Here is a 1153433-nt window from a genome sequence, read left to right as displayed (position 1 = left end):
TGAGAGCATTTTGTTCATCTTGTTAAATGCATACATGCTATATACATATAACAAATGCATTTATATGTGTGTGCATACAGAACACATACGTGTACAGCATACCTATGCATATATAAGAAACATTCCAAGCAAAAAATAGAAAGAAAACCCTACGTTGTTAACATGTATATGCCAACATGTACCCAAAACCACACACAGGAAATATAGATCACTGTATTTGTACACGCTTAAGTCACTGGTGACCTTGTAAAAGCAATTCTAATATAGTGGTGGGGCAGTTCTGCTTTCCAACTGGGTTTAGCCCATAGATATTGTCCCTAAGAAATACTTGACTAACAGTCATCCAGAAATTGTAGAGCATGGTTTTTCTTCATTCTTTTTGAAAATGAAGACTTCCTTATGTGACCCACTGAGCATGAGGTGGATTCAATATATATTTGGGGATGAAGTATGATTTTTCTTCTTGGAAAAGCATGTTGAAACTTCCTTTTCAGTAGCTCATATTTAACGTACTGATGAAGGGGATGAGAAGGGGGATGCTATTCATGGCTTAGGCACAAGCTCATGGAGTTTAAATTGTGGACAAGGCCTTTGAAGCAGATCGCAATTCTCCTGAAGCAGCTCCTCTTGAAGAGGGGACCCATTTTCAAGACAGCTCACTAGGGCTGAGGGAACAGTTGTGATAACTTAAGATTTGAATCCAGACAGAGAAGAATCAGAATTGCAAGATAATCACTCACTGGTTTGTCACCTTAGGCAAAGGACTTCATCCCAGGAACCTGTTTCCTTGTCTGCAAGCAGGATGATGGAGCCCATCTCGCTGCCTAGTTGGTAAAGTACGTTAGATACAACTCATCGATGAAACCAGCTTGCACCTGCAGATCTCAGTTCTCTCTCTTTGTAACAGAGTATGTCCAAAGTTCCCTGGGGCGTGAAGTTATGACCTAGGCTTTCTCGGTAATAGTACCAACCCAGTAGTGGGAGTTGCCCACAAAGTTACATGCAGTTCCTGTTCTGTCGTTTTTTTGTAATGACAACATGTTTATTAGGCTGCTTTCCAACAACCTTATGGGAAGCAGAATTTTCTACATCAGGCAAAAACCATTTGTTTAACCACTCTTTTTCTGTACCCAATAGAGGCAGAGCTGACCACATGTCACGGTTTCCACTATGCAAATAGGCCCTGGTCAGCAACCCATAACACATACCAGGTTGAAGAGCAATATTCTAAGATGCCTGGAAGAAGATATCCTTAAAATAGACAAGGTACATTCTATATATTTCAAATTTCACCTTTTTAATTTCATGCATCTTAGAGCATAAAAAGAGAATCATTTGTCAGAAAACTAAACATAAAGGATGTTAAAGATGGTTCCTTAGAGCAAAATCAGCCACCCACACCCAGCACGGCGGAAATAAACATGTATGTATAGCCAACTTCTAAGGAAAAACCAGTAGGTGGCGCTGCCTGTCTATATGTTTCCTCTGAGTAGTCAAGTATACCCAGAGAAGAAAGTTGCATTTCAAATGGTCAAGTGTTTTAACGATGTGGATGCAAAGGTCTGCTAAAAAGAGTAGCCCCTTATTTTGTCAGTCAGAAGTAAGCCTCTTTCAAAAGGGCTCAGCTCATTTGACCCTGGAAACCGGAAGATTAGCTCCACCAAACAGAATGAAAATCAGAGGGAGATTTGCAAAGAGCAGAGCAGAGCCTTCAATTCCCCCCATAGAGAAACAAGGTTAGTGGTCTGGAGACAGCAAGCAAGAAACAGCACAACCAAAGATATTAGCTCTGGTGAGCCCTGGGGTTAATGTGGATGATAAGAACCACAAAATCCTACTACGTACTAATTTGGTTTGTTAACTTATTACATCCTTGAGAGAATTTTTTTTTCCCCGCTAGACTGGATGAAGAATTCCCTTGAGCAATAGAGGTTTTTGTACTAGGAGATTAAATAGCACAGAAAATTACAGCCCTGCATTTGTGCTGTCTGAGTTAAGGTGGTGTCAGCATTCCTATTTTAAGCCATGATTTTTAAGGATGTGAGCTTGCCTGGCACACATAAAGCCAGCCGCACTATGCCAGGTGCGAGGCCTGCTGGCTGTGGCTGGGTGTATGCTGACCACCAGGACTGCTGCAGGGGAGCCAGGCACATGGAGTTGGGTCGCTCTCATTCTTAAATAAACGCAGACAACCATCAGCAGAGGTTCTAAAGATCTGTTGCTGAAATGTGTAGTGAGTTTTTTTAATGTGGCAAAATATTGTAGTGCATGGAATCAGTGCTTGTGGAAAAATAAAAGCCCACCCTTATTAACTTTTGATGATGACTTGGGTCAATGCTCTGTGAACTGAGATTAATTTCCATGAAACTGTAATAGCCCTAAAGGGTGTTTGGGTCATAAATATGAATTTTCAAAATTGGTTAGCACATGGAGCTGGCCATTACTCTGAAAGGCCAGCTGGCTGGGTTATAGGATAACATGGCCAAAACATCTGACAATAAAAGGGCTTTTCCAAAAGTTCACAGAGAAATGGAATTCAAAGAGAAATTTCTTTTTAGGCAAGAAGGTGAAATCCATGCCTATTAGAGGGGGACTTCAAAAAGCTCTTGGGAAATGCATCTTAAGAAAAACTATACATAGATTAAGTGTTTTTTTTTTGCATCTAAATAAATTTACCTCTTAATCCCATACTTACATTATGTGCATGAACAGGTAGCCCTCTCCTATTCTCTGTGCTGCGGTCATCATTAAGCAGGGAAGATTGTATATATTATATTGTATATAATAGCTTGGTTCCTTAGACAAAAGCTCTCACAATAATTGTAGTGCGATAGGAAGGTCTGTTTCCATTTTAGAGGTGAGATCAACTGAGTCCTGAGGAGCGTCTTGAGGATACTCAGTTGCCAAGCGCCTGGGATTTGAATTCAGGACCACCCAGTAGGATACCCATAATGTTTCCACTGACTCTTTTTTTTTTTTTAAGATTTATTTTATTTTTATTGGAAAGGCAGATATACAGAGAGGAGAGAGAGAGAGAGGAAGATCTTCTGTCTGATGATTCACTCCCCAGGCAGCCGCAACGGCTGGAGCTGAGCCAATCCAAAGCCAGGAGCCTCCTCCGGGCCTCCCACGTGGGTGCAGGGTCCCAAAGCCTTGGGCCATCCTTCACTGCTTTCCCAGGCCACAGGCAGGGAGCTGGATGGGAAGCGGGGCTGCCGGGATAGAACTGGCGACCATATGGGATCCGGGCGTGCAAGGCGAGGACCTTAACCACTGCGCCACCGTGCCGGGCCCTCCACTGACTCTTGATTCTGTTTCTTACAAGACATTTTAATTTGGGCATGGCTACTTAATCTCAGTGTTCTCATCTACAGAATGTGGGTACTATTTAGCCTTGTGGGTAGTTGTGAAAATGACTCTGTGTGGTGTTAACACACAGAAAGCACTCTGCCAACTCCACCATTTGGCACAAAATGAAAAACAAGGTCATGGAGAGCATGAGTTTGGATTGCAGTTACGTCTTTCAGCATTTGTGAACTGTGTCATACAAGTGCTAGTTTCTCAATTTTCTCAGATTCATGAGGTGCAAGAGCAGAGTGCATACATTGATTTCCCAGCCAATAAGTAGACAAAGACCAAGAGGAAAACAGGCTTGGAAAATTGCTTGTCAATAGTTAGAGAAATAAGGTGATTGCAGTAATTGAGTGGAACCAGAAGAAGTCACGTGAGTGATTATCAGCCACTCTCAGGGGATGGGTGCTGGTCTGCTAGTGGGAGGGATTGAGGACATACGAACTTCATGACTTATCAACAGGTCCATTCTTAAGTGGAACACAGAGCATGCCAACAGGTTCCATGAGAAACTCAGAAGGCACCGGGGCTCCCCATCTCTCAAGGTCCGACAGCTTCTCTTGGGTGTGACAATGCCGGAAGTCCTGTCGGCTTTTGTGCTGCAGATGGCACAGAGATGCATGGGGGACAGAGAGTTCCTAACCAGGGGTCAGATTGGCAGCCAGGAAGGAGGTAGAAATTGGTGAAACAGGGCAGGGACAAGAGCAGAAAAGGAAGAGGGGCAGGACAGGAAGAGTGTAGAAAAGAAGGGAGTGGAGGGTGGGTGTGAGGTGCGGTGGTGCCGTTGCCTTTTGGAATGACTGCCTCCCGTATTACAGTGTCTGGTATACATCTGGTTCTTCCTTTTCTTATCCAGTTCCCTGGCTGTGCGCATGTTGGAAGGCAGCAACTGATGGTTTGAGCATTTGGGTTCCTGTCATTCATGTGGAGTATGTATTTTGAGGCCCTGGGCTTTGACCTGGCCCAGCCATGGCTGTTACAGACATTTAGGAGGTGAGCCAACAGATGTAACCTCTCTCTTTGCCACTCTCCTTGTCCTTCTGTCTCTTTCAAATAAATCAAAATGTTTTGAAAATATGGTTTTTTTTTTTTTGCAAAGGAGAAGGAAATGTGCAAAAAAAAAAATAAAAGCAGAGATGAAAGGTCCAAAGAAGACACTGCCTAGGTCGTAGGTGTTAGATTAGGCACAAATCAGAGTTTTCTGCACCAGGGGTTCCAGCTCCCAGATTTTTTGCCAACCCCAGCACCCACACCAACAGCACCCATGCACCCCAGGAGCTATAGGGAGAGCCCTGAGAAAGGAAGTTGAGTGTCTGATAACATTCTAAATGCTTATACACTCATCCAGTACACGAATCCTGCTGTAACAGACGGTACGTGCTCCATAGGAGACATGAGGAAACGGGCTCTCAGCCTCCTTCACACAGCTAGCCAGAAGCAGAGCCAGTAATAGTTAAATCTACCCCTACATTCTCATAATTTTCAAGTCAGGCCAGTGCTGAGTTTTCATTGTGGAGCAAATGTTGATAGCAGCACCTTTCTCTGAAGCTGGGTGGGAGAGTCAGAACAGACACGACCATAACTATAAAGCCGCTGGAATGGGGACTCATACATAATACATGCTAAGAAAATGTTCTTTTGCCTTCCCTCCCCCTAAGCACTTACAGCGTGTAGTGTCATGCCTCCCAGTCAATTACTAAGCTGGGCTTAATTCAAACCTTTGCACTTTGGGAGAACACATTTCTTTATAGCAGCAAAACTTTGATTTTATGAAATAGCCTCAATGAGACTCTGAGAGACTGCTGAGAATCAAGTTGTGGGTTTCATTACAAAGAAAAACAATAGGAGCTGCTGGACAAGGCGGGGTCATCAGTTACAGGGGACTGTTGGGAGCTGTATTTACCGGGAAGCAATCTAGAAGCACAGCGATACGGAAACAGTGTGAATTGCACTGTTCCTTAATGGCTCTGGCCCTCCGGATACAGGCAGATGTGTGGGATATGGGCTTCTTTAAACTACATCATTCTACCTCCTGAGGGAATCGCAATTCATCTCCACGTGCTCATTTACATACCACGCATGTTGTCGCTGTACAAAGTGTGTTCGGAGGGGACGGTGGTAAAATTTGAAATGAGGAATGAACTCCTGTTGAATGCAAAGGAACCACTGATGCTAAGCAGAGAACTGTGCAAATTAACACCATCTGGGTTAATAAGGCCGACGTTGACAGAGTTGAAAATTGCTTCCGCAATTAAAGAGCCCAAGGAAATCTATACATTTCGGTCTCAATGAGGATATACTAAACAGTGATGAAGATTCTTTGTTTTTCTAATAATACAAAAGGAGGGCTTTATTTCACACATTAAAAGAAAGGGTATGTTGCAAATTGGCTTGAACTGAGTGAATACTTTACATTTGTAGAATGGCCTAATGACCCCATTTCCAACCCTGGCAGATTCAGCCAAGCCTTGGCATGTTGTTTGGTCCAGAGCGAAGGCAGCCTGCTTTCCCAGAGCTCTGTGCTTTGCATTCAGTAACTATTTGTTGAGGACCATTTACATCTGCCTTCTGCAGAAGAGAAAACCAGAAACAGAAAAGTAAAGATGGTCCAGGTCACACAGCATCAGGGTTCGTATCAGGGAAGATGCACACCAACTCTCCCTCTCTGTGTTGGGCTTGGTGCCTCCTTCGGTTCCCCTGAATGATGCTGTGTCTGTCCAGTTGGCCACATATTAGCGTGCAGCACTGGCACCTAGCAACTGCCACAGGCAGTTCACAGACCAGACCCCGGTAGTAGCTGCTCTCTCCTCACTTCTAACAACCTACCTTGAGAGTTCATTTCAATCAATCTACTCATCTTTTGGAAATGAACTAACCATCAGCCACTTGATAGAATGTCTTATCTACTGTGCTCCTCTGTCAGTGGAGACTGCTTCATCTCTTTGGACTCACTGTGTCCAGGTGATGCCCACCTGCCAGCAGCATCCATGGTATCCTCACTGTTGTGATGTGTCCTTCCTCTGAGCGGGGGTTGAGATTCCTGGGAACTGTTTGAAACCAGCTCTCCTCCTTTTTGTGAAGGGAAAGGGAAGAAAGGCAGCTCCCTTGCTCAGATCCCACCTTTATCTTCCTTCGTCTTAATCTTACACCTTGTGGCCTCCAGGTCAGGAGAATTATGCTGGGGCCTATTCATTGGTTTCAAGGGTACCACAAATCCTCAGAAATTGCATGGGAATTTGTATTATGAACTTCCACATATTTTTGCACATATTTCGGAAAATAGAGCCTATGGTTTTAAATCAGATCCTCAAAGAGATCATATATCATACTGCAAAGTTAGGTTGCATAGCTCAGTGAATTTCCCTTGGGTGAGCCAATAGTTTCTGCTATGCCTTGGATCTTTTCTTTTCCTAATATTTTGTCTCTATTGTACACTTCATACTACATTTGAGTTTTAGATTTCTGTAGCACACACCAGAATAATAAGAATGCCTGCCTGCTGCTGATGATAAATTTTGTACTGTGGAAAACTTTTTGTGGTAACTGTGTTATTTTCCTTGAAGTTACATATTGGTTACCTATAGGTCAACTCATAAGCAATGCTTAAAATTATTATTCTTATTTAGGTACATATTAAAATTACTAAAGTTGACTTTCATTACACGTTTGGAAGCCTTGCAGCAGTTGCATTCATACCCCTGAGTGAAACACAGGCAGAACTGAATTTGCCCCCAATGGCCCAGTCTCCCTTGTTCCCTCCCTGAGGCCAAGTTCCTCCTTGTGTTACCTTTGTGTCTACACTATTGTTTTTCCCCTAGAGTGCAGAACTCTTTTGGTACAATCATCTCATTCCTTTGCATGCCTCTTCCTGTAGGCATTTAAGTTTAGGATTCCTGTTTTAAAGCCCCCCAAATGAGAGTATGAGAAGAACAATTGGAACAAGTGGCCACAGCTCCCTGGGTTGGGCCAGAAGCCCCCTTTCCAGATTCACCCCAGCTTCCCTTGCCTCAGGTGCTGGCTGCCAGCATTCACAGAGGCCCCTTGCTGAGAGAGCAGCTGCCCTTTGACACCCACTCTGGTCTCTGTGCACTGTCCCCAAAGCCCACAGCCAATGACTGATTAAACCGCGATGCAGAGGTGAGAGGGGCTTGGTTGTGCAGTTCTGTTCTGAGATCCCCTGTGGGGTCAAACTGAAACAAAGGCTCTGGCAGGGAAGACAGCTGTGCTCAGCAGCATTCTCTCCTTCGTGGTGCTGCTTCACTGCTCTGCATCACTGGAGTGCTTCCGTCCTGTCAATCACTTGCTGGACAGTCCTGCCTCAGGCTCCCATGGAGGTTGGAGCTGCTCAGCTGCTGTCTGCTGGAAGGACACTCTCGGAACCTCTGCAGCCTTGTGGCTCACCAAGGCTTGCTTCAGGACAGAACAACTGGGAACCAGAATATTCCACCATCCTGGAACTCCTTCTTCACCAGCAGAATTCCTATTCCATAAGGAGGCAAGCTCTCTCTGGTCCTTGCCTGGCTCTGGCTCTGGGGCCCCACCCTCCCTCACGGTGACTATTAGGATCGCTCCAGTAACCCCTCAAAACAAACAAACAAATATACATACAAACAAAAAATCTAGAATGGACAGACAACAACATGGAAAGCTTAGAATCAGTCAGGAAACGCCCAGCGTGGACCCAAACAGGCCTCACTAGGTGGGTCACAAAGATTAGTATCGCCTCACTGGGGTATTGGGGATTTCTCTGCACACCCATCCTAAATTAAAAAAAAATGTATTGTACCTAAACTGATAACTGTATGGAATCAGGTTGAATACAAACCAAAATTGAAATGTCTATGAAGAAGTCACAGGATGTAGTTAAGAAACTGCATCTTCCCATCAACATACTATTAATCAATGTCATGTCAATTGATGCCATGAGATTGTAAATGGCTGTTGAGGGCATGTCGGGGCCTTTAATCGTTTGGGATGAAGCTTAGCTGGACTTACCTTCAGACCAGAGATGGTCTCACCAAGAAATCGCTGAACCCACTAAGATAATAAGACACTGGGCTTTATGCTTGGTAAATATTTCCAATGAAAGAACCACAACTGAATTTGAACTGTGGTAATGCAACAAGGTGGAGAAATCCACAATGGGGAGAGGGTTCGGGGAGGGGTGGGGGGAATCCCAGTGCCCATAACACTGTGTCACATAATGCAATGCAATTAATAAAATAAAAAAAACAAGAATTCCTATTCCAGATTTGGCAAAACTTTTTAATACTATCAGACGAGCATCCCCTCACTTGGAGTACTAAGCAGAGAATGATTCTCAGGTGCAGTTGGCTGGTGATTAGCACTGAACTTACAGAGAAAACACTGATGCCATGGAGAAATCAATACCACCACGGAAAGATTGCATGTTACTCACAGTTCTCAGAAACAAGGGGCACGCTCGCTTCCAGGACATGGGAGGACCACTGTGGGTTGATCCAAAAGCAGAGCTGTCAGGGCAAGGAGCTGCTCAGGGCATGGCTTTTCCTGGAGCTTCCTGGGGAAAGACAAGGCTTGTGAGTAATGCACACAGGCTTTGGAGCCACGGGGTGTGGTCTTTATAGTCCTCATCCTTAGATTCCCCATATGTAGGGCAGGAGAAATACAGATTGGAGTGAGAGTTAGCCAAGAAAGTGATTGAGGATATAATTGAGGGATGTGTTACTTTGCATATGAAAGGTGTGTTCTTAGGCAAATTGCTATCACCTTTAGGAATTACCTAGTCTTGTGAGGAGCAGCCTCTTCTGCAGTTTCTCAGGGTCAGAACATCAAAATACAGAAAGCAATGGGGTGGGTGCTTGGTGTGATGGTGGAGACATGTGCATCCTACATTGGGAAGGCAGCAGCTGAGTGCTGGCTAAACCCCCGTTCTAGCCTTCTGTTAATGTGCCCTGCACCCTGGAAGGCCGCAGGAGGTAGCTCAAGTCTTGGGATCTCTGCCACTCATCAAGAATCCTGACCTGAACTCTGGGCTGCTGGGTTCAGGGCGGCCCAGCTGGGGCTGTTGTGTGTATTTGGGGAGTGATTAGCAGATAGGAGATCTCTGTCTCTGGCTGTCTGCCTCTCTCTTCTTCCTATTCTTTCCCCCTGGTTCTTCTGCCAAATACATACAAGGAAATAAAAAACGTAGAAAAGAAGGAAATACAGTTAATACAGACGACTCCATGGTGGATAAATGCCATATTGACAAATACAAATTCTAAAGAAGCACAGTTAAAAGAAGGTGACTTGGAGACTCATGGGGAAGGAATGCTGTAAATAACAGAGATCTTCTGGTGCTCAGAATGGGAAAGGGTCGAGCTCCCACAGCCTTCTTCTCCCACGTTTCCCCAAAGCTCAGCGTGGTTGCTTTTTGAATGCATGAGTCAAGACTAGATGCCCTTTCTCTCAGCTGTCTTGTCATGTTTCTCAAATCATGTTTTAGCACTTAGTGAGAAATAACTGACACATATATTTAAAATGTTCAGTCTGATGACTTGTGACATATGAGTACACCTGAAAAGCCATCATGATAATCATGATAATGAATATATCTGCCACCAGGGCTTCTTCAAGTAATTCCTCTTGCCAGCCCCACCCCCCCACCCCCCATTCTCCCATCCACATTTGGCATCCCCAAACAACCACTCATCTGCCTTTTGCACTATAGGTGTGTTTGAATTTTTGAGAGTTTTCAAGAAATAAAACAATTCATGGTATATTCCTTTGTAGCTGGCTTCTTTAAAGTATTTACTTGAAAGAGTTACAGAGAGGGAGAGACAAAGAGCAATCTTCCATCCACTGGTTTGCTGCCCTGATGGCTGTGAAGACCAATGTTGGGTCAGACTGAAGCCGGGAGCTTCTCCCAGGCTCCCTGAACAATTCTGCTGCTTTCCAGGCCAGTATCAGGGATCTGGGTCCAAGCGGAGCAGCCAGAACAGAAACTGGAACCCAGAATGGGTTACTGGATACAGGATTGGTCTGTGTCACAAGCAGTGGCTTTACCCACTATGTCGCAACATTGGCCCCCAGGATAATAATTTTGAGGTTCATTGATGCTGTTGTGTATGGCAACAGTTTATTTTTATTGCCAAGTAGTATTTGACCATTCAGATGTACCACAATTAATCGATCATTCACTCATTAGTATTTGTATTTTTCTAGTTTTGGATTTTGGTACACAAGCTGGTATGAACATTTGTATACAAGCCAGGAGATTGAAAACATAAACCAAGGATGATAAGGAAATAATTAAAAAGCTCATGTCTGTGCCCTCAAAACTTATAAATGTAAAATAAACACCCAATACAAACTGGAAAAAAGAAAATTTCTAAGAAAGGAATGGCTAACAAGCACACGAGAAGGTACTCAGTCTTTTTTGTCAACAGAGGAAACTAAAAATTAAAATGCATGATTACTACACACTTCAGTCAAATCAAACTGGGATATTTATAAAAGTAAAACATACACTAGCCATATGCGTCAGCTATTCTGTTTCTATGGATTTATTCAAATGGAATGAGGACCCCTGAATTTTTAGCTTTCTGAATCATAAGTACCTTGAGTTTAAAAATACTTTTAACCATCTAATTATTTTTTATTCAATGCGTAATTAGTGAAAAAATATTAATTTTGTACTAGCATTAATGCAAAGTAGGTAGAATGCCATTTTGGGGATTATTTCTGTACCCAGAACCCTCATGCAACTGAAATAAAAACTGGAGGCATTCCTTGTAATTGACTAATTTTGAATTGAGCTTGAGTCCATCACAGTCAGCCAAAAAGCTGACTTGTTACATAGGTAAGGCCTGCTGTATCACCCATTCCCACATAAGGTAAATGCCTAGCTGTAGCCAGTCATTCTTGGAAGTCTACTGCTCTAATGTTGGTAAGAAACTCTCTAAATGCCTTCTGGTTTTGCATGCTGCCTGACTCATAGAGCACTCATTGATTAAATAACTGCGATAATTCGTTTGTCTGAACATCTGTCTGTCCTAAAATGGAAGCAGGGAGTAAAATGGTGGTTACTGAGATGATCGAGTGGGGATCAGGGACACACTGGTCAAAGGTACAAAGTTTCAAGTATGTAGGATGAATCAGTTCTAGAGAACTAGAGAACTAGTGCACAGAATGAGGACCGTAACTCATGATTCTGTTTCGTGTACTTGGAATTTGCTAGGAAGAGGTGGGGGCAAAAGCAGTTGACTGTAGCAGTTAGTTTACTGTGCACATAAAACTACATTGTGTCCTCTAAATCTACACCATTTTAAGGGTAAGTAAAATAAAACAGAGACCCAGGGAGGGCATCCTGAGAAGACAAAGGCAGAGATTGGTCTAACGGCAGAGATTGGACTGACGGCAGCTACAAGGTGGCAAGGAAGTTTGAGGATCCTCAACTGGAAAGGGGCAGGAAGGGACATGGCCCTGCTGAGGCCCTGCTTCAGATTTCAGGCCTGCAAAGCTGGAGGATGTGCCCCTGCTGTATTTGCCACCCTATCTGTGGTATTTGTTCAAGCAACATCAGAAAGCTAACACGGTGACCTTGGTGCCATGCACATCACTGCTGTGTACCTCAGCAGGAGGATCACACAAGGATGGGACTTAGGAAGAAACTCCACCAAAGAATGCACTGGAAGACCCATGAAAACTGGGGGGAACCCAAGCCTGCCAAACCTGGCTGCCTGCTGGGCCAAATGAGAAAAGTTGAATTTATTCTATGCTCATCTCTTCCAGGTTAATTGACTCATTCAATTCTGCTATACCACGAGGTGCTAATCAGAGGGACAGCTGAGTGACCTCAGGACACTAAGAATGTGTCTGTGCTCCCCTAGGCTTTAGAGATTGAGGGAGATTGTAGTATATGTAGTATTTGACCTTCTGGAAACTTCATCCTACTCATAATACTGTTTTGTTGATTGTCTGATCAGTTTATTGCCATGATCTATAAAAAGAATTTAAGTTAGAAAAAAAAATCTGTGTTTCCTTCCTTCACTCTGTGTGTCTCTCCTTCTCTGTCTCTTCACTGATTTCTCTCTCTCTCTTTTCTTCCTTCAGATAGCACCAAGTGCCATATCTGGACATTGTTGCTCAGGTAATGTAACCCAAGTAACCCTATGGATAAAATGTGGACAATGCAAGGGAGATAGTCTTGAATTTGAGTATCACTGGAGAGGAACTGTAATTTGTAAATACAGAGGTAGGTACATAGAACTGGGAGCTGTAAGACTTTTCCATGATTTTCTTTACCTTTCTAGAAAGATGTTTTTTAGGGTCTGATTTAGAAGGGTTACTCCCTGCTGTCTTATGTGCACTTTGCAAATCATAGTGAATACCTGTTCATTCACTGCCTCCTTAGTGACTTCTCTGTGTATCCAACATAATTGTGTGTGTATTTAGACTGAGTTAAGGGTAGAGTCCAGTTCAGATTTATTTTTGTATCCTATTAAAGCTTCTCATTTACTAATTTGCATATACATCTGCTTTGCCAGGTATGGTAATTGGATCTAACATATATAAATTCACACACTAGACATAATGTTTTATTCTTGAGAAACATAGGATGTATGAGAAATAGATTATTCTATTTTCCTTACTCCGTGTATCAAAGTAGTGGTACTATTTCCAGAACTGGATGCACAAAGTTTTAAAGAAAATATAAAAGTTATTTTCCCATGAGCACATACATTGCACAACACAGAATATGCAAGAACCATGGAAAATGCACCATTGGGAGGACAGTAAATATTATACACTACATTTTAAGAGGTCAATTTGTTGGTCTACAAGAATTTTAATTTGCCTCCTCTTTTTCGAATTTCTCCTATGTACTAAGTGGTGATTATATAAGAAATAAGATTTTGCATCTACTCTTTTACCACTTAGCATAGATTTTCATAAGATAATCATTTCTTTGTGTTATTTCAAAGTCTTTTGTATGTCATCTAAAATGACTGTATGAATATGACTATGGAATTATAGCACAGTTCTCTTAATATTCATAATTTAGCTTTGCTTTCAAGGGATACAAGCTGAGTATAAATATTTTATGACCAATATCTTTATAATTAGGCTTTTTCTATATCTAAAAATATTTCCTTACTTATTGGCATTACTTAAGTGCTTTTTAGGAAAGATTCCAGAAGAAATGAACCATTTATTATATTCAAGAAATACATGGCATGTCTTCAAGGAAATTTAATTATTATCAAAAATTCACTTGATTCTGTGTCAATTACGTGACTGTGTGATTGTGTGGAGACAGGTTAGATTGGATGATTATTTATTCAGTCCCCGATGTTAGCGAAATATCGTCTTCCTACTCTATGAATTTTATTTTCACTATTTGCTTATTAAACAAAGCAGAAGTGTAACTATGGCAGAAAACTAATGATTCTTTGCTACAGTTGATGCTCTACAGAAGTGCTATGTGCTGATTAAGGATCAAAAGAAACTTACAATTCTGTGCTCTAATTTTTACATCAAAGCTTTCATTTGGCACTCAAACATTCCTAATGATATGAAAGTATGACAAGAAATATCCTGATTAATTTTCTTTCTGTGGTTTGAGTTTTTTGGTTTTTTGTTTTGTTTTGTTTTGCTGCTTGCAACATTGCTGCTAGAATCTCCTGAAAAGTAGTATTGAAGCAATTTAATGTCCATCTCTCAGTTAAGCAAAACCATCAAATTTCTAATCCAATATTTGCCTTCATCTAAGTGACAAATCTTTTCAAATCCCTGGTGTGAGAGAGATTAAATTGCAACTACCAATAGCACTTGGGATTTGAACTATGAATAGAAAGACAAATATAATAGAAGGGGAATATCAAGCACTCATGTTTTTCTTAACATTTGTGAAGGAATTAATATTTTCTTCATGTTTCCTGGGGATAGTGATGCATTATCATCAGCAATAGTACTAGGTATCAACTGATGGCCTCTCAACTCTAACGCTGAGGCCTGGCATTGGCATCCTGCGGCTGGACTCTACTTTGCATTTGAGACATGCTTTTGTTAACAGAGGGGGCTTTGAGATAGGTTTTGTCAATAGAAGGGGCTTTTGTCAATAGAAAGGGCTGGGGAAACACTGCAGGCACAAATAAGAAACTTCTTGTATGCTTTCGCCTTCCTCTTTAGCTGTGAGTGGGAGACCCAGTGGCTCTCAAAATACAGTGTCCAGCTCCTTAATAGAAGCTGCCTGTGGAAAAGTACATTTTTTGTATTGGTGACTCAGTGGGCACCTTCTTATAAATGAGCATTACTACACAGCATCCCCAAAATTGACCTCATGCAAACCAGTTTTGGTCCACAGAACACAGGGAAGTTCGTTTCTATTCAGCACACTACAGTGTACACTTTCCAAAGAGGTCAAAAACTCCCGTCTCCTAAATTTAGGTCTTATTTTGAATATGGTCTTTCATTCCAGGAGCGTAATTGTTCTCAACATTTGCTTTGAGTTCTTTGCAACCAATTAAGTAGTTAATTACTTTCTACTAGTTAAGGATATAAAATTTCCCTGTTAAAATTCTTGGTGTGATTTCATTTTCCTAACTGATTCAAAAACAATTACTAAGTTGTTAATAGATCGCAGACACAGGGCCACGTACTGGAGGCAGAGCAGTCAAGCAAACAAGGTTCCTGCCCTCAATGTTCCTACACTTGCCACACAAGGAACAAGGAAGGCATTAATTATGGTATGTAAGCCGTTTAGGATGAGAGTCATGGGATTGTACCAAATGTACCAAAATATACCAAAATGGTCCACTGGTGCCACTTAAGAAAGGGAGACTTCAGTGACAACCAAAGAGCATTAGGAACTAGCTGGAGGGAAAGGTGGGGAAATGATCAGATGTTTTAGTTCTCATGATTTTGAGTGTGGTCCTTAATTCAGGGTGCACATTTCAGACACTTAGATGCGTTTCAGCAAAACCTGGATGCTGTGATCTGAATGTTGTTGTCACCAAGAAATTGACATGTGGGAACCTAAAGCCCAACATGATAGTGTGAAGACATGGGGAATAGCATAAGTACATCAGTCACAAGAGCTCTATTCATGAAAAGGATTCATGCTATTATAAAAGAGACTCCAGGGAGCCTGTTGTCCTTTCCACTGAGTTACAACATAGTGAGAAGGAGCCACCTACAGAGCAGAGGACAAGCCCTCAGCCCCTGATTCTATAGCACCTTGATCATGCACTTTGCATCTGCCAGTCTGGTGAGCAACACATTTCTGCTGTACATACATGATGCATTCTGAGGCATTTTATTATAGTAACCTGAATGGGCTAAGAAATCAAACTTGGCCTCAGGACAACTATATCAGTTCCTCTAAGCATCAGTAGCTTCTACAATTTTCCACATGACACCAAGGTACAATCAGGTTTGAGAATCACAGGTGTTCTCATAACATTCAGAGTGTCTCCTACATGAAAGTATGGCAGGATAAGGGTTAAATGACTATTTTTATGTTTTATGTCCACTTGTTAGTTGTAGAAGTTATGCAACCTACAGATTTCTTACACCAGTCAATAATGCTATCTCATTATGTCAAAATAATTTAGAATTCCAAAGGCAGAGAATTGGCCATTTTTGTTATTTAGAAAATGGTTACAGGAGGCAACTATTTTTTATGTACATTTCCTCAGATATTCACTCAAAGCAAGGGTAACGTCATGGGGGACTCAGGCAATGTTTAATTTCAACTAAACAAATGCAACATAGACTTTTCTAATGAATTTTAGTTTGAAAAAATGGCTTCAGATAGTTACCCAAATATTTGCCGAGTAAATGAATGAATGAATGACCTCTTTGTAATGAGATTTGAATTATATCAAAATAAAGGGAGCATATCTGCCACTGCTTAACTTGACTGAAATTAATTAAACATTAATTTCTCATCTGAGATTAACCTCATGATAAACCAGCTCCTAGAGTTGTTTAACTAAATTATGAAAATCTATATTTAGCATAGGGTAGTCAGACCAGTCCCTCTGACTTCATTTTGCTTTCTGGCACTAAAAAGCAAGTCTGCTTCCAAAGACGGAAGCACTCTCTTTGGCCGTGTGGCTGTTCCTACTGCTGTCTAACCTGCTGAGCTGACCTCCAAACCACGCCGTGTACCTTTCTTTAGCGGCTGAATCAGATGCACCACCTCTGGAGGCCATGCAGGTGAAAGAAAAAAAAATTGTATTGCATTGTAGAAACATTACAGGGAACGGTGTTGGAAATCATAACGCAGCCACAGTAGAACAGCTAATCTCACTCAAATGGGATGTGGTTTTTGTACACCTATTATATGGTGTGACAGCTGATGCACAAATGGATTGCTGTCAAGAGAGAATAAATCATCAGAGGTATTTTTGTCAACTTATAATGTGACTGGAACATGAAAATTAATGTCATTAAAATTTCCTTTCAATATTGAATTCCCTTCCATTGCACTTATTGTCTATTGCACTTCTCCTGGCCCTTTCTATTTCACAGGGTGTTGCTTTTTCCTCTAGCAGCTGGTTGCATGCTTGCAAATCTCTCCTGTGAGAGTGAAATCTACTGGGACTTACGGGTCCAAGCTCATTATAGAATACTGTTCTTTACTCACATGCCTGGTGGGGAACTAGGCTCAGAGCTGAGATGTGCATTAAGTGCTTTTTGAATTACTTTGGAAAGAAGAGTGGGTTGATAGGTCATTCCATAAAGAAAACATGTGACTAAATGCATGGTATCACAAAGTACTGCACCATCCTATCAAAGAAAAGAGCACATCACTCCCTTGGGTCTCACTCTACCTTGTTGCGTACACATTTAGCTTCCTCATACATATTCCACTGCTGAATTATTTTACCATAGGAAGCTATATTTGATGCTGTCTGGATTTTTAAAAAGGTAGCAATGAAATATCAGCTAAAGTATAATGTATGCCATTGGACTGGTAGCTGATATAAGCCCTAAAACAATTTTAACTGGCACAAAATAATAACTGGTGAACTGAATCTTAACGACTTAGAGATTGAAAAAAAAAAATCCCCAACTGCTCAGTTTAGGTTCAGAAATTCACTCACAGATTTGACCGAGGGTAGTAGTTATTTACATATCTTTGTCTATCCTAAAGTTTACCCCACTGCCAGGAATATAATGTTACTCCCTCATTCATCATCCCATCACTTACATCTGATATCCACAGTCAAACAGCAGGGTGCAGAGATAAGAGAGCTGGGAGGTATAGGTTCTAGGTTCGCTGAAGAATGACATAATGGTGTTCGCTGAAGAATGACGTAATGGTGTGGCCTTGGAAACTTCACTGGGTGTCGTTGCAGGAAATGCAGCCAATCTGACGTTGTAGCCTACATGAAACAACCTGTGTTGCAAAAACCTCTTGTGGATTTAGCTTCACTGAGGCTCTTCTTTTAAGGAAGAGAGAGCTCATTATTTTCATATAGTTCTTTCTTTTACTAGAGAGCTCAAAGGATTGAAAGATTAATTGCATCAAACTGAAAGCTCACAATATGTAACAGCCATCCACTGGTGCTAGTCTTTTTGACATCAGAGTTCAGCAAACAGGAAACATACTCTGTAAATGTTAAATGTTGTTATCATTATAAGGTCATTATAAACCTATATTCCATCATCCTTCCAGAAAAAAAATTATCCTTGAAGTTAGAAAGAGCCACTGTCTGTAGTTAGACAACTTCTCTGCATGAATTCTGTCTCTAGTAATTAATCTGTGTTGATTCTGAGCCTCATTTGCAAATTTTTCCAATATTAGAACTTCTGCCTCATAAGACTATCCTCTGTAAAATACTGCCATTGTCTTATTGTGCCACAGAATGATTGTGTTGACATTTTCCTGTGACAAGCTTCACATTCCTTACCCTTCCCTCTCCCAGTGGAAGGTCTGGGAGCCTCGTTCTAAAATGGCAGCAGATACGCCCCTGGGACAAACCCGTGTCCCAGATACACCCTCCGTCAGCATACCATGGTGATGTTTATTTCTGCGACTCTTTCTGATTTGATTGTGAGCTCATGGAGAGAGAACTTTACAGTGCTGCTGCTTTGCCTCAAACTCAATTAGTTTACCTGTATCGAAGGATTAATGTGAAGATGAGATTTTAGAGCGTGTGGAAAAAAGAATTCGAGGATGATGTTACATTATGCAAAATTAAAGTTGGACTATTTTTGCTATGCTCTCATCAAGGAAGAGAAAGAACTATTTTGGTAAACAAAGAAACAATAACAAGGCTGTGAAAAATAAAAAGAAAATTTTTTTGCAACTGAACTGCAATGGCTTCATAAACTTTTGTGGTTTAGAGCCCAGCTTCTGGTCAACATCTCACAACAAATAAGATTTTCCCAGCTCTTTTCAGCCTTACAAATATTTCTAAGGGATTAGGCTTCCTGCTATAGAACTGGGAAACTCTGGAGTGTTTGTGTTTTACTTCGTTTATAGACAGCCTATGCATTTCATATAAGTTGCTGTAAAAATTATCTTTTTTTTTTTCTGGTCAAAGCAAGAACCTTTCTGTTGATGGAAATTCAATGCACAAAATCTTTCAGTGTACCATAACACCATATCTATGCTTATCTTAGCTTCAAGAAGTTTTGACCCTTAACACATTTAGAACAGGTGTCATAACATTTCCTTGTAGAAGAGGAAATAGGTTTTTAAAAAAAATTATTTATTTTCTTTAGAAAGTCAGATATACAGAGAGGTGGAGAGACAGAGAGGAAGATCTTCTGTCTGATGATTCACCAAGTGGCCTGAATGACTGGAGCTGCGCCAATCCAAAGCCAGGAGCCCAGAGCCTCTTCTGGGACTCTCACGTGAGTGCAGGATTGGAAGGCTTTGGTTTGTCCTCAACTGTTTTTCCAGGTCACAAGCAGGGAGCTGGATGGGAGCAGGATATGAAGTGGCGCCTACATAGGATCCTGGCACATGCAAGACAAGGACTTTAGCCACCAAGCTACCACATCGGGCACAAAAGGGGAAATAACTTTTAAGCTTCATAAGCTATCAAGTCTCTGTTCAGCTGCCCACCTCTTGTGATGGTAGCACCAAGCACAGCTGACAGTATGCAAATGATTGGGTATTGCTGTGTTACAATCACAATGTTTTCAAAAGCAGGAACTGGTCGGATTTGGCCTCCAGTCCATAGTTTGCCAGCCCCTCATCTAGTACGTTGCTGCTTTCAGTGTAGCTACAAACTACTGGGCATCATGTGAGAGTTTGTGAGAATGTTGAAATTCAGAATCCACTCCAGACCTAATCTGTGGAAGCTACATTTTAACCAGATGGCCATGATTCACTGGCCATGTAACTTCAAGAACCAAGAACCAAGGCTGCTTGTGTATCACAAAGAGACCTCTGGGAGCCTACTGTTTGGCTGCTTAGTGTTCACTAGGGTGGGATGCCTTCTCAGAATGTAACTTATGGGCCTTTTTCTGTCATGCCTGCCTTTGCCAGTTTTTCTTCCCCGGGTATTATTCTCACCCACCAACCGCATGCTCTGCTTCGGTTGTCAGCTTGCTTGCCACCTCCTCAGCCTAGCAGCTGCTCATTCCCCAGGTTCTGTGTCCTCAGGGGAGGGTGCTGGAAGCTTGTCAGATGGAACAAGTTCAGCCTGCCTGAAGCATTGCTGAGCATGACTGAGCCTTGTGTATTTACACGACCGCTCTGCCTGCCCTGGCTCTTCCCTGTACCCACCTCTCCTTTCCAATGTCAGTAGAAAGCGGAAGGCAATGCAAGGTGCAGAGGTGCTTTCCCCCTTCCCCAATGGGGTGCTCAAGAGCCTGCCATCATGATGAACACTTTTCAGTAATATAATAGTGGCAGCGATGAAAAAAAAAATTCTTCAACGTGCTGGGGGCAAAGCAATTGAGCTGTTTCTAGCATTTTCTTAAATGGAACCCAGAGGCCTTAATTATGATGTATGTTTCTTCAGGTAAGACTTTAAAGCAATTTGGAATAGGCAATTATGTAATTTTCCTGCTGTTCTTTAACCCCCTTTCTCTTTTCTCCTGCTGTATTAATATAGACACCTATCAGAACGAAGTGGCCCCCATACAACTTTGGGTTCATTCAAATAGGATGGGCTTGATTATTCAGCCTTGAAATCTGATTAAGTCTCCCCAGAATAGCCGACTGAGCTGCGTGTGCTTTTCCATGTTGGAAGATGACTATCCTGACTCCTTTTCAGCAGCTGCCTGGCCTGTACTTTAACACATTCCATGACAGACAACTTACCTAACTGGAACTTAATGCTCCAAATATCCTGGGTCCTCAGTTGCTATCTATTGGAGGAAAGCTTGTCTTTTCTTTCAGGACAATGTTAGACATTTGGTAAGAAATACTTCACCAAAACCTATTTTGTGATTTCTTCCTATTACTCTCCCTACTATCATATGCAGCCCTATCTTGGATTTTATAAGAAAGAGACAGTAAGGTAGTCATAATTTACTCTGCATGGTGCCATACAGTGAATGCCTCATTTAATCTTTACCAAAAAGTAGCTATTATTATCCTGATTCTAAAGATAGGAAACAGGCTTTAACAGGGTAGCTTTTCTGAAGTCAAGCAATTTGAAAGTGGAGATACAGAGACTTGAATTCAGGAGTACAACTGGAAGAAAAAGTCTCTGATCCATTAACAACACTATCGTACTGGCAAATAGAAATTTAGGGTATAGGATTGTGTAATGACTAGCATTTCCAGAAACTTACAAGTATCAGTTGCAAAGTGAGTCATGGACTCTTGAGACCCATGCACAGGAAGCTATTATGCATGGGTCATCAGGAAAGGCATTGAAAGCTGAGGCTGACATCCTATTAGTCTCACTCAAGTGCAGCAATGCAAAAATTGCTCAATTTGTCAGGAGCCCGATTACAATCAGAAGGATAGCTCCAGTAAACACACACGTAGGGGTAGATTCTCTGCAGAGTGAGCTGTCCTGGTTCCAGTGATCAACTTTCACGTTCTCCTTCATGTTGCCATCCCCAGGCTTCTCCCCAAAGCTTCTTGAGCAGTCCCATGGCTGCTGCTGGCTGTGTGCCTTGGTGTAAACACTGCATTAGTGGTGTGAAAAATTGGGGCTCCTGAGCCATCCCTTGAGTGACCACGCTGACAGAACAGACAGCTTCTGTCACCACAGGGGCAGGGCTCCTTGCACAACACACACTTCTTGAAAATTAGAATAGGCTAGTTCACCCAGAAAGCTCAGAAATTGACATTCTGTTCAAATTTTTGTGAGCTGAATCCTCAGTGCTTGCCTGGAGCCATGCTGTTTTAGGCATGTATTGAGGCCAATAGAACTGGGCGAAAGAGGAGCTTGAACAGCATCTCACCTACTCTTCAAAATCAATCCTGAAAGCCAGGTGAAACACAACACACTGTTTTCTCCTTCTTCTGATAGATAATGACAACAAAGTGTTACGGCTGGGCATTTAAAAAATTGCTTTTCTCGGTGGTAGGGTTAGAGATGAGATCATGTTATGAAGCTCATTCATCATACAGATGCAAGGTGGAATCTATGGTTACCCACCATGTGTTATAATGGCTATTGCCGGATTGGCTTTTGTCAGAAAAACATTGCGTAATTAAATAGAAAAATGGGGGACTCCCCAAGATGGCCAATCGTAGAGAGCTGGTATAGGGTGGAGTGTAGAGAGAGAGAGGGACTGATCCTGGTGGAAGAACAAACCAGGAGACATAGAAGTGCAGGGAGAGGAACAGGAAGGTCCTTGGACATCGCTGAAGTAAGAAGATCCACACAGCTTAGAGGGACAGCCAGAAAAAGAAAGGAAGGAAAGGCAGCACCCTGCACGAAACTTGGTGAGTCACGATCCCAGGCAGGGGGAAGGCTGGTGGGAGTCTCAGCCGATCCAGAGAAGAAAGACACCTAGAATAACCTTTTACAAGTACCCATATCAGCGGGGGTCACAGACCACTGGAGGGCTGGAGACCCCAGAGGTGGCTGCGTGAATGAACATAGAAGCTACCAAACCGGGCAGAGGCAGAGGACAAGCAGGGGGAGTCCCAGCAGCCCACTTCCCAATAGGGGAGCACATTTATGAGAGTGTAGTGGGGAGTGGAACCACATGCACTGGGGTTGCAGACAGAGCTCACAGACCCTGCTTGGGGTGACTGGCAGCTGGAGGCTCAGGCAGAATTCCCTGCTGCTCAGCACAGGTCCCAAGGGTGGTAATGTGACAGACCAGAGAGGCCACCAACCTGGGCAGAGGTGGCGGCCAAGCTGGGGCTCCAGCAGCCCACTTCCCAACAGGGAAGTGCTCACCTTTGAGAGAATAGAAGAAAGTTGAACCATACTCACTAAATCTACCCAGAACAAAGACAAGCCCCAAGGCTACAAAGTTTCTCACCTACTCTCTGTCCCAGTGGGCACACTCAAGACAACACCTAACCAACAAGCTTCAGGAAACCAGGTTGCAGACATGTAAATCCAGGGGCAAACAAAATGACCCAACACCCCACTGTTGTCTACTGTCCCCAATAGAGCATGGAGAATTACGCTTCTGCTTATACTCCATGCAGCAGTAACTGGATGACACCCACTCTAGGCTAAGGAATGAGGTCAGAGTCTGTGGACAAGCAAGTCAGAGGCTAAAATCCCTAAATGACAAAAAACCACAACAAAATGGGGAGAAGTACCAGAAAAAGTAATGATTCAGACGAAAGATCCAGCACTTCCCCCAAAACGGCCAAAACTAATCTCAATCTCCAAGATGCGAGATGAAGACATTGAAGAGTTACCAGATAAGGAATTTAAGAAAATAATGATAAAATTAATCAGAAACAGTGAGAAGCACTGGGAAGAGTTTAAGGAACTAAAAAATCATGTCATTGCAGAAATGAAACAAATAAAAAATAGAATTCTTGACTTAGGGCACAAAGTTGAGACCTAACCAATAGAATGAATACAGCAGAGGATAGATTATCAGAAATGGAAGACAATCAGAATGAATGCAAGCAGCTCATCAAACAGCTGGAGACAAATCTGAACAAAGCCAACACACAGGTCCATATAGGAAATGAAAGACAACCTCAAAAAGTCAAATATTAGAATAATAGGCCTTCCTAAAGGAGTGGAAAAAAAGAGGTTTGCAGTGGGTGCTCAAAGAAATAATACAGGAGAAGTGCCAAAATACTGGAAACATAAATGTAGCATAAATCCAGGAAGGACAGAGAACCCCCAACAGATTCGACCCAAAGAAATCCTCACCCAGACATGAGGTCCTCAAGCTCCCCTCCAGTGAATACAAGGAAACTATTCTGAGACAAGTACGAAGAAAAGACAAGATTACTTTCAGAGGAAAACCAATTAGAATCATGGCCACCTCTCAGAAGAATCATTCCAAGTAAGGAGAGAATGGGTTAAAACCTTTCATATCATGAAACAAAACAACTTCCAACTAAGAACAATGTACCCAGTGAAGATTTCATTTGTATTTAAGAATGAAATTAAATTCTTCCACAGTAAAGAGAAACTAGAAAAACACGCCAGCATGAAACCAGCTCTAGAAAATCTCCCTAGGAAGGTGCTAAACCCAGAAAGAAAAAGTGAAAACCAAAATCAAAGATGGCAAATGGAAAGACCTCCCCACTAAAGTCCACACAAGGAAAGACAATCAGAGATACTAATAGACGCAAATACACATTCGCATGCTTACACACGCTCATGGCAGCTCAAAATCGCAACTTCTCCATATTATCTCTACACACAAATGGCCTAAATTCATCAGTCAAAAGACACAGATTAACAGACTGGATCAACAAGCAGAACCCAATCATCCATTGCCTACAAGAGACACATCTAACCAAAAAAGATGCTAAGAAACTCAAAGTGAAGGGATGGAAAAAGATATTTCACACCAATAGATGAGAAAAAATGGCTGGAGTAGCTGTTCTAATCTCAGATGACCTAGACTTCAACGTGACAAACATCAAGAGACAGAGATGGGCACTTTATGTTGCTGAAGGGAACCTTCCAGCAGGAAGTGATTACCATTATAAACATCTACGCACCAAACACTATTGAATTGATCTGGACAATAAGATGCTGGACTCTATGCATGGTACATGCTTGCAATGAAAGAAACAAGACTGGAATTGAACTGTAATACTGCAACAAGGTGGAGTAATTCGCCATGGGGGAAGGGTACGGGGAGGGGTTGGGGGAACCTCAGAGCCTATGAAACAATGTCATAAAATGAAATGCAATTTAAAAAAGTGAGCCAGCAGATATAAGATCACTCTCTCTGTCTCTCTCCATCTGTAACTTGGCCTTTCAAATAAATAAAATAAATTTCTTAAAAGAAAAAAAATTAATGAATAGAAAAACACTGCTTAAACAGGGAGAGAAAAAAACTGTAGGCCAGAAAGATCAGGAAGTATATTTAAACTGATTGCAAAAGGAAGTTGACCCCAACGAGAAATTAGGTGTCCCACACACATTGTTGCCATGGTCTGGAATCTTGTTCCATTGGTCCTTGACCTCTCCTCCTGCTTCAGGAGGTTAACAAATTCCTGCCTTCATGATCCAGTGTAGTTGCTACACCTCAGAGAGCAGTATTTTCTGGTTGGATCTGGTCATGTGATCATATTTGGCCAATGAGATGTGAGCAGAATGGTACATGCCTCATTAGTATGGAAAATGCACATGCTAGGGCTAGACTCAGGGCGCTCCCTCCTTGTTCCATTGGCATAGGATAACATCCCATTGGAGTCACTAGTTGTTCCATTGAGCTACATCCTTGAATGAACATTATTAGCAGAGACCAGTGCTAAATGGTAACAAGCATCTAGGATTAGCAAGAAATAAATTTTTTGTGCTAAAATGTTGGCTAGTTATCACAGTACAACTTAGGCTCTCCTGATGACACACTATTTTGGGAAGGCCTCTTCATTCTCCTAAATAGGTAAAACCTCTCACCTTTATTGTGCATTGTTCTCTGTACATACTCTCAATTTTAAAAAGATGACTTATTATGTTTAACTGGTTGGATTAAAGCAAGGAGCTAAGCCATATCTTACTATCATATTCCTAGAGCCTAACACAGTGATTGACACATAGAAAACAATGCTTGATGAATTGCTGCATAAAATTAAACATGTTATAAGGGACACAACTCTTCATATAGATACTACACTGCTCAAAGCCCAAGGAGCACCTCTCCATGGTCCCTGGCTGCTGTTCCTTCTCTCAAACAAAGCTAATTCTGATGTGACAAATGGGAGTTCCCAAAGGAGTGAGTCTTGTATGACCTGTTTGTAGTAACGAACGTTTCAGGTGCATGTACCTGGACTTGGTTCCATCTCCTTCACCTGTACTGAAGGAAGTACTGTTCCCAACTGTCCCACTCAGGCCTCCGGTTAGAGTTTGAGCCTCTGATATGGAAAACAGTCTACAGACTCTGGAACACCACATGTGTCTTGAAAGCATGTCTCAGACTAAGTGACTTCCCTCCTTACACAAACATAACAATTAAGTAAAGCAGGTAAGAATGTGACTTGGGAAGATAATGAGCTTTACTTTCCTGCCTGTATAATTTTTGCCTGCATGCATTTGGTATTCTAGCTTGGACCAACTCCAGCTCACCCCAGGGAAAACATAACTGGTATACTCCATAGTGTTTTAATGAAGCTTCTGCTTGTGTTAAGAAAACATCAAAGTTTCTCCAACTTCAAAAGAAGCTAAATTTTGGCAGCCACAATTCAGGGCCTATACAGAACTCTGTTCACCTCTCTGGCAAACGAGCTGCTGACAGAAGAGCAGGGACCATTGCCATTATGTGTGACATGAAACCCTGAACCCTGTGTCTTAACACACCTGTTTTACATAAGATTACTTCATTTAGTGTAGGACATGGGTAGCCCAGTACAGAGGAGAGCAGAAAGGCCTCCACACTGGCTGAAGGTTGGGAGAGATCTGTTTCTAGAGAAGACTAGACAAGCTGGGATGCGATGCAGCAAGTACCAGGTAAGTCCCTGCCCCTCACTTCCACCTGTCCCTCACCATTTTTCAGCCAGTCCTCAAGTCAACTTGACAGTTTGTTTTGCCTCGGGTATAAACTTCTTTCCAGCTCCCCCTCTGGACCCTGCTGAGCACTCAGGCACACAGGCACTGGCTGCATGACTGAAGCAGTCAATGGTCTGTGTTCAGTGCCCCCTCTCCTTGTTTTGATTGCTTCCAGGACATTCATCTTGTGTCTGGTTTTTGTTTCCCTGCCCAGCTGTGACTGCCTGGGTTCTGTCGTTGTAAGAACACACGTCTTTATTTTCCACTGGCAAGGGCAGTCTCCTTTGCAAAAGCAGGGGCAAACAAGTATAAATAACGTGATTTATATACCAAAGCACACAAGAACACATGTGTGTGTGGGTAAATCTCCAGAAAAACCTCCATTAAGTCATTCTAGAGATACACACACAGTCAGACAAAACAGAAGTTAGGTTGTTCATTTCAAGGCTGTTTGATTTTAACTTAGGACAATTCCAGATTCTCTTGAAGAACATACAGGGAAGCTGGGTGAACAGGACAGTGAATCCATTATGGTGTGCTAGAGTGGATAGGCCCAACCAATGAACTAGGATACTGAGGAAGGACATCAGTTCAGACTGCGTACACTTATGTGTTTCTGTTCCTATGGCAAGAGACAGAAGAATTCATCCTGAACTTGATTGCTCAAAAAGGAGTCAGGGCAGGAAGTACATTTAAGAAGAAGTTAGCAGAAATAGTTTAACACAGTACATGGACCTGGTCAATATTCTTCACATCTAAAAGCATTTAGAAATGGACTGAAGGCTCACAATGAGAATCAGTTTGTTGTCTTGGATCTAATCTTGTTGAGTGACTGAGTCACTGATTCAATCCAAAGAGCATGGATTGAGGCCACTCTGAATGCTAATGGAGAACAGAGTACTGGAATGTCTTATTTCTGGTTTTATTTTCAATCAATAGAACAATGTAGGTAGAGGCTGGTACCATAATTCAATACATTAATCTTCTACCTGCAGTGCTGGCATCCCACATGGGTACAGGTTCATGTCTTGGCTGCTCTATTTTCAATCCAGCTTCATGCTGATGACCTAGGAAAGCAGTGGAGGGTGTTCCAAAGCCTTGGGCCCTGAGCCACATGACAGATCCGGAAGATGTTCATGGCTTCTGGCTTTGGGTAAGCTCAGCTCCAACTGTTATGACCATTTGAGGTGTGAACCAGCAGATAACAGATCTTTCTCTGTCTCTCCTTCTCTCCATAATTCTTTCTTCCAAATAAAAATGAATAAATCCTTTATTTTTTAAAGAAAAGAACATTGCAGAAAATGCAGTGACAGGTGACATGATTTCTGTCCTTAGAAACCCATCCTCAACTTTTTCTTCATGGATCAGAGATACAGAAGATTATTTGGAAGGTTCAGCATTAAGACTTGCCTATGTATGACAAACAGTTCTAAGGAACTTGACAGCACCTTTTCAGTCATAGGTTTTTATCTTTTCATGTTTTTTTTTAAATAAATCCTCATTCGGTGTGGTCTAGGATGAGGTATGAAACCCTGAAGTCTCCACTTCTGATTTTCCCTTCCCTTGGTTGATAGATAGCTTAGGTTGGGTATGTGCAAAACACTCATCAATCAGATTGACTGCCTTCGCTGAAGCTGACTACTGGGAACTTCTCATAAACATACCATGGGCCATGCATGTACACAAGGCCATTGCTCCATAGTCTCATGTCTCACCCTTTATCACCTGACTGAAAACTGAACAGTAGTACAGTCCCCCAGGAAACCCCAACCAGTCTGTCCTCTGTGCTCCCTCTAGATATCATTGTATAGTAATAATTTATCGCCATGTCATCTTTGCCTGGCCACAAAATCCTTGAGGATACAGTCTGCTGTTAGCACAGGTGGCCAAGACTATCTGTATTAGAGAGGCCTTAGAGCCATGAGGCTAGGAGCTGAAAGTTTCCCTGGGAGAAGTAAAGCAGCGAAGGGCTGACTCCTACTTTCTCTTTATGGATTGCCCCAGACTTAAAGGACATTCCTGATTTGATTAGTCTGCTGTGCTGCCAATTGCTGAGCCAGGCTCAGGAGTTCTCCTTACCCCACTCTGCAGAAAAAGCCAAATAAGTACCAGAGTCGCTCCCAGGAAAATCATTCATGAAGAATGGCTCATGTGGGGTTTCCCAGGACAGTATTGAGGCACCAGTCTCACAGAACACAAAGTGAATTGTGAGTCTTGCAGCTGATTCTGTGAAAATCTATTCCTTTCTTTTCAGGGGCCACTCCTGCACAAAGGGACAGTCAGTTCTCCAGAACTAGAGAGGGCTTCCTAATTTATAACTGCAGCCTTGGCAGTGCTCGTACTTGCCTCCAGGGTCGTCAAGCAGTGCCCATGTGGTGGTGACAGTTAGCAGCAATTATATAATCCCAGCAACACTATACCATCATGTACAATTATAGTCTCGGAAGCAACAGGAACCCGTCACAAGATAAGTATTCAACAGATGGTGGCTGAAGGATCCCATGGAATGATTGAACTCCTCCAATACACCTTTTGTGAAGTTATGCACAAAGCATATTGAAAGGGAGATTAAAAGGCTGTGTTTGAGAGGATATGTGGAGATATTCAGGGCTCATTACGGGGATTGATTGGGTGTTTTTGGTCTCACACATCCCATTTTGAGCATGTTAGAGTAAACTTTGGGGGAAGCTTCAGATTCCAGCTTTTCTGCTTAGTAAATATATGACCCTGGGTATGTCTTGAGCTATATTGTTCTTACAAGTGTTATCTATCGAAGGTACTCAGTAATTACTATTATGCTTAGTGCTATTTACTCTTTAAACTGCACCTTTGTCCTCTTTTGTCCTTTGAGCACAATATTTAGTGACCCTTTTCCTGCCATACTTGCCTCCCTTTGCATGGTCATGGCATGCCATTGAATTTTTCCTTCTTGTATTAACATTCTGAATTTTTCTTGTCTAGCATGATAGCAATTAGTCAGATGTAGCTGATTAGATTTCATTGACTAAAAAGTTCATTTTCTCAGCCAAAACAGATACACTTTAAATACTCAGTAGCTGCGTGTGTTTAGTCACTGCCCTGTTGGATGACAACTATAATACATCTTCTTCAATGGAGAAAATTCTGTAAGTCTGAAATGCTCTAGGTATTATTATTAACATCTGCTCTAGTCCAGATTCAGTTCCCACAAAACAGCTTCTGAAGCAGAGATGGGTATTTGGGGAATAAATTTGGAAGCAGTCTTGGGAACAAATCTGTAGGAAAGTGAAGAAAACTAAGACTAGGTAAAGAGAGGTACCGTGACGCAAGGGAGATGGGCAATAGTAACATGCTCACAAAGCTAACTGCACTATGTCCTGTGGGGCCCTTGGACCTGGGCAAGACGCCAACAGCATCTGAAATTAGGGTGAGGAGCCAGTGCCTCCAGAGTCATGGGCTGCTGCTACTGCCCTGCCTTTCCCACCAAGAGGGGCTGTCATTCAAGAGAAGCAATTTACCTTTTTTAACTGGAAAGCCAGATTTACAGAGAGAAGGAAAGACAGAAAGATTTGTCCACTGGTTCACTCCCCAAGTGGCTGCAATGACCAGAACTGAGCCAATTTGAAGGCAAGGGCCAGGAGCTGCTTCTCGCTCTCCTACACGGGTGCAGGGACCCAAGTTCTTGTGCTGTCCTCTACTGCTTTCCCAGAGCACAAGCAGAGCTGGATGGGAAGCAGGGCCACTGGGATACCAATCAGTGCCCATATGGTATTTCAGTGCATGCAAGGTTAGGACTTTCGTTACTAGGCTATGATATTGGGCTCCACAACTTACTTTCAAGGAGGTAGAATCCTGGAGCAGGGATTTAGATGTAGCATCAGCTACTAGCACCAGCAGCTCTGGGGTGCTAATGCCTCAGTTTTTCAGGGATGATCAGAGTGGCACATCATCCCTTTTATGACCTGCCCCACCTCATTGAAACTCTAACGTACTGCCACACTGATATTGGATATGGATTTCCATGCTTTGAGCTTTTGCCTCTTTAACTCCTCTGCTGATGTCCCTATCAGATGTAAAATAATTGTGAATGATAAGTGAACGGTTTTTTCAAAGATTCAACATTCTTTTTATATTTTGATGATTAGTCTAACTAAAGCTCAAAGCCAGTGACATTGGAGTCACATACATACTCTCTCTGGGAGTCTTATCTTCTCACCTTTAAAATGAGAACAAATGGTGGATGGAATAGGACTATTCTGCTGCTAGGCTAGCTTTTATACTGACAATTCCAAGGCTGAGTGATCATCACCGACACTTGTCTTCAAACCACCTTGAAATCAAATACGTAAAAGGTGAATTTATATGAAACATACTAGGGCATCTTTTGGTATCCAAGGACAGCCCAGCTGGGTTACAGCCTACACTCCTGTTAGAGCTTCCACTGTTTCAGGCAAGTTTTCCTTCCCAGCATGTTCTCATGCACAAAGACTTCCATTAGTGTCGATCTTTGGGTTATTTTCCTCCTGCTCACTCACACATCCTTTAAAGAGGGTGACTTATCTGATTAGTGAATTGGGAAGAGAAACTAGACATATTTGTGTCAAACCTTTTGGGTTCTATCTGCGTAGACAGCATACTTTTGCCATGCTCCTTCATTTCATATGTTTCCAGGTGTTTGAAGGTGCTTGCAAGGAAAGGCTAGAGTGGTCTAGCACTAACTGAAAGGGTAGTTCTGCTTCTTCTGGGCTTAAGAACTAGTAATTCAATTTTGCCACATACTTAAATCAGGAAGATTCATCTTATGTTACAAAGTACATATTTTTACTTCAATATGTATCTCTTTTCTTTCAATACTTTGGAACTTGGGCAGGGATGAGAGGTCTTTGTGTTGGGAGGGATCCTCAAACTTCAACACATCTCTCCTCTTTCCAGTTTTTCTATGGTCTGTCCCTTTCTGCCCTTTCATGCACCTGACAGAAGATGACTATGCATCCACATCCTTCAGGTTTAACTACTGCTCTTATTGTCATGGAGGGTCTCATGTTTCTGGTGCTATAGATACTTACTCATTAAATTGTGCCTTCTCCCATGCCTCTGGCTCTAGCCCTGGGAGTCACTTGCTTAAATCACCTTTTTGATGTTTGTCTATCACAAGTTACGTGCTATTGAAAATTTTGTTGGGAAATTATGTGACAAGGAAAAGAAAAGGGGTGGAGGAGCAGATACTTAGTGGAATGTATGTAGAAGCCTGCAGGTGGTGCACTGTTTGCTGGAAGATTTTCTTTTATTTTGAATCAGATATCATCAAGCTGTAGACACTTGGTAGTTTTCAGTAGTATTTCAAACCATTACATAATTTCTTTCTAGGATATCAGTGATTCCTAATTACAATTATGATTATACCAGAGAATGTTCTACATGTTTACTTCAGAATTGTACATGCTCTGTAAACTCAGACCTGGCTCAGAGCAGGTTAATCATTAAGGTCATGTGACCTATGGCCCATAGAAGGCAGGATATCAATCATGAGCCACCCTACTGAGAAATTAATCTTCCATCAACCGTTGTATATGTGTCCTCTGGAAGGCATCATTGATATGTCATGGTTTCTTTAGTTGTAGAACCGAGGGGCATGTTACATGTCAAGAGGAAATCAATGTGAAATTGATGGGCCGAGAGGAATTTGGTCTTAAAGGTTTTGCAATGGTGTAACAATCAAATAACACTTATATTTGGAGTAGCAAATTCTCCACATAAAATTCTATGTATTTTTCAACTTTTTCTTTCAAGTGCTCTTAACTTCATTATTATATTTTTCTTTTTTATATATGCTTATTTTACAATGCTGGAATATAGAAAATAAAAGTGATGAAAAATTATTCACAATCCCACCACTGTAGCATGTTAGGCTATTTTGCATCAGTTTGATTAGACTTTAAAAAATAAAACAGTTGATTTTGTGTTTGTGATTCTGTTCCTGTTTTTTTTTTTTCCCCTATCTGCTAGGATAACAGGCATTAATCATGTTGTTACAGCAGCCCCTTAACACAATTACAAATGATTGCTTAACCATTCTCTTCTTATTGAGAATTTTGTTTGGCTTTATATTTTATATCCATAAAAGGTTCTATAACTTAGAGAACTATAGTCTTGGTAGTAAAATGTCTGTATTACACATTAAAATTTTATCAATACATCTATATATTTTTCTTTTGAACTAATTCCCCAGAAGTGGAATTACTAGGTCAATTTTTCTTCTTAATTTTCACTTCTTTTTGATTCAAGCCCAAAAAGATTTGCTAGAAGCTTGAGAACAATGTACTGCCGAGGTCTAAGATCCTTCTGAACAAACAGAAGTGTGCTCCCTTCCTTTGGGGGGAAATGATTCAGTCCCTTTTGGGGGCAAGGTGCTTTCCTGCCTTCCGCTGCTCAGCACACACAGACAGATGCACATGATTCAATCATGGAGAATGAAACTTTCTGCTTATCCTTCCCAGCTGAGAAAGAAATCTCCCAGCAATTTTGAGTAATACAGTTGAAAGTAAAGTAGTTCTAAATGATTTTAAGGTGCTTCTTTTTTTGTTATGCAGACATAATACACATATTTGCCACTGAAATCACTGACCTCAAATGCCTGCAGTTTTATAAACACATGATGGTCTCTTGAGGGATGGAGGAAAGGGCATTGGATCTGAAGTGGCTTAGCCGTGGCACATATCATGTGAGGTGCTTCATTTGAAATGCATTGCTCAGTCACCAGAGTGACCCTCTGAGCTAGCTATCATTGCTTGCACTAGCTGGGCCCAGGTTTACCAAGGTCAAACAGAGACTCCTGGCTGGAAATGGTAGTCACGAAGCTCAGGAATCCTGTACCTGAGCATTCGCTTGTATCATCATCCCAGACGGTTCTAGTCACTCATGCTTCATTGGACAAATGATTAACCTCTCTGGGTCTTTGTCTCTTTTCAATAACAGATAATTGTATCTGCCCCCAAGGGCTTCTTTGAAGATCACATGAGAAACTTCACAGTGAACATGTAATTTAAAGTGAAATAGAAGCATTAGAAACTACAATAGAATAATGAAAAACATAACTAATACAATGTTTACCTACGTGGCCTATAATGACTTCAGAAAGAAGTCAATTATCAGTTCCTACTTTACAAATAATTTTACATTATTAAATCTTACATTTTTTATTAAAACTATTTTTTCTTCTAATAAACTTCAGGGAAATGAAATCCAAAACATTTTGTAATTAAAAATTACATATTGTATTTAAGCAAGCCAAAAAGTTGAGTATCATTAGAACAAGTTTTTAACCCTGTTCCCTATTTTTGACGAAGGTAATTCTTCCTTGTAAGGGGCCTGGCCTGTACACTGTAGCATTCCTGGCACTTACACACTAAATATTAATAATCTCCCCCAGTGCCCACGCCCAGTTTGTGACAATGAAAAACATCTCAAGATATCCCTAAATGTCCATGGTGGTTGGGGGAATGCAAAACTGCTCCTGCGTGAGAATGACTGGTTAAACAAAATGTGTGTATCCCACAGGACACACATTTTATTTATTTGGATCTAGGCATGAATGTTTTTATCTCTTAATATGTCAAAAATATAACGTGAGAGAGTTAGCTCTGCAAAGGAAAATATCTTTGGCATTTGTTGCCTTAATCTATTTAAATTTTATAGCCTGGTAACTAGATGAAGATTATAGCTTTCCTGACTGCCCAAACAAATTACACTGGATGCCAATATCAACATTTGAATATAAAGATCATAAAAAAACAAGAAATAAAAAATTCTTCACTGTTAAAATGAGAAGCCTATTCTGGGAATACCAGTTTCTATAACATTTTCCATTTTTAATAAAATTGTGATTTCAAGAATGGATTTGTGCCAGCTTCAGTTCTTGTTACCATCATTGTCATAACAGGGAAGGAATCAAATTGCCATGCTTGGGATAGTCTGTTACTTGCAAAAGTGGAAATTGCTGCTCTAACTTTCTGTTATTCCAGAGCCAGCAGGTGGCAGAGCCACTGAGAGGAAATGATGAAGCACTCTGGAGAGATCAAAGGCCACAGGGATCCCAGTGGCTGTGCCATTCGGTGGCAGGGGTTCCATTCAGCATCTGAACAGAGAGAAGCCTGGTACAGAGTTACGTGATTTGCATCAAAATAAAGAGGTAAATAGGAAGAGACCTAAGATTTCCCTGTGACAGAGCTAAGGACCATGTAGTACCTGTCTGGTTATATAATCTTCACAGCCAGCACATCAGGCCAGGATTAACACATGCAGCTTTTTACTTAATGGAATGAAATAAATTCCCAAGACTTTCCTGAGAGTTGCACAATTCAGATCCTGGCTTGAAAATCTCTTAGCACCCCTGGTCAATACGTTGATATATGAACTAAGAATCTAATAAGAGATGGTATCATGTTTTGAGGGCAGCTGCTGGAGAGACAAGAGCAGCTGTGTAAAAGCAACGTCAGGCAGAAGGAAAGGTCACTGAGGAGTGTCTGTGGATGATTGATCTCCCTGAAGCAACCTTCCACTACCCCTGAGCAACACAAGCTTTCTTTGTCTAGCATCATAGCCGATTTATTGCCTACAAGTGAGCAGGGGCAACTGCATGTCTTTACACTTGCTATTTTCTTCTCTAGCCACAGTCTTCTTTGCTAACTAAATCACACCCTCCCATCTTTTCCTAAATTTTTCTTTTTTTAAAAAGGTTTATTTATTTTTATTTCAAAGTCAGATATACACAGAAGAGAAGAGACAGAGAGGAAGATCTTCCGTTTGATGATTCACTCCCTAAGTGACCACAACAATCAGTGCTGCGCCTATCCAAACCCAAGCGCCAGGAACTTCCTCCATGTCTGCAGGATCTTAAGGCCTTGGGCAGTCCTTGAGTGCTTTCCCAGGCCACAAGCAGGGAGCTGGATGGGAAGCAGGGCTGCCAGGATTAGAACTGGCGCCCATATGGGATCCCGGCGTGTTCAAGATAAGGACACTAGGTCATCTTGCCAGGCCCCTACTAAATCTTTATTAAACTTGTTTTCCATCCCATTTTCACTAAAGACACTGGCTGAGACAGCCCTGTGACCCAAGGGATCCTTTCTTTCTCAGTTAATTGGATCTTATGTTTTTGACTGGTCAAAAGGAAGCACTGTGAGTAAAGCCGATTGTGTCTGTATGATCTGAACAAAGAGCCTTTCCAGTGGCAAGGGAGATGGATTTGGAATGTGAAGCTGACTGTGATGCTAGCCTAAACAAAGAATGAGTAAGAAAGCCGTGTGACATTGAAAGAATAGAGTGCATGCAATCTTTTGGGAAGCAACTGAAATTTCTGACTTTCCAGGACTATTTCTATATCAAAGGAAGCTTACTTATTCATATTTCCTGGCTTTATTTTCTGGGAGATTTGTGGTTGTCTACTTCCCTCCCCATCTGCATTTTTAAATTCCAGGATTTCAGTTACCAGGGGTCACCCACTATCTGAATATATTAAATACAAATTCCCAAAATAAACAATTCACAAGTTTTAAAATTCACAGACTATTTTGAATATTGTGATGCTCTCTCAGGCCATCCTGCTCTGTCCTGCCTGCGATGTGACTCATGCTTTTGTTCAGTGTCTCGACAGAGGATTCACTACCTACCTTTTAGTCACATAACAGCTGTCTGAGTTATCAGATCGTCTGTTGTGATATCACAGCGTTTGTGTTCAAGAAGCTCTCCTTTTACTCTGGCCTCAAAGTGCAAGATGGTGGCAATTCAGACATGCCAAAGAAAAGCTGTAAGTGCATCCTTTAAGTGAAAAACTGAAAGTCCACTAAAATGTTGAAAGATAGACCACATTTGTGTAACTTTTATTACAGTGCATTACCTTTGTTGGCTAATCTATGATTGTGACAAATTTATAGATTAAACTTTATCATAAATATTCATTGGGTGTCATGCAATGGATGTCCTGTGGATAAGGGTAAATATTGTCTAACATAATACCAAGTTTCTCTTTTGATTATGGCTTATTAGAATAGGTTTCACATTATTTCAGTCCTTCAGCCATGGACCATATCCCATCTTCAATGCTTCTGCTCACTTAGCCTGTGCTCTTCGTTTTCACTCTCATCTGGCTGCATTTACAGTTTGCACCTGTCTCTCTCTTTGGGTCATAAGCTCTTGGAGGCTAGAGATGATGGCTCATATTTGGAAAGCAGTATAACATAGTGACCTCAAGCACAAACCTGACTCAGATTGCTTGGTTTCAAATCCCAAAATGACTCCCTGTATCAGCCAGGATAGGCGAAAAGTATGCTCTGTTAGCACAACTCTCAAGTTGGCAGAAGCTTAAAACAGCAAAGATGCAGTTTCTTTTCTTGTTAGATGTTCCACCCAGGTTGGTAGGGCTAGGGGCTATGATCATCAAAGTTACTTGGAAACCTAGGCTGATGGAGGCCACATCCCACAATACTTTGGTGATCACCAGATCAGAGTAAAGAGAATGAGAACTCAAACTCTGCCTATTTGAACTTCCACATGGGAGTCATTTATTAATTTACATACAAACGTCCTTGGCTAATACAGGTCACAAGGCATGTTTAATTTCAAATAGAAGTGCAATTTTATTGTGTGTTTTGTAGTAGACCTGAGATATTTGTGAATAGCCCTTAAGACTCCACAACCTCTTGTCGATGGTGCAGCTTGAAATGTATCACTTCACCTGTTCATGACTGTTTTTTCATTCTTTAAAATTGTGATAGTAATAGCACTGATGTTGTGAGAATTAAATGTGATGATATATGCAAGGTTACAAGGTGGATTAAGATACTGCATCAATTCATTGTTTTTGGCATATACAGGCTCGCTATAAATACTTAAAATAAAAGACAGTTGTTTATGTCATTTTTTTTATATACCTCTGCATCTCAAAATTTTTAAACAGTGGCAAATATTCAATGCAGAACTTAAGCTAATACACAGGACACTTGCATTCTATAATGGGGAGACTGGGTTTAAGTTATGGCCCTGCTTACCAGTCCAAATTCTTGCTAATGAGCACCCTCGGAGGCAGTAGCATGACTCAAATATTTGTGTCCCTACCAACTATAAGGAAGGTCTGGATTGAGTTTCAGACTCCTGGCTTTAACCTGGCCCAGACCTGGCAAACTGTGGCATCTTGGGATGAATTAGCACTGGGGGATTTCTGCATGTCTGCCTGCCTTAGTGTCTGTCTTTTTCTGTCTCTCTGACTTTTTTCAAATTAATTTAATTAAAAAGCAGCCAAAATACACATGTAATGAAATATCACATGGTAATTCATAAGCATTCACCCTTTAAATATGTCTGTTAACATAAAAAAAGACAAAATGTTAAGGACAAAATTTCAAAACCCCTGAAGATAACACAGTTGGCATACTTCAGAGACAATAACTTAGAATTATCCACCAATCTGATCTCTTATATATGGAGAGACATTAATTTCAACTAGCAATTTCTTGTGCTAATCTCTTGCCTCAAAAGATTGGCTTTCTACTAAAAAAAAAAAAAACAATGGCACTAGAAACATTAGGCCATCACTTCCTCACTGTAGCACCTCTCCTTCTTTCTGTGCAAAATGTCATTACAAACAACTGCTGATAATATAAAATACATGAGTAAGTAGCCATTAACTATCCATTGCATCCATAGCACCTTGACAAAACAAGTAAAATCACAAGTGCCACATTGTACTAGTGGTACTCAAAAAGTTCCTGAAGAACACTTCATGTGCAGTGTTATGAAATAACTATGCATGAATTTAAACTTTCTTGCATCAAAATTACTTATCTTTTACTTTCATTTTCTATGAATCTTTTCAAACACTCTTGTATATCTGCAGAGGGTTCGATTAGGCATTTTCATTCTTGTTTCATGAGTAGACTACTTTGAATAACTTATCACATTCTTAACACTATTGAAAAGGAGTTTTCTTTTAGCTAGAACTGCAGCACTCAGCATAGCTTCAGGGGAAAAGCACAGGGTTACCAGCTGCCGAAGACCTGGCATTACTTTCAGAGTTTATAAGAGAAAGCTTTCTACTCAAACTGTGCATGGCTAAAAGAAATGAAGAAAATAATTTTGGAAAAAATGCCTAGAATAAATAATGGCCTCTATTCTATTAGAGAAGAACTGTGGTTTGGCATCAACAGGGGAACAGATAAGATGCAGAGTAATCAGAAAACACAGCCTACAGCCTCACCCTGTGATGGGGCAGAAATCTGTTCTTTTGAATAACTGCTCATATATTTGTTTAGCATACCCATCAAGAGTCCTCAGCGATTTTTTTCCTCTCCAGAATGGATGGTAAACTGCATTTCGATCCATTGGGGAGAATATATTTACATAGTGTCTCCAGCTTTGTCTCTGCAAATGCAGAACCTGCCTACATTCTGTGTAAAGACCTGCCAATCCCAAGAGAAGCACAGTGTAGGATTCACCTGGAGGTCTGTACCTTCCAGGCTCTGCCCTGACTCAAAGTTCCACCACTTTCAGTCGGTGGCTCTGCCAGTGTTGCTGTGTAATTCTTAGGGATGTTGGCACTCCTTTTCCTTTATTTAGTTATTTATTTTTCAGTCAATTTTGTAGTCTCCCTCTCTCACCATTTCTCTTGAGCTCGACTTGTTTTGCTTGGATATCGTATTTCGCTTGAAGTCCATTTAACACAGCAGGATGAATATGCGTGAGTTTGTTTTATTTCTTCTGGAAGGGAAATGAAGTTCCGCTAAACCAGAGGAAAGGAGGAGTGTCTCAGAGTAGCATTTGTTGGTGTTGCCTCATAAGTGCTATAAAGTTGACTGAATCTGCTCTGGGAGTTAGGGATTTCACCAACTGGAAAACCACCCATAAGCTGAGGTGTGAGTGTATGCCAGGCTTGGCATTGACCTGTTTATATGCAATGAGTATTTTAAGGTATAGAAAGAAGGGAAGGGAAGGAAGGGAACGACTCAACTTCAGAAACTCTGATACTAGATGTAGGCATTCTCAACAGTGCCTTAACTGCTAGGTCAAATGCCCACAAAATACATTTGACATTTTGATTGGCTTAATGGAGGCCAGTGCTACAGTACACTAGGCTAAAGCCTCTGCCTTTAGCACTGGCATCCCATATCAGTGCCAGTTCAAGTCCTAGATGCTCCACTTCTGATCCAGCTCCCTGTGTGTGTGTGTGGCCTGGGAAAGTGACAGAGGTTGGTCCAGGTCCTTTGGCCTCTGTACCTATGTTAGCCAGCTGAAGGAGGATCTCAGCCGCTGGCTTTGAATCAGCTCATCTTTAATCATTGTGGCCATTTGGGGAGTGAACCAACTGATGGTAGATGCTTCCCTTTCTCTCTTTTTCTTTCTCTCTGTCTCCTTCTCTCTGTATCTCTGTCTTTCAAATACAACTAAATAAATTTTTAAAAAAGAGAATTAGCTTAAGAAAACTTAATGCTTAGCAATATTATTCTTTTTTTTTAACATACGTTCCAATGTTTCTTTTGAGAAGTTAAGTGCTTGAGTTCAAAGCCATTATACTGATACTTTAGCTTCTTTGGATCTCAGAGTCTTCCTATGTCAAATAAACAGATTCTCAAAATTAGTTTTCAATCTCAGTACAGTTGATATTTGGGGCTGGACAATAATTTGATGTTAACAGCATTTTGGCCTGTACCCACCAGTAAATCCCTTTACTTACTGAGACAAAGAAAAATGTTGCCAATCTTAGCTAAATATCTTGTGAACTGCCTACAATTCACTGGGTGCATCTTTCATTTCCCTTTCTAGTTCTGTCCTTCTTGCATTTTTTTAAAAAAATTTATCCATCTTGTATGTTTAGGATAAGTGCCAACTTTCAAAATTGCACTCCTGAAGATGGTTAAGTGTTTAATAAAAGCCACCTGTATTGTTGTTAGTCTTACATCCCCTGCAAGCATACGGGAGAAGAAAACCAGGAGTATGGCTATTCCGAAACTCCTAAAGGCAGACATCCTCTTTGGCTTATGGCTCATTATAATATAGCAGACTAGAAGTTCTGTGGTATGGAGGAAACTAGAAAATTAGCCAACTAATTTGTGCAAATCACCTTGCTTTTTCAGATTTATGTAATGCATGTCCCAAATAACAAACACTGCTATTTGTCATTTTCACTAAGAAAAATACTCAGCGGCTTTCTGTCTGTAAATTCTGAAGAGAGGCTGGTAGATTTTGCTCATTTAAATATAGCATAAATGCATTTTTAAGAACTCTTTGCTCCTGAAGAGAGTGGAATCGACAGACCTAGACCTTGAACACTAATTTGATATACTGATGCTCTCTGGAGCTTGGCAAGGCTGTTTTTCAACCCACCCAGGAGCATTTTGTATTTCCTGCTGCAGTCCTATTTTGGACTCTTACTTTACATCCTACCTGCAGCCAAGGCCAGTGATTATCTTCCCCAAGAGAAAAAACACCAAGGCTGTTTTTCTACTCAATGTTTTAAGATCCTTCCTCCCTTCCTATCCTATATCTATATCCGAACAATGCCCTAATTTGTCTAAAATAGGTATTCAACTTTGCCTTCTCACCTTCTGTGCTCTACCCATGGGGTCAAATGACTGTTGGGTGAGCAAGCTTTGTTGGTTGTAGCTAGAAATCTCCATCCTGAGGTGGATGACTTTTTTTCAGTTTTATGTCTTGAGCAGGATTTTGGTCTTCAGAAAATAGCATTCCTTGTCTTCCACGTGCCTTGCAGCATCATTCCATCTAGCCTCTGGTTCAGTTTCCATACTATCCTTTTCATTCAGCCTCTTTTTTCTTTCCCATATTCTATGAATTTCAATCCTCGCGATAGGTAGAAAGACAATAAAAGGAATGCTTCCAAATACACTTTGCTCAGAAAGAACCCAAAGATAAAGATACTTCTACTCGACGTTTACTCTGTAGGTGCTTATTAGAACTTGTCATTGGGTATTGGAAGCAGTTTCAAAATGTGTTAATTTAAACATTAGCATAGACTTTAAGCACATTAAATTAACTGTGAATCTCTACGTTGAAATATGTTTGCAAAGCCTTCTTGGTTTAAGTGGGGTATCTTAGATGAAGTATATTTTGTGCAGTACATTTTGGAAATATAGTGTCAGGATACCCCACTTGTCATGTGATAAATGCTCCTTGAAATTCTATATTTATAAAGCAATGTGACAGTGGGAGTGTAACACATTCATGTTCATTTTCATGCATGTATACACACGCAGATTTAGTATGCACTTGTTTACTCCTCAAATGGTCAGCTGAAGCCAAGAGCCAACTCCTTCTGTGTCTCCCATGTGGGCAACAGGGGCCCAAGTACTTGGGCCATCGTCTGGGTTTTCCAAAGTCATTAGCTGGAAGCTGGATCTGAAGCAGGGGAGCCAGAACTTAAATGGACACTCTAATATGGAAGCAGGTGTTCTAAGCAACAGCTGAACTTGTTTTGTGACAGTCCCCACCCCCTGTTGATATTCTGTGATAAAATCACAATTCAGTTCTGTTGCCTTCCCATTACTCAAAAGAACATCAACTTACAAGAAGCAGAATACAATGTCTGGAGAGCACACGTTTTTTCTCAAAAATAATTAAAACCACAATGCTGTAATGTTATGGATTTAATAAAAGCGATGTTCAAAGTTGTTTACTTGAGATGTCTTTGGTTCAACTCTTAAAGATGTCACAGCTGGTCTGCTTCAGGAATGACATGTGGATGGAATTACCTGCTAAGCCTTTTTGTTTAAAATCTCTCACTCATACAGGGACAGAAAATTCAACTAGTGGTTGTTTGTGCTCTTCCCTTGCCCTCAGTTGTCTTCTTATAAAACCCCAATTGTACAGCCTTCCTGTATGCAGAGTTATTCATCACTCCACAGATACTTCTCTGGACACTTCTGTACCAGTGTGTGAGAAGAAGCACTCACTCCCTTTCTTCCCCAAGGCAGGGAGGAAAAAAAAATTGCACTTTCCACCCCGGAAAGCTCTTTCACCAATTCTTTATGGAATTTCTAATTACTTACAGAGGCTTTCATGTTGGTAGCAAGAATTGATAATCATGGGAACAGTCTATTATTATTAACATAGATAGAACTAGCACTCTTTCTAAAGCAATTTCCCACCCAGTGAACTTTAGAAGGCAGCCGGAGGACTCATTTAACATCATGTAATACAAATTAGTGGCTAAATGCAAATAGTCATCATGACATTTTTTGTATTGGTATTACATAACTTCTAAAATAATTTCTACTATTTGAAAATCTTTTGCTTTAAAGTGACAGAGAAAGCTTCATTCATATGCTATCCTTTTGTGCTCTCCTTCTAGGAGTGGCCAATTCTAGGTGAAAGGATCTTAATAGTTGTTCAGTTTGCAATGTGACTGAAGGCCATAGTAATCACACAATTGAGTGCATGACACTTTTCAATAACATATATGCAAAAATTTAAAGAACAATTGTTCAGTGTATGATATGGTTAATTTTTAGAACTGTAATTGTCTAATTAGATAACTCTTGAATTGGATACGTTCTTTAAACCTTACCTACTATGCCCTTGCCAATACTGATTTGCCTGAGCTGGTTTCCTACGCAATTCTCCTTCTCCTCTCTCTCTCTTCTCACATTTTGTTGCTTGCTTAGTCAGGATACTCCAATAGGATGATTTCCTGCTGGGTTCTCCTGCTGTGAAGCACTGCCTTAGCCCTTGCTCCCCCAGTACTCCAGCTATCTCTATAGGCAACATCAAACTGCTGAGTTTTTAAAAACACATTTAGTTTGTATTTATCAGGGGCCAGGTATGCTGGTTAACTTCTAAAACGTGTTTATGATCCAAGCACATGATTTACTACTAATTCTTTCACTTAAGGGAAAAAATAAAGGATATGGGAGCTTGAGGTATTAAACAAAGGACATTCCCCAAAGGGGTTGCAAAAATTAAAGAGACCCAACTGCTCAAGAGCACCTGAAGCCCACATTGCTTTTTCTCCTTAGTTGGGGACCAGTATTTCCTTGTCTTGGCTCAGGCTAGGCTGTCTATAGAGAAAGCAGCAGAAATCCCTGTCAGGCAGGGACAACACCAGAAGCTCTTTTTTTTACGAAGGCACCAGCTTTCTTGTGTTCCAGTATCCTGGAGGTGTGTTGTCATTTTCAAGACATTCACAGCAAGCGATGGCAAGAAAGAGACCCTTTGTTAGCTTCATTCAAGGAAGAAAATTGAGATGCAGCTGGGAGAAGCAGGAAGAAGCCAGTCAGCAAGACAGCAAGGAGAATTTTTATTAGATGGGGGATTGTGGGCATGTTTACTTTCAGGCATATTGCTGCTTATATGCAGGACAGGATATAAACTAATTATTTTAAGCCACGTGCTCACCCTGATTTTGTCTCAAAATGTGACCGGTGAACAATGACACCAGGAAAGGTATCCCAATTGAATAGGAAAACCTCCAGATCAATGCTCGATACAGCATTAGCCCTCAACTTATTTCCCCCGACTTCCTCCAGTCCTGTTTTGTAGCATTCCTTATTTGACACACAGGGGCATAATAATGCACATAGTAACAGGAAAGCTTTTGTATTATCCTGACAGTAACATCATCTACAACAGGTAAACAAATTCATCCTTGATCATAACATGTCTGTGAGACCCAAAAGAAGCCCTTGGAGTTCTGCAAATACTCAATAAAATCCACCACATTCTAAACAACAGCTGCAAAACTATTACATTTCTTCCAAATTTGTTAGTTCATGTCCTCCTGGATCAGCTATGGGGACAGAGAAGTTTAAGAGATTTATTATGGAAAATGCTTTTAAATGGTAATAGAGAATGGAGGAACACACAGGTGAGAAGACCTGCAGACCTAGAAACACGCTTGATATTTGTAAACAGAGGGGAAATAACAAGGATTTTGAAATAAGAGCTTCAAACTATCGGTCAGCCCTAATCTTGGTCAGACCAACAGAGAGTTCCAGAACCAAGAGGATTTTGGCTCCAGGACTAGAAAGAACGTGATCCCCTATGTTTAGCTTGGTTGGGAGTACCCCTGGAAGAACTGAGCCTTGGAGTGAACACACAATGGATTGCTGAGGTGATGCCACTAGGAGCTGTCTGCCAATCATCAGGCTCACTTCTGGACCGATCTCTAGAACAGAGCATTTCCAGGCTTCCGCTCCATCTACCCTCTACCACTTTGCCAAGTATAACACATTATTCTGGAGAAAGACACAACCACCAACAAATGGTGATTTTTTTTTCCTAAAAATCTATCAAGCTTAACTTGCTAACAGTTGATTCACTCACTATCAAAAGTTCAAGACTCCTCTGTTTCTGTACAAAACCCAATGCCCATGTGGCATTTTAAATTGGATGACACTCCTTGAACAAGTTCTTCCAGCTGCTCTCTTGAACTCTTAGATGACTATGAGAAACTTGTCTATGCCTTCAACTCCATCAGAATCTCTCATCGCTACTTGTTCCAGCTGCGTGGGAACAACATCTGTGAGTGCTGCTTTTCTTACCATTTTCCTTCACAAACCCCTTAGTTGGCCAGTAAATCCTGTTACTTCTCTGCTCAAATTATATCCCACATCTGACTTTTTCCAGTGGTCATCATCATTAGTATCCTGTTAGTGACTATCATTACTGCATGCTCCTAGTCTCCTCATTGTTCTTCCTTTCTCATTTCATCCTCACTACTGTTTATTCTTCACATCGCAGAGAATAATTCGATAGAAATTTTATTTCATACACCAACAAAGGTCACAGTAATCATACTAACTGAATACTGCAATTAGTAAAACACATTATATTTAGAAAATGTTTGCATCGCCATTTCTATAATTTCTTTTTTCTTACATACATGCACTCATGTCCATACTGTTTTTGACATTGGGAGAACTTTCCATTGCTATACACATCCACAGTTCACCTGACCTTAATCATTTTCTTTTCCAAGTCTAATATGATTTTCCTAAGCTGAGTTTCTGGATTATAGTGTATTAGTGATTATGATTTCAAGTGTCAATTCATTGAATAAATACTTTTTATACATACAATTCGTTGCACTTGGCTTTTTACTTCTTATATTTCCATAGTTCACTATGGTGCCTAACACATAGGCCATACTATTATTCCAAGATTAATCAAATAATAATTTGGCTGGGGAAAGGTTTTTGAGCTGGAGGTTTAGATGCTAGTCCACACCCCACCATACCTGAGTACCTGAGTTTCATACCTCACTCTTGATCCTGACTCCATTGTCTTGCTGACATTCACCCAGGCAGGAGTGGTGATGGCCCAAGGGATTGGTTCCCCAAGATTCATATGGGAGACCTGATTCAAGTTTGTCGTTCTTGAATTTGCTTGGCCCAGTCCCAGCTGTAGGAGTATTAATGACTCAGTAGATGAGAGCTCTCTTCACTACCTCTCAAGTAAACAAAAAAAAATAATAAAGCCACCTGCTAATTTGGCATGCAAAATTTCTTGCTTCTAATGTGGGAAGGATATATTCAGTCTTTATGCTATTGAATAGTTTCTGAATAACAAGAACACTAAAGGCAGCAATGCCAGCCATTCTCATTAGTAGAATTGGTTTGAAGAATTGAGAAGAAAAAGCTGACTGGGGCTGGCATTATGACCTGGCACCCTGTATCGGAGCACTAGGTTGACTCCTAACTACTCACTACCCCATCCGTCCCCCTGCTAAGATGTCTGGGAAAGTAATAAAAGATGGCCCAAGTGCTGGGGCACCTGCCACTTAGATGGAAGATCAGAATGGAGTTCCAGGTTCCTGGATTCCACCTGGATTAGCCCCAGCTATCATGGCCATTTGGGGAGCAAATCAGCACATGAAAGATCCTTGCTCTGTATCAAGCTGCCTGTCACAGAAATAGCTAAAACAAAAAGAAGAAAGAAGAAGAAAACAAAATGTGCCCACTATGCCTAAGAAAAGTGAGTGAGCGAGAAAACCCCAAAGTTACCATATACAATTTGGTTATAAATAAGTAACTATAATGTTTCCAACCTCTGAAAATAAAGGCTGTGAATCTGTTTGCTGAATTTTAACAGTTATTTTTTTTCCTTTTTTTTTGAGTAAAAGATACTACCATATCCAGATGTAGAGATACAATGAAATATGTATCCCTGCTTCCAAATGAAAAATGGACTCCTAATGAAATTGTTGGGCCTGTGTAGACAATGGGATGCTGGACTGTCTGTCTATACCAGCAGTGTTGGGTCTACTTAAATAACAGACTGATGGAATCATGACTGCTTATGAAGGACTATACTATGGTAGCAACATGGAGAAAATTAGTCAAGGGTCAGGGGGTGGGAATTGTGTGTCTGAGGGGAATCCCAGACTCTACAGAATTGTACCATAAAATTCAAAAATGCAAACTAAAAATAAAAAACAGATATCTTCTTAAATTCTCTGGCTCCACCTATAACTTTTATGTTGAGTAGAAATACTTCAGGAAACAAAACAAAAAGCTTGAAGCAACCATTCATTTTAAAATGATTACTATAGACTCATTTTCCATTCATTTTTTAAAAAACAATGTCTGCTATGTGCAGTAAATAGTATTTTAATCTTTTTTGCCAAAGTGTGAGTGGTATGCACACTAAGGGGTAATTCTTTAGGAATAGACTTTTAAATTCAATTCAGCATTTTTATCAAGAATGGAGAAGCTTAAAATTAAGCCAGCAGGCATCCAAAGCCTGCGAGAACACTACTGGATGCGTTCTTAATAAGAGCCAATAAACTGTTTTTAGGGAGTGCTTTTCTTACAGAAGGCTCAATGGCAAAACTCAGAAGAAGCAAATTAAATTCTCTATATTAACTGCTTGGCACAATGCTTCTCAAGGAGTTATTTAGCCCAACATGATAGTTGACAAAATGTTGCTTTCAAAACTCTAAATCACCCTAAGAGAAAGTACCAACTATCGACATATTTTCCTCAACAAGAAATAATCCATACTAATTTCAGTTTTTACTAATATACTACAGAAAGGAAAATACTACAGCAAGAATGCTGAGTAAAGTAACAAAGGCTTAAGAACCTTAGCTTTGTTTCCATCACTCTAAAAAAGTCTTTTGTCATATTTACTATGTTTAGAATCTGAAAATAGATTCTAAAAATATTCTGAATGATTAACAATGAATAGTTGATCCAGAACAATCAATAGTTCTGAATATTGGTATTATTTTTTTTAAGAGATGAAGCATTATTTTTTTTAAAAAAAACCCTGCTAGCCACATTATTTTTAAGCTTGTACCGGCTACCTTATAATTAAATTATAAGTATTTAATTATATTATAAAAATTGTAATTTACAACTTACAAACTTCATTAGGTAATTTGTGTAGAATATTTTTTCTTGAACTTTTTTATGCCACAGACAGCAAAGCACAGGTCGTAGTCGCAGGAATTGAAATTACTGGGAAGTAATGAGCACTATCTTCCAACTTCGGTGTAATTCAGAGTATTCTGGTGTCTTTCAAAGATACCTCAATGCTGTGTTACTCTATAAATTGCTTACCAGCAGATGAAAATCACCGTGGCACTTCTTTTCCTGAGCTGTGCCATGGCAACATTTCCGAGTTCTAAAACATAAACATGAAAATCAAATGAAAGCATGCTATTATAAAAAATGGACAAGGAGGAGGGTAGTGGGGCATAAGGAGAGTTAGGGTGGAAATTAGCAGTAAGTTCCCAAATCTGTACTGTAATACAAGTGGAATTTGTCCACTTTACATAAGCAAATAAATTTTTAAAAACCAAGCCAAAAAAAAAAATCATACAGACCATTAGGTAAGGAGTCAGATATTCTAGAATTTTATTGATTGATCGACCGATCGATCGATTGATTCACTCATTCATTTTCTTTTATGATACAATTCCCCAGGCTCTGGGATTTCTCCTCTGCCCTCCTCCCACTGATTTCCTCTATATCATCACAACAGTATGGTTCTTCAAAAATAGTCAGAAGTCCATCGTTCTTCTGTATAAGTGTATCCAGACATTGTAGGTATGGACAACGGCAGATAGTATAGTATCCTGTTGTCAAGATATATTTAATAGTTTCATTGGGACTCTATCTTTTTGAAAAGTATTAAGAGTTTTTTGAACTGACCTTCACATTATTAAGTTTTTTGAAGACCTATGTAATACTTAATACAACATATTCTTCATTTGTTTATTTATCAGAAGTAATTTTTTTGGTTATTCCAGAATTCTTGGCACTTTTCAAAAAGTCTTGCACACAATGGTTCTTTCTGGTATTGTTGAAAATAGGAATTATTGAAAATCACTGGTGACTTATTGGGACTCATTTTCCTTGATAAAGGGTTCATCAAACTTCTTTCTAGTGGATACATTGGGGAAATTATTTTGATATATACCTGATCCTAATATAGGAATTATCTGGGAAAAATTTAAGACTGTGTCAACTGGGGACTAGCAGAAAGAGAAAGCTGAACCCAACAGCATAAAGGTCTTCAAATATGTAAAAGACATAATCTAGAAGAAACTTACCTTTGTATTGTTAGAGGGGTCCTAATGGGAGCCAATAAGTAAACTCACCCCCTCCCTGCCCTGCCCAACCCCCTACACCCAATTTTTGATCTATACTCTAACGATATCCTAAACTGCTTTGAGATATGTGAATTTCAACAGCCATCCAATCTGTTGATCATACACTGGCTTGTGTGATTTCACCATCCAGTGTGTGACTTTAGTGGATGACTGGAAGTTCTCTTTTGCCCTGACAATCTTTGGTTTAATTCCTAAAAAACCATGCTGTCTGCAGCAAGCAGAGTGTAAGCACCAGACACATGTAAGTCTTCCCCTAGCCTTGTAGAAAAGCATGTTTCACTCATCTTCCTGAAGATGTGGGTAAATGAAAAACATGGAAGAAATATTATTTGAAAAAGAATTTGATTTCACGCAATAATTTGAGAAAACACTTGTCATGAATTTATCCAATTCAGCATGGATTTTTAGCTAGTACTGCTCCAACAAACAAAAGAAAAATTCAGCTTGTGGTGGGTGATCTCAGGAACTGGAATGCTCTTGAATGGTGCAAAATTAGTAAAAGTCAGTTTCTGCTGGTATTTCTGGTTCTATAAGTGGAAATTAAGAGCTCTTACTTTATTTCCTTGGTGGGAATTTTCCTGACATGTCTCTAAACTTATGCATATTAAATGAGCAATGAAGAAAATAAACTTCCATGTGATCACACAGATCCTCACGATCTTTTCAGAAAATCAGTTTAATTATGCTGTGAAGAACATAAAGTTTGTAGTTAATTTTTAACTGTCAGTAAGCCAATTTTTAATATTTAAATTATTGTTGGTTTGCAAATGATTATAAGCAAAAATATCATTTTTTTGTGAGCCAAAGCTAAAAAGAAGGTAACATTATTATTTATAAAGTCCCATTCAAGCTCAGTTTCTACATTAAATTGCTACAGGAGAATTCAAATAGACTGCACTTGTGCTTACTGCACAGCATAAACCATGTACACATCCTATCATGCTCTTCAAAATAAGTAGCTGCTAATGTAATAAGTACCTGAAGCAATACCTAATTATTTTTATGAATTCACAATAGTATATCCTATTTCATTATTTTATTGCTTCAATAATCAATTATTCTTTTATTCTTAAAAATGACAAAAGGACATTGATGCAATTTCAGTGAAAACCATTCTCGTTCTAACTAAATCACAGTTATAATAAAATCAATGAATAAAGAATCTCAAAATTAGAGGGAGCTGAAAGCAAGCCAAGAAAAATGTAATATAAATGACTCTTCTGGAATTTTTCCAAAATGCATAAAATTAAGGAATGTCACACTTTTCAAGAAGAGAGGAAATGGACTACATGAATTTGTGCAGTTTTTAAGTAACTCTTAACAACTGCAGGCAGCGTCAATAAATATACCACACACTTATTAACTATTTATAATAAAAAGGACATCTAAATAACGACTTATGTCATAGATATCTTTTTTACATCTTATTTTTCAATAAATTACAACTCATTAACTATTTTTTAAAATGAAAAAAAAATACAGGTTTTTTTTTTGTCTTTGTAACAACTTAAAGCTATAGTAGAAAACATTCACAAAAATTTGTTTTTGGTAGGAGTAATTTGTCATAGATCATTGCTATCACTGATGATAATGAAAAAAGTTCATTAAAAACTCTGTTAAAAATATTAGAGAGTTATTAAAGTAACCATGTCTCCAGGGGTTGAGACCATTGGCAACAGGAAACTGCCGAGTGGGGAGCTGACTCAGATTTGTTGGAGGGTGGCTGGGAGGGTGCTCGCTGATTGTGAGTAGAGGGCAAGAGGTTTTTCTTAGGCAGAAAGGACAGATGTGGGGAAGCCTTTGGGTCTGGAGAGACACAACTGGAGGCTCTGAAAGCCAAGGTCACAGAGAAAAGGGAGGTGTGTACAACAGAGGCTCATTTCCACTCAAGGTATTTATTCCTTGAACTCTAAAACTACAGAGCTTAAGGGCTACAACGCCTACCAGAAAGCCTTTGAAGAGCAAAGCAAGGTGCTTTAGTTACCTCAAGGTACTGGCGCAGAAAGATGAATGGTTGGGATCTACCCGGTGAAAGGGCTTTGGTAAAGGCACCAATCTCAAGTTTACAACACCAGAGATCCACATCACAGGAGCAGGGAGCTGGGGGGAACTAAATGCAACCTTTACAGAATTCCGGCCCAGTTCTGTAGTCTCTAGCAGAGAAAACCGCAAACCTTGCAGAAGGAAAATAACACACAGGAACCCTCTTTTTATGGAAAATAACCTGGCACTCAATACAATACTATTAGACAATACTTTGGTTATCATTAAAATACCCAAAGACAGGATCAAAGTCTGCAATTGAATATTCACACATACAGAAACATACAGAGTTTGGATATCATATATTAGAATTAGGAAAAGATATTAGAGTTATGAAAGAAAAAACTTTGAAATAAGTACAAATGACATGACACTCAAATAAGGAGAAATGTGGACCACATAGATGAAGAGATAGAGGAAGAACTGGAAAGACATCAAAAAGCATTAAAGGGAAATGTTAGATTGAAAAGCACAATAACTGAAATTGAAATCATCAATAGATTAAACAAAAAGCTTGATATGACGAGAACACAGCGTTAGTGAGCACATCAATAGAAACCAAACTTAAGCTCAGGGTGAAAGAGGTAAAAACATAAAGCAGAAGGGCTGTGCACGTCTGCTGAACAAATCGTGCACATAAGAAATAAAAATTTTATTCATTTTTTCCCAGAATTTTTATTTTATTTTATTCAAGGCATTGTCAACAAAACCAATTTTTAAAAAGAGAGAACCTGAGTATAGTAAGAAAAATAAAATTTTAAAGAAGACAAAATGGGAGAAGAAGCAAATATGACTACCAAGGAAATATAGTATCCAATTTCTTTCAAAAAATTTTAAACTGAAGTTGCAAGTTACATTTTTCTTTTTTATTTAATAAATATTTAAAAAGGCCAAATACATATCTTAATGAGGCTAAATTTGACATTTTATTCTGTTGTTATAATACATTATTTGTGGTGCTGGAATTTTTGCCACCCTAACAGTTAATAAAACAGAAATAAAATCCTAAAGGATTTTTAGCTTTCTTTCATATTGTTGACTTCAAATTTTTGCTTAAATTTTATTATTTAAAATATGAAGTAGAGATGTGCATCTCTCTCTCTATATATTTATGTTTTATTGAGTAAAAACAGAATCAAAGTATAAGTTACAATGTATCATAGATTTTGGTGTTAAGAAACATATCATCAAAGTTTTTTTAGAAAAAGTTCTATTTTAAAGGCAGGAGACAGTGAAACAGAGATCTCATATCCTCTGGTTCACTCCCCAAATGCTTGGGAAAGCGAAGTCTGGGCTAAGCCAAGAGCCGGTGCTCAGTCTGCTTGTCAGGAATTCAAGTACCTGTATGTTTACCTCTCCCTTCCAGGGTGCATTTCTTTTTTTTTTTTTTTTTTTAAGATTTATTATTATTATTTTTTTATTGGAAAGGCGGATATACAGAGAGGAGAGACAGAGAGGAAGATCTTCCGTCCGATGATTCACTCCCCCAAGTGAGCGCAACGGGCCGATGCTATGCCGATCCGAAGCCAGGAGCCTCTTCCGGGTCTCCCACGCGGGTGCAGGTTCACAAAGCTTTGGGCCGTCCTCGACTGCTTTCCCAGGCCACAGGCAGGGAGCTGGAAGGGAAGCGGGGCTGCCAGGATAGAACCGGCGCCCATATGGGATCCCGGGCGTGCAAAGCAAGGACCTTAACCACTCTGCCATCGCGCCAGGCCCGCAGGGTACATTTCAACGGTAAGCTGGATTGAAAGCAGCTTAGTCAAAGTTGAATTAGGCATGCTGATATGGAATACAGGTCTCTGAAGGGGCCCTTTAAGAACTGACTCTTAACCCTTAGAGTAGTAGTTTAAGATAACATTTCTTATAAAAAATGCTGCTTTTTCCAGGGAAATGAACGACACCTTTATATTACTGGACATTTTTACTTCTCCATAATTTGTAGGCAATTTTTTGGTGGCATAGTATATTCACGTTTTTACCCACTCAAGTACTGTTACAGATTTCCTTCTATGTAACAGATATTATGCTACATAATAAAAAATAAAGATAAAAATATTTACTTTCTGTTCCCATGGAATGCGGTGTGAAGTGGGAATACAGACATTCATTGACATGGAATTTTAAAGAACAAGTGTTTTATAGGAGGAAACCCCCAGTAGGCTTCAATAATGAATAGCAGGATGGAGTTGAAGGACGGGTAATGATGGGAAAAATTTCAGAGGAGAAGTAAAAAAAAATCTATGGGAAAATATGTGTATATTGGAAGAGATGATTACACCCAATAAAGACTATTTCAGTTACTGGTTCATGTCTGAGATGAATACACATTTTTCCCACTATGAGTATTTTTCACAGGTAATTTTGAAACACTTATTGATCAAGCATCCTAAAACATGATGTTTTAAAACATTTCTGTTAAAGCTGATGTAAAAAAGGTTGTTTTGAAAATAAAATTTCTGAATATTTCATTTATTTTGAACAGGGGTGAGTATTAGGCTCAGTGGGTAGGATGACCCTTTGGACACCCACATCATTTATTTGAAAGCCAGGGTTCGAGTCCTGGCCGCTTCACTTCCCATCCAACTTGCTGCTTTCTTTGAGGCAGTGATGTCACCTCAAGTGTTCGATTCCCTGATATCCACATGGGCTCCTGGCTTCAGCCTTGCCCAGCCTCTCCTGATGTGGGCATTTGGAAAGTGAACCAACCATAGAATATCTTTACATCTGTCTTTGTCTCTACCTCTCAATAAATTGAAAACAAATAAATTTTAAAATTACAAAAAGAATATCATTAGACAATGAAAGTGAGGAAAGCATAACACTTAATGAACTAGGGAAATGTTCCATTTCTGGAATTGTAAGGCATGGTTGGGATGGTTGTGGCACTTGATCAACACCATGCGCTGTATTACCACCTTGGCTCCTGCAGGTGGTGCCAGGAGTCAAGGTGGTGCTCAATGCAACTGGAGCACACAAGATAAAGACTTAGCATAATGGCATCACAACATAATCCTCATCATTAGACAGTCTCAGGTGTCTCCTTGTTTGTTCCTGGGAGGAAAAGCATGAACAGTGAATGCTGGCTCTGAAGTACCTTCATTCACTTGGATGCTGAAGAGATGCTCTTATAGCTAATCTGAAGATTGTTCAAGGATCTTCGCTGGGGCTTCTAAACATGCTTAACAGGCCAGATTAGAAAGGGCAGTGCAGAGAGTAAGACAGACCAGAAGTAACAGGAAACTATTAAGGAATGTGAGAATAGGTATGGGTAGACTCTAAGAGGCAAGTGTAATCATTTATCCTCAAAAGCCAATAGAATATTAAGTAAGCAATACAAAGTGTACTGGCACTTCCTATAAATTATATACTTGAAATCTCTATAATAAGGCAGTACAATTGGCCCTGATTTCTTTTTTAAAAGCTAACTAGTGGGGTTAAACATAATTGCTTATAGCCCTATTTAAGTGGTAAATTATTATATTAATTGAATTCAAACATTGAAACTAGGTTTCTATTCCTGTTACAAATACCCGTTGGCCATAATATATTACTCTATTCATACATTGTTAAATTTGATTTGCAAATTTCTTTGTGAGCACTTTTCATCTCTTTTCATGAGGGACAATGTTCTAATCCTGTGATAACATTATCAGCAAGTTTTCTTGGACTCACAACCTGAGTGAGGAATGTTCTCTATTTCCATACTTTTTGGAATGGTTAGTATGATTATTTTCCTCAGTTTGTTTAAACACTTGTTATATCCTATCACACCTTACCTTTTGACTTGGAGTTTGTGCTCTAAAATTTTAAAGTGAGAATTCAATTACTTTGATACATGCAGAATCACTCATATATATTTCCTTGAATGACATTTATAGTTTGTGTCTTTCAAGAAATAAGCACATTTCATCTAAGATGTTAAATTTATGCACAGAAAGTCATTTATAGTATTTCCTTATTATCCTTTTTAATATTAATAGTAGTATTTAATAACATTTTATTCATAATGTACTTTTTATTGTAATTTCTTGAACAGTCTCACTAGAAGTTTAGCAATGTTATTTTTCAAAAATCAGATTTTGGATTTTATAGTTTTTTTTCTTTCCAATTTAATAGATTTCTGTGCTACCTACCATTTCTTTTCATCTACTTTTAAAATTTTTCTAAGTTTTGCAGATGGCATTATAGAATAATAGGGAAAGCTGCCACATGCAATCCAAGCAACCCCTTTGGGTCTGGGTTCAATTCTTGGCAGCTCTACTTCCCATCCCACTATAAATGAGGAACAGCACGACTGCCCCCCTGCTTGGACACTGGTACCCATGTGGATGAGCTGGAGGAAGGCCCTTGCTTCTGATGCTGTCCTCTTTTCTTACAGAAATAGTACTATAAGTTTACCTGGAAGTCCTGCTCTTACCGCAGCTGAAAACCAGGGTTTGCATTCTCATCTTCATTTTTGGTTTGATTTGCTTTCTCCATTCAATTAAAAATATTTTCTATTTTCTTTTGTGACTGAACTAATGATTGTTGGGAAGTATGCTGTTTGATTTTCAAATAGGTAAGAAAATTTTAAGCATCTTAAGTGCTGCTTAGTATAGTCAGAAATTATTTAAAATTTTTAATATGTTAAATATACTAAGGTCCATTTTCAAGACTAGAATATAGCCTATTTTGATGAATGCTTTGTGTGGGCTTGAAAATGTATTTTCTGCTGTTGTTGGGAGTGTTGTATAAATGTCAGTTACACCAAGTTAGTTGTTAATGTTGTTCAGGGCTTCTATGTTCTTACTGATTTTCTGTCAAACTGATTTATCCATTGCTGAGAAAGAAGTCCTAAAATCTTCAACTATAATAATTAGGCATCTCTTCTGCTTTTCTTCTGTTCTGTTTTTACATATTTTGAAACTCTAGTGATATGGGTATGTAGACATTGAGGATAGTTTCAGCTACTTGCACAACTGACTCTTGTGTCAGTTGTAATGTGCGCAGAATATCTGTGGTTATTAGACTGCCTTTTTTTTTTCCCCCAAAGCACAAGGCTTCTTATACCTTCAGTGTGTGGTGTTGTTTCTTTTCTTTTCTTTCCCTTCCTATTTTCTTTCCTTTTCTTTTTTCTCCTTTTAAAATTTTATTTCTTATTGGAAAGCCAGATATAGAGAGAGGAGAGACAGAGAGGAAGATCTTCCATTCAATGGCTCATTCCCCAAGTGGCCACAATGGCCACAGCTGAGCTGATCTGAAGCCAAGAGCCTGGAGCTTCTTCTAGGTCTCCACACGTGTACAGGGTCCCAAGGATTTGGGCCATCCTCCGCTGCTTTTTCAGGCCACAAGCAGGGAACTGGATGGGAAGCTGGGCTGCTGGGATTAGAACCGGTGCCCATATGGAATCCCGGACGTGCGAGGTGAGGACTTCAGCCGCTAGGTTACTGTGCCGGGCTGGATGGTGCTTTCTATCTCAGTTTTTTACTATGCTATTTTTGGTTTCTAACCTGCATATAAAAAGTCAGATATTCCACGATCTCAGCTGTGTTTGGAATCTTTTTTCCGTTCTTAAATTGTGTGCTCTCCTGCTTTAGGTCTGCCTCCCACATCTAGCTGAGGAGCGAGCCCGTGGCTTGAGTCCCTTCATCTTCAGGATGATACTACCCCTTACTTCAGTTCTGTCACCTTTGGGAGCTTTCCATTTCCTCCCTACCCCAGCCCCACACACAGGTTTTCCAAGCTGCCAAAGCCCTTTAGCCATTTCTTGAGTGATAAATAGCTTTTATCAAGTTTTGTATAATAGGTTTCTTTTTTGAAGATTTGTTATTTGAATTACTGCTCCACCACGAGTAAGTTTCCTTCCTAATCCCACCTTCCTCTGCAGTCTATCACCTTCTGTGTACTTTTATGTGCTCAGAGTGGCTTACTATATCTTCTTGAGCTAGTTTTTCTTGTAACCAGGAGGATAACAAGACCATAATGGGATAATGGGATTTTCCTTTTAATGCTGGAAGAGAATATTTTTTTTCTTTTGAAATTGTCAGAGATGGGCTGAAAATACTTTCACTGCTACTTACAGTCCAAGGAAAGTGAGAAGACTGCCTGATGTGGTTGGAGAACAAGGAGAAAAGTAATGATGACACAGGCTATGCAAAACCCTAAGGACAAGAATTCTTTAAAAAAACCAACAACCTCTGTAAGGAGCTTTGACTTTATAACTGCCTTTTGTTTTTTCTTTTTTCTTCTTCCAAAGTCATTTGCTTATTTGTGCCTTTGAAACTATTTGAAGAAACTGTAGGTGCTGTATTTTCACAAAGGATATACATTTGTTCTTGCCCAAAGTCTATCGCCCAAATTGGAAATTGTGCATTCAAACTGGATGTTACCCCTGCAGGACTACTCTTTCATTCTTAGGGTGGGAATTGATTTTTCTTCTTTTATTTGTCATGTGAGAGTACTAAGTGTATTACGATCTCAGAATTTTCACACATTATTTTAAAACCTGTTCACAATGTGAGAAGGTCTTGCATAGGCTTGTCTATACTGATGTGCAAAAACCTCCAGCTGCTTTTGAAATTGTCAAGGCAAGCTCTGTTCCTTATTATCTATACTGACTAATGTCTGTGGAAAGTGAAAGCTTTGCAAAGCTGCTTTCCAGGTTTGATTATTCTTCTATATTTAAAGTGACTTCATCCTTAGTTCCAAGTTTATGAATGGATTTTAATGGCTCTTTTCTAACTACAATTTTAAGGTAACTTACATAAAAGTATATCTGGATCTGCAGAATTAGGGGGAACAGAGTTTAAATTTGTGCTTCATAGAAGTTAAGGTTTTTTTGAATAAGCACGTCCAAATGTTTGTAATGAAACACTTATTGCACATATTCTGCATGAATCAAAATTGCAAAAAAAATATAAACATTACTTTTGCAATTGAAACACAAAGTGCTCTATACTTATGCAGATATAAATATATGGATTATTCACATTCAAATATGTTTCATTCAGTTCCTTGTCCACTCTACTCACCAGGTTCTTTAATTCTCAACTTTCAAAAGGTAGGCTAGTCAGTCCTGTATTTTATTATTTTTTACTAACAAGAACTCATGGAAACGATCAAAAAAGGAAAATTCAAAAATAATGTTTATGGGGCAGGCATGTGTCAAATCGGTTTAAGCTACACTCGGGGTGCCTACACCCATGTTAAGTGCCTGAATTCTAGCATGTGCTCTGTTCCTAATTCCCACGTCCCGTTAGTGTGCATCCCCGATGCAGCAGATGATAACTCAAGCAGTTTTAGCTTTTTTTTTTTAAACAGTGTTATCATTTATTGGTCTTAACAAGAGCAGATGGGGGAACAGTTCACAAGAGCTCAGAAGCAGGCCAGCAAAGAGCTGAGCAGGGGTCAATAGACAATGTTGCAGGGAGGACCAAGCAGAAAGCAGAATGAAAATAAAACTCACAAGCAATCAGAAGACACAGTTAGCCTAACGAACCCATTAGCTCTGGAAAGTCAGTATGGAAATCTTCGAAGCTGATCACTCTCTTGCCTTCCTGAAAGGGTTCCTGGAGGGACCCCGGTGGGATCTGCGACCACCAGAGAGGGAAGAACGTTCCCCTTGGACTGCATGGAGCTGGGGCTTTGGACGCTCTGTCTCAGTATATGAAGTAATTATAGCTTTGTTGTCAACATAGGAGACCAAAAGTGCATCCCAGACTACTGGCTTCAGATTGGATCAACCCTGGCTGATTGGGGATTCTGTGAAATCTCTCTAACTGCCTCTGCTTCTCTGTCAAAAAGAAAAAAGAAAGAATAAGGAAATCCTATATCTAAAATGGAAATAGAAATGGATCTCTTCTTTCTACCATTTGGAGCCTGTGAATACCTGATGAGATTGGGATTTCACAAGCAAATAAACCTGAGATGCTGTGGTGCAAGGCCATATTTGCTGGCTACAGAGCAAGACCTTCACAAGAACCAAAGAAAGCTCTTAAGTCCACTTAGAATTCAAGGCATTTAGGCCTGAGGTTGAACTGAAGTTGGGGAAGAGATGTTTATGTGTACCCAACAAAGAAGACTGCTGGTGGCAAATCTAATGAAAGCAGGATGCTCTGGGTAAAGATGACCAGTGTTCATGAAAACAGCTGCACAGTTCATGCCGAATTCTGAAGTAATCTTTCTACAAGGGCTACTGGATCCAGAGTTCACCTGATGCTGTATCATTCGAGTTTTTAAATGACAGAAAAATAAGTAAATAAGGTGGTACTGCTTTTTTTGTAAAAAAGTAAAGTTTGATGTCATTTCCATAGTATTATTATGAAGTGAGCTTGTGTAAACATGGTGCATAGTGGAATTTATAGGAAGAATGGCCAGAGAATTCACAGGTCTCTTAAGTTCCAACAGTGGTATTGCCTGACACAGCAAGACACATCTTGACGAATCCTACCACCTCTGCACATTTTTTTTTAAAAGGATTTGTTTATTTTTATTACAAAGTCAGATATACAGAGAAGAAAATCTTCCATCTGATGGGTCACTCCCCAAGTGACCACAATGGCCGGAACTATGCTGATCTGAAGCTAGGAGCCAGGAACTTCCTTTAGACCTCCCACGCGGGTGCAGGGGCTCAAGGCTTTGGGCCATCCTCGATTGCTTTCCCAGGCCATAGGCAGGGAGCTGGATGGGAAGTGGGGCTGCCAGGATTAGAACTGATACCCATCCTTCTGCACATTTTTAAGGAGCTAGGAACACCGTGGGCTTACCATGGAAAAGAGTGTTTTTAGATAGACTGCTGGTAGTCTGGGCTTGAGTATCACAGCTTAGAGGGGTTAGTGGGACTTTTTGGGGAAGCAGGAGATCTTCTGCAGTGTTGTTTTCTGGGAAAAGGCAATCCAGCCCTTCATATCTAATCGTCTTTTCAATAAACCCTCTACAATTTTGAATAATCTAAGACAGACGGGAAACTAGCTCGTGGTAGACACAATTCCCGTGAATTCTAAATTCATTTCCTCCTAAAAGTAACATTACTAGGTACCTTTGTGAAAACAAAGACATTGATAAATATTTACCAAACTTGAGGCTTTATTCAAATTCTACCAGTTCTTTCACTAATATCTTTCTGTTGTAAAATTTGGTTGTAGATGTCATAATGCAATTACTCCAAATCCATTTTTGAGATTGAAGAAGGAATACCATGGCTTTCTGTTACTGAATTTTTTTTTTCTGATCATAATTCTTCCAAATTTTGTCTTAATTTTATAGGGAAATGCACTGATTAACAGTTCAATCAGAAATGTGCTATATTGACAACCCTCTTCAAACATTGGCCCACTCCAGCAGGTCTTGATCAGAACTATTTAAGGCCAGGCATTTTAGGCCCTCCACGTACTGAGCACAGTGCTTTACATACAAATTGATGTTATTCCCTGAAGCTTACTCATTACAACCTAGCCCAATATTGCTGCATTTAAATGCTACTTCATTTTTATTATTCAGATTGGGTCCTGATAACTCTTGAGTTATGCAACAATGTAAAGGCATGTTAAAAATGGGTAATGGTCCATTTTCTTTTTTTAAAGCAAAAATGCAATAAGTAAAACAATCACAATTCTTTATTCTTTCATAGTCCAGATTCTGGTGGACACTTCTGCTCACCACTATCTCTTCCACCTATGTTTCAGCTGTAAGACAGACTAACCTTTTCTATGAGTTTATCATTCAAGCTTTACTTGTCCCCTCTACCTAAATTGATGAGTTGTGCTTACAGATTTTTCAGTGAGTCAAGATACCAATGTGAAGAGAATGGCAGATGAAATAGAATGACCAAAAAGTGGTCCTGGGATTACCCCAATAATTAGTAATGTATATTTAGGAATAGTGTTGTTGATGCTGCCCAATCAAAACAAACTAGTCATTCAAAACATTTTAAAAGTAGTTCTGTGATAAGAGATATGGCAATGAAGTCATTAAAATGTATTTCTAATGTTTTAGATGACTTATTCACAACAGCTGCAAAAAATTTGGAATAAATTCAACCAAGGATGTGAGGAATCTCTACAATGAAGATTACAAAATACTAAAGAAATAAAAAGAGATGCTGAAAAAATAGAAAAAAAGATTCCATTTTCATGGATTAGAATGAATAATAAAATGTTCATGCCACCAAAAGCAATATACAGATTCAATGTGATCTCAATCAAAATACCTACGACACTCTTCTCAGATCTAGCAAAACCTATGTTAAAATGTATATGGAAACACAGAAGACCCCAAACAGCTATAGCAATCTTAAAAGCAACAAAACAAAGTGAGAAGCACACAATACCAAACTTCAATGCCAACTGCAGGGCAATTGTACTGGCACTAAGACAGGTATGAAGATCAGTGGGGAGGGCCCTTGAGATGGTGTATGGACCAATCCTTCTCTTTATTACTTTTTTACAGTAAATAATAGTCATGAATATAACTGTATCTGAGTTTCATGCATAATGTTAATGAGACTGTAAATATGGGGGAAGTATTGAGGACTTCTGAAAAAACCCTTTTGGACAGAATTTCCATTTTAATTTTTAAGGGAGTGGTACAAAGTCTTTTGCTGTGAACAGCTAATGCGTTCAGTGCTCAAAGTGGCATAGGCTTAAATTTCGCCCAAGCTACAAAAATTTTCCTAAAGAAGTTAGAGAAAAAAAAAATAATTTTTAAGATTGATATTGAGGTACTTGACACATAGTAGCAGTTTATGTAATAACGCCAGTGTTTCTTTCTCCTATCTTTCCTATCTCATTTTTAAAAATTGTTGCACACCAGGCTACATTCATGTTGCCTATTTTGCTGCTGCTATTTTCGTTTCTAGGAAGTATACGCTGTATTAAAAGTTAGATCATTAACCACGTCTATTGGCATCTGTTTTTTGAGGTGGTTTCAGCTTTGTCTTCAGCTTTTTTCCAAGCATATGTTCCTACCAACTGAATCCCTCTTGCTCTCTCTAAAAGCAGCAACATGAAACACCGAGAGCGATCATTTTATGTTCCAAAGCCATCAGGGTCAAGCATGAGAGCTCGTAATTGAAATCTAAAACGTGTGGTTTTTCTTCTGTACAAGAAAAAGAAGAGAGGAGGCCATGACCTGAACGCTGGCACTTGTGTTGATGGAGAATGGAAGGTATTGAGGCAATTACCCGAGCTTAGATTTCAGATTTGAGATGTGTGGAAAGGTATAGAGCTACTTACCAGGGAAAGGAGTCATTCAAGAAATTTCCTTTTCCTACCCCTGGGCCAACTAACTGAAGTTTTTGTTGCTTATTTTTATCATGAAATGTGTAAAATAACCATGGTCTGTAAGGTCACTGAGCAACCAGCTCTCAAAACGTGAAGTGATAAGGTTAAGGGCCTATGAAGGGATTTCCAGCCTTCAGGCAAAGGCATTCTGACCCCCAGGCATACAAGCCAGTGCTGGTCCTTCCCTGCCTCTACCTGTGCACTTGTGCAAACCTGCTTCCTTTCTTGATTTTGAATCATGTCTTCAGTAGTATGCTACTGAATGTTGACTTCTCCCTGTTTTAGTTCCCTAAAAATCTCACATTTTCTGTGTCTATTTGAATCTGGTAACCAGGTTACCAGTCTCTAGTGAATACATGCAATGCATCACTTGCTATGTAGAGGATGTCTGTCTGTGTGCGTACTTGCCTTACTTGCACTGGTTCCGTGTCTGAGATATGTTACACCCTTTACAGATGTATCAGTCCTCACAAGAAATATTTATGAGGTGAGAAAATGCCTCTGTTAAGGATCTTAAAGCTCTCTTCATTAGTGGTCCACCGCCTCTGAAGGGGTTGCATGGATCAGAAGGGTCGTTGTCAGCCATCGTCTGGGTTTGTAAAGCAGTTGCATGTGAGAAATGGGAGGTCTTCATCTCTGTCTCTCTGCTATTCCTGAATGAATTGTAAGTACCTAGCAATAAGCAGGCAGTCACTCAATCTAGCTCTCCATTCTCAATGTGGCTTCTTTGATGAATGACACAATTAAAAAAAGGTCAGAAATACTCAAATGCACTGCTGCAGATTCCCAGCCCAACAAAATCCCAGAGGCTGTCTCCCAAGTTGGAGGCTGTTTGTTTGATGCTTTTTGTTATTATCTATTTTTCTTGCTGCTGCTTCTTCTGGCTTCCTCTGTAACTGTTGATTACATATTGACCTTTTTGGTGCTAGACACCTCTAAGCCCTGTAGCTAACTTCAGATGTTATTATCCCTCCTGTGACTGCAAAGTTGTCAAATGTTCTACTTCAAATAGCATTGGCCTGGAGTATATCTGGTTATGTACCATTGCTCACACATGTAGCCTGTAGCACATCCATTCTCACTCAATGGATGCCTTTGTTTTCACATGTTAAGACCCACTACCTCAGAGGAAAAAGAGAGGGGTAGATTCAGATGCAATAGAATGAAGAATAATGACTGCATAACTTTATGTGGCCCTGAGCATACTTACAGTGAAATTAGAATTGCCCATCATGGTAACTGCAGATTTGTTTTTAAAACAAGCCATAATTGTTTTGTGATTCCAATATATCATTCTGTTCTCATTTGTGATATAGTTGAGATTAGAAAGAGCTAGGCAGAACAACACAGAATAAAATTTGTTGAGCATCTACTATGACTTTATAATTTTTTTTAGACTGAACTTGAAGAAACAAGAATGGTAAGACTTGATGTTCCATTCTGGGACTCATGCTTAAAATGAAATACTCTTAGGTGGTGATATTTGAGATGAGGGTGACCCTATTTTTAATTTGGCAAATATTATACAAAATGTTTAAGTCAATGGGATATTTTCCTCCAAAAATATTAGAAATGATTATTTTAAAAGCCACTGGATGTCTGGTGGTCATCCTCTGGAGGAAGACAGACCTAAGGCTTCACTCCTATCCCACCCCTCTTGTGGAGCCCAGAAATCATACCCAAGGACCAGACAGCTTCATGAAACTTGTAAGACTAGATGATCTGGTGGAAGAAGAGGTAGGGCTCAACTCAGACAGACTAGGGCTTTGCACTCCAGTGCCACTGATGCTACCCACTGATCTAAGGACTTGATTTAATTTCCCTGAATATAATTTTTCACAAACTCAAAAACAAAATCAGGAGAAAGCAGTATAAAGGACATTTTAAAAGGTTTGGCTGGGGTGTGGCGGGATTGGCGGGGGTATGGAATGGGGTGGAAGGGGAGGTTGAACCATGGCAGATTGAGCCAGTAGAGTAGCAGAGGATGGCCCAAGATCCTGAGCCTCCTCACCCATGTGTGAGACCTGAAAGAAGCTCCTTGCTCCTCGCTTCAGATTAGTCTGGGTCTGGCCATTGTGGCTATTTGGGGAGTATCCAGCAAATAGAACACCTCTCTGTCTCTCCTTGTCTCTCTGGAACTCTGCTTTTCATATAAAAAATATTAAAAAAGAGAAAAAGGTCTTGGGAAGGTGAAATTAAAATATAACACAAGCTTTCTCCAGAATCTTCACATTTTTAGATAGAGTTGTAAAAGCAGGTATGATAGGTTTAAATGTGGCACACAGTGGGTATTTAAAAGTTACTAGTTTTTTGGTCTCCCTCTAGTCAAATTTGCTTCCTTGTGTTATAATAAAAAGAGCTTAAAGAAGATCTGTTTGGGTATGGCACCATAGCCTAGTGGCTAAAATCCTCACCTTGCATGCTCAGGTATCCCATATGGGTATCAGTTCGTATCCCAATTGCTCCACTTCTCATCCAGCTCCCTGCTTGTGGCCTCGGAAGGCAGTTGAGAATGGCCCACATGGGAGACCCAGAAGAAATTCCTAGCTACTGGCCTTGGAGCAACTCAGCTTTGGCCATTGTGACCCCAGGGGAATGAACCAGCAGACAGAAGATCTTTCTCTCTGTCTTTCCTTCTCTCCTTAAATCTGACTTTCCAATAAAAATAAGTACATCTTTCAAAAAAAAAGACCTATTTTTGTGAAAGGCAGTTACAGAGAGTGAGATAAAGTGTGTGTAAGAGAGAATCTCCTTCATGTGCTGGCTTATTACCCAAATGGCCACAATATCTGGGGTTGGGCCAGACTGAACTCAATTCAGGTCCTGCATATGGTTTCAGAGGCCAAGTGCTTGGGTCATATCCTGCTGTTTTCCCAGAAGCATCAGCAGGGGTTTGAATTGAAGATAGAACAGATGTGACTTGAACCAGTGTTTTTATAGGATGCTGGTGTTGAAGGCAGCATCTTAACCTGTTGCATCATAATGTAATTCCTCCGAGTATTTTTTTTTAAATGTAAGAATGATGTTTGGGGACAAGACTGTGGATGCTATCTTTGGTCATCTCTGTGTGAAGATGGAATTAGATAGTAGAGAGTGGCCCTGTGAGGGATGAAGAAAGGAAAGCTTGATAATAGTGATAGCAGGAGACAGAGAAATAAGAACCAATCAAAGTCCAGACGGATGGTCATCCCCTATAGTTGGGAACAGAGGACAGTAAAATATGTGGGCTTAAAAAGGAATAGCTCAGATTGATGTCCAATGAGGGGGACCCTAATTAACTTATAAGGACATAAATTTGAATTGGATATTTAGAGTTAAAATTTACATCACAGGATGTTGAACGTGGAAGGAAATCTATCTGTCTTCCAGTTCGTCTGTTTTTGGTTTATAAATGTGAGAGAACAGGTACAAAGAACTTACAAGTCTAGTAGTGTTACGCATGAAGTTAGCAATAGGATTACAATCCGTTCTTTTTCTTCTGCATTTATTGCTTATTCCTTAGACTTTCCTTTATTTCTAGGTCAGTTGGCATATTGTTCAGTTGCCCTTAGCAACCAGTTATAATGTTCATGGCCCAGAAGACAAATTCTCAAATATGAATTCTATTTTAATCATTCCTAAAATTATATGCACCAAACATTTTATGAAAACTACTTTAGTTACAATAAACTCAACTACTTCAGACAAATTAGTGGTGTATTGAACCTAGTAGCTCCCTATATATGTGAATCAAAGACATATAGATGAAAGAGAGGGGCTTTGATAAAGAGTAGACTCATATTTCAATTTCCTTATAAAGTGTGTATGTGTGGGTGGGGACACAGCAGTCTGTTTAGCAATAGAAACATTAAAAAATCTTCCCATGTTTAGATGCAATTACCACCCAAGCATAGTTTCTGGCTATGTCAGAAAAAAAATTATGGAGACTTGTTAGTTGACAAAAGATATAAAAATCATGCACATTGTAGACTGAGGAAACAAATAATGAGAGGGTCTCTGAAGAGAACAGAGATTGGTAGTACAATGAGTTCCCCATATTCATGGTTTTGCATCCATGATCCAACCAACCACACATGGAAAATATCTGAAATATGTCTATGCCTTTTTTGGGTAATTATTCTGAGTATAATTATTCACACAGTGTTTACATTGTACAAACTATAGAAATGATTTAATGCACATGGGAATGCGTGTATAATTTTTGTGCAAGTACTACATCATTTAACATAATGAACTTAAAAATGTTCACATTTCGGTTGCATAGGTTATTCTAGAATTAATTATCCATGAAACCCAAGAGCAGAGTATGAATGGGTGTGATCTCCAGCTTCCAGAAGTCCTGGAGCTCAACAGAGGATACTTGTAACAGTAAGATCTGTGAATGATTAATACACAAATCTAATATTGCTTAAATTTTTTCATTAAAATTCACATTTTATAAGGATCAAGAAACATACACACACACACACACCTTAGTTGCGTCAGTCTATACTCCATTTCAAAATGCCAGAAAACAACTAAAAAGTGACTTGGGAAGAGTGTATAATTAGCACAACAGAAGTCATTTAGATCATCTTAATAGCCAGTGGCATCAGACCATGATAGTCTAATGAATTCATCTCCCTGATAGAGCAGTAGGTCTTCATTCCCACTTGATATCTCTATTGATGTTAGGGGGGCGTTTTTTCTGGATGATGTTGAAAATACACTACTAACAACACTACTGTGAACTGCTAACAAGCAGAACGTACCATTTGTGGTTGATATATTCTCTTAAAATTCATTAGTCTATAAATAATGAATATGCAAGTGAGTACTTCACAAAGTTCATGGGAAATAAGATTAAAGGATGTTTATTTAAATGTAAGATTTTAAAATTATGCATATTTTTTCATGAATATGTATATCCACAAACTTTTTGAAGATCTTCATATTGTCAGGCACTATGCCAGTCTTGGGCCTAAAAGGGGCAAGTGAGACCTATTCTTCACACTTCAGTCACAGAAATGAAAAGCATACAACTGCACATACTGCAGCCACAGATGCTTTGGTACAGGGAAGACAGGGGGCTGTGGAAGGCAATAGAAAGTGACCTGAACCTGAACTTGTATGAAGTCTTCTTGAAAAAAAAAAAGTGTCTTACCTGGGACATGATAGTTGAGTGGGAATGGGCAAATTAAGGGGGAGACAATGTCTCAGGCGGAGGAGCAAACAAAACACAATGCAGCATACTTCCTTAACAATTATGTAAAGATTACTATCAAAAAGATGATAGGGGCAGGTGTTGTAGCTCTTGGAATGCCTGTGTGCCACGTTGGAATGTGTAGTTTAAGTCTCAGCTACTCCACTTCTGATTTTGTTTCCTGCTAATGTGCCTAGGAAGGCAGAGGATGATGCTTTAACTACTTGGGTTCAGGTCTCCTTTGTATATGGGACCTCATTGGAATTCTTGGCTCAGCTTTGGCATTTGAGGAGTGAAGATCTCTCTAACTCTTCTGTGTATAAATAACTTACTCTTCAAAAAAGATAATATACATTATCAGAACATGTGGGTATATTCTGCTGATGGGAATGCAAGTTGTTAAAGGTTTCTAAGAAAATTATCAGGTAATATTGTGTTAAAAATTTAAGGATGTGTATACACAGGACAGTGTCATTTCAGGTATGTGTTCTAAAGAAATAGTTGTAGTTAAGCAAAAAGGCGCAAAAAGATTCCAGGGCTTGGTTTGTAAATACAGAAAATTCAGTTAAGGATAGAGGATAGATTAAATAGACATATTTGACGAAACCCATACTGTACAGCTACAGGTAATGGGTCAAGCTCTTGTATCGCTGCCACTCTTTGGGAGACCCAGATTGAATTCCCAGTTCCTGCCCTTAGCCTGGCAGAGTCCCGGTCATTGCTCTATTTGGGGGAGTGAGTCAGTGAGTGGAAGCTATCTATCTCTCAAAGAAAAAAAATTTAAAAAGACATGTAGTTTATTGCATCCCTGTTAGCATTTAGTAATGTTTGTTTTCATTTGTTTAATCTTTCTAAGAGGTGTGTATTAATATATAATGAAGTGAATGCTTTGGTCAAATGAATCTCTATGTTGTATTTTTAAGTGGAAAAAGTATAGTATAAAACAATATAAATGCTATAATACCACTTCAATTTGGAAGATAAATCTTAATTCTCTCACATGTTCATCTTTTCTAGAAAAATGACTGAAATAATACAAATGACAGTTTTAACTACCTGTCAGTATAGTAATATTAAGGAAGATTTAAAAACTTTTCGCTTCTGCATTTTCCACTTTCTATTCTAATTAGGCAAAAGAAATTTTGCAGCTTAAAAAGGGATTGTCTTTTCAAACTTCTCATTCACTCTTCTCATGAGATTTGTTTCTGTTAGGTAAAAAGGAAACTTTCAAATCAAAGAAGATATAACAATTATTTATGTCAGACATAGTGAATCATGCCTTTCCAATGTGCCTTTTCAAAGAAATGATTCTTAATTTAAGCATGCTTAATCAAAAAGCACATGTAAGAATTGCTATAGAGAGAAGGGAATCGGGTTCTTTGGTTATTCTTGATGATATAATGACTGGTAGTCATTTAAGTTTTATTCACCATTTTCTGTGAACAAATGCAATATGGCTGAATGCTAACAAGAGTAAAATGGATACTACTGAATGACCATTGAGAATTATGAGTGCTGGCAAAATGAACAGGATTTTTGTTTGTTGTTTTTTGTTAGCTATTACTTCAGAGTGACAGGTTTTCCCAGTTCTGACAGTGTATCAACATAGATACAGACAGCTCAAATAGCAAGTCCACTATGAATGTCAATTGCTTTCTGAGAAACTGAATGCCTGGCATAAAACACAGTGATTAGAGGCATGCTTTCATCTGGAAAGGGCTCTGATAGGGTCATGAGCAACCAAAGGAGTACGCGGAAGGGACATAGGTACCTGACAGGTTAATAACCCACTTCACAAAGTCACAATGCACCTGAAATAACTCTATTCTGTTTTTACGGTGATTACTCCTTAAACCTTAACCTTGATTTTTAACCCTACTCTAAATCCACTCTGCAAACACTCATTCACATGGTGTGAATTAAAGTAAATTAACATAATTTTGGTATCTCCAAGAATTGTACATTAATAGGTGCCTCATCATATCCATCAAAGAAAATTTGTGCAGGGAAAAGATCTGCAATTCTAAAAGGCTCTGATGCTGCTCAGAAACTGGCACATATTTTCTCAGATGAAAACATGTTTATTATATAAAGATTGCAGATGCTTGGAACAGCTTGTCAACCCTTTGCTTTCAGGTGATGCCCACACAGCACTGAGAACAGCCGAGATCTGGCAATTTTCTTTTTAAACATGATCAATATTGACAACCAAACAACATCATTGGAGCCCTAGAGATTTCTGGGCCTCAATTACCCTATTTGTTTGTCTACATTGGTCAAAGTCACCAGGTAAAATGATCAAATCTTCACTTCTCTAATGCTTGCCTGAAGCAGTGAGGTTCAGAGACTTGCCCAATAGCAGAGAATGAAAAAAAGGTGATTTAAAAAAATAGATAGAGGTTAACACTGCCACTCTCACTGTGTGTGGTATGTGGAGATTACGATAACAGAATGAGTATGGATCCTTCCCTGCAGGAAACATAGGAATCATGATTTTGAAAAAAGTCTGTGTATTCACAATGTAAGATCTAAGGCAGCTGTGTCACAAGAATCACACAGACTACGCTGCAGGAGGCACTGGATGAAGACATTACAGAGCAGAAGCAGAAGAACATCTTGGAGGGTGTTACCTAGAACATAGACTGCAAGGGAGGGAAAAGACAAGGATAAGAATGTAGATAAATCCATAGCTATCAGCAACACAAAGAAAGTCACAGGCAGAACACTCATCCCGACATGCCCTGAGAAGTGACACCTGAACGGGAAGCAACCAGGAGCCGAGAGAATTCTCCCTCCGCTTTTCACACTTCCTTTCAACAAACTTGTACTTCTCACAGGCATGGATACAGTTACTCCAACTGTTCAGCTGAATAACAGCAAAGAGACTATTCCTGGCACATATGATGTATGTTTTATGAATTATTGCCAAAAGATTGACATCACAAATAAACAACTTCCAGGAGATGAAAATCTAGAAGTTCCTGGATAAGGAGTGGTGACTTGCACTCTTGTTGGATGTTACCTCCAGGGTGACTCCTTGAGCAAGAGGAATGGTAGAGCATGGACAGATAACGAATGCCATTAGAGGAATCATTGAGAAGAACAATGTATGATCTGAACTATGTCAAGGACAAATTTGACAATATCGAATATGATAAAATGAAGTAGATTTGCTTTAGTCTTTTTAAATTCACTGATGCAATTGTGTTGCATGCATTTTGTCAAATCACCTCAACTTCTGGAAATAAGATGTAAGATACAATCATAGCTGGTTAAAAATATTACTGCTTGAATTTGCATTATCTGCCAATTTGTTTTGCGATCATAGCACCAAGTGTTCAAGTTTCCAGACAAGGCTGAGTGTGCCTATTGAATCCATTGCCCCAGCTAGGCATTGCTAATGGGCCCTCTCCCTCTGAGCATGAGTTGCACCTTCAATGTTTCTCTATTATCCAGGCAGCTGACACATACTAATCCATTGAAAGTATTACTCACTGTCCAAATATATGTCATCTCTAGAGCACAATTCCAAATTTTTATGTCTCCAAGTCTGGGTTTTAGCATTGCTAAATTACTAGGCATAAAGATGCTTCTTTAGTCCAACCTCCTTATTTTACAAATGAAAAAATTGAAGACCAGTGGGAGTACAAGAATGGTCAAATCTTACACAAACTAGTAAGCAGCTCCAAGTCACATTGGTCTTTCAGTAATTAAATGTCTGCCCTTTTAAATCTCTTCTTTGTATGGTTATTAGAGTTTATTATTATCATGATTTTGAAATTATTTCTCTACAAATTCCACTTTCATTTTCTAGATTTAAAATTTTAAAATCTTTTACATTGTACTTGAATTCATGTTTTCTTGTTAATGAAATCTGAGTTTCAGTGGATTATTATGGACATATTGGATTTTAGTAATTAGGTGAAAGGTCATAATTATTTTCTTGATCTTGTGAAATAGAGACTTTGATCTAATTATGAACAGATCAATGTATTTTGATAAGATGTAAAAAAAAAGAGATATTAACTTACAGAGATCATTATCTGGTCTGCTTTGCAAATCAGAGTAGTGTGTATGGTATTCTCTAACTCATTTTACTTAACAGAGAAAGATGCCCCGATTGCTCAACTGCTAGGGGAATGCAGAAATCAGAATCCGACAGTTTCAAAGTTCTTTAAGAGATAACCTCACTTCATCTTTGTAGTAAAAAGAGTTGAACTTTTTAATTAACCAGAATTGAAAATTATGAAACATATTTTGAATGAACTCAAAAGACAGACTGGATAAGGATTTTATATCTTCCTTTGGTACAGACATTTGTTTTAGTTTTAAAACTCTCTTTTTGGCAGTACTTACTACTCATTGCTTTTTATTCCAGTTATTTATTCACCTGTTATAGTAGGCCACTGAACACAGGAATCTAAACATACCATCTTTTAGGGTACCTTGCACACAGGTAGGTATTTCTTAATGCATGATTCAGGTCTTCAACTGAATTCCATTTTGCCATAAAGCATAATAGGAGCTTATGTTCCTTTGCTTTGTCACTTTGGAGGGACCCACAGCCTCAGAACCCCAACACAGAGGCTAATACAAAGTGACCAATCAGGAAATGATTACTGAATGAATTAAAGAGGATTTCACATCTCTTGAAATTATTTTGTTATATTCATTCATTCTTGCATTATTTTAAATTTTTTTTCACCTGGTTTTCATGTATTTAAGAATTTTCTACTATAATGCTACTCGTGTCTTTTCAAATTTCAAAATATTACCTAAACTAGAAGGCATAATAGGTATAATAAGCAAAGGGCCTCAAGCATGTCATTGTTTCTCATGCTGGGGCCTTCCCTTACATTGCCAATTAAGAAGCTATCTGTGTGTGCAAAGCACAGAGCATGGGGCAAATATTTAAGGCTTTCCAACAGAAGAAAAATATAACCAAACACCTATAATTTTGTAGTTTTCCAATGTGGCCAATCCTTTCTGAGTGCTCTCCTCCCATGCCAGGCTTTGCTCCACTTCTCTTTTTCTGCTTAGGCAGTATGGCGTCATGTTAGTTATTCAGTCACATCCTTTGGGTTGGGATCCTGACTGCCACTCTCCAGCTGTGCTATTCTCTCTGTTTCCTCATCTTTAAAATGGGCGTCATTACACCTCAAAGAGTGCTTGGGAGTACATGACACAATGCATGCAGAGTACTTGGTATTCAATACAGGCATCTATACTAATGAATCATTGGCATAAAATTGTGCTCACCCTATTTCCTCATTTTCTTACCATATCCTGGAGGTTTAGTTCAACTTGCTTTTGTGGTTTCTCTGATGACAACAGATGACACTGATAATCCCCTTTTCAAGGGTTCCTTTTGTGTTCCTCACAGTAGTACCTTCTTATGGCACTGTACTATTCCCCAATGGCCCATGGTTCACAACTTAGCACATGGATCCAAAGATACTCAGTGACACACCATCATATTCATAAAATAATTCTTCCTAGAATTTGTTTCCTCCTCAAAAGAGGTTTAAGTGACACGTAGGCAAGGGATGGGTAGAGCAAAACACAGAAGCTTAAACAGCTCTTCCTGACTTACTGATAGCATGGACACAAACCCCAAAGTATTAATTTACTTCTCTTTCCAACCACTTTCTCCAATATCTTTTAGTTAACTTCTCTTTTGGGTTGACTTCCTGATTTAAACGAGCCCACTTTCTTTGAAAAGTTTACCATAGTCAATTTCTGGGCATAAAACCCCAGGATAAACACTGGTTTGTGAAGGTTTTTCTGTACCAGGTCACTCTATTCCCTCATTCAAAATCCTTTGCACTTTGCACCGCTATCTGGAACTGGCATTTCTGCGTTAGCCACATCAAATCAGACTGGAAAATAGCCAAGTCTGGGATTTTTTAGTCCATTAAATTGAATGCTTTTAGGAAAATAGTCTTGAGGACTTGCCAGTTGGTTGTCAGGTAAGACAGAGAGCTATCTATTCTGTTAGTAGGAAGTTTTCTTCCTACTTCAGAGTTGCTTGGCCTTGTTTGAGTTGGCCCACTAAATTATGAAGGGAATGATACATGAAAATTTTAATTATTGATTACCTTTTAGGATGGAGGTTGTAGAGAGTAGGGAAACATGAAGAGAAGGAGAATATAGGCAGTTTCAAATACAATGCTTGCATTTTCTTTAATATATTAGTGGTTGCTTAGATATTGGCTCTATTCATTTTTAAAAATTCTGTATAAAGTAAAAATTTGCATACACTTAATATAAGTAGGTCTGGGTTTCAATATATATTTTTAAACTTTTTAAAAACCAAAACAGACTTATACTTTAACATCATTGTCTGTGAACTTTCTGAAGGATCTTTGCGTATATATTTTAAAGTAGGATAATTGGGAATTGCAAACTAACTTAATGTCATTCTTCCCTTGTTATATATTTTTCTGCACTCATAATATAGCATCTCAAAAATTTAAAAATTTCTATCCGTGCTTACAGCAGTCCTGGAGATAGTTCTAGCACTACTCAAAGGGCAACGGAAAAATAGCTGGTGCATTCTGAGCTCACCATCCCTTTCAGCCAAATTTTATTCTGTTTTCTGTATTACCATCACTGAGTAAGAAATGGTGAAATAGGGAGGGGATGATAGAATATCTATCATCTAAATTAAGGACTGATGGCCATGACTCTGCTAGGAAGAATGAGGTTAAATGATTGCAACTTCCTGGGAGATGAGGTTTAGTTTGTACAAATGATCATACATTGCAGTTTGCTTGAGGTGATCCTACTTTATTTATGGCTTTTGTCCCAAGATAATTTACTAATTGTTCTACAATGCATTTTATGCTCTAAGTGTACTAGTTTGGACCATAAATTGTAGCATCACCTAGGCTACAGTGGTTTTTTTTTTTTTTTTTAAACAAACATCTAGACAAAAGACTGCAACCTAATGCAGGAGCAAGAAGTGAAGTGAATCAAGAAGACAAGTTTTACACTTTGCTTAATTTGCCTTTTTTTTTTTCAAACTTGAGATTTCCATTAGATTGCTCTGGGTTGCAGCCTGAGGAGCTAAACTTCACCAATGCCATCAATGATTCTAGCTGTTTTGAGTAATCACTAAAAGCCCAATGTTTCCAAATTGTGAACCCTGGCCCCAGAGGTGAGTGGGGGTGGATTCACAATAATTTTAGTTACACTAAATGCTGCTATTTGCTTTATCAAACACATATAGCTTAGATGGTTTTCTTTGATTTACATGGGTAACCAAGTCTAAACATATATTCTCATAGATTAACTGCACGATGGAGACTAGCATGCTGGGAAAGTAAAGATATGTTGTATTATATATCTCTACTCCAGAAAAAAAAGAAGGACTCCCAAGGGAATAAATATACCTTCACAGTTTGATACTTGATTTTCTACCACTGCCCAGATGTACATTGGCATGATGAATTTAAACAACAGATTGTTAAACTATTAACTGTTACCAAAGGACCATCCTACTGTAATAATACACTCCATGTTTCAGTGGGAGACCAGTGCAGCAGGGTTGGAGAGTGATGGTGGAGAAAGCTCAGATTTATAAAGTTCACCAGTTTCTATAAACACCTTACCACGGCTACCAACCATATGCCATTCAACACAGAATTAGAAAGAGACCTATATGAGCATTTTGCCAAGTTGGGGTAAGCTGGCTCTACAGATGCCTGGGCTGCCTGCAAATCTCATTCTCATGCCTCCTACTTCAGGATAAAGCTGTCCCATGAACAGGCTTTATGACAGCATCCTGTTTGAGGAATCCAGCGCTATCATCTTGTACATCCACTTCTAAGCCATACTTGTGAAGCCATCCATGATCCTACTACCTTGGATTCTACAGTGAGCTTTAATAATCAAGATCTTTAATGATGTTCAGCAAAAGAAAACAGGGGCTTAGTGGTCAAAAGTAACTAAGAAACGTGGGAAGCTACTTTATCCAGATGCTTTCCCACCACCCTCAGGGACTCACAGTCTATATGCATAAATGAATAACTCTGGGCAGTGTTATAGAGAGAAATGCTCTTATTTGGTCTCATCTAACATTTTCAAAATGTGCTCAGGTGGCATGGAATCACTTGTTCCTGCTCCATATTCAACCCCTATGAAACTATTGAATGTGCTTAAGGAAATACCAAGCTCATAGATTATTGCAGCATTCACCTAATCACATTTCAAAATCCATCTCTCATATTGGATTATTGTTTAGCTTCCTCTGCTTTACACACCTCCTATACTATTCAGGTTATAGATTGCAATTCACACATCCTGAGATCAATGATTGACCTGGCATCTTCAGGCTTCCGTGGTTAGCTTTGTCTACCTTCCAAAAGCTCACTTCCCCATTTAAATGTGTAAGGCAGCAAATATGTCATGCAATATAAATAAACATCTTCTAAAAATAAAGCATTGTTGGGGCCAGAACTGTGGCATAGTACCTTAAACTGCCACTTGTGGAACTACTGGCAATGTATTACCTGCAGGCACTGGTACCTGTCCTAGCTGCTCTATTTTCAATACAACTCCCTGCCGCTGGCCTGGGAAAACAGAAGGTGGCCCAAATGTTTGGCCCCCTGCACCCGTGTGGGAGATTCAGGGAAAGCTCCTGGCTCCTGGTTTCAGACTGGTGCAGCCCTGGCTATTGTATTCATTTTTGGAATGAAAATTAGCTGATGAAGATCTCTCTGTGTTTCACGCTCTGTCTGTGATTATGTCTCTTAAAGAAACAAACTATTTTTTACAAAAGTATTGCTTTATAAAATCAAGAGAGTGCTTTTACATGGGAGAGTTGCCAGCCAGTAGACCTGCTCTTTTTGCTCATCTCATTGATTTGGAGGGACAGGGTAGAGGGGACAGATAAGATGCAAGGATGCCCAGAAGGGAGCAGGGTGACAGAGGAAACCAGGCAAAGTTTAAGATTCAAGAAGGGCAAGCAACAGGAAGTGCAATCCCCTTCTCCTTTCTCCTGTTCCTGAATTGCCCCTTCAAGGAAAAGTGGGAATCTCATTGAAACTGAAGGTTTATAATGTGGTTGTTTATATCACTATGATAATGATATGGCTTTAAATCTGAGTGGTGGTAGCTACTGTGACCCAGCTGACTTCTATGAACCTGTTGTTCCTGTTACTGTCTTGCAATAGTAACCCTTCTCACTTTTTTTCCTGAACAGTGCCCATATGCTTGATTCACGCTAACTGTACAGTCTGATCCTCAGCCTGGCTCCCATGGCGATAGTGGTGAATTTCCTCAGTGCACAGGGTTATGCCCTTGGAGAATCAAAGCTGACCAAAAGGAACAATAAGCTTACCAGGAGTTTTCCCTTGAGTGCCCACTAGAATTATATCCTTGCTTAGAATTTCTATCTGATGAGAACGCTTATCTTTGGGAAATATTCGTTCTGCAAATCTATCCACTCAACATCTGCAGGGAATAGAAATTCTTAACCTCCCATACTGCTCTAAAGCTATTGACCTGCGTCAAGATCCAGTGAGAGAAACATGGAAATCTTTAATGTTGTTCCTACCACTGCCTCAGTTTCCTAAATCTTCCAGAAAGAAATGCCTCCTGACATGAATGCTTACGTCATAGCTTGCCACTTTGCCTCCTACACTTTGAAGAGTCACAAGCTTGCACTCTGCCTGCTATACTTTGATGACTCACAAGCTTTTTGTCTATTTCCACTCACTACTCACCTTTTAATTCCCAAAGCTCCTCCAGTGAAATTTATTCCTTTTTGGGTAATTTGCTCTTGCAATGGGGTGTGGTCTGAGCAGTTGCATAGGAATTTTCGCTTTGTGTCAAACTTGTTGCTACCATGTTAAAACCCTCCAAAAACATTCCCTTCCTTACTGACTTAGCTGTTTCTAGGAACTCCTGGCAGACCTAAGTAGAGACCATGGTTGAGGTATTTAAATATTTGTTACAAACGGGCGCATTTAGTAGCCCTCAGGCACTAGCTGTGTTGAGTACACAGCTATTTTGTGTAGGTATGAGTCATTCTCATGTTCCTCCCAGCTGCCTTCTCATCTCTGGATAGATACTATGTCTTATCACAATCTTGTGACTCTCTCAAGAAGCCTATTCTTGGCAATTACTCAAGGTTCCATTATATCATTCTGTGCTCACTCCTCCTGTTGCTCTGCTTCTTCTTAATCTTTAATGATGTGCTTTGTAACTCATTACTCTTTTAAGGCTCCATGTGGTTTTGACCTTTTTAGATTCTTCTCTGTCTTGCAAACTAATTTCTCTCTAAAGCATTTTGCTTAGCATGCTCTCTTCCACATTTCTCCTGATTTTGATGTTTGCAAATTCTGAGCCATAAAAGAATCCTGCATGCTAGGTTGAGTGCATTAACCTATAGAGCAGTGCATTTGAGGATTCTTTTTGTACCCCAATTTCTTAACAGCCCAAGGAGAGTGTTCAAGATAATCAGGATTTCATAACTGCAGGTCATGCCACAGCAGGTGGCACTCACGGCTTAGCTTTTAGAGAAAAGCTTGGAGTTATTGGAACTTTCTTTGTAAACTGCTGCTTTCCACACCCTCATACCATCAGTGGTCCTGCTGCTAAGGAACTTCAGCAGATTTTTCCTAAGCCACCAGATATTAATCTATAAATTCAGCTCCATGGATAAACGTAGGGCTTCGGGGTCCTGGCTAACACTATAGTGGTATTTGTCCTCCATGTGCTGAGGGTAAGTGAGCTGAGAAACACATACTTCCTGTTGACAACTTCGAACAGTCCATTTCTGGTGCTCACCTGTCTTATGATTGACATGGGTGTTGAGACAAGCACAATGGAGGAGAGCGGTGTCTTCCCCCAAATGGAACAGAGATCAGTGTGCGCTTTGGCAGCACAGATACTAAAATACAGAGAAGATTAGCATGGCTCCTGCACAAGGATGACACGCAAATTCATGAACAGAAATCAGCTTTTCTGTGGTGACCCTTTCTGTTCTTCTGTCCAACTGTTCTGCCAAACATCTTTAGCCATTCTTTCAGAAAGGAGTCATGCCTGCTCCATTTACCTTTTGCTAACTTGAGGATTGTAATAGGCTGCTTCAAGACTGGATTACCCTCACTGAGGTTCCCCACGTGGAACATGATGTAAACCTGGAGTTGGTTTTGGATAGATGGAGGCAATAAGGAGGACATGTTTGATTTTGAAGTACTAGCACCTTGTTCATCTGGATGCATTTAAGCTGCTGACAGAGAGGACTGGCTATAAGAGGGTACCTCTTTTAGAATGAGAAAATATTCCTCTTCTTGACTGATCCTTTAAATTACAGAGAAATGTAAGACATGGAAGAGTGGGCAGTATTGTGGCATAGCTGGTTTAACTGCAGGTTGCAATGTTGTCATCCCATTTGGATGTCAATTTATGTCCTGGCTGCTCCATTTTTGTCCTGGCTCCCTGCTAATGACCTGTGGAAACCAAGAGAACACAGCCCAAGTGTTTTGACCCTTGTTCATGAGGCTCACGGCTCATAGATTTGGCCTAGCCCAGTGCAGGCCATGGTGCTCATCTGGGGAGCGAACCAGTTCATAAAAGATCTTCCTGTCTCTCATTTGCTTCTTGTAAAACTGATTTTCAGGGCCCAGCATGGTGGCACAGTGGTTAAGGTCCTCGCCTTGCACGCCCGGGATCCCATATGGGCGCCGGTTCTATCCCAGCAGCCCCACTTCCCTTCCAGCTCCCCGCCTGTGGCCTGGGGAAAGCAGTCCAGGACGGCCCAAAGCTTTGGGACCCTGCACCCGCGTGGGAGACCCAGAAGAGGCTCCTGGCTTCAGACCAGCATAGCATCGGCTATTGTGCTCACTTGGGGAGTGAATCATCGGACAGAAGATCTTCCCCTCTGTCTTTCCTCTCTGTATATCTGACTTTCCAATAAAAAAAATAATAAGATCTTTTAAAAAAACTGATTTTCAAATAAATAATTTGAGAAACTAAGAGGCCAATAAATAACAGGAATGAGAGAAGCTGAACTAGAAGTGGATTGTAACAGACAGTTGTTTTCAATTGAAGTTTTTATTTATTGAGCTAACTGTACATCCTTAGGCAATTATAAAAAAATACTTAGAGATCCCTTGTGTTTTGTCACGTTTCCACTAGTGGAAATATTTCACAAAATTATGTAGTAATATCTCACACAAGATGTTTTGATACAATCCACTAATCTTATTTAGACTTCCTCATTTTCACTTTTATTCCATTTTGTCCTAATTTCTGTAGAATTTATCTTCCATAGGTAGTTGATCACCTGTGTGTAGGTTCACATATCCATAGCAAATTCAAGACACTGAATGATTTCACCTGTTTAAGGAACTCTTTCAGGTTCCGGTCGGATAATAACACTAGTTTCCTTTCCCCTACTCTCACAGCTCAAAACTTGTGGGGACACCTAACATGTTTCCCGAAAATGTCAAGTAAAGGAATCCTACAGTTGTATAACCTTTTGAAATTGGCTTTTTTGCTCAGCTTAATTTTTGGGAGAGTCATCCAAGGTTTTGTGGATATTAACAGTTCATTACTTGCTATTGCTGACAAGTATTCCACACTGCATGAGATTCAATATTTATATAGCCATTCATCCCTTGAAACACATTTGGGATGGTGTACATGTTTTTGCTATGGAAAGTAAGGTTACATAAACACTCATACTCAGTTATTTCTTTGTTATGAATGTAAGCTTTAACTTCTACAGGGTAAATGCTTAGGAGTATGTTGCTAGGTTATTCCACATGGTTAGTCTTTAAGAATCTGCCAGGGAGAACCAAAATGGTAGAATAGGGTTGGAACACATTTAAACATATGGAGAAACATTGGCCAGGGTGAAGCAGAGAGGATAGATTCCAGGAAATAGGAGAGGACAGATCGACAGCAGAGGGGCACCTGGTGACTGCTGGACATGAGAAAGCAGTGGAGACAGTGGTGTGGTGTTGCAGTGACCAGATACCCCAGCAGCAGTCCGTGAGCATCAGCTTGAATTCCACCAGCAGCTGGTGCTCCAACAGCAGCAAGGAGGGAGAGGGAGTTTATCTGGACCTCAGGACATGAAACCGAAGAATTGCCCATTCTGCTAATTTGTTTGATTTCACAAGGAGCAGAGACAGAGCAGCAAATCCCAAACTGGAGGTGTGGGAACAGGGTGGATTTCACAGTCTATAGCCCAACTAGAACTGAATCAGGTGTCATTTTGTGTAGGAAGACAAAATCTTTTGGACGGGACTGTGCATGCACTAAACTGGGAGTGCATTAATTTTTGGCTCAGGGCATTGCAGTGATGTGGCTTCCTGCAAATTCCACCCAAACCTAGCATTCAGCAGATCCAGAATTCCATGAGTGGCACATCAGGTGCCATTTTGTACAGGGTGGAAAAGCTTTGCAACAGCAGGGACAACAGTGAGCTGAGCATGCACTGAGCTGGGAGCAAACACTTCCAGTTCAGTACATGGCACTGGTCCCACATCAAAAATAAAATGAACTTTGGCATTTTATGACTCAAAATAGGTCCGTGTGGCCCGCAGACCAAATGGTCAGTAGCTTCTGGCAAGATCAGCACCAACAACCACCTAGTTATTTAGGACACCTGGTATCTCCATAATCCTGGGAGCTGCCTGAACCAGAGTGGGAGAAAGGTTGAATAGACAATGGTGTAGCCTCAGCACAGGATCACAGGAAATGGAGATTGGTGGTGAGCCAGGAGCTGGGGCTGCAGAGACCATGGTGGAAATCTAACACAAGAGCCCAGATCTGAAAGTCACTGGAGGGAGTGTCACAGTGACTGCAAACGAAGAACTGTGTATAACCGCAGTAAGTAAAACTGAACTGTAGACCTGTGAGTGACACAGCTTAGAATCCTGGCCCAAGGAGAAGAATTGGCTAACCAGAAGTAAAATGACCAAGATCAGAAGAAGAGACAGAGGCACAATGAATATTACTGAAGACTCCCCTGCAAAGGAGCAAAAGCCCTTGCCAATCAGCCTTTGCCAGTTAACTGAAGAATACAATGAGAAAATGGGGGATAAAGAACTTGAAAAACTTGTTATAAAGCTTCTTATCAATAACCACAAGCACATAAAGGAAATCAAGGAATTTAAGGAATTTGTCATACAGGAAATGGCAACATTGAAACAAAATCAAGCCAAATTACTGAAAATGAAGAATGCAATAGAGCAAATTAAAAACTTACTGGAAAGTCTCAATAATAGGATGAATGTGGAAGAAGGAATCTCAGAATTGGAAGATATTTCTTGTCATAATGGAGAAATAATCAAAAAGCTGGAAGCAGATCTGGGTCAATGCTAATTTTTTTTTTTGAGAATTAAAAGACACTATTAAAAGGCCACATATAAGAGTTATGGGAGTTTCAGAAGGCACAGAAAGAGAAGATGGGTTTAAAAATGTATTCAATGAAATAATAAAGGAAAATTTCCCTAATGTGGAGAAAGAATTGGGAAACAACATTCAGGAGGGGCACAGAACTCCCAGCAGGGTTGACCAAAGGCGATCTTCACCACAACACAAGATAATTAATCTCTTTTCAATTGAACATAAGGAAAAGATCCTTAATTGTTCACGTGAAAAAAACATTGACATATCGAGCAATGTCAGTCAGACTCACAAGAAACTTTTGAGGCCAGAAAAGAATGGAGCAACATATTCCAGAGTGTATAAGCAAAAAATTATTGGCCCAGAATAATGTACCCAGCAAAGCTTTCTCTTTGAAAAGGAAATAAAATTCTTCCACATTAAAGAAAAGCTGAAAGAACATGTCTCTTCTGGGCCTGGCATGGCAGCCTAGGGGCTAAAGCCCTTGCCTTGCATGTGTAAGGATCCCATATGGGTTCTGGTTCTAGTCTCAGCAGCCCTTCTTCCCATGCAGCTCCCTGCTTGTGGACTGGGAAAGCAGTCGAGGATGACCCAAAGCTTTCCAATCCTGCGCTAGCATGGGAGACCCAGAAGAGGCTCCTGGCTCCTGGCTGCAGATTGGTTTAGCTCTGGCCATTGTGGCTGCTTGTGGGAGTGAATCAACGGATGGAAGATTTTCCTCTCCATCTCTCATCCTCTCTGTATATCTGACTTTTCAATTAAAAAACATTATGCCTCTTCCAAGCCTACCCTACAAATGATATTTAGAGATGTTCTCTTGACAGAGAAAAAAAAATAACACCCACTAAAACCAAAGACAAATGCGAAGAACATCATGGTAAAATACCAACAGAAGACAAAATCAAAGAGCAACCCAATGTTAAATGACAGGACCAAATCAAAATCTATTCATATTAGCCCTGAATGCAAATGGCTTAGGCCCATTTATCAAATGTTATAGATTAGGAGACTGGATTAAAAAAATAAAACTCATGTATCTGTTGCCAACAGAAGACATATCTCACCAACAAAGATCGGTGGAAACTATATCTCATGCATCCTGGAGTTTTGTTTTTAGTTTCATTTCTTCAAAACAGTTTTTTTCCCCTCATTAAATTCTTCAGTGACTCATAGATCATACAGTAGTATCATTTTCTTCAAGAAGGTTCTTGATAATTTTTTTCATTTCTTCAGCAACACATTAGTCACTCAGTAGCATGTTATTTAACTTCATGGCATTGTAAATTTCTATTTTTCTTCCTGTTTATTTTGTTTTGTGGCTTTTTATTTTAAAGGAATGTATAGTAACTGTGTAATGGAGACTATCGTATCCAGATGTGAGAATACAATGCAGTATGCATCTCTACTTCAAGATCAAAGATGGACTCCCAATGAAACTGTTGGATATATCTTGACAATAGGATGCTGGATTCTGCCATTGTCTATGCCCACAACGATGGACCTATGACTGTTTATGAAGCGCTGTACTATCGTAACATTATATGTGAACTCATTGAGGGGGTGGAGGGGATTTGGGAAGGGGGTAAGTGAAATCCCAGTGTGTATGGTAATCTGTCATAAAATGGCAATATTAACAATAATAAATGAAAAAGAGCCTTCCAAACTTCTTTCCAGAAAAATTGTACCATTTTACATTCCCCCTGTATCCTTGATAACATTTGGTGTTGTCACTATTTTTTTTTTTACCTTTAGCTATTCTTGTAGCTAGCATAATAAGTACCTTATTGCCATTTTAACTTCTTTAAACAGTAGCTAATAATGTTGAATAAAATTTTATGGATCTATTTTTTACCTGCATATTCTCTTCAGTGATGTGTTTCTTTGTACAATTTTGAGTGACCTGATGTACGGGCCAGGAGCAGCAGAGTAACAACCCCTTATTATAACACATTATCCTTTCATCAGAAGACTGAGTAGAGTGCCATGAATCCATGCATTTACTTCCATAAGGCCAAGGAAAAGCAGCAAGGCCTTCAAATTCACTGGATTATCAACAGCATAAGCAAGAAGCTGTCCAATTGCAGGGCTTGTGACCCTGTAACCAGCCAGCTCACACTAGTGTCTGTGTGGCCCCCCCAGAGGACTGCACAGCTGAACTACTGGTTCAGTCAGCTGACCAGTATAATGAGATTTCCTCCCAGCATCATTTTAGGTTCTTGAATGTCAGAAAACTTAGTTTAAATAATTTTAACCCCCATAATGTTTTCCATTCAAAGACTTTCATTCTTAACCAGCTGTCACACTTACATATGCAAGAGTGTGTTTTTTCAAGCCTAATGCTAAAATATTTCAATAACTGTCAAATAAAACCCATAGCATTACTGATCAAAAATCAAGAAATGGCACTTTTGGAAAATGTCTTAATTTAGTTGCTTTTTGGACAACCATAATCTAAGCAGCAGGAGAGGAGGCAGAGCTTCCCTGGTCAGAGGCTGGGGCTGGCGGAGGTCTGGTCAGCCTTGGAACCTGAAGGAAAGCCTTTGACCTCTGTGTATGTGCCTTCCTTGCCTCAAAATGGCCAGAAGTTTTGCCTTGCCCACTCCAATGTACCATTGTGAAGACCAGGTAAGATAATTTATGTGAAAATGCTTTGAAAACTTCACAGTTTTTCAAACTGATTTGATCCTTCTCAAAATATGCCTCCTGTCTTCTAGAAGTCCAACCACTGCCGAACTTTCCCCTCAATCTACCCAAGAATTGTTAATTTTAAAAAAAGCTGACGCTCTATAGATAAAACACTGAACAGCTTATGACACTTAGGTGTTCAGTAGATCAAAGTTGTCATAACTGTTTCTTTATATTTGCCTTCTTGTGACTGTTACCACTACATGATGAAGCTTGGCTGTGGGGTGGGCAGTAGCAGAGAGGGTGGATGGTCTCTGAGCCATCTGTGTCCCCTTCCAATCGCACCAAGTGATTACCGGGAAGTAGATTGTCATACAGAGCAGCCATGTGTGACCACATGAATGAGTTTGAGCCATAGAAACGTGTGCTCCTTTAAGATCTAGCTCAGAGAACTCCCAGAAATTTCTACAGTCTTTCCATTTCTGGCTGCATGTAATCTTGAGGATTCCCAAATGGAGAATATGCTGGGAGGTTTGCTTTGGAAGATAGCAGAACCTTGTGTCAGCTCCCACATCCACTGTCCACAAATGACCACAGTGAGGATCAATATGCCACGGTACTTCGCTGCTAGAAATACTGTCGCTTGAGCAAGAAATAAACCTCCGCTGTACCAGTTACCCCATCTTAAACAGTTATTCACGCTTTCCCCCTTCACATGAACATACCGGATATACATACACACAGAGAGCAGTGAACTTCAAAAAGTTAGCAGAATTAAAGTTTAAGATTTTGGCGCAAAAAGTTTTGAAATCCACACATAAGATTTTTTAAAATTTAATACATATTTTCTGTGACTTTTTTTTTTCTCATGAACTCTCCTACAGGTAGATTTTAAGATTTTTCTAAATAAACTTATCAGCACAGGTGTTTGACCTAGTGATGAATGTGCTGGTTAAGTTTCTTGTATCTCACATCAGAGTGCCTGGGTTGAAGTCTGAACTCTGCCAGGGCAGATCCTTGGAGGTAGCATGTCCATGCTCAAATAGTTGGTTCTTTGCTATCCTGTGGGAGACGTGGACTAAACTCCTGGCTCCTGGCTTCAATGTGGTCCAGTTCTGGCAACTGGAGGCATTTCAGCATCATGAGGGGTCTGTTCTGAAGGAGGGGAAAGTGACAAGAAGGACAGATATGCACTGGATATAAAGGTCTGCTCTGTGACACATGATGGTGTCACTTAGTCCTCAAGCCTAGACTTTGGGTTGTAATTTTCTCAGCAAATATTGTTGGGAATCTCAAGAAGCCAAGCTAAGTCACGGGTCCAAAAAAGAGGCACTGCTAGGGATTTGACCCACGAAGTGGTTGCACTCATAAAGGAAAACAAGCTTTTCCTCTTATGGAGAGTGAAAGTGATAAGATGTGGCAGAGCAATAAGTAGAAGCCAGCAGCCAAGGTGCAGGGGTGCAGACAGAAGCACACCATGAAGAAAAGGCTCCATCAGACCTGTCTGTGTAGTCCATCCCAGGACTCACCATGGTTGCCCTGTTTACTTCCTTAATCTAAGAATATCAAAATAAGGAAGCATTGAAAGTAGCAGAAAATGGCCAAGTTCCTTGGGTTCCCTGACTCAGATGTGGAGACCTGAAAGAGGCTCCTGGGTCATGGCATCACATCAGCCCAATGCTAGCCCTTGCAGCCAGCAGTTGGAGAACCAATTGCTCTCTCTCTCTCAGTCTCCCTCTCCCTCTCTCATCACTCTTTCTCTCCCCTGTCCTTCTCTCTCTTTCTCTCTCTCCTGTCTCTCTGTCTCCTCTGTTTTCTCTCTTTATTGATCTCTCTCTCCCCTTTGTACAAACTCTGACTTTCAAATAAATAAATAAACCCTTTTAAAAAGCCATCTAGGTGGAAAGCAGCAGAGGATAGCCCAGGTCCTTGGGACCCTGAAACCATCTCACATGAAACCATATGAGATGATACCTGGAGGGGTCCTTTGACTCCTGGTTCCTGGCTGTGGATCAGCTCATTTCTGGCCATTGTGGACATTTGGGGAGTAGACCAGTGGATGGCAGACTTTTTTCTCTGTTTTTACCATCTCTCTAAAGCCTAATTTTCAAACAAAAATGAAATAAATATGTTACAAATAAATAGAGAAGCATTTTTAGAAGATAAGTGACAATTATAGAGACTCTGGACAGTGACATGTTGTATTTTTTCTATAATTTTCTCCTTATGACATGTAAAAATCATATTCTGCAAAGCAACGGTGTTTGAGAATTTCTAGTTCAAATAAATCAATCTGTGATATTTTTAAAATGTAATCTTTCTATTTTTCAAGTTGGTTTTTATTAAGTAAAATGAATGTGATCTATAGATATTAACCACACCAATTCTTGTTATATGCTTGATAGAAGGCACTTTCTCTTGAAAAGGAGCCTTACCTAATCAAATTTTCTTAATATGTCTTCTATTTGACATAGTCACACACACTGTAAATTCCATTTTTATTTCTCCTTTTCCTGCTGAGTTTGGTAAACATTGTGCTGCAGTTTGCCTCATAGATGCTTTAAGTATCCTTGTAGAAAAAACATCAAACAGCCTTGGAAATGCTAACCTACACATGGACATTTGATTGGTTATTATCACTGAAGCCTTTTTCTTTTTTTAAGATTTTGTAAAATTTTTATTAGAAAGTCAGATATACAGAGAGGAGGAGAGACAGAGAGAAAGATCTTCTGTCCAATGATTCACTCCCCAAGTGACCGCAATGGCCGGTGCTATGCCAGTCTGAAGCCAGGAGCCAGGAACCTCTTCCAGGCCTCCCACTTGTGTGCAGGGTGCCAAGGCTTTGGGCCGTTCTTGACTGCTTTCCCAGGCCACAAGCAAGGAGCTGGATGGGAAGTGGAGTTGCCAGGATTAGAACCGGCACCCATATGGGATCCTAGCATGTTCAAGGCGAGGACTTTAGCCACTAGGCCACGGTGGCTGGGTCCCACTGAAGCCTTTGGCTCTGTGCTTTCAATTCAGTGCAGCTCCACACAGATCAGTCATAAACCTAATGAAGACTGACCAAAGACTCAGTTTCCCCAGTTTCCTCAATTAAAAGCAGAGATTGACAGAATCTCCATTTTTGTATGGAATAAACAAAAATAGCACAGAAATTGCCTAGATACTTAATAGAAAGATCAATGAAAGTTGATTCTTCTATTCACATATATTCTTTGTTAAAACAAGGATTTTTTTTGTTGCAAGTACAGTTACACAAGCAGCCATAAAATTGGCAAAAGAATTCTACTAGGAAACTCTTACTTTGATAGGGCGACCAACAAATTGTGTGTGTGTGTGTGTGTGTGTGTGTGTGTGACAGAAAGAGAGAGAGAGAGAGAATATGAATGAATACGAACGGAAGACTTGGGATGGACTAACATTCTTAAATTACTACAAGCAGATCAGAACTCTCTACCAAATGACTTTCACCTTTTCAAAAGATTCCATTTCTGACTTTCTAAGAATCCTTGTGTAGAGCCAAGATTCATTACGGTATCATATTTTGGTTCTCTGAAGAAGTTGACATTTATTTAGTACCAGTCTCCTGGCACTGAATTTGTCTCAAAGGGTTCTTATTGTGGCTTACTTAGGCACACTATGGCCACCTGATCCCTTCTGTAGCAGGAGGTAGTCCCATCACTAGGAGAGGTGAACATTGCCTCAAGGCAGATTGCTATATATTCTCCTTCCTTTTATTGTCTTTTATTCCCACTCCAGAGCGTTAGCTCCACAAAAGTAGGACTATATAAGGAACACAAAACAAAAAGCCTAACAATTCAGTTTAAGAATATGTGAAGGGCAAAATGGGCAGCATTTCTCCCTGGCGGATGGGAGACCCAGAGAGGCTCCAGGGCCCTTCCCACTAAACTCCACTTATCCTGGATGTTTTTGGCACCTTTTAGAACTGGTTCTTCTCAGTGGAAAAAATGGAGCAGTGGATGGGAAGCCATGATGAACATGAAGTATATGATAGCTTATTGGAGCTTGCAGAGGACATCAAGTACCATAATAGAGGAAGGGGAATAGAACAAATTGAACAAGTATCCTAGCCAAACGATGACAGTACAAATCTGGATGATGGAGACCGTAAGGTCGACTGTGTCAGCTAATGGACATTGGAAGGGTTTATTCATCCTTGGATCAGAGAGACCGACAGCACTTCATTCCTATGAATACTACCTGGACAGAACCTTCAGTGTTTGCCACATCAAGACCCTGGGTTAATATTGGGTGGTTTTTCCACATCCCTGGGTGCTAAGGCAGTTGGGAGGCTGGGTATGGCTTCTCCCTGTATATCCTCCCTTTCCCCAGAAACAGGAAGAAAAATTAGAAAATTTGGAAACAAATAATCACACCCACTTTTCCCTGACCCTTGATCCTTCCCATCCTGAATAGTGGGAGGATCTGAATGGAGATTTCAGAAAAGAAGAAATACAAATGGGCAAAACTATATGAAGAAATGCTCAATATTACTACCCATCAGAAACATACAGATTAAAATGCTCAATATTACTACCCATCAGAAACATACAGATTAAACAATGAGGTCTCATCTCACTTCAGCTAGAATGGCTATTATCAAAATGATGGAAGACTACTAAAATTGGTATAAGTGTAAAAAGGGAACCTTTATGTACGGTTGGTGTGAATGCAAACTAGTTTAGCCATTTTGGAGAAGGGAATGGAAGATCTTCAGAAAAATATATCTGTCGGAGGACACAGCTATCTCACTTAGGAGTGTGCACTTGAAAGTGATGAGATCAGTTATCAAGGAGACATCTACATGTATGTGTTAAACATTCTTTAAAAGTATAAATAAAAGAGATATCTATACTGCCCTGTGATCTCAGCACTCAGGCACCCATTGATTTATGGATAAGGGAAACATAATATTTATCATTAGTCATCAAAAATTTAGTCTTTAAAAATAATGAAATTCTGAAAACTGCTGCAAAATGGACAGGATTGGAGAATGTTAGGTTTAAATGAAGAAAAATCAGGCACAAAATTTAAATACTATATGGTTCTCTCTTATGTGAAGTTAAAATAACAGTTGATTTGGACTTAGAAAAATGATTATTAGAAGCAGGGACAGGTAAGGGACAGGAGAGGATGGGCTGTTTGGAGAACAGGTACCAAGACAAAGAGAAAAATGACAGGTTCTAGTGTTGAAACAGCACGGTGACTGTAGTTCATAATAGCATATACACAATGTGAAAACTGGGAAAAAAGGTGTCAGTAGTCTCCAAAGACAAAATCGTAGAAATGCTAATTGATTTAATTGGATTATGCTGTATACATGTTTTGAAATACTGTACTTTAGCCCCCTGAAAGGTAGGATGGCAGTTATCAAAAATATTAATAAAAGTTAAACTTAATAGAGTTCATTATAAGCTGATTAACTATAAATGATAGTGGGCTATCTACCAAAGGAATACTGCACCTAGACTAACACAGAGGAGATTGGGAAAGCTATCCTGGAATGTCACACCTGACATTATGGGATGTGTGTGCATGTGAGTCTACTTAAGTCTTTGAGAGATAGAAATAGCCTTCTCGATCTTACATGGCAGTTCAATGAAACAAGGCACATAATGCCCTGGGTGTGTATCCAGAACACCTGAGCTAGACAGCGAACACCTGCTGTTTTTATTAACCACAAACACTTGGAAATCACAAAGACCTTTATCAAATTGGATTCACTTACTTTTCTGTCTTCACTAAAAAGTCTGCGTACTCACAACTTCCACGGCCTTTTGGAGGTTTATATTCTCTGTGAATTCTGCCATGTAATTCTCTGTGATTTTCAGCGTAAGCTCCAATTTGCATGCCAGCCAGACATAGATAAATGCATGTATAGAAAAAGCTTGAATAGTCTTCAAGATATTTTAATTATTCATTGGGGTAATTCTGTTTCACAGATTTCCTCAAAGAACTGAGCATCATCATCATTTGTCTAAATCAAGTAAATTCAGAATGTTTGGTAGGCTATTTGCTGGTGTCAATAAAAGCTACTGCTGCAGAAATATAGAAAGAAAAACGTATCCCATATTAAATGTCTTCCCTGCCTCACATTTCTCCCTGGTCACGTCCAGCTTTTACACTTTCCCAACCTGCATTTCTAGAGCATGGATCTGAGCATGTCTGCCCTCCAATCCAGATCCTGCAGGGATTCTGACTGTCAGGTGGCTTCCTCTGACATGCCCGGCACACATTCCTAACCTCAACTCTTACAAACCCCTCTTACAGAGCATATGTTCAAGAGAAACAGATGCACATTTACTTCCATGTCTCATGCTATTCCAGTAGGTTGAAACTACCTTGCGTTAAGGCTCAGATGAAATGCTTATGCCTGACTGCTGTACCCTATTTCTGCTAAAGTACCTGGGAAAGCAGCAGGTGAGACCCTTGCTGGTATTTGGGGCCTTCACCTGTATGGGGGACCAGGATGGAACCAAGCTCCTGGCTTCTGCATGGCCTAGACCCTGACTGCTGCTGCCATCTGAGGACGAATCATAGGATGGAATCTCTCCACCTTTGCCATTGTCTCTTCCTAACTCCGTCTCTCATTCTGCCTTCAAAATAAACACATATGACACAAACAAACAAATGAATGATTATGTCTTCCCTGGAGCCCTCCCCAATTCCCATGCTCCAGCCCAGGGTGGTAGTTCCTGTTTTAATCTTGCTGTATTTCCCCCCTCTCTTTCCCTCATTTCCTTCCCTCTATCTATATTTCCATTTGTTCTGTTCTTCCCTTCCTGCTTCCTTCCTGCCCTTATCCCTTTTATTTTTCTTCACTGATCCATGCTTCTATCCTACTTGGTCACTACATAAATTCAGAATAGCCAAATAATGTTGATTTCTCAAAGTTTGAAGCAACGTTGCTTCCAGTTAGAATGATTCTCCATGCATTCTCATATTGGAGTTCAGGAATTGGCACATGGCTTTAGTTAATAGCATTAGCATCTGTTATTGAGAATGATTTGTAATTCCATTTGGAAGGGAATTTTGTTTTCTAAATAAGACCTGAAGGTACTTATTGCTCCCTATCAAGAAGAATTTCTAAAGCCTTCAGAAAGCATTGTACCATAAATGAAAAATGAAGCTTCATGATAAATAGGTGGACCTTGAAAATGTGAACACTGAGATGCTTATCTGATCCCATACCATGCTTCAGTAGAATAATCTGATTATCTCCCAAGGTTTGACACTCTGTTTCCTGTTGAGCACCAATGTCTCTAAGGAATAACCACACAGTGAGCACAAATGTCTCTAAGGAATAACCATACAGTTTTCATCTTGATGCTGCCCCTCTAAAACAAAAAATAAAAAAGCCAAATAGTACAGATAATAGAAAATAATTTAAATATTAACATATGTTTGTGACACTGGGGTATATGCATGCAAATCAAATATAGACTTGAGTATATCATGGGCAGTTTAATGTTTTGGTATTTCTTTTTTTTTTAAAGATTTATTTTTATTATTATTTTTTTTATTGGAAAGGCAGATATACAGAGAGGAGAGACAGAGAGGAAGATCTTCCATCCGATGATGCACTCCCCAAGTGAGCGCAACGGGCCGGTACTATGCCGATCCGAAGCCAGGAGCCTCTTCCGGGTCTCCCACGCGGGTGCAGGTTCCCAAAGCTTTGGGCCGTCCTCGACTGCTTTCCCAGGCCACAGGCAGGGAGCTGGAAGGGAAGTGGGGCTGTCGGGATTAGAACCGGCACCCATATGGAATCCCGGGCGTGCAAGGCGAGGACCTTTAACCACTTGCGCCACCGCGCCGGGCCCAATGTTTTGGTATTTCTTTAAAGCATTATTGTTTAGTTATGCTGCATTTATCTAGTGAGATAGTAGAAGATCTAGTTTTCTATTATTTTGAGCTCTATTCTTAATGTTTTTTATTTTAAAATTACCATATGCATTAGGCAGTATTTTAAAAAGCTATAATTCTATTTCCTTCATTGGTTTACAGTCACTTTTAATGTAATGTGTTTTTTCTTTAATTCATTAAAGATAGTAGTAATTTGCATGTATATGGCCCTAGATTTGTTCAAAATGCTACTTAAGAGAATTGTTTTCTTTCAAGAACCATGTTGGTTAAATAATTTGGAGTTTACTGTGGCTCCAGCTCTCTATTTTTCCGTTGCCATTTGTTAAGTTTAAAAAAACTTGAATGCGATTAAAAGCTTTAAATTTAGATAAAGAATAACATTTTTCACTGTAACATGCACTATGCCATACTTCTTTTCTTTTTTTGCTTCAGACTTTTCTTTGATGTTATTTAATTTTCAATTCAACTCCTCTCAAAGGTTGGTGGGGTCAACTTCATGAGTATGGAATGAGGAAATTCTTATACTTTTAGTTTTGAAACAATTAATATTGACATAGTTCTTCATAGTTATATTTTTTTTCCACTAATTATTTAATTGAAGAAGGTTTTGCCCCAGACCTGGCTGAAATTTTCACATTTTTCTTCTTTCCATGCAAGTAGACTTTCAGGCTTCTAGAGTTACAGAAAGAAAGTTAAATCCCATGGCATGCTCAGAGAGTGCATGATCTTTGTGTTTTAGAAAAAAGAAAATCAGGCTCAAAGAGGGGAAGCCAGACCTTCCAAACTTACTGAAAGAAGACTCCTGTTTCTCTAGGCAGGCCATCACCATGTGTTTCTTTCAGATTTGTCTTGTTTTCTTACTTCAGTCATAGTCAAGGGAGTGTTTGAAGCATCAGAAATCTTTCAAATGTCGCTCTTCTTTGTCTTAATTCTCATGGAGACACTACCTTCATAAAGTCTGAAGTCTGAGAGCAAGACATGGGAGGAAATAAAACTAAACAGAGTTATCCAAGGAATGACCTAAATACAACTGGGTGACTATTATGAAGGAAATATACAGAAGATTTTGAGTGTGTGTACTAACGGTGGAGAAATAATGGGACTAGTGTTCATTGCCACAGCTAAACCACAACTTGGGATGCCTGAATCCCGTATCAGAATGCCTGGCTTCAAGGCCTTGCTCAGCTTCCAGTTTAACTTCTTGCTAATGCACACTCTGGGAGGCAGGATGTAATGACTCAAGTAATTTAAGTTCTGGGCTCCTGGCTTTGGCCTACCCCAGTCCAGCACTGTCTATTGCTGGTATGCACAGTGCAAACCACTGTATAAAATATTCTCTGCCTCTGTTTTCCTCCCTCTTTGTTTCTCCTGTCAGTCTGCATTTCAAGTAAAATGAAAATAAATGTTAAAAGGGGGCCTAGAGAACATTAGACTTGTCAAGTAGACTGGGAAAGCCTCCAAGGGATAGACAAACGTAGGTTGAGATCTGAAGGGTGATTAGGAGTTAATGCAATGGCAGGAGACAATTCCATTAACAAAACGATTGTGAAAAACATCCCCTGGTACCTGGAACACAGACATTGAGCCTTGGACTCTTGTGGCAGGGGCTGTACCCAGACAAAGAAAAGAAGGCAGGACCTTCCTGGGACAAAGAGAATGCAAGGTGGCATGATCAGTAGTTTAATGCAATCCTGTCTCAGCTTTGTAGTATTAAATCACCGAACTGGAATACATGTTAGCATAAGAGGGAGACAAAAGGGCTAAAATTATAAAAGGCAGCCAGCAAAGGGTATAGAAGACAATTCTTCCCTGCCTTAAGGGCTCAGTCTTCAGTTGTAAACCTGCTTTGCTAGTGACAGCTGAAATAAACACTATTTCCTGCTAAAAGCCTCAGTGTACTGCCTCTCTATTTATACATCCTGCTACATTTCTAGTGGCTCATCCGGGATATTGAGAAGGTATTCTTACCCTACTTTTCTTTGGGGTATGATTCCTGGGATGCTGGGACAAGCAACCGTGCCTGGCCCCCAGTGAACAGCTTGATTTCTAGGGGAATAGCCTTCCTGTTGTGCCTGAGCAAGGACTCCAGGAGCACAAAGGAACCCCGTGAGGCACAGGAACCAGCCAAGAAAGCACTGCCCATTGGGTTCACTGGGTAAGACACTGCCTAAGATGCAGAAGGGGAACCTGGTAACCTCCCAGAATGGCCCAAGGAATATCATAGGAGATGAAACATAGTTCCAACTCCCTGGCAGCAGGTTGGAGTTGTCACATCTGAGTGCAGGTGAATGGTGACTGAAGAAGAGGAGCTGAGGCGAGTAACACTTAACTGAAGCTCAAAGCAATCATGGAGTCCCCACTTGTGGGCAAGTGGAGATCCTCTGCAAGGTCTCTAATCCTAGTCTTAGGGATTTATAGCAACGTGTCAGTGCCGAGCCACCTGACGTAGCTCCATGAGCAGAGCCGCTGGAAAAGGAGGAAGTGGTTTCTTCCCCTTCCTCTTGCTCTTCTTTTGTAACTGTCATCTTTTAAAGGGTGGAAAATGGTGACCAATAAAGTAAACCTATCCCCTTAGAATTCATAATTAAAATCTCAAAAAGGGATATTGAAGATATTATGCTGTTTTACTGACTGCCTGAAAACTCAAGACCTTCTACAAAACAAAGTGGCCTATAAAACAAATTCAGGTAAATTGGTCTCTCCTGGGGTCATTGAATAAAGAACTAGTTAACAGTGTTTCATGGCATCATGTGGTATTCTGGTCCACCCTAACTAATTTCCCTACATTACCTGCTGGCAGGACACAGTCCTCTTTTAGGCACCCTGGCTAAAATTTTGTCTGGAGGACCATAAAAACATTATGGCCCGAATGACAGCCCCATGAAAACGCTGACCATCTTTTCTGAGGAGCCAGAGGAGGCTCACCTGCCTTGTGTACCACTACATCCTTCACTACCACCTGCACTTCCACAAGAGGCTGCCCATAGCCCTGAAGCCACTCCTTTCACAAAGTCACCTAAGAGACTTCTGAACATGTCCAACCTGATCAATCCTAACTGGGAAACACCAAGAGGACCCTACAAACAATACCACCTTTCCAATAGATGCCAGAGAGTCCTGTGATACCACAAGAGAAAACCAGGGATCCATCTACCATGATCATGATAATCAGGTGCAAGAGGGCAACATATCTTAATTTATCAGCCCTTCCATATGGGCACTGATTCTAATCCTGGCTGCTCAACTTCCCTTCCAGCTCCCTGCTTGTGGACTGGGAAAGCAGTCAAGGATGGCCGAACACCTTGGGACCTTGCACCTGCTTGGGAGACCGAGAAGAGGCTCTGGGCTCCTGGCTTCAGATTGGCACAGCTCTGGACATTGCAGTCACTTGGGGAGTGAATCAATGGATGGAAGCTCTCCCTCTCTGTCTCTCTCCTCCTCTCTGTATATTTGACTTTTTTTAAAAGAATTAAGTTTAGCCCTATCAAGCAAACAGATTTCTTTTTCTTTGAAGTTCTGTATTGGTGTCCTCTACCAATTGTCAATGAAATACTGAGAGATCTAAAAGAGATTTGCAACATTACCCTGAGGCAAAAGATACAACTCTCAGCACAATCATATTTTCCATCCAAATTAGCTGAGGGAATGACAAATGATTACCTATGAGTTTAACACAGACATCCATCCCTTTAGGCCAGGAGAAGCAGTGTGGGTAAGAGTGGAAATGTTTGCCCCTAAAACCCTTCTGGAGAGGTCCATTCATTGCTGCTTTGTCCAGTCCTGTTACAATGAAGGTTTCTGAGGGGATACCCTGGATTCATCACAGCTGGGAGTAGATTCCTGAACCAGCTGCACTGTGCTCCTTGACCAGACAGAATAAGTTAGCTGAACTGCTAGAAATGGATTAAAACCATAGCCTTGCTTGAGACACTCTGGAAGCTGACTGATCCTCACATAGCAGAAGCTTGAGGAATGATGAGATGACTGAACTAGCTCTATTTTCCATATCAGTTCCCTCACTGTAATGCATTGACAAGCCTTCTTCCTCTCTGTGGCCACGATTTTGGCTCTATTCCTTGCCATGGTATCGGTAGAAACCACTGTGGCTGACTGGAACCATAGTAAAATATTTTTGTTCATGAGCTTTTCCCTCCAGTGACAGAATATTTCACTACTATTGGCTGCCTCTAATTTGGCTTTTGCTTGTAGACACAACTTCCTCATCCTAAGATTCATGTATTCACATTATTCCGATTGGGCCAGAGTATCAACACAATCCTGTTTATTATATCTATTTCTCTTGTTAGGGAACTGCAGGCATAGTTACAACACCTATGCCATTTGTCAACTAGGGGCCAGGACACTTGTTTCTACCTGTGGTACTCTTTGAGCAAAGTATAGTTGGAGGCCTAAAAGGACTATAATGAGGAAACACTCATCAATCATACCAAGGTCACCAACCCAAAACAACCAGTATTATTTTTTGCTGAATGAATGGCCATAGGCACCAACTACTATTAGCCCACTAGCAGTTAGCCATGTGGAAATGTAGAATGGGAGCAAAGCTATATGCTCAAGAACAGGTGTATGTGTGATAAACCTGATCCTGGGACCTGGTGTTTTGCTGGCAGTGTTTTTCTGTTCTTTCTGGAGCTGTGTTTCATGGGTCACTTGACAGGGCAAGGACAAAATAGACCTTTTCTGAAAAGGTGTTGTCATCACAAATTTCAATTGAGAACACGTAATCTTGGTTAACCCAGAGGACTCTAGATGGAAAATTAGCCATTAGATTGATTTAGGACTCCAAAATCCGATTACATTTCAAAGGGCTTCTGTCTAACACTAGGCCTCATCTCATGAGGTCTTACATTTCTGTTATGAAGAAATGAATCCCTGGCAGAAACCATGGCTCAATATCTAAATGTCTCCTGTTGTTCTCTATGTGGAGGAAGCAAATGGGGGATCAATGGCCCAGGGAAGGCTAAACAACTAGACCCTCATGAATCCTATAATGAAACCATGTCTCATTGCTCAGCTGCTGCTGTTTGGTTTCTCAGAACTTCACTGTTGGAAAACACTGTCTTGCTTGATGGAGAAGACAATTTTACATTTCAGTTTGAAACCTGATATGACTGGGCCAGAATACAAGCACTCAGAAAACCTAATGTTGGGCTTCCCCCAAGTCATACAAAACCAAAGTCATATCCCTTATCCAACTTCACTAACCTATGGTAGGCCTGGGACAATTCCACAACTAAAATGAAGTGGCAAATCTCAGGAGATATTCTGGACATCTGAAAAAACCGCATAATCTAAACTGTCCTGATGCTAGTCTGGATCTTGTATAGTGAAGACTAGTTGACAGTCCTTCTTCATGCTCACACTAACTAACATATAAAAGATTAATGAATTGAGGAGCTTAGTTTTGGAAAGAATAAACAAAACTGATATAACATTGGTCCAAGTAATATATACACACACATGCACACACACATATTAATGTGGGGAGAAGACAAATCAACAAATGTAGAGGTGAAAAAAAGAGGGTGTGACAATGGGCTCCAAAGAAACAAACAAAAATAATCATCAAGGATTACTACGAACATCTGTATGTCAACACATTAGAAAAACCACGAAGAAATGTATAGATTTTTGGATACATGCAATCAACCAAAACTGAGTCATGAAGACATAATAAACCAAAATAGACCAATAAAACAGGGACTGGATTAGTAGTAAAGGCCCTCCCAAAAAGAAAACCCAGGACCTGATTCACTGTCATGATTTTCTCAAACTTTTAAGGAAGAACTTATTCCAATTCTTTTCAAACTAATCAAAACAATCGAAAGGGAAGAATCCTCCCAAACTCCTCCTATAAAGTCAGCATCATCTTCAATACAAAACCAGAAAAAGATATGAAGTAAAATGTATAGGCCAATAGCTCTGATAAACATAGATGCAAATATCCTCAACAAATTACTAGCTAATCAAATCCAGTAACACATCAGAAAGATCAGTCATGTGGGATTTATCCTTGGTACTTGGGGGGCAATTTAACATATGCAAATAAACAAATGTTCTACATTAACAAATAGAAGGATAAAAACTATATGATCATCTCAACGGATGCCGAGGAAACCATTCACTAAAATATGGTATTCTTTCATGATAAAAACTAAGAAAGTTGAGGATACAAGGAACATTACTTAACACAATCAGGACTTATATGATAAGCCCACAGTCAACATTGTATTGACTGGGGAAAAGTTGAGAGCATATTTCCACTATGACCTGGAGCACTTTTATTGGAGAAAATAAACTCTATGGACCCTTATTTTGCTTTACAGGGCCTGGTGTGGAAAAAATATGGATCTAGCCAGATCCAGGGACCCAAAGAACATTCAAGGATTCTCTTATCTATATTGAAAGTTTGCAGATACTTAAAATGCTAGTAGTAATGTCATAGAATTTTGACAACATGACATTTATGGTTTAAGTGCCCCTCAGGAACCATCTCCTCACACTATTCAGTAATGATGTAAGATGAGTGAACAAACAATTTAAGTGTTACTTTAAAATCTCTCAGCAGGAGCAACATGCTGGAAACAGTCACCACCATTCTCTGAAGTGGCTTTTCATTGTTGTCCATTTATCACTTTATAGTTATAAGTCTCTGAACAAACCACTTCACATCTTCTAATGATTCTTAAAAAGATATATTAAAAAAACTATATAAGCTGGTATGCACTATTATACTGACTATAAAATATGGAGTGCTATTGCTATTGTTGAGCTAAGCTTTTACTGCAATCATTGAACCTTCTCATACCTGGGATTGTATCTCAGTGAAACATAGGGACAGTAGCAGACTTCCGTAATTCTGTGACATTTAACATGCATAGACTATTCTACAGTTTGAAACATGTTTTAACACACTGGGTTTTCACAGCAGCCCTTCTCCATTTTTTTGTTGGTAAAACTGAGACCTGGAAATGTTAAACAAGTTGCCAACGTTCAAACAGCTGGTTAGTGACAGAGCCAGGACTTGAAGCCAAATGTTTCATCTCCAAACAGAGAACTCTTGCCACTTACCCTTGATTTTTACTTTGCTTTCAAAGCTGCACACAAAAAAGCAAGAGCAAACATTTTGGAGTTCTGAGATTAGTCGAACACAGGATGATCTTTCATCTGTGTGTCACTGAGGAGCCTACTGAACTGCAGTCAGTTGCTAGGAAGCACAAGAACTTCAAGGAGCGCTGAGAGGATGTTGCTGAATGTTTGCTGCTGAGCTGTGACCAGGCTGCAGCAAGGCCCTGGGGAGAATTGTCCCGGCTGGGGTTAGGTAGACTGCTGGTTTCTGCCACACCTTCTGAACAGGGGAAACTTCCAGACATGAGGAGGCAAGTGTCTTCCCCATGCCTTTGGGGGAATTCTAACCCTGTTTTCATAAGATAACCTCCAATCATTTATGGGGAAGGCACTGACAAGGCTGGTAAATATTTCCCTAGGGTCCCTCATTTCAAGCACATTAATTATTGCTACATTTGATTTTGAATCAGGGCATCTTTTTGTGGATTTGCTGAATCAATGAATTTTACTAACGATAAACCCACATGAAGTAACCCTTTTTCATGAAAAGATGAGGTAGGCGTTTTTTTTTTGATCCTGGAAGCTTGGAATGTTCTCAGAAGGTGCTCTGGCTGGGATGGGGAGGGCAGGTGTCAGGGCAGCCCATGACCAGGACCACAGCAGCAGGGCTTTTCTGCTTCGGACACAGTGAGAGATGCAGGCAGAGTCTGACTACAGCAAAACCACAGAGTTACAGAAGGCTTGATAGCTGTTGGAAAATGCAAAAGCAGCCTGTCTCTTTGAAGCTTGCTCTAAGTTGTTTCTTCCCTTCAGTCATTTGAAACATCTTTGGCTAACAGCATGTATGGCTGCATTAATTTCGCTTTTGAGGAACAAACTTAGCAGATTGGCACACACAGCTTTAGTTTCATAGTCCCAATTGGGTCAACCTCCCATGTTTTCTTACATTGAAGACTCCATAGATCTAAGCTGAATCTTAGTACTTTTATGTGCCAATTAGAAAACACCATTGGCTGCTCCCACCAGTTTCTTAGGGCTTTAATATGTATTTTGTCTTTATGGTGATACTGATGATGTCTCTTGCCTTTATTTTAGTGCTTAGCATATGTGAGGCACATGTTTTTCATGTGTGCCACAGAAAAAGAGTATAAAATTGTAATCTACATCTGTAAAAAGCACGGTCACTGCTCTGGCAGAAAATAGGGGTTTCAAGCATTACTGTGACAATAAATATTTCACCAATAATATCAAACATATATGTAGTACCTCATCTCAACAAAATGACTTTAAAAAAATAAATGATAGTGAGGGGGCAGGATGAGGTAATGGGCTAGGCAACATTGGCATTCCATATGGGCACTGGTCAGCTCCTCCACTTCTGAGCAAACTCCCTGCTAAGGACCTAGGAAAGGCAGTAAATGATGCCCCAAATCCTTGCATCCACATGGGAGAGCTGGATGAAGTTCTTGGCTCCTGGCCTATTCCCGGCCCAACAATGGCCCTTGGGGTCTTCTGAGGAGTGAACCAGTAGAGGGAAGGCTCTGCTTGCCTACTTCTTCCCTCCCTCTTCTTCTAGAACTCTGCCTTTTAAATGGAATGAAGCTTAAAAATACATGAATCACATTGCTTTCTTGCTGAAGACTGACATGTCACATCATATGCAATGCTTCCACTGCAAGCCAGCAATTTAGCAGTTATTAAAGTATGACAGATTATAATATGCAACACAATGTTTGAAATATTAAAATTTGAAAAATATGTGTGATTTAGAACTGAAGAATTATCATGGTACACATATCAGCAGCCAAGAGAAGAGAAACTTATCCAACTACAGGAATTTCCCATCCAATGACAAGACAGAATGAAAGCAGTAATTAAGTGACAAAGAAGGTCTGAACTTCCCCCTCATCTTGACTGCTTCAGGCAGGCTTCTTCCTGACTACAACATTCTTAATATGTGTGTGGGGGGGTGAGGGGGATTATTAAATTTTTTACTCCAGGCTCTTGTCAGGCACCAAGACAAGAATTCTAAGTACTGGCATATATAAAATGTTTTATTTAAAAGGCAAGGGAATCGATGCACACACATACACAACACATAAGCATGAATTGCCACACATGGAAAAATACTTGTCCTGAGTGAGCCAGATGTTTTGCTGAAAGGAAAAGTGGTGGGATGGCCGAGAGGGTACCCAATCATCTCTCTTGGGCCATGGTCTGTGACCATTGGCCTCCTATCTATGAGTTCAAGGAGATACCTCACCAAGCATGAGGCCGCCTGAGAATTATACGGCATCTCCACAAATTCCACACCCACATTCCTCTGGCATCTCTGTTTAGGTCCCCAATGAAATAGATGCATCTCAGGAAAGAGAACATGTTGATTGACACGTAAGAAGACAGAATTAGACATTGGGATTGTGACTTCTAGCAGAGCAATCCTAAAATAACTTGCTCCCTATTCATCCCACATCATTCTGATATCTCTCTTCTTAGAGAAAACTTGCAATTTTAAATTGCTTGTCTGCACTTTCGAGATACATACCTTCTGTAGTAGATGTGCCTTTCTCAAGGATCTGACATACATCCTTCTCTGACACGAACTCTCCCTTTGTCCATAAGAAGATGAGCATCTGCTGTGGTGTAACTAGCTTGCTAGTTAAGGTCCGAGTGAGCTGAAGGTCCTTGCATGCCCCCAATAAAATGCTGACTCTACCTGTCAATCAAAGTGTCCTTATCTAGGATGCATCAGTTTCATCAGGGGCCTAGGAAAAGGCAGGAAGTAGGGGAGGGGAAACCAAGAAAACATGGATATGAAGGTTTATATGGAACAATAACATTCCCAGGTGGTTTCACACACGTGGAGGCCCAACTCCCTAGCTCAAGAAGCCTACAGTTGGGGATAGCTCTTTTTCACTTGAGCCAGAGATTACAGAGATGCTGGCCAGGTGTTTTTCTCTCTCTTTCCACCTCCACTTCTGCATTGAATAACTCTCTGGCTCAATCATGATAGGTGATAGGAGATTTTCCATGTGGGGCAACCCACACTGACATATGAGTGCATGTAGTCTATTAAATAAGTCTCATATCTGTTATATATACACTTATGTATGTGTCTTCACAAGGACCTGGGATAAATATGTCCATGCCTACCACACATCCAGTAACAAACACAGAGGCTCAAGCATGTTACCCAGCCTCCACTCCAAACATCCTCTGCACTCCCTTTAACACACTTAAGCATTTAAAAGTCCTTCTCCCCTGGACCAGCATTAAGGCACTGTGGATTAAACCCCTGCTTGTTATGCTGACAATTCATACGGAAGTACCAGTTCCAGAACAGGCGACTGTAGTACTGCTTTTGATTCAGCTTCCTGACAATGTGCCTGAGAAAGCAGAAATTAGTCCTTGGACCCCTGTAATCCATGTGGAAGACCAGAATTTAGTTATTGGCTCCTGACTTCACCAAAACCCAGATGTGCTTGTCATGCCAATTTACTGAGTGAATCAATTGATTGAAAATCTCTCCTTTTTACTCTCTGTCTTTCCTTTTTTATCTGCCCCTCTTAATGAATAAATATTTTAAAACAATCTGTTACAGCTTTTGATTTGGCGTAAATTCAATCTCTCCTATATCAACTGACTAGAATAAAGTATTTCTTCTTTGTTTACATGGCCAAAGAGAAGTTTTCTTGTATACTAATATCCGAGCTGAGAAACAATGCTAGCATTGGAATCACCCTTTCCAAATACAAACCAGCACTGCCACTTTGAATTGTGATTGTTTTTCACGCATGCGCTCTGGTGACCTACAGAGCTTAAATAGTTGATAAACTTTCTAAGATTAAAATCCCAGCAATGTATTTCCCCCTATAGTCTTTCCATGTTGCCAGTAGTTAGTGGGTCTTGAGAATTAACATTCACGCTTGGAACTAGTTGTTTTTATTATTCAAAGCCACAGGAATTTTAAGGTAAAAGGAAAATCTTTCTAATCCAAAGTCTAATTTCTCAGCCTGATATTTGGTAGCCCAGGGGGATTAATGATTTTTTTCCCCTTCACATCAGAAAGCTAGTTAATGGTTGACCAAAAGCTATTAACTGGAGTTTGTCATCTGATCCTCAGGCCATGTAAGACCAGCTAAATCATCAGCTCTGGCCCTGCCAAGGCAACTGCAAGCAGAACTTGAAATTCAATAAATCTATAGCAGACTAATATTAAGGTGATAATTTGGTGTGACCCAGGAATGATGTTACAGATATCCAAGTGGCCCTTGGCAGAAATAATTTCCCCAGCCCGGTTAGATGGATGACACTCAACACTGAGGGACATTAAAGATACTGGGGAGATTGTAAGAAGTGCTGACAGATTTCCCACCAAATGAAAATCAACTTGGAATTGGATTGTGGGACTAGGTTAGTGTTAGTTTGGTGATTCTAAAACACAGCCAGGACTGTGAACATTCTTCTTCTCAACCCCTCCCCTAAACGAAACTCCCTAGGTATAACATACGGAAATCTAGCAAGAAACTGTGAGTCCACATACCACAAAGAGTAGGCCAAGGTTGAAATTTGGAATGTTTTCAGCATTTGCTAATGGATTTTCATTTTTAAAGCACCCACTCTTTTTTTTTAAAGATTTATTTATTTTTATTACAAAGGCAGATATACAGAAAGGAAGAGAGAAAGAGAGGAAGATTTTCTGTCTGATGGTTCACTGCCCAAGTGGCCGCAATGGCTGGAGCTGAGCCAACCTGAAGCCAGGAGCCTCTTCCAGGTCTCCCACATGGGTGCAGAGTCCCAAGCTTTTGGGCCTTCCTCGACTGCTTTCCCAGGCCACAGGCAGGGAGCTGGATGGGAAGTGGAGCTGCCGGGATTAGAACCAGTGCCCATATGGGATCCCAGTACTTTCAAGGCGAGGATTTTAGCCACTAGGCCACAGTGGCAGGCCCAAAGCACCCACTGTTAATATTTTCATTCTTTCCATAACTTTCCTGCCATAGAAATGTTTATAATTGCACATGGTACGAATAATTTGCTGATTATAGTAGGTCACAGAATCTGGGAAGCAACACTTATAACAGACAGAGCAGAACTTGCTGTTCCCCTGGAGCTGGCCTCTCTGCAGACTGGGCTGCAGGGCTTGGGGGACAGAGTGACAGTGAACATTTCTGCAGTGCTGTCAATCTACTAGACCTCTGACCCAGACCTGGATGGGTGAAAGGGCCTGGCTGAGCAGCGAGGTATTCTTCCTAAGATCACAAACCCTTGGGGAAAAGAGAATAGTACAAGCACAAATGGCTATTTTGTTATGCAAATAAGTGAGCTTAATACAGTAATAACTGCAGTTTAAAAAGCCAGGTCCATGTTTCTTACAGAGTAATACCTTTAAAAAGAAACCTAAAAAGCCTTTTATAAGCATTATTAAATGCCTTAATAACTGCAAGATTTTGAGAAAGAACCAAACTTCTAGGTGAGCAGATTAAAAAAAAAAGTTAGACATAAATTGAACCAACCCAGGAGACTGAAGTGTCTCTTCCCTCTGCCTCCCACACTACGAAGGTGCAAGCTCGCCTTGCTGATGTTTGCAGTATTTGCACAAGCCCTATTATCTGCTTGAACAAAAACAATGCTATTAGGGTGATTCAGGGAATGAATCAGGAACCATATATTTTTAAAATTTCCCTTTTATGAACAACTGAAATTGTCAGGGAAAACACAATTAAGCAATTTCAAAGGTGTAATTTTATGGAGATTTAAACAGTACATCTCTAAACAGTGTTTTAAAAAAAGAAATTGGTAATTAAATTTTCCTCTTATTTATAGTTCTAATCTTTGGAAGACAGTGGTGAAGAAAAATGCCAAGAATATGATTTTTACAAAGCAGCGTGTGAAAAATCACAGCCTAAAATGTTGCAAAGAGAAAGGATGAGTGTGACCAGAGACTCCGGAGGTAGACCACCGTAGAGGTGTCCCTGTGACATGGTCCTTGAGATGATTCTCCAGGGGACATAGTAGACTCCTTCCGTTAGCCAGCAGTTGATGGGAAAATATCTTACCTGAAAACAAGACAGACTCTGCCAGAGCTGCTATAGAAGGAATAGGAAATTACCAGATGCCTTTAACCCTTCCATTTTCACACCCTATTTTTGTAATCTTCCAATACAAGGTTTCATTTTATACTTATTTCTGACAGCATGAGGACCTGCTTCAATTACCTCGAGTCCCAGGAATGCCTAGTTTTCGAGCAAGTCAGTTCCATCGCAGTCTCACTTGTGTGAAAATTCACTAGCACATCAATAAAATATCCAATTTTTAAAAAAAATTTATTTTAAGCTCTAGTTACTTCATTTCCCAAGTCTGGTATCAGGCTGGAATTTGAACTTGGCCACAGTGGGCGTGCTTACGTCGAGATCTACAAAGGCTCCTAATCAAGTAGTCTTTGGAGAGTGCTGCCTGTTAAGCCTTGACTGGTGCATCATGAGCTCTGGAGTTGAGCAGAACAAGTCTACTGAAGACTTCCTCTCCTTCTTTCTAAGAAGTCAAGGCCAAGTCAGGTAGTAAAGCCCTGGGAAAACTCGCTGGCTGAAGCCTCTCAAATTCTGCACCATGACTACATCTGCCTCTCTGGGTTCAGGTGCCCATGTGTGACACACTGTTTGCTACATTAAGCTGCTTCAGGTATTGAAATAATGCTTGCCGATTGCTCTGCACAGGGCCTGACACGGTGGGTCATTGGACACTTTAGCTATTCTCCAGCTGTTCTTGTCCTTAGCACAGTGGTTTATTGTACCAGGACACCTTGGGCTTACTTGTCTCTCCCAGCCAAAGAGGTTAAGGAAAATGCACCCCAAGGAGAGTGTTTCTGATTTTTTGTTTGTTTGTTTATTTTTGCCAAATTGTTTTATCAAAATCAAATTTGTCCAGTTTGGCCAGGGCAACACATACACTTCCTTCTACTTCAAATTGCATGAAGATTTTTGCTAGCCCACTTGGATTGTTTGGAGAGGGACCTCAAAATCTTTTTTCTTTTTGTTTTAGAAAGATAACTCCAATCTTTTTGAAAATATTTGCTTGAACATGAGCATAACCTCTGGTCTGGGAGAGGCTTCAAAGGGTGTAATCATTTCTTACTGGAATCCTTCTCTGGTCTTTCTGTCTCCTGAGGATTAGAACATTTTTGGTTCTTTGTCACTAAACACCAACCAACCCATCAGCCCCTAAAATCCTTCAGACTCATGCACACCAACAAAGAAGTCCAGTTATGGTTGAGTTTTGCTAAACGGCCTCATGTTTCCCTCCATCTCATGCACACGTCCTGTGGAACACACACCTTTTCAGTGTGGGTGTGAACTGTGACCAGCAGGGGAAAGCACATCCATGATTAGACCGTGGTATTTGGCACATTAAACTTTTTAAAAGGGAGACTGAGCTTCCTAAGTTTGGCTCAGTCAGGCGAATCCCTGACAATGACCGAGTTCTTCCCGAAGCTATCAGTGGGAAACTATCTTTTGCTGGCTTTAAAGTCTAAAGAGAACCATTTTTAAGGACTTCTGATCAGCCTCTATAATCTCACAGCCAGCCAGACAACACAATCATAAGCATTCAGATTCAAGAAAATGAGTTCTGCCAGCAACCTGAAGCACTTGGAGTAGATTCTGGACCAGAGCCTCCAAAGAAAATTCAACCTGCTTGGCATCCGTGTGAGATCCAGAAAAGGACTTAGCTGGAAGAGAACTAGCTTCTGCAGCATAGAGCTGTGTGAAAATAAATGGCTACTGTTTTCAAATGCCAACTTTGTGGTAAGTTGTTATGCAGCAATGGGAAACTCATAAACCAGCCATCTTGTGACTTCATAAAATTATTTTCTTCTGCTTAAACAGGTACAATCTGGACACCACATTGACAGGATCTCTCAATAGCCATGGGTACAGCCTACTGGATTTATCCCAGTTGTCCCAATAAAATGGGCTGTCTAGCCCATGGCTTAATGTCAATTTCATGCATAAGAAGATGTGCTAATCTGATCCAAAGGATATTTCAGTATGCAGAGGATGAACTAAGAAAGATATAGAATTTTGAGGAGGAATGCATACAGTAGTGTGAGGAAGCACGAACCTTTTCTGAAGCATAGCATACTAGAAATAATTAAATAGGAAAGTGTCTGGCTAAAAGTTAGACGCATCACAGTTTTCTACAGCACATTTGACATTTGCATATGATAAGTCTGCTCCAAATTTTTTGGGAGCGAGGGCCTGTGCTACGTTCATCTATAAACTCCAAGTATAAAAGCTTAATACTTGTCTTCTACATTTCCTTGAAATGGGAGCATTTGCAAATGATGGGATTTGCAGCTTGCTAAGCTTAATTGAAGGTACTGTTCAAAGCTGAAAAACAACACAGAGAAGTAGCTATTCAGAAAGCTATGAAGGGTTGTGGCAGATGTAGGGAATAAACGTTTTTTTCTCAGGATCAGAAAGCAATTTTGATAAAGCTGGAGGTGTTGGTGAACTCTTTCAGGGTGGGAGATGAAAGAACGAAGAAAATCAAAATGAGACACCTTAGATTTTGCCAGAGAACAAACAAGACAGGAGGTGATAACACTGTTAGTTCAGAGCCATTCTCCAAGCATCTTTTCTGCAGGTCAGAAAGGGCACAGCTACTCCATTGCTGGAGACTGGGCTAAACACAACCAGAGCGAGGAGGATTTGTCCACTGTAAAACAGTGAAGCTAATAGTAAGCAGAAAATCCACTCGCCCCGAAAGATAAATAGAAAAAAAAGCTGAAGTGCTGTAGGCAAGTCAAGGGTTCCCCTGCAGGGAATTCTTTGGGTTTCCCAAATGGTGCTTCCTTGGGCTGCCAGTTTCTCAGAACACAGTCTGAGGAACAGGTATCAGAAGGATATAAAATACTAAAGGATAAAAATCACCAAAGCCTAAATTTTGTTATTATTTGCAATTTGTGCACTATGTGAATACATGTGAGATTGACCGCAGCATTGCCGCTCCTTCTTGGGGAAGCCGAGGCTCAAATGGTCAGTGATGGGTCAAGGTTGCAGGGCTGGCAACTGGCTGTGTTGGGACTAGGAATACTGCAGGAATTTGGTGAAATTCCTGTGCTGTTTCAGAATATCCAATAGGCTCTTCAAAGGAGAAACAGAGAGTAGAAAAAAATTTGTTCTAATATCAACACATAACCTCTCCCTCAAGGGCTTCTAGGAGACATAAATAGAAAGTATGTACTCAGAATAATTACTTAATTTTGCTAAATAAGAAAAAAATCCAGTAACCTGTTCAACTCTGATAATCCTTGACTATCTCTAACAATTTATTTTTAATTTTTTTTTTAAAAAAAGATTTACTTAATTTTATCTGGAAGGCAGATTTTACAGAGAGGACAGAGGGAGAGAGAAAATCTTTCCCTTTTGCTGGTTCACTCCCCAAATAGCTACAACAGTCAGAGCTGAACTGATTTGAAGCTGGGAGCGTGGAGCTTCTTCCGGGTCACCCATGTGGGTGCAGCGATCAAGGCCTCGAGCATCTTCTGTTATTTTCCCAGGCCAAAGCAGGGAGCAGCCAGGACATGAACAGTGCCAATATGGGATGCTGGCACTGCAGGCAGAAGATTATCCCGATACACCACAGCACTAGCTCCTAATAATTTATTGAGTACCTAAATTGAATAAAGTGCCAGAACTGATAGAGTACAGAAGAAACAGAAAGACTGTGACTCTGTATGCTTGCATATTCATTTACAAACCAGACATTAACTAAAAATACTAGGAATATAAGGAATTACTTCTAAATTGTTGGATACGATTTTCACTGAAGTTTGGCTCATAAATATCTTTTGTGAGGTGAATCCTACTTCGGTAGTGCTGCTACAAGCAAATCTGAAGATGTTATCTACTTGACACATTTCTTTATAAAAGCAGCTATTTTCTCATTCATTGTTGAAGAGTCCCATTTACCATGACGGAGTAGACAAAGTTTGTATTGGTTTTCAATAGTTGCTAGGTAACAGACCACTGACCGCCACTTTTATCACAAAAAGGATCAGTCAATTGAGAATATTTGTTTTCTGTTTTTATCACCTTTTGGAAATAAAAAGTGTATATTTCATCTCTGAGGTCTTTTATTTTTTAAACAGCTTTGCCAGTTTATTAGCATCTATGTATCTATGAGTAGAGTATAAAACATGCTATGGATACTCTCCAACTCATTAAGAACTTCTGTACCTTTTCCATCATTAGAAGTCACATAGTCTACAAATCCATCAAACCAATATGCTGCAAGCAGGTGAATAAGGAGGTCCATCACCACCCCCACCTTGGACAGAACTCCCTGCTGCAGTGTCACACAGATTTTTCTAACATCAGAACCAGAACTCTTTCACAGAAGTGCTCACCTTTTCTCTCTTGGCTTTGCTGTATCCATTCGTTCCATCTTACACCATGACACCACAGTCACTACTGTGCATCTGTCACAACCTTCCCTGCTCCTGGAGACTACAACTCACCAGAGAGTGCACAGCTTAAATAATACAGGCTGATGACAAAAAAGTTCTTACATGCCTGGGTAATAAGTTAAAAATAAGCCATACTCCACCACCTTAACATTAGTGTGTCTCACATAAACGAAAGTTTTGTGCTTGTGTTATGATTGTGTGTCTATCTGCATGTCTGTGTGTTGGGAAGATGCAGTCTTTTATCTCAAGCATAGTAGTAACAATACAGTATTTTTCAGTTCTATGGCTCTTGTTAGCACAAAGAGGAGCCATTTAATACTTGCTTGGTATTTATTTTTTTAATGTATACTTTTTCTAGCTATTTTACCCAATACTTTTATTACTTTTTTACTTTTTAAAAGCTGTAAGTTAATGATTTTCTCATTACAGAGCATAATATATAATGTTTAAAAATGATTTTTTGATAAATATCAGGACAGAATGATTTAACACACATTTACAAGTGATATCCTTTCTTCCCCATTCACATGGACAATTTTTATCTCTTAAGTCTAAAGCAAAACTATCTTAATTTTTCAATAAATGTCACATCAATAATCTGGGTAAATACATATGGAATATTTTGATATTTCCACACCTTTTACACATTTTACATTTACTGATAAACATTTTACATGTGCTTCTCTCATTATCTCATGCATTTATTTATTCAATCATAAAAGGCATAAGTTAATAACTTACTGCCACAATAATGTACTACACTAAGCACTGTGGACAGGGCAGTGAAAAATTGCCTTTATTCTCAGGGAAATTCAGGTGGAATTTATAGTAAAATATCATTAGATTGCCACAAGGGATGAATGATAAGTACATAGACATTAGTTGCTCTTGTTGCTAAAAATCGGGAACAATATGAGATGATGAATGTGTTCATTTGTTTCACTACTGAAACCTTTTCACTATCTATGTGTACACCACAGCATCACATTGTATATTTTAAGTATACATAATAAAATTTATTAAAAGTGGGATTGCAACTCTAAGGCATAGATAAGGTCATTGAAAATGTCCTTATAAAACTGAAAAGTTACCTGAGGTTTGAGGATGAAAAAAAATCATGCAGGTAAAAAGAGAAAAGAGTGGTTTATGATAAGGATTGTGACAATGCTTTGAGTATCTGTGTGGCTATTCACAGATGTTTATAGAAGGTGTTTGTTTAATCAAAGGAGGAACTTCAACGAGGTGAAAGCTCATGTAATGCCAGAATGACATCAATTAGATAAGATCACCGAATGAGGAAAACAACAGGAAAATGTCATTATCAACACAGGATGGTGCTTGATGGAGGGGTTCTTGACTGTCCAGCAGTGGTAACGTGTTGATGTGCATTGTACATGCTGTTTTCCTTAGAAACCTGTTCATTCACTTTGCCTGGCAGCTGCCCCTTTGTGCCACTTCTTGAGACTAGCCTGGTTTCCAAATATCTCTGCTTTCAAACTTAGAACTTTTGGGAGGTGGTCTGTTTGAGAGTCTCTGTATGACACCCTAGGGGCTTCCTTGGAAATTATTAATATTTAAGAAATGTGAATCTGAACAATAATGTCAAAACTCAGAAAAACATGAAAACAAAATGCAACCACAAGCTTTTCATGAAGCATGAAGGGATGCAAAAGACACACACTTAGACAGACATTTGACATTGCAGTGTGACACAGTATTTAAACACCCTCCCACTCCACAGGGCCTGGGCTCCATTCCGGCTTAACTTCTCACTCTAGGTTACTGCTAATGAACCTCCTTGGAGGTAGCAGACAATCACTTGATTATTTAGGTGCCTCTCACACACCTACAAGATCTAGATTGAATCTCTGGCGTTTGGTGTCTAATTTAGCTCCAGCTCTTGGGCATTAGGAAAATAAACCAGCAGAGGTTGCCTGCTCCTTTTCTCATTGCCTTTTAAATAGTGAAAGAGGAGACATATATGTAAAATTTTTACTCAAGCTTAAAGGGAAAAGACCCAAATCAACAAAATCAGAGATGAAAAAGGTGATATTCCAATGAAAACCACAGAAATAAAAATGTTAGGAATTATTACAAATACTCATATTACAAATACTCATATAACAACCACCAATTTGAAAATCCAGCAGAAATGAACAGATTTAGGGGTATATGTAATTACCAAGATTGAGACACACAGGACATAATGAAATTAAAATAGACCAATAATCAGGATGGCATTTAATCAGTAATAAAGACTCTCAGACAACAACAACAAAAGCCAGGGCTAGAGGCTTTGCATTGAATTCTACAAAAGTATTAGAGAAGAACTGAAAGTCTTCTTAATCTACTAAAAAATAATTTAAGGGAAGAAATCCTCTCCAAATCCATATGAGGCCATCATCCACTTCATTTCCAAATCAAAATAGATACAACAAAGAAAGAAAACTAACCAGAGCTGCAAAAACCCTCCCCCAAATACTAATGAACTGAATCCAACAACATGTCAGAAAGATCATTCACTCGGAATAAGTGTGATTTATCCCAGGAACACAAAGATGAATCAACATATACAAACCAGTCAATATGATACATTACATGAACATATTGCAGAATAAAAATCGTTAATTACCTCCAGAGATTCAGAGAAAGCATTTGATAAAATACAATGCCCTTTTATGATAAAACTTCGAATAAACTGGACATGGATGGAACATATTTCAACACAATTAAGGCAATATATGACAACTATGGTCAGCATCATACTGAATGAGGAAAAGCTAAACACACTTCCATTCAGAACCAGAACCAAACATGGATGCTCACCTTCACCATTACTTTTCAGTATCGATCTCCTGGATCAAATATTAACATGTCAACATGAGCAGGTATCTGCAGGGTTGGCACTGTGGCGCAGCTGGCAAATATGCTACTTCTTTGTTTCTTCCTTTGTCTTTAATGAAATCACTCTAAGTTATTAACTGACAGTTATTTATGGAAGCTTTCATGTCCATTCAAGTCCAGGGATGAAATTCAGGAGAAATGTAGACTCAAACCTGAATCTCTTAGCAGGTCCTTTGAATTTCTCTACTCAGTAGAAAAGTTCTCACATATAGAACTGAATCTAGTTCCTGGCTACCCAGTTCTGCCCTGAATGTGACTTACAATTAAGTCACTCATTTGTTTTGCTAATGCCGTTAATGTGGGAAACATTTTTTGCTATTGTTGGTTTTGTCAACTATGGTCTATGGCAATGATCAGAAAATCTAGTATGTCTGAAAAATATATATGTAATCTTCATACATATGAAGAAACTAATATATAACATTATATAGGCTCTTAAATTTACATGAGCTTCTGTTTAGATTAGCTAACAAAATGTAGGATATATTTCTCCAAACCTAGGATAAGAAAAAGTTAGAATTTCTACAGAACAAAGATTTTCACTTTTGAGGCTTTGAATGCCCTGGCTCTTTAAAAACTCTTTTCACAGTTTTGTTGAAGCTCTAACTCCAGGCAGAAGAGCATCTCAGCGTTAATTAATGGAAGCTGTTAGGTTGTAGTGAGTGATAGCTGGTTTATGAAAAATTGAGGCTTACTTAGAGAATTATCTTCTCTTTGATCTTGTTTCAGAGTGAAAAATAACCAGTCTTGTTCATGTAAGTTGTGGGGCCAATTATTCCCACATTTTTACTCTTTTTTTCTACTGACTACTTGTACTCAAAGTCTTCAAACTCTCAAACTGCACCATTTGCAAAAAATTGCAACGGGTGGCAGCAGTTTAACTATAGGATTTCTATCTGGATTCAGCCGTGCCCAATAAATATCTAATAGCTACATTCCCTTTCTGTCAATACAGGAGTATTAGTGATCACAATAATTATTTGGTACCTCACACAGGCTCAAAGAAATTTAGAGGCAAGCATAGAATGGACATGAGATTGGTGCTGGAAACTTCATGCCAATTATTTGTCATGGAACTACACAAAAATCATGGTACAATCTTCTTAATTTTACCCCTTTGTCCTTCACTATAACGAAACCCATCAAAGTCAGAATAACATTTGTATCCCGTCACAGTGTACTCTCATGTGTGTGTGTGTGTGTGTGTGTGTGTGTGTGTGTGTGTGTGTGTGTATGTGCATTCAGAGGGTACTCCTGTGCTTACCACATCAAAACATCATGTCAAACTTTGATATGATCTTCCTGCTTTCTATATATTCCCCTCTTGCCACAATTTATTCAAAGACTGGCAAGAATTTACCAGATACTTTTGCGACATCAGACAGCAGCCAGTGTTTCAGGATTTCCACCCTATTAAAACGATCACAAACTACCATGTGTGATCCACAACGCATGGCTCCTCATCCCCAGAGATTAACTGAAGCAACTAAATCTTTAGAGGCCCAACTGACTAGTAGGAATTGTCCCAGCTAAGAGATTTTATCTTGACAATTCACCGGCCAATCACAATAAAGTGCACAAAATGACTGAAACACCTTGTGCCTGGTAAATACCTCAGGAAAAAAATGAAACCATTATTTGCTTAGAGGAAAGGCCACTTGATTATCTAAAGTGACTGCCATCTTTCATAGCAATTGTGCTCTTAGTTAGGTTTAGCAGAAGAGAAAATTACATACAAATTGAGTTTCCAAGTGGCTCTAATGAATTTTTGATTGCCCTTTTATTTTTTTACTTCCTCCTCTGGATGATTTTCAGTTGCTTATATCATAAAGTGCAAATCTGGTAGATGGTAAAGAATCAAAGTGGAAGCAAAGTCCCCAAGATCAATCAATTCAGGTCATCCAGGATTTGAAGGGGGTCCTGAAAGAGGCCTGAAAAACCAGGGGGAAATGGCACAAATCTGACTTTAAACAGTCAAGGTCAAATCACCCACCAGCAGCCATGACTCCTAGACAAAACGTCATAGGCCTGGAATAGTAAGATTTCTTAGAAAACCCTGAAGTGATGGAAATTGCCTTTTCCCTATAACTCCAGCTGCAGCTTAAGAGCAAACTGTTGTTGGTGGATTTTAGTCCATTAGTTTTGCCAAAGGACTCCATCTACTGACCTGTAATACTTGCCATTAAAGCTTTTCTTTGCCTTTGCTCAGTGGAACAATTCACATATGCATGCAGCCTTTTATATCTGAGTTAATTATAGCTACATTTAAGATCCAGGATGGGCACACAGGTTTCACAAAAGGCCAGGGAGTAAATATTTTGAGTTTTACAGATTAAATTACTTCTCTTAAAAACTTGTTGGCAAAAGTGGTCATAGGACATGAAAAGAAGCTTCAATGTTTCCTAATAGAAGTTGATTTGGTTTCATAGAATATTTTTAAACAACTACCTGGAAGGCAGAGCAACAGAGGGCGGGGAGGGGAGGGTGAGGGGAACAGAGAGATAGAGAGAATCTGCTATGCATTGGTTGATTCTCCATATACTTGCCACAGTCAAGCTGAAGCCTGGAGTCTGGAACTCCATCTGAGTCTCCCAAGTGGGTGCCAGGGACCCGAGAACTTGAGTGATCACCTGCACTTCCCAGAGTGTGCAACGGCAGGAAGCTGGATCAGACGTAGTCTGCTGAGACTCTAACGAGGCACTCCAATACTATAGTGTTCCAAGCAGCAGCTTCACTGCAGTGCTGAAATTCCTACTTTTTAAATATTTGTTAATTTTATTGGAAAGACAGATATACAGAGAGGAGGTGAGACAGAGAGGAAGATCCTCCACCTGATAATTTATTCCCCAAGTGCCTGCAACGGCTGGAGCTGAGCCAGCCCAAAGCCAGGAGCCAGGAGCTCTTCTGGGTCTCCCACACAAATGCAGGGTCCCAAAGCCTTGAGCCTTGCTTGACTGTTTTCCCAGGCCACATGCAGAGAGCTGAATGGGAAGCGGGGCTGCCGGGACTAGAACCAGTTTCCTTATGGGATCCAAGCTTATGCAAGGCGAGACTTTAACCACTACGCTATTGCATCAGGCCCAGTGCTGAGATTCCTGATCCTGATGCATTTCCAACTAGCTAAAAGTGTAAAAAAAAAAAAACAACAAAAAATCTTAACTCATGAATTTTAAGAAAACAAGCAAAAGATGAATTTAGCCCATGGACCATAGTTTGCCAAGCCATGCTGAATCTTTCTTTCTGAGTTGCTATTTGAGAGGGTGACACTTGTAGAAAAATACAGGGAAACAAGAGGAAGTTAAGAGGAAAATCTACAATATGTTGATTGTACAGAGAGTGACTGCCTGCTGGGGAACATTAACCCTGAGGACATTCTAGGCAAAAACCAAGAAATGGCCAGGAAATGGGGTGGATGATAGGTTAGATATTTTTTCACATTTCTCCTTTATTCTTTTTATGCTTGATGGCATCAAGCTATAGTGTGAAATCACTACTACCTACTTATTTCGTATATTGACTGCTGGGGCAAGAATTAAAAATGTTATTTTGAAGTCATCCAGTTCTTTTGGTATACACACATTATAACATATTTATATTTGCCTGACTGGCATTCACCTCCCCTTTATAATGACAAATCCAATTTTTATATCCCAAAGAAGCAAGACAGCATAAGCTTTCCTGAAAAACTGGAAAATAATACAATGCCAGTGTCTTGTGATTGATATGTTCAGAACAACAGGAAGAAAGAAATGGATGATGATAAGTAACGTCCATGAATCAGTTGTTATTTCTTTGTAGAATGCCTGGTCAAGTGTCAAACATTGACCAGATATTACTCTAAGGACATTGGAGCTAAATGCACTCGCTATACCCTCAGCAGGTAAACACACAGTGCTGTCTTTAATCTGAATCTGTGCTTCAAGGACTCTAAAATCTGTTCTGCAGTTAGAGAAAATAAGATCGTAACATTAAATCATTTTTCATCATGTTCTAAAATTAGTAAGTGATGTTGCTTGGTTCACAGTAGACTCTCAATTAATATTTACTGTATTTTGTTTGAATGAGCTAACCAGATTACTAGATTTAAAGCTAATTTGAAGCTCCATTCCTTGCACCTGGAACACAATGCAGTTTATTCAGGTGACAGTTTTAATGCTAAAGTAACTCACTGATGTGTTGCTAAGATCATACCTAATGAATCCAAGAAAAGAAATTCATTAGCAACTAAGGGAAAGTGAACTTTTGACCCAGAATGGATGCTGTTAAGGGCTCTGCAGTGCCATGCACAGTTATGATAGCTAAATACCTTGTGACACTTAACACAGGGTTTTGCCAAGGTGTATGTGTTGGGTGGTGTGGAGGGAACAGCACTATTTGTTGTTCATATAGTTAGATTTTTCACCTTAAGTGAAAAAGTAAATTGAGCACAGAATGCAAGAAGAACTGAAATGGCTGCTCAAATGCAGGTCTTTACAGAACTGCCATGAGTTGTATGACTTCCACCTCACCAGACTGTACTGAACTCTTGAATGTTAGAGCCGCAGACACAACAGATGACTGGACAGCTCTGCGACCACTCCAAGTGCCTGGAAATGTGAGCCATTCATGATAAGGCTTCAGGACGACACACCAGCAAATGCCACTTGCAGTGCCTTTAAATAATTCCACTGCTCTGACCAGGAAACTTGCGTCATTCAGGAGTCATGGCTGTTGTTTTTCCCCGTTTTCTCTCTGCAGCTTGGCAGCGGACAAGCCTTTGTGGTCAGAGAGTTGCTAATGCATGAGCTCAAAGGCACACATTTCATGTTTCCCATACCCTATTATTTCATGCCTCTCCAGACACTATCCCTCCAAGGATCCTTTTCAGTGTTCCTAATAATTAACCTACCCTTGAGATGGTGACCATGGGACAGATTTCAGTGTGGCTGGCCTCTCATTTTCCAAAATAAGATCTCCTATTGCTTTGCCCAACAGTTCTAGAAAATAAGATCTTTCTTGGGTTATACAATACTATGACCCAGCTTAAGAGGAACCAAAGCTTAGGTGAAGGCTATTTTGTAGTTGGGGGATGATGGGAAGGAGGGAAGAATTTCATGATATTTTAAAAATAAATTTAATAATGATTAAGCATGGGCATTATTCCCTATAGATTTTAGGTAAAAATTGCTTTTGGGGGTGGTATGGTGGTATAGCAAGATGATTTTTCACCCTGTGACACTGGCATCTTATATGCTGGTCCATGTCCCCGCTCCACTTCCTATACAGCTGTCTGCGTATGGTCTGAGAAGAGTAGCAAAGGATGGACTGAGTCCTGTACCCATGTGGGGGACCTGGAAGAAGCTCCTGGGTTCAGATCAACCTGCTCTGGTGATCGTGGCCATTTTGGGACTGAACCAGTAGATGGAAGACCTTCTCTCTATGTATAAATTCTTCCTTTCAAATAAAAATAGAAAAAATTTAACTCTACTTTCTGATAGACAATTTAATTCCCAAACTCCACTTTTCTAAGCCTTCAAAGTTGACACTGAAGAGTAAATTGTGTTTATTGTGAGGATATTCTTTTGCACTGTTCCTAAATGTTTACATTTTATGTTTTAATGTATTTTAACTCTCAGTTACAATCTATTTGCTTTCAGCTTTGATATTTATTAAGTTGATCTTGTGACTGTATGCTTTTACTTTTGTACAAGCTGATTCACAATTGTTTTAGAAGTGACGATGTGTAAACTATTCCTTGAAAACAATAATTCTGGGGCAAATGTGATTATCAGGCCGATTCTCCAGTTTGTGGATGCTGGTTCATGTCCTTGGCTGCTCCAACTCTGGTCCGGCTCCCTGCTAATGGTCTGGGAAAACAAGAGATAATGGCTCAGTTTCTTGGGCTCCTGAACCCATGTGGGGGACATGGAAGAAGCTACTGGCTCCTAGCTTTGGATTACCTCAGCTCTCACCATTGAGGCTATTTGGTGAGTGAACCAGCAGATGGAAATTTGTCTTTCCTTCTCTGTACATAACCCTATCTTTTCAACCAAACTGACAAATCTCACAAAGGAAAAAAAGTAAAAGGGTGATTCCTTCAATGTAATAGATTACCAATAGATGAAAAAAAAATCTATAAAAGCCTTGTCTGAGTTCTGAACTGGTGTTATTTCTAATTTGAATAGAAGACTTCTGTTAAATAGCAAATGAAAATTCTACAATTGTGCTTAGGTAGTACTGAATTTTGCTCTAGGCATTGCCATTGCAGGGGTGAATATACTGGGAAGCTGGGCTCAGGATGGTCTGTTCACTAGAGAAAAACTTTTATAATTAATTTAAAAAATAAATTTGGGGGCCCAGCGGCGTGGCCTAGCGCTTAAGTCCTCACCTTGCATGCCCGGGATCCCATATGGGAACTGGTTCTAATCCCAGCAGCCCCGCTTCCCATCCAGCTCCCTGGCTGTGGGCTGGGAAAGCAGTTGAGGATGGCTCAGAGCTTTGGGACCCTGCACCCGCGTGGGAGACCCGGAAGAGGCTCCTGGCTTGGAGGAAGGGAGGCCAGCATGCTAGTCTCTCCCTGGAACTCGGCTGGAGGAACATGAGAGTTTGCCTGGGACTGAGACCTCTCTAGGATACACCTGTACAGGCACAGGTACGGATAACACACTGTGGCTTTTTTATTGTTAATGTCCGGCTCAGGGACCCCAGTGGGAGCTGGTTTCTTGGGGGAAATTGGTTATACTATCATATCACAGGTCTTAGAATGTCAAGAAAATGATGTCTGTCTGCTTAACATTAGGTATCCTACTATTCCCTTGGCTGCACGCCCCTTCATTCTATCAGCCTCTACTTTAGTTCAGTTTTGATGTTACAGATTGGGTCAGCATTCTTTTGAATTTGCCCAGGAAAGGTACTGTTTATTTCTTGGTTCAGTTTGGTTAGAAATTTTTACATGCACCCCAGTTATGAATGAAAACAAGGGTCTTAGGTATCTCCAAGGAAAGAGAAGCTGCTCCTGGAAACGTAGGATGAGGAAGTGGGAAACCCAAGCGGTGAAGCAGAACCGGGAAGGAGTCCACCTGCAGGGTGGCTGGTTGCAGCTACCTGAGAGACGTGCACTAGCCAACCAGAGTGAACAGAAGACCTGGCTGACGAAGCAACCAGCTAACTGCACATTATGCCTTGACCAAGCACAGCCAAAGGGAGGGCCTGACCGACTAGGTGATGCTTCCTGAGCCCACATCTTTCTTCAACAGCATTTTGTGTTTCTTTTGGGTGGTTGAGTTCCTTGCCACAGTGGTAAGGCATAAAATAACAACAATCACAAAAATTCTACACCTCAGCAGGTTGTAGAGTTTCAGAAAAGCTTACAATGCTTTTCCACTGTTCTCAGACCTGCTTTGACCTTGTGGACCTGAATATTTGGCAAGTTTTCTCGAAGTTTTCTTCTTGTATTTTGTGTTTAATCATCAACTCCATCCAATTACTCCCATCTGGATCTCCTACTTTCTGTAGCCAATAGTACTGGCAATTTACATGATAAGATAGTTGGTGCTAAATCCTTGACATAGACAGTAATAGTCCCATTCAGTGTTCACTTGCATTTTAGGAACCAGCAGATTAGAGCAAGCCTAATTCCAATGACTCTTTTTAGAAAGAATTTATTTATTTTGAAACTCAGATCTAAAGAGAAAAAGACAGAGAAGAATACATAGAGGGAAATCTTCCATCTGTTAGTTTGCTCCCCAGATGACCACATTGACTTCTTCCAGGTTTTTTTCTACATGGTTTGGCCTAAACAGTCAGACCATCTTTTACCGCTTTTCCCAGGCCATTAACAGGGAGCTGGATTAGTAGTGGAGCAGCTGGGACTCAAACCAGTGTCCAAGTTGGATGCCAGCATAGCAGAAGGTGCTTTATTAACTATGCTACAACCCCAGATCCCATAATGAGTCTTGCTATGGCTCTTCACCGTCACCCACTTTAGCTAGAAAACGTAATGAATTACTTCAAGTGGAATAATTTAGGAAATGTCAATGACCTTAAGGAAATTTGATGAAATCAAATCATATGCTTAGAAAGATTCAGGAAATGCAGGTTTCTAAAGTTGAATATCATATTCAGTTTTCTTCTTTTAGGAATTTAGCACATTTACTGACACTTATTAGTTCTGTAGCTATGCTGGAGCTTGTGGTCACAGAGTTAATTTGAAGTAGTCCTTGACCTTACCCAGCTCTTGGTGAAGGAAGCAAGGCAGAAAAATAAGTCAAAGTTTATATTATAAATGTCTCAATTAAGGTATACATTCAATGCTATAGAAACAGAGGATGAACGTCAAGCCCTAGATTTGAAAACTTGGGGAATGTTTCTGGGAAAAATACACTTTGAGAAGGTCCCCATTCTATTCATTAAAAACTACAATGAAGGTCTTACTACCTTTCATTGTGATGTAGTTTGTATTTTATATATTCTGTCGATGGACACAGATGAAAAAAAATCAAGGCTCTGGAATGCCAAAACAGGGGTTCTATAATGCCTACTGGTCTGGTATGCTGTTACAAAATGAAACCTATGAGTATTTCTCTGTTAAGGTAAAGTTACACAAGGAATGACAAGTGTGCCTGGTGCACAGCTAAATTCATTCAGACACTTGATTAAAGCAAAGGTTTTGTAGCACTTGCTACGGGCTTATATTTCTAGGGCTCAAGAGAGGCAACAGGTGCCAAGAGATGGAAATTAATGGACCAGCACAGCACAAGTAGAGTATCTATAACAATTAGAGCTCGATTTCAAACAGTTCTTGGAATATGCTTCTTCAATTTACCACATTGTAATATCTTGATTAAAATTAAATTGAGTTACAAGTTAGTTATAATGTAGACCTAGTCCCTCAGAGGAGTTGGCTATATTCCAGGAGGAAGGGGAAGAAGAACAAATTCAGAGAGATTTACCTAGGGAAAGTTGTCTTTAGCCAATTATTGGGTTTTTCATTGCTGAGAGTTCCAAATATTTCAGTCTAAGAGCTTTTTCCCTCATGGAATCACCAGAACCTGCTGGTAAAGGTAGTTGAGTATTTAGTATTTTAGCTGAGAAGATTGCTTATTATCTGTGCCTAATTGGGAAAGTGTCTAGGCTGAAATGACTTAATATAATAATCATAAATGGAAGAGTTTATTTCGGTTTCCACTTTTAGCATGGTATCATTGGGGAGGGATAAGCCAAGCATCCGTGAGCAGTAATAACAATCCAGTGAATGCACCGTATATTAGCAGTCGTGTTATAGAGGTCTTTTATATGGGAAGATAAAAGGAAAACAGGGAACCGATACTAATGGAAAGAAATCATAATTCCCAGGATCTGTGCTAAAATCAGCGTAGTTCAAAGCTGAATAAATCACACTCTTGATCTCAAAAGTTATTATATGGCCTGGGAGATAGGGAGCCAGAATTGGAAACAAAATATATTTAAAGTCTCAACTGTTTCCCAAAAAGGAGCCAGTAAGAATGACAAGGAACACAGAGTATGCCACTACTATGTTTTTCTGAAGTTATAAGGCAGTTTCCCTAAGGATTTGGAATGTAGAGTTAAGGAGATGAAAGGATGGTCAACGCTGAAAAGCATGTGGGTTCCAGGCTCAGTGGGCTCAGCCGGCCTGATGAGCTGCTCAGGATGGGACAACGGTGGCTCCATGAGAAATGAGGCCAGAGGACGAGCAACTCTTGTGTGCTCAGCTAAGGGGTGTGTCCTTCATCCTGCATGCAACATGTATGGCTATCTCCTTCTTTACACACAGCCAGTTTTTCTTTCCCCACAGACCATGCTTCTTAGTGTACAAGCAATAAGTACATTTTGTCACTCCCTGTGCCCCTAAATCTGCCATTTCTCTCCCAGAGTGGTGAAGATTTTGTGGTTTTTGTCAAGTTCAATTACAAATGATCAAAAACTCATTAGAAAATCCACTTTTGTTATGAGTCAAATGTGTCATTTTCTTGAATGAAAACACACATTTTCACTTCATTGAAACTAAAATCTCCCCTGTGCATGTCGTGTGAGCTGGCCCCTGGGCCTGGAATATGATGAGTGCCTCCTTAAATTTGGTGCTTTAGGTTGTTGACTGCCTCTCCATGGTCCAAGTTCTACTAGATAATTTCATTTTTTTCTGCATCTCCTATTCACTGTGCTGAATGAGTTAAGCTTGGGAAGGGAGAGCAAAAGACAGAGAAAGAGACAGCAGCAAAAAATGTGCCTGTTCCTCTAGCAGGAACTTGGTGTTCCTCAAGCAGGCTTGCCTTGAGTGTTAATGCCATTACAGCAGATTATCAAAAGTTCTTTCACATTGTGCTTTAGTGGCTTTTTGGAGGTCCTTGGACCTTGGAAATCAACAATTCCTTGACGGTGTTATACAAATCCTTGGTCTCATCCTTCCGTTCCTCTTTTACAACCACGGTTTTGCGTTGAAGCTAGTGATGCTTTAGCTCCTGGGCTCCCCATTTGCTCAGGCTCCTAGCAAGGCTTCCTCGGGTAACCCGCAGCAAAGGATTTACATAGTTACACATTTCTAGAGGTAAGCTATTTTAACAAAATCAGTTGGGACTGAAGTCTTAAAAGAAATCTGTTCTGGATTTTCCCTCTGCAGTACTTCCCCTTATGTCTGATTTGGAGCATGAGTAGGAGTTTTTAGAGAAGAGGCTAGAAGAAAGGTGTTTAGGGATTTATTAATCATATATTTATTAATCATATATTTATTAAGCATATATTTGTGTGGTTCACAAGTTAGAAGGATTTGCTAGCTCTTCAGGTGTGAAGAGGCATCCAGAAAGATTCATCATCACCTGTGATAGAAAACTTTAGGACAGCAGATTGAGTCAATGAAGTATTCCAGGGCCTTTGGCCTCAGAGGCTCATAAGGGAGAGGAAACACAATTTGAACCAAATGAGGTCACAGTGGGTCTGCAGAAAACACTTCCCAGTATTAGATCAGATAGGAAAAAAATGGCCAGAGTTCTTCAAATTTGATAAGGATCCTAAAAATTTATAAAGCATCATCAGAACAAAATTTCAAGCAAAATCTTTCTAAACTATCAAAAAATTTAAAGTGAAGTCAACCAAACTGAAAGACTAAATTATGTTTTAATTGTTATGTTAAACTTTGATTAGGTTTTCATTGTCATATGAAGTCAGATATCAAAATCATGCAGCCAAAAATGTTTAGAGTACCAGGCAGATAGTAAAAATGAAATTGTTTTATGGACTTGTTGGAAATTGTGTTTTTAACTCTTAGAAACTTACAATTTCCTATTTATTTTTCTTTCTAAAAAATTAGGAACTTTGTGATGTGAAAGGATCACAGGACAGAGATGTAGCTATGTAGAAGAAGGCCTCCAAAATTCATCTCAAAAACTTAGATTCACCCTTTCTTATGAATTCATCTTTGCAGGTGGGCATGGTCTTAAGCAGTTAACTTTCAAAATTACTCAGGCTTGGTGATTTTCCATGATATCACTAGGGCTAAAGGAAATATTTGCATTCCTGCTTAGACCAACTCAGGAAACATGACATGCTTCAAAGTCTGCATGCTCAGCCAGGGGCAGAGAGAGGGCACTGTGCCTTCTGGCAAGGCCTCTCCTAGTGAGCTCTTTTCATTTACCTTGAGGCAGAGGGTTGGGAGATGTCTTAGTCTCACAAAGAACTAAATAACTTCAAATGTATTTTCCCTAATTAATGCTCTTCAAAGATCCTGGAGGCTTCTGCTTTATTTTCTATCAGATATGCACAATGGATAAAAAATTTATAACATGTTTCACTTTCTGTCTCTAAAAATTGCATATGTTTTTATTTGTTTGAGAGACAGAGTGGGGAAAAAGAGAGAGAAGGAGGCAAGGGGATGGAGGGAGTGGGGAGGTAGGGATGGAGAGAGATTTTCACATTATTGATTCATTCTTCAGATAACTTCATAATTTCGAGAGTAGGAGCTGAGTGAGACTAAAGCCCCGGAGGGCATCTGAGCCTCCTACGTGAATGGCAGAAGCCAAGTAGTTGGGCCATCCTATGCTGCCTCTCAGGGTGCGCATTTGCAGGAAGGCTGGTAGGGAGCAGAACTAGAGCTGGATTCCAGGCATTCTATATTGGATGTAGAATCCCCTACTGTGGCTTAATGCCCGCCTCATTTCACTTTCTATTGACAAGTCCTACTGGGTGTCTAACACTTGTTGCAGCTGAACTACCTATCATAAGATGTAAACTTGAGCTCAATTAATTTTGTCAAAATGGGCAGTCTTCCTTTTAAATTTACAATTTTGCCAAAAGCAATTAGGCCTGAGGTCAAACAAAAGAGAGGAATACAAAGGCAGATGAGGTGTCTCCTGCAAAGCCATTAAGGAATGTCAGAAAGTGAGCCATCCCTGGGATCTCTGGGATGCTAAGGCAGCTGCAGCAGAGGAGGTTAAAAAGAGATGCAATCAGAAGAAACTATTTGGAAGAAATAAAGAAATTTGTTCCTAATAGTTTCCTTTCTCTTGTCGAATTCATTGCTGGCTCATGGATCACACACTGGTGTCATTTTACCCAAGAGGTTTTGTGTTTTCTTTTTCATGTTTTGCCATACGTTAGTAATTGAGTGTTGCATTTTTCAACTCCATGGTGCTGTACATTTTTTTGTTTTAATTTCATACCTGTTGTTGACTTTGTTTTGTAGCTTCTCATTTAAGGGAATGTATAGGGATGGTGTAATAGAGACTATCATATCCAGATGTGAAGATGCAATGCAATATGCATCTCTTCTTCCAAATCAAAGATGGACTCCCAATGAAACTGTTGGACATATCTAGAAAATAGGATACTGGAGTATCTATTATTGTCTCTACCGGCAATGTCATGGTACTCTTAAGTAACAGACTGAAGGACTTACGATTGTTTATGAAGGACTATATTATTGTAATACGGGGATAATCAGTCAGGGGTAGGAATTTGGGGAGGAAGTAGGGAATCTCAAATTCCCTATGGAATTGTACCATAAAATTCAAAATAAAAAAAAAAGAAAAGAGATGCAAAGAGATGATTTTAGAAAGAGGTCAAATTGTGAGCTTCTATAGGTCACAATGGGCAATGGTTAAATCTAAAGTAGCTTTTTAACCTTCATGATTTTGACACTCATCTTCTGCAATTTCTTTATTTTTTTCTTGTGGCCTAAAGGCTAATTCAGCACCTCAATACAAAGTTCAGGACTCTGATTCTGTCTCTTGAGATAGTTCTTTGCCCTCAAAGTACTTTCCCTTTTGTCACACACATTGATTGCTTCTAACTCCAAACATTTATCTGTATGAAAGAATTGGATGGTAGTGATATGAACGTGCTTTTCATAATGTTAGAAAAATATTAAAACCTGGAAACTGGAATAGTAACTGTTACTGGAAAAGCTCGGTGGGTTCTTTCTCTGCTTAATACAGAAATAAAAAGCCATGCATTAGTTGCAGACAGAAAAGTCTTTCTTATTTGAGAAGTGATCAGGTGAACATGGAAAGAAGAGGGAAAAGGAAGGCACCTCCCAGGAGAGCTGGTGGGCAGGGAGCCTCTTGAAAGGAGAAAGGGAGAGTAAGGTTTGAGGAAGTTTGGGGATTTTTAAACATTCCCTGACTCCACCTGTTCGGATAGGAAACTATAGGTAAAAAGTTCCCCATTGGTGGTCTCTTCATCAGTTAGGAAATGCCTGGGCAATTCTTGTGCCACCCACTTGAAGGTGTGGCCAAGATTACAGCAGGCTTGGGCAGTCTCAGTAATGACTGACTTTGTCTCTTGAATTATGCTAACAATACATTCCTGTGTTGCAATTTTTATGTTCTTTTGGGACTAAATTTCAAAATAATAATGCCCAATGTAGATGTTGCAAGGCCAAAAAAAAAAAAAAAAGATCAGAAAAAAGCAAGGGATCTTGTGCTTAGCACACTCCACTTTTCAAAATATTTCACTGCACTTCAACTCATTGGATTCCCTCAGCAGTCATGGGAAATCTGTATCCAATTGTTTCCTTGGAGAAAGATACAGATAGACCAGGTAAATTGACTAGCTAGTGGCGAAGCCAGGGTTAAGATTCCAATGTCTTGGTTTACCTTTCAATGTGTTTTTGTTTATTTGTTTTTGTTTTGCTGACTAGACAGGAAACAGAAGGTTATTTGAGCAATCAGAGAGACAGGAGAAAATGGACAGAACAAAATACAGATCCAAGTTTCTGTCTGGCCAGCTTCCCATTACAAGATGACACAGGGTTAGGTTGAGGTGACAGGTGTCAGTTTTACCCCAAAACAATCTGGAGAAGAAGCAACGTGCTCATTAATTCCTAGGAGATTTTCTCTACATCGGCCAATGAAGGCATCTTCCTAACAGACCAGGAATGTTTGGGGATATTTCAGTAGGAATCTGTGGGAATACTGCAAGTGTTGTGTCCTTGTTGAGTGTGTGAGTCACAAATGTTATCTTGAAGTGGATTCTGCACCTTGATTGATAAATATCCCCTATCACATTGATTTTTTTCTCAACAATTAGGAGAGATGTATCCCCTATGGTGTGCTATAGAAGACAATAAGAGACAATTTGAGATTTTTAAATTCATTTATTTTTTTTCCTACCTGTATGTTGTACCAAATGACTCACAGCAAGCAAGATACAAACCAGCATAGTTTAGATAGTTTTTGAGACCAGCACTTTAAGGTACGGTACAATAAAAATGAAGGCTTTATCTTGAGGATTTGATATTTGAATCCCTCTCCTGGGATATACTTCTTAGTGTGTTTATCTAGGTAACAGTCTCAGAGACCATGAAGCATCAACATTTCAATATGTGTTTACTTCTCACACTTTTCTATTCTATAATTGCTAGAATGCATATGGTCTAAGCAAATTTAACAAATTGTTTTTGCTGCCTTCCTTCTAAATTCCTGAAATCAAAAATTTTATGGAGTGGCATTTCTGCCATTGTGTAAAGAAGGAATAATTTCTTTTTTGTGCTGAATGAGAATAACAGCTATTATAATGCATTTTCAGTATTTATGGTGCATTTTTCTTGGAAAATGAGTATATCACTGATTTTGCATCATTTTAATAATAATGTTGTTGGCATAAAATGTAGTATCTTGCCTGAAATATAGCAACAGATGTCTACAAATTTTGAATTGCTAGTTTATGCAACCAAAGCAAAAATGCACATATGGATATTGAAGAAAAGGGCCAAAAATGGATGCTAAGCCATTTATACAAATGAAGTTACTAGCATGGATGGAGTTTCAAGGATGACACTTCCGTCTCTTGACTGTTAAACTGCGAGATAAAACAGTCTTTCCTGACGTTTGATTCCATTTAGCAAACATATTTGAACAGCATTGTCTTAGCTGTTTTCTCTTCCTAAAATTGAATACTACAGGCTGAGTAATGTATAAATAAAAATGGTTTATTTAGCCAATAAAGAGCATGGCGTGTTATCATGTCAGCATTTGCTCAGAACTTTTCTGCTGGGTCATGATAAGGCAGAAAGGAACATATAATGAGATGCAACAAGCAAACCAGAGAGAGTATACATTTTGAGAAACGAACCCCAGCAATAGTTAAGAATCCATTCACAACAAGTTAGAGCACTGGCTCAGCAGTCGGAGTGCTCTATCTGCAACATCCAGTCAAGTCTCCAAGATCCCACCTCTTAATACCTCACCATCAAAATTCAGTTTCTGTACAAGCTTTGGTAGGAAAGTTCTAACCACAGCAAATATCCTGAGAATGTATTTTTAGTGCAACACCCACCAGTCCATGTGTTTCAGTGTGGAATTTATACAGTTAGCAGCATATTCAGTGGAGACAGTTCTGCATCAATAAGGGCCCCACACTAGGACAACTGGAACATGTGGACTTGATTATAATGGCAGGGAATAGTCAGTGCAGGGGAGTCAAGAAAGACGTGACATTGTGTATTGAAAGAGTTGGTTGAGAGATACAAAAGACACTGAAAGATACTACTTCCAGAATGAAATAACTGATTGGTGGCAAACAGAAAGGTTAAAAATAAAATGTTTTATGTGTATGTATCCAAGAATATACACACAAAGAGGTCAAAGAAGGGAGGATTTAGGGAACACGTCAAGTTTTGGAGGTATTCATGTAAAGTTTTAAAACAAGATTGTAACATGTTATTTTTCTGGAGCTTGGTAAAGAAACGAGATTTTGACACACATATTTTGGAGTCATGGGCAGATATTTATAATACAGTGAAAGAAATCATTGAGCTGCAGTACGGGGCTCGAGTATCCAGTCTTTGCCACTTTCTACTTCCTAGGTTTGGGGTTCTGCGTTGGTTGCCTTGTCTGAGTTTGTAGTTTCCTCCTTGGTAAAATCAATATCAATACATTTTGAGGAGTATATAAAAGAAAAGGCTATAAGCTTTTTGTAAGAATCCTGACAAATACAAGGAATAATTTTACATGGGAGAACTACTGGTTGATTTGTGAGAGGAGAACTAATGATGTTCCTGAGGGAATGAGCACAAGGAGGAAGGAACAGACTTGCAGGAATGCTCACTTGTAAAGAGCCTGGAAGAATTCTCTGCACAAGAGACATGAGGAAGAGTCATTGATGGGGACCCCTCACACTCTTATTTTTCCTTCTGCTCAAGAGAATTTTAAGAGTAAAGTATGACATAAATAATCCCTGATGGCATCCAGGAAGCTAGGAGGGTGCTATGGAAAGGAGTCTATCACACTGGGCAATTTGCTATAACCAGTCACCATTAGAAGGGCAGCCTCACGGAGACATGATGGCAGAAATCAGGAGCATAGGTGAGTGGAAGGCGGATGTACTCTCAATGCAAACCTCTAGACCAAGATGTTCTCTTTGGATTGCAAACATCTCATGTTTTGATACTCTCAGTAGTCATTAAGCGATTACAGGAGAAATAGTGGCAGGAACAACAAAACAAAGCCTTTGTAACCTCCTCTTACATGTTCCACTACATACTTTGATAAATGAACATATAGTATCTTTTACTTTGCATTTACTGTTATATCTGCAATTGATTGAATGTTCCATTTTATTTTCCAAGTGTGCACCATACCACTTAATTTATGGGAGACCAAAAGCCAAGTGTTGAGTGCACTATAAACTGTCATTTGTTTAATACTTCAACAAGATCCTTCTTCTGGTTTTCCTTATGGAAATAATTATTCTGAAGGGCAGTTGTGATTAATTCCTTGAGTCCTGATACATTCATTCTTAAGTTAATGTTCCTTAGTAAAATGTGAATACTTGCAGTCTTTGTGCACAAGTGACCAAGATGTCTAGTTCTGTAGGATAGCCTGTTCTATCTTCCTGATGTTTATAGCTCCTCTTGTGGAATGATTTTCTTCTATTAAGCCTTCGCTCTTAATGAACCTGAATGCAGAAAGTAATTTCCCTTTTTACAATTTGTACTCTAATAGAGGAAAGTTAACCCTGGTTTTCAAAAATGTTGTAAATAAAGGTAAAAAGTTGGGCCCTACTGGCTAAAGTCTCCGTTTTGCATGTGTTGGGATTCCATGTGGACACTGATTCCTGTCTTGGCTGCTCCACTTCCATTCCAGCTCCCTGCTTGTGGCCTGGGAAAGCAGTCAAGGGTGGCTTAAAGCCTTGGGACTCTGCATCCATGTGGGAGACCTGGAAGAAGCTCTTGATTCCTGGCTCTGTATGGGTTCAGATCCAGCTGTTGGGAGCCACTTGGGGGGTATACCAGAGGATGGAAGACCTTTTGCTTCTCTCTCTCCTTGTCTCTGTACATTTGCTTTCCAATAAAAAAATCTTTTAAAAAATTTAAAAAGTCTCCTGCTTAAGTTAGAGATTTCAGTAGCAGTTGTTTAAGCAATCTGTGTTGTGTTCTGTTCATGTCATTTTACAAAGTATTTGGGTTTTTCTGCTTTGAGAAGCATAAGTGGTCAAAATTTGGGGCGTGAAATATGAATTTCTGTTGAATATTTGTATTTTCATTTATTATGGATAAATTTCAAACAGAAAATTATTCTGGTAATAGTAAAGTATCTTGTGTTAGGAATATTCTTAGGATCTTATTTGCATATCGTGTTTACTGAGATTCTGTATATTTTGGTAATAATTTACTATGGTGAAGATACTACCAGAACAATTTTGAAAAAGTCCATTTTTCAGCATAAGCCATATGCAAATGAATTGGCTAATCTGAAAAAAAACTGTCTAATCACATGCTTTAGCACTTATTTCATCAGTTCTTAAGAGATAAAAACGCTAAAGACAGCATATGGATCTACATAAGGGGTGTTGTGTAAGGAATTTTGGATAAGTAAAAGTGACCTAAGGATTTGAATCCAGGATGCATCAAGATCCAACCACATCTGTGACCTTAGGTCAGCAACTCTAGCTCTTGGAGCCTTGCTCAGTCCCCTCAACTGTAAAATAAAGGGTTGGCTAGATTATCTCCAAGGGCCTTTCCAAGTCTGTGATTCTCTGTTTTAGTTTTCCTTTCTTTCTAACTGCAAAAGATGAAGGATTGAAAGACTATCTGAACACTAAGTAAAAGAATACAAGATTCTGTGCATGTCTGTATCTCTGAAAAAGTTCACAGTGTGAGATGCAAGCCCTGTCACCTTGCCATGTTTGTGTTTGAGCTGGCTCCCTGGTGCTTTTGCCAGCCCTGGGCTTTTCTTCACAGAGACTGCCTCAAGGCTGGAGCTCTCTCAGCTCTCTACTGGTTCAATATACCCCGCATTAATAATCACGTTTTCTTTTCTTTTATATATATATAGCAGTTGTGCTCATTAAATGCATGAAGTCACCTGAAGGCAATGTGAACCCCAATATTTCCTTGTATATGCAGTGTTCCCCCTAAGGTATCCTGTTCTAGTTACTTTAGTCATGCACACACCGCTCTATTGTTCTCTAGTATTGTTTTCTATGGTTAAAGAAGGCTGATAGAGTAAGGTTTCTCCAGAGGAACAGAACATATAGAATTTCTATGAATAAGAGGGGATGTATTTTGGAAGTTGACATGGATGATTCTATAGATCTGGAAGTCTCATGATATACTGTCCACGTGGTATATAACCAAGAAAGCTGGCAGTGTAATTTATTTCAAAGCTGAAGGCATTCTAGGAAGTAAGTTCTAGAGTCCGAAGGCACAAGAACCAGAAGCAAGAAAATACAGATACCTTAGATGAAAACAGAGGACTTCCTTCATCTTCCTTCTCCTTGTTCTAACTGGCCCCTGGATAGACTGGATGATAACACTGGTGAGCATGGATTTTCCTTACTCAGTTTACTGATTAAAATGCTGATCTCTTTTTTGAAACATCCTCACAAACTTCCCTGGCAACAATGCGTTGCCAGATAGCTGGACATTCCTTTAATACAGTTGGGTTGATATAAATCAAACCATTGCAGGATGATAATTCCTACACAAAATGGCTTTATTTTTGGAATCTAATCATATTGTTTGCTTGTCTGCAGGTTCACAGGTGCCCGTACACTGAGTCCACCAAAATCCCTTCATTGCTCCTCCTTTATTCATTACCTTTAGGAGATTAATAAACCCATCTCTTTTTGTGCTCCAGTTACTCCCCTTTTCTTGTAGGAGGTGATACATACATATATGTTTTTCCTGGTTATCTGGAGACCTTGTCTCACTATGTTGATCTTATCTGGCACCCTGGGCACAACTGATATCCAAGCCCATGACCTAAGTTTTGAACTGTTGATACAAACAGAATAATGTCTCTTGCATATATTTGAATGACCATTACAAGTTTTTGGTTATAAGAAACTTATCAGGAGATAGTTTCCTGGAGTTTCAGAAGGTTATAAGAAGTCAAGGGATTGTGTTTTTTCGTTCCCCAAAAGAGATTAAATTTTTTATTTTCTCTTTTTGCTTTGGGCATTTATTCAGTTTTAGTTTTACAAGAAACTGAGGTGACAGACTCAGTGTCTCTAGAAGGCAACTTTGCCTGCTAAAACAGTTTATGCTGTTATAACACACATTGTATTTATTTTATTATAATATTATCCTGTCTTTATTAAGTTTTAACTATGTTAAGCTATTTATTTAAAGAACCAGTTGCCTTTCTTGGAACAGAATGTTGAAGGGGAATTAATGCTACCTTCTTATAGTCCTCATGGAAACCATGGTAATTAGTTGTCAAGATTTTCTCACCATTTATTACCAAAGTTCATGACTCACTGACTGTTGGCATGCGTGTACGTCTGTAATGTACGTGTGTTAGAAAATGGTAGGAGGATTTCAAGGAGGTGAGTATTCTACTTGCTGTTTGCAAATAATTTTTTGGAGAATACACAACAGTTCCATGATATTCTGAAAAGGATCAATATCCCTGAAAGATTTAGACCGATGGAAATAGAGAGTGTAAAAATGAGAATGAAGTTCTGGTCTATTAGATGCACAGTAGTTGGCCTTTTTATAATGTTCTCCTCCATCAGAAACCTTGGAACATTCATGGCTAATTTTCCTTAGAAAGATGATAATTAATGCTTATTATGCCTCAATACTCTGTTGTGTCATAATGGAGATTGACATCTAAATCCATCTATTCTTGGCAGCAAAAGGTCCTTAACTGAGATTCTGGGCTCATCTCTCGTGTTTTCTGCTCTCTGCTCTTCAGATTTGTCTTGAGGAAATGACAAAAAGCTAAGAAGGCAACCCTGTTTAGGCTAGTGTTAGGTTCCTTAGATGTTACATAGGAAGTAAGAAGTTCACTGGAGCTTTTATCTTCAGTGGAAGCTCACAGGACTTTTCTATGTCTAAATTACATTCTGAAAATAACAAGAAGGTTGGAAATTCTTCCCTCCTTGTATAAGCCATTTTGATTGAAACAAACACTAATACTTTTTATCAGACTAAATCTATCTTTTCTTGTTTCGAGTTATGCCTCTCTGCTGCACGAGAAAACTATAAGTGTGTAGACACCAGTACATAAGGAAAAGCAAATACTTGAAATGAATCGTTAGACAAGAAGATCTTTCATGCCACATAAAATCTTGCGGGATCGCTTAGTATTCAGGAAAGGAAAAAAGTCATGTGCAAGAAACAGTATAGATACATGACAGGACAATCAGAATCATTCATCTTCATATAAATAATCTTGGTTTCCAGGAAGCCAATTCTCTCTTTTTTTTTCCTTTCCAGCCTCTTGTTTATTACATACATTTTGCTGTTGAATTGTCTCTTTGGGAATACATGGAATCTCTTAAAACAGATCAATCCATATGAAATTTATGGGCTGGTTAATTTTAACCATGTGTAAGTCATTTAAGGTATTTTTGTTATTGCACTTTTTATTATGAAGACAAATACACATAAAGAAGCATGTTACTGCTTCCCATTAGAAAAGTATGTGTAAGTAGTAATAAGAGTTTATATTGCAAAAAAATCATTTATTTATAATCCGCACAATAGGTACAGTGTCTATTAACACTATTATACTTAAAAAGACTTTTTTTGAAAGTTAGGGAAAGAGGAGGAATGCTCCATCTGCTTGTTTATTCCTCAGATGGCGTCAGAAGCCCGAAGCTTCATCTGGATCTTCTGGATGTCAGTGTGGGTGTCAGGGGCCTAAACATGTGGGCCATCTTCTGCTGCTTTGTTCAGGTCATTAAAAAGAAACTGAATTAGCAGGTGGAACAGCCAGGGCTCAAGCAGGTGCTCATACAAGAGGATGACAGTGTCACAGTGGCTTTATTTGCTACACCACAATACCAGCACCACTCTTATACTGTTCGTTCTTCTGGTGTAAGTGTTAAAAAGAGTTATATGCATAGCTATGTGCCCTTTTAATAAACATTGTAATTTACGCATGCAATATTTTTAATATTTATTTCCATGAAGACGTGTGGATTTGTTTCTACCAAATGAGCCAGGAAGACAGAAATCCAATTTATCTAGTTTGATATGAACAAATTTGGACATAAAAAATCTTCTTTAGCAGATTTAACCACTACAGAATGTTTAGTGATCTAAAGCCCCGTGGAATACTCCCTGCGCTCCACAAAACCACGGGTCTGGTCAGGGTAACAAACACGGGTCTGTTCAGTGTAACAAACAAACAAACAGTGTTCTAACCTGGCCAGTCTCCATGTGAACTTTGCGACTTCTTACAAGTCACCTATGTTGTATATACTCTCATGATAGATCCTGAATGTAGGAAGCTTAATCGGAGGGATAGTTTGATGTGTTGCCCTTTTGATTACTTCTAAATATGAGCCAGATTATAACTGAAAAGCTCATTATTTTTAATATAAAAACCAACTACTCAGTATAAAACTACTGAAAGGAAATGTTTAATAAGTATTTATGTGAGTTTAGACAGTGAACTTCGAACAATGGAGCAGTTCTATAATATTTATATGATATTCACATTTGTAGCACCTCCAAGTAGAACTCAGATTAAAATGTTTTTCTAGATCTATTTTTTTTCCTTTTTAGTAAAATGAAGATGAGGTGCTTTCCCCCCACTAAAAAAGCTTAGATTTGTAAACAAGAGGTAAACTAACTAAGATATATTTTGACACCATTAAAGTATATTCTTTTACTCAAAATGAAATAAGCTATATGATTTCCAGGGCCATGACAGACAGAACCAGCTAAGGTGATTTGTGGGAAGAATTTTGTACAAGATCAATTCCAGGATTTGGATTGATAGTCAAATCCTGGATTTAAGTGGTCCTGACACTAACTTATTTTACTGGGTACAACAACACAATGGGTTCCAAAGAATTAAAGAGATACTGCACAAGGTGATCTAGAAATGGATTTCTAGTATAGAAAGATAACTAAAAATCCTTACTTTACTGAGCCTTAGATAGAATGGGATCGAATAGCAAGGTTACCATGCAGATGCTGAGATGGTAAATGCCAGGTTGTGCTCCCAATGGCTCGTTAATGGAAGAGCATTATGGAATTACATCTGTGATGAGTAGCTTTAATGCAAATAGTTTCTATATTAAAAGGAACAAGTGGACTTTGACAGGTACCCATTGCTCTAGAGATTTCTTCTCTTTATGCCTCTTGACCTCCTTGGTCACCAAGACAAAATATAAAAGCTAACCATGGTCTTAAGAAAATTCTGTTTAAAGCTGTCAAGAGACCTTGGAAATGTGGCTTAAATTGCTGCCTGTTTCTCTTCTCAGAATGAGAATGGCAACTAAGTTTGCTTTAAAGCTTAGTCCATATGCTACATAGGAGGCCCTTCACATCTGACATCCTCTTTGATTTAGACTCAAGACCAGATAACATATATGATTAATTTAGGTCAGGTATGAAAGTTCCTGATGAAATATGGTGATACAAATCTTCTAGTACCAGATCCCAAAATTCATGGACAGCCTATCTCCCTAAGAGATAGAGGTTTATGAAAGACTTGGAAGGAATGCTACTCCTTGGATCAATCATAGCATAGATGGAAGGTCCTATTAGGTGGTACTGAATATTCCTATTGCAGTAATATTACAGGGTATCCTAAACTGCATATATTTGATAAGGATTTTCCAACTTCTAATTCTCAAGTCTTTGCAGTACACAATAGAAGATAAGTCAGTCTATAGTGGTAAACCAATTAAAGATGTCAAATACTTTTAAGAAGTGAAAAACTAAGTAAATAAGTAGTATTTTTGTTTTAGTCATATCAAGGCTGCTACAGTCTAAGGCTGACATACTTTAGCTACTTCTTATTTGTATTTTCTCAGGAAGCTGGTACTGTCTAGAAAATTCCTCAATGGATTCTTTTATCATAATAAAAGATTATAATATGACACATGAAGCTTATTTTAAAAATCTGACCATTGCTTTTGGCAATCCAGCCTATACTTTAGGTCAACTTTTATGAAAGGTACTTGAGTTTGTGGATTCTCTGAGTAAGGTATTTATGGACAACTGAGAAGTCTTAGAATACTGATGCAGCAAGGAAGAACATGTGCAGTGATTAATGGAACATGTCACCTCTACTCCAACATTAGTATGCTCACTCAAAAAGACATTAAAATATTTATATTCAGGCTAGGTGGTTTTAAAATATTTACAGGTACAATCTATGAGCATCATCTATTTGGGAGCTAATAAGATACATTCTTTCATTCTTAAAGGGCACTTTAAGATTTTTTCTTTTTTTTCGATTACGCTCATACTGATGATAAACTTGCCTGTTCCAGCATTAGACAACTTCTCAAAGTAATGATATCACAGCCACTGGCAGTGACTGATGCAAATTCTCCAGTTAATAAGACAAATCCATTAGATAAGGCAGGAAGAGGTTCCAAACCCAAGACAGGCAGGGTCCAACACCTCCAATAAGCAGGGAATAGATACAGAAGAGGAACCATCAACCTCCAGCTCCTGCTTAAGAATAAAGGTTGGCAATCTCTGAGTGGGAAATGATACGGAATAAAGTAGGGCCATGAGTAGGAAGCTACTCTCCACTCCCACAAGACCTTTGTAGTGTTATTTGTCAGTTAAACAGCTGCCTTCCCTGGGACCTGGGATAGAAAGCAAGTGTTATGCAGCCACTCCCTATCTGACCTTGGAAGGGGAGCTGGCACCTGGGAGGGGCTATCTCCCCATCTTTTTTCCATGGAGACCAGGGTAGAGAGTATACTCGGCTGCCTTCTCCCTCCTTCCCTCCTCTGCCCCATCTCCCTTCCTGACCCACCCTATTCCTGAACTGTAACCACATGGGCATATACTTTCTCACGTTTTATAGAAACATTAACAATTTGTTCACCATTAAAAAATGAATCATTTCTGCCATGTATTATTTGGAAACTTTAAGAAATCCAGGATTATAAACCCCTGCTTCTGTGTTTGCATAATATAATACACTGGTCAGTATCTGACACAGAGAGAAGCTGGAAGACACATCAGCACTGCCTAGTATCCATTCAGTATGCTTTTTCTAAGTTGTTGTTGGGTATGAATTTTTTAATCCCTTTGTTAATGAGGAAACTGAGACTCAAAAAAAATCCATCAGCCTGCTGCACTGAATTAGTATGAGACAGAGAATTCGAACCATGTTTCTATTTAAAAGGATTATCTGGGAAAATAGAATTGATAAAGATTGCTTTTATTATGTGTTATGGTCATTGAAATTAGTTGGCTGCAGAGTGAATGAGAAATTTGGTGAAGTATATATAGCTTTGGCACCTGGAACAAAATTAGTAGTTCCTTTTAATTTTTATATTGAGATGTTCCATTCAACTACACACATTAACAAATAGACTGCTTGGAGATTTGGATTTGAGATCTGTGTTCTCTATTTTCACCTATTTATTTGGAATACAGTTTTTGCATATATTAGATATATAAATTTGTGGCTATTTGCTTCTGTGCCAAGCATGGGTGGTTTACTAGTTTACAGTAAGTGCCAAGAGTAAGTTTTCATGATTCTGTTTTCTCAAATTCTCATGCACATAACTAACCATATAGTTTCTGAAGCATCTACCCAATGTGTGCCCCCAATTTACGTAAAGTGACTTTTTGAATTGTAATATTTCCTTGTATAATATATTCTTCTCAATGCAGTTTGAAGCATGGTTCAGTTTACACTGCTATCCTTTCACTTCGCTGCAGTTTGATGTTTTGCAATGGAGAGTACCTGCTACTCCTTTTTTCTTATTCTTTGGAGTGGAACTGTGTCTCTACCCAGGGCGGACTTGTGTCCTCTGCCCTGCCTCTACTGTGCTGTTGCACAAAATGGTCTGTCTCCTTGCTCATCCAGAACGAGACAGAAGCACTGGTCAGAAATGTTAATTGTATAATTCTGTTGGCCACCAGAAATGAAAGATGCAAAATGGTATTTAAACTGCATTTTCCCCATTTCTCTTCTAAAAGTTTTTATATGTCAGCTCATGAACACTCACGCACACAGCCTTGTGCTTACATTGCCAATGGGGAACTGATGTTTGAGGAGGTTTGATTCCAAAGCACTTTTTACCTCTGCTGTTCTCTATTGCCTTCAAACATGTTGTGGCTAAGTAAGTTTGTTCAAATGAGAAGACTAAGACTGTGAGTATTAATAAATATCTTAAATGACAGATAAAATTTGCCATATTAGTATCTATGAAGAGCAATAACACTACAACAGAAACATTAAATAACGAATGCATACGGAATTCACTGAGTTACTAGGCATGGTCCTCAAAATTAAAAGTGAATAAGACTCAAAGGTTTCGTTGGGTCAGGTGTAAATTCTGGAGCCTTTCCCGACATCCTGAATCAGAAACGATTGTGGGGACACCGATAATAATACTTAAAGGACATAGGAGCGGGGAGTGTGGGAGGAGACAAAAGACAAAGAAGGTTGAATGCCCAAATTAGCATATCAGAGTATTTACCAAATGTTGAATGAAGCAATAGTGCCATTACTGGCCTCTGGTTCAGTTTAGGCCATGCTTTATACTTCTAGTTTTCTATCACCTACGGGATGAACAGGATCCAGAGGAGCTGTCATATTGTCAGCATTGTGACCACAACCCCTATGACCCCATGACTTGGGTCTCTGCTGTCCTCTCATGGTCACTTGCAGTACTGCTCACACCTTGGAGGGCTGTAAGCTATTGCTCAAGTTTAGAAGTACAAGCTATTATGTATGAGGTTAAGATGATACAACTGAAAATGATCTTTCACTTTGGAGAGAGAAAAAGAGGGTAAAAATAAACTTTGGTTGGGTGTGATATCAATATACTATAAAATGACACATCATTCAAATTTGTGTCATCCCATACCAGTACACAACAAGTAATGCCAAGGTGAGATGAGCCGTACCAGATGTGGTTGCAGCACGCAAACAGCACATGTGACAATCAGGGAGGAGGCAAAGCCGACAGGGGAACGTGGGCATCCCTGCTGGATAACTACTTCCATTGGAAAGTGTGAATACACAGGGGGGCAGTTCAGACTAGGCAGGGCTATAGCACCTGTGGGCCTCACGGTGAGCTGACTGTTCTGACTGGTGCGAGTTAAAATTAGAGTGGGTTGAGGGGTGTTTGGGCTTAGCCACAGCATTAGCTGGCAGAGGCTGGTACTGGGAGCTAATTCTGTCAAGTCAAAGGCCAAAACCACCTGGAGACTGCAGACTCTGGGAGTGGGTGTGGCCTAGTAGGGAAATAGTGGGCACCTCCCTCAGGGTTACCACCCTCACTGGACAGCACGAAACCCAGGCTAGGAGCGGGGGGAGGGGGCTAGACAGAAAGGCACCTACCAGTAGGTGTATGGGCTGGATAATAGGTTGGTTGGGTTGAACTAGGCTTCAATGCCCATTGACGTGTGCGAGAGATAAATGGGATGTGGGACAGACTGGACAAGCCTGCGGTGCATATTGGCAAGCATGGGAACCAGGGTAGGGGGCAGAACTGGCAGGGGTTTTGGGGAGTCGCCCCAACTAGGCTGCAGCTCCAACTGGTTTGCATGAAGACGGAGTATGAAGTGGGTAGAATTGAGCTGGACTACAACACCCGTTGGTTCATAAGGAAGACAGGGCTGGAAGCCGAACGGACCCAGCAATCGCAACGACCAGCATATGCATAAGCTGGTTGGTGTGACGAACAGTGTTGGAATCCGTACTAAGCAAACTCACTCAAGAATCAGATCTGGGATCAACTCAGATGAAGTTTCTTTGGATATCTCTCCAACTGAACTGCTGATCTTGGAACCCCAACCATCAAGAGACTGTCAGCCAGTGGATGCTGAATAGGTTTCATTGCGGTTGGGATGGTGAGATTGGCAGCAATCCAGAACTGATGAACTATCAAAACTGTTTGAGCAGGACCCTTGGAGAGCACCTCATGTTGGGGATCGGGGATGGGTGGGAGGTAGGGTGGGGCTTTTCCCTTTGTTACTCCCCTAACCCCAGATACAGGGCAAAATGATTATATTAGTGTGGAAACAATGATATTACCCACTTTCACCCTGTAGCCCTTGACCCTTTGTACCCTAATAAACTAAGATTATTAAAAAAAAAATCTGTGTCATCCAATGTCCTTCTCCCCTCACTGTTGTCTACAAAATAGAGATCACATAATTTGCATTATTGGAGAAGTGAGAGGACTGTTTTGGTGGAGTTCAACTGTGCTAATCAATACTAAATTATCTGAAAGCACAAAACATTCAGGAATGGAATAATGCATTCAAAGCAACGGTATACGGAAATAGGAGGGGGAGTCCAAGGTAAAGGTAGGATATGTTAGTCAGTAATGTTGATGGGACCTCAAGAAAAAAAAAATTGATGATTACTAATGTAAGTTGTTTAAATAAGGAGCAATGGCTACAGACACCAAATTAGATCACCTACTCCTTTTATAGGAATGCTTCCATATTTCTTTTATAGAAATTCTCAGTGATGCCAGGGGAACGTTGATCCGGGCATTCCATATGCACCAGTGAATTTGAAATAAAGTCGTCAAAGCAACAGATCACAGCTGTTTTCATATCGTCCATTCATTGTCAGATTATGGGCTAACTATTGAGATAAGTGGAGTGTCCACAGGGCACCTGATTACTGTGACCTGTCTAGGATGCCTGACTGTCAAACACCAAGGTCAATGATTACATAATTAGAAAATCAATAGTTTTGACATTTCTTGGCAAGCAATGTCAGCATGACTTCCCTTAGGTTAGATAAATATGAAAAATTGTGATTTTTTTTCTCATTCGTATGTTTTACTTGTTAACTATTTGCTTCTATCATTAATACAAAATTAACAAGTATATGTTTTAAACAACAAAATTCACACAGGTATATAAAAGAGGAAAAAAAATCACTGGATCCTCAACCTCATTTTTTTTTTCTTCAGGAATTGCCACTAAAAATATCTTAATTTTTCTAGAAAAAAAATTATATACATCTCATACACTTATAACCATTGGGTCATGTTATGTGTGCTGGTTAATCTGTTGGCATTGCATAAAATTCCTGAGAGATCTACATATATCCAGATATATGAAAATTTCCTTTGATTCTTTTTAAATTTAGGAATTATTCTAAATTTATAGTGTTCAAACCCAGGTGCTCATATTAAATACATGAGGAATGATACTTTGCATTGACAGCCATTATATGTATACTTTGCTTTACAAATACACTCCATCCATTGTCTATTAGATGCGCATTTAGGATTTTTTACAACGTTTATTATTCCATATAATTTTGCCATGAATATTCTTGAACATAGATTTTCACATATTCAAATGTTTCTCTACAGTGAAAGTTATTATTAGAAACAACTCAATGTGAAAGAGTTTACATGCACACAGCACTCACACATATATACACGTGGTCCACTCATGTCCTTTATAGCTGGGCCAGTTCCATATCAAACCCTCGGAGAGTTGGGTGGCAGCTCTTAACCTTTCCTATCCCGTATGCAGTTCATAATAGGCTAATTATGTTCATAAAGGTCCTTGTCAGCATTCGTATCAGAACTGAATAGAATCTATGGCTTAATTGGAGGTAACTCATATGTAATAATGATGAGATTCTGGGTAAGGTCATGATGTATCTTTCCATTTCTAAAAAAATACAACTTTGCAAATTTCAAATGGGACTTAACTGAACAATCATGCTGAAAGTGGGCCTTCTTGTCTGGTTTTGTATCTTAGTAGAAATGCTTCTAGTTTCACTGTTTTCAGTATAATGCTGGCTGTGAATTTTTGTAGCTTGCTTTGATTGTATTGACATACATTTTTTCTATTCCCAGTTTAAGATAATTTCTATCATGAAAGGATATTCTATTTCTTGATTGTCTCCTCTGAATCTATGGTTGTTATTCTTTTGCTTGTCTAGAAGATGTGTCATTGATTGATTTACATACACTGAGCCAAGCCTAATTACTAACGTATATCCTACTTGATCTTTTTTTTTTTAAGATTTATTTTATTATTTTTATTACAAAGTCGGATATACAGAGAGAGGGAGAAGGAGAGAGAGGAAGGTCTTCTGTCTGCTGATTCACTCCCCAAGTGAGCGCAATGGCCAGTGCTGAGCCAATCCTGAGCCAGGAGCCAGGAACTTCCTCCAGGTCTCCCACAAGGGTGCAGGGTCCCATGGTTTTGGGCCGTCCTCAACTACTTTGCCAGGCCACAAGCAGGGAGCTGGATGGGAAGTGGAGCTGCCAGGATTAGAACCGGCACCCATAAGGGATCCCAGCACATTCAAGGTAAGGACGTTACCCACTAGGCCACCGTGCTGGGCCCAATCTTATTTTTCTTTTTAAGATTTATTTATTTTTACTGGAAAGGCAGATCTACAGAGAGAAGGACAGACAGAGAGAGGGATTGTCCATCTGCTGGTTCATTCCCCAAGTGGCCCCAATGGCCAGAGCTGAGCCGATCCAAGGCCAGGAGCCAGGATCTTCTTTTGGGTCTCCCACTTGGGTGCAGAATCTCAAGGCCTTGAACTGTCCTCAACTGCTCTCTCAGGCTACAAGCAGGGAGCAATATGGAAAGTGAAGCATCTAGAATATAAACCAGGGCCCATATGGGATCCTGGCACTTGCAAGGAGGACAGTAGCCATTAGGCTACAGCACTGGCCCCCTGATGTATATTTTTTATGTTCTTTCTGATGTGTTGTTGGATTTGATTAGCTAATATTTTGCTGATAATTTTTATATCTATGTTCATCAGGGATATTGTACTATTGCTCTCTTTCTCGGTTGTATGTTTATTTTTATGTTATCAGAATGAAGGTTATGTTGGACTCATAGAGGGAATTTGGGTGGATTCCTTCCTTTTCAATATTTTGAATGATTTAAAAAGAATCTATATGAGCTCTTTTTTTATGACTCAGTTTCGGTTTTCCTCTCAAGTTTCAATTTATTGGAACAAAGCAGTTTATAATAGCCCTTGATTATTCTGATTGTTTCAGTTGATATCTATTATGTATTATCCAATTGCATCTCTGATTTCATTAATTTGAATCTTTTACCTTTACTCTCTTCAGATTAGTTAGGAAAATGGTGCACAAAATTTGTTTATTTTTTCCCCAAGAAATCAGCTCTCATTGTACTGATTAAATACCCCAGAAATTTTCTCATGTATCTAATACCAATTAATCTCTGATAAATGAGGTAAAATCACTCCCCTTGGAGAAAGGGCAGTCTCTTCAATAAATGGTGTTAAGAAAACTGGATCTCTGCATGTGGAAATATGAAACATACACCCAATATAGAAATCAACTCACAGGGGGTTAAGCCATCGAATTACTAGAGGACAACACCATGAAAACATGGTAAGACACGAATGGGTGGGCTTCTTGGATAAGACACAGCATTGGCAATAAAAGCAAAATAGATAACTGGGATTACATTGAGCTATGAAACTTGTGTACAGAAAAGGCAGCACTCAACAAAGGGCCAACCAATAGAATAGGAGAAACATTTGCAAATTAAATATCTAATAAAGGATTACTATCCAGAAGCTATAATGAGCTAAGAAACACAACAACAACAAAACAAGTAATTGGGCAACTCCTCTGTCAGGTCACAGTCCTTGCAGGTGAGCACAAGAACCACGATAGGGAGCATCCCAGACCAAGCCAGGAAACGGTACCCAGCAGCATACATTTGACACAGATCGAGGGCGAATCAGGCAGGGCCAGTCCACATTACCTGTTGGCAAAGCTGAGTACCAGAATGGAGTGTGGGTCAGGCCAGGTTTGGTTGCAACACATGCCAGTACACTTGAAGGCTGGGACTGTGTGCTCGCTAGGCTGGGCTAGGCTGTAATCTCCACTATATGAGCTGGAATTGGGGGTGGGTTAAAGTGAGGCAGGCCATGCCAGACCAGGCTGTGGCACCCAACCAGCACACGTGAGACCCAGAGAGGAGGAGGCAAAGCTGGTAGTGGGGACGCATGAGGCTCCTCTACTGGATCACCACGCCCACTGGTGAGTATGAGAGTTGGAATGGGAGCATATCAGGCTAGGCAAGGCCACAACACTTATTGGCCTCATGTGAGCTGGACCAGAGAAAAGCCAGGAAGGGCTGACTGTTCCTACTGGTGCAAGCACAAGAGAGGGTCGGTGTGAGTTGGTTAGGCTAGGTAGCAGAATCAGCTGGAATGAGCTGGCACAAGGAAAAATCCTGTCAAGGTAAACTGGAGAACCACTTGCAGAGTGCATGATCCAGGAGTGGGAGTGGGCCCAGTAGAGAAACAGTGGGCACCTCCATCTTGGGTTGCCACTCCATTTGGTAAGTATGAGAACCAGGACTGGGACAGGCATGACTAGACAGAGTGGCACCTGCCGGCACGTGTGTGGGCTGTATAGCAGGGCTGCTTGGGTTGAACTAGGCTTCAATGCCCATTGATAGGTATGAGAGCTGAATGGGATGTGGGACAGACTGGACATACTGATGTACATACTGGCAAGCATGGGAACCAGGACAGGGGGCGGGCCCAGTGGGGGATTTTGCAGGTTGCTCTGACTAGGCTGATGCTCCCAACGGTTTGCATGGAGAACGAGTGTGTGATGTGCAGGATTGGGTTGGACTCAAATACCCCTTGGTTTGTATAGAAGACAAGTCTGGAGGCAGAACTGACCCAGCAATTGCAACCACCAGCATATGCAGAGGCTGACTGGGGCAGTGGTCTGTGCAGAACCCTGTGATGGCAAGCACACACAAAAATCTGGTATGGGATCTCCTCAGACAAAGTTTCTTTGGAGATCCTCCAAATCCAACTGCTGCACTCAGAACCCCAGCCATGAAGAAAATTGCAGATTTCCAGGTCTGATGGTGGAGTGCATGTGTCAAAGCTTAGCCTCCTCAGTGGCACAGACAGACCAGGGGGAAGCATATCCAGGTGCACATGGAGGATATGGCAGTACATTGGAACCCACATAGGACACCTGGTACCAGAGCACAGGACGGAACACATTGATCAACTACCTCAGCCAAGTGCTGGCAGTGAAAAATCTGGGAATGTGGAGAAGCCAAGGTTGACTATGTCAGCCAGTGGATTCTGAACAGATTTCATCGTCTTTGGAATGGCAGGCTGACATCAATTCAGAACAGTAGAACTATCAAAACCACTTGAGCAGTGCCCTCGGAGCATGCCCTACATCGGGGACCTTGGGATGGTTTTGAGGGTGGGTGTGGCTTCTCCCTTTGTCTCCCCCTTCTCCCAGAAACTGGAAGGAAAAAAGAAAATGTGGAAACAATGGTCTTGTCCACTTTCCTGTAGCCCTTGACCTTTTGCGCCCTAATCAACTATGTAAAGATCATCCAAAAAAAAGACGGGTGGCTAAAGGAAAAGCCATTTTTTAAAAGGATAAAACACAAATGGCTGATAAACACACACACAAAAAAAAAAACACAAAAAAAAAACCTCCAAAGAGGTTTCAGCTCACTTCAGTTAGAATGGTTATTGATCAAAAACAAAGCAAAACCAAAGTAACAAATGCTGGTGAGCATGTAGGAAAAACGGTATGCTAATACCTAGTGGTGCAAATATAAACTAGTAAAAGCACTAGGGAAGAAAGTAAGGCCATTCCTCGGAAATCTGCAATTGGATCTACTATATGACCCATCCATTTGATTCTGAAGAATTTACCCAAGTGAATTGAAATCAGCATATGAAAGGGTCATCAGGATCATCTTGTTTATAACATTTCAAATCACAATAGCTGGGATCTGAAAGCAATTCACAGCAGCTAAGGTATGAAAGCAGCTGAAGACTGGATAAAGAAATTGTAGTCAGGGTTCCAAGATGGCTGAATTGGGGTAACCATGCTAATGTCAGATGCTCCAGGATTTGTAAAGAATGAAGGAGGGGCTGGCAGAAACTTTCAGTGAAGAAGAAAAAGAAAAAGAAAGCTCCGTGGGACAAAAGGTCAGAAATTAGAAATGCTGTTAGCAGTCAGTAGTCAGAATGAACTGCAGCCAATCACCACATCAATTATTGTGGAATTCAGCAGATTTAGAGAAAGAGGGGAGCTTCAAGGAGGGAGGGGGCATTCCCTGGTGTAGAACATCATGGACCACACTGACTCTGGGTCCACATAGATGCCTCTCTGGTTACATGATTGTATACATTTGTCACATTTTATCAAACTGTTCCCTTAACACCAGTGTATTTTATTGCATAAAAGCATATAGCAATAAAGATGTTTTTAAAACACAGGAAAAAATTGTCATATATACACATGACAGAATGGTACTCAGACAAGAAAAAAAAAATCGAAACCCTGTCTTTTACAACAGATGGATATACTTGGAGACTCTGATGCTTAGTGAAATAAGCCAGTTTCTAAAAGACAAATAATATTTGTTTTCTCTGATTGCCTGCTGATACACAGGGTAAAAACAAAATAATACATATTAGCAAAATTGACATTGCAAGATTTGATATTGTTTATAGTACTTGTCTATACTCTTGTGCAACAGTGGTTTTTCTACTTTCTATTTAATTCTTTATTTGTTGGATACTAAAGTAAGTTGAAAGTGCGCAATTGTAAAAGTTAAAGCAAAAATAAGTAAAGAAGGTGGAGGGAGAATGGGAGTGGGGGAGGGGAGGAGAGTAGGATGAAAAGTGCCATTAAGTTTTTAAAACTGCATATATCAAGTGCATGGATTCTAGTCCCTTTATACAAATAAACATTAAAAAAAATACTGAAACAGAGAAACTCAGAGTAGAAATAAAGGAACAGTAGGCAAGAAATCCACAACAAACAAAAACTTTGGCCAGTTATACTGGGATGACATTTTTAGTTTCTTACTGGAATGTTATATAAAAGAAATTAAATGATATGTGTGTGAATGAGCCACTGAAGCTCTACTCTATCTTGCTATAATGTATTTTGTTAAAATATACTTAATATTTCCTCTCCCAATTTTACTCTGGACATTTAATATATGGTATGAATCTAGAGGGAAAAAAAGTAAAAGCTAGAAACTATGGAACTGAGATTCATACCCGATAAAAGATATTTGAAACATTGGAAATATTTAAGTACAATAAGTGGTGACTAGGACCCAGGATCCAGACACGATAATTCCGAGGAAAGAGGAGTTTGTTTTTTGTGATTCCTTTGGGACACCTGCATGGTAAGAACTAAACAACTTGGACATCCTGAACCCACACACAAAACCATGTTCTCTGTAGCTTACCTAAAACCATTCAACATACACATTAAGAGGTAAGCAAATAAATATACCCAATATATAGATCCAAGTATTGAATTCATTGGAAAAAAACTGAACAAATGGTTATCTGCCTACTCAGATATTCTCAGATATTCTTATAATCGCTTTCCTTGCCCCTCTGACAAAAAAAGTCTTATAAATATTTACATTAATACCATTTTTTAATTTCTACTCTTCTCTGTTAATCACCTCTTGTTCCAATTGAGGTGCTCAGGAGGTGAGCCTAATAGAAGCTTCTTAGAAGAGTTGGTTAAATAAGCTGGAATGGCACCTATCAGCAACCTATACTTGCTACCCGGCATGCCATGCGATTATTCTCTAGGCTCTGCCACCTGCCAAACTTATCAGAAGGTTAAACCACGTGACCTGTAGGATTTTGGCTTACTCACCTACACTGCTGTCAGCTGAGATTTAACCACTTTTATTCATATGTAACCTGTGTTGGGTAGTTATAGTGATGAAAAGGTGACTAACAGAAAATTGTTACCAAGGGGCAGTGTCCTTCCATTAACTATGCGTGACAGGGCCTTTGCATGTGCAAAAGATGGGGGAATGTTTTGGGGGAACAGGTTAGAGAAAGTCTAGAAAGCAGTAAGCAGAGTATTGGAAGTAATTTTGAGGAGGACTAAGCATATCAGAGTGCTGGCAGAAACATGGATGGTGAAGGCCAAGCTGATGTAATGAGTATTCTTTAGGAACTGGACCGCTTGCTACACTGTGCCTCAGGATCTAGCTGTGTTGCATCTCTCTTTGTGACAGGCTGACTGCAGATGTGATGGGTGGTAGAGATTTCAAGGCATCAATGTTCCTCTCCCATCACATACCCAGACTTGGAAGGACAGAATTGCTTTGTGAAACCATTGGGTAAGTTTTCATCAAGTTTACCATAAGAGTTTCGGAATTAGTTTCCCTGGGTTCAGCTAGTGAGGCACTTGGAGGTTGCAGCTGTGATTCAAGGGAGTCATGTGAGGCTCATGTTAACAGTAGTGTCACTCTCCACTTTATTTTCTAGAAATTCTAGACAGGAGGGGTGACCACCAATAGTATTCATAGCAGAGAATCCACTGAGGCTGCCCTTGTGCCAACAACAAGGCACAAATGTCATAGCCCTTTTACTGGAAGAAAAGGTATAATTTGGGTCCCATAAAATTGCTCTTGGCGTGAGTAACAAACTAACTATGGCTGCAGAGGGGCAGGCCAAGGGCTGATGGGCTCAGGAAGATCCTTCTAGCAGCTGTGCGTCCCTGTGGCATCATCAGGTTGTTACTGCTAGCTGAAGGCTCTGCTAGGAGCAAATCTTTGAGCTAGGCATGGAAAGTCACACTGGATCTTAATCCATCTAGGATGCAAATCTCCCTGGGAGATGGGTGTGCTGAGCATCACTATTATTTGTACATCTTTTACTGATTTTTGTTTTGTATTTAAACAAACCAACTGCCTTAGACTTTATATCTGGTATGTTTTGAGGCATTGAGTTAGTGTGGGCTTATTAGTCTCTGTTGAGAGATGCTTCTTGGGTGAAAACCTGAGCCAACTGAAGTATGAAAGCTCTAACAACAACCTTCTAGCCATCCATTCAGAATGTCTCCATTGCACACATGCAGGCTTTACCACTGCTTGTATTCCAAGGCAACTGAAGTGAAAGGACAGAGCTTCAGCTCCCTTTAGAACATGTGCATCTTACACATGAATTGGGACCAAATATTTTATCTTGGTAGCAGCTTAAAACTGTTCCTCACTTCATTTCTTATAATGAGCAAGATAATAAACCTTCCCATATTCACACCTTCAATTCACTCTAAAAATAGAAATTCCTTCCTAGGAAACCTTTTCTAATCAGGACACTCAGCTCTCATTCTAGGTAAGGTGCCTCTTTTGTATGTTCCTACAGCACCCTATAAATTCCAAATCACTGAATTTTAATAGCATTTCCTAATCATTTGCATGTTATATTTTTTCACTTAGCCATAAATTCCTTCAAGGGCACTTGTCTGGTTTCTAGTGATAGACCCCAGGCTTAGTGTCTCAGACTGTTTACTCATTTAGATATTTTGAATGCTTGCTCTTCCACATCGTCTATATAGCCTTGCATAGGAATGTCTGTGCCATTTAAAGGACAGATATAATGTTGAAGAAATTATATGATGCAGAAACTAGTCAGAAAGTCTATGCTCATTTTCCCCTTTGTTTCTATGTGTTTGGTGCCTGCTAGAAGGAATTAGAAGAAACTTCTGTACTATTTAGCCAAATACTGAATTGCTTGCACATATTTGAGGTTCAGGTAGTTGAAGGTGCTAATGACCCCTGCACAAATTTCTCTCTCTCTCTCAGGAGGCTATTTGTCTTTCTCCAGCAGTGGCTGTTTCTCCAACTCATTTTTCAATGTCTACAATGGTCATAATAGCAGTATGTCAGTTCCGAAAACTTTTAGCAAGCATGCAGAATAAAAGGTTGAGGAAATTCATTTAGCCAGCCTTGGAAATTTAACTCATAGCACTTACAATCCAGTTTGACCCTGCACAATCTTATACCAACACTGTTTTGACAGAAGAAAAAAATATTTTTCTCTTTAATTTGGTGTGTTCCCCTGTGGGTTTTTTTTTGTAACAGTTCTTTCAAAGGACTGCAAATATTTCTCAATTGTTTTGGCCCTTGATAGCCTACAAGTTAATAAAGAAAAATATTTCCATATATATATGAAATTGTTGAGCTCACAATATATTTTAAATTATGTTTTGATAACCCATTATTAAGCCTTGTTAATGTTTACGATGAAATAATGAATTGTTAATTAAAGAAAATAATTATGCAGATATTGGTCTCTGCTTCTATTTCAGTTATTTTAGAGTCATCCACTTACATAGTGACTACAATAAATAAAACAAAAATTGGGAACATTAATATCAATACCATTAATAACAACAGGTATAGGGGCTGGTGTGGTGGCACAGCTATTTAATCCTCTGCTCTGTGGTGCCCACATGCCACATGGATGCTAGTTTTTGTCCTGACTGCTCTACTGCCCATCCAACTGCCTGGGAAAGCAATGGAAGTCCTTGGGATCCTGTACCCACATGGGTGACCCAGAAGAAGCTCCTAGCTCTTGGCTTTGGATCATTTCAGCTCTGACCGTCATGGCCATTTTCAGCACACCAGCGTATGGAAGACCTTCCCTCTGATCTGTCCTTTTATCTCTGTAAAATTTACCTTTCAAATGAAAATAAGTAAATCTCTTTTTTTAAATAAAATTAATTACCTATATTCTATGTGTAGCACAGTTTACAAGTTACTGTTAGATATTCTTATTGATTGTTGTAATTTAAAACTGTAGGCTTGGGCCCAGTGCTGTGGCCTAGCGGTTAAAGTTCTTGCCTCGAACATGCCAGGATCCCATATGGAAGCTGGTTTTAATCCCAGCAGCCCTGCTTTCCATCCAGTTCCCTGTTTGTGGCCTGGGAAAGCAGTTGAGGATGGCCCAAAGCCTTGGGACCCTGCACCCATGGGGAGATCCAGAGGAGGAGCTGGGCTCCTGGCTTCAGATTGGTGCAGCACCACCTGTTGTGGTCACTTGGGGAGTGAATCATTGGATGGGAGATATTTCTAACTCTCCTCCTCTGTATATCTGAATTTGCAATAGAAATAGAAATAAATCTTTAAAAAAAACTGTGTAGGTTTGTTCTCCCTGTGGAAGTATAAAGTCTGACACTGAGGCTACTGAAGGACTTCCTGAGCTGTTACATTCTAGGGTTTCATCAACACGGCTTCTGTTAACTGGAGTTCTTTCGCTCCCTAGGGACGTCAATGGCTTTCTGTGTCTCCAAGCTCTGCCTATCTCCTACTTAAGAGTACCTCAGTACTGTTGATTAAACAGTTTCCCTTCCTAAGTGTTGAAAATCCTAACCCCAACAACCAACCCAAAATAGGATCTTATTTAAAATTAGGGTCTTCGGAGACATGATGATTTAGTTAAAATGAGATGGAGAGGGTGGGCCCAAACCCAATGTTCCTTTCAACGCAGAACTGTGGAGCTAGAGTGCACAAGTGCAGAGATGATGTGGGATGCTGGGAGAAAGCATCACAGGCCACGGGAAGCTAGGGGCTACCAAGAGCTAGGGAAGAGGTTTGGGATGGCTCCTTCACAGCTTTTCTCTTGGAAATTAGTTTTCTATTAACCTGAGGCCACATTTCTAGTGTCCTGACATCTAACCTAACATTTGTCAATCTTCTCTTCAAAGAGAGTGCATGCTACCACTAGATAAAATTCTACTTCAGAATGTAATATAAAGGTACTTTACAAAGGTCATGGAGAAGGCATTTGATTCAGTATGAAGGTACCGCTTGGAATTGCTACATCCAATCTTAATGGCTGGGTTCGAGTTCTGGCTTCTCTCCCTGCCATCCATTTGGGAGACCTGACTTGACTTCCTGACTCCTGATTTTAGTCTGGCCCAACCCTGGCTGTTGCAGGCAACTGGAGAGTGAAGCAGCAGATCGGAGCTCATTCTCTGCCTATTTGCTTCTAACCGCCTCGATACAAAAAAAAAAAAAAAAGGCTTGAAATTCTATGAAATACGGAATTAAAAAATACATATATTTTGATGCAAACTATCAAATCCAGGTATGGGCACTGCGGCACACAAGCTAAGCCACCCCTTGGAATGCCCATTTCCCATATCAGAGTACTTGGGTTTGAACCCCACCTCTACTTCTGTTACAGTTTCCTAAAAATGTACATCTCCCAAGATGCTCCAGTGCTTGTGTCATGTCATCCACATGGAAAACCTGGATAAAATTCCTGGCTCTCCTCAGTGGCTCAGTCGGAGCAGTGGACAGCATATCCAGGTGCACATGGAGGATACAGCAGTACATTGGAGCCCACACAGGACACCTGGTACCAGAGCACAGGACGGAACGCATTGATCAACTACTCCCAGCCAAGTGTTGGCAGTGAAAAATCTGGGCAAGTGGAGAAGCCAGGGTGGACTATGTCAGCCAGTGGATTCTGAACAGATTTCATCGTCTTTGGAATGGCAGACTGACATCAATTCAGAACAGTAGAACTATCAAAACCACTTGAGCAGTGCCCTTGGACCATGCCCTATATCCGGGACCGTGGGATGGTTTTGAGGGTGGGTGTGGCTTCTCCCTTTGTCTCTCCCCTTCTCCCAGAAACAGGAAGGAAAAAAGAAAATGTGGAAACAATGGTCTTGTCCACTTTCCTGTAGCCCTTGACCTTTTGCGCCCTAATCAACTATGTAAAGATCATCCAAATAAAAATAAATGTATATACATAATCTATACTTATATATATAAATATACACTTACATGTAAATATATACACTTATATATATAAATATATATTTTGATGGTCTTCACATATATTTTAAGTATATACATATATAAGTATATATATAAAGAGAATATATAATATATACTTATATATAAGTATACGTAAAGAGAATAAGTATATATAAGTATATATAAGGAGAATATATACTTACATATAAATATATATAAGGAGAATATAAATAAATGTTTATATTTAAATGAATCTATTTATTATAAATAAATAGAAATAGAATTCCTGGCTCCTCATTTTGAGTGCCTAGTTCTAGCTATTGCAAGCAACTGGGAAAGTGAACTCAAAGATCTCTCTTACTCTGTTTCTCTCTATCTCCCCCTTGCCCTCTCCTCTCTTATACTTCTCTTTTGAAATAAATAAACTTTAAATTCATGAAGTTGGCACTGTGACACAGTATGTTAAGCTGCCTCTCGCCATACTGAAATCCCACTTCCAGTTGCAGATGTTCTGCTTCTGATTCGATCTCCTACTAATAGAGCGTGGAAGGCAACAGAAGCAGGCCTAAGTGATAGGGGCCCTGCCACCCATGTGGGAGACCAGGATGGAACCTCTAGCTCCTGGCTTCAGCCTTGCTCTTGTGTGAGTATTGTGGGCATTTGGAGAGTGAGCCAGAGGATAGGAAATCTCTCATTGTCTCTCCCTCCTCATCACTTTGTCTTTCAAGGAGACAATTTTTCAGAAAATAAATTAAATTGAATATGATTCTCAAAAGAAGTTGGTAGAGCCAGATACTTTGCCCAGCAGCTAAGATGACGACTGGGACACCCACAACCCTTCTCAGAGTATTTGTGTTCGTCTTGGCTAACGAGAACACACCTAGGGAAGCAGCCGGTGCTGGCTCAAGAGCGTGGACCTCTGCTACCAGGTAGAAGATCCAGATAGAATTGCTGCCTCCTGATTTCAGCCTAGCCTCGTCCCAAGCTTTTGTAAATATTTAGAAAGCAAACCAGTGTGGAGTTATCTGTATTTTTGCCTTCAAAACACATAAAAAATAACAAGAAAAATAGTATTTAGAGGCCAGCAGTGTGGCATAACATGTTAAACCATCAACTGTAATGCTGGCATCCTATATGGGCATCCTTTTGCTTCCTGACTGCTTCACTTCTGAAGCAGCTCCCTGTTAATGCTCTTTGAAAGCAATTAAATATGGCTTAAAGGCTTTAGGCCCTGTACACATGTGGGAGACTCAGATGAACCTTCTGGCTCTTGGCTTTCATGTAGCCAAGCCCTGATGGGTACAACCATTTGGGGAGTAAATCAACAGATGGAAGATCTCTCCTTTTCTCTGCTTCTCCCTCCATCTCTCTTTCTTTCTCTGTAACGCTGTCTTTTAAATAAGATAAGTAATCTAAAAGCAAAAAAAAAATATATTTAATTGTTCCATTTAAAAGCTGTTATGATCTCAAAACTGATTATTTGAATATGTGAATTTAGTGGTATAGCATTACCTTTTTATAGCCCTATATATTAAAGCGTTAATTTTAATTAACCCTGTACAAATTTGGAAAGGCAACCACATAGGAATTGGGAAAAAATGTAATTTCTTAAATTAGATCATCATCTCACACCTGGGTCAAGTACAGGTAGTTCTGAGTTACAGAAGGCATGGTATGGAAAGCACCACATATCTGATTTTGGACAGAACGAAAGCATAACTGAGTAAATATAGATCCAGAAAAATTTAATAACAAAGCAAGAAGGCTTTCAATTTCTTCCTTTGGCCACAATTGTGCTGTTCTTTGTATGTGCAGTGTGGACGCTAGAACAATCTACATCAGCTGGGGCATGGGAAAGGAGTTATTTATATCCTTTTTGATATGCCTTTATGAAGAAACACAGACTAATTTCCTTAACTATCTGATTTTTCTGGTTTTTTTTTAGGGGCACAATTCAAGCTTCATAGATCCCGAGGTTCATGTTATTCTCTAATTGTTTCTGCTATGGCCGCATCTCCCCTAACAATTAGGAAAGCCACCAAGCAGACTTCTGATGCTTATGACTAATTAGAGATGCTTAAATTATATTTAATCACTTACAGTACCCACGTTGTTGTTGCCTTACTGATTAAAGCAATTAATTGCTTTGTTTGTGGACCCAAAGTATAAGGTAAAAGAATAATAACAAATCCAGTCTGAGGTGACATTGAAATCTTTTCTTACTGATACATTAAAATTGAACATAAAACAGAGAAGCATGATATCTTGATATATGTCACATGTTGTGGTGTTTAAGGTTAGTATAACTATCTCATCGTTTATTACTTTGCTTTGGTAAAGCCAGTCAAAATCTTCCCTCCCTCCCCCCTTCTCTCCTCCTCCTCTTTCTTCTTCTCTCTCTCTCTCTTTCTCTCACACACACAATCAGAACAGTATTATCATCTATGGTCATTTTACTGCACAGTGGAATATCAAGACTTTTTCTTTCTAGCCATCACAGAATTTACATAATGAACATTCTGCCTTTTCTCCCTCCTTTGTAGTATTCCCAGTGTCTGACTTCCCTCATTACACTCTCAACTAAGAACTCACATTATGTTTAGATTTCACATACGAGTAAGATCATGTGGAACTTAGCTTTTGGGTTGCCTTATTTCACTTAGCAGTAACTACATTTTGTTGCCAATGACAAGAGTGCATGTTTTTCCTAGGTGAATAATGTTTTACTGTGTGTGTCTGTATCATATTTGCTTTACCAAATCACCAATTGATGGGTATGTAGATTGTTTTTGCTCTTTGGCAAATAGTTCCTCAATAAACACAGGAATACAGATGTCTCTCTGACACTGTTTTCAATTCCTTTGGAAAATATCCTAGTGGATATTACTACTGCATATTCCAGAAATTCATCTATTATCTAAATAAAACGATTGATTTATTTACTTGAAATGCAGAGGAAAAAAGATAGAAAACAGAGCTATAAAAGAATAAGAAAATAGAGAAAAAAAATTTAGAGATTGATCTTCCATGCTGGTTCACTCACCAAATTGCTGCAGCAGTCAGGGCGAATCCAGGCTGTCGATTTACACAGATATTTCTGCCAAGAAAATATATAAATTGCAATAATCAAATGAAAATATTTCTAGTATCATCAACTCTACTAGTAAAATGGAAATGAATACCACAATAAATCACCAGGCATCTATTATGATAGCTATACAAAAAATAGAATTGGCAAAGATGTACCAAAACTGGAACCATTAGCATTACTGTGGGAATATAAAATGATATCGTCTGTGAAAAATAGTAATGATGGCTCATGAACAAGTTTAACAATACATTACCATATGAACTATCATGCTCTATGAAAAAAGCCAATCCAAAAAGCATAAATATCATGTTCTTTCTGATATATGGCATCCAACATGCAAAATAAAACCTGATGTATAGGTAAGCCCGTATGTAGGTGCATTTATGGAGAGGATCTGTGTAATGGAGGGAAGTGTACCATGAAGTGGAGTTACATTTCACCATGCGTCTCTACTTCTGAACAAAAGACGGACTCCTATGGAAACTGTTAAATATACCTGGACACTGGAATGCTGGATTTTATGCCACTTTCTATACCTACAATGTCCAGTTACTCTTACATCGCAGAATAATGGACTTGAGACTGTTGCTGAGGAACTGAACTGTTGTTACACTATAGGGAAAGACACTGGAGGGGACAGGAAGATGTAGGAGACTGGAAAGGGAAATTCCTGAGCCGAAGAAACTGTATCATAAAACATAAAGAATTAGAAACAAAATGCAAGCAAATAGTCCCCCAATATATTATATGAAATAGCAATTACAGTTCTGAGTATATATTCAATTGAATACAGTGTCTTGAAGAAATACTTGAAGAAATCAAGATTCATAGCAGTGCTGTTCTCATTAGCTGAAACATAGAAGCAATCCAAGGGTCCTTAGGAGATGAATGAGAAAGCAAACTCTGCTCCTGGTATACCTACAATGGAATGCTCTTCTCTTAAGAAGGAAATAGATTCTAACATATGCTACAACAGGGATATAACTCTTGAGAACGCTATGCTAAGTGAAATAAGCTTGTCACAAAAAGATAAATACTGCAAAATCCCTTTTATGTTGCAATAACCTGTACAGTCAAATTCAGGGACAGAAAGTAGAATTGTTGCAGCCAGGAGTTAAGAAAAGGGGATATGGGGGCATGGTTGTAGAACAGACATAGAGATCCAGTTTGCCAAGGTATAAAAAGTTTAAACAGTGGAAGTGATTGTTATATGCACTATAAGTGTACGGAATATTAGTGAAGTAGACACTTAAAGCATGGTGAAGATAACAAATTTTATGCTAAGTTATTTTACCACAAAAAAGTTTTATTAAAAACAATCACTGACTTAAAAACAAATCATGATGGTATTTGCCTTAGGGAGAAGGGGAAAAGCCATTATGATAGAAATACCAGCTAGACAGAATTTTTACATTTCTTATACTTAAAAATAAGAGAAATTAAGATTCAGTTGAATTGCAAGTTCTTAAAAAGCCAGATAGAGAAGCTTAAAATCTTCATCTTGCCCATCTCTTTGGTCACAGTCGGGTGACGTTTATGCTTTAGCATGACAGGTAATTCTTCTAAACAGACAAACACAGGTGCCTTAACATTATCTTTATGTCAAAATCATGAATTTGTGGCAGTGTTAGTCTTTTTATCTTGTTTAAGCACAAAATAGCTTGCCAGTAATTATTTTGCTCTTGCTGTTTTTTTTTTTCTAGAAATCTCACTATAATCTCTCAAAGCCATCATTAGCGGGGGCTGTTTAAGGGGAAATGTGTTTCTTTCTACTTTCGGATGCTTAACCAGGAGAAAAACAGTTGAAATCCATGGTATACCACTTGAGAGCTTAAGAAATTTTAACATGTTAAAATCATAAAAGGCATGTTTTTTAGTGGCCGCTAAAATTCTGAGAGTAACAAATTTAAAAAGTAAGACAAGAGGCTGTCCTTTCTCCAGGAGTTGACTTTAGCTCATTTGTCAAATTGATTTCTGGGGTTTCTATTCCTTCCATTTGTCTATATAGCTTTTGTTACAAGTACCAGGCTGTTTTGATTACACCTGTCCTGCAGGAGCCAGGAATGCTGTCCTGCTGTCCCAAGTGCTTGCAAGGACCCCTCAGGACTTGAGTCATTCTCTGCTGCTCTCCAGGCCACAGCAGGAAGCTGGAAAGCAAACTGGTACCCATATGGGATGGCTACCCCGCAGGTAGAGGCTTAGGCCAGCACACCTGACATCAACCTCAGTTTATGCTATTTAAGATGGCTACAGCTATTCAGGGTCTCTTCCATATAAATTTTAGTATGAACATTTTGATATTAAGTCTTCTGCTCCATGAGCATGGAAGAGTCTATTATTTTGTGTCTTTTACTGTTTCTTTCTGTAATATTTTGTAATTTTCTTCGTAGAAATCTTTCACATTTGTGGTTAAAATATCTAAAGTATTTCAATTTTTTGTGGCTATTGTGAATGGCACTGGTCTTAAAAGTTTATTTTCAGGCACAGTATTTGTGGATACACTGGCTTTTGTGTGTTGACTTTATATTCTTCAGCTATACCAAACTCTCCTGTGAGTTCCAGTGGCCTCTTAGTGGGTAGAGTGTTTTGGTCCCTCAATATTTAGGTTCATGTCATCTGCAAACGGGGTAATTTGACCTTTTCTTTCCCTCTTTGTATCCCTGTGATTTATTTTTCATGCCTAATTGCCAAAACTTCCCGAACTGCACTGAACAATAATGTTGAGAGTAGACATCCTGGTTTTTATATCTTCTTGGAAATGCTTCCAGCTTCTCCCTGTTCAATACGATGCTGGCTGTGGATTTGTTATACGTTGTCTTGGTTGGGTTGAGGGTTGTTCCATTTGCACTCAATTTGCTTCCAGTTTTTTAATCATGAAAGGATGTTTTATCAAATGTTTTCTCTGCATCTATTTGCATAAAGCTTTTATTTTTTAGTTTAATGTGGCATATTACATTTTCTGATTTGTGTATGTTGAATTATTCATGCATACCAGGGATAAATCCCACTTGGTCTGGATGTATGATGTTTCTAATATGTTGCTGGATTTATTTAGGCATTATTTTTCTATGAGGGCGACTATATGCTTAGTTCTTTCATACCCTGTGAGGCATCTGAGAGATCAGCTTTAGGTTTAATTGGAGATTCTCTGAGGATAATCTGGCATTTATCTCTTCTTTGTTGAAAGCATGATGATAACATGTTATGCTGCAGATCATTTCTGATCATGTCTATTAAGAGTTCTGCGTGGTGTCTATACATGGATGTCTCCATTTCTTGTAATTAAGAAGACATACTGCAAAGTTACAGTAAACTTTGAAGCATACTACAAAACTATAGCAATTAAAGAACAGCATGGTTCTGATATAAAAACCAATATATAGATGAATGGAACAGAGTTGGGTCCAAAATTTAATCCAGATACATACAACAAAACTGAATTTGAAGTGCTAAGATCATACAATGAAGCAAGGAAATCTCTTCTCCAAATAGTGCAGACAAAGGTGTTTGTGTACATATGATATATGTGATATTTTGTAACATTATATAAATAAAAATTTAAAACCTCATAATTTAAATAACATAAAACTCATCACAACTGAGATTAAATACTAGATTCATTGTTGTTTCTCTTAGGCTAAAACATTAAAATAAATGAAAGAAAACCTAACATTGAGTTACATTGACCTTAAGATGACCAGAGGGCATGAGGAAAGAGCAGAGTAATTGCTCCTCTCTCCAACTGAAACTTTTGCCTAATAAAGAGAATGGGTCAAGGGCAGAAAGGAAAATGCAGGGCAACAGTTTTATAAGCCAGAGGATGGGGAGAAGAGGAAAGGCATTTGTGCCAAACAGATCTGTGCTGGTTCAGACTAGGGAAAGAGGAAATAAGATTGCTTTCCATTTTAAAATGAAAAATAAAAGACAAAAAGGGATGCAACAGAGTCAATGATTAAATAGAGACATTTGTGTGGGTAATGACTAAATAGAGACATCTGTCAGATATGAGCTAAAGTTCTAGCTTTACCACTTTTCTATTATTTTGACCTCGGAAAGACACTTAACTTCATTACAGACCAATTCTTTGTTTGCAAACTGTAAGCAATAGTAAATCCCTTTTTACATTGCTAGGAGGATGTAATAAGATCATACTAATATCATCTTATAATAATATAATAATAATAATGTAATAATAAAGACTTGGGTCATGTTAAGTACTAAATAGTAACCAATTATAGCTATTGTGTATGCTTTATTCTTTTGTCTTCAAAAATAGCTGAATATTTTTATTTCAACGATGCATAATCATTAGGAGGGGAAGCCGATTTCATCTAGCAGTTACCATTTCCTAATAAATCAGTGTTACTCAACTAGAACATTAATATAGTTAATCAATACAACAGCCAAAACCAAAATGCAATATGGATCGGATAAACATTATTCAGTTTATTTAGTTAGGTTGAATTTAAATTAAATTATATGTATTTAGAATTTATTTAAAATGTATTTCAAAATTAAGACTTATTTCTGTACTTTGATGAGTCAGACCATTTTCCACAATTCATTGGAAAGAGCAACATTTTAGAGTTTAATAAAATTTTCCTTACCTAAGATTTTAAAGAAAATTCTGTGAAGCTATCTACTCAGGACAGGGACAGTGCAGCTCATGAATAATCAAATTCTGTTGAATTTGCAAAATGATCTTCTTACTCTCACTCAAGATCTTAAGTAGTCCGTGAGTGATTATCTAAAAGTTCCATGAGGACTCTTAAACTCTAATGAGAAAGAAGAATTTTCCTGAGAACTCAACATCTCCCTTACTGCACGCTTCATAAAGTCCTTTGCACTATCAGTAGGACTATGTAAAAAATACTAACCTGAACCGAACTAGATTTTTACTGTGATTACACTTGACCTTGAAAGAATTGCGAATGGAGGGTTTTTTACTCTGGTCCTGGCTTTGACCCAAGAAAGCCAGAAAGTCAATCTGGTCTTAGTTACTTCACTGTAAAATGTGACAGACCTCTATTAGTGCTAACATTTATCTGAAATATGTCAAGTCACCTGAAAATCTCTCACTTGTAAAACATGCTTTACCAGGCCACAGCAGCAATTCATTCTCGTTGTGTCTTCGCAATTTGCACCAGGTGGTTGTCTCTGAGAGCAGCATATAAGTTTATTCTATCACTTATCCCTCTGTCAATTACTAGGGTACATAGTTATATTTGAAAATTTTTTTTTCCTTAGAGTTTTGCAAAATTGGACAATTAAAAGCATTCTCACTGCATGGACCAGAGGCATCTGCCAGTATTTCTAAAATTGGAACAATTCTAATAATTACACAAAGAATCCAATGTTGCTGTAATTTAAGTATCTATGAGAAAAGTGCCTAATAAGGAAGATACACATTCCCAGAGAGCAATAAGGCAAGATGTTAAAAAAAAAAAACACATAAATTCAGATGATCAGACCTGTTCCATCAACATCCGTGTGGGAGGTACATGCAGTATCAGGCCAAATTAGGGCCCAGAGTCTGAGGCAGATACTAACTGAAAGAGTTAATTTTTTATCACTTTAACTCCACAAAGGAATGAATGTGTGTCTGGGTAAATGGCGTCCTGTCACACAGGAGAGATGTGATACTCTACCATCAGGTAGAAAGTGTTAATATTTTCTCATTTCCTTCTATGAAAAGATAGTGGTAGTCCAGGAATTTACATGTATTTCTGCTTTGTTGCCCTAAAGGATCCGTCCTCAACTCCAAGCTTTGAAAAAGACAGCAAAATGATGTGGAAGGGATGGAACCCACAGGATGAACTGTGAGTGTTGCGGATCTAACGCTCTGTAAAATCCAGCATGGCCACAGGGCGCCCTGTTGTTGACTTCCCTCCAGAGTTGAGGAGACCCTTGCCGATACAAACTGCAGTCAGCCACCATTTATTCCCTTGCAGCCTCATTCCGTGGTAGCCACGGGCAGTTCTCTTGGACTGTTGACAGCTTTCTACCTTCGCAACATAAGCGATGCAAACTGTTTGGCTTCTTTGTGGTTAGCTGGGATGATGAGGCACCTATGGGTAAAGGCCTCTTTGGCAAAAGTGACATTTATCACCAACATTAAGTTATGTTTGGTATATTTAAAAAATTTTTCTCCTTTTGAGAGGGCGGTTGTGTCAGCAACACTCAAAATGATGACCTCTCCAGAGTGAGGTTTTGGATAATTTCAAAATTCCCCTGGAGACCTCATGATGAGCACATAATAAAAATGAGGGCTACCTGGTTCTTAAGTCACCAAGATATGGGAGATTGTTACAATAGTACAATGTAGGCTGTCCTGACCAGTACCATGCAGTGCTATGAACTTACAGTACTAAGTTCTATTTCATTGTTTTTTTTTTTAAGATTTTTTTTTTTTTTAGTGTAAAGTCAGATTTACAGAGAGGAGGAGAAACAGAAAGGAAGATCTTTTGTCCATTGAGTCACTCCCCAAGTGGGCGCAATGGTTAGGGCTAAATTGATCTGAAGCCAGGAACCAGGAGCCTCTTCCAGTTCTCCCATGTGGGTTCAGGATCCCAAGGCTTTGGGCCGTCCTTGACTACTTTCCTAGGCCACAAGCAGGGAGCTGGATGGGAAGTGGGGCTGCCGGGAACAAACTGGAGACCATATGGAATCCTGGCGCGTTCAAGGTGAGGACTTCAGCCGCTAGGCTAAAGCACTGGGCCCTAAATTCTATTTCATAACACATAGTACCATATGGATGGAATAATGATGTGTTTCCAGGCATTTCTGCCATTTTTTCAAGTTTTTAAAGTGCAAAACCTTTCAGTTCAAACCAAATAGCAATGTACTAAATTTTATTTCTCATGAATTTTTATTCTTATTTTCAATTGCACAAGTGTATAAAAATGTTGAAATGCTGGCAATATGGAAGATCACATACTGCCCTCTCAAATAATGTCCTCTATAAAGCCCTAAAGCTTTGATTACCTAGATATCATATCTTAGTGATCTGCAAGTAAGAAATGAAAAATGTGTGGAGTTTGGAAGATTCTCCAATTCCTTTGAATACCTTTCATATCCTGTTGCGTCTCACACTAATAAATGAATGTTGGCTATAGCTCAAGGTTGTGTTATCTCATAAGAAAAGTGTGGACTTTAGAACATGTTTAATGTAGTGTAAACAATGCTGAAGGTAATTTAAATCACCAATTTTTTAGTTTCTGTAATGATCTTTTACCAAGTTTTTTGTGTGTGTATTTACATTAAAGGCAAAATTACAGAGAAAGAAAAAATAAATAAAAGAGAAATGGAGAGAGATCTTCCATCCACTGGTTCAGTCCCTAACTGCTACAACAGCTCGAGGTGGCCCACTCAGAAGCCAGGTTTTTCTTTTGGGTCTCCCACATGGCTACTGGGTCACATGCAACTGACCTTTGTTGCTTTCCAGAGCACATTAGCAGGAAGCTTGATTGGAAGCAGAGCATTCGAATCTTGAACCAGTGCCACAGACAGTGGCTTTATCTGCTGTGCCTCAGTGGTAACTCCTACTAAGTTATTTTTTAAGATGTCCTCCAAATATTACGAAACTCACAAGCATCAGTAGCGTATGAAATGGTGATATCATTAATATACTGAAGTGACTGCGTCTGTTGGAAATATAGCTCATTCTCACTGTTGCATGAAACTACTAAGACCATATCTGACAAAAATGTCTTGATTCATAGTTAAATGCTTCCATCAAAGAGAACTTTGGTAGAGGAAAAAGTGGATTGCAGGGAATATTTTAAGACGTTAGGCATAGTCACAGCAAATGAGAGAAAAGGCATTCAGGCTATTAAGGGGATAAAAAAAGGTGCACGCTTGCTACATATTCATATAATTTTATAGATCGATATGATTTCCTGGAATGAATCAGCCTAAGGGCCCTCATCAAACACCAGGTTCTCTGATGCTTTTATCTTGGCCTTCTCAGTTTCCAGCACTGTCAAAATAAATTTCTGTTGTGTAGGAGCTGCTCTGTAGGCAGTATTTGGTCATAGCAGGTTCAAAAGACAAAGAGAACAATGCTGAGGCTTCCTACCCAACGGCCTTGCAAATGAAATACTTGAGCATTTGTTTAGTTGTCATTTGATCCCGAACTTTCATTAAACATTTTTTTTCTTTTTCTCTTGTAAATGTTGTAAAAATATCAGATTATTTCCAATTATTTCCTTTTTGGAGTGCTAATATACGTGGTAGTGCTTTAATTTTAAATTCTACATATTACTTTTTAGTCTATAGGAAAGCAATTGATTTTCACATATATATCCTACAAACCATTTTTCTCTTGGATTTTCTACATAGATAATTAGTAGGAAAGTTTCAAGGATTTTTTTCTTCACTGTTGAACATGTTAATTTTTTGGGGGGGGCGGGGTAAATATTTCCTTACCAAATTAGGAACATTTTCTGAGTTTGTTGTGAGTTTTTTTTCTAATTATGAGTACTATATTTAGCAAAATGTATGTATTGATAAATGATTTTCTTGATAAATGATTTTCACGTGCCACCATGTACATGTGGTGAGCTGTCCCCGGGCCTGGCTGGGCTCTGGGGGCTTCTCCCTTCAGGGTGAGTACAATGAAGGGGGAGGTCTCCGTGACTGGGCAGGTCTGGGACCCACCCACCATCCTCATTGGGCGGTGAATGGGATTGGGGAGGGGTGCGACCTTGGGCCTGGGAGTTTAAACTTCTAGCAGCCTACTGGCTGCTGGTGGGTCTCAGGACAGGGTGTCTCATGCCTGGATCCCAGACGACAGCCACCACGTGTACCTGGTGAGCTGTCTCCAGGTGGTCAATGAGCCATTTAGTGCCAGGTTCCGCTTGCTGGCCACCCAGCCCGGGAGCTCTAGGGTTTTGGTTCTTTGAATCACTGCTTAGGCAGATCCAGGTAGAGCCCACTGTGCTTCTAGGAAGTGAAGCAATGACACTGTGGGGCTCACCCACCCACCCAGGCGGAGGAAGGAGCATCTTCAAAGTGCAGCAAGAGAAGACAGGTGGCTGAGGGGTTGATTTCACACCGTCGCCTGCTAGGACCCCAATCAAAATGCTGGATTCAGAACCCTAACCAAGAAAAAAGAGAAGACAGAACAGGTCAATCAACCAGCTCAGCTATATGTTGGTAGCGAAATACAGGGCCAACAGAGACTCTATGATGGACTGTGTCAATCAGTGGATTCTTCAAAGACCTCATAGTGCTTGGAGTGGCAAGATTGGCAGCAATTTATAACTGGTGAACTATCAAAACCACTTGAGCAAGAACCTCGGAGCATACTCTACATGCGGGACCTGGGGAGGGTGGGAAAATGGGTGGGCCTTCTCCCTTAATACCCTTCTTTAAACATGAAAATAATATTCTTACCCACTTTCCTATAGCCCTTGAACCTTTTTACCCCAATTAACCATGTAAAGATTGTCAAAAATATAATAAAAAATCAAATTAAAAAAATGATTTTCTTTAGCCTGTTGAGTGATGATTGCATTTTTTTTTGAATTCTGAATTAGCCTTGTATATCTTGGTTAAATCCCATTTGCTCAGGATGCAGAATTATATTTATATATTATTGGATTAGATTTGTTAATCTAGTGCTGAGGATTCTCACATTTACATTCATGAGAGATACTGGTCTGTAGTTTTTCTTTCATCTTGTGATGGGATAGAGTTCTTCTCCCTGTTAGATAAAAATCGCACCAAAAGAGCAGGACTGCTGAGACCACGACGTTCTTACAATGAAGCTGTGAGCCCGAGTCAGGCACTGGGCCAAGTGGATAGAAAGCTGCAACCTGGAGAAATAACGTGATTTGTTTCAGGTTACAACTCGGGGTCAGAATCCAAATCTCAGCCTTGATGCAGAAATCTTTCCTTTGCATTACCTTTTTCTTCAGAAGGGTTCTCAAACACCTTCAGATTGAACAAATGGCAATGCTTCCATCTCACTGCAAGCTTATTTTGTATTTAATTAATACATCAACCTCAGGTGTCACACACAGAATGAAGTTCCCAATCACTCATGCTTCTGACACAAAGGCAATAGAATTGACAGATTCAGAAGGAATAAAAATATGTCCTTTATTTCTAGGTGTTTGTCTTGTCAGAAATAAATAAGGTTGAGCCATGAGAGAATGCCGTGTAAATAATTCTTCGGTGGAATATTCAGTACTCTCCTTTTGCCAAGTCTATGACAGCTGTTATAAATGGAGAAAGTGTGCTTTCTCCTACCTAAGTGATCTTTAAAAATTGGAGTTTTAATATTTGTTCTAATACCAACTCTAAAAACTCTTAGAAATTCCAAAGCAGAGGCATTCTACATTACTTATTTTGATAAGAATTTTACTACTAAGTTTGGTGGTATAATTCTGAATTCTAGAAAACACAAGGAACCATTGCCTAGGTAAAAGCCACTTTAAAGCCCAAGTCACACAGCCATTGGTTTACCAGCATGACCCTATTCATATGCAAAAATTGATTCAGTAGTTTCAGTCTCCCATCAGGGCAACTCAAGAAGAAAAGCTATCAGTTTGTGGCACTCTGAAAAAGTTGGTCTCAGCTTACAGCATTCTTATTATTCCTTTCTTATCCATCAGAACAGTTTTGGAAGGTTCTCTGGGTTTTTTTAAAAAAGATTTATTTATTCTTATTGGAAAGGAAGATTTACAAAAAGAGGAGAGACCAAGAAACATGGTAGACAGCTGCCACTCCTGGAGCTGGACCTGTCCAACCTTTAGCCTGGAGCTTCTCCCGGTCTCCCACATGGATCAGCCTGGAAAACATCCCTGCTTTTCCAGGCATGTCAGCAGGCACCCAGATCAGAAGTGGAGCAGACAGGACTGAAGCTGGTGCCCTTATAGGGTGCTGGTATTGCACAGTAGATGGAGCTTTATCCTACTACACCATGGTACTGGCCATGGCACTCTGAAATTTAAAGTGAATTTGTCTTTTATAGCACCTGTAAGCGGAGTATGTTCAGTCGATAGAAAAGGGTAGCAGAGTTACGGCTTTTCCTGCTCATTTTCTGCATTTATGGCACCATACTTTTAAAGTGGCATCAATATGGCACCAGAGGGAATGACATCAGTTGCTAGGATTATGGTGATGTATCCCAAGCCAAAAAATTCCAACAGGGACGGGCTCTGTGGTATAGCAGGTAAGGCCACATCCATGACATGATGCTGGTTAGTGTCCTAGCTTATCCACTTCTGATTCAGCTCTCTGCTGATGGCTTGGGGAAGCAGTGGAAGATGTCCCAGGAAATGGGGCCTTGCCACCCATTCAGAAGGCCAAGAAAAAGCCTCTGGGTTTTGCTTAACTCTGCCCTGGCTCTCATGGCTATTTCTGGGTAATGAACCAGTAGATTGAGGATCTCTCTTGTCTTCCTTTCCCTCTGTCTCTGCATCTCTAACTTTCAAACAAATTAATAAACCAAATCTACAAAAGCAAAGAAAAAAATTAAACAACATATAACATGAAAACATAAGCAAAATTGTGACTTTAATTATGGACCTGTATCTCCTTATTAATGGAAAGTGAGAAATCACTCATTGCAAGAGTTTTCCTTACATTTTCATGAATAGAATTTCTAACATTTACCTCAAATGTCTTTTAAATACTTTAGAAGATTAAGTTTGATTTACTAGTCACTATTCATTAGAAGAGTGTGTTTATAATAGTTTCAGACTGCTTTATAGTAGTTTCTTTTTCAACTAACATGTAAGTCCTGCTCTTTAAATTGGGTTTAAAACTTGGAATCTGGGGCCCGGTGGCATGGCCTAGTGGCTAAAGTCCTCGCCTTGAATGCGCCGGGATTCCATATGGGCGCCGGTTCTAATCCCGGCAGCTCCTCTTCCCATCCAGCTCCTCTTCCCATCCAGCTCCCTGCTTGTGGCCTGGGAAAGCACTCAAGAATGGCCCAAAGCCTTGGGACCCTGCACCCGTGTGGGAGACTTGGAAGAGGTTCCTGGTTCCTGGCTTCAGATCGGCGCAGCACTGGTCGTTATGCTCACTTGGGGAGTGAATCATTGGATGGAAGATCTTCCTCTCTGTCTCTCCTCTCTGTATATCTGACTTTCCAATAAATAAATAAATCTTAAAAAAAAAAACCTTGGAATCTGGTCATTGACTAACAACAGCTCACTGGGCTGGGAGGAGCTAACCTAATTTAGATGATTCAGAACTGCAGTCATTGCTTGAGAGAGGCAGATTTGGACATATTAAAGATGTGTGGATGTGGTAGTTCAGTATTTATGGATACAGATCCCTGGGCAGAGAACCACAGAAGAACAATGTGCACTTTACACATACAGCTAGGACTTAGTCCTCAAAATGTTTGCTGATATTTTTCTTTTTTCAGTAAAGATTTATGTATTTGCGAAGCAGAGAAACATGAGGTGGGGGAGGAAAGGGTAGGGACAGGAAAATATATTCCTTCTACTGGTTCATTTTCCAAATGGGTATAACAGCCACGTCTGGGCCAGGTTGAATACAGCAGCCAAGAATTACACCTGGGTCTCCAACATGAGTGGCAGAGTCCCAGTGCTAAGCCCATCATCCACTGTTTTCCAAGGTGCTTTAGCAGGGAACTGGACTGGAAACAGAATAGCCAAAAGTGTAATTGTCACACAGATGTGGTGTGCTTAATGCCAATGTTACAAGGCACAGCTTAACCAGCTGCACCAAAGCCCTGGCCTCATGTGCCTGGTTTTTGCATTCCTATAATCCCCAAGGAATATTTGGAACAAGAGCATGGCACCTTTAAGATTGAGAGTATAAAGGCAGCCATACATTCATGAGGACAAGGCCCATCAATTTTATGACCTGGGAGTCATAGAAGCAGGTGCTCCTGGATTGGGAGTCATTGTTTTTTCCAAGTTTGTTCTGGAAGTGTAGGATTATGAGGGTTATTTAAAGTTATTTTGCTCAATAACTTTTACCATAAGAATTACTGAATTATATGCATTTGTATATATTTGATAATATGTAATGACAGAATTCTGATGGTATAAGGAGAAGTGACCCAGCCAAGTCTTAAACTACAGCTTTAAAGATACTATTGGTTGAATGGTACCCAGGTAGCCTTATAATTACTAAGAGTATCTTTGATTTTTGCAGAAATTTATATTGATCCTCTAAAATAATAATGCACTCTAAAGGGATGATGAAATGCATAATTAGAAAGATGAAAAGCTGATATATAGAGACTTGGGGGTCTTACACGTTATTGATTTTCTTGATGTCTGAAAACCAAAACAGATGTTTTGCTCATTTCAGAGATGACACACAGCAAATAATATATTAAAAAAGGGATCACTTTTTATGGGTTGGCTGTGTTGCAGAAAGAATACCATTAGAAAACACACAATAGCAGACCTCAAATAGTACAAAAGAAAAGAAGTATCTCCTAGGTCTCTGAGAGAGGAATAGTACAGATCAATTTTGCAAGATGTGACAAGTACGTTTACACATTGTGACACAACATTTTCCCAGAAAAAAAATGTTGATTCAAGAGATACTTTGGAGAGCACAGGAGGCAAAGTATGTAGCTTACAATGAAATCAGATGAACATTCAAGCTCTAAAGGTTTAATGAGATCTTCAGAATGTATTTCTTTGCTTTGGGCAAAGTGTTGCTGAAAATTATCTTCAGCTGTTTGCTGATATATGCAGGTCTTTGTTAATTCTGGGTAGCTGGCATTGTGTCAAACTGGGAAACTGAATTGCTCTAGTAATTTAACATTTTGGCCAACAGTTAGACACCTGCTTTCCCTCAACTTTAAGCTCACTTCTTCCTGCCTTTGTGTCTCTTCTCGGTCCCTGTATGTATCTGTCTCTTCTGTTTCTCTCTTACAGGTTTTCTACTGAGCTGTCTATAGCGAACAGGACTTTGGATGCATAAGGTTTGTTTGAAGGTTTACAAGTAGAACGCTTTTGCAAAAAATGTAGACTGTGTGTTTGTAAATGTTTCAGAATGAAATTACAGATGAAAGAGAGCAAGTAGATCAAGCAGAGCTTTTCATCAATGGAATTAGTGTAGAGGAATAAGACTTCCCCCGGCACTGGAAATTTAAACAAAAGGTAAAACATACCTGTTGACATCAGGGATTTTGGACTTATAAAGACAGCCCACATGGGTTTAAAGTCCTGGAGCCGTCTCATGTCAGTCTTATGACTTGGACAAGTTGTTCACCTCAGGAAATTCCATTTTCTTATTTGTAAAACAACTGCAATGTGTGTCTAGGCATTTGATAAAATAAAGATTCTTACGAAGTGACTCAGGGTAGCAACTTAAGCTGCATCAGTCAGGACGACCTAATGTTCATTCATCTTTGACTTTCTGTTGTTTTATGAAAGAATGAAATTTAGTACCAAAAAGATGATTTTAATCTCAAGAATTTCCAGTAAGAATTCATGATAGTCTCATGTCATTGCTTAGCTAATCAGAAATTTTTTTAGGTTAAGAGTTAGTCACCCAGTTCTCAGAGTTACAATAACTATATAAAATAGCAAAAATTAAATGTTTTATTTGGCTATTACTTCAGAGTTAGAGGTTCTTTTTCAATGTTTTTGTTAATGTTTTGTCCTGAAAATGTTTACATATATAAGTGTTCTGAAAGAATGATACATAGGATACCTGTATAACCTTTACCCCAAATCTATCGCCAATGTTTTACTAAGCTTAATTCATCACATAGGTATCTATCCATTCCTCAGTCATTATGAATGCATTTCAAAGTAAGCTACAGATGTTAGCATACATCATGCTTACATACATCAGTATGCATATCACTAACTATGGTTCTATATTTATTTCCATCTTTTTCTTTAAAACTTTTTATATGCTATGAAACAGACAGACACTAAATATACTATTTGGATTTTGGGCAAATGCATGCATTTGTGTTGTCTTAAATCATAGTCAGAAAAACTAATTATTGCCACCATCACTGAAAGTTCCCTATTTCCCTCTCAAGTTGTGGGATTACTTCACGTTCTCTTCAGCAAATTCAGTTGTTTGTTTTTTTAAAATTTAGTCATCCTGGTGGGTGCAGAGTATCATGTCATTGTGCTTTAACCCATTTATGTGAACGGTGACTTTTGTGTTGAACACAGAATTGCCAATTGGTGATATTATAGTTTAAAGTAACTTTAGGAGATCAGCCAGGGTTTTGAAACTTTTAGCTATTTACAGGAATTCCTGTATCTGATACTGGTATGGCTTGATTGGTACACACACACACACACACACACGTATATATAAAATACATTTGTTTTAGTCTGTCACTTATCTGGTAATAATAACTTTGAAGAAAATTTTCTAATATGTTATAATATACATAATACAAACAATAATAAAACTTTTTGCTTTATTGCTACTGTTTTCTCTTGAACAAATGTTTTTATACTCAAATTGGAAATATGTATAAATATATATACATTACATTCAAATGCTATTTCTCTTATATTTAGGTCTATATTATAATAAACTAATTTGTATGGTGTGCAAGAAGAGCTCAACATTCGTTTATTTTCTGAGTATTGAGTTGACCTAGCACTATTTATTTCAGATTTTGATTTCCTTTCACATTGCTTTGGTGCCTTTGCGATTCTATAAATGTGTGTCTATTTCTAGATTCTCTATTTTTCTTTGGCTGGACTATTTTGTTGGTCCTTATGCCAAACTACATTGTCCTATAACTTCACAGTAATTCTTAGCATCAAGTACTATTTGTCTTCCAACTTTAGGCTTTCGTGAAAGACTCACTTAGAATAGCTAAAGTATTTTTACTTTATATAAATTTTACATCAAAAATCCTAGTGGAATTATAGATCATTTTATAAAGACATGTATGCAATACCAAATTTTCAAAACCATAAATATAGTCCATCTGTCCACTTATCAAAGCCTTCTTTAGGCAGAGATTATTATAGACTTTAGGAAAGTGTTACTGAAATTTTTTTTAAAGATTTGTTTATTCTTATTGGAAAGTCAGATATACAAAGAGGAAGATATAGAGGAAGATTTTCTGTTCGATGATTCACTCCCCAAGTGGTTGCCACGATTGGAGCTGTACTGATCCAAAGTCAGGAGCCTCTTCTGGGTCTCCCATGCGGGTAAGGGGTCCCAAGGCTTTGGGCCATCCTCGACTGCTTTCCCAGGCCACAAGCAGAGAGCTGGATGGGAAGTAGGGCTGCTGGGATTAGAACTGAGCCCCTATGGGATTTCAGTGCATGCAAGGCTAGGATTTTTGCCACTAGGTTACAGTGCCGGGCCCAGTCTTACCGATCTTTTGTCAATTAATTTCATACCATATTCTATTTGTCAATTTACTCCATAGTTCCACTGAATTTTCCAATTGATATCACATGTAAATACAAATCAAAGAGATTTTGAATGCAGATCTTAAATCCTGCATCCTTGTTAAATGTAGACACTGGTTGTCATAGTTGTTTTGGAGCTTTCTAAGGGTTTTCCACATAAGACTCATGTCATTTGTCAAAAGGGATGGTTTTATTTATTTTTGTTAAATGGTCCTTTGTGTGTGTGTGTGCTTTTCCCCCTTTGCCTTACTGAACTATGAGGATCTCCAGTAAAGTATTGAACAAATACATTGAGTGGACATCCTTACTTTGTTATAAGTTTCAACGAAAAAAAAATCTTATATAATCTTATAATCTTCACTAGCAACTCTCATATTAACTACAGACTTTTGTCATGGATGCCTTGCTGGATTCTAGAAGTTCTGTAACACTTCTAATTGCTTAGATGTCCTCCTATAAAAGTCTACTAAAATTTTCAGATGTTCTTCCTATTTTTTGAAGTGATTACACAAATTTGTCCTTTTACAGTAAGTTACAATGGTTAATTTATGATTATTAACCATAGCAATAATTAATTCAGTAACTCCTCCTTGGTAATGACTTAACACAAATTGTATATATTATTTGATTTTATTTGACAATATCTTGTTTAACATTATATAACCTAAGTGTGTGCATATGTGTGTGTGTATATATATTTATTTATTTTGTATATATATATTTTTAAATTTGCAAATTCATTTAGAACAGGGCATTTTGGTTGAACAGGTTAAGCTTCAGTCTGGGATATCAGAATCTGTTACCTTATCAGAGTATGATTCATGTCTGTACTAGTATGCTTCTTGTTCAGGCCCTGCCAATGTCTGGAAAGCAGCAAATGATGGCTCAACTACTATGTTCCTGTCATTTAGGAGATGTGAATGGAATTCCAGCTGCCTTCAGCCTGGTCCAACCCCAGCAGCTGCAGCATTTGGGGAGTAAACTATCAGATGCAAGAGTCTCATTCTCTCTTTCTCTCTGACCTTCAAAGTAAACAAATCTTTAAAGAAGCTTTTAAAAAATAAACACTTCAGGGCCCAGCGTGGTAGCCTCGTGGCTAAAATCCTCAGCTTGTAAGCACTGAGATCCTATAAGGGCACCTTTTCTAATCCTGGTGGCCCTGCTTCCCATCCAGCTCCTTGCTTGTGGCCTGGGAAAGCAGTCAAGGACAGCCCAAAGCCTTGGGACCCTGTATCTGTGTGGGAGATGTGGAAGAAGCTCTGGGCTCCTGGCTTCATATCGGCATAACTCCAGCTGCTGGGGACTGAACCATTAGATGGAAGATCTTCCTCTCTGTCTCTCCTTCTCCCTGTATATTTAACTTCCCAATACAAATAAAATAAATCTTTAAAAAAGGAAACAGTTCAACAGAAATAAAAACAACATGCCATGAGTTTTAGGATATTTGTAGAAGTGTATGCCAACAATGATTCACAGTATGGGGCATACGTACAGTCTGAAGAAATGTTTGGCTGTATGTGAGAGACATTCACGTATAGAGGGAAGTCTTTTTCTGATTTTGAAGTCCATTAATGCTGTAACTATGGCATAGTAATCCTTTATGCGGAACTGCTTTATTCACTCTCAAGCATCATACAAATAACAAAATGCTTAGTATGTATTAGGAATCTCATAACGTTGAGCAAACCTCAAAACTTTGAGGATGTTGGGAGCAGTTTCCCAGAACTGAGCACCCTGCCATGGGAGAGCTGCAGGCCAGGTGTTTTGCTTCCATGAGTGCTCACAGTCAATTCTGCTCGTGAGAAGGGAACCTCTGATGGCAGATGCCATGACCATTTGGCTCTCTCCATTCCTTGTCTGTTCTCCACACTTCCCCACCATGTCGTCAAATGTGTTGTCAAACAGGATGTGTATAAATGTGGACAGCAAGAGTTTGAGCAATTGTGCCCTACCCAGTTCCATCAGGCAGTGAACATTTGTTGGACCAGGAAGGGGCAGATCAGGCCAAGAAAGGAGAAGATAATTGGCAAACACCTTTAAGCAGACAACTCTTATAAGCTGGAGTGTATCGGGGTGGCCTTGTTTGATTTCATAAATCACAACAGACAGGTGAACTGTGATTTTTCTTCTGATTTAGTAGCTATCATTTTCTTCCAAAAGAATCTTAAAGCAAACAGATAAAAACTGAACTTCTCTGTAAAAGCAGGTGGCTGCTTTGGAAGTCTGTTCTTCCCTTTAATGGTTTATAGAGAATAGCAGCACATGAGTCAGAGTAAGATGACAACTGACTAATTTGCAATTGTCTCCCCACAGAAGTACCAGTATTAAAGCCCATTCATGCACCAAGTTATCTTCAATAGTGCGAATGCAGCCAAGTGAGGGATCACAGTGCCTGGTTTAGGTATGCTAAGACAAGGAAGGAAGGAAGGAAGGAAAGAAGCAAGCAGTTGTCACTCCACCTGCTCTAAGTAGCATACTAATGAGAGCTACACTTTCTATTTGGGAGAGGGAATTGAGTCTAGATCACAGACTTGAAATCAGTGCCTGGTCTGCTTTAGTTAAACTGAGAATTAGACAGGCACAGCCTCTGCCTCCAGGCCAATGCCTGCTCTCTGTGTCTTTGGGCCCCCCTAATTAGGTGGTCAAGGGAATTCTTCCCCTTCCCTAATCCCACCTATGCACCCTTTCCATTCTACTTTTGGCAGACAAGCAAGCAAATACATCAGATAGTCTAGAGAAGTATGGAAAAATGAATTTAGGATTTTGCTTTTGCTTGGTGCTCTGTTTGCTGTAGGAATATCCAACATCTAGCCAGCCCAAAGGCTTCTATTCCAAGGCCGATGCTCAGTGATACAGCACTAAAGACATGTCCCATCACCATGTGGAGTCCCATGAACACACTTCAGCTTGCAGCACAACAATGTGCAGGCCTGGGATACAGGACCCATTGGTGGTGAGGTTCAGGTGCAATCTAAGCATTGTACTGCCTCCACCATGAGTTCAACCACAGGAGAACAGGAAAGGGAAGTGAGCTCAGGGACTTGCCTTGAACCTCAGTGCCAGCCTCACTGTGTTGAGACCCAGTAAGGTATGAGGATCAGAGGTCTCTACTCATAGATCAGTACTTCCATACAAACCTTTAGACCTGCTGTAGTATCAGAAGCAGACATTAGCCATGGTAAGATGGGTAAATTTTTCAGCCAGCATCATACTCAGCCTCTTACAGGTTGTTCTGTATCCATGAGCCCTCTAGTTTGAGACTAAGTGAAACAGAGCTTAGTGTCTCCCTGGGCTACCACAGGGTGACCTCACTACCCTACCCCAATCATGAGTTGAGAAGAAGCAAGATTCCAGCCACTGGGGAGCAGGGCATAAAACTGAGCATTGCATTTCTTCTTAGATATAATAAATCCATCCATGGTTACACACTAACGGTTCCTGTGCTCAGAGCAGTAACTGTGGTTGGATCATTTGCCCTGGGCCCAAGCGGAGACCTGGGGTGCCAGTCAGTCACACTGTTTCTTTCTGGATGCACCTTGTGGTTGGTTGCAACAGCTTCAGGCTGCAAGTCAGTCTTGTAAGAGGAATTGCACCAAAAGTGGGACTCGGCCCTTCCTCTGATGGCTTTGTATGAGTGTAATTTAGCTTTGTCCTCACTGCAAGGCCTTGCTGCGCTGGGTGAGGGGCAGCCTAGAGGAGGCTTGGAAGGGAGGTTGATAAGGCTGCACTGGGAGAAGGTGGCTCCCTCCTTGGCTAGCAGTGACATATGGGTTCACCAAGGTTGAAGAGAGCCTGTGATGCTCTAGCACCGTGTAAGGCACATTACTTTGTCCCCCTGCCCCCTTGCTTCATGCTTATAACCCCTCATGTGCACTGGGCACCATGTCAATAGTCCACTGTCTGCACTGGACCAGTGAATATCACCCAGGAGTACTCCCAGTAAAGCTTGTTTTAAGCTGAACTTTATTCTGTGTGGATTTCTGGTTCTGAAAATTGACTCAAGCCTTACACTCACTACATCCAAATGCAGTATACAACGGAGAGAGTAATTGTGTGTTTAGGAGAAGAAAAGTTATTTGGTTGCTAAGATACAGCATAAACCTATGCCTGGCACTACAGGAACTTATGAGTGCCTGCAAAAATTTAGGTCAGCACTACAACTATAGTCCTGCCCATGCCAATGCAAATGTCGAAATAACCCCTCAGTGGACTGGGCTGACACTCCCACAACCCAGCCAACAACACCATGGCTATAAATGTACTTGCCTGGAATATCAAGGCCCTTGTTAAGCCTAAGGAAGTTAAGCACATTTTCCCAGAGTTGCCAGCTACAAGCCTTGCCTACATAACCCATCTTTTCTCAGAAAGCACTCTTATATGGGCATTGGCAAGGGGTTGGGCTGCTTCATCTATAGAACAAGGTCAAGCCTCTTGTTAAGGTCCAGGCTCAGATCAAGCTCAAAGCCCAAGTTCAAACCCAGACCTCACCTGCACCTGACTTCTATGTCTAGTCCAGTCAGGCTTTTGTCCACCAAGGTGCACAGGCTCCTGTGAAAGCCCTGTATTACCATCCTGTGTGTGTCCACAGGCCGATGACTTCTTTTTCTTTTATATGAACCACACTGTATTATGCAACAGTCATGGGCATTAGGGAGGATATGTGTTTGAACAAACATGAAAACCTCAGCGAACACATACACCGCATGTATTGTGAAGTCCTCCAGAGAGCTAGCACAAGAGGAATCATCTTTGTAACCAATTGTAACTCTCTTGTTAACATCAACTGAATACCCACTTGGATACTAATGTTTTGGAAAGTTGTAGCATAAGAATTTGATGGTCTTAGTTGGGAAACATAAATTAACAACTCTCAAACACTTCAGATCATTTAATTATTTGTGTCTGAGAAGGAACTAGAAGCTACTTTCCAATACTCCTCATCTCCTCTGATCAGGGTCCTATTTCTTCTTTAGCAATGTCTATGCCCTGACAGAGCAAGCAGAGAAAGGCAGACTGTAATTCTTCATTGCTTCATGTTTATAACCTTCTCCTGTGCCCAAGTGGTCTCCCATTCACCTCTGCCTCGCCAGAATTCTTGCATTCTTCAAGGTCCGAATGCTAGCCTACCTTCCTTTTGAAGCTATAATGAACTGTTTACATTTGTTTTATTTGTTCTATGAACTATGAACTTCTTAACATAGGATCTAACCTAATATTTCTGATGGTGTTTGCTTAAAATTACAGGCTTCAAACACCATGGAGGTAGGATTTTTTCTTGTATTTCTCATTCTCCTCACCCAGTGCTAATACGTCACAATGCTTCATGGCTCTAAAAGCAACCTGATTACTGGATAGCTTTAATTTTGAGACTGAAGAGATTAGAAGTAAATACATTTGATTCTGAAAAATAAAAATACGATTTTAATTCCACTAGTCTTCACCCAAAAATGTTTAATTTTCCTATGCGTTAGCTATTATGCTTTAGTCTCCGACCTCTCTGTAATCATACCTCATATATGATGAGTACTGCTTTTCTTCTTTTTTTTTACAAAACTTATTATTATTTTAAAGATTGATTTTTTTAATTGGAAAGGCAGATTTACAAAGAGAAGGAGAGACAGAAAAATCTCTCATCTGGTTCACTCCCCAAATGTCTGCAACAGCCATGGCTCAGCAAGACTGAAGCCAGGGTTGGAACTCCATTTGGGTCTCCCACGTCGGTGGCAGGGACCCAAGTACATGAGCCATCATCTGTTGACTCAAGATGTGCATTAACAGGGCACTACATTGAAAGTTTAGTATTTAGGATTGAACTAAGCACATTGATACAGGAGCAGGCATTGTACCTAACACCTATTCCCAAAATGACCAGTTTGATTGACTGGATGCTTTTCTAGCTTGCTGATGTGCCATAAGCACTCTTCTGCTTCCTTATTATTGGATATCAATTTCCATTTCTCAGCAAGTATTACAAGTAGTGTTTTCAAATGTGTAACATTTTGATTTGTTATATTCTATGCATGGTATTCCAGGGTCTTGTCTGGTTTATAGCAGGTACTTAATCAACAAATGACATTGAATTCTGTACTCATTTTCAGTAACACTATGAGTTACTATGAAAGTCACCCACTTTCCTCTGGCTAATGACAAGGACCATAAAGAATGCTTAGGAAACAGTTCTTTCCTTACCTCCAGCTTTCAACTTCTTTGAGAAATGTGAAGACTTTTGAGACAAAGTCTCATGCATTTTTTGTAACCTTTTCTTTTCAACACATACCTTTCTCTTTGTAATTTCAGAATACCAGATGCAACAACAACAAGTACACCCATGTTTAGCTTTGCCTTCCAAGAGTAAAGATTTTCTTGTAGAAAATTCCATTACTTAAATAGCCTGGTCTCTAGATACTTGGACAACCAAGAAATACCCATATGTATTCACATATCTCACATTTTTAGTCAAAGTTAAGATCACACTGTCTTAATTAAACAGCACAGGTTTTGCTGAATTTGTTATTGATATTCCAGGTTACCCTCTTTTATGAAAATAGTCACAGACTATAAAACACACAAAGATTGAAACAGAATATCCGATATCTATGAAGGTGTTTGTGATCTATGATACAGAAAATATAATGACATGAAGTTCTTGTCCTGGATTATGCAAGGGAAGAGTAAACATAAACTTTCCATACTCCAAGCAATGAAAATGTTGTAACTTGGAAAGATCTTGAGAATCAGGCCTGAACACCACCTTTCCTGATACCAGTTTCGCAGCTGCCATAAATAGAGTTGTTTCTAAACACATCTAAAACAAGCATTGGAGAAGAGAAAAAAGGAAAACAAGCAAGGGCACACAGTAGGTACACTAGCTTGCTCACAAAGCAGGTCAGGAAGACAGACCGTACTTCATGCCCAGTTATCACCCTTCCACACACTGTCTGGTATGGTAACCTAAGCACTCATTTCTCAGCTGACAAATTTTGTGGTGATTCCAGCTGACAAATTTTGTGGTGATTCCACCTATGTGCAACTTCAGACTCTGCCTTCAAAATGAGCATAGCAGGTGGTTTAGGGTATCCTCTGGGTTCAACTCTACATGAGAGCAAAATTTGCTGTTACAGTAGGGTTCAGTCACATGATGCCACATGCCCCAACTTTTTTATGTGAGGCATCAGCTCTCTAAGTATTTTTGGCACACTATACTTTTATTTAGTGTAAATATCATTTGCACTATAATAGAAACTCCTTTCCATGGGTACTAAGTCTGTGCTTAAGCTGAGTAAAGGAACAAGAGGAAATATTTTGAGTGTAGCTCATGAAATATGATATCATGTGCTACCATCCACATCTCTATGCAGAATTGTGTGGCATGAAATTCTGGTTGTGAATGAAAAGACACTATATTCTTCAGTGATTATTTCAGATGCTGGGGTAAATAGTAAAACCAGAGATCACTCATGGCTTCACATAGTGTTGGGATACACAGCCTGATTGTTACAGAAACTTTCATAAAGCATTGCAATTGAGCAGAAATCAGCCGTAAGGTTTCTCTTATTGGGTGAAGGTGGGAGGGACAGGTGAAAGGATTGGCTATCTGAGACTAGCTGGGGTGCAACAGCTCTAGTATGTGAAAGAATGTTGGCAGACTGATGGCAGTGAAGACTATGCAGATTGTAGAAATGAGACTGCAAGAATTTAATTGAAAACATAAAAAGATACACAGTTACCCAAGGAAGGAATGTAGAGTGAGGACCCAAGGAGGGCTAGCTCAAGCCTCAAGGAGTTGAAACATTCACTAGAGGCAAGTCTGTAAAGGAGATGGATTAGGAAATAATAAACAATTGAGTATATACCAAGGGAAGATACTGGTGACCACAGTGTAAGACACTCATGTGTCAGGCAAGAGGAATACTGAAAAACGTTCTTGAGATTACGGCCAGCAGTATGGCATAGTGAGGAAATCCACTGCCTGCAATGACTAAGTGTATCCTACATGGGTACCAGTTCATGGTCCCACTGCTCCACTGAAGCTCCAGCTCACTGCTAAGAGCCAGGAGAAGCAGTGGCAGATGGCCAAATGTCTGTGACCCTGATACTCATTTAGCAGATCCTCATGAAGCTCCTGTTTTCAGCCTGGCCCAGCAGTGGCAACTGTGGCTATTTGGGGAGTGAGCCAGTGGAGAGATCTCTCTCTTTTTATCTTTGTAATTATTCTAAAACAAACAAACAAACAAATAAAATCTTTATGCAAATATCCTTGGGATTGATGCCACAGAGGCATTGGAAATCCTTCACAAAAGTCACCTTCGTGGATGGATGTGGGTGGAAAAACAGAAAACGAGGAAACAAAGAGTGACACATTTTTTGAGAAATTCTTTGACAAGGAGAGAGATTACTGGGGAGAATTATGGGATAGTGGATAGTGGTTTTGTTGGTCTTTGTAAAAGCTTTATTATTTTTATTTGGAAGAGTTGAGAGGGGTTGGTGGCTCTTGCAACCACTGGTTCACTCTCCAAATGGCCTGTGCAGGCTGGAGCCAGGAGCTTCATTTGGATAGTCTGTGTAAGTGACAGGGGCCCAAGCACTTGGACCATCTTCCCCTGCTTTGCTCAGGTCCTGTGCTGAGGGCTGGATTGGAAATGGAACGGCTGGGTCATTAACCAATGCCTGTGTGTGATGCTGACTGGAGTTTCAGGGCAGGTGATACAACATCAGTCCCTGGATAGTGCTTTAATGGAAGACTTTTATGAGAAGTGAGAGGGAATAACACAAACTAATTGAAATAATTAAAAGAACTCAAAAATATAGGGCTGGAGTGAAAAGTTGGCCCCAGGATATTGAAGAGTTACCATTCAATGGGTCCTTTTACTATGTAAAGCAAAAGTTATTTTCTAAAAATGGAAGCTGAAGTGGAAACGATTGGAGAATTGAAAGACAATTTTAAAATTTGTATTATAGAAAGCAGCAAAGTGAAATGGTCATTAAAAATAAACAAAAACAGTTCACCTGTTGGACAGTGATGGTGATGTTTATGAATTCATGAATCTAACTGGTAGGCTGAGCTGTGTTTTGTTTTTCAATTTTATTTTTGTGAAAGATCAGAAGCTAAGTTCAAACAGGTTTATGCAGGCCACTGATTCTCACACTGTGTCTACTAGTGGGCCTTTTGTTAAAAGGAGAAAGAAAAGCTCTAATTAATTCAGCCAACTCTTTTCCTATGTTGGAAATTCAAATAATTTGAAACAGCACATTGTCTTTGAGAGATGCTATTGCCCCATTGTGTTAAGCCAAATCCCCAAAACTGGCATTCCTGGTTTGTTCTTGGCCTTTTGCTGATGTCACAGCCCACTGTCGCCTTCCTTACTCTCCTTGATCAGTTTTCAGAAATGTACAGCTATTCTTCTTTCAAAGACTTTGCGATGGATGTTCACGTAGCCTGGAACATCATTTTCCCCTTTCACTTTTCATAACTGTCACCAGATAAAAATCATGCAAGCCACAAATCTTCCTTGAGTGGTCCAAGCTTTGCAACAAGCATCTACATTTATCTGCTCTCATTTATACACTCAATACACCTTAACTGTTCACCTGTTGTCTCCCAAACTGGACTGGGAGCAGCTTGAGGCAGGGAACTGTGTCTAACTGAGCATGGTCAGTCCAGCAGCTGCTGTAAGGCTGACATTCGTGAATGTGGCTGGGGAACCAGTGACAAATGCCCTTTTCTCCCTTCCTTTTGCTTGGATAAGGAGGAGAGAAAGAAATGATACACTGCAGGTGCTACATCAGTGGATGTGGCCCCGCATGAAGTGACTGAATTAGAAAACTTTCTGAGCTGGAGCCTTATGCTTTCCTGTGCAACTTCAGTCACTGTTATTCCACACGAAATTACTTATATTCACATGTGCATCCATGTGGGTACATATATGTCTATATACACACATGCACACGTATTTTGTATGCCCCATTTCTCCTTGTTTACTTGCACCTGCTCTGGATTCCTTATGGACTTACAGATGCTTTCCCCCTCTTCATGTTTGTCTCGATCTCTATCCATGCTCTAACATTATCCATGTTCACTCTTCTGGGCCTTTTGGCCTTTCATTTTGTCTTTTATTTCTGCTTCTTCTTTCCAGGCTGCTCGAAGCACCTCCCAACAGATTTGCACTAGGAACACAGAAGCTGACTTCGGCAGTGCAGATGTTATACAAAGGCATTGTTCAGTGGTTTTTTTTCCCCCTAAAGGGGCTTGATGCATACAGTGTTTCACTGCTGATTCTTTTTAATAGTACTGCACAGGCAAAATGTTAATCAGTTATAACAGCAGAACTAATTAAAAGGCATGCATTATACATCTTGTGGACACATTCTTCATTAGCATAAATTGTCAACATTACACAGTCATGTCTCAGGGAATTAAAAGGAGAAACTTAACAAAAGGCATACATACAGAGAGTTGGACACTGGTTTTCAAGATTTTTGGTGAATGTGTATTCTTATGAATTCAATAGTCCATTTCATTTGTACTTCTGATTTTTTTAAAAAAACACCATTTCATATAGTCTTTAAAAATCTAATCAGCCTTAAGTTGCTAAAACAAATCCTACTTCCCCACCCCATTTAACATTTATAAGATATTTTTTGAGGAGGTTTTTGCAAATGCAAACTCTTTCTAGTTCCTCCATGTTGTTTTCCAGAAATTTATATGTAAATAGCTCTATGATCAAAGCTCACATATAAGCAATGCTTTTGTTTTCAATTCAGTTTTGATTTTAGAACCTAGACTGGTCAGTGATAAGACAGACCCAATGCTCCAGACACAAAGGAATTCCTCGTTCCTGAGATTCTCATTCAGTTATAGCCCTTCCTTCTCAGGCTGACACACAGATTTAGATTTTTTATGACACTGTGTGCCTAACCACCCTGGTCATGTGCTGTGTGGGCTGACAGCTTCCTTGTACATTGCCAATTCTCAGACCTTGCAACACAGACACTGCCACCTGGAGACTAATTGGAGAGACACTAAAATTGATGTAAGGACATGATCAGGCATCCTGTCATCCTCAAGTCAGGTATTGTAATGATTGGATATGGCTGTTATCCATGAATTTTCATATCACTTCTTTAATGCTTGCTGCCTTTCAAAACAGGGTTCCAGGGCTTGAAACAGCTAGTTGCCCATGCTATAATAAAAGCTTTTCAACACATTTCCATAGTTTTTCTCTTGGTTTTTCATTTGTCTTCCACATAAAAGTGCAAGTGAACTTTGGAAAATGCAAGGCAGAAACTGAATTTACAAGCAACTCAGTTGCTTCTCCTCACTTTGAAGAAGACTCAGAGTCTTCTGAGTAGTTAATTGGACCCCTCTAAATTTTGCCCTTTCTCCAATTTCATTTCTTGCCACGGTTTGACTTTCACAATGAGCTCCAGCATCACTGCTCTTTGAAAATGTCAAGGTCACTTCCTTGCAGGACCTTTGCACAGGCTCTTTCATCTTTTTGATGAAAGATATCTTACCCATGGTAAGATACCTCAAAGCATGGTTTTCTTGGGCCTGGTGCAATTGTGTAGTGGATAAAGTCCTCGCCTTGCACGCACCGGGATCCATATTATATGGTCACCGGTTCTAATCACGGCAGCCCTGCTTCCTATCCAGCTCTCTGCTTGTGGCCTGGGACAGCAGTTGAGGATGGCCCAAAGCCTTGGGACCCTGCACCTGTGTGGGAGACCTGGAAGAGCTCCTGGCTCCTGGCTTCGGACTGGCTCAGCTCCAGCCGTTGTGGACACTTGGGGATTGACCCACGGGGATGGAAGATCTTCCTCTCTGTCTCTTCTCCTCTCTGTATATCTGCCTTTCCAATAAAAATAAATAAACCTTTTTTAAAAAGCATGGTTTTCTCATTCAATTCATCCAGATACCTTTTTAGGTGTTTTTTCAGGGGGTGCTTCCCAGGTTTCCTTGCTAGAATAGCAGTCAGTATTGATGACTACTTGTCATTATCTTTAAGTTTCACTTACTAAGGTGAAAATTACCTGGTAAGAAAAACATTTTCAATGCAAGAGCTTCAGAGGAAATGACAAAAGGACACTAAGGAGCACTGTAGGGACAGGGACTGGGGCACAGCAGAGGAAGCCACCACTTGGAACGCCCTATTTTCATGCTGGCCTGCAGGTTGTAGTCCTGGCTTCTCCGCCTCCACTCCAGCTTCCCACTAATGCATCATTGCAGGCAGCTGGCAATAACTCAAGCAGCTGGGTCCCTTTAACCTGGATGGAAATCCTGGTTCCTGGCTTCAGCCTGCTCAAACCTTGGAGATCATGGACATTTAGAAAATGAACCAGAGAATAGCCGATCCCTCTGCCTTCCCCTTTTATACTGTCACTCATGACAGACAGAGGGTTTGGTTTTATCACGCAAGAATGCCATAGAACCAAGTCTGTGTGAGATTCCCGCCACGACGCAGAGGGACAACCTGTCTAAATACTCCTTTTTCTAAATCTAGGATAGTTCATGATACTTCAGGAAAATAGTTCCATTGTACTCTACTGGTCAAATTGTGAAATTGACTTCCCGAGGCTAATTTAGCAACATTCACTAAAAATTGAGGACAAATTACATTAATATTGAATGAGAACTTCTATTTCTAATAATTTAAATTAAGGACTTAGTTACAAACAGGAATAATGATCCAGTCCAACGAAATTGGCACACAGACATTTATAAAGAGACAAAATTAGAAACAACCTAATTTTCAACAGGTTAGATAATAGAACAGTGAACAAATGGAATTTTGTAGTCATTTTAGAGAAGAGAATCACAATACAATGCCAAATGAAAAAGAAGCCTCTAAAATAATATGTGCTGCTAAAACACACAGGTATACAGAAATAACGGTGGAACCTTCTGCTGATTTTATCACCCAAATGGTAGCCATGTTAGTCTCTTCATAAAAGTTATTAGAAATTTTAATGAGTTTTTATCTGTTTTTGCTAGTGGTACTATAACAAATGTAAACTACTTGTGTAATTAGAATGTAACCCCACTAACAGTAGAATATTAGTAAATGTTTATAAAGGTAAGTTTGTACTCAGTGAGTTTCACTTGTCCTGGTGAGCCCTGTGCTGTGAGACCACAGACTCTCACCAGGCATACACAAATTGAACCCCCACTGTGAGCAGAAATAGATTATTATTATTACTTCATCTCTCTCCTTTTAAGAAATTTCTAAAACAGAAAATCAGCATTAGCTTAACCCCAAAGCTTTGGTTTTGGACAAGCTTCTCACCCTAAAAAGTTAGCTTGGTAAGGAAAGCTGTTCATTGGCTTAAAAAAAAAATTGAGTGCTTAACTTGCCACTTTAAAATTTTTTTTTGTCTGAGGTCTTTTCACTCTGTCTCTGGGCTGTCTGCCTGGTGGAGCATCCCAGGACAGAGCTGGGTTACTAACTCGTTTTACACTTTGAAGAGCTGACAGAGGCTTGAATAAAAGGCGACCTACTGAACAACATCCAGACGGAGCAGTAACTAAAGAACGGGCAGTGACCTGTTGCCTCGTTTTCCAGGAGTCCTGTTGTATTAGTCAGATTTTCATGAGTTTAACAAATGCCTGCAAGAAATTGCTTATGACGAAAGGTTTATTTGAACTCACAGTTTGAAGGTCCATAGCCGAAGATGAGCTCCGTTAACGTGGCCTCTGGTGAGGACGGTGCAGGGTATTCGGAGGGAAGATTACACAGTGCGGCGAGAAACGGAGAGAAAACAGCTGAGCTCAACTAACTTTCTAATGAAAACCACGTTCTTAAGGCCCGTAATTGGACCTAGCTTCTCAAAGACCACATTTGTAACAAATCTCCACTGTCCTAGCACCACCAACTCACAGCCTTGAGATCTGAACTGGGCAGCCAAATCATTGTTTAAGCTGCAGCACTTGTTTAACTCTGCATTCCCAGTGCCTATTAGCTTACACAGACCAACCACTCAATAGCTTGATTGAATGTTCGACACGGAGGCCAGTTCACTTGTTTCTAATCTCAGGAAAAGAACCCAGGAGTGGACCTCATTTTCTAGATTTCTCCTTATATCATCCGTGGGCTACGTAAAAATACAGGGAAGTAGGAAGGGTACCAGGCAGGCGATAACTCACAAATGAAAGCCTGCTGTGGCACAATGCCAGTGATGAAAAAGAGCATAAATAACCCATGCTGCACTGTAAAGCTTGTAAAACTCACAAGGACAGTGCACCTTGTCTCTGTTCACCGTGCAGCAGGTAATTGAAAAGTTAAATAATATATTAAGCTTTCTGTGTTGGAATTCTTCTGTGCCATTCTGCTTATCTGTCCCAGAGTGAGATGAATTTCAGTGGTCTGCTCAGAATGCTTTATTTAATGTCAGCCAGGCAGCCCTTGTTAATGGTTTCTAACCTCCTGGTTGTTGTGGGGAGTTTGCATCCCCGTGGGGCAGGTGGGCCAATTCTTGGGCTAGAGTTGCCATGCCGGTCCTCTGTGTGATTAGCTTCTGGTGAGTGAGTGCCAGCTGTTTCTCTGTGCTCTCTCAATTAGTGGAGATTTCTAGTCTGAAATCCCATATCTGCTCCTTCGCTTCATTCACCCCAAGGTCTACTCACCTTCTCGGAAAGGCTGAAGTTCTGTATACTGCACAGAGATGATTGCCCGTAAGGTGCTCTGTTCCATTTGTGAGTGCTGCAATCCGGTTGTATCTTTTGTAACCGATTGTATCTCTTTCCAAGAAAGAGCCATTCTCACAAAGTCAAAAATTTTAGAAGAAACACATACCACTCTGTTGTATTTAGATTAGATAACCGATATTCCATGGTAACTAAGAAGGGGCTTCATTAATAAGAGCATGGACGATTTTGGAAGCTGATGCAAACTGATAATATTTCCCTATGGTGGATAACAATCACAAGGTGAAAATTTCAGGGGAAGAAAAAAATCTCTCTTTACTCTTTCAGATGGTCAAAAGCTTTTAGAACAGGTAACTAAAAGATTATACTTTTTTTAGTTTATGATTAGTAATAAAGTGTATTTTCAGAGCAGCTCTTGTGAGTTCCACATGAGCAGTAGAATTCCCCTGGATTGATGTGATTACAAACACCATAGGAGTGAATAAGGGATACACGACTGCTGTCAGGGAAAACACACAAAATGTCTCAGCTACCAGCAAAGGGAGCTGTGGAAGCTGAGCGGAACATGAGGCCCAGCAATCAGCGGCAGTATGTGCCATGTCAGGCTTTATTCTAGGAGCATATTTCAGAATCAGCGGTGCCATGGTAGAGGGAATCAGGAAGTTTTGGCAATTATACAACTTCAGATGAAAATGCTGTGAAAGAAGAAGGCTCGGGCAACATCTCGGGTTATTGAGAAGATTAATTAGCCAGCTTCCAGAAAGTGCCAGATGCATGAGTGCCCAATAAGTGGTAGTTATTATTGCTTCTAATTTCAGCTCAAAATTTCAGAAATGATATATATTAAACTGAAAGGAAAAGAGGATCTTTAAAGAAAATGAACTTTTAGTAATATAACTACCGTCAATATCACTGACTTTTTTTTTCAGAACTCTTTTCTGACATAATGGATAAGAAATCAGGCAGGTTATTTTTTTACTTTTGGAGCAAGTTATTTTGTGGATGCTGCACAAGAGGTCCTAGGATATTTAACTAGGGAAGAAGCAGAAGAGAGAGAAGGGGAAAAATAGTGAAATGGTGAACACGAGGAATTGTAAGCAGGGGCAGGAGGGAATCCTGTGGGTGCTAGCAAATACTTCCAAGTTCTGCTTCAAAACCAAGTCTATTATGAAAAGAGCAAAAGTATTTTACTGTAATACTAACTGTGATTGTCTTTGAAGGACAGGAGTATAAAACCAATTTTTCTTCTCCATATTTTCCACTTTGAACAATCATATATCACTTTCATAATTAGAAAAAATAAAATTTCAAGCTGTTAATGATTTCAGTATCAACTGTGTTTTTACAGATCTTTGAAAGAATATGTTTGAACTAACTACTCAGATGCACACAGATTGAATGTGAGATCCAAGTTCCAGCACTGTATAGACCATGTCAAGCAGTGCAGGATGGCACCCTGAACTTCTCTCACGTCCATTCATACAAAGGCGGTCTAGCTTAGCAAACAGAAATCTAATGTTTGAGAAAGAAAAGTTGTTTTCCATCAGTACTTTAATTGTTTCTCTTTGCTCTTCCCCAATTTCTGGCACATTTTAACCAGTGGACACTATATGTTCTAATGCAATATTTTGGTTCTTTGGGAACCTCTGTGAGCTTCAGTGAATTGGATACACACTAGGTCATCACACTGAGTCTGATACTGGCTGGGTGCTACATGCAAAATCAGTGAAAATTACATCAGGAACTTACCTGTGTCTTAAATAATTTTACTTTAGATAGTTATTCTCTTAAAAAAGGACATTTTGGGCCTCTACATTCAAATCATGAGGACTCTTAGCATAAGCCTATACTCGTGTGAAACCTAGCAAATGCACATTGAAGCTGGTAAAACTGACCGTGATTGTGAGTGAATTTTTGTCTTATATTTCCCCTTGTATAATGTATACATTAGTCTGTAAGGATGGAGGTATAATCAAAAGACACTTTAATATATTCTACGAGTATCACTTGAGGGATGGGTAATCCAGAAACAAGTTGACCTAGGATGCTGAATAAAGAAAAAGAAATGTAAATGTTTATTTTTGAGAAATATATCTCTGGGGGTGTACGGTGGAAAACCAGAAATATAGTTCTCTAAGGACTTAAGTGCTTAAAAATTTACAAGGCATATATAATTGTAAGAAATTTATGACAGTTTGCTAGAGCTTTGAACAGGCATGGAACAGCAAAGTAAAACAATGAGTGAAATATTGACTCTCAGTTGAAAATTCTCTCCTTTGCCATCTTTGCTATATTGACTTCCCTAACTTGCCTTCTTTATATTGTACACAACCTCTCATGTTCATGAAAAGTCAAGATTAAGCAGCGCTTCAATCAGTGTATGGGAACCAAGTACCAGGGACTGAATTGCGTACCCTTAGTGCTATATACACTGCAGCTTTCATCTTCAATGATTACATTTGGAAATAGGACTTGTAGGGGGGTTATCTAAGTTAATGGAGGTCGTAAAAGCACAAAAGGTCTCTTCCTGTCTGAATGCATGTTTATGATGGAAGTCAGACATGACTAAGACATCAAAATTTTCTTTTCTTTTTTTAAGTTTCTTTAAATCACTGTAGCTGCATCTTGAGGCCCAGAGAAAGTTGTAAAATCAAATTCAGTTATTGTCACCTGATTTCCTTATAGTTTCCTACCTAATGCAAATCAGCTCTCCTGGCTATTTATCACAACTTGCAGTGATATTTCCTCGGGATGCAGGGAGGAAGAGGTGAAAGCAATGCCTATGCCATGAAAGCCGTATTTCTTCATACTCACCCAACTTCCATAATTCGTGATAATTTGTGAATACAGGCTCTTGAGAATGATGTCTCACGCTTTCTTTCAATCCCATCTTGAACAACTTCACTTCATTTTTTCCCTCAACTTTATAAAACAAGGAATTGAGCTTTGTCAAGGAAGGTAGGAAAAAAACTAGATTTCTGTTGAATATATCATTAATGCAATGCTATGAATGAAACATTAAAAACTTGAGGGAAAGCAAAACTGTTATTGTTGAACATTCAAAAACAAAGACACATTTTTAGGAAAGTATTTTATTTTGTGTCTCAACAGATGAAATTCATAACTTTGTTTTCTGATAGGACAATTCAAACATACAAATCAATTACAACAATGTGCTTATCAGCTCCCTCCCCCACCCTTATAGTTTAAAGCAGCTGACAGTTTTGAAGGACACCAAGACAGTAGGGCTTAGCTGAACAGTGACAATTGAACATGGCCCTCTAAGAAAAGAATTACAATAGTTACTGAAAAGAATTCGTCCTTTGAGCAAAAGGAGATTGAATGAAAAGAATCATCAAGAAATGAGAGGACTACAAGTTCCTCTGCAGTGAAAGGAGAAGGGACGGTCAGACAATGACACAGAAAGCCTGAAAACAACAGAAAGCCCCAGGCAGTACATGTCTCTCTTTTGAAGATAATCATTCAAACTCTTGATTTATGTTGAAATAAATAACTGCCCCCCCCACCCCCAAGCACCTGGAATTGAATCATTTTTGCTCTTCTTTGTTAAATTTACTTTAAAATGATTTTCCAAGCCAGTATATCCCAAAATGAGACAAACTATGAAAAAGGCAGTGATACTGAAGACAAGTCAAACCAAATGACGGTACAGTGCCATTTTAGATCAAGCCAATAGGGAGTAAACATATTCAAGCAGGCAGGGCTCCTGGTGGGGAGGGGCTCTTACACATTAGCTTCCTCTGGTCTTTCTGAATCCTGTAGCACCTTTGTCATGGGCCCCTGTTCCACATGTCATTGCCTTGTCCTTTTCATGGTAAGCCTCACAGCACCCTTGTGAGGTAGGTAGAGTTATGACCATTTTGAGAAATGGGGATGCAGAGATGTTAAGTCATTTGCCCATAAGGAAACAGAAATCTAGTGACAAAGTCCTGAGGACTCGTTCTCATTCTTTGGACTCCTGCCTCTTAGAAATCAGCTATTCTGACTCCCTGAGAGTGGATCATTAAAGCAGGCAAGTCCTCAATGCCAAGCAGATCTTCAGTGCCAGACTCATTGTATCGAAGCACAACGCCTGGCCACTTGGACACCAAGGTCCATCTGTAAACCACATGGTTTGGATGACTTAATGAGAAGCAAGATGTGATTAGGAAGTCAAACAAGTCATTGTGTAGAAACATGAGAGTAACGCTTGAACTACAATTTGATCATCACTTACTGAGGTGCAATTAAGTTACTGTGATAATGGATCTTAGTAGATATTGTTGCTTATATAAATGAATAAGCAAATGAATGAAAGGCTTTTTTTTTGCCAAGATAAGTGTAAAGTTGAATTTTCTGCACCTTTTAAAATCAAAGTTGATTTTTAACTTTTAATCAAAGAAGAAAGTACTTAAGAAGATTCATTACTTTTCTGTGGTCACGTGTTACACATAATATTGGCAGCATTAGAGAGGATATAAATACATAGGCATTTAAAGCACTTTTTCAGTACTGAATTTATCTACTTAACAGTTTGGAATCCAAATCATGAAGATCAGCTATAGAGGCAGTGTAACACACAGAAGCACCACGCATTTTCCTTCACCATGAAATTTTTTTACATTTGTATATTTGATCATTGTCATTTATTCAAAAAGTTTGTGATGCTCTGTACTACCAAAACAATAAATAATTTTTCTTGGACTCACAGTCAGAAACATTTTTTCCAGTTATTTTTTATTTCAGTGAGTCCCTTTTCTTGTTTTACTCCAGAAGACTCGGGGCAGAACACGGAGGCTATGTGCTGGAACCAGCCAAGCATTAATACCAGCAACTTTCTTAGGTAGCACTAGGAAGAGCTCTTGAGATTACTGAAGAACAAGCAACTCGATTCTCCAGGTGCTGCTAAAATAGAAGGGCTTATATAAATCAAGATGGCTGAGCTGACTTGGTAATCTCCTTGCCTTACGCATTTGTTCTGCACTCACTGAATTAATCCCTTGTCAGGTATTTGAACCGAGTCACTCTAAGGCATAAGAGAACTCTGGATGTCACAGTGTAGATGTGTGTGTGTGTGTGTGTGTGTTTAAAGAATTACTTTGTTTTCATGAGAGCCTTGCATGTATATAATGGATGTAACCCATTAGTCTTTTGTACACCCAGCTAATAGCCCATGGCTAAAGGAATCGATTAGATATTCTAAATTGCCTCTCTGCAATGGTACTAGCATGCCTGATTTCTTGTGCTGAGGAATAATGATTAGTGAGGCTGCAGTTAGACAAAGCTCGTATAAATGTTGCCTCTGCCTTAGAGTGGGTTCTGGTAAATAGACTGATCTCCCAGTGTGACAAACACAATTCTACAGTTACTGACTACAGGTACAAATTTTACAATCATCTGTAAGATTTTCATCTTCCAATCAAGTATTTTACCTATCGTGTACTAGTTTTTGTTTTTTCAGGTGTATATTTTCTTTGGGTTTTCATCCTCAGTAAATGAATTGTATATTTAGGTTTTTTTGTTTGTTTTTAGTAGTGACCAAAGAGAATAGTTAAAATTCCTCAGATAAGCCAAGTGTTTTTCCATTTGTCTTTTCTTTATCTTTTCTCCAGATAATTCTTAGTAGTGTATGCATCTCGCTCTCATCCCCTCTCTCTGTTTTGTGCATTTCTGGTGTTAAAATGCATGTATTCTCTAGGAATATTTAATGGCATGCTCTGATTTATCTAATACAGGCTAGTATTGAATGAAGCAGAGCCTGAATGGTTATAACAAAGAATTTCTTTCCCAATCCATTTTTTTTGGTAGATTGACGCAGTTTTTGCTTGTAGTTATTTGTAAGAGTTGATAGAAGACACCAGAGTGACACGCCCTAGAGGTCAATGTTTTCAAACTCACCACCCATCAGTGGCAGAAATGTTGAGTGAATTTCCTCTCAAGAGTATCAATTTTTCTCTTCAACTTGGCTTTATTCCACATCAATTTTCACAACTGTGTTTTAGAACTGGGAATAAGGTAATAAAGAAAAGAATACAGGATTATACAATAAGCTTATCTGTTGTACAGGGAGTAGGTAGGAACCCACATTTTTCATTTCCACTCTTAAAAATGACAAAGAAATAACAGTCAGCTAGCTCGAGTATGCTCATGGTGGAAGAAGAAACAGAACAAAATCACAACAAGGATGTTCTTTTAAGTTAAACATGACAATAAATTATTTACCAAATTGGAGCCAGAATCCAGGCTACTGAGCTAAACGTGATGTTATAGTCATCAAAGAAATTGATGTCAAAAAACGTTTTCCCACTGTTTTAGAACAGGTCCTGAAGTATTGGGGCCATTCTAGCTGATTAATGAGTTTATGAGACAAACAAATTGTAATGTTAGTTGCCTGAGATGCATACTCATCACATTCAAAACTAGGTTTATGGAAAACTGTTGCTTGTTTTGATACAAGATGGAAGTTCACTGTCACTCTCAATGTGACTCTCCTGGAATTGCCAGGAAGCCTTCGAGAAGGGAATACCTCTTCAGTGAGAAGCTTTCTCTTTTGCAAGAAGAATGCAAAAGGGCCTTTTCTAAGTTAGTTTTTGGTTGCTGCTTGGAAATGAATCCCAGGCTTTCTTGCCATCTAATAACACAATTCCCAGGTTCCAGTGCTGTCAGCTCTTTGTTTCCAGCTCTATCTACCCCTCTTTACTGGAAGGCTTCTGATGAGCTGCAGAGGGTGAAAATGACATCACACAGGAGGGCAGCTTTTTAACATAATTCCTTAAAGCCCAGCCCTCCAGCACCTAATGTAGAACAGGCCTCTTCACTCTCAGAGAAGGATCGTCTCAGAACAATTTACACATTTTCAAATCATGACCTCTTTAACACTAGACAACCTTCTCTTGCCCTTGTGATTAATTTGCTTGAAGGTGAAAGGTATCCTTCCTTTTACGTTTTGTGTGTTTCTATTTTGTATGATGTCTTGAGTCATTGGCTGAGTGAAAACCTAGAAAGGAAAGCTAGATGATGTGGTAGGTATGGCTTGCTGAACCCTTTAGTTCTTGCTCAAACACATTTCATGCCTAAAATCATGCTCATGATATGATCAAGTAAAAAAAATTGAAATAATTTTATATGTGATCCAGCATTTATCCTTAAAATGTACAATATCTTTATAGTGGTTGATATTGCATAGGTTTCAATATCCAGCAGGAAAAATCATGATGTGCCTGGAAGTTTTTAGATGAAGAATCTCCTAACCTTGTCTTTGATTCTGAGTTGTCTCTACTCATCCCAGCAGTAGAGTCCCATTCCTCTGGATATGCTGCGTCCCTGGCAATTTTATATTATTATTTCATCAATGCAGAACTATGGCAATTTAAACAAGTTGCTCTTCCTTGTGAGGCTCCTGTATCCCGCCTCTCTCAACAAGTTAAAAAAATCCTTTATTACATTTCATTTCTTTATATGCCAATGGATTGAACTAAGAGGTCAGTTGCTTAAGCCCTTTTCGTTAGCAAAGAAAATGTATTTTCCAACTTATTTTACAATACTAAGTGCCATGTAAAATTGAATTAAAACAAGTGAATTCAATTATACATGTTAGAGAAAACAACATGCCTACAACAATGAACCATAGAGTCCATGAAACACAAAATTAACCAAGGTTTTTTGTCATTAGCACTTTTTTTTTGTCATTAGCATTTTTAGTAACAAATGATCAGGGTTTGTAAAAAGAAGTTTTCTTGGATTGTTGGTTAGTAACTTCAAATCATGGGATATTCCCAGAGTAAGACTTTAACCAAAAAACAGTAAAGGGAAAAAGAGACACACATTCTGTTTCTTTCCGGTTTGACCTCCTGCTCAAGCTTATCAACTTTGAAAACAGTTACATTTAAAACACTTAAAAAAAAATAAAACCACCCTCCCCCACATATTTATATATGTATATATAAACAATAGCTTTGTAATTAATTATGATTTGGGGCATTCCATATCTTACAGAAAAAGACAGCTGAAGACAACTCTAATGTGCCGTGTAAGATGCAGGTGTGCAGTGCGTGCCTGAGCTTATCACTGGGGAGGAAACGAGCCCGTTCTCAGGAAGTCTGACTCAATCTTAGCCTTGGAGTAATCACACAAGTGACTGTAGATGGTACTGCAAACACAGTGTTGGAAAAAATGTGAGAAATTTTTGCATGTCTGAGTTAATCTCCTGCTTATTATTATCTGCTGATTATGCGGTAAGCATAGATTATATTTAGGTTGAAGATGTTTAAGCAATTTAGAATGGGAGGTGTGCAACACAATGAAGAAAGTTAACATGGCAACCAAATCTGCACCCTTTACTCCATCCTTTTAGATCAGTCACAAAATCCTTGAACAATATTCATTGTTGACAGTTTCCTTTTTGAACTTCTAATGAAATTAATATAGTCAACTGATTTGGTGAGACATGAATTTGCATGTTTGTTTCTTTTCCCGAGTGGCTATTTTGCATATTAAAGGCAAACCTTCCTTAAGATAATAAATCTTTTCTTAATTTTGCCAACTTTTTTTCCCCCTCATTCTGTTAAGGCTATAAATGAAGCTTTCTATTTAAGGCTGGCATTATAACAACCACCTGCTTCTGGAAAAGAGAGAGAAAACTCAGAATCACTCAACCCGCAGATTGCTGTCAGCATGTGATGATATGAATGGTAAGTCTTAACTTTTAAACTGTGATGTGAGATAGGTGAGATAGGCAGCGCTTTTCTTTTCCTAAAGCAATTTCCAGCTTAACAATCACCCAAGAATTTCAGAGTACCAAAGAAAGAAGACTTATCCCTGGAGAAAGCATTTTTTGATGAGGGATGACAGCAGCTCAAGGGGCACGATGGTGAGCAGGCAGAGTAGGAGAAAAAAGCACCAGGAAAAGGCTTTCCTTTCTTTCTCTCTGCCTCAAGGGAGTTAATATGGTAGTCCCTGTTATCTATTTTTACTTTCCATGATTAAGTCAGCTATGGTCAATTGTAGTTTGAGAATATAAAATTGGAAATATTAAAAGAAAGAATGAGAAAGGACTCACTTTTTTTATTAGTTTATTGTTGCAGTTCTATTTGATGATCTTTGTTCATTTCTTACTGTGCCTAATGAGTGCATAAGTTAGGTTTTACCATGGGCACATAGGTATGGAAAAACCAGCATATCCAGAATTTGATACAGTTGGTGACTTCAGGCATCCACTGGGGTCTTGGAACATATGCCTGGGAGGCAAGGGATTACTAATATAATTGTTCCTTTCCTCCTCCAGGAGACGGGGAGGAGAAGGTTATTGAGTCACTGGCAGATTGATGGTGGGCCATGTGGGGCGCATATGGGCTTGTCTTGATTAAATTCCTAAATGTGGGAGGAGGGCTATTATTCCCAGGTTTGTTTCACAAAAATAAACCTGCTGCAAATACCTTCACCACATCTTTTGTTGCAGCATTTGACCATGAACATTGTCAAGTTCACACAATGCAGTTCCTGACATCTTTTGAAAAAAAAAAAAACCATGTTGCTACATTTACTGCTCCTAACACAGAAAACATGTCTTTAATTCCTGATTTAAAACATGCTATGCTTTACTTTGCTAAACCTTACCAACACAGATGTGTAGCCCCTGGTCACACTGTTTCTTAGGTGAACTTAGCTAAAGATCATAGCATCTAATTTGATCTTTAGACACAGGTTGAGAAGCTTTTCCTTCCCAGTACACACACTTTTGCCCGAGTCCTAATGAAAGGGCTCTCTTGGGAATGGCTTTTGAAGGAATAAAGCAGCATGTCACAGAGATTCATTAAGTGTTTGCCAAGTACCAGGGAAAAGCTACCAAAATATAAAATTCTAAAATCAATAAGAGTAATAATAGCTCATTCCTTAAGGCTTTCTGCACACAAGGGCAGAATGACTCCAAAACTCCTCAGTCACAGAATATCAAGGGTTTTAGCTGAAAAGGATTGCATGGAGCTCCCAAAGCCAGTAGTGGAAAGTCAATGGGAATAACCAGGTGCATGACATATTTCTGTAATGGGAAATGTTAATTCTAGCAATAAAGATGATGACTCCCTAAGTGCCAAATAGAAAGAATGGCTGTGATTCCAGAGGTTTTGTTACATGCCACATGCTCAGGTTCACATGCTACCAAATCTATTTGGAAGCAAATAGGTGACGAGCATATAAAGGTAAGGGATTAATAATGTTACCAATGAAATTAAAGATCAGAATACTTTCTGATTCCTCTTCAGCTGGAGGATAGTGACTATGAAATAATTAATGAAGCAAATAGGAATAAAAGGGATCCAAGTGTCTCCCTCCAACCTTTGTTTAAATTCATGATATGTCTTTTTGTCAGACTTTAGCTTTCTAAGCTGAAAATGATCTATTTTGTCTTATCTAGAAAGCCCCCAGACAAGTTCTGTGTTGTTAAGCAGTTTCTGAGCATAGGCCCTAAAGATAAAACAAATGCCTTGACATTGAGATGAAGAAAGATCCTGGAAGTACAAGTTAATTTACATGGTGTTCTACTCATTTTTTTCCTTCCAAGATCACATTCTCTCTTTATATTTGTTCCTACATGAGTAATGGAAAGTGGCAAAAGTCAGGCTTCAATGCAAGTAAGGCTTAAATCATTATTCTTTCAGAAAGTCTCAATAGACTGCAACTTCTGGACTTCTGTGAGAACTAAGGAGAACAGAATATTTTTACAGAACAATGAGAAAAGAATTCACACTATATACTGCAGAAAAAAATCCCACTCATCCTTATACTGAGTACTATGAGAATTAGAAAAGTAGAATTTCCATCTTAGGAATGCACTTGGACACACTGTTACGTGAGTTGTCTTCCAGAATGTGTAATTGCGACATATGGGGTTTTGTGCCAATTATCCCCTAAGACTCTAGTTATGGAACTTTTTCTGATATAGATAAAATGAATAGGGAGAAGAATCACTTTGAGGAATGACTTATATGTGTATTTGGGGTACTGGTCAATCTATTATGAAAGGCTGAGCAAAACAATTATATTTCTTCCCAGGACATAAACAATGAGGGAAGAAAATGACTCAAATATTTTCTACCTAAGGGAATCCGGTTTTGGCCCACATGCTGGTCTCAGCGATTATTCTCTGCCATGGTCTAAGTTGATCAAACACGAAGTAATCAAAAAACATTAGAAAAATTCATGCAAGTGTATCCTTCGTACAACTAGAACCTAGAATCCCCAAGTTACAGTCAATGGAATTCTAGAACATTGCAGATATAAAAGAATAGCTCAAGGCATACACCCATAGTGAGAATGGAGAAAATTAAAAGATCAATTATCTACAAACTCATGACTATTATCACTAGGCAGAAAGTAGCCAATTTTTCTGGGAAAGTCTTGTAAACCTTCTTTGTAATCCCATTGCTGATTCCTGTAGTATTCTCTATAGTTACTGGAGCCCCATTCCTCTATTAGTCTCATCTTATAGGATTTATTATTGGGTTCAGGAATAATTCATAAGAGTACTACTCCAGGCTAATAATGCCAATCTGGATTTTTGAGATTTCAGGTTTTGAAGATACTAACAACCAGTGTGCTTCATGTTCAAATAAGTCACAGAAGCCTAAAGTAAACAATAAAAATAGAAATGTTTTTGATTGGATTTTTTGGAGAATGTGTCAGATTTTCAACTTTGGAAAAGTGGTTCTGCCAGATTTCTCCAACATGTTAGGTAATGGGACTATATTAGGTAATGTTCTATATTATCAAATATTCTCTCTTTCCCTCTAAGTAGTTAAGTACATGCTTCATAAAATATAGAATGAAAATCAGGTTGTTCCTATTAACTTTCAAAGACTATCCTTTCACTTTAATTTTGTTTGAAAGATCCCATTTTCCATCAGCACATGAGTGGGAATGATGATATAACTTACAGCCAAACTTGATCTGCATTGTTAGATATAAATAAGACCAGGAAAGTGGAACAAATTTCCAAAAGTTCAATGATAATCATTAGGAAAATCAAATAAAAAGTGACTCAAATGAGCAATTTTTTCAGCTGTCTATTTCGTTTTTTCTCCCTTTATTAAGGGAGAAAAGGGCTTATCCATGTTGCTTCTCAATTGGCAAAATAATCTGAGGGCCTGTCATTCTTTACTGGGGTCAATTTAATTTTATTAAATGTCCTCAAAATTCCAAATACTAAAAAAATGCTAGCATTTCAGACCTCTAACCCAATGTCAAGAAACAAACCCCAGAGCCACTCTCCAGTTCACAAGCTATTCACAAAGGGACCTACGTTCAGAAGTTTCTCAGACTGTGCAAAGTGTAGAAAGCTCATGTATATAGATCACTACAATCCATATTCAATGCTTTCTAAGATCACATGAATAAATGCGTTGAAAGTCATTCATTCAATGTTTAGCCAAATGTAACTGCTTTCTTGACATGATAAGGATATAATGCCATTTTATAAAAACAGGAATATTTGATTTTGAGAAATTATAATTAACACAAAGTGAACTGGGTAAGTCTTCTTTAGTTACAGGGTGAAAAGTAGCACAACTTAACATATTTATGGCTCCTCACCATAATTTTTGCTCCATGGAAGAATGGAGGAATGAGCAGTAGTTCTAAATTCAGCAACCCCCTCCCCTGTTTTCCCTCATCTCTTCGAAAACAAGACAGGTTTCTTTTTATCCACACAAGGTTACTGTAAAAACAAAAACTTAAATCTACATAGTAAAGAATCAGGGAGAAACCCTGAACTTGCCTATTGAACTAATACTGTGCATACAGTATTTGAATAGAGAACATCAGAGAGGCAGGACTACATGTTTCGTTTGATTGGCAGACACCCAGCCTCTGGCAGCAGACACATTTAAACAGGTTCTTAGTTGAATTAATATCATGTCAAACATGGATCACCTTGGTTTTTGAGTGGGTGTCTGAGAAGAACTCTATATCCAGATGGCTTTTGGACACCTGAATTATTGATATTAGCTACTAGTGAATATTACCTAGTGGTTCTAATAGCCAGTAAACCTCCTCTTCCATTTTCCATGATTCCTTTAGCAGTGATTGATGAAAGCAAAATCTAGGGGTGGCTAAATGAACATTTTCATTAATAACACCTACCTTGCATTTTACAGGTACATCTGGTGGCACACCACCTCCTGGAGAAACCAAGGGCTTTGTTACAGTAAACTGGTCCAGGGTGATATTACAAGTATAAAAAATATTCCATTCTGTATCAAAACTAGGCACATGCCTTTATTTATAGTAACAGAAGTTAACAGAGTTGAGCAGTTTTGCCTTGGGTCCTGTTTTGTTGGCATCCTACACCAAACACATCTCTCAAACATATTTCCACCCATAGCTCCAGGGATCTAGTCTCAGGATTATCTGTAGGTAAAGGAAGGTGAAACCACATTTGGATTTCTAGTGGTGAGTAACTAAAAGCACAACCTCTCATTCATATTGCTTTAAAACATATACAGCATATGTGTTTCAAAAAAAGGAAAGAATATATTGATCTCTTTGTGATGTTCAACAAATAACATGATCTGATGCAAGGCTTTAACAAATGATAATTATAGATACAAATTTTTCTGTAGAGTATGTTTTAGACAAATGTGTCTTTGAATATGTAGCTCCTACACTGTAGGCTCTGTTTTATTATATATTTTTTCTTTTTGTTTTTGTCATGGTAGAAAATGCTGAATTGTCCGTGAGCATGAGCCAAAGATTCAGGTTCATTACTGAGATCCCCAGAATGCCAATATTTGCAATGCAAACAATTAGTAACCCACTGTGTAAAGGACTCCGCCACGTTCCTGCCTGCCCCTACATGGAAAGTCTCCACGAGAAGTCCTCCTGCTTCCAAGGACCCTGCTTTGACATAGAAGCAGCCGCACATGCTGCCTCTTTCACTTCATAAATCATCATTCCAGACTGTCTTACTGATTACCAACAATGACACAGAGACGGTAGTACTAGCGGTAGCCCCTCAAATCATTTTCATGTTGAACCTCCTGGGGCCGGTCACCTCCCCTTCCACAACAGCACCATTATTTTTTCGGGGCACATACTCAAGGTCAATGCTGTTTTTGTGTTTGCCTTTCCCTCGGCTCCACACAAAAAGGAGGAGAAAACAAAATAAAACCACTCCCAGGAATGTAAAGCAGCCCATAGCTGTAGACACCAGTATTGTTTTAAGGTCCAGGGAAAACGTATTGGCATTGGTGCCATTGGAAATGGTGTCATTGGAGTCGGTCATATACATAGGGGTCCTGTTTGCGTAAAGGAAGCGGTCTGAAGTGAATCCTTTCACAGTTAGAGAGGCTGTGAAGGTATCATTGCCAGCAGCATTGCTTGCGATGCAAACATACATCCCACTGTCTTGATCTTGGGCAAATCGAATTTCCAGGGTGCCATCACCCAATACAGTGGCTCTTCCATTGGACTTGGTGGTGATAAAACGCCTTCGCGGAGTCACCCAGGAAATCACAGGCTGTGGATCTCCATCCGCATTGCATTCTAACTGCACGGTTTGCCCTTCATCCACCAGTAGGTGCTGTAACTTCTTTTCACGGATTTTGGGTTTTTTGCAGGTAAAGTAAAAAGAAAGGGCAGTGCTATGGAAATCCTTGAATGCCCTTTCACGGATGGTGTCCGGACCTGCGCACATGGGTTGCTGGCCACCAAACTGCAGGGTGGGCTGTCGCTGAAGGATCCAGAGGAGACGGCAGTCACAGGCCAGTGGGTTATTATTGATGCTCAGGACCTCCAAAGCCCTCGGAGAAGAGAAGACACTCTCTTCCAAAGTTTCCAGCAGATTCTGAGACACGTTGAGCACACGAAGGAAGCGGAGCCCTTGGAAGGAATGAGGCTCAATGGAACGGAGCTGAGCCCCCACTATATGAAGCTCCTGAAGGCGAATTAGATCAGAGAACATGCCTACTTCGATAGTGCTGATGGGATTGTAGGAAAGGTTAAGGTGGGTCAGGTATACCAGGTGCTTAAAGGCAAGGAAGGGCACAGTAGACAAGTTGGTGTTGGTGATTGAAAGGGATGTGAGGTTGAGACCATAGAGGCTATTGGCAGGCATCATATCAAGTAAGGGCCAATAGTCAATCTCCAGATGTTTCAGGTGGAATAATCTTTTAAAGGCATACACGGGCATAGTGTTGATATTGAGATGCTTCAAATGCAGGCTGATGAGGCTGCGGAGGTGGGAGAGGGCTTCTGTTGGTACTGCTGTTAAGTTGCATTTCTCCAAGGTGAGCCGCTCCAAGCTAAGTAGCCCGCTGAAGGCCCTGTGTGATATGTAAACCAAATCATTGTCCCCCACTTCTAGAGACTTCAGGTTGTGAAGATCCTGGAACATGTAGTCCAGTAAAATGACAATTTTATTCTCACTAATGTCGAGCTTGGTGAGGTTGGACAGCCCCGTGAATACCCCTAGAGGAACCAACTTCAGGCGATTGCCTTTCAGACGAAGGGACCGCAGGTTGAAAAGGCTGTTAAATGCACCCGGTTCCACATTGGCGATAATGTTGTCACTCAGGTCTATCTCCTCCAGTAGAGGATACGAAATGAATTCCTCAGGGTTGACACTTTTGAGCCTGTTTTTACTGAGGTCCAGGATTTTGGTCTCAATGGGAATGCCCTCTGGGATGGCCATCATCCGTCTTCTATGGCAGCTGACAGATTTGTTCTGGGCAGAGCACTCACAGCGAGCAGGGCAGCCAATGGTGGATCCCATGAAGATGAACACCACAGCCAGACCCAGGAATGGCTGCCAGCATGACGCAGCCGTGTGAAGCATGACTCCACTTCTTAGTCTACACCTTGGTCAAGGGTCTGCACAGATTAGGCAAAGGAAAGGAGAAAGAAAAGCTGAGTTAGAATGATGATGGTTAAGGAGGTAGAGCTAAAGCAGAGATCCTAATGAAGAAGACACAGGAGTTAGGATCAGTCATCTCTGGGCTTACACGGGCGTGATTCTCTGTGTGACTGTGCACGAGTTGTTTCACCCACTTTTCAGCATGTCAGTGCTCTTGTCTGTACAATGTAAGGGGAATGGTCATATCTTGTGAGTATCATGAGAAATGCAGTGTTTGACAATGATAAAGCAACAAATTCATTGTGTGGCCTAAAATACTTTCCTTACATAAATGGGTCCTTTTGGGTTTAGGTGAGAGAAACAGAGGTCAACGGCTAAGAGGAAACCAGTTCACTTTGAATCAATGTTGGGAAAATTTTCTTCCATTCAATATGAAGCCAATAGAAGTTGCACTCAACATTAGACCTTGACGTTCAATGTAAAAAACTAAGCTAGGTTTCATTCTAGGGGTGCAATTTTTTTTTCTTCCTATATATGTTTTTTTTTTTCTATAGAATTTTGATTTTGAGGCAATCCTCCATCAGCATTCAGTGAATTTTGGCTCACAAGTGGATTTTCCTTGTATGAGAGGAACAAAAAATGCTCCAAAGTTCTCTGTATCATTTCTGTGTTCCTCCTAGGGATGAAGCAGGGCGATGATGGCACGAAGACAATATTTCTTTTATGATGTTGACTTAAATATTTGCAAATGAAAAGAATTTTAAGAAAAAATCATATCCCATTACAAAAAACAATTATTCTTTTATACTAAATGAGTTTGGAAGTGAGTTTATTTCCTATGTAGCTGCTTTAGCTGATACCTAAATCGAATAGCACCATGTTTAGTGCTGGGACGTGCTTCTCACTCGCTGGTCCCAGGAATGGATATCATCGTTTCTATGTTACACAAGGTTAAGTAATTTGAAACAATGCTCTGAGGTAGAAAGGTATTTCATAAACTTCAACACCTGAATTACAGAACAATTGATAAGGGAGCAACTTTAACGACAGGTTTTATACATATGTTTGCACCCAGACCTAATGCTATGTCCATAACTAAAGAAAGTTATGCATAAAAGAAAAAGAGAATAAACTCAATGGTGAAATCCTAGGTTAGTAGAAGTCACCCCACAAAATGTAAAAACCAGTCAAATGCTAAGAAAATACTTGCCAAATCAATTAGATAAAAATACAGAAGTTATAATTATGGACAAATTTGTAGCAAACCTGTCAAAATGCAAGGATTAAATTAATGGCTATCATAAAACCATTTGACAGAAACTGAAGATTGTTAGAGCAGATAGATATTAATTACGTCAGAATAGTATAAAATCAATATGATTAATATCTAATATAAAAATAAGCCATTTAGAAAATATCATTATGAAAATTATTCCAGTCACAACATTTCTGAAAATATCCATCTTCTTAGAAGAAAGGAAATACACAGAATATGACAACTATAAACTATACTGATGAATTGAAACTTACCCAAAGCAGGAAATTTTGGAAACTCATATGTGCTTTTTATAAAAGCAATTTGCATAAACTTTTTGATGATTTCTTATGCATGTGGCTTTCAAAATATTTTATAGCTAAATAACCTTAGTTTTTAATTGTATTTGCAAGAATTTGTGACGTGTTCTCATAATATGTATATATAAACATTAAATATTATGACCTTCTCAATAAAACCACTCATTGCAAAAATAATATTTCTGAGGTTGAAAAATTAAGGTAATGCTTATTCAGAAGGATATATGTATGAAATCATGAGCTCACAAAACAATCACTGAAAGCATTTTGCAATATAGTTAGACATAATAAGCAAAACTATCATAATAAAACAGTGTGATGTTAAAATATATATGGGCCACAAAGCAAGGACAGTCAGGAATTATATCCTAATATATTTGACAGATCAGTTTATGTTACGTAGCATGTTAATTTAAAGAGAACAATAAAATAGTTGCCAACCATGTAGTGAGACAGATTATACCTTTATCTTTACTCTTAATAAACTAAATTGTGAGTGAAACAGGATTAGTGCAAGAAGAACAAATGCACTAGAAGAAAATGCAACAGTTTTACAATACTACATTTAAGAAGCTTTCTCTGTAAATAAAGCTATAAATCAGACAAATTTTTAATTCTGTTGTATGCATTAAAACTATGTAACTATCAAATACACACACCATAAACAAGCTATAAAATTGAGTTTTTAAAAAAGATTTATTCATTTATTTGTAATTCAGATTTATGGAAAAGATGGAGAGACAGAATATACTTTAAGCTTATATATTAAGTAATAAATTAAATATAGTAACAGGCAATTCTTATCAACAAATAAGGAAAACAGTGAATGCCAACGCAAAATTAGTTCTTGACTGTAATATAAACTAAAATAGTCAATAAATATATGAAAGGATAATCAAACTAATTAGTAAGCATATAAATAAATTTTAAAATGGGGTATATTATTGTTTTCTGTAAAAATGACAAAGTTGAGTAAAATTCTGGCCAGAATTAACAAGGGGTAAAAGGACTCGTTGAAAACATCCACATTTGGCTATAAAACATTACGAAAGCTTGTAAGCATTAAAGGGTTCAAGTACAGCAAAGAGGTTCAGTGATACATCAGATTTGAATATATCACAATTCAATATGGTCACCATTTTGACTCTATTTTTCCACCTTTTCACTGCCTATATGGGATCTTGGTGCGTTCAAGGTGAGGACTTTAGCCGCTAGGCCACTGTGCCAGGCCCTCATTGGATTTTTGTGTTTTTGGATACTTTCTGCTGCTATTTGGCCAATATATTTTCTATTTTTTTTAAAGGTTTATTTTATTATTTTTATTGGAAAGGCGGATATACAGAGAGGAGAGACAGAGAGGAAGATCTTCTGTCCGATGATTCATTCCCCAAGTGAGTGCCACAGCCGATGCTATGCCGATCTGAAGCCAGGATCCAGGAACTTCTTCCTGGTTTCCCGCACGGATGCAGGGTCCCAAAGCTTTGGGCCGTCCTCGACTGCTTTCCCGGGCCACAGGCAGGGAGCTGGAAGGGAAGCGGGGCTGCTGGGATAGACCTGGCAACTATATGGGATCCTGGGCACGTTCAAGGCGAGGACCTTAACCACTTGCGCCACCGCGCAGGGCCCTATATTTTCTGGTTTTGTGAGAACTTTTCTTCTAACTCCAGTTTTCTTCTGATGCATTTATGTGGTTTAATGTCAGAGAAATGCTGCCTTCATAAACCCAGTAGTAACTATTTCTTACAGAACTTTTCCAGGATTATTATTTCTTTCTCAAACATTTGGAAGACATTAATTGTGAAACCAGCAGAGCCTAGAAATTCCTTTGTGGAATGATTTTGAAATAAAAATTAACCTCCTTAGCAAATACTGCAATGTATTTCTTTTGCATCAGTTGTGGTAATTTGTTTCTCTTAATTTTTATGTTTTATCTGAGCTATCATATTTATTTGTCTGAAGTTGCCAATATTTTCCTTGCTATTCTCTTAATATTTTGGAAGTCTAGAGGCCATCACTTTCGTTGCTGATATTGGCGAATTGCACTTTTGTTTTCTCATGAAAAAGTCATCTGGACCTTTTCAATTTTATTGAGCTTTTCTAGAAACTGAGTTTTGCAGGTGTTGATTGTCTGTATTGACTGCCTTTTTTTTTTTCTTATTAATTTTTGTGATTATCCATACTATTTTTGGCTCTTTCATTTATTTTGGGTTTAATTAGTTCTTTCTAAAAATTTTTAAGCTCCCTAAGGTAGAAGCTGGGATTTGATATTGGACATTTCTTCTTTTCGAATAAGTGTTTCAAACTATAAAAGCTCCTCCCTCTCCATTTACCACTTCAATTCATTCATTGTTTTGATTTTCTATTTAAACAAAATTAGCAGTCAAACATTTCATCATTTCATAATTTACTTCCTTTTCAATTCATTACTGGTTTAAGATTTAGTTGGTTCATTAGTAAATACTTAGACCTCTAGCTTTTTAATTTTATTATTTATTTATCTAATTCTCATTTAATTCTGTTGTGGTGAGAAAATAAATAATGCAGAGTTTCAGTCTTTCCTGTTTATTTCAGGAGTTTGGGGAAGAAAACAAGAAGATAAGAGCTCTCTCTAGGTTTATTCCTATTTTTGCTTCTCCTTCTCTTTTAGATAAGTTTTTGTTTGCTTGTGTTTAGATTTATTTATTTTTATTGGAAAGGCAGATATACAGAGAGATCTTCCATCCAATGATTCACTCCCCAAGTGTCTGCAATGGCTAGAGCTGAGCCAATCCGAAGCCAGGAACCAGGAACTTCTTCCGGGTCTCCCACGCGGGTGCAGGGTCCCAAAGCTTTGGGCCGTCCTCGACTGCTTTCCCAGGCCACAGGCAGGGAGCTGGATGGGAAGCAGGGCCACTGGGACTAGAACAGGCGACCATATGGGATTCAGGTGTGTGCAAGGTGAGGGCTTTAACCACTACACTATCGTGCCGGGCCCTCGATAAATTTTTAAATACTGACTAAACATATTTTTTAAAATGTATTTATGTTTTTATTTTACCATACAATTCCATAGGCTCTGAGATTTCCCTTATCCCTTCCCCAGGCCACTCCCCCATACTGATTTCCTGTATATCATTACAACAGCATAGTACTTCATCAAAGAGCATCATCATGCTATTTAAGTGTGTCCAAACATTGTAGGCATGAACAATAGCAGAGAGTCCAGCATCCTATTTTCAAGGTATATTTAGCAGTTTCATTGAGAGTGCATCTTTGATTTGGAAGCAGAGATACATACTGCATTGCATATTCACATCTGGATATAATAGTCTCTAGTAAACAGTTATTATACATCTCCTTAAATGAAAAGCCATAAAATAAAATCAACAACAGAAAGAAAAATAGAAAACTTACAATACCATGAAGTTTAATAAATAATATGCTACTGGATGACTATATTTTGGAGAGTGCTTCCTCCCTTTTTTTCTAATAGTTTGATGATTTCTTGGTGCAGATTTAAGTCCTTGATTCATTAAGAGCTAATTTTTGTATAAGGTGACAGGTGGGGATCTTGCTTCTTACCTCAGCAGGCTGCTATCCAATTGTCCCAACAACATTTGTTGAAGAGACCAGGCCTTTCCCAGGATTATTTTCACTTTTCTTGTCGAAGATTAGTTGGCTGTACATGTGTGGGGTCCACCTTGGGGTTTCTACTCTGCTCCACTGATCTTCTCTGTGCAGTGCCAGACTGTTTTGATGACCACTGCCCTGTAGCATGTCTTGAAGTCTGGAATTGTGATTTCTCCAGCTTGTTTTTATTCTTCAGGACAGCTTTGGCTATTCATGGTCTCTTGTGTTTCCAGATAAACGTTTGTAACTTCTTTTCTTTTCCTGAGGAGAATTTTGCTATTTTGGTTGGGATCATGTTGAATCTTTTTATTACTTTTGGTAATACAGCAACTTTGATGATGTTGATCTTCTATCTTTCAATGCCTTCTCCTATTTCTTCCTTTAATAATGTTTTGTAATTTTCGTTATAAAGTTCTTCAACATCTTTGGTTAGGTTAAGTCCAAGGGGTTTGAGATTTCTCTCTGCTATTTTATAGGGGACTGTACTTAAAATTTCATTATCAGTCATGGAGTTATTTGTGTATACTAGTGCCATAGGCTTATTTTAATTAATTTTTTTTTATCTTGCTACCCTGATAAACTCTCTTATGAGTTGTAAATACTCCTTACTTATCTAGTAATATTTGATTTTTTTCAGTTTTTCAGTGGTAATATTCTTAGGTCATTTAACTTTACTTCATCCTTTATTTTTCATAAAACAACACATGGAAATACATGAATAAGAGGGAAATACTGAAGATGACAATACACAACACTCTTTCTTTCATTTTGGAAATTGAAGTTTCTCAACAAATAATGTTTGTTTTGGCATTAATTATTCCCTATATTGCACTAATAATTTCCTCAAGGAAATATTCTTTACCTTTGCTCATTGGCCATTTTCTGCCATTTTGCTTGAGCTTCTGTGTCACTGAAACATATAAACTTTGATATGACACTTTCAGTGACTAATATAGCCATACCAACTTTCTCATACTTAAGGTTTTCATAGGGTATCTTTCTTATTTCCCATATATTTGTGTTTTTGTTTTTAAAGAGCCACATGTGGTTAGCTATTACATTTTATTCTAGTCCAATCATTTCTGATTTGTGTTATATTGATTAATCTATTTCAAGCTCACATCACTATTGATATGATTGCATATACGGATGACACTTTTGATGTGATGTCTATTTGTCATATAATTATTTTATTTATTCCTGTCTTTTCCCTTACCTTATTTTATTTTTATTGTTGTATTTCAATTTCTTTTGATTTTAATTTTTATTTCTTTATCTTATTTTCATTTACTTCTAGCAATTATGCTACACATTTCTAATTAATCATAATGTACTTATAGTTAATGCTGAATTGCATGAAATAGGAAACTTACAACTTATATTTGGCCTTTTCTCATTCTTGGTGGAGAGGAGTTTAGTAAGTTCTGTGCACAGTGAAGAATATGTAAAGAGACATGAAACAATGAAGGCCATTCTATTTTTGTGGTCTTAGAGCAGTACAGAGGAATGCTTTTGGAGTAGAGGTTAAGATGCCCACATGCCATTTGGGATTACCAGGATTGGAATACTGGCCTTGCTTCCAATTCCAGCTGCCTTCCAATGAGGCAGCAGTAATGGCTCAGGAAGTTTTATCCCTATCACACATATATAGTGTCTTCTTGCTTCCAAGCTTTAGCATGATCTGGCTCTGATTATTGCACGTATGTGCAAAGTTAACTAGCAAGTAAGTAGTCTTTCTATTCATCTGTCTTGTCAGTTCAAAATAGTTGGAACAAAAACTGAGGAGTCATTAAGAGAATGACTTCTAAGAGCCTTGTAAACTGCAATAAGTTGTTTGCACTTTATCCTTAGGATATGGCAAATCATTAATGATTTTATGCAAAAGGGGATAGGATCAGGTTCGCATTTGTTGAAAGATAAATCTGATTGTAGCATGAAAAATATATTTGCAGGAGGGAAAGACTTGATCTGGAAACCTAGGAGCCCACTATATTAATTCAAGTCAAGAGTATCATGAGTAGTCACTGCAGCCAGGGTCATGAGGTATAGACCTTGGTGATTAAGCAGATCCAGGAGGTATGCTGAGGCAGGCTGGACATGTCTCATTTAATGATCGCCTGTGGAAACTATGGGACAGGATGTGGAAGAAATGATTGGCAGTCTTTTGACAATTGTTTGGGACATAGTGTCCTTCATTTAGATTGGGGACATTCAAATAGTAACAGGTTGCAGAATTGCCAGTTTTCTCAAATGTTTCAATTCCTGGTCCAAAGGTTTTGGGTCCCTGAGCAGATTAATAAACTTGTAAGCTTTAAAATACATTTTTTTTTAAAAAAATATCTTTTAATGAGGTTCTGATTGGCCAGAATAAATGTATTTTCTGAGAGAAGTACATAGCCTTTTATGTTTGAGAGAAAAATGCTTTATTCTTTTCAACTTATTCTAAACTGATAGTAAACAGTGAATCATTTTTTTTTTAAGATTTATTTTTATTATTTTTTCATTGGAAAGGCGGATATACAGAGAGGAGAGACAGAGAGGAAGATCTTCCGTCCGATGATTCACTCCCCAAGTGAGCGCAACGGGTCGATACTATGCCGATCCGAAGCCAGGAGCCTCCTCCGGGTCTCCCACGCGGGTGCAAGGTCCCAAAGCTTTGGGCCGTCCTCGACTGCCTTTCCGGGCCACAGGCAGGGAGCTGGAAGGGAAGCGGGGCTGCCGGGACTAGAACCGGCGCCCATATGGGATCCCGGGCGTGCAAGGCGAGGACCCTTAACCACTTGCGCCACCGCGCCGGGCCCCTGTGAATCATTTGTTTTTAAGAAAGATTCCCCCAGAGAGAACTGTTGTCTTGGTACAGTTTGCCTCAATTACGTATCACTGGGTTGTTTACCTTATGTATTTTAAGAGCAGTTTAAGGAAATGATCTTCATCACTTAGATTCCTTCATTGGACTCTGGGTGTTTATCCCATGGAACACATGATCTAATTCATCATGGTGTAACTAAACCTGAAAGGAGCTCAACGAAGGTGCACAGCATTCTTCTCTTTTCTTAATAGTCATTTTAACTAATCCAAGAAAGAATGGGTGGGTACTTGGCGATTAGGGAGCAAGCAAAGCCCTTTCAAATCTGCCATATTCTACTGCTTTCCTTCAGTTAGGCAGCAGCAGATGATTTTGAAGTAGCTTGCAAACTGTGGAGACAGGTTGTACTTTATTATTCTCATCACAAATATTTCTCAGTTTTTTTCTGGAAGGGCAAACTGCTGACTCCATTTAGCTTTCGCTGTCAGTAGAAGTCTTATAATCAAAGCTTACACATGATGTCCAACTGTGACCAAGACTTGACAAGATGAACTTTGTTTCATTAAGAATAAAGCAGGAAGCAAAAATCTATAGGGAACTTACTAGGGCCTTTCCATTAACTCTGATCAAAGGAACTCTCCAGTATAGTGATTACTACCTTTTTAAACCTACTGTGTGAAATTGGATAATTTCAAACTTACATTTTTCATATCTGAGTACTCATTTTCCACTCATTTGTATAATGTAAGAAACACAAATAAAAATATCATGGAATAGACTTAAATAAACAACATAAGAAGAGCAGAACTACCAAAAGTTTTAGTTCAAATTGTTATGTGGACGCTTGCTGTGTAATGTGGATGATACTGTCAGTGATTCTTAGCATAGCTCTATTAATTTGTGATAATAAAATAAAATAAACAAAATACAGATGGCATCTGCAAGGAGCCCAGCACATAAACAGTAGCTATTATTACTATCCTTTGAAGTGGGATAATGGTTGATTTGTTGGGGCAATGTCCATCAAGTGTCCAAGCAAAGGAAGATATGAATTTCCTCTGAGGGCAAGAGAACTCTGCATGAAAAGATACACAAGCAAGTGGTGATAAGAAGTAGAGATGTCAGGAAAATGCACAGAGATAGAGAACTGCATCAAGCCTTTTTTAAAAATGCAAATAATAAAGGCAAGAGATGACAGTCGTTGCATAGTCTTTTAAAAGGATGTTCGGAAGGAAACAGTTGCTTTGATGGATGATAAAGTAATGATAAAGTGCTTGGCCTGGAAATTCAATGATTAATTTAGTTCTCTGGCAACTGATCAAGGGCACAGCACAATAAATGGATACTAGAGAGCTATCTATAATTCCCCCATCCGGCTACATCAATAAGGCTATTTCCCAAACGAGGAGGGGCAGCTCACAAGAGTTGTGATGTGTGGAAGAAAGCAAAGAATTTATGAATAAAGGTGTTCGAAATATATTTGGGATTATCATTTTTAGGTTTTTCAAGCTGTAAACCCAGAAATTGTAGCATCTTACATAATCATCTACCTCAGGGTTGTAAAGGTTGTATACAATATTTGAAAACTAAGTCAAATTGCTTTTAGTCAGAACAAGTGTCCAGTTCAGAGTCACCTGGAGTTAATTACGTCCCTTGAAAGAACAGAGAGAACTTACGATTAGAGGCCCAAGTCCAAGATTTTCAAAAAATACTAAATTTGAACATCTTTTTCTTTAGAATTCAAACTTCTGTAGAATCTCCAGTCACTCTCCAGTGTATTGTCTTTTGGTCTTTTTTGTTTTTACTCATTTTGGTAAGGAAGATCAGGAAACTTTCAATGGTTCAACTCACAGATCACCACTGGGGAAATGGAGAACATCTAAAATATTTTAAATAATAAAAATTTACATCAAAACATACTTGTGTAATGAAATTTCCCAGTGGTTAGGAAATTACCCACCATTGTAGAAACTGCTTAATTAACCATATGCAGTTGACCAATTCTGCAAATAACTAAAGTTTGTATTTTGATTTGAACTTACTACTAAAGACTGCTTGATGCTTATAACTGTCATTTAGGGAGGCTTATATAAGTGATGGAAGATGCTGCGTACAAATGAGCTGTTGAGATAATACAATGACTTTTTTAGATATTGATATAAAATGGGCATAACTAGTAAACTTAGCAAGCAGGAATCATTGATCTGGCCAGACAGTATCTCTATTATTTTTTCTTCTTGCCCCTTAGGGGATCATACAGTTCTGGCACTATTACAGTGGACCTACTGATTTCTGGGTCAGGAGGATTTTAACGCTAAATCCTTTTGTGTGGAAATTTCTCAGTGTTGACAATCAGGAGATATCTCATATGTCATGCCTTTCATTTAAATAACTGAATCTCTAATGTGGCTTGCTATGTAGTGATTTCACAGTCCCGAGGAATATAACATTTGCTGAGACCCCAGTATCCTCTCTAGCAGGCTTATTAAAAACGGCATAGCATAACATGGACTTTTTCATGCATGTTGCCATCAAGAGCTCAGGAAAAATTCACTTATAGAACTCTGGAAACACAACACAATCCCAAAGCAGTAGCAACTTCTTTTATTCTGCCACAAAAGAGGACAACAAGCTCAATATTTCCTTTCTAGATTTATCAGATAGGACTTAGAGGGACGTCAAGATGTGCCTCTAACCACAGGAAAAGCTTGTAAAGGATATCATGTAATCCTGCGAAATTATTTCTTTTCTGATTCCAGGAGAAGTTAAAGTGCCTTTCTTGTGTGATGGTCATTTGCCTAAGTTATAATATAAGTCAGGAACACAGCCAGTATTCCTATGCAGCATATTTTAACCCCAAGGAATATTCTTTCCATCCAAGATTTGTGATCTCTGACTCTGTTTATTGAATTCTTTCTCATACATTACACTGAAGACAGCCTATGTAAGACAGATTACAAATACAGCTATTTAACCAAACCAGAGTTTAAAACACACACACACACACACACACACTCTGAGAGATTTCCTTTTATAAACCGGACAAAATACACAATTGCATATCTTCCCTCCAGGCTATGCTTTGCTGTTGTTTTGTTTTTGTTGTTAATGTTGTGCCCCATGGTTTTGAAACAATTTTCCCCTGCCCTGTAAACATTCAAAATCCTGAGATTATCTTGTATCCAAGGGACTAGAGAACAATTAATAAATCTGTCCTGAGTCATTAATTAATAGTTTCTGTTTAACCTTTCTGAAATTGGAGAGTCCTTTGTGGTTGTGTTGATTTTGGTATCTTTGAAATGCAAACTCTTTCCTTTTCTACAGTTCTGAATCTCCTTTTGGCCTACATAGAAATATGTGGTCTTACAGAGTATGCCTACTCTACTTAAAGATGAAGTGGGTCATGACCAACATTGAAGTTTTTCTCTTTGAAGTTGATATGAAAGTATATGGTCATTGTCTTAAGATGTCTGATGACCTACATGCTCCAAATCTGTAAGGCAATGTGGAGTTGTATCCAAAGTTATAGATGTGCAACAACAAAATGTGAAATCTTTTTTTTTTTTTAAAGATTTATTTTTATTATTTTTTATTGGAAAGGCGGATATACAGAGAGGAGAGACAGAGAGGAAGATCTTCCATCCGATGATTCACTCCCCAAGTGAGCCGCAACGGGCCGATACTATGCCGGTCCGAAGCCAGGAGCCTCTTCCGGGTCTCCCACGCGGGTGCAGGTTCCCAAAGCTTTGGGCCGTCCTCGACTGCTTTCCCAGGCCACAGGCAGGGAGCTGGAAGGGAAGCGGGGCTGCCGGGATTAGAACCGGTGCCCATATGGGATCCCGGGCGTGCAAGGCGAGGACTTAACCACTTGCGCCACCGCGCCGGGCCCCAAAATGTGAAATCTTAACATGCTCATATTCGGTTTGCTTCCAAAAAATATCATAGTAGCGATTCTCTAGGCATGTTGAGATAATCAAATATGATAGTATACATGAAGGCAACTGGCACAGGGGTTTGGTACAGCTACTTATTTTTTTCCCTCAAGATTTTTTTTTTAATTGAAAAGCAGATTTACAGAGAGAAGGAGAGACACAGATTTTTTGTTCCAAGGCTTTGGGCCGTCTTCCTAATGCTTTCCCAGACAACAAGCAGGGAGCTGGATGGGAAGTGGAAGAGTTAAACACAAACTGGCACCCATATGGGATCTTGGCACTTGTACCCAAATCAAGGATTTAGCCACTGAGCCATAGTGCAGGGCCTGGTATAGCTGCATTTCACACAAGCATCTTATATTGGACTACCTGAGTTTGAGCTACCATTTTGTTTCTGACTCCAGTTTCCTGCTAATTTGGACACTGTGCAGGGAATGGCTCAAGGATTTGGGTAACTGCCACTCATGAGGGAAATTCATTCTGAGTCAAAGGGTTTGGCATTTTAACCGGTCAACTAACCAGTAACGTGTTAAGAAATCGAATCATAATTCCCTTCTGAAGGGAAAGGAAGATGTTTCCAGACAAAATCTCTCAGTTTAAGAAAGTTCTTTTGTAAACAGTCACCTGGAAGAGAGGCACTGTAGAAGCACTGGATTTATCCATCTAGGCGGATTAGCGGTCTGTTAAGTAATACATATTATAAATGAAAAGCCCTAGGTGATTACGACTGTAAAAATTCCACCAAATTATGTAAACACGTTTAGTTAGGAACAAGAGATGGCATATATGCATAAGTTTGAGTAGAGTAAAGGCAAGGTTGGCTGCCTCTCTGTTGTAACAGCTCTATCCTCGAGTTCACACAAGCCAGTCGGTAGGAAATGCGTAACCACAAAGGAAAATTACTCCTTCTGAAAAGCTTATTAATTTTTACTCAGGAAAATAAGATCAAATGGAGGAGAAATCTTTTGAATAGTTTCTTTTTCACATTCTTAAATTTTATCTATTTTTCAAGATAAACCAAAAACTTTGAAGTGTGGGTATTCATGAATGAAATCTCTCTGGAGGTTATTTGGTTTTAATTAGCAGGTGCAGAAGGCACCTAGAAATTTAACTTCTTTCCTTTTAAAGCTGTTCAGACAAGATAGCTGTGCTAAATCTCTTCTGCAACTTCCTGGAAATGAACAAATATAAATTTCTCCCAGGTTTTATAACAGATCAAGTCTGCAGTCTTGGTAGCTTAAACTGCAGAAATCTATAAGTTCTACTCTCTAAACTTAGTGAGGGATTCGGACTCTCCTGTATGAACCTACTGTCTTTTAGGGATTTTGAAGAAGACATCCACAGAGAGAACCATAAAAAAAACCCCAAGTAATTAAGAGGGCTTTATAAACCAGACCTAACAATAACACTTAGAGTTATTATTCATATTTTATAGCAAGAATTCAGTCTTAGTACAGAAGTTGAAAATGTTATTTCATTATATGACATGACAAACAGAAACAGAAGATAAATAAGGTAAATGGCCAACCACTGCACTCCAGAATAAAAATTAATATGAAATATAAATCTAATACATAAGTATATATTAATGCTTCTTTGAAAAATGTTTATACATTTTAGAAGCACTTGAGAACTATAAGGATTATCTCTGTCATTTAAAAGGTCACTGTGCTGGGGCCAGCATGTTATCCCCCTTTTGCTGCCTAATCCTGCACCTGCAGCAATGGGCATCCCTCATGGAAGCCCGTCTGTGTCCTAGTTGCTCTGCTTTCAATCAGCTTCTTGTTTACGGCCAGAGAAAGCAATGCAGGTTGGCCCAAGTCCTTGAGTCCCAGCACCTATGTGGGACATCTGGAGTAAGCTCCTGGCTTCTGGTTTCACAGCAACTCAACTCCAGCCACTGTGATCATTTGTGCAGTGAACCAATGGATGGCAGATCTCAATCTTCGTCTCTCTCTCAGAAAATATGCCTTTCAAATACAAATAGTTAAAAACAAAAAGATCACTGTGGCTGGAATGGCTGTTTGGTGTGGTGGTTAGACATCTCTTGGAATGACTACTTCCCATTTCAGAGTTTCTGTGTGTGACCCAGCTACTTCTGCAATTCAGGTTCCTGATGACACACACTCTGGTAGTCAGCAAGGGTGGTTCAAGTACTGGGATTCCTAGTACTAGCATTAGACGGAAGATCTCTTTCGCTTTGCCTTTCTAATAAAATGCAAATGAATATACTTAAACAATTATTAAATAGTGTTTTTTTAAATACACTGGAAAAACAAATCCTGCCACAGTAAGATTCAACTTGGTCTTTGTTCTTGGACCATCTTTGCCAAATTGAATATTACAGACAAGAATGACACTTAATATGCCTATTCCTAGTTTCTAGTAGTAAGAATTAGATTCCTAGCTGATAGGAAGTTTGTTATTTTTCTAAACATCTTTGGGATGAGAAAATGAAAGCAAATTGCAACTTTTTAAAAAACTGTAAAGCAGTGAAGACAGGCAAGCACAAGGATTCCTTTATATTTCAGAGGTAGTACAACGGACTCCATATCCAACCGCAGCAGATATTGGAAAGCTTTCTCTTATTTTTAACAACTGATGGTTGCCAACCCATCGTCTGAATTTTTTCTAACAAACTATTAAAGAAGAAGGCATATTTACCTGAACTTACAAACACTGTTAGTACCATCTAAATGCAAAATAAATCTGGAAATATAGATTTGAGTAAATACAATTATTGTTTCAAATAGCTTATTAGAATGGGGATGACTATGATAAATAAATGAATTCATGATATTACTTTGATTTTCCAATACCTTAATCAAATAGTAACCTTAGGCAGCAAAGACATATTTTTTATTTCCTTAACATATTGAAATACTGCAAAAATCATGTCCAGCTACAGGAAAATAACTATGATTCATGTCTTTAACTTATTGGCATTCAGGAATTAAATTGATGACAATAGGAAATATCTTCTACTATAGATAATTTTTATTTAAAGATCAAATAAAAGGCACATAAATTTATATCTGTGTCATGGATATAATTTAAGAAATTCCCTATGCACATCACAAAAAAACATACCACTGACTATTACAACCGACTGGGGAGTGAGCCAGAGGTTGGAAGATCTTTCTGCTTCTCTTTCTCTCTCTCCAGCTCTAATTTTCAAATAAATAGATGAATGAATTTAAAAAATGGAATACTTCCTGTGTTTAACATTAGAATGTGTTTCTTGGATCCTCATAGATTAATCTAATTTTAGGGGAAAATGTTTAAGATCAATAAAAGGACTAGAATTGAGTATATTTATTGTAGACTGAAGATTTTGGCAAATTGATTATTAGAGGACTTATACCACTACAAAATTTGCATTTTAACTCTGAGTAAATAAATATCAATTTTTGTGTTTATAAAGATCAAGGTTTATGAGTTCTATTAACACCTGAGGAAATACACTGCCCTTCTGAACCCTGCTCAGATGCCCAGTGTGAAAACTCTTTTTGCAGTAGTCAGTGTTCCTTTAGTATCAACAATGCTATAACTGAGGGCTTACTTCATGATCAGAGACTGGGAATCAGCAATTAGTTGTCATGAAGTCATAGACATATAGTACGTCAGAGAAAAAGAAACAGGGCTATGAAGATAAACAGTACAGAAAGAAAACAGTAGGTTTTACATAGTAACAGCCAGACCCAATTTCTGATTTTGCTCCTGTTTCCTTAAGATATTTCAATGATTTGTGGTAATCGCTAAGTGAGCAGAAATCTGTAAAAGAGTCAGTACAGAGGAACTCTTTAGCAAGTCCCTCATCTCTTCTTTCTTTGTTTAAAATAGCAAAGTCACATCTCAAGTTCTGTAACTGTTTTCTTCCCACATTAACCATGCAAAAAGTCACAATCTTTCTGTTCCCATTCAGTTTCCCTCCCTTTGTCTTCCGTTTTAAATCATTCTCTCTTCTTTTTATTCTACCTTGTTGCCTACCTCCTGCCCTCTCCTGCACTTTCCTTTCTTATTCAAAGGTGTCTAAGCTATTCTGAAATGTGCATAATGCACACAGACAATAATTTCACAAAATTAGACATTTAACCTTATAAAATTAAGTCATTATTATTAATTTAATTTGCCATAGGTTGCGTTTGTTTATAAGATCTTTGGGGAGGGATTTTAATGACTACCTCTCTTACCACAGTAGCACTAAAAGACTGTGTGAATTGCTGGCTTAATGTATTTCCTCTGGAGCATAAACTTCTTTGTAACATACAGGCACATAAATATCACATTCAGAGAGGAGTTCTTACCCACACTTGCTTGTGTTTTTTTCCTTAACTTTTATCTAGTGACCTTCAATAAAGGGTCTTGGAATGCTACCAAAATTACAAAAGGATTTCTAAAAAGGGAATGAGATGTATGTACATTGACTAAAGAGAGGAGAATCCCGAAATTAAGCTCTTTTCTTATGTTTGAGAGAGATGGTAAGGACATCTAAGGATTTACTGTATGATTTTGATTTTTCAGTACTTTCTAGCATCAGCAGCTGAATTCTGGTAATTGAAAGGTAATTGCATAAATGAATGAAAAATATATCTTAATAAGATAAAATTGTTTGAGTAGAATTGTAACACTTAAGAAACCTGTGATACAGGAAAGCCAGATTTCATGCCACTTTGTTTCACAAGAGAAGGGACCTCTTCTTAGCTCAGTCTTCCTTGCTTTATCTTCTGATAAGTCCTCCAACAGCTGTCTGTCATGGACAAGTCAGGGATCCACAGAGCAGGGTCTGGGACAGTGCTGTCTTCTGCAGTGATGGAAGCCTTGGAATTTAGTCTTGGTTCACTACCACTATTAATTTTAGAACTTTAACCTGTGGGGCCATTTTGAAAATAGAGGCTGCCTTTTTCATGCATGTGGGAATTTCTGGTTAACTATACAAGTAGCATGGAGACGTCTATCAAGGGATCAAAGGTGGCCATTCTATCTGTCAGTGTTAATGACACTTGCACATATATTGCATTCCTAATATGGCTCATTGCTTGGGTACAATAGATTGCAGGAATTTCGTCCTTTTCACTAATGTTCAAGTATACAAACAGACTTAAGTGTAAACAAAAATGAAGTGATTATATGGGGAGTCATTGTTTCTCTCTGCTTATTAACAGGGTCAACCATTCACAAACTTCCATATTCTAGCTATAATTATCCATAAAAGAACAACTTGTCCTACCAACAGCAGCTTTGTAATCCCCCAGCTTGGAATTACAATGTGAGCACTGGTTTTGCATTTTCTAAACCTGGGAGGGTGAGGATCACATGCTGTCATGGGGGGTGGTTAACTCCATGATGCAGCCTTCCATGATGCTGCAACTGGGTCCTCTCTGCCCAGGCCCCCTGACGTCCTAGACACCTTGCATTGTCTTACCTGGAACCACCAAAGTGCTTTAGCAAAGCAGGTCTGTAAGTGCTTTTTGAATGCAATGGCATTTGGGATGCTTTTGACGAACAAAAACAATATGTGAATACACAAGGAAGAGCCACCTTCCTATTGTCCCAGCAAAGGCCTGCAGGCACCACTGGGACAATATGAAATCCCTTGCAAGAACTGTGATTCAGACCTTGCCAAGGGAGTCACCATCACTGTGCTCATTACCATCTGGTGCTACATGCTTTCAGTCAGGGCTCTTCATAGTACAATCAGTCCCCAGGGTAGAGGCAGCATTCTTTCCCGTTTCTGGATGAAAGCTTTGTGCATCAGCAGTTGAGTTTGACACAGTGAGTAGGTAGATAAATGGCACTAAGAGCATTTAACTTGCTCAAAAGTTAAAACTACATCAGCACTACTATGCCAAAAGAATAAAGTTAAGTCTCTTGCTTATCAACTTAGAAACAGTTATTAGGGAAAAAATGTAAGAGTAATGTCAACCTTATTTGGGGAATGCCAAATCTAATCAATGCTACAAATTTCCAAAAATAATACTTGGGTTTTGGAAATATTGACTACAAGAGGCTTGGAAGCACTGTGTTAACTTATCAAACTTAGCCCAGAACCCCTGCACAGTGTTCCTTCTGTTGCCAGAAGAGTTACTAAAAACTTAGACTTCTGATTTGTATCTTAGAACTATTAGCATGAAGACCTCAGGGTGCTTTTCCTCATCATGTATTTAGCTCTAAGTACTTTGATGGCAGAAATGATTTAGATCCTTACTAGCAAAGTAACAAGAGATAAATTCAGTATCTAATCCTCACTTTTGGTTACTGGCAAGAATTCAGTCATTAATGTTAAGAAGTCAACCACGTGATTCGCACTGTATTTAATGTGCCAGCCTTCGTAATATACTATTGAAAATAACTTTCTTTGTGAAATTCCCTACTAAAGAAAGCACATATTTTTGAGATTCAAAATGTTCTGGTATAGTGGTCTCCTGTTTATTGTTTAACAGCTGGCTCTCCAAATAAGAAGAAAATAGTTGGTTCTCTAGTTTTTATTCATTTCTATCACCTCAATACCACCATCATGACCAGTTTCTGATAATGATGCATCAATACTACCATACAATTAGTGAAGAATTAATAATGTATGCTTGCAAAGCTGATATAAACTGGATTCACACACAGTCACTGGACTCTACTGTTTTAAATTAAACAGCTCCCTGTAAACAATGCCCCAATTGTTGGAATATCATATATATATACACACACATATAGTACATGGATTCAGATGTTTGTAAATACATTTCACATGAAAAATATAACGAATCAATTGTATTCTAAACAACTTCTTGGCACATTAGTTTCTCTCATCTTATGAAATTAATTGTTTCTGAAAAAAATATGAGTGGATTCAAAATTTCTTGAATTTATTACAGGAGAATGTAACAATGCAAACTATCGTTACATGTTAAAGTGAAGCTTTGTTCTGTTAAAAAATATATCATTACACCAGTGGGGTGACTATAGTCAACAATAGATAGCTCAAAAAAAAAACGTTTTGGACATTCCATTATAAAGAAATGATAAATGCTGGGGTGAAATACCAGACTCAATCTTCATACAGTGTGCACATGTGTCAGAGCATCACATTGTATCCTTAAGTTTGTTCAGTGATGGCCATTTTTGGGAAGATAATGAACTTGGACCTTAAGTATAGGATTTCAAACTTTCCCAGAGATTAGTGATTCTTAAATAGGGAACTTAGGCAACTATGTTTTCCCCAGGACTGCTGTGAATCTACTGTACACTCAAGTTTGAGCCTACCTGTCTGAGATTACCGCTGAGAACTGCAGTTTGAAAAGCATGAGCATTCTTTCTGGAGAAGCTAACTGGTTCCATGATCTCTGCTTGCACAGGAGTCATCTGTAGAGTTTATTTATGGAGAGACTGTTCATGATGTGCGAAATGTGCATAGGTATCTTTGCCTATGCAAAAATATTTTTTAGAAGAGCATGAGTACGGGGAATTGAGTATATGCCAGAGAAAATAATATTTATATTTTCTCTTTAAAATGTTATGCTACATATAACTTAACATTTAAAAATGCTGAAATTGATTTATATATAAGTTATTATTACATATTACAAATATATATCCTACATACTTATTAGAAGTATAAAGTCAGGATCATTGGGGTTTTTCTTAAAGCACCCTTAATCAGAATCCAAAATACAGCTTGTCAAACCAGAGTCCTTATGGGAGAGTTACAGAATCTCCAGTTACTTAGTTATGATAAAGATACAGGAGGAAAGGTATCTGTTCATAGGAAAGGTCATCAGGGATGGTGTTGTGCAACAAAGGGTATGACAGTGTTTAAGATGTAGGCATTCCATACTGCAGTGCTGGTTTGGGTCTGGGTTATTCTATCCAACCTAGCTCCCTTTCAGGCATGTGGTGAAGCACAAGAGGCTGGCACAAATAGTTTGGGCCTCTGCTACAGCTGTAGAAGACCTGGATGGAGTCTAGGATTCTGATTTTGGCCAGGGCTAGCCCTAGCACCCTAGTCATTTAAGGAGTGAACCAGTAGATGATTCTCTCTCTCTAGTGATTCTTTGTGTAACTCTGCCTTTCAAATGAATAAAATAAATCTTAAAAAAGAAGAAAAAGAAAAAAAAAGAATTGCTTATGGTTTGAAAGTCTGAATTTCTTTCTTCCCTGGACTGAGAGAAAAATGAAAAGATGTATATATGGGGAACACACACCGGAAGATACAGCGTGTATCACCTGAAAACCTTGACATATGTGATATCACAGGCACCGTGAGAAAAGGGACATGTATCCTAACCTGACAGTGCCACAAGTTGGTTAAATTGGGTCAAAAGATTCTTACCTTTCTGCCTTTCAGTTTCCTTGTTTCTCAAATGAGAACATTCATAATTGTCTACTCACTTCATTGGGTCAAACATGACAAGCTAAGAAACACTTCTAAAGCACAAAGTTAATGAAAACCAATTAAATCTGGTTTTGCTGGATCAATAACACATTTATGACATGTTAATAACATTTCAAATTTAGTTGGGACACAGGTCTCATATAAAAATAGGACATATGTTCCTAAATAATTGAAAAATTATGTAAGATTATGTCTAAAAATATATTCCCCCGAAAGGAAAATGCAGAGATTAATTGCCTGTCTTTAATCCTATTCAGGTTGTACAAGGCATACTGATTTTATAGTATCACTAATGCTATGGAAGAGTTGATTATTCCAAATAGTACTGGATATATTTGAGTTAAATTAATCTACTATGCCCTTCCTAGAAGAAAAGAGTTCATTTTATCTGAATTATGATGGATTAGCTTCCCACAGGTTGTAACATTGCCACATGTGAACCTGCCCAAACTTAAGAGGGAAATAAATGAAGTGATAGCTTATGCAATAAAACAAAACATGGTTAAGTTGCTTTTCCTTTCTTCCGTGCAGCCTGCCTCAGTGTCCTTTGGTTGTAGCAGGCATAACTGGGGCTGAGATTCAGTGTTGCCTGGAGAGGTACAGGGGCTTCCCACACAAAATGTCCTCAGCTTCCGTGCCTGAAGGTCCGTCTGGTGGGAAGAAGTGTACTAGTTCTCACAGGATATTAAATTCTTTTCCAGTTTTGAGATAGAATGCCTTTCTCTTGCTTGAAGCAGAATTGTTGGAGCACTAATAAATCAAACCATTATTTCCTTCTAGTTGGACATCCAGAGCTTAAGTTTCCATATTACGGCTGTTGAGATCAAATGGCCTGAATTAGGAAAGTCAGTTAATCATAAAATAATAGCTAGAATTTATATCTTAAGGTACTATGCTGTGTAGCATCTCATTTAATCCTCACACACCGAGATAAAGGAGGCCCTAGCACTACCCTTGTTTTTACTTAGATGGCAGTTAATTCTCAGAGCCCGTAAAACATATTTCTGATGGGACATCACACATTTGGCTCGATTAGCTGTACATTGGTCCACTGACCTATGCAGCTTCGTCTTTCTAATGGGTGAGTATTCAAAAAATAACTCACCTTAATTTTTCAAAGGACTAAGTTTAAGGAAGGTGATTCATTAAGTTGTAAGAAGGTGCAAATTTAAACGCTCTGCCCTTTATCCCACAGGTCCCAGTTGAGTGGAAGCTGGGCCAGCTGTCAACCTCACTGGAAAGCCATGATTTGTGTGACAGTAATGCCTTATGACCTTGCTCTTCACATGGTATTTTGCAGAACTTTTTGTGTAGATATATTTAATCTAAGTTTAGTGCCGAGCATGCAAATATTTGTGAGGAATCCCATGAGAAGATCCCATTAAGAAAGAAAGAAAGTCTTCTGTTTCAACTGACTTGTGTGTAAATAGCGGCTAGGGGGAGAAGAATTGGAAGCAAACACCTGAACATTTCTAAGATGCTGTCCTTCAATAAATGGGTAGTATTTGTGACACAGACTTCAGGCCCCAATGGCAAAATGGCCACATTGTCTCAAACGTTTCTTTTTCTGAAAGTGGAGATGCTCTGTACCACAGACTACAGAGGAGGCACTGGAGAGTCACCCCTGATGGTAAACCTCTGAGCAGTAAGCCTTGCATACAACCTGGTGGCTCGATGCCACCATCTGTGTCCTCCTGGATGACAGGTTCATGACTTAAGGAGATAGAGAACTCGAAGGGCACCCAGGAGTGTGTGTGTGTGTGTGTGTGTGTGTGTGTGTGTGTGTGTGTGGCTTTTCCCTATCTCTACAAAAGAAAATTATCATATATATATTTATTTTACTGTTGTTCTTCTCCAGTTTACCATGATTCCCCAGCTACTAGTAGAAATAAAAATAAACCACTCAAGTGCTTCCACTGCAATTGATAACATTCTAGGGAGAGAATATCCTCAGAAGACAAGTCTTGCTGGGAATGAAAAAGGACTGTGAGTATGATAAACAGCAGCATTCTCACTACACACTTTTTAAATATTTTATGACTATGTTAGTGAAATATTGAAGGTGATTATCTCAACTATTCCCTTTATCACACAGGACCCTGAACATGTCACGCTGCAGTACAATGGTCTGACAATCTCAAATTGGTGCAATGCTTTCCATATAGAACAACTCATGTCAGAGTGACTGCAATTGTTTTCATTTTTAATAGAAGGAAGCAGATCTCAAGTAAGTGCTAAAACTGGCATTGAGAGAAATGGCAAGCTGTTTGTGTCAGATTTAAGTTCTGCAAACAAGCCCCCATTAGTTTAGGTGAAAGCAGCCTTCTTGCTTCAGCTAGCTGTGCAGGACTGCTTTCAGCTCCTGCTTCTCAGATGGAATAGGGTAACAGAGCCTGACAATAGAACCTCAAAGTGCTGGCAATACCCTGTGGTTTGTTTGTCCTTTACCCTCTGCTCCTGGGATGGGATGCTACAAAAGTTCATTTGCAGGCTCAGTGCTAGCATTGATTCCAATCTGAATTTTAAAACCTTTTCAGGCTTCTTTAGATTCTAAATGTGTCATTTTTAGGTAAACTGCAATTCAACACAACAGATGTCTTGGAGGGGCACTAAGCACATGACCAGGAATGAATAAAACAGATCTAAACCTAGATTTATTCCTAAATTCAGTCTCATTACACACTGAGTGTCTATCCCAACTAACCTCATACATTAAATCCTAACCCCGTTTGATAATATTTGGAGTTGTTACCTTTGCAGGGACATTCCATCCTGATAGTAGAGCCCTCAGGAATGGGATTAACATTCATGAAAAAAGCTCCAGAATTCTTCCTTCTCCTCTCCAATATGGGAACACACATGGAAAAAACCATTCATGATTCAGGAAAGGGACCCTTATTCAACACTGGATCTGTTGGTGCCTTGATTTTATACTTCCAGGCTTCCATAACTGAGGAATAAAGCTTCTGCTTGATTCTGCAACTCTTCGAGTCTATGGTATTCTGTTACAACTGCCTGAACAAACCATCAGGCAGCTCTCTAAGACTCTCCTGTATACATTTTACCAAAACCAAAGCTCAAAACATAGAAGACACAGAAAAGTTACTCCTTTTTTTTTTTTTTTCTTGGACCACTGGGTCTGTACTGCTAGTTGAGAATACACTAATGCAAAGCAATGTGTCATGCACCTCACACTCTATATCAATCTTACCAGGAAAGTAAGACCATTTCTGTTTTGTGGGAGAGTCTGAATTTCAGAGGAGTTAGTCACTTGTCCCAAGTCACATGCTAATAAGTGGTTGAGCTCGAGTTTGAATATTGGTCAATCCTCCTTTGTACTTTGTGAATTTTATTGTTAAACCACAAACAGCAACTTTTGCCTCCCTTTGTAAACAAAACCGAGGCTGCTTCTAAGGCTAGATGTATAGGTCCCCAGGAGAAGCAAAGATCAAATTAACAGGAAGTCTGTGTAGTGGCACCATTCCTGCCAAGATCTGCCATGCTTAGTTTCATTTTACTGTCTCCTAGGCATTGATTTCTTATATTCTGCTTGGGCACTCTGTCAGTTTAACATGTGTGAGAATGAATGGTAGTACATACGGGTCTAGGATTGGTACACTGGTCACTACTTTATTTGATGTTCTCTGAGTAGTCATTTCGTCTATCAGTTTTACAAATATAAACCAAAGCAATTAAATTGTGTAGTTTTAGGGATTAGATAATTTTATATGAAAAATAGATTTAAAAAATCTTAAAACTCAGTTGTATAATTATCTTGGGAATGTAATGTTGGCCAATATTATCTATTAGTAATCTATTGGAATAAAAGAGAAAAATAAAATAGAGATACAATAATACTTTATTGTACCTACTCTACATAAATATTTATGTATTTTTTATTTATGTAGATATATTTGAGTTCTATTGAATATATAGATATACATTTAAATAAAACCTTATTGTATCTACTCTTTACAGAATTCATTACATAAACTATTTACAGAATCCTATATTTCCCTTTTAGATAACCTGTTTAATGTCACCAAAATTTTGAACAATAATCTATTCTGATTCTTTGAGATCAATTATAAGTATAAAGTGTCAAGTTTCCTATTATATGAAATGAAAATCTTTCATTGTTATATATAAAGGACAAAAGCACCCCAGAAAAAATCTTGCTCAGAATTAAACAAGGTAAATCCTTTAATGTAAAGGGCAAATGATGACAACCCTTGTCATTTCTGTTCCTTAAAGTAGTCTCATCTCTGACTCGTGAGGGAGGCTGGAGGATTCAGACCACATCCTGTGTTGGCATGTGAAGGGAACAGGGGGTAAGGTCTCTGGTCACTCTTTCCAACTGTAGCTCTCCATGATGCTTGGGCCTGTAGTTCTCTGGATAGCAAGAATTTTTCCTTGATGCTGAGAAGCAAAAGTGCAGAGAAATTGTTTTTGTTTCTTTGGAAGAAATATATGTAGTGATGAAGGAAGTCAGATTGAAAAAGGCAGACTTCCAGCTGTAAATGCTGCAACTTGTAGGCTGCTAAGTGCTTTTCTCCACTATCCAACCATTCAATTCTTTGGTGAACAAATTGACATCTTTCATTAGTAATCTATTTCCTAGGTGAAACTCGAAGTGTTCAAGGGGAGAACTTCATTTCCTGAGACACACAGCTAGGTAGACAGTAGAATCAAACTATCCAAGATTTGGGGCTCGCATTATTGCACATCCTGCTTGTTTCCCTAAGCCTAAAACATGAGACATTTTGGTATTGGCTTTAAAGGGAATATCTTCAATGTTGTGACCACCACTAACAAGATGATTAGCATGCCTTTCACCATCTTTATGAAACAACAGATGTTTGCCTTGGCTTTTTCCCAGCCCTCCTTGTGTCATCAAGCCTAATGTTTCCTTTTCATCAGTCTTGTAGTGTGTGTGTGTGTGTGTGTGTGTGTGTGTGTGTGTGTGTGTGTGTAGGGGGATGCTTTTTTGTTCTTTCATGCATCTGCTTGATTTCAGATGGGGAAGGCTGGCCTATTTGTGATGGGGAAAGCTAGCTCCTCAGTCACAGCATGGGTCATCTGTGAGGTTCAGGCAACTTGGAGGAAATGCTGTTAGAAGTGCTCTTTGAGTGGTGCTTTTCCTTGATGAAGACCCTGTGTTCATGCTCAGCTTTAATGTGACATAATGAATTATGAACTGGAGGTAATTGGAAGATCTGTGCCCTCTGTGCAGAAAACGGAAGTCTAATGTATGGAAGCAAACCACAGGTCAATTAAGAGTGTTGATCAATATTTATATTACTCTGTAATGAAAGGAAATAACCCTGATAGATTTTCCTTTGGGCTGATGAGTATGCATTTGCAGTCAACTCATAGGGTTTTTCATTGATCTTACTCAAATTAAATTTTTATTAACAAGTCAGAGGCCCATCTGTATTTTTCCAGAAGTTCCACTCTGTCTAAAAGCCTGTTAGTAGTTTAGGCTACTGTTTCTCTTTATCCTCCTGCTCTCTGAATTAATCTTTAAGTATCCATCATGTACCACTTTCCTATTTATTTCTCACCTAATCTACATAATACTGTTAAAATGATCTTATTATCCACATTTACAGATAGGGAAACTGAGGTAGAGTAACATAATGAACTCAACAGCTTGCCTTTTATCCCAAGTTAGTCAAAAGCAAAAGAGGGACATCAATAGGCAATTTTTTTTCTGATTCTGAAGTTTGTGTTATTTTGGGAACCACCACCCAAACACATACATTTTTGCAGAGGCAGAAAGAGGGTTATTTTTGAGCTTGTTTGAATCACGATGTTGAGCAAAGATAAGAGACAAGAGTCCAGGAACTCTCTTAACCCACCCTAGGATCCCAAGGCTCCCGCTGCTGCCTTGTTCAGAGAGCAGAGTAACATGCACCCCTGGACCAGGGTAAGGCTGAGAAGTCAAATGTGGCACCTCCAAGTTAAGCAATGAAATTTAGCCCCTGTGACCCTCAAACCTTCCGAGACTTTAGTCGCTTGGTTTTTGCAGCTAGAAAGCAGACACAACAGTATTCTGAAGTTTCCTACTTACTTCAGACTGTTTGGATAGAGTCTCCTCGCTTTGTTCAAAGGCTGACTTCAGACATCCAAGCAACATGCACCACATTAGATAGTTTGAGGTTTAATCGATAAAATTGACTGGGAAAGAACTCAAAAGTTACACTGTGTGATTCTATACTTGATGCACTACGCAGACACTGAGTTCTCATTTTGTGTTTGATCTACAGACTCTGTGAAAACAGTAACGTTTCCTTCCTGCATGAAATTTTAAATTACAGCTCACTTTTTGTTCCATGGTTGCAGGGTTACTGTGGCAATCAGCTCCTGAAGTGTACGGATTTTATCTGAGAAGCATTTTAATGAAGATTACATTGGAGGTTACAGGGTTTCTCTCTTTCTCTCTCACTCTCTCTTCCTCTTCTACATATTGGATCTCTGTTCCCCAAGGAATGGGCTGATACATTCTCTCAAGCTCCTCAAATACACATTGCACATAATTTATAATCAGGCAGTTGCTAGGAATCGGCTCCTAAAAGGAAATGAAACATATTACAGGTGTGAGAGCTTTCTAGAACTGTAAAATTTGTTCAGTGTGGAGAAGCAGTCACACACACACAAACATACAGTAGCAAACATGTATTGTCTTTCTGCATGCTAATTTGTAATAACTTTGGATTAACTAAATCCTTTTAACAACTGGTTGTGATTCTATTTTTATGCTGCTTTGTGAATGGGAAGCTGAAGCACATGAGCGTTAAGTAGATTGCATTTTTTTAGCTCATACAGCTAATAAGTAGCAAAATTGTAGTAGTTACAATAAATAGTCATGATAAACAAGATAGACTTAGTAATGCTGCTATCTTGCATCAAAATTTGATCTGTGAGATGGGATATAATTGCAGCCTCAATTTTGTGATCTTGGATATATCTTAAATAATACTTAGCCTCAGCCTTCTATAAGTCAACCTCATATGCTGGTTGAGAAAGGTTGAAAACAAATTTCATGTTAAAGTGTTTTGTGGAGCCAAGTGGTGATGCACAGGATCAACCTCTGCCCTGCAGTGCTAGCATCTCATAAAATAGAAGTTCATGTCCTGCTTGCTTCACTTCTGGTCCAGCCCCCTGCTTGGCCTGGGAAAATAGCAGATGATGCTCCAAAGCTTTTGAACCCTGAACCCATATGGGAGACTCAGAAGAAGCTCAGTGTGTTAGGCCACACAGAAGGAAGTTGCTCCTGCACCTAAAAGTCCTTGAATGCATACTGTGTGCCAGGTCCTGGTTATAGAGGTGCCAGAGATATAACAACAAAAAAAATCCTCGTCTTTCTAGAGTCCCCCTTATACAGCAGTTGTGTGACTTGACAACATTCCTTCTATCTCCTTAAGAAAAGCTTTGTATTCTGTTAGAGTGAGAGAGACCCAGTGAAGAATCAGGTAAGATCAGATTATAGAATTTCTATGGATCAGTTCTGCTCTATCCACTGCGGTCATTTGGGGAGTGAACCAGTGGATGGAAGACCTCTCTATCTCCTCTACTCTCTCAGTAAAATATAGAATTTCTATGGCTAATTAGGGGTGCTTCAACAATGAGATGGAATCCAATGCTTTCCCTGGCTAGATCTCACTATTTCTTTTGAAACTTATATCAGAGTTTGCAAATTTACTTGTCTGACAAAAAATGTGCCAACATATTCATTATTATATTTTTCTATATTCCCAGATTTTTCTTGGAGCGTTCCCACTGGAGACTACTGGCAAGGTCTACACTAGAGCCTTCTTGTTCTTGCTCCCAACATAGGTGCATTCATGAACCATTCCTAGACTGCACAATAGCAAAATGATGGAGAAGTAGCTGGGTAAAGGGCATGAAAAAGTAAAAATAAGGGCTGCAAAGTTTTCATTAACTGAGAATAACAGTTTTACTTTGTGGGACAGTGGGTTGAATGTAGATTTCCTGTTTGCTTCTTATTACTGAATGAAGCTAGCTCAAGCTATGTGGAAATCAGCTGCTGGTACTGTGGTCGACAGAGTCACAGGTTTCTGGGCCTCACAATAATAACTGCTGTCAGAGTATTAAAATTGGAGCCTGCAGGTGAACCTTGGCAATGCATCACAGATGAGAGAATGAACCAGGTATGTCAATGGATCAGCAGTGGGCTGTGGCAGGACACAGTGAAATCAGGAGAAATAATATCAGCAAATGGCATTGTTTTTGAACATTGTCCTGTTGACAACAAGAACCTACTTCAAAGTAGTCTTCAAAGCTCTGAGTTTGAGAACACCATCTGTCTAGCATCTCATTATTAGACAACCTGGTGGGGGAATCTAACAGTTCACAAGTCTAGAATGGGACCTTAGAGCAAATTTTTAGGCCAGTGCTTTTTTTTTTTTTTGCTAAGGAGATGGAATTATGTTACAGAACACTGAAAATTAGCATAATATTTAATTAAATCTGTGTTCTTTATCTGTGAAGGAGTGAAGGAGAGGTTACAGCAAGCTTTTGCTCCTTAAAAGTTTGCATTCTGGAAGCTGAATAGCAAAAGGAGATTGGTATTTGTCATTTGTTATTTTTCAGATCCCTAAAAAGCACTCTATGTGATGATATTGTTATTCCGATATTACAAATGAGGAACTAGCGTTTAAATAAGTTGTCTAAGATTACAAACTAATGATGATTACAAAAAATGTTTGAGAGGAAAAGAGGATGTGGTGTTTAATTATGAGATACATATCCTAAAAATGACATTTTGGGGAGAGTTTGGACTAAATAATGTACTGAGGAAAACAAAAAAAGCGTGTGTTATTAGAGAGAATCCCTTTAGTTTGGCAGTTTAGAAATAATATAAAGTCATGGAGATGAGCTGATCCATCTTTCTGAATGAAGAGAAAATTCATGTGTATCAGCAGCTTCCCATTCTTCAAGACGAGTGTCATAACACAGGAATGCATTGCATGAACACATCATGTAGTTACTTTTCTCCGACTTCTTTTGGTCCTGAACCTACTCTGAGGTGAACATGCGATCATTTTAGCCAGCCAAAATAGTACTTCAAACTTTATCAGCAACATAGCAAGGCATCAGATTTAAAGTTCACAGTATACTTTTAACATGAAGGGTTAGCATGTCCCAATGTCTACCATCCATTCTCATAAACAGAAGAAATATTGCACTGCACAATCTTCCTGTAAGAAGCCTTCAGCTTCAAGCCTTGCCTGAATAGTTAGCTGTGATTCTTTATGTAAATTAATGATATCGACTTCTATGTCTTTTTATTCTCTGGTCTATAATTTGAGAATGATAACATTCAACACTAAAGGCTATTATTGGTATTAGCTGGTAAAGCATGAGAAAAACTCAGCACAATAAACGGTATAAGTAGTACACAATACATGTTTATGGTTTTCAATGATTATTTATTCATATGATTCTTTGATTATAATTATTATTTTATCAGTTGAGAGAATGATAGCTTGCATACGAAAAATTTCCTACATTTTCTGAACAGATTCCAGACTATCTTGAATATTTTTATAAAGGCAGCAAAGAAAGAAGTTGGAGAAGGTAACAAGTGTGGTCAGACTGCAGTGAGGTGAAAATTGCAATGGTGAGAGACTGACAGTAAAATCACGCTGAACGTGGTTTTTTGTCACTCATACTAGCTGGAAATGAGGATTTTCAATTCCCTCTCCAACCTGCAAAAGATCTTCTCACTAGGGAACTTTCACAACTGTACTTACAACACAGGAGATTCAATTCTAGTTTCAGGAATTCCTTTCACAAATAAAACTGCATTTTGGGGAAAAGTGTATTTTCTAGTGGTAAAATGGTGAGATACAGAGAAAACTGGTTTGGGCAGAATTCTTATGAAGAAGCTTTGGGGTTTTATTGGCTTCTGCAGGGGGCAGAAGGAGAGGGGAAGAGTGGGGGAAGATGGGAGATGACACGTCCATTTCTCCTTATGACATATCCCTGGGACATCTCCCCTGAAACACATATTGTTGTCGGTCACTCAACAATATATTTTCTTTTTTTATTGCATTTCATTTTATGACATTGTTTCATAGGCTCTGAGGTTTCCCCAACCCCTCTCTGGACCCTCCTCCAACCCCCCATGGTGAATTACTCCACTTTGTTGCAGTATTACAGTTCAATTCCAGTCTTGTTTCTTTCATTGCAAGCATGTACCATGCATGAGTCCAGCATCTTATTGTCCAGTTCAATTCAACAGTTTCAACTCAACAGTTTCTTAGGGAGACCATATCTGGTCTAAAGGCAGAGCTGGCAGAATATCGTCATGACCAATTAAAAGCCATGACATAACATCAACAACAGTTTACAACATTATGAGGTTAACTGACATGGTATTGAGTGACCCATATGTTAGAAAATGCAGGTTCTTACCACATCCTGTGACTATATCACTAACATTTCAATTTTAGTTTATACACAACCGGCTTCTATCCACCTTAAAATGGCTATAGGATACTATTCAGCTATCTCATGTCTATTTTCATGTTTGTATTTAGCAGTTTATTGTAATGAAGCATAATTTTTACTGAACTTGGCAGATTTTAGGATAGTCTAAACTGACTTTTAGCTTTAACAAGGCAGATGTCACCAGTTGAGGCACAGAACAATTTTAGGAGGGGTGTGCAGAGAAATCTTCAATACCCTAGTTAGGAGTAATTTATTTTTGTGAACAGTATCTTTTCAAGGAAGGAACACAGCAATAGAGAAAGGGGGAGAAAGGAAAGTGTGTAGGAAAGAGGGAGGGAAGAAGGTGGAGAACGTAAGGGGAAAAAGGAGAAATGACTGCTGTGGCCACATAGACTGGGTATTTGGATCAGTAGAAGCAGGAGGAGGTAAAGTGCTCCCAGACAGTAAAGGAGGGGATTTAATACTCTCAAGAGTTGCAACATAATTCATCCAGAGTGTTTAGGAGTTTAGTATTCATTCATTCAATAACATTTATGATTGGCCTGCAACCGGCTACAAAACTGAGGGCTTCTGCCTGCCTTTGTGTTCAAAACCACGGGAAGGAACAGAGTCTAGTGGTTTCTTCACAAGGCATCCAAGAGCAGTTTCCAAATTACATTGACATACAGAGCCTAAAACAGAGGTAAAGGTTACTGTTGACACAATGATTTCTCAGACTATGATGAAAAGAGTTGAAAGATGGTGGAGTATGTATAAAGGAAAAAGGGTCTGGATTAAATTTCCTTTTTCCATGCATCTTCCCATATTGCACCAGCATTTGTAAAATGGTCATTCTCTTAATGAATACTCAACATTAAACCACTTGCTTCTTTTGCTCTTTTATTTATTTATTTATTAAAAGGTCAGATCTACAAAGAGAAGGAGAGACAGAGAAAGGTCTTCTGTTTTCTGGTTCCTCCCCAAGTGACCACAATGACTGGAGCTGAGCTGATTCAAAGCCAGGAGTCAGGAGCTTCTTTCAGGTCCCCCAAAGCTTTGGCCTGTCCCCGATTGCTCTGTTAAGTAATAATCAGGGAGCTGGATGGGAAGTAGAGCAGCCAGAACACAAACCAGAACTTACACAGGATTCTGGCACATGCAAGGTGAGGACTTTAGCTACTAACCTATCATGCCAGGCCTGCTTCTTTTACTCCTATTAATTTTTAGGCATATATATTGTTAAAGTATTAGACTGAATATTATGAAATTACCAATATTCATTCTACTATTCTGGTCTATAAAAATAGTAATTTGAGATGATTAAACTTAATAGAATGACCATTCCTTGAATGCAGGTATCACATCTAACATCCCTTTGCTTCTATTAGCTTCTGACTGATTAAACATTTTTGAGATTGATTATAGTGCATAAACAGCATCTTCATGTAAACAGGTAAAGGAAGGACATCTATGGCCTGTACATTTCAACACACTGGAGTACAGTACTTCTGTAAGACATGATATTAATAACCTGAAACTACCCTTTTCTTTCCCTCAATAGAGATGTTCAGCTACTGAGGCTCTGATCCAACAATGTGTGTGTGTGCACATGTGTGTGTGCATGTGTGCATGTGTGTGTATGAAGTCGTCCTTTTAAAAAGTTGAAAGAAGAGATATTTACAACAAGAAGCATTACAAATTCCAATCATTTACTTTGTCCCAAGCATTGTGCTAAATACTCTATGTACATGACAATATCGAGTTTTTACAACAATCCTGTGAGGAATAGAAATAGTATTTCCATTTCACAGTAGAGGAAATTACAGCATTCAGTGGTTGAGTAAGCTAACCACTATTACACGGCTAATGATGAAAGAGTCAGAATTAAAAACTCAGATTTCCCTAGCACAGAGTTTGCATGCTTCACCACCCCTGTACACCACACCATGTCAGTGAAAGAGGCACCAACTGCTTTGCTCCCTGTAGCAAGAAGTCATTTAGGATGTCATGGAAACAGACATCATGTGCTTATTCCATTCTGCCATCCAATTTCCTCGCTGTGCTTAAAAACAAAGAGCTGAACCTACTCTGCTGAAAAAGCCAGGTGGTTCAAGATTTCTGGTCTAAAGAGTCATTCTGCGTGGGGAAGGCAGCCTCTCTCAGCTTACCTCCTGCTAACCACAACTGAGCAGGTCACAGACATCAGAGGTGAACCTCACACTTCATGATGAGTCAACACAGAGTTAGTACTCTGAAAATGCCAACCTCAAAAACAGGACAAAGAAAAACAACAACGCAATTGTAATGATCGTTCTCTGCTGTGTACTAATATTCAGGTACTCACATCGCTGTATGAGGGATTTAGTTAAAAACAATCAGCAAAGACAACAGCAACCAAAAATAAAGGATTTTTCCACTGGAGGTGTGTGAGTGAGCGTGGTTACAGCTTTCACAGAAGAGCTGATGGAGACTACATTTTCTCTCTGGGATGATTCTCTTGTGGTTTGGGATTTTTTTTTCCCCAAGAGCAAACAAATGGATTGAATGACCTCCCTGGGTTACACCATAAGCCCTTAAGATATGTGTTCTGATGATAAATCAAAACAAAGCGAGTTCAGAGCTTCACAGGAGCTCTTCATGGACAACCATAATTAGCACAGTTCTCTCAAGACTAGCTAGATGCCAGGTGGAGAGGCATCTTTATTTTTAGGATACTGTAGCTTCCTGCCCATGAAAACGATGAAGAGAGACAGAGAAAGGCAGACAGTGTCAAGGGCAACTTCAAACATATAGGACTACAGCTAAAATAGTGAATGTTCACACATAGGGACTATGGAAATCCATGTTTGGCAGACAGTGTCTTACCTTTCTCTAGGACTTCTGTGTATAGAAAGAATGTTGGAGGAGTGTGAGGAATACATTTATTTTATTTATATTGAGAGAAATATTGATAAGCATTTACCATATTTTGTGAGGAGTGGGCAGTCATATGTTAAAAATATGATTTTGCTAAGCTATCTTCTAATTTTAAAATATACCTTCCCCATCTCCTTTCACCTGATTTTCTATTCCAACAGATTCCAGTTGTCACCAAAATCATACACTCATTTTCACTTCTATCTCCAGCTAAACCCACATCCTGACTCTGGGAAATTCTCACTCTGGGTATTCAGATTGATTTCTCTTACTTTTCTGCTTCTGTGAAGTTACTGGTAAAGTTGTTGATGATAACACAGTAGGTTGTAGCCCAATAACTCAGCATCAGTCTGATGTACTGTGACTGCAAACACTCCTCTAGTCATTTATTCTAACTTACAGCTGACAGCATTCCTGCTGCAGGCCCTCTTCACTGTTTATTTTTTCTAAAATGTACCTACTAACCCAAATATGGGCAATATATATATGTAAAATAATAGAAAACACTTAAATTCCATACAGAGAAAACAATGGTTATATATATTTTGATATATAGTCTCAATGTATACATTTTCATTTAACAATTATTTATAGTTTTTGTAACATGTCTTTTGGAATTTTCTAGAAAAGAGGCAAAAAACATGGCAGGGAGTAATCTAACATCTTGATAAGAGAAGCACATTATTTAGAGTAGTTATACAATGTGGTAAATGTTCTAATGCAGAGAACAGTGTGCTAAAGGAAACAGAAGAGGGACTAGTCACTGCAAAAGAATTTCATGGCATAAAGCAAAGTGCAAAGGAATACAATGAAATCGAACTATAACATAAAGCACACAAGCATAGGGACAAAGCAATTAGAAGGAGCAAAAGTGAACTTGACATGTAAGGCTGGTGAATTTCTAGTTAGTTTTATTTTGTTTTCTTATTAGTTGTGTAGTACATGGATATGGTGAACAAACATTAAGTAAATTGACATGCGTATGAATCATCACTTACTAAAATGCATCTTGCTTAAATAAAAGGAAGCACAAAAATGAACTGACAGATTTCCTATAAATAGCCACATGAAGTTGATATGCAGCCACATTTCATTGCCACTGAAAATGCTAAACTGTTAGAACAAACAACTATTTTTCCGTATAATAACTGGAATATGTTGTCATTAGATAGGAAGCCAACTGCAGAATCAATAATTCCCTGAGTAAAAACATCAATCATTTGACCATGATTAATGCAAAATATTTATTGATGTGCTAAATTTATAGATGATGTTTACATTTGTCTAATGTTCTAGTATTCGATAGGGTCAGTATTTGAAGTACAGCTGGATTTAGGCTCTTTCAATGCTGCAATTATATTTAGTGCTCTTTTCCCTCTATCTCTGCCATTTCACATGTATTCTAGGATAAGTGCCAGCTCTTTTCTTCTCTTCCCTGCCTGCAATTTGGACGCTGGATTGTAATTTTAGTATTCATCTCTCATGAACAATAATATCAACATTAATTCTTCTTTTTACATGTTCAAATCCTATTTATCTCTACAAGGCATATTCAGCCTCCCTCAATCTTTTCTAGCAACAACAATTCCTAGGAGGTTGTTTTTTCCCCACCTTTTTCAATGTCTGCCTAAGAATCATAGGTTAATAGTGGGTGTGTATTGATACTTAACATGCATGCACTAATCTTCAGTATATTACTTAATTTGGATAATGATGGGTAATTGTACACTTTATTTTGCCCTGGTACATACTGTATGGCTAAAGAAACATTAAAAATAAAAAAAAAATCAAAGGGATACAAACTGGGAAGAAAATAGTCAGCCTATCCCTGTTTGCAGTTAACATAATTTTCTATATTGGGAGCAAAAACTCTACCAAGAGACTTGGTAAGGTTGCAAGATATAAAATCAACACACACACACACGCTCGCACACACACACACACACACACACACACACACACACACACACACACACACACACAAACACAAACAATATATTTTGCATACAAAAACAATACCCTGGCTTAAAAAGAACTTATGAGTCACATTCTCACTAACTACAAAAATAAAACCAAACAAAAAACCTCACACAAGAATAGTGAAGTGAATATAGCTAAGGATGTACAGGATACCTACCATGAAGATTCTAAAGCAATAAAGGAAAAAAAAATTAAGTACCCAATAGATGTCTTACACGCTAATTTATATTTTCACACACACATACCTATTATTCTTAGATTTAGTATAAGTTCCAAAAAACCTCTTGTGTAGAACTGTTTCATTGAATTTTAATCTCCCAAAGAGACAGCTTACTATCCACATACATGTGTCTAGTTAGATTCCTTGAAGATCAAGCAGTTACCACTAACCAATGATATTTCTTGCTGGCTTTACATCAAATTTAATCAAAGCTGAAGAAAAGTTTGCAGCATTTGTGATGGAAGGAAATGTTTAGGCTACTCAGGGTTGGTTAATTATCTACCTTCACGCGCACCTGGCAGATGTGAAGGACTTACTATGTGTATACACTCCTTAATTGAAGGCGAGGCTTTACTCTACAGAATTCAGTGAAACTCCAATTGACATGCAGTGACATTCAATTAGAGGTAAAATTCCCAGGTCATTCAGTATATTGACATGTGATTCTTTGTTAAAGTGAGAGGATACAACTTCAGATAAGCTTAGCTCTTGGCTCTGCCTCTGAAAGCTGTGTGACCTTGGACAAATTCTTGCTTCTTGCTGAGCCCGATTCCTGCCTATAATATTAAGTGATTTTACTAGTGGGTCATTAAGTTTTTGTTCTGTAAATATAATTCTCAATTAATTAAGCAATAGACTGCCTTATATTGGGTACTTATACTGTGTCAGGCAATTTGGTTTTATGAGTTTGCACTATGTATCAGGCCAAAACTGAGCCATCTTGACTTTCAGCAAAATGGAGATATCTTTGAAATAATACATCCTGTAGTCTTGTTTGAGAACTGATAAGCCAATGGTTTGTTCCCTCTCAAGATCTATTAGCTCTGAAGGAATTGGATACCATTTTAATGCATTCATTTTCCAGCAACAAAGCAGTTCTTTCACTTCCAAATAACATTCATTGAAGCATCTGATACCTTTTCCCAAGTGTATGCTTCCCAGCTGCAAATTCCAATTCTGTTTCAGGAAGAAGACTCACAAAGAGTTTTTCTGAGTCAACAATGAGTCTATAATTCCATCACTATTTGAAAATAATTTATTTTCTATAATGATACACTTGATATCCCCCTCAGAAGTTTTCCTTCAGGATCACTTCCATTTACTTCTTTTTCTTCCATACCATGATCCATTTGCCCTTGAAATATAGGTCTATTATTCTTCCCAATAGAATTGGGGTAGGCTGTTCACTACTTTAATCAACAGGATAGAATAAACTGATGCCATTTGGAGCCTGGTGCGGTAAAACCTAGTGGCTAAAGTCCTCATCTTGCCAGCTCTGGGATCCCATATGGGTGTCAGTTCTAATCCTGGCAGTCCCACTTCCTATCCAGCTCCCTGTTTGTTGCCTGGGAAAGCAGTTGAGGGTGACCCAAAGCTTTGGGACTCTGCACCTGCATGGGAGATTCAGAAGAGGCTCTGGGATCCTGGCTTTGTATTGGCTCAGCTCCAGCTGTTTTAGCCGCTTGAAGAGTAAATCATGGGATGGAAGATCTTCCTCTCTTTCTCTCCTCCTCTCTGTATATCTGACTTTGCAATAAAAACAAACAAATCTTTTAAAAAAAGATGCCATTTGACTTTGGAAGCTAGGCCTTACTGCGACTTTCAGCTTCTCTCTGAATCTTTTGAAATGTTCATTTTGGGAGAGACCCACCTGTCAGGTAAGAAAGCCAACTGCTCTGAAAATGTCAATCTGTATAGCATCCCAAACTAACAATGGGAGGAACTTCATGAAGAGGTGCCTGCCTGTGGCTCAGCTGTTGTAGCCATTTCAGCCCATACACCAGTCAGGAAGTGTTCACAGCACTCAGCATTGGCCACAACTAATTTCAAGTGTGTGTGTGCTTACCATTCAGCCAAGGATTATAACTTCAGGAGCATGGGAGATAAGGACAAACTAGTTTAAACTTCTACATTTTGAGGAGGGTGCTTTTTGTGTCACAGTATATACTTTAAAAAATACACTAAGCTGAGCAGATCATAGTGGGCTGGAATTTATTTCATGCCTTAGTACTTACTAACGTGGAAGCAACAGGATAAAGTCCACAGAGTTCAGAACTGGAAAAATCTGCAGAGGTCAGGCTTGAAAGGACCCAGATGAAAACAACTACACACATTCTTCTCCCATCCCATTTCAAACCCTAGGCTAGTAAACTTAACTAAAAAGTTGAAAACAAACAACCTCTCTAAAGCAAAGATCAAGACAGAGAAGATAAAAGGGTTTAGGAAGGTCATAACAAAAACAACAAAAAAACAAAAACAATAACAAACAACAACAACAAAACACCAACCATATACTCCAAAATGGAGAAATGCCTAGGTCTGGATGAGAAAGCATGGTAGAAAACAAAGATAATGTTCTTTGTATGTAAAGACACCTACCAGCTGACTCCCAACTCCACCGCACATTCAATTCCACAAACATTTACAACTCAGTCCCAGCATTTAATGTGTATATATGTGGCATTCCCAGGCATTGTATAAATACTTGTGTAGGGAGTCTGACACTGAAACAATATATTAATGGCTAGTCACCAGGATTGCTGTTTTTGCGATGTTTCCTTGGCAAAGACTATCATCCAGCTGTCTGGTTTACCTTGCCAAGAAGTGTTGCTCTGAATTATTATACAAGGCTGTGGACATGATGATAGATATTTTAAAGTTCACTGTACATTACAACATGACAGATTAAGAGAGATGCTGGTTTCTAGGACTTGGAAACTTTTAAACAAGTTATTTAACATAGATACAATGGAAATGGGACATGAAAGTGAGAATAATAGGCTTGAAATAGCAGAATTCTCCACCTAGCCAATATTAAGTCTTTTATACATGATATCAAATAATTGTTGTTAGGGTACTTGAATAAGCTTTTGAGAGAATCAAATTGTTTTCTAAATCCTTTCTCACACAGGCAACAGTGATTTGATATTGATTTAAATGCTTAATGGGATAAGCCAGATGAAAAGATCCTGTGAGTGAAGGAACTTGAATATCATAAATCGACTGAAGAAGTACTATGAAGAGCAACTTCTTAAATAGAAGGGTTAGCAACAATGTTTACTGAATGGCATCATTCCAATATCCACTTATAGGCATTTTTAGTTAATTTGTAATACATTTCCTTGTGAAACAACATTCTAAAGGAGTCAGATTTACCTTGAGAAAACAGAGTCAGCATATCCTAGAGCCACACGGTGGGGTGAACAGGCCTCCTAGAAGGAGGAGAAATGCTGGTGGACCACTGAGGCTATATGGATTTGAAGGATAACGGTGGTAACCTGTGGCTGGGGCGGGTGCAGGGGAGAGAGGTGGAAACAGTAGCCAGAGCCGACCAGACAGTTCTGGAACTCTACTGAAGAGCCTGGTAATGATGGATAATAGTACTGTACTTTACTTCTCCATAAAATTCAACAAACTAAAAAATAGGATTTGGGCAGTTTTACCATAAAGAAATGTCAAATGTTTGAGGAGACAGATGCGCGCACCTTGATCAGATGTTACACGACATATGGGTGTATAAAAACAGCATATAGTACCCCTAAGATGCACACAAGTTCTACATGTCAGTTTTTTTAAATTAAAAAGAAAAGCCATTTATGTAACTAGTATTCTGCCCCACCCTGCTTGCCAACTAAAAAGGAAAGAAAGGGAGACTGCAAATTATTTTCCTTCTGGATCCTTCATTATAAATTTAAAAAATCAGAATAATTAAAAGTTTGATTAAATTCTACAAGAAAGAGATTCCTTCCTTAAACACAGGACTTTTCCATGGCTCTAAGTTTATTGGTTTTCTAGAACACAATCTCTACTGTTCTGATACCTTATTTAGGCAGATAACCCTCACAGAGCACCATCTGAGTATATGACGTTGCCAAATGCTATGAAGAAATAATTCTAACCTTTTTGAATTGCACAGGTTTGTAGGATTTTTAAAGTTGAATGCTGATGAGACTTTTAAAATTTTTCCAATAAAACACACAGGAAAAAAAAAAACAACTGTCACTACCAGGATTCTCTTAATTATTCTTTACTGTTATCTAGACATTTGACGCAGACTGTAGGTAGGGATATGAATATGCTGCAATACGAAGAACCTAAACTTAACATAAAACACATTCCTGCCTGCCTAGCCCCTTCTCTGGGCATCTCAGCTCAGTTCTTCATTGAACGGTGACTGAACCTTTCGAGATAATTCAAATGACTTTAGTAAAATATTTTAAATGAACAAATTATTCCATAGCAACTCGATCTTCATTTCTAGAAATTATCTGTTTGGTATCCATAATCATTACTTCCACGTTTGTATAGATTTTAAAGGAATCTTAATACACTGCAGAGAATTGCACATCTTTTTCTTTCTTTTTTAAACCATAGAATCTTTTCTTCAGAGGAAATATTATTCAGGAAGACCCATATCTAAAATAGATCAAAGTGAGCTGTTGTGATTAAAGCAGTCTGCTTGGTTCCTGGTACCCTTCTTGCCCACATCACTGACGCCCCAAGGCACCTGTGCTCACCCTCCAGGGATCCACAGAGCAGTCTTGAACAGCTACTGATCTAACAGAATCACAGGCTTGCAAAATTTCGAAGTCAGAAGATATCTGAGCAACTATCATGAACTACAGAATAGCAGAACAGGAAGGACCTTAAAGCTCAACTGGTTAACCCCTCTCAGTTCCCAGATAAGAAAACCAAGGTTCACAAAGGTTGCAACGTATCTCCCGTGTGTCACATTCACCCCTGCTTCACGGCAGACACAAGCCTAAAAATATCAAGATTCCTTTGCTTTCTATATTGTAAGTCTCTCGGTAGCATTGTATACAAGGAACATGGTAAGATCGCTTGAAAGAGAAATTATATAAGGCAAAGAAAAGTATCCAGTGGAGAAGAGAAATCAAAGATGAGAGGAAAAAGAAATGGTTGAGTGGGGTTTAACTATTACGAGTTCTTCCTAAGACCAAAACAGACACTGAATTTTAATCTACAAGAGGCTTAAAATATAGTTAGAAAGGGGACAAAAAGCAAGAATGAAATACAAAAGGATTATCTGGGGGAGGGAAAAACGGCAACTCCAATGATAAGAAGTGCCAAAGTCATACCTAGAGGTTATCCACAGAATCCAGGAAGAGTATCATCACAGGGTGTTATGAATTAAGTTTAGACTACAACTGACACTTAGAATCATTAAAGCTGCCCTACTGCACAACTGCCATGCTGCCATGCCCTTTAGGTGGAGCACGGGTTTGCTTCATAAACACAGAGTGGAGTTAGCCTAGATAGTCAGAATCTGAGATATTCTGCCAATTAACTAACACTTCATTCCAGGAGGGCCTTTTCTGTTCTGCAACTTTGTTTCAACTCATTTTGGTTCTGTGGGCCTTCATTCACAGTATGAAGAGGATGTGTTTTACACAGCACAGAGATTCAATTAGGCCATGGCTCCTCTATTGTATTCTGTAGGATTCACTCCTTCGTAACACCCAGCTCAATCCATACTAACCCATGTTTGTGTTTTTCATTTTTTTTGACGTGTGTATCTCCTTTAGAGTCAGAAAAACCGTGAGAGCATGTGCCATCCCTACATATGTGCTGTTACATTTTTTTCCTCCCAGGCCCACAGTGGATATGTAACAAAAGCACCTCAACAAATTAAAGCTACCTAACAGAAAGAAAAATATGAGCTGAATTGTGAATAAAAGTAAGAGAGCTAATCCAACAGGACAAGAAATAGACACCAAATAGGGGGCAGGTTTGAAATGGGGTAAATGTGAAGGGGGAGAGATTGGGGTGCATCCCTAAGGGACAACAGTGAATATAGTAGGCATCCTGCATTTTGATAGCAGGAATACATAAATCAGTTGCTTTTCCCCAAAGTAATCTTTAAAAAGCATCAGGAAGCACAGTAACAATGACTGTTACAAACATGGTGAACTCTGGCTAGACACATGCCTTTTAATTCAGGAAGAGGAAATTTCCATGATGCACATAATTCAGGCTTGTTACTCAGAGTCAGGTCATGGCTCCTCCTTGCCCCCCCCCCCCCCCGGAAAAAGGATGAAAAAAAAATTATCCCAGTAGCACCTGATTCTTAACTGGGTTAACATTTCACTTCCCCAAGCACAGTATCAGTAGTCAGTAGTTATTATAGGAACTCAGTGGTCCTCAGTGAAGTCAGATTTTCTATTAATCTACAGAGTTCTATGTAAAGTATAGATGAAATTTTATAACACAAGCAGATCTTTTAACCTAAGCAGCTTTTTGTTTAAAAAATGTTTGTTATTCTGCTGAGATGATCTGAGAACACATGAGACAGGTGGCTTCTTGTTCATCCTTGTCACTTCCTTTCCCTTGCCAATTGTTCCCGTTTTCCTCTCTGTTCCTTATGACTAATTCCGCAGACACTGCAGGGCATGCTGTGTGCAATATCCTAAATGGATATACTTACTCAGGTTGTGGAAAGTTAGGCTTTTATTCAGTAAGTTTTTATTTATTGATTTAAGATTTATTAATTTTTTTTTTTGAAAAGTAGTTTTAGGCCAAAACTGAGCTGATTCAAAGCAAGGAGCCTCGTCCAGTTTGCCACATGGGTGCAGGGTCCCAAGGCTTTGAGTCATCCTCCTCTGCCTTCCCAGGCTACAAGCAGGGAACTGAATATAAAGTGGAGTGGCTGGGACAGGAAGCAGCATCCATAGGGATTAGCTAGTTGAGCCATTGCATCTACCCCTTCAGTTTTTAAGGATGTATTCTCTCCCAAGTGTCCCGTTAGACTACAAATGCATTTGTGTTATGTCTGAGTGATTTCTGTGTGAGATTAATTTCAGCTAATGAAGGAAGTTATTGACTTTGGGTATATTTTAAGTATCCAGTGCTATCTTCAGTTATATTGTAGCTTTAATAGAATGCATCTCAGAAATCCTACCTCCTCAGGGCACGTAAGGTAAATAAAGGGAAGTAAACTTCATGAGAAGGCATCCAAAAAATACATACACAGTCTTATCATACCACCCTGCCCAGTATTCTCCCTTTGTCTGATTTCTATGAAAGCCATTAATGGATTCAGTGGACTGTACTTCCTGCCTCTTTTCCTGGTGCCATAAACCCCAGTGGCATCAGAATCATATGAAACGGTCTCTCTGTACAGATAAGCAGTTATCACTAGGGCAGAGGAGGAATGATAAAGTCAAGGCCTACCACAGAACAAAAGTATTAAGATTTATTTCTAGTGTTATCAGGCCTGCTTTGCTATTCAGGCAAAATTCCTTCTGGTAGAAAAAAGATGAAGAAAGCACAAGGAGAGATTATAATGCTAGCAAACTGTTTGCAATAAAAACAAAAGACTGAATGCAAAACTGAAATGCCATCACAAAGTCAATTTTAAATGGATGGCTGGTGGGAGCCACAAAAGAATGGGCCTTTCAAGAATGAAAAGGAAAAAGAGCTATACTTAAGATAAAAAAATATATATATATAAAGATGTTACCAGACATTAAGGTAATCAGAGAGGTTATAACATTAAGGAATAGTGGAAATTGCTTTCACAAATGATTTGGGGTTGAATTCATTTTACAGCTTGTGTTTAGCCACAGAGGAAAGATGGGTATTTTCTAAAACCATAAGATTCAAACACAAGCTCAATTCACAGGACGTAAAAGACCTTAGTATTTTAAAACATTGAAAATCCAAATTGTCAATGAAATGCCATTTTATTCATGAACTTGATGCTGATGGATATTCATTCCAAACACGCATTTTAAACCATGTGTTTACTCTGATCGTATCACAATGACCTCTCAAGGAAAGACAGAAATTCTAAAAAGGAACACTTGCTATTGTATCCTCTCAAATTTCAGGAAAGTAGCAAGTTCAAGAGTTATTCAGCAGACCAAGGAGCGCTCCACTGACTTATCATTCCTCAATCTCTGTGGTTCTCTGCCTAAGAAATGTTTTCCGCTTGTACAGCAAACCAAATGAATATTTATGATTGAAGTTTTAGGGAGTAGCTAATCTATATATACTGATCTGGTCTCATTTGTTTCATTGCTCATTCATTCAAGCAGCAACTATTTATTGAATATTGAATATGTGTCAAACATTGGATCAAGCATGGGGAATGCAGAAGTGAACAGATAACACATATAATAGATAACTCCTGTGACTTGCAGTAGGACAATTGTGCATTTAATTAGTCTGCTAGATTTTACTTAAGTGCTTTTTGCAAAGCCAGGTATTTCTTTTTAAAACAAAAGAATGAAGAGCTTTTTATAGATAGAAGGTATCACAGAGATAGGCCATTAAACTACAATTTGAAACAGAGAAATGCAACTAAAATAAAATCTAGAATCACCTTTCCAGTGCCTCAAAGGCTGTGGTACGGAGAGGTGCTACATCAAGGAAATGGGGATATACAAAATAATTATAGATACTTAGGATCCAGTACAGAAAAACCAAAACAATTACTATGAAGTCCAGAAGGAAAGAGGCAAAGCAAAAAAAGACAGCCAGACTTGGCAAAACGGAAAAAAGCTGCAATATCAAATACAGCATCAGGAACTACTGCAAACCCTAACAGTACACCAAAATAGAAATTGGTGTTTTAATTGCTTCATCTCTACTTGTTTTTATTTATATACAACGAAATGGATCTTCTGAAAATTCAAGTGAAATGCCTCTGGTGGATTGTGTCTTTTGTGCTGGATGCACTAATGCTTAGAATGCAATGCAGGGAAAATGGGAAGAAATTGTCTCTATCACTTTTACAGCTAACTCCAAAGAACTGTTACATTGTTTAAATTTTATATAACCCAAACAATGAATGATATGCGAGAGTAACAGAGTAATCCATGATTTTCATCCAAGTATTATCATATTTTACTTTCAAAGCAATTCTAGTATTGAATACACAATTCCACCAATTCCTAAACTCATATGGACAAAGTCATTGAAAATTCAAGATAATAGATAGTAGGCCATGCGTCCTAATTTGATTTTCTATCCTGTTTCTCTTTTTGTCAAGGAATCATTCACAAACAGAAACAATGATGAAATAGTTGAACAGGTGGGCTTTCTCTGCATCTGGAGTGCAGATGATTCTTGGTTGTTTAATGAATGGTTACATTTTCTTGAAATCAGGGACTTTTGCTACATATTCCAACAGAATCTCCCTTTTACAGCATTTGTTGGCAGAATCACATAAGAGAGTCCCCAAAATGCAGGTAGTCTTGGATAGTACTTCAGTGAAAAGTGACAAAGCAGAAAGAAACCCCAAAAAGTCTACTGATTTACATGCTAGAATATATTGTGTTTTTTTTTTTTAAATATAAAACCGGGCCCAGTGTGCTGGCTCAATGGCTAAATCCTCGCCTTGCACGTGCAAGGATCCCATTTGGATGCCAGTTTGTATCCTGTCTGCTCCACTTTCCACCCAGCTCCCTGCTTGCAGTCTCGGTAAGTAGTCAAGGACAGCCAAAGGCTTGGGACTTGCACCTATTTGGGTGACCCAGAAGAAGCTCCTGGACCCTGAACCCATGTGGGAGACCCAGAAGAAGCTCCTGGCTTCCGATGGACTCAGCTCCTGCTGTTGGGGATGCTTGGGAGCAAACCAGTGGATGGAAGATCTCTCTGTATCTTCTCTCTGTAAATCTGTCCTTCCAAGAAAAATTTTAAGAATCTTAAAAAAAAAAAGGAAAGAAAATATAAATCCTCCAACTTATCATTGAAATATATATAGAAACTACATAGAAAAGGAAATCAAAACCACAATGTAATATTGAAATATTCCTTGACAGCTATTAGTAGATGTAAATAATAATAATAATAATAACAACAATAATAATAAGCCAAGTTTTGGCAATGATGTAGAAATATGGAAATATACAGAAATCATAAATTGCTGATGAGGTTGGAACATGGTACAGCCTCATTGGAAAAATGTTTTGCAGTTAACATAAATCTTTCCATGTGACCCAGCAATTCTACTGCTGGGGATATACTCAAGAGAAATGTTGGCAACATCTGCCTGTGAATATTCATATCTTCAGTTTTCATAATAGCCAAAAGAGCAAACTGCTGAAATATTTTTGACTGATGAATTCATAAATATAATTTGATATTTATACATACTCAATATAAAAAAATAAAACATTGATACATAGTACAATTGGGGTTAACCTGATGACATTATACAGAGTGAAATTAGACACCATGATCAAGACCACAAGCTTTATAATTCCATTTATATAAAAATGTCCATAGGTACAGAAAGAAGATTAGTGGTTGTTATAGTGAGGCATGGGGAAAACAGAAAGATGATGCCAAAGGGTAGAGGATTTATTTCTGGGGTAATACAAATTTTTACAAATGAATGTGGTGATAATTGTGCATTTCTATGGACGAGTGAGAGACCTCATAGGTAAAATAGCATGGTCCCCTTTCTCTAGTCCAGTGATTCAGGATTCAATGAAACTATCAGCCAAACATCCTGCAAACATTTGGCTTGACATTTTTATGGAAGTTTTAAAAAATGATCATACACACCTGCCCCCAGTGTGTGGAGAAGATATACAGAAGATGGCAATAGGACAGCAGTTTTTCTACCTTTAGTTTCTCAATTTCTGCAATTCTTCCCATTTTGAAGCATGAAGTTTGTTTTATGGCAGGGTTGATGCTTGCTAATTGGAAGTAGAGACTTTCCAAAAAGAAGGAAGCACTGATTATTTTTTGCAATCAGAGTTTTGAAGTGGCAAGTAATGAGTTCAAGGACATTTAACATCTTTATCCTCTTAATACAGCAAAGCAGGTGATCACAAAGTTTTAATTACTCATCAGATTGGGAGGTGAAAAGATAGTTCTTGCTGAAGAATGGGACCTTCATGGTCCTTAACTTTCTTCTCAGTTTTCCCTGCATTTCCTGGAAAGAACTGAGACTAGATCCACTGCTGAGGTGAAAAGGTGCATGCTCTGATACTCTGCTCCGTTATTTCTGACCCGAGGCTTGTCCACATTTCACAACCCACAGTCAATCATCACTTATAGCACATGCAGCCTTCTCACAGCTATTCTGCAGGGCATGATTATGAACCCCGAATCACGGCAAGCTAATCGGCAGGCCTTATGAAATCATTCTCAGAACTATCTGAACACAGTTGGACTACTTGAGCATTAAGCTAATTGAATTATGCATTAGAATTAGCCTAGTGGTCTGGAAGGGGAAAAAATGACAAAAATTCTCATGACTAATGGTTTTTAATTATAATTGCATAGTTGTCTCTTGAAACAATTGCTATTCATTGTGTTGATAATTTCTGCCACAGATTCATTAGCCCCCTCCATCCACAGGCACAAACTTAGACCAGAAAACAGAATATAAGAACATTATTAAACTACACCCAAGAATTTTGAGTGAGATGAATTCATTGACACCCCTACTAATTCTGCTATTAGAAAATGTTAGGAATATGAGAAATGATAAGCAATTTCCAACTAACGTAGTAGATAATAATTTTATCCTGTTACAAAAACTAAAATATAACAAAGGAAATATTCCATTTATACTGATATTTTAAATTCTCTAATTATGAATATTGCTTCTTCAAACAATCATCTAATGATTTTCACATAAAGTTTCCATTTCTATAGGATAAATTTCTAGAAGGCGGATTGCTGGATCACAGACTAATTATATGTTGGTTGAGATTAGAGAGTTTGAGCTGAGAGAATCCACATCAGATATCTGTCTCTGTGATGGTCGTTGTAAGAATGTGGGTATGCATTCACTCTTATGGGGCTAATCACAATAATATTCACACAAATCAAATAATATTGTATGCAAGTTAAAAATTTTAAATAAGTGTCAATTTAGGAAATACTCCAGATGATCTGCTACATACTTATAAAATGCATGACCCTAGCAAAAAATTGCACAGAACATCAAGTTACCTCTAGCATTTCCATAAACTAAGCTTTGTAAAAAAAAAATGTAGTGAACAAAACAACATGTTCCAAGTGAGCAATAATTTCCAGTGGGTAAAGTCATGTATCAAATTACAGGTGTGGAAAGTCTAATTGACAATGCAATTGAATTTTCCATGCTTCTCTCAGTTCCCCATTCAGATCTTTTAACAAAATTGAAATATATCAGTAGGAAATAGTTCTTAGATGGCAGTTAGGGTAAGATGCTACACTTAATGGAATTCAATGACTTCATTCACCTATTTCCTTATCAAGGTTTAGCCACAACTGCTCTAACATTAAAAATTTATGTACACTTTAGAAATGTCTTCATTTTAATTCCTGGAACCCACAAATATTTTTCATCCACCTAATAGAGATTTATCACATTTTAATTTTAGACATGTGTAGGATATACATTGGGATGTAAATTGGATAGTAAATTAAGAAATGTATGTACTGTTTACTTAAAGTTTAATTTAAAATTGGAAAAATATGTTAAATTGAAATATTTTAATATACATATTATAGAAACATTACAGTAAGCACATGAACAAATCAGAAACCTCATATAACTTTCATATTTAACATTTATTCCTTCAAGAATTTTAAAATGCCAGTCTCTTACTGTTGTTATCACCATTTACTACAATATTTAATTGAAAATTTTTAAATTAGAATTTAATTGTCCAGTGCACAAATGGCAAATCATCAATCAAAAAGTTCAGAGGTGGACATTAATTCGAAAGTAAAGAAGGCACTGGAGATGCCCAGGGCTCCTCTCGGATGGCTGCGTTCCAGTCCTAGCTTGTTTGTTGATGTGCCCTCCAAAGACAGTGTGTGGTGCCACAAGCTGATGGGCACCTGCCATCGTGGGAGAAATCTAGATTTAGTTTCCAGCCCATCCCTAAGACATAACGGGGAAGCCAGTGGACAGGAGATAAACCTCAGCTATTTGTTGGTGCCTTTGCCAAGAAAGTAGAAAAAAACAAAATAAAGAATTTTAAAGTTTAAATGAGAGGAATGGATCACTGATTTTTTTTCCTTCAAATTCTCAGATGGACTCCTAAAAGATTATAGAAAGAAGTTTTACTACTAAAATTTATAATAAGAAGTGATATTTGTGTGTTGGCAGTTTTCAAAGGTCTCATTATTTTAGGAAACAGATCTTGGAAGAAAAAAAAATTAAAGATGACTTCTATGAAAAGTCAGCATGCCAAACACAGTAATTTTGCTATTTGTAAGAAGAATATGCCAGAATGTACATTTTGGAGTTAATATTAATTATAGACTGGAGTTATTTTTGTTCTTTTATAGTCTCAAAATAAAGCATGACTCAGTTGAACAGTCCAAAATCACCTCTGTACTAATCTGAGAGATGACGTGAAAACTCTGAAGAATCCACAATTATTCACTCACTCATTTGGTCATTTAACAAATAAACACTGGCTTACAACTCTGCATTATGAACTGTGGTGGATGTTTTGGATTCAATTGTGAATGAGAGCTGAGTGATTTTCCAGAAAATATAAAACAATCATATAAATCTGTCATTACAAACCAGGGTAATCATTATGAGGGAATAGCAAAAGTTACTTACTATGTATATGATAAATATTCATATGGATCTATGAATGTTGAGGGAATGTGTCCAAAGTTTAAAGAAAGCTTCCTTGGGAAAGTGGCATTTGATCTTAATTTTGTGACCAGCAACCTGAAAAACCTGATTTCAATTTCCCTTTTCCTCCATACTTTGGCTAGTATCTGCAAGTAATAATCTCAGAGTAATTGCTTTAGGTTCCAAAGAGGACCTCAAATTACATGAAAACCTGGCCATGAATACAATGGCAGGGGCTTGGTTGGCACTCTGAGCAGCAACCTGGCATCCCTCCCTGTGCTTCGGAGTCACTCCCCACTGCTCTCCAATATTCATGCCAGGCCATCTGAGGTATGACACGCAGCGCAGGCCCTCTTATCTTTGAGGCTACTTTGACGGCTCAAAAGATTTATTTCCTACGGTGATAAGAATAGGAAGGGGAACGTGATTTGTATCTGACAAATATACCATTTCCAATAAGACTCGGAAGCTCTCATTTTGAGAAATCTCAGTTTTCAGCTTCTGGGTGCTAGGGAGAACTCCTGTTTTTATTTTATAGTAATGGATTAGCACATTTATGCTAGAGGCTCACTATGGCTAATGAGCAGTTGGTCAATGTCCACAGACTCAAGAGAAAAACAGAAGTCTAACTTAACCTTTCATGTTATTCTTTGGGGAAGCACAAGACTCATCAAGGTAAAGAACTGAATGGCATAATGAAGAATATTGTGAGTGACGAATAATCTAATCAAACATATATAATCTATGAATTAATACCCAATAAAGAAGAGATTAGATTCTTCAACATTTAACAGGATTTCCTAGTGGTTCTGCTTGCTTGTCAATGCATTCTAAATTTTTCAAAAACTTAAAGAACGCAAAACCACAGATGATCCAAAAATAAATACAGATTCTATAGATTTTAAATAGCATAAATTTTTACATATTCATAGCACACACACACACACACATACATGTAACACTATGTGTGTGTGCGTAGGTACACAAAAGCTTTGGTTTCCAAGTTGTAGGTTTAAATTCACAGACTTCTTGGGCGATCTTTGGGAAATCCTACTGTCTGGCTTTTCAAAAGGAGATGAACTAGCATTGTTTCCCAATCTAGGTAACCTCCAGAATCATTAAGGGTGTCTGTTGCGCATAAGATTCCGAGGAGCACCTCCAGGACCAGGTGAGTCATAATCTCCAGAGAGCAGACTAGGAAATGCCGCCAAGTGTTTTTTGGCATTGGACCAAACTGGGAAACACTGGACTAGATCAGATGAAGTTTCCAGTTACTTCTAAGCCCATTGCACTGTGACTCAATGTTCTTCTGTGGCATACATTATTAAGCAGTTAATTTGTAAGTGGGGAAATGACTATTATGAAAATCAAGCATGAGCACTCAGCATGACCCTTCCTTTTATTTGGTTTTGGTATCAAGTTGATGTGGGGCTTGTAGAATTTTAAGAAGTGCTGCTGTTGCTTCTATTTTCTGAAAGAAGCATGGAATTTGCAGTATATATTTCTAAAATCTTTGGAATGATCAGTGATATGATCTTGGCCTGGTGTATTTTTTCCGTTGAAGACCACTGACTTGATTCAATGTCTATGACAAAGAGCCTGTCAATTTCCAATTTAGATAGTTTATGTCCCTCAAAGAACAGGTCTATTTTAACTATAGTATTGAATTTGTACAAACAGAATAGATTTTCTTTATGATCATTTTTTTTTTGAGATCTGTAGTGATGACCCCATTTTTATTTCAGTATAATTGGTGCCTTCTCTCTTTTATTTATTATTTTTTTTTGTAACTCCCACCTTGGTTAGACTGAGTAGAATTTATACATTTTTGATCATTCCAAAGAATCAGCTTTTGTGTCTCACCAGTGTTTCTTTTTTTTTTTTAATTGCATGGATTGTGATGTAATTTTTATTTCTCCCTGCTGCTTTAGGCATCAGTTACTTTTAATTCTCCAGTTTCCTATGATGCAATTTTATATTATTCATTTTAGGGACTGTTTTCTACAGAATGTAGTTAACATTAAAAATTGCCCTGGAAGCAAAGCTTTTCCTAGACACAAAAAGCTACTTAAAATGTATTTTCATTTACTTCAAAATACTTTTGATTATCCACCAGAGCTATGTTATGATCCATGAGATATTTAAAATTGTGCTTAATTCTTAAACTTTTGAAATGTTTTCCAGCTACTGTTCTCATTGAATCATACTTGAAAATAATTGTCACCTATGAATATGTGTGCGATTTCCCTTATTTTAATGTGGTTTTATGGTCTACAGGATGGTCTTTCTTGGAGAATTTCTCATGCAGGCTTGAAAAGAATGAAAACTCTACTGTTATTAAAAATTCTACTGTTATATCAAATTGACATTGTCTCCTGCTTGATCTGTCAATTACTGAAAGTGGGTTGTTAATGATCCCATATAAAGCAATAAATCTGTCTATTTCTCCTTGCAGTTCTATCAGCTTTTGCCTACTTTATTTTGCTGAAGTGTGAACAGGTGACATATACTTTGGACTGTTACACATTCTTGGAAAAATAACCTTTTTGTCATTATGTAATTATCATCTTTGATAATTTTTTAAATTCTGAAGTTGTCTTTGAATGAACAATTCTGCTTTCTTTAGAAGGGTGTGAGAATGGTATAACTTTCATCTACTGTAATATTTGTGACAAGAATTTTGATCCCTACGGTTGGCTTCTTATAGATGACATGCAACTGAGATTATTATTTTTCTTCCCAACTTCTGATAATCATAATTTTGTAATTACTGTTTTTTGCCATTAACATTTAAAGTGCTAATTAATATAGTCACATTGCTATCTACCATGCTTGTGACTATTTTTTTTAACTTATTGTATTCATTTCTGCTTATTTTTGTGCCTTCTAGAGGCTTCTATATAATTCTATTTGATCAGCTTTTTCAGGAATATCAATTATTCTCTGAAATTTTTATTGATAATTGAAATTTTCAGATGGATCTGAGATTGACTTCTATAATTTTCTAAGAACTTCACTTGAATACTGCGAGCAGTTACGAGCATGTGATAAAATAATAATAGAGCATTGTCAAGGGAGATGAAGTAACAGTGTCATCTGTTTTATGTGATCTAGACATTTGTATGAAAATAAAAATAAATGAAATTCAATTGAACATTTCTTTTTAAATTATTTGGGAGTTAGTGAGAGAGAGATATCTTCCACCTGCTGGTCCTCTCTCCAAATGGTCATAATGACCAGAGCTGAACTGGTCTGAAGCCAGGAGCCAGAAGCTTCTTCCAGGTCTCTGAAATGAGTGAAGACTTAGGTTATTCTTTACTGCATTCTGAGGCATATTAGTAGGGTGTGAGATCAGAAGTGGAGCAGCAGTGGACTCCAATCAGGGCCAATAGAGCATATCAGAATCACAGGCACAGGCTTTACCTACTATGTCACAGTGCTGGCCCAATTGTTTGTTTGATCAAGTTCCTCAATTTTTATTTGTCTAAAATTCCAAGTTTTTTGAAAGGATAACCTTCCTGGGTATTCTAGGCTTCTTGCTTTTTCTTTTCTTTTTAAAATTTCAGTACTTTAAATTTTCAGTCTACTTTGTTCTTGCTTCTGTAATTTTAGACTAGGAGTTTGGTGTAATTCTTGTCTTTGATCTTCTCTAAACTGTCTCCTAACATCCCAATCCCCAGGTCGTTTCATTTTTGTTTTCTCTGTCATGGGTTTTTGTGTTTTTTGTTTCATAGTTTACTCATGATATTCCCAGCAGGGATTTTACTAATTTGAAAAACTACCAGTTTTACATTGGTGAGAACATGAAGCCAGATGGCATGGTTGCTCTGCTGAACTACCACGAGGATGGTGTGATCCCGTACATGATTTTCTTTAAGGAAGGCTTAGAAATGGAAATACGTTAACAAAATCGGCAGTTTCTTTGGATCTATCACTGCTCATCCTAACTGGCTGCTGTTCGTCATCGCAACAGCAGGACTTGCAAGAAATTGGAGGCATTGCTTTCAAAGGAAAAACATTGCCGTGTAGGTTGTCTAAAAATAAAATGCATTTAAACTCCTGCTTAACTCTTCTGGAGATTACAGGATCTGGAGATTACAGGATCTATGGTTTGGTATCAGGTTAATTGGGAGAAATTTTGTCATTAGTCTAATATTTCTTCAGTTTTGCATGCTTTCTCCTTCTGCTTCCAATTCACTTCTGTTACACTTTTTAAAATTGTCCCAGCGTTCTTTGATATCCTTTTTTGGTTGGTCATCACCTCCATCTCATGGCACTTCAGAGACTGAGGTTTCTCTTGACTTATCTTCCAGGCTCTTTGTTTCTCTGGTTGTGCCTGATGTATTAATGAACTCATCAGAAGCAAATTTTTATTCCCAGAATTTTCTTTGATTCTTAGTTTCCATGTGTATAATTCCACTCCATCTCTGTTCTTGCAAGTTTTCTATGTTTCCATTAATGCATTAAAATATTCATGATAAGTATTTAAAACTTCTTGTGTCACAATTCAAAAATTGGAGTCAGACCTGAGACTGACTCTGATACTTGCTTTGTCTCCTGGATTCCCTGCATTTTACTAGGCCATATGCTTCTTGATTTGAAGCAGGATACGATATATTGGGTGATGGGAGCTGATCTACATAAATCTTTACCTATAGGTCTAATGTTTCTTTGATATTTACTGTGTTTTTAAATGCCTGAGGTTTTAAAATTTCTCTAGTATTCTCATTTTTGTCAACTATTTAATGGGTCTAAATCTTGCATGTTTTTCAGCAGCAAACCATTGTTGTTATACTGGGACTCTGTTATTGTGCTAAAGTATTGGGAGAGGAAATGTTCTGTGTCCTCCAGAACAAATGTCAGTGTTTGAGTGCACCTGAATTGTCTTTCCAAAAAGAATTGCTTTCTTGCCTTGAACAGTAGAGTTACACAGGAAGAAGGAAAGTAAGATATCTTCCATCTGTTTACTTTTTCACTTTCTTTCCTTTTTTACTTTTCTTTTTTTACACACTGCCAGAACTGATTCTGTCTGAAGCTAAGAGCCAGGGACTTCTTCTAAGTCTTCCACATGGGTGTATGAGCCCAAGAATTGGGGTCTACTCTGCTGCTTTTCCAGGTACATCAGTAGAGAACTGGATGAGAGGGGCAGCCAGGACCTGAATTGGTGCCCATATGGGATGCCAATGTCATGGGAAGCAGCTTAGCTATGTCACACATGGTAGTCCAGTCCTGAATTTCCAAAGTAATTCACTAAAATTCTTAGCTTCACCATACCAAAAGTAAAACTTCGGGGTGGAGAACATCGAGTCCACAGTCCTTACAAGGCCTGTAAAGTCATTTGATCTTGCCTGTCAAGGCAACTGCTGGAGAGACATGAAATTCAGTAACTCTGTAACAGGCTATATATTTGTGTGTGTGTGTGTGTGTGTGTGTGTGTGTGTGTGTGTGTGTGTGTGTGTGTGTGTGTGAAAATTAGAAGCATACAACATGTCTTTTTAAAATAATTTATTTTATTATTTTATGATACAGTTCCATGGGCTCTGGGACTTCCCTTTCTCCTTTCCCAAAACCTCCACCCCTCTTCTGATTGCCTCTACATCATCATAATAGTATAGTCCTTCACAATCAGTACTAAGTCCATCATTCTGTTATCTAAGTGTATCCTGACATGGTAGGTTATGGACAATGGCAGAGAGCAGCATTACCTTGTCAAGACACATGCACCAGTTTCTATGGGAGTCCATCTTTGATTTGAAAGTAGCATACTGCATTGTAATAGTTTAATTTTTAAACTGATGCATTTCGTATGGTATAAACATCCAAAGGGCCCTTGGAAGAAAAAAGGTTCCCTACTCCTGGGACTTTGAGTGAACCTGCATTATTTTAAACACTGTTTTTTTCCCCAAAGTTTCTGCCTACAGTTTTGAAGACTGTACTGCATAGAAGGGCAGCCAGTCTATAAGACTAGCAGGAGTAATTTAACTTGTACCCTAGACATCTTGTGAGATGACAACTGAACCTCCCATGTAAGAAAGATCAAAGGAAAATGAAACCTGAGATTTCCAATTGCAGCTCTTCTACAGGGTGTCAACAGCCAGTTTTGTCCCCAGAATTCCTCCACCACTTTAGTGAGACCTAGACAGAACAGCGTCATACTCAGAGAGCTCTTCCAAATCCCACATTAATTTCCATCTTCATTGTCTGTGAAAAACCTGTCTCATTTTATTACTCCTTTGTATTTATTGTGCATCCTACTGCCCTCTGCTTGCCCAGTTGTCTTATTTGACAACTTACACTGAAAAGCAGTAAGATTCCACAGTCCACAAGCATTGTCTGCAACTTACTCGATAACCTTGCTGTTGTGGGAGTCAAATGGACTTGCATTCTGGAGAGCTGCCTTGTGCAAGGCCACCAGTTTCTCCACTTTGGAGTCATATGCTACATCTAAGAAGGGCATTTCAGCAGCATCCATCCAGGTCTGATCATGAAATCCGGCCCTTCCTTCAGGGGCGAGGCTGGTGACTACAGAACCTGGTGAGGACTCTGCACCAGCAGCAGACAGCCCTCATTTGTTTTGCTGCCTAGTACCAGGGAGAGATCATTGTTTATTATGGCTCAAAGGCAGTAATCATTTCACATAATGTGAGGATTTTTTTTCACTCAATTACTTTCATGCTTTGGGCTGATGAGAATAATAATCGTGTGTTGATTACTGGTATCTTGACAGATGATGTTTAGAAATGCAGGTCAATCCTCATTGCTATCCTTTCCCCCTAAACATTGAAAGTTGTGATTTGGAATCTTTAGTAACCTCTTTCTTATCTCACAGTTTCTGATGCCAAGAAGACCACGAAAAATACTTATTTTAGGGGCCCAAATTCCTGCAGTCTGCCCTATGGGATAATTTATGCTGATTTGTTCTAAAGAGACAGGCATGCATAATTCATGTCCTGTGCATTTCAGCTTTTGGCCATTGAAAATACTATCTCTCTTTTGGCAGCGCTTGCAGGAACTCGCTACAATAAACATTTCATACCTCAGTGGACACTCTTTTCGTAGCTAATAGGAACCTGACTTAAATGTAGACTCCATCATGAGAGGAGTGTATTTAATGGTGAATTCAGCTGAGCATTTTTTTCCTTCTAAAGCATAAAATGAGCTTATTATCAGTATCAATAGTTGGTTTTCCTCAAAAGGAGTCAAGGTGTGAATGGGCATGAAAGGGAAATTAAATTGAAACTCTTGGTGGTTTCATGGTTGGAGGCCAGCTTAAAACTCAAACTCTAATAACTGCTTTTGAACTAGCCAGGAGAAATGTAAGGTCAGAAAGCACAGATTTGAAGGAAGGTATTGGGGCTGGGCTTCCCACCCATAAAGCAAAAGCCTGACAAACTGAAGACTTCTGAGGCTCTCAGGGCCACAATTGAGGATGGATGAATTTAAAACCACGGAGATTACAGATGTATTAAAAATAATCTACACAAATAACATCAAAGCAGTCTTTCAAAATGCAACATTCAACCAGCTGCTTTTGCCTTCAAACTCCTTCAATAGTTCTCCAATTTGTGTGTGACGAGGCCAACAAGCCTGCAGGATTGATGGGGTCCCAAAGAACGCTTCACCCTCATCAAGCCTCCTGGTGCTCTCCCTTATTATCCCAAGACTCTTCTTTGTACCTCTACAGCTTGAACACTTTTATCATGGAAACTACTGCTCATGCTTCAGGATTTGTCCTAAATATCACACATTCAGAAAATGGTTCCTTCTAGCTCTGACCAGTTCACATCCTGTTAAATGTGCTCATGTACTTTCAGCTTCTGGGTTTTTTTTTTTTTAAATCATTTACATGTTGTTTGATGTCTGTGTCCTCCCACTAGACTGTCAGCTCCTTAAGGGCATCCAGATAGCCTGTTTTCAGAGGTATTCACCCAGGACATGATAAGGCCTGTGTAAATACACACCGAATGAGTGAATAAGAACACTAGCTCTCCAACACTATTGGTATCAGCATCACTAGTTGATATGCAACTTGAACTTACACTTCATTGGGTGTGGCTCACAAATATAATTTCTAATTAGTTCCTGGATGGTCCTGGGGCCACATTTGGGGAATCACACAACAGTGGGAATGCATTTGATGACTGCGTCTTACCATGGAAACCCTAACTTAGGAAACTGTATTCTGGGTATACCTCTATAACTGGCTACCTAGAAGTCCTTAAGAAAGCCATTAAATATTATTTTCGGTCAAGAAACCTTCTTTGAGGAGCCTCTGCACCTTTCCATTTTCTCAACTGCACTACCTTCTTCAGGTTATTACAACTTTACTCATCCTCAGCCCGTTCCTGACTCTAAGTCTCTGATATTGGACTCCTTCATTTACTTTACTGAGAGTTTTACCTGCCTCAGACCATTATGATTATGCCAGACTTAATCTAAAATCTCTTTGCAGATCTCAGCGTTCAAGGCTTTTTGCACCTGGACTAGAATGTGTTGATCACTTGTCCCAAATTCAGCATGCAACTGTTCATATTATATAGTAGCTACTTTAGTTGTCCATCTTCCATAGGAGGCTTATGGTTGCATAAAGGCAACCCCCTATCAGTCTTGTTTACCTAATAGAAAGTTAGACTCTTAGTTGTTGCATTACAAGACATTATTGAGCAGACAAAAGTCATTTAATAATAGAGTTTTCCTCCTGAAATTGGTAATAAGGTTTCTAGAGAGGAGTTCACCTACATTACTCCATGCCAAAGTATTTTTTTTTTCAGAAACTGGCACACATCCTACATCAGGCATCTCCTACATGCTCTACACTAGGCATGTCCACAGATAGGACAAGTGAGATGCACAGAAGTTAACTTGACCAGACCTAAAGAGTGCTGATGTAAGGGCTCAGATCGAGGAATTCGGCTCCAGGAAACAACTTACTTACTATACCATTTAGAGAGAAATGTGACACAAATAATTGTTTAAGAATGCCCAGAATACTAATAACCCGGTGTTTGCTCTGGTTTATTGAGCTACACATAATCAACAAAATTACTTTATCTTCTATGTGTAAAGAGCTGAGACAGATAGTAGCGAGGGAAGAAGGTCTGTGAAACAGTTAGCTAGTCCTATGGGTGGAGTTAGACAACCTGTGTTACATCACGATTCCAATTATGTGATCTTGGGCAAGTTATTCAGTCTTTGATTTCTGGTACTCTCTCATCCGTTAAGTTAGAAAAAATTTGTACCAAGATTATATGTGAGCATGTATAAAAAGTACTTAAAACATTGGCAAGCATATTGTGCAGTTACAGTAGATAAGAGTCATCATTCTATCCCTGTCCTTGAGAAACTTTTCAAATATGGATGAGACATTAATCAGTAATGATTCTCTCAGATTAAGAAATCAGCTACTAGGACCAGTGCAGTGGTACATCAGGCTTAGCCCCTTCCCTTATTGCCAGCTTGAGTCCTGGCACCTCTATTTTTATTTCAGCTTCCTGCTTATGGCCTGGGAAAGCAATAGAAGATACTTCAAGTCCCTAGGAACCTGCATCCATATAGGAGAGACCGGAAGAAGTCCCTGGGAACCTGCATCCATACTGGAGAGACCCAGAAGTTCATTACTCTTGGATCTAAGTCAGTGCGGAACCAGCCATTGTGATTGAATGGAGAGTAAACCAGCAAATAAAAGATATCTCTCTCTCAAATCTGTCTTTCAAATACAAAAAATGCAATGATTTTAAAAAGTGATGAGAACATGAAAAAAGTAAAATAAGACAGAAGACAAAAAAAAAAAAAAGAATTCAGGACTATAAACAATTACCCAATACATCCAAGACTGAGCACGATTTATGTGCAGGTTAGAACTTAAGAACTATAGAGAAAATGTAAATATTATCCACATTAAAGCGAAGCCACAAAATTATCCAGAAGCAAAGACCTTTTGACCATTTACTTATGTAACTGCTATTTGGTGACCATCTGCCTGTTGACATTGTGCTAAGTACTTGGCATTCAGAGAAGAACATGATATTTATTTTCTTTCCTCCCCAAGCTGTTTACATCATCTATGTGATTTGTGAGTTTTTGTCACTGATTCCCTTGAGTGCTTGTATTGAGAATGATTCTTTTCCACTGATAAGCAGCAGTGAACAGAATCAGAATGTGTGGGTGAAGAAGCTCCTATCATAGCCTTTGAACAATCAGGATGGCATGATGCAGCCTCACGATATTTATGCTTCATCCATTCTCTTTTTCCTCTTTGTCTTCTTCAGACTATTGTGCCTTACATGAAAACAGAGCCATTCCATAAGAAGACAGAATATTATGGACACCTAGACTATAAATGTTGGAAGGAGGGTTTGGGTTTTTATATAATATATTTGCTCAGATAAAATACATATGTGTAACATTCACAGAAGATCCTACATATTATCGAAAGTAACATCTGCACATCATGTATACATATGTAAAGTTAATGCCTGTGTCAGTATACAGACACACACACACTCACAAACACATATTTGTAACCATCCAAAATTTACCTCTTTTGAGCCTATGGGACCAATTTAATCCTAGTGCAGCAGGCCCCAAAGCAACCATCAAACACTGCAAAGACAACTGCTTAATAGGTGCTTACTAGGGATGCTTACAGCAGCTTTCAGAAATAGGATGAGCTGGCTTAGATGAGAATGAGTATAAAAAAGTCTCTCTATGCAGAAAATCTCTAGCATTGCATCTTTTCCCCTGTGGAGAAATCTGTTTAATTCATATTTTGTTTGATGAGATGTAAAAATCCAAAAATAAGGTCCTTTTAAAAGGCAATAAGACACATTTTCACCCAAAACAGTGAATTTCAAACTTTGGTGTGCATAGCTATGACTGGAGACTAATTTGAAAACGCAGGATCAGACCGACTATCATTTCTTAAGGACAGGATCCAAGTACAGCCTTTGAGCTGTGGCCAACGTATTGAGAAACAATAAAGTGTAAATTAAAAGCAGGCAAGGTCCTCTTTAGAACTATGCTGAAGACACAATGACGAAGGACAACCCAGTCCTTGTTGGTCTGGTTGGCAGAAGAGATGGTTCAATTACTTCACAACCGAGAGGCTGGTGAGAGAGTGCAACACTCAGTGTCAGCTGGAAAAAAAGTTCTGATGGGAACCACATTACTAATACATAAGAGAGCAAGCCCATAAATAACGTGAGTGAGATGGTGTCAGGGCAGGCAACATTAACAGATGAATTCACTAAGCACATTTGGAGAATGAGAAATATAATCAAAATTGGTAAATGGCTATTAGAATTGTTTCTTGTATGCCTTTTCCGGGGTTATTTACTTATGGAAAGAAGAAATTTCTTCTATTTCAAAAAGTTTTAAACATTTTATCCCCAAATACACTCTATATATAGGTTTCACATCAATTTCAACATTGGCTAATGAGAATTGTTAGCTAGTTTAGAGATTAAGGATTAATTTTATAAAGTGTTGAGAACGGTAAATACAAGAATATACGGAAAGTTTTTTGTGCCACTCCCAGCATGGACAACTTGCTTGACAAATGATATTCCTTAGCATTAATTATTAAATTGCAACCATATGCCTTTGAGAACATTTCCTATTGCACAGATCCAAGTTGTAGGTCCCAGAGCAAGCTTAAGTGCACAATGGTCCTATGGTCCCTAGAGAAACAGTGAGGTTCCTATTGAGAGAGAGGACAAACCTCAAGTGATGAACATGAGAAAATGATTCCGGGATCCCATGAAATCAGAAAGGATGATGCAATGCCAAAAAAGATAAGGAGACAGAAGGAAAACTGGACCCCATGGAAAAGATACTCAGAGTGTAAGAGCCTGTTAACTTCAGGCTGTCTCTGGTTTTGGGGGAGATTTCAAGTTAATCCAAACATTATGGGGGAAACCAGTAGTGCTCGGTGAGCACTTGGACACATCTACTCATGTTCAATAGAAACTTGAATATCACAAAACACCTTTTGTGGGTGGGGAGATTTCTCAGATCCGATATTTAAAATATAAAGCACGTATTTTCTTTATCTGATTTCCTTTTATTATAAATTGTGTTGAATAATGGCTAACTAAACATTGGATATTTATATATTGAATAATATGTAACACATGCTAAACTAACAGACTCCCCAACATTGATGTAATTATCTCAGAGAAAGCTTTACAAATCCTGATATATATATATATATATATATATATAAAACCTGTTGCACTACCAATGTTAAACAGAAGGGTTCAGAGGCACCTCCCTGATTTCTGAGCTAATTAACTGGCAATCACAAATGCAAAACATGATCTAGAAATGGCAAATAATGAAAGCCCCAAGAAGCACTGCCTTGCTAATAACAAATACTGAATGGCTGCTCCAAGTCCTGCTAGCACAATGATGTGGCGGTTATGCACCATTTCTTCAGTTTGAGTGACTGAGTCAGTCATTTTCCCAGAAGCTAATGAACTTCATATAAGACAAAATCTAACATGCTCTATTCCTACCATATATTTCAAACAATATGGATGGATGGAACTAATGGCAACAAAAAGGAATAGGGACTGGTATTATAATGATGTAGGAAATATAAAACATGCAAAAGCAATAAACAGAGTCGAAATGACACTGTGAAGTTATATAAATACTTATATCTTAAACATAACCCACTCACATCCTTCCCTGAAAAATATGGGAGATAAAGCAGTGGGATACAGCCTTGCTTTGTTTGCACAGGAAATTACATCCTTATCACCACCCAAATCCATGACATGTACAACATGGTTTGTGGGAAAAACCTGAATTCAGATTGGTTAATTATGCACAATTTTCATGAATTCCTGATATATGTAGGTGGCCTGAAACTAGAAATATGACAGTGAAAAAGAGACAAAATACCTGCACATGTAGGGGGAGGGAAAATTAATTAAGCAAAATAATTAGTCTGTCACATAGTGGTAGATGGAAGGAAAAAAGTAAACCAGAGAGGGCCCAGTGCAATAGTGTAGTGGTTAAAGTCCTTGCTGGCATGTGGCAGGATCTCATATGGGCACCTGTTCTAATCCCAGCAGCCCCACTTCCCATCCAGCTCCCTGCTTGTGGCCTGGGAAAGCAGTTGAGGATGGCCCAAGGCTTGGGACCCTGCATCCATGTGGGAGATCCAGAAGAGCTCCTGGCTCCTGACTTTGGATTGGCTCAGCTCCAGCCATTGCGATCTCTTGGGGATTGACCCATCAGATGGAAGATCTTCCTCTCTGTCTCTCCTCCTTTCTGTATATCTGACTTTCCAATTAAAATAAATAAATCTTTAAAAAAAAAAAGTAAACCAAAGAAGTAAGTGCTGGAGAATCAGTGGGTTACAACTGTAAAAGGGTGGTTAACGGAGGCCTCAATGTGAAATGACATGGAAGCAAAAGAGCTGAAGGAAATAAGGCAGCAGCTACGGTGACATGTAGAAGTTGAGCTCCTACAGAAGTTAGCCTGAAGTCTGCGGAGGCATGCTTCACACAGTGAGAAACCTCAAGGAAAACCTCCTGAGCAGCATGGGGAGAATCTCACTAGACAGGTCATTGCTATGAACCAAATCATGCAAGGTGCTGTTGGTTATTTGACCTAGTGTTAGATGAGAAACATTACACGTTTCAGTATGTCTGCAATCTTAAAGTGCTGCTGGGGCAAAGAAACCAAGAATTTCTGAATGCTCTTGGCATTCCTTCACAGGAACAACGATATGTCCAAGGTGTGGAAATGAAGGTAAGAAGTGAAATTCATCATGGATATTAAGACAGACCTGACATGCCATGTGAGAAGAAAGAGTATTGGTAATATCAGAGTTCATGCGTGAAACAATCAGATAGATGAAGTCAGTGCATACGAAAGCCTTTCACTAAGGACCAACACATGCAAGAGGACCTGGTGTGATGGTTCAATTGGCAAATTCTCCTGCTGCAAGTGTCAGGATTCCATACTGGCAACAGTTCATGTCCAGGCCACTCTGTTCAGCTCCAGCCATTGCAGTCATTTGGGGAGCGAACTATTGGAGAGATCTTCCTCTCTGGCTCTCCTCTCAGTAAATCTGCCTTTCCCATAAAGATAAATAAATCTTAAAATAAAAATGTGTGCAAGAAAAAACAAGTTGGGTTCTCAAAGGATTTTGATTGTTGGAAAATTCTGTGCAGAATTTTCTTTCAAAGTTATTGACTAGAAGACACACTGCTGTTGTTGAAATCAAGCCCTTGATGTATTTTTCCTTAAAAGTTAGTGGATTTGGGGCTGGTATAGAGGAATAATGGGTTAGCTGTCCATCACACTGCAAGCATCCAAACTCAGAATGATTATCTGCATTCCAGCTGCTCCACTTCCCATCTAGCTTCCTCAGGGCATGCCTGAGAGGGCAGCAGTAGACAGCTGAAGCATTTGGGACATTGCCACTTATTTGGGATAGGGGTGGAACTGCTGCCTCCTGACTTCAGCTTGGCCTACACCTTGCCATGGCAGTCATTCTGAGAGTGAACCAGTGAATAGAAGATCTTCCTTTCTCTTTCTCTCTCTCCTCTGTTCATCTGCCATCCACAGGTAGAAATAAATGCATTTTTTTCAATGGATACTGACTATAATAATACATTTTCTTTTTCTGAAAGCAGTATCATAGACTAGAAAGTCTGAATGAACAGGTTTGTTTGGGCTCACAGTCCTGGAGATCCAAGTCTGAGGAGCCACACCTGCTGGTGATGCTTTTCTTGGGACAGTTACAGAGTGGTACCAAGCATGACACAGCAAAGGAGAGGGTGTGCATACAGGTCTGTATTCTGTGGCTTCTCTTCCTTGTACACATTTCCCAGGATTACGTGCTAATGACTTTATCCAATACTAGCTACCTCTCAAAGGCCCTCCAACCTTAAACATAATACATAAAGTTTTCATCTTCTTAATACCTCAGAACAGGGGTTAAACACCAACACATGAAGCGCCAAAGGAGAAGCTCAAACCATAGCAATGGATCTCCCTTGTGTTAAATTGCACTTCCAATCATGGGCAATCATAGTCACTTCCATATTGTTTACTATTGCTAATAATTACATGATAGACTGTATACAGAAAAATTAATCTGAAGTTGTGTTATTCAAAGGACATTAGATACCTTCTGATTCTTTCAACCTCCCCCTCCCCAACTCCAATGCTGCCTGTGGGATTTTAATCTTCTTCTTAAACATTTATTCATGAAAAACTTGTGAGCTCCAAAGAGGATAGAATAGAATTAAATGTTAATGGACAGATCACTCTATATATGTCTTTGGATTTCCAGTGTCTCATACAGCGCCTGGTGCAGAGGATGTTCTCAATGCACATTTCTGGGTAGAACACAAATATTCTATTTGGGTTTGGGGGTAAGAGGGAGAAATGTCTGACTGATGGAAAAAAAAAGAAATTTTTACAATAGTCATATAATAAAGCTACACCTTGTATATGTCCTCAGGGAGCAGGCTTCTATGAAAGAGTAAAGAATGTTCATTATTATCTCAATCATTTGCATGTGAATGGATGCTTGAAAGCAATTTATTCTGGTAAGTAGCTTAAATATTCCATTGCAAATTCTTTACCCTGTTAATTTGCTTAGTAAACACTACCTTCTTAGTGGACACAAAGCTATGCTTTAGCCTAGTCTCCTTTCCTGATTAGCATAAATTCTGCATTCTGTATTACCTGTACACCTTTGCCAAAGTTCTTAGCTACTCAGGGAGACAACACACATACACATGCTTACATACACAGAGATGGGAATAGATTCCTGAGAATTAAGGTTTGACCCATACATTTAATCAGACATTATACCATGCATCACATTCATACTTTTCCAACTATCATACCGATTTTAATAACAAAGTCTGGCTTACAGAGGATTTGTATTCTTATGCCCCATCCTCTTCATATGCAACTTAGTGCTTGGATATAAATGGGGCCTTGAAATGGAAGAAGCAGTAACTTTCTGGAGGTTGAGAGAGATTATATAGAGCATATGCTTTCTCAGATAAATTCACATTAGCACTCATGGGCTTGTGTTAGGTTTGCAAGATAAACACTAAACAAAATGGGAGCATCCACCATGTTGCGCTTTGTTTGTTATGTTTAACACAAACCAAGAAGTTTCTATGCTTCCACCCACTCAAGTAGAATAATGGACTAGCTGAGGGATTTTTGATACTTCATAATTTTATTTTATTTGACAGTTGTGCATACATATGGCACGTATTATATCCTGCTACATGTTCACACTGCATAATGACTAAATCAAATAAATCCTTGGCCTCACATTTCTTGATTGTCCATGGATTTGGATGGTGATTTAGGAGGACCCTGGGGTCTGAAATTCATTGGCTGTATGACCTTTGTTACTTGGCTAAATAGCTCAGTATTCTCCTCCGTCAAATGGGAGCATCTCCAGTGCAGCACTGTTGTTTGATTAAGATTAGTGGAGACAAACACGGTCTGTCTATACTAGCTGTGCTTATTGTTTCTCCAGGGTTGATTGAACACATCTGGGAGGACTCTGACAACTCCTTTTGAACAGCAAGCTGTCCACAACATGCACTCATCTATCAAAGGAAAACAAATCATTATAGAGAGATATTAGTGATTCTATTCTTAAACTGTTGGGCAAAACCGCACTTCACTCCAATCCCCCGAAACCTCCTTAAAATACCTTCAATCTGGTGTGTTATTGTAACAGCCAACTGTGTAGAAGGCAGGCAGTACCTATTAAAAGTTGTTTGGAGATTAAGGCTCAGAGAACAGCTGGGTACCTTTGTTACCAGCAGGCTGCTGACTCAAAATGATGACAAGAGAAAAAAAAAAGCCTCACTGGAATGAAGAGAGCAGAGAAAAACTGCAGAGCTGGGAGGGGAGGACGGGGGATGAAGACAGGACTGGTCTGTGGAAACAGATTGCTTTGCTATGCTGTCAGAAAGCAGTTTATATGCATTCACAATTCCACATAGAGCCTTATGCAGTTCTTTGTATACATAAAGAATATTTGTAATATACATAAAATATATATAATATACATATGCTATGTATATATGTGACATGATAAACATCTAGGTTCAGGTGGCTGCTGTTTTATCTTGGTACTTTGTTCGAGGCAGCAATCGTTGCTCAATTTCTACTAGGAGAGCATACACATTGCCCACTCTGTCATCACCCAGCCGTGCTGCAGTTGGCAGGGCAGTGGCCACGTTGGTCGTAGAAGGGTTCCTGCTGGGTACATGGAAGGAAATGCCGCCCTTGTCAATGATAAACAGGACTCACAGAGCCAACCTCTCATGCCCTCTGGGTGCAGGCTTTCCAGCCTTTGGTGGATGCACTTATTGCTTAGGAAGAAACTGGCACCTGAAATCCCTCCTTTCTCTCATTGTCTTTGGGGAGAATCGTTCAATGTTGAAATGAGGTCGATGAAGTAGGCAGGATGGAGTTTCTCAGCCACTTTCAAAGATGAAATCAGTGAGATCCACAGTCATGAGGCAGTCTACCCAAGGACACAGATATAGCTAATGAAAAACTGGATTCCTACACTGGGAGCTTCTCACCCACTAGTGAGCACACGTTGGTATAGAGATCCAGCCAGAAGCACTCTTCACATTTCTTTGACGTAACAAGGATAACGCTGCCTCCTGAAAGTATGACTTTGGTTTGTCTGAATCTTAACCAATCAGTGGAGCCACACCAGGGGAACTGTGCATGGCAAAGGAATATAATTTTAGAACTCAGTTTTCTACCAGGCCTCTGCCTTCCCTAGTGTAGGAAATACATTTGAGCCTGAAAGTTTTCTGAGAGGATTCTGATGAGCCTCATCTTTTCTCTGATAATTTTTCCCAATATAGTTTCTACAGCTCATTGAGATGAGAAATACCTCGAAGATGAGAAAACATAGTATAAGAGCCAGTGCTGCTGCAGCTAATAATACAAAGCTTATGCCATTCTGCATTTGCGCTCATGATCACTTTAGATATTCAAATTCTGTTAGTCGTATATGTGACTTATGTCTTTCATTCCCTTTGTACAGTTCCCCTGGGTAGAGAACAGTGTGTTGCACTAAATAGCTGTTCATGAATTCCTTTCACAAGTTATCATAGATTTGTTAGCACATCCTTTGGGGGCAAAGTTGGGGGTGCAGCAAGAATGAGTGCTGCATTCTGAAACGGGAGCACACGGGTGAAGCTGAGGACATTCTGTGGGGATGACCTTACATTAGTGGTTTTCTGATCCGCTTTGCCTTGACCTTCAGCCCTACTGAAATTAGGGCATTAACATCCTCATTGTTGGTAGGGGGAGGCACCGCAGCAGTAAGATATACTGCCATGATTTGGTCTAAAAATCTTTCCAGAAAGTAAATTCACCAACATGCCCGTTAGAGATTTTGAACTTGAAATGATTTTTTTCCTTGGTTTTTATACTTTGAGGATGGATAGATTACTATTTTCATGGTAAGAAAACGTACAATAATTGCTTGGAAGCTTTTAAAATATTTTTTTATTCTGCTTAGGATTAATATTGCTCTTAATGGATGCATATCTGCTACAAAATACAAGACATATATTAGGTATATGTACATATTTGCATTTAAGATTTATCTTTTATTGGAAAATCAGGTATAAAGAGAGGAGGAGAGACACATCAGTTGGAGATGTGTTGAGCCAAAGCCGAAGCCAGGAGCTTCTTCCGGGTCTTCCATGTTGGTACAGGGTCCCAAACCCTTGGGCCATCCTCTACTGCTTTCCCACGCCACAAGCAGAAAGCCGGATGGGAAGTGAGGCTGCTGGGATTAGAACCGGCACCCGTATGGAATCCTGGCACATTCAAGGCAAGGACTTTACCCACAAGTTACCATGCTGGGCCCCTCAAGACATATTTTTTAAAGATTGCAATCATCTGCTGAGTTCATTAGTGATACAGCAGGGGCTTTTGCTGAGTTCAGTGACTTAGCATTTGGTATGAATTTGACTGAAGTCATGTGCGTGTAGTCTCCTTGAAAGATATTTGTTCAGCACGTGATGACTTTCAACCTTCCCTGCTCCTTCGTCTATCACTTCTCTCTGGGTTCTTTCTCTAATGAAGGGCTGTGTATTTTCATGAATTTCTGTAAGCTTTGCTGCTCTGAGATGCAGTGATGGAGCTTGATTTGCCCTGGAGGTCTAGGACTCTCTCACAGTCTTATGAGGCTGCTCCTAAGTGAATGGGCTGTAGCTCCCCCTCTGCTCTACCCCAAGCCTGTGAGGTGTTTGTTTCCCAGGGCCAGGGCTTGCTCAGGCATTCAGCTGCCTGCACACCAGCTGCTGCTCTGTATCCCAGTGCACACCTCAGAACAACACAGGTCTTTTGCCAGTTGTTGAACAGGCCGAGAGGGGCAACTGGGAAGGGCAGAAGAAAGCTGATTATTCATTTTCTTTCTTTAGGAAATTCTGTTTTGGGATCTCATTCCTAGTTAGAATGTTTCCCCAGAAGCCCATTCTTTTTAGCTCTCTTGCCAGGGAACATTTTCTTGTCAATTTTCCAAAATGTATATATTCTAGCCAGTTAGTTGGAGATTTTATATTCTAGATCAGAAAATTTTCTTTGTGTCCCAGTAGCCCAGAATTTCAGCAACTCACAAAGAACTCAGGAATCCTTATGTGTGATACTTGAGCAGTAAGGCTTTGCAAGATAACCTAAAAAAAAAAACAAACATTGTCTATCTTGGCTGCAGAATAAACTAGGACAATTTTCCCTGTTCTGGCTGGAAGAGCAAGGATTTATTGTTCAGATTAACTTTTCAGGGATGACAGCTGGTGACCTGTCATTTTACTCTTAAAATTACCAAAAGTGAATAATTTAAACTAACAATTGCTTTCTTCTCTTCGTTAGAGTCTCTTCTGTTTCCTCTTACTGGTTGGGCTGCTGTCATTTCAGGTGTGTCTGTTAGAGATTTCTTGTGAGTTGTAGATTTTAGTGAAGCAGCCAGCAATGAGCACCATGTGGATATGGAATATCTATGACTATAGTCTTTCCTGACTCCCAAACCTTCACAGACTACAGAGCTAACATCAATGCAGCACCTTAACTAATGTGCCAGTTTTGATACCGAAATATTTTTAAAGTAAGACTGTGTAGCACCCCAACATTCTAGAAAATTCCACCCTTAGTGTCTTTTGGCACAATAGTCCAGAGTCCCTTGTACTTTCTTATCTCTTTTGTCAGTCAACTGCTACTTTTTGATACGTATTCTTTTTGTGTTTCAGGATTTATACTTCAATGGGACTTATACAGCCAAAAATGGATAAAGCTATACATTTTCTTGTAAGACATATTTTAAGTGAAATTTCATTGAATTCAGAATCTGTATTCTACTGTGAGTATCAATACCTTTCTTAAAACATTTCAGCAAATATGTTCAAGGGCAGTGTCTCATTTATGAAGGCCTTTCACAGTTTCAATATGAGTGCCTCAAAATTATAATAGTAGTTTCGTGTATGCTAGAGTATATAAGAGAGCCTAGTGTTATTAACTGTGAACTGAAATGCTAGACTTTTGGTCAAATTGAACATAATTTTGTAATTAGCCACAATGCTATTATCCATTACATATTCACAAAATTGATAAATGTTACACAGGTCTGTCTTCGGTTGAAGCATTTACTTTAATTATCTTGTTGATTTTCCCCTTGATAATTACACATATTTCAGGTGCAACATTATATTGTAAATTCTAATAATGACTTTCAGCATTAGAACAGAAGTGATATCCATCTTTTGACAAACACAGCTGACATCATGGTAGGGGGTTGGAGATGTACTGCTATATTACTAGTTGGAAGGTCTAGAAGAACACAAAAGTTTAAAATTAGTACATTTTGTATATCCTCTTTCTTTGAATTCCTTATTAAGTATGGAAGAAATGGGAAAAGCAGAAACTAAATGGCACATATAGAGAAAATGCAATTATAATATTATCTGATGAGGTAGTCATATGGTCATTCAATACCCATCCTTCAATTTTATAAATTAATTACTGTTGGAACAGTGCCAGAGATAGACAGTTTATTTATTCAGTGAAGAGCTTTGAAACAGGAGGCCTCCATACAGAATGCTTAGAAAGAGTTAAAAATTTAAATGAGACCCACAAGACTTCCTATTGATGACATATAAAATATAACATAAGCCAAAAAATCAGACATTAGGCAGGATGATTTTGTTTTGCGGTAACCTTTGTAAGCGAGAAGGGAATTTTTGCAAGGGAAAACAAGGATCATGTAGAAATGATGTGCTATTCTCAGCCGGACTTTCTTATCTGAGAATAATTAATTCATTGTTGCTTCTTATTGACATCACAGGATACATGAACTGTGCCAGCTTTGGGAAAGATTAATCTGAATAGGTTGGAGATGTGCCATGATTGGGAAAATTCTTTTCCTTTCATAGCCAGACTTTTTGTTACATTCTGCCTCTTGAAATCGTGGTTGCCTGGAAGACTAGATGTGGGAGCTATTAATCCAGGGCTGTAGAGTATTACTTCAGAGAGTATTACTCTATGGGGCAGAATTTTTAACTAACAAAGGAAATTACCTTTTAGCAAAAATAACCTTTTTATTACAAAAGTGTCAAAAAGATGCAAACATAACAATTAAAAGGGAAAAGGCTAAGAAAAAGACTAGCGCAATGACTGTGACAACATAGACAAAAGCAAGAACACTCTTAAATACACCGATTAAATGGAAGACTATGACTCTACAATTGCAGTACGGTTGAATATTATGGATGGAAAAGTGCAAATATACACAGGAATCAAAAATAAAGTCAAAGCCTTTTTAAATTAAATTAATTGAAGAAAATTCACAAAAATCGTGAGAAGTCAAATATTTACAGTCACAGAATATAATGACTAACTGAACTGAATTCCTCATAAGATAAAAGCAGAACCCAGCGTGTTGTTGGTCTTCCTTAGCACAAAATGTCCTTGCCTGCCCCTTATCAAATGGAATTCACTGATTTAAGGGAATGATCCTACAGACTTTACAAGGTTCTTATCAATGGACTCAAGGAGACATTTGGTTCTGCCATAGTTAAGAATGTGAATGGCCAGTGTTGTCCTGCAGTGAATTGGGTAGGGAAACCCCTGGTCCTAGCAGAATGTAACTGCTGATTCATGTAACTTACAGACAAACTGGAGACTGGAGCTGACAAGGCCATTATAAATTCCCTAAAGAGTATGGCATCACAGGCTAATCAATCTAAGGTCACATGCACCAATGGCCAACCAGAAAATTGGACACAAGCTGATTACGCATCTCTCACCCCCAATTTTATGGTCTTCACTCGCAATTCCTCAAGGAGCCCAGGAATTAAGCAATAGCTGCCTGGCTTCTTTCTCTGCACTTTGTAATAAATGCTAATTTCTTCAACCACTGCAATGTCACTGAGCCTTGGAAGAGCAGGTCCAGATTAGGGGTTCTACCACAATGCCAGTAAGCAATCTGGGATGTCGTTCAGCAACACTAACTCAGTACAAGAAATCATGAAGAAGACTGAAACTGGAAAATACACAGTTATTGATTTCTTCTAATGATGAAATGGTTTTTAAATGAGAAAAGGAGAGCACATGTTACATCAATTTTATCAAGGCACATGAACACATCTTATCATATCTGTGTGTAATTCATCCATGTCTCTCCTTTGCCTACTCTGCATGAGTTTCTGTTTCTGAAGATTCAAGATCAAGCACTCCTTTACAATGGTGTTACTGCAGGAAAATATAAGTGTATTATAAAGAAAGAAAACAGATCTAGTAACTGCCTGATTACAATTTGGTTCTGCTGAGGTTATGGCAGCAGAGGACTCTAGCCAAACAAACACTCATTATTCAGCAAACATCAGCCATCTTTGACAGATCTCTACTCTTAGGTGACCCTCAGAGTCTACCTGACTGCTGTTTACTGCTGAAACACAAGAGCTTGCCAGTTCTTGACTTAACACTCACAACTTTTTTTAAAATGAGGTGATTTTTAAAGACTTACTTTGTTTGGAAAAGCTAGTGGGGAAGAAAGGGGAAGGGAGAGAGAGAGATCTTCCATTTGCTGGTTGATTCCCCAAATGGCCACAATAGCTGGAATTGAGCCAGTTCAAAGCAAGGAGCCAGGAATTACCTCTGGTTTTCCCAAATGGGTAAAGGGAACATGCTTGGGCTACGTTCTGCTGCTTTCCAAAGCTACTAGCAGAAAAGTGGATTGTAAGTGGAGCAGATGGGACTTGAAATGGCACCCATATGAGATGTTTTCACCACAGACAGTGCCTGCATCCTTGTCTCAAATTTTTTAAAAAAGATTTATGCATTCAAAAGTCAGAATAGTTAGTGAAAGAAAGAAAGATAAGGGAATAGAGGGGGGTCTACCAAGTGGTCCACTACACAAATGACTGAAATAACCATGGCAAGTCTAGGCCAAAGCCAGGAGCCTGGAATTCCACTCTGGTATCTCATCTGGGCCGTAGCGTTCCAAGCACTTCAAGCATCCTATGCTGCCTCTGCACGTACATATCATGAAACGGGGCCAAAAACGGAGCAGCTAGGTTTGGTCAGCACTCTGATATGAGATGTCACAGACGATGCTAGAACTGTAAAAGGCAGCTTAATATGCTGCACAATCACACTGAGCCCTGACTCAAAATTTAGCCCCCAGGCAGGCTGTATTCCTTACTATTTTACTTGGCCTAGAATTGATTTGATAAGCTTGTGTGTCAGATGGGCTCCAATTTACCCTTCAGCAACTCAAGTTAATCTTTCATCTCTTTAGAACGCCTTCCCATAGCCCCTGGACAAGCTTCATTATTATGTTATTTTGTACCATTTTTTCCTTCGTTATTTTGTTCGTATCCTTGCATCTTCCCACCAGATTTTGTTTACTGCATGCTTATTTTCTTCATAACATGTCAATTCTTTCATTTGTCCTATTCAACTTTGTGGTATAATTGTTGGCATAATGCTAGAATTGTCAAGAAGGCATTAGTCAGCATTGAGTGAGTGAATGGATGAAGTAGAACTCAGGAACTCAAATAATAACCACCCAAATGTGACTTTCTTCAGCTCTATCAATTATTCATAAAATATCGTGAAGTCAATCATTTGAAACTCCTTTACTTTAGTTACTATGTCAGGTTCCAGCTAGCTTTGAATTCTTTACAAGAAACTGACACAATTATAGTGTCACCGCAATCCTGTGCGAGTGCTTATTAATATCTTCCTTTCATATGATGAAACTAAGGTGGAAAGGGGTTAAATAACTTTTGCCAGGGCCTACTGTGTTAGCCTAGTGGCTGAAGTCCTCACACGCATCAGGATCCCATATGGGCACTGGTTTGTGTCCCGGTGGCCCTGCTTCCCATCCACCCCCTGCCCTAGGCCTGGGAAAGCAGTCAAGGATGGCCCAAAGCCTTGGGACCCGCACCAGTGTGTGAGACCCAAAAGAGGCTCCCAGCTTCAGTTGGCTTAGTTCAGCTCCAGCCATTGAGGCCACTTAGGGAGTAAATTCGCGAACAGAAGATCTTCCTCTCTGTCTTTCCTTCTTTTTATATCTGACTTTCCAAAATAAAATAAATCTTTAAAAACAAACTTGCTAAAAAAAAGTAACTTTTGCCAAATAACATACGCTAGAATAGTAGCTGCTCTAGAATTTGAACCTTGGGGACTTTTAGAGCCTTGTTCTTAACCTACCAGGAAAACTACAATTCCATGTTAGCATTTATGAACAGGGTTTCTTAGCTAATCCTGAAAGATGAGCCTGTGAATTTACCATTCCAGGATGATGAGAGGCATTTTGGCCTAAGCAACCTAATGCTTCTGATGGATTTCATTTCAGACCATGCTTATACGGATATTTATCATGCTTCATTTAAGTAACTGTTCATTAAAGGCTGGGGAAATGAAAATCACTACAAGACCAGAAGCAGCCTCTAAAGAGAGAAAGAAGAGGTGGCAAATCAAGAGTTTGGGGTATTGGGAACATATATTAAAGAGAATTGTAGAGATGTGCTCATGTTCATATTTATAAGTTTAAAAGGTACAGCTTGGAAGATTTAACATATACACATAGTGTAGAAGTTTTGATGTAGAAGAAAAACTCCCTCAATAAGTAAGTTTTGGAAAACATATTTCTTTCATGCATTGTTCAAGCATCATGAAAGATGTTAACAAAACACAGCAATATTATAAAAATCCTCTCTGTTTTCTGTATTGATGTTCCTTAGACACCACAATTTCTAGCACCTCAGAATTTTTTCCCCTAGCTGTCTTCTGAATAAACCACCTCTGAATTTCCACTTCTAAGTGAACTATTCTTCTTGGCTACGTATTATGAAATTTTGGAGAAAGAGGTGGGCCTGGAGACACCAACTTGAAAAGGTGGGGCATGGGAAGAAGGGTTCTACAAGCTCAACATTCAGGAAGTGTGGTTTTCTAGAAACATCTCTCAAAGAAAATGTTGTTCTCTTAATTTGCAGAAATTAAGCTAACAAGGCAAAAAAATTCAACATCTTCATGCAATTTATTTTTAAGTTCTGCTTATAAAGTGCCAGGATAACCAGATTTTTACTTGGAGAAAATATAAGAAAACACATTATCACATATTTATACTAACTTATAACAGCACTATGTTTAGAATTAGTAAAATTTGCAAAAATAAAGCTTACTGGAAGAAATGCTACCTAGATTGTTTTTGAAGAATGATTGTTTAAAGGCATATTTGTGTGAGTATAAATGACTAGGAAAAAAGTGTTATCTCTTACGATGGCACTAAGTATGTCTAGGTGAATTTTCTGTTTTCCACAGGGAAGCAAAAGATAAGAATCTTTGCTGCTTTTGTAGTTAGCCCTTGTAGTGAAGGCTAATCAGCCATCTGACCCAATACAATTTTATCCTTAATTAATTACTGAATTAAATTATTTTCTTTCATAGGCACAAATGCCACTGCATCGTGGGGTTGCACTCACGAGAAGGTCCAGCTATGCTTTCTCCCCCTTGCAGAGTACCTTTCTCACACCCAGCATCTGATGTATTTTACTGGAATACATTGCCATGCTTACAAATGTGTTGAACATTCTCTCATTTTTGCACTTGACACATTGTAAAAATAAGCATCTTTAGGAGACATATGCCAAGTCCAAGCTCACACACTAATTGGCATGAGATAAGGGAAGCAGTTTTGTTGTGGTCTGGGAAGATTTTTCAAAACTCAGAATCAATTCATTGCATTTAGAATATAAATCACATATTGTATAATAATCACTCCTTAACTTTCCAACTACCTTTTGGCTTCTTTCCTACTATCTTTTCCTGTGGATGTTAACAACACAGCTTTATTAGAATTACACTGTGACTTTTTTCAGGCCCAGTGTGATAGCGTAGTGGCTAAAGTCCTTGCCTTGCACGCCCAGGATCCCATATGATTATATGGTTCTAATCTCTGTGGTCTGCTTCCCATTCAGCTCCCTGCTTGTGGCCTGAGAAAGCATTTGAGGTCGGCCCAAGGCCTTGGGACTCTGCACCCATATGAGAGACCTGGAGGAAGTTCCTGGCTTCGGATTGGCTCAGCTCCAGCCATTGGGGCTGCTTGGGGATGAACCATCAGATGAAAGATCTTCTCTGTCTTTCCTTCTCTCTGTATGCCTGACTTTCCAATTAAATTAAGTAAATCTTTAAAAATATATATGCTGTGATTTCTTCAACTCTGTGCCTATTTCACCAATGGATGTATTTACAGTGAAAGCAAATTACTATGAATTTGTTCTTAACACTGCATCTTAGGTTTTTGGAAGCTTTCCCTTCTGAAAATAAATCTGGATTTCACATTGCAAGTCTGTAGCCACGATTCAGTGTAACTTTTCCCCTACTCCTTAAGGGTTTTCAATGATTACTTATAGGTTTCCTGTTTTTGAGGGACAAGGGACCTTGCTATCATTCTTTGTTTAAAAATCATTCTAAATTTTTATATGCCTATCTTTGCTTCTCTATCACTCCGCCTTACAAATAAAGAAATATTTTCAAATTTTGTTGTTTGTTTTTTAATTTAAATAACAAACACCTTTCTTTCTCAATGGACTTATGGTAGTTTCTCCATTGTGGCCTGGCTTTTAATTAAGCTATTTACTATTTTAATTATTCCAACATTTACTGCATGCTGCCCTTTTCAAACACTGCTTGTGTGTAAGCACAATAAATGCTTACTATTCAGAAAGGTCTTGTCTAGACTGTCTCCAAACCATTAGCAACATTCCAGGGGAGTTTTTATCATTTCTGTTCTTCTGATAGGGAAGCTGCCATTCAAATAATTCAATTAACATTTCCTGAAGCTGACAGTCTAATTGGAAAGCCAGCCTTTTGAACCTAGGAGTTGGTGGATCCAAAATTCATGTTTTGTTTTTCTGCTATAAAAATTCTATTTTCTTCATGTTCCACTCAGTGCATATGAGGCATTAAGCTATATGTAGTAAGAAAGGAATTAGTTCCAGGCCATTCCCTGTCCTTGCAGGCATCAGCGTGTCAGCACAGTCACACTGAGAGGGTCTAAAACAAACAAGACTTCATCAAGCTGAATCTCACTGGTTCATCAGACACAATCTTTCAACAACCTAGATACTGCCATTTCCTTCATATTACTGAATTACATATTACTGAACTACATATTACATTCCTTCATATTACTGAACTACATATTACATTCCTTCATATTACTAAACAAAATGGAATACCAACAAGTTAGCCTAATTTCTGACTGAAAAAATGCATTTTCAGATGACATTCAAGACCAACTATGACTGAACACAGCTAGCTAGCATCTAGTCTCTTCTGAACTTTCTTACATGTGCTTTGTGAGCTGGGAGGAAGCCAGCCAAGACTCAGATCCAGAGTTCTACACTTGTTGAAAATTAGCACTTCTCCGTGAGTCCACAGGGAGTGGTAGAACACATTTGGAATGTTCAAATGTGGTGAACGCACCTTTTAAAGGTTCATTTATTTCACTTGAGAAATCAGAATTACAGAGAGTGAGCAAATGAAGAAGAAAGAGAGTGAGAAGAGAGAGAAATCTTCCATCCACAGGTTAGCTCCCTAAATGGCTGTAATGCCCAGAGCTCAGCCAATTAAAAGCTGGGAGCCAGCATCTTCTTCTGGGTCTCCCACATGGGTGCAGGGACCCAGGAAAGTGTGCCATCCTCCACTGCTTTCTCAGGCCATAAGCAGGGATCTGGAACAGGAAATAAAGCAGCCAGGACAGAAACCGTTTCCCATATGGGATGTCCAAGCTTGCAGGTAGAGGATTAGATTGTTACATCACTGTGTCAGCATCAATGGAACAATTCATTACCTGTGTTATCTATACACACATCCTCATCTCAACTGCCCTTCCTTTAGCAAAAAAACTGTAGTTATGCATGCTGTAGTGGATTCTGCATGTGTGTGTGTGACACACATGCACGAAGAGAGGGGGAGAGGAGGGGGAAAAGGGAGAGCCTCGCTAGCATACAAAGCCATTCAAATTTTAGACTCTCAATCCATCTGAACATTAAAATTTGCAAAAATCTGAGTGCTGAGTGGTCAAGATGTATAATCCATTGACTGCAGAAAGAAAACCACTGGAAAAAAAAAAAGGTAATTCAGATTAATTCTACTCAGACCACTTTATTTTGGTCATGGTTAATTTAGGCCTAGAGAATTAAATAATTTCTTTGGAGCCATACAAACAGCTTGTAACAAAAGATGGTTTAGCTTTTGCTTTTTCATGGCTATAAACTGGGAAGAATAAACTTAATCTGTAAATATGCTTCCAAGGATTTAATTATATGGAATTTATAAAGCATCCAATTTAGTACTGGTACAAATGATGTTCCAAAGAAGAGATGACACAAATGATTCACAATCTACATCCTTTATACTTGCTTTTCTTTCAGGGGTTTTCAGTTTAAAGCTCTAAACTATTTCCTTATTCTTAAATGAACCAGGGTAGAAAATTTATCCCTGAAACTCACTAATCTCTACCACTATCACCACCTACAACTTACCCCCTTTTGCTGTACTTTCAAAAAAATAATCAATCTACTTGACTTCTAAATGTCAACATGTGTAAAACTGACAAAGTCTATTTTAAGTTTTGCTAGAAACTATAAAAAAGCTACTGGTACATGGTGGTTGTGAATGTGTGCATTTTAGGCTGGCTGTTGTGAACATATTTTAAATAACATGTTCATTAATTTTTGAAGAGAATCACTGGAAAAGGAACTGGTATTTGAGGGCCACTATCTTTCATCTTGAATCCTGGCATTCTCTTATACAGGGCATGATAGAAAGCTATAAAATTAAAGGGAAAAATTTCCCCCACATGTTAAATTTTATCATGTGCCTTGTGAAAAAATTCACATCTTTAATCTATTTTTCAGTGTTTTGTCTCTGTTTCAGAATCCTACAAGAATCACAAGATGATAAGGGACTTCCTTCAAGCAGATTTTGCAATGAATGTCTAATATTCCTTACTCGGCCTTCCCCCTTCTGGTACATGTTCTCTTTGTCCCCTTTCTTCCTTCTTCCCCTTAATAAATGTTAACAATTCTGTGAATGACAATTCCAAATAATAACGAGAGAAAAAGAGTTATTAACAAAACATTGCACTTCTGATCTCGGTGGAACTGGGTTTAGCAGATATATGGTTCAGTGGCATAAAGAGAACAGAAAGGAGAGGAAATAGTGGAAACACTTCTATAGAAAACAAGAACATATTAGGGTTATAACACAACGTGACTATATATTTCATGGATCAAATAAATACGATGTCCAGATAGCACACACACACACACACAAATTGGGGCACCCTGCCTGGGCCAAGCCTGCAGTGTTAATGAGACACTCTGCAGGGCAGCACCGCTTTGCCAAGCAGAGGTGGAAATGTTAGTATGTGTATCCTGGGCATTTGAAACTGGCACTCATTTTCAAATTTTCTTTCTGTCTGCCAGGGAAAACACTTCTCAGAGGCATGATAAAACTGCAGCAAGAAGTGGGATAACAAGGCTCTAGCAAGGTCTATTTCAGAGAACCATGGCACTCTCAGCTCACAGACTATGCACTTTCAACACATACACACATCACTCAAGAGAACTGACCACTTCTTTTCACTTCACAGTGAGGAAGAATTTTCACCTGACAAGAATTTCTGTAGCACTGTGTATCGTGTACAAGGAATGAAGCAGTTGCTGTAGTGGCTGAGTGTGAGGGGACCGGGGATGAGAGACTGGAACTGAAATCATGCAAATGCATTGGCTTAATTATAATAGGAAATAAATACTACTTCCTTGCTCAGAACTCAGAAAAACTAGGAAATATCATTCTAGCTATTATCCAATTTAAAAAAAGCAACCTTATCTTTACAGATAACTTCAAACATATACAAAGAATGGGATAATGAAATACCAGCTTCAACAGTGATTATATCATAGTTAATTTTATTCCATCTACTCCATATCAGATTGAAATAATCCTGGCAGGACTTAACCCAATCTGCAATAAATCAATTCATATCTCCAAGGACTCTTTAAATGTCAATGATACTTAAACAATAAATTAATTTTAATTTTTTAAATTATTCTCCATTATTTGATTTTATAGGTATAGGAACTCTCCCTTCTACCTGCCCTTCATCCCTCCCCATTCTTCTCCCCTGATTGTTTCCCCCATTTAGTACCATAGTATAGTCCTTCAGTCACAAGTGCCTCATTCTGCTATTTAAGTGTATCATGGCATTGTATGTATAGACAATGTAGAAAGTCTAGTATTCTATTTACAAGGTGTATTTAACAGTTTGATTAATAGTTGTCATCGAGTGTCCTTCAGTTAGTATCAGACTTTCCTGATTGACTCTTTTTCACATTGTGTTTGAATCAAGGTCCATCAAAGGTCATTACATTGCTATTAGTTGTTCATGCACCTTTGAATTTTCCTCCACAAGGCTGAAACATCCTTTCACTGTTAAGTTTCAGGCCCTTGTATCAGCAGTTGTAAAACTGCCTTTAAAACAACCTGAGACAACATAAATGTCCAAATACAGAGGAATGTTACATTAATCATAGTGCATGCCTTTGGTCAAAAATTGCACATGACATAGTTGGATGAACATCCTTTCACAAAAACTATTGGAAAATTGTTCATGAGCTTTAATATATAATTTATAAAATAGGATTGATGATATCAATTCAAAGATTAAATAAGAACACAAACCTTTCACAGTCTATGAGGGGATCTTCAAAACGTTCCAAAGAATATTTTTTCCATCCCTTTTTTCTTCCCAATGATTCATTATTACTGGAATTTGATGGACTTAGAAAGTTAACAGATTTAGATGGGATTTGACCAAGCATACAAAAATTATCTCTTATAAAAACAAACAAAAAAAATCAGAATATACAATCTGCTTGAGAATAAGCATGACTTTGAAACACGGAGTTTGCATAGTAAAAGTTTGGAGCTTCTTGTACCTAACAATAAAAGTGAGCACAGAATATTCATGATCACAATCACCCTGGGCACTCTAGGTACCACTTCCAATTCCATGTGTCCTATCTCACACTTCACAGTTGGGATTGTCTCATGCACTGTGCAAACTCTGCTTTCATCACTTTGATATGCTAAAGAGCTTCGAATCAGCAGTGGGTGAATTGAACCCAGCTAGCATTCCAGATTTAAATTTTAAATCATTAAAGAAGCACAGAGCTCTTTGTAGTGAATTCAATAAAAATTATGAATTGTGAAAAAGACCATGCAAATATATTCCTACAACAACTTGATCTTTGACAAAGTAGGAGAGCATTGCAATTTTGAGAAATGCTTAATGAAAACAACAATAATCCTGGAGAATGGAAATTTAAAGTGCTAATATCAGCAATTAGAAGTAATGAGTGGTTTATTAGGCTATCATTTGAACAACATTATTTCCACTGCAACACTAAGCTTATTGTTCACTCATCATTCAAAGGAGGCAGGATCCACTGTGGGGCGTATGGGGGCTTCCAAGAACCTGAAGAACTCAGCTCCTGGACTTGTGGTTCAGCACATCAAGTCTCATGGATATGCCAGAACTGGCATCAGTGCCATCAATAAACAAAACACAATTCAGCTAGGGTGGCCTTTACTTAGAGGATGCTGAAATACCATATTTGGTAGCACGAATTTCTCATATGAACTTACAGCATGGATATTGATGAAATTGAGAAATCATGGCCTTTAAGGCTACACAGAACCAGTCATTTCTGGCATGCTGGATCTCACAATTAAAAGTTAAATCCCAAGGAACTCTAAGGACTTCTTCAGAAAACTGAATCTATTAAGTGGGGACATAAGAATACCTAATATTCATTCAAATACGTGAAATTTGGCATGATCGGGTTTCTTCAAAGGAAAAGGATCAATAGTTCAAATGTTAATATATGAAAGTTATTTGGACTTACAACATGTGGATAATGGCTACTAACAGGTACACATAAACATCTATACCAAATTCAACTCAGCAGACATCTGTTGAACGTGTGTCATGCGCTTAATTTTTGACCAGCTATGATAATAGCTAGTACAGGTTTGTTTCATGTCCTCCTGACATTTATAAAACAGAGAGGAATACAGAACAATAGATTGGCCAAAGTGTGTGATAAGCCCCAAGCAAGGGAAAACATGTGACACAAGAGGCGCCACACACAAAGGACCTTATTTAACTTGGAGTTTGGAAATATTTTTAATGGAGTAAATGTTATACAATATGTGACATTTGTACTGCATATCAGAGAATAGAATAACTGGGAAGAGAAGCAGAGAGAGTAGTTCAGTTAACAGGGATGATACATGCAAAGGACCAGAGGGAATATGGCAAACTGGGGAACTGCTGCTCCATTTAGTCTGACTAGATCTCAGGCTACCAGGCAGAGAGTGATAAGAGACAATACTGAAATGCTAAGAAGCAACAGATATTGTGAACATGTGGCTTCTAGAGACTTTCAATTGCAAACTATTTAATATATGGCACTTTTTATCCATGTTTAAAAATAATGATAAAGAAGTTTAATCTACTATATTTAAAGATTTTAAATTTAATTGATGATGCTAAAATCTGAGTCCTTTCCCAGAACATCATAGTTTACTGCAGACCAGGTATATTCACAATCAACCCACTGTGCCAAGTCTTGGGTTGGAATTCTTTTCTTTTTTTAATATATTTTTATTTTGAATTATGTGGTACAATTTCGTATAGGCTAGGAATCCCCCTAAACTCCCACCCGTGACAGATTTTCCCCCATTTTACTACAATGGTGTAATCCTTCATAAGGAATCCTAATTCTCTCAGTCTCTTATTTAAGTATACCCCAACATTGTTGGCACAGACAATGTCAGACAGTCCAGCACCCTATTGTCTATACATGTCCAAGAGTTTCATTGGTAGTACACCTTTCATGTGGAAGCAAGGAAGCATGTTCCATTATATCCCCACATCTGTAGATGCTAGAACCCAGTACTTCATCACTATACATTTCCATAATTGAGAAGCCATGAAACAAGGTCAACAACTGGTATGAGTGAGAACAGCCACAACAACAACAACTACAACAGTATCAACGACAAATTACAGCACCATGAGAAAATGCGCCAGTGAGTAACCAACACATGAGTGACAAAAAGGAAACACAAAAGTCTCTTGGGAAAAATGCCACAATGTAATCCATGAGCCAGTGATGAATTTGACAAAAGAAAAGAAAGTATTTGAAATAAGCAAAACTGAGATAAAAATATCAAAACACATGGGATAGGAATTTTTTTTTCTAATTATTTGTTTTTATTTGAAAGGCAGAGCTACAGAGAAAGAAGGAGGGAGGGATAAAGAGAGGAAGAAAATAAGAAAGGAATGGAGGGAGAGAGAGACCTTCCAAACACTGGTTCATTTGCTGTCTAGGTAGCTGGAGTTAGCTGGACTGAAACCCAGAGCTTCTTCCAGATCTCCCACATGGGTACTAGAATTGTGAAAAGGTAAAGATGTAAATGTTAAATGCTCGAAAAAATCCAAGCTGTTCTATATTATCAGAACTAATTACATTTTCTCGGCTACACCAGAAACTGCTGCTACTTGAAATGCAACCTTTTTTTAATCATTATTTTCAATAGCTACCCACAGAACAGATAATAAAACAATAAACATCTGATTAACAATAATCATGGGAGAAGCAGAAGGTCAGGTATTATTCAATCTGTGTTTAATATCAGTTGCTGAGAGTCTATGCATTTCTGTACTATCAGGATTTTGCACCAAATGTCAGGCAATCAATATATGTTGAATGAATGAGTTATTCTCCACTGTAAAGATAAGGAAAATGGAACTGAAAGTGTCCTATTAGGGCTTACATAAGACTAAGTGGATCACACCCCAAAGGATAATTGCAGTACACTATGCTGTGAGTGCTCATAACATCTGCCCAACCACACTCCATGGAGAGACATCCTCAAGGGGACCTTGCCCACTGAAGATGTGCAAAATGTTTGATCCACGTAATGGTTTGGTGAAACTGTTTCTTTCCAGCTTAGAGAAGCAACCCCTGGGCACAGATTTGTCAACAGATCAGAGCTGTGCCTAAGATCTAGACATGGAGGTGTGACTCTGTTATGAGAGATGGGCAGACACTTGTGGAAGTCAAGATTCCCAGGCTTAAAGGGTCACTGGGTTACTTGCCAGGCAGTAAAAGAAAAAGCGTCAAAAATAAAGAAGACAAATGTATAGACACCAGAGGAACTTCTCATGATTACTATTCCTGTGTCTCAATCAGTTTAATCAGGAATTGGGATTGCATCTTAGTGTTTCCTCATGACTTTGTATTTTGATTGGTTTTGCTAATTTTTAACGCTTTACTTAGAAGCTACAAGGTCGTAGAAAGATGAGCAATAGATTAAGTGAGACAGCATTTTCTAAAACCTGCCTTGATCTCACCACACCCTTGCTGAACTGACTTAAATACATACAATCTTTTTATTTTTCTTCAACTATCACAATACAAATTATATGGATCCTATGAAATTAATATATGCTATATTTACTCGATGAAGTTTGGAGTTCTACAACCTTTCAGGGAAAAAGAGGCTTTAAAATCACCCCTCCTTTACCGAACCTCAAAAACAAAGTAAGGGACAATAATTTAAGTCTGTTTTTCTTTGGTGAATGAGTGAATCCCCTAATCCATAAAAGGCATTAAATATATTTATAAATTAAAGTAAAACTTTGCATTTATGCTACCCATGGATGTCCAGACATATGTAGAAATTATCATATTCTAAATAATTACCAAGAAATGATTATATTTTTAGTGATTTCTGAGGATTTTATGTTTTCAATATTTGGGAGGATTTTTATACTAAATTTAAGATTTAGGTTTTATATTATTTTAGAGACATGTTATTATTTTATATCCAAACAGTACTTTGATGAATTTTTGTTTTTTTTTTTTTTGCATGTCTGATGCCAAAGGAAATCATGTGAATCAATGCTGTAGATGAAAATGTTCTCTCTTCTCCTGGAACATGCCAGTACCCTTCACATGGGTCATGCCAAAATTTAATTTCCTTCCTGATTAAAACAAGTCAGAACACAGAGACTACAAGAAGATATATGGTTTTCCAGAGGAAGCTGGATTTTAATAAAAAAAAAAAAATTCTGGAAACTAAGCATGCTTTACTCACAAAAAAATTCCAAGGCAAAATGTTAATTTCCCCCTTCATTTCCTAGTGATTTATTCTCATGTTTAAACTGGCACATATTCTTACATTCCTGCAGTCTTATTCTAAATGAATGAAGAGGAATTCTGAATGAGCAGGAAGTCCTAAACTCATTTTCCCTGTACTTTCTTACGAAGTTCTGCTCTTTTAAATGGCTCAGGAGTATCTTGCTGGCGTTGGCACACATGTCTGGAAAAGAGCTACTCAGAGGCTAATGTGGTCAGGGCCTTCTGGGCTTGCTTCTGTCAGACTCAACATTGTATCTCTTTTAGGTATAATGATTTTTGTATTAGGTCTATTTACATGAAGCCATATACTTATGAAAGGAAGACGATTAAGTTCAACTCCAGGAAATTGTAATGTGTTTTTTGGTAGGATGGTCTTGCAGCTTTGACACTGATCAGGGTTCTTTGCAAGAGTGAAGTTTAGGAGTTCAGTGTATTTTCTCAAAAATTTTCATCCCTATCACGGACTTACATAATAAAGCTTGCTTTAGAGTTTCTGCTAGGTTTTCATGGGAGAAAGAAATGAAGGACATTCTGTGTTAACCATCTGCAGTTATATAAACATGAATTATCTTCTTAGGAACTATGTACTCAAAATTCCATTTCTCAAAAAAAAGTTTACATAGCTTTCTTTAATTTTCTCGGAAGCCTATTGATATAATTTACAGGAAATATTCTTGCTTAATCTTTGAGGTCACTATTTGTCTAGGTTTCAGAGGAGTTATATTGCCAGTGTTATAACTCTGTGTTTCTATTCTATCTCAGTATTGTTTTCCATGGTTAATCACCTTTCTCACACTTTATAACTAAATGTTAAGAGTTCATATAGTTCACACAATGTTTAACAAAGTCCTTTACATGAAGATGCTCTGGTGATTTGCAAACAACCCAGGTCTAGTACAACACTCTATTTCTAGTCACAAAAACCACCCAGCAAGATATGACTTGAGATTTACAGCTTTAAGAAAGACCTTGGAGTTGCCAGCAGACTTTGCTCAGTGGTATGGAGTGGGAGAACCCATGACGTGCTTTGAGTTTATTGGAGTTAAATTTTTGTCACCTTAAACTCCAAGGAATGCTGTCCTGTATAAAACAGAAGCTGAGTTGCCGGCCTTTCTTTGACAATAGAGTGTCATGGCATCCTTGATATGCACAAAGTCATTTGATCCAGAATTTTTTAAAATGAGTGACAGAAACTTGCATGCAGCTAGTGTAGGTATGACTCAGAATATGGGCAGGAATATTATACTGGATTCTAAGGAAGCAGTTTCATTTAAGCGAACCTTTTAAACATTCTCAACAGATAATAATACCAAAATGAATAGAGCATACAAAAGAGAAAAAAAAATCTACATGTCAACGAAGTATTTTCAATTTAGTTTTGAAGTGCCAGTTGCTATACATAGGATAACTGATGATAAAATTAATTACCTGAAAATCCAAACTAGCATAAACCAAGATATCGCAATCTGTTTTGTGCAGGTAGTGAATGTCCTAACTTTTTTCAAGGCATTTGCATTGATTTGAGCTGAAAAATATCCCATGTTTAATTCATTTACCAAAGAGTAACTTGAGAAAAAATTGTTACCACACATCCAAGTTTGAAAATGTTTCTAAAAGATGTGCTACGGATAGAAAAAAAAAATAGTTGCAAAAGGGAGAGCAAGAAGAGACAAAGAGAACAAGAGGGAAAGTTCCTTCAGCTATCTATGATCATATTCCGGGCATTTCTACATACCACAGAATTGCTTCATAATGATTGCTATTGTGAATATGAGACTAAGTATCCCAGAAAAAATTCTGATGTCCTTGGCTTGCTGCTTCCCCAATTTTCCCACAAGCAGAGGGCTTGGATATTTGAATTCCGCAATTTATCGTTGTCCTCATTCATGCCTGACTACACAGTACTCTGTCTTGGTTATTAAATCCCAGTGGCCTTTTTATAAAATAATAATAATAAAAAAGATAACATGCAATCACTTTACACACAGACTACTGACCTAGAAATTCAGTGATGGGGCAAAAAGAAAGCAAAGAAAAACAGCTGATGATTGCAAGGCCAAACTCCATGAGCAGCAGCAGTGGCATAACTTCATCAGAGAAATATCTAAGAACCTTACCAATCATTGTGGTCTCTGGCTGTGTCTAGCACAGAGTGTTGCAGGTGGATTGTTGCTTGCCTAGCTTTAAGTGCCCTTGGGTTGAACACACCGACATTTCTATGAGGTGCTCGCATTTAACCAGGGGCAGGGATCATCTTCTGTAAACAGGGCTGCCTATATGCGTAGGTTGTTTCCAGAGTCCACTGGCACAAGTCCTCTCTGAATGGAAACAGGGCCAAGCCAGACGGGAATGCACGGATGGATCAGCCAGGCTTGTCTTGGTATAGTAACCAAATAAACTCCAACTGCAAAAGGCACCACTGCTGCTGAGAAACCCGACTGTTCATAGTAACGGGACTTTCTCCAATACGGGCTGTTGAGAAATTGAAGTCGTCCAGTCGGCTGGTAATATCCGGGGCACTACCTCATCCATTTAATTAACCCCCAGAGAACTAGCCAAGGAACTGCTCTGATTACAAAATAATGGGTCCATCAGGCACAATTAGTACCCAAGTGAAACATGGCAGTTTACATGAAAACGATTGAAGTAAACAATTCCAGGCCTTGAAAGGGGCTCTGGCTTCCTAATTAACCCTTAGAGGGCTAATCTGTTTGCCTGAACAAAACCTAACCTGGTGCCTTTGCCAACTGGCATGCTGGGGAAATGTTCTGTGCATTGCATCTTGCTAGCCATGGCAATGGCAAGTGGAAATGACTAATCTCTGAAGATTTACGCCATAAAACACATAGGGATCAGGGAACATAATCAATACTGACTTGGTAAGGGATTAATAGGCTATGGTGACTGAGTCCTAGAAGTTCTTGGAAAAATCCATATTTTGGGAAATACACTTTTTTTCACTTGCACTTTTAACTGCACCATAGACCTGCGCACAGACTAGGTGTGAATGTGGTTTGCTTTAGAGTGAGATCGGAAGAGATAAACCTCTTGGTATTTCTGTTTTCCAAATATAAGAAGAAAGCAGCCACTATCACAAAGTCAATTTCAATAATCACATTTTGTTCTATATTTGGATAAGACTTATATTTGCTTTGCTGTTGCTGTATTAATAGACCTAAAACTGACTGGTGCAAAGTAGGTTTTTCTCAAGATACATATTGGTTAAATGCATGAATAACCTAAATTACTGTGAATGAGGGTAGGGAGTGGGTGGCAAATATTTAAGAGCTATATAGCTAAGGGGGGGGAGTTTGATAAATTGTCATTCGATATTTCATTATCTTTTTATCACTTAAAGTATATTTTAGAGCTAATCCAAAGTATTTTCTATTATCCCTAAAATATATCTCCTATAAGTCTCAGATAGATTCATGATAATACTTACTAAACATTATCTATTAATCTATAAGTGAGATCCTAATTTATAGGAGAGCTCCAGGGAGTATGAATGGACATGTGTTGGAGGCATTTTGTGTGAAGGAATAAGTCAGTGTTCTCATGTTTTTATATTAAAACATTATTTAGTTGGAAGAGTTATACAGGGAGAAAGGGATGGAGAGAAACTCTTCCATCAGCTGGCTTACTCCCCGTATGGCTGCAGTTTCCAGGGCTAAACTAAGCTGAAGCCAAGGGTCCGGAGTTTCCTCCTGGGCTCCTTTGTCTTTTCCAGGCACGTTAGCAAAGAAATCAGATGGAAAGGAGCTTTATATACTATGTCACAATGCCATCCTGTCCTCATCTTGAAAGCGGGGCTAACAATACCAGCTTTTAACTTCAAATAAAGGGGACAGAAAATTGTTACTTGATAATGGTAATGACAGAGAAAATTATGGCAGCAACTCACTAAGCAAGAAGCAATAGTCATTTGATTGCATGAACACACATGTACATATGTGCACATAATTGTTTCAATATGTATCTTGACAACACACTAAAAATAAAATCTAGTTGAAGAAGCTCATTGGTGTGCCTGTTATACCAAAAAGCATTATAGCAAAAACCATGTCCTGTACAAGTATGCAATAATCTGGTTTGCTCAGGGAACTATTCAGTGTAGTAGAGATAGAATCTTCACTTCAGTTTTCCAAAACTTTAGGATAATGAGGTTTACAGTTAACATAGGTAGCGGCAGAGATTTCTCCATGACTTTAATCTTCATATCAACCGGCACAAATCACACTCAAAATATGCAAGATACACAATCAGCAGGATAGCATAAAATCAGGGAATTATCTGTGGTTGGTTTCACTTGAGCAAATAGCTGAATTTCTAGATTTTGCTTGTCCTCTTAGAATGATTCTATGTTTCTTCAGGGGTGTCATCAAGGCAATCATGGTTCAAGGTACTGATTTCATGTTTTCCGGAAAGGCTTCTCAGCTTGCACTTGTGGTCCTGAAATTGTATCATGACCTCAGCCTCCTTCGGGTTTCCCAAGTGGAAACCTTAGCTGGGAGAACAGGAATGTCCCAGGGTACTCAACTAGGCTCAACACTCCTAGTATTATTAGTCTTATTGAGCCACAATTAATGATAAGCCTTAGGAAGAAGAAAATTTTATACCATTCTAGGAAGAAATAACTTTTGGTTTTCTTCTAAGAATGAGCTAACAAGGTCTTTAAAACATAGAAGTGACGCTTAAGAAATCCATCTGGCCTCTGAATGTCAAATTCACTTTGAATCTGTGCCTACTGGACTAGGCTACTGGTATAATTTGAGCAATAATGTGTTATTCATATTTCTCTGAGGTCATCAATGTCTTGGCTGGCAATCCCTACATTTCTTATTCTTAGAATCACGGTGCTTAGTGAAGCAATTTCTTCTTAACTTCTACCAGGGTCCTAACTACAGTCTATATTCAAAAGCCTATTTTAAAATTCTACACCTCATCACAATCTTTCCTCCAGAGATTTAAGTATAATCTAGACCACTGTGCTTGTCATGTTATTTACTTAACAGTAATATCTAAAAATGTGAAATATAAACCAAAGTGCTTTACTTTACAAAACTTGTGTTTCAAAATATGCAGGAGCACATGCTTTTTTTCACATACTTACAAGCAGAAAACAATTTTTCAGTATCAATACCTTATAAAAATTCTCAAGAAACATCAACTTATAATACTATATGCATGCTGACAATATTAATTAATGATGAACCACTAACAATTACGTGCCCATCGTTAAAATGTAGCTTGAAAATAGTCAGTGACAAGAATATCATATATTTAGGGGTCAGTGTAGTGGATAAAATCTTTACATATAGCTCAAACATTGACCACTTCACTTCCGATCCTGTTCCCTGCCAATGGCCTAGGAAAACAAGTGAGGATGGTCCAGGTTTTGGAATCCTGCAACCACTGTGGAAGATCTGAATGAAGCTTTGAATTTTGGTTGCAGTCCAGTGCAGCCCTGGCTATGGTGGCCATATGGGGAGTGAGCCGCTGAAAGAAGGCATCACTGTCTACCTCTCCCCTTTCTTCTCTCTCTCCTAATTTGGACTTTCAAATTTACAAAAATAATATCATGTGAATCAAGATGATGGGTAAGGGCATGTTTTAATACAGAACTATTAGCCAAGGTGAAGCAGAGAAGACGCATTCCAGGAAATAGGAGAGAACAGGGTGATAGCAGAGGGGCACTTAAAGACTGACAGACATTGGAAAGCAGTGGAGACTACGGTGTGGTGTTGCAGTGACCAGATACCCCAGTGGCAGGCAGTGAGTGGTGATCTGAACTCCACTGTTGCCAGAGCTCCACCAGCAGCCAGGTAGACAGGGGAGTTCACCAAGAGCTCAGGACGTGAACCCAGGAAAAGAACTAAATGCCTGTCCTGTTGATCTGCTTGATTTGATTAGAAGCAGAGAGAGATAGAGAGAACAGTATACCCCAAACAGGCTGTGTAAAAACAGGGTGGATTTCATAGCCCAGGCCCCCCCCAGGGATGCATCAGGTGCCGCTTTGTGTGAGGAGGCAAAAGCTATGGTATGGGATTGAGCATGCATTAAGCTGAGGATGAACTCAAGTCTGGATCAGTGCATTGCATCAACATGGCATGCTACAGGTTCCACCCAAAATACATCCAGGTAGCCCTCAGAACTGATGGCCACCAGATCCAGAACTCCAGCAGTGACACATCAGGTGCCAATTTGTACAGTGTGGTAAAGGCTGTGAGGCTGCAGGGACAACAGTGAACTGTACAAGTGCTAAGAAGTAAGAAAACTCACTTCCAGCTTAGTGTACTGAACTGATCCCACATCAAAAATAATATACTGACTGGCATCCTACAGGTCAAAATAGATCCCAGTGACCCTCAGACTTAATGACCAGCAGGTACCAGTAAGATCAGCACTGCTAGCAGCCTAGTTATTTAGGATACCTGGTGTCTTCCTAATTCTGGGAATTGCTTGAATCACAAGTGGGAGACAGGCGTTACAGGCAAGGGTGCAGCCTCAGCACAGTATGACAGGAGGAGGAGACTGGTGAGCCAGGAGCTGGGGCTACGGAGACCAGGGTGGAAGCCTAGTGTAAGAACTCAGACCTGGAACTTGCTGGAGGGAGTGACACAAGTGACTGTAAACAAAGAACCAGTACCAAATGCAATCAGTAAAACTGAATTGTAGACCTGTGGGTAATGCAACCGAGAAACCTGTCCTAAGGAGAAGAATCTGCTAATCAGAATTGCAAAGATCAAGAGCAAAAGAAGAGACAGGCACAATGAATATTACTGATTCCTCACCAGCAAAGGAACAAAAATCTTGGCAACCTCAGGGTTAATTGAGGAATAAATCGAGGAAATGGGGGACAAAGAATTTTACAAACTTGTTATAAAAAGCTTCTTATCAACAACGAGAAACACATACAGGAGTTCAAAGAATTAAAGGCATATTGGGCCCGGCAGCGTGGCTTAGTGGCTAAAGTCCTCGCCTTGAGCGCACCAGGATCCCATATGGGCTCCTGTTCTAATCCCGGCAACTCTTCTTCCCATCCAGCTCCCTGCCTGTGGCCTGGGAAGGCAGTCAAGGACGGCCCAAAGCCTTGGTACCCTGCACCCGTGTGGGAGACCTGGAGGAAGTTCCTGGCTCCTGGCTTCGGATTAGTGTAGCACTGGCCATTGCTCTCACTTGGGTAGTGAATCATTGGATGGAAGGTCTTCCTCTCTGTCTCTCCTGCTCTATGTATATCTGACTTTCCAATAAAAAAAATCTTTAAAAAAGAGAAATAAAGGCATATAACACGTAGAAAATAGCAACACTAAAACAAAATCAAACAGAATTATTAGAACTGAAAGACACAGTGCAGCAAGTAAAAAATGCAATGTAATGTCTCAATAATTGAATTAAAGAGGCAGAAGAAAAAAATTTAGAATTGGAAGATATTGCTTGCCACAATGGTGAAACAATTAAAATACTGGAAAAGGAACTGAGTAAAACTAAGAAAATTATTCACAGTTTAAGGGACACTATTAAAAGGCTAAATATAACAGTTCCAGGAGGCACAGAAAGAGAATCTGGGTTTAAAAACATATTTCATAAAATAATAAAGGAGAACTTCCTTGATCTGGAGAAAGAATTGGGAAACAGAATACAGGAAGGGCACCGGACTCCCAATTGGGTTGACTAAAAGCGATCTTCACCTGGACACATGATAACCAGCTCTCTTCAGTTGAACATAAGGAAAAGCTCCTTGAATGTGCATGTAAAAAAAAATCAATTGACATAAGGAATAATGGCAATCAGACAAAGAGTTGACTTCTCATAACAAACTCTACAGGCAAGAAGAGAATTGTGTGACATGTTCCAGATTCTAAAAGCAGAACATTCTCAGCCCAGAATATTGTGCACAGCAAAGCTTTCCTTTGTCTTTGAAAATGAAATAAAATTCTTCCACAGTAAAGAAAAGCTCAAAGAATATGCTTCTTCCAAACCTGCCCTACAAATGATACTTAAAAATGTTCTCTTCACAGAGAAGAGGAATAGCACCCACCAAAACCAAAGGAAAATGTGAAGAACATTCCAGTAAAATAACAACAGAAGACTAAATCAAACAATAAGCAACTCATTGGTAAATGTCAGGATAAAAACACCAATTATTCATATTAATGCTGAGTGTAAATGGCTTAAACTCATCAATCAAATGTTGCAGATTAGTATACTGGATCAAAAAACAAAGCCCATCTATCTGTTGCCTACAAGAGACACATCTTAACAAAAGAATATATATCTCATGGATTCTGATGTTTTTGTTTTTATTTTCACTTCTTCAAAATAGTTATTTTTCTCATATTAAATTCTTCATTGACCCATAGGTCATCAGTAGTATTATTTTCTACAAGAAGGCTCTTGATTTTCTTTTTGTTTCTTCAGTGACACATTAGTTATTTCGTAGAATGTTATTTAACTTCATAGAGTTGTAAATTTATATTTTTATTCCTGTTATTAATTTTGTGTTATGGCTTTTCATTTAAGGGGATGTATAGTAACTGTTTAGTGGAGACTATCATATCCACATGTGAGGATACAATGCAATATGCATTTCTACTTCCAGACCAAACATGAACTCTAGGCTGTTGTATTCTCTGCTATTTTTCATTCCCACAGTGTTAACTTATGACTGTAAATGAAGAACTATACTATTGTAATAACATGGAGGAAATCATTGAAGGAGGGGGAGGGGACTTAGAAGGGGGATGGGGAAATCCCAAGGCCTATGGAACTGTATCATAAAATGATAATAAATGAAAATAAATTAATAATTGAATTTTTAAAGAAATGCCAAAAGTAATATCACATATTTTCCAAAACTTACACTAGAGGTAGTAGATAATTTATAAAATCCGTTATTACCTTTAATGGATTGAATGTGACGATAAAGGAAACTAGATCTCATTGAAAATAAAAACTGCTGCACTTGAAAATCAGAAAGCTTTAGTCTTTGTGCTCTAATGAAGAAAATTTTATGTCAGGATTTATTGAACTTGTTGGAATCTAGCTTACCAATCTACCATTGGTAAGCTGTGCCATCCTGGATAATTCCACCTGTGCAATCATATCTTCCCTGCAATTATGGTTTGCAGGATTACTGTAGAGATTACAAGAGGAATACTTTTAAATAAATTTCAGGATGCTAGAAATTTCTAGCTCATAAAGCAAGTCTTGGGCAAGGAAGTTAATACATATCCTGAGTGTTCGATGGTATGCCAACACTTCGATAGTATGCCAATGCTTCACATTTGAAGCATTTAATAATTTAAAATTATTTATCAACATATAAACTTATTTAATCATTATAGCAATGTGGAAAGTGGGCAAACAGGTTGGGCATTCGAGTCTCTGCATTATGGATAAGAAAATAGAAGCTCAAAGAGCGAATGTGTCTTGTCTTAGACACCCACTGAGACTTTAGTCTTCCCATGCACAGGTTAGTTCTTTCTAGTAAATTCTGATCTTAGGAGACAAGCTCTTCTCTGGAACTGTACTCAGGAAAGATGCACCATAGGGCTTTTAAGCATCAGTTAGTTCTCTGAAAAGACTGAAGTCTCTTCCACTCTAGAGCGCCTTTGTTTAGCTCTTGCTTGAACCCCTCTATTGCTTTAAATTTATGAAGTCATCATTTTTCTATTCATGCATACACACATGCTTTCAACTCTGGCCACAAATCTTCACCAAGAGCAACTTGCCGCCATTTTGGAGACTGGGAAGATTAAAAACAGGGATTACATGATAGAGAAGTTTCACTCTGAAGCTTCTATGATGTGGGCTTTGGCGCTCTACTTGATAGAAAAATTAACACCTTTATAATATTGTATGCTTAGTCTGAAATCAATGAGTGAATGAGTGATAAAAAAGTTCATGTACATCTAGGTCCTTCTCAGTCTAAAGCTTGAATGATTTTTGTGTTAAATTCTGTTCATTCATCTTATAAATACACATTGCATTATTAACCATTAGTGTAAATAAAATTAAGCTGAAAAAACAGTTTAGTGATAACATAAATAAATGAGCCCAGAATATTCAGTTATCAATGTACTAAATACTACTTTGTACTAAATAACTCTTTTGAAAATGCACATATGAAAGTCTGGTTAAAACACAAATTTTCTTGGACTAAGTAGTACCATTTCTGGGGCTGGTACTTGGCCTAGTTTAGATGGTTAAGACACCCATATCCTCTGTTGGAGTGCTTTGGTCCAAATCCTAGCTCTGCTCCTGATTCCAGCTTTCTGCTAACACAAAGCCTTGGAAGCATCCAATGAAGGGCTAAGTGGCTGGGTATCTGCCATGCACGTGGGAGACCTGGACTGAGTTCTCAGTTTCTGGCAGTGGCCTGGCACAACTGTGTTACCTGAACACTGTCCCTACAGATGGGAGCTCTCATCTCTCTGCCTCTCGAATGAACAAATAAAAAAATAATAAAAATGTATCTACCAACCCCATCTTTGTCCTTTTCCTGCATTTAAGCATTTTCCTTAAACATTGTCTTATCTAGATTCACCTATTTTTCTGTTTGTGTGTTTCCTGGGAGGAAGACTTGAACAACATTCATAGAACTGACATGTCACACTCAAGGTGGACAAAGCCTGGACATTCTAATCCTCTATTCTGCAATCTGAAACCTGTCTTCCCTAAGAGAAGAGCTGTAGGCATACATTTCAAGTTTCCTTTTCAGGGGGATTCCAAGAGCACATAGGCGCACACTACAGAGATAGGGGGATCCCAAGGACACATAGGAGCACACTACAGAGATGGGGGGATCCCAAGGACACATAGGAGCACACTACAGAGATAGGGGGATCCCAAGGACACATAGGAGCACACTACAGAGATAGGGGGATCCCAAGGACACATAGGAGCACACTACAGAGATGGGGGGGGGGTCCCAAGAGCACATAGGAGCACACTACAGAGATGGGGGGGGGTCCCAAGAGCACATAGGAGCACACTACAGAGATGGGGGGGGTCCCAAGAGCACATAGGAGCACACTACAGAGATGGGGGGGGTCCCAAGAGCACATAGGAGCACACTACAGAGATAGGGGGATCCCAAGGACACATAGGAGCACACTACAGAGATGGGGGGGGGGGTCCCAAGAGCACATAGGAGCACACTACAGAGATGGGGGGATCCCAAGGACACATAGGAGCACACTACAGAGAGAGGGGGATCCCAAGGACACATAGGAGCACACTACAGAGATAGGGGGGGTCCCAAGAGCACATAGGAGCACACTACAGAGATGTTGCACTTGTTACATAACATTCCCCTTTTCTGAGTTTCAGTAGAAATCAGTGCCTTCAAAATCCTGAATACATAGCTCAGTTGGTAAACTGACTGTGCAGAAATAAATCTTGGCATAAAACTTCACTTGGATCATATCTGTCAGGTCAAAGGCTCAGTGCAATTTCTTTGGAGTGAAGAATCACATATGCTTTCCCAGGAAGATTTCAAAATATTCCAGTCCCTCACTTGAGATTCTAAACAATAAGTACTTGGTAAATTAAGCAGAAACTCTCTCTCCAGAATTTCTATTATTATTATTAGTGTTAGCAAGTCAGTTATTTAAATAATTAGTGTTAGTATTAGCAAGTGAAGTATTATAAATAATTTTTAACATATTTCATCTTTATTTTCATGAGCATAAAACCTAGAATCTTGTTCAATGATTAATGTGGAAGGGGTAGAGTTCCATTTGTTAGTACATTTCTGACTGTGCCTCTTAAAAGCTAGATAGGGCAGGGGCCAGCTCACTGGCTCAACTGACTGATTCTCCACTAGCATTCCACAGCATTCCACATGGATGCTGCTAAACTTCTTATCCAACTCCCTACTTGTGGTCTGGGAATGCAGCAGAGGATGGCCCAAAGCCTTGGGATGTTGCACCTGTGTGGAATATCTGGAGGAAGCTTCTGGCTCCTGGCTTCGGATTAGCTCTGCTCTAGTATTGCTGCCATTTGGAAGTGAACCAGCAGATGGAAGATCACTTTGTCTTTCTTCCGTAAATCTGTCTTCCCAACTAAAATAAATAAATCTTAATTAAAAAAATTAAAAACTATAAAGGGCAAAGGTGATGAACCTCCCATAACTCATGGTGCTCTAAGTCAAACTGATAGAACAATATGGTGTTCAGGGCTTCCTCTCTGGCCCAATTCCCAGTTACATCCAGGCCTGTCTTCTGCTTGTAGCAATTATAGACTGGTTTGGTATCTATATCACTTTCTTGGTCTTTGGCTTGACTTCTGGATCCTGGTTTGTAATATCTTCACCAAACACCTCAGTTTGGTCTTAGCTGATCTTGGAACTAAGCAGGCATGAGCTGGATTGTATCTCAGGCTGACATCATTTGCTACACTCTTCTTGATCACCCTGAGATTTGTCCAGGGTTCAACAGCATTGTATAGAGAGAGTATCATCAAAGTTAATCTCTCCTCAACTGGAATCAAAGGCCACCCTTTGCTAGCTTGGTCCCTTTACAATAGTCACTTCTGCAAATCTATTTCTTCCTCTGTTAAATGAGGATGGGAAAATACTGATCTAATTGTGTTTTGCTATAGGGATTCCATTGTTTTCACACTATGAAAGACTTCCACACAATGTAAAGTGAACTCAGACAGCTCAAACAAAAACAAAACTCTCCAAAATTGTTTTCAATGGACACATGTTGTTGTGTTGTTGTGTACTTGCAACAAAATTCCTTTAGGTTATTTTTTTGCTGTCCTCTCCTGCCACTATCAACCCCACCTGCCACTTTCATCACCCTTTCCCATTTCTGTAACTACCATCTAACTACAGGAGTGTGGATATTAACCCTTCAAGTCTGGTCACTTCAGACACTGGGTCAGTAATAGGAGAAACCAGTTTCCAACATATTCTTGTTCATGCCTATAGATAATATGAGCCACACAATTTGGTTACAGCTCTCCTAAAATGTAAAATTAGTTTTATACTGAGATTTATTTCTGAGTTCTCAAAGCAATCTTGTTCTTTGAGCCAGTCAATAACATATTTCTCAAAAAGGGTACTCTACTATTATTGCCAGGATATTTTTCTGAAATAACAATATCTGTATTTGCAAGTTTTGATGCTGGGTTGTTTAGAAGTCTCTCAGACAGGACAAGCAGGAGTTACATTATTTCCTTAAGGTATTTGTTGACTGTACATCAAGGGAAGATAGTTGTCTAGCTATATCACCTGGGAATAATAAGTTTGCTAAAAATTGGGCAAGAGCAACTACATCGTAATTATTGCCTAACTCACAACAGTTGAAAAACGGGCCATCTCTTGCAAGGCTAGCCTTGATTTCACAGAATATAAAAAGTGAAAAATGTGCATTCTAGAATTGATGACTATTTCATCTTTGTGTTACTTTATTGTATAATATACCTGAAATGGTGCTATAAAACCAAGCCATTTGTCTTATAAAGACTTTCAGAATACAGTGAGATTTTTATCTTGTCTAGCATTCGCTAGCATAAGATGCCAGAATTCCTTATTCCACAAAATTTTTTAGACTATCAACCAGATGCCTCATTAGGCACTGGAAGCACTGCTATGAAGTACAGGACATCATGACTTACAACCCATGCTCCTGGAAAGTGAAAGTGTATTCACATTACATACCAGAGCAGGATAATGATACTCATTGTGGGGGAATCTTAGATGACTTTTAATCCAAGCATCTGAAATGCCTAGAGAAGAAACTACACCTAGAGAGATCAGTGTCAGACCCAACATCAGACACAAATGCTAAAAAATAGCAGCTGTTGGTAAATTTTTTAAAAGACCATTTTAGCAAATAATTCTAGTGAAAAATGTTAATGTGCTGACTTTAATAAACTGTAACTAAAAGAAGAGTTATAAAGCATGTTTTTTTAATGTTGATAGTCTTACTTTAGAATAAGTAATCAGAGGAAAGAAGCAATATATCTTTTTTTCCCCTTAACTATTTAAATAATGTAATTTAATTTTTACCTTAAGGAATACTTAGGAAGTTATATTTGTAATACAATACATATTTTAAAATGCTAAAAGGATCCTCAGATTAGAATCCCCCCTTATTGTTGAACTCTTACCTGTCTTTGAACCTTCTCCATAGTTATATACTAATATATAGTTTCAACAATGTTTATATTGCATTTTAAAAATTTTTATGTAAATAATAACAAAGATAAACTATCATAAAATTTTTTCTTCTTGATGTATTTGCCAGATTCACATTGGTATAAATTGCTTTTTGATTCATTTCATTGCTGTTTAATAATTACAAATTTCATATTTCTGTTGATGGATATTTGTGTTATTATAGCTTTTACAATTACAATCAACATGTATGTGCAAGACTTTTTCTAGGTTACACAGTTGGAAAAACAACTATTAGGTAATAAATATTCACATTGCTAACTCTACTGGATAATTTATGTACATACCAGAAATGTATGACAGCCTCCTTTCTGAAAAGCCTAACAAAGATTGACGAATATCTTATTTTTAAAAAGTCCTAATGTGATAGGTGTAAACAATATTTACTTGGAGTATTAATTTGCATTTTGTGGATTAAAACATGAATTTTTAAAAATTTATAAGGAATGTTAGGTATTTTATTTGTGAAATGCTTATTGCTTTGCTCTCCTCACCTTTCAGTTTATCTTTTCTTAATGATTTGAAGAAATTTTTTATATATCACAAATTATTTGATCTATGTTATTGCAATTATCTTCTATTATCTTTGAATGTCTTTCTTTTTACATGTTTCGATAAATGGTTTATATTTAATGTAGTCAAAGATGCCCCCTTTCCTTCTTGATTTCTAGCTTTCGTGTCACATATGTGTTAGTCTGCACAAGATATCTATCTTTTATCCACATAAATGACCAACTTTTCCAGCAGCATCAACGGAGTGCCCCACATTTTTACCAGTGTGTTGTATATTCTGTCTGCTCAATGATTCTAAGGCCTTTTATTTGTTCCAGGTTCAGGGAAGGGAGGGGAGAGTCATATCTTGCCATTGTTTTTCATCAGTTTTAGTAATTTAGTACTAAAATTAACTTCACATTTTCTTCTTCATGAATTCGCTTTTCTTAGACATTCCAGAATTATATTTGGATTTCAACTGAAAATGCATTTGGCTGACTCTATTTTTTTCTTCATTCCGTTTTTAATCTCCTTATTTGGTATTTATAGCTACTGGCTCCATTCTGTTAATTGTCATCATTAAAGTATGAATGTGCCTACTTAATAAAACCCAAAGTTAATTAGTATCTGTAGCCTCTCAAATAGTAAAAAGACTTTATAATACTTTAATTCTGACCTCTTGGATTGCACTATATGACTTTCTGATATTTTACCTTAGCCTTTGCTTTCATTTCAATCACATAAAGTGACATTTTTATGTTTATTGTAAAGAAACTGGTTTAAAACCTCCACTGTAGTTGTCATTTTGATTATTCACTTTTCTTTTCTGTGAAATATTGCCTCTAGCATTAGTTATCTTTTTCTAAAATACAATTTTTAGACATGATATTCTTGCTGATAAAACATTGTGCTGGTTCTAAAATTTTCTGGAATTATATTTATTTCACTATCACTCTTTCAAAGATAGTTTTGTTTAAAATTTAAGATTGATAGTGATCTTTGAAGTATGTGGAATATCTCTTCCAACGTCTTCTGGGTTCCATGCTGCTGAAAAGTCACCCGGCAGATTCACTGCTGATGCCCTTTGGGTAAGCCACCCTATCCCCTTTGGCTGTTTTTAAGGGATGCACAAGGGATACATCCTTGAAATTCTAAGGCTTTTCCTTTCATTGTTTTGGACTCAAAGAACACTGGACACTGTGGTGAGACTGTAAATGCAAGTGTGCAGTGACAGCAGCTCTGACATTTCCATAGGCCTTAACAAGGTTTAATTGCAGCTAACAGGTCTCTACCCCATATAAAAATATATGAAGTGACTATAATAAAAAATCACTTTGGCAAAATAGACATTCGGACAGAAAAACAGTCTGAAGTCACAAAACACTGACAGTCAACGGAGCATCCCAGAATCTTCCACTAAATGGTATATACTGACTGTATGCTATATTGCAGTCAGAATTAGGCCTACGACTGAAAAACCACAATGTTATATAGTAGCCAAGAACTGAGTAATGCAAAGGAAAGACATGATTTGTATGATTAACTCATTTTCACAAAACATCACAGATGAAAACTTACTATTACTGACTCAAGCGAATCATGCTGTTGCCAAATTTTGCATACTATCTTTCACTAAAGTTGCAGAGGAGATTGTTTTTTGGCATAGTGTTTAAGACATTGAGTGGAGTACCTGAATCTTATATCAGAGCGCTTGGATGGAGTCCTGGTTCTACTCATGATTTTAGCTTCCTGCTAATGGGCACCAGCCAGTGATGGATCAAGTACTTGAGTCACTGTTACCTACGTGGGAGTCACAGGCCAAGTTCTGTAGATGTAGGAACAAGACAGTAGATGGAAGATCTCTGTTCCGTTGTCTCTGTCTTTCTCTCTGCCTTTCCAAAAACAATAGTTTAGAACATTTTTTTTTTAAATGAAAGAGGCTGGAAAACCTACAGATCTTTACATAAAGTGTCTTCAAAGGACTCATGTTCCTCAGTTATTTTCATACTTAATACATTATAGTCACTACATATATATTTATTCATGATTCATTCATTTGAAAATTTGTATTAAGATGCATGTTATGGGATCCTTGTTCCTACATAAATGGATCAAGCTATTTTCTTAACTACTCATAGAAATTGCCTATATACGGCAACCACAGTGCAAATATCCTTTAATCACTGGTATACTTGATCTGCTGCAAATGTTCTGGTTATAGTGTGGCCATAAAGTTAAAACTTTTACAAAAAATAAATAGTAATCATTGCTTAGAATATGAATTGACACAGAAAGTAGAAAATCACCAAAACTCCTAGTATGTCCATTATGAGCCATCATCGCTGCTAATGAGAAGTTTGATAAGGATGCCAAGAAGGGACCCTGGCCAGGGAGATGGTAGTGAATTTAACAGTGACAAGTCACTTTCAGGAAGCAGACATCCCAATCCCAGGTAGATCTGTAGGCCCTTAGGGCAGCTGACAGGAACTGTCAATTAAACTGCTTCCCAGGAATATGGGAGGCATAATAGGTGCTAAGGGACTCACTGGGACAGTATATTGATTAGAAAACCCTAAGAGAACTAAAAAAATTTCTTCTAAATCTGATTTTAAAATGGACTATTACAAATGTGTGTATTTAGAAAAAGAATGGTGATTTTGAAAGTTACCATGTGTCCCTTGACATGGTCCGAGAATGATTTGTCTCTAGCAAAATTTATGTTGAAGTTGGGTTTCCAATATAATAGTGTTAAATAATGGTAAGGTGTTTTATTTATGTATTTATTCATTTGAAAGGCAGATTGATTGATTTATTCATTAAAAAGGAAGGGGGCTGGATGGAAGGGAGGGAGAGAGGGAAAGATTCACTCCCCAAATGGCTCCAATAGCCAGGACTTGTCCAAGCTGCTCTCTAGCACGGGTGGCAGAGACCCAAGATTTGACTTAGGATTTTAGGGTTTATATGAATAGAAAGCTGGATCGGAATAGAGTGGATGAGACTCAAATCCATACTTGGGTATGCGATGCAAACTACTCTAGTATAGGTTTAACATGTTGTACCACCATGCTGGCTCAGGGGTGTTTGTGGTCATGCATAACTGATGCATAACTGATGCATAACTGATGGTACCCCAAAGAGAGGTAAGATATCTAAAAGGAAGATATCTGGTGAAATGGTGAAGGTTTTAAGATCCAGATCTCACTGGGATCAATATGTTTAACTAAGACTCAAATAAAGATAAATTTACTAAATTTGTATGTGATAAGAAACTGTAAAGAATTCTATGATGTTTTGTAATGGAACGTCTCTGCTACCTAGAAAGACAAAATTTAATACAGATCATTGGAAAGACAAGGCCTTAGATATGAACGTGGCTTACTGAGTGATACCTAAAAGCTTAGTAGTTAAAATTAGTAGAGCATACTCAAGGTAAGACGTTGATGGCAAAAAGCAATGATTCCAGTCAGTGTCCCCACCCCCACAGACCTCAGCAACAAGTTCATCAACGCAAGTCCACCTCTCCAAAGGCATTGTGCACCATTCTTTGGTTTCAAGTTTTCCATCCTTCCTTACCAGTTACTTATAAATACTAATAAGGATATCCTAAAGTTTTAACATTAGTTTATGATCATAAGATTTTTTCTTCCAACATTTTTCATTTGCTCTAGGGCATATCAAGTAAATATAATAATTTTCCAGATTTCCTCATTTGCACTTATTTACTTGCTGAGGTCTGTAACTCTTTAGATAAAAGCCAAATATCAATTTCGGGACATCAACTAGCCCCACGTGCTTTTGTTAGTACCTTTAAATTCTCCAGAAGTGCCTGTTTCACAGTGACCTCATGCAGTTCTAAGATTTCAGATGCCACTGCATGATGATAACTTCAACATTCACATATTCATTTCAGATAATTTTCCAAAACTTCTGGAATCACTTATATGTTTGACATATTCATTTGATTCTCACATGAAACATAATATAGTTTGAAACAGACCAAGTATTTCGCTCCAACCTGTTTAACCTTAAACTCTCAACATGTGCCTCAGTAAATAGCATCTGAAGAGAAAAATTTAGGCATTGCTTTGGTATCTATATTCCCCTTATGCTTTGACCATCATTAAACTTGTCCACTCTATCTCCAAAATAACTGATTCTGTCCATCTCCCTCGATATATCATAGCCTGAGTTTCCAACACCTAAATTATTTCTAAAGCCTTCTGACTCCTTGATTTACTCATGTCTCCCCTGAGATAATCTCCAAGCAGCAGATAGCCAAGGTTACATTTTGAGACACAGTTTTCTTATATTTCTGCTTTAAAACCTCTATTGGCTTTTCATTACAATCAAAATAGTATCTAAGTTTCTTCCCAAGGCAAATGAACCCCTGACTGATTGGGCCTGATATATGTATTTTTTTTTTCTGAACTTTTCTACTACTCTTTGTTCATTAGATTCAGACCGCATTGGCTTTCTTTTTATTCTTTCACTATTGTGAACTCATTTTTACTTTAGAGACTGGAGTTTTCTGGTCCCCATTCAGGGATTTTCTGCCTTCAGAGTTTTAAATGGTTGTTTATTTCTTTTTCTTCATCTCTTTGTCCACTTGCAATTGCCCTTATAATGCCTCCTAACTCCCCCTTGCTATTATTATTATTATTATCAGGGTATATGTTTCACTGTTTCTTAAAACAAAAATTACTACATGGAAATCTTGTTTGTTTCCTTATTGATTAACCCACTTTCATAAGACCAATCTAATTGCTGGTACCACATCTGTGAAGCCTGGCACCTAGTAAACACACAATCAATATTTGTTGAATGATGGGTTCTATAATTAATGAAATGAGGTTTAAAGTGTAGGGATTTGCAATTCAACGAAGAATGTAGTGTTAATCAAGAAAAATGATTGAGAGCAGATGCTTTCAGCTTTGAATAGGAGGAGACCATGAAGAGGACAGCAAAGCTTTAAGTTTCTGCAATTGAAAAGGCACCAGTGGTTGAACAGTAGACAATGGGAAAGAGCATGTGTGACTGGGGAGGGCAGCCTGCAACAGATGTAGCACTTCCACAAACTGGAGTCCTAACTTCCCTACTATAGGAGTCTCCAAATGAGAACAACATAAAACAGGATTTCTCAATCTCAGCACTATTGCCACTCAGGGATGGATCATTCCTTGCTGTGGGGCTATATTAGGAGAATTTGTTTCCTTGGCTTCTACTGCCAAGATGTGGTAGCACAGTCCTACTGTCACAAAAATACCTCTACACAGAGAGGTAGACAGGCAAATTCACCTGTGGTTCAGAGTTATTGCTATACATGATATTTTCCCACTTACATTTTGTTTACATCCAGCTATTACCAAAAAAAAAAAAAACAATTAAAACATCCCTCATGATGTACTGCTACAAAATCCTTAAAAAAAGAAATGAAGAGAAAGAAGTGTTTCTGAATTTTGAGTTGACTCTGGCTGTCATGAAGATGTATATGGAAATGGCAAATTTAACCTTATCTTAATCACAAAATTTAAGCATTAAAATGATATTTTTGCAAATTTGAATTTATGATTTGGAAAGTTCTATGGAGTTTTGAATGGAAAACAAACTATAAAGAGAGTTATTTCAAATTTCAGTTCTACAGTTAACTAGCTGAGTGACACTGGATGGTGACTTAGCAGAGCTGACATCAACTTCCTCTTATGTACTATGGTAAATTCAATCCATATAATTTACAGGTATTGTAAATATTAAGTGAAATAATGTATGCAAATGTCGAATGGTAACACAGAGCCTACTCTCTCTGAACGATGGTAAATTTTGCCTAACATAAGTGAGACTTTTCATGTCATGAAGAAATCACCAGTGCAAATACATGCAATGATAGAGAACCAATATACAGTGAAAACCACCAAGGAACACCTTTATTATTCCCATGCAAATAGAATTTGACAGAAGACAAGTACCAGCAGGGTACTACCAACGGGGTACTTGATCAGACGTCTTTCCATAAGGAATCTGATCACTACAAGATACCACAATCCTACCTCTCATTCTAATGACTTAATTTTGCTGCAGAAGACCTTCCTGCCAGAATCAGGTAAGGGGTACATCAATGCCATCTTGATTTTTAAAGAACATCAAAAGCAGGTGAAATACAAAACCACCCTCCAAAATCCCAGTAATACAGCTGGATCCTGAAGACCAATCATTAATTTCAGAGAAGCTCATCTCAAATTGACTCTGAAGTCACAGCAGTGCAGGTAAAAGTCTGTGCCCAAATACAGTACGTGTGAGACTTTCAACATAATTTTAAAATGCCATACTTTCTGATTAGCAGTCAACACTCTAAAGCTATCTTAATATGAAAATGAATTGTATCATAGTAGAACATCCTATTCTTACGTAGTTGTGATTTGGGCTTCTAGCTACATATTATGGGCATAATACTTTGGTAAGGACATGTAATGGGAAATTTTGGAAATGGCGTAATAGAAAGCTTCAACTAGGTTAAGTCTCAGTTATCTCGTTCTCTAAGTTGAGCTTTATCATCTGATTTTTTACAAATTTAGTTTTGTTCACCACTTCACATTAAGGAGGAATATGACAGCTAAAACAGAGCGAGAGAGACAGACAGACAGAGAGAAAGCCTTCTGCTCATCCATTCTCTTTTTTCTCATTCCGTCTATGGATCTCCTTATCTCATTCTGGGTTTTTATAACAGCTTTTGTGTTACTTGCACGATTACTTGCCAGCCTATCACCCTTTGGTCAGCAAAATCAGAGCCAGAATTTGAGGTGCAAGTGTTCAGCATTATAGGTCTGTGTCTGTGGGTCCCAGTTTTCCCTGACATTATCCTGACTTGCTCTAGTCACTTGTTCCCACTGCAGGCATGCTCTGCTACTCGTCCAGTGCTGCTGCTTGCTTCTGTCTCAGTGTTATGTGTGGCACTGTAATGTGCCTTCCTTGCCTCCTTGCCCACTAAATTGAAAAATATCTCATCTTTCCATGGCTACTTTCAAGAGTAGGATTATGCTCTGAGACTCATACATTTGAACAGGAGCTCTAGAAATAAGATTCTCATAGAAAAACAGATTTGTGATAAGCACAAGGACATCCCTGCAGGTGGACAGCCTGAGCCGCTGATTCAGGAAGCACCCCGGAGTCCGTAATTTCTGCAACTGGCTTCAGCCACCTCTTGACCTCATAGATGGTATTTAATCATTCCAAGGCGTGAACAGGGTTTCACATGTTTATTCCCCACAAGATCATAATAGCTAGGGTTGGACTAGACTGAATCCAGGAACCAGAAACTCCAGCAGGGTATCCTACATGGATGGAGGGGATGCAGACATTTGGGCCATTCCTGCTACTTTTCTCAACCACCAGGAAGGAGCTGAATTAGAAGTAGAGCAGCTAGACAAGAACCAGCATTCGTATGGGATGTTGGCATCACAAAAGGTGGCTTTATCCATCACACCACAGTGCAGGTCCCAGGACCATACCTTTTAGAATCTACTCTCTTTACATCATTCAATTATATTTGGTCACTGGGAAATTAAACACAATACCATATGTGAAATTGTAAGCATAAAAATGCCATTTATTAAATAAGTAGATAATCAGTTTGAAGTATCATTTTTGTCTCTTAGCCACAGTTACTAATATCATGGGAATGGCATACTTACTAAATCTAAATCATTTATAACCATGTAAAGATCATCAGATAATCATCAGATAATATTCACTCATCAATAGTGGTCACTCTCTTATGCCTGTTATGAGTATTCCAAGGGAATTGCAAGACTTGGAACTGACCTGGCATAAGACAAGGGAGGAAGGTGAAGAACAGCTAAGATGACATATGTGTTGGACAATTAATATAATAATTATTCTTTGTGTGTCAGAGCAAGATGAGAATGCACTTTTTAATTAACTACTATTGATTATGCTGTCATTTTATTGTGTTGTACAGATCATCCCAGACTCTCCTGGACCTTTGAGTACAATCTGATGAAATATTAATGGAAAGAAAACTGGTGCATTCAGAAACCAAAACCAGGGAAGAAAGGGGCTTTACACATGACACCCACAATACATATACTGTCTTAAGGAATTTGTTAATTATCTTGGCTTGGAGATTTATTTTTGTTGGAAAAGCAGCTATACAGATATACAGAGAGAAGGAGAGACAGGGAAATAATCTTCCATCTACTGGTTCACTCCTCAAGTGTCTGTAATGGCCAGTACTAAGCTGATCCAAAGCCAGGAAGCCTCCTTTAGGTCTCCCAGGCAGGTGCAGGGTGCCAAGGTTCTAGGCTGTCCCTGATTGCTCTCCTAGGTCACAGGCAGGGAGCTGGAAGGGAAGTGGAGCAGCCAAGACATAAATGGTGCCCATATGGGATCCTGGCAGATGTAACGGCAGGATTTAGCCACTAGGCTACTGCACCGGGCTCCTGCTACACTATTTTTAAGAAAGAAACCCTTTGTTATTCTAAGAACCATCCTAACTAAACTATTTGCTTTGTTTGACTTACTAAAGGAACTGAAAATATCACACAGTCAGCATTCATTTCATGCATCCAGGAACTTAGACCTCATCTGATGACACAAGACTGGGAGAAAATATGTGTAATAAAACCAATGGAATCACTCTTATTGCAAGGAAGTAATTAAATTCTAGCAGTGGGAGTAAGGCATTCCAAGGTCTCTAACAGAAGCTGGCATACCAGACTGTGTTCCTGTTTTTTTTTTTTTTCTTTAAAGATTTATTTATCCATTGAAAAAGTCAGATATACAGAGAGGAGGAGAGACAGAGAGGAAGATCTTCCATCCGATGATTCACTCCCCAAGTGAGCGCAATGGGCCGATACTATTCCGATCCGAGGAACTTCTTCCGGGTCTCCCACGCGGGTGAATGGTCCCAAGGCTTTGGGCCGTCCTCGACAGCCTTCCCAGGCCTCAAGCAGGGAGCTGGATGAGAAGTGGAGCTGCCAGGATTAGAACCAGTGCCCATATGGGATCCCAGGCGTTCAAGGCGAGAACGTTAGCCACTAGGCCACCACGCCAGGTCCCAGACTGTGTTTCATTGTTACACTTATCATCAGATTCTGTGTAACATACAGTGAGTATTTAACATTTAACGATACATTTTTTAAAGATTTATTTATTTTTATTGCCAAATCTGATATACTGAGAGGAGGAGACATAGCAAGGTAGTCCGTCTATTGATTCACTTTCCAAGTGGCTGCAACAGCTGGAGCTGAGCCAATCTGAAGCCAGGAGCCTGGAGCCTCTTCTGAATCTTCCATGTGGTTGCAGGATCCTAAGGCCTTGGACCATCCTCTACTGCTTTTGCAGGCCACAAGCAGGGAGCTGGTTGGGAATTGGGGCTACCAGGATCAGAACTGATGCCCATTTGGAATTCTGGTGCGTGTGACCCACTAGGCTACCGCACCAGGCCCATAATAAGTAATTTAATTTTCAAAACATCATTATATTTTTGAAGTATTAATCCTATCTTACATATGAAGACTTGGAAACTTAGAGTAATCAATAAATGATTCATGGTAAGAAGGGGTCCAGGTAATCCTAAAGTTTGTTCTAATGAATATTTTATCATGTTTTACAATTGAAAATGAGGCCATATTCTACAATATACAATGCTCACTAATCATATATCACTAACTTATACAAATACAGACAAGTATAGCTTAAAGGTCTGTCGTACATCCTGGGCTGCCTCTGAGGGTCCCTATGGTACTCGAGCTGTTGCAGTCTGGCCTAAAACTGAGCAAGCCACCACAAATAGTTAGTTGTTCAAAATCGATTACATGCATCTTGGATATATCAAACACAAACAGACACACATACTTAAGAACAAAAAAATAACATTGGGCCACAAAGTAAGAAGAACATTGAAACAAGAACGCTAAAACAAGTCAAATTATCTTTGTCATATTAAAATTAGTACTGGTGGACCTGAAGTCTCATTAGAAAATATGGGGATATCTGTGGACCGTGGAAACCATTCCAGTTAACCGAAAAAATGAAGAAGGCACAGAAAGAAAAAGACTGCTGTATTACCTCATAAGAGTGATTGTGATGACAGAACCTATTTGAGATAAAGTCCCCATCATGGAGGTGGAAATGCGCAAAAATAACTTTTGGGCAACACACAAAGTAAGACGAAGAAAGGGATGGTGATGAGGCATTCTACCAGCCAGGAAGATATTTGAAAAATTGTTAAGATGAAGTAACTATGGATTGTGAAGAGGAAATCACTTTACTTACAGGAACAACATGTATGTATATTATATTCATATTATATTGTTTATCTTCTTTTATGTAAGGATACCAGTGGCTGCGTAAAACATTTCCATTGCTTCCATGTGCATGGGAAGATTCTAGCCAGCCATTTGCCTCTGCATAGAAGCTGAATAACAATAGTTCAGAGTTGGTACAGCCTTTATGGAAATCAGTTTGGAGAACACTCAAACAACTCAAAATCTGCATACCATATGACCCAGCAATAGCACTCCTAGGAATATATCCAAAACACCTGTTTCACAACAAACCAACATGCATCCCTATGTTCATAGCAGCACAATCAGTAATTGCAAAAACATGGAAGCAACCGAAATGCCCATCAGCAGAAGATTGGATAAGAAAGCTTTGGTTCATCTACTCCATGGAATACTACTCAGCTATTAAAAAAACCAAAATGCAGTTCTTTGTGGCTAAATGGGCCCAACTGGAAACTATAATGCTAAGGGAAATGAGCGAATCCCAAAAGGTTAGATACCACATGTTTGCCTTGATTTAACCTGTAATTTTTGTTTGGTTATTTGTTATTTTTTGAACCTGTCATTGATACTGTCTCAACCCAGATGTTTTGAAGAATTGGACTTGCATTATTTTTAACATATTGTTTACTCAATACTATGTCAATTAATTCCATAATGTTGTATATTGATGCTGATGTTTTCTTGGGGCTTTTAACTGACCGGAACTTTACTCTGTTAGCTCTACCTTCAGACCAGAGGTCTCCCCAAGAGGCCACTGAACTTATCTGGACAATAAGATGCTGGACTTTATGCTAGGTATATGCTTGCAATGAAGGAATCTCAACTGAACTTGAACTGTGGTTATGCAGCAAGCTGGAGGAATCCACTATGGGGGAAGGGGTGGGGGGAATCCCCAGTGCCTATAAAACTGTATCACATAATACAATGCTAATAACAATAAAAAAAGAATAAAATAGAACAGGACACATTGTCTGTCCTCCAGAAAAAAAAAAACAATAGTTCAGAAAATCTTCCCTTTTCAAACCCGTTCATGTCACACAATAAACATACCTCAAAATAAATTTTAAAACAAGACATCGGCATGTGTAGGTGCAGACGTTTCTGAACTGACTAAATGAAAACTCTGGAGAAATTAATGTTGCGTCATTTTCTCCAGGTGGAAAGATTATGGTGATGCACATTCCAAAATCAGGATACAATTCAGAAAACAGAAATAATCTCATCATTCTCCACCAAAAGCCAGGCATGCAGAAACATTCTTTACATGGTAGGCAATCAACACGACTAATTCCAACTGCAGTTTTCCCTTCTCAGTTACTCCCATTACCTGTCTTCATTTGAAGCAAAGAGGACATATCTGGATATTACTATGTGTAAACGCTGAACTATGAGATCTCATGGTCACCGCTCACGACTAATAAAGGGAAAGAGATGTTAAGCTTGCATCAGGCATTCTTTATTTCTAAGTTAAGTCTGAAATTCTTCATGCCACAACCTATGTTCATGGAAAATTTCTTAAAAACAAAACAAACCTGAATGTCCTAAATGATGCCATGGATGATGCCCTGAATGGGTGGGACAGCAAAAATGAATGCTTTAACTGGGCATATACATATAAAACCTTATAGAGTCACTGTATTCAGTTTTCAACTGATTTATCTCAAGGCTACAATTTTACTGAAGTTACTTTAGTATAGGCGACATTTAAATGGCAAAGGAGCTAGATTTTTTTAAAAAATCACACAAATGTTTTCTTTCCTATATCCACAGGACTTGCATTATGCTATTGGACTAACTCCCATGAGTATTTTCCCAATCTTTGTATTAGGATTGGTTTTCTGCCTTGCTTTGGCAAGAACAATGTGGTAAAATGATAACGTACCAGGTCAAACCTAGAACTGGCACAGTTTTGAGTGTCATTATTCATTTGCTCTTGAACTTTTGAGCAATTTCAGGCCAGCTTCTGAGGAGTAAGATAATATGAAAGAAAGAGCCAAGTCATGTACTTTGAGGCCTCTCAGGACAGTCAGTTCCTGGCCCATCTGCCAGCTGAGCATGAATGCATGAAAATATCTTGAGATGAGAAGAGACTCACTGAGCCCAGATCAGATTTTTTAAACTTTCCAGCAGAACTAAGGAATGGTGATAGCTAGCTGTTTTTAATGTTGGAGGGGCAGGAACATGGTTAGACATTCAGACACTGCTTGGGAGACTGGTAGTGAAAAGCAGTGGGATAAATCCTGGCAGCTTTGCTTTCTATCGAGCTGTTTGATAAGGTGCCTGGGAAAGCAACAGAAGATTGTCCATGTACTTGAGACCCTGCCACCCGCATGGAGATCCATGCTCCTGACTTTGTTCTGGACCAGCCCTGACCATTGCTACACTTTAGGAAGAGAATCAGTAGATCAAAGTTCTGTCCCTTTCCCTCTCTTCTCGCCATCCCCTACTTTCACTATGCCTTTCAAGTAAATGATAAAATATTTTATAAAGGGGCACTGTTCTGAGTACCTAATTCAAATACTGGCTTTGTTCCAAATTCCAGTTTCCTGTTAACGTACACTATGTCACTTGAGTATGTTGGAGGGATCAATGTGGGAGACCTGAGTAATTACTCGGATTCTAGCTTTAACCTGGAGCAGCTCTGGCTGTGGTTGTGCACGTATGGAGGGTGAATGCTTAGAACCTGAGTGTGGGAGACTTCCCTCTCTCTCTGCTTCTCTTTCTCTTGCCCTCTCTTCTTTATCCCTTCTTCCCTTCTTCCCTCTCAGGGAATTTTGAGGTCGCTATGTAACATTATTATAAGAGGTTAATAGTATGGGAGAAATAAACACAGTTTTAAAGCACTATACATTTTACCAATACTGGTTCTATCATCACCGTCCTTTAATACCCCTATTAAAGAATAAAAAGCTGCATAATAAGCATGAATTTAAGTAGAACAAATGTAAGAGAAAATCAATTTTGAGTTTTTCAAGTTTGAGAGATTGTTCTTCCTTATTCAATATTATTATTATCTTGGGGATTCTAATTATGCTAAGTATTCTTAGTTCAATGTTTGTATTGTTGAGGATCTTTTCTCAGAATGCCTGTAGAATAGGTCCCTATGTACAGTAGTGTTCAGCGCTCAAGCTCAGGAATATGACAACAGTTTTGGTTGACTATGTATCCTACTCCATTCTCCTTCCCCAAACCCAAACCTAGCTGTCTCTTTATTTGTGTGGAAACTAAGAATGTCACATCCTTCAATATAGTGAACATTTAATTACACAGGGTCATAACATAATACTGCTTATTGGGTCTTCACCACATATCAGACATTACACTAAGTGCTTTCTGTACTTCGTGACTATTAATTATTACCACAACCCTGTAAGTGAAGTGCTATCACCATCTCCATCTTATGTCAGGGATAAGTGATGCTGAGAGATTAAGTAACTTGTGCAGAGTTATAGATTCTGCAAATGATGAAGGTAAGATTTAAATGTGGACAGTTAGATCTCCAAGTATACCCTTCTTACCTGTGTGTCGCTGTGCAATGAATTGCCTTTGCACAGAATCTTACACTAGTTCTAAGGCTCTGCTGTCTAAGAGATAGGCGTGAATGAAGCAATTTATACAGTACATTTTCCTCTAGAATGAAAAGCCTCGTTCCCTTGTCACAGAGCTGCAGACACCTCAGTAGAAAAACATTCCTGGCCATTACCAGGGGCATTGGTGGCAATCTCTGACAAGAAGCAAGGTATCTTTGTTCTTATGATGGTAAGGATGGGTACTGGGGTGAGGCGGGTTCTGACACTACAGCCTACCAGCTTTTAGCATACCATCATCTCAGGATCACAGCGAAACTGAAATCATTCAATGAGTGTATTTAGGGCAGCAAATAAAACATAGCACTCCCTAGATACAGGTTTCCTTCAACTGTTTCCTGTGCCAAAACTATTAATATATTTAATTAAATACTAATATCAGATATGTAATGATGCTATTTCAACATGAAAGATATCCTTTTGTTCTTGAAAACTGATATTTGAAAAGTTCCCACCTCTGGTCTGAAAATGCAGTGTGTTCCTAGCGTAAACAATCCCTTGCCACGAGGGTGTCATTTTTATACTCTCAAGCGGGAGCATTAATGTAGGCAGGGAGAGCCACAATGGAACAGAGCTGCTAACCATATACTGGGGAGATCTTGAATTGTGCCTTTTCCAGAAGCTAAAATGATCATCAATCATTCATAGATTTGGTAATCTAGTTAGCACCACACCATTCACTTGCTGCACTTGTAAATTCTGAATTTTCGGATCTGTCTTGGATCTGACACCGAGCAGATGACACAGCACATGGTAAGTACTCAGAAAGTATCATCTAAACAAAGTGGCTTTTGCAAAGTTTCATGGACAAAATGGTATTTCTAATTTGTATGAAATACAGAAGAATTTTCACAAATTTGGTGTATTGGTGAAACAGATTTGGGGAAGAAAATGATTGTGAGATGGATGCATGTCTTTCCAAAGGAGGAAGGTCAGCTTCATGCAAAGAACCTCAGGGCCTCAGGGCAGGACACTGGAGAGGATGCTGCGTCAGTCTAGGCAACACATCTGCTGTTGCTCAGATTTTCACAAACGATACGAACTAACAGTTGTTTTTCCATACTTGCAGAAGGTACTTCACCCAGCACCAAATCTCCCCAAGTGAATTCTGTTTTGTCATAGATCCCCTAAATCTGGTTTAACAAAAAATGTCAGGCTGTACATTGCATGATGAATCAATAAGGGGAGACAGGAAAGGAGAGGAAGAGGGACACAGAGAGACAATTCTGTCTTGTGTATATTTTGGACTTTAAAAAGCTGTTCTTGTCATAGTATCACAATTATAGAACACATTCTACTTCCTATGGGAAAGGTCTTATGTGTGCTAAAAATAGATACTAAAAATAGACTTCTGTGTTTCCTTTTTCCATTTGCCCACTAATATACCTAATAGACAAAGCTGAACAAATGTTTTATTTCTATGTCTCTGATTACCAAGATTTTCACTGAAGATATACTAAAACGTAGAACACTTCTGTACCACACCTCTCTTAATAAACCACGTCCTCAAAGTAAGTGAGATGCTGTTAGAAGATAGCAATAGTAATTCTCTCAGTAAAGTTAAGGCTAGAAGTACAACATGCCCTTATTAGAAGCATAATATACCCTTGAAGAAATAGGAGGTAAGGCCCAGGTGGACACTGAGTAGAGTTTCCTCAGAAGAAGTAAGTGGAAATTAATCAGACACATTTACACCAATACCATATCAAAAAAGTTTAATAACCATCTAATTAGACTGAAAAGATAAACACCTACATGTTATAGGAACTCTCAAATTTTCCACTCTGATCTTTAAAGGAAATTCAATATTTTATGTTACAAAATTTAGAGTAACCTTTTCATTGTGATTAACAAAAACCATGGAAGAAAAATACATTTAATCAGCACAAGTCTATGTGACACCCAGGAGGCACCCTGAAAAGCTCTGCTAGTGCAGTTCAGCTGACATTAAAATCAGGGACAGTCTCCCCATCTTCTTTTTTTTTTTTAAAGATTTATTTTTATTATTTTTTATTGGAAAGGCGGATATACAGAGAGGAGAGACAGAGAGGAAGATCTTCCATCCGATGATTCACTCCCCAAGTGAGCCGCAACGGGCCGATACTATGCCGATCCGAAGCCAGGAGCCTCTTCCGGGTCTCCCACGCGGGCGCAGGGTCCCAAAGCTTCGGGCCGTCCTCAACTGCCTTCCCAGGCCACAGGCAGGGAGCTGGAAGGGAAGCGGGGCTGCCGGGATTAGAACCGGCGCCCATATGGGACCCCGGGCGTGCAAGGCGAGGACTTAACCACTTGCGCCACCGCGCCGGGCCCCTCCCCATCTTCTTACTACTCACTGAGCCACTTCAGCACTGAGGATGCTTTCCCAAAGCCAGCAGATGGTAAATGTCTGAAGTGCAGACATAAAAATGGAGGGGAGCAGGGGCAGACATGTGAGCCACTGCTTGGATTACTGGCATCCCATATGAAGTGTTAGTTCAAGTCCTTGATCTTTTGGATGGTTCAAGTATTTGGATCCCTGCTACCATTATTGAGGCACAGATGGAGTGGCATTCTGACCTCCTTTCTTTGGCCTGGCCATAACTGGGGAGCGAATCAGTGGATCGGAGTTCTCTGATTTTAGACTTCTGTGTTTCCTTTTCCCTTGCCCTTTCACTTTCTCTGGATTTATTCTAGAAATGTACTTTAAAAATCCATATCATTCCCTATTTTTCCATTACTTTTTATTCCTTAAACCAACTCTATGGCTTGGGCTTGTTATAAATTAATTTTGACACCCATTTTGCCTTTGCATCGCACTATGTCGTTCTTAGCACTTAGTTGTTCCTGAAGTAATGTAGCTATATCCTTAGAATATAGATTATTTTCATTTCCTCCTAATGCTATACATTCTGATTTTGGTATCTTATGTGTGGAATAGCCACTGACAAAGAAACAAAAAAACGGAAAGTCAAAAATTCCAAATTTCATATGACCACATTTTAGAGTATTGATCATTAAGAACTGTTCATGAGTTCACAAGAAGATGAGAGTATAGCATGAGATACAGCAATCAAAGCCTGCACCCATCCTGACGAGGGCCTGCATTCACAGAAGGGGAGGAGATATCCTGTTTACAGGTTGAGTGTGATCTTAGCACTGAAATGACAAAAATAGATGCAATGCACTTGGCTTTCAGACAACTGATTGCTACTTAACAGGGAGCAAGCAGAGGATAGGAGGTCAATCAGAATACAATGTCAGGAATTAAAAGCTCACTCTTGAGGTCAATATGGTATTGTAACTGGCTAGTCTTCTACCTACAGTGTTGGCATCCATATGGGCACTGGTTCATGTTCCAGCTGCTCTGCTTGCCGATGCAGCTCCCTGCTAATGGCCTAGGAAAGCCATGCGAGATGATCCAAGGCCTTGGCCCCTTCACTCACATGGGGGACCCAGTAAGAACTGATGGCTCCCAGCTTTGGAACTGACCCAACTCTGGCCTGAGCAGCCACGTGGTGAGTGAATTAGCAGATGGAAGATCTCTCTTTCTGTCCACTCCCTTTCTGTAACTCTGATTTTCAAGTAAAATTAAGTAATCTTTTTAAAAAGCTGACTCTTTTGTAATAAAAAGTCACATTTGGGTTTTAAAGAAAGGATGAATAGCATGTTCAGAATTAGACAGAATTAGACAAGTCTAGTTGGCCACTGCTGCTATCCAGGCTGGTTTGTGGCTATTAATTTCTCTTTACCCATAATACAACATCAGCACTGCTCCCTGTCTACGTGTGGGCTACTCTATCCCTCCATGGTTGTGCCGTGACTGTGCCATTGATGGGATGCACATTCTAGATGAAGCGCTTGAGCATAAAGTGATAGCTTCCACCCTTTGGTTAATAAGTCCAAAATTTGCCACAAGCTGTGTATTTCTACTAAAACAACAAGTTAATGTTTGTTTACAAAATTACAGTAAGGAAGCTCTTCAAATTAAACTATAAACATGATTTCAACTAGGTCACTTCAAGGCTATTGCTAAGGGAGAAACAGGTTTCTAATTGCTTCCTGCTGTACAGCCTAACACCTCTCAGTGTGCAGAGTAAATTAGAACAACTTTTCATTGATGAAGATTAAACTTTTTCATCACTCCTAAATTTCTGGGGATTTCCCCCCATTGCTCCTATGTGTTTTAAGCCTTTCAATTAAATCTCCTGGGTGGTAGTTGCAAGAATTCCCACTGACAAGGGAACATTTTTCTCTAGGAGAGTTAAGCTATTTCAACAGCAGTTTGTCTTGGTTACTCCTGTTTAGGCTGACTCTCTCAGCAATGGCACCTTATGGGCACACACTGCTAACAGCTAAGTGCAGGTTATATAACCTTGCCATTGTAACCGATCTAATGATAAATTCAGTTTTGGAAGAGAAAAAAATTGTGAAAAGTCAGGAAGTCAAGAAGCATCAGCCTTGATAATTCACTTGTTTTTTTTCTGGGATAATTCATTTTGACATTTAGGAGTGTGCACTAGGAATATAAACCTAGTGAACATGCCACTGCAGACTGGTGTGACAAATGTAAGATTCTGCCTTCCAATTTTCCATCAGCTTTGCCTCCAACTCACCTTGATCGCCCCCACTGAGTGTTTTGAATGCTGTAGTGGGCTGCCACGGAGACCGTGCTGGAATCACAACTGTTTTGGTCTGTTTCTGGGCTGGAGTAGTCAATTAAAATCAGCTTAGAAGCAGCCCTGGGAAAGGCTGCATTTTTTTTTCTATAAAATCTTTCTGGTGGAACTAAGGGAAAAGACAGCTTTCAATTTTAAACAGTATATATGCTTGAATGATACATCAAAACAGCCATGTGGGAAACTGGTAGCTTGGAAGGCTGTGGAAGAAATAACAATAATATTTTAAATTCATGTATTAATTCTCATTGAAAAACTCCAGCCAGAGAAGGGGATCCCTAGCTGCCAGGAATGAGGTAGAAGACGAATTCTTTTAAAAGATCTTTATTTTCTAAAACTCAAACTTGCCTTTAGCAAGAGAACATTTGCAAGATATTACAGATGGGAGAAGAGGGCAAACAGATTAGGAATTTTATTTTAAATATGCTGCATGCGTTTAATTAGTTTCAAAACAAGGATTAGTGTGAGAGGCTGCAGCTGGGATGGCAAAGGTGTCTTTTTTTTCAATTGCGCAGCTTAAAAATAAGCTCAATTCAGATTTGACAGACACTGAAAATATATCATCAGTGATAAATTAGGCATTCCAACTCATGAGGAGACACACAACTTTAAAGCCTTATTCCTCATAAGCATTAAAAAAAATCATGAGGCTGTTTCGACTGAAGCCTGAGTATTTTAAGAACGGAAACCTGGGTTAACATTTACCCAAGATTTAAGCTTTGGAACCTGAAGAGTTGTGGTGCCAGCACATTTTAGAATGATATACTGAAGATCTCTGCTCAGGGAGCCACGTTTTCAAGCTTGCTCTGGGGAATCTACAGAGCTTTCAGGATTCCCTTTGGCTTACTTCATTACATTTTCAACTCGGTTCAGTTTAAAACATGCTCAGGTACAGGCCATTAGCATTAGCACATCTGTTTTAGCCCTACATTCAGAAAGACTTATTGGTAAAAATTTAAAATGTAATGTGTTTGAAGGTATATGTATGTGATCCAGATAAGTATAATATAGTATTCTTTGGATTTTAATGGAGAATGAATAGAAAAATTATGTGACAAAATGAATATGTGTCTGCATTTTTAGTTACATAGACCAAGGCAGATTATAAAAATGGTCATGATTCTTTTCAGCTCCTCTTGTGCAGAGATGGCGTTCACTTTATTCATCCCTTGAATTGCTATTTGCATTGACCATGGCATGGGGCAGATATGAGCCTTTGCAAGTTTGCAGCCTGGATCCCAAGGCATTATGAATGTTTTTATTCACTCTTTTGAAACTGTGAAACACCATGTGAATTGGCACAGATTAGCATGCTGGATGATAAGGACACAAAATCTATTTGTTTTCATCGTCCCTAGAAGTAATGTCAGCAATTTCAAACAGTTCTTAAACTTAACGTCAGCTGACTTGAAACACATTACTGAGTCCAGCCAAGCTTAGCAGAAGAACCATTTAGTTGAGCCTAACCAAGACTGTTGACCAAAAAATTCATGAATGAAACCAGTAATTGTTTTTTTCAAACTAGTAATTACATTGCAGTTTGAAACACCATGAAAAAAATAACTGATGCATATACAAAGAACATACATACAGCAAATTATCACAATCACTAGAAATTGCCATTTTAACTCCTTTTGGTGCTTGTACAGTTGATTCACAATGAAAATAATCTTTCCATGGCAAAAATGAAGAAGTACATTTGACTATTCTGGAAGTGTATTAACTTGCATCACTCATTTTGGTTAACTTGAATTACTTTGTCTTTGATTCCAAGACCATATCAATGAACACCTTCAGTAGCTATTAACTATAACCCTTCTTTTTACTCTTTACTATTACAAAGTAGATTAAAAATTCTTATAATTGCCAAGCATAAAAAGCATCCTGTGCATGCTATTTGAAGCAAAAGGAAGGGAGTCTCTGACTCTGTTCCACACTCCTGTCTTTTTCCGTTGGACTACAATAAGGATGAGAGGAGTAATAAGGAAAACATGCCATCTAAACTGCTTATGTAAAAGTTTGCTTTACACCAACACTGCATGCCTAGAGCTTTGCTTTATTCCAGTCCAAGATTTCTCCTAAATATGTAGTAAAACTATACCCATTCTATAACAATGTCTTCCTCCAGCAGAGACCACTACGAAGGTAGCACTTATAATGATTTTGTTCGATGTTCTATCCTCAGCATCTGCCACCAAGCTTACTACATAAAAGGTTCAAAGCGGTTTCAAATCTTTAGTTTTGAAATCTGCATTATTTTCAATACATTATGCTGGTATCTATTTTTGCTGTATAATTAAAAAGTAACATGATCATAATAGGAACATCAGGGGACATGTGAACAGAAAGAAAGGTAAAATCTCATAGTGGTAGCTTTAAGGAATCACTACTATTAATCTTGTTATGAATATTATTTGCCCTTTTACATTCAAATGTATGTATTTTCTTTTTAAATATTTTATTAAAATACATCGTATATACCAATAAATGTACTTAGCTTTGTGGATTACTAAGGTTTTTCTTTGTCAAATTATAACACTTAAAACCATGAGCAAAATGAGAAACCAAGCACTGTTACTACCCTGAGTCCTCACTGGTCTCCCATATCTAGTCAATAAATTAAACAAGAAGTATGTTGCCATTTACATGGTATGATTTAGTGAAGAAATATTTATACTTATATATAATATGATCTAATAACCAGTTTTTATGTTTAGACATTTACTATGACAATAAGAAACACTTGTGTTTTGGGGGCAGGGCAGCTATTGCTTATTTTGCTTAACATAATTTTCTCCACTCCATTTTACAGCAATGTCTGGATTTCATTCTTTGTATTTGCTGTGTAATACTCCACCAGCAGTTGATGGATATTGAGGTTGGTTCCTATCTCAGCTACTGTGAACTGAACTGATATAAAAACGGGAGTGCAGGTAGTTTTTTCGCATGCTGCTTCTTTCATTTCCTTTGGATAAATTTTCAAGAATTACGTAACTGGGTTTTCATATGGCATATCTATTTTTAGCTCTCTCAGGAGTCTCCAGTGTTTCACAATTTTTTCTTGAATATTATCATTTCAAATTGCATAGCATGGAGTACATTCTGCTTTTGAAGCTATTATCTTTTCATCTCAGTTCTTACATCTGTAAATCAGAGATTCTTTTATCTCTTAAAAATCTATAATTTGGGGGCTCCAGCACAGTAGCCTAGTCCTCACCTTCAACATACCAAGATCCCATATGGATGACGGTTCTAATCCCGTTGGGCCCACTTCCCAGCCAGCTCTCTGCTTGTGGCCTGGGAAAGCAGTTGAGATGGCCCAAAGCCTTGAGACCCTGCACCCACGTGGGAGACCTGGAAGAAGAAACTCCTGGCACCTAGTTTTGGATTGGCTTAGTTCTGGCCATTGCAGTCTTTTGGGGAGTGAATCATCAGGTAGAAGATCTTCCTTTCTGTCTCTCCTCCTCTCTGTATATCTGACTTTCCAATACAAATAAGTTAATCTTTAAAAAGAGAAGTCTGTGCTCTGGATCTGCACTGTGCATTGTAGGTTAAGCCATTATCTTCAGTGTTGGCATCCCAAAGGGGGACCAGGTCTGGGATGCTCAATTTTCAACTCGTCTCCTTGCTAGTGTAACCAGGAAAGCAGTTTAAGATGTCACAAGTACTGGGTTCCTGTCTCCACGTGAAAGACCAGGAAGAAGCTCCCAACTGTCGTTGTCATTTGTGGAGTAAGTGGATGGAAGATCTCTTTTGCTGAGAATACATCTCTCACTCTCCAACTCTGCCTTTAAGTAAGTAAGTAAGTAAGTAAGTAAATAAATAAATAAACTTGATGACTCAATTGTCCATACCTCAGAGTCAACTCAGCTATTTCTTTTAACATTTCCTGCTGCTTTACTTCACAGAGACTGTTTCTTTATCTTCAATAGTTAAGTATTGGACAGTGTTTTTTAAGTCATTAGGAAAGCATAGTAAGTTAAACTCTTTTCCAAACAAGACTGAGGTCTAAGAGAATAGATTTGTGATACATTTCAGTAAGTTGATTATTTAACCTTATTCATGCCTCATTTCTAAGGATAGTATGTGCATTTTTTTTAGCTATAAAATACCCCATATGCTTGGACACTTGTGCAAATAGATGAATCACCAAAGTCCCTTCTAAGAAAAAAAGCAGGCATTTCGGAGATGCACTTCAGGTTTCAGGACACAGAATTACTGGGGCTAAAGTACAGTCTGTAAGAATTGTCCTAAAGAGAACATAGATACGGGAATAATAGCAGTGCAAGTTCATTGATGTTCAGACACTAATGGGAGCAAAAAGCCAGTGTACTGAGAGAACCCTGTTCAAATGGGTTGTAGATCTGGGCCTGAGAGCTTTTCCTGAAAGAGCTTTCCCTTTGCACTCAATTTGGAAAGCTCTCTCAAAGCTACAATACCCAGTGGCTCCAATACCAAATGCCATCTTTGAGAGAGAACACAGACTCTGAGGTCCCTTTAAGGTTGTAATTAGGTTGTTTCCCTCATGAAAAGACTGGAGGAAAGAGATGTGAGCTAACCCTCTCTTCTCAGATAAAATTACCTTTGAAGAGTCTTCTGGCAGTCAAGTGAACTACGACTATTAAACATCATGTCACACCTGATGCAATGATTTAATGCTCTGGTACACTTCCATGTAAGGCGAGTGCAGGGAGAGAAAGGCTTTTCTCCCTACACTGGCACTGATCTTTTATACTCTTTCCACATCATCTTTCGCTCACTTAGAAAGGTCTGACGGTAGCATCAAATCCAATAAGGAAACAGGGAAAATAGGTAAGAATTAGACTCCTACTTGAAAGTGTAGCATTCTGAGCTACAGGTCTCTCAGCCCCATCTACTTTTGACATTACACTAGCAGAAGGTGAAAAAGCAATCCTATGGAACGCTTTAGTCCCTTGTAACAGAAATCCCCAAAAGATGAAAACTAATAATCCTTGCATATTTATGAATCATCAAGCACCAGTCTGGGAACTCAGGTTTTGGTTTCCATTTCGTAGGCTCACTCTTTCATATACTGTGCCCAAGCTTTGTAGGGGAGGAATCTTGGTCTCAGAAAGGTGCAGCAATATGTTCAAGTTCACATATGGCTACCAGTCTCAAAACCACCCCAGAATAATTTGAGATTTAGGTGTGAGCTTCATCTTCTACTCTATGCTGTAAAAAATAAAAGAAGTAAGAGACTGACACCATGCATTTTTTCCCTATATAAGCTTACTTAGAATCACACAGAAAAAACACACGACTCCTAGGGTGCTTTAAACTATGTTTCATTAGTTTATCGTCACATTTTTGGAAGAAAATAATCAAGTGATGCTCTTCTAATTTTTCATTTAATTTCACAAATATTTGCTGCCCCTTTCCTTCAGGAGTTTAAAATCTACAAGGAAGGGCAGTTAGACAAAGGTAATTCCAGTGTAAAAGCTTCAATGTACAAAACAGGGTTCACTTCAATTAACTGTTCATGAGTTAGTTATAAATTTCCATTAAATTTAAGAAATGTTACTACAACAGAGATATAGAGATACTCTTCAATTCACACAGGGGAAAATCACATTATTTCTACAGATGTAATGGTATATCATTTAGACCACATCCAGGACAAGCACTTGCTATGCAGCAGCTAAGAAGTTCCTTGGAATGCCTACATCCCATAGCGGAGTGCCCAGGTTCCATTTTTAGGCTCACTGCGGATTCTAGCTTCCTCTAATATACACTGCAGGAGCAGCAAATGAAGGCTCAGTTCATCCCTGCCACTCACATAGGACAATCAGATCAAGTTCTTGGCTCCCGGTTTCAACCTGACTCAGTCTCAGCTGTTGTGGATTCTTGGAGAGTGATTCAATTAACAGAAGGTCTCTGTCTGCCTTTCAGATACATAAAAATTAAAAGTCTCAACCTCATCTTAGTTAAGAGATTAAGTGTTATTTACAAGAACAGGCCAAAGGTTATAGCAAGAAATGTGAACTGTAAGAAAAGAAACAAAATATATGAAAGTTTAGAAACCACAGAAGTGTTGATTGGATATGACCAGCTGATAGGAAAACAATGCATGCTTTACTTCTGTGAATAAAGAGTAAGTTTTAAATATATGGATTTAAACCTACTTGGATGTCATATAATACCATAATCCAGCAGTCTGGATTTTCACAAATCTTAAAAGACCTTTTTTTTTTTTTTGAAAATGAAGGTGAAACTATACTGTTGGTTTAATAGTCAAAACAATGTTTCCTCTGCAGGGAATAATATATATTATATGAAAAATTATTCAATTTTTTGGTGGCAAGTAAAATAAAGAGGGATATAAAGCAACTAATACTTGAACTTCACAAAAAATAGGGATAAGTATAAACTGGAATATCCCTATCCATGCATTTTAATATTACTATAAAAATTAACAATATATTAAATAAGTACCATTTAATTATGTCAATTGCTTTTGAAGATTTAAGAAAATGTAACATTCAGGAGTCAAACAAACGTGCCGAATGAATATAGTAGAGGGTTAAATACAAATTTAGAACACAGAGAAAATTATTCTCGTCATAAACATACAACAAAGAAGTCCAAGGTGCCTTCTTAGGTTAAGAGTCCAAAGCAAAAAATTGTGAAGGATAGGATAAGATACCTTATATGGAAGTTGATTTCTTATATAGAAGTTGATTTCTAATCATAAAAGGGACATGCAGTGAGTAAATTCCAGCAAAATCTGTCTCAAAAATGAATCAGAAGTGGATGGACGATTTCTGTACGTGGAACAGAGATCACCACATTGTGAGGCTCCTGGACTAACAGACTCCACATTGTGTAGAAGAAGAGAAGCGTTTGGAGACAAATGAGTCAGAAGACTTAAGCTGATTGAAAGGTAACCCGAGATTCGAGGTTTCAACATTAGCCCTGTGGATGTATATTCTGCTTGACTGTTTGATATATATTACAGGGGACCTGGCAACACAAAGCCCTATATTCACCAATGTGTGTCTATCATCTTAGAAAGATGAATAAATACAAAGTAAAAATCAGACAAACCAACAACATACAGATGCCCCCAAGGTTTTTAGTCAAATCTGGAACAATCTAACATCAGTTAGGTTACAATATAGGTTAGATCCCTTGTTAAAAATACTGTACTTTCTTTATTTCATCTACATATTGTAGAGAACACAGAGACTAGAAAGAAAACTAACATGTGAAGTATGTTAATTTTGAAAGCTTTGAGCTATTCTCAAATTTTGGCAGGGAATGGCTCCTTAAAAGATAATGTGGCAACTTAACGAGTAAATTTCCTCTAAAACAAACTAGAAAGAAATAGGATTGATGCTAATGGAACTGAGGAGGGAACTAAATAGACTCTAAAAGCCTACGCTGCTATCTGAAGCACAAGAAGATGTGGAAAACCAATCTAAGGTAATTCAGTTCATCACAAAAACACTGTCCAATTGGAGGTTCTGTGAGAAATACCTTTACACCTGTCACAATAGATGGGGCTGGTTATTCTCTCATTCTTTTATTCTGAAGCAATCTCTTTGTGGAACTTTATTTGTATAGCTAACAATCCCAATATGAGGATTCTTGTGTGGACTTGTGCAGTTGTTGTTGCCAGGGAAACTGGGTCTTAATTTCTAGTGGCTGAATGCCAAAGAAAACAGACTACAGAGTGACGGGACTTGGTAACACTGAATTTGTTGGAAATACTCAGTGTCAAAGGGTCTTTTTTGAGTCCATAATATAAGTAGAACTATAAGTTCCACCCCCTTTCTTCACCCCACAGGATGCTAATGCATTGTCAAATAGCAGTTTGACTTTTAGTCGATACAGTAATATGGTGGTTTATATTAAATGTTTTTATCTATAAAACAGAAAAATTAAAAACAAATATATAGCCTTAGTCGATTCTAATGCGAGTAACACATAATTATCCTTCCAACAGTTCAAATCAGTTTATGGGGAGAAATCTAGTGTTTACATTTAACAAGACTCTCTTTGCCCAGACCAGGGGACTCCACCTGCCTTGTTTTGCTTAATGGCTCACAGCAGTGAGGTTTTAAGGGAAATAGAAAAAAATCTAAAATACAAATCTGCCTTGATTTGAAAACAACAACAACAAATGGCACCATCATACTCAAAATGATCTGTTCAGTATACACGTATTTAGCATCTATCTTTTAGTTGGGAGAGGGTATGACTTAAATTGTCCTTAAAATTATATTTAAGATACACAAAGAGATAATTTTTGAAAGACTCACAAAATAAATTCTAGATGATAAGTTTGTGGTGAACAGAATGTATTAAAAACTAGGAAGAAACAGAAATAAAGAGATTGGACTAAGATGCTGGAATAAGAGTTTAAGTACCTGCTACCTGATAGTACAGGAGGCTTGATAAGTTTACCTGTCTCTCAACTGAGTGATTCTTAAATATTGACAAATAGATAAATGCCCTTGGTTTTACTTCTCCCACATGGCGGAGGAATAAACAAACATATTGTTTCAAGATTTGGTTTTCCTCTCGACCTTACAAAGAAATCTTACTTTGAAATTAAAACCATTGTCTTTGGTCATCCTTACTTCTTTCTGCATTCTGCTTTTCTGTTGGACTTGGTATCACTCCCATGGAGCCTTCAGGAAAACAAAAGAATGAGGTCCTTTTTGTATGTGGATCTCTGCAGCCAGTAGATAGGCAATCTAAATGAAATCAGCAGACTCCTGGCAAAGAGCCACAAAAGACAACAGGACAATGGAGTCTCAAGTATGTCCCTTACAAAAATGTTCCTCAGAGAAATACCCAACGATTTATGAAATACATCTTTGGGAAGACTGTTTTATTTGAAAGGGAAAAAAACACCTTTTTAAAAGATCAGTGAATAAGGAAAACTGAACACTTAAAAATCCAATTTCTTGTCATTACTTCAGTAGAATATGAATCAGTGAAAATAAGCATGAGAATTTAAGAACTGCTGAATTAGACATTCAACTTCTGAGCCATTATAGTTCACAAAAAATGAAGTATGTAATACTCCTTTAAATTCCCAAGAAATGAAAATGTACAGCATTGTGAAAGATGAGTAGCATCATCTTCATTTTATCTATTAGGGAATATGATACAAGATACATTGATTTACTGGGATTAGCCAGAACTAAGAGACAACTTCCTCCTATTTTCCGTGAAACTACAAACTATACTTCCCCTTACATAATTTCCTAACTTTAATATCCTTAACCATAGTGAGATAATTAACAACATCTCTCAGCTATAGGTCTATCCTTCCCAAAGCTGTGTTTTTAGGAAGACTGGACTTCTTTTCACAAGGAGGAATGGTGTCGGGCAAGAGGACCTTGACTATCTAGTCATCACAGCATGGAGTGTACTGCATGGCACACATCTGACATTCCAAAGTGAAGTTTTAATTGACCTTCTGATTTGTAAGCCTATTTACAAAAGAACAGCTACTTTTGCTTTTAAAAACATGATATGAAAGTGTTCTGCTTCTTGGTATGGGAAAAACATTAATAGTTTCATGCCATGTCCCAGGTGCTTTCTTAGTCTATTTTGGAAACAGGAATATAATTCCCACCATGCAAGAGATGGCATTCAGATCAGTATATTATTATAAATTCTCACAAGGCATGGCTTTATGACAGATGGCCTACATCTCAATGTATTTGTTGTGTATTATTTTTAAGAATGCCTTGGGGTGGGTGACATGGCATAGTAGGCTAAGCTCCCATCTGTAGTTTCAGTGTCCCACATGGGTGCTGTTTCGTATCCTGGCTGCTCCACTTTTGATCTAGCCCCTTCCTTATGTACTGGGAAAACCAGCAGAGGATGGCTGAAGTCATTGGGTCCCTGCATTCATGTCGGACACTTGGAAGATGCTACTGACTCCTGACTTTGGACAGGCTCAGCTCTGGCCACTGCAGACATTTGGGGAATGAACCAGCAAAGAAAGATTTATTTTATTTTTATTTGAAAGGTAGAGTTATATCGAGCCTTTCAGAGGACATCTAGCACCATGGCAGAAAATAGATGAAATAACAAAATAGATAACTCTCCTGGCCAAACTTTGACAGCAAGTATCTGGGCAAGCGGAGACTCTAAGGGGGAATGTGTAAGCTAATAGATCTTGGAAGGATTTCCTCAACCTTGCAGAAACAAATTGAACAGCATCTCAGAACTATGAAAAAAACTACTTAAACAATACCTTCAGGGCATGTTTCACATTGGAGCCCTAAGGGTGATACTTAGTTCCATTCCCCATCCCTGTGTACTGATGTGGTTAGGATGCTGGAAGCAATGCAGAGAATTAGCTTGTTAAGCCACCATATTGGCTCCAAAGTAAATAAATCTTGAAAAGCAAAGAATGAATTGTTCCTGGGCAGCTGCTAAACCTGGTCCAAACTTACTTTTCTGACACCACCTGGATCCCAGAAACCTGATTCTATTTTTAATGACAATGTTTAAACTTAATCTGTCAAAACTTTGCAATTTACTTTAGGAATAAGTTCTAAGATAAGACTTAAGAATAATTAATCTATTGTCATTTCATAAAAACTGAAGATTACAATTCAATCACTTTCAATATTATTAATATTGTTATTAATGTCAGTATCACACAAATGTAACTATAAAGATCATAGGTATATTACTTTCATAATGTGAATCTTACATTATATGCACTTCTTACCAAGAGCCAAAAAGAAAGATCTTCAGGGACAAATTATATTTCTTTTTTTCTTTTTTTTTTTAAGTTTCATACAGACAGTCCAGATGAAATTTATTTACCTCTGGGTTATCAGAGGTCACACTTATCTTCTCTTGCAAGTCAAAAGATTATCTATCTGGGAAATGAAATTACTACCAAGTCAAGTCAACTGGTAGCATTTGCTAGCAATATCCTGGAACACAGCCCAGCCATGTTTAGAGGAGTGGATCAGATACAGGAAAAGAAAATAATTACAAAAGCCTTCTAGGATGGTGGCCCTACACCTTTATTTAGTTTGAGCAGTTTACGTTAAATAAACATAGGCATTATCCCCAAAATTAGAAGGAAAGGCTGCTTAAAATATAAAGATATAAGTCATATAGCAGAGAACTGCACACTGTCCACATGGAATGTATGAAGATAGAGAGCCAAATTAAAAGTTGGGAGCAGTGGTATAAAAAATGCCACTTTAAGTCTTTCACTGATAGAAGAAATTGTGCTTTTCTCTCTGGTAGGATATTTAGAACTTCAGAGCTAGAGAATATAAAATCAAGCTGTGAGTACTTTCTACGCACATTCAGTAAAATTGTTGGAGAGCTAGAAAGAAAAATGTGTGCACGTGCATGCGTGTGCATAGGCTTTTTTCTATTTATGTTTCTCAGTTCTGAACAAATTTGTGCAATAAATGTCTTCAGATATTTCAAAAAACTCAGAAAGCATGAAAATCATTAAAGAAATATAAAAACATGTGGCTTCTTAATAATTAAAGATCACCGTTGGTCTGAGATATCTATTTACCTCAGCAGTGTATATCCACAAATGTACTTGTTTCATAAGGTGTTACATACTGAACTGCCCATATGTGACATGTAAACAGTTATTTTTGCACATTAATGTGTGAAATAATGAGGTGGGACCCTAGAGACAACGCGGTAGAAGTGTATGCGCAAATGCTGGAGCTGGATTGCTGCAGTTTCCTTGGAAACTCTCTGGTGACAAATTATACTAAACCTTATCAATGGATGCTGTTGATTGCTCACATTTCTTAAAGACTCATCGCTGGGGCAGAAGACATTTCAGTTCCAGCTCATTACAGGGTACTTGGATTTGTAAGACCAGAATTCTGGGGAAGTAGAGAAAAAAGTGCATGGGAAAAGAAACTGGATTCTCTCTCTCACTCTGTGTGTGTGTGTGTGTGTGTGTGTGTGTGTGTGTGTGTGGTGTGTGTGAAAATCAAACAAATACAGCCAAATTTTTGAAACATTCTGTTAGTGTTAGTGAAAGGCTATAATAATGTCTCAAGCTGATCATTGAGAACAGAACAATTACTTCCAAATCCAGTTCCACAGATTCATAACTTACATTTCCCAAATGTCTCTAATTGCCAACATATTTATGCAATCATTTGTGATAAACACACTCTAGTGAAAATTGAGTACTAATCAAATTGCACCTGTACTTCACAATGATATCAAATTTAAATCATTCAAATAAATCTTAACATGGCTGATTTAAATGAGGAACCTTATATATTAAGCAGCTCTATAATGTCCAGAACAAAAATTTTATGCAAGCCTGGACAATTTTGTTTCTCAACAATTTAATAATTTCTGTGCTTCACTTTTGCAGCCTAAGTATGTGACATGAACCATATGGTATGCCATATGGGATGCCAATGCCACAGGCAAAAGATTAACCTGTTATACCACCACGCCGGCCCCTACATGTATCTTTTCTGCTAGTACTCTAAAGCACAAAATCAGGCACCTTAGTGATGGAGATGCAGAAGTTCAGAGCAGTCCCTTAGGTTGTAAGTGGAACAAATTAAACTGGAATCTAGTTCTTTCTGATTCTGCCAAAGGTTCTGGTCATTCCTTTCATCAAAAGTTGGAACTATGGTTTCTGCCCTTGAATCTGAGAAGATTCTGACTAGTTTGGCAACATATTACGGCATAGAGGATTTTCTTGGACTATGAAGCTCAAGTCTTTGAGGCTACTGTACTTATTTTTGCTCCTAGAAGATGCCACTACATTCACAGCAATAAAACTGATGGAGGGAATGAAGGCTTGCAAGGTGAGACACTACCAGTGGCAATCAAGGGGATCTGGCCAGTACTACATAAAGTGGGGACAAGTCCTTCCCAAGAAACCCCATTCAGATTGGCAAAATAGACCTCATTCAGATTAGCAAATTATGGGTAACACATTGTTATCCTAAGAGAGAACTTAACTCTATATCAATAGATAAAAGAAAAGGATCCCTCCAATCTAGACTATTTCTTCATATTAATGTCTACCTCAATAAAATTATTCTTCATTTAAAATGCTAACAATATTTATAACATATTGATATGTCAAGCATGATATGTCAACACAGGTACAAAGGCACATGTGTTGACATGCATTTGGCTTCTCTGGTTGATCAAACTGCACTAATATTAATTCATCAAGAAAAAAATTTAGTTGAATCAACACTATGCTTATCATGTGGCCAGGGAAAAGAACAATTCTAAGAGTTTGTTTAAAATGTATTTTTTTAAGATTTATTTATTTTTATTGCAAAGTCAGATACCTATAGAGGAGGAGAGACAGAGAGGAAGATCTTCCATCCAATGATTCTCTCCCCGAGTGGCCATAATGGCCGGATCTGTGCCGATCCGAAGCCAGGAGCTCTTCCAGGTCTCCCACACAGATGCAGGGTCCCAAGGCTTCGGGTCATCCTCCATTGCTTTCCCAGGCCACAAGCAGGGAGCTGGATGGGAAGTGGAGCTGCCGCAATTAGTACTGGTATCCATATGGGATCCCTTTGCATTCAAGGCAAGAACTTTAGCCACTAGGCCATTGAGCCAGGCCCTGTTTTAAATATTTTTAACAAAAGTTCATCTACTACTTAAAATTGTGAGGTGGTTTTAATTTTCAATCTCTTCTTTATAGTTGGAGAAAGTGGGGAATATGAATTTAGCAGATATAAATTTCTAAATAAAGAATTCAAGCCACATGAGCAGGTCCCAGGGCAGAGTTCTTGATTCGTACATCATACTGGTTGAAATTTTCATTCACATTAAGATTTTGTCAACTGACACAAAGTAGGTTTGACAATTAACTGTAAATTTTAACACTTGATTTGCAAAAATTAGATTACATTCTGTACCAGTTTCCTTGAAGAGTAAATGTAGGCATGTGTGAAAGTTACAATTGGCATGCCATGAATATGGGGTCAAGGAATAGAATATTCCCCTTGTAATATCAGAAAACATATGTCTATGATAGTGATTCACAAATAGCAAGCAGTGAAGTGCCCCTTCCCTACAGTGGGCTCCTCTCATGTTCTTCTCCATATCAAGAAAAATTCCTTGGCAGGGAAAAGAACTAACATCCCTACACTTGCTGTCACCGCTGGTCAATTTTGTTTCAGTCAGTGCAGAATTTGATGCCAAAAGGATGTGGGTTTGAATGACTTACAAACTCAATGACTCTAGACTTACATTAAAATAAAAAACAGTAATGCCTACCTCACAGCATTCTTACAAGGGTTAAATGAGATCACATATCAATCAATGTGTGCACATGTGTGCTTGTGCTGTGACAATCTGTGTAAATATTTTATTGTGTATTCTTCATGTTCCTCTTGCCATTAACCAAAATTATAGGTAATAGAAGAAGGCTAATAATAAGAATGCTATAGAACAAGAGAGTAGCAATAGGTGTTAAAAAAAAAAAAAGCAGGTTTCTTCACAGTTTGAGACACAATTCAGCCTTGCAGACTTGTATGAAGCATCTTGGTTTAAAACATCATGTAAAGCTTCTATCACCGACAATCCCCACGTGGATAACTTATTAAGTAGTATATAGGGAAATTCTCTGGTTAGACATCAGGTTTGCTTAAGAGAATCACAAAACAATAGATTTAAAAAATACCCAGAAAGATCATTTATCTCAACTCCATTATTTAACAGATTAAGAAAGGTGCAGAGAAGGAAAGGGTCTCATACATAGATGTCCATCTTGTGGATGATGGAACAAACACCTGTATCATGGTTTGTTGACTTCTAACGCAGGGCTATTCATGCACACATCTAAAGCTGTTCTTGGGTAAGAGAAACATAGAAACAACCATATTTGGTACAGATGACAATCATCATAACCAGATTAAAAACTGATACAACAAATCCCAGTTATGAGTAGATTATATGCATCAGCATTGCCTATATACAGGAGAGAAATGTCAGTCCCATCTGATTTTCACTTTATCTGCTTCCTATTCATAATAATATATAGCTTTAGATTTTGAGGGAAAAAATTGCTAAGTCTCATTCAAGTTTTGATGAGGACCATTTAGTAACAATTTAGGCATCCCGGATGCAGTGATCTAAAGTTGACTACTGGACTAATGGGTTTGCTGTCCCTACTCTTCCTAATTGGGGCAGGGACTGTACTAATGATGGATTCTCTTACCATCTGCAAGAAAAATCAGACCACAGAACTCCCTTTGTTCTCTTGTGTGGTTCCTCCCATATTACATTTAGTTCTCCAGCTGAGTACTTCGATAGTGTCCAAGCTGAGGTCCTCTGTCTTTCTTCTAATACTGTATCTGTACATGTTACCCATGTGTAGACTCCAGAACTGCATGGTTGTGTCATTATAGGAACTGCCAATCCAATCAGAGACCTCCAACCAGTTCTCAGAACAGGTCAATTTTGGCCTGGGTGGATTAATCCACAATTGCTTTTTTGACTTTCAAGTTCACTTGACCTGTCTTCCTGAATTAGAAAGCTATGATTCTTGAATTGCCTTTGACAAAGCAAAAAGCAAAAAAAAAAAGGAAATCTAAAAAAAAGATGCTTAGTTTTTATTGGTGGTCCAATTATAAATTGAGATGCCTTCATTGACCAAATTCACAGATACTTGGTATACAGATATTAATGGTGGTTGAAAATATAATCTAGGTGTAAGCTCTTTTATATATTTCTGGTGTGTAAAACTGAATATATTCTTAATAGAATATAAAGAAAAGCACATAGGAAAGATGTTTTTCTTTTTATAGACTGAGAAATAACTAAAAACATTTGAGATTGGCCCAAGAACACATGGATTTTTTGTGGAATAATTACTTTTGTCCCACTGCGCTTCTATTTTACTTGGCTATTTATTTTTCCTAACATGCAAAAAGACATAGAATAATCTCTTCAGAATACTTCACCAGTTTCAGGGACTCTTGAATATATTCATTGATTTTGAGGTAAACTCTTAGGGATTTTTGTCAATTCTGACACTGACTCCCACGTGCGATGGAGGACTTCCCTAGATTTAGAGTTGTGCCTCAATTTTAACCACTGGCTTGAACTTGAGACCTTCTAAAATAGATCTTAAGACTCCACATCAAATTTTTGAAACTGACAGCTTATTTTCCGATTCAACTGTATTTGTTCTGCTGTGACTGTACTGCTTTTGGATTCAAGAAGGTCAGTCACCACTAAGCCTGATATTCAGCTGTCCCTCTGCTATGAGACCTTGGAAAACATCTAATATTCACATGGAGAAGAGTATGTTGAGAGGCAATGTCGCACTTGCTAAACTTCTATTTTCCCTTCTAATCTAAATTCAGCCAAACTTCTTACTATGTGACTACCAATAATCACATAATCCTTCACAGAATGATTCATAAAATAGGATATCATTCCTCCCCAAGAAGTGTTTCATGTTATGGAGAAAAGAGGCTAAATATACATGCAGATATAAGCACAGATATAATCAGTGACATAGAGGACCTCATAGAAAAAGATTAAATATAGTAATGGTCGCTGTTATGGTAAAGGAATTAGAAAAGTGGAGAGTTGTTTTTAAGCTAAGATTATGAGAATTTGGAGTGATAGAGCTGGGTATTGTTAACATTCACAGATACTTTGCACCATGCGTGCAGAGAAGGAAAAAGTTTAGATTCTGAGGGGTAGTTCAGATACAAAAAGAAGTTTCAGTATGTATATTTCCATGTAGGTATTTAAGACACCCAGAATAGTCTGAATTTTGCTTTAGTCTCCTCTTTCCATATATACTCTATGCTACAATTAAAATAAGTTACTTGACATTTATTTAATGTCTCCATGCTTTCCCATATTCGCATTTGCAGACATTCATCCCTTAACTTCTTTCATGTTTCTTCTCTCCTTGCCCAGATTTCTTATAATGAAGATCTTAAATATATAGATTGTTCTGTTGCTAACTCTGATGTATGTTGACGATATCTCTTGGTGTTATATTTGGGAAATGATTCCTTTTTTTTTTTAATTTGAAAGCTTTAAAGTGAAGGAAAAGAGACAGAGAATCTTCCATCTGCTGGTTTATTCCCCAAATGGTTGCAATGGAAGGAACTGTGCTGAGGGATGAGGGGCCAGCAGCTTCTCTTAGCTCTTGCACATGCATACAGGGACCCAAGCCCTTGAGTCATTCTCCACTGCCTTCCAGATTATAAGCAGGGAATGAATGGGAAGTGGAGCAGCCAGGACACAACTTTGCACCCATATGGGATGCCAATGTTACAAGCAGAAGTTTAGCTCACTACTCTTTGGCACCAGACCCAGGAAAAAATTCTAATGCCATTTTTAGTCAAATTTTTCATAAATGATTATTAATTTAAATAAGGTATAATTTTGAAAATTGACATGCAGATGCCATTTTTAAAATATTTCTTAAAGATACATTTTTTAAAGGCACAACAACTGTGAGATTGAGAGAGATAGAGGGATAGAGATATACAGAGAGATCATTCATGTTTTGGTTCACTTCCCAAAAGCCCACAGCCACCATTGCTTTGTCAAGCAGAAGACATTAGTGAGCAGCTTCTTCTGGGTATCCTATTCGGTGGGCCATCATTTGGTGCTCCCCCAGGCACATTAGCAGAAACTAAACCACAAGTGGAGGGGTCAGCACAGTAATGAGCACTCTCACAATAAGAGCAGGCATCAAGAGGTTTCTTAACCCATTGTGACACCATGCCCACCCATTTAAGACCTAGAGAGAGTACCCAGCTGGATGTTAAAGCTCATTGAGCATTCTTATTCAAATATGCTTCCTTGAAATGCTAAATGCAGTTTCTATTTATTTTATGTCCCTTTATTCCAATAAAAATATGCTTATACTTGGCTTATTACTGGCAATATGCACTTACATTTCTCAACAGAAAAGAATGCATCTCGCTCTCTTTTAATCTCTCCAGTATGTGTAGGATAATAACTATACGCTTAATTAACATTTGATGAAGTGGTTACAATGTAGAGAAAAAAGCTTTAAGGCTGACAAAACTATATTGCAGATAGATCATATAATGATGAAGTTTATCTGCTGATTATCGAATAGTACCTTATTTTATATTTTATTAATCATATGCTACAGGGCAGAGGCCTTGCACCCATTCACAGTTACAGATGCTAACAACAGTGGTGTGCTGACCCATCAGCGAGCAGATGAATCCTCCAGCTGGAAAGAACTAAAGTTGAGATTTGTCAATTCATCACTCCTCTGAGTAACTAGCATGGAAACTCATATTTTGGAAAAAAGAGAATGAACTAAGAATAATGTCTATACTTAAAATGAAAACTTGAATTAAAAAGAGGAAGTGGGGCCCGGCGTGGTGGCGCAAGTGGTTAAGGTCCTCACCTTGCACTCCCGGGATCCCATATGGGGCACCGGTTCTAATCCCAGCAGCCCCGCTTCCCTTCCAGCTCCCTGCCTGTGGCCCGGGAAAGCAGTTGAGGACGGCCCAAAGCTTTGGGACCCTGCACCGGTGTGGGAGACCAGGAAGAGGCTCCAGGCTTCGGATCGGCATAGTATCGGCCGTTGCGCTCACTTGGGGAGTGAATCATCGGACAGAAGATCTTCCTCTCTGTCTCTCCTCTCTGTATATCTGCCTTTCCAATAAAAAAATAATAAAAATAAATCTTTAAAAAAAAAAGAGGGTGTGGGCAAAAAATCTTGGTACATTGTAGAACAAACACGGACTTAGGGAATCAAGGCTTAAAATTCAGGGTCAGATTTCATTTCTACCACTCAGCTCCCATACATACGTAACCACTATGTCCTTGGGCAAACTGTGTATCTTATCTGAATTTTAAATTCTTCTTTATAGCAGAAATTTAATTATAGACAAAAATTTAAAGTAAAACATGAACCCAACCTTTAGTCATCTCAAAGACATGTAAAGTGTGCTAATGCATATGTACTCTTCCCTGAAGATTTCTTTATTCATAAATTGTAATGCATGTTTCCACCATTTTTAATCTCTATTCATTACATTGATGAGATTATTCAAGTGCGCTCTCTCTCTCTATATATATAATTGAATTATATCTATTAGAAATACTGGGAAATAAAAATTGGACAATATCTTAAAAAACTATTTTCACATGATTTAATATGTGTAGTTTTCTCAGCCTTACTATATTTTCCCATGAAAGTATATGTTACAGATGCATTTCAAGGAGATAAGAGAGATATCAAGTGTTATCAATTCAAAATTTCTGCCATTTCATGTACTTCAACTAGACATTTTTCATCTTTATGTCCAGTTCTGTTTATTTCCTGAGGTTACTTACTTCAACTGGTAAAAATTTTCAGGCAGAACTTGAAATAAATGATAAATAAAATGATAAATAAAAGTAAATTTTCACTCCTTTATCTCACAACCCATCATTTTACTAAATCATGCACATATTTAATAAATTTACAGATATTTTGCTTTTCATATTTCAAACTGATTAAAGATCTGAGGTTTTAGAATTCTACTACATAAGAGGAATGTACTTGTGTCATTAAGGTGCCAGACAATTTTATGCTCTCCTTTAGATGGTTTATTTTTCTAGAGGAAAACAAAGCTGCCCTTGCCCTGTTTGCTTTCAATGGGCACTTACACAAACAGCAACAACAGTCACTGTGTCCCAAACTGAAACACCACTAGAAAAACAACAGGCATTCTTGTCCATCAAAAGATAATTTCCACATTCATGAAGAAACTCAGTGAGCTGTGGGTAAGGCTTTCAGTCCATACATTTTTTTTTAAACATAAATGCCTTAAGAATAAGCACCTTAAATGTCACAAAAATACAGAAGGATGTGGAAATAGTCTTGTGCATCATCGTATGAAATCAAAAAGCAGCTGACATTTCTTACGAGGAGGATAACTTGAAGAAAATTGTTCAAGGAAGCTAAGATTGTCCATACACACGTAACCTATGAGGAGATTAAGAAGCGAGAAAAAACAGAAATGGATATAAAAGATCAAAATTGTTATTTGTTGTACGTATTTATTAGTGGAGTGTTAACTTACATATTTATGACTAATCACTTGCTTTTGTTTTGTGGGATTGAGTTCCATCAAATTCAAGTTTGTCATATGAGAAAACAATTGCGTATCTATTAAACAGGCTTAGGAAGTACCCATGGGCAGGTTGGGGCTTGGGTCAAAGCATGCACAATTGTTTGAAGGGAAATGAAGTTCTTTTTCTCAGTGTTACTCTCATTCAATCTTGTTTGCTTGCTGCTCCACTTGCTCTTGTTTTAAATATTGGTGCCCATTTGAAGTTTGGTTGAGGGATCTTCATTTTCATTAAATTAGCTTTGAGTATGATTTCATCAAATTCCATTGTTCATGTTATTCATTAACATTCAGATTTTCATATGCAGTTCAGACACTAGATCTGAATTTCACATTTTCGCTACATGTCTTACAATACTAGCCAACATCAAATATGGTATGCACAAACTCTTTAAATGACACCAATATCTACCATATTCCAGAAAATATAAAAAGATAGCATTCTTCCTAGACCATATTTTCTAACACACACTCCAAATTCATAAGCCCTTCTCACTGTCTTTGAAATGTATCTCAATTCCATTGACTTACCTGTTGTACTATCATCACTGCCACAATAATTACAGGCTGGACTATTGAAATCATCCCCAAATCTCCTTATTTGCATATTGATCCCTCAAATTTGGCTTTCATCTAGAATCCAGTACAATTGAATGTGACAGAGGAGGGCGAGGAAAAGAGAGTCAAAGGGAGAGGAGGGAGAGAAAGAGAGCTATGACTGTATATGTGGTTACAGTAATTTTTATTAACTTACTATTATTCTTAGAAACCATGAATCATAAGAGATCAAGCAATAATAGATAAAATGGCTAAAAATTCCAACTTTCATAAATGCTAAGAAACAAAGAATCTACAACTGCAAATGAATCGTTACTGATATCAAGTAGCTAAGATCTGGCAGAGATGGGAAGTACCTAAAGAGTCTGAAACAGTGGATTCTAGAAAGCACAAAATAGATTCATTTCCAGTACGAAGAATCTCAGGAAATATGAAAATTAGCTTTGATGCTGTACCTGTAGTAAAGAGGGCTGTGTTTCAAGAAGGATGCCATCAGAGCCATTGACAAGGCTCTCTGATATAACAGTATCAGAGATTGCAACAGTAGTGGCGGAATGAAGAAAAATCCGCCCATAATACATGTTATGGCTTTTTAAAATATGTAGAGCATTAGGACTGTTCCTCCTCATAAGAGTGCTGGTGATTTAGTACAGAATGTGACATGCAAGAAAGCCAGAAAGTTACAAGATAACCAAGATTTAAGGAACCAAAAGAAAGCAGATGAGCCAGATAAAATCGGTGGGCAAAAAAAACAAACAAACAAACAAACAAAAAAAACCTAAGCAAAACAAAGCAAAGCAGTCTAAAGTTTTGATGAATAGGAAACTGTTGAGCTGCAATGCCTGGAAGGTTACATTCCTCTCCCACCAGGAACTCGTTGCAAACACCTATTCCTGTAAAATCCTACTCATTCAACTACAAACAGTACTGGACACATGGGAAAACACTGGTGTAGTAAACAAGGCTCTGGTTGGAAAGCTTGCATCCCATATTGGATTACTCGTGTTTGATTTCCAGCTCTGGATTCCAATTCCAGTTTACTGTCAATGCAGATCCTGGGGAAAAGCAGGTAATGGTTCAAGTGACTAAATTCTCATCATCCACAAGTAAGATCTGATTTGAATTTCTGGCTCCCAGACTCGGTTTAGCCTGACATTGCTGGTATTTGTGAGGGCAAAACAAATTATGGGGGGAATCTGTCTGTCGCCTTTCTTTTTCTGTTTCTTGGTCCAAAAAGGCACTATATAAAGAAGCTGGAAACATCAAAAGACATAAACACTCTTAAAAGATAAAAAACCCTGATAGGGCATTTCAAATTTGTAACCAAACCATTTCAAATTAGGCTTGAGAATATTAAGTGACTACATTCTGAAGAGGGCACAAAAGAGCCCAAGGAAAAGAAATTTAGATGTGAAATAACGAAGCTGAGGCTAGTGTAACTCAAAAAAGAAGTAGGAAGAAAAATGATCAATTAAAGGGAACCCACTGGAGGGAAAACAAGTCAGGAAATGTGGGAATGGACTCGCAACCAAGATGAGAAACATTAACTTTCTATTCTTTGATTTATGAATCTGTAGTTCTATTATCCACTCAATAATAAAAGACAAAACACTAAAATATTTTTCCCTTGCCACTTGTATTCTCAAACTCTTCAATGGTTTCTGACCAATTTTAGGAACAAAGAGTAATCATGTGTAATGGTCTGCCTCCTACTTGCTTGCCAATTTCATCATACTGCACCAATCTCCTTTTATTTATACTGCTGCTCCCTCAAATTCAAACACAAGTTCTATAAACTTCCATAGCTAAGTCTCAATGTACTGTCATATAAAGGACTTTCCTCCACAACATACTTGATATCTAAGCTGTGTATCATTTTTTTTCAATTATCTTTTTATTTTCCTTGTAGCCCTAACTATAATCATGGTTACATCATTACTTGTAATTTGTGCTTACGTGTTGTTTTTCTTTCTTTATTGGAATATAAGCTAAGAACAGAGACTTACATAGTCTAACATCTAGCACAGTCAGTATATGCTGAACTCTGATGACTTGGGAAAGCCTAAATAAATTATTTGTAGAGTTTCCTCCAATTGTAATGATTTAGTGCTTCTAATACTTTGTAGAGTCTAAAGACTCCAACAGAAATATTCTACTGGATTGAAATAGACATAGTTCAAGAAATTCAATGGTAACATGAACCGTACCCTGATTTCTACACACTCAAAAACTTTTTTACCATGAAAAACTCAACATGTATTCATAGAAATCTTTCACAGTTTCAGAACAATTTGCTGTGATAATGAAGGAAATATAGAGATTTAATGATAGCTGACATGATCATTTGATATTTTTGCTATTTAACCAGAGGTAAAATAAATATAATAAAACATTTTCTTAAAATAAAATTGAGTGCTTCTCATTACCTTAAAAATAGTCTAGCATATCCTGGGTTTCATGATGTAAGACAAAGAGTTTAATGAGAATTTCGGGAAACAAAATCATTCATGTGAGTAATTAGTCAAGTTTCAAACATAAAACTAATTGAGAGAATAATTTTCCATTTGTTTTGTGTGATGCATACTTTCCAAACACAGAATAAAATTCATATAAGATTTAAAGCCCATGTTAGAATTCACTGCCAAACTCTTTGCACTGAAAGACTTATTTTCATAATCAAGTCATCCTTACAAATTCTTAGAAGGAAGATATTATGCCTCTTTTTAGATGAAGTAAAGCTACTTGATAACAATGTATAAATAACCTCTAGATTTTCTGGTCAGTTCAGGTAACAAAAAGTCAAAGTTCAATCTCAGCCTTATTTTACTGCATTCTTTGAACTGTACTAACTCCCCCCCAGGCCAAACAAAAACAATCTTGAAATCATCTAGAAAACTGCTCAGTGTCTACCTATACTCTAATAAATTCTTTCTTTGGCTTTTACTTCAGTACCATTGGTAACAATCTAGACATTTCTAGTTTTATTAAGAGATATAACTAGCAATCACAAAATGGGTTTTGTTCTACATGTTTGCTAAGAGGGAGATGAGGAAAGACATCTTTCCAAGGCAATCAGTTAAGTGACAAAGTTGGGAATTAAAAGTTTTAATTCTGTCTCGTCAAATGCAGAATTGATGAGTCTTTCTTTTTATGAGACCATTTTTCAAATTTGAACCCAAGCTAAGTGATGAAGTGAGACGATACGATTTTCTTTCATTGCCCTTTATCTTTGATTAAAGAATTATAACCGTTCTTTGAAAAGCAGACTTTTTCAGTGGCACATGTTAAAATAATAATGAACTTTATTCTACTTCTTTTTGTAGTAGTCTGCGTATGTTGGAGCTTTTATGATCATATAACATTTTGATGATACTAATATTAACAAGCATATAAATGTTGAAATGATTCACCCTAAAGAATTTATATAGACTAAAGCATTCATAGCGATGTAGTGAATTTCAGTGGATATCCCTTAACAAATCTGCACAAAACAGGAATTCCAAAAAGCAAGAGTTTCTCCTACATTTCAAAACAAATAAAAAAAAAATCAAAGGAAGAAAATGAATGATTCTAATTCCAGGATGTCAAGGATTGCTGTTTGTCTAAGAAAAAGCTGAGCTCTTTCATTCTGATGGTCAATCTCACTGAAAGTCAGTCCTCTTGTTCTCAGTGAACCTGAAGAAACTCCAGCTTTTAGAAGGAGTGGTCAGCTCAACCATAAAAAGACCTACTTTTCAGGTTAGCTAAGCATCAAAAAGTGTATCATTACCTGTCACTGTAAAATGAGGGCCACCATCACACCCCTCAGCCAAACAGGTTCTGGATCTTAGCAACAGCTCTACAGGAATCTCCGTTATCAGTATAAAAATTATCAGTGACATAACTTTGGCCTTGGCATTATGCATTTGGTAACAGAAACTTTCCTTTCCAAAACATGTCTAGAGCTGCTTAAATTTCAGTTTACATTCAACCTACATGGTTTGTGCACATGGAAGACATAGATGCATATTGTACAAAGTATTATTAACTCAAATTATTAGAATGGAGGGGCTGGTACCATGGCTCAACAGGCTAATTTTCTAACTATAGGTACCAGCATCCATAAAGGCACTGGTTCAAGCTCCAGCTGCTTCACTTTCCATGCAGTACTCTGTTTCTGACCTGGGAAAGCAGTGGAGGATGGCCCAAACCCTTGGGCCCTGCACTCATATGGGAGATCTTGAAGAGGCTCCTGGTTCTTGGCATTGAATCGGCTCAGCTCCAGGTATTGTGGTCATTTAGGAAGTGAACCAGCTGATGGAATATTTCTCTCTCCTTCTCTCTGTGAATCTGTCTTCCAAACACAATTGTTTTAAGATCTCAACTAAATTATGTGAATGGAATATCTTCAATTCATTCCTTTTTCTTCTTTATCCTATTATGAAACTACCCTGATATTGTAGCCATATTTTCTGATATCCACTGGGGCACAAACATAGAAAGTAAAATTGATAAGGAAATTGCAGGTTTTAATTAAAAGGCAGGAAATAAAGTGGGTATAAGTAGCAACAGGAATGTTTAGATTCTTTATTTTGCCCTTTGTGTTAAATTTATCTATTCCCATCATGAGATGTACTGTAAAATGCACAGAAATTCCTTTGCAAGAAAGGGGTAAAGAAATTGCCATAAAAATACAACGAGTTATGTATGTTGAAAAGGAAGAAAGGTATTCGAAAGATGAAGATAAATATAATGGATGCTACAAGTACAGGAATACAAAACCAGTGCTTTGGTTTGGAAGGCAAAGAGGATAAAATTAGTCATTCTGATTCAACCAGAAGGACTCTTGAGCTAATTTATTAATCCTCTTATATAATATTTAGTCCTGTGATTATTAATTGAAAATATTTATATTCTATCATTCAATTTATCTTACAGATACTCTTTTTAGGTTTCCTAAAATACTCTTTAAGCAGAAACATATTTTATATGAGAATAGTATGCATGCAGAGACAAATGATAGGTAACCTTGATCAGAACAAAACCTTACTGTATCATCTAAGATAATCTTAAAGAGTTGAATATTAAGAGACATCACGAGAATAAAGGAATTAAACCTGCTGGCTTACTGTGAAGAGTTACTTATGTTCTCTCTATATAATGAGGAGCCCAGAACAATCTGAACTGGCACAAACAGCTCCTGTCTACATATTTCCACAACATGAAAAGTCTAGTCTGGAACCCAGACTCAGAGGTCTTCACTAAATGAGCCAGATGATTAATGTGTATGGGAGAAACATCTTAGTTTCCAAAGTAATTGATCAAAACACTTTTTAATACTATGTAAACATTCCCAAAAGTCTTCCTGTTTCTGATAAGTGGGAAATATTTGTTATATTTTATTTTCCTCTGTCCCCCCCAAACACATCTCTTTGTTATAATTCCTGCTATTTCCCTCTACCTCAGTTCATTGAATTATCATTTAATCTGTGTTCTTGCTCACAACATTGTCTCTCATTGACAACCATTTATCACTGGCAAATTCCTAGTCGAACCTCAATACCTAACTTACATCTTCTATGAAGTTTTCCTTAAGCCTATAGAGTATCACTACTCGATAAATTTTCCTTAGCAATCTAAGAACATAATGTTCAGCTCTCCCTGCTAAGACGCAGGCTACACAGGACAGATTCATGTTAGTATGTATCTTTAATTACTGTTGGGAAGCTTGGAACATGGTAATAATTCAAACTATTTTCTTATGTAAAGAAAAAAGTATTCAAACAATTTACTATTTCATAATTTACTGAATATGGTATTAATATGAGGTTATTTCAAAATGTGAAAAATTGAATTAATAGATAAATTCAGGGTCTGGCATGGTAGCCTAATGCCTAAAGTTCTCTCCTTGCACGTGCTGGGCACTGGTTCTAATCCCAGCAGCCCTGCTTCCCATCTACCTCCCTGCTTGTGGCCTAGGAAAGCAGCTGAGGATGACCTAAAGCCTTGGGGTCCTGTGCCCATGTGGGAGATCCAGAAGAGACTCTTGGCTCCTGGCTTCAGATTGGCTCAGCTCTGGTCATTGCTACTACTTAGAGAGTGAATCAACAAATGGAAGATCTTCCTCTCTGTATCACCTCCTCTCTGTATATCCTGCTTTGCAATGGAAATAAGATAAATCTTTAAAAAACAAAAAAGATAAGTTTATTTTCACGTAAAAATTTTTAAATTCATGTATTTTTTCATAGTATACATTCTTCATGAATTTCTGAAATATTTTCATATAGTATATAAAAGCTACATAATGACTAATCATCCACAAAATTAAAGTTCATATTAGAAACATTTAAAATTATTTTGAGTCCAAATGATGTTCAAAACCTCAGTAAAATGCCTCAGTTATTCAGCATGTATACATAAAACAATTTCTTTTTTTTTTATTAATTGCATTGCATTATGTGACACAGTGTTATGGGCACTGGGATTCCCCCCACCCCTCCCCGAACCCTCTCCCCATGGTGGATTTCTCCACCTTGTTGCATTACCACAGTTCAAATTCAGTTCAGATTCTTTCATTGGAAGTATTTATCAAGCATAAAGTCCAGCATCTTATTATCCTAGCGAGTTCAATGATTTCTTGGTGAGAGCATCTCTAGTCTGAAGGTAAAGCCGGCAAAGTATCATCCCAATCAATTAAAAGCCCCGACATAACATCAACAACAATTTATAACATTATGGCATTAATTGACATAGTATTGATTAACCAACTTGCCAACTTACTAAAGCTAACTCATTTTTGCCATGATAACAGCCAAAGTTGGAGAAATTCATAGGTCTTTATTTAATAATATTTCTTTTTCAGTCTAAATTACTTTTTCCACATTTTAATAAAGCTTATATTTATTTGAGAAAGAGAATATCTATCTTGCATCCATAACAGTCCCAGCTAGGACAGGTTGAAGCCAGGAACCAGGGATTCCATCCAGGAATCTTACATGGCGACAGGGGCTCAACTGTTTCAGCCATCATCTGCTACCTCCAAGGGGTACATTAGCACGAGGGTAGACTGGAAGCAGAGGCAGAATTGAGTCACTCCATTAGGAGATGCTATGTCCCAAGGAGTGGCTTAACCAGCCATAAACAATGTCCAGAGTTAAAGATGTTTTATTTGATATACATATTTATGTCTTTTCTATTCACTCACATTTCTTCAAATGTGGCACTCATTTTAGCATTAACATATTTACAAAAGAACCCTTAACAAACTACTAATGCTTCCTGTCAATATTTTCAACTGAATGTAGGAGATATCTCTGCAAATATGTTTGCAACATTGTTTCCCATAAGATTAGAGAACATTGGTGGCATTTAGATGAAGCAGCCAGGGACATTCAGTGTCTTATAATATTTGAGAAATATAAGGAAAAAAAATTCCTACCCCAATTAGTTATACCTAAATGTCTAATACCTCTAGAGCTTCAACAATAACTTTGTGTTGATTTTTTTTAAAGATTTATATATTTTTTATTTTTTTAAAGATTTATTTTTATTATTTTTTTCATTGGAAAGGCGGATATACAGAGAGGAGAAAGAGAGAGGCAGAGAGGAAGATCTTCCGTCCGATGATTCACTCCCCAAGTGAGCGCAACGGGCTGATACTATGCCGCTCCGAAGCCAGGAGCCTCTTCCGGGTCTCCCACGCGGGTGCAGGGTCCCAAAACTTTGGGCTGTTCTCGACTGCTTTCCCAGGCCACAAGCAGGGAGCTGGAAGGGAAGCGGGGCTGCCGGGATTAGAACCGGTGACCATATGGGATCCCGGGCGTGCAAGGCGAGGACCTTTAACCACTTGCGCCACCGCGCCGGGCCCAAGATTTATATATTTTTTAAAAGGCAGAATCACACACACACGGCAAGGAAGAGAGAGAGAGACAGAGACAGAAAATGAGGATCTTGCATCTCCTGGTTCACTCTCCAAATGGGTGTCATGTCCAGGGCTCTGTCAAATTGGAACTGGAAGCTCAAAGCTTCTTCCAGATTTTCCACATGGGTTCAAAAGCCCCAGAACATGGGCCATCTTCCACTGCCTTTCAGATGCATGAGTGGTACCTGTTCAGAAGTATAGCTGGGTCTCCAACTGGTGTCCTTATAGGATACAAGTGAAGGAAGTGGGGAGTTAGCCTTTTATTACACAACATCGGTCCCTATTGTGCTGACATTTTATTACCAATTCCTCACAATGAAGGAATCATGACTAAATATGAACTGTAATTCTGCAACAATGTGGAGGAATCCAACACAGGGGGGAGGACATGGGGAGGGGTAGGGGGAATCCCAGAGCCTATGAAACTGCATCATAAAATGAAATTTTTTGAAAAAAGTATATTGCTGAACTTCCAAAAAAATTCCTGCAACATTATAGTGTATATTATTTCACCACATTTCTAGGTTGCATGAAACCAGGAATTTCATGGATGAATTACTAATAGAAAACAAATTTGCTGCCCAACTTCTTTCTGGTCTTATTAGAAAATCACTCTGATTTTCTATAATTAAGACAATCAATGAATTTAGATGAATTCCAAAGCTTGTTGTCTACATTAGCTCCTTTAGCTTTGCCCCTTAATATAATATTTAAGTAATCCAAATTTACTGCATGCATTAAATAATTCTAGAAAATCAAAGTAAAGGAACACTAGTAAGTCAAACGCAGACTTTAATCACTGGCAAATGAAGAGCCAGTCAAACTTGGAAAGAGGAAAAACACTATTTTGGATTTTTACATCTTGAAAATAATTTGCTTTATGTGAGAATCTGATACGATTGCATCTCTTCAGTTTCAAGTAGCAGAGAATAGACACAGTAAAATAAACTAGAAGGAACACACAAATGAGCAAACAGGCTTAAATGAGTTAAAGAAATTGATGAACTACTGAATTAAACTGCTTAACATTTTCAGTATGGATTGAATAATGACTAGGAAGAAAAAGGTTTTTTAGTTGACTTGTATGTATGAAAGTCAAACACTAATGAAAAATTGGCTATTTTCCATAAATAAGCATGCCCAGATAGAAGACATAATGATGAAAGTGAGAAAATTAAATACTTGTGCCAATACCAAGCTATTTTTATATTTACAAGAACTACCTATCATATTACTTAAATGGTTCACAAGAGAAGAAAACAAACAATTGAGATCTCAATAAATATTTCAACCCAAAGGGAAAAAAAAAAAAAACTCAGTGAAATAAGAGGCCGATTCCTAAATCTTTGGACTAAACTACATAAAAATTTTGCTTATGCTTCTTGTTAGAAGCAAATAACTGATTTAGTATCAGCTTCTTCTGTGCGAATGCCTTAAATCTATTTTTCAATAGTTAATAGACCAAAAAAGACATGGATAGATAGGCAAGCAGACAAATACAGAGAGAAGAATGCTTAAATTTAAAGATAAGTAGATACATATATAGACTTGTCTTGCACAGCAGAGTGCAAGACAAAAAAAAAATCTAGGCTATACATTACAATGTTGAGATGCTACAACCAAATATATACTTCCAGAAACAACAGAAATATACTAACTCAAAATTTTCAGGAGAAAAATCTGAGAACACAGGCTTTCAAAGTGCAGCTGAGATTCAGGATTCTGGTATTTACCTTTACAGTGTCTATATGCAAGGATTAGGAGTTACTCATACAATGCTTTTTTCTGAGTGAAATCTAGACTGTTACAAAATTGGGATGCTAAGTAACATATTTTATCTCCTGACATATATGGCTTTATACGATTTCTACAAGATGGATCTGAGCAAATTACTGCTTGAATAAGCTTTTGCTAAGTGCTGGAGGGTGGCAGCACAGTAAGGAGGGTAGTGATGCTAGAAACCCATAAGAATGAGAAATGACTTTCACCCACAGAGGGTTTACAATCTTGCGTGGCAAACATGGTCGATAAAGAAAAATAGAAGGTTACACAAAACGGTATATAATCTAGCACTTGGGCATTGAAGAAGTACAAAGGAGGGTAAAAGGGTGAGACCAGTGTGGGCTTGAATTGCATCACAGTTGAAAAATGACGTGAATGCCTTTATCTCTTTTCACTCAGGACTGGGGATTTTTTTTGCAAAAGAAATCTTTGAAAGGCACTATTTAATTATGTAGGTATTTATTGCTCTGAGAAAAATGAGCACAGTGAATGAAGCACGTGCGGAAGAATGAGCATACGGCTTTTTCAGGTCATGGAGGAGACATCCACGCAGCAAAGTGAGTTGTCGCCTCTTTCCACACACTTCATTGTCTTGGCACAGTGTTCTCCCAACCAGTATCATACAGAAAATGAGGTAATAGAAAAGTATGATCTGCACTTACATGGGTTCAAATGCAGAACAAGTGAATGACCCCATTGGCTACTAAAAGCTGGTAATATTCGGAGCGGGGGAAGGAAGGCAAGATTTGAGGAAGACAGCAGGTGCAGTGATAGCTGCAGGGAGTTTCTGATGCATTGGAAACTTTGCAGTCTACACTAGGAGGTACTGTGAATTTATTTGCATACTTTGGGTATTTTAAGAAACTCTCTAATGCTACGGAGTGTGATGTAGTGTATAAAAATGATATGTTTATATGGTATTTTCTAAGAGCATCAAATTGCTTTTTCAAGACCACCACATTATCATCTCTTTAAAAGATGAATGCTGATTTATAATTAGAACCAGGGCTGGGTGTCTGTAGTGTAATTCAGTTCTGAGATATGCTTATGACCTATTTTTGTGAACACAAGTAAAACATCTGCTGCATATTTGAGCAAACCATGCGCTCATTTTCCTATCCTCTCTGTCTCCATTCCCTCTCTTTATTCTTTCTCTGTCACTCTCACCTTACTGAATGTGAAATTTAAACTGACAAATCATTATGTTCAACATCATATCTACTCATTAAAAAGTCTATGCAATTTATTTATTTTTTCTTTTCAGTTGTCTTTCACAAACGGCTTCAGCAAAAGTATAGAAACTGGGTTCTTAAATCCCAGACTCACCAGGCCAGGATTTGTTGATCTGAGTTCCCCCAATACAATTCTTTCTCATTCCCAGGCTATCTGGCTCTGAGATTGGTTGATTTGTTCTGTGCTAAGGTGAAACTTGATTTCCAGATCTCCATATCTTTGTTAAGCAGTTAGGAAAGGGAACATGTGGGATGGCCTATCAAAACAATTTAATAAAGCTCTGATTTTGGGCCTGGGACAGTAGCCTAGTGGCTAAAGTCCTTGCCTTGAACAAGCTAGGGTCCCATATATGTATGATGGTTCTATTCCTCGCAGCCCTGCTTCCCATCCAGCTCCCTGCTTGTGGCCTGGGAAAGCAGTGGAAGATGGCCCAAGGCCTTGGGGTCCTACACCAGCATGGGAGACCCAGAAGAGGCTCTAGTCTCTGGCTTTGGATCAACTCAGCTCTGGCCATTGCGGCTGCTTGGGGAGTGAACCATCGGACAGAAGATTTTCCTCTCTGTCTCTCCTCCTCTCTGTATATCTGGTTTTCCAATAAAAATAACTTTCTGGGTTTTTAAAATCATTTTTGTGCAAAGTCTCAAGGACAACTCTTTCTATTCAGGTCTGTATAGTTCCACTCGTAATAGAAGCATGGGGACCCCCTGGATTATGAATTTTCAGCTTAGCCACTGCCCCATCTGCAGATTCCGGCAGAATGACCCAATAGTCCAGGGTGCTTTCCTTCCATTTTTCTTTCTTCCTTCCTTCGTTTTTCCTTCCTTTCTTCCTTCCTTCCTTTCTTTCTTAGTTCCTCATTCCATCCCTCCTTTTCTTTCTCTTTCTTTTTCTTTCAGAACTTCATTTTCTTTTTTTTTCATTTTCTTCTTTTAAAACATTGTTATTAATACAAATAGAACAAATTTCATGTATTTTGCTACTACAAATCTAAGATAATAACTATATTTCCCTCCCTCTTTCATATTATGCTTAATGTTGTTTTAAGCCTGTGATTATAGAATGATTGATTTAGGTCTTTGCTAAAATTAGTCAGTCTTAAAGTTCGCTCAGTTGTTCAAGGGACTGTTGCTATTTCCATGTTTCTTTTCCCAACTGTCCCTGAATCCAGGGTATGTTAGAATTGGGAAGAGTCATCAACCATTTGAACATGGTCATTACTGAATTCAAAGTGAGTTCAATGTTTTCTTTCCATTTTTTTTCTTAAGATTTCTTTCTTTCTTGTTTTTATTGGAAAGTCAGATATACAGAGAGGAGAGACAGAGAGGAAAATTTTCTATCCGATGGTTCACACCCCAAGTAGTCGAAACAACTGGAGCTGAGCCTATCTGAAGCAAGGAGACCAAAACCTCTTCCAGGTCTCACACAAGGGTGCAGGGTCCCAAAGATTTGGGCCATCCTCCACTGTTTTCCCAGGCCACAAGCAGGGAGCTGGATGGGAAGCGGGGCTACCGGGATTAGAACCACCATGCATATGGGATCCCAGCACTTCAAGGAGAGGACTTAGGCTGCTAGGCTACCGTACCAGGTTCTCAATGTTCTCTGAATAATGCCCACTATATGCCATGACATGCTAAGCACTGTTATAAATGCTACACAACGCCTACTCAATTTATTTGATTTTCATGATAACCTACCAATATCTAGACCTTTCAAATGAGGAAATTGAGGTATTAAGAAGTCAAATGAGTTTCATAAGGCCACACAGGTGATAACAATTTCAGGAAAGAGAAATTAGTTCTTCCCTGACAAAATGAAATGGATATTTTATATTCAGAAAAGCAATAAGAAAAAAACTAAATTAATAGATTTCTGAAGAGTTTCTGGTTTGTTTCATACGCCTGTATCTTATTTAGCCTTAAAAAATGTCACAACAGTGCCATAACTGAAGACTTTAGACATCAAGAGAACAGTAGAATGGATAAGTTGGGTGCTGAACATAGAAAAAATGCACTGATGACATATTTTTGCTGAGTCTGTTGTTCCCATTAGGATTACACATTCCTTTGGAAAGTTTTCCCTAATCTTGGCCCTTTTAGTATGTATAGAATCTCAACTACAACAAGGCAACAGTAAGCCATAGGATTTACCCTGCTAACCATCTACTGGGTCTCACCCACAACCATGAAGAAATGGATAACTGCGTATGAAAGGCTGCTTTAAATAACGAAAACCAAAGCAAAACTCAATCAATTATAAACACATAGTTTACACTTAAAAAGAACGCATAAATATAACTCTAGATAGTCTAATTTAGCCCAACATAGAAAGTACAATATTGTACAATATTTTCATGGTGGACTTTACCGAAGATGTTCAGTTCATGATCTGTTAGTTTATTTTGAGTTTTATTTAATCTATTTGAGATGGGGAGGGAATGGAGAAGTAGTGGAAGGAATGGAGTGAGAGGGAGAGAGAGGAGGAGAGGGAAAGTGAATAGTTGCATATGCTGATTCACTTTCCAAACGCCCAGAAGCTGGGAATTCGATTTAAGTCCTCATGTGGCAGAAGGACCTCAAATTCTTGATTCATTGTTGTGCATTAGCAGGAAGTGAGAGTAGGAACTTCAAGCCAGATCCACCAGTATGCTAACTTCTGTCAGTTTCTATAAGATTCAACTTTAAATTGTTACAATAAACACCTTGTTTTACATAATGAAAATATGAAAGCATAAAGAAAGCAATACTACTATATGCTCTATATAAGAGCCCTGCTATGGATATTACCTAACTCAATACGCTTTCTTGTGATTAATTAGGCAGTGGGATAGCGCAGCACTTACAACATCATGTTACATCACGGGAAAGTAAAAAGATGAGCACCAGCAAGGAACTTTCTTTAGGGACAGCAAATACAATTGAGGCTAGCCTTACCTTAACGTCATGAATTGAGGTCTACTTTCACATCTGTTTAATTCTCTGATTATTATTATTATTCTCAGCACAAAGATGAGCTGAATTAAATTATTCAGAAGGAATAAAAGGACTATAATTATTAGCAGAGAATCAAGACATGAACTTACTTTAATTACTCCATTCATTTACTATGACAATGGTTTTTATGCGTGTGCAACGGACTGAGGAGTGGGTATCTTCTCAGGTGATGGGAAAGACAGAGGGGATTAAGTGAGGCTGGCTGGGAAAATGCCGACTGCCGTGGAACATCACTGCACAGTGCGCTCTTTATTACCACGCTATTGTTTTTACCTGTAATTGTTTTTTCTTTTACTCATAAAGAAAAGTTAAGATTGGATCCTCCAATGAAGGCAGTGCTTGTCTACTCAAAAGAATGTTCACTCCCTTCACTGTAGGGCCACATTTCAATGAAAATGGATATAAATAAAAAAAAATGAACACATACTGATTGAATTGCAGTGGATTTCCAGGAAATAAATCTGAATGGTCCCATTTCAGTTCTGCTTGGTTGCCTGGACACACACCTATGAGCCTGTTAGTGTGCATAAAGGCACAGGACCCACTGACTACTGCTGTGGGGAATCTGAGCTGCAGCCACAGAGAGTTCTATTTTCTGGCATCAAAATCACTGACAGTAAAGAATTCCTGTGCTTTTATGATGAAAGGAAAGTTTTGTGCTCTTATGAATGATGGTGGGCAGTTTTTAAAAGAGGATTACGAACTTCTACTTTATAGCATCCATTTTTCAAACAATATTTGTTTCTGAGCTAACAGACTCACCCAAATAAAGCCAAAAAATTGGATTACAAGGAAAACCAGAAGGCAGGTTAAAAGGAAAGGCAGTTCTTCTCCAATACGAAAAGGAAAACTGAACTTATCTTTTTATTATTCTTAGGAAAAGTTGTAGAAGTAATTCACTTTATTTTTCAATCAGGAGATCCCAGCTGTTAGAATGTAAAAGTGAAAAATACCAGTGCATTGCAACTACTGGATTTTAATTCTTTTCTGTGGATTCCACTCAGAAATTCTTGTTATTGGTACTTTATTTGTAGTGTATTTATTCATAGGCAAACCTCTCTGAAAGAATTAAGGCTCATTAAAGAAAACATAAAGAAAATATGTAATAGCAATTGACATATAATGGTTGCAGCTTTGGGGAAATAATTTCATCTTCATGGCATATTCAATTTAATGTAGGAATCCAATTCTTCCATGCTTAGATTTCCAGGAAATTCAACAACCCTGGAACTAAGCTAGGAATACCGAAGTGATGGGAAACAGGTGTCTGTGAGAAGCCACATGCTTCATTAAAGCATCAGTCATGACTCTAATGCCTGTAAGAGGGTTCCGTATGTTCTCACTGACAGTCTCTTAGGTTTTTTTATTTGCATACAATCTTAACTTGTTTCTTCATATCTAAACTTGTTTTCTTCTGCATTCTCTACATAACAATGAGGATGATCATTTTAAAGAACAAAACTGACCATGATATTCTGAGACATGTGAACAATAAGATATGCCTGCCTCACATGTTTGTGGAAATGATTATTCTTCTGTTAAATATATTTTCAATTAAAACAAATCAAGATCATCTGTGTATGTGTTTATACATACACACACACATACACATATATGCAGGTGCACCTATACATATCTGTATATTTGTTTACAATTAGAAGACACAATTTGTCATGAATTTGGAGAAACGAATAGTATGAAACTAATGACATGGACTGAATATTTGTGTCTTCCCAAATTTCATTTGTTAAAATGTCTCTCCCAAAGACGACATAGTAGGATGTGAAAAGCTGCCTGATTAAGTTATGCAGGTGGAACCCTAATGAATGGGATTAGTGCTCTTATGAAACAGGCCCAACATACTTCATGTACCTCATTTATCATGTAAGGACCCACTGAGAAGGCACTATACATGAGCCTGAATTGGGCTCTCACAAGGAACTGTATCAGCTGTCTGAATTGAATGTAACAATCATTATGGTGCTAAAATTATTAATTTCAGCTTATACGTTTACTAATCAAATATTGGGCTAAATAAATACACTTAGATAATGTAGGCATTCTATTTACAGTTTTTTTGTATGTGAAAACCAGAGCTCAAATAGCTAATAGAGTATCTTTGAGGAACACAAAATCTAAATCAAGAACCTTGTGTTGTCTACCAATGTTGTTTACTTCTAGAAGATAGTTTTTTTTAAAAGATTTATTATTATTATTTTTTTATTGGAAAGGCAGATATACAGAGAGGAGAGACAGAGAGGAAGATCTTCTGTCCAATGATTCACTCCCCAAGTGAGCGCAACGGCCGATACTATGCCAATCCGAAGCCAGGAGCCTCTTCCGGGTCTCCCACGCGGATGCAGGGTCCCAAAGCCATGGGCCGTCCTCGACTGCTTTCCCGGGCCACAGGCAGGGAGCTGGAAGGGAAGCGGGGCTGCCGGGATAGAACCGGCGCCCATATGGGATCCCGGGCGTGCAAAGCGAGGACCTTAACCACTTGCGCCACCGCGCCGGGCCCTAGAAGATAGTTTTAATGACTGTATAATTGTTCCATTTCCCTGTGTTTGTCAAACCTCTATGCTCACTCAATTATCCCATCAGATTTTGGGTCCCCCAAAACATGAGCAAGATAATGGATATACAAGTTCTTTAAAGGTGGCTAGTCACCTGGTACAAAACAGATTGGTTAGCCCCAGCATGCTAACCCAGTGCCTAAATACTCATCCTGCATCCACTGGGATTCCAATAGGAGGCAATTCATGCCACAGCTGCTCCACTTCCCATCCAGCTCCCTGACTATGGCCTGGGAATACTGGAGAGGATGGCCAAAAGCCTTGGAACCCTGTACCCACGTGGGAGATCTGGAAGAAGCTCCCAGCTCCTGGCTTCAGATCAGCTTCGCTCTGGCTATTGTAGCCACTTGGGGAGTGAATCAACATACAATGTTTCTCTCTGTATCTCTTCTCTGCATATCTGCCCTTCCAATATAAAATAAAAAATAAAGCTTTAAAATTAAAAAAAAAAAACCACATTGGCCTTTTTAGTTTACTGAACTCCACAAAGATGTTTTGTCATTGCAACTGAGTCCTTTAGAGTCTGATTTTCCAGGGAGTCAATGAAAGAAACAGAGCTGCTGGGATTGTAAAGTTGAACATCAAAGATACAACATTCTGTTCATGCAAACACCAGCAACTGATGCAGTGGTATCTTTTTAAAAACTGTAGTAGCTTATGCATAGGGTTCCTCACATTCTTTTTTTTAATTTATCCAAAAATTCTATCAATTTTTTAATAATCTTACATAGTTGATAGGGTACGAAGGTTCAAGGACTACAGGAAACTGGGTAATACCATTGTTTCCATACTAATATCATCACTTTTTTCCCTCTGTATCTGGGGTCAGGGGAGAAACAAAGGGAGAAGCCCCACCCAGCCACCCACCCATCCCAGGTCCCCGATGTGGGGCATGCTCCAAGCAGTTTTGATAGTTCAACAGTTCTGAATTGCTGCTAATCCCGCTGTTGTAAGCACGATGAAATCTATTCAGAATCCACTGGCTGATATAGTCTCTTCATGGTTGGGGTTCTGAGATCAGCAGTACAGTAGGAGGGATCCCCAAAGAAACCTTGTCTAAGGTGATCCCAGACCTGATTCTGGTGTGTGCTTGCCAGCACAGGGTTGGGCACAGTCCATCACCCCAATCAGCTTATGCATGTGCTGGTGGTTGCATTTGCTGGGTCAGTTCTGTTTCCAGCCCTGACTTAAACACCAACCAATGGGTGTTGTAGTCTAGCCTGATCCTGTCAACCTCATACTCGGCCCTCATAAAAAGCAGTGGGAGCTGCAGGCTAGTTTGGGTAACTCCCATAACCCCCACCAGGCTTGCGCCCTACCCAGATTCCCATGCATGCCAGTATGTACCACAGACATGTTCAGTCTGTCCCACATCCCAATTACCTCTCATACATGTCAATTGGCATTGAAATCCAATTCAACCCAACCAGCCCTACTATCCAGCCCAAGCACATACTGGTGGGTACTTTTCTGTCTAGTCAGCCCTGGCCCTGGCCCTGTCCTGCTTTGCATGTTTTCCAATGGGAGTGGTAACTCAAGAGGGAGGTGCCCACTATCTCCCTACTAGGCCATTCCCATTCTCTGTTTATGTACTCTCCAGGTGGTTCTGGAGTTTAACTTGACAGATTTAGCCCCCAGCGCCAACATCACCCATCTAATTTTTGCATGTATCAGTTGGAACAGTCAGCCCAACCTGGCTTTTCCCTGATCTAGCTCTCATGAGGCCCACAGGTGTTGTAGTCTTGCCTGATCTGGTCTGCCCCCATCCCAACTTATGCTCTCCAGTGGGAGTGGTTGTCCAGCAAGGGAGCCCATATTCCCCTTTGCCAGCTTTGTGTTTCTCACATTCTAAAGATGCTAATGAAAAGGCTTCTAATGATGTACTGCATATTGCTGCCACGGTCATGAAAACAAAGTTCCTCAGAGATCTACTCACAAACAATCTACTGAAGTGCCAATAAAAAGCCCCTAGGTGAAAGAAAAGTACATATGGAAGGTCAGAGAAATGAGGAATCCTCTGGAATCCTGAAGACAGGAAAATCATTCCCCACTTCTCCCCTATAGGATCCTTCCTCAACAACTTCATACATCTTTGCTTCAGCTTGGTCTTTCTTCTCCATGACAATATTGTCAAGGCTCAATGGAGCAAGTATAATATTCAAGACTGTGTGTGGGAAAGAGTCTCAGATTATGATATCCCTGGGGGTAATTGCCACCATGGCAGGGAGAAAAGGAGGTTGCCCTTCTGATGGATATTACTACTCAAAACTTCTCAGCATGAGCGCCATGCAGTTCCCAAGGATACGCAAAGGATGGCTTCACAGGGCAGAATCTGTGTTTTTACAACACAGCCCAGGAACAATGCGTCACAAAGCATATTCAAGGAGAAGCTGGTTAGCTCAATTTTTTACTTCTCTGTAAATATTTATAATGGACTATCTTGAGAAACATGCTTTTATTTATTTTGGCTATTGTTTACTTTTCTCCACAGGAAAGAGAAAGAACAAGAATAGAACAATAAAACAAAGCAGAATGGAAGGCAACTGCACACAGACATATACACAAGGACAGATCTAATTGCTGAATTCCTAGATAATTCTTATTTTCATGCCTGACTTAACAGGAAACTAAATGAGTTTCTAAAACAATAATTGTAAACATTTCCCTCTTCTGTTATGAACTGCTAGTTGGTATATATTTCAGTTTGGTTTTATGGATTAATTTGGAATGATCTCAGTATTTTACCATAATCATTATGATTGAGATGAATTAAAACAAAAGAACTATAAATGCTATAACAATGTTATCTTAAACTTAGTAAAATCCCCTCAAAAACATAAACCATGTAGCTAGGGGTCAGTGTTCTTTTGGCACACAACACTAAGCCATCCCTGTTACTCCAACATCCCACACAGGTACAAGTTGCAGTGCCAGCTGCTCTGCCATCCATCTGGCTGGCTGTTGGTGTGCCTGGAAAGACTGTGGAGACCACTCAGCTGGAAAACCAGGATGAAGTTCTGGGATCTTGGCCTTGGCCTGGCCAAGCCTTGGTGGCTGAGGCCTCTAGAAACAAACTAGCAATGAACTGCAGTCATTTGGGGAGTGCATCAGTGAGGGTAGATCCTTGTCGTTCCTTCTCTCTGTCACGCTGATTTCAAACAAACAAATGTAAAAAAAAAACAGTATTTCCTTCTCACTAATAAGTTTTGATGAGCTTAAGTGCAGACTTTCTATTTCCTTATCATTAAAGAAATAAACTGCTTACAGATTTATCTTTTAGTGAAAAAATGTTTGTATTTGTGTGGCATGTGATTTATTGATATGTATTGATATTACAAAATGGTTAATTTCGAAGTTATCTTCTCTCTTGGCCAATTGCTTTATAAACTAGTGTTTTGTCATTAGATTTTGTGGATTCTTATACTTGATTATTATGAAAAAAGTACTAATGTGGAAATCCACATGAACTTTTAAGCTACCTTATAGCCATCCTGGGATTATTTGAAACTCTAATAAACAATATTCAAAAGGCATGTTTCTTGTTTTATTGGATTGCTAAAGAGAATAAAAATAATTTTAGCAGATTCAGGTAACTAAGAACATTTTGTATAACTGAATAAGAGTCCCTTTTCCTCCTGAAAAGGTATATTACCTAAAGCTAAAGGATAACTGAGCTTTCTTTTTTTTTTTTCAACTAAAACCCAATAAGTAGCAGGTGTTTATTTAACAGTGATATCTGACTTAGGACTCATAACACAGATCCACCAAATACAAAACTCTGTCTCCTGTGTTTCCTGAGATAGTATTTTAATTACCAGGCTGGCAGTAAAGACTATCCTATGGCAATGCATTATCTTATCAAATGTAATCTCCAACATCTATGAACGGAAAGCAGCGACTCTAGAACACAGAAGCTTATGTTGTCATTATTCAGTGTTTGAAGAGGCAAGGGAAAGCCGAGCTGAGCATGTCAGTACATCTCTGGAACTGACCAGTCTCCTGACATCAATAAAAGTAACATTCATCCTACATGGCACCTTGGGACTAACTTGTAGTGATTTTCTGTGAGGAGGCCTACTCACCCACAGGAATAATGGTTTTTACATCTACACATTAAAAAATAAAAGGAATGGGTCTAGTGTGGTGGCCTAGTGGCTAAAGTCCTCCTCTTGCACACGCAAGAATCCCATAAGGGCTCTGGTTGTAATCCCGGCATCCCACTTTCCATCCAGGTCCCTGCTTCTGGCCTGGGAAAGCAGTTGAGGATGACCCAGAAGAGGCTCTGGGCTCCTGGCTTTGGCTCAGCTCAGCTGTAGCCACTGTAGCCACTTGAGGAATGAATCATCAGACGAAAGAACTTCCTCTCTGCCTCTCCTCCTCTCTGTATATCTGACTTTGCACAAAAATAAAATAAAATAAATTGTAAAAAAAAAAATAAAAGGATGGAGAGAAACTGAAAAAAAATTTCTAGCTTAGAAATAATTTATTTCCTCCCTTTTGTCCAGTAATACAGATAAGGACACAATTTCACCTGAATTATTTGCTACTGTCTAACCTTCTCACGTGAGTTCCACTGCATAACTCACATAGCTGGCCCTTCCCATAAAGGAAAACAAAACTCAGAGTGCCTGACTTGCACTCCCTTCTGCCTTTCTTCTGTGCTTGGTCTTCATTTCTGTGATGTGATGCGATGTGATGTTCTCCGGAAGTGTCTTATTAATTCATCATCCTAAAGCCAGTGCCTTGTCAGTGAACATCTAATGACAGCTTCCAAGGAGGAATGCTTTTTCTAGTTTGTTCGTTATATCCTGTATGCCTCAAAGAGCACCTAGCAATGTCAGATAGCAGCTACTGAGCAGATGAATAAACTCGGTATCATATGACTTCACATCCCAACGTTAAGTACGTGAACTCATCAGATTTTTCAATTCTCCTGATTCCTCTATTGGCATATGCAGAGCTGTTTGGTATTACCCAGTATTTCAATTTTGATCTCCCTTGTAGTTTCAGCTAAAGACTTCCCAAATCAGGAATTTCTGGCTCACAGAATTTTATCCTTTGCAAGAATAAATAGGATTATTCTCTGGCCAAGTATTGAACAGCATGGAAAGCAAGACTCGGGAAATGATTTGTACAATTTTCTTCTATAAAGTAAAATTATTCCTAAAAGGATTTAAGTAATATAAATCCCCTTAGTTTTTAATGCACTGGAAGCAGCAGTATCTATGGTTTTCAAAGAAATACAATTTTGCTCTAGGTACACTAGGAAAAATAAAAATATGACCTGGGGGCAAAAAGGGAGGCTTCTTAAATATCTGATAGTGACATTTGGATGCATAATTCTAAGGATACAATTAAGAAAGCGTGGAAGCAAAATTTTAGTATTGTTTACCAGGTACTTTGCCAAGTAAAGTACAAAATATAAGTAATGATTTTTATTTCATTAGATGAGAGAAAGGAGTATGTATTATTTTTTAAAAAATAATTAAATATTAGCATCAGTGTAAGCTAAAATATACTACAGGCTTAACTTTTGTAGATGAGGAAAAGTAAACAGTATGAGTGAGTCTTGCAAGGCTTGGCACAAATTTATGAAAACTATCCAATTATATTATATATAGGACAAAAGGATTCATGTATAGTAGAGGACATTAGATCATCCCGTTTATGTACAGATCATCCCATTAAATGCTGAGCTCAGCCTCCTAGGGTCTAGTATCCTAAACAGATGTCATACTTCTCCCATCCAAGTACTAACCACATCACAGTACTCACAGCGTAAACTTTAAAAATATACTAACTGCTTCTCTTTCAAATTTTCAATTTGTATTTTCAGGCAGCAGATGTGCATGAGTAATTAGACCACTAAAGGCGAATATATAAGAGAGGTAAGGGCTCTACATGTGGTATACATGTAGTCTTCCTCTTCTTATTAAGCGTGTAAAGATATTTGAAAGAATCGCATGTTTTAAAAGTTTCCAAAGGAAGGGGACCAGTGCTGTGGTGTGCTGGGTTGTCTTGCCTCTTGCGACCTGCATCCTAGATGAGCACTGGTTGAGATCCAGCTGCTCCACTTCCAAAGGAGCTCCCAGCTAATGTTCCTAGCAAGGCAGGGAAGATTCTCCGAGTACTTGGGATCCCTCCCCTTTACCACATAGGAGCTCCATCCAAACAGCTTCCTGGCTTTGGCTTAGCACAGACCTAGCCGGATCTGTTGCACCATTTTAGCAGAGAGATAATTAATGGAAAATCTCTGTTTTTCACCCTTTTGATGTCAATCTGCCTTATAAATAAATAAGTCTTTAGAAAAACAAAGTTTCTAAAAGATGGAAAAACTTAGAATACACTGACAAATTATTTTAGAAACTCAAACTGGAACTATGGTGAATTGAGTAACATTCAATTTAAGAGAAATGTACAGTGGTATACATGTATAGTTTTGTTGGTTATTCCTAAACAAAGACAAAGTGAATACATAAAAGAATATGTATTTAAAGATCTGCCAACAAAATTCAAGAGTACAGATGATACTGCCATATTAGTTTCCATTTTGGAATATTCAGTCTGTCTAAATCAAAAATCATCCCCATATTCACAGAAACACCAACATTCATTGTGCAAGCTTCTGTGTAAGTGAAATAAACCTTGCCTGTTTACAATTCAGTGGACTTAGTTAAAACTAATAACAACTGTTCGACTGATTTGACTTCCTGATGTACCTGGGATCTCCACCGCAAAAACCTGGAATTAAGATGTTTTCAGGCCTGCCTTGTAACATTGATCTGGAGGCAAGTAGGTCAGGGTGCATTTGTTCAGGAAATGATTCTGTCTGTATTCTGCAGCATCAAAAATATCAAGCTAAGCAAGAAAGAAATTTCCTCTAAATGCTGGCCATTCTTTCCTTAAATGTGATTGAAAAATAGCTACATTGCCCATTAGACAGATGGTAAAGCAGCATCACCACTTTTGAGAATTTTTGAGAAAATTGTGATTGTTATCTATAGTGTTCAATTTCACCTTAAGTAGGGGTTACTACTTCAAATTTGCAGGTACTTTAGAGACTTATGGTTAATGTATTTTAATTACTAATTTGGATATTTATACAAAATAATGAGTCTGGAAATCTACTAGACATTAAGGAAAGCTATAGAGGGAAAACACTGACTATATTAGTATTTACAATATACATATATAATGTTACCATCTTCCATAAACTACTCCAAAATGAATTTATTTACTCATTTACTTTATTAAACTATTGGGCCTGGTGCAGTAGCCTAGCAGCTAAAGTCCTCATCTTGCACAAAACGAGATTCCATGTGGGTACTGGTTCATATCAGGATGACCTCGCTTAACATCCAGCTCCCTGCCTGTGGCCTGGGGAAGCAGTCGAGGAAGGCCCAAAGCCTTGGGACCCTGCACCTGCGTGAGTATTTGGAGGAGACTTGGGGCTTCTGGCTTTGAATAGGCTCAGCTCTGGCTCTTGGGGCCACTTGGGGAGTGAATCATCGGAGGGAAGACCTTCCTCTCTGTCTCTCCTCCTCTCTGTATATCTGACTTTGCAATAAAAATATATCCTTCAAAAAAAGATTATGATGTCTGTAAACTTATCTCCATTTTAGAGACTAAAATAACAGATACATGGACAGATTCTGTAGTTTTCCCAAGAACAAACATCTAAAAACCAATAAAACAGAATTGGATCCAGCAAGTCTGTCTCTGCAGCCTGCCTATGGCAAAGGATGAAGTCCAATGGATTCTATCAAAGCAGTGCGTATGTCTTCATAGACAATGAAGCAGAGATTGCCTGGACATCAGATTATCCTGACGTACACCGCAGCTATAGCTGGGCGTCACTCCTTTACTTCTGCCTTGAGCTTCCGCCTTGGCGAGGGCTGCTTTCTTTCCGTTGATCCACCTGCACTCTGGGGCAGTGAAGCACAAACCTCACCCCTGAGCACAATCTAGACTGGGCTGTTCTCTCAGCTAATTTCCAAGTCAGAAAAAAACAAACGAAAAAACACTATCAAACTGTTATTTTTTCACTAGTTAGGGCTTCTAGGTTCAACAAAGACACTTCCGTAGAACCAGATATCTAAAGCAAGGACAAGTGCACAGCCACAAAATTTACACTTCCTTCAAAGAACAATGTTTTTTTTACGGATCATTTGTCTAAACTAACAGTGAATCAATAGTGTTTCATTGGTCTCTTTCATGCTACACCTTTGTTAATGGTACACGTTGTTACTTTGCTTCATGTCACCTCCGAAGCTCCATGGCATGCTGAGAACCAGTGGTGTCTCAAGTTCAGAGTTACCAGCCTAATTCTGGGGAGGGCGAGGTAATTCACTACTGCCCTTCCATTAATCACTCCTACATTTAACACCGGAGATGCTTCCTTCTCCTCTGTTCAAACCACAGAGGAGCTTAACTGAAAAAAATTGCCCACAGAAGCCTGCAATCTCAAATTCATTATTACCATGTCATTTCCCATTCAATCTTAGCTTTAAAGGAAGAAAAATGTGAGAAAATGAATTCTAAAATAAAAACCATTGATCCTGTAAACCTTACAGTTTTACCCGTAATTGTTTTCCTTTTTTTCACCTTATTCCTTTGGAACCAATATTTTTCTTTCTGGAAATGCAGAGGGAGGCTTCCTTTAATTAACTTCAATTATTTTCACTTTCCAATTTGCCAGATCATACTTAATAAACAGGATATCAAAATGAGAATACAAAGCGAAGCGAATAAACTAACAAAAAAAGAAAAACTCAAAAAAACTCTTACTTACCAAACCCCAAATCACAAATATATCAATAATATGCCTCTCATCCTGCAGACACCATTTGTACCTTGCTATGACTCATAACAGAGTATCTTTCAAAAATGACTTACAATTTTCAGGCATGGACGTATTGACTTCATTCAATAAATATGTACCAATGCCCAACTGTGGGGATAATATTATGTTAGGCACAGAACATACAAAGATGAAAAAACATTACCTTTGTCTTCAAAAAACTTCTAATCACGAACAGTGGCAGGCATTATGGCATAGTGATTTACGTCGCTACACGCCAGACTGGAATCCCACACGGTTGGAGGGTTTGAGTCCTGGCTGTTTCACATCAGATCCAGCTGCTTGCCAATGTGTCTAGGAAAGCAAAGGAATAAGATTCAAACACTTGTGCCCCTCCACCCTAACTGGAGACCCGGATGGAGGTCTGAGTTTCCACCTGGTCCAGCCATGATCACCAGACACTGTGGATATTTACGGAGTGAAGCAGGGGATACCAGAACTCTGTCATTCTCTCTCTCTCTTTCTTTTTCTCTTTCTCACTCTCTCTCTCTTTGTAAATCTGTTTTGCAAAGAAGTAACTTTTTCAGAAAGCTGTATTTATGAACTATTAAATAATTATGTTATTGTACTGATTGAAAGAAAATGGGAATGAAGAAGGGTAGCTTGAGGGAGAAAAGGAGGCAAGTGTGATCTTAGAATTAAACCTACTGCATATCCAAATCTTCATATCAACAAACCTTTTTAACAAGATGAAGAAAAGGTAACAGGCACATACATGTCATAAACAGTAACAGGTTCTAGCACTGAAGACTTTGATCTCTGGAGCTAGACTGTCTTCTAGACTCTATTAAGTACCAGCTGTCTAAGGCCCAATTTTGTTCAGTGGCAAAAATGATGTTTAAATATAGTAATAAGCAGAGGTACATCGCCTTGGAGTGACCAAGAAATACAATCACTGTAAATAATTACCACTTTATGATACTAGAGCATCCTCATATTTACTCACAAAGCTTTAAAAGTCATGAGACATTCACATAATATGGTCAGCAAAAAGATGACTTCGTTTGGTTAGGTGTGGGAAGGAGAAGACATTCATGATTCTTATGAATGACAGAATAAAAATATGACTAACTTGTTCATATGAGACAGGAAGCAAATACACATTCAGATTTTGTAAAACCTTGAGGAATGAAAAACAATCTTTTTTAAGGATTGTAGAAGTCAGCACTATATATATATATACACATATATATATACACATGTATTATATATATGCTTTCTCTGAATTAATTTTATCTCTCAAATTCCAAAGTTGAATTCTGTATCATAAAAAAATGATTTTTCGAATTTTATTCCAGTCTGAATTGAAAACAATTGCTTCCTTTCCTGCATTGTGCTGACGGAAGAATAAAGGTGTGATTTGGAATGCACAGGCAGTCAGTGACTATACCGTGTGTACTCAGAACCCAGGCCAACCCCGCACAGGTGGTCAGTGACTATACGGTGGCACTCAGAACCCAGGCCAACCCCGCACAGGTGCTCAGTGTCTATACCGTGTGCACTCAGAACCCAGGCCAACCCCACACAGGTGCTCAGTGTCTATACCGTGTGCACTCAGAACCCAGGCCAACCCCACACAGGTGCTCAGTGTCTATACGGTGGCACTCAGAGCCCAGGCCAACCCCGCACAGGTGCTCAGTGTCTATACGGTGGCACTCAGAACCAAAGCCATAGCAGTGCAGGGGGACTGGTACACATAGAGTCCTAGTTGCCATTTTTCCAGGCTATAGAATCTCAACCTACGTGTATATTGTTATTATTTAAGAAAGGACTTAATGGAGTACATATGCAGATTCCTGGAAACATCTCTCATTGCAGCTTCTTCCCAGTTCTCCTTACTGAAAATTCCTGATACCGTAAACTCTGCCTCTGTCTGCTCTGCTGTTAAGGCCTGTACCGTGCCAAGGATTCCCATTTCTGCATGTTGATCTGTAGTGTCTGCAACTACACATTTGGTATGATAGAGGGTCGACATTAGCTTCTTTGTCTTTTGGCTGAGATCAAATGTGATAGAGGATCTACTTGGCTTATTTCCCCATCTTGAAAGGAGCAGTCTGATATTGACTACTTTCTAATTTTTTGGAAACAATTTTTTTATTATTATTATTATTTTCAGTGTTCTATTTCAATTTGGTAGAAGAATAAGCCTGACCCTAGCGTACTTCATTATGCTGAAAACAGAAGTTGCTCAAATTGACATGTTTCAGATGAAAAGGCTCCTAAATGATACTCAAAAAAGCATGCCTTGTAAACTCTGAAACTTGGATCAATAGTCCTCTTCTTTCAAAAAGAGCATCCCTAAAGAGGATTGTTAAGGCATAATTTATCAGCATGTTTTTATCTTCTTTTGGGAAACTTTGCTCATAAATTCCCATTGAGGTCCATGCATGCCTGAACTTGTGGCTAAGCCCTCTCATACTTCGAAGGGGAACCACGTGTGTACTAGTTTTGAGTGAGCAGTGTCCTGATGACACTTGTGCCCTAAATCAAACTGAGTCCAAGCCACAGTTACTCCTGCTAAATATTTTAGCCCATTAATCAATTAAGATTCATTATTTAATGAAACTGCTATTTATACTTACTTTAGCTTTCTTAAATGATGCTTTGCTGGAGGTCATGAGTTTGAGCTGGGCAGCTATACAGAGTTTAACAAATGAACACATAATTTAATTATACTGAGCTTTGGTTGGTTACAGAGGCCGGGTAACCAGTTAGCTGATCAGGCAAATTAAGCTAACAGGTTAAGCTATAATCAGCTAACTTGTTGGCAAATGAGGCTGTAGACAATTAAATTGCTTTTGACACCTCACTCTGTTTTCGTATGAATGCTATCCGATCATCACTCTGTTTTCATATGAATGCTATCCGATCATCACTCTGTTTTCATATGAATGCTATCCGATCATCTCGTAGGCTTGAGTTGTCAGGATCTGGTCTGTGTCTGAGGCTCACCTGGTTTGATTCCTTTCTGTTATGATGTGCTCCAATTCTACTAACTTTAATCAGTCTAGCAAATTTTAAGTACCTGTAAAGGTTGGAGTAGGAATTATGCTTTATCAAGAATCATGAAGTTCTGATATTAATATCAGGGCTAAAACCCTTCTGTATACATATATTGTTGTGGAAAACAGCAACATGAAAGTCTCTTTAGAAAAGTTCCAGAAACTAGGAAACATTCCTCCAGCCAGTCTTCAGAGCCAAATTCTCTAAATGTTTGTGCGTATTTTGTGAAGTAGCTTATAACATGTCACTGCTCCACATGTTATTAATTTGAATTTCTACTAACCTGCTTTCAAAGATATTTACTTGGTTTTGAATGGCTCAAAATTAGTCTCTGAAATATGCAAGTTCATATTAAATGCACATTATCTGTAAGGATGCACAAATGATTAGAGGAAACACTGAAACCATTGCCTAAAGATCTGCGCAATGTCAATTGCATTTAGGAAGTCATAACAACACGTATCTGCTTGTATAAATTCAAATATTCTAAGCTTTTATTAGGAAAAAAGCAGCAATTTGATTAATGTATACTTGAGACACTTGGTAACATTTTTAAGGGCTGTGAAGTACTTTATTCTTATCCTTATTTTTTCATTTGCATATATTTGATGGAGCAATTCTCTCTTCTACATGTTTGAGGCAGAAGCACACAAACCCAAAGACAGCACCTGAGTGAACTCGAGTTGTTCTCCAAACACTATTTGTTAAAAATCCAATAGCCTTCATAATGAGTAGAGTTATGGGACAAGGGAAGGGATAAAGATATGTCAACAGGAAAAGACTCATGCTTGCTGTATTTAAAAGTAGTAGTAAAGACATTCCAGTCAGCAAAACAACAAAGATTTTTAGTGTCAATGTTTCAAGCAAACCAGAGGAAATTTTAACGATAGCACATTCGTTAACTAACAATAAGTGTACAACAATTCTGTATCAGTTGTTCTTTCAACACAGACTATTCACTACTTTTTCCATTTGTCAAATATGTATCTATGGCTTATTATGTGTCTGAATTCTACTCTGTGTTTTGGTAATACAAAGAATAAAAAGTACACAGCCTCTATCCTTATGGAGTTTACATGTTATTAGGAGAATAAAGGAACAACTGAACAAATGACAGAAGACATGATCAAGGACATGGATCACATGGAGCATGGGAACCAGATCTGAGAAATGGAAGGGTAGCTGAAGGAGAGTATAGGGCAAATAATGTGCTTTTTATTCATTTATCTGTTGAAAAATCATTAACTCTGCAGCTGGAATCCTGTCTGTCTGCATTGTCCCCAAATATTGTTAAAGTGCCATATTTCAATGCCTTTATTTTTTCCAGTAGGCCTCTCTTGATCACCACCCCCCCGCACTAATCTCTACCCAGTCACCAACACTCTCTCTTAATGCATATTTTCATTTTAAACAGTATTATTTTGCTTGTTGTCTGTCTCAGATTCACAATAATAGATTTTCAAGGGTGAAAATCACTTTTTAGTTGTGTTCACAGCTAACTTCCTAGAATTTGGGACAGGAAAAAAACACATACCTGCTATTTAAAACATATTTCTGAATGAAAATGTGAATGAATGAGTAAGCACATTGACTAGAAAAGGGGTTTGGTATATTTTAGTGCATGGAATGGAGGCTGCTTAGTTAGGGTGAATATAATGCATAGACATGGCAAGACACGTTTCCAAGTAATTTTCTATACATGTGTTTTCTAAATTAATGCAAAAATCTTCATGCAGTTGTTATTATTGACTGTAGCAAAGAGAGACAGCCTCTACTGGCATGCCCAATGAATCTTGTAGCTATTCACTCAGGGTACTCAATGGCGGGAAAAAGACCGGAATGTGAAAAGCAAGGAGCCCTTAAACTTTGACAAGGTTGTTTTGATTTCTTGCGGTTTTGAGATTATAATGAGACTAACAGGCAGTAAAGTCCTCTGAAAAATATTCCTCTTCCAGAGTGAATGACGTGTTGACTCCCTAAGGTTGCTGCAACAAATGACCACAAATTCAGTACCTTGAAACAATACAGGGGTGAAAATATTTGACAGTAGAGAGCCTGCTGGGGACATCTGTGTCCATAGTGGAGCTCCTGGCCTCCGGTTGAAGCTCTGCTCTGATAGGGTTCTGGCCATTGAGCAAGCAGGGACAACAGGTAGCTGCCCGAATCCGTCATCTCCTGCCGCCCATGTGGCGACCTGGATTGAGTTCCTGCCTTCAGCCTGATCCAGTGCAACTATTGTGGGTATTGGGACAGTGAACCAGCAAATGGGAGATTTTTTTAAATATCTTTTGTGTTTCAAACGAAATAAATGAATTTTTTAAAAATATTGGCTTAGTGCCAAATAATCAAAAGTCTAAAATGGGCCTCAAGTCTGCCCTCCTTGAAGGTTCTACCTTCAAGAGGCTTTCAGTATTTTATGAATCATGGCTCTGCTTCATTGCAAAGTCTGTGTTCCTAACCACTTCGGTGACTTGATTCTCCTGCCTCTCTCATTTATTAGCATCCTGAGGAACACCAACCTAATCCAGAGGCATTTTTCAATCTCAATATCCTTACCATGATTATGTCTAAATGTTGCTTTTGCCACATAAAATAGCAAATGTTTACGTGGATGTCTCTGTGAGGCCATTATATGCCTTTCACTGATTGCTAAGGTCACCATTATCACCATCTCACAACCACCTTCTAGATCACTTGCTGGACACTCCGTACAAGGTGGAAATTTTCTTTGTGTGCTAAAAACCCATCATTTGGTTACTGAGGCACCAGCGATAGCAATGAGAAGACACATTCAGTTTTTATAAACACATGTGTATACTCTCTAATGTCAAATAAAAAACAGGTGATCCTAAAACTGGAGGGAGATGCGAGGAAAGAGAGTATACAGAAACTAAATATCCAGTCTGCAGAAATGAGCATGGAAGACACTTGCAGAGGCAAGCTGAAATTTAGCATTCCCTTCATTTAAAGTCTCTTCATTCAGGATAAGTCTAGCTTCAAAAGCTCTCAATGTAACTAGGATGGTTTTAATTATACTTTATCAGAGTGAGGGCTGTACCTGAAAAAGTCACTTCCATCATGTCCTCCACCAATACTCAAACCAATCAGATTGTGGAGAGAAGTTACTTCAGGCGACATAGAGATCTGGGAAGAGGGGCAAGAACACTGGCAAGATAAAAACATCTTAAGGAAACAGATAGGAAACTCCAAAATTCAGGACCATCAGTTTTAGTTTGTATACTAATATGTGCTGGGCATTTGTTGTTCAATAATCCCCACATCAAGACCTTGAACTGTAGCTAAAGAAATGGAGCTATGGCTGAAACTCAATAGTAATAGCAGCCACTATCACTTCAGTTGCTACTCTACCTGTCACAGCTGAGGAGTCACACGCCAGAGATGCACAGCACTTCCCATGCCTTATCTCACTAAACCCACCTAAAAATCAGAGAAGAGCACTGTTGACTTTATCTTACACATGTCAAAACTTCAAGTATTGTATAGTTCTGTGATTAAAAACACAAGTGACCCTGAGTAGTAAATCCACAATCAAAACCTATCAGCTTACACTGAAAAGGCAGTTTTGATGGGGCACTTCCAGTGAGGGATGGAGAAAGGCATGGCGCAGATGCTGTAGAGTCAGGCTTCGGCTAATTCTCCAGGCATGGTTCCTCAATGATTTTTACCCTGAAGCTCTTATTTCTAGCTCCAACTTGCACGCTTTATTCTTTTTATCTTTTAAAGAATTCAGACTTATCCCTCTTCTACAAATGAATGTGAAGGAAAAGAACACTGGTTGAAACATACTGCATTTTGCCTACGGTCTAATGCTTACCTGCATACACAGTTCCTATCGTCCAGCATGCAGACTGAAGTAACGGGATGCCAACCTCCTGCAGTCGAGCCTACATAATTACAAGCTTGTTGAAATGATTCTCTTGGACTGGGACTATTAGATTCAGCTCCCAGGTGCTCAATTGTTTTAAAACTGCAGTGTGAAGATTCAACTCAGCAGATTCAGTCTCTCCTTCAAAATACCTATCTTTGATTGTCATTTTAGAGAAAACTTGAAAATCCTAAAAATCTGGTTTGTTTAAAGTGTGTGTTTATAATTGAGAAGCTTTAGGAGCATTAGAGCTTATCAGTAGACCAGAGACAAGAAACAATTAGGTACCAATAATATCCTGCCTATAGCTCTGCTTCATTTTCTCACACTCTTCATCTCCAATTCAAGAAAGATCTGAGACCCACTCTCCTTAAAATATATTTATATCTGCTATTTCCTCCCTTATTTTTCAAGACTTGACACTGTGAGGCAGATAGCTGAACTCTAGGGGAGTGGAAAATTGGAAAGTGAGATATAAAAGCAGGAAAAATATCAATGAAAAATATCCTTTTTATTGAAGCTTAAAGGGATAGGACCGATTTTGGTGCTGTACATGGAGACTAGCAGACCATAAAACAAGCATGCCATCTGCCACCAGGTGAAGGACAATGGGTATCTCCTGTGGTTGTGAGGGCAGGACTGCTTTCATTGGAACTTCTGAGAGACAGACATAGCCATCAGTCCGGATTCAGAAATGCCACACATTACAAATGCTTTTTCTCATGGACTGCTTGATCACAGACGGTTTTTGGAATGCTTGTTTCATTATGCATGTAATTACTGAGGACATAGATTTTCGAGAATTTACTTAGTAGGGATCAGACATGTATTGTGCTTGTTATGTTTTAGTTTATTTAGCCACTGATCATTTTCTGAAAATCTTGAGGGCATACATTATTTAATGTCAAGAAACTATTAATACTAAAAGCAGATGGGCCAGCAACATGGCATAGTAGGTTCAGCCTCCATCTGTAGTGCTGGGATCCTATACGGGTGCTAGTCTGAGTTCCAGCTAGTCCATTTCCAATCCATGTTCTTGTTATTGTACCTGGGAAAGCAGTTGAAAATGACCCAGGTCCTCAGGCTCCTGTACCTATGTATTTCATTTTCTTGGAATTCTCTCATTCCTAGGAATACCACATGGATCCTGAACTAAAAAGCCGTGCCAACTGACTTAAGATTTGGCTCTGGCTCAGGCTGCTGGCTTCCCACTGGCCCAACTCTAGCTACTGTGCATATTTGTGCAGTGAACCAATGGGTAGATAACCTGTGTCTGTGTGTGTGTGTGTGTGTGTGTGTGTGTGTGTGTGTGTGTGTAATGCTGCCTTAAAAAACAGACCTTTAAAGGAAAAAAAGTACATAAGCACTGAAAAATCTGCTTACATATTTTACTAATTTTTCTTTTGAAGGATTATTTATTCATTAATTTATTTGAAAGGTAAACTTATTGACAGGGAAACACAAAGAGAGAAAGAACATAGCATTGTTCTGTTGTGATTCCCTACTCATTGTTCAGTCTTCAAGAGGGGAATGCTTCTTTCATGACACCTTTCCAACTTGTGCAGGAATAAAGGCATACATTTCTGAGTGGATTCTCATTTTCCTGGCTCATTGCCAAATGGCCACAAGGGGCTGATGTCAGGAGCCAGAAACTCCATCCTGTTTTACTGTACACTCCAAGTGCTTAGGCTATTTTTCTTTCAGTTATATTAACAGACTGTGAGTTGAGCAACTGGGATTCAAATCAGCACTCCAAAAGGAGATGGTGGCATTGGGAGCGGTAGCTTAGCCTACCATACCAAAATACTAACCTCTTTTTTACTCTTTCAAGGTACTAGGCTTAGGAAAAGTATATTCAAATTGAATTAATTCTTCCTTAAGTTGATGCCTTTTCACTTAAAGAACCAGATGAGAAATCTCTTTCAAGGGATCATTTTGGATGCACCTTCTTTTCTGTATAGGCGGCAACAGTGAAAACATGCATGCACCAAGCTCTTGATAAGCTACTCCAAAAGCTGCTCAGAGGAGGATTTTACTTAGTGTGGGTATCAACTTCTTGTTGCGAGCTATAACATTTCTAAAATGAGAATCTGCTCAGAAATATATGCCTTTATTCCTGCACAAGTTGGAAAGGTGTCATAAAAGCAGCATTCCCCTCTTTAAGACTGAACAATGAGTAGGGAATTAACACATAATGGATCACAACAGCAAAACAATACTATGTGTAATTGCTTGGTTGCAGCTTACAAAGTGTCACTTACTCACAAACATTTTTTGCATGCTCACCCTTTTTCCTCTCTTGTCACTGTACTCCTCCCAATTCTTTCTTTTTCTCTCTCTCTCCCTTTGTCCAAGAGATAGACTGGACACATAGTATTCACAAGCACACGGACTTCTTCCACCTAATTCTTGCCTAATCTTCACATTACTTTATATATGACTTCAAAAAAGGATAATTTATTCATCAATATACCTGATGAGATAAAGAGAGAGAGAGAGAAAGGGAGAGAGACAGAGACAAACAAGGAGAGAGGGAGAGATCTTCCATCCTTGGTTCATTCTGCAAATGGCTGCAAATGACAGGGCTGGACCACGACAAACCCGGGAGCCAGGACCTCAATTCTGGTCTCCCATAAGAATTGCATGGGTCCAAATACTTGGACCATTTTCTGTCAGCTTCCCAATCATGTTAGCAAAGAACCAGGTCAGAAGTAGAGCATCAGCCAGGAATGGACCTGGCACTGCTATGTGGGATGCTGGCATCATTAGTAACAGTTTAACCTGCTGTATCATAATGCCAGCCTTACAGTCATAATTCTTTACAGGTAGTCATCCTGATTTTTGTCCATTCAATATACTTAGTGTCTCTTTTTGTACTAATATTGCATCGTGACATACATCACTTTGTATGGCAAGTGCTTGAATACTTTGTATATCTCAGTGGAAAGTAAACTCTGTGAAGGTGGAAACTATATCTGCAATCCATCTGTGAAAGGGTGAAAAATTACAGAGTGAGTGCAGCCCTTAAGGGGGAGCCAGGTCCTGGGAACTGAGCCCCATGAAAGGGGGAGCAAGCCCATGATAGGGGCAACCAGGTCCTGGAAACTGAGCCTCGTGAAAAATGGAACCAATTTCCAAGATTTTGAACTGTAACTACAGCTATAGAATTGCTTATCTTCATTCTAAGCTGCTTATTGTATCTTCTGCACCCTTGCATGCTTGAAGCATAAAGGCCACCAGGATGTGGGTTGACTGCAATGACAGCTCAGGGCTGTCTCCCTCAGATCTGCTTTGCTGACTAACACAGACTCTTCCAGTTCTAAATTCTATGTTGGCTTCTGTGGTCTTTTTTACGGTAATGTCCCATAACACATCCAGCACAAAAATAGAGAGTGCGTGTTTACTAACTTAACACTTCAATGAAAGAATGTGGCATTTGAGAAGCAGAGAAATAAAAGAACTTCAAAGAATGACTTATGGCCTATAATGAAGCTTAATCAATGGATGAATATATGTAATGGAAAACTATTAAGTGAGGTTAGGGGAGGTAGGTTGGCCAATGACAGAAACAAAAGCATCACAATGACAAAGGGTGACAGTATATTTTCACACTACCATTAGGAGAGAGTCACATCACCAAAACTTCCCTCTGAACAATGAAATGGATGTGGCAGCTCTCTGAGCCTAATATCATTGGCCATTTCACTCATATAAATATATTCCTCTGCGTTTGGGCACATTTATTCAAAGCAAGCTTCTAAATAGAAATCTACTACAGATAAATCTAATAACAGTCTGCTCTACACAAGAGAGAGAATATACCAAAACTTCATAGGTATGAATCAACTTGATGTGCCTGCAAGATGGGGCCAGGTTATTTTCATTCTTATTGGGAAATTCTAGAATACCTTCAGCCTCCTCTTCAGATGTTTGGTCTGTGAATCATCTGAGATAATTGCAGCAACTTTACACTACAAGTGCCTGAGTCCCTATTTTGGTCTTGGTGTGAAGGTGAGAGTCCAGGAGCCAGCATGAGGGCCCCCTATATTGACCTGAGGTCCTCAGAAGATAAATATCTACAGACAAGGATGACTGGCTGCCTTCACTCTTCATCCCTCTAAACACCAAAATCTGCATTGCTCTCTTGCTGAAAATAATTCCAAAGTTTGGAGAAAATACTAAATCTTCAGTGTTGTGTTCAAAAATCTTCACATACAGCTTTCAAATGTACCTTTCAAATAAGGCTCCTGCTGGTCCCTCTAATGTACCTTCGGCTGTGCATTTACACAGGGCTCGTTTATCAGGCTTTTTCATTGATGGTCACACAAGCTTCCCCATCATGTGTATTTTTCCCTAGAATATTTTCTCCTGAAAAATTCTATCTCAGCTGCCAAGGCAAGTTTATCACTTTCATCTGAAATTTCTTTGACGAAGTCCTTCTGCCCTGTATTGTGCCCCTTATTTCCATACCACCAAGGGCCATGTGTCTACACTTCTAAAAAGTCATTATTTCCACATGGAGTTTTAATTGGTTAGAAAATGTAAGCATGTTTTATATTAGATAGTTATATCCTTCACAGCAAAATAACCTATACTTCACTATTGGGAGTTTTAAAACCAAGCAGATTATGCTCAATAAAAGTTTAAGGCTCTGAATTTGATAAATATCCAGCATTTATATAATACTTCATAAAGTACATTAACATATATTCTTTCATTTAATTCCACAACATGCCAATGAGGCAGATACTTTTATGACAAGTATGTCTACATTGCAGATGAGGAATTAAAGCTCCAGAATATTCAGGATCTGCTCAGCACACCAGACTCTCATAAAGACTTCTTGATTGAAGGTTTAATGTAGACAATTGCCCCCAGATCTGTGCATTTGCTGAAAACATAAACACATCCTGTCTTCATTACTGCACTTGGTTTTAGCAGCTTGTGCCTCATACTGCAATTCAATAATCTAAAACTCAAGATTTGCATTTTGAATGTTTCCTCAAAACTTCCTATAGAAACATGACTCAAGATATGGCTCTGACCTCATTTTGACTATGTTTCCCACACACTTAGCATCATAATACTTATCTAAGCTTTCAAGTTTTCTGGACTCTGATTTGCTTGAGATAGCTTTTACTAAGTCTTAAAAATTCTCATAATTAAAGGGCAAATGCAAATGTTATTTTAGAAATAAGGAGATGTATCCAAAGAAGAAATATTTCTTATTTCAATATTAAGGATGCTAACTAATAGAAATCTTCCAATGTGTTATGTGAAGTGAACAGGAACATAGATTAAACCTTACGCCCTTGGGATTGTAAATAGAGAATCTCCCACCAGGGACCCTTATACTGCATTTCAAAAAGCCCATCTAACCTGTCCCATACCCCATTCTGTATTTCCTTCCATCTTCCTTGCCCACAGGGGACAGGACCTACCAAGGCTGAAATGACTTCACTAATTCAGTTCTACACATTAATCTATTTTCTTGGAATTCTTTCATTCCTAGGAATACCTCATAGACCCAACCTATAAAAAGGTCCATCCACTGAAAGACAAGGCCTCTGCTGGGAGTCATTCCATCACCTTTGAACTTACTAATCTCTGATTAAATCAACTTGGCTGTGAGTTTACTCCCTGTTTTCTCTCTGGTGCCTCTTTATGTAGCACTGCCAATTTAGGTAAAATAAATAATGGACTCTACAAAGGATTTCTTTTAACTACATAAATTAATACAAAAACCCCCACAAAATTTAGGGTATACCTACTTTATTGAAACAGTGCTTACAGAAAGGGTTCTGAATGGGAAATTGCCAAAGGTCTAATTATTAGAGATATCAGAATTTATATTTTCAAATCCCCCAAGGTCAGACAGTACTTCCACTTTAGACATCTCTGAACTCATAGATGCTTGTCATGTCTCCAAACATCAACACCTTCAAGAACCTCTAGGTCTCATTATTTTACTCTGTTAAGAGATAGGAAAGGAAGTATCTACCTAATCATGTGTCTTACAAGTGGTAATGAACATAAAGCTTGGCATAGGGTCAATACAATTTTTAAAGACCAATTCATTTTATTGAAAACGCAGATTTACAGAGGGAGAGGCAGAAAGAAACCTCTTTCATCCACTGCTTCACTCCCAAATGGCCATAACAGCTAGAGCCCAGCTGATCTGAAGCCAGGAGACCAGAGCCTCTTCTGGGTCTCCAACGTTGGTGCAGGTTCCCAAGGCTTTGGGCCATCCTTCACTGCTTTCCCAGGCCACAAGCAGAAAGTTGGATGGAAAGTGGAGCAGCCAGGATATGAGCCAGTGCCCAAATGGGATCCCGGTGGATGCAAGGTGAGAATTGAACCATGAGGCTATTGTGTAAATGCCAAATACATTTTAGTTGTCACATCAGTAAAACAGGATTGCCATGATTATAATAAAGAGCAAGAAAAAGAAAAAGGATTCACAACTTTGAAACCAAGGCATTTTATTTATTTATTTATTTATTTATTTATTTATTTATTTATTTATTTTAGTTAATTTGTTTGACAGGAAGAATGACGGAGAGGGGTAGGGAGATAGGGAGAATGGAAAATGATCTTCCATCTGCTGATGGCTAAGCCAGGCTAACACCAAAGTCTGGAATGTCAGTGAGAACACCCAAGTCGATGGCAAGATCCCAATTCCCTGTGCCATCCTCTCCAGCCTTGCTAGATTCATTCCCAGGGCACTCGATCATAAGTAGTACAGCTGCAACTCCAACCAGTTTTCTGTGTGGAATGTGTATGACCCAAGTGATGACTTGGTATACTTCACCACGATACCCGTCCCTTCATTTGATTCTTAATAAAACCACCATGACATACACTTCAGAAGAACTCTCACCTTATAGTGAAGGAAACTCTAACCCAAATAGGGAGTGATTTGAGGGCTTCATTCATAACTATTATTCTATCCTGGTTGACACTGCCACTAAGTTATTACTCTTTAGCTAACAGCTTATACATTTTCATTCTTTTACTTTAACGGGAGTATGTCTGCTTTCGGACTCCCCGTGGCCTTGAAACCTTTGGAACATCATACAAGACACTATGCAAATAGAGCTCTCTCTTTCATTTACTGTCCTCATGACAGACCCTGAATTCCTAAATGCTCTGAAGTCTACTTGTAAATCACTGTCAAATATCAGGTGTTTATCAAATTTATCTCCACCTTTCACCTGCATATTAATATGCTGAAACTGATTGGCACAGTGCTGTGTGTCTGACACTTTCGAGCATAAACCATGGGGTGAGGTCAAGCGGCATACATCAGCAGCTCCCATTGTGGTGGGATATAACACAAATTCTAACTCAGAGAAGACAGTGTACGCATTATAATAAAATAGCTGGGCTCCATAGGTATCCATAGTAAGAGAAGTCTTGAAACTGTAATCTCTAATGCCAGTGAACCTGGAGGATGAAATGCCTCATAAGAATGAAATGCACATTCAAAGGTAATGGATGCTTCTGTACAAACTTTCTAAATATTAAACATGGATCAAGAGTCTCGGTTAATTTAGACACCAGAGGTGTTTTGGTTTTAGAGTGCTACAAGAATTACTATTCATTACAGAAATAAAATTTGGGAGAGAGCGAAGATGGCCGACGTAGGAGGAAGGCTGTGAGGGAGCGTCTAGTGAGAGAGGGACAGAACGCTACAGAAGCAGCAAAGAGGAACAGCAGGGAACCGCAGGGAGAGGTCCGTGAAGCTCCCTGGGACAGTGTGGAGCCAAAAAGATCCACACAACTCGGAAGAACAACGAGAACGGAGCAGGGCAAAGGCAGAGAAACCGACATCCCACTCCAGACCTGCTGAGTCACTTTTGAAAACGGCCTGACGGGAGACGCGGCCAGCTCGGAGGCGGGGAGATCAGGGGGATCGTCACCGGCGGGAGGCCTTCGGCAGCGGTGGAGGCAGACTGCAGCGGCCGGACGTTTGGTGAGCTGGGGGTTGACGTGGCAGCCTCCGCATTTCTTGCCCCCTGCTGAGGCTCCAGCCTCAGAACGCGGAGCAGACGGCCGAAACTGTTGGGTCTGTGTGGAACTACGCACAGTGGTGTTGTGTTGGTGGCTGAGGGGGCCCCGGGAAGGCGCATCGGATGTTCCTGCGCTGAGGGGACCAGTGCGGCTCGGTGCGCAGAGGTAGCTGGCGAGGGTCTGGAGTCCCCCACATCCTGCCTGGTGAGTGCTTGAAACCACCAGGACTCTGAACGCCGCACCGAGCGGGCTGGGCGCCCCGCCTGCAGCAGCAGCACCTCCGTAGCGCAGGTGTCAGGTGTCAGGAGAACTCCTGCACCAAACTGACACGGTGCGAACCTGCCGCCGTGAAGTCATTATAACAGGGCGCCTGGGCCACTCCTCCGCTAAGGGCCTGTGTGGGGGAGCCACACGGGAGCAGGGGCTCTGAACACCCACACACCACGAGTGGTGGATTCACTGCACAAGAGCCACGCCTGGAAAGTGCCTCACCCACAGTCCCGTGTGTGGGAGACGCACCAGGTGGGCTCTGAAAAACCCTGCAGTCCCTGACACGGAGAACGCAGGGAGAAAGCACATAAAACCTTCTACGCCCTGCGGATTCCCGTGAAGGGAGCACACCCAGAGAGCGCCTCCATCCCGCCACGCCCTGGGGTGTCACACCTGTAGAAGAGGTGCCCAGAGTGTGCCTGGAATCCACTGGGCCCCCAAGGTGGTGCTCTACAGCCCCGGGCCCTGAGAACGCACCAACGGTGCCTTGAAAATTACCACGCCCGGCAACACCACGCCTACAGGCTCCAATCTCTACAGGAAAGCACCTGACAGCCCCTCAACACACGGGTCCATTTGCCTCACCAGAATACACCAACGCAATGGGAAAAACCACCAGAAAGAGTTGTGCTCCAGATGAAAGAGCCAGCACCCCACCAAACAAGGGCCAAAAGCCATTATCAATATCGACGATACGAGATGAAGACATGGAAGTGTTACCAACAAAGGAATTGATGAAAATAATGCTAAAATCTCTCAGAGACGTGGACACAAAGCTGGAAGACCTCCAGAACCGCATAATCACCGAAATACAACAAATCAAAACCAAACTGGATGCCCAAGATAATAAGATTGAAAGCCTCATCAACAGAATAAATGCGGCAGAGGAAAGGATCTCTGAAACAGAAGACACACAAAATGAAAGTGCCCAGCGAATTAAACAGCTGGAGACAAACCTCAGCAAAACTAATAAAATGATGCAAGAGATGAAGGATTACCTTAGAAAATTGAATATTCGGATCATCGGCCTCCCGAGGGAGTAGAAAGAGAATCTGGGATGCAAGCAGTGCTCGATGAAATTATACAGGAAAACTTCCAAAACACTTGGAACACGAATCCACCCCGCATACAGGATGGACAGAGAACTCCCAACAGACATGATCCAAAGAGATCTTCACCCAGACACACGGTGCTCAAGTTCTACTCCAATGAAGACAAAGAAGGAATCCTGAGACAAGTACGAAGTAGAGAAAAGATCACATACAGGGGAAAACCCATCAGAATCACTGCTGACTTCTCCGAAGAGACCCTACAAGCAAGGAGAGAATGGACAAAGATCTTCCAAGTCCTGAAACAAAACAACTGTCAACCAAAAATAATCTACCCAGCAAAGATCTCATTTGTATATGAGAACGAAATCAGATACTTCAATAGCAAAGAAAAACTAGAAGAATATGTCTACACAAAACCAGCTCTGCAAAGTCTCCTTAGAAATGCGCTAGTCCCGGACAAAAAGGAGGCAAATCACAAACAAAGTTGGCAAATAAGAAGGTCTCCAAACTAAAGGCCGCACCAACAAGACAATTACATAGGCAACAACACACACACAACACAATCACATGGCAGGGCAAAATTGCAACCTCTCAATTTTAACTCTCAACACAAATGGTCTAAATTCACCAATCAAAAGACAGAGATTAATAGAATGGATCATCAAACAAGACCCAACCATCTGTTGCCTACAAGAAACGCATCTAACCAGAAAGGATGCAAAGAAACTGAAAGTGAAGGGATGGAAAAAGATATTTCACGCCAATAGACGAGAAAAAAAAGCTGGGGTAGCTATCCTAATTTCAGACGAGATAGATTTCATTCTAACTAACATCAAAAGAGACAGGGAAGGCCATTTTATACTGGTGAAAGGAATGATCCATCAAGAAGCAATCACCATCATTAATGTTTATGCACCGAATCTTAATGCACCTACTTACGTAAAGCAATTACTTACAGACTTAAGGGAAGACATAGACACCCGCACAATTCTTGTAGGCGATCTCAACACACCTCTAACAACAATGGACCGGTCTACGAAACAAAAACTCAACAAAGAAACAACAGAGCTCACACAAACAATAGAACAACTGGACTTAGTAGACATATATAGAACTTTTTATCCTAAGGCCACAGACTATACCTTCTTCTCAGCGGTGCATGGCACCTTCTCCAGAATCGACCACATGATAGGACATAAAGCGAATCTAAACAACTTCCAAAACATTAGTATCATACCATGTACCCTCTCAGACCACCATGGGATGAAACTGGAAATCAACAACTCAAAACTCCCCAGGAAGTATAGGCACTCTTGGAAATTGAACAATATGCTATTAAACGAACAATGGGTCAGAGAAGAAATTAAAGATGAGATCAAAAAATTTATGGAAACCAATGAAAACTCTGATACAACATTCCAAAACTTGTGGGACACCGCCAAAGCAGTGCTACGAGGTAGATTCATCGCAATCGGAGCCCATGTCAAGGCCCAAGAAAGACGCCAAATACAGGAACTAACCTCACACCTCCAGGATCTGGAAAAACAGCAGCAGAAGAGTCCCACACACAATAGGAAACAAGAAATCATCAAAACAAGGGAGGAGATAAACCAAATAGAAATCAAAAAAACTATACATAAAATCAACAAATCAAAAAGTTGGTTTTTTGAGAAAATAAACAAAATAGACACTCCACTGGCCCGATTGACCAAAAAAAAAAACAAGAGAAAGTGAGAATCAATAGCATTAAAGATGAAAAAGGCAACATAACAACAGACACTGCAATCATTAAGAAAATAATTAGAAATTACTACAAAGAACTGTACTCCCACAAATTTGAGGACCACCAAGAAATAGAAAAGTTCTTGGACTCCCACCACTTACCAAAACTCAGTCCGGAGGCAACTGCAGAATTAAATAAACCCATAACCGAGGTAGAGATTGAAACAGTCATCAAAGATCTCCCAACGAAAAAAAGCCCAGGCCCAGACGGCTTCACTACAGAATTCTACAAAACATTCCGAACAGAACTAACCCCAATCCTCTACAAGCTCTTCAAAACAATAGAGGAGGAAGCAACCCTCCCAAACTCATTCTATGAAGCTAACATCACCTTAATCCCAAAACCGGACAGAGAACCATCAGAGAAGGAAAACTACAGACCTATTTCTCTGATGAACATTGATGCTAAAATTCTCAACAAAATCCTAGCCAATAGAATTCAAAAAATCATCAGACAGATCATTCATCCGGATCAAGTAGGATTCATCCCTGGAATGCAGGGATGGTTCAACATTCGGAAATCCATAAATGTTATAAACCACATCCAAAAACTGCAAAACAAGAACCACATAATAGTTTCAATAGATGCAGAAAAAGCTTTCGACAAAATCCAACACCTCTTCATGCTAAAAACTCTAGCCAAAGTAGGCATAGATGGGAAAATCCACAACATAATCAAAGCAATTTATGAAAAACCCAATGCCAGTATCATACTGAATGGAGAAAAGCTAGAACCCTTCCCACTGCGATCTGGAACAAGACAAGGGTGCCCGCTATCACCACTGCTATTCAACATAGTCCTAGAGGTACTTGCAGAGGCCATAAGACAAGAAAAAGAAATCAAAGGCATACGTATAGGAAACGAAGAAGTCAAGCTTTCACTATATGCAGATGACATAATCCTGTACATAGAAAAACCAGGAGACTCAATACAGAAACTGCTAGAACTTATACGAGAGTTTGGCAGAGTGGCGGGGTACAAAATTAACGAACGAAAATCAACAGCCATAGTGTACGCAAATAACACCAAGATGGAAGAAGATCTAACCAACAGGATACCATTCAAAATAGCAGAGAGAAGTATGAAGTATTTGGGAATAAATTTAACCAAAAGCGTAGGAGACCTATTCGAAGAAAACTACAAACTATTTAAAAAGGAAATTGAACAAAACCTCAAAAGATGGAATAACATCCCGTGCTCCTGGATAGGCAAAATCAATATCATTAAAATGTCTATACTACCACAAGCAATATACATTTTCAACGCAATTCCAATCAAATTGCCCAAAACATTCTTCACGGAACTGGATACAATGATTCAAGAGTTCATCTGGAAACACAAAAAACCACGAATAGCTAGAACCATCCTGAAAAATAAGAAGTTAGCAGGGGGAATCACAATCCCGGACCTCTGGACATACTATAGAGCAGTGGTTATCAAAACAGCCTGGTACTGGCACAAAGACAGAAAGGAAGATCAATGGAATAGAATAGAAGCACCAAAAGGGAACCCACACAAATACAGCCAATTAATCTTTGACAAAAAGACCAATGACAACTCAAGCAAGTGGGAAGGCCTCTTTAGTAAATGTTGTTGGGACAACTGGCTGATAGCCTGTAGAAACAAAAAGATAGACCCACATCTATCACCATACACTAAGATCCAATCTACATGGATAAAAGACCTAAACCTACATCCAGAAACCTTCAAACTCTTGCAGGAAAATGTAGGAAATACCCTGCAAGACCTAGGAGTAGGTTCCGACTTTCTAAGAAGGACACCAAAAGCAATAGCAGTTGAGAACAGAATAAACAAATGGGACCTCATCAAACTAAGAAGCTTCTGTACAGCAAGGGAAACAATCAACAAAGTAAAAAAGCAACCCACAGAGTGGGAGAAGATCTTTGCACACGATATAGGCGATAGGGGGCTAATTTCCAGGATATACAAAGAACTTCAAAACAACCAAAAAACCAAAACAAACAAACCACTCAAGAAATGGGCACGGGAAATGGGCAAACATTTCACAAAGGAACAAGTCCAAATGGCAAACAAACATATGAAAAAATGTTCCAGCTCCCTAGCAATAAGGGAAATCCAAATTAAAACATCGATGAGGTACCACCTAACACCAGTAAGATTGGCCCACATAAACAAGAACACCAACGACGCTTGCTGGCGAGGATGCGGGGAAAAGGGAACCCTACTCCACTGCTGGTGGAGCTGCAAATTGGTACAGCCTTTATGGAAATCAGTCTGGAGAACACTCAAACAACTCAAAATCTGCATACCATATGACCCAGCAATAGCACTCCTAGGAATATATCCAAAACACCTGTTTTACGACAAACCAACATGCATCCCTATGTTCATTGCAGCACAATCAGTAATTGCAAAAACATGGAAGCAACCGAAATGCCCATCAGCAGAAGATTGGATAAGAAAGCTTTGGTTCATCTACTCCATGGAATACTACTCAGCTATTAAAAAAAAACAAAATGCAGTTCTTTGTGGCTAAATGGGCACAACTGGAAACTATAATGCTAAGGGAAATGAGTGAATCCCAAAAGATTAGATACCACATGTTTGCCTTGATTTAACCTGTAATTTTTTGTTTGGTTGTTGGTTATTTTTTGAACCTGTCATTGATACTGTCTCAACCCAGATGTTTCGAAGAATGGAACTTGCATTATTTTTAACATATTGTCTACCCATTACTATGTCAATTAATTCCATAATGTTGTATATTGATACTGAGGCCTTGTTGGGGCTTTTAACTGACCGGATCTTTACTCTGTTAGACCTATCTTCAGACCATAGAAGGTCTCCCCAAGAGGCCACTGAACTTATCTGGACAATAAGACGCTGAACTTTATGCTAGGCATGTGTTTGCAAGCAATGAATCTCAACTGAACTTGAACTATGGTTATGCAACAAGGTGGAGGAATCCACCATGGGGGGAGGGGTATGGGAGGGGTGGGGGGAATCCCCAGCGCCTATAAAACTGTACTACATAATACAGTGTAAGCAACAATAAAAAAAAAAAAAAACTACTCATTTAAAACAAAAACAAAAAAAAAAAAAGAAATAAAATTTGATAACTAGAGGAGAGACATGGACAAAGTGCTATTGATAAGAGGGAATTATCTTCTCAGCATTCAAGGAACATTTTGCTCTCCATCCTTACAAGGCAAAGTTGACACTGAAAGTTATGTTCCTTTTAGTCTGTGCATTTTCCTCTATAAATGTGCTCTTTTCATACCTGGATGCTCATGTTTTTATTCCAGTGATTACAATATAATTGATTCCACTCAAATGCAGATCATGGATATTATTATTGATAGCTGGAGGGTTTCCAATACAAGAAACTCTCCAATGGGAAAGATGAGTTAAGTGAATAGACTGGCACCACAAAATAATATCTATTAGCTTCTTTCTAAGTTGGAAATGATACATAGTCTATTTTCAATTTTTCTGCATTCATGCTCCACTGAGTTATATCAGGTTTCACCTTTAACATCAGCCAAATAGATTCAAAGAGAGATAAATTGATATTCAAAGGATAATATAGTTTTTGAAGATAAAGAAAGCCCACTAAAATGAATTGGAGCTTGAAGCAAGTTTTTTTTTTTAATGTATTGAATTGGGCAGCTAGAGCTACTTAGTTAAAGCTCCTCCCATGTTTCATTGCAAACTGATGCAAAAAAAGACTTATAGCTTGGTGTACAAAATATCTTAAAGTTATCCACTATGTTTGGAAACGTTTTAAATCACTTTCTTTAATAACATAACACAAATATACAACTATTTTCTCTTAAATAATCAGAGAAGCATGCAGAACTTTAAATTTGTAATGCCTTCCTCTTTTTTTTTTCTTTGTTACCTTTCCTTTACTAAAGGAAAAATGTGGTTTTTTAAGTGCGCCTATTAAACAGAATTTTAAGCAAAAGAAGATTAGGATTAAAGGTGTTAAATAACTTCTAAAAGAGAACTTCAATGTGAATGGTCTATTTTGTTCTTTGAAAGTGTCATTATAAACCCAACGTAGAGAACAGCAGCCTCAAGAGTCCATCGTGACATTAACCTTCATATCTGTATTTTCTTTCCCTATCATTGATCTGCCACTCACAATGTGACCTTCGGCAAGGATCAGTCTATTGGTGCTTCAGGGTGGATTAGGAAATGAAAACCAAGATAGTTTTCTGTAAGCCACAGAAGGCACTTCAAGATAGATGAAGGAAAGCAAAGCAGAGTCTGTTTTATCAGCCTCCTCTGGGCTCCCTCCATGGCATGTGCTGATTCCCTCTGGTGAGGTTTCTTTCAGTGGCTATGTGGCCAGGTGTCTCATCAGAGATAAGGAAGGTGTCAAAGGGGAACTCAGTAGCAATTAGCTGGAGCATCTGTCCCGTTACTTAGTGTAAAGTTTTCTATTGTATCCATTTTTAAAAGAAAATCCACTATCTACTCTATATGTGAATGTTGCATGTGTATAGTATAAAACTTAGAAATCTTACCTTCAATTTTCTATTAGATACTTTTTGCCATGATTGTTGCCAAGGTATGGTGGAAGTCCCTTTCTACAGCTGTATTATGGAAATGGAGTTTTGGGCATTAACATGTGTGGATATCTACTGTTTGATTAGATTACCTGTTAGATTGAATGAGGACTCAGTCCTTTGAATTTCCACTATAGAAGCCTAAGTAAATTATTAGCACTGGTGAAGAGAGAGAATGAAAACTGAGAGAGACAGCAAGCACAGGCAACCTGCTGCTCTTGGGACTTGTTTACAAAATCAACCTCATGTTGTTTTCACTGTTGACCTGTAAGAGACACTTAAATTACCAAGCAGAGTACACATGTTTTGACCAAATAAAAATATTAAAACTGAACCCCCATAATGTAAAAAAAGTACATAGCCTCTTGTCTGTCTCCTTTAGCTCAAAGTGTCTTCGCCCTTCATTAAAAGGAATTCACTAACTAAAAAAAGTCATCCAGTTGGACTTGCAAGGTTCTAGCCATAGGATTCAAGGAGTCTTTTGCTTCCCCAATAGATAAGAACTTCTCACTTACACAAAAATCAGCTATAAATGAATCAAGTATTTACATTTGTATTCAGAATTCATCAAAATATGAAAGTAAGACATAGGAAGCACTGTACAAGACACAGACATTGGTAAAGACTTCTTAGAAAGTCATGACAAGCACAGGCAGGCAAAGCAAAAAAAAAACCACAAGTGGGACTACAATGAACTAAACTACTTCTGTACAACAAGGAAAACCATCAACAAAGTGAAGAAGCCACCAACAGAATGAGAGAGAATCTTTGCAGTCTACGCAACTGATAGGAGGCTCATATGCAGGATTTATGAGGTTTCAGAAACTCAACAATAGCAAAACAAACAACCCTGTGAACTAATGGGTGAAGGAAATCAGCAGGTATTTTTCAACAGAATTAATTCAAATGGCTAACAGACATATGGAAAAATGCTCAGGCTCCCTGACTTTCAAAGAAATACAAATAAAAACCACACCGAGGTTCCAACTAACTCCAAAGAGATTGGACTACATTCAGAACTTTACTAACACCTGTTGGTGTGGATGTGTAGAGGAAGACACCCTCCTGCACTGCTGGTGGGAGAGTAAGCTGGTTACAAACACTATGGAAGTAAATATGAAGAGTGATAAGACAACGAAAATTGATCTCCTTTGCCACCCTTCTATCCCACTTCCAGAAATATATCCAAAGTGAAATCTGCATACAAGAAAGTGACCTGCAATCCTATATTTATAGCAATACAATCTACAATAGCAAAGACATGGAAACAACCCAGATGCCTGTAGAAAGAGGACTGGATAAAGAAATTTTGGTATATCTATGCTATGGAATACTACTCAGCCATTATAAATCCTACTACTTGCAACAAGATTGTCCTACCTAGAGACCATTTTGCTCATAGAAATAAGCTGATCACAAAAGGGATAAATACACGTTCTTTCTGATATATGACAACCTTCATGCAAAAACCAAGATCAATGGTTTCATATATATATATATATATATATATATGTAAATTCATATATTCACCTATAGGAACTGTATAATGGAGACCAGCATACTAGAAAGTAGAGATACATTGTAGTTTTCATTTCTCTGCCTGAATAAAAGGAGATTTCTCAATACAACTCTTAAATATATCTTGACAATAGGATTCTGGACTTTTTATCATTGTTTATAGCTATAATATCATAGTACTCTTAAATAGCAGAGTATTGATTTGTGACTGTTGATTGAAGGATTGTACTATTGTGAGAATATGCAGTAAAATAGTGAGGGGTGAGAATGGGGAGTGGAAAGGGAAATGCTTGTACTTACGGGACCGTATCATGAAATAACCAAGAACGTCTGGCATAAGCAGTTTTGCGCAATCTCATGGCAGGTTTTAGTGGTGAGTTTGTCTGGGTCTAAGATTTCTTTTCTAGGTAATTACCTAGAAAGCATTTTTCGTATAGGCACTAATAAGGCTTACAAAGTGATAAGGCTTATTTAGATGTTGGGGAAATCCCAGATACACGTGGGCCATAATAGAATGAGCCAGCAAGGGAAAGAATGAGATTGAGAGAAGTTCATACTTCCCTTAAAGAGACTGCCCCTTGCCAGGCTTCCAGTGAGCTCAGAAAGGGAGACTGAGGGCACGTCTGAAGGATTGGTGACAAATAGAATTAGAATATACACTTCATATTATCAGAAAAAAAAAGAAATCCATGCATAGTTCTTCCTAACGCACATTTTTCCCGACGTTTTCTCATATTAATGAGCAGAGGAAGAGTAGGAAAGAATTGAAAGAAAACAATTTACATTTTCATATTGTTTCATCCTGTTTATATTTCCCCTAGTTAGTTACCACTTTTGTTTATTCTTCACATTAGGAAATTAGACCCATCAGTAACTTGCAGGTACTAATATCATCTATAAATGATAAAATGAGACGCATTTGGTCTAACATTAAAGTCCATATTTTCCTGTTACCTAGGACATTGTTTTGCTTAAGAATGCATGATTCCTGAATTCAACTTTCCAAAGTGAAATCTTAAAATTTAACCTAACAGCCCACTTGACAGCGTGGATTATCAAAATGGAGAGGAAAGAGAAAGATGGAAAGAGAAATGGAAAAGAGGATCTAGGAGGATGAAGAAAGGACAAATGAGACAGACACATCAATTCCAGCAGTCAGATACAGACAAAGAAATGTGGAGGGATGCAGACAGGTTAGGGATATGATGCAGAAAGCATATGAATATTTCTTTATGGAGAGAAAATAAACCAAAAAAAATTTCTTGGATAAAACTTTCAGTTAGGAACAAGCATAGAAAGCCCCTGAAACAGGTGTACCCCTATCTATGATGCCAGGAAACATCTACGTCTCTGACCCAGTAGGCAAATATTCATGTACAAATTCATCATTTTCTGGAAAGCATATTAATGCTGTGGTGGCTGATGAAAGAAAGGGGAGGGGAACAAAAAAAGGATCATTCTTTTCAAACCTTTGGAGAGGGAAGAACAGAGTGAGATGGATGGGTAGATAAGCATGCAATTGCTTTAAGAACTGTCAAAAGGTCCATCGTGGGTGCTGGCTTTCTCCACGGAGCACTGTGTGGGAATGATTCCTCTGGTGCAATCAGTGCTCTCTCCTGCACTTCTTTTCAAAGGTAAATAAATGTGATAGTGATAACAAATTTAATCAGAACGCACCAGTGTGGAAACATCAAACGGTGAGCAATAATGTCTTGCCACATAAATTTTAATTTTTCATCATATGCACAATGTGAGATGTTTCAAGCATCCTTTTGAGACTTCCCAATCATAATAAATTTTGTCACAGAAATACCATAACATTGCCAATGTTAACAGGAAAAAAAGGTCCTTGCAACATTCAAAAAATGAAAAAAAAAATGATTTGGAAAAAAGTGTCTTATTTCATCCCTTCCATAAGAAGCCTTACATGGATGGCACTGAACCAAATATTTTTTAAATGTGTTTGTCTAAGAGTTTCTACCCAGAGTCCCTAATATTGGCATGCTTTAGGAGACTAGGAAATGAATTTTGAAATACTACTGCAGTAACATCATTCTCCGCAGCACCTCTAACCCTTGCTGCTGACTGTTCCTGACTGCTCCATTAGTATATTGTCTATGCCTAAAACAAAATTGCTGAGGTTGGATATTTTATATTTAAAAAAAGTTTGTTGAGCTCATGGGTTTAGGAGCTGAAAGTCCAAGAATGGGTGGTCCCAGCTAGTGAAGGCTCTCTTGGTAACAGCATGGTGGAGAGGCAAGAAAGGCCAGGAATGCAGGCTGATGTTCCTAGTATCAGCTCAGTCTTGTGAAAATTAACTTGCTCCTGCAAACTGGAATGAATCTTATTCCTGACTGATACCCCCAATTACGTAATTGCTTGGCCACACCTTTTAGTTGTTGCACTACTGTCACGTTTGGGGACCAAAGCTCTAACACAGGTGCCATTGAGCACTATGCCATATCCTAAGCACAATAGTCATATTTAGAGCTTTCATGACTGAAGACACTCCCAGGACTTTATAATTTATGAGAATTGGAAGGTTAATGAGGCAGGCTTTTGGTCTAGCAGTTATGATATCACTCGGGATGATAATAACCCTTTTCAGAGTGACGGGGTTCAAGTTCTGGCTCTGCTCCTAATCGCATGTATGTCCGGGTAAGTAACAGTTGATGTGCAAATAATTTCTAATCCCTGCTATCAGCATGGGAGAGCTGGATTAAATTCCTGGCTTCTGCATTTGGCCTGGCTAAGCTCTTGCAATAACAGGCATTTGGGAATGAACCAGTGGGTAGAAGGCTTCTGACTCTCTATCCCTCTGTATACCTTAAAAGACAATAAAATAACACTTGTGGGCCTCATGGGAGCTAGATCAGGGAAAAGCTAGGTTGGGCTGACTGTTCAACTGGTGCAAGCAAAAAATAGAATGGGTGAGGGTTGATTGGGCTTTGCTGCAGCATCAGCTGGCAGAGACTGGCACTGGGGGCAAAATCTGTCAAGTTAAACTCCAGAACCACCTGGAGAATACATAAACAGGGAGTGGGAATGGCCTAGTACAGAGATAGTGGGCACCTCCCTCTTGAGTTACCACTCCCACTGGAGAACACACAAAGCAGGACAGGGCCAGGGGTGGCTAGACAGAAAAGCACCCACCAGTATGTGTTTGGGCTGGATAGTAGGGCTGGTTGGGTTGAATTGGATTTCAATGCCCATTGACATCCATGAGAGGTAAATGGGATGTGAGACAGACTGAACAAGTCTGTGGTACATACTGGCATGCATGGGAATCTGGGTAGGGCGCAAGCCTGGTGGGGGTTATGGGGAGTCACCCAAACTAGGCTGCAGCTCAAATTGGTTTTCATGAGGGATGAGTATGAAGTTGGCAGGATCAGGTTAGACTACAACACCCATTGGTTGGTGTTCAAGTCAGGGCTGGAAACAGAACTGACCCAGCAAATGCAACCACTAGTATGTGCATAAGCTGATTGGGGCGATGGACTGTGCCCAACCCTGTACAGGCATGCATACACAGAATCAGGTCTGGGATCACCTTAGACAAGGTTTCTTTGGGGATCCCTCCTACTGAACTGCTGATCTCAGAACCCCAACCATGAAGAGACTATATCAGCCAGTGGATTCTGAATAGATTTCATCGTGCTTACAACAGCGGGATTAGCAGCAATTCAGAACTGTTGAACTATCAAAACTGCTTGGAGCATGCCCCACATCGGGGACCTGGGATGGGTGGGTGGCTGGGTGGGGCTTCTCCCTTTGTTTCTCCCTTGACCCCAGATACAGAGGGGAAAAAGTGATGATATTAGTATGGAAACAATGGTATTATCCACTTTCCTGCAATCCTTGGCCCTTTGTATTCTAATCAACTAAGATTGTTAAAAAAAAAAAGAAAGGAATTTGTGAGCAGACAGCGAGGTGATGCATAGTTGATAGTCAGCAATGGTAGTTCAGTTTAAAGAGAAAAGAAAAGATAGAGCTTAAAGTCCACATTTGTGAATTAAATTTGACTGGAAGAACACAATGTAGAAATGTAAGTGGAGAGAATGTGGTGGCATTTTTGATAGTTACTGTTCAATATTTCTTTTTTAAAGTTCTTTTTTTTTTTGCATACTAGTAAGTGAGATATGCTGCAACTTGTATCTCTTCCTGAATAAAAGGAGGATTCCCAGTGAAACAGTTAAATATACCTTGACAACATGATTTTAAATTTTCTAGCTTTGGGCCAGCGTAGTAGCCTAGTGGCTTTGTCTATATTGGCAATGCCATGATACATTTATTCATTTTTTTAAAGATTTATTTATTTTTGTTGGAAAGCCAGATATATAGAGAGGAGGAGAAACAGACAGGAAGATCTTCTGTCCAATGGTTCACTCCCCAAGCAGCCGCAAAGGCTGGAGCTGAGCCAATCCAAAGCCAGGATCCAGGAGCTTCTTCTAGGTCTCCCACACTGGTACAGGGTCCCAAGGCTTTGGGCCATCCTCCACTGCTATCCTAGGCCACAAGCAGGGAGCTGGATGGGAAACAGGGCTGTCAGGATTAAAACTGGCGCAAATATGGGATCCCGGGGCATACAAGGTGAGGACTTTAACCGCTAGGCCACTGTGCCGGGCCCCCATGATACATTTAAATAGCAGAATGTTAATCTTGCAGCTGTTATTAAAGAACTATACTGTAATAATACGGGAGGAAATGGTGGGAGGAGAAAATGGAGGAGGACAGAAGATCTTCCTCTCTTTATATCTACCTTCCTATGAATAAATAAATAAATAAATAAATAAATAATAAATAAATCTGAAAGCATGAAAATCCCTAAGAAGTAGTTAATTGCCTTTTAATTCCAAACTATAATTTGCTCCTTTATCTTTTTCTCTTGTAATCATCACTCCAGACACTTTCATAGCTTCTGGTCTCAACTATCCAAGCTTGTAATTAGTTGCTCTTTACAATAGATCCACTAATCCTTTGTGATATTTTTCTGCTATTTGCTTTGGAATCCGAATGTTTCTACTTGGTTAGTCCTTAAGTCAAATAATTTCTCATGCATCCAACTCAGAAATCCCAGGTGGACTAAATGGCAGACAGGCTTGTCCAAGCAGCCCCCCCTCCCCTCACAGGTAATGCTTACTTCTTAGGGCTGTTTCTCTGTAATTCACATTACTTTGCACTACTTCTTTCTTGAATAGTCTACGCAATTCTTTTTTTTTTTCTTACAAGAAAATAAACAGCTTGTTTTCTGAAAATTGAAATTGTTTTCTTTCTGTCAGATGCAGCAGTTTCTGACTTGTCAACATTAAAAGTAAATAGCTCTGGCTTCCTAATGGACACCTCTTTTTCTAGCACCTACTGAAGCACAGGTCCAGCAACGGCAAGGGTGACGAGGCCTAAAATCTAAAAGATCTGGCATTACTCTTTTCCTTAATTTTTCCTGGGAAATGTTCCACTTCAGGAAAGCAAAATATGTTATTATCATCTTTATAACCCAAATTTAGGGCAAGAAGATTTTCTCTCCTCTTTTAGATATAAGAGAAATCAAGAAAGATGGCAGAAGTTCCCCTTTAATGATTTCCAAAGCCAATGTTTGGAACATCAGGACATGAAAAATACAGAAATGGTCACTTAAGCCACAGTACCTGCTTTGGGTTGCCAGAATAAAGAAACGAAGCTGATACAACTGTGATGGACCAGAGAACCCATTTAGGTTGGAGTGGCAGCAAATAACTTACACATGATACAGTAACCAGATACGTTTCAAGATTAAAACATAAGGCTTTCTGTACTTAGAAAAACAATCCATCTTTAACTGCTGAGAAGGAAAGAACATTTTTCAAACAACTACTTGAGACTGGGGAGGGAGGAGACAAGGAAGAGGAATAAAACCAAAGACAGGTCTAAAAATTTGCATTCATAAAAAAAGAATATGGGAGAATAGTATAGACTTTGGGCTGAAAGCTTTATATTTTGGGGCCATTTTTTATATTAGATACAGGCTGTTTGAAAGTTCAGAACAAAATTTCTGAGGTTGCACTCACAGAAGTTCCAAAAGCATTCAGAAGTAAAATTAAATATAGCCACAGCACTGATCATTTCCCCCAGACTGATTGGGAAAGAAGCAAATAAGATTCCAGAGATGATTATAATAGTAGACTCATTTAACAACAGTCACAGTCCAACATTCTGCTGTCTAGTGTATCACAGCTTCACAGATAGACAGTGGTAGATAAAACAGTGTGTAAGTGGGGGAGGAGGGAAGGGAGGGTGGAGGGGAAGACTTTGGTGCCTATGAAACCATATCATGAAAAATAATTTTTAAAAATTGCATAAACCATAAAAAAGCTGATTCAATTTTCAGCATTTCAGCAGTACCTGGTACTTCCTGGAGAAACTATTGTGAACAAGTGAAGAAGGCAGCTACTCTGGTCATTCTGGCTGTGTGTGCAGGTGCATGTATGCAGGTGAGTGGTGAGAGCAGAGGATGTAAGAACGGCACACTTAGGGGAGGGGAAGCTGCAGTCAACAAGGAAAAGAAATTAACCGGGACAGCGTTTTATGTTTGTATGGAGCATGCAATGCTCCAGGGTGTTTTCTGAGTCAAGAGTCCACGGACCCATGCTGGGTTATTCAGATTGTCATGTTAGAAGTTTGTCAGACCTTTACCATGGGAATTCTAAAGCAGTATGGCCAAGGCAGAAATATGGTCAAAAGCTTCTTTCTTCTAATATGCCTTCCATCTCTCCCTTATTTTCTAGTCCGTTTTCTTCTTTTCTTCCTTCCTTTCCAAAAGTATTTCATGAGCTCCTATCAATATTTGTGCTTACCAGGGACATGGTAAGAACTCAGGAAAATTAAGTGAAATGACTGAATGTCACCAAAGTCTCAGTGATAAATCCAAGGTGAACAGATCCTCTTTGACCTCTCAGCAGAACCTAAAGTGTTCACTTCAGTCTCTTTCTGACTTTCACAGAATTAAAATTACTTGGTTCTCTTTGGACACACTGGCTATTTTCCAATCTACTTTGTTCAAGCTTCTTCTCACAGCTGGCCACTAAATGTTGCCTCGTGCATGCTTTTTTCTGGTTACTCATCAGTTCTGATCCTAGGGATTTCAATTCCAGTGATGTATGAAAAATCCATGATTTTTCATGTCCTTTTTGAGTTTGCCTTGAGGACCAGGTTTGTATATACAATTGCCTATTCCATATTTAAAGATACTTAAAATGAATTTCAGAATTTATATGATGAAATCTATATGCTTTTTGTCTCTCATTTACTTTTCTCTGTATCTGTAAATAATAATAATACAATTTTCTTATCACTTATGTATATAATAATTGCATATTTTAAATGTGTATGTATGTTCATGCATATATTATTGTATATCTATGCACACATATTTAATGCACATAAATATAGAACTAACATTCTCTTCTCAGAGTTTTTGTATTTGTGATGTACACAGGACAGGAAGCCAACAGGTGTTCCATGCATTAAACAATTTAGTGAATTAATTAATGGCCATGTAATTAGCATTGGCAGCTTTATTCAGGACACCTCCCAAATTAATGATGACTTGATATTTGCCATGTGACACCTGGTTTACACGATCATCAATCCTTGCTGACACCCCTGCTGCCCATGGACTTTCTTTTTTGTGTTTCTGATTATCATATACCACAATTCTCTGGTCTGGTTCTAATGGTGATATGACTCATTCATGTAGACAAATTAATATAAACACATCATGTTTGTACATACTTTTAAGTAGTATGATTGTCAGAATCTGTGGATACAACTTCAAAAGAACTTAATGCTTAGATGCCTTAGGAAAAGTTCTATTTTTATTTTTTGGATTAATTTGTTTATTGGAGTGTCCAATCTGGGATGTCTTTTGAAACTATGTGTATCCAGAGACATGCTATTTAAAATGTTTTAGGATTTTTTTTTTGGAAAAAAAATATTTCCTATTCTAAAATTTTATCTTTGAAGGTATCACTTCCTTCTCTGGGTATGCACACACAAATGCATCCATTGAGTCACCTACCAAAGACCAGTACAGAGAGATAACTGAAGAACCAATGAAGAATCTAATATGCCTTTACACTGTTGAACAGCCCACATTTGATGCTTACTGAAACAGTGCACATTTAATTTATTCCTAGAGGAATTAATATGAAAAGATAGATTACCCTGATATTTTCAAAAATTTATGCTGGGAGATCAAATGGTTTGTGAAATTTTTGTCATGCTACAGTTAATGTCATAATTATAAGTTCAACTCCAATGCTATTCCTCAGAGAGCTCTCAATTCATTCTTAGATCTACGTACTAGATTCACATTACCAAGGCTTCATTCAAGTTACAATGTATTTTATTGCAAAACATGATTAATTGGAAATTTTTGGTTAACATTTATTTATACCTTGCCATTCAGTTTCCTTAACTGAAAAATGAAATTAATACACTAAATGATGTCTTAATTATCAAATATATGTGTGTGTATATATATGTATATATATATATATATATATAGAGAGAGAGAGAGAGAGAGAGAGATAAAAGGTAATTTCACTGGAATTATAGATAGTCAAAATGCATTTTAAATAGACATGACTACATCATTAGTACTGGCCACTGCCAGCAGAAATGCTTTACCAAAAGCCTCTTCTGAGATCATTAAATTTCAATTAATTTAATCAGCAAGGCACTATATTGATGATATATAATCACTATGAGCCTTGTTAAACAACCACATTAAAACAGGTAAAAGTAGCTTCACACCCTTGTAACTTAAGTAAAATTAAGAAATGATTAAGAAAATATAAAGTTAGGAAAAGCAAGAATTTCAAAATGTCTAACAGAAATAAATTTTATAAATACTATAATTGAGTGGCAAAATAATGAAGAAAATGGAAATTTAGAAATATGGGAACTTGAAGACTCATAAGGGGCAAAGAAATGCTTTCTTAGGAAACAGTATTTGGCATACTATATTAAATTATTAATACAAATGTAACCATTTAATCAGTAATACAAACACTTAGCTTTGGTTACTTAATGCTATATAACAAGTCACCTAAAAACTTAGTGGGTTAAAATAGCTAAAACCATTTTATTATCTCTTTTCTGCTTTGGGGATTAAATATTCAGAAAGAATTTTTAGCATTTCAGGCTCAAAGTTCCTTGTGCTAGTCTAGTGAGGTAGTGGTTGAAGCTGAAATAATCATAGGCTAGAGCACCTAGGAGCTGCCCCAGTTTCTCTCTGCAGTCTTACAGTCCTTCTATATAGTGTCTGTAGGCTAGTTTGCTGTTTTTACAGCAAGGCAGACTTGGGGTAGTCAGCTTATGCAGAGACTGGCTTGTTGCAGAGTGAGCAGCCTAAAAGAGGAAGTGTGTGGCAGTTTTATGATCTGCCTAGAAAAGAGATAGCATCTCTTCTACCTTAATGTATTGAGCAATGCCATTACAAAGACCAGTACCATTTCAATAGGAGAAAAGATAGACTCTACATTTCCAAAAAGGCACTTCAGTTTCCCCACCTGTAGGCAGTGGATTAGGTTGAATTTTACCTAGGCAAACGTTGTACTGCTGGAAGAAAAGCAGCCAATAGCTGGTGGGCATTTTAGACCTGGTTAATGCCAAATTTAGGGTAAATATGCCAGTGTGTCAGCACAGGTGCCTACTATATTTTGTATTTTGATTTTAAGATATGTCAGGGAAGAGTGGTTCCGGCGCATATTGATGTATATGAGAACTGAATGGGATGTGGGACAGACCGGGCCAGTCTACCGCACATGCTGGCATATACAGAAACCAGGACTAGGGGTTATTGGGGATTGCTCCAACGAGGCTGCAGTGTGTTGTGAGCAAAGTTAGGCTGGGCCACAGCATCTATTTGTTTGCATATGAGACAGGGCTGCGGGCAGAACTTACTTGGTAACTGCTACCACTAGTGTGTGTGTGTAGGCTGATGTGGGTGACAGACTGAGACAGTCCCCACACTGGCTGGCACACACAGGATTGAGGTTGGGCGTCACTGCTCGTGAAATTTCTTCGGGGTCTCCTCTCCTCCAATTGGATCACTGGACTCAGAACCTCAATCACAGGAGGTGAAAATCCTGTGAAAATCACAGGAAATGTGGTCTGATCGTGGAGTGCATGTGCCATGGATGGCATGCCCAGATGCTCATGGGGGACATGACAACCAGTTCATTGATCCATGCAAAGAATATGTAGTACCAGGGAAGGTGGAAGTAATTTGACAGCTTTCCTGGACAAGTATCTGAGTGAACTGAGACTCTAATGTATGCTACGGCAGTCAATGTACCTTGAAAGGATTTCTTCAACCTTGGAGCAATGAAAGCAAAGCATCTCAGAACTATTAAAACCACTTAAGCACTATCCTCAAAACATGGTACATATTGGGGACATTGGGATGACATCAGGTGGCCTTCTCGCATTCCTGGGTACTGATGCAGTGGGTTGCTAGGAACGACCCTCTCCTCCTCACCCAGATACCAGAGGAACCAAGGAGATTAGAGGCGATTGTCTCATCCACTTTCGCACTTTCCTCTCCTCCCTAATAGGTGGTCCACATGGACATGCATTCCTCTCAACTATGAAACATCATCAAAATAAGATGAATTTAATATTTAAAAAATATAAAATTAAAAAATAGGAGAAATTAGGGCTGAGTAGGGAAACAGGACAAGGAAAATTTTAGAACCTTTAGAACTGTATCATAAAATTAATCAATTGATTAATTTAAAGAGAGGAAGATATTGACTAGTCAGAGAAGAAGCAGAGATACATAAAATTCTGAAAATCAGAAGTGATAAAAACCACTATGGAAACATAGAACCTTAAGAGAAACTTAAAATTGTTTTCACAGTTCTGTGCAAGCAAATTTGAGAGCTTGGATAAAATAGATGACTTCCTAGCAAAATAATATTATCAAAGTATATGAATTATAGACAGAAATTGTCTCATACTTTTAGTTAACATTTCCTCATAAATAAAAGCTATTTATTTAAAAATAATTAAACAGTGGTACAATCAAATGGTTTCATATGAACAACTACTATTTTCAGGAATAGAAAAACTCCAGTTCTATATGCATTACTTCACAGCACAGAAAAGAAACACTCATCCTTATATTTTGGCAAGGTTAGGGTGAATTTGTCCCCATCCACCAAACTACCCACGATTAAACTTGAGGGTTAATACAAAGTTCTTAAGTGAACTATTACAAACCTAATCCATCACTGCGATCAAAGTGTCCATTTACAACAACAATCTCAGTAAAATGTACCTTCATATATATACATACATGATGTATCTCAAGATTCTGAAATGCACATATATGAACAACCACATCGTTATAACTAAAAATGAAATACATAAAATAAGATTAAAATAGGGATCCCTTTTATTGTGGCAACTATTTAATATTGCTCTACTTTAGCACTAGCAAAAGCAACTGGAGAACTGAAAAAAATGAAGAGCTACAATATTTTAAAAGAAGTAGCACAGTCATGAAATCTAGACCTTGACTTATAAACCTGCCCATGGGTAAGTAATTCATGAAAGATGTTTGCTTAAAAAGAGACTACTGGAGAAAAAGAGTAACAATATCCACTAACAAGGTAAACTGCATAAAACTTTCTTTTTTAATTAAGAAAACAGTTATTTAAACAAACAAAAAAATCACTCTAGTTAGAAGACTTCAATGCTACTAGGGTATCAACTTGCTTAGATTACCATAAACACTGCATGCAATCTTAATAAAACTATCTATATATTACCATGTAACCTTAATATTCTAATTTTAATTTAAAAATATTAAAAGATTCAACATGAGTTCTAGATGGAATTCTAAGAACTCAATGATATTTTCCTTTTTATACCTTTTCCCTTCGCTCTAATACTCCCCCTTTTTTAAACATCTGATATAGCATATCATATACTATAGTAAATGAACCAGATGCAGAAAGTAAAACATAGATGAATTTATAAAAATCTGGAAAAATTGCATTGAAAATTAACATAGGAAAATATAACCGAGGAGTTCGGAAAAATCCAGAGGAATAATAAAGAAAAGCTGATCTACAGAACATTAAAATATTAAAGCCAGAATTAATAAACTAGTATAGTACAATTAAAATAACTGAATACTGAGAGACAAAATTTGCATGCAATAAAGTCAATATAGTAAAGAAAGCATTTCAATTCACTAGGGAAAGCACGGATTGTTTAAGAAAGTGTTACTAGTAGATAGTGATCTGGAAAACGAACTTATATTCTTTTGTGCAAATTTTATCTATACAAACTGCAGGTGAATCAAGGGCTTCAACATGAACAATGCCGTAAAAGCTGGAAGGCAACCTATTTGCAGTTTTTTAAAAGAATTTAATTTATAATCATTCAAGGAGGGCCCAGCAGCTGAAGGCCTTGCCTTGCACTCACTAAGATCCCATATGGACACCCATTCTAATCCCTGAGGCCCTGCTTCCCATCCAGCTCCCTGCCTGTGGCCTGGGAAAGCAGAAAAAGATGGCCCAAAGCCTTGGGACCCTGCACTTGTATGGGAGACCGGGAGGAGGCTCATGTCTTTGGCTCAACACAGCTTTGGGCATTGCAGTCACTTAGGGAGTTAATCATTAGATGAAACATCTTGGTCTCTGTCTCTCTCCTCCTCTCTGTATATCTGACTTTCTAATAAAAATAAAATAAATCTTTAAAAGGCGGAGAGACAGAGAGCGGAGGCAGAGAGGAAAATCTTCCATCCGATGATTCACTCTCCAAGTGAGCGCAACGGCCAATACTATTCCAATCCGAAGCCAGGAGCCTCTTCCAGGTCTCTCACGTGGGCTCAGGGTCCCAAAGCTTTGGGCCGTCCTCGACTGCTTTCCCAGGCCACAGGCAGGGAGCTGGATGGGAAGCGGGGCTGCCGGGATTAGAACCGGCGACCATATGGGATCCCAGGCGTGCAATGCGAGGACCTTAACCACTGCGCCATCGCACCAGGCCCTAAAAATATAGAATAAATCTTAAAAAAAAATTCAAGCAAATAGGCATGGCATGAAAATGATCAAGTCAAAAAGTAAATGACAAATCAGACAAGAAATACCTGCAATTCACAGTACAATTAATTGTCTTAAACAGCTATCAGAAATCAATAAAAACAGCTAATTTGCACAAAAGCTAACACATGAGACTATTAATCATCCAACTCATTATTTAAGAATTATTAAATACAAACATCATGAGATATCATTTAGATTAGCAAAATGAGAAAAATTAATTATGTGCCATGCAGATAAATATACAGTTAGGTATGAGGGGCACTTGCTTAAAAGTCTTCAGATGAAAATTTGGCATAACTACCCACATGCATATCTGCCATGACTTAAACATCTTCATGTAGGAATTTATCCTATAGATTATTTCTGAAGAACACAAAGAAATAATGGGGAAAATGTACATGTTCTTCACTAGGTAATTTCAAAATAAATCACATTTTTTTACCAATGTGCCAGCTTTACATATTTAAACCTTTAAAGAACTCTGAAAACATTTGACAAATTGATGCATGTAGTGTTTTTTCACTGTATTATTTGTAAATGTGCATGTACCCACATGTGCCATATGCTTGACTTTGCACAGGTTATCCCTGGATAGATACTGCATGAAACTGGGTTTGCTTCAAGGGAAGAATAAGAATGGACACAGAAGTTTGCCTTTTATTTCTGTGAATCATACTCCAGAATTTCAATCTTTTCCTGTGTACAGGAATATTTATACAAAAATATAGGGAACAGTTTCAGTTTCAGCTCATTTTGCTCTCTTCCTTTTCTTTTCTAATACGTTGAGTGTGTTTGAAAAATGAAAACATCTTGAGCAACTTTCCATTGCTGAAGTGTCTCCACCAGCACTGACAAGAAGCATTAACACACTTTTTTTTAAGAAAGCTATTAAAAAGACACTTCACACTCTAGCTAGAGAGTACTTTAAAGAATGACGGCTGTCTCTTAGGCTATCGTCAGGACCCAGGTGAGGAATGTCCAGGGCAACTTTGTCAGTGTGTCATGGAGACCTAGGGTCTTTGTCCCTTCTTTGATGTTCAGTGCTTTCCTGCCAAGTGTTTTGGTTTGCTTTCTCTTGAATACTGAATGTTGGGTATTATCTTCATGACCACTAATGTAAAAATGTTACCAACAGGCTTGCGCAGGAAGCTTTTGTAGGTAACTCAACCTGACATGTATAGCTCAAAAAAAGTTACCATTTGTAATCTCATTTTATTGTGAAGGCCAATTTTGGGAAAGCATTACCTTTGGGTATATCTAACTCATATTTTTCATTACACAGCACTGCAAATACATGCTCATTTGTCTGCCTCACCCTGGACTGTCACTTATCTTATCCCCAGGGCTTACTTGGCATATTGTCTGCCATGCAGCATGCAATTAATAAATGCTTGTGACGAATGAATGCATTTTCAAGGTACAGTATGCTCAGTAGTTTGGAGGATTATGGGTTACCTTATTTATCTTGAAATAATGGCCTGATTCTCACATTTTAGCCAAAATTCTTGTATCAATGTCCATTTCTGCACCGATGGGTTAATGTTTCTTAAACCATTAATTGCCAATTTTGAAATTGATGATGGATCCATAAGAGAGAGAAAGTATGATACACAAACTTACCGAATAGAATCTAACACTATGATCAACACATGAAAATCTCTGTTTCCCAAATAATATTTCAAAGTATTATTATAGGTTGCCAGAAGTACAGCTCAAGAAGGCAAAGATCACTGAGTCACCTTTTATGCACTAAAATTCAATTTTAAATAACAGTTAAACCTCATTTGGGGGAAAAAAAGGAAAAGAAAGTTGCCTTCATGTAGCTTGAAAGTTAATTTAAAACAGCAACAACAATGACAAAATACTTTCACTCACTCCACAGCAGGGCATTTTGAAAGAATAGGAGCTCTTGCTTGCAAGTAACTCAGAGCTATTATGGGATTTAAGCATTTAAGATAATGTAGTTCCTGCCAGTAAAGATTTTAAACTGCAAACTAGTGAGTGAGATAGGTCACCTTTCCTCTAGAGTTATTTTAAGCAAAGATCTTGGTGTTTAGGTTTGAGTTAGACTTAATGACTTTTCAAATTTTCTCAATCTATTCATTATAGAGAGAAAAAAAAGGGACCTGCAAATCTGGAAGAAGAAATAACCTCACAGTTTAAGATAAATTTCATAGGAATTTTCTGGGTTTGCATCCTCGTTATATAGAAAGAGAACTAGGGCAGGCAAGTTAGAGCAATGGTTTCCCAAAGCAGTTTGTAAAGGGGAAAAAACCCACAATCATTTATATATGCCTTTAAAAAATGCTTCAAAATTACTACTAAAAATTCAAATTTTATTCATTGACTCAAAGGTATGATTCATATTGTACAAAAACTTCTTCATAAAAATCTACATGTTAGTATAATTGTTTTGTGAGGCTGAATATTTAAAATACAATAGGAATATCTAATATATAAAGTGTAGAAGTGATCTATGAAAAATTGCCTTCAGGCATTTATCTATGAATTTTTAAGTTTGATGATAAAGTGTTAGAAAACAAGGCTTAAACTGACTCCTTCAAAATGACTTTAGCTAAAAAGAATGAATCAATGCTCAAAAAACTAAGATCATCCTGCAGAGAAATGATTATTCTAATGAAATAAGTCAGAGTGCATGAACCATCATCTGGTTATTAGGTTTCACTACTAGGCTGGAACAGTAAACCTACTGTGCTTTCTATATTGCCTCTTGGATTGGGAATTGTACTGTTGTGTTTGAGACTTGATGCACCTTTTCGTTCCTAAGGAGAAACCTGTAGCACTTGCGCTTTGTCTCCTTCTGATGTTCAGCTCCTGCTTCCTCTGCTCCAGTTGCTCTTCCCTTCTCCCTCTCCTCTACCTTACTCCCTATTCTTTCATTTTTTTTCCTTATAGAAACTCTCCTAGTAAACGCACCCAATTTGCCAGCAGTGAGCATTGTCCTCGCTGTCCTCTGCCTCAGCAGATGATTCTAGTTCATTCCTACTCAAGTGTTAGTGTTCATTAGAACAATCTAGAGCTCTCCTTGAACGTACATCTTGTCTTTTGCATCAGTTTTCCAGGGCTATGATCACAAAATACTATAAAGTGAGTGACGTAGACAAAAGAAATGTATGGTCTCACGATTTTAGAGGCAGGGTTAGCATTAAGGTGCTGGCAGAATTGGTTCCTCCAGAGGGCAGGTTTGCCAACAACAATTGGTCTTCTTTTGTTTGTAGATATCTGCTTTCATTTTCTCACATTTTTGGGGTCTGCATATGGTTCTCCTCTTTTATAAGCTCATCATTTATATTTGTAATAGAGACTTATTCCAATATGACTTTATCTTAGTTAAACTAATTACATTCAGAATGACTCTTTGTATGAAAGGTTGTATTTCTCAATTATCATAGTTAGAACTTTAATATATGCATTGTAGTCATGACAAAATTCAACCCATGATACCTTCACTGAAAGCTAGACTGTAATTTGAGGTGGTGAGCTGTATAGTATAATTTTGATCTAAAAGTACACCTATTAGTTTTTAGAGTGACAATTTTGTTTTTCCTGGAGGTGGTTTTGATGCATCCCCTGACATTTTCAACCAGAGACTTTTGCACTAACAGTCATAAGCCCACAGTGTTTGACAGAACACTGCTTCAAGGGGATTTTATGGTTGTAAAAACAAAGAAAAAAAGCTAACAAGCACGAAGATCCCTTGGTCATTGATGGGGGGAAACAATGGGCTAAAAGCATGCAAAACACACATGAAGAATTTCCTGCGACTATTCAGGGCACTTACTACACCAGTATGCATATCTGAATATCGAAAAGGGGTGGCAGAGTATATACAGCTTTTTCAAAATGTCTTCACACTGAAATTTTTTATTCATGGGATGTCATGCGGGGCTAGTATCGCATGAAATACCATTCAACATCAGCTTCCAGGATACTCCATGCCAGGTTATGGTGTCACTGCAGCAACTATTTTTTACTTAGCTGGATTTTTTCCAGTCATCCTTGGTATCCATATCTACATCTCTATATCAAGCTCTTTGTGTACAGTCAGCATCTGCAACGGCAGGCTATATAAGCTCAATCAACCATAGATTAAAAATATAAAAATCAGGTGTACTGAACAAATAGACTTTAAAAAATGAGTTATGCAATTTATTCGAAAAGTAGAATGACAAAGAGACTGAGAGATATCCCACTCTTTCTCCAACTGTGTAAATATATCCTCCTTCTGATTTTGTTTCATCTTTTCTACTATTACTCCAAGATGTTTATTCTATTTTGCCCTTTGCCTACTGTTAGCTACACTTTCCCTTATAGAGTGAGGATCAAAGCAACAGTTAAAAAGCATCTGTTTCATGTAACTAGGATTTGGGAGTAAAACTGAATGATCACAGTTCAGCTACAGAATCTTATTTGAAACAGAGAAAGAACACACAACTGAATGGGCAGCAAGTTGGTAATTCAAAAATTTTGAAGACCCTTTCAAATGAAGACTGCATGCTTGCTAAGTTCTATAAAGAGAACTTAGTCTTAAGCTAACTATGATTTGAGTGTATTTGTCTTAATAAAGAGAACATGTTCTTTTTTCAAGGTTTCAAGTATATCTACACATACAGAATGGGCCCATTTTTCTTGTCCTTTTAAAAACTTACTGAGAGTATTGCTGAATTACAAGGAATGGTCATAATATGTAAATATGCCTGTCAACTTCACAGTATGTGTTGAGTTCCATGTTCAAAATTTGTACTAGATCTTATTCTAGGGACTAAAGGCTACGGTAATGGGTATGATCTTGTGTGCACATTATAGGGATTAATACCACATTTAAGTAACTTAGTAATTGGCACTTGAAAATATTTATTTGCAAATAGCACGTGACCCAAATTGATTATATTTGGGGATTTAAGAATGTGCATTTCTCACCACAATGTTTTTTTGATACATATCTGTGTTTTGCTGTTTCTTTTCCTCGGAATTGCTATTCCCAGGTATTCACATCTGAATCTTTGCTCCAGATCAAGTATGGCACCTACAGAGATGCTTCACAATCCTATCCCAATCCACTGCTCTTGGTCATATCATTATCACCACATTCCTTCATAGCACTCATTATTACAAGGTAGCCTATTGCCTCTTTGGTTTCCTGTATGACCAAATAGAATGTTAATTATTCAAAGACAAACCTTCTCTACCTTTGACATCACATGCCCAGCAGCATTTGATAACTGAGATTTACATGAAAACTATTTAACTAAAGGTGGCATGGAGACAAAAATGGCACTAGTATCCAGCTTTAATCAGGTGGAGAATCATTATGTTAGTAACAGGAATATTCCAGTCGCTAGAAAACTGGCATCTAATATTTAGAAATGCTTCATTAATTCTCACTATTGCCTGGGTGAAATAACCCTTTTATCTGTTTCCCTGTGTTCTAAGCCCAATATTGGTAAACAAGTCTAAAGTATTAACCTCCCAGATACTGTGATTTCCATCAAACTTTCGATAATACACAGGGTTTGGGAAGCTATACTTTCATTTATAAATAAATCTACCAGAATTCAATTGAGCTATCCATTTCTTACAAAACTGAGTATCCCCCAAAAAATTATGGATAACACTTGACTATAACTGCAACTGCTGTTTGATTTAAAACCTTTGGAAAAAAAAAAAAGAGAAGATATCCTAAAACATTATATCTGTGGATCAGCAAATTTCCTTCTTTATATCGTTGTGACCATCCATTCAGGACTCACCATTGAAGATGACTTCTAAGGCAATTTGTGGTAGATGAGGAAACTGAGAAAAGTATGCAGGATGGCCTGGTCTTTGTGTAATTAGTCTGATCCCAGAAGCTCAGAGTTACCTGATTCTGGAAAGGATGGTTGCAGAAGGCTCTTTGCTCACACAGATCCTTGAGTGGCTGCAGTGAGCTGAAAAAGTGGGCTCCTGGGGAATTTGTTCACCTTGGCAGACAGGGGCTAGGGTCTTGACCAGGCCAGCCAGAACGCTAATATTGTCTCTGCTACTGACAGAAAAAGAAATCTACCATGACCAAAGGGGTTTCATTCTGAACTCTTGCTCTATGTCAAGTCTGTCCATAGCTCTCTGAACCCACCCAGCATACATCTCTGTGTCTCTGAGAAAGGTTCTCCCTGAAATTCAGGCAAAATGCAGTACATTTTCTAATTTTACCCTGTTAATACAGTGGATTGAATTAATTGCAACCTGCTAAGAAGATTAAGACTGTCTAATATGATTTAGAACATCTATAATACCAATTTCACAATTTTTAGTTATTTTATAAAAGTTATAAAAATTTATAAGGCTTTTAGAGAGGTTAATTAATTTCTTCAGGAATCTTTTGTCAGAAATTATTTCTTGTTTAAGAAGCCATCTGCTCTCTTATCAGGAGTAGTAGTCATGAAAACAATCTATAACTGCCCAAAAAATTCCTCATTATAAGGACAGTTCTCACTTCCAATATCTAATAATGAAATTGTTCCCTGCATTCTAAATAACCTTTCTTGTTCTCCAGCACTATGCTGATTCATCACAAGGTAGAAGAATTGACCACATCTGAAATTTACACAGAGCCTCAGCTCTGAAGAATGAACCACAGGAGCCCAAGAGAAAAGTCTAAAACCCAGTTTGGGGAACTGCTGAATCTGGAAGCACGTGTTTTTGGTGACTTGCCTAAAAATAATTAGCTGTGTTTAATCCCAAAAATAGGCTTTCAGTGTTTGCCAGTATTTCAGAACTCAAAGGGAAATGTAAGAAGATTTTTTTTAAGGGAATTCGGCTGTTTCTTGCATGCCCACAGGGCCCAGGTAATATTCAAAAATATAACTGTAAAATGCAACTAAAAGATAAGTTTATTTGGGGATTATTTTTTTTTTTAAAGATTTATTTTTATTATTTTTTGATTGGAAAGGCGGATATACAGAGAGGAGAGACAGAGAGGAAGATCTTCCATCCGATGATTCACTCCCCAAGTGAGCGCAACGGGCCGATACTTTGCCGATCCGAAGCCAGGAGCCTCTTCCGGGTCTCCCACGCGGGTGCAGGGTCCCAAAGCTTTGGGCCGTCCTCCACTGCTTTCCCAGGCCACAGGCAGGGAGCTGGAAGGGAAGCGGGGCTGCCGGGATTAGAACTGGCGCCCATATGGGATCCCGGGCGTGCTAGGCGAGGACCTTAACCACTTGCGCCACCGCGCCGGGCCCAATTTGGGGATTATTTTTTTAACCCATGCATACTTTTTTTTTCCGTAGCATACAATTACACAATTTTTGAATAGTTCTTATGTTTCCGTGTGTATTAGATTATTAGATTAGAAATTCATAATCTTTTTGTCTCACTTGGTTGTTACCAACTGAGCCAAACTTCTGAGCCCTCTTCAGAATATGACCCCTTAAATACAAGTGTTGGACTAGTGGTCACAGTTTTCGTTAAAATTAACATCAGAATGTTAATAGTTATAGTAAAAATTATCTGGATTTAATAAGCATAAATGTGTCCATTTAAATGCCAAAATGACTTAGAAAGGACGTTTTTAAAAAAAAAAGATTTATTTAATTATTTCTTATTGGGAAGTCAGATTTACAGAGAGGAGGAGAGACAGAGAGGAAGATCTTCCATCTACTGGTTCACTTCCCAAGTGGCCACAATGGTAGGAGCTGAGACAATCCAAAGCCAGGAGCCAGGAACTTCCTCCAGGTCTCCCACAGAGGTACAGGGTCCCAAGGCTTTGGGCCATCCTTGACTGCTTTCCCCAGGTCACAAGCAGGGAGCTGGATGAGAAGCGGGGCTGCCAGGATTAGAAGTGGCACCCAGACTCAAGCTGCTAGGCCACTGTGCAGGGTCTGGAAAGGTTTTTATGTTTAGAGTTTTTGCTTCCAATTTTATTGGTCACCTGAAGTCCTAAGATTATTCCCCTGCACCATCCAACTGCTTCACACATGGAATGCCATGTGTTGCTACTCTTTGAATTTAAGTTTTAATATGCTGTTGAATTACAGGGTATTTTATGATATAGCTTGTGGTGGGTCTTCTTTATCTCTTGTGATCTATTTTATCAAAGAATAATTCTCCGACTTGCTAAGGAAATTTTAACCGTAGAACTTGGGTAAGAATCTGATGGGAGCTAAGTAGGAGGAAGTAAAGAGATGAGGGTGGAGTCACATTTACTCTCATTGTTCGTTTCCCTTCCTGTGTCTGTTTTGCTGGCATACAGAGCCTTTCCTCGTGTAACATCTGAAGAAAATAAACATTCTATCGTTATTTTGGTTGGGTAAAGAAATCCTTAACCCCTAAAGGCTTGTTATGGGACAAACAAGCAGTGTTCAGTCTCATCATTTACATTTCTTCACAGACATGTAATGTCTCTAATTTCTGAGCATTTGGGAGCGCTATAGCTTTAGTCAGCTCATGTCATGCTCTTTGGGCCTTCCACAGGCATTAAGGCTCTCTGTCCCACTGTTCCCGTGAGTCCTTGTCGTTTGGCTGTCTGCTTTCCACGTCTCAGCATTGTACTGACACTGCTTCTCTACTCTCATAATGTCTCTTCTTCCCTTCGTCCTTTCTGCATTTGTTCCTGTGTGACAAAATTAATGAAGTTTCAAGAGGAAGTAGCGATAAATGTATTCCATATGACACATTTCTTCCTATTCTATTCATCCAGAGAGTAGAAATTTCTTGTAATAAGCTTATGTAATCTTGAAAGCAGTTAGGAAATTGCCCTGCCAGTCTCACATGCTATATTCTGATTTTTTAAAAGGCATCTATTCATAATCTTCTTTATCCACTTCCTAAATAGTTTTTAATAACATTGACTTTAGTTTAAAGACATTAGAGATTTTTTGGACTCCTCACATATGAATATCTGATATAGGCAATGCCTGCGTTAGGTTATAGAAACATGCTGTTAAACATGTGTGTATCTTTCTTTTTCATTCTGGCATATTTGTTAGTCTTACACAAACCACTTTTAAAACCAGTTCCCTATTAATTAGCTCCTACTCTTAGTTTCCCCTGGGAATTTTAGTTCACACTGTAAATGGTCTCAAGATGTATATTTTTATATATACTCACTATATTTTATGAAATAATATAATTATTTCTTGACCTATGACTTTATCTAATGAAAGTCCACAAATAAAACCACCTTCAGTAATACTTCAGTTTAAAGGAACTTTAAGTATATCATTAATAAAAATATTTTCTTTTGTTGAAAGAATACTTCAAAGTACATCAGAAAGAAGAAATCAAATGTATTATAGAAGATCCCAGTGGTATGGTGGAATGAGGTCATGATACAGCCCAGCTAAGTAGTTCCTGGAAATAGCTTAGTAAATGAGCCCTTCCATAGTATATTTCATGTTTTATTTCCACAGAAAAAAGAAACAGGTATACCCTCTCAGGTTTACAATGACAGAAGACAGGCTCTGAATACATTCACTTAAACAAAAAGTCTACCAACTACCTCCTTTGTTATAGGGTGACAAGCACAAGTAATTCAAAGAACTTTCATTTACATAGTCTAAAGTCATTGTAATGCAAATAACAAGAAATACTAAATGAATTTCCTTCATCGTTTAAGTCTAATATATATTCTCTTTTATTGCCATGAGTAATTCACCTAGTCTTGATTTTCTTGAACTCAAGCTTCAGCTATTTCAATGTTTTTGGACTCTTGCTAGTAGCTATAGCTCTAGAGACATATCTTAATCACTTACGACATTGATTTAGTAGGTTTTCAATAAACACATAATGCTTATGGCAAAAACACTGGACAAAAATTTTGAACAATTTCTGCATACCATAGTAGTCTCTGGACTGCAGCTTTGTAAAATAAAACCTAATAGAGCAATTAAAAATTACAATATTGTATCTGAATAACTCATTCATTCATTTTTATTTAAAAGGCACAGTTGAAGAGACTTAGAGGAAAAGTGTAAGAGAGGTCCTCTGTCTGCTGATCCAATCCACAAATGGCCATAACAGCCAGAGCTGGGCAGCACTGAAGTCAGTGTGGAATGCCATCTAACTTTCCTGAGTGGCAGGGGCCCAGGTGCTTAGTCATCATCTGCTTCTTTCTCTCAGGGGAAACAGCAGCGGGGCAGAGGAGATTCCAGTTGGAGTATATAAGGACTGACTGGTGCACATGACAGCTTAATTTGCTGCTCCACAATACTGGCTCTGCCCCACAAGTTGTACTATTGTCTATTCTTGACCTTCATAAGTTTAATGTGATAATAATGTAAATATATGGACACTTCAGCTCTAAGGAAAAACAATTTTTTAATCTTCTGTCATCAGAGATGTCATTCATATAAACAAACAAGCTGGGGAAAGCCTGGTAATAAATACTATTTGGGGAAAAATACTATTTTGTGTTACTATGATTAGTAGCAAGCTATTCAAATCTCAAAATGACTGTATTACTTTAACTGCAGAATTTGCATATTTTTACTTAATTTTACTGAATTATAAACTTCCACGCCTAGGTAGAGAACTACAAAGCTATTCAACTGGTAGAGTTGTACGAATGGGACCCACACGTGTGATCTTGACACTAATTATTTTCAGGAGTCTTTTACAGAATCTTGTGAGATATGTTTCTATTCATCTCTTTCTAAGACTTTTGCCAGTTAGGGAACCCAGATCTAATAGGAAACATCATGTAATTGAGGAAAGAGCATGATTCCCAAAATATCTATCATAAAAGCTATAATAAACCCCAGCTCTGTGAACCAGGATAGAAGGAGTCTGTAATTTACATTTAAACTCTGAATAATGAAGTTTCCTTCATAATTAGTTTGCTTGTTGATTAAGAAAATGTGTAATTTCTTAACCACTCTGAATTCCCTATTTTAAATCAATTTCTGTCTTCTTAATCCAACCACATCTGTAAGCACTCTAAAAGTTTTGGAAACATACAATCTTAAATAATATTTATATATTTGGTCTACAAATCATTGATTTTTTAAATAAACATCCATTACAGTAGTCCTTGCAATTAATTGCTACTGCAGCCAGTTATTTTCCAGTAGTAATCATAGCCTAAATTCCTTGGATTTATCATAAAGAATGTAACTTCCATCTGAGTCTTACAGGTTTTTTCCCTTTCTCTTGAGTAAACATACATTACTCTTTTTCTGAGAAAACATCTCTCAGTTTTGCCATGGAGGGAGTGAAATAACCACAATGAGCACAGGTGTTACGACCCAGTGGCTAAATCCTTTGGCCTGGGAAATCTGTAGAGGATGGTCCAAAGCCTTGGGATCCTGCACTCACGTGGGAGACCTGGCCATGGCAGACACATGAGGAGTGAAACAGTGGATAGACAATATTTCTCTCTGTCTCTTCTTCTCTTTGTAAATCTTCCTTTGTATTAAAAATAAATGGTTCTTTTAAAAATTAGCACAATGAATTACTGAAGCTGTATTTTCAAGGTCTAAGCATGTAAAATCTCAGGGCAGGCCATTCATATAAGGGGAGCTTAAAAATTTGTGAAAAAATAAAACTAAAACAAAAATTTATTGGGTAAAATTATTTTTTAAGATCTATTTATTTTTATTGGGAAGTCAGATATACAGAGAGGAGGAGAGACAGAGAGGAAGATCTTCCATCCGATGGTTCACTTCCCAAGTGGCCACAATAGCTGGAGCTGTGCCAATCCAAAGCCAGGAGCCAGGAGCTCTTCCAGGTCTCCCACACGGGTGCAGGGTCCCAAGGCTTTGGGCCGTCCTCGACTGCTTTCCCAGTCCACAAGCAGGGAGCTGGATGGAAGTGGGGCCGCTTGTATTAGAACTGGTGCAAATATGGGATCCCAGGATATGCAAGACAAGGATTTTAACCAATATGCTATCGTGCCAGGGCCAAGTGAAATTATTTTTGAAACACATGCATAGAACTTTTCAGAATATGAATTTTACACCAACTTTTTGAGGTCTTGCAGTCATTTGAATATTTTTTTTTCTTTTTATAAATGTACCTTTTTATCTTTTAGAAGCCAACAAAGGTGTATTCTTCAAATATACAATCAGGAAATGTTTTTCCAATTTTCTTTTCATTCTTATTAATTTTTAAAATAAGTTTTTCTTTTTTCAAACAGTGATTACATTGTTGATCAGGGTGGGAAGGATCGAGGTTTAGGGAAAACTGGGTGAATTCATTGCTTCCAAATTTGCTATTTCATCACGTTTTTCCTGGGGTAAGGGAAGACGCAAATTCCTCCATCTATGCTTTCCATCGTGTCTCCCTTGTTTTCCTGTGATCTGCTGCTTGAATATGATCTGTGTTACAGACTGCTAGTTTTGATTTGGTAGTTTGTTACTAATGGAAGCAACGTAACATAGTTACAACAGGTATATAGAATGGGACTAGTAACTCAAATTTCATATGACTTCGTGGTCTCAAACAGTGTAACAATGGTGGGGGACATGGTGGCAAAACAGGCTAATCTTCCTCAAAGGGCCATATTCCATATGGATGCCTGTTCTACTCTCGGCTGCCTTACTTTCAATCCATCTCCCTGCTTGTGGCCATGAACCCACATGGGAGACCTAGAAGAGACTCCTGGCTCCTGGCTTCAGATCACCTCAGCGTTAGCCCCTGTGGCCATTTGGGGAGTGATCCGGCAGATGGAAATCTTGTCTCTTTCATTTTCCTTCTCTCTAAAATCTGTTTTTCAAATAAGAATCAATATTTTAAAATAGCAATACATCTTAATATTTCCTATTGCAACATGGAGACATCATTTAAATTAATTAAAAGTCAGAGAGATGAGAGAGAAAGAGAGAAATACAGAGCATTCCTGCCTGTCAGTTCACTCCTTAAATATCCAGAAGATCCCCCAGCTGCGGACAAAGTTTGCAGCTGGGAAAGTAACCTACTGGGTCTCATAAATCCAAATGCTTGAGCTATCATTACAACTCTGCACTAGCTGTACTCAAAAGATCCCAAATCCAGGTGCTCTGACACAAACACTGATGTCTGAACTACCAGGCCAAATGCAATTTTAATACAGCTACACAAGTATTAGATGAGGATCAGGACAGTATCACCATGATCAGAAGCTTGATGCATATCATTAATCCTCTGTGCAGATTGATAAGTACATTGTTTTCACAATTTTATCATAACTAGCTTTATAACTTAGAAATTTGGACTTATAAAATCAATATTTTTTCTGAAGTAGCATAGAAAATTAAAGCAAAACCAGGATTTGAACTCAAGTCTGCTGTATTCTAATGCTGATACTCTGACCTAACATCTAATATGGGTTTCTGTATGTTCCTTGATTGATATAATAGATTTGGCTCTTTCTGTTCACATACCACTTATATTGGTTTTAGGGAAATGCATCCCCTTTAAGCCCTGGTCTCATTATAGTTGAGATATATACTAAACACATACAGACATGCACACTGACTATTAGACATGTCCAGCTATAATTCTATAACAAATTTGATCTGCGGAGGGTCACATTACCAATGATCATTTAAATTTAAGTTAATAAAATGAAATATAATCAAAAATTCAAACTTTAATCAGTTATATTTTAAGTACTGAAATGCCACATGTGGCTAATGGCTTGTGTATCCAATTGTACACATATGAATAACATGTTAATTACAGATGTTCTATTGAACAACACTGACCTAGATTAATTCCAGTTAGACTGAGAAGAAGCTTGTTTCTCAAAGAATTTGTCCATGACAAGTTTTCGAAAAAGTCAACACTTAGTTTTGAAAACTCTCATACCGTACAGACACATATCTATGCCCTTGCTCAGAATTATTTTAATTAATTATGCAGGAAAGTAAAATGTATTCTTTAGTATTTTTCCTTTAGAGATACCTGCATTTGAATCTGTATTCAAAAACTTTGTTCTGTGAAACATCATTCTTAAGCAAACTTTATTATGTTATTATTTTCCCACTTCCACAGTCATGGACACTCCAAAAATACATTCAGGTCTTTGAAGCTACAGGAACATAAATCTTTCTCATTATGTGAAAGTTTCCAGCGAATGTGTTGTAAAAGCTTCAGTAAAGATGGGAGTATAGTTACTTAGAGACCCTGTGTTTTTCTGGAGGAAATTTAGCAGGGCAGGAGAGATGGCATTCTGAAATACTGAGCCAATCTTCAGAAATAGTCCTTGCAGCCATGAAGATATAGAGAATGAAATGCCAGGGCAATCAAACAGTTTCAGGAAAATAAATAAGCACAAACAATGAAATGAATAAGACTGCCTTTCTTCATAGTTTTCTGAGCATCTACCTGGCAACAAGTAAGAGAGTGGCTGCGTAGAAAACTCACATTCTTTCCACCAGGGCCGTAATTTTCTCTCTCCAAAGCCTAGGAAAGCAGAGGCCACTATCTTTCATTCCTTTTCTGTTAGTCAAAATGATAAAACTATAACCCAACTCAATTTACAAGATGTATTAATTTCATTAAGTATTTTATACTACCTAATGATACATAATCTGCAAGATATATTTATATATATTACATAAGCATACAAATATATTTATATGCTTGTATATTAATATGGCATAAATATAGTATATTATTTATATTGTAAATATACACTTATAACATATAAATACATATCTTATACTTACATGTAAGATATATATAAGACAATGAATAAGATATATTACATTCATTAGGCATGGTAAAAAAACTTAATGAAATTAATATATCTTGCTATCATCAAAAGTTATAAATATTCCTTGTAGTTACCATTTATTATAAACCCTTAATTGTAGCACTGAATTCTCCTACCTCTAGGAAACAGCTTGTAAAAACTCATTTTGAATAGAGCAGAATGAAGTTTTTTAATGGAAAAATGCAGCCCACCGATTTAGCTTGCATTATTTGCAACAGGCATACACATTCTTAGTATATAACACTTTCTGAAAAAGACATCCATTTCCTAATAAAGCCACTCTAAATATTTAACAAATTAAATATTTGTATATAAAAATAAATAAAATTTTACTTTCAGGTATTATTTTAAATGTGCTTATGAGGCACAGAAATATTACATTGAAATCATATATAATAAGATATGAAGAAATTAAATGAAAGGGAAAATATTATTTTAACTTTAATAGAAATGTCAAGATGAAAAGCGGTTGACTTAATTTTAAAGATTTATATTTATTTTTATTGTAAAGTCAGATACACAGAGAGGAGGAGAGACAGAGAGGAAGATCTTCTGTCCGATGGTTCACTTCCCAAATAGCTGCGACAGCTGGAGTTAAACCAATCTGAAGCCAGGAGCAAGGAGCCTCTTCTGGGTATCCCACGTGGGTGCAGGGTCCCAAGGTTTTGGGCCATTCTTGACTGTTTCCCAGCCACAAGCAGGGAAAGTGGGGCTACTGGGATTAGAACTGACACTTGCCAGCTGAGGACTCTAGCTGCTAGGCTACCATCCTGGGTCCGATTGACTGAGTTTTAGATGTTAGATTACCAGCAGTACAAGCTAAAGCAGGATTCCTTTAAAGCATGTTGCCTTACACAGTAATAAACAGAGGCCTCCTACAGGTTGGATCCTGACATTCCCTTTGTCTAGACTTTATTCTCATGGCAGCTGACAATTTTTGAAGTCTTGAAATTAATAACTTTTAATCAATATATATTTATCCATTTCCAAAGCTGCTGAAAGAAGCTGTAGGAAGTCTTTACATTGGAAAACATTCTAAAGAGGTCTCCTGCCTCCCAAACGAAATGTTTCATCCCAGCTACTGGATTTAGAGTATGTATCAGGCAGCTTTATCAACTCTGAGTCACATGGGGACCCCAAAGTAGAATAGGAGGACAAGAGGAGGCTTGTATCCCAACCCCGGAGACTCCCGGATCCTCACCAAGGACTATCAGTATGGGCACCAAGGACTATATCCCAATCGCCAAGGAGATCACAGGGAATTAGAGTGCCCTCACAGGCCGAGAACTCTGAGGTCAGCCATTCACTATCAGATCTCCCACATGGGATGGAAGAAGCCTAGATCCTTCCTCACAGGATCTAATGTCATTGGAACAACAGCCTGGAGCCCTAAGCAGTCCTTAGAAACATAAGAACAGTAAACTTCCTTTGCGACTCAGGAGAGGAGCTTTCTCTGGTTCTTACTTAGTTCCAACTTTGGCTCTCCACCCTCTCTTGCAATGACCATCAGGGTCGCTCTGGAGCCCCCCAAATTAGATCAGATAGACAGAGAGAGGGCAATAAGGAAAACGTAGAACAGACAGGAAAAAATCAGCTTGGACTACCATATACCTTACTAGGTAGGACACAAAGATCAGTTATCCTTACTAAGGTATTGAAGATTTCTCTGCACACCCCTCCTAAAACTGTTCTGCTCCTCAATCATTAGCATATGGCTTGTTAGAGTTATAAGCCTGTTTCGACTATACTAAAATTCGTGAAGTTCAGTAAAAATCATGCTTGAATACTATATGCTGCTAAATATAAAAATGAAAATAGACGAGACAGCTGAATAGTACCCTATAAACATTTTAAGGCTTATCATATTGGTCACTCTATATCATGTTCATCAACTTCATGATGTTGCTAATTTCCATCTTTCTTCCTATGTTGAAGTTGTGTAGTGGCATCTCATTGGAGGGGATGATATTCTGCCAGCTCCACTTTCAGAGCAAGGATGGTCTTCCAATGAAATTGTTGAATTTATCTGGAGAATAAGATGCTGGACTCTCTGCATGGTCCATGCTCGTGATGAAGGAATCATGACTGGTTATGATCTGTATTACTGTAACAATATGGAGGAATTCAATATCGGGGGAGGGCTTGGGGATGGGTTGGGGGGAATCCCAGAGCCTATGAAACTGTGTCATAAAATGGAATTAAAAAAAAAAAAGCCCTGTGGGACTCACTGGTTCATTTCTTTTCTAAAAGTTCAAAAAGATGTAGTTCTAGAACAGGATCAAAATAGGAACAAAATTATGAGAGGTTCTAATGCACCTTTTCAGATGTAATCAGAAAAACAGCAGATCCTAATCCTCCAAATTTAATTGCAAACTCATTCTCTGAGAGTAGGACTAATGTTGCGCTCATGGGCCACTTCATTTTAGCAATCTGGTGCCATGGCAGAAAATACACTGATCTGAAAATGAAGAGAAGTCAGCTTGTTTCAATTGTTCTGCATGTGTAAGTTAATAATAAACACACAGCAAGGGTGCATTCCAATGTAAAACTTGACTTTAATGTAAGTACCAGTGGGAAAGGATGGTATGTTCTGTACATCCCTACTGTGTGGTTAATGATGTGAGGAATTATACAAGCAAAGAAATCCTCTTGCTTTTATAGGAAAAGCCCAGATTCTTTTCATGGTTCCTTGACAGCAAGAAAAACAGAGTTACCCTGAAGGGCTGCTCATTCATTACCAGGGCCCGAATGCCAGCAGAGAAGAGATCCCCAAAAGTGAGAGGACAATTTGAGGCAGGTAGATCTGGCATCTAAAATTTAAGTTCTTTAGAACCCTATTTTTCTTAAGAAAATAAATAAACACAGAGAGGTAATATCCCCTTATCATATTCATGCAAAACTTCAAAATTCATGCTTGAGGGATCAAAGCATGATATAAAGGAAAAGTGCTGGGAAAAGTTCATCTCATAATGGAGATTAAAAATCTACGGAAAGCTGAAGAAGCTGCAAAAAGTTTCAAGACTCAGGGTTATTAGGAGTTAAAAAGTAAAAACATTGTATGAAACAAATAAATAGAGATGTATGTTTGTTTGAAAACCTTGGTAAGAGCTTTCATAGAGAAAGGAAAATCACCCAAGTGCTGCTTCGATCATGTTTTTGAACACGGAAAAACAAGTGAATGCCTTAAAAAAATAAGTTAATTGTTACATTTAATTAAAGAACTAGTAGGTCAAGGGCTAGAAAATAACTACAATGCAGAAGAAACATTAGTGGAATGTTATGCATATATTTGTGTGTGCATGTGAATCAGCTGACCTTACAGAAGTGTGTAAACCATGGCAACAGCATGGTTATAACAGGAAAACACGCAGGCTCAGATGTCATCACAGACACATTCTGCATAGTCATGGTGTTGATTTCAATTATGATCTCTTTCTTGCTAATGCATTCTGTGTGCCTGTCAGTCGGTAGAAAAAATACAATTAAGTCAGATGGAAAATCCTATCTACAGCAAAAAGATGTGATATAGCCCAAAGAGGAAAGAAGCAAACTGTCAGCTCTGAGAACCATTCAGAGAAATGTGTTCAATGGTATGGAGTTTAAAATTGCCCATTAAAATGAATACATTATCCATCTTTTTTCTCTCTTGGCACTTCTGCCATTGACATTACCACTGTCTGCTGTGTTAAGATTGGGAGAACTAAGCTGGAAAATATAATAGCAAAAACTTAACTCAAGCAGCAGTATATGGGGAAGGCTGTTAAATTTCCATGTTAGCAGAATACATAAATGTCAACATTATTTAGAATGATTTATTGCATCCATAACAGTCAAAATAAATAAGTTTGGCCCCGTACTCCACAGCCTATGGATAGCTTTTCTAATTCAGGATTCTGCAAATGACATTTTCCATTAGAATGACATTTCAGGCCTTTAAAAACCACATTTAGATTTTTGCCGTGAATTACATTCTCAGCATACTGTCTCAACGATTCTAGAAGGGGATATAGTTATTAAAAAGTGCTATTGAATGTTTAAATAAAACAAGAGTTGAAAAAATATCTGAGACAAAGCTTACCTAGATCTCCATAATCACAGAAAGAACAATCACAAAGGTGATTACATTGCAAAATATCCTTCCTCAATTTGTTGTGTTAACAGCATAAACATCACTATTGATAAAATACCAACCAGAAACTTTCAATCACATTTTTGCTGATGGAATCTGCAGCTGGATTAGCTTGAACAGAGTTTAGACTGCTCAGCCCATAGTTATCGATGCCTTAGTGCCCCATCCTCTTTGAAATTCTCCAAACTCCACTGGAATGATTAAAATAATCATGGATGTCTTTATGAACCAGAATCCTTATAGCATGTGGAGCAGAACTAGAAAGAATGTTACTTGCTTTCAGGAACGTTGATACATCGAGGTCCCTTGCTCTGCTCTACTCAATGTTTCTTTAGCTTGTGTAAGAACAAAGTATTTAACTCCAGGCTCCTTGTTGCCATATACTACTTTATAATTTGTAATGACAGATGTGTTTGGCTTAGTCCCTATTTTAGAGGTTCTTTTCTAGGATCTCAAAATATGGAAAGAATCAAGTCAAGTAAAATTTCACATTATTGTTGTCAAATTGTCAATATATATTTTTCTCTTGTTGCAGGCAATATGAATATAGATTCCTTAAATTGTAATTTTCCTCCAGAATGCCTGTCATATAGAGCTTTTACCAAGATTATATTAAGGTTCTGGTTTGCAGATCAGTTTAACTTTATTCTTACGGCCGCCGGGAAATACACTTTAGATACGTGGGCTTTCCTGTCATGAATTCCTATAGTTATATCCTTCATAGTCACTTAAGCATTTTGTAGGCCAACATTCTATAACATGTTCTGCATAACACAAGATTTTCATAAACTAATTATATTGTACAGTGCTAAATCCTGTACATCCTTCCTGGGGATTCACAAAGAGGAGTAAAATGCTGACATTTCTTGAGAAAAGAACTGAACTTTGTTTAATACATTTCCTAAATATATGTAATCACAGATCCTTTTAAATGTACAACATGAATTTTCCCAACAGACTCACAATTTGAAACTGTTTATTGTCAGTCATCATATCTAAGTTAATTTGATGGAGAAAAGGAACTCCAGTAACAGAAGTGCATGGTTGACAATCGTACAATTTCCACATGCATGAACAGCATGCTGTAAGGGATATTTTAAAAAATATTTTTAAAAACCATTATTATTTGATATTTATTCAGAAGTATCTTTGTATTTAAAACATTTATTTATTTGGAAGACAGAACAGATGGAAAAGTAGGGAGAGAGGGAACATGAGTGATGTCTTCTCTCCACTGGTTCAAACTCCAAACGACCACCATAGATAGTTGTAGGCTGGCCTGAGATTCCAGCCAGAAATTGCAATCAACATCCTCCACATGAGTGCAGTGGCCAACCAAGCATTTGGGTCATTTCCCACCACATTTCCAGGCTCATCAGCAGAAGCTGCAGGAAGACCAGCTGGGGCTTCAACCAGCACTTCAATGTGGAATCATGGCATCGCAAGGGTAACAAAGAAGGCCTCCAGGAATACTTTTGATTAGAGACTCTGAATATAGCTGTTAAACTATTGAACATGTCACATCTTGTCAGATCATTAATATGAAGGCTGTCCTTAATGTTCATTCATTAATTTAATTGGTTGCTAAGATAATTTGTGTCTTGTATGTGTTGGTGTACACTGTTTCATTTTATCGTGTTCCTAAAACCCATTGCTCTGACACAGTGGATCCTTAGCCACATAAATGCCAGCAGCTGGTCTCCAAGGAAACTGTCACTGACCTCAGGCCAGACCTGTACCTCTACTAGCAATAAGCAAGTAAGTCAAAAATGCAGTATCTGTGCCCCACGTGTTGAGGGAGATATAAGCAAAATAAGCAAAACAAAATAATATTTCTAAGCCAAAATTCACTTGCTATTCTTAATTGGGAGTGAAAGGGAGGGTGGGGGAAGGGTGGAGAGCATCCCAACTTCTCTCGAGAAACTGTCACTCTGTGGTGTATACGCAAGTGAGAAATAGTCATTCTGTTTTGAAAGTTGCCAATAATAAAACGAGACATTAAGCATCCTCAATATTAATATGAATTTTTAAATAGCACCAATATGAGTTGCAGCTATTTTTGTTCAAAGGATGAAACTGAGCAATTCAATGTTTCAATGGATTACTAAGTATCACTCCTATAAGACACAAAAAATGAGAAACTGTTACAAGTAAATTCCTGTAGCTATGGATTCCTCATCATTAACGAATTACCTCTGTTTTGTTTCATATCCATTAATATACCCAATATCCACTATTTAAGATGCATGCTTTCTTCTTTTCTATGAAATATACTGATGTCTTATTTTGCTTTGTTTCAAAGTGAAAAATTTCTCAGCTAAAGTACTTCTACTTCTGACAATTCTGTCTAAATCCATTTTGGAAAAAAGATCACTCACAAAATTCATCAGAAAATTGTATCTCTATTACCTTCGTAAAATTGCTGCTTTAGTTTTGAGATGCTATGAATATCTCTAAAAATCGAGAATCTAGGGTCATGAACATACTTCTGTTAGAATAGAAATGAAATTCACAGAAAAAGGAAACCCCCCAAAATGAATATTTGATTTAATATTCAATAATAACATTTTTTGTGCTAGAAAGGTTTTCCAGTTAGTATTCTAAATTCAATTCTAGTGTGATAAAAAAAATGGCAAACGTGAGGAAGCACTGAATATTACTTTTTAAATATTGCCGTAACGTGGTGTAAGTGTAATTTAAGTAGTGCATGAAAATAAATGACATTTTCATGTATTATGTGGCATTGTTCCTATAAAATTCTGGTCTAAGTCATAAATCACAGCTTTGGAATCAAATGTCTAGGTGTGCTGATGCATTCCCAACAAATAAGTCATTTTAACTATAAGAAACCATTGGCATGCAGGATTTTATAATCAGAGGTTCTCAGCTGCTCACCTTAAATTAAAAATTGAGTTAGGTAACGGCAAAATGAAGAAATCAGCATTACCTTGAGTTTATTTTAACAAAGTTACCCTCTGAATCCAATAAAAATTATGCATTTATTCTTAGTCTTTCTAACAGGCAATTCCTATGATAATTGAGTCTATTTAATTTGGTTTAATAAATATTTAGATGACTAAATGTGAGAAATCATTGAACAGAATGAGATGAGTAATATCAATTTCTGCAGTCAAAAAGCTAAAAAATTAAAGAAATAGAAATTATTCAAATGTACAAACACCTTTACATACCAGTCATGGTGTGATAAGTCTTGCAAATTAAGGTATAAGGAGGGGAGATAACACAACAGCCTGAATTAAGTTCATGACCCTGGTTCGATGTGATGGCATAGTAAGCCAATCTGCCTGCAGTGCTGGCATCCCATATGGCTACCTATTCATGGCTCAAGTCCTTGGGCCCCTGCACTCATGTGGGAGACCCAGAAGAAGCTCTAGGCTTCCAGTTTCAGATCAGCTCAGCTCTGACTGATGTGGTAAACAAGTGGTTGGAAGACCCTCTCTGTTTTTTCCACTATCTCTCTGTAACATATCAAGTTAAAAATAAATTAAATCTTTTTAAAAAATGAAGCTTGAGTTCTACCATCATAAATGAACAGGTGTAGTATGACCAAGTTGGACATCGGTATGAGATTATTGACTATTTCTAGAGAAGAGGAATATTTCTATTACAGGAACATATAATGATTTATAAGATAAAATCCTCTGAAATGGATAATGGAAAGGAGACTGGAGTGAGTCTTCCTTGCAAATTGAGTAGTGTTCATGCAATGAGACCAGCAACAGAGGACAGAGAGAGTATATTAATCTGTTATGCTGCTGTATCAAAAATATCTGAAACTGAGTGACTTATAAATGCCTCAACCCACACACCTGGTCAAGTCTTGAGGGCAGGATATACAACAGGGTATCCAAGATGATGTCTTCCAAGTTGCTGTCTGGTTATTGCCCCTCTGCAGTAGAGGAATGCTGTGGCCTCATATGACAGAGGGAGAAGAAAGAGAGCTGAATGGTGCATGGGGCATCTTTTATAAGTGCCTTCATCCTATTCACATGAATTATCATCTTCTGAAAAATCACTTTCTGGTACCATCACATCAGATATTGTTTCAATATTGAATTTAGAGATAATCCATTCAACCTATGGGATCAAATCAGTGTTTTGTTACAGAAATTAATCAGTCTTCTATCAGGTTGATCAAGGTGAATGAATTATAAAGCTGATCATAAGCAAAAAAAAATATGTAATTTCAGATAGTGCAAAACCAAAAATAGAAGTGTGAAGTCTCTTAATAAAACTCATGACACAAAAATTAAAAATGAAAATGGTTCTAGAACACAGAAGTACATAGTGATTTGAGTTTCAAAAACTTAAAGTTTGGACAGTGCACAATCACCAAAACGTCATGTCCCCAGTGTGGCCATCTCTTTGTCATCATGCAGAGCAACCACTGATAATAATCCATGCTGTACCTACATCAAGTTGTGAATTCCTCCAAACTCCAAAAACATACTCTTAATAAATTTATTATTTTGATGGATTTATTCTCACACAACCAAGAATTTTGTCTACTGGAATATATTCTGAATAAACCTAACTGTAAATTCAAAGAAATTAACCCAGAAGAATTTTATCAACCAGCAGGGTGAAATTTAGAAGGGAACTTCTATGAGGATACCTGCTGTACACTCTACTTTCTGAATGGGAAGGCTCAGCTCCAATTCTGCCTACCTAAAGGATGACTGACTATTTCTCTCTACCTACTTCTGGCACACTGAAACATCTTCACGGTCTTTTAGTTATTGCTTCCAGTACACTCTGTGATACACAATACAACCTGTGTTATGATAAGGAAAATTTGAAAGTTTGTTTCTTCTACTAGGTGCAGAAAGGAAATGAAGCTGAAGCCATCATGGTGGAAATATGGGACACACAGACAACCAAATGTATGTGTCTGAGAGAGAGAGGGAGAGAGAGAAAGAAAAAAAGAGAAAGAAATGAGAATTACATATTACGATCCAATCTATTACATGTCTCTTAGAATCTTCTTCAAGTTTCTAATTGGCCTGTATATTTTTGACCATTCACTTTGAAACTGTGCTTCATCAAACTCAGTATTTTTATTAATCAAATTATGCTTAAGATTATTATCGAATATCTCCTTGTTTTCACACAGCTTTTAATGTGAAATGATAAATTTCAGGTTTTGCAATCTCTTGTTTGACTGAATAAAACTCTTCAGAAAACTGACCAACATGTGGAACGAAAAAAAAAAAAATCTCTGCTTTTCAAAGTCGGGAATCATCACAGTTGTTTTCTCAAGATGCGTTTGAAAAGAATAGCGAAATAGTAAAACAAAAACTTAGGAAAGAGAATGAGGCTACCCCAGGTGATTTGAACAGTGGGAAAAAGGCCCTTACAGAGATGAAACTGTAGCATAATTCAACACAGTGACTGCTTCTATAAATTCAAAAACTCCACTAAAGGAGGCTAAATGCAGAAGTAAAATCATGATTTACATATTTCCCTCTCCCTCATGAAAAGCCTGTTATACTGGGGGAGGTAAGTAAGCAGCGAGGCAATAGATGCTATGATGGAAGAAACCACAGGAGTTAAGAAAAATGAAAGCACATTAGAGGACAATGAGCTTATTACGGGGACATTAGAAAAGATTTTCAAGAGAGGCAGTATTTAATCCTGCTATGTGAACAAGCCACCTATACAAAGAGCGGTGGAGAAGGTTACCCCAAAAGCCTTCCAGAGTTGAAAATACTCATCATGTCCTAGGAAGAGTGTGGCTGGCTCGTCAATAGTTTTCATCAGTGAACGCAAGATAGATTCCAATTGATTAGATCTAAGTCTTTTATCACAATATTCTAGACTTTTTAAGGTTTAATTAGGTTTTAGGTTTTGGGGTTTTTGTAGGTAGGCTGATGATCTAATCTTGGTGTTACATGTGGAAAGTATTTAATGTATTGAGTGATTATGAAGATCAAATGAAGAAATCATATAGTTTAACTCAGTGCTTGGCACACTAAAAAGCACTTCATATAACAAAAGCCATATTATCATATTGTATACTTCTAACTTTTTAATGAGAAATTTGAAGCTCTGAAAAATACACGAATCCAACAGGAATGAACAGAACAAAAAACAAAATACAGATATCTCTGGAGGTTCTCAAGCTATGTGAGAACATTAGAATGGTTTGGATTTGCTTTTATTAATACTATGGGCAATGATACCCCGCTATTTGGGGGAGATGAACAGGTGCTCAAGAAAAGAAAAAGAAAGGTTCACATTTTTTTTTTTTGCTATTTTCTTCTTGGTTCTTTTTATTCCATGTGGCACAGCTATAATTTATGTCACATTTAAAAGCAATAACAGTGCATTGCATATTTAGTTACAGTTCTTTAATTAGAAATGCAGAATCCATATTGTTGTTCTACTCTTGTGTTTGGCTAGCATACATTTTCAAACAACAAAAGTTTTTTTTTTTCTATGTTAAATGTTAAATATTTAAACTGAACATCCACGTAACATTTGAAACTATCATTTCAACTAAGACTCACAGTCTATGTAATAGAGTTACAAACAGACTTTCCACCAGTGGGAGCAATATGCAGGCTCAGTTTATCAGCTTTCTAGTGTTTAAGGTGCGGGGAAAAGGAGGTTACAGGCAATATGGCAGCAAAGGAGTCATAATATCTACAAAACACTTGAAATACAATCTTTCACTTTTTAAAATCTTGCAAAAGCCTGTAACTCCCTGGTAGACAGGAGGCTATTTTTTAATTATTCAAAGTACCCATGACTTTCTTATTATGTCTCATGAATAAATAAAAAACATACCAGATCAAAGAGTGAAAATCTTAGATAGGGATCCAATATTGGGGGTTTATCCTTGATTCCACAGAGGAAGACACACCTTCTCTTTGATCGATTTTATGATGAAAATAGGACATACCATTATGATTAAAAAAAGACCAATAAAGATATGTAGAACTATCCCTGAAGTGGAATGTCCAGGAGGACTACAAGTTGTGGAAATCCAGATGTATGCTAAATGTGTTAAATATACAGAAGACATTTCAGTATATAAAAGCCACTTACTGACAAGGCATTTTCAAGTATATTTGAACCAAGAAGTGGAGTTGGAAAATTTGGTTTTTTTTTTTTTTTTTGGTATTTAAAACTAAATACTGAAGAATTCTTAAATGTCATAAAAACTCTTAAGGTTTTTTTTAAATAAAAGAAAGTGTAGAAATCTGGAATTTAGTAGTTGCACGAACTTCTAATATTTAAAGGTTAAAGAGAAAGGAAATCTAGTGTCTCCAACCATCTTCTACATGTGGAAAACAGTATGAGACATATTCAGTTCCAAGACACCTAACATTCTTTTCCACTAATGGCTTCAGAGGATATACTTCCATATAATTATATTAAAACTCTGGACTTCTATAATGTTTTTGAGAGGTTCCTTGAGAACTTTCCTGAGCCCTCATAAAATCCCGCAGAGGTAAGTGTGGTAAAGGGTCAATTATCTCCAAGTTACAGAAAAGATAGTCAGGATACTCAGTTTCAAAGATGAGTGAAGGCACTCAGCACGTTCCTAATGGAAGGACCAAAACTATTCTGACTGATGGACAAGCTACCAAGATAACAGCTCCCCAGCTTTACATATATACCTGGTCCTATCCTTTACACTTATTTGCTTTTACTAATATTATTAATGATCATATTTAATGCTTACATTTAAAGAAAAGTAAAAAGCAGCTGAATATACACATTAGACTCACCATCTCAAACTCAAAACCCCAGGCTAATACACAATTTTAATAAATTATCTTCTACATAAAAGCATTTCCATGATGTTCCCTATTTTAAAAACTGAAAGGCAACTTTGCATTTATTCCAGAGATTAAATAAGTCCGCCTCTAAGAATAAAAAAAGATCAAGATTTATAGTATATATTACAATGCTTTTATATGTGCATAAATTATGAAAAGATTAAATAAAACAATTTAACATATATATCCACATATTTTTATGGTAAGAACATTGAATATTCACTTTAGTGTGTTATATTTTAAAGTACACATTATTAATTTTAATGATATCCAATAATTTTTCTGAACTTAATTCACCATATTTAACTGAAATTTGGTCCTTTTAAACCAATAGTTTCCTATTCTCTCCTCCCTCTACTTCCATAATTTCAACTCTTTTCGACACAAATAAATTTGTACATCTTGAAAGAAGGTTGTGTCAGCTTTACTGCTGTGAATGTTAATAGCTAGTTACTCATTCCTATGAGAAATAGTCTAGGGTAACCCAATTTTAAAATAATGTCTAGTCTTCTAGGATTGCAATATCAATTAAAAAAATTTAGGGTTCATACTGTAGGAGACACAGAATGACATTTAAAAGTGTGTGTGTGTGTGTGTGTTTACGTAAAAGAGATCTCTATTGATAGGATTTTAAAATCATAATTTTGTGCCCAAACTCCCCAATGATATTTAACTAATTGAAAAATACAATGACTTATGGACCCTAAATAGATACTTCCTATTTGAAAAATTTTAATCATTATAAAAGGCACTGCAGTCTTAAGTCAAAGTGTCAGATTCTTAGGTGTATCTAGTCTACTGACATTGCCATTTGGGACCAGAGCAATGACACAGTCAAATATTTAATAAATATATCTCTCACCTGCATATATAAGAAAGACATAGTCAAAGTAAAAACATATCACAGGATACTTATTATTATAGAGTAGTGGAATGTGTTGATGAAGTTCCAGTTAATATTCATAAAAAGACTCATGTTCTGATTAAACAATTAGTCTCCTGACATAAGCTTCTCATTTAACCAAGCTAGTAATGAAAAATAGCAAAATCTAGAAACAAACAAAAATTATAATCACCCCTCAATCAGTTTTTGAAATTTTTACCTTGGAAAGAGTTACTTTCAATTCAAGTTTACTATGAAAGGAATACTCAGCTTTCTACAATAGAATAGAATATACATAAAATAAGTTCAGAACAGCACCATGCATTTTCCCACATACATGTGCACAGAGCGAAACGTGGCTAATCCTATATTTACTGACAAAACTTGTGAAATAATGAGGCCTTATGCATAAGAAGAATTCAAGTATTACTTTACTTCGGCAATTTTTTCAATATACAGCATTAATAAGGATATTCTTAGTTTTAATTCATGTGGCTATTTTAATGAGAAAAATCTTAAGAATCTGATGTATTTAAACCAAAAATGTTCATTTCTTCTGATAAAATCATATATTTTGCTCTGCAGGGTCAGTTTAGTATATTTGCTCTGCTCAGATCAGTGAAGTTTATATCAGTTTCTAGAAAAACAGTGACCAGAAATGTGTTTCATGCGCAAGTGAATACCAACAAGCGATGTTTAAACAAAGAAAGAAAATAAAAGTAAGAAAGCATTAAGGACAGTCTTTAATTTTATTTTCCTTTTATACTCATGCATTTACAAAAAGTTTTCTTACATTAATGGGCCATAAGATTTTTTTTTCTAGTCTGAAGTAGGCTGATTGAATAATCAAATTCCACAGCCTAATGGAAATAATAAACCTTCTAAAGCCCAATCTTGCAAAAAAACACAATATCCACTTGAGTTTTATTGGAGAAAATTTTATATCCATGCTTAATGAGATGGCAAGCATGCATGAATAATTAATGAATAATTATTTTTACTTACTGTTCTCATTAAAGCAAAAAAGAAGTTATAGTCTGAAGTAAAAATTTTTCTCCTATAATTACCATTAATTTGAATTATTTTATCATGTAGGAAACTGAAACTGAACCCCCATAAGGGAAAGCAGGACACAGGCTCCTGGCCGTCTCCCACTGCACAGTGTCCTTGTCTACCATCTATCAACAGGAATTCACTGAAACGAGGGAGGAACAACTGACCCTACAAAGTTTTAATTCTGCAGATAAGAATCCTGATGGCCACTATTGTCTGGAGGACTTCACCTGGGGCAACTGCTGGAAACAAATGTAGCCACCACAATCATTAGACCCTCAGACCAACTGAGCCCCCCTGACCATCATAAATTTGCACAGCATCCCTAACCACTAACGGAAGGTCCTCGACTCTACTGACCAACTATGAACTTGACACTAGTTAATCACACACCTTTCAGCCCTAATTTCAATTATTAAGAACCTTCATCCCTAACTTCCTGGGGAGCCAGGAGAATTGGAGTGGGTATATTATCCCAATTGTCCCTACTCAAGTGTAAAATTCTCCACATAGTTACCAAGTAAACTTAAGGCCAAAAAGGGGAAGGGAAATCAGGACAGTTGGTAAAATAATTCAATACAATAGGGAGATCCTTGGATTTTTCTTTTGACATCACACATTTCAGATCAGCATCTGAAGAAACTGGAGACCCAAGAACACCAACAGACATGGACAAATGGTGATCGCAGCAAAAATCTGCCCTATGGCACTGAAGCAGCCAAGGGACACCTTGACAAAAACTTTTTTGATAACAAGCGCTGCACTCCAGTTAAATCCCATGGAAAAATCTGTGGCTCCACACTGGCTCGGTTCTCAACAGGCTTTCGCAGGCACAAAAGCACTTTCGCAATTTGGGTTAAAAGGAAGACCAAATAGAGGTTTTCAACCTTGAGAGCCAGTCCTAGAATGTAAATGCAGGCCACATGAGGAACCTCACCTACTCCCCTTCCCTGGCAGTAATGAGGTACTGCTCCCATTTGCCATTCAAGGGCTCAAAGGACTTAAGCATCAGAAAATCTGCTGGGAAATTGAAAATCTTTCCCTGATAGGCAATAGGAACTCGCACAATGTGGGCAATGACAGCCAAGTGGAAATTTGGACTTCACTTCCAATTGTAGTAATAAGGCGTCCCTCTCCTTTCTCAATAGGTACATTTTCAAATTCAAATGGAAAAAATGGAATTTCCCCTAATGTATAAATGAGATAGGCTTTTCCTGCCCGTGCCCTAGAGCATCTACATTAGATAAAACCATAATTTGTGAACACTTTCTCTGCCCTTTGAGGTTTAGGCAAGCTTCTTTTGAAATCTAAATATGCATCTTGCCAGAACTCAAAAAATCCTTTCTCAAGGACCTGGGACTCATTTTTTTGAAATGTAATGATCAAAGAAAATAACAACCAAACCTTCCCATTTAGTGAAACGGTGGATGCCTAACTTACTGCCTGAGGCTGAGAATTATTTTTAGGTTCAACTCTTTCTTTGTTTGAAGGCATAATTAGTAAATGCAGATGGTCACACAATTTAGGATCTTGTGTCCTTGTGAAATTTTTGTTATAAAGTCTTATTTTACCCCTTTGGAAAGGCACTTCCTTTCCTTTCTTCCTGTCTCCTGGTTTTACCTCAAGAATAGCAACTGGGCAGTGAGATGGAACCCAGCTGGAATGTGACTTCTAACTTGCTGAGTTTATTATTATTATTACTCAGAATGTTCCACTAAAAGAATGCAAAGTGCTTCCTCCAAGGCTACCTTTCTTTGACCTTATCAAAGTGTCAACCCCATCTCTCAAATTTTATCCTGAGGAAGCGAGGTGATAGTGTCTGAGGTTTCTGATTACAGTGAAAACAGGAGGAGGTGGAGGGGCCTATCACAGCCTTCTGAAGGCTTTTTGGTTTGAGCAAGCTAAACTAGACAGGATTAAAATTCAGGCCTGTGAATGTTAACTGCTGTTCCAGTTTTAATTTTTCTCCCTGAAAATTCTGTGTAAAAGCACTTCATCATTTTTGGGGTTTTTCTCTCTTGAAAATGATATTGTGACGACATTACACAATAGTCAAGTAGTCAAATATGAGCGACCGTGAAATACATAGTAAATTTTCTATGTATATTTATAGGTTTATACATAACAGTATTAGAAAATATTAGCCTTGTGCATAGAAATGAAGAAATTATTTCATCTGATTCCTACTTTATAGCAGTGATGAAACTAGGGTAGAAGTTTTGAACTGTACAGATAGTTGTATAAGCACAATGTGAGGAATCCAGGTATCCTGACATTTAATTGCACTTGTATGGAGGTCACTGTAGATGGACAGTTTACAGGATAACTTAAATGGTCAACCACAATTTCCACATATTCAAAATATGGAAATAAAGGAAGCTAGAATTCTAGACATTACAGTAAAAGTTCTGTAAGTTGCCTAGTAGCTAAATGTGACCATCGAGTAAGTATTTTCAGAAAAATATAAAACCTAAACTTCTACGTGTTTTAACTTGCTAAACAAAAATAGAGTTATTATTTTCCTCAATAAACAAGCAGAAAAAAATTAATGCATGTTTTTAAGGCATTATGATTCATATATTGATTTTTCTGTGGTATTAGAACAAATGCACATTTCTTTTACAGGAATAGAGTTTCATTAAACCTTAAAAGGACGCTGTAGGATATTGACAGGTACTCATTGGGACAGTCCATCAACAAGCATTTATTGACCACTTAACTCCACAGGGAGGTGTGCTAAACACAATGAGATGTCATGGAAGAAATGGAAGGCATGACCTTTAACCTTATGGAAATTAACAACAAAGGCTGTCCATAACAACAATTTTTAGCATTTTGATAAACTGTCATTTTAGGTGAGTTAGGAAGCACTCACTCAGTCAAGAAGCACATGTGCTCCTGGGTAGTCCCAGCAGTGAGCTAAATGAGTCCTCTTTCTGTTACACTTCTGCAGGAATGTTCTAATTGCCTATTAAAAATTAAAAGTATGCTAAATGAAGAAAGTTCTAAATTCAAATGACAAGGTTGATTAAGATAAGGAGTTAAAACCTTAGGGTCTGGAAGCATTGACAAACAAGTCAAATCTCTACCATTTCAACCATATGAACTGGGACCTGACAACTCCTGATGGTCTCTGGTTTGAACTGATATTCTAAGTGGAATCATAATCTAAACTCATAATATAATTTTGGGAATTATATTATAATACATGTGCTTCCTAGTTCACACTATTTCCAAGTAACTTTCATTAGTTGTTAGCATATTAGCATTGCTGTCAATAATGCTATTACATTTTTTTAAAATTATTGGAATAGGGACTGGCATTTGGCTCAACTACTAATCTCCAGTGGCAGCATCCCAGATGGGTGCTTGTTCATGTTTTTGCTGCTCCAGTTCCCATCCAGTTCCCTGTTATGGGTTGGGAAAGCAGCAGAAGATATCCAAAAGCTTTGGATGATGCCTGGGATGAAGTTTCTCCGTGGGTTTTGGGTGGACTCAGCTCTGGTTACTGGGGCCATTTGGGAAAAGAACTAGCAAAGTAAGATATTTCTCTTTTTGCTTCTCTCTGTAAGTCTACTTTCCAATAAAAATAAATAAATCTTTTAAAAATGTATTGGAATACATGAAAGGGTATTTACATGTAGGTGCTAATTTCTACCATATTGTTGGAATATGACAATACAGTGGTATGAAAATAGCAAATATAATATGCACAAAGGTTATCCTTAGCCAAAATTTTCCAACCATTTGTTATGCTATATTCATTTTTTCCAAGAAAGAACCTATTTTAATCAATTTGATTTACCCACCTCAATAACAGATAGAAATACATATATTCACAGGTAGTGCAAAGAATAAATCATCATGATATGAATAGAGAAAAATCTTATGGGTCATAGCAATTTACAGCATTTAGAAGCACTTTGAATGTGATTAAGGGTTCACTTACATCATATCCCAATTTTCATTTATGTGTAAATGTGCTAGATTTTGCTTTTGGTTAGAAGATAAGGTTTCCTGAGAGTTGTCACTTCGAAAGGCCGTTTTCTGAACAACCAATATGGGTACCAAATCTAAACACACATGTTTATAAAGTGTAAAGAAGCTATAGTTCCTCAATGACTACTTTGCTGCTTTTTACTTAGGATACTTCTGATCAACTCTATTTCAAAACAGGAAAATGTATATCCCAAGAAACTGGGTTAACTCTCTTCTTGTTTTGGTCTTGAATTGTTTTTAACACTTAGCTATCCCATCTGTAATATCATGGTTGGGAGTGGCAGGGGAATGGTACTTCCAGAGCTCGTTGCAGATATGAAAATCTGAAAACGCTTCTATAAAATGGCATTCTATTTGTATTTAACACATCTTTATATATATATCACCTATGTAATAATTATCACCTTAAATCACCTATGGTAATAATTATAATACCTAGTCCAAGATGATGTGTAAGCAAAAGTAGCATTGTTTGGAGAATAATGTCAAGGGGAAAAAGGCTGTGCATCTTCAGTATGGATGCAATTATTTTTTCAAAAGCAACTAATTTTAATCTGTAATTGCTTGAAGCTACAGATATGAAATATCATAGGTATGAAGAATAAACTAGCTTTCCTTTTCCCTCTTCATAGAATGACATGTGATTAGAAATTTACAAGGGCTTCCCACATGGAATGATTTTCAACTCTGACCTCTTCACTAATGATTTGAACCTTACTCCAGGAGAACAAAATTGTACAACGGCAAACCAAGATTGAAGTTGACTTTCTTGAGTCGAAACGCTGCTCCACCTCTTATTAGCTGAATATCTCAGTGCACATTACTGACTCTATCTCTGATTTGAAGAAGGATGTTAATCAATTCCAGCAGCTGGATTCAACTTCTTGATGGGATTGATTATTGTAAAGATTTATTTATTTTACTTGAAATAGTCACAAAGGAGAGGAAGAGGGGGAAAAAAGGGACTAAGAGAAAGAGAATGAATGAATGAATATCTTCCATTGCTGGTTCACTTTCCAAATGGTTGGAATGGCCAGAGCTGGGCCAGGACTCCCATGTGAAGCCTTGGATCATCCTCCATTGCTTTCCAGTCCCTAAGCAGAAAACTGCATCGGGAGAGGAACAGCTGGGACATGAACCAGCACCATCCATTTTGGATGCCACTGCCACAGGCAGAGGACTAGCCTTAATGCCACTGTGCTGAACCCAATAATGGGATTACTTTCACTAACTCTCCTTCCAGCTAACCTCACTTCATTTTTCTATTTTTTGTTCAGGTTTTCATTCCCCTTCAAACAAAAAAATATGTTTTACCTTACCAATGCCAAAATATGGAAACTTTATCTTTAATTATGGCCCTTTCCTTCCTTCTCTATGTGTTTGACAGTTAAAAATAGACATAATGACAAGAACTGGGTTAATTTTTAATAGAAACTCTTATTTAACAAATCTCATTCTGGCTCCTCCTGAATGCTAGAGAAAATTCTACGTTCTTCAGACTTAGTAGTAAACAATATGGAAAAGTTTTCTACTAACCTCTTAGATTCACTTTGGAGTATAACAAAAACACAGCAAAAAAGCAAGATTGGTATACAGGAATGAGGAGGGCACATTTAATTGGATATTTTTGGAAAATTTCACCGAGAAAAACAAGTTTGATCAAAAGAGAAACTTATCTAAAGCAGTTAGCCTTGAGAGTAAGAGAAGAACATTTCAGGCAGAGGGAAGAAGCTCCAGAGAACAAATGTAATACACTTGAGGAACTGAAGCAATTAATTCAAATAACAAAAAGGTAAACCATCATAATACTTACTAAGTGCTAAGATTAAAATTAAACCTAAAGCAAGATTAGATTCTAATTGTAGAAAACTTGAAACAACAGAGATAAAAGTGATACAAATTTCACATGGAGCTTCTTTGAGAAATTTCAGTATGTTTCCTCTATGAATGTTGATATCTACATATACAATGGAAAGTGAAATGATACTGTTGCATACAATTTTTGTGTTTTTTCTACCTATTCATTCTCTTATAATGAGCATTCTCCCATGGCATTACAATTATTCATAGCTATGGCTGCTCATGGCTGTATTTTGTTCCACTATATAATAGTTATATCTGTTTCTGAATCAGTTCACTCATTGGACTTCAAAATTATTCAAAAAAATCCCTTCTGCTGTGAAATAAATGCTACAATAAACAACTATTTGTAAATATCTTTTATTAACTTTGACTAGTTCCTAGAACTGAATATCTAGAAACAGGATTTTCTTTTTCTTAGATTTCAAGATGGACTTCCTGAAAAGTCAAGACTTCTTGACTTGTGTGGCCCCATGCGCATTTAAAGTGAGACTGGAGACTATGCCAGTCCACTGCTGTCATGTGCTCACACACTGATGTCTCCAAGGCCATTAAACTGATTCTTCAACATAGAAGATCAGATTATTATGTGGGAGAGTGGTCATTAAGGAAAAGAAAAAGCAAATTTCTGTGTTTTAAAAGTTGTCTTTGGTGAATATGTCCTCCAAGAGAGTGACCAGAACTAGTGAAGCCTAAAAGGTATTGATTCAGATTTTGGGGGGGGGGGTGGTACTTTTGGTTCGTTAACATTTGAGTCACAGAAAATAATTCTGGAAGTAGGAAAATATTTCTGGCAATGATACCTCTCTTGACACTTGTTGCTATGGCTTTACTTTGAGCCTCCATATTCTCCGTGTGTGTTTCAGCAACGTTGTCTAATCTACATGCTTATTTATTATCTTTCTGTTTCAGCTTGGAGCTATTTCTACCCAGTGGGGAGCAACATCAAACAACAGTAAGATTTTCTTAGGTTTATCCAACAAATGTTGATTTCTTCTGTTGAGTTTAAGCATTGGGTCTGTTATCGTTGTTGTTCATATACATTATTTAGTGATCTTTCACTCTGTGTTCTAAAGCTCATGCAACATTAATTCTTCAATATACTTGCATTTGGGAATTATCTATTGATGTGTAATTGTTATTCCTAATAATCAAGAAATTGTTGATTAATGCATAAAACATGTTACACAGACAAGCAACCCAAGCAATGACACTAGACAGTGCAGAATGGCAAGTTTTATTGTATTGCCTTTGGTTAAGTTGGAAGATCAACATGAACAAGCAAGTTAACTACTTTGTTCATGAATATGCCTTATGATGCTACATTTAAGTTGTCTCTCAAATGGGAACAATGTGCCATAGCAATTTGTTCTTAGGTGCTAGAATAAGTACCTACTCAAGCTCGTTTTAAAGCACTTCACAAATACAAACCTACCATAACATGAAATAAGTCGTCTATATTCCCCAAATTAACAGGGCTTCCTTTGCCAAAACTGTTTCTAACTAAAGGTCATAAGAAGGGAGAAAAATCTCGCTCACTTCCCCTAAGTGAGGAGATATCCCTGTGATTCTTACTTACTTTATTCTTCCAAGAATAAGGACTGGGAACTAAATGTAGAGCTACTGTTACAAAATATATACAATATATTTAACAATACAATTGGGTGTGATTTTCCTTTTTTCAAAATAAACATTAAATGGCAGGGGTGCCTAGGACTGATGACTATATCAGCTTCCTGTTTAGTCTCCTAACAATGTGCCTGCGAGGACAACAGATGAGGTCAAGTAGTTGGGTTCCTGTACTCATATGGAAACCCCAGATGAGATTTACAGCTCTTGGCTTCAGCCTTGTCCAGTAACAGCTGTTATGGGCATTTAAATAAATAAATAAAAAAATTTGAGAAATACACTAAAATCCCATTCTAGGAACAGATGTTTGGCTTGGTGCCACAACCCCATCTCATTCTAGGGGCCCTGGGTTCAAGTCTTAACTCTGCTTCTAATTCCAGTTGACTGCTACCATGCACACCAGGAGGCAACAGGTAATGGCTCAAGTAGTTGAATCTCTGCTTCCCTTTGCAAGACCTGGATGAGATGCAGGTTCCTCTCTTCGGTTCCCTGGCCCAATTTTTGCCATTACAGATACCTAGGGGCTATGTTGGCAGATGCAAGCTTTGCTTGTCTATCACTCTGACATTCATATTAAGAAAAAACAATTACAGAAGACTTCACTGGTCTATAAAATTATTGAAGACACATACACACTCCAAGCTCATTAGAGTTACGCTCCTTTTGTTTAATATCCTGTCCACGTTAGGCTTCTTATGTATGTCTCATTAAAAATACCTTGTAGGAATTCTTCCCAGTCTGTTGAGATTAAATTCTTTCTCAATAGAGGATCTTTTAGAGAGGTTTTAGAAATAAATAATCCATAACTCAATGAAAACTGTGAACTACAACATGGAACAGCTTTTCTAGACATTGGGGTATTAGTTTTCCTCTCCTTATCTGTATGTTCACTGACTTGCCAACCATAGTACTGTTAATACAATGTGTATAAGTCATACCCAAGAGGAATTGTCTTTTTCTCTGAAGCTTAGAAGCCTAAGCATGCATGGTTCTGACTTTTTAAGTAAGGTGGTGAATATTTCATAAGTTAAGAAATCTAACTTATAATGCAAGGATAATCACAGGAGGATTGTTCCCATATTGCTTTGTCTTGTGGGTTGATGGGCATGAGTTTTGTTTTTAGTTTATAATTTAAACTTTTGTCCTCTACAGAATTAGTCAGTCCATACTGTGCAATTTAGAACACTCTCTGACATGAAAACGTTTTGTTGAAGTATTATTTTGTAAAGGTGTTCTTCTCTTGACCATCCCCATCCCAAGTCCTGACACCAGAATCCAGATGAGTCTGTCAGTTAGGACAGATGCAATTTTTTTGTAATTCTCACAGAGCTTCATAAACTAGATCATTAAGATAAAAAAGAATTACATGACATTAACTGAGTAAAAATATATGATTATGATAGGATAGATAACATCCAGGTAGTTGTTATTAAAAATAAGTTATATTATTATCATTTTCTGTGAATTATTTGGAAGAAGGTGATGGAGTTTCCTCATCCCCTGAAAAGGTTTGGAGAGTAGTTTCTTTTAATCCTACCATACAAGGATTGCTAATTTTACTTGCTAATACTCTGAGATCTAGATCGGTAAGCCATAAAAGGTACATAAGGGAAACAGAGGCTATTCGGGGAGAAGGTAGGGATAGAGGAAAAAGGAGATAAAAAGGAGGAAGAGAAGGTAGTAGTACAGAAGAGGGAAAGAGTGAAAAAGAGAGTGACTGGAAGAAGCAAGAGGATGAGTTTTCACTCAGATTTCAGATTTAAACGTGATCAGCACTGGCATATAGGATGGGAGAGGACACTGATCCTGGCAATACAAATGGAACTGTTTAAGAAAAGAAAGATCAGCAGAAATACTCAGCAAAGCATCCTGAAAGAAATTACCCGAAGGTCTGGAAACCAGAGGGTATTGCAGTCATTAAGTACCAATTACCATCTTCCAATAGACACAGGTGCTCCCTTCCCTGCTTTCAAACAAAAGCTTCACCAGTTGAAGTTCCCTGCTGCACCTGTGTTAACATCTCATCTATTGATCACCAAGCAAAAATGATGACTGCCTTTCCTGCAGGATGTTAGCAATAGTGTTCCCTGTGCTCAATTCCAATTTTCAAGAGCTCCGGACACAAGTAAAGGAACGGCTGAGCAACAGGATTCTATACCTCTCTCAGAGATGGGATGAGCCTGAACTGAAAACTTTACATGCCATAAACTCAGAGAATACATAACAATAATGTAAACAGATAATACAACTGTGAATTGTTGTTAAGGCTGTACATGCAATATGTACACAAAGGCTCATGTATGTGCACTATTCAGAGTGGAAAAAAAGGGTTGTTTTTCAATATTTTTTCTTCACTTGGAAACTTTTACACTGAACTGCCCAATAAATTTCAGACTCTATTTTTAAAAACTTTCCTGTACCATTTGCTAAAGCTTTTCTATGTCCCATATTATTCCAAATTCCATTCTCACCTGTGTGAGAATGGTGACTTTGATTTTCATTTGACTTTCATTTCTAATTTCTAATTTTTAATTTCTGAGATTTCTTAACTCTAGCCTCTCCAGCTTAGATCAAATTTAAGAGGTCTATTAGTCATAATGAATATGAACTTCAGTCTTCTGAGTCAGACTCTTTGAATTGTGTTAGGCTATCAATTTGCTTCCTCCTATCAGAATGAGAGGGTGCAGAAGGGTAAGCCAGTTTACAGTTACAGCACACTTATACTGCAGCCCGTCTATGCAGCCAGCTCTACAACTGTGAAGCTCTGGCACTCTTCTCTTGCCCACTCCCATGCCAAGTCCTGTTTATTTCTTAAGTTTCTCACCTCTAATGAATCTTCTGAAAATCACGAATTCCTTACCTTAGGGTAACTTCTCCCTTAGTCTCTAAGTCTCACTTTTCACTTTCTTGACAATGTTTTTGATAGGATTTTCTAAAATGACTGCAGTGGCATAAGCATTACTTCCCCCACAGAATTCTAATGGTTAGTGACTATTTTAAATGCGGCAGTGATACCATCAGAAATCTTGTTATGGATGCTTAAGGATTTAATGAAAGAAACCTTAGAACGAATGATTCTTTATCACTTGTACCCTTTTTAATGCCTCATTAATTGAACAATTTAAAAATTATATCAAGTCTTTGATAAGCATATCAATTTCATATAACCAGATTCTTATATACTGCAGTGATTTAAAATGGAAATTACACCTAATCACAAAGGCAATCGTCAGAGTTCTTTAACGAAGTACAAATGTAGATTTGCAGAATTCCAAAAATCTGAGTTCTTCAACTGATTTTAAAAGTTTTAGGTATAGATAATTTTCATTTGTTTTTTCCTACTCATGCTTAAGCCCTTGCAGAAATAGCAACATCATATGTTTCTAGGAAAGTTCATGGCATTTCCTTGTACTTACAGCAATAACTGAACCAGTAACAATTCATTCCTAGATTGGGAACCAATTGTGCTTTCCTTTGCTATATTAGAGAATTATTTACACAAGAGCTCATTATAATCAAACTAAAAACAAAACAAATATTGATACATAGTATTTCCCATGTTCCAATAAGATGCTTTAGATTTTGAGTATTTAAATCTTCTATTCCTTACTACTAGGTGACAAACACACCTAAAGTTACATGTACAATTCTACAATTTTAACAGAAATAATCTGCCTTGTTGCCCCATGATGATAATTATAGAGTGTAATAAAGAATATTAATATTTGCTAGAAAATGGAGAATCTCATATCTTATGCTGTCATAAGACACTGTGGCATAATGGGCAATCTTTGGACTTGGTGTTAAGAGGTCATAAATTAATTTTCTCATTTGGCAGCCATCTTCCTGGTAACTAAAGACAAAGCACTTAATTACTTCACTCTCATCTGCTGAAATATGAACACTCTCAGGTTTCCAAAGTAAAATTCAGTTATATAACAAGCAAAGCAATTCATGTTAATATACAAAGAAATAGCTGGAACACAGAATAGCCACTTATACATAACCTAGATGAACTCTTCCTTTTAGGATTAAGTAATCTTCCCATGCCTACATTTTTTTTTTCTAAAAAGAGGTGCAATAAAGAATAACTGAGAAAATGTATATGGCAAAAGTACTTGACATGTAATGGGATTTGGTGAATATTACTTCTATGGTTATCTTGCATTATTTAGAATCTCTTATGAGTGAATCATTTCTAAAATGTTACAGAAAATTTTCAAGATTTACCATAGACTTTGATTACAATAATGCTGTGAGAAGAATGAAAACTAAAATATTTGAGCCATCCAATCGTCCTTGGAATAAAATATAAGGCTAGAAATAGCTCATTTGAGTATATAAAGGTTGTACATTCATAAAAATCATGGGTAATTGATTTTTGGGAATAATATTTTATTGATATTAATCTTAAAATGTGTTACAAAAGTGAGGGGATTATGGACCCAGGTGGGCCACTAGTAGGGATGGAGTGGGGATGGTTGGGGTGGGGTGAAGTGAGTGAGATAAATGTAACTGCCTTCCCTCTTGTACCTGCTGGGGGCATGGTGGAGAGAAAGTACCACTCCTTGCTGTTAGACTAGAGAGTAATTGTGCCAGGGAACAGGAGTCAAGCGTGAAGCTACCTCTAGGGCTCTGATTCAGGGGAAGAATGTCCTGGTGGTATTACCTCAGTGGTACATAGGTGAGACTTACATAGAGGGGATGGTGCAACTTGGTCCCTGGCTCTTGAACACAGTGATGTGTACAGTCAACTAGCCTTGTTTGCTCAAAGCTCCAGCTCTTGCTCATGACCTAGGTATAGAATCCTGGAATGAGAAGATCCTGCAGGGTCTCTTACCTGGTACACCTCAGACCTGCCATTCATGTGTGCCATCAGGGGCAGCAACCTGTTCTGGGCTGCCCCCGATCCAGTTCTTGCACTCACTGGCAGATATTTACGATTGATTTGAACAGTATGACTTTTCTATAACAACAACCTATATATTTTATATGCTCTTAATAAGAGATTTGCCAAATAACAATAATTATTTGGAGTGGGACAAATGATTTGCATTTTGGTTACGCAGTTATCTAATTTAACATTACTCCAAGAATTATTGTGAAGGGCTTTTACACATGTGGATAATGTCTACAATCAGTTGACTTCAAGATTGCCCTGGATAATGTAAATACACATCACTCAGAAGCTGCAGGGTCTAAATAGCACAAAGTGAGATTTCCTGAAGAAGAAATTCTACTTCAAATCTGCATCACGTACTCATGCTGAGTCCCTATAAACAGTTTTCTCCACAGATTTAGGACTCAAGATTGCAGTATCCATTTCTGGCAAAGATTTCAACCTGCCAATCTAGCACTGCACATAGTCTGTTGCCAGTCAGTCTCTATAATTGCATAAACTAATTTCTGAAAGCAAATTTCTTCACATACTTTGAGAAATTAATGAAAAATTAATCAAAAGAAAACTATGCTTATGAGGGATCCTCAGAAAGGATCATAGAAATGCACCTTTAGATAAACCTACACAGGATTCTAACTATATACCAAAATAAACTTATCTTTGATTCTAGTTTCCACAATATTTTGCAGGTCTATCATAGATGATATGTATAATACATGTCATTGGTTTTGTCTCTTTGGAGAATTCTGATGACTACTCAATCTGTTTAAGATATCTTATCTGAGGATATATTCAATAAATGACTGTTTGGTGTTCTCTTTCCATACACTATGTGAAAATGGCTTCCATCCAGCCTCTCCTGTTAGTCACAGATCTGATAGAGTAAATGCATGAACCTCTTCTATACCTGATACCTGTACATCAAATAAGATGGGGTAACAACAAACCAAAGCATTAACACTCAAACCAAGACATCTCATCAAATGCAGGCATTTCAAGTGGTAGCTTAACCTGCTATGTCAGAGAGTCTGATCTGTTCATCTTTTTATATGAGCTTTGAGGTTTCATAGAATTACAACTACTCTTCTACAAATCTTACTTATGCCATTTCACACTGACTCCCTGCTCTACTTGTGACATGTGCTGTTCTTCGACAAGCGCCTTGCTGTTTTCCACCTCAATGCCTGTGTTGAAGGCATTCTACCATGTTACTGTAATCTCTTCCTGCAAAAGCACATTCATGCCTTGAGGGTAAGCTTTAGTTCATGATCTCCTTTTTTCTCATTTCATGATTACCTCAGATACACTTCTCCTTTCTGAATACCTAGAGTAGTTTCTGCAATGTCCCAGATCCCATCGACCCACAGTGGGATCCTGGAGATTATAGTTTCCTTTCAGGGAATGGAGTCTACCAAGCTGTCTAAAAGTAATGACTAGAGTCAGATCATGGAAGTTCAACTCTCACACCCTCCACTGCCTGTCTTGGGACTCAGTTATTTATTAATCACTGAACCTCTATACTTTGTCTTTACAGGGGACAAGTAAGAAGGTCTTCATTTCATGTACAGGGATTAAGTGAATTGCTATTATATAAAACATTTAGATCAACGCCTGTAACATATTATGCATAATGTTTGTTGATATTAGTGCTATTTTTGCAGCAACACAAACACACATGAGTAGACTTCTGATTACAAGTATGTTAAAATGAAAGGTTAAATAAGTATCAGATAAACCCAAGAAGCTTTTAAAGGTGAAAAATAGTTAATCATTTCTTTAACTAAAGAGAAATGCAGCACTAAATTGGACTCCAAAACCTTACTATCCTTGATGTTATCTGGGGTAAGAAAGCGAAAATACTAGTACACATACTTAACTTCATTTAAGAGAATGACCTAACATGTTTATGATTTATTGCTTTTATGGAGTTGAGTAGTCTCATAAAAAAAGGCTATGGGTGGGACATCAGTTCTTATAATGAAGATTTATTTCTTCTAGAATTTGTTTTCTGATTTGCAAAATGATGTATACAAAATGAATACAAAGGGTACAAAATTAAGACACAGTGTTATGTTTTCAATCAAATGCCTTTACCAAGTGACCTAAAACTGACATAGTCAGGATTGTATAACTACTGAGCACACATTTTTATATCTTTTAAAGCAGTGCTGTAAAACACCTTACACAATACAATTGCTTGGTAGACATTTGAGATATTCGGAAAGCAGTTAGCACAGATTACTTCATTCTTTGGTTATGCATAATTTATACCAAAGGTTACATTTTGAATCAAATATTTGGTCGAAGAGTCATGGGTAATTTTTCCTTGCTGCATTAAGGATCTTATCCGACACCGTTGGGAGTCACACCCTGAAGTTCTCACATTTGCCATAATGTGCATGCTCCTTCTCCCCTCTCTGTCTACACTCCAGTACAACCTCTTTTTCCTTCCTGATGTGGAAAACTCTTACACATCCTTCAAATTCCAGTTCAGAAGCCACTATTCCTATTTTGCAGATAATTCAGGGCAATTTTAAGCCTGACCAGTTCTTGCATTTCCATAGCTCATTGATTATACATTTCACTTCTGTTACAATTACTTATTTACATATCTGCTTCTTGGTTTAATTGTAAGCCTTAGAGGTCTGAGATGTGGTTCAATTCATTTTTATGTCCATTCTATCCAGTGTAAAGCAGATTTTTAGCAAACAAAATTTGAACAAAAAACTTAGATGCATTTTCATTATTTTCCTCCATGGAACACTAGGCTTTGTAAGCATATTAACTTCCTACAAATTCAGTACCTCATACCTTCATGCAAGCTAAATCTGCTTTAATATTCATTTAAATGCCATGTAATCATAGATGCCGACTTCATTTGGAATCGCTTTCTTCTTTCATTGTAAACCTTGCTCAGAATTATTGGGAGATTTTACTGACAAAAAGTAGCAACTATCAAATTTAAATTTATAAACAGCTGTCTGACAGAGAGGTAAGTTTCTGGAGCTTAAGAACTAAAATTTTAATCAAAAATTCTTCCCACTAAATGTTTATCTGCTGAGCAAAAAGTATTCCCACATCGTTTATTAAAATCCACTGTGCTACTTCATTTTCTTTCCCCCAGTTTCATCAAAGTGGCTATTTACTCACTCACCAATCCATGCATTCACATAGCTAACAGTTACTATTTAAACACTTATCTACCAGGCACGAGTCTCAGAAGATCCAGTAAGGCAGAAGATGACTTGTTCTTACAAAGCACTTGATTTGCAAATGACAGGCAGGCCTTTCCCGACAGCCACAATCAAAGATAATATAATGACTTCAGAGCTACTAGACAAATGAGCAAAGTCAATGGATGAAATTGAAGCAGGGAAAGGGGGACTGTCTCACAGTGTGTAGAGAAAGATTTCAAAACACTTCAAATGCCATACCTCTGAGGAACTGAAGACACCCTCTTGCCACCCCAGGTCATCCTTTCCACAGCAAAGGGACAGGAATAATGGCCTACCCCCTTCACAGGATCACTCAGTTATGCTCAGTGATGGTCTGGAAGCACTTTATTTGAAAACCCAAAAGCCCTTTACCCTTCACACAGCTTGTGGGTGATGAAAACATGGGAGTTGAGCCTATCAGTGCTTCTATCAAGCAGGAAAAAAAAAAAATTGCAGCCCATGAATCATGATCTTCCAAGCTTCCAGATCTGTGGGAGGAGAGGCGCTTGGCTGGCAGCATGGCCCTCCAGTACCTTTGATGATACTTGGGGAAAGAAGACAGCCAAGCTGCCAGGAGGGCCGCATACACCTCCCACCTCTCTGAAATGTGCATATCCCAGGCCATGCTTCACAGTACTATGAGCACCAAACCCCACATTTTTTAGAAGGAAACAAAAATTACAAATAAATTAAGCCCTTGCCACCCACCACCCTTATGTGCAGTTAGAGAAAATCAAATGAAATAAACAAGCAAACCAGCACTGGTACATGAGTTTCAGATCACAAGTATGTTTTGAAAACTTTGCCAGCAAGTTCTTCCTGAATTGAATTTGTTCTTACTGGGAAAATAATAATTAATACTCATACCACTAATATTAAAGTCTAATATTTATTGAAAGCTAACTATATAGCAGATATCATGCTTACAATAGACACATCCTATTTGTTACAGAGCTCACAAGGTGCTTTTATAATCCAAATTCTATGGATGAGTTTGGGATTCAGAAAATCAAAATAATTTTCCAGAGTGTCATAAATAGCTGGGTAGATCCCATGTTTATTAGTTCTTAAGCCTAATGTTCTTAAATGATGTAATTTCTGAAAATAAAAATATGAATTTCTGATCAATTATCAATTATCAGTTATCAAGCTGTGATATTCTTCTTAGCATTCAAGAACATGGTCCTGAACCCAGCAATGGTAGCTTAGTGGCTAAAGTCCTCGATTTGTATGCACCAGGATCCTATACAGGCACCAGTTTTAGTCCCAGCGGCCCCACTTCCCATCCAGCTCCCTGTTTGTGGTCTGGGAAAGCAGTGGAGGATAGCCCAAGGCCTTGGGACCCTCCTCCAGCATGTGAGACCCAGAAAAGGCTCTGGTTTCCCGGCTTTGGATCGGCACAGCTCTGGCCGTTATGGCCGCTTAGGGAATGAATCATCGGACAGAAGATCTTCTTCCCTTTCTCTTCTACTCTCTGTATATTTGCCTTTCCAATGTAAAAAAAATCTTAAAATAAAAGAACATGGTTCTTTATTGTGATATGGCTATTCCCTTATTTCTTTGTGTAGAAAACATGATTAAAAATATGTAGGCTTTCTAAGTTAATAAAGTACAGAAGAAAACAAAATACTTTTCCCTATGGCTCCTATTTTATTTAAGCATGATTCAAATCAGTGCCTCTATCTATCTATGTATCTGCATTTTTCTAAATGAAAATCTTTAAGATATTTAACATAACTAAGTAAGACTTTTTTATATTTGTGGAGGGATAGATATATTTGGCCAGCTCAGTAGATGCCCAATAAAGTAAAAACAGCTCTGTATCTAAATAAGAAGTAGGAAATCAGACATCTCATTGAACAAGCTTATCTCTTCTTGAGAAACATCATACAATCTATAAAATCCACGGAGCCAAAACCCTCAAAGATATTAAATAAGACACCTGGAATAAAGGTCATTTAAATAAGTTCTACCATTAAAAAAAAAAACAGATTCAGTAATTTCCTAAAAACTTGACTTCTAAGAAAATTACACTCTTGGGGTCTAATTAATTTACCAAGGAATAGTATTACTACAATATTCAAAAGAAGAAAGCAAAGTATAGGTAATAACCTAGTTATCTGAGGGAATTGGTAAAGAGAAATTACTTTTCAGAAGATCCCCAACCCTTCCTACTGACAGGCCAGCATCACCAGTATTAAAAGAGAGTTTGAAAAAGTAGAGGGGCCTTATCTCAAGTCACCTGATTCAGAATCTGAATTGTAAAAATAATGCCCAAATGATTTCTAAGCTCAATGCTATTTGAGAACCACCATTCCACAAACCCTGGTCAGAATTTGCTATACACACCTGCCTAAGTCAGACAGGGCTAATGCCTGCATCCATATTTCTCCTTCTCTCCTATGTCACTTACTCACCATCACACAGCAAGCAGAGGAATCCTGCCAATGGAGAGAACACAGCACAGCCCTCCTGTGCCAAAACACATCAGGGGAATTTATTTGCTTTTAGAGTATAATCCAATAGCAAGCCATGATGTATGTGGCCTCTCCAGCTGTACCTCTATCTCATATATCTTATTTTCCTTGTTCATCCACTCCCTCACGAGGTTGAGCTTATACCCACAGTTGCTAAATCTCCCACTGGTTTTGCCTTTACAACACTAAGGCTTTTTAACTTAAATGCTATCTCCTTAGAAAAGTCTGATGTCTCAGGTCCAGCTCAATGGCCTAGTGGTTAAGGTCCTCGCCTTACACGTGCTGGGATCCCGTGTAGGTGCCAGTTCATATCCTGGCTGCTTCACTTCCCATCTAGCTCCCTGCTTGTGGCCTGGGAAAAGCAATAGAGGATGGCACAAAATCCCTGGATCCCTGCACCTGCATGGGAGGTCTAGAAGAAGCTCCTGGCTTCAGATCAGCTCAGCTCTGGCCATTGCGGCCATTTGGGGAGTGAATCGGACTTTTCTGTCTCTTCTCTCTGTAAGTCTGACTTTCTAATTAAAAAATAAATAAATCTTACAAAAAGTCTAATGTCTCTCCTCATTTTCTTGAATTTACTTTTTTTTTATTAAATGTGGAAGTCACAAACGTTATCTCTGTAGTTTCTGTAAAAGAACTAAAATTTCCTATGATGAACTCCTTTGATGATTGACTGCCTGTTTTTCTCCAAATGTTCTGTCCCTGAGACCTCACTGACCAACATACTGCATATGTGTATAAATAGCTATATATAACTGCAACTATATATATATATATATATAATGCTATAGATATCTATGTGTGTATGTGTGTGTATATAAAAATATATACATTTATATAAACTATAACAGCTTTCAAACGTATTGTGTCCTGGCATCTATTCGAGTAGTATTGCACCAACGATCCTGAGCAGGAAGCCCAACCAAAGGAAGCCCAGCTGCTTCAAAGTCCAGCTTTCTAACATCTAATAATGGGAACCAGAACCTGGACCAGACCAGAGTCCTCCCTTCTGCCCAACCTGTAATAATCCCATCCTTCAACTTGGAGAGCTATCCAATCTTAAGGCACTCCCAATGAGCATTAGCTGAATACGATTTCAATCTCATTTAAGTCATTGCTTTTTGATATTACTTACTGTCTGCTTCTCTTCATTAGAATGTAAGCACCTTAAGTTTTTATCATTAGGATCAACCTTTTTTTTTAAAGATTTGTTTTTATTATTATTTTTTATTGGAAAGGCGGATATACAGAGAGGAGAGACAGAGAGGAAGATCTTCCGTCCGATGATTCACGCCCCAAGTGAGCACAATGGCCGATGCTATGCCAATCCGAAGCCAGAAGCCTCTACCGGGTCTCCCACGCGGGTGCAGGGTCCCAAGGCTTTGGGCTGTCCTTGACTGCTTTCCCGGGCCACAAGCAGGGAGCTGGAAGGGAAGCGGGGCTGCCGGGATAGAACCGGTGCCCATATGGGATCCCAGGCGTGCAAGGCCACCGTGCCGGGCCCCATTAGGATCAACTTTTTTTTTTAAAGATTTATTTTTATTATTTTTTAGTTCACCATGATCACCAGTATTTAAAATAATACTCACTAGATATTTATGAATTGATTAAAAATACAGGAACCAGCTTTTCCCAAACATTCAGTAAAATCGTTTCCTTCCTAACAAAGTGGTGATCCCTTACTCACTTTTCCCCTTGCTCCTTGGCTTTGCTCTTTGGAAAACACTTGAGGCTCCTAACTATTCTTTTCTCTTTGGTTTTATAATTTTAAAAACCACTTAATCCTTTTGATGGGAAAAAAGCAGCATAGTTCTTTTGTATAGCAAATAGAATAGGGTAAAATTTAATGACATTTGAAATATACACTCAAATACACATTCACAAACTCTGAATTTTTCATTCATAAAAATTAAATGATCCCTAAATTCTTGCAGTTAAGCTTCTATGTGGACACTATTCCCAAAGCCTCAGCAGATCATAGGGCTCACGACAGGCAAGTGGCAAATTATTGAAGGGCTGCACAAGGGAATTCCAAACTACGCATTAGGGGAAAGATAATGCCAGCTTGAATTCTGTCATGTATGTTTTCTTTTTTTGTTTTACTGTTTATGATTACATTTAATTAACTTCTCACAGGTTAGGATTATTATGACTGGGGAATCAAGGATTCAATCAGGGTCTAAGTAAGGGAGGAAATAAAAACAATAAAATTAGGCCTTGATTCCTTTGTAGCAGCTGTACCTAAATGATTGTTGGGACATGCCTGGAGAGCCTGGCCAGGGTCAGCCTATGGTGTGCCTGGTGCACTGTCTTAGGACCTGAGTTTCCTTTCTTCCGCCCCTTGACAGGTTTCTTTCCCTCTCTGCCCCAGTTCCACAAGAATTTTAGGTATGTATCCAATGAAGTCAGGTCTTCTCAAAAAAGACACCCTTCAAGCAGGCACCAACCCTGTTAAGCCCGGTTGCTATGCTGGCTTCCCTGTTCTGCTTGATGAGATGAAAAGGCTCCCTGTACTTCTATGAGCTGCTGCCTTTTTTGTTGCTGAGGAGTAGCACTGTTGGACGGCCCAGCCACTGACAATAAATCTCTGTGCAATTCCCAGTGGGTGGCATGATTTTGTGGCCCAAATCTCTAACCAATCTCAACATCCCAATTCTGGAAAGAAGCCTGCAGGAAGTCCTATAATCACCTGATATATCATCATTTATATTCCTAAAAGCCAGATTCCAAGGTGAGGACTAATTTCTTTCATGAACACACAAGACAGGGCCACTCCCCTACCTGAAGAACAATGCACAAAAGAGGAGATCTACTATCTTTCAGAAACAAAGTTTCATCTAATAACTAAGAGACTGAGCAGGGCCAAACCTGAGCTAGAAACCATAGTTAGGAGGCCATTACATCAGCCTAGGGGCAAAGACAACAGGGACAAAATGAGATATACTGGAGAGCAGTTACAATTTATCTTTACCACAGACTATGACTTACATTAATATATAAATATTTAAAAATTATTTATTATCTTTATTTGAGAAAAGGTGGAGATAGATAGGGTTGCCATCTGGTAGTTTACTTTTCAAATGCTTCAATGCAGGGGCTGGGCCAGGGCTGAGCTAGGGCTAGTGCCAGCAGCTAGGAATGCAATTCAGACCTCAGAGAGGTGTTAGGAACCCAATTATATGAACAATTTCCATTACCTCAAGGACTCCCAGTACCTGCCTTGTGGAAAGCTGCAGTCAAGAACTAGAAGTGGGGATCGAATCCCAGGCACTCAGGTACAGGATGCAGGAGGCTGGTGTTGCATAGCAGGCAAAAGTGCCATTTGAGATGTTGCCATTATAAATGGCCATCAGGTGAGGTCCTGACTGCTCACACTTCCAATCCAGATTCCTGCAATAGCTGGGGAAAAACAGTGGAAGTGTTTGGGCCCCCACCACTTATACGAGATCCCTGATGAAGCTCCTGGCCCCTGAATCGTCTAGCCTAGTCCTGGCTGCTGCAGCTATCTGGAGAGTAAGCCAACAGACAGAAGATTGCTCTTCTTTCATTGCTCTCTCTCTCTGTGACTCTTTCACCTAAATAAGGGATTAGATCTTTTGTTTTTTAAAAAAGGATAATGGGCTAGAAACATGTTAATTGCTAGACTAAATGTGTTTTGATCTTTTTAAACCTTTGTTTCTATATTATTTCAATAAACAAATTACATGGACTTAGATACAGTCATAGATCATGAAATAAAATTTCTAGGGAAAAATTTGCTTTCTCTCCTCTGTTTCAAAAATACATATTTTTTACAGTTTATAACCAGTCATGAGTCCTTCCTTGTGGGCATGGACCATGCAGAGAGTCCAGAATCTTATTCTCCAGATAAATTCAACAGTTTCATTGGGAGACCATCCTTGGTCTGAAAGTAGAGCTGGCAGAATATCATCCCCTCCAATGAAGAACCACTACACAACTTCAACAACAGGAAGAAACACAGATGATAGTACCCTAGAATCACTTTAAGGTTTATAGCAGCCGGATGTGTATAAACTAAAACTGAGAAGTCAATGAAGTATGTGGTTAAGGATGTGGTTAAGAACTTGCATTTTCTAACATATTGGTCACTCAATACCATGTCAATTAACTTCACAATGTTGTAAAAATATATATCTTTTTCAGATTTATTTATTTTTATTGGAAAGGCAGTTTAAATTTGCAGAGAGAAGGAGAGAAAGAGTTTCTATCTGCTGGTTCACTCCCCAAATGGCCACAATAGCTGAATTTGAGCTAATCGGAAACCAGGAGCTTCTTTCGAGTTTCCCACGCAGGTACAGAACCCAATGGCTTTGGGCTATCCTCTAGTGCTTTCCTAGGCCATGGCCAAGGAGCTGGATAGGAAGTGGAGCAGCCAGGATATGAACCAGTGCCTATCCAGGATCCTGAAGTTTACAAGTTGAGGATTTAGCCTTTGAGCCATTGAGTCATTGTGCTATTGCACAGGGGTCCTTACAATTATATCTATACATGTCTCTTTTGTATTACTTTAAGGCACATTCTTAAGAATTTTAAAAATAATTAAGCTCCACTTTGAGTCTTTTTTTTTCCTGCAAATTTGCAAATGCAAGACTAACATCTTGGTTAAATTTCCATTAGGATATATTTGATAGCACACTCTACTTCTATCCTAAATAACTTAGCAATTTCCCTAATTTCAAAATAGGAGAAACTCTTTTCATGCATAATGTCATCTGAACTTTGAAAATTGGCAAGTTTTGTTTTATCTCTTAAAATTAAATCTATTTACCAATTATTTCAATATACTAAGGTAAATTCATTCACATTTTCAGTAGAATGAAATTTCTTTGATAGCTATTCCTACTATGACTGATTGGAATAAGTATGATTACATCAGGCCTGTGTAAGGAACCAGCAGGCAGTGGTTTGCTCTTTCAGAGGCTCCACCCTGTATCAACTCCCATTAGGGTTTTCTTCTAGATAACTTCAGGATCTGGGATTCCAGTTACTAGTGGTGACTTTTCAGTAGATTCATCATGAAAGTAGCTTAAGCGCTTGTCAATTCTCAAGTGCATTAAAAGCAACTTTAACACAGTCCCTAAAACTGTGTGAGGTGTTCACAAGTATTTAGAGTAGATAGAAGATTCGTATTCATTAAGCACTAGAGTCAGCCTTTATTGATTTCCTGTCAGTGGGAATATCTTCATATATAGATGCTAAGTCAAGTCTCTTTCCAGTCCTAAATGCTGGCCTCATCTACACGGAGATTAGGAAAGTCGAATGTAATCACTTGCATTTATGACAGCCTACTTTAAACACAGCATCATCTGTCTGCAGAGTTCAAACGCCACTTTGATTGGCCTCATCCTATTTATAAAGTATATTTCCTTTCTCCTTTTTTTACTTTTAAGTGTTCTTATACTTGCCATGTAGGTTCCTGAATTCACAATAACAAATTACAACATCTACTATAAAGCAATGGCATAAAAGAAGTTAGAAATTCAAAACCAATGTCTTTAAGAAATATGTTGGGAAGAGTATATTAATAACGGAACTAACTTAGAGATGATAGATCTGCTATTTACTTTTAACATGTTTATGGATCATGAAAGCACCCTTATTTCACCTACGGTACTAACTCAGGATGAGAAAAATTCAAGTCTGATGTCACCTTACTGAGAATAACCAGCTGAGTAGAGCAAAGTAAGGAAAGAGAGGCACCTTGCTGTAAGAATCTGTGAATCCGTACAAACCTATTCTAGGTTCAGCTCTTAGTGTGTCACTTCGGTTAGGCATGCTACTTAAACTCTGAGCTTCAATTTCATTTGTCTAGAATTAACATACGGATATTTAACTCCTAGAGCAACTAACAATAAGAAAATAAAGTGTGTGAGGTAACTAATCCATTACAGTAGCTCAAGGTCATTATACATAAGGAGAGTTGGGTGTTTGAAATTCTCTTTGAGGTGTTAAAGCATAGTGTATGCTTCTCTACTTTCTGACCAGTTGCTCACCATCCTACCAAATATTTACAGAGCCTGGCTCAGTCACAATGCAATGGTCTTGATCTCCCATTCACATCATGAATACTTTTATTTTTCTTTTCTTGGCTTTATTTCTATGCACAGACTCTTGCCACTATCTGGCATAGAGCCCTTGAGGGGATGTTAAGCAGGGTGATAAACAAGTGTTCAGTTATTCGGAGATGTAGCAGAAAGAAAAAATGGGCATTTGAAGATGATGTAAAAGTATTTTGCAAAACACTTCGATTGATTCATTCAGCTGACAAAATATTTCGGGGATGGTATGGTGGCTCCGCTGGAGAATCATTTGCCTACAAGCATCAGCAGCTCAAATAACATTTATTGGGTTACAGCATCTATTTGGGTTGCTGATACCTGTCCTGACTTCTCCACTTCTTATGGATCGGAAAAAGAAGTAAAATGGCCAAAGCCTTGGGACCTTGTACCCATGTGGGAAATCCAGAAGCTTTTGGCTCCTGGTTTCCGGCTCCAGATTAGCACAGCTCTAGCTGTTACAGCCATTTGGGGAGTGAACCTGCAGATGAAAGATTCTTCCCTCTCTTTTTCTTGCCTGTAAATCTGCCTTCCCTATAAAAACAAATACATCTTTAGAAAAAAATGTATCAGGCATGAGACTACAGCGTGAATAAGACACATCAATGCCTGCAAGGATTTCAAGCAAAATGGTAAAATATCTTCAAAGGTATCACTCCCCAAGTGGCTGCAAATACTGGAGCCAGGAGTCAGGGGCTTCCTTTGAGTCTCCTATGCCAGTGCAGGGTTCCAAGCACTTCCAAGTTGAGGATTTAGTAATTGAGTTATTATGCTAGACATTTACATTTTTCTGAATTATGACAAAAATTAACTTAGAGGGGGATACACCTACATGCAAAGAGTTCCAAGAATGTTAATAAGTTGCAAACTTAAATGTCTACAAACACAGGGAACTAATTCGAGATCATTGGGTCACCTGCAGATCATCTTTGTAATTTCTTTTATGTATGGTAGTATTCAAACTTGTTCCAATTACACTGATGCTCCTCTGCTGTTACACAGCAGAAGGCATTCAGTGTGGAGATGAAAATATCTGCAGGGTGACCTGAACAATCGTTAATCTCTTTGGGGACATGTCTTTTGTATCTAGTAGTAAACACACATGGTACTCCTACACATCTAACTGTGTGGTGCTGTGGATCTTTACAAATGACTTGCTCTTCTGCATAAGGCAAGCTGAGTAAAGACAAAGTGTCATGCCAGTGCCCAGGTTTCTATAGTGCCTTTTTTTTTCTTGGAAGAACACAGAGTAGGAAATACAGAGAGAAAGATTTTGTGTCTGTTGGTTAACTCCCTAAGTGGTCACAACAGCCAGAGCTGAGGTGATCTGAAGCCAGGAGCCAGGAGCTTCTTCTGGGTCTTCTATGAGGGTGCAGGGTCCCAAAGCTTTGGGCTGTCCTCCATTGCTTTCCCAGGACATAATCATATAATTTAGTGAGCTGGATGGGAAATAGAACATCCGAGATATGAACTGGTGCCCATATGGTATCCTGGCATTTACAAGGTGAGGATATAGCCACTGAGTTAAGTGTTGGGCCATGGCTTTTTTTTTTTTTTTAAAAATCAGAATACTGCAAATTACACGTTCTAAAAACCTATGCAAGAGCCAGGTGCAATACCCTACTGGATAAATCCTCGCCTTGTATCCATTGGGATCTTATACGGATGTCAGTTCATGTCCTAGCTGCTCTAATTTCCATCCAGTTCCCTATTTGTGGCTGGGGAAAGCAGTAGAGGAGGTCCCAAAGCCTTGGGACCCTGAAAATACGTGTGAGACCCAGGAAAAGCTCCTGGATTTGGATCAGCTCAGCTATAACCATTGTGATCACTTGGGGAGTAAATCAGGGGACAGAAGATCTTTCTCTCTGTATTTCCTCTCTTTAGATCTGCCTTTCAAATAATGAAAAAATAAAGTTAAAAAAAATTAAAAGGCCCAATCAACCCATGACTGGTTCTTTTTGTGTGATAAAACTTGAATTGATTCAAATTAGAATAGTAAAATCTGGTGATCATTTTTGCTATATGACAATGCAGGCATATATATTGTTTTTTCATTTTTCCTTACCAACAGTAACAAATAATATTTATTATACGATTATTTGCAACAGCTTTTAAAAATGAATTTAATCCAAATACAAATATCTGATCTGAGCTGGAAAACCTGAAAAAAATACCTGTTTCAAATTTCCAATAAAAGATAGGAGAATTAGCAAGACAGCTACTGCTAAGGTTGAAAGAGTTGCTGTTATGGCACAGAAGATGAAAAGAGAAAAGATGGCTGTCAACTGATTAGCCATCAAGACAGTTCCCATTTCCTTATTTTTATGAGTGATAAGTGCACCAGATTTCGCATTTTCAAAAGAAGCTCAGTAAGAGCAATGCAGAACTACGGTCTGTATTATGAGAATTCTTTAAAAAGATTTTTATCAGGGCCAATATTGTAGTATAGCAAAATGAAAGCAGCTGCCTGCCAAACCAACACCCATTGTGGGTACCAATTCAAGATGCAGTTACTCCACTTCTCAACCAGTTCTCTGCGAATGAGCCTCGGGAAACAGCAGAAGATAGTGCAAGTACTTGGGCTCATGCATCCCTCTGGCTCCTGGCTCTGGCCTGGGATGTTCCCAGCATCATAGTCATCTGGGAAGTGAACCAGCGGATGGAAGATTCCTCTTCTACTTTCTAACTTTGCCTTTCAAATATATTTTTTAAATGTAAAAACTTTTTATCAAATCTTAATTTACAGCATAATTGCAAAAGAATACATTAAATTAACTATTCATCCAACACTTCCACCATAATATATGTCATAAATATACATTATTCTATCAGTGTGGATTCACTTATTAATAAATCCATATTAAGAGACTATTATGTACACAGTTTTTAAAATTCACTTAATTACCAATATCTATCATTTGTCAGGAATGATACCAGGAATAAGGAATGCCCCAGTTTGAGCCCAATGTGATATGGCTTGATGGATAAATACTTGGCACGCAGGCACCAAGACCCCATGTGGATGCCAGTATATGTCTCGGGTGCTCCACTTTGCATCCAGCTTCTGGCTTATGTCCTGGGAATGCAGCAGAGGATGGCCCAAAGCCTTGGTATCCTGCACCTGCATGGGAGACCTGGAAGAAGCTCCTGGCTTCAGATTGACTCAGCTCCAGCTAAAGCAGCCACGAGGGGGAGTGAACCAGTGACAGAAGAACTTTCTGAGTCTCCTACTCTCTGTGGGTCTGCCCTTCCAGCAGGGATAAAAATAAACCTTTTAATTTTATTTATTTTATTTTTAAAAGTAAAGAATGCTATCGTAGGGAGAAAAATTAAAATACAAACTTTTAGAAAAACAATATGCAGTCATGGGGTCACACTTACATCACATCCTTGATAAAATCTCACCCACACAGATTCACCTGGGTGGAATTTCATTAGATTTCATAATCAGAAAGACATCTGATAGCATTACCTTTTGATTGATTAGGAACCACAGCTTGAAACAGGCATGATTTTCTCCAAGATGCAAGTCTTTGAGCACCACGTGCATCATACAGACCAAGATGAAATTGTGCAGCACATCTCAGATATGCTACTCTAACTCCTGGGTCAGGGGTATGCAAAATTTAAGACAAATGAGATCAAACTGTAATTTTCTATCTCTTTGAGGCAGTTTTATTGGAAGGTTTCCAGATCATGTATTTCAAAAGGTTCTGCCTTGATTAAGAATTCTATCTGATAAAAGTTCAGGAGGAGAAAGCATTACCCTTTCCGCTAGTGAAGCATGTTTCATACTACTGCAAGCTCACATCAGGAGAAATAACAACACTATTTTTCAATAAAAGGTATTATACATTAGTGTCAACACTGTAAGATATTACCTGTGCTCCCCCGAATTACATCAGTCCAGATTTACTAATCAAATTTACAAGAACTATGGTCTTGAAGAAGCTCAGAAATGTGGAAGGAGACTTCCCATTAGGTATGAATTTGAGAAGCAGACAGTCACTGATTCAGAATGACTCATGATTTTACACTTTTATGACCATGTGAAAGTTTTATTCATTCAGTAGAAACTGTATTTCTAATTTTTATTTTTGATGCTTTCCTGGGCCAGTGATGTGCAGTATGCTATGCTCTCATAATGCTGGGCTATCCCAATGAGCCATAGCTCCAATTCAGACACAAAATCATGGGAGTAAACCAAAAATACGCCACAGTCTACTGTGTTGCTATGCTGTGATGATAGGCAACTTAGGTGTATTAAACGTATTTTTGCTTTATGAGATTTTCAACTTAGGATAGCTATATTGAGCCATAACCTTATTATAAATCAAGTAGCATCTGTAACAGAAGTTTGGATTCTCGGCTGGGAAATTTTTGGATACCTCGTCTAATGCTTTAGATATACTAGTAATGAACTTCAAAACTATGTGTAATGCTTTTAACTGAATTCTTGTACAAACATCAAACATATATATATACTCACATATATACATACATACATATAAATATACACTCCCTGACAAAATGTACTCACTTGTACCTTAGTTATCACATGCAAAGTTGCTGGTAATATTTGTCATCCTACACATTCACTGTCCTACTTGAACTTCAGAATAGGAAAACCGCACGACAGGGAAGAACGATACCATCTAAGACACCACGTAGACTTGCCTTTGCCTGACAGCTATGGCTAATACTGGGAAGAATGTGTTTTTACTTTTGTTTTGGACTGCAACATTAGAAGTCTAGATAGAAAAGGGACTATGTGTGATAGGGATTGTATTAATCCAATTATACACCAGGATAAAATTAATGACTCCTACAGCCTGGTAAAGTTCCAGCATCACAAGAAGGCGTTAAATCTCTTAATGATTTTTGATTAGAATTAGTTTTAAATGTACTTTAAATTGCTCATATAAATATTACCATCTTTATGAAATCACATTTTGGAGTCACATTTGAATATCATTTGCAGGATTTTCAGAGCTATAAAGATGGATCTTTTATTTTCATCCCTGATAATTTTTACATCATACTTAACAGCACACAACATTTTTTTACTAAACTTCCTGAACTGTTCTTTCTTCTTCCCATAATATAATAGCATTTTTAGTTAAGTAAAAACAAGAGGAGTGTAGCATTTAATTACCAATCATCAAAATTGACAAAAATTGTCTTAGTCTTGATATAACTGAGGAAGAAGAGCATATGTTCTTTTCTACCTGCCAACTCTGTGGCATAAAGTGTTCTGGGAAAACAAAGATAAATAAAAAATTTCCCTTTTCTAAAAGGACTCACTTTCTAGTGACAGAAAGAGATATGATGTGAATATGCTCAGGAGAAAGGCATTGTACAACAGAAATGAGTCAAAAGATAAGGCGCACACAAAGTTAGGAGTCTTGACAGACTAGAAGAAGTTTGGTCAAGAATTTGTAACATATAATCACGTGTATTCTGTACCACTAAGAGCATGAATGACATATTGAGATTTGCTTTGTGTTTATGTGTGCTGTGACCCTCTGTGAATGACATTATTTGTAAACAGCAGAACCACATTCAGCATAGTAGCATATTTTCACACCGTAAGAACTCAGTGCATATTTTCATAATTGCATCAAAATTTTTAGAAGAGTAGAATTCTTCTAATTGGCCTTTTAGGTTTTTTATGTTTTTGCATAGTCTTATTTTATTACAGATATATGGAAATATACACATTTATAGAGTACCATATGATAATTTGATACATGCTTACATTGTGTAATGTTCAAGTTGCAGTAAACTATTCTTTAAACATTTGTTGTTCCTTTGTGATAAAAAAAGATCAGTATCTTTTCTTTGAGCCTTTTAAAAAGAGAAATATATGGTATATTGTCATTATCCACGGTCATCACATTATGAAAAGCACAACGTAACTTCTTTCTTTTATGTGCACTACAATTACCTATGAATTAATCCTTCTGCATTATACTGAGTTTTGTTTTTAATATGATGGAGTTGGTAGACGAAACAACTGAAATCACGAAGATATGAAAAGAGATTGTAGGCAAGAGTTTTTATAAAAAAAGAGACTATTTCAGGAACTTAGGTGAGAATACTGAGGACCAAACGGCAGGTATGTATTGGAGCTGGAGAAGAGCATATGGATTGAAAAATACGCATATAAAGTAGGAAGCAGGTGGTGATGGTGAAGAATGGCAAGTCAGATAAGAGGCAGAGCACTGTAGCAGGTGGAGGAATTCTGAATGGTCTCAAGCTAATGTTGGTGAGAGGAGATGCTATTTCACTTTCAAACAGATCAAGTTTGAGCTATTTATGAAACATCACTACAAGTAGCAACGCTGAACCTATTCCCAGTTCCAAATGAATTATACTATAAGCAAATGCTATTATTATTCATTTCACACAACTGTCAAGTAGTAGCAGGGAAAGCAATGGATATGATAGGCTTATTTGAGGACTTATTTTTATGAAATCTGTCTGAATATACAATGTCCATGGTAAGAAATATAATCTAGTCAACCTTCACAAGTTGCTGTGGTCTCCCACAGTGTGAACACAAAGGAATCTTTTCCTGGGTGTACCAGGTAACTCAGGCAGAATCCAAAGGCCTGTAGGTTTAGGAAAGTCCATGTTTCATGTCATAAACAATCACCCCTATTGACAAACATAACTTAAAATCCATAGCTTCTCAAATAATTTTTGTAGTGTTTTCCTCAGTTTAGCAAATGGAAATTCCTGTCCAGGTGTTTCTTTTTTCCATAGTATTTTCATCACCTTCATTTAGATTAGCATCTCCAGGCTGCTCATTCTGCTTCAATGAAGTAGATGTGCACATGCATTTACTAAATGCATGATACATAATTTATAAAAGCTAAATTTTCCAGGTTTAGGTTTCCTCAAATGTTTTTCTGTGTTTGTTGTTGCATATTATTCACACAGTGAAAGAAATCCATTTATTCTCTCCCAAACAAATCATATATATTTTTTCTGGAATCTCAGCTCTATTTAATATGGTTTGGGCAAAACATTTCACCATACTTTTTCTAACCTTCTGGATTCTTAATCTTTATTTGAGGCTCAACTGTGGATCTAGATCCTTTATGAAGTTTCCAGTCCTCTAGTCTACAATGTTGACTTCTTTATTTGATTCTCTGTAGTTCCGGTCATCTGCTCAAACACCCAAATGACACAACCACTGCTGCCTTTTTTTTTCTTTTATAATTTACATATGTATTCTGTTTGTTCTTGGCATCATAAACTCCTTCAAGGTATAATTGATATTTTTATTTAGAAGCTAACTGTAACCAGTGTGAAAGTGAGTGCAGACAGAGGCTAAAACTCGTTCTGTAGCCCAGTACAAACCCAAAGACTCTTAGTTAAAAAAAATACTCCTGATAATGGTGCAAAATTAGAAAGATGCTTTTTTTGCCAAAGAAGTATCAGTTGTAAAATCTGGCTTAAAAAAACACCAACTCCCTGTCCTGAGGAAGAGGGCATAGTGTGCAGAATTTGCTTGAATGAAAAAAAAATAGTAATTGTAACATCGGTGACTATTTTCACATACCTAAAGAAGAGATAAACTTCGAAAGACCTATCTGGCCTAAAAGACCTTCATTGCTTAAAAGAAGTGTATTTGCATTCATATTCCAAGTGCTCATCACAGTTGTATTATCATTGCTTTGTCAGATTCATGGGGATTTGATATATATTCATTATTCCTTCTTTTGCTCTTCTGCTGGGGAGATTTTATAAAGATTGCTAACTGCACTGGCGTCTTAATTTCAGAACAAACTTTATCTTCTCAGTCCTTGCTCATGAAATTTTCCATTTGCTCACACACAGAATTCCAACCACTCCAAGGCTTTCTACACACATGGTATTAAATACATACTGACTCTGTGAAATCATTGCCTATCACTTCACTGCTACTACAGAAGCACAGAGTAAATGCCAATACTCTCCTTTTGCCTCACAAAGGGGGAAGCAATCAGCTGGTGAAAGAAAAGCATCTACTTTTTAGAGAAGTTCATTCTCCAAGCCTGGAATCCTCTCAGCTCTAGGCAAATCACATTGCACTTGCCCCCACATCTTTCTATTTCACATTCTGGTTCCTCACATCCCAGGTGAAAATCTAGACTCTGCCTTCACTGAGAGACTAACGTGCCATATATAAACTCTTGGCATCTCACTCTTCTCAAATGATTTCAGATGGCATTTTGTAAGATCAATTTTGAGACTATTGTCAAACGGTAAAAAAAAAAAAAAACAAAGGAGAGGAAGAAAAAAGGAAACAACAGGAAGGAGGATGGGAGGAAAGACTGGATAGGAAATATTACGCTCCTAAATTTATGTTATGAAACACATAAAATTTATTCACATTGCATAAATTAAAAAGAAAAAGTTAAATCATGTCAGTAACTTTTATCTGTATGATTTGCTCATATTAATTGTAATTTTATTCTCACTTTTCAATTTAAGATTAATAACTGTTTCTTTTAAAATATATGTTACAATATGGCTAAAGGCATAATTATAGCTATTTTTTAAATTAATGTCAGGGACTTCCAAAGACAGTCTCTTTATGCATATATTGGAGCAGTACTCCCAACTGGCAGAACAATGCTAGCATATCTGGCTGATTTGTTTGCTACTGTAAATTATATGTTAATATTTTATTAAGTGGCTTTAAATGCATTTTATTGACTGTAAAAACTATAATTTTGGAAGAAAAACATTCTGGCAACTCTGGTTATAAAATAAATACTTTTACCTCAATATCAATGCACTCAACAATAAATATAATATGAACAGTAAAAGATAATTGAATACAGCATTATCTTAAATTCATAACACCAATCTTGACTTACAGAACTGCTTCAAAGAAGAAAGTTGTTGACAGAACTTGGGTAGAAATAGATTAGAACAAGATTTCCTTCAAGTTCCTGAAGAAGTGTTTGTAAAAATCAGTAATAGGAACTACTAGCTACTACCACAAATATATTTATTGACAACCTAAGAGATGCCAGGCATCTTGTTAAACATATTCTTCAATTGGCTCATATACTGCTATTGACTAAAGGTAAAATTTTCTGGCATTGGGCTTAAACAACTGAATTCCAGATAGATCTTCCAGACTTGAAATAGTAATAGTAAATTACATATAATGTATCAAAAAAGCCAATGAATAAATAATGTTGATGATTTTGTTTGATGCTAACAAGTGCACCATGGGTCACTCCCTATTACCTAATTAGGGATTGAATTTTTGAATGTGTGAGAAGATCCCTCAAAATGATATAATGAGTAAATGTTAGCTCAAGGATGCAAACCTATACCTTATGTAAAACTAATATCTAGAAACACAACATTTAGAGGTTAATTACTACTTACTATAGACAACCTGCTCGAGATAGAAAGGGTAACCTTCTGGGATTAAAAAAAAAAAACATTCTATTAAATTTGGCCCCGAGCAGAACACATCCAATAATGTAAAAAACGCCAAAGAATGAAAGTCTGAGTCTGACTTGCTCCTCCTAAGAATGTGAGATCTACAGACCAAAAAAAAAAAAAAAAAAATTTGAAGCAGATATTTATAAAGGTAACAAGATATTTAATAAGCATTTTTCTTTTTCCTCACATTCCTTTAGTTTAGATTAAATTCTCCATGTTTCTTCATTGCTATTACATATTATTCTATGATTTCAAAAATATCTGTTACAAAGCAATGATGATCCCAAGAGGATAAAGCATGGAACAGAATGGTCAATTTCTGACTGGTTCCATGAAAAAGGGAGAAATACATTTCTTACTGTCAAAAAATCCATAAGTTGTAATCTTTTCCCTTTAAGCACAAGTTCAGAGAATCATTTAGTCCGTCACAGGACAGTTAATGAGTATCTGTGGGGCTCTGGCCAAGGACCAACAAGGAGTGACAAAAATCTTGGTCTCAAGAATATTGCATTTTAGGGAAAAATATCCTCATGTGCCTAAGTACACATATTTAGAAGGAAGTATTCAGAATTTTCACCAACTGAACAAATTTTTAACTGTATATAGATGACCCAACCATATAAAATATATCAACTGTGAAAAGCTGCTAGGATACCTTATGGCAATAGTGATTTTTAATAAAATAATTAGTGATAAGTGATTAACTGAAATAGGGATTTATTCCACTAGAAGTATTAGAGTGACCTGGCTTCTAGTGGAGTGCATCTAAAGATTGGACTGTAGCTTATGTTTTCTGTTTTCTGTTTTCTTTAGGCTTTCTTCCCAAGGGGTGTGTGTGTGTGTGTGTGTGTGTGTGTGTGTGTGTGTGTGTGTGTGGTGTGTGGTATGTGTGTGTGCATGTGGTGTGTGTGTGTGTGTGTGTGTGTGTGTGTGTGTGTGTGTAGTCTTATAGGATTTCCTACTATTGTGACCAAATTAATGTTGTCATAGAAAGGATATGATACTTTCAGCAAAATTATTTAATTAGTTTTGAGTAAGCAATGCATGCCAAGTAGGATATATTTGCTTTCTAGCCATAAAAATGTGCATGCAATGCATGCCGTGATCCCAAGAACTGAAACACTGTGATTGATGAGATGATATAATGAAAAAGGGAGGGAATAAGATGCAGAGATGAAAGAGCCCAAAGGGAAATAAAGTGAGGTAGTAGTTTTGCCCATCTTAATTGAAACATCAATTTCAAGAACATGATCTGAGTTTGCATTTCAAGCACAGAGAGAGAGGGTATTTTGTGTGGTATGTGTAAATGTGTGTGTGTGAGAAACAGAGAGGCAAAAAAAGAGTTGTTAAATTATTCCTACCCCAATTTTGAAATGGTTCAAAAACCATTTATTAAAAAAAAAACTCAAAATTTTATAAATGTGAAAGTGTAGTGGAAAGCACTAAAAGATACTCTGCTTGTCAGCATTTAACAGGGAAGAACAGACTCAGCGATGCTGAAGGCACTGACAATGGCAGAGTGCAAATCAGAACTTCTCTGTTCTCAGGAAAACAAATGTTCCTACTTTCAACTTCTTCCTAAGAACGCCTTCCTTGATTCTGCCACACCCTTTCCAGAGTCATTTTTAAAAACTGAAGTCAGATTATATCACTTCCATGTTTATGTGAAACAAACATGCAACAAAGCTGTGCATGGAAAATACTACAGCCCCATAATGGCTCTACATCCTGGCACTTCTTGCATCTCTCCTTTTACCCAAGTTTCAATCTTTCCATCCTTCAGACATGACATCTATTTCTGTACTATGTTGATATTTCCAAATTGTACTCTGTGCTTGAAGTATCTTCATACTTAGTCCTAATCAATTAAGATTCTTTCCAACTTTTAGTTTACAGTTGAAATGTCTCTTGAGCCTTAAAAAGATTGGTCAGTGCTGATACATTTTAATAGCATTTCATTTTAATTTTCTGGAGAACTTTACTTGAAACATTTCCCTGAAAATTCTAGTTCTGGGTTGGCATTATGGGGTAATGGGTAAAGAGGCTGCCTGTGACACTGGCAGCCCATCTGGTTGTCAGTTTGTGTCCTAGCTTCTCCACTTCTGAAAAACAGTGCAAGGGAACCAAGCATTTTGGCCTCTGATACCCACGTGACAGACGCAAAAGTAGCTCCTGGCTCCTGGATTGGGGCCTTCACAGCTCTGTTCATGGGAGTCATCCCAGGGAAGTCAAACAGTGGATCAAAAGTGTGTGTGTGTGTGTCCTTGTATATAGCTTACTTTCAAATAAACAGATAAATTTAAACATAAGGTTTTACTTCAGTGTTCTTGGAAATAGCTTAGTTTTTCTGTGGGTATAAACTACTTAAGGACAGAGCAGGAGAGGGCTGGTAATTTGTTTCTAGCCCTAAACTGTTATACATGTGGTAATATTCAAAAAAATATATATTTGTAGGATGAAAGTAAAACAAATACACAACCAGAAAGCATTGATGATTCACAGTTGTCTTTTTATGATAAATCAGCTATCCTACTAAATTCTCAAGATTTCACTTCAGAAGATCTGAGAACAGAAAAGATGCACAAGTGAGAGTTCATCACTCGCTGCAAAGAGCACAGGAAATACTTCACGGAAAGGTGCTACTTAGATGTTTTCCATGAGCTACCTCAAAGATCACATAGCCCATCCCAAGTAAGATCATGTAATCATATGGAAATGAGTGAGGCAAAGTCTTTCTTCAGGAATGTGTTTAGAATGACAAAATCTTTATTTTCTTTTTTTAAAAGATTTACTTTATTTACTTGAAAAATCAGTGTTACAGAGAGACAAAGAAGTCTTTGAATCTGCTGTTTCACTCCCCAGAAGGCTGTAATAACTGTGTCTGGGCCAGGGTGCAGGCAGAAGCCAGCAGGCTCTTCTGCATCTCCCATCTGGGCACAGGGTCACAAGCACTCGGGCCATATTTCGCTACTTTGTCAAGTGCATAAGCTGGGAGCTAGATTGGGACTGGGGCATCTGAAAATAAAACTTCACCCATATGGGACACCAACGTCATAGGCGGCTATTTTTACCTGATATAATACAATGCCAATCCCAAGATAAAATACCTTTTAGACATAGGAAATATTGAGCTCTGATGTAAGGTTTTTGAGAATGAGAATGGGGAGCCTTCACAATGTTTTTATAGAAATGCTAGCATACATCACCATAAAACTGCAATGGCCATCATATAATATAGAGCAAAAATGAATTTAAAAGTAATATAAACTAGTAAACTTGAATGTATAAATTTGGTGGTTATTTGAAATTAGGTAGCTTTAGGCTTTGAAAACATGCAAGTTGCCAGATCTATAAAAACCACCTATTTCTGTATCTAACTGGAATATATCATCCATATCTATTAATTAACAAGATTCACCTGGAAGAACTATGTAAACATAAATTTTTGTAATGCTTTTATCAAAATTACATATTGTCTACTTCCCCATATTGATGGTTTACATTTTCAGAAAGATTAAGTATCCAAAGAACGAAAACACTTGTTTCACAAGAGGACAGATTTTTCTTTGTGACAAGAAAAATCATCACTAATTATATTATCACTTATTTATTTCTCATCATCCTTCTATATAACTCTAAGAGGTGTAACATAAAAGTGTTGAAAATATCGAAATTAAGATTAGTAAATAAACTTTATTTGGATTCAGAGGTAGAGACACATAAGTGTAAACCTATGACTGCCATGAAACATTTTTAATGTATTTTTCTGTTAGGTCCTAGTGCTATGAAACACAGTACCAGAATGAGCATTAAACCAAATACATCCTGCCTTCTGATGTCCCTTTTATTTGCAGGCTGAAAGAATTCTTCTAAATGTGGGTAACTCACAGTGCCACTAAACAGGACAAGAAGTTATTGAACAGCTTAGACTATCAAGTAAAGATTTATACCATCAATTTGATGACCTATGCTATTTCTAACAAATTTGAAATGTATGGCTCTCCTGGTTTTATACTTGCATGCCATCACCTGATACTCAAGTAGGTCACCAGGGAATTGGTAACAGAAGTTTGAGGGACTCAATCTGTTTTGGAACTCCTCATTTATATTAAAAAATCATGTTAGACTATCATTTAGTGATTATTTCATATACTTCATTTTCATTTAAAAAATGAAGAAAAAGGTCTAAAGAGCTCAAACCATACTGAAGTAGAATAATCTTCCCCCAACTGTTTTCTTTATTAATAGATTTTACTTATATTTTACGTGTTCCATATTGAACTTAAAATCTTACTTTGAGATGTATTAAATTTAGAGATGCTTTAAACATTTGGTGATATTAAATTCAGAAGGTAGAAATAACTGTAGTCTTCTCAAGTAACTCTTGATAAAGAATTTAAATAGTATTGTAGGGTAGAAAAGAATTAAAGCAAAAAACTCACAAAATTTTATAATGAAATAATGATAAAATTGTAACTAATAGTTGAGAGGTATATCTAGAATAAAATTTAAAAAGCAGATAAAGATTATATGAATAAAAGTATAATATTTTAAATTGCTGGAGCCACAAAAGTTACAGAGCATGCTATTTTGCCAATATATAGAAACATACAAAGCTTAGAATAAATACTGACAAATATATAAAAGTCAAAACAATAGTATAATCTTCCAAATTGGAGCAACATTAAAGTGTATGCTTCATATTTTATTTCATTAACTATTATTCATATAAATATAAATGCTATGAGACTACTCCTTTCCCATTGCGGCTTCATAGCTATCACTGTTTATTTCATTAGCTTTCACAGTAGTTACTAAAGCAGGAAACCATCAACAGCTTGCACATTTTAGGCAATTACCCTGACGTATTATCTACAGTGTTCTTATGCTTGCTCAATGTGTATCTTACGGTAGCTTCTCTTTCCTCTTGAGAAAAAGGACTAACTCATACTGTACACATGATCTTGGTTCCTGCAGAACCCAATTCTTTAACAATCTGTTCAATGGATTTAGGAAATAAACAGATAAGCTATATATTGTCCAATACATGTTGACTGTACATTAAAGCTCATAGAGCACGTGATACATGATCAGATATATTCCCCAAATCTTACCTCGTTTACTCTTTTTCAAAATCCAACCCTTGCTGTCTGCTATGCAAAGATCTTGGCCACTGGGTGAAATCTAAACTGGATAGCTGATCACGATCATTCCAACATATCATAGCTGGCAGCATCTCTCAGAGTTCCACAAGCCAATAGCTTGAAAGAAACCTGCAAAAAATAATATATTTCCACATTATAATTAAAACATGCTGAGCCAAGTCTTAGGTGCAAGAGGTATTATTACTGAGTCAATAGAGGTTCATAAAGTCATGTTTCAGGACCAATAAACACCTCTAACAATGCTGATAACATTAACCTGGAAGACGGAATAATATGTCCTACAGAAGATGCTTTGGCAGAATGAGTTCTCATCATGTTATTATTGATTTACTTAAACTCATTAAAATAAACACTGTTGGTATTAAATGTCATTTATTACAGTATATCCCTCTTCTCCTGCTTGTAGGTAACCTCTCACAGAACTCAAAGTATTATTTTAAAATTGGAGTTAGGTGGGAAGGGGGGATGCAATAGATAAAACTAATCAGTTGCTACCGCAAATTTATCATGTTAGAGTGAACCAAGGACGACTTTCTGTCTGGACAGGCTGGTCAACATCCTCATTTCTATATCAAAATGAGTTATCTGCAGAAGATTTTGTGTGATAAATACCTTTGGGAACCATTATGAAAGACTGTAAAATCAGCAGCCACAATCACATCAAGATACGGATTGTAAGGTGGTAACAAACATGAAACGTGAAGGCCAGGGCATATACACAAACAATAACTAGTTAAATAATTGAGTAACTAATTTGGGGGCAATCTACCATCTGTTTAATAGTTCACCTGTTTACTTACATTTCTATGAGTCAATATGATATTTAAATTTCATTAGCATTTTTGACTTTCAGTTACACTAAAAACTATGCAAAAGCAACAACTTTCACTGCACTGATTCCCACACAAGCAACTATGTTGAATAGAAATTTGGCCAGAAAGATAGTAATAAACAGAATTTCTTAGTAGTATTACCAGTGTAATTTCTAATAAACACTAGATTATTTTTCCTGCAGTAACCGTAAGATTATTTTTCTAAGTAATACAGTGTAAGAAAGAGCTAAGAAATTATTACTAGTCCTTAGGGAGACACATATGAATGAATACGTTTTGCAGATTCATGGGCATAGATACAAAAAAATATTTTAACAAGTCACAAAATGGCAAACACACATGCACCTAGGATTAGAGACTGACATATCCCAAGAGGTTTTGGAGACTCCACTAAAAGGCACCATGATGTCATTGTACCATTTCAGTAAGCAGGACAGATGGCCAGAGGTGGAATGCAAGCACCTTTTTTGTAATAGCATGCAACATTTCATAATAAATCCTAAAGAGAGAGATTCATGTCTTGATCCTAAATATACATGCTTCAATTTAAAACAAGATGCTGATGCTAAATTTTAGCGACACAAATACGTACCAGACTTGCACCAATAAGTACCAGACTTGCAGAAATTCTCACATACTTACACAGCTTTTTTTTCTGTTACTTTTTAAAATTTATAAGAGAGAGAAAGAATGAAAATCTACTGGTTCATTCTCCAAATGTTGAAAACAGCCATGGGTTAAGAAGACAATCAGAATCACCCACATGGATGGCAAGAACTCAATTAATTGAGCCGTCATTGCTATTTTGTGGCAAGCTAGAGTCATGAGTTAGAGCCAAAACTGAACCATGTACTCTTCCATAAGAGTCAGCTATCTTAATTGATAGGCCAGAAAACTGCCTCTACACAAGGCTAACAACTTCAAATGTGTTGATCCAAGCTCTGTTTTTTAATGACTCAACACTTTAAGCAACTTCTATATTCAAATTATGGTATGCATGCCAAAAATGTTTCTACTTATTTTGAGTTTATTCTAAAAAATCATTAAATCAATTGTTTTGTAGAACAAAACTGTTTCCATGAGTTTTAATGCTTTTCTATTTCCTTGAGGACAATGTTGTGTATTGGAAGAAGCCACATATAGGGGGAACGGTTGACAAAGAAATGTTTATGAACATAATAACAAAGCTACAAAACTGGCTTTGAATGGAGGAATTTTTGAAAGCTGATGGCTTTGGAAGTGTCCAACAGTGACCTAGTGCCAATTCACACATGTTGCTTCTGTAATCTTAGCAAAAAGGGAAAATAAGTCACAATGCCTGTATGTTTTATAAAATGGTTTTCTTTCACAAGGAAATTTTGCAATTGGGCTCTTCTCAGAAGGGCATTAATTTTTTTGTATTTTGTTTTTCAGTATTGATTTTCTATTGACTATTGATTTATTTTTAACCCATTTATTCATTCTACAAGTTGTATATGGGCCCATTTCTTGTACTAGCATAGGCTTAAGTGCTGCAGGTACAAAATTTAAGAAACACTTTCCCCATGAAAAGATTATCATGCATTCTATTCAGGAACATTGGATCAAGCCATAATAATTATCCTTGTTTTATAACTGATAAAGCTATGTGATCAGAGCAGGGAATTGTACAGAATTTGTCAAGTGAGTACAATACTTTAAACCAAGTGAAATCTATAATATTGGTTTCAATTTACACAGATGAAATATGTGAGGTTTCTACTGAGTTCATGGTTTTGAATGACTTGTATGCCTTACATGAACTAATTTATCTGAGTTAAAATAGCTCTGGAAATCCAGTCAATTAGGTTTTAATGTTTTATTAACATTTCTACTATTTAACAAAACTGCTGTTCATAGAATAAATTACATCCTTGTGTGGTGTATATCACAACCAAATTAACTGTTCTTGGGGGTAGGAAGGACTAGGCAAATACAAACTGCATTACAAGTTTCCTTTTGTGTTATTGTTACATTTGTTTCCTCAAAAATTATACACAAGAGTGCAGCTAGGTAGCCTAGTGGCTAAAGTATTCACCTTGCAGGCACCAGGATCCCATATGGACAGCATGGACACCGGTTTGTGCCCTGCTTCTTCACTTCCCATCCACCTCTCTGCTTGTTGCCTGGGAAAGCAGTTAAGTATGGCCAAAAGCCTTGGGACTCTGCACCTGGCTGGAAGACCCAGAAGAAGCTCCTGGCTCTTGACTTTGAATCAGCTCAATTCTGGCCATTGTGGCCACTTGGGGAATGAATCAATAAATGGAACATCTTTCTCTCTGTCTCTCCTTCTCTCTGTAAATCTGACTTTCCAGTAAAAATAAATAAATCTTTAGAAGACACTAAAAAAAGATGCAAACACATATGTACATGTATACATATAAATAATTAAATGAATGTATTGTCATAAAAAGAAGTCCATGAAGTGTTTGGCTAATTCCACGAGAAAGATGTGAAAGGATATCCCCAAAGCAGATTTCATCATGAAAAAATGTGCTTAAAATAATTTTCCACTAGTCTCTGTCCAGATAATTATTGATTGAGAAAATAATTTAAAAAGACAAAAGTTAAGGATGATTATTACAGTTCTCTTGGAAAGCGATTTTTTCTAAAATGTAGATGATCTCCAGATGATTTAATATTTCTCTGTTTTTATATATAAATATATATATATATTTTTTTTTTGGCCTCTGCTTATTACTAGAATAAGTAGTCTGAGAATAAGCCTTTTTAAAATGTGAATCTTGGGCCCAGCACAATGGCTCAGTGGCTAAATCCTTGCCTTGCATGTGTGGGGATCCCATGTGGGTGCTGATTCCTATCCCAATCACTGCAGTTCTCAACCAGCTCCCTGTTTGTGGCCTGGGAAAACAATAGAGGATGACCCAAGCCCCAAGAAAGCATCAGAGGATTGCTCAAGTCCCTATACCCATGTGAGAAACTTGGAAAGAAGCTCCTTGCTTTATGTCGGCTCAGTTTCAAACCCCGTGGTTCTCTGGGGAGTGTACCAGCAGTCAGAAGATCTCTTTCTGTCTCTCCTTCACTCTGTAACTCTACCTTTCAAACTAACATAAGTAAAACCTTACACACACATATTTTCTCATGATTTAAATAATACCAAGGTAAAATTTGAAAAACAGAGAATACATTCAAACATATTGGTGGTCTTCAAAAGCTCATGGGAAATGTGCATATGAAATACAGCTGAAGGATTTGAATTTTCCCTGGTACCATACTGCACTTATTTAATTCAACTTGCCATGGATTTTTTAAGTGCTGGCACATACCCAGACACCCAGCTGTTTCTTTTGCTTCTGGTCTCACCTTAAGTGGTTTGAGATTGAGCTGTGTAGTTTTTGCCTTTCCTCAGGTATACCACTGCTACCCTTTTAGTCTAACTAATTTATTTGAAGAACTTTCCAAAGGATCTCCTCCCTCAGCACTTGGGGATTCATTGTACAGGCTATTGATTTCCACTTGCTGACACATTGTTCTTTAAATGGTATCTCCATGATGTGTTTCATACTCGCAGTGGAGGCAGGCATGGGCACAGATTTGAATAGCCAATGGACCTAAAAATATGCTCAGGATTCTATGAGGTCAGTACATTTCCTAAACGACTTCTTTGTGGGTTTTGTAAGTTTAACGCTGTGTCCTTCATTTCCCAATCACCAAAATATAACCCTAAAGTGCAATGAAAGGTAGATTTACAGTGATCAAATTTATGAGACTTCCTTTCTTAGGAGTTTTGGGTCTGTTCTTTTCTAATCAGCAAATTTTGGAAAATAAAATGCCTTAACCATTTTTAGTCAAAATTTTTTTTCTTCCAAATTATTTTCCTTTTTCTTTATTCACTCTGTAAAGGTTACTGATCCTTTGCTAGCAGGCAGACATCCTCAACAATCACAGATACTTTTAAGTGCAAGTCATTATCTGTTTGATACAAAGTTTTTCACTTAATTTTATGAAAAAACTTCGTGCAGCAAATGCTGTAACAATGTCACTTTATTATAATGAAAATAAGGATCAGAAGGTCAAGTTACTTGTCCATGGACAAGGAGATTTTAAAAATGGAGCTAGGATTCCAATGGACTTGGCTGTTAGCACTGTAATATCAAGTAATTCTAGAATATAACAGAGTAGATCTCAGAGGTTTGGTCAGTGGACAGATGAAGACCTCAGTGTCATAGGTCATGCTGACCACAGTAGGATTTGAATGAGTACCAAAGCTCATGACACGCCTGTCTGTCAAATACACCAATTTTTTTATACAGCTCATTCAGCCTGGCATCCAAACAAGCTTATAGATTTCCAATTCACTTGATTGGAAAAAAAAAAAACAAACAAACGAACAGTATGCTTTGAGTAGGTTCTTGTTTCAGAAAGATGTTAGATAAATCAACAACAGAATTTCTCAGTACATGATATTTTTAAATATTTTTTTTATTGCAAAGTCAGATATACAGAAAGGAGGAGAGACAGAGGGGAAGATCTTCTGTCCAATGGTTCACTCCCCAAGTGACCGCAACGGTCGGAGCTGTGCCAATCCAAAGGCAGGATCCAAGAAACCCCTCTAGGTCTCCCACATGGGTGTGCAGGGTCCATCCTTGACTGCTTTCCCAGACCACAAGTAGGGAGCTGGATGGGAAGTGAAGCTGCCGAGACTATAACTGGTGCCCATATGCCAAGGTAAGGACTTTAGCTGCTAGGCCACCACGCTGGGCCCTCACTACATGATTCTAAATAAGCTTAATTTTTGAAAAGTAACAGATAATTTCTTTTCTTCCTCTTTCATTCTTTCTGAATCTCCTTTTTTTTTTTAAAGATTATCTATTTTTAATGGAAAGGCAGTTATAAGGAGAGAAAGAGAGACAGAGAGGAAGATCTTCTGTCTGCTGGTTCACTCCCCAAGTGAACACAATGGCTGGAGCTGAGTCAATCCAAAGCCACGAGACAGGAGCTCTTCCTGGTCTCCCACATGGGTGCAGGGTCCCAAGGCTTTGGGCTGTCCTCAATTGCTTTCCCAGGCTACAAGCAGGGAGCTGGATGGGAAGCAGGACCGCCGGGATTAGAACTGGCGACCATATGGGATCCTGGTGCATGTAAGGCGAGGACTTTAACCACTGCACTATTGCACCAGGCACTGAATCTTCTTTTTCTATCTTCATTTATTCCCCACCCCTCCCCAAATGTAGATCTAAGGAAACAAATATGTTGATATATTGTGGCAAAGAGTGTGATTATATTAAATCATGAGTAGCACAACTAAGAAGTCATCGCTCTCTGCTATTTAGATGTAGATTCAAATTCCCTGCTTTTAGGCAAAATTCACAGCAGATAAAAACTGCCCCGTAAGAATCCTTTTTAATGAGGAAAACCAACAATTTCTGGTTTAGCTCATCAAAATTAACACAGTGTGGTTAATAATGAGTTGTTGGGCAGTGTCCCAGAATTAATCAGCATTTTTGAAACAAACTTTAAGATTATGAGAAAGATAGCTCCCCAGACTGCACTTCAGCTCACCAATGTTTAGAAAATACTTTTATAGGGGCAGTGTTGGGACAGCTGGCTAATCCTCTGCCCTGTGATGCAATATCTCCTATGGGCACTGGTTCTTGGTCCAGCTGCCCCACTTCTGATCCAGCTCTCTGCATATGTCCTGGGAAAGCAGCAAAGGACAGCCCAAGTCCTTGAGATCTTTCACCCACATGGAAGATCTGAAGGAAGCTTCTGGATCCTAGCTTTAGGTCAGCACAGCTTCAGTCATTGTGGCCATTTGGGAAGTGAACCAGTAGACGGAAGACCTTTCTACTCTTTCTGTAAAATCTGACTTCTAAAAAACCAAACAAAAAACCAAAAATCTCATACACACACACACATATATATATATATTTCAAAACATTTAAACTAAGGCTTGATTTTCAAATTTCTCAGTATTTTTCTGTAATTGTTTCTAACATTTATTTTTCTTTAATTTCAAGTGAGTTGACATATTTTGGAAAATGGTTCTTCTATTAGTGCATCAAATCTTTTTTAAAAAAAAGCAAATAAAAAAGCCTTTCAAATATCTGAAGTGATCAGAATTTTTCCATGGGTTATTTAAGAACTTAATTTAACATTCAAGGTACACAGAATCTTCCTGAGAGGTTTTGTGACTTGTGCCCTCATGGCGTGGTCTCCTCGTGGCTTATATTTCATGAGAAGGTAAACAGTGAAGTACAACTATATGATTTTGACAGCACTATAACTTTACAGCTGGATACAGTTAGTATGTTTGGGACTTACAGACTTACATCTCCTGCAGCAGGAGGGTAGCAGTAGGTTTCAATGGGTTATATAGTATTGTAAAAGGGGAAAGATGACAAAATTACAATTATTTGAAAGTGACCCCTGATAACGTGTCAGGCGTGCTAGATGTGTCTCATTTCCGTCATCCTTCAATCTCTACCACAAACCTGGAAGACGTGTATTGCTTTCACTCCATGACTGTGTAGACTCAGGTCCAAAAGAATAATAGATTGCAAGGTTGAAACACGAGAACTGTGCTTCAAATTTGTTATAACTTGACTGCTTAAAAAACATACTTCCTGGGATAATAAATGCTAATTTTTTTTATTTGGATGGCAGATTTTACAGAAAGAGGGAAGACACAAAGAGAGATCTTCTATGTACTGGATCATTGTCCAATGGCCATAATAGCCAGAGGTGAGCCGACCTGCAGCCAGGAGCCTTGAGCTTCTTCCAGGTCTCCCACATGAGTGCAGGGTGCCAAGGACTTCAGCCATGCTCTACTCTTTCCCCAGATCATAAGCAGGATTAGAAGTAGAGCAGTCAGGCCTTTGTGGGATGATGACGCCTAGTCTGCTACACAATGGTGCCATTCCATAAACTGTGCTCTACATGTTTTCTGTCCTATCGATTAACACTTTTGCACTTCAAGAATAACCCCAGGTTAACCATTTCTATGTATTTCTATTGTTTCCCCTCCACTGACCACCACATTTCATTTTTTTACTACACTGAGAAACAATTTACATACTTATGTCCTAAAATCTTTTTTTCACTCTTTCAAGTTTTCATCTTTAGGAGAAATTGGTGGTGTTTCAGACACATCCAGGAGCTTTTATTCCCAGGCATCAGCAGAGAAGACCTTCCCTCTGTACAAGGTTATTCTCTACAGCAACTTGCATCCTGTTTTTCTAATAAACATCAGGGAATCAATAGGAAGAGGAATGTGTTGGTTTCTGGATAGCCAAAACAAAAGACAAACTTCAAAAAGCAACCCATTGCATCATCTCTATTATACAGAAAATAGGTAAAACAATCACTTAGGAAATGCACAAAGCACTATAATAGCACTTTTCAAAAGAAGAAATATAAATGGCCAACAAATGCATTGAGAAAATGCATACCATCACTAGTCATTAGAAATGCAAATCCAGATAAAAACATTCCAAAAATATATATAAAAAGGGGGGGAGAGAGAGTGTGGAAGCAAAAGTAGGAGGTGGATGTAAGGGTGAAAAGCATCATCATGTTTCAAAAAGTGTTTATATGAATATATAAATCTGAACCCATACATGATTAAGTCAATAAGTGTAAATAAAAAAATTAGCTACCACCTCTGAGTGGCTATTATCCAGCAGACAGAGTAACTAGTCTTAGCAACAAGGTGAAGAAAAGGGAACACTCACATGCTGTGGATGGGAATATACACTATGCAGCCACTGTGGCACAGCTTGCAGATTAAAAAAAAAGGAAATGTGCCTGGGCCCAGATCAGTAGCCTATGGATGTCAATTCTAATCTGACATCCACACATTCTATCCAGTTCCCTTCTTGTAGCCTAGGAAGGCAGTCGAGCGTGACCCAAAGCCTTGGGACCTTACATTTGAATGGGAGACCCGGAAGATGCTCCTGGTTTCTGGCTTTGCATCATTTCAGTCACTTGGGGAGTGAATCGTCAGACAGAAAATCTTCCTGTCTCTCCACCTTTCTGTATATTTGACTTTCCAATAAAAATAAATAAATCTTTAAAAAATGAAAGTAGATATGCCTTATGATTCTACAGTCCTCATAGGTATATATGACAAAGTCAAAACATCTTGTCACTCAAAGTGTCCATTATAAAATGAACGATGAAAATGTGGTTTATAGACATACATACACATGGAATATTATTCAGCCATTACAACAATGAAAATATACCATTTGCATAAAAATGTTTGCATCTGGAGGACAATATATTGAAGCAAATAAGCCAGGCAGATGTTTTCCCTTATATGTGAGAGCCTAAAACTAGAGGAAAAAGAATTGAGAAGCAAAGCCAAAATGAAAATGTCTGTATGAAACAATATGGCCGCTAATATTGCTTACTCAAACTATGTTTTATATCTTTGTCAAGCAAAGGTCTTTTTAACTATATTTATTGAAATCTCTAGAGAAAAAAAATTCAAATTAATTATTTTGGCAAAATGAGCTCACTCTTTGCCTAAGATTGGAGAGAGTACGAAAAACTTTCAAAAGCATCCAACACCACTTGATGTGTTAATAAATATATTCATTACCTTGACTTGGATGGTTTCACGGGTACATGATACATTAACAGATGAAAAAATTGCACACTTTAAGTATCTACACTTTAGAATGTGTCAATCATAGTTAAATGAAGCTGATTTTAAAAGCAGATGGGATGTAGGTATAAAATCTCATCTGACCATATCTTTGAAGATAGCAATTGATTTGCAGTAATCTACAAGGAAAATGTGTACCAAATGTAATCAGGAAAAGAATTTTTTTTGAGATACACATCCTGTGTCTCAAAAGAAACCGACAATAGTAGTAAGATGTTGCAATTTCAAATGAACTCTACTCACAGGTCCCTGCTGAAAACAATTATTACTCACTAGTGATAGTCCGGAATCTGTGTTCCTTAGCTGGATATCATAGCTTAGTCCTCTGAAATAGAATTTTGATATAAACTCATGACCATTTGCATACATTTTTTTTAATATTTTAGGTTGTGAATTATTTCCACACAGTTTAAAGGAAAAGTGAATGTTAGAGTGTAGTTTAAGAAAAGGAAGAAACGCTTTTTGAAAATTAAATGACAAATTCTAAAGAGAAAAATTAAAGTGCATGATTGTGAATTAAATTTTGAAATGAGCAATAATTTTACAGAGGAGGTTAATAAGAGAATGTTGGTGCTGTGCAGTGCGATAGTTTTGGGGCTGACTTGTGGCTTGTAATATTTATAATATCATTAGGTTATCTCAAATAAGTTCCTCTCTCTGTTTCACCAGAAATGCATTTCTGCCTCAACAAAGGACAGAATGCAATTACCATCATTTTCAGATTGTTTAATAGTTTTATTAGTGCATGTTAATATGAAATAAACTCATGAGTGGCCTATTAAAGTTACTGTTTCCATTTGAAATAATTGCTTACATTATTCTGCTCCCATAGGAAATTCCACAATAGAAGGAATCACTCCCTATCTGTTCATTTAGTAAGAGATCTGCTGTATCTCAAAAAAAGAGCTAAGGTTTTTTGCTTTTAATGATTGAAAGGAAGCTACTTATCACATGTACTGCCTCAAAAAGCAACAAAACATATAGGATCTAACACAGATACGCCATCTCAGTTTTTCATATAAATTTACACCCCATGTACCAAGCAAAATACCAACAGAGAATAATCCTGACACCTGCTCCAACGACTGATGAAGAAGCTATGCTGAATGAGTTCATCACTGATTTCCTACTGCACGGTTTCCTAATGAGACCATGTAATTACAACTGAGAGGATCTATTTCCTTGGCTAATACATCATTACATCTGGAAGCTTTACTAAACTAAGAAATTGAATCACTTCAAGAGGATGAATTTAACACAAAAATACTCAGTGAAGTATTTCATAATGGGGAGTCTGGACTTCTGTTTATACAATCAGGATCTTAGACACAATTTGTGAAAGAGCCAGAAAAATTATTTTGGTTCCTAGTGGAAAAATAAATCTGTCAAAAGGGCAATGTATATGAATATGTGTACGTGTGAAAGTTTTTGAAAAGCCGTGGTTCTACAGTCTACAGTTAAGTCAAAGCCTAAACTTTGGAAACCTTCAAGGATGATCATAATTTCCTCTGTAATGATTAAAAGAAACTGAAGTCTGGCCCTCATTGTAACTATTCCCTTAAAGAGAGTCTAACCACGAAGTCTGGATACTTTCAGAATCACCTTGAAACATATTCCATCTCAATTTATGTTTTGAAGAAAGTCACTTCTCAGGTTCAAGTTTCCCATGAAATTTGTGTCAAGCAACAAACTACTTTCCTGATGCAAACTGAAAGTAGGAAAATATAAGCAGTGTCAATGAATACTAACCATAAAACCTATCCACTTTACCAAGCACCTTGATGGGACTTTGTGTGTGCAATTAAACACCTGACATTTAAAATCTTTACCATATGAATAGAGAGATTAGATGCTGAAGGCCAAGAAGATTTCAAACACTGTGAACATAAAGAACTGCTTTTATTCTTGTTAAATCCTATAATATGGATGTAGCATGAATTGCGGTACTTGAAGGTAACTGGATCCAGGGCTCAAGGAAGCAGAAAATGTTGATCACTGAATCCTTCAATTTCCTGACTTGGAATTAGGCAAAGTTATAGACATCAGGGTCATTGAACTTTAGAGTAGAAAAGGAATTGAGACACATATTCTCACTCCTCCGTTCCTCCTTCCATTACTTGCTCAAGAAATAATTCAGTGCTTTCTGTACTCAAAAGACTTCTATTTTTACAGCTAAACAAATATCCTAAAAGATGAAGTGGTTTCTTCAAAACACTTTGTCTAGCTGGGCTGTTCCTCATGATCATCATACATCCATGTTCTTCAGTCCTTTGATCTTTGGCTGTCCCATGTAACAGAATATTTAAAATCTAACTTACGGTGACAAAGATTAAAACATTTAAAAACATCAAAAGAACAGATTAATTTATGCAATTCTAATAAGCTAAAAACAATCACTGATGATAGAAACAGGAATCAACAGAGAGGTATGCTGTTGACCTGATGTAGTGTGCCTCTTCATAGGACAAATTTTCACATGTGAGTTTGTACTCTCTGCCTAACCTTATTGCTGAATGTGACAAGATGTATTTTCTTTTGGAAGGAAAATGAACTTTTTAAAATATAATTTTAAAAGGACATTAATCATGTTGCTTAAATATAAGAAAAATAATTAATGAGATGGGTTGAGCATGTATTGCCGGGATTACTTAATGATCCTGATCATCTCAAATGTTTTCCCAGTGAAGTATTCAGAGTGCTCAGAGTACCCCTAGGATTAACTAATAAAACAGCATGAGCTCATCTATGCATGATCTGATTACTTAAAAAAATTTTGTATTCCTTACACCACTTACCTATGTGATTGTTGGCCAAGTTTCTAAACCTTTCTTTGTCTCAACTTCTTCATCTGTAAATACAGATGATAATATATAGTAATATTTCTCATTTTATAAGATTATCATGTATACACATATTTAGATTGATCAGATTGATCATTTATGGAGTATTTAGCATATTAAAGCATCCATTAAATGTCAGAGACAAAAGTAATTTTTAAAGTATTATATATATATACACAGAGATTTTTGAAAATAGTAGAAACATAAAAATTTTTATGCATATACATTGTAACACATATGGAGAGCCAGAATAAATAAGACATCAACATTTTAATATTTATGTCAAAATTAAAAATCTATTGCTTCTAAGTTGTTAAAAGTCAAGAGAATTAAAAACTAATAAGATAGATATTGATTCTCTTTTGAAGACTAAAGATGAATAAAAGAGTTAGGGCAAACAGGTAGAAAGTGGCCTATAAAGAATTATATATCTAATTTGAGAAACTATAAATTTCTATTACTTTGATATGATTCTACAGTGAGCTAGGCAAAAAAAAAATTCACAATATAAAACTGAGTATATTAGAATGTCAAGCAAGTTATCAAAAAGTGGTATTTCAACTTGGAAAAAATTCATGTAGAAAAACCATAATACAGAAGTCTACCACATACCCCACATTTTTTGTGTGCTTATAACGATCCAAACAAAATAGAATACACATCCCACACACAGACACACACATATACACAGAGACTCACTCACTCACTCAGACAATATATGAAAGGGTAAGAAGAAGGATATATAATCCACATTGAAAAATCAAGGAAGGTTTTCCAGATAAACATTTAATCAGACATCTAAAAGATAAGCAGGAAGTAACAGGAGGATTCTTACATATTCCCCACCCATTTTTGGTTCCATTTCCCCCGGTCCAGAATGATCTCTGATGATTTTCTTTCACTGATTTTAACATTTCTTCACATTAATTGCATGTATACTGTGTTTCAGACACGATGTTAGCTATGCCATGACAGCATGTATTCCTCAGGATAATCTGCTGAAGATGCTGTTTCCCCAAAATTGTAAAACTCTGAGAAAACATGCTTAAATATTGTTTTGCATTTCTATGATTAAAAAATGTTATGTAGGTTTTGAACTCTGCAGATTCAACTCAGCTATTTTTTGCTTTAAAAACATATTTATTTGACTGACAAACAGGAAGAAACAAACAGAGTCCAGCTGTCCCTCAGGAAACCAGTTACAAGTTATCACCACTGCGTGCCAGGGTCTACACTGGTGGAAGGATGGAGTCAGAAGCTAGAGCGGGAGTTGAACCCAGGCACTCCTCAGTGGAATAAAGGTCTCTTAACCATTCAGTCAAACACCTGTTCCAGCTCAACAATTCTTCAGGCATGTATTTTAAATGTGAATTCAGACCATGCATCTTGTCAGTATGAATTCACACATATATTTATCAAAAGAGAGAGAGATGCTTATCTGAGAATATCAAAATTCCAGATTGACTTTAGCTTATTTATCTTGGCTTGGAGAAATACAAATGTTTTTGTTGACAAGGACCTTCCTCCCTAATCTGGATGAAGCAGCCATAACAATAAGAGATAACAATCTTGTAAAGTGAGAGGAAAATATTTTACTTTACATTAAGCGTTACTTGTAGCTTAATTTTGTTAGTAAAGCCATCCAGATTATCATTTAAAAGCAAAATATGCAAAAGTAGAGCTAATCTGGATGAAATAACTCTGATTTCGGGTATGAGCATTCTACGGTTAAGTGAATTGAACACTGTGGTGCTGAAAGTTACTTGATTCAAATGTCATGTCATTATTCCAAACCAGAATGTAATTTTAAAAGAAAGATGTTTGCAACATGCACTAATTTTATTTGCCTCCTCCCCATTATGCTGCTCTCATTCACATAAAAGTAGGTCGATGGCAGAAATAGGATACTGTATAATGCATTTACAGTCCCAGAATAGCTAGCTATGCCAGTGATAGTAATGTTCAAAGGCTCCCTGCTAATTTAAGTCACGCTTCTGTCCGCCAACTTTTGGAGCCTCAGTAATGCAGTCCAGTAAAATCTAGTTCCATCCTTTGAACTATGAATATCAAAACAAGGAGAGAGGAAGAGGTAGCGTGAGACATCTGGAGAGCCAGTCATATCAAAAGGCCACTGGCAGGAAATACACACCTACTGCCACCACACAATAATGAACTGAGTTCCACACAGGCATCTGGGTATCACACAGGTATTACCCCACTAGTCTCCTCACCTCCTTGCAAGGTTCGCTGAGTTATTATGAGGCTACAATCCAACTAATTTGTGTCACAAACGGAACCACAATAACTTTCAGAATAACAATAGCTTCAGGAATTTCTAACCTTACAAAATGTAACAGATGCAAAGAAAAAAAAAATCTTTTAATTTCATTATTTCTCTTGGGCACTAATAAGTTGTATAATTTTGTTGAATTTTAAATAAGCACTTTAAAAAGCGGGGTGCAGATCATAAACATCAAAATCATGCTCATTTCTATTTACATTATTGATTTACTCATGAGCATATATCATGCTGCTTTTCCATCTCAAAATTTCTGTTTTGTGGAAGGAAACTGATGTCTGTATGATGTATATTATGCCTTAATCTTTGGGTTAGCTAATCACAATGATTTTTGATGTTGGAGATTCTTATTAACAAGTTCAGAGTGGTTGAATCATGCGGAAACTACTTGTAACTGTCAGCAATAGAATATGACACTTGATTTCCTTCTATCTCTTTTTCTCTCTTTTTTTTTTTTACTAAAGATGGAAAAGATTCTCTCTTGGGGGGACTTGAACCGTTACACCAGACTCACTCAGAGAATTCAGGATAATTATATCTGCAAAATTACTCTTACCATCTCAAATAAAATATGCAGGTCCAGAAACTAGCGCTGTAGCCTAGTGTTAAGGGTCCTCACCTTGCTCAAGCCAGGATCCCATATAGGTGCCAGTTCAGGTCCCGGGTGTTTTTCTTCCCTTTCATCTCCCTGATTATGGCCTAGGAGGATGGTCAAGGACAGCCCGAAGCTTTGGGACCCCGCACCTGCATGGGAGACCTAGAAGAAGCTCTTGGCTCTTGGCCATTGTGTCCACCTGGGGAGTGAACCAACAGACCCAGGATCTTTGTTTATATCTTTCCTTCTCTCTGTAGATCTGATTTTTAAAAATAAATAAATAAGTAAATAAATAAATAAATAAATAAATAAATACAAATCTTTAAATATGTAAGTATAAGAGTTATGGTGTTGATTATCTGTGGGGCAGGCAGTTATTATTCTGATACCACAATCTACACTCAGCAATATGAGGTAGTAAGTTTTGACAGTGGAAACAGGTGAATCTCAAATATACTATATCAAATGAAAATGAAAATGTGACATACTATAAGATTCTTGTTATATCACAGTTGGAAAAGACCACACTACATAAACAGAGAACAGAACAGCAGTCTTTAGTAAATAAAAATGAGAAAAGAAAACTGATGATGTCAGAACTCGAGGCAAATTTTGGAGTGACAAAGATTCTATACTGCTCTTGCGGTGGCAGGAATAATTCCACACGTCAGTCATCATAGTTTTGCATTGGAAAATAATTATCATTTTTGAGTATCATGTGGCATAGCTCCATCATTTTAAAGAAGGCAGTGAGACTAAGCAATTGACTGGAAGTCAGATATCTTATTATTGTGCGAGCCAGAAGTTAACATTCAGATTCCCAAGCTCCAGTCCAATCCTCAATTACTAAAATGAATGTTCTTGCAAATTTAAGGGAAATGATAATTGTTTCTGTCAATCCCAATATTTAAATCTTAATGAGACACCTGTGTAACTGCACAAACTATGAATGGTGCTGCAGTTAGCACACATAATTGGTGACAATTTTAGTAGATAATTACTTTTCCAGATGTGTATGCTGCACCTATGCCCTAGAGGAGTCAAATTATCCAACATATGACTTACTTATGAGTTGGTCAAACAACCAAATGCCTTTTGGTGTTGAGTTTATCAATGTCCTCTAGGGATGGACTGGGGAAGACAATTGTCAGCACAGGGCACATAAACAAAAAAAGCAGAGGTAGTTTTGAATAGCACAGCTTAATGAGGAGAGCCCAACAACTCTGTCCATGAATGGCAGCTTCATTAGCTTCAAAAAGTCTCCTCTTAAAAACGCTGTTCAATAGAGGACTCTGAATTCAGACTAAGACTGGTGTTTTGTTTACCTGCCAATTCTCCCACACATCTGTTCGCCTTCTGTTCACTTCTTGAAGTTAAAAAGCCCTGTTTCATCATGGCAGGACACTGACACTCAGGGAGTAATTTTTAGCTGGTTTCAAGCAACAAAGGGAGTTTTACAGTACAGAATTATAGTATGGGTTATATGACAGTATCATAACTGTACACATTTTGATTTGCAGTTGCCAATTCATGGTATAAGTGATACCTCATTTAATCACATTTCTTAAGTTAATGAGAATTGGTGCTTTAATTTTTGTTACTTAAAACTATTTTAAGAATTAGCAAACACCTGCATTTGCATTCACGCACATCCTCTAGCACTCACACTAAAACATTCACTTTGGTGAAAGACATGTTTAACAGAGTTGAACACATTCCCTTTCATGTGTTTATAACAATCCTGAGATAATACTGGAATGATCTGCTGAAATATAAGCATCAAGAAGTCAAAGCTCTGCTTCATAAGCCAAACATTAGGCAAAGATGTTGTCATAACAAACTTCTCAGATAATTCAAAAAGTTAAACACGTTACATACAGGGTAAATGCTGGTAGCCAGGCAAAAACTACTTAAAACACACAAAAATGAATGTGATAAAGACTGAAAGAAAGTCTGAGTTCTAGTACTCCGCTACTGCTAATCAGAATGTGTATGACTGTATTCTAAGTGATCTGTGCACTGTAATCTTGAAGGATCTTCAGTTGTGAGCAGTTGAAGAATAAGTAATGAAAACACATCAGAAACACCGAAGCGAGCCATGCTGAGGACTACGCGGAGGGCTAAGAAGTAGACACTTTAGGATCTGGGCATTCAAGATAAATTCTCAACAAACATTTCCAAATCTCATCTGAATTTCAGAATTGAAATCACATCCTCAATTATTTTAGATTTAGTCCTGGACTGAGGAAAGTTAAGGACCCTTCCAATGACATACAGTAGTAAAGATACAGCATTCCTAAAGGAATGGATGTTAGAACAAGGAATGGAATGCCACATTGCAGGGAAAAACACTAATGATTTATGTCTGATGCATGGCTTTTGACATGTCCAACAATGAAATTAATTTTTAAATGCAATCAATTAACATAATGTAATCATATCAAGACCTTATCTTGGCACTTGATATAAACCCAATATCTTATTCAGTTGACCTAAGCCTCCTCTTTAATTTCGTTTCACATTATCCTATATTTCAAACATTGAGTTTGAGAAACACTGGGCATTTCCCTCATTTTTAGACACACCAGGTGGTCTTGGGCCTCTACACAAACTCTTTTAATCACCTGGAGTATTTATCCTCCTTTCTTGTCCGAAATGAATCCTTGTTATAACGCACACATTAGCTCAAATGCATCTTCTTAAAGGACGTCTTTCCTAAATATAAAAGATAAATTTAATCTCTTATCTTTCCCTAGTATCTTTATTTGGGGTTTTAAAAGAATGCAATGTACAGCAACCCCACTGAAGCACGAGATGCCAGGACAGTTGTAAAGTTGTTTGCATACTCCATAGTTGCCGAACATGTACCAAGATACATATCTTTCACTTTTCCATAAACTTTCTTGAAGTAACTTTGTATGTATTATATAAATAATTTCCAAAGAAACTTATATAGGGGCTGCTGTTGTGGCAAAGCAAGCTAAACCGCTGCTTGCCATGCTAGCATCTCATAATAAAGTGCTAATTCAAGTCTCAGTTCTTCCTTTTTTGATCCAAGCTTTGATAATGCACCTGTGAAATCAGTGGGAGATATCCCAAATCCCTGGGCCTTGCAATGAATATGGGAGACCGGGAAGGTGTGACTGGCTCCTGGTTCTGACCAGGTGCACTCCTGGCTGTTGTGGCCATTTGGGGACTGAAGATACAGATGACAGTTTTCTCTCTTCTTTCTCTTTCTCTCTCTCCACTTTAAATGAGTAAATACACCTTTGATTAGAAAAAAATATTTACTTACTTTTTAATTGAAAAAATAGATTTACCGACTGAGGAGAAACAGAAAAATCTTTCTGCATGGTTCATTCCTCTTAAGTGGCCAAAGAGCTGAGCTGATCTGAAGCCAGGAGCCCAGAGCCTCCTCCAGGTCTCCATACGGGTTCAGTCCTAAGGCTTTGGGCTCACCTCGACTGCTTTCCCAGGTCAGAAGCAGGGAGCTGGATGGGAAGTGGAGCATCGGGGACAAAAACTGGCACCCATGTGGGTTCCTGGAGGTTGTAAGGCGAGGATTTAGCCACTAGGTTGCCATGCCAGAAAATGCATCTATTTAAAACTATATAATAGGTATTGTATTTATTGACAGATGAGGACATTCAATTTAATAAAGATTAATGAATCTGTATGCTGGCGATTCTCTTCTGTCATAATTTAAAGTCACATCTATCTGAATCAAACTTTAATGCTCAACCATAGTTGTGTGAGGCACAGGTGACTCGCTGGAAAGCATGATGATTTTCCAATATTTTAGCAACAGAATATTTTTTCTCTCTCTCAAAGTAAATAACATATAGAATATAACTAATTGCTTGTTTCATATGCCCAATATTTCCTTATTATGAAATCAATCAGTGGAAGAAATCAGATTATCATGAGACACACATTTTGAGTAATTCTTTTTTTTTATTAGCAACACATGAGGAAAAATTCCTATATACACATATATTGTGGCAAATGATGAGCTTTTAAAAACAGATATTGTGATCTTCACATGCTCATCAGTGGAATATGTGACAGAGAAAGCTCATTCAAACAGTACCCAGAAAGGTGTTCATTCAGGAACATCCACTTACATACTGATGGAATCTAATTTATTAAAATTTGATATATGTATTATCATGCCTTATATTGTTTTGCATGCAATACATGTAAGGAAAGATTAGATTGTTTTCTCATATTCTTAAAATATCTTCAAGAAATTTCTCTGTGGGCCCATCATTATCCAGCATTACCAATATTTCTTATACCTATCAGCAAGTTCCATGTCTTTTGATGTAACTATATTTACTCTGATAAAAGAACATAAAAAGTGAGTCTGCAAAGAGCCAAAGAAGTCTTGAAATAAGCTGTAAATAGCTCGCGAGTATAGCATCAAAGCAAATGTGCTTTCAGAGAATACTGGCATGACAATGGGCACAGGACAGAAACCAGTCACGATTAATCACCAGTTTCTCCTTTATAAAGCAGAAAGCTAACAGTATCATGCACCAGAACAGAGGGTGAAAAGGAATAATCAGATGGAAAATTTGCAAACAGGTTGATAGAACTAATGCATGGTGTGATTAAAAAATTGAAAAGTTGCCCCCAAAATACAAAAAGCTGATAAAAGTAGGCAGGTAGGTTAAAGAAGCAAACCACAGGAATGAACAATGTAAATGTTTTTCACAGAAAATTGGAAAACAATTTGTTTTGAAAATTCTTATGGAGAGCTACCAGCATTTATAAACAAAAGCATCAATGCATTATATGAGGAAAAGATACCAGCCTAAAAGCAACCTGTTCCATCGGTGTGGCCAGTAAAGAGAGAAACAGATTAACCTTGAAGCAAAGAAGGCTAACATTTAAAGCCCATTGCGTCCATGAGTCTTTATCTATTACTAATTTTGCTACTCCCTAATCCCCTAATTGTGCATTAGCAAGTATTCATTTCTCTTGTTAATACATAGCCACACCTTTCCCTGAATTTTACAACCTTCACTGCACAAAACCTGCTTTCCACTTAGGTTTCAGTACTGACTCTTAAATAGCGCCAGAGTCAGCATAGCTGACTATACTAAGTATGGCTATACAATGGCAAATGGAATTTCACAAGTCTCTCTCTTCTGTCAAAAGTCCCTCTTTATCTCTCACACTTACTCTCCTTTAATTCTCTCTTTCACACACTCTTCTTTTCCAATTACTTTCTGTCATTGACTAACACAGCCTTAGTTTTCATCTCCGTTTGATAAAACTGACAGATTTCTTCCTGACTGTAGGCTCCTGACTTCCGTCTCCCAGAGCATCTGTGTTAGGGAATTTGATTCTGCAACTTTCCTCTGCCCCTTTGAGATGTAAATCTTCCCCCAGTCTCTTGTCAGTCATACCTCTGGGCAAAGATTTCAGGATCTGGAAGCTTTCTCTTTGCAATGAAGGAATCTCAACTGAACTTGAACTCTGGTTATGCAGTAAAGTGGAGGAATCCACTTTGAGGGGAGGGTTGTGGGAGGGGTGGGGGCAGTTCCCTTTGCCTATAAAACTGTATCACATAATACAATGTTAATAGCAATAAAAAAAAAAAAAGAAAATAACAATAGCAAACAGGGATCCAATGTCCTAGTCTCTGTGTAAGCGTTGGAGCCGCACTTCAATAAACTACCAGTTGGTAAATGCAAAAGGCCCAAAGCAAACTGAAATCTCAGTTGATATCTTCTAGAATTTCCCCCTCTTTCATTTTAATAAAGTTGAGTTCAATATCTTTACCCTATAAAACCAGAATAAAGTCATCCTTGCCATTTTACATCTTTCCAGGGAGTTTCCCAAAGTTTCCTTTTATAATACACATGGGATCTATTTTAGTAATGCTGCAAAAAAAAAAAAAAAAAAAAACCAAAAAAACCCCAAAAAACAAAACAGAGCATTCAGTTCTGATGCAAACTTGCTTAGTCTTTAACCTGGTTCTACTAAGTATCCCTAATTTTCACTTAAATCTCACTTTCTTTCACATTCTTATCTATAAAAACTTGCCATTCTATCTCATTGCATCCTTTTTTTTTTAAGATTTATTGAAAAGGCAGATATACAGAAAGGTGGAGAGACAGAGAGGAGGATCTTTTGTCTGATGATTCACTCCCCAAGCAGCCGCAAAGGCAAGAGCTGAGCTGATCCAAAGCCAGGAGCCCAGAGCCAGGAGCTTCTTCTGGGTTTCCCACACAGGTGCAGAGTTCCAAGGCTTTGGACCATCCTCAACTGCTTTCCCAGGCCACAAGCAAGGAGCTGGATGGGAAGCAGGGCAGCTGAGATCAGAACCGGTGCCCATATGGGATCCCCAGTGCATTCAAAGTGAGGACTTCAGCTTCCATGCTATCGCTCAGGGTCCCATGTTTGTTTTTATATAGCTTTTTAAACCATCATTAATAATTACCTTGTTGTCTGCATGACTATTTCCTGGTTCCTCCATAAGAGTACTGTTCAATGAGCTCAGGGAGCACGTTTGAACACATAGTACATACTCAAGAATGATTCTTTTTTTAGTTGATAAGTTGAAGTGAAAGCAGTGACAAAGAGATCTTATATGCTTGCTCACTTCTCAGAAGAAGCAATGATTAGGGTGAGCCAAGGAATTAAATATTACTTTACCTGGCAGAAAACCATTTCCTGAGCCCCTGACATTGCCTCCTAGGGTCCATCTTAACAGTAAGCTAGAGGAAACAAAGACAGGTGTTGAACCCAGAAACTCTGATGTGAGCTGCAAGGACCTTAACTGGTAATTTGGCCTCCAGGCTAAAAAGCCTAATCCCAAAGAGATTTCATGTAATTGATGGACTAAAACACAAGCAGTTTGTTTTTATGATCTTAAATCACATCCTCTGCACTATAAAAACAGAGGAAGACTCAGCATTCATGACAATCATAGTCACAAGAAAATGGAACAATACATACATGTTTGTTGATGGCATGGTTTTGAACAGGGCACACAGATAATACTAGAAAAACGGCTAGTGCAAAGCTAGGGCCTGCAGTCAACCCTGCATCTAGCAGCCTCACCATAGTCTGATTGTCTGTGGCCTTCCAAGAAGCTTATCTTGAAACTTGATTTCCAAAGTTTTTATGCTAAAAAGTAATGCCTCTGTGGTATATTAACCTGAGGGCTACAAATTCTTGAGTTAGATTAGTTCTTGTACACAAGACATCCAAAAGCTTGCTCACCCTTTTTGCCATGTGAGGATGCAGTCTATGATGAATGGAGGGTTAATGTGCTTGCACCTTATCCTTGGACTTGGCAGCTTCTAGAACTGTAAATATCACATTTCCATTATCTATAAGTCACCCAAACCATGGTACTTTGCTATAGCAGCCCAAAGGAACTATAAGCCTGGTATGCTTCCCACCTGTGGCAAGGAAATCATCAAAAACCAAGAAAAGCAGCATTTTAGGATCCACAGGTAACACAGTTCTCCCAGGCTTGAGGGAGGCAGGACTGTTTTTACGAGCTCATTGTGTGGAAAGTATGGAAAATCTCATCCATTTTTACCTATTTCAAGTTCAGTTCAGCAGTTCTTCCTCAGGGAAACTGGAGGATTCTTTGTTCCAGAGTTTAATGAGTACAGGCCACAATTTCATGTGCATTCAAACTACCAGTTTTTCCCTCTGAATTTTGTTTGTTTCCTCTCAAAAAAAAGAAATGACCGCATTTGCTTCTGTCATTATTGTCCTATGTTGATGCACATTTCGATATGGACTTCATACAGTAATAATATCATTGGTTTATTTTACCTTTTTCTGATAATACGTTCTGACAGCTATTTTTACTTAGGTGTGATGTTAATGCACAAATCATGTATCAACAGAAAGAATTTTGTCATGGTCAACAGTCAATAAATGGGCCAATAACTGCCGTTAATGGGCCATGTACCACAACTCATGGAAGCACAGATGGGGAAAGAAGAGCGAGTTCAGTGAATACACAGCGTGCTCCTTCAGAAGCAGGGTCCCACTCATGTCTCTCAAGCCTTCTGAACTCTTACACATGTGCATTTGAAGGCTCTCACACGGAGAGCAACACATGTAAAGGATCACAGTAAAGTGCAGTCTTAAAAAAAACACAGAGAAAGTACATTTCAATTGTCTTCAACACAAAAAAAGATGTTTTAAGACAATGCATATTAGCTCAATTTACTCATTTTATCATATATGTATATTTCAAAATATCATCTATACCCAATCAAAGCTTATGAAAATCCATAAATGATCATAATTTACAAAATAAAATATGATAGTAAATATTATAGACTGCTATGTGCAGTTATTTTGGGAAAGATCTAGAAGATATTCCATTACACATTTTTAAACATTGAAGACTCTGTGATGACATTTTCCATTCAGTTCTAAAACATGATTTAAAACAGAACCCTGCACAAAGTAAGCACCTCTTAGAGAATTACTATTGATTGGTTGGCTCCCTCTGAAGTATAATCCAAGCAATAATATGATAGTTGAGAGGTGTTTTGGGGGGGGTTGGGGAACATATAAAATAATCCCCAAACACAGTTGTATTAATAATGTAGACATTCACTACTGATAAGATATTTCTTAAAAATGCTAGTGCATATCAGAAGTGATGGCTTTATAGAATCCTATAAATATGATTTAAATATTGAAATTCTAGCAGACTTGCATGAAGGATAATAAAATAAATCTTAAACATAATATAAGTGACAACATGTCCTAGTGCTTATTTGATATTGAGATAATATAAGCCTCAGAGTCACAATATGGACATGTCACCTTTTCTTTCCTTAGCTTTTTGACAGATAAATCAGTGCTGAGAAGGTCCAAAGCCAGGAGCTAGAAGCCAAGGATCGGGAGCTTCTTCCTGGTCTCCCACATGGGTGTGGGGCTCCAAGAATTTAGGCCACCCTAGACTGCTTATCCAGGCCATAAGCGGGAAGTTAGATGGGAAGTGGAACAACTGGGACCGGCTGAGGATTAGCCACTGGGCCCTAAGCTTAGGAATCTTAAGTAGCAGACCTAGCTTCAACACACTCCTCCAAAGGCTATTTTGGAAGTAAACAAATATTCATACCAATTCACCAATGGATTCAAAGGACTGTTTTTGCTTTTGTTTTTTTATGGAGATTTCTTATAAGGGCTCTTTTCAAGTTATCAGACCATGGGGTCTTTTCAACTCTAGAAGTTGACCCAACTGAAATGCAATAAAAAAAAATTGAATGCTGATAGGAAAAAAGTTGGGAAAAGTTTTGACAATATTTGACTTGAAGTTAAAGATGAGTAATAGTAAAATTTTGATTTCTTTTTTTTAATAGTCAAAAGGGACTAAAACAAAAGGAATTGAATGGAGTTTGACTAAAACAAGAACCTTATATAATAATAAAAAAAAAATTGACTCATGCCTGAAGAAATATTTCAATCCTTAAGTGAGTTCTTAAGGGAAATTTGTAAGACTTTAGTCCAAGAAAATTCATGATGTAAGATGTTAAAGCATTGCTGGCCAGAGGCTGGGGTAACAAGTCAATGATTTCTATAAGCTGTTTTCTCATTCTGAGATGTAAACAAAGAATAATCAGAAAGGGAAAATGGGGATGAGGTCCAAGTCCTCACCCCTGAAAGTTTCAAGTTAGCTGATTCAACAGGGACATGTATGTGTGATGATTCACAGACACTTAACTTTAATTTGAGCAGCTTTACTGATCAGAATCCAGCTGGTCTCTTCAAAAAATCAGTCAGTGGAAAATGGAGGCACATCCACAGGAAACATTACAATAAAGCTTTCTAACAAGTCATGAGTCATATAGAAAGAAGAGCAATCAACTTAGGCAGACATTATGTCCATGTCTTTGTGATTTAACAACTGAAGGCAAATACTTATATTTTGAAACACAGGTGATTAAACAGAAAGAACCCTGATGCAATAGAAAATAACAGCAGCTGTTACACAGACTGTGTTTTCAAAGAAAGACACCTTTCAGAATAAGAATAATCCAGGCCAATCAGCAATTCCTTAAGGATAAAGGAGAGACTTTTAAGGGACAGATCTGTAGAATGTCAATCTAGGGGGAGCATAAAGTACATTCACATGTAAAAGAAAAAGATATTTAAAACAACTACATGGCAAAGTCTACTGCAAAGGCAACTTGAGGGAGCTGATAATAGCCCTTTTGGCTTTTCTTCTTATAGATTTCAGTGTTGACCTACTCTTAAGTTCCAAAATACATCAAATGAGAAATATATATCATATGCAAGAAATTATACTAAATTGAATACTAGTCAATTCTCAAGTGTGCATATTAAAACTGTGATGTACTCGAAGGATCCTGTTAATGAACTTTCAAGATGTAATCATGTCAGGCCTTGCCACATCCTTTGATCTACGCATAATTTTTAAAAATTCACACAGCTGCCTTAAAGACATTCTGAAGGATATCATCTTTGCTCCAAGAAAGCATACAGGAGCAGACATCCTCTCCATGGGTTAAGCCTAAGATTGTACATATGTGAAAAAAGTAATAGAAATGAAAACATTAGTTAGATATGATCTCATATATTTTACCATCTTAGTAGTTCATCAAGGAAAGAGGACATAGTACTGGAGCACGGTAACATTGCGAAAATTATCAAGCATGTAATGCTGACTTATATTTCAGATCTGAAGATTGGAAGATGTGGTTGTGGGCTTCCCATTGGGCTGCAGGGTTCTGTTCCTGTTTTTCTGTGAAGTTCAGTCTGGGCACGGAATAGCTGTCCTTGTGGAGGAACGTTGTGGACACATAAATATGTTAACTATTCTTAAAAATTTAAGAGTGTAAGACAGATTTCCTTAGAGCTTAATCCTCTTGAGAAATGAAGACAAAGAAGCATGACAGATAGCATGAGTGAACAAACATCACATCTCATTTTCTGATTCATTTTAAAGGAGAAATGCAGAGATAAATTGTGGCACAAACAGGAAACAAACACTGCCTAATTTGTTTATCAATCAAGGAGCAGTTATAGAATTTATCTGCAAAAACAGCACTACAGAAGAAGCTTAGCTCAACAACTTGTGAGTTTATCAATCTAAAATTACATACCTGAACTCTGTGCTTGCTTACTCATCTAGTAGAAGAGAAAATTATGGAGTCTACAACATAGAGTTTTCTTTACAAGGAATGATGACTTTGTAATGACAATGAGATGGGCTGTGCAGGTAGCTAGAGGGTAAAGTGTCAGAACTTGGAAGCCATATCTACCCCTACCCTATTTGACCTTATCTACCATACTTGCTCTCTCCTGCGACCAGAGGGCAGCCTCACCTAACCACTCCCCTTTTGAGTTTCCTAAGAAGCCTTGGAAATGGGAGGTATGTGCTATTGCATGCTCGCTCTCTCTCTGTCGATATAATATTACCTGTCTCCTTCTATCACATGGCTCATAATTGAGCTTTTACCTTTCCTTATTTCTTAAGATTTATTTTTCTTTGGAAATGCAGATTTACAGAGAGAAGGAGATATAAAGATCTTCCTTCCAATGGTTCACTCCCAAAGTGGCCACAGCACGTGGAGCCGAAATGATCCAAAGTCATGAGCCAGGGCTTCCTTTGGGTTTCCTATGTGCATTCAGGATGCCAAGGTTTGGGTCCATCCTCTACTGCCCTCACAGGCCACAGGCAGAGAGCTGAATGGGAGGTGGAGCAGCTGGGACATGAACCAGCACCTATATGGGATCCTGGCACTTCCAAGGCAGAAATTTAGTCACTGATCCACTGTGCCAGGCCTAGGCTGTTAGTTTTATAGTTTTTTTTATTCCTGGAGTGCATGGAGTGATGTTGTAGAAAAGGCACCCCTATTTGATCCTGGCATGTGTAACATAAGGATTTAGTTGCTTCATTTTCTAAATAGACCTTATCACTTTGTAAGCTGTATTGGTGCCTGTGCTTAGAACGGTTTTCTTAAGGAGCAAGAGCTGAGAAAACAAACATCAGGCCCAAAGCTAGACCATAAGACACTTGAAGCAATGACTGATTTGCATTAGATTTTAAACAAGAATTTCCTTAGAAAATTGGCAACCAGCAGGGTCAAGGACTTTGAGTACCACATGACTTGAAATGATCCTTACTCATAGGCATCCTGAGAATTCCAAACAGCTATGAAAGGAGGACTTCCCTGAGGCTTTAGCAGGACCAGAGAGAGGGGTGGGGAAGATATTGAGTCAGAATTCACCTAATCAGGCAGTTAGGTGAAAGCAATGTTGGTGGGATGAACTTTACAATGTCTACAGTTTTTACTTTTATTCTCTTTTTGCTTTCCTAGTTACCTATTAATTTGGGTCTACACTCTTCACTTCCTCTGATACAGAGGATACTATTACAATATCAACACATACCAAATGTCAGGTACAAATCAAAGAAATCTAGCATTTAAGACATTTTCAGGCACTCTGTGTTTTTGTGGAAGTGAGTGCTTATATACTTTGTTACCTAAGAAGCAATACAAAGAATCACACTCAACACAGCCCAGGAGGCTAGGAGTGGTCCTAAAGCATGCATTAGAAGCAAGGCTTTCCATCATAATGATCTGTCATGTGTCAAAAATATATACGGATTTCACATTCTACTGTACAATAAACACATCCTCCTTCCCAGATACTGACTATCCCAACTGTTTCATCAGGTCTGACATTCCAGGAAGATGTGCTCATGCTATATATTTGTGAATATCATTGCTGTGCAATTTTCTTAATAGGAATCTTGCTGCAGTTTGACAAGCATATTTTTTCCATTTACTTTAAAATTATTTCAGAATGTTTTTAAATGCTGTACACTTTACATGGTAACAGTAAATAAGCAAAAAAAAAAAAAAACCTAAAAAAGTAGCAACAACAATAAAATCAGCTATCATCCAAGAAAACAAGTGTTGATTTACAAGCACTTGTGATTAACTAATGTCTCAGTGTTTGAATTGAACATTTTAACATATACAGATCCTAGTAACCACCATCACCACCCAATGAGGAGCTGTTTCTTGACCGTAGAGGAATTTCCTCATGTTGCCTTTTTAAAGCAACAGTTGTCCTCTATTTCCCACACCACTCCACTTCTCAGACTGTTGCACTGTCTTACATGTACACTACGCAACTGCTTGATCATAGTTCCTTTTATTCAGCATATGCTTTTAAGACCTATTCAAGTTTTACCATAGCAATAGTTTGTTCCTTTTTATTGCCTGAGTAATACTGTCATAGAAAGACAACCCTGGGCCCGGCGCGGTGGCGCAGTGGTTAAGGTCCTCGCCTTGCACGCCCGGGATCCCATATGGGCGCTGGTTCTATCCTGACAGCCCCGCTTCCAGCTCCCTGCCTGTGGCCCGGGAAAGCAGCAGAGGATGGCCCAAAGCTTTGGGAACCTGCACCCGCGTGGGAGACCCGGAAGAGGCTCCTGGCTTTGGATTGGTATAGTATCGGCCCGTTGCACCCACTTGGGGAGTGAATCATCAGACGGAAGATCTTCCTCTCTGTCTCTCCTCTCTGTATATCCGCCTTTCCAATAAAAATAATAAAAATAAATCTTTAAAAAAAAAAGAAAGACAGCCCTGTATTTAGCTATTCATTCACTGAAGTTCATTTGGTTCTTTCCATGTTTGGGCTATTATACATATCATTGCTATGATTATTCATGGAACACTGGAATTGGACAATTGAGTTTTTTTTTTTCATAATGCAACATTTGAAATCCATGTATAGTTTTATTCTAGTACACATTTTCTATGAACTTTTTGAAGAAGCCACCATTTAAATCCCCAAGAATATAAATGTTGTATGTGGTACGGAATGTTCAGCTTTGGAAAGAAACTGTTCCAATGAAGACTCCCTACACCTCCCCATGAGTAGAAATGCTGTATGTGAACTGAATGCTCACTTTCTTTAAATTAATAGCCAGAATGGTTTTCAGAGTTAACTGTACCAACAGCAAATTACAGAAGAAACTCTGATATTATCTTCGTCTTGTCTGTTCTGCTAGGTTTTGAAGCATCACCATATGGCTTTAATTATCATTGCCATAATTGTTGAACATCATCTCATGTGCATATTTGCTACCTGTGAAATACTTAAGTCTTTCCACTATTTTCTTTTTTTAAGGTGTATTTATTTTTATTGCAAGTCAAATAACAGAGGGACAGAGCGAACGATCTTCTATCCGATAATTCACTCCCCAAGTGACCACAACAGCCAGTGCTGTGCCGAACCAAAGCCAGGAGCCAGGAGCTTCTTCTGGGTCTGCCACATGGGTACAGGGTCCCAAGGCTTTGGGCCATCCTTGACTGCTTTCCCAGGCCACAAGCAAGGAGCTGATGGGAAGCGGGACCTCTGGGATTATAACTGGTGTCCACATGGGATCCTGGCCCGGTCAAGTTGAGGATGTTAGCTGCTAGGCCACGGCACTGGGCCCATTTTTCAGTATTTTCTAATGGGATTGTTTACTATATTACTATTCAGTTTAGAAAGATTTTTATATTTTATGGTATACAAATTCTTCGATAGACACTGGATTTACAAATATTTCCTTCAGGAGATTAATGTGTTCATTAACAACTTATTTTTTCCTTTTCATGGAATATAATCTAAGAACAGATACTATACTTAATCCTAGCCAAAAGGCCTAGAAGTGATCTAATTTATCCAATTTGTACCTCAGTTTTGTTATTGTGCTTATGAAATGACCATATAAATCTAAATGATAAAGATTTTCTCTACTTTCTTCCCAAATACTTTTAGGCATATATTTGATATTTGGACCTACAATAAACCATAAATTCATTTTTATATAATGAATTAGGTTAAGATCCATTTTGCAGGCTTATGGTGTCCAATTATTCCAGTTAAAGTCTCCTCTTTCACTGAACAATTTTACATATTTAATGTATATGGGTTCAAAAGCATGATTGAGATAACTCATTACTGGAGTAAACTGGATGTACAAAAATCTTATTTTTCAAAGCTACAGCAGATTTAAGATATTTTGCTGATTAAAAAATGCTTTTTTCTAATTATTTATCACATATTAGCACAGAATCACTACTCTCAGCAATTTTTTAAATAATCAAAGGCTCTGATATACTAACATTTGATTACAATTATTTATGATGTTTACAAATAGCATTTAAATATTTTAATGAGTTTAGTATTACATGAATATGCAATTTCATATTATAAAAATAGAATACAAGAAGCTCAAATTTTCTATATAGTACATAAGGGAAATTCCTAAAAGTAGAAATGTTATACTTTTTATATCAAACAAAATCTTAAAAATATTCTTTTTCTCTGTGCTTGTCTATGTTTTAGAAATTTTCCTTGATGTTCACTTATTACTTCTGTAAAATGGAAACTAATATTTATAAGCAAATAAAAACAGATAATAGGAAAAAAATTACCTTCCAAGTAAAAAAATCTAAAAGTTGGGATTTAAAATAAAACATGAAAACTAAATTACTGTAGAAGTCTACTGAATTAGTGTGGTGAAGGTTTGATTCACCTGCCATTCATATAAAGGTGTATTGAACACTGGCATTAATGAAAGCATTTCTCTGAGAGCTAGAGGACAAATGATGGAAATACCTGCTAATTTTCAGAGGTTGCAAACTGAAGTTTCCTTTACTTTTAATTCAGATGATTTTTTAATTTCAAACTTTATACATAATGATAGAAGACAAGTATTTAATTTACATTGGGAGGATCAGCTTGAAAGGACAAGCAAAGGCTATAACTTTGTATGTAATTATTAGTGTCTGAATGTAGTAATTAAAACAACTTTTTTAAAATACTTAAGTTCAACCATATTATTTTCCGTTCAGTCTGTATTCATGATTACTCTTACATGTTTGAATGTCTCTATTAGTGAGAGTGCCGAAAATACCTGCCTTTCGTGCAAGAGTCAAAACATACTAATTGAATTAATACTGATTCGTAATACGTTTTAATTGCTAAGGCAATACAGAAATGTTTTTCCATGAACTATATTTCAGTTATGTATCATTAGTTCCTGCGGCTCTAATTATGATAAATCATTCCCACCCTGAACATGCAAATAAAAGAAACGAGAGTACATCAAAATGATGCCACGTAGAGAAAATCGGTAACTCCCAATTTGTGGAGCACAGCCTGAAGAACCATTTACAAGCATCAAATTCCTTTGCATTCTTTTGTTTTATGTTAAAATCTAACGAGATTCCATTTTCTCTTCAGATGTAACAAGATGATCCCTAATGGACTTACTCTAAATGTCTTTTCCTCATTTTGGAATAGGTAAGTTATATGTTATCAATGTTAGACTGTACTGTTTTATATTTATTACCCATGTTAATCTTCTCAAGGAAATTAGGAGAGATGATCTTCAGATATTGAAGATTGACTTAGTTTCTATATATCTAAAAAGTGGGGTAATAACAGAATTGTACACTTAGGTTGCTGTGAAGTCAAACGAGACTGTGCACTTAAAGTGATCACTGCAATGAACGGTAAAACACGCAGATGTTCAGAGCTGCCAAGTCTGTTAGCGCCGTATCTGAAGGGCTTTGAGAATGAGAACATAAAGTATCAACGCATTTTCTTTTCCTTTCCTTTGTTTTTTAAAGATACATTTACTTTTATTGGAAAGGCAGATTTACAGAGTTCTACAGGAGCTTCTTCAGGGTCCCAAGGCTTTGGGCCATCCACGACTGCTTGTTCCAGGCCACAAGGAGGGAGCTGGATGGAGAGCAGGGCCACTGGGACACAAGCCAGCATCCATATGGCATCCGAGCATGTGCAAGGATTGGACATTAGCCACTAGGCAACTGTGTCAGGCCCAGTATACCTAAACTTTTCCCTCCACATCTCTGCAGCTTGTGCAGCTGCATGGGCATAGAGGTTCTACTTTCTGAAAAGGTTTTCTAAAGGCTTCCCCATTGTCCCAATGTTAACAACCCTCCTAGTTTTTTATGCTTAAAATATTTATTAGAAAATATTCTTGTGTGCAGTTGTGTAGCTCAGTAAAATAGTGAAATACCTTAATATGTAAATAAGCAGAATCAAATGGCAGTAAAGATCATAAATTCCATCGTCAAGTAGATGAAATTATGAATTCTCTAAAAAAATATTTACCTATTCATTTGAAAGTGTTACAGAGAGCAGTATACACACAGAAATAAATATCTTCCATCAGCTAGTTTACTCCAGAGATGACCACAACAATTGGGGTTGAGCCATGCCAAAGCCAGGAGCCAGAACCTTCTTCTCAGCTCCCCCACATGGGTGTAGGGGCTCAGCTACTTGGCCCATTCTCTTCTGCTTTCCCAGACACATCGGCAACGAATTGGAAGTGGCACAGCTGGATGCAATGTTTCGAAGGTTGCAGCTTTACCCACTGAACCACAACACCAGTGCCTTGAATTCCTCTATTTCACTTTTTAAAAAAATTGTACGTACAAATTTGAAAGGCAAAGTAGCAAAGCGGGGAGGAGACTGATAGAGTCTTATAATCTTCCTCCTACTGGTGCATTCCCCTAATGGCTTCTATGGCCAGGAACATGGAAATCCATTGGGTTCTCTCACATAGGTGGAAGTGTTTACACATTTGGGCAATCTTCTACTATACTCATAAACACATGAACAAGGAGCTGGAACGGATGTGCAGGAACCTGAACTCAAATTGCTCTCAGATGTAGGATGGAACTTACCAAGTGGTAGCCTAACACACAGTATCCCTAAGCCTATCCTCTAAGTTTGAATTCTGTATTCACAGGGGACTGGATTGGAACCAGAGCAGCCAGGACTTAAACCAGTGCTTGTATGTAAGGTTCAGGTCATTGGTCGTAGTTTGATTGTTTAAGCCACAACTCCAGTCCTGTGGCTAGGGCAACTGAAAGTATTTTATTACACACACTAAGAAAACTAAAATTTGTAAATATTTATTGTTAAAATGCACTGACAACACAGAAACTAGAAAGAATGTTTGTAGTAAAAGACAGCAGTTAGATATTAATTTCTATGTAACACATTAACAAACATTTCAATCTAATCTCACAATGCATTTTATCATTACAATTCATGCAAATCATCTGTACTGCTGTAATAATATTATTTTGTGAAATACAACTCTGCGATAGTGATTTCTAAAGTATACTGCAGACAGAACATTAGCCAAGAAAAATCACACTTCAAATGAAGAATTCAACTCTCTAAGGAAGTAGATAAAAGGGAATTAGAGAAAAATAATTAGGGCAAAAAGATAGAGAAAAAAATTAAAGGCATTAAATATTAAAAAAAAAGATGTGTGCAGTATAACAGTGGCCATTTACTCAAAGGAATTTTATACAAGTAAAGGATACTAATTAGGATGCATATTAAACTTGATACTTGATAAAACTCTTTTCTAAATTTAACTGTTATGAGAGCTGTCTAGTATGAGTCACTTTCCCTAATATTCAGAGTAGACAAGTACCTCACACTGGCTTCCTAATTCTAAGTCTGAAATTACCTGCACTCTATCATAAAGTTCAGAAAAAACAACTTCATGTCAGAACTCACTTATCAGAAAAAAGACACTACCTGCAATGGAAATTTAAGATTTTGTGAACCTCATTGTTTTTTGACTGGCACATTTACCTTCTTTGCTGTCCCAATACAGTAGAGTTAGGATGAGTACTCAGCAATTACCTTGATGACCCAAGACTTTTCTACAAAATCACACTACATACTCAGTGAATAAGGAATTACTATAACACTTACAGTCTGGGCCTGCTATAGTGGATCATTGGCTAAATTCCTGCCTTGCACACATGACTGCTGGTTCGTGTCCCAGCAGATTCACTTTCCATCCAGCTCCCTGCTTGTGCCCTGTGAAGGCAGTAGAGGATGGCACAAATCCTCTTTGGTGCCTGGCTTCAGATGGGCTCAGTTTGAGCCATTGAGGCCACTTGGGGAGGGAACCAGTGGACAGAAGATCTTGCTCTCCTCATCTTCTTGTAAGTTAAATCCCTTTGTCTGATTCCAAAAGATTCATTTACTCTCTTGCACTCACAAGGCAGTACAAAGCAAAATATGCAACAAAACCCTGTCTTTCCATATGACTGGTATGTCTTGTCTATCACTTGCCATCAGAAGATCTTCCAATAGCATTACTTGTCCTTTGGATGTTTATAGTCACAATGCGATACAGATAAATTACCTCCAGTCATGCATATCAAGAGACAACATTTAGTCCAGAAAACATATAGTCGAAATCATCCCAATGTGCCATTACCACCTCCACAGAGAGGTAACTATCCCCCATTAGTAACTTAGGGTAATGGGTTCTAAAATCTATGCTTAGTCTCTTTTCTTAGAGTTTTTTGCTTTTGGACTTTGGTGAAATCTGTCCTCTCAGTTTCCTGTAAACATAACATACTAGTATTGCACTCTATGATACATGATTTTTCCATCAGGTAAATACTGTCTTTTGGGTAGGTATAGTGGGGAGAAGAGAGGACTATACTTAGAGGAGATTGTGCAAATGTAGGATTTACAAATACAGCTTAAATATAATTTTGCTTGTAAATTATTCTGCCTAGGTAAAACTCTTTTCCCATTCATGAGAAAAATGGAAGACAAGAGAAGACCTTCAACTAGTGAGCATTTTCTCGCCATTAAAATAAAACAGACAATGAAAAAAGGAACAGTAAGAATTGCTTTGATCACATCGCTCGTGGTGATCAGATCTTGCACTTGTTTCAGGTGATTGGCTTTATGAGACATTCAATAGCAGAACAATTATCTGTGCGTAGATTGTCATTTCTGAGGGAATGTAGAGTGAATTTAAAGATCTGCTCTATCTGTTCCGTATGGTCACTTTACAAACCATATGACAATCAAGCTCCATCATGAAGCCAACACAGGAAATGGGAAAATGACTGTTGTCTATCTGGAAATCTAAAAAAATATTCAGGCTAGTCAGGGCCAAGAGTTATGCAATGAGTAATAATAAAACAATAAGCAAATTCATCTCCATTCTATGCTATTAATTGCCAGGAGGAGCAAATCCTGCTGATAGGCTACACGTGTGTGCACACTTACACACAGTCCACCCTAAAAAAACAAACATCATGCAAATGTGGGTGTGTTTTTTTTTTTAATTCCAGAGTGTTCATTCTAAAACATTATGGGATGAAATTCATATAAGAAGTTAGACTGAAAAGAGTTCAAACTTTTGTGTGTTTTTGGCAAATGAATCAAGCAGGAAAAACAACAAACAGCCCCTATGTGTCTTGAGGGTGCTGTCTATTCAGAGGTTAAGAGTTTTCTTGTGACTAATATGAGGACCTTGGTACTGCAACTTTGACTCATTTTTTAACCTTAATCAGCATAAAAAATTGTGCTGAAAACAAAAATATTATCCCTGAGACTTTAGTTTTGAGATATTGTTCAACGAAAAGTTTAGATGAACACATGAAGGGGGATTGTGGTCACTACAGCTTGATGTTACTACAGAACACATAAGTACTTCCTACCAATTGCTATTATCTGCGGGGATGGGAATCATGCATATGCTTACAGCTAACTCTGATTCAGGCTGGAACAAATAGTGAACTACATTGCAAAAGGGTACAAAGAGGAGTACGCATTTCTGGCTGCAAAATCTTAAGGCAGCATGTTCATTTCAAAAGGGGACTTTTTTCTGAAGAGTCTCCTGTATGAGCAATGTGTCTTTCCTTGCCTGTGGCTCTGACTCTGACTCTGCAAGTAACCAGAGCCATATCAAGTGAAAAGTTTGCAATAAATCTAAGCATTAACTGAACATTAAGTACACAAATTGTAATATTATTTATACCAACACCAACATCACCACCACCAAAAACAACAAAGCTACAGAACCGTCACCTTAAATGAAGGAAACCACCCACGTTGTTGATTTGCTTTCTGGGGTTCAGTTACCTATGGACAACCCTGGTTCAGAAATATTTAATTGAAAATTTTATGAATAAACAGTTTGTGAGTTTTCAGGTACTGTGATAAATCTTGTGCTATCTTGGTTCATCTCACCTAGGATGGGAACCATTCCTTTGTACAGAGTATCCATGCTATGTGCATTTCATACATACAAATGAAAAGTTACCCACCTGTCAGTCACTTCGCAGCTGACTCAGTTATAAGATTAACTTTCCCAATGACACACTGCTGGTTTACAAATAATTATTTTAGCCAATAAAGGTCCAAAGCACAAGAGAGCAATGCTGGCAGTTTAGATATACCACAGGGAAGCTTCCTTTAAGCAAAGAGAAGTATGTACAGGAAAGAACATATAGAGTTTGCAACTATTTATTGATTTCAGGCATCTATCAGATGTGTTAGAATATATGCCAGAAGGAAAAGGCCACTCTGCTCTAATTTCTGATAGGCTGCATTTCAAAGCTGAAAACAACTGAGGAATCTTTCTAAAAGAATGAATCAACATGGAAATCACTGAAGAAAATTAAAAGTATCAGTGGTTCCAAAGAAAACAATCACATAAACACCAAAAAGAAATGTTCTGCACTGAAACAGAAACAAAGAAGGAGGGGGCTTTGTTTACAATAAAACAGTGAATCTAAAACAAGAGAAATGAACAGAGTCACCAGTAGCCTGTAACTAGCTAGGAGAAGCGAGAGAGCATATTACATACACTTGAAAGGGACCACAGCAGGGACATTTATCAGCAGGTTTGCTTTTTGCTAACGTATGAATTAGTGAACTAGATCATGAGATCAATGGGGAAAAGAGTAGAGTAACTAGGTTAGAACAGAAGATTGGAATGAAGAGGAAATATAATCGTACATACAGACACTGAGTGCCCCCATGCACGTACTTAACACATACAAAATAGAAAATTACAAGACTGGCAAATCGTCTATGGCTTGGGAAAGAAATAAAAAGCAACACCAAAAACCTGACAGAATCAATGCAAAGAAAAGCAATACTTATGTCAAATATTTATATCAGAAAATGGAAATCATAACAATGACTTTTATATTATACTCTTAAAAATCTAGAAGTCAAGTCATAGATCTCTAGTATGAACCTTTGTCATCTCCCGCATCTAAGTTGTAAAGAGGCCAGTACCGTATGCCTTGGGTAGCCTTTCCCTCACACAGACACCCTGCCATGTGGAAGTGTTCCTGGGCAGTCTCCCATCAGGCAACAATTAGACTGCCTCTGCTGACTAATAAAACTCCTTGCCTGAATTAAAAGCCTCTCTCTCAAGTCCCTCTGAACCTAATAATTTGGGGATGATGACCTAGGCAATTTCCACAATGTTTAACAACAATTTTTAAGAGAGCACTTAAATGCACATCATTAAAATGTACAAGCAAAATATAATAGGAATGTTAAAAGCTACAATAGGAAACATTGATGTGTTAATATTGCAATATCAAGAATTGGGCTAATTAAAACATTTCTAAAATAAATAAGCATCAAGAAAGAGTTAATTCTAAAAAATTGTTGCTTGTACAAGAAACTAAAGTATACAGTTCATATTTCATGAATTGTGTAAAACGTTCAAATGTTAGGAAAGTTCTAGGCAATTTTAAATATCTTAGAGCAAGTGTAAGCAAACTATAGCATGCAAACAGATTGAGAAAACATGTAACTAAACAGCAATGGCTGTGTTTCTATATTGATCAAGCAAGGACACAGCCTCAGCTACATACCTCCTGATTAAGAGACAGTCCCAAGGGGTTTGCTCTCACATCCCTAAAGACCAGCCCAGCGTGCCATGTATGGCTTCCCACTCCATCCTCTGCACTGCTTCCAAAGAACAGGGACTACCAAGGTTGAAACACTCAAGAAAAGCTACCTCAGCTCTAGCCATTCCCTCTTCTCTTCAAACCCTCTCCAATTCCTCTCAACACCCCAGACCTTCAAATCATAAAATTCCAGCACACAGCTGGCCATTATGAATTTATTAACCTTTAATACTTTGACTTGGCTGTGAATATGTTCCTGGTTTTCTCTGCGTTATGTGCCTCTCATAATCTAGCATAAAGAAATGCAGATATGTCCCAGCATGGAGAGATAGTCTTTCAAACTAATTTCATGGAGGCAACATAATGCCAGGGACCAAAATTAGACCATTATAAAGCATCCCTACCTCCCAAAAGACTATTGCTATTTGGAGTTATATATTTAAAATCTTAATTGAAAATTAACAAGTAGTATCTAGCATTTAAAGAACAACAGATTTGCTAAGGACAATAATCCTGACGAGATCTATCACATCGCAACTTCACAGGAAGAGGCTTAGAAAGTAAATCTGCTGTTTATTGAAGGGCTCCATATCCTTTCATAAAATACTAAAGTACAATTTTAATGACACGGAGAAAAATATGATTAATTTTTTTGTGAAAACTGCTTGTCTTTTTTATGATATATACCAGATGCATTCCAGAATAAAATATGTGATATTTGTATTTTATTAATTTGTTTGCATTATAATAAATAGGATGTATGAATAAAAGACCTTAGTTAATTTAAATTGACTGGTAGTAACGATTTTTAAACAGGCTTTCCCATACTTTAATAATACGCAAAAACATATTTTAGTTCTGAATCTCCACAGATCTCAATTGTACATAGATGCATCTCAGGGTGTCCCAATAAATTCTCAAAGATAATATGAATTATTCTAAATTCCCAATAGAAAAAAGCCAGTTAAATATTGGATGCTGAAAAACTTATTAGCCAGTGGTAGTTCTTAGTCTCAAAATTACATCTTACTGTATTCTCGTTGACGTTATCTTATTTTTGTGCAGCTGGATTTTTAGTGGCTAATGTGATGGAAAGTAGGTAACATGTGAGAATCAATTTGGAACAGGAAATGGGGGTGGCAGCATCTAAGCTGATTCTAAGGTTTGAGAGGCCTTAGTGCCTCAAAGTAACATCTTGTCACTAAAAGATTATGGTTATCTATGAATGACATTAAACATTATTTCAATTTTCTGTACTTTACAAATCATTATTAGACTACAAATTACAAAGTAATTTGGGCCTATCTGTTGTTTTGGTGTTTATTATTTGTTTAAATTCAATTAGTTTGAACAGATTCAGTGTGGTTTGTAAATGTAATTCTAAGAACATAATGATATTTCCTTCTTCCATTCCTCCTGCCCTCCTTTCTTTTGGGCCTACTTCATATATAAAATCACTAAATCTCTCTCTTTTGCATGAAAACATAAATAAAAAACTAATGACATTATGAACTGAATAGTTTTGATTTAACCTCCAGTCAACCTCATTAACAAGTAAAGCATCATGCCAAGGACTTATTTAAATACAAGGTAACCCACAGCAGCCTTGTTACTAGAGAACAGACTTGGCTTAATTTGTAATTGAACCTAATTGTGAATAATTATACAGTGTTGAGTTATGCCACTTTAATTCCTCTAAAATTGTATCACAAAATGGGCATTTTGAAGGATGACTTTCAATAGAAAACAATAGTTGAATGAAACCCTAAGCTGCAATCAATTCCCATTTGAGGTCCTCTTGAGTCTCACTGTTGTGGCCTATACACATCAATCTCTGGCCCAAGCTCAGTTTTCCTACAAATAAAGTGCTTTCTATATTCTTTAATCATTGTGGAACACAGTATTAAAAAATTGTATTATGGATAGCATGATGGCTCACCAAGCTAATCCTCTGCCTGCAGCACAGCATTCTGTGGATGTTAGCTTGCATCCCAGCTGCTCCACTTCTGACCTAGCTCCCTGCTTATGGCCTGAGTAAAGCATGGAGAATGGCCTGAGTCTGTAGGCCCCTGCACCCACATGGGAGGCCCAGAAGAAGCTCCTAGCATCAATCTCTTGGCTTCAGAGCAGCTCAGGTCTGGTATTACAGATATCTGGGGAGTGAACAAGCAAGATGCAAGAGCTTCCTCTCCTTTGTAAAATCTGCCTTTCAAAAAAAAAATCTTTGATAGGTTATTAACAAATATTACTACAGTTTTAAGGAGCTGTCATTACCATAACATTTATAATTTATAAATGTAGTACATATCATTTCATTTGATTATTACTTATAGTCTTTGTCTATATACCTAGTGAACAGTGGCCTCTTTTTATTTGTTGACCTCCTTATTTAAGGGCATTTAAGCCTATCGCCACAGTGTAACTTCAAAATATGTTAACTCAAAAAAATTTTTAAAATTTACAATAGTTTGAAAGCTAATTTTTGTCACTTTAAATATGCTTAATCCACAAAAAACTAAAACAGAATTAATTATTTAGTCAAATAACAAACAAGTTATAAGTCTCAAAAAATGCCTACGTTTAAAATAGTTATTTACTTAGTTTGTATTTATTAGAGAGGAAGGAGATAGGGAAAGGGGAAGGGAGGGAGGGAAGGAGAGAGGAAGGGAAGAGAGAGAGAGAGCAAACACGCACCAGCTCTTCTAGGTTGATGATTCACTTCCCCAATGTACGTAACAGTCTGGGCTAAACTAGCCTAGGCTGAGGCCAAAGCCAGGACACAGGAACCTAAGCTTCCCAGGTGGGTGGCGGGAACCCAATTACTTGAGCAGTCACTGTTGCACTGTTGCCTCTCAAGGTCTTAGTAAGAATTTGATGTCAGGATCCAGAGCAGAAAATCAGATCCAAGCACTTCCCTGGCATTTTAAACTACTAGGTTAAATGCCTTTCCCAGCAGTTTAAAATAAAATGCCCTCCCGTGTATAAATTCAAGTTGAAACGTTTTTTCAGCATAAATGTCACACTTGTCCCCTACTTCACAAAAAAATTCAGTATAAGGTACAGTGTTGTCAGCAGCTAAAAGCAGCCAAACAGAAGGTAATGATAGAACACACACCAAAAAAACTGAAATGTCAACTAAGAAGATGTTTCCTCATACACAGTGTTGAATCTGTACTGCAAACCGAAGCCATTGGAATATAGCAACTCTTACAGTATTTAACTTGATCCTGAAACAAACGTGCTTACTTATCAATAGTGTCTATTGCCTACCCAAGAAACTCTGAGGCTGCTTCTCATAGAGGAATTTATTCCGCCTTAAATATACAGGGTGCTCAACTTTTAAAGAGATGAGTCTAACAGATAATTACAAATACACTTATCTGTCTTAAACACCTTTTTATTTGATGATTCTTTTATTTTTATTTGAAAGGAAGAGTTACAGGAAGCAAACAGGGAGGGAGATCTTCCATTTCCAAGTGGTTGTAACAGCCATTGTTAGGCTGATCTGAAGCCAGAAGTTTCTTCCAGATCTCCCATATGAGTGCAGGGGCCCAAGGACTTCAGTCATCCTTTGCTGCTTTCCCAGGCCATAAGCAGGAAACTGGGTTGGAAGTGGAGCAGCTGGGACTAGAACCACTGGAGGCAGAAGCTTAGCCTACTATGTCATGCTGCTGTCCCTTAACATTTCTTTTTTTCTTATTGATTCATTGGAGCTTTCATGTTTCACACCCTAAACATTCCTCTCCTTCCTCTCTCTCGACCTCCTTCCACAATCCCTCCCACTTCTCCCTTCTCCATCCTTCCTTCTCCCTTGTTGTTTTGAGTGTATGTGCCAAAAAAAAAAACAACTGCTGAACATTTTTTGTATTTTCTGTCCAAATATATTAGACACCAGTTGAAATACACATTTTTTTTTCGAATTTCTGGAATAAAAGCCAAATATTTTTTAAAAGAGCAAGTGAAGATAGGTCTGTAACATCATATATGGTGTCTTTTCTCTTTGTGGATGGATTGCGGTCCCAAAAGATCTCTGTACTTCTTGGAAACTTGGTCTTGCCTGCTGATCGGTAGGCTGCAAGACAGTTCAGAGTGAAGGATTGAAAGCATAGGGAACAGCAGTGCTTTTTTTGTAGTTTTTGCACGTAAAACTCTTTGTGAAATGTGGCTTGTGTGAAAGCATGTGTACAAGTGCTTGAGGAAGAAACATCTATCACTAGAGATTCAATTTGTTGTCAGAAGCATCAGCACCATCATGCTATACACTAGATAAGAAAACCGTGAAGCCAGTCAAGTGAATTTCAACCTGGTGGAGACTGAAAGACATGAACTGAGATTTCCAAATTGTCAGCATATTACAATATTTACAGCACTGTACTGCTTAATTGCCTGCAGCATCTTTAAAGAGTTCTTGGTTTAGTGACAGATTATGAAATTACCCTCAGAATAAAGCATTTAATGCAATTAATCTGTCATCTGTGCAGTTGTTAAAGTGTTACAATCGTTATGTGTCTGTTACAAAGATACTCTGAAAAACCTATGAGTGCATCAAATTTATCCCATGACACAATTATTGGTTTAAGAAAAGTTGTTGAGGGACTGGCATGATGGTCTAGTGGCTAAATCCTAGCCTTGCTACTGCCAGGTTCCCATGTGGTGCCAGTTCATGTTCTGGCTGCTCCACTTCCTTCCAGCTCCCTGCTTGTGGCCTGGGAGGGCAGTGGATGATGGCTTGGAGCCTTAGGACCCTGTGCTCACATGGGGGACCTGGAAAGGGTTTCTGGCTACTAGTTTTGGATTGGCTCAGCTCCAGCTGTGTCTATCCTACACACTACAAATCACTATTTTTTTATTATTAATTACATTGCATTATGTGACACAGTTTTATAGGTACTGGGATTTCCCGCACCCCTCCCCAAACTCTCCTGTCATGGTGGATTCCTCCACCTTGTTGCATTACCACAGTTCAAGTTCAGTTGAGATTCTTTCATTGCAAGCATACACCAAGCATAGAGTCCAGCATCTTACTGTCCAGATAAGTTCAACGACTTGTTGGGGAGACCATTTCTGGTCTGAAGGTAGAGCCGGCAGAGTATCATCCCAATCAATTAAAAGCCCCAACATAACATCAACAACAATTTATAAAGTTATGGAATTAATTGACATACAAATCACTATTTTTGAATTGATCTGTTACAGATGGAAAGAACAGTTCAATAGACACTGTGTTCAAGACATGATGAAGTACAACTAAGTCTTTTTTCCATGGCTTTCAGAGTGAAAGCATTTTAGCAATGCAATTCTGGACTCAAAGACCGACACTGTAGATTATATACTGATGGAAGAAGGAGCCATTTGGTCTCTGACCTCTGAAACTAGGCACAGGGGCACAGGCAGAAATGATTACCTATTTGTGCTTCAGTTTCCTCACTGCTGTGATAGGAAGGTGTGATGGTAGGGTGGTGGCAGTAGTACGCAACAATAGGGCTGATTTGAGGACGACATGCCTGGCATACAGCAGTACACCACCAGAGGTTTTATTGGCATTATTACGGTTTTGCCTTGTTACCTGACTCCCTTGTTCCTGCTAAAATACTTGAGGTTAGGAAGTATTTTTTATTTAATCAAAGATGTTATATAGACTTGTTAGACTGTGTTGTAAAGGCTGAATCCAGTTGCTGCTAAAGTGGAATCTGAATCTGTTCATACTCATTAGCCGCTGTCAAGGCTTGCTAACTCCAGATTGTTTTGAGACACCAGGGAGCATAAGCAGCAGCACAGGAAGCAAAAACTCATGTGTCAGATGCCATTGAGAATCAAGAGCTTTGCAGACTATTATCGCTATCTACTATAACCTGTTTTGGAAAGAATCAAGTGCATGGAGGCCATTGTATGCACTGCTTAGTATTGGACAGTCAGAAAAAACTTCTTCCTGACTTTGCATGCAGAGGAGAGCTGGCGCAACCATCCCCCAGGTACCTGTCATTTTGAGAGCTAGTTACAGTCGCCAGATTCTTTGAATCCTCACAGGATGCACAGAGCAAATGTTCTGGGAATAGCTATCTAGAGGATTCTGTACCTGTCTCCCAATGACACCTCTTTCTGTACAGCCTAATTTCTGGGTCATATTCAGTTTAACCTGCTTAATTATCAAACACAAAACAAATAAAAGGAAACTACTGGTCTCAGATTAATTTCTCCCCTAAACACACTCACCCCCACATACCTACCATAACATCGGCCATGAAGTCTGCAAAATGATTCATTTTCTACCTATTCAATGTGCAGTCAACAACACATCTTTCATCTCCATCACTACCATCTTTTGTGACAGAATGCAAACAGATTCATAGAGCATGCCAGATGATTAATATTTACATAGGACACAAAGAAGCAGTCACTTTTTCACTAAGTCCACTTGAAATCCATGGAGACACAAGGCACAATGCACATACGAGGTACATAGTCACACAAAATGAGGATGCTGAGGTACTGAGCACCTGCAGAAGTACGGTGATGACTACCAAATGTTGAACATCAGCACAGGTTCATCCTGGGAGCTGAGCAACAAGTGAAGGACCAGAGGGACCTGGATATGAGTACTACTTCTATTCCTTGATATTCATGTGAATTGAGGCGAACTAACTGAGGGCCAATCTCTTTGAGCTTCAGTAAGAATTTCTACAAAAAATTCCACAAGTGCTTTTTGCCTGGGATTCTAACATATAAGTAATAATGAATGTAAACTTCTTCAGCTTAGTGCTTAACACATGATAAGAGCTCACAAAATGATAACCTCAAATATATCATTTAGAAGTCCAATTACTAATTTAATTATATGCAGCTACTAAGCAGGGTACTGTTTTTGTTAAAATGAGAAAAGCATGTCAAAATTTACTTTCAGATGTCAGAACTCTAATTCTTTAATCTGGCGAACAGATTAACAAGACTTTATCTTTTACTTTATCCTTAAATTATATGTATATTCTTAAACTTTAATTCTAGTAGAGGTAGTTGGGGAATAGAAAAGCAGTTGCTAAATCAAAGAAAGGATAACTGTTAATGTTTGCAAACTATATCCTTAGTAGTCTGGCTTACATCTTACAGAATTGGTGCCTACAAATTGACTTTCCCAATTCCCTCATTTGGTTTTGTAGGATGAGTTTTTTTTTCTCTTCCAAATGAAACTTCCCTGGAAATCTAAACAATCTGACGACTACAGGGACCTCCACTAGATTTTTAAGGACATATTCTCCTGGACTTTCCCATTTCCCCACTTTGTTTATCCAGGGTCACCTATGTAAGCTATGCTTGCTGCCCTGCTTTGCCCTCCAACACTAGCAAGCACCATTCTTATATCACTACTAAACACGATCCACAAGCACAACTCAAAATACCCAGGAATAAGCTGGAAGAACATAATACATACCACACATACTGCTATAAGCTTTTTCCTTTGGGCAATGTGCTCGATTTTACCTATCCTATCCATTCCAATCCCATTACATTTTTTAAATTGTTGGCACTGCTGCCGAACCAATTTCACAGTCCCTTAATGAGTCCTAATAAGATTTAATAGCCCTATTCTATCTGAAACAGTTTGAAGTCACAGGTATAGGACCTTGGTTTTCAAACCAAAATAGTTATTTGCCTCTAAGAATTCACACAGTTCTTTTCCCTATGAACTAAATGCACCTTAGATTGTTTAATGTTTTTTCTGGTTGTTATACATTGTGCTGCTTTTTATTTTTTCAGCAACTTCATAAGCAAGGCAAGAAAGATGCTTACCGATCTATCTCTAAAGATGAAGAAAATGAATCTTATAGAGGTTCAGTGAATCTTAAGGTCATATAGACAGCAATTGGTTCTGCTTCAGAAGCCAGACTCATTTCCATCTCTTTCCTCCTGTACCACATGGTCCATTGCTTCTCCAAGGGTGGTACAGGCTTCTATGCGTCTGAGTTTTCCAGGTGACGCGAACTTGGTAAGTTTGAATCTCCAGTGTTGGTTATGGAAACATGCAATTTTAAAAATATTATCAAGGTTACACACAAAATAAGCTGGATGTATCATTTTCCTAGATTCTGGGGGCAGAGAGGAGTAGGAAAAAAACTAGGTAGAAAAGGAGGAGCAAGGGGATGGAGGCAAAGAGAGCAGAGGAGATACTGGCCTTCTGGAGACTTAAATAAGGATTTCAGTGTTTGGTTCAAAAGGAGTTAAGGGAAACTCAAAGTAAAACACAAATAGGTTTGAGTAACAATACTCAAAATAACAGAATTTATCTCAGCAAAGTCTCTTGAATTCAGACCAGACCCCAAGTTTCCCAGCAGTTATGGCATTAATAAAAGTGTTTTGGATGAAAAGTGTTTTATTTTGACAAGACTTATTTGTTTTTTCTGCCAAGATGTCTGCTGTATCTTCATGCTGTAAGAATCTAAGGGAGTTGCTTACACACAAGGTCAAAGTGCAGAGGTTGGAAATCCACTACCATATCTTTTTCCCCATGTCAGCATCATCTACTTCATAGGTAAGGAAACGCAAGTTCAGTGTGTAAAGCAGCTCAGACAACAAACACCTTAAGGGACAAAGGTGAAATTCAAAGCCCAGAGAGTTCATGACCAGAGCATACATCTACTGATTCTCAAATTAACAACAAATGAAAAAAATTGCAAATAGGCAAGTTTCCATTAGGAAGGAGGATAAAAGGTGTAAGAAAGGATAGGAAGAATAACACGCAAGGCAGCCAGAAATGAGGTGGAATCAGCATTCATTTACCCACTTGAGCAGTGGACTTCCCTTATTCTAGTGTGTAATTTGATTGGAGTAAATCCAGTACACCCGCCCCCAACCTATTTTGGACTGTAAGCCTTCAGATAACAGCTATACTAACAAACAACTAGACGCTTTGGATCTATGAAGAGATGCAGGCAGTTCCATCAGTAACAAGGGGCAGAACACTAGAATGTTACTGCTATTTGTCCTTTGACAAGTTTACAAATTTATCTATTTTTTTCACTTAGTGGAGTCACTAGTATTAACTTGTTTTACAAGTTTATTTGCACATTTTACTTGGAAAAGAATTCTGTATTGCAAACAAACTGTCAAAAAATCCCTGGGCCTGGCACAATAGCATAGTGGTTAAGGTCCTCGCCTTACATGTGCAGGGATCCCATATGGATACTGGTTCTAATCCCTGCGGCTTCACTTTCCATCCAGCTCCCTGTCTGTGGCCTGGGAAAGCAGTTGAAGACGGACCAAAGCCTTGGGACCTTGTACAAGCCTTGGGACCCTGTACCCACGTGGGAGACTAGGAAGAACTCTGGCTCCTGGCTTCAGATTGGCTCAGCTCCAGCCATTGTGGTCACTTGGAGAGTGAACCAGCGGACGGAAGATCTTCCTATCTCTCCTCTTCTCTGTATATCTGCCTTTCCAATAAAAATAAATAAATCTTTTAAAAAAATTCCTGCTTTTGTTAGCATGATCAACTTCTGGGATTCTATACCCACTAGATTTCTTTGAAATTGTCAATTACTTTTGCATGTAAATAGACCAATTAAGTATTTATTATATGATAATTAATGTGCCTGGAACAAGCTATATTTAATACTAGCATATATGCATGTTGAGGGTGCTTCTATACACAATTCTAAGTGCAATTTTCTGTTGTATAAAGAACTTGAGTCTTGGATCTATTTCCCAAGCACAAGACTTGAAGTAATTTTAACGTGATATGGTGGAATTTCAGTTTCTTTACTATTAGTTGATAAGCTTTATAATAGATATTAATGCCTTAAACGGTTTCTCTTACACACAAAATCATTTTTTAGTTAAAATTATTTTAATACTGTCTCTAGTGGTCCTTTGTTACTTTACATTAATTACATTAGACAAATGCATATATTGTTATATTTTGGCAAGGCACTAAGTGCTCAGTGCTTAAGAAACACTTATTTCTTCCTTTGTAATTCCAAATCCTTATCTACCACGTAAAATCATTTTCCAGTCCACCCATATGCACATATTTGTCTCCAAATAGAAGATAGTCTGCTATTGTCTCTTTGGTAGTGCAGGCTCAAATTAAGAAATATTTGTTGTAATTATATGCATTAACTGCAGAAATGTGATGCAGTGTTTGTGCTCTCCCTTTGGGTAAGGATGGCCGTGATTCTTGACAGTCACATGAGTCATCAGCACAAAGCTCCCCCCACTTCAATTTTATATCTTAGAATAGCTGTACTTCAAAGCTCCGAGAGAGACTGAGACGAAATGAGTTTCAGCATGTGAACTTCTTCAGCAGATGACCTGTTGAGACGCTTTATATGATTAGACATAATAGCCTGTGTGAGGGCAAATGATTGACAAGAAATAATTCTTCATTCTTTTTATAGAGACTGCTTTTGTTTCAGATGCTGTCTCTGTTGAAGAACTAAGTGTTGTTTACTTTGTTTTTTTTTCTTCCCCTCTATGTTGTTTTCTAAGTGGGATACAAGGTATACAAATACCACAGGAAAAATGGCACCATGCTGCTGAAGCTGACATCAAGCGCTTCTGGTGGTCTGCGGAAACCAGCATCTCTTTGTTCTGTGTTTAATGTTTAAGATGTGGAATCTGCAGAGGCACCTGCCATTTTATACAGCTCTCTAATCTTCCTCTTTATTTGCTGCCTGGAAACATCATCACATTGACTGCTTGGTTTAAATTTTTTTTTCACTCTTCAAATAGAAAAAGACAAGAGAATGTCCCCAAAGATATAAATTTAGTCTCTTGTACTGTAGACAGTTATTTTTTCAATGTAATTTTCCTTGGAACAAAATTCTTTTATATTTCAACAAGAAGGAAAGCATCTTTTGTCTTGTAAGTAAATATTTTGCATTACAATTGTCCAGATGTGCAAGATCCATACTGAAGCTATCTTTGTTTAACAAGCAATCATTCAAATCAGCTGTCTTAAAGGCATACTCTATGCTAAATAGTCTTATTCATTCACTTACTTATTTTATCACTGAGATGGCATTTATTGGGTTCTTACTCTAAATCACACACTATGCTGGGTTATGTGAATACCAAAAAAGAATGGAATTTTTTATTTGCTTTTATTTGATACATTAAGCATGGAAAATAAACTCACAAAGATATCAGCTGCTACGCATATTAAGTGCTTTGATAGAAGTGTTAGCAGTATAAAGTGTTAGCAACACAAAGCTTCAACCGGGGAGTGTAGGATAAGTTCATGAAAGAGAAGGAAATACTGCCATTGGCTTAATTAGTGTGCACCAGAGAAGGGGAAGCGTTTAGAGTGGATTGGTAAAATCAGATTGGAGCAGAGGGTTGGAAATGTCATCTGGGCTGGATTCTGAAAACAGTGTATGTCCCATTAAAGATTCTGAGATTAACTCTCTAGCTAATGAGCACTAAATATGCCTAAAAGCCAGAAACTGAACCTAGACTGTAAAGATTGTCCCTATCTTCCAACAGGTTGTAGAGGGAATACAAGAAGGCAAAACTGGATCAATTTCTCTCATGAGCTCTTAAAGCCACATTTCCTATTATGAAGGGGGCTCCTGCAGATCCAGATGAGGGCTGCTTGCAGAAGTAGTAAGTGAAGAGAAAGTGGATGTTTGAAGAACCTTGGACAAAGCAAAGTTTCGATAAGAGGTTAAAGATTTTGTCATAGGGAATGAAGAGGTCTGTTAGATAGGATTTTACCTTCTCTTTTTAGAGTTGTCAAATGAAGGTACATGGGTAATTTGCACTTTGGGGTCCTCTTTCTTCTTTTTTCCATGTAGAAAATGGTTCCAATTTAGAGATAGGTTTGGAGGCCTTAGAAGCAAAAGGAACTGAGAAAGGAAGTGTGTTCTAGGCTAGAAGTACCTAGTCAGGGGCTGCCTTTGTGTTCCCAGTGTAGCAAGTCCTGAGTCAATCCTGGCCAGGAGAGATGAGTAAGTTTTAAATGAAAAGTTACAACTTCACCCTTACTACATCATACCTTACATCTATTGTATGAATAGCTTTATCGTGTTAAATGTGTAACAAACTGGTTCACACTATCTTAATTCTGCTTTTTTTTTAATATTTGTTTTAGTGTGTCAAGTAGTTGCAGCTTATGATTTCTATGGCTACCATTTTAATACTTGGCATGCTTCCATGGTCATCTTTGAATTACTGGAGTAGAAACAGGGCACAGTACCACCATTCCACACAGGAGGAAAGGACTGGAACACTGCTTACTTGAGCTATCCAGTGCTTACATCCACTCTGTATTTTATCCACTATGATTTTCTCACTATGTTTAAAATACTCTATTAGAGCACACTCAGAGGTCACCTGGGAAAGTCATGCTTTTCAATTATATTCTCAGTGTATTGCACTAGATATGTTTGCCTGATGCTTTGACTTCATATTTTTATCACATGAAACTGTAGTCCAAATCATCTCTCCTTTCATAATATTCCTTCAAATATTTGAACAAACCTAACATATGCCCTAGTTCCTTCAAGAGGGAAATGGAAATGGACGTTAGAGAACTTACTATTTCATGTGAAATATTAAGGGTAAGCTCATTTATTTGTATTAATTCCTTTACAAGGGAAAGCAAAATGAAACTCAATAAAAACAATGTAAGGGTAAAACCTCAATTTAATGCTAGATCACAAAACATGCATTACATAAATATGTCTTTATTTAATTGAAAGGCAGAGAGAGAGATCAGAGAGAGAGAGAGAGAGAGGGAAAGGTGGAGTGTGGGGTGGAAAGAGATCTACCATCTACTGATTCACTTCCAAAATACAGCAGCTTCCATGTCAGAAACATGGAACTCAATCTGGCTTCCCACATGGGTGGCAATGACCCAAGGACTGGAGCTGGCATCTGTTGCCTTGCAGAGGAGACATTAACAAAACAGTTGGAACCACGAGTAGATTCAGGACTCCACTCAAACTCTAAGAAATGGAATTGGAGGGTCTCCTGCAGCAGTTTAACAACTGACTCCAATGTCTGCTCCTTGCTTTTACTTTTATCCAGGTAACAGATTTGTGTAAAAGGCCAAATAATAGTTTGGATACTTTCCTTACATAGAGGTTCGGTGAAAGTTTTATTCTATAATTATCACATATTTTGTTTGCAAGAGCTTTTCATTTCTTCTCTGATTGTGAGGATGCCTGAGATTAGAAGCATGCCAGACTAATTTCATTCTGCAGTTCCTTGCTGGCATGTAAAGTACAGCTCCTTCCCAGCACATACACATAAAACAAAACAGGATGCAAGATACTGTGAGAAGGATTTGCCAACAGAACAGAATTAGATCTTAAAAAAAAAATGAAAAGGCCCGTTAAGACTGCCTCTGCTTTCATAATAGCTAATGGTTTTTTAAGATTTATTTATTTTTATTAGAAAGTCAGATCTAGAGAGGAGTAGAGATAGAGGGGAAGATCTTCCCTCCAATGATCCCAGCGTGTGCAAGGCAAGGACTTTAGCTGCTAGGCCACCACGCGGGGCCCCATGATAGCTAATGTTAAACTACTGAATTTAATTTTTGGAAATGACAGGCATGTAACATCCCTCGACTGGGACAACTGAGTTGCTTATTCTCTTTTTTACCAGCCCCTCCCCCTTTTGGAATGCTTCTGTTTCTCACCCAAATAAAACTTGCAATCTTCTACTACTCTCAGAGTTTTTTCCAGCTTGTAATGGTAACTGGCACCAGGACTCCTGGACTGGCAGCTGGACTCATCAGTTTCTCTGTAACTGTTCTTTTTCTACAGCACCCTGTTCTATTGCATCATGTTAATAACATTAGTTTTTCTTAAGGCGTCTTTCATTTCCTGCCTTGTCTGTCCTTTTCTGCTTGCACTGGTTTTCCTGCTTAGTGTCTATGTTTGTAGCTAAGAAAGGCTGATGTATTAATGGAACCTGTCAAAGGTGAGCCTAATCATGGTCTACAACAAGCCACTGGCAGAAACATAAGTGACCACATTGGGTTATTCCAAACCTGCAGTGGGAACATCACAGTCTTCCTGAATAGGAATTTAAGTTTCATTTAGGGAATTCCAATGGCCAGATAGGAGACATATGTTATGAATATCATTTTCTGACGAGCATGTTCTTGTTTTATTTTTAGATGGCTTTAAAAGAATTTTGTTTTCGATAAAGTGTGTTGACTATAGTTTCAGCTGAGCATGCTATTTCCAGTACTTCTCTGGGTGAATTATTCAGGAATCTCTCAAATTTTTGACAAATAAGGCATGGGGAATTACCTGGCTTCGTGGATTGGGACAGAGGATTCAAGGTCTAATGACTCTAATTATAGACTTTCAATTTCTACCTTCCTGTTTTGTGGTATTTCTTTAATTCACACCTTCAATACTTTTATTAGGGCTTTTAGGGGTTCTGCAATCAAACACTTCTTCCTTTTTTTTTTGCATACTTTAGTTTCAACCATGTGCTCTGCTAAGATGATGACCCTCTGCCCACACATTTTTCCATCTTTCAAACTGTGTTTCCCATATTGAATCTAGTGTTGGCTGCCTTCCTGATTACCTTGTCCTTGCAGAGATACGGCTTCTTTATCCTTTCTGTTCTCTGTACTTAGAACTCAGGAGAGAATGGGGACAAAAGCTCACACTAACTTAGAATGAGTCCACAGCTCAGTCTGCTACGAGTTCTGCTTCTGTCTCATTCTTCCATCAACAGTGTCATTTTTAGTCTTTATTTCTAGTTAGGAGATACAAAAGATTGGCACTTGATGTGTTGGCATTTGAATGTACTTATTATTTCCACAATCTGCCTTGTCTGTCCTACATTTGCCTTGCACACAAACACATGCAATGTGCCTCCATGAAATTAGAGAGGTCACTGGATAAGCGGCAAAGTTTTTGGCAGAGAGACTTGATTAACTGCATATTAAATTCTGGTTAAAGGAACAGAGATATATGCACAGCAAGCACAGCAAGAACTCGGGCTTAAGGAGAGCTTAATATTTTGAGAGAGATTCCAAACTTTGCATAGCTGGAAGATTTGATAGTTAGGGCAGTGTATTTTTGATAGTACAACTATGAGTTACAAGTGATCACCTCTGCTGATCTTTGAAAAAGTCAAGTAGATTCTATTTCTATTTTATTAATAGAATTAATTTTCCTATTATCAGTAAAATGTAGGTTATTATAGCCTTCTAAATCTGTTCTGATCAAATCTGAATGTAAGGCTGTCAATGAGAGAGTGTTAAAGAGCTCTGACATGGAAATAAAAGCCACATCCTCCTTTCAAATACAAAGGAAGAAAAAGAGGAAATTAGATGTAGAATCTTTTTTATAGAGAAAATTAATTTTATTATTCCTAACCTTTATTCTGTACTTAAATGATTGAGTCCATTATTCTAATATTTAGCCTCTGGACCCTCCCTGCTAATCTGCCCACACATACATGCTTACTTTCAATACATTTTCTCTGTTTTCAACACTCCTCCTAATGGTTTAGCCTGAAATATGCTAAACCTGAGTAATCCCAGCTAAATAAAATTTTTATATGATTCCTTTGATCATCTACTCCTTATGTATATCTTAAAAACTACCTACCAGCAAAAACAAAACAAACAAAATCCAATTGCCTTTGCTCACTTTCTGGTTATTTTTAGTGATTTCCCCCATAAATCTTCATAAGCAAATATCTGCGGATTCACTGAGCTGGAAGAGAAGCAGTGATCCATTGTTCTTGACAAGAATTAGAGTCAAAACAATCTGTCCATTTACTGAGCATCTAAAATACAGTAAATATATAAAGAAATGCCAACCATAACTTCTATCTTCAGAAAACTCATGGTATAGTCAGGAAGGTATGATTTGATCCATGCTTAAAAATAAAATAACCATTTCAAGCATTAGGATGGCATGGAATATGGCATTTCAAAAATTTTCCATGTCAAACAAAAGAGCTTCCTATTTTTATTCTCCTGAAATGGCACATACTCAAGAAAAAAAATCAAATAATGTGATAGTAGTTCCTACTTGGTCTCTAATCTACTCTGTTGATTTAGGATAGTCAAGGTTTTTATCAGGTCTAAAACTCTATAACTGTGCTTCTCTTTCATGCAGAAGACATGAGTCTCCTTGTAATACTTCAGAACTATTAAGAATACCCTTACTCAACTTTGAATCCTCCATAGAGACACTATGTTTTCACAGGGGGAATAAGCTTTATCAGTTTTCTAAGGTTAAATATTGAGAACAACTCTTCCATTTCTACTCACTGATATGTTAGACTTGATAAATCAGGACTTTTACTCTGTTCAGGCTGACATGATAAAATATAAACAACCTGGTGGTTTTTAAACTACAGAAACTGATTTCTCATTGCTCTGGAGGCTAGGAGTCCAAGCTGAAGGCACAGCAGACAGACACAATGACCCTTTGCCCACCCACTTGTGTAGACTGAGGTCCTGCTTCTTCATCTACTTTGTCATCGGTAGCCTCATGTGGTAGGAGATAACTCTAAAAGTTCTTTTCAGTGGTACTAATTTCGTTCAGCAGAGCTCTGCCCTGGTGACATGGTCATCTGAATGCAGGTGGCCCCTGATCTTCTAATACCCTCACCTTGGTGGCTAGAATTTCAAAATATAAATTTAGGGGGGGGATATTAAATACAGATGATAGCACTGTAGAGCTACAGTGTACATTTATCCAGGTGTATCTTCCCATGAATCAACCTATGAATTTTATATCTTACACAGATTAAGAATATTTATTGCTATTTTATTTTACTTTATTTATATACTGCTAGTTATTTGTATTTCATAAAATTAGAAGTTATTTTCTTTATTGAATTAAAGAGAATTATCTCTCCATAAAAAGTCTAATCACGTAACGTACATAATCACCACAGTAAATGTCAGAATGTATACAGAGCCTGATGAAGTTGGTGGGCCTCCCTGACACCATTAAGCTAATGATCTCTGGAATGTCCACTGCTTCACTCAGGTAAGCTGAGCAACGTGGCATCTCTCCATAGAGGCTCCTTGCATCTGGGTTCACCATAAGCTCTATTTCCAAGTATTGCTATTGTGTGGCCTTTGAATATTGTGAGCTACTCTGAGGTCACCAGCTGGTCTCAACTATAAGAATATCGCCTTTCACTGCCAACTTCAGCACAAACGTACAAATGTAACAGTCCACAGATCTCAGAGGAGGGCATCACTGACAAATGAACTTTAATAAATGCTCATGCATTTCACTCTGCTCTTAAGATTTTCAGATTTCCTACTCTCTCACTTTTATTGTTAGGGAAGAAGGACTGCCAGGCTCTCTGAAGGTCTCCTGTCTCTGACCCACCTATGACCTTGTATCTGTCTCAAATTTCTAGGAATGAAGACACTTCCTACTGGCAGTGGCCTAGACAATGCTGAATTCCATATGAATCAGATCTGAACGTTGCCACCAATTTTTCCTTTGCTTTCCACCACATCATAACTACATTTTCCTCCTCTTGCCTTTAGCCTCTTCTCCTCTCAGCACTGGTGCAACTTACTTATTTCCGTCATCCTGGAAATAGACATCAAAGCTTTAAGTTAAGAAAATAAAGCAGAGAGCATTAAAGATAGTGATGGAGTAAAATGTAGTGTTTGCCTCCTCTTCTAGCAACATACTCCCAAGCAGTGGCATTTTGAGACTAGTGCTGCAGGCAGAGTACCAGGAGAAGTAGGAGAGAAAGAGTCATACTGTGGTATGTCTGTCCATAACAGGCACAGTGACTTGGATAATGGAGAAAAAGAAACTAGGACAATCTTGGTGTGGTCCCTGAGGGGCTGGTCTGAACATCCTGTTCCTGCAGAGAGGGTGAGTAAGAGAGTGTAGGCAGAGCCCACTTGCACAGACATAGCTCTTAGGTGATCCTCCCTGTTTAGATGCCACAGCCAGGCAACTCTGAGAAATTCAGGCCTCCTGGACTTTCCTCCCCTGAGAGCAGCAATCACAGCATGAAGGTGCATCTTGAGAGGGGCCATCCACAGCAGACTCTGGCCTGTCATTTTTCCAGAGGTCTCCAAAACATTCTTGAATTTTAGCAGAGAAGACTGAGCCCTATGCATCAAGTTGAGCTTAGCAAGGCAGCTGTATCCCTACAGCCCAGCACCAGCACCCTATCCTGCTTGGCATACAGTGCAAGCAGGGATCTGGGTAGGCTGCAGCCTCCCTCCCCCAAGTACTTGAAAAACAAAGTCACAGTTTGCAGTTAAGTTCTCAGACTTTCCCAGTCTGACTGTGAGAACTCAGTTCCCTGCACACTGAGTACCACTCACAGTGGAATCTGAGGGTACACTGCATAGTGAATGCTTTGGATAGGGCACACATTTGTGATGGCACCAGAAGTTTACTTTGAGCTGGGCCTCAAGGAAAAGGTAGGAGCGCAAACACATGAATGGGCTCCAACTTCCCCTTTACTAAATAAAGCCAGAGATGCTCCGCCACAGGCGTCTCTAGTGTCACTCTAGATTCTTGCCCCAATTCACAGAGTATAGCTCTAGTACACAGTCCTGAAGGTCAGTCCGTAGGCACTGTACTTGGCCCAGCAAAACTTCATCATCCAGAATACAAAATAGATCTCTTTATGCTGAGTCTAATACAATATGGGTTACCTAGAATATGCCTGAAACTCTAACAAGAAATACAGAACATTCTCTAGCAAACCAATACCTAGGGGTACAGCTCCAGGAATAAACAAACAACAACACTGAAAAAAATAAACAGAAAAGACATAAAGAAGGCAACCCTCAGATATACAAAAATCAATGTAAAATCATAAGAATCATGAATAGGAAAAGCAATATGACTCCTCAAAAGGAATACTGTAATGTGCTGGTATTGCATTGTAAAGCACATGTGGGATTTATTCCTTGTATGCAACATAGCTCAACATATATCAACCAAAAAGGTGATATTAAAATTATAGAATGAAAAACATGTATCTCTAATCTAGACAGTGCATTTGATAAATACAACATTTTTTTATGATTAAAGAAAAAACCTTAAGCAACTCTGGTATAGAAACACATTCTTCAAGACAATCAAGGCAATACATGAAAAACCACAACCAGCATCCTCTTGCATGGAGAAAAGTTAAAAGTGTTTACACTGAAGTGCACAACCAGATCATTGCTTGTTTTGGTGGCTAGGTTCAAGTGTAAGATACAGAATCACACAAGGATGCCCACTCTTGCCACTGCTATACGAAACAACCCTTCAAACAAATAAATGAGCAAACATCTAAAACACACACACAGCAATACACCATGAAATGCATCATTTCCCTGCTCTTAGAATGGCTTTTTTCTGAAGACTTTTTAAAAATGACAAATGCTAGCAAGGTTGTAGAGAAGGTGGCACCCTGATAACTGACGGAGAAATACAAATTGGTGTACCATTATGTAAATCAGTAAGGGGATTTCTCAGAAAACTAGACCGATCACGTGACTCAGCTATCACACATCAGCAAATACATTCAGTGGAAAGGAAGTAAGCCAATTAAAGTTACCTGTAACTTACAGTAACAAAAATATGGAATGAAATGCCATGTCTATCTACTGATGATTAGATTAAAAACATGTGGTATATATATGTATGTATATATATACACATGATGGACTATCAGCCATGACAAAGAACAAAATCGACATTTACAACAAAATGGGTAGGAGTGGAGATCATGCTAAGTGAATTATACCAGTCTCTGAAAGACAGATCTCATGTTTTCTCTTACTCATCAAAAGTAATATAGAGTATAATAACTGTGTAGATGCCATATTATTTGGTATATGGTTATGAATATTGCTTAATTGATCCAAACCATGTAAACCATATACCCTTCCCTCCCCATAATATAATCATTGTCATGAATTCCTCATGTTGTGATACAATACTTCTGTTATCAAGAAAAATAAACAATGAAAATGAAGAAGATAAATCCTACTTATGATAACTTTGTTTCTAGGAACATTTTTCTATTGAGGACTTCAAAATCTTAGATTTCAAAAAAATGGGTTAGGGGATCCAAGATTGTAATGAAATAGTAAGATTCTTTATATTAACGTTATTGAAAATAAAACAGTTCCTAAAGTCAAAACAATTCAATATTTTTCATTTTAAATTAGTTTAATGCATATTCTGTTGTTAAGCTTAATTTACTAACCTTGCCATGGTTTAACTCAAGCCCCCACTGTCATTATTACAAAGACTCATTCTATATATACCTGATCTAAGACCTTACTGGCTGACGTGCTTTTTGTTTTAAATTTTATCATATGCACATGGGGGCAGGACAGCTCACTGAGGCCTGCAAAGGACCTCAAATACCTTGGATGGAAGAACAAATTGGACAACTCTCCCAGCCAAGCTTTGACAGCAAGTAAGTAGGCGAGTGGAGATGCTAGGGTGGACTATGTCAGCTAATGGGTGTTGAAAATATTTCCTCAGCTTTGGAGCAATGAAATCAATAACATTTCAGAACTACTGAAACCACTTAAGCAGTACTCTCAAAACATGCTCCACATCAGGGAGTCTGGGATGATATCATTGGTGCCCCCACCCCCAGGTACTGATGCATTTAGGCTTGGGATACATCATTCAACAATGTAATCATTATCAAAAATAAAATGAATTAATAGTTAAAAAATTTATAGTAAGAACACACCTCTTCTTATTCAAAAAGCCTTACGTGCGGGAACTAAAATCTATACTCCAAGGTGTCAAAAAGGCTAACTGGCTACATGGATTACTAATCCTTACAATCATATATCAGTAGACACTCTCATATTCCACACAATTGTGACAAACATCAGTCCATCTTTAGGCGAGAAGCGAGGTAACTTCTTATTATCACACTGCAATGCGCAAGGTGGCTCAAATCACTACAGCACAGCACCGGCCCTTCCTTTTCATTTACAAGATGCAGTGTTATATTTGAGACATTCAGTAACAGTGAAACTTACTGTCAGGGATAGTAGCAAGCATTGACAAAAGGGAGGAATATTCATCAAACAATTAGAGTAAAACTAGATAACAGGCTCAGATACACAATATGTGTGAAACGAGCGCACATTTAAAAAAGCATATTTATGTCTTGATGTGGTAGATGGATAGAATGAAGGATTGGTGAATGGATAAAGTAGAAAATATTACATATTTCCAACTTCACAATTTTTTAAGGATAGAATGTGCTATTCTAATCTGATTATGATACTTCACTCTTCCATAGTCTATGTTGCATGTTTCCACCCACATTTTAGGACAATAACAACATAAAGACCTATAATCTCTTTCTGTGAAAAGGTAGGGATGCTTTTGCTCTTTTTCTTTCATGTGTTCCACACTACATCATATTTCAAAACATCACAGAAAATACTTACCTTGAAAGCTGCATCCTGTTTTTTTCTCTTCACCTAAAAAAATAAAAAGACACACAAAAAGCCAATTTAAGTCAATTAAAACAACACAATGATAAAAGGGGTATTTTCTTTATCTTAAACGTTTACCCATTTTCCTTTGAACAAAAGCAAAACATTTCACCGTGCAGACAAAAATGCATGATGAAACCTTCCAATAACCACCCTGCTTTAAAATGTTTTGTAATTTCTATATTTTGTGATAATATGCCTTTTCTAATTTCTTATAGGCACAGAAGTTATGACAATGAATAGAGATATAGAATGTATGTTTAATGAAGAAGATACAACTAAATTATGTAAAAGGAAAAAAATTACATAGGCAGTACTTAATCTTCACATGGGCATATGTCAACCTGCAAGACTTTCCATGAATTAAGGCAAGAATATTTTTAAGGGGCTATTACAATTTATTCTCAAGTTCTATGTTTCTATACCTGAATGCTGATCCAAACTCAGGTTTTGCTTCTCTTCTTTCTTCTTCCCTAATAATCTTTTCTCCCTTATGAACCAAGTGATTATTGTGTTGTTTATAATAATTGTTCTACATCCCATATGGAAATTGTAATTATGATGCTGAATATTCAAATAGCAAGCCACTTTTCTCAGGGAAATTGTAATTATGATAATGCACTATTTACCCAACCAATGTTTTCTAGTCATTGTTCTCTTTGAAAAATGAGAAGGTGAGAGAAAAAAACACTGAAATAAAGCATCCTATTGGGATCTCAGATATGCATTTAAGCAGTAAGTAATAAATAATAGAAGCTAATACTTGCCATATGTCAGACATGGCACAGGGTGGCGTTATGAATACATGTTTAGCACACACACTTACATGGTAATTACACAGAATTATCACTTAATTTACACAACAAACTTATGAGGCCAGTAACATTGTTATTCTAATTTTATAGAGTGAAAACCTGAGGTTTTTGTAGAGTACCATAAAGTAAAGGTCCAGGTTGCACAATACATCAGCACATACGAAATTTACCCGCTTTTGTTTGTATTTTATATACATGCAATGTCATAGTGTACAAAAACCTATGAGTAGATATCTAGCACTTAAATTACTATTCAGCAATATTTTGAGAAAGGAACTTCTCCAATAACGTGTATGTGTTTGAAATGTTTACAGTGTGTGTGCTTGTTTAAGATAAGAAACCAAATATTTAAAAGTGCAAAAATCAAAAAGAAACTCAAAAAACAGAGGCAAAAGTTGTATTATCTTACAAAGTAACAAAACCAAACAAAACTCAGGACCAGCTACTATCTCATTAGGGTAAATCCTAGGCAGCCGAGAGTGCAAATCTACACTAACTCGTTTCACCTGCCTGCTCTCCTCTGCTGGACTTCTACACGCACTGCCCCTAATACAGGACCTGTCTCCTGGCCTCCAAAGTGATTTATTTATGCTTGCTTAAATATGAATAAATAGTAGTTGAGCAATACCATATAGAAGCTCTTACATACAATTTTTAAACCTCACTGCAACTGCAACACAGGATATTTTCACTCCAGTTACTGAATGGCTCACGTGAAACAAATACGCTATTGAAGGGAGAGAGAGTGTTCTAAGGTTTACAAGAAGTATGTGTGAGGGTGGTAGGTTGAAGGAACTTTTTAGGCTGAGAGAAGGACTAAAACTAGATCTTGGAAGTTCCAAAGCTGCCTAAAATGATAAACCCATGGCTAGAACATAACTTTCTAAACATTCACTAATTTCTAGATTTTGTTCTTTCCATTTTTGTTTCATTTGCCATTAGCTGAGTTTCTTTTCCATCCTTGGGGAGATAACTTCAGGACATTGCATTTTCCTCCATGAGCCAGTTCACTGCCCAAATTGTTACAACGGCCTGGCGCTGAGTGATCCGAAGTCAGGAGCCAGGAGCTTTCTTTGTATACCCCACATGAGTACAGGGACCCAAGGACCTGAGGCATCCTCCACTGTTATCCCAGGTCATAAGCAGAGAGGTGGGAGGGGAGGCTGGGTTGGAAGTGGAGTTACCCAGACATAAATTCAAGTCCATAGGGGACACCAATGCTATTCAGGGAGAATTAGTGTGCTACACCACCCTGCTGGCCCCTTATTAATTTTTAAGATATATTATCACATTACTCAGGATTTCTAAGTACTTTCCTATCTATTTTAGAAAGCAAATGGGAAAAAAAAAATAAAATTGCCTAGGAAGGGAATATTGAAGAAGACCTCAGACCCATTAGTAAGAATTGATTTCACAATGCAAGATAAGCCACAACACTCAGGTGAGGTCCCAAAGGGGCATAAGATATGTCCAAAATTGGTAGAACACGAGTGAATAGCGTAAGAGAAGAGTCACTTTTAGGACTGACCTTGAGATGAGCTGCGGAGGCAGGAGCTGTTTCCCACGAACCCTCTCACATGGGATTCACTTACTATATGAGGCAAGTAGGTTCTGCAGAAAAACACCCAGGTTCCCCCGTCTTGAAACGCACTGACCTCCTCACACCCCCAGAGAGCTGGATGCTGACAGCTTACTCCCTCACTGCCAAGCCCTGCTTCTCCAGCAATTTGCCTTCTTCCACCTGAGGGAACATCTTCAAACAAGGTTATTTACACTCGCTAAAGTAGCTGATAATCATGAATGCTTACTACAAGGGTACAAACACCAGACCCCTTTATTTAGACACATACGCATACGGATCCCAAATACACTTTCCTATATACTTTCTGCATGAAAATCTTTGTCTCAGAGCCTGCTTTCAAGATAATTTACCTACAGGAAGATTGCAAAGTTCAGAAGACTTGGAGAAGAAAATTGAATACAGATGTTCCACTCTGAAGCTCGTGGCCTTTCAAATAGATCTGCCTGCCTCTCATTAAGAATAGTTAAGCCAATTTTGCCCATGTGGTAGATATTGTTATCGATGGGATGGTTAAGACAAATCAGAAAGCATTTTTCAGTGTCTACAATGCAGTGAGTGCAATTACACTGCCTCTAGTAGATTAAACTAAGTGAGGCTCTTGAAATGCAAATATTCACTTAGATAACATTAGTAGATACACATAAACATGCACACTTGATACTATTTTGCAAATTAGATTAAATACACTATTTCCAAACTATAGTATATTAATATATACCAAAACTAACTTCAAAGCCACTTGATTAAGATCCCTAATTATCCCAGCCTATTTTTAAAGAACAATAAGACATTTTTATTCACATTGTTTTCTAGGGGGAAACATTCAAAACTTCTCTGTTTCAGAAAATTTAAAAGATTAGTTATGCTTGCATTTTCTACCATAAATGTGAAGCTTTTATCATGGATGAAATGCAGTCAGAACAATTTACAGTCCAGTAAAATATGACTTTAGACAGCCTTTACAATCAGAACACAGAAGTAATCAAATTCAATGCACTTTTGAGAAAATGTAATTAGGAGTTTACAACCAGCAAATGGTACTTCACAGCACTCCTCAAGAAATTTTGCATCATAAAATCTTTCATTTCCATCACGTATCCTTAATTTTAGATTGAATCATTATACTTTTTTACTAAATGATTGTGGCGTTATGGTGGTTATTTATTTTATTCCCAACTCTATGCAACATCAAGGGCTTTATCATGACAAACACAAGGTATTTGATGAAATTGTTCTGGTAGAAAAAGACAAGAAAATGTATCCAAATGTTGTCATGGTAGGGCATTCAATAGCGGTTATACATCAAGGAAGCGACTAAGCTTTAGTTTTTATCTGTAAATTGTGCTTAGTTAGTAGACAAAATATTGACCTCTTTTATTGTGAGAGGTGGTTGATATGAATAATTTTTAATTTTGAGACTGACAGAAAGAACTCCCCATGGAAGCTGAGTTATTTGTCCCAAGTGGCTATCTGCACAGCGAACATTCAATGGAGCAGGAAGCTCATGGGGAACTTTGCATCCAGAAGCAGTAGGTTTTTACAACAGACTCTGCTCAGTGAACTTGGACCCAAGAACTCTTCCACTTGACTAGATCACGGCTCACCTAATGGTTGGTAAGATGATATTGGAGAACTATACAGTATTTGTTTCTCTAATTTTGTTTTATAGTCATTTACTAATCTTAAACTTGTATATTCTTAATACACAAGCCTGTAGGCTTCACAAGGACAGAAACAGATCTATGTTAATTCTTAATCATTATAATTATGTTTGTGCTATGCACAAAAGTCTATTTGACCTACTTATAAGGGGCCTCAGCAAGATGGTATCTCCTGCATTTAGGGAAGAAAGTCACTTTTTTCTCAAGACAGTGAAAATCCCTCTAGCTAAGAGGGATTATCAAAACAGGTAGTAACATGTCACACTACGTTTAACATCTCAGAAGTCCATAACAAAAAATCAACCATAAAACAGGGACTTTGGTATAAAGTCAGGTGTTAACTTTATGTCACAAGGCTCTCTTTGGGATGGAATTCTACTCAGAATGGAAGATGATATCATGTTAATTTAATTTTGATGTTGTTTATAAAAAGCACTTAAAAGTTTTTTTTAATTGAATAACTGACAGTCATCTTGGCAATGTCACAAAATCTTTTATAGGATAAATTTTGAATGAATGTGTGGCTGTATGAAGTTAGATAAGTGCTTTTAGGATGAGAAGGTGTTTTAGAAGGATCGCCAAGGTAGCAGCTATAAGAAAGTAGGGCATGTTGGTTTGGTAGCATCCTGCAGATAGATAATTAATAATTTGAAATTGTATTTTCTAGTACTCAGAGGAAACAGCGGGATGTGGACACAAGAATACTGGGTGAGGAGTCAGGAGACCAGGATTTAATCTATATCTTGCCTGCAGTTGGTCAATTGTTAAGGACAATATTTTTCCTTCACTTGAGTTAGAAGTGTCTGAATAGCATCTCTCTTCCCTCAACAACATTACTTAATGAAGGATTATTTCAACAAAAGTATAAAGTATAATTTATACTCAATATGAAATGTGATGTGCCTGCCACAAATGTCAATGCTATGTTAAGATTTATTCATGGGGGTCCAGCGTGATATCGTGGTGGTTAAAGTCCTCGCCTTGAAGGCATTGGGATCTCATATGGGCGCTGGTTCTAATCCCAGCAGCCCCGCTTCCCATCCAGCTCCCTGCTTGTGGCCTGGGAAAGCAGTGAAGGATAGCCCAAAGCCTTGGGACCCTGCACCCACGTGGGAGACCAGGAAGAGCTCCTTGCTTTGGATTGGCTCAGCTCCGGCCATTGCAGCCACTTGGGAAATGAACCATTGAACGGAAGATCTTCTTCTCTGTCTTTCCTCTTCCCTGTATATAAGCCTTTCCAATAAAAATAAATAAATCTTTAAAAAAGCAGGAAGCTGCAAATAAAAAAGAGATTTATTCTTATACCTATAACATACAGAGGAAGGCATAAAATGGAAAAAAAAAATCACAAAGCATAGAGAAGAATAAATCATGAAATAAATTATTGGACCAGATGATTTTAAAGGTAGCTTTTTGAGGATTTGTTTATCATTGGAAAGACAGATTTACACAGAAGGAGAGACACAGAGAGAGATCTTCCACCCACTGGTTCACTCCCTAAGTGGTCACAATGGCCAGAGCCGAGCTGATCCCGAGCCAGGAGCCAAGAGCCAACGCAGGTGCAGGGTCCAAGGCTTTTGGTCTGCCCTCTGCTGCTTTCCCAGGCCACAAGCAGGGAGCTGGCAGACAAGTAGAACAGCTGGGACCTGAGCTAGAGCCCATATGGGATCCCGGCATATGGAAGGTGAGCACCTTAACCATTAGGCTACCATTTAGGCCCCTAAAGGCAGCTTTCAAATGCATTACCCTCTGAAGTACAAAGCTTCACAGGGAAATAAAAGGGGGGGAGGGAGTAGAAACAGTTGAAGCTGGAGATACGGGAGAGCCTTGGTGAGTGTTGAGAGAATGAAGACCTGTTATGTGGGATAATAATGTAAGCCAGGAGTGAGGAAGTAAAGAAAGTTAGGTGCAAAAAGTCAAGATGCACTGGGTCATGGAGGATGTTCTGAGTTGGACTGAATACTTTTTCTGTTACTTTGTAACCAAGATGAAGGTAGAAAATCTTTTTCAAAAGATGTAGTTTAAAATAAGTGAAAGTCTCAGAAAGTCAGTTGGATAACAATGTGTAGGGTGTATTGGAGATGGAATGTTTAAAATAACAGCATATAATTCCAAGGACTGGATTACAGAGGAGCATGGTAGACTTTCAGTAACCCAGGTTTATGAGGAAGAGTAAGGAGTGGAGGCTTCCTGAGGGCCAGCCGCTCACTGCTTCTTTCCAAGGGCCAGGAGTTTCCTCTGTACAGAAGTCAGGGACCGTGATGAAACATCATGACGTACGTCCACATTCAAGGGTGTCTGACTGAGGGCTAACAAATAGTGTTACTCTTTATAGAATCCATGATGATAATTATGTATTTACAGCACATGATTTGGACCTTCAGAGAAAGGTTAAAATTTTTCCAAAGCCCTAACTAAAGAATAAGTCTATATAGGAATGCCAGGGCAAAATGAATAACCACTATGAATGAATAATCACTAGTTTTTTTGGGGGGGAGGGTTGCTTGTTTGTTTGTTGTTTTGTTTTTAAAGACAGAACAACACTACGGAGACAGACCAGTAGACAGCCAGGCAGAGATCTTTCCCCTCTCTAAATCCCCAAAGAGCCAGGTGTGGTTCAGGCCAAAGTTTCCCAGTTAGCAGCAGGGATCCAAGGACATCAGCCATCCTCTGCTGCCTGTCAGAGGGTTCAATTACAGGACGCAGACATGAGGAATGAAGGCAGGATTTGATTTTAGGCACTCTGGTATTGTAGTATTTCCAAGTGGAATGTTAAACATTGAGCCAAATGTCTGCCCCGATTGGAGTTTTTACTAACATGGAAGAAAAATGGGACAGTTGGTGACCTAGGAGTAATTGGACGTAAATGGCAGCAACAGTAATCCCTGCCCCATTTGCTGGTAAGTTTAAGGTCTTCATTTTGAGTATTCTTATGTAATTTCAGACAGGGTATGCCTGTGCACAAAGGTATCAATTCTCAGGGAAGAATTATCCCTGCTTTCATGGCCAAGTCAACTGCATCCTTTGAAATTTGGACAGAAATGCAAATGCATTATATATATATCAAATATATACAACTTACTTATCTGAATGGGTACCATGATTGTGAGTGAATGGGTATCATCAAAGAGAATAAGAACACAATCCTGCTTTCAAAAGTTTAGTTATTTGTGAAGTCCTTCCATTGTTGCTAGACTGCTCTGTGTTTTAAAAAGGAATCTTTAGGGCCTGGCACAGTAGCCTAGCGGCTAAAGTCCTTGCCTTGCACATGCTGGGATCCCAGCTGGATCACTTGCACGCGCTGGGCACTGGTTCTAATCCTGGAAGCTCTGCTTTCCCATTTCTCTGCTTGTGGCCTGGGAAAGCAGTCTAGGACAGCCCAAGGCCTTGAGACCCTGCACCCACACTGAAGACCCAAAAAAGGGTCCAAGCTCCTGGCTTCAGATCAGCGCAGCTCTGGCTATTGTGGCTTCTTGGAGAGTGAATCATTCGACAGATCTTCCTCTCTGTCTCTCTGCCTCTCTCCATATCCGAATTTGCAATAAAAATAAATACATATTTTAAAAAAGGAATCTTTATCTTTTCAACACAGTCTATCCAGTAATGTCTAACTAAACGAAGTGTTTTGCTTGGACAAAGTTGGTCATGTATTAACTATATTAAGATTGAAGAAATTACCTAATTGGCTATTAATGTTATACTTCTAACCTTAGCTACCTTGCTATATAGATAAGAAGCCACAGCTGAAAATTTGGGGAAGTGTTTCAGCCAAGACTTTAGAATGGTACCTTGAAAGCTATTCGGTTCAGGGCTATCACTCATATTTTGTATCTTTGATGTTCCCTTTTCCTGCTTATACATCTAAGGATGTCTGATCATGTTTAATGTATAATACTACAATGGGAAAAATATAGTGTACGGAGCCAAGCATTGGTGTTCAGAGGGATCTGGGCTGGGTCCCAGCATTACTACTTCTTAACAAGGGAACTTTGTTCTCTGAGTCTCACTTTCTATCAAACTTGGGGGTAATTTTATCTACTTCCAGGTTTGTTTTGAGAATGATTGAGATAATACATAAATAGTACCTGACACTTGTAAGACTCAAAAGAAATCTCAGTTCCCTTTATTCTTTAATACTGTTTCTGATTATTACGCTATCTTCATTGATTGCATTTATCATCTGTGGAATTTGAAATATGAAAGCAGTTAAGATATTTCAAGTGTCTAGAATTCAGATGGAGATATTCTTGCATGGAATAATTCACATGGAAAGATTCACGTGAAAAACTCATTAGATATGTCTTGGCAAACTAATCACATTGATTGACTATGCATTTAATGAGTTTAGTTAACCACCTACAACGAATTATGAGCCACTAATAGATGCTCATTTATATTAAGGACAGAAATAATATCCATAGAGAGAGTTATCTGAATATCAATTGAACACATTTTAAGGAATTTCGTATGTTATATATATTAGCGATGAATCACACAAAGCCTTGACCTTCATGGGAGTTTATTCACACAGACTCGGCAGCTGTTTACCACATGAAATACTCATTTACTATCATTTTAGTTCAGTTCTATAGGACACATGGTACATATCAATTGAAAACTAATTTACAGTGGTTAATAATATTTGCTTTAATTTTGCACACAGGCTTCACATAGGTTCCCCATTTGTATGCATTTTGAAATAAGAACTGTATGGTAAAGGGCAGTAGCTGTGGCGCTGATGCCTTTTACTTTGTCATAGGGATAATATTCCTCCAGCTCAGACTAGAACTAAGCTTCCTTGCTCCAAGTGTGCATATTAAAATGTTTCAGCTATGTCCTGTAGGACAAGGTTTATTCATCCTTTAGCAGTAAAGGTCCTTCCTGGCAGGCTTCTCTGGCAGTCTCCATACTTTGATTGCTCAAGTTGAAATTCTAGAGATCTCCAATCCCTGTTTAGGCATAAAATCCAGATTTCTGCTCTTCCCCTGGTCTTTCCCTACATGGGATGTTTTTGCATCTCTTTCTTAAGCTTCTATGAATGAGCACACAGTATGAGAAAGGCCAAGTAAACAATCTGTAGAATCATTCAAGAAGCAGGCTTCCAAACAAGATTGATATATTTAAGCTTACAGGGAATACTGGTGAGGCCAGTGGATTCCAGATTGTGGGAATTAATTGAAGGGAATTAATCCATCTGGGAATGGAGTATTCCTTATAAAGTCATGGTACAAAAAATTCAGTAGAAGTCAGGATTTGGGGGTGAATGAAAAAAAAAAAACAAAGGATCTGTCACCTACCAGCCTTAACCACACTAAACTAATTTTGAACTTTGATTTATATGCCAACTGATTAGACAAGGACTTAAATATAAGGAAATGCTATATCCATATCAGTTATATATGCATTTTTCCACCTAATCAGCAATTTTTAGGTTTTCCTGTTAAGATAATTTAGAGTTGAAAAACGTATGACCTTATAGAAGTACAAAAAATAAAGTTATAAGTCTTCAGGGTAGATTACAATTATGAAAACTCATGCACATATTTTATATTGGTTAAAATAAAACACTGTATAGCCAACATATATCAACTTCATAAATACTGAACTATTAATAAAAAGTACCATACTACTGATTTCAATAATAATAGCTACCTAAATTACTTTAATTTGAAAACTGTTCAGATTAATAATATATTAAGCAAATCAACCACTGAAAACAAAAAGAAGCAAACTGAAGTTGTGCTCTGCTTCAAGCGCAAATACAAGATCCTCATCAATCCATCTCTTCAGGCAAACAGTATCTGAATTCCACATATGTTATTTCTTTCCTTTCTACTTTACGTACACTCAGTGCATCTTGAAGTATTCATATAAAAAGGTACATCTGTCTATCTATGGCTATATTTAACATCCATGTACCTGTATGTTGTTCTTAGTGTAAAAAAATGTAGGTAAGGCATTGAAGTTTGAAATTCTTTCCAGTTAACATGTCATTGTAGCTTTGAACTGCTTCTACATTTTGGTTTAATTTGGGAATTATTATTTCTAGAATAAACACTTCAGCACATACATCACACTGTTAGACAATCTTCATTCATATATGCATTATAATTCCATATTTCTAATTCATTAATAGTTTAGATATGCTCTTTCTTTTATTTTTACTCTTAGCAATTTAGAAAATATCAGGTTTTCACAAATAAAATTACTTGTAAAACACATATTTCTTGAGCATTCTCCCTAAGATGTATTCATTTATTACATGAATAGCATAAGCAAACTGTCCCCAGTATTAATCTAAGCAAAAACTTCAGAAACTTTGCATGATATACAAAAACAAACACTGTATATAAACATTTATATGTATACATGACATATAAATACACACATATGTATATATAGACAACAATTAGCTGGATTTTAAGTTCTAAATTCTCTCCAAATATAATACTCCATTATTTTCTTCCGCTCAATATTAGGCCAAAATATCCGATGGTAATCTGATTCTAATTTCTTTAATATGATCTATTTTCTTCTGTTTCCTCTTTTTCTTTATTCAGTTAATATTTGCTGAATGTCTACTATGTGTGAGGCCCTAAGCTAGGCACTTCCTAGTCAGTGGTATATATTTTAAAGATATAAGAACATATTTTTCATGCCAACTTTTAAGAAAGCATTATATACTCCTTTCATTATTGTGTTAAATATTCAGTGCTTACAGCGTGTGCTGGTTCCATTTGCTTCACCTGATTTCCTACAACAACTCCAATTCCCTTTGTAATATTTTTAATCTCATCTGAAGTGGTAAAAAAAAAAAAAGTCTCTTGCCTTACCTAGGCCAAATTCAATTTTCTCACAACTGCTGAAAACTCATGTATAGTTTAATTTAAGAACTTATAATCAGAGCTTAGAAAAAGGGATGTGCTATATCCAACTTTATACTGTGAATTTGGACTCTTAGAGAGCATACAAATATCTTTATACTTTATAATGTTGTTTTTCTGGGCAAATAAAAATATACTCTCTGGCCAGAAAGAAGCTCTATGCGGCTTTTGGGCAGAAGGAAATCTAGTGAACAAAAGATAAATATTCAAATGTAATCCTGTTCTAGAAGTCTCAAATGTTACCAAATCCTCTAGGAATTGTGTTTCCTCCCTTAAAATAAACAGGATATACTCATAGACAAATATATATGCATGTGCTGTATTAGCATACCTTTCCAGATACCTGCAAGAATGGTTGGCTACCACATTCTGTGTAGGCAAAAGAAAATGGAGCCAGAGCAGGGAGAGATGGCAGTGTGTATTTATTAGGAAAACTTGCCTATTCTTGGCAACTCTTTTTTAATGAAATATAACAATTCAATATATATCTCCTTACACAACACCATTAATTAAATACTACAGTTCCGGGCCTTTTGGGAGCTCCCATCATGGCAGCAGATAATTGCTTTTGTGAGAAATACCAACAGCATGAAATATCTTCTTTTCCAACTAGGTTAGATTTTAATATTTAAAATCTTGCACATAACATGACATCACGAACTTATATCCCTAAAGGAAAACATTTCAGGAACAAAGCACTAGTTTTATGCTATATACTGTTATGTGGATTGCTTAATGCACAAGGTTCACATTCATAGAACAAGCAAGTGTTTAGCTTATATAAATCTTTCAAGAATATACAGAGATGGCTGGACCATTTAAAATCCATCCTTCATTATAGTCAATAAAGAAGTAAAATTCATAACTTCTATTTTTAAAACATGCTGAGAGCAGGGAAAATAGAAAATGCTTTCTAAAGCCCCATGCATCTTTCCTATTATTAATGAGGTTGATGTCTTATTTCTTGGCTCAGATATGGCTGTGAAAGATATTAGCTTGTGTGTGAGTGCATTTTTGTTTGTAGAAAATGGAATTTTTAGTTTTGCAAAATGTGCCATTTCCGTGAACTTGTTTTGCAACAAAATAAACTGATCTGTGAATTAGATGACCCATAAACTTTTTGAAATTCTTGCATATTTTTTGATTCTGTCCACACTCCTTGAAGCTTTATCTTCCAGAATTACTCTACAAGAATTCTTTGATTTCTAATCAAATACGAATTTTTAAAAATAGCATTTTTATTTTCTCCTCCATAAATTCAAAAACTTTGAAGTTGAAACAACTTTACACTAAATACCTGGCTTGAGGGTTTGTTTCAATTCTCCTGAGATGAATTTATAATCAGGACTATCAATGAACGTTTACTTAAGATTAGTAAAATTCGGCCCTGGCGCAGTGGCCTAGCGGCTAAAGTCCTCGCCTTGAACACACCCAGGGATCCCATATGGGTGCCAGTTCTAATCCCAGCAGCTCCACTTCCCATCCAGCTCCCTGCTTGTGACCTGGGAAAGCAGTTGAGGATGGCCCAAAGCCTTAGGACCCTGTACCTGGATGGGAGACCAGGAAAGAAGTTCCTGGCTCCTGGCTTCAGATTGGCGCAGCATTGGCCGTTGTGGTCACTTGGTGAGTGAGTCATCAGACAGAAGATCTTCCTCTCTGTCTCTCTGTCTCTCCTTCTCTCTGTACATCTGACTTTGCAATAAAAATAAATAAATCTTTTTTAAAAAGATTAGTAAAATTCTTCCCATATATTTTTTCTCTATCCAATGTGAAGATTGAAGGAAGTGACTTGTTCCTATTTTTTCCTACGGACAGTATATTTCTACTACAACTGATTATATAAGCAGATTTTTTTATATCCTTAACATCTGAAGAGATATTTTATCTGAACTGTTTTTTTAATCTAACATTAAAATATTAAGCTGGAAATTATATTGAGTGTGCCCTATGCTTATGTTAATGAAATTGTCGTATTTGCCAATTAACAACCATTACAAGAGGATTATATTGTAAAGGTGTTATAATTTTTACTTTCTGGTCTCCAAGTAGTTTTGCTTGACAGAAAAAGTTATTTACAAGCAACCTATCAGATCTTTCAGTTTTCCCAGCAGATACTCTTTCCTTCGTGGGATTGGCTTCCCCTTTTTCCCTTACATACAGCGCTGGCAGCCTTGCAGAATGGCATCGCTTCCACTTACCCAGGGCTCTAGGCACGAACATGCCCAAAGCTTTGCCCTATCACTAGAAGATCCCACCTGCTGTCTCCACGCTGCACCACTCAGGAGAGATGCTATTTAGCAGAAAACCAACAAACAACCTATTAAAAGAGAGACACACAGAGATCGACAGAGAACCTCACATTTCACAAATCCAGAGCTATAAAATCAAAAAGGAGTTTAGTATTCTGCTGAGCACTTGACTTTTTAAAATTTACATAGTAAGGTACCATAGCTTACTGATCTGACATGAAGGTTAATGTTTCATATTCCTTGTTCTGCCTCCGCCCCAACCCTGTGCCCTGTCCAGGTTCTCATAGAGTTCAGGGTTTGGGCCAGCACTGATTTTCCTGAGCTAATCTAAGAAACCAAAGTGGAACTAGCACTGTGGTCTGAGAAGTACATATGTGTCTTGGTAGCTGAACATTAATTTTTTCTATATTTATTATTATCAAACTCAGTTTTTATAGCATGAAGAGCCATTGTAACAATAAGTTGCATTTTGTTTTTGAGTGTCTTCTATCTGTCAGAGATTATCTGAGTGTTAGATACGTGCTTTCTCTAATCTTTACATCTCTTCATCGTGGCCCGTGAACACTTGGCCAGAAAATGTGAGAAATCTGTTCTATTTCAGGCCACTGCTTCCACAATTTCTGCCTTAAGCTGTATAATGTGGCCACACATTGTGAGCAAATAGCCTCCCTATTGTTCAACTCCAGCAGGTGATTGCAAAATTAAACTATTTCTTTCAGCCCAAGTAGGTTTAGAATTGTTTTTGGCAAATAACAAAGGAAGAACCTTTTATAGTGAAATCTTAATTCACATCCATGCATAAAGGATGTTTATCCTGAAGTCTTGCATTATTTAATAATTATCTAGTTAAAATCACTCTATGTATCAATTTACTGAGTGTGGAATAAAGAAATGGCATAACCAATACATTCAGTTTTGGTGTGTACAAACAATGTTCATTGTTCCCCTGCTCTTAAAGTGTTGACATACGCATGCAGACTGAAATGCTTTTACTTGGAATGCCACATAAATGTGGAAAAAATGCACTTCCACACTTTACGATTACAGCTCAGGGAGACCTTGGTAAGCTTGCCATTTCCCAGCTCTGCCTGAGCCCTAGATGCTACCCTGAGCAATGGGAATAATACATATGTGACTTCTCTCAGGGAGAAAACGTTTAATGAAGATGCAAAAGCAAAGTCTTTTGATTTCTCCAGAGCTAAAAATCTTATAAACAAAAGGCATTAGAGGAATATTCTTGTTTCTAGTCAGCTGTGCTTGAATGCATCCAAGACACAAAGCATTCAACCCAGCACACCACTGAAAAGGCTTTTATCTTCTTCACTCTTCTACAATACCAGCATTACTTTTGAAAAGCGTCTGATATACTTGACGAGAGAGCGAGAACTATTGTTACAGAAGTAGAAGGGCTCCGTGTGAGAGTACTGACAAAGTGGTACATGAATTCCAGACACCATGGGAGCAGGCTCTTGTCAGAAGCTAACTCACTTTTGGTTTGCCTGCTTCCTTCTTGACTCATCAATCTAAATCTGGCTTATTTTTAAGTCAGTTATACATCAGTATAATTTATGTATAATGAAATTCACAGTTTAACTGTAAACTTCAGTGAATAACACAAATTTTTTAAACCTAACTTGAAAACTGACCAAGGTATAGGAAATTTTCATTCTCTTGAAAGGTTTCTTTATGCTCCTTTGCACAAATCTGGTGTTAATACATTAAAACTTGGATCTTATATTGAAGTGGGTGGTATTGTATTTGAATAAAGATTCCAGTGCCTAGAGTGACAAAACTCAGTCCTCCAGACATAGAGGGTAGGTATTGAGGCAGTTAAAAATCTGTTATTTTTTTAATATTTATTTTTGTTAGAAAGTCAGATTTACAGAGAAGGAGAGACAGAAAGATATTCTGTCTGCATGGTTTCACTCCCCAAGTGGCTGTGACAGCTGGAGCTAAGCCAATCTGAAGCTAGGAACTCTTCTAAAGTCTTCCATGAGGGTACAGGGTCCCAAGGATTTGGGTTGTCTTCAACTGCTTTCCCAGGGTACAGACATGAAGCTGGAAAGGAAGTGGAGCAGCTGGGATATGAACCAGTGCACACATGGGATCCTGCTGTATGTAAGGTGAGAACTTCAGCCACTAGGCTACAGTGGCGGGATCAAATCTGTTGTCCTTTATGCATGAGTTATTATTTCCTTGTGAAGTTCTGTTCTGTTCAAAGGACTTATTTTTTTTCTTGTTGCACCTGTTTTATTGCTTTATCTTTATCACAATTTGTATCTATGCATGTACTAGCTACCATAGTCCAAACAGCAGCTCCATGAGGTAGTAATGTTAAATGAATTAATCAGGTATTTACTTATACTTTCAAAAAACCCATTATTAAGTATTTTTGTGTCCCATGATAGTATTAAACACTAATTAAGAACATTCTGGAAGGTCTCAAATCACAGCCTGACTTCCAGCTTTTAAGAAGCTAGCTCACTGCTTTCCACCATCGCACAGCATGGCAAAGCAAAGCACAGCGGACCAAAGGTCATAGAGAAATAACATCGCCAGATTAAAAAACCAATGGGGATTAGCATATAAGTTTTTTTTTTTTGCTTTTGAGGGGGATAACTTTTGATGACAGGATTGCTATACTGACTGCCAGAATTCCTAATTAGAATATTGACTCAATTATTGAGAGTAGCAGGCAGGTTATCATCAATCTTTCAAGCTCTCTTCCCCCCTTGCCTCAGCCCCTACAAACCTTCCAGTGTTTCTTGGGAGGATCACCCAAATACATTCCCTAGAGTAGAACCCTTATATTAGCATCTGTCTGGGAGAAACAAGACTAGGACACCAATTGATTTACCCAGATAAGAGTAGTCAGTCATCAGCACTGGAATTATAGGGTTAGTGAAACCATGCTCAGTGAGATGAGCCAATCCCACAAGAACAAATATCTAATATAAGACAACCACCATTCAAAATACAAAACAAAAAATAAAGGTGAACAAACATATACTTGTAATCTCACAAATGAAGGGTGTAGTGGAGAGCAGAGTACCAGGAATCAAATAGACAGCATGCATCTCTACTGCTGAATCAAAGTGGGCCTTCAGTGGAACTTCTAAATATACCTAGGCTGCAAAACATTACATTTTCTACCACTGTCTACACCAACAGTGTCATGACCCACATAAAGAGCAGAAAGTTGGAAGATTTTACTACAAAACTACAAAAAAAAGCGGGGGACAATAATAGGGGGAGATAAGGGAGAAAAAGGAATGGTTGGGAAGAGGGAAGAAGACCTGTGTCTACAAAATCTTAAAATGGAAAAAAAGAATTACAAAAAAATGAAAGGGTTAATCAAACCACAGTTGGTGTATCCAGAAAACAAAGGAACATAACAAGGCAAAACAAGCAAAAACCTCTCCTACAGGAGTTTCTGCTTGGCATTAGGGCTGTGGATCCCAGTGGCAACCCTGTGCCAGCCTCACTCAGCGCTCTGCTTCTGAATGGTCTCATGGAGATGAGACAACGCGGTTTCTGTTTCCCATTCCAGGTGTTTCCCTTTCCCTGAGGAACAAACGTGGCCGTGGAGAACGCCTCCTCCCACCTCTCTGCCTTGACTGCCCACGTTTTTCCTTTCTGGCTCCTCCACTTTTCACCCTTCCTGCTTCTCTTTAATTCTCCCCTCGTTTTTTTTTTATTTCCACAATGATAATTTTTTAACCTAAACCACAGGCTTTTTGAAAGAAGATAGCTCTTAGCTAAAAACAAACAAACAAACAAACAAAAAACAAGCAGGTAACATAGCTGTCTTCTCTTTTCTCCTATGATGACTTCTGTTGTCTGAATCTCTCGCAAAATTCATGAGGCCATGCAGAGATAGCCATAAGAGAAGCAATTATTGGTATTGGACTGTACCTAGAGCTCCTTTTTATTACCCAATGTGATACTCATAGACTCTTATTAAGAAAGAAAACCCTTTGTGTAGGAAATAATCCATTTCATTTGCCACATAAGAACAGTACAGCTAACAGAAAGAGCAGAATTAACAACAGAATCCCAGTACCAAACCCTTGCCATTTACTCCTTAGTGAAATGAACACAAATTGAAAGTGTATTAACTTCATTACCAGGTAGAAGAACTAAACTTACCCTATCTTTTTGTATTAAGTCCATTTTTCACAAAGTCACTGCTACCACTTTTGTTAGATTAGCAAAGCTCTCAGATCTTGGGTCTGTGGAAAATAATCTACATGCTCTTATTTTATTAAAATACAAAAGAGTCATTGGCTTTGGAGACAATATTAACATGTACGTTAAAAAGATTCTGTTGGCAAGTTCACCCCAAGTTAGCATCAAAGCTGTGAACTTCCCACATCATATATGGATGCATGAAATCACTTTCATTTTGCTACTTTAAATAAATTTATAAATACCGAAAGTAAAATAGGTCAACTCTTTACTTTTCAGAAACAAAGGAGCTGACAGGAATATGCAATACACACACACACGCACACACACACACACACAAGCATTCATCAGTTAAATTTAGGGTGATATAGGTTGAAATATATAACAGTATTAACTGCAATACCACTTAAACATTTGCATACCCTTTTTCAATGTCAGTATATAGAAATTTAGATGAAATGTGTTAATTGCCAAGGAGATGAAAATTCTGGCATAAAAGGTACTTCAAAAGTATTTCAACTATGATACTGAAAGAAAGACATGGAAGCAACATAAAATTCAGGTGATTTCCATGCAATGAAGGAAGGGTTGGACCTCCTACTTGCACACCAGTGTTTCAGATTTGGCAAGGTAAAGGGGACAGCTAGCACATTCTCTAGGATGTCCAATATATTCAGTGTTGTTAAAGTATTATCTATTTACTTGAACAAACATATGTGCAATGCATTCAGTTAAGTTGTATTATTATCATTAGTCCCTCTTGTTGCTGTTCAGACTTCTGCAGGCCAAGTCCACCTTTCCTCTGGCATTCAGGGTTTTGTTTTATTTCATTTTGTTTTGCTCTGGAACAGTACTTACTGGGCTTGGATATTAGAGATGGTAGAGATTTCAGCAACTTTTCCTGCTTGCATACAAACAGTAAACATTAAACTTTAAATGTCATATGTAGCTTTATTTGGTAAATTAAAAATGTGTCTTGAAGTATATTTATTTCCATTTGTTTCATATGAAATATTAAAAATGTTGGTGCCTATCAGGAAGCAAGAGACTAGGGAACAGATGCATTAACTACCATCATTCAAGTGAGCCCTTCGCTGAGGATTCCATCTCACTAGTTATGCGGCACTTTGCTTCTGGGACTAGGCTGTCCCTCTGCAAAATGTGGTAGATAACCCATTTAGTTAAGACACTATTAATGAGGTTAACAGGTGTCAAACACTATTCCAAGCACTTTGAATTTATTGATTCATTTAATCTTAGGACTAAAATCTGAATTACCAGCATCATGAAACATGCAATGTAAATCTAAAAAATGAAATAGAGATAAACAAGTTAATTTTACATAACTTAGGATATTTGATTACATTATGATGTTTTGTATGTTTTGACTTGACTAGTTTTGATAAATAGCAACATTTGAGTATTCCAACACTGAGTATTAAATGCACATACCTACACCATCTGAGATACTATTTCAAGCTTTCTAGGAAAGGCTGGGACAAAGTGAGAAGATGAAAACTGAGAAAAAAAGAGCTTAAGTTCATGTCACATTCAGTGGAAAACCCCACACTGCACATCACATGTATGCTCAAACTGAGGACCTGCTTCCTTCTCCCCTTCCCGGCACCTAAGCTGTATAAAAGCCCAGTGCTGCTTAACCTAAGTGGCCATTCCCCTCATACAATCACACTGCCCTGTGCAAGTGGCTCCGGGCTATCTCCAACCCGGGAACAGGCTGTCAGACTCTCTCCTGACTAATAAAACTCTTTGCCAGAGTTTTATTTCTAACAAATAGAAATAATCCAAGAAAACAGGTGCAAAGAATAGCCATGATTTTGTCTAGAGAGTTAAAAAACATAAAGCGAACCCCTGGAAGTCTGCAAAGGCTTTGACTCAAGTCAAATTCTAGAAAAAAATCTTATTTCTACAATAAGACTTTTGTTGTAACAATAAATATGAAGGGGCTGATGTTGTGGTTCAAAGGATCAAGATGGCACCTGAAGTGCAGGGATCCCACATGGTCACCGGTTGAGTCCTGGCTACTCCAATTGTGATGCTAACTTCCTGCATAATTCCTGGGGGGTCGGTGGGGGGTGAGGTGGGCGGGGAAGCAGAAAATTTCTCCAGTGCTTGGTCCCCTACCACCCCATGTGGCAGAAAGTAGTTTTAGCTCAATGGCTTGGCCCAGCCAAGTTAGTCCAGCCATTTGGAAAGTACATCAGTGAATGGAAGATCTCTGTCTCTCTGCAATCTGTCCTTCAAATAAATAAACAAATATTTAAAAAAACATTAAATATGAGGGCATATTTATGAAATGTCAAACATGTAAATATTGACAATGTTACACTGGTCAAATAATTTATGAAGGGTTTATATTTTGAGATTTTAGACAATTAATAAAAGGAAAAATCACTATTAGCAAGAACCACAAATGTAAACAGGGGGAAATAAGATAAGAAAAATCCACTGAAGAAGAAATGCATAACTTAAAAACAGAACAAAATGCTCAGCCTCAAAGTAGGAAAAGAAATGAAATTTGAAATAATGGCATGTTCTGTCCAAAGAGTGTATGAAATATGACTAAAGCCTCCAGTGGCACATAGGAAAGGTTTCTATTTGGAGCTGGCAGTTACCAGAAAGAGGTCCCACAAGCGCAACAGTGGTGGTAGAGATGAGTGTTTATTGAGCTAAATTATGGAAGTTGACTTAAGGGTGCTAAAGATGGGTTCAATTTAGAATTTTAAGATTATGTGTGAGTTATGTGCAATAAAAAACAATTTAAAATAAACAATTAAAAATACTATCCTAACATAAAGATGGTATCAGTTAAAGAACCAACACGATATGATTGAATCAAGACATTCTTGAATTAAAACTTAGTTTACACAAATAAAATAAATGATCCCTGGCCCAACAAAAGCAGTCAGTTTCACTCCACAGATTTATCTGGAAGCAAGCAAACACGAAAGGTCCATTCATGTAGACACAATATGGCTGGACTACAAATGTGACGACAATGTGGCTCTGTTATGACCACTTGGCATAGAAAGACCAGCTCAAAGTATAATCATATCTTTAAATTGCAGCTTATTTTGTAAAGATAATTCTTTTTGTTCAGAAAACCTGGATCGATCCAAGAATCAGATGTGCTTTTTGTCATTTGTGGGAGTTTACACAGCTCATGAATTCTCCTGAATTTCGCTTCCAGTGGTGTACAAGAACTGGCTCTTACCACCTCACGACAGCCAAGGATCTCATCCCAGGCTTGTTTCAGTGATGTCACATAAGTAGCTTAAAATTTAGCATGGTGGATTATTTATATCATAGCAACCAGAAAACGCGAGAAACCAAGGTGCCCTTCACTAAAAAGGAGAGAGCTGTAAAATGTCAACTTGTACATCATTTATTATAACAACTGGTTGTTGAAGAATTAAGAACAACATTACAAAGGAGTTAAAAGTGCTCTATAAAACATAGCGTGTCTTCTAAAGTATTAATAATAGAGTCCTTGAAAAAAAACAACTCTCAGGTAAACCAAATAATAAACAAATAATTCAAACCTTGAGCAAAAGACTATGAAGTGCACTCTAAATGTGTAGTGAAGGAAAAGTTAAGAAAACGGATAATGTCTAGTGAAGTTAAGAAAAAAAGTAAATATTTTTCAAACTTAAAGTTTTATGCATGTGCAGAAAAACATTACTGAAGGGTGGGTGTTAAAAACATAACTCAAATAAAGTAAAGGAAACATGCAAATAATGTAGAAAAATAAATTAGGCCCAAATATCAGAGCACTTGGATGGGAAGCAGAGCTATAATTAATCCAAACTATCTCCAAATTTGCCCCCATGTTAGTTTTTTTGAGAACTTTTGAAATCTTTTTTTGCTCGTATTTATTTATTTCAGTAAAACTGAATCTAAGTGACTATTCTTATACACCAATAAAATGAACAAAGAAAAATTTTACATTATGAATAATCATATATACAACAGTTACATATAAAAAACAAAATTAATATTAGTATATTTCAGAAATTTGTGTAAATAAAGGGCATGTTGTGACCAACAAGGATGCAATTAAGATTTCAAGTGTACTTTAAGCTAAGAAAAAACATGGTGAGGCTGTAGGGCAAAGACTAGCTTTTTTGTACTTAAAGTGATTAAAGTCTTATTAGAGAAACATAAGCAATTCTACATCCTCACCCAAAGTGGATGAAATGGATGTAGCCTGGTATCCAAAACTTATCTATTTTTTTTTTCATTTTATTAGCACTTATATCCATGTAACTAAAGGAAAAAAAGAGAACTTGAAATCAGTATTTAAAACAAAAGGCAAAAGGTCTACACCGTGGCGTAAGTGATAAAACAAAAAGTAAGGGTCCAGCCTTGTTAGCACTGCAAGTTAAACTGTTGCTCTGAGCTCTCTCATCCCAGTTTGAGTCCTAGGCACTCAGCTTTGGATCTAGGTTCCTGCTAATGTATTTGAGAAGGCACAGTGGGAAAGGCAGATGGGATCTAGCCTCCTGGCTTCTGCTGGCACTGTGCTGGCTACTGCTGCTGCTTACCTTTCATTAATAACACACACATACACACATACACATGCGTATAAAAAGACCCTAAAATCACATTCCATTTTCTTTCATTTCTAATGCCTTTCTCCATTTTCTCTGTCACCCTGTTTATCAAAAAAAAAAAAGTATGTGACAGTATCTGAAGAGGAATACTCACATTTAAAACTTGATAGTATGTATAAATGAAATGCAAATGCAGAATATAATACAGTAACAGTAAAATTAGAGTATAAAATTATCAGTGTGCCAAAAAATGAGTTCTTATTAAAACATAAATCCTCAAAGACTTTACACATTGTTTCCATGAACAAGCCTATCAGCAGATCCTTCAACCTCTTCGCTTCTATCCCCCTGTCCTCTCCCACCTGCTTGTTCTTTCATCCTCTCGCTTTTCCAAGTCTTTGGTTTCTTCCACTCACCTCTTTAACACATCAGCTGTTTATTTCAAGATTATTTTCATATATGTCTTTCAAAAAGCACACATCTGACATGATACAGACACAGCAAAAACAATGTATCCCACTCAATAAGTATAGTCCAAGCTATCTTTTCCAACACATTTTCCCCTTCTTTCTGAATGAAACCCACACTTCATATTCACAATGCAACTTTCAAAGATCTTACACTCCCAGCTTTCATATCTTCCCTGTAAAGGGAGTAGAATATATAGTAGAAAAATAAGGATTTTGGCAAATTTTGCATTAGACCTATACCTCTTAGTTGCAAAATGAAAAGCAAATTAGTCAAATTTTTCAGTGCCCTAGATTCTTAATGTATAAAATAGATTTGATACACTATATAGAGTTACGGTGAGAAATAATTCTAGGCAAACTGCCTACTGACATACCTTTGACAATCTGTTAACTCGTAATGTTGAAGATTATGATGACTTTGTTGGCCTGTCCCTGCTTTGCCACTTTAGATAGATCGCTGCCATTCCCATTGGCACTGTATTCCGGGAGACTGAGCTTCATCGCCTTAACAAATGGGCTCCTTCCCCTCTAGTTTCTTTTTTTAAAGACTGATTTATTTTTATTGGAAAGTCAGATATACAGAGAGGAAGATCTTTCATCCACTGATTCACTTTCCAAGAGGCCACAACAGCCAGAACTGAGCCAGGAACCTGGATCTTCTTCCGGGTATCCCATGTGGGTGTAGGGTCCCAAGCCTTTGGGCCGTCCTTGACTGCTTTCCCAGGCCACAAGCAGGGAGCTGGATGGGAAGCAGGACTGCCAGGATTAGAACTGGTGCCCATTTGGGATTCTGGCACAAGCAAGGTGAAGACTTTAGCTGTTAGTCTACCATGTTGGGCCCCCCTCTAGTTTCATGTTGGAGCTGTCAAAGAGAATTTTCTTGGCCTGGGGCAGAGGCTCAAATGACTAATCCTGCACCTCCAGCTATAAATGAATGCTAGTTCATACCCCTGCCATTCCACTTCCCATCCACCTCCCTACTTGTTGCCTGGGAGGGCAGTGGAGCGTGGCCTGAAACCTGGGAACCTGCACCTATGTGGGAGGCTCAGAGGAGGCCTGACTTGTGACTTTGGAATAGCTCAGTCCTGGCCATTGTGGCCGTTTGGGAAGTAGACCAGCAGATAGAAATTCTGTCTCTCTGTCCTTCCTTCTCTCTGTGGATTTGTCTTTCCTATAAAAATAAAATAAGCATGTTTTAAAGGAGTTTCCTGAAAATGATAAAGTACAGGCAGGGGAGAAATCTCAGTGTATTTGTTCCTAAGTCTTCCTCTCTGGTAACACACAGGATGACAGGGGCTCCATTACTCAAGCAAGAGCCACAGTTTTTGTTGTTGTTTTTATTAATATCTATCTATCTATCTTATGATTCAATTCCATAAGCTCTGGGATTTCCCTTTCTTCCTCCCCAATTTCCTCCCCTCTGATTCCCTCACATTATTACAGTAATATAGTCCTTCATAAACAGTCCTATTCCATCATTCAGCTCTCTAAATGGATCCTAACATTGTAGGTATGGACAGTGCTAGAGAGTCCAGCATTCTATTGTCAAGACATTTGACAGTTTTATTGGGAGTCCATCTTTGGGAAATTGAAATGCATACTGCATTGTATTTTCACATCTTGATATGACAGTCTATATTACACAGTTACTATACATCCCCTTAATGAAAAACTGTAAAACAAAATCAACAACAGGAAGAAAAACAGAAATTTACAATGCCATAAAGTTAAATAAAAAGCTAGTAGATGAAAAATGTGTCACTGAAGAAATGAAAAAGTAAATAAAAAACTTTTTTTGAAGCAAATGATACTATTTTATGACCTACACGTCAGTGAAGAAATTAATAAGAGAAAAACTTTGGTTGAAGAATTGAAAATAAAAACAAAATATCAAAACCCACGAGATGTAGCAAAAACAATATTGTAATGGTTATTGATCTTATATTTTGCATGAGTTTTTGCCTTTTGGGATTAACACAGTCTCTTTTTATAATTTTTAATATATTTTATTATATTTAAATATGTTTTATATAAAGTTTATAATAATATATATTTAATATAATACGTATTAATATACTATAATATATAATATATAAAAATACAATAGCCATTGCCATACTACTCTTCAGTTAATGCAGTTACACACTCGGCTTGCCCGTTCTGCATTAGGAATGGTAATCAATGTCATCTGAGTGCCATCAGTCCTTCTAGGTTCCAAATAATGAAGAAATGTGATCTTTCTTCTTCTTTCAACTCTTCATTATAGAAACTTAGTCTCTGTGCTATATTATTTTGCTGACTCTTCATCTAGATGTTTTGTCCTCAACAAGACTCCAGAAGCTGACCCAACAAACCAAAATCCACATGCCTTAAAGATCAAGAATACTTCCATGAGAATTTATTTTTTGCTTTTGCTGATATGCATTCATAATTTTGGTCTAACATATCTTTAAAAAGTAGTCAGCATTTAATTTACTTCCTTCCTTGGTGTTTTTTTTTTCTTCTCATGCTATGGAATTTCAAGCCATAAGCTAGAACTTTTAGATATGTGGGTCACAAGGATGTCATAACCAGCATGCAGTTTTCTCCTCTCAGAAACTTGTGCTCACAAGACAGAACTGTCAGACTCTGGATTCCCAATAGGAGAGGGAAATTGGAAAGTTAAAGCTCCCACAGCTCAAGTGCAAAGTGCTGATTTTTCAGCTGACGGCCAGTTACTAGCAACAGCTTCAGAAGATAAAAGTATGGAGTATATATCGCCAGCGCTTCTAATATTCCCTGTACCAACACAGATACTGGGTGGGCTGTGCCAAATTTTCACCTGATGGAAGACTAATTGTGTCAGATAATGAGGATAAAGCTGTTAAAATTTGGGGCAGTGCAAATAAGCCATGTGTTAATAACTTCTCAGATTCCATAGGGTTTACAGATTTGTGGATTTTTAACCCCAATGGTACATGCATAGCTTTAGCAGGTTTAATCACACTATGAAAATCTAGGATTTAAGAATGAACAAACTGCTGCAGAATGATCAAGTTCACAATGGTGGAGTTAACTGCCCATCATTCCATCCTCTGGGTAGCTTCCTCATCATCGCTTCTTCAGATGGGTCTCTTTGAAGGAGACTCATATATACACTTCCAGGGCATATGGGACCTGTCTACTGTTTCACTTTCAAAAACTGGGGAGCTGTTTTCATCAGAGGGTGCAGACACACAGGTCTTAGTATGAAGGCCTAACTTTGATGATTTATATTCTAAATTATCTTTTAAGATTGCATTTTGATTCACCACCACATCTTCTTGACGTCTACCCCAGAACACCACATCCCCATGATGGAAGAACTGAAACTTGCTGAAATGAATCCAAAGCTTGAGGTCGTTGATTTGCAGATTTCTACTCCCCCAGTTGTGGACATCCTTTCTTTCAATTCTACTACAACAACAGAGACCAATGGCAGAAAGGAGTGAAAGGATCTGTGGATACTTCTGGAACTCTTCCACAGTCACTGGATGTTCACCAACAATCACGAAAAAGAAGGCAGAGGACATGAGCGTCTTCTCTGAGGGTCAGAGAAGTCTTCTGCTCTTGGCGACCAATGCCCTGGAGCATATCACTGAACAGCTTCATGTTTTGACACAGACTGTTTCAATCTTGGAGCAGTGACTTTGACAGAGGACAAGCTGAAAGACTACCTGGAGAATCAGCAAAACCAGTGCTATAAAGTAGAAAAGCTGAAACGGGAAGTGTGAGTAGGGGCACTAAAAACAATCATACATCCACATACTCAGGAAGGCATTGTGAAACACTCCACCTGGTACAACCACGCACTCCATGACATTCCCGAAAGGAGTAATGAAACAAACGTCCAAAAAGGAATATTTAAGGCCCCAATTTAAACACACCAATCAAACATGTTTTTGTCAAAAGGATGAAATCACCACCGTTTATGATCATAGCAATAAAACAATTAATATCCAAGTGATTTTATTTCCTCAATATTATTTTAATATCATTTTATCAAAGGAAGAAAACAAGAGACAAGAGGAGAGGAGAGAAGAGAGGTGAGAAGAGTGGAGAGGAGGAAAGAAGAGGGGAGGAGAGGGAGGGGAAGGGAGGGAATACATAGACATGCCCCAGGGACATTTGCATGATTTCAGTAACTGCATTCAGGCTAAATTGTGACAATTAGCTCTTCAGGGTAATATCACCTTGTATGATAACTTCTTGCTTGCATAGATATGACAAAGTTGAATCACTTCATACATATGTGAGCTGCAGTGACCTTCAGAGTAGAAAGGAGTATCTGATAAAATGTATAGAACATGACTGTTCAAACTAGAAGCTGAGATTTTTTTTTTTTAATCTAGGCAGATTACAAGAGGACTACACCTTTTCAGCTGGAATATAAGTGTTTGAACTGAGATTTTTATTTTGAGTAAGTCTGAGAAAAGCTAATTCTGAACTACGTTTAAAGAGATCTAATTCAATGAGGAGGAATGCATCTTTCTCTTTACAAAGCACAAAAATAAAAATTAATCCCTGGCAAGAATATTTTGTGCAAAAACTCTTGATTATGGTCACTGGCACCTTAATATTCTGTAAGCCTATAACTTCTTAAGAATATTGATATGTATTATTAAAGTCACTTGCATATTTGATTTAAGCTGTTTTATTTTCCATTTTCCCTTGGGGTTTTGAAGCACTGTGTTATTCAACGTCCTTATGGTAATATGAGTCCTGTTATTGGAAATAGAATTGGATTCTTCAAGAAAAAATAAGTGACCCTTCTGAAATGTGTATGGTAGTTAAAATTAAGCTGTGTTTTGTTACTGCTTGCTAGGGTACTTCAGGACAACCCCTCTGACCTGAAGGTCTCCCTGCAACCTCTAATTTAATTTAACTCATGATTTTAGGCACCGCTTTCCAAACCTTCGTTCAGTTAACTTTTCTTATTCTGCAGAATATAATGATTTTTCTATCACTATTTGCTTTGCAGCATTCACTATTCAGTAGAAACACACATGCACATGTTCATTTAAGAAAGAAAGGTATTTTGTTTTATCTTTAATTGCCCATTGAACATATTTTAGAGATGATTATCTAAGGTATTTCTTTTACCAGTTTTACAGCCACTGCTTTAGAGTATTGTCAACTGTTCCTTGCCCACATTTTCCATATGCTAACAACACTTAAGCTTGCTCCATTTTGCTAAATGATCATCCTTCAATTTTTTTTAAAAAATATTACCAATCATGTATAGATTAAAAAGTGAGTCTATCCCTTTATTCATTTGATTAAAAAAAAGTATTGGAGTACTGCTATTGGCAATGATGATTGTAATTAAATCCTTACTTCATCAATAGTCTTGAACTGTATAGCCCTAGTTTCTTCCTGAACTAGCAGTGTATTCATGTTCTTATCTTAGTTATTCTCTGATACTCAAAAGGCCGTTGATACACCACTGCCCATGGGATCAAATTCGAGGTTTGATTTGCATGTAAGGGTTCTTGTATGTGAGTTTCTCTTATCTATCAGGTTTATCTTTCATGATCATCAAATACAGTTTGTCTAGGATATTTTTAGCCAGACCTGTTATCTTGCTATTTCCTTTATGCATCCTGTGTTTTCTGATTTCTGAACAATAAAGTCATATTTTCAAATCAACTTTAAAAGCAAGTGAAAACAGCCTTTCTGATTCTGTCCAGATTTTGGCTGTACACACTTTACAAGATTTACTCCGGCACTTCATCACAAAATGTAAGGACACTGGCAGTATTCTTCAGAAGAACTCCGCTTGTTATTTTCCATTTGCTCTTTAAGATCCAAGTTAAGGATACAACTAGAAAAAAACAGATCCCAGGAAAAAAAGGGATTGCAAAGAGCTATTTTAATCCCTTCCAAAAACATCAGTCTATCAGTCTATGAAAGTTATCAGGTTGGCTAGAATTGTTAAATGATGTATTTCATGTTGCAATGTTCTATGGAAACTTGCTTCTTGGAGTTTATGAGTTTATGATGGCTCTACAGTCCAGACAATCATGATAATTCCCAGTGGCTACCTCAGTTATCTCTATCAAATCATACATCTCTGTGTATGGTGTAATTAACTCAGTGAGTTTCCAGGTGCAGGGGCTAAGCAGTAAAATACAAAAAGCTTTGGTACTGTGAGCTGTGTACATTTTATATACATACATGCATATACATACATGTATATTTACGTGCAGTTATGGTGATTTGTGACATATATGTATATATACATATATAAAAGCCAACACAAATCAAAATAGTAAAACATGAAAGAAGACAGAAATACTGAAGAAAGACAACACTGAAAATCAGGGGAGAAAAAAGGAAGGAGGTATTGATGAAAGAAATTTGAGTTAAAGAATGAAAAAATTTGGAGTAAAGTAAGACGGAGCTAGAGTCAGAATGAGGATGTTGATCAAATCATCATCCTAGGGAAAATTATCTTCTTTCTAACTCAACAAGATGGTGCTGAAAGGTTAAAAACCAGTGCATAAAGGTGCTTTTCAGAAGTTATTATTGTTGCCTAATGAGTGAAGTTGTTCAGAGGCAAATGATCATACCATATTCGAGGCAAGGATTCATGATTTCCAGCTCACCCAAATCCCTGTGCCAGCATTCTGTTTATTACAGAGGAAAGGTTTCTAAGGCCACAGCACAAAATAAGAAACAATGTGTGAAAGGAAACTTAGATCTGATGCCAACACTTGCAAATTTTCTTAAGGGTCCCTGCTAATTTGCAGCAGATAACACAAGTGTGAAATGACATGGGTTAATGGGAAGGGAGGAAGAGGTAAGAGGGGGAGCAGACAATAATTCTACTTTTAAAAATGCACAATTTCATATTAACCAATTGTTGGACTTTTCCTTAAATCAGTATTTAGTAAAAAAAAAAAAAAACTGCAATTTTCCAAACACATTTGTATCTTACTCTAACGTCCTTCGGAAGCAAGCAGATCAGATTCACTGCAATGAATCCATTTTTATTTGGCCAAGGAATTAGAACAGAATAAACACTTGTAGGAAAATGTGCATTTCAGATAGGGTTCAGGTATTCCCACCCTTCATTGAGTAAAACTAATCATGTAGTGGTGGGAATCAGGAAGCAAGTTGGAGAAGATGGGGAAAAAAAGGAGTCTGGTTTACTACCTTGTTCAAGATTGCCTCAAAAGTCCTGGGATCTAGAAAAGGAAGCAAGTAGAAAAGTAGAATTAACCAAATGCTTGGTTGCCTTTACTCATGTTAGAGACCTGGATGGAAATCCTGGCTCTTGGCTTTGGTTTGTCCCAAACCCAGCATTTGTAGCATTTGGGGCAATGAATCAGTGAATGGAAGATTTATTCTCTATCACTCTTTCTCTCACTCTACTTTTCAAATAAAGTACAAATTAGAAGATAAGCCTCGTATGTGGTACTTGATTTCGTAGAGTTTTTCTCTAAAAGATCCTAAGGAAAAAAAATCATTTGTTTTAACGATATGTTCACTTTATTGATAAGGGATAAAGCAGGTAGCTTGATGAGGGACATGAGATGGAAGCCACCCTTTCTTGATCCTTATAATCCTATCTGTGTACTTATCAGTCAAATGACACCTTTTCCAGGATGCCCTTTCCTTCACCTGGGACCTGGAGGGAAAGGTATCCTGCAACACTAAGTAAACACTCCCCTTTCAACCTTGTAAGCCAGGTCGGCAATGGAAGTCTGTCTGTTTTCCCCTCTGCGATTCCCTCAACAAGACAGTGTTTTGATGCTGTATCTCTCCAATTTCCTTTCCCATCCTTTTCTCTCCTTGCTTATATTTTGTGCACCATATATTTGCCTGTCCTTAGGATGCTTATGGAGGTAGAAGGCAAGAATCTGAATAGGGATCTTGTTCCCACATCTATAACAATAACACTAGGAACATAAGACAGGTTTCCTGTCATCATTCATCCCTCATGTCACTTTAAATTCTACTGGTCATCTGCCAAAATTTTAATTATTTAAAATTTTCAAAACAGATGCATTTGTTATTTTGAAAGGCAGAGGTACAGAGAAAGTCGAGGGGGAGGGAGAGACAGAGAGAGAGAGAAAGATCTTCTGTCTGCTGGTTTACTCTTAGATTACCACAAACCTGGGACTCAGCCAGGCCAACGCTGGGAGCCAGGAGCTTCATCCCACATCGGCAGAGGGTCCCTGATACTCTGGCCACCTTCCACTGTTCTTAGGGGCATTAGCAAGGAGCTGCATTAAAAGCATAGCAGCTGGGATGTCAGCTTTGAAGGCAGTGGTTTAACCTGCTATGCCACCACACCACCCACCCCCAAATCATTTTATACAGACATGCTTACAGGTAGGCATGAATTTTAAAGATAAGGGTCATGGTTCAAAATTTTAAAAATTTCTTCAAATAGGCAAGTGCTATCTTGAATCCAATTAATGATGGAAATTATGTTTTAAGCTTCTGCTAGGGGATCATTTATTTGTCTTAGTAACTTCTCACTCAAATGATACTTGTACATAAAGTTTACCCCTTCCACCTTTCAGAAAAATAAATCCACACATTTATAAAAACCATATTCATATTCTTAATGAAAAAAATCAGACCCTGTTCATTCACTTCTTATGCTAGCATGCATATGTATACAATTTTAAAAACACATAATTAACATTTACTGTTAGTGGAGACACATGAGTTGCTTCTATTACAGATATGTTAATTTTCTGATAGAGTTAGATGTTTCAAGACATGTCTTTGTTGAGATTATGACATTCAGATTTCATGTTACAAAAAGATTTTGGATTCCTTATAAATTGTCAATATTTGCATATATGTATGTATGTATATGGTTTCTGAAAGGCCTTACAAAAGGAAACAGGGCATCTAGACTGAAGAAGAGCAGTGCCTGGGACATTGATGAACAATAGAGCATGCAGGTACAGTTGTTACCTTCTCTTGAACAGAATGCTACAATCGCAACTGTTTTATGAGTAGAAGGGATCACAAGCACCATGTGGTCCAGTACCCTGTTTATATTAATGGGAAAACTGAGAGCTGGGGGATGAGAATCTTACAATTTGTTAATAAGACAGGAACAGAGAGATTGGACAAAAAGATGGAAATTAGAAATGGGGTGGGGAGGAAGACAGAAAAAGAAAGGAAAGAAGAGGTACCAAAGGGAGAGATGGATGGAAGGAAAAGAAATGTAGTTAAGATTGGATTCAGTTTTCTTAACTTGTTCTCCAGTGGCAAGGCATCTTGTTCCCTAATGAAGGTGCTGCTTGGGATGCCTGCATCCAATTTCAGAGTTCACAAGTTTGAGTTCCAGCTGTACTTCCAATTCTATCTCCCTGTCTATGCATAGCCTGGGACACAGCAGATGATGGCTCAAGTATTTGTGTCTGTCTAACCCAAACGGGTATTCCAGATGTAGTTCTGGGCTTCTGGCTTTGCCCTCACTGGTTCCTTACTTCTGAGGCATTTGGGGACTATACTGATGGGCAGAGGAGCCTGCTCTCTCTCCACTTACCTATTTCTTTATGCATTTCAAATAAATTTTAAAGAGTAAACATTTAATAATAATGCATAGTTTTAATATTACATATACATCGAAATAGAAAGCTGGCAAGCCAGTAGTCACATGAACCACTCAGACTCACACAGTTGTTTAAAGGAAGTTTTCTGCTGAAGAGCAACGAGAAATTTGCATATTAAAAAACCAGTGAGAATCATTTGCAGAACTGCACAGGCATAGAGATAAGAATGCTCCTCTGCTTCCCTGAGCCAGCCGAAAGGCTATTTAGAGTTTTTGCTCAAGTAAAAAAAACCATGCAGAACACAAAACAAAAATGAGTGCCAGAGCCAAGAGTCTCATGAGATTTTGTACGACATAAGCCTTGACATTAATGAGAGCATGAGGCAGCAGCTTTGTGACTGCCAGTGGCTTGTTATTTGCAAGATGAAGACCAGCAAAGCGCAGTAAGGCAAAGTTTGTTCTGTATTAGTGTCGGTATTTGAAAAATTTAGAACAACAAACACAATAAGTGAGAAGAAATACATGGTGTAGGCTTTACTAGCTTTCTATTGCAACAAAAGCTTTGAAAATTTATTCCTGACATTTTGGAATTCTGGTCATTTTAGTTCGTAGGTTTCCATAAAAACACAGCAAGTCAATTACTGGGCATCGATCTAAACTGTTTTTTTTCTTCACTGAATTCTTTTGCAAATGAGATAAAAATGCACATCGTTACAATAGTGAGTTGATTATAGAAAAGTCTGGTCCTCTTGTAAATTACTCTATCCCCAGTGTCAAGAAGTGCAATGACCAAACTGGCGGAGATTTAGGAAGTCATGAAGAGTTCACAGATGGTCCCTGCAAGGCTGTTAGCTAAAAAAACAATTCCCAAGGCAAGCTGCTCATCCCTGGTGTTTCCTTTTTTTCCCCCCTTTAAGCATGACAGCACATCATCAAAAAATAAAAAAATTAAAAGAAAGTATTCTAAAACAGAATAGATTTTTAAAAAGTTATATGAAAATATCCTAGGTTTAGCTATTCAAAGACCTGAAGACTCCTTAGTAAAATTACATTTAATAAAGCATATATCCCATCTTTTTAAGGATTTATTCTAAAATCTATTAAATATTTAGAATGGCTAAAGAATTTTCCAATGCAATCCCAATCAAAATCCCAATAACATTCATCTCAGAAATAGAAAAGATGATACAAAAGTTTTTCTGGAATCACAAAAGACCACGAATAGCTAAAGCTATCCTGAAAAACAGGAATCAAGCTGGAGGGATCACAATTCCAGACCTCAAGACACACTACAGAGCAGTGGTTATCAAAACAGTCTGGTACTGGTACAGAAACAGAGAAGATCAGTGGAACAGAATAGAAACACCAGAAGGGAACTCACACATGTATAGTCAACTAATCTTTGACAAGAAAACTGAAAGCAACCCAGACAAAAATCCTGGTCTATTCAACAAATGCTGTTGGGACAACTGGATAGCAGCATGCAGAATTAAGAAGCAAGACCCACACCTGTCACATCATACGAAAATTAACTCTAAATGTATTAAGGACCTAAATCTACACTCAGAAACCATCAAGCTATTAAAGGAAAACATAGGTAGCACTCTGCAAGACATAGGAAAAGGGAAAAACTTCTTAGGAAAAATGCCAAAAACAAAGGCAATCAAATCCAAAATGAACAATTGGGACTACATCAAACTAAAAAGCTTCTGTACAGCAAAGGAAACAATTAACAAGGTGAAGAAGCAACCAAGAAAATGTAAGAAAATTTTTGCACACTCCACAAGATAGGGGACTAATATCCAAAATTTACAAAGGTCTCAGGTCCCAGAAGGGCAGTGCAGGAACAGGGTAAATTTCACAACCCAGTCTGCCCCGTAGAGCTGAATCAATCATGTGCCATTTTGTATAGTGTGGAAAAACTGTTAAGACTGCACAGACAACAGTGAGTTGCTCATGTGCTGAGCTCAGTGAGAACTTACTGAACTCAGTGCACTGCACTGGTCCCATAGGAAAATAATACTGATTTTGGCATTGTACAGGTCAAAATAGGTCTGTGTGCCCTCAGAATTAAAGGCCAACAGGTTCTGGCAAGATCAGTACCACTAACAACCTAGTTATCTAGTATACCTGGTGTCTTCCTTATCCTGGGACCTGCCCCAAACAAAAGTGGGAGAAAGGTTGTACAGACAGCAGTGCAGCCTCAGCATGATATCACAAGAGATGGAAGGTGGTGAGTCAGGAGCTGGGGTTACAGAGATCATGGTGGAAATCTAACATAAAAACCCAGATGTGGAACTCGCTGGAGGGAGTGGCACAAGTGACTGCAAACAAAGAGCCATGTCCCAATTGCAATAAGTAAAATCTAACTGTAGCCCTGTGGGTGACAGAGCTTAGAAACCACCCCAAGGAGAAGAATCTGATAACCAGAAGTACAATGACCAAGAGCAAACGAAACAGAGGCACAATGAATATTAATGCAGACTCCCCTGCAAAGGAGCAAAACCCTCTTCCAACGTCAGAGTTAACTGAGGAAGAAATTGAGAAAATGGGGGATACAGAATTTAAAATCCTTGTTATAAAGCTTCTTATCAACAACAAGAAGAATGTAAAGCAGGCATTTAAGGAATTCAAGGAGTCTGTTACACAGCAAATAACAGCAGTTAATCAAAGGAAAGCTGATATATCAGAAATGAAGAATAGTTTGCCCACTGGGCAAACTAAAAGTACAGTGGAGAGTCTCCAAAATAGAATGAAGGAGGCAGAAGAAAGAATCTCAGAATTGGAAGATATTTCCTGTCACCAGGGGGAAACAAACAAAAAGCTGGAAACATAGCTGGATCAGACCAAAAAAAGTATTCAAGAATTGAAAGACACTATTAAGAGGCCAAATATAAGAGTTATGGGAATCCTGGAAGGTGCAGAAAAAGAAATTGGGATTAAAGGTGTATTCAATGAAAGAGTAAGGGAAAATTTCCCTAATCTACAGAAAGAATCAGGAAACAGCATCCAGGAGGAGCACAGAACTCCCAACAGGCTTGATCAATAGTAATCTTCACCAAGACGCATGATAATCAAGCTCTCTTCAATCAAACATAAGGAAAAGATCTATAAATGTGCTCATAAAAAACATCAACTGACATATAAAGCAATGCTGATTAAACTCACAGGAGATCTCTCACAGGAAACTCTACAGGCCAGAAAAGAATGGAGTGACATGTTCCAGATTCTAAAAGAAAAAAATTGCTGCTCAGGATAACGTACTCAGCAAAACTTTCTTTTGTCTTTGAAAACAAAATAAAATTCTTCCACGGTAAAGAAAAGTTAAAAGAATGTGCCTCTTCCAAACCTGCCCTACAAATGATACTTACAGATGTTCTCCACAGAGAAAAGGCAAAAGTGAAGAACATCCCAGTAAAATAATAGCAGAAGACTAAATCAATGAGCAACCTATTGTTAAAATGAGAGGACCAAATTACTATCCATACATATTAACCCTGAATATAAATGGCTTAAACACATTAATCAAACGTCATAGATTAGTGAACTGGATTAAAAAAAAAACTAAAACTCAACTATGTGTTGCCTACAGGAGACATATCTCACCAACAAAGATTAGAAGAAACTGTATTTCATGGAATTTGATTTTTTTTTTAAGTTTCATCTCTTTCAATAGGTCATACAGTAGCATCATTTTCTTCAAGAAGGTTCTTGAATTATTTTTTATTTCTTCACTGACACCTTAGTCATTCAGTAACATGTTATTTAACTTCATGGTGTTGTTAATTCCTTTTTTTCCTGTTGTTGATTCTGTTTTGTGGTTTTTCATTTTAGGAGATGTATAGTAACTGTGTAGAGACGATCACATGTAATAGCATGTTATTTAACCTCATGACATTGTAAGTTTCTATTTTTCTTCCTGTTGCTGATTTTGTATTGTGTGTCTAGCCATTTACAAAAAAAAAAAATGGCCTACGCTGTTTCAGGAAGAGTTGCAATTAAGTCTATTTTATAACTACTTATTTTACAATGACTGGGATATAGTGATGCTAAAAATGATTGCCACAAAAATGAATGGATAAAAATCTTACCTTTTTGTTATATTCCTTTGAAATGTTGTTGTGACCTCTCTTAGAAAGACCAATGGCAGTTTCAAACAGAATTCAGGTTGAATCTTTGCAAGATACAATGTAACTTATTAAGCCAAAAGCTTAAGCAAAGTTAGCTAAAGCTGTATGTTCAGCTTTTCAGCAATGTGATAGTAAAGATAGAGAATTTCTAAGTTATTCAACGGGTTCATCAAAATCTTGGGCAGGGGACTTATAAAATCACTCCCATATGTGCAAGGAACAGCTCTAGCAGACATGTAAATAATTGGGATTTTCTGTCCACAGAAATAAAGCCTGAAAATTATTGTCTTTGTGTAAAGTAAAACATTTTCTGCTAAATATACTTAATCAATATTTACTTTAAATAAATATATGAGATTAATCAGCTTCAGTAAATGTTATCATTATCACCAATGGTATTTCTGAAAAAAGAATAGAATTGCTATGGTGTTCTCTCCTTGTGGTTCTTGAATTTACGATACTCTCATACATGCATACGCACAACTGGTTTCTCAGAAACCACTCACTAAAATGTGTCATGACCTCACTATCACTTAAACTAAATTAAATGTGCTTCAAGAGATACTACCTTTTGGGGAACATTAATTATTTTACAGAAAGATAGGGAAGATTGAGATTACAAAGTATTTCAGATGAATTACATTGAGTGGATGCTTTCCATTATGGCATCTCAGCTTCAAATCCCCTCTGAGAGACCCTAAAAATGTCTATCAAGAAAAAAAAGTGACATGTTAGCTCTTCACTGTAAGTGTCTTAGAAAACGTCAGAACCTGCCTAGAAAGGAAAGAGGAGTGGAGTCGTCCCATCCAGAGGCCATCACACCATAAGAAGCCGCTTTTACTGGACTATATTGAAGTCATGAAAGCTAAAATAGAGCTTAGAGCAAAGTACTAATTACTTGTATTTTTAAACAAATAACCTTTTTGTTACTGTATTTACAGATAGGAGGAATTGCATGTGTATACTCAATACACTGTACTTATAAAGGAAATACATGATCTGCACAATGTATACAATTTACAATTAGTATAAAGTATAGAGTGGTTAAGATTTTTAACTACAGCCCTGTCCATGAAGAAAATATCATGGCTGAAAGGAACTGTTTATTGCAATACAGTATAAGGCATTCAAACCAAAAATTCTATTGCAATTTACTGTGGATGTAAAATTGATAAAAGAAGTCATTTGGGAAAATGGTTATTTTATGATAGAATAAAGCAAGACCAACTCATGGATTACAAGGGCAAAAGATGGCAGGAGAGAAAATTCTGCAGCAGTGGGGTAGAAGACACTATGTTTTAATAGGGATAGCTACAGTTTACTTGTATGCAATTGTATTCCATTTCTATAAGAGAAAATATTATTAAAGTTATGGTCCTTGGATTTGATTATTTATTAATGAGTATGAATTAAATTCCTTGGCCCAGCACAATGGCTCAGTGGCTAAATCCTCGCCTTGCATGGACTGAGATTCCATATGGGTGCTGGTCTGTGTCCCAACAGCTCCTGGCTTTGGATTGACTCAGCTTCGGCCATTGTGGCTACTTGGGAGTGAATCATCGCACAGAAGATTTTCCTCTAGGTCTCTCCTCCTCTCTGTATATCTGACTTTTCAATTAAATGAATAAGTAAATAGATCAATCATTTTAAAAAGCAGGTGCAAACTCCCCCCCCCCCAAAAAAAAGAGCTGATGAAAGATCTGTGTGTCCTTCTCTCTGTAAATCTGCCTTTCAAAAAAAAATAAATTAATCTTTTTTTTTAAGAATTCAATTCATGTCTGAAGGAGTTTTCAGTGTCACATAGAGAAATGTTAAGATTGGAAAGATAATTACAGGGCCATGGACCACCTAATGAGAAACAAGTGTTACAATATGGACTTGATTAGTAAACATGCATTATAGCTCTGGGCATAAATTAAGAACCAAGAATTAAGCTATAAATAACAGGGTAAGAGTCAATATTTTCCTTTAAATTGCTCTTAATAAAATTATTTATGCAATATTATTTATTGAGAGGACAGAAAAGAAGTATTCATAGAATTACATAGTCTATTTACTATTTATTACATAGTCTATTTCACTATTTATTCCATTGAAGTATGAAGCTGAGAGAGAGAGAGAAAGGACTAACTTGTTCTTCAAATGTATGATTGTTACAGTTTAGGCAGCTATTTCAGTGGAATTTGGAAGTGACACCTCCCCCCACTCATGTCATCCTTTCTATCAACCTATAAGTTTGGTGACACTCGCCTATCATTACCTGGATGCTAGGGATGCACATCGTCCTGTTGGGTAACTGCTCCCAACTCATAACAACCCATGATGCAGAGGAGTTCTTCTTGGTCACCTGCTTCTGTTGCTCTCACTCTTTGACTCTTGGCCTCCCCAGTAGCCACTTGCTCTCTGGCTTCCCAAGCACAGACTCTAAGGACAGAGCTAGTCCCTGAACAAGGCCCTTCTCTCTGTGTTCCTCACCCTCTGTTCACTGCTTTGGCAAGTCAAGGAAGATACATACGCTAAGATGTTTTGTAACTCTAATTCATGTACTTTCAAAAGAGTTCCAAGATAGGCAATTCCTAGCAATACTTGAATGTGGACAGAGAAGTCAGGAACTGGTGAATGTTTCCAATTTTGTAAATGTGTCCAGGTTGAACCCCGCATTGCTTAGGATAATTTACAATGCTGCGGAAGCTGGAATGTCTTCAGTTTAACAGATGTATTTCACAGTAAGGATAATTTCTTCCTCTCAGGGTTCTGATTCAGACTGGATTACCACTGTGACTTCATTTGTTTATTTCTGTTTCATTACATGACTGGTTGCTTCCATGTCTTCAGCTAGTAATTAGGAAGGTGGGATTCCAAACATACTGGTGGCTCCTACAGTAATAGGTGCTTCCAGTTGCAAAACGTGGTTAGTAAAGACTTTTCAGTTAATAATTTTTTTTAGATTCATTTACTTATTTATTGCCCAGGTAAAACATCAGAGAGGAGATATAAGGAGGGTGGAAAGGAGAGGGAAAGAAAGGGAAGAACAGGAGGGGGAAGAGGAGGACAAAGGAAGGGAGGGGTGAGCGGGCTGAAAGTGGCCGTGGTTTAGTTATGGAAAGGGACAAGTACGGGGTAATTCTGCTGGTCACCTAAGTCAGATTGGTCACATCAGTCAGAACAGTGAGGTAAGGAGTTGGAGGATTTAAGTTTGCTAGAAGAACTCAAGAATGAGAGCTGGATTGAGGGCAAGAATGGAGGAAGAACAAGGCATGAACACAGAAAATCTCTAACCATTTGTGGTAACAGAAGCTATCTAAATCACGGAGAATTTGGAAGAAAAATGTTCCATTTTCTGGTCAAACTAAGTCACTGTCTTATTTGCATCGAGTCCAAGCCACACTGCAGAAGAAAATTAGGTGGTGCGGCCGAGGGGAGACAGTAGGGCATTGGAATTTCCAGCTCACCTGGACACAGAGCTCTCTGGCTCTTTTCTCCTGTCCCTCAGCAGCCACAACCACTCCTTCCATCTTCTGTAACTGCACTTTCTGTGTAAAAGTTAAGCTAGGTGGCAGTCTCCTTGGCAAGGACCAAGTTAACCTAGTAACACATAGGCTGAAAAGGATAACTGTTAAGTTTTCTACCTACAGATCTCTCTCACAGTATCTTCATTGACCCTATGCCTGAAGGGTTAAACTGTCCACCCACCCCACCTCTATCACTCCAGAGCCTGCAGCTTTCCAAAAAGCCAGTGTAAGTTTTGGGTTTTTTTTTCCTCCTTAGGAGTGTGGTATGTCAAATCATCCACCCTGTCAGGAATTTTCATCATTTACCCAAGATGACAGACACCAGAGAGTCACACAGGCGATTTCTATTTGTCGTGGAAGGTGGTGATGGCAGAGATGGGGTACACAGAGCAGAGAGAAAGAGAAAGGGAACTCCTGCCACAGTGGCAGGAAGGGGGCTCCAAGGGACCCCAGCGGGGGAGAGGGAGGCTGCTAGCATGCCTGAGGTGGAGAGAGAGATAAAAAATGAAAGAGAAAAGGAAACAGAACATAGGGGCAGGTATTGGGAGTACAGGGCAAGGGGAATGTAGACATGATGATAGGCGGGGCCAGGGATATGGAGTCACAAGGGTTTGGTGGATAGGGTGGTCAGGCACAAAACTGGGCCCCTAACTAAATAGCCAGAAGGTTTACAGAAAAGGAAACTTAGGGGAACTGAAACCAAAGGGAAGGGAAACCTAAGGGAAGCAACTATTAAAACCTGCAGTGGCTCTAAAACAGTGGGGGTCTCATTTATCTTTGGGGCTGACGTTCCAGTCACTCCTCATATACCCTCCTACCTCTTAGCCGGAAGGGGTGAGGATAGAAGGTAAGCCAATTAAAAAATAATTATGTTGTCTCTTGACAAACTTGTTTTGTAATTTAATTTAACAGAACCCACCAAAAACAATGGCTGTAAAGCTCCTGTCCTTCAGCCTTGCCTCTTGCAGGATCGTTCTTCCTGGTACAGGACAACTGCCCACTAACGTTCCAGCCCAGGCCTCCCCATCAAGCCTCCATTCAGCTCAAAGCAGCCAGAGCCAAACTAAGCCCGCTGGAACCATAAAGTACAGTGCTGGAACGACAGGCTGGGCAGAGTAGGATGCTGACCCGGCAGAGTGAGAGTGATGCATAACTGCTGTTGCATCATCCGGCCATTACCTCCTCAGGAATGTCTGGTATGCCCCACCAGAAGTACACAGACCTTGTCTAAGCCCTCCAAGATGATTGCCCTGTGCTACTGCCCACTCTGCACATGCACAAACCAAGAAGCTGCTGTCTTCTCCCGTCCCCCACACCACAGATGTGTAAAAGCCCAGTGCTGTATGCCCTGGGTGGCCATCTCCCTCCTGCAGTCACCTTGCCATGTGGAAGTGGTCCCAGGACATCTACCACAGGGGAACAGTCTGTCAGGCTCTTCTCTGCTAACTAACAAAGCCCTTTGCTGAACTAAAAGCCTCTCTTTCTCTCTCTCTCTCTCTCAAATGCCTCTGAATTTAACAGAACCATTTTTGGAAGGAAGTCTAACAGAATTGTCAGTTTTCCCTTAGGGATGATTACTAATTTAAATTAGAAAATATCAATTTCTTCATTCAACTTTTTAACCCTTCAAAAGTTCAGGTTCCATGAGCATGAGATGCTTGTTCTTGTTTGATGGAAGAGCACTGAGTTTTGAGAGTGGGTCCTAGAATGAGAATGTTGCATAAATTCTTCTATTTATTAACTACGTACTGTAAAGCAATTGACTTTTCCTTTGCTTAAGCCCACTTGACTAATTTTCTCTGAGGAGGGGACCGATACCTACTCCCATAAAATAACTGACAGCATTAAAAGAGACGACTGAAATTCTATGCTTAGCTCATAGGAAGTCATTAATATGCAAACACATAGACCACAGCTTCTTGATTATCAAGGAAGTGTCTTGATCACAAGGTACTCAGTGATTGCAAAATGATTTTTATGTATTATTCCCTTAATATAGTCTCTAATATAGGCAGAGGGCCTATTTATTATGTTACAGAAGTTTTAAAATGTGAGATAAAGATTCTTGATGTAAATAAATGTATTTTATTGTAGAGAAAAATAATCACATGTAATTTTCCCCTTCATTCTACAGTTGTGAAGACACAGGAAGTCATTTGCTTTTGTTAATATATTCTAATATTTTGAAAGTAAAGACTTTATGGTTAATTATTATTATTTTTTTTTTACTTAGTGGAATTATTATGTTTCTTTTTCTCTGCTATTTTTCAAGGGGGAGGAGTCTTTTTACAGCTCAGATTGTTTGGGGTATCAGGTGTAGGTTAATCAAAAGTCATGAGTCAGGGCCCAGTGCAGTGGCCTAGCAGCTAAAGTCCTCACCTTGAACACACCAGGATCTCATTAGGGTGCCAGTTCTAGTCTTGGCTGCTCCACTTCCCATCCAACTCCCTGTCTGTTGCCTGGAAAAGAGGTCGAGGATGGCCTGAGGCCTTGAGATCCTGCACCATGTGGGAGACCTGCAAGGGGTTCCTGGATCCTGGGTTCGGATTGACTTATCTCCTGCTGTTGCAGTCATTTTGGGAGTGGATCATTGGATGGAAGATTTTCTTCCCAGTCTCTCTTCCTCTCTGCATATCTGACTTTGCAATAAAAATAAATAAATATTGGAAGAAAAAGTCATGAATCAGTGTCTTTTCAGAAGTTCTAGTAGGGGAGCATAGTCAGTCCCCTAGATTGTGGGGAAGGTTGTTCTCTGGATGGAGCCTGCAGCTACAGCAGGGATGCACACCAAGCCATGAGTAAGGGGCACCCACCTAGCCAGTCACATCAGCTGAATCAACCCCATGGTCATTGCCGTGACAGATAGTGATGGCAGATCATCATCACATCCACAGAAAGAATGAAATGATGATGCTTAGGGAAATAACTCAGTCCAAGAAAGGACAAATAGCACATGCTTTCTCTGATAGAGTCCTTTATATATATACTCCTTTTACAAAAGACAAAAGACCCTTGACACTGTCCTGAAGCTACTGAAATACTGAGGCTGCCTGGCTCTGAAGGTTTACTGGAACATTCACAGGCTATTGCACTGATAATAGTGATACCTAATATGACAGCACTTTGGGGGCATTCGGTCAGTTATATCTGTAGTGCTAATCAAATCAAAAGGAAAGAAGAGGGGATGAACATTTCCAACTACCGATTCACTTTGCAAATGGTAGCAACGGCAATGTTGAAAACCCACATCCTCAAACTCCATCTTGGACTTCCTTGTGAACAGTAGGGGAGAAATAACTTGGTTCTTGGGTTTTCCATTGTACTTCCAGGTACACTGGCAAGGAGATGGACTGGAACAACTGTGACTCTAACCAGTGCTTCAATATGGGATGCTGGCCAGCAGCTCAATCTGCTGGGCCTTAACATCTGCCTTGTAATGATATTTTTATAACTTTTTAAAAAAATGATTCATTTTTATTAGAAAGTCAGATTTACGGAGAAGGAGAGACAGAAAGGTCTTCTGTTCACTGGTTCACTCCCCAAGTGGCAGAAATGGCTGGAGCTGAGCTTATCTGAAACCCACAGCCTGGAGCTTCTTCTGGGTCTCTCTTCAGGTGCAGGGTGCCAAGGCTTGGGCTGTCCTGAACTGCTTTCCAGGTCACAAGCATGAAGGTGGATGGAAAGTGGAGCAGATCAAACATGAACCAGCACCCATACGAGATTCCAGGCACATGCAAGACGAGGACTTCAGCTACTAGGCTACCACACCTGGCCTTATTTTTATAACTGTCACATTTATAAAAAATTAAATTGCATCAAAAATTGTATACGGGGAAAAAAGACAAAAGAGGCTGTTCCTGAGAGGCAGAGGGCTTAAATGAAGTGTAGGGTCCATCCAACAGGATGAGGCTCACCAGATGTCTGAAGATGTTTAAATGAAGGGAAATGGCATTCTGCATCTTTTGCCACTTTGACGTTATGAGTGTTTCTATTCAATTTTGAATCAGAGAACAAGAGCTGTCACCTCTCTGCAAAACTGCTACTTAACATCCAGCTCAGGTGGTATTTCTTCCCTTCTTTTCTCTGTGATTGAATATCTCAGTTTAGGTTTTGATTGGAACTTTTTCTATATTTGACCACAATTTTCTATTCAAAGGTCATTCTTCCCTGCAGCAGTCACATCCTTTCAGAGGGCAAATACATGGACATTTTCATCCATTCATTCATTCTTTTATTCAGCAAATATTTTCTGACTACCTACTGCTATGAGACCACACAGAGAGAGCCCTTAATATAGAACCGGAGGTTCAGGAAATGCTTCTTAGAAAAAAGAGACACTTAATACAGGGTTTGTGGATTGACTGGTGGTAGGGAAAAGAAGCATAGGTAAGCTCGCAATGTAGTGATATGCAGCATAATCAGGTACTGTAATAAGAAAGGAGCTCAGAATGGCAGAAGCACAGAGTGAATGCCTATTGATGTAACATAAAGTACACATTATAGGAAGACATCTTTAAAGGCATAATAAAGCCCAAATCTCTGATAAGACCTACAAAACAACCTCAGTTTATTCAATTCCAGGATTTGGGAACGTAGCACAGGAAGTTAGAGTTTACCTATTGCCATGATTCAGCCCAGCAACATCAACAGTGACCAAGACCTCCAGTCAAATTTCAGCACATTCCCTATATCCTGGGTGGTGTGGTGACTGCGGGACACAGTCAGGAGTTGCCAGATCTGTCAGCAATACGGCTTAGTTGTCACAGATAGCAAATGAAGAGTGGCATGCAATACTTACGACCAGTTTCAGAAATCATTTTCACTGGTTTCTTATCTACCAACTACTTTGACTGTCAAATAATTTTTTCTTTTCTATTTGTTTTTCCTTCCCTTAAAAACCATGTACGGGTACCTTTCTGATATCAGACATGATACTGGATACTCTAAGGGATACAGATACATCACAACGCAAGAAGGCATCATCTGAAGGAGAAGAAAAAGCCATTAAGACCTCCTTGTTTACTGCTATTGATGGGTACAGTGACATATGAGTGCCTTCTTGCAGGTGATTCAGCTCCTGCCATTACAATGCTTATTCTTAGGAAATGCATAAGTCACCATGTAAGAATAAAATGCTTTCATCACCCAATCAAGTAGCTCTTAGTTACTGAGCATTCACATGTTCTTAACGCTTGAAGCAGACACATCTTCAGCACAACCCTATGGTTACGGGGTAACCCTATGGGATGGTAATGTTAATTTTACAAAGAAGGAAACAGAACGTGCTCATAAGAGTGGAGTTTGTTCCTGAAGAGAGCTGCGGTTCATACAGATTTTATTTGAAAAATCAGACTGTAACTTATATGCTAAAATTACCTATTTGCCAATTGTATATGATTTTATTTCACAGGATTTTAAATGAACACCAATGATCAAAGAATGTATATTTTGATAGTACATTCCATACCAATTTTACATTCCCCAAACAACACCACATCTGCGTTTCCCTTACAGATTCTGTGCAATAGAGTCAGATGCATCCAGAACAGAAGAAGCATGACACATCTCCAATCATTTCCCCAGAATTTTTAACATAGTAAAAATATTCCTTAATCATAAAGAAGTAATGGGTTGAAGCCAGTCATAGCCATGCATCACTTCCTAATTTAAAATGATGCTTCCTTAATAATGTAATTTCACAGAACAGTAAACAAAACAGCCAGCTATCTGGTTTTGATATTCATCTCAGGATCAAGAACTAGGGGTTTTATATTTGACAGGATTCTTTGAGAAATTTTGGAGAAAAGAGTTTAAGAAAATAAAAATGTGAATAAGAAAATGAGGAATGGTGACCATATCTACCTTCACCCTTTGCCTGATAGAGCAGAATAGTTGGCTCCTTCCATCAGACGATGGAAATGGTTGGGTTATTTTAGACCATTTCTATTTTTATAGTAATAATAATAATTTATAATGAACTCAATGGTTCAATAGAATGGTTGATTACTGAAACTGCCATCTGATCAAAACAACCGGATTCTATATAATACTTGATAATGCACTGGAGTGTTTCAAATTCATCTTCAATTCCCTCAAATATGGGTGATTTATTCAGCTTTTATTTATTTTTTTAATTTTCATTCTAAAGGCAGACTTAAAGAGAGAAGAAGCAAAGAGAAAGATCTTCCATCTGCTGGTTCACGCCCTACATGGCTGCAACAGCTGGAGCTGAGCTGATACAAAGCCAGGAGCCAGGAGATCCCTTTGGGTCCCCACACATGTGCGGGGGTCCCAAGGCTTTGGGCCATCCTCTACTGCTTTCCTAAGCTGGAAGCAGGGGGCAGGATGGGACATGAAGCAGTCAGGACATGAACTGGCGCCCATATGGGAAGCTGCCACTTGCAGGTAAGGATTAGACTGTTGAGCTACTGAACAGCCCCTAATTCAGTTTAAAAAAATCTTTATATACTTTTATGTGAAAGTCAGTTATGGGATGTGGGGAAGAGAAAGAGAGAGAGAGATCTTCTCTGCACTGGTTCACTCCCCCAAATGGCCATAATGACCAAAGCTGAGCTGCTACAAAGCCAAGAGCCAGTAGCTTTCTCCAGGTCTCCCATGCTTGTGCAGGTGCCCAATCACTTGGGCCATCTTCCACTGCTTTCTCAGGCACATCATCAGGGAACTGGATCGAAGTAGAGCAGAAAGGACACGAATTAGTGCCCATACGGGATGTTGACAGTATAGGTGGAGGATTAGCATGCAACACCACTATGCTGGCCCAACTTGTTCAGCTTTAATCACAGCACTGACACTATTGAGCTTAAGAATCAGCTTAGCTTAAGATTAGTTACTCCTCACTAAGGTACTGAAGATTTCTCTGCACTTCCCTCCTAAAACTGTTCTGCACCTCAACTGTTGACATATGCCTTGTTAAAGTTATAAGCCAGTTTAGACTATCCTAAAATCTGCCAAGTTCAGCAAAATTATGCTTCAACACTATAAACTGCTAAATATTAAAATGAAAATAGACACGAGACAGCTGAATAGTGCCCTATAGCCATTTTAAGGTGTATAGGTTCTTATTCAAAAACACAGGATTAATTGGTATCTTTTGCTCTTTGAAATATGGTTCTCCCCTCCTTACATCACAGAAAATAAGTGAAAGAAAAATGCATATGAATGTATTCTGGTTCCTGTATCATAGATGTGCACGTCTAGATTGGCATGGTCTATAACACGAATGTGTCCCATAGAAGGTATTGGCTGTAGCCTTATTACCCAATGGAAAAACGGTGGCAGGCAGAGCTTAATGAGAAGCATTCAGGGCCTGAGGGCGTTCACCATCATGAAGGCAGTGATGTGTATTACACATAGGCTTGAATCTGTGAGCTTGACTTTCTTCCTTCCTCTCTTTTCCTCTTCCCAACTCATTGCTCCCCTTCCGCTCCACTGACCTCCCCCTTTCACCTCCATCCTGGGATGAAACAGCAAGAAGACCCTCCCCAAATGCAGATTCTCCATTTTGAACTTGTACCAGCAACATGGGCCAATCAGTTAATTTCTGCCCAATATTAATCCTCCAGCCTACAGTCTTTTGTTTTAATGCAACAAATGGACCACGGCAGCATGGAGTCAGAACAGCACAGCGTAACATTAATGCTCTTTACCACATTCTACACAAAGGATGGTAGAAACAAAGAAAAATTTAATTTTTTTGGAGGTCATATCACACAGGTATGTAATTTAAGCCTTTAGCGCTGAGAAACAAGAAACATGACAACAATGTTTTTAGTATATTTTTAAAAATACGTATTTATTTTTTATTGAAGAGGCAAATTTATAGAGAGAAGGGGAGAGAGAGAGAGTGGGAGAAATCTCCCATGCATTGGTTAACTCCCCAAATGGTCACAATGGCTGGAGTTAAGTCGATCTGAAGCTAGGAGCCAAAAGTCAGGAGCTTTCTTCCTGGTCACCCTTGCTGATATGAATCCCAAGGCTTTGGCCCATCCTTCACTCTTTCCCATGCCACAAGCACGGAGCTGAATGGGAAGCACAGGAGCTGGAACAGGAACCAGTGGCCCATATGGAATTCCAGCACTTGCAAAGTAGAGGATTAGCCAATCGAGCAAATGCACTGGGCCTGATGCTTTCATTATCTATAAAAAAATTATTTTGTAATGGGGCAACCTTCTTTAAACTTATTCAGTTTTAATAAAAACTTACTTTGATATTAAAATACATTACTTGAATTGAAAATTCCTTTGTTTTAATCAACATAATTTATAAAATAGATTATCTGCTATTTCATGTAAAATAGGAAGATGTCAACTGTAATTTTTTCAGAAAAATAAAAGCAATAGATGGCAGAAGAAATCACAAAACTGTTCCTGTGACTATTCAGAGAGGTAACTGTAATAGATTTAAGTTCAGATTAACTGATTGTTCTGTGGCAATTGAAATGTATAAACAATAAAATTATTCCCATGTGCTAATTTAATTATTTCAGAACTTATAAAGCCTTCAGATTGAATTCTTTCTCTCTCTTTGTTATGTTTATGGTCACATTAGTCATTACATTAAAAGAGAAAAATACTGCAAGATACACTTTGTATTAACTGTAGTTTTAAAGATAGAGCATCTTGATGTATTCATTTAATTCTGATTAATTTGCATAACAGAACTCTGTAGATAAAAGAGATGTTCACTTCAGCTTGACTATGTTTTCAATTTACTACCAAATATGCTGAGGAGTAATCACCATTGCACCAGTTGAAAATGACTGTTGTTAGGCAGTGCTTGATTTCTAGAGCTACATGAAACAGGTAGAAAGTGACACTACAAAGCCATTAGCATATGCATTTGTAATCTCACTTCGATTTTCTTGATAAAGTATGGTTTCCGAAGAGGAGACATAACAATTTAATTGCCACTTTTTCTCACTCAAAATGCCTGTCATTTCCTTGAAAAAAAGAAAAGGATTATTTAACACATGCAAAAAAGGAATTTTTCTGGTGGGGCATTCATTATTGGGTAAAATTCAGAGTTGGAGAAATAGAAAAGATTTGATTTCCTAAATCTCAAAAATGGAATCCATCTATCCCACTTATCCCTTCCCACTTGTTGGCTGCACACTCTACCAATATAAAGGAGAGATTGTGATCACTGGATATGGATTATTTTGTTATATTCTGTGATTGATAATTTATGTTGCAAATGTCACAACTATTGTCCATATACAGTATCCTGCTAAACCAAAAAGGTAGATGAATAGAAATGTTTCCTCTTCTTAGAAGCTTATGACACAGCAAGAGAGAAACTGCATTAAGCCTGCCATAATGAATAGATAGAGACATATTTTAAAATGTGAATCAGATGTCTTTATCTGACACCAGGATCCATAAATTTAAAATTTTCACAATTTGGCTTCCATCAAGCTTCTCTTTCAATATTATCTATAAATGCCTGGTTTGTTCTTTTTACCAGGAACAAAGTTATGTCTTCTTCAAAGAAGGAAGTTAAGCCAATCACATATGAACATTTTTCTTTCTTTGTATCTTTATTCGAATCCATATTTATTTCATTCCATAATTTCATTCTTAGCCTAGGTAGCCATTCTCATTGTGAAACATATTGATCTTTTCATTTGAAAGTGGAGTTATGGGAGAAGGGGAGAAATGCAGGGATCTCTTCCACCAACCTGCCGGTTCATTTCCCAGATGATTGCAATAACCAGGGCTGAGTCAGGCCAAAGCCAGGAGCCAGGAACTTGTTACAGGTATCCCACATGAGTAACAGAAGCCAAGCACTTGGGCCATCTTTTGCTGCTTTTCCCAGACCATTAGGAGAGATATGGATTGGAAGTAGATAAGCTGGGACATGAAGTGGTACCTTTGTGAAATGCCACAGTTGCACACAGCAGCTGTATTTCCTATGACACAATGCTTGTCCCATGGTATCCATGCTTCTTTATTGATTTTAAAGACGTATTCTGGCACGGAACCCCAGCAGCTAAAGTCCTAGCCTTGCATGTGCCTGGATCCCATATGGGTACCGGTTCTTATCCCTGCTGCCCAGCTTCCCATCCAGCTCCCTGCTTATTGCCTGGGAAGGCAGTAGAGGACAACCCAAGGCCTTGGGACCCTGCACCCATGTGAAACCTGGAAGAGGCTCCCGGCTCCTGGTTTCATATTGGTGCAGTTCCAGCCATTGTGGCCGCTTGGGGAGTGAGTCAACAGATGAAATATCTTCCTCTTTGTCTCTCCTCCTCTCTGTATATCTGACTTTCTAATGAAGAAGAAAATAAAGATTTTTAAAAAAATAATGTATTGACTTTAGTTTTCTGTAAACATCCATAGAAAACTCATGCAATAAAGGTGAAAGGTCTGTTGATCTAAGCTTCACATCATCTGTTTGGCCATACCAGAGTTATCTTGAATTAGTACTCTTTATCCAGATAGTCCCTACCTTCATCTTTATTATACTGTCATTCATTAAAAAGATTATCACCATTTATAAATGCCTGATTTGGGGGAGGAAGAATTAATTTTTCTGAGGAAAGAGTATATCACTGGCAGTTTTAAGTAAAGCATATAGGCTGAATTTCAAAACACAAATATGAAAACAAAATCATTACAGAAAGATGGCACTAAGACCAAGTTATATAGGCCATAAATGTAAAGAGGATGAATTTAAAAAACTGTCAATATTGCTATAAAATAGTTCAATGTTTGCTTATAAGTCATTTTAATCATATTTTAATGTAATGATGTGGTAATTTCAGACATCTGCAACCTAAGAATCATATTAGTTTGTTCAGGACTAGCACAGCTTAAAAGAAGGGTTATTGGGCTTAGGTGCCAAGAAAAAAAAATGAATAAAAACTGTCATGACATAAGTTTCATGCTAAAGACGTGCTAAATGAAATAATGGATGAAGCACATCTGATGGGCTCTGATGTCCAACTCTCATCCCCATCTGATGTCAAGATATCTGCAAAGAATAAATAAACCAATGTAGCAGTGTTAAATCCGAAGTTCATGCTTATCCATTTGTCTCATGATCTTCACTTCTGCTTTATAAGATTATAATGGGAATATCCTATCTTTCTATTGCAAATGGATTAGCTCTCTCCTTGGAGAATGGAGCATCAGATTCAGAGGAAAGTCATATAACAAATGACCAAATAAGATTGCAGTTATTACGTGCAATGGAGTCAACAGAGAGTAATAAACAGAAATAGAATGAACAAAATTTGGAAAAATCATGGATAAATCAATAGAAAGAGCGGACTGGGACTATGTAAGGGTTTAGAACAGTGTATACTTAGTGATTGATTGACAGGTTAGTTTAACAATCTTGGCACTTTTTTCATTCTTAGGATTTCTAGTGATGTCTGCTAGCAGCAATCCAGAGTAGAGAGTTCTTACTAAGCATCACAACTTCGGGTTTATTATTATATAACCCCCATTTCTGCTCTTAACATAAATATGTTACTTGGAAATTTCTAAAAGGATTTTGTAGAAATTAAATAGAGGAAGAACAATGAGGGTGAAATGTATGAAGTGCTAAATATGTATACTCAGTGGCTATTTTATATATCATAACTTGAAGATATGCAAAATCAGAATGTGTTAATCATGCATTCACATAAATTAATGTTTTCTTTTTAATGGAGAACACAAAGACATTAATAAAACATATGCCTATGGGAAAATGTCACGTTTGATTTTCACTCAGAAGAATTTTAAATATTCCACATATAGAAAAGCAAAGTCACCAACTATGGAGCCACAAAGTTCCCATTGATATTCCACAGTATCAACAGATCTGGGAAGATTTAAGCTTTCTACGACATTTTAAATTCATTTCTTATAGGTACATCATAGTGTGTATTTGTGGTGCAGGGGCTTGGAGTAGGGGAAGAGATTCCAAAGTGAAAATAAAAGCAATTTTCCTTTGAATACAACAAATAAAGCGGTGCAAATATCTCAGAAAGTACTTTATGTTTCAGCCATGACTGTTTCATGGAGTGTGGTGTGTATGTGTGTGTGTGGTGGGGGGAGTAGTTCATTAAAACAAAATCAGCTGAAGCATACTACATATGCCTCAATGATTAACAAGAATATTTTACTTCTATCAGTTATGCAAATGAGAACAAGGCATTTGAAGGTTTTCCCAGTTCACATATTAATTCAGTATATAAAACAATTTGAATGAAAATGACCTGGAGGTATGTCTCAAAAATCTGTACTAAAGTAGAGAATTATAAATTAATTGGCCTTTTTGTGGTGTGGTAATCCATCCTTTCCATCAGGAAGTTACATATTTAACTAACATTCAGTTAGATTAAGAAATCTTTTTATAAAAACAGAAATGTGGGGCCCGGCGCGGTGGCGCAAGTGGTTAAGGTCCTCGCCTTGCATGCCCGGGATCCCATATGGGCGCCGGTTCTAATCCCGGCAGCCCCGCTTCCCTTCCAGCTCCCTGCCTGTGGCCTGGGAAAGCAGCAGAGGACAGCCCAAAGCTTTGGGACCCTGCACCGCGTGGGAGACCCGGAAGAGGCTCCTGGCTTCGGATCGGCATAGTATCGGCCCGTTGCGCTCACTTGGGGAGTGAATCATTGGATGGAAGATCTTCCTCTCTGTCTCTCCTCTCTGTATATCTGCCTTTCCAATAAAAAATAATAAAAAATAAATCTTAAAAAAAAAAAAACAGAAATGTGAAGTGCACCATTTGGCAAACTTTGATGTTGACCAGTAGTTCACAATAGATGTTTTCAAACTTCAGTTTTCCATTGTCAAACACATTACACTGATCACCAAGTAGAAAAGCACATTCTTGGGGCATGTGACTCAGAGTTTGGAATGGTGCTCTGGTCGAGCTTCTCAGGCTACTTCTGATGTCAGTGGTGTTACAGTTACCCACAGGGCAACGCTGCCCAAGACAGGGTTCTTAATATTGTACAAGGATGTGGGCATTGATTTCCTTCTTTTTGTCATGCGATCACAGTCGTCCTACTTTCACAAACATGTATTTCTCTTAATAACAGAGGAGAAAAGAATATATTATCGATTTGTTTTTCTTGTCAAAGAGTACAATTCATCCATTTATTATTCAAGTCACTCATTATTTGAGATTTGTTGTAAGCAGAGAACTCTGTGGAAGCCTCTCCTTGCCAACAGCAGAAATTATGTTCAGGAGAGTCAAATAATCTTCTGCTAGGTTATCACACCTATTTACATTTCTTAGGATCCTTCACCAATAGCAGTATTTCTGTGCATTTATACACACACACACACACACACACACGTAAATTCCAAGTCTGTCATTAGTTGAGATCAAAATTCTATGGTCATAAGGGGAATGACCCTTGTGATAGGAAACCTATTTTAATTCTAAATATTCAAATTGTTACTTTGGTGAAGTGTTACTCATCCTATAAATTTCCAATATACTCTGTATTAAAAAACATTAGCCATGACAATATTTGGGTCTTTATGTTTGTTTCATCTTTTATAAATAGTGTTTCTGAAAGGAAGCCTCCCAATGCACATAGACTGATAAGATTCAAAATAAGGTATCAGTTATTACAATATTGCTTACATGTGAACAAGTGGCAACAGAAATAGTCCTGGTTGGCAAACTGAAAATACAAATGGGTGTGTGAAAGAAATTATACTAATGAGACACAGACTAAAAGAAGAAATGCTTTAAGACCAATTGCCTTATATCTTGTATCAGGTGCCTATTGCTGTGCTTATTAAAGGGTTTGGCTAGAGCAGTGCAGTAAGGTAACAAGTGTAGCGATAAAAGCTAACATCACTCCAGGATTTACTGTGTACCACAAACTGCACTGAACGCTGTATGGGTCATGTCCTTTAGGTATCACCACAACGCTGTAACTACCTCATTGCTATGAATTGACTTATCCTGGGTCACAGAACTAATGAATGACGATGTAGCAATAATAACATCAATCCTGAACATGCTTCTTGAACAGCTGTTACTTTGAGAATTTATCATTAAATCCTGATTCACAGAACGCTGAGTTCATTCCTAAGGGATGGCAAAACTTTTAACTGTAAAGAAGATTCTTTTATTTCTTCATGGTTAGCATGCCCTAACCTTGTCGCCAAGCTGGAGAGACCTGGTTTCTGGACCTCAGCCTGACAACGATGAGTCTGTGGTCAGAGCCACTGAAGTGGCTCATCCTCCACAGGACCAGCATAGCTGTCAAGCTCTTGGTTTGACTGTTGGAGGACTAACAAACTGAAGCAACAACTGCATACTCAGTGGCAGGCTTATAACAGGCAGCAACTATGTCACTCTCTGTGGTGAGCTAGAAGCATGTGAAATAATTACATGTATTTTATTAACTCCTTCTGTTTTGGTAATGCCTGCAGTTTCTATGTACAATTACATCTAAAAAAATATATTGCGTTGGAAACAGTATGCATAGCTGTAAATAAAAAAGCTTAAAATTACACGCTTTGGACATAAATCTTAAGCCAAACTTTAAGGATATGAGGGAGGGAAATTCATGTTCCCACCTAGTAACAATATTGTGGCAATGCTTTTTTTTTTAATTGGATGGTAACACTTGCAAAAGATGAAGTCATTTGCCTATAATTCCACCTTTATTTATCTTTTATCCTAAAAAGGGAAAGATCATGGTTATGGGTTATGATTTACAAATCTCCTATTACTAAATGTTTCTAAATTAAAAATGACAGGTGCTACCTGATCTCAGATATAACCAAAAGTCCTAACCTTCCTAAATGATTATGTAATTTGAGATGATAATCACAATTTAAATGCTACTAAAAAGTCAGAGAAAACAGCTGGGTCTGTCCTGCTTTGGAGAACAGGTTTTTTTTCTTTCATCTATGAATCCTAAGGAATATTTATTTTTTATTTTACATTGAAGCATAATTGTGATTGTTATCATCACTTAATTGTATTGTTACAATCACTGTGTAGTGTGAAATACAAATTAAAGAGTCCTGTATTTTTCAGCTTATCTGATAAATCATGGCATAAAAATTCTCATGACAACGGAGAGACTGAATCTGCTCCATGACCCACTTTGCATTGTACTTGCAAATGCCTCTTCTCTATGTTGTCACACATTCCCAAGTTCCTATTACAGTATTTCAAATACTAGAATGCTGATCATTTCAGGCTGGGTCTTAGAGGACCATAATGTTAAGAGTGCACATAAAAAAAAGACTGCACATTTTAAATAGGGTCCATATTCCTAACACTGATTTGCTAGCTGTCTTTGGGCAACTAGTTAATTAACATGCACCTGTTTTCCAAGTCATGGCTATTACATTTTTCCCTTCTACTCAGTCAAATAATAACAAATTCATACCAAATCCAGTTTTTAAAACTTCTCTTTGATTCCATTTACTTGTCTTGACCCATTTTCTGTTTACCCACTTCAAGGCATCCTTTTGTTCTTCTGCCCTACAAAAGCTGGCAAACTGCTATTCCTTCACATACTCTCTCTGTTTTCTAATTCATTCCCTAAAGAGCAGCCAGAACAATCCTTTTACAGTCAAAATCTGATTTTGTTTCACTCCTAATTAAAACAAAAAAGTAAAGCACAAGCAAATTAGCTTCTGTTTTCTCATTCTTTTTAGCTTAAATTATAAACTTACTAGATGGCCTTGACATTGTAGACGGCATGCAAATTCTGTTTTCATTCTACTCTGCAGTCATACAAGCTACATTTCAATACCTCCAGAATTGTAGTAAGCAACTTAGTCATTTCAAAAGTTTCCTGTGTGGTGGGACTCTTAGCCTCAAATATCCATTTGACCTCCCCTTTCCTCTTGCCACCAATCTCCTCTTAATTTTTTCATTCTTAACAGGATGCAGACTAACAGTCAGTTCCTCATAGAAGTTTTCGTTAAGCCTGTCCTCTCCTTCCTCATTTCACTATAGATTATTCTGGGATACTTTCACTATGTAGTTACCTAGTGTATGAATGTTCTGAAGAGTAAGCCCTGACACAGGAGGTGAGGCCTATAGGAGGTGATGAATCATGAGGGCCGTGTACCGCATAGGAACGTGATGCAAGAGGCACATCTTCACCCCTCCAGTATTGCATCTATGGAGGTGAGCCTTAACCTGATACTGACACAGAATCTCCCCTTGATCCCGGCCTTCTCAGCCTTGCTAGAACTTACCATCTATTTCTTATGTTTTTATAAGCCATCCAGTATGGTGTATTTTGTTAAAATGGTGAAATGAACTGCATGGGCCATCAGCAGATCTGAGCTGTAATGTGTTACTTAGAATTTCTGTAATGAATTGATGAAAATTCTGTCTTCCATAAACGCAATGGGATTAAGGAACTAACAGATCCAGAGCCAATGCTTACAAAGGAATCAACAGGTAGTTGATAAGGCTTTGTTGAATAAACAAGAGAAAATCTGAACTTCATGTTAATTTTTATAAAAAGAAATTAATACTATGTTTATTTCATGAGACTGTGATGAGGGTTGAAGGAATACCATGCCTGACACAGAGCATGCTATATACACTGTAGACATTCAACAATGGTAATTTATTGTTTTTGATACAATTTTAAACCTCAGTCTATTTCCTTATTGGTGCAACTTATATTAACATGACCATTTATTCTTTTATTCTCCTTTAGGTAACAACACTTAATCAAACAGTCACATAGACCAAAATAATTACGTGAAGCACTCAGAAATAGGTAGCTTATTTGGCACAAATTTTGCACAGATCAAAACTGCTTCCTTCAACATTTCTGAAAGGATTAATAGAGTGTTCTTTGTTGCTATTGATTAAATCTAAATGCACAGCTAACAATGGAAACCATATAAATTGCCCAAAATGTGAACTCGTTTATCATGCAGCATTTCTCAGTCACTTGATTGATGGAAGAACTCAACTCTTCATTGTGATGTACTGGTAATATTAGGGGAAAAATGAAAGAGCACACATGATTCAGAAAAGCAATTAAAATATCTCATGACATCCTTCTGAATTACAGTCATATCAGGAGATTTACAATGTGTGCTGACTTCAACTGAGGCAATCCGAAGGGAGTTCACTCTTCTTGTATCTCCCCCAGTCATTTTTTTTTTAAAGAAAAAGAATCTAATCTTCTCCAAATAGTACATTACTCAAAGTTAGGGATGAATGGTGTCTAACTAGGCAAACAGCTCTTCTATTTGCTGAAAAAAAAGAATAAAATCTAAAAAATACTACAAAGGTAAAAAAGGGTAGATAAAATGAAAATTAAAATAGCGCATGGATTTAAGAAGCTGTACAAATGCAACATATGAAAGACTTTCTTAGGTTAAGATTGGTATAAAGAGGCATGTAGTTGGCCCAGTGCAATGGCTTAATTGGCTAACTGCCCGCTTGCAAACGCAGGGATACCACATGGGAGCCAGTTTGTGTCCTGGCTGCTCAGCTTCCCATCCAGCTCCATGCTTAATGACCTGAGAAAGCAGTGGATTATGGCCCAAACCCTTGGGACCCTGCACCCACATGGCAGACTCAGAAGAAGCTCCTGGTTTCTGGCTAGAATGGGCTCAGCTCTGGCAGTTGCAGCCACTTTGGGAGTAGACCATCAGACAGAAGATATTTGTCTCTCTTTCTCTTTGTAACTCTGACTTTCCAAAGGGAAAAAAAATTAAAATTGTGTAGTATAATCAGTCATATGGCTAATTCTATATGCTAAACAACAGAAGTCATAGAAAAATCACTGGAAAATTACTATACCACAACTTAAGATTTTATTAGTGAAGTTATAGAGTAGAAAGAATTTTGGTCATGAAATTTAAATGCAGAAAACAATAATTTAAATGAGAAAGTGGACAAAATCAGAGAAGAAGGCAAATGTAAAAGCAATAAGGAAATTTTAAAAAATCCTTTTTGTTCATGAAGAACAGATGACATGCAGGTGGAGCTGCCACTAACTGGCTTAGCAGTGAGTAGATATGGAGAGTATTCATCAAGGAGTTAATCCTTGAATTACATTATAAGTGCAAATCTTCAACAATATAGACAATGTGGAACGGAAAGATCATCAACTGCAAATCAGGCAGCATTTTGTCATTCTGCTGCTGTATTGTATACTACAAACAGATATTACTTAGAATGAAAATTTAGATATGTCCACCTATCTAGTCAATATTGTAAATATAGACTTAAACACAGGCAAAATGACTGAGCTCCCTTTTACCATTCACCAGTTGAAGTTCTCAAAACTAAAAACAAAATGAATAGGTTACAAACATTAAATTCTATGGATATTTATGACACAAAATTTTAGTGCATATTGCCCTCACAGGTTCTCTTTAAATGATAAAATATACTGCAACAGAGAAATTTAACAGATTTTTAATCTCTAAATTTTAAAAAGCTAGAGTATAAAAGAAAATAAATTTTCACCTGTTTTGCATACTTTACAGACTTATCCAATATTCTTAAGTACAACTTCACACACAAGTGTAACAAATAAGATGAACAGAAAATCATTCTTTTTAAATATTTATATGGAAATATGACTCAGAATGCTTTTCTGTGTAATCTAAGTCAATATTCAAACAAACACATTTTTACTAAACAAAGAATAATAAATGACACATAGTACACAAACCTAATCTCAACAAGATCACAGTTTTTGAAGAGATAATCATAAGAGGTAAAATTAAAGAACATACTTTAATAAAATGAATGTAGAAGAATGCTTTTGTCATAAGCAATGTTAACTATTTTAGGAAAAATGGTTCAACGGAGAAATGTAAATGGAAACACTGTATAACAGATACTCTACTCAAAGATTCACAATGAAAATAAGAAAAGAGCTCTATTACTACAATAAAAGCAACTCTATAATGTTATCACAAAATTCCCTCAAGTTTTGAGTCTCCAGGATATTTTCTACTATATTTTCCCCTTACAATTTACTTGTAGGCATCTTAAGCAATCATTTTCCTTGGAATACAGATTGGGGAATATCTCAATAGGATCAGAAAGTGGATACACACAAGGTTAAGTGGCTACATCCAAAGTTCAATGAAGCATACACAGAGAAATGTCTGAAATGGGGTTCGAAAAAGAAATAAGAATTTGCTATATTCAAGAGAGACAGAATGTCCAAAAATAAAATACAAGGGCATGCATTAGAGCTTAAAGTTGAGAAAAATAGAACATGGAGTAGTAGAGTAGGAATAACCCAAATTAAGACAGAAACAGATAATTACAGGACGTGCACGACTTGCTTAGGAAGGAATCTTAACTTGAATTTTACTAAGAAAAACTTGGAAACCCACAATCATGCTAGGTACATAAAAATAATGAACAGTTTTGAATAAGAATTTCACATCAATGACTTTTAGAAATACAAATAATAGATTCAAGGAGGATGATTTTGAAATAACACTCAAATGGCCACATACGATATAACATGAGATTTGCAAATGAGTGCTTACAATATTTTCTCAACATGTTCTCTATTTCCCAGCTAGTATGCTTATGAGAAAGGATGTTCCCAAGAGATTCAACTCCCTTGGAGAGACAATCACACAGAACCAAAAAACATGGTGAGACAACACCATTTCAACATTTGCTACTCTCACCTAAATCACAAGTGTTGGATTAATATTTTTGTATATGTAAAATACATTCATATTGGAGATAACATGGGTGTCTATTAAAAAGAGAAATATGATGTAACATCTACTCAGCTAGGTATACATTTTCATTCAGATATAATTGTAAGATAAGACTCAAAGATAAATTTTATGCTTGTCTTTCTTTGTCCTTAGAGACATTTAAGTTCAAAATTTTAAAATCCTGGCATAGAGTAAGGAAAAATTTCACAAAAAGAGTACAATGTTCCTACCTATACTTTTGAAAAATAATACCAGATTTCTTCCAAACACCAGAAAATACGCATTCAAATGTGTGTTGTGTACATTATCTCATCAACGCTCCTATTGCCCAAAATAGTTTTGAAACTCCCCTTTGACAACAACTTTCAGAGTTCATGACAACCAATGTAAATATTTTTCTAATTCTGTTCTGAGCACCTGTGCCATTGGAGGTTTTTTTTTTCTCTCTAGTGCAATATTTCAGTCGTTCAGATGGCTCTTTTGAACCACAGATAGTGAACATTGATTCATGTTCTTACTTTCTTCCACATTTATTGTTTAGTTTATCTGGACTAATATCCTTGGAATATTGAAATTAACATACTAACATGGGCCAAGAGTTTGGTAGACTTTTAAAAAGATATGCCAGAAAAAGGCTTCTAAGTAATTGCTAAGGGAAAGCAAGAAAATTCCCTTACAAAGCATTACACTGTGTTTTAAAAATTCCTGCTAAATAGTTTTAAGATTTTACCATATTTACTCTGGAACTCTCAGACTTAAAAATAATAAATCATGGTCTATCAAACATAACTCATTTTTTTCTTTGTATGTACCAATTTCCTTTTATGATAATTAGTCTAAATGGCTTTCCATTCTTATCCTCAATTCTAAACTCTGTCTCTGAAAAAGTATCTCTTCTCTTCCCCAGACAGAGCACACACATACACACACCCACACACATACAGCCACATATACACACATATATACACACCGAGCACACAAAGAATTTAAGAGTTGACATTTTCCTGCAGAACATATTTACAGCACTAATGTGCAGACCAAAAATGACATTAGAGCATACAGCTAAGGAATTTAATAATAAAAGTGGGTATTCAAATGCATTTTAATGTATTTTTGCCCTGAAGGAAACATATACACACCCTAATGCATGTACATATTATTACATGTTCACACACAAGGGATTTTAAAATGTGAAAACACAATGCCAGCATCACATTGGTTGGAGAAAGACTGGAAAATTTCCCATTAATATGTGGAACTAGATGAGCATGCCCACTTGCATCGCTGCTACTCATACAGTATTGGAATTATTGCTAGAGCTATTAGGCAAGAAAAAGAAATTAAACAAATTAAAATTTGAATAAGGAAGTAAAATTTTCCTTGTTTGTAAATGACAGTACTCTATACACAGAAGGACCAAAAGACTCACAAGAGACTATGGGAACTCTTAAGAGAATTTTGTAAGATACAATGGAACAAAAACCAATGAACACTAATCGATGGTCTTGTATAAACAACTCCTTGGCTGGGAAAGATCTTGTTAGTACAACCCCTTTGAAAGAGCAGAGAAGAACCTTACACACTTTGCAGAAACATAACCAAAGACTTCTATGATGAAAATTATAAAATATTAAAAAATGAAATATAAGACATTAAAAGGTGAGGAAATTTAACATGTTCTTGGATTGGAAGAATCAAGATCAAGAATATGTCCATATTATGCAAGTAGTACACAAATTCAATTTGATCTCAATTAAAATCTAAACAATATTTTTCTGTGAGTTTAAAAAGATATTATAAAAATTGATCTGGAAACACAGGAGATCACCAATAGCCAATGCTACCTTGAAGAATGCAAAATAAATCTGAAGGAATCACAATTCCAGATCTCAAGATGTACTACAGGATAGTGGTAAGCGACACAGTTAGGTGATGGTACAGAAACAGAAAAGAAGATGGGTGGAAAGAATAGAAATCTCAGAAGGGAGCCGACACACATACAACAAACTTATCTTCAACAAGAGAAATAAAAATAACCCAGGGAAAAAGTTTGGTCTATTCAACAAAGGTTGTTAGGATAATTGGATATATGCTTGCAGAAGAATAAAGACCCCCTACCTGTCACCATATCCAAAAGCCAGCTCTAAATAGAAAAAGGACCTAAATCTGCACCCAGAACTATCAAAGTAGCAGAGGAAAACATAGGAAGCAGTTCCAGGATATTGGAATTAGGAAAGACTTCTTTGAAAAGTCACCAAAGGCACAGGCAGTGAAAGCCAAAATTAACAAATGGGACTACATCAAATTGAGAAGCTTCTTACAGCAAAGATGATCAACAAAGTGAAGAAACAACTAACAGAATGGGAGAGAATCTTTGCACACAACACAACTGATAGGGGACTAATATTCAGAAATTACAAAGTGCTTCAGAAATTCAACACCAGCAAAACAAACGGCCCTGTAAAAAAGAAAAAAAAAAATGGGTGAAGGAAATGAGCAGGCATTTTCAAAAGAACAAATTGAAATGCCTAATAGACATAGGAAAAAATGCTTAGGCTCCTTAGATATCAGGGAAATATAAATAAATGAAAACCAGGTTGAGGTTCCACCTAACTCCAACGGATTCAGAAATATATTAACAGCATCTGCTGATGAGGACATGAGGAGAAAGGAACTCTGCTTCACTGTTGGTGGGAATGTAGGGTCATATAGCCACTGTGAAAGTCAGTATGGAGAGTGCTAAGACATCTGAAAATTGATCTGTATGGCCCAGCTATCTTGTCTTGGGAATACAGCAAAAGGAAGTGAAATCTGCATATGAGAGAGTGATCTGCAGACCTATATCTTTAGCAGTACAATCCACAATAGTAAAGACTTGGAAACCACTCAGATGCCCATTGAAAGAAAAACGGATAAGGAAACTGTGTTGAATCTACTCCATGGAATATGACAAGCCATTATAAAGAATGAAAGTCTACCATTTGCAAAAAAGTGGTCCTAATCAGAGACTAGTATACTCAGTCACATAAGTCAATTCCAAAGAGACAAATGTCATATGATCTTTCTTATTTCAGATAACCTCATGCAAATTACAAAACAAAGATATATATATATATATATACACACACACACACACACACACACATATATTTTGTCTTAGATGAACTGTATAATGGGGTGGTGGTGGTAAAGTAAAAAGTCAAGATATATTGTAACATGAATTTCTGCTCCTAAACAGAAGAAATATCCCAATGACACTGTTAAATATACTTTCACAATTTGATACTAGATTTTCCACCTTTGCCTATACCTACAATGCCATGATACACTGAAATGGCAGAATCTCAAACTTGCAACTGTTACTAAAGTACTATACTACTGCAATAATACATGAGGCAATGGCGGGAGGAGGGAATGGGGAAAGAGAAAGGGAAGGTGGATGGAAATCCTTCTACCTACAAAACTGTATCATGGATGATAACAGTAACAATCAAATTAAATTAAAAAACCTAGAAGATAGAGACATCTCATCTGGATGAAATAAGATGAAGAGCAGGAAGTAATACTGTTAAATGAATCCAATTTGAAGCGCTGAATTATCAGTTAATTCCTTTAAATAGGTTTTTGCACTTGACACAAATCACAAAAATAAAAAAAATGGGTTTTTTCCCCAAAAACAAAGGATCACAGTTTTGAAACTTATTTTTTCCCTTGGGAAAATTTTAATACAGATAAAAAAGTTTTAGGTGAATGAGTTCGCAAAAGATCCTACTTAACCATCTGCTGGATCATAAAATGAAATATTCTCAATAACCCTCATCTTCTTTAGCTAAATTCAGAAAGCAGCTATTAGTTCTAAGAGCAAGTAGAAAAGTTCTTAAACCCACTTTGTTGTTTTCCTTGCCTGATGTCTTCCTGTTCTTTTAGACTCTACTTTTTTATTGCTTTTCCATTTCCAGAGGTTTTAAAGTAATTTCTGTTCTGTTTGGTTTGCTGGACTGTGATTATACTTTTCACATCCAGAGACATATTGGGAGACACTGGTTTATGGAAAAACAGACATTAGTAGTTCAAATGGTTTTAAATCCATAATATTTCTTCAGATTCAAGAACGGATATCTATAGTTGTATATTAGACTGTTCAAAATAATTCTACCTTTGCCCTGTTTGGTAATTATGATAATTCACTAAGAAATCACATCTTATAAATCCAATATATTTCATAAGATTTTATTTATGAAACAATCTGAGTATGATATCCTATCTAAATTCCTATGTGACAATGACATTAAGTCTAATCTTTCTCTAAACTTCTATGGAAGCTGAAACTGTAGAGTAAGCCACCAAACCAAATGTGGTATAAAGTTATGAACAGCATGGCAAATGATTAAAGCCAATGCATGCACGTACAATGCATTTAGTAAACAATAGTGTGTTCCTAAACCTGTGTTATGAAATACATGTATTTTGTTTTTTTTTTTTGTTGGTTTTTTTTTTTTTTTTTTTTTTTACTAAAAATCAGAAGCCAAGAAGAGGAAAAGCTGAATAGGAAAAGGTGAATATACATATAAAAGACAACTTTAACAAAAGAATAGAATGAAATGAAAAAATTTTAAGAGTCTACACTAAGAGCAATGAATTTATTATTTCAATCTTTTTTCTCATGACAGTTCAGAACTTTCTTACAATGCATCAACAGCATTTATTACACAAAGGCACAAGTACAAATGACATACACACAATATAGTAGCCTACATATGAGCTTTTATCTAACTCTGAAATCACCTCTTCCACATCTCCTTGCTTGGAATAGCACTTTTTTGTGATATGAACCATTTAATAATATCTCATCTACACCATGGTATTTTTTCACCCGTGCTACAAATTCTTTTCCTGCTATCCTTGTATCTGGAACATGACATGCCTTGCATCTGCCAGGTAGACACATTATTCTTGGCTCAGTATCTGAGCACCTCTACATCACATATTTTCTATGTGTTTTCTCATCATCAGAAGTTTCATTTCTAAATAGAAACTAACATATCATATTATGTAGTAAGTTTATCTTGCCTTTTTAAAAAGATTTATTTATTTTTATTGCAATGTCAGATACAGAGAGAGGGAGAGACAGAGAGGAAGATCTTCTGTCTGATGATTCACTCCCCAAGTGAGCGCAATGGCCAGTCTGCGCCAATCTGAAGCCAGGAGCCAGGAACTTCCTCCAGGTGTCCCACGCAGGTGCAGGGTCCCAAGGTCTTGGGCCATCTTCGACTGCTTTCCCAGGCCACAAGCAGGGAGCTGGATGGGAACTGGAGCTGCCGGGATTAGAACCGGCGCCCATATGGGATCCCGGCACTTCAAGGTGAGGACTTTGGCTGCTAGGCCACAGCGCTGGGCCCTATCTTGCTTTTTATATTTAGAAAATATCAGTGTGCTCCTAAATATGTGTTACAAAATACATGAATTTTCCAACTTTATATCAATTAAAAAATGAAAAACAAAAATATATTTTAAAAAATTAGAAGCCAAGAAGAGGAAAAGGTGGATTGTACCGGAAAAGGTATTGTGTTATCCTTTTATAAATATTGAATTATGCAGCTAGGGTATCCACTCTACTGAGGTATTAGTATTATCAGCATTATCACCATTGTACAGGTGAAATGAAGTCGAAGTCACACACTGACTGACTGAGCCCCAGTTCTGAACCTATCACACACCTCCACCTCTAGCCAGAGTTGCATCTGTCCTGGGTCGCCTCATTTGCAACAGCATCAGACTTCCAGCTAGTCTCCATAAGCTTTGTAGTTTCCACCTGGAGGAATGGAAGCACATTTCCTCCATGTGCATAAAGACAGTCAAGATGGGAAAAAGAAACAAAGAAAACAGAACAACAACAGAAAACACAGGAAGGGTATCAAAAGAGAAATTTGAGTTGTCAGAATTTTGTTACTGACTGCCTTCTTCCCAGAATATAGCCAGAAATTTGGCTGTTCCAAGATTTCTGTGGTAACTGCTTAACATATAGCCACTGGAATAACTGCTATTTTTATTTCTATTCCATTTCATGAAGATAACTTTTCCGACAATGCATGAACTGGATGTAAAAACACAAGGAACATTTGTTAAACTGAAGCTTTTAATTAAAAAAAAAATCTGTAGACATAAAACAATCTGTAACACAGATTCTTTTTGAAGAAGATAATTCTTTCAGTCTGAAGGATTACTAGTTTTGTTCAAAACCCACATTATAAATCAACAAATATCCATCCCTCATGAGGATTTATTAAATATAAAAGTGGTATGTTTACACTTCTAATGGTGTGCCTTCTTCATCTCTTCATCAGTGGGGTAACTGGTAGGATAATGGAGGCAAGGTCCACTTTTTACAGCTAATGAAAATGCTTTGCAAAAATTGCAGAAATGTTATTCATGGTCATTGAAATCATATGCGGACATAATGTATCACAGAGCAATTTCAGAAGCAAAAATATTTAAGAGATGCATCATGGAAACAGAAAACTACGAAGTGGGAGAAATTCAGACCTGTCCCAATGGTTTTAAAAACACCTAGAGGCTCTGTGTACAAGAGTCCCCCTCCACAGCACAGAAATCTTTCATTTTACACTGGTCTATTTAAACATCTCATCATGCAATAATATAAAAAAGGCTTTAAAAGCAACCTGAAATTTTTACAAAGCACATGGTGAAGACACAAGGTACATTAATGAGGTTAAACTATGTGCGAAGATCTTTAATCTTCAATATCATCATTTAATTGTGTGTTTAAATGTGTGTACTGTTCCAGGGACATAAATCTTCCTTCTCACCAGGTTCCAGGGGGAGAGCCAGCCTTGCATACGGATTTTACATGAATGATTTCCTTTTCTCCTGTGTTATCACAGGCTTGTTTCTCCTTCATAGGAAACATTACTGGGAGGCATAAATTTTGATTACTAACACAACTCAGCCAAAGCACTCTCACCAAGAAAGAATTAGCAATCCAGGCAGGGTACCACAAACTGAATCTCATGAGCAACATTTAAGCAAATTACAAAGGAAACTATAATTATCCATTTCTTTCAGTGCTGTTCAGGTTTCTAGGATGTAAGAAGAAAACTCTTGGGAAACTGACTTGATGTGAATTTATGCAATGGATGATCTATTTTTAAGAGATGAACTACAGAATGATCTTTGAGCCTTACATCACAACATGTATTACTTGTCATACATCTCAGGAGTACATAATATGTTATGAATAATCTTTTGAAGATTTTTTTAATATGTTTTATTTCTGTATAGCAGAAAAGAATATTCCTGCAACAGGGCAATACATTGCTTGAAAACTCAATCTTTGGCACTTTTATGGGATTAATTCAATGATACTTGTTCAGAGCTCAGGAACTGCCTGCTGGATAAATCATCCTGGTTTCTATTTCCCCTGCGTATTGTCCTATCATAACTTTTACCTCTGTTCGCCTAAATAAATTCTTGTCTTACTCTGACAAAGATTCACATATCAGTTATGTTAACTATTCACTGGTAGTATTCCTGGATATGATTTCAAAATTTTTAAAAACTTATTTTTAAAAATCACACATAGATAGTGGGAGGGACACACACAGAGTGAGGTAGAGATGGAGAGAGACAGAAAGAGAGAGCAAGTTAGCTTCCATCCTCTGCTTCACTCACCAAAAGGCTACATTGGCCAGGTCTATATTAGGTCAAAGCAAGGAGCCCAAACTCCCTCTAGGTTACCCATGAGTAGGAAGGTACCCGTGCACTTGGGCAATCCTTCTCTGCTTTCTCAACAGCATTACTAGGGCACTCAATAGGAAGTGTTACAGTGGTCTTGAATCGGATCCTTATGGGATGCTGGCACTTCCAAGTGGAGGTTTGACCTGGTACACTGCCATCAGTAGGGTGTATACATACACACACACATACTCAAGAGGCTTTGGAAATAAAAGTCATTTTTCCCTCTCACTTCTCTGGTTAGAACCTGGTTACCTCACTGAAACCAAATTAAGTGTGCTCCTTGTTATTTGCTTGTAATCTTTCGGGTGCTTCCCTGATGGCGACTGCCAGGATTCCCAACTTCTCATGGATGGACTTGCACATTTTCTTCTATCCTATTTACGAAACTTCCCGGGTCAACTGTTTTTATTGAAGGTCTGTCATATATACACATACTCATTGCTTACATTGAACTCTGTCCCTAAAACAGACACTCTAAAAATTACCGATAAGCCAAACACCAAAGAGTTATAGATCAGAAGGTAGCACCTGGCTGTACCTGGGTATCGGAGGTTCAGGAGATAGTTATTAGAAAGCTGTACATCCTAAAAAGTAAATTATGTTCCTGTATTCTAATTCGAATGTAATAATATGTTTACTTAATTATCACCCATAAAATAGAATCTTGGGACCATTCTATATTCGAAAATATTGTACATTAGAATAATATTACGCAAATTTAAACAAAAAGAAATTATGCTCCATTAGGAAAGTAATGGCAAGAACTGGAGTTGTGGCACAATGGGTTAAATATCTTAGCTGACAAATATACATGGGTGCTACATTTTGTTTTATCTGCTTTGCTTCTGATATTTATGTTTGCTGCTAATGCATCTGGGACAGCAGTGAAAGATGGCTCAATTGCTTGGGCCCCTGCAGCCATGTGGGAAATCTGGATGAAACTCATGAATCCTGGCTTTTGGCTTCAAAAGCCTGGTCCTACTCTAACATTGCTGCAATTTGTAGAATAGACCAGAGAACGGAGAACTCTCTCTGACTCTCCCTTTATCTGCAACTTTGCAACTCAAACAAATATTTTTTTTTAAAAGGGAGCGTGACATACATAAACTCCTAAAGGTAAGGACAATATATGCTCCAATGACATTTGTGACCCTTTGCTTCATTGTCTAGAAACAACTATTGGAAAGCACAGAAAGAGCAGGACTCAATTAAAGCTATGCATTTCACACATAACCTTTTCTTGAATCTTTATAGTACATGCAAAAGCTAAGCATTATATATCCACTTTTTAAAGATTTATTTATTTTTATTGCAAAGTCAGATATACAGGGAGGAGGAGAGACAGAGAGGAAGATCTTCTGTCTGATGATTCACTCCCCAAGTGACCGCAACGGCTGGGGCTGAGCCAATTCAAAGCCAGAAGCCCAGAGTCTTTTCTGGGTCTCTGGATTGGGTGCTGGATCCCAAAATTTTGGGTTGTCCTCAACTGCTTTCCCAGACCACAAGCAGGGAGCTGGATGGGAAGTGGGGCCACATGGATTAGAACTGGCACCCATATGGGATCCTGGCATGCCCAAGGTGAGGACTTTAACGAACAGGTCATGGCGCCGGGCCCTATATATCCACTTTGAACTTAATGATTCTGAGCCAAAAGGTTGAGTATCATTTTGAAGGAATAAAGCTAAGTTTAACTTCATCAAGTGGCTGTGAATAATTGAGAGGGTCAAATGAATCAGCATCATCAAATATGGATTGAACATACGCCATATACAAGAAAGTTTCATCTATGTAGTCTCATTTAGTATTCTTAAGTAGATGAAGTCACATTCATCCTTAATATTATTGTGGACTCTAGAATCTATTCAGTCAGTTTTCCTACAAGCTAAAAGTAGTTTGTTTTTAAAATTACTTATCTACTTGAAAAGCAGAATTATAGAGAGGGATGCGGACAGAAAGAGATTATCCATCTCCTGGCTCACTCTCCAAATGGCTGCAATGACTTGGGCTGGAACAGGCTAAAGCCAGGAGCCAGGAACTCTGTTCAGGTCTGCCACAGGAGTGCAGAAATTGTTTCTTATTTGCAGATGCATATTCTTGGCACTAGAAAATGTTCCTGGTACATCGAATACTGAGCAATACTGCTTTACCACATAATAAATAACAATCTGATATTCTTACAAGAGGGTTGGCAAAGAAATAGCTAGCAGCCTTTATAGAATCTAGATTGTTATCAGAATATTACTTTACTTGCTTTGCAATTTGAACTAAAGACAATATGTGTATGTATGATTGCTAATGAAATTAATCTTCTGAAATCATGTAGGAAATTTTTACACAAAACAATACACCCACAGAAAAAACAGCTGACTAGTGAAAACTCAATTTAAAAAGGTATTTCATATATTCACATCTTTTAGTAATAGAATAAGCCCTGCATACGTATTTTTTCCTATGTATGAGAGCTTTACTTCTATATCAAAATAATCGTAGTTACATTTTTGAGTTGAGGTTACAAAATGATCTATGGATAAATGAAAGGTTGAAAAGCTTGCAAAATTATTTAAGAACTATTAGTAAAACATATCTAACTAAACAAATTTCCAACAGTGAAAAGTCAATGATACAGCTTAAGTCATCTTGGAAACCCAGACTTAAGATTGCTCACCAGTGGTTGGAGGATCATAGAAGAGTGATTCACAAAGTTCAAAACCAGGCACTTTTCTTTAAATAATACATATTTTCACAAACATTTTTGAAACCTCTCATATTTAAGAATATGATGCAATAGATGAAACAAAAACAAAAAAAATAGTTAACATAATACATAATCAAAAGGAAATCCGAAAATTGGAAATCTTGCAACACACTGCTCAGGAAATATACTTTCTTTGAAGTGACATTGTATTAAATTTAGCATGTGTATAATATAATTTTTCTATTTTTTTCCTGTGGACTAAGTTTATAAAATCAATGATATTCCATAGTAAGATATTCCATAGCCTGAAGAAAAATTGGTATGGAAGAGGGTCAAGAGAAGATGACTGAGCAAAGACTCAATTCATAAAACAGGTAGATTAAGAATGTGTAGAGTTTGGTGCTGCGATTTTTTGAGTGAAGCCTGCATCAACAGCATCCTATCTGAGTGCTGGTTTGGATCCTGGCTGCTCTACTTCTGATTCAATTCCCTGCCATACACCTGGAAAACAGTGGAACATGACTCAAGGGTTTTGGCCACTACGTCTACACAGGAACCTAGAAGAATCCCTAGCTCCTGGATTCTGACTTGTCCAGTTGACATCATTGTCAATATTTGGGGAGAAAGCCAGTAGAAGAACGCTTCTCTTTTTTTCTTTCTCTCTGCCTTTAAAATAAATAAAATAAATAATTTTAAAGCAATATTTAGAACACTATCTCTTTCCCTCTGTTGTTCAATTTTATTAAAGAAATGCCATCTGCAGAAGATAAAAGTACCTACAGACCACTGCAAATCTCAATCACCTACACAGGGAATGGATCCTCTCCTGTCTCTCCTTCAGCATCACCTCTTTTTTTTCTTTGTCTAAGAACAAGTACAATTTATAGTCTGTCATAAATTTTTGATTTACTTCGATACCAAGATAAAACGATAAGAGACATTACTGGAAATTGAAGTCAATTCTAAAGGAACACAAATCAAAATAATTATCTAGAAGGACATTTTGAAACACATTACATAATATCGAGATAATAAGACAATTTCTTTTCTGCCTCACTGAGAGTTTAAAATGTTATACAAACAGTCCTTTCGTGGGCTCAGTATTATCTTCTTACCATTCATTGCTTACTGTCATTTATTTGGGGGTTTACTGGAAAATGATGTGTTGTTCCAGCCTTGCTTGATAGGTTAACTATTTACTTCCTCTTCCAGAAATATCAACACATTTTTGCATCAAATGAAGTGCTCATAACTTACATTAGAATATATCCTTTTATTTTTATTATAAATGAGCTTAAACCCAACCAAACAAACAAAAATCCTGGATTCTTAGAAGATCTAAAGCAGCTTCTTTAATGAGAACCAAGTGGTGGGCATTAGTGTTCCAGAAACACAGGTCAAGTTTACCCCAACCACGCAACTGACTTCAACACATTCTGTAAGTCACTGCTACTAGGGTTTTTTTTTTCGAGTTGTACAGCTTAGGAGGGTTTATTATACATAAACATTACCAAAACATCAAGGATTAAAGACAAGTGGATGAAGTACTAGTTCTTGACCATATCTGTTCAAAGTTCCCAGGGAAGGGAAAATGACTGATACGACGTCTGTGACCTTGCAGTGACCGTGACAGCACTACTTACTTCTCTTAATGCTGTGAGCTACTCTGAGTTGTATGTTAGCAGTGCAATTTACAGATAAAGGGAGCAGATTCAAAGAGAATGAGCAACTTCGTCTAACCTTACAAAACCAGTACCAGTGGAGACAGTCTTTGAAATGTGATCTGCTTCTTAAACTTCTATTCATTCTCTTCCAAAGTTGTCCCCAACTTTAACATCAATATTTCTTATTAGCTCAGAAAAACAAAATGGACTTCCATGATACAATCCTAGCCATTACTGTACAGAAAATAATCATATAGTTGCCACTATTATTGTGAATAACCATTGTGTAATCTCCAGGTAATATTATTCTTTCAGTACAAATAATACAGAATCATGACTGATAACCTGATTTAAATAATGTTTTAAAAATAAATAACAATTAGTGCCTTTATTTTCATTTCATAGTCAATAAGATAAATTATTATCTTTACCAACATTCACCCGGGCTCTAACTAAAAATAATTGTACCTGGGTCTTTTATTGGTATTTGACAGAGATCATAAATTAAAACCATAAAATAAGGGCAGACTTGTAGTTGCAAGTTTTTGTCACTTTTATCTTCCATCACTGGAGAGCTCTAAAAATCGCTATCAATTATATGCAAATGACTTTTCTTAGTTTGTGTCATTATTTATTGGAAGTATGAAAGTTTATTATGGCATCTGTTAAGATTCATGGGATATTTGTGCTAGAAATATGTTTGAGTATTTTATAAACTCATTACCCACCTCCACCACTATTTTATAGATATGAAAGCAGTTACTCAAAGGAGCAGTGTAAATTCACACAGTAACTTACTCCGTGAAGAGAGGAAATGAAAAGTAGTTAAGATCAGTGTATTCTTTCTCCCCAAAGAACTGTATATTTGGACTAAAAGTAAGAAAATTGCTTCCGTTAGTATTTCTAAGTCATTTCTGAACATCTCTAAGTGTTGGCCATAAGTTTTGCAGAGCAGTATATGTCTGCAGGCAGTGGCAACATGCAAGACTGAATGCCCAGACAAGAATTCTGGGTATAAAAAATGGCACATAGGTTGGTGTCCTTGTTGTTTTGGTTTATCAAGGACAATCCTAATTTACACTAATATCCGTATGCATTAATTCCAATGGTCATTTCTTATATTAAGTGTTTATTGATTTGGAAAACAAATTTTATAGTCACAAAAATTTTATGGTAAAGATATACTATCTTTCAGTTTTGTCACTGGTCCCTATAGTTCCTTGAATATATATGTAATATTTATTATTAAAGAAAATGACATTATATAGGGGGGATGAGCCATTATTTTCAATTTAATATAAAGTAAGTTACCAAATTATTTTTCACTGATATACCTCAAAATGTCTGATGTATCAAAGCAGTGGGAATGCATTAAAACAAGACACTGAATCAAAAAAGCAAATGCATGACTTAAAAAGATAAAACAGTAAAAAACGAAGAGAATGTCAATTTTCCAATTTTGCCTCTGGATATAAGCATATCAATTCTTTCCAATTCCATTGAAATGCGAATTGTTAAGTTGATCAAAGAGCATCTTGACTTTGGGCTTAGGAGAAAAATGAACTGTAGATAGGTCAGCTAATTCCATGAAGGAAAACTCACCAACATTTACGCACTTTTATTTATTTATCGTTTACATTTGGAGACAGAGCCAGCAGTTGAAACACATCTCTCTCCACCTCTCCCCCTTTGTAACTCTGCCTTTCAAATAAAGAAATCTTTTAAGAGAACAAATAGCAGAAATATACAGTGATTTGATAAAAAAAAAATAGGAAAAGCCTAAGTAGCTATTTCAATGAAACGTTTTTAACATGTAAAAGTATCTTCAACAAAACCAAAACATGTAAGTAACTTGTACTAAGTCCTTCCTGTCTTTAAAGATGTATTTTTTTCCATGAAATTAGAGGAAATGATTCTATTTCCCAGCTCAGGTACTTCACATCATGTCTTCATGAGGAAGTATTCTTGCAAGGATAAAGAATCAAGACAGTGCAAGGGTATTCTGCAGATTCACCATGACGAAATATTTCCCTTTCACGTGGGGTTGGGAAGAAGGTGTCATTCGGTTTTGGGAAATTTGCTTTTACCTTAGAGTTTCAGTAGTGCATGCTACGAACCCAGATTTTAGAACATAACATTCAGAACCCTTTATGTATACACACATACACATAATAGATTATATAGGCAATCTTTATAATATAGATTACAATATAGAAAAATACATAGCCACTTTTTTACCTTTATTTTCTTCTACCAGGAAATTACTCATGAAATATCTGGAAGGGCTTTCCTTATTCATTTTTGTTGAATAATAAACATGCATCAGTATAAAACTAAGTTTATACTGTAATTGTTTGCATGAATGGGCATGCAACTCTTCTCCTTTTAATTACTCCTGTTAATGATTTTTCATTTGTCCATCATGTTCAGTAGTTTTTGTAACTAAAGAATATATTATGCATACAGTTTCTTTTGAGTGACACTAGCCATAAACATTCTTGCTTTTCAAAATATATTTGTTGAAAAAAAACAGGTATAATCTTGAGGAAAAGTAAACCTGCCTGATGAAGTAAATCATAATCTACCAACTCCTTCCTCCATGTTATTAAATAAACTTAAAAACATTTGGTGAAGGCCATTATTAGTTCTTTATTACTGGGTTGGGGAGCTGACTGTACTACTAATTAACAAACTACTACTTTGACGTTTTCAATATAATAATCACTTCACCAAAATTATTGCTTCAATTTCAAGGTGTTTATTCTTTTATTAAATCTGAAAAGAAGCTTAATTAAAATTGTTCAACTAATTCTATACTGCAGAGAAGTTGGTTAAGTGTGAAAATAGTACTATAAATTGATTAAAAAACTTAAATTATTTCATATACAAAATTAATTCCAAATTAATTCTATAATAAAATACAAAGTCAATAGGTGGGTGTTTGGCTTTGTGGTTGAAACATCCTTTGGGGCACTTACAGCTCTTATTGGGTGTCTGCATTTAAACCCTGGCTTCATTTTTTTTTTTCAGTTTCAGGTGTTTCCTGCTATTGAAGATTCCAGGAACAAGAAGGAAATGTTTCAACCAGTTGGTTGGTAGCCACCCACAGGAGAGGCCTGGATTGAACTTCTGGAACCTCTTGCTCTCATCATGTCCCGCCTCCATTTTTGCTGACATTTGAAAAATGACAAAGTACATGGGAGTCTTTCTCTGTCTTTCCCTCTCATTCTCTTTTTCTCTCAAATAGATGAAATACATACATAAAAAGTAAAAATAAGATAGAATCAGAAACAGATGTTTATGGAATTGACCAATAAGTAGTTAAGTTGGCTTAAGTGACTCTCAAACTCAGCTTCTTCGTCCTCCACATACCGTGGAAGAGCAGCAAGCGATGCAGTAGAAAGGCTGTTGACGTGAGCAACCTCCTGACTCTGACAGGCCTTGACATTGGTGCACGCCAATGCTGAAACCATGTGTCCAACGCATATATAAGATATGTGCTGCTTTATTACATTCAAAATACATTCGAATCAGAATTTTAAAAATCATCAGAAAGGTGTTACCCAGGAAGCTTAAACTCTTCCCCTCCCCAATCCAAGGAAAATAAATTATAAAATGAAAACAAAATTAAACAATAATAATAAATTTACACACCGCTTAAAAGAAGAATATCTTTGGTGGTAGAGAGCCACAAAAAGCAAGAGATTGTTTAATGAAGGAAAAAAAAATCTCAAAATGGCAGAAAATTGTGTGACGTATGCTCCCTGCCACGTACAGTTCTTCACAGGTGGTAAGAAGACATGGCCCGATTTGCAATTCCTTTTCTGGGGCCAGAAATAGCTAAACAGAAATCTTGTAATGTTCTGATCTGTTTATCTGCTTCCAAGGAAATGATTCGGTCTTACCTGATTTGGAATTTAGAAAGAGGAAGCAGAGGTATAACTAAGAGTGACATAGAATAATGAACAGCAAAAACAGTTTAGAAGTGACGTAAAAAAGAAAGGAATCAGTGGCACAGTTTGAACTTGAGGTTAGAAGCTAGGTAAGGACCGGCAGGCTTATGGAAGCAGAGCAGATGCGAGGAGGGTCAGTTACAGATGCATAAAAACCAGAGGATACGAGGCTTTCGGAAGAGGAATGTAAGGTACCAACAGTAAGGGCAAAAAAACACAACAGGAATGGTCTATTTATGAAATTAGTCCATTTAAAAGCAGCTATGGATGACATTAGAAAATTGATGGATAGTGAAGTTCCAGGCTCTTATTCTCTCACTGAAATGGTAAAGAAGCAAGAGCAATGGCATCACCCTGGAAACCAAAGCTCTAAAACGTATACAGGGAAGACAAAAAAATCATAGGCCATGCTGAGACAGAAAGATTCTGAGAAGACATAGAGTCACCCAGCCAAGTTGATTAGCTGCATTTTTCAACACAGAGCCAGTTTGCAAAGACATGGTTCCTTTTTCAAATGGCCAATCCTCAAGAAATGATCATAACCTAGTCACACTGCTCCTAAAGAAACACATATATCATATTTCCTAGAAAAGACTTTAAAATTGTCTTAAATACTGCCAAAGCAGAGAGATTATGAATAAAGAATTTGAAGTAATCAGTAAAATAAAATACAAACAAATGAAAATATCCACAGAGATTATAAAATGTACTAGAGCTGAGATAATATCAAAACTGAAAATTCATGAAAATTTCCTTTTATTAAACAAAGGTTTATTATTTGTTACTATTTGAAAGGTAGATTTACAGAGAGAAATAGAGACAGAGAGAAAGATCTTCCATCCTTTGGTTCACCCCCCAAATGGCCACAAGAGCCACAAGGGTCAGAGTAGAACTTCTACAGAGCCAGGAGTCAGAAGCTCCCTCAGGATCTCCCAAGACTTTGGGCCATCCTTTACTGCTTTCCCAGGCCACAAGCATGGAGCAGGATGGGAAATGGAGTAGCCAGGACATGAACCCGTGCAAATATGAGATCCCAGGGCTTGCAGATGGGAGAATTAGCCTATTGAGCCATCATGCCTGGCCTCCCTGCAATTTTTCAGTAGGATCCTTGACCACACGGAAAGCAATCAGTGATCTTGAAAACAATTCACTTGAAATTGCAGAGTCTAAGAAGCTAAGTGAAAAAAAGATAAATAAAATGTGGATGAATAGAGTTTTATAATTAACTGAGGTTCTACTGACATATTCTCATGACTGTCATACAACAATAATGATATGTTTAAGCACACAGAACCACAGATTAAAAGAACTTAAGGTAGTAAATTTTATATTCTATATAGATACATAATGTACAGTTTGATATATGTATACATATATTACAATAAAATAAATGCACTGGGGCTTAGCTAATTTCTGGTAATACGGTTTCATAAAAACAAATAACATGTCAGCATAGCATCAAATTATGCACATTTAAACCCTCTTAACATATCAGTTAATGTTCCATACTGTTTGGAAACTAATAGCATTGGAAGCAAATGAACCACATAACACAGCCCACCAGAGGAAATGCCTGGAAAAATGATATAGCTGTCATACTCCCCACATGGGTGAAAGCCTTAGGCCCTCGGTCACAACCAGCTCTCCTACTGGATCATGTTCATGCCTGCTGCCCATGTGCCATCTCGCGTTTCAACTGGCAGGACCGATAATTAAATCTCTCAACACAGGAATGGGGTGTATGATCACTTCTCCACAGCAAATTCTAATCCTTACCAGTTAGCTGTGAATCTGCTGTCCTAAGATCGGATAGTATTCAATGGAATAAGATAAAATTTGATAGAATGTAATGTAGAAATTAGTTAACAGGAATGTAGAAGTTGAGCAAAACAATTAAGTTGGATTTAACTTGGATGAGATTTCCATGCTTGAGTATGTTTAATGACATACTCAATTTTTAATGACAAAAAGACAGGTGAATAAAGCTACTGTTATTCTTAGTGTTTTATCCAAACTTCCATTTTTTTGAAATTGGACAGGGGTAGGTAGTTGCTGCTTTGGGATAAAAGTACCATTCTTATCAGTCATTGTGGAAATATTAATTAAAATAAAAAAAAATTTATCACAATTCATGCATCAGAACAGTCAAAATAGACCTTCCTGATAATTACCAGATGTAAGCTGCAGAAGGACTAGATTGTAAAGTTAATTGTGCACCACTACAAAGTTCCACATGTTTCAACAGACTTGCTTCAAGATATAAGATCCACAAACTGGTTACAAAATAATTCACTGAAAGATAAGCCACTGCTACATTTAGGAATCTTATATGTGGGAAAATGAGAATAAGAGGTCACACATAAAATACTAACTCCACTGTTCCACTTATTAAGAACAAATAATAAATAATGGTAGAATTTAGGAAAGGGGTTCTTTAATGAAACCTTCAGATTTGTGACTAGCAAAGAATAAGAGCAACTTCAAAGAGGTTCATTATTTTCTAATCTGAGCGGCACTACAGGTGTGAAGACATGGTGATAATTTACTGAGATACTCTTTGAGGACTTATGTATTTTTTGAGTATTTCAATAAATATATTTGCTTAACGTATGACATGATACTGTATCCACCAGAAAGAAGCCAACAACCGATTTCTAGTGTTTTGAATGAAGATAAAAGGTATTCAAAAAACATCATTTGGAGAAAAATGTCAATTATCCTCTAATATTTATTCACAACCAAAAATGCTTCCAGAACATCTATGCAATATTACTTTCACAATATTGTAAAATAGTTAGTAATAAAATAGCACATATACATACTTGGATCCATTTCAGTAAAACTGAAAAAATACCATAAAACCATCACAAAGATTCATTACTGACTCAATATTATACACCTTTACCTTACATCAAAGGGGATGTGATTTTCCTCAGCAGTTTTTTAAATGAAGAAGAAAAATTTACTTTTAAATTCCTTCAATGCAGTAGGGATATGAGGTTTGTTTCCAATTCATAATGGACCAAGGTCTGTTTCTATCATTTAGCATTTTATATATGTCTGGATCAGACTTCTAAATACAATTTAACTTCTTTGTTCAAAGAATACACAAGATGAAAATAGAAGAAATAATTTTTAAAAATTTTGTAAATGTCCCCTAGCTCATAAAACAGGCTTGTTTCTGTGGGATGAGGTAATATGGAGTCGTATGAAAAGACCTGAAAAAACTGAGGATAGAAAGCCAAGAACACCTGCCCGGTTGTTCCTGTTTCCGTGTTAGCTCTGCCAGTGCAACGGTGTGTCCTACCTAGTCACAACCGGCCTGCAGGCAGTCACTGTCTGCACGGTCAGCAGCATGCAAACGGAAAACGCATTAGTAACTGTTATAGAGACGTGTGAAGAAAAATTTGTTTGTAGAATTAGAGAAAAAGTTGTAAAAAATACAAGCTACTTTTTTGGCACTTAACCTCTCTAGCCATAAATTTTAAATAATTGTACCAAAACACTTGGTTTGCATTGGATTACAAATGAGTTGATTCGTAACCCCAGAGAGCCTAAGAAGCGCTGAGGTCTAAAACACCCAGATAACAAGATAACCCTTCAGGTTCTAATTTTTTTCATTCATCAAATCATGCAAGTGATCCACAACCTGTCCACTTTACAAAGAATAAATGAGTTTGAAGTAAAAGTATGTAGTCATAAACTACTCACAAACCGAAAGGCCTCACATAACTAGACAGTTTTCATATTCTAAGTACTAAACATTGAGAATCAGAACATTTCAGCTAAAAGAAACAGTACAATCTACTTACCTGTAGGATTCAGTTTGTCATTACTAAAATACACGAGCAGTGTGTACTGGAAGGAAAGGTTATCTTCAGTTTCTAGATTAGAATTTCACAGGTCAAGACCACGAATATACTCTGGTGTAAGCATCTGGTGAAGGCACGTGGATGGCAAAGGAAAATCCCACAGCAGTCAGGAAACACACAAGAGTATGTTCTTTTTTTATTCTGCATGTGGTCTTCCCTTATAATGTCATGATGATTTGCTCATGGTGTTCTAGCAACCCAAATCAATCCAGTCACTCCCTAATGGCTCCAGATTCAGAGGGCACCACTGGACCAAGTCTTTATTCACCAAACACTAATGCATTAACCATTCACATGAGATACTGGGGTTTAACCAGGTCTAAGAGTTTAGGGAGTGTAATATCGTTGAAACTATAGCAATACTGAATAAATCTTGCCAAGTTTATCAATAAATACAAGAATGGAGACTCTGCTATGAGACAAGTTTTCAAATACCTGCTTTGGGAACACTGTGTGATTTACAATCAGTTTTTATCATCTGCTAGTGGTAAAGTTTCTTCATCTGGTAGATGGTAATTTTTAAGGTACTGCGGATTAAATATCACAATATAATAAAGTGTTTAGTAACGAGTACTTAGCATTTGCAAAGAATCCGCTGATTGTAATGCTTACATGTATAAGCCCCTTGTCTTCACTAAGCCAACTTCTGGATTTCTTACATGCAACTTTTTAGCTAATTAGAAAAATCAAAGCAGAGAACTATTCCCATGTTAAAATAAGGAAAACAGGACTCAAGAAACACATGCAATGCTCACAAGGTTGCCTAGTCTTTTAAAAATCGTGTGTGTATAGAAAAATTGGTGGCTCTTCCCACAAAATAGCTTATCACTCAGGTTTTCCAATTCATGTTAAAAGTTAAAGGCTACATTTTCTAAATACTCTCATTTTAATTTTTAAACTGTGATTTTTTTTTTTACATGAGAAATGGGATCCACATCATATATATAAAGTACGACATAGAACACAGAGCTGGGAATCACAGTTCTCCACTCACCAGGCTGGACTGTTGGGCTGCTCATGCTGGTGGTATCCACGTTTGAGGTTCTTCTCTGAGCCTCTTTTCATGATCCCAGTGCAGGCTGCCAAAGCAGGAGGCAGGGGGAGGAAAAAGGAAAATGACGCTTGCTTTAACAAGGACATCCATGTTACCACAATCATAGCAACAATGCTTCATTATTTACAAAGACCTATTTTTAAGAGAAATGGATTTCCACTGATCCATTTTCTAAATGCCCACCCACACAAAATGTAGAGTTGGTCCAGGCTAAAACTTCCGTGTCTCCTACGTGGGAGAACGGGAGCAAGAACAGGAGTACTTGAGCTATAACCTACTGCCTCCCAGGGTGCATATTAGCAGGATGCCAGAATGGGAAGCAGACTCTGAACTCAAATCTGGTCACAGTTATATGTGACGCAGGAGCTCCAACTGGCATCTTCACTACCGTGACAATTTCCTTATAAGGCTTCTAAAGGTCATATAGAAATTAGGTCTCTCATATTTAGAAAATTTTACATTTTCAAAGTAAAAAACATCATATTTATCTTGGTATTCTCAGAACATGACAAACTGGCCATGAGCTATCCATTACATTATTTTCCTTGTTAGAAAATACACAAAACTTATATTCAAATACAGTCATGTTTTTGAAGGTTCATGTACTTTAATTTCAAGAGGCAAAATAAGATTTTGTTATAATGTAAACTGTTTGCAGAAAAGGAGAAAAACAGAACTGAAAAATGACTTATACTAACACATTAACCTACCATTTTAAAAGTTAAGAATCTGACATTAAAGTTACATGCAAATTACAAGTTATTCCTTGGTAATTCAATATTTCATAATTATTGAACACATCTGAAAACACATTTTCAAAAATAGTTATGCTCAATTTACAGAATAAATTTAACTGCAATCAATCAAAAGTGGAAAATGTGTTTGCAATAATAGCAGAGCTGAACAAAGGAATGTTATCTTTAGAGTTATGAAATTATTATTTTACACTCATCACTCTTTTTAACCCTGTTTCCTAGCTTCATCCTGATAATCTGAGATCTACAAAAAGAAAAAACGTTAAAAATGAGAGTGTTGATAAAGAAAAATGGGAGTTATTCTAAGAGTTTTAATTCACTCAAAAGTACTCAAGGGGAATGCTTTCTTAAACTATAAAAACAATGCCCGATATTTTTCTTCTATTTTGGGATTCACAGTATCAGATTGCCACTTATATGGCCAACAATTAAAGGAAGACTTATTGTGTGTTGGTTACAGTATTCCAGAAATTCTTAATATTTTGCAGGTATCATACTATGTAACATCTACACAACTATACAATGCAGATATTACTCTCTCTGATTTTTTTAAAGATTTATTTATCTTTACTTGAAAGGCAGATTACAGAGAAAAGCAGAGACACAGAGAAAGAGACTGAGATCTTTCATTTGCTGGTTTACTCCCCAAATGACTGCGGTGACTAGAGCTGAGCCAAGCAGAAGCCAGGAGCCTGGAGCTTCTTTGTGGATCTCCCACATGAGTCAGGGGTTAAAGCACTTGAGCCATCCTTCTCTGCTTTCCCAGGTCATAAGCAGGGAGCTGTACAGGGAATGGAGCAGCAAGAAGAGTAGCTAGTACCCCCTGCGGGATGCTGCTACTGCAGGCTGAGGATTAGTTTGTTACAACATTGTGCCAGACCCACCAAGTTTGTTTTTAAACATGAGGAGGAGTGGACATTTTTTTTAACAGATTTATTTATTTTTATTACAAAGTCAGATATACAGTGAGGAGGAGAGACAGAGAAGAAAATCTTCCAATCGATGATTCACTCCCCAAGTGACTGCAATGGCCTGTGCTGCTCTGATCCGAAGCCAGGAGCCAGGAACTTCTTCCAGGTCTCCCAGGCGGGTGCAGGGTTCCACGGCCTTGGGCCGTTCTCGACTGTTTTCCCAGGCCACAAGCAGGGAGCTGGATGGAAAGTGGAGCTGCCGGGATTAGAACCGGTGCCCATATGGGATCTCAGCACGGTCAAGGCGAGGACTTTAGCTGCTAGGCCACAGCGCTGGGCCCCAGCAGTGGACATTTGATCAAGCAATAAAGAGACAGGCTAAGATTTTCATGTCCCATAAGTGATTACTTGGATTCAAGACCCCTCCCCAGTTCCAGATTCCCAATTCCTGTCAGTGCATTTCTTGGGGAGTGGGGTGATGGTTCAGATAATTGGGTTTCTATAACCCAAGTGAGAGAGCTAAACTGGTCCTCCCACCTGGTCAGTCCTGGTCATTGTGGGAAATGCAAAAGAGAACCAGTGAATGGAGGCTCTCTTTCCTCCCCTCCCCGTCCTTTCACCTTCTGTCCCTCTCCTCTCTCTGTCTCTTTGCCTGTTGAGTAAGAGAGAGAAGTTGAAAAAAGTGAGGCACAGTTGAAGCGATTTATTTAAGATACATTGCTAATAAAAATCAGAGTAAAACTTGAAACTTTTCCAGAGTCTATTTTTTCATGTTCAAGGAATCCAACCCTTCAAACCTTCCACAAGTACAATCCTACTTTCTCAAATTCCTAGAAAATGGACACATAATGTTCTGTGCTAAAGGCGACAATGTGGGACAGCTGACACCTTGCTCTCACTGCAGACTCTGTGACACGTGCAAAGCCCTGTCCTTTTACTCCGAAGGCCCTTAACAAAGCACAGCTTACAACTTATACTCACTAAACCTAACCTCTGAGTGGTCCCTTTCTTGCCCACAATTCAAACAATTGGGATTATTATAAGCTGAAAGTGCCATCTTAATGCCCTGCTTAAAATATTTAATTGTCTATTTATTCCCTTTATCCCATTATCTCAGGTTGGTCTGTCGGTTCCAACAGAAGCCAGTGATAAAGCTTGTCTCTCAAACATTAATTTAGTAGAGTTCTCCTTAGTTTTTCCACAAACTTTTCTCCTATTAACCATAATCTTAAGTGACTTGTAATCCTGTTTTTCTGGAAATCAAGCCTAAAATTCTGTGGAACAGGATCCTTTCCCCTTGCAGGACACATTTCAGAAGTCACTTTCTCAAAAAGTGTCCTTGACCCTTCCAAGTGTCCTTCCCACTAATATAACCTATAACCTATAACCTATAATCATCTCTTAAATTTGTTAGCATATTTCTTACCCATTGGAATGAGAATTCATGTGCACAAGAAACGAGCATACAGTACTGATTAACAATGAAGAGTTATATGACATGAGAAATTTATATATAGTTATATCAAGTAGACTATCACAGAAAAATAACGCTTTCAAATAAAAACAAGTCTTTCGGGCCCAGTGCGATGGCACGGTGGTTAAGGTCCTCGCCTTGCCTTGAAGGCCCAGGATCCCATATGGGCGCTGGTTCTAATCCCGGCAGCCCCGCTTCCCATCGAGCTCCCTGTCTATGGCCCGGGAAAGCAGTCGAGGACGGCCCAAAGTTTTGGGACCCTGCAGCCGTGTGGGAGACCCTGGGGATGCTCCTCACTTTTGATCAGCGCAGCTCCAGCCATTAAGGCCACTTGGGGAGTGAATCATTGGATGGAAGATCTGTCTTTTTGTCTCTCCTCTCTATATATCTGAATTTGGAATAAAAATAAATAAATCTTAAAAAAAAAAGAAGTGTAGGCAATTCTGATAGTGCTGACCTGCTGACTACAGCTTTGGTGACAAGACAGCAATTCTAGATAATTTCATAGGGTACTTCATGAATTCATAATGGGTGTCTATATGTATGCTAACCATGTGCGAAAATATTATAATTACAATTATGATGGCTTTTTCACTCATATTTTTCTTTTTTTAAAAAGCCATTATTTTGTGATCAAAAAACACACCAAGTAGTTATATATGAAATGAAATATATTGATGTATTTTTTATTTACGTGATTTATAAATAATTCTGAATAAATAAAGGTTTTCATGCTTTGAAAGTAACTGTACCTTGGTGGCACAAGATGGCATTAAATTTAGCAATACATAACAGAATAAATGAAATATTGACTTTTTTTGTCTCTGGCTAACAAGATTTTAGATAACTTTTGCCATCTTCTGCACTGGTTTTCTACATTTTACCAAACACTTATTAGGTTCTAAAATGCATCAAACTAAATATGTGTTGCAAATGAATACGCATATGTTCTCATAGCTGATGAATGTAATGTTTGTTATAATAATCACAATTTTAGGCATTTAACAATAGTCAGCAACTGCATTAGTGCCTTTGATACAGTAATAAACTTTATCTTAATAGTCATAATTTTAGGTGTTTTATTATAATAGTCTGGGTTATAGGATGTGGAAAAGTTTAAACTGATGCAGAAGCCTTAGCTAGGATGAAGCAGAGAGGGCAGAGTCCAGGAAACGGGAGATGACAGGCCCATGGCAGAGGGGCACTTTGAGACTGACAGACTCAGGGAAGCAAAAGAGAAAAATACAGTGGTGTTACAGTGACCAGATATCCCAATGGTGGTCGTCAAGCAACAACCAAGCTCTGCCAGTGGCCAGAGCTCCACTGGCAGGTAGGTAGGAAGGGGAGTTCACTGGGAGCTCAGGAGGTAAAACCAGTCAAACAAGTGCCCATCCTGCTGATCTGTTTCATCCCACCATGAGCAGACACAGAGCAACAGATCCCAAGTGGACGGTGCAAAACAGCCCAGACCTCCGGCAGTAGCACACCATGTGCCATTTCGTGCAGTGAGGCAAAACAAAGGCTGTGAGACTGGAAGGACAACAGCAAGCTGTGCATGTGATCAGACAGAAACAGAATCATGTACAGCTCAGCACATTGCACTGATCACACAGGGAAAACAGTATTGACTTGACATCCTACAGGTCTATGCAAAATAGGTCTGGGTAGCCTCCAGATCTAATGGACAATAGAATTCCACCAGTGTCATGTCAGGCACCATTTTTTAGTATGGCAAAGGCTGTGGGACTAGAGGGAAAATAGTGAGTTATGCATGCGCTAAGCTTGAAGCAACTTACTTCAGGCTTGGTGCACTGCACTCACACAACAGGGAAAACAGTATTGACATGGCACCCTACAGGTTCCAACCAAAATAGGTCTAAGTGACCTTGAGACATAATGGCCAGCAGACCCAGAACTCCACCAATGCCATGTCAGGCACCATTTTGTGTAGTGAGGCAAAGGTTGTGGGACTGGAGGAACAACAGGGAGCTATGCATGGGCTAAGCTGGGGACAAACTCACTTCCAAGTCACACATTGCATTTGTCTCAAAGGGAAAACAGTCTAGGTGATCCTCAGACCTAATGGCGAGCAGGTTCCGGCAATATTAACACTGCCAACAACCCAGTCATTTAGGAGAGCTGGCATCTCCAATTCTGGGAACTGCTCACACTGGAAGTGGGAGAAAGTCTGCACAGTACAGCAGGGGATGGTGCAGTAGCAGCATCTGATCACAGGAGTTGGAGAGTGGTGAGCCAGGAGCTGGGGCTATGGAGGCCATGGTGGAAGCCTAGCATGAAAGTCTAGGCCTGAAACTAGCTGGAGGGCATGGCACAAGTAACTAAAATGAGGAAGGTACAAAATGAAACCAGTAAAACTGAACTGTGTAGGTAACACAGCTTTGAATCCTGCCCTAAGGAGAAGAATCTGCTAACCAGCAATGCAATAACCAATAGTAAAAGAAGACACAGAGACACAATGAATACAAACCTTTGCCAACTTCACAGTTAACTGAGGAATACATCTAGGAAATGGGGGATAAAGAACTTAACAAACAAACAAACAAAACCAAAATCAGGAGTTCAAGGAATTTATGGAACATGTCACACAGGTGTTTCTTGCCAAGGTAGGGAAACACTCAAAACACTTGAAGTAGAGCTGGGGCAAGCTTTAAAAAAGTATTTGAAAATTAACATATACAATTAAAAGGCTAAATATAGGGGTTATGGGAGTTTCAGAAGGAACAGAAAGAGAATTTGGGCTTAAAGATATATTCAATGAAAAAATAAATAAAAACTTCCCTAATAAGGAGAAAGAATTGGGAAGCAACATACAGGAGAGGTACAGGATTCCCAAAAGAGATGACCCAAAACGATCTTTACCACGACAGCTGATAATCAAGCTCTTTGCAGTCAAATGCAAGAAAAAGATCCTTACTGTATAGTTTTTTAATGGAACATATTTTCCTCCAAATAAACTTTAAAAGTACACAGAATAATTATCCCAGTCTTTCAAATTTTCCCAAATTCCATTACAGAGTTCACCATTGCTCTTATGTACAATCACCATTGCCGCCATTAGTGAAATCTGACAGAACAATTACAACCGTGTCATTCCTACACTTCAGTCACACACACACACTTCCAAGTTTCAGACAATTTGTAGGAAAATGGAATGAAAAGATGACTATTTTGGTAAAAAAAAAAAAAAAGGAAAAGTCTGTACATTAGTATAATAAAACCAGAAGTTGATGATCAATAGAAACTGTGAATATCGAGGCCGGAGGCTGATTGTACCATGGATATGGATGTTAGATTTCTTTGTATGTGTATATATACACAAACACATGCTGAGAAATCAGGCAAAAGTTTGTATAAACGTGTATTAGGAAAAACCTATGTATGAATTTCAAATTTTTTTTTACCAAAATAGTCATCTTTTCATTCCATTTTTCAACAAATTGTTTGAATTCACAGTTTATATTGATCAGCATCCTTTGGATATATTGTACTAAATATGCACAGACTTTTCCTTTTCCATTATTCACTAAACAAAACCATGTAAAATGTAGCAGAATTGAATCAAACTCCATAAGGGGATTTATGTATGTTATATGCAAATTTTAGTTAAGGATTCTGGATTCCTCCAGGGGAGGTGAGATCCTATAACCAATCCTTCAAAGATTATCTATCTATCTATATATGTTATTAGATTTTGGGTAATAAATAGGGTCACTTCCAAACCAAAATTTCAACCACCATAATAAATTGTTGTCTCCTTTGAGAAATAATGCAACGCTATGATTTTATGTGATGTTAATATATAGTTCTAAAGAGGAACTTTTACAACCATAGTAGATTTAAAATGGTTGTATTAAGATTCAATACTACATCAAGAACTTCCAACAACAGAGGAAAGAAATAATAACTGCCCAATATAAGTGTGGCTTCAGTGTGACAGAAAATTAGTAAGAAATGGACAGTTTTTCTTCATTACTCATGAGTCACTGTATCATTGTGTTTTATAGGAAATACTTAAGCAGTTTCATAAGACAAAGCATCATAACTCTGATCATATCTGTGAAGCAAATATTAAAGGAAGTTTATTTTTAAGGATAAAAGGGAAAATTTCCAGATGATTTCTAGCACATACTCATAAATATGGGAATACAATGACAATAGTTTGACGCAAAATCCAGATAGGAGCAAAGAGAAAGATAAATTGTGTCTGGCCATATATGTGTGTGCTTGTCAGTTGGGAAGAAGTTCGCAAATTAAAATTCAATCCAGAAAAACTATTGCTAAGAAGTTAATTTAGCAAAATTATTGCTAAGAAGTGAAACAAAGGAATTCTAACAACACTGGGTTAATTTCTTGATGGAATAAGTTGGATTTCCTAACTTTTTTCATAGATGTCAGCCGCTTTCTTATTCAATCTACTGCTATAATTTTTCCGAGTTTACTAACCAATGTTTTTCATTTTATTTTCAATTTTTAATACTCTAGCTCATGTTTAAGTTTTGGTCCCTGTTCAAAAGTGAGTTGAAGGGTGTAGAAAACGTTCTCTCTTTCTCCTTCCCACCCTCTGTTACACCAGTTACTACAACATTTCTTCTACAGTTTTTCCTCCATAAGAGACCTGCCTTCCTTTCTTTCCCAAGTTCCCCAGATTGAATTATCACATTCAAGTACGTATTCTTGTCAACCTGTCCTCAACTTTCTCTGAAGTCTCCTCTTTATGGAAGTCAGCAAGGGAGTCCTGGTGACCTCCTGTTAGCTCCACAGTTTGAGCCCTGATGGTCAATGATCTTTGATTTACATGTTTAGATTCATTTCCTGTGAGAAATAGTGAATGCAAAAGTGGACTGCAAAAGCCTAAGGATCCTTACAATTGAGCAAAATCATACTCAGAAAAAATCTGAGAGACAATTACCATGAACATCAATATTACATGAGCCAACTAACACACACATATGTTAACACCTACCATTCTAGAAAAGTATTTGCCCTCCAAATGTGATATGATGAACCAATCCTTGAATGTTTTATTTTCCTTTGTCAGTGTCCACAATTCTTTTCAGAAGAATATTTTCTTAACTTTCTTATTTCCAAGCATTTATCATCTTTAAATTCCACATTAAACACTTACTGTTACCTTCAGCTGGAAATATGTTCTCTAGGTCTTTAACAGCATTTTTTTAACCTTATATCATGTTTTACATTACTGTTTGTCATAGAGTGGTTTTGTTTCTTCTATATATAAGCTTTGGTTGGCTGACAGTGCTGACCCATCAGAGGTTACGAAGCCCAGTTAGACACATTTTAATAAGATTTTCTACCTATTTCATGCTGTTCTTTCTAAGATAACTCATCACCTGGTGGTAGCTACCTAAACTATACATCTTTCAGATGAGAACATTGAATGCGCCTCAAATATAAGTTTTGAAAATATAAATTTTCAAACCTATAAAACATTTGGTTAGTATTAAGATTGTTTCTCCTTAAACCTATTATCACCATTTGTCTTGGTCTCAGTAAAGCTTGTTGATATTTTCATCCCCAAAGAAAAGAATTGTCTGCTGATAAAGTGCTTTTTTTGTGTACTGCAGGCATTTTGGAAATAGCTCTTGGATCAAACTAAATGAGTTCCAGTATAAATAAAGAACCCGAGACCCTGCAGACGGCACTCAGCAAGATATCGGTGTGACAGCTAGAAAGATGTGATGTGAAACACTGCAATTGATGTTTTGTATTGAGTGCAGGGTCTAATAAAATGAGTTTCATCATGGAACTTGTGTGTTCAATGAATCTGTATTAAACCTAAATACAAGCTTCGCCTACTGCTTTAGTAAAGAAAAAACAAATAGATTTTTTCAAAATTAACACTAGAACGCAAGTTTGAGTTACAAGCAGGTCTACTGACGACTGTTAGATATATATTTTCTATTCTAATCAAAGTGAGAAGTGAAAGAATATTTATATGTTTTCTGACTGCGACATTATTTCAAATACACTGAAACATGATTGTATTCTAAAATCTCTGGCACTTATTATAGTTTGATTCATTGTGTAACACTTTCAAAGCTGTAGTTCATTAAATTACATTTGTTTCACATAAACCACCCTGAATATGCTCTGTAACCTGAAGAGCTTGTGGTGGGAGCAAGGAATTACTTCGAATACATTCTATTTCCTTCAAAATGTTCAGTGTAAATAGCCTTCTAGAGATCTGTATTTTTTTTCATTGCTGTAGGACAAGATGCAGGCTTTAATAAGAAAGAGAAGTAAGCAAAAAATACCTCAAGTAAAGATGCTGTTATTGACAGCCTGGGCACTGAACCAGTGGTTCTAGAATCAGAATGGCTTCTATCAGTTTGCTATTTCCTTAAATACACCTCACTGGAGTGACGGAAGTAGAGATTGTTGATTAAGGTTTGATTGTCATCATCCGGGTAGAGCTTAGGAACACAACAACAATTTACAAGTCAAAAGTCACTCAGTTGCCTAGTGTATTTCCCACTCATTGACAATTGGGAATCACTTGTACTCTTCTTGGAGCCAAGAAGTGAGCTGAAACAAGAGCTCTCTGTAAGCATTTATAGAGAGCGAAATGTAACCATCTGTTACCTCTTACACATTGGTCCAAATGCATCTCCAAGAACTATTTACAATATATACAATTCTATTTTCACGTGTAAGCTCTTCAACAGTTGAAAAACAAGGTTATCATTGCCCCACAGGGATAGGGAGCATCATTGAGTCTCAACACGAAACACACAGTGACAGCCACTTTCCTCACATGGCATATTCATAGACACTTCACTATTCTGGTCACCTTCCTTCAGATGTGCTTCCATTTGTCAATGTCTCTTTTTAAAAATACGCTGAATACCATGACAGTTTTTGAAACTTCTAATGAGAAATAGTATACTCTGAGAATAACAGAAGTTTCTCCAGTTTATGAAAAATGACAAGGCTAAACTTACATAAATTTTCCATTTCCTAAATCTGTAAGAGAAACATACAGCTATTAGAATATGAATGAATTGAAAATTCTACTGCAAGCCTAGTGGTGTCGTAGTGTAGCAGATGGGGAGGAAAGAAGGAAGACAGCGTGTGTGAGAGAGACGGAGAAAGAGAGATTGTCCACAGTGTATCACATGCTCACTTCCGTCAATTGCTTTTAGTGTGCATAGGAGAAGGGACACCAGGGTCATGCCTCTTCCTTCCAACCAGCTATGGAAGCTTCAATAAGTCAGTAATATCTGTTCTCAACTTCTCTATTATCCAGTGAAAACATTGGTCAGATAATCTCTAGATTTCTAAGTGAACTCTAATTTTTCCTGATAGGGATGCAACATTTCACTATTGCTTGTAAAGAATCATCTTGAAGTTGTGTGAATGATTATGATCTAACTAAAATTTAAGTATTTTGATCCTACACAAAATATGAGTATAGTGCATCCCTAGTTCCCATAGTCTTTGTATCTGCCAACTCCTTGGTTGGTTCACGCTATGGCTCTGCCAACTCCTTGGTTGGTTCACGCTATGGCTTAATTCTTAACATACTATGAGTGCAGCACAGTGTGTGGCAATGTGGGTGACACAAAGGAACACCAGCACCTTTCTCGCTGGAATTTACAGTATAGTTAGAGACTATCTGAAATCAGTAAAAATGAATTTCAAATAAGCAGTGATAACAACAGAATTCAGAGGAGGATCATGACAACTTTAAAAATGGAAAATATTTTACAAAGGAAATAGCAGGAGAGGGGAACATCTAATAAAGGTAAGATTTTCCAAGCTCAGAATAGGAATTATTTGTGCACTGGTCAAATAATCAAGCCCAATGGTAAAGAACACTTAAGATTCCAGAAACTTAACTACCTCAAAGCATAATGATTGGTTTAAACTCTAAGCAGGCATCAAGGAATTCTGTAGCTCTTTGTTAATAAAAGGGAATCACTGTACTGAAATAAACTGATTTAACAATCACCTCTAAGTTTTGATCACCGCTAGGGCCTAGTAACCTTGGAATTATCAGGTGTCTTGAAAGTAGGTAATTATTTTTTAAGAAGTTATTTTAAATTCAATTACAGAGAAAGGGAAAAGAGGAGAGAGGGAGTGATGGAAGAAGAGAGGGAGAGAAGAAGAGAGATAGAAAAAGATAGAGGGAGAGAGAGAGAGAAGGAGATAGGGAGAGAGAGACAGAGAGAGAGATCGAAGGAGATAGAGAGAGGGAGAGAGAAGGAGATAGAGAGGGAAAGAATCTCCATCTAGTGATTAAGGACTGATTCTACCTAGTGGTCAGTTCTGTCTCAGGACACAGTCAGGATCCAGGTTTTTCCAGGATTTCATACGGGTAGAATGGGACCCAAGCTCTTGCAAAATCTCTCGTTGCTTTCCAGGTCATTAGCAGTAAGCTGAATAACTAGAGCAGATGGGTTAAAAACAAATACCTCAACCCAGATGTTTCGAAGAATGGAACTTGCATTATTTTTAACATATTGTTTACCCAATACTATGTCAATTAATTCCATAATGTTGTATATTGATACTGAGGCCTTGTTGGGGCTTTTAACTGACCGGATCTTTACTCTGTTAGACCTATCTTCAGACCATAGAAGGTCTCCCCAAGAGGCCACTGAACTTATCTGGACAATAAGACGCTGAACTTTATGCTAGGCATGTGTTTGCAAGCAATGAATCTCAACTGAACTTGAACTATGATTATGCAACAAGGTGGAGGAATCCACCATGGGGGGAGGGGTATGGGAGGGGTGGGGGGAATCCCCAGCGCCTATAAAACTGTACTACATAATACAATGTAAGCAACAATAAAAAAAAAAAAAAAAAAAAAAAACAAATACCCATATGGGATACTGGCATTGGAAGCAGATCACATCTTTACTAAGTAGGAAGGTATTCCATACAGGCACCAGCCCATATCATGATTGATCCATTTCTACCTGTGAAAAAAAAACAGTGTTTGAGCCCTTGTCACCCAGGTAGGAGACCCAGATGAAGCTCCTGGCTCCTGGAGTGCACTTGGACTAACATTAGCATTGCCACCAGGGGAATGAACCAAAGAAAGGAAGATTTCTTTCTGTCTCTTTTATCTCTGTACCTGATTTTCAAAATAAGTAAGTAAATCATTAAGCAATGTGTTTGAGACATAGGAAAAAAATGAAGCAAAGGTTGTCAAGTAGCTTTCAAAGGGACGATTCTAAGAACACTGTCCCTGCCAAATCACTGTTCTTAAAAGTGCCACCAATTAATATGGTATATGGTAAGAGTAAAGGCAGAAGTCCTCAGAATTACTCAGTTTTGTCTAGTAAGACATCAATGTAATGTAGATGAAGAGATTCAAGAATATCCTTGTGATGCCTGATTAGGAACCCAGCAGATTTGAACAGATGAGTCTTGTTGCTAACCTCTTGTGACAGTAAGCTTAAGGATAACGCTAGTTGCTGTTTGATCTAATTAAGTTGCTTAAGTGACAACTCAAAAATGTGTGCATTTTTTTATACTCAGGTGCGGTAAAGTGGACCTCTATATTGCGAATTGGTGTGTCATAATGATTGATAGCAAGGGACAGGTCATTAGTAACTATTTACTGACCTAACATTTAACAAAAACTAAGATAGCTTTGTATGTTTATACAAATGAAACATATATAATTACAATCAAGGCATTGTTCCCTGTAAATTTCCTCCAATCTTTTGCTTCCCCAAAGAAATACATAAATGTGATTGTGCAACTATACATGCATAGGAATATTCATGTGGAGACTGTGTGTGTGTGTGTGTGCGTGCGCGCATGTGTGTTCAGCGTTCCCTGTTGTTGCATACCTTCTCCTTTTATATTGAGCAAATATATCCAACCAATTACTCTCTTAATGAAACAAAAACATTGTATATTGACTCTCTTTATCAAACCAAAATGAGCTTTAAAAGGATTAAAGATTCGTCATAATAAAATCATCAGGTTTATAGTCATTTCCGGAGTACTTAACACAGAAAACCTGACTTTGTTTTGTAGGCATTTGCATACTCTGCATTGAGGGCACTGCTGTTGAGGCAAACAGAACCATTCAACATAATCAAAGCTGACCAGAGAAGATCTCAGCAATTCCAGAGAATTCCAGAGAAAGGTGGCTGCAAAGCAATGCAACGAAGTTATGGTGTCAAGAATGCCAGCTGTATAAGCAGTGAGTCACGAATTAAAAGTGGAACTCTCCTTTGGGATAGAAGCAAACCTCTAAGTTACTCACTGATCCAACCAACATTGCTATGGAGAAAAGCTCTGGTTGCCTAGTCATAGTTTTGTCTTCTATGCCTTCCTGACGGTAACCTATTTTCTTTTTTTTTTTAAGATGTATTTTTAAATTTTTATTGTAAAGTCAAATATACAGAGAGGAGGAGAGACAGAGAGGAAGATCTCCCATCCGAGGATTCATTCCCCAAGTGAACACAACGGCCGGTGCTACACCATTCCGGAGTCAGGATCCAGGAACTTCTTCCGGGTCTCCCACGTGGGTGCAGGGTCCCCAGGCTTTGGGCCATCCTTGACTGCTTTCCCAGGTCACAAGCAGGGAGATGGATAGCAAATGGAGCTGCCAAGATTAGAACCGGTACCCATATGGGACCCCAGCGCCTTCTAGGCGAGGACTTTGGCTGCTAAGCCACAGCGCCGGGCCGGTAACCTATTTTCTAAAGCTTCTAAAGAACAATGAGATCATATAGCATGAATTAAAAGAAAATTTGATATTTTAAATAATGATTCACTAGCCGTTTCTGGAATGGGAATAATAAAGTTTAGTATAAGCCAATTCTATATGAATAAACCTGATACATTTTTAAATTGTGGGTTATATGGATCATATATATGATAATTCTTACGTTGAATTTTGTTTTAAAGATTTTCATATGTGGCTGGAGCCATGATTCAAAAAACTAATCCTCCACGTTCAAGCGTCAGAAACCCATATGGGTGCCAGTTCATGTTTTGGTGGCTTTACTTCTGAATCTGCTCTTTGCTTGTGTTCTGGGAAGAGCAGAGGATGGCCCAACCCCTGGAATGCTATGCCCACATGGAAGACTCACTGGTGTTTCCAGGTTCCTGGCCTCAGATCAGCTCAGCTCCAGCCATTGTGGCCATTTGAGGAGTGAACCAGTGGATGGCAAATTTTTCTTTCTTGTCTCTCCTTCTCTCTATAAATCTACCTTTTAAAAAAATGAATATTTTTTTTTAATTTCATATGTATTTGAAAGGCAGAATGACAAACATGAAAAGGTAGAGAGAAGAGAAAGAGATACGAGAAAAAAGGAGATAGAATAGGAGAAGAGGGAGAAGAGTTAGAGAGTGAAAGAGAAGGCAGGAACAGAGAAAAAGGGTAATATGAAAGGTCACAAAATCCAGGGGGCCAGACTCAAGCCAGGAGCCAGTAACTCCGTCCTGGTCTCCCACACGAATGGCAGCAGCCGACACACTTGTGTCATCCTTTAGTAGTGTCTCGGGCACATTAGCAGGGAGCTGTCCAAAAGCAGGGTAGCCAAGACCAATGTGAGACATTGATTTTGTAATAGTTTAACTCACTGTGCTACAGCACCAACCTCCTTATGTTTCTAAGGAAATCTGAAACTCTCTGAAGGCCAAATTTATGAAAGTCAATTCAATAAATCAATTCTCTCACAGAACATTCTCCATTTCTTCTCAGCTCAGGCAAAATGTATGAAAAAATGCCATCTGTCCCGTGATAGATTAAGGAAAGTAAACCAAAATATCCACAACATACTCCCTCTTAAAGTTAACATAAACAACAGCATGAATCTTAATCTTTTCTTGTTTATGACAACTCAGGCCCGGTGAAGCAGCTAGCTGCATTCAGATTTGATCCTAATTCATTGCAGATGTGGCATAAATGTTAACTATTGCTGCTATAGTTATTAACCCAAATTTGTTAATTAAGGAGGAAAATCATGGAATCTTTTTCAGCTTAGTTTACCAAGACGTTCATAGTTAACACAGGTTACCTATTTGATGAGGCCACTTAGCCATTAATATGACCCATAGTGTGTATGTTAAAAAGGAAAACAAAACAGAAAATAATTAGCTATTAAGCATATACTGAAATGCTTGCTCCTACATTGCCTGCTGACTCCTATGCTAAGTATATGCATATTCTTCTTTTTTTTTTTACCAAGCCTAATGAAAGTCATAGGGTCTGAATTGTCTGTATTGGCAATGTTGGGGCACACTCAAATAATAGACTGCTGGAACTAGGACTCCTTGTGAAGGACCGTATTAGTGGAACGATATGGGGATATCAGCCCTGGGGGTGGGAACTTGGGGGTGGGTCAATCCCAGACTCTACGGAATTGTACCATGAATTTCAAAATTCAAAAAAAAAAACCAAAAAACAAAGGAATAATTCTAGCAGTGAAAATATTATGTAATATGTAGGGATGTGAATCAGCGCTTAAACGTCCACTGAGCTGCAAGATTTTTACATTTTTTGCAGCATGGCATTGAGTGGGTACTGTGGTACAGTGGCTTATGTTGCTGTATGCTCCATCAGAGTTCTTGGTTTGAATTCTTACTACTCTACAACTGTGAGACAGTCCACACTAACGGGTATGGAAGGCAGCAGATGATGGCCGACGTGCTTACGCTCTTGGTTTCAGCTTGACCCAGCCACAGTGTTGCATGCATTTGTGGTGTGCCAATATTTTCCCATTTGAAAAATAAGTGACAGTAAACTGCTTCATGCATTTCTGAGAATGTCATGAAGTGTGTCAGTGGATTTAGATTATAATTAGCCCCAGATATAGCACTTAGTTACTTTGCTTCCATTAATATTGTACTTTTAATTAGTAGCGTCATGGATAAATTCTAAGCACCTCTTAAAGATATTCCAGGGAATATTTTATCTGAGCTGTCTTCCAATAGACTGATTGTAGTTATATGAAATCATAGTCCTAAGGTAATTTGTAATGGTCTTGGAGTTAACCATACAATTTGCTGCATTCAAACTGTCTGATGGTGAAAACTGCCTTTAAATATTGAAGAAGAAATAAACATTTTCTGTTTTTGTCAGTATTTGAAAGTTAGCAGAATCCTTAAAATGAATGGTTTAGTTTGCCTTTGTTGAGTTCTGGGTTTGAAGAGTAGGGAAATCTAAAGGAATCCATTTGAGAGTCCTCCAAAGCCTATGTTTCAGTGATTTGGCCTTTTTGAAAGCATTATATGTTAATGATGGATGGATTAAGCCTTAAGACTTAATCCAACCGTAATGCCTTAGGGTTGGGTGTCCGGGAAATAATTAGATGCATGAAGGATCCAGTGTAGATCCAAAGGTGGAATTGGTGTCTGTAAAACGACAGACAGGGAGGACTGGTATTGTGGCATAACGAGTAAAGCTGCTGCCTGCAACACCAGCATCCAATCTGGTTCAGGCCTTGGCTGTTAAACTTGCAATCCATTTCCTTGGTAGTGTGCCTGGGAAAGCAGTAAATGATGACCCATGTGCTTGGGGTCCTGTAGTCACATGAGAGATCTAGAAGCAGCCCCAATCTCCTGGTATCACTGTTACTCAGCCCTGGTCATACCATCTATTTGGGCAGTGAACCAATGGGTGAAAATAAAGGAAGAAATGGCAGGCACACAAACATACAAGATGAATATGTTGCATGTCTCTGTTTCCAAGCTGCTCAGGTGGTATTCCCAATACACACATTCCAACATCCACTTCCCACACCAGGTGCTGTCCCAAGAAGGCCACCCAATCTTGTGCTGTGAAGCTCTAAATCACCAAGCCCAACTAAACCTGCTTCCTTCTTAAGTCTCTCCTCAGGTTAGAGAAACTGAATAATCCACTATGTATAAGAGGAAAGAGAGGAATTCCTTTCCCTATTTCTCTTCGCTTTGCCATTAGCTATAGTCAGTTTTCATGATATGGACTGAATGATAAATGACTGTGACTTGTAAACTTTAAAAATCACGTTCTTGCAAGAGAGGATGGATAGCTTACGTCTGCAATCATTTCTTAATTTTAACGTTGTAAGTACGTGAGATGCTTGGCCGTGGGAAACAGGTGTGAACTTCTGTTCTCTTATCTCTTATTGTCTCTTGCTGTGAACTTTTTCCTTTTAATTTTTTTTTTTTTAAGATTTACTTATTTTCATTAGAAAGGCAGATTTGCAGAGAGAAAGAGAGACAGAAACATCTGCTGGGTCACTCTCCAAAGGCTGAAATGGCTGGGCCTGATTTAGTCTGAAGTCAGGGGCCATGAGCTTCCTCTGGTCTCCCACATGGGTTCAATTCCTCAAGGCTTTGTGCTACCCTCTGTTGCTTTCCTGAGCCACAGGCAGGAGCTAGAATGAGAGGCAGACAGGATTTGAACTGGAGTCCAAAGGGGTCCTGGCACTTGAAAAAGGAGGATCAGTCAATTGAGCCATCATGTGGGGTCCCATATCAATTCCTCAGATAGACAATACAGATGAGGTTTAGAGAGGTAAGAAAAGGCATACAGGGCCCATCAGGGTAGCCTAGCAGCTAAAGTCCTCACCTTTCACAAGCTGGGATCCCATATGGGCGCCAGTTCTATTCCCGGCACCCCCGCTTCCCATCCAGATCCCCGCTGTGGCCTGGGAGAGCAGGCCCAAACACTGAGACCCTGAACCTGTGTGGGAGACCTGGAAGAAGCTCCTGGCTCCTGGCTTTGGATTGGCTCAGCTCCAGCCATTGCAGCCACTTGGGAATAAATCAGCAGATGGAAGATCTTTCTGTCTCTCCTCTCTTTATATCTGACTTTCCAATAAAAATAAATAAATGTTCAAAGAAAAAGCATACAGGTGTAACTTATAAATACAATTTGCAATTTCATTTTCAAATTAACATTTGCATAAATGGCCTTTATGTTAAAATTTGTTTTTATTAGCAAACACAGAAGGACAGAAAGAAAGTGAGATCTTTCATTGGCTGCTTCCTCTTTTGCTCCCAACATCAAGGACTCCATCCAGGTAGCCCACACCATAGCAGAGACCAAGGAACACGAGTCATCTGCTGCTTTTCTGGAGTGTACATGAACAAGAAGCTTGAAACAAAGCAGCAAAGGATGGAACCAATACCCTGGTATGTGATCTAGGAATCCCAAGGGGTGACTTAACACTCGGTGCCACACTACCTGACCTATATATCCAGTAGTATACTGTATCAGTGATTTAAAAATATCTCACATTCACATGATTTTCCAAAATATTAAGCTTGGAATAATAATAAGAGTTTTCTTTGTTTTTCCATATATAAATTTAATCAAGTTTTCTAGCCTCCATGCAATCTTTGTAGAGAGAAGAGTAAACAACTAATTGTTTTTGAAAACATATGGCAGGCTCTTTATGGGGGCAGAAATATTATATGTAGTAAAAGCAAGATTTCTATTTGCTAGAACAATGTGTTTTGGTCTTCGGTAATTTTGTTTTAAATAGCAAACGGCCAATTTGACTGATTCTGTGAGTACGTCAGAACTGTCAGTTAATCTATCAAGTTTGTCATGTGAATGTGTCAAAAACGAAAAACTGAAATAGGCTTTTTCTATTCAGCAGTATCTTCTTTGTATGTAGTTCTCTCAACAATTTCGAGGAAAAGGAGGGCAACTAATACATTGTGTTTAATCATTCCTGTGTCAATTAAATTCTACTCCACATGAAATACTCATAAATAAGCATAGCTAACATTTTAAAATAAAATTAAAGTCCAAACAGTGCTGAATTCGATGTTGGCATCAAGGAAGTCATCAAAGTTCCAGGTTGTAACAGTGTATTGTATGCCCTGCTTGCAAGACGGGAAGAAAAGAAATCGCAGGTATAGCCAAAGACACTATGTCCAATAGACTAAGTAACTATTCAGTCTCTTTATAACCTTGTGGAGCAGACAAGCTTGTACTGAAGGAACTCAACAAAAGAGGAAGCACCCTGGCCAGGAAATATTGATTTAGTGGTACCTGTGCAAGAATCAGCTCAAATACTTGTTAAAAAGAACATTTTATAGTTCCAACTCCAAACCATTTTGACGAACGATCATGGGCCAAACAGGGATGTGCATTTTAAAAACATCCCGTGTAAATCTGGTGGGGAATTAAGTTTCTGAGCAACTGGGTGAGTTGATTTCCCTAGAGTCATAAATTCAGTGAGTGATAATGCCAGAACCAGAACCCTCCTTGCCAATGTTTCTTCATAACATATTGCCTAGAGTTAAACATGAATTAATTCAGTTCTGGTTGTGCACATACAAAAAAAGAGACACAAATAATCTTAGAGGAAGTGACAAGCCCTATCCGGTGCTTAATAAAACACTTGCATCTTGAAGATCAATATTTTAATGATGTTGCCAAGTGCGGGGAGAGATGGCCATTTCAGACAAGACTGCTATCATGTAAGTTAACTCAAAGTTTTCAAACGAAAATATTTCAGGATTTTTTTTCAAACTACTAGAGTATTTCCTATAACTTGATTTAATTTTAGGTAAAATATCCAGTAGTATAGCACCCATGTATAAGCATAATATGTATATAAATATGCATATATACAAAATATGTAAAATTGTCTATAAGTACAAAAACACTGAAAACATAAATGCATCAACAGAAAATAAGAAAATATGCACATAATATGGTTTAATTTTATGATATTAATATGATGTGCATTTGGATAATTTTTGAGGGATATATGAATATTTCCTAACAGTAGCAAACTTTGTACAGGTGTGTAACTAACACTATATCTTCACTTTCTGATGTCACTACAATACATTATCACAACAAAAGTCAGCAAACAACTCTTGCTTAAAAGAACACAGAATCGTTCTCTTGCAGTTTTACATGTAAGGAGCCTGAAATGAGGCTTTTGGAGCTACAAGACAGAGGAGGACAAGGCTGCTGCGTTTTGGAGCCTCCGAGGCTAAATCCATTCCCCGTCTCAGAGCCTCTAACAGCTTCTGTGGCCTTCATAGGCTAATGGCCATCCTGTTGGGATTACTCTTTCTATGATTACATTGCCTTTTTATCTAGTTAACCTTCCTCTCTCCTTGAGAGGACTATTTATATCAGCCCACCCATAGAAGACAAGAGAATCTTCTTATCACAATAGATTTAATGAGGTGCCACCCCCAGGTTCCAGGAAGTGGGGCAAGAACATACAGCCATGATCATGTTACTGCCTAGTGCAGGGGAGTGCGAGCACCTTGATGCAATTGTATACATTACTGAGTTATTTAAACAATATGTATGAGTTAACTTTTTAATCAGGTCAAAGGTAAACATTTAAAGGCATATAAAAACCTACTCCTTTCTTAGTCACTGTGATTTACCTAATCCAGGCAGAAGAATAATCCATGTTGGCTGTATAACTTACATTTGCCTCATTTGTTTGTGAAGGAGTTTTAGGCAATTTGTGAAACAGGTACCTAAAGCAATAGGGATTAGACCTATAATAGCATAAAAATAAAATCACTATTACAATCTTAGACTGTAAATATATTTGCTTTGAGTAAACACAAAGCTTGAATTTGGCATTCTCGACTGCCAAATCAAAAACGTAAAAAAGAATATGGCTGCATTATTTGCCAAATTAAAAAAATGGCATGTGGCTGCATTATTCACACTGATAGACGGATGAACAGATCACATTTTCACCAGAAAGAGATACGTTTCTAGTGCTAAACTTTACAAAAATTTACCTTTGTGACTCATTGTGTGGCAGTCACTTAACACTGCTGTCAATGATGTCACCAGCAGTAAACTGCACTCCATCGTAAACATCAGTTTCTGTTCGTGCTGCTGCCATTCGTAACTGGAACATCTGAATAGGAATTTTCTACACACAGATGAGAATTTTCTCCACCAAGCACTGTGAGACGGAGCGGGAAAAGGGAGCAGTGTCGGATCAATCTGTCTGAACTACACTGTGTCCCAGTTCCGGTGTCTAGGGGGAAATTCAGTACGCCAGCCAAATACAGCACTAACAATAAATGACATTGCCTCATATGGTAAAAACTTAAAAGCTTTGTGTTAGCCGGAAGCACATTTTTTTAATAAAGAATCCCAAACTAATGCAAACTATAGGTATAACATAAATGCTGTCACCGTCGTAATGAAGAATTTGTTATTGACAACCTAGAGCTGTGCAACTTAGCTTCAGGATAATAAAACACAACATAATCCGTCATGCTTTATTTGGCTGTTTTCCTTAAAAGAAAGTCTTTTAAAACTATTTTGAATTTTGCTCATGTTTCCACTGACTCCTAAAACACTGACTTATTAATTATTTCTTTCACTGGAAAAGATGGAAGACCTTGACTAGAGATCTCAAGAGATGAATAGTTATCTGAACAGCAATCAGCATCTGAGAGGACTGTTAAACTACTCCACTACACAGAATGCTGGGAAAAGTCCTCCAAGTGTTCTAAAAGGAAGATAGAAATAAATGTAAAATTGCAAAGGATTCTTAGAAAGGAAAAAATGTGGTAGACAATTTCATCACTGATCTATTACTATAAATACAATTGTACATTGTCAGATTCCATAAATTGATAAGAATTAACGCATTGTATATGTCTAATTATAAACAGTCAAAAACTTAAACAATTCTATCACATATAAAGATTTAATTTTCTCAGGCCCAGCGCGATGGCGTAGTGGTTAAATTCCTCACTTCACATGCGCCGGGATACTATATGGGCGCCGGTTCTAATCCCGGAGGCCCTACTTCCCATCCAGCTCCCTGCCAGTGGCCTGGGAAAGCAGTTAAGGATGGCCGAAAGCCTTGGGACCCTGCACCTGTGTGGGAGACATGGAAGAGCTCCTGGCTCCTGGCTTCAGATTGGCTCAGCTCCAGCCATTGTGGCCGCTAGGGGAGTGAATCGTCAGATGGAAGATCTTCCTCTCTGTCTCTCCTCCTCTCTGTACATCAGTCTTTCCAATAAAAATAAATAAATCTGTTTTTAAAAAAAGATGCAATTTTCTTAACATTCTGTGCTGGTAGCCTGACAGTCCAGATCATAGAACGCTGCATCAGTAACGGTAGGTCTTCTGAAACACTGGGAGATGCCTATAAGCTGACCTTTGCCATAATCTTGGATTCTTAATGACAGTTCCTGGGAAAGCATGTCAGTCTAAGATCTTTATGTCATAGCATTTGCTTAATTTCAAGTCTTGGTATCAATTATTTATGTTTCCTTTTAACATTCATGGGTAAAATCAGTATTTGTCACTTATCAACTAAATTACTTAGCATAAATTGCTTAACACAGCTAATTTTGGTTTTTGAAATATGCAAACTATGAGGATATAGTACAGAAAACTGAATAGTATAATACATAAAGGCATTAACAACTGATATTCCTTACTCTCCCTTCCACTGATGAACTACCATTTCATGGATTAAATATTTTCACAGACACTTGTAGAACATTTCTCTCCCATAAATTCGTTATTTCAAGAAGCCTTTGTAGGTCGATATGAGAATATCACAAGCTCTTCCATTGGAGGACATAGGCTCATGATCATATAGATGTGATAGAATATGTCAACTCAGCAAAGCTTCTTTTTGTTGGCAGTTAATCAAGAAGATCCCAGAAAATATACTTGAAGATCAAATTCTAATAGTTAGTATTCAGGAATGATTTATTTCAACCAAGTTTAAGTCAGTGTGACAGAGAAAGCATGCTGAGTTTCTTAGTTTGTTTTATTATGGACACAAATAATGAATAAATATAAATAACTTCAGATTTTGGTAGCAAATAAAATTTCTCAAAATTTTAATACAGTCTTAGGACTTGCCACCATTAATGTGTAAACAGAATGAAAAATTGCGAAGCAATAAATATAAGTAAATAAAGCAAAGACTATCCCAACAATACAACTAAGTAGAGGGTGGATAACTTAAATAAATCATATCTGATTAATAAAAAAAGTTGTAAGCTAAAGTGTCAAGGATTGTTCTTAAAATACACATAATCACTATTTCATAGATATGAAGTCATTTCCCTTTGGAATATACATTTACATACACAAATACATACAAAGGTTCTACCTATACCAGCTGGTACTTGATAAATTAAAACCAGAAATTAGGGATATTATTCTACTTTCCCAAATAATTTATATTTTTGTCAATTTTTATATTGACTTAGAATACAATCAATTTGGGATGTAAGAAAAGAAAAGAAAAAACTGACAATAAGTATTCAAAAAAAACCTTTGGAAATAATTATCAAAATGGTGGTACATCTACACGACAGAATACTACTCAGACATTAAAAATAATTGGGAAAAAAAAAGGCCAGAAGAAGAATGATATTTGCAACAAAATGGTCACAATTAGAGACCATTATGCTCAGTGAAATAAACCAATCCCAAAAGGGAAATATCATATGCTCTATGATATAAGTTGACTTTCGTGCAAAATACAAGATCAATAGTTATACAGGTCATCATTCACGTACATACATTCATCTAGAGGAACTTTATAATAAAGAATAGCGTAAAGACAAGTGAAGATACATTGCAGTATGCACATCTACTGCTGAATAAAAGAAGGACTCCCAATGAAACTGTTAAATATATCTTGACAATAGCATGCTAGGCTTCCTATCATTGTCTATACCTGCAAAGTCAGGATATGCCTAAATGGTAGAATGACAGTCTTATGGCTGTTTTTGAAGGACTATAATATTGTGATAATACAGGGGATGTCAGTGGTGAAGCGGAAATGGGAACGGAAAGGGAGAAGGGAAATCCAAGAGCCTATGGAACTGCATCACACACAAAAAATGAAAAATAGTTAAGAGAAAACAAGATTAATCTGAGGGCAAAAATATTGGCCAGTTGGTAAAAACGAATAGAGGAAGTGAGGATGAGATGGAAGGAGTAAAGAAAGAAAAAAAAGAAGAAATCATAAAAGAGAAGAGAAATAAGACCTGGAGGAGCGAGGAGGGGGAATGAATAATGAGATAAATTCCCAGTTTCAGTTATCAAGTTGCAAGATGAGAGGAGCATCAACATTACCTACTCAGTTAAAATTAAAATCATTCCTCTGTAATGCTATACTGCTTTTCTACACTTTTTCTCCTAAAATTCTACGATGTACTCTCTTTCAGTCTGCATTCCTTCCCCCACCAATCTGTTCTTAAATGTTCTTATTTATTTACTACCTCTGAAATAAGAGGGTTTCTAGTATTTGCTCATCACTTGTCTTGCAACACCATCTTCCGAAATGATTTCATTCACTCCCTTCCCTTCAATACTGACAGTTGATACATGGTTATTTCTACCTTAGATCTTTCTATTAACATTTCAGTTTTATGCACACAGGTTCACTTTTAAGTATTTGACAGAGAAACTAACCTCAGTGTGCTTCAAAAGATAAATGTTACATCTCCTTCTTAGTTGCATATCTCACAACAAACTCCTCAAAAAAAAATTAACTGTAAAAACACATAGTTTTGGAAAGTACCTCCAAATTTTTCACCTCCTGATTATGTGAATCTGATAGCAACATTTGTTTTTTAGCATATTTGAACTAACAAAATAAACTTTAAATCAGAAATTAATTAAAAGAACTAATACTGCCAACCAGCTGTAGAATAGTTTGCAATTCTATACAGAACAACAAGCTAATAAATGTAGCAGTAAAAACAATGCTTGATACACAAGTATTGCTTTTTGGTGCCATAAAAATGTACTTTTGGGAGAGTAGCACATTATAGTTTAAGTGAAGCTCTTCGTTAGATAGTATGAGAAAATGAGGCATGAAAGGAAGATGGAAAAGCCTCCTTAATAGTTCCCGTGCAGATAATGTGGGCCAAAGACAATCAATAGCCATGGCTCATTGACTTTATGTGTGTGAGTCCTTGGAGGCAAAATGTTAGTGTTTGCTACCCTGTTGTATTTCTTTGCTCCAAATCAGTAATGAAAAACTGGATTAACATACACAGGTATCATTTTTACAAACTTGACCCAGAACAACAGGCTGTTATTGCTTACCAGCATGGAAAGATACGCCTTCTCTCTTATCTGTGTCCATTAATGTCTCTTCTAATCAGCTCTGCTAATGAATGTAGTAAGTCTTCAAAATGAGCAAAACACTGAGTACCAAATCCATCCAGGCAAGGACATTACAAAAATTCACTTAATGGGCAGGAATTATTAAGAGTTCCACAGCATTCCTATTTAAAATTGTTTTATTCTTGCTGATTAAGGCAATCCTAAAATGAACATTTTGGAGAGCATATGGTTTTTGAAGAGGTGTGGTATTTTTATCTGGAATACACATTTAGGTGTCTGATGTCATGGTCCACCTATCATAATTGTTTTGGTTCTGGCACATTGGGATGTATTACATGTTTACAAAAAAATCAAAACATACCTTACATTGTTACTTCTATTTTAGAACAGCTGAAGGGAGAGCTTTTTCAGTATGAAAATGCGTGATTTAAAAAAAAAAGGTTGGGGCCCGGCGCGGTGGCACAGTGGTTAAGGTCCTCACCTTGCATGCCCGGGATCCCATATGGGCGCCGGTTCTATCCCAGCAGCCCCGCTTCCCTTCCAGCTCCCTGCCTGTGGCCCAGGAAAGCAGTCGAGGACGGCCCAAAGCTTTGGGACCCTGCACCCGCGTGGGAGACCCGGAAGAGGCTCCTGGCTTCGGATCGGCATAGCATCGGCCGTTGCGCTCACTTGGGGAGTGAATCATCAGACGGAAGATCTTCCTCTCTGTCTCTCCTCTCTGTATATCCGCCTATCCAATAAAAACATAATGAAAATAAATCTTTAAAAAAAAAAGGTTTCTGTAAAGAGAAATAGCATAATTGGAACACAAGACTAGATTAAAATTTATTTTTATATAAGCTAGTTAAATGTTAGGCACTGTGCTTTGATGTTAGTGATTGTTTGATAGTGACTAGAATATATTCAGCAACTACCGGATGAGTAGGAAGGATCAACATGGGCAGATAAAGCTGCTGGGTATGAACGATCGTGTCTACAGAAAACAGCCAAAACAGTAAACAAACACATCGGTTTATTTTGAGATGAGTACCTGGAGAAGAACACTAGAACTCAGCATGGGACTGACAGGAAGGCAGTAGGATATGAAAACCAGAGAGGAACAAATCCAGGAGGCCAGTGATTCCCTGGCTCCACAGCAGGTGACAAGAGGTTTGAGGTTGTGTGGTTAGCCGGTGGTGAGGTGGCTGGATGCAGAAACCTTGCAGGGGAAAGGGTGGCCAGGAGAGCCCTAGCAGATCCTACCTGCACAGATGCCCCATGCAGGGAATCCTAGCAGTAGGAGGAGTCTGGCTATCACAGCCTGTGAGCCAGGTAGAGAGCTACCTAGAGAACTCACACTTAGCATCACAGAAGAAACTCACATGACTTCATCACCATCTGCAGCACCCAGGGCACTGGCTGGAAGCAGACAAGTATGTTCATTGCCACTGCTCTAATTAATACAGCACCATGCATTCCAGCCAGAGCAACTGAATGAGAGAAAGAAACAAGAAATACACTAAGAAAAGGAAGACCTCAAATTATCACCATATCAGATGGCATGATTCAATATGTAAAGTATCAAGAAGACTGCACCACAGAATTCTAGATCTGTTAAATTAGTTAATCAAAGGTACAGGAGCAAAATAAAAAAAAAATCAACACTTTAAAATCTAGCATTTTTACACATCAATAAAAAACTAGGACATGCACTTTTAAGACTAATCTCATTCATCAAAGCTAAAAGTAGCTTGAAATAAGAGCCCTGCAATGAAAACTACAAAATGCTGATAAAAATATCATTAAAAAATGAAAAAACAGAATAAGACACACAAATGCCTAGACACTTCAGTTCAAAGCTTGGAGGAATTAATACTGCTACGATGTTCATACTACTCAAATAGAATAATTTATATTTTCAATACAGTCCTCATTAAAAGAGCAATACATCATTTTGAAGATCTTTTTAAAAAATCATAAATTTTATATCATATCACAAAAGACCCCAATAGCCAAAGCAATGTTGATCAAAAAGAACAAAGCTGGAGGCATCACAATATCAGAAATCAAGATTTGCTATCAAGGTGGTAGAACCAAAACAGATTTGCATTGGCTTTAAAAAATAGACACACAGACTGGCAGAATAGCATAGAGATTCAGAAATTAGTCTGTTTTTCACTAAGATGCCAAAAACTAAATCCTGAAGAAAGGACAGTCTCTCCAAAAAATGATGTCAGGGAAACTGGATAACCATATACAAAAGATTGAGATCTGAACCCCAACTCACTGTATACAAAAATCAGCCCCAAAACATTAAACATGAGACATGAATTCATAAATCTACCGAAAAAAAAAACACAGAAAAATACTTCAAGTCATTGGCACAGACAATGATAAATAAATAAATAACATAAAGCTAGATAAATGGTATTATACCAAACAAAGAAGCTGCTGAATGGAGAACAGAAGAACAAAGTGAAGAGACAACTTACGGAAAACACTTGCAAAGTGATTACCGGACAAAAGATGAAGGTTCAAGATACATAAAGTGCATGAAGTAGTAATAAAAATACAAGAAATGGGCAAATTATTTAAATAGTCCAACCCCAAAAGAAGAAACACAGTCAGCAAATACATTACAAGAAAAAAATCTTAAATATCACCAGCTGACAGTGAAATGTAAGTCAAAATCACAGTAAATTATCCTCTCACCCAGGTATAATGGCTATTGTTAAAAAACAAAATGCTGGCATGAATATGAAGGAAGGGATCCTAATGCTCTGTTAGTGAGAATTCGCATTAATGAGGTCAACCTGGAGAAGAGCATTATGGCGTCTTACAATGAAAGAAAGAATGAAGTTAGTCTATGAAAGATACCTTCACTCTCATGTTCATTTCAATGTTGTCCACAACAGCCAGTATATACGGAGTCATCCTAGGTGTTCATCAAGTGAATAAGCATGCAAAATGTGGTTATATATAAAATGATGCAATGTTATTCAGCTTTGGAAACAAACAAAACCTTGACATTTGCAGCAATATGTTTGACATTGTATATCATTATATTAAATGAAATAATAGAGATACACAAAGACAAAATTCCTCAGAAGTTAAATATGTTTCTAAGTGTCTATCTATGACCTAAATTTCAACCGATGAATAGCAGAAACTAGCAACAGTGTGGGGGATCCAGACAATGGCATTTGGATAACATAGCAACGATTTTTGTTCTGCAAAACAGAATAGCTATAATTCATGATAAAGGAAATGGGATAGCTAAGTGACTGCCTGACTCATTTATCCACTGTAAACATGTTAAAACATCATATTGTGCTGCACAAAGATACATAAGTTTTACATAATAAATTCCATTAAAATGTACATGTGCTTTGCCTGCTAAGTGTGTTGGGTAAAATGACAGTAAGAAGGAGAAAAAGTTGGAATACTGCAATAGTAGTAGGAATGAAGAAGACAGCCAGTACGAAAGAAAAATCGATAGATGGCTCAACAGACAAGAAATTAGCACAGGAAGAACAAGTGTAGATTAATATGTGGGCAGGCTAATTTGATGCTTGAGACATGCATTTTTCCATATCATAGAGCCTGCTTTGAGTTCCAATACTCCTTTTCTGAACCTCCCACTAATGAGTGAACACCCTACAGGCAGCAAGGTATAGCTCATGAATTTGAGTCCTTGCTAGCAGATGTGTTTTGATTCCCTTGCTTTGGTCTTGCCCAGCCATAGATATATTGAATATTTTGGGGGCAGTGAACCAGTGGATGGAAGATCTCCTTACACATCTCTGTTTTAGTGCTTTCCTTTTCTCTACTTTTCCGTGACTTTCAAGTGGAATGAAAGTAACATTTTTTAAAAATAAAAAGTTGGTAAAAACCATAATTGAAACATAAACTTACACCAAGAAAAAAATATAAGCGATTGAATGAAGATAAGTCTGGGGGAGATAATTTTTCCAGAAGTTAGTAGAGATCTTTGTTAATGCCTCTTTTTTCCCAACTGCCAACGTATTGAATGAAATATAGTTTCAACTTACAGAAGATCTGTATGAGATGGTGCCAGAATCCCACATAGGCACAGGTTTTATACAGGATGGTCCACGTGCCAAACACCTCTCTGCCTAAGGCCTGGGAAAGCAGTAGGGGAAGGCGAGGTTTTGCGGACAATGCACCACTTGGGAGACTCAGAAGAAGCTCTTGGCCACCAACTTCAGGTCAGCTCAGCCCAGCTACTCCTATCACTTGGCAAATGAACCAGTGATCAAAGACTTTTTCCATCATTCCTTTGCTCTGTGTAAAATCTGCCTTTCAAATAAAACTAATAAGTATTTCAAAATTATGTTTAAAAGGAATAGATCAATAGTGGCCCAGTAATCTATAGCGGTTATGTTTTAAAATATAATTAAGGACAAAGCTTATGTTCTTAACACTCAGTTTCAGAATCATATGAAAATATTATGAACAAAAGAATAGAAACAAGCCCCACTCTGACAAATTTTTTATCTTTTGTTAAATATATATATCTTGACACTAGAATGCTAGACTTTCAATTACTGTCTATACCTACAATGGCAGGATACACTTAAATAGCAGAATGATGGAGCTGTGACTGTTTCTGAATGACTAAACTATTGTATTAATATAGGGGTCAATGAGTGAGGAACAAGAATTGGGGGGAAGGGAAATCCTGGAGCCTATGGAACTGTATCATAGAATAAATAAGTAGGGGCCCGGCGCGGTGGCACAGTGGTTAAGGTCCTCGCCTTGCACGCCGGGAGCCCATATGGGCGCCGGTTCTAATCCTGGAGGCCCCACTTCCCATCCAGCTCTCTGCTTGTAGCCTGGGAAAGCAGTTAGGGAAGGCCCAAAGCCTTGGGACCCTGCACCCGCGTGGGAAACATGGAAGAACTCCTGGCTCCTGGCTTGAGATTGGCTCAGCTCCAGCCATTGCGGCCGCTAGGGGAGTGAACCATCGGATGGGAGATCTTCCTCTCTGTCTCTCCTCCTCTCTGTATATCTGCCTTCCCAATAAAAATAAAATAAGTCTTTGAAAAATAAATAGTTTAAGAAGACTAAAATTTCTGAAATAGAATGTAACTTGTCCATACTCAGACTATTTTATTGGTTTTCCTGCCTTTTTCTACTTGTATTTTGTCTGATTACTTGTGTTAGTCTATTATCCCCTTGATTTTGTCTTAAACTCCAGAATACATCCAATATTTTATTTGACGAGAAAGCAGAAGTTAGATTATTTGAGACATTTGTGTGGAGGCTGGGAGAAACTCTGTGCCATTCTGCATGTATTCAATGGAAAACAACTATAGAGTAGAACTTAGCAGACTACTTGCTGATCGACCACTTAAGTTCCCTTTCTTATGTTATATCATCAACAGAATCAGGCAAGTAAACCCACTTAAAGTTGTTTAGACTACATGAAACGGTATGTCAAGAATTTGGGAAAAGCTTGTGATGTAGTATTTTCCTCAATCCACAGCACATTTTTACACATATAGAAACTAACCTCATTATGGCCCCAGTTTTGGTTCTGTCTTTTCTTGACTTGCTTTTCATGTCCTACACTGTTGTTCACTTTGCTGCCAATGAAATTCCACTTCATTCATGAATCCTGCAAACTAGGTCTGGCTAAGTTTCCCACTGGAAGCCCCTCGAATGAGCTGCAACCTCTGGAACTGAGGTTTTACAATGACATTTGAACATGAAATATCTCAAAGAACAAAATTCATCCATTCTGCTATTTTTGTGCCTTTAAACTCCTAACTATTACAAGACCTGGGGAGGGTGCAGAGAGAACGCAGCACACTCCTAGTTTACCCTCCACTCCTCAATAGGCTACTGGAGGCAAAAACCAGAACAATCCAGGAACCCAGCTGCAGTTTCCCATTCAGACAGCAGGTACTCAACTATTTGCTGTCTCTAACCTCAGAGCTGAGATTCCAACTCAACTATTTTACTGCTGTGGAAATCAGGCATCTGAACTGATAGTTAAACAGCTGGGCCAACAGTACCATCAGTGTCGTTTGTTGCTGTGGTACTGGCCTATGTTAGTATTGTTTTTACTTTTTGGAAAAAAAAATTTCTATACCAAAAGTAATATCCCAGCTTTCAATATTCCCTGTGTTGGGTTTAGAGCTCAGATCATGTGCCACATTCATATACTGTACATCCTGGAGATATGTGGGCGCATTAAAAACAGTTCTGTCCCTACATCATGTCACACTTTCCTCTTTCTCAAAAATAAGTACCAATGCTTATTGGGAGTAATTTCAAAGTAATATAAGAATGGTGGTGGTACACACTGCCCGCTTGGCACTCTGGCAGTATGCACAGTTTTATACAAAGGTATTGAAAGAACTTGGCAAATGATATGGAAGATCTTCATGCCTGGCAGGCAGAATAACTACCTCCACTTTTCTAGGTGATTAAACTGATTAAGTAAGAACACTGTGATTCTTCATTCATTCATCTTCACTTAACTGGATGGAAAGGTCTTTTCTACCCTGGAATGAATTTCAGTAGTGTGATTAAAACTCTCTCTTTCTTTTCCTTCTATCCATACCACACTAATCCAAATACTCTCATTTCAGAGTTGATAGTTTTCTCCTCTTTTTAATTGAAGATATTCAACAGGCATTCTAGGAAGTTAATGTCAGAGTGCTAACCTCCAAGTGCCATTTAATCACTCTTTCAATCAATCCACATGTTTATTTATGAGAATTGCTATACCTGTTAAGTGACGAATTAAAAGGATTGGAGGGGAGGAAGACACCATTAGGAAAACTGCAGAAAATAGTGCTACCTGAAATGTTTATGCACATCTTTTGCAAATAATCTTAAAGCCTAGTAAATTGCATTTTAATTATTCTGTAAATGTACTGAAATTAAAGAGCATTTGGAAAGCAGTCATCTACAGTTGAGGAGGTACAAATTAGTCACGTGGTTACACTGAATATTCAAAAATTCAGGGATCCTTAATGAAGCAATAATAATTTTCAAGCAACATTAGAACATCTTGGCACATGCTCAGGGCTGCCTGGAGCACATTTTTACACAGCGGAAATGTTTACTCTACCCTGTAGCTTATATCCCCCAATAGAAACACAATGAAAATTCAAACACAATAAATCATTCCCAAGTTACAGAGATTCAAATGCCACAAGTGCTTTGATTCACTCTGCTTCAGGGGCAGATTTTATAAATTGAAGAACTTTTAAATTTGTTGAAACATAGCACTGTGGAAATGAGAAAAGCAAAGCCAACTGGTTTTCAGGATCGTATTTGTGTGTCACTCTGCATTACCTGTGGCTGTGAGTCACAGGTATAACCAACAGGGTCCAGTGGGATGTATGGAACACAGTGCTGCCACCTCCTCAGCCCGAGAGAGACTCGTCTGGGGAAAGGACCTCCCAAGTTCCTGTGGACTGTGCAACTCCACTTTAACAACAAGCACATGAACCTGAGAAGTGAAGGGAATTAATTCTGGCTTCCCAGACATTACAAGAAATCAAGATTAAAACTCAGCCCAGGTTTCTTTCAGCTCTAATATTCTGCAAAAAAAAAAAAAAAAAAAAAACCATGAAGAATGATTTGCATATGCACACTTATTAGACTCCTTTAATGAATGAATCACTTCTGAATGGCAGCACGAGATGAGACCCCAAAAGGCCATAAGAATTACTTGGAGATGAAAACATTTCAGAAACAGCAGACGCAAACAGGGTATTCTAATCTTTCTTTTTTCTTTCAGAAACCAGGAAGTAAGAACTCACATATGAGAAGTGCTCCCAGTACAAGGAGAGAAGAAACATTCTTTGATGGGTAAAATAAGACTTTAAAACATAATTCTTCCTCTAGAAGCATTAGCATATCGATTTTCGGCCTTTTGGCTAAGATCAAGTGAAGCATTACCACATTAACTTCGCTGATTATTTCTTTTCTCTTGCAGTTTTTTTTCCTTTTTCTTTTCTAGTTATTTCTGGCTAATACAGTAGGTTAGTGACTTAGAGTCGGAGCTCTGGTGTTGTGAACAGCTTACATTAAATTTGTATGCATTTCTTTGTGAATCTACGCTATGTCTATCTGATTCTCAGGCTGAGAAAAGATCCAAGAGAGAAATGATGAAGTGTTGATTCTCTACACTTACATTCATTTACTTAATGCTATTTACACTTTTTAATTTTCTTGTACTGTTTAATTCTATAACTATGTCATTTGAAAGACTTTATAAAATCTGTTTTTTGTATTAATAATTTGCTCAGGTAAATAGAGTGTCATTGGTGCATAATTATTCAGTCAGAATTCTGATTTTTAGAATTTTTAGGTACGTTGAGCAACATGTAACTTTCAAAGTGTTCAAGCATTTATACAACATGTTGTCCTCTATTTAACAAATTAACTGCTTTCTCATGTACAGTGGTTACTACTATCAAACATATTTTGAGTCATATTTTTACGTGAAATCAGGGTGCTACAAAAAGGTACAGCCTTATGAGTGAAGCTACAGAATCATCCAACTATCAGAAAAGGAATGTTGCTCACACCTTACATCATTTACCATGTTTAAAGAGCTTCAAGAACACAAAGTGTCTTAAGTCTATGTATGTTTTCAGTTGTACCGCACGGAAACTTGCAGAGTAGTTTTTACCAAGATTGATGAGTAAGCTTACTAGTTTTCCATTTCTTTAAGTGATATTGACATTAACTTTAAGAAATGTTTGCATCACCCTAAGTTCCAAAGATTTTTTTTCTTTTGAATGCTACCTAATCGTTTTGCTTAATGTCGATAAACCATTCTCAATTTATTTTTACAGAGTATCAGAACTATGTCCAGTATGGTTTCCCACTCTAAAGCCACACATAATAACACAGTTGCTGGATATTAATTGATTTTTCTTTCTTTTCTTCTTTTTTTTAAAAGATTTATTTATTTATTGGAAAGTCAGATATACAGAGAGGAGGAGAGACAGAGAGGAAGACCCTCTGTCTGATGATTCACCCCCCAAATGAGTGCAATGGCCGATGCTACGCTGATCCGAAGCCAGGATCCAGGAACGGCTTTGGGCCATCCTCAACTGCTTTCCCAGACCACAAGCAGGAAGCTGGATGGTAAGTGGAGCTGCCGGGATTAGAACCAGCGCCCATATGGAATCCTGGCATGTTCAAGGCGAGGACTTTAGCTGCTAAGCCACGCCAACGGGCCCGAATTTTCTTTATCTTCTTACATGGTAAAGGGAGACAGCACTCCCATCCACTCCAATGCATGCAATGGTTACGGATGAAGCAAGGTCAAAGCTGGGAGTGTGGGACTAAGTCTAGGTCTCCCAGGTGGACAGCAGAAGCCCAATGACTTTAGCCACCACTTTAGCCCACCGGGGTCTGCTTCAGCAAGAACCTCGAGTCAGGAGTCACAGCTGGCCATCAAACCCAGTTACTCTAACATGGCAAGTGTGTGTTCTAAATTTTCACCAAAATGTAACTCACCCCACCCCATATGGATTTCTGTATTTCTTGTGTTTGCGCCACAACATTTTTGATTATGTATATACTTTTAAAGACTTAATTCTTTCATTTGCAAGTCTTAGTTAAAGAGGGAGAAAGGGAAAGGAGAGATGTTCCATCCACTGGTTCACACCTCAGAGAGCCACAACAAGCAGGACTGGGCCAGACCTAGGCGGGAGCCAGGAGCTTCATCTGGGTTTCCCATGGAGCCTCAGGGTCCCAAACATTTCAGCCATGTGTGCTGCTTTTCTCAGGCCATTGGAGGGGAGCTGGAACAGAAGCAGAACAGCTGGCCACACACAAGCACCCACCCAGGATGCTGGTGTTGCAAGTCACAATGAATTCACTGCAGTTATTCTGATTGTTGACTATCTTTTCTTTCTGGTAGTTATTAAGAATATTTCTAACATGTCTGATGTGTCTCTTTACATTTGTAACTGGTTGCTTAATGTTTTCTTGTAAAATTTCAAATGAAAGAGTCATGGCCACTTTGAGTACACTAGTTATCCCTGTTGTGCAATGTTTATTATAGTGCTGCAAAGAGGTAAGTTCATTTGAAGGCAACCCATATTGCAAACAACTCTCACGGAAGATTGGCTCATTTCTCATGAGCCTTTGACTTCAGATATATACAGGGGAGGAGACAATCTTAATTTTTTTCTTTCTCTTTGTTTCTCTCTTTTTAATTGTTCTTAAGTAAGGTGTTTTTTTTTCCCCCTTTTTCTTGACTGTGTTAGAGTCAAGATAGGGTACCAAAATATATTTTATCAACTTGCCCTGAACATTCTTATTCTTACTTTATCCCACTTGAGTCAACTTTTTGTTCTCCTAGGGATCTGGACTTGAAATGGTTACCTTGGGACCCTCCACCACATAGGAGACCCGGAAGAGGCTCCTGGCTCCTGGTTTCGAAGCAGTTCAGCTCCAGCCATTTCAGCCACTTGGGGAGTGAATCATCATATGGAAGATCTTCCTCTTTGTCTCTCCTTCTCTCTGTATATCTGACTTTGTGATAAAAATAAATACATCTTAGCAAAGCATCTAGTACCCAAGAAGCATACAATAAATATTTGTGTAATTAAGAATTGCTCAATTTTACCAATAATCACAGCTAATAGATTATTTATCTTAAATCATTTAGTTTTACCAATGAATGGACAGCTAATACAGTTACTATATTAAGGAAGGGATATATAACATACGCTTACATTTACTTGTCAGAAACACACAAGGTGAACGCTTTCCAATAATTTCTACTAACTTTTCATGAAAATATTAGCATCATCCTTTGACTGGTTTTTACAACTGTGCATTTTTGATTTGGTGTAAAATAACTTCTCTGTTTTCAATGGTGAAGGCATATAATAAGATATTTGAAATCCTACCATTAAATTTCTCTTCAGCAAGTGATCTTGTCTTCTCCTATGACTTATGCTTCATAGAGATAAAAACTTGAGGAATACTAGCCCTCTGAATTTATTATGACAGCAACATCTCTAAATGTTAGGTTATTTTGACATGTCCCAATATAATCTAAAGTTCTAGATCTTAGCAAGAGACAAATACTGCAATCCTTGTTAACTAAAAGGGCATTAGGAACCTTATTCTTGAAGTTCAGGAGATGATCTATGAAAGCCAATTTTCCTTCTACATGGTTAGAATCACAGTGAGGGTATGTAGGAATCTGTTGTACTTGAATACTGTGCTCTTAGGGACAAGGCTATGGTGTACAGAATGAATATGGTTAAAATGGCAAACCTATTGACAGATGATTCCATATAGAACTGGCTCTGGTCCTCACCAGCATTTTGTTAAAATTTGAGAAAATAGTATGATTGGCTTGTAACAGCCATGTAGTAATGCACTGCTGGATTTTTTTTTCTTTGAGGTAACAGTAGGACTAGTAAGAAACTGAAAGAGAAGACTATTTCCCAAAATTACAAAGATTTAAGTGGCAGGAAGAGACCAGAATCTGTTAATCTAATGGAGGCAGAAACATAAGCAACATGTTCCTGAAAAATTAATGTTCACCCAGAACTTCCTAATGTTATTACTAGAAAACAGGATACTGGCAACTATAATCAAGTGAAGATGAGGTCATACAGAATGAGCACAGGAGCATGCCATTTGGCCACAGATATCCACAAAGGAAGAGAGACTAAAGATGACTGAATGCATTTGATATGTCTTCAGCCTCTGGAAACAGAAGCTGGGAATCCAAAATGGTGAAATGCAATCCGAAGATGATACGGTTTGGCTTCAGTACTAATGTTTTCTGTGCCTTTGTTTGTTATGTACCTACTCTAGATCACTGCTACTAGAGATTTAATGAAAAAGTTGGCAAATAATTTTCCCTCCATGCTACAGAGTAGAGCTGCACAGCTACAATCCATGGAATGCCGAAACTTGCCAAGAGTCCCTGTAAATGAGAAAAGGGTTAAATCCTTTCCTGTATGTTGCTTGAAGAAACATGGCTGCACAAGCATCTTGAATTTATCCTCTCAGCCCCAAGAACTGTAACAGAATAAATCGCTTTTTTAAGCCTCCAATTCTATAGCAGTCCCAGAAAACTCATGCAACAATAAAAGTATAAGTGAAACTTCTTTGACAGTAAGATTGAAAAAAAGGAGGAGTGTGTGAAGTCTAGCAGGAGTACATCTCAGAAATAGCAGCATCTACTCAATGTCAGAAGAGATGATCTTACATAAGTGGAAACCCCTAGAGAAGCACAGAGATCAAACAGAAAGCTATTATTGTGAAGCATCAAAGAAAGAGATATGAAGAAATGGTCAACGGGAAGCAAAGAAGAGAGGTCTCAAGAATTTTGTTAATATAAAGTTCTGTTCTTTGATAGCCAGTACAATGAATCCACCAGGAGAGTACAGAGCTGCTAGCACAAACCCTCTTGAACTGGCTGCTTCTGAGAGGCAAATAAAATATGACTGCACAGTGGGGCAATGTTTTTTAAAAATAGCCCATTAAAGTAGCACTAAAGAAGCCAATAGCTAAGAACACAGAAAATGTCATCTCCTCTGAAGAACGTTCTTTTAATACCTAGCAGGGAAAAATACAAGCTATATAAATATACACAATCAAAAGTTACACAAGGGATATAGAAAACAAAATAAATTAATGAATATTTTGATTTATGAGCATTTATTTAAAAATTCATTACAAAGCTAAGGAAATTAAGAAAGGGTGGTACTAGAATAAGAAGTACCTTAGGAATAAATAGAAAAAAATTCAGACTCAATTTTTAAATCTTAATAATGATGGTGAGTTGATTTATCAAGAAGAAACTCAGGATAATCCAGAGTGGAAAGAGCAGCCTTCTGAACAAATCTTACTTAATCATTCAAAAAGTACACATACAAATGAGTTAAACCCACCTCGTACAACCACGAATTTAATGTGATTAATATGAGAGCAAAAATTATGAAAATATTCTAAAACAGTATTATATGTGTGTTTGCAATAATTGTTTAAGCAAAGCTCTCTTAAATAGAACACCAAAAACACACTGGATAAGACAGGATATAGATTTCAAGAAAACAAAAATTGATACTGCTTGGAAAGACATCTTTAAGAAATTGAAAAACAAATCAAATAGTATGGAATCTGTTTGCAAGTCATGTATCTAATGAGGGAACTGTATCCATAATATATGAAGAATTTGTGCAATTTAAAACCAAAGAGACAAAAGCCCAATTAAAAATAAGCAAATGAATTTTCAAAAATAGGCAATGAATACGAACAGACATTTCCTCCAAAAAGATATATGCATCCTTAATTAAAATATGGAAGGATATTCAGCACTATTAGTCACAGAAGAAATGCAAGCAAAACCACAATGACATATCACTTAACAATCTCTCAGATAGCTGTAATAAAAATACAACATCAGAACCATCATTGTGTGGCAATATATAACAGTGTCTCTACTTTTGAAAATAGTTTGAGTTCCAATGTTAAACACAGAGCTACTATATAAGAGCAAGATAACGAAAACATACGCCCATGAAAAAGCTGAACACGAGTAATTGTAATGGTCAGACAGAGGAAATATTCAAATCCTCTTCTATCGATTAATGTAATACAACAAAATATTGAAAAAAATCTAAAAAATAAATTTTATGAAACAATAAAATGCAATTTTGTGATAACTCATTCCATAAAGACAATATATTGGGTAAATAAATCAGTCACTATTTACTTAACTTGTATTACACATATGATTTATTTATAAGAAATGTCCAGAATCACAAATCAACAGAGACAGAAAGCGAAGCTGTGGTTTCTGTTCCCAGATGAGCACTGTGTAAAGCAGGAAATGTGGATTGGTGACAATAGGTAGACTGTCTCTTCTCCAGATAATGACACTTTCTAAAGCAAGATTTTTCTTAATCACAGAGCTCTGAAATACATACTTTAACACATTTTTGGACTGTCTACTTTCGCTGATGAACTTTAAGTATATCAATTTTATCTCAATAAAGACATTAAAACAACAAAATCCTTAACACAATTTGGGATTCAAAAGTTAGACACTAAGAAACATACCATACAGGAGAAACATTACTGAGAACATTTAGACCATTATTTTTTAAAGATTTATTTTATTTATTTGAGAGAGAAACAGGGAGAGAGGGAGTGAGAAAGTGGCGAGAGAGAAAGGAAGCCAGAGCTGATTCACTCTTCGGATGGTGGCTATGGCTAGCACTGAAGAAGGGGATGGGAACTTTATCTGAGTCTCCCATGTGAATGGCATGGTCTTATTTATTGGGTCAACTTCTGCTTTCCCAGTTACACTAGCCAGCAGTTGGGTCAGAAGCAGACCTGCCAGGATTTGAACCAACATTCTGATAATGGAATACCAGTCTCATTTATTGGGTCAACTTCTGCTTTCTCAGTTACACTAGCCAGCAGTTGGGTCAGAAGCAGACCTGCCAGAATTTGAACCAACATTCTGATAATGGAATACCAATAAGTAGCAGTTACCCAGTTGCATTGGTCCCTTTCTATTTTATTTAATTACCAGTTTAAAAAGATAACTCTTAGTAAAAGTTACTAGACTTAAAGAAGGAATTCTGAGTCTCCAGTCAGAAAATTCTACGGAGGTGTCTGAATTAGATAGACTCAGAGAGACAATCATTTGTATCTTTCTGTTACCAAACCTCACAAGTTTATGCATCTTCAGTTGTTGGGTGAATTGGTTGCTGGGTGAATCCTGGTGTGTTTTCCATGGTCTTCCTGAAATACTAAGATGAAACAAGCCAAGAATGTCTACATTTCTAAGTGTAGACCCAAAGTGCAGACACTACATTCCTAAGTGTAGACCTAAAGCACAACACTACAGTGCAGAGTCATTCCTAAAGGTAGGTCCACTGACTGCATTGTCACATGCAGGATTCAGCATAACTTGCTCAACTGTTCCTGCTAGATATGTTTCATTTTGCAAAGAAATAGATATTCTTTGCTTATTACTGTATTTTTAAAATGAGTTATGTCTTACTCTAAAACACTATAGCAGCTTTCCTAAAAACTAAAATAAATATGTGTCTCCTGGGAGCATTCAAAATAGGTATATTCTATAACATAGTTTGAAGGACAAATAATCTTTCTAAAATACAGAATTAACTTTAAAATAATTATATAGTTAGCCATATATTTTTAAATAAATTGACCTTAATTCATTTTGTGAAATCACTTAAAAATGTTTTTAGAAACACAAAATCTCGTTTAGATTCATAGAATAGAATCATTTATCTATTCCAGATATAAATAGATTTTGTTTCTTTTTTGAAAGTTTATAATTTATGTGAAAGGTAGGAAAGTAGAACGTAAGGAAGAGACAAAGAGAGAAATCTTCATCCTCTGTTTCACTCCTCATAATGCCTACAACAGCCATGTCTTGGCCAGTATGAAGCCAGGAGTCAGAAATACTACCTGGGTTCACCAGGTGGGTGGAAGGACTCAAGTATTAGAGCAATCATGTGCACATTAGCTGGAAGTTGGACTGTAAGTGGAACAGCCAAGATTCAAACCTGCACTCTAAGTGGAATGCGAGTGTTGCAAATAACGGCTTCATCATTAACACATCTATCCAATGCATTATAACCTTCCCATGGAATTCTCATGGAAGGTAAGGGAATTTCTCTCCCTGGGTAGTCATTAATTATTAAATAACTGTAGAGCTGGGAGCAGATTCTAGGTCTCCCATAGCTCGTTCAATGCTACTTAACTGCCAATATCTCCTATTTTCCTCTCTATGCTATACTTCCTCATCAACATCTCATTATTTCAATCATTCTGCAAATATTCATCGTCAACTAAGTGGCTTTTGTTTTTCTGAGATGCAGAGGCAATGTAGACAGACACGGTTTATGTCATGAGGGAGCAGCCCTCATGAACTTAATCTAGTGAAACTGGTATGCTCACTGCACAATATTTGCTCACATCAATCAGAGCCCCATTTCCTGGAAAGGTGCTTACACCTACTTAATTAAACTATGGCCTACTTGTAATCAAGTCCTGGTGCCAAGTCTGTTCTGGTTTCTTTAGGATCATCATTGTACCTGGGACAGAGTAAGTGTTCACTCAGTGTATGCTGACAAAATTGACAATGTATTTGTGAATGAGGGATCATATATAAGACATTTACACCACACTGAAAAGTTTGAACAAATTGTTATTGGTTCCAATCTAATAACTATTCAATAATGTGAAAAACCAAACCCACCCACCCACCTTTTTTTTTTCTGGGACTACCTTACTCTTCTCACTCATGAAGTATGTTCACCATGAGATTTCTCAGCAAGGAACATCTCACATCCATGGAAATCCAAACCCTTTCCTCTGTTCAACCCAGGTTAAGAATCTGATGCTAGACAATTCGTGGATAGGTTCTGCTGGCCTTCAGAGAAAAATTACTTCAGTTTCCTGTTAAATGCCAATTTGATTTTAAAATTGTTACAGGATGATTCACATAGCGTAAACCAACTTTGAACTTCAGTGTTAGAGGTTATCTTTCAGAATTAAGTGGTTGTCATTTGTAATCAAATGAAGAAATAATAAAAAGTATCAGAATCAATATAAAAATTCACATACTTAATTGTCACATAGGCCACTTTATAATCACTTTATAATTGTCCTCAGCTGTAATCTGAAATGTCAAAGTGTCAAATGAGGAATTTTTATTCTTTACTGGGTCATGTCCTCAAGATGGACATGATACAGTTTGTAATGGGAATATAAGACAACTCCAGTATATTTTTGCATCAAAGGCAGTTACAAGGGTAATAATTATCTTTTAATTATATTATAAGCACATCCATAGAAGACACAAAAACCTGACTTCCTAATGATCTAATGATAAGAAAGAAACCATATCAACACCTCATTTACTATATTTGAAGAAAAACACATACACACAAATATTTCATGTGATATTAGTTTTTCACTTAAAACTCATTCCTCCTTTCCTAGGGAAATAACTAACTAAATTACAGTATGCCATTTCATCATTTATCACAACCAATACAGATTAGATACTATTCACATTATTAGCAGGGAGAACTGACTGGTATTACTTCTTGTTTTTACTTGCATGCGATTCAGAGTAGTTCTTTATCACAGGAATTGTTTCCTTTTCATTTTTTATCATTCCGTTAAGAAAACCAGTCCCTCTGTCACACATATAGAAACCTTAGAGACCTTAAACATGGCAAATACATAGTATAAATGGAATTATGAGAATGAGGGACAAATATGCTTAATGTAATCCTGCTTTGATGATTTATGCATATGTATGTATTTATTTATTGATTTAGGATGCAATTTATACCCATAGAAACTAACAATGAATTCATATTCTTCCACCTATTAGTTGTATTACTTATTTCATTTAAGTTTCAATTCACAAAACCCTAAATGAATTTACCATTTTGGATGTGAAAACAGATCAACAATCTAAGATAGCATTTTTTTCTACTCTGCTAACTTAATGGGATTATGTCACTAAGTACTAATTTTTTTTCCAGATTTCATAACCCCATATATTAACTACAAATGATTAAATTGCATGATTAATTATAACAGCGTAAAAAATGCAAAAGTTAGTTGTTCAAAGAAAAAAAAGGTTTTTAAAACTTGTACTTCTTTCTCTAATTGATTGTTCAGTCTTTATTCCATTCACCAATCTCTCTGCCATCACTTAAAATTTTTTGTGTGTCTTCAAATTAAAGGGATTTGATTTCCCACTGGATATGCTCTGCCTGAGGTTGTGGGAATCAACAGGAGGTTATCTTTAAAAGTTGTGGCAGCAGTGAAAAACTGAGTGGATGGATCAGAAGGCGGTACTTGATCTGTCCTTTGAGAGATTTGACTCAGGCTCTTTGGAGCATGTGAACATGGTATCTTGGAGGATAAACCCCCGGGAGCAACAGCTCTTGATCACATACTTCCAGACAAGTTTAATAACAGGATGAAGGTGATGATGATGATGATGATGAAGACAATGCAAAACAATTTGGATTACAGCAATAGATCATGAAGTACCATCTGCTATTCCATTTTCAGCAAATCATCCCTCAGGCAATAACTGCACTTGCCAGATTTTACACAATGAGCAATACACTTTTGCTCAAATAAAAACATCTAAAATTGGGATGCTTTGCCCTTGCAACAACAACAGAAAGAGTGTGATATCCTTATTAATATGCTAATTCGCTCATTTCCTATCAGAATAAACATAAAGGCTCAATGCACAGGTTGACCCAAATAACAGTTTCCAATTCTTCCAAACTCTAAGAAATATATTCTCTAAAATTACTGTTTGAAAAGAATGAAACCTGTAGATGCTTCAGATTTTACAGGGAAGAGGGGGTAAATAAGTAGACTTACGAAAGGCTTAACATTACTTTCAATCACTAAAAGACAACATCAGTGATATGTTACAAATTTGAAATCAGTAATACTGAAATTTTGACTGCTTCTTTCTGTTATCTTCTACCCACGACAAATGTTTCAGGCTTTCCTTTATTTAAATGTATTTGATCACATAGATGGACTGTATTAGGTATTAGCTCCATAGTGAACATGCTTTGGTTTTATTTGGTCCTTTTCCTAACATCTCCTATCATTCCTCAAATGTACACATGTTTTGTGTCACAGTGTTTGAAGCAATGCACAGTCCCTAGGATTGCCAGTGTTAGAAAGTATACAAGAACATATACATTTCAGACAATTATTAAGATAATAAAAAATCTTAATATAGATACGCCATGTAATACTTAGGGGATATTACAAATTAATGTGTGACATATTTTATCTGGCAACCCTAAGTATGACTAAGGTGGTTAACAAAGAAATGAAATAATTTCTGTTCAAACATTTCTTAAGCTTTTTTCACAAAATCAAAAATGATCTATGGTCAACTCCCCTGGCAGTGGTGCCCTCTCAAAGTCCATGTTGAGAGCCCCTCTTACAAGGAGCTCAGGACCCTAACACTCAGCCTTTCTGTCCCATGTGTCCTAGAAGCTCAAAGCAATGATGAGCTTTTCTGCATCATTCTTTCATTCCCTACATGTTAAACTTACAAGTTTTTTCATGTTTTGCTTGTATTTTAGCCTTCTTCAAATACTGATACTTTCTTTTTCTTACAATTGACACTAATTTTATGTTCTTGAAGTATTGATAGCTAATAATTTATTTATTCTATTAGAGTTTTATATAAAGGGAATGTGGATTTTAGAAGTATTATCTCCTTTAGGCAGTTTTCTTCAATTCAGTCAAACACAAAGATAAATAGTAAGACTGAAAGTTGTTATTTAAAATATATTATTAACAAATTACCAATATGATAAATATAGTTAATTTCCAATTTATTTTTTAATTTTAGGAACATTTCAGAATAATATATAATAATAATATAGCTCTGATGTTACACACTCAAATGCAGTTTTGCAAAAACACAATCATCACTCACACCTGAACCCTCACGGCATGACCTTCACTCTCCACCTTCCTATTAGCATTTCAGTCTTCTTTTACAATTCATTTATTCATTTATTAATTATTTGAAAATCAAGCGAGCAGAAGGAATGTAAAGCAAGAGGGAGAGAGAGAGAGGAGGAGGAAAAAAGGGAGTGATTTATGGTCCTATATGGTCACAGCGGCCAGGCCAATGCCAGAAGGCTCTGACTCCCCCTTGTAGCTGGCAGGAAACTGGGTATTGGGGAAGTCCTGTTCTGCTTTTTCATGCATAGTATCAGAAAGCTGGATCGCAAGTGGAGCAGTTGGAACTCCAATCAGCACTCCTACATGGAAGACAGTGTTGCAATCAGCTGCCTAGCACACTGTGCAAAGGCCAGCCCAAGGACCAACTTTGGTAATCTGCAGGATGAATATAAGGGAAAATTACATTCAGACTCTTCAGGATGAACAAAAGCAGCTTTTGCATGTAAAAAATACCAGGCTACTTCCAAGGCAAAACTTTTAAGAGCACAGAATTATTCATTTTTAGTTGGAAAATATGGGCTAAGCGCTCTAACAAATAAAAATCGCATGTTAAAATTGTGGTTCTTAAACTTTTAAGGCATAAAAAAATCACTTTTAGGCTGTTATAAAACATTTTACCTTATTTTGCAAAGTTAATATTCAGATAAGAATCATTGAAATTTATAAAAATTATGTATGTATATGCATGTATATGTGGCAACATACTAATCTTGGTTGGGACTACTTTTCTAACTTCTTATATGTGAAATAATAATTCTGGCAAATATTTTATGCCTTTACATTTCTTTTGGAAAGCGGAAATAATATCTAGAACTGGTATCTTGAACCTTGAACTGAATACAAGATAGTTTTTCTCTTTTTGAGGAGGTTGAAAATATGAAAGAACTGCAAAGGAAAGTACTTCTTCCTCTGTTATTTCCAGATAGCTGGTTTCTAAATTTAGCTAAGAGAAGGAAAATTAAACAGACAAGAGGACACTGCAATGCTATTTAGGATGGCTAGGATTGTGGGTTATGAGAGACCAGACATAAAAATACTTTCTCCAACCCCACACAGCTCTACCACTGAGAATTCTTTCAAACTGAATTATCTTCTTCAGCCTAAATTTCAAATGCTATTTACTACCTTTATGGACAGGCATCCAGCCTGCCCTGTGCTGCTGGCAAGGCCATATCTGTTCATGCTACTCTTGGCTACTTGACTCTGCTTAGTTTATTTACAGGGAAGGGGTCACAACAGAAATGTGGCATTGAAATCCTGATTGAATTAGCATTCTCCAGGGCATGATAATAACAACAGATGATGTCTATAGTATGTCTATAGTATGTCAGTACTGAAGCTCGAAACCTCTGCAGGCACTGTGTCCTTTTACCACTAGATTACACCTTTGAGGAGGCTGCGAAGGGAATAATGCCATGGTTTATAACAAGATTGGAAGATGATGGAAACTTCATAAATTGTATGTAATATTTATTTGTATCTTTGTAGTATCAGAACAGTTTCTTAATCAGAAATTAGTTATGCAATATTTAATAAGTAGAAGGAATGGGTTAATTCAAATATCTTGCTAATTTTTCTATTTGGAAAAGATTTCTTTTAAGCTTGAACTGCCACTTCGAGGTGTCATATCAAAGATCATCAAATCATACTAGTAAACATGAAGGTCCTTATGCTCTATAAAGTGCTATACAAATATAATACAGCAAATCTGAACCAAGTTGGTGGCAAGAGGCTCCAGCCATCACCTTCCCATGAGATACCAACGTGAATGGCTACACAAACTCTAAGTCACCTTCACAAAAATACATAAGCCAGATGAAATGGAAAAATGCTTTGTTCTATTATGACCATAAGAAAAACCCCTTTGAAGAAAGCCAGCAGGGGCTGGCACTGTGGCATAAGAGGGTAAAGCTGCCAACTGAGACACTAGAATTCCCTATAGGCACTGGCCTTCTGGCTAATTGGTTGGGAAAAGCAGCGCAATACAGACCTTGCTTCCCACTTGGCACTCCTGGAAGGAGCTCCTATCCCCTGGCTTCTGCTGAGCCAATCTGAGGATTGAGTCAGCAGACAGAGGAACTCTCTCATTCTCATTCTCACTCTTTTAGTCGCTCTTTCTCTGAAACTCTTGATTTAAAAAAAAAAAGCAAATAAAAAAAATTCAATTGAAAAAAAAAGAAAGATAAACAAAAAAATTGCTGTGTCACCCATTCCCAAGCTCAGGGGGTGTGAGAAGGCAGCTGGAAAACCCCAAGGCCTTCACCAGGTGGATAAAGGCTCCGGATGCGATCTAGCATGACAGCACAAGTGGATGCAGGATAAGGAATCTAAGCCTACCACAGGCTCAGGGAGAGAACTGGAGACCTGGGCCAGCCTTTCAGTTTCTCAGTTCATATTGAACAATGCATCAACTGCAGATTTGGTTTTGCGATATTTCTCAATTTGAAATTTGCCCCAAATCTGCAGTTGATGCATTGTTAAAACATAGCACAGCAAATGAAAGCTAAAATTTGACTTAGGGTACTATGTACTGGTGAAATTGCAAAAGCATCCATAAGCTCAGAGAAAATAGGTTAGAATTTCTAGAAGGGCAGTGACAAATGAAGCCAGATTGCTATAACTAATCACTATTTCTTCAATATACAGATGATATTGCACACCAATAATCATTAAATGTCATATGCAAAATTTTTAAAAATACTGTAACAAATAAAAGAGGAAACCCCATGTACCAAAGTTTATTGACACAGCAAAAGCAGTATGAAGAGGAAAATTTATAGTAATTTAACCCCACATCAAACACAGGAATAAAAGATAATTAAACATGCAAATCAATACATGTGATGTACCATATCAAGAGAGTAAAGAATAGAAATTACATGATAACTTCATTATATGCAGAAAAGGCATTTTCATTCACTGTAAAACTTCTGGCCAAATTAGTTATAGGAAGAACACATCTCAACATAACACAGGACTTACAAATCAAGCTGCAAATTAACATAGTGAATGGTGAGAAGTTAAAGGATTTCTCTCCAAGGTTTGGAATAAAGCAACATGCCTACTCTCACTGCTTTTATTCAAGCTAGGATTGGAATTCCTAGCTGGAGAAAACAGGCATGAGAAGGAAAGAAGGGTCACTCAAACTGCAAAGGAAGAAATCTAATTCTCAATGTTTGCAGATGACATTTAATGAAAACGTTAGGAGTAATAAAAAAATCAACAAAGTCTTAGGATCAAAAGAAAATCAATGGACAAAAATGTGTACCACTATTACACAGGAGTACTGAGTCATCTAAGAAATAAATTGAAATGATAGGAAAAAATACCATTTTGAGTAGCTGCAAAAGATTAAATTGTTAAGAGTAAATTTGACAAAAGAGTTAAAGAAACTCTATAGTGAAATTTATAAATCACCAATGAAGAAAATTAAAAAGGGCACAAAGAAACAAAAGACATTCCATGTTCATGGATTAGAAGAATATAATGGAAATGTGCACATTATCCAAATAAGTTTACAAACTCAAGAAAATACCAACACAAACACTAATAACATTTATCACAGCATTTAAACAAATATTAAAACATGTGTGGAACCATAAAATACCCCGACGGCCAAAGTGATCTAGATGAAAAAGATCAAAGCAGGAAAAACTCATTATCTGATTTTAAGATGTGTCAGAAAGTCTAAAAAATATGCAACTGCCATAAAAATGATCTATACACAACAGAATGAAGACCTTAGAAGTAAACCCACCCAACTGCGGGCGTGTGATCTTTGACAAAGGTGTCATGCAGCATTCAAAAAGCTACCGAGGTGATGCAGCAAAAAACAAACTCCCAATACTGCTAAAAACCCACCAGATTTTAGGAAACATGCTTGCAATCTACCTTCCATCTAAGATTTCAGAAGGAATCAACCTAGCAACACTTTGCTCCAGGACATGTGCTCTATGAACCAGGGAAATAATATATTTTAATTGTTAGAGACACTAATTTGTGGTACTTTACAGTCTGTCCAAGAAAAACAGTAACCTCCTTACAAATATTCAAATATCCTCCTTTCGGCTTTGTTGGCTTGGTTTGTATGTTGATTTTTACTAGTGTTTGCAATAACCAACTAATTTTAATTATTTTGAGGCATTTCAAAAATGAACTTAATGTATTACAAAAATGACTATGAACTTTCATCATTCCAGTAGCATGAGCTGATCAGAACAAATTTTATGTACAAACAGGAATGATGAATTAAAAAAATGTTTAAAATGGATGGTTAAGCTTGAAAGACAAATAGAGGAAAACTGGAGAGAAATTTAAACAAAATTTTATGTGAGGAAGTAATTCAGTATCCACTCAAAGACAGATATAAATATAACAGAAGTTAGTATATGAGAAATTATGTTATACAAATCAGCCAATCTTTGACAAATAATCTTTAAAATACAGAGGAAAGGCAGTATTAAGAGTATAAGGGAGTGTCATTTATCTATCCCCAAATGAAGAGTGAAATGAGTCCTGAAAAAAGTGAATGTTATAAAAATGGTAAATAAAGAACAAATTCATAAACACTTTATTTGGAGCAAAAAGATCCCTTAATATAAAGCACAAAATTGCCCTAAGATTCAAGAAAACATTACAACTACTAGATTGATGGCAGTTGTGGAATCAGTCACAATTCAGTGGAAGAATACATTGAATATACTGAGAGAAAATAGTTGTCAACCCAGCATTATGCATTCAGTTGGGCTTTCAATCAAAAGGTAAAGAAAAACAGATATTCTCAGTCAAAGGCATCACCACTTACAGATTTCACTGAATGAGTACCAATAAAAGAAATTCTAGAGGAGGGAACAAAATTCAAAAACAAATTGTGGAGTATAAAACACAATAGAAAAAAATTAATAATATTATTAAGTAAAAATATAAAAAATATTACGGACAGCACTGATGCTAATGCCTAATGCTGAGGGTGCCTAATGCTGAGGGTGTGAAAGTGTAGGCGTGGGTTGAACTGTGTGTTGCAGTAGGTGAAGCTGGCATCCACAATGCTTGCATCCCTTTGCAGGGCTGGATCATGTCTTGATTTCTCCACTTCTAATCCAGCTCTCTGGCAATGATATAGGGAAAGCAGTAGAAGACGGCCCAAACCCTTGGTCCCCTGGCACCCATGTGTGACACCCCAAAGAAGTCTCTAGCTCTTTGTTTTTGCATGACTCAGCCCTGGCCATTGTGGCATTTGAGCAGTGAACTATAAAATGGAAGATCAGTCTCCTCTTCTCCCTTGCTCTCTCTCTTTCTCTCACCTTCCCTCCCTCTATTTCTCTCTCTCTCTCTCCAGTCTAATTTTCAGCTAAATAAATATATATTTTAAATGTAGTTAGGAAAGACACAGAAGTGATTTATTTAAACACTCTCTCTGTATTCAGGCATACAGAAATACTCATTCATAAGAGGCAGTGATAGGACAATGTTAATCCACTAAGTTGAAGACTATCACCAAAAATACAGAATGCATAATTTTAATATAATAGAGGAAATAAAGGAGTTAAAACAAAACATCATGGATGCTTTATTTCATTTGTACTGCCATAACAAAATATTACACATTGTGTACTTTGTGAAGAGCAGAAAATGCATTTCTCACCATTCTGGACGCTAAGAAATCCAAGATCAAGCAGCCAATGCCAGTGAGGGCCTTCCTGTTGCTGCACCACATAGCAGAATGTGGACTGGCCAGAGCGGGAATGAACCAAGTCCTGAAATCTGTTTTATCCCAGCATTAATTCTTCCATAGGCATAGCCCTCACAACCTTAACAGTGCCTAAGGTACCCCATCTTCCCACACTGAGGATTAAGAGTCTGACGCAATCAGTTGGGAGGACACATACAGACTCAGGAAACTGACAGTGCAGAACCTGGATGGACGGGTGTTGTGAAGCAGTGGGTTTAGCAGCCACCAACCAGCATTCTGTTTGAGTGCTCAGTATCACTTTCGACCCAGCCTATTGCTAATATAATTGAGAATGCAGCCGATAATGGCTTAAGTCTGTGCACTCCTGGCACTTATGTGGGAGACATGGTTGGAGTTCCAGTTTCCCAGCTCTGGCCAGGCCCACTATTGTCATTTTAGATATTGAGGAAGTGGAGCAGCAAATGTGTTTTCTTCTGTCTCTGTTGCTCTGATTACAAAATAAATCTTTAAAATAAAACAGAACGGGAAAGATAATTTAAGAAGAAGCAAAGAGGGCCCAGCGCAGTAGTCAGGAAAGTGCAGACTTAGGAAAGTGGCAGAGGACGGCCCAAAACCTTTACACCTTGCACATACATGGGAGACCCAGAGGGAACTCCTGGCTCCAAGCTTCAGATCAGCTCAGCTCCAGGCATTGCAACTATCTGGAGAGTGAACCATTGGATTGAAGGCCTGTCTCTCTGTCTCTCCTTCTCTTCATAAATCTGACTTTCCAATAAATAAATAAATAAACAAATAAATCTTTTAAAAAGAAGCAAAGAGAATATATTCTATATATAATGTTCTCCAAAAATGGAAATAGAACAAAATCTCCTAACTAAAGTCAATAAAGTTCCAGTTATATTTTTAAAAAAAGATCTTATGTTTATAAGAGACATGCCTAAACACAAAATTTACTTCTGTAAAGTTGAAATTAAATATATAAAAAGGTAACATTTAATAATGCCAATGTAATAAAAATTATGAAGCAACATCAAAATAAGACAACATAGATTTTGAGTAAGACGTGTTAATTTTTTAAGTGAGCCACGTATATATAAAGTGAGCCATGAAATTATAAATGATAGATATTACGCTGCACAGTTCAGTGCATCAGGTCATAGTGAGTGCTCACTATTTGCTGAGTGATGGAGTAAATAGTAACAGAAACAAAATGAGAAGTGAGGAAAAACAACTTTCAGTGTATATGTAATTCTTAATTTGCCATATAAAATATGAGTACCTCTACCTTATATGAATATAAGGTGTATGCCTGCAAACACACATATATTTCAAGAAAAAAAAATAAACAAAACAACCCAAAAAAACATGCTAAGCAACCAGTCGGAAACTGTGACTCTTGCAATGAAATTCTCTCTGCCATCTGCCCGGACTGTGCCACTTGTTTGAGCTAGAAAATGTGACTGCTAAATTACAGTTACTGTGTCTCATACCAAGAGCAGTGTTGTGTAATCTTTGCTTGTGTTCTTGTGTTTGCTTATTTAATAATGGCATGAGGTGCACAGATAAATCAGTCATCTTATTTAGCGGAGTCCCTGATGCTAAAAGGACAAGGTGATCTTCAAAATCTGTTTTCAGTGTGATTATGCTGCTGTCTCCTCCACATTCTTCAATGGCATCTGGTGAGCATGCAATATGAATTGCTAATTCAACTTGAGATGTAAAATTACTGCAGGTTCAGCAGAGATTATAGGAACAGGTGGTAAACAATAGCAGCTCTCACAGGCTCCACCAACTGAGTATACCTTAACAGGATGCCTAACTCATTACTTTCCTTCGGCATTTTCTCTTCTCTGGTGATACTTCAAAATCTGGCACGAGTTGGTGTCAAGGGCAGGAATGGATCACACCTAAAATTCTAAAACTGAGGAAAAGCAATCATACTTAGGACTGAAAACACAGAACCACCCATATTTTTTTGCCCATAACAATCACGTAAGGTTAAACTAACATTCTTTTCAAACACTTTTCAAAAAAATTTCAATCTGTTGCAAACCATAAAGAAATAGTTTTATATCATCTTTTTTTAAATGAAGGAATAATACAGCCTACTAGGACTTGGGTAATAAAAATCTATACTTCCAATCTTCCTACTACATACATAAAGATTGGGTTAAACTCAAAATCTGCAAGATTAGATGTTAATTTGCTACCGCAAAGTGTTCATATTAATTTGGATTGTGCCATTGCAAATGTCAGTAGAAGCAATCCTTGGCCAGGGTGAACACACATTTAACCTATTGCACTAAGATTTGAAAATGCTCCTTAACTTTTGTTTCTTTCATAGGTCAGCTAAAAATAAAGGCTTTTGTTTATTTAATGGGTTCATTTTCCTACCTTAGGGCCAAGTCAGCCTAGGTCTATTTGTTATTATAAATTATTTGAAGACATTTTGATAGCATTCAAAAGGTTCTGTAGAAAGGACTTACAGATAATGCCAAAGTGAGACAGAATGAATAATAAAAAGATGGTTACCAATATTGATGTAATGTGGTAGGAAGACACACACAAAAAGGAAACCACTTAAAACTACGCAGTTATTTCTCAACAGAAAACAAATTCATTCCATTATTTAAGATAACGTTTAGAGCGTCTTTAAAAGCATGGAGTGGTTAATTTACATTGTAGAATTGAACCAAACTTTGTGATGTTTCAAGACAGAGAATACTGATGGTTTCAGCAATAAGCATAAAACCAAGCACTTTTTTCCCCCAAGGGATATGCTAGCTGTCACACAATTAGAGCTTTTGTGGAAATAATAGTCTCTTAGAAAAATGATTTAATTTAACAAAATTCAGTTCAGAGAATTATCTATCTATAGGTAGGTGAATAGATTCAAGAGAATATCAAGGACAGGGAAGGACAGAAAAATTGATCCAACTTTCATATAAAGATGAAAATTTTATCATGGTGGCTCTGGGGTTAAGTTGCTAGTTGCAATGTGGGCACCCGGTATCTGAGTACCAATTGTAGTCCCAGCTGTACTGTTTTTAATCCAGCTTCCTAGGAATGCAGGACTAGGACCCCACAACTCCTGTGGTAGACCAAGGTGGAGTTCTTGGCTACCGGTCTTGGCTGGCAGAGCCTGCCGTTGTGGTCATTTGCAGAATGTAAAGTAAATGGAATATTCATCTCTCACTCTCTCTCTTTCTCTTCTTCCTTCCTGTTGCTTTCCTTTGAAACAACTAAGTAAACTTTTTTTAAGGATAACATCTCAGGGTATTAATGTCCAGTTTTAAAAATTATTACAAAGAAATCCATGTTTAAAATAAAGTGATAGTGAAGAAAGAAAAATATATAACTCACCTCTTTGAAAAAATGCTAAATGTGTTCATTAGGATGAAGACTAATTTGATATCCTTAGGTACAACAGGATCATTGTGGGCAGTAGGTTGCCACTGTGGTATTGGAAAAGTAGCATCCACCGACTAGATTCTTGAGTGTGAAAGTCAGTACCAGGATAAATCATGACCACAGCTGAAATGGGAAATCTATTTGAAAATAAACTGATGACCTGAGAGAGCCTGATTGTCTCAGACTGGCTAATTTCAGAGAACAGAGACAACATTACAATATTACTGTGGACTGAGGCTGTTCTAGGATGAGTCTCTAGAAGCAGAAGCGAGTATAAAATGTAAGGTGCTAAATGCATTTAGGAATCAACACTTGTAAAATAAACTGAGGGGAAGGATTCTGAAGGGGAAAATGCCGAGTTGGTATGTGAATAAACAATGCATCAGACAGGGAACCCTGCAATAAACACTGTCCAATGTTTTTTCAATGGGGAAATTGACTAAGCATTTGCACTTTCTCACTAGCTCTGAACTAGAAGAGGTATGGCAAAGCTGTTTTCTACAGATAAGGTAGTTTTAGCCACTGCAAGCTGTTTTCTGATAGCCATGTTCACAGCTAGAGAGCAAGGCCTTCTTTTCTTGAGACAGAACATGGGTCGTTAACCTCCAAGTCTAATAGAGAGGTATACCAAGGAAAGTGGCCCCCTAAGATAATCTTATGACAGTCAGGAGAACTTAAATATATGCAGGAGTAATGTTTACTGTGATACATATGGATTTCCTATCTTTCCTAAAGACTTTTTCTAGATGTACAAACTGAACTCAAACTAATAGCCCAGCATGCTACACATCGCTAACCAGAAAACATCAGTGCAATGATGCCTAAGAATCAACTTTTCCGTATCACCACTGAAAGATTATCTTCATTAGTGTCATTAAGAATTCTTACATTGCCTGTTTATCATACAGATTATTAGTTACAATCATTCCAGATTCTGATTTGTTAAAGCATCAATGAGCTAAGAAATTTACATTTTTGTACTTCAGCAATAAGAGTGACATGTGTTGGGACAACACATGGAGCTATACTTGGATAAACATGTAAACAAAGATTCAGTAAAGAAAGGAAACATTTGCTTAGCTGTTGAGTCATCACTGGAGACACTCACACCTTATCAATGTGCATAATTTGAATTCTGGCTCCTTCACTTCTGGTCAAACTTCCTACTAATACACTTGGCAGGAAGCAGCAGTTGATGGCTCAACTACGTGGGTCCCTAAAAACCACATAGGAAAATCACATATTTATGTGCCCCTGACTTAGACCCAACCTAGCTGTGGATTTTACAGCCATTTGATAAGGGAATCACAAAAGAGAAGATTGTTCTCTTTTTCTCTGTGGCTTTCAACTAAAATTAGAATATATTTAAAAAAAAAAAAGATTAAACTGTTACATGGAAAAGCCTTCTGATCATGGCTAGGAGAAGAGGACATTGTCTAAGAATGGGCAGAAAGGATCTGAGCCAGAACACCATACGCAGGACATAGAAACCAACAACGAAGGAAAAGTATTCATGAAGAAGCAGGTAGCAGAGACAAGGAAAAGGAAAGCTGTTAGCAGCGTCAAATGTACTGAAGTAGATGATCTTTGAAACAAGAGAAGCAAATGCTTCTAAAATACAAACATTAGTCTCAATGACATATTAGGAAATCATATAGTGACAACTGTAGAATATAACAGGTAGTGATATATCAGGTAGTGACAACTGTAAAAACAAAAAGGGGGGGGATGTGAAGTTGAAACTTACCTAAGCCTATATTGACCAACTTAGCAGGTGTATGAATTTCCCACTTAAAATTTAAGCAGTCTAATAAATATCTACTAACACTTAAGCTTTTATAGTTTGTAATCAAAATCTTACAAATCTCTTTTATATCTAAATGTAGAATGCTGAAACACTAGAACCAAGAAAGTTATAAGGACTACTTGTTACCTCCTTTTCAACATATTTAAAGATTTCATTCATTATCAGAAAGACAGTTCTGGATTATCAAGCACTAGATATCTTCATTTATGCATTGTGAATAAATCTGACACATTTATGTAGAGCGCTGAATAATTTAGTGAATCAAGATCACCTGGGACTCAGCAACACTCATATTTGGCACGCTTCAGAATTTTTATGGAATTTTAGCTTAAAGCCAGAAACAGTGGCAAAATTACATTAAGAAAAAAGTAGGTTTACGGATATATAAAATCTTCATTTTTCTATATTTAGTATGAAGCTACATTGTTTTCATATAGTAGTCTGCACACCAGACAGTTAAAGGCGGAGAGGCATATACATAGAATGCTCATTTGAAATCAAGTGTATTTATTTTATCAATTATTTTAAAATAGAAGTTATTAGTGTATTAAAATATGAGATAAAGGGGATAGGAGGCACTGCTGACTTGCTTAAGTAGGATGTTGATCCTTTTGCTAATTTATAAAAATACAACTATGACTAAAGAAAAGATTTTACAAGTTGGTTATAATCATGCAATTTTAAATACTTCGTTTTTATAGACTATAGTTCCCTGCTTTGTTATTCATGGATATCATAAATGAAAATTCAATTCAATCTGGGTACCCTAGGTCTGTGACACTGTAGTGCTCTGACTGAATTTCACTTAGTTGGATTTTGGTTATCAATCTCTCTCCTGGTCTCTGTAAGCTGAATTCATTGATATTCCAGTTGCCCAAATTCCCTTAGTCAGATAGTCATGAACTTCTGTTGATCAATGAAGTCATTAGATCAACATTATTGGATTGCAGTGGACCTAGCAGGGAGCCTATAGTGGGCATTCTCAACTATCAAAATATCTTTCACTTCCCTTTTCTTCCCTATAAGAGAGTAAGAAGCTGGCAGAGCAAGAAAAGTAAGAAAATGTATTATTATAAAAATTTCATAAGGCCTTACATGAGAATATGTGAATATAAAAATATAAGAAAAATGATCATTGTATTATGACATTACATTTTGTATTATAAACCCAAACTATTATAAACCCTAGACTCTACTGTACCCCTTTATAATGACAAGAGGTCACAGTGGACAGACAATACCTAAAATACAAGATCTAGAATTCCATGGCTATCATGATCTTGAGCTTTGAGAATTTAGTTAGTCATCTAATCATTTCCGTTGTCAAATCAAAAACCAGGATTAATGACTAAACACCACTTATTTTTGACATGAAACTGCTCATATTGTGTTGTTAATGTTCTTTTATGGTCATTATCAGGATAACTCTAAAATAATTATTTGTATATGAGGGTTCTTTTGTGTGTTTTCTTGTTGAGCAAGAGATCTGATAAAAGTTTTGCAAATTTTAACCACAGAAATTAAAATCACTTCTGTATTCTGCAAAACTCATTCTGCCTTAAGTCAAACTTTATAAAGCGGCCAATAAAGGTTTTGATTGAGTTGAGGGAGCCGGCAAGATATTGATTCATACAAATAAGCTGTAATTAAGAAAAGGAGTTCTAGTGGTAATCACAACTTCAGCAACCATGCAGGACAGCAAAACACTTGGAGGAGTAATGTTCACCGTGGTGTACCACAGACTTCTCTTCCTAAAGGCATTCCAATTCAATTTTTAAAAAATCAGACTGGACCTATTAAACATGTCTGTCAGAGATTTACAGATCTGCAGCTAGTGAAAGGAAGCAAAGGCAAAGGATCTGCAAAAATAAGCTAGAAGACACTCTAGCCATGTCAAAGAACTATTTACTAATTAAACATAGTGATGGCTGAGTGGCAAGTGAAGGGAAAAGCAGGGGAAAAAAGAAAGAAAAGAAAATGTAGGGGATTAAGTACTGGCTTAGGCATTTTTTTATTTTATTAGAATGAGGACAGGACAAGCTTAAAGTTATGTCCAATACTACTCTATTATAAGCAATAGATGATGATAATTTGTCATGACTTAGTGTAGATAAGTGGCTGAACCAATATCAGAAGTGAAAATTGGGAAAGCCAAAATCTAAATTATACCTGAATCCAAAAATAGCCCACACCCAGGGAGATGTGATGGCTCTCTAGGGTAATCCTATGCCTGCAAGAGCAGGCAACACATGTGGACTCCGGTTCACATTCAGGCTGCTCTACTTCAAATCCAGCTCCTGCTTATGGCTTGGAAAAGCAATGAGAATGGCTTGTATTTTTGGATACCATATCTATGTGGGAGACCCAGAAGAAGCTCATGGCTCCTGGCTCCTGGCTCCTGGCTCCTGGCTTTTTATTAACTGAGCTCTAGTCTTTGAAACCATTTGGAAAATGAACCAGCTGATGGAAGACCTCTCTCTCTACCTCTCCTCTCTATAAAAATATCTGCCTTTTAAATAGAAACAAATAAATAAGAGATTATTGTGAAGAAAACTGGGAACACTTTCAGTTGAACAAACAAGCAAAACAAATACAAAAACAAAACAAAAAAACACAGAACTTTTAGTTACCTAATTTCTGGTTTCAAGAATGTTGCACTTATGTTCTTCTATTTTTCCTTTGGGAATTGTGCGAGGTTTTTAAAATTTATCTTACTACCTCATTACATCATGACAACTGATATTCCAGATGAGGAAACCACATAAAGCAAATAAAATACATCTAATTATTTAAATTTAAAAATGCCTTAAAATCAAAGAGATAGACATATTTAAGTGTTATGTCTCTATCTTTAAGAACACTATACATTGAATTGTTTTTTTAAATAAAAATTCAGGTTAAATTCAGGTTAAATTCTGCGTTAAATCTGAATTAGTAAAGCTGAGTTTTACTTCCTTAAGAAGTATATGCATGGGCCCGATGGCATGGTGGCCTAGCAGCTAAAGTCCTCGCCTTGAACGCCCCGGAATCCCATATGGGCGCCGGTTCTAATCCCAGCAGCTCCACTTCTCATCCAGCTCCCTGCCTGTGGCCCGGGAAAGCAGTTGAGGACGGCCCAAGGCCTTGGGATCCTGCACCCACATGGGAGACCTGGAATGAAGTTCCTGGTACCCGACTTCAGATCGGCCAGCACCAGCCGTTGAGCTTACTTGTGGAATGAATCATCGGACGGAAGATCCTCCTCTCTGCCTCTCCTCCTCTCTGTATATCTGACTTTGCAATAAAAAAATAAATACATAAAAACAAAAAAACAAACATATGCAATCATTTCACAATGAAACTAATTCCAGTAATTGTCATGAAATATACCTTCAGATCTTGTCAGCATCTTCCAGGAAAACTTGCTTGCATTTGGCTGTGTAGTTTATTAATATTCTCTACGGTGGGTGTTTGGGTTTTTTTCTGTTTTAACTCAAAATTCACACCTGTCTTTCCCTTTATTTGATGGATGTTCAGATAGTTACTCTAAAACGTCTTCCAAGAGCAGCCTGTGGATACAGATTGTGCACCCAAGAAAGCATGTGCTCTTAGCCAGGAAACAAACATGCATTTGGCTTTGTCTGATCTCCAATGACTCCACATGTCCAGTTTAGAAAACAATAGTTTATTGCCTATGCTTTCTGTTAGCCATGAGTCTTAAAATCTGTACTATCTTCTTTCAACCTCCAGCTTTCAGGATCCAATAGGACATGGCCACTGATGATTCTAACACCTTTTTGCATATAATAATGTGATAATGGGAATCTATTCTGTTGATCAAACATTGCATGGTAACCTTTACTCCTACTATTCAGTTAATGTAGACTATGTAAGACATAAAACCAAAATTCTTTGCTTCATTAGCTACAAAAATTTTCTCAGTCTGACGTCATTTCTACATTTTTTAATATTATTTTTTGCCCTGTTTACGTTGGCTGTTTTCACATTGGCAAGTAAGCAAATATTAATATTCAAAGAATGCTATCCATTTCTTGATGATGAGGTGGATATCTGACCCAGTAGTTACATGCTGCAGGGGAGCCAGCACACCGTGTCCCTCTCCCTGGTCTGGGGGCTGGCTGTGCCTGCTATTTCAGTTCCTGTATAACGTACACTCTGGAAGGAAGCACTAATGGCTCAGATGTTGTGTTTCTGCTCCTTATGGGGGAGACTCAGCTTGAGTTCTTGGCTTCTGGCATTAGCCTGGTGGTGTCTTGGTTCTTTCTGGCTCTTGAGGGAATAAACTAGCAGAAAGAAGATTTCACACTGTATCTATCTCTAACTATTTAATTAATTGCATTTATAAAGAAGAAATACATTCATGCTTAGGGCATCTTGGTTGATCTTAGATGAATCCATCTAGAGAGACAGCAAAAACAATCCAAAGACATATTTTACCAGTTTTAAAATGTTAACAACACTTATTCCCCAACACTTAACTCGGAGCATATCCACTTATCTACCAGTTAGTGATGAAGATGACAATGGAGCCAGAAATTGAAGGATTTAGGCTATACACTCCTGCGGACAGATCTTCACAACAACTGCAGTCACATTTGCAGCATGCTAACATAAGCTAATAGGCACTTAATGAGACTTCCAGTTGTCTACTTTTCAATTTTCATTCGCTGAATTTACGTTTTTGTTTTGTTGTTGCTTGTTTTTTACTGAATGCTAATTAAGATACTCTCATCTTTTTCCTTGAAGTATCTGCAATAGCCTACTTTGAACTTTTCTGGCACAATAGCTATGGCATCATAAAGTGCCATCTGTACAGATTGTAGGGGAAGTACAAGAAGGATACGCATGAAATGGTGTGTCAAACCCTTACCTAAAACACTCTAAGAATGAACCATGCCAAAACGATTGGTCTTCTTATTGGTGAAGTTTCTTTAGTTTTCCAAATGATAGAAAGTATTTTCAGAAGAGGACTAAGTAATGATCTGCGAACCCGTGTTGAAAATTCCACTGTCGTTGTGACAGTTTTGGTGAGGTAGTTAGACCCGAGATCTCATCCTGTGAGCCAACAAGTGTGTTCATCATAGGAGTGGGTTTCTTTTCCCAGGGGCTCATTCTTCTGTCTCTGGCTCAATGCTTGCATGCTCTAAGTCTCTTTAAATTTATTTATTCTTATTGGAAATGTAGATATATAGAGAGAAGGAGATAGAGAGAGAAAGAAATTCCATCAGCCAGTTCACTCCCCAAGTAGCCACAATGGTAAAAACTGATCTGATCTAAAGTCAGGAGTCAGGAGCTTCTTCTGGGTCTCCTATGCAGTTATAGGGTCCCAGGGCTCTGGGCCATCTTTCTTTGTTTTCCTTGGCCACAACCAGGGAGCTGGACAGCAAACAGAGCAGCAGGAACACAAACCAGTGCCCATTTGGAGTCGTGGTACATGAAAGGCAAGAATTTATCCACTAGGCTATGACACCAGGCCCTCAATGCTTGCTATCTGGCAGCATGAAAGCCATTGCTAGTTACAGACTCTCCAGATTGAAGAACTCTGAACCAAAGTGTATTTCTTATTAAGTTACCTGGGCTATGGGATTCTATAACAGCAGAAAAACAAACCACAAAGACAGTGATTATCAGAAATAAAAGAACATTTTTTTAATCTTTTGGTAAAATATTCTGATATAAAGCTGTTCTCACATATAAAGTTTTATATACCTTCCCACTTTCCCTCCTCTAAACTCCAATACCTAAAGCAGAAATGGATGCTCTCCAAGAACTCAATATTCTTCAAAAGGAAATAAGCAATATGCATTTACTTTCAAAAAGATGAAAATTGGTTTCCTTTAATCAAGTTTCACCAGGAAAATGCATCTTTCTTTCACAGAGAATTGGAAAGATAAATTTCCACAGAGCTTTTGTGTGCCATGCTAAAAAGGTTATTGATGAGGTTATATGGTTTACAGTGCTACAGTTGCAGCAGAACGTGTCTATATAATCAGGCAAACGTCTCTCTGATGTTGTAAAGGTGTTTCCATTGTTCACTCTGCTATCCTGCGATTTGCCATTGTAAGAGTGCCATGTGGATTCTTAAGCCAAAACAATAAAAACTAGCTTTTCCTCTAATTTACATTTAGTTATGTTTGATTATTACTATAGATTCTTGCATTAAACTTCTTGTCTTAATTGTATAGTTGAGAGAACTAAACTTTATAGAGTGGAGGGTAATTAATGGAGATCACCGAATAAGGGAAGCATTCAGGATTAAGTCCAGATTATCATGTTTTACTTTCTTATAATATTCCCTCCTTGAGACTATCAAAAATTTAAAATAGGATGTTTAACGCCTTCTCAAGTGGAAGAACAAATCCTGAATAAGAAGGTTTCCATGCTTAGTGACAAGAAATTCTAAACCGTTCTATTTATGCCTTAAACCAAAAGCTATCCTGGACAATAAAGAATAATCCTCTCTAAAGTTAAAAAAAAAAAATTGGCAAGAAAAAAGGCATTCCAACTTGCTTGCATCACAAAAATAGAAACACATGTAATCTCAAATTAACTGCCTTTGTTTTCTGCAGCTCTATGCAAATCCAAATATGCAAAAGAGCAAATCCTTGAAAAGGAAAAATGCACATATTGGTAATTGATTGTCTTTGTGTTTCTTTTAATTGAGGAACACTTTCTCTGTCGGAACTCTTAAGTCTGCTAAGATTCCCTGGCATTACTCCTCATAAAATATTATCTAAATATCTTTGTAGAGATAATGGTGCTCACTCAGTCATTTTGGCTAATGTGCCAGGCTTCTGATCTGACATTCAGCGCCCAGCACTGCTGTTACTGAGCCAAGTAAACCACCTCCTGAGTTGTTTCCTGTACAATTTGTGGTGTATCTGCCAACAAATTTCTGGATGGTAGACCCAAGCTACTTTACTATAATCACAAACCAATCATATTATTAAAATCCTAGTTTATATGAAGGCAATAATACAGACCACAGATATCAACGTCTTCCATGGACAGAGCCAATGGCTGAAAATGACTGCTGAAATTATTACAGTGACAATGCTCATGAGAGACAAGCTGTTTAGAACTTAATTTTGGCACCTTACACATGATATTATCACAGAAAATAATAATATAAGAATTATCCTTTACTGGTTTAATTTCATATAAAGCAGTGGTCTTGTATAAATACAGAAAATATAACTATATTATTGAAGCTTCTTCAACTTTCAAAAAGTCATCATTAGAGGCAATTTCCAAAGATTATAGTCACACAACAAAAACTATTGATGGCAAGGCAATCTAACTATGCAAAATAGATAACACCAGAGAGGCAGTAATTCTAAATAAACTCATTAAGCTCAATTAAAACAAATGATTCATTTTACATATGACACTTTTCCAGGCTTACCAGGACCAGTCCTTTAACCTACTTCAAAGATTATAGAAGACTCCTTCAAATAGGTTATGAAACTGCATATTATGGAATTCAAAATATTTTGTACCAAAATAACTTTATGTTTAAATTCCTGACTCATGAAGTTTTGAAGTATCCTCATGGTCACAATCCTAACCAGGTTTCCCAACTCTTCAAACTCTTCCAATTTTTCATTCATACCATAACCAAAGCAATCAATGAAAATCAGTGTTGTTCTTGCATCATTACTCCGCCTTATAACATTTATGCTGTTCCAGCTTCCCTCACTGCTATCAAATTAACTGTATGTCTAATTTCTTTAACTTAAACATCATGGGTCTAAAGTGGTTTTTCAGAATCTTCTCTTTTTCCTTCTTAATATAAGCCACGAGTTCCTACCAATATATCTAAAGTGTCTAATATGATCGCCACTAGCTGTGTGTGCCTATTTAAATTTAAATTAGATACAATTTGAAATTCAGAACTTCACCTGTACTAGCCACATTTCTTGTCTTCAGCAGTCACTACTGGCTACTTAGTGGACAGTGCTGACTCATCATCATGTCAGAATATTCCACTTTATAACACTACAATATATATGCCCTAAAACTACACTATATAAATCTGTCAGTAAATTTTGGTACATACTATTGTTTCCAAGTAGAAAAGTTCCAGATCCTATCTGCTCTTTAGAAATTTACATTTTGAAAGTCCAAACAACCCTGCAGGTATATACTACATTTCATATTTTCTATTTTCCCCTCATGCATTCCCTAGACAGAAATGATTTCCATCTCTCCTGAACCTTCTGAATTCCATTTATTACATTCTCATACTAAATTTTACACTGCTGCTTTAAGCGACACTCATCTAGATATAAGGATTATTATTTTACTAAATCGCATAAGGGAAACTGAATGACAGGACTGCTGTCTTACCAACTTGTATACAAGAGGGGGATATCTGAACAGCTTTGATATTTTCTTAAGCTTTATACCCAATATACTTTAAATAATAAACAATAATTCTAATTTTAAATTCAGGTCTTCTTTTTGGCAATCATAAGAAAGTAATATATAGTTAACCTCTTCACTTACAAATAGAAACTGAGAAGTTCACAGGTGGCATACAGAGGTGCTAAACTGTTTAACATGCAGTATGTTACTGGTACATTACTGTCAACCCTGACTTCATCACCAAAACCAGCTCCTAACAACACTCTGATTATTATTTCCTGAATCTTAAAGAGGTCTAAAAATTTCTAGAAAGAAGTAGGACACTCAAAGTGTTGCAAGGGACTGTTAGAGGCTTGTGATTATGATTATTTTTTTGACAGATGGTACTATCTGAACATTTTATAAGTATGGCACACTTGAACTTATGAAACAGCCCTGGTAAAGTAATTGTCCTAGGTTGTTGAGATGAGTTAGTACATGGGCTAAAAAATAAAATTTAAAATAATGTCTGCTTCAGTACATGAGAGAGCCACCTATGGGGGACACTGAAACCAAAGTTTCTGATCTGATATGATGTCATGAGTACCAATATGCAGAAGACAACATTCCACAAAACCACTTTCAGATGTGGTGTTTGGAGTAATTGATGCCTTAAGCCTAAAAATCTTAATAAGCTGACACTTCTTTTTGTAAGTGCCTGCAAGGGGTAATTCTAAAAAATGCACATTTCAAATTGGCTGATTGGCTAATAAAATGAAGGAAGTTTATAAGAAATAAACAAGTGATGAAAATAACATGTCTTGCACAGGTTTTTAACACTAATGGGTAAAATAACCTCATTTCTTTCAGTAAACACATCTCAAAACTAAAATTAAATGCTGTGTGTTCATATAAAAGGGGAAGGCTCTCCTCTAAAACATTTTGAAGCTCATTGTTAGCAACACTTGAGATAAAAAGTTACTTTTTGTTTTAGAGTGGCCAAACACAGAAAAGCAACATGAATTGTTTACATATTATGTTTTTGGCTCAGATTCTCCAGTTTTACAGAATGTCCAGTCTGTAAGCAAGTGCAATGTTATTTCTTTATTTCTTTTTTTCCTATGATCCCACATTAAAAAAAATACTTATCTGTGTGTTTACATCCTGGTGTTCATTTAATATTCAACCCCTCTTTCCATCTAGAAAGAACACTATTAAGTACTTCCAAATTAAAAACAAGCAAAATGTCTGGGCTGTTTTTTCCCACTTCCATTATAGAGCACTCTAATTTGAATCTACTTACTTCCATAATAAAGTAATTTTAACATAAAGTTGGTTTTCATTTCACAAAATAAATATATCAGAAAAATCTCAAGGATGTGAATAACTCCTATAGAATAACCAGTGAAAAAGTTAATGAGGGGGCTTGGCATGATAATCTAGTGGCTCATAGCGGCGCCAGCTCCTGTCCTGGCAGCCCCGCTTCCCATCCAGCTCCCTGCTTGTGGCCTGGGAAAGCAGTCAAGGATGTCCCAAAGCATTGGGACCCTGCACCCGTGTATGTGGCACAACAAGCAGGGAGCTGGCTGGGAAATCAAACAACCCGAGGCATGAACTGGCACCATATGGGATCTCAGTGTAAATAAGGCAAGGATTAAGGCACTAGGTTACTACACCAGGCTTTTCTAATACCAATTTCCTAAATTTCTTTGACTCTAATGAATACTCACGGATGAGAATAGTTTTGTGGAAATTGAGGTGTCAAATGAAGAAGTTCTAGAACAAAAATGTTAGAAGTAGAAGCACCAAACAGAGTAAGAGGAAACATGGACGTTGACCTGTAGCATCCCTTCCCCAAAACAGCACGACTCAGTAGCAAGGAAGATTCATTCAGACTACAAGAGGGCAAGTGTGAATGTTGAGTGGAAGTGCCTAATTTTCTCAGCTGTGCAAAATACTGTTGAAGAGGCCACCTCTTTCTGACCTTACAAGATTATTGATGAAACCACCACAGCTCCAACACTTACAGAGTCTGTGCTCAGAGAATAGAGGCAGGATTCCAAGCCACCAGTGAATAAAACCAAATAAAGGGTATGTGTCCGGTTAATTAATTGACACATCACTATATTCGGAGGCTAACAGAAAAATCCCCGGTGTAAGTTCACAGCTGCACTTTCCACTCAGGATCACAACCTCTGGTTTGTTCTTTTAACATTTCACTTGCCCCACTGACCAGCTCCCAGGGTAAGCCCCACAGGGAACACGCACGATCCTTCGCAGAGATTTATGACGATACATAGAAAACGACTAGATTCTGCAGGAGTGTGAAAGCTGGCAAAATCTTGAGTAATTCAAGTACTACTAAAGGTAAAAACAAATGAAAATCCCTCTCAGCACTTGCTTAAATTTACAAGATCAAGAGAAGACAACACCCTTATGACGTAACTCCACAACTCCAAAGGAATAACCAGAGAGGCAGTTGGATATAGTAGAAAAGCTCTGTAAGAGTAAGTTAATGCTTATCCCAGATGACGAGTCAAAGCTTTTCTCAACTCCAGTCAGGAAGAAGCAGTGAAGTTCACTGGTTCTCCAAAAGCAACAAGACTCTGAGGAACAGAAAAAAAAATGTCCAGAAAATGTGACATTACCAAAGAAATGCATTAATGTTCCAATAATTGATTCTGAAGAAATGGAGTCTCATGGAATGTGTGATAAAATGTTGAAATGAAGAATTTTAAGGAAGTCCAGTGAGCTAAGAGAACATAGAAAACTCGATACTTTCTGGAAAGCAACACATGTACAACAATGTATTTTCAACATGAGAAAAAATGATAATTTGAAAAAGAAATGTAAATTATGGAACAGAAGCATAAATGAACAAAGCGAAAAGAATGTAATAAATGGTTTCAATAGGATACGTAATCGAGTAGAGAACTCAAAGATCATTTCATTTTCTTCAGGAAGATTCTTGATTTTCTTTTTTGTTTCATCAGCGACATGTTAACGAGGATGCAATGCAGTACACATCTCTACTTCCAGATCAAAGATGGATTCCCAATCTATCTTGACAATACGATGCTGCACTCTCTGCCATTGTCCATGCCCACAATGTCAAGATATACTTAAATAGCAGAATGATGGACTTATGACTGCTTGTGTAGAACTATACTGTTGTAATAACAGAATGGGTGGATATGTATGTAATAATGGGTGGATTTGGGGAAGGAGTAAGGAAAAATCCTAGACCCTATGGGACTGTGTCATAAAGTAATACAAAAAAAGTAAAAAAAAAAAAAAAGAAAAAAGGAAAACCTACAGAATTCATGTGACATAGCCAATAGAAGTAATATATGAAATACAGGAATCTTAGGAAGCATTGGCCCAAAGTGATGGCTCAGTGGCTAATTCCTCACCTTTGAAGCACTGAGATCCCTGTGAACACCAGTTTGTGACCTGACTGCTGCATTTCCATCCACTTTCCTCTATGTGGCCTGTGTAGGCAGTTTTGGATGGTGAAAGGCATTGGGACATTGCTTCCACCCGGGGAGATTCGGAAGAAGCGCCTAGATCCTGGCTTTCCACTTGTTCCTCTTTCTCTTCATATTTCTGATCTGCCTTTTCCATGAAAATAAATAAATCTTTCAAAAAAAGAATCTTAAGAAAACAAAAGCAATAGGAAATATCTTGTTCTTATTTGAAGAAATAAATGTTGAAAAATTCAAAGATGTGGACAGAGTGATGGACATCCACATCCATGCATCTCATGAGATTCCAAACAATTTTCAACATGCAGAGTACTTTACTGAACATATGTTAAGCAAATTATCAAATATCAAAGACAAAAACAGATTTTAAAGCAGTAAAAGGCACTTCCACATAATAGGGACATGCCTTCATGATGTGTGAATTATCAATAATTTTACAAACAAACAGACCTTAAAAGCTAGGAGAGGCCTGATAAAATCAGAATGCTGAGGAAAAAATATAATCCTAAAGAAGAATAGTTTATCAATCCAAGCTTTCTGAAATGAAATGTGAAAGGCAGATAAAGTGCATAGGCAGTTAAGGCAGAGCCTGAAACTCCCACATCCCAAATGGAAGACATGGTTAAAATCCTGCTAATCTTCCGGTCCCAAAACAGTGGATGACAGCTTAAGTATGGTAGTCCTCACCACCAACATGGGAGAGCTGAATGGAGCTTTAATTCCTGACTTTGGCCTGGGGTGAGTTTTAGCTGTTTCAGCCACTTGTCAAATAAATTTGCAGATGTAATGTCTTTCTCCCTCTCTCACTGTCATTCTGCTTTCAAATAAATAAATGAAACCTTAAAATGACAAATGAAAGTACATGAAAGCATTCATTGAAAAACGAAATATGGCTTAGTTCATCAACGCTATATTTGCTCTACAGACAATGCTACAGGGAATGTTTCTATTTCTGATACACACAGTGGCAACTACCAGCATGGAATTATTCAATTCATAAAATTCATTGGTGAAGGTAAATACATAATAAAGTTTGAAATACTCTAATACTCTAAAAGTGATACAAAAATCATTTAAACCTATACAATAAAGTTAAAGACAAAGATTTTAAATAACTAGTAAAAATAATATTAATAATATGTAATTCAAAAGGTATTTTTATGGCAAAACAAACTATTAGCATGATAAAATGTAGAGGCTTTTTATATTATTGAAGATATTATCCTCTCAAAATGGAATACTGCAACCATGGAATGAATCACAGTAACCAGAAAGTAACAACTGATAGTAGACACACAAAAGATATACAGAGATCACTACATAAAGAGGAAACTCAACACACATAGAAAAAGAAAGAAAACAGAATATGAGTGGGACCCAGTGAATAAAAATGGCAATAGAGGTCCTTACCAACAAATAACTGCTTTAATTAAACTCTGTAATCAAAACAACAAGCAGAAAATTAGTGAATATAAAAAACATAAGGCCTAAATATATGATGACAACTCCCCTGAACAGTCAGGGTTTAGGAAAGAAGGAAGTTAGCAGCCAGCAACTCAATCAAGATGTCTTAAATGGATGGCATCCAACCAGAGACCTGAGACATCACCTGCTACTTCCCTGGGTGTGCATTACCAAGATGTTGAAATAAAAAAAGCAAGCCAAGACTCAAATCCAGAAATTCAAGCAGGGCCTTAATCACTGTGAAATGCCTGCCTCTTATTGCCTCTTAACAACATGTTAAATAGGTCATATACAAAGATGAGATTGAATTTATCTCTAGGATATCTGACACATTCAAATCAATGCAAAAATGGTTCAATATGTGCAAATCAATATTTTGTGATGCACCACAAAATGAAGGATAAAAATCATATGATTGTTTCAATAAATCCAGAAAAGCCTTTCATAAAATTCACACAATTTTAAAATGAAAATCTTTCAAAGAACAGAAAAAATATACTTCAACACAATAAAGGTCATATACAGCAAGTCCTTTAAAATCACTATATTCAACTTTGAAAAGTTTAGAAACTTTCCTTCAAGATAAGGAACAAGACAAAAATGTCAGTCTTATCATTTCTTTAGAAAATATAGGAATTCAGATGGAACACTTAGATTTAAAAATGCAATAAAACTGGTGGTGTTTCAGACTAATCCTTCGCCTATGTCCCTTGCATCCCATACAGGCACCAGTTCATTTCCTGGCTGCTCCATTCCTGTCCAGATTCCTGCTTATGATCTGGAAAAGCAGGTAGGGATGGCTCAAGTGCTTGGGACCCTTTACCCATACGGGAGAACTGGAGGAAGCTCCTGGTTCCTAGCTTCTGATTGGCTCAGTTCCAGCATTGTGACCATTTAGGGAGGTAACAACTAACGGGAGATCTCTTTCTCTTTGTCCTTTTCTACGTAAATCTGTCTTTTCAATTAAAACAAATTCATAAATTTATTTGCAGCATAGAAAGTCACAGGGCAGCTGACTCTGTTATCCCATCAAACCTAGCCACTGTAGTATAGGAGGGTGAATTGTCTATATCCAGAAAGAAGTTTAGTGCGTATTAGGACATTTCACATATCTGCAGCTTGCAATGTCCCAATATGCAATATGTAAATTTGTACTGAGCCCCCTGCTCAGAGACACCGTAAAAGAAAGGGACACAACTGAATGGAATCACATAGGCAATGCATGGTTTGAATAAGATGTTCTACAAAAAGCTTGGTATCTAGAAAAAGAACCAAGAAACAATCTTGGAAATGAACTTTATCAGTGAAATTCAGACTCAAAAATAAAACTAGAACAGGCAGAGGAAAGATTATATGAAGTGCAAGGCAGATCTTTTGAAAAATCCCAATAAGGAAAAAAGAAAAGAATAGAATCAGTCTTACACATTTGGGACACCACTAAATGAAAATAAATATTGTAATTGTAGGGATTCTGGAATATAAACAAAGAAATTGGGCCCGGCGGCACGGCCTAGCAGCTAAAGTCTTCTCCTTGAATGCCCCGGGAGACCATTTGGGCGCCGGTTCTAATCCCGGCAGCTCCACTTCCCATCCAGCTCCCTGCTTGTGGCCTGGGAAAGTAGTCGAGGATGGCCCAAAGCTTTGGGACCCTGAACCCGCGTGGGAGACCCAGAAGAAGCTCCTGGTTTCCAGCTTCAGATCAGCATAGCATCGGCCGTTGCGCTTACTTGGGGAGTGAATCATTGGATGGAAGGTCTTCCTCTCTGTCTCTCCTCCTCTGTATATCTGACTTTGTAATAAAAATAAATAAATCTTTAAAAAAAAAAGAAATTGAGAGTTAGCAAATCAGGGTCATAAAAGCTGAAAACTTCCTGAATCTGAAGAAAGTTATAGACATGCAAATGTAGGAACCTCATGAAACTCCAATGAACATGACCATAAAAGATTATCATCACAAATATTGTAATCAAATTTTCAAAACTATAATAAAAATAAAGAAAATCCCAAAATTTAGAAATTTAGAAAACACTAAATTACTTTTAAGAAGAGCATTTCTCAACAGAAGTGATGTAGGTCAGGATGAACCAAAATGATATATTTGCAGTTATGGGGAAGAAAACAAACAAAAAATAGCCAACCAACAAGAGCTTACCCAGAGAAATTATCTTGAATTAAAGACTTTTGAAGACAAGAGGCCAACCTTAGAAATGATGCTTAAGGGAGTTCTGCATGCAGAAGCATATCATATAATATGCACTGTTACAATGCAGGAGAGCAGAAAATTTGTTAGAAACAGAGTAAAGGACATTAAAATACAGAGAAGAAAACACTTAAGTGATAGGACTAAGTCATCACTTATCAGTGACATCCTTGAATTTAAATTAAGTTCCTCCATTTAAAAGATACGGATTGGTAGAATGATTGAAAGTCAAAATGTAGTGATAACCTGTAGAAACACAATTCACCACTAAAAAACACACTCAGGATGGGAAGCATAAATAGAAACCAAAAGTGAGCAGGGATATCCATAGCCACATATCTGTCAAGCAAAATAGACTTTAAGATAAAAACTACATAAGTTATTACATAAGGTAACTACATATTGACCAATGTATTAACTCAAAAACATAGGCCAATTGTAAATGTTTGTACCTAGTGCAAGTACAGTCAATTTCATGGAATAAATATTAGTAAAGCCAAAGGTGACCCAAGCTCCAATATAATGATAGTGGGGAATTTCAAATCTCCCTTAATTAAATGAACATAGCATTCAGACAAAAGATCAATAAGAATGACAATAAATAAATATTAAACTACACTATAGAGCGAACAGACCTAGTAGATATTTATGTAAAATTTTATCCAAAAATACAGAATATGCATTATTTCCATAAGCCAGAACATTACATAAAATAGACCACATGCCAGGTAACAATAAACTTCAAAGCAACTCTCAATAAGCTTTGAAACATTCAAAATAATGTGTATCTTCTATTCAGCTGGAAATCAAAACTAAAAGAAACTCAAGAAATAACACAAGTACATAAATATTTAGCACCATGTGTTTGAATGAGCAGATCATTGTAGAAATAAATAGCAAAGTTAAAAATCCATTAATGCTAACAAAAATGAAGGAAAAAAAATACCAAAAATTATGAAATACTTTAAAGACATAATCTAAAATGAAGTTTGCAGCACCGAGTACAGAAATAATAAAAATACAAGTATATTAAAATGAAATAGGAAATGAAAATATATGTAAAATATATGGAGTATATGTAAAATATATGAAAAACTACTCAGCCATAGGGATTTTCTCTTCTGTAGCAACATGGGAACAACTGAAAACCATTACGCTCAACGAAATAAATCAGTTTCAAAGAGGCAGTGTAATGTTTTCTCTGACATGTGGCAATTACATAATACACCCCAAAAAAGGGTAGAAATGAAATGGGCACTTTGGGGTTAAATTGTCATTTTTAGCTCATGCTTATACCCCAGTGGAAATGTGAGTTTTTAATTTTTTTAACTTGCTGAATATTATGATTAGCAGCAAATACAATGCCTGTAATCATTGACAATCCATATGTGGGCCAGTTTGTGTTCTGACTGCTCCACTTACAATCCAACTCCCTACTTATGGCCTGGGAAAGCAGTGGAGGATAGTCCAAGGTTTTGGTCCCTGCACCCACATGAAGGACTAGGAAGAAGCACCTGGCTCCTAACATTTGCAGCCATTTGGGTAGTGAACCAGCAGATGGAAAACCTTTCTCTCTGTCTCTCCTTTTCTCTGTAAAATCTGTCTGACCAATAAAAAAAAAATCTTAAAAGAACCAAGGTGGGAAGAACAGTTGGAAATGAGTTCAGATATTTAATTTAATAAACATATTATTTGGTTTAAAAAAAACATATTTCCCAACACACTGGATTACTACATTTAATGAATCACAAAATCACAAAGGTTATCGATATGAGAAACTATATAAATTAAGAACAGCAATGGCCCCAAATTTTCACTGTTGCTTTGTTCTAGAACAATTTCAACTTTCAAGTGCTTTCAAGTGTAGCTAAATTGTATTGCTGCCTTAAATATATCTATCACAGAAATGACAGCTATTTGTTTGGGCAGAGAAAGGAGATTTGTGTGGCCATAGAAGAGCAAAGAAACAGCAGGAATTATTCTGTCCAGAACCTCTTGGATTTCCAAGCCAGAGATGGAAACTCTACAATACATAACTTCACCCAAAATTCCTTTATATGAAATTGGGCAGGCTATCAATATTACTTAGATGCAGTTTGGATTAGTAAATTTGGCACAACATCTACAGGAAAGCTGCAGAAGTGAAAAATTCATTGCAATAAAGTACAGGTTGTGTGTATATTTTTAAAAAGATTTATTATGTCCTGAGCCATAAAAAAATAAAATAATTCACTAGTCCACTTTCCTTCGTTTATACGTCTGTAGTTTCTGGGGAGAGAATTTTCAGTCTAGGTACCATATCATTACCAGACAATAATTTAATTCTTCAAATGCGTTAGGAAAATTAAGTTTAATTCCACAATTTCTGAAGCTACAGTGCTTTCATTAAAAAAAAAGGAAAAATGCATTATATAATTATCATCCCAGCGTCAAACAAAAATTCATAAAACCAAGGCATAACATACTATTAGGAAAGTTTGAAGCTACCAACTTCAGAAATGTCTGCACTTTCCTAAGTTTATGCAGTTTCCTGATACTGATCACCACTGCCCACCTTCTTCCCTTCTACTGTATTTAAAATCACACAAATCAGAAATCTCTACAGAAGGACCACACCGTTTATTTTAGATCTTGACCACTTGCTGTTTGGGGCATAAACATTGCTGCTACCGTGGGAAATTAAAAAAAAGTGACACATTTACTGAAGAAATAAAATGTTGTTTGGTTATATGGTCTGCTGAATCCACTGCTACTCCACTGAGACACACAGCATGTTTAAGGTCAAGAATGCCCAGCTCTTTGGCATTCAGACAGTTCTTTATCAGAGGATACAGAAAAGATATCTGTATTATAGTTTGATGAACAACATTCAGCCAGCTCCAGGCAGAAAGAAAAGAAAACAATTTGAGATTTCAAGAGGCAAACTGAGCTGTGACTCACTGTGACACTCCAAATACTGGCATTTTTCACTCTGCAGCAGTGGGGAAGGGTTGTCCTGGAGTGACACTTCAAACTTTTATAAAGTAAACATTCTTTTGCTCTTAAACAAAATAGACCCCGACTGTCCCCAAGACACTTTAAATAGATGACTATATCAATTCAGTGCCAGGATGCAGAGAGAGTAAAGGCAGCAACACAGCCTTTCTGCTTTTGAACCTGGAAGAGAGTGGCATTGAAAGTGCTGACATGTAACCAGTAGGAGGGAAAGAAGAGGAGGATTTTAAGCAGCTGACTTTTACTGATAAGCTTTTGTAGTGAAATGTGGTTGTTCTGCCAGTTGGAATTCATCTACCTCAACAGAGTGATTCTTAGAATTTCATTACAGTAAGAGAACATTGTGTGTATTTGTGTATTTCTCCGGGTGTGTTCAACAACCGCATGCCTCACTTCTGAACTTCATTCTCGGATCAAATCCACATGCTATTGGCAAACAGTTTATAGTTGAAACCTGAATATCTGTAGCTATTCAGTAATTGCTAAGTTGAAGATTCTTGTACCCATGTACAGGGGCTTTTCAAGAGCAAGCCAGACACTATGTAAAACAAGGAAAATGCAAGCCTAAACTCAACAGTCACGTAAGTCACATAGTAAATTCATTTAAACGGATATTGAAAGAAACATACAAGTAATCGCCTAAGGGAAGTTGTCTATGATGAGTCTAAAATATGGCAATCATTAATTATACCAGTTCTCATGAAAATATATTATACCTTCATAAAGGACCACATGTGAATAGATTTTAATTATAACACAATCGTATATACACACACACAATTCTGGATGAATATTCTTTCTCAATCAAGATACACTAATAAATTAAAGCAAATTATAGTTTAAGTATGGATCAATATTATTTATAAAATAATCCATTTATTTAAACCTATGCTTGCTATTAAATGTATGTATGCTATTGTTTATTTTATTGCAGTTTTTATGATGAGTTTTGTTCATATTCTTTCAGTTACATAACAGTAATGTATGAACATCATCTTCATCTTGGTACAAGTATAGAACTGCCACATGCATTTATAGGATATTTTCCATATTTGATAATATTGTACTGTGCCTTATATTGAACTTGTCAGGATCTCCTAAATCTTTTAAATTCACCATAATCAATAAAGCATTATTAGATTGTATATTTCAAATTCTTAGCAATGTACCACAAAAAAAAAAAAACCTGAAAATTCACTCTACTTTCATCAGTGAAAAATCTAGAAAATTCCTTTGGACTCTCCCGTAGTCTGGGGAAATAAAATAAGGATGAATTGTAAATTCAAGCTACTTATTTTTCTGAAATGCATAGCAAGAAGGAAAATTATTACTGTTTATTGACTGTTTCAAGTCACAGATGACTTCTGATCATTTAACATTCTGTGAAACAGACACTCAGGACAGCTCCACTCATGTGTTCATGCTTTGCAAAAGCTTCCCTCCAGTAATTATACCTCTGAAAGTTAGCAAGTCAGTGAAAGGTCTAAGCTCCCATAAGTCAAACAGTCAATGAAAGCCACATTCTGCCATATTAGGTAGTCACCCATGCCTTGGTCTTCTAACAATGCTTCTCAGAGTAGCAGTCAGTAGGATCTAAACTCCAGTGATAATACTGACACGATTCAAATCCATCAATCCCTGAACATTCCTGCCTCTGAACATCAGTCATCTGAGAACACCAGGCTTTCAAAATTAATACAAGATCTTTTCTAGCTTCCTTAATGGAAATTCTGCTTTAAAAACACAGCTCTCTGCCCAGCACAGTAGTTTAGTGGCTACAGTTCTCACCTTACGTGAGCTAGGATCCCCCTTGGGCGCTGGTTTGTGTCCTAGCTGCTCCACTTTCCATCCATCTCCCTGTTTGTGACCTAGAAAGGCAGTCTATGATGGCCCTTGTGAATCTGCACCCACTTGGGAGACTGGAAATAGCTACTGGCTTCCAGCTTCAGATGTGCTCAGCTCCTGAAATTGACGCCATTTAGGGAGTGAACCAGTGGACAGAAGATCTTCCTATCTTTCCTTCTCTATATATCTGAACTTCCAATAAAAATAAATAAAAACTATCAAAAAAAAAAAAACAAACAGAACCCAGCTCTCCATTGCAGTTAATGAAACATATACATAAGCTATCAAGTTCAAATGGTCACCACCCAACATTTCAACTCTATTTATGCTTAGCTTTCAATTGAATGTGTGAGCGACATATATTGACAAATTTGTGAGGCAATAGTCTCAATTTTTAGAGTGGTTGAAGCTGTCTATTTTTACTATTATTTTCATTATTTTCTATGACAAAGTTTTGTACATATAGGTATTTCCTCCTTCCACTCCCCTTTCTGCCTTCTCATTTTCTCTCCCACCATTTTATTCCATAGTATTATTATAGTGTAGCCTTCTAGTAACAGCTATATGTTCAACATTCTGTTAAGTATATCATGGGAATGTACATAGCAATGCAAATTTGGCCAGAATTGAAGAACAAATTTTGTAATAATTTTTCAACAGTGGAAAACTTTTAAATAAGAAAAACTGTTTCTGAATTTTTTATGACAGATACACCTATTCAATCAATGTAAAAACTGGAGGTAGTCATATTTAAAATACCATATTTTATAAGTAAGCATAACAGATATGTAATTTCTTAAAATAGTATCAAAGTAACATAAATGGGATTCAGAAGATAGAATAATTATTCAAGACAGAATGGCTGCCCACCATAGATATTGTTAGCTTTCAAGTGTTCAATTTGAAAAGACAGACAAAAGATACATATACTCTAAAACTGCAAGATATCTAGGGTCAAAATAAAATGCACACAAAGTTTAAAAACAGAATAACTCCTTTACCATTACCAGAGGTTATAAAATATCTAAATGTCACATTTTTTGTATGGTAGAACCACCGAAGCAAGTTGACACAATGCAGAAGAAAGGTTTTCCTTTACCTCTGTAATACCTTTTTTCATATGAAAAGGAAACAATATAATTCCACACAAGATTTCAGAAACAGCAGAATTTATTTTCCTGAAATTCTTTTGTCAGAATTGGAGCCAATTAAAAGAAAAAGAAAAAGTATGGGGTCGGGAGTGGCAGCAGCTAATGTCCTTGTCTTGCATGTGCCAGGATCCCATATTTGTGCCAGTTCTAATCCTTGCAGCCCTGCTCCACATCCAGCTCCCTGTTTCTGGCCCAGAAAGCAGTTGAGCATGGCACAATGTCTTGGGACCCTGCACCCACGTGAGAGACCCTGAAGAAGCTCCTGTCTCCTGGTTTTAGATTGGCGCAACTCTGGCCATTGTTGTGAATCAACAGACACAAGATCTTCGTCTCTGTCTCTTCTCTCTGTGTATCTGACTTTCCAGTAAAAATTTATTTTAAAAGTATGTCTTTCTTTTGGTGAACATAATGAAAATAAAAGTTGGTTGATGTTTATGCAAAAGTACAAACAATGTTAAATCTAGGTGATGCACAATGTGAATGGCATTGTAATAATTATGATGAAATTGTCTTGTTTCAACATTTATAGTGTTGAAACAGTAAAGTCTATTTGTATACTTTTTCAGTTTTTACCATTAAAAAGCCTGTTGTCTTTTTTTCTTTATATATGTTTTTATTATATTTTGACAATCTTTACATAATTAATTAGGGTAAAAAATGTTCAAGGGCTACAGGGAAGTGGGTAAGACCATCATTTCCATGCTGCTTCCTTCATGTATCTGAGGTAAAGGGGGATATTGAGGGAGAAGCCCCACCCAGTTTCCCACCCACCCCAAGTCCCGGATGTGGGGCATGCTCTGAGATACTCGCTCAAATGGTTTTGATAGTTCACCATTCATGGATAGCTACCAGTCTCACCACTCCAAGCACGATGTGGTCATTGAAGAATCCACTGATTAACACAGTCCCTTATAGAGTCTCCATTTGCCCAATATTTCACTGCCGACAGAGAGCTGAGGTTGTTGATTGACTTGTTCTGTCTTTTCTTGAAAACCTGTTGTCTTGAACAAATGAACTTGAGATCATTTCAATTTGATGCATAGAAATCATACTTGAATTCTAACCAAATGTAGTCCTAAATTTGCGGTAAGATTTGTGTGCAGCCTCCGTTTATATACCCAAGGCTTTCTTGATTCTTTGCTGTTTTTTCTTCTGTTTTCTGTTTTTATTATAATTTTCTACTTTCTGTTCATTGTTATCTACACCTAACGGACCTTTAAACATGTGGAGAAAAACCAGTTATACCATAGGTCAGAGAATGTGAGTCAGCATGGATATGCAGTTTAAATCTCACTTGGTAATGCTGCTACTAATAACATACCTTTACTTTTAAAACAGTCGCTAATAAAATCAACATGTTGGATATTCCAATTTAGGAAGCACAGAAGTACAAACATTACAGGATTGCAATGATTTTATCTACAGTTAGAAGTGAAACACTGTTTGCAGATACATGTAAAAAGAAAAATCAATTTCAGACTCTCAAGTAGGGATTATTTAAAAGAAACACATATTGAAAAGAAACAAAGTGCTCTCTAGATAAAAGCAGTTTTTTTTTGTTCTCATTGCTTACTAATGAGCTATTTATAATAAGCCAACTTGAATGTAACGTAACTCATTAAAATACATAGCTTGGATTTTATTTTTGCCAAAATTATCAGAAGTCACGGTTCATTGCCTTCAAATCTTCACTTTTGGTTCAGAGCTCCTTTCTTGCCTTAATCCTCTACAAACTGCTTGTAAACATGTTTTACAGCAACACTGTGCTAAGAGAATATCTACTAGTTTGTTCGATTCATGCTTAAGCTTCACTTCTTTTGGACTGGCATTTTAAAGCAATGTCCATAATTTTATTTGCTAAACTGAGGCCTTATTTACGACTACAGAGTAACAGTTTGAAACAGGTCTTTTATTTCACAACTGCGTAATTACATAGACTGAGGCTTAAGTTAGAGAGTTCATAAACCGGCTTTGGGAGAGAGATCAGAATACGGACAGCATATTCTGGAGGGAATAAAGATTATCAATTCATCAGAACTCCATCTCAATCCATTCCACAAAGATCACTTTCTATCTTATCTTTAGAAACTGTCCAAAAGTAGATTTCAAGGTAAATCTCTATGAAATAATAATCTGCCAAATGATTCCATTACTGACTTTTCATGTGTGAAATAGTACCAGTGATGTGTTTTACAAATTTGAAATGATGTTGGAACCAATTTTTTTCTTTAAAATATATGACTTCATTTGAAGTGGCTCTATTAAATAATTTTGCAGATATGTTCATCAAATCATTTCCCAAACACCCACTTAACCCCATCATGATGATAATGGATATTTATTAGTACCTAAGGTTAACAACACTCCAGGAAATCAATTCCTCTAATATCACCTTCCAAAAGTCATCCTGGTATTAGGATTCAGAAATAACACTTAAAACTAAAAAGGAAATGATTTTCAGTGACACCAAAAAAATTCAAATAACAATTGGAAGTCAAGTGGAATTATCCAATAGTAAACAGATGTAAGAATTCTGTGAGAGAAATAAAGACTCTCTTTACTGCTTTTTTGTAATATGCTTAGAGTTCAACCTTTCAAATCCAGTGTCCATTTTTCATTCTTCTCATGCCTACATTGTACACACATATATAAACAAATAGATCTTGCCACTCTCCGACTCATGCCCCAGTGGTCTCAATGGCTCCATGTCCTGGGCCAGGCCAAGCCAAAGTCAGAAGCCAGAGCTAAGAATTTCTTCCAAGTCACCCACATGGGTGACAGAGGATTAAACAGACCATCTTCTGCTTTTCCGGGAATAGCAGAAGCTGAATCACAAGTGGATCAGCCAGGACTTGATCTAGCACCCATAAGGGATGCCAGCACTGGTGAGGGTTTAACACTCTATGCCATAGCCACTATAAACATTTCCTGTCCCATCACTGAAATTTTTTTCTGATGCAAAGAACCATTTTCAAGACTGTGAATTCTATTCTTTTTTTTTTTTTTTAAGATTCCTATATCTATTTGAAAGGCAGGTTATGGACAAGAGGGGAAAGCTTAACAGAGAGCAGGGGATCTTTCATCTGCTGATTCACTCCACCAGTGACCCCAAAAGGCAGGGGTAGATTTGAGTGAATTCAGGAATATGAAATTAAAGAGTCTCCCCCATGAGTAACAAAGTTCAAACACTTGGGCCCTTTCCCAGGTGCATTAGCAGGAAGCTGGATAAGGACCAGAGCATCTGGGACTTTCAAGTGCTCATATGGGATTCCAACATCACAGGTAGCAGCTTATGCTGCCACAGGGTCTTCACCTTACGTGAATTTTCTAAGCGTACTTAACTGGTCAGCGTTTAGAAATGAATCACAGCATGTGACTATTTTAAAAGATTTATCTTGCCAGGCATATTTTCATGAGTTTGTACAAATCCTGGCAATCAGTTAACACTTGATGGTAAGCTATAGCATTTTTCAGGTACTAGGACTGCCTACTGATTTTAGCTAAAGTGTGATATTTTTGCATAATAGGGCAGCAGACTTCTTTAAAAAGAAAAAAGCAGAGGGGGATGACTGTTTGGCTTAGCACTGGATAAGTCACTTGGGAAACACACATTCCATATTGAGGTGCTTGGATATGAGTTGTAGCTCTACTCTTGATTCCAATTTCCTACTAATGGGCACCCCATGAGATCACAGGTGATAACTTAATTGCTTAGGAGCGCTGGACTGATTTCCCAACTCTCAGCTTCAGTGTGATCCCTTTTGCACTAAGCACTTAGGGAGGGAGGGAGCCAGCATAAGGGAGGTCTCTTCTGTCTATCTACCTCTTTCTTCTCTCTCTATGCTTCTGCCATTCAAATTATATATGTATATACTTATATATACATAACATGTGTTAAAAGAGGAAATTCTGTTTGTCTTTTGATTGCATGTCATATAAATACACAGCTTAACAATAAAATCAGGAAGATTATAAAAATTTTTACAATAATAGTAGATAGCATATTGAGAGGGAAAGATGCCTTTTTGATTATTCAGCTTTCCCATGTTTCCATTTTTATTACTTAATCTATGAGACAGAATTATGTGTCAAAATACTGCAATGAAGTATCTGTACATACGGTATATAAGTATTTGCCTTGATTGTGTGGTCCTCATCATTACAATGACACAGCACAGGCTGTTAAATAAAATTGACTCTACATATATTTGATTTGACCTTTATAATTGTAATCCAGTAAAGTTTTAGTTTTTGCCCAATATTAAGTCAGTCTTATTGTTGAATACCTTACATTATATGTAATAAATGTCACTTTACTAATGCATTGAATAGCATGTATTAACACACATGTATGACACGCAATACATTTAATACCAGTGTAGCCTCAAAATGTAGTTACAAACGTGCATTAATTACTGCTTCAAATAAAACAACTTGCATTGCTTCTAGCACAGATAAGCTTGGATATAGTAGACTGAGAAAGTCTGACCCACTGAAGCAAAGCTTATCAGTCAGCTGCAGTGTTGATCACCTGTGTCCCATGGGCAGAACTCTCCTACACATGTTACGACGCAAAACTATCTGTAAATTTTAATTAGTAACCAATGGCAACACGTTGATATAAAATATGAGACAAACCAAACATATTCTGCTGACAAAAAGGGGTTGAAATTACAGCACGGAAGCTTCTGTAAGTCAGGCCACTTTTGTGGGTTTGAGTGTGAATGACACTCCTGGGGATGTTCAAGGCTATGCTTGATGAAATTTTTTTAGTTTTCAAGCAAGGGGCAGAATATCTGTTGTTTTGATGAGGACAGCTTAATAGGGGAAAAAGTAATCCTGAAGTGTAGCCACCTGTGAGCCTCTGAGGCGGTCCTACTTCCTAGACTGTAGTTTGTGAGCTGCAGTTGAAAAGGTGCATAGAATGTAGTTTAGTGATCACCATGAAATATCTTCATCAGAACATACCAGGTTCCTGCAAAAGCACCACCAAGAATGTGTCACAGTCACAAATTTCTTGTAACTTAAAGCTATGCCTCATAAATGATCTAGTGACAGCATTTCAGAAGCACAGAACTCTTTTGATAACACATCCTCACCTACAGGAGCTATGCATCCAAAGCTATGCATCCAAAGACTTTACATTCAAAACCCAAAGCAGAAGGACTTTTCCCAAATCTATAGGGAATTACAATCATAAAAGCTTAGATTCCAAAAACTAGTTTGTTGGTGCTTGGTAACTATACAACTATTTTAATCAATTTTATGATAGCTCGTCAGTTATGAAATGATACTGACCATTAGCTTCAGACTTCCTCAGGGACTATATACATGGAACTACAAAAATAACTCTCCAAACAAATCTGTATTATTAAACAAATATACATAAAAATAAACTCCAAGCCCCAAACTGCAAACTCTGAAAAGAAAGCTATTAAATATACCTTCACCATTCGTACTCTTTTTGTATGAATTATAATATTCTGCCTCAACAAGATAGTTGTTCATTGGAGAAGAGAGAACGAATTCATTGTGTCAAAAATAATAAAGTCATAATCTGGCTTATTTTAAAAGATGCTTTTTTAGACTTGATGAAAAATAGAAGGTATCCAAAAGAGTACTACAAAGGTCTGCCAGAAACAGCAGGTAGTCAGGGCAGTAGGAAGACAGCTCAGGTCTGCTTGCCAGTTCATCGATGGCAATTAGCCCAGCTGCCAGCTGTGGACTATGGAAAAAAGCCACCCCAGTTCTCATCCTTTTCCAAATGGTAAAGTCACCCATTAAGGCCCTTATGAGTGCCTAAATCCCTAGGTATCCTAGACTTTAGTCAGGAAATTTTCTGTTTTTTTCCAAAAAAAAAAAAAAAAAAAACAAACATGCTTTAGGGAATTCTGTTTTATTTCACAATTTTTATTTCATGACAGTAAATATTATGTAGCTGTAACAAATCAGCAGTCCTGTAGGCCTCAATGTAAAAGTTAGAAGAGGAAACTTGGTCCCCAAAAGCTTCTTTCATGAGTAAGATCCTTTCATTAAAGCTTGGGTATAGCATGTCAGTTAAATATTTTGCAATAAATTGCTGTCAGATACGTTTGAATATGAATAGATGTTGCTACTTCTGTTAGACAGTAATTGCACAGCAAGCTTATTTAAAGCTGCCACACATTTATATTCTTCCTTCGAAGTGATGATGACAGAGCTTTTTGAGCAAGCTTAAGCCTAACTTTGTTTTGTAGACTGGCTGGGCCTTAATCCTTGAGACTCCTCACCCTTGGCCTCTGCTGACAGTTCTTCCGTTTACCCATGATTTTAGGCAATGAGACTGCTCATTCATCAGTGAAGTTCAATAGCTCACCTAAGTGATCCCACACTATTTCCAATATGGAACCTATCTTTGTACTGTAAAGGATAATCTGTTTGTAATAATGAATACCACTATTGTCAAGAAGTATATCATTAATAAATGGATGATCACATAATTAGGGAAGCGGTATTTTTAAATGCTTTGTATTGTGCAAAAATCTTGCTATATGCTATTTAAAATTTCTTTTAAACATATTGAAAAACTGGTTGGCATTTTAAGTGAATAGGGAACATGTTTTTTATTAATTTAAGAGATAAATTAGGCAACATATATTCAGGAAGAAAGAGTAAGACTATTTAACTATTTCTGTCCTGTAAAGAGACAATGATATTTTCACTTTTAAATACATAAGTCATTTATATTTTTTTATTTTTTGTTACATTATTGTACCTAAATGTATTTTTTAAATTAATTATAAAAGATAGTTAACTGAAACATTTAAGTAAAACTAGGTGATCCATAGATATATTTTTCTTACATTGAATGAGATACTTTTAATAATTAAGTGCATAATTAATTCTGAGGTTTATCTTATTCAAAGCGACAGTTAAGTCAAATGAAGACAACAAGTATATGGCTGGAGCAAATCCTTTCTCTTTTGCTACACACGATTATAGTAAGTTCAATACAAAATGCTTTTAAACAGGTAAAATACATTTAGCACAATAATAAAGTAACAATATATACTGTTCCAAAGACTATCATGTTTCTATTCTCCCATTTCCATTAAAAAGATAATCTTGAATTAGAATAATAATGATGTCCAGTTTTTCAAAGGAAATTAACTAAGACCGGGGGACCTATTGCAATGATATAGGGGAAACTGGGGGAAGTGAATCTGGGTAGGTGGGAATGGAAATCCCTGAGCCTATGGAACTGTATCATCAAATAATAAAATTAATAAATTTAATATAAAAAGTGATATATTTCAGTAGAGATCTCCAAAATACATTGTAACTGAAATACTGATTTAAAAGGATATCTATTTGTTTATTTGCTTAGTAATAAGGATAGAAACCATTTCAACATGACAATATTGCATTCCAAAGAAGTTACAATGTGCATGTTTTGATTATACATTTACATTAATGAATCCACAATATTTACTAGAGATAAAAGAAAAAACAGAAATATATTTCTGATATCAAAACCATTCTAACCAGCACTGCAGTAAGCATCAGCAGGTAGCTTCAGGAACATGGATATCACTGAAGTGTGAGAAAAATCCAGAAGGAAGGATGGTCTAAATCACGCATGCAAAACTAATTTCTGAAGTAACAAAATTGATTCCACTTAAAAATGTACGGTGGTCAATGTGAGCTGCATATCAAGGCACTGGCTATTGTATTTCACCAAGGAAATGGGTTTAATGACCTAAATAATAATAAGCTGTAATTAGCATACTAGCTATTTGTGGATAAGTGCAAGCTTTTTATAATGTTTAAGGGCACTGGGCAGCCTATGCTCCTCACTAGTTTCAAGATTTCCCTCCCAAAGTCTTGGCTGTACCACTTATTTATACTTTTTGTGTAAAATTGGAGAATTTTTACATCAAGATTCCATGACACTTGACCACACATTTCACATGGTAATTACAAAATTCATGTAGTGTCGTAAAGGAAATAGCAGGAAAGTTTTTAAAGGACCAATAATAAAATGCTTTTCTCTCTCTCTCCCTTTTTTTTTTTTTTTTTTGCTTTGCTTCAATGTAAAGCGTGTATTTCTGATGACAGATACCTTGGGGCAGATTGGGTTTTGTGTAAAAAGAAATGGCATACATTGCTTTCCATGACTCACCTGGCTGTTGATTTTCAGGTATATTTTATTTACATGAGCACAGACACCCCATTCTCATATTTCCTCCTACTTCATGCAGCTACATTCTTTTAGTAGACTTCAGAGGACTTTTCGTTTGGATAGTCAAGGTTTGCCACAGAATTATGCTTTATGACAAAAGCAAGTGTACACCGAATAATCAAATGCATTACATCCAAGTTTATTCCCAGGAGACACGTGTTCTCATTCCAGTAGGCAGTTCCCTACAAATTCTGAGATCCCCAAACTATGTCTAACTTGATTACTTCTATGCTCTCTTCTTGCCAACTGCATTGTTTCCCATGAATGGCTTGATGCTTGGGGTATTGGAAGAGGAAGGGTGTCAGGGTGAATAGGGCTTGATGTGTTTGCTCTCTAATCAGTGTCACTCAATCAAAGTGTGCGGTACAATTAGCATCTTATTATAGTGTTTGCTTTCTTCTCTTTTTGTACTGCATAATTTGGTGCTTTATTATACCATTTCATGCTCTTTAGCTGCTTCATGTAGCAATTATTTATTTGGAAGAAAATTCTTAAAAAGAAAATTTCAACAGTGAAAGAGGATACATGTGAAAAGCGAAAACAAAATCCAAATCCAAGTCCTCACTCGGCTACACAGTCTAACCTTATACATAACTCTGCCAAGGTTGCCTTGTCTCTGTGTAACAGGCTAGCATGAGTAGAAGAAAAGAATCTAGAATGTGATATACAAGATGAGTGGAAAAAGAAAGATGATAGATAAAACAAACATAAAATAACATCTGACAGTGTGTGGCAAGAGAAAAATAGTTCTAAAACTCAGGTAGGTGAATTTCAAAGGCAGAACAGTTTTCCCAGATCATGTTTCCAGGATACAGATTCTCAAGTAAGCATTCACGTGCAAGTCATTTACTAAGGAAGAGCTTTCTAAGGAAAGGCCAAGAAAATAATAAGCAAGCAGACAAGGTGTGATTTCAGGCAAAGTTCTAGCTTCAGCTGTCCCCTCCTACTTGAAGGGACACAGAATACACTGCACCCCAGAGTTGGTCACATCTCAAGACTAGGAACCTTAGCTGCTTCTTACTCCCTAATCAGTCATTCAGAGGCTTAACGCCATGAGGAAGTTGGAACAAGTGTGTATACTCTTTGTTTCAGAAATCTGACAAAAAAACACTAAACAATATTAGTTAAAAACGAAAACACAAAATAGTCTGGCCACTTCCATATTTAGTTTTTAATAACAAAGACCCTGAAGGGGAAAAGGATCATTGATCAAAAGCAAATTTTGATATTTTGACACAATATGATACATTTCCTATCAATTTCTGATATTATAGACAAAAAAAGTAAAGATGCAACTTTACTGTGTGGCTTTTAAAATTAAGTTAATTATGTGTACATTGAACTGAATATTTTTTCAATTGCCTATATAATTAATGTGTGTTGATATTTAGTTCATTTATTATTATTATTATAGAGAACATAAAACCAGTAAACGTTTTAGTAAGATTTTTTTAAATTCTAAAGAGGTGTGTGTGTGTGTGTGTGTGTGTGTGTGTGTGTGTGTGTGTGTGTGTGTGTGTTGTGGGGGGATATTTTCTGTCTCTAACATGTTTGCTAGTATTTTCAGAATGATCTATATTTAGATTTTTTGCAGCCAATACCATATCTGCATACAGACAGCTGGAATAACAAGTTTTAAACAAGCCCAAATCCCTAGTGACTGTACTTCTGTGTCACAAAACAACAGCATAATCTGGCATGCTTAAAAGGTTTGCTGATCAGAGCTCTACAGCTGGGAGCCAAATACAAAAATGTATGATCTAGTTTTCTGCCTCATAAATGCAAATTAATACTGGCATAGACTATAGAAAGTAGCTATTCTTACATAATTTGGGTCCAGTACAATTTTGGATAAAGAAAACATCCAGTAGCAAAAAAAGAAAATACAAAAACCTTTTGTAAAGAAAGCTGTACGCTGGAGTTTTCTGGCTTACAGCACTAAGCTAAAGTGTTCGATCTTACACTGTATGTTCAAAATGAAAATACAGGATGGTATGTTTTGGATAATTTACAAAAAGATTTTACACACTATAATGCTCCAGAGCAAGTTCACAATGAAAGCCTGTATGAAATGAAGAAAAAGAGCAACTGGCTTTTTCAATGCCCATTCAGGGACAAAGGTTTAGCCTAGCTGTTTAGGCACCAGTCAAGGTGGATTCAGAATACTTGGGTGCAGTTCCTGGTTTTGCATCCTGACTTGAGCCTTTGCTAATGTAGACTCCAGCAGGCAGTAGTAATTAGGTCATCCAGGAATTAAAGAAAGACAATTGCACACTTGGTGATACTCTCCAGAAAGAAGGGCTGTTTTTGTCTGAATACTGAGTTTAAAGGAGTAGGTAGGTACACAGTGTTTTCAGTTGAATGGATGAACGCAAGAAATGCATATAAAACAAGTTTCAAAATAATTACAGGTACCAGTGATTTCATTGTGTTGGAAAATCCTGTAAGTTGTAACCATAGTAATGTTGATAACTCAATGGAAGAAAGATACTTTGGCATGTCAATTATTTTGAAAGCAGAATTCATATTTTCATGTGAGATGTGCCTTATAACACACCAAGGGCTGCTTTCCATAATACCTTCCTTGAGAAAGAGGAAAGCTCAAAACATAGTAAAGACGTACTTTCAGTGTCATAAGATGGGCTTCACAATACTGTGTGCTACTTGTGGCAGATAAGGCCAATTTTTTTGATCAGACTCAGAAAACTGAAAACTAGGTGTATATGGACATTATAGTACAACATCACAAGTTTTGATGTACCCCAGTGATGGCCCCCAAAGTAAAGCTGCAAAGCTCTGTTATTTCTATTTCTAATGAAGTGTTGAATGTAATTAATGTTAAGCCATATCTTCGGAAACTTTGAATTTCCATAACCATTTTTGTGACTTTTTCCCCTTACTTCATTCTTTTACTCTTGTAAATCTTTATTTTTATTGAATAGAATTTCTAATTTTTTCATCATGTATATTTCCATCTCTGAATATTAAACTTCTAAAATTTTATATAGAGTGTCTTATTATATGAATTTCTATACACAACTAACTAGATGATAATGCATAGGACACATTTAACAGAATGAAACCCAAACTCACTGATGAATGCAACAATTCTATAGCTTTGTGGAAACCTAAAGACTCAAGGAAAATGAACTTAAAGTATATGTTTATTTTTCTCTCAGTGTGGGAACTTTTGAAATCCATGTTTATTTTCTTCATAAGACACCTTTTTGGTGACTTTTCTGAATACTTCTCCTATATTTGGATTTCAAAATTTGTTTCTCCAAATTGGCACCTTTTAGTTCAAGTACACAAATATTTTCCAGTACATACATACACACATCTAGAAACACACACAAGGAGATAGCTAATGATTGTATGCAAGATTGAGGAAATGTGTTTTTTATGGCAACATGACCATTTTTAAAGTATGCCACAAATTGTGCTAAATATTTTAAAAATATTGAGCAAGCATTGCTTTTTTTTAAAATTTATAACAGAGAACTGAGATGTGGTTATGTTAAATAAGTAGTGGGATTAAGTATTTAGGCCAAGAGAGGTCTAAAGCCATAGTCATGTTCTAAGCCACTGAAAGATCTACAACTTAGGACTGCAGAAGTTTCAATAAGAGATAGAAATGTTTTACTCAGAGGAATAGCGAAAAGAACATGCACACTAACTTTCATTAGTATAAGAAAAAGAAACAATAAAAATTCTTGCATTGGTAACCTCTTCAATTACTTAGACTATAATCACTTAAATAAAATTATTAAAATGAATTCTATTTTCTCAGTAAAGCTAGCAGAAATTTTAGATTACATATCAACTGCTCATCTGTTACAGATAAGAAATTAAAATTTCCCAGTGTGGTAGCTATGGAATGCTTTTCAGAAAATCATGATGTATAAAATATACAAATCAAAACACTGCACATTATGTATTCAAAAATATGACCCAAATTGAGCATACATCAAACTAAGAATTTTGGAATAGAGATTTCCATATGCCATCCACATTGACTTGGGATAACCCAACACAAGTAAAATTTTTCATGAAATTATTTTTAAAACATATTGTTTTAGAATAACATATTTTCAATATGTTTTTTAATTATGAGCCTTTTATTTAAAATAGTTTTCCTTTCTCAAATATTTTCCAAAAATAAGAGAGAATTGTTGAAAAAAATAGCTGAAATCAAACTTGAATGCATCTTAGAAAATCCCTAATTTTCCTGTCAATTCTTAGTAATTCTCTTCTTGAAGTAAGCATTATAACATAGCACATTAAGCCTCCGTTTGTAGACCTGGCATGCAGATTTAAACTGCCTATTTGAGTTTCATTCATTTAGATGTTTAGTCCAGATCCTTGATAATGTGCCAAGAACAGCAGAAGATGGCCCCAAGACCCTGTCACCCACTTTGGAGACCTGGATAGAGTTCCTGGCTGTTGGCTTCAGCCTGGGCCCTCACCTGGCTGTTCCCAGTCCTTTGGTGAATGAAGCAGATTATGAAAAATATCTTTGTCTTTCTGCCCTAGGACACCCTCCAATCCTTCCCCACTCATACCCAAACCAACCCTGACTGTCTTTCAAACACATTTCAAAAAACATAAACCCTTTTAAAAATGAGGGAGAAAAAGAGAGATAGAGATCTCATAATTCTTACTCTCCAAATGGCTGCTGCTGAGTTTAGAATTATCATTTTGATGTTGAATGCCAAAATAGCAATCAGAGGATTAACTTTATGTACCACAACACTGGTCTCAATTCCTCTCTTTCTAAATCTCATTTTCCAATGTTCAATGATTTTCTGGTAGGATTTCATGTAGCCATCTACAAAAGTTATTATTTGACCAAATGAAAAAGTCATTATCTGCTCTGTAAAATATATAAATTCAGAACCTCATTTGTTGAAGTTTATGGCTTTGATGGATTCACATAAACATATGAGTCCTACTTTGAGCCAAATATCTACTATAATTGTGTGCAAGTCTCTCTCAAAATAAAACAGCTATGGAGTTTTAAACATTCTTATGCTAAACCAAATTATAATGATAACTTCTTTCAAATTATGGTCATGATTAAGGTTCATTTAAATAATTAGTTGCTTTAATAAATGCAAGAAACTATGAAAACTTAGGTTTGCATTCAATATATTCAATATATAAAATGTGCCATGTCATTCATACATCGGAAAACTATTTTGTTTTAAAAAGAGGGGGTTGATATATAATTTTTAGTCAGAATTTTCATTCTTTGAGGTGATTCTGGCAAAACATTTGTGGCAGAAAACTGTAGAGGCAATAGCTTTGAGGTTCATTCAAAACCCAATGAAATCATACTTGTGTTCAAAACTGTATATTACTTTTATATTTGTGAATTATAAGTAGCCATCCACAGACATTTGAAAAAAGAAAGAGTGAATAACTGAACAGTTATTCTCACATCTTACAAAACTGTAAAAATATTAGAGGACAGTGAAAGAGAATATATACTTTACAAGGTTTGGGGAGTACATCGCTTCTAAGAATACAAAAAATGAAGATTTTGGAAGATTGTCATGCTAGACGATAACATGTGAGGGTAAACATACCTAAAGCAATATTCTAGCAGATAATAGCTGAAGAAAAGTTTCAGCTCGTAAGAGTTAAATAATATACAAATTCAAATAAATGAATAACAAATCACAGTCATACCTAAGATTGAACAGTTGACAAGTACATAAGAAGTGACACAAATGATCAACAATCATTAAAAAACGTTGGGTTTTCTTGAATGAAGAAAATACTCACAAAATCAATACAATAACACTTTTGCAAATGATTGAAACAGTACAGATAGTACACAGTGCTCATTAGGTTATAAGATAATGAACACTGGCACTCCTGATACAGTGAATATAAGTTAGAATAGTCTGGAAGGAAATGTCAAAATGTCAGACGTGCTTGACTTCAGTCAGGTGTTTTTGCAGATGTTTAGCTTAAAATGTATTTGTATCGATGTATGCTTCTTATGTCAGAGTTTAAATTAGTAAACCAAAAAGACTGGGGAAATTCTATAAGCCCTTCAGTATTTGAGTAACTTATTAACGAATGCATTTGTAAACTGAATTCAAAATAGCATTTTTACAGGACTGTAATGTCAACTTGATTTGATATGGAAAAGTACACATCATGTACTGATACATTAAAGTAGAAAAATTTAGAACAGTAAGATATGAAGTATGTTTCTTAGATAGGCATATCCTATGTAATCCATAACAGCTATATATAAAGAAAGGAGAATCCAGGATGGAGAGGAAACTTTCATTTATATTTCATCATTTTCAATAGTCTGAGTTTTAAATAATAAATCTCATTTTTGACAATGAATAAAATATTTCCAAAATTTATAAAATATAAATCCATTACTTATCATATTCATACGATTAACAGATATTTTTTTAAATTCATGATTAAAAATATGAATGAATAAGATTTATAAAAGCCACAAATAAATACTGCTTTATCAGATCAGCACTCTTAATTGAAGAAATTGTTTTTTCTGTTTGAAAAATAAAAGCTTATTTCCCTTTCCCTAATTATAGTCATATATTGGATATGAGTATATTACAGTCGTATATGTCTGAATATCTCCTTGCAAATACAACCTTGAAATCTACCTCCCAGTGTTACTGTCATAACAAGCACCACCTTGAGGAAGTGATTAAACCTGAGGTAACAGCCCTAATAAATGAAATTATTAGCTGTGTAACAGAGCTGGAGATACCTGGCTGGGCTCTTTTTCTTCCTTGCTTTCTTTCATGTCATCACACAGCATTTAAAATATCACATCAAACGCAGTGTCAATGCCTTGATTTTCTATGCTTATTTTATTAATAAACTGCCAATCTCAGATATATTTATAGTGACACAAATGAACTAAGCTGCTTACAAAATAGCAAGAATAAAGATAAGGTTTTTTCAACTGTAAATTGGTCAGATTTTTCTCAAATCATGAGGAACCTTTAACTTATTTTTCAGATATTCAGACCCTGAAATATCAATTTGGTTCTAATATTATACAATAATAAGAAAATATATCATATCCCTAATTACATATCAGAGGGAGAAACATCAAGAATTTGAGAAAATTTGTGCCACAAAATATTTTATGGGGCCCTACGAGGTAAATTAGTGGCCAGTCCCCTCCGGGTTCCCATATGGGCGCCAGTTTGTTTCCCGGTGGCCCTGCTTCCCATTCAGCTCGCTGAGTCCTGGGAAAGCATTCAAGGACACCCCAAATCCTTGGGCCTGTGCACCGACATGGGAGGCCCAGAAGAGGCTTCAGGATCCTGGATTCATATCAGCTCAGCTCTGGCCATTGTGGTTACTTAGAGAGTGAACCAGCAGATAGATCTTCCTCTCTGCCTCTCCTCCTCTCTGTATGTCTGACTTTCCAAAAAAATAATCTTTTAAAAAAATTATTTTTTTCAGCTTTTCTGATTCTTCATGCAAAGTTGCCTGACAGACCAAGAAAAAATTCTCAAGCTATTTAACTAAGGCTTCTATTTCCTTTTGGCCTCAAATAAATTACCAAGTGAAGCTCAAGTTATCTTCAAAGAGAATATGGCAATTTTTCCAGTTTTACTGAGATATATAACCTATAAATAAAAGTTGCATTTTTTTAGAGTAAAATTCTTGTATTTCTTTAGTAGGTAGGTAGGTAGAAAGGTAGGTATATACATATATACATATATTCATACATACATACACACACAATACAAATAAAACATAGGGAGACAGAGAGAGAAAGAGAGACCAAGAAACGTAAAGATAAAAAAAGAAAGTTCCCATTTGCTGATTCTTTCCCTAGCTGGGATTGGATCAGGCTGAATCTGGGTACAACAAATTCAATCACAAACTCCCTGTGCAAGGCAGGGACTCAGCTAGTTTGGTCTGATACCTCTAAGAGCATGTATTACAAGCAAGCAAGAGGCTGGAGAAGAGCATGCATGCCTGCAGTTGAAACCGAGCACTCAGAGATAAAGGATCATATCTTTCAATTAGAAAACACCTGTCAGGCCAAATGTCTGCTCACTACTTTAGATTTTGTTGCATGTATCAAATATATACATATTATATAATGACCACATATCAATTAACAGATATATCACTTCACATGATAACAAAGTTATTCTGTGTGGTGAGAACATTTATGTCTACTGTCTCAACACATTGTAAGTACATGGAATATTATTATTATTATTATCTACTGTAATAATGCCACATATCAGATATCTAAAACTGATTCTTCATATGTAACTCAAACTTTAAAGATTATAAAAAATATTATATTTTATTCTGTTTAGTTAAAATGTAGAATGACAGACAAAGCACGGGAGTGAGACTTCCAGTCTGGAGGTTCACTCGCTAAGAGGTGGCGACAGCCTTGTCTGGGCCAGGCTGGAATCAGAAGGACAGAACTCCAGGTGAGTAGCACTTGTGGGTGGCAATGAGCAAGATGCAGAGAATCAGCTCTTGCTGCTGTCTCAGGAACACTGACTGTCAAGAGGGATGACAGCTGATGACAGCCTGAGTGTCTGGGCCTATACCAACCCTTGGGAGAAGGGAGTCCCAGGTGCAGTTCATGGCTCCAGACTCTGACCTGACTGCTAAAGTCCCCTGGATGAAAGATCGGTCTCTCTCTCTCTCTCTCTCTCTCTCTCTCTCTCTGTGTGTGTGTGTGTGTGTGTGTTTGTCCTTCTCCCTTTCTTCATATCACCCTGACTTTCAACTACCTTTTAAAGAAGTGATCTTGAGGACAGTGTGGTGGCTTAAATAACTAATCCTCTACCTGCAAGTGCCGAATCCTACATGGGTGTTAGCTTGTGTCCTAACTGCTCCACTTCCCATCCAGCTCCATATTTATGGTCTGGGAAAACAGCAGAGCATTATCCAAAGTTTTGGGGCCCTGACCTGCATGGGTGACCCAGAAGAGACTCCTGGCTTGTGGCTTTGGACAGTTCAGCTCCGACTACTAAAGAAACAGATAGAGAACTCGTGCATGTTCAGTCCTATAACAACGCAATCATTTGATTTATCAACCTCATTTGCCACGGACGATGCTATATATGCTGAGATCATTCACTTTGTATGATTAAACTGGCTGAAATACTCTATGTTTAACTCATAAGCAGCCAGGATCTGAATAAAGAGATGTGTGATTATAATAAACATATCTCAGGTTCCTAATCGCAAGCATCTAAGCTAACAAAGGGCTAATGTCAGCTTCACACAGAAACCCTGCCTGGAAAATATTTTATCTCCAGTGGCCTGCAGATTGTCTGACATTAACTAGATACTCAATAAATACACAGATAGATAATCAATCCATGAATTCATACAAAATTATTAACGAAATGCTCTCATAATAGAAAGAACATAACATTTATAGGGAATTAATAAAAAGAGTAAGAAGAAAATAAATATCAAATAAATAGGTTCATGCCATGTGTTTTTCCCATCAGATCAGTATTTTTATAGCATTGACAATTTCTCAATATTGGTGAGAGTAAAAGAAAACTGAAATTGAGTATAAATTAGCATGACCGGTCTAGAAAGCATTCATACCAATGCATAAGATTTAAAGGAAAGTGAAACAAATGTGAAGAACATCATTAAACATTAAGAATGGATCTAGGAAACATAGTGAGGAAGAAAAAGTAAGCTGAAAACAATACATATTGTCTGACTGGATCCATAACTAAAAAAAAAAAAAAAACACAGGAGAAACTAAGCTTATCTCTGGTGTCAGAAGTGAGGGTAGAGGTAACATTTGAGGAAAGGATATCGATAACTGAAAGGGATTATAAGATGGGTTTCTGAGACACTAAAATGATCCATCTCTTGGTCTGGGTTGTGGGTACCTGGTATACTCAACTTGATACAGATCCTCAAGCCATGCATTCATATAGTTCAATGAAAAATTAAATTTAAAACAATTCTTGTGAAGATTTCTGCTCAAAGAGTCAAAAAAGAAAATTACAGTCTTACAGTCAGTGACATACATATGATTTCTAGGAAGGCAATAGTAGGAACAAGACAAGCTGTGCAGTTCTGTGCGTGTGTGTATACATATGGACGTACATATGCAATATTTTCTAAGTGGTTTCCAATTTAACATCAGTCCCTTTGGCCTTGAGCTATATCTGACCTATGTCGGCTGCTACCAAAACATATTGAAATGATGTGAATGAAGGTGACAAAAGATAGCTGAGGTCATCATTTTACAAAGGTGCTTCAGGGATCAACCACCAGAACGGCCACAATGCACTACGAACATTGCGAGGATCTCCCTAGATCAGAGCACACAAAAACGATATCTTCCTAGTCGTAAACATGCTCTGTTTCCTGCTGATTTGTCTTAAATAGAAATGGAATTGGAAGTAAATGCATCACTTTTATCTGTGTGGACAGTTTAACAATCAGGACTGGACAATCCAAAAGGGTTTTACCTATGTCAAAAAAAATCACTAAAATTAAGAATCAAATCACCTCTGCTTAAATGAAGAGTTTCTTCAATTCACTGGGATGTTTGTAATTCTGATTACTGTATGTGTCTTAAAATTCTTGCATTTTCAATTTTCTCCCTTCAAAAATCGTACCAAAATCCCTTCAGCACAATTAGGCCAACGAGCTTGGTTGGTGTTGGCATATATACTGATTTTTCATTCTGAAGCTGCTAATTTTCCACTTAAAGGCATTTCCTGTCATTATGTTATGGGAGAATGATATTTGTGAGCCTCTCATTTTAGTTTAATAGTTGATTAGCAATCACATGAATATTAAGTGAAAGGTAAGTCTTCTTAATTAGGACAGGCAGAATTACAGGATTTAGCTAATTATGTATTAAAAGCATACTTTCATATTGACATTAAAGCAAGACACAAGACGGTTAGTTTTATGATGACAGGATAAGAAAAACTCCAGTTGCCCATCTTTCTGTTTTTCCTCATTTTCCTGTAACTTTTTGCTAAAGAGCATTTTTTTAAATTAATTTTATTGGGAGGTCAGATATACAGAGAGAAGAGACAGAGAGGAATATCTTCTGTCTGATGATTCATTCCCCAATTATCAGCAATGGCCAGAGCTGAGCCAATCCGAAAGCAGCAGCCATGAGCCTCTTCTCGGTCTCCCACAGGGGTGCAGGATCCAAAGGCTTTGTTCCATCCTCGACTGCTTTCTCAAGCAACAAGCAGGGAGCTGGATGGAAAGCCAGGCCGCTGGGACTAGAACCAATGCCAATATGGGATCCTAGAGCATACAAGGTGAGGACATTAGCTGCTAGGCTACTGTGTTGGTCTCTCTAATGAGTATTTCTAATTAGAAATAAAATCACTTATAAGTCAGCAGCTCCATAACATAAGTTCTTGCCATATATTATACTCACTTCTTTTATTCTTATTCTAAAAGGGCAAAGCTATTTTTTTTATCATGTTTAAAATGTCCATTATAGTGGTATTACATAAAGCTCTAATTAAAGCAAGAAATGCGCCTTATTAGTATATTTGTATTTCATGTTATGTTTGATAAAATTAATGTTCTATTTCTATTTTTCCCCCATTAGACTATGAGACAAAGTGAAATAAAGTCTGAAACAACAATTTCGGTAATCTGGAAAATTTGGGGATTTCCAAATTGGCAAACTAAAATAGAACTCTTATCATTCCCAATCAAATGACTTGGAGTTTCCCCTCATGTCAGAATAGGGAGCATTTTGCTACCAGTAATCAAACCAAAAACATAGGCATTAATTTTTTTAACTGTTTTTCCTTTGCCTCATCAGACATTCAATGACTAGAATCCTACGTATGCTTTCCTCCTATTTTTCTTTCCCTTTCTTTCGCTAACATCCACATATACAAGCACCACGATAGAGTGCTTTGATCACTAGAGGAACCTTCTTTCTCGGACATTATTTAGTTAATACACATTATCCAGAGTGTTAAACTTTCAAAATTTAAGTAATGTGCTCTTCTGTTTTAAGGCATTAATGATGTCAAATCAAAAATATCTAAATTTCTTTACTGATCTACAAAACGCCATATAATCCCAGCAATACCCAGGGCTTCAATTTCTTCCTATAACAATCTCCTCCTTATGCATTAAATCAGTTCTGTTTAGTTCTATCTCCATGTTGTTCCTCAAATAGTCCTTCAGATTCCAGGTTAAGTTTCATATTTTTTCACCCACACTGAAGGGGATGCAAAATTATTCAAAATCATATCACTTGGGCCCTGCACAATAGCGTAGTGGTTAAGGTTCTCACCTTGCACACGCCCGGGATCCCATAGGGTCACCGGTTCTAATCCCGACAGCCCTCCTTCCCATCCAGCTCCCTGCTTGTGGCCTGAGACAGCAGTCAAGGATGGCCCAAAGCCTTGGGACCCTGCACCCGTGTGGGAGACCCAGAAGAGCTCCTGGCCCCTGGCTTTGGATTGGCTCAGCTCCAGCCATTACAGTCACCTGGGGAGTGAACCATCAGATGGAAGATCTTCCTCTCTGTCTCTCCTCCTCTCTGTATATCCACCTTTCCAATGAAAATAAATAAATCTTAAAAAGAAATCATATCACTCTTTCTGATATGTGCCTGTTCCCTTCACTTGTATACATCCAATAATTATCACATAAAATATATTCCTTAAATATTTGTTGACTTGAAGAAAAAAGCTTCAATACCACAAAATACAGAAAATTCTTGTCTCTCAAGGTTGAGTGACAAGGTACAGAAAAACACATGGAATGCTTAGTATAGTATCTGTGGAAAAGTAAGACTTCATAAATGATTATTAGTAATGTCTCATTTTGGTTTATATATATATTATTTGTTAAAATATTTTTGCTAAAATATAAGCTTACTTTGTTATAATAAGGATTGTAAAAAGGCTTCCAATTGGGCAATATTTTTAATAGGCTTTATTGTTCCATGTTGACTTTCATATGTTTCCAATGGAACTTGCAATATACAACATATGATGATTTCACAAAATGAAGGCTTGGGGTGGAAGACAAACAATTTAGATTCAGACTTGGTTTTTGCCACTTGTTAACAAATCCAAGACAGTCAATTACACAAACTGAAACTTAATTTCCTCCTGCAATTATTTTCATTGGCTAACTGTAAAGAGTGAGTAAGATGCTGGCTATAAATCATCTTGAACGTTTCAACATGTGACTGACTTGCAATTATATCATGCTTATACCCTAGCTGTGTCACTGAGAAACAGTCCTGGGAACAGCATAAGGACTATCCTTTTTTACAAACTTATGCATTTATTTGAAATGCAAAGGGGATGGAGGAGAAGGAAAAGAGGAGGAGGATGGAGAAAGAGAGAAAAAGAGAGAGAGAGAGAGAACTGCTCTCCATATTGGTTTAGTCCCCAATGGTAGCAATGTGCAGTGGTCAGGGATGAGCCAGGCTGAAGCCAGGAGTTTAGAACGCATTCCATTTTGGTCGCCCAGGTGAGTGTCAGGGACCCAAGTACCACTTGACCCATCTGCTGCTGCCTTTCCAGAAACATTAGCAAGGAGATGGATTGGAAGCAGAGCAGCCGAGGCTCCAACTGGCACTCACATGGGATGCCCACATAGCAGATGGAGATTTAAATCATTGCACTACAACATAAATCTCTTTTACTTCTTTACCTCGTGCCTATTAAGGGTGCTAAAGTGGTCATGATACCCTTACACTCACTTGTCTTGATGCCATTTATTATACAGTGTGTAATTAGCATTCTTAATTTGAAACAAGAGGCTAAAATGAATGAAATGGATGGTATCTTATAGGAGGAAACTAATCACTAAGAGGGAAGGACAAAATCTTGATGGCAGTTTGTTTCCCAAGTAAAACAAACAAACAAACAAACAAACCCCACTTTTCCCTACAAACATGTAACAAGAAGCGGAAACCAGAATACTGCCAAGAATTCTAAAGTATCAGAACTTGAATTATGGCTATGGTCCATTTAACTCACTGTAAAAACCCTAATGTTTCTGCTTCATAGAGCTGTCTGTGTACATACAGCCATTCTGTTACAACGCCCGAAGAGCAAGCTGTCTGACTCAGCTGCAGCAACAGTCTCTCCAGAGTGAAAGTTTGCAGGTTTTACCAACTCCTAGAGCGGCACTCTCCTAAGTGAGGAAAATGAACTCTTTGCACTGTTTTCCTCCTACGTAACTCAAGAAGCCAGGTAGAGCCATAGAATCCAAAAGCTACAAAATGGATGAAAATAAACCGTGTGACATTTCTATAGTTTAGCCAAAATGTGTTCATCAGAATCAGATTTAAAATAAAGGCCCACAAATAATTTGAAAAAGCACCAATCACTGGACAGATTTCCACCACTGTGGAGACCCAGTTCTGACATGGCACTTCCTGGTCAGACCATAGATCCTGTGATTTTCCTTGTGGTTGGAGTTCTGACTCCCTTAGTCCAGTTGGGGGCTCCCCAAAGAAACCTTGCCAGAAGTGACCCCAGATCTGACTCTTGGTGTGTCATCCAGTGCAGACTCTGACTCAGTCCATTACCCAAACCAGCCTACACACTGGTGGCTGCAGTTGCCTGGTCAGTTCTGTCACCAGCCCCATCTCATGTACAAACCAGTAGATGCTGCTGTTCAGCCCATCCCTGCCCACCACACACTCAGCCCTCACAGCAGCAGATACTTCATACCCCTTATTTGTCCTTGTGCTATTAGGCATGAGCTATTTTGAAACTGGAAGATAAATTTTGAAAATATAGATAGATGAAAAGAATAAATAATTTTTACTGATACTTGCTAAAATTTTAAAGGAATTACTATTATTGCTTCTGTGTTCTATTCCTGCTACAATAATGCCATTCTCCATGGCTGTTGTACTGGGCTTTATTTGTACAGTTATGAAAAATTCAGGCTTGGTACCCAAGTAAAAAAAAAATGCTGTCTTCGAAGCAAAATCCCAAGTGTACAGACCTGTCTCAAAATAATGCAGCAGGCTTCAGTACAATTCATAGTTACTGACATTGTATAGACCAGAAAGATCCAAACCTAACTAGCATAAGAAAAGTAATGCATTGCCTTCCTTTTGTAGAGAGCAGCATACAATATATCTCGGAAGACAGAGTTGAGATTATCACCATGTTCTATGGATAAATATGGGAGTTCAGTTTCTGAGTCTATGGCAAAATTTAAAGGCAATAAATTCACAAAAGAGTAAAAAAAATCCTACGTGTAGAAGAAAAAAAAAAACCCAATTTGTATTTCAGTTCTGTGCACCACAGTGTTCTGATTTACAGAAATGATTTCTCAAAACCTTACACACTGCAAACCCATATTTACTGTCTTGTAGAGTAGCTGACCCTCCATGAGCTTTAATTTTGGGTGCTGGAGGCATGGTAGGATTGCAAAGCATGCATTCTTTAAAATTTAAGTCCCATTAAATGATGGAAGGAATACTAATGGCTGCACCAGTGTATCCCAAGGGTACCGGTCTCCCGATTTCTGCCCTCATAAACTTGGCTCAATATTTTATTTCTGCACAGTGAAGTTTGTCTCAATAAAATTAGTTCCTGCGATTAGTTTTCTCAGCAAGGATGAAGTAGCAGTACTATGATGATTTTGTACTAATGGCTGAAAGTGTAGTATCAGCTGGAGCCTCTTTGCAAAGGTGCTACTGTGTAGATCCTTAACTAGCTCCTCAGTTTGGGGGACGGATCTCTGCAGATTCCCAAAGCCTGAATCGTTTGTCTTTCATACAAATATAGGTCCACTGCCCTATTTTACACATTCAGCAACACTGATGCATTTATTGGATGTGCACTGCATGACAGGGATCACCATGTTTTATATTCACACTGTGATACTGTCACAAGAACCTTTCAAATACTGACAAACAAGGCAAAGCATCAGGAGCAGCTGTTTGTGTTCACTCAGGATGTGAAAGTGGGTTCTAACGCTGAAAAAGAACCAGCAGCTTCGCTGATACAGGAGCTGCTAAATACCGCACAGATCCTGCTCAAATCCCAGCGAATTCTAAAACCATCTTGAAAATTGATGGATGATGCTATACTATATTCTCTTACTACTCTAGTAGAAGAATAAACAAGCATAGCATTCTTTATCACTCTTCTTTACTGTTTTTCTTCAAAAAGATTGCATACTTAAATATGCAAAGTAAAGTAGATGCAAAAAGAAGCAAACAAGTGTAGATGCATCACGCTGAAGTTGATCTCAAGGACTGTTTCACATTATTTCCATTCGTAGTCAAATGTCTGACCAAAAGTTAAGGCCCTAAGCACAGACCTTTGGTGCAGCACAAATGCCGTTTCAGAATGTGTGTTCCCAGTCTGTGTGCCTCTGGCTCCTCTGCTTCTCATCTCCCATCCAGCTACTGCGCACTCTGGAGGGTAGCAGATGATGGCTCAAGGAACTGCTGTCTGCTACCTGCTTGGCAGACCTAGATGGAATTCTAGTCTTAGGCTTCAACCAAAACCAGATCTGGATGTTGCTGACATTTTTCGAGCATAGCAGCAAATAGATCTCTCTCTCTCTCTGTTTCCACGCCCAGTATCACTGCCTTCCACCTTCCATGTTTTTTTCTCACCTTCACTTTAGCTTTTTTAGTCTCTCTCTCACTCCCTAAGTCCCTTCCTCCCTCTCTCTTTCTCCTTTCTCTCTCACAGCCCCTTCCTTCCTCAATCTCTCTCATTCCCCTACTCTCCCTCACTCCCTCCCTCTGAGTCTACTTTTACTTTCTCTCTCCCTGTCTACTTTCCAACTAAAATTAAAATAAACTTTTAATAAGTGAGGAATCGACTTCAATGTCATTCAGCAAGCACAAAGCTCACAATCTTAGTACAGCTTGCTACACTGCAAAATAATAAACATAATGCAGACCTTGTCCTCAGATGCTTCTATTTTGTCAGATTGTAATAATATAAAGTAATAGATTAAAAGTGAGGGAAATTTTATATGATTGGGAAAATAAAAGAGAAGAATAAATATAAAGCACCCCTGTTTTGAATTTGTAAGCTCTTCAGAATTGCATTTTTCAAATGAACCTTACAGTGAGTTCAGTAATTAACCTAGTGAAGAAAGTATATCCGATAGAGAGAATGGCACACTCAAACATATGGGGAAAAAAAATGGATGATGCATTCCATTAACTTAAGAAGTTTCCAATAGTTCATTACTCCAATGAATACATCACCATAGTAACTTTTCAATATTGGCTTGTATATATTAAGTTTATTATGATTGATTCATCTTATTTTCAAGTAGTATGCATTTGATTAGGCCTTAATTAGTTTAAACTGACATCTACATTCAACAAATAATCAGGGAGCTAGTGCCATGGTGTAGGGAGTAAACCATGTGCTAGCAACTCATAAGGGTGCTAGTTGAATTACCAGCTACTCCCCTCCTCATTCAGCTCCTTGCTAATGTGCCTTAAAAAAAGGAACAGAAGATGGCATAAGTGCCTGGGCCTCTGCACCCATGTGGCAGACCTGGATGCCGCTCCTGGCTCTTAGCTTCAGCGTGGCCCTCCCTGCCTGGGCATTGTTGCCATCTGATGAGTGAGCAAGTAGATGGAATATCTCTCTCTGCCTCTCCCATTTTCTCCCTAACTCTATATTTCAATAGCTAAAGTAAAACTTTAAAATATGTAATCTGACTAAAAAAATTGTCACTATCAAGTTTCTCTTCTTTGGATTCTACAGACTGGGCCTACACTGGGGGAGGGAACTTGTGGAAGGAGTAAGGAAAATTCCAGTACCTATGGAAGTGTATTATAAAATTATACTAATAATAAAAGCAAAAAAAGACTCAAAATTTAAAAAGAAATGAAACGACATACATGATACAATTAAAGCTTCCAGACAAGGAAAATCCCAAAACAATCCTGAACCATGAATAATGAGGTCATTTAAGATATTTGAAAGGCATTATCTAAATAATTGCTCACAAACACGTTTATTGCAATAAATCTCCAGGGTCTACAAATCATGTTTCAGTTTATACTGAATGTAGGTAGACCATGTTTAGTGACCTTCAGAATCTAAGTGTCTCTGTTCTAAGACTTGGAGCATGTGAGGAAAAAATAGCCATCTGTTGAAGAGAATGTACTCATCCTCCTTATATATTACCTTTTTGATAACATATGATAATTTGGTAAGATGCTACCATATTGTAAAGATTATAAGTAAATATAAGTATAGAATAGTCCCTTATATGTAGTATAAGGGACTATTGTTTCATTTTTTGCCATATTCTGTAAACCTATAATTATTTCACAATAAAATGAATTTTTTAAAGATGTGCTGACAATCTTGTAAGGGAACATATTCAATTTAACAGATTAAAAAAAAACTGTGCTTAAAGGAAGAAAGGAAACCTATAATAGTGTTCTCCCCACACCTTTTCTAACAAATAGTTAAGTTCTGAAAGTAGGTTTCAGTTGCAGTTGTATACTGAATACTGATTTGTTTCAATCCCTGTGGTTGTGTACACTATTTGAACTTCTTACTGCATATCCCAGGGGAGAGCCATTTCTTGCCAGCTTCTTTCCTTGGGCAGCCTCTTTAGAACACCGCATACTTTTCTTCATGAGAGCACTCCAGTTATTTGGTGACAAGCTTATCCTCAATGGCTAGGGCAAAGTGATTGGCAAAGGCTAGACTTAGAACCAGACTGCAGAGCTAGGACAGAGAAACAGAGCAACTTTCCAAAAATAGGGCAGACTCTTTCTGTGAGCTCAGAACTCCTGACTTCTTTCTTCAAAATCCCAGAGATGAAGAAGTCCAATGAAGTTGTCCATGTGAGATCTGAGAGTACTGACTCTTATCTTGGTCATAGCTGCTAAGTATAATTAATCAAGTATTGCCTAATAGTCCTGGTTGCTTCATCCTCATTTGTAAGCTGGGAGTCTGAGGATGCTGCAATTGAAGGAATCCTCAGAGGGTTTGGCAGTTGTCTCATTTTCTTTTGAAATGATCTCCATATCACTTTTTCTTTGGTATTTGCAGTAATTACGATAAGCTTGAAATGGTTAGGAGCCAATTATTAAAGTCTGAGATTTTAACTTTTTAAAAAAAGATTTATTTTATTTTTATTGGAAAGTTAGATATACAGAGAGGAGGAGACATAGAGAGGAAGATCTTCCATCCATTGATTCACTCCCCCAGTGGCCACAATGGGCAGGGCTGAACTGATCTGAAGCCAGGAGCCAGGAGCTTTGTCTGGGTCCCCCATACGGGTGCAGGGTCCCAAGGCTTTGGGTCATCCTCCACTGCTTTCCCAGGCCACAAACAGGGAGCTGGATGGGAAGTGGGGCCATCATGGTTAGAACCGGCACCCATACGGGATTCCAGCACATGCAAGGTGAGAACTTTAGCTGTTATGTTACTGTGTTGGGCCCCTAAGATTTTAACTATTTTATTTTGTACAGGGCTTACATCACTCAGCAAAACATCACATCCATCAAATCGTGGCCTCACAGCACAGGAGTTGTCCATACCTTTCCCTCCACACTTTTTTTGTAACCAAAATACAATTGCTGCCTAAGTGCCTAAGACACTACCTCAAGGGGGGGACAGTTTAAGGGACCAAAACTCTGGATTCTTTCTTTCTTCTGCTTTCTAATTTTTTTCTTGATGTCTGTTCTAATTAGATCGGCCTTCTACTGCAATTTATAAATAGATACATGGATGAGTGAATAACACATGCTTGCATGATGAACTACATTAATATCCAGCATTCCATAATTACTGTATATTTTCAGAATAACAAAAGGAGCATGATTCAGTCGTGGCATCTGGAGGACTCAGATAAGGGAGTGGAAAGCAAGAGGCACAATAAACTAGAAGTGAACTCCAGATTGAATATGGTATTCCAAATGTTTCACAACCTCTGAATGACAAAATTTATAAGTATTATAGACCATTAAAACAATGATTTACACTGATACAATTAATAAATGGATTGCATTTGCTAAAGACCAAAATGCAGATGCTGGCATTCCTTCAAATAATTCTTTACCTCTACATTTCTATGTTTCAGTCATGCAGGTATATGTATGTGTGCATGTGCGTGCATGTGTGTGTTAATGATCTCATAATCATTCCTTTCCTTGACTGACTGGTCATCACCTTCAGATATCCCCCAAGACTAGCCATATTTCTGAGTCACTGTCTCAGTAGTGTTTCTCATCCTCCAAAAAGTTTTGTTTAATTTTAGTTAATTTTATAGAAACTTAACATATATACTTCATAGTATGTATATACACTACTTGCACATTTCCATACATTTTAAAAATCTTCAACTGTATGTTTTTAGAAAAGTATACATTTTTCGTTAATTGGTAAGTACAGTAAGTAATAACTATGTGTCTATGTGGCTGAGGCTAATGTTATTCACAACTAATCCTTTCAAGGACCAGAAAGGGAAAGAATATTTTTGAAATGTTTTAATGTGAAGAACCTCAAATGGATGCAGTTTGCTTAATCAATTTCTACACAAGCCAAAAACAAAAACAATATTCTAAGAGGAGTTTTGGCATAGAAGTGACAGAAACAGTCTGAGATATGAGTTGATTTTGAGGAAGAACTGTCAAATTGCTCCGAAGAATGTCTGTCTTTCTGCAATATGGGTAGACCAGCATTCCCTTATCCACAAGGACATGCTCCACGATCCACGCATGAATGGTAATATGGGTAGCATCAGACCTTACACACATTTCCTGCTTCCTTGTACATATGTATGTGGCCTATGATAAGGCTTTTAACATTAGGTGAAGTAATATGTTAGCAACAATAGCTACTAACAAATACAACAATGATAACAAAATATTATCCAGCCCAAATTTAAAACTTATGAACTATTTCTTTTTGGAATTTTTTATTTAATATTTTTATACTACAGTTTCTAGCAAGTAACTAAATCTATGGAGAAATATGTCTCTAGGAAAAAAACCTAGGAGCTAAATACACTTCTTGATGCTGTTTTTCAAGATTTATTTAATTATCATATCTTTATTTGCATGGAATATGTACAGAGAGGAGGAGAGAGGGAGAGAGAAAGAGAGGGATATTTTCTACCCGCTGTTTTGCTCCTCAAGGGGCTGAAGTGGCCAGAACCAACTACATCCAAACCTGGAAGCCAGGAGCTTCTTAAAGGTTTCCCACATGAGTGCAGGGGCCCAAGGACTTGAACCATTCTCTGCTGCTTTTCCAGGCAATAAATGGTGAGTGGCATCAAAAGTGAAATAGCTGGGACTTGACTCAGCCCACATATGGGATGCCAGTATTGCAGCTTAGCCTACTGGGCCTCAGTATCAGCCCCTCAAGGTTACTTTTGAGAAGCCATATTCATTCATCCTTGCAATGCTTAACTTTGTATCAGATACATTAATTTGTCTACTGTCTTTCTATATCTGCTGCATTGTCTGTGGATTTTACTAAGAGTCCTTCTAGAGTTAACAACACAAGACAAGATGTAGAGATTGAAATTAAGAGGGCAAGATGGCAAATAAGTCAAATGAAGTGGAATTTTGCTCTTGTGCCAGAATTCTCTGGAATGAGAGTAGCTAGCTCTTGAAGGGTATAAAAATTCTAATCGCTATAGAGAATTCTCCCGCATACATCAGGATTTCTGGTTTACATACCAGTGCATTCTGAGTTTAATAAAGGGTAAGTTAAATATTGAATGCACTTGAAACACAGATGTCTGGTTTTAAAGAAAATGGTCCTAATTCTAGAACGCAATGACAACTGAATGAAGCCAAGCTCAGCTTATCTTTGGCATATCTTTAGGATCTCCAATGAACAGAAACCACCTATGCCAATTCTTCTGCTCCTGCCATGACTGGTACTTAGGATATGCAAATATCACATATATCTTTCAATCCCATTAAAAAATGATGTTTTGCTTTCATTTGGTATCTATTCATGACGGGCTTCAGAGCAATCCACAGATAACAAAATTAATTAGTTCTCTGGTTCCTTACTTACAATGGTGTAGTGTTTGCCCATAACCCAAGTATATCCTTCTTCATACTTTAAATCATAACTAGGCGTATTATTATATCCAATACCAATGTAAACATTATGAAGATAGCTGTTGTACTGTATTGTTTACTGAACAATAAGAGTCTGCTTATATTCAATATTGATTTTACTTTTCCACAGTGATTTTTCTTTTCCGTGATTGGTTAAATTCTTAGATACTCAATGCAGGGATACAGAGGGACAGCTACCAAAGGCTGTAACAGGATGGATTTTAAGCAGCCCTCACTTCTACTACAACTTCAGGATTTACGTTTTCTTATGTTTACTCCCCACTGGATAAAATACCCCTATGTATCTGTAACTACCTTATTTGAGCTTTAACTGATTTTATTGTAGACATTTCTGATATTCAATGAGATTATGTGAATCACTTTTATAATCATCATCAATGATTCAGATTTTTTTGTGTATAGACTTGTTTTTACAAATAATGCTTCATAATGTTGTTTATTTCCAATAGTTTTTTGCAGCAGAAAATGACACGTTTTGCCCTGATCCTTTACCTTATAAATAATTTTATAAAAAAGTGTACTGTTATACCATCATTACAAAGAAAATTATATAAATATATTAAAATTTCCTTGTAATCTCAGTAGGTTGCATCGATGTAAAGGTTACCTTGCCCTTTAGGTATCCAAAAATAACTAGCACTTCGAGGCTATGATTGCTTGCTTCCTGTAGCATTATGATAAAGGGAACTTTGCATAGACTTTTGGATTGCACAATGCGTTAATTCGATACATTTCCCATCTAACATCTATTATTACTTTGGCCTGTGCCACCTCCTATTGGTGATAAATATGTATGATGTTATTTTTTGTCTGTCTTTACTGTTTATAAAGATTGTAGTTATTCATCCATAGAAGAATGTTTAAATAAAAACAAAAGATATAGACACATGTACCCTAAACAGAGGGATATAGAATGTGGAAATGCAAACAGTGAAATACCATACCTGACTACAAGTTAAGGCAGCATTAATGATATTCTGGAATATGCACCAATTACACAATGATCAATACAAAATTCCACTGTAGATTAAAGTAGTCACAATTTTTATACATAAAGATGAGTTGACTTCTATGAGAAGCAATGAACCTTCACTTCACTGTTCACATGATGCTTTGAAAAATATACAATATGTAATCGATGCAAGTTAGACTTTTGTCTCCACAATTGCTCCAAATTCTTTCTGAGACAACCCAGGCTATTTTCAGAATAATTATTTTGAAACTATATGTAAATTTAAAAGTTAATCTCATATCATCATTTCCCATTTAGCATACTTAGAGTATCTTCACAAGATAGATCTTCATTTTAATGAGCATTTATCAAGTTTCTTCTAAAATTTCAGTGTGTCTGGTAAGTATTGAAATTATGGATCATACTATTACTTATGTATTAACCCTAATACTAAGCTTTTCATTATTATATTGACCAGAGAACTATCTTTACTTTAAGAAGTAGTTTATAATTATTCTCAACAATGTTATCTTGTTTGCTTGTAATTTGCAAGTACAATCAAGTTTTAACAAGTAAAAGGCAGCTAATGCCATCTTTCTCAAAGTATAGTGAAAGCTCAGATCCTCCTAATCTTAGTGAAACATATTTTCTCTTTAAAGGTTTCATCAGTTGGAAAAAATTACTATTAAAGTCAATGTGTGCACATATTCGTGTGTATATATACATATATGTATACACATACACGCATATATGTATATATACGTCTATATATACACACACACATATATATGAACCAATAATTAGCAAAAAACATCTTTTGTTGGCACTTTCATGTTTCCCAACATTGATACACTGGAATATACAGAAATCTGGTGAACAAAGAGATAGGCTGTTTGTGGCCAAATATGACCTGCTTTGGAATCAGGGCCCACACAACCTCTTCCCAATACTCCCACATCCTGTTAGAACTGTGTTCTACTTTATAGAAAACTACCATAAAAACCTTCAGTGGATATAATAAAAGTTATGGTTATAGTCTTCTTCAACTTGGATATTTATTTTTTTGTTAAAGAAAATCATACATAATTTTGGTAGTATTTTCAAGGACCAGTAGATAGATATTTATGCCCCAAAAGATTTACAATCAAAAGGCTTTCATGCTCCCCACCCAAAATAAGACTTATTTGTGCAGGATCAGCAATACAACTTCCAAACCTTAGAATGCAACAGTAAACCACAGGAGTAAAGTAATAATCGCAGTGCTAATTATCATGTCTCATCAATATCATTTTGCTTCATTAAATACTTTAAACAGTTCTAAGACATAGATAGTAGTTCATAGGAAACACAAAAACAAAAACAAACAAACAAACAAAAAAACCTGAGATTGTAAAGTCTGTAAACTAATGACCGAGTTGGGCTTTGGAGAGAAGAGACAATTAAGGTTGAGGAACAAAAAAAATCAAAACAGGAAACACACAGAAAAGAAAAACGTAAGCCAGGAGACCCAAACTCAGTGCAGGAAGATTGAGGAGCCAAAGCCTCAACTCTCAGAAGCTCAGATCACTTTCTACTTATTTGAGTTTGGTCAGTGGGTAGAGGTTAGCAACATAACTGTGCTGAGTCTTTAAAAGTGTCATGGTTGCGAGAGGGAGACTTAAGTGTAAAATTTACTAGAATGTCTGACAGAGGAAGGTTACTAAGAGAGAAAAAAAATTCTTATCTTCGAGTTGCCTCAAAATATTAGGGCTGATTTATAAACAAAATCATTTATGGGCTCCTTTATCCTAATTTGAGCAAGAGGTTGAGTTACATATTAGCTTCTCATTTAGAAATGCTCAACTGCAGACAGATTCTCTGAAATTGCTGCTGGGATCCCCAATTTTTCAAATGAAGTGCTTGACTCGCCCCACTTTTTATCCTGTACTGACTGTGATCACTTAGAAAAACTGGTGGAATCTGTAGCTCCTATGAAGTCATCCTGGTTAAGTGGGATTTAAACAAACAAACAAACAAACCTGTACTACATTAGCTAAAGCCCTATGGTGATGTAAATGCGTTCCTGGATATTTCACAAATCTTTTGGCTTCTGTTATCCCTCAGAGGTCCTGTTTTTCTACCAAGGTTTCTAATTCATTGAGATTTTTCCCTCCCCTCATTCTTTTTACTCAATCCCAGGCAATAAATCCCTCATGTGTGCTTTCAGGAAACCAACACAAGCATCAATTGGCATATACATATATTTTATAAACAGGAGCTGCAGTTGTCTTAAGCAGGATGTTCACTGTAATAATCTCTGACTACTTATCATTTGGGGGAAGGAACGCCCATCCCACATCCCATTGTCACACCATTCACATGGCATGCATCTGCAGACCTTAACAAATAAACCCATTTTATGTAGATATTCTTAAATAAAATCACAGAGATTTACGTTTTACTATTGCTTATTAAATTTGATTTTAGTTCATTTTAATGTGTCCAGTGTGATTTGTAGATTCACTTCTAAGACCATAGCACTATTCCCCTCCTCCCTCTGTTACATCCTCCTTTCTTCTTTCTTTTTATTTTTGAGATAAGATATCTTAAAATTACATTATCCACAGACTAAGTTTAATAAACTAAGGGCAAAAACATCTTTGCTTAGTGGGAACACAAAGGACAACTAAGGATCCAACAGAAAAGGATAAAAATCCAACCTGATTCTGTCATGCTAAAGTTGCAGTCACCAATGCAACTAGGCTTTGACCCGATCTCCACGACTGGTGACCAAACAACTAAATATTCCAAACAGGCCAATTCCAATCGTCAGGATGATGAAGTTCTGCTGCAATCCTTTCACCAAGAATATAACCTGATGGAATTTGCTACCAAGTAATGAGTTATCTTTCTGTTCCCATGCAACCAGATCAGTAACTTTCAGATGACTAATCTCCTCTAACGTTTCTTATTGGTTTCTGTTTTACTCACACATTTCGCTCCATAAATCCTCTTCAAGTTGATTTATTTTTTTTATTTGATGGAATGGATTATTTTTTGGATTTCAATATTAAAAATAAAAACATTTAACATCTTTAAACAAAACTACTCTGATTTTATACTTGGACAGACTGTAATATCTTTACCACAAGTTTTCATCAGTTACCTGTAGAGCTAATTTGCAAATATATTATATATTATTATAGTACTTGAAGAGCAGAACATGCCAGGAATTTATTGGCCTAGTAACTATTCAGCCAGGGTGACATATTAGCAAACAATAGGATGGGAGTAGCCTTTGGTTTGCGTACCTCTGCATCTCTATGAAATTCTCCTCAACAATCTCTAGTCAGTCTACCCTACTCCATCATATCCACTTATCATTATTGAACACAGAAAAAGGAAAATACTGAAGTATTCTGTAGACGCTACCTATCTCTGGAGCTCTCTGAGTCCTTGATCTAACTCATTGGATAGTCTGAAGCCAGTTGCAGTCTTTGTTGCATTATGAATTATGTTCTAGTAAAACTTAACATTATAAGAAAATCCAAAGATCTTTTATATTGCTGTATTTTCTTCCCTAAAAGGGCCTCTTAATTCAAAGCAAAATCATATGATACATGCCTGTGATGGACTTTCAATTTTTATTTTTGGCTGTATCCATTTCTATGCAGACACCAAATCAATTCTCTAGCCTCTTCACTCTAAAAATAACCTATACAGCTGTATCATATCTGGTTGTTTCCTTATTGATGTTCTATGATCACAGTGCATTCTTTCATTTCTTTATTTGTGTTAAAATTCAATCGTCCTAGGCTACCTAACCCATGCACACTTAACTTAGCTCTAGCCTACCACTTATCCATTTCTATGCAGACACCAAATCAATTCTCTAGCCTCTTCACTCTAAAAATAACCTATACAGCTGTATCATATCTGGTTGTTTCCTTATTGATGTTCTATGATCACAGTGCATTCTTTCATTTCTTTATTTGTGTTAAAATTCAATCGTCCTAGGCTACCTAACCCATGCACACTTAACTTAGCTCTAGCCTACCACTTTTTAATCTCAAGATTCTTTGTACCTTGTTATTACAAAACTCTGTCCCTAAGATACCATATCCTACCACAACTAGTAATTTCTGTCTATGTACATTTTCTATGTTAATTTATAAGAAGTGGAACATGTTTTCTGCATGTATTACATTTTTGTTTCATCATGTCATCCCCACTCCTCCAATCTTCCTCCCCCTGCCTGCTAGAAGAGTCTCATATTTATAATATGAGTTTGCTTTTAAAACAAAGCAAAGCACAACACAACAAAACAAAAATAAATTACTGGAATTTTAAGTCAGTGCATTATTAGACTAGTATTCATTTTTTTCGTTTGTTTATAAAACATCAAATGATAGACTGCAGTTTTATACACATTTAGAAATCTTAGGAAAATGAAGCTTGATACTGCTCAAGTCTAATTTATCTCAGTTTTATTATTGATATCAGTTTTGTTTCCTTGTTTCTTTTAATAATTTCTATAAGTGTATCTGAAGATCCTCATTGTTCTTGAGAGTCACAAAAGATATGGTAACTGAACTGAACTATGGATATAACTGCAGCTTACTATCTGCTTTAGCTGCAGTTTATATTCAATCTCAAAAATATTTAGATTAATTAAAGGAATTTAATAGTTGAATTTTTAATTTTAAAAATTAATGGAACTTAATAGTTTAGTTTAAAAATACCATACAGGTATAAATACATTAATCATCATATTACTTTTTATAAAATTTATTTATTATTTTTATTTACTTTGAAAGACAGTTACAAAAAGAATAGAAGAGGCAGAGAGAGGGAGAAAGATCTTTTATTCACTGGTTCACCCTCCAAATGATCCCAGAGGCTGGAGTTGGGCAGGTCCAACGCCATGAGCAGCTAAGAGTTGGGCAAGTCCAAAGCCATGAGCAGCTAGAGTTAGGCAAGTCCAAAGCCATGAGTAGCTAATTCCCACACAGGTGCAGCAGCCCATGCATTTGGACCATCCTCTGCTTCTTAAGAAACAATTTTCAAATTTCAGTTTCCTAAGAGAGCAGGTTATTGTTTGCTAATGTTACATATTTCATATAGAAATCACATGTAGGATTACTTCTTGCCTAACTGGTTTCCAAAAAGACGAAGGCTCCATAAACACAGGATGGTATCACTTGGGATAAGGGATCTCTTCCACTTCTCCTCAGCAACTGATTCATTTACCACAATCTGAACCAGGAAGATGAAAGTATACTCCTGCAATCTGCAAGGATGTAGCGGAGAATTGCACACTAGATAGATAGCTACATCTCAAGATAGAAAAGTTCTATCATCACCATCCAAGCTCTATGCTCTGTCTTCTGATGTATTTCCTTTCCAAATTAGACTCCACTGCTAGGAAAACATGAGCTGCACAGTGAGATGGGTATAGAGAGAGCACATGAGAGAGTCCAATGTCACAGTATCATTACTGCCACACTTTCACAATAACATAGAACCTAAAAGGTGGTCAGTCTAGCACTGCTTTTGACTGATCAGTATTCTGATTGATCAGTTCTCCTTTTGAGTTCATCAAGCATGTGTCAAATCTATTTATTAAAGAGATGCTTTTCTAAGGATCACAGGAAGCCAGTAAGTAACAAGGTGCTTTAAGTCTATTTTCAACAATTTATACATTATAAACAATATTATAACATTAAAAGTAGCAATGAGTTCACAGAAATAAGAAAGGTTCTATCAAATATACATTGTCAACTACACATGAAAAATTTTCCCTTTTTTCATGCCAATATTAAACATTACCAATAAATCAAGTGTTTTGCTAAATAATGGGTAGACTGTAGTTCAAATTTTTACTTGCATACAGAAGTTATTCTTCAACATATGTTCACAAATTGTACTTACAAGAATTGCTTTGAAAGAAATGAGCAGACAAATTATACAGAATCTATTTGCTTGGGACAAGAGAAAAATGTTTGAACTAACCAAATTAGCTGTGCAAAAATGCATGGGTCATCCAAACCATTTCCCTTAAGTCTCTTTATGTTCAAAAAGGCAAGCAAAAGCAATTCATGCCTAATTAATGTATGGGATATATAGCACATTCATTCAGAATCCAGGCTTGGAAATTGAAGGTATTGAGTTATATTGTTCCTGATGGAATACCTGAGGGTAGAGTATTTATTTTCATTTTATCAGACATTTACAGGATGTTACGATGAGGAGTGAAGTGGATTGACTGGTTCTCAGGAGACTTAAAATTTTGCTTCAACTTTATTTCTGAGTTGTAAACAGAATGAGTTTCTTCAAGTCTCAGCTTCTTCACCTTGGAAAGTGAGTGATTTTCATGTTCCTCCTAAGTCCCACTTTCCTTGGGGAATATGCATTAGTACAGAGGTTTACAATTGCCTCATAGCATTTCAGGAGGCAAACTTATTCATGGAAGCAATGTGCTATAGCTAAGAATACAACCTCTGTAGACAGACTGCCTGGATTTAACTCACAGCTTTACTCCCAATATCTCTGTAGTGAATAAAACTGGGATAATAACATCCGATTCCTAAGACATTGCAAGATTAAATGAGTTAATAGTTGAAAATCCACCTATTCTATTTTATAATAGCAATAATTCAATTCTCATTAGCCAAGATATTCATAGGTCTCTTGTTTGTTTTTGTTTCTTTGTTTTGTTTTGTTTTTGCTTTGTGAAAATTCTGTTATCCATCTTGCTGAGTTACAAGTAGGAGAAAGTTTAAAATATATCTATATGGAGTTTAATGCAATTTAGGAATCCTAGATATCTGAATAATACAGAAAATGATCTTTTCTGCATTCAATTATTTATTTTTAAAATTTACTTATTTTATTTTCTTGAAAAGCAGAGTAACAGAAACAAAGGGAGAAAAATGTCTTCCGCCCATTGATTCATTCTGCAAACAGCCAAAATTGCCAGGGTTAGTCCAGGCCAAAGAAAGAAGCCAGAAACTCTAGCAGGGTCTCCCACAAGAGACAGGAATCCAAATAATTGGGCCCCCATCCATTGTATGCTAGGAGTACGAGCGGGAAGTTGAATTAGAAGCAAGGAGTAAGCAGGCTTTGAAGCAGGATCTCTGAGGTGGAGCATGTGCGGCCCAAGCCGAGGAGGTACTGCACCACAGTACCTCCCCTAACAATGCCAGTTTTTTTAAGCAAAGAAAAACCCCATGCCAAGTGACAGAGTTACCAAAAGCAGGGGAGCAAGCTAATTCTGGCCCTAAAAATTGGCATCAATGTAAAAAAAACATTGCTCTTCTCTCTGAAAATTGATGGAGCAGAGAGTCTTACTCTTATGCTAAGAACTGCTTGAAATTCAGAAAAGTCTTAAAATAAGAATTATAACACATTTTACAAGTGCAGGAATCATTGGAAAACAAATTCCAAAATATTTATTCTACAGCCAGTATGTTAAGCTTCGACAAGTAATATGATATTCAAACAATACGAAAGTATCTTAGCAAGGATCCTACAGACTAGGCCTCTGCTTAAAGTACCAACATTCCACATTAGAGTGCTGGAGGCTCTGCATACAGTTCAGCCCCTTGTCAATCTCCCTGGGAAGAAAATGGATGATGGCACAAGAATGTGGGCCATTGTCACTGCTAGGGGAATCCCAGATGGTCTTCCTACCTCCTGGTTTCAAGTGAACTACTCTCACTGTTGTGGCCTTATGGGAGTGAACCATTGTGTGGATGATCATTGCCTTCTGCCTTTTTCTCCAGCTGTGTGCTCTTCCCTTTCCAAGGAATAAACAAATAAAAAATATTCTAAAAATTATCTAAGGGAAAAGTCAGATATTTCAAGGCATAACATTCACCAGCCAAGAGAAACATAACAAATTAAAGACAAGGAGATCAGAAACTATCAAACTACCCAAGGTTTAAAACTAAACCACAAGTAATGAGAAAAGTAGACTGCACAGGATTTATTGTATAATGCAAGGAAAAGATTATATTTGAAACGGTCCAAGAAAAAGGCCACAGATTATTTAATTACGAGACCTCAGAGATATCCTGAGAGAGACGATCTATATTCCTTAGAAATATTGATGCCAATATCACAAAGGAAAATTATCTTATAGGACACTAAAGGAATAATGTGACCCCAAAATTTCTCTACTTTACCTTTCTGAATTTTCAGGGAGGAAAAAGAGATGAAAAATTAATACACAGGACCCAGCACAATAGCCTAGTGGCTAAAATCCTTGCCTTGCATCTGTTTCTGTCTCTCCTTCTCTCTGTAAACCTGCTTTTCCAATAAAAGGAAAATAAATATTTTTATTTATTTTTTTTTTTTTAAAGATTTATTTTTATTATTTTTTCATTGGAAAGGCGGATATACAGAGAGGAGAGACAGAGAGGAAGATCTTCCGTCCGATGATTCACTCCCCAAGTGAGCACAACGGGCCGATACTATGCCGATCCGAAGCCAGGAGCCTCTTCCGGGTCTCCCACACGGGTGCAGGGTCCCAAAGCTTTGGGCCGTCCTCGACTGCTTTCCCAGGCCACAAGCAGGGAGCTGGAAGGGAAGCGGGGCTGCCGGGATTAGAACCGGCGCCCATATGGGATCCCGGGGGTGCAAGGCGAGGACCTTTAACCACTTGCGCCACCGCGCCGGGCCCCGAAAATAAATATTTTTAAAAGAATATTTTGAAGACTCCATATATTTACATTCAAACTTCAAATAATTTTCAAGGATTTTTTTTCATTTATTTCAATAGCCAATATAAACTATACAAGAGAAGCAGATGGCATCGCACAAAATGATTTGGATGAATTTCTTGTATCAGATTTCAGATGCTGTTGTAGTATCAGGTTGAGAACAGTTGTGATTGGTGAACTAGTTTGGATCGGTATCTGTGTAAAAACTAAGTTCAGTTCAGGTCTGGATGACAGTTAAACTCAGCCAAGTAAAAAGACCCGATTCTTTGTTCCTCTTTGTCAATATCTAACTCCTGTAGTATTACTCTGAGGTTACCACTATGATGAAGTACAGTCTGCATATTAACTCAATTGTTGTATGTTGGACTTGTGACCTCCTTTGTCTGAACAAATTAAGCAAAAGCAATGTGAGGTCAGTTCTAACATTGGTCTCAAAGAATTCTAACCCTTTCTCCTCTTTTTTCTTATAATACTGTTTTATCCACTGAGTGAACATGCCCGTGGTAACCCACTGGGTCATGGCACACACTAGACCCTAACACCCCTGACATTCCATCAGAAAATTGCAAGTTAGCAAAGTTATACTAGACTAGCCAGCCCTAGTCTACCCATAGCTAACCACACATATTTATGAGCATGTTTAACTAAAACCATTCTAGACACAGTCCGCTCAAACCACATGCCCATGTGAGAGGTCATCAAGTGAGAGTTGTATTAAAGAAGTGAGTTGCAAGGTTCTAGCAAAAAAAAAAAAATCCAACCATGCAATTGTTAAGATAGACATCAATCATGTGGAAACTATGATTCTACAAGCACTATTTCTTTCTAACACATGTCTTATTTTCGTTAAAGTATTTTTAAAAGCATGTTACCTAATTGTAATTTTGTAACCCCATGAAATATTCAATAGCCATGAATATTTCTATTGTTCATATAATGCCCCAATTTTGGAATATTTCAAACAAGAAAATCTTCGAAAGGGATCAAATCTGAGAACATGGATTTAAACCAATCTTCTAAAAAGTAAATTGAGATTAAATGCTTTTAGTATAAAACAAAGCTTTAGTGAAGATGCAGTGGTATGCTACAATGCCATGATACATTTAAATATCAGAATGTTAAACTTGTAAGTCTTACTAAGGAACCTTAATACCATAATAATACAGAGGGGGTGGGCATGATGGAAGAGGAAACCTGGAGGAAGGAAGGGGAGTGGGAGGGCAGAAATTCCTCTACCTATTATTTCTTAGCATGGAAAATAATAATAATAAAGATGTAACAGAATGGATATTGTTTTCCCTTCTTATAATATTCAGCATCTTTAAATCCGTGCCTTAGCGTGAAGCTAAAGTATTCACGAGAACAGGGAGGAGGGAAGGCAGGAGGTATTTTTAACAAAGTCATCAAGGCACTCATGAGGATGGCATATTTTCCATGAACAAGCAGCATAACTTAGTACTGTGCTTTAACACCACACACAGCATAATGGAAATGACAGTTTCAGAATACTGATTTTCCCACAGGGATCTTAACAGTGAAGCAGGAAAGGACCACGGGCTCTGACAGGTGATTGGTGAATTAATCAGCTCTTGAACTTTGTTAATGCTATTGCAAATTACATGTAGAGCACACACTCAGAATCATAACAATTTTCTAAGGATGTTAGGTGTCTTATAACAGTAGGGCAGAATGCAATCAGATTTTAGAGGGAAACCCAATCCAAATATGTTTACCATAGACATGGCATTAATTTTACTTACATCTCTTTGTGAAGAAAAAATTAGCCTGGTTGGCAAAATTATTTAGTCTCCAAGTGACAGGAAGTTACTTTTTAAATCTTTGTTTCTATAGTTTTCTTAATACAGACTTGAATGTTCTCACTTGAGAGTGTGGTAGCACATCAAGTTAATCCGCTGTCCTTGGTGCAGCACATCCTTGCTGCTCCATTTCAAATCCAGTTCTCTGCTTTTGGCCTTGGAAGGTGGCAAACAATGGCCCAATGCCTTGGGACCCTACACCCACATAGGAGAGCTAAAGCAAACTCTTGGTTCCCAGCTTCTGATCCACTCAGCTCTGGCCTCGAGCTCTCTGAGGAGTGAAACAGTGAATGGAAGGCCTTCTTCTGTCTCTCCTTCTGTCTGTGAAATCAGCCTTTCAAAAAAATAAATTTTTTTAAAAAGTTTTAAAAATCATCAGCAGCAATTTATTATTAATTATTAAAGCTATTCCTCATTCTGGCAACCTGTTAAGTAATGAACGTTTTTGAGAAAGTTCAGAAACGAGCACTTTTTATTTTGCTATGACCATATCAACTGTCATTGATGCCTGTGTGTGCTTAAAAAAATATCTTTTAGTTTCTGGCCCTCATTGTCAAATACATCTTTCTATGTAGTATACCGCATTTATTAGCAATACAATCTCAAACAGGTCACTTGATTTCCTGAGTCCTGTGTCTTCATCAGCAGAATGGTTATAATAATTGTGTTAATTTTGCTGGACTATCATGGGGATTAATCACCTAATCATGTAAAATGCTTCAAAGTGTCTGACATATGGCAAAAATTATAAATGTTAAGTGAATACTGACACGAAGTGATTTCCCCTTCTACCACAAAGATCTATCACTACTGAAACTCCTGATTGAGTGACAAAGACCATTATGACTCCCAACCACCTGAATGCTCAAAAATAAGCTTTTCTTGGTGGTTGTTTGGTGTACTAGTTAAGACACTGATTTGTATATGCTGATCCCTATTTCCTAATAATATAAATCCTTGGAGATTTACAAGGTTAGCAAGCAGCGGTTCAAGTAGTTCGGCCCCTCTGCCTCGTGTGGGAGATCTGAAATACGTCCCAGCCTTGGGTTATTGTCATCATTTGGGAATTGAACCAGCAGAGGGAAGAACTCTCTCCAAATCAAATTTGTGTCTGTGTTTACCTCTCTGCCACTTAAATAAATTAATCTTTAAATGAGCTCTTCATTGGAAAAAAAAGAACAAATCTGAAATATTAACTAAAGTTGCAAGTTAAGAATAGCACTGTGAAAATTTATAGAAAATCTACTTTTTGCTATCATCCTAATTAACAAGGATAATAAGAAACTAAATATAGGTCAGGAAATATCTGTCAGATCAAAAGGGAGCCACCTGAATTTATTTCTAACTGATTTCGAGCTAACAGATACATGCTTGTATTCTGATGAGTTATTCCTTATGGTAGAAATTGCAAGTAGCAAATATAAACCCAATCCAATGTAATTTAATTCTTGAAATGTGCAGAAAAATTTAATTTTAAAAAATAAATATTTCTGAAATGATGAACTTGAGTTTATACCTGAATTGGAAACCATAAGGAAGCGTGAGGATTTAATACTTTATTCATACTAATAAGATCGTAATATACACAAGAGTCAAGATTGCTAAAATCAGCAGGTAATTTAAGTTAGTGAATAACAAGAAAGGAAATAATTGTATTAATAGAGCATATTATGTTCTGTTTTATTCCTAAAAGTGTTTGTAATAGCTTACTAAGTTGTCTTGGTGCAGGATAAATTTGTGAGGAAAATAATTAAAACAATACAATAATGCTAGGTTAGTACCTATTAGAATTCAGGGAGACTTATAATAGGAAAATCCAGACAATCTGGAAATCTTGTTCAAATCACCATTCTCCTGTTTGTGCTACTATTAGGAAGTTGTTGTTAAGCAGCAATGACATCAAATAGCAAAGTTCCAGTTGATTCCTAAGCGAACTTGGGGGCCTAGAGGTTAACATAAAGAACTGAGTCAACCCGGCCTCCAAGAAGAGTCTAGATCAGAAGCTTTTAGCAGCTCTATTACCCATTCTAAATTTGAGTCTAAGCAGCAGATTTTAAATTGATAAAGTTCTATTCCTTCAAGGAAACTACAAGCCAGAAAGACTGACCTAGAGAGGAAACACTGAGTCTTTCGGATTTAAGATAAAAAGAAGAAAGTGTGGATGAAAGATGTTTGGCATCCTCCGGACAGGAGGGTCCTCACCTTACAGGCTGAAAAGAGCAGAACAGTCATGCTTACATGCACAAGGCTTCACTGGACTGCCATTCTATAGCATCCTGGAGCTTCTAGTGTCATTACTGTCCTTTCTTGGTGGGGATGAGATTTTCATTATGTCCTACAAATACTTCTCTCTCCCTATAACTACTACACAGCTATTGAAAATATTAACCTTCTTTTGTTCCAGTACTAAGCTTAAAGTGTCACATCTATAGTTAGGCTTTTCCTGATAACCTTCAATGTGGCTTCTCCAAGTTTTACTATCAGGGAGTTCATCCAGATCTTGCTTATGAATGCAGGGGCCACAAAACTAGGGCCATTTTATGCTGTTTTGCATATTTTCAGGTAAATATACAGGAAGCTCAATAGGAACTGGAGCATCCCGGACTCTATCCCGCACCCAAATATCTGAGGAAGAAAGGAAAGTCCACCTAAGTGTTAGGACTGTGTTGTCAATCCACAGAGCTGATGGAGTTTTGGGTCCCTTCACTGTGGCCAGACACACTCCTACCTCTTACACCCATTTTGGGAGTGAACCAGAAGATCTAAGATCTTTCTGTCTCTCCTTTGTCTCTAGCACATGGATTTTCAAATACATAAATAAACAGGTAGATTCCCAAGTAGCTGACTAGGAAAAAGATGCACAGATTATGGTCATGGGAGATTAACAACAACAACAAAAAACAGAGGAGACTGCATTCCTGGAAGACGGCTGGAGAGAAGTTTTCAGTAAAAAGTCTAGAGAAATGACTCCATGGAGTGCCAATGATACACAGGTAGGCAAGAGCTTATGGAATACCAAAAGTGATTCAAACATGTGGGTAGATTATCTCCCAAGAATGAGGTGAGAGGAGTCTACGGATTCCAAGGTTACACGGGCAATTTTGTCTGGGAGAGAGCCTAGAAGCTCCTACTGATGTTCAGCACAGGCAGATGAGTCGATGGATCAGGTGGGTACATGTATCCCTGTGATGAAGGGGTATGTTGCTTGCAGCAAGGAAAACTGTATCTTCCCAGAATAAGCTATTGTGCAATATATCCTAGAACAAATGTGTGTAGACAATAAGCTAAGTCACTGGGAAATTATTGAGCCTGACTTCAGAAGCTCAGGAATCCCTGAGTGTTTGGAATAGACATGGACATATGCAACTTAAAACTATTGAGTCATGAAGGACAAAAAAAAAAAAAACCTATGTAGACCAATAACCAAATGGAGAATGAATTAGTAATGAGATTCTCCCAAGAAAGAAAAATCCTACAGGGATGGTTTCACTGCTGAATTCTATTAAACTTTAAAAGAATAATCAATCTGAATTACTCTTAAGTCATCTGCAACAAACTGAAAGGGAAGGGATCCTTCCAAGGTACTTATATGAAAAACACTATCATCTTAATTCTAAAACCAGAAACAAAGAGTGCTAGAAACAAGCATCCCTGATAAGCATCATGCAAAATTTTTAACAGAACATTAATTAATCAAATACAACTACATAACAAAGAGATCATCCACCTGCACTAGGTAGAATTTATTCCAGGGATTCAGGAAAGGTTCAACATGAAAATCAGTAAAAATTACATGTCACATTAACAAAAGTTATGAATAGAAACCATATGATTATTTTAGCAGATGCAGAGAAAGCATATGAAAAATACAATATTTTTCCATTGTAAACATGGTAAGCAAATTATTTGCAGAAGGAAACTATTTCAACAAAGTCAAGGAAGCATATGGCACACCCACAACCTGCATCATATTGAATGCAATAGAACTGGAAGCATTTTCATTAAGACTGGAACCAGACAAGGATGCCCACTTTCATTTGTAATCAAAACAGCCTGGTTCTAGGACAAAAACAGATATGAAGATCATCGGAACAGAATAGAAACCCCATTAGTGAACCCACACACCTACAGCCAACTAATTTTTGAAAACTGAATTGAAATAAATCCAAAGCAAAAGGATGCTCTCTTCAACAAATGGTCTGGGGAAATTGGATCCATGCATCCAGAAACATGAAACAACACCCTTTCCTTACACCTAATACAAAAGTAAATTCTAAATAGATCAAAGATCTATGACTTGAAAATACCAGAAGAAAACATCAGGGGGCCTATGCAAGCCATAGGTATAGGTGGACTTCTTAGCAAAGACCCCAGAAGCACAGAATGTTAAAGCAAAGATAAATAAATAAGATTATGCCAGCATAAGAAGCTTCAGCACTGCAAGGAACACTGCAAACACGGTAAAAAGACAACCGATAGAATGCAAAAGATTTGAAAATTATGCAAGAGGTAAAGGATTAAAATCTACGATGCCTAAAGAGCTCAAGAAACTTAACAGTTATGAAACGAATATCCAGGAAGGAAACGGGCAAAGGACATGACACGCATTTTTTCAAAGGATAAAATAAATATGTCCAACAGAAACATGAAAAAAAGGCTCAGAATTTCTTATATCAGGAAAATGCAAATGAAACCCAAAGTGAGGTCTTATCGTACCCCAGTTAGAATGGCATTTCACTTTCCAGTCTCAACATATTGTATCATGTTACATCCAAATGCCCTCAGTTCTTCCTCAAAGACACAGCGATAAAGTATCCTCTCACTTCTATTAGACATCAATTAAAATAGTCACAGGGAATCACCATCTCTAACAATTGTGATTCTTGTCTTTTTCAAATAGGGCAGACCTAGCCTTTCAAACCTTAAAATTCATTCATTTTATGTCTGCTATGGTCAGTTAACCTATATATATTTTATTTTTCCTATTAAATTTATGAGGTAAACTTACAGTTTTAAGAATAATCTATTAATTCACACAGCACATCTATTCTATGTCTTCTCTGTTTATATCTATTCTACTTGCACAGTATTCAACAGACAGAACTAATTTTCTAAAGTTGACTCATAAAACAGTTTATATATTCACAAAGTTTCTAGCTATGAATTAATAGTAGGGGACTTTAAAAAGCATTTAAGGGTCAGTCAAAACAGCTTAGGAGGTAAAGTTTTGGTCTATGGTGCCAGAATCCAATATGGGTGCTGTTCCAATTCCTGATCAGCTCCCCATTAATGTGCCTCGGAAAGCAGCTTAAAATGCCTCAACTCCTTGTGCCCTGAAACCACTTAGGAGAAATGGAAGAGATTCCAGATTTCTGGCTTCAGTCGGGAACAACTATGGCCTTTGTGGTCATTGAAGAGTATACTAGCAGGTGGAAGATCTTCACCTTTTGTAAATATGCCTTTCAAATAAAAATAAATCTTTAGACAAATTATTTCAAATGGCTTTAACATGGACAGACTCATTTAAAATGTGATTTAACATTTTGAGAAATAAAGATCATTTCTTTCCCCCGCCCGAAAAAACTGAAGGATCAAAAAGTAGATAAATAATTAAGCCCATATTGTGGGAGTGCAGCTAGTTCAAATCACACTTGTTGTTTTAGACAAAAACCTAACTACGTATGTAAAGAAAATAGAGCCAGGAATTCAAGGAAAGTGGTCTGTAAACAAATAAAAATGAGCAACAATATACAGGTTATAGGATTTATCATTTCATTCTATTGACCTTATACTTTAAAATTATGTTAAAATTAACATTCTCAGAAATATTCACACATAAATTAATTTTTAAATAACAATGAAATTGAGTATTAATTATCAAAAGAAACTATAACTTTCATATTAATTCTGTAATAATCCATATTGACAATAAAAGTCCTCCCACCCATGTTACAATCAAAAGACAGCTGAAAATAATATTCTTTGGCTGACAATCAGAAATAAATTGTAGAACTTCACATAAATTAAGCACATAAATTTCAATAAAGAAATTATGAAGAAGCATTCTAATAAAAAATCTGCAAAGAAATAATTTCTTTTCACAGTGCTTTCAAATAATCTCATTTTTGTTTGTTTGTTTTTCAAGTGTTATTACATCTTGCTTTGGACTGAAGGAGTCCTGCAAGTGGTAGATGGTTTTGTAGTGGTACAAAATAGCATTTTCCTCTCATTCTCCTCACATGATGGTCATTTTTTCTCAATTTTCCTATTCCAGTGAACACAACAGAGACCCTTGTCAAATATGAATGAAAAGCCACACATTGTAGATGACAATTTAAATTAACCCAGGATTTTTTCCCTCTTTTTAATGTAACTGATTCACAACAATTTGTTCCAATTTAAAAGCCCCCCTCATTACTACAAGAAGTGTATTTCTTTCTTTGTTTGGCCATGTAATGCTGGGTATGGAGTCTCACCTTCCTCTCCATGCAGCCTCCATATGAGACTGAAGTATCTAGAATCATCATTTGCCCTGGAGGAAAAATACCCAGAAAACCATCCCTTCTTAACTACTAGGAGTCCTCTGGCTTGCCTCACGCATATGCCCTATCAAAAAAACAAAAAACAAACAAACAAAAAAACCTATTCTTTTCAGAAGAAAATCTCATTTGAGTGTTCTACCACTTGGTCTTCATGAGGACACATGTGAGGCACAATGCACTTCTCCTTTTATCTGAGTTAAGTAAGACATTTTTGAGTGGTTCCCGGTAAGCTATATCATCTGGAATGCCTCTGGATTTATTATTCCTTTCTCTACAATTTTTGGTTGTGAACCAAAAGAATGTCTTGATACATTTCTTAACATTTGAAAAAATTATAAACTTGGTTGAAATGCTTGGTAAAAGTGCACAGAGAAAGAGTAGATATAAATACAAATAAGGCTTCCTTAGGAAAACAAATATGCACATATCATGCATAATCAAGCTACCAAAAGCCTAGAGGTAACTCAGCTTCCACTTTCAATTTACAGTTATATGTTTTTTATATCACTATCTATGTCATGGGTAATAAGAAGGAAGTATTTAACTGTTATATAATATGTATAGCCTTCTGCAAGTTAAAACTCTGTTCTTAAGAACACAATGGTTTTAAGCAAATACAAAGAACATAAGACTATCTGAAGCATATCAGAAATATATTATACTATTACATTGATAAGTCCAACAACTCATTTTCAATAAGTGATTGGGGAATTTTCAACACACCAGAACTTCCCCAGCCACTTAGGTCTCAAAAACCATGGGAATGACTTAACCAAATGTATATTTATGATTATACAAGAGAAAATTAGTTGCAGTTATGGTATGTGAGAAATAGACTAAGACACAAAGCAACATTTATTTTCATTCCTAAAATGCAGTTAAAACAAATTTAGCATTTACCTTCTCTGTTTAAAAAGCCACTGGACATTTCAGCACTGCACACAGCTCATGATTCAACTTTCTCATAGCACACTTCACGTCCTACAAATAAAAATGGAAGAATATTCAGAGCAATGTATGTATTTGTAAAATATAGTGATTATCCATGAAGTTCTCATTACATCACTTCACAATCCCAATTAAAAAGTATCACCAGTATATTCAAGTTTTCATGACTTTAACAAATGCACAATATAGCATTGGAAATTATGTCTGGGACTTCTAAGACACCAAAAATAGACTCCAGATTATGAAGCACTACAAAAAAAAATCACACCTCTCAAATGCATATTATGATAATGGAAAACACGGCTGTAATAAGAAAACAAAGGCATTTGCATTTAAAATGTTTTCTCAAATATGCATGACCACAAAAAATGTTATCTAGTTCTTAAACTAAGTTTTAAGACAACAGTGTTTTGGTTTACTGTTCAATTTGTTTCAATGGCTACTTTAGATTTTAGTAAATATTACTTTGCACCATTTCCATTTAATAATTTTTAATATCTTCTCTAGAAAAATTATAGAACACAAATAAAAATCATTGGTTTTTTGCCAATGATTTTTATTTGTAAAATAATGTACAAGACACACAAAAATTACATAAAATCTGATAATCTGTTTCAGTTATCTGTGAGACTTTTTTAAAATTAAAATTAATTCTATCCTAATTTCCAAAAGAGAAAAAAAATTCTAAGCAAGATATATGACTACTTGGCTTCTACTTCTAGTCACTTCTGTATGTTCACTACACAAACATACCATTTAGGAAGAACAACAAAAAAAAATTGAATTGCTCTCTTACATGCCAAGCACCTGATACAAGTATTGCAAAATTCAAAAACGTGAAACAATCAGCACCCTGGACAACGTCTTAACTTCCAGTCCTGCTTGTGCTGGCTTTCTGCATGTTTCTAACTCTTAGTCTTTGAAAGAAAGTATAAGCCATCTAACTCCTTGTTTATGCCCTGGGAAAGCAGTGCAGAATGGCCCAAAGCGTTAGGACCCTGACCTGGTATGGCAGACCAGAAAGAAGCTCCTGGCCCCTCCCTGGAGTAGGATTGGCTCAGTTATATTCATAATGGCCATTTGGGGAATGTACTAACAGGTGGAAATTCTTTGCTTCTTCTTCTTGGGGGGTGGAGGGAGATGCCTCTCAAAAATAGATGTAAGTTTTTTTAAAAAATCCATATTTTTCAGAGGTAAAAAGAGAAATGTAAGAAAAATAACTTTCAAAAGAAGCAATAGATACGTTTTATTGGTGCTAGGACAAGAGTCACAGCAGAATATGAGGAAATATTCTGTCAACATTTCGTTGATGCACAAACATTGAAGTATAGTGTTTAGAATAATAAACAGGTGATTCAATAAAAGTGTATTTATGAGCATCCAATACAAAGAACATACTGCATGTCAGGTGTAAACATCTTTCTATACTCTTAAAATAGACAATAAAAACCACGCCCAAAGCAGAGACTATATCCCACAAAATAATGAAAGTTGATGTTTAAGTTGTAATCCTCTTGCAGTAATCCAAAGAGTAATTAATCAGCAGGAGGGTTGATAAATATGCTATAATAGTAACATTAGGGAGAGTGCTACTATTTTATTAATTTAACTTTTATCTAATTTAAAGAGAAAGAGACAGAAACATATCTTTAACAGCCTGTTTCATTTCTCTATAGCCCATTTCATTTCTTAAATTGCAGCAACAGAGAGGGCTCCTCCAAACTGAAGTCATGATCTGAGGATTCCGTCTAGCGATTGAAAAGATCCAAGTGTCCGCGGGATCATCTGCTGCCTCCCAGCATTTATGTTAACAGGCAGCAGGAGTGAAGAGTGCAGGCAAGCTTTGCGAGACTGGAAGAACGCAGCCAACATGTTGGCTTCACGGCTATGACAAATGCCTTCTCCAGGATGAATTTTCAACCACAGTCAGGGTTGTCTTAGCCACTATTCAAACAAAAATGGTCCCAACTACAAAGTACAGATATGCAAATGCAATTTAGAAGCTAGTTTTAATTGTTGTCTTATTTCATTTTGCAGATGTTTTTAATATCTGTTAGAATAAGCAACACTTCAAATATGCCTGATGGCAATTTATGGATATTTGAAAAAAAAAGGAAAAGTTAGTTATACTAGAACTTCAAGGTCATTTGAAGTTTCAAAGACAAAAGTGTCCACAGATAGGAGAGAATTTATGTCTCAGTTTGGGAAGTTAATCAGAGGAAATTTTAAGAGTATTACTTTTAAATAAAAGGCCAAACACTCTGACATTCTTCTCTTTTTCCACAACCTTTAGAAGAGATTTGCCTGCTTTAGTTCAAGATTGAAGAAAGGGGAGAAGATATATCAGAAAAAGATTATCACATATGGGATCTTGCTTGTAAAAGAAAAAGAATCCCCACGTTTATTTAAATGATTTGCCATGACTGATTCTTGTATACTATAGTTTATGCCATTAGCCTAGATTCTATCAAGGTGCACGTGTTAAGCAGTAAATTTCTGGATGATCCTGGAAGATTGACAAGCTAAGGAACACAAACCGAAATTGTCTGCTGCCTCTGACCTGGATTGCACGCACTTTTCAAAGGGTTGGATTTTAGCCTAGAGAAATGGCTGACCTGAACATTGGGGAGAGAGCCTATCATATGCTGAAAAGATCAAATACCCAACTGCAACTTGAAGTCTGTGTCTTATTTCATTTAAATACATATATTTGATATTTTTAACCAATATATATTTCTTTTAGTCACAGAAGGATACAAGAAAAAAGCGGGTCTACTAAGATGCTTAGTGATTTACAATCACTGTTTCATTCCAGCATCTCAATAAAGCACTTGAAATAGGAAGCACCACCCTGCTTTACAAACACAATGTTAGTGAGAACAAATATCAAATTGATTAACTAGGGCTGGATGGTTTCACAGTTTTATCATCAATATTTCATATCTCTAAAAGTGAAGCTCTGGATAAAAAAAAAGGTTTCTGATTATATTCTTTGGCATTTTTTGAAAAGGTTGTCAACATGTAATATATTCTGCTTTCTAAATTGATATTAAAGTCTATACTTACACTCCAATTTATGAAAAAGTAAAATATTTTAAGCAAGGTGTTTTGGCTAAAAACACTAGCCAATGCAATGAATATTATATTTCTACCAAACTGATACACAAAGGAAACATTCATGGAAACATGTTTATTATCATCATTTTTCCTTGAAGATAGGAAAAAGGAATATAGAATTCACTACACTTTAACATCATACAAAAAAAAAAGCTAGGCTAAACCTCAGAATCAAATTACATCATCTGTAATTTTAATACGGCAAATTAGACAAATCATTAACTAGAACAGCAGAGAGAAGACAGGAACATAAGAAATTATATTCACTGAATAATTTTAGCTATGGAAATATCTAACTTTTAATATTAGACATAACCTCTCAAGTTTTAAAAACAACAACAAAAAGAGATGGTACTGTATGATGAAATCTCTCAACAGATTTCTCTTACAACACATCGTAGGAAACCCTGCCAACAGAGAATTTTGTACTTTATGTTATATCCAATTTTAGCATGAAAAGACATTGCCTGATTCCTTAACAGAGTAAAAAAGAACAAAAGAAGGAATTTTTTTCCTGCTTTATCGTAAGTTGACTGGCTTTAAGCTGCTTTGTGTAGTGGGCTCCCAACAGTAAGGAGACTGCAATGGAATGCTCTGGTGGCATACATTTTCTTTTGTTCTTGCTTTCTTAGAGATGAACGTCGTAGGGATATCATCATTTTTATTTGCCTTAATCTTTCAACACCCAAGAGTGAAAGCAATACTCTCAAGTTCAAACTTTTCATGTATTTAAACTTTTTAAAAATTGGGATTCCACTACAGAAATTAGTTTTTGAAGTGTACTTCATACTCTGCTTCATCTTAAAACATATCTTTAAAAAATAGGCCTCTTGGACCTGGTGTGACAGTGAAGTGGTTAAGGTCAATGCCTTGAATGAGCAGCGATCCCATATGGGCACCAGTTCTAATCCCAGGGGCCCCGCTTCCCATCCAGCTCCCTGCCTGTGGCCTGGGAAAGCAGTCAAGGATGGCCCAAGACTTTGGGACCCTGCACCCGCATGGGAGACCTGGAGGAAGTTCTTGGCTTTGGATTGGCTCAGCTCCAGCCGTTGCGGCCTCTTGGGGAGTGAATCATTGTATAGAAGATCTTCTCTGTCTTTCCTCTCTGCATATCCACCTTTCCAATAAAAATAAATAAAATCTTTAAAAAAAAATAGACCTCTTAAAATGATATGCACATGCAAACACTTGATAAATATTCCTTGCACACATTAAAATGATAATATTGACTGAATGCTTTCCACATTCATTAATTCCCATGTTTCAAACACAGTATTTTTATATAAGTGGAAAGCATGAAGGGGCACAAGATGTAAGATAAATGCAGGTGCTGAGATATTAATTAAGAAAATTAAAAAGCCAGGATTTGAAACTGAGCTAGTAACAACTATTACAGTAAGTGTGAATTAAAAGTACTAATAATGGCATTTTAATAAGAAAGCAAAATGTTCCTTAACCATATTAAAAATAATACATGGAGCTGTCATGGTAGATCAACAGATTAATCCTCCACCTGCCAGCATGGGTATACCATACAGGTACCAGTTCTAAGTTCTGGTTATTCCACTTCTTATCCAGCTCCCTGCTTGTGGAAAAGTAGAAGAGGATGGCCCAAAGCCTTGGGAAGCTGTACTGGTGTGGGAGACCCAGAAGAGGCTCCTGCCTCCTGGCCTTGAATCCCCTCAGCTCTGGCCGTTGCAGATCTGAGGAGTGAACCACTGGATGGAAAATCTTTCTATGTTTACTCATCTCTGTATATCTGACTTTGCAATAAAAATAAATTTTCCTTAAAAAAATATTCTGCCCTTCAGATCCAAGTAAATACATTTTTAAAAAGAAAAAGAAAGGTTTTGGGGGAATGGGACCTTTAACTCAAATATTCACATTTGTTGTAAAGTTTAATAAAAAATAAAATCTTGTCATTTCTGAAAACTTTAAAAAGATGGACAAGGTTCAAACACAACCAAGTGATATACTCTAGATTACATGTATGTTTTTTCAGCCTTCATGCCTCCCATCCCTTACCTTAAACTTCATCATCCAAGGCTTTCCCATAGCCCCGTAGCCCCAGCCACTTGTGTTCCATCTCAAACTACTATCATAGTCATTTAGAATACATTGTAATCTGGTTTAATTTTTTAAAATAAATAACAATGTTAATCTCCACCCTATCCTCCCTCTTTGTCCTATTTTTCTATTATTTTTTGTTTCTGATGACATGTTTTAAAATTTACTTAAGAGTTTGAAGAAAAACAAAATAATTCAGGATAGAAATTTAATGATGGAAATGTCAGACAATAAAATCATAAACCAAGAATCCAAGCCCCGAAGCTCCCCTGTCTCCAGATGAATCTCAATACATTCACATGTTAGTCTCTTCATTTCTTGACTAACATTCTTGGGGTTTTTTTAATAAAGGATCTATTTATTTATTTATTTATTTATTTGTTTAGAAAGACAGATTTTACAGAGAGTCAAGTAGAAAGAGAGAGAGGGGTCCTTCTATCTTCTGGTTCACTCTCGTGTCATGATATCTAAAGCCTAAGCCACAGTGTTTTTCCTGGCCTCTCATGTGGGTTCAGAGTCCCAAAGACCAGGGACATGCTTTTTTTTTTTTTTTCTTTCCAGGCCACAAGCACAGAGTTGGATCTGAAGTGCAGCAGATGGAACAAATTAGTTCCCATATGGGATGCAAAAGTAAAAGAGAAGATGATTAGCCTGCTATGTCACTATGCCGGCCCCTTGGTTTACATTCTTGTAATCCTATGATGAACTTAAACTTTCAGAAAAGAAAAAGAAAAAAATGTGGAATTGGGGGACATGTGGAAGTGCAGTACAAAAGAAACAGTAATATGGATATAGAGCCAATGCATTCAAAGAAAAGGGACATTGCGGTTGCTGGTCATGGTGGGTTTACATTGAGACAATCAGATCTACATTAGCTGAATCAGTTGCTGGGCCAGAATTTTACTGTTTCATAATCACCATGGTATATATTCAGTGTAGCTTAACAAAGTGCTTTTGTTCCCTCTGTTTTTTTTTAGGCTAGGGGCCTGTACAATGGTACAGCGAGCTAATCTTCCACCTAAAGCACTGGTATTCTATATGGACACCAGTTTGAGTTCCAGCTACTCTTCTTCCAATCCTATTCCCTGTTTATAATCTAGAAAAGTTGTGGTGAATAGTTTAAGCTCTTGGGTCCCTGGACACTCAAAAGAAGTTCCTGGCTTCTGATTGATTGGCTCCTGATTCAGATTGGCTCATCCCTAGCTATTACTGGTCTTTGCGTAGTAAACACGTGAGTAGAAGACCTCTCTCTGTGTTTCTCCTATATCTCTAAAATTTGACTTTCAAATAATAAGAAACACATCTTTAAAAAAATTTTTTTAATTATCTAGGTAAATTATGAAGAGTTTAAAAAGTGAAATCTTGAATGAATATAGAAAACACAGCACAGATTAGAGAGACATAGTATATTTTCATTGAAAATTGATGATGAAATAGCACATAAAATAACATCAATCTGGAAAGACCCAAATGATGCTGTATTCTTTTTTTTTAAAGATTTATTTTTATTATTTTTTTATTGCAAAGGCGGATATACAGAGAGGAGAGACAGAGAGGAAGATCTTCCGTCCGATGATTCACTCCCCAAGTGAGCACAACGGCCGATACCATGCCGATCCCAAGCCAGGAGCCTCTTCCGGGTCTCCCACGCGGGTGCAGGGTCCCAAAGCTTTGGGCCATCCTCGACTGCTTTCCTGGGCCACAGGCAGGGAGCTGGAAGGGAAGTGGGGCTGCTGGGATTAGAACCGGCGCCCATATGGGATCCTGGGCATGCAAGGCGAGGACCTTAACCACTGTGCCACCGCGCCGGGCCCGATGCTGTATTCTTAAAATACAGATGTAGTGGGAGTACATGACTTGCTGGGAGCTTGTTGAACTAGTAGCGAAGTTGCTTCTCCTGCGTATGACTATCGCCAATGCTTGAGAATAGTGGTTAGGTTCAGTCCTTTCTGGACACTGTTATAAGGATAGCATGAGCAACAATGTGCCAGTATCTCTCAATGATAGTGTTGAGTCATTTGAATGTTGTGGTTTGCTTGCAGCTCTGACAATGACTTAAAGTTAGGTGGAAATTAGTTCACAGGACTCAAGTCCAATGCTCTTCCTGAACTTGTACCACATTCACTGGGCTGTGTCTGATTTATGCATCCATGGCCTTGTCAAATCTTTCCCTTCTTGAAAAATAGTCTATTAAAGGCAGACTCATAACAACAGTAAGGGTTCATTTATAAAAATAAATTTTAGATCATCTTTAGACGTTTTATTAGTTCTTATTAACATAGGATGTTACTTAAGGATCATGAGGAGGTTTCAATTTATTTTTCTGAACACTTTACATAATTATTAGTGTTGCCAGATATGACAATTTCAGTTTTAAAAAATAATTCTCTAGCTTTAAGCCCACAATTTGTGCTTTCAGCTTATTATTTGAAATTATCAAATCATTTAAAACATTTTGATCATTCTAAATGCATTTGTGTATGTTTAAAATAATTTTATGGCTTAGTGTAGTTTTTACTAATGATTTTATGTTTTTATTAATAATAGAAGAGCATATATTCTGTGATGGCATAAGTCACTTTGATACAGTGATAAAAACTGGAGAATAGTTTAATGAGTTTGAGCTTTCTCCTCTGAAATGATAACAGAAATAACACTTATTCATAACTAAAAGTAATCTATTTCTGGATCTTTTGCATTGATTTGTGTATTTCCTAACATCCCTAAATCTTTGCCAGTAGCTGAAGTTCATTTTTAAATCAATGTGCTACCAGCACATTTTATTTCTAGGACTAAACTTAAGAGTATAAAACCAGTACAATAGGTCAACTGGCTAATTCTCTACCTTGCAAGTACCAACATGACATATGGGCAGCGGTTCGTGTCCAGCCTGCTCCACTACCATCTAGTTTACTGCTTATGGCTTGAGAAAGCGGCGGAGGATGGTACAAGTCATTAGAACCCCAAACACCCTAATAAGGTGGAGTAATCCACCATGGGGGGAGGGCACAGGGAGGGTTGGGGAGAACATCAGAGCCTATGAAATGATGTTGTAAAATGAAATGCAATAAAAAAAAAAAAATTGAGTGCGGTGGGAAAATTCTCCCATACTTAGATGAAGTTCTGCAGGTATTCTCAAAAAAAAAAGAACCCACATGGGAGACCCAGACAAAGTCCCTGGCTCCTGGCTTCTGATCAGTTCAGCTCTGCCCATTGCAGACATTTGTGGAGTGAACTTGAGGCCAAATCTGGGAAGTATCTGATTTTGCACTATTTTTTTTTCTGCTAAAAATATATTTATAATATTCCTTACTAATAATTTGGTACAGTGATCATTCTTAAGTCTATTTTCTATGCTTTACTATCTCATTCCCTAGAAACTTGATGCATGCCTTTAATATTACACTTATTTTACCACATGTTTTACCATATGGCACCTCTTTTGTTTGAACAATATTGATCACAAACTATGATTTACTGTGATTTGTTTCTAATGGCCTACCCTATAGACAGCGCTGAATAATCGTTTCTGAATGGCACAATCTTACTCAAAATGTTTATACCAGTGTAAAGGGAAATAAAAGTGCTATGGACTGAAATTTGATCTTATTATGAAAGCTTATGAGCATCTGTTGTGTGACAGGTAATTCTAACTTTCCTATACTCTTACACAAAATAGTATAGGGGAATCTGAGGGACCTGCACGGTAGTCCAGTGGCTAAAGTTTTCACCTTGCCTGCACAGGGATCTCATATGGGCACCAGTTCATGTCCCTGCTGCCCCACTTCCCATCTAGCTCCCTGCTTGTGGCTTGGGTAGGCAGCAGAGGCTGGCTCAATGCTTGGGGGCCTTGTACCTGCGTGGGAGACTCAGAGGAGTTTCCTGGTTCCTGGAAACAGATCAGCTCAGCTGTGGCCATCATGGCCAATGGGGGAAAGAACTCCCTGTCTCTCCTCTCCGTAGATCTGGCTTTCCAATAAAAATAAGTACATAAATAAATAAATAAATATATAAACAAAATACTGTTCAAGAACAGTATTGGAAAATCTGAATCCCGAGCACATAGTGGATGTTTGTCAAATATTAACTTATCTTACTTTCTTCTTCTATCTTCCTTTTTATAGTTATAACTCAGGCGAAGTCAGATAAAACATCCTTTGTAACAATGCTACTCTTAAATTACATATAAGAATCATTAGACTTTCAATTCACTTATTTTTTAAACAAAACAATTTTTGGCATTTATATTTGAAACATATTTCTGTATTTATTAAGTTGATTTATCCCTCTTTTATACATAAACTTAAAAACATTTTCATTTTCTATTGGGTTTATAAAGTTTATCTTTTAATTCTTGTTTATTTTTTTTATTTCATGCCTTCTTTCCAATATCATTTCTTTTTCTCTGTGGTTTCAAGTTTTCTTGAGACAAGGTTGCCATGAAGCCAATCACAGAAATATGCTAGTGGGATGAGTGACTCCTCTTAAATGTATTTTTTTAAAAACAGAGGAGTATCTAGCAGTAACCAGAAGATCAAAATACCTATTACTAAATATCAGATTCTATGATACCTTCTAAATGAGAGGTAACAGCTATAATTTTCAAAACAGTGACTGTTAGATTAACCTAAGTTAGAATCTCAATACTGTATATGTATATGTAAGCTGTATAATTTTGGGAAGATGCTTATTCTCTGAATTACAAAGCAACCAATTTCAAATAGGAAATAATATTATAAAACATGTGTTAATCTATGCAACAAAGCATATGCATGGTAAAGAGTAATTTACCATCTGATGTATATATATATCAATTATCATAATGATAATATAGAAATAATTGTCCTTACCAGGACAGTCTTTAGTCCTCATTGAACAATTTATAAATTCATTTATGAATTTACAAATGTGAAAATCTTGCACATCTGTTAACTCTATTTGGGGACTTTATTTGAATTCTTTTAAATCATGAAGTATATGTCATATAGTCAAAAATAATATACAATCCATCAGGAAATGAAAATAAATACACGCAGTCAGCTTGATGGAGTCATGTTGCATTTCTCTTGTAACTCGTTTTCACAGGATTTGTTCATTAATTCTATTTCAGCCATCCTGTACAATGAATCACTGGCCTTGGTAGAGCTTTCTAAAGTTCTGTAAAGTGATATTTCTATTTTTTACTTGGTTGATAATCTCTGTTAGAGATTTCCTGATACGGCCTCCAGAGTTAGTAACAATTCAGCCAGCTACTTTGTGTGTTTGTGTGTGTGGGGGATGAATATGTAAATGTACAGAAACATATTTCCTTATCATTCATCCAATTCTATCTCTGCCACCTGTTTTTTACTGTGACTGTAGCATTAGCACTTGAATATGTGCATTCTAGAACACGTAAGACTTGTGTATAAGAATTGTGTAGCTTCATGTTCAACTTGTGTGCGTGTGTGTGTTTGAGAGAGAGACAGAGAGAGAGAGAGAATTAATAACCAAAAGTCCTAGCAGCACAGACTGAAGTACAGCTTAAATGCCTTTCTGTAATGTTCTTACACTCTGTGGGTTAGAAACTGGTGAAATTAAACAGGCACTAAGATCTGATAACTGGATACCACATATAAAGATTCCCACACTTTATATCTTGGTATAATTGATGAAGACATTCTAACTACAGTGTAAGTCACTGTGCTAATTATAATACAAATGCTTGACCAGATGATTTTGTGAGAGCCTCATCCATTTTTCAAAATTAAACAACTGACATTTTATATGCCCAAAGGCTCCGGTAATGTACATATTATTGATTAAGCCGACATTTTAAAATCACTATAGTGAAAAGAAGTTATTAAAATAGAAAACTAATTCTTGGGAACTTTTAATAGCTCAAAATTAGCCAGAATACTAACAGTGTAAACATCTAACTAAAACGTCAGGTAAAACTGTATAAATATTCAAAAGTCCAACAGTAATATTTGATTTTATGGAGCATAACCTTGAGATGTCTTTTTTTCAAATTGCATACGTATGTAAGTAACAAGTAAAATGCCTGTAATTCAATCTTGAATTATATTTTATTTTAATGAATTAATCAATATCCAAATCTAATCTTATATTTTCACTCCTCTTCTGAACTGTAACAAATCCTCCAAATGCAGTTTCTCACTCACTTAAATTTTTTTGACAAATTGAGTTTGCTGAAACATCAATATAAGTTCTTTTGTTTCCTTTACTTACATTACACAAAAACAGATTTACATAATCATTTCTGGTGATAAGATTTTTCAAATATACATATATCTCTGTCAATCCAATTATAAAATGGAGTAATCTGTGTATAACATGTGAATATATGTATTTAAGAGAGTCATGATTTCATATCATATATAATGATTGTCACAAATATTGAAAATAAAATGGTTCAGTGTTTACACTACTCATTAAAACATTTATGCTATCGGTAACATTCAGGGTATGAAAACAAGAGATGCTAAAAATATACCTGGAAAACAGTTACAATTAAATTTGACTAAAATGATACTCTATAATCCACAAATCATCTGTACAAGATGAATAAATCAAGCAAGATAGGAAACTGATGAATTGATACCTAGACATGATGTCAGAATGTATTTGTAGTTCAGCACAGCTCATAAACAGAGAAATGTGAATGCCGCTGTGGCAGAGAAGGGCGTTTTCAGCCTGTATTTGAATATTACACTTTCTTTAGTAGCTTCGCTCAAAGCAAATACCTTAAAGTGAAGGGTTCGATTTCATATGAAGTATAATTAAGACTAACCTCATGTTAATTTTCAACTCAATATAATTAAATAGCCATGTCAGGTCAGCTCTTTGGTAATTTTTTAAAAGCCACAAGCTCAGGCTATAAGGGACAGAAGCTTATCATGATTGTTATCCCAGAGGATTTCCTGCAATATTTCTTCCAGAGTAAAAAAAGACAGGGGGAGGCAGACATGGTCATCAGAGTGAGCTCTGATCACAACTCCGCTGAATGAACATAATGTACTGGCCATTCATCTCTCTCAGATCTGTCTCCTCCACAATGCACCTGTTTCTCAATCTATCAAACCATCTTCACATGCTTTTTCAACAGGGCTACTCAGTAAATAAATGAGTAGATAATAACCATGGGGGGATTTTTGTTTATTTTGGCTTCCTTTAGTGGAAATATGTAAGGACTCAATATTATGACACCAATCCACTTTCTTATTTCCTGAAACAGCTACATGATAACATGACTTTTATTGCAATAAGATATTATGATTGTGCCCCGAATCAAAGACGGAATACTCATCAACTTCGTCATCAGCATGGATTCAATGACTGAGAAAGAAGAAGAAAGTATCAGCTACATAAGTAGAATGAGAAAAAAATAAGTGGTTTGGTGGTTGGCACAAAAGTATAGCAAGTTAAGCTTCTGCCTGGGGTGCCGATGTCTCATATGGACATTGATTCAAGTTTGGGCTTCTCAACTGCTGATTCACCTTCCTGCTAATGGCCCAGGAAAGCTGCAGAAGCTCGGCCAAGTTGTTGGTCCTAAGCACCCATGTGTGAAATCTGAAAGGAACTCATGACCACTGGCTTTGAATAGACACAGTTTCAACTGTTGGAGCCATTTGGGGTTAACCAGCAGATGGAAAATTCTCTCTTTTTCTCCCCTTCTCTCTCATAACAGCCTTTTCAAAAATAAATAAATAAATAAATGCTTCTCAACAACCAAATGGTTTCAGATCTTGCATGAAGTTCTGTTAACTTTGAACAAGCTCCTGAAATGTTGAAGCAAGCACTTAAAACAGTTGTGGGCTCATTCCTGTAGCTACACATATGATACAAACTGCAGTTTCAAATTTACAGTAGCACAGGCTCCAGTAATCACAGTAAGGCAGAAATACATTATCTCTAGCAGGGTATACCAAAATGACCCTATTACACTCTTCAAGGACTCACTTTATTATCTCAGTTCATTAGTCCTTTAAACAGTATTTGCTGTGACAAAGGGAGCTCTCAGAAGGAAATATTTGTCAAATGCTCAGAGTCAAGAACAAGCCCAGAAGTTATCAAAACAAAGCTTCACAAGTTTGTAATAAATTAGCTTTCTTGGGCATAAACTTAATAATGTACCTGTGTTTTTACAATGCCAAACATAATATATTTGCCCCAGGCTTTTTCTAGACCTAAAATCTAGTGCTATCAAAATTTTTTCTGCAACCACAGTCCTTGAAATGGAGAAGTGTCACTGTCAAGCGGTGACATGATTTCACTGAGGGAAATGGCCCGAGGAAGTATGCAAGTGCATCTGCCATTCAAGCTAAAAGATATGTTCCTCATTTAAAAAACAAACTCCTTGAAACAATGAGAACTAATTATCACACTAATAGATTGTCAACACTGCTAACCACAGGCTGGCAGACAGAACAGCATATGTGTAAACCACTAAGAATGCTGAAAAAATATAGAGCTCCACTATATCAAATATTCTATTGTGTAGTTTCATATTTTTTTGGAGCAATCATTTATGCCATACAATTCTACCAGTCATCATCATATGCTGTTCTTTCCCCCTTACCCCTTTTTGATGCCTCTCTGTGTGTAGCACGCAGAGTTCAGGCTACCTTTCCCTGATGATTCTCTTCTGCTGTTCTGGCCCTTGCAAGATCCACTTCCCTTGATTCCAGGTTGGGCTTGTGATTTGGCTTTAACAGATACCATAAGATGAAGGTGACATGTCACTTTCATAATTTTATGAAATAGTCTTGTGTTTTGCTTGCTCAATTCTTTGTCCTTGCTGCCTTCATGAAGTAAGTGGAAATATTAGGAAAGCACATATGAAAAATAATTTTGGTAATGCATAAAAACTATGCATAGCTTTTAAGAGCAGATGACTGTCAAGGGATGCTCAGAATAGGTACCAGCTACAGGCACCAGAGAGCCAGGATACTTAGTTCTGTAAATTTGGGGAAATCAATCTGTGAACCAAAGAAGTGAGCATGACAGTGGATCTTCCGCATTTCAGCTTTCAGGTAAGAGCACAACCTAGAGCAAATAAAAGCAGATGGCTAACAGTATATGAGTCTGTAGAGGGAGACAGGCAATAGAAAAGCCAGTGCAAACCTAGTCTCACCTCTACTACCCACCTCAGCTCATCACACAGTATCAGCCCAGCAGCATCAATGAGAAACCGTATTATTCAAAGTCAGGAAAATTTGAAAGCCTCTGCTTTTAATAACAGGAACATTTTCACAGGGTTGTAATGAAAGACTGCTAGACATTCTTGATGGAATAAGGTAATTTTGCCAAAATTTAATTTATAAGATATGAATTTACGCTCACATTTTAATATGCCCGAATCACATATAAATTCAGTGTAGTAATTTGGCCAGCATTGATTATTTTTCTTAAAAGCTTCCCCTTGAGTAGACTTGATTGTTGAAAATAAGAGCATTTATAGAATTCAAACATTTTCATCCTCTCCTACATCACAGTCAATGCACTTGAGGCCATCCCTGACCTTTCTTGCTCTGAATCAGCCTTTTCTCTCCCAGCAGCCTCGACTCTCCATGCACAAATGAAATTTTATATTTTAATCACTGATAGAATTTTTTAATCATTTTACTGTTATCTTAAGGAACTGAAAAATATTTCTTAAGAAAAAAATATATGTTTATATTAAGAAATTTGTTAAAATACCATCAATGTATCTTAGCCACTTTGGTTATCTTGGATAATTTATTTCTCATATTCATATGAAATACCTGCTTACTATTTCATAAAAGTCATTCCTAGTTTCACATGAATGTAAATGATATAAAAATTTAAAATAATAAGGATTTGCTATAATAGATTATTGTTAAGCAACAATGATGATACTGGCAGCATCAACAGCCAAGGTATAATCATTTGTTCAATTTCTACCATAATCCAAAAACATAAAGAGTTAGTGTGTATGTGTATGTGAGAGAGAGAGAGAGAGAGAGGAAGCGAGAGCGAAAGAGAGAGAGAGAGACAGTAAAAGAAATTAGGTGAGAGGATAGTGGGGTGCAGAGAGAAAGAAAAAGAGAAATTTCTCAAAAAAAAAGTAAAGAAGTTGCTATTAACTCATTTAAGTAATTAGAAAATGGGTTTGAAAGATTGAGAAACCTTGAAACTAAATTCCTCCCTATGGAGCATATTTCACCACTTATTATCTCTAAATCCTGTGTTTTTAAATACTCTGTGTCACTAACTTAAATCTGATATGGAAAACAACAGTGTAGCCTCAGCGTGGGATTACAGGAGTGGAGACTGGTGAGCCAGAGGCTGGGGCTATGGAGATGATGGTGGAAGTCTAACAGAAGAACCCACACCGGGACCTCACTGGAGGGAGCGGCAAAAGTGACTACAAACAAAGAACAAGGTACCAAACAAAATAAGTAAAATCAAAACATATACCTATGGGTGACACAGCTTAAAAGCCTTCCTCAAGGAGAAGAATCTGATAAACAGAAGTACAATGACCAAGAGCAAAAGAAGAGACAGAGGCACAATGAATATTACTGAAGACTCCCCTGCAAAGGAACAAAACCCTTTGCCAACCTCAGAGTTAACTGAGGAAGACATCAAGAAAATGGGGGATACAGAATTCAAAACATTTGTTATTAAACTTCTTATCAATAACAAGAAGCACATAATACAAGAGTTCAAGGAATTTAAAGATTAAGTCACACAGGAAATGAATGAAAGCAGATATATCAAAAATGAAGAATACAGTGAAGTAAATTAGAAATAGAGTGGAGAGTCTGCAAAACAGAATAAAGGAAGCACAGGAAAGAATTTCAGAATTGGAAAATATTTCCTGTCACCAGGGAAAAGAAAAATTAAAAGCTGGAAGCAGAGCTGGGCCAAGCTAAAGAGAAGTATTTATTAACTGAAAGACACCATTAAAAGGACAAATATAAGTTATGGGAGTTCCAGAAGGTGCAGAAAGAGAAGCTGGGTTTAAAGGTGTATTCAACAAAGTATCAAAGGAAAATTTCCCTAATCTAGAGAAAGAGTTGGGAAACAACATCCAGGAGGGGCATGGAGCTCCCAACAGGGTTGACTAAAAGCGATCTTCACCATGACACATGATTCAAGCTCTCTTCAGTCGAACATAAGGAAAAGGTCCATAAATGTGCACATGAAGAAAAAAATACAATTGGCACATAAATAAATGCCAATTAAACTCACAGGAGAACTCTCACAGGAAACATATTTCAGATTCTAAACACACACACAAAAAAATGTTGGCCCAGATAAGGTGCCCAGCAAAGCTTTTTTTTTTTGTCTCTGAAATAAAATTCTACAAAGGATACTTAAAGATTCTCTCTTGACAAAGAGGATTAGCACACACCAAACTAAAGGCAAATGTGAAGAACATCCCACTAAAATAACAACAAAAGACTAAACCAATTAACAACCCATTGTTAAAATGACAGGACAAAATTATCACCCATTCATATTAACCCTAAATGTAAATGGCTTATACTTATCAATCCAATGTCATAGATTAGTAGACTGAATTAAAAAAACAAAACCCATCTGGTTTGATGCCTACAGGAGACATATCTCACCTACAAAGATCAGCGAAAACTATATCTCATAGATTTTGATTTTTTTTAGTTCCATCTCTTCAAAAAACTGTCTTTCTCTAAATTCTTCACTGACTCATAAATCATACAGCAGCAGCATTTTCTTCAAGAAAATTCTTGATTTTCTTTTTCATTCCTTCAGAGACACATTAGCCGTTCAGTAGCATATTACTTAACATCATATCATTTTTATTTCCTTTTTTACCTTCTGTTATTGGTTTTGTTTTGTGGATTTTCATTTAAGGGGCTATATAGTAACTGTTGAATGCAGATTATCATATCCAGACGTGAGAATATAATGCAGTATGCATGTCTACTTCCAAATCAAAGATGCACTCCCAATGAAACTTAACTATATCTTAATAATAGGATGCTGGACTCTCTGCCATTGTCCATGCCCAAAATGATGGACACATGACTGTTTCCAAAGAACTGGACTATGTTAATAACATAGAGGAACCCAGCTAAGAGAAGAGGACTAGGGAAGGGGGTAAGTGAAATCCCAGGGACTAGGGAACTCTATCATGAAATGATAATAATAATAATAAAGTAAAAATAAATCTGATATGAAAAGAAGTAAGGTACAAAACACATAGACTAGAGTTTATAGTAATTGATATTTTCACAAGCATATCCTCATATTAATTCCTAGGTATGATCACCAAAAGTCTTAATGCTACTAATGATAATCAGTAAATATTAAATACATTACTTATGACTCTCTGGCTTCTGAAATAATCCCAAACATTGTTCACTGCCAGTTATTCTCAGTTTTGCACAATTAGTCTTAGATGTCCTGCAGGACATTTCACATTTATCCATATCTACATCCTGTTAAATACAGGTTTCCCCATTTTTCTGTCTCCTTATTTCCATGCATTTCAGAAATGATCGTGTGAAATATCACCCCTTCAAATACACCCAGTTGATTTTCAAGCTTGGTTAGATATTCTATTCAATGAAACTTTCTCACCTTACAGCAAAAGTACTTGCTGGTAGAGGCAACGGCAGTGATGGTAATGAGGGCAGTGGAGTTTCCATCTGAGTCACATATGATATATCTCTCTCTGAATCCACTAAATGACCTCATGCCTCTGTGATCTAAATTACCTTCTATTTTTTTAAATCAAAGTATGAACATGTGTTTTCTTGTACATTAGGAAAGTTTGTTTCAGACAAGGTGAAATATAGTTTCTGATGTAAAAAAACTTTCAATACTTATTTTTGCAAAGAAGTCTTAGAAAATCTATTGTAATGAGATATTCATCTATGATTTCAAATGATCAGTTAGTCATAATTACATAATTTGAGCTTTAAAATTCAGAAATTAAAATTTTTTTTTCTATATGAAATTCTTGGTAGCCTGCGCACAATTAGGTGCTTTAGTAATGGCCACACAACCAAACTTTCTTAAGGTTATATTTTTTAGGACATCCTTATTATTGAATTTTTATTTTCACATGTTTTCATACATTAATAGACAAAATTACACACATCAATACAAAGTATTATTTAAGAAATGTCTACCGGCATGGTGGCCTAGTGGTTAAAGTTCTAGTCTTGAATGTGCCCAGGATCCCATATGGGCACCAGTTCTAATCCTGCCAGCTCCACTTCCCATGCAGCTCCCTGCTTGTGGCCTAGGAAAGCAGTCAAGGATAGCCCAAAGCCTTGGGACCCTGCACCCATGTGGGAGACCCAGAAGAGCTCCTGGCTCCTGGCTTCAGATTGGTGCAGCACCAGCCATTGCAGTCACTCGGGGAGAGAATCATGGAAGGGAAAATCTTGCTTTCTGTCTTTCCTCCTCTCTGTATATCTGACTTTGCAATAAAAAAAATTAATAATAAAATAAATCTTTAAAAAAAAGAATGTCTAAAACTTGGTACTATTTCTCATTTATTTTTACTTCTAGAAGAATGTAAATACAAATGCCGGAAAGGGCAAAGGTAAATTACATATCCAGGCTGTCCTGCTAGACATGTCACACTGAAAGCGATTTTCTCAGTGAATTAATCACAATGGGACTTCACCGATGACAGGTGGAAGTGAAGTGGAGCAAAGGCTCTATACATGGGTCACCTGTGAGCTGGATTCCTATCTCTCAAAAACTAGTGAGTTAATTTAATAGGCAATCTTAAAACTACGACTTTTCAATAAACAAAGATACATGTCAACCTATGTATATGCTTTTGTAGATTATCCTGCTTTTTATTCTTTATACGGCATATAAAATTTACTGTAGGAGACCTGAATCCATCCAACTGTCAGCACATGTTAGTGCTTCACACCCCAAAGCAGAAAATCAAGCATTCTTATAAAAGGATAGAACAAGGGAAAGGCATTTCATGTTCGTCACAACTGCTTTGATGGTGAATAGAACTGCTTATAACTGGCAGGCTTAGCTGAGGGCAAATCATACTGTATAAGATCCCACTGCATTCTCACAGAATCATTGTACTTATTCCAATTTTGCTTCATTAAGTAAAAATATAAGGAAAATGCTCAAATTCAAGTAATATCAAGTAAATAGAAGTTTTAGTTAACACATACTGACAAAATATTTTAAAAGATAATGTCCAATATGTATAAAGAGGTGGTAAGAAAACTGCTTGAGACCTTTGAATGTATGCTCTGACTTTACAAAAAAAAGAGGATCATATATTTACAAAGATTTTAGAAAACTAGAAATAGAATATGAACAAAAGAGAACTCAAATTAGCCTGTATTTTGATGCTGCTAAGAATGGTCACCTCCTTTATGTCTCTCCCCCTCTCTATCTCACTTTCCAATAAAAATCAAATAAAATAAACCTTAAAAATAAAAGAATGCACAGCATGTGGAATGGAGTGTATTCCTTTGCCACATGCTCCTTCTAACGTCTTGATCTAGTATATTTCACTTTCCTGTGCTAACCACCCTCCATCCTTAAGAAAACTTCAACCTCTGGACCTCCAACCAGAGAAGTTTCTATATTTCCCCTTCTTGGCATGGCGTTCCACCTTCTCCACCTGGCAGAAAACCTCCTGGCCCTCCACCTTGTCTACCACCTCCTCAGTCTTAAAGATGTATTATTGCAAAGTGAGCTTTGCCCTGGATCTTCCCCTTGGAGGAGAAACAAAGACATGCAATACAGCCCTGAACTTGCTCAGTAGAGTCATAATGATGATGTTTCTAGCACCAGTGAAGACAATGGCTTTCCTGAGGACATGGATCAAGATAAACTCGATGGCAACACTGATGACTGTGATACTGACAGATCAGATGGAGTGAGCCAAGGAGATGAATTTGTGCATTGCAATAACAATGAACAAACAACAATGAAGGAAGAAAAATCAAGTTTCAGTGTATGATTTGTTGATACATGTGGAAAATCAAACAAGAACATAAAGGAGCTGATGCCTCTGCAAGTGATGATGCTCCAAATGCCAGATCAGGAAATCTCTGAGCAGGGAAGAGAAGTGGAGGAATTTTCAGAGGATGACAATGAAGATGATTCTGATGATTCAACAGCAGGAAATCAATCACAAAAACAGCATCAAGAAGATTTCCACTCTGATGGCACACCTGCATCTTCGCAGGAGCATGTTCCCCCTCCCACCCCTCACTAATCTGTTCCTTCCCCTCAGATGCAAGCACCTCCCACGTCAGGATGTCAGGATCCCCTCTTCTTGGACCATTGTCTGCTCCACCTTTATGACCTCCTAGCCTGTCTAAAGAGCTTCAGCTCAGCCCACCTCCAGGGGCTCCTCCATTAACCTGGAATACCAAGGTTCTTTACCCCAACTTCCAAGACCACCACCAGGCCGACCCCCTGGTTCTCTCCCAAGTCCACCTCCACATTTTCCTCTGGGTCCTCCTCCCTTGGTACCCACACCAAGGCTACCTCCCCCTGCACCTCCAAGCATCCCTCCACCTTGGCCTGGTATGCTCTAGCCACCTTTGGTGCCTCCACTAAGTTCTACCCTACCCAGGCTTTTCTCATCAACTCCCTTGCCTAACCCAGGGGTTTTGAGTGCTCCACCCAGTTTGATCCAGCAACCCAAGGCCAATGATACAAGTGCAGCCATCATTGAGATAAAAGCTGTAGCAACCATCAGTGCAAAGCCACAATTTGTTCAATTTATGCACACTGAACTAAGAGCATGTTCGGAAAAACAAAGAGGTTTTCCCTGCACCTCAAAGTCAGAGGCTGATTCTACTGTGCCTTTTGCCAAAGCAGCCCCCCAAGGCTGGCACTGCTGCTCCAGTGTCCATACAAATTAAGGATGTTTCTGAGGGTTTCACTAAATAAATATAAGGTCTACTGTGATAGCTCTCGATGCAATGCCTGAGCAGGCTTCATCTCATGACAGTGGCTCTTGGAAAGAGGTTCTTAGAAGAAAGAGCTACTTCCAATGTCAGAGTACCTTCTAATCTCAGTTAAGGAATATCCCAAAGTTTAACCTTGTTCAGAATTTATCACATATCAGAAAGGGTACTTCACTCAGAATGCATGAGCTGTTGAAGCTGTGCTGCTAACTCCCTGTCAGACCATCATTTTATTCTGCTCTCCCCTTTACCAACTCTTTGGAAATTTATGATCAGGTGAATCTTAGTTTGTTCTGATTCTGCTTGTGTGTAGTGGGCACTGTAACTGACATTCCCAGAAAACCAGTTTATCGCATCTTGGCTTTTGTGTTTGAGTTATTCTTAATAGTTTCCTATAAATATTTTGTAATATTTTACTTGTAGTGAAATGGATCACAGGAAGCAGGATATGTAAAAAGAAAATGTAAAATTCCTTGATTAAAATTATTTCCCACTGACCTAAACTTGAGTGTGTCCTGGAAAATAAATCAGAAACAACATAGGTATTACATAATAAAAGTGGTATGATAAAAAATGTATTCTTTGGCATTACTAACTTTATTTTTATATATTCTATAGAGATAGGGTCCTTAGTCTGGCAGGACATTATCCATTTACTTTATCCTCAAGAAAATCACATTATCATCCTACTTACTCCTCTGGGTTGCTAAAGTGGCATGTCATATTACTGCAAAATTGTATGAATGCTGTGTTATTTATGCTTAAAGGAGCATTTTCTTTCTTGGACTGACTAGAAATCCATGTGAACTCACATGACAACTAGAGTGAAAATTCAATTTAAAATAGGATCCTTGCTATAGAACAAATATCCCTAACTCTGACATCATTTCCTTTTCTTCTTGATGTGCTGTCTAGGCCTGCCTCCCATTTACTCACTTTACAAGAAAAACCAGTCACTGCTGGTCCAGGTATCTAATTCAGCACAACTTCTGAAAATGTCATTTCAATTTATTTGATAAGAGCTTACTTAAAAATCATTTCACTTAGAAATTAGTGTACTTTTTCAAATTGTGTTATGAAAAATCTTAGACTTTTTAAAAATTATTCCAAAAATTCTACCCCCTTGCAAAGCATACTTTATTTCATATTCAAAAGTACAAGTCTTTGCTAACAAATACAGAAAGCTTCTATCTTGGAAGAAACCTAGGTAAAACACATTTTCCTGTAATAACTAAAGAAGGGAAACCAGAAGAAACTAATACAATATTTGTTAAGAAGTCACATTTTCTTTCTGTTACTCCTAGTGTGTGTGTGTGTGTGTGTGTGTGTGTGTGTGTGTGTAAAGAGAGAGAGGGAGGGCGAGAGAGAGGGAAGGTGCATTATCAAACAAAACCACAAAAAGTTAATCAGTTTTTGAAACCTGAGGGCATTTCTTACCAGTACAGTACTTTACAAGATTTCTCATACTTTGGATAAAATACATTATGTTTCAAAATGAAAAAGCTTTTTTCTACACCATTTCATAACTGAGCATAATCAGCTTAAATAAAAAATAGAAATGAAATTTATATGCAAAATTGTGTCAAAATCAGTTTAGACTATCTTGATTGAATCACAACTAAAAATGCTGATTGGTGGAGCCTGTCACAGTAGGATAATCCTCTGCCGGCATGGCCAACATCCCAAAGGGACATATGGCTTGTGCCCTTGCTGCTCCATTTCTGATCTTAAGCCCCATTAAGGCCTGAGAAATCATCAGGGGATAAATCAAGTTCTTGTGTCCCTGCATCCATGTGTGAGACCTAGAAGAAATCCCTTGCTTCTGGCATCAGACAGGTCCAGTTGGCCATTGTGACCATTTGGGGTGTGAGTCAACAAATAGAAAATCATCATCTTTCTTTCTGTATATCTCTGCCTTTCAAATAATTTGTTAATTGGTGAAATCTCCACATAGCAGTATATCTACATATGAGCTACCTAATTCAAAAGGCGCATAAGCTGATACTTAAAGTCAGAGGACACAACATATGCAACCAATACGGCACATACAGAAGCATATTAAACTTGAACCTCAGGACATCTGAGATGCTGGTGACATACGTCAGGCTCTCAGTACAGGTACAATCAGATATCAACTAACAAAATGACAAGCGTTAGTCCTCTGCCAATATTAACTTTGAATATGAAAGGACTTAAAAAAGCACAATCTCAAATATGTAAAATGGGAGATGATAAAGGGACATTACAACTGACATCACAAAATATAAAGCAGCATAAGAAACAACTACAAACAACTGTATGCTAACAAGTGACAATAACCTCAAAGAAAGGGACAAATTCCTGGATACAAACACCCTATCAAGATTAAATCAAGAAGTCACAGGAAAGCTAAACAGACTCAAGCAATGAGACTGAAGGAATGATTAGATTCCCCCTTTAAGGAAAAGTCTATGACCTGACAACTTCACCACTGAATTCTACAAAACATATAAAGAGGAGCTAAATCCAGTATTTTTCACTCTGATACCAAAACCGAAGACTCAACACACACGTCTATTGATTCTCTCCCCGAGTGGCCAAAATGGCCGGAGCTGCACCAATCCTGTAGCATACACTTGGCTACAGTGCTGGGCTTGTTTGTAGCATTGTTTTTAATGTTTTTGTTGTTGTTGTTATTGTTTCTCTCTCAGATTTTCTACACTGGCAATCATCATTTGGAACATAATACAGCCTTATTTCTTCATTCCTAATCTGATTTGTTTTATTCCCTTTTCTTGTCTCACTGTATTAACAATGACTAAGCCCTACAGTGTAGACAAATAATGCTTAGATGAATATCCTTGCTTTATTACTCATTATAGCTGTGTAGATTCTAGTTTCCTATCTTTAATGATGACATGTGGTATATTTATTTTTGTTTGTTTTTTCCCTTTAAAGATTTATTTATTTTTATTTGAAAAGTAGCTTTTGCACAGAGAAGGAAAGATAAGGAGATCCTGCATGTGGTGGTTCAGTCCCCAAACAGCCACCATGGCCAGAGCAGAACTGATCCAAAGCCAGGAGCCAGGAGCCAGGAGCTTCTCCTGGGGCTCCGCATGGGTTCAAGGGCCCATGGACTTCAGCTTTTCTTCCACACCTTTCCCAGGCCACAAGCAGCACAGTAGTAGGGACACAAACTGGTAACCATATGAGAACCTGATCCCACTATGCCACGGTGCCAGCCTCCTGGAGATCTTGATTTTCAATTTAGGATTTTCTCCCATAGTGTAACTTTTCTGAGAAAATTTGTCATGAATACATGTTGCATCTTGTCATATATTTTTTATATCCATTGATACAGATATGATTTCTAGTTATTGTTAGAATAATTATATTGATGGGCTTTAGAATGCTGTGTGTGTGTGTGTTTTAATTTGCTGTTAGTTTTGAGGATTTTTGCGTTTATATTAATGAGAAATACTAGTATGTAGTTTTCTTTCATTGTGATGTCGTTGTCCAGATTTGGTATTGGTCAATGATTCCCTTAAAGACAAAGTTAGGAAGTATTTCCTCCACTTTAATTTTCTGGAAGAGATTGTAGAGATAGTTTCGGGAAGATTCTTTCCTAAATGTTAGGCTGAATCCTCCAGGGAACACTGCTGTGCCTGATGTTTTCTATTTGGGAAGGTTATTAGGTACTGTTACACTTTTCAGACAGATTTAGGACTAGAAGAATACCTCTTAGTTCCCACATGATTTTGGAACAATGGTCCATGTTGTCTGGGTTTCAAGGAACAGGACCATTTCATTCGTTTTCCAATTTGAGAGCACAGGACTGCCCACAATGTTCTTTTATTGCCCTTTTTCTGTCTCGAACGTTGGTAACTGTATCCCCTCACTCATTTCTGAATGCCAGTAACTTTCATATTTTTTATCTTTTTCTCAGAATGGTTAAAGGCTTATGTTTATGGCTTCGCTGATTTTTATTCTATCAATTACCAGTTTTCCATTTGATTGATTTTTGTTCAGATTTTTATGCTCTCTTCTGCTTATTTTGTATTCAATTTGCTTTTCTTCATCTAGTTTAATAAGGCAGAAATTCGTTTTATTGTTTTCTGATCTCATTCTTATAATGTATGTTTCAGTGCTCTAAAATTCCCCTCAGAGCACAGATTTTTCCAAGTCGTAATTTTTAAAAAAATGTTTTTTATTAAGGGGAGAGAAATATACACATATGAGGGAGCCAGGATAAAGAAACACAATCTTTAAATGACCTCAACAGCCAGAGCTATTCCAGGCCGAAGCTGAGAGCTGGGAATTCAAACAAGTCAAAAAAAGGGATTTTCTCTGACTTCATTGTGAGAAAACTGCTGAGATCGTATAGGTGCCAGGAAGTGTGAGGGTCCCCTAGGGATGGGAACCAATCCACCAGAGAGTTTAATTCTTGAGACTTTCTGTCTACACCAGACTTTTAGAAATTTGTCAGTTACAATTAAATTTTTCCTATCCTGGATTTCTTTCAGGTAAGATGTCTGGTCTGATAAGGAATACTTTTCTATTTTCAGACTGTCTACCTGTCCACTTCAGGGCCATTAGTTGATTCTATGGCCGCCCCTCCCTGACAGAAAATAACAGCTGTTTTTTTTTTTTTCCAGATTGTTTTGATTTTTTACTTTTGTTAGGATGGAGTGAAATGTCCAAGTTCCTCAAGTGCTGAACCAGAAACTCACGTCTTGTTAAGGAATACAAATCGCTTGCAGAGGTAGGTCACAGGATTTTCATGAATCATTAATGTCTGAACTTGTAAATTCATGCCAGAAGGCATCCACATATGTGTGGCGTTGAGTATGTAATGGTTCTTCCTAACAGGTCCCAACGTCAACCCATTTTATTTTTCTGTTGTCTTTTTGTCCGCCATTCTCAAGGTTGTTTTCAAACAACGCATATGAAAGCATAAAGTGGCTTATGGGTTGAAAAACAGAAAAGGCATCATGAGTCATATAAACAATAGAAGCTTCAGAATTACAATCATTCACAAAAATAAGTTGCAGGTTATTAACTCCCTGGGAGAGGGGAGGCCCAAAAAGGCCCCAGGCTGAGGTACTTGGTGCTTCAGCATGAGTGCTAGCAGGAAGGCGGCATAACTCCCAGGGGAGGGGGAGCCCTCAGGTCACCCACTGAAGTGCTCTGGGGACTTGGGACGGGGCTTACCTGGGGTCTTCTGGATGGCACAGGTTGGAACAAATGGGGATCACAGAGTTCATGTCAAGGTGAGGCATGACTTTTGAGGGACTTCCATAGGCAAGGCCATGATATTTACAAATAAGCGAGGGGCCTTAGATCGAGCGTTTTGAAGGGAAAACAGGGACCTTCAAGGGTCATACTGAAGCATCAGCACACGTGGGCTGGAGTAGTTATCACCAACCACCACAGAACACCACTCAGTGGCACACACTGGGGACTTGCCTAGTCAAGTCCGATCACAGTACCCACCAATGAGATTCGGAAGAGGGGTCAGGTGTCATTAGGCTGGCCCATGAAACTAACCAGCACTTGAAAGAATCAGGTCTGGGGGCAGAATCTGTGGGGTTGTATGTGGAATCACCCCTGTAGAACTGCATTCTCTGCTGGCACATGCAATATCTGTTGCTGAGAATAGGCATAGCTAAGGAGCTAAGGGGACATACAGGCTGGGTTTGCATTCATACTGGTGAGCACAAGAGCCAGACAGTGTGCTGGGCTGTACATGACTACTGTCTCCCTTGGCACCGGTGTGGACTGGGTTTGGGGAACACCAGTCTGGGCTGGATTTCAGCATTCACTAGTATGCATGAAAGTCAGCATGGGTGTAGAACGGGCTGGACTAGGTTTGCTTCCCACTGAACCATGGGAGAACTGTATTTTGGCATGGACCAGGTATGGCTGGGCTGTAACTCACAAGAGTAACAACTGGAATGGGTATGGTCTGGTTGGGCAAGGCCACTGTTTCTGCCTGGACAAGATGTAGACAAAGTCAACCTAGGCCAAGGACTCCCCAGTATGCACAAGATACACCACTTGGAGACCAGATAGAGGAGCATGAGGAACTCCTTTGTCAAGATGCAGTCCCTGCAGGTGAGTGTATTAACCAAAGCAAACAGCAGCCCAGACCAGGCCAGGATACTATACCTGCCCGCATACATGTGAGTCAGGTCTGGAGCTGGGCCAGGTTAGGCCAGTTCATAATATCCTACAGGCAGATCTGAGAACCAGGATGGGGTCCAGGATGGGGTAGAGTCAACATTAGGGCTGGAACCGGGAGCTGGCTGGGGTGGGCTAGGCTGTATCACCTACCAGCAGGAGCCGGAAGTAAGAGTGGGCTGGACTGAGCCAAGCTGTAGCACCTGCTGTGGGATGCTGTGGTGAAGCGAGCCATGCCAATCTATGTGCATTGGGTGCTGGGTCTGTGAGCCTCCAGGGGTGGAGATTCCATAGGTCTTGGGTCATGTGGTCCAGGTCTGTGACCCAGCCTGTGTGATGGGTGCCAGATTCATGAACCCCAGGGCGGGGGTTTCTGGCAGGGTGCAGGTTGTCTGGCCTGGGATGATTGGAACTGCCTGCGGGAACTACTCTTCCTCAGTGGAAAAGCAGTAGATGGTAGGCCATTATGAACATGGAGGATATGGCAGCCCAATGGGTCCTGCAGAGGACATCTATTACTTCAGCAGAGGAACAGAACAAGTTGGACAAGCACCACGGCTCAATGATGGCAGTAAATATCTGGACAGATGAGGACTATAAGGTCAACTGTGCAGCCAATGGATATTAGGAAGGGTTTCTTCATTGTTGGATCAGTGAGACCAAGAGCATTTCAGAATTATAGAAAACCTTGGGCAGAACCCTCGGATCATGCAACCACCCTGGGTTGATATCGGGAGGCCATTCCCCATCCCTGGGTATTGGGGCAGTTGGGGCGTTGGTATGGCTTCTGCCCTTTTCGCCTCCATTTCCCCAGAAACAGGAAGAAGAAACAGAAAATTTGGAAACAATGATCACACCCACTTTCCCTGACTCTCAATCCTTCCCATCCTGATCAATATAAAAGAGAGAGAGTTTCCAGGAACACGATCAAACACAAAAACAGTATTCAAAAGTCATCTTTTTCTATTAAAACTTTCCATATTCAGGAATAAATGTACAAAATGTAATAATAAAATGGCTCACGTATTAGCTTTTATAAATAATAAATTCCCTAGCAAAACTAGAAAACCAGAGTAGGCATTTGGTGGGGCTAAGAGACCGCCTGCAACCAAGCTCTATTTCTATTGCAATGCTTGAATTTCAGTTTGGCTCAGATCTGAACTTCAGCAGCTTACTGATGCACGCAGTGGGAAACAGGACTAAATGGCTCAGGTAACTGGGTCCTGCTATCAAATGGAAGATCTGCCTGAGCTCCTGGCTTCTGGCTTTGGCCCTACCAGTCTTTAGCCATTACAAATATTGGAAGGGGATAAGAATGGATGAGAAAACTCTCTGTCTCTCTTTCAAATATTTTTTTTAAAAAATAATATTCTAAGATATATGGTACTAGGTGAAAGTTAGTCAACACTTGAGTTTCAAAATAGAATTAACTTCGGGCCTAGCACAGTAGCCTAGCAGCTAAAACTTTAGCTTGCAGCACCGGGATCCTATATGGGTGCTGGTTCAAGTTCTGGTGGCTCCACTTCCCATCCAGCTCCCTGCTTGTGGCCTGGGAAAGCTGTCAAGAACGGCACAAAACATTGGGTCCCTGCACCCAAGACACCTGGAAGAAGCTCCTGGTTCCAGAAAAGCTCATCACCAGCCATTGTGGCCGCTTAGGGAGTGAATCAACAAATGGAAAAGCTTCCTCTCTGTCTCTCCTCTTCTATGTAAAGCTGACTTTCTAATAAAAATAAACTAATCTTTTAAAAAATTAAACAAAGTAGAATTAACTTTTATTAACTGATACCCATGTCATAACATTTTTCTCCTTAAATATGTTCCTTCAGAATAAATTTGGCTAAGCTGAAGAACTACTTTATTGAAAGTTCCTGACTGCATCTTAGGAGACACTGAGCTATTAGGCTAGCGATCTCTACAACTTTATATTTTTATATCACCACCTTTTAGTTTAAATACAGGTAGCTATAAGCATCTTTATCTTCCTTAATATTTAGGTTCTCCATCTCTCACCCTGATGAGAGACCACCCTCCATGACTTCACATGCCTCTTAATTGAAAATATATCCTAGGACTCTTTTACAAAACTTTTTTCTAACTCCCTATCCCCAAATAAGCCTATCTAGTTATCCCTATCACCCTTCAGATTTTAGGAAGGAAAACACATTAATTCCTCTTCGTTATTTTATTCCCCAACCCATGTTCTCTGATAAATATGCCCCTTCACTCATCATCGTTATTTTGGTTTGCACACAGCAGGATGATTTGCAATGAAAATTAACAACTAGGGGCACTGATTTTGCTTCCCACTGTATTCCTATATCTTTAGCACTTGGCAAGGAGTGAGTGTTAAATCAATATTTGTTGAATGAATAAAATAAATATTAACATGTTTCATAAGATCATTTCATCTGCCTGACAGTTTCCTAGTACAGACCTAGTAGACTGGCACACATTTGGGGAGTAGAGAGAAGCACAGCATGTGAGATAAAAACAACCAAAGTCAGACTTCACACTGTTCCCTAGGGAGAGTCTTTCTTCATTGTTCATTAGAAAAAAGCACACATTTCTCTAACCATCCATAGCTCCTTCCACATTGTCCATCAACTCCCATGAAATGCGCATAGTCCTGAGAGTCTTTCCAAGTTGATTTACATATTCTTATTCCACATTGTTCTCTACACGAGGGAATTAAATAAAAACACTGAAATAACCCTTCCAGAGCACAAGGCTTGAAATACAGCTACCGTGGAAACTGGTCCATTCCCATTCTTGATGTGTCTGTTTCAAATTCCCAAGACCAGTTAGTGGGTTTGCTTGAAAGTCTTACAATAAGCCTGTCCTCCTACTGTCACTCCTCCCGGTCAGGAGAGGCTGTCTAGTCTGTTTGGAGGTCTAAAAAATGAATAAATCACTCAGGAGTTTGTGTTAGTATTTATTGTCATGGTGGTGAAGGGTGGGAGCAAGAAGTAGAATAATATAGACCATCTGTTGCTGAGAATTATAGAGGCAGAAAGAGAGTAGCAGGGAGTCCCGCATCTATCTCCACATGGAGGCCCAATTAAAACACGCATTTGAAAAATGGGATCTTGTTAGAATACGCCTCAGTTGAGCAAGCACTGCAGCTGAAATTACACTGAACTTGCTCACTATTTAGTAGGAGAGAATAATTGAGAATAAAGACCTAATGAGATGTTCTCAGCTTTCTTTTTTTTTAAGCTTCCCATATTACTGCTGGGGTCTGCACAGTGGATGTGGGGGACATGAAGGCATGAAGAGCATTGTTCCACTGCAGGCAGGGCCCAGCGGATCTCTACAGCCACCTGAATGCAGCTCCACCTTCCTTTGCATGGACACCGGACTGCAAGAATTCTATAATCCATTCGGGCATTGTTTGCTGCTGTGGAGTTGGCTTTTCACTATCAATGTGAGCTTGGAGGTTAATGTCAATAATAACGTTCTGCGAAAGGGCCTTTTGTTATTCATGCTGCCTCGGCTGTCCCCATGACCTTGTGCTAATCAAGGGACTTGTGTTTAGGGTTTCATTCTTGATCTTTAGGCTCGCCTTTCCTTTGTGATACATTAACTGACTCAAGATTGAAACATATGGCAGAATTATTCTTGGATACACCCACTGGACCTTGATGTCAAAAGTCTGTGCTACAGCTTGTGAGGGTTTCTGTATAAATAAAGGGGACAGTTTCTTGCATTTGTCCATTATGATGCTGAAATTGTAGTGGTCCGTTTCTTCCTTACGCCCAATCCATGTGTGCTTCCCGAGTTCTGAACTCAGCTGGAGTTGGACTCTGGCAAGTACAAATAAGCAAAATTCACATTGCCAAGGACAATAGCTATAGCCAAACCCCACAGAAAGAATCACAATGAAAAATATACAGAAAGATATATTTTAAAATACATTGAAAGACAGAATATAGCTAAAATGATTATTCAGAAAGAAAACATTAGGCACATCTTTTTTTTTTTTAATTTTTAATTATAAAGTCAGATATACAGAGAAGAGGAGAGACAGAGAAAGATCTTCCTCAATGATTCATTCCCCAAGCAGCCACAATGGTTGGAACTGAGCTGATTCAAAGTAAAGAGCCCAGAGCTTCTTCCTGGTCTCCCATGTAGGTGCAGGGTCTCAAGGCTTTGGGCCATCCTCAACTGCCCTCTCAGACCACAAGCAGGAAGCTGGATGGGAAGCAGGGTCACAGGGACTAGAACCAGCACCCATAAGGGATCCCGGTGTGTTCAAGGCAAGTACTTAAGCCACCAGGCTACTGCGCTGGGCCAGGCACATCTTTTTCATGCATGTCATGTTTAACTCTAAGGATCTAGAAGGAAACCCGCTTTGTTCATCATCTGATGAGTGTTGCATGATAAGGTTGGTTTTCCTGGACCGTTTTTACATATCTACTTTAGGAATGCTGTTTGTCTGTGCATCTATATGGAATTTCAAGGTCATTTTAAACCATGAAAAACAGTATGGTAATCTTGGGAAGGACAAGTTGGCTCGTCTCCTTGAACAGGACAGGATCATACAGAGAAACGGCTGAAATGAGTCAATACAGAATGATGGAGGGAATTGTCGAGCGAGCCAACATTTGTAACTACTCTTGTGACTAGTGTTAATATAATGCAATAATTTATCTAAAAGAATCCAGTAGTTAACAATTACTTAAAGAAGGCCCCTAGATTAACAGAAATATATAATTTTGGGCCAGAGTTTGGATGATAACCAACTGCTAAGGATTCAAGAACTAAATAATCTAGAGGAAGTTACCAATTCTCCTTGAGATTGTTTCCCCATCTGTAAAATGGGGGTGATATTGAGAGAGGAGTTAGTGGGTAGTAGGCAGTTAGGGTATTCTGGGTCCCCGAGTAGAAGAGAATTTCCCCACCATGTCTTGGACTCACCAGAGCACGTCTCTTCCAATTAGCATATCAATTCCCCACCTGAAGTATCGGCCATTACCTCGGCTATTGTGGGAGGGCCTCAGGCTGATCTCTTTATCATTGAAAGGAGTAATACACATCTGCCTAAGGCCTGGAATGTCCTATGTCTGGTATCTCTGTGACCTTTTGTCCCAAGGCCAGGTACCATGGAAATCAGGAATTTTCTTTGTTTATGGAGAAACATCTTTGAGGGAAACCTTTAAAAGGTGCATTCCCCACCATTCATTCGGGTTTTGGCTTCTTGTCCTCCTGCCACTATGGCAGAGCACTAGGGTTTTACTTCTTTGCCCCCTGCCACTATGGCAGAGGACTAGGGTTTTGCTTATTCTTCTCCTGCCACTATGGCAGAGGACTAGGGTTTTGCTTCTTGTCCTCCTGCCACTATGGCAGGAGGTAAGGGTCCTTTCTATCTCAAAGCCCCCTCCCGTCACTAGGACGGGAGTCTTCTCTTCTCAACTTTCCTAATAAATCTTGCGTTAAAACTAAACTGTGTCCGCATGAAAATTCTTCTTTCCTGCGAGACAAGAATTTGAGGTTGCTGCCATACTCGGAGTCAAAATTCCTGCAACAATATTACCAAGAACTGTGAAAATATATATGGTATATTCCAAACAGGATGCCTATGTCAAAGCTTACTACGTGGTTTGTACTTAAATGTCCCTCTTGTTGTTGCTTAGTGAATCATGGGTGGAAGATCTCTGTGTCGTCCTCTTCTTCTGACTCCCTTCTGCCGTTCAAATGAATAAGATCAAAATAAATAAACTCTCAAAAAGAGTGGAATGAGGTTACTTCTAGAATCAGAATTTCTGAGTTAAATCTAGACTCCTTCATTAAACTGATTGCATTACTTAACTACTAAGCCTTAATTTTCTCCTTTGGAGATAAAAATAGAACCAATACACACAGCTCCTAGGAGGATTAAATGAGCCAATTAATCAAGAGATGTTGAACAAAGGATGCAAAATTTCAGTTTTATAAGAGGAACAAGTTCCAGGTAGTTATGACTCAACATGATATCTACAATTATACTGTATTCTCAAAAACTGCCGAGAAAGTGAATATATAGTGTTTTCATCACAGATACCTATGGTGTTATCAGTGATCCCGCACTGATAACACCAGTGATGTCTATGCTAACTAGCTTTACTTAGGCATTTTACAATGTAATAAACAATATGTGATTTATACATACAGTAAATATACAGTTGTTAATCTATTAAGTTAAAAAAAATGGGTAAAAGCATTTAATATACTGCCTCTCTAGGAATAAGAACCCACTAAAGCTAATTCAATGTAAGCAAGAGAAAATGAGTCATTAAAAGTCACACTGTATCTAACAATGGCTGTGGCCTTGGGACATTGTTCCCTTCACTACCGGGAAATAAAGATCCTGAGAACAATGAAGACGGCTTTTCACCGAATTACAAAAGCATAATGTGCAGCATTCTACAAATTATGATGAAAAACAGTCAGGAAATAACAACTTCACATTCCACAGAAACTACAGAACAAATACCTAAGAGCTAATGAAGTAAAGAAAAAAGTTGCTTGAAGGTTGAAGATAACAATGATGAAGGGTTTTGAAATATAATAATTAAGAAGCTAATCTGGAACATTATTAATGGTAACTTTATATTCCTACAGAGTATTGATTTCAAGTGGGTAATAAATTTTACTTTTAAGGATTTTATGTGAAATTCAATATTGTGATTCATTTGGATGAACACAATGACCTTGAAAATATGTGTATACACATGTAAAACACCAGGAGCTGGTGGGGTCACGGTGCAGGGAGATGGGCTATACGGATCTCAGCAGCCCCTGTGAAGCACCAGTTCCATCCCTTTTACTCTGTTGAGCAATGCAGAGGAGGCTTTCATTCAGTCTGGGCTCTGGCCTGGCCCCACGGAGGCCTTTTAGTCACTGGGGGGTGATCCAGCAAGTGGAAACCAGCTATGTCTCTGTCTCTTTTATTCTAACACTCTCCCCTTTCAATAAATAAATAAAAGTATATACACAATTGTGGTGAGGTTTTATTAATCCTATACAGAGAGAAACTGTATAAGTAAAATATGGTGTTACAGAACATTCTCGGGAGCCAACCTCAGTTCTCTTGGAATTGTAGCTTTCCATGCTGTTTAAGAACTCAGGCTCTGATTCTAGGACATCTGTGAATGAATTTTCAACTCTACCATCTTACTAGACAAATTGCTTTAATTATCTGAGCTTCATTTACTCCATCTGTGAAATGAATACCAAAAACACCACATAGTTTGGATGACTATGAGAAAAATAAAATTACAAGGGCAAGTGCTGTGGTTTAATAGGCTAATCCTCTCCCACATGGCGCCAGCACTCCAATTGTGCACCAGTTCTAATTCTGGCAGCTCCACTTCTGATTCAGCTCTCTGCTTGTGGACCAAGCAAGCAGTGGAGAATGCCATCAGTCCTTAGACCCTGAACCCATGTGAAAGATCTGAAAGAAGCTCCTGGCTCCTGGCTCCTGGCTTCAGACTAGCTCAGTTCTAGCCATCTGGGGAGTGAACATGCAGATGGAAGACTTTGTGTCAACTTGTCTCTGTGTGTATGCTTTTCCAATTTAAAAAAAAGTAAGTCTTTTTGAAAAGACTAAATTGCCTACACACATAAAGCATTTTGATTAGTGATTGGAGTATGGTAGGGGTAAATTAACACTACATTTTATCATTAATTATAAATTTTATATTTAAATATAACTAAACACAATCAACCCAATGGAAACTTAAATATTGTAAATGGCCTGCAGAAACCTTTACGCATTCACTTTGTTTAAACATTACAAAAAGACATTACAGGCTTAGGAGAGATATTGTATCATAAACCTTATTAATTGAGCACATATTGTTCAGATTTCAAGATATTTTAACTTATTTGCCTATAAAATCTCAATTATATCATCTCTCTATAAATTCACATTTTTCCATGCCAATATCATAAATGAAAGCTGTAAGTATCATTTCCCCCCACTGACTGACTTTCTCTTGATAGCTGACATGGCACAGACTACCAGCTAATCACCAAACTCTTACATGGTCATGTCATGGCCTCTAATTCCTAGCCTCTAATGTACTTAGTTGTGGTCGTATGACTATTCAAGCTGTTAGGTGAACAAAAGGGTTATTATGCATTGCTTGAAAACTCAGATCCTAAAATTCTACATGTTCCTTTCTCCTGGGTGACTACTTGAGACTTAGGAGTTTAATTTCTCTTACTGATAACAGGATTATTTGCTTTGTTATGTGCTCTATGTGATGTATTCCATTAAATGGTGTAAGTTTCAGATAAAGGAGTATTATTGAGTATAAGTGGCTTTTTTTCTTAATGAGGGATGAGGTGGAGCATGTGAATCAACGGAAGACAGGATCTATTGTAAGTAATGAGAAGTAAGATTCAAGATAGCAACGAGAAGTTAAGTAAATCACCATCTGGCATTTATTGGGGTCAGTAAGTCACAACCCTTTTAGCCAATTCCTTTTTCTTACTGTGGCAACTAACACATATCTACAACAATAAAAATACATGTCCATTGATAGCCACTCTCATTTCAGTATTCCAATATCATGTTAACAATGGAAACTGTCTCAGCAGGATCCTAATCACCGTGAAGTTCATGCTATTTGCCATTGGTTTCTCAGGTTCAAATCCAATATAACACCGGTAACAAGGGGTTTTTCACGAGCACATGGCACAGGAGTATTGACAGCCTCTCATACGTGGCTTTGTGAGTCACAATACTGTTGAGAGCTCCAGAGGGGATAGAACTTTGTCACAAGTTGACAAAGACAGCTCCTTTCAGTTCTGCTAAGGGGGGACATAATCCCTTCCATCATCCATCAACAACAGCTATTTTTTTCTTTTTTGATGAGCAAGACAAAGGTCTGTGTTAAGCCACAAACTTCAGGGTCTTTTTTTTATTATACAAACTGGCATTATCTAATACACTGGATTTTTTTTCATGATGTTTAATTTCTAATCTATGGAACAAAATATTTAAAACTTCAAAACAAACAAGCAGCTTGTTTATTATAGTTACTCAAATGTTTTGTAACTGTTACATACACATATACTTTATAGCATAAATGTGAATATCTGTAAAGAATGTACTCTAAATTCACTTACCAATACCTGTTTTTAGATGCACGAAGTCCTACAGAAAAAAATGTGATTTTATAGAATATTAACAATTATACTTTCAAGTCCAGCTTAACTAAAGTATGCATCTATCTAAATGTTTCATGTTCTTATAACTTAAACTTCTTAGAACAGGTGTTTCATATGAAAATTCTAGCATACTCCAATCTGAAATAAAAAGATTAAGGAGGATTATAGAACTCCAACTCAACATCACAAGAACATTTCAACTAGTGATATATTTTTCCAATTACCACTTTCACTGTTCACTGTCTGTGAACACATTGAAGCTGTTTAGGATATATTATTCTCCTAAATGAGCAGACTGTTCACACACATTAAACTCCTGTTCTGGTATAGACTGTTAAATACAATACCTTTATCTATTTCATGCTAGAAGGCATAAATGAAAATGAGAAAACGTATTATTAGAAAAGTACTGAGGGCACGGTGTCATAGCATAGTGGTTAAAGCCCTCGCCTTGCACACATCAGGATTCCATATGGGTGCTGCTTCCTATCCTGGTTGTTCCACTTCCCATGCAGCTCCCTGCTTGTGGCCTGGGAAAGTAATCCAGGATGGCCCAAAGCCTTGGTACCCTGCACCCGCATGGGAGATCCAGAAGAGCTCCTGGCTCCTGGCTTCAGATTGGCTTAGCTCCAGCTGTTGCGGTCACTTGAGGACTGAATCATCAGATGGGAGATCTTCCTCTCTGTCTCTCCTCCTCTCTGTATATCTGACTTTCCAATAAATAAATAAATAAATCTTTTTTAAAAGAGAAAAGTACAGAAATACACTGTTTTTCTGGGTTATGTACAAAAGATTAATTTATTGTACAACGAACACCTATACTATATCTACTCTTTTAACAGTGAGCTAATAGAATTACAGAAGACAATTTTTTCTCTTTAGAGAAAGAGTAAAATTGTGAAGAAATCATTTTCTTGTGAGCAGAGATATCAGGACAAAGTTGTTTGATAGAACAGGCTGCGTAGGAAACAAATCGGAGTTGTGAAACCAAAGAGCTATTTTTCCAGCTGTCTCATTTAACATGTGTTGCCTCCATGAGAAAAAGCTGTGTCACTTTTATTTTCAAAAATACACCATACACATTAAACTTGATTAATGTTTCCATAAGTATATGCTGCTTCTCTAAAAAGGAATCTCAGATTTATTTATCAGCAGTAAAAGAATAAATTAAAAGACAGAAAGAACTATTGGTAGTGATAGTTTACTTGATATAAATGATGCTCAACTTTATCAGACTTTTGTCCATGGGAAAAGAGGGAATGCAAAGGATCCTTCCAATAAATGATTAAATGTTCAGGGATAAGTTGAGTGCAAGAAGGCCTTTATGTATCTGGACGTTAATTCACAGAAATAATATCAACAATAAAAAATTTGTTATCATATCTTCTTGCAGGCAATGTGTAAGACAAATTGCTTGCATTAGTCTTGTCCACACTATAAATCTTGAAGATAGCAATTCTTTGTGCCCTGCTCAGTAGAAATACTATTCTTGGAATGTTGTATACCTAAATGGCCATTGATGTTTTTACAGTAATAAAAATGAGACAACCAAAGGGTTGGCACTGTGGCACATCATGTTACTCCTTCACTTTGTGACACCGACATCCCATATGGGCACCAAATCATGTCTCTACTGCCCTACTTTCAAAATAGCTCTCTGCTAATGACCTAGAAAATCAGCAGATCATGGCCCAAGCCTTGGGCCCTTGTACCCACATGGTAGAACATGGTTGACATTCCCAGATCTCTGTTTTGCATTAGCTTAGCTCTGGCAGTTGCAGCGATTTGGAGAGTGAACCACTGGATGGAAGACCTTCTCTTTCTAACTCTTCTTTCTCTGAAAAACCTGTCTTTCAAATAATAATAGGAGAATCAAGATGGCGGAAAAGGATAAGGACATGTTTAAACAGATGGAGAAACACTAGCCAGTGTGAAGCAGAGAGGGCACATTCCCGGAACAGGACAGGACAGAACAACAGCAGAGGTGTACGTAGAGACTGACAGACACAGGAAAGCAGCAGACACAAAAGCCTGGTATTACAGTGACTGATAGCCCAGTGGCATGCAGCGAGTTTTGATCTGAACTCCACCTGCAACCGAAACTTCATCAGCAACAAGGTGGGAAGGGAAATTTACTGGGAGCTCCAGAAGTGAACTCAGGCAAAGAACTTCCCATCCTGCTGGTCTGCTTGATTTGACCAGGAGCAGAGACAGAGCAGGAGGTCCCAGATGGGCAGTGCCGGAATGGGGTGGATTTCATAGTTCAGTTGGCTTTCTAGAGCCATTTTTGCTGCCATTTTGTATAAGGAGGCAAGGGCTATGGGGCAGGACTAACCAACACACAGAGTTTGCAGTAAACTCTATATATCTATTTGTTTTGTATTTTACATGAAGACTACCTTGTATCTGAAAATTGGATTATTTTATAACATAATGGTCTCCAGTTTGCACCAGTTTTATTGCAGTTGGTAGATTTTTTTAATGGCTGAGTAGTATTCCACAGAATACAAGCACCACAGTTTCTTTATTCATTCTTTCAACGGGCATCTTGGCTATTTCCATGTCTTCACTACTTTGTACTGTGCTGTTACAAATATAGGTTGCAGGTCACCTTCTGTTATGCATATTTTACTTCCTTTGGATATATGCCCAGGAATGTGATAAGTATGTCAAAGCAATCTGCATAATGACTTCCATAGTGGCTGCACTAGCCTACACACCCACAAAGAGTGGAGTAGGGTACATACATCCCACATCCACATGCATTTGTCTAGAAAGCAAACTTGTATAGGATCAGATATCCATCACAGATATCTGATTGAAAATCATATTTAAAGATTCAATTTAATATGATTTCAATGAAGAGCACTAAGCTCATGTTACCTATAGGGATGAAACTCAGCATGTGGATGAAGCTTCTACTCAACACGAATGGGCATATTGGTTCTTGTGTGAGACCAACGGTAGTCAGACACTGACTTCATGCACATTCATGATTACACCCAGCTATCACGTTAACAATGTTTTCTCACATTGTGTGTAATGCGTTTGCATTAGGGTTACGGTTAGGGTTAGCGTTAGGGATAGGTCAAAGCAATCTGCATAATGACTTCCATAGTGGCTGCACTAGCCTACACACCCACAAAGAAATCATATTAAATTGATTGCAAAGTCAGATCATTGAAATCATATTAAATTGAAAAGAAAAACACAGATTACAGTGCTTTGCCAGTTGTGATTTGTCTCTAGATATTGTGTACTACATATTACATTGTCGAGTAGGTGGGTAGATAGATAAAATTCTGAGACAAGTAGGTGTGTTGGTAGAAAGATAGCAGATAATGCATTCCATCATTATTCCATGATCACCTATAAAACTATAATTTTTAAATCTCTGAGTATTTTCTAACAAACCATGTCAAGACAATATGACAGATTCATGCTATTAAGTCTAGTATTTAATTTTAGGCTAGATATAAATTAATGGCATTAATTTATTCAGTCATAGCTTACATCTCTAAGTTACTGCTGATTTTAAAATAATATTTATATCAATGAGATATTATAATGATGTATGCCTTATAAAATTACAGAGGATAATATTGAGACTTTAAGCTGCAAAATATGACCAATAAGTTACTATGAGATGGGAGACATTTTTTTCCTCATTTGTTAATATATGTCCTCCAAGTAGATAAAGTTTCTGTAAAGTTCACTAAAGTATCCAAGGAATTAAATTTTAGGCTGAGTCTATCAGAGGATTGTCAATTGATGGCTGAATTAACCCCGATGTCCAGTGTCAAAGGCGCCATTCATTTTTGAGGAGTGCGCTCATCAGCCACTTAAAGACACCCGTGGCACATAACAGCTCAAACTAGGGGAGACTCACAAGATTTATTTCCCAAGAACACAACTAGATTCAAATGGCCCTCATCTAAAATGTGTATGGAGGAGGTGGTTAGGGATGGGGAGCTGCTTCTAAATAGGTTTTATTAAGGTCCAGGGACAGCCATAAGAACAATGGCTTACATTAAGTTGAGTTAAGGCCACTGAAGAGAAGAATGGAAAACTGCAGTACACATTTATGAGATTTTGGAAAAGAAAACTGTAGGCAAGAACAACAATAAAATCCTCAGAGAGATTTCTTTCTATCTTTGTCACACATAAACTTAGATGCAAATGTACACAGCCATATTTTACTTTCCAATTCCTTTTAGTTCCCAGATACATGTTGAAAGGATTACAAGATTCTTCCCGCACATTATGATAATGGAGATTGAGTACTTAGGAGCCCATTATCACGGTTTCTTTTCCCCTAACTCATTTTCTTTTAGTCAATGTTCTACTATGATTCCTGGCTTTTCAGAATCTAGAGGAAGGTTTCTTAGGTTCTGAAACATTCATTCCCAACTCCTGTCATAAACTTACCATCCAATAGTCCTCAGGCTGTACCATATAATAATGAATACACTTTATGAGATATTCTGAATGAGAGGATAATATTCTTTAAATCCAAAAAGCACTTAAGTTTTCACAAAAACAGTATTTCAGGGCTTGGGGAATCAAAGATGAGGAAGTGTCCTTAATAAATCTACATATTCATTAAAAATAAAAATAATACTGAAGAGCACAGTCAATGTTACAATAAATACCAAAAACAAAATATGTAAAATTAGAATGTATCAAGTAAATATAAAAGAAAACAACAAAGAAAAGCATTAATTAAAGTTCCACAGAAGAAATGAAATTCAAGAGATGTTTATCAAGCTTAAAAGTAAAGGAAAATGCATAAAGGATTTTATTATGTTCATATTAAGTAAGTTCAGAAATGGATTAATATGATAGCATTTGTTCAGCTTGTATGAAAAAAGGTAGTTTTCACTAAGATATTGAATGGTCAACTTTTTAAGATTTATTTATTTTTTATTTTGATTGGAGAGACAGATCTACAAAGAGAAGGGGGGACAGAAATATCCATCCATTGCTTCCCTCCTCAAGTGGCCGCAACAGCTGAAGCTGAGCTGATCTGAGTCCAAGAACCGGGCGCTTCTTCTGGGTTTCTCATGTGAGTGCAGGGCCCAAAGCTTTGGGTCATCCTCAGCTGTTTCCCAGGCAACAAGCAGGGAGCTGGATGGGAAGAGGAGCAGCTGGGACACAAACCTGCTCACAAATGGATCCTGGTGTACGCAAGGCAAGGACCCCAGCCACTAGGCTATCCCATCAGTCCTAAATGGTCTACTTCTGAAGGCTTTATACTGCACAGCCATAGGCACTGAGAGAAATAGCCTGAGTTTCTTAATAACCTAATGATAATAAATGCATGTGATATATCTATATCTAACACAATTGTTCTGTCACTCTTTCTGATCACTGTCTGCCCTTGCTGTCTCCAGCAGACATACTTTCTTGCCTACTTCACAGAAAACAACTTGAGATTACAATGTGGGAGGTCTGCTAAAAACCTACCTTCCAGGGCCCAGTGCAGTGTCCTAGAGGCTAAAGTCCTCTCCTTGAACGCATAGGGGCGCCGGTTCTAATCCCGGCAGCTCCACTTCCCATTCAGCTTCCTTGCTTCAGATCGGCCCAGCACCGAACGTTGTGGTTACTTGGCAAGTGAATGGAAGATCTTCCTCTGTGTCTTACCTCCTTTCTGTATATCTAACTTTGTAATAAAAATAAAATAAAATAAAAAACAAACCTATCTTCCACTTTGAAACTTCCCTGCATTTTTATCTTAAATTAATCATGGCTCTGCTGTCCTAAAGAATCAGTATCAGCATTTTAAGGTTAAATTTATTTTTTGATAGTTGTTGTACTTACTGTTTTGTATTTTTCTAATATTTATTTTTCGTTGAAAGTCAGAGTTACAGAGAGAAAACAGAGAGCCAGAGATATTCAGTCTACTGATTCACCCCCTAAATGGCTGCAATGACAACAGCTGGGCCACTCCAAAGACAATAGACAGGAGATGTTTCCAGTCTCCCACATGTACACAGGAACACAAAGACTTGGACCATCGTTTACTGCTTTTCAAGACACATCAGCAGGGAGTTGCACTGAAAGTGGATCAGCCAGGAGTTAAACTCACACCCATGTGGGATGCCAATGCCTAATACGTGGTAGGGGGGCAGGTGGAAAGGAGAGGTGCTTAACCTACCATGCTACATTTCCAACCCCTGAAGGTTAATTTCTTTCCTTACCTGAAAGAACATTCTTTGAATCTCACCCAATTTGATCTCCAAGCTCCATTCTTCAGCAACCTATCTGATCAACACATCCTAAACTTTTTTAGAAAGACCTTCTTTAAAGGAACCAAGTGTTGTGTCTTTCCAGTTCCTCCTGCTTGGAATGCTTGCTATTAGGAGAAAGTCTATTCTTCCATCACTTGTCACTCTGCCCACCTGTTGCTCCCCCTTTGTGGTACATTCTCATTGCTCTTATACGACTTATCAATAAAGCCTCTTCCATCTCCCTCTTGGGAGTCTTACTGACCTACTCTTTGCTCAGACTCTCACCTCTCCTCCACACCACTCCTTCTCATCTTGCCCTACTTTGGTGACAATTGGTTTTCTTCTAGGTTTCCACCTTAATACACATTCATCTTATCGTAGATCTGAGGAAATCCCTGCTTTCAAAATTCCATGTAGTATCTGATTTCTACGTCTAATTAAAAGCAATCCTCTGAGATGCGGATTTGTAACTTTTACTGCCTATGATCAAGAATCCACATAAAAATAGACATGGTCTGAACTGCACTGTCATCTCCGTTCAAGTATCATTTTCTCCATTCCAATAATAATGCCTAATTTATGCGATTTTTGAGTTAAAAATTTCATATTTCTCTATTCAGCATTTAACATTCCAGTATCCGCTATTATTAGAACATACAATCTTTTGTTTGAAATACCGAGTAGTAGTATAAATTGTTTGTTAAAAATACTTTTTTAAAAAAAATTTTTAATTATTTTAGAGTTAGGGACAGAGTTCCCATCCACTGGTACATTTTCCATCATAATTGTCATAGTTATTACTGATCTGGGAACAAGCCTACTGGTAAAGAACTACTATGTGCGTGGCAGGCACCCACTACTTGAGCCAGCACTGCCTCTTAAAGTTTGCATTAGTAAAAAGCTGCAGTTTGAGGGCAGAGGTTGGTGCTAAACCCAGATACCCAGATATAAGATGTAGATATCTTAGCCAAGAGGTTAAATGTCTCCTCCCTAAATGTGTTGACTTTTGTCCCCATTCCAAAGCTTCTTCCCCACTGTAGCTAAATTTATGTTCCTTTCAAAGTACAAACTATACCCTAACACTATTAATATCAAACCTGTGACCACACAATTAAATCCAAGCTTAATCTGACATATATAATGTCGGTTTCATCCAGAATTTCACTTGTCCTACATTTGTTATTCTTTGTTACAGACTCATTCAATGTTTCAGTTAAAAACAAACAGGACCAGTACAATGACTCAACAGGCTTATTTTGCAACATCACAATGCAATAGGGGCAATGGTTCTAGTTCTGGCTGCTAAATTTTCAATTCAGTTCCCTGTTTATGGACTGGGAAGTCAGAGGAGGATGGCTCAAGTCCTTGGACCCCTAAATTCACATGGGAGATGCAGAAGAAGTTCCTGTTCTTGGCTTTCTATCAGCTCAGCTCTAGCTGTTGCAGCTATCTGGGGAGTGAACCAGCAGATGGGAGCTTTTGTCTCTGTCTCTCTGTGAATCCTTCCTTCAAATAAAAAATGAATAAGTTTAAAAAAATTTCTAATGCTCTGCCATATACAAACAATTCAAAGCTGTTCGTTCTTTTTCTCTTCCCTCAAGATTCATAATAAAGGCTTTGTGTTGTCTTTTATGGAAGCCTTCCTAAAGGCATCTGCACCACACTATGTAAGAAAGATGTGCTAAGGGAACCATTTGCATAACGGTTATGATCCTGCTTAGATACCTGTGTGCCGGTCAGAATGCTGGAGCTTGAGTCCTAGCTGTGCTTCAGGTTCCAGTTTTTTCCTAAGCACATCCTGGGAGGCAGCAAAACTGGCTCAAGCACTTGGATTTTTGTAATCCGTGTTGGTGACATGGATTTGATCACAACTAGCTTCAGTCAAGCCCAGACCTGTTTGTCATGATCTTTGGGGAGAATGAACCAGGATGACAGATCGATCTCTATTCCCCTTCCCTCTGATTTCCAAACAAACTAAAAAATGTAAAAAAGTGATATGCACTGGACTATGCCATGCCTGTTGGAATCCCTTTATTTTAGCTGATATATATCATTATATATATCACTACCAAACATCCACACTGTAATTCTCTCTTATGGAATTCCTTAGAACACTAAAACGTAAAAACTTTGTATTTTGAATATGAAATGTATTCAGTTACGTAATTAACACTCAAGGAATAAAAAAGGAACAATATTTGACCTGATTGAAATTTGTATATATTCCACAGCAACCCAAATCTTAAAACTATTTATATGTATATCCACCTGTCTAACATTTAAAAAAAATTGCTTCAGCATGACAAGTCAAATGAGAAGAGGAAATCTATATAGGACCTTAAGTATGTGATGTACCTACTTTGTATGCAATTTCACGCAAGATGAATTAAGCATGCTATGTTTGGTTTGTTTGCTTTAACCACAGAACTCAACTTCACGCTACGGGAAGCACACCTCAGAGTTCCTGGGAGGGCTCTAGTAATGCAGCACTTTTTAACCCAAAGCACATCCATTGCTACATAGAACTCACACGTGAGTACTTAGGGGGATACTACTTCTTGTTTTGTTAAAGGTATAGATATACTTTTTTTTTTTTTACCAATGTATAACTTTGAGAATTTGTTTAAAAATGCTAGCTTTCCGATTACATGTAGAGCATTTTAAAATACACAAACATCACTGAAAAAAAAGGATCTGTGTGCTTTTTATGTGTGCAAGAAATAAAAGGAAATTCCCATGAGGGGAAATCATAACAGCCAAGCAGAGTAAACAAATTAAATTTTACATTTTAATGTACTGGGGAAAATAAACTTCTGTTCATGAGGGTTATCAATAAATGAGATGGATTTCCCCCCTTAATTAACCTTATGACAGATTTAGAAAAACAAGAGATAAAAACTGTAAAAGTGAAGTAGCAATGTAACTTAAAATAGTTTAGAAAACCTATAAAATAATAATGTAATTCAGCCTTCTGTCAATAGTTTCATAGAAGGATATAAGGAATGAATGGGGGCAAGGAGCCCCTCATTCAGGAAACTGAAGGATGTGTGTATGATCATGCACTTTTTTGTTCAAACTTAAGAAGAGTCATAGCTGAAACTTTCCAGGACTAAGTCTGTATTATTATGGAAGATTGCAGTTTACTTTGTTTCCTTAAAAATTTCAATGGCATATTGCACTTTTGGTAAATACTCCCTCTATAAATTTGGAGCAACACACTTTGCAAATGTTCAGTCAGTGACATTTCTTTTCTCTGGGACTTAACATAGTGTTAGAGAGAGAAGGTAGGCCTATCTGACAGTCATTATTGAAAGAATAAATGACATTACCAGGCATGTCAAAGCTAAACACAGAATTATAAAGGATTCTGAAATAAAGGTACTAAAAATGGTACAACCTTTATTTCTCTTCTCTTTGAAGGGCACAAGATATCGACCCTCAGGAGAGTGCTGAGGATATCAGACAACCTTTGCAGCTGTCTGCTATCTTCACCATCCAAAAATAACCCGAGCACTGCAGGGCTCAACAGGATTGTGCTACTTGCCTGCCTTGTGATAAGCAGTCACCCAGTCGGCTGCTGGGGCACAGCCATGTGGACAGGCCTTTGGTCTAAGACAGTCACAGCCACTGAGCTCTGAGTTCACCCAGAAGAACTTTTACTGCTGCCAAAATCTCAAACAAAAACAGAATTGGTGATGGGAGGCTCAGGAATCACTCCTTTTACGAGTTCTGCATTGTCACATGAAAAATAGGTTTACTAAACATATCAATGCTAGTACTTCTCAAACTATTTTTGAAATTTTATTTCTAATTAACAAACAATTCTATATCAAGATATGTGATATTTCCATATAAGTATATGTCAGAATGATTACATCAGATGAACTTATTCATCACTTCAAATATTTACTTTAAAAAAAAAATGAGAACACTTAGAAACCATTACAACAACCTGGAGATCTCGTTACAGTTAGGATACCTGAGAAAGGATTTGGAAAAAAATTATTCCCAATAAGGTGTAGGTTATAGAGACATTACTGGGTAAGATTCACATATGCAAAAAGAATTTTGCCACAGCCATTACAAAACTGCTTGGAACACAAATTCCATAAAGGAGTTTCTGGGGTTCAAGTTACAGATCCACTTCCAATTTCATTTTCTCATTAATATGAGCTCCAGAAGGCAGTCACAGGTGATGGCTTAAGTACTTCAATTGCTGCTAGCCATGTGAAGACCCAGACTGAGTTCCTAGCATCTGCCTTCAGTCCAGCCAGGCTTTATGGTTACAAGCACCTGCAAGCCAGTGAACTGAATGTCTCTGCCTTTCAAATAAGAATGGAAATTTTTAAAGATTCATACACTGAGCAGAAAATCTTTATATGATTTTTTGATAATTATTAAAAACCCTTAATCTTAGTCTCTATCTTGAAAATAACCTGATTGCCTCTATATATAAATGTCCCCTAAAATCTGGAACTAAAGTTTCATAGCTAATATTGATCCCTCTACATGAAAATAAATCCAAACCAACTTCACTCACTGAGGAAAGCACTTACTTCAAAGAAATTAGGTCTAGGTCTAGCTCACAGACCCTGGGTCTGAGCTGTCCACTTTTAAAACAAAACAGCTGGACCGTGTAACAATATCAGCAACTGCTTCTGGACTCTGTATGTGCAGTGGGTCATGTCCTTAACCAATCATTCATTCTCTTCAAAGCCCTATGAGAGATATGATGTCATTTCTTCTTTTGTAGATAAGCAAAAAGAAGGCAAAGAGAAGTGATGATTTTTTTCTCCAAAAGCAGAAACATCAATTAGACTTTGCTTTTGCTACAGAAAAGCTTTCTGCTTTTCTCTCATTCAGCAATATTTACTAAATCTATTTGCAGATAACCAGGAGATACAGAAAGACCTTCCATTTGCTGGTTCACTCCCCAAGTGGCTGCCATGGTCAAGTCTGAGTTCATCCAAAGTCAGGAGCCAGAAAATTCCTCTAGGTATCCCTTGTTGCTTTAGGGAATCCTCAAGTGCTTTCCCAGGTCACAAGGAGGAAACCAGATGGGAAGTGGAGCAGCTAGGATATGAACCAGGCCTATATAGGATCCTGGCACATGCAAGGCTAGGACTTTAGCTACCAGGCTACTATGTCAGGCCCCAAAGAGAACATTTTTAAAAGATCTTTCCCATAAAACAGAGAACATTGTACACAGCAATGTTTCAAAAGAGCAAAGAAAAATAAAGAAATTGATGCTTATTAACCTAGCACACACACACAAAAAAAGATAAGTTAATGCTTAAAGAATAAACAATACGGTGGACTCAACTTCATAAAATACTTAATACATGTAAATGTATATTTTGCCTATTAAAGTTATATAAAAATGAAAAGTTTGATAGTTAATAAGATAAGCAAACTTCCATAATTTAAGTAGTATAAATAGTCACAATGTAAACAATTTTGAAAACCAATGGTTTCAAAATCAGATCAGACAAATCGTGTAGAACAAAGAGGATGATGCAAAGTGCTTCAACCACACTAGTCAATGAAAGTAGCATGCATCATATTCTCACTTATAACTAAATGAGAACCATCTGATTCAATAACTGAAAAATTCACAAAGCTAATGTCATCACAAACCAAAATAAAACCCAAACCACAGAGAACAAAAATAATCTAATGTGAACTAGATAAAAACGACAACAATATAGGGAAGTAAGAAGATTGGGTTTACACACACACAAAAAAAGATATAAACAAAAAATGAAAAGCTAAGAACAACAGAAAACACTAAACTAAGGAAAATTAAGTTGCTAGTGAGAAACACTCTAAAAATTATGCGGCACAATGGTCCATGCTGCGTATATACATATGTATAATATACATGTACTTGTGATATTGCATCAAGTTAAAGATCAATGTTACCGTAACACTGAGAGGATAAAAACTGTATGCTTTCAAAATTTATTTTATTTACTTAAAAGCTACAGTAACAATTCTTTGTAACAGTTAACTTGAATAATTCATTATATTTATGCTCATTTTATGAGAATGTGTAAAAAAATAAGATGAAAGCATCAATATGAATATGAATATAAACAGGGTCACAACAGCCAATTGGAATGGTACAAGAAGGAGAAATTTTTTAAATTAGGAAGACTACCATTCACATTTTCTGACCATAAAAGGCTAAGAAAGTTAGTAACACAAACCTCACCAAAGGGCAGGAATTTGGCAGGGCAGTTCCAAAAAACCTCAATGGACAATCCCTTGGATTTAAGCAGGTCAAGTACAGAAGTAAAAAACACTAAATTATATTTATGACTCATTTTAGTTCTCCACATTGCAGCAGTTAGCAATAACTTGAGCCATGGTCACTGTCTGCCAGGTTATCCAAAAACCGGAAGTAGAGTCAGGAGTTGGACCTTGGCATTTAAGCATCCAGGACAAATCCCTGACCCCAAACAGTTTATTTTCATTTCACTTTTTCATGAATATTTAAAGTGTCTTATTTTTCTAATACCGTTCTTCTATGCCGCCATACAGAAACATCAACATACCTGCATAAAAATGTTACAATTAAATTCACAAAATGGGTAAATGGATAGAAAATCAAGGGATTGGGAATTCAGAAGACATTTGAACTTGAAAGAAAAATTATTCTGATATGGAATCCAAAGTTTTCCGAAGTTACAGATACCAGCACTGCCCAAGTGCTATTTTAAAGTGCCTTGCCCAATAACTTTCACATTGTAACTGTTATCTATCAGTCTTGTAATCATTGATGCCAATCCTTAAGAAATAATAACTGCCTGTCGATCTGTTGACGTCGGGCAATCAACCTACTCATTATACTTTCTGGGTGGTCTCCACCTAAACCAGCCCCTGTGTTGGAAAGTGCCTTCCTAGAACCCAGGAGGGCTAACAATTCTGCGAACGGTGTTCAAACGAGCATGAGCATACTAGGTGAGGTATGTGTAACCTCCAAACATCCAGACAGTTTAAAATTAATACAAGTTTGACTCCAGATAAAAAACGTTCAGAAACCATTTAACGGGCACTTAACATTATGTTGCTTAAAACCTGATGATGGTGATGGCATTCACTGAGCAGTTTCACAGATTTAATTCCTGCCTTAAAAATCTAAAAACATCCTTCACATGAATTGGTTTCTGAAGAAAGCAAAGGAGCATTACGAAATCAATGAACTCTTCCTTTTTCTAATTTTCTTATGTCCCATTTATCTGAGTGAAAGATACATGTTTTTAAAAAGACACATTTTTATCACATTTGACGCTAAGGAAATAATGTCTTGATTTCTGACATTACAGCTAGTAAAGGTGATACTGCTTACTAGGAAATCCCACAGGCCTGGCACAGTATCCTAGTGGCTAAATCCTCATTTGGCATGCACTAAGATCCTATATGGGCACCAGTTCTAATCCCAGCAGCCATGCTTCCCATCCAGCCCCCTGCTTGTGGCCTGGGAAAGCAGCTGAGGACGGCCCAAAGCCTTGGATCCCTGTACCTGTGTGGGAGACCTGGCTCCTAGCTTCGGATCAGTTTAGCTCCGGCCATTGTGGCCTCTTGGGGAGTGAACCAGCAGATGGATGATCTTTCTGTCTGCCTCTCCTTTTTTGTAAATATGACTTTCCAATATAAATCATATTTCCTATTAAAAAAGTCAAACAAAAGGAAATCCCACAAAAAAAATTGTACACACTGATGGTACCACTAAATGCACTTATAGACAGCACATAACCCTTCTATAATTATGTGCTAGAAATAAATGCTAGTGTGTTTGACCATCTGCTCTACCAGTTAATAATAATAGTTTCATATATATCTGATATAGAACAGATAAACATCATATGTATGTATAACATGGGTATTGAAATTCATGGGACTCAGAACCCCAATCATGAAGAGACTACGTCAGTCAGTAGATTCTGAATAGGTTTCATTGCAATTAGAACGGTGAGATCGGCAGCAATTCAGAACTGTTGAACTATCAAAATTGCTTGAGCAGGACCCTCAGAGCATGCCTCACACTGGGGACCTGGGAGGGATGGGAGGCTGGGTGGGGCTTCTGCCTTTGTTACTCCCCTGACCCCAGATACAGGGAAAAACATGATATTAGTGTGAAAACAGTGTAATGCTTGACCCTTATGATCCTAATCAACTGAGTAAGATTATTAAAAAAAAAAAAAGAAAGAAATTCATGTGAAACTTTCCTTTATAACATGCATTCTCAATTTTGAAGGCCCCTTCTAAATGTCATTTCAGTCTTTCCCAGGCAAGGATTAATCACAGAATATTAAGTATTTCACTCCCACAAGTCACACACACAGCTGGTAAGTGTCAGAACCCAGCCTAAAATGTATATGCAAAGTTTACGTACTAGATTTTAAAAATCTAAACACTTTTTGCTCTGTTTTTACATATCATGTATAAACATGGATGTGAGTAAAATCCTCAATGGATCTTCCCTGCATTTTGACAAGCACTTACACAAAGCCAGCTAAGTCATTGCCATGCTTTATTAACTTCATCTCATTCCAGGAGCATTCCTCTTTTCCATTTCCCAGTGAGTTCTGCTCCCTATAGCCATCAGCAAACAGTGAGTAGTATATTTTCATATTTTTACACACTAGATTCACTTAACCTCATCCAGAATTTTATGCAGGATAAATTTCATGTTATATACTGTTTTGCACACAGATTTTTTTTTTTAAAAAAAAAACAAGCCTAATTTTTAAAACAGCTTTAGCATTGGTTCACGTTTCTGAGTCATATTCCATTTTACAAATTTATCAATTTATCTATTCTTCATTCTCCTACTGTTGAATATTGGGCTTGATTTAGGTTTTTTGTCTTCTTGTTTGCTTTTTAACACTGCTATTACACATCTTTGCTTTATTTGCTAGCATTAGTTTGTTCCTAACTCATCTTGTGAGCTCTCCTTTAACAGAATTTAAATGAGGAACAAGGTCTGAAGGAGACAAGAGAAGGGAGTAGAGGCAGACATGTAAATCACTCCTCTCTGTGTGGACTGTCACTCCTCACTGCTCTGAAGTGCAAAGTCAAGTCTGCCACGTGGCCATCACTTAAATCACTTGCATATTTTGAAATAATGTTTACATGTAAGAAAATAATTATTTACCATATATTTATACTTTTTATTAGCATACATCTTGTAACTTATATTTGCTGACATTATGTCAATTAGAAATGTTCTTTTCTCTCTTCAATTATATTTAATAAACATTTCAAATTATGAAAATGTCCACAGGGTGCTATCACATGAATTTCTGTAGTGTTTCAAATAGTTACAATTACTTTAAATAAATTTTAAATTATATGGCCACTCAAAAAAACTTCTTTATTTCCTTCCTGAAAGCACATTTCTTTAACAATAAATATTCTTATATTCCAACATTTTTATTTTTGAATTTTAAATTTTGTTTTTAATATTGCTTATACAATTGAAAGGGATGCATGCTCACATGGGTCTCTGATTAGGTGGAAGGTTCAGGTACAGAGGAAGGTGGGTGGCACACATGCTTAGATTTTTTTTTCTTTTGTATCCACAGGGAAGCAGATGGAAAGGACTGCTGGTTGCTGTCAAACTACATCAGCACCTGGGGATGAGGGCACAGTTATCTGATGATGCCTTAGAGACTCTGATGTAGTGAAGAGTGCTCCAAGGATATTACTGGAGTGGTTTCGATAGGTCTGAGAAATTATTTGCTTCATTTCTCCAGGGCTGAGAAAATCTTTCCAAGGTGTATTGGTTAGAGAATTCTACCTCAGTTCATCCACAGACGCAGGGACATGCTGCAAAGCTTGGCCAGGAAAACTGTCCAACCTGTTCTGCTTTCCAGCCTCTGAAAAGGCAGTTGGTGTCCTCTAATGGCTTGAGGAGCTGGACATCATGCCCTCTGTGTGCATCTGGGCATGCTGTCCACTGCACAGATGTCAACAACTGAGGAGGCTCAGCTCCAATACATGCACCCCAAGGTTGGAACACATATCCTGTAATTTTCCCTGTGACCGAAATCTGAGTCCAGTGCTCCTGTTGGGGAGTCCTCCAAGAAACCTCACCCAGAGTGAATTCAGACTTTTCTGCTTAGCATCCAGTGCAAGATCAAGTTTGTTCTGTCACTTGAATCAACAATGCATGCACATACTGGTAGTCTGTAATCTGCCCAGTCAGTTCTGCCACAAGCCCGTATCTCACAGGAACTGATGGAGGCCCAGCACAGTCAGCCAATCACAGACCTGGTCTTCCCACTAGCAGTGACTGCTGTGGCCTAATCAGGCGATCTGCAATAATTATCACCAGGTCTACATTAGCCCCACTTTTTTCACATCATGTGCCAGCCTCAGCTAGAACCTAGCCTGACCCATTGTATCTGGCTCTTCTGCAAACTTATGGGTACTGTGGCATAGTTCAGTATGATTAGCCCCCAGACCTGGACCTCACGTATGCTGATAGGTGCCACCACCTTGTCCATCTTGGCCCGCCACCAATAGTGGTTCTCATGCTCACCAGCAGTAGGTACAGCTTAGAGGGTGTGTGCCCATAATTCCACTGCCAGTTATGCTTCCAGTACTGGATCTTAAGCCTGCTACAGGATACTGTGGTCCAGCTTGGAATGATTTGCCCTTTGCTGGCATTAAGCCCTTGTCTGGCTGGCCCATACCCATTCTTGCTCTTTCTCATGTCAATGGGTGTAGCTACCTACTCCAGCCTCACCTTACCCCCAGTTCCATCTCTCAAGCTCATCAATGGAAGCATTGGCTCAGCAGGGCAGTCTTAGAGGTTCTCCTACCAGGTCTATCCCACCCCTGGATCTTGTGAATGCCAGCTGGTGCTTTGGCACAGTCTGAGATGGCCAGCTTCTAGTCTCTGTATTTAGCAACAGGCTCTGCAGCCTGGATCTACCCACCACATCCCTGGTCCAGTTCTTGCTAGTGAGTGCACCAACTGAGCCCAGCCTGACTGGCTCACTCCCAGCCTCAACTCCATGTGAACTGGCTGGTGTTGCGATTCAACCTGGCCTTGCTTGCACTCTGTCCTGGTACCCACGCACGCCACTCAGTGTTCCTCACCTTTCCCATGTAGCTTAAAAACAAGCAAACAAACAAGCAACTGTGCTGGCACACTGGTATTGCTAACACAAATTTGGCATCAACCAGGCCCAGAATGCCTGCCACCTATTGGATGCTTTTCTCCTAGCAGTATCACACTTGCCTAGGTACAAGGCAATCTAGGCAGTTGTCTATAGCTGGGACAAATATCTTAACTAAAGAAAAAAAAATTGTTTATATATTATACTAAACTCTACGATCTGCAGCAGCATTTTTTTAATTATCACATCTGCTTTCTTACCACAGGTGAAAAAAATCTCAATGCTTTGGGAAAAAATACTTTCAGAGAGCTTCTAGAGATCATTAAAGAATCACATACTTGAAGGTGAATATAATCAAGTAACTATCACAATGACACAGAGTTCTGGATGATAATTAAAGAGTGTAAGAATTCCTGTCTACAGCCAGGCAAAACGTGTTATTTCTCCTAACCTCAGTGAGCAGCATAGACAAGGATGTCATGTGAAAAATTAAGTTGTCATTAAAAGACAATGAAGAAAAACAGATCAATAGTTCATGATTATAAAGTATTAGAAAAGCTGAAATAAAACTTCTCCAGGCTTCTCCGAGGATAACTAGATTACTCAAGCTAGAGGAACTGTATATTACTCAACAAATTCTTGGTTCTGTCAGAGCCTGCTCAGTCATCTTAGACCCAGAGTTAAAGTTACCACTATAAGTCAAAGCTCAAGAAAGGAGACCCACAGACTGCCCTTGCCTCACATTTACCTAAATTTTCCCAATCTATAGCCCAGCTAAGTGTGCAAACAATGAAGACAGAATTCACACTAATGGCAACAGGAAATGCTTCAGAGCCGGAACAGTGAAAAATCATAATAGTTTTCTGAAATTTAAATATGCCACCTTTCTTTGAGAGATTCATATGATAATTAAACAATATAATGTAATCAATCCCCTTATTGGATGTTCAACGAATGTTACAATACCACGATTTCTGTACGTATGGTGCATCAGCTCCTATTCTAGTTTCTTCTGATAAATTGCTACAAAATGATCTCCAATGGTTTGTGTCTCCCCAAATGCAGCTCTCCTCAGTCCCCCTCACACTTTGAATCAAGATTGGTCTTAAAACCTGCTCAGACAAAATGAAGACAGTATACATGATAGTGGAGAAAACTCCTGGCTTGGATATTAACAGGCTTGCAGCTTTTGCTTTTGCTCCATTCATTTTCCAATGTATCATGCAACAAAACTTAGGTTACTCTCCTTGAAGCAGAAAGGTTATATCAGAGATACAGAGAGAGCAACATATTGCAAGATGAATGAGCAAGGAAAAAGGAGGTCCCTCAAGTACATAACCCATCCAGTATTCCTGTCTGTGGTGATCCTCCAGCTATAATGAACCTGCCAGCTGACTGAAAACATTCCCAGTCAACACACATGGAAGCAAAAGTAAGGTAGATCCCAGGCCAGACTGCAGAAAACGAACACATAAGTAATTGTTCTCTTAAGATACTAAATTTTGGGATGACTTACTACAAAATATCTGTTAACTAGCATAATTTTGACACATCTTTATAATTTCCAGTTTACAAATGAACGAATTGAGGTACAATTAGTTGCCTTAAAGGTATTTTCTGAATTCATACTGCCAACACATGGCAAATCACACATGCTCCCGAGGCAGCCTGGCTTCCCAGTCCACCCAATCACCTAGACAATGAATGGCCTTTCTGCTCCTTGTCAGATAGCTTTCTCTTCTCTTGAAGCAACAGGACTATATCTTAAGCTTGCCTAGTCTTTTCAGGACAATGTATGCAATCTGACACGAATTCTCCGTCACAGATTTTTTGCTGGTCACCTTGCTAAGAAAATAATCTTAGTGGCACAACATGCCATGTTGAAGGCTTATGCATACTTCAAATATAAACCTTGGGCATGTGAAGGATAAGCCCGTTTACGATATGCCCTAATCAAAAAGAGAACATTTAAATGAATACATTTTGATGGGTAATTCTTGGATTTGGGCTGTCTAGCATCCCTGTCACTTTCTTTTTGCAATAAAACATTCATTTTCTTGCTCTGTTGTTGTTTGAGTTTCCTCCCAATAACTGGGAAACACACAGTTGAGGAAGTGATAACTAATTCTCTTATCTTCTCTGCCCAAGGGAAAGACAGTTACTCATGTTGCAGCAGCATTATTTCCTAAGAACCTGAGTCCACAGGTGAAATGAGGACAAGAATACAAGCATTAAATAATTATCTTGTATTATGTGACAGAAACTCAAATTCTGCCAATAAGAACCTAGATTTTACATTCATTTATCTCTTCGACAATCTTGAGATCATCCCTGCCCCCTTTACCTTAATGTCTCCCCCTTTCTCCCCTCCTGTCCCTCTTCCCACTCTGGTCTTGTTCACTCTCTCCATCCTTAATTTCCTCTCTCTCCTCCTCTTTTTCTCTCTCAAATATATCCAATAAAGAAACAATAATAACATACATATTCATTTGAACAGACTTTTCAATAGTTGAGAATATACCAGTATCTCATAATTGAACTTGAATGGACTAAATTAACAATTTAGTAAACATAAACTTTTTACAGTGTATGTTCATAGGCTTTAGTGTATTTCCAAGCTTCCAGTACTGTTTGCCTAAAAATAAGACCAAATCACGAATCACAAGGCTAATTCTGATTTCTTATTTCTTAGACTGAGTAAACAACTATCTGAAATTAAAATCCAACATAATACTTAAAGCAACTATTTCTTAAAGTTTTTTTTGAAATTTGATAAATCTTGCTTATCAAAACTTTCTCATACCATAAATTTAGAAATAGTGGCTTTAAAAAGGATGTCAAATATATATACATATATCCATTACATACGTTCATTTTAATATCCTAAAGATATCAAATTAACCACTTGTGATATTAACTGTTTTGTAAACAATCATGCATTCTTTCATCAATGAAAGACATTAAAACAACAATATTAAACAAATGTAATAAACCAGTATTTCTTTCAAATGCAGAACAGATAAGAATGTCCCTTTATACTCTTCTTGTTAACATGCTATCATTATGTAATATTTTAATAATATTTTCATCAGATTTCATTTGGAATTAAATAACATTGCATAGGTAGTATATTACTGCATTTTTATGACATGAATATTTGATGGAAATGAAAGAATACCACCAAGAAATCTATACGCATTTAACTGGGAGTTGTAATAGAAAAGGTTATAACTGGGAAAGCTGAGTGCTCTAACATTATGTACAATCCCTAGTATACCAAAAAAAGTAAATATGGAGAGAAACTGGCAAATAAAATTATATCTGGAAGAATAAAGAGAAGAAATTTTCAACCTTTTGGTATTAGGAGACTAATACAGAAACTTAAAAATAGGCTGATTCCATACTAAATAATATGTTGTTTTATCATTAAAAAGAAAAAAATTAAAAGTCAGAATGGAATATCCATTCATTTCAAGTTAATTATTTGATAAAATCACAGTTCACAGAGTGAATGGATGACATTCAACAAATTGGGTTGCTACGATACAAGCAAAAGCTTTGCATTGTATCCACACATGGAAGCATTCCAAACAAATGCAAGAACAAAAAGGTAGAGCAAATAAAATAACTAGAGAAGTATCTTGATAAATATTTATTCTTGGAATTGAAATTGTCTTTCTAAGCAAAAGTACACATTTAAAACAAACAGCCATTCCTCTAGCATAAAATTTATAAAAGAAAAACAATTGTAAGGTAAAAGCAGTGTGGGAGGAAAAAATACCAACTTCACTATAAAAGTTTCATTAAAAATATTCGATCCATCATTGTGTATGTGACCCCTTTTATATGAAAAATCCTAAACTTGATTTGGCAACTCTACTTCCAGAAAATTTATGCTTGTGCTACAATTAGAAAATCACATGGTAAGAATATTTTATGAAACAAAAACTTAATAACACATGATCCACATATCATATGCAAGACAAGATAAAATAACATGTTTTTTGTAATAACATGTTCAATGCTTATCCATATTGGAGAATCTTTCTTATCAATATGAACCATTATTTCATATCATAGATATTATTTCATAGCCTAGATGTACTTTATCCTGAAAGATTAAAGGCACTTTTGGTTGTTTTCATCTTCTGGTCAGTTTCAGTGATTGAATTGTAACATTTTTGTGTACGTTTTGCATGTCCACATGTCTTTACTTCTCTTGTGTATGCACAGAGGAGTTGGTTTCATGAGGCATGCAGTAATCACTGTTTAATTCAGTGAAGAAAAGCAAACTTTTCCAAAATGACCATACCGTTTTACATCCCCACCAAGAACACATGATGATCCAAATTTTTCAATATTCGCTATTCCCTTTTAAAATTATAGACATCCTAGCACTTGGAATATATCACACTAGGGTATTATTATTATTATTATTATTTTACTTTGTGTCTTCCCTAATGGCTAATTATATTGGGCATCATTTATTCACTTGATGGTCATTGTATATTTTCTTTAGATAAATGTCCATTGAAATTCTCTTTCCTATTTTTTATTGAGTGACTATTAATGCCTAGAAATCTTATAAATTCTGGAAACAAATATCATAATAGAATTTGCAAGTTCTTTCTCGTATCGTATCCTGCACTTTGCTCTCTTTGACCTTCTTAAAAGTATTATTTATAAAACACAAACATATTAAACTTAGACATTATCCAATTAACATCTCTTTTAAATTCGCTGATTGTGCCTTTGCTGTCATATTTAACATCCCTCACTCAAGGTCACTATAATTTATGCTTATATTTTCTCCTACAAATTTTATGGTTCTAGCTCTTACGTTTATGCTCGTAACTAACTTTGAGCTACTTCTGTACATGTAGGGTGAGTGAATGACCCAATTTCATACTTCTGCATGTGGATATCTAGTTCCCCTGATATTATTGGTTGAAAAGACTATTTGTTAAACAGCAATTTAAATTGTCTCAGAACACTGAACATTTATTCAATATAGACAAAAGGGCTTATTTGTGGACGTTGCTTCATTCCATTTACCTGTATATGTTGCTTTGTGACAGTGAAACGCTTTATAGATCACTACAGCTTTGTACTCTATTTAGAAATGGGAAAATGAATCAACAACAGTGATCTTTTAAGAGATAGTTTTGCTTGTTCTGTTGGGGATTATGCTGAATCTCTTATTCAAGCTGGGGAGTAATGCCACTTAACCAAACCCAACATTGCATTGTCCTGACACATCATGCATGTTTGAGTCAAAGCTATAAAAACATGGAATAACAATGAAAATATATGTCATTAAAATATTAACCAATAAAAATCTGGAGGAAATATACCAATATAAGACATAACGGAATTTAACATGTAATTAACCTTTATCTAAATGGTAAGCATCAATTTACCTGGAAGAGATAAAAATTAAAATGTTTATTATTTTTAGTAGAAGTTTATGTTTGGATGTAAAGCTTTTGACTGTTTAACTGTTCGACACCATGCTGCCTATGGTTTTGTCTTACATGGCTTTTATGTCCAGCCATGTTCCTTGTGCATCCCCAGTGTTTGAATATTTCACATTGAGGCATGTAGATTTATTGTAACTGTAGATAGGACCATGCTTTCTGCGCTTCATTTTGTTAACTTGATGTATCACATTTTTGATTTGCAAATATTGAAACATCCTTGCAAACCTGGATCTCATTTACTTCATCCTAGTGAAGTATCCTTTTAATGTACTGTCAAATCCAACTTCCTAGCCTTTTACTGAAATTCTTGCATTATATTCATCAAAAATATTAGCTTGTTTTTCTTTGTTCATGCAGCATTCTTCTTTGGTTTCTCTATCAGAGTAATACTGGTCTCGATATGCAAACAAAAAAACAGTTTAGGAGTTAGCTACATTTCAGAAATGATAGAGAATTGATATTCTTTAAGTGTGTGGTAGATTTCAACAATGACATAAGCACAGCATAGTCTATTAATGCTAGGAAGCTTTTTATCACTGGTTTATAGAATGATTACTCATCTGTCTGCTCTACTTTCGCTATTCTTAATTCAGTCTGGATTGGCTCCTTGTATCCAGAAACATACTCATTTTATAAAATTTTTCACATTTTTTTTTCAGTATAACTATAACTTACTCTGTTTTTGGGTTCAGTTTTATATTTCTTAATTCTTGTGTTGTTTTTCTAATCTCTGTTTCATTTATTTCTGTTGTGATCTTTAATATTTCACAATGTTCTGCTGAATTGGGGATTAACATACTCTTTTTTGTAGTTTATTAATTGTAGCATCAGACTGGCTATTTGAAATTTTTCTTCTTTTCTGCTGTAGGCATTTAGTGTAGACTTACCTTTCAAAACTGCTTTTGTTACATCCTGCAATTCTAATATTTTTGGTTCCATTTTTATTTAAGACATTTTAAGATTTCTCTTCAAATTTCATCACTGATTTACTGATTGTTGGGAGCTATGTTTTCCTAACTCTCATGTAAATTTTCCAAAATTATTCTTGTATATTTGTAGTTCAATGCAATTCTGGTGAGAAAAGATGTTTCATTTAATATCAATCTTCTCAAAACTTCTTGATTGTTTTCTGTATCCTACCATAAGATATATGCTGATGAATGTTCATCATGGTATCATTCATTGTAAGAAATATTGGGGCCCGGCGCGGTGGCGCAAGTGGTTAAAGGTCCTCGCCTTGCACGCCCGGGATCCCATATGGGCACCGGTTCTAATCCCGGCAGCCCCGCTTCCTTTCCAGCTCCCTGCCTGTGGCCTGGGAAGGCAGTCGAAGACAGCCCAAAGCTTTGGGAACCTGCACCTGCGTGGGAGACCCGGAAGAGGCTCCTGGCTTCGGATTGGCATAGTATCGGCCAGTTGCGCTCACTTGGGGAGTGAATCATCAGACGGAAGATCTTCCTCTCTGTCTCTCCTCTCTGTATATCCGCCTTTCCAATGAAAAAATAATAAAAATAAATCTTTAAAAAAAAAATATTGCACTAAAACATTTGAAATGTTCTTTTTAGAATAAGGGTTAAATATTTTTTGTGAGAAATTTATTTGCTGTTAAACACAAGATAAAAAATGTACAAATTATAAAATAAAGCAAGAAAAATATTTTAGGGTACATTCCTGATTATTAATAACGGAATATCTCTAAACTTCTTAATATATATGTGTCCATTTTAGTGTATGTGCTGCTGAAGTGGTCACAATGTGTCCATTTTAAAGAGTTACAAAGGAGAGAAAGAGAATTTCCCATCCGCTTATTCTCTGCAAGTGCCTGCAATAGTTAGTGCCAGGCAATACCGAAACAAAGAGCCAGGAGTCTACTTTAGGCCTCTCATGTAGGTGCACTTTGTTGGTTTCCCAGGCCACTAGTCTGGAGTTGGATCACAGGTTGAGCAGCTAAAACCATGAACCAGCACCTATATTGGGTATCCACACTGGAGCAGTGCTTTATCCTCTGTCTTACAAAAGCAAGCCCCAGAAACATTGAGTTTCTCCTAGGAGTAAATTATCATCATGGTACGAACTTCAGCTAGTAACTTTTGAAGAACATGATAATTAAATTCACCTCTAAAAACTAAACATACATGTTTCCTACTATTTAAGCATCATGGGGCTTGAATTATGGAGTAGGTTAGGCAAATGCCTGTGATACCAGCACTCAGGTTCAAGTCCTAGCTGTTCCATTTCCAGTCCAGTTCCCTGTTAATAGTCTTAGAAAATCAATGGAAGATGGCCCAAGTGGGGACTTAAAACAACAAATGTGAGATCTTACTTTCTTTCTCTCCCTCTCTTCATGCAATTCTTACTTTCATAAAAGTAAATAAATATATTTTTAAAAACATGCTAAATACTAACTTTCAGGGAAGACAACTTTACTTTTTAGATGAGGTCTGCAAATTTCATGTTGAGTTGGTAAGATATTTTTAAAGTTGTACTTCAAAAGATTATAAAAACAATATGCATGTTAAAATGATAAAAGTCGTTATTAAGGATCTGATTTTGGAGCAGAAAAGGTCGCTTAAACCTAAGCTTTTTCAATTGTTGTGTCCGTGCTTCAAAGTGGATACCAAAACCCTATGACTTTCTGCTTTTCTATTTATGAAATAAGAAGACTAATTATTACTTGCCTTATATCTGTGATCAATGGAACAACATGCAGTAAATATGTATTAAACACAGGTAAAAATGGCAGCAATTGTGTGATCTTTATGATACGGAGCTATGAAGGCCAGGAGGCTATGATGGATTTGTGATGTAACCATTCACCAAGTTCACTTAACTTTATTAACTTATTGTGCCTTGCTTTTTCCCTTTGCAAATGAAGAAAGTCATAACTGCAACCCAGGGACATGATGAAAACTGAATTAAATCACAGGCCAGGTGAACAGGAATGTACTGAACATAGTAGTCCTTAAGAATACTAGCTATTAGTACAGTCTTCGTTTTATATTGTAACTAGCAAAAGTGTTCATCACGAGACATTAGGGCATAGTGGATAAAACCAGCATCTGCAGCACCAGCATCCCCTATGGATGCAGGTTCATGCCTCAGCTGTTTCACTAGTGTCTGGGCAAGACAGTGAAAGATGATTCACGTTCTTGGAACCTTGTACCCGGGGGAGAGACTCTGATGAAGCTCCCTGCTTTAACCTGGCTCGACTTTGGCTAATATAGTCTGAGAAGTGAAGGAGCACATGTAAGATTATCTCTCTGTCTCTCAACCCTTCATCTTCCTCCCCGCCCCTCTCTCTTCTCACCCTTTTTCTTAATCTTCCTTTCTAGCTTTGAGTTTCAAATAAACAAATAAACCTTTTAGAAATTCATCAGAAAATAGCAATCTGAGGCAGTGTTTAACCAGAGGTCAAAAAGTTCAAAGTAAAATCCATGGCAATAATGTAGTGGCTTTGATTTAAGGAGGTAGAAGTGATAAGTATCCTTACTTCACACAGCATAGTCCCTGGCAGGTACCTACACATCATTAGGAAAACAACAGTCCTCCTCTATACTTTTACCAGAGTAATTAAAGCACTCAGGTGCTCTTAATAGCAGTAAAAACAAAAACAAAAAAGGCCCCTGCTAAGGCTAAGGATTACGATGATATCTTTCCACTGGAGCACTCTCCAGTTTGACACCTAAGTCTAAATATCATGATATGGGGAAAATCTGTTGGGAGGTGGGAATTTGGGGGGAAATCATACTCTATACGAACTTGTAACACATAATTTAAAAATTCAAAATAAAAATATATATCTAAAATAAATAAATAACTATCATGACAATATTGCAACACTAGCCTGAGGAAAAAAAAAACAGAAATGCGGTATTTGGAAAAATAATAAATTACAGACTCTGTCATTAAATCCTTATTCCCTGAGGATGGAAAACGTGTGTTTACATAGCCTACATTTGGTTGGTAATATGCTTTTGATGGAAAATTAATCAATTCATGTGATAAAAAATAGCAATCTTCAGAGATTCATTCTACTATCATAATTTTTGCAAATTACAATTTGCAACCAGAAATTAAGAAAAAAGATCCAGTGTGCTTAATACAATACACTGCAAGAACAATGAAAAAAAAAAATAGACTTTCGGAATGACTGCAAAGAGTTACAGCATGATTCATTCCTAAACTTCAGTTTATGTGCTGCCGAAGAGAGCACGTGATTTATTACTAAAGTATGGTTTTTGTTAAGTGTTAAGCACGTCTGAGTGCTTTGCTATTCGTTCCCGAGCTTGCCACCCAGCATGCATTTTTCTTAATAACCTGGGATTCTCATGGACTCATCAGATTCACTTTTCCATGAACAGTATTGAATCTGCTTGATATATTCCTGAAGAGTGTATTGTTGTTGTGTTGCTTCCTGTACTTCAACTGAAAGCTGAAGAAAATTAGGTAATTTTATGGTCTCATTAGTTAAACATATATCTCATCATGTTCTTTAAAAATATCTTCCCCCTACCTTTTAGCAAAAGTGTAGACTAAATTGACAAAAATAGAGATGTAAAGAACTATAAGATAAACCATAAGTCAAAACAAAAGACTGATAAGGAAATGGTGTAACTTCATTTTTATATGAAATCAGTATTTTTATATGGAATTAACCTCAATGTAGTCACCTCTTCATCGTCCCCCTCTTAGATACTTAAAATCACCCCAAATTATGTAAATGCTGTCACTAATTTTGCATCTTCAGATTACAAATTTCACATGACTTTCAAAGCCTAACATCACATGTCCCCTTTTATACTCCATTTTAAGAACTTCTATTTCACTGTCTCCAATATGACTATGATCCTCTTATTTTCTGCCAGGTTTCTAATCACAGCATTTCATAAATATATATCAGGCTCCTCACTGTGTCCAGCTGTATTTTACAGAAATCCTTCTCGTTTGGAAAAATGCTCTATTTGTGCTTTACACTGACTTCCATTTCTGTTGGACCTATCAAACCAACACCAGATTTCTGTCCCCACAAGCTTACTTTTGAGTACATCTTAGGAATATGTTGACATGTAAATACACATTGGAATAATACAGAAAGTAAGGCATCTTGGATTTTATTTTACAAGCCTCCTCTAACATACCAGAGAAATATTTAACTTTTTTCATTTATAGGCCAAATTACCCGAATAAATGACACTCATTTAATTTAGCTATAGCTTATTGGGCTTACTTACTAAATTACAATGAATTAATCAAAGAGATGTTTTATTTTGTATTTTGCATTTATTTGGATGGCAGGAAAACATAGAGTAACACATAGGCAGAGAAAGAGAGATATCTTCCACCTGTTGAATTTTCCCAAAATGCCAAGAAGAGCCAAGTCCCAGCCAGGCCAAAGTCAGGATTGCATTTAGGCCACAAGGACAGAGGACGTGAATTATCATCTACTGTTTCCTATGGTTTTACTTTATTAGAATGTTGGATGGAAAGTTAAGTGGGAAATGAAACCCAAGCACTCTTTTAAACATGCATGCATCCTTAGTGGGGTAATAACGACTGTATGAAATGCCTGCCACAATCAAAGAGTTTAATCAAGTATAGTAAAACAGATCCTATCCATTTGTTAATCTAATAAGTAAACATTCCTATATGGTAATATAGATTGTTTTAACTTTTGAGTTTGTTTTTAAAATGAAATTCTATGTCTTAATTAAATGAAGTGGAAATAAAATATAGCAGAAAAATAAAGACAAAATAGAAAATCTAAAGACTATTACACTATAGTACACATTTTCAGCATACTATGCCATAGATAGAAATATTTGAAAAGCAAGCAATGTTTTTCAAAGGATATAAGTAAATTTTGCAAGACAACAGGATATTCTCTCACTGACTTTAGGCAAAGCACCTGCAATCATTTTTAAATTTTGGAGCAGATGCCAAAAAATAAGCAACCAACTCTAAAGAATGAATATGTGAAAGACTTAGTATTTTAATAAAATAAAACTCACAACCAAATTAATTCAATGCACATTTAATGATATGCATAATCATTATTGGGTTGCAAGGTGATTAGTCATAATTGCCAAAGGGTTCACATAAATTACTATAATTATTATTGTTCTTACACAGACAGACTGCTTCCAGGATTTGTTCGAGAGAAAAAAAAAAGAGAAGGAACAACAAGAAGTATGAAATTGTTCAATGCCCCATTGAAGCCCAAAGCTAAGAGGTATGCAGAAATTATTAGTTTTACTTCTGTCTTTGTATAAATAGACAAAACAAAGGTAAAATAATAAAATTTGTATTTTGTGCTGCCTGACTATGCCGTAAAGCTCTTTTTCATTTTTCTGGCATCGATTTTTTGGTGTTGTAGTGTATAGAACTCAAAATTGCCTGCCTTGTTAAGGGAGGAACTGGCAGTCACAGGTGCTGACAGTAGTAAACCTCATTTTTCATCTGTGAGGAACAACGCTTTCCTTCTAGTTTGAGCTGCAGATAGAAGGGATCACGTGGAATAAGCCGAGAGTCTACTTGCTTCTCTGAGAACCCTAAACCAAAACTCCATGTAAAGAGAAACATTCAAACTTCACAAGCGAGAGGAAAAGAAAAAAAAAGTGGCGTGTGTGTGCGTGTGTGCATGTGTGTGCGTGTGTGTGTGTGTGTGTGCGTGTGTGTGTGTGTGTGTGTGTGTGCGTGTGCACGCTCACATGTTTGTCCTGGTTCCCAATGCACAACGCTTTGACTCATGTTGAGCAAGACCCTGGCTCCTCAGAAACTACTAAGTGGAACAGTCTAAAAACCCTAGAAACTACTTTTTATTTTTCTCCGATAGAAAGAACCATGTCTAAAAATGGGAAAATGAATGGATTTGTAGTTGGACATATCTGACTACTTATTTGGGGGCACCCATTTTCACTGAGCTCAGCTTCTATTAACTAACTGGGGGAATAAATTTCACCTCATATATTTTTATTTACATTACATGGAATAATAAATGCCAAGTTTAATTATGTTGTATGGCATGTGCCTTTTGGGGGGCATACTACCATAGTATTTTATAGACCTTACCAGACGACCCCAAATCATAGGATCTTTACCATTCTTTCACCAGAAGATTAAATTATGCAGTGCAACAATGTATCATGCAGTCTCCCTAAAAGAAGAAGAGCCTAGCTCTCTGCTTGCATGAAAGTGAATTCCTAGACACAGAGGTATGCCCCTTAGACACATGGTGTTCCTACTGCCTACTCTACTGAATCTACCATGGAACACCTCAACAGTTACTCAGTTGATTCATGAACATGGTGTGTCACGATTTTAGGTTTTACAAATGTCCCTCTAAATAGTTTCTGTTAACAAACCCTGCATAATATCTATTTACTTGTCCCTAATATTTATTTTTTTTTTTGGTAAATGGAAATTATTTTCAAACAACTTCCAAAAATTACTACTTTTTTTAAAAAGTTGTGGTTCCTCCAGCTCTTTCAGGAAAGTCTGCATTGTATATAGATGCCCCATGACCACTGGATTGCCTCGTGGATTACTTGCAGTTTGTGGAACCAGCACATCTGTGACAATGCCATTACTAGTTTTTGCTGGGAACAATCATGTTCTCTCTCTGATTCAGGAATTTCATTTCTCTTGTCAACATTCAGGGAACTTATCAGCTCTCTTCTACAGCATCAAACTTAATTAAACAGTGTAAGACTCTATCATAACTTATATTCAAGGGAGGCAAATCCTTAAGTAGTCTTGCTTTTTTTTTTTTACTTTGAGCAAGTAAAGTTCATACTGAATATAATCTCAAAATAAGTCACATGGCAGATACTGTTAAACCCATTTATAAAAAGGTACTGTAATTTAACCTGAACTTACTATGTAAAATTAGATTGCTGGTGGTTATCAGGGGTGGGGTAGTTTACAAAAATAACAAACACAAACAAATTCTAAAATTTCTGAAAAATGAAATTTAAAAGTGATTATTTTGATGCAAAAGGCTGAAATTATACATACTCATTGCCTTGTATGCATTTTCCAGGAACTGTTTGAACATCTTTTGTACAGAGCTGCAGCTGGCTGGCAGCCCTTTTTCCAGATGCCAGGCACAGGTGATTTTCCAACAGGAAGGAGATATACAGGGAGATATTTTGTAGTAATTCATTTGCAAGCCTAGAGTTAGATTATGTGCTGAGATATCAAGTAAACTCATTCATGCCACAGCTTCCACAGATACCGGCACACTCGCTATATAGTATTCTACCTGTTCATAAACACAAATTTTACATTTTGCAAAGAAGTTGTTTAAGATGAAAATTCATTTGTGAAATGCCTGCCTAGAATATTCAAATTGTTTTTAAAGCCTCTAGGTTATGTTCAGAGCAAGCAATTCAACAATCTCTTCTCTATATTTTATCAAATTGAGCATAACGAGTTCATGAGGCTGAGACAGGAACCACTGCAGTGTGGCCTCCAAATCCGAGATTGATTTTATGCCTTGCTCATGTTAACCATAAGGTACCAGAGGCTGTTTTTCCATTGTAATGAAGTGATACTTTTGGAGTGTTAACAATCTATTTGTTGCTTCCTGTTCTCCCATTTTCCATCCCCACGATCTAGACAAGTTACTTAACCTCTTTGAATTAGTTTATAATATATGAAATGAAGATGATAGCCCCTGGAAGAGAACTTGTTGGCACACTCAGTTCCCAGTGAGTGGGAAATTCCAGGTAAGCTTGCAGATGACAAAGCTCTTCTGTGTAAGAGACACTGTGATCAGGAAACCCTTGATTACTCACAGCACAATCAGCCAGGAAGCTTCTTTATCCAGTGGCTCACAGGAAGATTACTCATGCAAACCCGCAGGAGAGCACTTGAGGAGAAGTGTGAGAAATTGCTCCCAGTCTAAACACCAGCTATCGAAGAATGACCCCAGGAAAAATCAGCAGAGGGAACAGGGTGCCCTTGATCTAGCGTGGCAGGATTGCCCACCACATAAGGTGCTCTAAAACCCTTCCTTCACTTACAATGTCTTGTTTATAATTTATGTTTAACTCTTCAGAGAACACATTTTCTCTCATTTCGCTCTTACCTCCACAGGGGGGAGGGAACTGTGGTACGAGAAGATTGCAAACTGCGCAGGCATAATCAAGGGGGCAAACCAGTCACTCTCTTCAGAGACATCAGTTAAAGAAAGATTTCGTCTTAAGTCAGAGAAGTAGATATCTTTCATGGCGATTATGCCTAAGCCACTAGCAGCTCTAAGAATAACCTCCAATATGTCTGAATTAGGAGGGCCATGAGGGAAGCTTTCAATTTCTGGTTCTTTCTACTTAATTAATCCTACATAAGAAACTGCTTTTGGGGTCAGAAATGGGAAAGGAGAAAGCATTTAGAAAAGCAACTAAGAGGCTCTAGAGAGAGAGCATCTTAGAGGTTAAAAAGACTTGCTTCTAAATCCGAGAGTGCTATCTCATTGACTGTGTCCCTAGAAGTAAATGTGGCAAGTAACTCAGCCTCTTCATGCCTGCCCTGGCATCTGCATAGAAAAGGGAATTAATGAAACATCATAGGGCCGCATCTGGGTTACAAGGATAAAGTGTGGAAAGCTCCAAGGACTTATTCTTTACTAAGGGGAATTTAGAATTTTTTGAGAGCAAAATTCAAGCATAAATTTCCTTACAATTCAATTATTTCTAAGATTTGCACGGGTTATTTTTTCCTGCTTTACTTTTACTAAATGAGAATATGCAATCACAGCACATTACGTCTTAATATAACACTCTCTACTAAAGTTGAGTATATGGTATGTATGTATATAATATACACTGGATATATCTATATTAGGTTAGTAGATGTATTAGCATATATGCCTTCAGAGTGTTTCCCAGTTGCTGTAACCGACTACTGGAGGGATAAAGAGCAACTCATGCAGCCTCCAGCGTGTATCATTTACTGACCTCCCACCAAGTGCTGGATTCAGTTCTCACTTTCTCCCAAGAGGACACTCATTCACATTTTACAAATTGAGGCATCACATTCATTTGGATGGACATCTTCACAAAACCCACTCAAAGGCTAAACGTTGGAGCTTGTTCTATTACGTATCTGTGGGCTGATGCTGAAATGTAAACTTTTTGTGGACATCATTCTGAAGTCGATGTAGAACAGTCTTATTCCTCCAACTTTCCTGAGAGAGAAGAATCCTTGAAGGTATTTGCTAGGAAAACACATTTCGAAGCCTCATTCTGACCCAAATCTCCATGTGTGTGACTAACAGTGCTAGGTGCTGGAAAGCTCTCCTACCAATTACTACTACATGCAAAGTTCAGGCAACAATCACTGAAAAACAGAGAGAACTGTTTACTTTTCATAAATAATTCTATTACAAAATAAAGAAGAATTTGATAGAAACAGATTCTATCAGATTAAGTTTCTAATAATGGCAGAATAAAATTAATTCTGTTCTTTCAAGACAAGTAGAGTTATGCCACTGGAACGGTCAACAGAAGCTCAATAACTATAAAATATGCAAAGTTGGGCCTGGCATGATAGCCTAGTGGCTAAATCCTGGTTATATCTGCCTGCCCAATAAAAACAAATAAATAAACCTAAAATAAAATAAAATAAAATGTGTAAAGCTAAAGACGGTTATGTCAAGTTGACTTTTAAGCAGCGGAATATATCATCAGGTCTTAAACATATAGATGCTTCCATACATGGGATTGTGTAATACAAAAATAACGTAAATTACTAATTAGAACACAGGACGCAATCATATAGACATGATTCAGAAGTCATACATTTGGCTCAATCTTTTCCATTTACTAGCTCTGGGACCTCGAAGGAATCACTTAAAAATATTGGTGTCTTAGTGGCTCCACCTGAATTTTATAATTTTATATATGTATCATATATGCCATATATATATATGATAACACATTCTTCCATAACATATTCTAGATTGAAAGAAACAAAATATGGAGAATGGTTTACAAATAACCTCTTACAGAGTTATAAAAACGAGTGGTTCCTACAATTGTGATGTTCACTGAAGTTGGCTGCTCCTTCTCTGTCAGCATAGCCAAAATTTGTTGGAAGCTGGTTGCTTCTCTGTCAAGTCTAGGTGAGGAGCATTCTGCAGGAATTCATAGATGGTGCTGTTCCACTGGAGATATTGCCATGGCTTCTAGGTGAGATGATAATTTGGAATTGCTTCTTTCATGTTGCCAGTTACCTCATAGGAATTTAAGTTATGCAACCCCTTCAACAGAGGGAAGTGGAGAGTGATGCCATCCTAGCATTCTTACACATCTCTTCTATACGTCTTCATACAAGGTCTATTGCTCACAGCAATTTCTGATCGTTTATACTGCTAGAAATAATAGCCGCGTCATAGACCTTGGCAATCATCCTCTAAGTCATTTCTGTTCCAATGGCTTTTGAATGTCTTCATAAGGATGGGAGCGAGATTCATAATTGTAATAATTGTTATATCCGGCATCAGAGGTATAACTTCTCAAGCATATAACGCATGAGTCCTGGTGCTAACCCTGAAGTCATTTGACCTGTTCTATAGCAGCATTGTAGAAACAACTTACACATCTTCCACAAAGGAAAAAACACAGATGCCAAAGGTATTTAGGAGTCTCTAAAACAAGTCAACACGTGGAGTCAGAGGTCTCAACTCAAAATCTACCCCTCAGAGCATTAGCTATATCCTTCTGATGCTCCAAACCTTCATTTTTCTCATTTTGAAAAAAAGAGTTAAGTGTTATTATTCCATAAAATGAGATAAAGTATATCCAAATCATAAAGTGATCTTCAAATTGTATAGTTACTAAGAGAGTTTAAGTTTAATGACGGTGCTAATGATTTTTATATGGCTTGGCCACTTGATTTAAAATCTCTATAAATCCTACAAATTTCTTACGTATCCTTATAAGATAATGTAATTTCTAGCCATTACAGACACATATGCTGAAGTAACAGTTGTTTTCTTTTTTTCTAACTCAAGCAAACTTAACACAGTACTTATGATTCAGATATCAACTTTCTAAAACAAAGAAACAAACAAAAAACTGGCTATCTCTCAGACCCCCACATCTTTTAAATTCCTTTTTTACAACCTCCTCTTGATTCTTCTCAGAGCTCCATCTCTCAAGTTCTCCAATTTCCCAGCACTGGAAAGAAATTTTTCTATCATAAAGCATACTGATTTTGGAGTCAGGATTATCTATTTATTGTGCTTATACCAATTATCCAGTTAAGATAGCTGCTTCCTCATCTATAAATGCAAAGTTTTGTAAACAGAATATGAAAGAATATAAACCTAAATTTGAGTTTATAGCTCATCTTCAATATGTGCCCATTTTATTAACTGTAAACCTCTGTTGCAGTGAGCCCGTTTTAGTGTACTCAGAGAAGCAGTGCTGCTCATTCCCAGTTATTTGGATAAGAAATAGAGAGCACATTAACTTTAAGTGGAGGGGATGAGCAGCAATTGAACATGTTGAAGGTTCCCACACAAAGAATCTAGAGCCTCCCAAAAGCTCCAAAATCTATAGGTAGATGGAATTCGCAGAGAAGTCCTACATAATCTGGCATCTAAAACCTAGCTCCTGAGTGATCGATCGTTCTGCCCTCGACCGTGGATGACAATTCATCTGCTTCTCCCTTAAAACAGAAGGGCCACAAGCAGCACCAATTCATCTACATCTGCATAATTCTCCACAGAAGGATGAGATGATAGCAGCACACACGCCTCTTTCTAGTTGGCCTCTGACTTACAAACTTCTCTCCTAAGTTAGCCAGTGCAGTGTGGTCCTGTGGATTTGCTTTTTCACACCTCAATGTAATATTCCCATTAGCCCCACAGCAGTATTGAGGAAAAAGTTTCAAGCAATGCATATTCTCTAGCTAACATCTTAGCTTCCTGCATTTCTTTCCTACCTTGACATCTGGCTTGTTTTAAGAATTTATCTAGTTAAAGTACATCTTAAAATGGCAAGCAACGTTTTGCTTACGACTTTCATTTTCTAATAATTTGATGCTCTAATTATTTATCACACCCAAAAATATGACAACCAGAGACAAACGGCATCGTTAACTTTTATCTATATCAGACTGCAGTTTTATTTTTTTCCGGATCTACTTAATAGCTGTTGACAGAGTGAGATTCCAGTGAAATCTTAAATGATTTATAGATGTCACTGATGATTCAAAATGAAATCTTCTCCAAGATCTAAGTAGTAATATCTTTCCTGTACCTCAGATCTGTGCCTTTACATGCCATTATGTGATTCCCATTAGTTTCGCTACACAACCCTGACTCTATTTCAGATAGGTATGGCTTGAGACACTTTTAGGGTGCCATTTTAGAACAGTGCTTTTTTCCTAGCCAGTTACTGTTAGTGATCCAGTAATTGTTTTCATGGCTCTCCAGTCAAGTGTGCAGTGCTCTGATAGCATGTCAACAAAATGTCAAATAATGTCAAATATTGGGGGCAGACTGTATGAGTGTTATTATGATAGATTGCTTATTCGACTCTTTTTGCTCTCAGCAGCTCCTTAGATCTTGTATCAAGGAAGATGGAACTGATAAAGGAGACACTGGAAATTCAGTAAAAGCTATACCCTGTAACTTTATGGGAAGTGGAGAGGAGCAAGAGGTGAAGGACAAATAGGGTTGCTGGCTAGATCACTGAAAGGATATTGCCTATAAAACAGCCGAGGGGTATGGGGAGGGGTGGGGGGAATCCCCAGCGCCTATAAAACTGTACTACATAATACAATGTAAGCAACAATAAAAAAAAAAATTATTAAATAGAAAAAAAAAAAAAACAGCCGTGATCTACAACCACCATGCCACAATAACAATGAATTCAGAACCTAATTGTTTCCTGGTGGTTCCGAGAGGCAAAGTAGAGAACAAAACTGCATCTTCTAATTATCTAAATTATCCAGAACCATGGAGAAAAACTAGAAAAAGATACATTTTCAGAACTGTCATTCAGTCTAACATCACCATCAAGCACTTGTATTAATACATTAAAAACATTTACTTAGAGTTTGTCACACTTTAGTTTACATAAAGCATTAAATGGAGCACTGGTGTTCCTGCCTTCAAGAAGCATACTTAATAGTTACTTAACAATGTTAAAAATATTGTTAATCAATAATAATTTAGTAATAGAAACTAATTCTTTTGATTGAAAAGATTTCCCTTCCTCCACTTTACTTTCAGTATTTGCTTTACAAAAACTGCAATTAGAAACTTTTTTTTTTGGAAATGCATATTATGCTTTTGAAAATTACATAGGCCCTTTGTTAGCTTCTCAGGAAATCTCTTTTAAAGTGCCCCAGAGCTATCTCTTTGAAATATAAACATCAAGGGACCTAGCAACTGGTTTCCCAGTACCTGTGGAGGAGTGGGAGTAAATCTTTGGCTTTCAGTTCTCAGCTGTGAAACTATTTCCTCCAAAAGAAGATGGAAGAAAATTGCCCTCTCCACTATGCTCCTCTGTAAAGTCATTGGTTAATGCCAAACAATGATCATCCCAATTATTAGGATAACCATTAGGATAAACTATGTGATGTATAGTACTATTAAGCCATGTTATTTGAGGTTTAGTTATTGCCTGTGTTATAAGTATGTACATATGGGTTGCTATAAGTTTGGCTATATAAAATGATGAGGTTTCTTTCTGTATTTGATATCTCAGAATAGTGTTTGCAGTACACATTTTCTTTTAATGCTTATTCAATAACAAAACAATTTATTCTCCACTCTCTTCCATGTTGGACAAGAAATCTGGGTTGGAGGAAGAATTTGTTTTTGTTTTTGATTTTACAGAGAGAAGGAAAGACAGAGAAGGGTCTTTCATCCAGTTTTACTCTCCAAATCGCCTCAATGGTGAGAGCTGAGCTGATTGGAAGGTGGATGCCATAACCTTCTTCCTGGTCTCTCAAAAGGTTTAGGAGCACAAGGAGCTTGGCCATCCCCTGGTGTCCTGAGCCATAAGCAGAGTGGTAGACAGAACATAGGACCAGCACAGTACCCTACTGGCTAAAATCCTTACCTTGCATGAGCCAGGATTCTATATGGGTGCCAGTTCATGTCCCAGCTGCTCCATTTCCCATCCACCTCCCTATTTCTGGCCTGGGAAAGCAGTAGAGGACAGCCCAGAGCCTTGAGACCCAGAAGAAGCTCCAGGCTCCTGGCTCTTGGCTCTTGGCTACTGGGTTTGGATTGGCTCAGCTCCAGCCATTGCAGGCACTTGAGTAAATCAGCAGGCAAAAGATCTTCCTTTGTGTCTCCTCCTCTCTGTACATCTAACTTTCCAATTAAAATAAATAAATCTCAGAAGAAAAGACAAGGGAAGAGAGGAGAGGAAAGAAGCGTAGGGTAGGGTAGGGGAGGGGAGGGGAGGGGAGGATAGGGAAGGGAAAAGAGAAGAGAAGAGAAGAAAAAAGAAGAGAAGAGAAGAGAAGAGAAGAGAAGAGAAGAGAAGAGAAGAGAAGAGAAGAGAAGAGAAGAGAAGAGAAGAGAAGAGAAGAGGGACAGGAACTGGTGCCCCTACAGGATGCCACTTTCATTTCCCTAGCATATATCAATTGATGAAATCCCTGCTTTCTAAAGTGTCAAGTCACATAAAGTTAGCTCTCCCCAAATGGGATTAGACTCAAACATTAATATTTTATGAAAAAAAATAATCTTGGATACATTTTTGTTTTCATTGTGCCATCTATAATACCCGCCTATTTACAGAGCTATTGTAATTATAATGCCTTGGGAAAATACTGGTCAAATAAGTCAAAGGAAAAACAGCAGGGAAGAGAGAAGAAAGAGAAGGGGGGTGGGGAGATTAGGAGAAAGAAAGGAGAAGGAAGAAGTGGAAAGGACAGGGAGAAAGCTCCAGCCACAGTTCTTTCCTGACTTCACACTGCTCCCTCTTCTGTAGTTTTTGGGTATTGTCAAGCACATTGCTAAATTCCTGTTTTTCTCCTTCTCCATTTCTCCTAAGACAATTTTCCCCACTCCGGGCAAACCTTTTCCTTCCAGTTCACTCTTAGTTCCACTACCAACAGTTTTTGTTCAGAGTTAGGAACTGCTGGATAAGGGTGACCCAACAGATCCATTTTGAAAGCCTGCCAGGTATAGATCCATTGAATGAGTCCATGAGTTAAGTTGCTTCCCAGTCACTAAAATGTCAGGAAGGAGATACCTGGGATAACAAATACAGAACCACTGAAGTTCATTTGTAAAGTATTAAATTGGCTGCTCATTTACACATCTGTGCTAGTAAGACTGACCGCTATGAGTAAATGCTCTTTAAGTAACTTTTAAAATCCAGCTTCTCACTTTGGAAAAGCCAAAAGATCATCAGGTAATTTACTCAAAATAAATGAGGCACTGCCTGTACAGTTCTCTAGCGTCCATCACCCTTTTTCTGTTAGAAAAGTCTGTTTTTAAAATCTGCACTCCCAATCAGTTAATCCTACAACTGTCTAGTGAAGACAGTTGCATGCATGCAACATCAGTATCATTTCTTGCTACCTCTGGGCGCACATGAATAAGCTGTAAAATGAGACCCCAAGCTTAGCAATTCTACAGTAAATGAATGGGAACCCATGCTCCAGGCAGTTATTGATATTACTAAATGGGCCTTGAAAATTGTCCACTGGAGCTGAAAAGCACACCCTTTTTCTTATAGCCCTTGCATTTTCTTGAACTCTTTTTTCCTGCTCCTCAGTACTGTATGCTCTCTTGCCTAGGAGTGATGAATTTTGTAAGCAAGACAACAATATTCTGCATACAGGATTGCAAATGACAATCCCAGAAAAAAAGCTAACCTCACAATTGCAGCCCACAGAGATACAAATAGTCAAGAGTTAGTTGCAAAGCTCAGATAGTTAAACAATATGTGTGAGAGAGCAGCACTATCAGTAGGTAGCATAAACTCAAACCATCTTTATTTCATCTGTGACAAATACACAACACTAAAATAGAGCTAGATGCAAGTTTCTTGATTGTAAATTCCTTCCATAATATCATGTTGCCTTGAGAAAGGAGAAAACACTTTAACAAAAAAAAGAAAGAAAGAAAGCCTAAGTAAGTGAAATGCTTGTTTATGTTGATGCTTAATAGAAAGCCACAAAATTGACATATCTACAGATATGTAGTATATGTAACATACCATTTTCATAAGGTAAATAGACATTGTGCATTGCTTAGATACAAAGAACAGTTAATGGGATGCAAATGACAATGATGGTGATGATAATGATTTTACTACTACACTGAAACTTCAGCATGTATGGGTGGCTGCATGGTAATTCCTTACAAAGCTCACTGCTGGAAGCCTGCATCTCCAAGCTTTTAGGGTTATATTTACTCACGCTGCTGGCTTCCATAATACTACTGCTTGTTCACAATTCAGCCAAAAGTAAGACGTTACTTCAGTTTCAATGAAAACTCATTGTAAATGTTCCAAACACCAAAATTAGATGTTGGAGAGGAAAACACAAACTGCAGGGGCCTGGTGCAATAGCCTTGCGGCAAAAGTCCTAGCCATGAACACAGTGGGATACCATATGAGCACCTGTTCTAATCCTGGCAGCCCTGCTTCCCATCCAGCTCCCTGCTTGTGGCCTGGGAAAGCAGTTGAGGACGGCCCAAAGCCTTGGGACCCTGCACCCATGTGGGAGACCCGGAAGAGGCTCCTGGCTCTTAGCTTTGGATAGGCTCAGCTCCTGTCATTGTGGCTGCTTGGTGTGTGGGCAGCAGACAGAGGATCTTTGCTTCTGTCTCTCCTTCTCTTTGTGAATCTGATTTTCCAATGAAAAGAAATGAATCTTTAAAAAATGGGTGCTACCTGAAATTGAACATGGTTTTTGTATTTTCTGTTAACTGACTTTAGTTGACTGATGTCAAAATTATGCCACAACTGTAAGGTTTGGTTGTAGAGCAACTAATTAGAATTCCTTTATATCTATGTGTCTGTGAAACAGAAGTATACACATATACATGAGTGTTATTTAAAAACATCATTTGAATAGTCTTTATGTTATATACAACATTACTAATAAATATTTTTGTGATTAAATACAACTGATCAACTTACTTAAAAAAAAGTAACAGAGGGAGGGGAAAGAAGATGGCCAGTAATTGCAAAAACATGGAAGCAACCGAAATGCCCATCAATAGAAGATTGGATGAGAAAGCTTTGGTTCATCTACTCCATGGAATACTACTCAGCTATTAAAAAAAACAAAATGCAGTTCTTTGTGGCTAAATGGGCACAACTGGAAACTATAATGCTAAGGGAAATGAGCGAATCCCAAAAGATTAGATACCACATGTTTGCCTTGATTTAACCTGTAATTTATTGTTTGGTTGTTTGTTATTTTTTGAACGTGTCATTGATGCTGTCTCAACCCAGATGTTTCGAAGAATGGAACTTGCATTATTTTTAACATATTGTTTACCCAATACTATGTCAATTAATTCCATAATGTTGTATATTGATACTGAGGCCTTGTTGGGGCTTTTAACCGACCGGATCTTTACTCTGTTAGACCTACCTTCAGACCATAGAAGGTCTCCCCAAGAGGCCACTGGACTTATCTGGACAATAAGACGCTGAACTTTATGCCAGGCATGTATTTGCAAGCAATGAATCTCAACTGAACTTGAACTATGGTTATGCAGCAAGGTGGAGGAATCCACCATGGGGGGAGGGATATGGGGAGGGGTGGGGGGAATCCCCAGCGCCTATAAAACTGTACTACATAATACAGTGTAAGCAACAATAAAAAAAAAAAAAAAAAAAAAAAAGTAACAGAGCAATTAAGCATTCCTGACACTAGAGGTCACTAAAACCAGATAGCAGGTGCAGTGACTTTCTGCCTAATGTATAGAGCAATGACAGCTAATCTACTCATGAATAGGCAGCGATAAAGAGTCAAAGTGACATAAATTCCATTTCCAGGAGTATTGAAATTACAGCACAAAGAATTGAAAAACACATAATTTTGGTGATAATCAACAGAATTGGGAGCTTTCAAATCAAATGAAACTAAGGAAAAAATAACTTTCCTTATAACAACTATGCACATTCAACTAAAATTAAAACATTGACCTTAACCTTTACTGTTTCTATATTTTGCACTTCAAGGAAGAATATGAGCAAAATGCCAAGTAAATAATTTGCTAGACTTTAAAAGTGTGTTTGAGAATAAGCATATTAATTGGATACAGTGTGGGGTAGATCTGGGAGAGAGGATGAAAAGAGGGGTGGGAGGCTGGGGAGGAGAAATCAAAGCTGACACAAGTGGGGAGAGTGAAGAGTTAACTGTGTCTTACAATGATCAGATTCGTTTGGCCATCACTGCTTAGTAGATCTCTGGGTTCTGTTTCTTAGTGAAGGATACTTCTTGGAGTTGGGGAACGAAAAGGCAACCCATTTTCTATGGGCTTTATGTCGTTGTTCCTTAGCCTGCCACAGCTGTATCACCACTTGATTTGGAGGAAGTAATCAATGGCTTAACTTTTCAAATAGGGAAACTTCCATTTGTAAACCTTTAGCCAGAAGGATTGTGGAAATCATCTGCACTTCTGTTTGATCTACAATTCCTGGGCTGCTTGGCAGCTGCTTAAATACTCTCAGCTCGTTTTTAAAAAAGATTTATTTTTATTGGAAAGTCATAGATATATAGAGAGAAGAGGACAGACAAAGAGGAAGATCTTATGGCCAATGGGGCCACGGGGCTGCAATTTGATCCCAGAAAGGTGTTTATAAAGCTGGCTGTTACCAAGTAAACAATGTGACCAAGAGAGACTGATGTTGATAGTAGAAAGAGCATGTTGGATCCCAGTAACATCAGAGCCTAATTCCTTTCTGTGGGCTTCTCACATAGAAGCTACTTAATGTTAATGAGTTATAGATAGCTAAACAATTGGAAGTGAATGAACGGTCATCACAGGAGAAGGGTGGGTACAGAGAGTTTAAGCAATGTTTCTAATGCCAAGAGCTTTGTGTATAGCCAAGACTTGGTGAAACTGAAGGGGTGGAGGCAGGAGCCAACACTCGATCATCAGCCTCTATTCACAGAACTAAAATGTTGTTGCTGTTTAATAAACCGTTCAAAGGTGAACACATGCTCAAGTGTTGATAATGGAGTGCTGTAGTGATACAAGATCAACTATGAGAATGTTTTTCTCAGCTCTGTGTGTTAGTGAACTAGCTCTGCCCATGCATTTTCCAGAAAGATGTCTTTTTGTTTCTTCAGTATGTTGACAGGAGGAATGTGCAAGAAAATCTACCCTCCTTGGGCAGGAAGGGTAGGCAGGCATATGCATTGTATATCTTACACAAAGATATTTTAGTATAGGACAGAAACTAGGATGGAAAAAATCTCCTGTGATAGGTTTTATTATAAATTTGTGATCCATCAGTGGCTGAATTGCTCTCATTAAGTCTTGTCCACACTGTGCTTGCTCTGATAAGCTGCCAAAACAAGTGACTTCCACATGTAGGACAGTTCATAAATTCAAGGTATTGAATCCATTTTTATTGTATTCTAAAATCCTGATTTATCTCTTTCTGACAGCACATCCCATAGTTCCTTCTGGCTTCTTGCTGCATTACAGAGCAATCCTGTCAAGTTTTGACGGGCACCATGAGGACTTTTCTCTGCAGTCCACAGTACATGTGGGTCTCTCTGATATGATTGATAATGACATACAGGCATTCTCCATTCAAAGATTAATTGCTTCAGCAATTATCCATCACTGAACAATTGACTGAGTCTACATTTCTTACTCTTACTTAAGCAGTAGTTCCTGTATCACATTAACTTATTTTCTCCTCTTTTTAACTAGCATATATTCATCTTATTATTTATCATTTAGATAATATGTTTCTACTTATCACTTAAGCTGAGATTCGGGCAAGGCATGTTCATGAGTAACAAGATTGACTAAAGAATATATGTGAAATTTCTCTGATAATTACCTGAAGGAGTGTTGTTAAGAAGGTGGTGGTAAAGGAAACACGATGTTTGGGATATTTTCTTCCTACCACTCTCACACTTGGTCCGCACCTACTGATTCGAAATGAGTCAGTTATTTTCCAAATTGAACTTTTTCATTACGTTGGACTAGATCTGATACAATGCACGAAGTTGAAAGTCTCCAAAGAACTGCACAGGAATGCCTTTTAGCTCATTTAGAAAGGCCAGGACATAAGCACACGGACAATCTGACTTTTGAAAAGTGAAAGCCAAATTTTTGTCAAGATTGTTCCTGATGCAATAACCTGGTGCCAAAGGTTAGAATTTTTTAAACCTGCTCTGCAAAATAAAACAAGATAAACTATATATGCCCTTCTGATGATAAGTAATTATCTGGGAGCCAGAAAGGGAATTTTTCATTTCCCATGCTCCTATGAAGTGACTTTGAGGTAGAACAGGTACTATGGAGAATGTAAGATGGCAACATTTTAAGAATGAATATAATTAAGCATTAGATTCAGAAAATATTACATATTTTGCATTTAGACAACTTATATCTGTGTATCTAAGATAAACAAATGCAATTCACTTAAGATCTGACAGAGGGACAGAGTAAGAACACTAATAATCAGATCTTCGTATTCTTAGAGCACCAAACACTTGACTGTACTATTTTTAAAACACACTTTAAGACTTAAAAATCACTTTCAGTGTCTTCTACTGCACAGTTTCACTTAACGTGCAAAGTTGAATGAGCCAGCCCAATTTACCAAAAGGTATTTAAGACAATAGCCACAGAAGTTTAATTAAACAACAACAAAACAAAAACACCACCACCAGCACAACAGCGAGCTTGTATAGCAAGCTAATCCTCTGTCCTGCGGCATGGACGTCCTACACATCATATGGCCACTGGTTCCTGTCCCGGCTACTCCATTTCTGATCCAGCTCCCTGCTTATGGTCTGGGAAAGGAAGAGAGGATTATCCAAGTCCTTGGGCCCCTATGCCCATGTGGGAGATGAGGAAGAAGCTCCTGACTCCTGGTTTCAGATCAACTCAGCTCTTGCAGTCATTTGGGGAGTGAACCTGAGGGACAAAGATCTTTCTCTCTCTGTCTCTACTTCTCTATGTAAATCTGCTTTTCAAATAAAATAATAATAATAAAACTTAAAAAAAACTTTTGTGTAGTCACAAGATATAAACAAAGCATATCCTTGTTAACTGTCACAGATTTTCATGATAGATAAACCTTTTTATTTGTGGAAGTTTTTGGTCATTTTTGTTTTTATAGAATTTTCTTGTTTTTTCCTAATTCCTTCTCCCATTTATTCTAGTAGTGCAGGCCGATAATCGGTGTCAGTTCATTGCTTTGTTTTCTTGACACATTTCAGAATGTACAACATCTGGAGGTAATGACGAAGTTCATTTATTGCAAGATCACAGGCTGTTCCCCCAAAAGAGTACTATTTGTTCGATTTTAAAATATGCATCACTCCTTTTGAAAGGATGGCTCACCGATTATTTTCCTTCAGGCTACTAAGTGAGTTTATAACCCAAGGAATCCTCCACTGTACCACCACACTCATTGTGCGAGTCAAAGGTTGGACCGATTTCAGCATGCATTTCAGCATCACAGAATTCAAAACATAGGATATTTGGTTTGTTTACTTTTATTTTTAAGATTGTTTTTGTGTTAGATTTCATCAGCTCTTTCCAGTACGCATACTGTTTCTACAGAGAATAGCCTGGACATGTAAAACCTGGCTACAATTACTAGGCAAACTTAACACTGATTGGCGGTGCAGAGTAACTGTATATGTCACTTCTCTAAGTGTCTTTCTCTTTCACTCCCTCCCTTATGTTTTCTAATGAACATAGAAAATCAAAGGTAAAACATGAGAACTATGATTTTTCTCTGTCTAAAACCACTAAAACAAAGCCTTCGAAATCGCTTAATCTCATAATGTCTCATTCTTCAGTTCCATATATATGGCTTGAAACAGATGGGAGATTATAGTAAATGATCTTAAAATGATTTAAAGTTTGAAATTGGAAATAGATGTGGATAATTTAATAAAGGTGCTGAATCTAATGCAAAGTGTGAGTTTTCATTTAAAAAACTAATTCCGCAGCAGCAATCAATGGTGAGTAGCTTCCCTGCACTCTGCTTCCTGAAATCCAAAACACCATGAGATGCCAGTTTAAGGTAGCACTCTTTAAATTTGATATTTAATGCCCTTTAATCAACATTTAAAATAGAGGGTCTTTTGTGAGTAAATGCTTTTTATATTCTGCCAATGTATGGTAGCAGAGCCAAAAAATAAAGCTGGTATGAAGCTGTATTTTGGACCTATTCCACGAACAGATAGTTAGAGTTAGAACCACGTAGTATGGTACAGCTACTTCCCACAACAAGAAGTGATTAATGAAAGCTCGGAGACCCTGTGCCAGAAATGCAAGAGGGGGAGGCCAAAAGCACCTTCCAGGTCCTTTCAGGTTCAGGTCTTTGTATTCCTCATTCACACAAAAACCAATTCCCTTCCTCTTCTCTTGGCTCCCTAGCTCATGCCACATCCATTACATGCTCAAGTGCCTTCTTACCCTTTCTTCATCACAAATAAGAGGCGATTCATTCACCTTATATTTTTAATTCATGGAACATAAGTAGGACATCAACTATAAAAAGTGTGAATGTCTCACTCTTCCTGATGCCTTTCTGGTGGGTCCCTCCATCAATTACAATGCATAGCAACAGAGATGAGGGTTCTCTCAATGGCTGAAATTTCAAACATAACCTTTTCATATGTGTCTAACTCGTCAGTAGGACATTACAGTAACAAATGTATTTTGAGGAAAATCTAATTTTACGGAAGTATTAAGTGAACATTAACAGCTTTCCTTAACTTGAAGTGACCTTGGGAGGTCTGTGCTTTGTGGCTATCATTTTACACATGAGGATGGTGAGCAACTGACGGTTTAAACTTCCTTCTTTGTAAAAGGCAGCATTGGAAACCAAAATAAAACCACAGCCTGTTTTTTTCCTCCTGATCCCGATTCTATCCCAGCCACTCTTGGCAAGGCCATATTCACACAGGGACTGACGGAGAGATGCCAGGATCTTTAGGCTTTTAGGGGGGCCAGATGATATAGTGTCCAAGAGACGCCTTCTAATTCAAAGATTTATCTATATTAAATTGTGATAAAAATAAAAATAACTGCAATAAAAGTAGCATGCTGAAAAAGTTGAAGCTCTTCATTCAAACAATAGCAAACCAAGGATCATTAATTTCCAAACTATGCATTTGACTATATCCTGTTTTTAAAGATTTATTTTATTTTTATTGCAAAGCCAGATATACAGAGAGGAGGAGAGACAGAGAGGAAGATGTTCCCTCAGATGATTCACTCCCCAAGTGAGCACAAGTGCTGGTGCTGCACCAATCCAAAGCCAGGAGCCAGGTCTCCCTCGTGGGTACAAGGTCCCAAGGCTTTGGGCCATCCTCAACTGCTTTCCCAGGCCACAAGCAGGAAGCTGGATGGGAAGCGGGGCCACCGGGATTAGAACCAGCACTCATATGGGATCCCAGTATGTTCAAGGAGAGGACTTTAGCTGCTAGGCCATGGCGCCAGGCCCGATACTATATCCTTTAAAAAAATTTCTCAGCAGTATGCCATACTATAAATCATAATGAAACATTTTAGTGACTAACTGGTAAGCCAAGTGGCACGGAGTGGGCATCATTTCACTAATACCATACAAGTGTCAATACAAGACTATATATTGCTTAAGGAAAAAACCTTTCATTCCACTGATGAGACAAAGGAATAAGGCAGTTATAAGTAAAAGTAGCTAGTGAGGCCAGCACAGTAGCCTAGCTACTAATATCTGCACCTTGCATGAACCAGGATCCCTTATGGGAGCCAGTTCTAGTCCCGCTGGTCCCACTTCCCACCCAGCTCCCTGCTTCTGGCTTGGGACCAAAGCCTGGGACCCTGCAACCGCCTAGGAAGCCTGGAAGGGACTCCTGGTTCCTGGCTTCAGATCAGCTTAGCTCCAGCCATTGTGGCCACTTGGGGAGTGAATAAACAGAAGATATTTCTTTCTGTCTTCTCCTCTCTGTATATCTGACTTTCCAATAAAAATAGAATAATGGGCTCAGCACAGTATACTAGGAGCTAAGTCCTTCCATTGAACATGCCAGGATCCCATGTGGGAGCCAGTTCTAATCACAGTGGCTCTGCTTCATATTCAGCTCTCTGCTTATGTCCTGGGAAACCAGTCCAGGATGGCCCAAAGCCTTGGAACCCTACACCTATGTGGGAGATCCAGAGGATGCTTCTGATCCCTGGCTTCAGATCAGCTCAACTCCGACCGTTACAGATGCTTGGGGAGTAAAACAACAGACAGCAGAGCTTCCTCTCTGTCTCTCCTCCTCTATGTATACCTGACTTTGCAATAAAAATAAACAAATCTTAAAAAAATAAAAATAAAATTAAAACATCTTTTAAAAAGTAACTATCATCTGCTCAGTATTCAGAGAAATTACCTATAAACCAAAGTGGGAAGATGAAACCTACTCAGTCCTGTATTTCATATAAGGACATTTAGAAATATTCTCCATCTTAAGTGAGAACCCTACCACTATTTTTTACTAAAAATATTTAAATATTTACTTGAAAGCGAGGGATAAAGAGAGGAGAGAGCAACTTAGCAGGGGAAAAGGGAGGGGCCAGGAGGGAGACAGAGAGAGGAGAAGAGAGGGGGCAGAGGAGGAGAAAGAGAGGGAGAGAGACAGAGAGAGACAGAGAGAGACAGAGACAGCCCCATTTAGCTTCAGGGTCACTCCTCGAATGTACAAAATGATTAAAAGTAGGTTGGGCCAAATCTTGGAGCAAGGAAATTAATGTAGGTCCCCACATGGGTGTAGGGCCCTTCTTATTCGAGTCATTCCATACATGCCTCCTGTGGTATGCAAAGACAGGAAGTAACAATCAGAAACTAGAGCTTAACATCAAAGATATTCTAATACAAGAATTCTACCTACTAAGCTAAACATGAACCCCAACACTATTTTTATTGGCCACACTGGAAGCATTTACAACTGTGTTTAAAGTCAAGACACTTTCAAATATGATTGAAATGCCAAGGTTGATAGATTTCAGAGGGAATTTGATTGGTAACTCTCAAGTATACTGCAGTGTATTTAGTTTTGAAAACTGGAATGAGGGAGGAGGACTTGATAATTTTTCAATTACTTCACACGCCACTACTTTTGAGTAGAAGAGTTTACAAGCTACATCCACAGACTTTGTCCTGGAAGTACAGTAGCAAAATAACCTACTGTAGCGGTTACTCTGAAGTGACTCTTCAATGGAGTTCAAATGTAAAATTGGTGACAAAGCATTAATGCTCACTAGCAATACAATAGAACAGGTAGAATAATATATAAACAAATCTTGCCTCTTCCCCAAATAGCAGCAACTTCTTTCTCTCAGGCTTCCTCCCTCCTTCCTTCTCTCTTTTCCTCCTTCCCTTCCTCTTTTCCTCCTATAACTGTATATTATTGTGTCTTCTAGGTATTAGACACAGACATAGGTACTGGTTATATACAAGATTAGCTTATGATCAAAGTTACTGACAAGACATATAGTCTCAGAGGAGTTTGAGATTAAAGAGGACAGATAAGAATGTGAGGGATTGCCTGTAAGTTCATGCTAAATTATTGCATAATGCAATGGCACACTTCACATTTCTCTTCATAATTTCTACTGAGCAATATGACAGAGTTAAAGGTAGACAGGAAGGATAATTTACATTCATTTAGAAAAAGTAAAATGTATGATGCCAAAAGTCTCTTCTATTTTCCACATCGCAGAATTTGTTTCTTCTGTGAAAGCTGTCTAGCAGTATGGCAACAAACCTAGAGCAATGAGTAACTATCATCCATTCTTCTCTCTACAACATTAGAAAGTATATTTCAAGATGACTCAATTCATGGTGTTCAACTTAAGCTAAGATTCACAGACAGGAAATGCCAGTATCTACAGAAATGAATGCATGTTTCTTTCATTTAAGCAGACAATTGCTAAAAATTATGTCACATAGAAAGCAGTATGGGAACACCAACTCTAGGGTAAACACTGCATAGGAGATAGGGCTGAGTGAAATCTATACAAAAGAAATTACATTTAAATTGAGTGTTGAAGGATAAGTGGAATTTCACAAAGCAGACAAGAGAACAAAGGGCAATCCAGATGGAGAGAAGTGTATGTACAAAAATCAATGTCTAAGTTGAGGCTTCTATACCAGAGTACAATCGAGTGAGCAATTTACCCAACAAAAACATATTTATCACAGCTTTGTAAGAGCAAGGTGCTGGCTGACCCAATGGCTGGTGAGAGCACTCTTCAGGTTTGTACATGCACTTCTTACCAAAGCTTTATATGATAGAAAACAGAGCTTTGACACGTTCCTTTCACCAAGGCATGAATCCTACTCACAATGCTTCTATCCCCATGACCTAATTCCCCTGCAAAAGCCCCATCTCCTGATATGATTGATCATGTCAACGTAAGTGGGTACTCAAGCATTTACTGTATAATAATCTGTGGAGCAAAGAAGTTGTTATTTAATAAGCCCATTCTCTTCTGCAACTACTTTTGCAGAGGCAACAAATGTTTTCAATTTAATATAAGGAACTCTAGAAATTGCTTTACATGTTGTAAATTTACATATTCATACAAATTTGTTAAGCTCCTTGTGGACCCAGTAAAAATATAAATTAAAAAAAAACAACAAAAAGGTAATGTTGGACAGGCGTTTGTCTGAGAAACAGACCACTTCATTGCAGAGAACACACATAATGAAAGGCAGAAAGCTTTCCAGATGGAAATAATCCTACTTCTGTGACTTAATGGTGGCGCAATCCCAGGGTAGCCATTTAAACTAATGATATAATCCTATCAATATAATAGGCATCCTTATCTTAACATTTCACAATTATTGCAAAAACAGGCGTAAAATACATGACACCCACGTGGATGACCAAGAGATGTTCCAGACACCTGCTGCGCATGACCTAGTCCTGGATGCTGCAGACACCACTGAGTGAACCAGCAGTTGGAACACTATCTATTCATCCATCTTTTGTCTCTGTGTGATTATAACTTTGAAATAAATAAATCAACCTTTAAGATTTCTATCTATAAAAACACATATGTTTTTATACCACCAGTTTTTTTTAAAAGAAAGGGATGCCAGGCAGTGACCCTGGTATTAAGACAAAGCTTAGGATGTCCAAGTCCAACACGAAAGTGCCAGGCTCCAACATCTGCTGCATGCACATCTCTGACTCTTGACATTCTCTTTAACAAATTAAATAATCGCACCTCATTAGGAGCCTGTACTGAATTTCTACTTCCAGGCCTCAGTCCCTGTCCAGCTGCTGCTATCTGGGGTATCTGAAAGTAAATAAGGCAACAGGAACATTTTCTTTAAATAATTGTTTAAAAATTAAAGTAAAACAAAGAAAAAGTGAACCTTAGTATATTCCTTTCTACAATTCCACACTATTCAAGAGGGAAGGGTAGAAAGTATAATTATGCTTTTAAATATGTATTGTGAAACATGTGAAATTTGTTCACTTTAGATAAATAAGTTATAAAAACAAAACAGAGGCTGTACCATCACGTAGTAGTAACTTAATCCTCCACCTGTGCCATGGTATTTCATATGGGCATTGATTCATGTTCTGGATGCTCCACTCCTGATCAAGCTCCCTGCTGATGGCCTGGAAAGCTGCAAAGGATGGCCCAAATCCTTGGAAGCCTGTATCCATGTGAGAGACCTGGAAGAAGATCCCAGTTGTGGACAGTCCCAGCTTTGACCATAGTGGCTATTTGGAGAGTGACCCAGCAGAAGAAAACTGAAAATTTAATCTCTCTTTCTCTCTGTCTCTCTATCTCACTGTAATTCTGATTTTAATTAAAATAATTCAATCTTTTATTTAAAAAGACATTTCTTTGCTTATGAATTCGTTTATCTGAAGTGGTTTCTCTCTTCCCACACTTTAAGTTCCATGGGACACAAGACATTTTCCTTTTCTGTTCATAGACATATCTCCAATCTTTAGAACAACACTGGTAACAGCACCCCCTTGCTCTACCTTGCCAAATCTCCCTCCCTCTCTCTCTCTCTCTCTCTCTCTCTCTCCCTTCTTCCCTACTTTCCTCTCTCCATACCTCTATAACCTACAAGGAATGACAATAATGTTTACATATTTTCCAGGAAGGAGAATAGCCATAATCTTCCAATACCCAGATATAAGCTAATCAAGAGTTATAGTGTTGGCAATAATAAGAGATGGAAAAAGGAACCTTATGTTATTTCTTCAGGTCAAGTGTTTGTCAGAAAAGAATCTTTACTTCAAAATATACACTAAACTCATATAAGTCAAGATATATACAAAGTTTTTAAGTCATTGCCTTTGGTCACAATACTATTTATTCTTACTGATATCTAAACAAAAGCTAACAAATGCCAACTCTCTCGTCATTCCCATGTCCTATTGCTGTGAAATCTCTTCATCCAGGTAATCACATTTCCAAATCCATTCTGTATAAATACACAGTGGCTAATGTCTAATAACAATCCATTTTCCTATTTGGCATAATTGAGTTGAGTTGTCACATTATCTTATCAGGGAAGTTACTATTAATGGAATTTTTTCTAGTGAAATTATTAATAAAAACTTTTCTGTTATAAAGACAGACAACTGCATGTCAGATGAATTTAGTTTAATGCATAGCTTCAGGCGGCAAATCAATACTGAGGAAAAAGTGAAAGAGTACTCAGAAGATACTAACTTCAAGGAGTAAGGGGGGGCATTCTCCATCTGCATTATTTAATGTTATAAATATTTGACATCTTGAATTCTTCATAGTCCAGAAATGTTAGCCTAATGAAGTTTCCATTTGATAGCTAATATATCCTCATTGTAATGGGGATAAAATTAAAAGAGAGTGAAATCAGCACCGGGATGTAGTAGGTTAGGCTTCTATTTGAAATGCCAGCCTCCCATATGGTTTTTGTTCCAATTGGTCAACTTTCAGTCCAGCTCGCTGTAAATCCGCATGGGAAAGAAACAAGTTTCCCCAAATGCTTGGGCCCCTGCACCCATGTGGGAGACCCACAAGAAGTTCCTGGCTTCTGGTTTCAGACTGGCCCAGCTCCAACCATCCAGCCATCATGTGCATTTTAGTGAGTAAACCACAGAGAGCAGATTCTCTCTCTCTCTCTTTCTCTCTCTCTCTCTGTCTCTGTCAAATAAAAATAAATAAATTTTAAAAAAGGAGAAAGCAATGATTTGCCCAAAATGTAAATAATCACACATTCTCTTCACTCTATCAGAAAGTGTGAACTATAGTGCATATATCTTCCCTCCCTATCTTTAGGTATTCAAGAGAGTTCCAATTCGCAAACACAAATTACTCATAGTGTGATATTTTGGATTCTTTGACATATACTGAAATTTAATCCAGGATCTTTGAAGAAGTGTAGCAGAATGGGTAAGGAACATGGAGGAAGCATAGGAAAGTGTAGAAGAATTTCCATCTGTGATGGTAAAAGAAAACCAGGCTATTCAAGGAGGATCTTGACAAGTAGCCTAGAGCAACACTAAAAAAGGAAGCTTCTTTCCAGAGTTTAATAACACAGGGCATTTCATATTTTCCCTACTGGTTTTTCACAGGACTTAAGATTATGAATATAAGACTTTTGCCAAAAGCAATCAGTAATAACATTCGGAAAACAACTAACTCCTAGGGGCAACATTCTTGCATGTTCTGTTAAAATTTCACCTTGCTGAATCACCAAATGGTGATTTATTTTGAGCCACTGTGCTAAGGCCATGTTCACTCTATGTATGTACAGAAGATAGCACTCATATTTGAAGGTGTACGTGGGGTCACAGAAAGGGAGGGAATACATCCAGCTCCATTTGTGTTCATGAAAACAACAAAACAGCCTAACAACAAAAGGAGAAGAGACCTTGGACACTACAAAAATGTGGCCTCATGTGACCTAAAAAATATTATGTGGTGTTAACATTGGTCATAAAGATATCTGTATCAACTCAATACTTTGGGTTTACATGGCTCTTACAAAACTCTGTGTTATCTTGGGAGACAGAATATTTATAGATTTTCTAAATAAAAAAAAAGAAGATGTCAGAGACAACTATTGTCTTCTAAAGAAAACTTCTTATGTGTCAATGGCCCTACGAAATAAATCAATGCCAAAAATTCTGGAAATATTGATGACTTTGCAATGGGCTTTCAGCTCTGATATAAGAAGAAAAAGCAATGTCATTCTTTTTTAAAATTTTACTTATTTATTTTTTATGATCTTAGTTAATTAGGGTACAAAGGGTCAAGGGTTACAGCAAAGTGAGTAAGATCATTGTTTTCACACTAATATCATCATTATTACCCCTGTATCTGGGGTCAGGAGAGAAACAAAGGGAGAAGCCCCACCCAGCTACCCATCCCTCCCAGGTCCCCAATGTGAGGCATGCTCTGATGGTCCTGCTCAAGCAGTTTTGATAGTTCAACAGTTCTGAATTGTTGCCAATCTTGCCATTCCAATCGCAATGAAATCTATTCAAAATTCACTGGCTGATATAGTCTCTTCACAGTTGGGGTTCTGAGATCAGCAGTCTAGTTGGAGGGATCCCCAAAGAAACTTCATGTGAGGTGATCCCAAACCTGATTCTTGTGTGTGCTTGCCAGTACAGTATCTGACATTGTCCATTGCTCTAATCAGCTTATGCACATGCTGGTCATTGCAATTACTGAGTCATTTCTGTTTCCAGCCCTGTCTTCCACACAAACAGATGGATGTTGCAGTCCAGCCTGATCCTGCCCTCTTCATACTCAGACTTCATGTAAACCAGTGAGAGCTGCAGCCTAGATGGGGCGATTCCCCATAACCCTCACCGGGCCTGCCCCTACCTGGTTACCATGTACGACAGTAGGTACGGCAGACTTGTTTAGTCTGTTCCACATCCCATTAAGCTCTCACACATGTCAAAGGGCATTGAAGCCTAGTTCAACCCAACCAAACCTACTATCCAGCCCACACACATACTGGCAGGTGCCTTTCTGTGTAGCCATCCCTGGCCCTGTCCTGGTTTTAGTGCTTTCCAGTGGAAATGGTATCCCAAGAGGGAAGTGCCCACTATTTCCCTACTAGGTCACTCCCACTCCCAGATTATGCACTCTCCAGGTGGTTCTGGAGTTAAACTTGACAGATTTAGCCAGTGCCAGCCTCTGCCAGCTGATACTGCGGCTAAGCCCAACCAATCCTCATCCACTCTAATTTTCGCTTGCACCAGTGGGAACAGTCAGCCCAGCCTAGTTTTTCCCTGATCTAGCTCACATGAGGCCCACAGATGTCGTAGCCCTGCCTGGTCTGGTCTGCTCAGACAGTTTCTCAATAATATGCTGTAAATGAAGAACAATTTATTCAGTGTGATTATTTGTAGTGGCATTAGATAGTTTTAATAAGGCAACTGCACATGGTGAGGATGTTGAGTAATTCGTAACATCTCTTATTTACCGTGTAATTATATCTAAATACTTATCATTGTCAATATAGACAAAGTTAAATTAATTACAAAAAATACTTTTGAAGATGGCTCTGTGTTTTAACTTAATTCACGTGTGCAGGTATATTTTTGCATGATTTTTTTTAACAATTGTCCTTTGCATCAACACCAAAGACAGGCTCTCCTTGCTTTGACAGACATTTTAAACAATGTCTAAACCCACTAACAAGGTGCACTGACTTTCATGTAAATCATATGAACTAAAACATATTTTGTAGTCCCAGGCCTGATGATCTGTATCTGACGTTATCTGAACATTGAAGCAGTGAATGAGAACAAGATGGAAATTAAGACAAAGCTAAAATATACCAGGCTGCAAAAAAGAGATATGTTTAAGATTAAATTTTGCTTTAAATTTAATTATCAGTGAAGAAAACCTATCTAATTGATAATTTCATTAAAAAGCTAAGAAATGAAATTTCTTATGCAAATTTTAAATGTGAGTCTATGACTGCAGTGCAGATGGCCAATAAGATTTCAATTTACTGCCATGAAAATTTACTCTTTTAAAAAATTATATTTATTAACAAGATAATAAAGCCTCATCATTGAACTATTAAGTGAATACAGATTGATGGTTTATGGAAGTTTTGTGCATCATAGCTTTGCAGAATTAGGAAAAACTGAAGACAGCCAAGCATTTGCTATTTGAGGGTTAACTACCACAGTAAAATATTGTTTGATTTAAGCACGCAATGCATTGGCAAAACAATTTTAAAGCTGCAGTACAGTACCTTTTCCTAATTTAAATTCTCAAATATATAATAATATAAATCCATTCTTATTAGATAACAGAAATATAAATTAAAAATGTACAGTATTAGGCAAATATATTCATGATTTTTAATATAGCGTAAATAAAACCTGGATTTGAGATTCTGGATGAACTTATAATGCATATTCATAGCCATAAAATATCACCTTCTTCAGTATTTTAATGTTGATTTGTATTCGACCATGGGCATGTGCAGAAGGGGACTAAGGCCTCAGTCGTCTTTTAACAGAAGATGGGAGTGAGTATCACAAACATGTTATTGAGATAACAAAACGAGCTTATATCTTTTGTTGTTAGTTTGACACATGGAGACTATTAAATCAACAGTTTCTTGTTACTAGGCACCACTAAATTTTGGATTTCTATAGGTGCATTAACAATTACCGAATAGACAATGTTTTGAAAAGCAGGCAAAAATAAATAAATAAATGACAGAGAATATGTTACTTGAAGTATCATATACAATAAATTTCCTACTTTAGAGAACTACCGGTATACCCAAATTAAATGCTCTGTCTCCTGCCCCTGGTTAATTGGGAAATTAGAAGAAACAACTACTAGACCAGTTGAGTGCTTATACTAACCATCAGGTACAGATGGGTCTTCAATTGATTTACGTTAAGGGCAAATTTACGTTAAGTAAGGTAAGATTGCAGAAGAAAAGATGTGATCTACACAGTGAGGAGTGACATATCCAGAAACAATTCAAAAAGAAAAAATGCAGCCCCTAGTAATACGTTAAGAAGCAGTACTATTCTTTGATTTCTTCCATATTCCTAGCTTTTTGGAAAAATAAAGTATATTTACTATGTGACACAATACAGTTTTGCAGATATAAGGATTTTTCTACCTCCTTCCCTTTGTTTTGCTGCGTTTTAGTGTTTTGGGATTTTTCATCAATTGTCACAGTAGTTTAATCCCTGTTACAGTGCAAAGATTAACTTTCCACTTTTTAAATGTCATGACATGATAGGTATAGACGTAGGTAGAAAATCTAGTATCATTCAGTGCAAGTATATTTACATATTCATCAGGAGTCCTATTTCTATTCAGGAGTTTGGATGTGTACTGCAACTTTATTTTCCAGTATGAGTTCCTAGCATTGGGCACCATACAACATACCAAAGATCAGTGACAGACTACAAAATATTCCTCTTTTTTAAAAATATTCACCTTTGTATATGACATGATTTTGTGCATGGAAAAAAATCTAACCACTCCAAAATAAAAAGCTGTTCAAATTAAGCCCATTCAAGAAAGACACAGGATTTTTTTTTTAAAAAAAATCATATACATCTAAAAATTGCTTATATCCAATAATATCTTGTTGAAAAATAAATCAAGAAAGAAATCCTATTCACTCCAAATAACAAAATTCAAATATTCAGGTGGAAAATGAGTAACAAAAAAGTTTTTCACAATGAAGACAATAAAATGCTGATAAATGATCAGGACAGTGATACAAGGAAAGATATTTTCTGTGTGTTGACTTTTTTTCTGTATATTGGTTTGAATAACTACTATTATTAAAATGTCCATAATACCTCCAAGCAATCTGCAAGTTTAATGCAAAACCTATTGAATCAAAAAAAGACAGTCTTTACAAAATAGAAAATACATATATTAAAAATAATAGAAGCTGATATAATGGTCAATTGGCTAATCCTCCACCTCCTAGGGCCAGTACCCCATATGGGCACAGCTTGTGTTCATTTCCAATCTAGTCGCTCCACTTCCTACTAGCTCCCTGCTTATGGCCTGGGAAAGCAGTGGAGGATGGCCCAAAGCCTTGGGACCCTGGACCTTCTTGGGCGACCAAAAGGCCCCTGGGTTCAGTTCGGCTCAGCTCCTGCTATTGTGGCCATTTGGGGAGTGAACCAGCAAATGGAAGATTTTTGTCTCTCTTCTTTGTAAATCAGCCTTTCCGATAAAAATAAATAAACTTTTTTTTTTAAATAGCATTCATATGTAACCATAAAGATCAGAAATATGCAACATGATCCAACAACAAAAATATCGAGAAAGACCTCAACAGCTAATTTCAAAACACACTACAAAGCTTTGGTAATTAAAAGCTTTGACATAAAAACATACATGTAAATCAATGGAAATGAAGAGACGCGAAGTAAACCCACACATATAGAGCAAGCTGATTTTTGGCAAAGGTGTCAAACACACATGTTGCAGAAAGGATGATATCTTCAATAAAAGATACTGGTAAAAATGAATATATTACATATAAGAAAGAAGGGATCCCACTTCCCATCACATAAAAACATTAAAAGAAGGATCATGGCCCAGTATGATGGCTTAGTAAATAAAACCTCCCCTTGCAAGTGCCTAGGTCCCATATGGGCACTGGTTTATGTTATAACTGCTCCACTTCACAATCGGCTCCCTACTTGAGCCGTGGGAAAGCGGTGGAATATGGCCCAAAACCCTGAGACCCTGCACCCACATGGGAGACCCAGAAGAAGCTCCTAGCTCCTGGCTTCAGATAGGATCATCTCCAGGGCTTGTGGTCATTTGGGGTTTGAATCAGAGGATGGAAGATCTGTCTCTCCTCTCGGTAAATTTGATCTGCCATTCCAATAAAAATAAACAATCTTAAAAAGAAAAAAAACAAGAATCAAATGCCTAACATTTGAAACTATAAACATTTCAAGACACTGATGTAGAAAATTATTTCTTACATAAGACCACAAAAGCATGGGAAATAACAACAAAATTTGATGAATGGATTTAAGACAAACTAGAGGCTTCTTTTTCTTAAGATTTATTTATTTACTTATTTTAATTGGAAAGGCACATATAAGAGAGAAGGAGATACAGAAAGATCTTTCATCTGCTGGCTCACTCTCCAAGCATCTGCAATGGCCAGAATTAAGCTGATCTGAAGCCAGGAACCAGGAAATTCTTCCAGGTCTCCTACCTTGGATGCAGGGTCCCAAGGCTTTGGGCCATCCTCCACTGCTTCCCCAGGCCACAAACTGGGAGCTGGAAGGGAAGTGGAGCAACCACTGGGAAGAAGAAAGGTGAGGATTTAACCATTAGGCTATCATGCTGATGCCAAATTAGACACTTCTGTTCAGCAAAGGATACAATCAACAGCCTAAAATCTCCAAACACAAAGGAATGCAAACAAACACACCGTTTGCCTTTAGACACAAAATACTAGAGACTTAACTGATGTATGCAAGAGAGAATTATAGATGAATAAAATAAATTGGATTTCCAGTTGTGTTTTAGATAGTGCTTATTTTAAGGTGCTTTTATGTATAATGTGGCGATTTATTGAATCCTTTGGCTAATCACCCAATCAAGAACACTTCTTATAACTATGTGCTGACTAATCCCTGCACCAAATGCCACCTGAACACAAGAAACCACTCCCCCTACCCAAATGTTTTACATACCTCAAATGACTTACGTGGATTTATTTCCATGTTGAACACATACACGGAGCACTTATTAAGATTTAGAAAAACAGGAAAAGGTTGTATTTGGTTTGATAATTGTCCTCATGTTGTGCAGTCTTAAAATAAAAAAATATTTATTTAAAAATTTAATTCATTTGAGACACATACATACCCAAGAGAAAAAGACAAAGAGAGTAGTGGAAGATAGAGAGGGAGAGAGAAATATGAGGGAGAGGAAAAGGAGGAAGGAGAGAGAGATGGGGAGACACACAGAGAATGTCTTCAATCACTGGTTTACTCCTCGGTTGGCCTCAAATCCCGGATGGACCCGTGTCAAATCCTGGAATCAGGAATTTTATCTGGGTTTCCCATATGAGATCAGGGCCCCAAACTCCTGGGTCATCTTCTGCTGTTTTATCCAGGCCATTAACAGGGAGCCGGATTGGAACTAGAGCAGCCAGGACTCCGACCACCCTGCGGGATGCTGGCGTTGCAGGTGGCAACCTCATCCACCATACCACAAGGCCAGCCCCAGATTTTTTGTTTTTTTAAATCTTCTTTTGCTATGTGGATTTTATTTACTTAGAGTACAGCTATAATAATCATGACTAGTAAAGATTTTCTAAAGGGCCACAACTTGTGCTTCACTTTAAAAATATCACTATGGTTGCCATCTTTTGGAAATCTCTCCTCTTCTGCTTACACACTCCCATTGTATGGATTCATTGTTTCATTCCAGGAACACATGATATTCTTACCAGATTAGGCTAACTTATAAATTTTATGTATCCAACTGCAGTTACAAAATATTTTTATGGTACATAATTGCCATCTACAAATTCTCAGCTGCAGTCACAAGTATAAAACCCCCATAACAGTCACAAGAGTCCCTCCATCAATTCCTTAACCAGAAGTCAGAGAGAGAATAAATAGGAAACATCAGAACAACATATAAATTATTCCACACTTTTTTTCTAGGTAAAGTGTGATTGTGAGATCAGTGACAAAGAGATTGCCTGGGAACTTGTTAGCAAAGCACCATCTCCACTGCTGGAATTGGTCGTGCGAATCTTCACTGTAGCCAAATTCCCAGGCGTCCCAAGTGAATATTCAGCTTGAAAAAGCACTCCTGTGTGTCATTCAGATAACCAGAAACACCAAAAAAACTCAGAAGAACTTTAGAAGAAAAATATATGAAAATAATTTGATCTACTTGCTCCTTAAACAGTCAGCTACAATTCTCAACCAATAAGTAAATAAAAATCAAACAAAAGCATGAGGACATCTACATAACACCTCAGGAGAAACAGTAAGTTAGTTATGGAAGTCAAGTTCTCATGAGCACTGCCAGCACAGGCAAGCTCTCCCAAGTGATGACACTACATAAGGGACTTTTCTTTTGATGAAACCATTTAGGGTTTCACTCTAAACGGTGCAGTGCCCTGACGTCCTCCATCCAGGACAGTCTGAGCAGTCTGTTCTTTCCACTTTCCAGAGTTCAGCAAGGCTGTACCTATCAATACTAACTATATGCTCAAACCCCCTTCTCTGATTTTCAGTAACATTTATTCGGAAAAAATCAGAAAAATTCTGGGCTAAGTAAATGCCTTCTCATCAAAGAAATAAAAAGTTTACTTAGATCATTTTCTATATAGGGCTAAGATATTGAAGGAAAGGTTATATTTTAACTGTTTTAGGAATGATGAATTTCTACAGAGAAATGAGTAGAAATTGCCCTTAAGCAGTCTGATGGTAAACATAAATATTCTGAACCAATTTTTTTATTGTTTATTCAATTAATATTAATATAAGGAATGTACACTCATAAAAGTTTTTTAATTGAATTGAGTTACATTAAAATGAATTCTTCCAGTCTAATCAGGCAGCAAGGTTTTCATATTCATATGATAGTCTTGGATTATAAAAAGAAATTATATAACAGTAGGAGGAACCAAAAAATTAGGAGCCCTATGTTTTTCTCATAGCCTCAAGGCAAAAATAATCTCTATGACATTTCTGAAGGGGATAATGGAACTATTAGAAATTTTCTAAAATGTGAAAATTATAGAGAAGCTGATAAGTGGCAAATACAAATAAAAAATAAGTAAATGGAATGGGTACTTGCCTGGATTAATTGGCTTTTACACTGTGCATAAGTTTAAAGTTTTGTACTGTATCCTACAGAAATGTACAACCATTCCATTTTGATAAAAAAAATTTTTAAAAATTTAGAAAGGATGTCTTGATATTGTGTGATATGTAGGCCTTCAAAAATGTTACTAGTTTATTTCCTATAAATTATTTTATACATTTCAAGGTAAATTATAAAGATTATGCTGCTATATTTCAGAATAGCAAGTTAATAATCGCACAAAGAATCAGTAACAAACCCTTGGTCCGGTCTTGGTGGGGGCCAATCCCTGAAAATCTGGTTTTTCATTCTTCTGCAGTAATTATTCTTTTGAAAGGACTTTACTGTCATCAACAAGGCTAACAGGAGGAAAAGGAAGAAATCTCATGTATATCTTGTGTCCGTAGGAGTACTCTCCACTAAGCACATGAATATCTTATTGCCTAATAGAACTGTAGATGCATTCAAGAGAAAACTGGACAGATATCTACATAATCGGCAATAAAAATACATGCAGTCACAAAACTGTATTGTGTAACTGTTCTACAAACTAGTTAAGGAAACTATCAAATAGTGTACAAACATCCTTAAAGCTAACACAATCATTACTTGAAGGCTAAAGCTATTCTCAAAGGAATTCACTAAGAAGTCACACAGCAAAGTATCTGAACTTTCAATCAAATATTCATTAGAAATAGCTATAATACACCATGTATTTGAAATACAATTCTGTGAAGACAACACTACCCTTTGATGTACACAGTAATTTTCTACTAACAAAATCTTGAATACGCTGACTCTAAATCTTCCAAAAAGGGGCATAATCTCAAAATCTCCTACAGTTATACCCCCAATTGATTATGTTTTTGAATTGGCTATTAAAATTGACTTAGTGTGAACTATATGGAGTTCTAGCCTTAATCCAGCAACTGAATGAGCTGTTGCCAGGTTTGAGGAGTTGACCAGCAGATAGAATAATTGGGGCTCCAGGCTTTGGCCCAAGCTAGCTCTGGCACTGTGGGGCATTTACGGCTTGATCTAGTGGTTGGGAGAGCTCTTCTTCTCTATTTTTCTTTCAAATAAAAATAAATAAATAAAGTGTGTATGTTTTAGATTATACATTTTGTGTATAATTTGTTCCTAAGGAATGTATAATGCTTTTTTTTCCTACCAAATATTTTCTATGAATCAAACTGCTAATGGAGAAATAAGTAATATAGTGTAGTAGTGAGGAACATTGTATCTAGGGAGAGAATTGTGAATTCCAACACCTTGGATGGTCACTAAACTACTGTAAGTTTCATGTCATTCACTCAACTACTAGGTTAAATACTAACATTCCAGGCACAACTACGGACACTGGTGAGTAATATGTAAGCGGAAGACGTCTTTCATCCTCCAAGAACCACATGCACAAGTGTATTAGAATGAACACAGGAGAACTGTTGCAGCTACAGAAGTAACATCCATACCAACCTGTGATACCTTACATCAATAATTGGTATAATACAACCTCACTATATACCGAAGCAGATTAACATTCAAGCATAGGTTTATTGAGAGAACATATATGTAAAAACTGAAACATGGAGTCTTCACGAATTTGGGAAGTATGAAGAGAACTAAAAATGGGAAACTAGCAAGAATATTCAATAAATTAAGAAGATAACTAGGAGAAGAATATGTGTTCTAGAAACACAATGAGGAAAAACAGGAGAACTTGTGCTAGTGACCTCTGCATTTTAGTACAGTGATCTTAAAAGCAATACTTTATTTGAATGACAAGGGTTAATTGATTTTATTGGTTTAAGAGAAAAAAGGAAAGAGGGCTGATAGGAAAAAGGGAAATTTTTAAAAGTATTCATTCAGCAGAGTTTATGAGTGGATGCATTCACTTGGTTGGTCAATATAAATCTAAACATAAATGAGTCAGTTTAAAAAAAAAGAGTTCCGTATTTTCTCTCGCCTGTGTTTGGTCACTCAATGCCAAGCACAGAATAGGTTGGAAGGTGGCTTTAATCAAACTGATTTGTCCAAATATCTCCCAAAATGAAGAAAGCCAAATGTGGAGACATCAGAGAAGTGATTATATTGACTGGTTGTGGATTTTAAGCTGGATCAGAAAAAAAATCAGAACAAAGAATGGGGATGGTACAGGGACCACTGAAATGATGAAGGGTTAAAGGTGAACTGCACAGTCAAAGTTATGTGGAATGAGGAGGCAGTGGAAGAAGAGACAGCAGATGAAACTCAGCTCATGGAGAGGTGGCAACTTCTAACAATAACATAGCTAGTTGGTGATCATATTATTGAGGGCCAAGTCTTTGGCAAGACAGAAGGTCAAGAAGTTGAGATTCCAGATCAGTGACCTGAAGAAGACAGGACACACATTCACAAAATCACTATGAATAGTGATTGCAGCCTTGGATAGAGCAACAACGAACCTGTACTTCAATATTTAGGAAAAGTGATGAGGGTAACAATGATGATTGCAATAAGAAAAGGCAACTGCTACTACAGTCTACTGACGCAGGATTCAAAAGCAGGTGTTATCAGGGAATAAGCTAGGGCAATAGACTATCAGCATGAAAGTGAGCAGGTAAGTTTATATATGTCATCCAGGTCTACTGATAGCAGAGTGTGAAAGCTTGAATAATCACCAATGAGAACACATGTGAGTCTGTGCTATCCAGGGCTAGACAGATTGCAAATAAACAGAAAATCTGGATTATCAAAGGTTTTGAGGAGAATATACAATATTTTGCTGTTAATTGTGAAGAAAAAGTGGTAGAATTCTAACAATTAAGAGGAGATGACATGCAACCAGATAAGGAGGTGTGGAGTGCCAGAAACGGTAGTAACTTGAGGGTACTGAGTTGCTTCTAGAAATTAAGACTTTCTGCATGTGTAGAGTGAAAAGTGATAATATTACTGTACTTGCAGAGTTGATATGAGGAGAAACATAATAAAGATGTAAATTACACAACCTAGTATCTGGCACACTAAAGTATATATAGATATCAGCTATGATCATCATCAATCACACAAGATTGATTACTGAATATTTTAACAATAATCATACCATCACTACAATCAGAAATTCCCTCAAAAATGTGGTTCTAAAGCTATAATGAAAACACATATGGAAATAAGAGCTGTTATAAAAATCATTTAGCAAAACAACATTTTTTTTCTTTCTTTAGAACTTAGGTATATTGACTTTGTTTCGATGATTCTGTGGTATTTGATTTGTTGATGCTTTTGAAGAAAAGACGAGAATCAAAATGATATTTTACATGTCAGCAGTCAGAAATACAAGTCAAAAGCACAAGAGATGCCAGATTCATTGCATTCTTTAATTCAGTTTAGGTTCATAGTTCATTTCTAACTTGAGTAACTCTTTCCGTCCCATAGAAAAATCAAACTGATAGTACTTCCAGATGGAATTATATATTGAGTCGGAATTTATTTTCATCTTCAAAAGTAGAAAAATGGACCCATTGTTTCATACTGTGTATGAGGAAGTGTCTAGGATTTTCTATTTTCAGTACACTCCAAACACTCTTAATCTGTTCTTTTTTTTTTTTCCCAAGAGAGTCATATTTACCCTTCCTTTATCCCTTCATTGCTTATCTCTATAGATTGTTCTTTTAAAAAGAATTCTGAAGTCCATTAAACTCTGTTCTGAATTGATTAAAATGACATTCAAATCATCTGGGGGTCTGGCTCCCATACATGTACAGCTCTACTCTACTTGTAATGAATTTCTCACTTAGCACTAACAGTAGCCATATCACTGGGCATGAAGGCACCCAGAAGATTAATGAAACTGGATAAAATAAATGGAGCTGTAATATGGGAGGACAAGCTAAACATCCCCACGAAGCAGACAATGCCAAAGCTAGTAGACTGTAGCTCATCTCTTACTGAGCCATGACAGTAAACATTCATCAAGTGAAGAAAAATAGTATGTCAGCCTTAAGATGATATCTTACTCTCCGTATAAAGACGCTTCTTTCTAATTAACAGTGCATAACAATAGAGCTATGGTAACAACAGATATATAGTTATTCTCCAGTCAGTTCTAGTGCATGAAGTATGTCCTCAAACTGCTCGGTGAGATAGAAAGCCACATGTAAAACCAGATGGACAGCTTATCAACGATGCTGAAAGGTTGAGCAATACGGCATGATTGGCATCAGATGTTACAATCCCATTGAACCTTTCTCAGAAACAGGCAGTAAACCTGAATCCTAATTACTATGGCCCAATTCTGTTCCTAATTTGGCTGCCAGATAAGAAAGGATCTAATTTTGAAGCATTAGCTTTCAAATGGGAGTTCACACCCAGGCTAGAAGGTTGAAATTTTGATTCTTGCCATAGCCATTACAGCTCTTGCCAATGGCAAGGCTGAAAGCCTCAGAAGCTTACAGCAGGGAAAAGCTCTCAGTTTGGTTGGGGACAAATGGATAGTTCTAGCAGGTGCGTTTCAGAGACAACAGGCTGATGATCTCAAAACTAACCAAGAACTTACAAATATTGACACCAATAAATGGGTTCAGTAAAGCCTAATCGTGATGCAAATTGGTAAATATTTTTTTTTAAGATTTATTTTTATTATTTTTTTATTGGAAAGGCGGATGTACAGAGAGGAGAGACAGAGAGGAAGGTCTTCCGTCCGATGATTCACTCCCCAAGTGAGCGCAACGGGCCGATACTATGCCGATCCGAAGCCAGGAGCCTCTTCCGGGTCTCCCACGCGGGTGCAGGTTCCCAAAGCTTTGGGCCGTCCTCGACTGCTTTCCCAGGCCACAGGCAGGGAGCTGGAAGGGAAGTGGGGCTGCCGGGATTAGAACCGGTGCCCATATGGGATCCTGGGCGTGCAAGGCGAGGACCTTTAACCACTTGCGCCACCGCGCCGGGCCCATATTGGTAAATATTTTTAAAAGACCAGTCTGTTTTAAAGACCATATCCTCTTTGTCTCCACTCATTTCTATTGTGTACTATTACCTGTTTTAGGGATGTAAAAATATGGTCTCAAAAATAAGAGTGGCAAGAGACAAAGACATTTACTTATGATTATTTATCCTTTGTCATCTTAGAGTTACTCTGGGGTTCATGTCTATATCAGCTTTACCTACACCCTCTATATAACTATCACTAGTTCATCCAATCACCTATACACAGTTCATCACTTGGTTACAAACTCCTTCCAAACAGAAGCCATGTTAATCTTTCTCAATTAATCAAAGTGTGTTAGACACTGGAGGAAAAGGATGTATAAAGATTCAACAAAAACAAGTGTTTCAGAAAGATTTTAGGAAGCAACACACATAGTAGTAAAACAGAAAGAGTCACACATAAAATTAACATTCTATATGTATAACTGAATATTAATTTTAAAAATAATACATTACAATAAATATAGGCTACCAAAATAATTAAATTAAAACCACTTGCAACGCTAGACCTATGACATCAATATTATCAAATTAAATGTCCATGTACAGTTTTCCTCTTTTTCTGTATACCTGAAATATGTTTATATTTTAATAAAGGTAAAAAGAATAGTAATACTTATACATATCTGATGTAATAACTTTCCTTAATGCAAATTCAAAAGCTATGTTTGTCTCTTTCAACATAAATTGAAGCACAACTTATGAGTTTTTTCTTTATTTAGTAAATTACTTTAAACCCAGAGTAACAGAAACAAGAGAAGATACACACAGAGAGAAAAAGATCCTTTACCCACTGACTAGCTCTCTACAGCTGCAAGAGCAAATACTGGGCGGGGCGGAAGTCAGGAGCCAGGATCTGCAGCTGGGCTTGCATGCGTGTGAAAGGAACCCACACTCTTGGATCATCTTCCTCTGGCATCCCCAGCCCATTAGTAGAGGAGATGGATTGGAAGTAGAATAGCTAGAAAATGAATTGGTATCCACATGGGAAGCTGGTACCACAGGCAGCAGCTTTATTCATTATGCCACAACACCAGATCATGGAGGTTCATAATCCTGAGCAGAGGTGATATTAAACAGTCACCTCTAAACATAATTATTAGTTTTTCAGTGCATGTACACTATTGTGCTCATTTTGGCATAATGAAAGTATATACTCAACACATAAAATCATAATACATTAACTTCTCTTAATATGTAGAGGGTAGAGTAAGTATCCCCAAGTAACACAAGCCATGAAAAAACTCAAGTATTCTGACACCCAATCCAACTATGTTTCCACTAGCTCAGCTGACATTTCCCATATAATGAGAATGTTCTGGTTCCAAGATTTCTCAGGTCCTACGTTGATTTCCACATAAATGATCAACTGTGAGAAACACCAATGGATGATACAAAAAGTTTCATAAATTCATATAAAAACAAGTTTTTTAAGTTAGTTTGTTTTCCAAAAGAAGTTGGTTCATAGAAAGAAAAGAAAAAAAAGACCATCACTAGCCAGAATGAGCTGGACCAGTTACAATTCATATATTAAAGGTTTTGAAGAACTGCTTGGTTATTTGATTGGAAAACACTCTGGCATATACTTTCTGAGTTTGGGAATAAAGGAGCAGAATTGAGATAAACAGTGCACTATGTCTTTTCACATTAAATGTCACCAGTTTTGATGTGTCCTTAAAACTCCAAGTCAGGGGTCTGGTGCAGTGGCCTAGCAGCTAAAGTCCTAGCCTTGAATGTGCCAGGATCCAATATGGGCACTGGTTCTAATCCTACTAGCCCCGTTTCCCATCTAGCTCGCTGCTTGTGGCCTTGAAAAGCAGGTGAGGCCTACAGAAAGCCTAGGGACCCTGCACCAGCATGGGAGACTCAGAGAAAATTCCTGGCTCCTGACTTAGGATCAGCACTAACCATTGCAGCAACTTAGGGAGTGAATCATCAGATGGAAGATCTTCCTTTCTGTCTTTCCTTCTTTCTGTATATCTGACTTTACAATAAAAATAAATAAACCTTTAAAAACATTTTTCTGAGTCAGGAAAAGAACTGAAGAACAGAAATAGATAATATGATTCAAAATATACCTCAATCAAAAGAAATTTTATTTCTTTTTCTCTTTAATTCAACGTCTTTATATTCCAGTGCAAAATACATGGGTCAAAATCAAATCATTTTCAAATATTGGTACAATGTAAAGTAAATCATTCAGTAGGTCTGTGTCGAGCAGTTAAATTAAATCATGACAGAATTGGACCTCTCTTGGCTAGAGATCATTTTTATAATTTCTATTATACAAATTATATATTATTCCTAGCGTTTCGTTTGAAATATGATATATTTAATATTCTTGTCATGCTCTAGAGCTCTATGGCCTTCCGTTTTAAAATGGTGACTACTAAAAGCATGAAAATACCTTGGGAAAAGGTTAAAATTTCATGGAGATTATTTTAATTCTCAGGTCCTATTCTGTATGTCTCAATATCCATGGATGTTTGCGCCATGTATCTGTCCACACTGGTCACCAAGCTGTAATTTGAAGAGGCATGGTACTCCAGTTCCGGTCATGTGGATGCAAACCTCAGAAATTAATCATTGCATTATTTTTCCCTTCTACATTAGAAACATATATCTAATCAGCAGCAGCTATTGTATGCATTTCCTGCAAAAGCATGCACTTTACGATCATGCAGCTTGTAATGCAGATAACACTGTGAGTTGTAGATATTTTTCACAAAAATGGCTCTGTAACTTAAGGGATACTGCTGAATTGGACACAAATTGGCTGTTGTGTATAATTTTAATGGGATGACAAAAAATATTTCTACCAATTGCTTCTCCAAGTTTATATTATTCCATGAATGTAGCATATCCTGTCTCCACCACTTTCTTTATAATTCTCTCTTTGAGACAGCTAACTAGCTAGCTAACTAGGTCTTTTTAAAAACTTTAGGCTTGGGCCCGGCGTGGTAGTGCAAGTGGTTAAGGTCCTTGCCTTGCACGCCCGGGATCCCATATGGGCGTCGGTTCTATCCCAGCAGCCCCGCTTCCCTTCCAGCTCCCTGCCTGTGGCCCGGGAGAGCAGTCGAGGACGGCCCAAAGCTTTGGGACCCTGCACCCGCGTGGGAGACCCAGAGGAGGCTCCTGGCTTCGGATCAGCATAGCATTGGCCGTTGAGTTCACTTAGGGAGTGAATCATCAGATGGAAGATCTTCCTCTCTGTCTCTCCTCTCTGTATATCCGCCTTTCCAACAACAAAAAGTAATAATAAAAATAAATCTAAAAAAAAAGTTTAGGCTTTAAAATTTAGGTAACCATAAGTGATTGTTGATTGCATGCACAAATTGAAACATCTGTGACACTGCTTTATGTGAAACCCCACCTATACTACTGCACTGTTCTACTGCACTGTTTTAAAGGTATCACAGTTTTAAAAACAAAAATGACTGAAAGGATTACTTGAAGGCATAGGGATAACTTTTAAACATACTAGAAACTGAATATTAGTTTAATGATTAAATGCTAAATGATCTCAAAATAATCCCTCTAAAGAGAAATTAATTCTTCAGTTAATGAGCAGGGTTGTTCAGGGCCATCAATCAGTAAAATTGAACTGTAGACCCGTGTTTGACACAGCTTAGAAATCTGCCTTAAGGAGAAGAATCTGCTAAACAAAAGTGCAATGACCAAGAGAAAAGAGATAGAGACACAATTAGAATTTTTTTATGATTTATTTATTTGATAGAAAGGTCCATCTAAAAAGAGAGAGAGAGAGAGAGAGAGAGAGAGAGAGTTCTTCCATCTTCTGATCCCTTCCCAAAGATGACCACAACAGCTAGGGCTGGGTCAAGAAATGCATGAGCCAGAAACTTCTTCAAGGTTTCCCACATGTATTTGAGGGGCCCCAAAACTTGGCTACACCCTCACTGCTTTTCCAGGAGCATCAAAACAGAGCTGGGTCAAACGTGAGGCAGCTGGAACTAGACCCAACACTCCAATGGAATCCTTGCACATCCGGCAGTATCTTAATCCCCAAAGTCATAATGCTGGCCTAATGACAGTGAGTCTTTGCAATCAAAACAAGCAGACTGAAGCAACAACAACAACAACAACAACAACCTCTTCATGACATTTTTAGTGTGAACCAGTGGGTAATTGCAGGACTACACATCATACTTGCTCCATTGCATTCTACTCTTTAAATTGTGTAGATTAAAACAATTAAGCAGATGTGATACACCTGGTAATTATAATTTTTCAGCAAATATATAAAATGTGCATGAAAACACATCTTCCTTAAATTCTATTAGAATTATGAGATTCTCAAAGAGAGCTATTTCTTACTCCGACTTCCATTTCAGGTAAAAGCAGAACTAGGATGCAATAATTAACACGTAAGTCGGTGCTAATCACAGAATATCTAAACCAAGGCTCGCAGTTTTATTACAGGCATCTCCAACTCTGATTATACAAGAGATATTTCAGAACATTATGCCTGATTAATTGACAGAATGACCTGGCAGCATTTAGAAAGCATGAACATGAATCAGAGAACCATTAGAAAAGCTTCGGCGTTCAGGGTCCCTCGCTGCTCTTTCAGGGATACATACGCCATGATTGTCTGATTTTTGGAAGCTCTAAACATTATCATTAATAGCAGGATTGTGCTATGAGTTAGAACTGCTGAGGTCTAATATCAACCCCAAACTGAGAGATTTCTAGGACAGCTCTTGGCTATTAAATGGGAATGCAACTCTATAATATCCACTACCCTAGAATTGCAACAATGCAATGAATGCTGATTCTCATCTGGCTTCCAGAGCCGTCTCCGAGAGCTGTGAGAGTAAGGACCACAGGCCAACATCAGAAAATGTACACAGGGTTATCTTCTCTACAAGCCTCACCAGAAGCCAAGGCGATAGAAGTAATCTATAATAAAGTTAATGTAAATATTATGTTCTTGATGCTCCTCAAACTAGTATTACTTTTATACATCACATTGGATCAGCAGGGCTAAATGTTTCCCAACTACATTTCCTGAGCCTCTTATAAAATAATTTTCCCCCAGGTACTTGGATGTTATCATTTCATGGTTAGGTTTTACAGAAAGTCATTTCGTGAAATAGTTATATTAAGATGGTTTTTACATTTGGGCATAAGGGCAAAATGTAAGTTTCTGACTTAATGTTTTCACTCTCACTTTCTACATGAAATACTGTTTTCAAACAGAGATCAAGCAAATGTCTCACTCAGAAAAGTCTCTGTGCCTCTTACATCCTGAAAAGAACGTATGTAATCCATTTCTGTACTCCACCCTTCCCCTTTCTGTGTAGTTATTTTTTACTTTCAGAGTTCTAAAACTAAGAAGTAGCACTAAACCTCTATGAAGCACTATGAACAACCTTTGATATTATTTTTCTATAACAATTTCTTGCAATGAGTACTTTTTAAAAGATTTATTTATTTTTTTATTGGAAAGGCAGATATACAGAGAGGAGGAAATACAGACAGGAAGATCTTCATCCATTGATTCACTCCCCAAGCAGCCACAACAGCTGGAGCTGCACTGATCCGAAGCCAGGAACTCAGAGCCTTTTCTGGGTCTCCCACAGGAGAGCAAGGCTATCCTCAACTACTTTCCCAGACCACAAGCACAGATGTGGATGGGAAGTGGGGCTGCCTGGACTAGAATCCAGCACATGCAAGGCAAGAACGTTAGCTGCTAGGCTACCATGTTGGGCCCGCAAGGGGTATTTATGTAGGCTATTTGCACAATGTATGTATTCCGGGTAAATAGTGTATGTCTGAAATAAAAGGTTTAAGTAACCTCAGTGTATGAAAATAGTGAAAATAAATAATTGGGAATAATATTTCCTTTGTAGGCTTCTAGAGGAGATTATTGGAGCAAAGGGTATTCTGAAATAGTCAAAGAGTACATGGGCTAAGTTTGGTATAGAATTTGTATAAAATGAACTTTTTTGTATAACCATGGCATTTATAACTATTAATTTACCAATTTATTGCTCCCAACAGTGTTCATCTCAATTACTCCAAGGCTTAGTCAGCATCTGGCACACAATAAGACATCAGTAAACACTGATTGAATGAAAAGAACAAGACCAAGACAAACACAGAAATCTAACAACGTAACAGTCTGAATGACCTCATTATTTGTAATGGGATTATGATATATGATGCAGCTTTTAGCATTACCAGTGATCAGAATTACAATAACAACATAAAACAGCTACAATGAAAGAAATTCATTTTTCATCATACTGTAATTTTGAATCATCCTGCTTTCTGCCCTTCCCATGTATTTCAGCAGTGCTTTAAGCTTTCTGCACAACCAAAGCTTTTAGAGCTAAATGCATCAATTACACATAATCTTGTGATGTGAACCTGCCATGAATCCTTAGTCATTCATCCCCAACCCACAAAATGCCATCTGCTTATTTTGGGTGTACCTTGTAACAAAGAGAAAGAGAGGCATAGAAGATTTAATCAGATTTCATTCCCTTGAACTCTGCTACTTTAAAGTACATTTTTGTTTTCAATGACATTAGGTTTGTTCTGTTTTCAAGGACATTACTGATTCAAATACTGAAAGTTTCTGCAAAGATACAATATAAACATTCTGACCTTTTTATACATTATTTTTGCATATATAATTTCTGTTGACTCAGAAATTGAAACAGAATTAGCTGAGAAAGTTTCTGACTTTATTTCCCATGTCAATAATTTGAATTCTAAGGGAAGTTTTACTTTTGCACATGTAATAGTGGAGTTTGGGCCATTGATGCCATGTGGTATGGTCTCAGGGATAAGCTGAAAGCTGCAGCATCATATCACACGGCTGAAATGCAGCAACTCTTACATATACAAAAGTTTCTCATAGAAATCAAAATAGTTATATCACTGACAGAAGTAAAGAATCATTTATTACGAGGATTGATACAATCCTTGACAACTATCTATTTTTCTAACTGTACTAACTACTGCTCTCACAGAGGCAACTTAAAACTCAATGAAGTTTCTCTAAATCCATCATTAACTCCTGCCTAATGTATGCTTCATCTCACTGCCAGAGTGATCATTTAAAAAATACTTCTGTGATTATTCCACTTAATCCTGAATTTATGGACTACTGTCACACCACACTGAAAATATTTTAGTCCTCTTTCAGTTTCCCAAACACCAAAAATTTTTCTTCACCTCCGTGCTTTCATAGCATTCTTTCTTCTGTGTGGAACAAATTTGTTCTCTCTCTCCTATCTTACACAAAATCACTTTATTTTTGCTCACACTTACACATCCTCTACTTCAAAAAGTTCACTTTGGTCTCCAGCGACAACAATTCCTATCAGTCCCACTGGGCCGAGTATCACATCTACTCTTTCATTTGTCCGTCAATTTTTTCCTTATTATGGTTAATGTTTCAATAAAAGAAAATTGAGGTTTTTAAAGTACTCAGATAGTTTGCTGTTGAGATTCACTTGGACACATGATGAATTTGAAAATTCCAGATAATGTACTTTCCTGATAAGATATTCAAGTATGCCAACAAACTCACATGAAAAAATTTATAAAGAATAGGATGAGTTGATTTACTAACCAAGGCATGTTTATGTGTTCTGTTCATGTCAGATTTGGCATTCACTATACAAGAGTGAGGAAATAGGGCCCAGCATGGTAACCTAGCAGCTAAAGTCCTTGCCTTGAATGCACCAGGATCCTACCTGGGTGCTGGTTCTAATCCCCCGTGTCCCATCCAGCTCCATGTTTGTGGCCTGGGAAAGCAGTCGAGGACGGCCCAAAGCCTTGGGATCCTGCACCCATGTGGGAGACCCAGAAGAGGCTCCTGGCTCCTGGCTCCAACCATAGCAGCCACGTGGGGAGTGAATCAGTGAATAGAAGATCTTCCTTTCTATCTCTCCTGCTCTCTGTATATCTGACTTCCCAATAAAAATAAATACATCTTTTTTAAAATTCCAGAAAAATGAATATTTCTGTAAAATCTGATAGGAAATTCAAAGATAAGGGGTGGATGTTTGATGTAACAGTTAAAACACTGCTTGGGATGTCCGCATCCCAGAATGGACTGTCAGGGCTGGAGGCGTGGCTCTACTGCCCCACCCAGCTTCCTGATCACATGCATCCTTGGAGTCAACAGGTTATAAAATATCTGGCTCTGCACATGTGTGGCACCTGGCTTCACCCCACGCTGGGATTGTCTGCTGCAGGAATTTGGAGAGTAAGCTGGGAAGAAAGAATGTGCTGTCTTTTCCTTATAACTGAATAAATAAATACGTAAAACAATTTAAGAAAATATAAAATCATACCATAAAGAATGTAACTTAACACTAAAACTAAATCATTGACTTAAAAATGATAAAGTATCAAGTGTAATTCAATCGTAAAATAGAATTAAAGTTGTAAATTATCCAAAGTATTGACAGTAGAGATTACACAGAGATGTTATCCCATATATCAATTCTGAAGGACTATTCAGAGTAGTGAAAATAATTTTTTTGAAAATATGCTGTATTGGGCCTAATGTGGTAGCCTAAAGTAACATCTGCCCGAATCTCATATGGACACTCCTTTCTATTTGTGGCCTGGAAAAAACCACTGGGGATGGCCCAAAGCCTTGGGACCCTGCACCTGTATGGAAGACTTGGAAGAATCTTCTGGCTTCTGAATTCCAATTGGCTCAGCACTGGCCATTGCAGTCACTTGGGAAGTGAAACAGCAGATGGCAGCTCTCCTTCTCTCCTGCTCCTCTCTCCATCTCTCTGTATATCTAACTTTCCAATTAAAAATCTATGAATGTTTTAAAAAAAATTTCTCCAGAGTTGTTTTGTTCCTCTTCACTGTGTCCTTAGATAGCTTCACTCTATTCCATAATTTAAATTATTTTTCTTTACTTATGTGCAGTTATGTACAGTGCAAAATTTCAAGGTATATCCAAGATCTTGGGTAAGTAACACCATTCATAATTCAAGAATATTTTATGATTCTGAATTAAGTTTATATATTAATTTTGCATTGTTGGACTATAATAAATAAAGTTACAGTCTCAATTATTTCATTTTCTTTTAATTCATTCTTTAGCATTTAATATTTTCTGGATAAGTTTTTTGTCTATTGAGTCATCTATCCTTCCTTCAATTATTCATCTCTGTTTGACTTACCTGCAACTGAAAACTGAAATTGTTCATGGCCAGGGAATCTCTCTCTCTCTTTTTTTAAACAATGCAAAGTTCTATCTAAAACAACCAAACACAAGACTCTGAAACTTTTCTCATGACTGAGGATGGCATGAAAAATCTTGCAACGCCCCATTAAAAAATAAAAATACACTGCCACGGCTTATGGACCCTGGAACAGGTGTAAAGGTCTGTTCCTAAAGAGCAGAGATCTGGCCTGGGGAAGCCAGGTCAGTGCAGCAACTAGGGACGTAGGACCTGCTGCAGCAAACAGCTGCACACAACACCTGGAGCAGTCTTTTGCTTGGAGCTACCCAGGACAGAGGCCTGACAACTTCCCTCTGGGTGTCAGGTTTGATCCAGTGGGGCAGGAGACACAAAGGCTATTAAAGGGCCACCCAACTGTCAGCCAGGTGTCCCTTTCAATTCCAGAATCTCTTCTGTGTCCATCTACAGAGCTGGGGAATATTGTTCCTCTGCGGGTGCCAGCCTACAAGGATTTTTCTTTCCTCCCTCCCTTTCCTTCTCATCCTTACACACACACACACACACACACACACACACACACACACACCCTCAAGTACGCTTAAGTCATCAAAAGGAAGTTAGGAACTCCTCAAAAGGAAGCAGGGACTCCTCAAAACCTTGCTACTTCTCCAAGTTTCAGTTCATAAGCACGACTGGCTCAAGACTGACTTTACAATGAAAGCAACTTTTAAGTGGTCCAGAGATCGCAGATTTTTTTGCTTGTTTGTTTGTTTGTTTTTGGTTGTTATTATTTTGTTTTTGTTTTTTCCCTAAAATACAACATAGAGTACCCTGCAACCTGCAATTTCTGCCTCTTGAACAAGTAAAATCTATTTCTATATCCTTTTCTATATAAAATAAAATTCCCTTAAATCCTTGTATCAGTTTTTTAACCTTTGGCTGTATTTTTGCAACAATTCACATTTTGCTCTCCTAGTCTAACTGCCATCAACAGGCATTAATTTATAATTCTAAACATCAACATTAATCTATCGTTAGCAGGAAAATTAAATGGAGATATATACTAGGAGAAGGATAATAAGAGAAACTAAAATGCACACATGTTACTTTAGTGAATGACAACATATACTATTTATTTTCAAAGAAGTATTTTCAATAAGTAAACATTCTTATTAGAAATTACAGATACTGTCTTTTCCCACTAATGAATATGTATGAATATCGAGGAATGAAGTAAAACATATTTATTTAGAAACCTCTTTTGCATGATGTGTAATCATTTACTCTTGTCTGGCACATTGTGCTTGGGCTATTATCTATGCACCCAAGAGATTCAGATTTCAAACTGTATGGAAGGACAGCTGTTCATCTTTTGCTAAACTACATGGCCATATATACCTGATCACAACTCTTACACATCAGCAAATGCTCCAGACACATGCCCCAGTCAAAACTAAAAACTTGTATCCTTTTTATAAGGAAAATCTTAAGGGTCAGTCTAACACAAAGGCAAACAGTGAATTCCACATTCGAGGATTGGTTTCTTCAGAGAATGGCATCTTCCCTTTCTGAGAATCCAAACGTCAGGATCAAAGTAACTGCTCTTTATTCTGTGCTAAAGCAGGCAGAAGACAAAAACATGCTCTTAGGAGCTGAGAGCCCAACTTCATCAAACTTGGAGTAAAGCAGCAGCCTGAATAACGCAGAAAAGGAGGCATCTACGGCGTGAGAGGAAGGACACACAGCACATTCGTCTCACTGGCAATCTGGGTCTTGTGCCAAGCAAGTATTCTCTCTAATCCCACCATAACTGACTACAGAAAATTTTCTAAAAGCTCTACATGTTAAACAACGTGGCAATATAAAGCACTGATAAGAAAGTCATGAGCAATTCTACTGAGACAGGCATTGAACTGTTGTACGCAATACATTAAAGCAAAACAGAGCATATCTTCACATACCAGAATGTGTAAACAAATACTCTACATGCTGAAGTGTTTCCTTACAGGCATAGTAAATGCTGCCATATCAGAAAGAAATAGAGTGTAAACCCCAGTGAACTTTGTCCTCCCTTGCTTTAAAAACTAAATAATTAATAAGCAAAATATCTGCCAGTTTATCAGGCACAGAAGAAACTAACAAACATACACAACAGGCCACTCCAAGTGATTCTAGGAAATACATACATAAATTAATATGGTACTTATAAAATGTTACAATTACAGACTTAGGGCTAAGATATGGCATAATAAATTGGACAATCAACATTAGAATAGGTAACGAAGGCAACCAAGGTAACTATGCTTCACATAGCTAAATGTCTGGTTCAAGCCTCCACCACTCATCTTCCATGCCAGCTTCCTGGTACTGCACACCCTGGAGGTAACACATGACAGTTCAAGTACTTGAGATCTTGCCACCCACATGTGAGGTAAACCTAGCCTTGTATGCACCAGGATCGCATCTGGGCATTGGTTCTAGTCACTGCGGCCCTGCTTCCCATCTAGCTCCCTGCTTGTGGCCTGACAAAGTAGAGGAGGAAGGCCCAAAGCCCTGGGACCCTGTATGCATGTGGGACACTTGTAAGAAGCTCCTGGCTGCTTGTTTCAGATTGGTTCAGCTCTGGCTGTTGCGGTCAATTGGGGAGTAAGTCATCAGATGGAAAATCTTCCTCTTTGTCTCTCCTCCTCTTTGTATATCTGCCTTTGCAATAAAAATAGATAAACCTTAAAAAAAAAAAGAATGAACTCAGCCTACTGAACCCATAATTTGTACTGAACAAGATATTGAGATCACTTTTCACTTATTATTCTGCAATTGGCTGCAATCTGAATCAGTAAGAAATACGTTTAGGCAAACTCATCTGTTACAATAAAAATTTCTTTAAGCACAATAAAAGAGTCACTTTTTTGTTAACTTCATTTTTTTAACATCAGGAATTAAGATATTCTTTGCCACTTAGGTAAATTGTAGACGGGCGACCCAGCTTACAATGGGGGTGAAAAACCCATTTAGTGTAACATGAAGTATTAACCCTCATTCGTACTAGCTAATTTCACATCTAAACACTGTAATATTCATCATCACAAGGGATCTGTGCCTCTACTAATTTTATCCTAAAAAATCATTTCAGAATAGTTTTACAAAGTATCGATAGAGTTGCCTGGCAACTGCTAAGAACAAATGCAAAGAGAAGTGATTTAACAAAGCAATCAGATTCAATCAAAACCTCAGGAAATGGACTAGGTATCTGCAATGCTCAGATTTTACACATGAAAATTTACATACAAAAGTAATACATTTTTGTGAATCAACTATTTCGTAATTATTGAAAGAGAAAGCTCTAACAGAAAGAGAAAAACAATAATGGAAAATAATTTGTGAAGCACTAGTTTTTTGCATTCCACAATGTGATATGCTCAGTTAACTGCTCTAAGGTTTATTAATTTACTATACTCGCAAGCAACTTTATTCAGAAATTTGTCTACAGATTTGGTGATGCAAAAAAAGAAAATCAGACTTTGCCTAACACTGGAACATGGAGATTTCACAGGATTAAAAATTTAAGAGGTTCACAAATTTTACAAACTCTCTAACAAATACATCCATATTAAAGGCATAGAAGGACACTAACACAGAAAATGTTCAGAAAAAAAGAACTTGAACTGAGAATTCAGTCACTTCTGAGACATGTGAGTGTGAGGGTTGACTTAAGATTAATAAGATAAGGTATAGCCATCCTTGTGTATTAGCATAATGGATTGCAAATGATAGAAACCTGTCTTAATTCAATAAAAATAAAAACTCACTGTTCGGGTGTTGAACAATTTATGCATTCCTGGCAGGCATGCAGACTTTGCATGTCAACTGCAAGGAAACAGATACCTGACCGTCTCCAGGACATTCCCTCTCCATCACTCGGCATGATGACCTCCTTCTCCTGCTACAGCATTTGTCACATGAAAGAAACTTACCACTAGCGAAGCTCAAGACCCAAAGATCCAATACAGAGAATTATTGTTTTTCTTCTCAAATACAGCCTGAGACATCTCAAGGAAGTATGTGGATGGATTAGGCTTGTGTCAGGAGACCATTACAGAATCATCAACTGTGGTCAAAGCATTGGACCTATGAATGGTTGCCGATATTAGAACAGAACAAGTGGAAAGGAAGATCAATTCTGCAAAAGGAAGACAGCACACCTGGGCAAAGATGACAAAGTGTCAGGCCACATTTGGCCTTTGGATGTCTATCTTCTGTTTTACCTTACCAAAAAAAAAAATATATATATATATAGTAAAAGTGGTGGGGGGAAGAGACAGAAAAGGACTAATAATGTTTGGAGCCATGCCAGGTGGATACTAGGCTCTTGCAGCTTCCCCCGAGTCTCCCACATGGGGAGCAAGTATCCAGGATGCAACAGCAGAGAGCCGGATTGAAAGTCCAGCAGCACCAACTTTAAACAGCCAGTTCTACAACTTCATGTTGTGTTTTGTCAGCAATGGCTCAACCCACTGCAGCACTACACTGTCTTCAGGGGTTTTTTATTTGTCGTTGTTGTTAAATTATGTATTCACAAATTGAGATTCATTTTATATAGATTCTCAACTCTATTTCTCTTTGAACTTGTTTCATTCTTCCACTTTTCCTCTCAAGTGGGAAATTCCCCAATTTCCTAACTCTTTTCATCACTCCTCAGCCTTTTTTTTCTCAGTTGGCAGATATAACACTTCCTAGACACACTTACTCATTTATTTGTTAAAACGTTCCAATATTTAACATGTGATTATTGCACATTTGTTTATTCTACCATGATTGCATAAATTCTACTCTGGTTATACTCACATTTATTTGTGTAAACATACTGGATGTCTTCATGTTCATAAGCCTCCTTGAGAATATATTCTGTTTACTCTCTATTCTAGATTATCCATTATATTACAGTTCTCAGACGCTTACATTATTGATTGTTTGTGTTCACTAACCAACTCAGTTTTTGTGCTCACTAACAAGTTCTGAGAAAGAATGACTCTTTCATCTTGATATTCCTAATTGGCTAGCTATTGACCTGTGCCAGGACAGGTCATAAGAAACCATTTTTTTTTTTTCTGAATAAAAGAACATGGGGGGCCCGGCGCGGTGGCGCAGTGGTTAAGGTCCTCGCCTTGCACGCCCGGGATCCCATATGGGCACCGGTTCTAATCCCGGCAGCCCCACTTCCCATCCAGCTCCCCGCTTGTTGCCCAGGAAAGCAGTCGAGGATGGCCCAAAGCTTTGAGACCCTGCACCCGCGTGGGAGACCCGGAAGAGGCTCCTGGCTTCAGACCGGAATAGCATCTACCATTGCGTTCACTTGGGGAGTGAATCATTGGACGGAAGAGCTTCTTCTCTGTCTCTCCTCTCTGTATATCTGCCTTTCCAATAAAAATAATAAAATAAATCTTTAAAAAAAAAGAACATGGGACAGTTTATTACATCATTAGGCCACTCAATTATCAAATATACTAGGTATTAAAAGCCATGTCACCCTGCCTAATCAACACACACCAATGAATCAATCACATCCTTAAATATTTGCTTTGGATTTACTCTATTAGAGATGGGTCTGAACCTGTGCAAGTTTTATATTCTGTTGCTCTTTCAGTCTTTTTTTGTTTTTGTTTTTTTTTTCAGAGTAAAGGGATGGCTACTAATAGGCTGCTATATAATGAGTCACATTGTACACTAGAATAAAATAGTACCAAACTTTGGAGTTATTTCATAGCATTTACAGAGATCCACTTACAGAGAAGTTAAATTTGTTCTGAACATGTGCTTCATTTTCCCGGTTATAAGCTCTACATGACTAAGATCATCATACAAGGGACGTCGAAGTTCATTACACTTTGTTTCAGACAATGCTTCATTTTTCTCTTTGAAAAAACTAAGATATTGACCATTGTCTCATGGGGATATTGACTGAATTAAATGATAAAATGTATGCATGGTAATTACTAATTGCCTGCTGTACTACATGTACCAAATAAAAGGTAACATTTTTCCCACTGATCTATCATCTCTCATCAATGGATCTTTGGGAGTTTCAAAAGTTTTCATGAGAGTTCTCTGGGCTACAGAATTCACATATTCCATTTGTTGTTCCTTCAGCTCTCAATTAAGGACCCCATCCTGTGACTATTCACACCACCCACGATCCCTCCCTAAAATTTCCATCCTCCAAGTGCAATGGCCATCTCCTACTTTCAATAAATTATTCAAACTTGTTGAGCATTTTTGGTTATTTACATATAGAGACATGTTGACACTAATTCACAATTCATCTTTAAGTAAGGATACTCAATAGAAAGCAAGGATAATTTTATGAAGCATTCAAAAAGAACAAAATCAGTAAAACAGTAACAAAATGAATACTGCTTGTGCACTTTTATATAATTACAAAAGTGTGCTACTGAGAATAGATCATAAAAAAAGCCAAGACACAAGATTATCAAATGATCTACATTATTTGTTGCACAATATAATAAATAAGTTTTTTTCCAAGAAAATTCTATAGGAAACATAATACAGTGAATACAGTATTGAAAACTTTGAGGCAACTGTAAATAGCACATCAATTTCCACGGCAAAAGGTAGAACCAAAACAACTTTAAAAAGAAGCGTGTCATTCAACTCCATTCACTGACATCTGTCAGGGATCAGTCACCACAGAGGAAAGGAAGCAGGTTTTGGTTTTTCTTAATATGAAAAATATTTGTGTGCATGTATATACACATATATGCAAGCATTATACAAATAATTATACACACAGCATCAATGCTTTAAAAACTAAAGGTGGACTGATGCCTTTTTAAAATTTTGCAAAAAAATTGGCAGACACAATGGGCAATTTTAATAAAATGGGCCTCTCATTCTCATTCTACATTCAGTTGGAAATAACAGTCTTTGGACCATTGTTAAAACTGAGTTAGGCACAGAAAGTTGAAAGTCTACCCAGTTTTTCACTCCCTCAGAAACAGTGGGGATCTTGGCTAATAGAGCTGTGACTATTCTGTGAGGGCCAATAATCAGTTTACCACAAAAATTAGCACCAGTCTCAGCTATTAGAGCTCTACAAGCATGCCAGGAAGGGCACTCCTTACCCACCCACACACTTGGTAAGTGGCAACACCATCCTTATAAATGAGCTTTCAAGCCTTGATTTTGATGTTTCTGTTACAAGAAGGAATATTATTGCACAGTTTCCCTTAACAACTAATATTTTAATACACCTAGAAATCCTGAGGCAACTGATAGTATCTAATTTAATTAAGAATATTGCTGTGAAAAGTAAATATACCCCCCAAAATACCATGCTGGATACAAAGAAACACACACCTCTATATCCACAGGGCAAGTCACATGGAGTACAATGACTAAAGGCATACCCTTAGGAGGCCTCCAATTAAATCTATTTCTTTTTAGAACCAGAAAAAAAAATGTTGCCTCTGTGAAGTCTGGTAAATGGTGCTGCTTTGTTTCCTGGGACTTTCTATGAAGGGCAGGGTAAAGAAGACCTCACAGAAGATAAGATGAAAGATCACGAAAATCAACAGGAGAGGAAGCAGCAATGCTGTCTCTTCTGCTAGGATGCCCACCCTAACAAAGGTAAGAAACACAGATATACCTTTGAGATTTTTTATATAATCCAGGAAAATTGCACAAAGGAGCAATTAGTCAACTCAGCCTTGGAGTTGGGGCCCACTGGGTCTAATTGTAACAGGTATATGCCCATGTTGCCACCAGAGCTGAACACTGAATGCATGCTTTGTACTAGGGCTTGAGAACGGCGGATTTGGGGCCCACTTCCTGAGTGCATATTACTGCATGTCCTGCATGGCCTGCATGGCCTGCATGGCCATTAACCTGCTCTGGCAATCTACTGGACAGACTGAAAACACCATGCATGGGGTAAGTTGCTTAGGCAGCAAAAGTGGGAGGGCATTCCCAATGCAAAGATATTCTTAATCACTGTTCTGGATTCATGTGAAGGAGGATAGTGGAAAGCAAAGGGCAACAGTTTGGACTCTTCAGGTGGTCATTATCCAGTCAAGCCAGCTCAGATGAAAACATGGACTGTTGGAAGGCTGAAGATAATTTTACACTTTTGCAGGAGTGTCATCACTGACAGCAGGAACCATTTTGGAACTGGGCATGCTTTTCCCCAGACTCAAGCCCACCATCAAGAGACTTCAGGAAGTTCAAAAAACCAGCCTTGTCAGGAAAACTACCAACAGTTCTAAATGATTCACAAGTGACCAGATCTTTGTTTCCTTGTCTTCCATAATCTTTTCCTCCCATCTCCATGTTAGGAAAAAGCATGAGAATTTCATGATAGCCATTACCTAATGAAACTTAATACTCCCCTACTTCTTCTATAACAATAAGAAGACAAAATAAAAGCATAGGCTAATACCATTTTCCTATTCAAAGATAAAACAAGAACCAGGCCTGCACTATGGGATGAAAAACACACTAAACTGGGCAGAGAATGGGAGTTTTAACTTTCACAAAATTTTAATCATTAGAAGTATTTAGAAATGCAAGAAATAAAAAAAAAGAAGTCTAGAGATGACATTGGGTGTTGAGAATGGATAAAAACAGAACATTGATAAATTAATCTTGTATTGAGATTAAACTTAGTTTTAACTTTTTAATTAAAAAAGAGATTTATTTTAAAAGTACACACACATTTACAGAGAGACAAAAGAGAGAGACCATCCTACATCAGCTAATTCTCAAATTGCCTGCACTGGTCCAACTGGACCAGAGCCAAGTCTGAAGCTCAGAACTCAATCCAGTTCTCCCACATGAATGGCAGGGAGTTTACTGAGTCACCACCATTCCCTCCCAAGGTAAGGCTTAGTAAGAAGCTGAGGTCGGGATCCGAAGCCAAGGCACTATAATGCAACATGCCAGGCTTTCTCTGGAAACACATGCTTTATAGGAAGAACTGATGTCTTCCGAACAACTCAATAAAATTGTTGCTATAAAAGTAGATTGAGCCTCAATCAATAAGGGTTCAATTATTAAGTTGTGATTTTAAACTAGATCCATGAACTCTAAAAACTGATATTTTTCTCTCAACCATCTTATTGTCCCTGATAAGACAAAAAATAATTTATGTTCAAAAAGACTTCTTAGTGTGTGCCAGATATTACTAGTAGGAGAAATTACAAATGAAAGGATCTGTTTTATAGCAACATTTTAAACTACTTATATCATATGGATATTTATGTGGATGGATCCCATGATATACAGAAGTGGGTCAGAAGTCAGCATCAGAAAAAGAAAGGCAAAGCATTCCGGCAGTGACTTAACAGGAAAAACAATGCAGTCTTACACAACTGCTGTGGCAGATTTTGCTTTTCCCAAGATTATTGTGACACTATTTCTAGGTAGGTAGCATTGTTTTAGCTGTGCTCTTCCTCTGTCAGCACGGATAATGTATGCTCCCTCCTTTGACATTCTGTGAGCCTCTTCAACTTCTTTGATGAACCAAGTATGGCAGCAGTGGCTCTGAACTCAGGTAACAGGAGCTAAGTATTCTTCCAGCACTTGCTTAGAAAACACCCACTGTGCTCTGAGTCAGCCTGAGGATCCTGGGAGTGGCTCACTGAGAGAAGAACTACAGCCTCCAGTTGGTAGCTCTGAATTGGACCTCAGACAAAGAGAGCACAAATTGCAGCCATGTTAATGACTCGTCCACAAGTGGATGCTCAGTGTGCAAAATGAATTTTAATAACTGTACATACTTCTTTGTTTTCCTTTCTTCTTAAAAATGGCATGTAACAGTTGTTAGACCACATCTTGTCATTATTTGCAGTTGTATATATGGACAGTAAGCTTAGGACAACATTCTGTGCATAGGGATTTGAGAACAGTGTTTGATCTTTCAATATTAAGCTCAGAATTTCAAAACTGCACCTAACAAGTAATCAGGAAGAAAGAAAAGAATAAAACAATCCAAACAAAATTAAACATACAAAATAACCAGTAGATACTGTACAGAAGAAGCCATGACAAGCGTCACATCTACCCTCCTTGTCCTCTCTTAGGAAAGGGAGGGAGATGGCAGCAGCCATCATGGGCCTGTGTTGGGTCCAATAGCCTGAAGATGGGGGTTGTGTCACGGTGCAATCACATAGTGTTCAGCCCAACCCAGGATGCTCTTGGGGCTTGGGAAACAAAACTACACCAATGGAGTGGTCATTCAGAAGTGCTACTGCCCGTGTTCCCTCCAAGTTCTGGAGGACAGTCAGCAGAGCCTTCCAGGAACTCCTGCCTTTATCAGATTTTCCCTAGATCCCACTGACGGCCTCTGGCAGGGCAGACCAGACAGTGCTTTCAGGTCACTGAAAGCGGCTTCAGGCATTTCAGGATCTCAGGGACCAGCGCCTGTGAGTGCATACCCTGGCCTTGGTGCATGGGGCGCCACCACATTTGTCGACTATTGTGCAAACATAAGGATCATAATCTACTGCACAGGAAGATAGATTTCCCTACTCCATTAAACATCGGGAAGGCCACAAACACCTCCCCCAAAGGAACAGAGTCCAACAACTCAGCAATGAGGGCCATCCAGGTTGGAATCACAGGCTGATCAAACAGGTGCTTATGTAGATCCAGATCCCACCCTATCAGCTGAAAGCAAACACTAGCCAAGCCTGGTGTAGCTGCTCAGCTCTGCAAGACTTGTATTGACTTGCTGCTCATGGTCTGGGAAAACCAGAAGATTATCTAAATGCTTGGACCCCCTATCAACAATGTGCAAAACCTAATTTCCTGGATCCTGACTTCAGCCTCGTCCACCCTTGGTTGTTGTGGCCATCTTCAGAGTGAATCAGCAACTGGAAGATCTCTGCTTCTCCCTACATCTCTCTTTGTAACACTTTCACATAAATAAAAAAGTCCCACCAAAATTGTAAACTCATACACAAAATGAATGCTTGTTACTCTCCCAGGCCTGTGGAGTTTGCCTGTGGTTTGTTTCCCAGCAGTAGAACTTGAACAACAGGAACTGGACTCTGATCTCTGGGAATACAGAGAACTTGTAACAGGACTCCCACTTAGAGAAAGTGGGTTTTAGAACTGAAATTCAGGAATGAGGAAGATGGAACATTTGTTTCTAGGCAATGGATGAAAAGCAGGGGATTAGTCACTGCAATAAAAGTATAAACCCAATTAGTAAGCACATGATTAAGGCATGTTTAACAAGTGTGACCTGAAAATCAAGGAGTTAATTGGCTTAGATGTGGGACTAGGAGGGCTCTCCTGAGGGACCAGAAATTAAGCGTGTCATTTTATCATTTTATAGAGTTCTGTTCCAGAGCATATGTGTCATTTCAAGACTCCAGTGTCAGCATGGCAAATCAGCATCAGTTTTCAGAAAACGTTGATTTATTAGTCATGTTTACCTGAAGTAATAGGTTGGAAAAGACTGTGAGGAATTGTCCAGGCTCAGCAGAAAAGATTGGGGCAACCGATTCATGATATTTTACACTAGGGCAGAAAAAGCCACTCAAGAAGCAGACCATGAAATATCTAGTGTTGTGTCAAATGACACTCAGTATAACACCGCAAATGTGACTGTTGTCATGAGATCCAGAATGAGAACAACTCCAAAATATACTTACAAGTATGCACAGTATCAGATGTTTATTATAACTTAAAAAAAGATTCACAGTTACAGAATTAGCATTAAATTGCAGTTTGAACTAATTTATAATTTCACCTTAAGCAAAGCACTTTGGTTTTCCTTCTTTTTCTCTATCTGAAGGGAAATCCCTGAGTCTATGGAACTGTATCATGAAAAAGTAAAGAATTAAATATATATATATATGTATATATATACATAAAAATAAAAGGTGAAATCCCCCCAATAATAAAATCTTAATTTTTCATGTAAGCGAATGAGAGAATTAATGAGACTGTGCTTGCAAACTGGGAGGCTGTGTATATTCTCACGGTTACTGCTATTTATTCACTAAAGGTGCAGTGTTTCATCTTTTGCTTGAGATATATTTTCTTGGTTCTAAACAACCCCCTGCTCCTAACTGAATACAAGTGCTATCTGACCTTTGATTATAAAGCATAAGTTCTTTCCTTTGTTCTCCCTCCAGAGTCTCTTAAACTTCTTTTATATTGCCTAAAATTATATTATGACACTGTCCTTAAAACTCGTGGCATTTTCTTAACTCAATTGGTTATCTATGGATGAATGAAGCTACAATAGGAGGAAACAATGTCAGAAAAACAGTGGAGGAGAACTGGTAAGACAGCCCTAAAGATCTGGAACTACACTGAGAAGAGAAGCAAGGGTTAATATGGACTGCTAAAATAAATAAACGAAGTGGGACCCTGAAGACTGTGAAACAACAAGTCAGGTAAGCAGAAATTAAACAGAAGACAAAACGGCATTTACCTCAAGTTATGTTTTACTAAACTGAAAGGGTCACCAGGAACTCCCACCCACTCACACAAAGGTTGTCCGCCTGAGATTCCTGAAGGCGGGAAGATAATTTATATTTTCATATATGGATTTCTAAATATGGATACTTTTAAACATGAATGTTACACAAGTGAAGTCAACATTCTGCATTAATTGTTACGTGTACATAATAGGTCTATCCTATCATCCCAATATTCAATACCTTTTTCCATCTCTACTTACATCATGCTCTCCCACAATGACTCACACCCATTATCTTCCTCTCTTCTACCTTTCCTCACTGAAATTTTCTCTATGGTTTTAAGACCAAGTTGATATTATCTTATTTGAATACAACACCTGCAAGAACTTCTCTTTCTGGAGAATTTATCACTATACATTTGGCAATAATCACACATAATATTGCCAGTTTTTGTTTCTGATAAATGCAGATCATCATTTTTTCATATTGGATTGTAATTATACTCACAAAGATTATCAAGAATAGGTGGCATGTTTTATTATTTCCTCTTACATATTTAACCTACATTAGGCACCTCTTATTAGTTTTAAGTAAATACGACTTGATTAAAACATAATTAGCATATTAGGCACAAATTTAACAAATGAATAGATTCTACTGACTTTAGGGTTAAAAGCAATGAATAACCAAGGGGGAAAAAAATCCCTAAAAGCACATTAATTATCATCATCCACCAAAAACCCGGGAGGCAATCTTTCTTCAGTGACAAAGCAAGCACTAGATCTCAAAGGGTGTTTCTATAATCTGCATGCTGACTCTAAAAAAAATTTTTTTTTCTTTATGTGCATGATTTCAAACCAGTTTCAAAAGCATTAATTTTCCCATGCACATAAAATTTCTATCACCCCTGTCATCTCACAGACATTAAATTCTATTTGGTTTCACAATGCCAAAAGATTTTAAAGAAACCTAATCTTTTCTAACTTCAAACAAGGGGATATGTTTTAGCAATATAATGACAGCTTTTGTCAATTTAATGATATTAAAATTCAAACTAACAAAATACATAGGAATCAGTACCATCTGATGGTTACATATATATACATATAGTTGAGAGATCCTAAGTGGACAAGAGAAACTATAAAACATAAAACAGTGTTATCAAAGCAAGAGAGTGGGAAGAAAATCTTTTATTAGTGAAAAAAATGCATATGACTTCAGTGTAATTGGAGAGATATTCTAATCTTTCAGTGTATATATTATAATCTAGACTTGTGTAGGATCTATAATTAAATTATTATCTCTCAAGTCTATATTTCTTGATCTACTTGGTTAGAAGTTCTCAACTGCTGACTTGCCGAGGGGAAGTATCCATTCTATGCAATCTTAAGTTTTTGCCTCCCAACAAACTGATGATGAATATGAATGTGAGATACAAGCACTGGGTGTAGTATAGCATGGATTTATTGCCATTTAAGGAACAGTAAAAGTAACATGAGGTCCAGAATGCCCAGGAAGAAGACAAGATAATTTTTTTCAGAGATAAAATGTCATATAGCCACATAATCCCTTTTCTTAAACAGACTAGTATGGGAACATCTGGGATGAACATGGAGAAGTTACCATTTAGCCCAAAATGTACTTTGCATGACTTCTTTTTCTGAGGAAATGCTGAAACATTTAACTGATTTTCATGACATGAACCCTTAATCTACTAATGCCCTTTTCTTTTTTAAAAAATATTTATTTATTTTTACTGGAAAGGCGGACATACAGAGAGGAGAGACAGAGAGGAGTATCTTCTATCTGATGGTTCATTCCCCAAGTTACCACAATGGCTGGAGCTGAGCCAATCTGAAACAATGAGCCAGGAGCTCTACTGGGTCTCCCTCTACTGGGTCTCCCATATGGGTGCAGGGTCCCAAGGCTTTGGGCCGTACTTTACCACCTTCCCAGACCACAAGCAGGGAGCTGGATGGGAAGGAGGGCTGCCGGGATTAGAACCGGTGACCATATGGATTCCTGGAGTGTGCAAAGCGAGGACTTTAACCACTATGCCATTGCACCGGGCCTATAACGCCATCTTCAACAATTACCCTAACACAGGAGTCTTAGTACTTGTTTTGGCATTACAGCTGGCACAAAATTACAGTACTGAAAGATTTAGTTCTACTACCAGAATTTCATTCAGTTATATCATATTTAGAAGGTTAAAAGTAAAGCAGGCACATGAGTGTAAGTATTACACACTGAAACGTCATAACAGCCCTAGCGATGAATAGTCTGCATGGCACCACCAGGGTACATCAGTTCTGCTCATGATTTACCGCCATGATTCAAATTAATTTCTTCAAATACTAGCAGCATCCCCATTACATTGTTGTTACAGGGATATCCCTTGTAGGTACTAAAAAATAATTGTTGTTTTTTTTTTTTTAAAACTTAACAGGGTACTATGCCCCTTGCTCTACAGAAAAAAAAAAGCTAGTAACAAATAAAAACAGCAACAAAAAATCTATGTAGTTAATTCTGACCCATAGTAACAAGCACTCTGCTCCACTAAGCTAGCTATATTCTATGACTCTGTTGGGGAACTGGATGTGAGTATTTGCAGATCTCAGCAGAAAGTTACTGTAGAAAGGGTACAAAGACGTGTCAAAGCCTGTCTTATTGAATATGTTCCAGGATAAAGAAAATGTGAGTTGGATTGCTGCTGGCTGTGTCAGTAATAATACAATCAGCCAGATGTCCAACAATGAGCACTGGACTCATATTTAGAGAGAGACAGAAAAATACAACTGGTTAAAACGTTGTCAGAAAGCCAGTCTGAAAATAAAGTAACACATTTTCGTAATTTGACTGATATTCCTTCTTATTATTTTTCCATTGTTATTAAGAGAGCAGAGGGAAAGATCCAGGATATGGTCACAGACGAACAGCTTCCCAAACTGACACAGCTGCATGACTTTGGGGTGGAATGCAAGAATAGGACAAATACTGAGTTGACAGCGAAGACAGTATAAATTTGAAAGCTCCAACTTTTTCTTCACGGAAGCCTTTCTGAAACCCAGTTCCAAAGTAGCATGGATGTAGGGTTACTACATCCATGTATGAAGGAATACAACCAAAACAGTGTTCCAACATTTCTTACTGATAAACTACTGATCAACCATTGGTTTACCAAACATTCAATTATACTGGCAGCGCATTAACACTTTTAACATATTAATTTATTTTAAAGGTCAGAGTGAAATAGCAAATGGGAAAGGCAAAGAAAGGGAGAGAGACAGAAAATTTCATCTCCTAGAGCACTTCTCAGATGCTGCAAAGACCAGCCCTAAATCAGGTCAAAGGCAAGAAGTTCACCTAACTCAGGTCTCCCGCAAGTAAGGCCAGTTTTCACTCTTTCTCTTTCTATATCAGGGAGCTGCATCCGAAGTGAGGGAAAGTGAAGGGAGCGGAGAAGAGAAGAGGGAAGGGGAGGGAAGAGGAGGGAAGGGGAAGGGAGGAGAGGGAAGGAGAGGAGAGGAGAGGAGAGAAGAGGAAAGAGGAAAGAGGAAAGAGAAGATACAGGGGCAACACTCTGCCAACAGGAAAACAGAGGGTCTAGATTACAACAGAGATTTTCAAAAGTTTAGTTTCTTCTGTAAAGAAACCAGAAGTGCTAGATTTCTTTCAGTATGTATGTAAAGGACTCTGTAAACTTCACCCATTACAGGTTTCCTTGAACTCCTCAGAAAAAGAATAAGCACTGAATCATCCATGCTTAGTGAGTTAACTTAACACAAACATAGAAAAATGTCTTTAATACATTCTTTTATTTGCACTAATTATCAATTTCCTATTAAATACATGTAAAATAAGCCACAGGCAATTTTCTGAGGAATACTAAAAAGATGGCATATTGTTTCCATCTAGGAAAACAGAGTTTGTATAAAGACAATCATGGAAATTTTAAGAAATAGAAATACTATGTGAAGCTATACATATACATACAATATTGTCAATTATTCAGTGTTTCTAACACATTTGTATCATTTTTATTTTCCTTTGAACTATATAATCTATTTAGATAGGTGAAAATATAGGTTAGTAAGTAGGAGAGGACAGATTCAAGTCCAGGCTGGTAAAAAAAAAATATTCCCCTGGTATCTACAATGAAACCGAAAAAGATGAGATTGATATAAAATGATTGGTATAAATCTGTAGGATATTATTAGACCAATACTGATAAGGAAAGTAAAAGTACGTGTTAGACCCAGATTAATGGAAGTGGTTGAATATGCTGATGCAAAGGTAAAACTGCAGCTATAACAGCACTAATAAAACATTAGGAGGATTCGTGCTAATTTCAGAAATGAAAGTTGCATGGATCATAGAAAGGTGAAGGCATGTCTTTTAACACACTTTATCTGCAATTTGGTTTTCCTATAAAAACACACACTGTTTTTTCCCCAAGTTTAAGTTCATAATTTTATACTTACTTGTGTTAAATGAAAACCTTTTAGTTAATTTAAATTTGATTTTTAGCAAATTATTTTAAATTTTTGGTAAGTCAATATCAATAAAGCAATGCGGTTAGAGTTGCCGAGAAGTTAAAAGGAAATTTGTTCCTAATAGCATATCCTTTCATATTTATTTGTCATAATGAAAACAAATGTCTTGTTTCCCACACAAAATTGTTCATTGGTGATGACATTTCTCTTTACCTACACATGCTTTTATGTTTTATTATAAATATAATCATACCAGTTGCTCAATATACATTTTTTGAAACTTCATAAAATATGTCATATGGCTAACTAAATTCATTAGTTTCAGAGTTCATAAAACTCAAGTGTTTTGTCCACAACAAATCCCAGAAACCTATGTAATAACAGAACTTTTCTGATTTTTCCTGGTGTATTTAGGCTATAAAAATATCCTTCAGCGATTTTCTAGAAAAAGCCACTGACTCACAAAATACAACACATGCTCAAAATTTCAGCCACATCTCATGTGATTAATAATAGAGGAAAAAATAGCACAGTGACCATGAATGAATATAAACATTTGTGTGCCTTCTAATTTTCTTACAAAGTCATCTTCTATCTTCCTGCCAACTTTTAAATAATCCATAAGAACTGTATGTGTCAAGCTCCCACTGTATTTGACTGACAGAGAAATTTTCCTTAAGCACTTTTTGTAAACACTGACGAATGTTTTGCTTAGAGTATTGAATATTTTTTATTCTAATGATATATTTATTGAATAGTTCAATGTGTCTCATATTCCCAGACAGCTGGTGTACCCCATCTTTTGAGGTCAAAGAGAAAGAAACAACAGCAGATATACCAGTTTAAGTGTAAAGTGCTTTTTATCCATAAGTCTACAAATTTGGTATTTTATAGTTATAATTAAAATTGTAGAGAATTCATGGCACTTCTCCCAAAGCCAAGAGGCCATGCTGTAATGTAGCAGTAAGCAGGACTGGACATAGTTGGCCTGCTCTACACAATCTTTTAGGTAAGCACATGGGTGATTTAGGGTGTCTTTCCTTCTTATTTTTTTTCTTGATACAGGTCAGGCTCAGGCCCTCGTTCCCCTTCCCCCACTGTTTTTCCTTACTATTTTCCACAATATTATTACAGTAATACTGTACTTAGTCATTCAACAATAGTCTCAAGTCCATTATTCTATTAAGTGTATCATGACAGCATAATTATAGATAGTGGTAGAAAATCCAGCATCCTATTGTCAAGTTATAATCAAAATTTTCATTGGGAGTCCATCTTTCATCTGTGAGTGGGATTTATACTGAAAATTACTTTTTGGTATGCTAGTCTTTCTTATACAGCTCTTCTAGATGAATATACATGCTTAATTATATATCATTGATGTTTTTTGCATGAATGCTTTCTTATATAAGAGAGAACATATGATATCTGTCCTTTTAATATTGGTTTATTTCATGAACATAATGGTCTCCAGTTGGAACTATTTTGCTACAAATGGTAGAATTTCATTCTTTTTCATGGCTTAGTTGTAATCCATAGAGTATATGTATCAGTTTTTTTATTTTCTAGATCCATTCAAACAATGAGACCCCAACTCTCTACCAAAATTATCCCTACTTTCAAACATCTGATTTCTCTAATCTTGACTGGGTGATTCCCAACGCTTCCTTCACAGCTTCCTTCACATTCTCTGCTGTAAGCAGCAGACCCATGCTTTGTGTATAAGACCAGATTTCCTCTAACAGCAGGCAAAGAGCCCATCACACTGACCACAGACCCAGGTTCACTGTGCAAACCACTATAAATTACATCTTTTAACCTGCCCACTTAACTGGAGCAGGTAAATGTGCCAAATAACATATAAACAAACCTCAATGAGATAAACAGGGGAAACTCATGAGGACAAGTAGTGTTATTTCACAATCTTATTGAATAATTTGCTATCGAACAAAAGCATTCATATTCTTTGCAACAGCCAATGATGCAAAGACAGTATAATACACTTGAAAAATGCTGAGCATTTACATTGGACATGTTTTCATGGTATGACAGAACTTGGAATATTTACTAAAATGGGTACTTTGGCAAATGACTAGAAGTTTAAGTAGTGGAATATAAAACAAAAATTATAGAGAAAGCATCTTTTCCATTTAAGTCAAAGATAGTGATAACATGAATATGGTAAGGTATCAAAGACCACCAGACTCAAACATCATCAGTTATTTTTTTCATTCTAATCTCAACTGCCTGGCTCAACTTTCACTGGCGCCAATTCTTCCCATTTCACTTAGTGATTATATTTAACAATTTAGGATTTATTTTATATTGCATAGCTGACACAGTCATAAAATCCTTGATGCCATATATTTATGTATATATGCTAAATATGTGTCATATATACATTACACACACATATGGAGTGGTTTTGTTTCCTTCTGTTTTATGATAGAATTCTATAGGCTCTGGGATTTCCCTTAATCATCCCCAAATTCCTACACCAAACTGATACCCCCATACTATTACAGTAGTATAGTCCTGCATAAGCAGACATAAATTCATCATTCTGCATAATTTAAGTGTACCCTGACATTGCACGTACAGTCAATGACAGACAGTCTAGCATCAGTATTGTCAACATAAACCAATGGGAGTTCATCTTTAACTTGAAAGTAGAGATGCATACTGCATTGTATCTTCACATCTGGATAAGATAGTCACTATTAAACTATATAATACATTCCCTTAAATGAAAAGCCATACAACAAAATCAATCACAGGAAAGAAGTTGAAAAGTTTATAATACCAAGAAGTTAAATAACATGCCACTGAATAATCAGTGTGTCAATTAAGAAATGAAACAGAAAACAAAAAATCTTCTTGGCAAAAATGATGCTACTATGAGATCTATGAGTCGGTGAAACATTCAGCAAGAGAAAATAAACTATTTTGAAGAAATGAAAATTAAAACAAAAATATCAAATCCCATGTGTTGCACCAAAAACAGCACTGAAAGAGCTATTGATCTTACAATTTTCATGAGGATTGCCTCATATCACAGAGAACGTATGGTGTTTGTCCTTCTGTGATTGACCTATTCCACTGGGCTTAATGGGCATGGATGTGGAGCAAAGTACTCTCCTTCACTGCTGGTGGGAGTATAGGTTAGTAAAACCACTATGGAGGCAGTGTGCAGAGTGTTTAAAAAACTGAAAATAGACCGGCCATATGACCCAGAAGTCCCGGTCCTAGGAACATACCCAAAGAAAATGAATTCTGCATATGAGAAAAATATCTGCAATCCTATATTTACAGCAGCACAATCTATAATAGCAAAGACAGGGAAATACCCCAGATGCCCATCCAAAAAGGAGTGGATAAAGAAATTTTAGTGAGACTACTCCAAGGAATACTACTCAATCATTAAAAAGAATGAAATTGTACCATTTTAAAAAATTTCCTCTCTATTTCTGGATGTGACTAACCCAGTACAAAGTATATGGCACATGGTATATGGTATATGACAGTCAACTGACTAATTCATTGAGTAGATGAAACAAAATATCTCCACACTAACAAGAGTTGGCTGCTATTAAAGATAAGTTCAAATTTAGGAATAATTATCAGAACACTTGAATTAAAGACTACAACAAATAGTTATGTTTAATAAAAATGATTAGTGACAGAATAAATAAGAGAATCTGGGCCTAGAGACAACACATTTTCTTAAATTATATAATTTTTAAAATACTCAAGACATTTAAGTACATATTTTGAAAGTTTAAAGAATCTGTTTCTATGGTAACTGTTAAAGTGAATTTCTACAAAGCCATGCTGGAAAGTACATGAATGTTTCTATGTATCTACTTTAAGGCAATATGTAGAATTATTTAGCTTGAAATTCTATTGCAGCACCAAACCAGATGTGCTAAATTGATGTATGTTTGTAAATCCAATCCCGATAAAAATTATTTTATGTATTTTTAAAGTAAGTTATTGAGCTACCTAACTTGTAAACAGCATCTGGAACCAATAAGCTACTTAGTATGAGAAGATCAAAGTGCTTTTGAAAAATTCATTGATTTTTGGTATATTCCTGACTTCCACACTGGCTGCATTTGTCCTAGCATGTATAAAGTCTATTCTTGTAGATTTTAATAAATTTCAAGGTAATGATATTTATTTCCCATCATATTACTAATCTGATAGAAAAGTGAGTAACACTGAGCGTCACTTATGTTTATCTAGGCAACACAGATGATTTTGGTCCAGCACTGGTTAATCTATTGACTTTAGCAATTTCATCTTGCAACTCCTATTAGTGAGAGAGAAGAAACTATTTCTGATATCCTTCAGTTTTGTACGCAGTATCTGATATGGTTCCTGATACACACTCATTACTGTTATAATGATGAAGAAGTGAACAAAAAGTGTTACAAGTAATCATGAGCAGACATTTTGCACTGTGCACTTGTGAAACAAAAGTGGAGGTAGAGCTGGGCCCTTAACCAGCTCTCTGTGCGGAGAGAGGGGCTGAGAACAGTCAGGAAGCCCCACTGTGCCGTCTCTGAGTCAAGAGCACAGAAGAAGATTAAATATTTGGATATGCATAGAGCTATGTTCAGGAAGCAACTATTTAAGTACTTGAAAGCTTCAAAAAAATTTCACCATAAATTCAATCAAAAGTTTGTGAGCTTTTGTGAAACAAACTTTTGTGAAAGTTTGTGAACAATCAAAACTTTGAAATCTGCACACAGCTTTTTTTGGTCTCCAGTATTTTCTATGCACTTTTACCCAATCTCTCTTACATATCCATGTGTGTGTGACCAACACCTGGCAACAATTCATAATCAAAATCATAATTGCTCTCATTGTGCTCTTGTGTACTCAGAAGATTTAGTTCGACAAGAATTAATGTACTACTTTCCTCCCATGAAACAGAAACGGCTTCTAGATTAAAAAACTAGAAATAAGGTAAGGACATGAGTTTCCAAACAGATATCAAAATATACCAAACACAAAAGAAGATATTAACAAACAAGACTCTAGTAGAATTGAAAATTCCAATCAAGTGGAAATAAAATTGATATGACATATCTTCCAAAAATTCATAGAAAAAGCACATTATGAAAATATTATAAATCAGTTTCTCCATGTGTGTGTTTACTGTCTGCCTGTCTCAAATGAGAAGCATGTATAGGAATGATCAGAAGTTTGTGACAAGCATTGTATAGATGTTTCTCTTGAGCAACAGATGCTGAAGAGAAATTAATGATGTACATTCCATAACATGTGAACATGCTTACTTTTAGAAATATTGATGAAGTCTTTATTGGCTCAGTTAATCCAGCTCCCTGTATTTTCTAACTTAATTGAATTCAAATCACCTGCCAGGAAGGACTTTAGAAACCTGTTTAGGACCAAAGAAGGACAGATGAATAGTTATCTTATGCCCTACTAAATTTGAAACTATCAGAAATGGGGTTTAGAGGCAGCTGTCCAACTGAATATTAAGACCTACTCTGTCCATCCAGCCTGCCAATCTTTCTTTTACTGTTGCTAACATTCTGTTTTCTTGGTGTTTCTCATCTGTGCACATCTTCCTGTTTCTTATCTGTTGAAATTCTCTGTACAGCCCAAATTAAATATGATCAACTGTTATGGAAACTATCACCTAAGAAGGATTAAATTTTCTGCATCTTCTGTCTTCATTATCTTCCCATATCTAAAATTACACTTATCACAATGTTTCCTTTACCTAATCTAAAACTGTTTCCAATTAAAATTCATGGTTCAGGAGCCAATTCTTTTTCATTTTTCTCTCTTCAGGCTAACAATATGGCAGATGCTGTCACACAACCCCAACCTGCAAAAAAAGTCTGCAATAAGCCAGCATTGTGGCGTTACACAATGTTGAAGTAGCACAAGGGATGCCAGCTTTCCATATTGTAGCAGTAGCTAGAAACCTGGTTGCTCAACTTGCAATCCAGCATTCTGCTATTATGCTAGGAAAGTAGCAAAGATGACCTAAGCACTTGGGTCCATACCATCCATCTAGAACACTCAGAAAAATTTAAATATATTAGGATTTTTGTCTAGTCCACTCTGGGCACTGTAATTTTTTGGGGAATAAAACAGCATGTGAAAGATCTCTTTTAGCCTGTCTCTCCTTCTTCATCAGTCACGAGGTCTTTAAAATTACAGATAGATATGGAAATAGATATAGATATACACATACATACATATATGCATATATATATATGAATAATTTATCTGGGATAACTAAGTGATTCTGTGAATCAATGAGAGAATGCGTCAAATTAACGCGTACCCTGCATAAGGACACTGTATTTCCTATAAAAGAAGACAGCCTAGTCAAAATTACAGGGCATCAGTAATTGCCAAGTGTATGAGAAATTGACATGTTTAAAAACAAATATGTTGAATGTCAAATCCTTACATGTAGTGGCAATTTAATATTTTTAAATTCTTAGACAATCTGAATCTTCTCTTTTTACATTTAGTAACAATTTCAACAAGGATTTTGTCAGTACTGCTTATCCTATATCAATATTTTAGGATATAAATTTCTATTAATAAAAGCAGGTGATTTGGATAAAACTGTCCATCTTTTATTTGAACAGAAATTTTTTTAATATGCAAAAAATCAAGTTGTTAAATAGTGCTGTAACACTAGGGAAGTGGTCTAGATGTACAGCTTAGTCTCTTAAGACCATATCTCCACTAGACACCAAAATTATCCTTTGAAAGAAGCATGCTCTCAACAGTTGTGTTTGTGAGTATGTTTTTGAACTATATGATCAGGCTTCATAAACATATTCCTCTGTTCTTTCCTGTGCTGTGTTTATTCTGTTTGTTCCCACCAAGACCTAGGACATGAAAAGGATATTTTCTCCAAAGAATAAATATTAGAAAGTCATGCATCTCGGTGTATGAAACATTCCATCTTCCAAGTACAGAATCAAATGTCTGAAAATGTAGTTTGATTTGCTGTTTACAAAATTTCATGGTCCCCAGCCTACTCTCCCCCAAATGGACTATTTCTCTAAAATATTCACATAACTGTGAGAAGTGTTACTACAATACAAGCATACATAGTGATGCAGTGCCAGCTGGACACTGTGCCAGAAACTGAGGGCAGAAACACAGGAGATGACCTCATTGGGTTCTATGAACCACCGAACTTCATTCATAGAAAGCCAGTAAAGATGAGAGGTGAAAACGGAGACAGGAGCCATGAATCTCTCCTGGCCTAGAGAATGGAGAAGCAGGAAGTCAGAAAGAACGTGCAAGAGTCTCCAGAAGAAACATGGTTTAATTTTAATATACTAGAATGTTCTATAAAGGCAATATATCATTGAGAGAACAAAGACTATTCTTTGAAAATCTTAATCTTCCACATTGTGGAGGTTTAGAAAACATTAGAATCCACCTATGACAAAACAGGAACTTCAAATATGGACTTCAAATATGTCTCTGACACAAGCTAACAGATGATTCTCTGGAAAGTTCATCTCCTGTCCTGACTTTATTTCCCCTCTTTGGAAGATTGAAATAGAATTGGTCTGGCACGGTGACCTAGTGGCCAAAGTCCTCGGCTTGAATTCGCCAGGATCCCATATGAGTGCCGGTTCTAATCCCAGCAGCCCCACTTCCCATTCAGCTCCCTGCCTGTGTCCTGGGAAAGCAGTCAAGGACAACCCAAAGCCTTGGAACCCTGCACCCATGTGAAATCCTGGAGGACGTGCCTGACTCCTGGCTTCAGACTCCTTGGCCATTGCAGTCACTTGGGGAGTGAATTATCGGATAGAACATCTTCATCTCTGTTTCTCCTCCTCTCTGTATATCTGACTTTGCAGTAAAAATAAAATAAATCTTTAGAAATAAAGAAAAGGAACGCAGAAGCATGTATGATGATCTAAATATCTTCCTTTAGATGACATACTAAAAAGGATTGGCAAAAATATAAACAGCATCATACTTTCCATGAACATTTTGCTTCAGAAAGCAAAGAGAGTTGTTTCTATAAAACATGCCATAACATGTAATTATTAACTATTTTTAACTATAGTGGTGGAAAAAAGAAAAAGAGCAACACTTAAGCAACTATGTTTAGAGATACCATGCAAAGCATATGGCAAGGAAAAGCCACTCAACAAGATTTCATTGTATTCAAAACTCAACAAGTATTTACTACTGCATAGCCTGCTAACTGGCATAGAAGGAAGGGTTCCACAAGATTTATTTTTGATCTGAGAAAAATTCATCTCTGACTTAAATCATTTCTTTTTAAATAAAGTACTGAGGAAGGACATCCTATTGAACTAGTCGTGTTAGGGAATGCCCTAATTCCTTGAGAAGAGAGTGTCACTTAGGACTCACTGTTAACATGACAATAAAAATAACTTGATTTCTGTGAATTTCATTCAACTAACACAATATACTCCTGTCACACAAATGAAACATCTTAAAAATTACATCAACAATAGCTGTTGCATATTTTTAACACGGTTACCGTGTTCTAATCGCAATAATTCTTTGGACTAAGCAGTAATAGCATCTCATTCTTTGTATTTAAAACTGAGGCTTGGGCCCGGCGCGGTGGCACAGTGGTTAAGGTCCTCGCCTTGCACGCCCAGGATCCCATATGGGCGCTGATTCTATCCCGGCAGCCCTGCTTCCCTTCCAGCTCCCTGCCTGTGGCCCGGGAAAGCAGTCGAGGACGGCCCAAAGCTTTGGGAACCTGCACCCGCGTGGGAGACCCGGAAGAGGCTCCTGGCTTCGGATTGGCATAGCATTGGCCGTTGCGCTCACTTAGGGAGTGAATCATCAGACGGAAGATCTTCCTCTCTGTCTCTCCTCTCTGTATATCCGCCTTTCCAATAAAAAAATAATAATAAAAATAAATCTTTAAAACTGAGGCTTAAAAATACAAATTTATAACACAAAGTCACTGATTAGGTGTCTATGTCTACATATCACTGAAAATCTATAATAGATAAGAAAAAAGACATCACTAACAAAACTATTGCAAATAAAGGAAGTTGTATTGCCTTCTCCAAGGCTGAGCAACCAAGAATGAGTTTTTCAACAAAATTGCTGCTTGTTTAGAGGTTGTGTTGATTGCACAGAGTTGGTAGTACAGAGGTAGTGTTTTGAAATACCCCTAAAACAGATTCTCATGGGTTACACTTCTGCTCTATACAAAGAACATTGGTGGATAAAAAGTCTAACAAACATTTTTAGGAAGAGTCACATGCGCTCCGTCCCTCTTTTCATTCATTCTCTCTAGCCCAAGTTAACGGTATTACTACATTTAAACATGGATTCCTTCGTTGGGACTCATCATTTCTCATCTTTAAGATGCGATCTTCTGAAACCATGAACCTCTTCTCTAATATTATTTTGTTACCTCTGAAGGTATCTGATTTATGTCTACAAAGTTACATTGAAAATGAGATGGGGATAATTATAAAGAATGGGCTGCTATTGACTCTTGTCAGTCTCTGGAGCTATTTTTCTCAGAAATGTGACAATTAGAAAGGAGAAATTAATAATTTTACTATGTTCCTAATGAGATATAAAGGCTGATTTTTTAAAAAAGAAACAGGATACGTGCTAGCAAGAAACTGAACTATGATGACAGCAGCAAGACAGACTCTGATTAAGACTATTGTATTACAGCTTTCCAAAAGTTATGAATGTCTTTGGAAAATAAAATGAACACAGTGCCTTAAAATAACGATGCGGTTTATATTGCAATTATAATTACAAAGGCATGCATTTCTAAACAACTTAATTTAAATATTCAATGCTGCATATGTGTATGGGGCTATGTATGACAACTACATCCTGAACTAATTTTTTAAAAGATTTATTTATTTATATTGGGAAGGCAGATATACAGAAAGGAAGAGAAAGAGAGTAAGACTGATGATTCACCCTCCAGGTGAGCACATCAGATGGAGCTGAGCTGATCCGATTACAGGAGCCTCTTCCCGGTCTCCCACAAGGGTGCAGGGTCCCAAGGCTTTGGGCCATCCTCCACTGCTTTTCCCAGGCCACAAACAGGGAGCTGGATGGGAAGTGGGCTGTAGGGATTAGAACCAGCAGCCATATGGGATCCCAGCACTTGCAAGGCAAGGACTTTAGGCGTTAGGCTTCCATGCTTGGCCTTGAACTTTTTTTTTCTTTTTCAATAATTACCTATGGGAGTACTGAAAAAGTTTATTTATTATACACCAGGAAATCCAAACTCCTGACGTAAGTTTCCAATTCTCTGACATCTGTGTACACAGAAGAGCCAGCATTCAGATTACAGATTTTTAGAAAGAAACAAAGTGGATTCATTTCATTACAGACTTAACATTCACAGCTACCATTCCAACAGTGACCTTAAAATTCCAGAAATTCAGTCAGTTTTGTCATTTTTGGCAAAACGTGGATTATTATTAACAACAATTCAATGCTGGTGTGAAGTTTGAATCACTGACTGTGAGAAAGCTGACCGGACAGACTAGAAGATATTTCTCAAATGTTTCATTGTTCCCTCCTCATTATCAATTATTCATTTTATAGAGGAAATCAAATGCTAACTAGGTATTCATGAACCCGAGGACTGACACGTTCCCTGGAGGGATTATTCACCAATGATAAGGGTTTATTGTACAAGAGAAAGTTATGAATATTTGAAATACCTTGCCTCAAACAAGTCAGGGTAAAGCACTATATCTCTATAATGTACCCTTTAGCCATGAAAGTAACCATTTACGGTAGGAAAAACACAAAAAGTTCTATCCGATTGGGACTAGAGGCATTTTGGGGGCATGAAAGACTATTTTATTCCCTAATAAAACCCTCAAATATTCTCTGAATGTAATGAAACAGTAAATTCTAAGCATCTAGATTTCCTTTGGGATTAAAGCAAGAATAAAATAAGTATTGCCTTTCATTAAAATTTCCTGTTATGCCTTATGAAAATTAATTACCCTGTGAATAGGCCTAATGCAAAATAGTTACACATTGCATGTTTCATATTTCCTGCACAACATCATTTCAAGAAGTTCCGATTCAAACGGGAATAATTAAAAGCAATGTTGGGGAATGAAGAGATAATGATGTCATTTTTGAATTAGTTGAAACATTTAAAAATTAACATGTCTTTCTTAGCGTTCAATATGGGCTATATATATGTTAATAGATTTTACACATACATTATCTTTCAATATATTAAATCTGACTTTGGACATTGTAGTTTAAAAACAGCATTAATTAGGCCTTTTCTCATTTTATATATGTGTGTTAAAAATCTTTTTAATAAAGATTTATTTATTTTCATTGCAAAGTAGGATATCCAGAGAGGAGGAAAGACAGAGAAGAAGATCTTCCATCCAATGATTTCACTCCTCAAGTGAGAGCAATGGCTATTGCTGTGCCGAACTGAAACCAGGAGCCAGGAACTTCCTCCAGTTCTCTCACGTAGGTGCAGGATCCCAAAGCTTTGGGCCATCCTTGACTGCTTTCCCAGGCCACAAGCAGGGAGCTGGATGGGAAGTGGGGCTGCCGGGATTAGAACTGGCACCCATACGGGATCCTAGAGCATGCAAGGCAAGGACTTTAGCCATTAGGCCAACACGCCAGGCCCTATGTATATGATCTTAATCACAGTCAAAGACAATTTTTTGGTACTTTTTAATTAATTTATCCTAATGCAGTTACAGAACTCTCCTAACGTTCACAGTCATGATGACATAATTTAAGAAAAGAATATTGCCTCAGATATACACATCATCAGAAAAAATGATGAGATTGTGATCAAGGGTTTAGTTTTACTTCATCATAAAACATAAAAGCTCATTGGATATTTACATTTCTCATCCTAAAACAGGAATTCACTGGGATGAATATAGATACCAGCAAATTTGCAGTTGCCACAGTACTTTATACAGATTAACAAACACAACACAGGCCTATTTTGTTTCTTATGATGGCCAATATGTGTGATTCTTTTCCACTGAAGGGCTCTTGCTACCATAAATTGCAATGATACTGTGTGTCCCTATTTGAATCATCTACTCCCGAATGGGTGTGTCAGAGTTATTGCAGGTCAAATAGAAAATAATTTATTTAAAATTATTTCGCCATAAATCCATATCTCCCCTGGAGCAATCACCCCATGAGTCCTTATTTACTGAAATTTCAGAGCATTGTTAACTGCTGAAAAAAATAAAGATATTAAACAGAAGTGTAATCTAATCTGAAAATGATCAAACTGCTTCCAGACAATACTGCAGAAAAAGACATTAACAACAACAACAAAAAAAAACCAGGGCGCGTCATCCCCTATCATCATATTCATTATAATAAGTGTAGCACCGGCTCTGCTTCTACTATGGTGATTTTTTCCTTTTGTGACTGAGTTCACACAGTCCCTGACCCAATCTTGTTCCTTGTACTACAGTTGACATTTCTTATTTTATACAATGAGCGGGAGGTGGACTCATTCGCTTTTGTTATATTATGCTACAATAACAATGAAAATAGCACTTTGGGGCTACCGCAAGCACGATTATTTTGCATTCGCATCACATTTATGCTGATTGGAAATAAGGTAGTATTGTGCTCCTCAGACGGTCTACATTCCACAGTGAAATAACACAATCCTAAATCTTCTTAAATACTGTTGTTCGTTTGGCAGAGGGAGCATGCCTTAACCATGGAATGATTCTTAGTGCTTCTTCCGAGAAGTGCCAATACCATGCCACACACATTTCAGAAGCTACAATAAGACATGGCCACAGTGAATGTCCACACAAAGAAGTTGCATACTTCCCTCACTCAGAGTGTTGAAGGGGTGATTAACCATGACACAAATCTTGTCTGACTTCAGCACCAGATCCAACTGCTCTGAATACTTCCTGGTCTCCTCAATTATAAATTTTGGTCAGTTCATAAGAAATTAAATATGATAATATTGAATGCAAAAAGAAGGAAAAATTGAAGTTGATGCAGTTCTATTTTCCACAGAAATGAAACTTTGACTTGACCCACTTTATTTTTCCAATCCAGTCAACCTTCTATGTCAGCTATTTTATTGGAGTTACAGAGTTTAATCTACGGAGGCTCATTTCATCTGGGCTGCATGTGAGACTCATGGGCAGTTTTGTCAGTTCTCATCTATCCATTATGATCATCTCTTTCTTCCTTCTCATACGTCTTACTCTTGTGGGACACAGCGATGCCCACCACGAGGCTTGAAGTGATTTTCTCCTTGGGAAGCAACTCTCACAACTCACATGTCAAGACCAGAGAATTAAATTAAATTAAAATAGACCCACAGTGCATTATACATTATCCTTTAGATTTCAAATTTCAGTTACCTGGTCATTTATATACCCATATACAGTTATTTCCCTAAATCCATTCATGTAATTTTCCAGTAGGTGCATTTTAAAACTAAATTAAAGAACCTAAAATTACAAATTTGAAAAGGGTGCCATTCTACTAAAATTGACTTTACTTCTTATGTATCACAATACTTCTGTCTGGTCTGCTCAAATGAAGAACTACTCACCTGCACAGAGTTCTTGACTCTATAGTGTTTTATTTTTATCTTCATCATCATTTTTACCATTATTATTTTTATCATTTAATCCTAGGTTCTAACAAAATTTGGCTTGAGAAAGGATTACAAATCTTCCTGTAAGTAGGGCAAAGAGAAATGTATGCACAGAAAAGTATTCACCTTGATATCTGAAATTATTATTATGGTATAACTCCATGAATATGCTATAACTCATTATACTATAGAAGACTAAAATATATAGCCTATAAATCACATCTCAAGAAAGCTTCCAATCAGCATTAAGTGTTATCCACCATATAGAGACTTCATGTTACAATTCTCTCATTACAGCTTGAATATCCTTGGGTTTCTATTTTAAGGAATACTATTTAATAAACTCCATTTTCCTCCATGCCTCTTTCCCTGCTAATGATGAACCTTCATGCCATCAACTGAACAAACTCTCATGTTTGGTAACCTCCAAGATGATGGTATTAGCAGGTATTCAGATGGCTATCAGCTAATCTAATCTCAAATCTGATTCGCTATGCAGAGACATTGTCAAATGCCCTCTTTCTTGAACAAAAAAAGTTAATTTTGTTTATTTGAATAACAGAGCTGCAGAGAGGGAAAGAGAAGGAACTGGAGCTAGAGAGCTTCCACTTGCTTATTCACTTCCTAAATGCCTGGCACTGCAGCACAAGGTCAGGCCAATGCTAGCAGCCAAGAGCTTCTTCCAGGTCTCTATGTTGGGTGCAAAGGTCCAACCAGTTGTGTCATCCTTCACTGGTTTCTCACGCACATAATCAGGAAGTTATATTCGAAATGAAACAACAGGGACTTAGTTAGCAACTTCATGTAATGCCAGCGCCACAGGTGACAGGTTATCCTGCTATGGCAGAGTGCAGAGAAGCATTCTCTTCATCAAATACATTCACGCATTGTGAGCACAGATGGAAAACACATTTGGAAAATAGAATAGGAAGGATTTTCAACATTTACGCTAGAATTTTATGCTTAGAGTTTCTACTTTACCAGTAGGTAACCATGGTCAAAAATATTTCATAGTCTCCATATTCCCAAGGTCAATTTTTGAAACACATATCGAAGGAATCACATCTACTTGATGGATTAATGACTGCAATCCAAAACACATGTATTTGATCTTAATCAGAAATGTACTTTGTGAAAAAATTGCAAAAACATAACATACATTTTTGGTCCCTGCTCAAGATGAATTATTCCCCAGGCAGATTATATCTGGCAAATGAAAACAGGAAAAGAAACAGCCAGCCCACAGTTCAATATGTTCATCACACACGCCTAGAATAACAAAAGTGCTAGTTTTATCTGAAGTGTAACCTACTCAATCTCTACTGTCATTCAAAACAAGATCTCAAATGCAGGAAGCAGCCTTTCTGATGCTAAGATTTCCCAGAGACATTTAAAATGTTGATAAAAGCATTACATTGGCGTTGCATCTATGTCCACATATAACAGTGCATAAGTCACAGAAAACTGAAATTTTCACGGTACTATAAATTGGCTCATTTTTTTTCTGAACGGCCAGATGGCATACGCTCACTGTTCTCTAGTTTTTCTAATCTCTATTGCTTTTCACCTAACACTGGTTCCTAGCTTTGCCATTCTCTGTACTCAACCCTCTCACAAACTCCAAGTCACATTTCCTCCATTTAACTCAAATGCAGCCCTCAGGTATCATCTTAGATCACATTTGTTCCAAAAATTCTCCCTAACTTACTATCACATCTTAAGTTAGGTAAACTTTGCTCTCAGAACACCTTGTACTCAACTTCTTATTACAACAAAAACTTTAGACAGATAAATCTGGTGGAGTTTATTAAGCAAAGAATGACTATTTATTGAGTTAAACTCAGAGAGGCTCCAAAAAGTCCATCCAGTATAGAGGTCAGGCAATCTTTGAAAAAAAAAAAAAGGAAAGAAAAAAAGAAACAAAGCCAGAAGTGAATTTCGGAAGCAGACTGTTAGGTTACAGCTTGCCTTTTTCTGCAGTGGGTCACGGAGCAATGAAGCATCTGCTGTATATGGATACAGTCAGATCATATCACAGTTTGTGACTGGCTGAAAGTTGGCTTCCCTGAAGCCAAAGAAAAAATACTCACAGGACAGAAGCTTCTCTGAGTAACCCAATTTATAGGAAACTTTGCACCGCCCCACCAAAAATAACAACAACAAAAAACCACAGAAGATCAGAAAACCTCGAAATTCTCACTAGCAATTATATAACAGCCTGAAAAAACTGCATTAGTAGATTTTTGAAACAACAACATTTTAACTAAATGCTTCCTTGGTATACTGTTTTCTATTGCTTTTGTAATGAATGGTCACACATTCAGAAGTTTAAACAATAAAATTGTACTGTCACAGTTTTGGAGGTCAGAAGCATGAAATGTGTCTCATTGGGACAATACTGGATTGTTCACAGGGCTCCACACATTTCTGCAGGCTCTAGGAGACAACCTATTTGCTTGTTTCCAGTAAGTCTTTGAAAAGCCCCTGAGTCCCTTCTCCATCCTCAAAAACAGAAGATAAAGTTCTTTTGTTTTTTGAGATTTATTTATTTATTTATTTATTTATTTTACTTGATAGGCAGATTTACAGAGAGAAGACATGGAAGCATGCTTCATCTTCTGGCTCATTCCCCAATATCCACAAGGGCTAGAGCCGACACTGATCTGAATCCCCCATGTGTCTACAAGTGCCCAAGAACTTGGGTCATCTTCTGCTACCTTTCCAGGTCATAAGCAGGGAGCTGGATCAGAAAAGGGGCAACCAGGACACAAACCAGCACCAACATGGAATGCCAGCACCACAGACTGACGTTTAGTATGCAACATCACTGCACCCATCCCAAATTATTTTCACAATACCATTTATCTCTCATTGAAACAGTTGAATATACCTTGACAGTATACTAGATTTCCTATCTGTCCTATCGATACCTACTGTCCCATGATGTACTTAAATAAAATGCTAAATTTGTAGCACTTACTAAAGGACTATATAACTGTAATAACATATGGATGAAAGGAAAATAATATGAGGGGAAAATAGGGAGGGAGAAAGGAGAGGGAAATTGGGGAATTCTTATACCTACATAAATTTATCAGGGAAAATAATAAAAATAATTTAAAAAATACCAATCCTCTTTCAGCGTCTTGTACTTTTAAGGGCCCTTGTAACTGCACTGCATAGAGACTCCAGAATAGAGCCTCTACATTAAGAGCTGCTGATATACAATCTAAATTTAATTCATCTTTGCATTGTAAAGTAACATTTTCACAGAATCCAGGGATTAAAACATGGGCATCTCTGAAGGTTCATGATTTTCCCTCATATCTTAGGTTTAATCTGAAACTCATCGAAGAGCATATTTGCATTGATATGAGGCTAAATGGCTAACAAAGCCAATAGTTAATGTAATTGTATTTACTAAATATTACAAATACTTTCTTTGAGATGGCTTATTCTAAATTTGATAGATGAGTTGGTAAGCACAATAAAATATTTCTTAAAAGTCTGGCATGAATATCTAAGTGAAAAATCATTCTTACTAAAAACAAAATCAGTATATGCAATCTTGGAACTTTTGAGTATCAAAATAAAGACTACTTGTTAGCAACACCTAGAAATTGAGTCTTAGGTTCTTAGGTACAATTAAACAGCAGGGTCACATACTTGACTAAGTAGTAGAAACCTGCTTCCTAACCTTGAAAAAAAGTCTTATGAGATTACAAAATTTTAATTAATTTTAAATGAATACCGAACTGAAGTCAGTATATCTAAAGCACTATTGTGATTCAAGGTATGACTGCCAGTGAAACTGTAAATGAAATGAACACATAAAACAAGCCATGCTCCAGCGCAGGTCTTAGGACTGACAGTGTAATCTAACATATCTTCATAGATTTATGGGCACAGACTCTTTAGCTCTTTCCTTTCACTGTACATTTGCCAAGTGGTTTGAAACATGCCTGACTGCCATGATGCATCCTATTTGAAATCATCCAAGGAAGGGAACAGGAAGCAAAGAATTACATACTGCATCAATGAAAAGGAAGTGTAGAGAGCACTCTTGAGTTCAGGATTAAAAATGCCGTGTTGGAGCCTGCTACAACGAAAAGATGTGGCAATGCAGTAATGGATCCTCAGCCAGAAGGCTTTTGTTTATGCATGTTTTGCTTTTATTATCAATATGTCTGGGAATTCATCTTTATAAAATGCAGATACTTTACATCTACCCTTCAGCTACATGAATATTTAATGATCAGGTAGGTTATATAACACACATAAATTAATTCCCTGTGTGCTATTCATTTTATGCATGTTGGCTAATCAAATCCTCCCTCTCACCACTACTGCAACATTCCAAACTACAGGCAACAGACACACAATTCAAGTAACTCTTCAACTTTCATCAATTCATGAGAGAAAATATTCAATGGGTTATCTCAACTAACATGCTTAAGCTGTAGCAAGGATTTTCTGTCCCAGATGCAATATACTGAGTCTCCAGGTAACAGACGGGTTCACCAATCCTAATTTGGTCTTAGATTTTACAGATCATTCTCCTTGAATCCTTCCTCCAAACTCTGACTATTCTTGCCTAGGACAATGCTCTGGGCAGACTGGAGCCCTAGGCAGAAGGACACACAATATAATCTGTTTTAGACTTTGATCAGGATGAAAACAAAGTAACAGAAAGGCAAAAATTAATGATTTAGAGACAGATCAAAACTAGTGAAGCAAGCAGGTAATATTCCAGCTTTATTTTTTTCTTGTATGTGTGAGTGGGTGCTAGTAAGAGTGAGCCAAATTATAACAACTTTATTTAATATGAAATATAACAGAAATATTAATAATAATAAAGCAGTCCAATGTTATATTCTTGGGAAAACAGAATTCTGTTACAATAAGAAAAATGATTCCATTTTGTGTTTTGCCTCCAATGTAAATGATGGTTGCTAATGTTTTATCTATAATTTGCCTACCATATCCTCTAAAAAAAAAAGCAACGATATGTCATATCAAAAATAAAATACTGATATAATGAAACAACAGCCCCAACTATTACCAAGATTTTACAGTATAAATGGAATGATGAACATTATTCAATAGTCTTATCAACAAATATGCTATAGACTATAATATTGGCAGTTGTGATATGAGACTAGAAATTAAAGAAAACTTAACAATATTGCTCTGAAAAAAGCAGTATATGAAGTGACAACTTAAAGAGGAGTAGGATAACCAGGAGCAAGAAGAAAGCATTCTATGTGGATGAATTCCTCCCGCAAGAGGAATTACAATAGAGTGAAAGCAAATCACCAGAATCAGAACTCAGGGAAAGGCTGAAGAGAGGTAGCATTCAGATTGACCACGGTCAAGATTTATTACTTGGAAAGAATGTAATAATCCAACTTAAACTAGAATTAGAACATTTAGGAGTGTATTATAATCCTCCTGGAACCAAGCTATTGCCTGAAGTAAGCTAACGGTGATATTAAGAATACAGAGGAGATGTAGATGGATTTAAGAAGTTGGAGGAAATTTATAGTACGTTTGGTGCCAGGAGATGAGCAAAAACGGATTCAGATGATTCCTTAATTTCATCTTGCACCTATGTATGCATGTTGATTCCTGCCAAAAAAATCATGATTTCCCTTTTCAGTAGTTTATTTGGAAGTGTGCAGAAATCATGGAAAGTGATTCTGACTTCTAGTTTGATTCTCTACATTTTAAGACCCTTTTCAAGACTCTATTTGCTAATTGGGTATGAAAATGAGAAGTCTGAACCCAAACTGGAATGTGTATGTTGTCATACAATTAGGAACTGGAGTCTTTGGAATAATTAGAATATTCTTGATTAAGCATAGAAAAAAACAAATGAATCTTGAATTGAGTCTTATAATAATTTAACATTCAATAACCAGCTTATAATACCAGAAAGGATTTTAATCATGTTTAAGTTCCTAAAACATACCACTTTACTTTATATTAACCCATATAATGTTCACAATAAAATTACAACAAAGATAAATTTTTTTTTCACACATGTTTCTATGTTGATTATTTGAGGAGATAAATTGGGTTAAAAATACACAGAATTATTTTCACCTGATTCTTTTACTGCAAAAATGTTTTCATATCAGTTATACCCAGAAATTTGGACTTTATGTGGTTTATGTCTCTATCGGAAAACAATGTTCCAGACATTTCTATCTTTTGATGTCTGTATTCTTAGCTCTGGATAACCATGATCAAACATGCCACTGCACTTTGTTTGACACAGGGATTCTATTCAGAACAGAGTTCCAACCTGGTTGTCCAGGGTCTCAGGCCCTGCCCTCTGTGGTGTTTCCATGGTAACCTTGTCTTGGGAAGGGGAAGAAGGTTTTTGAGTCCTAAAGATTTCTCTCCTCTGGCTTTACATTGCTTCATACTGGACATATGATAATCTGCTTTTTAAAATAAGAATTTCAAGGGTTTTTGACTTAACAGGATTTTAGCTCAGTATTAATCAACATTTAAGAAATACTTCAAGACTTAGTTTTGTGGTAGAGGTGATAAAAACACTGATCCATGGCCCCAGTGTGATAGCCTCATGGCTAAATCCTTGCCTTTCATCCTACTGGATCTCATCCAGATGCCAGTTCATCTCCCAGCTATTCTACTTCCCATCCAGCTCCCTGCTTGTGGCCTGGGAAAGCAGTCGAGGATGGCCCAAAGCCTTGGGACCCTGCAAGGTGGAAACCATGGAAACCAGGAGCTTCTTCTGGGTTTCCAACAAGGATAGTAGAGGTCCAAGAACTTGGGGTATCTTCTGCTGCTTTCTCAGGCACATTAGCAGGAAGCTGAATTGGAAATGGAGTAGCTAGTACTTGAGTTTGCACTCAAAGGGGATGACAATAACACAGGTGATAACTTTACCCAACATGTAACTCTGACCCCAAATTTCTCTCCTGTTGATAATTGAACTTGCTATTCTCTAAATATTACAGTGCCCTGCTCTCTTGTATCTCGTCAGTTCATAGTAAATCCTATGAATTTTTTTAACCTGAGAATCACATTTGAAAAGGCTCCATTTCTGTCCTCATAATGTCCTTTCCTACCTAGATGATATCCATTAAATCCAGGTAACACACACACTCAGAGAGGAGAAAATTATTCCAAATTCAGTATAAAGATGTTTTGCAACAAAATATTACGGGTAAATCTGAGAAGTGAACGTCCTCATAGGGCAACGATGCAAGGAAAAAGTAAAGTGACAATAAGAAAAGTAATGAATTAGATATTGGGGAAACACAAGTAAACATTTTCTAAATGTGGCTTTATTTATAACCCTGAAACTTTCCCTTCTTTGTTATAAAAATTGATGGAAATCATTAGTAAGGGTTTTACAGGTGAATAGTGAGTGCTAGCACACAGCAGATACTTGGGAACCAGAATTCAATCAATCTTTCATCAGTACAATAATATTTAATTTAGCAATTAATTAAGGTCATTGGACAATAAAATTTCTACAAAACTTTAAGAATCAAAGGTTGTTTACTTTTTTCCAATTCTTTCTGCTTACAGTTTGCCATATTATTTTCTAGAGCAGAATTGCTGAATTTAATTTACTCCTCTAATTATTATTTGGGGAACAGGCTGTAAAAGTATAGTCTCTCAAGGAGATAAAATTAGGACACTGATTACAATGCTGTTCAGTTACAGCACTTAAGTATACCCACATGAAAATAAAAGGTTGATATTCTACTAACTGCTAATTAGGATACAGCTAACATCTTCACAATTTGAGCAATTCATCTGAAGTGCATCTAAAAGTAAGCATATAAGGGATTCAGAACTTTATATCCATGGGTTCTTAAGAGACTGTAATTTTCTTCTTATTCTAAATATTTCAATGACATTTGACATAATATCCATTTTTGCTACTGCAATTCCATATTTTTCTCTAGGCCACTAATTTTTAAATAAAAAAATTATGATACTCATGATGGAATTTTGCCACAAATGTGTTAGATTATTAAAAGAGGCTGTCATTAAGATCTAAACTAGGCTCAGACACCAGACTAAAACAAGAGACACCAAATTAATAAAAAGAGCATAACTATTTTCCTTATTCAAATTTATTTCTGAATAGGATGATATCCAAACTTCATTCACTCATTCACTTTGTATCTACAGTAGATCATGAGCCACTTCACAAGAGAATATATAAAATGAGAATTCTACAAAACTGAAAGGACAGCGAGCTTTTAAGAGAGGAGAAAAGATGGCCGACTGTGGTAGGCTGATGTGACACGGGTGGGAGAAAAGTAGGGCACAGAAGTTGAGAGAGGAGAGGACAAGAGGAAGAGAATCTTGGGGAAAACTGGGGGAATCCCAAGTATCACCAGGACTGAGAAAGAAGCACGCAGCAGTGAAAGAGACTGGAAAGAGTGAACCACAACCTGAGACGGTAAAGGAGGGCTCCTCCCATGGCTACGGAGAGAAGCAAAATCCCATGAGCGAAATCCAATGAGCGAATTTCCGTGAGTGGCTTACACAAGGAAGCACCCACCCATAGCAGAGGGAGAGGGGCAGGTGGACCCCAGGAACAAAACACTGGCGAAGGGAGTCTGAACGGAAAATGCCGCAGACATGGAGCTAGTCTACCGGGCCGGAGGAGGGAATGCCATTGCGCAGAATGAAAAAAACAGGCCAGACGAATCTGAGAATTGGAACCCTCCTGCACCAGGCTGCACCTCTAATATCATTTTATGACTCAGTTACACAGGCTCTGGGATTCCCCCAGTCCCTCATAAGCCCCACCCCCTCATTTTATTTCCTCCATATTATTACAGCAATACAGCTCATAACCAGTCATAATTCCATCCTGGTACCTCACCAAGGACTATCAGTATGGACACCAAGGCCTATATCCCAATCGCCAAGGGAAGTGGAGTGCCCTCACAGGCAGAGAACTCTGAGGTCAGCCATTCCCTACTGACCTCCCACATGGGATGGAAGAAGCCCAGAACCCTCCTCACAGGGTCTAATGACATCGGAACAACAGCCAGGAGCCCCGAGCGATCTGCAGAAACAGAAGAATAGTAAACTTTCTCTCCTCCTGGAGAGGAGCCTGCTGTGGTCCAACTTCGGCTCACCACCCTCTCTTGCAATGACCATCAGGGTCATTCCAAAGACCCCAAAATTAGATCAGATAGACAGAGAGCAATAAGAAAAGCTTAGAACAGACAAGAAAAGGCCTTGGGTTTTAAGAAAATATTTGTATTCTATTTTTAAATTCAATAATTAGCAAGGAAATTATTATGTAAATCATTGGCAACCATATTTGTGTAAGAGAGACTTTAATGTTAAAACATACTCAATGGTTCAAACTTTTGGTTATAGATACATTTGTATTTAAAATAATACATTGATTTTATTTTATCTAAAGGAAATGTTAAACAGCTTTTATTTAATGTTAGCCAGCTTTATGTAGTATATGTAAATCCACTTCTAAAGAATCAAACATATCAAGGCAAAAATGAATTTACAAGGACTGTAATAGATTCATCTAAAGAGGGTTGAGAAATAATTCAGACACTTGGGCCAGTGTCACTTAGATGTGCGGCTATGTCATTTAGGAGATAAAAGACCAAAAACTTCATAGTAAGGACAGTTTTCTGATCATACTAGTGTATTCTGACAGTTCTAGGGTACAACCCTGTAAAGAAAAAGAGTATGTTAAGACTAAGCTTGTTATTTTTAATGCAACTAGTTATTACGATATCTGCCAGTCATTTGACCTATGGTTCAGGAATCAATCAGACTCGATAGTCCTAATGATAGAAATCATTACAAAGCTCAAGTCATGTTAACAATTACTGCTTACTATGGAAGCCATCAAGAGGAACTTATGACACAGTGAAGGTTACTCCATATTGTATCTCCTAAAATGGAATTACAGAAACTGGTTCCACAGAGAATAATTAAAAATGGATGTCCAAAGATTACTGCATTAAAAAGATACATCATGATACAAATCTTTACATTAGGTGTAGTTTTTTCCCTTATCCTTATCCATGTTTTCCCAGGCTGATAGGAGAAACCCTGGTGTTTACACAAGCATTGCTGAACAATGCTTACAAGTCCCTGATCATACAGTCATTAAAATATCTAGTTCACACATACTTCAGATACAGGTTATAAGCACGGTCATGTTGTATGGCTATGCTTGTGTGCATTTTATCCAATTACAAACAAAATCCTTTATTATTTCTGGAGGGTGTACTACTTTCATGGATCTGTTTATAATACATCATGTATTGTTTTAAACCAATAAGTATTAACAACTTAGTTTTTAGAAAAAGAACATAACAGAGAAATGAGTACATAAAACATGTACAATTAGGTAAAATAACCAGAATGTTTGGTGTGTTGAACGCAGTTTTAATGATTTTTAACTGAATGCACAAAATGGGAAGGATCTTGTTATCTCTTGTAATACAAAAAGCTTGTTCTCAATGGCTCAGTAAAGGGATGCTAGGCTTCGAGGTGTAGATCAACTGCAGAAGCACCTGTGAAGCACTATGAATTACTTTGTAAACCACCACCACATTAGCTTAGATATGGTGATTCACAAAGAAATCCACAGCACTTCACAGTTTGTGTAAAGCTTGATACCTATGAACCAACCAAAACCAGATCCTTATATCAGCAAAAATTCAGGGATAATTTTCAGCTCTGTTTACATCACTTTACATGACAATAAAATAGAATTGTACCAGACAACTTTGGTAGAATATTTACAATGCCCAAATTTGTACCACATTATTTATGAAAAAAAATACATAAACCACTGACACCCAATAGAAACAAATAAAACCTCAAAGATGTACATCTTCTATATTATGTACTAATGGATTCCATATAAAATATTTTTAATTGCAATAACTGCATGATATTATGCAGGTTAATAAAAAAGACTGTACTAATATTAATCGAAAGGACTAGTTTCTATTATACTTGTCAGAGTCAGGAGTAAAAAATTAGAAAACTATTTGTGATCGTTACTCATATATCACAGTAACATAACTGTTACCTTTTGGAGTAATTAGTCCTAAAAAATCTTCTTAGTTAGCTTCATATTTTGTGTCCACATAATCTCATATAATGATAATTAAATAAATTTGCATTTATGCCAAGTGTAATTCATTTAACATATTTTGTTTGTGGAAAATAATATTTTCAAAAGATACCTGCATTATACATTTTAGGTTAAATGCTGATAGAGAATATCAATAAAATGTAAAAAAAAAATCAAAAACATACAAAGCAAGAAGAAATCCTTGGATTGCATTTACAATCAGTGAAATTTCTATAAATTTTAATGTTGTAGTGTCCACAGTATCAATTTGATAATCTGTAAATTTGCAATATTGGCATTTTCAAAATGTACCATCAAATGCAAAATTATTTAAGATTATAAGATTATAAGATTCTCACAAACTTAAGAACATTACATGACACAAAAGTTCACCATTCCCAATGGTAGGTCATTGCTTAATAATCCCTGATTTAAGTTCCCCAAATACACAGAAAGGAACCAGAACAAACTCACCAAATAGTTAAAAGTGAAAAGTGTTTACATGTAGAAGGCTAAATAATAAATATTCAACAGTCTTTATATTACACCTATTACACACAACACAGATTTCGATTTAGTTTCTAGGGATTAAAACTTAACTCACTGACAGCCCCAATCTTCAAGGACCTAACTGAAGAAAGCAAAATGATAAAGGAAAAAGAGCAGTTAGCGAAGAGAAGGATAGGCCAAGAGTGCTCGAGGAATACATAATCTACGACATATCTAAATAAGGAATCTATAGCTGAAGAGGAGAATCTACATTATATTCAGAAATTAAACAATGAGCATAACCAGATGAGAGGCAGCAAAGAAATGTAAAACGCAGGAGAGCTGCAGAGTAATGAGACAATATACCTGATATATAGGCAGAAAAATGATACAAAATAAACACTTCCTAAAACGTGAGGAGCATTAGCACAGAGTCTCACACCGGCATTGGTGTAACCTTTAGAAAAATGAGGAAACATTTCTCTTTGTGATTCAGGCCTACCGGTTACATGAAAGACATTCATTCAGACGTTGATATGGTGACAAGTGATGTTATGAGGCTCTGCAAATAACAATCCCATTGCAGGTGTGGAACTCAATTGATCAAATCATAACAGTTAAATAATCCCAGGTGGAGGTTATCATGTGGAATTCCTTTTATTGACATCCTTTCTCTAAACAAGATGAGACTACTCTCCACATCTGGTAATGTGTCTTAATTGAGGGGTTGGTTTGTTGGATTTGCATAACCTAGAACTTCAATCAAGTCCTTCTTTAGGTGGAATTCAACCACTTAATTCTCTCACATTATAGGTCAACTGTGCTATCAATTCTGTATAAGAGAATAAATGACATCCACCAACAAAATGTTGGCTGAATGAATGTTCTGGTATACCAATTTGATGATAATTTTCTTTTCAAAACACCAATGGCTCATGTCAAAAGCAGGTGAAATTCATTATTTCTTGATGGGTTGTCATATTTCGGTGGTTGATTCTTAACATGATTGAGAACTCCTATAGGATTTTCTATTGCAGATAATGTCTTTGTTAATAATCACTATGCAACAGTTCCTAACAGATGTTTGGGATTTGAGGAGGGGGGGGCCCTATCCCTAAAGAATTCAGAGTACCAGGAAGTTAGCAAAGTTACTCTGCACCTGCAATTCCATGCTGTATCATAAAATATTTGAAAATCTTGTGAAAGGCACATGTTTCAGATTTTAAGGCTGCACAATTGGGGGTAGAGTTGATGGATACATTTGACTTATATACTACACACAGTGGTGCATTGCATGCAAATTCAGAGTCTAGAGTAGATTGATAAAGTCTGTATTCCATGCAAACAGAACACAATGCTGAGAGCTGCTAGTGAAAAAAACAGATAGCAATGCTAGCAGGAATTCATAGAACTGATTTTATTTTTTTACTGTTCTCTCTCCCTGGGGGAAATTTCACCTACATTACAGTTACCTTCCATTAAAGTCCAGTTAGTAAACAGGTTTATTAGAAGACCAGTCTCATTGGAGGATTTGTGTGAGTGTCTTATTTCACCTGCACAATGATTTATTAACCAAATTCTTTATTATTTTTGAAATTTATATCTCACATCTTTAGATACATACAATTAAGTGAAATAAGTGACATATAAGAAAAAGCAGGGTTATTATCACAATGTAGGTTTAAAAATCAACTCAATTTAAAACATACAGCTGCTGATGTGATGCAGAACAGCTGCAGAACTGGCAGAGATATCTACATTTAAGGATTACATCACACCCCTAATATGACAAATCCCGCCAGTAAACCAAGTGGGAAGCATGGCTCCAAAGGAAGCTTGCATCTTTCCTGGTGATAAAAGCTAAAATAAATGAAAATCATATGGCAAATTTGGTGATGCAAAATAAAAGTATAACAAGAGATGAAAAATGCATGTACAGGAAATACAACCCTCCCACTGTGTATTTTTCCCCTTTTCTTTTGCATCTCCTTATTTTGTCCCTAATTAAAAATATATAAATTATAATATGGAAATAAGTGATTTCCATCAGAAAATAGAAGACGCAAAGGGAAGTTGACAAAGACAATATTGTTATTGTAATAATAACATTGTTGATGGCAATAAAAGAATCTGTAGTTCAGTCATATCACAGTGTATTAAAATTATAATGTATTAACATTCATTAATTTACATACAATCATTTAATGTGACTTAATACAAATTATGTAGATAACAATTTATGTATTTAAATAAAAAGACAAATGAAATTACTGAATTTGCACTATTTTTAAAACTAAAAGAGCTTCATTATCAATCTTAATAAAGAAGTGAGGGTTTCTGTTTTCATGATGTGCAAACGGAAGCTGAGAGAGACAAAGTCAGGAATGTGACTAAAGGGCAGAAGCAGGTATATTGACAATTTCTTGAACCTTAATGATATTTGTGGTCTCTAACAGTACATTATGGTGCATGAGCCTTAAATTAAGCATGCCCTTTTAATGAGTAAGTCTACTTTGATAAAATTTCATATTATACTCAAGGAAATCTTATGATCTGAATGATTAATCTCACTTTCAAAGATTACTAGTGGGAAATGTAGAGATCTATTGCAAGAAATGGACATGTGAATTCATTCATGAGTTAATCATATTAAGCTCTGTGTGGTTGTATTATGTACAGCCACAAGTGAATTCAGGGATGCGTACGCGCATACACACACACACACACACACACACACACACACACACACACACACACACGGTTCTCCTCTTCTTTTCCCTTCTACTTCCGGATGATGCCCAGAGAAAGGGCATTATCAGCTTTGGATTAATTCATTCTATTTCAAATTTCCCTACATATTCAACTGCCTTGATTCCTTAGGTCAGTTTAATTTTCCACTTAGATGAAGAGAAATAAATTAGTATCCTTTTGGAAACAGGATATGAACGAATAGAAAACAAACAGGCATTTAAAAAAACATGTAAACTTTCAGTGTTTAATAATCCCATCATTAATGAAAATCTCATATTTGGAACAGCAGTTCAGCTGAATAACTGCAAATATAATTTCCTTCCTATGGGTTGACTTATTTCAAACCTGAAAGATTGTATTTTGCAACTAAAAAAGAGAGCAGCACTGAGGTTTTGCGGATGAATGTAGAAAGAGGCAGAACACACACATGTAATTTAAACTCTCAACTCACATTTTTTGTACTGTTTCAGTGATTATATTATTCAATAATTTTTAGTAATACATTTTATGAAATGTGACAACAGCTGATTTGATGATAGATTTTTATGTCTGTTTTTAACTTAGGTATTTTTTCAATATGAGAAATATAAATTATATATTTCATACATATATGTTTACAATTGCATATTAGGAATGCTGGATTTAATTTTAAGATTTGACAAATATGTAATTATACATTTAGCAATGATGTTTAAACCTTCTGCTATGTGAGAAAAACTAAATTGCACACCAAAGAATGAAAAGCAGATACTTAACAGACCTTCCTTCAAAAACCTCAGAGTCACGGGGTATCAGCAAGCATTTCTAGTATGGGAATAGCTCCAACAGCCAGTGAGTATGTTAGTATCCTATGGGAGAGGTGAATAATTAGAATCAGACAATGAAAAAGGGCTTTAGGAAACAGAAAAGCCTTCTCGTAGGTATAATAAGAACTGGCCAGTAACTGAATATAGACTTGGGTTGGTGAAATCACATGAAGAAAATATGCCAGATAAAGAAAATCATATTTTCAGAATTCTGAAGACCAAGCCAACGCATGACATTTATGAAGCTACATGCTGATTACAAATCAAAATTTTTTCACAACCTCTATTCACAATGTTAGTGCTGAAAATACAAGTATTTTTTTTTTTCACTTCCACATCCCATAAAGGCTTAAATAACATCAGGAAGTAATTTGTACAGATGATTCCACTACATAGTTCATTAGAAAGCTAGGCATACTTAGGAGCTTTTCCAGGGAATTTGAAATACAACTAACTTCCGTATAACTTTTCTTCCAATTATCACAGTGATTTGTGCCTTTCTGTCCAATCATTTTCACTTCATTTACAGGTTCCAGCTGATTGAAGGCATTTCAGCCTCATTAGTTTTTAATTGGTTCACACTTGTACCTTTTGTAGATGAGTGCACTGACCTGCAGCCATCACTACGGAGCCCCACGTCTCCCAGAGCCAACACAGCAAGTAAACGTGGAGACAGTAGATACTGGAATTCCATCACTGTGAACAGGTCTTGAGAAAACACATAATACTTCAAACCTAGCAATTCTTCAATTGATTCTGTCTGGAATTGCTAGTACGCCAATTGACTGAAAAATCAAAGATAAGGCAGAAAGTGATAGCCTAAGATTGAAAAGCCTGTATGTGAAACTGATAAGTCACTTAAACTTTTTTGACTACAGGTTACTAATCATCCTAATATTTATTTATAAAAAGAAAATAATATCATTGATTTTAATTATCTTTAAATTCCTGCTAACTAAAAACCCAATATCTTACTGCCAACTGTACTTTAGTACCAAAAATTTGAAGCACCAGTGCACTACTGTATTAATAGCATTCATACTAATGATCTTGGTAATAACAATAATGGAATCTGTGAACACTGTACGATCCGTAAATGTAATTCTCCAAATTCCCTGTTGTTTTTAATTTAGCTAATAACCGATGAAATTAAATATTGCATATTCTGGAAAAAAGCTTCAAAATGCAAACACAAAATCTAGATTCAGTTAGCCACTAGAAAGCCCTATTAGTCAAGAAGTTTATTCACAATATTTGAGGAAATGTAGAACTTAGTGGACGGTATGTAATTTGAGGTTAGAGTCCTATGCTGAACATCATCAGTTCTATCATTTACTGCTCTGTAAAGCAGGCATAACACATGAGAACTGCTGAGAACTTTGGAAATAAGGATGTGACTTGTCTACTACAATTCCACCATTCTCTACCTTTAGCGACTGATAAATATTTTCAAAATACAATAATACTGCTGCATCAAGTTCTGCAAGCGTCAGCAGTAGTAAATTTCTGTAGAATCCAGTTAGCAAACATTTAATATCAGAACACAGAGAAGTGTTTTGGAAAATGTATAGTTTTCTTCTCTAAAATAAGAGGTCCCTATATTTTCATTTTAACCATTTAACACATCAGTATGTCCCCAGTCCTGGTTTTCTTTCATTGTCTTATGTCTCATGAAACATCCCAACAGATACCCATCATAACAAGGAACAGTGCTTACTGCTCACCCTCCCTCACTTCCTTCACTACTGTTGGTTATGACTCAGGAGTTGATTCCCTTTGCTTTCACAAATATCTCCACAATGAGCCAACTTTTTGTCTCCTCCTCGCTCTCCCTCACTCTCTTCCCTCTTTTCTGCTTTTCCTTTTAAGTTTCACTGTCACATGCTCTTCCAGACTACTGCAGTCATCTTGAATTCAGTGCCCTACACCGACACAGAGCACCTTCTCATCTGCTCTCCAGCCTGCAGCAATCTCCGAACAATGAAAGCAGCAACAATTGTGTGCTTCAAACACACCAACAGTATCAGATTCTTAGAATAAAGACGAAAACTTAACAGACCCCAAGAAACTGCATCATTTGGAGCTGCAATCTACCTGTTAAACTGTTAGGCTGTTATAGTTTGTAATTGCCTATACATTTATGGGGTCCGTATACAGTGTTTCTTACGAGTGTTCATCTCATACTTCAACTCCACTTACTCTAATAATCCTCCCTCAGGACAAACTATCCATGGAAATCATTAGTGCATGCAACCAACAGAAAGTATGTCAGGCCTGTTTCTTCTATAGTCATATAACTATTCCTTCCCTGTAACATATGACATTTAGATAATTCATATGCAGGAAAGAGGTCTTCAAAAAGATCATGGAAATATAGTTCATGAAAAAATTGCATGGATTTAAAGAAGTCACCAAAATAACCTGAAATTACAATTCCAGTTTTCAGTAAACTTCAAAAATATCCATCTATGTCTTATTAAGTTAATGCATTTCATTATTACCTAGAAATGCAAATTCTGTAGAAATGGGTCATGTTCTCATTTTCTAAAATTTCATATACTTATGAAACAGAACAGAGCCTATGCAAGGAAGACACTTATTGAAAATCAGTTGCATAAAAACAAAAATAAAACACTGGCTTGTCATTACTATTGCTTAGCTTTTGATGTGAAAATATTTTTCCTCCTGATGAGTCTTTCTGATTTTTTTATAAACAGATGAATTAGGTCTGCAATGGACAACCCAAAGGTTACATCCAGTATAATATGTCAGTGATAACCACATTTAATTAACCAAGTACATCTGAGTTATGCCTTCAATTTGATCAACAGTCCTTCAGATGAGCATGAAATAATCGTTATCAGAATGAATGAATCAGAGTTTTATAAACATATCATGTTTTCTTACAAAAACAGTGTATACTTTCTGTTGGTAAATTTGTAATGTTAAAATAGTGACTTAAAAGGCACAAATATTTTTGTTACATGGAAGGATAAAGATTCATTGCTCAATAAACCATCTTGGAGAAGTCCAAAATTGTAATTAAACTCTAACTTTTCAGACATAAGTAACCTAATGTTTTCACACTCAGAATGTGCTTTTTTCCAGTTAAAATATGCAAATAAACATATTCCTATTTAGGATTCTATGGAAATATGCAAGTATATTTTTATTTATTCAAAAGTCAGAGTTCCAGTGCCTGCATAATAGTGTAGCAAGCTAATCTTCCACCTGGTTCACCAGCATCCCATGTGAGTGCTAGGCTCCCGTTTTGGGAAAGCAGCAGGATGGTCTAAGCCTGGGTCCTTTCAGCCAAGTGGGAGACATGGAAGAAGCTCCTGGCTTCTGACTTGGGAGGTACTGATCCAGTGGATAGAAGATATCTCTCTCCTTCTGTCCACCTCTCTCTAATTCTGACTTTCAAGTAAAATAAATAAATCTTTATAAATTCACAGTTAAAAAGGGAGACACAGAGACAGAGAAAAGACAGAGAGAATCCATACAATGGTTCACTCCCCAATTGGCAGCAAATAGCCAGGGCTAATCCACGTAAAAGCCTGGAGTCTGGATCTCCTATTGGAGAGTCAGAGCAGAAGTCATCAGGCCATCTTCTGCTGTGTTTCACAGGCATAATACAAGGGGCAAGAATTGGAAGAGAAGCAGGCAATACTTGAAATGACACTGTTATGTGAGTGTACCAGGCAACAGCATAGGCTGTGCCAGAATACCATGCCCTTTATAACTAAACTGTATTGTGTATATTTGGGTTTTTTTAAGGGACTTATTTATATTTATGGGAAAGGCAGATCAAATTTAAAGAGAGATGAAGAGACAGAGAGAAACAACTTCCATCCACTACTTCACTCCTCAGATGGTCATAATGGCCAGAGCTGAGCCAATCTAAAGCCAGGAAGCAGCAACTTCTTCCACATCTCCTATAAGAGAGTAGGTTCCAAAGGCTTTGGGTCATTCTCTACTGCTTTGCCAGGCCAAGAGCAGGGACCTGGATGAGAAAAGAAGCAGCCAGGACATGAGCGAGGGCCCATATGTGATCCTGGCGGTTGCAAAGGAGGATTTAGTCCTTGAGCTATTGCATAGAGTCCCTAAGTTTTATTGTTAACAATGAAATATAAAAGCCCAACTCAGAAACAATGGTTTTGAAGCGCTAATTCCATTAGAAGAGCCTGTCACAAGGACTCAGGTTGCTATGGAATGAAATGCAACAAATACTGAAATAAAACTTGCTACTTGTAGGAAGTTGTGAAACTTCTAAGGATTACAATGGCTATTTAGTTGTCTGCTTAGTTCAACATCTGAACAGAATGCTTGGAGGACTGGTACCTCAGGCTGCAATCAGGCATGGAATCACTGTCGCTGGTCAGCACAAAACAAGTGAACTGTCCTGCATTAGCCACATCCTATAGATACAGTCATTTATCTTAGCTATCCACTAGGGGGAAATGAGTGAAGGTAACTAAACAGTCATATATTTGCTCAAATGTTCTTATGATGTGCAAGCAAAAGAATAAAAACATTATTTTACATAATCACATACATCAAGAAAACAAGTAGAGTTCCTTAACTATGCCAAGATTTTCAAAATAACCAAATAAATGAACAATGTTGGCTTATAAGTTAGTGACACACGTTTGGTCAAACTCAGAAATGAAATATATATTATGATAAAGGATAAAATGCATTATAAAATGAGACACTGATAAAAGTGGCAACAATGCAGAGTTATCATAAAGACATCATTTCTAGCTAATATTTATAATTGGGGTGGAATAGTTGCTGAATTAAATTCAAGCTAATACTGTACTATGATAAAGAATTTTTGCTTTTCATTTTTATGGCAGCTCTAAAATAGTATAGTCCTGAAATCAGAGACTTGAAGAGCCAATTAGTTCATAGTAAGCAGGAATGCTTCAGTTAATGGAGCTTAATTAAAATGACAGGGTGTCTCATCTGGATTAGGGACAATGACAAATGAAGCCTTAATTACATTCTTAGCACAGGAAGTAGCAGGTGCTACCATGCTTTCACAAAAAAGTCACATATTATTCCTTTCATTGCTTATATGCTTTCCTTCAGCCTTAAGGTTAATATGTACAGTGTGTTTACTATTTTTACATATTTGCTTTCTTTTATGCATAATATCGCAAATCAACCCTAATATGTTTAGGATAATTTTAGGAACTCAAGAGGAATAGTTATAAAAAATTGAGATATAGGGAATTTTATTTTGGTGCCTCCATTTCCTACAAAGCCCTTAGTTTTTATAGGAATTATTGACCAAACAGATGAAAGCTTGCAAATTTTTGTTTTGTTTTGTTTTAAACCATGGAACAACTTTTTTCTTTGGACTTCAACATCTATTTGAACAAATGAATCCATCTAGTTGCAGAGCCTTCTGGAGTAGACATTTCCTGATATTCCCTTATTACATGATTTTATAGTTAAATCAAAACTATTTCCATGACTACTGTTTTCATGTTTTTATCTTTTTTTTATCATCAGAACTAATTTTGAAAGGACAATATGGATGAAGGTGATGGTCTCAAGAAAATGTGTTTTAATGGTAGAGAAAGAATTATGCCATCTCACAGGAAAATTGTGATTCATTTCAGGGATGGCATTAATGCCTGTTTGAACTGGGGCCTTTAAATTTGAACATTTAAAAAAGTGTTACTCAAATAATAACCAATGGCAGCAATCATGTTTGGCAAGGGTTCAACTGAAGCAGGGAGAGGAGGACACAGATGCATGTCCATAGCATTGAATCAAAAACAAAACACACAAAGCATTCCAAACCACGCATTCCCACAAATGCTGCTCATCTTGTTTTAGTTTCATTGTCTAGGATCATTATTGTAATTTGCTCAACAAAAATAATCAACCACATACCAAACCATGCCCTACTTTTCCATGAAATGGTGACGAACAGCACTATCGTAACAGAAACCACCCAGAGGCAGTGAACCCTTTATAAAGAGTAAAGGGTGACACCCATTATGGCCATCTGGGGGCTGAACCAGCAGATGGAAAAATTCTCTCTCTGTCTCTTTTCAACTCAAACTCTTTTCCTCAAATAAACGTTAAAAAATTGCAAAGGATGTCTTCATGAGCTGATGGGGAGAATTTCACCCTAATCTCCAAAAATGTGACCAAATACTCGAGAGTCACAAATAATAATGTGAAAGAAAGGTGAATATTCCAATAATAAAATCAGTTATGAGCACCTTTAGCCTTTAACTTAGAAAGGATTAAATGTTAAAATAAGGATTAAGCTTTTGTAGCATGCCATTGTGATATACATTCAGTGGTTTTCACTTGAGTAACCTGAAGTAAATTAAATACTTTTTCAGTAGAAATTGGTTTTAAAGATTTATTTATTTTTATTACAAAGTCATATATACAGAGAGGAGGAGAAACAGAGAGGAAGATCCTCCATCCAATGATTCACTCCCCAAGTGAGCACAACAGCCAGTGCCTCCAGCTCTCCCACATGGGTGTAGGATCCCAAAGCTTTGGGCCATCCTCGACTGCTTTCCCAGGCAACAAGCAGGGAGCTGGATAGGAAGTAGAGCTGCCGGGACTAGAACCAGCGCCCATATGGGATCCCGGCGTGTCCAAGGCGAGGCCTTTAGCTGCTAGGCCACACCGCCAGGCCCCTTCAATAGAAATTTTAAGATAGACAAGGAGTCAGAGTTTCTTCACTTTAAGACTGCAGATTATAGAATTCTAAAGACTTTTTCATTGAAAGGGATGCTTATTATCAGAAAGAAAATAAATGTTCAACACTGGTTAGCTTCAAGTTAGGTGGATATGGAACAAAAGGAAGACTAATGTATGATTTTCCATGAATATACCTGTTCTTACACCTATGCAATCCAGATTCTCTCTGCTTGCCAATTTCTATCCGTGGATCTGGCAGAACTGCAGAGATGCTCAAGAGAATTTTCTGTTTGGCTAAAGTCAACCGACGTTTAAGTTTCATATTGGCCATCCATGTCTCTGAAAGTATACTGATGGTATTTCCTTCTGCAACTTTTTACTGAAAAGATTTATCTTGTTTTTATTATAAAGGCAGAGTTTCAGAGAAGACAGAGCGAGCACTTTCATACGTAGATTCACTCTTCAAACGGTCTAACAACCAGAGCTGGGCCAATCCAAAGTCAGGATCCAGGAGCTTCTTCTGTGTGTCCTACATGGATGCAGGAGCCCAAAGACGTGAGCCATCCTTTGCTGCTTTCTCAAGCCATAAGAAGGAAGCTGGATCAGAAAGTTAGCAGCTAGAACCCAACCCTGTATCCATATGGGATGTTGGCTCTGCATGAAAGCCTATTCCCATACAATGTCGGTCTCCTCCCATCTAGCTTTTAAAGCTTCATGTATTAAAGCAATTATCAATTATAAAATATTTAATGAAAATTAAGCTAATGCAAAATAAGTTTCTGTGAACAGTTTTTAGGTATGCCTATGTTAATAACAGTTTCTACTACTCCCTAAAACAACATGCACATCAGCAGTTTCCCACACGGCATAAATCTTTTCCTTTACAATTTTGTGAGATTTTATGAAAGGTTAGGGGTTAGAGAAGAGACTGGCATTATGTATGTTTATTCTAGATGAATATAGTTCACTAAAACTTCTGCAATATCAAAAAGTAATTACACAGTTTGACATTATGTGGGAACATGGACAGAGGAAATATTTTATCAGAATAATCTCAACATGTGTATAGCTAAACTCCCGACTGATTTTAATGTTAAGTTAGAGCAATATTAATATAATACATATGCACATTATTTTCAGTTGTTTTCCTATAAGATCCATAAATTTGCTTTCATGTAAACAATGACATTGACTTTGATGAATAATTTATGCCTGATAAAACCAAAAAGCATATCCCTCAAAATGACTTATAAAACTTGTACTGAATTTATACAATACTATTATGATTTAATATAGAGGAGAGGCATTCCCATAGCTGGATTCAATACCTGAGCAGTTATTAACCAAACATACTGCATCTATTGTGAATTGATAACTTGACCCTTGCCGAGGTGAATGACTTTGTATTTCCAAGATTACATTCTTGTTTACTACTAATAACTGTGGTAAGCACCAGTAATAGAATACTGTGCATTACAAAGCAGTAGAATGAGTAGGAAGATTTGTGGGTGTTCCCGGGAACTCATCAGTCTCCTGTTCATTTTTAATAGGAGACTCACAAGTTCCTGCAAATGCACACAAACCGATTTTGGGCAGTACCCCTTGCAGATAAGCAGATGGTGATATTTCCTCCACTTCAAGCAAATACATAATCTGTCTCCCCTGGAGTGTCCTCAGTAGCTTGGCTGCTGCTTGTGATTCTTTCCAGACAATGCAGTGGTGGTCACTGCTCAATCTCATTCACATATTCAACAACATTAATTCAGCACCTCCCATGCAAGTTACTGCTCTTGTCTTGAGGATACAGTAGTGCATAATTTCTTGCCTTTATGGCAGTTCTATTGAACATCAGTCCTGTTTGCTTTCAACTCAAAGTGTCTCCATTGCCAAATAAGAGGCAGTTGTGTTTAAATTTTCCTTTGTAATATTTGTTGTATTTAATGATCATGCTACGATGGGGAGTCTAGAAATGGAGACCAACAGACCTGAATTCTATTCATTCTTCACATAAATGCTAACAATATCTGCATGTTAAATCATTTCTCCTTTTCTCATCTAATATATAAAATGATAATTTGAGTAATTTTTGCTTTCTTTCCAGTTCTGATTACATGACAATAACTGGTAACATAGGATGTGAACACATGCATAAGATATCATGGCCATAGTTTATATTATATTAGGTTCAGCAATCAATCTAAAACGGAAAGACATCATTGATTGCTAACATTTTTTTTACCAGCCATCACATATATTACTTTTATTATATGGGAATTCATGATTAATTTGATTCTTTACTTCCTTCTAACATTAAAACATTGAAGCTGCTTTAGGGTTCAATTTCCCCATTAGAGCTAACAAGTCAGCTCAAAAATTCCAACACAGGCCCAATTATCAAATTTGATAATCAAGTCAGCGCAATTATTAACTTGAACATTCTTCAGTACAAGGTGTAAGTTTCTGCAGTGTTTCTGGAAATTAAAGCTATAGAGAATGTTGCTTCCACTGATTTTTTTTTCCTTTCTGGAATGGAAAAATAAATATTACAATATTCTCTATTTTGGTGAAAAGGCACATGGATAAGCTGAACTACATGAAAGTCAAAATACACTTTTATATTTAAAAAGACTTGCCATTTGCAAAATTCCATGCATTCAAATTTAGTGCAGCACGGTAAACAAAATCTATTTATTTTACTGTTTGAATGCTCTTGTAACAGGCAACCTTTAAATGTTTTACTGGGTGGTTTAATTTTTAACAAGTATCGAGAAACGTTAATTACAGGGCAGTTTTATTTTTTATTGATGAAAAAATGTTCACTATTTTTATGTATTGTGGAAGCAGAGACCCAGAGAAGGAGGGAGGTTGAGGTCAACAGAGACAAAGAGAAGCCGACGAAGGTTGGAGAGAAGAGCTCCCATTCACTGACTGACTCCCCAAACACGTGGTGAGGATGTCTCTGTATGGTTCTCATCGTCAACAGATGGTATCATCTCCTTTGTGTGGACAGTCATGGGAGACCTCCATAAAGCCACAGCGTAGCCTCAGCTACTCTGACATGGTGCTTAAGTGATTGTGTGAGAAAGAAATTTTTATGGCTGAGTAGTATTCCATTAAGTAACCCATGATCCCATGTTTGCAGCAGCACAAACATACGAGCTAAAATATGTGACCCACTGAGAAGTTGTGACTGGATAAAGAAAATATAGTACATTTACACACTGGCTAATATTTCTCCATCTGTTAAAAAGTATCCTCATCCTTTTCTGCTATTTTGATTCTCCTCTCATGCATAATTTAAACAACTCAGTATGTCAATAAAAAGGTTTACATAAAAGATTACCTCTCTATATACACAGTCACTTAAATTGATCAAAGCAACTCAACAGACTTTACTGTTTGGTATTGCAAAGCAACATTAATTTTAATTCTGTCAGACACTCAACATTTGATGCTGAATCATATGAATTCTATTAAATATTATATCTAAAAGTGGTCTTTTAATTTCTTCCAGTTTGGATGAATAATATTATGCTAGTGTACAATGACAAGAACAGTTAAAATTTAATTAATATCACATTTTCAGAAAAATAATTGTTTCCTAAAATATCCCATGATATAAGCTCACTGACTTTAACAAGAATTTAAATGTTTTAAATTTCTAACTGCTTTTCAAAGTAAGAAATACAGTTTCCCCACCAACCAGGTCACTCACCAAATGAACAATGAAGTTTGAGAGCCAGGAACGCAATCCAGGTCTCTCATGTCAGGGGCAGGGACCAAACAGCTTGAGCGATAGCTGTTTTCTCCCAGTCTCCACTAGCAGGATGTTGGCAAAAAGAAGTTGCAGGCCTAGGGGCCCAGCTTGTTGGCATAGTGGCTAAAGTCCTGGCCTTGGACTTGAGAGTATCTCATATGGGCGCCAGTTGTAATCCTGGCAGCCCTGCTTCCCATATAGCTCACTGCATGTGGCCTGGGAAAGCAACAGAAGATGGCCAAACACCTTAGGAGGCTGCACCTGCATGGGGGGCCCAAAAGAAGCTCCTGGCTTCTCTTCGGATTGGCTTAGCTCCAACTATTGCGGCCAAATGGTAAGTGAGCCAGCAGATGGAAGATCTTCCTCTCTGTGTCTCCTCCTCTCTGTATATCTGACTTTCCAAAATAATAATAATAATAATAATAATAATAATAATAATAATAATAAATGTTTCAAAAAGTATTTAAAAAAAAAAGTTCTAGGCCTGGAACCCATTACCCAAACACTGGCCGTGCTTTCAACTTTCATTATATCCAAAGGAGACCTGATGATGATGAAAAATGTTTTAATATAATTCTGCACCATCTATTTATCTTTTGTTTGGAAATATAAATTATACATATTTAATACTTAAAGATTCAAATATTGCGAACAGTACAACAGAAAAACTAAAAGCATTTCTTCAGTATTTCTCATGTCTACCCAACTCAAATGTTATTTTCAAAGTTAGCATTGTTAACCATGTGTAATTAATCTTCTATGATGTTTCCTTTGACTATGAGGAGTCTTTCCCTGTTTTGACTGCCTAAATAGATGCCATATTACCCACTGAGTCCTGCAAATTACTTCTCACACTTCTAAAATATGCTGGTTGCCGTTTCATGTTGAGACATCTGGCTCTGATTTTAATGGATAGTTTAGACACAATGACATAGATATAATTGTTGATCAATCTCCCATGGATGGCTAATCCCCCACCCCCATTACATTGCTAAAATTAATATTGCTCTGTATGAATAAATCTATTTTTACACACTCATTATTTCTTGAATGTTATATGCAGAGTTTTACAATTCTAAATGGCTAGAAAATCAGTCGTCCACTCAAGCAGCCATTTGCATTTTCATCACACCGAACACCAATGATGATTTACTTCACCCCTTGACAACACTGCACACGATCACATTTCAGTTTTTAAATTTGGAGGAAAACAGTATCTTACTCGTTTCTCTTTTTTCTTAAGAAGAAATTAAGTGTGTGTATGTGCGTTAGTGTGTAGGTGTACACATGTGCTCCTTACTCTCCTTACTGCTTTGGTTTATTTGTGTCTTAGTACTGCAACTGATTTATCTATATTTTTAACAACTATATTTGGTTACTCAATATTTATTTTAGTTTTCATATGCATCATGACAATAAAATTTGCCTTTTATGCAAAACACATGAACTTGTAGCTCTATGCTTATGTGTAGTTTTTGCATTGTCTTTCACTAAACATTTATAACACCTATGTAGTTAAATATATCAACTGTTTAGTTTAAGATTGCAAGCTAAATTTCATGATTGGTAGTAATTTTCCTACCAAATTATGAAAGTATGCTCATTTTCTTTTCCTTTGTTACCACAATTGTATATTTAATTTAATTAGAATTAACTTCTGACATAATAGTAATCACTGGTATTTTTATTTTTACCAAGGAGGAGTCAATTGTGTCAACTCCTTAAAAATTTTATTTAAAGTTAAGTAATTTACTTCATATAGTAAAATTACTACTTTTTATAATGGAAAAAGTTTCTATTTTCTATTTATTTTCCAAAGTGAAAAGTAAAAAGTATGTGTATAGTATACAAAATGTTTCTGGATTTGTGTGCATTCAATAATGTGTAAATCAAGCGAATTACATTAGAATACCTAAAATATACACAATTCAGGTGTCCGACAAAAGTAGCAGGAACTCAGTTACTTGGAGGATGACCATTGTTTCCTGGGGATGTGTTAGAAAAAATATGTAGCAGGAAGCTACAGACAGTATTAAACACAGAGATTTTGATATGTGATTATATCTTTTAATTGACAGGCCAAAGGTCTGTATCTGGAACAGCCTGAATCTCTTCCTAAATCCTCCATTTTGCTCAATTTGCCTGCTCTTCTATTGTTCTGTAGTTTCCAAAGTCTTTCTTTAATGTAGATGTACTAAAGGATTTCTAACAGATTGTGGAACTAGTTTAATCAAAAAGTTACCTAGGGGTAGGTGATGGGCTTCAGTATGTTAAGCCACACCTCAGATGCACGCGTATCTCCGTGCCTGGGTTTGAGCGTCACCTCTGCTGCTGTGTCTGCTTCCTGCTAAGGTGCAGCAGAACATGATGGTCCATGACTGGGATCTCTACCACACGTGTGAGAGATTCACATCATTTCAGGCTCCAGCCCAGATACTTCTCACCATCTTGTTTTCAAATAAATGTAAAAAATTAACTCTTTTGAAAAAGACTCTGATACAAATTTTAAAACCCAAGTATAAGTTTTTGTAATACACTTTTTCATAAACTTTATGAAGATCTCCATGTATAATAAAGTAACGGGAAGCAATAGCAATGGTTAAAGAGAAATTCTGATTATCTAAAGTGACAGTAAGGTTTGAAGAAAAAATGTACATTTGATAGTTGCTACCAGACCATTAAAACTGATTTAAGCATTGCTTTGTTGTCCTGGAAATGAGAATGAATGATATCTAAATCCCTTGCATTAATAATTAGATGGCTTTATTGTGCTTAGCTCTAAGGCAAAAGAAGAGTATATGTGACTTTAAAAAGAAAACTAACTTGTTTGGCACACAAATTTAAGATGAATGCAAGTCACTGAAGTGGATATACCATAGAGAAAGCTGTGTCTACACCTATAATCTATCCATCTATTTATCCAGTTTCAGTAAATTTGTAAGTTAGGTGTACAAATACAGAAATAGTCAATGTTAGAGAAATAGTCACTGTTGGGCGTTAGTGAAACAAAGTGCTCAAAGAGCCAAAAAAGAAAAAGAAAAAACCAGTGTGAGGGTGAATTTTAAATAGCGAGCAAAGCAAGAGGAGATGTTAGCAAGGACATCTAACAGAGGAACTGAAGATCCGCAAAAACAAAAATGTGACTTGGAAGCCAAAAAGCTTTCCCTGATGAAGGAGAGATTTCAACCATAAAATGAGGTGGATAACTTTACTGATATTCATATTAGCCACTTAAAAAGCCAGAAAAAATTAGAGTGTTTTTCTTACATTCTAGTCCAAAAATGAAATTACATTTGAGTTATTTGGTAATTGCTACCCATATGGCATGTGTGGCTTTATTTTAGTTCATGTTTCCCTGTAACTGTATTAAATGAGAATATTTTCCAAAATCTGTTATGAATTGGATCATATGTATCATTATTTAAGTGCCAAGACAGATGTAACTATTTATACCCAAGATGTCAGCTAGAATATGAGCAAGAAATATCATGAGAATGTTGGCATACAACTATGTAACAAGTTTCATCTAAGCCCGCATCACTTCATAGCAGTGAAAAAATAAGTTCTTTTTATTTAAGTGCCACAAGTGAGAATAAGTACGAAAGAAAGGTCCTATAGAATTTTTATTATAATTCCATGTGATAAATATATATATATATACATATATATGCACACACAAACTCTGGCTTAATCAGAAATACATAATAGGATATAAATAGGAATTATACTTGCATTTCTCTGAGTCTCAGTTCATTTTTCCTATGATGACACTTTTGCTGTATTAATTTGAAAATTATATATAATGACTTAGGCATTTAATAAAGTCATTATTTTACTCAACCTCTTACACTTAAAATCTTAGGTGCATATAATCTGTAGGGGGAAAAAAAGTGCTCTTCTCTGTAATAAACCTAAGGTAGTATAAGAAAGAATATCAGCAAGATAGCTTTCTTCAAAGTACCTGGAAACTTCAAGTAACTCATACTGTTGTCTCCAACACTTACTTGAATTCATTAGCACATTTTATTTTTAATCCAATAAATCCTTAAAGGTCTAGGTAGAGGACAAGAAAGTCCAAAATAAACATTTCCAGGTCAAAGTAGAGACACAGGGAAAGAGGTACATTGGCAAGCTCCATCTTTGTGTTTCAAAGAATGAAATGTTGAAACATGGCTTTATCCACAACTGGTAGCAAACCTGACACATTTTTCTTGATAATGAGCTATTAGCGTTCAATTAAGCTGACTTCCACTAATACCTGGACATAGGGACTAAAGGGAACAGAAAAGATCTAACAGTGCATCAGGGATGGATTTTGGGGAATGTTCCACAAAATATATGAGAGCGACGATGCTATTCATGCACACCAAATCATTTCTTCTCTATCGGGAAACAGAAATCAATACCTCCCAACCCTTTTTTCATCATGTGTCTTGGTCAATGAATATTAGGCAGAAATTACATGTATGGATTCTATACTGAAAGAATAAAACTCTGCCTTCTAATTGGCTACTCTCAATACTTTTTCAACTGGGAATTATTGTGGAAATCGTTAAGTGTGAACTGGCTGGCTTCGAATTCTGGCTGTGGTACTCTCCACCGTATCTGTAATCCTCTGTTTAATGTTCTCTTCTGTAAAATGATATTAACTCTCTTTACATGATAGCAGTTACAAGGACTGATTTAAACATTATAGACAACCATATATATATATGCATGTGGATATATATATAGATTTTCAATATATATATAGCCATATATATATATATATATATGTGGATTTTTGAAACAGTAAAAACAACTCTGAAAGAATGAAAGAAGACAGAAGTAACTAACAGACCCCTCTTAGTACAATCCAATCTGAATTCAGACTCATTCTAAACTTCCAGGCCTACCCTGGTGCCAGTTTAAATCGTGCAAATCACTAACTAATTGGGTGTGGGAAGCAATAAGTGTGTTAATCAGTTCAATTTAATGGTTGACTACATCTACAACCATTGTCATACTGTATATATTTCAGATGTTACACTATATATGAAAATACATACAAATTTTATTACTCAATTTTAGAACAAGAATGGATGTTTATGGTTGTAGGTATAGGAAAGTGGCAATGATTATTAAGTGAAGTAGCTTCATGCAAACAGTAATTTGCAACAAATACATATTGTTTTCTAAAAGGGCAATATTAAATACAGAAAGGTACATCAGCAAAAAGTCAGCAATATCATGGAAGAGTTACAGAAAATTGAGAATGGGATTCAAAAATGAAAAATTAAAACCCAAATCTCATTGTGATTCAATTAATTTTATTTCCATAACAGAATGAACACCTTGAGTGTAAGAGGTTATAAGATATGTATATATATTTACTTGATAATGAAGGAGTTTTCTCATTGTGCAATATACAAGATGCAAAACAACAGATTGCTATCAAATCAAAAGGCTTTCCTTTTTTAATTTATCAAGATACCTGGTCCTTACAGGGAAAATGTTATCTATCGCTTCTTTAGTTTGGCTGACTCACTACTGGAAACCAATGTATGACCGACTAACGCTCATCTAACCAATTTCTATCAGCATTGACACATCTGACTTAAAACACATCTGTCTTACGGAAACTCATTAATATTTTATTGCAATAAATATCAAACATTCTTTTCTAGATTTTTATGTCTGGTGGACCTGTTAGCTATGTGGATTTCTTCATTTATGTCTTAGAGACGGGATGTCTCTGATCATAACCAGGGTAGCAAAAGTTATTCATAGAGCACAGGGTAACATAGAATTGAAGGTATATTATAGTATACATGGGTTTCAAACTTTATTATTTTTGGCAACTGGAATCAGAACTGATCAACAGAAACATCATACTGTTATTTAAAGTTTGAAGGAAATACGTTTGGATGCCTTTTTTTTTCATCACAAATGGCTGATCATGCAACAGGGAACTGGGCAATTTCTAGCAAGCTATTTTTGAATACTTGTGTGAAACGATAAAAGCCACAATGATAAGACACTCCAAAAGATACAGGCAGATTATATCAGATGAGGCGCACAGGAAGACCAATGGATTAGAAGGCAATGATGAGTAAATGTTACAATGTCACCAAGTGCATACTGAAACTCCCACATAATGTCAAACTGTTTATAACTATACAAAGACAATGAAAAAGCAGACACACATGAGCATTTTTCTATCAGGTGACCAGGAAAAAGAGGACCATAGCTGATAGGGTCTTAGGATTAAGGAATCACTGCTTGAAGGAATTACATTCAAAATGATTATAGAAATTCTATGTCTCCTGGTTTGTTCCTCTGCTGGATCGGTCCTTCTCTCTTTGTTCTCCACCTTATACCAGCTCCTTGAGGTCGGCCATCTTTTTTTGTCTCCGATTATAGAAATTCTAAATTGAAGTGGCCTTAGATACCTACAAATGTTATTGAGTAATTTGAATAGAATCTACATATACAAATAAAGAAAGAAAGAAAAGAAAACTTACAATTGTAAGGACTTGTCAAGGTGAGAAAGAGAAGAATCTAAAAGAAAAGAGGAACTGGGATACAAATTGCATCAACATCAGCATGAAAACAAATTTAGATATAGTTGTACATCAGATCTTGATTTTCAATGTAGTATATGCTTATATTAATGTTTTAGAAAATCATTATCTTTCTGAGTTTAGGAGACTATCCCTCCCACACACACACACACTAAAAAGCCGCCCACTTTTTTTTTTTAAGATTTATTTCTTTTTATTTAAAAGGCATATATACAGAGAGGTTGTGAGAGAGAGAGAAAGATATTCCAAATGTTGATTCACTTCTACGCAGCCGCAACGGCTGGAGCTGAGTCAATCTGAAGTCAGGAGTTTCTTCCAGGTCTCCCACACAGGTGCAGGGTCCCAAGGCTTTGGGCTGTCCTCTACTACTTTTCCAGGCCTCAAGCAGGGAGCTGGATGGGAAGTGGAACTGCCAGGATTATAATTGGTGCCCCAAACCACCCACATTTAAAGTTTCTTGACCTGCTGTTGAGAGTGATCACCAAAGTCATGATATGCAGTCATGTACTATATAAAACTCGTTTCTTCAACTATGGACTGCATATGCGATGTGGCCCCATAAGATTATAATACAATTGAAATCTCTCTCTTGCCTATGATAGTGTAGCTGTCATGATGACAAAGTGCAACCCACCATGCACATATTTTACAATGATGCTGGTGTAACACATCATAATCTATAGCCAGTCATAAAATAATACCACATAAAGTAATCATACTACATAGTTCTCAACAACCATGTAACTGGCTTATGAATCTATGTTTTTCAGTTTACTGCTCTATGTTCTAAAAGCTTAAATAATTTACTGTTAATTTGTGTTCTCTGTCACCTTGGGAGTAGTCTGACACAGATTGCTATTGCATTTTTGACTGTATTAAGAAGGCACTTGCATGAGACTGATCTATACCATCTAGGTTTGAGTATACACATATTTTTGTTTATATAAAAATATCCCAATTATGTAACTGTCAGAATGTATCCTCACCATTAAGTGACAGGAGATTTCAGTTTCTGTCAAGTGGAATACTAGTGTGCCTAGGAAGTTCTACACATAATGAGGAGCAGCAATCAGGCGACCTCTTCTGTACTCTGCTGAAAGCCAATTTCATTTTATTGTACTAGAAATGAGCTGCTGTTAATGGGACATCAGATTTTGTAAGAGTGATTATTTCTTCTATAAGGTCTATTGCTTTCTCAAGTTAAAAAAAGAAAAAACAAACAAAAACATCAGTTTATTTCTCTTCCCATTCTCTTAATAGAAAGTCAATAAATCATTTACATTCTAAGAAGTCAAAATTTAAGACTACGCAGAAAACAAATTTGGAAAAGTTAGAAAAGAAAAATAATACTATGAATGACAATTCATAGAATACTATCTGTGTCCTTGGGACATGGAGAAGATCAAAAGCAAAGTCATAATTAAAAAGCATCATTAGCACTAGGTTTAAGACTTGTAGTTAAAATGCCTATATTCTACATCAAAGTTCTGAGTCAGGATCCAACCCTTGCTCCTAAGTCTCTTGTTCTGTGAATGCAGACCCAGCGGCATGGAGGTGATGGTTCACTCTATTTTCACCGTCCTCATAGAAGACTTGGATTGAGTGCCAGGTCCTGGCCCTCGCCCACTCTAGTTCTGACTGTTTCAGGCATTTGGGGAAGAAACCAGTAGATAGAAGCACTCTGTCTCTATCTCTGCCACCCTTTCTCTTTCTGTCTTCTTCAACCACACAAACAAGACCTTTAAAAGGCAGTCACTTAATATTCAGGGTCTATTGTATAAGATTCATAAGTAATTTGTTTTCAAATGAAGCTTGATCCGCAAAAACTGGCATGCCAATTATTTTAATCAGAGAGAACAATTTCATCTGACAGGCTCATCTTTAGCATTGGCTAATAAGAGAGTAGAGAAGAATTTCTTGCTAAATCACAGAAATTATATCGCTACACTTGTTAACACTCTATGTTCCCTTTCCATTTCTGTGTTTTCTTCTTTAGCTGTCTTATGGTATAAATACTTTATGTTCAAATTCAACTTAAATCCTTTGCAAGAGCCATTCGGATAGGAATAACAAATTAAAAGATGAATAATTTTGTACCGATGTCTGTTTAAATTATATGTATCTACCAAGATAATTTAGTTTCTTAAACCATTCATCCATGTGATTTTTTCTTTAAATTGAGACAATATGCCTGATTATACTACCCTATTCTGTCTGATGGATGTGTTATATGTAGTAATCTTTCACAGCAAGACATGAAAATATGGAATATATTTTAATGAAGACAAATGTTGCTTGAGATATCACTGAACTGATACCATAGCACACCAAAAGAATTTATGTAGTATTTACAAATGTTTTTTTCCAGTTTAAGTAAAATCAACATAGTTCTCTCAGAAGTTACTATTCTATCATTACTGCAGTAGAAAGAATATAAAGTAATTCTATAATGCAGATAATCAGTTTTCCCTGATTTCTACACAGCATATTGGTAATAGGTTTCTTTACAAAATACAATACAGTGATTACTGAGTGTTAAATTTGTGATTGCCTATTGCCTACAATTTCCAAGAACAAATGGAGTATTTAAACTATCATGCTCCACTGACTCTTGATTTCAGAACAAAATTAAAGATAACTATAAACGTATGTCAATGTCTTGGCCTTCAATATCAACACATGCATGAACGTACTATGTCTGCTGAATTCAGGCTCATAAAGTTAATTTACTCTCATTTGCTGTCAACATTTTCTCCAAGGATGAGTAACTGCACCACCTGAAGAGACCACAATCAATGGCCAGGAACTGTAAGTTTCTAAAGAGAGCTACAACTTCAAATGAATATTAAACTCTGATTCTAGCAAATGAGACCTATACTATTTAGGAGGGGAAAATGTGTATAGTTACTTTCGTTTGATTTTAAAATGCAGAGAGCATACTTTCTGTCAAATTATTCATGGACAGAAGTTATCAACAGAAAGTTAACCTTAATAATAACATTGAAACAATCAGTTCTATGTGACACGTTTCAAAAATGCATTCGTTCATTTGAAGCAGAAACAGATACAGAGACACATCTTTAAACTGATTTCTGCCCCAAAGGGTGAAACAATCAAGCATCAGCCAGGCTAAAGCCTGGAACCAAGGATTCAATCAGGGTCTTTACACATGGGTAGCAGGTAAGCAATTACATGGGCCACCTTCTGATCTCTTCCCAGGCACGTGACCTGGGGGCTGGACAAGAAGCAGAGTAGCCAGGACTCTGTAAGGAAACAACAGAGTCACAAACAATGCCTTAGCCCAACACATCACAGTGTCAGCGCTGGTACAAATATTCTTAAGCAATTCCAACAATTAGTAAAGCAATAACAGAAAAGACATTCTATGATATGAAAATTAAAATGAAAAATGATATTTTTCAGTTGTGCATATATTTTATACTTTTGAGTTGTTTCAACCAAAATGTATATATAACTGCAAATAAACAATAAGTATAGTCACTTAAAGATATGCTTCTGGAAGCTTGATGCAAACTACATTGTATCTTCACATCTCAATAAAATAGTCTCTGTTACAGAGTTACTATACATCCCCATAAATGAAAAGGAATAAAACAGAATCAACAACAGGAAGAAAAATAGAAAATAACAATAACATGAAGTTAAATAGCATATACTGAATGACCAATGTGTCACTGAAGAAATGAAAAAGAAAATTAATAATCTCTTTGAAGAAAACAATGCATCAAGGTAATGGGGGATAAAGAATATAAATATAGATTTATAATTTCAAGTAATGATTGAGTTTATACAGCAACCCTATTAAATATGAATAGATATAATTACTATCTACTAAGCACCAAACATGTGGAATGCCAGACATTGGTCATTAAATACCTGACTGTGAGAATATGGCAAACATGATATATGTTCCTTTAATCCATAAATCAATATAAACAGATAAATGAAAACGCACAAAACAACAGTTTGATAAATTTAGTCATTGGCATATCTGGATATAAATTTTTTTATATCTTTACAAAATTAAAAATGCCTATGTTTATTACAATGTTCTGATATACTCTTTTTGTGACATATTTTTGAGTGAATACAAAGCAGAATCACTGGTGAAAGCAATATGAACAATAGACTTTGACTATAAGCCTAAGCATCACCTGCTTAGTTTGCTAAACACATAATACACAGTAAGTTTCATTTCTTGACAAAAATGTTTGGTGATTATACTTAAGTTATGACACCTGTCAGGTGCATATTTCCCCCCGTGTAAAAAATGTTGAAGAAGATCAACATTTTAAAACTCTGCATTAGTACCAGTAACTCTGAAGCAAATTCATTCACAAAACAGTTCATTAGGCAAAAAAATATTTTGAATAGAAACTCCAGAAATGTACCTACAAATCCACATTCAACTATTTTTTTACAAGTTAACTGAAATTAACCCTGGGAGAGAGGGCAAACTTTTAAAGAAACACTGCTAGGGAAATTGGATCTTTGTGTAAAGAAATATGAAACAAGACTTTACCTAACACTTTCTAAAAAAAAAAATCAAAATAAATTCCAAATTGATTAAGGATATAAATCCATGACTTAAGATCATCTAATTACTGTAGGAAAATATTGGGGAAATAATGAAACACCTGAGCATAAGCAAACCCTTCTTGGGAAATACCTCAGAAGCATAGGCAGTTAACAATAACCAGATGAGATTACATAAACCTAAGAGACATAAAGCCCAGCACAGGAAATTGTCAAAGTGAACAGGCACCAAAGAGAATGGGTAAAAAAAAAAAAATTGCAAATTCATGCAACTAAAAGAGAATTAATATTCAGAATCTCTAAAGTGTTAAAGAAGCTCAACAACAAAACAAGCAATCCAGGTCAGAAACAGGTGAACGACATGAACCAGCAACTTTAAAACTATGAAGTATGAATGGTCAACAAACACATGAAAACAATACACGGGATACCTAGTCATTAGTAGCCATTAGAGAAATCCAAATAAGAACCATAAATGAGGTTTTACTTCATCCCAGTTAGAATGGATATAATTTTTAAAAGACTGGAAAAAGAAATTCTGGTGAACGTATAGGGTGGGGGAAGAATGTAACCCCATCCACTGTCGGTGGGAATGTCAACTAGCATAACTACCATGTGGGACATTTCGGTAATTCTACAGTGATCTGAAAATAGATCTCCCAGGTCATTAATTCATCCCATGCCTGGGAATTTACCTAAACAAAATTAAATCAGTAGAAAAACCAGTTATTTAGACATCAATTTTTTTTTTTCTGTATCTCAAATGACATTACAGATGGTCATTAATCTTTGGTCTTGAGCTAGGTAAGTTTTATAAAAACAAATATTTGAAACAATTTAGCTAGATCAGAATAACAGCTTACTCAGGCTTGATACTAAATTTGAAAGTTTATCAACAATAAATACAATCCAATATTAGCAGAAGACAGAAATAACTGCTCAGTTAAGTATGCCAGGAACATATGTCTACTTTCAAATACTTTTAATCTAGTGAGAATAAGTCAAGTAAGAAAAAAACAAGATTTACAAGAAAGAAACAAAATAGGGAATTAAATTTTAGTTATTTTTTCATGGAAGGCAAAGGAAAAATCCAAAAAGATATACTACTTTTAAAAATCAGTAAGAGGGCCCGGTGCAATAACACAGTTGTTAAAGTCGTTGCCTTTACGTGCTGGGATCCCATATGGGTACCAGTTCTAATTCTGGCAGCCCTGCTTCCCATCCAGCTTCCTGCTTGTGGCCTGGGAAAGCACTCAAGGACGGCCCAAAGCCGGCTTTGGGACCCTGCACCTGCATGGGAGACCCAGAAGAGGCTCTGGGCTCCCGGCTCCTGCCTTCGAATTGGCTCAGCTCCAGCCACTGTGCTCACTTGGGGAGTGAAGTGAATATATTGAATATTTTAAAAGATTTATTTAGTTACTCAAAGGCAATTTACAAAAGGGGAGTTACAGACACGGGGGCCAGAGAAAGAGAGAAGGTAGAGAAACAGAGAGAGGGGGTAGAGACAGAGAAAGAGAGGGTAAAGAGAGAGAGAAAGAAGAGAGGTTCAATATTTGTTGACTCAAGTCTCAAGTGGCCAGAAGAGCAGAGGCTGGACCAGGCCAAACCAGGAACCTTGCTTCCAGTTCCAAGTTGGAGGCTGGGCCCCAAGCACTTAGGTGACCCTCTGCTGTTTTCCCAGGATAAGAAGTGGAATATTTGAAACTGGAATTCTTGTTTTAAGGCCTACAGGAATTGCTATTCCACATTGCCAGCCCAAAATGTGATTTATAATTAAAGTGGCACATATGCATGACATGACTGCTACTGAATTGTACTTCTAAAACTGTCATGTCAGATTCACTATTTTTTTCCTAATAGAAAAAACTTTGCCATTATAACTAATGCTATTCTCACTTTCCACAAGTGTTGACTTTTCTTACAGCTTACAACAAAACAATAGCTCATGAAAATATGAACGCAAGAAGCAAAGCAATCAAATACAAAATAAACAAATATAATTATATCAAGATAATATGCATCTATTCTGCAAAACTCCTTATCTCTCCCTTACCCCCAGAAATGGAAAGAAGAAATAGAGTTTGGAAACAATGATCACACCTAATTCTCCCTAATTCTAGATCCTTCCCACCCTGATCAATTATGTAAACATCATCTAAAATTTAAAAATAATACCAATAATCTATTTGGAAAAAATCTTATTAGCCAGCTACATGAATTCAGGAGAATCCAGTAAGAGTTTAAGCTAATGAGAAACTATGCCACAAGCATCTATGTAAAAAGATGTGTACACTGCTTTTCAACATGTACTTCTATATCAGTTCTAGCCCCCATGTGTTAAGAATAACTTACCAAATATGTTAATACAGGCTTTTCTTTGTGTTACCTTTTATTCCTCTCAGACATCTTGCAGATATTTACCTCCCTACAACTCAAAATATATGAACCATAGAGCATGGCAAGTCTTACAAATGTGTTGTCTGAATTACTTCCATTACTCATGAAGTAAAGTTGATGAGCCTAATGAATTTACTCCCTTTTAACCTATCCTAAAGTCATGCTTGAGCATTTATCCATGAATCTACACGGATGCCGATGGCATTATGGGAGACATCTCTTATCATTGACTACATTTTCTGCCTCAGCAGTCAGTAAGCCTACACACAGTTGAGGAATGATTGCTACAAAACTCCCTTCCACTGATCCTCTTCCAAGAAGCAAAACATGTAACAAGACATGTAATCTGTTAAGAATTATTGCGAGCAGTTTTCATCATTGAATGATGGAATCCTGGATCAGAAGCCCACAAGAATCGCAGCCAATTCAAAAATAGCCAAATTTATGAATCATTGGTCACAATAGCAAATAACTTCTGGGCAACAGACACAAAGCTAGCGGGACATGGCAATCATTTCATTTGAGAATATATTATAAAAGACTACAAGAACACAAAGATAAATAATATGTTCTAGCATATTACAGTTATTTTTTTAATAAAAACTTACAAAAGCATATTATTGATAATTCAAAAAATTCTTAGAGGTAAAGTAAACAAAAACAAAAGTCATATTTCTGGGTCTAATGGCTGAAGTCTTCCCATTGCACATGACAGGATTCTATATGGGCACCAATTCTAATCCCGGCAGTCCTGCTTCCCATCCAGCTCCCTGCTTGTGGCCTGGAAAAGCAGTCAAGGACGGCCCAAAGCCTTGGGATTCTGCATCTGTGTGGGAGACCCAGAGGGAGCACCTGGCTTTGGATTGGCACAGCAATGGCCGCTGTAGTCACTTGGGAAGTGAATCAATGGACAGAAGATCTTCCTCTCTGTCTCTCCTCCCCTCTGTATATCTGAATTTGCAATAAAAATAAACAAATCTTTAAAGAAAAAGTCATACTCCTGATTTTGCACAACCAATGTTAATATTATGTATGACATTCATGTAGACTTTTTATGCTCAAGATATACTTTATGTTGGTCTAATAAGATAGTAATTCAACTTCGATAATACTTTTCTCATATATTTTAAGTTAGCATTTTTCCATGCTTTGCATTATATCAATAAAAATACTATGATGTCAAATAATGCATTTTTAACTAGTAATCTGTTTTGAATGTTAATTTCAAAGTTTTTTTAAGCTTTACTTTTTAAAAACAGGCAGATTTATAGAGAAGGAGAGACAGAGAGAAAGAACTTATGTCCACTGGTTTACACCTCAAATTACCACAATGGCCAGAGCTGATACAATCCAAAGCCAGGAACTTCTTCCTAATTTCTCCTGTTGGTGCAAGGTTCCAAGGCTTTGTCTGTCTTCTATTGCTTTCCAAAATTATAAGCAGGAAGCTGGATCAAAAGTGGTGTCCATATGGGATACTGGTGGCTAAAGCCATCAACCATCCCCCTCCAAATTTTCTAATTACAAAAATCATTCTGGGTTAACAATGATGCTGTGTTCATGATGATTTTTTTTTTAATTTATCTGTGTATTTCAAATAGAAGATGACAGAAAAAAAGGAGTCAATGAGAGTAGGGAGGGCAGGCAGGGGAGAGGAAAAGAAAGAGAAAGAACACTTCCATTTATTGATGTATACTCTAAATTCCTGTGACCACAGGGGATAGGCCAGGTTAGGAGTCAGGGATTCTGCACTGGGCTCACACAGAGGCAGACTTGCCCAAGTACTTGAGCCATTTTCAGCTGCCTCCAGGCACTTTAGATGCAAAACAGATACCAAGTAAAGGTGAGACTTGACACTGGACACTGATATTGGATGAGGACATCCCTAGTGCTGGTTTAACTCAGTGTACCATTATATTTGTCCCAGAACACCTTTTGAAATACACTGCATAAAGCTTAGCATTCATAAACAATTATTTTATAATATATACAAATTAATGTTTATTGAAAATCAATATGGCATATTTTTTGCAATTTCAAACTTAAAGAACTTAGAGTTGCTATTAATATAACTGAATTTTCTCTTTTGACTAAACAACATCTCTGATCTCTTTTTCTTTTTCACTCTACTTCCAAAACACTATTGTGCCTTAATCCACACCTTTTAGGATTTCACTTTTTGGTAGGAAAAAAACAAATGAGTCTACTGAAAGTCAATAAAATATGGTAGTTTGAAAACATCATCACACTTTCTTAATGTTTTTTGGCACTGTGTTCGACTGCATAAAGCTACAAAAAACCCGCAAAAAATTCATAGCAAAGAGCACTTTGGAAGTCTCATGCACAATAATAGGTCAGTAGGGAAGATATTTTGTAAACAGAAATGCTAATTCTTCAGAAATCATAAAACACATGAGCCACCAGTTTTACTTAATCTACATACAAGTCACAAACACAGAAAAACAATAATATCTGCAGCACCACTTCTCCAATTGTTCCTATATATGTACTTATTTTGGATCAAAAATTCCTTGGTTTGAATCCTGGTAAAGCTCTAAAAAGAATGTTAGAAGATAAATTCTCTTTAGCTCACATGCCCAATCCTATAAAATGTAGAAAATTCATGCATATCATGAGACATAAGGAGACAGAACCAAGAAATAGGGGCAGGAGCCCTAACCCTTGGATTCTAAAACTCACTGTGTCTTAGGTCAATGTGTTGACTCTTGGCATCTGCCCTCTATTATTCACTAACGTTGCTCAGTGTATGGATGGAAAGACTACACAAAGGAGCACCAATGCCTTTGGCTTTACATTAGTTCCAATCAAATCAAAACACCCACAGGAGATTTGAGAAGGACAAAACTGGGAATCACATATTTTAATTGTTCTGGCTTCTGCCCTGAGGTATATTTAGGCTTGCTGTTGTACCTTCACCAAGATATCAGCTCCCATCAGTTGGTCATCCCCAGGCCCCCATAAATGCTCCCTACTGTCTCTTCCAGGCCCTAGGCTCAGTTCCCACACTTGTGTGCTACCTATTGTGGAGTCCCTTTATGCTTCCCACACTTTTCTCCGTGTTCCCTTTAACGAGCAGTCTATACTCCTCCTTCTGTTTCATGTATGAAAATCACTGATAAATGAGTTTTACACAGGATATTTCAATTACCTGAAGATACAATTTCATTTTCCTTTTTCAACTGAATGCAAGCTTCATTCTCTTGAAGCAAATATTTTTAATAAACAGCACTGTTTGTGTGTTGGTTGATAAATTTGAAAGGGTTTTATTTCTCTTAAAAGGGTTAAATTCGTTTTATGAGCCAATGTGACACAATTTTACTAAATGGCAAATGTCTGCAAGGTTTTTTTTAAGGAATCAAAAATAAGTGTGGACAATGAATGTCCACTGCAGGTCAAAGGAGAAGTTGGCCAGAGGAAATAATTAAGCTGCTGAACAATTCTGCAGAAGTCTTGACTGAATTCAAAACTTTGTCTTTATTTCCAAGATAACTCCCATGGTTAAATAAATGGACTAAAAGTTAAAAATAAATGAAAGAATGACCAAATTAGTATTTATTGATGTATGTGGTTAAAGCCTGTAAACCTTTCACATACTTTCTCTTAATGAAGACTCAGTACAAATATTGACACAAGGAAGTTAATGATAGGTGCATATACTTCATTAGAGCTTCAGGACTTAATTGTTTGAACCATGAATGTCACTTTACAAGACAAAAACTCTACCCAGATGTGACTAAATTAAGATTTTGAAGTGGAGGGGGTTTGATTTTGGACTAGCTAAGTGGATATCATGTGGAATTCCAAGGTCTTTATAATTTAGAGAAAAGAGAGAATTAATTTCCTAAAAAGGACACGTGAGAAGAAAGATCTCAGGACCAAAAATTGTAGTTGTGGAAGGAAATAAGATGCATTCTCCCAAAGTCTGTGCCTTCAGACAATGTTCAACCTTGTGGGCAACTTGATTAAGCGCAGAGAAACTGACTTTGGACTCTTGAATTCCAGAAAAGTGAAAATGTAAATGTGCATTGTTTTAACCCAAGCCAATTCTAGAAAACTAATAAACAGGAATATACAGGGTAGGATACTTAAAAGCCCAAGGATTAAAATATTTCAATAACTACAATCAAATTCTCTAAGAAATTACTAGTGAGAACTCGGCATCTTTACGGATGCATAATGGTGGCATATATGTGTAACTCCTGTTACACTGGTGACTGGGCATTTTGCAGCTGTGCCCATCGTTTGTCTGCCAGGGCAACTACTTTGCCTCACTAGTTTTGCAAAGTTACTAGCAGAGCTCACTGCAGACACTGACTCTCCATGAGTTCTCAAGCCATTTCCCCAATTTCCCCCTGTGGCAGTGCAAGCTCAAGATGTTGATGGTTGGTTTGGTTTTGGACCATGGATCGTTTCTTAATTACTAATCTGGATGCTCTCATAGAACACTTGTGTTTAGAAGCTTTAAAGATAAGCAGAAGTCAAAGATCCTCTAGACCCTGGGGACCAGTAAAACTGATCAGCCAAAAATACTTTACCCAGCATCTGAAAAAGAGACATCTGTTGGGGGCTTAGTTTGGCACACTACAAGAGTGAATCCTGGAAGCAAAAAAAAAAAAAAAAAGAAAAGAAAAGAAAAAGAAATGAATTGCTTGGCATACAACAGGACCGAATTAGGCAACTCAGGAGACAACTGACTACAGAAGGCACAAGAAGCAAGCTTCTCAGGAACTATCAGCTAGCAATTACTGATGTAGGGTTTAGGAGAGGGAAAATTCTGGTCCAGTTATGAGAGCAGAGAGCTTAAATTTTCTGTTTTCACAAATGAACCAAGTATTAACTAGGGAAGTGACTAAAGAGCATTTGAAAGTAGAGTAATAAATAACTTGAACCTGGAAAATTAAAGTAAGCCAATTCTATCTAGAAAATAAAAAGGAATAATGTGAAAAAGCAAGAATAGCAAGTAGACATAATGACAGGCTCCAGTTATCATCCTTAGCCTAGAAAAGCTTTCCTTAGGACGCATAAAGCATGAGATCAATTGCTTTAATTTTTTAATATTTATTTATTTATTTATTTATTTATTTATTTATTTATTTATTTATTTAACTGGCAGACAGAAAGGTCATGTGCTGATTCACTCCCCAAATGCTAGAGCTAGGAACATAAACCAGTTTGCCTCTATGAGCTTCAGGGACCCAATTACTTGAACAACAGCTAAACTGCTGCCTATCAGTCTTCATGACCCAGAAACTGGAGTCAGAGAGCAGAGCTGAATGAATATCAAGTTTAGGCACTCCCATGTGGGTACAGTTATCTTAATCAGTATCTTCAGAGCTGGCCAAAGGCCTGCCCCAAGATTATTTTCAAATGTAAATTAGATCATATCAATCCCCAAAAAAATCCTCAAAGGAGGACACATTGCTCATTGAAGGTAATCTATGCATCTTAGCACATCGTGGTATGATCTGATCCCTGCCAACCTCGGGGTCACTCTCACTCCGTGTGCTCGACTATGTCCAGGGCTTCCTTCATTACTTTGATTTTATTTTTTCCCCTTCAGCTCTAGCTTTTACATGAATTATTGGCTCTAAGTTCTTCACATCACAGACTAATAAATCAACTGGTTACATCAAAGTGTGACTACATCACTTAGAAGTGTCCAACTATAGAGGTTTAGAAAAAATGATTATCAACACATGTCACCATTTCCCTCATTTACATTACATTTAAAAATAAGCGTTTTTCAGCTTTCCTGTATAAACATATTTTTAAATGTCAGAAATACTGGAACAAAATTTTACTCTAAAGAGTTAACCTTCTGGATTCTCCACTGCAGGTTATGAAGGAAAACATTTTTAATAAATGTATACATACACACACACATATATATTTTAAAGGCATTTTAGTCTCTTGTATACTGACCCCTTCATCACTATGCAATGGCATTTTTGTTTCTTTTTCATCTAAAATCTTTTGTCCACTATAACTGTAGCCACCCTTGCCCTCTTTTGAGTACCATTTTCAGGGAATGCATTCTTTCACTCCCTTTCTCTCAGCTAATGTGTATCCTGCTTATTTCAGAACTGCTGAAAGATATTACTGTTTTCAGCACAATCGAAAATGATAAATCTGTGAAGTGCTAGATTTGTGAATTATCCTGAATTAATTCTCCCACATTATAAACATACATCAAACCATTATATTATACTGTACAAATAGATGTATAATCACTTATTAAGATAAAATTTCAAAAGTTGGGATTTGTGAGAAGAATGAATGCAGACAGGTGTTGTATTAGCTCTCAGTTCCTGAGAAGCCGTCTCAAAGCACTTGGAACGCTTCCTCATTAAAGTGTCTTTGTTTAGCTAGGGGACCTTGAATTAGACATGATTCTGACACCTAATGTGACTTACGATGAGTGCTCACTGCCTGCTGGCATCGAACGTGACCCTGGGATAGTCTGGAAACTAAAGTTCACCTATGCAAACACTCAATTTGTGTCTATGAATACACGAAGGCTCTCAATACTCATGAGAGAGCTTCTGCGGTTGGCAATATTCCTTGTATTTTATTGTCATGAAAATATGAATAAACAGTGCTGTCTACAGGGAACACATCAAATGAAGTTTCACACTTTGAATTCTGGACTCTGGCATTCCTGTCTCTTTGTGTAATTTAAATATACATGCTTTTGCTATAATTAATAGTTAACATCATCACAAGTCTGTGTTTACTGTGAATTCTTTCAGCAAATTATCAAAATTGATGGTGGTGTTGTGGACCCCTGAATTAATGCTGCTCTCAAGTATAGCACAGAGAACAAAGCTTGTTTCATCTGCAGAAAGTCGGCTGACTTGTCCATTAAAGTACAGCTGAAAAATAACACATATTTACTGCTAAGCATGTGGGTCTAGAACAAACAGCTATGTGAAGTATCCTTGCCACTGAAAAGAGATGGGGAACCTGAAAGGGCAATGAAACAAGAGAGCCCTCTCTAACATTTAACCTTTGCTATCTTTACAAGCAACCATATGGTCCCCAGAGTGAAGTTTTACCCTGGCATTTAGCAGCCATAGTTCTGACAATAGGCATTAAACCTAGCATTAAGAAGGGATCTTGTCTCACATCAGGATCCCTGGGTTTGATTACCAGCTCAGGCTCCTGACCAGTGGCCTGTTAATGTGAACTTCAGGAAGCAGTGGTAATGGCTAAAACTTTGGAATCCTGCCACTTTAGTGATAAACTCACATGCATTTCTTGGTCCCAGCAATTATCTGTTTGTCTCTCTCAATTTCTTTCTTTTAGTCTCTACACCCCTTTCCCTTTTCAACATAAAGAACAACAATGAAAACAAAGAAACCAAAGCACACAATCCTTATTCTTGACAAAGGTTTTAGAATCCTGCACAAAGTTGGAGGAAACCATACAACTTCAGATAATCACTGCATATGCTGACATGACAACGATTTGATATTAAGAAACAACCGCAGTGGACTTAATTAGCACAATGGAAAAGTTTAGAACCCTTCACTCCTGCCACTGGAATACAGAAATTGTTTAAAACAAGGCAGTTTAAACACTGTTGTATCTCCATCTGGTTTGCCTGTTTAGTACGGCTAGCAGCTCTTGTTAACATTTACAAAAGCTCCTCAGCATCACTACATGGAGTGTATTCTATTTCCTGAACTCCATTAAAATTCTAAGAGCAATTTAATATATTTACTCCTATCTCAGACAATATATAACTTAAGTGAACTGTGATTCTCTATTATTCTAATTGTCTAGGCAGCTGAGACACTTTTTTTTTCAGTTGCACTTCCTGCCTATTCCCCGGGACACTGTCCTCCTGATCCCTTTCCCATTTTAATGTCGCTTGTCCTGAGAAGAACTTCCTTAAAGATTTCAAAATTGCACTGCTGTGTTCCATAAACATTCTTTATACAGCATTTGTTTTTTTTTTCTTCTGACAACACACATTAAAACTTTTTGTTGTTTATATGTTTGTCAGTTTTTAAATGTGCTTTTCAAACTGAATTGTAAATTTATTTAAAAAGGGATCATAATTTTTTGATACATCTTACTCATCAGCAGTATGTGCTGACCCTGGCACACAATACCCCAAAAGATAAAATGATTTAAAAAATTAGCAACTCAGTGTTGCACTATGAGCAAGGGGTCACATAGATCTGATCTGTCATTATAAATTACTGACTCTGGGACCAGACTTGTGGTATAAAGTGTCCTGTGACAAAGGCCTCTTGTATGGCAACGGTTTTGAGTTGCAGATGACACGCTTCTTATCCAGTTCCTTGCTACTGATCTGGGAAAAGTAATGGTCCACGTGTTTCAGCCCCTGTACTTACAAGGGAGAGCCAGATCCTGCCCCTTTGGCCTGACCCAGTGCTGCCCATTGTGGTCCTCTTGAAAGTGAATCAGTTCATCATGTGATGATCCCTCTCTCTGTCCCTGTCTCTCACTGTAACTTTGATTTTAATAGGTAAATCTTCAATAGTAAATAGACAATCATTTTTTTGCATACTTTCTTTATTTGCCTTACGGGCTTTGAATTCTATTAATGTAAGTCAGACAAATGCACCAAGAGTGAGATTTCTCTCAATAAAATCTAGTATTTTCTGTGAAAATGACAGAAAGCAGAGAAAATTGAATCGATGAACCCCACACAGCTTCTGCTCCTGAAGTGAAAAACCAATCTGACAACAAGAGGAAATGGAGTAATGTGGGTTTTAAATAATTGAGAAGTGTAATTCCATGGGCTAGAGAGATTCTGGTTCTCTGTATTTGTTTCCTGAATTGAAAAAAACAGTGAAAGAAATCCTTATCCCTCAAGATTTCTATAAGGTATACTAGATAAGGAAAACAGCAGATTGAAGACAACAGTTCACTTCCAATACACTTGATAAATATCACTTCCTCTTATTCTTATATGATCTGTTGACTATTAATAAAAACCACCACCTGCTGGACACTTGCTTAGTGCAACAAATGACTTTACGGTTTTTGTCTGCTAAAACATTTCATCTTAAACCCTGTGAGGCTAGTACTCTGCATCATGCATTTGATATTATGAGGATAACTGGTTACACTAAAAGTAAGTAATTTCTCTCTAATGTGAAGAGGTAGGAGTATTAACAGAGATTTTTGCAAGACACATGGAAAAGTGACGTAGAAAAATCAAAGGAGCTTCCTGGTATATTAAAACTATATAGAAGAATTGATCAATTCATATGCTATTCCCATAAAATCCCAATCCTAGACCTTGGTAGATGCTTGTATTGGAGACGCCTCCTGGCAACAGAGTGACCTGCTTCTCAGTAACATCTCTTTTCACTTCCTTTACTCACCGCCCTGACCCTTACCCACTTGCTGTCCATATCATAATTCTTCATCACCCTGGGACAAAGGCAACTGCCAATTCCTATAACATTAAGGTTACAGAGTTCCTAAGTTTCAAATTTGGAATTCAGAGCAAGGCAGTCCATGCCCAATGTCTGTGCCACAACTCACTAATTTCTGTTGTCACAGGAACAAATAAATGAACAAGTATTCATGTACCAAAAATCAGTGTTGTTTTACTCAGCATTTGCAAATCAGAGGAAGGATTTTTAGGCAAATTTTGAAAGAACTTGAGGAACTAAAAATTCAGTGATATATTGAAGATTTTTAAATTTTATAATCCCTCAAATTATAATTTGAACAATTTTTTGCTGAAATTAAAATGGCATTTTTTGCTCTTAGAGAATTTCAGTGAAAACTTTTTATCTAATCCTTCGCCTTGACTATGACAAGATAGCTACATATATACGTCCATGTATATATAATACCACTAAAAATAAATTTACCACAAAATAAATACTATTATGGCCATTTCTGCTACTTTAAACTTTTAATTAATACTATTTCATTTTGTATAAAATACAAATACACCTATCCTTGTACCCATTCAAGTTGTTACTACCATATATTACCATTTCTTGAAAAAACAAAACTATTACATTCGTTGTAACAAATTGAAAAAAAAAACCTTCAAAAACTATAGCTTACTTAGTATTCCTTAAATTACTATGATTACTTGCTGAGTGGTTGATTCACATCAATGATAATGTCATTTATGTCACTTTTTTTTTTAACTAAAAGAATGGTGATTCTGCTGTGTGTTAGGCAAATAATACCCAGTTTAAACCTACATTCTTCAAGCACTCGCTCAGCAGTAATGTAATTGTTTCAGTTTTTAGAGACTATTACTTACTGCATTTTTAGAACTGAATTTTTAACATGTATTAGATTTCACTTAAAAAGAAAACTAAAACTAAAAAAAATGAAGATGGGGAACACAAACACTCTGAAAAACCACAATGAACTCTGACCAATGTTTTTTCAGGCACATATGTACCTTCAAATGCTTCAAAATTAAAGCATAACTAGGTTGTTGTCCTGCAAATACAACTTCACATCACATGGGAAAACTGTCATGTGAACCATCATCGCTGTGCTTCTGTCATATTCCAGTAGAAAAGTGTTTTATTTACCATTACCCTATTATTTCATTTTGAAAAACAATTATGAAACTATGGTCTTGTGTTATTTTGATGAGTGAAATTTATCAATACCTTGAAAACAAACCTTAGAATTGTATTATTGAGAGAGTTCTGGAAATGTTATTGGAACAAAAAGTATCAAAACAAGCTTGTGGATCTTATTATTTTGTCCTTAAAAACTAACATTCTATGGGCAGGCGTTTGGCCTAGTAGTTAAAACTCCAGTTAGGATGTCCACACCTGTATTAGGGATCTTGGGTTCCATGGCAGGTTCTGCTCCTGATTCCAGCTCCCAGCCAATGAACATCCCTGCAGGAAACAGGTGATGGCTCAAGAACTTGAGTCCCTGTCATCCACAGAGGAAACACGGTTGGAGTCCCAAGCTCCCTACTTTACTGCAGGCATCTGGAGAGTTAATCAGCCAGTGGCAGTTCATGTGCTTTGTCTGTCTCTGTGTTTCTATGTACAAAAAATAAATAAATAATAAGAAGATAAATAGGATTTAAAGCAACTCTCTAACTTAATCTGTAAAGCCGTTATGGGCATCATCTTGATAAGCCAATATGAAGAAAACATATTCAGTAACAGCAAAGATAATGCACTCTTCCAGGCCAGTGCTATGGAGTAGCAATCAGGCCACTGCTTGTGATACTGGCATCCCAAATGAATTTCAGTTTGAGTTTCAGCTTCTTCAGTCTTGATCCAGGTCCCTGATAATGTGCCTTGGAAAGCAGCAGAAATGACCAAGTGCTAGATACTTTTAACCCATACGAGAGATTCTGATGGAGTTGCTGACTCCTGTTATCGTGCTGGGTCCATCCCTGGATGTTATGATTATTATAGTACTATCTTTCAAATCAAACACTCAAAATTAAATTATGACAATAATATTGTGTTTCTCATTCCTCTTGGCACCAAGGAAGGACTCTAACATGGTTATACAGTCTCATTTTTCCACATACCATGACATAGCTGGTATGCAGATCAGCCGCAAAGGTCTACTGGATTCATAAGGTAGCCAAATAGTGTACTAAAATTCTCTTACATAGTCCTAGAGTCTCCCACACTGAGTGCAGGTCCCCACGAAGCAAAGGTGTGAAAGGGAGAATTTACGTTTACTACATTTTCCACTGTGTGGAACATGAGAAACAGAGTGGGTAGGTAAAATAATTTTACAAAGTGTCTGGGAATGGACGGTAAGTTCTAGTTAGTCTGGGTGCCTCTGAGACATACTGCAATACCATCCAGTGCGTTACAGGAGGTAACTTGGGGTGGCAGCCAAAGAAGGATAAAGATTGAAGGAGCATATTAGCACAGCATCTAAACTGTACATACACCACACACACACACACACACACACACACACACACCATTTATGAAGGAATGTAACTCAACTGCAGACAATTTGCAAACTTAGGAATTCACAAAAAGCAGTTTAAAAAGCAAGTGAAAAATAATGTGTAAAGAAGGTAAAGCTAGTTGCTATTTTGAAATATGGACATTCTCCTAAATTGGCTATGTTCCTCTTCCTCAGAATTTTCCTTATTTGATTTTTAGCCAATGTCAGTAAATTTGAACGTTGATACTTTAGGGGGCACCCAAGAGAGATGGGATAATAAGTTCAGTAGCAAAGTTGGTCCAAAGTAGTCCTTTTTTCGTGTTTTATTTCAAAAACTAAAACACTGAAGAGAACTGAAAGTATTTCCTAACAGGATTGACGGATAACAATATTGTAAAAACAAAAGTGGAAGAAATACTAAGGAAAAAAGTCCACCTCAGAGCAAAGTAGTTCTACCAAGCAGAAGAGAGGAGTTTATGAAGGACTGAGTCTGCAGAAATAAGAACCCAGAGTTTTGAGGGGCAGCAGGAATATGAATGAACAGTTAAGAGACAAGGAGGCCGAGGCCAATCTGCAAAGGCACTACTAGATATGGTCTCCACGTTTGACTGCTAAGCCAGCAGCAACCATACAGGGGAAATTGCAGATACTTCAGTATATATTTCATTACCCTGCGACACTATGGCACAGGGTAAATCTTGTGGTTCCAACAGCAAACTTACAGAGCAGGGTGAAGTTTCAAACACCGTCGAAAACCTAAATTGATACTTTTACAAAATCAAAATACAATTGAAGTAATCATAAAAAGCAAATTTATACAACCAAGGGAATCAGATTTAGATGCAGTGTAAGGTTATCTTGTTTTCAAGAAATTGTTTTATAAATGGCTGATTCCCACCTGTTTGCCTTGATTTACATAAGATAGCTTTTGTTTTTGTTTTGCTTGATATTATTAGAAATGCAAATCTCATCATGTCAGACCTTTAGAAAAGCTTTCCAGATCTTCTGGCTAAAGTGCAAATTCCTCTGAATGTTCCTTCTTGACTTGTGCTGTGCAGACTTCAAGATCATCTATCTCTGCCTGACCATTCCTCACATTTTGTGTTGAAGCAATACCCTACGACAGAGGTTCACTCACACAGCTGCATTCCCTGGCAGTACACAGTTCTTCAACCTTGAGAATCTCTGTCTCTCTCTATCTCTCTCATACACACACACACACACACACACACACACACACACACACACCTCTTCCCTACATGCCATAGTCCTACTCCACATCAATGAGGATTTGCTTGGACCTTAACTTTTCGGAAACATTTGCCTAAATTTTGGAAAAAAAAAAAAAGACTCTGCATCCATTTCCTGGGCTCCTACTTATTTAGAGTCTAGTTTCTAGCAAAATGACTGGAAAAGATGGTCTCAGTAAATATTCTCTGAATGCACTGATAGCGCTTACCAGCCAGCTATGTAATTTTGCATCCAAGAATCACAGTCTCCAATTAATCAAATAAGGACACATTTTATATAATATAAATCTGAAGAGCAGAAATGATGGTACGTCAGAACCATAAGGGATCTGAATCATATGATCTGCTCCTCTCCCAATCTCCTATAAGAAACTTTGAAGGAAAAAAAGTCTCTCTTATCTTTAAGTCTCTATTAGCTTCCTTCAAGTAGCCTGGGAAATTAGAGAAGGACTAGCCCAAGTCCATGAGTCCCTGTATCTACATGGTAGACTTAGAGGAGGCTCCTGGCTCCTGGATTTGGATCAGTCCACGAATGAGCCTTTACAAAGATTTAGAGAATGAGTCTCTGTGTCTGTGTCTGTTTCTCTCTCTCTCTCGCTCCATATATGTAGTTATATATCTATAGATAAATATATCTGCTTTTCCAATAAATAAATATTTTTAAATAGCATATTTAGGACTAAGCTTGATAGCTTGGACTTAAGGCTAACCACCAGCTCTTCTACTGAGGTTCATGACCGGTACAGATACCTGTGGGTATTTGTTAATCACTGTGAGCATAGGTTTCTAGGCAATACTACACTGCTGCTTTTCATTATGTGTTGTTTTAGATTCACAACACTTGCAACATAGGAAAGCAGACAATTAAATATTTTCCACATGAGGCACTCTCTCTCTTGGCAGAATCCAGACTGTTTAATAACTTAGAGGAGGGATAAACAACTCCTAGAGTTTCATTTTTCATGATAAATTAGATACTTGGTGATTTACACTAAACTTCCAGTGGCAAATAAACTGTCACAATGCCCCTAGACATAAACACTATGGTATGGATGTCAAACCTTTATTCAGTAAGTTTCCAAAATGACTCGCAAATATGTAATGACATCATTCTAGATTAAATGACAGTTTTGAGTATATGAATACCCTAAATAGCATTTATAGGAGTTAGAGACACTAATATAAAAGAGTGAATAACCATGCCATGCTTAATTTGCAGTTCTCTTTCATTCCCTGCACACAGTTCAGTGTCTTTTCACTGTTTAAGGGCTTGTTTTACAACACCACTATGAGCTTTTCAGCCTCCATCCAGTAGGTATAATCCATTTTGTCTGCTACAAAGCTACTCATTCTCACCAAACATTTGCATTGCAAGAAGAGACCAATTGCCCTGACTTATTTTCATAAAAGGTATAGTGCGATCATTTAGAATTCAATCTTACAAATCGTAGCTTTAGTGCATCATATTTCGTTAACAGAAATAATTCTTATGGTGAAGAGAGGAAAGGTGTCTTGTCAGAGTCACAAAAAACAGTATAAAATTGGGTTTCCAATTGTTTGTCTCCAAACGCTAGCCTGAAGAAACACATGGTTGAAACATACCAGATTAGCAAGCACAATCTGCTAAATTATTTCCTATGCAAAATGTATTTATGCTAAGGCAAAACTTACAAATGAGACAGATACAAATCACAAAGGTATAAGCTAAAATACAGAAGGAAGACCTCATATTATGACAAATATTCATGAAGAAACAATTCATTAACATTGAGATACATTTACAAAAACCCACTCTGATTTTTCCTGCAGCCTAACAGCTTTTTAGACTTTAATATTAGGTGTAGAATCATTTTCATGAGTCCATGATTTTAGCCATTTTTTTCTCTAGCCTGAATTGTTCTCTAGTCATTATCCATCTGATTCAGCATCAGAAAGAAACTTCTATCCTTGACTAAGCCAATTATCCTCATTTTCCTTTCATCACCAGAAATGCTAGCTATCATTAACTGAACACTGACTGCATCAAGTATGCAATGGACTATATCTTTTTTTTTTTCAGAGGAATTCCACAGCATTTCCCTAGGTTGTCTAACAGTCACTCAAGGGTTAATGCCTCTAAACTTGTGCTTCCTGGTTTAACTTTGCTGACTCAAGAAACAAACTCACTGCAGTTTCCAAAATTAATCCTTTTCCAAACATCTAGAAAGAAAATGTTTATCACATAACACCTGAACATTTCATAAATATATTTTCTGTCTACAACACAATTCACTTGCCTTTAGTTAGCTCTTTTCCTTTTATTCTACTTACAACTTCCAGAAGATTCTTCCTGATCTATAATTCTCAGCATGTCAATATGTTTGATTCATAGGGTTATCCAAAGTCAAGAGTCTAAACACAAGCACCTTTGCAGGGTTTAGCTTCCGTGTCCAGAAGCTGCACAAGAATATTTTAGCAAAATAATAATTGATATTTCTAAATATATTACATCACTGTAGCCAATTGTATTCTCTATCTTTTCAGATTTTGGTGATAGCAGCAAGGCAAGACAATATAATGTATATGACATGGGACAGAAATCTGATGAAATACAATAAGTGAGTATCAGGCAGGGAAAATGTCATAAGAACACAAAATCCTCTATGGAGGTAAGAAAAATGAGCGTGTGAATTGAAAGGAATACCACATTTCTTCCTAGTTAAGGGAAAGACGATTAAAAAGGCCTTGGCTTTCTGAAAATTCTCCTGCTAAATGGCTGAACATGGCCTCTGGCACTTGTTTTATTTCTCTTTGAATCATTTTTTGGTCTACAACTTGAAACTCCTATTCATCGCTTCATGCTGATTAACATGGCTTGCTTTCAAGAGAACGCAAACCTTCAGCAAAACAGAATCTGAAGGCCGCATGCCCACATGGTAGCAGTGATTTGCGAATAGATGAGTTAATGAGTCTTAAAGACTGCAAGTGTCAAATAGGAGCCATGAGGGTTCATCAAACAAATGCCCACTTTTGTGACTCTTCTTGAATTGACTTTGACTGACAAGTAGACTAATAACTCTGATGGCAACGGTGTATAGCTTTTCCATTGTGTCACAAGCTGTAAACATTTTCATGCTGAGTGATGATAAAAAGACTTTTTCCATGAAAGAAAAAGAAAACACTTTCAATCCATTAAAAAGTCTAGACATATTTCATCCAAATATTTATAACTAGTACTTCAGTATGCACTTTTATGTCTTTTCAAAACCTTCCATAACTTTACTCATTGTTACAAAGAAAGTAAGGAGGTAAAACAATAAAAGTATTACAAAACAGAGTGTAATTTATTTTGAGTTCAATTTAAAGTTTATTGCATGGTATTTGTGTGTCTGAATCTAAAATTGTTTCAATTTCCCCAATGCTTTTGAAAGAGATGATTCAATTTCAGATTAATTCAGATTGCCTTGATAATATAGCTATTGTCTGTTGAATAAATCCATCATGATAACAATGCTGTCCATTTAAAGAGGAATGTTCTGTTTTCTGAGATCTGAGGTTTGATGCTTGGCTTGCTTTTTGTTTAAGAATCATCATACTTCTTTATGATTAACTTCCTTAACAGAAACCATGTTAAAGAGCCAAAAGAATGATATTTAAAAACCAGTCCTTGGTTATTGTTGTAAAAATACTTCTATTTTTGAATACTAAGCAAAAAACTACAAATATAGAGACTTGTAGCCTGCAAAATCCTGGGAAATATTTTCAGCAACTGACATTAAAGAGATCTGCTCATTACATGTGATAATGTCTGATAATTTGCCAAATGTCCCGACAGCCTCCCAATTCTAAGTATGTAACACTCAAATGGGATAATGTGTAACATGCGTACTAGTGACCTCAAACATGAAACTATCAAATCATCCTCTGCTAACAAGAGCACAGCTTGTAACATGACAATATACACATACGTAAGGCTTTTTAATCCCTATTTTCTGTCTTCTTTGTAATTATTACATAGAAAAATATCTAGATTGAGAAAATAATAAAAAAGGCAGTATAATACAGAATGCAACATGATAAAATTTCATGCACACAAAACTCAGAAATAGTTATTTGTATTTGCAATAAACTTCACATGTTTGATTTCTCAATGTTCTAATGCACTTATGATTGGGCACCAATTCTGAGTAGTGTATTCATTTGTATTTTGCAAAAAGAAACTGTTTAGTACAAGTTGTCTAATAACTTGATTCTCTAGAGCTATACAGAACCTAATGTGTTTTTTTAAATCTAAATGATAATGTCATGGACTTTGAAAAATATTGTAAAGTTTATATGATTATTTGACAATTTACAGAATTTATTTTATGATAAAATGAAACTGTTGGATCTATTTCAATACACACAATTACAAGAAATTTCAACCTAGAGCAAACAAAATACTGCCATGTAATGACAGTGGGACAGCTTATGAGACAACATAGTAATGCTCCCTCTGCTCTTACTATTGCATTTGTTCTCTCTCTTTCTTAGAAGTTTGCTGGCCATCTCCAACTCTAGCAAGCACCACCATGAAGTCCAGCCGCAATCACAAGATTTCTCATCAGGTTCAATTAAACAAACATCTGAGAGGTTAACTCTTAAAATTATATATAAAGAAATATTGGAACAAAAAAATCATATCCTGGCTTCCTATGAACTTTTATATGTCTAAACCAATGTTTAGACACAGTTGTTAAGACACCCTCATGGCATTCATGTTAGAGCCAATTACCGTTATATCTTCCGGACAGATGACGGTTATGGCTGAGATACTTTGGTTCCTGACATGCACATGGAAGACCAAGATGGAATTCTGGGATTCTGGATTCAACCTGGCCTTAGACAGGCTGCTGTGAGCATTGGGGGAACAACAGATAGGAGATTTCTCTTGCTCTCCAAGTTTTTCTCTATCTCTTCCTAGCTCTCTTTCTCTCTCTGAATCTCAATATCTTTTTTTAACATCAAATAAATTTACAAAAAAAAAAAAAAAAAACAAACCCTAGCCCTTTCTGCCATGATGTAGAACGTAGGGACTGTAATTTTCTATATAAATTGCCCCAACAATCTGTTGTTTTTAATTTTTGTCTATAATTTTTGTAATTTCATTATTGCCTGTCTGAAATTCTGCTCACAGGTGGGCTAGAGAAATGACACACTGTGCATCAGACACTCTGATACAGATACCTTTTTAAGGAAATACAAGGCAATCTGCTAGGGCCTCACAATTAAAAACATAGTAGTACTAAAATAGAATAATGTCGATAAATATTTTATTTATAAAGATAAGAATGAGGGAAAGCGCAATAACATGAGAAAGACTACCACAATATGAAGATATTAAGTTCTGGAGATGCCTTCAATGGTTCATTCCTTTAACAATTCACACTGTTACAATTATTTCTATTATGAAAGTTCATATGCAAACTCAACAAAGTCATCAGGAAACAATTTTTCCAGACTCTGAAGGTCATTCTAACAACCTATGGGCACGTCAGTTTGTTAATGAGGCAGTGGTTAGAACAAAATGTGATATCTAAGAATCTGAAATGGAGATACTTTAACAAGGTCATTGCGATATGTACAATCACAATCTTCTGAAACGCCAAAGATCTGCGTGCTCATAGAAGTCCCAACAAATTTGACAGTGATGGGGCAAGTGTTGTGCGGAGGATTCTGTCCCTGTTTGGGCTGCTCATACATGTCAGAGCACTGACTGAAGCCCCAACTGCTCCATCTCTAATCCAGCATACCTACTAACGTGCGGCTCCCCACCACTGATGGAGGAGACCAAAATGGCCTCTTACACTCATGGCTACTGTGGCCACGTGGGGAGTCAATTATTAAGTGAAAGATTTCTATTTGTCCTTCTCTGTTTTCTCTGTCTTTAAAACCAAAACAAGCAAAAGCAGCAGAAAAGGAAGGAAAAGGGGTGTTGATAAAGACTCAAATGAACTCAATAGATATACTTGTTAAATTACAAGTTGTCTTATTTATCCTATAGAAAAGGAGCTTTGAAGAAGGTGGCACATACAAATCATTGCCAAGGACAATTAAAACAAACCCCAAAATCACATTAGAGAGACATGATACAATTCTCCACTGCTTACAGAGTAATTACACTAATTTAATCTGATTTTCATAATCGTTAAAATTGTTATAATTATACTTTTTCATGAAGGGTTATTAAAGGTATTTATCAAATAACATGTATATGAGGCCTGTGCACAATGGCTCAGCTGGATAATTCTCCCTCTTCAAGTGAAAGGAACTCATATGGCACCAGTCACAGATGATCCACTTCCCATACAGCTCCCTGCATTATGCAATTATGGCCTGGGAAAGAAATAGAGGATGGCCCCAAGCCTTGTGTCGCTGTCCCGCAGGGATGGACTTGGTGCACGGAGCCAATAATAACACGCGTGGACCCTGACTGATGGTCAAAGTTGAAGTTTATTAGGGGCATCAACTTTATACAGTGAGAGTCCATACTGTTTCCCTCTCGATTGGAATTCCTTTTGTTTTTTTATATTACACCAGGTGTTCTCATTTACATGCTGTTTATACCAAAGGTAGCCATTGGGTTGTTGTCATGCAAATACTGTCCCATGAACTGCAAACCTGTGCTTGCTGACCTTCCAGACTCACAATGTCCTCCTACACCTTGAAGCCTGAACCCACATGGGAGAACTAGAAGAATCTCCTGACTCGTGGCTTTGGGTTGACTCAGCCCCAGCCTTTGCAGACACCTGAGGAGTGAACCAGTGGATGGAACATCTTTCTATCTATTTCTCCACCTTTCCAACAAAAATAAGTAATTCTTAAAAAAATATACGAGGCTTGAAATACTACCTGATATACAATCTTTATTACAGCTATTGTTATTGTGGTCACATATATTTGAATATACTGTATTATTATTATTATTATTATTGCTACTACTACTACTATTATTATTAAACTAGTCAGACACATCCGAATACACTGATTTAGTCTTCTTAAAGTGGTATAACACACTATCAATAGACTGGGCGTCCTAACATAACTTCATTTCTGTACAATTTTGCAGTCTGTAATAACAAGATTGCAGCCCCAGTAGGATTGGTTTTGGCAAAATTCTTGTAGGTTAAAAGCTTCAAATGTCTGGAGGGAAATATTCTTAGTGTCATTTCCTGTTTATAAGAAAACAGGTACCACTGTATTAGGATTCCATCCTTATGATCTCAGCTAACCATAATTATCTTGAAAAGCCCTGTCTTTAAAACAGTCATGAAATAGAATATGGGTTCAACACACAGCTTTGACTTTGAGAGATTCAAAAATAATTCTTTATTTTATTGTCTCTCTCCTTCCTTCCACCAAATTCATGCACTTCTGGCATGCAAAATACATTCACCTCAACTCAGCAGTCTAGAAAGCCTTTTCCCATCCCAGCATTAATTCCAAGTGCAAAGTCTTATCCAAATATCAAGTAAGTTACATAGTGTGAAATTGCATGAGTCCTCTATAGCTATGAATCTATGAACTCAGACAAGATATTTCCTTCTAAAACACATGGTAGGAAAACCACAAGATAAATATTATCATCCCAACTTTGAAAAACAATCAAAAGAAAGTGATGATTGGTCCCAAGCAACCATAAAGCTTTAACAATGCTAATCCTGTTAAATCTTAAACCTTAAGAGTCCAGGGCTTACTGAAACTCATATGCAGATTCAGTGTGATTCCAATAAAAAAATCCACACTACATTCTTCTCAGCTTCTTCGCTACTGCAAAGACAACACAAAAATCCATCTAGAAACACAAGAGACCACGAATAGCTAGTTTTCCTGAAGAATAAAACTCAAACTGGAGGAATCGAAATTACAAGCCTCAACACATATACCAAGATACTCTGGTACTGGTACAGAAACAAAGAAACAGAGCAATGGAAAAGAACAGAAGCCCCAGAAGGGAGCTCACACACGTACAGCCAACTAATCTTCAACAAGAGAACTGAAAACAATCTGGGGAAAAAACTTTATTCTCTTCAATAAAATTTGCTGAAGCAATGGGGTAGCAGCCTGCAGAAGAAAGCAAGATCCCAGCTATCATCTGGTACAAATATCACCTCTAAATGACTAAAGGACCGAAATTTACACTCAGAAAGCATTAAAGTGCTAGAGGAAAACATAGGAAGCACTCTAGAAATACAGGTGCCAGCAAAGTCTTAGAAAAGTCACCAAAAGCACAGAGAGTCAAACTAAACTAATGGTACTACATCAAACTAAGAAGCTTCTGTGCAACAAAAGGAATGATCAACAGAACAAAGAAGCAACCAACAGAATGGGACAAAATTTTTGCACACTACCAACAGATATGGGACTAATATCCAAAATTGGCAAAGAGTTTCAAAAACTCAATGACTAAAAAACAGGCATATGAAAAAAAATGTGTGAAAGAAATTAACATTTTTAGAACAAAATCAGTTTCCTAATAGACATATGAAAAAAAGCTCAATTCACTAGGAATCAAGGAAACACAACAAACAAACAAAACCAGAGCATTGAATTTCTAACTAACTCCAATGAGACTGGCTTGGCCTACATTCAGAAATCTACTAATATTGCCAGCTGGTGGGATGTAAGGAGAAAGGTTTCCTACTCCAGCATTGATGAGATGTAGGCTCGTGCAGCCACTATGGGAGTGAGTATGGAGAGTATTAGGACAACTGAAAATTGACCTACTGTTTAGACTAGCTATTGTACTTCTGGAAATATATGCAAAGGAAGTGAAATCTGCATATGAAAAATTGACCTGTAACCTTATACTTACAGCAGCACAATCCACAATAGCAAAGACACAGAAACAACCCAGATACCCATCTAAAGAGCAAAGGATGAAGAAATTGTGGTATATCTACTCCATGGAATACTATACAACCATAAAAAAGAAAAAATTCTACTATTTACAACAAAATGGTCCCAAAAAGAGACCCTTATTTTCACTGAAATATGCCAATGCAGACGGTACAAATATCATATGTTCCTTGATATAGGGCAACTTCATAGAAAACACAAGATAGGTATATAGGTAAACAAATATATACATATGTTCTCATAGATGAACTATAAAATGGAGACTAGCATACCAGGAAGTAAAGACACATTATACTATGCATCTATAGTCCTGAACAAAATGACTTCAATGAAACTGTTAAATATGCATTACAGAAGGATACTAAACTACCACTGTCTATACTTACAATGCCTTGACACACTTACACAGCAGAATGATGAGCTTGTGACTTATCTTAATAGGTCAACAACCCAAACTCCCATGCTCACTGGGACAATGGCTCCACCCCTCATTGCTATAAAGTAGTAGTCCCACCACTGGTCTTCCCAGCTCCACCCTCTAGCTATGGACAACAATTATATCTCTGAGAAATTTAGTAAGAATAATCTGGTCATAGGAAACCAAAGGGGAGGAAAGTTTGCCTCCCAGCTGTAGGCTCTAAATCTATGGAGGAAGCTGCTTCTTAAACATTGGAGAAGATATTCTTGCCTCTCCTTAAAGGACTAGGCATTCTCACAGTTCTACTGTCCGTTACTGGGGAATCTCAGAAGTCTGAAATCTTTCCTTCTGTCTCATCAACCTCTCTTTGCTCTTACTCCATAGTCTCATGATGTCTGCTGGCGTAACGCATTTTTTTAAATTACGGATTTCTCCAAATAGGGCTAGTAACATTTATGGATTATTTGTTTTTCCTTTTTGTAACATGGATAAGATTGTCCAGGTGTTAAAGGTTTTTTTTTGTTTTGTTTTGTTTTGCTTAGCAATTTCTTCTTCAATTTCTTTCTTTTTGCATTAAAATGAACATTATTATAAATCTACGCATATCTTTCACATTTCTGGTCTACAATAAACTTTTCGCTTAAGGCCATGTTTCCACACATTTTGTGAACTCCCTTTCTACTATACGCTGTAACTCAAATGAGACTATTTCAATTTCCTATAACTTTGTCCACCCTTTAATTATCAGGTTACATAAATTCAACAAATAAAAACTGAAGCAAAAATTAAACTACGTTCTGTCTATAGCTATTCAGGGACAACTTACAGTCATAGGCAATAAACTTTGCTTTCTTCTTTTATATTCCTGCCATGATTTACTTTAAATTCTGTATACTAGGTTTTTGTCTTATATGGTTCCTGAGGAACCCTTATGGCACAGAAGGAGTGATCCTGTGGGTGAATGAAGACAAAGGCCTTCAACGGCTACCAGAGCTTCAGAGCTACTATGGTCGCAACATGCTGACCATGAAGAACTGCAACAAGGCATAGCATCTACTTGTTTCATAGATTTAAACATCAATGACCTATTTCATTCACACTTGAAGCTGTTATCATAACTATTAAACTTACTTCTCTAGATCTCTCCTCTCTGTTACGATGTCCTTGTTTTCCAGACGTGCAATAGAATTTCCTATTCTTACTTATGCCACTTAATTTTGCTTTCATTTTACTTGTATATCACAGAGACAGACAGCGATTACTTATTCCACAATTTACCAGTTAAAGGGCCCCAATAAAACAAGCCAAGGACAAGAGCCAAAAAGTTAATCTAGGTATCCCATCTGGCTGGCCAGAATCCAAGTAATCTACCTATCATCTGCTGAGTCCCAAGGCGGAACCTTGTTGTTCTGGTACTCAAATGCATTTGTATTCAACTATTCCAATATGGGACACAGTTGTTCTAACCAGTTTCTAATGCACTGCACCAAATACCCATGCCTATCAAGTGGCTTGATAGTTAGCTCTGATGCATTTTCAAATATTTGACCATGGATTTGTCCCTAAAACCTTCTTTTCTTCCAGAACAGAATCACACATTCTGCAGGTGATCTTTCCTGTTATACACTGGGCAGCTAAACCGCAACTAATTATTTATTGGCCTACAATATTGTTTTTTTTCAAATCACATCTGAGGTCTTGAGAGCAAAGGTTCTGTCTTCCTAATTCCTTTAATTCCAAATTTTGTATCTGATACACAGAAGGTACAATACACACACTGGATAAGCAAATGAATGAACTCAGTATGCTTCCATCCCATAGTTCCAAATTATCTTCTAAGCCAAAATGTGGTGCTCACTTCTATCAATGTTTATAGTCATAATAACAATCATGTCTCTACAACCCAGTTAGATTAAAAAGCACATCAAATGGGCCATTTTTTCCTCCAGTCAGGGTTAGAATTAAGCTCTATTAATGGGAACCGGAATTATCTGTACCTATGCTTGAATTTCAGAAGTTGCAAAGGCAATTATCATTTTCACTCTGCATGAAAAAATCAATATAATTACAAAAGCCATTTAGGGAGTATTTTCATTTTGTAATTTCTCCACTGTCATGCATCTGTCCCCACCTTTGGCCATCCTGTTCTCTGCTACACAGTTACCAAATCTTACAAACTGCTTGGCAGTCAATTTAGCTGTTGACTACCTCATTGTGCTCTCATTCCTATAAACTCAGGTTTTCTCTCCCAGTGTCCATTGCATTTTGAGCAGGTAAGTTCTAGTAGATGGAATAAGACTGGATACATAGTACAAAAAAATATATTTATCAACCTCATGACTTTTTTCACTTCTGCAGCTTAATGAAACTAAATAAATTCTTTTTAGAAGTCACATTCTGAAAATAGCAAGGCATGTCATGAGAGGAGCACAGAGAGTTTATCTGTAGTGACAGTTGTTCAAATATAAGCATCCTAATTTTATACTTTAGATGTTTGAGAACTAACAATTATTTCATGCTTGAACTATTTTAGTTCTCAGGGCTTACTTGTAGATGTTAGAATTGTCTTAATAAATGCAGATGTTTTGTGTTGATTCTAAAAGACAGAATAAGACTGCCTTGGCATAAGAAATTACCTACAGGCACTAAATCTGTGTATGAGTGTGTGTGTGTGTGTGTGTGTGTGTGTGTGTGTGTGTGTGTGTGTGTGTGTGTAAGCATTAAGAACAGGGAAGGTAGGTTTGATATACCCTGGTTAATGATCCCCCTTCCCCACCACACACACACAGACACACTGTAAAGAGTGCTGACAGAACTTCATTACTGCAGATTGCCCCTATTTAACATGCAGCTGTCTTGCAGCCTGTGCCCCTGCTGTTTGCAAAACTTACTTTGAATATACAATGCCTATTATAGGAACTGAACACATCAAGATTTTGACAGGTGTCTTCAGTGTTATGCAATTAAATTTTATGTATGTACTTTGAGCTTTAAGTGCCCCTGAAAGGAGGAAAATTGACTAATGTATCTTAAACAGAGCATTTATTTTACCTCTCCACCTGTCCTCAGCATTATTCCATCTCCTCACAAGAAACAAATAAGTAAAATATATTCACTTGAAAGAAAAAAAAAACTGATTTAGAAATAGAGTTCCACATTGGACCTAATATGGAAAAATCCTCTTGAAAGTTCTTGGGGATGGTAAAAGGCTGACAACCCATATAGATGTCAGCTTGTGTCCCGGCTGTCCTGACTCATTCTCCTGTTAATGGCCTGGGAAAAGCAGCAAAGGATGGCTCACTTGTTTGGTTCCCTTCAGCCATCAGGAAGGTTCCGATGGGGCTCCTGGCTCCTGGCTTCAGCCTAGCCACATGCTGGTGGTTGTGGTAAATCAGCAAATGGAAGAGTCACGTTGTCTGTCCCCCTCTCTTCTCTGTTAGTGTCTCTCTCTCTGTTTCAAACGTATAAATAAACCTTAAAACAAATTATCTTGAAGACCCTCAAGCTATCCATTATATGAAAAGAAAACTATAAAAAGACTTGAGGGTCTAGGATAGCCAGGAAAAAAATAGCATCTAAAATTACAGATTTAATGACATTGCATTCACAATTTTATTGTTACTCTTCAAAGTTGAAAAGTAAAAAAAGATACGCCCCATTCCATTCTCAATGACTGTGTGATACAGCTTGGAGCTGTATTAACGACAGTCACAAAATGCTTCCTTGGTACTTGCATGCTAACAATAAAGTGCAATTAAGTTCTGTAAAACCATGGGGTAAGCCCTTTTTGAAACTAGGAAAACACTTATGCATATGACAGTACAATTGCTCTCATCTCTCACAACAAATCTAAAACTTTGGTTATTCTCCTTTCTGTATTTGAATAAATGATTCATTTACTTATTCAATTAACACATAAACCCTTAAAGCTGCCATATTCACTGCAGTATTTTTACACAGATAAAAATAATGTTTTTTATATTATCTATCAATTTCATTAAAGAAAATACATGGTGCTAAAATCAACTACAAAATAATAACTTGGGCTCCACACAGTAGCCTAGCAGATAAAGTGCCTTGTATGCACCAGGATCCAAGTGGGTGCCAATTTGTGTTCCAGCTGCTTTACATCTCTTCCAGCTCACTGTTTGTGGCCTGGGGAAGCAGTAGAGGGCGGCCCAAAGCTTTGGACACTGCACTCATGTGGGAGACCCAGAAAAGACTCCTGGCCGCTGGTCTGGGAACAGCCATCTCTGGCAATTGCAACCACTTGGGGAGTGAACTAGCAGATGAAAGATCTTTCTGTCTCTCCTTCTTTTTGTAAATATGACTTTCAATAAAAAATAAAAATTTAAATAAAAAATAATAACTCTAAAAATAATTGGAACGATAATTGTCTTCAAGGGATTGGCACTAATCTTCGAGATATACAAAGGTGAAGTTTCCATAAGCCTTAGGAATGATCCTGAAAATACTTGAAAACAGAAATTTTAGAAAACAACAAAAACCTGGGGTGCTACAGTTTACATAACACCCTCTTCCTTCAACTCCTTGGGGCGAAAAATATACTTGAGAAGAACATTTCAATGTTTGATTCTGAAATAATTTGAAAAACAAACATAAACAACACAAAACTGCAAGTACACACTCCCATACCTTTTTTTTTCCTATGCTCCCATTCCTTTCTAAAGATTTATTCATTTATTTATGTGGCAGTTAAAATTGCAGAGAGAAAGACACACAGAGAGAAGCAGCTACCACCTGCTGGCTCACTCCTCGGAGAGTCACAATGGCCAGAACTGGACCAGGCGGAAGCCAAGAACTCCTTCCAAGTCTCCCTCCACTCTCACACATGTTAAGCAATGACATTAAGGAGGCTAGTGGAGCTGCCTGAAATGGCTGCAATGCATATGAGCTCCACTTCCAAGTCAGTTCCCTGCTAACAGCCTGGGAAATCAGCATGTGATGTGCCAAGCTTTTGGCCCCTTGTGTATATGCATATGCTTTTTGAAACATTGGTTATATCGATATGAAATGTAAAGGTGGGCGGAAAAACAGCTTAATCCAGCAGTAGACAATGCATTGGCAAGATCAGTATTATCATTAAAGTTTTCCATCTGAAAGAAGTATGCTTCACCTTTATTTCTCATGTACCTTCCTTCATGGGTTCCCTGGAATTGTATATTTTAGGCTACAGCTTATTCTTGATTCTTCACTTTTCTGAGCATCACTAATTTATTTTCCTCTAGGGAAGAATAGGCTGAGAAGTCAGAACAAAAGATAGAGGTGGACCTGTCATGTGTCATGCATAAAAATTATGAATGGAGAGGTTGTAAAACAAAACAAAACAAAACAAAAATACACACTTACATGCTGAATGGAATGCCACTTGAATAAATGATAGCAGAGTTCACATGAAAGCTGAATATTGGGAAGTTTTTTTCTTGAAAAGACTTCTAGGGAGCTGGGGCGGTGACACTGCACACTAATCCTTCCCCCTGTGGTGCTGTCACCTCTATTGGTCCAGGTTCATGCTCCAGTGCTCCATTCCAATCCAGCTCCCTGCTTGTCACCTGAGAAAGTGGTAGAGGATGACCCAACACCTTGGGACTCTGTACCCATGTGGGCAACTTAGAAGAATTTCTGGTTCCCAGCTTTGAATCAACTCAGCTGTTGTAGCCACTGAGGAGTGAACCAGCATATGAAAGACCTATTCTATTTCTCCTTCTCTCTGTAAAATCTGTCTTTCAAATACAAAATTTAAAAACTATTTTTAAAAACTTCTAAATGTGTATATTTTATCATTTTCAATTTATAATACTACTGCAACTTGAAAGCCTGAGTGTTGAGTAATGGAGATGAGTGGGCATCATAGGCAGTAACTTAAACACAGCTTGGGACACCCACAACCCATACAGTAGTGCTAGTTTTAGTACCTGTCACCCATGTGCACAACCCAGCTCAAGTACTGGAGTCCTAGCTGTGGCCTGACCCAGCCCCAACTCATGTGTCCTTTTAGAACCGTGGAACCAGTGGACAGAACATACTCTTTCTCCCTGTCTCTCAAAAATAAATTTTTAAAAAGAGAGTGGGGTAGGTGTTCCAAACTGTAGATGGAATTTATTTATACACACGACAAAGAATAAAAGAACTCTATAGCTGGGAGGGCTAAGCTAGGACAGCAGATGCACATGAGTGTGAATTTGTTTCCTTCCTCTGTCACTAACCAGTTGTGACATTCTGAAAAAAAATTATTCTAGCTTCCCTTTCCAGGAAAAGCAACTACATTTCTTTGATATGTGCTATTTAGTCTGACATTTCAGGGCCCTCCTTGAAAGCTCCACGATACCAAATGTGTGCTGGTTCATGTCTCAGCTGCTCCACTTCTCATCCAGCTCCATGCTTGTGGACTGGGAAATCAGTATGGAATGGCCCAAAGCCTAGGGACCCTACACCTGTGCAGGAGACTCAGAAGCAGTTCATGGCTCCTGGCTTCGGAGAGCAGAGTACAGCCCAGAGCCTTGGAACCTGAACCCACATGAGAGACCTGGAACAAGCAACTAGCTCCTGGCTTTGGATCAGCTCCCCTCTGGCTATTGCAGTCACTTGGGGAGTGAATCAGTGGATAGAAGATCTTTGTCCCTCCTTCTCTCTGTAAATCTGACTTTCCAATAAAAAATAAATAAATCTTAAATAAAAAAGCTCTGCTATTTTCAGACTGTTGTTTTGTTTTACCATATGTTAGATGACTCATCAGGACATTCCATACTACAATCATTTTTTAAATTTTACCAAAAAAAAAAAATGCACCATATAGCTTTCAAGTGCATGACCAAGGCAATGAACTTTAGGTGGCATCTTACTGTCTAGAAATCAGTTACAATTCAAACACAGACATAAATACAAATACAAACAGAAACACAAATACAAATCTAAATTAATAAAAACAAACGTGTATATAAATTTACCTATCTAGATTACTTTAACACAGTATAAATAAATATGAATTTTTTTGTTTTTTTTGTTTCTTTATGTCAAAAGAGATTATAGGACCAGCTGCTCTGCCGGGCTTAACCTCTTGATAATTGATATTATTCAAGCACTCAACAGCATAGGCTAAAATCCACTAGCACACTGATAATAAACAACAGGAATGTACAATATTATACTTGAGACATTTTTCAGAAAACTTCTTCATGAGTGGTTTTACAAAGCAGATAAGCAAATAGGCCTACACTTGTGATGCCTCTAAGTAGGTAATGGTGAATTAAGTGTTCAGGAGCTTAAACAAAACAAATATAGGCTGGTCGTTCCCATATGTGCTTATGCTACTAGCACAAAAAGCTTTCACAGCTGGAAAATTGAATTATCCTAGGATTAGAAAACCACAGTGTCAGATGCACACTGTCGTGGTGCCGAGAGTGGTTTCTAGAACCACCATTTTCCAACGTAATCAGCTATTAACCTCTATAGAGCTATTTTTATTCATCTGTATAATGAGAACACAAAATGTTGAAAAGGACTAGCACTAAAATCAAGCAAGTTAATACAGAAGAAGGCTACACGGCTTTTCAGGTGCTCCTCAATAAATGTTACGCAAATAACTCCCGTTTCTACTATTAATTGAGGCAACATCTATCTACCCAAGCTGTCTTGCTTTCTTGCTTACCTATTCTACTAACTTTTTACATATTACAGAATCAAAACCTTTGCTATTACTAACGTAGAATCAAGTGTCATTAAGCACCCTGCCACTTAAGACAACAATCTACAACATCCCAAAAAGTGAGTATTGAATAACTGAAGCAAATCTCCCCTGTAAAAACAGAGCATCTGGATGGCAACGCTAGGACACATTTGTTTAAAATTCGAAAAAAAATAAAGTATTTTTTGGTAGGATAGATAGAGCCACTATATTTGACAGTAATGCTGAATCTCAAGAATGAAAAGTGCCCATGCTTTGCTCACCAACTGGATTCCTTCAGGATACTGAATTCTAGAGGATTCAAGCCCAATCCACAACTGTCCTTCACATAGCAAATTAATGTATTCTGTATAAAGGAATATCTTCTACAAGAGCAAAGCAATACTTGATCCTAATGTCCCATAATACTGAATGAAAAGAATCTTTCAAATGAACATTTCTTTAAACACAAATTGTCATGGATAAAACTATAATACAACAGATTACTTCTTAACAGATTTTATATGATAAGTTCTTTGTTGTGGCTTCTGTTTAATAACATTTGCTGTGGGCCAGACAGAGTGGTAGGTGCTTCACATTTGTCTTTATATGTATAGATTGCAACAACCTTGTTGCACAGGTAACAATAAATGAGATTTTACTACCTGGTTGCTGAAGGTAGTATATCAGCTAGCCATATAAGGAGGATTAATACTAGTTTCATAACAATAGCTATTGGTCATGTCATGTGTATCAAAAACAAGTCTACAGATTTTCATTTTACAATGAAAGAAAAACCGACGATACAGTTCCCAAGTCATTTCTTTCATAAATTTTAATTTATATGGAATAAAATCATCTACATAACCGATTAATGACTATGGGAAATCTTTCTTCAAGGATAGCAAAACATTAAGGAAACATCTTCACTTTAAATTCTGATGGAAGGCATTTCTACGTGGCAGTTTCATTCTCAACGGTCCTGCCTTCAAGCTAAGCTAATTATGTTTTGGTCTGGGGCTTCTCCCCATCACAAATGCAACACCATGACAGGGCAGCAGAGTTGCTGGAAACGGAAGCACTTACACTCCAAGCGTTCTTGTGCCATTTGCCAACTGCATGATTAGACAGGATTGTCTTCTGTTCAGAGCTATACTCTCAGCATACCTCCTCTAGCTCTGTTATCATAACTGATGGCTAATATAAACTGTCTATAGATTTATAGTCAAATTTTAATTATATAGCAAAATTTGCCATTCTACTTTAGGATTTAAATTTATATTTAAATTTTCGCTACTCTACTTTAGCATCCAGAAAAATCAACATTGCAAAACATGGATGTTTTTATTTTCTAAGTCTTTGGATGACAAACATTCATCATTTTTTAATCTCATTATTTGTTCACAAGAAAAAAATCAAATATACATAGACACACATATATATATATACACTTGAAAACCTTCTGCGTGCATGTGTATATAAATAAACATATGGTTTGTGGAAAATATGCACATCTTTTAATTTCACTTTTCCCAAAAACTCTCAGAAGCCCACTTGTACACATCCATCACATTCCCCAAGTGTCAACAACATTAAGAATATTTTCTTCTTACCAGAACATGAAGCAGTTTCAACACACAGATTCCAGCTTCACTGAGGACAGAGCACACAGAAGGATTCTACATCTTGAAACCATCTCCAGTGGATTTTCTAAATGAAATGAAAGAAAAAAAATCTCAGAAATAATGAAAAAAAAATTTCCTCATTCCAACAGCACTTAATTGAAATGCCATTTTCCATATGGCTGTTTTTCTATCAGAAAAAAATCATATATACAGAAATATATATTTATAAATATACATATTTATATATTGATAGTTCACAATCTATACTGATAAGCCCATTCCTTTGAACTCTAATAGTTGTATTTTCAGATACAGAATTTCATTGCATGCATTCTTGTGAATTAATGGATATTTTTAAGTAGATATCACAAAATACCTTTATGAAACTGAGTATGTTCAGTTTGTCTGCAAATAAATTGCTTAAATATCACTGATACCATATAGATGATGAGTGAACATATGAACATAATAAAATCTTAATATTTTAGAGAAAAGATAATTTTAATCCATCTCTTTTCTATTTTAAGATATTTGTGGATGCACATCAAAATTTGAGCCAAAAGACTCAACCTTTGACACCGAACAGCTTTATTAATTTCCATTAATCATTTGGTCATCACAAATGTATTTCCTCATAAATAAATTACCAAGTCTCAACAGTTTGAAAGTTGAAACCTTATTCTCACATTTGCCAAACACAATGTAAATCTAGATGTTTTTAACAATTATTCTTATACACCCTACACACATACACCCCTTACAAATCTTTATGTTGAGAAATTATTCTGTAACCACATGGAATACAACACTTGTTCATCATCCTAAGTCTATATCTTTCCATTCTGATTTCATTGCAATAGTTCTTCAACAGAGTTACACAAAATGCTAGCTGCAAAAATTACATCAATAAAAGCACTGACCAACAGAAGGTGAGAAAGGGAACTCTTTTTTCCTGTTTGTTTATTCATCACTGCCCTATCAATTATCCTTCACCTTATTAGCAACAGTCAATTTCTACCCACTGACCTTTCAAGCCCTTCCAGAATTCACTCACTTAATCCTGTCAGTAACGCCACCATTACTGAGTAGTTCTTATAGAGGCAGGTAGTTATTATAATAATAGAAAGCTCTTATTAACTGATAGTTTTTTTTTAAAGATTTTATTTATTTTCATTGGAAAGGCAGATTTTCAAAGAGATGGAGATATAGAAAGATCTTCTGTCTGCTGGTTCACTCCTCAAGTAGCCACAACAGCCAGAGCTGAACCAATCTGAATCTAAGAGCCAGGAGTTTCTTCTGTGTGTCACATGCAGGTGCAGGGTCCCAAGGCTTTGAGCCATCCCCTACTGCTTTCCCAGTCCACAAGCAGGAAGCTGGATGGGAAGTGGAACAGCTGGGATATGAACCTGGATATGAAGTGGAACATATGGGATCCTGGCACATGCAAGGTGAGGGTTTTTGCCACTAGGTTACTGTGCTGGGCCCTTGACAGTTCTTGAATTTGAGATTCCCAAAGGCGTAACCTGAGAGTTTCTCAAATATCAATAGTAGTTACATTGAATGTTGAACTACAGAGTCCTTCCTTCTAAAACCAAAACATGGAAAAGTCTTTCATGTTATGGATTATAAGAATTAATATCATAAATGTCCACATTAACAAAGCAATTTATAGATTCAGTACAATCCAAATCAAAATATGAATGATATTCGTCTCAAGTCTGGAAAAAAATGATGCTAAAATTTATATGGAAAGTTGGAGGCATCATAATATCAGATTCAAGAGATGCTACAAGGCAGTTATAATCAAAACACCCTTGTCCTGGTATCAAAATAGACATGTTCTTTAATAGGAAAGTATAAAAAAGTTAGGAATCAATCCACTCAATTACAAATAACAAACCCCTGGAGTAAAGACTATCTCTTCCTAAATGCTGTTGGGAAAACTGAATCTATGCACAATGCACACGGAAGTACAAACCAAGACCCTTTCCTTACATCTTACAGAAAAGTCAACTCACCATGCCTAAGTCTGTGAGGTGATAATGCCAAATTACTAGAAGAAAACATTGGGAAAATGCTACAAAACACTGGCCTAGGCAAAGGCTTATTGAAAAAATATACGAATGTGATTGCATCCAACTAAGAAGCTTTCCACTGCTAAGAAAACACACAACCACATGAAAAGGCAACCCATAGGATGGAGAACATATTTTCTATTTAGTTAAATGATAATGTATTATTATCCAGGCTCTGTAAGAACTCAAGAAACGCAACAAAAACAAAATAAGCAACCCAGTTAAGAGAAGGGAACAGGACATGAACAGAAAATTTTCAAAGGAAGAAAATACAAATCACCAACAGATACATGGAACCTTGCTTAGTATCCCTAAGGCATCAGAGAAATGTAAATAAAAAGCCACAGTGTTGCTTCATCTCAACTCAGTTCAACTGGGTATCATCCACATGATCCAGATGAAACAGCCATTATCCAAAAACAATTAATAGTGCTGAGAACGTGGGGTAAAATGTACCCTATTATGAAGGAGGACAATTTATTAAATCTGTAAGAAAACAACTGATTAAACAGAGGACACTGGGAGGCCTTGCTAGTGTGGGGCGGCCATCCAGCCAGGAAGGTTCTGGGAGCAGTTGATGTGGAAATGCATAGGTCAGAAGTTCCCTAATCCTCAGGCTTAGATAGCAGATCAAAGAGAGATGCTTGCTCTCTCTGGCAGGGGAACAGGAACTAACAGACAAGAAAAGGCACCTGCTAGAGGAACAAATTGCTTACTCATAAACTCCCTCTTGCTGTTGGTATGTAAATCCCTCAAACCCTCCTCCCTTATGCCTAAGTGACCATCTGTCTTTAAAAGCCTGATGCTGCTAATAAACTTTGGTTCTTAACCATCAGTTAGTAATCCACGTGTATGATTATCAGTTCCATGCACCAAGTTCATCGCTACCTGACATGGAACACTAACCTACTGCTGTGAGAATGTGAAGTAATATAATCTTCATGGAAGACAGTATGGGGATTCCTCAGAGTCTGAATAAGAGCTAAAATGTGGCCCAATCATTCTGCTAGGAATTTATCAAAATGAATGAAATCAGCATATGAAGGAGTAGTTTGCATATCCATTCTTATTATAGTTCAATCTACAATAGTTAAGACATGGAATCAACCCAGATGTCCATTAATTGATGATCAGATAAAGAAAATGGGGTATACATTTTCTTTATACATATACAATACTACTTAACAATAAGAGAAAAAAAAAGCAAACTCTGCCCTTTGAAACAAAATATATGCAAGAGAAAACTATCATACTTAGTAAGATAAGCCAGTCTCAAAATAAGTACTAGCATATGTTTTCTCTGGTATGTGGCAGTTAATGCAGGAATTAACACAGAAAAAGAGCACAGGGATGAAACAGACATTTTGTGATATGACTGACATTTTGTCCTTTGTTTATACCTCTGTGGAATTGTGACCCTGCTACTTTTTACTCACTAGTATCAAATGCATTAAAATTATGTCTTTTCAAAAATTTATGGAATGGTGAGAGGGCAGGGAATGAAGAGAATTATGAGAGGGTAGGAGAGAGAGAAGTATAGTTGCTTTATTGGAATTGCAATGAGTATCCCTTGAAATCTGCTGGCTTTATATTAATAAAAATAATAAAAGGAAAAGCAAAATAATGATAATATTCATGAGTTTTTGCAATGCATTATTTCCTTTACACATATTATTCCTTTAATATTCATGCATTGTATGAATTGAAGTACTTTGGATTCACATATGGATATAAAATTTACATTGAGATAACATAACGACTGATAGTTTAAACCTCTTGAAAATGTGAATACAGTCCATTTAAGCCCCTTTTCTGAAAAATGGCCATCACGGGAGATTTCCCTCTATTTCTTTCTTAAAGCCAGGTCTACTGATACCCATGAAAATTTTGGTATTCTTCTTCAAAAATACTAATGTGTATTTCAGGTCTTTCAGTCCACTCCAGCTGTGCATTCCAAGTCACTCTGACAACAATTCTTAAAAGCATTTACAGGGGATGAAAAGTTATCCAGAGGGTGGGAGCAAAACTTGGGCAAGCAGAGAAGAAAGTTGGCAATAGAACCAGGGCTGCACCTATTCTAATTCCCGGAAATATGTTACTGGATCAAGTATGTAAGAAGCACTTGGTTTGACAACCTAAATATCAGTGCCCAAATCACAACCCATCTATTTTCCAAGTGTTCTATTTCTTATTTTGTTCATCTAATGAGTACTGCGATACCCAGGTTTCAAAATGGATGCAAGATCCTCATGATCTCTTTGAAATGTGTCTATCATTCCAAGCTTTAGGAGGTACAGTTCATTCCCTCGCCTCTTAAATAGAGGTTGGACATATGTCTTGCTTGGCTGATAGAATGTAGAAGAATATTATTTTGAGTCTAGATATGAAGGAACCCTCATTTTTTCCCTGTTCTTTCCTAATTGAGATTTAGTTACCAAAAGAAGAAACTACATCGGACTGCCAAAGGCATCTGGCTCACCAGACAGACAGCACTGGCTGCTAAACAGAGATGTCCACCTCGGGACACAAGCCTGCCTGAGCTGCCAGCTGACCACCACTGCACAAGTGACCCAAGAAAAGCACTCAGAAACCCCATGCAGCTGAGCTTCAATCAGTGCGCACAGCCCAGCATCATAAGCAAAGAAAATGATTACTGTTTTCAGTCACTAGGCTTCAAAGGATTTTTAATGTAATAATAAACAACTGCTAACTGATTCAGATCATTGTCTTCAAATAGTGCTTTTAAATAGCTAAACAACATATGTAAAATGTAACCACAGAGTAAGAGTCCTACATTTATCAAGTTTATGAATGACTTTTCTAGCATAATCATGGTGTAAACAGTGTCCACCTGTAATGAATACGGAAAAGACAGTCACTCACTCTGCAAGAGCTAAGGAGTTGAGTAAGTTAGCTTGACCTAAAATTACAGGTATGAAGTAGAGGCATAGATGAATATACATTTTTCATTGATACTCAGATTATTTGTGGAAGTCCAGATAAGATCTATATGCATGAGGATATTGCAAGTTTTATGAAATCAGTTTTGAAACTTTCTGGAAACCAGGTCTATTTATATTCTTCAAAGACTCTTGAAATAATTTATATGGGTAGGTTATATCAATTTATATTTCTCATGTTGTGAATAAAAGCATGAACACTAATAAAAGATTCAAATGTCATCAAGTTTAGCAGCTATTAGCAAAGTATTCGTCAGTGCAAACCTGGACCCTAGAGAGGAGGTGAGATTCAAGCCCAGATCCTCTGCCATGAGATGCAGGTGAGCAGCTGAAGCCTTGGCTTAGCTGCTGCATCAAAGGCTTGCCTGTCCTCATTTGCAGAATGCACCACAACTCGGGAGGTGTGTGCTTATAAACCAAATATTCTGCTGAGGTAAACTGACAGCAATTAAATAAGTTACAAGGAAATAGCTAGTGATGCCTTTCTGGCCCTTTTGTCCCAGGGCTAGGAGCCATGGAAATCAGGCATTCTCCTTTGTTTATGGAGAAACACCTTTGAGGTGAACTTTTAAAAGATGCCATCCCCACCAATAATTTGGATCTTTCTTTCCTTCTCCTGCCACTATGGCAGGAGGTACAGGTTCTTTCTCTCTTGGAGCCCCCTCCCACCACTAGGACAGGAGCTCCTCATCTCAGCTTTTCTAAACAAATCTTGTTTTTTTTTTAAGATTTATTTTTATTATTTTTTTATTGGAAAGGCGGATATACAGAGAGGAGAGACAGAGAGGAAGATCTTCCGTCCGATGATTCACTCCCCAAGTGAGCGCAACGGGCCGATACTATGCCGATCTGAAGCCAGGAGCCTCTTCCGGGTCTCCCACGCGGGTGCAGGGTCCCAAAGCTTTGGGCTGTCCTCGACTGCTTTCCCGGGCCACAGGCAGGGAGCTGGAAGGGAAGCGGGGCTGCCGGGATAGAACTGGCGCCCATATGGGATCCCGGGCATGCAAGGCTAGGACCTTAACCACTGCGCCACCACGCCGGGCCCACAAATCTTGTTTTAAAACTAAACTGTGTCCACATGAAAATTCTTTCTGCAAGAGAAGAATTGAGGTTGCTGCCACACTCGGGGTCGAAAACCCTACAACAATTGCAACTAGTGACTGGCTAAGCTTTAGTCAGGAACCAAAAGCTTTATTTAGGACTCTGTTGTAGGTGTCAAGGTCCCAAACCTTCAGGTATTTTGTACTGCTTTTCCCATAGTATTAGCAGAAAGTGGGATGGGAATTGGAGGAAGCCAGGATACGAACCAGCACCCACATTATATATGGGTCTCACAAGCAGTGGCTTTATTTGCTACGCCACACAGCATAGAAACTTCCTATGAATAGTAGATTTGCAAAGACTAGAATTGCCATACAAATTCTGAAACCACATTAAATAATTTGGTACTGTTACATTAAATTTACTGGCCTATCTTGTTTTGTTAATGGACATTTTACAAGTTATACACTAAATTATACATGTTTAATTTATTAACAGATGCAGAATATTGAAAAACTATATTCATTAATATCACTTATCAAGCTTATAATAATTCTTTTTAAGTAGTGGGAAGTTGTCAAGCTATTGTGACATACAAGAGACTTTCAAAACTTGAATATTCACTTAAAAGCTCCAATTTGATTACTAGCAACAAATACAAAATGTAATTGCTTTCCCTGTAGATTTAGATCCACTTTATTTTTTAGAGATGTGTGCCAAATATCTAAGTCTCAACAGCTTTAGTTTAACTATCAGACACGCTTTCTTGTAAAAATGGTGTTAAATCAAAAGCAGGTGAGTTCAGTTTGCAACTCAATTACAAAAATATTTTCCCTCAAGACAGCAACTTACTTCGGCATGCAGCAAAAGTGCCTTATGTGTACTTTTATTTCATCAAGCAGAATATTAAGATGTTTATTCAGACTGCAAGCTATAGAAAATAATAACTTATGCTACTTCATCAATGACACTATTAAATAAACTGGCTTTTATTAGGTACATTTCAAGTAAGCAATGGTGAAAAATAAAGTGACTTGCCAGATACTGTTTGATGTTATCGCTTTGAACTCCATCACCTTTACATGATCGGAGCAATTGTTTTAGAGTGAAAAAAGGAAATAATACATAAGCATTGCCTTGAAAATGATTTTCAACCAGCAAATTGCATAAAAAATATATTGATAAGATCCATGATCTAAGGGCCTGGGTTTTTGAGCACCACTATTAAATACTGACCTAATAGAAAAGCTAGAGTAAGTCTACAATCTTGAGAGAATGCCTTCTTTTAGGCTAAGGTGTTGGTTTGCCTCTCCACTCTCCACAGCATCACTAAGGTGAGTTACAATTGATCTAGGCTAAGATCAAAATAACCTGGACTAGTACAAGGACAGCGACCTTGCTGAAGTGCATTCGTAGGATCACAGCTTGTTTGCAGAATTATTTACACGGTAAGTAGGAATGCAATTACTTTTATCCAGTAATTTTCAGTAATTCTCAATCAACCAAGGGGATAGGCTAAAGAGGGAGAGAAAAAACAAAAGAGAGGGAGAAAGACAGAGAGAGAGAAAGTGACAGGAAAAAACAAACAAATAATTGAAGATAAACAGAAATGGAGAGCAAAGGAGGAACATGGTAGCAGGAGGAAGTAAAGAGAAACAAAGCCAATGATAAAACGAGAGAAGGAAAGAGTATTCTGTGGGAGCACAAAAGACAATAAATCTAAAGAAGCCAAGAGGAAGGAGTTAGCTAAGGAGACAGAGAATGAGTGCATAGTAGTGCCTTGCAGTCCAAAGAAAGGAAAAGAAAGCCTTTCTTTAAGGCATCGCCTCCAGATTCTCAAGGTACTAAAATGTCTTCTTCCTTGAGAAGTCGGTTTATGAGAGACGTCTCTGTGGGTGTGTCCTCGAGTGTGCAGTAGGAGTTTTGCCGTTCCCTCTTGCCATGATCTGAGAGCCACACTGACTCTTCACAGAGTTAGGAAAGGATGCCATATATTGCAAGACAAATATAGTTTGGGTGTCTTTGTGCCGACCAGGGGACTAAGCACTGACACTCTGTCAGGCTCTCGTCTGTGCCAGGTGGAGTGAAAGATGTATTGTTCATGCTTTCTTTTCGCCATTTCTATACTCAAATATGAAGGCCTAGAGAATCTCAGCTTATACAATCAGGAAAATCCAAAACATAAATTCCTCTGTAAACATAACATTACATTGATTCTTGTGTCTGAAGGAAGAGAAGGCCTTCATTCTTTCTAGGCTGATCTTTCATTTGCCTTCTCTACTACACAGTAGGTAAGTCCAGATTCTTAAATGGAGACACAGTAAAGCCACACTAGGCATTTAAGTATAAAATCACAAACTTATAATTTAAAAATTAATGGGCTAAATAATGAAATGACAGTATGTCTGTCTTAGTGTGTCATTATTACTGTTCACACCAGGTAAATAAACATGTGGGCAATGGCTAACCATGAATAGGTTTTACACAAGTCTATGGTATGGAAATTAGATCTCCGGATTCTTGTTTACTATTATGCATACAAAGGGCAACTTGGCAACAGGTGCCACTTGGGGCAGTGTAAGCTAGCTGTAGGAGGCTGTATGTAACACGCGGTAGAGAAGGTAAACAGGAACTGGGAGAGTCAAAGGGCTATCAATGCCAGCTGCTCGGATGCCAGCCAGGCAGCAAGATGAACTGTCTAGATGCTCATGCCAATGCAGGCTTTAAAGAGTCTTGAAACAAAACTAAACGAACCCTGCTCTTTGACAACTGAGAGGTTTTTGTCTTAACCATGGCACAGTTCTTGATCTGGAAAGTGAAATGGTGATATCATATTAGTATTAATGAAATAATTCTGCATAATGATTATGTAGTGGAAAATGTAAAGGAACATTATATGGTCAAGCTTTGAACGCTGCACATATTCCACTATTTTCCTTCTTCCAATTTTTGTATTATTCACAATCACTTTAACATAGTGAAAACTCATACTCTCACAATAAAATAAGTATTTAAGAAAAATGAGCATAGAATTGCTCTGGACCACATTTGTAAAATGCTGAGCAAGGCATTTTCTAATACTTCATGTCTGTAATACCAAGTAAAGGGCTGACATCTGTGTAACATAACAAAAAATACATATAAATAGGAATTAAAAAGGACATCCTATGATTTGACTATTGTTGTTTGACATTGTTTATACTCCTGTAAAACTGGTCTTTTATTGTTGCTTATTGAATATTGTTATTAATGAGATATAACGTCTGTGATGGGAGAGTAGACCTAAATTAGTTTTTTTTTTAACAACTAAAAAAAAAGTTTGATGGAATAAGGGAGGTAAGTATGATTACCTTAGAATTACACTTATGGGACCTGGCATACTTGCCTGGCGGTTAAAGTCCTGGCCTTGAAAGCACTGGGATTCTATATGGGTGCTGATTCTAATCCTGGATTCCCTGCTTCTCATCCAGCTCCCTGCTTGTGTCCTGGGAAAGCACTCTAGGAGGTCGCAAAGCCTTGGGACCCTGCACCCATGCAGGAGACCTGGAAGAGGCTCTGGGCTCCTGGCTTTGAATTGGCTCAGCTCCGACTGTTGCGACCTCTTGGGGAGTGAATCAATGGATTGCAGATCTTCCTCTGTCTCTCTTCCTCTCTGTATAACTGACTTTCCAATAAAAATCTTTTTTTTAAAGAGTTACACTTATGAAATAGAAACAATCTGCTTTCTTTATATTAATAGCTTTTCAAAATATAGCAGGATTAAGTTGTAGTACAGGGACCTGTTTTCCCCTAGTAGTTCTACCAGCCTCTGCAACACAGAAGTTAGAACTAAGCATACCCAGGAGCATGGTGGTTGGGGTCATTAGTCTCGTTTGGTGTAGGAACCAGCAAATTCAAAAAACAAGTGTGTGAAACATTTCCTAGGATGTATTATTAGCAGCACTAAATTTTTAGGACAACATGCCCAAGAGAATCGTTGCTTCCCAAAACATCAGGAAAGAAAAGAAGGAAACAGCTGGACATTCCACATGCAGTTCAATGCCAAATCGCAAAGTACAAAGTTCTACATGTAAAAGTTGGCAGAATTAGCAGGACTGAACCTGGAGGAGGACTAGAATGAAAACCTTGTGGGTAAAGTAAACATTAGTGCTTTGTTTTATGGAAATGTTCCCTCTTTTACTTTAGTGTTCCCTAGATGGTCCCAAATTTTACATTTCTTGCCTGAGTCTTGTTTATCTCTCACAGGTGAGGCTTCACACTTCCAGGTGGCTGTAATAAAGCTCATAGTTGCAGCTCTCCCAATATCCCCAATCTGCACGATATAAGTTTTGAATTTACATATACTGGCTTCCATGATCAGAATATGAAACATCCATTATGTCTTTTGCTGTTTTGATCCTACATATTATTTTGTGTGACTACAGTAATAGAGATGGAACTGGAAAAAAATTTTGCTCCAACAATTTAACGTCTATTGGAAAATGCATTCATAGATTATTTTGCCATGGAATTACCATTACCTAGTAAAACATTTTGCTGATCATTTATTAAGAACATTTTAATGTAATAAACAATGCACTAAAGTGGTTATTTGTAGCAATGAAGCACACACAATTCTGTTTGCATGTCCATATTACCAATCAAGAAAGTCAAAATCAAGGTAGTTATATAAATATTCTTAAAGTATTGCAGTTCTTATGCAGCAGCACCTGCGATGAGATAGTAAATTTTTGATGTTATTTCACTGCTAATTAAATTCTGATGCAATGCCATCATAGACGCAAAGAAGAAAACTGTATTATAATCATACATTAAAAGCAGTGTTGCAGAATGTGTGAAATCTTTGCCTCATTAACCAGATGAGATAAAATTTAGGTTGGAGTCTAAGAGCTCTAGTTGTTATCTATGCACTGTAATGTTACTTACCACTGTGAATAGACTGAATAGAATGTGGAGGAGTTGATGAAAATCTAAAGACATTGTGAAATGATGACCCTACCTGGAAGAATACAACTGTAATTTTGAACAAAGCATCTATCCACAAGATCCAGGTAAGAATACAACAAAGGAGTTTAGACAATGGGAGGACAAAATGATACAAAGATGAAAAAACATGTTTTAAACACTAGCAAAAAGTACAAACACCATCTGCAGCCTCACAGCCCCTAGGTGTAATGACAACATTTTGAAACTCTTAAGTTTAATGAGACTGGAACCAAAGCCCTCTGGGAATAGCCTTCCTTTACAGTACAGTAGGGCTCCCTTGTAATACCTATGTTTCAGCCTTTACGTAGATTAAATGCTATGAAACACACTGCAAGAAAAAAAAAAGACAGAAATAGAGGGGAGGAGAAAAGAAAATGGCAGGTAATGCAAGGCCAGAAGCCCAAGAGATTATCCAAAGCAACTAAGGAAAACAATGAGAGTCGAATCAAATGGTCCCAATGCATCTCATAACAACCAATATGGGGAAATGAGAAGGATCTGCCAGGAAAAGAGAGAGATGCTCTAGTGCATGGAACAGAATTCAACCTAGCTATTGACAGCCATCAGGAAAATGCAAATAGCAACCTCGATGAGGTTTCACACCACTCAAGTAAAAATGGTTAGCATCCAAATATTTAAAAAATTAGTAAATGTTGGTGAGAATGTGGGGGAAAGACATCCGAATACAGTGTTGATGGCAACATAAGCCAGTTCCTCAGAAATCTGGAAACAAATCTACCATATCACTCAGCCAATCCACATCTGAGGATTGACCCAAAGGAAATAAAATTAGCATATGAAAGAATTATTTGTGTACCCACATTTACTGGTCAATCCATAATAGCTAAGTAATGAATCAACCTAGATGTTCACTAATTGATGACTGGATTTAAAATGTGGTATATATGCATTTATCTACCTATCTACACACACACACACACACACACACACACACACACACACACACACACACACAAACACAACTATGGAATAAACACACTATGAAACACAGGCATAAAAAGACTGAAATTTTTCCTACTGTAACAAGTGGATACAAGTGTAAAGCATTATGCTTATTAAAATAAGTCGGTTTCCAAAGGCAAATATCATGTTTTCTTCAATGTGTTGTCATTAATATAGAATACCGATATATATATATATATATATATACACAAGACAGAAACAGACATGTTGAAATTTCATTGCCTTTTTCAGCTCTTGTGTATATTTCTAAGGGACTACAGTTTTTCTACGGATTTTCATCATAATATCATGTATTATTGCACTGCTTTGTTGTACAGGTTTAAACATCACTGAAATGCAATAGAGAATACACCCCTTGAAATTAGTGAAAAGGGGATAGTAATGAAAAATTAATAATCCAAACATTAGAAAATAGGAACAAATCAAAAACAGAATACTTCATAGAAACATTCTTTAACCAAAGCAAGTTTACTCATTGACACTTAAGTCTTAACTAGAGAATATAGTTAAAATCGAATTTTGGACCAAAAACCAATGTATAGAACGTAATAGCTGGATTCTCTCAAAACACTGGATACTAGTTTCATTGTAAAAACTCTCAAATATAAAAGTTCTAAAATATTTACTAAAATAGTTCAAAATTTTAACCAGCAGATGAAAATAATTATCTTAAAGGTCAGAACACACACTGTATTTCATCCACAAACACTGGTGTTGAAGTTTGTTTTTCCCATATTGTATAGTGTCAAAACATAAGCATTCTATGTATTGAAAACAACCAATTGATCTAATATTCAAAATATCTTAGAAATGCTGTCTTTGATGATTAAAATCTTGAAATTTCTGATACTAGAAGGCTGGTGCCGTAACTTAGTAGGCGAATCCTCCACCTGCAGTGCCAACATCCCATATGGGTCTTGATTCCACTCCCGTTGCTCGACTTCCATTCCAACTCCTTGTAAAAGTGCTTGGGAAGGCAGTGGAAGATGCCCCAAGTCCTTAAGCACCTGAATTTAACTGATAGATGCAGAAAAGACTCCAGGCTCTTGCCTTAGGACAAGCTCAGCTCTAGTAGTTGAGGCCAGAAGGTGGAAGATATCTCCCCATCTCTCCTCTCTCTGTACATCTGATTTTAAAATAAAAATGTCTATTGTAAATTTATTTAAATGTCTACTTAAATCTTACAAAAAGAATAATAAGTATTTGAAAAACTGGTCCACTCTGATTTATTCTCAGCCTTTTGGACTCCCCTTATGTGTATGTTACAGAAACAGAAATATGCACTGCTAAGGTAATTATATTTTTTAATTGGCTAGATTCCTTGTATAGTGTTTATGTAAGCACTTATACTGCTTGCATAAGCATCATGGATGGATTTTTTTATGTTAAAAATATAATTAATGCCTTTCTTAATGAGTTTTACTTAAAAAAAATTTAGAGATTCAATATACTTCTCAAAAATAAACTTACCTAGTTTCAGTTTTAATTATTAATTCTGGAAGAAAATTTAAGTGGTTTAAACTTAAACTCGTATTATATATATGCCAAATGTGTTCTCTGTAAAAAAGTCATCTGACTTCAGTAAATCACCAGCAGCCAAATTAAATTGCTTTGAAAAATTAACAGTTGGTTCTGTACCTCCTAGGATTGTCAGTTTAACATCCGGTTGGTAGGCAGTTGTCATACAAAATGCATAGAGACCACACACATTGTAACAAAGAAGCAAAATTATATAGCACATTGTAGATATTGTGGGATTAAAATCAATTTTTAATAAAAGGAAAGCTTTCTTGTACAGAAGTAACATTTCCTCTACGATAAAACTCTCAACTTCCATAAAACCGATAAAGCTCTTTCGAAAAATAATCTGTTTTACTGCTACTTGAGAGCAGTAAGGTAGAGAGAGAACCGAGAAAGAAAAGAGCTTAAGTTAAAAAAAAAAAAGATATAGACTAGACATGGAGTCTATCAACAGATATCACAATTACACAAATCCTTCATTTAAAAAGAAACCAAAATACAGAGGACACACAAAGAGTAGAAAATAAGAACACTGTAAGTACTAGATATCTGGGCAGGAGAAATAAGGAGGCATAAACTGCTCAAAAGACAAGGAAATAAGTTCTCTCATCTGTTACATTTTCTTGTCTCTTTCTCTCCTTTCCTTTGTACTCTCTCAGCCTTTCCTTTCTCTCCCTCTTCATATCTCTCTCTCTCTCTCTCTCTCTCTCTCTCCATCTCTCTCTTTCTCCCTCCCCCTTTCTCTCCCTCTCTCCCTCTCTCTCTCTCTCTTACACACACACACACACACACACACACACACACACACGCCCTGAGCAATGAATCTCAAGTTGCAGTACTTAATCTATCAGTCCAATTCCACTGAATTTTGAATAGCAACAAACAAAACCACTTTACAAATGGGTACTGCTTTATGGCCTTCTCAAGGCCTAAAACCGAGTATAAATGTCATCCTGACATAATGAGATGCAGAAGACATTTTGGATATTATTCTCAGACTTTTAATATACCCCTTACTCTAAAATGTTCAATTAATGTGACAGCAATAACCATGTGGGTAAATATAGTGGCATTTCAAAGACAATAAAGGAAATGCTCCTCTCAGGATGGTTTTAATGCTAAATCTTCTCTTTGCAACATTTACATTTTAAATCTTTGTAATTTATATTAAGATTTTCAGTATTAGTGAATTAGGCTTTTCACAATACACAGATTCAAACATAATAGAAGTATTCTTCAAGACTGAAATATAAAGAAATTCTACTTGGTTGAATCTATCCTTAATAGTTGCAGAATTTCAACAAAAATATTTACTTTTCACTTACAAGTGAATCAAGAAATTTGAAGTATGCCAGTGTTCACCAATGCCAATTGTTCAAATGAATCATGGCATATTATTTTTACACATATTTATATTATTTAAACAGTATTTGAATATTGCATATAAAAAAAGAAAAATATCTCAACATGTTAACTGTGATCTTTTTGAGTGTCATAATGATGAGTAACTATCACTAAAATATTTTGATATTACTGAACTTTATTTTTATTGGGAGCCTACCATGCATTTATTTATTTTTTATTTTTTATAAAATTTTATTTTGACATTCTTTACATAGTTAAGTAGGGTAAGAAGGTTCAAGGGCTACAGGAAAGTGGATAATACTAGTATGTTTTCCATGTTGTTACCTTCATGTTTAAAGGGGGGGGGTATTTAAGGGAGAAGGCCCACCCAATTTCCCACCCTCTCCAGGTCCCAGATGTAGGGCATGCTCTGAGGTTCTTGCTCAAGCGGTTTTGATATTGCAACAGTTATGAATCGCTGTCAATCCTGCCTCTCCAAGCACTATGAGGGCTTTGAAAAATCCACTGATTGACATAGTTCATCATAGCTTAGATGCTTGGTTGACCTGTTCTGTCTTATCTCTTTTCTTCGTCAGGGTTCTGAGTCCAGCAGTTAGATTAGGAAGATCTCCAAAGAAACTTCTTGTATGTGCTAACAAGTACAGGGCCTGGCACCATCCATCGCTCCAATCAGCTGGTGGTTGCAATTGCTGGGTTGGTTCTGTTTTCACTCCCGACTTCCACTGGAACCAATGGGTGTTGCAGTCCAGTCTGCTTCTGGCCAGCACATACTTGGCCCTCACATAAACAAGTGGGAGCTGCAGCCTAGTTGGAGCGACCCACAATAACCCCCACCAGGCCCGCCCCTTACCCTGGTTTGTCAGTATGTGTAGCAGTAATCTAGTCTGTTCCACACCCCATTCCACCCCAGCCGCTATCTTAGTTTTATGTCCTCCTGTGGAAGTGGTAACCCAAGAGGGATGAGCCCACTATTTCCCTCCCAAGCCTCTCCCACTCCCAGATTCCAGCTGATGCTGTGTCTAAGCCCAAACAACCCTCACCCACTCTAAATGGGAAAACCATTTTCAAAATATTCTTATAAGTGAAAGTTAAAATTTTCATGGAATATAGAATAATAATTACAAGAAGCTGGTAGGAATAGCAAGAAATGGAAAAGTTGGGAAAGGGTACCAGTCAGAGCTAGAATGAAACAATAAGCTTGAAGTGCTTTAAAGCAAAATGGAGTGACTACAGTACAGTACAATCCAGTATCTATTTTATGGGCAAAACAAGGAAGAAGCCCCAAGACTTCTATCACAAAATAAACAACATGAAAATTGTGATTATATTTGATAAACACACTTATTTGATTAGTGTACCTTGTACACATAACTTTAAAGTTATAATGCAGCCCCCAAACAGGTTTATTAATAAAGTTTTTATTCTGAAATAAGTATTTTATATCTACATGTATATGGAGTGGTGTGTATGGGAGTTGTCAACACTCACGGATTATTCAACATCCTTGACAAAGGGAAAGGAGACACAGGGAACACAAGCACATAGTTTGCATGTGCACGTATATCATGTAAGTACGCAGATGTCAATACATTATATTAAATATAGTACTATCTTACATTAAATAAATGATAGCGCAATCTTTCATTTACACATTGCATAATATATACTACTGTGTATATTATAGCTGTAAATAATGCACACACACTATCTATGTTAATTTGATAATACTATAGAACACACACTGTACACATTTTTATTATTGCTTACATTACATATTATAGAAGTATTATGTAGCATGGCAGATACTATGAGAATTTGTGCATGATATATTTGTGCTTGCTTCCTTCAATGATTTTGCCTTATTCATGGTTTCAAAACACAAATTTTTCTTAAGTTCATCCTTCTTTATTTTTTCCACTAGTATTATTTCATTTGTACTGTACTTATCTTCATTATTTCTGTTTCCTATCTTCTTATTATTCAGTTTAAGCACTTCTTATCTGTTCACATCAGAAAATTTGTCCTCTTCAATTATATTAATTTTTGACATTAAGTACCCAATAAATGCATCTTGTCCTCTTTCAGATTTGATACATTCATTTTGTCAATTAGAAGTAAATTTTTCTAAGTTAATTATAATATTAAAGTCTTGCACTGTTAGACAGAAACTTACTTCAAATATAAAAGTACATGATTGAAGTTATTAAATTTGATTAATATTTTTCATACAAAATTACATAAATTGGATTAAGAAAATTCCTGTGTTGAAAATTTCAAAATACTTACATGTAAAAACTATTTTGGTTTATCCAATTTTTTGAAAATGATATAATAATAGACATTTACTAATTCATTCAGTCACTCAACATATCTTCATTTAATATTCACACCATTCATCACTACATTAAATGGGAAAGGCAATGCATGCAGCAGTACATCAGTTTTGAAGGAATATCAAATGCATGAAGAAACACCTAGATGGAAAAGGATTATTCTTGTTTAAATCTACTGGCATTTGTGGATTGTGTTACTATAAATATAAGATTGCAAGTCACTTTCTCATATGCAGATTTTATTTCTTTTGGATATATTCCCAGAAATGGGATGTGGTACATCTATTCCACGGAATCTACAGAGCCTTAAAAAGAATGAAATTCAACCATTTGTAACAACATGTGTCCAAGTGGAAATCACTATGCTTAGTGAAATAAGCCAATCCCCAACAGAAAAATATCATATCTTGTCTCCAATATAAGGCAATATTCATAAAAAATACTAAACAAATAGATACTCGGGTAAATATGTGTATACATATATTCTCATAAAGAAACTGTATGATGGGGACCAGCACACGTGGATGCGCAAATATAGTGCAGTATGCATCGCTACTCCACAGAGTATTCCAAGAAGAAATCCCAATGAAATTGTTAAATGTATCATGACAATAGGATGCTGGACTTTCTATAGTTGTTTTTACCTACAATGTCAGGACACACGTAAGTACCAGAATGATGAACTTGTAACCACTCTTGAAGGACTATATTATTGCAATTAACATGGACAGAAATAGTGGAGCACGAAGGAGAGAGAGAAGAGGAAGTGGGTGTGGAAATTCCTAATACCTACAAAACTGAATTATTGCTAAGATGTGGAACAAAATAATAGCCAAGATGTGGAATCAACCCAGATGTCCACCAACTGATGACTGGATAAAGAACATGTGGTATACATGTATACTATGGAATACTATTCAGCCATAAAAAAGAATAAAATCTTGACACTGGCAATACAACAAATGCACCTGGAAATGATTATGCTAAGCCTGACCCAACAAGAAAATATCACATGTTTTCTTTTAATTGTGGTTGCTAGGACAAATGGAGAGGACAAAAACTGTGTGGATTTAAAGTCATTTTGGAACATAGCTATACAAATTGTACCACCAAGTCATAATATGAAAACGATGCTATATATAGCAGTTACATCATGCCTTACAAAACAAAAACAGCCAGAAAAGGAATAGCGAAGAGTCCTGGGGTGTGAGCAATGCTTTGTTCTTAATGTGGGCAGTGTTTTGGATTCTGACCAGATGACAATAAAAAGTCATTAATCTGTACACTTATGCCTGATTTTGGCATTCACACTGTGTTTCAATAAAATTGTTTTAAAAGGGGAAAACAAAATAATAATGAAAATAATGAAACAATTACATAATAAAGTTAATAATAATAATGTAACAATAAATATTAAAATAGCATGCTAGAATGTACACTTATAATGCTAACTTTATAAAGTCAATTGTATACTGTCAGATTAAGATAAACTGGGTAGGTGTAATTCACTAGATGGTAATACAATGTAACAACCACACTATTCCTATACAAGAATAAAATCTCTGATAGCAATGAAGCCATGTACCATAACACATACATATAGGTAATTCCTCCCCAACTTGTTTATGTCATCCTGAGTGACAACCCGGATTTCTAGCTCTTCATTGTTTAAGAAGGACAATGAAGCAGGCCACTGCCTTATCTGGTGATTTATATTTGTGGAAATGACTCCTTCAGGATTTCATAGCCAGGGACCAGATATACAAAATAATTCATAAAGCATAACCCATGATTGCATTTTGAATGTTTATTAAAAAGAAACAAATTTATCAACAAAATTTTCATATATTGTCCTATAAGCTCAGGATAAAATAGCATATACACTTGAACTACAATTTATAATCTCAGAATCTTCTTCAACCCCAGCATGCCTGTTTATTATCTCAGTGCCAAATGTAAGATACAAACAGAAAATGAACCTTCCACAATAAAAATATCAAAGTCAGAACTATAAACAACTGCATGAGGAGCACCGTGCTGGATTTTTACAGGCTCTACTCATTGTTCAACATGAAGAAATCAATGACAGCACAAAGAAAATCAAAACATCATCCACTGAACCTCAAGAGATGACTTGTTCTCTGCTCTGCTCTAGATGGGGTTCTTATTCCTGATCAAGGTCTGTCCCCAGGGAGTGCTAATGGGCTGAAGGCTACACAAGTCTGTTTTGTTCTATAAACCAGCAGGATCAAAGAGCGCTCTGTGGAAAACTTAATATTGCTTCTGACTTTTTCTAAGAGGGCTTCTATCTTTCTACCCAAACTTTTGATGTCACACTGGAGTCTCAGTTCCAACCTCTTCAAAATATTTAACAAGCTTTAAGGGGAAAAAAAAAAGCAAAACTGCAGTACACTAAAAAAAAAAGTAGGTCATTTGATAGAGATTTCAGCATGCACAATCTGTTAAACAAACTATACTGGTGTAGAGTGGTAGCTATTTATAAAACCGCATTTCTAAAATGTCAGATTCCTAAAAATATTAGGCAGTATATACCAAGTGCTAGACTCAATACTGTGTAATTTACCTGGATTAAAATATCCGGTCCTCATAAAAACCTGAGGAAACTGGTATGAGTGTGAGGCACATTTTATTAAAAGGAAAGATGATCAGAGAATTTCAGTCTAATGAAGTTATCCAGTATCAGGTGTATAGTCCATGACTTAACTCACCTGTACTTAGGTAAAATAATCACTGATTGTGATATGCACATAGTGTGCAATTGTATGCCTACCTACCTCTCTCCATGTATATATGTACACACACACACACACACACAAAGAAATTTTTTGAAAGGCTTTCTTTTTAATTTAATGATGCAGTTCCTTTATTTGGTTGTTTGTTTGTTTGTTGAGAGGCAGGAAGAGAGAAAGAAAGAAAAACAGGTTGCCAACTGCTGTTCAGTGTCCAACTCCCATAATGAGCAAAACTGGGGCAAGTCAGAAACGAAATCGCAATTTCCCACTTGGGTAGCAGAGGGTTAACCACTTGAGTCATCTCCACTACCACCCCTATACTCACCTACCAGGGCATGCATTAGCAGGGCGCATTAGTGGAAATGGGAAGCCATGCATCCCTATAGAGCCTCTAGACAAAATGCCTACCCATCACCTTTTCATACATCCTTCAGTTATAGAAACATAGAAATATAAATATAGGGCCCAGCGGCGTGGCCTAGTGGCTAAAGTCCTTGCCTTGAACACACCGGGATCCCATATGGGCGCCAGTTCTAATCCCGGCAGCTCCACTTCCCATCCAGCTCCCTGCTTGTGGCCTGGGAAAGCAGTCGAGGGCGGCCCAAAGCTTTGGGACCCTGCACCCGTGTGGGATACTGGAAGAAGTTCCTGGATCCTGGCTTCGGATTGGCATAGCATTGGCCGTTGCGCTCACTTGGGGAGTGAATCATTGGATGAAAGATCTTCCTCTCTGTCTCTTGTCCTCTCTGTATATCTGACTTTCTAATAAATAAATAAATATTTTAAAAATATATATAAATATATATTAAATTTACTTTCTTGGCACAAATAACAATTCAAGGGATTTCCTTTCATCTTGCTTTCATATGAACTAGTACATGACTGATATTGAGCACCTAATGTTTTAAACAATTTACTAGAAAATTTCAAGTGGAATGAAATGTTAAATAATTTCACATTAAGAATTCATATCCATGCTATATTTTTCCATTAAGACAAAAGTGTAGAAGACACCTCAATAGCAGCATGATGGTCTTGTGAAAACTCACGGAAGACACCCATTCTGAAGCTGGGGGGGAGGAAAAGGGGAAGGGGGGGAAACTTGGGGAAGGGGAGAGGCCCCGGTGCCTATTAAAATGTGTCACAAAATTAAAAAGGAAACAAAGTGTAGGGGGACAGAAGGAGAAAGGAACGCAGAGGGCAGAGGAGAGAAGAATGGAGAGAATAAGGAAAGGGAGGGATGTGGAGGGGAGAGGAAGGGAGAGGAGGGGAGGGGAGAGGAGGGGAGGGGAGAGGAGGGGCGGGGAGCAAAGGAGAGAGGAGAGGAGAGGAGAGGAGAGGAGAGGAGAGGAGAGGAGAGGAGAGGAGAGGAGAGGAGGGAGAGGAGAGGAGAGGAGAGGAGAGGAGAGGAGAGGAGGGGAGAGGAGGGGAGAGGAGGGGAGAGGAGAGGAGGGGAGAGGAGGGGAGAGGAGAGGAGGGGAGAGGAGAGGAGGGGAGAGGAGGGGAGAGGAGGGGGGGAGGGGAGGGAATAGATTTTCCATCTTTCCATTCACCTCCCATTCCAAAGACAGGGGCCTGGACCAATATCCATGTCTCCCATGTGGGTGGCAGGGTCCCAGGCACTCAAGCTATCTTCTGCTGGTTTCCCAGTTTTGCACTCCAGACTCTATAAGCAACTCATAGGTTGCCATGAAACACAAAGGTCCAATCACATCACTGTTTCCTTTAATAAAATGATTGGCTTTCCTTTTGCATTGTATTTAAAAACTGCAGATATTGATCATGCATTTTAAACAATGTGTGTCTTCTGTTTCCAAATAAAAGCCTAACCAAATGTAATTTTAGAATTTGGGGGCACTCTGGCATAGCAGGTTATCCACACTCTGCAAAACTCACATCCCATAAGTTAACTAGTTCAAGTTCTGGCTGCTTCACCTCTTACCTAGCTCCCTGGGATAGCCAACGCACCTCAAAAGCAGCAGAGGATGACCCAAGTGCTTGGATCCTGCATCTCTGTGGAAGACCTGAAAGAAGCTCTGGCTCTTGGCTTCAAGCTGCCTCAGCTGCAACTGTTGCAGTTGAAGAGTCGATCCTACGATGAAAGGTCTCTGACTCCCCCACACCATTTGTAACTTTATCTTTCAAAAAAGTAAAATAAATCATCTTTAAAAGTAGCATGTCATGTAACACTTCCTATATTAATTCCTATCCTACAAGCCATGCAGAGTTAATATCACTCTAAATATTTTAAAAATTAGATTAACTGATAATTCTGTCTTTGCTCCAAATGTAGCAATTGAATAAATTTTTGGTAGTGTTGTAGTTATTTAAAGATGACCCATAAGTATCTGACAATAGATAATAGCATGGATATGGATGACAGGAATAGAATGATACGATAATGGATGATTACTGTCATTATATGATTATAATCTTCACAACATTTCAGGTTTTTATCCAAACAATAACAATATTAACCAATCCTAACTGTGCCATTTGCTATAAATTTTAAGCTTATGTTTATCATAATACCTCTAATTAATGGTTCAGATAATTAGCATTTGTAAGTTTAGACCAATATTCTCCCTCCTTTGCTGCTTCTGCATTACCAGGGAAACTACGTAATCAGAAATTGGACAAGAAAATCTTTTATGCCAATTCATTGTCCTGATCCATACAGGAATCTTTTCCAGAGCACATCAGATAGTTAAAATGTAATCCCAAACAGATAGGAACATTCACATTCATATCTTCATTCAGTCAACAAATTGAACCAGCGTTTACTCTAAGTCAAATACTCTTCCAGGTGCCAAACACGTGCATCAATATGAGTGTGCAAATTTTCCTTATATGGAAAATTGGTATCATACAGCATCCAGTTCAGACATCATTTGGAAGTACAAAGCAGCAGTGCTGAAGACCACAGAGCCATCAGCACCTGTGGATGACAGGAATTATGCCAAGAAATGCTTACTGAGCAGCCACATGAGTCCAAACTTGAAAGCTTAGAAGAAGCTGAGTAAGATAAGATGTATGCAGAGGCCATTTCAAAAAGGGAAAATTTTAGCAAAAATATTGCTGTGTAAGCCTCTGAATGTACAGGGAATCCAGAAGCAATTATAGTTGTGGGGCGAAATCTTGTAGGACTCGATTGGCCCTATTAGAAGATATGATTTTATTTCCAGGACTGAGTAATCAGTAAGCAGTTTCAGTCAAGGAGTGACATAAATTCTAGTTTTAAACAGGCCACCATAGAGACAGAGTAACTATTCTACAATAGACTATGATAGAGATATTAGAGGTTTGATCCAAGACACTCTCATGTGGGGATGGATATGAGAAAAGAGCAGAGAAATAAGTGAAATCAAGCTTTGGGATCCCTAGGTTTGGTAGTTCAGAGAAAATAATAAGCCCGGTTTCAGGTAAACTAAGTAGAAATGCCTACCTCTGCGGTCCATTTGGTGTCTGGTCTTGGAAAAATCCAAGAAACAACCAGAAATAAGATAATAGTTCAGGCAAGTCTCAGACATCTTGCCTCTTATTTATCAGCACTGGTATCTAAACTGAGCTACGTTTTCAAGGTCAAGAATATAAAATTAGGAAAACTAAGGCAAGACAGCCGAATCATAAGCACTCAGCTAGCTCAACAAAACTGGTAGCGCAAACACGGGATGCGCTTCCACTTACTGATGAAGCAGACTTCAGATTTTAGTTACATCAGTATTTACGGTAGAAATTCAAAAGTTAAAATTTCCTTGCCTCAGATAAATGAAAGGTGTTAATGTTTATTTAAATTAAATATGACCTGAATATGTCTACTGAAATCCAACTAATAGGAACACTAAAATCAATTAATGAGAACGCTGTTTTCTTTTGGCACCTTCTTTTTCAAAGAAACAAATTAATACTGGAATTCAATTGCCAGAATATATCAAAAGAAAAAGAAGTTCAGCGTAAACCTAGACAATAAACCTACATACTTAGATCACTGGACTGTGAGAACGAATGTTTAGAAGCATGATTTTAGTACTTAAATGAATTAATGATTATTACTTCATTATACTTCCTTACAAAAGCAAATTAATAAATTCATATTTTAAAAGACCTCTGGGACAGCATTTTTAAATAATGGTTAAGACACCATTTGAGATATGCACAAACCATATCAAGTACACATGTTTGAATCCCATTTTTGATCAAAATTCCAGCTTCTTGCTAATTTGTACTGGGGGGTGGTGACAGGCAAGTGATGGTTCAAGTACTTGGTCCCTTGACATTCAAAATGAGACCAAGACAGAATTTGGCTCTTGAATCTGATCTTGCCTGGCTATTCTGGGCATTTGAGCATTTAAGAGTGGAAAAGACTGGAATACCAGACGGGCGATTCATTCTCTCTCTCTCTCTCCCTCTCCCTCTCCAATTCAGCCTTTCAAATAAAATGAAAAACTAAAAATTTAGAAATCTTTCCAGTAACACTCAAGCTTAATTAAATTAATGAGAAAAATCCTGACACCATTATTTACATCACTTAAGGTCGCTTCTTTTCAGTTTTTTAAAGATATATTTTATTTTCATGTGAAAGGCAGATTTTACAGGGCCAGAAGGAAAAATACAGAGATCGTCCATCAGCTGGTTCATTTTCCTAACAGCCACAACAGACACAGCTGAGCTGGGTTGAATCTGGGGTCCAGGAGCCTCTTCTCGGTCTCCCATGTGCACCAGTGCTGCAGGTGAAAGATTAGCTTGCTAGGTTCCCATGCTGTTCCCATCCTTTCAAGTGTTTCATGTCTGGAAATAGCTTTAAGTTTAACAAAGTATCCATGCACAGTGGAAAGCATGATCACCCTTCCCTGATCAAATGGGGAGTAATTAAATGAACAACAACAAGAAAAAAATAAACAGATCAATACAAATAAATGTATGCATTTTACAGAGTACTTAGGTCTGAATTTGTCTTCATAAAGGTTACATACAGAGAAATTAAAGCATTAGCTTGTCCAGATAAAATGGTTCTGTGAAGCTGAATTGAAAGCCAACAGGCCAATCCATATTGCTAACTTTATCCACCCACAGGTCTATAGAAGCTCATTCTGCAGACCTACAGATTTATACAATCTATAGATACAAGGAAACTTCCATTCAACATGTTTCCAAAAATTGGATACAGCAAGCTGTTTAGCAAAGTCCCTTTTACCTCTGACATAAAAGCTTAAATAGAATGAGCATTTTCTCTAAAGTCATTATTCAGTGTCCTTATCCTGTGAAATGAAGGGTCACCCAAATGACAAGGACTTGCAAAGCAAGGATTAGAGAGAAAGAATAAGGCATGTTAAAGATAATCACAAGATTGAAAGTCTATTCTGCCTTTTTAAGAAGGTAAAAAAAAAAAGAGTAGAGGCTCACATGATGATCATTAAAATACTATATTTGCATCTTAGAATCAGACAGTTTTTCTTAATGCCTTCATATATTTATATACCATGACCTGCACGCCAACCTTCCAAAGCAAGCAGAGGTTGTTTTCTAGATAAAGCTAGACTAAAAACAAAACCTGAATTAAAATAGCCACAATGTACTGGATTAATCTTTACTATCACCAAGTTAAATGCATTGTATGGTTATTGATATTTTATAAATGAACACACTTACACAGAGACATTAGCTGGCATGATAATGGAAGTAATATAAAATGACATATTTAGAATTAAAGGATCCTGGTTGTAGCTCTGAAGATATTATTTTGTTCTTGCTCCCATTAAGATATATTGCTTCCCATGAGAAAATCAGTATTTTCCATACATGTAATGGAAAATCTTTAGGATGAACTGTTTTGAATGTTCTGAACATAGTCAAAAATATAACGACATGTTTCTTCTGATTTGTGGTGGCTAATATAGAGGACTAAAAATGAGTGAAACTGACATCTTATAATTTGATTACCATTTGCATCCTTTGACTAATTTCCTGTGAAAGAAGTGATCTTTTTACTTTTACTTGTTGAGCACTATATATGGTAAAATAGTAAGCTTGCAGCTATAAATAAAAATGAGAGATTTTTATCATGAAAATTGAAACAAAAAGCAAAGAAAACAAGGAAGGGAAAGGGAAGGAGTATCCTATGATTACAGAATCGTACCTTTGAAATACATGAAATCTGTTCTCTTTAGATTAATAATAATAATAAAAAAACAGACAAAAGAGAAAGAGCATTGTGTGTGGCAGGAGTGTGCCTGGAATGTTGGCTCAATTGGTTAATCCTCCCACTTCCAGTACCAAGATCCAAATGATTGCTGGTTCATGACCCAGACGCTCCACTTTCCATCGAGCTCCCTGTTGGAAGTCTGGGAAAGAAGTTGAGGATGGCCGACAGCCTGGGGATCCTGCACTGACACACCAGATCCATTGGAAACTCCTGGCTCCTGGCTCCTGGCTTGGGAAGAGCTCAGCTCTGGCCACTGCAGTCACTAGGCAAGTAAACCAGCAGAGGGAAAATTTTTCCCTGTGTCTCTGCTTCTTTCTGTAAATCTGCCTTTCCAATAAAATAAATGTTTTTTTTTTCTTTTTTTGCCTTTAACTAGAGGTGAGTACACTTCGAAATCAAACATTTTTACATTTATTAAATTGAGTCTTTTGATCTGAAGAGAAAGACTAAACTCACATTGAGAGCTGAGTATGTGTCAAGTGCTTATCATCAGACTCGTTCTTTAAAAGATTTTACATATTTCAAAGAAGGATAAAGAAGCTCTTAATAGTACTTCTCCCAAGAAATATAAAAATCCAAGTTATGGGGTTAGAACGTCTTTCCAACATGAACCAATTGGTCTTGTTTCCACTGGCCTTGTTTGGCATCTGCTCTGGGAATCTAGTACCTGAATTTCACAATGTTGAAGGCTTAGTGTAGTACTTATTCCTAATACAGTTCTCAAATGACTGTTATTAACTTATAAAAATGTCATGAAGTAGAGCTTAGAGAAATAACTGCAGAACGACCAGAGGAAACTGTACAAATCATTCCATCAACAAGCCAAGAACTGGTTCCTAGGTAGCAGAAGAAAATGGGGGGGGGGGGAAACCTGTAGCATTCAGAAATAGTTCTCATTCCATTCTGGAACTAAACTGAGAACAAACACGACCTAAGGCCTTCTACTCCTCAATCACCTTCTCTTTCAGACAGCAGCCAACTGCATGAGCTGATCACGCTAATATTTTTCAGTTTCTGATTTCTTGCCAGCTACATCATGCAGCTAAGCTGCACTGCCATTTATTCTCCTTGGCAACCTAAGTGACTATCAGTCTGAGATGACTACAGACAACTTGTAGTCATGAGGCATGGTTAGAATTTCTTTCTTTTTTTTTTTTAAGATTTATTTTTATTGAAAGGCGGATATACAGAGAGGAGAGACAGAAAGGAAGATCTTCCATCTGATGATTCACTCCCCAAGTGAGCACAACATCCGATGCTATGCCGATCCAAAGCCAGGAGCCTCTTCCGGATCTCCCACACGCGGGTGCAGGTTCCCAAAGCTTTGGGCCGTCCTCGACTGCTTTCCCAGGCCACAGGCAGGGAGCTGGAAGGGAAGCGGGGCTGCAGGGATTAGAACCGGCGCCCATATGGGATCCTGGGCGTGCAAGGCAAGGATCTTAACCACTGCGCCACTGCGCCGGGCCCAGGATTTATTTCTATACAAATGAAGGGAGCACGTGGTTTCATTATCACTGAAATGTATGACGTGCAGCATACAGTCCAATGTTCCGTTTCACCTCCTTCACATAAGGAGAAATAAAAATATCAGAAAACAGTTTTCAGTTGTTCTCAAGAAATTGTAAATAAGAAATTTTAATCGAGCCCTAAAACTGATTTCAGTACATACTACTTTGCCTTATGCAAATAAATGCATATATGAATAAACTCACATATACCAAAAAAGTTTCAAATAGTTTTATACTACTTTCAAAATCCAAATCAAAATTTTAGTTATACTTTTATCTTAACTGTATGCTATATTAATAAAACCAGGAAGAATATTAGAAATTTAGAAAACTTTTAAAATGTGTTATTCCATGTGATGCAGAATGACTGTAAAAGCGAAAATGATATAGCTAATTAAATCAATAGATCATTCACACAGCAGATATGATTTTATTTTTTCAATAGAAAATGACTCGGATGACACTTGCCTTTCAAACAGTTGGGTGGCCTTGGTTTGCTTTTCTTACAGTGCCTGTTTCCCTACAAACACTAATGTGACAGGTATAGGCAACACTTCCCAGCCTTAATCTCAAGCAGGGTATCTTTAGGAGTTCCTTTTCTTTTAAATCAAACTAGAAATGTCACAAAAGAAATCAGCATGTCTCTTTTAGCTACAAAAACCAAAGCTTCTTTAGAAGAAGAGTAATGTACTAACTTTGCGTATCACTTATTTCTGTGAGAGGGAGAAGTGGGGACTGGTGGGTAAGGATGTGCTCTGCTCTGCTGTCCACAGAGAACTGGCCTTGGACCACGCCAAATGCAGGAGCCACACTTGTCCTTAGCCTCCCCACAGAAGTGACACAGACCCAAGCATGTCAGCTACTCATCAGTGCCTCATGATACTTAGAATGAAGTAGAATTCAGCATAGAGTCAGTACGTGAACATGAACACCCTGTTTCAGATGTAGGCATTGAGGGTCTCTTAATTTCTGCAAGTAACCCCTACCTTGGAACGCATTTCATACATTGAAAGCCACTGAGGGCAGGTTTGGCATGAATTAGTGAGCAAACAATATCTGTTTTTTTTAAAAAGTTTTTCTATAACTTAAGTGTTTTCTTAATCTTTGCTTAAGTATAAACAAAATGCAGGCAACAGGTTAAATTTCAGATGCATTTTTCAGTATGAAATTTCATATCTCCATGCGTATACATGTAATTTATTTTTCAATGGAAAGGATACAAATATTGATCTCGTGCTTCTTGGAATTTATATTAATTATGATGCATTACACACAATCTGAGTAGTTATGACTATATTTTAAAAAATCAGGACATGGGCCCAACACGATAGCGTAATGGTTAAGGTCCTTGCCTTGAATGCGCGAGGGTCCCATATGGGCGCCTATTCTAATCTCGGAAGCTCCACTTCCCATCCAGCTCCCTGCTTGTGGCCTGGGAGAGCAGTCAAGGATGTCCCAAAGCCTAGGGACCCTGCACCAGCATTGGAGACTTAGAAGAAGCTCCTGGCTCCTGGCTTCAGGTCCACGCAGCACGGGCTGTTGTGGCCACTTGGGGAGTGAATCATTGGATGGAAAACCTTCCTCTCTCTGTCCTACTCTCTGTACATCTGCCTTTCCAATAAAATAAGTAAATCTTAAAAAAAAACAGGACATGAAATATAAGCTCTGTATTCTCAAAGAGTAAAAATATAACCAGGAAATATACTCATGGGTAACAACAGTTCCTTGTAGACACAGGCTCCCAAAAGAACCCAAGGGATTCTTGTCTGCGAAGACAATGAAGCAACACATGCATATATAATACACACATCTTTTCATCCAATCAAGAGTTAAACATACCTGTTTATAGAGATACCATCTATTAAAGTGGATTATTCATAAGTAATAAATATAATGTAATAATTACTTATGCATTTGAAAATCGGCACCATGCAAATATTAGTGCGGGTTAGGCAGTAAAGGCTAGCTCATGTAACAATTCACAGTCTTACAGACAATGGCTAGCGTGTGTCTCACCAGAAAGGTATTATTTAAGTAAAGCAAAGATTCCTAAAACACCACTCAAAGGCTTCTACCTGTTGCACTGGCATTCCACATGGGTACCAATTCGAGTCCTGGCTGCTCCACTTCCTATCCATCCCTCTGCTTATGTGCCTAAAAAAGCAGCAGAAGACACCTCATGTACCTGGGCACCTGCACCCATGTGAGAGACCTAGAAGAAGCTCCTGGCTTCCAACCTCGGAGGAGCCAAACTCTGGTCATTGTGGCCAACTGGGAAGTGAACCAACAAATGCAAGATCTCTCCCTCTCTCTGTCTCTCTGTCTCTCTCCCTGTGTGTCTCTCTCCCTCCTCTCTCTTTCACTCTCTTTGTAACTCAAATAATAAATAAATAAATCGTGTTGCTTAAATATGCCGCTTGGGGCCCACATGGTGCCTCAACGGTCTAATGTTTGGCCTGTGGTGCTGCCATATCATATGAGCACTGGTTCTGCTCATGGCAGCTCCACTTTCAATCCAGCTCCCTGCTTATGGTCCAGGAAATCAGCAGGGAAGGTTCAAATTGTTGAGGCCTGGTACCCATGTGGGAGACCAGGAAGAAGCTCCTGATCCCTAGCTTCAGATATGCTCATTTCCAGCCACCATGGCCATTTAAGGAATGAACCAGCAGACGGAAAATCTCTCTCTCTCTCACTCTCCTTCTCTCTCTAAGCCTGTTTTTAAAATAAAGATAAATCCTTTTATTTAAAGACTTATTTTGTTTTTATTGGAAAGTCAGAGTTATAGAGAAGTAGAGAAAGAGAGGAAGATCTTCTGTCCACTGATTCCCAAGTGTCCCTAAGTGGCTGCAGCAACCAGAGCTGAGCCAATTCCAAGCCAGGAGCCAGGAACCTCTTCTGGGTTTCCCACATGAGTGCAGGGTCCCAAGACTTTGGGCAGTCCTCAAGTGCTTTCCCAGACCATAAGCAGGGAGCTGAATTGGAAGCAGGACCTGCCGAGATTAGAACAGGTGCCCATATGGGATCCTGGTGCTTGCAATGTAAGGACATTAGCAGCTAGGCTACAGCACCAGGCCCAAATCATTTTTTTAAAAATACCATTCAAAAGACTAGTAGCAAAAATAAGTATGAAGGTCAAAGAAAGGTGTCATGCTCAGTGTCAGAACATCTTGGAACAGAGTTACCAAGAGAAAGAAAATAGCAGATAAAATCTGAAAGGTAGCAGGCAGCCACGGGACTTCAGCTTTTGAGCTGAGAGAATCATAGGACCAATGATTAATTTTAATCTAGTTTGCAATTTGAAGAGATGCTGAGTACTCCAGCTGCTGTATTGAGAAAATACTATAAAGAATTAAAATTTGGAAGCAAGAAGGATAGTGAGGAGGCAGCTTCAGTAAACCAGCTGAGAGCTGGTGATTTAGACCACAGTGTTAGCAGCAGAGAGAGCAAACTGATGAATGTACTCACACAAAAGAGTATTCGCTAGGGATCCTTTCAGCCTGGTCCACCAAGAGTTGGACTGTGGTTAAGTGCAAAAGTATCAGTAGGTAAGCCAAGATTTATAAAAAATGATTTCATCAACAAGTGAAGATTTTAATATAATACATCTGGCATAAAAATGATCATTTAAGCACAGCATTAATTAAATACAGAAATCCGGATTTCAGGTGGGAGTCTGAGATGGAAACATGCATGTGTGATTCAGCCACATTCCCCTGGGATTTATTAGAACGGGATGTGATATGTTTACAGAGGACATCAGTGCATGTGAGAAGGACAGGGATGAAGAAGGGACAAAGAACAATCATACCCAGCTTAGGAAGTCAAAGAGAAAGGCTGACCAAAGCAACCTGAAAATAGCTCATTATTAATGAAAGGTCTGGAGCCCTGGAAGCTCGGAGAGGAAAGTAGCTTTTCCTGAGCCATTGGAAAAGCTTTCATTTGAGAACATTAAAAAGCAAGTACTGGAAGCAAACACAGACTGCAGAACTTCACAGAAGAATACGGGAACACTTCCTTCTAATGGCAATATCCAGCTCACAAAGGGGACTTCTACAAAGTAAAAGCATATTATTTCTTTTTGGACATGTAGACTGAGCGGATTTTCCAACCAAAGTGCTTTCTTTTTCTGGTCAATTCAAAGAAATGTCTCAAAAGTTACTAGATATGCAATCACAATCCAATTAGTAAAGCCTACTTGGTCCCATGTAATCCTATTCTTTTAGACAAAATGATGTGTTGCCCCAATTTGAGAAAGCATGATTTTGCCCTTGAGGGTTTTTCAATATTAAAAAAATTATGCATGAAAAATCTCTACTGATGTTGAGGCCAGGGTGTGGGAGAGAATGATTTTCTTCTAAGACACAAAATACTATTGTCATAATAATATAATTGAGATTTCTGAGAGAAAGGGACACACACACAAACCGGAGTGGGATGGGGGAGAGAGAGCGAGAAGAGCGAGAGAGAGAGAGAGAGAAAGAAACACATGCGCACACTTCCAACTGCCAAACCATTCACCAAATGCTTGCAATGACCTGAGTTGTGTCATGTTGAAGTCAAGAACCAGATTTGTACTCTAGGTCTCCAACAACCTGTGCCATTATCAGCTGCCTCTTAGGGTACACATTACCAGGCAGCTGGAGTAAGTATAGAATTGAACAAGGGCTGTTCATGTGGGATGCAAGCTGCCCAACCAATTACTCAAACACCAGGTATAACACCTCTCCTAATTGCTTTGTACTGAGCAACATTACATGTCAGGTACATTGCTTTACTTAATATCCTACCTTCCAACTACAAAGTTCTTAGATATTATTGCCATTTGTAAGATGACAACACTCTAATTTGACATTTCAATTGTCATCTAGATAATGAGTAAAAAAGGCCAGAACTAGAAATTTTCTCTTTGAGTTTAAGTCAGAGTTTTTAAGGTATATTTCTTCATTTGCATTTGGTGACCTAGAAACTGGAATAAGTTACTTGGGATATCTGAGATTTAAATTACTCAACTATCAATTAAAAGAACTTGGCAAGACAATATGCATGCAGTACACATTCCTCTATTTAGGAGGAAGCTCTGAATTAAATAAATTATACCAAGATGAAAGGTAACATTGAAGTTGAGTGAGATTGGTCTAAAATAGCAGTATCTCTTTCACTAGTACGATAAACACACACAGACAAAGAAAATCCTTAGGAACAACAGAAAGGGGGAGAGGAATGGCTGCCTGCCTGAAACCTAAGGAAAATACACCCCAAATTACTATATTTGAATTCAATAACACTGATGTCCAAATCTCAGGAATGATTCAGACACTTACTCAAAAGATAAATCTAAGAGTAACAGAGATTTGCCAGAATGACTTGGCATAAACCAAACCTTAAATATGAGAAGAGAAGATTACCAGGCACAAGTGTGTTAGAGTTTTCGCCCAGTTGCACAGAATGTACTGTTTCCTACCTGCAAACATGGAGAGAGTCCATAGGAGCCAAGCATGATAACCTAGTGACTAAATCCTCTCTTTGCATGAGCTGGGTTTCCATGTGGACACTGGTACATGTTCTGCCTGCTCCACTTCCCATCCGGCTCCCTGCTGTGGCCTGGGAAAGCAGTTAAGGATGGCCCAAAGCCTTGGGACCCTGCACCCATGTGGGAAACCCAGAAGAAGCTCCTGGCTCCTGGTTTCACATGGCAGAGCTCCAGCTGTTGCAGCTACTTGGGAAGTAGACTGGCAAACAGAGGTTCTTTCGGTCTCTCCTCTCTGTAAATCTGACTTCCCAATAAAAACAAATAAATCTTTGAATAAAATGATCCATAACATACAACAAATTGTGACTCATAATCAATTCCATTATAATGAACACATCAATCCCTTGTCATTTATTTCCTACAATACTTTTTCAACCATTTAAAAACCTGATTAGGGCATTCCATAGACTGAAATTATCACACTAAGAACTTTATCGTGCTATATAATTATACAATTTGATAATCTAGAACTTGCAAGTACCCCAGAAATTCGCATTATTTTTAAATTATGAATTAATTAAAAATTTGTTACCAGTAAGAGGAATGTAAAATTAAAAATGTGTGAATGTCATTTTATAATTATATATAACTTACATGTTCCAGTACCCACCATATCAATTTTATAACATTTTACATCATTGCCTTTGGGGCCCCAGTTGAGTTAATTTTCAGTTGTCTTCCTTCCACACTCTTCTTAGAATCTTTGTCCAACAAAGAAATAAACAGCATTGCTCTCCCATCATGTGACTGTAGGCTGTGATTTCACTTTGACAAGTCCAAATGAAGTTATCAGGAAATAAATAAGTTGTACTTAGGTAATCACAGCATTTAGACTGTGTTAAAGGTCAACGCTCTGCTCTTTCATAAGCAACTGGCCAAATCAAACACCTCTGAGAGGCAGCGGCATGAATTTTCTTTAAATGTACTATTTAGAATCCTAGACAGCCTATCTCAGCTCCTGTATTTTGTTATTTATTCTTAACATAAATGTTATTCCCAAACCGCATCAGAGGCAATAAACATTTAGCCCATTCAATTTCATACTGTAATCTGGAGAAAATTGGATCAAAATCTTTACTTTGGGATATTTATGCCAATTGATAAAGATAAGCTGATAAGCCCAGTATGTAAGATTATAAACACACTCAACATTGCACAGTAACTGATTCTCAGATGTTAAACAACGAAAATTACCTCTGTGCTTAGACACTTCTTACCAGAATTAAATTTAAAGTATATTTGGTGGCAATAAGGTAGCATCATGTTGAAATTCCTGTGATGTTATCTTAGAGCAGCCATATTAAACACTCGTAGGCTGTATCACTTATGTAAGATACTGGTACTAAGTCACAAAAATGTTGAGCTCTAAAATCTTAAAGTACATAATGTCAGTATTTTCTAAACTATATTTGAAGAAAGACTGAACCATTAGAAAAAAGTCCTCTCGAGAACTGCCATTTTTCTTTGAGTAACAAATGGATCATCAATTCGCATTAATCCAGAATAGAAAAGTATCTGCTAGATTTTGAATTAGACAATGTGGGTTATGGTATAATGGCAATTTATATTTTAGGAGGAAATAATCATAGTGGTAAGGAATCATTTCACTATTTAGGAATAAAAAATATTAACACTGTTAATTTGATATAAGCTAAACTGCTGCATTGTACTGAGAGTTCATTAATTTATACTAATAGTTCATTCACCAAAAGTTCCACCTTTTCTAAAACTTAGATACAATGAAAAAAATCATTATAGATACATATACAAATCATAGATACAGTTCCTACCCTGTATCAATCCCTTAGAGAAATCAACAACAGCCGCAGATCAAATCTTTTGGAAGAGGATGAAGAGGCTTCACAAGAAATTGCTTTGTTTCTTGGTGACGTTATCAATTTAACAGCTACTCTACACTGCTAGTTATGTGTGTGTAAGTTAATCACAATCAATTTACACTTTTTTAAAAAACAAAGAACGCTTGAAAAATATTTATTTTCTTCACTGTTGTAGTAACAGGTACCTGCACTTCTATGCAACTAAATCTTTCCCAGGTATCATTTAAAGTGCTATGGTACAAGTTCAGCGTATAGCCCTGCTATGTGATAAGTGAACAACTGGACAGGGCCAATATCAAGTTCAAACAAATTTTCTATGTATCTCTCTCTCTCTCTCTCTCTCTCTCTCTCTCTCTTTCTCTCTCTCTCTCTCTTCCCCCCCCACACACACAGATAGAAAGAAAGAGTGTAGGAGAGAGAGAGAGACGTGTGCACACAAGCATTCCTGAAAGACTCCATTGAAAAACGCATTAATGATTAGTAAAATCCTGGAGTCAGCAGCCAGAGTTAGTTTGTATATGGTCACTCCGCAAAGGACGTTAAGTATCTTAAGTAATAGACCAAAGAACTACTCTAGGCATTATTTTTAACTGCACTTTCTGAAGTTGTGGGTCTGTGTGTCTGTGTGCTTATGCATTTTATTATGAGGTAGCATCTGTACCAGAGGGTAGGCATTGCTGACTTCAGTAACTGTTAGAACGTAACTAGATCAACCACATCAACACTGAAGATTTTTTCACTATAGTATTAAAAAAATTGTTTCTGACAGGTTGATCTGACCTGAAACATAATGCTATGTTACTTGAGATTTGATACAGCTTTTTTAAAACTGAAGTTTTCTGGATTGCAAAAGTGACATTTGTCCCCAAGCTTTAGGCAACTGCCTAGGTTGCTTTGTACCTAGGCAAGTGTTACACTGCTGGGAGAAAAGGAGCCAGACATTTTAGGCCCTGTTAATGACAAATGTGTTAACTATGCAAGTGTGCCAACACAGTTGCCTATTCCACTTTTGTTTCTTTAAAGCTATGTTGGGTAGTTGGGGACAGCTGGGAACCAGGACATAACACTCTGCCTCCCAGCTGGGGAGGAAGGATGGGTGAGAGGTGGAGGAGGATCCCAGGGAAGGGGATCTGGGGACATATTTAAGCGGCAGCAGCTGAGGGCATGTTTGACAAGGGAGAAATGACTTGCAGGGTCTTCCATGGAAGGGATACTGCACTCATAGGTAGACAAAGGAGATGAGATGGAATGGTTTACAAGGGGAAACCAGAGAACAAGTTTGAGTCAGGTCAAGGCCCAGCCACCTGCCCACATGGGAGACTAAACAGCATCTAAATAACATCTAGATGGCATCTAGATAGCATCTTTTGCTGCCTGCTGGCAAGTAGAAAGCTGAGGTTGGGGAGTATGTTTGGTTGGACTAGGCCACAGTACCTACCTGTGAGTATCAGAACAGTGCATGGTCACATTAGACTGGGCCACAGCACTCACCAGAATGAAGGGGAACCAGGTGCAGAGGTAGATTCTGAAGGGGAACTGTGGGCTTCCCTCTGTGGATTTTAGCAACTACAAATTTATATGGAGAACTGGGGATGATGATGGACTAAGCCAGGATAGACCACAGCACTTGTATGACAAGAACCCACCTGATGTTCACAGGACATAGGGCTGGGAGGACTTTGGGAGGAGGCTGGTCAGGGCCAGGATGCAGGACATAATGGCACATGTAAAGACAAGGATTATGCAGAACATGCCAAGCAAGGCCAAAGCACCTGATGCACAACTGAGATCCTGGGCCTGGTAAGACCATGTGGGAAACTCCGCCTGTTAGGCCATAGCTCACTCTGTGGAACACAATAGCTCCCTCTGGAGCTGCAAGCTGTCCAGGCTAGGCAAGGATGCCACAACCTTCAGCATTTGTGTGAATCCAGTATGGACACAGGCTGAATAGGGCCAGCCCACAGCACCTGCTAGCATCCAGAACAGGGTCATGCCCAGCTAGGCTAGGCTCTAATACCCACCAGCAACAGCTAAAACTGTGAGTGGAGCAGGTCAGGCTATGTAAAAGCACCCACCAGCACATGCAAGACCTGGGGCTGGAAATGGGCCTGGCAGAACTTTGAGGACTCTTCTACTATGCTATAGTTCCTACTGGGGAGTACAAGAGCCTAGGGTTGGTGGTAGGCTCAGCCGGGCAAAGCGGCAGCACCCTTTGTCATTCTGGTGGGCTGAGTCTAGGGATGGGTTGGGTTGAGCTAAGCCACAGCACATTGGGTGTACACGAGAGCTAAATGAATGCAGGACAGACTAGGCTAGGCTGAAGCACATGCAAGCACATGCAAAAACTGGGGCTGGGTGTGGGGATGATGGAGATTTTGGAAGGGCCACCCCAAAAAGGCCATGGCATTAGGACAAGTATACCCATCATACTGCATGAGAGATGGGGCTGAGGGTGGAAGTGACCTGCAACAGCATCCACCAGTTATGTGTGTTGGCTGGTGCAGGCAAAGGCACTGGAAGACTCAAACACTGACCACAGGGAAAATGATAATATATGTGGTATGACTTTGCAGTGCCTGTGCTGGGACTGGGCCTGCTCATTTAGACAAGAAGAGGACATCGAGTGTCATCAAAAGATGGAAAGCAGAACAGGCTGAATCAATTTGTTGGCCAAGCTTTGCAACGTGTTCCTGGGTCTGTGGAAGCACTAAGGTGGATGTGGTTACCCAACAGACCTTAGGGAGTTTTTTTTTCCATCTTGATGCAATGATGATCTCTCAGAACTATCAAAATCACACTTGGAACTCTCTTTCCCACACTGAGGTCTTGGAGGGGTGATCAAATGACCGTCTTCTCATCTCACAGTGCTGATGTATTCTGACAGCAAGAAGTGCCCCCCTTCCCCGTCCTCCCTGCAGACACACGAGGAAAAAAATAATCAAACTCAACTACATAAAAATACTAAAAATAAAATAAAATAAAATAAAATAAAATAAAATAAAATACCTATTTTTTAAATTGAAAGAAGTGACACCTGTGAGTACCTGGACATGATTCAAGAAGAGCCATTGCTAGGATCACAGGAATTGGAAACAAGAGCTGTTTAAAAATGAAGAAATTGATTTTATTTACTTAGGGATAACTAAAGAAAGCATTCTCTTCTATGTCATATTGTTATGAAAATTACTATTTTAAATATAGCCATGCAATATTTTCCATTTCTACAATATGCAAAGAAGACTTAATGAAGGAATTGACACTATATCAAAATGTCCTAAATACAATGTTGTTGAATATGTAGTGGCCTGCCAAATACTAGAATGGATTATTAAGATGAATGTGAAATCTGCTGTTTTGGCAGTCGACATTAATTTTCATCTTAAGTGAAATAAGAATAATTGCAACTGAAAATAGAACTTTGAGGCTAGGTGAATCATCAACCAATTGTTTGTTCATGCAACAGAATTTCCTGCACATTATTGTGCCAATGGTAAGGTGTATGGTAATGGTCCGTGTTGTTTTATATCTTTTTTTCGGTTAACAGATGTGAAAAACTGAGGAAGAAATATAATACAATTTCAGTCCCCTTTTCATATGAAATAGAAGCAGTATTCTACATATTGTTGACAGGAAAATGAAACAAACAAACCAAATAAGAACTTTGCACAGTGCCTGCCATGTATTACATGCTTAGTAAATACTGAGAGTGTTTCCTTTTTAAACTTGGGGGAAATAAAGCGATGTTTTAAACAAAAGAAGAATTTACTTCTGCCACTTTTGCTTTTCCCAACACTTTTCTTCTTTGATCAATGCCAAAGATTTCAACGGAATCTTGGAATATAACAAAATCTAAAACAAGAAATTAAAAACATTCTCCCATTTATCTTAGTGGAGTATGGAAATGCTTTCTTACAGCAACATTCATAACAGGAACGATGTTAGAATCCATCATATTATTTCCTTTCAGGATAAAAAAGGAATATTTTCATCTTAGTCTGTGGGAGCATTCAGTTCATGCACTGATTAGAATTTACTGGATTGCAAACATTATTTATACAAGCTGGTTTAATCACAATGACCTCTTCAAAATAAGGATATGCGAGTGTTAAGAGTCAAAACAGAGGCAAGAGCGTGGAACCTAAGAATCAGGAACTCCACCTTCCTAGTCTTCCTTTCTTTTTCACATGTCTGTCAGGCTTCCATATCATTAATAGTCATTTTTCAGCTTAACAACTGAATAAATAATTTCCAAATATTTTTATACTGATATTTCAAAATATTTCATTCTTTAAGAATGATTCAGGACTGGTGTGGCATTGCAAGGTAACCACCTTCTGCAAATGTTAGTATTCCATACGGGTACTGGCTCATGTCCTGGTTGCTCCACTTTCAATGCAGCTACCAGCTAAAGTCCAATGAAAGCAGCAAAGGATGGATCACATCCTTGGGCCTCTGTACACATGTGGGAGACGTGAGAGAATCTCCTGGCTCTACATGAGAGAGAATGAACCAGATAAAAGACATCTGTCTCAATTGCTGCTTCTCTAAAATAAAGATAAGTAAGTCTTAAAAAAAGAAAAAAGAAAAAAGAAAGAATTCAGACTTTAGGATGACAGCTTGAATGTGTACACTCTAGTTTAAGCATGCTATAGTATCCATAATTTACCAACCGACACAATGCAAAACTATAAGTTACTGCTTAATAGCATTCTAAAAGGTAGGGAACTGTGTCCTGCTCACAGAAACCAGACCTGAGCACAAGTGGTTACATCCATTTCCAAAGAGGAAGGTCTCAGCCAAATCTGACAATCTATTTTTTTTTTTCCAAAACATGTCACAATACTTATTTCTGTGATAATACACAATGTTATATTCCTCTTCATTATTCAGGCATCTACTCTTTATGCACAAACATAAGATAGAACTTTCAATTAATAAACTTATTCCTTAGTCTCCCATCCTCTGTATGTGGAGGGTTCGTGTCAGTCACCCAAAACCTTCAAACTTTCTCTAATAGGGACACTCACTTCCACGTTTGTACAACTGTAAAAACTGCTTGAGAGGAAAAGAGAGGGGGAAAAAAAAGAAAGAAAAGAGAAAAAAGAAAATAAGAAAAGCTCACAGGCACAATTTCTTCCTCATTTTGTTCTCATTTTAACCTCCAAAGAACGTTTCACTGTGTCTGAAAGCAGTTTTCCATTCTGCTTAATGTCAAAGTGTTCTAATACATGATACAGAATCTCCCCTGCACCCCTAGCTCAACCTCAGAGAATGGTGTGTGCTCACGAGGTGACAGGAACTTTTGAAGTTTCAATAAGGCTTATGGTGCTTGGGAAAAAGAAACATGGTGAATATACGTGACCTCAAACTTGGCATGAATTTCTGTTCAAAATGCTCCAAATTCTGCACTTGACTAATGCTAAAATTGGGGTCTAATCACACTTAAAAATATTTTATCACATAATTTTACCATTTTAAACCTCATTCTTTTTGATATTTACAAATCTTTCATTCACAAATATTAAAATTAAAGCACATGGGAGTTTAATTGGATCATTCAGAGCTTGAAAGGCTATAAATAATTATTATACTATTTGGATTCATTCCAGGATGTGGGAAATGAAAGGAATAACAATATATCTGTAATCATTAAAATAGAAGGATCATATAAAGTTGTAATTTAAGAAAAAAACTTAATATAAGGTTGTCTCATGTAATTTTATTTCATGTTGAAGTTTATTAGAAACTGACAATTTAATATTATGTATTTATTGAGCAAAAATGGTATTGTTATTTATGAATCACAGTGTTGAAACATTAAATTAGCTAATTAATTCAACCATTTGAAATATTTGTTTTTATAGTGAGAATATCAGAAATTTAATTTCTTATTTGTAATGCATGCAGCACTGTTATTAACTGTATTTTTTTAACATGCAGAACTCAAAATAAAAAATATATTTCCTCTATGTTAGATTTGGGAGCATTTGATCATTATTTTCCCTTTGCCATATGAATCCATTCTCCTTACAACCGTTTTCCTCTCAGATTTTCAGTTCAATTTTAGATTCCACATAGACATCACATGTAATCAGCAATTATAATCTAGCTTATTTCACATAGCATAATGTTCTTCATCTACAGTTACATTAACATTTTTCAGATGACAGTTTCTTTTTCTTAAGTTCCATATTTTTTCCATCTGCTCATAATTAGTAGACATCTAGGTTAATTCTATAACTTGCCATGGGAGTGCACATATTTTCAGAAACTTATTTTGAGTAAATATATTTCAAACCCTCTCACTGCAAGAACTAAGTATTTTAAGTGGTAGATATACTGATTCCTTTGATTTATTCAAGATTATATTCATAAATACCCAGAGGTGGGATGGTTGGACATACAGTAACTAGCTTCTAAGGATCCTCCAAACAGCTTTGCATGATGGCTGTATTAGTTTATACGCTCCAATGTACAAGGACTACTATTCACCATATCCTTGCCGACACTGGTTATCTGTAACCATGTCTGACAACAGAAATTCTGACAGGTATGAGAAAATGCTTCAGTATGATCCAATTTTTTTTAATGAGCTATGATATCAAACATATTTTTCTAAGTTTTGCCCACTTTAGTGCCTTTGGATAAATAACTGTGAAGGCAAAAATATGTATTTTAAAATGAGCTTGCTCAGTTTTATTGTTGTTGTTGAGTTTCAGTTTCATATGGCTAAGTGTTTTGGAAAACTTACTAACAGATGCACAGTGTGTAAATAAGCCTGAAACATCCTTGGAGTGTTCATAACAAAATAAAGCTGAAGCAGAACACAAAGCAGAATCTCGGTTCAACCACGCTACCTGTACTCCTCTGAATTGCTGCAGTGCCAGATGGAGAAAAGTTTCCTGGGCAGTTTCATAGGGGGAAAAGAAAACCAGTGGAAGTCATTCAGCTTCTATAGCACACTGAAATATTTCCCGGGACAACTACTCTGTTTTTTAGTGCATAGAGAGCACTGGGACAGCGTGGCTAGACTTCTAGAATTAAATAGACAGAGGTCATTATGTAGATCTTAAACCTCTATCTCCCAGTTGATGTCCCAGTAAAGGATCAGGGAACTTTCAATACATAGTCTGTGATATTTACTCATGCTCCATAGTTTAAACTCAGCATCACGGCTGAGATTTTCATGAGGTTTTTTGTTTGTGTGTTTGTTTCCTTAGAAGTACTGTAGGAATTTCAACCTAGCTTGAGCCTGTAGGCAGCTAATCTCCACACCAAAACTCTGCCCAGACAGAAAGCGCCTATCCATCTCCAATTGCTAGACTGTGTAGATGACAGTAACTCTAGGTACCCTTGAAAGGAGCAGAAAGGATACAGAAAGAACAGTAAGGAAATGAAAACAAAACAAAACAAACAAACAAGCAAACGGACATAACTCTCCAGAAGTCCAGAGAGGTGGAGACAGATGGTAGAAATATGTGCAGTGAAATCTGCAGATACTGTTGCTTCTGCTATGGACCTGATAGTACACTGCAACCCTCTTTGCAAAACTGGTCTCTCCAAAGTTAGTACCCTGATTGATTCACATAGAAAACCTCCTTAATATACACCTCGGTCATTCAGGGAGCACTTCTTGCTTTAGAAATATAAAAATCTGAGCCAGGCAGTCTCAGAAAACAGGTCGGAAGCGAACAGTTCTTTGGGAAGCTGGCCACTTTCAGGCAGGCAAGCTCCTGTAGGTCAGGCCCTTACTCCTTCCCTTTCCATATTCCTCATTCTCTGTCATGACACAAAGAACCTGGCAGAGAAATGAAGAAAGGAGAACTCAGAACACAGCAGTATCCCTTGAAGGATCTGGCAGGGAAGGGAAGCTGTTACATGAGAAACTGAACACGTAGGAGCTGTGCTGTTGTGAAAGCTTCCAGCAAACAGAAAAACAGCAGTTCCTTGTGGTCAAAATCCCATTCAGTGATTCTGCCCAGGCTGGGAGACTCACACTTCTGCACGTTTTAGAGAAGGAACAGATTCACATGAACTGGGAGGTAAAATTCCACCCTCAGTGTACCACTTCAAAGCAAGGTATTATAAATTATGAATTTCTAAGGAGCACAACCTACATGTTGAAGATCTTTTCTTGTCAAGAAAGCCTCTAAAGCAGAACATGAGGGCTTTCTTTGCAAACGTGTTTACAACAGTGCAATGACAAAAGAATCCTGAAGACTCCAGAAATGATAACACCTCCAAAGTCAACTAAAAACAAAACTGTAGGGAGAGCACAGTATATAAATGGGTATCTGTAAAGTGACTAAGAATTCTGAATACTCTTGAGGGGTCCAATAAACCACACGAATCCATAGAAGATTTAATGAATTTCAAAATGAAGTGAAATTTCATTCTCATTCGATCAAACTGAATGAAAAAAGGAGGAAAGAACAAGCCTGCATGTACATCTCATTTTTCCTCCAAATGAGGTATAGAAGAAATATACCTTGGCCCAATAAAGGCCACAGATGAGGATTTCTAACTAGTATTATACTTGGTTGTGAAAAATTGTGATACAGACCAACTCAGACAAATTACAATTTCATTCCTAAATAACATATTAGAAAGAATGCTATACTGGGGACTACAGCTTCTCAGATCTTTCACTAATTAAATTCATAATTCTAATTATTCACTTAACTTCCAGAAACCTAACTTAGAAACTCATCCACTCTATACATGTGCATCTAACATATATTTATTTATTTATATAAACATATGTGTGTGTTTAGATTCTAGCCCCCTGAATTAAACAATATTTATTAAGGATTCTCAACATTCAAAATATGTTACCTCTTCTCACTATATACACGTTAAACCATCCTCCCCGCTTCCTTATACTTTATGTGTGGTCATGAGACTGAATTTAAACAATGGAAGCTGAGTAGAAACAATAATATATCAATAAAACTCTATCTTCTGGGTGGGTTGGTGTGGAAATGACCACAAGAACCTTGAAAACTGTGTTAACTGTGTGAAGGTGCGTCTCCTTGCCAATATGCTCATTCATCTAAGAGGCTGACTTGAGCAAGGAATAACTTGTACTGTGCTGTCACTGAAACTTTCAGCCTTTTCATTACAAAAGCATCGCCTTAACAACTATAGTTTTGACAAATAGAGCATATTAAGTCACTGAGTACACAGAAAGTCACTCACTATGTTGAATGTGAAGGTATCCTCGACTACATAAATGGATTTCAGAAACATGTAATAGATCACCAGGTCAACTTCTATGTTTGAATACACCACTTTCAGTGTGGTAAGGCAGCACTTCTCCATATATGGAAAAGTGAAGATCAAGGTTAATTATTTTGCATGCAGGATTTCAGGTGGTATAGATCCTGGAGCAGGATCAGGGCAATATTGTTATGATAGAAGTAGAACATGCATGCTTTTAATTAAGCTACAAATAATATCGCTTGTATTCATTTCCTTTTGTTGTCTCTAGACATTTTTCCATGTACTAATTTTAAATTCAAACTTGATATGTATATTCTGAAATATGTCAAGGCAGGAATTTTGATTAGCATAATTTCTTTGTATGCCAATTCACATAATTCAATGATCCATACTATTTGTATAGTAGAATAAAATGTAAATCTCTAGGTATGGAAAAATTATATTCCACAAAGAATGAAAATTTTCCATACTGAAATATTAATGAATAAATTCAGAACAGAAAATCTAATTTTACTGTCATCAAAAGTTTCCATACTGTTACTTTAAATGTTTCCTCTGATAACATAAATTCTCTTATCTTATGTAGGCAAGAATTATAGATCAGACAGTAAAAAACTTCAACATACACAATGTGTCATCTGAAACTACTTTAGATTATTACTGCAACAAACACATTGTGGTGTCTTGCTTAATTTGGGTGACTAAGTTAGAATCATAACGAGACTCATAATGGAAAAAGAATGTTGGAGGTATGTCCATGACAGTTGTTCAAATATTGTGTCAAACATTGGCCAGGGATTGTGCTAAATACAAGTACTGGATTCTGCTCTCCATTCCAATGGATATTATATGCTACTGATTATAAATACACTGGTAATTTTTTAAGGTCTCCAAAATAACACATATTATCATTTATTTATCACATAGGTACTTATCATCTGTCAATTTCCACACTACTATGCACTTCGCAAATGTTAACTAATTCAGTTTTTCCAAAAATGTTTTGAAAGTAGTTCTTATTATACTTTATTGGAGAGTAAAATAAAAAAACACACATGCTAAATTGTTTCTTTAGACAGTGAAGACAGTAGCAGAACAGAGATTCAAACAGTCCTGACATCAAAGACCATGCTTAAGAGGCAAGAGAAGAGAGGCTTTCTCAGAAGATGAGAGTACTGGAAAGTCCAACGGGGAAGACCACTGTGATTGATCCCTAGTCCTGGGGCTCAGGAGAACCTTCCTAAGGTAGCACCCCATTAACACTGAGCTAAGTCTATTATTAAAATGTTTCAGCAAGTCCAACATTCTGGAATGTAAGTATATCATGGCATTGTAGGTATAGGCAATGGTAGAAAATCTGGTAATATTATTGTCCAGGTATGTTTAGCATTTTCAATGGAAGTCCCTCTTTTTTTCAGGAGTAGAGATACACACTGCAATGTATGTTCGCTTCCCAGTAGGCTAGTCTTCATTCTATAGTTCATCTATGTGGATATATATATGTGTGTGTGCGTACATGCATGTGTCTACCTACAAATCTATGTGTTTTGTATTCTGAATGAAAGTTGCTTATATCAAAGAGAAAATATGATATTTGTCAATGAGCATAATTTTCTCCTGTTTGCATGTCTTGTATGTACCTGTACTACGGCTAAGGAATAAAAACAGAAGGGCATGTTATGTTTTATGTACCTTAGGCTTGGGAAGAGCATTTTATTTCAAACATCACATGGTAGTTTGTACTGCTAATATATAATGAAATCAATCTGAAATGTGTTCATCAGGGTCTGGCATAGTAGCCTAGTGGCCAAAATCCTCGCCTTGCACGTGCCATGATCTCTTATGGGCACCAGTTTGTGTCTCGGATGCTAAACTTCCCATTCAGCTCCCTGTTCATGGCCTGGAAAAGCAGTAGAGGATGGCCCAAAGACTTAGGATCCTACATCCACATAAGTGACCTGGAAAGAAGCTCCAGGCTCCCGGTTTTGGATCAGCTCATTTCCAGCCATTGCAGCCACTTGGGAGGGTGAATCAGCGGATGGAAGGTCTTTCTCTTTTTCCTTCTCTGTAAATCTGACTTTCCAATAAAAATAATAAATAAATCATTTTTTAAATGCCCTCATTACAATTTTTCAAGAGGTGGAATGGATTAGAATTGAAAAGAAAGATCATGTATAAAAGGAAAGAATAATTGTAAGAGGTTTTAATGTGAATATACTAGGTTACAACGTGAAATATACTACTTACTTTGGGTCAATTTCAAAGAGGCTTTAAAAAAAAACTTTAGTGCAGGAAATGAAATCCAACATAGTCTTCAGAAATGTCCTCAATCATTAAATACACAGCACTCCTCTATTTATATACACCAATATACTGAAAATTAGCTTTTCCCTTCTATTGCTAAACATATAATATGTTTTAATAGTTAACATATAATAGTTAACAAATGTTAACATGATAGTTAACATTTAATAGTTAGCTAATAACATATGTTAACAATAGTTAACATAATAGTTAACATTTAATAGTTAACGATTAACATATTAATAGTTCATATGACAAATTTACTTAGCTAATATATTGGTTTTGATAACTGGAAGGCAGACAGATACAGAAAGCAAGAGAATAAGCACCCCCTTTCATTTGTTGTCTCCCTAGATATCCATACTTGCCACAGCTAAGCTGAAGTTGAAGACTGGAACTGAAACTCAATTTAAATCCCTCACCTATGAATGGCAGGAGCCCAGCTGCTTGAACCAGCACTGCTACTTGTCAGGGACTGCACTTTGCTGGACCTCGAACCAGGAGCTAGCATCAGGAACCGAACACAGCTATGTTTACGCTAGACTTGCACATCTTAACTGGCATGTTAGCTGCCTGGATAAGCGCCTGCTCCTAATTAATTCTGCATTGTTGTTTTTAATAGCACACTACTCTAAAAAAAAAAAAAAACTTAACTTACTGCTTGTGACACTGCGGGTATCTGTCAAAATTATCTCATCTTCCATCTACTGAAATACTCTCAAATTTCTTTCAGAGAGCCAAGCAAGGCCAGCCTGAAGCTAGGAGCTGAGAACTCAGTCCATGTCTCCTAGATGAAGATCCCATGTGATTGAGCAATCACCTCGTGCCTCCTACTCTGTTTCCTATTAGGCAGCTGGAATCAGGAGTGGAGCCAGCACTTGAATCAAGGTATCCTAGTATGAAATACAGATATCACATCAGTCCTGAACCAGGGAGCCTAATCCCACCACTCTTACTGAAAGTTTTAGAGAAATAAATGTACCACTGCCTTCAAGACCATACAAATGAGAATCTTTTTAATTACTTAAGAAGCTGACCTCAATTTGAGAGGTAATATCTCAAAAAATCAGCGTATTCACTTCTTTACTACTCAGGCTGTTTGACCAAATTAGGAGCCAAGACAGTTAAGCAAAATTTGCACGTGAGGCAGATTTTAATAAAAAAAAATTGTATTATTTCAATCCACATAATTATTCATGAACCTGAACTAAAGATAATGACTCTTAACATAAATTTTCTCTCAAGAAATTTAATTAAATAAAATCACCTGCATATATATCAAGCACTACATTTAGCAAATGAACTATGTTAAAAAATTGAAGATTTGCTTAGCAATCCCAAAACAGCAAATTCATTTCTTCCACCATACATGAACAAATCTCTATTTTCTACACTGGTTATGAAGACATTCAGTGACATCTCTATTTAGACCTGGACAAATCCAAGGTTTTCCAAGCAGCTATTAAATCTTGAAATTGACATTAAATTTCTTTTTAGGTTTGCCTCCTTCTCCTTTTGTACTGGCACTTTATTTCATCATTTCTGGATGCTTTCATTTTCTTTTCTAGGGAGATCTGAGCAGAATTATTTGAGTCACCACTCTGTTTCTTTTCTTAGTTACTCCTGCTCCTCAGAGTATTGCATTGTCATTGTCTTTTTAAAACTACTTTCTTTTAATTTTTTTCTATTGCAAGTTGTATATGATTACCATTACAGGATATTTTTGGTCTGTTGCAAACAAGTCTTCTCGTGTGTGTGTTTGTAAGTGTAATCATATTGATTATATTTGTGAAAACAACAACTCTTCTGTTGATTTTCATGTTGTAAAAGAAACATATAGTTATATTTCTTAAGCAGTGGGTAAAGTATTCAGCCATAGTCCTCAAATCTCGTATTCCAAAAATTACAGTAAGCATGAATTTTCAGTATGGTTCCTGAGAGATGATGGTGATGACAACTTCAGCATGCCTCGAAAAGCAAATTTGCACACGGGCCAGAAGAAAAACAAATGTATCAGTGTGGTATGTGGGCAAATAAGGAACATTTACTCTGGACAGATGTGGACGCACTGTGCTCTGCTTTCTTGATAGTGCACCAAATATGATTTCTTTCATACTGTCAGGGAGCACTGAGGATAGCATTTGCACATCGAACAGTCAAAGCTTTGCTGGGAGAGTTGGCCAGCAATCTGATTTCAAATCTGTTGTCAGCAATTTTCCCAAACTAGCGGGATGTTTTCTTTTTGGAAGTGAATCCCTGTGCCTATGCACCAAAAAATAACACTGCTATACACTCTTACTTTGCACATGCTTCCCTTTTCTACTAAGTTGCACCACTAAAACTATATGGACTGGCTTCCGATTTGGATTCCACAGGCACACAAATACATACAGTCAGGCACAAATCCCTCAAATCTTGGATTGTGACTTTATTTGGAAAGGGTGTCTTGGTGCCTATCACTATCAAATGAGGTCACAGCCTCAGTAGGGTGGGCTCTAGACAGACACACAGCAAGAAAAGCAAACAGTGCTGATTGGAGAAACGTATCTTCAAGCTACAGAACATCATGAATTGTCAGAAACCCCAGAAGCTGAGAAAAGTAATCTGAGACTCTCTGTCAAGACATCAGTGTATGGGACTTTTGACATTTTCATTTTAAACATCAGTCTGTTAATTACGATTGAATACAGTTCTCCTATTTGGAAAAACTGGGATGCAGTACCTTGTTAACATAACACTAAGCAATTGATATGAATATGGATTTGTACAACAAATTTGTTTGATTTGCTGTTATTGATCTATATGATTACAGAGAACGTGTCAGAAGTTTAAAATCAAGCCAACTGTCATTATCCATCTTAAGATCAGCACCGATTATCTAAACCCATGCTGATATGTTTTGTTTTCACGTTTCATGAGCAAAGTAGCTTGACTTGAGCATTTTTCCATTCATTTGCCTAAAATGTCTAATTTAAGAAAGCGATTTTATAACTGATGACTTGATTTTTTTAAGTAAAGGTGTTAGTTAATACCTATTTATCAGCTAAGAGATAGAAAAGAATTTTCATGCATTCAACCAACCTAAGACCCAATAGCACAATTTCTAATGTTACTGAAAATACACAGAGAAAAAAATAAAGTTAAATAATGGTAGCAATGACAATATCACTGCAAATTTATCATTTCTGACCACGTCAGACAAAGCAATAAGCACTTGGGCTTCATCAGCAAGTTTAATAATCCAAGTCACTTTAAAAATTGTTATTCTATCACACGTATTTAGAGAAACAAACTTAAGAAATTCAAACTATCATCCAGGTTCACTTTTAATCATAAGTAGACAAACTGCCACACTTGCATACATTAAGCACTGCCATTTCAGTCACTTCTTTCTCTTTCACATGTTGTGTATCATTCAAAAAATAATCATCTAAAAAAGGATAAATAATGTTAAATATTGGTAGCATTGTAATTATAATTTCTAGTAGCAACAACATAATTTCGGCCCTTCCTAATTACAGAAAATAGAAAATTGCAATAATAGTATTTCTTTCAAAGAATGATTTTATTTTTTTTTTATTTTTTTTTTATTGTTGCTTACATTGTATTATGTAGTACAGTTTTATAGGCGCTGGGGATTCCCCCCACCCCTCCCATACCCCTCCCCCCATGGTGGATTCCTCCACCTTGTTGCATAACCATAGTTCAAGTTCAGTTGAGATTCATTGCTTGCAAACACATGCCTAGCATAAAGTTCAGCGTCTTATTGTCCAGATAAGTTCAGTGGCCTCTTGGGGAGACCTTCTATGGTCTGAAGATAGGTCTAACAGAGTAAAGATCCGGTTTTATTTTATTAGAAACTCAGGTATACACAGAGCGGAGAGACAGAGAGGAAGAGCTTCGGTCTGCTAATTCACTCCCCAAATGGCCACAACGGCCGGATCTGTGCTGATCCAAAGCCAGGAACCAGGAGCCTCTCCCGGGTCTCCCACACAGGTGCAGGGTCCCAAGGCTTTTGACCATCCTCAATTGCTTTCCCAGGCCACAGGCAGAGAGCTGGATGGGAGGTGGGGTTGCCAGAATTAGAAATGGTTCCCATATGAGATCCTGGTGGGTGCAAGGCGAGAACTTTAGCTGCTAGGCAAGTGCACCAGGCCTGAATATTAGTTTTAACAAATAAACCCACTTGGGCTTCTCTAAAAGTGCCATTTCAGATAACTTGAAACTTCTGATTAAAAAAATGTAACAGACTATATTCACTTCAATTTTAGGAAGCTGAAGTTAACTCTTGTTAATTTGATTGAGATAAAGTGAATAAAACTATCCATTACTCTGCACTGATCTCTGAGAAACCACAAGTAATTTTTAAGGTATCAGAAAAGCTCCTTTCTCTTCTATTAGAGAACTGTATCAACTTCTAGATGAAAACACCAGAGAAAACACAACAGTTCATCTTCTTGCTTCCCTGTAGTTCTTAATTATAGACATCCCAAGATAACTAAAGTTAAGTTTTTGGTGAGGAAAATCTTACACACAAGTTTTTAGATTACTTCTCCTACTCTAGTTGGTGAAATGAGAAAATCTTGTGTTGACTGCAATCATTCTTTTACTACAGAGTGAGAGAGAAACCATTTATTCAGCCACATTCTCCTAACTTGAATTGTTCCCCAGAGTCAAAAATGGGCACTTTAAGAAACTAACTCACTTATCGAGACCTCTCGGGGAAGCCTGCAAGAATCGCTCCATTGCACTAAATGACACCCCAGTGAGCTTTGAAAATGCATGTACCTACCAAGTATGCAACTCACTTTTAAGATGCAGTTTACACTTCCGGGAGCATCTCATTTAATATTTCATTGTGAGTTTCTCTTGGTGCTTCACTTAATAGTTCTTTAGGTGCTTATAACTATGATATAATCTAGATTATCACATAACTTCCCAAGATAATAATGTAAAAAACTTAAAACATTTTTTAACAGTGCATTTCCTTACTACAAACATGGAATTAATTCAGTGCTAGTAGGCTTTGAAACAAAATGCTTTTGAGAACTTGGATTTTAGTTCAGAATTAACTCGTTATCAGAATTCACTCATTATCAAGAGGTTCACGATATATAAAGTCACTAGCCACAGACTCAACTAAAACCTGAATTTTAAGTGTATTGATATTGCAAAATATACTGGATTTTAAAACAAATTCCATCAATATTTCCATTAGGAAAACAAAAAATTCTACATGTTACCTACAGGTTCATAATATTTTAAAGTAATATAAAAATAAAGAAAAGGAAATACTATATTCAGTTCCAAAGTTATCAATTAATAACATAACAATATTAATACTCAACCTCTTCAGAAATTTCATTTGCTTATTAATTCTACTCCTATATTAAACTATTTTGGATTAGCTAATTAAGAACTACTCTAGTCCTGCAAATCAAGGTTTAAATCTAAAAAGAAGTACTATAATACTAATTTATATTTTAATGTCACTGAGTGTTCTATAAAATATTTACATATATTTTATTGTTTACATTCTTAACACGGAAGTAGAAGTGTATCAGAGAATTAAGAGAGAGAGAGAGAGAGATATCGGGGTCTAGTTCAGTGGCATAGCAATCCCCCATCTGTGGCTATGGGCATCCCACAGAGGTGCCTCTTCGAATCTCAGCTGTTCCACATCCTATCCTGTTCCCTGCTAATAGCCAGAAAAACCAACAAGAGATGGCTCAAGACCCTGCATCATCTATCCATGTGGGAGAGACTGAAGACAATACCGGTTCTCAGCTTTGGACAGACCTAGCTGTCCTTTTGGAGCAAGATCCAGTGTATGGAAGATTCTCTCTCTCTCTCTCTCTCTCTCTCCTTGTCTTTCTCTATAAATCCGCTATTCTAATAAAACACATAAGATTACAAAAAGATTTCCAAATGTTATGGTCATCTATATATAAAGAAACCAAAAAAGAAAAAAAAAACCACCACAGTAAGTCACTTGCTTAAAATTTAATTAATTAGTTTTATAGATGCCACAGGCAGATGACAAAACACAGCTTCACCTGACAAATAAGCACAGGGCAGACTGTCTGGAATCTCGAGTTCATGGTCTACTGGCGCTGCAGACCAAGAAGAAACCCTGTAGGCAATAGACTACAAGCTGGCAAAAGTCCCAGACGAGAGTCTGTGGCTGGAAAACAGTACAGGCTAACAGAACACTGTGCTTTAAGCACATCCTTGAGACAGTCTCAGACTGACTTCTGTTCTTGATCACCCTATTGCTTTCTGATTATCAAACATTAGCTGTTTAACATGATTATGAGGCATAGCTATTACAGATTGTGCCACATCAATTCCTGTCCCTTGACCCCCTAAGCAGTTCAATGAAAGGTTGAAGCAATGAGCCTACAGGGCAGTCCTCCCCTCAATTAATCACAGAAGGGAACTTCACTCTAGATGCCTGCTTTTATAATTCCACCTTCTATCACTGCTACCTCTCTTTTCCAAGCTTATTATTATTATTATTACTATTACTATTATTATTTTCCTTGGTATAGTTTTTTAGGTCTGAAGATTCCCTATTCCTCCTCATCTTCTTCCCAATCCGTTCTTTTTTCCCACACTGTTTTCCCCCATATTGTTATAATACTGTAGTTCTTCAGCAACAGTTACAAGACCAACACTATACTATTTAACTGTATTATGGCGTTATAAGAATAGGCAATAGGGCCCGGCGCGGTGACGCAAGTGGTTAAGGTCCTCGCCTAGCACGCCTGGGATCCCATATGGGCGCCGGTTCTAATCCCGGCAGCCCCACTTTCCTTCCAGCTCCCTGCCTGTGGCCTGGGAAAGCAGCAGAGGACTGCCCAAAGCTTTGGGACGCTGCACCCGCGTGGGAGACCCAGAAGAGGCTCCTGGCTTCGGATCGGCATAGCATCAACCGTTGCGCTCACTTGGGGAGTGAATCATCGGCCGGAAGATCTTCCTCTCTGTCTCTCCTCCTCTCTGTATATCCGCCTTTCCAATGAGAAAATAATAAAAAAAAAAAAAAAAAAAGAATAGGCAATAGTAAAAAGTCTAGTATTCTATAGTCAAGGAATATCTAGCAGTTTCATTGGCACTCCTTTTATTCGGGAATAGAGATTCATACTGCAATGTATTTTCACTTCCTAGTGTGCTAGTCCATTATATAGTTCATCTATAAGGATATGTATATACATGTTTCCTTATGTATCTATTCATCTTATGTTTTATAATATTGCCTTATATAAGAACACAACATACGCTATTTGTCCTTTTCAGGTGGGCATATCTCACTGAGGATAATTGTCTCCAGTTGGTACCATTTTTTTTTTTTTTGCAAATAGTACGATTCCACTACTTTTAGTGGCTGTGTAAGTATTTCATACAGTAGATGTTAATACATGGAGAAATTTACCGTGTACCTGGATTGGTAGAATAATCATTATCAAAATCTCCGTACTACCAAAATGAATAAACAGATTCAATCAAAATTCCAAGAAGATTCTTCTTTGCAATAGAAATACCCTAGGAAAATTCATCTGCAAAATATCAAGAATAGCCAAAGCTCTCCTGCAGAATAAAGCTCAAGCTGAAGGAATCACAATTCCAGACATGAAGACATACTACAGGGCACTGGTCACCAAAACAGTCTGCTATTGGAACAGAAACAGAAAGATCACTAGAACAGAACAGAAACCCCAGAAGGGAGCCCATATATGTGCAGCCAACTAATATTTGAGAAGAAAAATGAAAATAATCCAGGGAAATACATTATTACCCTTATTTAGTAGATGAACAAATTAAGGACACAAGGATGGAGTGGCTTAGTCACTCATGGTTCAGCTCTCAGAAGTGGCTGAGCTGGAATTGTGAATGAAAGTAATCAGCTTCGCTTCAAGCTCTGACTCTCAATCACTACAAACAGCATCAATCAGATATGAAGGAAATGTTTGGGGTCCTAGGTAGATGACAAAATATTAAAAGGTAACTCTAGAAATAATGCCATGAGCCTTTTGGAAGTATTACTTTTATCAAGGAAGAATTCAAAAGCAAACTTTACAATGATCACATGAAGGCCACACTGCAGCTTTACCTACAAGCGAAAAGACATGAAGAATCTCCACGCTACTACACCGTAACATGGGGGAGGCTCACTGGCACACAAACTTAGAGAACAAAGTCTATGTAGACTAAGTCGCATGTTAAAATGAATTAGAAAGTAATTTTCAAGTATACTAAAATAACTTCTTAGCTTTTTGCTAAAACACAAATACATGTTTAACCAATATGAATATAGCTTTAAGGATAAATGGAGGGGCCCAGGACAGTAGCCTAGCGGCTAATGTCATCTCCTTGAATGTGCCGAGATCTCATATGGGTGCCAGTCGTAATCCTGGCAGCCCCACTTCCCACAAGCTTCCTGCTCGTGGCCTAGCAAAGCAGTTGAGGATAATCCAAAGCCTTGGGACCCTGCATCCATGTGGGAGACTTAGAAGAAGCTCCTGGCTCCTGGCTTCGGATTGCCACATCGGCCAATGCAGCCACTTGGGCAGTAACTCATTTGATGGAAGATCTTCCTCTCTGATTCTCTTAATCTCTGTATAACTGACTTTAAAATAAAAATAAATAAGCCTTTAAAAAAAAAAAAGATAAACAAAGGAGGGGTCCAGTGCAGTAGCCTAGCAGTTAATATGCTCACCTTACACATGCCAGGATCTCATACGGGCACTGGTTATAATCCCAGCAGCTCCACTTCCCATCCAGCTCCCTGCTTGTGGCCTGGGAAAGCAGTCGAGGACGGCCCAAAGCCTTGGGACCCTGCACCCTTGTGGGAGACAAGGAAGAAACTCCTGGCTTCAGATCAGCGAGCTCCAGCCGTTGTGGCCACTTGGAAAATGAATCAACAGACAGATCTTCCTCTCTGTTCCTCCTCCTCTCTATATATCAAACTTTCCAATAATAAAACTAAATCTTAAAAAAAAAGGATAAATGAAGGATAAACCCTGTAGAATAACGCATGCATTTTTCTATCATTAAAATGATCCAGTATTTCTCAGAATATATGGTAAATGAAGGAATATACCGATTTTTCAGGAGCTGTAGCCAAGGTGTCACGTGTTAAATCTGAAACTACTTCTGGTTTGTAATTGTTAGGAGAAGCCAGGTATTACCCTGTCTGTTGAACAGCTGTCCTTATGACTCAGGATCACTGAGCTGTGCGTGGGGCGCTCGGCACACTGACTTACTTTCCCTTCCGGCCTCCTCTAAGCCCGTCTTCCTCTCACACCCCTCATTCAGCACAGCCGATAGTTCAGCTTGTCCGCCACTGCGCTCATTCAGGAGCAGACACCATGCCCTCTCTCCCTTATGATTTCATCTTTTTTGGGGGGGTCAGTTCCTTGACCACAGGATGTGATTCGAAAATGTTGATTGCACTGAAATAAAATTTAAATGTTTATAATTCTTTCTAAGGTGTGAAAATATCAACAATGTATTAAAAATAGGATATAGACATGACTAACAGTACACAAACAACATCTTTTGACCTGTTTCTTACAAATTCAAAGAGTTCAATTCCTATAAAAATTAAAGCAGAATGATGTTAAATTTAAAAAAAATCTATGGAATTAAGCAGGAGTGCTTAATGAAAATCTCTTCAGTGGAGTTGCAGGTAAGATAAAAATCCTATAGATGCAACATGCAAATTCAGCAAAGGATTTTAAAAATAGTAAGAATGAGCCTGCGGAAGTGGAAAACACGATGGCTCGTGGCAGGTGTTCAACAGCCATATGTCTTGCGGATGTTCCTATTCAAAGTTAAATGAAAAACCCAAATGCCAAATTCCAATTATACCTGTGTGCTTAAGGTAAAACACTGAAACGGTTAGCATATGTTCAAAATGACGTAGATACTCATTTTCTTGAGCAAATATACATCCTCGGAAAATAAAAATGCTATGTGGTGCATACATTTACCGCAACAGTTAAGAAATTTCTTGGAATGCTCACAAAACATGACAGAGAACATGATTTTGACTCCAAGATCCACTCCCCATGCCAGCCGACTGCTAATGAGTATCCTGGTAGGGAAGAAGGGATGGACCATTTGTGGAGTTCTTGTCAGCCATGGAGATAAGGGATAAGTCATCAACCCCCAGTTCCTGCTGGACACCATCTGATAGGTTGAGAGAGAGAGAGAGAGAGAGAGAGAGAGAGAGAGAGAGAGAGTGTGGTGTGTGTGTGTGTGTGTGTGTTTCTTTCAAATAAGTTAAAAATACAGACTGAGGTTATTGAGCAAAGTTGCACAGAGAGTGAACAGGTAACACAGTTGCAACAAGAAGGACCAACAGGTAAACTTTAAACAAAACCACACAAAAGAAAGCCAGTCTACGGGAAAGGCGAGGAAGAACTGCGGATCTGAGCCAGAGGACTGAGTAAGGATGTGATTTGTTTTTCCCTTGTAAATTATTTTTCATTTCATTTGAAACACAGAGAAACTTTACAGCTGCCAAATGTCTGCAATAACCCAGATGAGGATAGCTAAATTCAGTATTCTAGAACTCCATCCAGACATTCACTTGGGACTCAAAGATCCCATTATCTGAGTTAGCACCTGTTTCTTTCCATGGTGCATATTAGCAGTAAGCTGGATTAAAAGGAGATAACCAGGATTCAAACCAAGAATGCTGCTATGGGATGAAGATATCTCCAGAAGCACAATATGATGCTGCACCAAATGCCCATTAAAAAAGCTTTTTTTTTTTTTTTTAAGAAAGGCAATTCTGTCTAACTTTAATGAATGGAGATCAGGCAATCTATGTGTGTTTTAGATGAAATGTTTTACATTCAATGATTCAATGACTTCTACTAGAATAAACACTGCACAAGAATAGAGGCTATTTGGATACATTTTTAAATTCTCTATAGCATAATGTTATTCTTTCCACAGGTGAAACTTGTAATTGATTATGGCAGACAGGACAGGAGGAATGTGAAAAAGCAAAGGTTTAGGATTATAACCTAAATGTAAAATGATGAAAGCTTGGTGAGTATGTAGCAGTGGGATTATAACTGCAAAGAACTGAGACAAAGGTCAATTTTCTTCATATGTTTTTAAATAACCAGCACTATATTAAAGCTGCATATGTAAGGATATTTTATGTAAAATGCAGAAGACATTATCTAATCTAAATTACATTATTTATGATGAAACTGATAACGATCAATCCATAATTGCAGAAATCCACTAGAAAAATCAGACATTTAAGCAATGAAGCTTTTAGTGCAATGATCTGAGTACTTGTATGCTCAGCATATTCTTAAATAAGAAGCAGGGAAGACCACACTGTTCCACAGCTTAGACTAAATGGCCTTTAGTCTAACTGTATTAAGTTAAAAAATCTACAAATTTCATATAAATAAAGAAAACAATTTTCCCTTATTATTTTTTAAAAAACATTTCCTGATGTCTTTTTGTTTGGCCTCAATGTGGATCACATTTTAAAAACAGACTTTTAAATAGATGACTATAATTTGATGTATACACAAATGTTCACATACAATACAAATTAGGAAAATGAAATTTAAAAATTTGGCTTAACTTATTTTGCACTCAATAAACTCATCTTTTAATACCTTTTACCCACAATATTTCTGATGTCCCAAACTGTGTAACTTTCCCAAAGTAATTACTTGTCTATCACAAAGTAGAGAACCCAACTGTGTGAATGCTAAATCAACCTTGTTTATTGGCTCCAGTTGCCATACTCATTAACATCTTTTCTTTGGACTGATTATGGCAATTGAAGAGTCAGAATTTTTATTACATTCTTTCTGTCAACAGTTTCTTTCAAATGACGACAGAAATTCAATTCATTTAGCTAACAAAAAGTTCACTTCAGTGGGTCTTAAAGTTGATGTCATAATTCGATACACCTAGAAAATACAAACTAATATAAACTATTTTTAAATGTTACCTTTGAGTTTTTATATTTCATTTTTGACACAATGCTAGCTATGAACCACCTGTATGCTGGGCTTTGACAGGTACCACAGTGGACTATTTCCTAGACTAATTCAAGCGGCTAGGCACATTCTAAGTACTGTTCCTTATCTAAAGGAAAAACAGTGCCCTCTTCATTCGTATACAATAGCACTTCTGAAAGGACTTCTTACTTTCTCTGTGGTTCTAGTTAACTCAACAACCGAGGGTTTCCAGGAGTTAGTGACTCTGAACATTTATCGAAAGATTTTGCACTTATTTGAAGGAGTTACCAAAAGAGACAGGGAGAGGTGCAGAGAGTCAAGAAAGAATGTTCTCTCATCTGCTGGTTAACTCCCGAAGTGGCCACAATGGCCAGAGCTTAGCCAGCACAAATCAGCAACTTCACCCAGGTTTCCCACATGAGCGGCAGGAGCCATGCACTTGGGGGTATTACCCCACTGCTTTTCCAAGGTGAAGAAAGTATCAGGACCATGAAGATGTGTCCATTTAGAATGCCAGAATTACAGGCAGAAGGTTTACTGACTGAGCCACAATGTTCTACCCTTCAATTGTATTTAGATGGCTGACTTCTAGTATGTTACTGGATACTTAGTTACACCAAACGCATTTCTGAGAAAGTGACAATCACTCAACTGTTCAAGTTCTGACTACTCTCTTTGAACCAAAAAGGGAAAAAAAAAAGAAATGACTTTAAAACATTCTAGTTTTTAACACTTAGCACAATGTTGCCTGCATTGTCACCATGTAAACGATTACTCATTGGTTCACTAATGAAGTATTCAACAGCATGAGTGGCCTTGTGAGCCAACAGAAATAGACACATCAATGTAGCAGAAAAACATTTTGCTTTATCGAGTGATACAATCTTTGAAAATTTGATAATGTTAGATAATCTGTACAGAATCCATCTGACTTTTATTTTTAAAAATGAACTATTTGAAAATCAGCACTGAATTTTTACAGTCTAAAGCAAATTATAATAGTAACTTGGGATTGGCACAGTGGCACATCAGGCTGCAGTGCTGACATCCCAAATGGGCACTGGCTTCCTTCCCTGCTGCTGCTCCATACACAGCTCCCAGTTTAGCCAAAGAGAATAGCTCAAATCCTTGGACCTCTGCACTCACATGGGAGACATGGAAGAAGCTCCTGGCTGCAGAGTGGCTCAACTCCAGCGATGGCAATCATCTGGAGAGTGAAACAGCAGATGGTATATCTTTCTCTAGGTATCCCCTTTCTGTTATCTGGCTTTCCAACACAAATAAATATTTTAAAAGGTGAGTGAAAAAAACCACTTCTTTTTTAAACTGAAATTCACATAAAACTATGAATTTCCATGGAGGGTGCAGGGTCCCAAACTTTGGACCATCCTCTACTCCTTTCCCAGGGCATAAGCAGGGAGCTGGATGGGATGTGGAGCAGCTGGGACAAGAACTGGCACCCATGCGGGATCGAGGCATATTTAAGGCAAGGATTTAGCCACTAGGCTATCATGCTCAGCCCCATGAAGTCTTATTTTCAAAATAAAACCATATACATAAATATGTATATATGTGCAAATATTCATTTCATACAATAAAAATCGCAAAAATATTAGCAATGTTTTAAGCATATGGCACCAGATTTATGAGAATAAAACTACAGTTAATTACTCACTCCAAGGCAAACAATTTCAGCATGCCCCAAACACCTAGGACCTTGGGTAAACAAAATTTTGACCAAAAGGACTGCAAATTTTTCAGCATTTTATTTCCACAGCTACGTGCATAATAAATGCTCAATAAAAAAGCATCTGTCCTAGCCCAGCACAGTAGCCTAGTGGCTAAAGTCCTTGTTTTGCACACGTTGGGATCCTATATTGGCACCAGTTCTAATCTTGGTGGCTCCATTTCCCATCTAGCTCCCTGCTTGTAGCCCGGGAAAGCAGTTGAGGACGGCTTAGGAACCTGCAACTATGTGGAGAACTGGAAGTGGCTCCTGGCTCCTAGCTTCAGATCAGCTAAGCTTTGGCCATTGCAGCTATTTGGGGAGTAAATCAATGGATGGATGCTCTTCCTTCCTGTCTTTCCCTCTTTCTGTTTATCTGACTTTCCAATAAGAAGAAATAAATCTTAAAAAAGTATCTATCCAATGAATCCTGAATGTATGATGATTATTCATCACCAATTACAGATCAAATTACTTCACTTCTAATTCAAATCACTGATATATGACTACATTGGGGCCTAAAGTATCTCCCCATATTTTTACAAAAATTTTTAATAGTCACTAAATGTTTATAATTCTACTAAAAGATCACCCACAAAGATAACTTCAACTTCAGAAAATTACTTATTTAAACAATCTGGTGTCTAATTAGGAAAAGACAGGGCAGAAATGAGCAGAGTATTATTGCAATGTATCACCCACATACGGCCATCACCCCCGCCAACCAACATACACATCGGGAAGACTTTCCAACTACTACTGTGTGAATTTTCTGAGAAATGAGCTCAATAGTAAATCTACTTTGACAAAATCTGTCGCAATATGGAAGACTTCACTTCGGCCTTCACTAAATCTGATATCTACCACTCTGTTATTGCCTTTAGCTTTATTAACCTGTGTGTCAGCAGAATTGACAAGGTCCTCCCATGCTAAGCACATACAATGAGAAATACTATCAAAAGGAAAAATGAGCCTTTCTACTAAAACAAACAAAAATAACTAGCATCCCACTGACAGATAGCAAAATATTTCCTTAATGGAATGCATCACTTTTCTGAACAATGTGAAGGGACTCAGTTTAACCAAAAAGACAGAAAAGAAACAAAAAAAAATCATTTGGAAATGCTTCATTGCTGAAGACAGGAGCAAAATTAAAAGTGAAGTAATTCTCACATTATAGGAAGCATTTCCAAATAAGTGCAGGTGACAATTTTCATTTGCAAACATTAATATGTTAAAAACTTCTGGTATTCTAATGAAATACTCAGCAATTTTTATGTATTACAGCGGTAGCTCACATTTATAATTTAAAGTACCAAATACACATGACACTAAATGAGTTTTGATTTTCTTCGATTTTATAATAATGGCTGGTTTCCTATGTAATATTTTCATTAGTGTCTTTTCCAAAAAAAACTTAATAGATACTTCAGAATTTTTTGAACTTCAACGATTTCTACCTTTTTATATTGAAGTACAAAAAGTGGTAGGGGAATGAGACCCATCTGCTTATTAACTCACCCCGAGTGAATATATACAAAAAGAATATTATATAGATCATCAAAGCATTAAAAAATGTTACGTACTTATTTAAAAGAGCCATAGAAACACAGAGGAGAAAGAGAGTTTGTCAATGGGCCAGACCAGGCTGCCTCAACCACAGGTGCCAAGAACACTTTCCAGGTCTCCTATGCAGCTGGGGGCGGGGCAAGCACCTGAGTCTTCCTTTGCTGCTTTCGCAGGAGCATTGTCAGGAAGCTGGATTTTGGAGTGGAGCTTTAACTAATACCCAAGGGACTTTAACTGGGACCCATACGGAATCTGACATCACTTGGTAGCAGCTTAATTTTCAGCACCACAATATTAGAACCTATTTTTTTTATATTATACAAAACAATGACGAAAAAACACACACGTGTTACATTGCTGGAGTTAGTTTGCATTCTTTTTCTTTTAATGCCTATTTGCTATAATCAATATATAACACTCCTGTAATCAAAGAAAGCCCTCCATTATAGTATCCTTCTGCTTCCCATTGATTAGATCAGTACGGGTATAAAAGGCATATACTATTACATTAACCGCCTGAACAAATTTAGTATTTGGTTTTATATAGAATCATACAATACCACTTTAAACAAATTAGATCATTATCACCCCATGTATCTTGATGATACGATATTTTAACACTTAGCAATAACATATATTAATAAAAGCATGAAAAGTACAGCCATGTGTCAGTAATATAAATGTTTCATCTAGATTTTATTCCAATAAAGGGGAAAATGCTATGACATACTTCAACCAATGTTATAAATCAGTGATGAATTTGTAAGCAGTAAAGACAATGTAGAGTGGGGACAATAAAACACAGTGATGGTAACATAACATTCCATAAAAACACACAAAAATAAAAAGGACCAAAATGTACAGGTTAAATCATAGGGTAACTTATTGCCTAGGAAAGCTGGGGATTAATCTCATTTACAATATTAAGGGTACCAATACATCATCAAATGACACATGCTTCTTATTTGCAAAGGGACCTGGGTAATCTGTTACAGAGCCATATATCCATTGTGACCATATTTTCATGACCTGGGAAGAACTGCGGACTCTGCCTAATTTTACGATAAACTGAAAATGCTCAGGCTTTATTACTTCCGTGGTTCATGTTCCGAGGAGTCCACATTTCATCATTAACAATGAAAGTTGATGGTTTTACCCATTTTTCAATGTTCAACTCCTGCTGATAGTTTATTGCAGAGGTTGAAAAAATTAGATAGGAAATTGCATTCTTCTATGTTTGATATCTCTCCGGGATATGTCAGATAAGTTGCTTAATGTTTATAAACCCTAATATATTTTAAAAAATATTTTATTTATATAAGGTGCACAAACTCCATGTATTTCATTTAAGGCCATAATGATACTTCTTCCCACATTAAACCCACAATTTCTAATCTCTATATTAGAATAACGATGCTACTTTCCTAAAAGCGCTTAAACCAGAATAACAGATGCAGCCTCACAGCAAGCAACAATTGGGTTATCACTAGTAGATATTCAACAGTGTATTGCCAAAATCAACCTTTAAAATGGGCATCAATAAAACTCTATGGTCTTTGTCAACTCTGCCTCTAAAATTACAGAATTCTCCATTTAACCCGTAGAAGCCTCACTGTTGACCATTCATGCTTACAATGACTACATGTTGCTCAGTTGGGAAAGTACAGTGATAAATTTAATACGAAGACTGTCAGCTTGACATCTGTGAACTCATTTGCTTCAGTACATTAAACACCAGGAAAATGTGTTATTTTGAAAGACAAATGCATAAAGCAGGTGATTGCTTCGTGCCATGTAACATATTTGTATACACAAAGGAGATGGACTGGATTGATGGGAAACACGCTCCCTTCTACTCAGGCAAGTTTCTCCCTCTGTGATTCTCCAGGATCACAGGATTTTGAATACAAAAAAAGTGTGGCATCTATGCCATCTGAATACATGAAGCAACTGTACTGATAATATCTCCCTGAAAAGTCCGGTGTATAATCCACACACAGTTCTCAGGTATTATGTTTGTACCAATTGCTCCAATAATATGCATTAACTCTAAAATGTATATTTTCTTCATTTAAAGGTAATTTCAAAGTTAGCGATCAATCTGAAAAAAATTCTACTATACCCATCATCTAAAATTAATTCAAACTTTACCAGTTCTTTATGAATAGCTTAGTTCTGTTCCATGATTCCATCCCGGTTATATTGTAACATGTAATTATCTTATTTTCCCCAATTTCATATCAACTTTTTCAGCCTTACATTGCCATTTATAAATGTGTTATTACTGAAGAGCACCTTCTCTTTGTAGACTCCCCCTCATTTTGGGAAATTTCTTATTGCTTTCCATAGTCATATCCTCTTCATTAAGACAAGCATTTCAAAATGTCAACATACCTTCTTAAGGGGAATAATGACACTGTTGACTTGCTAAAGGTGCCATCTGTGAGGTTTCCAGTTGCAAAATGTTTCTCATGTATGTGAATGTACTCATTATTTATATAATGGACAGAGACAGATACATAGGTTTCCTACCTATTAGCTTTTTCCAACAATGCCCACACCAATCAGAACTGGGCCAGCAGAATTCAGTCCAGGCCTCCCACATAGTTGCCAGTGCCCTGAATACTAGAACCATCCCCTGGAGCCCCCATAGTGTGCCTTAGCGTGACTTGAATCTAGAAACTCCTAATACAGAATGCAATCAGCCTAAGCAAAATCTTCACTTCAGACTAAATGACAACTCCATCAAATATATTTTAAAATACTTTGGGATTAGGCATACTGTTCATTTCCCCTTAATTATTTGCCAACCAAATTGATGCAGTTTAAAATATTTTATTTTCCAGAAGTTACTAATTGAAATAGAATCAACATTGTTTATTATATGCAATCCCAGTTGTTTCTTATTTCTGATTGTATAAGCAAGCAATGGCTATGCCAGTATACATATATAATAACACAATTTGTATTAGTAAGCATACTTGTTGTAAAAAAAATTGTCCAAAAAAATCAAGATCAAAATTACCAGTAAGATCAGGAAGATATCAACACCAAACAACAGAAGGGATAATAACAGCTGTGGAGAAAATCATGCAAACAAAAGATCAGCACTCTTTCACAATATCATTCACGCCAACAACTGTGATGTTAGAAAGAGGAATAAAGTAATATTACTGTCTTTGTTTTTCAAATCAGCATCTATGACACTGAGTCAAATAAAATTGAAAAGTCAGACTCAAATGTTCTCAAATGGAAAAAAATGCTATGTCCCATAAATTAATCTGTTTCTTCCAATAAGCTTGAAATCTATGATAAATCATTGTGTCTCTTTCATAGTGTTTATTTTTGTTTTGAAAATCTTTAAGACACACAAATACTAGGTATCTTTTCATCACAGGCCTTAGTTTCAGTACTGAATTGCTGGTGATTAAAACTGTGTGGACATCAGGATCTCTTACAACAGAGAACTCTCAGATGTGGTAAATGAGACTCTATTGCCGGCATACTATACTGTCTCTAGGTTATAACCCAGGTTAGTGGTCAGATGTCATACCCCATGTTTGGTCCTCTACTGGGAAAACACTGAGATGGAAACTTGAGTGTAGTGGGGCACAAACCTTCATACTCTAAAATACATGTCCAAATGAAAACACATTTGGTTTAAATATGCATTTTGGTCTAAATAAATATGCCTCATGAAACAAAAAAGATTAATACAGAAGGCATATCCAGTAGTTCAATAATAGCTACCAGTACATATTTCTGAACTCAATGCAAAGAAAAGCAATGTGTCTAAAGGTCAGTGGCCAAAGCCAGAACACCAGCTGCTAGCGTGACTTTCCTAGTATAGTTAAACGTTCACCCAGCCATTATTAAACATTTGGTTTTAGTGTTAGAAAAGAGAAGTGATATTACTGTAATATTGTCATTTCCTGAGCTATTACATATACCATTTATATGTTCACAGTTCTGTACTGTGATAGAGATATTACTATTCCATAGTGTTAACGGCAAATTCATAAATAAGTGAATGCACATATTACCTAAATTAAGAAGCTGTACAAAAAAATATTTTTGGTAAACGTGCATGGTTATGTACATATAAAACCTGTAAACTCATAAATAAATCACATGTAATTCATTTAAATTCTATCATATCAAAGGAACTTTAAATCTATAGCTCCATATCCTTTATATTATATGCAATAAATACTGTACACAGCCAACTGACTCCATTTTTACAGATGCATGACTCAGATATAAAGAAGGACCTAAAGTCTTCAAAACAAACATACATACTAGTATCAGAGATCACACAAAATCATATCCTGGAGGGTACAGCCAATCACACTCCTATCCCAATTACACCTTATGGACACCTCATAACACAGGGACCCAGGCCTCAGCAGCCAAGCGTTGTGCCTGTCTCATCAACAATAACCCCACAAGACCAGGGCAGATACCCAGAGCACTCAAGGTCTAAATCCCCACCACTTCAAACTGGTATGTTAAACTTATTTTGTTTTTCTCATTGTATGTGTATATATATATGATTTGATATATGATTTGAGACATATGTGTTTGATATACACTGAAAATATCAATGACTGACTGTGCCTTATTGATTTGATCCAAGGACCACCAACTGAACAGGTAGTACTTGAGGTCACAGTATATTCAGCAAAGTCTAAGTAGCATCTAGTTAAAATAATACATATTTCATCCATAGAGGATAACACTATGCAAAGTCAAACTTGCATAGACTAGTTGTTTCTTACAAACGGGACATAATGTAACATTTTAAATTTCCTATGTGAATGACTTCGGACAGGTGAGGTTCTAGCACTAACATGTCGTATTGACCCTGGACAAATAAGCACCAGACAACCCAGTTGCAAGCACTAGAGGTTAAAAGCAAGCAAAAAGCTACATGAGTTTGACTTTTACAATTTCTCCAGTCAATATTTTGCTCTAAACAGAAGAGCATTAATCAGTGCTATTTTTACATGCCCATTTGAACATCAATCATTAAAGCAGAGCATTATCACATATTACTCAGCCCGACAAGTGCAGAAAGAATGCTATCCTCTTACTACCATGTGGTCTCTGTTTATAGCATCCTTGTGGTAAGTCCTTCACCTTTCACATCTAAGCTTTCGACACTAAAGTTTTACTGACAATGATATAATGTGCATCTATCTGATCTGGTTCTAAAACATCAACAATGTTCATGTGAACATCCTTTTGTCTTCCCTACTTCAGAAAGATGAAAAAAGAGTCAAACTGAAATAACACATTTGATATGACTACAGTTATCCTCAATAAATACAAAAAATTACTACTTTTATTTTTCTGTGGGGAAATTAAATATTCAACTGTGACTTCATTATGCCCCCTTTAAATGATTATATAATAAAATCACGAGACTGAATGAAATTCAAATGAAATATAACAAAAAAAAATACAGGAAAGGGGTAACACCTTCTAAATCATCTAAAACTGCTAAATGTGTGAGAGCTAGCAAGTCTCCAGAGACTCTGCCATCAAAACTTCCAATTTTATGAGGAGGAAATAAACGCTGGTACAGGAGATGAAGGTCACGTTGATTGTGGTCATTCATCTTCTTTAAGACAGAAGTGGAGGGAAAGGTACCAATGATTCATATCTTGACATATCACTATCTTTTCATTTAGCTTAACAATATTCTTCCTGGCTTAAAAATTCTAGAAGAAATACTCTATTAAGACAAAAAAGGTCGTTTCTTTCATTCAAAATTGGAGGTTGAATGTTTTATTTGCTTAGAATACAAGCTGATATTGAGAAATTGAGTTGGACAGTAACAAAGGAAAAGTTCAAGGTAAAGAGGACAGCAACATGCAAAAAACCTTAGTGTCAAAACCGACTAAGGTATACTGCGGGAAGAGAACACATACAAAGGTGTGGTTATAGGTACGGGAAAATAAGTAGGAGGGGAAAGGACCTAAATGATACCAGATGAGAAGATCAAAACAAATCATGTTAGGTCTTGTAAGTTGTGCTGAGCCATCTTAAATGAATCATTGGCACACTACTTCCAATTTGCCTCTCCAAGGAAATGTAGAATGATAGATAAACTGTCAAAGAAACTAATGGGATCTACAAAGAGGAAAAGATTGTTGGGTAGACAACAAGAAGGGTAGACTAAGAAAACATGAAAGCTTTTGCTGAGAAAACGTGGGAAACCAAATTAGAAAGAGAAGGAAAGAGGAGACACAGCATAGCATAATTCGAAGGTATATTCTTTTCTGCTTTTAGAAGGTTTAGCTATAATCATTTTGTATCTTCAAAACACAGTTACTTCAGACTATGAAAGTGGTGATCAAAAAAAAATTGGTGATAAAAAAAAACACAAAAGAATGAAATTCTACCGTTTGCAACAAAATGGTCCCAACTCGAAAAAATTATCTTCAGTAAAATAAGCCAATCCCCAAAGAACAAATATCATATATTCTCTCTAATGTGAGGCAAAACTCAAGCAAAGTACAAGATCAATAGATAAACAGGTGAACATGTATATACATTATTTCATCTAGAGGAACTGCATAATACAGACAAGTATATGCTGCGGTAAGATACACTGCAGTATGTATCTTTGAATAAAAGATTGACTCCCAATGAAACTGTTCAATCATGACAACAGGATGCTGGACTTCCTACCATTGTGTATACTTACACTACCATGACACAGTTAAGTAGCTGACTTGTGACTGCTACAGGAAGGACACTACTATTGCTAAAATGTGGGAGAAAGAGTCAAAAGAGAGAGGGAGATTAGAAGGAAAATCCTTAGGCTAAGAAACTGTATTATAAAAAATATATATATTTTTTAAAAAGGACAAAACTGAAAACAAAAGGAGGGGCAAGCATTTGAGTCTATCCAAAAGTCTCCCTAGAAGTTGAGTTTTCATGATTTCTTTCTAATTTCTATAAAAAGGGATGAAATCACCTGTTATATTTTGAATATTATAATATAATATACTGTTCCAATAAATTTGAGGGTATACTTGGAGGAAAAAAATGGACATAATAATGGCTTAGGAAGTTAATGTGTTCTTAAACTTGTTTGTTAAAAACTCCCATGGGATTTGAGATACTTAAGTATTTCAGGATTGGTTAATACTTTCCTGGAAGTATTAAACAGACAAAAAAAACTCTTAAAAACTCAGAGAAAATAATAATGAATCATTGTAGCATTATGTACGTATACTGCTAGAGAAGAATTAGAGTTTAAAATTGGAAATTTTCAAGATGGACTACTGTAACAGTAGATAGAAAAAACATACTAATGCAATAATATAATTTATACTCAATATGGAAGAGTACATTGAGACAAACACTGCTAGAGTATTTGCTTGGCCATGAATCCATTTCCAAGAATTACCACTCACTCTATGTAAGAAAAATACCTTTAATTTAGAATAGTTCAACTTTTTCAGTCACAGATTTTGACAGACCATTTTCACATTCTAAATAATTGCTTAAATACTCATAAAAATATATTTAAATTTTCCTTATTAGAATGCTCATTTGAGGACAACGTTGAAAGTAGTGTACTCAGTAACTATAAATTTAAACACTAAATTATTAAAGTGTTCATTAGAGATAGTAAAATATGCATTGCAATTGTGTGTGGTGATGCAAATGATATACTGGTGCTGTGACTTAGAGGTAAAACTCACGCAGTGCCAGCATCCCATGGTTTCAAGTCCAGCTGCTCCACTTCCAATCCAGCTCCCTGCTTATAGCCTGGGAAAGCAGCAGAGTATGACTTAAGTTTTCAGGTCCCGGCAGACAAGTGGAGACCATGTTTAGAAGCTCCTGCCTCTTGGCTTCTGACTAGCTTAGGGTAGCCCCAATTGTTACAACCATTCAGGAAGTAAATTAGTGGCTGGAAGATCTCTCCCCATCTGCTACCTTCTTCCTGTCTCTCTCACTCTCCCACTCTTTAATCCTGATATTCAAATAAACAAATCCTCAGGGAAAAAAAATGAAAATAGATGGGAATGACTATCAGTGAGAAAATTATCGCATTCATTTGTAATACCACAAACAAAATAACCATTTCCTTTATACATCAAGAAAATTTTATCATAAAAATGCTTCTCTCCCTTCCAATGACCTTCCTCCTGTAACTTCTCTCTTTATCTGTGGTTCTCTCTGTTCCAATATAATTGGCTAATTCTTCCTAATTTTAAAATGGTTACCCTTAAAGTCTTGGTTCATTATCTATACATGACATTTCTCTTGGCATTAGTCCTTTAACACACTGCACCAATTCTTCATGAAGGCTCTCTAGATCATTGGTCTACTAAACACTAACAATTAATTTTTATAATTTATGTATTTAGAATTTTAAATGTTATATGTGGTCTATATAAATTTGTGCCATAAATATTATTGCATGATAATTGCATTTTCATAGGTAATTAAAAATTTGCACATAGAGTAAGAAATCAAAACAGATCACAGTTTTCTGAAACAAAGCATATTTTAATCAGTATTTCTTAAAGTACAATGGGGTCTATTAAAAATATTGATTTAAGTCACACTTTCGATAATGTAAATATTCATATTATCAAATATATATAATCAAATATTTTGAAATATACAAATATTTCAAAATTTGTGGGAAGAGGAATTAAAAACTTATTTTGGTAAAATTTGCAAAACTCATGAATCTTTAGAACCATTCATATCTGTGAATTTCAAAGTACTTTGCACCTAAGTAAAACTCTCCTTTTTAAAGATTTATTTATTATTTTTTGAAAGAATTACAGAGAGAAGGAGATATTGAGAGAAATATCTTCACCTGCTGATTCATTCCCCGAGTGGACAGAATGGTGGAGTCGAGTAGAGCTGATCTGAAGTCAGAGGCTTCTTCCAGGTCTCCCACATGAGTACAGGGTCCAAAGGCTTTGGACCATTCTTGATTGCCTTCCCAGGCCAGAAGCGGGAATTGGATGGGAAGTGGAATAGCTGGGACATGACCGTCATCCATAGGGATCCCAGCAGGTACAATGTGAGGATTCAGTCAATAGGCTACCACATTTGACCCAATGAAATTGTCTTTTAATCCAATTTTCCATGACTGAAGTATTCTCCTATATATTTGCACATATATACCTACATTTTTGCAAGACATATGCATGTATGGAGATACATGTATGTACATACATATGTACTCACAGAAACAAATTAAAACTATAAATTGAGTTGTATAAATTTCACAGCTAGAAGTTAATGTACAAATACAAATCAACATGTTTATAGATTTCATCTATTTGCCATTTATTAACCTTGTAAAATGACATAATACATCTAAGAAGACATCTTTAGAGTTTTAAATTGCTCATGGTTGTGACACATATTAAAATCTGTAATAGTAGGTGCTTTATTTGAAAGCATTAACATATTACAGAACTATAAACAAACTAATTATATGTTCACCCATTACTGCTGCGGGTAATTCTCTCATCATGTCTCTGCAATGGTTATAGTTACCCAATTGCCCCCATGGTTGCCTTTAACCCTGTCCTTGTAGCAGTGGGAGCATCACCTAATGCCGAAAGTTCATTTATGATAAATTTCGCATCTTTCTTTGCTCCTGAATGTCATCAATTTGTGTTTCTCATTCTTTCCATGTAGAGCACATGGAAATGCTGATACAATTTCAAGAAGGGCTGCCAAAAGTTCACAGAAAATATGTGTTATCTTTTAATTCCAGTTTTCTACAATTTTTTGGAGTCTTCTCATAAAAATCAGTGCAAGAAAATTTCTACTTTGAACAAAATCCAGGAAATTTTCATAAGTAATCTGTGGGGAAAACTGATTAAGGACAACCTCTCAATAAAATTAAGTGGAGCTCTCTAACCATAAGCACACAAATATAGAAACAGCCTGTATTTTGTCTAGGGCTGAATAACATCATTTGCAAGCACATTCTTATTTACAATTTCAGACACTTGTTATAAATAGCATACACCGGAAACATTAAATGCATAGTTTCTGATTTTAAAGAAGACCAAATAAAACATATAAAGATGCCTTAACTTGGCAAATGCTTAATTCTGTACAGAAGTTCCATTTACTAACTTTATAACATGGCCAGGAACTTGCTGGCATTGCTATGTAGACTTTACCTGGGTACACATTAGGCAGGTATCCACCACCGATCATTAAATAATCAGTTGGTGCTAATGCACTGTACTACGGATGGCCTTTGCAAGTTGCTCTGAATAAACTGGATAATAAGTGTAACACTAAATGCAAGTTCTCATTTTTGATTAACTGAGATGTGGTAAGTTTGAAGTAATAAGCCTATGAAAATATCTGGCACCAACTTGTGAAAACATATCTAAACATACATTCAAAGTTCCAATGTTCCCTGAGGATATGCTACTTAGAAAATCCTAAATGCATTTTAACAAGCCTTGCATTTTTAATTAACAGAAATGCAAATATAGTTTTTGCATACATGTCTAACTTTGCTTAGCAGAAAACAGTAATATTTATGAAAGAAAAGGCAACATTCAGCAGGATGTTCACTGTGTTATCCCCTGGTGTCAATCAGAGTGTTCTCATCTCAATGAGTCACCACTGTAACCAGAAGCAGAACAAACACAGCTGAAGCAGCATTCGCAGACACCACTGACACTGCTAGTGAGGAAGTCACTTGCCTCACTGGACCCAAACAATCCCTGTCCTCCCACCTCACGTCTTATCCTTTTACACACTCTGCTTCCTTGTATTTCTAATTTCCTCTGACCTTTGTCTATTTTAAAAATGTTCAAGTTGATGTTCAAAGGCTGACTGGACCAAGGGCCAGGCCTGGACATCTGTGGGCTGGCACTTGTTGACAGAACTCCAAACTATAGTTCAAGATGGAGCCAAGTGTGTGGGTAGCACTGCTAGCAAAACTTAAGGACATGAAGGACATGAAATATGTAGAACAGCATTTTACTAGTATTTCTACTGATGTCTAAACTGCTTAAAAAATTTTTTTTCACTATTTCTCTCCCTGCATTTTACTCTAAAGTAGAAAAGATCTTCAGTTTCCTTTTGTTTTAATTTGAAAGTGTGTTTTTCTAAATGTTTTTAAAATTCTAATCTTGGTAAATGCAAGTTTTAATAAAGTGTATTACTGGCTCATAATTTAGGACATAGCTTTAATAGAGTATGACACACTTCCTTTAATTTCCATCCATGGCTATTATATCATTTTTGTGGCTATTTATTATTTTATTACACAACTGCATCACTGAGACTGATGAATTTCAATCTTCAGTGAAGTAATTCCTGAATGGATAAAATTAACACAAAAATTCCATTATAAAAGTGAAGTATAAATTTGGAACTTGGCCATAAGGTGTGAGGGCCACACGGTTCTATTTGGACCAGTACGATGTCATAGTCTGTATTATTTTCCTGTGGGTCCAGTACATGCACAGCTCACTGTTGTCTCCTGAGGTCTTTAATTCTTTGATCTGCTGGTTGTCAGGCCTGAGGGCTACCTGGACCTGTCCTGAGTGCAACCTGTAGGATACCACATTGTTGCAGTTCACTGAGTCAGAAATGAGCTCACTACCAGCTTAGTGCAAGTGTAGTCCTGCCCCATAGCCCTTGCCTCCTTAAACAGAATGGTGTCTAATTTGGCTCTTGGAGGTAAACTGGGCTATGAAATCTACCCTGTTCCCGCACTGCCTTTCTGGGATCTGCTGCTCTGTCTCTGCTCCTGGTCATATGAAACAAACCAGCAGGATGGGTAGTTCTTTGGGTTTACCTCCCAAGCTCCCAATAAACATCCCTTCCTGCCTGCTTGCTGATGGAGTTCTGGCTGCAGGTGGAGTTGAGCTCCCTGTTCGCTGAATGCACTGGGGTATCAGTCACTGCAACATCACAATGTTGTTTTCACTGCTTTCCATTGTCTGTCAATCTCCAGGTACCCTTCTGCTGTTGTTCTATCAGCTCCTATTTCCTGGAATGTACCATCTCTGCTTCACATTGGTTAATATTTCTCTGTCTGTTTAAATGTGTTCTTACCCTATTCCGCCATCTTGATTCTCCAACATAATGCATTTTTAAGGGTAAAATAACAGAACTGGAGAACAGAGGAGTCATTGTCAGAATTGCAGCCCAGAGGATGTGGAGGGGGCCGTTAGATTTGGGCATAAAGTGACAACATGAAAGATTCTTGTGTGACAAAAATATCTTATGTCCCAAATGCATCAATTCAATATTGCAATATTTAAATATAACTTTTCCAGATGTTAACATTAGAAAAACTGAGTACATGCTGCGTGCACCTCCCTGTATGTATATTTACAATAGCATGTCAAGCTACAATGCTCTCCTAACAGAAAAGCTTAAGAAAACAAAAAAGCAAGGTGACTAGGAAAGAACATAAGTAAAAACAGTGGAGAAAAAATACAATGCGTCAAAGTGTATCTTTCTTCCCCTGTCTATCAAGCAGAAGAAGCAACAAAGGGGCAGGCTAGAAATTTAAATACATGCTATAAAAAAGGTGTCAATGTGAAGTTTAAAAACATGGATTCCATTCAAAGTTTTATCACATACCATTCTTGGAAAAGTAATTTTTTAAAGATTTGTTTATTTTTATTGGAAAGGCAGATTTACAGGGAGAAAGAAAGAGAGAAAGATTTTCCATCTGCTGGCTCCTCCCAGGATGGCTGCAACAGCCTGAGCAGAGCTGATCCTTAGCCAGGATCCAGGAGCTTTTTCCAGTTTTTCCATGTGAGTACGGTATCCAGGATGTGAGCCCTCCTCAACTGCTCTCCCAGGCCACAAGCAAAGAGCTGGCTGGAAAGTGGAGGAGCAGGGACATGAGCCAGCACCCATATTGGATCTAAGCACAAGCAAGGCAAGTATTTCGCCAATGAGCTATCACGCTAGATCCCTGGAAAAGAAATTTACACTATCTACGCCGTAAATTCCTCTTATATAAAACTTGAAGATGATAGGGTTTGTTACTACATTTCATGATTTTTTTTAATAAACAATAAAAGAGTTCAATCATGTCCTAAAATACCAATTAAATATAATTTCCAAAGCCTTTAGTTTCCCAAGCAATGCATGGACTCCCACGTATATGTTTCCTTCCCTTCTTTCCACCACCCCTCATCTTATCACTTTTCATAGAAAAGCAATTAATTATTTTAAGTATTAGTTCCTGTTACCACTTAGAAATTCTTATGTATCTTCAAGCAGGCTTTAGTATTTTATTGTAAACTACACATTAGTTATAAGACCGGGCACCTATAGCACTAATTATATTCTTTTTTTAGAAGATTTATTTTATTTTTATTGGAAAGTCAGATATACAGAGAGGAAGAGAGATAGAGAGGAAAATCTTCCATCTGATGACTCATTCTCAAAGCTGCTGCAAAGGCCAGAGCTGAGTGGATATGAACCCAGGAGCCAGAAGTCTCCTCCAGGCCTCCCATGCAGGTGCAGGGTCCTTTGGACCATCCTTTACTGCTTTTCCAGGCCACAAGCAGGGAGCTGGGTGGCAACCGGGGCCTCTGGGATTAAAAACAAACCAGTGGCCAAATGGGATCCCAGCACATGCAAGGCAAGGACCAGCCTCTAGGCTACCATGCTGGGCCCTATTTTATATTCTTATAGACTAAGTCCCTTACATAGTATTTTTTGTAGCGATCTAAAACACAAGCATACTATATAAATTCAGAAATGAGTTACCTAAACCCACAAATTAAAAAAAAAAACTTATAAATGATGAACTAAGGCTCATCCTTTATTAGTTTTGCACAACACAATGCAAGGCTACTCAGACACATTGTAAGAAACCTGAACTTTGCTCAATACACTTGCCAACTGTTGCCACTTGGCTCTTCCTTTGATCCTTAGTTTAAGAGTAATGTTGAAGAGGATGGTTTCAAAGACTGTCTGGGATTGAATCCTACATTTTTAATGATTAAGAGCAAAGACTTTGACAGGTGACTTCAAACTCCTGCGCTTCAGTTTCCCATTTTTTCAAAAGTGAGACAATATTCCCTGTCTCCTGGAATTTTTCTAAGAATTATGGGAGTTCATATTGCTAAAGCACTGATAATGTAAAAGTGGCACAATGTGAGTGTCATGTAATTACCTGTTATTTGAAATACAGGAAGGAATATATCAGCATTTTGAAGCAAAAAAAAAAAACAGATGAAGTCTATACTCTGGGAAGAAAGGACCTCTATTTGCTATTCCTTTAATCATTTTATAATTCTGTATATTCTGTATTTATCCATAGAGCTAAACAATTCCCAGAACTTCAATGAAAATATTCAGCTGAAACAGCATAATATGCCATTGGAGTTCTGATTTAAAGAAAGCACATCAATCTAATACATCTCTAGAGAATAAGATGAATACACTAACTGATATAATAATTTTTCAAAATTGACAACATCTAACTTGACAGTATATCACATACACAGGTACATATCTCACGACACTGAAATTCTGCTTGATGGAATTTATCTTTAAGATTTACCCACAAAATGCATTTATATGAGATTATTCACTGCAATATTGCTTGTAATCCCAACATATTCAGGTTACCTAAATCATAAAACACGGGAGGGAACTGTGAGTGATTAAAGTGAAAGACACAAGGAAATATCATGTGCCATTGAAACAGATCTCCATGAAATATTTGGAACTTCTTTCAACATGTAATTTTAAGCAAAGAAGTCACATAAGATTTCATTTCATTTATAATATAAACAGGCCTAAGAATATATACACCCAGTTGTTCTTTTCATAGAAGGAGAAAACTTAGAAAGGATAAATCAGTAACTAATAAGACCTGTTACTTACAGCAGCTGAGTATTAATGGGGAAAATCCAATAAAAAATGCATATGTATTTCATATGTCCATATGTTTATTTTTAAGTGAGCAACTATAACGTGCAGATTCTCGAAGACCAATGTAAAGCAAGAGTGTCATCTTTCACCGCCCTTGTTTTGTATCATGGTAAAACAGGTGGTAGCTGGTGAATACACTTTTCCCTCTCTATTGTGTCTGTATTGCTGCAATAATTGACTCTCACACTGGGTACTCATAACAATAAAAATTTTATCCTTTTTTAACTTTAAGCAACGATTTAGAATGGAAGAGTTGGAATCAGTGCTACAAGTAAACAACAGCAAGGGAAGTTGATAATTATAGGCAATTAGGGTTATTAGATTATGGAAATTAAACTACAGTCCCTTAGTATATCTGCTTCTTAGCTTTTTTATTTTTAGAGTAGTTTTAGGTTCTTCAAAAGCTAGGTAGAGTGCACAGAAATATCTGCATATATTCTGTTTCCACACGTACAGCCTCCTTTATCAGTATCTGTTACTTAAAAAACTTAAACTGACACATTGTCATTCACAATCCAGAGTTTACCCTCTCTAGGGTTAACTCTTGGTGTTAGACATTGCGTATGTGTGAACACATATGTAATTCAATGTATCCTGCACTATAGCATCATCATTGCAGTGCCCTAAATTCCTATGTGCTGTTCTTTCGCCGTTTTCTCCACTCAATCCACCCCTACCTAAATAAACATTTTTTGCACAATATCCATATTTTTGCCTTTCACAGAATGTCTAGTTGGAATCATATGTAACATAACATTTTCAGATTGGCTTTTTAAAATGAGCAATATAAATTTAGGTTTTCTTCAGGCCTTTTTATAACTTGATACCTCATTTCATTTTAACAGTGAATGAAATGACTTTTTGATAACCTATGCTGGTTCTGTCAACATGAACAAAAAAAAAAAATAAAAACTGTAATACTAAATCCTTATCTATTCCACAAAGCTCAGACTTCTTATTGGCTTACTTTTTAAATTTCCTAAGGGGTATGTTACTCATTTGCTTTTTTCAGTAGGGCATGTTGCTCATACCCTACTAGTGTTTCTATGACCTACTAGTTTTTAGTGTTTCTATTGGAAAAATTATGAATTTTTCCATGAAATTCTTATATCAGACTAATTAATTTCTTCAGCTAATGACATCACTAACAACACAAAAAGGTCCTATTGCAAAGTGTTGCATATATTTTGGATTCTGGCTGGTCTACCTCTTACATTATGGGTCTACTTTTTGCTAATTTTGTCAATTTAAAAAATCAAATCCTGTTGCAACAGTTTTTTTTTTAACCTATAAAATAGGAACAATAACACAGATATTGCTTACTTACTGAGTTGCTATGATGATTTGCTATGATATGTAAGCACTGCAAGGGGCACTGCATCGACACAGAACAAGCACATGCTTGTAATAGAGACTTGAACTCTCTCAAGGTACCAAGTTAATGGATGAACCATTTGACAGATTTCAACCCACAAATGTCAACTTTATATGGTTCAATTTAAAACAAAACTGGTATTTAGACTGGGATACCCTCACCCCTCAAATCCCATCCCCGATAGATTTTCAAATCCCAGTTTGTACAAAATTGTTCCACATAATTCAAAAATTCAAAGTAAAGAGCTATAAAAATGCAAACTGGTATTTAGTAATAATAGCATATCCACAAATACAGCGTAGCACCTCTAGATTTTGTTTTCATTCAATGAATGAAGGGAAACTGGGTTCAGGCTCAACAAAAAAACCTACAGTTCTCTTTTTTTTTTTTTCTCAGTCAGTCAATACTATCCCTTCACTCATACAGCAAACAAGACCAATGCCATCTGGAAATATTACTGAAGCATCTCAGCACCATAATAAATAATTTATGTTGATGAGAACAAACTTTTACATGTGATTTTTACATGGAGGGTGAAAGCCTTGCAGAAGCATTTCCTGCAACAGGAGAGTCCACTACCTACTGACAAAAATCTCAAAACTCCTAACACGTAAAGAAAGTGATTTACTTTCAAAATGCTATTGTTGAAGTAAACCTTATGTGTACAAAAATCCTTTGACACTTTAGAAATTCCAAGTATGCCATCTCTTTATTTCTTTTGAGTCACAGATGGCATGTTACATTTCTCTTTTGCCAGTTTGCTCCATGTGGGTAACATCCTCTCCAGCAAGAGGAAGCACTCCTCAGTTAAATAAACTCCTTCGGCCTTAAACAGAGGTAAGAGTCCTTAAGGGGGATGAACACCTATTCTGATCATTGCTATTACCGCTGCCAAGTCTGAACTCTGAAGCTGTCTCCACTCACTGGCAGCCTGTCAAGCCTGAGGTGTGAAAAATGACAGCCCCAGGAAAAACTAACATGAAGATAGCCTATTGACAAAACACTTCCATAAGGACGAAGCTTTCTTGCTAAGAAATTCGAAACACTACTGAGATACAATGCTTTGTACGTTCAAAACCAAAACTCCATCCCATACGTAAATGCCATATTTACTAGAAATGCAAATAGGCACTAACACTTTGGAAAGGAACTTAAATTTTGTTTCTAATGTTGAAAAACTTACCATTTTTGATGTAACAATTATACTTTACTTTTCTGTATGTTGCAGAGAAATCAAGAATATTCAGAACAATTTTAACTACATTCTAACTGACACTAGTGATACCACTTCAGTTTGAATTTCTGAACATGTATATAGAGCTAATTGATTTATTTGAAAAGCAGAATGAGAGAGAGAGAGGACCTTTATGTATCGGTTTACTCCCTAAATGACCACAATCACTGAGCATGAGCCAGTATGAAGTCAAGAATCAGGAACTCCACCTTGGTCTTTCTTGTGTGTGGAAATAGCCCGGATATTTTTGCCATCTTTGGCTACTTTTCCAGGAATATTATATGGAGCAGGGAAAGGAACAGAGCAGCCGGGACTCAAACTGGTGCTGCTATGGTATAATATGCTATAATATGATATAAGCTCTGACTGCAGTACTACAATGCTAAAACGGATCAGAAATGTGGTAATGGCTTTTTCTATGGGTGACTTTACCTTCTCAGCCTGCAGTTATAATTAAAAACTTGAAGCACAGTTTTGTGCCTACATTTTTAAAAAGACAAATTTCAGCACAAGCAACCAAAAGCAATACAGAAATGATGATTTCCTTAAAAATGACATGAAAAAGTAGTCATTAAAAATATTCTTTATTCCGTGAAAACCAATTCAGCACAGTAAAATATAATGAGATTTCAAGACACAGAGGTTGACTTTTCTATAGATTAATTTTTTTAATTCATAAAGAATGTGGAAACCCAAAAATAAGTGTAACAAAAACATAATCTAGTAGAATTGTGTTTACTTTTACCTTTGCACCACATTGTCTTTTTATCTCAGCTTAAAAAGTTAGCTAATAGACCTGGCACAGTAGCCTAGTGGCTAAAGTTCTTGCCTAGCATGCGCCAGGATCCCAAGGGGTCCCAGTTCATGTCCCGGCTGCTCTACGTCCCATCCAGCTCCCTGCTTGTGGCCTGGGAAAGCAGAAGAAGACAGCCCAGAACCTTGGGACCCTGTACTTAGGTGGGAGATCCAGAAGACGCTCCTGTCTCTTAACTCCAGATAGGCTCAGTTCCGGCTACTGTGGCTTCTTGGGGAGTCAAAAAGCGGATAGAAGATCTTTCTCTCTCTTCTCTCTCTAAATCTAATTTTCAAATTAAAACAAATAAAATCTTACCAAAAACAAAAACACCTCAGTTAATTATTTCTATGTAACAAAACGCATACTGTGTAGAAAATACCTTTCAATATTCTACTCATTTATTAAATGAACATATATTACGGCAATTTGAAAAGGCCTCTGAAATAGCTCAGTGTTTCAAATTAGCAAAATCTTTTTATTTTGGAGTTATTTTAAATTAAATGGTTTTGATGTTAACTTTTTGATATTCACACCACAAAGTTACACAATGTTGATATTTTTAAAGCCTTTAAATGTATTTTTTGTTTTTAAAATATGTCAAAAGTAGAATGCAACAGCATTTCTTTTGGCAAGTTTCATGAATGAGGAATTAAAACTCTGTGAAGCTTTCCAACATCTTCGAGGCATATATTTACATACTCATATTTCAACTGGAAAGTTCATGCAAGTTCAATATTTGATATACATGTTTGCTGCTATTGCTTTGGCCATTTTTTTTCCGAGCCATCAAACCAAACACCTCTGTTATCTATATTTTTTCTAAGCTACCTTTAAGGACAGAGAATGGAATTAGTTATTGAGGTTATTAAAATTTGAGAGAGATACAGGGAATATTATTTTTGGGATAAGTTTCTTGCTATACATTGTGGAATATTAAAACAAAATATTTGATTCTAAAAATTGCAAAACACTTCTAAGGAAATAAAAATGACAAAGTACTTAAAAGATTTATTTAAAATTAATTATTCCTATTTGAAAGAAATAATCTTGAAGAAAAAATATCTATACTTTTGGGCCCGGCGGCGTGGACAAGCGGCATTGAACGCACCAGAATCCCATATGGGTGTCGGTTCTAATCCTGGCAGCTCCACTTCCCTTCCAGCTCCCTGCTTGTGGCCTGGGAAAGCAGTCGAGGACAGCCCAAAGCTTTGGGACCCTGCACCCGTGTGGGAGACCCGGAAGAGGTTCCTAGATCCTGGCTTCTGACCGGCATAGTATCGGCCCGTTGCACTCACTTGGGGAGTGAATCATCAATTGGAAGATCTTTCTCTCTGTCTCTCCTCCTCTCTGTATATCTGACTTTCCAATAAATAAATTAATTTTTAAAAATCTATACTTTCATTGAGATGTCTAATTTCTTGACAGAATGTAAATGACAACTTCCTGTATCAGTACAAATTTAAACTTCCTCCAAATTTATTCTTAATATCTCTGGAATAGAAATAAATGGCTCAGAATTAGTCATTAGGAAGAATTTTGGCAAAAATATGTAACTTTAAAAAGCAAGGTATAATTTTATTTTAATACAGATAAAATTTAAGATGGGAATAAATCTTTTAATAATTATTATTTTCCATGCTTTGCTTTCCTCAAAACTTTGCTTAAGCAATTTTTACTTACATCTACCACTAAAAGCTATAATGCAAATCTTTGGGTAGGTAATCACAGTGCCTTCCAACCTATATCCTATCTTCCAATACAAAAACTAATTTCAAAATAATTAAACATCCAGGCCAGAGATCACTTAGATGATCCTTCACTTCCTGTACTAAAACAAAAACCACCCTGATTATCAGACCTGCTATCAAGTGATTGCTCTAGCTACAGCAGGCAGCCAGGTAACAGCCCATCATATAAAAATTCAAGACAGTCTGGAAAGGTCAGTCCTCAGCACAACTCTGGGAAAAGTTTACTGGTGTTTTTCTTAGACAAGTATCCTGCCAGATAAAAAGGCCTCTGAAAAGTTCTACCAGACAGACCAGCTGAAAGCTCAGCCACTATCCTTAAAATGATACAATTTTAGAGTCTTGCACTTTGATGGTTCATCCGCTAGATTCATTTATCAGCACAGCATAGGGCTAGACATTCTGGACTCTAGAGAAGTTAGAGAAAAATGGTACGAAATATCATCTGAGAAGAACAGAGATACACTGAAATTGAAATTACGTTTCAAAAATGTATACTTCTAAATTGTAATTTTGAAAGACACTGCCAATTGTGTGTCCATATCTAATAATGGAACATCCCCTAGCCCTTTCAATAAACACAAAACGGCACACATCTGTAAAATATTTTTGAATACTAGATCCAGGGCATTAATGCCTGCAACACCAGAGAAAAGGGGACAAAAGAATCAAAAGGATCCTTATAGAATACTAAATTTCTTCCTAGGGATATTCAGTGCCAGATAAATGGATGCAAGGAAAGACCAATGACCAGAGAAGGAAGTCTCGGAAAATTAGAAGCTGAACTACCCACATAATTTGCCCATGTCTGTAAGACACCCACACACACACAGACATATACATACATAGAGATACATATATTGAAAACACCTTTATTTAATTCTATTTGAAAGACAATTACAAAGAGAAGGACAGAGAGAGGAAAAGAGCTCTTCCATCTGCCGGTTCACTCCCCAGATGGTTGCAATGGCCAGAGTTGAGCCTATCCTAAGCCAAGAGCCTCTCTCTATAAATTTGATTTTCCAAGAAAAATAAATAAATCTTTAAAGATAAACAAAAGAAAAATAAATTAAAAAGTACCTCAGTGACCTTTTAGAAGACACAAAGTAGCCTGCAGGAAAATGACACATTAGAGCATAGCTGAACAACTGGTATACAGGAATGAATGGGAGCAAGAAAAATAAATTCCCAAGTGACAGTATTTACACATTTTGAAAACAATATATGCACAGATTTGATAATGTCATAAAATAAAAATAAAGAAAATGATACATGCACACATAATTGAAATTGAAATTGTATAAGAATTTTTTGAAAATAAAATTTTAGAAATAATCAGAAAAAACAATTATTTGCAAGACATCAATGATAAAAACTACCTGACTGCTTTTAAAATTTTTATTGTAATTATTATTTTCAAAGATACAGTTTTGAAGGTATAAGGATTCCTCACTTACCTTTCTCTCTCCCTCCTCAATATTTCTTGTCCTATCATTTGCCCCCATATTATTAATGTAGTATATTCCTGTAAGTATAAAAGTTACTAGTTTAACATTTGCTATTTAAGTGTGTCATGGCACTGTTATCAAGCAATATTAACAGGAGGGACAGTGGAGAATCCCTGTAAGTACAAACTGTAAAATGGAAAATAAGAATAAAGAGAATATTAAATAATAAAATGAATATTTATTCAACTACAAAAAATGCTAATACATAAGACAAAAAAGTCCAATTTTTACATTGAAAGAAGGAAACCAAGAACAGGTAACTGCGCTTAATAAACTGAAGCTGAGGCCAGTGCAGTAGCTCAAATGGCTAATCCACCTCTACAAGTGCCAGCATCCCATATGGGTACTGATGCATGTTCCAGCAAGTCAAAACACTGATCTAGTTCCCCGCTACTGCACCTAAGAAGGCAGCACAAGATGGTACAAATGTGTAAAGAGAATAGGATGGAATTTGAGTCATCTGGAAGAATGAAAGATTTCTCCATCTTTTTTTGGAATAAAAGATTTAATCTTAAAAAAATTAATCATATTTATTTTATTCTAATAATATCCTAAAACTAATCTCCCATAATAATTATTAATTTCATGGTTATTGATAGTTTATTATTTAAAGGAAAATGTCACCAATGTTACTTTGGAGGGTTAATGTTGAAAAATTATTTTTTTCAGAAATTATATTTAAATGCTTAATGCAAGGTCTCCACAAATATCCTAATGCCTTAAGAAATACTGAGTATGGCATGGCTTCCATAAATTAATATATTTAGTTATCAAATGATTTTAGTCATCAGTTGAAAAACCATGTATGACAGAACATACTTAGAACTGCTATAAATTAGTTGCGAAATGTTTTTAGGCAGACTGGAACAAGAAAAGAAACAAAATCAGATAAGACTCCACATTAAGAATTAGGGAAGCATTTTATGGATGAAAAAGGACCAAATCTCTCAAAATCTTAGAGTCCAAAAATCCTGAGACTCAAGGAAGGAAAATGATATTGCAATTTTAGCACAGTAAAATAAGCAAGAAAAAAAAATTTGTTAAGTCTCAGTTGCTAACATCTTCCACTTCACCTTACCTCAAAAAAAACTATGATTTTAAATTGCAATACTAGCTATATTCTCAGAAGCAAATCTAGTTAGTGAGAGATTCTTACTGAGAACAATATTTTGTCCCATATAATCTAGTCATGAATTATCAGACATTTGCAGATATTTTTGAAGAAAGTAAATGTGATAAAGTACCCTATAGGGCCTGCTGATGTTTCAAAGTTTTACAACATTTACTTGTAGCATGTATATTTTATAATGACATAATCTAATAATTAGTGCACTTAACTCCCTTAAAGAAACAGGAGGGAAGGAAGATGGGGAGGAAGGAAAGCAAGTAGACAAAAAAGACAAATATCTGATCAACTGACCTAATATTATATGAACTGCATTGGAAATTCTTGAATCCAGATAGAGAAGTAAAAATGGATTTCACAGGTCAATATCAGCAGCAACTTTAAAGCTGCACAGCACTTCTGCTTACCTGTTTCTACTTAGTCCTCCCAATAACTGCATGGAAAGAATAGGGGTCTGCCAAAGTCCATGCATTTCAAAGGTGTCGTTTCCATGAGTTAAACCGGGAAATATTTACTCAATATCCAAATCATCATCATTACAACTTCATATTTATCTGATTCCTAACTGAAGGTATGAAGGAGACTTTGTGTCATAAAGTCTGATCACTATCACAGTATCAGAACGCCAAATATTCACATGTACACGTGTAAATGGGTATGTAATGGAATATTATGATATCAGAAATCATAAGACCATATGTTCATGCCTCTAAATTCCAGGTGCGTGAACTGCAAACCATTGAAAAGTTTAAGGAAATTAGCATAAAATATGAACATAAATCAAATGAATGCTAGCAATGCCTTTTTTCTCCATCAAAACTAGATGATGATGTTATAATACACAAATAAAATAATATTTGACAATACTATATTTATAACCTGCCCTGTACTTGCACCATTGATGGAAGATAAAAAGCAGAGCTGTTATAACTCTTTTAAAGATTTACTTAGTTTTATTGGAAAGTAGGTTTTACAGAGAGGAGGAGAGATAAGGAGAAAGATCTCCTGTTTGCCAGTTCACTCCCCAAATGACCACAACAGCCAGAGATGAACAGATCCGAACCTAGGAGCCAGGCACTTCTTCTGGAAGTCCCATATGGATTCAGGTATTGGGCATCCTCAGCTGCTTTCCCAGGCCACTTCCCAGGGCACCTGACTGGAAGCAGAGCAACCAGGACATGAACCAGTGTCCATATAAGATCACAACCCATTCAAAGCAAAGATTTAGCCGCTGAGCCATCACACCAGTCCAAGCTATTATAATTTATAGGACATTTAGTACATGACAAACATTTTCCCCTAGACCACACATACAATAAATTACTAAATCCCAATAACTGATTTTTACCAGTTGGCTTTGCTACTAAAAATATACTTTCATTTGTAATTTAAAATAAGAAAATTATCCTTAGTTATATATAGAATTAATATATAGGGTTTTTTAGAGAACAGAGAAGGAAGAAATTTAAAAATAGTTTACAATTGGGAAGTCAATAAATAGTTATTATTTTCAACCCTGACAGAAATAATTACCTCTATTTTAAATGTTAACAAAAGCTAAGATTGACTAATTTGGTCTAGATTACACTTGGAATACAGCAACAGCACCAACAGCGAAGTCTGTCTGTCTCCAAAACTAGCATTCTTGCTCTCCAAATTTGGATTTAATCTCACTCAATCATCAAAACTTAAAAGTAAAGATAAGCCTGGTGATGAGGCAGTTTAGCCCTGTTTACCATGCTCCCATTCCCTACCAAGAGACTTGGAATTGAGCCCTGTCTCTGTTCTAATTCAATTTTGTGCTAATGTACAGTCTTGGAGGTACCCAAGAATAGCTCAAAATTTTTGACCATGTCTCCTATGCTTGTGACCCAAAAGGAGATTTTAGCTTCCTGGCTCTTGACTTCCATCTGGACCAGCCCTCGCTGTTTCAGGTATTTAGACAGACAATCAGTTAATGGAATAATGGAAAGTATCTTTGCTTCATTTCCATGAGGTTAACGACAGCACTGAAAAAAAACTGAAGCTAAAGCAAAGCTAACAGACATGATATTTATCTTCCAAAACGCAGGAAAGTCAGTTCAGTCATGCAGTAGAAAGGCTTCTGGCAGACAAAATGGCATGAAGTCACTGTGATATAACTGAGACTTAATAAACATGGGCAGTGAAAAGGGAATTTGAAATATACTAACTCAGCTATGCTGAATAGGTTATACAATGGTTACTCAAAGTACTTTGTGTCAGAAGCATCCAAGTTACTCAGTGTATCTGGAATCACAGTTACACCCTGGAGACAATTGTTAATATCCCTGAGTCATAAAATGAGAAAAACACTCAACATTTGAATGGAGAAAAACAAAATCTCAGTGGTAAATGCTTCTTCGGATGCAACAAAGCAAAACAAATTTACAAGCTTGCAGTTGAAACCTAAGGCAAGAGAAGCAATACACAGAATGAGGACAAGAGGCAATCTAAAATGTCTTGTTAACAAAGCATGCAGAAAGAAGAGCTAATTGCATAGTGTCAATTATCTCTAATTTAAAACATAAAATATAGTACAGTTATTATCTTAATATTCAGTCTTTACTTCTTTGGAAATAGAAAGTATGATTTTACTCTGGTTTTCTTAGCCAGAGCCCCTACTGCTATATCACATACATTTTAAGTTAACCAATTGCAAACATACATTTAATAATTATAAAAACTAACCACAATCAGATAAAGAAGGGCAATTTGTTTTTATCTCACTGACTGAAGGGTAAACATGTCATCATATAGTTAGAATAGACTTATCAAAATAAACTTTGCACATGAAATCACACATTTGCTCAAGAGTTAAGACAAATATTAAGAGGTGAGCAGCTGTCAAGTCACTGTTTGAGACACTCAAATCCCGTAACTGAAGGTTTGTGTCAAAACCCTATTACTTCACTTTCAATCCAGCTTCCCACTAAGTATGAATCTCTTGAGGTACCAGGTCATGGCTCAAGTACTTGGGTACCTGCCACCCACACAGGAGATCCAAGTGAGTTCCCAGCTCTTGGCTTTGAAAAGACCAGAACCTGACCTTGGCAGGCATCTGCAGAATGAGCAAGCAGAAGGAAGAGCTCTCTCTGTCTCTCAGCGTCTGTACCCTTCAAAGAAAATGAAATAAATTTTTGGAAAATTAGAATATAATGAAATACTGTCAACTAATAAATGGTGCCGATAAAGTGAAAAGTTTGTTTTAACTGTTATGCTATTGTCTATTTAGTTCTTCAGGCTTCCAGTTGGAAATGGGTGGAACAATCCTTTGAAAAAAAAAACTTAAGGTTATGGGGAAATGACTTAGAGACTCCAATTTAATGACAAAATCAATATGGGGGCTCTAGGCCTTCCTATTAGGAGGTGTGGCAATGAAAAAGAGAACAAGAAGAATCAACGGAGTTAATCAATGAGTTAAACATCTCAGATTGAAGATTGCAATCAAAAGGTAGATTGAGGCCGACAAAGAGACTCTGGGAGGTCATTATGGAAGACATTCACTGAAAATCAAGCAGCTGTGAAATCTTCACAGCAGATGACAAGATCGTGTAGGTAAAATCAGAGCTTTTTCAAATCACTGATTATTAACGTCATCTTTAAGATAGTTTTCTCCAAAAAGATGAGCCAAAAAACTAGCAGTTTATCTTGTATGCTTATAAAAACTCATTTCAAAAATCAGGTTTTTTTTTGCTACAGATGAATTATTGATAAATAGAAGGATAAAAAGGAAATGCATGTAGTATAAAAAAATACTATGCAAAATTATTTAAAATATACAATGATCTTAATAAGCTAATCTTTTCGGACAAAGTATCATATTGGGGATATCTATGTTTCTAATTACTTATAATTGTCCTTGGTATATAAATATATTATTTAATTCTTTTTTATTAATTTAGATGATGTTTACATAGTTGATCACGGTAGGAAGGATCTAGGGTTAGGGAGAAATGGGTGGATGTAATTATTGTTTCCAAACTTTCTATTTCTTCTAAATTCTGGGGAGAAGGGGAGAGATGAAAGGATAATCCATATCCAACCTCTCAACCATCCCAGTACTCAAAATTACGCCACCCGATACCAACAATTATTGCATGGGTGAGGGGGATGCAGATCCATGTAAACCTCAGATTAGGATAGAGAGGATCTGGATGGGGGTTATGGTGGGTGAGACAAATGTGGGTTGAATCCAACAATGTTCCAACTGGTGCACATGAGAGGCCAGATCTGAGGACCTCCCTGATAAGGTTTCTTAGGCAATCCCCAACTGGAATCCTGCACTCAAACCTGACAAAAGTGAAAACCCACAGGGACATGTGGTTTGAACCCAGCTCACATGTTACAGGACTAGGCCACCTTGGTTGCTGACTAGCACACAAGAATATAGAGAATACTCAGATGACCACGAAAGACAAGATAGCCTTCCTTATGGGTGCTAGCTCATGTCTCAACTGCTCTACTTCCCATCCAGTTCCCTTATAGCCTGGGAAAGTAGAGGGGGGCAAGTCCATTGCCTTGGGACCCTGCATTTACATGGTAGACCTTGAAAGAAGCTCCTAGCTGACCTCAGATTAGCTGAGCTCTGCCTTTGTGGCCATTTGGGGAATGAACTGGTGGATATGGGTTCCTTTTCCCTCTCTGCTTCTCTCTGTAAATCTGCTTTTCCAACAACAACAAAAAGAATTTTTTAAAATCTTAGAAAGAATTTCTTAGCTCTGGTGTAAGGAAAATGACAAAATCTTAGAACAATCAAGACAACACAAGTAACACTCTCTGGAACATTCTTCCCCACATGGGAGTCTCCAAGTTGACATCAAATTCTACTTTCCATCCCTGAACACTGATACAGCTTGACAGCACGGAATGGTGCACTCCTTACCCCTACTCCTCAGATACAGGAGAAAATACTGTGTGTGTACATATGTATATACACATACATACACATATACATATATTCACATACACACATACATTTGTATGTGTACATATATATTTTTTATTTAGAGTGAGAGAATACATTTGGGATTATAAAATAATTTTAAACAGAAACTTTTAGCACTGACAAACATGAAATGCTGATATTAATAAAAATAAATACTTTGTTTATGGCTTCAAATTATGCAAAATCAGTGCTATCTACAGTTTTTCTCAGTGTGCCTCAAATTACATATAGTCCTTATTGCTCTCTGCTTATCATAATACAAGTGATGTTAAAATCGCATGTCCCAAGAATTAGAACAGATTTCTCCTATTTACAACTTGAAACTATGCCTATAATATCACAGTTGTTATATACTCTAAAAAATTTTAGTTTAGCTATAATTAAATAAAGCTAGAATCTTGATGAAAATCATTGCTTACCTAAAAGTGCATGACAAAAGCAAATTAATGATTGCCATTTGGAAATAAATGTTATTATCCTTAGGAACATTATCAAAAGCTTCTAAATACCCAAACATGTAGAGTGATTAGCATCACTTATTCTGAAGCCATTGCACATTGGTTAAAGCCCTGTGCCTCCACTGCATAGATGAGTAAAAATGGAAAAGTTACAATGTCAGTACAAACACAATAACAGAAATTTTATTAGATTGAACAAGGACTATGAGTTAAAGGTTGTAAAGTTTCAAGATGAAAGTTCTGCACATACTCCCATAAAGATAAAAATTTGTCTTTGAATTGATAAATAGGTGACAGAATTCCTCAACCAATTTCTTTTAAAACTTTATCTACTTGGTGGATTTTAGAATAGTATAAACTGGCTTATAAGTCTAACAAGGCATCTGTTAACAGTTGAGGTGCAGAACAGTTTCAGGAGGGGTGTGCAGAGAAATCTTCCATACCTTAGTGAGGAGTAACTAATCTTTGTGTCCTACCTAGTAAGGTATATGTGGATCCACGCTGATCATTTCCTATCTGGTTCTACGCTTTCTCTGTGTTTCTCTGAATATCTATTCTAATTTTCTTTTGAGGGAGGAGCCTCTGTAGCGACCCTGATGGTCATTGCAGGACAGAGTATGGATCCAAAATTGGAACTAAGTAAAGACCAGAAAAGGCTCCTCTCCCTAATCCCAAACGAAGTTTACTGTTCTGTTTCTGCAGACCACTCAGGGCTCTTGGCTCTATCCTAAAATCTGCCAAGTTCAGCAAAATTATGCTTCAACATTATAAACTGCTAATACTAAAATGAAAATAGACACGAGACAGCTGAATAGTACCCTACAGCCACTTTAAGGTGAATAGCAGCCAGTCTGTGCATAAACAAAAAATGAAATGTCAATGAAGTAGTCACAGGATGTGGTTAAGAACTTGCATGGTTTTAACATATTGATTACTCAATATCATGTCAATTAATTCCATAATGCAATAAATTGTTCTTGATGTTGTGCTGGGGCTTTCAATTGATTGTGATGATATTCTGCCAGCTCTACCTTTAGACCAGAGATGGTCTCCGCAAGAAACTGTTGAATTTATTGGACAATAAGATGCTGGACTCTATGCTTGGTATAAGAAAGAATCTTGACTTAACTTGCTCTGTAATACTACAACAAGGTGGAGGTATCCACCGTGGGGGGAGGGCACGGGGAGGGATTGGGGGAATCCCAGAGCCTATGAGACAGTGTCACATAATGCAACGTAATTAATAGAAAAAAAAAACTATGTAAGCAAGATCGACAGTAAATAGATATATGAAATTTTCTGAGGTTCATATAAATATTCTAAAAATGTATTATGACAAATAACTTGGCAAATGCACTAAGGAAATTATACATAGAAAATAGGCAAATTATTTCTTTTCTTTTATTTACTTTTTTTAAAGATTTATTTTTATTAATTTTTTCATTGGAAAGGCGGATATACAGAGAGGAGAGACAGAGAGGAAGATCTTCCGTCCAATGATTCACTCCCCAAGTGAGCTCAACGGCCGATACTATGCCAATCCGAAGCCAGGAGCCTCTTCCGGGACTCCCACGTGGGTGCAGGTTCCCAAAGCTTTGGGCCATCCTTGACTGCTTTCCCAGGCCACAGGCAGGGAGCTGGAAGTGAAGCAGGGCTGCCGGGATTAGAACCGGCGCCCATATGGGATCCCGGGCGTGCAAGGCGAGGACCTTTAACCACTTGCGCCACCGCGCCGGGCCCAAAATTATTTCTTTTTAATAGCACTATTTAAGTATGCATATTTGCATTATGAAAATACATGTGTAAACAAACATAAAGGTATACATCCACTCTTTTCAATAATGAAAATGATTTTTTACCTAGTAAGATAAAGATATTAAAAACAAAAAAAATCCATGATTAAATAGTAATAATAATGTGAATTTAAGCATAAATATTTAAAATTTTATTTGTTTACAACCAAACTCCTCATTTATGTTTTATCTACAGGTGATTTCTTGATAAAATGATAGAATGGAGTGATTGGGAGAGAGACTATATACCTCAAATAACCTAAAATATTTATTATCCTAGGCTTTAGAGAAAACTGCTGCCAACATATAATCTACGGTGGAAAATTCAGAGAAAAGTGATTTAAAACTAATCTTCTTGACTTCAATGTCTGCTATTCAGAATCTGTAGAAATCCCCTAGTTTAAGGACATAAAACACAAATCTTGGAACAGCTACAGAGTTCAGTTGAGTTTATCATATTTAATCTTGAATAAATTTTGCTTGACAGTGAATGGACTCAAAACATGAAAGCTGCTATTCAGAATAATACACACAATAATGATTTTATTATGTATGCTGAATTTATCAATTTTCCTTTTAAAATTAATACATCATTTGCAAATCAAGAAGAAAAGAAATGACTTCTGATAAGTTGTTCTAAAAAAACATAAAGAACATGTTACTATATAAGCACCCTTGCATTTCACTGCAGATTCATACATAAATCCTGGGGGGAAAAGCCTATTTAAACTTTTTCTTAAAGATTCTATTTCAAAAGTTTTAAATTTACAAAAAAAAAAAAAATTGCAAAATACTACAAAGAATTCCCAGATACTCCACATTTTCCTCTATTATTAAAATCTTGTGTTAGAACGATATACATTTGTCACAATAATGAATCATGCCCCACTGAAGCCATTTTTAAGCCCAACTACTTTTTTCCTTAACAGTCCTGCAAGCTTCTAGTATCACTCTGCATTTGCACAGAGGTTTTGTTTTTGTTTGTTTTTGTTTGTTTGTTTGTTTTTCATTTAGACTTCTTAGCTCCAACAACTAAGTGAGAACTGAAGCATTTGTCCATTTTTGTATCGCTTATTTCACTGAAACAATTTGCTGACCATGACAAGGTTTCATTATTTATACTGCTGAATAGTATTCCACTGTATTTGTGTTTCTGTATATGTAAAACATTTTTTTCATCTCCATTCATTTGATTAGGTAACCTTGGTTGGTTTGATAACTTGACTTCTGTTAGTTTGAGAATCTGACTTCTGAATGATACAATAAACATGATTGCATTCTTATGAATTTGATACAAGCATTTCAAATTTTTGGATATTTGGATCATCCTCTGCTGCTTTCTCAGGCCACAAGCAAGGAACTGGATGGGAAGTAGAACATCCTGGTTACGAACTGGTGCCCGTGTAGGATCCTGGCACCCATACAGGATCCTGACAGGTTCAACACAAAGATTTAGGCAATGAGTCACTGTACTGGCCTCTTTATTTTGCTTTTTAGAAACCATCCTACTGTCTGTCATATTAGATTATATTGAAAAGAACAGTGTATGAAAGTTCTATTTTTTCTAAATCCAATGAAAGTTCTATTTTTTCTAAATCCTTGTCAGCAGTTTTTACTTTCTGTCTTTTTGATAAAAGTCTCTCTAACAGGAGTATGGTAAATACATCATCCCCTTTGTTACCTAACGTGTGTTCCTTCTGAGAAGTCTCCTGCTAGTACTTTGTACTGAATTGGTTTATTGGTTCTAGCTGCTTTGGCTGGAGCATTCATCAAAGATATTGGTCTATTCTCTTTGTGTTATGACTTTGTTATCAAAGCAATGCTGACCTAAAAAATAAAACAGCTCAGCAGAGTTCATACTTTTCAATATTTTGAAAAAAATTGAAAAGTAGTTGAGTTGGTTCTTTTAAAAACATCTTTAGAATGCTGGTATAAAACTATTAATCCTGGAATTTTCATTGACACAACAAATATCAAAATAATTAAAGTTGCATATGACCAACAACCTATGTCATATCTCATAACAAAAAACTGAAAACAATTACCTTCAGATCTTGAATAAAATAAGATGCCCACTTTCAACATTCCCATTCAATATACTACTGTAAATATCAGCAACAGCAATTAAGGAAGACAAAGCAATAAAGAACATCACAACTAAAATTAGGATATAATATCAGCCATGTTCACAGATGATATAATACAGTGCATGGGAAAACCTAAAAACGACAAAAACCACTTTTAAAAAGTGAAAAATCAATTGAGTATGCATAGAGTAATGGACACATCTCAATAGAAAGCCTTAAGATTGAAAGCCAGATGATGTATTCAATGTCTTAAAAGAAAAGTAGGGACTGACATGATGGTTCAATAGCTAAATATTTGCCTTACATGCACTTGGAACCCATGTGGGCACTGGTTCGTAACCTAACTGTTCCACTTCTCATCCAGCTCCCTGCTTGTGACCTGGGAAAGCAACCGAGGATGGTCCAAAGCCTTGGGTTCCTGCACCTGCATGGGAGACCTGGAGGAGGCTCCTGGCTCCTGGCTTCAGATTGTTTCTGCTCCGTATGTTGAGCCACTTGGGGAGTGAGCTAGCAGACAGTCTTTCTCTCTATTAGTCTGCCTTCCCAATAATAAAATAAAACATAAATGAAAGTAGGCTTCCAATAAAATATAATATGTCCAAGAAAGTTATACTTTAGAAGCAAAGAAAAAATAAAAGAAATAAAGGACAAGCATTTCACAATTAAATACTTCTTTATGATACATTTATATAAATTAATCAATATGTAACTTGAAAGTGAAATCAAGAAAATGATACATTAATTTCTGCCATAATGACATACTGACAAATAAGAATGTTAAATAAGAACTCTTAAGCAACAATTATTTTATATTAAAAGCCCCAAATTTAAGGTAACTCCTAAAAAGCTCTCCAGTGACATGAATTTCCATAATCCTTTATTTCCCATTTTCCATTCATGTGTTCAGTTAGTATTAAAGTTTCACTTTCTTATCATATGAAATATGTCTTGCCATCATTGCTCTAGCTAAACTTCATGGAAGTTTAGGAATATATAGACAGCCATTTCCATATACTAAGAAATATCAGGCTAACATGTGTCAGATTTCATACATTTTATACTATTTTGCATTAAGCATAAGCAATTTAATATGGCCTTGATTTTTATTATATTCAAGCCAGAGTGTTACACTAACGAACATTTATAAATTATTTCTACTGCTTTGCTCAATTAATCACGCATATTGGCAAGTGAGCCCTAACTTGATAAAAATTAGCAAGAGAGTAAGTCTGAAGTAGTATTGTATTACAGGTAGGGAAAGAAGTATCACATTGGTGACACCTTGGGAAAGACAAGGGTCATAAAAAAGGACCAAGATGTAGCAGAGGGTACCTGGAAACAAGAAAGGTACTGCAGCACCAACCAAAAAGACAACTTCTCACATCAGGTTAACTAAGGCAGTGGTGATACCAAATGACTTTCCCACCACATAAACAACATCTTTCCAAGGAAGTAGACTATGTATGTTACAGTTACAAAACATTATGATGTTACTATTCCTACCATATAAATGAGAAACCCAACGTCCATAAAGATTAAGAAATGTGCCTGGAGGACACACGTAAGAAGTAGAGCTGCTGCTTTAAACTGCCAACCAAACATAACAGGAAGAGTGTGAATGCTCAGCGTTCAAAATTCACATCGTGTCTACCATGTACCCTTCTGACAACTTCCACGACTGTCTCCTCATAAGCAAACAAATAAGAATAACCATAACAGGTAATTTTAAGTATTCAGGATAATGCCTGACAACCATTGTGTTCTATGTCAGTGTTTGGCTATAATGAAACAGAATAGAGAGGAAAGAGCAATTACTACATTATGTCTCCAATGCTCTGAATTACTAAACTACAGAGCCATGCTCCTCCCCCGCTGGATGCTGCTGGCCTCAAAAGACAGATGTTGCAAAATTTCCAGGTATGTACTGACACATTGGGCCTGGAAACATGAAGTGTGCCAATCTAATCATACTTCAAATAGCTTAACAAATTGTTTCAAAAATTAAGTGTGCATGATAGATCCAATATACAATTGAGATTAAATGGTAATTATGAATGTGAAACAAAAGATAACACTAAAATTCCACAGGCAATAAACTGACTATGTTTATCTTAGTGTATCAAAAAGAACATACAGGAATCACAAACCTTTAAAATAATAGAAACATTCCCTAATAAAACTATGCCCAGGTGATTTTTTAAAAAGTTAATGGGATATTTGCTAGCTGAAGGGTATGTGGGACAGACTGGACCAGGATGCTGTACAAACTGGCAAGCATGAGAACCAGGGCAGAGGGTAGGCCTGGTGGGGGCTGTTGTGGGTTGCTTCAACTAGGCTGCAGCTCCCACTGGTTTGCATGAAGGCTGAGTGTGGGGTGGGCAGGATCAGGCTGGGTTCCTGCACCCATTGGCTCCAGTAGAAAACAGCTCTGGAGGCATAACTGACCCCAGCAACTGCCATCATCAGCATATGAATAGGCTGGTTGGGTCCGGAGCAGGACACTGTACTGACAAGCACACACAAGAATCAAGTCTGGGATCACCTTAGATGAAGTTTATGGGGGGTCCCTCCAATTGAACTGCCAGACTTAGAACCCCAACCATGAACAGAGCTGCAGGTTCCAAGTTCTAACCATGAAATGCAAGTGTCAAAGAAGAGCCTCCTCAGTGGCTCAGACGGGGCAGTGGACACCATGTCCAGATGCACATGGAGGATATAACAGTACATTGGAGGCTGCAGAGGACACTTGGTACCATGACAGAGGGCAGAACAGATTGATCAACTTCTCCAGTCATATCTTGACAGTGAACATCTGGGCAAATGGAGACTCTTAGGTAGACTATGTCAGCCAGTCGATTCTGGAGAGATTTCATCGTGCTTGGAATGGCGAGATTGGCAGAACTTCAAAACCATTTGAGCAGTGCCCTCGGAGCATGCCCCATCCGGGGACCCTGGGATGGTAGGGAGGATGGGTGTGGCTTCTTCCTTTTTCTCTACCTTTCCCCCAGATACAGGAAGGAAAAAAAAACTGTGGAAACAATGGTCTTACCCATTTTCCTGTAGCCCTTAACTCTTTGCATCCTAATAAAAAATGTAAAGATCAAAATAATTTTAAAAAGTTATTTGTGAGAGCAATATTGTCATAGTCAGTTTACTGAATAATTAACAAATGTAACTGGAGAACACTATGTTGAATAAAAAAAAGCCAGATTCAAAAAAATACAGCATATTCTCCCTTATATGTAGGAGCTTAAAAAAAAAAAACAGAAACAAAGAAAAGAAACGCCTGTGTATCAGTATTGCTGCAAGCACAATTGGTCAAACTTTGTTTCATGTCATTCCTCAAACAAGCAGTAAAAGATGGTAGACTACCATAAAAAGTAATTTATTTTCAGCCCAGCACAATGGCTCAATGGCTGAACCTTCACCTCGAGAGCACCAAGATACCATATGGGCATCAATTCATGTCCTGGCTGCTCCACTTTCCATCCAGCTCCCTGTTTATTTCCTGGAAAAGCAGCTGAAGATGACCCAAAGCCTTGGGACCCTGAACCCACGTAGGAAACCCAGAAGAACCTCCTGGCTCTTGGCTTCGAATTGGATCAGCTTCAGCCACTGCAGCCATTGCAGTCATTGAAGCCATTTGGTGAGTGAAGCAGTGGATGAAAGAATTTTCTCTCTGGCTCTCCGTCTCTCCATAAATCTGATCTCTCTTTCCAATAATAAATAAATAAATCTTTTAATAACAATAACAACAGTAATCTATGCTGCCACAGTATCAGAAACAAATCAATAAACAAAATGGGGAAGTAGGATGCTAGACCTTCTTCCACTGTCTGTACCCGCAACGTCAGAATACACATAAATAGCAGAATGATGAACTTCTGACTGTTTGTGAAGGTCCACACTATTGCAATAATATCGAGGAAATCAGTTGTGCGGAAGGAACTTGAGGAGGGAGTAAGGAAACCCCAAAATCTATGCAATTGTATCATAAAAATGAAAAATAAAAAACAAGGGGGAAAATTAAAAAAAAAAAAAATAGGAAAATGTGCTAACCAGTCACAAACACAGTGACTTCATAAAAGCCAGTATGAATCAAAACACAGATATGAAGTCCTGGGGAGAAAACCAAGTGACAAATCAAAGTAGCAGCTACCAGTCTCAAAACCTGGGGTGAAGGCAATCTCCCTACTGGCAAGGCATCTAATCCAGCTGATCCAAATTCACCACCTTGGTAGAATTTAAATACAGCAGGTATGGATTTGCCCCCACACATTAGGAATTCTTCAGTCTTTTTTTCATTTCATACATTTCATTTCATACATTTTCAACTAATTGTCATTAACATTGATTTTGATAGCAAAAACTGCTCTTCTACCAATTATATATTCCTAAATGGGAGCAGGGAAGAAAAAAAATAGGTGTAGTAATTAAAAAGAAACTGGGATGGAAACCATGAGACAGACAGACAGAACAGGACAAGTATTATATACAGATAGCTTTCATTAGTTGGAGCTGAAGGAATTGAAATTAAAGTCACTAAATGAAAATCTGGAGAACTGACTTCTCATTTTAACAACTTGTTTGGGAAATGGTGATTAGCATCTGGAGCAGCATCATTAACCACACTGGTAATAAAAATCTTATATTTCATGTTTGTAAATTAGAAAATGAAACATCTAAATCAAGCTGGAAACATGTCTTTAGGCACACATTTACTGTGAAAAATTACTCTTTGACTTGGATAACCTTTGATGATGCAACTGTCCTTCACACTGACATCAATCTATTTCAAATTTTTTTCAGTAAATAAGAACACAGTATGTTTTACAACACCCCAAGCATCAGTTTCCAAACCATGGTTCATCTCTCTTCAGTTGGATATGTGTAGACACACATGCCAGTTAGGTTGCTGTCAAGTCAAAATTACAATTAACCTTTCATTAAGTTGTCCCATTATCATGATGAATGCTCTACTGGTCACATCTACCAGAATTTCTTGTGATACTAAGATTTTCAAATTCCACAATCTGAGGCTGTGCCTTCTGATTTATTACTAGAGGACCCAGGAAGGTACACTAAGCAGTGCTGAGTTATTATTTCATTAAATCACGATATTGGAGACCATTACAGTAAAATTCCTATGGTGTAAAGGATCTTATTTTACTACAAGTATTAGCACCAACATTCAAATCTTCATCTAACACCACGGTCTAATACAAGTCACAACATTATTCTATTTATTTTCTAATGTGGGTGCACATACAGAGTGTTACTTATACAGGTGTAGCCCCTGCAGTTCAAACACAATTAACACAGGAATTCTTTCTTTATCCATCCTTTCTACTGTTGGCATGTGAAAGTTGATCCAAGGACAAAGGTAAACGGCAAAAGAGATATTAATCTGTCCTATCATGAATCAATCATCTAATGTTCATGAACATAAATATTTAGATAAAAGTGCAATATATCTATTAAATGAAATATATCCTCCCTATAAAATAATTTGGTGATTCCCATAAAACAAAAATTCAGATATACTGACATGTATGTAAATCAACTATTACACACACCACTTAATTCTGAAAAATCATGCTTTCATACACTAGCTTATCAAAAGCTGTCAAAACATATGTTCCGAAGACAAGCAATCTATGAAAAATATGTTTTTAAATAATTGTCCTATATAAAACTTATTTAATGGAAAATTCTTTAGCTTAATCCTGAAGACATCCACTATCCACAATTCACCCAGAATATAAAAATATTAGAATATTTTAAAAGTATACTTTTTTTTATGGTTGCATGATTTTTTTCTTTATTTCTGACATTCTTTACATAGTTAATTAGGGCAAAATGGTTCAGGGGCTATAGGAAAGTGGGAAAGACTATTATTTCCACATTGGTTTTGTCATGTATCTGGGGTTAAGGTGGAGATAAAGAGAGAAGCCCCACCCAGTCTCCCACCTATCCCAGGTCCCTGATGTGGGGCATGATCAGAGGATCTTGTTCAAGTGGTTTTGATAGTCCAACAGTTACGAATTGCTGCCAATCTCACCACTCCAAGCACTGTGAGGTCACTGAAGAATCCACTGATTGACATGGTCCATCACAGAGTCTCAGTTCACCCAGTTTTTAATTGCCAACATATGGCAGAGGTAATTGACTCACTTGTTCTGTCCTCTGTCTTTTCATGGTTAGGGTTCTGAGTTTGATTGGGGAGATCCCCAAAGAAATTTTGTCTGAGGTATTCCCAGACCAGATTCTTGTGTTTACTTGCAAGTACAGGGCCTGGCATAGTCCACTGTCCCAATCAACTGGTGGTTGCAACTGCTGGGTCAGTTCTGTTTCCAGCCCTGTCTTCCACTGGAACTAATGGGTGTTGCAGTCCAGCCTGACTCTGCCCAGCACAAACTCGGTCCTCACATAAACCAGTGGGAGCTGCAACCTAGTTGGAGCGACCCACAATAACCCCCACCAGGCCCATCCCCTACCCCGGTTTACCAGTATGTGCATCAGACTAGTCCAGTCTGTTCCACATCCCATTCAGTTCTCATACAAGTCAACGGGCATTGAAACCTAGTTCAATCTAACCAGCCTAAATATCCAGTCCACACACAAGCTGTTGGGTGCCTTTCTGTCTAGCCACCCTTGCCCCTGTCCTGGTTTTCATGCCCTCCAGTGGGAGTGACAACCCACGAGGGAGGAGCCCACTATTTCCCTTCTTGGCCACTCCCACTCCCAGATTATGCACTCTCCAGGTGGTTCTACAATGTAACTTGACAGAATTAGCCCCCAGTGCCAACTTCTGCCAGCTGATGCTGTGGCTAAGCCCAACCAAACTTCATCCACTCTAATTTTTGTTTGCACCAGTAGGAACAACCAGCCCAGCCTGTTTTTTCCCTGATCTAGTCCACATGAGGCCCACAGGTTTTGTAGCTGTGCCTAGTCAGGTCTGCCTCCATCCAAGCTCACGCTGTCCAGCAGGGGGCAGCCCACATTCCCCCTTCCTGGTTCTCACATGTGCTGGTTAGGCGCTGTGGTCACTTCCTGTATAGGTCACTTTTCCTTGGCATTCCGTATTATGCACTGGTTTTTGTCGCGACCAAGCCAGGCTCGCCCCACACTCTGTTCTGGTGCTCGAATTTGCCAATGGATGATGTGAATTCATTCAGCCTAGTCTGCCCCCGACTCATGCCAAATGTATGCCAGTGGGAAACTTCCTATGGCCTGTTCTGGCTGTTTCCTATCATGCTTCTTGCACTTACCTGCAGGGACTGTGTCCTACCAGAGGAGTTGCCCAGGCTCCTCCATCAGAACCTCTCCCAATGTCAGTTTTCGCACATACCAGTTGGTCCATGAGTCAGCCCTACTCAATTCACCTCCTGTCCTCGTAGGAACAGTGGCTTTTCGTGACTGGCCTTCAACCCATTCTGGTTCTTCCTGTTGAATGTTTCAGCCCAGCCACAGTTCATCCAAACCCACATACAGCTCACACATGCTCAGTAGGGATTGGGACCCAGCCTAGTCCATCCAACATCTACCCTGGTCCTCCAGAGCACCATATGGTATTGGAGTCTAGTCCGGCTCGGTGCGTCCAGTTCCAGCCCACACTAGTGCCAAGAGAGACTAAAAATGTATCCTGATCAGAACGCAGCCCCTTTTCCAGCCCCCATGCTCCTTGGTGGGAATTTCAACCCAGCTAGGGTGTCCCCTTAGCTCCCAACCAGGCCTGTTCCCAGACATAGATCACGTTCGTGACATGGTTGCTCTGACTCAGATTAGCACAGCCCCTCACCTGCCCTGCCCCCTGCCCTAGATGCTGTGGCTCAGCGTCCGTGGCTCATGCAGAGCAGTAGGTTCAAGAGTCTAGCTCGGCATGACCTGTGCTCCATCCTGACTTCTAATTTTGTTTGTGGGCTAAGGTTAGTTCAGTCCTGCCCAGTCCACCCTGTTCCATTACCAACCCACACATTAGTCAGCCATTGGAGCTATTTGGCCAGCTTGTCTGACCCCCAGGTATGGACCATGTATTCAACAGTGGGAGTTATGACCCGCCAGGGATGTTTCCCAAGTTCCTCCACTTGACCCACTCCCAGACCCAGTTCTCATACATGCCAATGGGTTTTAGGCCAGTGTCAGGCATAGTCTTGCCTTCATTTGGCCTTGTATGAGCTGATGAACATTGCAGCCCGTTCCACCCCACATCCTATTTAATGGATGCACATTCAGGTGCTACTGCCTTGACCAGTCCAGACTGTTATCGGTTCCTTTATCCGTGAGTGATGGTAGGCTCATTGGTCACACCTAGCTTAGTCCATCACCACCCCAACTTTTGAGCTAACCATTGGGGCTAGTATTTCCACAGGGTTTGGCCCACACATTCCCCACAGAATCTACCCCTGAATATAGGTATATTTGATCATTCCTTGTAACCATATATTTTCAGACTCTTGCAGCTACTAACTCCAGATTTCTTACTCATATTAATCCAACTTCAGAAGTTCCTTAGATGGTGTTATGATATTTGTGCTTCATTTGAATCCTTAGGAATATCAGCTACCTGAGGAATTTTCCTGCCTCTGGGAATGAATTGCTTGCTCTTTGATACAATTCACCAATGGGATTAAAAATTCAGAAATTTTATATAAACTCTTTAACACCACTTTTTCAAATAAGTAATCTGAATTGTAAAATCTTAGTTTCCAACGTATTTCCTAAGGGAAAAAATTTGATCTAGTTTATGTGAAAGATACCTTTTAAAAATCAAAGTCAGATTATTCAACTATTAAGCAGCTAGAATGTGAGAGGTAAGTACCAAAGCAATTAGCATTCTATCATTTGCAATTTTCTATGGGAAAAAAAAAAGACAAGGAAGTGGTGTGACCATGGGTTAATGAACAGGAGCATGAACATTTTGGACCACAATTCCAGAGAGACATTTGATGTCCTAAGATATTATTTTGAGCATACAGTGAAGGGGAAAAGAGTCAACGTACATAGTTTGATTGTATTTTACACTAGATGTAACTTTGTGCAGTTTTTCACTCGGGAATATAGTGTAAAATATAGTCAAGGTATTGATAGGTTTTTTTCCTTCAGTTGCCTGCTCAAAGCAATTACTTACAATGGCACTGTGGTCGAAAAGAGCAATCCTTCCAACAAATAATTACACATCTTATTCTGAGTTATAAATAAATTCTAGACTGCAGATCAGCATCAGTAACTTCCTAAAAACCATTTCTGATCTTCTTTTAAAAAATATTTATTTATTCATTTGAACATGATAGTTCAAGAATGGAGGGAGGGCGCATAGACAAGAAATAGAGAATTTTCCATCTGATGTTTCACTTTTTAGATGATCACAAGTCCAAGGCCGGATTAGCACAAACCCCAGAGGCAGGAGATTTGTCCAGGTATCCCTAGAGAAGCAGCATGGACTCAGACACTTGGCCACCCTTTGCTGCATTTACTAGGCCATTCACAGGGAGCTGGATTGGAAGTGAAGCCAGGACACTCAAAGGCATCCATATTGGATGTATCCGTCACAGGCAGTGGCTTCTTCTGCTACAATGCCAGCCTCTTTCTGACCTTCTTAATCATGTCAAATTCCCTCCTCAAGAGGCCACATTACTCTGGACACTTCTCTCACAAAACCTACCAAAATTAAATGTAAGCATTCATTTATGAGTGTATTTGATCAATGTCTGATTTTCCCAGTAAATTATACGTTCAAATACCCAGAACACTAGAGTGCTGCCACACAGAACATACTTTATACATGTAGTTAAGTACACAAATAAGTGAGTAAAACTTGAGGAAGAAATAAACAGGATGCATTGTTGTTCTGGTGTTTCTGCTGCCAACTGGAATTCACTCACTTATTATTGTTTAAACCTAGATCACAGCAACTCTCTTTTTCAGAATACTATGACAACATATGAAATGAATGTTGGAATTGTTTATAAATTGGTCTATTTTATCATTATCCTACCTATAGGATACAAAATTACTATTCAGCAACCTGGTTCATTGATTTTCTTCTCAAAAAATGCATCTCATATTAAAGTCTCTCAACTATAAAAAGTTAGTGCCTTATTAACTCAATAGGAAGCAATGAAATATCTTATGACAATAGAATGCACAGATTAAACATTTCCAGATGTTTGTCCTACCAAGAGACACAGAAATGCTTCAACATGATAGTAGCTAAAAATCAACTTACTGCTTATCATAGAGTAGGGTCTAAAATAATAAAATCATTTATTCCCCTCAAAATAATCCAATGAAATTGGTATTACTACAACAATAATCCTATGTAATGGATATTGTTACCACATTAATCCTATGAAATGGATTTGATCTTCTGTAAATATTTTTGAAAAGGGGGGGAATGTTTAATTGCTATAATACACACATTTGTTAGTTCAAGTCAATGAATGAATGAAGCCAAACCTCTCATAGCTTTTCTCTGAGTAAAGAGCAACATTAAGGAATAATAAAACAAATAATTTTCATCTTAGCAACTCTATCAAACCAAATTCAGCTCTGACACAATAATACATGACATTAATCTGTCACTTATGAAATCCCAAGTACTTTACACAAATGCTCTGGTATTTGTTCTTGAAATAAATGCAGTATAAATACTATTAGAGAAATTTGTATCCTCAGTTTATCAATGTGAAAATTAATACACAGAGGTTGAAAATGGATCCAATTAACACAGAGCTGTCTGATAAATCAGAGCTAAAATTCAGATTCAGCTCTAGCTAGAAGATTATGCCCTTACCCTCTACATTGTTCATTGCTTTAAATAGTTCTACTTCCATTTCACTATTGCCAACTACACAGAAATGTTTGTTTTTGCTATTATAGGGATAAAAAGTCAGCAGAGTAAAAGAAAAGGGAAAGAATGGCAGACTCATTTCGTTTTCTTGCTTGCCTAATTAGAACAACAGAAGGAGAACAAACAGAAGGAGAACCAAAAAAAAAAAAAAAAATCAGCACAGTAGTCAAAAAGCAGACAATTTTAGAACATATTGGATTTTGAACTTGGTTAACAGAACATATCTATATTTTGATATTCCTCTTAGTGAGTAACTGTGAGGAAAACAAGGAGTGAACTATTTAAGAGCAAAAAATATTATGTAGTCATTTTTACTGATGTGCTTTTTCTTAGGTCCTAATATAGATTGCATTTTCTGTCAAAATTGTACTGTGTAAAACTGAGTATTAATGCTAGCTTGCTATTATGAGTGTGACGTGGTAGAATGTTTCCTTCTGCCCACCATTACACCCACAATAACATAAAGAGAGCAGGTAATTCTTGACAACAATGTTTCTGGAAAAGCAAACATTTAAGCTACAGTTAAAGACACTGCTTAAAACCCCCACATCTCTTATTGCAGTGCCTTGGTCTGATAATCAGCTGTGGCTCCTGACTTTAATTTCTTGATAAAGCAGACCTCGGGAAGCAACAGTGATGATTCAGATAACCAGGTTCCTGCACTGACAGTATACGTGGACTGAGTACCTTGCTCCCAGGTTTGTGGTAATCTGAATTCTACATGCACAGACGGGAGTGCTCAGCCTCTGTCTCTGCCTCTCACATTAATAAATAATAAGTGAATCTCACAAAGAAAAACGATGTTACCAAGGAAAATACAGGATTTTTATGTGCTGTAGGAAAAAATGATAGAAATTAAATAATTGAACATAGATAGGAAAGATGTTTTTCATCGAACTGCACTGTTCTTGTTTCTTGCAGGATATGATATTGCACTTCCAAAAGAGTATCTAAGCAAAAATACAGATAATTTGAATTAACCTTACAAGCTGTAACTTACAGAGATCTCAGAATTTTCATACTGGTATACCATAGCTCTATTCACTGCTGTTTAAATCAACAGTAATTCGGGGGAAATTGCTAGTTTGATAGCCATGAAAAATGATCTCTTTAGCACAGCATGCATTTAAGTCCTAATTCCCTAAGTCCTGGACAAGTTCTCTAAGATTCAGCTTCTCATCTGTGATATGGAAGTAATGCTAACAATCCAGAAGAATTGCTCAAATTATTAAGTTAGCTAAATTATGCACGAATCTGAAAAGTGATGGTTGGTACAGTCAGTCATTAAGAAATGGTAGCTATTGATGTTAACATATTCATATTTTTATAGGAACTCCATTATAGAATTGAAAAAATAAAAGCCCCAGAAGACTTATAGTCTCTGTGTATCTTTACGATAATGATACTGGAATGTATTAATTTTTTAAATAAAAACGTTGAAAATAAATAACATAAAACTAAATGATTAAAATTAATTCTAGTGTTCTGTAAGCCACACACATTCTCCAAGATATTTCTTAATTTTATCAAAGAAAACTATACATAACTTATCTCTTAATGGTTTAGTGATTGGGCCCTGTATTTATTTAGCCTAAATGTTGTTAGGTACTTTCAGTTTTCAGTCTATACTTCCATTATGAGCAATCTGGGGTTTAGACAAAGTCTGATGGTAAAATAGTCTTTATTCCTTGAAATCAAAGGAAGACAAGACTCTTGGAGTTTATATTACAATGCAAGAACTTACTAGTTCTAGGATTTGGACAATTTCTTTCTATTCTCTACAAATCAGTTTTTCCAATTATAAATGTAGATACCTATCGCATAAAGATTAAAGGCATGGGTTTAATGAAATATGTGTTGACATAGATAAAGCACTTAATAAAACCCAAGGTTTTGAATTTCATCAATAGCTCCATTTTACTTCAGTATTTTTGTCTTCCCACTTTCATGTATAAAATGCCTGTACAATGTCTAAAGATTGCAGAAATAATTAAAAGAGAAAATGCATACACAGTCCTAAGACAAGCACTGTTTCATTGGAATATTTGATAATGTATTATTTTCTTACTATGATTCTTCACCTAGCATTGCTTTCAATCTCACAAAGCCCCGACCATAACCAGCAGCTGTGTCTTTTCTTTTTATGCCATGTAGACTGGTCTTCTAAGTTCCCAGTCTACTAAAACAATAATACACACAATACTCTGCTCGTGGAAAATTCAGTAGAGCTAACTTTCCTCCATTGTGAGCACAGAGTGCCCACGTCTTACCCAAAAGAGTCAATCTTGGATGAAATATTAAACAGATTATCATTGACATCCATGAGCCAGAGGGTCTCTGTTTATATTCTAGATACCATCTTATATTAGCCTATTACTCAAATGATACATGAATCTTGATTTTATAGCATGCAATCAGTGATAATTTTGATCACACTACAATTTCATAACACTTCACTTTTGAAAAAATGATATGAAATAAATTTAATAGTTGTCTGTCTAAAGCAGCAGAAACAATACCTATGAAGATTTTTTCTTTATCAAATATATTACATGGCTGACATAATTCAAATGCTTATCCTCAGATACTCCTTATAAGTAATTCTGTTTTGAATGGTATATACATATATAGGAATGCATGTGCTTATGTTCCACTGAAAATTTATGTCAAAATATGTAAAGTGAACAATAAAGGAGAAAGACTCCTGGAAAGCTAAAAAAAATTTCATTCATCTGAAATCCAAATAACACAGTTTCTTCAATATTTTTAACATATGCCTTTTAATTAAATTCAGCTGCTCAGGGTCCTGCGCAGAAGCCTAGCAGCTAAAGTCCTCACCTTGCACATGTCAGGATCCCATACGGGCACCTGTTCTAATCCCAACATCCCCATTTCCCATCCAGCTCCCTGTTTGTAGTCTGGGAAAGCAGTCGAGTATGGCCCAAAGCCTTGGGACCCTGAACCCGCATGAGAGATCAGAGGAGGCTCCAGGCTCCTGGTTTCAGACTGGTGCAGCCCCAGTCATTGCGGCTTCTTGGGGAGTGAATCACCTTCCTCTCTATCCTTCCTCCTCTCAATATATCTGAATTTCTAATAAAAATAAAATAAATCTTTAAATTCAGTTGCCTAAAATCCTGAAATATGTGCTTCTTTATATGAGGGCAAATAATTTTATCAATATACATCCTTATCCACATATGCTGATTATCACTTTCCAGGGAAACAGGTCAACATCTGTACTATTGGAAGGGGCCTTACATTTCTTTCAAATCCCACTTTTAGGACAATGCTCTATTCATATACCCTTGTACTAATCAGTTAGGCCTGAGTACAGTAGTTCTAGTTGAACAAAAATCCACACTTGATAAACAATCATAGCATTTCCAACACTATAGGACAATTTCTAAAGCTATATAGTATTGGTAATCATAATATTTTAACACTATTCTAAGTTGCTGAACATTTGTATATGAATAATGATTAAAACTAAAAGGCAAAATAATAAAAATGTGAACATACATAAATTCTAACATACTCTTTTCTGCAGAGGTTTATTTTATTTATTGGAAAGGTACAGTGAGAGAAATGGAGAAAGAAGAAAACAGATATTCCATCCACTGATTCCTTCTCCCAAAAAGCTGCCAACTAGGGTTATGCTAGGCTGAATCCAGAACCAGAAACTTCATCTGACCAGCCCCCAAGAGACAGGGGCACAAGGCACACAGGTCATGATATTCACAGACACATCCGCAGGAAGCTGGATTAGAAGTGGAGCCATTGGAACTCAAACCAGCATTATGATTTGGAATGTTCACAGTGTAGGCTGTATGCCACAATTCTCACCCTAATGTGATATTTTAAATACTTACTTCAGAAACCCATACTGTGGTGTAGTAAGTAAAGCCACAACCTGCAGTGCCGGTTCAAGTCTGAGCTGCTCCACTTCTGATCCAGCTCCCTGCCAATGTTCTGGGAAAGCAGCAGAATATGGCCCATGTCCTGTATGCTCTAACCTATGTGGGAGATTCAGGAGTTCCTGACTCCTAGCTTCACCCTGGTTCAGCCCTGGTCACAGTGGCCTTTGGGGTGAACCAGCAGATAGAAGATCTCTCTCAAATGCTCGCTCTATCTATCTATCTATCTGTTTATCTATCTCTATCTCTAACTCTGCTTCTGCATCTCTATAACTCTTCCTTACAAATACTTAATTTTAAAACGTATATATAAATAATTATTTCAATCAAATAAACAGCAAAAACATCATCAGGGTTTATACCTGTTTTGTTACTTATTATTTCTTTCCCCAGTTGTGAAGCACTGAGGCACAATATCTAGCATAAAATTGAAATTCTGTAAATATTTGTTTGATGAGGTTGTAATTCAATGACATACTTTTTTGTTGGTTTTTACCTACTTGGTCTCATATGGACCATTCAATCCAGTCCCATGAATACCAGGCCAGACAAAGCAAGAAATGAATAATGAATATCATGTGCAATCAAGACTTATGTCAGTAAATTGATAAACTAATTAAATATTTATTAAACTATGACCAATTCATATATTATATATCCAGTAGTAGCAATAGCAGTACTTCTATTCACTAATCCTGCAATTATTATATACAAACAATATCAATTACAAATAACTTCCACATAGCTATTAATGTTTTCTTTCATATAAGATACATGAGACAGATTATTTCAATCCACTTAATATAATTATGAAAATGATATTAAATTTTCGTCATCTTTTCCTTGTCTAGTTTTTCTGTTCACAGTTATGATAAGAGGTGAAACCTAGTCTTCTTGAGAATTAAAGATTAAACCCTAACTTGACACCTCTTGGGAAATTATCAAGGATTACTTTAAGGGAAAATTGCAAACTACAAATGGATGCTCTGTTTTGACAACTGAAACAGTTATTCATCTTCTTTACTTCATAGTTACACCAGTGGATCTAAATGAAAGCATACCCTCTCTGTGTTTAGATTTACAGACATTATTTTCAAAGTAAATATTACAGAAGTAGGAAGAAGAAGGAATCATGAAGATATTAGTATTTCTAAAATGCGTTTTTCCTAGACATCCATAAGGGTTAGGTGACAGTAAATAAAGCTCTGAGTCAGAACCTGGTACAAGAAGCTCCAGAGAGCCTTGCCATGCATTGTCACAACTCGACAAATTCTGGCCATCCGAGAATCGATGTATCCTCTGCAGTACAGAAAATGCACAGCCTCTGTCCTTTGTCAACAGGTATTTCGCTGGAATCAGATAATGTCTATATTGGCCACTGGATAGCCCAAGCAAATACTGACCTTCTGAAATCACAGAAGTTTTCTGTAGTAACAAAATAATTCTATCTCTATATTTCAAATGGACTTATTTACATCACCCACCATTAAATTCTACACACTGATACAGTTCGAAATGAGGAAACAAAAGTCAGGGCAGGAAGATGAAACACACACAAGACTCCTGTTTTGTATTCTGTGTTTCCTTATTGAAAGTTATTACAAATATTTTCTCAACACTAAGGAGTTTATCAAACTGCTGTTATTATTCATGATAAAACTATATAAAAGCACTAAAATGCAAATAGCTATATGTAGCATCCAATAGATATCCAGTTGCTTATGTACTCCAACTGCCATTACTATAAAACTATAGATAACCATACAAATAAGAATGTGAAAAAAATAAGAATGTGACCATAAATATATTTTGAATAATTATGTAAAGCCTGCCACTTTTGTAGAGTTTGTGTCAAAACCGTATTAATATGATATCCCCATAAAATATGTACTAATTGTATTTCCATTATCAAGATGAGAAAACAGAGGCTTAGACTGAACAACATGTTCAAATCATCACAAATATATAGAAAGGGGTACCAATATGCTGACAACATTGTAATATTTAATAGGGACATCGAAAGATAAACTGTAACTATATAAGTAGCTCTAGAGATCAGCAGTGTGGTACAGCATGCTAGGCCAATTGATGGGATTCCCATATTGCACATTGGGTGTGTGGAATCAAATCTCACCTCAACTTGTGCTCCAGCTACCTGTTAATCCATACTATGGAAGCCAGGAGGTCAAGATCCAAATACTTAAGTCCCTTCCATACAGGTGCGATACTGGCACTGAGCTCACAGCTTTGACCTAGACTGCCTCAATTGTTGTCGTTACTTTGGAATGATCCAGTGGAAACACCAGAAAGTCCCAATTCCCTAAAGGCCCCAGACATTCCAACATAGTAGACAAAGACTAGGTCTTCATAAACCCATCTAAACCCAGCTGGGTAACAGAAACCCTAGAACTCCAGTCTGTGCAGAGCTCTGTCCTACTGGGTGAATGGTGCCATTCACCTCCACTCCCTTCCACTAACTTGTCATCTAGAAACTGCATGTTGTTGCAGAGAACCATACACAATAGAAACTTTCAGTAGGAGTTCTTGTGGCCCAGCTCCAATTGTCTAACTGCCACCCCAGGGTGATTTGCCCACAAAAGCTCAGAAATGTGCAAGTGCAGGAGACCATTCTCAGAACTACACACATTTTCTGTCAGTTAAAAAACAAGATCCAGGGGCTGGCATTTTGTTGTAGCAAACTAAGCCTCTGCCTGAGACACTGGAATTCCAAATGGGTGCCAGTTTGAATTCCACTGTTCCACTTCTGATTCAGTTCCCAGTTACTACACCTAGAAAAACAGACAAAGCTGGTACAACTTTTGGGGCCTGGCATTCACATAGGAGACCCAGGAGAATGAGAGAGAATATTTGCAAACTATTCATCTGAAAACGGATTAATATAGGAAATGAATGAGGACCTCAGAAAACTCAACAAAAAAAAAAAAAATAAAAAGCAATTAAGAAAAGGACAAAGGGTCTGATAAACATTTTGAAAAGAACAAGCGCCCAATCAACACACGAAAGCTTGCTCAGTACCACTAAGCATCAGGAAAATGCACATGAAAAACCACAAGGAGAGACAGGCTTTGTGACACCTATGCTAAATGGTCACTAGGGATCCCTGCATTCCACACCAGAATGCTGGATCCAGCTCCAGCTTCTTGTTAATGCATCCTGCGAGGCAGAAGATGATGGCTCAGGTATGTGGGTCCTTACATGCAAAACTTGAACTTTGGGTTCCTTGCTTAGGCCTAGCCAGCCCATCCCTGGCTGGTGTGGGCAACTGGGGAAAAAAAAAAAACAGAGATGGAAGATTTCTCTGTGCTTCTCTTTTCTTCTCTCGGTGTCTCCCAACATATCAAACAAAACACTGTAAAAAGGTTAGCATCTTACTGTCATCACTGTAAGGAGTCATATGGGACATTAGGCAGTTAGGATTTCCACTTACCCTTTCAAGAGCAGGTTCTCCCTAGCTTCACCCTCGGGCTCCTTGAAGGAGAACAAAGAGCCAGAATCAATATATCACTCCCCATCTCTTAGAGTGACTGTCATGACAAAAATAAGGAGACGTGGTCTAAAGCAACCTCCATCTCCGAGTTACTGAGTTACGGACAGAGAGAAGGTGCAGGGGATTTCAGCTTAACAGCATGAAGAGGAAGCCATCAGTCACACCTTGATGGTGTCCATTCTGTCCCGAGAAAAGCGCAGACACTGGTCAACGAGGTTCTTTTTCTTTTTTTTTTTTTTGCTTATGTTTTTTGGTTTCTTAGTATTATTTGTTGTGTTTTGTTTTGTTTCCCTGCCATCCAAGCGACTCATTTGTTTCTACTTCCCTAAGACGGTCTTCTACCATTTCCTGGGGTGTTTCCTATCCTTGGAGGCCCTCCTACCTCTATGACAGGAGACACCCTCTCCCCCCGCCGAAATAAATCTTGCTTTACACACTGAAATTGTCTGCATGAAAATTCTTTCATTTGAGACAAAAAGGCAGGCTGCTGTCATCTTTTAAGGTTGCATTCCTCACAACAATCAGAAATAGTTATTAGTTATCCATTAAGATCAAAATGAATTTTTTAATGTGGCGAGGCTGTTGAGCAAGAGAAAACTTAAAAACTGCTAACAGAACTGCAAAGCAGCACAGCTTTAAACAAAGCAGAAACAGACAAACCATATGACCCAGCTGCACACGGTGCAACATTACTTTGCCATAAGAGGAACAATATCCTGAATCCTGTATTAAAATGGATGCAATTAGGCTTTATGCAATATTTGTTAGCATTTTGTCCTCAACAGTATACTTATAACTAACCCATCTTACTATCTTTGTAATTATTCATTTTCATACATGTTTACAAAAATTATTGTTTGCATACATCTCACCACTCTATCGTTTTGTCACAACTCTAAGAATAACTCAAAATGCAGCAGGCAAAGACTGTTGGTTAGAATAAAAACAAGGGAACACTATCATGTCTGACCTTCAAGAGCCTGAACAGACAGTGTAATCAGGAACGAAGTGGTAAGCCATATACTGTTCATATTTTGGCAGGGATAAAGGGTTTTTTTTTAATTTAAAGGGATATTAATACACAGGTGACAGAAAAATAAGACAGTTAAATTCATCTTTAATTTTGTAAGAAAAATTAGGCACAGAAATTCTTCCTATCATTAAGATAATATCGGAGAGTGTTAAACTATAGAAACATTTGTTCGAACTTCTAGCATCTTGATTTTTTTTTTTTACTTTCCAAACTACTTTGTCAACAGAATTGAAGAAAACATTGAACATTCTGTTTTTAAGTGTATTTGTGAAATAACAGCAAGTTTCTGCATTACCAGTTCATCTACATTATCTTCAATTTATGAAGGATGGGACTGAATATTTAATTATCTGATCACTGACACAACAACAAATATGATACCTGTCTTCCATTAGACAGAAATCAAAGAATCTCCGAGCTTCCAACTGTCCAGGCATTGACCAGCGTAACCACATGTGAAGCGAGCCAGCAGACTGGCCCTCTCTTAGTGGTTCTACCCTTCAAGTGAATTAATCATTCTCTAAAGTGTGTTGTGTGTGTGTGTGTGTGTGTGTGTGTGTGTGTGTATCTCAAATGGAACTGAAATTTGCTGTGTTCACCTGATTTCAATGGCTTATTATTAAAAATATAAAGCATTGGGGCTAGAATGGTAACCTAGTGGCTTGGGTCTTTACCTTGCATGTGTCAGGATCCCATATGATCACCAATTCTAATCCTGGCAGTCCTGCTTCCCACCCAGCTCCCTGCTGATAGCCTGGGAAAGCTGCAGAGGACAGCTCAAAGCCTTGGAACCCTGCACCTACGTGGGAGACCCAGAAGAGGCTCCTGGCTCCTAGCTTTGGACCGGCTCAGCTCTGGCCATTGTGGCCCCGGCCGCTTAAGGAGTGAAGCAGTGAATGAAAGATACTTCTCTCTGTAATCCTTCTCTCTGTATATCTGCCTTTCCAATAAAAACAATACACACGTAAAAATTATCTTACTAACAATTAAATAGTAATTATATGTTAAAAGATAAAAACTTGGGAATATTAGAGAAAAATACATTGTTAAGATAAAACTTACATTTCTTTTTTCACCTTGTTTTAGGAACTCTACTAGAAAAGTTGAAACTACGTTCATGCTCACATTGTGTTTCTACTTGTCAGCACTGTCAGATCATTACTATTTACATTATTATAGGCATACCCCCTTTTTAACATATCAAATATATAATTTCCTATATAAAATTCATAAAATTTCATTAGTCAATTAAACATCCTTTGTCTTTCAAGTGCCAAAATGGTCACTTAATTTAAATGCCAAATCAAGTAACAAAGGCTAAATGAATTTCAGAAATCTTTACAGCTTCATTGGAACACTGTCCTTCAAAAGGATTGCTTCTCGTTTTATTCTCATTAATCTAACTATTCGAAGACTTTTTTTTGCTAAACTCAATAGTCATCCAAAATCGATTCTACTTTTTGATAAACATGTGCAAAACTAAGGACTAACAGAAAAAGAGGGTAATGAATTTTTATTTCTACAAGAGAATAATTGAGATTATTCCAATTAATTTATTTTTTATTAAACTAAAACATTAACAATGAGCTTTCAAATGTAAAAGAGCAAAAAGCATGCTTATATAAAATATCAAAGCTTAGGCACAGTGGATTGGAAAGCTGAAAACTGGTTACTACGAAGGTCGGTGAAAGAAAAACAAATATGGAAACAAAACAATAAGACACAATAGATTTTTAACTAAAAGTTTAGTTTTTGCATGATAGCCAATAGCTTACCTAAGCAATTCATTGATGAGCCCTTATTTTGAAAGGAAGAACCATTTTACAGGAGTAGGCGATAAACAAACCTTGGTCTTTTAGCTCCTTACAAGATAAGGTTCCAGAAAAAGGGAGAGGAACAGTTAGGGTGGAAATGTCATCTAGCTAGAATTCCTAGCACAACTGATACTTCTAGAAAAAGTGAATATGCAAAGAGTTTGTGCTCTCTAAGGATTAGTAGATAATATCTGTCATATTTACCATGGTAGAAATTTTTTTAAAAATCATACAAGTCAGTGGTTCTCTTTCTATCCCTTACCATTCAGAAGCAGTTTCCAGATACTGACACTCTTGAGCAATATAAGTCCATTAAAACAGAGGTTACCAACACAATGTGGGAGAGTCCTTTCTTTTCCGTTCTATAATACTGCACTTAGAAACCACTGGGAGGCTGGAAGACAGGCTGCAGACATGCGAAGAAAGGAGTTCAGAAATGATCCCTCCTTAGGCATGGAATCATGCTGGGTTTTTCTTTTATCAGTTACCAGCCAATTACAGCAATTCCTTCTGCAATGGTTCTTCCTAAAATCCAACAGTGCTACTGTTAACATGAAGAAGATGTATTTTTTCTATAATGTATATTTTAAGACATGAAAGAGAGCAAGATGATGCAAAAGATGGTGTTGGGCCAACATTTTCCCTGATCCTAAGCACAAATATTTCAAGGGTAGAAACAAAAGTAATGCACATTCATCTAAACCTGCATCTCCTGAATGGAAATCAGAGTTTTGGTAATGAAAAGGCTTAAGAACAGCTGTTTTAATTACTGCATAAATTATAAATAAAATGCTATTAAATGGCTGAGGTTCCATTGCAAATACATTTCAGCCAACCCTACATATCTATATCTATATCTATCTATCTATATAATACAAACGGTTGACTCAACTTGCTCAAGACCTCCACTGTTGTTCACCTGAATGTCCCTGGAGGTAAGGGATATTGTATTGATTGTAGCTGTTTATCAATGCTGCATTTTAATTTTTAATATTTAAGATTTATTTTCCAAGGTTCAGTACTGTGGATATGCAGGCATCTCATATGAACAATAGAGTCCCAACTGTTTCACTTCCAATTTCAGCTATCTGAGAATCAGCAGAGCAAGACCCAGGTATGTGGTCCACTGCCACCAACACGAAACCCAGCAGGAGTCTGAGGCTCCTGGCAACAGGCCGTAGATGACCTGGCCATAATGGTCATTACAAGGTGTACCAGCAAACAGGAGACACCTCTAATGTTTTTCTTTCAAATCTTTCAAAACAAAAGAAATGATTTCTTATTTATTCTTTGAAGTGATATTTGCTACTTGGAAACCTATTCAACTGACTTATTGTGTTATAATACTGCAGATTAGTACTCTACAGACCAAAAATATGTCACATCCAAATCCATAAACATCTGTACACTTGTTTTCAAATGCTAATATTATAATGAATGTCAAATTTCCATACGAAAGATAATCTCATGAAGTCCTCAGTCCTACAACCAGAAGGAAATGAGTTTTGTCAAAAACTTGGAACAGACTGGAATCACTTTGACTAGTCAAACCAACATTGGAGGATGCACAAACTGACACCTTTGCCTCAGCTTTCTAAAAACCTGGGTTAAAGAGCTAGCAATACATGCCAAAGCACTGGAAAACGCAACATGTTAAAAGTGTGTACCTATAACCAGAGAAGCAATTTTATGGCAATTCATCATACAGAAGCAGAAAACATAAAGCTAAGTCTTTATGCTGTGTATATGGAGCTATTTCATAAATTATTTATTGGGTTACTTTAATTGGAAATGATTCCTCCATTCAGCATAATGTTAAGAATCTGTTAGAATGTTACCTTGCAATCACTTATGCTTAGGTATTTTCACAATTTGTAGACAATTTTATATTTAATACTGTAAGATACATCACCCAATAGCATTCCCATGTATTTGTTACAGAAACTCATTACAGAGGAATTAAAATCACAGGAAGCATCTCGCTGAACTAATGCCTTTCGACTGTGTCATTATCTATATTTGGATACTTCCCTTTAGAATTCCCTTGATATTGGACGCATGAGAGTACAGTAAATCATTTTGTTTTATCTAACATGCTTTCAAAGCAAGAATTAGAGTTGTTCCCATGTTTATCTTGTTATACTTCTGAGTTCTGTATGGACATCAGCAAGCACCTCTTAAATGCTCAGAACTGTTTGACAGCAGATTATATTGAGCTCCAGGAACAGATCTTATTACAGTTCCTACATGTTAGGTAAAACAAAATTGGTGGCGATTATAAATGACAGAGCCCCTGTGACAACACAGAGTGTGCAGACACATTATAATTCTCATAACATTCAAAGAGGTTTTAATTCTTCATTAAAAAGAAGGAAACTGAGTTTTAGAAGGGTTCAGTGCTTTGGTAATAAAGAGTAATAAAATGCAGAGAGCTTCAAACTACACAATCTTCTGAAATTATGCAGTACACTGTAATATGCAACTCATCAAATCTATCCATTACATATACTGCTTTGACAATATAAAATGTTTGTATATGTGTATGTTGTATTATTTTGAGCACTAATTATTTAATATATCCATATAACATAAAAGCCTTCTGGACTCAGGAAAATGTAAGTTTACGATTAAAATACAAAATTTTCCTTTCAAACTTACAAATTTGTAGAGATTAAAAAACATTTAACAGTACTTGTGAAATAAATGATTTCTTCTGCAATGCATAAATAGATAAAATATGCTGCACATTGAATTTGTTGTGTATCCTGCGTTGTGAACTACACGTATTTCATGAAGCCCAGTTTGCTTTTCAGTTCTGGTCCAGGCAATAACGTCTTCTTGGAATGCACATTCAAGAAGATTCTTGCTTTCTGTTGTTTCCTGAATACAAAAAGCTATCAAAATTTATCAGGCACTTAAACATCCCAAACCATTTCATTTTCTTTTTTTAATGTTTTTGACTCATATGAATCAATTCAAGTTTTAGGATATTAACACTCTGATCTTCACAGCTATGAATTCATAAAACACCAATTCTCCAACTAGGTAAGAATCATGATGAGAAAGACAGTTATTTAAAGATGAGTGCATCTTTCTTTGGAAATCTTCACATGCCAATACAGATACTCTCAGGCATGTAACCCAAAACATTTCATAAGATAATTATAAGTTATTGCATTGTTTCTCTTGGGATTATATCAGACTCACTGTGACTTTCAATAAATCAAATAAATTTTAGCTCTTTTTCTCACAATCTTTCTTATGCCCTGTTTCTCTATGCAGCTAAAAATTAAAATACTGAGCCAGTATTCTATAATTAAACAGATACATTAAAGTCTTTTACAAAGGAAAAAACTCACAGGCAGCTGCAACCAAAATAATAAGTTTATGGATAACACATAACACCTGAGAATAATAAAAGCTTATGGAAAATGCTGTGAAACCAAGTATGTTTGTCTGTTTCCAAGTCATTACACAAAGAATTTTTACTCCTTTTTGAATCCACACTGTTACAACAATTCACAGAGCACCCAGTCGTTCATTTATCAACGGATTATTGTGTTGCCTAATTGGGATAAAACACACCTGCACAAATAATCTTGCCATGAAAAAAGAAATGCTTGGTTCTGAGACTGGAGGAAAATGATGAATCAAGCAATTAGTAACTGGACAATTAGACAACTAGAATTTAGCAGTAACTTTCCTGCTTTTTAATTACCAGAGTATGCATGTTCGAAGAGATGAAAATAAATCAGTATGGTCCACACGATCCAGCAGTAGATTCAGACCCTGTGCCTAAGGGACAACAGCTTGACTCCAAAGACCTTCATTTACAAGGATTCAAAGAGTTCTCAATAATATAGGTTAACAGCAAGAAGCAAAGATGCTATCAATTAAAAGCATATTTCTATTTGACCACAACTGCAATGCACTACAGATGAGTAACCGTGCTAATATACATTACTCAGATAAATATTAAAATTTACATATATTTGTATATAAATTAAAACTAAAATATTGAAATAAATAAAAATAAAAACCCTAGACAGGCTTCAGATAACAGGAAGAGAAGACTTTTAGAGGCAGGCATAAAAGCAAAGGTAAATGATCCCGAAATTAATGAACACGTAGATAATGAAGAGTTTATTTATGAGTTTGGCTACAAGACGTTGCTTGAATTCCTGCAATTTACTGAATGGGCACCAATACTGTTTATTAGGGATTACCCCAGGAAATGAGGCAGGCGATATAAGCACCTGCAAACAGGAATTTTTCCTATTGCGAAGTCTGTTTGTGAAATAGAACTTTTTTGAGCCTAAAGATTTGCAAAGCTATACCATGCACTTAATCTAACTCCTTTTCTGTCCTTGACTTTGATGAGATTTAGTTGCATAATAGACACAACAATTTTGCTAAAATATATAGCATTTTCCTATTTCAATCTCATTTTGTGTATAAAATTGAATTGAAATCTACATATTTATGTAGCAGCCATTAGCATACACAAGATTTACAAAGAAGCATTTCACTTCCTTTGCTTTTGATTTTTTTCAAGTCTGGGGAATAAAAAGCTATTGCATCAAAGTGTTTAACTGAATCAATTTGTTTCTACCTGTATAATTTCAGAAATGCAGTTGTATTTTTCATCTTTCCAGATGCCCACAGTAGTCATTGTTAAGGTGCAGTGTGTCATTGTCTGGTCATTTCAATGAAAAGTCTTTATGTTAAATGTAATGCTTTCTTCTATGTATGCACAATTCTCTCCATTTTATAAGGAAAAAAAATGTTCAAGATAAATGCAATGAATACTATAAAAATCTCTAACACTTTTCTAAAATTTCACTCAATGTAAAATTACCTTTGATCTTTGTAAGTTTGGGAGATAAATAAATTGAACATATAAATATGTATATATATATATATATCAGGAGGCTCACATATGTATAGAGCATCCTGTATCTCTAAAACTTAATATTTGAGATTCCTGAGAGTCTACAATCACATCAAAGGCCCAAAGCACCTGCATAATTAGTCCAAATGTTCCAAACTACAAAGTATTAGAGGTTGTAGGTAGAAAACGAATCACAGAATTGAAGTAAGCGAACTTAGTGACACTTCTAGTCATCTCACAACAAATCTGCTTTCCTCTACCTTTAATAATACAATGTGCGTTAAGGAAGAAACTGAGACATTGCAGACTGAATAAGGCTGGAGATTGTTACATATGTTTAAACAGCCAAGGCACTAATGTCAATAATATGACAGAGTGTGGCCAACAGGCACAGATGTGTTAAAAATGAAGCCTGCTGCTTTCATAGGCCTAAAATGAAGCACACACCCTATTCTAAGTGTGCAGAGATATCCTACTTATAAAAAAAAAAATGAGAATGTAGAGGAATTTAGGATAATCTGAAACCCTACCCAAAAAAACAAATGCAGCAGCGATTAGAAAACAAAAAATAATATCCATTTCCCTATAAGAGCAGACACAGTTTCAAGTGCTTGTTTCCACTTATGGTAATTTGACATTGTTTGAGTAAAATGAGTATTTTAGAAATATTTAAACATGTAATTAATCTTTCATGTATTTGACAATTCAGATATAAAGCGAGGAGGAGAGACAGAGAGAAAGATCTGTCAGATGGTTCACTCCCCAAGTGACCGCAACTGCTGGAGCCTAGCCAATCTCAAGCCAGGAGCCAGGAGCTTCTTCCAGGTATCCCACATGGGTTCAGGGTCCCAAGTCTTTGGGCCGTGCTGGACTGATTTCTCAGGCCACAACCAGGGAGCTGGATAGGAAGTGGGGCTGCCAGGATTAGAACCGGCGCCCATATGGGATCCTGGGCGCGTTAAAGGCGAGGACTTAAACCACTACGCTATCATGCCGGGTATTTGAAAATTCTAAGAAACTGCAAATGCTATTATGAATTATCTGAATAACATTTTCAAATTTCTGTAAGTACCAAATATCATTTTCTATGAGAATTCTTCCCTAAATTCCTACACAGCCAACAAATGGAGTACTGCAACATTACAACTAGTGATCTCTACCAGTTAATTTTGAAATAAATTATTAAGCAGATAATATGAAGTACAAACATTTGTACACTGATTCTTATATACAATGCCATAAGTAGTCTTACTTAAATAAAGTTTACAGATATCTGAAAGTATTCTTCAGAATGGAAACTGCTTTAAAACCACTTTTTATTTAAACACACACACACACATTAAACTCCAAAAGTAAAAGGTCTTCAATCTAAGTTAACCTGTATTGTGTTCCATCCATCCACTGCAAGTTACCAGTCACACGTCTTCATTCAGTGTCCCCAGAGCCTGTTCTAGATTGAGATGAGCTGCTCCTTCACTGAATAATATGTTCTTTTCCTCAAATGGAAACTAAGGCTTCACACAAAATTCTTGGTGTACCTGTAGTCTTTCCACTACTCCCTTCGCCACCACCATTTCCAATATATGAATTAAACATAGGTAGAAGTTGAATGGGTAATAGAAGAAGAACAACAAACCTTTATAAAGAATACATGTAGACAACTTGTAAACCAAAGATGTTTTCACTTTTTAAATCTATTTATTTATCTAGCTTATTTGGGAGAAAGAAGGAAGGAGTGGAAGGCAGGAAGGGATAAAAAGATAGAGGGGAAGAGAGAGACAGAATCCCTCATTCTTTTCACTCTCCAGTAGCCTGTAATAGCCAGGAGTGGGCCAAACTGCATACAAGAGCTAGGAAACTTAATTCAGGTCTTCCAAATGAATTGAACTGACCTCAGTACTTGAGTCACGTCCTTCTGCCTCCGATGGTGTGCATTAACAGGAAATTGGAACTAGAGAAAACCCAGGCATTCTGGCATGGGATGAGTGCAACTTAACCTCCAGCCTGAACAGCTGCTCCTTAAGAGGTTTTTAAATGAAAACAAACATATTCTCTCTTTCCTGTCACTGGGTTCTGCATTTTGAGATTCAACCAGTTATACATCAAACTACTAGGAAAAAAATCACACTTGAAGAAACACATATTTCCTAAACAATATATGTAACAAATATTCATACAGCTTTTACAAGGCCTTCAGTATTAAAAGAAATTACGAGGTGATTCAAAGTATACAAGAGAAAATTCGATATTATATGTAGATATGAGGAGCACGCAGATTTTGTATTCATGAGGGTGCTGAGCCGGTCTCTGCTGGATGCAGAGAAATATGGGCCCATATCTAGTTTTCCCTTCTACAGAGCAACATGCATAGACTCTATCATGTCTAATTTCTCATAGCTCTGGAGAATCTCACTTTTGGCTTACTTTACGTCCTTGAATATTTCACCTATGCAGAACACTAGATGCACAAGCATGTAATTACAGGAAAAGAAAAATTTTTATGGGTTGGAAGGTGATAAGTGCACAGTGTCTAATCTGAAGTCCCATAGGTCTCCGTTAGTTTCAGATTTAACAGTTTTTAGTGTTTCCAATAAAAGCAACCTATTTAATATGCTTATTTTTTTTTTACACCTTTAGATGCTTCAAATGCATGCTGGTGTGTCTGTGCCCATGCGTGTGTGTGTTACATGAATAAAACATTCTGATATTTCTATTTACTTTGTACTAGTCTTTCACGGTCTTTCCAAATATTGAACCTTTTAATGCAGAAGAAAATTCAGATGCACACTATTATCTCCCCAATCCCCACTCCCATTAAGCAATTCGAGAAGCTGAAATTTGAAGCCAAGTTATAAGAGCTCTCAAAAATAGCTTGACAATAGCATAATATGGTAAATCCCACAGGAGAAAACACAACTTAGAAATATACCATGATACTACACATCAGAATTACTTTCTTTTAAACATAAAATTGAAGTTAACTCAACCCATATAACCATCCCAAGAAACTTAACACTGAAATTTAAACTGCTAGCCCATATGGGAAAACAACTAGCTCAAAACATAACAGTGAGATACAGAATAGTGTGGAGTCACTAGGAAAGTACTGAAAAAGACCCAAGTTGCTCTCGACTGAATTAACTTTTAGGTTACATTATTAAATACAGAAAAACAAACAAATTAATAGGTCGGTAAATAAATAAAATGGTAGGAAAGACACAGTAACCACAGGCCATAGTCAAATCCCTGAGTTTGAGTTCTGGGTCCACTTGTAACTCTAGCATCTTGCTCATGCCCACCTGGGAGGCAGCAGGTGAGCACGGACATACTTGGTTCCCCACTACTCAGGTAGAATAAGTGCATGAAATTTCAGGCTCCTAGTGTCAGGCTCTTAGAGCCCTGGACCATACGAGCATTACATAAGCGCACCAATGGATGGAAGACACATACTTGTCTTTTTCTATCACTCTCTCTGTGCCTGTCTCAATCTTTCAAAAAAATAAAATTATCACTTGACTTAAGAAACATTAAAATTATTTTCTGTAAATGATACTTCTCTTCTTTATAATTTTCAGGGTAGGTAAAAGTTTCAAAGAAAATATTTACTATTTTAGTGCAACTAAAACACTAGGCTTTAGTCTAGTACAAGTATTTTTTTTCTGACAGATTATCTTTTTGAAACTTAGGAAAACAATGTGATCTTTCCCTTAAAAGAAGCTGAAAGACTAGTAGAAAATAACACACTTTGAACCAAAGATCTGATTTTATTCAATTAGTTTTTTCTTCAGAAATAAACTGTGACAGTAACATGCTCTTTATTTAATTATCGTAATTTAAGACCCAAAGCTCAGATGATATTAAACATATTCTTCGTAAGAAACATACTGAAGAATACATACTCCTTGTAGGAGGCAAAAGCAAGGATACAGGTGAATAATCCATTTTCTAAGAAATACGCATTTCATAGTTCCGGAAGACAGTCACTTTTCTCAAAATACAGCTTTAAAAATTCAGGTATAAATATAACCTAATGAAAGTCCAGAAATTAAAGTACTTCCTTAAAATTATTCTTGACTATTTAGCTTTAAACACACTTCATTTCTTACAGACTACCAAAACTTTACACATGATAAATTCAATTGTTTCTTAAATTGTCCATACATAATTTCTAGCATTTTGACTAAAGAGTATTTTTAAAAAAATAGACATATTTTAGTACAAGTTATAGGATAACTTAGACTATGACGAAAAGTTAGGACAAATATCTGACTCAATCATTTTATTTTTTTAATCTTTTTTATTATTACTATTATCATTTTATGATACAGTTTCTAGGCTCCTGGCATTTCCCTTATCCCATACCCAATTCCGCCCCCACCTCACCTAGTTCCTCTATATCATTACTAAAGTATAGTTCTTCATACACAGTCACATGTCCATCAGTGCGGGCATGGACAATGGCACAGAGTCCAGCATCCTATTGTTATAGAGCAAACAGTTTCATCTTTGTCCATTTTTGTCTGGAAGTAGAAATGCATACTACATTGCATCCTCACATCTAGATACGTCAGTCTCCATTTCAGTTACTCTACAACCCTTTAAATGAAAAGTCACAGTAAAAAATGAACAATAGAAAGAAAAATAGAAATGTACAATGCCATGAAGTTGAATAACATGTTACTAGATATGACAGTCTCCATTACAGGATTACTATACATTCCATTAAATGAAAAGACACAAAAGAAAATAAACAACTGGAAGAAAAAAGAAATTGACAACATCACGAAGTTAAATAACATGCTACTGAATGACTAATGTGTCACTGAAGAAATGAAAAAGAAAATTAAGAACCTTCTTGAAGAAAATGATCATGTGCCCGGAGGCATGGCCTAGGAGCTAAAGTCCTTACCTTAAACATGCTGGGATCCTATATGGGCCGGTTCTAATCCCGGCTGCTCCACTTCCCATCCAGCTCCCTTCTTGTGGCCTGGCAAAGCAGTCAGGGACAGCCCAAAGCCTTGGGATTCTACACCCATGTGGGAGACCTGGAAGAAGTTCCTGGATCCTGGCTTTGGATTGGCTAGGCTCCAGCCATTGTGCTCACTTGGGTAGTGAATCATCAGACGAAAGATTTTTCTCTCTGTCTCTCTTCCTCTCTGCATATCTGACTTTCCAATAAAAGTAAAATAAATCTTTAAAGCAAAAGAAAATGATGATCTATGAGTCCCTGAGGAATTTAATCAGAAGAAAGTGTTTTGAAGAGATGAAACTAAAAAAAAAAAAAAACAAAAAACATAAAAATCAAAATCCAAGAGAGATTAGGGACCTGACTGGGCTGTGAAATCCACCCTGTTCTCACACTGCCCGTCTAGGATCTGCCGCTCTATCTCTACTCCCGGTCAAATCAAACGGACCAGCAGGATGGACAGTTCTTTGTCTGGGTTCACCTCCCAAGCTCCCAGTGAAAGTCCCTTCCCACCTCGTTGGTGGTGGAGTTCCAGCTGCTGGTGGAGTTCAGATCACCATTAGCGGAATGCTGCTGGAGTATCAGTCATTGCAACACCACACTGTTGTGTCCGCTGCTTTCCTGTGTCTGTCAGTCTCCAGGTACTCCTCTGCTGTTGTTCTGTCCTCTCCTATTTCCTGAAATATGTCCTCTCTGCTTCATCCTGATTAAATGTCTTTCCATCTGCTTAAATGTTTCTTTACCCTATTCTGCCATCTTGATTCTCCCTGACTCAAACATTTTAACAACGTTACTATAATTTTGATTCCATAATTAACACAACTGTTTTAAGAATCATATTTGCCACATTGAAAATCTATATTCACAAAACATCCAAAGGTTGACCAACAAAAAAGAAAGCAAAAAATCTGACAACATGCTAAAACTTTTCATCACCACTAATATAACTATGGAAGTAGCTTTGTTCACCAAATTTCTAAGTTTGTGAACATATGTCCTTTTAAAATGTAAATTTCCGCATAATTACAGGAAATCTTACTCACCTTTGTCTCCTTATTTTCCCTTTTATCTTTTAAAAATGAATTTCTAAAGAAAATGGCCAGAAATGTCCTTATTTCTTTCAACTTCAAAGACTTAAAACAAAACTCATTTTTATTTAAAAATTCTGACTACATCAAATGTTTGGGTTGGGTCCCTAATTTATTATATTCTTCTCCTCAAAATGAACCATCAATTTCTTCTTGTCAACCACAAAGTAAATCATGTTATTCAAACTTTTTAAATATATTTTTATTTTGAATTTTGAATTATGTGGTACAACTTTTTATAATAGGCTAGGAATCCCCCCCAAACTCCCACTCCTGACAGATTTTCCCCATTTTACTACAATGGTGTAATCCTTCATAAGGAATCATAATTCTGTCAGTCTCTTAGAAAATAAAATATGTATTTCTCAGAGCAACATACACTGTTCTACTCATCACACATTCAAAAGAATCATCAATTCTTGTGACTATTTTGCATAAAGCCATACCCAAAACTGAGGAATGGTTTTTAATAGTCTCCCCATTATTTAGACATAGTAAGACACACTGGAAGTACATGTGCTGGAGCCATGTATGTAGCAGTACTTAGCCAATGCTTAGAATCCACAGCTGGTTGGAGTCCAGGACAACCCCTTGCTTCAGATTCAGCTTCAGGCTGGTTTACTTGGAAGGCAGGTGCATTGCCAAACACTTGAATTCCTGTCAGATGGCTGGGAGATCCAAACTGAGTTCTGGTGTCTGGCTTAGACCTAGTTAGACCTGGCTGATTCAGATATTCGGACAGTGAACCAACAGATGAAAGATAACTCCACTTTTCTATCTCTCTGCCTTTCAAATAAATCAATAATTTGTCAGTTAAAAATGTGTTTTGGGGATTAAAAATTATGTGGCATAATTATCTGAAACACTTAGTACAATATCAGATACATAGGGATCCTTTTCTTAGTTTAGCTAGGTCTAAGGCTCTCCATAACAACAATCATCATGCAAATGGTTATTAAAAGCCTGCTGTAAGGTGTGCAACACTGGAAGTAGAGGAAGGAGGTTAGAGCAGAGTTAAAACAAGCCAAGTGAAAGATGTTTTCATCTCAGTTGTCTGCTGATAGATGGCTTCTAGGGAGAAAAGGGAAAAACAAAACAAACAAACAAAAAAACTATTCTTAATATGTGCCCATTTCTTTGGCGCAAGTAATCCCAACAGTTAATTTTGAGTATTCATGTGATGTCACTTGACACTGAGTTTAAAAGAAATGTTGACAGCTTTGTAAAAGCTGTCTCCACACAGCACTGATTTAGACTAGTAATGGAGAGAGTTCTGCATTCTGAACAGCACTACAACATTATCCTATGTGGAAGCAAAGATACTGCCTCTGGGTGGAGCCTCAGAATCTGTTGGCCCTGGGAAGCAGTCGGGGAAAGAGCATAATCTCCAGAGGTTCTCTTCAACCAAATGCAATTATCAGGAGAAGAGTTCAGCTATGAGCTGCTATCAGCTCACTCTCTATAGTAGCTAGGAAATAAGTGTTTTTGCCTGTTATGTTGGGGCAGCAATGTCATCTAATATGAGGATAGTGCTCAATAATGATAGCAATTTTAGAAACTCATGTCTCTAAGTGATTCTTGCAGACCTGATGTGCTTTACCGAGCTTATGCTATTAACTTATCAGATAAGCAAGTGACATTTCTGTGTTCTTCAAAATAAAAGGCAGTATTAATATTCAGTAGTGCAATATTTTATTCACAAGAGGATGCTGGGTTGAAATACATTACTTTTTCCTCCCTCACATACTCTTTCTAAAAATCAGGAGCACAGATCTTTGCGTGAAATAATAAAAACCAGCTTCACTATTTTCTCTCAGAAGTCCAGTGTTTATACAAAGCAAACAAAGCAAACATCAGAGAGACTGCCTGTCTGCAGACATATAGATATGGAGGTAATATGCAATACTTCCTTGATTTCTCCTGGTGTTTTATTTCCAACAAGGCTGCTTTACTTTGCATCCACTCACTGCTAATTATATCCTAGATTTCTACTGTGCTTTTCTGTAATGATTGCAAGACCCCATGAAGATGGCAAAAACAGCTATATAAACCCAGTAAGCAGTGAAGTCTTCCATATTTGGTATTTATTAAAATCTACCAGTGGGAAAGCTAGATAAAAAGCAGAAATTTTCTAAATCAGGAGTCTGATTATCTAGTAACATCAATAAAATGGCAGAATAAGAGGTCTTTAGTTTTCATGAACCAATGAATGGATAAATAACCAAATAGTGCAATTGTTAAAAATAGATAAATGGAGATATATAAAATAATAAGCTCCCACACAGCAAAAGAAAACAATCATTGGAATCTATAGTTGATGTACAGAATGGGAAAAATCCTGCAAACAGCATATCTGATAAAAGGTTGGTATACAAAGTACAGAAGAGAACTGAAACACCTCTGTAGCAAATCTCAAATAATCTTAATATGTAATATGCTAAAGACATTTCTAGAAAACTATGATATAATATGCTGAACAAAAACATAACTAAAGCTACTGAAATCAGTATGTTGAAATGGTATCTGCTTTTCTGTGCATATTGAAGCACTATTGACAATATGAAGACCTGGATGCACATACCAAGAAAAATAACATTTAGCGTTTGAAAAGAATTCCTATCATTAGCAACAACATGAGGGAAGCCACAAGACACTCTGCTCGATGAAATAAGCCAGACAGAGAAGACAAACCCCACCTCTTTTTATTTATATGTGGAATCAAGAGTTGACGTAAAAAACAGACTGGAATGGTGGTTTCCACACACTGGCAGGCACATAAAAGGGGTAAATACTTCTCAAGTATCTTTTGCGGATGTAATCATGCATCATTGTGACCATATTTAATAGTACTGTATTGAATGTTTGATAAAGTTTTACCTTAATTGCTCTCACCACACGCCATTAGTTTAGTACCTGTGTAAGATGGATGCAATTAGCTTGACTGTAGTAATAATAGTGAACATACACAGTGAAATATAAATCATGTTATATTCATTAGATACAATTTTTATTTACTAACTCTACCCCAATAAAGCTGGGGTCAAGGGAGTCAGACATAAAGTCAAGTAAAAACATATCAATATTAACAATTAGAGTCCAGACAGAATGAATACATGCTTATTTATATTTTGATCTGTCTAACTACTTACCTACCTACCATCTACGCAGCCATCATTTATCTATATTGAAAATCTTTAAAAAGTTAGTAATGTTATAAACTGAAGATATAAGCATAGGCACTGAAACTTTTCCAAAGCTTATTTAGGCTGGTGTTGTGGCGAGGCATGTTAAGCAACAGGCTATGACAGCAGCATCCCATGTGAGTGTCAGTTTGAGCCTTAGCTGCTCCTCTTCCAATCCAACTGCATCCTAACCTCTGGGAACGCATTGGTACACCGTCCAGGTCACTCGGTTCCTGCCACCCATGTGGAAATTCCAGATTAATTTCCTGTTCCAGCCCCCATATGGTGTCCATGAGCGGTACAGGCCAGCAGATGGAAGATTTGTCTCTCCCTCACTCTACGTTAACTCTTTTACATAAATTAATGAGTCATGATCTAAAATTTCTAAAAAGGAAGCGTTAATAACAATAAAAAATGTGTAGTTTTAAATATTCATTCTAAAGTGGTAATTTTCAAATGTTCATTGAAGCACTCAAGAAACTTCTACATGGAAACTACTCAGAACATCAAATACAAGTTATCACATTTACCTTGAGATAAGAATTTACAATATTCTAATATTCTAATACAATATTTTGGCAACACATCATATCTACATGCCAAATATTATGAATGTAACTCTTGATTGGTTAGGATTTTAGATATTTTGCTTGTATGTTGCTACCTGGCTCCAAAAAATATTTTCCTGAAAAGTGTGCGAAATACACTTTTTTTTTTAAAGATTTTTATTTTTATTATTTTTTTATTGGAAAGGCGGATATACAGAGAGGAGAGACAGAGAGGAAGATCTTCCGTCCAATGATTCACTCCCCAAGTGAGCGCAACGGCCAATGCTATGCCAATCCGAAGCCAGGAGCCTCTTCTGGGTCTCCCACGCGGGTGCAGGTTCCCAAAGCCTTGGGCCGTCCTCGACTGCTTTCCCAGGCCACAGGCAGGGAGCTGGAAGGGAAGCGGGGCTGCAGGGATTAGAACCGGCGCCCATATGGGATCCCGGGCGTGCAAGGTGAGGACCTTTAACCACTTGCGCCACCGCGCCGGGCCCGCAAAATACACTTTTATTGAATTGAAATAAGTGATATGATTATGAAAACTGAATACAGAAATAAAGAAGCAAATGTAATGGCCTATTAATTTAGGAAATACACTTTTTTAACTGAATTAAATTGCAAAGAGTAATTCCTATTCAACAACAGGATAACTTTACACTTTATTGTATCCTAATTCATTTGCCAATAGTTATACTTTGTTTTCATTGTAAGAATGTCATCTTAATATATCTACCTTACTTATTGAAAGTAGGCAAATTTGGGTCCTAAATATTTCTAAGAATTAGAGATGAAACGAATGTAATGGGGATTATTACGATGACTGAACTTAGACAATTCTGTTTTACTGCATTTTCATAGGTAGAAAAAGACATTCCAGGTATAATTAGTTTGGGGGAGAATTTAGAAACACCAATACTTAATATCCAACTCAGTCTTTGTTTTCAGAACCATGGTGGGTTCCTGATCATTCAAAAGCAACTCAAACATAAATTTAAAACATAAAAGAAGTATTGATTATGTAGGTGGAACTTCACAAACAACAACACACACCTCCGCACACAGAGTCCCTATTGATCAATATAAGATGAACAACAACAAAATAAGATTAAACCTGTCGAAAATTTAAACCTGAGTCTTAGGGAGACTAACTGGTGGTGCCAATCAATAGATATTCAACCTGAATGATTGGTGCTTACTCTATTCAACACAATGGCATTGTTTTATTCTTTATTTTTATTCTTCATAAATTTCTTTAAAAGACTAGAAGATTGCTACCAATTGTGACACAGCTTTCTTTTTATTATGTTTTAAATTCCTCTAAAACCACTCTCTAATTAAAAGTATTTTACGTGATAATCCTCCTGTAACCCTTCACATTCTTCCATAGCTCAAGCTAATAATGCAAGTATTTAAGTTGGAGGAAATTTGATATCATCAAACATTCTATATTACTCTTCGTTTTCAAATTTGCCCTCCAAGTTATATAAATTAGAAGATTAAAATAGACAACTGCAAACCAAATTTATACAAGACTAGGAAAGAATGTTACAGGAGAAGGAAGTAGTGAAAATAAAAGTATAGCATGCTAAAATTACCAGAAATTATCTACAGTAGGGAAAGCAGGTCCACATGAGTAGCAACAAAAGGAAAATGAAGTGCTTAGTCATTTCCAAAAAGCATTAGAGATTTCATTTTACCTTAGCTTTCATACTAGCTAGTAAGAAATCAAATAACATTCTGACCCTTTAAATTTCATATAGAGACCTTTTCTTTTCTGGAGATATTCAGGATTTTTCTTCCAATCTCTGATGCTCTGAAATTCGATTGTTATAATATGGCTTTAATTTAAAAATATTATTTAATACTATTGTGCAGATAACTAGCAACTGAAATCATGGACTAAATACCAGAAGAAATACAGTTTGAAGTGAGGAATCAATATTAGAGCTTAATGTTATATGGGAACCATTATTTCTAAACTTATACCTGGGGGAAAAACGTCTCCTCTATTAGCCAAGAGTAACAAACTTTCTTCTCAGAAAGAATTGTGCAAAAATCTATAATATAAGTAATAAAATTATTTCTTCCCTTTACTCGGAAAACTATACACATATTCATATGGTTCAAAATGGAAAAAAAAATTCTTAATCCATTTCTGTTCAATCCATCTTGAGACAAATTACATTGATCTTACATCTAATGAAATCAAGGACATATTAGTGTTTTTGAGAAGTACAATACAAAATCTCATTGTGTTTGTGTGTGTAGTCCTTAGTCTGAAAAAGAAAAAAAAAAAGCGAACTAAACACAAAGATAGATGGCATAGTTTCTGCTACAGGTTCTGCTAAGACTGTATCACTAAAACTATCAGTACCTTCTGCAGGAACTCACTGTCTCATATCAGCAGAAGGAGAAGTGTATTAGACAGTACTGCACTCCAATAAAATAGATAATATTTCATAATATATGTTTTCTAAGCATTTACTAAAATGCAATAAGGTGAGTAAAAGGGTTAAGATCTTTTATAACCTTTTTATTTTGTGCACTTAAAGAAGAACCAGTCTCGGATCTCTGCAAAATATTTTTCTTACGCACCTAGAGAAAATTTCAAAGGTGACTTTGGCTGCTCAGAAAAATATATCAGGATAGCAGTGACAGGAAATTACAAAAGAGACAGAAAACACTGTCATTCTTCTGTGTCCCAAGTAATAAGGTCAAACAAAACAGAATGGGCCAGGTTTACCACACTGGCCAGTCCACAAACATTAACTTATCACCTTTGCTAATTAATGAACAACTCAGATGGTGCTAATAGCTCAAAGCACAGCTCACTTTGCCTCAGACATAAAGGGTTTACAAAACAAATTGGGATAGTGGTAAAAATAGAATTTCTCTTTATTTAATAGTTGCAGGGATTGAGTCCTGAAATATGCTCTGATCAACAAAGACTTATACTGTACACCCACTAATCCCTCACAGTGAGAGTTCACATGACAGAAAAAATGCAAACTAAAATTTTCATTTGTCACTCAGTATATTGTTATTAAAGAACAGAAATATTTCAAACCAACCCAAGAATTTACACTGAAAAAGAGAATTATCATGTGCAATTTTGACACAATTGAATGGCATCTATGTGACAACACTGCGTGAGCAACCAACAGCACACATGAGAACATTTATAAATGAATGTATGACCAACACTAAGATCCACATTTAGTGAAAATTTAAAATAATAGTAATTGGGGAAATTATTCCTAATGTAAATTTCAGTGAAAAACCATCTAAGAAACTGTGGTCTACCCTAAAGCCTAGAAGATTCTGTTCTCTTAACAAAAAAATAAACCCTGGAGAGTGAAGGGTAACCAAGGCTTTTATATTAACAAATTCCATATCGAGGAGAATAAATAGTGATTTTTTTTAAGAAAAATAGATATTTCAGATTTAAGATAGGTGAGGGATGTAAAACAAATTTTCATTTTTGATCACATTTTATTCTAGGTTTAATTAAGACTATATCATGTATTCAGACAAGTTCTTCCAGAACAGTAAACATGAAACTAACAGAATAAAACTTGGCTATATTTTTAAGGCATAGTAGATATTAAGTATGTTGCCTAAATTAGAGTCATAATGGCATGTGTTCTAGTTCAGATAAGAAATATGAATTAGCTGTAAGTTGTATCACTGCTCTTAATAACGTGTCTATTAATTAAGAAAAATGTTTTAACAAACTGGCTTATATTTTACAACCAAAGCCTTATTTGATAAATAAAATCATGAATATTAACAAACTAACAAGCCGTTTCCCAACAAAGTTTGATAATTCATGGGTTTATGTATTAACAAAAGTAAGAATACATTACATTTTATACACTTTTACATTCAGTATTATGGGTTCTAGTCATTATGGACAAAATGATGTTCAGTTACAGCAAGAACAGCAAATAAATCCTTTGCTTATTGACATTTTAATATTCTGTGAAACTGCTTACATGTACTAGGGAGAAAATCACTAAAGCAATTAAAGTTGGAAGACTCTAAATGAATACAGATTAATGTAAAATTAATGAAGTAATTGTAGGGCATTTAATGCCTACATCCTTCTGAACATGTGATTTGTTTCAGAAATATACTAAATTTTCTGCCAAAATTTATTATGCTGTTTTACATTCTTATGTGTAGGAACACATAATTTAATTTATATATATTTATAAGTAATTGAGTAGAAATATAAACATTAATTTTATCATAGACATTGTACAAATACAAAAATCAATAGTTCATCTAACTGAGTTATTTCCGGTTTCAATGGTGGTGAAAAACAATCAAATTTAAATACACTTTTATAAACCAATTTAAAAATTTAATGTTTATTATTATTTTCATACTACTTTACATATTTCAGAAATAAGTCCCCTCCCCTTAACCTTCCAGGCTACCAATCTTTCTCAAATATGTTTTCACTGACAAATGAAGGTAAGTAATCTAAAAATAAAATTAGGAAAACACAGATTAATTCTATAGGAGTATATGGAAAAGATACATAATTGACTAGCAGTGGTACAAAACATTTGAGAGTCAGAACTTCTGGCCTAGTGCAATGGCTCAATTGGCTAATCCTCCCCTTGCAAATTTTGAGATCCCATATGGTGCCACTTCATGTCTAGCTGCTCCATATCACCTCCAGTGTCTTTTGGTCTGGGAAAGCAGTAGAGTATGGTCCAAAACCTTGGGACATACACCCACGTAGGAGACCCAGAAAAGGCTTCTAGCTTCCATCTTCAATCAGCTCAGCTCTGGTTTTGTGACCATTTGGGAAGTGAACCAGCAAATGGAAGATCTTTGTCTCTCCCTCTCTCTGTAAATCTGCCTTTCCAATAAAAATAAATAAATCTTAAAAAACAGTCATAAGGTCTGGTTTAATTTATATTTATACCACTATGAGCTATGTGATCCTAACACCATCACATAAAATTCCCAGTTATCAACTTCTTCATCAATAAAATACCATTCATGTGACATACTAAAAGGTCCATAATGTAGTGCTCAAAACATAAAATAATGTATTATCTAATAATAAGGCAAGTAAGCTTTTCAAGAGAGATAAGAATTTCAATAAAAATTCATGAAATATGTATTCATGTAAAATATGCAAAGACTGATATTAAATATTTTAAGTTCAAGTATAATCATATGTGCTACTTCTTTTGCAGACAGATATGCACCCTTCTATTGTGTTTGCAGATGACTTTATGTAAAACTTAATGATCTTCTAATTGTGAGTCGAATACCATAGAAAAGCAGGAAAGACAGGACTTGGCAAACATATCCTGTAAGTACTTCTTGCAGCTGAAAGCTACTAAGAATCCACGATTTTACTTCTCTTTCCCATTTAAATCCTTCCAAAATGGTAAGAACTACCACTAGTTCAATGCCTTGCATGTAGTGGAATTTCAACAAACACATTGATCGAATTTCTTAAGAGAAAATATCTAGGGACATTTAGGCCTTCATTACTCCACTGGTAGACTATGTCAGCAGTCTCCTTCCTGGAATTCCCTGAATCGGTTTTTACCACTCCTTGTCTATCAAAAATAACACGGCCATATTAACCTACTGAAAAAGCATCTTCTAGTAATAAAGGCACAATCCAAGCAACTTTTTTCCATACAAGCATCACTAGGCATGACAGAAGTAAAATTTTCTCATGTATTCAGTCTGGCCCAGCCATGTCTGCTGCAGGCATTTGGGTGAATAAAGCAAAAGATGAAGCTCTCTGTCTCTATTTACTCATTCTTATCCCCCCACCCAAGTGTGGGCTTGTGTGTGTGCGGGCCTGCTTTTCTTTCAAAAACATAAAATTAAACAATTAAGGAACTTGGAAAATGAGTGGATGTTTAGTGCAGTAATAAGATACACTTGGGATGCTTACATTCCATACTGCAATATTCAAGTCCTGGCTCAGCTCCAAATCCCAGCTTCCTGCTCATTACATTTCCTGGGAAAGAGCAGATCATGCCTCAACAGTTGTGATTCTGCTATCCACCATGATGCGTTTCCAACTTCTGGCTGCTGCTTGGTCCTGCCCTGGCTGATGAGTGCATTTGGAAGTGAAACATTGTATAGGAGAACTCCTCCTTTTTTTTAAGATTTATTTATTTTTATTGGAAAGGGAGTGACAGACAGATCCTCCATATACTGATTCACTCTCCAAATGGCCACAATGGCTGGAGCTGAGCTGACCTGAAGCCAGAAGCTAGGCCCTTCTTCCAGTCTCCCACAAGGGCACACGGTTCCAAGGTTTGGGGCCATCCTCTATTGATTTCCCAGGCTACAATCAGAGAACTGGATAGGAAGCAAAGAAGCTGAGCTACGAACCATCACCCATATGGAATCCCAGTGCATGCAAAGCAAAGATTTAGTCAGGCCTGATCTCTTTTTATTTCACTTGTCTCTCCCTCTCTCTGCCTTTACCATATATACATAATTTTTCTTTATCTCTCTCTTTTTTTTCTTAAACTTCATGGATAAAAATGAAAAAGGTGGGGAAGAGCTGGATGTGAAACTACTTTCTATTTCATTTGTTTTATTAATGAGTCATAGGATTTTCACCTGTTTTACTTTCCTAAACGTAAAATGCAAATTATTTTCACTAATAACATTGCACTTAACATATTGTCCTTAAATATAAAAACACCTCTTTTTAAAAAATATTCATTTATTTTTGCTGAGAAGTCAGATTTACAGAGAGACAGAAAGATCTTCCATCTGCTGGTTCACTCCCAAAGCAGTTGCAACAACTGGAGCTGAGCCTATCTGAAGTTAATAGCCTGGAGCTTCTTCGGTGCCCCATGTGAGTGCAGGGACCCAAGGTTTTAGGCTGTCTTATACTGCTTTCCCAGGCCACAAGCAGGAATCTGGCTGGCAAGCGGGGCTACCAGGATATATGGGATACCGGCAGTTAGGTTGAGGACGTTAGCCAGTAGGCTACCACACTGGGTCCAATATATAAAAACATCCTGGAACAGGGCTTATTTCCATTACTCCTCAAAAGAATTATTAAAAATGAGAACACTCCAGGCAAGAATATTTCAGTGACTTGACAAGTGTCACATGGAGACTTAGTGTTATACATAGGACTGAAAAAAAATCGATTCTTGATTTTCAAGTGAACATTTTTAAATAGTGCAAAATTTCAAAGAAATAATGTCCTTCTTAGTAGGCTACAAAACTGACATGTTTATTTCTTGGAAACAATAATGTAACAGCTACATATAAACTTTCAGCTACTAAAGTAAAGGTCACTCACAAAAAAATTTCCAACACTTTGACAATACCACCACTACAACATGACTGTTTTCACAAAAAAAAAAAAGGCAAATTTTTCAGAGGTCATATTTATCAGGACCACACAAAAGCTTCACTTGATCCACAAATGCAATAATGTATTAGATGGCCATCTGCTAAATTAGTAGGATATGAAAAGAGCTGACTATTTCCCTCAACACAAACACTCAGAAGAGGAAGGTTCATTGTCATTAAAGTTAATAATTAAAAGCATTAATGGCAATGGTCTCTACAATTTTTCACACAAGTCATAAATATGAAAGATGTTTCCACTGCTTCATTGATGACAATATGGCTTGAGTCAGTCTTTTAAAATATCATTTTGAATAATTATGGCATGCTTATTTCATTAATGTCTCCAGTATTTATGCCTAAAATCAGTATGAAAAATATCTGTGTTATAACAAATATCTTTTTTCCCTCAATTTCTAACTACAGAGGACATATCAAAAAGAGATAGCCAACGCAAATTTGAGCAAAATCTGGGAAAAATTATGTTACTCATTGTTAATATCTTAGCAAGCCAGCTTTCAGAAATTTCAGTTTACAAATATTGTCTCTAGGACTGATACAATGGCTCATCAGCTTAATCCTCCATTTGTGAGCCCAGTACTACATATAAGTGCCGGTTCTATTCCCATCTGCTCCTCCTCTGCTCAAGCTCCCTCTTATGGTCTGGGAAGGCAGCAGAGCATGGCCCAAGCCTTTAGGTCCCTGCACCCATGTGAGAGACCTTGAAGAAACTCCTGGCACCCAGGTTTGGACCAGCTCAGCTCAGGCAGTAACCCAGAAGACTGAAGATCTCTGTCTCTCTCTCTGTGTCTGTCTCTCTCTCTGTCTCTCTGTCACCCTAATTAAAAGAAATAAAGCTTTGAAAATTAATATTGTCCTTATGTCTTGGTTTACCATTAATTCATTCCACCTGTTAACAGCTATCATATTAAAATACCTCTTTAACATAACTCCAACAAGCATTCTTTCTGCTGGCTTTTCTCCTTTTGGATGCTTCTAATTCATGAGCAACTTAGCCTGCTTGCCTCCTTATCCGTACAACCTATTACTACTACTCAGATGCTGCAGGAGGGCAAAACCACGTCAGTTAAACAAATTATAGGCATCCTTTAATTTCCATAATTAGTTGTTGCAAACTGTCTCCTTTTAAATTATTCTATAATATAATAAAACAATTAAGGATACTGGCTCAGTCACTCAACCTTTTGGCCCACAAGCCTGAAGTTCTTTTTGGAGAGTACCGAAAGAGTTTATACTTTGCTCAATTTCGCAATCTCATTCTAGAACGAGATGCTGCTGATCTGTAGATAGTATTATTTAGCAGTAAGGCTCTAGAGTCACACTACCAGGTTCAATGCTGGCTTTTAAATATATTTCTTAAATGATATGCATTAAGATACTCTATCTATCTGCACCTTAGTTCTCTAATCTGAAACATGGAAAAGATAATAATAATATAGTTCACCTAGGACTATTAATAAAACAAAAACATATGTATTTCTTCAAATAGTTGCTGGAAAATATTATATTCTTGATAAGTGCAATATAATTTAGTGCTGGGGTCCATGCAGTAGGTGTGGATGGCACGAAGGTGTGAAGAGAACAGCTCCCTGCTTGGCAGGGCCCAGGGAGCTTCCAGCTATTTGGCAGGGCCCGGCGGATTTCTTTCTGACCACCTTGACGCAGTCTCACCCCCTTTCGCACGGACACTCAACCACCCCACTAAGAATTTTTGTAATCTATTGAGGCATTGTTTGCCCCTGTGAGATGGCTTTTACAACCAACATGAACTTAAGAGTTAATGTTGCTGATAATGTCTTGGTGAGTGGGCCTTTAACTGCGCACAGGAGTTCAATTAAACCCAGGCCATTTCTGGACAGCTTATTGTGTGCCTACCCATTTCCCTGAAATCTGGCCATGACATATAGCATGCCTTCTGGGAAATGGCTTAATAAGAATTTTACAAAGTCATGGGAGTATGAATGGAAACTGCTATGGCAAAAATTATAGTTACTGTGACCTTAAAAGTTAGCCTGTCCTTACAATTCTTTAGAGCATAGAAAAATGTAGCTGTTTTAGCCACTTTCATAATTTTTTAACTAGAGGAAATATAGGGCGAGTTTATTAACATCATAGAGATATACTTTTGAATATTGTTTGATTGTTTATGAGGTTGTAGAGCCTGCAGCTGTAGGGGGATTTAAAGTTTGAAACTTCTGTCTTAGATCTTTATTTTTTTTCTCTTTTGATGTATTTCTCCCATTAAGTGATAGATAAGTTGTGAAAATAAAATGTAGTAGGAATGTTTTACTGATTAGCAGTTAACCATCTGTGTCTTGGCCTTGGAGTTCTGGCTGTCTAATGGCCACTTTTGAAGAATGAATAACGGCTTGCTTTAAAGAAACTGATTATAATAACTTACAGAATTATCTTTAAGAGCACCTGATTAACCATGAAGTAAAAATTAATTGAACATCTGTGCATGCTGGCTTAGTTCTAAAGATAAAAAATCAAACGTTTGTGCAGAGGCTTGTGATGTGTCTAAGTAAATAAAAAGGGCAGCTTCTTTTGAGCTGTAGCAAGAGCACAAGAAGTGACAATGTCTGTGTCTTCTTATCACCGACTCCACACACCTTTCTCGAGCTCCGAACTCAGCTGGAGCTGGACTCTGGCAACTTAGCAGTTGGTATAGAGTTTTAGTCCTTTGTTCATTACTGTAATGAAATACCAAAGATTAGGATACTTCATAAAGAAAAGAGGCTTGTTTAGCACATGTTCTGGAGGTTCAAGGCCATGGTGCATCAGCTTAATAGCGAAGAGGATCTCATGGTGAATGGCACCTCAGCAGCAAGAACAGCAGGCAGGGAGCCAAAGAGACATACTAGAGGCCAGGTTCATGTTCAGAACTAACTTAAAGACCCTACCAAAATATCTTAACTGCATTTAAAGGCCTGGCCTCAATGCCTTAAAGGATTCCACTGGTCCGTATGTCTTAGAAGTTCCACCATGTTCTGCACTGCCACCAAAGACCAAGCTTCCACCACACAGACTCTTGGGAGATCAATCACTTCCAAAACCACTGCAGTATAGCTTCTCATTTTTTCTCTCAAGGTACCTTTGTGCCACAAAACGAATTACAGATTATACAATACTGTTTCACAGATGGCCATTCTGTTTGTCTCCTAAAGGATTACACGAAAATAAATAATTCACTCAAAATAGTTGATGTATATCAACATAATTTTGATTTTCAATTAAGACTCAATTATGAGAAACTGGCTTATATTAGTTATTCCTTTGCCATCTACAGAATTATTCATTTCTATTGAAAGAATCTTTCCATTGTTTTCACCAAAAGAAGTCAAGACCTCTGATGAGACATTCAGAGCCCAAGTACATTTTGAGCCTTATCTCCAATCATTTTTCCAACTCACTCTACAATCTAGTTAAGCAGAACTATTGGCAGGTTTATCCACCTTTCTTGTGGCACTATTAACTAACAATGCAGACATTCTGAATTTACTGCACTGTGAATTACTCTGCTTTGAAAATGCTGTATTTCTGACAAACTCAAAGAGTGGTAACTCTGAATATAGCAAGTCTATAAGCATTATTTTTCTAATAACCAAGATGACCATTACCATTTTCTAGGAATATTCTGTATGTTAGTTACATACATCACTTACTGAACACTCAACAGACCACTAAAGAGTGTAAAACTATTATATAAAAATGGAAACCAAAATATTCATGACTTAATTTGTTATAATATTTTATTACAGTGATCTAGAAATGACCCTGCAATATCTCTAAGGTATGCATGTATAAGTTGTCTCAATTTAAAATGCTCTTGTTAAAAGCTTTCTAATTTAATTATCGACATTTACCTGTATTTATTTCTCAAGTACTGTATCTGAAGTCATTCTGATATTCTACTAAGCCATGAACACAGAAGGGTACATACTAATAATGTCCATATTGCACCTAAAAGACCTTTGCAATGTAAAGCTTTTAATGTTTATTATATAATCCTGTCAGGTAGGTATCATTGCCCATATTTTATAAATTAACAACCTAAGTCTCACAGCAGGTAAATAGTCCAAGTTTATACAGATGTGTGTCATGTGAACATAATTCTCTTCCTTTAGACTGTTTAGATAACTCAAACCAACTAGAACATATAGTTTTATGGTGTCAGACAATGCCATCTAACATAGTCTGGAAAAGAAAATCTAGGAAAAGGGTGAGGAGAACATCAGAGATGGTCACACTCAACACCATACAATATACACTTTAAGAACCCTTCAAAGAGTCAAAGAAAGACAATGATCAAGATAAGAAGTTCTAATCACTTAGAAAAGTTAACAATCATAAATATATACAAAAGCGTGATGAGAATTCCTACATATACAATGCAGTCATTGGCAGAATTGAAGGAAGATTAATGGGAAATTTTTCAATAATGGACAGAACAACCAGAAATAATATCTAAAAGTAAATGGAGGACTTGAACAACATGATGAACTGAAACAGACTAATAATCTCTCTAGGACATTTCTCCCATAGCAACAGAACATACCTTCTTCAGGACAGACCAAGTCATAAAAATTTAAGTGGACTGAAGGCATATCAGGTCTGTTTTCCAAAGACAGTAGACTGTAACTAGAAATCAACAGAAGAAATAACATAGAATATATAAAAGTGTTATCTAGACAACACGTTTCTGAACAACCAGAAAGTCTAAAAACAAACAAAAATAACTGAATAATAGGAAAACCTGTGCTGATGACGGAAGCGGGTGCCTGCGACCCATCTGAGGATTTGGATTGAATTACCAGGAGTAAACCAACAGATGAGATCCCTCTTGAAAGCTATGTCTTTTGAATTGAAAACTAAATCAATAAGCAATTTTTAAAAGTGTGACAAGTAAACTATATTAGACTAAAAGCTTCTGCACAGTACATGAAAAACAAAGTGAAAAGACATTCTAAGGAATGCACTAAAATAGTTACAAAGAATGTTTGATAAAGTGCTAGTATCTGTAATATATAAGGAAATCCAATTCAGTAGGAAGGAATTAGTCCAATTAGACTGTCTTTAAGCAGATATTTCTGCATTTATGATATGTAGATGGCAAACAGATAAATTATGTTCCATAGTAATCATCATCAGGGAAATGCAAACAAAACTATCTCATTCATGTTAAGATAACAATTATATATATATAAAAAAAACAGGAAATTGGGACAGCACCCTGGCATTAGTAGGCTAAACCTCTACCACACGGTTCTAGAAAGAACCAGAGCGACTCCAGATCTTAGACCCCTACATTCACTTGGGAAACCCAGAGGAAGAGCTATAGCAGTTGAAGGCCATTTGGGGAGGGGAACCAGCAATTGGAAGATATCTCTCTGTCTCTCTCTCTGTATCTCTCTCCGTCTCTCTCTGTCTCCCTGTCTCTCTCTCTCTCTCTCTCTCTATCTCTCTAACTCTCTGTCTCTCTGTCTCTGTCATTCTTTCTGCATAACTGCATGACAATCTTAAAAAAAAATAGCAGGTATCAAAGAATACAATGAAATCAAGCAGTTAGAGAAGATTAAATACTCTAGAATTCTACTTATATGAAATTCTATAATAGTAAAACACAGAAGAAAAGTAGATTTATGGATTTCAGAAGCTGGGGATGGAGACAATAGGAAACCACTGTTCAAAAGGTCCAAAGTTTCAGTTATGCCACATGAAACAGTCTTAAATTCTACCGTACAAAAATGAATTCAGTTGTCTTAATTAACATACACTAAAAAGAATGTGAAAAGCAGTATTCAGATTACACATTTTCATGACATTTATAAAGATTTATAAAGAGCTTTACATGTTTAAGTACAAATTGATAGGTAAACACAATTTGCCTTTTATTTCAGAGATTAGTGTGTATTCAATTGTTCAAATGTGCTATCCAATGGAATAAAATATCCAATGGTATTTAAAAAGTTATGAAGGATGACAATAATATTTTACATTTTTAAGGTTTATTTATAAATTGTTTTTATTTTAAAGGCAGATTTTAGAGACAGGGAAGAAGAGACAGAAAGAGTTCTTCCACATGCATGTTCTTTCGCCAAATGGCCACAACTGCCACTGCTGAAACGATCCAAAGCAGAAGCGGCTCTAACAATAACTTTGAAAGCTTGCAAGTGAAAAGGGAATTTCTTTCAAACAGCAAATACGGAATCTAGTTAATCTTTGAGGAAGAAAAACGCAAGCACATATTGGCAAGTGAATTACAGAGGCACAGATCAGGTCACAGCACTAAAAGTTACAGAACCAACTAAGGAAAGCAAAGTGACAAGGTACTGTGGAAAACTGCAGCAAGCAATCTCAGAACAAGAGCAGGTACAGCTCAATCAGAATAACAGTGGCTATTTTATCTCCTTCTTTTCATTTTTAAATCAGGATTTATCATGCTTTGGGTCCCAATATTTCATAACCTGCATTGCTTTTGTTGTGTGCGGAGAAATCACCAATACCTCAGTGAGGAGTGACTAATCTGTGTCCCACCTAGTGTGATTACAATAAAATCAGAACCATAACAGATGTTCTGACATTTCCTTTCAGAGTGTTGCTCTTTTATCAGAAAAGTTCATTTATATTTACTTCTTTCATTTCAGAGGTATTTCTAGATAATTGATGTGAAGTAGAGTCGAAGCCAGCAGCTGCTGCTCAGGGTAACAAATCACCCTAAGAATTCCCTCTGTATAATTATAACTTCATATTGTGCAAATATCCTCAGTCAAGCATTTTGATTGTTCTAGGAACAACTGTGGTGATCCAGGTGTGGAGTCGGAAGTCCATCTGGTCAATTACTTTTATTGTAATCAGAGATGCTTTTTGTTTTCATATATATCTGAGTAAGACATATCATGAAACAGATCCAATAGGCTATGATAACTACATCTTTCTTCCAAATCAAGAAGGAAAAAGATACAGAACTTTGGTTGCCATGTTTAAAACATGCTATTTTCATCAAAAATATAACTGTAGCGGAGAAAAACAAATTTTAAGCTATCTTAATTTATAGACTCATCTCAAAACGTTTGTATATGCATGATGGGATAAGAATAATAAAACATTGCATTTTTCCATAAACTAACAAAGCTCAACTTATACTAAATAGGATTAATTTATAATTTATGTATAAATTTAAACACTCTAAAATATTTTTTATTTCATTGAGATTAGCTGCAAATTATTTAATTGACAATAGGTACACATATTAAATTTTAGTAACAGTACCCTTGAATATCGAAGGCTCTTAAAATTTTTTGGCTTGTTTTCCAACTCATGATTTAATGAGCTTGTTCATATTAAATAATAGAGAACAGTACTTTTCTCCAATTTAATATGATGAAAAAATCATCATATATGTAAACAAATACATCTAATAGGATATTTATTTTATACGCATATGTATCATTCCACCAGAAACTGAAGACAAGCTTTACCATTACCTCAAAAGGCCTTATGCTTTTTAATGTATTTTCTAACTGGTAATATGCAAGAATATTGGCAAAATAATGGCACAGGGAAAAAGTAACAGAATATGTAAAACAAAGCAATTCATAAAATTTTAGGAGTTAATATAATCTGCCAATTTTAACCTTGCAAATAAATATTCAGCTACTGCAGTCAAAATATTAGTCTGATGAATGAATTAGCATATGGGATCCCGGAATGTTCAAGGCGAGGAATTTAGTCACTAGGACACCACTCCGGGCCCTACACCATTGCAAATTTAATTATACGAAACCATTAATTAAAGTTTTAAAGGACTAGAGTAATTTTTAATTTCACTAACGTTATATTTTCAATTTATTTACCTGAAAGGCAGAGAAACAGGCAGAGAATAAGAGATATGTGTTGATAAAAACTCACCTGGCTTTCCCATATATGCATAGCAGGATCTCAAGAAATAACTCTGACCATCTTCGTGGCTTTCCAAGGTGCATTAGCTGGAATGTGGATCGGAAGTGCAGCAGCAGGAACTCTAAATAATGCTCATATGGGACATCAGCCTCACAGCTAACTGCTTAACATTCTGGGCTACAAACCCAGCCATCCCACCATCATGATTTCAACTCAGAATATGCAATAAAATAAAACAAAGTGAGAACTAGTATGTATAAACATAATTTTTTTGTGCTTAAATCAGCCATTCATTCCCAAAAGACAAATATCATGTTTTCCCTGATGTGTAGTAACTGATACACAAAGTATAAAAACACTACTACCTATATAAGCAAGATCGACATCTTGAGATTGGCTGTCATTTGCAGACCATGACTACACGCTGGTACTGTAGTTTTCTTGAAGAATGCTGGGTTGCTGGTGGTATTTTTTTTTTAATTTATTCTTTTTTTTTTCCACTTTCTATCTGTTGAAATCTTTACCCACTAGAATGTTAAACCTGTGACTGTAAAGTAGAATGAAAATATGCCACTGTAAAAATTAAAAAAGAGAGAGAGAGAGAGAGAGAGAAGAGAGAAAAAGGGTGTGTGGGGAACATGAGCTGGAGAGTTGAACAGGAGGAAGGACTGGGTGGGAAGTTATCATTATGCTTCTAAATCTGCATTGTGAAATACGTGAAATATGTTCACCTTATATAAGTATAATGAGTTTTAAAAATACATATGGGTACAGTACTCATTATATTTTCCACAATGAGTGTTTTCTTCAAATTATATATTTGGTATGGAATCTTTTTTTTTTTTGGAAATGCAGAAAATGAAAAAAATATATACATTCTATCCTTTAAAGAGAAGACGGGAGTTTAGCAGCTACTCAGTATCTAAGCAATCTGTGAAATCTATCTGCTATGAGAAATACATTTCATTCAAAGATCCACGTTACTATGTAATTTAAGATCATATGTGTGAACCCAGATCTGCTTTTGTACTAGCTACACGTTAGTGTTTCTGAGAAAGTAACAGAAAATGAGTCAAGTACAAGGTCCACATCCAAGCACAAGGGAAAACAGTATGCCGTACTTGATGACTGATTTCTGCCTGGCCAATCCCCAGATATGATGCCACTTGGGAAGTGAACAGTTGATAGAAAATTTCTCTGTTTCACCTTCTTTCTCTGTCACATTGCCAATAAGCAAATCAGTTTTCTAAAAGTGATTTTGAGGGCATGCCTGACTATAACTGTCTTACTTCTCTCGATTCTACTCCCTATTTATTAATCTCAACACACTAACACAATTAGTAACAGTAGATATGTAATCTCATACATAGATTTATTTTACCAAGATATCTGCATATTCTATATGCAATATAAATAAGAAAAAATGGGTTTTTGATTATTTCGAACCTACATATAATCAAAGACTCTAAAATTTACATTTATGCTCTATACTTTGGATCAGGCCCTTTGACAGAGAAAACAGAGCCTGGCAGGAATCAGCAACTGTCTTCCAAATATACCACTAGTATTAGAATGGCAGCCTTAATATTCTGTAGCTAGTTTAATGAACTGATAATTAGAATTGTAGAATTTCTAGAACATACTTATTCAATGAAAATCCATAAATTTCCTACAGAGGAATTGTTCCTCAATTGCATGGTAATTGAAACTCTCAGCCTTTTATTTAAATAATCACAAATTAAAATTACCTGCAAAAAAAAAGTCATAAAAGCAAATTCCAAAAATCAAAGTGAAATATTTATTAAGACTTTTTAATTCCTTTGTGATTTTGTGCCGAAACTCCAACAAACATTTCCAAAAATTCTATGTAGTAACATTATTAAAAAATAACTTTTTAAACTAGATACTACTTTTGCAGCTAAAAATAATGGATTATTAATAACATTTGGTTTATATATTAATAAGAATATTATCTACAGTGCTCTAAAACAACATGTAATAATGACAAAATTGTTACTACTTTTGCTAGTGGAAATTCTATTCCGTTGTATATGCCTTCTTTAAAAATAAAATGATTTTATTTGTCAACATTGCAATACATAGAATTAAGCAGCTATCAGTGTCAGCTCAAATCATGTTAGTACATTTCCCAGTGTGCTAATCTCCGTTATACAGTTCATCTATGAGAATATATGTATTCACATTTACCTATATATCTATTTATCATATATTTCACATGGAAGTTGCCTTAAGTCACAAAGATCACATGATATTTGTACTTCTGGAGTTGGCCTGTTTCACTAACCATAATGGTCTCTAGTTGTGACCATTTTGTTACAAATAGTAGAATTTCACTGTTTGAATGGCCGAGTAGTATTTGATGGAATAGATATAACATACTTTCTATATCCATTCCTCATTCAACAGGCATCTAGGCTGTTTCCAAGACTTCGTTATTTGGGATATGCTGCTCCACTTCCCATCCAGCTCCCTGCTTGTGGCCTGGGAAAGCAGTCAAGGTTGGCTCAAAGCCTTGGGACCCTGCACCCATGTGGGAGACCCAGAGTAGGTTTCTGTCTCTTGGTTTCAGTTTGGCATGGCTCTGGCCATTGCAGTCAATTTGGGGAGTGAATTATCAGATGCAAGATCTTCCTCTCTGTATATCTGCTTTTCCAAAAGAAAAAATAAAAACACGTATATGGCCTTGGAATGTCAGTAACTTGAAATTAATAGAAATGCTATATATTTTTTTTATTTTGTTCATATATATACCTATATATTTTTATATACATATATATTTGTTTATATATAGGCATGCTTACCAGCATCCTCTGAAAACACTACATACTTTTAAACAACCAAATAAATGAAAATTAGTTTTAAAGGTTGATTTTATTTTTTAAAAAAAAGTAAATGTTTACCCACTTATTTATCTGAAAGGCAAAACGGAAGTGAGACATTCATCTTCCATTTCCCAGTTCACTCCCCAGAGTCTGCTACCACCTGGGTTCATCTCTGTAAAGCAGGTGCCAGAAGTTACAAGTCAGGAGCTCTATCAAGCTCTCTCACATGGAAGGCAGTACCCACAAGATTCAGTCATAATCTGCTGCCTAGAATCAAGGTATTAAACTTCTATCTTACTGTTCTTACTTCCTCTATCCAGGGGATCAGAAATTTCCTCTACTGAGAAACAAAAAGACACATTCCTATGCAAATGATGCTGCTTGGTTTTCTCTGAGCCCTTGAGAAGCAAGACAGTAACTGTGATTTGAATCAAAAGTCTAAATTTCATAGTGCATTTCATTTGAAGTTGTTTGGGGCTAATTTTATTTTAGTGAAAACCTGAAGAATCACCACTCCATAAACTCTCTTAAGCATGCTAGATTCACAGATTAAATAGAATTCTAGTAGGAACAATAGCATATTGTTATTAAATGAGTTCTATACTAAAAGTAGAGCTGTATGAAATAATTTCAAATTCTAGTCCAATGGAGAATTTCTTTAAAAGTTAGTTCAGGGCCCGGCGTGGTGGCTCAGTGGCTAAGGTCCTCGCCTTGCACGCCTGGGATCCCATATGGGCACCAGTTCCATCCCTGCAGCCCCGCTTCCCTTCCAGCTCCCTGCCTGTGACCCAGGAAAGCAGTCAAGGACGGCCCAAAGCTTTGGGACCCTGCACCCGCGTGGGAGACCCAGAAGAGGCTCCTGGCTTCTGACCAGCATAGTATCAGCCGTTGCACTCACTTGGGGAGTGAATCATCGGATGGAAGATCTTCCTCTCTGTCTCTCCTCTCTGTATATCCACCTTTCCAATAAAAAAATAATAAAAATAAATCTTTAAAAAAAAAAAGCTAGTTCAAGATCCCAACTTAGAGCATAATAAAATCAACTAACTGTATGACTAAATGCCTTATGGGAAAAACAAATGTGCTTGCATTTCATGGGATGGAATCCATACATCACAGCTTATCTGCTCCCAAGCTTTGGATCAGAATGGGAAGATGATACTCTACCACGAATGAAAAAGATTTCTTTGCAGGAGGAGAGAGAAGGTAAGGAGAAATTTGAGCCACTGAAGTAGAATAGGAGGAAAAGCATTAACCAATTGTCTTCTGCAATGCAAAAAAAAAAAAAATCCTATAGGTTATCACTGATTTCCCAACAACACCAGTTCTCTGAAACCAGATTCCTTGGCAGCAAAACAGCAAGAGTAACAAAGTCATGTCCTTACAAAAGGATTAGATAACCTAGAGAAAGCATATATCCCAGCGACTTGTATACAATGCTTTCTCTTCCAGCTATTAATATTATTTCCTAAAAAAGAAAAAAAAATACAATTTTCCTACTTCATATTATCACAAAAATAAGAAATACTGTCTTAAAATTCTTCATTCTACTCTAACAGGTTACTTTTCCCACATCATCATTTTCCCGGAACAAACAACTGTGTTCTTTAGTCCTTGGTTCTAGGAACACGAACATTTCCTCTTTAAATCTAAGAGCTCCATTACACATCTGACAATGAAAGGTACAGCCTACATGACTCAGGGTGTTCACCACTTGCACGGAAGAAGGACAGATTTCTACTTTTCAAGCCTGTTTTCATTTTACTTCCGTGTACATGGCTTTGATGCTTAAGATCATGAATATCGTAAACACTGACTACAATCCTTTTTATCCCCAAGAAATATGTGAACTAGAGGTTTTTCATCATCTCTTAGGATATTGTGAAGTTTCACTTTGAAATGAATGAGAAAACAATGACAAACATTAACCCATCCCTATTACACACAAAATTATTACTATTTTATTAAGATATCCCATTGCATAAAGGAAATAGAGTAACATGTAGTATAATTAGTTTTTTATCAAAAGTTATCTTTGGGAAAGATCTATTTGTTTATTTGAAAGGCAGAGCTGGGGAGGGTGGGTGAAAGGAAGAGATCATCCGCCTGCTGGTTCACTCCCCTAAAGGCCATCACAGCCAGCAAGGCTGGGCCAAAGCCAAGAAATGAGAACTTCATAAGGATCTTCCACATCGGTGCAGGGGCCCAAGTACCTGGGCCGTCTCCTGCTTCCAGGCAAATCAGCAACGCACTGATGAGGAGAAAAGCATCTGGGACTCAAACTCGCATGCATACGGGATGCCAGCATGTAGGCGCCAGCTTTACCTGTTAGGATACAACATCTGTACATCAGTCCTGAAAAATCATGAACTTCTCAACATGCAATGAGTAAGCTGATGTGAAAATTGTTGTGGTGGTTCCATTCTAGGGCTAAATGGCTTACACTACCATCTCAAAGTGATAAGAGTAGAAAAAAAAATATTGTCTAGGAAGTTAAAAACAAAAGTCTCTCCTTTATGGAGAAGACATGAGAGAATATCACAAGCGAAACCAACTGTTATTGTACAGTAAGAATCTATAAGCTTTTTCACCAGGACATGACAGGAGAAATGACAACAACCAAGATCACACAGAGAACTGTAAACTGCAGTGAAAATTAAGGACGTGCCCACTCCTGCATAATGCTACTGCACATTGTTATTGCTAAACACACACTACAGGAATATGTTATAAGTGGAAGCAAGTACAACAAAATACCCACATGTACTCTTCATTATGACATGTTAATTGTAAAACTACAAACCCGCTTCTCAGATATAACTCAAAGCCCACCGAGCTCTTCCTAAAGGAAGAAAAGCCCCATTAGATTTTTCACCATACACTGAGGAGCTGAAAGTAGCTGGATTTTATGTGCTTCTCTAAGAACTGACAGGTTTTATAGTAGTGTAGTTTTAAACAATATTGGGATTTTAGTTACCTCCAAATTCATATTATAACAGTCAATCAACTACTGGCTTTAGGCAAGAAAAGGAGATAAAACAAATGGATTTCATGTAATGCTGAGTTTCTTACATATTCCTAGATGTGTAACAGAAGCTAAAATTGTACTTTGACAATGACCACATCTCATTTATTCATATAGGCTGAGAATCAATAAACAAAGCTAAATTCTAGCATAGTTTGTATGCCACTAAATGTCTTCTGATAACTTTCTACACTGCATACACTGAAAGTTACATGTGCTTTGGAAAGCAACATTTCATTACCAACAGAACACTTCATAAAATGCTAGCCTTCTTAGGTCTTTGAATATCAATTTCACATCACTTCCAGTACAGTACAACAAGAAATTCAGTCATCTTTTTCTTATATCTCATAAATTGTTACTCAGAATATTCACTATATCTAATCTTTTTAAAAAGATTATTTATTTGTTTGAAAGTCAGAACTCCAGAGAAAATGTGAGACATAGAGAGAGACAAAGAAAGCAATCCGCCATCCTCTGGTTCGCTCCCCTAGTGGCTACAATGGCCAGGACCAAGGCTGGCCAAAGCTGGGAACGGGACCTTGATCTGGACCTCCCGTGTGGGAAGCAGGTACCCGAGCACTTGGTCCATCTTCTACTGCCTTCCGGCATTAGCAGGATCTACAGTCCATGATTTGGTAACATATGGTAGGCCAGCACTACAGGCATCTGCTTTGCCCACTATGCCACAATGTCGGCTCCAGCATAGGCAATGTTTAGAAAGACTATGGGGTCACTCTGAGAAACACAGATGTAAATATTAAGCCTAATATCTAAATTGCTGCTGCTTCATCAAATATTAGATGTTGTATTTTGAACCAATTCGCTAAGCTTACCTAAGATGTTGTACTTGAAACCAATTTTGTTACCTAAGATGTTTAAATCCCCAAAGTAAACATTAACAGTTAATGGATTAAGGGTTGATGAACTGTGATAGCTTTTATCCAATTGTGATATCTAAATATGAAGTTTTCTGTAAGTGAAGTAATTGTACTGTTGCCCTTGTGGAGGCCAATGATTGAGTCATAACAGCTTTTTAAGGATGGGACAATATAGAAGGCAGACCAAAAGTATGCTTCCTGTCTTTACTTGCTGCCTCAGCACGAAAACATCCAGGACTGGGACAGGCCAAAACCATGAGGAGGTAACTCAATCCCATGGGTGGCAGGAACCCAAATGCTTAGTCTATAAACTGCTGTCTCCCAGGGTGACAGTAGCAGGAAGCTGGAAAGACTTGAGCCAAATCTCAGACCCAGGCAACGTGATATAGGACATATGCATCCCAAGCAGTAGCGTGACTGCTATGCCAAATGCTAATCCCTCCACGGAGGAGCCATGATATATTATTTACTCTAGAGCAAGAAAACGACCAAGAAAATAATAACCACTTATACAAGTGAAGTAAATTATTTAAGCATTTCCACTATCTCATTGCCATGATCTCATGAGGTTACAGATACATAAAGAATGAAATTATATATTCTCTCTAGCACCCACTTATATTAAATATTTTAAAAGAAATTCCACTCAAGAATTATTCAGCTCAAAACTGTACAAAATGTTACTGAGTATATGAAATCTAACATTAAGTGAAGCTAAATGAGAAAACAGTCTATTTCCAAGAAGTGTGCAAATAGTGGCAGTTGATGAGATAGAATTATAAATAAAGAATTAAAGTAAGCAGTGATATGCTCAATTACAGAAGAATTGTATTTTACCCCTATAAGTACACTGCCCTGGCTATTGCACCTGTATCATGCATCTGCATTACGGCCACATAATACAGTCTAACAGAGGATAACAAGAACGTCTAACATTGAGACACATTATTCTGAAAGCACACGAATAACAAAATATACTCTCACTTAGGGCCCAACAAAGTAGTCCAGCAGCTAAACTCCTTGCATTTCACGCACCAGGATCCCATATGAGAGCCAGTTCTAATCCAGGATACCTCGTTTCCCATCCAGTTTCCTGTTTATTGCCTGGGAAAGCTCCGGCCGTTGTGGTCACTTGTGGAATGAATCAACGGATGGAAGATCTGCTTCTGTTTTTCCTCCTCTCTGTATATCTACCTTTCCAATAAAAATAAATAAATCTTTAAAAAATATACTCTCACTTCAGTTATTTTAGGGCTACCATATTATGTTCAGAATCACAGAGTGAGTTTGATCTTGCAGGAGACAGATCTCACAACAGACCGTTTTGAAAAGGATCTGACTGGCGGCCCTCCAGCCTCAACATGTGACCCTATCTCTCCCAAGTCTCTAAATGTGGCTTGTCACAGTTGTTCCCACCATTGTCATGCTGTCCACCACACCTTGATTCTTGCAAATCATTAACTAAGTGAAAAAAAATTACACAGTTTCAACTTAAAAAAAAAAAACCTTTTCTTTATAAACTATACGCTACACAGTCTTAGGCACTTTTGCCTTAACAAAATATAATTACTAACCATAAATACTAACATTAGTGCTAAAATATTCTGAAAACCTACTAATAAACTAAAGAGAGAATAACGAATATAAAATTTAGAGGCTGCCATTGACATCTGATCAAGAAGCAGGAGGACATGGTATAAATGGCGAAATGATTAAAAAAATAAGAAAATCCATTTTTCATTCAAAGGTCAATCTGAACAGGAAATTATTCACGTAATTCTATCAGTAATTTGACATTTTCATTTTTTTGCTCATTTAAAGTAAAGAAAGGTGCTTGGCACAGTGGTTATTTGGGCCATTTGCATTTCGAGTCCTGGCTCCACTTTTAGTTGCAGCTCCGTGCCAATGAGCACTCTGGAGGCAGCTGACAATGGCTCAGGAATTTGGGATCCCTGTCACCCATGGGGCAGACCGGGGTGGCACTACAATCCGTTCTAGACCAGCCTCAACTGCCGCCTTTGGAGAAAGAAACAGCAAATGAAAAATCTCCCTATATGTGTCTCCGTCCCCCTATTCTCTGAATTAAATAATAAAAAAAGCTTTTTTAAAAAAAAAGAAAGGTAAGTTTTCTTTGTTCCACAAAAGTAATAATATCTAGGCTTTTGCAATATAATTCTATTCATTTTCCGAATTTAAATCCATAATCCATACTGTCACGACCTGCAGGACACGATACTCAAAGCTTGAGGGTGCACTGGGAATGCTGGGCTGCTAGCCGAAAAAACACACGGACACGCATACTTGGTGAAAGAGAAAGTCCGTGCTCTTAAGTTTACTCCTTATAAATACCTTCTCGTCTAGGGGAGGAGAGGAAGGGGAGGGGTTCCCTGGAACTAATTACCTACATTAAAACAGGGAAAGAACTGTCTTCACTGGAACAGGGAAGTAATCTTGAGTAAACGTCTGAACAACAACAATGGCAGAGGTTACAGACGCTCAGTGTGTTTTGCATAGGATGTTCTAGCCGCAATATCCTGCTTGCTGTGGCCCTGCTTGCCCAAGGTAGGATTTGCAATGCAGCAGGCTGTCAAGCAGGCCAACAAGTCTAAGGCCCGTAAACTTAATTTGGGAGAATGAGATTATTTTCCTGTTTCTTCTTATCTGTTTTGTGTTATTGTGAAAAGTGCAAGATTTTTTTTAAAGACTTATTTATTTTCATTGAAAAGTAAAAACACACAGAGGAAGAGTTTTCATCTCCTGATTCACTCCTCAAGTGACCACAACAGCTGGAGTTGAATCGATCCAAAGCCAGGAATTTCAGATCTCCCACGAGGGTGCAGGGTCCCATCCTTGATTGCTTTCCCAGTCCACAAGCAGGGAGCAGGAATGGGAAGCAGGGCTACCAGGATTAGAAAGGGCACCCAAATGGGTCCTGGCACATTCAAGGAAAGGACTTTAGCCAGTAGACTACTGCGTTAGGTCAGAAAAGTGCAAGATTTTTCAAAAGGGACATCTGGTAGCCAGTGGCATGGCTTAAGACTAAGCCTCTGCCTGTGGCACTTACATCCCATATGGGGACCTGTTCATGTGCCACCTGCTCCACTTCCTATCTAGTTCCCTGTGTATGGCCTGGGAAAGCAACACAAGATGATCTAAGTCCTTGCATTCTGCACAAATGTGGGAAATCCAGAAGCAACTCGTGACTCCTTCATGGCTTTGGATAAATTCAGCTCTGGCTATTGCAGCCATTCGGAGAGTGAACCAGCAGATGCAAAATTTCTGTCTCTCCTTCTCTCTCCATAACTCTGTCTTTCAAAACAAAATAGATCTTTACAAAATGAAAGAAAGTTCACCTAATAACATAAAACTGGCAACATTACTACATGTGTGCTCACTTTTAGCATATCTTCTAAGTTCTAAAAAACACGACGTTCTGGTAAAAAATGTATGAAGCTACACATACACAAAATGAATGTGTGTGTGTGTATATATATCCCTTATTTATTCTGTGACATTAGTGATGAATATTATAATAATAACTAAATAAGAACCAGTGAATGCAAGAGACAAAGAAGGTATACTCTTCAACACACTGGAGCAAGGATCTGGGTGGATAATTAAACAATCAGCGCAAGTCTATCTTCCCAAAGTACCCCAGACTGTATCTAGACATTCATTTCTGTAATAGAGGAAAACAAGGAAAGAGCCCTACCATACTACAGATGCTGCCACGCAGTCTTTATTCCAGTTACCTGAGGGTGTGTATAAGACACACACACACACACACACCTCACCTATAGATCCTCACCTATTTGAAGTCTGAGGGCTTGCATTTCATTCTACAATTAGACATTAGGGATAATGATGAGGCTGTGAGGAATTACATAGCTTTGATGTCAATGCTGGATTTCCATCTTATTAGGTGGTGTCAGAACTCAACGAATATAAACTTACTCTAATTTGAGACAGAGACTTCTTTGAACCATCCTTAAACGAGCACCAGATCTCTTAAAATTGGCTCTAAACCTGAATGTTACATATTTATACTGCCAATGGAGCTATTTGAGCTATGCACAAAAGAAGGAAAAGTGTATTGGTACCTGGAACAGGCAGAATTCAAATAAAAATGTTCATGCTACTAATAGTGCAGTAAACTGTCTTAGTGCCTTTCTTGAGAATCTTCAGCATTTTCCCCCGGCTACATACTGAATTCTCCTTCCAAAGTGGGTACTTTGGGCTGATATTGCTCAGCTTCATCCCACATCCAGAGAGCCTTCACTCAGATGTTTCAAACTTGTTTTCATAAGTCAGCAAGTCACAATCACACACTCCTGACTCCAAAGCATCCAAAGCTGTTGATTTAGAAGCTAATATGTGATCTTCCTAAGAGGACATCAAACTCCTAAAAGCATACTTAGAAAGTTTCAATCACTCCTCCAGGCTTCTGCTGCAAATTAAGGCCAGGAAGCATCTTCAGGGCACTCTGAATTATACAACTTCCTCAGACAATGATTGTGCTGCCCTCCTTTTTGGATGAACAATCTCATTCCCCATATTGTGATTTGTCTTGAATTCTAGAGAAAGGGACAGAATCTGATCTTGAATCTAGATGAATATCTGTCAAAGTTTAAAGTACAGCACAATCACCTGAAGACTTTATACAAACAGATTTCTGGGATCCCTCTTTTAAAGTATCTGTTTCAGCAGATCTGGGGTGGATCTAAGGGATTTTCTTTTCAGTATGTTGTTCAGATATTGTTGGTCCTGAAACAATGTGTTGAGAAACACGGATCTGAATTTGATAACAGAATCTATGCACTTTATGCCGCAATAGGGCAGCTCGATGAGCTAAGACTGTTTCTGTTGTCACCACTCTTGAGTTTGAGTTCTGATTGTGCCAACCTGCTATGGCAAGGAATTCAGTGCTTCTTTTCCTTGGCATCTGGGTCAATAAAGAGGGGAAATAAGGACTACTTCAGAGCACTTATGAAAAATTAGATAAAATATCGAAAGTGACCTAGTTCAAAAGAGATTACCAATAAGACCTGTTCTCCTTAAAGTTAGGAACTACTTTTGAATACCATAATTTCCTTCAAAGTTCCCTTGATTTAGGACAACATTTTTGTTGTAACAAACAATTCACTATAAATCAGAGAGAACGTAATCACTTCCAATGTAATTATTATAAAGTTACACGTAGGTTTGATTTTCAAATACCAACCCATGCACAGAAAGAGACAGACGTATATTTCATCTTTTTCCAAAAGAAATAGATAATTTAACAATGTACAAGTTTTACTTTCATCATTAGCCTTTAGCATAATATCTTCTAAAAAATGTTTAGCTTCCCTTCAATTACAACTAAAGTAGCTATTTCTGCACCACTAAAATTCTTGGAAATCTCAAAATATTAACAAAGAAAAAAATGTATTGTAATTCTTTAACCATTGGTTTTCAAATGTTAAAGTGCATTAGAAATAGTTGGAGGGTTTGAAAGATTCCTAGACTGCCATTCTGTAGTTTCTGATGAAGTAAGTATGAATGCATATTTCTAATATTTGCCCAAAATGATGCATATGTTTTGGGTCTAGGGATAACACTTTGAAATCACAGGCTCATAGTAAAGGATCTGACCCACAGAAATGAACAGTAGCCAAGGGGAAAAAAAAAGCTTCATGTAACATCAGCACCCATCTGGAAAACAACTCCTGCCCCTGACTATTCCACTTCCAGTTCACCTCCCTGCTAATGTGCCTGGGAAAGCAGTGGAAGATGGCCTAAGTGTTTGAGCCCTACCTACCACGTTGGAGGTCTGGATAAAGCTTCAGGCTCCTCACTTGGGTCTGGCCAGCCCTGAACATCAGAACCATCTAAGCAGATAATCAGTGGTTAGAATCCCTTCCCCCCTTCCCCGCCGTATTCTCTCCCCTCCCCTCCCCTCCCCTCCTCTCCCCTCCCCTCCCCTCTCCTCTCCTCTCCTCTCCTGTGTGTGTGTGTGTGTGTGTGTGTGTGTGTGTGTCCTTCTCCTCTCTGTCTTGCTGTGAGTGCATGTGTGTGACTCCCTCTCACCTGGTAACGCAGGCTTTCAAATAAATCAATCAATCATAAAAACCATCTTCCCAAATAAAACCTAACATCTGGGAGGATAGTTAATTGTCCAAAACACGCAGCACAGCATTCCTATGATTATGTGTCTTATCTTCACAAAATGTTAACAAAGAAATCTTTCAATTCATATCTAACATTTATATTGTAACATATAATTTTCAATTGAAATGTTTGATAAATCTCTTGAATAACCTTACATAATGTTTCAATTTGTCACTTTTAAAAAAATTCACATGCATCATTTCTAAATTTATTATAAACAACTTAAAATACGCCTAAATTTCTTAGTTCTCAAAATGCATTTATTTACTCTTTCTTCTCATAATAAAATGGATAAAAAAATATAACAAGCAGGCAAAGAGAATTTCCTTTACAAAATTGATACGTTTTTACAATATTTTTATTTAAAAAGCTAATTTCTTGTGCTGTATCATATGAGCAATTAACAGAAAAATGATTTTCATTTTCAACATTGAGACACTATCGGCAAATGTCGTGATCCCACATGGGCAGTGGCTCATACCCCAACTTCATGATCATTCCTCATTAAGCTCTCTTCTAATTGCCTGGGGGAAATAACTCCAATACTTGGGCCCTTGCTTCCATCTGCGACATATGGAAGAAGTCTCTGCCCCTTGGCTTCACTGACACAACCCTGACCACTGACAAAATCATGCTGGCATCTACGAAAATCAGTATATCTACTAAACAAGGATGCTACAAACAAATACAAACAACTTCAACATAATAAGGATCTCCACAGATCATCTTTGTTATCTTAAGTACTTAGAATATTCATAATGCAGCAAATCCAGCACTTGTGTCTTCACACTTACATTAAGTTTATCTGAATCAGGATATCAGACCAGCTGTCAAGAGAAGAGATTTTCAGCATTAATGTTCTTGGTGCTGCAGTAACACTTGAAACAAGAGAGAGCTAAAGCCTTAAGTGCTTTTATGGGACACATCAAGATTGCTCTGGGATGAATTCCTACAACACAGCAAAAACATAACCTGGATGACAGCCCCAAAAAGACAAGAGTACATACTGAAGAGGAGGCTGGGCTAGAATTATAATCAAAACCATGAACCTTTAAACGGGTTTTTTTACTACTTTTTTAAAGCAAACAATAACAACAACAAAAAAACCCCACAAAGAAATCTGACAGCATCTTAAGGCCACTAGAAGTCGGCACAGGACACAGCAAGAATGCTTTTTTTTTTCTGTATATATTTGAATGAAATGTTAATTATTCATTAAGTATCCTTAGCTTCTATCCTACTAATATAGAATTGGAACCCATCTGTAAAACTACCCAATTCATGTTTCTGCTTACCCATAATATATTTGAGAAAAATATCTTTATTCATTCATACTTACAGGTCCCTTATGTGAAAAATGGCTTGTACATTTAGTATGTAACTGCCATTGATATCCAGCAAGATGTCTCTTTAGAGTGGTTAGTGACACCCAAGAAGATGTCAGAGAATAAGGAAAAAGGAAATTAGGATTCTGGTGATGATGCTTTGATTTTTCATGTAAATTTACTTGGATTTCAGCAAGTTGCATTCAAGAAGTATGAATGTGATCAAATATTCCCACATTTGTAAAATACATTTTACATAATATGTCATGCATATTAAATAACTCATAACAGTAAAAATCTGGAAATAAACTTACATCTACACATAAAGATTTCCTCCAACTGTGGGAATTATTGTAAAGTAAAGCTGTGCTGAACGATTACTCAATTTATTCCATAGCCCCAGTACCAATCACTGCCATCCTAAAGCAAATTGCAACTAGTTAATTGATTTATTAGCTGGGCAATTTCTGTTTCTTGGTGTAGAAGAAGAAAATCAAAAGTGATTAAGGAAGAAAAATTATTACTATTCTTTCTCCTAAGAGTATGCTATCTTCTGGTTGAACTGAATTCTCAGACATTTGAAAGTGATGTAAAAGTCACACTCCTGGTCCCAGAGCAGTACCCTAGCGGCTAAAGTCCTCACCTTGCACATGCTGGGACTCCACATGGGTGCCGGTTGATATCCTGGCAGCCCTGCTTCCTCCTGCTTGTGGCCTGCGAAAACAGTCAAGGACGGCCTGGCCTAAAGGCTTGAGACCCTGCATCATCGTGGGAGGCACAGAAGAGGCTCCTGGCTCCTGGCTTTGGCTAAGCTCAGCTCTGGCCACTGTAGCAGCTTGTGTAGTGAATCATCAGATGGAAGATCTTCCTCTCTGTCTCTCCTCCTCTCTGTATATCTGCCTTTCCAATAAAAAATAAAATAAATCTCAAAACAAAAAAAGAGTCAAGCTACTCAGTTACAAAGGTCAATTCAATTTCATTTTTTTGAAAAGACGTAATGTGTCATACAGAATGAAATCTAGTTTAGAAATCTGGAAAAAAATCACTGATATTTATACCAGAAAGGATCTACGCATGATTGTGAGACAATCATTAAAACTTATTGTACATATCCAATTTCTGAAAAATACCAATTTGAGAGAAGAACATTTAACCTCAGAAACAAAAGTCAATTTGTACTGTATTTCATCATTTTTCCCTAATGATTTTTACAGCATTCTGCATTCTTCGAGGGAAAAATGTCATTCTTCCTCAGTATATGCATTTTACTCTGTCAAGGAATCAGAATTGAAAACAAATATACAAAAGATTTATCATGTTCTTTATGAAAAACCATCAGCAGGATTTAGAAAAGAATATAAATATTGCTTGTCTAGGACAATTAACAAGTGGGGTAAAGCATGTTTAAAGTATGCTTTATCTAAAAATTAATATATTAATATAAAAATGCTCTTGCTTTACTTGTTTCTCGAGTAAGCATTTGAAATTGAATAAGCTGATGTACTTCACACTAGACTTTCGAAGTTCTACATTGTTTAAAAATAACATTGTGCACCATGTGTTTTCATTTTCTCTCTGGGATTCCTCATTTATCCTCCCTAAGGCATAGATGATAAATAAGGAGTGCATTTTACCAGCTGGCATCCTTCATGCATACCATATTGTGAAAACTAAAACTCAAAAACTTTTGAACTAAAGAACAGATTAGCATATACTTGGTCTCACTGTTCTCAAACTTTCCTATTGTGTCTTTTATCAAAATACATTGTTCCAAATAGCATTTTAATTACTTGGTGGGTTTAAATCACTTAATCAATGGGAGTCTTCACTTAATGTTTAAAAAACAAATACTCTGAAGTACAGGTACGTGAAGTATTCCTTTTATGCCTCAGAGCAATAAAGCCTATCCATTATTTGTCAAGAATAAAATACAAGCCTACTGAAGTTTCTTATTGGCTGACCATAAGTGAATGTAATCAAACAATTTATGTGGAAAGAAGGCTTACAAAGGGCTGACTCAGGCCCTGAAGAGCCCACATTATAAAGATGCATTTCAGTGTGCAGTTCAGATACCTACAGTATCTATGGGCATATGAGGAAACTCCCACACCTGTGTTGGCAGATGATATTTGCCAAGAGTTAGAAAACAATTTATTGAATGATGTTACAAAGTATACTGAAAATATATAAAACACTTTGGTACAGTAGTTAAAGAATAGGCCACATCCTGCTTGAATCACATCTTTGCCATCTATTAATCCTGTGAACTTTCACAAGATCTTTCAGTTCTCTGATACACTAAAATACTGGCACAAACCTATTCTGGCGTACATTGTTCATTGGGATCAACACAATGCTTTCAAATTGCTTTCATTAAACTAAAAATATAAGAGTTCTAATTCTGTTACTTGAAAAAACAAGTGTTTAACTGTTTCTGGGTCATATATTTCATTTAACTTTGTGAACTCTACCCCCATCTTCATAGTGGTAAGATGACAAGCTCCAAGCAGCACCTCCCGTGAGAAAACATTCATTCAAAATTTTTGTCTTTTGTTTTGTTTGTTGTTGTTTGTTTTTTCTGAAAGGCAGCATTACAGAGAGACAAGGCTAGAGACAGGAAGAGAGAGATACATCTTCCACCTCCAGGTTTATTTCATCAAATGACTACAATGACCCAGTCTAGGCCAGACTGAAGCCAGATTTTGGTCCCCTACATGTGTGGCAGGGGCCCAGGCATTTGGGTTATTCGCTACTTTCTGAAGTGGATTAACAAGGACGTGGATTCGAAACACAACAGCCAGAACAGACACCTAACTGGCTGCACTATAATACTGCCCTGCTCATTTGGGAATGTTACTGAACATTCCTATGATCCAAGTTTACTACAAAGCCCATGATATGAACATACTTCATCCAGCAACTGCTACCATAGGACAAATATTGAGTATGTAAGAATTACCAGTTATTTTTAAAATAACAGGTAGATCAAAAAGTTCATGTAAAAAACAGATTAAACTACAAGTTGATTCTGGTACAAAATGTTCTGAGTTTTTCATAGTATACATTTTTGAAGGTTTTAAAGGCCACTTGTGGTTTTCAGATTATTTTTAAATTTTGATGCAATATATTTTTAGTTTATATTATATTCATAGGCTTATTCATCCACTAAAGAGATTAACAAACAAGGAGAAAAAGATTCCACCAAAACAATGTGCAGTAACCTGGTGTTGCCACATTTCATCTTCAAAACAAACTGTTAGATAATTATTATTACCCTGATTTTAGATAGTAAATCAAATATGACACTGGGAAGAACAATTTAACAGAGGTTACTCTCTGTCCACACTGCCTTCTTAAGCCCCGTTGCTAAATTATGCTTCCTTCTCCATCGGCTAGAGAATTATCCTTGGTGGACTCTAGACATTCTCTGTTGGGAATGAAACTGAACCAATACCTACAGGTTAGTTATTTAGGGAAAGCAACAAAATAATCAGACACATCTGAACACAAGTATTCTCCCCTGTCTGCCTTGGTCAAGAGCTCCAAATAGCCTCCATCCTGCCCCTCAAACACATATGCTCACAGTTGTGCTAAGATAAAACCTGGTGGGGCTAGTCTGTTGCCTCAACAGACTATTCCTATGGCCTGGGAAATCAACAGAGCATGGCACTGGGTTTCTGATCCCACATTGGAAACCTGGAAGAAGCCCAGCCATTGGCTTTGGATAGGCTCAGCTCCAGCCATTGCAGGCAGTTGGGAAGTAAACCAGTGGATGGAAGATCTTTATCCCTGCCTCTTCATTTCTTTTTAAACCTACCTTTCCAATATAAATAAATCTTAAAAAAAAAAAAGATTTAACACTAAGCATCAGGATTTTCTACCCTATCCCAAATGAGTATGAAGAAGCTATTATATAAACTGTGCTTAATCTTGCATGGCTGTTCTTATATTTGTAACCAAGTGAAAGAATTGATCTGATTACATTCTGTGTAGCATATCCAGAATCTAAAGAAGAAGTGAAAATATAATAATAAACTTCTTAGAATTGTAAAGTTGCAAAATTGCAATTACCCTCCCCCAAGGAATGGTATTAGGAAGTACGGAAAAATGAAACATCAGTCACATTAAAGGAACAGATGTTATACAACAACATAATTGAAATTCCTTCTCTGCAACTTTTACTTTTACAATTTTTCTTTTGCCTTCTGACAAAAGAAATTAACCAGAAACGTGCCAGTAAAGAAATTAACAAATAATTCCATTTAAGTGTCTTATAAAAATAAAATTAATAAAAATTATAATATCACAAGTAACTAATTCTTCAATATGTAATATGGAGCCTTTTCCTTCTTTCAAAACAAACTATATATTTATAAAATCATACAAGCATATCCCTGGAAATTATGATAAGTACCATTTGATGTAAAAGAAACTGAATACTAAAGAAGTTAATTTTTTTTCTCAAGTTCACACTGCTAGTAAGAACATGGCTGAGTAAATATAAAATTTTAATCTAGTGAAACTTCAATGCACTTACTTTCATTGATCCTTCTCAGATTCCTCCTGAAGTCATATATCTAATTTTATATTAGCATTCTTAAGAAGAGCACTCAAAATGGGTGACATTCTAGGTTCCAAACTTAAAACCTGTTTCCATAGTGGAAACTACTGCCTAGGTCTTATTAAAAAAAAGTAAACAGATCCTAATTCTTTCACTCCTTAATATCTTTTGTAAAGATTGTGTTGCTGATTCTATCTTGTGTCCCACTAATATGTGTGAATATTTGGAATTTTAAGTGGAAAAGAAGAGAGATTTGCCTTCTAAAGCTCTTACAAAGTTTTTCTCTCTTTTTCTCTCTCTCTTTCTCTCCCTCCCCTCCGACCTACCTCCCTCTTTATGCACTTTTCGTCTCTAGTTTGCTCTCCTTCTTACTCTCCATTCTCTTCTCTCCCTCTCTCTCTCTGTCTTTCTCTCTCTGTCTCTGTGTATATACGTATATGTGTATGCATTTGTATATATGCACATGTACACATACATGTATATATAATATCCCTTCTCTCTCTGCAGCTCTTTCAAATGAATGCCAAATTCTGAGAAACATGCAAAACAAAAAAATCCCAAGGAAAATGTGCTAAGTTAAAGTTTAAAAAGCAAATGATGTACCTTCTCTTTCTCTGGTAAGCTCCACACCTTACAAATGCAGCCTTTTCTAAATGCTTCCAAGTATGGAACATCTTTTTCCACTATGTCTTTCACGTTTCTATTCTCTCCCTCCCCTTTAGGGGTTTCTTTCAGCCAATATCAACAGTTACATCAATAACTTCTACCAACCAAACCTGTGACTCTTTGTGTCCAGCCAGAGAAGCCTTTTTGGATCCTTTGCTCATCTGCGCGCAGCTGCCTCACTTTCCTCTCCCTGGTGTGGTGTACCTCTCTAATTAATCCCAGCTCATCCATCTCAATACAAGGATACTTCCTTGAGGAGGTTTCCCTTAAGTCCCACGAGACTTGACTTCACAATCTGTAGCTTTCCATAATCTTTCATGGCTTACAACACAACAGAAGTTAAACAAATAGTATATTCAATTTCATAATTTCTCTATTTTTATATTCCTGGAATACAAAATAATGAAAGCAGGAACAGGTTTTCATCTTCAACCACAATGCGTCTTCCTTTTCATTCTTAAATAGAATGATGATATATAATTGGTGTTTGGTATATATTTATCAATTGCCTAAAAAAACAAACATGTGGATAAACATTTCAATGTATGCATAAATCAAAAGGCTTAGAACAGGAAAAAGGGAAAGATAAAATCAATGCAAAGATTGGACTTCTTTTAGGCTGTCTGAAATGCTTAAGTCATACAGTTCCTCTTATATTCAGTACTTGCTGCATGATTCTATTGTCGATGGAGTTCTGGTTAAACAAGGCAGATCTGTAAACAAGAACCACTGTGTTTTATCGAGTCTCAAGCAGGCTTCTTTCCCAACAAAATATAATTACACTCAGATCCAAAAAGAATCTCCCTATGGTAGCAATGAACTGGAGTAATACTCAGTTTCCTATTGCTAACATCTATTTATGTATTTATTTTGCTGATAGAGCAACTCAGAAAAAGATAAACAGACAAGAGACACAACCGAGAGCCAGACAACCTTTCATCCACTAGTTCACTATCTCAGTGGTCATAAACATCAAGGTCTGGGCTCCAGTTGAAGCCAGAATCCAGAAACCACACCCTGATCTTGCACATGGGTAAAAGCCACCAGCTGTGCAGGCAAATGAGCCTGGAAAAGTGGCCATGATGCAAAACATAAAACATAGGATGTTAACATTGCAAGCAGCAGTTTATTCCACCATGCTGCAATACCAGCCCTAAACACTCAGATTCTTATCATTATGAGCACTTACTTCCTCTAAGTGCTTGTAATACTATCTATTATTGTTGTAACACATTTAATCTAAAAATAGTATGGTGCATGTATATTTTCAAGGCATATTTCCATCTTACAACATCTTAAAATACAAAATAAAAGGGGTCATAGGCAAAAAATCAACATCGTATTTTCAGGTAATCCTTGTGATAATGTTCATTTTGAAGTGCTACAATGATTTAGTTTCAAAAGCAAAAGTTAAAAATCAGTAATAGTTAAAACAAAACAAGTCAGTTACACAGCATTACTGAAAAGCACGTCTATTCCTTGAACTTAAATGAATTAAAAATGCAAAAGGTTCAATAAGTAGATAGCTAAAAGCAACACAGTAGTAAGTACAGCAGGACAGCATACTGGGTTTAGGGGAAGAGTCTCTAAATGAAACTTTAACTCATGCTGGCACAAGAAGAAGAAATGCACACACACACACACACAGGCATTCATCTCTCTGTTACATACACAAACACAAAGATGGAGATCACACAAGTGTATCTGATATGCTGTTAGCTCCTGTTTGCATCTCCTTTTCAATAAACTACCACGGCAACAAAGGTTCTGTAAAACAGATCTTGAACAAGAATGCAAATACCTGTCTAGAATATTATAGATCCCTGAGTAACTGAAAGTTTCCTATAATCCATGGAAGCCATACACAGATTTTCAAGTTTGGAAGAATATATGCCCTTCCATGTTTTATTCATTATAAACATTTTCCTGATTTCAGCAAGCTAATGATGGACCAAAATCCAATAATTCCAAGAGTGAGATTACTGTAGCAGGCAACAGACAATACAAATGTTTCTCAAGCATTCTCCCTCAATTACCCTACAGCTTCAAATGCCACAGCTAAACAAAAAATGTTCTGCTTTTCCAGCTGATTCTCCTATTTGTAACTATAAACTTTTTCAAAGTTTCATCCCATATTTCTAAAATTCACACACTCTCTCTATGAAAGTATTATCTTAATTACATATGAGTTTAGGTTGCCCTGAGAGCATCTGGAAACACTGGATTCATTTCTACAGAATAATGGCTAAAGGGAAAATAGACAAAGTAGAGCTGTTGGTACATTATTCAGTGGTGTTATGAATCCACTATCCAAGGCTGCAAAATACAGCAATGGAAGAAACTGAGAAATTAAAAATTCAAACACAAACAATATAAGAATAACTTTCCTTACATAGTTTTTCTCAGTGGAATTTGTTCTGTAAAAGCAGTATCAATACATATAGAAGAAAACTCCATAAGGTCATTTCTCTCTGTAGACAAAAGCTATGAAACAGAAAGATATAACAGAAAGACTGAATTCTAGAATTAGAAACACTGTCCAGATAGTATAATGGCCTTGAACAGTTAGTAAAACTCCAAAAATAGTTTAATCTATGAAACAGTCATCAAAATATTGAAATATTAAAATAACAGAACTACCATGGAAATTAACAATGGTTTCTTTGTAACATAGACATTCAGCACAAGGTAAGTTTTATTATTAAACATGTATCAGATATCAAAATTCTGAATCATTTCAAAGAGGCAGATTAAACAAGAGTTAATTATCTACCAAAATCAGGAGTCCATCCAAATGTACATAAATGTAAAACCAAATCTCTACAGAGACTGATTAATAAGTAAAATGACACCTACTTACAATATGGAGACCAGTAAATTCATGACAAGAATATGAGAAAAATCTGCTTTGAAGCAACATAAAATGACAAGTGAAACTATGCAATGCTAAGTAAAATAAACCATGGATGCAAAATATGCCATGCTGCATAAAGAACAGAATGGTAATGGGAATGAGAATTGGTAAAACCTACCCAAAAAAGGCCTCCAAAACTTTTTTAGACTGCCATTAAGTTTCCCCTCAGTCCTACTCTGACATTGCCTACCTGCTTCTCTTTTCCCAGCTATCTACAAATGTTAACACTTGAGGAGTACTTCATGTAATATTTAAATGATATTTAACATCCGGAGTGCTTTTCAATCTTTAGAGCTTCTTGAGAATAATGTTAATTTAATAAGAAGATTGCAGTGAAGAAACATGCTCTTCTCTAAAGCACCATACTGTGAATAACAAGGATAGGAAAGTAATTGGACAAGTATATACCTTCCTATGCAAACACCTTGCTTGAGTGTGCTCCGCAGTGAGAAACACTGCTAAAATGCCAAATTGGAACAGAACTAATCCAATGCATCACAGCCACTTTGTGTTGAAGAATTTCTCCCAACCAAGGTAACTTGGCCAACTAGAATTTCAACTGGCTAAACTTTCATAAGAAAAGAGAACAAAACTCTGTAATGTGAAAACTAAAACATTTTTTATAAATACTCTTGGGACATATCCCTTACTATCTCCTCTAGGTCATGCCAAAACTTTCAGCTAATGTCTATTGGGACAGCTATGTAGATCTACTTTTAAGAACATACAACTCGGCCTCCTGTGGAGACGGAAAGTGTTGAGACCACAGTAACTCTGCTACCAAGAACCACTGACTAAAAAGGTTGATGACTAAAGCATGAGAAAAATCTAGAATGCATGTCTCTCAGGGATGGGGCTATCTCCCAGTTTAGGTGGCTGAACAGTGCTTATACCAAATGTAGTTATGTCTTAAATACTGAAGCATAGGAACAATCCCTCTAGTTATTTCTTCTTTGTTTTTGGGGGGTTTTCATTGGGAGCTTATTGAACAGTTGCAAAAAACTCACCTCCCATATTAAATGAAACGTTTTCAAGTAAATATGTACTCTTGTGAGTTCATGAACACCATGGCTTAACTTTCTTCCATGTGTTATCAGTTAACTATTAGTACATCATGTATCACAAATCATCTTGCACTATACTAGTTCAATCTTTCTTCCCTCTTTTTTTTTTTAATGAGTCTTTAATAGCTTCACCAGCATCACCTAGAAAGACCTGCTGGTTTGACCTAACTCAGCTTTCAGCTGGCCTCACTCTGCTGGTTTGACCTAACTCAGCTTTCAGTTGGCCTCACTCAGATATATGGTAGACAAGCAAGAAACGGTCTTTCTACGCCTGGATTCTTCACAATGTCGTCTTTTCACTTAGAATTGCTCCAGGCACATTTTCATAGTGGCAGCAAGACTCCAACAAAGAGAATAGAATGTTCCAGAACTTTCAAGGCTTAGGTCAGAAATAGCACCCCTCAGAATTCCACTCTTAGAAACAAAGAGTCTCAAATGGTAGGAAATAAATTCCAGCTCTTGATAAGAAGAATGGCAAAATCACATCACAAGGGGTATAGACACAATGAAATGGGAAAATTTCTTTATTTTTATCTGCTACACTTGCCTATTATGTTCAAGGAGCTATTGTTTGCACACTATACACTTTCAACAACATTACTCAAAATGTACTCAAAATAGTCCCCATGAGATAGGGAAGAGATAATTAATGCTTAGAGAAATGAAATTAAAAAACCTTTAATATCACACAGCTAACTTTCATAAAAATTTGAAAAACATCAATAAAACCTCTACAAAGGGTTTTTATGTGTCTCCTATTAATTTTGGAACATGGATAAAGCATACAGTACTCCACTTTAAAATGGTGCTTAGAAACATAAGGTACATTGTTACAACTTCAGTCTTCTCACTCAAAGACTGGTGCTGTTCCCCAGAAGACTGCCACTTCATAATCCCAAAATAAGAAATGCTTTTACAGCCTGTCCAAACACCACCAAATCCAAGCTCTATGCAGATGCCACATCTCAACATCAGTGAGTTTAACAGAAAGTAATGTGAGAAGGGTCATTAGACAATGCTAAAGTTTTAACATCAAGCAGACAGGCATCTAGAGATCCTTTCTTAAAGTTTTTAAATATATTTATTAAATTTTTGATTATGTTTAGATAGTTGATTAGGGTGGGAAGGACAGAGTGCTAGGGGAAAGTGGGTGAGACCACTGTCTCCACTTTTTTTCCTTTCTCCTGTGTCTGGCAGAAGAGGAGATAAGTAAAGAAGCCACACTCAACCTCCCAACATCGCCAGCACCCAGTGATTTCAATAGCTCTGAAATACTATTGGTCAATCTTGCCAATCCAAGTCTGAGGAAAACCTTCCAATGTCCATTGACTGACACAATCCACCCGATAGTCTCCATTGCTTGGCTGGAATAGTTGTAGAATTTGTTCTGCCCTCCTTCTTCGGCTATGGTACCAAATGTCCTCTGCAGGTTCAATGGGCTGTCACATCCTCCATGTGCACCCAGGCATGTCATCCACTGTTCCATCTTTTCCACTGAGGAGGCCCAGTTCTGAAACATGCACTCTACGGCCAGCTCATCAATCCTGCAATTCTCCCCATGGTTGGAGTTCTGAGTGTAGAGATTCAATTGGGGAATCCCCATGGAGACTTTGTCTGAGGTGACTCCAGAGCTAATTTGCATGTGCTTGCCAGGAAAGGGTCTGGCTCAGTTTGTCACCCACAAAAGCCAACACATGTACCAGTAATCACAATTGCTGGGTCAGATCTGTCTCTAGCTCCTTCTTTACAATGGATGCTGTGGCTCAGACCAACCAGCTCAGTACACACTTGGATCTTACATATTACAGCAAGAGCTGCAGCCTAGTTGGAGTGAACCCCAATAACCCCAACTAGCTCTGCCCCCAGCCTTGGTTCCTGCCAGTAGTGTCCAACTATATATTTGCAATTAGATATTCAGAATATGTGTTAATAGTCTGCATTATGCATATAGTATGAGTAGGAATTTAGGAAATTATAACACTCATGTAAAAACCATATCGTTTTACCTTTATGAGTTTTTGTATACATATATATGTAGAACACACATAACATGGCAGCATGAGTAGTTAGTGGTAGGTTTGGAGTCTATTTTTCATTCTATATCATCAATTTTTCCAAAGTAAAGTGTTTGATATTTAAAATGTCCAATATTTTAAAATTTATTGCATATATAACTTAAATTTTATCATAAACTTCAATATGTTAGAAGTACATATTATATCATTATTTTTCCTTTTTTTGGAAAACTTGATAATATATAAGGCTGTTTATGAAACAAAAAAAACAGTTTTATTTATTTTTATTCAAAAGGTAGAATCATAGTGCAGGAAGGAGAGACAGGGAGGGAGGGAGAAAAAGAGAGAAATAAAAAGAGAATTTTCCACCTGCTGTTTCACTCACCAAAGGATCACAGCTAGGGTTGAGCCTGAGCTTCTTCCAGGTCTCACACATGGGCATTGGGACCCAAGCACTTGGGTCATCTTTCATTGATTTCTCAAGCACATTAGCACGGATTTGAATCAGAAGTGGAGCGTCTGGGTCTGCATCCAGCACCATATGGGATGCCAGCACCACAGGCAAAGCGTAACCTACCATGTCAGGGCATCAGCCCCACCTAGGGACTTTACACTCAACCGAGTTAAAGAAATCAGTTTCCATTTGGTTGTAAAAGGCTCCTATTCCTTCAAAATCATATTTTTCTCATTTATAAATGACAAACCTGTAATAAATTACCATTCAGAGTCCTTTTATGAACTATTGTCCAGCCACTGATAACTGAACCTTCAAAAAATAAGTCAATTCCGACTAGTTAAATTAAGGCTGAGATGTATAATAATGTATTTTTTCTATTTTTTTTCAATTCATCAAACAAGGCCTCAGCTTCTTCCAACAGCAACAAAAAGCAAAAGACATGTAATTTCCAATTCTCATGTTTTGAAAATCTATTTTTTATTGAAAGGAAGAGCTACAGAGAGATGACAGAGGAAGAAGGATCTTCTATCCCTTGTTTCATTCTCCAAATAGCCACACAAGAGACAGAGCTGAGCCCATGCAAAGCCAGCAGCCAGCAGCTTCTGCCACTTCTCCCATCTGAGTGCAGGGTTCCAAGGACCTAAGCCATTTCCCACTGCTTTCCTGGACCATTAGCACGGAGCTGGTTCATAAGTGGACAACAGCGACAGCAACCAGATGGGACACTAGCTTCGCAAGCAGAGGTTCAGCTTTCCAAGCCATAACATCAATCCCTACTTATCAAGTTTTAATCCAGTGTTTATTTCAAAGGCAGAGAGAGAAAGAGGATGGAGGAAGGCACAGAGAGTGGAACATCTCTTGGCTAATTCGTGCTCCCAAACAACCAGGTCTGGGTCGTGCCAAATTCAGGAGCCTGGAACCCAACCCAGGTCTCCCATGTGACTGTTAGGAATCCACATACAGTCTCAGTTCCCTGGACTAGATATAACCAGGAACTTGGGTTAAAATCCCAGTCAGGACTGAACTTTGATAAGTATTGCAGGCATCCCAAGTGGCATATGACCAGCAGCACCAAATGCCTGTCCCCTACCACAAGCTTTTTTGTGTGATCCAAAAAGGCCTAAGCATACTGCATACACAGTGTCACGTCCTCAGAAGCAAGAATTGGATTCAAATACACTAACATGTAATAATATCAGCATCCTTGCCAAATTTGAAAATGTATAGCACTGAAAATTAAAATAGCCCCCAATAGTTGAGAAATACAGTGAATCTGTGTTCCTCTAGATAACAAGCCATCAGAGTAATAAGTCTAGTACTACTGCAAACGAGTGACTGACTCTAAAATATTTATAATCAAAATAGTTATCAATTCACCCGTGGAATATCTTAGAACAAATTGTAAGATTAACATAAAATCATATGCTAAAGCATACTAGCAAAGGAATTGTAGAAAATGTATTGCCATTTTGGGTTTGCCACCTTGCAGAACGTATCAACATTCTTCTGTAGTTTACAGGCCACTAACATTATCTATGGATTATAGTTGCTTTAAAAAGTAAATGAGATGCACATACAGCACATTGCTGTGTACTCAAGAAGGAAAACAGTGATGTTTCATAATTGTATAATGATGATGTTGCATTGTACAATTTTAACAAATTTTCACACACAGAGTCCTTTGTTTCATTTCTATACACACACACCAATTTCAATTACAGGTTTTTTAGTCTTTATATCTTCTATGGAGATTCAATGAGGTTAAATTCCTTACATAAACTCACAAGACCACCAAAGCAGAGTTGAAAATTAAGCCAAAATTTGTGAGCCCAGATCATGTCCATTTCTTGCTGTTTCATGGCTTCGCAATAACATACTATCACAATAACCGCCTACAACATTACACATGAGCATCAAACAACTGAAATTCTAAATAAATCTCCTAAAAATTAATATATGTATAGGATGGCACTTTAGAATGCATGTGGAAGATGGAATGTAAAATAGCATGCTTTTAAAAGTGCCCTCGTGTGTGTGTGTGTATCTCACTTTTGCACAGAACTAAGGAAATTGCTATAAAGTAGATAATCTTTTTTCAGTTCCCAGGATTGTGATGAAAACAAAAATACAATTTAACCATATCTCTGAAAAGCAAAAAAAAAAAAAATCGAGTCTTTAAAAATCTTTTGTCTTTATTAAAGAGCAATCAGTGTTGAATCATAATCCAGTGATTGTTACCACAAGCAACAGATTAAAAAGTCATCAGACAGATGGTCCTTCCAACTAGAAAAAAGTACAAAAATATGATTATAATAATTAAGTATAATTTTTACTAATTGCTGTAAATTGCTGAAAAAGCTAACCATGAGAAATTTTGAGTTTGTACCATTTCCACGGGATATCTTAACAATAATATTACTTTAAAAAAAAAGATTTACTTATATTTATTGGAAAGGCAGATATACAAATAGGAGAGAGAGAGAGAAAGATTATCGCTGCCTTGATTCGCCCTCCAAGCTGCAGCAAGGACCAGAGCTGAGCCGATCTGCGGCCAGGAGCCAGTTTCTTCCGGGTCTCCCACACCAGTACAAGGTCCCAAGGCCTTGGGCCATCCTCAACTGCTTTCACAGGCCACAGGCAGGAAGCTCGATGGGAAGCGGAGCAGCCAGAACCAGAACTGGTGCCTATATGGGATCCTGGCGCATGCAAGGCAAGGACATCAGCCACTAGGCTATAGTGTTGGGCCCAAGATTAGTATTTCTATAGTTTGAAAAAGCTAACATATATTTTAAACTAGTCTAAGAAAACTGAGTGTATTCTTTTGTTTCTAATGTCTTTTCTAAAGCTAACTCCTCCAGTTCATATGATTAAAAATAAGTATGGGCCCGGCACGATGTGTAGCGATTAGGGTCCTTGCCTTGGACATACCGGGATCCCACATGGGCACCAGTAGTTGTCCTGGTGGCCCCGATTCCCATCCAGCTCCCCACCTATGGAGTGGGCTGTCTGTAGCCTACAGCTGCTTGGGGAATCATTGCACGGAAGATCTTCCTCTCTGTCTCTTCTCTCTGTATGTCTGACTTTCCAATAAAACTAAATAAATAAATCTTTTTAAAAAGTGTGAAGTGTCAATAGAGAAATGAACATAAAAATGACATCATAACTTCAAGGGTTTGCTAATCACAAGCAAGTCAAATGTAAAATCAAAACTAAGATCACTGGAGGGTGAACAACAGTAATACAACCTGAAAAAATTTTTAATTAGGGCCCAGTGTGACAGTTCACTGGCTAAATTCTTGCCTTGCATGTGCAGGGAAACCGTATGGGTTCTGGTTCATATCCAGCTGCTCCATTTCCCATCCAGCTCCCTGCTGTGGTTTCGGAGAGCAACAAAGGTTGGCCCAAGGATTTGGGAATCCAGGAAAAAACTCCCGGCTGCTGGATCCTGGCTTCAGATCAGCTCAGTTCCTGCTGTTGTTGCCGCTTGAGGAGTGAACCAGCAGATGGAAGGTTCAATCTCCCATCTATCTGTAAATGTCACTTTTCAATAAAAATAAATAAAATCTTAATTAAAAACGTTTTATTTACAAAAATGTATTTATACTGAAAAGTCTCATACTAATTCAGAGAAATTATAATTACTTCATGTAGTAACTTTTCAAGCATTACAAAATATATACTTGGTAACTAACATATATTATCCTTAATTTTAATCATTTTTAGATTTTAATATTTATGCTATTTCCAGTGTTAATCATAAATATTTCTTTTTTTTATCATTTTGAAAGGAAGGAGAAACTAAGTGGAAGAGTAAGTCAACACAGAAAAAAATTATTTGTTCAATAGAAACTTGAGTTGAATTTCTTATTTATTTACTCCATTTCTGTCACAATGTATACATGGATATTTTAGTTGTGACGAGTTTGTTGATTTGCTGTTAAAAGTTGTTTTGGTGGCAATTGTTTCAAATTGTGCCTGCCCAACTGCAACTCAGTTTTATTGATCTACATTCTAATTACAACTAGTCTTACTGTTTTTCACCTTGTAAGTCATATTCAGAGTCCCAAATTGCTTGAGCTGCTAAGAATACAAATAAAATGTCTGGAAGACAATTTATTGTCTAGTATTTCTAGGCTGTTGCTTTGATTTTTATGATAGTTCAGGCCAGAAATCAATGAGATAAAACTAAACATACCATTCTTAACTACATTAATATTTTCAGACTACCTACTGAGTTCCAGGCCCTCTGCTTAATTCCTGAGATAGCAGAAATAAACAGTGTTATTTTAAAATTATAATGTAAAAAATTTCATTAGCAACTGTTTTCTGGGACCAAAATTATGGCACAGAGAGTTATGGTACCTGCCACCTGTAAAGCCAGCATTCAGTATGCGTGCTGGTTCTAGTCTTGGCTGCTCCACTTTGAGCCAGTTTCTAGTGAATGCACATTTGGAAACCAGCAGAAAATGGCCAAAGTCCTTGGGCCCCTGCACCCACAGCAAAGATCCGGACCAGGCCATCGCAGCCTTCTGGAGGGTGAAGCAGGGAGTGGGACAACCCTCTTCCTCTTTCTTTCAGTTTCTTTCTCTTTCCCAATGCTCTTCTCTTTCTCTTTCCTTTTCCTTCTCTTCATTTTTCTCTTATTTTCTTTCTCCTTATCTCTCCCTCCTCTCTGTCTCCTATCTCTACCTCTCTACGGCCTCTAACTCAGGCAGTAAAATAACAAACAAATAAACCTTAACACATAATCATTTTCTATATATGTTTTCTCAACTTCCTTACTGTTGAGTCCAGGATTATATTACCATATACAGCTAGTTTAGCTCTCCCACTGAAAAAAAAAATCAACATTAATGTAAAAAATTCTCAGTGCCTGTCAGATAGGGGATCAACCATCTAATAACCAATATTCTATTTGTGATTGGGTTTGCACAAGTTTCCAATCTCTTCCCTATTACTGGATGAAGGGCAAGAACTGCAAAGTTATGAACAATGGCAATGTCTATATTAAGTCAATCAAACTGATTCACACAAGAGTACTTTTAAAAGCTCATGGAGGGCCTATTGTGGTAGCCTAGCAGCTAAAGTCCTTGCCTTGCATGCACCAGGATCTCATAGGGGCGCCAGTTTGTGTCCCAATAGCCCACAGCCCTTCCACCTCCCTGCTTGTGTCCTAACAAAAGTAGCTGAGGACAACACAAAGCCTTGGGACCCTGCACCTACGTGGGTGACCCAGAAGAGCTCCTGGTTCCTAGCTCCTGGCTTCAGATCGGCTCAGCTCCAACCATTGCAGCCACTTGGGGAGTGAATCAGAGGCAATATCTTTCTCTCCGTCTCTCCTCCTCTCTGTATATCTGCCTTTCCAATAAAAACAAACAAATCTTTAAACAAACAAAAAAAAATTTCATGGAAAAATGGAATTAAAAGGTAAGTTGAGATGGCACAGCCATTAAAGCCACCACATGTGATACCTGCAAGTCATAGAGATGTCAATTCAAGTTCCAGCAGACCTACTTTCATTTCAGTTTCCTGCTGAAGTACCAGGGAAGGCAATGAAAGATTGTTCAAGTATCCGGATTCTGTCACCCATGGGAGAGGCACTGACAAAGTTCCCGCGCCCTGCTTCATCCGTACAAAGACTCAGAGACGGCGACAATCCGGGCAGTGGGCCATTACGGAAGATGTCTCCATCTCATCCTTCTTTCCTTCCTCTCTCACTCCCTCTCTAGCTGTCTCCCTTCATGCATTCCTCTGATCTGCCTCTCAAGTAAGAAATAAAAATTTGTCTTTTATAAAAGTTAAGTTTATGTTGGTATGAAATTTAAATGGATGAATTGCTTTTTTTTCCTTCAAAGATCCCCTCATTTTATGAATTATGCTATAGTATCTTGGTTTTATGAGTTCAATTTTATTCCCATACTATATTTTTTATCAAGGTAATACATTCCTTGTGTATGGCTGGTTCTATAATTCTTATAACTCCTATGTATGTCTTGATAATTAGGAACAAAAAATCTGTAGACAGCTGCAGGATACACTGCGTTATTGTTCCAAAAGTACATTGTAGAAGGAAGTATTCTTGACAATTCAAAAATCGCAGCTGTATTTTTCACATTAATCTTTTCCAGTAATCTGCATTTATATCTACACAGTGATGCTATTCCCAAAATGTGATGCAAATAATAGAGCAAAATAACATCTTTCTTCATATGGAAAAAATACTTTCCAAATAAAATATTGTTAACACATTTTCTCAAAGTGCCAGGAATTAACAACTTGCTGGTGATCCAACATTTCAATAACATCTCCACTCCCCTGAACATTAAAGAGGCTGCTATTGTTAATTTGTCTCAATTCAGCTAAGCAGCTAAGACATTTTTGGGTGACACTTTTTCTGTACCACAAAGGGCTCTCTGAAACGAACACGGTAAGGGTCATAGACTTTAACAAATACCATCTCTCTGGCTACCGTCAAGGCACAGCCACCGCTCCCCGCTCCAGTTTTGCAGTTTGCTCATTTCACAGAGGCTGCTGGCTGTGAGGAAAAGTGAGGGCTGACCCACTTCCTGCTACTCCTTATGCCAAACTCCATGGCTCGCTGTTACATGACGGACAGGTTATGGGAAATCTTAGAGGAAATAAACCTCTTTGCAATTTTCTGCCCAGGGATAAAACACTTTACCACTTCTCTGTCAAGAGGAAAGACCTTCCGGAAAATTCTCAGCACCATAATATCCTTGAGGGAAACTGCATAGAAAACAGAGATTACCCCTCTTGTGACAAGCACACACAGGTGCCTTTCCTCTCATCCTATTAGCCCCACCTTTGTTTGAGATCACGTGCTCACTCGCACTGTTATTGCTTTTGCACTAGTTGATATTTCCTTGTTTTTTGGTTTTGTTTTTCTCCCACAGGCTCCCCAGGTGCTGGCAATTCAGATTGACCAGACCAACTGCTTTCCACTGAGGTTCATATTTGGTTCCCCAAATCATAAGCCCTGTTGAGTCTCCTCACACTCAGTATGTACCTAAGCAAATAATGATCCTCCTCTCTCATTTCCATTGACTGGAACCCTCTGTGCCTTTACCTCTATTGCACCTAGTTGTTGCTTTTCAATTATTAGCATACATATCATCTCTTTAACATAGCCTTCCTTGATGAGGTGGAGTTGGATTAGGCATTATATTTGCGTGATCCTTAAACATCAGTGTAGTAGCAGTTAGGTGTGTAACACATCCCATGTTATATGTTAGATATTCTGGCTGTAGTACTAACCACATAAATTTGTATTCTAGTAACATCTCATGGATCACGTCAAGCCATCTGAGGATACCATCGGATGTTTATGAAGGACTGGTTTTAGAATCCTCTGAAAATTCCGAAATCCCTGACTGCTCAAGTCCCTGATACAAAATGCCATGGCATTTGAACATAACCTGCGTATATAATTTAAATAATCTCTCGATCACTTAAAATAGCTAATATAAGTGAAATATGTCAGTCCCTAAAGAATAAATATCATATATTCTCTCTGATACAAGGCAACCCTCCTGCAAAATACAAGATCAACAGATATGCAGATGAGCATGTGTATACATATATTTATCTAGAGGATCTGTATAATGGAGGCAAGTATATCATGAAATAGAACTACACTGCAGTATGTATCTCTACTTCTGAATAAAAGATGGACATTCTCTACGGTACCAAAATTCATTCACAGATGGAAGATATTCAAGAGAATATCCATTGCTTTACATCTTTCTGTACAAAGACATTAACTGAGCATGCTCTGACAGCACATATATTTTAACAAAACCGTATCCATATCAACTTAAGCAGTATTATATAAGGTATCACTGAACATAATTTGATTTCTCTTGTCTGAATCTAGCATACTATTAATTGTAAATCATCCAAGAAAGAAATTAGAAAATGAAATTACACAAATCACTTGTAGGCTTTCTACTTCATATACATTTAGCAAAGTCTAAAGGAAAATGCTTGAAATTTCATACCTTTAGGGCGTATGTTGGTTCAATTTTTCTTTGATGGTCCTAACATTTTAAAAATTGTATCAACTTTTCAGATTATATTGCCTTTGCGAGGATTGTAGAGAATATAAAGAATAACTACTTGAAACCAGAAAAATATCATCTGGCATTCATTTATAAATGCTTTCTCTCAATTTTCATAAAGTATCTTATTTTTTATAGTTCTTCCTTTGTACCAAGAATATCCTTAGCCTAATAATAACTTACTTATTGTCACAATTATTGTATATGAGGATGTACCTAACATATCATGGAATAGTTTCTCATGATCCGGAAGAATATTGTATTATTCTTCATAGTATCATCATCTTACCCAAGTATTTTATTCAATATATACAACTTGAGGCTTTCTAAAGGTAGAAACAAGTAAAAGGTCATGATTTCCTCTTATCACTTTGCAAAACACTTGCCATGATGGAAGAGTATCCTAAATGCCATCATTATAGTGATAGTCTTTCAAAGGTGTTAGGAGAAGATTGAACACTCAAGGGTGTTAGGATTCAGACACGCAAAAGAAATCCATAATGTTTTGTCCTAAAGAAGCCCATGGTCTAATTTGATAAAAGATTAGACTGAATTAACTAATTAAAAAGCAATACAAAGTCTATGAAAGTGTGCATAGGTAATTAAAGCCCATTGTATATTATGCAAAAATAAAACGGTAAATGTGGACAAGCAAATTGGAAAGAGGAAACAGTGAAAAAACGCCACTGTCAATTAAAAAAATACTTTACATCTAATTGATGTATTTATTCATCAGATGGCCTACTCTTGCTCATTAGTGTTTGAGTTTCAGAAGCGCTGCTCTTGAGGCAGAGCAGTGAAACATCAGCCTGTGACACTGGCATTCCAGAAAAGAATGCTGCTTTGGTCTCAGTCATTCCCTTTCCAAACCACCTCCCGGACAATATTCCTGGGAAAGGAAACAGAATGTGGTACAAGTATTTGAGCCCTTGTCTCCCATGTGGAAGACACGACAGAAGTTCCAAGTTTCCATGCTCAATCTGAGCATCTCAGTAGCAAACCAGAGGAGCAGGAACAAGATTGCTCACTGTGTCTTTCCTCTCTTGTCACTCTGCTTTTCAAATACGTACAGCAAAGCTTGAAAAACATAAATTCAATGTTGATTAACTCACTCTTCTACTCGCTACAAGAGGTATATGCTTAGTTACAGCTGATAATGCAATTTTTTACTTCCTTCTTTTTATTGTCTCAAATCCATTTAAGCTCACGTAAGATGTCTTAGTAGATGTCCCAATAATGCAGGCTATAAAAACAAGGGATGGGATTTTATAAAGTCCCTAGACAACGGTTTTGTTCAGTTCTGCCATTAAATCATCAGTAGGTAATATGCCATGTTCTACACACATTACAAAGTAACATTTACTGCTAAGAATGATCTAACTTAGCTACCTAGTTTTACTTAGAATAGATGAACTTACAATTGGGAATAATCTTCAGCCATTGGACACTTCAGTCTGAACAGAGTTTTAAAATGATCCTTTCTTAATCTAATAAAAAATTTGTTCTGTTTAAAATCATAAGATGTTAATCAGACCGTCCCCAAAGACAAGCTAGGTCAAAAATATTTGTATGACAACTTCTACTTCTGTTTACTAACTTATTTACGTCTCTAAAATATGATTATATTATTATATGAAGAACTGTGAAAGAGAATAGACTGAGTAAAATAATACTTTCAAAGTTGTGATTGCTGCTAAAAAATAGAACACATGCTTATTTGAGATCTGTTTACTAACTAAATTTATTTAATATTTCAACTCAGTATTTCATGTTTTCACTAAATATAATATTTTACAGTGTACATCATCTGAAGTTATTAATGGATACTATATATTATACTTTTGAAGACCTTCATTCTTTCCTTCCACAAATCCCAAAGTGAAGACTATTTATAACATAATTAGTATGAAAGATTAATTCACGAACTTTCTAAGCTGAAGCAATCTTTCAGAAGAAATGTGCTGTGACTGATAGCAATGCTTTTAGTACAACTTTGCCAAAAATTGCAAGGAGAAACACATTTAACATACTTAAATATCTTCAGTAAATTCCACTTAACCACACTTGCCAAACAGGAAAAAGCTTTGATGGGCAGTCAAGGAATTCACACCATTTATGCATAACACAATACTGATACAAAGCCATGCACAATACAAACTATACTTCAGTAATTCTCTGGACAATATCTTAAAATACGGATCTTAGAACAGGGTATTAAAAGGGAATAGGGCATATTTTTAGTTTCGGAGGAGACTCCAAAGCTGAAAAACCAAACAGTCATTGCCAAGAAACCTTGCCTTTTTAACTAAAGTAGTAAGCCTTCCATACTGAATTCTCAAGGTGCTCAAAAAACCTGTTTTGTGGGTAAATATTTTTTTTTAAACTTAAGTGGTCAACATAGCTAATAACCAATTATAGGAATTCTGGACCTGGAATTTGTTGTAATTTCCTCAATTCAAACCCTGAAGGAGCTTTTATGAGACCATATACAGTGACACTTAGAAGACACAACTGCTGATACACATCGTAAAACCATTGTTGTATGTGGATTTCCAGATGATTATTTGAGCAAAGTCTACACCATTCACTATTTTTAACTCATTTATAAAGTGAATGGCTGTGGCCCTCCTTTGGCCAAGCAGAGAGAGGTGTTGCTCAAACATTTTCAGAAGTGGAAAGATTCCATAACGTTTCCTGAAGCACAAAAGGCGCCACACTGCCAAACACACACACACACACACACACACACAGCTTTCCGAGAATATATTTCAAATTCAGTCCAAGGAATATGTATAGAAGAATGGAGGAATTCAACAGCAGGGTGGATTACCGGTCATTCCATAACTAGCAGTGAAATACGTACACACAGCTAAAGTGCATATGACCAAAACAAACAAACAAACAAAAATGCACCTGCTGTGACACAGAAAAAGTTGGTAAGAAGTCCTATTAGGAGCCTCTGAGAAACACAGGCATCTGTCTCGATAGGGTAAATTATGTGCTGCAATAGCAATCAATTCCTTACCCTTAGTAGCTTATATCAGGAAGGTTTATTTCCTGCTAATGCAACTTGGTGGTCCTGGATCAGTCAGTGACGGTCAGCGCTAGTTTTTGAAACTTCAATCGTCCTGAAAGAACAGGCATTATCTCTAACACGGATGACCTTAATGTTGGGGGAAAAACCAAGCTCTGCAGACTTGTACACTATTCACATCCGTAACCTCGTATCACAACTTACTGGTCAGAACTAATCACCTGGCTCACCCAACCACAGAAAAACAAAACATTCAGAAAAGCAGAACTTCAGGCATCCACAAGCAACACAAACAGAGCACCCAGCGCGGCAGCCTAGCGGCTAAAGGGATCCTTACACACTCCAGGATTCTATATGGGTGCTGATTCATGTCCCAGCAGCTCCACTTATAATCCAGCCCCTCCCGCCCCCCCCCCCCGTTGTGGCCTGGGAAAGCAATCCAGGACAGCCCAAAGACTTGGGACCCTGCATCCACGTGGGAGACCTGGAAGTAGCTCCTGGCTCCTGGCTTCAATTGCATCAGCTCAGCTCTGGCCGCTGTGGCCAGTTGGGGAGTGCATCAAGGAAGGGAAGATCTTCCTCTTTGTCTCTCCTCCTCTCTCTGTATATATTTTTTCCAATATATATTTACATCTATAATATACAGATTGTATTATATATAATATTGTACATGTAAAATATATTATATAAGGGTCCGGTGTGGTGGCGCAGTGGTTAAGGTCCTTGCCTTGCACGCCCGGGATCCCATATGGGCGCCGGTTCTAATCCCAGCAGCCCCGCTTCCCACCCAGCTCCCTGCCTGTGGCCCGGGAAAGCAGCAGAGGACGGCCCAAAGCTTTGGGACCCTGCACCCGCGTGGGAGACCCGGAAGAGGCTCCTGGCTTCGGATCGGCATAGTATCGGCCGTTGCGCTCACTTGGGGAGTGAATCATCGGACAGAAGATCTTCCTCTCTGTCTCTCCTCTCTGTATATCTGCCTTTCCAACAACAAAAAAAAAAATCTTTAAAATATATATACATTATATAAAATATATAAAATAACATACATATTTTATGTTATATTTATATATTATGTTTTATTTAATACATAGTCATATTTATTATATTTAGACATGTATTTATAAATATCCATAATTACAAATACATAAATATATTTTCATGGATATGTATATTTATATACATATATAAACATATATTTATGTATGATATCGATTATATATATATACTATTTCCAATGAAAATAAATCTTTAAAAGAAAAGAGAAACACATCCAGAAATCTTGTAGAGCATGTCCACCCTACCATTCTAAGCCAAAACAATGAGTTGATAAATGAAGAATCTATCAAACAAACCAAGCTTATCTGAGGTGACATTCCAACCAACCGAGTCAGACTTCACCTCGAGCTCCCTATCTCTGTGTGGCTGAACCCCAGAGAAGGCAAACTTAGTCTCCTTGAAGAGAGCAGCACATGGAAGCCACTTACAACAACACACAGGACATGTGACCAAAACTCCTGCATTCCAGTGGAAGTCACGGGACTAAAGATGATCAGACTTAAAGAAATGGGAGATTTTAACATTAGAGGAATGTAGACAGTCTTTGGGACAGAAAGAGAATTCAGGAAATAATACTATCACTGTGACTAACAGTGACCACAGGAGCCAGCATTGCGGTACAGTGTGTTAAGCCACTACCTGTGATGCTGGCATCCATTTCCAGCCTTGTAGTCTTGATTTTCAAATAAACAAGTAGCAACTACAGTATTATTTATATTCTAATAGTAAATATGAAGCCAATCTTAAATTTCACTTGTAGTAAAAAAAAAAAGGCTTAAATCCATAGAACAGTTTAAAACAGAGTTGAAGATGCAAAGAAGAAAGAGACTAGTTTGGTTAAATAAGAATAACAAATAAGAAAATGTGTTTGTGGCAGGTAAACAAGGCTTCCGTGAATAATAAAAACTAGAAAAAAAATGAGTAAAGGCATGACAGTGAGTCAATATGAAAACAAACCCACCAGAAAAACCCTTTCTAAAAATCAGAAGCTACCATGTAGAAGCCCTAAGATGTATTCAAACCTATTACTGAAATAGGATAAAAAAAAGTTTTGAAATCAAGCTAAACTGCCCTGGAGTTTTTCCCAGCTACATGAAATTGAAATTAAAGATAAAAAGCTCCGAGAATCTGACTTAAGTCAAAAACACCTAGGAAAATGCTCCATCACTGCAAAATGAATGACAGAAAATCTGATTAGATTCTGTAACTGGCCAAACAGGAACGCCGGGCAGAGACGAAAAACATAATTTATTTCCAGCAAACTAGATTTAGGCACAGAACGATAACCCCTGGTACTATCAGAACACATTAATAGTGGATCACCCCCAAAGCAAACTAGCATTTAACTATTTAATCTCTAAATTTTCCTCTGACAGTGATCCAGAAAGAATCAAAGAACATAGAGGAGAAGTGCTTGAAGAGGTCAATTTTTCCTTTTTTAAAAAAGAAGTAAAACATTGACTGTTTCATGTAAATCAGCCATAACTGCAAAGGAAAGAACAAAATCAGTGCTTACAGAAAACTAAAGAATTGCTCAACAATTTTCAATTCCAGTCTAAAACACTGCATGAACATTATCAACCAAGACTTCCATTAAATCAGACTTTAAGCTACAACAGACTGATTTACATTATTATCTTGGTTTCATAACCTAGAAAATAAAATTCATATCATATGAACATTTAAGGAAAGTGTTATTTAATGAAAGTGAAAATCCAATAGAAAGAAATGGATTTCAAGTTTTCAAGTGGTTCAATTTTTCTTTTTGGTACAAGACTTCCATTGAGTTTAGAACAGTCATGGCCTCTATCTCATGTAACTCTATTTTTTCCAGTGCCTTTTAATTTTATACTTTACACAGGAAGACTTCATTTCTTTAAGCACTGAATATACAAGTTTATTTACACTAGTGTTATCATCAAACACCGTATAAAGTAGACAGAAAAGAAAAACCCTATTGCTGCTCTTTTGCATTATCAGGAAAATAACACACCGGGAGATCAAGACGCTATTCAAGACGCTATTCAAGAGCCAGTACCTGAATAATTGCGTAATAACTTCTTTATCAACTGGAAATATCATTTCTATAGTTTTTGGTCCAACTAAACCAAATGCTCAAAAACCCACCATTTCTTCCATTCCAAAAATATTTCATAGGAAATAGATGCCAGGCCCACACAATGGCTGGATTGGCTAATCCCTCCCTTCAAGCAGCGTTATCCTATTTGGGGGTGAGTTCATGTCTCGGTGGCTCCACTTCCTATCCAGCTCCCTGCTTGTGGCCTGGAAAAGGAAATGGCCCAAAGCCTTGGGACGCTGCACGTGTGTGGGAGACCTGGAAGAGGCTCCCAGCTCTGCATGAGCTCAGTTTAGGCCTTTGCAGTTCTCTTGGGAGTAAGTCAGAGGATGAAGGTCTTTTCTTTCTGTCTCTGCTTCTCTCTGTAGTCTCTGCCTTTCCAATAAAAATATTTTTAAATAATAAAATAAAAATATTTTTTTAAAGTACCTTATGTCTAAAACTATTTTTAATGATGATAAGATGTAAATATTCACCATCTAGAACCACACTGTTTGGGACTATACAGCAACCAATTAACAGTGAATGGGAGTCCTCCCAGATAATCAAGAAAAAGTAATAGCAATACAAAAGCTATAGGGAACAAAGGGCTAAACGCAAGATAATAGGCAATACAGGGCTAAATTCATTAGCACTTCTTATAAAGTTACTACTGGACATGATATGATCTATATGGTCTTTCTTGGCGCACAGGGTCAGGTAAACAATTACAGTCACCAAAAATATAACAACCTATGTGGTATTCTACTATTAGTTCTGAAAAAACTTTTGATTATGATCCACATACTAAAGCAGTCACTAAAAACTATTAATTTCCATTGAACCAAACATTCCACGCCCCCTTGAGTTCACTTAAACATGACCACTGAACCCTCTTTTTTCTGAGGCAGACAGTACTGTTTCCAATCAGCATTTATTCTTCTAATTTCTCCATAAAACCAAAATAGGATCTTACAGAAATGAATGAACAGAAGCTTCAGGTCCAGCAGGGCAGTGATTCAATCCACTTCTCCCTTTTATTCACCACTACTACGTGTTCTGCTGGTTATATAACCATCTTTTAATAACATGTAGAATTTAACTTTATTAAGTATAATCACTGATATTATATATCCTGTTTCTATGAGGCTGGTTAGACTTTCTCTGCCAAAGACAGACATTTAAGTAGTATCCTGTGAGAAGGATCATGAAAATATTCTGCAATGCTCTTCTCTTGTTGTACACAGAAGCTTCCAAGGGGACAACAGGGCAATGGACTTGTTTCAATTTAAGATATATTCAATGATTCGTTGGAAGGGCTTTCTGAAGGAATGTATCCAAAGCACCACTAAGTACATCAGACAGTCTAAGCCGCTCATGGAAAAGATTCAAGTAAGAACAACTAAGACCCTCATGGATGCTATAGCCACTTTTTCTGGCCTGTACCAACCACCTTACTTGCCTTGCTGCTCCAATCTAAAACAGAAATAAACTTTGCTTCCAACCTGTGGGAGAAATCTAATTACACAAACTTTGTTGAGACTTATCTGACTTTACTGGATATTTTAAGATCACAGTAAAAAGAGTTACTACAGAGGGCCCAACGTGATAGCGTAGTGGTTAAAGTCCTCGCCTTGAACGCACCAGGATCCCATATATGTGCCAATTCTAATCCTGGCAGCCCTGCTTCCCATCCAGCTCCCTGCTTGTAGCCTGAGAAAGCAGTCTAGGACAGCCCAAAGCCTTGGGACCTTGTACCCACGTGGAAACCCGGAAGAGCCCCTGGCTCCTGGCTTTGGATTGCCTCAGCTCCAGCCGTTGCAGCTGTTTGGGGAGTGAGCCACTGGATGGAAGATCTTCCTCTCTGTCTCTCCTCCTCTCTCTATATCCACCTTTCCAATAAAAATAAGTAAATATTTTTTAAAAAGCATTACCACTCAGAATGCAATGCCATATTTGAAAAAGCTCTTTGACATTTACCTTCTCAAGTCTTTTCCAGTCCCTGGACACGTGATTCCTTTTCCTTTCACCCACACAGCACTTAGTCTTATTCTTCTTCTCTCATTTCTTGTGTAACATTGCTTCCCACATTGTATAAACCTTAGGTGCAAAGGACTTACAGGAAGCTCTTCGACTTCTTAATTTGTGTTTTCTGTATCATAACTATGTTCACATTACAGATGCTATGGTGTTCAGAATTAGGCAAAACAACCAAAAATTGCATGTAAGCATGGCTTCAACGTGACTTGACTGAATGAATAAGGATATCATTTAACTACCTGTGGATCCCTAGGCTTTAGAATGATTAAATTGTTATTATGGGAAGCTAGAGAAATACGGAGAATGATAATGGAAATAGGTCCAAGTGAGTGAGAATATCAAAACAGCAGGAGGAAGTTACTATGATATAAAACAGGACACACTCCTTCAGCTTGCTACATAGGAAGGAACATTAAGTGAGACAGGAAAAGATGGCTTAATCTGTTATTAATAAAAACTTATCTTCTGTGTGTTCACTGGTACCAGGCATATTTCACAGAAATCTTCCGTCCTCTCCAACCCTCACGGGAAAATCCTTATCACTAAACCTTGCAACTTACACATACCTAACACAAATTTTCATTATGCATTTTGTTCCTCTGAGTTGTTTACAAATGTTTTCACACGCTTGTCTGTAATCTTATAATCTGTCCCCTTCTCATATGACTGAAGCCCAAGCCCAGTACTTAACACAGAAGAGGATCCAAATACACACCTATTGAACAAATCAACTGATCCATAATTGACTCAATACAACTGCATTTTTGTCCTTACCAATGCAACTTGGAGATTTTCCTATCATGATGTTTGAAGAATTATAGCATTCCACTATCTTCTTGCCAATGACAAAGTAAGCATTTTCCAGTACTGTGTAAATCCTTAAGGGAATTTTCATTATTTGTTTAAAAATCAATATATGTGTTTAAACAGTCTTGTTCTTCTCAATATGTTAATATTTGTTTATTCTTTTTCTCATCTTACCCCATTGGCTAGAATTTCTATTATAATTGCTTAGAACTGATGACAGCATACATTTCCGCCTTGCATCCAAGCATAAAGGAAAAAGCACTTGGTTTTTCACCACTGAGTCTGACATTAGCTCTTGATTCGAAACACACAGATGAAGTCACTTCCATACCTACTCTGGTAAGAGTTTTATTTTGGAGAGAGCTACTTTATTAAGTAATATATGTACCATTTAATTTATTCCTTTTATTTGAACTATGAGAAAATATTCATAAATATACAGATTTGTGCATCACAATATAATGGTTGAAGTCTTTCACCACCCCAAAAGATTCCTCCTGGTCACTGATACCTACTCACCAGCCCCATTCTTAGTGTAAGGTAAACTTCACACTACTTTCATATTGTATAGATCTGTATCTCTGGGCTTTGACATAAGTAAAAGCAAACCACACATGACCTTTTATTTATGGTCTTACTCACATCGCACGATGTTTTCAAGCCTGATTCAGTTTATATCATACATCAGCATTTCATTCCTATTTATTGTTCATTATTATTCCACAACGTGGGTAAAGTTATTATGTTTATCCCAGCACTAGGTGATTTTGTATATAAAGATTTTAAATACAAACACAAATTGCTTAAAAGACATGGAACCCTCAAGTAATCTATTTCTTCATGTGTGTATACGATGCATATCAGCAGATTTCTGAAGTTAACTTCTAGAAATAGGAATCATAATGCCAACTATTATAGATATTTGCAATTTAATATCAATAATATTTAAATAGTAGCTATTTAAGCTATACTCCTTATAGACTAAATCACTAGTGACACCAATTTAAAAGATCTTTTTTCCCTTACTTGATCACCAACAGAATGTATCAGTGGTTCAGGCTTCACCCTGCCTTCAAATGAACAGCCTGCACTGTGTTACTACTGTGTTCACTTGAACTGCTGGAATTATGATCTAAGTCATGTGTCTATTGTTCACGTATACATACTCTCAGCACAACTTCTACAGATTACTCCAAGGCCAATGCTCACTTGACTGTATTCTAAATTACCTAGTGACACACTCCTGTACTGTTGTTCTATATAGCACTGTGAACATAAGAGAATTAGTAAACATCTGCTGAATGAGCTGACAGACTATTTCACCTGAGGTCATCAAGGTTTTCATTCTCTGCTTCAGAAGACCACAAAACTCTTAATAAGGAAAAATTCACATGCATCATTATATTCTGAAATATCAAACAAAATCACCTTAACATCAGCACATAGTCACCAATTTACTAATGTGAAAATCTAATATTTTAGCATTAACTGTACATAAAAAGGATGCCATTCCCAATCCATAATTACCAGCTTAACCAACAGGTGACAAGCACTACCTCATGAGGATAGATACATACACAGATGTATATTTATAGATATATATTTTTTTCAGTTACATAGAAACATAGAATAATTTAAACATAAAATATAGTGATATATAAAAAAATAGATAATAAAATAGTCCAAAAGGAGTTTTCTTGTTAACAATAAAAGAAGCCCACTATTTCAACATCAACATACATTACAAGTCACTGTTGTTGACTCCCATGGTGCACTGGGAGCAATACCGTTTGTATGCTAATTATCTCCCTTCATGCTGGCTACTGGATAGATAGCTTGCAGCTAGCCATAGTTGCATTATAATAGAATGAGCCGGTAAGAAGACACAAAATCCTCTTATGCAGCCCAATTTAGAATCCATTTCAAAAAGTTTATAGTATTACACCTAGAAACTTCAATGTGCTGGGAATCTTAGATTTTTGCATCTATTTCCATTATGCTGAAACTCGGTTATGATATTTATAAAGACAATTCTCTTTATAGACAATTTGATACTATGTCTATTATATCTATTGCAACAACAGGAAATGTAATCTGTTTTCTAGCCTGGGTTTCTAGATTTGCATTTAGTCTTACTCATTTTGTTAGAGAAGATATACTCACAGTATATACTGACAATGACACCGAAGCTCTGGGGAAGGAAATGGTATTTGACTTATTCCTGCAACCACTGAAGCTATTCTTAACATTAACTAGGGAGTACATTTACAAAAGCAACAAAATTTATTCTAATCTCAAATGTTAGCGGGCTTCATATTTTCTCAAAAGAGCACATAATTCTTTCAATGAAGCTTTTAAAATTTTATCCGAAACCATGAGTCATTTAACATCTACCATTTAGTTTCCTTCTAATTTAGTGATGAAAATAACTTACAGCTAATATAAGCCACTAAAATAAAGTAAGATAAATGGACTATCAGTGTTCCCGGGTAACACCTAGTGTAAAGACTAAAACACCGCATTAGGTTTGTGTTCAACTTCACAGACCAAACCACTGAGTCAACATTTCATAGCACATCTCTGCAAAGAAATCATAGAAACTGTGCAACCAAAAACAAGAGTGGTTTATCTGTCATTGTGAGCACACACAAGAAGAAAAATATGGAATTCCTTTAAAACCAGGGATTACACTAAAACTTTGCTATCAACACATATTTTGCTCTGTTCTTTTACCTCTAATTTGTCAACACAACTGCTGAGGAACAGTTCAAATTTCAACACAAACTTCACTGTCCCACACAATGAGCCTTTTCTGATTTTCCTATAGCACTTAATCTGTGCCAATATGGAAGTTTTACTTGTACTCTAACATGTGTTTGTTTCTTGTAGAAAATCACACAATGCCTGAGAGTTAAAACACATCTGAAAATTTTGTTTCCCTTTTCCAAAGGTGATTTTTTTTTCCCAAAGATGATTCTAAATCTGATTAAGTTTTAAACAAAAGAGCAGAGTGAGGAAATACAAATGCTTAGAATCATAAGGCAGCTATTCATACTAACAATGCCACTAGAAAGAAACGCAAGTGGAACTACAGTCTTCCAATGTCAAATCCAGCATTTTTTCTACTTACTCAGTATGACAAGAACTTAGACTCTCTTGGGAGATTTTGAAACCAAGACTTTTCTTTCAAAGATATTGAAGAATGCTTTAGTAGTAAGGTTTGTGGAAAGACATCACTTTAAAAAATATAGCATTTAAAAATAGTTTGGAATGTGTGATGATTTGGAATGTATGACAGTTTCCTGAAATGAATTATTAATTTATGAAGTTTTCCTTGACTACTGACTCAACTATTTGCTTAAAATGAACATTTTAACTTGACTACATTGGCCATTCTGCACAATGAGAGGACATTAACTTCATGCAAATAACCATGTTCAAAGGCAACTCATGTTCTCCAGCAACCAAATATCCATTCTTCATGCTTCAGAGAAACAAAGGCCAGAGCCACTGCAGCCAGACTCCAGAGAAACCCACAGTCCAGAAAACAAGGATCACCTGATGACTCCCCCAAAATTCAAACTCATTCTACTGGGCATTTTTTTTTTGTATTAAAAATTTCAAGAACAAACATAATAATGTTAACACTGTAAGACTATATCCTATTTAACAATAAATTATGGTTGACAACTAAGAAATAACTATAAATTAGCCTGTATTCCATTTTGAAGAAAACAGTTTAACCAAAAAGAGAAAGACAGAAGGAGGCAAGGATGAAAGAAAAGAACAAAGAAAGAATGGAAGGAAATAAAGGAGCAGGGAGATTCCAATCATAACACAGCAAACAGCACGGCTGAAGGAAGGAATCACCAAGGAGCATTCAGGTGCCTAAGTCTGATTCCAGAGACTGAACCTGTCTCTCACATTCTCCTCACTTTTCCTAAATCACATGTACCCTAAAGCACAATGCATGCTCTTTGGGAAATACCAGCTTTTGTGCTAAACAGGTCTTCTAGTTCTTATCAGCAAACTAGTCCAATGGGAAGTGACTTACAGACATATTTCAGCATAGAAATTATAAACTGAGTACCCAGTGCCTAGCTGAGGGCTATGACAAAGAGGGCACTAGCTTTGTGTTGCAGAAACTTCTCATTTTAATCTAACGTGCTACATTATGAATAAAATGCATCCAAAGGGGAGAATCAGTGACTGCCAAGCCTGTTGGCATCTGCTGACCCCCTCTCCTTGTACTACAGGAGAACATTTCCACCTAGAGTTCCTCCCCAGAATGTCTGGAGACCAAATGAAATCAACCATAATGACTAGCAGAGGCAGATAATAATCAGTTTTTAATTGAAGCATCAAACCAATTAATTTGTGACAGCCTCCTATCACTTTCTATTCTGGACAGGAAGCTTTTAAGGACTCAAACGGTTTTCAGGTCCACAGCAGCCCTGGAGCCTTTCAAGGTTTGATCTCTTAAAGATCATGTTTATTAAGGATGAAAAAAACATTCAGGGATGCAGCCTGAAACCTGCGTTTGAGGTTACAAACCAGCTTCACTAGTCTAATTCAACTGAACATGAAGAAACACAGTCACGGCAAGCATCCTGTGCACGCATTCCTAACACAGGCAGCTCTTTGATTGAACAGCTGTCTTTCAGCAAGACATTCGAGTGCTTAAAATGTATTTGTCTTTGTGAGTTCAATAAATAAGTTATTTGTGCCTATACGTACAACTCGACTTATCTGAATAACAATCAGCTTTCACAACCAAAAAATTTCTAAAATTGCTTAAGAACAGAAACCATCTTTTGGGGGACTTCAGCAAGATATTTATCTTTTCTTTCCACTGAGAGCTCCGCTCAATGCAAGAACATACGTGAGAAACTTTATATAAATCTTCTTTGAGGTGATTTTATGTGTTATTAGGGATAAAAACCAATAAACTGTTCTGATTGCATTTTCACTAAATTACACTGTTATACCAAAACATTAACATATATTTCCTTCCATCGATAAGGTAAATAGTAGATGTCTTCCTCGTTACACGATAACCAAAGCACTTCAGCCATCATCAATAGTCAATCAATTCTATTTAAATTCGACAAGTGAGATACTTGGCAGTATCTCACAAAAGATTTTACTGGCTTTCAGCAGGAAGTGCTCATTTTTTTTCTCCCTCCTACTCCAAGTGTATTAGAAGTAATGCGCACTACAAGATGAGCTGGTAGAGTGCTAAGGCACAGCTCCCTCTTTTAAAATGTTAACCACTGCTTCCCATTACCGGGAAAAAAAATTAACTCCTTCAGCAGGTGACCCACTATTTCACAAAAGCTGGGTCTCGGCTTTTATTCAATCTTCCTAGTAAATTCCATGCCCCGGCATATTTTTTTTCTTCTTTTAGTATTTTTCTGCATGAAGCTCAATAGCACACGTCGTTGCTGTTAATAACAGCCACCTTTAGAAGATCCTAAAATCGCATTAGAGTACAAAATGACCACAAATGTTGCCAGGAACCCACCACATGACACTGAAAAATATACATTGTCAGCTGCATGACAGGCACAGGGCAACCGCACCAAGAGCACACGGTACACATACCCCTCCCCTTCATTTTCAAATTTCCTCTCTTCGGACTAAAGCACAACCATCATTCATATTCAGGGCCCACCGTGCCCAAGGCAGTATCTAGCAGAGGTATTTGTTACTGGCTTGAGTAAACTGGATTATGTCAAAGACAGTGTGAAATATGAAATGGATCTGACTTCAAATAATCTGAACTCCAAGGCCATTTCCCAGCACTCCATCCTCCCCACCTCCAACACACAGGCTGAAGTTCACCCTCCCTCCCATGATGTTCCAGCCATGACTTCCTTCATTTGGCCTCTCTCTCTGGCTCTCTCTCTCGCTCTTGCTCTCTCTCTCTCTCTCTCTCAAGCTTTGCTGTGCTCAGAGTGAATCAGTAAAAGGATATCTGTAAAATGCTGAATGGGGACACTTCATCAGGTGAAGCAGAAGGGAAGAAACGGAGAGGGTGTGGTGTTCTTTTTCTCCACCACACCCCATCCCTGGAGTCTGGTACTCCTGTTCACTGCGGCTCAGAAAGGGCACAGCAGGTCCCCTCCAGCTCCGGAGCAACCCGGCCCAGACCAGCCACCCGGGGGCTCTGCACAGAAAACTTCCGTTAGAGCATGCAAATATCCAGGCAAGGCGGACGAAATTAAGAGATTAGTTCGAATACACCTTTCCTGGAGCCTCGAGGAGACCGAAAGGCACCTTTCCACGTACAGTCTGTAGACTCCTTTGCACCCTTCGCTCCTTCTCACCTGAATGGAAATCCCGGGAAACCAAGGGACTAGGTGGGGCGAAAGGGGGCATTACCTCCCAGGGATGCCTCTAGGGCTCGGACCAGGATCGCCTTCCCGAAGTGGCTCCAGCTCCGGGCAGCGCTCTCCGGAGCTCAGCTAGCAGTCGGACCCGCGGTCCCCGAGGCGAAGCGCGAGCCAGGACGCGCACCGGGACTCGCGTCCCCGGACCCAGCCGGGCTCGGCCACCCCGCGGGCAGGCTCCCTCCCCGCGCTCGCCCCGTCGCCTCCCACACCCGCACACCCACCGCTCCGCGGCGCCCGCTGGGAACCTCTAGCGGAGGCGAACGGGAGCGCAGCCGAGCGCGGCCGGGGCTGCTCCGACGCCGGCTGCAGGGAGCCGGCCAGGCGGCGGCGTGGGCTCCGCGCGGCCCCCAAGGCACGGGCCGGATGCGCGCGCCGGCCCACCTGCCCACCTGCGCCCGCCGGCCCACCTGCCACCGCGTCCTAGACGCGTACACCGGTATTCACAGCTCTACGGCGACGAGGGGGTGGGTCTGCGGTGCCAATGAGGGGGAAAAAAAAAATCTCGCCATTTAAACAAATAAATAAATAAAATCCACTGGGTATATCACCCTGGCCAGAGGACCCGCTAAGACGCCTATTTCCAATAGGTTCCCAAAAGTCTAAGGACATGACACCGTCTCCGGCTTCCAGTCTCTCAACCGGGCAGCAAGCAGCAGCAGCAGCAGCAGCAGCAGCAGCAGCAAGCAGCAGCAGAGGCGACTCCCCGGCCACCCGCCCCGAGCCGGACGCGCGGGTTAGGCAGCCGCGCGGCCACGCTGCGAGCGACCCTCCCAACTTGGCTCAAGCCCCTAGCCCATCCCCAACATGCATTTCAAGTTGTGCTCTCTGGCAATTCAAGCGTCGGTTTGGCCGTCTCTTACCTTGAGGCGCTGTCGATTCTTCCTGTCCTTATTAACATCCGAAGCCGAGGCTGCTGCGCGCCGGGTCCAGATTTCCCTTCCAAAGGGACCCGAGGGGCGTGGGGCAGGAGGCGGTCCAACGCCCCCGCCGCGTCGGCTTCTCCAAGCGCCTTTCCAAGCCCAAGCCGCTGGATAGGGGGCGAAGCTTGCCGGCACACGTAGCTGCTCGGCCCCACCTCAGCCAACTTGGCGGCCTATTTAGTGCAGCCAATTCCCGTGCGTCAGGCGAGCGAGAAGCCGGCGCTCTCAACTGCAGTCGCTCGGGCTTTCTCTCTGGTTTAACAATACCCTTCCTTCTCTCTCCTCAATTTGGAAAAGGTGCTGTCTCCCTCGAATCAGGTGGGAATGAGGCGGAAGAAGTGCTGTGAGAAAAACCACTCAAAGGCGCAGCTTGAGGACCCCGGTCTCCCTGGATTGTCTCGGCACCGAGCCGTGTGCGCTGAGGAAACTTTGCTGGCGGGGGCAACGGCGGCGGCGGCGGCCGAGCCGGGCCGGGCGAGCGCCCGCTGAGGGAGCTGAGGAGGAGCCGGCTGCCGCGGAGGAGGGACGGCGGGCGGACAGCGCGCGGCGGGCACCGGGTCCCCGCGGCCGCGCTCGGCGCACGGGCTGCGCACACACGCGCGCACACACCCGCGCGCGCGCGCAGGCTCCTGCGCACGCCCAGCCCAGCGCCAGCCGCCCCAGGCCACTGGCCGGAGGGACTAGCGAACAGGGGTGAGGAGGGCTTTCCGGGACGTGGATAACCGGGAGACCCCAGCACTCCCCACTAGTTAGCAGACAGTTGTTCCTTGCAAAACCCGAATCCCTTCCCGGCCACTCCCCGGTCTCTACCCAGTCTGCTAAATCTTTCGGCTGCTCTTCCCAAACGCTGCGGTGGCTCCCTGGACGGCTGGTTAACCCAGTCCCCAACCTCTCCCCCTCCACACACCCCTCCAGACCCCGTGGTGGGTTTGTGGCGCCTGCAGCTCCCAGGGGGAATTGAGGGGCTCCCCGAGGTCCTTCGAATAGAGGAGCCTTTGCTGAACACAGCGTTTGCTGGATATGATCCCACCTCATTCCATCATTTCTGCCCACGTCCTGGCCTGCCATCCCCTTCAATGAACTCCTCAAACTCAATGAGATGCGTTGGAAAGACTCTGCCAGGGGATTTGTAGCGACTAGCTTAGAGAATTGGGAAAATTTAGAGACTACGCTTATATTGCACACTGGACGGTAGCAGGTGAATGGTTTTGCTGGGGAAAGGGGAGGGATTTGTGTTCTGGAGACCCGGCCCCTGGAAGCAGCCATTTCCAAGGTTTTGCACCTGAGGTAACTGGCGTCTTTGTCTAGCTCGAGTCCCAACTTCTTTCTTGGTTTGATGGCTGGAAAGCATTACTCACTGGGTACCTAACAGCTAGGGAGCCGCTTGCCGTAGAAACTCAGTTCTCTAAAAGCTCCCCAAACTGAAACATTTCCAGCAGAAGTCGCTCCGCGGACTGGACTTAATTGCGCCCGGAAAGTAAACTTTTGCCCCTTGATGTTTGACTTGCATGCTCTGAGCAGTCTCTACAGCAGCACGAGGCCGACGAGTTGCACTGCCTTCCCAAGTGCGGGACAATTTCTCCTAAAAGGGACTTTGCACAGCTCTACCGCTTGCGACTCACCGGCAGAACCTACAAAGTTGTGCAGTGTGAGGATGGAACTATGTTCCTGTGCTCCGGCGCGCACCACTGTTTCAGAATCTCCATTCCTGGTAGCAGCTCTCCTAAAGCGGGGGCACCGTGTGGTCCTCTTCAAATTGGAACACAGCTGACTGCCAGGAATCCAGCAGGGTTCCTGTAGATCGAGTTGTGGGTCACAAAAGTAGAACAAAACGAGGATTTCGGGCAACCGGTGAAACTAGCTTTGGCGGGACATCTTGCGACGCTTCCCACCGTCCTTGAATGCATCTGGAGCCTTCCCAGGTGAGCGTGGCAGGTTCCGGGGGCTGCGGAGCAGTAACTGCAGGTTCCAGTCTGAATTTCAGGGGTGAACCTGTTTTGGATTCTGTGCATACCTGCGTCACCAGAAGCACTGCACGGGAGGGACTGTTGGTGTCAGGAGCGGCGGCTCCCAAGGCTGCCTGCTGAAGCGGGCTGATCTCTGGCAACGCCTTCCCGGGAACTTGCTCTGCGGCACAAGGTTGTTATTGGACTCACCAGAAGGAAGTCCGGGGCTCAGGTCCAACGTTCTGCCTTCCTCTGGGAAGAATTAAGGAACAAGCTTGAAGCTAAATCGCAGAGATTATATGAAGAAAAAATGAATTATGAATGTGGTGGTGAGATGCTAAACGATAAAGAGGCATTTTATTTCCATATGTATGAGTTTGCCAGAAGCGGATTTTTTTTTTAGGATTGGTCTCTCTCCCGAGATACTTTTTTTTTTTAAGATTTAATTTAAGTTAGAAAGATTTACAGAAAGGAGAGACAGAGAGAAAGCTTCCATCTTCTGTTTCACTCCCCAAATGGCTGTAACCGCTGGAAGCCAGGAGGCTGGAGCTTCCTCTGTTCTCCCACAGGGGTGCAAGATCCTAAGCCTTCTCCTGCTTTCCCAGGCCATAATTAGGGAGCTGGATGGAAAATGGAGCAGCCAGGAAATGAACCATACCCCTTTTGGTATGCCGGCGCTTGACGGTGGAGTGTTAGCCTGTTGAGCCAGGCACAGGATCCTTGACATGTTTCTTGTAAACTGACTTTTTGTAGAGCTTCAAGTGGCAAGTCTTCAGCAGTGTGCTGGAGCCTGATGTTAATCCATACATTGTTGGTGACTACAAGGTCTGATGCTTCTTCGAGTTCTAAATCTTACTCCTAATGAATACATGACCAAAAAGTATGATAAACCATTCCAAAAAAAAAGGTGCTATGATTTCTGATTACATAGATTTATCAACAGTAATATACTCTGGCAGACTATAAGACAGGAATTGTAGGTGAGAGACCTACTTGGTAAAAGAAAAAGCTCACAGAAGAGCCTCCTCTCCAAAAAAGACCAATCTTGAAATGCCTTTATGACGCTGCTGATAGAACCACTGTTTACTAATAAAACGAAAATAAACAAGCACTGCTCATTTACACATTCATTTAATTTAATAAATGACAGATGCCCTACTCAACGATGGGAATCTTGTTTTAAAAAAATGCCCCAGCCACAGAGGACGTTTTTTTTTTCATTTGTATTTGTTCTTAAATTGCCTACACTTTCTGTTGTGAGGGTGTGTAGGCGGCAGCGATGTTCAGGAGCCTAATCTTGCCATTCAAGCTCCTACAAAGTGAACAATCTGTAGATTTATGGACTCTTCAAGGAAACCTTCACTTCGTACCCTTACAGAAATGGAAACTGCTCAGTGATGTTTGGATTCGCTTGTGTTCCTGGCTATGGAAAAGTCCTGGAGGAGGAGCCATACCTCTTCACTTCTTTTCTCATATTTGGCTTTAGGGAGAAAAATTGCTACCACTAAACAAGAAAAGCAAGCAACATCACAGAGTTCATCTATTCTACACTCCTTTCTATCTTCCCTGTCTAGTCAAATCCAAGAGCCTTCCAAATTCCACTGCTACCCCCAAGTTAAAAGAACTGCTGCATAACTGTAGTCTTGTATACTTATCTAAGTTCTTTGGACAGAGAAAAATTTTAGACAGCATGCCTGGTATCTCTTCCACTAAGGGCTAGTGAATCCTTTCCCTACTGAAAACCGTTTAAGTCTACTTCGCTTCAAGCCCTGTTGGCAAAGTCTGTCATATGCATGATGCTCTCCAACATTACTACAAATGAAGCAGATACAGGTGATAATGCCTATAGAAGCTACCTTTTATTGAGTAACTGCTATGATGTGACGAGCATTCACGCATCCGTTGACCCCCTTTACAATCTACTGCCTCAAAGTGTCCTCAGTGTATGGGGAAATTAGCTGCTACAAATTTTCCTTAGTCACAACAGTTGAGTAAGAGTGCAACCTTTGTGTGCAGGACTTTGAAACCTGTGCTATTAATCAGCTTGCTGTATTCAAACAGCCACATTTTAAATTACTCATGGCTAAATGGATTTATATATGTTTAATGCTAAATAAAGTAAATGGAAAACTCAGAAATGCTCCTTTGCTTTTATGTAATGTCAATATCTATTTGCAAGTAAGAACACTCATGTGTTAAACTATGATAGAGCTTCTTGGCATTTATAGTATGGCAATGCCAATTACTGAGTTCAAGTTTCCTTGAAGGGAAGGGACTCAGGCCACTATGCGTTTATTTTACAGAAATGTTTTCATTTTTATTATGATGTTATCTCTATTGTGAAAGGAGTGGATGTTTTAAGTTTCATTAATGTGAGATGAAAACGTGTAGAAATCCACACAACTTTGTATTATCCATAACAATAAGATGCACTGTACACTTAAAAGTTTAAAGAGACTAAAGATCTTGGTAACTGTTTTCACCACCACTGAAAAATCATATTAAAAAAAAACCCTCTTCCCTGCTTTTTCTTTTTCTTTATCCATGAGTTTTTACCATGGCATGCTTTCAGTTCACTTCTCAGTTACAAGCTTAACACTCCATTAGATAAAAGATTCAGTCATCGGAGGTAGAAAAGAATAAAAGCCTCAGAGTGCAGAAAGCATTGAACATGGAATAACCTAGGAGCTTACCAAAGTACAAGTTGTCATCTCCTGCAGCTCATGGTACACAGCATTTCTTAAGATTTGCTCCATGCATTTGAATGGCAGAGACACAGGGTGGGGCTGAAGTGTCTTTCATGGTTTGCTTGCAAAAAAATAATAATAAAATGTGATGGAAGTAGTTTTTAAAAAAATGCTGTATTTGCTCAATCAATTCCTTTGCCTTAGACAAGATTCTAGAATGACAAAAGTAAAGGAAAATGTTTTAATCCCACCTGGTAAAGAAAAAAAATTAGCGTAGTTTAGATGGCTGAAATATCAAAAAGAAATTATTTCTCACAGATGCTGAGAAGTCCAAGGTCAGAATGATAACAGACTTGGAGCCAAGTATGCTTTTCTTCTTAGCTTGGGAGCATATTGCTTCTAGTGCATCCCCAACTGATCTGTGTTCAGCACAGGCAGAGAAAGAAAAGAATCTATCCTTCTCATTTTGTATAACTGCTAAGCCCATTAACAGGACCCCACAAACATTTTAACATCTAGCCATAATTACTTCCTAAAAGCCTCATCTCCAATATCACCACATTAGGAGTTAGTGCTTTAATATATGAATATAGTCAAAGTGTAAACATTCATTCTAAAACATGAAATGAACAATTCTTATCTCCTTGTCATTTGAAACTTCTTTGAGCAAACAGAGATACTGTTGGGAATAAGAGGCCTGCTTGTCATTGTCTTTAGTGGGATATATCTAAGGTAATCCTGTAACGAATGAAATACACGATTTCTTAAGTAATTTAAATATAAATATAGCAATCCAATTCTGGATATAAAAATAACGATGTTTTGTAACTGAAGCTCACCTACTGTGTAAGGAATAATTTATGCACCTGTTCATATCTCATCTGCTTTGGACCAAAGGAACATGGTTAAAGGATGGAAAGACCTGGAGAACCATTCTTGATTAACTTCTTTGTATTCCAAAAATTATTTAGTTGCTACTGCTTATGATCTCTGAATCATAGTAATTTGTTTTTTAATCTTTTATTTATTTTATCATTATTTTATGATACATTTCCATAGGCCTCTAGGACTTCCCTTATCCCTTACCCAATTCCCCCTCACCCACCACCGAGTTCCCCTATATCATTACTAAAGTATACTTCTTCATGCACAGTCATAGGTCCATTATTGTGAGCATGGACAATGGCAGAGAGTCCAGCATCCTATTGTCATATAGTAAGCAATTTCATTGGGAGTCCATCTTTATTCTAGAAGTAGAGATGCATACTCTGTCCTCAAATCTGGATATGTTAGTCTCCACTTCACAGTTACTGCGCATCCCCTTAAATGAAAAGCCACAATACAAAATCAAC

The 1153433-nt window shown here is 37.5% G+C and overlaps 1 protein-coding gene and 4 pseudogenes across 2 annotated transcripts; 3 read left to right on the top strand and 2 right to left on the bottom strand.

Annotated features, from left to right (window-relative positions):
* The first annotated feature begins 78345 nt into the window (after positions 1 to 78345).
* LOC121145210 lies at positions 78346 to 78441 on the top strand (annotated as a pseudogene).
* A 122594-nt stretch (positions 78442 to 201035) lies between these two features.
* LINGO2 (leucine rich repeat and Ig domain containing 2) lies at positions 201036 to 1147625 on the bottom strand. Of its 2 annotated transcripts, XM_040963550.1 has the most exons (7): positions 1147389 to 1147625; positions 952134 to 952230; positions 738200 to 738280; positions 611794 to 611878; positions 531546 to 531578; positions 472136 to 472294; positions 201036 to 203193 (listed from the first exon to the last, which is right to left on the bottom strand). In XM_040963550.1, exon 7 carries the CDS (start codon positions 203156 to 203158, stop codon positions 201338 to 201340), a length of 1821 nt encoding a protein of 606 aa, XP_040819484.1. In that variant the 5' UTR covers positions 203159 to 203193; positions 472136 to 472294; positions 531546 to 531578; positions 611794 to 611878; positions 738200 to 738280; positions 952134 to 952230; positions 1147389 to 1147625; the 3' UTR covers positions 201036 to 201337. The 2 variants fall into 2 exon arrangements, with proteins under 2 accessions (XP_040819484.1, XP_040819485.1); XM_040963551.1 differs by lacking the exons at positions 531546 to 531578; positions 611794 to 611878; positions 738200 to 738280; positions 952134 to 952230; positions 1147389 to 1147625 and having other exon boundaries at positions 472136 to 472301.
* LOC121145186 lies at positions 502000 to 502094 on the bottom strand (annotated as a pseudogene).
* On the top strand, positions 556520 to 557765 carry LOC121144958 (annotated as a pseudogene).
* LOC121144957 lies at positions 757634 to 759343 on the top strand (annotated as a pseudogene).
* Positions 1147626 to 1153433: the final 5808 nt, after the last annotated feature.

This window comes from Ochotona curzoniae, unplaced genomic scaffold, assembly GCF_017591425.1.
Source record: "Ochotona curzoniae isolate NIBS_2020 unplaced genomic scaffold, NIBS_Ocur_1.0 scaffold_3208, whole genome shotgun sequence".
Lineage (NCBI taxonomy): Eukaryota > Metazoa > Chordata > Mammalia > Lagomorpha > Ochotonidae > Ochotona > Ochotona curzoniae.
This window is presented reverse-complemented; position numbering and strand designations above follow the sequence as displayed.

Coding starts and splice junctions, on each gene's coding strand:
- LINGO2 (XM_040963550.1), bottom strand. CDS start 203,158: ATGCTTCACACGGCTGCGTCATGCTGGCAGCCATTCCTGGGTCTGGCT.